Raw genomic sequence first — 877,824 nt, 5'->3', positions numbered from 1 at the left:
TTCATAAACTGATGACACGGTAGTCACAGTCACGGGTGAAACTTGGGAGATCACTTTCACAGAGCCCAAGAAATCCTACTCATAATTCAGAAATGGCTAAATAACCGCCTACCCACTTTAACGAAAATAAAGCAAGATTCCTCTGCTTCTCGCATAATAAAACAATGCAACCCTCAGACAACATAACACTAAGACTCCACATACCAAATTTCAAAAATACTGGAAGTTGCAACTGTTATACTTTACAAAAATCAATAAATGTTTCATACCTAGGGATAATTATCGATAGTTATCTGAAATGGTATTTTCATGTATCAAATTTGATCATTAAACTCCAGAAACTTATTTATATATTTTACAGAATTAGAAATGTTATTTCAACAAAAGCCTTGAAGTCTGTATACTATGCCTTCGTTCAATCGCAACTGCAATATGGAATTAACAGTTGGGGTGTAATACTTGATTCACACTTGGCTCGGGTAAAGACATGCCAGAACTACGTACTGAAAGTCATGTACAAAAAACCACTGATGTTTCCAACATATGAACTGTTCCAGCAAAGCATGGTACTTAACATACGGCAGCTATTTGTGCAGTCAGTGACCCGATACATGCGTAACAGTTTAAACCTCTTCTGCAAAGAACACATGTAAAATATTTGCACTAGGCTGTAAGACAGAACTGGAATAAGCGTACCTCCCCGGAACACTTCACTTGGACAAAGAATTTTAAGTTCTCTAGGGCCACGGCTATACAATGCATTACCCGTTGACGTGATCAGTGGCAACCAGAATACTCTGAAGAAAAGGCTATTTACATGACTCATTAACAATTATTAAACAGTAGATAACGTATAAATTTCCATTATAATATTTAAATCAAATGGCACACTGTTCCTCTCTACTAAGAAACCAACCTTCTCCTTAACACATGTCTCTCATTTCCAGCTTCCCTTTTATTACACCAAATGCAGAAAGACAGTTCAGAAAATTACTATAGTAAAATATAACCAAAATTATAATGTAGTATATGATATTCACTAGATTCCATGATGTACATAATCTAGCTATTGTAAATTTGAAGCCCACACACAAGTTTACCTTGTGTGGGATTCACTGTATCATTTACTACCTCTGCATGTATATGTGAGGTTGATCGTGAATAAAAATGGAATCTTCCAGAAGTATTTTGTGAGTGTATTTTACGTATATATTGGTATCTTGATGAGGTGCTCATGCACGGATATTATCTATATAAATAAAATCGTAACAACCTTGTGTCTGTACATTGACTATTTTGGCCAAATTTCCCTACAGTTATCCGTTTCAGGTGTAATCATGACCATCTGCAAATTCTTTAGCTTTGGTGACTCCTTGTCGTGTTGTCTGTTTGTCTGAGTTCTTATAAATTGAAAACTACTGGATATATTTCTACCAAATTTGATATTTAGAATCCACCTGTCCTTGGGTAGGTTCTGGGGCAAATATTATTTCTGAATACCTACATTTACTGGGGTTTTTTCCGAAACGGAAACCATGATTTCGCACTCCCGCAAAATATGCACATCGAAAATTAATGGAAATCTGCCATCCCTAATGGAAATCAATTTCTAAAACTTTTTCTAACTGTTCATCATTTCGATAGGAGTATTTATAAGGGAGATATAATGAACGGTCATTTTTGCAGGCGAAGTCCAGCGGACATAGCCCAGAATTGTAATACGAGAAGGAGATTCCTTATCTACCTATATACATAAAGTCGTAACGATCATGTGTCTGTACATTGACTATTTTTGTGAATTTTTCGTAAAGCTTTCCGTTTAACGGGTAATAATGGCCATCTGCATATTTTTTTGCTTTAGTTTTCTGAAAGTCCCAATTTTACCCATCTCCCCCAAAATCAAGATTGCGGCGCAATCTGCCAGACGAGCTATAAAATTGAAATTAGACAAAATTATATATGTTTTAGCCTGTAACCGACAGAAAACTTCCAAAATCTTTAAATTTTTATTTTTTTATTCCTGAAGAATATTGAAATATGGAGACAACTTTAATGACGGTTCAAACCTTCGTTTCGAGATATTTCGCGACTAATCGGTAAGTCCTAACAAAAAACCGATGGCACAATCTCGTTCAAATTGGAGTGATCTAGAACTTTGGTCCTATGACTTTTTGTCGTATCTCTATCCTGTATATGTTAGATTTGACTCTATTTCTCAATTGTAAGTAAAGTTTGAAACTTTTACACACATAATTCTTACTTTTAATCGCTTATTGGAAAGATAGAATCATAAAATTATTCACGATCATCGGCCCGCACAGTAGCCATATAAGAGAGCCAAGTACTATGTTTGTAACTGTCACATAAATATCCGAAAAGTGATGCACTGTGAGACAATCTCACTCAAATTTCACCTTATTCAAAGTATCTAATTCAATCTGACCCATGACTAGGTGAGATACAAGAAAATATCATAGGACTAGCCATTTAGACCACTAAATACGGCGTCTTATGGTGCAATCCGCTTGTCGATATGGCGTACAGTTTAGCAACAGTTAATCTGAAAATTAAGGTCTGCAATATTGTAAACATGCATATAATTTTGTATGTCGATTTATTTATATTCATTGATGTCGATTTGTAGCGATCAAGAAAGGGTGTGTCTGCTATTGTAATCAGTACTCCCCACATCGACTTCGACGGGCAGGAACGGAGTCCTTCTCCAAATGTAAATGGCATTAGTAAGGAGGACCCACCATTGTAATGAATAACTAACTCCCTTCTCGATTTCACTTGCATAAGGCAAGGGAGCATGCAATTTTGTTAAAAACTCCCCTACCCGATTCTGCTTGGCTGGTATTAGGCAAAGTGGCCTGCTATTTTAATAGAAATTCACCAATCCTGTATGACTGGCAGTAAGCTGGCTGGCATTAGGAAAAGGGGCCTGTCATTATAATGATAGCAGCACAGCTCAATTTTGACTGGCAGTAGGGAAGGTGCCTGCCATTGTAATAAAAACATTATAATCTATTTGGAAGTAGGAAAGGAGGCCTGCGATTGTAACGGAAACTTCCCAAATCGACCGTGACCCCGCATTAGGCAATGTGGCCTGCCATTATAATGTAAATTTCCCAACTCGATTGGGAATGGCAGTAGGCAAGTGAGCCTGTCGTTATCATCACAACATCGCAATTCACACTTTACATTGAAAACAACGTGTGGGGACCTCCGTATGCTGTTTCTTGGACAACGCAAAAAGAAATTCAATTAAATAATTTTATTCATTGCATGTACAGTAATTCACTTCGATATCCGTATACAATATAGAATACCGTAGCGAAGCACGGGTACATATCCTAGTTCAGAATATAGTTAGTTATTTTAGAATCAGCGGAGTTATTGATGAATCTAGGTGAAGTTTCTACCTATTCAGTTGTTTTTAGAAGGTGAATTGGGGCCTGGAGCTGATGTACATGCACTGGGAGAGAGAATTATCATGCTTTATCAAAATTCGAGGGATTCTTTCTGGTGAACTCTGGCAGTCATTTTACGGACATTTCGAATAATTATTTTTATTAATTTATTTTAGTAATGTATTTAGTTATTTATTCACATATTTTGAAAAAAATATTACAATTGACCCCCAAGCGTGAGGCGATTATTTTATTTTATACATATTTGATTATTTTAATCATATTGCAAGTGTTATTAATTATTATTACAATTATTGTTATTACAAATATTTTAAATGGCTGCCCAACGTGAGGCTGAAAGATTGATACATCTGTTAGTCTTATAAACGTAGGTGCACTAGTCAGGAGCGGATTGAATTCTAAAAACTATGTTAGTGAAGTGATTTATATGTACGTAACATGTATTTTGGAGTATGATGAAACGGTTTAGCGAGTCGAGTATTATAAAATTGAGAAATAGAGAGGGTATTAAAGTTTTGGTACCATGACTCAGGATAAGAGAGGTCAAAAAATTCCACAACATCGAGTCTATCCAATTTAAGTGAGAGTAGCGAAATAGCTAATAGTAGTAAAGATCAATCAACGATAGGTGAGGATTCGAGTAAACCGTCTCAGACTCAGCATGTAGGGTATCAAGGGGAGGATTTAACTCGTAGTATCCTTAAATCGATATTTAATCAGTTGAATACAGAGTTGAAGGGTGAATTAAATGCTGTTAACACTAAAATCGATAATCAGAGTGTCGAATTTTCCAGTAATGTTGATGATGATGCTTGTTGTTTAAAGGGGCCTAACATCGAGGTCAACGGCCCCTAATGGTACGAAATGAGACGAAATGTTATGACAAATTAAAAGTCCAAAATCCTCCACTGACCAGAATTCAAAGCGTGATGACGAAGAATGAAAGGTTGGTTGGATATGAATATAAAACGATCAGTGGAACCTACCCACAGTGCTTCACATGCACAGAAGCTGGCACAAAACAAGAGTATTACTGACCAAGGGACTGCTTCTTTAGCACAATGCTGAATCGATTATGCTTGTAGTCGAAACGGGTCCAAAATCCAGATAATCGGCCCCTCATAATGGTACTTGTCGCTAGGAAAGTAGAACCATCCTATTTGTCATTTGGCGGTACTAATCAAAAGTAGCGTGGACACGCGGTATTCCACACATTATGGTATAGCTGAGACGGGCTACGCGTACCCAGCGGCATTCAAAGAGTTCGGCAAACGTTTGATCTCCCTGGCCACTTACTTGCCTAGTAGGTGGTGATTTATTTATTTATTTATTTATTTATTTATTTATTTATTTATTTATTTATTTATTTATTTATTTATTTATTTATTTATTTATTTATTTATTTATTTATTTATTTATTTATTTATTTATTTATTTATTTATTTATTTATTTATTTATTTATTTATTTATTTATTTATTTATTTATTTATTTATTTATTTATTTATTTATTTATTTATTTATTTATTTATTTATTTATTTATTTATTTATTTATTTATTTATTTATTTATTTATTTATTTATTTATTTATTTATTTATTTATTTATTTATTTATTTATTTATTTATTTATTTATTTATTTATTTATTTATTTATTTATTTATTTATTTATTTATTTATTTATTTATTTATTTATTTATTTATTTATTTATTTATTTATTTATTTATTTATTTATTTATTTATTTATTTATTTATTTATTTATTTATTTATTTATTTATTTATTTATTTATTTATTTATTTATTTATTTATTTATTTATTTATTTATTTATTTATTTATTTATTTATTTATTTATTTATTTATTTATTTATTTATTTATTTATTTATTTATTTATTTATTTATTTATTTATTTATTTATTTATTTATTTATTTATTTATTTATTTATTTATTTATTTATTTATTTATTTATTTATTTATTTATTTATTTATTTATTTATTTATTTATTTATTTATTTATTTATTTATTTATTTATGACGGCAGTGGGCTTTAAAACGGAAGTTCGCATTCCCCTTCAGAAATCCTCACAGCTGTGTTGCCAATGCACCTCTTGTTAAATAGACGTCAGTCTCTCTTTTCAGTTCAGACAATTCACACTTGTTTTGTTCGCTGTTTGAAAGTTTTGGGTTATTTCTTTGCTTCGTTAATTAATATTCGTGAAGTGTGTTGTTTTTCACTTCGCTTCACGCAGTAATGTGGAGGCCGTGGTAATCACACCTGGAAATTATCGCATCAGAAAATCCTGAATTAAATCTGCCAGTGCAGGCAAACGATCCTCAACCGAGCACCGGTAACAGTGGTATTCGACCGAGTAGTACTGGTTCCGTGTCCGCGAGTGATACTCAGCCGAGGAACAGTGGTTCCGCGCCCGCGAGTGATATTCAGCCGAGCAGCAGTGGTTACGTGTCCGCGAGTGATACTCAGCCGGGTAGCAGTGGTTCCGTGCCCATGATTGCTATTCAGCCGAGCAGCAGTGGTTCCGCGCCCACGAGTGATACTCAGCCGGGTAGTAGTCGTTCCGCGGAGAAAAGAAAGGCGACTAAAACTTTAAGTGAGCAAAGTCAACGGCTGGTATGTAACGCATACGAATAAGTTATGAAGAACAACGTTCGCAAGGGTTATATTTGTGAGACAGCTAAAATGTTGAAACTTAACAGGAAAACTGTAAGTAAAATAGTAAAGAGGGGACCTATAACTCCGAAAAAGTGTGGTAATAATAGGGTTATCTTTAATAAAATTGATGATTTTTACTGTGACTTTGTGAGACGTGAGGTACAGTATATGCATTCTTTACTAAACGTAAGTCACCAACCGTACAGGAACTGTTAAAAAAATGTGTGTGGCTTTCCTTATGAAAAAACTACTCTACGACAGCTGTTGAAAAAACTTGGGTTGGAATCTGCAAGAATAGTAGCTTGGCGATATAAATTCATAGACCGTCTCCAGAAGTTGCGTTCCGAGGGATGCAGAGTTGTCTGTCTAGATGAAACTTGGTACGATACTCATGACATTGTGAAGAAAGAGTGGGATGATGGAACTTGTAATTGCATACTGAAAGCACCAACATCGCGAGGAAAGCGTATTATGGTATTGCATGCTGGAGGCAGTGAGGGCTGGGTTGAGAATTGCCTTTATTTATCGGCTAAAAACATTGGAGACTGCAAAGCTGATAGCCATGACGAAATGACAGCTCAAGTTTTCGAAAACTGGTTTAGGTCTCATCTTCTAGAGAACCTACCACGTGACCGAAAATGTGTAATCGTGATGGACAACGCAAGCTATCATTCGCGACAGCTGATTAGGTTTCCTTCCATGAACACTAATATTAAGGACATTATTAAGTTTATGGAATACAATAACATTCCCGTGCCGAAACCTCTACCCATCAAGGCAGTTATGTTGCAGGAAATAAAATCAGCCAATATCAGTAAAAGGTACGCTGTAGAGGAGATCGCAGCCTCATGTGGACACGAAGTTTTGCGGCTCCCTCCATATCACTGTATTTTAAACCCCATAGAAATGATCTGGTTTCAGCTGAAGACGTATGTTAGGAACACTAATGTTACGCCAACTTTGAGTGCTAGTGTGTGTCAACTTCATCGTGAAGGAGCTGGAACGATAGGTCCTGAGAGGTGGTCTGCTTGTGTTCGAAGCACCATTAAGACAGAAGAGAAGTACATGAAACACGACACGTATAGCAACCAAGATAGATTTGTAATTCACCTAGCAGACAATGACGAAGACGATGATTAGAGGTAAGGTAAATATTGAATTTGTTTTAAAATTAGCTAAGTTTGCTGGCTATTTTTTGTCCGAACTACATACTCCGATATTTATTATTATTATTATTATTATTATTATTATTATTATTATTATTATTATTATTATTATTATTATTATTATTATTATTATTATTATTATTATTATTATTATTATTATTATTATTATTATTATTATTAATCTGCTTACCCTCCAAGGTTGGTTTTCCCTCTGACTCAGAGGGATCCTACCTCTACCGCCTCAAGGGCAGTGTCCTGGAGCGTGAGACATTTGGTCGGGGGATACTAACGGGGAGAATGACCAGTACCTCGCCCAGGCGTTCTCACCTGCTATGCTGAACAGGGGCCTTTGTGGGGGATGGCAAGATTGGAAAGGATAGGCAAGGAAGAGGGAAGGAAGTGGCCTTAAGTTAGGTACCATCCCGGCATTTGCCTGGAGGAGAAGAGGGAAAAAACGGAAAAACCACTTCCAGGATGGCTGAAGTGGGAATCGAACCCACCTCTACTCAGTTGACCTCCCGAGGCTGAGTGGACCCCGTTTCAGCCCTCGTACCACTTTTCAAATTTCGTGGCAGAGCCGCGAATCGAACCCGGGCCTCCGGGGGTGGCAGCTAATCACACTAACCACTACACCACAGAGGCGGACAATTATTATTATTATTATTATTATTATTATTATTATTATTATTATTATTATTATTATTATTATTGTACCGGGCGGTACACCTCCACACCGCTAATTTAAAATGTGCGCCTGTTGAAACTCCTCTGCTGGAGGAAGTCTGAACTTTATGGACAGTATTAATTTTCAAGTTTCTCAGAAGATGTCTCTACCTGTAAATTTTGGAGTTTTTGAACTGTGTCATTTTCGACGTATTTTTGTTTTGCTTGTAGTAAGAAGTGTGAACTTTCTCTTCTAGAGGACACTACTGAAGATAAACAATAGTGCACCCTAGTGCGGAGTGAAAGAACTATTTTTTGGAGAAGTTCTTATTTCAAAAGTTTGTTTCTTGTTAAATTTCTTTCTGTCATTGTTTAAGTTGGCTGTATACCCCTCTTTTTCCCCTTGTTTTAGATTTATCCAATCCCGAATTTCTTTGAGTAATTTCCGACCAATCCGATGTATCTTCCCCCAACTTGGATATGTTTCTGTACCCTAGCCAATAAAGTGATTGTGGGCGGGTGTTCTCTTCCCTAAAACGCCTAGAACCTTCCGCGAGAGTATTTAAACTGCTGATTTTTGGGTCTCCGGGCCACTTCTGTTCCATCTTTCAGTGTGTAAAGTACATAGCAGGGGGCGGGAAGCGCCTCTTTCTTCTCCAGCTGTTCAACACCAGGTAATGGCCTCTTAATAACTTCTTTTCTTGCTAGGTTGGCAGTTTAACTCTCGGAGCGGGTTCGAAGCGTTTCTACCATGTAACCTTTTCCTAAAATGTAACCAGTCTTTTCATCTATTCTCTTTTAAAGCTGCATATTGGGATAGGGAGTGCTAACCCTCTCGAGCTCCCACTCACATTGTTTTGAGGTGAACTTATTTTCTCAACCTATTCTTCGTTAACGTAAAACAAATTGCTCTTTTCTAAAGTCACCTCTGTAGTATGGGATTAGCCCTTGCATTAGTGGCCTAGAGCCAGATTAGGTTTGAAAAACAAGTGTATTAGGAGTGCAGATCGCCTCCTCTCAAATTGTTATTTTAGAGGTCATGTAATTGCCCCTTTTCATTTAATAGACCTCAGTAGGTTGGGTATTTTACCCCTGTGTCTATGTCCAGTGAGGACAACTCGAAGGTGGAGTTTGGTGTGGCCTTTGAGAGGCTTAAAGTGAGAGCGTGTGGCTCTTTTGAAAATTGAGTGTTGTATGCCTCGTGGAGGCTTTTCAGTGTAATTTGGAGCAAGGACTCCTAGGCATGAATGGGGTTTTCTGCCCCTCTGTTGAAACTTGTGTTTGGGGTAAAACTGAGCTGATTGCCCAAGCATTGTGAAGTCAGGGCGCGAAGCCCAAATCCTGTAAATATTGTAACTACCCCTTGGACTTGCTACTTTGTACCTGCCATGCTTGTTATTTCTTTGTTTTTGAAAAGAAAATATAACCTTGTTAAATTTTACATTAACGTTGATTCCGTAGTTTGAGACCCGTTCACGCCCACACCTTCTTTCACCTCTACCTACCACTAAAACACGGTAACAATTATTATTATCCCAGTCCCTAGTTCGTGATTTTACTTTTCCTTTGCCAGGCGAGTTGGCCGTGCGGTTAGGGCCGCGTAGCCGTGAGCTTGCATCGGGGAGATAATGGGTTCAATCTCCACTGTCGGCAGCTCTGATGATGGTTCACCGTGGTTTCCCATTTTCACACCAGGCAAATGCTGGGGAAGTACCTTAATTAAGGCCACGGGCACTTCCTTCCCACTCCTAGACCTATCCTATAGTCGCCATATCACCTATATGTGTCGGTGCAACATTAAAAAAATTGTAAAAAATTGTTGCACTTTTCAATTTTTTACTGAAAGCGAGACACTGATATTAGCAGCATAAAATTAATATTGGTTCGAACCCCACTGTCGGCAGCCCTGAAGATGGTTTTCCGTGGTTTCCCATTTTCACACCAGGCAAAGGCTGGGGCTGTACCTTAATTAAGGCCACGGCCGCTTTCTTCCCACTCCTAGCCCTTCCCTGTCCCATCGTCGTCATAAAACCTATCTGTGTCGATGCGACGTAAAGCAACTAGCAAATATATATATATATTAATGGGCCTACTTTGGTATCAATTTAAGTTTAGTCTTTGTCGAGTTTATTTGCCAATGCCTTCTTCCTGTTTTTCTTTCTTTCTTTCTTTCTTTCTTTCTTTCTTTCTTTCTTCTTTCTTTCTTTCTTTCTTTCTTTCTTTCAACATCTGCGACCACCACACGGGTTAGCACGAAACAAATTATTCTGCGATATTGTTTTGTGCTGTGGTTCATTATCAAGTTTTTATATTTATATTTTGACTTTAGAATAAATTAAATGTTAACATGGTTAAATAATCGACGCAAAATATGACAACCTTGCTTTTGACAGAGCTCACTTGCCTTTTAAACGACACTTGCAACTTGTGTCCAGAGGAAAGGAGCCGACTGTCAACCCTCATTATCACTAGGGCGGGCAGACTGACAACCCTCATTATTACCAGGGTGGGCCAAGTTTTGAGATCAGAAGATACCGCTTGGGTATGCGTTGAGCGTCAGGACTATCCTATTCACAGGTTGTGTAATGCGCACATGTAACACAGACCTATTGTGTTTCGCACATTGCGACGCTATTTACAGGCAACGCAAACCTGTTGGCGTTCCATACATAAGTGGACAAACCCCAGGGACCCGAACTATCCCATGGTATTCCTTACATAGTGGGAACTAAGTATATGCAAGGCAAAATCATGGTGTCGTTCAACCCATGGTGTTGCTCATATAGGGGTACGAATCACAGGTACAGTAAGACCCTCATCCTGATTCACACACTGTTGCTACTAATCACAAACCTAGTGCGTACCTAACATAGTGGTACTACGCGCAAATAAATGCGACCCATGGTGTTCACTGCGTGACGGTACTAATTAAAAGTAGTCCATGGTTCTAATTTGATCATCCCCTGGTCGTCCCTTTTAGTCGCCTCTTACGACAGGCAGGGGATACCGCGGGTATATTCTACATGTGCGTCCCCAACCCGCAGTGGTAGTGTGTTTGGTCCGCGAGAGGTATTTTATTTCCCTCAAGTCCGCCGGCAAGCCCGTTAGGACCCCCCTATCCGCCACCTGGGACGCGCCACGTGGGAGTATCACCTCTCCCACTGCTACTCCAGCGTAGTACAATTTTCAGTAAGATTTCTAGTCAGAGTAAGGAGTTATATTCAGTGAGTGTTAAATTGTCTAGTAAGATTGATAGTCAGAGTAAGGACTTAAATTCAGTGAGTGTTGAATTGTCCAGTAAGATCGATAGTCAGAGTAAAGAGTTGAAGAGCGAATTGAGTTTTAAGGACTTAAATTCAGTGAGTGTTGAATTGTCCAGTAAGATCGATAGTCAGAGTAAAGAGTTGAAGAGCGAATTGAGTTTTTTAAGTAATGAAGTATGTAGTAGTAATAGTGACTTAAGTTCAGTTAGTACGGAACTGTCTAGTAAAATTGATAGTTTAAGCAGTGTTGTGAATGGTGAATAGATGAATTGTCCAGGAAGATCGATGAGAGCGGTAAAGTGTTGGAGGCATGTAAAGCATTTGATAAATTGGGAAGGAAATCCGATGATAAGAGAGATTTTGAGAATAGGGGGCGTGATCAAATTAGGAGAGATGTGTCGGATGATCTACTTTGTACTGGTGACGATTGACTTTCTTAGGAAGTTTTTCAAATTGAAAGTGAAATTTTTCGCAAAGGTGGTGAAGGTTATTTAGTGAGTGAAGAGTGTCTACGAAGTATACATCAGAATGAGGTTGTTTTTGTTGATTTAAGTGTAAATGAGAAAATTGAAGGTAGGCCAATTATGTGTGAAAATGGTGTCTTTGATATTAATGAAACTTCTGGTAAGAGGTGTGAGAGTGCAGTGTTGTTGGCATGAAGGTAGTGAAACTAGGAGCCGAGATGAAAGATGGTGAAGATGGTTTAATTGTTGGGGCATTAAGTAGTAATGAAGGGATCTCGAGATGAATTATGGTAATGATTTCAGTAATAGAGCGAGCGTGAGTGAGGGAACGTATGATAAGTGTGGTGAGAATGAGCTTGAGGTAATTGAACTTGGTATGTTTGATAGTGTGAGATAACTATGACCGTTGGTGTGAAGGTTTGTTTGAAGTGGAATGTAGGTCATATTTTGTCTTTAAGGGGATTCATAGGAAGGGCGATAATTGTACGGTGATTCAGAATTTGAAGATTTTATGAGAAATTGTTGTGTCAGATATTATGTGGGTGTGTTGGGATTGTTTAAGAAAAGTGAGAATGGAAATGTGCGTAAGATGAAGGAAAGTCTATGCAAGCGAATGTGTAATGTTGTACTTAATGCTGAGGGTTGTGTATATGATTTGAATGACGTGCTGAATGATATCGATGTGGGATGTGAGAAAAAGAATGTGATCTGTTTGCCTGCATTTATTATAGGTTTGTGGAAAAGAAAACGTAGTGAGATTCTTTTCTGTTGCTAGGGACGTTACATCGCACCGACACAGACAGGTCTTACGGCGACGATGGGGTAGGAAAGGCCTAGGAGTTGGAAGGAAGCTGCCGTGGCCTTAATTAAGGTACAGCCTGGTGTGGAAATGGGAAACCACGGAAAATCATTTTCAGGGCTGCCGACAGTGGGATTCGAACCCACTATCTCCCGGATGCAAGCTCACAGCCGCGCGCCTTCACGCGCACAGCAAGCTCGCCCGGTTAATAAGATTCCTGCGCATTTCAGAAATAGGGATTTTTAATTGTGAACTTTGTTATGAATGTTCCGAATGAAAGCTTGTTTGCTTCTTGTGTGACTCAATTACTATTATTATTATTATTATTATTATTATTATTATTAATATTATTATTATTATTATTATTATTATTATTATTATTATTATTATTATTATTATTGTTTGGACAAATTGTATTTCGCGTGTGTGAAGGGGAGTTATGTGATTGTACAAGTACCACTCCCTCGCACTGTATTCAGAAGTAAGAGATATTATTGTCATTATTCGTATTATTATTATTTCATTTGTATACTTATTCTTTATATTTTAAGCTGGAAGGTCTCCCTGAGTGCTATGAGTAATTTGTTTTGTACAAACGGATGGGGAAACTGCTATTTAAAAACTCGGAAACTTTGCACCCTGGTTGTTATAGTTATGGGAACCGGAAGAGGTTCAGGGCGTGGTCTTGGTACGGCAAGAGGATCTTCTACTCGTGGTTGGATGGCGAGGATCAATCTAGACGTATCATGTGAGAGTAGGGCGAAGCTGAGGTATATTAAGCGTGTGAGAAAACGGTAGAGGCGACTTGACTGCCACCTGGGCGTCTGCCCTAAATGAAGATTGGTATTGATTGATTCATTGATTGAAATATTATTTAGGATCTTGCAATAACATGCATAGTTTCACAGTGTAGACCAAAGAGTGAACAGCTGTTTTCAAACCAATGATAAATTCAATTCTCCTCAAAGCCGCGCCTAAGGGAACGGCTTTACATAAAGTCTCACTATCCGGATCATCTATTTGTTCAAGAAGGCTCACAACATTTAAAATTAATTTCTGAAACACAATGAAGCTGTCGTGACTTTCTATCCAACGAGTAAGACAAAATCCTTTGCACAAGTTCAGTTGTTTGTTGAGGCGATGTGTGTAAAATGCCAGAGGTTTTTCATCCAAAATCAGTGTTTGGCTTCCAATAAATTTGAATGACATATTTGATCCTATCAATGCCCTGAGCCAGAAAATCTTGAAAGTTTAATCCAAGTTTGTGGAAATCAATGACAAAGACTTTTTGCGACCACACCAGCCTCCGAGGGAGCAAACTGTACACGGTATTTTCAGAAACAACTGCATCATTCTTCGCCGTAGACAAGCAACACCTCCTAGATAATGAGGCTTCACAAATGTTCCGGATGTCCACCGTGACGTCAGCATCGGGAGGCAAGCTTGAAACTTCTCAGTGTTAATATAGCAGTGAGTGTGGCCATGTGTCGGTGCACTTATGTACAAGTCTTTTAATTATTTTAATTGTACCAGTTGCGAATCGTTGTGTACAATGTTGCTAAAGTGTTGTGTGCCCAACAGCAAGGGAAATTTCGATAATGATAACAAAGACAGGAAAAACTTTAACTGTTCCTCTTCCAAGAACACGACTGTCAGAGAATGCAGTCCCCTGTATCTTTCCCAAACATCCATTATATTTATCTTCACATTCTGCCAGTTCAAGAGAAGAATCGGACAAAAAGAGAAGTAGAATAGAGAGGGAATCAATAAACAGAGCAATTGAAGATAGTATCAACAATCAAGGAATCAAGATGGTTACGTGCAATTCCAAGACAAGATTAACGAGTTACTAATTACTAAGTGGTGAGTAACTGTTACTTTTACATTCTCACATAATCATAATGCACATAGGCCTATTAGGTATTAAACTACACGCAGCAACTGGTGATATGTAGGTATGTTTACTCTCGTAGCATATGAGGTTATGTTAGCTTACAATCAAGGAATACATTATTATTATTATTATTATTACTCGAATTAGATTTATTATACACATTAAACTACATGCCTACATATGTAGGCCTATTCACTCTGTAAATGCATGAAGTTGGCTCACAGTGGTATCTTATTTTATAGGTGTGCCACAGACACTTCAAAGCCAGTTATGTTTTGTGGGAAGTAACTGCTACTGATTCAAAGACAGGAAAAACTTGAACTGTTCCTCTTCGAAGACCACGACTGTCAGAGAATGCAGTCCCCTGTATCTGTCCCAAATGTCCATTATATTTATATTCACATTCTGCCAGTTCAAGAGAAGAATCGGACAAAAAGAGAAGTAGAATAGAGAGGGAATCAATAAACAGAGCAAATGAAGGTCGTATCAACAGTCATGCCTCATACACAGACAGAATTTCAGTCCACAATCTAACACAACTGAAAAGTAAAATAAACATTAATGTTGTAAATGCATGCAATGTCTTCACAACAGCATGAGCAATATCATAGTATGATATTCTTCAAGGAACCCCTGAAATTTGATGACGTATAATGTCATTCTCTGTCGCGGCTTATAGGCAGTAAAAGGCCTGCTTAACTTCTTTTGAAACATATTCACTGTGAGTGTTAATGCACTACAATCCACAAGCTCACAGTAATTTGTTGTGAAGCCCTGGACTCGGTGATCATTGAGGTAAACGATATATGCCAACATGCAGACTATTGTTGTCAGTCCTCTGGTGCAGCAGAAGATGTAAAAATACAAGTGTAATTTAGACGATATTCTGGTAATATGCCGGTACTCTATTTCGGCTACGGCAGAGAGAGAGAGAGACGTCTCGAAATTTAGCATATAAGAAATTAAAGTTTTGTTTGGACTTTTAAACCTTGCTGGTATGCTGCGATCAATTCATATATTATAATACCGAGTGCACGTTCAGGCGGATTAAATAGGTAAGAGATTTCCCATTTTACATCGGATGTTAAAATTATATTATGTGACGTTTGCAAACTCTAACGAGTTATTATCAATTTAGCAAAATAAACATGGTAACTTACTTTAATTGATGCGTATAAAAATACCCAAAATTTAAGATGCCTAAAAGTACTTTAGAACCTGTATAACAGTGTATTTTAGACAGCTAAAATGACATTTTAGCACCTAAAAATCTGAGATCTAGTAATCACTATTGCATGCTTCTTTGGTGGTTGGACGTGTAGTGTGTTGTCTATGGGTACCGGTACCAGGGCATGCAGGTTTAGAAGGAAATGAAAAGGCATATAAATTAGCCAGGAAAAGGGCAGAAACACATTTTGTAGGCCTAGAACTTGTATGCGGGATTTCCTATTGACAAGCCGGACACTACATAGGAAAATGTGTATAAAAGAAACAAATGGAGAACTGGAAATATACTCCAGGATGCAGGCTTGCAAAGGAACTGATAAAAGGACCAAACGAGAAGCACACTAAAGAACTCTTGAAACTCAGCAGGGAAAAAATTAGATGGGTAATAGGACTGATGACAGAAAACTGCCATCTGAAAAAACACCTACCGGTACATAGAATTGGAGTAATAAGAGACAACACATGTAGGAAATGCAATGAAGCAGAGGAATCAGTTGAATACATACTTTTCGAATGTGAGGCGCTGGGTAGCATCAAACTCTCCACTCTAGGACTACCAGATGAAGAGAGAGAAAAAATCCAAGAAGAACCAATAAGAACAACCTGCATCTTTGTGAAGGGAGCAGGTATATCTAGGTGGGAATGAAGGAAAAACATGATAGCAAAAGATCTTAGAGGTAGACGCTAATTAGGAACTACTACTTAGTGGCCCCATGAAGAAAAGAAGAAGTGTGTTGTCTGAATATGAAGAGAAAAGTATTGGAACCAACAGAAACGCCCAGTCAACGAGCCAGAAGAATTAATTAGACGCGATTGAAATCCCGATCAATCGGGAATCGAACCCGGGGCCTTCTGAACTAAAGGCATCAACGCTGACAATTCAGCCAACGATTCGGACAAACGAAATAATTATTTAGTTTCGTTATTTCTAACAGTATCAACATTCAACAAAGCAAAAATCATCATTTAGTTTAATTATTTTTATCAACTTTAACATGCATCACTTATAATTTCAATATTGTCGCCCGATGTGTAAGGTCGGGCCGCCAGATGCGCCGCTGTCAATGTGTCTCTCAGTTTAGTACGGGCGAATAAGGAAGTGTTCAGTATTGTCTATCGTGTATATGATGGAGGCCTCTCTTTCACCGTAACGTTTCCCGCAGTGGACACTTTCCTACCTTGAGGTCACTATACAGCTAGGCAACCATCTTCTATTAACACTAATCAGAGGGAAACAATGGAAGGGTTTCGACAAATCGAAAAATTAATGTAAAAATGGCAAGAGCAAGAGGGGCGTGAAAATGAAAGGCTCTCCAGGCCTCGTTACCTCACACAGTTGGGGTCGCAAAAGAAAGAGATCGGATAGGATAGAGGAAAGTGAGGAGCCTGGCACAAGCAAGTGGAAGCATTGCCAGGACTCAGACAAGGATCCCGTAGTCGGCAACCCACCCTCGCTAGTTGAGAATCCATGCTGCCCTTTTAATCGCCTCTTACGACAGGCAGAGGATACGACGGGTGTTATTCTACCGTCCCCACCCACAGGAGATCACCCCTAGGGGATATTGACTGGTAGGTAGAGCTTGATTTTAAAAACACTATTTTTTCTAAAACCGTTTCAATTATGAAGTAAAAATTTCAAATGAAGATTGCTCCTCTATATCCTAGATTTTAAATAAGAACTGGTCTTACAACAACACACCCCTAAGGGGATTTAAATGGAGGGTGAATACCGATGACAAAATTACTCATCCCACAAAACCGTTTGGCGTACGAATGTGTAATTTTACAAGAACTTTGGATGTCACTGGGAAGACATACGATTCAAAATATTTTACGTATATAAGATTTGTGTCCATGCAAAGTATTTAGAATTTCCAAAACTATAACCAATATATTGGACCGAATTTCTGACTACAGGAAACAGTTTTGGTACCTATGTATTCTTGCTCACGTTGAATGTCTATATTACCAATCACTTTTACAAGAAGGTTGTTCTTTCAAGCCCTAGGGTCATATATCACATACTTCAAAATATTTCTCCCCTAAGGAGATTGATTGATTGATTGATTGATTGATTGATTGCTTGCTTGCTTGCTTGCTTGCTTGCTTGATTGATTGATTGATTGATTGCTTGATTGATTGATTGTGATCGATAGATGGGGATGACTTTGAAAAACACGACATTCATTATTCAGAAACTGTTTCGCGTACGAACTGAGTGTTTAGTTCAGGTACAAATGATTAAACAATTATTTCTACTATTAAAGATTTTATGTAATATCAAATACACTAGTAACACTTGTCCCAGTAATGGCTAGATTACAATGACCGATTTTATGCAGTACTAGCACATAAACCTGCCTCAGACAGTCGAAGTTACTATCAATGAGTAAGTTAATTGGAGATTGAAAATGGATTGTTAATATATCTTACGAATCAAAGTTACACTTTCCAGGTTTTATACAGCATTACAATGGAATCAAAGCAGGTATTGTAGTATTTACTTACAAACCATACTGAGTGCAGTTGTAGCTCGAAGTTGTACTTTGACGTCTATGTATCTGTGTATTCTTAAGAAACCTATCTACAACTGTCCAAAACATTCGAGTAGAGAGATTTATCCCAACGTTAAATTTTATCATGGTGACGCTCATTGTGACAGAGAAAGCTAAATTTAGAGGGAATTGCCTCCATTTAATAACGAATGGTATTCCCGGATTCACAGGTCCTTAATCTATTCTTGGAATAAAACACCTTATTTCTGAAGCTGAGTCCGTCTGGATTTCTGCATGAAATATATTTTTATCTAGCTTCCGTAGGTGCACCCTCGTTCCATTGCAGTAACCAGCTTTATTAACTTAATTAATATTATGTAGGTAGTACTAATGTTCGTTATATGGTCATCTCATCAAACTATTCAGAATCGCTTGATGATGTTAATTTGTTCGTTTCTTCGGCAAAAAGGATGCTACTTTTTGGAACATTTTACTCTGACTTGGACGAAAAATAGAACCACGAGAATCTCGTACAACATTTTTTGAAATACTGTTTTGTTGAATCTCGATTGTGCCTTTTGGCCTACTGCTCGGTTATCGAATTTTAAAAGCCATTCGGTAAAGTTAATTAATGTTGGGAAATAAAGTAAAATATTTAAAACTTGACTGGATAACACTTGTTCTGTAACAATGAGGAATTACTGCCAGAAACTTTCTGAAAATCTGTTGGTGATATTGTCCTAACCATGTTCATTAAACCTCTATTAACTGATATTGTGTTGTCAAGAACACACGAAGTTAGCTTCCCGGTATATCACTCCATTCTTGTAGTCTAAAATAATAAATAGGCTTAATGATATACCGTACTTTCTTACTTCTTATATAATTTAAGTTTTAATTTAATTGGATTTGTTAAATGTATTTTAATGTTTTTAATTTAATGTCTAATTTAATATTTCAACATTATAAAAATATAGTTAGTGTATTCAAAACCCTGTATTGTATTATACGAAGACGCTACATAAAGGGGCTTTTCAGCCTCAGTGGCAGGTAAATCATCAATAAATTTAAATTCAATTCCAAGCCTTTGTCCAGATAAATGTGACATAAAGAGGCCAACTACGACTTCATGCACTTTCTTACAGTTATTTAATATTACTGTTGTCATTTACAAGCTTCAGTGAGCACATTGCTATCCTATGCTGCATAGTGTTTTGTAGGCCGTCGTGATAATATTGCGTTAAGCAATTTATGCGCTTATGTCTGTCATGTAGCATAGTATATTTGACACAGCGTATTCGCAAAAACGCCTCGCATAGAGAAATAGTATAGGAGGATCGAGACGGCGGTGATGTTAACTTCTGTTGCCTTCCACAGATACGTATACTTAAAAAAAGGGAACATTTGAGAGGAAACTAGTCCCTACTGTATATGGGTTACAAGAGTAATGCGGTGATGACTTTCATACATGAACTTTCTAGTGAAAAATACTATCCTTCAAAGAAATGAATGGGTTTATCCATTCTGGAGTTTTAAAACGCATTGTATCTATCAATAAGCACATGCCCTCACTCCATATAAGCACAGTGATGAAAGTTTGAAACTTAATCCAAGCTTTTGGCACGCTTTCTAGTAATTAGAAATTGTATACCATCTCTTTCCCTACCCTGCTGGGCAACATTCTGATGATGGAAAAGAATTTCGACGAACGGACTCGTACTGCACGTTTTACCGCCAACACACTTCAAACGGCTCTTTGTAATATATGCTTATTGATAGATATATTGCGTTTTAAAACTCCAGAATGAAAAAAACCCGTCTTCGTATAATACAATACAGGTTTGTGAATACACTAACTACATTTTTATAATGTTAAAATATTAAAGTAGACATTAAACTTTTAAAAATTAAAATACAGATACCAAATCCAATTAAATTAAAACATAATTTTTTATAAGAAGTAAGAAAGTATATCATTAAGCCTATTCATTATTTTAGACTACAAGAATGGAGTGATATACCGGGAAGCTAACTTCGTGTGTTCTTGACAACGAAATATCAGTTAATAGAAGTTTAATGAACATGGTTAGGATAATATCACTAACAGATTTTTGATATTCTTTGACCTCATACAGAACACATTCTGAAAGGGAAGAAGTAAGAATTTCACACATTACGCCTGTAAGTTTGAAGGACTTCGGACAGCAGGGCACGGCAGCTTCAACAAACTCCTGCAAATATATCATAAGAGCAACAAAACAATGTTTTGAGTATCGAAATCCTCCTCTGCCGTGATGCATAATCAGTTCCATTTAGTGGTGTCCAAGCTCTAGGTAGTGAAATGTTGCTGACCCAAATCCTCTCTTCAACAGCATAAACCATCATCATCAGTCGTATTACTCTTTACTGATTGTCGTGACCCCACTCTTTTGTCTTTAGAGAGTTACATGCTTCACAAAGCGTCGCCATCCAATTCGATCTTCAGCTTTTCTTAAGAAGTTCTGAAGAGGAAGGCCAGTTACTTTCCTAGCCTGATATAGCAACCTGCTAGCTACCCTTCCATGCGGTCTTCTGTCTTATATTTTGCCTTCTATGATAGACTTTTCCAGGTTGTCTCCATCCCTCCTTAATATATATCCACGGAGCTGAAGTATTCTTTCACTGACACGTGTAGAGAGACGTTACACTATCTTCGGCTCTTTAATGATGGACTCATTTTTCTCTTTTGTCCAAGCTACACGTAGCATTCTAATGTTTATTAATGTTTATTTACTTGCTGACCACAACAGGCTTCCTCCCAAGTACATGTTCCCTTCAAACCAAATAATAAATAAACATAAAATAAAATAAAATAAAGTAAAATAAAATATAATACTGAATCTACTATGTGGACACTCACATAAGCGGGAGACCGAGCAACATGTAAGCTATACTATGTGGACACTCATATGGACGGAAAACCGTGCCTAATGTGATCTCCACCCCTATAACACTAAATATCTTAACTTCATCTTGTGACCCCTCACAAAGGCGGTAACCAATCCACATGAGAGGCGCCACTCTTATAGCTACTGACCGGGCGTGCTGTTCCACCCTGGTGAGGAAAAAGGAACTACCCTCCCTGGAACAAAACGTCCGGTCCCCCATACAGTTGATAAAGTTAGATCCTCACTATTCCCTTTGGCGGCAGGTCACACGGGTGCTGGCGCCCAACTCCGCATGTATCCTGACTCTCTCTCTCTTTTCTCAACCTATACCTATTAACATTTGTCAACCACACTATGGACAGGACCGCCATATACCTCCCTCTTTTGACGTTCCCTCCCCCTCCCTTTCTTACAAACAACAACAAAAAATTCATAAATACAAAAGCAATATAATAAATAAAAAATAAAAATGTATACTAAGTCTACTGTGTGGTCACTCACATGGGTGGAAAAGTCAAGCATCGAGTGAGCGCCATCCCTATAACTGATTTACTCTAAACTCCTAGCTTATTCAATGACACCTCACGCCGGCGGATGACCAGACCACATGTGGGGTGCGACCCTAAAATCTACCGCCCGTCCGTGCCGTCCCCTCTTGGTGAGGCACAACACGCCCGGGCCTTCATTATAGTAACCCTACCCATTCATATCTCTCATATATATCTACCTTAACTCTTGCATGTACTTATTTCAACAGAGCACTGCTGTCCATATCCGCTGACTTAACATTTCGCCATCCTCAGCGCATGTGCCTACCTGATCACCTACTGACTTAGCAGTTCCTAATATTATGTATGCACTGACCTAATTCCAGATAAATTCCAGTTCACTTGTGCGTGAACAGTTGCGTCATGACTTCCATTATCTAACTTGCTTACAATACTATTTCAATTGTACGTCCATATCTTGCCATCTCAATAATAACATACCCAATCATTGTCACTTAAACCTACAAAAATTACAATATCTTAACACTTCAGCATACCATATTATTTACCCTTCACACACCTTCCACCTTTACAATGTATCTCCAGATTTAACAATCAGAAATAATAAACATGCAGTCACATTTCACACACATTTTTAACCATACTTATCTTACTTAACCGCCCTTAACAAACCTACCACGTACACAACCTTACATCTAACGTTTACTCATCACTCTTACACGCGCCTCTAATTCATTCTCATTTTACACTCTTAACTATTTACACGTACTTACACAACCACTTTCAAATCTTATAACTTCATGACTCGCCAATAAGACATCACTGCTTCCACTTGTTATAAACCCAAATAACATTATGCATTTTTCTTTTTAATTTATTACCCAAACACTCCTTACCGCACATAAATACCTATTTAACTCGCCCCCGTTCTCCCATTCTTTGATAATTCACACTACGAGTTTTGCTCATCCCCTTTTTCTAATAATTCCCGTTTATTGGCACTAAATGTTTATTTATTACCTTTTCCGTATCTTTAAAATTCCCTATTTTTTGTAGATCATTACCTGATGCCCCACATAATACGCATAGTGTCTTTTCTTTACCCTTTGACCATCCCTTCTTGTATAACCCAATCAGCCACCATAGTAATCCTCCTCTGTTCAGCCTATCTCTACATTCCTAATATTTAACACTGACACTTCCATTACTTAGTTAAAAACACTAAGCGATCCTCTGTTCCTACACTCTTCTATCAGTTTCTGTCTTTCAATATCTCCGATCCTCCTTAAAAGCACCGCCTGTCCCCTAAATTCCTTCTTCTTCCAAACCTCTTCGCACTTGTACACCATTCTGACCGTTTCCAAGTATAGTTTAATTTTTTCTAGCCAGCACCTTTTATACATGCTTTCTATTTGTTGTTTGTGCGCAGCCTGGAGCACCTTCCTCCTTCCCCTCTTTTCAAACCCATCCAATATTTGACTATTTTTAACACACTCCGCCTCTATTTTTTCCCCGCATATTAATTCAACCCCCGCATTTGCTGTGCACTGTGGGAGCCCCATCACTGCCTTACCTAATCTACTCATAATTTGTCTCAAGTTAACCGTCTTTTCCTCCAGCCCCCATACTTCTGCCCCATACATTACCCTTCCAAATACTACTGATCTTAATATAAACCTCACGGTTTTATAGCATATTCCCGGAAATTTAGCCACTAGAATTTTGACTAAGGCTGAAGCTGCTACCCCCTTCCTTTTTCTCTCTTAATTTGATCCTTCCATGTCCCACCTCTATTTAAAATCACTAAATATTCTAACTTATTTACTTGATTTATCCTCTCTCCCTGTACCATGTATGTCATTTCTTTTTTTATCCCTTTATGTTTCTGAATTACTAACACTTACACTGCATTTAAACTTTGCTGCATCCCTCCTTCCGTTAAAGTCATCAATACCACATCATCTGCAAAAATCAGTCCCGGTATCTCCATCTCATTAAGAACCGGAGCTGCCCAGTTATTCCCAGCGTGTCCATTCAAAATGTCGTTAACGAATAATGTAAATAATATCGAAGATAATTTGCAGCCTTGTTTTAAACCCACCTTACACTCTATTGGCCTACTTAATCTGTTTTATCCGACTTAACACAGCACCTGACCTCCTTATATATTGCTTCCACTGCACGTATCATCTTCCTAGATTCCCCAACCTACCCAGTTTTCCACTAACTCACTTCTATTAACCGTATCAAACGTCTTTTCAAAATCAATTCCCGCCACATAAACTGTGCCTCTTCCCGTACTCATGTATTTATCTGAAATCATCTTCACTATCATTACATTGTCTACCGTTCTTTTTCCACTTCTAAATCCCCCTTGGAACTCGGGCAAAACCGAATTCTCTTTAGCGCAATATCTTATTTAATCTGTTTGCCAAAACTCCTGTATAAATTTTACTTAAAGAATCTAACAGCGTTATACCCCTATAATTGTTCATGTTGTTTATATTACTCTTTTTCTTGTATATTGGACATACAATTCCTGTTTCCCATTCTCTTGGATACTCCAAAAATCTTATTAAATAACTTCACTATGCCCTTTATCATCAGCCCAATTTTGCTTAATTCTTTCCAAAACCTATTGTGAATACCAGTGCATCCTACAGACCACAATTGATTTTACCTATCACTTCCAAAGCTTCTTCTTCTTTTAAAATTTATTTCTCCAGTTCATATATCGCTACACCCCCCTCTCTCCAAATTACACTTTTCCCTTCCCTCTATAGCATTCCTTTCCCCCTCCGCCAAGTAGTTCACTAAAATAATTCACCCATTGCTCATCCTCAAAACTTGTTTTCTCAAACTCCTTCCACCGTTGTTAATTCTGTTTATTCTCTCCAATTTCTCATTTTTTCGTCCTACACACTTTATTTATCGCTTCCATTTGTTCTTTCATCCATAACTTTTCTCTTACTGATTTCTCCTTTGTTGACTTTCTTTAAATTACAGATAACTTCTATTTCTGTGCTCCCACCTTTCTTCTATACGCTCTTAACGTATCCTTTACCCTATTTCGCAGATCCTCACACTCCTTACTGTACCAGGCTACCCACTCTCTCCTCTTTCTCCTCCTTCCTCTGTCTCTCTGAGCCACCCTGATTGGGTATATCAACAGTTCTAAAGCTCTATCTATTTTGTTTTCCTGCAAAGCAACCTCCCACCCATACCTTACTAATTGTAACTCCTCTTTTATTATCATATCCAAATCCCTTTTTACTTTCTCTGATCATTTATCTTTAATATACTCTCTCCCCAGTTCATCGCTATTCTTTAACTCTCTCTTCTTGTCCCTCCCTACCCTCGTTTTTATCAACACCCACACTAGAAAATGATGTGCTTCGACCTATTTTCCTACCTTCATCCTTATGATTTATTCTAACATACCTTCTGAGCTTATTACTAAGTCAATCATGCTTCCTCCCTGTACTGTAACATACGTCAGCATCCCCTTCCTATCGACCTCTTTCAAACCTTTTAGAATGTATAAATTTCCCGCTGCACATATTTCTAAAAGTTTATCGCCACAAATGTTTATGACTATCTTCACTTCTTCTACTTCCCTCATTTCTCTTCCGTCTTCTTTACTGTACACTGGGCTCTGCTCCCTTATTCTCGCATTCCAGTCCCCAACAGTTTACAACCTTCCCTCTTATCACACTAATTTTCAGCAATGTTTTTATTTGTGTATAACGAACTCCTAGGCTGACAGTATGCAAATGCTTAATTTAATTTCTTAGCCCTCCCTTCTTCCCTCCCCATATTACACCTGATCCAGATCACTTCTTGGATCTCTGTCTCAATATCCTGTACTAAGCCACTAATTTCTTCCTTTATTAAAACTAGTATTCCTCCTGGTGTTCTTCCCTTATTCCGCTCCTTTCTTTTGTATTTATACTTACTGTAACTATAAACCCTTCCCAAGTTGCCTCTTATTATATTTCAAGCCATATCTCCAAGAGTGCCTCAATATCGTAACTTTCAACTACTTCTTTAAACTTTTTTTTACCTAATTTGCCTAACAGCCCCTCAATATTCACGATCCCTATTTTCCAATTTTGTTATAACTTACCCTCCCCTCCATCCAAGTTTCCTCCCCTAATCTTGCTTCTTGTTACTATAGCCCTCGCACTTTCTGGGTCCATCTCTCCCTTCCTTAAAATTTTTTCGCTCTCTTCCTTCTTTATCCTCCAAACTTTAATACCTTTTACCCTACAAGTCTTTTAGACTCATAGTTCTTCCTTTACTCATAGCTCCTTTTCCTTTCTGTTCGTCACGCCTATCACCACGTTTATTTTTCACCTGTTCACTGCACTCTGCTCCTGCCGATTCTTGAGACTCTCCCTCACTTACCACTTCCCGACTCCCTTTTTCCATATCTGAAATGCACTGCCCACTTCCTCGTGGGTTGCTCCCTTCACTTGCCTCCACACGTTCCGTAGCTGGCTGTGCGTTCTTCCTTCCATCTTGCCTTCCCATCACTTCCTCCTCCGTTCTGACGTAATTGTCCACCCCTTTCAGTTTTGACACTGGGCACTCTCGAAACCAATTTCCATTTGAAACCACCAGCAGCTGCCCCCTTATGTGCGCCTTCAGCCCTTGGTGTCTCGCCCTCCATAGATGTCGCTTTAGAGTTTTCATATTTTCACTTCCTTCTTTACCCATACCTCCCATTACTCGGATTTTGTGTCCTTGAAAATTACTGGCATTCCTTAACACTATTTCTGCCCTTAAAGACGATAGTAGCTTAACTCTAATTGGACTGCTACCTTCAGCTTTACCCACACTTTCCACATCGTCTATATCCACCTCACTAAAATTTATTTTCATCTTATTCTGAATAACCTCCACCACTTTACAAACTACGTCCACCTTGCCTTCCTTATCATCTTCCCCGACACCATAAATGGATTTCTTCATCCTTTCCTGGTTACATACTTCTGCTTCTTTCTTCAACTTCAGCACCTCTTTTAGATTTTTTACTTTTCCCCTTAACAGCTCTACTTCTTTCTCGTTGCTACACGTTTTGTTTATCGTCTCTTCTGTCATTGCGTCCAACCATTTCTTCATATTCCCTATCTCCTTTGACTGCTCTTTCATCATTTCCTTCATTTGTTCCCAAGGGCAGGTTTCTTGTATAACTTCCTTCACTATCTCCTTGATTGTTGCTAAGTCTTCCCAGCTGAAATTGCCGCTGGTATTCGGGCAAGGGTTTATTTCCACCCCTACCCTCAATGACCAGAAGCATCTATCACTGCAGCCACCAGTACCGTTCCACCCATCTTTCCCAACTCTTCCATTTCTCTCCACACCATTCTTAGAATTCTTCCCCTGCTTCCACTGCCACCTCCCGATGGCGGCCAGGAAAGATTCAACTCCCACTATACTTCACGGCACGCACTACGCTACATGTCATCTCTCCCCGCTTGCTCAAGCTAGACTGCGACGTTGCATTCTACGCCAACACCACATCTCAAAGGCATCGATGTGGTCTTTGTCCTTAGCCTTGACGATCTATGTCCCACTGCCGTAAAGAACACGGAAAATACTAGTGCTTTACCCAATCAAATCTTCTTGATTTTGGATTTTGCCCTGTTATGCAAGATTTTAATTGGGTGCACGTCCCATGACAATATGCCTCTTTATATCTCTTTCGAAATTTCCTGTCATTTATACATGACCTAAGGTATTCAAGATATTTAATCAACTCCAGTCCCTTTTATCGACCTGTGAGGTGCACTTGATTTCCGCCATCAATGATCATGAGTTTGGCCTTCTTCAATCTGATTTATAAACCATAAATGCGACTTGCATTCTTTACTCACGAGAGTAAATATGCAAGCTCATCTTCACTACTGGCAAGGAGTTTGGTGTCGTCAGCAAACAGCAAGTTGTTGATTTTATGCAGGAATTGAGATACCACCAGACCAATCATCAAGCGCTCTACTCACGATGTGCTCGGCTTGGATATTGTGTAGCTGAGGAGGCAATACACTGCCTTCTCTTACGCCTTTGGATACACTGAAGAAATTCTGAGGCATCACCATCTACCCTTACGGTCACCAAGTTACTGTCATAAAGGCCTTTCAGCAGTGATATGAGATGTGCTGCAACACCGAATTCATCTAATACTTTCCATACTTCCTCCCACTCAACAAGGTCAAGAGCCATATTGTAATCTACAAAGCAGATAAAAACAGGAACACAAAGCTCATGACGTTTTTCAATTATTTGCCTCATGTTCAGAATTTGCTCTCGTGTACCTTTATCTTCCACAAACCCTGCTTGTTCCACGGATATCTGGGGTTGGAAGTAAGGCTTCAAGCGTTGATTTAGTATGTGTAGTAGGAATTTGCTTGCATGGGATACACGTGCTATGGTTCGGTAGTTAGAGCATTCCCTAACGGACGCTTTCTTGTGTAGGGAAATTAAGATATAACTTGTCCAGTCTTTTGGCCACTCCCCTGTTCTCTAAACCTTGTTGCATAAAGAAGTACAATACGTGGATGCCTTCTTCTTCCACCTCGTTAAGCAGTTCTCCTGAAACACCATCGATACCTGGGGATTTGTTATTCTTCAAATGTGTAATTGCATTCTCTATTTCACTGAACAAAATATCAGTTTCCAACTAAGCTTGTTTCATTATTTCCCGATTTATTATATTATTTTCTTCGGAAACTAGTTTTTTGCAGTATTGTTTCCAACTTTCTACAGCTTCTTTTTTTATCTCCGATGAGGTTGCCATTTTAATGATTTATTACCCACGTGCGTGGTTTAAACTCTCGGGTACTGCTATGCAATTTCTTGCAGAGGTCATATACCTAGTTCTGGTTTTGACGTTCTTTATTTCCTGGCGTACACTGTTGAGAAAGTGTGTCCTGTCAGATCTGCAATTACGCTAAGTGGTATGTTCCGAGCTGTCGGCGGAGAAATGGCGTGGAATGACATTAGTAGACGAATAAGTTTGAGTGGCGTCTTTAAAAGTAGGAAATATCACAATATGAACATAAAGTTGGAATACAAGACAAATATTCATTTATAGGAAGGGGAGTTAGGGATTGGAATAACTTACCAAGGAGATGTTCAACAAGTCTCCAATGTCATTGAAATCATTTAAGAAAATTCTTGGAAAACAACAGATAGGGAATCTGTCACCTGGTCGACTGCCCTAAATGCAGATCAGTATTGATTGATTGATTGATTGATTGATTGACAAAGTGTCCTGTATTTATCGTTGTCCTCCGTGGTATGTATGCCACGTTTCTTCACATTACTTCTTCAATTATCAGTAATGTGGTGTGTGTTACCTAGGGGTGTATCGCATTTGAAGGTCGAGTATCTGGTTTAGGAGTAGATGAGGTAATGTATCCGCAAATTAGGACTTGATTTTCTGTTTCTAGATTAATTGGGATTGCCGGTCCCGTTGTGTAGGGGTAGCGTGCCTGACTCTTACCCGGAGGCGCCGGGTTCGATTCCCGGCCAGGTCAGGGATTTTTACCTGGACCTGAGAGCTGGTTCGAGGTCCACTCAGCCTACGTGATTAGAATTGAGGAGCTATCTGACGGTGAGATAGCGGCTCCGGTCTAGAAAGCCAAGAATAACGTCCGAGAGGATTCGTCGCGCTGACTACACGACATCTCGTACTCTGCAGGCCTTCGGGCTGAGCAGCGGTCGCTTGGTAGGCCAAGGCCCTTCAAGGGCTGTAGTGCCATGGGGTTTGGTTTGGTTTGGATTAATTGGGATGTTATCATTTCGATATTTGAGGGTGTTCAAAATATCTAAACAGGAATAGTTTGTTTTGTGATTTTTTGTCACAATTCTTATCACAAGGAATCCACTATCATCGAAGGATTTAATTACCTTCTAAAATATGGTATAAAGTTTGGACCTTATAAATTCCTCAGTAGGCCGCAGAGCTAGAGAACTTTCCTGACCGACCGTTCACGACATGAGACAGTACCTTATTGGCTAATGTGGAGCATTTACCTATACACTATATACACTCCCTTCCCCTCACAATGCTGCATTAACCTCATGAACTATATAAACAGTTCTGTCATATTTTAGTCTTTCTGTAAGAGCCATTTCATCAACCAAAACAGACACAAATTTCTCCACTGTTTGTAGGTTTTTAGCTACCATTTTACGCCTAGTCTTTATTAAACGGGGAATGCTGATGTGGCATTCTATATTTCCTATATATACTGATGTGTTGAGTGATGGGGCTGAGATTAATTTTGAAAGCCTTAGATGTTCGTATGCCTTAGGAGAGTTTGGTCTCTACACCACGCAATAAGAAGCTCTGACCTTTCTGGTTTACTCATCCCAAAATGATGTATCCGATCAATCAAATAATCGGCCTACTTATTTCTTTCATCAAAGGCTTTTTAATAGCAGTATTTTTTTGTCAAATTCAGGAATTTCGTTCCACTTAATTTCCTATGTCTGCCATCTTCCTTTGAAATTCGAATATCTCACACCGGAACTTGATCAGTTATCCTTACTGGTGGGTGTAACTACTTTCATTAAGAATATCCAGCTGAATACCTATTTCTCTTTGATTTTGACGTTCGCTGACATAGCCATATATATGTGTGTGTGTGTGCATTCTACTGACTAGTCACCGAGGACGAGCTTGGCAGTCACAGCGAGAAGACTTATGTGCCTCCCGCTGACTCATCTCTCCTCGCCAGGCGATCTGTACTTCCCCAGTACTAGTCAGGCAGCTGCACTTTTTGGTACACTTTTGAAAGAGCTTTGTTTGAGCTGCAGCACTTCTCAGTGCTCGCTTTCGCTATCTCCGGAATATAAACTAAATAATTATCTTTCAGGAGTTTTATTTCAGGAGGACCAGGATGACTACGGCGTATAAGAACAGGGAAGGATGCCAGGACATATGGCTGGCACCCGGAGCCATTCTCAGTCGAGGCCGCTATGGGCGATTGCCACCACCGCCGGAAGACAGCACGGAACGGTAGACAGCATCACCACTGACGGAGCCGGAGGAGGAGGCGCCACAGATTGAGGTGGAGACGGAGCCGTATATGGACGGGTGCGACCCCCCTAACGGCTTTTTCTTCTTCGAGGTCTAAACGGAGCCGGAGCACGAGACGCTGTTCGTCTACTACATGCCGGGGCGCCCTGTGCATTCTGAACGGTGCCTAGTCCTGGACAGTGTGCGGCGCCCTCTCCAGGGAGGCAAGAGGCTCCTGATGACCATGTCCGTGGAGAGCTTCCTACCAGGATGCCTCATCATCAGGTATCACGACCAGGAGCGGATGCGTGACATGGAGAACGAGCTCCCTACTATGTTTCAGTTCGTCCGACTACCAGGGAGGGATGGCATACTAGGAACGAACGCAGGCGCCCTCAGGAAGAGGGCCGAAGCGGAGACCAGCTCAGCTGCCACCCAGACGGCCAGGAAGGACCAATGGACAAGGAATAAGGCGGTTAAAACCGACTTAGTCCTCCCGTCCGCGCCGGAGAGCAGCGACGCTACTACGGAGGTAGACCATGCCGCCCCTTGGTGCCGCAACCGTGCAATCCAGGCCGAGCGGTTCGGCACTGCCAGGTGGACGCAGACCGATGTCCCGAGCACCCCAGCGTTGAAGTGGACGAAGTGGACCCAGACCAAGTCCTACCAGCAAGGGCCTTCACCCGGGCGCAATCCAGGAAAGCTCTCCAGACGGCGGACGGAGGCTACTATCCAGGCCCGGCCTGCCAGCGTGGCTGTCGAGGTGCAGACATCGATTTTCACCCCACAGGACAGGGAACGCAGTCGGTTGTTAAATCCGACCGATGCCACCGTCACCAGCCAGGATGAGGGACACGCCGTCTCTACAGCGGAATCAACATTAACCCCAGGGTCACCAGGCCGGAAGGAGGGCCACCAGGGCGAGGCCTTTTCCCCTACCGAGAAGGTACCCCCACCCTCGGGAAGAAGACGCCGCCCCGGGACCAGGAGAAAGAAGACGACGCCAGCCCGCCAAGAGAGGGCCGCCCAGCCGCAATCCCGGACTGCTCCCAGGAGAGCAGCCGACCGAGTAGCCACTCAGGAGAGGACCTCAACAGGAAGTGGCAATCAGGTGAGACCGATACGTCCCCCTCGACAGCTCTTGCAGTGTTTCCGCTGCCTGAGGTGGGGCCACCGGCATTAGAGTTGTGGGCTCTTAGTGATGCGCAACATTTGTGGGGGGATCACCACTTCACGGCCTGCGCAGGACTTAAAGAGGCGCCGGTGTGCGCCAACTGCGCGGGGGGCCACCTGGCCTCTCATCGCAGTTGCCCTGTGTACCGTGCCATGGCGCGGGCAGAGAGGAAGGTGGCCCGGCGTCAGGACCCACCCCCATCCAGGAGGACCCCGTCGAGGCGGGCTTGGCCTCATTCTCCGGGATCGGAGACTGGGTACGGTGGACCCCAAGGAGGCGGCGCTGTGCGGCGGGTCCTAGTGGTTTTTGACGCATGGCTCCGCAACTAACAGGGCCCGCACTAGCCACAGCAGTGCCCAGAAGGACTGATTCCCTGAAGAACTGGACTGGCGAGGAATAGGCTTCCGGACCTCTCCAGAACCACATCCTTGCATGTGCTATTTACACAATGTCGGGTTGTACATGTAGGTATCTTTCTATTTCCGCCTATGTGGTTTTTCCTGACCCTTATTACCCGATTACACTGCAATTGATACCTACCACCACATCTGGGCTGGTAACATGATGAGCATGGAGACAGGCAGATACTCCTGTAGCATCACTTCCCACTCTTCCCTGCCATTTATTTTATCTTTGGAAATTAATAGCATGTCAAAGGCAATATAGAGTGAGTCGATTGCCACGCGGAGGGAGATGCCTTCGCCCCTCACCCCCCCCCCCCCGATATAAAAATGACTTGTAGCCTGGTGTTCATTATTATCGCCACCGAGGGGAGGGGCGTAGGTTTTAGAAGCTTTAACTAATATCTTGAATTATTTAAAAGAGTCGCAGAGACACATGCCCATTTGAATCTATTATTAATATAATGCGAAAAATGCTTATCAGTGCTGTCGTAGCGGACGATCGCATCGCTGATTGTTGCACAGGAAGTACGTTCCTTATGAGGTTGAACTTTCTGGGACTGTAGATATCTCGGATATGGAGGTAAAATACTTGGTATTATACCTGGATTTAAAATATTTGTGTTCTTCTTAAAGTCCGTATTGTGAAAACGAATCGATCAATTATATCAGTCACTACTGATCTGCATTTAGGGCAGTCGTCCAGGTGGCAGATTCTCTGTCTCTTATTTCCCTAGCCTTTTCTTAAATGATTGCAAAGAAATTGGAATTTTATTGAACATCTCCCTTGGTAAATTATTCCAGGCCTTAACTCCCCTTCCTACAGTTTGTCCTCTTGAATTCCAGTTTTCTCCTCATATTGTGATCTTACTTACTTTTAAAGACACCACTCAAACTTATTCGTCTACTAATGTCATTCCACGCCATCTCTCCGCTGACAGCTCGGAAAAATACCACTTAGTCGAGCAGCTCCTCTCCTTTCTGCCAAGTCTTCCCAGTCCAAACTTTGCAACATTTTTGTAACGCTACTCTTTTGTCGGAAATTACATAGAACAAATCGAGCTGCTTTTGTTTGATTTTTTTCCATTTTTGGGTCACGTAATCCTGGTGAGGGTCCTATATACTGGAACTGAGCCATCTAATGTACTCAGCTATGACTGAAACCATACGCTAGTTGGGGGTCTTACCGGAGACTTACAGTATATGCCTTCTCCTTTACATCCTTACTTCTTCTTCTTTCTTTTCTTACATCTTTCCTACATCCCCTAAATACTATCATAACCGTGTGCGGAGAACTGTAGCCTTTATTAACAGGTCTCTTAATCTTTGTTGGCAATTCAATATTATTGGCTTATTTAATCAAGTTATTTAGTTTATTTTCCGGACTGAACCGCGTAGTTGTTTTCTGTACATTACACATGATTGCTGCCTGGGAGACTGATTACTTCGGATCGAGTAGAGGCATTTCAGCCGCCTTGACAAGGAATACTGCAATGTATTCAAAACTTCTGCAAACTGTACGTAATGTACAGGCAACAACAACACGGTTCATCCCGGAAAATAAACTAAATCATTCTACACACCGTGCAAGCCTCACCAATTATTTTATTTAATTATACTTTAACTGTTCGTTTAATACTTTTTAGAGACATTGTCTCTTTTAATGTATTATAGGCGATGATAAAACCTGTTTGTATTGTACGCGCATTTTTTAGTGATAGACTTTTCTACTGGGTTGAGGAGTAAGGAGGGAGCACTGCCGGTTCCGGTAATACTGTCAACTGGATGGAAATTAAATCTGAATTGAATCGATAATATGATCGATCGATATGAATCTTCTAAACCTTTATTATCTTACGCCAACAACTGTGTCACACACACAATATATAACACGATATAACATTTCTCGATGCGAAACTTATTCCTAGCATGAATTCTATAGTTTGGCTTTGCTGTGTAAACCGTTGCATACGCTATAATGCAAGGCCTGGAAATAGAGCCCGTAAAACGCTATAGAAGTGGTCACACTGCAGTTCATTGGCAGGCCGCTAGGATCGCTACCTTGCCCCCTGTTTACCAGGTTCGCGCCTTTAAACGTGTGTATTGAGTTGGTTATGAATGTGTGTATTCTTGTGATAATAAGCACTCGCAGGTTCAATCATGGTTTATTGCTGTGTTCGTTATTGTCATTCACGACAAATTAAAGGTAGTGGAATTTCATTTCACAAGTTTCCAGTGAATAGTGCTTTGAAAGAACGGTAAGTTGGTAAGTTATTCCATTCCCTAACTCCCCTTCCTATAAATGAATATTTGAAAATCGAGGGTGTGCAGTAAACACTTCAGAGAAGAAGACTTTAGTATAAGTACATCTAAAAAGACACTCCTGCCTAATAAAGTCGCTTCAGTTTTTACAGAGTTCCCCAAACACAAACAAGTCACTTTAAAATGTAGGAAAGCTCCTAAGAAAAGACAGCTTGAAAAAACGGACAGTGAAAATGAGTATATAAGAAATAAGAGAAAATGTGTGGAACAATCGGATTCTCCTGTGCCTGATAATACTGGAGAATCTGACCTGATAAATGTAGGCACCACAACAGTAGGTACACAGTTCAATCAATCAATCAATCAATCAATCAATCAATCAATCAATCAATCAATCAATACTGATCTGCATTTAGGGCAGTCGCCCAGGTGGCAGATTCCCTATCTGTTGCTTTCCTAGCCTTTTTCTAAATGATTTCAAAGAAATTGGGAATTTATTGAACGCCTCCCTTGGTAAGTTATTCCAATCCCTAACTCCCCTTCCTATAAATGAATATTTGCCCCTGTTTGTCCTCTTGAATTCCAACTTTATCTTCACCTATAGCGAAGCTTTTCTCCCGGCCTAAAATCAACAGAACCAAAATACATTACCAGGAAATTAAGGAAGGAGATCAGAAGAAATAGAAAGCACGTGACAATTATTAAGAAGTTGCGCGTAAAAATTCGTGGCTTGGAAGCAGAACTTAGTAAGGTAAAGAAGGATCCCGGAAATCTTGCAAGTCGAGTTTCTAAAATTCAGAAGGAAGCTGAGGGAGGTAATATGAAAGCAAACTTTTTTAGAACAACTTCAGAGCTTTGGAAAAAAGAAATGTAGGTAAATACCAGGAGACTACAGTTAAAATTTGTGTGCTATTATCTTCAAGGTCGCCAACTGGTTATCGGCTTCTCAGAACACTCGATATTTTGCATCTTCCTCATCCAAGAACGTTGAAATCGTATGTTGGATACTCAAAAGGGGAAACGGGCATAACTTCGCTAACTAAAGCCAGATTACTGGCAGAAAAACTGTCGTTAGTGAACGATAACGAAAAGGTTGGTTCCCTTATAATAGATGATATGTCCATAAAGCCGAAACTTATGTATGACAGGAAATTAGATATGTTTATTGGACTGAATGACATTGACACTCTTGGAATGGAAGATAGGTTGGCCAATAAACTACTCTGCATTTTGTTCAAGGGACTCTCTACATATCACAGAATACCGGTGTCTTTCTATTTCACTTCATCTGTTACGGGCTCTAAACTTGTAAAATTAACCTTGGGTGCGTTAAATGCTGTTGAAGAGTGTGGTTTCAGAGTGATCAGAATTGTGACCGACAATTCTCAGGTAAATGTTTCGATGTTCGAAACATTATGTGGAGGAAGCATTACGCATGAGATACGACATCCAGCTGATAAAACTAGGCCTCTGTTCCTAAGTTTCGATCCCAGTCACGTCATAAAAAACGTGCGATCCCAACATTTGTCACGAGACTTTTTTTTGTAAACAATGCTATCGTGACCGGCGATCATTAGAGAGGTCTTTTCAAACTCCAGAAATCTTCACTTATGAAGCCGGTGAGGAAACTAACCAGAAAAGTAGTTTACCTTACAAATTTGGAGAAAATAAATGTGGCAAGAGCCAAAATTGTATTTTCCCCTGAAACAATCGCTGGTTTGAAGAGTATGGAGGTGGTTTGTCCCGCGAGCATTAAAGACAGGAACAGTTTAAAAGAAACAATTTCTTCCATGGAGCATTTTATGAAGTGGTTCGATGCCCATGATGTCTGCAACACCTCGTATGGGACATATTCCAGGAGTGAGAACAAACTGGCATTTTTCAGCATTGAAGATGAACGCCTCAGTTGGTTAATAAATGATTTCCTCTCATATATCAAGAACATTCAATTGCATCCAGAGAAAGAGAAACGATTCACGAGGGGAACGTACCAGGCGTTGGTCTTGACTACCCAATCCACTGTGGCCTGCGTAAAATATCTCATAAGTATGAATTTTCATTATGTCTTGACGAGGAATCTAACAAGCGATGATATCGAGCTTTTCTTTAGCCACCTACGACGCAAAGCGGGATACAATGACACAATGGACGCAAGGTCATGCCTTAACGCAATCGAAACAACGCTCCATACAGGAATTATTGCGGCATCAAAACATGGCAATGTTGAGCTAAGGGATGAAAATAAGATCCGCAATGTACGAACCAGTTTACTAAATCCAAGAATGTGCCAGATGGATGAAGGATATAGAAGGAATGAAGGTCGCGATGATGTGCAAATTCCGCAGCTTCCTGAACACGTAATGTCCATCATTACAAAACTCTTGCAAGGTAAATTACATCAGATCTGTGTGAACAATAGTTTTTTATTTAAGTGTTCGTTAGTACATAAATATGACTAATTTGTTTCAGATTCAACAGTTACAATACCTTGTATTTCTCTAGCTATGGTAGCAGGATACTTAGTGCGTGTGGCAGAAGAACAAACAGACTGTGAAGGCTGTTTAGAACATATCACTTCTCCAGCTAGTGAAAGTCCAACATTGTGTCTTATTCGCTTTCAAGATCGAGGAGCCCTCAGATACCCGAAATCATCGTTTGTGGCTCTTCTGCAGCGCATGACGGAATTTGTTACTTCTTCTGTGCAGTATTTACCACGACGACAGTTACTAACAATGTGTACGTTTTTTTCTGAAAGCCAGGTTCATCAGTGGAATTAAGTGTAGAGAGTGTAAAGACGACAAACTACCTCTTTTTCTACTCCAAAAATTTCTGAGACCTCTATTAGACAACATTGCTTCGAGCCACTCAAGTAGAAGTGAGAAAGTTTTGAAACTCGATAAGTAGCCCCTGAGTAGGAAATTTTTGAAACTGTAGACACCTATATACAGCATTCAGCTCTCTTTATTTAGGATATAATATACTTATAGACATTCACGGCCATGCGAACACAAGGGGTAACATCGCGATCCTAGTGGCATTTCAAGGCCTTGTATTATAGCGTAGGCAACGGTGTAAACAACAACAGTACCAGTACGTAATGTGTACGCCAGATGTCGCGCAACAATCATAAGCGATTCTTAGTTTGTGTTTCAGAGGTTGCCAATACGAATCTCGAAGATAACCGAAGTCAACCGATTCAGCACTAGGGTGTAACTCTATCTCTAAAAAGCGCGCAGATAAATATATGTTACTGTCTCATTTTAGAACCACGCCAGAGAGCTCGAACAGTTAAAAAATCTGGTGCTTTCATGAGTTATAAGCTTACCTTTTAGCAAATACAGTATTTGCTTTTAGCTCGATTAGAAGATTTCCACGCCGTGCTGTTGGTGACCCTGGCATTGAGAGTTGCGAGCGGAGTCGTGCAATCTTCAGTGAACAACAAAAACAATCTTCAGTGTGTTTTGAATAGCATATTTTTATTTGTCACAGTTTTCTTAAATATTTATAATAGGAGCTCAACTTAATTTTTGACGAGCGGAAGTCAATGTTAGTGTGTGATTCTGTGACATTGTTGTCAAAATGTGTCTCTGTAGAAGTATCTTTCATTTCCAAATATCTATATTTAAATCCAGTGGGATCTTTGCTTACATGGGTTGTAACTTAACCTCAAAAATTAGACATGTCAGTTTGATAAGAAATTACTGCGATAAAGAGACTAATTTTCCACCGGTACATAGAAGGGCGAAGGGCTTAGAGAGTAAATCGGATGTGGTAACAGGATGGAGAAAGTACGAAATATTCAAGGATGAAAATGCCCCTCTCATTTTGGATATCGAGGAAGAAAGGTTGAAGTCGAATGAATATGTTCAGGATTCTCAAGAAGATGAATTTGTTGGAATTAGTCTGGAAAGTATGTGCGTCTTAAAATAAATAGTAGATAGTTGAATGTAATATTACTGTATCATATATATTTTAAATTGTCCACTACGACCAGATGCATAATCGAACTGGTTGAGAAACAAAAGGTTATTGAAGTTCATATTATTAAAAAAAATCTTGCGACTCTTTTCAGGAGGAATCAGTGGTGTTTTTGACATTGGAGAACTCGTGGAATTGCTGAAAAGAGAAAATGCTCAAGATGTATTTGTAGCAAGTTTACCTTCTAATTTGAATTATGTAGACTTTATTATTGTTGTTACTGGAAAATCACAGCGACATATGAAAGCTATGGCAGAGTTTATCCGTAAAGCTTTTAAAAGAAAAATGCACGCTGGTGATCAAATTCCAAAGATTGAAGGTGAAAATTCGAAAGATTGGATAGCAATGGACTTAGGTAAGCTTGCAGTTCTCCCTTCTAAGTAGATAAATAAACATAATTATTTGATAATCTGCTGAGGTTGCAAGTTGCAGTAATATCTTGGAATTGTGGGGTATAGTGCGCATTGGTATCACCCAAATATCACTATAAAATTTGTCACAAATGGAACATAATAATTGCTTTTACACATATCAAGTGAAAAATCCCTGGCAAATTAAGAAATATTTGATTTTTGGAGAATATTGTATATACGTACTTTACCACTTTACAAGTACATTTGGTGTTGCGCTCACAGTGGCACACGTATGTCTTTTGTCTTACACTTTCAACGATTTCGTGTGTGATATCTGTGTTCACTGAAGTTCTTTGCTTTCGTTTCATTGCTTCACTTGTCAAACATCATCATTTCATGAATTGTATCGCGATATGCAATATTTAATAGGCGACAAAATGGTATGGCCAATGTACATAAGAAAAAATCAGTGCTTTACAATGGCGAAAAATGAAAGTATCCTCCTATTCAATACATCATAGGCTATATTCCGTCATTAGACGGAGTAAACAAGTTCAGACATGTTTCGGCTTGTTTGAGCCATCTTCAGTGAAAAAATTAGGGGGGTTGGAATAATTTACATAATATGAGTTGAAAAAATGCTAAAAAACATAATGAAAGCGCAAATGAAAAAACAAACAAAAGAGAGCCTAGACGGAAACAAAATAGCACAAATATACAATATTTACATCAATATGCAGAGCAAAAAACAACTTATTGCGACAAAATTCAGTGAAACAGGTGTTAATTTGAAATAATAATTGATACTAAAAACTGCGTTAACCTAAGAAACAAGGGAATGAGAAAACAAATGATGCAGATGGAAATGAATAATAGTAGCACATGGTGAGGTTGTGGACCTCATAGTTTACAAATTATTAGTTTATAAAAACGACAAAACAGTTTGAAATCGCTGTCAAAATCCTAGTGGAAACCCATCACATCAAAATGGTCAGGAGGAGAGCGGGAGCAAACATTTTGAGAGAAACCAAGCCTGAATTAACCTGCAGGCGAAAAGCCTGTGATAAGGAGAAAAAACACCTTAAATTTAAGGCTTCAGAAATAGCAGCATTCTTAATATCTTCTCAATCTAGCGGTCCCTTTCTTCATTATTGTTTCATAATGTTGGCTGGTGTTTTGCCTTATTATAGAGGGGTCGGAAGGGCTGCATATAAAAATATGAGAAGCTGTGTTAGGTAGAAGACAGATGCATAGTAAATTGTAGTAATCTAGTGGAAACCGTCAATGAAGTTCTAATGGTGTGCAGTAGGTGGTTGTCCTCTCTAGTGGCCTGGCTTTCTCAAAGTAACGGTCTCGTTCGCGTGATCGAACCAACAATAGACTCGGCCGTTTTTCCAGGCTCTCTAGACTGGGCTCGCCATCTCATCATTAATTAAATAGCTCCTTAATTAAAGGTAATCACGTAGGCTGGGTGGACCTTGAACCAGCCTTTATATCGAGGTAAAAATGCCCGATCTGGCCGGGAATCGAACACGGGCCCTCCGTGTGAGAGGCAGGCAAGTTAGACCGCGGGACCGGCTTCAAACATTAATTACCGGTACGTGATTTAAAAATCTTGATACTTTATATTCAGATTTACCTGGGAAACTTTGCCAGTTTTCTGTGAAAACTTCTTTCAATTCAACTTGGATCAGCCAAACTCTTCGAAAAATCTATTACCACCAAGCCAAACAACAATCGACCACAAGTAGTTTTTAATTCTCTAATGTAATAAAATAAAACACTTTAGATACAAAAGCGCCCAACATGATGGCGAAATCCCTTCTTTTCTTAATCTTCCATTGTAATTTTATCACTGGTGTACTGTTCGTAGTCAGTTTCTGGAAATCTTGTACTGCGTAAATTAGGCCTACATCGACATTTACAGGTTATGTTGAACTCGAGAATATGGTTTTGAATGCAAGTATAGAATCTCAAAACTTCGCAAATGCAAGATATTCAATTCTGTCTGTCACTAATCACAATCAAATTGGAAAGAGAAAAAACTAATGTGAAAACTCAAGAAATTACAGTTATTCGTGACCTTGAGCTCAGCTGGAAAGCACGTTCGCTGCACAAGTCAGTATGACTGGGAAATGATACAAACTTTTTAAACGAAACGTGCCCAAATAAAATGACTGCGGTTTTTATGATATTTTAACACAAACTTTCCATTAGAACCAAAACAGTAAAAGGCAATCCCAAGACCTCACATGGCTTTACGTATGTAAGGTGCAACATTTGTTCTGTTCTCTATAATATAATCGTATACGATAAACTAGGTTTGTGTTAAAGAGCAGTTTCTATTCCTACCTGAAAGCCCAGTGACTATAGAGTGCCCTGAGGGAAGTGCCGAAAACCTGTTCGGCGATGCAGTCAAAAAACGTAAAAATATAAACATCTGACCCTGGACGTAATGTAGACGTTTTACAAGTACTGTACGAACATTTGACGAAACTCGTTCCGTCTTCAAGTAGACCTGTCGAAATGCGCTCTGTCTCCTTCCAATTGCGTGGCCTCTCTCTGCTTTACGATTTCTGAGGATTCTCTAAACAATACCACCCGAATGCGATGCTAAGATGGTCCCTTATGCAAGTTCACCGCCAATCGTCTTTTTCAGTACAGTACTTGCTCTAATTATCGCAATGCCGGGGCAGTAACGCCAAGATCTAAAAGTGTGCCGTAGAAGTCCTTTCGTGAGATACAGTTTCTTGAAAAACGCTTTATCGAGGATTTAGCGTTGATGGGACTGAAATTTCTGGACGGTTGATCCGGAAAATCGTTTCTTCGAGGAACAGATAATGCAGGATTTTTACAACGTGATTTAATTGGGATGCTCGCGGGACCACATAATTTGAACGTATAATCCGGGGAAACGTACTTTCCGGGAACGGATAATTGAGGTTCCACTGTATTTTGATTTATATGTATTCATATTGGACTGTAATTGTAATGCGAATGCCTAAGCGTGGACGATCTATATACACTGAGTGACCAAAAGTCATGGGAAGGGGTGTCCCATTAGAAAATGCGCTGTGTATGACCCCTGAGCATTGTGGATAGCTGCGGCGTAGCTGAGCAGTCCATCACAGACACCAGTGTCGTGAAGGTGGCAACACGTAGCGAGTAAACTAACTTTGAACGTGGGATGATCATTGGCGCACGGCGCATGGGTCATAGCATTGCGGAGATCACACGTGAATTCGGGTTTCCAAGGTCAACAGTGTTGAGGGTGCATCTTCAATATCGCAGAGAGAATGTTACCACCTGCATAAACCACCACATGTGAAGATGACAGGTGTCACCTCCGCAGAACCATACTGGGTTCTCAACAGGCTACTGTGAGTCAGATCACCGCCCAGTTGAATGTTGGGAGCCAGGAACCCATTTCTACCAGGACTGTAAAGAGGCCTACCCACTGCATAGGCTTCACCAGCCGATGACCAACGCATGTCCCTTTCCTGACACCTCGACACAGAGCTCAACGGCGTTCATGGGCCCGCGAACATCGGCATTGGGCCATGGAACAGTGGTGGCGAGTGGTACGGTCCAATGAATCCTGGTTCCAGTTGTATCAAGGTGATGGGCGCGTGACAGTGTGGCATATGCCCCAGGAAGCTATGGATCCTGCGTGTCAACAAGGTTGTATCCAGGCAGGAGGTGACTCAGTTACGGTCTGGGCGGCGTGCTCATGGTCACAATTAGGCCCCATTGCCTAGCTGCAGGGAGTGCTGACAGGTGCAATGTGGACATTCTATCAGACCATCTGCATCCCTTTCTGTCCCTAGAGTACCCTGATGGAGATGCCATGTTTCAACAGGACAATGAGCCCTGTCACTGCCCTGTGGTGGCACGTGAGTGGTTGGAGAAGAAGTTTTTAGAGGTTCCACCTAGTGAAGGTGGGGTCCGGGGGACATTGCAGAAATTGAAATTTGTCCGTAGCATGATCGGCAAAACACGGAGGGACAGAGTCCGTAATGAGGAAATCCGCAAGCAGGCTCAAGTTGTAAGACTGCGGGACAAAATAACAGTGCAGCGACTGAGATGGTATGGACATATGTGACGCATGGGTGATAACAGATTACCAAAAGAAAAAAAAAAAATGTACGATCTAAAACTTGAAGACAAAAGACCAAGAGGGTGACCAAGACTCAGGTACAAGGACATGGTGAAGATTGACATTCAACAGAGAGGACATACTTTGGAAAGCATTGAAGAAGAAGAAGAAGAGAAGTTCAGGAACCGCAACTGGTGGTGAAGCCTCGTTTGCCGACCCATCGCTTAAGATGGAACGACGTGGGATATGTATGTATGTAACTTTATTTAGCAGTACTAGTTTCGGTGTTTCTTTAGCGCCATCATCAGCTGCATGAAAGTAATGAAAAACTGGCAATTAATATAAAATATATCAACGTTTTACTACAACCAACTCCTATAGACCTTATGATTAAAATATATACATAGATAAAATACAAAGTTATTGTCTCATATTTCTAAAGTTCACAAACTTGTGTGCGTTCAAAGTCATTCATCTTGGGTACTGAGTTCGATCTTGTTGTTTACTGAGTCTTACTTAAATTATTCCTTATTTATTTTTTAACACCTTGTGTGAAGTTCAATAGCACTGACTTTCAAGGTCGAATACACTGACTGAATTAAAAATGTATACATTCAAATCTGTTGGTGTTAAAACTCTAAATTGTTCAGTTCGAACCTATATTACATTAATAAAACTAATTACACCAAAAACTTCATCGTGCTAATATTTATTTATAATTTTTATGTACTAAAATGTGCCATCCTCTAAAACTTGATTCCTGTAGCAGGATGTTTACTATACTTGGCTGTACTATTGAGTGTAACCTGATAAGGTGGATACATACAAATGTGTCCCGAAGATGTTAACATGGACTACGTTTCTCAGTTCAATATCAGAACCTGTAAATGATGAAAACCCAAAATTAATGAAGGGAGGAGAGACATAAACCCTATCCATTTTTAAGCTATTTGAGGGACTCATGTCAAACGACCTAACGCGGCGGCTGTAGCACAATGAGTGGTGGCTTGTTTGAGTCAAGTGCTTGAAGCAGAGATGCGTTGAGGAGGAGTAGTAGGGGTAAACAGGGAGAATCGCTTATGGAGCGATAGTGAAGGTGGGGTCCGGGGGACGTTGCAGACGAAAAGAATAATATGAAAAACTATAACAAATAGCACGAAGAATACTAATATTTCTTGGAAATCTTATATTTGTAAACAATGTTATCAGGAAATCGAATAGAATTCTAGGTTTATCAGAAATTTCATTTAGATTTAAATTAGCATTAAAATACTGGTCTAAATGTATGAAGCACGCCTCCGTAACATCAAGCAATGGCCCCTTGTTTAGCGTCTTGATAATCTCAAGATCTTGCTCTATGTCCGTGAACTTGTGTTTAAGATTGTGGACATGCTGGCCTACGGCTGAGAATCTACTATATTTCACAGCATTAAGATGTTCAGTATCAAACCCTGAAACTACACCCTATTTGCCTGACATACCCGCAGTCACAGTTATTGCATCGAAACTTATACACTCCTGACTTGGAGTAGGGATTACTCCTATTAATTGCTGTTGTTTTATGTAAAACTTCTGCTCTTCTGTTATCCGTTCTGAATGAGATCTTAATGTTCCGCTTCATTTGTAACCTTATAAACATCTTTATTGAATGTAAATATCGAAAAAGCTTTTTGTTTTGGTTTATCTTTCATCAAAGTGGTGCGAGGGCGATACTTAAACTTGTTAATTATATGTTCTATAAAGTTCTCTTTAAAGCCACTTAGCCTTGGCCATTAACCGGATGATCTTCAGTACTCTGTTCAAATTGCACTTAGACATAGGTACCCTGAAGTAACGATCCACCAGGCTATTGTAAGACACATATTTATGGGATTGTGGGTGCATCGAATCTTGCCTTATTGTGACGGCTATCTGTGTAGGATTCCTATAAATACTGAATGAAAATGAGTGAAGTTACGACCATGGATTAACCCTCCAGATACCCTCATCTTAATTCAGTCAAGCATTTATGGGATGCTGTCGATGCTGGTGTATGCTCCGTGAACCCCGCACCAACTACACAAGACCAATTGTGAGTAGCAGCGCAAGATGCATGGGTTCATCCATCCAGAACGATTGCAATACCTTGTAGAGTCAATGCCTCGCCTATTGCTGCCGTTTTGAGGGCTCACGGAGGAGCAACTCATTATTAACATCACATTCAGTGTCTTCCCATGACTTTTGGCTACTCAGTCATTCAATGATTCAATTATTTTTTAGTGACAGAAAAATAGTGTGACACCATATTTAAAAATTATATAAAGTGAAGCAGATGTTGTAAAAAGTAGAGAGATATAAAAAGGAAAGAATGTTGGTTGATTTAAAATTTTAACGAATTGTAATTGAAAAGGTTGTGGAGAGTTGGTGTAAAAATATTGTATGTGATACAGAAGAATAAATATAGAAATGCAGCATATACATTAAATTTGAAGAATGAGTTGTATTTGATATCAATGATTTATGTATATTATCTATCACTTAGATTAAATATATTGGAGTGTTATCATACTTAACATTGCTGTGATATTTTCCTTTGCAAGATAAGAAAATAATGCAAAGATTGTAATTGAGTAATATAGGCTGCTTGGAAGAAACTTATAGTAACCTAAAAGTACCATCATAAATTTTAAGATTAATGAGGAAAATGGGCAAGACTTGGAGAAGAGGAGCATGAGTTTGTTATCCAGGTTGTTTGGATAATGAAAGCAGTTTCATTGTCATTGTGCTTATGGTGGATTGTCGGGTCAGCGTCAAAGGTATTCACGAGGCGGTGCTTGGAAGTGATTGACCAGTGACCTTTCAAGGTCATAACAGGGAAAGGAATACTTAGACCATTTTTTTTTTTTCCCCCATACTTATAGTGAAACCTCATTAGTGCATTCCTCATTAACATGTTTTCTCTCCTGTTATGTTGTAAATTCAAAATCCCGATTCTCATCGTATTAAATCTATATCAAAATACCTCACATATTGCATCACAAATTTGTGGGTAGCAGTGCAAGATGTGTGGGTTCAGATCCCTCCAGAATGATTACAACCCTGAAAATATAATTTGTCATCCCTTGTGAAAGAAAAATGATTTTCAACTCAGGCAAGACCTGTCACCACAGTTGCGTGATTACAGGCAAAGACCAAGAATTCCTGAACTTTACAGGATAAGTTGCACCTTTGGGAAGCAAGCTGATAGCCTTAAGAATGTTCAATTTTGCTTGCAGGTTTAGCCTTAAGAATGTTCAATTTTGCTTGCAGGTTACCAGCAAGATTGCTGAATAACACAGTGAGCCTGTTTGTGCTTGTATTTCACATTCCATTCAGAAGTTAGAAATTTATTTTTTGTTGAGTGGTACAGTCAAGGGTAGCAAATATTTTTCCCTTGATAGCCTATATCTGGATTAGGAACATAATCGTGTGAAGTTGGCTATCATGGTGCATATTTGTCATGTTATAGCCTAGTTATGGATACGAAAAGAGTCGTGAAATTTCTTACTGATGAAGACAAAATTAAAACTGTCAGAAAGTGGACTGGCATCCGCATCTTTAAGTGCACAGAAGTGGCGCGAATGTTGAAACTCGCATCTTCAAGTTTCGACTCGATCACTCGAGTTGGTCGAATTCAAAATGGCGGCCAAAGTCATTCCTTGTAGTCGCATATGGTCGAGTGTAACCTCCAATACCGTATTCATTGTCGTAGAGTGTGACCAGAAAATAATGTTTAATAATCCACTGGTCCGGAATGAAAGGCTTCTACTAACATTGTTTTAGAAAGATTGTGGTCTGCAATAATACTTTATATTTTTATGGGCCTCCCCGTGCAATTTTTTCATATTTGATGTCCAATATTTTTTACTCCTTTCAGTGCACTGTTATTTTATAAGCATCTGTGGAAAAAATCATATTTGTTCTCTCGTGTTTTTCACACCTTGAATACTTTCCTCTCATCTTTAGAAATGGTAGATACAGTTTTCTCCGTAGGCCTACCCAGGGATGCACAACGTAAAATGCCCTCATGTCAGAATAAATCTTATCTGGTGTTTCCAGATCCCTGTTGGATGGTTTTTATTTGTATTTTCAGTACATTTTCTCGCTTAACACTTTCTTTTTCCTTGTCCCCTGTAGAAACATCTTAACGAGGTTTTACTGTATATAAATTAATAAAGGAAAAGAGAGGAACTTGTGTACAGTATTTCAGAGGATGAGAGTCCTGTTCATGGAGCATTGGTATGCGGTTTATTTATGATATTAAATTGTTTATTGATGTGGAATTTAAGCATACACAAAGTGATCTTACAACATTGCAACAACTTATGATGGGAGTTATATGTATACTGGTGATTTAAAGTCTAGACTTTTGACAGCACATGACACATTCCTAGGGATATAGGTTCTTTAGGATTAAATTTTTTAAAATTTTCTTTTAATAATGTAGATATTAGCTCAAGTAGGAGCACAAGTATTAAAAAAAACATTAAGCAAAGCAAGCAAGCTTGTAGTTTTTCATGACCATTAATATCGTGATCATAGCCAGTTTGATAGGTGGATGTGACTGTTCATTTCAATAATCCCATATGCCTCTCAGCTGTCACCCCCTCATTTTTTTCATTCCTTTTGTTTTAGGTAATATTGCTGTCCATATTTTCTCCAAGCAGTCAAGAAATTTGTATGATTTGGAATCTTTGTGGTCTGTGGGATCACAGTATGATCTACTCAGTAATAAGCCGGAAGATCCCTTAGTAGAACTTTTGGAGCGCCATTCTATATATCTTGGTGATTTACGCCCTGCTGAGACCCTTGGTTGATGGCTATTAGCAATGTTAACAGATTTTGTTGTATTGCAATAAAATTTACTTTTGTTGTTGTTGCATTTCTTGAATATTTTTTCAGTGTGTACCCCAGGTTCAAAACTACCCGTAATTTAAGAAATCATTCCTTTTGTCATAGAACTTGACAGCAGGACTTCATACTCTGGAAAGTTGTGTTTTAGTTGCTTAGTATTTTGTAAGTAGCCTGCTCTATGTGAGTAGTTGTTGAGGGGCCATCTTGACAGATCTTAAGTCTTGATATTGGAATCATGGGATAAGATGAAAGCCAAATAAATGTAGTAAAAGGGAAGAGACAAAAACATAGAGATGAATTCATGTGGTAAAAAAAAAAAAAAAAAAAAAAAAAAAAAAAAAAAAAAAAAAAAAAAACTAGGAACACATGCCACGTGGTAAAAAAAAAAATTGGAACACATGCCACAAAAGGAGAAAATGGAACCCACAGTTCACTGTAAGTAATGGAAAGGAACAAAAAAGTGCAAATCAAGTCATAGATAGAAGGATAGGAACATTGAAAAGGAGTACATAATCATATGAACATGACAGTTTGGTGTGGGTAGAGGGAGAAACGGAAAAGGACAAGTGCAGTCTTATCTTCACACACTGCAGTCTTCAGTGCCTCAGTGAGTGATGTGCCCGCCCTCCTGATGAAACTGGGGGCTGAGAAGAAATGGATGTGGAAGGGCTGGAATTGATGAGGAAATAACCTACTTGAAGAATGCAGTGAATGAAGATGTGGATTTTGTCATATCGTTTTGTGTTTTTCTTCTATTTCTCCCTCTTCCTACACGACATGTCGTATTTATCCTATTAGGAGTTCTCTTTCACGTTTGTAACTTTCTATGTATGACTTGATTTGTACTAATATTTGTCCGTGTAAGTTATGCAAAAGAACAAACATGTAAACTATAAAAAGATGATGACAAACTCCACTCTTCACATATTGCCATCCTCATAGATGAGCATGGATGCTGGTTGTCCTGTAGTTGGGGAGCAGAAACTAGTTCGTCTGAGACTGAGAAGAATTAGATCTGGAAGGACCTCAAGATTTCCTGTCCTAGGAGTCTGTTGCTCATGACAGTTGTTACCAAAAATTTGAAAACATGAGGCGACTCGCTCACTATTAAAAGACAGTAGAGAAGTCTAATTTGTAATTAAAGATTTTTACAAAATGCCCAGGAATTAAAAACTTTAAACTCAAGATTTGATTTCATCATCTTTGTTATTAATATGGCCTTTGAATAAGAAATTTATTAAAAATCAGATAGAATCATGTAGAATGACCCATTTTTAAGTAACACTACACAAAATCAGTGAACAAAATTTGCTTTGTTCATAAGGAAAACTGATGTTAATAGAATTACCTCTAATTAAATGAAATTCATGAGAAGAATGGCAGGATATTCTCAGTGGGAACATGAAAAAAAGTGAAATGGTATTCAAGGAACTAAAAATTGAATTGAGTTCCGACGTGGGTCTACATTCGAACCTGTGTATGAATGTATAACTTTCATAATTTCATTGTAAACTTCTATTTTCATACTGAACTAGCATAAATTGCCGGGTTCTATTGGTATTATTTTTGAGTAGCTGGAATCTAACCGGAAATATCATTGCTATTAACTACTATTTTATTTGTCATTGTCATTTGATATTGGTGATTACTGCTCAACTGCTGTAAGAGGGACGAGCTTCAAATGTGTGAGTGAAGTGAAAAATAACGTTGAGAGTCATCTCTTACTCATGATATTGCCCGAGACAGTAAAATTCATCCAGCAGATAGCAGATACGCTATCTCTGAATATGCTTCACGAGTGTGAAATATCTATGCTGTCTGTTTCGTGAATGTGAGATAAAATTTTCGCGAACATCTTTAGTAACCATCATAAAATATAGTGAATAGTGTCGTAAAGTGTCTCATTCTTAAAGTATTGGAACTGAATACCCCGTTGTGTTATCATAGTGTTCAGTGTTGTATATAGTCTGTTAATTATAATGTGGGGATATAATTGTGCAAGAGCAGTGTAAAATTTGTGACTGGTGTATGTGATAGAGACGTACTCAATTTTCTGGAAAACATAGGGCCTATATCAATTTAAATTTAATGTGACTTGTGATTATCCATCGATCTGAGTGTGCGTTTCATCTGATAAAGTGAACATTTGGAAACCACAAGAGAATTACACCTTATTCGAGTGTTTCAGTTTTGTAGATATGAGGATAAACTAATTTTAGGCATTATATTATTTACTCGTGATAAGTGTGTACGACTTAGTGCGAATATCCTTGCATTAAAGACTGCGTGAGCGAGCGCGATTGTTGATTTAAACAAGTATATCGATAGTGACGGTTTACTATTTGAAATCACGGCCTACCAGATATCAAAACTGATCCAGTGTATCCAGATACTGTAAAGTTTATTTTCTATAGTGAACTTCTATCTGAATAAGTGTTATCTTCGAGTCTATTTGTGTAGTGGAGTAAATATCAGCCAAACGAGCACTTCAAAATTCTTTTAGTGTGGTAGCCATATTGCTCTGCCCTGCAACGTCTTCGAGGGTGTGTTCCTAATGCCAGGGAAGGACGATACTGAGAGCACAGGAGACAACACTCCGTGCGGAGAATGTGGAAAACAGATAACAGAGACCAGTGCTGCTGTGGGCTGTGATGGAAACTGTCGTAAGTGGTTTCACAAGGAGTGTTCTGGAGTTAATGCGGGTGATTTTGCGACTCTCAAAAAGCCTAGCACTACATTGCTATGGATGTGCAAGATATGCAAAGATGATTTAATTATGTTAAGACATGGAAAAGAAGAATTAAAAGCAATATGGGAAGAAATAAGAAGTCTTAAGGAAAGCATCAAACAAACGGTTGCGGAAGAGATAAATAAAGCGATGCCTAGACAAAATGAAGAACATAAGAACAGTTCTAAAGGAACCAGTACTTCTGTTATAGTTCAGCATCCTCAAATCACTGCCAAGAAAGGATTGGCCCCGAAACCACCAAAAGTGGAGTCAAATAGCCACGAACAGAACATTCGAGTAATTGAAGACAAAGAAACGTCATCTGATAACACCGAAGAGGGGACTTGGACGGAGGTTGTGAAGCGAAACCGGCACCGTAGACAGGTAATCATAGGTTCGAGAAAGGCTGATGAAACTCGCAACCTAAGAGCGGCTAATAGAACAGCCTGGTTGTACATAGGCAAACTTCATCAGAACACGGAGAGGGAGGATATTATTAAATTCCTTCGAGATAACAATATATCTGATGACATTATTTGTTATCAATTAGACACAAAAGGTACAAAGAAGGCGTTCCGAATTGGTATTGGATTTGACCACCTAGAAAAAGTAAATAACCCAGAATTCTGGCCAGGGAGGATTTTGGTGAGGAGGTATAATTTTCGACCCCATAACGACTCGGGTACAATGCTCTCAACCAAATCCCGATAAGGACGACAACGTTTTGCCTACATCAAAGATTAAGCTACTATTATGGAATATTGAAGGACTGCTGAGCATGACAAACACACTAGAAGAGATGATACAGGAATTTGATGTAATAATCCTAGTGGAAACATTTTTAACGCATGCGTGGCAAACTAGTAGACATTATTCAACATTCGTCATGGCAGAAAAACCTCCAGTAGGGAGGCCCAAAGGAGGCATTGCATGTCTGTTCACTGATCAGTTCTCACCATTTAGTGTACAATACAGATCTACGAACGTTTTAGTAGTTCGAACCAAGCCGTGTGTTTGTGTATGTGTATATTTCCAGCCAGATTTCTCATCAACTGAGATTATTGAAGAAGTTAGTAAAGCTTTAACTGTGACTACTAGGGATGATGCCATTATCCTTGCCGGAGACCTAAATTGTCGCATCGATGCAGAACATCAAAAATCAACAGAAGTTTTGGACTTCTTAGAAGAGGAAGGTCTTCGGTTGGTGAATGCCTCTGACATGAATACCTACATGTCTCATAATGGTGCTAGCACAATAGATCTGGTGTTTATAAACTCTAAGTTTGTGTCGATCAAGCAGGAGGTTATTCTCGAGGCGCAACGGAAACACCTACCAGTTGCAACTTCCTTACAGCTGGAGAATAGGCCTAGTACGCTTGATACAGTTAGAGACCGTACAAAAATAAGTAGAAAAAGTAATCCGTCTCTTATCTGTGGTGAAGATAATCAAACGATACTTAACCTATTACGAGAGGGTAATCTTAATGAGGCTGCATTATATCTAGAAGTGCTGCTCCAGAATGCTACTCTACCAACAATACCTGTGGTCAGGAAATCTCAACCCTGGTTCACCAATGAATGCTATAAATGTCGTAGAGATGTGCTGGAAGCATTACATACAGCCCGAAGAGAGAAAACAAAAGAATTCCTTGAAATATATGCCAGTAAAAGGAGAGCATACAAACTACTACTAAAAGAAGCCAAAAATCATTATAGAGAGGAAGAAGAAAAGAAACTTATAGAACGTGCCAGGCTAGATCCTTACCTGGCTCTGAAGCCTAGACAACCGAAGTTCTCCAGGAACTTACCAATGGAAGTTTGGGAAAAGCACTTGAGTGCAGTGCTTCAAGAGAGAGACACACGACCTACTAATTATTTCGTGCCAGTTTTTCAAATAATCCCTGAAATTGACGAATTTTCAATTAATGAGGTTGTATCAACTATTACAGCATCTAAAGATAACAAGGCATGTGGCCCAGATCACATTTTTAATGAACATCTTAAAGCTGCTCTCCCAAAATTGGATGAATCCATCACTCGCCTAATGAATGAATGCTTGCGGCAAGGTAGGATACCAGACAACTGGAGAAAATCTACTATTAAAATGCTATATAAAGGCAAAGGTGATACCGCAGATCCCAACTCATATAGAGGAATAGCGCTAGAGTGTACTCTACTAAAGACTTTAACTTCATTAGTGGGTAAACGTCTCATTAAACTGGTGGAAAATAACCTACCGGAGTCGCAATTCGGATTTAGAAAAGGGAAATCAACGACTTTAGCTATCCGTTGTCTCCAGAATGACATAGAAGAAGCCTTAAAGAAACCAGGGGGTAAATTGCATGCCATCTTTATAGATTATTCGAAAGCTTTTGACACCATAAGCAGAACCATACTGTTAGAAAAAGTGGAGAGTTTCATTGGTAGTACGAACTACCTTATACTGCTGATTAGGAACTTACTGCTCAACAATTCAATAGAAGTAGATGATGGCATTACCAAATCTATTATTTTGGAACAAACAACCGGGGTATTACAGGGAGACCCGTTAAGTCCATTATTATTCATCATTGTGACAGCAGACATAGTAGATTTGGTAAACCAGGAAAGCGTCAAACTATTAATGTACGCTGATGATATGGTCTTAACATCAACGTCAGAGAAGGAACTCCAGGAATCATTCAACCAAATAGTAGGCTGGATAAAGAAAAATGAGCTCAAACTGAATGTAGAAAAAACAGTGTCCATGATGTTTAGAAGAGGGGGACCTCATGGAATCTTCTATTATGAAGACCAAGAACTTAAGTCCGTAAAGCATTTTAAATACTTGGGTGTAATTTTTCAAACCCAAGGTAATGTTTTCACCCTCCATCTCATAGACCGTCTAAATGCATCTATGAAAGCAATATCTGACATTAAGCACCTGAGAAACTTGTCTTTAGAAACGGCCATAAAACTCTTTCATCTAAAAATCAGCCCTATAGCAACATATGGCTTGGAAAACATTTGGGAACATTTGAGTATGAAACAGTTAGATAAAATCGAGAAGTTGAAGGCAATCTACTTGAAACGGGCTCTGTGCCTCTCCAAATATTCTCCTTCCCGGCTCGTGTATGAGCTATCCAGAGAGGGATTTTATGTGGAAGAGCTAAGGTTACAGTTGTTACTTCCAGCAACAACACGCTATATACATCTGCTTTGAGACCTACGATCGAAGAAGGCTGACATCTGGGAAGATTTCTACTCTACCGATGCCATGCTAAATCGCGAGTGGGTTCAAGGTGGATATGAACTGCGACACCTGCTGACAAGGTTCTCCGTTCATGGGTTTCATTATAAACTGTGTAATATAAAGCGTTATCATGAACCAGGTTTGAACTGTGTATGTTTAAGATGTGGTGCACACTGTACTAGGTACCATGTTTTAAATTGTAAACAGCGATCAGAATCACTGGTGAAATTTTGCAACGAAGACTAATGTTTTATATAGTAATTCTTTGCACATTGTGCGCGTTAAATAAATTATAAAAAATTGAATTAGCAGTACAATATATACTTGGTTATCAAGAAAGGTAAAAATAATCATAGAAGAATGTTTACAGGAAAATTTCCTGGAAAAATTCTGAAGTACTAACCGTAAGGCCGTGAGATAGTGGATTCGAATCCCAGCGTCAGCAGCCCTGAAGATGGTTTTCTGTGGTTTCCCATTTTCACACCAGGCAAATGCTGGGGCTGTACCTTAAGTAAGGCCACAACCGCTTCCTTCCAACTCCTAGCCCTTTCCTATTCCATCATTACCATAAGACCTGAAATGATGATTTTTTTAAAAATAACTGTTAGGTTCTTCAGTCTATCAAAACTAATTTATGAATAAACAAATTTACAAAATACCTAAAAAAGGTAAACATACAATAACAGAATTAATTATACCTAAAGAAGAAATAATTTAATTAAAATAGAATGTTTCATTTTTTAAAGTTCATCTATCAAATCATTAAAAAATGCAGGGTATGTGATGTTATTTCAGTGATTTATAAAATAAAATCAAATTTACAAAGAACTTGGCAGTATGAGCCCACTTATTAGTATGACATTGCACCGCCTCTGGCCTGGATGCATGCACTGATACGGTTGGGAAGGGTGTCAAAGCCATTGTATGGATCTTGCTGGTCACGGGAGTACCTCATCATGTAGACAGTTCATAGAGAAATGTGCTGTTTATGGCCGAGCCTTGTCCTGTTGAAAAATGGCACCACAATATTGTCGCATGAGAGGTAAAAAATAAGGACGCAGAATGTCTGTGACATACTGTTTTGCCGACAGAGTTTCCTCTATCGCTACTAGCCATGACCTGAAGTCATACCTGATGGCCCTCCACACCATGATGCCAGGAGTAATACCGCTGTGCCTCTCCAGAACATTGGAAGAATGAGACTTCTTCCCCAGGGTGGTGCAGAAATGTGATTCATTGCTGAACTCGATTTGATGCCATTCATCAGCAGTCCTTGCTTCTCGGTCATAGCACCTGTCCAAATGCTGCCGTTTGTGTTGTGTTAATGGCAGCCTACGCATGGGGAGATAATTCTCTAGTCCGGCTGCTGCTAGTCTCTGACCAATGGTGTGGGATGACACAGAATATTCTTGTTCTCGGATGGCAGGCACATGTGAAGGGGTTATGATGTGCTTGGAGTACAATACGTCCTGTGGTCGATCGGAACCTTGACGAGTATGCCTGCCCTCACGTTCCCATGCAGTCCAACATCGGGCCACTGTCACATCCGAATGCCCCATGATTCGACTAGCCAGCCAAATGGAGACCTACAATGAGGCCAATTTCAAACTGTGTCAGGTGCTGATAACGCTGTTTCACACAAGTACATGGCATCTCAGTGTCCTTAACAAGGATCACTGAACATTTTGAAGCTGTTCACACCCCTGGCAACAATACTAATGCACTCTGGTGGCCATTCTACCTGTCACAGAGAATTGCAACTTGTGTAAAGTCCAAATTTCAAGTATTTAAAGATTTTAACACTAACGTTTATACATTTCTAAATATTTTTGAGTGTGATTTGATAGAATCTGATGATGTTCTTTCAAGAACAAAATACAGTAGAGTCTCGTTAATCCGAACTAATTGGGACCGGAGTCTGTTTGGATTACGAAATTTTTGGATTCACCGGAAAATATTTTCTAATAATAATGTTATTGTTTTTACGTCCCGGTAACTACTTTTACGGTTTCCAGAGACGCCTAGGTGCCAGGATTTTCTCCCGCAGGAGTTCTTTTACGTGCCTTTAAATCTATTTACACGAGGCTGACGTATTTGAGCATCTTCAAATACAACCTGACTGAGCCAGGATTGAACCTGCCGAGTTGGGATCAGAAGGCGAGCACCTCAACAGTCTGAGGAAATAGTTTCTACAATACAGTACAATACATACTGTAATTTGAAATGTCCATTCTTTAGCAGTTGCATTAATAAAATACTGTATAAAATTACAGTAGGGTAGTTAAGAACCCGTAGAGAAAAAACGACAACGAAAATGACATTAGCAAGTGGATGGAAGCTGACTGTCATCAATTACAAACAGATCAAGAAATTGCTATGGTGAAGAAAGAATCTAGAGTTGATGAGGAACAGAGTGACGACGAAGAAGACCACAATGAACAACACTACGTCAAGCAACACTCCGCTGCTACGCCCACTGATGTGATGTTTATGAGACGCTGGTTTAACACTGCATCTTCGAGTAGGTTCCAATCACTACGACAAAAGAAACTAACAGACTTTGTAAAGATAAACGACCAGCGATTGATTGTTTATGATGTGTAATTATGTTTTCATCAAGTTATTTTAGTAAAATATGACTAATAAAATGCAAGTAAATCTTCATTCTATAATATGTTCTTTCATTTTAATAAGGAGAATTTTTTTTAAAAATTGAATATTTCAGTTAGGATTAACCAGACTTTTCGGATTAATGGTGTTCGGATTAACGGGACTCTAGTGTATGTCATTCTATTTATAATAAAGTTTTCCTTCTCAGGTATAATTCTGTTATATGTTTTCTTTTTCAGATAGTTTATAAATTTATTCATTCACTAATTAGTTTTGACAGTCTGAAAAATCTAACAGTTATAAATTAACTAATTCGAAACTGAAAAAAAAAGAGCTTCAAATACCACAAAAAAAAAAAAAAAAAAACAACCATTGAAATGTTGGCAAGAGAATACTTCATAGGATTGTAACAGGCCATTAGTTCTAATATGTGAATGGATGACGATGATGATGCAATGAGTTCTTGCTATGATTAAAACAGTCATATTAAGAAATAGGAACACCTAATAGGATTAATATAATATCAGAGGCTGAGAGAGATGGACGTAGAAGAACTGGGATTAATGAAGAGAGATCCCATGTATTTTTTTTTTCCTAGTGACTTTACGTCGCAGATGGGTCTTATGGTGATAGTGGGATAGGACAGGGCTAGGAATTGAAAGGAAGCGGCCATGGCCTTAATTAAGGTACAGCCTCAGCATTTGCCTGGTGTGAAAATGGGAAACCACGGAAATCCATCTTTAGGGCTGCTGACAGTGGGATTCGAAACCACTATCTCCCGGATGCAAGCTCACAACTGCGGGCCCTCAATCGCACGGCCAATTTGCCCGTATTTTAAGATGTTGAGATTGTCCTTATCTCTTTTTTCTGTTGCTCCATCTTCCCGAACTGACCTGCCATTATTTCAACCTGTTATGTGTTTCCTTTCGTGTTCCTATTTCTTTATATGACATGTTTGTTCCTTTCCAATAGTTGCAAAAAAAATGTAAGATATAATTTAGATAGTATATACAGTAGGACCGCAATAGTCCACCACGCATCAGAAATAGATTTTTTCTCCGTATTTTGAGGGATTTAACACAGGGATGCTCCAGTTAATACAGGACGCGACCTTGAGCATACGTGGCACTCCTGGAAGCTGCTGCATGTCGTTTCCTTTGTTCTGTCTGGTCAGTGTGATTTAGAGAAGTGTCTGGTACAGTCATATCATACCATTGTTGCCTCATGGCCTGCTGAATTGCAGATATATGGCGATACTACATTGTTGGCTTTTCCGATGCTAATTTCTCATTATCGAGGAATGTACAAGAGTGTAAAATGAAAGGTCTCAACACTCGTAAGTCCTCTGTAGGCAGTGGGATAAAATTACATTAGAATGGTTTCCTTCCAGAAGCAACAACTTCGAAAAAACTGCTGCTGAAGAGAGTTCGACTATCCAGGACTCCGGACATCATTAAGAAGGTAAAGGCTGCTGTCCTGAAGGAAAATCCACCAACTCAAAGACACCTTGCCAACTACACAAGCACATATAAAAGTACAGTGTACCATATAATTAAAGAAGATCTGAACCTGGTAAAGCAGGATAAGGCATGTGGACATGCTTTGAAAGCAAGGGACGTTAAAATATGGCTCACTAATGCCAGAAAATTATATGAAAACTACCTAGCAGGGGATAAACGGCAGTCGGTTGTTACCTTGGATGAAGCTTTGGTTTATTTGGATGACACCAACAAGCCCTGAGCAATTTACTATTGCCCAAAAGGGGCACTCAGACTTGTCAGGGAAAAAAAAAAAGAAAAGTTTGCTAGGATATTCATGGTAGTGGCACGATACTGTACCCGGGTAAACTCAGAATCCTCAGAGTGCCAAAAAATGTGAAGATCAATGCTACCTTCTTCCAGAAGAATGTCATGGACCCCTATTTTGACGAAGATATCCCTCGGCTGTATGGTGAGGATGTTTCAAATGTCTGGATCCACATGGATGAAGCATCCACTCATACTGCCATATCATCGGGCACCTACTATGAGAGAAAAGAAGCAGAGACAGGTGTCCATGACATACCATTTAGTGACATCCCTGTCAAATCCCCGAATACCTCGCCGATGGATTTGTGTGCCTTTGGTCTTCTGAAAAGAGGGCTTTCTTCTAGACGTCCTGCCACTATTGAGGGTCTTTGGAAAGTGTGCAAGGAGGTATGGGACAATATTACTCTTCTTGTACTCCGTCAGTCTTCTACAGTGCAAACTGATATGTAGGGCAATAGTTTGTGCCCGTGGCTATCAAGTCGAGCACAACTGGGTCTGGATAAAAGGAATTGCCTAAACAAAAGGTACGTCAAAGTCGTTCAAGCTTAACTGGGGCAACCCTCTGTAATTGGCGGTACAGTTGGACATGTTCGGGAAATATCAGAACTGTTCGCCATTTCGTCAGCACTATTGTCTGCCTCATTGAGATGGTATGCTCTTGCTGGGATCAGCCAGTCGCCATCTTGGCTTTGTGCTATTAACACTAATTTTTCGTTCACGTATACCTGTATACCGCCATTGTAAAGCACGTATACCTACAGTTACAGTACTTACATTTACATCAGTGTGGTGCGGTTTTCTTTTACAGATATTTAATAAATTCATTGTAGTGTGTCAAAGTTTTGCTGTGTGTACGACTGTCAAATAGCCTGCAGCACAGTGAAAAATTTGTACTTACAGTGATTGTGTTTTCTAAACCAAACATCCCATGGGCTGAGGCTTTGCAAGTCTTAAACACCTTTGTGAAATTTGCAGAGAGGAGTCAAGAATATAACATTGTTGAAGTTATGAATCTCCACATTATAAAAAATCTTATTGTCAAAAAAGAACTCAATCCAAGAAACAAACATACCTACAATGTTTCAGAGAGCCCAGAAGAAAATCCAAGCCATCCAATCAGTGGTAGACACCAGCCTGATATGTCCCACACCTTTGACACCATCAGACACGTATGCTAGACTTATAGACAGAAATTCATATTGAACTGTACAAAATTCTTGCTATTTAATTTTTATTTTATTAAAATGAACTTCATTTTTAAAGCCATAGTGCTTTCTTATTTCATAATAGGCCTCCAAAACTGATTGAAGTGTGCAGTACAATATTCTATTCAGGCTATTTTTCACAAGCTGCTTTACATTGCACCAATATAGACGATGGGAGAAGAAAGGGCTAAGAGTGGGAAGGAGGAGGGTGTGGGCTTAATTAAGGTACAGCCCCCAGCATCTGCCTTGTGTGAAAATGGGAAACCACGGAAAACTATCTTTGGGGCTGCTGAGACTGGGTTTCGAATCCACCTTCTTCCGAACGTAAGCTCTAATTCAGTTTTGTTTTCACACTACAATACTACATATAATTTTTTATACTGAAATATGCTCTGTTGTACTTAATAAAAAACAATGATTTCTTTGTACATTAAAACTCTAGTTTTTATTTATATTCCCTTGTTTTAACCAGGTTTTTAAAAATGACTTTGATAATCTGGCATATTTTATAATCCAACATTGTCAGCTCCCTGAGCATGCCGGATTATCACGATCTAAATTTCCAATAGGTTGTTTAAAAAAAAAAATTCTCCTATACAACTGCATTAAAACTACTGGCAGGAAACATACTCCACCTTCTACATGTTTGTATATTATTTGCTTAGATTTCATGATGATGGTGCTTGTTGTTTTAAGAGGCCTAACATCGAAGGTCATTGGCCCCATTTGTTTAGATATAACCCTGGAATGCCAGAATTTTTAAATTTATTTTCCTTTTATAGTCTATGCCCTCAGGCATGGAACTGGAGTGTTTATCGTAGAGACAGGATAGGAATGGTAGGAGGGAGAATATTCATTCTTGTGAAGGAAGAATTTGCAAACTACAAAAAGTTAAAGGTGACAAACATGAAATTCTAGATGTAAGGCTCATCTATAATGATAATAGGCAACTTGATGTTTTTGGAGTGTACAGACCTGGAAAGGGTGACACAGATGCTGATTCAGAATTTGATAAGATTATCAGCTATGTGGGAAACAATATAGAAAGAAACATGAGTGTAGCAAGTGATCTCAATTTACCAAATGTCAACTGGGAAGATAATGCGAATGACAGGAAGCACGAACAACAAATGGCAAATAATTTAATCTAAAACGTAATTTTAAGACTAATACACGTTTCTACATCTGTTCTTGACACTTTTATAGAAAGCAAGGTTCACGTCTGTAGTGTAATGGTTAGCAATATTAGCTGCCATCCTTGGAGCCCAGGTCCTCCTACCATCCGTCTTCCTGTCACATGTCTCTCCAAGTTAACATATGCTGTCCTTTTTGGCTCCATGTCCAAACCACCTCAATCTGGACATGCTGCTGACCTGATCTAACAATGATGTAACAAACCCAGCTTCCTTCCTAACCATATCATTCCTGAACTTGTCCAGTTTGATTTTTTGAATTGATGACCTAAGGAACTTCATCTCAGATGCCTGCAATCGTGATGAGTCTTTCTTAGTAAGGGTGCAGGTTTTGATACCATTGGTTAAGATTGGTATGAAGTACTGATTGAGTTGTCTGGAGTGGTAAAAAAAGCAGCACACACTGTGCTGATGTTGGGTTGTTGGGACGATTTAGTGGTGCAGACCATCCAATTTCCATGTGTTGGATGCTATGATGCCGATGATGGTACTTCCACGTGATGTCGGCGGGTGTCCTCTAGTATTTGAGGTGAGAGTTGGTTCACAGACTGAGTAAGACAGGTTAATACAATCTCTCTCAAGAACTCCAACTGCCTACAACCATTTTTTACTCTGGATTCTAATCCTGTTGAGGGATAGATTTTCATCCATGTGATCAGTGGCGCCCATTTAGTGATTGTAATGACTGAACAGATTTGGACATGGGACCGAGAGTTTCTTCATTTCGGCTTGGGTCTACCTGCTTACACTGGCCGTGAGCTGTATATCGTGATTGCCTTATCCCCCCCGAAGAGTGAGACAACAACCCCATTCTGTTCCTCATTTTTCTTCTTCATCTAAGTGGAAGAGGTCACGAAGGACAGTCCTTCGGAACTTGACTTTGCAAATAGTCCAGTACAACTATACCTTCTAGAACGAAGGTGTGTGATCAAATTTACATCCATAAACAAATTATCAAAGTAAAGTCTGCAGGGTAAGTTTTGTATGGCAGCAGGTAGCTGGTCAATCATGGATATGAGGTGCTGTAGCTATAGCAAAATCAACTCATACTGGATGTTGGCAGATTCTTTCCTTGGTAAACTTAAAAAGACATTAAAGTTCTCATCTACTGTATTCAAATACTGCACCTTAAAACCAGATCTGATAGGCTATCCCCGGAAAAATGGTTTGTATCCATGCCCTCCATAGTACATCATCATGGACTCATCATACACTAAGTTCTGCTCTACTCTGAAATGTTGAAGGCATATATTTATCAAAGGTCTTAAATTCCACAATTTGTCCTCTGAACTCATGTTATTGCCTGCAAAGTAAAGGAACCTCATTATTTGAAGGAAATGGTCTCGGTGCATAGCGTTGCTAACCATTTCCTTATGAACATCAGCCAGATTTTCCCAATATCTCCTTTTACCAGGCATTCAGAAGTAAAATCCCAATGAATACCTTCATCTCTTCAGAGAACATTTGAGGACCTATTTCATTTTTAAGCACTCTATATTTACTGGCTTCAAAATACAAAATATATACAATTTCCTGGTCAAAACAATTAAAATATTTCAGTCTGTATATTTCGGAAAGCTGAATAATCTGCATCGAGGAACGGGGTTTGATGTAGGAACCAAGTCCTCTACAGTCTAGGCAGCTTGGGTAGATGGTGATGATTTCACTTTCTTCCTAGGCAGATCTTCATTATCAACACATTGTTTGCTGGTATGAGAGACTTAGTGTTTCAGCTGGGCTCAAAGCTGACGTTCAGTGAGGTTATCTGCAAGAACCCCTTTATCCTCCTCACCAGAATCTTCATCTATAAGTATGTTTGCCTAAGGTGGTTCAGTATAGACAGCATCAGCATCCTCTTCTTGAAGAATATGCAGGACCTCATCAAGTGAACAGCCACTGAAAAGCAATGCGTACAATTACTAGACACAACATTAGCACGAGTAAGTGTACTTGATCATGGATCTCGAAGCTAACTGTACTAAGCTACAAGTGTGTGACCCTTGTAGAAAGTTCTCAATAACTACAGCAAGATTATTTACTTTTAACTTGTGTTTTGAAGAAAGGAGAAAAATGGAGAGGAAATGACACGGTAAGTGATATGCAGTACCACTTATATCCCTGTGGTTGGGGGCAGCAGAATAACATCCACAGTATTCCCTGCCTGTCGTAAGAGGCAACTAAAAGGGGAACCAGTGGCTCAAGATGGGAGCGCAGGTGGGTGACCCCGGTTCCCCTAGCTGAGTGGCATTGTTTCCATTTACTTGTGTCAGGCCCCTCCCCTTCATCTTTCCTATCTGACCTCCCACGGTCAACTCTTGTTCATTTCCAACGCAGATGGTATTAGCTTTTTGAGACCTAGGTGGTCTTACATTTTCATGCCCATCATGGCTGTGCCCTTTCTTTTGCAGACGTCTTCATTCTTCAAGGTGTCAACCGTTCCATTTTCTCCTTTTGATTAGTTTTCAAAGAAGATGGTTGCCCAGTTGTACTTCCTCTTAAAACAATAATCACCATCACTACATCAGTTTTTCTTTTTATTGAAAGCAACTGTACTCAATACTCTCCTGCTGACTTGCTAGGCCTAACGCATAAGAGGATTTTCTTTCAGGGTTTACTCCCTTAGCCTTTGAGGATGCCTTCCTCGTCCTACAAGGCAGTAGGTTCCATCTGTACACCCCAGAAGGATGGGTTGCCTCTTCCGTCATCTCCACCGTACCGAAGTCCATCTTCTCCGCCGTAGATGCCGTTGAGGTCTTCACCCTTAACCCAGGGCAAGGGCCCTCCATATTTATGACCCCTGGAGAGAGGGTGTCCCAGTATTTTAAAACCCCCAGGAATTGGGCTACCTGTTGATCCGCGGGTTGTATTGGTTATTTCAACCAGCCCTACATACTGTAGGGGCCCCCTATCCGCCACCTGGGGACGCGCTCTGTAGGGGTCAGGTTCCCCTGGTTACTTATTAGAAGTTAACCCCACCCACAAGGAGTAAGGTTATTTGCCTTCACATTTGCAGATGATGTTGCGATCTGGAGTGACTCAGAAGAGGAATTGGGAGAGAGAATACAAAGCTGGAATGAGGAGTTTAAGAAATATGGTTTAAACATCAGCAAGACCAAGACGGTGGTGATGAAAGTGTATGGGGAAGGAGCAGAACCAATAGTCATGTTAAATGAAGCTCAATTGGACAGCGTTCCAGTTTTCAAATACTTGGGTAGCGTTATATCAAATGACAACCTAGCAAAACATGAGGTGAACAATCGAATCAATAAGGCAACACAATTTTACCACCAGGTAAGACACCTGCTGTGGGATGAGCAAATACCCATGAAAACAAAAATGACATTGTACAAGTCCTATTATACACCAATTCTTACATACAGTCTCGAAACCACAACACTGACCAATAGAGATAATTCCAAACTTCAGGCAGCTGAAATGAAATTCCTACGCACTATGATCCAGAAAACCAGGAAAGACAAGATTAGGAATGAGAAAATTAGAGAAGAAGTAGGAATAGATGATTCTCTCCTCAATAAGATTCAGATATCAAGACTGAAGTGGTTTGGTCACATGAAGAGGATGCCAATAAACAGAACTGCAAGGAAGGAATTTGACAGAAAGGTAGAAGGAAGACGACCCGTGGGAAGGCCACGAAGGAAATGGATAGATTTAGTTAAGAGCGATGTACTGCTGAGAGGTCATGATTGGGACAAGTTGGTGGAGGAAGAATGGTACAAGGACAGGATGAGATGGAGGAGGCTCATATACCACACTCGGGAAACTGGAGATGGTTTAGGATGATGATGATGATGATGATCACATCAGTTTAAGTGCACCACCACTCCATGGTGCCAGTATAGGCTATCAATCAATCAATCAATCCTGATCTGCATTTAGGGCAGTCGCCCAGGTGGCAGATTCCCTATTTGTTGTTTTCCTAAATGATTTCAAAGAAATTGGAAATTTATTGAACATCTCTCTTGGTAAGTTATTCCAATCCCTAACTCCCCTTCTTATAAATGAATATTTGCCCCAGTTTAACCTCTTGAATTCCAACTTTATCTTCATATTGTGATCTTTCCTACTTTTATAAACGCCATTCAAACTTATTCGTCTACTAATGTCATTCCACGCCATCTCTCCGCTGACAGCCCGGAACATACCACTTAGTCGAGCAGCTCTTCTTCTTTCTCTCAATTCTTCCCAACCCAAACATTGCAACATTTTTGTAACGCTACTCTTTTGTCGGAAATTGCCCAGAACAAATCGAGCTGCTTTTCTTTGGATTTTTTCCAGTTCTTGAATCAGGTAATCCTGGTGAGGGTCCCATACACTGGAACCATACTCTAGTTGGGGTCTTACCAGAGACTTATATGCCCTCTCCTTTACTTCCTTACTACAACCCCTAAACACTCTCATAACCATGTGCAGAGATCTGTACCCTTTATTTACAATCCCATTTATGTGATTACCCCAATGAAGATCTTTCCTTATATTAACACCTATATACTTACAATGATCCCCAAAAGGAACTTTCACCCCATCAACGCAGTAATTAAAACTGAGAGGACTTTTCCTACTTGTAAAACTCACAACCTGACTTTTAACCCCGTTTATCAACATACCATTGCCTGCTGTCCATCTCACAACATTTTCGAGGTCACGTTGCAGTTGCTCACAATCTTGTAACTTATTTATCACTCTATAGAGAATAACATCATCCGCAAAAAGCCTTATTTCCGATTCCACTCCTTTACTCATATCATTTATATATATAAGAAAACATAAAGGTCCGATAATACTGCCTTGAGGAATTCCCCTCTTAATTATTACAGGGTCAGATAAAGTTTCACCTACTCTAATTCTCTGAGATCTATTTTCTAGAAATATAGCAACCCATTCAGTCACTCTTTTGTCTAGTCCAATTGCACTCATTTTTGCCAGTAGTCTCCCATGATCCACCCTATCAAAAGCTTTAGACAGGTCAATCGCGATACAGTCCACTTGACCTCCAGAATCTAAGATATCTGCTATATCTTGCTGGAATCCTACAAGTTGAGCTTCAGTGGAATAACCTTTCCTAAAACCGAATTGTCTTCTATCGAACCAGTTATTAATTTCACAAACATGTCTAATATAATCAGAAAGAATGCCTTCCCAAAGCTTACATACAATGCATGTCAAACTTACTGGCCTGTAATTTTCAGCTTTATGTCTATCACCCTTTCCTTTATACACAGGGGCAACTATAGCAACTCTCCATTCATCTGGTATAGCTCCTCCGACCAAACAATAATCAAATAAGTACTTCAGATATGGTACTATATCCCAACCCATTGTCTTTAGTATATCCCCAGAAATCTGATCAATTCCAGTCGCTTTTCTAGTTTTTAACTTTTGTATCTTATTGTAAATGTCATTGTTATCAAATGTAAATTTTATTACTTCTTTGGCCTTAGTCTCCTCCTCTATCTCGACATTATCCCTGTAACCAACAAGCTTTACATACTGCTGACTGAATACTTCTGCCTTTGGAAGATCCTCACATACACACTCCCCTTGTTCATTAATTATTCCTGGAATGTCCTTCTTGGAACCTGTTTCTGCCTTAAAATACCTATACATACCCTTCCATTTTTCACTAAAATTTGTATGACTGCCAATTATGCTTGCCATCATATTATCCTTAGCTGCCTTCTTTGCTAGATTCAATTTTCTAGTAAGTTCCTTCAGTTTCTCCTTACTTCCACAGCCATTTCTAACTCTATTTCTTTCCAGTCTGCACCTCCTTCTTAGTCTCTTTATTTCTCTATTATAATAAGGTGGGTCTTTACCATTCCTTACCACTCTTAATGGTACAAACCTGTTTTCGCATTCCTCAACAATTTCTTTAAACCCGTCCCAGAGTCTGTTTACATTTATATTTACCGTTTTCCACCGATCATAGTTACTTTTTAGAAACTGCCTCATGCCTGCTTTATCAGCCATATGGTACTGCCTAACAGTCCTACTTTTAAGACCTTCCTTTCTATCACATTTATTTTTAACTACCACAAAAACAGCTTCATGATCACTAATACCATCTATTACTTCAGTTTCCCTATAGAGCTCATCTGGTTTTATCAGCACGACATCCAGGATATTTTTCCCTCTCGTTGGTTCCATCACTTTCTGAATCAGCTGTCCTTCCCATTTAACTTATTTGCCATTTGTTGGTCATGCTTCCTGTCGTTCGCATTTCCTTCCCAATTGACATCTGGCGAATTCAGATCTCCCGCTACAATCACATTTCTTTCCATGTCGTTTCCCACATAGCTGACTATCCTATCAAATAATTCCGAATCCGCGTCAGTGCTACCCTTTCCCGATCTGTACACTCCAAATATATCAAGTTGCCTATTATCTTTAGAAATGAGCCTTACACCTAGAATTTCATGTGTCTCATCTTTAACTTTTTCGTAGCATACAAATTCTTCTTTCACCAGAATGAACACTCCCCCTCCCACCCTCCTCTCTACGATACACACTCCAGTGCCTTGAGAAAAGTTCTGCATCCATTATATCATTTCTCAGCCATGATTCAACTCCTATTACAATATCTGGTGAATATATATCTATTCCTCCTCTGCGAACCATGTGACCTTGCCGCGGTGGGGAGGCTTGCGTGTCCCAATGATGCAGATAGCCGAGCCGCAGGTGCAACCATATCGGATGGGTATCTGTTGAGAGACCAGACTAACGAATGGTTCATCGAAAGGGGGGTAGCAGCCTTTCGGTAGTTGCAAGGGCGGCAGTCTAGATGATTGACTGATACGGCCTTGTAATAATACTCAACATGGCTTAGCTGTGTTGATACTGCTACACGGCTGAAAGCAACGGGAAACTACAGCCGTAAGCACCTCCCGAGGACATACAGCTCTCTCTGTATGAATGATGTACTGATGATGGCTTCCTCCCGGGTAAAATATTCCGGAGGTAAACTAGTCCCCCATTCGGATCTCCGGGTGGGGACTACACGAGAGGGGGTGATCATCAGGAAGATGGATACTGACATTCTGCGAGTCGGAGCGTGGAATGTTAGAAGTTTGAATCGTTGTGGTAGGTTAGAGAATCTGAAAAGGGGGATGGATAGGCTAAAGTTAGATGTAGTTGGTATAAGTGAAGTACATTGGCAGGAAGAACAGGATTTTTGGTCAGGCGACTACCGAATTATCAACACGAAATCAAACAGGGGTAATGCAGGAGTTGGTTTAATAATGAATAAGAAAATAGGGCAGCGGATAAGCTACTACGACCAGCATAGTGAAAGAATTATTGTCGCCAAGATAGACACCAAACCAATGCCCATCACAATAGTGCAGGTCTATATGCCCACTAGTTCAGCGGATGTTGAAGAAATTGAAAGAATATATGAGGAGATAGAAGATTTAATACAATATGTCAAAGGTGACGAGAATCTAATTGTGATGGGAGACTGGAACGCAGTGGTAGGCCAAGGAAGAGAAGGTAGCACAGTAGGAGAATTTGGATTGGGACAAAGGAACGAAAGAGGAAGTCGGCTGGTTGAATTCTGCACTGACCATAATTTAGTCCTCGCCAATACTTGGTTCAAACACCACAAACGACAGCTGTATACATGGACGAGACCTGGAGACACTGGAAGGTATCAAATAGACTTCATTATGATTAGGCAGAGATTCAGAAACCAGGTGTTGGATTGCAAAACTTACCCAGGAGCAGACGTGGACTCTGACCACAACTTGTTGGTCATGAAATGCCATCTGAAGTTGAAGAAATTGAAGAAAGGAAAGAATGCAAAAAGATGGGATCTAGACAAGTTGAAAGAAAAGAGTGTGATGGATTGTTTCAAGGAACATGTTGCACAAGGACTAAATGAAAAGGCCGAAGGAAACACAGTAGAGGAAGAGTGGAGAGTCATGAAAAATGAAGTCAGTAGGGCTGCTGAAGAAATGTTAGGAAGGAAGAAAAGATCAACTAAAAATCAGTGGATAACTCAGGAGATACTAGACCTGATTGATGAACGACGAAAATACAAGAATGCTAGAAATGAAGAGGGCAGAAAAGAATACAGGCGATTAAAGAATGAAGTGGATAGAAAGTGCAAGGGTGCTAAGGAAGAATGGCTGAAGGAGAAGTGCAAGGATGTCGAAGGCTGTATGGTCCTGGGAAAGGTAGATGCTGCATACAGGAAAATCAAGGAAACCTTTGGAGAAAGGAAATCTAGGTGCATGAATATTAAGAGCTCAGATGGAAAGCCACTTCTAGGGAAAAAGCAGAAAGATGGCAGGAGCATATCCAACATTTGTATCAAGGTAACGATGTAGATAATTTGGTTCTGGAACATGAAGAGGCTGTTGATGCTGATGAAATGGGAGACCCAATTTTGAGGTCAGAGTTTGACAGAGCTGTGAGTGACCTAAATAGGAACAAGGCACCTGGAATTGATGATATTCCCTCTGAATTACTGACTGCCTTAGGAGAAACCAGCATGGTAAGGTTATTTCATTTAGTGTGCAAGATGTATGAGACAGGAGAAGTCCCATCCGATTTTCGGCAGAATGTTGTTATACCTATTCCCAAGAAAGCCGGTGCTGACAGGTGAGAAAACTACCGCACTATTAGTTTAGTGTCTCATGCCTGCAAAATTTTAACACGTATTATTTACAGAAGAATGGAAAAACAAGTTGAAACTGAGTTGGGGGAAGATCAATTTGGCTTCAGAAGAAATGAAGGAACACGTGAAGCAATCCTGACTTTACGTCTGATCTTAGAGGATCGAATCAAGAAGGACAAGCCCACGTACATGGCATTCGTAGATCTAGAAAAGGCATTCGATATGTTGATTGGACCAGGCTATTTATGATTCTGAAGATGATAGGGATCAGATACCGAGAACGAAGAATTATCTACAACCTGTATAAAAATCAGTCTGCAGTGATAAGAATTGAGGGCTTTGAAAAAGAAGCAGCAATCTAGAAAGGAGTGAGGCAAGGCTGCAGTTTGTCCCCTCTCCTTTTCAATGTTTACATAGAACAGGCAGTAAAGGAAATCAAAGAGAAATTTGGAAAGGGAATCACAGTCCAAGGAGAGGAAATCAAAACCTTGAGATTTGCCGATGATATTGTTATTTTATCTGAGACTGCAGAAGATCTCGAGAAGTTGCTGAATGGTATGGATGAAGTCTTAGGTAAGGAGTACAAAATGAAAATAAATAAGTCCAAAACAAAAGTAATGGAGTGCAGTCGAACGAAGGCAGGTGATGTAGGAAATATTAGATTAGGAAACGAAGTCTTAAAGGAAGTAGATGAATATTGTTACTTGGGTAGTAAAATAACCAACGATGGCAGAAGTAAGGAGGACATAAAATGCAGACTAGCACAAGCAAGGAAGAGCTTTCTTAAGAAAAGAAATTTGCTCACTTCAAACATTGATATCGGAATTAGAAAGATGTTTTTGAAGACTTTTGTGTGGAGCGTGGCATTCTATGGAAGTGAAACATGGACGATAACTAGCTCAGAAAGAAAGAGAATAGAAGCTTTTGAAATGTGGTGTTACAGAAGAATGCTGAAGGTGAGATGGATAGATCGAATCACGAATGAAGAGATACTGAATCGAATTGGTGAGTGGAGATCGATTTGGCTACATTTGACGAGAAGAAGAGATAGAATGATAGGACACATCTTAAGACACCCAGGACTTGTTCAGTTGGTTTTTGAAGGAAGTGTAGGTGGCAAGAATGGTAGGGGTAGACCAAGGTATGAATATGACAAACAGATTAGAGCAGATGTAGGATGCAATAGTTACGTAGAAATGAAAAGGTTAGCACAGGATAGGGTGGCATGGAGAGCTGCATCAAACCAGTCTATGGACTGATGACTCAACAACAACATATATCTATTAAATTACTTAATTCTATTCCTTTCCTTACAATACTTCTACAGTTCAACACTAACAATTTTATGTCATCCCTACTTGATTTCCAGTTCCCTGTTCCCTTATCACTGCTCCCTAGGCCATCCCGTTTCCCTGAATGTACCTCCCTATTACCCTTCCAAACAAATTTCCTAACTTATACGTACCACTGCGGTTTAAATGAAGGCCATCTGAGCGCAGATCCCTATCTCCTACCCACCCATTTGGATCTAGAAATTTCACTCCCAGTTTCCCACATACCCACTCCATAGTCTCATTTAAATCCCCAATCACCCTCCAGTCAGTATCCCTTCTACACAGTATTCCACTAATAACAATCTCCGCTTTCTTAAACTTCACCCGTGCTGCATTTACCAGATCCCACACATCTCCAACTATGTTGGTACTTATATCAGCTTGCCTTACGTTGTTGGCATAGAATGATAGGACACATCTTAAGACACCCAGGACTTGTTCAGTTGGTTTTTGAAGGAAGTGTAGGTGGCAAGAATGGTAGGGGTAGACCAAGGTATGAATATGACAAACAGATTAGAGCAGATGTAGGATGCAATAGTTACGTAGAAATGAAAAGGTTAGCACAGGATAGGGTGGCATGGAGAGCTGCATCAAACCAGTCTATGGACTGATGACTCAACAACAACATATATCTATTAAATTACTTAATTCTATTCCTTTCCTTACAATACTTCTACAGTTCAACACTAACAATTTTATGTCATCCCTACTTGATTTCCAGTTCCCTGTTCCCTTATCTCTGCTCCCTAGGCCATCCCGTTTCCCTGAATGTACCTCCCTATTACCCTTCCAAACAAATTTCCTAACTTATACGTACCACTGCGGTTTAAATGAAGGCCATCTGAGCGCAGATCCCTATCTCCTACCCACCCATTTGGATCTAGAAATTTCACTCCCAGTTTCCCACATACCCACTCCATAGTCTCATTTAAATCCCCAATCACCCTCCAGTCAGTATCCCTTCTACACAGTATTCCACTAATAACAATCTCCGCTTTCTTAAACTTCACCCGTGCTGCATTTACCAGATCCCACACATCTCCAACTATGTTGGTACTTATATCAGCTTGCCTTACGTTGTTGGTACCAATGTGAAACACTACCACCTTCTCCTTCCCCTCCTCCCTCTCTTCTACTTTCCTCAACATCTGCCTCAACCTAATTCCTGGATAACACTCTACCCTGGTACCCTTTCCTCCACACGCTTTCCCCGTCTAACGATGGAATCTCCCATGACCAGAGCCTCAACCCTACCCACCTCGTTTGATCCCCTCCCCTCCTGGTCAGCCCTATCTTTCCTGATAACTGCAGAAGCTACTTCCTCCTCCCTTTTCTCCTTCCCATGACCCTGTTCCACCTGTCTTTTCCTATCATCTACTCTACATTTTCCTTTCCTACCTTTTCACTTCCTCCTACTTCCACACATCTCAGCAACAGTTCCCTGTCCCTCATCTTCCCTCTGTTGTTCTACCTGGAGTGACTCGTACCGATTTTGCACAGACACCTGTCCTGAATTCTGATCCTGAATAGAGCTCTTAGCCTGCAATCTCCTTCCCCTTAGAACATTAGACCACCTGTCTTCTACAACTTCTCCCTTTCCTTCCCCTCCCTCTTGTACACCTACATTAACCTGTACGTTGTTTGAGGGAGTCCTATCTTCCTTCCTGTCTTCTGTGAGAATCCTAATTATCTCCCTCATACCCCTCAATGCCTCGCCACACCCACAGAAACTACACTCGCGCTCCTTAGCCATTCTTTACTGGGGGAAAAATGAAATTAAAAATAAAATAACTTATTTGCAAAAAATAAATGAACGGAGGGATATATTGTCTGGGATAGTACACAACAATAAGGTAATTAATATACAACTACACTACAATACTACTTAGTCGTGCTCTATTTTTTTATCCTACAACCCCTGACAGGATAAAAACTGCTGTTAATTACTGAATATCGAAAGTAATAGCCTACACAAGAACTACACAATTCCAAACTGCAATTAAGCCTATTCTAATTACAACAACAGTATTTTAGTAAGAGTTTCTACGGATACCTCTACTACACCAGTACAACACAAATATTTTACAATAATAAAATAATCACACTAAATTCTAATAGGATATTACTCGTATACTACTGTACAGTACACTACAGTAATGTTAAACTACTTTCAGACGTATCCTAATTACGGAACCATACCGTATGTCACTAAACTAAGCACAACAGAAATGAAATTTGCAAGAACTACTGTACTCAAAGATTACCAACAAAACTAAATGCTTAGACAAATTATTATTAGTATTACGGTCTAATAGATACACACGAAAAATAACACACGAATATAACTGGCAAGATACTATCTAATATATTATACCTTATCTTCACTACAATTCTACTGAAATGTGGTTATGTGATTATTACAGCTGGTGGATTACTATTATTTTCCCTACTCCACGGGACGGAGAATAAAAGTGTCCTTAATTAAGCCTACTGAAAAATACGAGGTTGTCTACAGTAATTTCTCAAATATTTCTATCAAAACTACTACTACTACTACTACTACTACTACTACTCCAGGAGGTTAATCATCCCCCTGTCAGGTGTTCTTGTATTTAAAGTACAGTATTGTGTTTTGTTAAACACTTAAAGTACCAAATTTACGAACTTTCTCATCAAACAGGCATTACTGTATCTACATTTTCCATCATCTCTGATTTTCACTGAAAGCCTTCGAAAAACAAATGCACTAGAGACTAGGAATTATGAACAGTAGCTGGTTCAAAATTTTTGAACACAATAGAACAAGATATTTAGCTTCAAAATGCATTAACATTCTTAAGAACTGTATGTTATGAGAACAGGTTCTGTTTTAACAGTATTGGTGTCCAGGGTAACCAAAGTCGGGTGTGTCACTGTTTAAGTAGCTGAATTTGGTGTCGTAACAGTTGGTCTTACTGTACAAATGTTATCAAAATACAGAGAGAACAATCAACTTGTCCTCGAGACTGTGCAGGTCACTTCCTAATCTCTACACATTGGTGTGACATTTATCTGTGTACCGGCTGTCCCTGTCAGAAGTACACTTCTTACCCATAAGCAAGTGGTTATACCTCTTGATCCAGCCTGTCACACCAAGCTCCCCTTTTCCTTCTTGTCCACTCACCATGAACCACCTCAGGGAAAATCCTGTACAAGCTTCAATGAACTTCAGGAAGGGCCTTTATTTTACAGCAATATTGGTCATTGCTAACCTGGAAAACACTTTTAAATGAGCTTGTTTAATTTAAATTCAAAATACGTGCAAGAGTTTAAATCCAGAACTGAATCAAAATAGAATACTCACCATCAGCAGGTTTCCGGTACTTTTGAAATTTTGGAAGCAGATTTCAGAGCTTGAAAGCCCATTTTGATTTCTCTTTCCCTCAAAGAGAATCCACACTTCAAGTACTGAAATCCTTTTGTTTTGTCAGGCTGAGAAGATGCCTAGTAGAACAAAATTACATAATTATTTAATAAATGTTTGCAACATACTCGCTGCTTGATTTCACGCACAAAAAATAGTAGTGACACCATATTCGTCTTTTGACATTGATAAAATCACGGCTGAATGTACTTCACGCTTACATCTTGTGCACTAACTTGATGGAAATGCATGTTTGGCAAATGCTCGCAGCGCTAATTTGGCGGCTGCAATGGAGGGAGTGATGACACTATTTTTTCGAACTTGTTATCATGCGATCAACAGTATTCTGCAAGAAAGAAGCAAGTTCTTAGACGAAACTCTCTTTACATCAGTTGTTTTCAAACCAAACTGATACGTGGGAGTAAAAGCTGGGTGGACTCAGGCTATCCTAAAAATTAGTTTCAAGTAACGACATGAAAGTAGTGAGAATGATTGCTGTACAAACAGGTGGGACAATGAAAGGAGGGTACTTGAAATGTGGAGATAAAGGATAAGTTAGGAATAAACCTGATGGATGAAGCTGTACATAAAAACTGGCTTCAGTAACTCAGCCATGGAAGGTAAGGGAAGTAGAGGGAGATCAAGGTGATGATGGTTGAACTTGGCTTTTAATGTTACGAGGTGTGGAACTAAATGAGACCACAGTGCTAGGTGGGAACTGAGGATTGTGGAGATGTTCTGAGGCTTGCAGACTGAATGCTGAAAGGCATAACAGTCTACAAAGAAGATGTTTCAATTGCAAGCCTGTGTGAATGACCTAATAACCTTCTCTACAATCCTTTATTCTCTTCTAGCTCCATGGCCTCTTTCTACTTCCACATTTCTAGTTTGGAAATCATTGAGTACAGAGTATAATCATGTTCTTCACCATCATCATTACCAGTGTTCTTCCCAGAAATTTTTTTCAGCCAGGTGTTGCATGAAACTTCAATATGAAAAACAAAAAATTAATTCCCCTCAGGGCATTAGCAATATTATCAGGCAGGTAAACATTAACTGCAAAATTGAACTATTTTAGTGTTATTATCACGAACAAGATATAACAGATTATTTTGAACTTCTAGTGTTCTATTGTTTGTTCCAAATCATGTAACAGCGGACTTAGGCCTACAACTCTGTTGCTGTGGACATGTAGACTGCCATATAAGTTTGTGACATAATTCGGAATAGAGGGCTCACATGTGATTCCACGGAATTCCGCACTTGAGGTGGTCAAGCTAAACAGTTGATCTCCGATGTAATTGATGCAATTATGCTGATAATAATGATTTATCATTTAAATTAACAGTTTTGCAGTATTTTCATGTTAATTTGGAGCACCCTATGACTCAACTATGTATTAATATTATGTAACTAGCACATATCTAGGTTATATTAGCCGGGCGGTCTGTAAAAATGATAGGGTGGTGTGCCCTTTAAAAAGGTCCTAGGGAGAACACTGATTACTATTATTTCCCCAAGTAGAGGAAGTCCTTCACATGAATGGTAACAATCATCATCTTATCAAGTTACTGTTTCTCAACTGATTACTTGTAAAATGCCACTGTTAGCTAGTTTTCATACCTCAGTATTTACATCTGACATGAAATTTCCAAAAATATACAAGACTGCAATAATATAGTCATCTGACGAGAAGGGATGATTTCTATGAAGATAAATGGGTTGGTAGTATGAATGTCGAGGGCACTATCAAGGATGAAGCAGACCAAGAAAGAAATGTCTGGACTGCATCAACAAGGATCTGGAAAAAAAGATGTGGTGTGATAGAGCTAAATGGAAATGACTCTAGAGAAATGTTGACCTCACACAAGTGGGAAAAGGTATAGGATAGGAAAAGGTAATGGAGGTTAGTTTTATGAAATTAATACAACACTTTACTTTCTAAACTTGACAAAAAGACACAGACTACCTGAAATGAATTTAAACTTATTCATATACATTCACTTTATTACATCAATATTTACAAACAGTAACAAAGTACATAAAAATTGGTTGCACTAGATTTTCTAAGTAAACTGCATATAACTAATCAGAATAAATTATTAAATGCTTCACTGGCCTACTCTTGTAATATTCCGATTAGATATATCACAACACAATATTAAACAGTGATGTTAACCACCTTCATATCAAATTCTTGTACAATTTACACTCATTACAAGAGGAAAAAAATATTACAAAGCTCTTATGAGTCAACAGTATTCACAATAAAAAGAAATCAACAATCTAATAAATATAAATAATTAATATGCTATAGGTTACAAGAGATTGAGATTGCAATGAGGAACTAAATTAAATTAACAATAATAGGTTTTGGAAGAAAAAAACTAGTCCTCTCCCAAGCAGCAGATAGAAGAAATACGTTTTGAAAACTGCCCCATGCAACATTTCAAGCTATATATATATATATATATATATGTATATAAAATTTTGAACAAAATTTTGGACAGTAATTTCTGCTAACAGATTATACTTGAAAGATTATTTCCATTCTTCAACTTCCTCACATGCAAAATTTATAAAAATTTATATGAAGAAATCTGACTGAAATGAATAACTAATGAGAAGGTGCTAACATAAGGGCCTAGGAAAATAGGAACATTCCCAGAGAGGAAGCTAGGTGGACCGAGGTGAGGGAGCTTTCCATCTGTAAATCCATCTGTCTTTTATTCACAGACAACATATGTACAACATTATGTATAACATTATAGCAGAAACACTCGTTAAAGGTAAACCAATAAACCTCTATTGGCCTCTTACGTATAAGACAGAACAGGAGATCAGTTATCCCCAGAAAATATAATAGAGACAAGTAGTTAACATTAAAGAAAAGAAACGGCCTTCAACCGGCCATAGGCCCCTGGACTACGAACCCGGCCCATCCAAGCAGCACAGCACACACAGAAGCACAACTCAAATCCACTTACACACACCCATTCGCGGCCACAAGCATTAACCTTTCACTCAATACACACACATACAACATTCACTCATGACTTACGCTCCGATGTTCGCAGCCCAGAAGCCTTGGGTTCGAAAGGAACCTCCCAGTAGTTGCTCAAGAGAGTGACAAATAATTAGTGAGAATCTAACGCTGGATGCAACCAGCCACCAAGACTACGTTTGAGAAGGGAAGGGGAAGGGACAGGAGGGGGAACAACCAATGTAGAAACTCACTCACAGCGCAGGCGCACTTCAAGTGTCTGTTAAGAGTCTTGTGAGAGAGCGTAATAGAAGTTTCTCGTAACACAATTTCTTAGATATAAAATGAAAATATTTCTTAAATGAAAATATCTGTGATACTAAGAATCGCTGCTCATAATGTACGATGATAAATTATAGTTCATAAATGACTTCAATGCCCTTTTTTTGCATCTCAATCTGCCGATGTTCAACTGTTTACATAGTACGGTGTTTGCAACTCTACATAATAACATTATTTGTTTAATCTTCCTTCAAATGCTACAAATTTTAAGAGAAGCCAGGGTGTTTGCATTTTGTCTTGCAAGACTTCTTTCATGTGCTAGAAGTTGACAACATGAATTGTTTCATTCAAATGTCTTCAACCTCAGCTGTGATCGAACCCACTATCTTGGGAACAGAAGGACAACTGACTGATAGGAAATTCAGTGTCTTACACTAAATTTGCTTTTATATTATACATAGAAAGCATATCATAACAAGATATACATCACAAGACTCAAACATGTGTGAATACTGCTATGACAGCTAAAATTAGTACAATAAAAATACTGACAATAACTGAACTTTCTTATACCTGTGAGGCACTTTGTAGATGTTTCTTGTCAGTCAAGACTAGTTGTCCCATTAACAGTGAGCCAAAAGGTAAAACCTGTTTTTTAATTGGATGTTCATTTATAAGATATATTTTGAATTACCCTAAAATACTGCAGTTAGAAATTCAAATCTAAAGGGTAAAAACAAAGATAAATCTTATGTCATAATTTCTTCTCAGAAAATCCTTGTTGAGTCATCTTCATCAAATACAGACGGCCAGTAGTCACTAATCCCTGCACTTTTCAAACAGGAATCTACTGGAGACGATATAAAATGGAAGGAACGGTGTGATTGGCCACTTATGCCACTCTGGTGTATGATTTTATTGGAGGGAGCTGTGAAAGGCAGGCAAGGAAGAGGGAGGCTGAGAGATTCTTACTGAATGACATCAACGCAGGTAAAACATGCTCTTTAGACAATAATCTTGCAAGAAAGAGAAGATCAATACTGATATGCTGCCACTTTGTGAATTTCTCTGAAGGAATTATTCACAGTGTGAACAGTGGCAGAGTACTGTTGAGAAAATGCAAAATCACGCTCCTTGTTGGTTAATTCTCTGGGAAAGGGGTTTCACGTAAGTAACAAAATCAAGCACATTTTCAAAAAAATTGGTCCTATGATTCTTTCATCACTGATGACATACCATACACCTATTTTTGCATTAAGGAGGGGGACTTCATGTACAAAGTCGGTAAATAAGAGTACTCCAGTAACTATCGTTCTATGTACACGTTTCTAGGTTCCATTCCCAATATGTAGCCTACATAAAGGATCGCCTAGCTGAAAAGCATATGCCACAGTTATTTTATATAGCTTAAGTGTAATAATTTAGTAGCCTTTAGCACAGATCCATATGAAATTCCCACTTGTGCAAGACAACAAAGTGATTTTTTAGGATAATTTTCTTAATGATGACGAATGTCATCTAATGCTATTTTGGTGAGAACCATATGCTGCTTTTTTTTTTTTTTTAGCTGGATACTTCCAGTTTCCTGAAATTTGTTATAAAAAATTATGGACTGTTTTACAACTTTGAAAGTCTACAGCAGGGAGTCTTTCTTGAAACCTTCTTTGAACTTCATAAGCTCAGCTAACACATATGAATCATACATAAAGACATGCTGTGCTGTTCAGAATGCACAAACCATACTACCCTTTATAACTAATTACAGAATTAAAAAAACACACACACACATTGGGAACGCCTGAAATACGACTGCAAAATCGGACTTGTACAAGGTCAGCTAGCAGGGATGTGCATGCACACAAAACAGGCCAGAGTCAGGGAACAGAACACGTGATGGCGCACCGTGTCATCCCCTTCCCGCGCACAGCAAACGAGCTCACCCATAGGAAAAACACTGCGCGCAACAGAATAAGACACATCTTGAAATAGAAAACAATTCATGAATATATCAAGCAAGAAAGCTTGTCATTTTACAGACTGTTGATATTATTATCATAGCCATGGGACCTCCAGTTCTGTGTAGAATCTGATCCACAGTGACAATTTTTTATTTCAAAAATTCGACATACACTGACTAAGATGTGTTGTATCAAGAAATTATGTATGCTGTTTATAGCAATGAAAGGGATGCTACACATGCATCAAATAAATCAACTTATCAATTGGTATGTTTTCTGAGGAAGAGCAAGACTATAAGTATGTGTTAAACATTCTGTGAAGGGCATAATCATATATGTTTCACCGAGAAGATATGTGCAAGAAATCCTGAATTCCCTTCTTGTCAATCAGATTCCATATTCCTCATGCTACTTTGTATCCATATCACAGCTTATTCCTAAAACCATTAATACCTATAAATGTGTTAGGTATGAACGAAAACTAAGATGATGCATAGCAAAAACATGAGAATATGAGTGATACAGGAAACATTTATATAGGTTACAGACTATACATTGAATAGTTATGCTTACTGATATATTAAAATTATACAATTATAGCTCATTCCATGTTAAGAAAACCGTATTGCCCTTATAGACCTAGAACAAGTGAACACACCCCCTCTTAGACACTCATAATTCCTAGTGATTCAGGAATATCATAATGTACTTTATATTGTATTATGAAAGAAAGAAAATGGATGAGGCATGTTTCTGCCAGTGAGTTATTAAAATAATCAGTTAACATTCTCTATTTAATACATACATTCGCAGGGACGAAGCACAATGGCAGGAACAGCCATTGCTTTGTTGTATTCCTTCATTTTCCTTCCAAGTTGCTCTGGTACAGTATATATTACGTGTAATCTGTTATGCTTTGAATCGCCGGCAACTTATTACGGTTGAAGAGAAGTTATCTATTTATTTATATGTGTGTTCTAATATTCTTGTACTGTACAGCAGTTGTTACTGAAGATTTTGATGCTGTGGTGTGCATCGATACATCACGCCATGACTTGTACTTGATACAGAAATTTGCTATGATGTTTATCTGTGCGTGGTTTATTTATTTAGCTTTTGTTTCTTAAGTGCATTTTACTTTTACCACTTTTTCACAAGTGCATTTAATTGTTACCATTCTTTTCGTGGGGCGATATGATGGCATAGTAGTACCCGGCGTTGCCTGGGCAAATTTATTAAATGCAATTAACTGCAACCCCCACCCTGAGCCTATAAAAATTATCTGTTGTCTATTTTCTCACAGTTTGCCTTGAACTTCAGTACTGAGGTTTTGTATGTGCATGTTTATCCATGTTGCTGTAAAAACCTAAATACCGAGCTCGATAGCTGCAGTCGCTTAAGTGCGGCCAGTATCCAGTATTCGGGAGATCGTGGGTTCGAGCCCCACTGTCGGCAGCCCTGAAGATGGTTTTCCGTGGTTTCCCATTTTCACACCAGGCAAATGCCGGGGCTGTACCTTAATTAAGGCCATGGCCGCTTCCTTCCCACTCCTAGCCCTTCCCTGTCCCATCGTCGCCATAAGACCTATCTGTGTCGGCGCGACGTAAAGCAACTAGCAAAAAAAAAAAAAAAAAACCTAAATAAGCTCTCGTCCTACCCTACAACCCCAGTACCTTATATTTCAAAATAATAATTTGTAGCTGACTTTCCTCCTTTTATTTTGAACTTAAGTACCGAGTCTCACCAATATATATGCCACTGTTTTCCCGTGATGCTGTTCAGTAGAGCTGTTCGATATGGCAACCTCGTCATAAGAGCAATACTGTTTTCTTAACATGGAATGAGCTATAGTCATCAATGAAAATAATTTATATTCAGTGATCAACTGATTCTAAGGCTTACACGACTATGGATTGCTAAAGGAAATTAAGAACTGGTAAAATAAAAACTCAACTAGTTGTATTAAAGTAATTTCCTATCCTGGTCTAGATTTTAATTTTTGATCAATGTAGAAAGCTATGGTAATAGGACTCATCGAGGAACACATTTGGTTCTGTCGAGTGTATACATAATTACAAGTAATTAATTTCATCTTGATCCGTGGTGGAATTATTATATATAACAAATTCCATATGCCTTTGCTGGGGAGATGTATTGTTTGGTGCACTATGTCTTCTAGTATGGGCTAGAATAAATTTGTTACTTTCATTGACCTGTCTCCATCTCATCCTTGGCTTTGACAATATGAAAGTGACCGAGGTATGAGCGATGCTAGTAATACCATTCCTTATGCAGCCAGCCCCTGTTATAAATGGTGTGAAAATGTCACTCATAGGTTCGACTGGTGCCTGCATTTCAGTGGGCTTGGCAGACTGATATGTAATAGCAACTTCTGGCTCGGAGAGGAAAGCAACGGGAAACTACCTCACTCCTCATTTCCCTAGTATACCTCTTCAGTGACGCCAAGGCTATCTATGGCAGCTTTTGGCAGAACTGTGCAGGATCAAACCAGCCTTCGGGCTGAATACCCAACATACATACGACAAATTCCAACTTGTAAGTTTGAGAAGTTCCACCTTTCCACCACTTTAAAATCTTCCTGAATACAATCAGTCTATTTCATCTGACAAGAAACCAGTGATAGTTGTTGAAAGGCAGAGGGGATGGAGGCTTGTATAGAAGGGGAAAGCTGGTTTCCATAAGCAATTTAATGAACTCATTTTCTCTGTGCTGATACTAAGAGCTGTCTGATAAAGAGGAACAAGGAGCCAATATCAAATACTTTCAGAAGATATGGAAACAACCAATGAAATATAATAATTATGGCAATTGGTATGCAGAGAAAAAGTCGTAGGAATAAGTTCCATCTTTAAGAGGTTTAGAGACATCTGTTAGGATACAGAGTATGTCTAAAACAATACAAGATACGGAAGACAAACAGTGTTGCACACCAACATTGTTTCCAGGAAAGCACAGCTCAATGTTTGGCTACAAACCAGCAAATCTGAGCATATGCTAGCAGAAAAGGTGGAAATTCCATATTCTACAAATACTACGAAATGAGACGAAATGAAATGACAAATTAAAAACTCAAAATCCTCCACTGACCACAATTCAAAACGTGAGGACAAAGAATGAATGGATGGATACGAATTTAAAACAATCAGTGGAACCGACCCACAGTGCCTCACATGCACAGAAGCTGGCGTAAAACAATACTATTACTGACCAAGGGACTGCTTCTATAGAACGATACTGAATCGATGATGCTTGTAGTCGAAAGAAGTCCAAAATCCAAGTCATCAGCCCCTCATAATGGTACTTTTCGCTAGAAAAGTAGAACCAGGGTATTTGTCATTTAGCGGTACTAATCAAGAGTAGCATAGACTCGCGGTATTCCACACATTATGGTACTACTCACAGGTAATGAATTCGCACATGTATTACAGACCTACTGTGTTTCGCTAATGCGGTGCCATTGACAGGCAACACAAATCTATGGTGCAGGTCACTCTGTTTTCTTGTCCATGGGCGATCTGCGTGCCCGCGATTACGTGTGATGGTGGTGGTGATGTAGGGAGAGGGTGAGTATCAGCACATAGGCAGAATCATGGGTTCCGTCATCCCATGGTGTCACTCGTATAGTGCTACTAATCACAGGTGCTGTAAAAGCCGTCGCGCTCTCGTTTGCTACTAATCACAAACCTAGCTATGGTAGCTAACATAGTGGTACTACATGCAAGTAAATGCGACCCATGGTGTTCCCCGTGTGGTGGTACTAATCACAAGGAGTTTCATGATTCTAATATAATCATCCCTTGGTCGCCCCTTTTAGTTGCTTCTTATGACAGGCAGGGGATACCATGGGTGTATTCTTCGTCTGCGTCCCCCACCCACAGGGGGTATTTTCAACTCTAAAATTATGCTTTGGAACCCTAGACAAACTGCACAATGTATTATGATTTGCACTGATCTTTGAAAACAATTTTCTTTAACCCCATATAACTGTTCTGCATCACTAGAACAGCAGTATCAATATGATCCTCACATTATTTGAAAATGTGTATGGACCACCACTGTTGAAGAAAATCCTCCAGTAACTATTAAAGACAAGAAACTGTTAATCGATATGCGTACATTACTATTCTATGGTTTATTTACTTATCGCATGGCATTTAGTGCTGGGAGTATCTGAGGACATGTTCAGCTCGCCTGGTGCAGGTCTTTCTGTTTTACGCCCATGGGCGATCTGCCTGCCCGCGATTACGTGTGATGGTAGTGGTGATGTATCAGCACCAGCCTACTCCTGTTGAAAACACCAAGGCTTAATGTCCCATCGGATGGACGAATCAACATCAGCAAAGACATATGCCCGCAATCCATACGAACACTGTGGAATTGAATCCAGGCTTTGGTCATGCAATCTAATGATTATAAACTGTATACCGTCACCTCTCCTTCCCTGCTTGCTAACATTCTGATGATTACATTTTTTTTTTTTCCACCAATGGAACTGGAACCAGCTAACCACGGTGTCTGACCGCAGACGTGATGCCTTAATGATCACGGCCACCAGACGGGCTACTATTCTATGGTAATTATATATTTGTACTCTCATTGCTCGAATTCAACCAGTCTCACTACAGTCTCTTCAACATGTACTTGCCTGGTATTTTTGTATCTGGAACAAGTCATGTAAGATAGACAAAATCCTACAGATTCTCAATATACAACTTACCTTCATTACCAAAGGGCAGTTCCCAAGCCATTTCATTATCATATAGAAAAAAACTATTTTAAAGGTTAAACAAGTTTTCACTTCTGTGTTAAAAAAGAACTAATTTAGTAACAGAAACATTTGAAAGAGAGAATTATAATACAATGAAGATAATGAAGTGTGGTAACTATTAATAATAATAATAATAATATAGAATTTCGCACAATGTGCATGGAGTAATTCATTTTCACAGAACTTTCCTAGAGAGGAACCGCGTCAAATACATCACAGTACGTGATATCTGTCAAATGGCCATCCGCAAAGTTCACACAGACACTGTATATCCGGGACATGGAACTTTTTCATGCTAAACACTCTATGGTGAAACCCATGAACCACAAAGTGGACCACTACATGTCACAGCTCGTAGTTTGAGTCCATCCAATCAGACGACATTATCATGTCCTGGCTCGGCAGGAATACTACATTGAAAAACTTCACATGCAGTTGCACCTGCCGTCTACTGAGGCCTATCAACAATTATTGTGGCAACTAGGATCTGTTTCCCTGCAGTTTACTACTGTAATCTAAAGCAAATTGGTTGTTCTTTTCACCTCTTATGTCTCATTCACTTATTTACTTACTTTCCTTCTCCAGTTTATTACGGTAATTTTTTTGAAGGTATTGTCCATTATATAGTTTATAATTAATTTACAGTGAATTGCAGAAGATATAGAGTGTATCCAACAGTTTTCCCCATTAAAATTTGTAGCACATTGAACAAATTGAGGAGATTGAACAACAACAATCACAATATCAATCAATACCAATCTGCATTTAGGGCAGTCACCCAGGTGGCAGATTCCCTATCTGTTGTTTTCCTAGCCTTTTCTTAACAAGATCCAAACAATGTTTCAGAACATTTCATAAGCAGTAACAATAAGAGTTTGGCAGAAGGTGACATTCATACATTCAACACTAATGTATATTACATTATAACAAGAATTAACAATGAATCATAATGACTTTGTACTGATTTTTATGATAGATCTCTTTCAACCAATTATATTCAACCATCTTCAGCAGCTAACTCCTAGGGCAGGAATACTTCTTACCTTGTGTCCACTACCAGGATAAAAATTAGGAAGGCAGTTTTGTATGATATGGTTGTATATTACATGCGGTTTGAATTGTCCATTCCTTGAGAATGTTGCTGAAGTAAGTTGTATTGTATGTGTATATTCCATGTTATTCCAGAGCAGGAATTTTCAATCTGTGGTTATTATTATCATCATTATCATTCTGGACCATCATCAACTGCCCAGGTGTGGTTTGTGAGTATCCTCCACAGCCAGATCATCTCATCTTCAAACTTTTTCCATTCTATTTCCTCATTTATCATATTCTGTTTAACTTCATTGGACCCTCTTCTCGTATGTCTTCCCCTGTGGTCTGATGCCCTCCATGTCTCTCTCTAGCTACACTCTTGCTATTCTGACAGGTGCCATTCATTTAACGTAACCAAACCGCTGAAGTCTTGATCTTTCCACATAATTTTTAAAAGAAGTTTCTTTATCTTTGCATCGTCCTGAATTTTATATCCTTAATCTTATCTCGTCTATTTTCTACGCTGTTGTCCTCAGAAATTTCATTTGTGCACTTAGCAGTCTACTACTGTTCCTTCTTGAAATGGTACAGGTTTCTTAGTCCATACAAAATTGTGGGAATGAAGTAATTATTGTATAGGATATGTTCAGCTTTAGATGGTACTTTATTATCCCACAGGAGGTTCCATACTTGTTGGTAAATTTGTGTCTCCTTTTGTGTTGTATTAGTTATTTCTTTCTGAAGTGCCATTCTCAGAGAGCATACTGCCAAGGTACTCTGGGGCTTTCCACTTTTTTCAGCTTGTTTCCTTCTGGAAAGATATTAAATGGATGAATATACCTGGCAGTTGACATAACTATACTATAATGTGTGTGTGTTTGAGCCATCAGTCCATAGACTGGTTTGATGCAGCCTTCCATGCCACCCTATCCTGTGCTAACTTTTTCATTTCTACATAACTACTGCATCCTACATCTGCTCTAATCTGCTTGTCATATTCATACCTCGGTATACCCCTACCGTTCTTACCACCTACACTTCCTTCAAAAACCAACTGAACAAGTCCTGGGTGTCTTAAGATGTGTCCTATCATTCTATCTCTCCTTCTTGTCAAATTTAGCCAAATCGATCTCCTCTCGCCAATTCGATTCAGTATCTCTTCATTTGTGATTCGACCTGTCCATCTCACCTTCAGCATTCTTCTGTAACACCACATTTCAAAAGCTTCTATTCTCCTTCTTTCTGAGCTAGTTATCGTTCCTGTTTCACTTCCATACAATACCACGCTCCACACGAAAGTCTTCAAAAACATCTTTCTAATTCCTATATCAATGTTTGAAATGAGCAAATTTCTTTTCTTAAGAAAGCTCTTCCTTGCTTGTGCTAATCTGCATTTTATGTCCTCCTTACTTCTGCCATCGTTAGTTATTTTACTACCCAAGTAACAATATTCATCTACTTCCTTTAAGACTTCATTTCCTAATTTAATATTTCCTGCATCACCTGCCTTCGTTCGACTGCACTCCATTACTTTTGTTTTGGACTTACTTATTTTCATCTTGTACCCTTTACCCAAGACTTCGTCCATACCATTCAGCAGCTTCTTGAGATCTTCTGCAGTCTCAGATAAAATAACAGTATCATCGGCAAATCTCAAGGTTTTGATTTACTCTCCTTGGATTGTGATTCCCTTTCCAAATTCCTCTTTGATTTCCTTTACTGCCTGTTCTATGTAAACATTGAAAAGAAGGGGGGACAAACTGCAGCCTTGCCTCACTCCTTTCTTGATTGCTGCTTCTTTTTCAAAGCCCTCGATTCCTATCACTGCAGTCTGATTTTTATACAGATTGTAGATAATTCTTTGTTCTCGGTATCTGATCCCAATCACCTTCAGAATCTTAAATAGCTCGGTCCAATCAACATTATCGAATGCCTTTTCTAGATCTACGAATGCCATGTACGTGGGCTTGTCCTTCTTGATTCGATCGTCTAAGATCAGATATAAAATCAGGATTGCTTCACGTGTTCCTACATTTCTTCTGAAGCCAAATTGATCTTCTCCCAACTCAGCTTCAAATTGTTTTTCCATTCTTCTGTAAACAATACGTGTTAAAATTTTGCAGGCATGAGATACTCGGCTTTCTTGGGAATAGGTATAACAACATTCTGCCAAAAATCGGATGGGACTTCTCCTGTCTCATACATCTTACACACTAAATGGAATAACTTTGCCATGCTGGTTTCTCCTAAGGCAGTCAGTAATTCAGAGGGAATGTTATCAATTCCAGGTGCCTTATTCCTGTTTAGGTCGCTCACAGCTCTGTCAAACTCTGACCTCAAAATTGGGTCTCCCATTTCATCAGCATCAACTGCCTCTTCTTGTTCCAGAACGAAATTATCTACATCTTCACCATGATACAACTGTTGGATATGTTCCTGCCATCTTTCTGCTTTGTCTTCTTTCCCTAGAAGTGGCTTTCCATCTGAGTTCTTAATATTCATACACCTAGATTTCCTTTCTCCAAAGGTTTCCTTGATTTTCCTGTATGCAGCATCTACCTTTCCTAGGACCATACAACCTTCGACATCTTTGCACTTCTCCTTCAGCCATTCTTTCTTAGCTATCTTGCACTTTCTATCCACTTCATTTTTTAATCACCTGTATTCTTTTCTGCCCTCTTCATTTCTGGCATTCTTGTATTTTTGTTGTTGATCAATCAGGTCTAATATCTCCCGAGTTATCCATTGATTCTTAGTTGATCTTTTCTTCCTTCCTAACATTTCTTCGGCAGCCCTGCTGACTTCATTTTTCATGACTATCCACTCTTCCTCTATTGTGTTTCCTTCAGCCTTTTCATTTAGTCCTTTTGCAACATGTTCCTTGAAACAATCCCTCACACTCTTTTATTTCAACGTGTCTAGATCCCATCTTTTTGCATTCTTTCCTCTCTTCAATTTCTTCAGCTTCAGATGGCATTTCATGACCAACAAGTTGTGGTCAGAGTTCACGTCCGCTCCTGGGAAAGTTTTGCAATCCAACACCTGGTTTCTGAATCTCTGCCTAATCATAATGAAGTCTATTTGATACCTTCCAGTGTCTCCAGGTCTCGTCCATGTATAAAGCCGTTGTTTGTGGCGTTTGAAACAAGGAATGTTTGTTTATGTTTAGACCTTTCAAAGCTTAATTTCTGTAGCATGAAACATTTTAAGTTTTTGTTTAAATCAGTAAAAGAGTAAGCCATGATGAGCTCTTTTCCTTGAATACTGCATAGCAGTTTTCATTGTTGCTTTAAACTGTCTGTTCCACTCATCCAGCATCTGCTGTACTTCTCCTTTTATATTTCTCCTCAGTACCACATCAACAGCAAAAGCTGCAATCTCTATACTGAAGAATTAAAAAAAATTAGTCTTTTCCCCTCTCGTAGTGTTCAATGATCATTCAGACAGTGAAGATACGGTCAACAGTCGATCTGCCATTCCTGAACCCATATTGTTCCTCTTCTAGTAGTGGCTAAAATGAATTATTTTCTTCATTTTTTTAAACATCGTTTATGGCCTCATTGGACCAAGTTTATTTATGTTTTCAACCATGTTTACGTATCCTTGCCAACATGTCCTTCGTTCTCTTAATATGACCGTTTCTTCTGTCCTCTGATCAGGGAAGGTGTTACGCTGATTTGACCTCATCTTCAGGTACCCTCCAATCCTGGATATCTAGGACATCTTGTTCAGTTATCTCACTCAGCCTCAAAATCATCAGCCACTCCTTGGTGCCATCTGGGTTTACCTTTGAGATTCCAAACTTGTGTTTCTTCATTATTTAAACCATGTGACGACAGCATTATTCTTCTGGAGTTCTCATGTTTTCATTTGTTCCCTTTGTCAAGTAATGGGACAACTGCACCTTTTGTCCAGTCAACTGGGATTTTTTTCTCTCTCCAAATTTCTTTCAACACACTGTATAGCCAATGGATTCCACAGGTGGCTGTTGCTTTAATCATATCAGCACTGAGTTCAACTATTCCTGCAGACTTTCTCTTTCCCATACAGCACATTCAACTTCAGTCCAAGCGAGTATCTTCACCAGTACCTGATTTCTTGCCTTGTGTATTTTCTTCCTTTGAGTTGTGTTTTTCTCTGTTATAAAGATGGTCAAAATATTCATTTTCTCTTCGATTTCTTTCTGTTTCCATTTAATACTATCATCTGGTTTCTCTCTAGCCTTTATTGATTGAATCCTGATGTCTTCCTTTGGTTCTTATAATCTGCATTAATAGCTTTCTGTTACCTTTACTAACCTCATCTAGTTTTACTTGTCAAGCGGGGGGGCTCAGATCATTCTCTTTGTTTGAAGCTTTAGTTTTTGGCATGTCTGATATAATTCTGTAATTTTGTTTTTATCTCTTCCATTTCCTTTTTGTTTCTCTTTGTCTCTGAGTTTCTTTGTAGCATTGCTTCTTTTATGATTTCTGTAATTTCATCATTCTGCCATGGGATATCATTATCTTTTATTTTATTACTCTTTATTCCTGCAACATTTTTAGCTGTGCTGACATGAGTATCTCTGAACCTTTCCCACTCACTTCTCCTTCATTAACTTCTGGTTTTGGTAAGTGGTACTCCAGAAAATTTATACAAGTAAAGTTAAAATGTGATCTGATTTCAAAAGCATACTGAATCTGCAACTACCTTATCCTGAAAATGTTAATCACAATATGTCTGTAAAAATAGACTGCTATGAAGTAAGGGGAGGTGATTTAGTAACATACATTACTTAATCACAAGTTGATATTCATTTCATTGCTCTTCCGCCTCACTCTGAGCTCTTTTTCTTGAATACTGCATAGCAGTTTTCATTGTTGAGGTCAGATTTTTATCTTGGAATGATTTTATTAAAACAAGGAATGTTCATTTATGTTTAGACCTTACAAACCTTAATTTCTGTAGCATGAAACATTTTAAGTTTTTGTTTAAATCAGTAAAAGAGTAAGCCACAAATAAAAATGAAGTATCATCATTTAGACTTCCACGGGCCGTGTAACTATTCATGATGTAATATTTTTGGGATTATGCCATGTCATATCTACTTGTAACTGAAATACCTACTTCCTTTCATTCTGGTATAAGTAATTTCTTAACTGACAGCACACTTAGTCAGTGGTACTCAAGGAAAAGACTTTGAAAAAGGATGTTCTGGAGTGTTGAGAATTCCCACGCTTGTGCTGATGTATGTGTATTCATGTCTTGTGTCTAGTAAATACAGATTCTGTTTTATCTCTGATGTGTTCTGTGTAAAACATCAAAGTTCAACAAACAGACTTGTGTATAATGAACTGGGAATCAGTTGCTGAAGACAGCTTAATTTGGTTGAAACTGCTCCAAAAAGGCAATCTGTTTACCATAAAAATCTGTAGTGAAGTGCAGCAACTGAGAGAAAATTTAAAAGACACTTCAAATAATTCAATTTCAATATTTTTTCCTCTTAATTATGTCGTATTATAAACATTAATTATGGAAGAAGATGCATATGATTTAATTTGGTTGGTCTGTATGTATAAGCTCCTTTTTATAAGCTGTAAAATGTAAAAACAAGAACACTAAAACAATACTGTTCCAGATATCAAAATATATACTTAGATAAGATTTATAATATATCAAAAAAATCTGTGAAATCTTACAATGGATAAAATCCCTGTGCTGCTTGGAAGATGACTCTTCTTTACTATTCAGTTTCTCCATCAGATAAATTGTAAAATTCAATTCTGTCAGTATTTCTCATACTATACATACAAATATTTAACAATCACTGAATTTTAAGAAGGAAAGTGGTATCTTTACCTGAAGGAAAAAAACATTAAAAAAGGGAGAAATGGAATGTTCACAAATTCCCTGAATGAAGATAAAACAGAATTTATGATTAGCGCACGCGCACACACACACACACACGCGCGCGCACGCACACACACACAATGCTTCTATATGAAATATGATAGCGAGAAATTGAACAGAGGTGAGAAAATGTTTTAAAGATGCAACAGAAACATACTCCCATGCCCAGAGAAAACACAAATTTTCTCCAATGACACACAGAAAGAGGAGAGGAGACAGACCGGTCATGCATCAAAAATTCAGTTCAGGTTGATCTTGAGGCAAGACTATATATATCGTATAGAATGAGGAAAACTGAAGTTTTTATGCGTATAACTTGCAAATTTCCTTATTCTAGGCTCAGATTTTTTTAAAATAGGTGAGTATCTCATGCATATTATCTTTATACGTATTTCCATTCCTAAAAGTTCAAATCAAAATTGTGAGCTATTCTATGTTTGATTCTAACCACCTAGAGCCAGATTCTTGAATAAATATTAATACTAATTAAAGCTGAGAAATTAGTCTGAAAGCACTTTTGATGCTCAACAAAATGTCATTTAGTTTATTAACAAAAACAAGTATTATGAACTAAACAAACATGTCAACAAATACATATTTCTTGAGGAAAAAAATCCATGTTAAACAAAAACAGAAAACTCTCAGATATACATAATCAACACATGAAAGAAATAAGTTTACATGAAAGATGATATTCTAGTTGAAGCATACTACAGTATGTAAGAAACTGTATGCAGCAGATTTATCTACATATCAAGTTCTCTGATAAAAATTATCTTACAAGTTATCATAATTAAAAACACACTTTATGTCTAACTGTGTTTGAAATTAAACAAGAAAATGCGATAAGAAGAGAAGTTCAGAACTTATAAGAGACTAGAAACAAAATGCCTCAAATGCGTAGTAAAAAGCTAGATGCATACAGCTATCAGCTATCTGTAAGAAAGATGCAGCAAGTGCTGAAAACTGTATTTGCTTCAGTATATGAGTATGTATGCATAGTATGTTGTATAGAAGGAAGAAATCCTCCATTTTCCTGTAAGTCAACCAATTTATTAACAATTATTAAACAAAACAGTAATCCTTCCTTGCTCAATAGCGGCCATTATCAGGTGGTAAATAGGAACATGTATGGTAATTTTAGAAGTGAAGCTTCCACGGTGTGAAGAATTATTTAATTTATTTTCCGGGTTGAACCGTGTTGTACTTGTACGCATATCACGTACAGTTTGCCGACGTTTCGAATACATTGCAGTATTCTTTGTCAAGGCGACTGAAATACCCCTACTCGACCCGAGGTAATCAGTCTCCCAGGCAGAATTACACTGCTTCGGCAAACTGTACATGATATGCGTACAAGTACAACACGGTTCAACCCGGAAAATAAATTAAATAATGTATGGTCATTTACTGGTTCAGAAACGACAAGTAGTTCTTGACCTTTGTGCAAATTACAAAACATCTGTCTAAACCAGGATTTTAATAAAATAACTGCAAATGTAAAATAAATGCAATTAACAGTAAAATCCCTATTTGTGTACTGTAGTCTAAAGCACACACAAACCGTAAAGAATCAATCGCCACTGTCTGTTTGAGCCTCCATCTACCGGCTTATTCCAAACTACGTGGCATGTGCTGGTTTGGCGGGATGCTTATCAAGTGGTTTGGGGTTTGGCCACACATGCATTACGATATTCTGTGCAAACATTTTGTTTTATATCACTCATTGTAAAATGGTATCTTTAATCTTTTATGCAAGCTTGCAGTTTTATGCGACTGTGAGTTCTGAAATCATAATCCCAATACCTCCAGTTTTACATGGAATCTAAACCATAAGTATATAAATTTCTTTTTCAAAAATCTCCCAAACACTGCTCAGAAATTGAACCATGGTGACCAATGGCAAAGCCACTCGCTTTTGTACCTCTTTATGTGTTATACATATCTTAAAATTAATAATGTCTATAAAGTTCGTGATCGTACATCTTTACATTTTACTGAAGATCTCAAAACAGTTGACTTTTAATACACTAGTTCTCTCCCTCCATGAAACTCAAACGACCAACAATGTAAGATGTAAATCAAATTACAGAACTGAGAAAGCTTGTTTTTTTTATAACTATAACACAAAATTATTTTAAAAAATGAACAGACATTTTTGGATAGTAAATAAACCATTATGCTTCACAGTTTATGCTACATTTTCAAACATTTTGCTTCTCTCCAGCTGGTAGATTGCATGTTGCTAAGCCTTATATATTTGTCTTCAAAGGATTTGGCATGATTTTTACTTTTCGGGTGGGGTGGGAGGATGGGAGTCCGGGGTAGGTGAGACTGTAATTTTATTATATGCAAAACATTGTTATCTACAACAGTCATACTAGTGATATATTTCACTATAAATTTGCTACACTGTACTGAACATTGTCGTATACAATGATTATATTATTTCTTTGTATTTTACAGTGGCGTGCACTGAACCCCATCTATCCCAGCAGTGCTGGAACAAAGAATTTTTGCACTTACATTTTCATATTATTCCTTAGAATGTATTTATTTACATTTAAGCAATTGGATGCAGCTAAATCAAGATAAGTACAGTTATTTCGACGATCCACTTGGCCTACTGCCGTCCAGCTCTCAGCAGCGAGCTGTTGTTTTCTTTCTGGTGCAAAAGAGAGCTACCCTAGTGGAATTCAAATTGATGAGTTGACGCATGCGCTTTAAGCCACCTTGACTTAGTGAGGCGGAGTGTGGGTCTACCTGGAATGGAGATCCACAGTGTCTTATGATGACAGATCAGGTAACTAGGATAAGGTAGTAATGCCAAGAATTAGTTACAACAGTTAACACTCAAAGTGTTTAGCGCTACACACAAGAGGCTACAAGGAAAAGATTAGTATGTTAACAATATAGCCATTTGATCTTTTCCTTGTAGCCTCTTGGGTGTGGCACATCATCTTGCTAATAAAAATACAGCCACTTTACAGAATCAATTGTAGTAAAATTATTTATTTATTTATTTTCAGTTTTCGGCATGTATAAAGATTTTAGGATCTATTCACTGATGGCACATGTAGAAGATGTTTTGAAATACACGTGGAAAAATATTTAGGATGCCTAGCATGAACACAGAGCCAAGTGCAAAGTACAAGAATTATGTATTTTGTCCTTGTGTACACGTGGGTTTGCCCGTAATAGTGGTAGAGATTATGAATTTTTGTAGTGTTCTTGTTGGATTATAGGTGAAGTGGCATTCTTTGTGTATATAACATTGTTATTCTTCGTAAGGAACTTTCTCCTATGTTTGTTGTTGCTGTACCTTCATGCAGTAAGTGAGTGAAACGGTAAAACTTCGGCTATGGTAAAATACCTGCTAGCTTTTCCTCAATCAGTTTTAAGTTAGAAAAACAGCCCAGTATATTTCTGTGAAAACCATACTGTATTATTACGAAGCGTCACCAGTTGAAAATGTTAGGTATGTTGTTTAAAATCTGCTGTAGCTTCTGTTATGATGGTGCCGAGAATACCCATTTGGAAATGGTAATGTGGTGGGACTGCAACTGCTTAACTTTTTTGTTGCTGGGGTAAAGAACGTGTTCAATGTACGCCACTGATTTTACAAACATTGCAAAAACGTACACAACAGCAGCAACAGGAACAACAACAGCAACAATAAATCCACTCCATTAACACTCTCCGATGTTGATTGATAAATTACATTTTAATTTAAGATGAATGTATGATACATTGCACACAATACCAAACACATCTCAAACAAGATTCAAGCATTCTTCAAACATGACAATGATTTAAACAAGTAATTCAACAAAAATATATTTTTCTTCTCTTTTCATGAATATCCTGACTCATTCTTCTGCTTTAAATGTTTAATGGAATCAGAAGTGGAATATACTTCCTCATATGAGCTGAGCAATGTGATTTGAAGAAAACTGGTAGAAAATAGTACACTAAGATCCTTCGACATTGATATGTCATTCATGAAGATTACTGGACATCAAGAGAAAATTAAACTAATCGTCTTACTCTGCAAACACAAATGAGTAAACAATGGTATCTCCAATTAAAACAAGAAATTTAACACAGTTTATTTTAAATATAAAGGCATTTATGGGAAGGCTTATTTCATTTGCTTTACAAATGAGATAATTATTCCAGGTGCACATGTGCCACACAGTTTGCACCCACACACCCAGAAGCAGTGGAAGAAAAAGAAGAATAATTCCCTAGTTGCTTGCAGTGAATTAAATGTGCAGTACCTGTAAATTATAATGAAATTATGGACAGTGTGATAATGAATTACTATAATTTAGCAAAGGACCACATTTTATTTTGTTTAAATTTAGGATCAAAAATCTAGTCAGTAGACGGTACAACCACCATAAAGAGACAAGAAACAGGATGCAATAACCAATACGGTATAAGTTCATGAAGCATTTTATGACTGAATGAGTGATTTACTGTGATATTGTAGCCTTGGCTGTTGACGGTGGAGGAAAAACATCAGGTTATTTATTTCTCTTGATGCCCAGTAATCTTCATGAGTGAGATATCAAGATTGAAGTTCAAGCTACAGTTCCACAAGAATGGCTTTCCTCCCCATACTGGTAGAAACTCTTTCACCTTTCTAATCTGATCAAACTTGCTGAGTTTTAAACTTTTCAAATTCTAATCTTTTATAGCTCTTTCCTGACTTTTCCTTTCCAATAACTTAATTCCTGAGTGATAAAAGCTCCTCTTCCAACCATGGCCTTGCGCTCAATAAACAATAAAGAGTTTGAAATTATTTGATCATCATCAGGAAACAACACTAAAAAATTGAAGTAATCAACTTGAACATCTATTCATACAGGAGAATAAATGGGATTATTAGTGACAATATTATTGCATTCTAACAAAACATATTATTAACTCTCTTGGAGCCAGGCGGTACTGGGAGCATCCGCCCTTTAAATTGCCAGAGCCGATGAGATCGGCCTTTAAATATCCGGTCGGAAGTTGCCAGAGCCGATTACATCGGCCGGCTTAAAATTCTATGATATACATAATTTTGTGGCAGCCTATAGTGACGTGCATACCTTTGTAACAACCTATAGTAAAGGGGCTACAAGTTATTGTGTGCCTGACCTTGCTTTGGAATTTCTAAGAGGGTGTTCTAGCTTTCACAAGAGTTGTTTCATGTGTTTAGAAATACTGCTAACCAGTCAGTACGAGATTGTTCCTTGCAGTGAGTGGATTCTTGACAGCAGAATGGCAAGTGGTTCACGTGATATATTTTCAGCAGGTATTGATGACGATAAATTAATGGAATATTTGGAACAATGCGAAGTGAACGCAGACGATTCATCGGATAGCGATAGTGAATTTAGTTCAGAGAGTAGTGATGAAATTATACCAGACACGCCCCCGGGATCACCACAGCTAAAGAAGAGGCGTTTATTTGTTTCTAATGGCAGTAAAGCTAATGTGAATACTGTTGTTGATGAAACTAGTGATGACGAAGATGATGATGATGTCTCTGGAGAACATTTTGTGGAAATTTATACCAATAAACCTGACAACGTTCCTCAGCCTCCTATTTCGTTCATGGAACTTCCTGGACCTAAACATGCCCCTCCTCCTGATTCTCTGCCCATATCATACTTCAATTTATTTTTCACTTTTTCTCTGCTAAACTTTATAGTCACAGAGACCAATCGCTACGCTGACCAACTACTTACTTGTAATGAACTGTCATCCAATTCCCGCTCTCGATGTTGGAGACGCACTACAGTTGATGAAATAAGGGCATTCATTGCTGTCATCATGAATGTGGGACTGATAAGAAATTCTACCATTGTTTCGTACTGGAGTACTGTAGGCCATTTCATTACCCCTTGGTTTGGTGAAATGTTCTCAAGAAATAGGCTTCAGCTTCTTTTGAATTTTTTTCATTTAGTTGACAACAGTAAGCTTTCTCCTCCTGGCTCTCCAAACTATGATCCCTGTGCTCGAATCCAGCCTCTTGTAGATCATGCTAATAGGCTATTTAGACATCATTATACTCCTCATCAGCAACTTTCCATAAACGAAAGTTTAGTTGGAATTAAATACCATACACAACTACTCCAATACATGCTGAATAAGCACCATCACAAATGGGGGATAAAATTTTGGATGTTGTGTGATGCAGAAGTATTGTGTTGGTTTTTATGACTAACGAGGAGCAAGATCCACTGAAGACAGAAACGAAACCAGAATTAATGGACTGGCCTACACTGTAGTGACAAAACTCATGTCTCTAGGGAATTATTTTATGAAAGGTTTCCACGTTCACGCAGATAATAATTTTACGTCAATCCCCCTTGCAAAACATTTATATTCAGTTGGATCATTTATTACCGGCACTATACGAAGAAACAGGAAGGGACTACCAGATGCTGTGAAAAAGCCATTTAAATTAGTTTGTAATAAATATTTCAGACAGGGGCCAATTTTACTAGTGGGATCCAAACAGAAAAAGTCTCAGAAAAATCAGGTGGTGGTTATAAGTACACGCGGAGCTGCAATAGAAACAAAAGTGCCTGCAACTGCTAGAAACATTAATCAACCCAAGAGGAAACCTAATGTGATCTTAGACTATAATCGTTATATGGGTGGCATTGATACAAATGACATGATGGTGTATTTTTATTTTGATGAACATAGAACTTTGAAATTCTAGAAAAAAGTTGCATTCAATATAATTTCGAGAATGGTCTTAAATGCTTATTTGATGTATTTAGAAAACTGTAACGGAAAGATAATGACTAGGCACCAATTCTACTCCAGTATAATTTAATCTCTGAGTGCTGAATGGTTTGAGAATAGACAAAAGATTATCATGAATATTCCTGTGTGTGGCGTAAAACTTTTGTTAGGTAAATTAGAAAGACGGTGCATTGTATGTAGCTCTCCGCAACAGAGAAAGAGGTCGCGAAATGTGTGCATCAAGTGCGATAAAGGCCTGCATACTAAATGTGCAGCTCTTCATAAGTGCCCTAAATAAACAAAATATATTTGAAGTTCTATTTGAACAAAACATACAGATTTTATATGACGTTGTGTTACGCTTTTTATTGTTCCTATTAGTGTTAGTGTAAATACCCTTAAGTGCTTCAACAGTGGTCTCAAACTTTGAACAACATTATATAGCGGTGACGAGTATTCTTCTCAACAATTTTCGGTGAGTAAATTTATTTTGTCATTTTCCTTCTTTTTACTAGTGATATAATAAATTTGGATTTGCATTTTTATTCCTTTTCTTGTTCAGAGCAATTATTCTGTTCAGAAATGAATTCTCTATCATTACGCAAATGCCAGTCCCGCGGGTCAAGTGTAGTGTGCCTGCCTCTCACCCGGAGGTCATGGGTTCTATTCCCGGACAGGTGAACGATTTTTACCTGGGTCTGAGTGTTGGTTCGAGGTCCACTCAAACTAAGTGACCCTAAGTGATTACAATCGAGGAGATATCTTAGGCTGAGAGAGCTACCTTGGTCTAGAAAACCATGAATAACGAACGAGAGAATTTGTCTCACTGACCATGCGTCACCTCGTAAACTGCAGGTCTTTAGACTGAGTAGCGGTTGCTTGGTAGACCAAGGCCCATCAGGGCTTTAGTGCCATAGATGTTTTAATTACGCATATTGTATTGTATTGTAAAATGTTTTTTTAAAATAGATACTGGAACTGAAAACTAGAAAAAGGGATTTCTGTGGAAATAAAAACTATAATCTCAACTATTATTTTTTACTTTTTAATAACTCAGACCTATTTTTATACAATCTAGTCCACACATATAAAATTTCTCTTCAGTTTTTGCCATACATCGATATATACATGAATTTTATCGGTGAGTAAAATTGTCTTATTTTTATTAGTGTCATACGTTTGAATTTTAATTCTTTATATTTTTATTTTTACTGTTCAAAGCAATTATTTTATAGAATTATATTTAGAAATAAATTCTACATTATCACGTATATTCTTTTGCATCGCAGATGATATTTTCAAAGTAGATATTGAGAGAGAAAGTGCGAAAATGTTTTTCTCTTCCTAAAAATAAATGTTATCGACAACCATATTATAAACAATAATACTTTTTAATTCTTTATATCACTGTAAATCAGTTGTTTATTTTATGTAGTCGAAGTGTAGAAAATTTCTTGCCGGTATTTGACATACACCAGTAGATATACGCGAATGTTAAAATGCATGTAATTCCACTAAAAACGGCCTGGCACGTTACAGTAGTAGAGTGCAGGCGGAGCTCTGGCCTCCTCCAGCTGATGGTGAGCGGCTCCTGGCTCCAAGAGGGTTAAGAGGTGAGAACAAATCACTCTGTATGTACACAAAAACACCGTTCCCTTTTTGCCTTCATGAATATGAATTTTCTTCTCTTTTGCCATTCAATAAAGGCAAAGCTACAGATGAAGAGTGGCTGGTGATCATGAAAGGAGGCGAGTGCTCAAAATGAAACACTAGTGTGGAAATGGGAAGCAAACAAATGTAATTTCACAATGGATAAAGTTATGGCCAGTTGTACTACTGTTACAGTTTTCAGAGATGCCAAGGTGCTGGAATTTTTCCCCACAGAAGTTCTTTTACATGCCGGTAAATCTACTGACACGAGGGTGACGTATCTTAGCACCTTCAAAGACCACTGGACTGAGCCAGAATTGAACCTACCAAGTTGGGGTCAGAAGGCCAGCGCCTGAACCACCTGAGCCACTCAGCCTGGCTGTTGTACTACTGTAACTTAAATAAATAAGGAATTTTAAAATATGATTTTAAAAAATAATTTGAACAGCAGTCGGACAACTCACCGAGTATTATGATAGCATGCTGGTGCAGTTTAAATCGCTTCTTATGATGCAAAATTAAGCCAAGAATAAAAATTAATGTGTCATTTATAGATAGCATTCACAAATAAAAAACATTAGGGCTTATTTTTATTCCATTACTATGCAGCTACTGAATACAGCATCTGAGAATTACTGCCTTTAAACATTACATAATCAAATGAGAAAGAAAGAAAGAAGGAAAGAAAGAGCAATCTTCCCAGCAAATATGTGAAAGGTACACGCATTATTAAATGACATTAATCTCAATTAAAAAAATACAACAAAAATGCAAAATGCATTGAATCTAATGGAAGGAGCTATAGACGAAGACAGGGACATTACAAAAAATCTCAATGATAGGTCAGTATGGTACAAGGAGAGAAAAAGATAAACAAAAACACATGAAAAGGTAAGGAAAATCTTAAACTTTTCACTTACTGCTGTCTTTATAGATAGGGTCCCTCTTCTTCAGTCTTTATTTCATATGAAACATTAACACCATTCCAATGTAGTCCTCATATTGTAGGAACTTATGTTTATTTATGAAAATTGTCTCCCTTTTGGGCCTATGACTGTCCTCTTTGATGCATTAGTTTGAGTAAGAGACAATTTTTGTTTCTTCTAGTAGTGTATGTAGCTTTCTGGAACTGTGAACTTGTATTCAGTTGCTATGTTGCCCTGCTTTTCTTCATATTCCATCACTTTTAATTTGAAACACTCTGACGTCTATTAGCATCTTCAGGTTCGGTACGGAGAGCAATCGGAAACTATTTCATGCCTCATTTCTGTAGAATATCTCTTGGTTGTCCATGGCAACGGATGGTACATATTGAGAATCCAACCAGCCTTTGGTTTGAGAACTACATGTAAGTTTAAGTGCATAAGCACGTACAGGTACATTATTTCCATTCTCTCTGACCCTCACAAGCATTTGACCAACAACAATTACACGAGCCTTAACAAAGGGACCACATTCCACTACTTCATAGAACATGAATGAAAAGGGAAACAATTATGATTGTGGTACACAACAGTTTATAAACATCAAAGTATTAGAAATTCCACTCCATGTAGAATCGAGAATACTTCTAATAGTGTGACTAGCAAGCTCTTAACCACTCAGCTATAAAAATAAATCTACTTACTATTAAATTTCCTATCCTGGATACGACTATGGTACAGTCAAAATTGGGAAGTGATTGAGTATAAGTAATCAAATTACTTGTAATGAATACATTTTTAGTTATTTTTACTTGTGATCATTACTTTTTACTTGTAATTTACTTCTGGAAATAAAACTGTAATACTTTCATTCTAGTAATCTCGGAAGCAGAAACGGCGAAAACTTGTCAGTTCGACTACAGGAGAACCAGTAGCTTCACCAGTGATGTGGATATTCTTACAAGAAAATACAGGTAATCCTTCAAGTGCTCCTGTAGAGCGTCTTTTTAGCAAATGCAAATACTGTATGTACTTTCCTCCAAGAGATCGAGGATTAGCAATGATAATTTTAAGGACCAAATGGTACATTATTTGAATAAAGAAAAGTGGGAGAAATTATTTGTTGCACAAAGTCTGAAAATAAAATAATATTATATGAATAAAGAAAATTGGAGAAATTTGTTGTTGTACATAGCCTGAAAATAAAATAATGTAACATATTATTGGAAGGACAGAAAGGAGTGGAGGAGGCTTGTTAACCACCCCCGGGCGACTGGAGTGGGACACTGTTGATGATGATGCTGATGATGATGATGATAGAACTGAATTTTTACAGTGCATATTTTTCTTGCTTTATTTTTTACTTCATTGTAAATGTTTTGTTATTTGATAACGCTTAAATGCATGCATGTTTTAAGATTCAATACTGCATGGAAATCCTGGCTTAAAATTCTTGCAGTACCAAAATTTGAAGTCCAACTGCACAATTACAATAAAGAAAAATAAATTTGTGGGAATTGAAAGATAATCTGTTATACAAAGATTTTTTGAAGTTTGGGAATGTCGAAGAGAAATGGACAATTTTATGAATGCAGTCATTGGTAGGACAGAAAGATAATGTAAGGAAATGTAAGACAGAAAGATACAACATGCTGGAATGACAGAATATTATCACAATAGGCAGATGCTGGGGCTGTACCTTAATTGTTGTTACAGTTGTTCCCTTCCCAATCCTAGCCCTTTCCTATCCCATCATTGCCAAAACCTTGTACGAGTTGCTCCAATTCAAACGCACTAGCAAAGGGGAAAATAAAATGAAAACATGGAAAAGAACAAAGATTACAGAAAGAAGGATGCTCCACAAAATAAATAGGAATGATAAGAACAGTGGATGTACCGGGCGAGTTGAGTTGGCCATGCGGTTAAAGGCGCGCGGCTGTGAGCTTGCATCCGGGAGATAGTGGGTTTGAATCCCACTCTCGGCAGCCCTGAAGATGGTTTTCTGTGGTTTCCCATTTTATAATAATAATAATAATAATAATAATAATAATAATAATAATAATAATAATAATAATAATGTTAATTGCTTTACGTCCCACTACCTACTCCTTTACGGTTTTCGGAGACGCTGAGGTGCCGGAATTCAGTCCCGCAGGAGTTCTTTTACATGCCAGTAAATCTACCAACACGAGGCTGTCGTATTTGAGCACCTTCAAATAACACCGGACTGAGCTAGGATCGAACCTACCACGTTGGGGTCAGAAGGCCAGCGCCTCAACGGTCTGAGGTTTCCCATTTTCACACCAGGCAAATGGTGGGGCTGTACCTTAATTAAGGCCATGGCCGCTTCCTTCCAACTCTTAGGCCTTTTCTATCCCATCGTCGCCATAAGACCTATATGTGTCAGTTTACAAAGGTAAAATTAAGTGTATCCTCCTAATTCAATACATCATATAATTCCATCATTAGATGGAGTAATCAAATTCTGTGTTGGTGCGATGTAAAGCAAATTCTGTGTTGGTGCGACGTAAAGCCATTAACAAAAAACAGTGGATGTATAGAATTATAAAATGTATATCAAAAGAGAAAAAGGTCCCAGAAGATTGACAAAAGGGACTCATAATACTTGTTTTCAAGGAAAAAGATAAGGAGTCACAACTATATCTTCTGTTGTCTAAATTATGCAACGAGGATTAGAAAGAAGATTTGGAGGGAAGGGAGAAATATAAGAAGAATACTTGGTTCCAAAGAGGAAGATCAACAATGGAGCTCATTTTCATTGAAAATCCACAGCCTGTTTCCAGTCATTTGACCAGGTCAGGAATGGAATGAATGAAGCCCCCTCTAGCGGCGAGGATAGGAATTGTGCCAGCTGCTGAAGCCTGTTGCACTCCTCTGGGGCAATAATTAATGAATGATAGATGAAATGAAATGAAATGATATTGGAGAGTGTTGCTGGAATGAAATATGACAGAGAAAACTGGAGTACCCGGAGAAAAACCTGTCCTGCCTCTGCTTTGTCCAGCACAAATCTCACATGGAGTGACCGGGATTTGAACCACGGAACCCACAGGTGAGAGGCTGGCATGCTGCCGCCTGAGCCACAGAGGCTAATGGAGCTCATTTTCATTACAAGACAAAATTTGCAAAAGCAATAATAGTAAGGGAAGGATATGACAATGACATTTATCGATTTTGAAGAGGCCGATAGCGTCGCCAGAGCAAAGGTATGGATAATTTAGTAAAGAAAGGCAATGGAAAACCCAGGGTTGTGACATTTGTATCATCATCATTGTAAATGAAAAAGGAAGGATTTCACAAGCAAATAACAAATTTGCTAATGAAAGGTAAGAGAAACTGAAGAAGAGCTAAGTTAGAAAGGATAACTTTGTTAAGAACAGCATAAAGCAATGAGACCTGGACTGAAATCAGTTGCAGGAGCAGCGGAAACACAGAGTAAAATAGAGGGGAAATGTATTTGCCCTGGCTTGGCTGTATCTAGACAAGGAGAAAAGATGATGATGATGATGATGATTATGATGGTTGTACTAGTCAATATGAAGATTAAAAAAGATATTAGAGACATGAAATACTCAAGGATACATTTTCCTTTACATGTCAAAAATCGAAGTGTGTGAATTATACTCATCATCATTATCATCGTCATCATCTATTTTCCACTCTAGCAAGCCGGGTGCGGGTATTTATGAGCCTATTCCAGTTTGTCCTGTCTATCCACAGCTGATGTTCTACCTTTTGCCACTAATTTAGATCACGTTTGGCAAGGTCTTTCAAAATTTGCTTTTCCCAACTATCACGAGGCCTCCCACTGAGCCTCTTACCAGCAACATTCCTTTCATAGTATGCTCTTGGGGTCCTAATTGGAGCCATCCGTATCATATGTCTATTCCTTATTTTGTCTCTCCTTGTCTTTTGGAGACATGACCGACAGAATTTCATTTCAGTAGCCTGTAGGCAACTTTGTGCAGATCTAGTCAACATTGTTGCTTTTAGTCCGTATGTTAGAACTGGTACAAGGTATGTTTTGTACAGCGTGAGCTTGCAAGCTTGGGGAAATAAGTCATCCCAAAGTAATCTAGTTTAGTTCGAATTCTGCTTCTGCCTCCCTCCATAGCATAACATTATCATAAAATACAAGTGCATTTGTTGTTGAATTATACTCCCGTGAATAAATATGGCATATACCTTGTTAATAACAGTATGATATGTATGTCTTCCATACCCTGACCTAGGTTACTTTGTTCTCTGTTTTTCTTTCCTATCATGACTATGTTGTATATATTCAGCCTTTGTTGGATGAAATATTATAGTGCTAGTTCATTACCATATACTGTCATTCTAAAATTTCTTTTTTGATAAGTACAAGAAATTACATTTGTTTCAAAAGTGCCCACAATTCATAAGTTTATAGATGGGATCCAAGTCCTATACACATTGGATGAGTATGAATATTTTTCTGATGGCCATTGAAAGTAAAAGAATAATTCTTTAGCAGCTGAAATATATTCACAACAAATTAAATATTGTCTGAATTAAAATCTTCAGATCTGAATTTTGAGTTAACTGCACCTTAATTTAGTATTGGAAGTTATATATTTTTAGTAGGAAATCCATAACTATGGAGTTGACCTTAAGCATGTCGTGCATAAAGAGAAAGACAACCACAACATATAGTAGTGACATCAGTATTTAGCACTCTTATCTATACCGCCGTAACCACAAAGATTTTATCACAAGGAACAAAACTACTAATCTCAAGGACAATCTTTCTAATCTTCCAAATGGGTCACATTCTTGAATTAAAAAATATTAAGCAATTATAAAGAGCATGAGAAACACTGACTAAACTACGAATTCAGTATTCTGTTTTTTTTTTTTTTTGGTGGTAAATGAATTATGCATAAAATAATCAGACCATAATGACAGTAGTAAGTACATGTAAGAAAGCTTAAATTTCTTTAAATTACTCGCTTGAAATAGGAACTAAATGAATTAAGGTGAAGTGCTGTTACAGTTGTAAAAGAGAGCTTTATCACAATTACATGTACTACTGTACTGTACTGTACTCAGTACCATACTATTTATAAGTACTGTAACAGTAACATTTACACCATGATGGACATGAAGAACATAGGGCACAGAATAAATTAATACACTCTCTCTCAGAGCTAGGAAACAAAATGAAAAGATAAGTTCAATTACCATGTTCCTTCTATCCTTTATAAAACTGAGTAACTGAACTGATCTACAGTAGGAAAGAATTCGAAGGGCCAGATGCAAGAATGAGTAGAAATTCCATTCCATGATATGTGTTACATTCAAGCATTACAATTATTCTAAAACTGCCAATATTTGACAGCATGTATCCTTTATTTCACTCAACCATGTCCTTCTCTGTCAAGGTGGCATGAAATATCTTGTTCAAAAGAGAAACTTCCTTTTGAGTAAAGGGTCTGATATTTGAAGAGTGCATCTAAAACCTTATGGCAAATATTAGTAATTATATCTTTTCCCACTTCTCCATACAATGATGATCCATCAAAGCATTTATTATTATTATTATTATTATTATTATTATTATTTAATAATATAATTTGCTTTACATCCCACTAACTACATTTATGGTTTTCGGAGATGCCGAGGTGCCAGAATTTAGTCCCACAAGAGTTCTTTTATGTGTCAGTAAATCTACCAACACGAGGCTGATATATTTGAGCACCTTCAAATACCACCGGACTGAGCCAGGATCAAACCTGCCAAGTTGGGGTCAGAAGATCAGCGCTTCAACTGTCTGAGCCACTCAGCCCGCAAAGTATTTCTACGTCTTTGTATGTTCCACATTTGTTAACAGATGGCAGAAATATTATGGTATGGTACAGTATACTTTCTGCTTGTTGCTATATGAGCCAGCACGAACTAGTGGTGTTCTTGTTGCCAAATGTGTTCATTGCCTGAAGCAATTATAATACAGATGAATGTGGATAACACAGAGAGTTGGCTGAGCAGTACAGTACATGTAGTTGTATGCTTGCATTTGGGAGATGGTAAGTTCAAATCCTACCACTGGCAGTCTTGCAAATAGTTTTCTGTTGTTTCTCATATTCAGCCCAGGCAAATGCTGGTGCAGTACCTTAATTAACACCACAGTCAGTTCCTCTCCAGTCCTAATCTCATCACCAAAATCCTATCAGCCAGTGGATCATTAAATCACAAAAGAAGTGGAAATTATAAATTCTGTATATTACTTCTCATCCATTATATTTATTTCAGTTCTTTATGTAGAGAAGTATCAGGAGTGAACAATAAGTGCCATAAATAAGTCACAGTAACACAATATGCACTACTTTCAGAAATGATGTGCAAATATAATTGCTAGTGTGTGCATAATAATGTTTACTTTAACCCACAGCTCATACCCCAGCAAGCTGCGTTTCGCCCTGGTAAAATACAGAAGGAACAGATTTGAAACTCGCAAGGTGAGAGACAGGTGTGGTTTTCGTGGATTTATCAGCAGCATACAACACTGTTAATCAACATTTCCTACCAGTTGAAATCTACGATCTGATCAAATATATCAAGCTAACCAGATTCATTGCCACTGTACTCCAGAACTGTAGGTTTTTTGCTAACTTCCAGGGACAGTAACAGTTATTGCAAGAGAGCAGAAAAATGGAAGTCTACTTCCCCCAACTCTTTTCAACATACACACAATTGACCAATCAACAGCTCCAAATACTGGAAATTTCTTGAATGTTGACGATCTTGCTCTGGCCTCACAGAGCATAGAGAGAGAAATGTGACAACCACCCCTGAAGGTTTGTCAAGCTATTATAACATAAACTAACTTAGACCAAACCCTGTCAAGACACAAGAGTGCACCTTTCATCTAAGGAACAAGGCTGAAAGTAGTATGGTTGGACATTGAACAACACCACTGTGGCACTCCAAAATACCTAGGAGGACAGAACGCTCACATTTCAAGAAATGTTGTATGAACTGCAAGCTGAAAGTTTACACCTGGAAATAATCTGCTAAGAAAATGGGTTGAATCACAATGGGGTAGTCAACCACAAACTGTTCAAACTTCAGCACTGACGCTTTCTTATTCTGCCACTGAGTATGCCTATCCAGTTTGGTACAATTTACCTCATTCCAAGCAGGTACATGTAGCTCCCAAGAAGATCTGCAGGTTAATAACAGCTTGGTTAAAGTTGACTCTTGACAAAAGGCTTTGCCATTTTGCAGGAATAACACCACCTTGTATGTGAAAAGAAGTGGCTGTGAACAAGGAGAACACTAAAGATGAACCTGAAAGTACTCATCCGCTATACAGACATGAACCTCCTGTGCGGAGACTCACATCTAGGAAGAGCTTCCTTTAAACAGCTACAGAACTAAACATCCCAGCTGAAAGGTTAGGTTATAGTTGTGGAAGACAAAGTTCCCCCAACTCTCAGGATGGAAGACAGAAGGCAAAACCTTGCCACCTGGTCTTGATAGGAGTTGGATGGTTCAGAAAACTCAGAACAAGCTGAAATTAAGACTGTGTAGGTCCAAGGTTCGTTTGGTGAGGTGGGGCTACATCAATGCTGACATGGTCAAGTGTGAATGAAGAGAAGACCAAATTGTCGCGTACATCCTTCAGTGTTGACTGCGTCCATCTTCTAGTAAAGAAGATGAGCTATTTCAAGAGAATCAGAATGCACTGGATGTGGCCAGTAACTGTTGTAACTGTGACTGTATTATGTTTCTGACACGAGAATAAATAATTAAAATAATTCAATATTCTTGCACATTTCACATTGTTTTTTAAAATATTTTGTACGTCCAAGTGATTTAGATCCTGTAATACAGCAGGCAATAATTAAAATAATAGGTGCAGCTTTCTTTCTTTTCACATGAAAATCTGCCATGGTAATCTGAATGTATAAGTTACTTTCCTGAAACAGTTTTAAAACCTTTACATAATGTGACCCTTAAAAGGTACAAAGTAAAATGATTCCAAACTGTTAAGTCATCTCATATTATAGTCTTCATCACTGTTCAGTATGAACCCAAATTAACAAAGTGAATTCAGCTACCTTCATGCAATGTTGGATGGAAAGGAAATAAACAACAACTGCTATCCCGTTCTTACATCTGGCCTTATTATTCTATCCCAAATATGAGCATATAAAAAAAGACTACTGTATGTGATGAAAGTATTAATGTTTGTCAATCAATCGCAGAACCAATCGTTCTTTCTCCAATGATGAAGGTATGTCTTTTAATTTATAAATATCAATATTTGCATTAAGCTTGTCGTTTTGATATGAGCAGCAAAAATATCACAGAGTTTGATAAAGTCTTTCCACATGAATGTATCTGGACTACACATGTGACATCAAGCAATCTGAGAAGAAAATTTTTCTGTTGTATTCATATGTTTGGCACCATGGCTTAAAATCAAACCCTGTTAAGTTGACAGTATTGTAAACAGCAAAAGAGAAGACTACATAATAAATTAAAATTGGTTAAAGAGCTTCCCAGCCAGTGAATTAAACTCCACAAAATTAGTGATAATTATGGGAATTTCATTGTCAGAATAATTAAAATCCATAAAATTTTCCCCTGAAATATTACAGAATGCTCTTTGGAAAAACCAACAAGAGTTTGGCATCGAGTTTTGTGCACTTATGCAAGAACATACTTCAGAAAATAGTATGGAATATAAAAAAGATTATTTGGAGGCTTTATTTAGGTATAAACTTGGTCAAAATATTAAACTGAATTAACTAATTACCCTCCTCTATATCAAATATGATTCACAGTTATAACATTCTGTAATGGAACATTTTATCATATTTCTATCTTTGTATGTGTTAATTGCTATGAAATATTCTTTACTGTGGCAATATTCAGCCAAATATATTTCAGTGATCAAGAGGCTTAATAGTGATATAATTGCACAGGTACTTAAAGTGTAGAAAGAATATAACAACACTGAACTATTTCAATTGTAAATTGACTATAATGTTATAAATGCATTTCATATCTTCAATCTAACATAAATTAAAATGGTAAATACCTATGCAACTATACACTGTGTAAAGATGACTAATATATAATTATAAAATAAGTATATTATAATAAACCAGATCTCTCACTCTATTAGATTCACTCAATCACATTCATATCTAACAACACTATCCTGCAACAGGAACACAGATTGGTGCTGAACTTGCCGAGCACCAGGCATATCACAATGGGAATTGACTGGCAATATATTGCACTCTCAAGCCACGCTATGCAGTACTTGAGTTGCCCGAAGCGCCACTGATGGCGCTGAATAGAGCTTGACTGTTTCTTTTAAAGCAGCCCAACTCATCATCAGGCCAGAGAGCCTCACCAAATAGGGTAGATAGATTATGGCACAACTTTTGGTAATTCTGACACAGGACCTCTTGATATTCCAATTGATCGGCACTTATAATCTTGCTGTTGATCTGCAATGCAGTGTAGCAGATTTTAACAAATTCTCTGAAACAGGAGAGAGACAAGATTTTAACAAATAAAATGTATATATTCATAGTAAATCAGATCAAATTCAGCAACATGGACTTTTTTGTGTGAATAATGGTTACATTTTGAAAACAATCAATAGTAACATGCAGGAAATTCAACCTAGTTAGACTGATGTTTAGATTTACGAGTTTAATATTAGCATCGTCCATAAAAGAGACTTCTACAAAACAACATAATTACATTATACACACAAATTTCCCCTTCCAATTATTTTCATAATCATCCCCGAAATAATCCTACACAGTGATAGGAAAAAATAAAAGATAATGTAGGCTGAGCATTACTATAGACATGAGGAACTGAACTGTGTCAGTGTAGCTCAACAGAATATTCATACACAGAACTTTGCACCCAGCCATCCAGTGGCACCAGACTACATGATGTCTGACACATCTCATGCATTACCACTGATGCAGAATACTGTGATACAAAGCCACGATGAAGAGTGGTACCTCAAGACAGTAACATATACAATACCACACTGGGTTTCCATGGTTACAGGTCATAAACCTGAAGGCAATCCCCTAATGAATATTTTCCTGAATCCGAATTCTTGAAAGACAAAATACCAAAACCCTATTTTCCCAAACGACAAATTCCAGGGAATTAACAACCTCAAATATTAATTCACTGGCATATTTTGCCGCCTGCCAGGAGGCCACAATGCAGTGACCATTCATACACAGACGCCTAACAGGCAGTCTACTGCGAGGTAAGCTTTCTGCAACTAGTTCAAGCCTTCTGCCCATAGATGGCATGACATGCAGTATACTGTCTGAAAGCTGAGAATCTGCTCTCTCTTAAAGTTGGAATGAACATCATAGATTGCATCACACAGCAAGCAATCGCTCTCCAAATAGGGTGATTACCCGCTTGATAATCAGCAGAAATGGCCAGCCCTAGTAAACATTGCATTACAAGGAATAAAATCGAACACATATTATGGGATAGTCAGAGTGAATTGGGCAGTGATGTAGTTTTAGAAAATTAAACAATTTTATTCACTAACAGTGAAAATTATAGCAGCATAACACAAAATTTCACGTGAGAGTGATGACGCGTTTGCAAGTGACGATGATAATGAAGTCCATTCTGCCTACAAAAAGACAAAAGGAAGATGGCTGGGAATGGAATAAAACCCATCATGAACAGGGCCCTCTCTCCAGATCCTTCCCCTCTACACATTTCTCAACATGTGATTCACAACTCTTTATGGGATGAGATAGCTACCGAAAGAAACAGTTTTGCTGATTAGTTATTCAAAAAAAAAAAAAAAATTCCAACTCATCCTATATCAGTTCACTGGGAACATTTCACAAGGCTTATAACCCTACACCATGCCGTTAGTGTGTTGAAAGTAAGACAAGCAAGTAAAGTGTAATGATATACAACTCTGAAAGTATTTGGTGGCTTTGCATTTCCCAGAGTTTTAGGTATTTCACACCATTAAAACTTACACTGATGCAGTGTATTACACTACATCACATCAAACAAGGGTATGATTAAAATTCAGTATGTTGCGGATAACATGTCTAAATCGTAGTAGCGTAAAACTGTATCTCATGTATGAAAAAATGGTATACATGCGCATGCTCAGTACATTAAAATTAGTATGTTGATGGGTTAAAAAATTTTAAAATGTAATTATACTACATACATACATCATTACAGACTGTTATGCCTTTTAGCGTTCAGTCTGCAAGCCTCTGTGAATTGACTAAACATCGCCATAATCCTATATTTGCAACTAGTCCTGTGGCCTCATTTAGTTCTATACCTCTTATCTTTAGATCGTTAGAAACTGAGCCTAACCATCGTCATCTTGGTCTCTCTACTTCTCTTATCCCCCATAACAGAGTCCATTATTCCCTAGGTAACCTATCCTCCTCCTTTCGCCTCACATGACACATCAATGAAGCTGATTTATGCGTACAGCTTCATCCATCGAGTTCATTCTCAACTTAGCCTTTACCTTTTCATTCCAAGTACCCTCCTGCCATTGTTCTCACCTGTTTGTACCAGCAATCATTCTCGCTACTTTCATGTCTGTTACTTCTAACTTATGAATAAGATATCCTGAGTCCATCCAGCTTTCACTCTTGTAAAGCAATGTTGGTCCAAAAACAGATAGTTTCATCTGGGAGCCGACTTCCTTCTTACAGAACACTGTTGATTGCAACTGCGAGTTCACTGCATTAGCTTTACTGCACCTTGAATCACTCTCACTTACTATATTAACATCCTGGGAGAGCACACATCCTAAATATTTGAAATTATCTACCTGTTCCAGCTTTGTATTACCAATCCAAGAGATTCAATTCTCTTGGATTTCTTACCTGCTGACATCAATTTAGTCTTCGAAAGGCTAATTTTCATACCATATTCACTGCACCTATTTTCAAGTTCCACGATATTAGACTGCAGACATTCAGCACTATTTGCCATTAAGACCAAGTTGTCAGCAGAGGCCAGACGGCTTACTACATTTCCACCTAACTGAATCCCTCCCTGCCATTTTATACCTTTAAGCAGATGATCCATGTAAATTATGAACAACAAAGGTGAAAGATTATAGCCTTGTCTAACCCCTGTAAGTACCCTGAACCAAAAACTCATTCTACCAACAATTCTCACTGCAGCCCAATTGTCAACATAGATGCCTTTCATTGATTTTACAAACTGTCTCTGAAAAGTCTCATGAAATAAAGACAATGTAAATTACACACAAAACTCCTTTACTGGCCTTCAAAGTAATCTCCGTTAGCTACAACACACTTTTAACATCAAATGTAAACTGTTAAGCTGCTGGAAGCTGGCAGCAAACGCTTCTTTTGGAATCTCCCGGAGAACTCTCATCACGTGTTGTTGGATACCTACTACACTGTCAAACAGGTGGCCTTTCAGGGGGAACAAAAATAAATCTGCCGGCGCCAAATCCAGAGAATACGAAGGGTGTGGAAGAACAGTTACCTGGCGTTCAGCGAGAAACTGGGTCACGCGGATTGCGGTGTGCGGACGGGCATTGTCGTGGAGGAGCTTCTACTTTCCACTCCGGTACAGTTCAGGCCGAACCCGTCTTATGCGTTGCAGTAGCCATTTCAAAACTCCCTCGTAGAATTCTGCGTTGACAGGTGTACCCTGGGGTACAAATTCATGATGAATGACACCATTGCTGTCGAAGAAACGATCAGCATTGTCTTAATCTTGGACTTTGTGCGCTAACTTTTCTTGGGAGGCGGAGAAGACGCTGAACACCACGCCATGACTGTCTCTTGGTCTCTGGATCATACTGGTAGCACCACGACTCCCCTCCTGTCATGATGGTTTCCAACACCTCTGGATTTTGGTCACAAACGTCAATGAAATCTCCCAACGTTTCCATCCGAGTTTGCTTCTGTTTGTCTGTCAGGTTTTGCGGTACAAACCGGGCACAAATCTTCCGCTTTTTCAAATGTTCGTGAACAATGGTCCTTAACACTGTCCTTGCCTACACCCACTTCATCTGCTATCATTCGTAAGGACAGTCGCCGATCATTCGCAAGCATCTGTCGCACTCGTTCGATGTCCGGAGATGTGCTTATGGTTGGTCGACACAAACGCGCCTCGCCCTCAACACCTTCCTTTCCATCTCAAAAGCGTTTAAACCAGTCAAAAACGCACTTTTTACTCACTGCTTGAGTGGTAAATTTGCACTAATATTGCATGTGTTTCCGTTGCAGTTTTGCCAAGGTGAAAGCAAAATGTCATGTTAACGCGTTGCTCAGTTTTGCACTCCATTGTGCAATGACACGAGTCCTTGCACTTACTCCGTGCGACGTGTTGCAGCGTTCAATTCCGTTTAACTGTGTTGAGTTGACCGATAGGGGGCACTTGGTGTCATGTCTCGCAATGCGCGAGCGCATCGTCCGAACTAGCACGGTGTACATCCTAGGTGATCATTCACCAAACTTTTCAGACAAAGGTTGTAATAATCTACTCTTAATCCCATAGTCCCCCCAGTAAGGAGACATCTTTTCCCTAAGTACCCTGTCATATGCTGTAATTATTCAAGTGATGTTTCATTTCATATACAAATCAAGCATTATGAAGAAATTAAAAATGAACAATATGAGGTATGTAATCCTATAGTACCACAAGATATGAGTCTCATGATTTCCGTATTGACAGCTAAAACACTTGCTGTATTGCACAGGAGGATAACTTGAGCAATAAATTGTTATATTAGCAATACAATCTAGTATTGTTATCTTTGTTTCTTATATCCCAACCACTTGCCGTTCTATTCTTGCTAGTACTGACAACATGCAATAACATGTTCTCCCTTCCTAGTTGCAGTTGTTTGACAAACAGTCAGTATCTGTCCGTTGTTTATTTCCATCAACGTAACATAAAAATTTGGATGGTGTTTTCCTACGAGAGACAACAGCCTCCCATACAGAAAACAAGATTGTCTAGCAATACTTGGGAGAGTCAGAAGGTCCATCTGGGCACCAAAGTCACTCAAAGCTCCTGGATGGTTTGTACATATATGCTGCCCAAGTTTCACTCAACAGATAAACAGGCAAGTCAATTAAAATAGGTAGTTATCTAGGTTTCCTAGTAGTAATACAGTATTTGAAAGAAGCCTCCCATAGACAGCTGTAGATAACCATGAATAGGTCCTGTGTGTTAAATTCACACCCCTGAAAAGCATAAAAATTGATGGAGGATGACATCTCTTAACACCTGACCTCCTTCAAAGCCATGATCAAACAAATGAACAGGTGTACACAAGACAAACAGGACACCATCATATCTACTATAGCCAGTTTTAACAGTGTTAGTGTGGCAACTCCCCACTCATCAGTATCATTTCCCCTTTTCCAGCTGACACCGGGTGGGGGAAAATATGATTCCTCTCAATTTTGTCCTGTCTCTCCACCATTTCTCATCCAACACTGTCTTATAATGTTCTTCACAGAGTCCTCCATTGTAATCTTGGTCTTCCTCATCCTCTCTTCCCTGTCATCTGTCTTTCCAATGCTTGTCTTGGCAGTCTATCTTCTTTCATCTGCTTGACACGTCCAAACCACCTCAATTTGTTTTCTTCCAGTTTGTTGTTTAGTTTCATCTCTCATTCCATCCCTCCTTGTCTTCTGTACCATACACCTCAGGAATTTCATTTCAGCTGCCTGAACTCTACCCTCAACTCTCTGAGTCACTGTCCAGGTTTCTGCTGCATATGTCATTATGTCATTACTAGAGCCCAGATTATATGTAATTACATATTCTGTTCCCATACATGTAACTACAAGAAAAGCTAAAATGTTGGCAAATCACACTAAAAGGATCATTATTCCAGGAGTTTAAAGTAACATATTTTTACATATTTCGATGCAAAATAAATATTTTGGTAAATATTACATATTTTAAATATTTTGAAGGAAGTAGTGCATTTGAAAGTAAACACAATTATTTATTTACTAATTTTACAGTGATTTAAGTTTTTTAAATAAACACCTGAAAATAGCTTAGAAAGCCTGTACATCTCTAACATCTAAAAATAATTTAATAATTTAAAATGAGGTAATCTTATCGTTCTATGTTGCGATTTTATTTGACATAAATAAATATCACACGAGAACACGTTTACTTCCTTGTAAAAATCACTTTATTTACACTGTACGTCACAACATACAGTTTTACACAGTAGCAAATGACACTAGGCCTATATACAACACTCAATAACGGACTACCCTGAAGTCGATTCTGACAAGTACATATATCAACAACAGTGACGCGCGCACTATAACATACACTCTTTTGAATTCACCGCCTGACTCACTTGAGTCCAGTACTCAGACTGTCGCACTGACTGACAGCTCGATATTTATACTACTCGATCAACCATCCAGAATGATTGACTTCTGGAAGAGTTCTTACAACACTCTAAAGGGCCCCATACACGCGCAGACTTATTCGGAGGTAAGTCTGCACAAACCAGTCTCTTCAGACATGTCTCTGTGTGTATGGCCGATAAGTCTGCCGACAAAAAGTCTGCAGGCAAGTCTCTGACATTCTAGCGCTGCTTGAATTCAGCCGGAGACTTTGCGTCTAAAGCGCCATCTCAGAGTTGCGGCAGAAAATGTAAATGTGGTAACCTACAAATATGAAAACTGAAATTTATTTTTTGCGCGTCCTTTTCGTGCAGAGCGCTAAATTGTGTCGAAATAACAACTCATCTTCTATACCGACTATCTAATTAATTTCGATCGTATACATTTTTCAACCATCCGAAGCCCATAATCTTAAACAGAAAACAGCTGAGCGTGACGTATTCAACTTCCTCGGTAAATAGTCATTTAGTCTGAGCGTGTGTGGACAACTGCATACTTCCGACTTACCTCCCGGAGGCAAGTCTGTGCAGGTAAGTATTCCAGAAGTCTGCGCGTGTATGGGGCCCTTAATGGAACACACTCGAAACATCTATCGACCAGCTAGTCGAATGGATACTCGAATGTTCCTTCAACATTCAAAAATGTACATGGAAATATCTACAGCATTTGTAATGTCTCTACGTGTATCTAGACAATAAAACCTTACAGTAAGTTTCCAGAACCCTTCATATACACCAAATTATAGTACAATAAGTCTAACATACGAACATTATTGCATTTTCAACCATATCGATTTTGAGGTTAAACAATACGTATTTGAGGTTATGCAATTTTATACTACATATTTACAGGGAAATCCTATATTAATCATGTTTAACACTTAACAAAAGATAATTTAGCATTAAATAAACTATAATTAGAATATATTAAACATACTCATTGAAGGTTTTACACCAGTTACAGCGTCGTACGTATGAAAATCTGTCAAAGAATCGGTTCCCTGAGCTATGTTGACGGTGCAAGTCTTGGGTGTCTCGAGCTGTGTCTATCAATCTTTCCTTGCACATACTTTGTCAGACTGTTCTCCTCTCAGATTTCTTCTGTGATCCCTTCCCTAGTCCTCGGTGGTTAATGTCAGATGTTCGTTCGTTCTTCTTTGTTTATTGCCCAAGATTCACTTTCATAACGGGCTACATTCCATACAAAAGTCTTCAGAAACATTTTCCTAATAAGCATATTCATTTTGATGAGATCAAATTTCTTCTCTCGTAATAAAGACCTTACTTGCTTGAGCAAGTCTAAATTACATATTTCTTCGCCGGGCAATTTGAAATACGTGCCAGTGACTTCATGTGAAGCTGAAAGGTCTTCTCACACACACACACACACACACACACACACACACACACACACACACACACACACACACACACACACACACACACACACACACACACACACACACACACACACACACACACACACACACACACACACACACACACACACACACACACACACACACACACACACACACACACACACACACACACACACACACACACACACACACACACACACACACACACACACACACACACACACACACACACACACACACACACACACACACACACACACACACACACACACGTAAGGACATCCTAACAGACAGATAGCATTCGATGACCGCAGAAAATTTGGAAAAATATTTAGTTATTAATTGTGCCTCCAGATGAAAATTAGAGGTTGAAAAACCTATGGAGTTTTAAATTTTTACGGTTTTGTTTCCTTTTCTATGTACAAGAATACATCAAATAAAGCTTAAATATTAAGTTACATATTTTTTTATTTATTACATACTAGCAGAAGTACCCATTCTTTGTACAGGTTATCAGAAACTGGCTCTAGTTACTCATATTATCGGTGTGACTGACTTCATTAGATATTTATATCACTGGTGTATTTACTTAAGTACGTAGAAATTATTTGTCATGTTTGGAATTATCGTGTATCATCTTCTTCTTTCCTTCATGCGGGCCCCTAAATATTAGTTCTTAATTAGCATCGACCTCTAAGGTCTTTTCCTACCATGTTTTTCCTTCATTCCCACCTAGATATACCTGCTCCATTCACAAAGCTGCAGGTTTAGTGTAAGTATACTTCTGCTAGATATTACCACAAATATAAATATTACTGAATGCATTTGTTTGATCCGACATTTCGTAACTATCACAAATGATCAAGGAAATACGCGATGCATAAAATAAACTACTATAATTATTGACAATTATAATTCTCAGGGCTTGTCACTCATGTCGCGCATCATATAATGAATCTGAGTATAAATGCTGAGACATTTTTTCAAGTCACGGGCGCACCATCTTGACAATTGTGTACAGTATATAGGTTGTTTTCATGGTTACAATGATCGTAAAAGTGGACCAAAATATCGGCACTAATAACATCAGTGATCCTACTACTCCATGATTGATAGAAAATAGTTTAAACTATAGGTAACAGACACCGCAAAATGCTGAAACCTAAGCCATTACGTAAAAACAGAGGCCCGTCGGCAACCGCTGGTCGCTCTACAACGATCTTCGGGACTGTTGTTTTTATACTTCACTCCCTTTCCATCCCCGCCCAAAGGAGTGCTATGAGCATCTTACACAATAGTTTATTTTTTCCAGATAGTAAGTCATATGTGCATCAATTTTGGTTGGCAGCTATACCCAAACGTACATGCATAATCTAGCTGCTGTAGAATACTGGAGATGACGTCGCCATGGTTACAGCCGTTCGTTTCTTTATCCAATTCCTAGAGCAGGGGTAGAGTGGATCCAATATCTCCATAACGGTTGGTTTTAGGGCCTTAAACAGGGTGTTCGGGCCCGAAGGATTTACCAAGTTTTGTTCTTTGCGTCAAGGGGCTTAAAATGAGCTTTGTCTCATCCTTGTATGACAAATTCGATTTCGCCTCTATTAGCCTATTATTTTAATATTTTTATATCTCCCCCCCCATCGCCCCCCTCCCTTGAATTATTTTGAAAATAAAATACAGCCCGTGTTACTCACTGGCAATGTAGCTTTCTATAGGTGAAGTAATTTTTAAAATCGGTTAAGCAGTTTTTAGTCTATCCGTTACAAACAAATGTACAAAATTTTCCTCTTTATAATGTTAGTATAGAAGTATAGATTACATCCCTACACATACGGTTGCCATCAGGAAGGGCATCCAGCCATAAAACAGGGTCAAATCCACATGTGCTACGCAGTTCGCACCCGCAACCCCACAGGTGTGGGTGCAGCGCTAGAAGAAGAAGATACTCATTTTAAAAATTCACCCGCTTTTTTTATTCTTTTCAGCCCCTTAAGTGGATTTTCCAAAAAGAGTGTGTTCATTTTTAAAGGAGATTCCAAGTACCAATTTTAAAGTCTGTAACATCTTCATTTTTTGAGATACATGTACCTCATATAAATAATTCAACTCCTTCCTCACTTTTTTTCACCCTCTCTTTAAGTGGATTTTCTGAAAACGAATATTTGTGTTCTTTAATTTTTTAAAGGGGATTCCAAATATCAATTTTCATGTCTGAAACATGTTAGGTTTTTGTGATTTATTGTAGATTATTCTGCTGCTGTAGAATCCTGGAGCTGATGTTGCCATGGTTACGGCAGTTCATTACTTTATCCGATTCCTAGAGCAAGGGTAGTGTGGTGCCAATATCTCCATAATGGTTGGTTTTAGGGCCTTAAAACATGGTTTTCGGGTTCACCGAGTTTTGTTCTTTGCATCAAGAAGATTAAATTGAGCTTTGTCTCTTCCTTATACGACAAATTCAACATTTTGCCTATATTAGCCTATTATTTTTATATCTTCCGCCCCGTGCCCCCCACCTCGAATTATTTTGAAAATAAAATACAGCCCATGTTACTCACATGCTATGTAGCTTTCTATAGGTGAAGTAATTTTTAAAATTGGTTCAGTAGTTTTTGAGCCTATTCGTTACAAACAAACAAATTTTTCCTCTTTATGATATTAGTATAGATTTTACTACATATTTTGTCAATTTTAGCTACATATTTATGATAAAATCAATCAATCAATCAATCAATCAATCAATCAATCAATCAATGTCAACGCTTGATGACTGCTCCAGAGCCAACTTGCCCCTCGCCTTATATAGCCAGTTGGGCCGGCGCATGTAGGGGGGAGTCAGCACTGGCGCAGCCTTGCTGGGACAAGAGGCTAGAGCCGTGAGGTCCCTTCTACAAGAAGGTGACCCCACCCATGCTGTTTAATAAATTTAATACTTCATACAGTAGAGTGTTCACATGCTTTGTACACAAATGTAACAAAGAAAGAAAATGTTACAAGACAAGTAAGAAAAATACTATTAAAGACACAACAACTAGCTACTGGAACTTGTCTAGGGGTCTCTTGCATAGTGGGCTGCATCGTATGGTCACTTTGGGCTTCCTCTGCATCCTCTTGAGGTGGGTCACTGGAGTCTCCTGTTCGGACGAAGTTGGAGAAGGCAGAGGGCTCCGCCTGACTCGGGGGAGTCAGTCCGAGATGGTGGACGCGTCTACTATTGAGCGGCTGCTTGAGCTTGAGGTGCTGCCACCTCTCTTCCTCTTCCACCGCAAGTGCTGCGACCCCTCCTCCGTGCTGGCGGAGTGCGGCTGACCATCCGTCGTGGTAGAGGCTGGAATTGGAACTCGGCTGGGAGCTCCGCAATTTCGTCTCCGGTGGCCTGGTCGAATTGAATTGCCGAGTTCCAACCCCTGGAGAGAGAAATGTAAAGAAGGTTTGCTCTGTTGAAAGCGTATTTTCTCTGGGCGTGGTCCAGGGAGTACCACGCCAAGAGTAGTCAGTGTGTCGTCGCCACGTCGTGATGGTCCCGGCCTATGGGTAGGGTATGGAGCATGCCTTCCAAGGCTGAGGTGATTTGATAGACCCGATTCTACCACGGCGTCTCCTATGTGTGGACACAACTACCTATGGGCCATGCCCTGGCCTCCTCGGTGATGCAATGTTGGGCCCTCACCATTGGGGAGCTACTTTGCCAGGAGTTCCCGATCCAGTTCATTGCATACTTAGATGACTGGCTCATACACGGACCAACACTCGACGAGGAAATGGTGTGTGATATAGTGCTCTACTTGGAAGTAATCCTGGGTATGACAGTGAACAAGGCCAAATCCCTGCTCCAGCCTGTGGACGTGCTCACCTACTTAGGAGTGATTATAGACATCCCCATGGGTGAGGTATCACTTCATCATGCAACGCAGACCAAGATTCTACAACTGGTGCTGCTCAACCCTCAGGCGTCAGAAGAGGAATGTCAACAGCTCGTGGGATACCTCTCCTGGTGTGCATATGTTATGGGTTGGCCCTACTTCCTGGCCAAGCATGCGCTATCCGGGGAGGCATTCTGGATCAGGCGCTTGTTGACCCCGCAGTTTCTCGCCACGCACAGAAGAACCATCTTGCTCCAGCCCACCGACATGGTATACATGGACGCTATTCCCAACTCCATAGTCCATTCACCTCACATGACCCCACCACCACCGAAGCCTGTTTATGCGTACAGCTTCATCCATCGAGTTCATTCCTTAATTAGCCTTTATCTCCTCATTCCGAGTACCCTCCTGCCATTGTTCCCACCTGTTTGTACCAGCAATCATTCTTGCTACTTTCATGTATGTTACTTCTAACTTATGAATAAGATATCCTCAGTCCACCCAGCTTTTGCTCCTGTAAAGCAAAGTTGGTCTGAAAACAAACCGATGTGAAGATAGTTTCATCTGGGAGCCGACTTCCTTCTTACAGAATACTGTTGATCGCAACTGTGAGCTCACTGCATTAGCTTTACTACACCTTGATTCAATCTCACTTACTATATTACTAGGGCAAGGCATTTAATGGCCAAAAAATAGCAAGAAAATGCAAAATTAAAAAAATACATTTATGACCTAAAAATGATTAAAAAATTACACAAAATTTGAAAAAAAATGACCAATAAATTAATCGTAAGTCACTTATTTATTAATCCTTTAAGAAACAATTAGCTGATTTGAGAGAGAATTTTAATGGATGACAATGCATTAAGTTTAAATTATTTTTGTTACTAACAAAGTAAATACCACTTTGCACCCCTGGTGAAAAAAAATGAAATATTTTAGAACTGGCATATTCTTCAAATACTCTCCTAGCAAATAGGGTCATTTAATTAACAAAGAATATTTAAGAAAACAAACTTCAGTGGCTGTTTACAATAAATTCGAATTGAAATACACAATAAAAACTTTGCGTAGGTTCTCAAATGAAAACGACAGCCTATTGCCTGCAAGTAATGATTTGTACATGGAAAAGCTTCTCTCTACCTCAGCTGAAACAATTGGTGCATACTGAAAACAAGCAATATCTCCCGGATTCAATTCACAGTCGGTAAGAGAAAAATTTTCACCCGACAATGCTTTGCCAATAGAACACAAAGTTTTATACCCACTGTTCTTTTGCAACACCTTATTCAATTTCATGGATACAACTTCACCCACTTTACCACACACACGATTCAGATCATTCACAACTTTATACACAATTTGCAGCTGCTCCACTAGTGGCACTTGGAATTTTTCAAGAGCACTTATTGCATTAGGAAAGGATCCGAAATTTGTTTCTACGTAGGAAAGTTTACCTGCAATTTCTTTGTCAGCCAAGAGTTCCTGGGCTGTTTTTATTGATCCAGCCTCAGTTTTGTCGAAGAAATCGACCACTTCCTTTAACAACTTCAAAGTTCTCGCAGTAATAAAAATAAGCCTCAATCCACGTTCCCCATCTAGTCAAAACAGGTGAAAAGGGCAAGGGAATTTCAAGAGCTTCTGTTTTGAATGCTAGAACTCTAGATGGGGCTTTTAAAAACACTTTCTTTATGCACCCAATTAACTTGTCAACTTCAGGAAAATTATGTCGTACCTCTTCTGCAGACCGATGTAACGCATGGGCTAGGCATGTGACATGCACCATTTTCGAGAAGAGCGTTTGTTACATAAAATCAGCTTCATGGTCCGTATCGCACTTCAATAGATTCACAATTAAGTATTTATTTATTTTCCACCTAGTCGATACAATAATTGCTTAAGGCAACTTTTAATGGTCAAAAGTGGTACATGTTTCGTATATTATCAACATCTTCAGCCACATAACACTGTTTAGATGAAAAATATATAAAATTGACAAAGTAATGCTTTAGATGAAGTGTCCTTAAAATTATTTTTAAGGCACTCCTTCAAAAACACTATATCTTTTGTCACTTTAGCTATTTTCATCTTTAAGTTGAGGTAGGTGTTAGCTTCTTTGCTTGCCTGGTTCGGCATTAGGATTACATAAAATCAGCTTCATGGTCCGTATCGCACTTCAATAGATTCACAATTAAGTATTTATTTATTTTCCACCTAGTCGATACAATGATTGCTTAAGGCAAATTTTAATGGTCAAAAGTGGTACATGTTTCGTATATTATTAACATCTTCAGCCACATAACACTGTTTAGATGAAAAATATATAAAATTGACAAAGTAATGCTTTAGATGAAGTGTCCTTAAAATTATTTTTAAGGCACTCCTTCAAAAAACACTATATCTTTTGTCACTTTAGCTATTTTCATCTTTAAGTTGAGGTAGGTGTTAGCTTCTTTGCTTGCCTGGTTCGCATTAGGATTACATAAAATCAGCTTCATGGTCCGTATCGCACTTCAATAGATTCACAATTAAGTATTTATTTATTTTCCACCTAGTCGATACAATGATTGCTTAAGGCAACTTTTAATGGTCAAAAGTGGTACATGTTTCGTATATTATCAACATCTTCAGCCACATAACACTGTTTAGATGAAAAATATATAAAATTGACAAAGTAATGCTTTAGATGAAGTGTCCTTAAAATTATTTTTAAGGCACTCCTTCAAAAACACTATATCTTTTGTCACTTTAGCTATTTTCATCTTTAAGTTGAGGTAGGTGTTAGCTTCTTTGCTTGCCTGGTTCGGCATTAGGATTACATAAAATCAGCTTCATGGTCCGTATCGCACTTCAATAGATTCACAATTAAGTATTTATTTATTTTCCACCTAGTCGATACAATGATTGCTTAAGGCAACTTTTAATGGTCAAAAGTGGTACATGTTTCGTATATTATCAACATCTTCAGCCACATAACACTGTTTAGATGAAAAATATATAAAATTGACAAAGTAATGCTTTAGATGAAGTGTCCTTAAAATTATTTTTAAGGCACTCCTTCAAAAACACTATATCTTTTGTCACTTTAGCTATTTTCATCTTTAAGTTGAGGTAGGTGTTAGCTTCTTTGCTTGCCTGGTTGGCATTAGGATTACATAAAATCAGCTTCATGGTCCGTATCGCACTTCAATAGATTCACAATTAAGTATTTATTTATTTTCCACCTAGTCGATACAATGATTGCTTAAGGCAAATTTTAATGGTCAAAAGTGGTACATGTTTCGTATATTATCAACATCTTCAGCCACATAACACTGTTTAGATGAAAAATATATAAAATTGACAAAGTAATGCTTTAGATGAAGTGTCCTTAAAATTATTTTTAAGGCACTCCTTCAAAAACACTATATCTTTTGTCACTTTAGCTATTTTCATCTTTAAGTTGAGGTAGGTGTTAGCTTCTTTGCTTGCCTGGTTCGCATTAGGATTACATAAAATCAGCTTCATGGTCCGTATCGCACTTCAATAGATTCACAATTAAGTATTTATTTATTTTCCACCTAGTCGATACAATGATTGCTTAAGGCAACTTTTAATGGTCAAAAGTGGTACATGTTTCGTATATTATCAACATCTTCAGCCACATAACACTGTTTAGATGAAAAATATATAAAATTGACAAAGTAATGCTTTAGATGAAGTGTCCTTAAAATTATTTTTAAGGCACTCCTTCAAAAACACTATATCTTTTGTCACTTTAGCTATTTTCATCTTTAAGTTGAGGTAGGTGTTAGCTTCTTTGCTTGCCTGGTTCGCATTAGGATTAACTTACATAAAATCAGCTTCATGGTCCGTATCGCACTTCAATAGATTCACAATTAAGTATTTATTTATTTTCCACCTAGTCGATACAATGATTGCTTAAGGCAACTTTTAATGGTCAAAAGTGGTACATGTTTCGTATATGATCAACATCTTCAGCCACATAACACTGTTTAGATGAAAAATATATAAAATTGACAAAGTAATGCTTTAGATGAAGTGTCCTTAAAATTATTTTTAAGGCACTCCTTCAAAAACACTACCGTATATCTTTTGTCACTTTAGCTATTTTCATCTTTAAGTTGAGGTAGGTGTTAGCTTCTTTGCTTGTAATCCTAATGTCAACCAGGCAAGCAAAGAAGCTAACACCTACCTCAACTTAAAGATGAAAATAGCTAAAGTGACAAAAGATATAGTGTTTTTGAAGGAGTGCCTTAAAAATAATTTTAAGGACACTTCATCTAAAGCATTACTTTGTCAATTTTATATATTTTTCATCTAAACAATGTTATGTGGCTGAAGATGTTGATAATATACGAAACATGTACCACTTTTGACCATTAAAAGTTGCCTTAAGCAATCATTGTATCGACTAGGTGGAAAATAAATAAATACTTAATTGTGAATCTATTGAAGTGCGATACGGACCATGAAGCTGATTTTATGTAATCCTAATGCCAACCAGGCAAGCAAAGAAGCTAACACCTACCTCAACTTAAAGATGAAAATAGCTAAAGTGACAAAAGATATAGTGTTTTTGAAGGAGTGCCTTAAAAATAATTTTAAGGACACTTCATCTAAAGCATTACTTTGTCAATTTTATATATTTTTCATCTAAACAGTGTTATGTGGCTGAAGATGTTGATAATATACGAAACATGTACCACTTTTGACCATTAAAAGTTGCCTTAAGCAATCATTGTATCGACTAGGTGGAAAATAAATAAATACTTAATTGTGAATCTATTGAAGTGCGATACGGACCATGAAGCTGATTTTATGTAATCCTAATGCGAACCAGGCAAGCAAAGAAGCTAACACCTACCTCAACTTAAAGATGAAAATAGCTAAAGTGACAAAAGATATAGTGTTTTTGAAGGAGTGCCTTAAAAATAATTTTAAGGACACTTCATCTAAAGCATTACTTTGTCAATTTTATATATTTTTCATCTAAACAGTGTTATGTGGCTGAAGATGTTGATAATATACGAAACATGTACCACTTTTGACCATTAAAAGTTGCCTTAAGCAATCATTGTATCGACTAGGTGGAAAATAAATAAATACTTAATTGTGAATCTATTGAAGTGCGATACGGACCATGAAGCTGATTTTATGTAATCCTAATGCCAACCAGGCAAGCAAAGAAGCTAACACCTACCTCAACTTAAAGATGAAAATAGCTAAAGTGACAAAAGATATAGTGTTTTTGAAGGAGTGCCTTAAAAATAATTTTAAGGACACTTCATCTAAAGCATTACTTTGTCAATTTTATATATTTTTCATCTAAACAATGTTATGTGGCTGAAGATGTTGATAATATACGAAACATGTACCACTTTTGACCATTAAAAGTTGCCTTAAGCAATCATTGTATCGACTAGGTGGAAAATAAATAAATACTTAATTGTGAATCTATTGAAGTGCGATACGGACCATGAAGCTGATTTTATGTAATCCTAATGCCAACCAGGCAAGCAAAGAAGCTAACACCTACCTCAACATAAAGATGAAAATAGCTAAAGTGACAAAAGATATAGTGTTTTTGAAGGAGTGCCTTAAAAATAATTTTAAGGACACTTCATCTAAAGCATTACTTTGTCAATTTTATATATTTTTCATCTAAACAATGTTATGTGGCTGAAGATGTTGATAATATACGAAACATGTACCACTTTTGACCATTAAAAGTTGCCTTAAGCAATCATTGTATCGACTAGGTGGAAAATAAATAAATACTTAATTGTGAATCTATTGAAGTGCGATACGGACCATGAAGCTGATTTTATGTAATCCTAATGCCAACCAGGCAAGCAAAGAAGCTAACACCTACCTCAACTTAAAGATGAAAATAGCTAAAGTGACAAAAGATATAGTGTTTTTGAAGGAGTGCCTTAAAAATAATTTTAAGGACACTTCATCTAAAGCATTACTTTGTCAATTTTATATATTTTTCATCTAAACAGTGTTATGTGGCTGAAGATGTTGATAATATACGAAACATGTACCACTTTTGACCATTAAAAGTTGCCTTAAGCAATCATTGTATCGACTAGGTGGAAAATAAATAAATACTTAATTGTGAATCTATTGAAGTGCGATACGGACCATGAAGCTGATTTTATGTAATCCTAATGCCAACCAACCAAGCAAAGAAGCTAACACCTACCTCAACTTAAAGATGAAAATAGCTAAAGTGACAAAAGATATAGTGTTTTTGAAGGAGTGCCTTAAAAATAATTTTAAGGACACTTCATCTAAAGCATTACTTTGTCAATTTTATATATTTTTCATCTAAACAATGTTATGTGGCTGAAGATGTTGATAATATACGAAACATGTACCACTTTTGACCATTAAAAGTTGCCTTAAGCAATCATTGTATCGACTAGGTGGAAAATAAATAAATACTTAATTGTGAATCTATTGAAGTGCGATACGGACCATGAAGCTGATTTTATGTAATCCTAATGCCAACCAGGCAAGCAAAGAAGCTAACACCTACCTCAACTTAAAGATGAAAATAGCTAAAGTGACAAAAGATATAGTGTTTTTGAAGGAGTGCCTTAAAAATAATTTTAAGGACACTTCATCTAAAGCATTACTTTGTCAATTTTATATATTTTTCATCTAAACAATGTTATGTGGCTGAAGATGTTGATAATATACGAAACATGTACCACTTTTGACCATTAAAAGTTGCCTTAAGCAATCATTGTATCGACTAGGTGGAAAATAAATAAATACTTAATTGTGAATCTATTGAAGTGCGATACGGACCATGAAGCTGATTTTATGTAATCCTAATGCGAACCAGGCAAGCAAAGAAGCTAACACCTACCTCAACTTAAAGATGAAAATAGCTAAAGTGACAAAAGATATAGTGTTTTTGAAGGAGTGCCTTAAAAATAATTTTAAGGACACTTCATCTAAAGCATTACTTTGTCAATTTTATATATTTTTCATCTAAACAGTGTTATGTGGCTGAAGATGTTGATAATATACGAAACATGTACCACTTTTGACCATTAAAAGTTGCCTTAAGCAATCATTGTATCGACTAGGTGGAAAATAAATAAATACTTAATTGTGAATCTATTGAAGTGCGATACGGACCATGAAGCTGATTTTATGTAATCCTAATGCCAACCAAGCAAGCAAAGAAGCTAACACCTACCTCAACTTAAAGATGAAAATAGCTAAAGTGACAAAAGATATAGTGTTTTTGAAGGAGTGCCTTAAAAATAATTTTAAGGACACTTCATCTAAAGCATTACTTTGTCAATTTTATATATTTTTCATCTAAACAGTGTTATGTGGCTGAAGATGTTGATAATATACGAAACATGTACCACTTTTGACCATTAAAAGTTGCCTTAAGCAATCATTGTATCGACTAGGTGGAAAATAAATAAATACTTAATTGTGAAGAGCGCTTGTAACGTATTTGCAGCCTTTACCATGTAGGGTGCTGCATTTGTTATTAAAAGCAGCACATTGTCATTCTGAATGCCATCGGGCCACAATAGCCTCAAAGGCTGGTCAAACAGTTTGCTAATTGTTGACCAGTTAGCTTTGTCCAATTGCTCACAATGTAGTAGAAATGGTTCTCCAGCATTCCCTGCTTCCAGGATGCCTACAATAACGTTGGCTATATATCGTCCCATACTGTCTGTTGTTTCATCTATGCATACCCATATGTTTCCGTCTCCTACCCTTATCCTTATTTCTTGTAACGTTTTGTCATAGCATCTTCCAATGTAGGTTCTTCTTAATGTTTTGGGATCTGGTACAGATTTTCCAGTCTCCTCTTCTAAGAATGTACGCAGCTTTGGATGGTTCAATTTGTGCAGTGGAATATCGGCACATAAAAATGCTGTACACAGTTTCTCACAAAATGGAGAAAATGTTGAAGATTCACCCAGTAGTGTCTGGTGTAAGCCACGGTTTCTTTTATCTTCAAGTCGCTGCACACCACGTTTATGTTTTTCTCGCGACACATGTTGTTCAACTGTAAACTTTGTTTCTGCTGAAACTCGCTCATCACACACTTTGCAAAATAATATTTTCCCATCAGTGGAAAATATATTTTCTCCATATTGTGTAACAAATTATTTTAATTTAACAATTGTACTTCCTTTAACTTTGGGCATCTTACAGTACTTGTCAACAAAGAATTCACTCGACTCTCAGCACGCGGGCGACTGACTTCCTTCTTATCTAGCTGAAGATAAGGAGCAATGCCCAGCTTGGGCGAGTCCATTATGCGTCTTACATATAGGGGAAGAAGGTACTGCTTATAGTATGTTTTCTTGGAAGTGCAATCGAGTTGAAAATACCCTTTCCTTGAAAACTAGTGGCAGCAGGGTATGTTGTAAGTCTACGTTCTTTCTTGAGCAAGTTATTTGTCTAAGTTAAACATAATAGACAAGTATTGTAAACATAAATAATATTAATTAAATATCCAAATATAACAAAATATAACACTTCCCAGAAAACAATTAAAAATGCCAAAAATGACCTTAAATTGCTCCAAAAATGACCTATCTCTTGTAAACAGCAAAAAATGGAAAAAATGTCCTAACAAATTGCCCTTATTTAATCAGTCAATTCATGAAACACATGTACATATACTCAAGCTATATTTTGGCCTTCATAAAAAAAAAGATGCAAAGTCATCAAATGCCTTGCCCTATATATTACCATCCTGGAAGAACACACAACACGGCCTGTTCTAGCTTTGTATCACCAATCTGACATTCAATTCTGTTGAATTTCTTACCTACTGACATCAATTTAGTCTTCGAGAGGCTAATTTTCATACCATACTCATTGCACCTATTTTCAAGTTCCAAGATATTAGACTGCAGGCTTTTGACACAATCTGCCATTAAGACCAAGTCGTCAGTACAGGCCAGACTGCTTACTACATTTCCAGCTAACTGAATCCCTCCCTGCCATTTTGTACTTTTCAGCAGACGATCCATGTAAACTACGAACAGCAAAGGTGAAAGATTACAGCCTTGTCTAACCCCTGTAAGTACCCTGAATCAAGAACTCATGCTACCATCAATTCTCACTGAAGCCCAATTGTTAACATAAATGCCTTTGATTGATTTTAATAATCTACCTTTAATTCCATAGTCCCCCAGCATAGCAAACATTTTTTTCCCTCGGTACCCTGTCATATGCTTTCTCTAGATCTACGAAACTTAGAAACACAACTGCCTATTCCTCTCGTAGCATTTCTCAATTACCTGGCACATACTGAAAATCTGATCCTGACAGCCTCTCTGTGGTCTGAAACCACACTGGTTTTCATCCAACTTCCTCTCAACGATTGATCGCACCCTTCCTTCCAAGATGCCGGTGAATACTTTGCCTGGTATACTAATCAATGATACACCTCGATAGTTGTTGCAATCCTTCCTGTTCCCTTGCTTATAGTTAGGTGCAATTACTGCTTTTGTCCAATCTGAAAGTACCTTACCAACATTCCATGCTAATTTTATTACTCTATGAAGCCATTTCATCCCTGCCTTCCCACTATACATCACCATTTCATGTCTAATTTCATCTATTCCTGCTGCCTTATGACAACGGAGTTTATTTACCATCCTTTCCACTTCCTCAAGCGTAATTTCACCAACATCATTTTCCTCTTCCCCATGAGCTTGGCTATTCGCAACACCAACAGGATGATTTCATTTTACATTGAGAAGATGTTCAAAATATTCCCTCCACCTCTCCAGTGATTCCCTGGGATCTATTATGAGTTCACCTGAATTACTCAAAACACTGTTCATTTCCTTTTTCCCTCCTTTCCTAAGATTCTTTATTACTGTCCAGAAAGGTTTCCCTGCTGCTTGACCTAGCCTTTCCAGGTTATTACCAAAATCTTCCCACGACTTCTTTTTGGATTCAATAACTATCTGTTTCGCTCTGTTTCTTTCATCTATGTCTAATCCCTGTCTGCCTTGGCCCTTGTTTGGAGCCATTTCTGATAAGCCTTCCTTTTATGTTTACAAGCTGCTCTCACTTCATCATTCACCAAGATGTTCGCCTTTTCCCGTCTTTACACATAGTTGTTCCTAGGTAATCCCTTGCTGTTTCTACTACAGCATCCCTGTATGCCACCCATTCACTTTCTATATCCTGAACCTACTTGCTGTCCAGTGTTCGAAATTTCTCACTAATCATTCCATGTACTTCTGTCTGATTTCCTCGTCCTGGAGATTTTCTACCGTTATTCGTTTGCAGACAGATTCCACTTTCTCTACCCTAGGCCCAGAGCTACTTAGTTCACTACAGATCAGATAGTGGTCTGTATCATCGAAAAATCCCGGAAAACTTGTACATTCCTAACAGATTTCCTGAATTCGGAGTTGGTTAAGATATAGTCTATTATGGATCTGATACCCCTAGCCTCCCATGTGTAGCGGTGAATAGTCTTATGCTTGAAGAATGTATTCGTAACTGCTAACCCATACTAGCACAGAAGTCCAGCAAACGCTTCCCATTACCATTAGCTTCCATATCTTTCCCACATTTACCAATCACCCTTTCGTATCCTTCAGTTCTATTCCCAACTCTCGCATTGAAATCGCCCATTAGCACTATTCTATCCTTGCTGTAGACCCTATTTTTTCCCCACAAGTTCATATCTTCTTTTACTTCCTGGGTGAATGTTTCCCAACTTTTCTTTGGCTACTACCTTTTCACAAATTCTTTTCACTTCGAAGTATCTCGCTCTACTCCCTTCAGTCTTTTCATATTCTCCATTTCTTCCAAGTTTTCTTCTTTTCCTTTACATTATCTTTCACTCTAACATTCCACCATATTGTCTCTTTCTCTCTCACATTTCCTGATGTTCTGCCACATGTTTTCTCTGCACACGCACTCTTAAAATTATTCCATTCCTATTCAACATGACTAATATCTGTCCTTGGTATCAGTTTTTGTAATTCATTCCTAAACTCTTCCTGGACCTCCTTTTCCTCCAATCCCCAGACCCTAATCCTTTTTTCTCTTTTTTCTTGTAGTTTTGTGACCTTTCCTACTTTCAACTTTGCTGTCACTGCTCTGGAGTCATCCCCAAAGGCTACCTCAGGCATAAATGTAACATCCATAAGATCTTTCCGATGTCCCTTTTCCATAATATGTAATCAATCAATATTTTCATTCTTCTGTCTCCCCATCCATACCTGGTAATCTTCTGGATATTTTTCTTCCTAACCATGTGTTTCCTATTATTAGTTAGTTCCTCTGGCAAAAGTTATATTCCTTTCTTGATTTTTGTTGCCGTATCCATATGGCCCCAGAATCTCTTCTCTTCCCACTTGTGCATTCAGATCTCCCATTATCATTAATTCCTTGTCTTCAATGTATTTCTCCATTTCTTCACAGAATTGTTCTACATGTTCTTCTTTATTTCCAGTTTGTGGAGCATATACTTAGAACAGATCTTGTGTTTCTGTCTCAAACTGTATCCTTGCTATGATAATTCTGTTACTGATCTTCTTCACTTCCTCCACAAATTCCAGAATATCCTTTCTAATGATTATTGCTACTCCATTTAATGCATGCCAGCTTAAATATAAATTATTGGAAGTTATTATAAGGCCAAGTGTTCCAATTTTCAGTCTCAATAAAATAACAAATTGATCAATTAACTACTTATTAAAAATATTTTGTTTAAAAACAAATGGTCTTGTAAAACTGAGGCATCCACTCTAATAGATGTATGTAAAGTGTTTATATCTGCAACTCCTCCTGTTGAACATTCTTCTATTCCATTGCTTTGAGGAGTTTTACAAAGTTTCTTGACTCTAAAGACAAAAGGAAGAACACTCTTATTATATGATTCTACATAACTAAAACTCAGTATGAAGGTACTGTATATTAATGAACGGCTTTCTAAGTACACTGCTGTCTCCTACGTATAACTACATTTGATTGTAACTCTTGGAGTCAGTTGAACATAAACCCTGTCTTTCAATCCTAAAATAAAACCAAATTTATAAATCGCCAGTTTGATAATATGAAAGGGAGACGTTATACTACTATTACAAGCATACTTACTTTGTGGCTCTCACACTTGCTATTTAAAAGTTTATCATACAATGTGTCTTTGCCTCCTTGCTTGTCAATTCAAAACATGTATGGACCTTGTTGTGGAGTGACAGTTTAGAAGAGGAAGACAAGCGCACGGAGGGCAACGAGCTACTGCTTGATGCTACTTGGACAGGAGGGGACAGCTAGGGGAAGGGAGGGGAATGTCGTCTGAAAACTATTTATGCTGCGGTGTTCTTTTTCCTTTTTTATTCTCCATGAAACTACCTCATTCCTCATTTCCCTAGTACGCCTCTTCAGTGATGGCTAGGCCATCTATGACATCTCATGGCGGAACTGATGAGGATCCAACCAGCCTTCGGGCTGATGACTAAACATACATATACATGAATTTTTTTATTAATTTAAATAATACGTTTTCATCATTCATTGGTTCATTCAAATTTAATTCACTATTCCTTTTTTGTGCCAAGTAAATCTATATTCTTTCCAAAATGTCCATAAATTTGCCTTTCTTAACTGTATGTAAAACTTTTATATCTTCTTTTCCATCTGTAAATCTGTGATCATATTCCTGCATATGTTCACCCATTGCTGAGTATCTCCTGTGTCTAACCAGCATTTACATTTTCCTTTATCTAATTTCTAGGCTTTTACCTGATTGTCTGAATATATGTCTATTGCACTCTTGGCATGTGATACAGTTTACCCCTGAGTTGTGAAATTTATTTACATTATTCATCTTAAGCATCTTAAAGAACATTTTATTATTATTATTACTACTACTACCCATTTTGTATGCGATTTCAGTACCTTGTTTTTAAATATTTATTTAATCCATACAAGTACGTGTTATGAAATATGAGCACATGTATGTTTTCCTTTTCTTTCCGTTCCTTATTTAAGGCTGATTAGTTTTATATGTTATTTTTCATTCTATTGGCGCAGTTCTTAGAATATCCGTTACTTCTTGCAATTTTGTAAATTATCTTCATTAACTTTTCAAATACCTGCTTTTTGAAGGGGCCCTAAATGCTCTGTTTATCAAACTGTAAAAAGTAGCCTCCTTATGGTGACCAGGGTGGTTCGAATCACTTCTAATAAATTGTGTTGGTTTGTGTTTCCTTTCTACAAATCTTGTATTCAAAACTTCTGTTATTTCTTTCAATCTCAATATCTAAATAGCTTAGTGAAATATTTTTCTCTGATTCCAACATTAAAAAAAGTACAATACGAGAAAATGGAATTAAACCAATTAAACGAATTAAAACCATCAACAATTTGGCTAAACATCACAATAGTGAAATACGTATAATTATTATCTTACAAACACTGCTAAACCAAACTACAGCCTTAATGGGCCTTGGCCTAACTAGCGACTGCTGCTCAGCCCAAAGGCCTGCAGATTACGAGGTTATGCATAGTCAGTGCGACGAATCCTTTCAGCCCTTATTCCCAGCTCTCTAGACTGGGGTTGCCATCCAACATTAGACAGCTCCTCAATTAACAGTAATCATGCAGGCTGTGTGAACCTAGAACCATCTCTCACATCCAGGTAAAAATGCCTGACCTGGCCGGGAATCGAATGCATGGCCTCTCCGTTGAGAGGCAGGTGACCGCGGGGCTGGCTTCAAACATTAATTACAGGAGTTATAAATTTTATTATTATTATTATTGATATATACAGTCGTATCAGCACACACGTTTTTAAAACATAACCGGTTTTCGGACACTAAGGTCCATCATCAGTGTTAATATTTAAATTTAATTTCACATAAGTGTGTCGTCAAAATGAGTTAAAAATGAGTTTAAATTTGTAGCCCTGTTGACATCAACTGTAAAATGAGAAAAAAGGAACCAAGTGTTAAAATTATGAAATCAATTCATGTAAACTTACAATGTTGTTGTAAAAATTATGGACATACCATGTTAAGGCTGGCTTTCCTTCGTGCTCAGGCTGTTGGTCGAGTACTAACGAGCGTTCAGCTTTAACTACGGAACCGCACTGCAAGCACATGATGTTACGTCACCTCAAGGTTACGTAGTGAGCACCTGATGTTTACGTCAACTCAAGATTGTAAACAAGATGTTGCTTGCGGCTGTTTCATTTAAAATTTTATCTGGTTCCCTAGTCTGCGCTAAAAATATCTCAATGTTTTCACGTGTATTTAATTCAAATCCATAATTACCTTTAAAAATTAACTTCATGTCCTTTTCGATCCCTAAAAAGCTATGGTTATTGTTATAAATGTGTTCCGCAAAAGCTGAATACTTGTTGTACTTTATTGCCTTAAAATGTTCTTGATATCTTTGATTTAAGGTTCGCCCGGTTCTACCTATATAAAACCTTTTACAGTCGTTACAAGTGAGCCTGTATACTCCCGAATTAGTATATATATCTTTTCTATTGACACTGTGTGCATTATATATATGTTCTGATATTTTATTTCTGGTTCGGAAAGCTGTTTTTAGTTGAAATTTCTTAAATATATTCGCGATTTTAAAAACTTGACTTCCAAAATATGTAAATGTCACAAATTTATTATGTTCATGGATTTTCTTTCTTTTCTCATGGTTTTTCTTTTTTTCTCCATTTTCTTTCTTACGTATAATATTGTCTATCATTTCTGGGTTGTAGCCATTTGCTTTAGCAATTTGTTTTATTATTCTAATTTCTTTCAGTTTGTTTTCATTACTCAAGGGAAGTTTTAGTAATCTACTAATGTAGCTGTTGTAAGCTGATTGTTTGTGGGTTCCTGGGTGGTTGGAATCTTTATTGATGGTAGTGATGGCCTGTGTGGGTTTCCTAAAAATATCGAAATCTATCCTATTGTTGGTTTTTGTTAATGTGAGGTCCAAGAAATTTAACTTTTTATCGATTTCTTTCTCCATAGTGAATTTAATGTTGCTGTCAAGCAAATTCAAACAACCCATTCGGGAGTAATGAGGTCTCCATTTAAAAATACTACCGTGTCGTCAACAAAACGGACCCACAATTTTATTTCTTTCTGATATGTGTTCAAAATGGTTTTCTCAAGATTATTTAAATAAATATTGGCTAAGAAACCTGATAGTGGGCTCCCCATTGGTAAACCTGTGTTTTGCTGGTAGTACTTCCCGTTGAATGTAAAGTAATTATTTTCTAATATTAGAGTTAATAAGTTTATCGTTTCATTAATTTCTATGTGACTTAGTCTATCTTGATTCTTTAAGTTTTCTTCTATTAAGTCTATGGTCTCTTTAATAGGAATATTGGAATACATGTTGGTCACGTCATATGATACCATTACAGTTTCTTCGTTTATTTCTGTTGATTGTATTTTGGAAATAGCTTCCAAAGAATTCGATATTGAATTACTATTTTCTAGTGTAATGTGGTTTTGTAAGTGTTTAAGTAAATATTTTGATAATTGAAATGTGGGGCTGTTACGACAATTAATTATAGGTCTAACAGGGTAATTCTCTTTGTGAATTTTTGGGAGAAACTTTAAAGTTGGGCATCTTGGGTTCATCAGGACTAATTTTTGTTTCCCTTTTTCATTTATTATGAACTGTGTGTCCTTTAGAGTTTCTTTTATTTTTGTGTTTAAGTTCTTGGTGGGGTCCTTCTTTATTTCCTTTATGCCATTTGTTTCTATGAAATCAATTGTTTTTTGGATGTAGTCGTCTTTATTTATGATAACTGTGATGTTACCCTTATCTGCTTTAGTTACAATCAAGTTATTATTTTTGATTTTAGTTTTTAGATTAGTTATTACTTTTTGTTGTGTACTACTTTCTTTATTTTCTGTAATAGGTTTGTTTTTGATGTTTTCAATTTGATTTGCTACTAAGTGTCTTACAGTTTCTTTTTTATTGTCAGGGACTTTTTGGATAGCTGATTCAGTTTCTGTTATTAGTTGTTTTAATGCGGCACTGTTAATGTTTTGTTTAAAACTGTGTTTGTAACCTAGTTTTAATAGGTTGGTTTCATTTTGGGTTAAAGGTGTGTCCGAAATGTTGACAACAGGTTCACAAAATTCGTGTTCAGTTAAATTATTGGAATCATCACGTGTATATTTGTTCTTAAGATTATTTAATTTATTCTGAATTGTTTTTCGTTTTTTCTCAAGTCTAATTCTTATGTATTCGTGAATGTGTGTTGCGAGACATGCCCATTCCAGTTTATTGAATGTGTTCATAAGTTGAAGTTGAAGTTGAAACGCTTCTTCATTTAACTGGTCCTTCTTTGCATGTAGACTCTTGATTTCACTTTTTAACCATGTTGTCCGTGCTATTTTGACAGCTCGTTGTTGACGACACGGTAGTATTTTTAAATGGAGACCTCATTACTCCCGAAACATTTCTGGGTTGTTTGAATTTGCTTGACAGCAATATTAAATTCACTATGGAGAAAGAAATCGATAAAAAGTTAAATTTCTTGGACCTCACATTAACAAAAACCAACAATAGGATAGATTTCGATATTTTTAGGAAACCCACACAGGCCATCACTACCATCAATAAAGATTCCAACCACCCAGGAACCCACAAACAATCAGCTTACAACAGCTACATTAGTAGATTACTAAAACTTCCCTTGAGTAATGAAAACAAACTGAAAGAAATTAGAATAATAAAACAAATTGCTAAAGCAAATGGCTACAACCCAGAAATGATAGACAATATTATATGTAAGAAAGAAAATGGAGAAAAAAAGAAAAACCATGAGAAAAGAAAGAAAATCCATGAACATAATAAATTTGTGACATTTACATATTTTGGAAGTCAAGTTTTTAAAATCGCGAATATATTTAAGAAATTTCAACTAAAAACAGCTTTCCGAACCAGAAATAAAATATCAGAACATATATATAATGCACACAGTGTCAATAGAAAAGATATATATACTAATTCGGGAGTATACAGGCTCACTTGTAACGACTGTAAAAAGTTTTATATAGGTAGAACCGGGCGAACCTTAAATCAAAGATATCAAGAACATTTTAAGGCAATAAAGTACAACAAGTATTCAGCTTTTGCGGAACACATTTATAACAATAACCATAGCTTTTTAGGGATCGAAAAGGACATGAAGTTAATTTTTAAAGGTAATTATGGATTTGAATTAAATACACGTGAAAACATTGAGATATTTTTAGCGCAGACTAGGGAACCAGATAAAATTTTAAATGAAACAGCCGCAAGCAACATCTTGTTTACAATCTTGAGTTGACGTAAACATCAGGTGCTCACTACGTAACCTTGAGGTGACGTAACATCATGTGCTTGCAGTGCGGTTCCGTAGTTAAAGCTGAACGCTCGTTAGTACTCGACCAACAGCCTGAACACGAAGGAAAGCCAGCCTTAACATGGTATGTCCATAATTTTTACAACAACATTGTAAGTTTACATGAATTGATTTCATAATTTTAACACTTGGTTCCTTTTTTCTCATTTTACAGTTGATGTCAACAGGGCTACAAATTTAAACTCATTTTTAACTCATTTTGACGACACACTTATGTGAAATTAAATTTAAATATTAACACTGATGATGGACCTTAGTGTCCGAAAACCGGTTATGTTTTAAAAACGTGTGTGCTGATACGACTGTATATATCAATAATAATAATAATAAAATAATTATATCAGCACTGTCAAAATGGCTTTGATATTTTATAATGATTATAAGGAGTTATAAATCTTGATACTTGACATTCGATTCAGCATTACCGTGAAAACTTCGGCAATTTCCCGTGAAAACTTCTTTCAGGTCAGCAGCTTTGGCCAAGTTCATTGAAAATTCTAATAAGTAATGTCAAGCCAAACAACAATTGCTCATAGGTAGGTTTTTAATTCTCTAATTTAAGAAAATAAAGCACATCCAATACAAAAGCGCCCAACATGATTGTGAAATCCCCTCTTAGTTATCTCCCACTTTAATTTAGTCACCGGTATACTGTTTCTATAAGTTTCTGGACGTCTTGTACCACATAAATTAGACCTACATTGACTTTTAAAGGTCATGTTGAACTTGACAACATGATTTTGAATGTTAGTATTGATTCTCAAAAATTTTTGAATGCAATTCTGTCTTGCCTAATCGCAAGCAAGTTGGAGAGAGGAAAAAAAAATCATCAAAACTCCAGAAATTTTGGTATATTTGTGACCTTCAGCTCAGCTGGAAAACATGTTGAGACACTCGTGGCTACAGTGAATATACGCACTTGCAGCACAAGCCAGTACAAGTGGGAAATGATACAAACATTTTATATGTTACGCTGCAGGTATAAAACGACTGTGACTTTTATATAAGGACATTTTAATGTAAAAACCCCATTTTACGTTAGGACAAAAACAATAATAGACAATCCCAAGACCTCCCATGACTTTTAGTTATGTAACGTGCAACATATGTTCTAGTCTTGAGAATATAATCATATCCAATCATATTAAAATACTAGATTCATATTAGGAAGGAGCAATCATTTTGATTCCTGTCTGAAAGTCCAGTGACTGCACAGTGTGGTTCGAACACCACAGAAGCCAACCAGAAATAAACCTACAGGAAAAGGAGATTTCTGAACCCACAATCCCTTATTACAAATTCAAATACCATCTTCAAGAGATTGAAATAACTGAACAAATGGTGAGAGCACGTGGCACCATATCTCGACACTTCGCCGACACATGGAAGTGTTTCCAGCTACCCATGGAGGGTATTCATGAAATAGTTAATGATAGCTCTTGAGGGTTCCACTAGACACCACATACTAAGTGCATAATATTGTTACTGACAAAACATTACCTTATTTAAATTTATGTTTATACTTTCAAAATTACATCATTTCTGTGTTTATTCCTTTGTAACATCTCCATTTATCACATGTGATCTGTAATATTAAAATCAAAATCTCTTTATTTGCAAATGAGGCATCTACCTCGGTGGCAAATGGTACACTAAAATACATCGTCACACACTAAATTTTAAATTAAGAAGAGAAGAAAATTTTCCTAGAATGCAATATGAAGTTTTCTATTAAACACACAGCTCATCCTTAATAAATTTATATTGTTTACAAAATTCTACTTATGATATCTCCTGTACTTACAAACATAGTCAACTCATATACAGTATGTGGAATTACTTCAAATAATACAGGGAGAATAATTTAAGTGTTCAGACTTCTCCTCGCATGCCGTGGGAAGTCCTGAGCTAACGCCATATGGCTTCTGTCAACACTGACGAGATAAAAAGTGTTCACTGCCAGCGCGCAGCTGTTTAGCACGCTGTCCTTCAGTTCGCTGGGACTTTTAAGGTGTGTTGTGAGGTTATTATCACGATGGTTAAATACACTATAGAGCAAAGAATATTTTTGGTCGAGTGTTCTTTGCAAAAGAAGAAGAAACCAGTTAAAAGGTGCCTTGGAAAATTCCATAGACAATTTCCCTGTGCGACAGTACCATCAAAACGTTACGTGCATCAGCTCGTTTACAAGTGGCGTAGTACTGGCTCCATAAGCAATAAGAAAAAGAAGCGAAGGAGAAAAGCTCTCACACGGGAGAGGTTAGAAGATATACAGGCAAGACTCCAGATCAGTCCACATAAGTCGCTTCGGAGAGTAGCTCAGGAAAGTGGTATTTCACCTTCTTCAGCATGTAATGCAACAAAATTGTTACATTTACGATCTTATCAGGCTCATTCAGTCCATAACAACTGCCTACAGATTTCATGCAAGAATACGATTTTGCAATTGGCTAATGAATAGTGTCTACGACGGTGTTGTGGATCTGAACTTTCTTTTTATGAGCGACAAAGCCTGATTTCATTTGAATGGATATGTCAATTCACAGAACAATAGAACCTGGGATACAGACAACCCGCACATTTTACAGCCGAAGCTCTGCACGATGTGAAGGTGGGTGTGTGGTGCGCTATCAGTGCCCGACGAATTATCGGTCCGATATTTCTTCAGGACACGATTACTTCTGATCGTTATATTCCCAACATTCTGGGACCATTTTTTGGTGAACTGACTGAAGAGAAAAGGTACGGCTATTTCCAGCAAGATAGTGCAACGGCCCATACGGTGCATAGCTCTATGCAACGGTTATGGAAAATATTCAATGATGATCTGATCATCAGTAATGGCTTATGGCCCCCTCGTTCGCCTGATTTAAGCACATGCGATTTTTATCTATTGGGAAATCTTAAAGGAAAAGTTTACAGGAATAATCCTCGAACTGCAGAAGAATTAAAAATTGAAATTAGGAACATTGTAAGTTCTATCGGTGTCCATGAACTACAAAGTGTGTTTCGAAATCTCATTACAAGATGTGAAGCTTGCATTGCAGCTGAAGATCACTTTCAGCATCGTCTGTAAATACTGGTGAGTTCAGTTTAATTTCCTAGTTGATTTATTTATTTGTTTATTCACTTACTTATTTGTCCAGAGCATCCATGTAGCCAGTGAGTTCAGTTTCGTTCACTTTCTATAGGCGTAATCATGCCGCTTCTTTGAGCTGACTATCCCTGCTTGTCATGGAGGGCACCGCGCTCGCTGTCTCCGCTTCCCAGCGCGCCTAATCCTCGGGCACTCCACTCTGAACTTTCAAATTAATCACCCTGGACTATACAACTGGTATAAGATTAAAATTTACATTGCACTTATTTACCTTTTTTTTTTTGAACCTAAGTAGCATAATGACCTGCTGCGTCTTAACCAGAGCCCCTTTTGCACCACTTTTCAGAGTTCCTGAAGGGCCTTCACAGCTACCATAGCAGTCCCAGGGCCCTCGAAGTCCCCACTGTACTTCACCCCTACAGGCAGTCCCCCACTTTGGCTGTCCAAACTCCTTAGACCGGGGGATGGATTTAATTTATTCACACACATTTTATTATTTACAATAACCTGCACTAGTCGAATGCCCTCTAACACTTCATTTATTTTCTCTGTTGCTGTTTATTCTCTTCTTGAATATCTGTACAGATTTTGGAAAAGGATCGAACACTACCCCTGGTAAACTGTTCCACTCCTTCACACCCTTCCCAATGAATGAAAATTTACCCCAATCGCTTCTGCTAAAATTCCTTCTAATTTTATACTTGTGGTCAGTCCTGCCGATATAATTATTTTCCAACTAAAGCCTCTCACGGATATCTCCCCATGCTGCTTCTCCTGTATAGGCTCTGTATAATTCCTATAAGTCTAGTTTTCTCCCTTCTCTTACTTAAAGTTTCCCACCCAAGTTCCTTTAACATTTCTGATACACTACTCTTTCTCCTGAAATCCCCTGTTACAAATCTTGCTGCTTTCCTCTGCACACTATCTATTTCTTTTATTAGGTATTTTGGTGAGGATCCCAAGCTCTGTTTGCTTATTGCAATAATGGACGAATCATACTTAAGTAACTTTTCTCTTTTAATTCTTTGTTGCATCCTTTAAGTAACCTCATTATGACATGTAACAATCCATATGCTTTCCTAACAATGTCATCCACATGACCCTTTCAGTGCAAATTACTTTCAAATCTCACACCTAAGTATTTGCACTTGCCATCTTTTGGGATAACTACCTCATCCAAAGTATATTCAAATTCAGTTTTAAAACTCCTGTTTGTAAATGTTGTAACAGTTGATTTGCCTCCATTAACCTTCATATTATTTGCTTCAACCCATTGTTGGATACTCTCAAGGTCCCTTTGTAATTCTGAACAATCCTCAATGTTATTTATTTCCCTACGAACAATTATGTCATCTGCATACAATCTTATTTTTGATGTTATATTATTCCCTAAATCATTTGTGTATATTAAGAAAAGTAACGGACCGATTATACTACCCTGTGCAATTCCCTTCCAAACTTTCTCTTCCTGTGATACATTATTTCCTACTTTGACTTTCTTGTCATTCATGGCAGCCTGTTAATACAGGAGGTTGATCTTTTGAATAAAAGCCTGGGATCTGAGTAAATATTTAAATAATATCTAATTTTGAACGTAGGTCTATGAAATATTTTATATGTATTTATATGTATGTATATATATTTTCACTAGACCTTCCATATGTCTTGCAGTATTGTGGTAAATAAATAATACTGTACATCTTATATTGGATTCATGCTGCAATATTCCACATGGTTTTACCTCCTCTGTACAGCAAACGTCAGAGGCATAAACAACGCGAGGCTCAACCACGACCTCCACTCTCTATAAGGTGCAACCAATCTGGTTGTATGTTTCATGGCAGGATAAGTACCCTTAGCCATCAAAGGCATCTGCATCCCTAAATTCAAATATTGGAAGAATTGCAGAAAAGATATAAATACTGGGATATGAGTATCAACCGCCACAGCCGACAGCAAGGCATTTCTACTGCTTATAAAGCAAAATGGCACTTTGTAAATTACAATACAGTACATGCAAGTTATAACAAAGTTACCTGAATACATCCTTCAATTCTTCCACCTTCTCTTCTTGGTACTGAGATGAATGACGTGCATCCAGAAAAGTAGTAGCATAAGCCAATGGACCAGCATTCACTTGGACGCAAACACTACCCTGTAAGAAATGGTACAGATTTGGCTTCTATGATCTTTTTAATAAATATTTACTACAAATTCATGAACCTTCAAAAAACATGAGATCTAGAAAACAGACAGTGTCAGAGCATTTTATCATAATACCAAGGATCATTAGACCAGCATTCTGTGAAGCGAGTTCTTGCTTTGGGTTATTAGGAGACACACAACTACAAAACCCATCTCTGAAGACTTGCTTGAATTTTAGAATTACAGAATTTTGGTAAAATTAAGCTCCACGAGTAAAAAAAAAAATTCCAGGAGGTATGAAAAACAATTTATGATGTACATGTTCATAAACCGATGAACTTGGTTGACAGAGGAACATGTAAACTTACTTGCAACAATTGCTTTAGCACAACAGAGAGGATGAACTTGTGTAAGTTCTCACTAGATACACAAAGGAATGGCTATCTGTTAAGACAAATTAACGAGTGTTATGTACTAAGTTGAAAGCCATATTATCGTAGAACTCTCCACATGGTTATCTTTCTAATCTTATGTGGTATTCTCAGAAGATAAGTCCTAGTCTAATGCATAATAGGTAATTCTTTGTGATTTGTTAAAGATCCTATAGGTCTTAAGAGAGCTGGAATATATATCATCACCAGTTCCCCTTTTCCAGCCAAGACCAGGTGGGGACAAATATGATTCCTGTCCACTTTGCCCTGTCTCTACAACATTCCTCATCCAACGCTGTGTTCTAGTCCAGGTTCTGCTGTCTAATACTGTTCTTCACAGAGTCCATCCATCGTAATCTTGGTCTTCCTTGTCCTCTCTTCCCTGTCATCTCTCTTTCCAGTGCTTATCTTGGCAGTCTTTCTTCTTTCATTTCCTTGACATATCCAGACCACCTCAATCTGTCCTGTTCTAGTTTGTCATTTACTTTTTACAAATTTAGTTCTTTTTGCATGTCTTCATTTCTCACTCTATCACTACTTGTCTTCTGTACAATATTCCTCAGGAATTTCGTTTCAGCTGTGCATACTCTACTCTCATCTCTCGGAGTCATTGGCCAGGTTTCTGTTGCATGTCATTATAGGTAAGTAATATCCCTTGTACATTACTTCTTTAGCCTCCATTGGTACGTCTTTATTCCAAATTAATCTCTGTACATGGTAGTAAAATGTATCCTTCTACTAATTTCCACATCCAGTCTTCCATTTTCTGTCAGTTCACCTCCAAAGTATTTGAAGTGTTCTACTATTTCCAGTTCCTTCTCTCCAATATTGGTAGTTCCTTTTCGTTCTTTACTCATCACCACTGTCTTGCTCTTCTACATGCTCATCCCCAGTCCCCATTGTTCAATCCTTCTATTCAATATATATTCAGGTGTTGTTGTACCTCCTCATCATCTTCTCCCCAGATCACATCATCATCATCATCATCATCATCATCTGCAAACACCATTACATTTATTCTTTTCCCTCTATAATCCCTTGCTGCCTTTACAATGCCATCCATCACCATTATGAACAGTAAAGCAACAACACACTCTCTAGTTTTAGGCCATTGTCATTTCCAAACCATTCTCTTCTATCCAATGTTGTCTTCACACAGCTGTAACAATTATCATAAATTGCTTTTATTTCCTCACCAATGCCCCTGTTTGTCAGGCTTTTCCAACTTGTGTTCTGAGGATGCTGTCGTATGCTCTTTCTCTGCAAAAATAACCTCTATCTTTGTGGGTGGGGTTAACTTCCAATAAGTAACAAGGGGAACCTGACCCCTACAGAGCGCGTCACCAGGTGGTGGATAGGGGGCCTCTACAGTAAGCAGGGCTGGTTGAAATACCCAATACAACCTGCGAACCAACAGGTAGCCCAATTCCTAAGGGCTTTAAAATACTGGGACACCCTCTCTCCAGGGGCATAAATATGGAGGGCCCTTGCCCTGGGTTATGGGTGAAGACCTCAAACGGCATCTACGGCAGAGAAGATGGACTTCGGTACGGTGGAGATGGCAGAAGGGGCAAACCTGTAGTGTCTGTATTCCACGGGAGCGGCTACAAAAGCCGCCTGACTCCATGTTAGGGCGGCCTAATAAAATGCCTTTGGGAGAAGCGAACCCATCGTACAAACAGTCTAAAAAAATGAGTGCGAGTGATTCAAGGCCTCAGAAAATGCTACGGCGTCCCCCTGAAGCGACACTCAGTTCCCGGTGTTCTGGGGGAACTGTGAGAAGTGTACCAGAAATCAACAAAATCAGTATCATCAGTGTCATGACTTTGAATGGCAAGGTAGAAGAACTGCTAGAGTATATGGAGAAGAAAGATACAGCGATGATAGGAATGAGTGAGACAAAATGGTAGAGGAAAGCTCAAAAAGAAATGAAGAAAGGGTCTAGAATATATTGGAGTGGAGGAAAAATGGCAACAAATGGTACAGGTGTTATATTGAGAGAAGACCTAGCACAATATGTGGATAAATTGACCAGATCAGTGACAGGATAATTAAAGTTAGTCTTGGAGTATAGACTATAGACTTCATAGAATGATTACAGACATCAAGGTAACTAAGATGATAGCTACTCTCCTGGAAAATTGTCGCTTTTTTGTCGAATTCCAAGGACGCCGAAGCAGATGGAGGAATCAAAGGAATGGACTACCTCAAGGCAGTGTACTGGCTCCTATTCTTTTCAACATCTACACTAATGACCAGCCATTACCAGAAAATACTAAAAGCTTTATCTATGCCGATGACCTTGCACTTACTACTCAAACTGATACCTTTGATGAAGCAGAGATCTCTTTAACTGCTGCATTAGAAGAGCTAGGTACCTATTATGAGAAAAACCAACTCAAACCAAATCCAGCTAAGACTCAAATTTGTGCGTTCCATCTGCGGCATGCGCAGGCCTCTCAGAAACTCAAAGTACTATGGAAGGGGAACTTACTGGAACACTGCTTTACACCAAAGTACCTGGGAGTTATGTTGGATCACACATTAACATATAAGAAACATTGCCAAAACCTGAAACAAAAGATAGCTGCCAGAAACAACATTCTACGGAAGTTATCAGGAACAATTTGGGGAAGACAACCACAAACGATTAGAACATCAGCTCTAGCTCTATGTGCCTCCCCGTTTGGTACAGGTCAGCTCATACGACGCAGGTCGACATCGCTTTAAACGAAAGCTGCAGGATCATTACTGGATGTCTGAAACCTACACCCATTGAGAAGGTCCAACTTTTAGCTGGTATTGCTCCCGGTGAGATTCGTAGGAAGGTAGCAGCTAACAAAGAAAGGCTCCAGGCATCTTCTTCAGAAGCACATCCTCTCTATGGATACCACCCAGCCACAGAGAGGCTAAAATCTAGGAAAAGTTTTCTCCGCACATCAGTTAACCTTGAGGGGAAAGCAGAGAATGCTAGAGTCACAATGTGGAAAGAAAGAATCCACCACCTTTCCAACTGGATAGAGCCGAAGGAAAGTCTTCCATGTGGACACCAGGAGAAGTGGACAGTATGGAAAGCCCTTAATAGACTCCGTACAGAAGTCGGCAGAACCAAAGTAAACTTGCGGAAGTGGGGCTTCTCAAGTGATTCATCACTTTGTGCTTGCGGAGAGCAGCAGACGATCCAACATCTATGTCAGTGTGTTTTATGTCCTTCAATGTGCACTATGAAAGACTTAATTGCAGCCTCCCCCAACGCTATTGACGTCGCCCAATACTGGGCAAGCATCATCTAGCTCTCGAATATTGTTGCTCTATCTGTGATTGTATAATAGACTTGTATATTTGTATAGTAGGAATGTAGATATCTTGTTGGTTTTTGTTAAATATCTGTAAGTAAAGTTGATACTTCTGACACGAATAAAGAAAGAGTCTTGGACTTGAGAGTGGAATCAAGGATTTTATACAGGTTTATGCACCCCAATCGGGGAATGTAGATGAATGTTTAGAGGAGTTTCTAGAAGAACTGGAAAGTTGTATTGAGGACAAAGAGGTTATATTATTGGGAGAAACGAATGCACAAGTTGGGACAGACAGGAAAAAGAAGAGATAATTGGCCCCTACGGATATGGAAACCAAGTTGAAGGAGATTTGGTAATAGATTTTTGTACAAGGAATGAATCGTTGACAGTACATGGTTTAGAGAAAGGAACTCACAAAAAATAACTAGATATGACTGGGGAGATAGAAAGACAAAGACAATGACTGATCTTAATCTGGTGGAGGAGAAACATAGACAACTGGAAGATGTGACAGCAATGCCAAGAAAGGATTTCGAAGGAGACCATAAAGTGGTGATAGCCCAATTAAGACTTGGTAAAACAACAAAGTTAACAGAAAAAGGGAAATAAAAATAAAGGGATGGAAGTTAAAAGAGAAAGAGAAAAGTTTCAAGAGGATCTGAAGAAAGAAATTCCCAAAGATGACATGAACAGTGGAAAAAGAGGAATGGACATGTTTCAGAAATAGTTTTGTAAAGTGTGCAGTAAACACTTGTGGAAGACTATCAGGGAGGAAAAAAGGAAAAGGAGACTCCTTGGTTGAACAGAAGGATAAAGGAAGCAGTTAAGAGAAACAAATGGCTTGGAGGAAGTGGATAGGCAGCAATAGCACAGAGAATTGGCAGAAATATAAAGGAATTTACAGAAACTTTACAGGAGGATATAAAGGGAAGTAAAAATATTTTGTATCATTTGGTGAAGAATAGTTTAAGGAATAGGGAAGATACCGAATTTGTTAAAACTGAAACAGGGCAGATATTAACGCTACGAGATGATGTTCTAAAAAGATGGGAAGAATACTTTTCAGAATTGCTAAATATTAAATGCAGTGAACTGGTAGATGAGAAGGAGCAAGAAGAAACAATGGGGAAAGAAGAAGAAGAAGAAGAAGAAGATAAGGGAGATATCGATGCTAGAAATAGAGTAAGCCATACAAAAGATGAAGAGCGGTAAAGCAGCAGGACAGATGAGGTAACTACAGAAATGATAAAAACAGCAGGACCAATAGGGCTACACTGGTCGTATAGATTATTGTAATGGTCATAGCGTCCGCCATGTCAACTGGCAGTGGGCCCGGCCCGGCACTGTATAGACTCACCCCTTACGCTTCAACTGTGCCAATCACTAGCAGCGCTTAAGGCTAGGCAAGCCCCACTCGCTTCCGCTCGCGGTCCTGTAGCAGAGGAGTATGAAAATGACTCCACGATTAATTTGGAGTGTTCCATCTCGCGATGTTCCTGGATCCATCCAGCATCCGGACGATTCTAGAAGAGCCAGCGCAGGTATATAAGAGAGGAACGACCTGCCTGGAGTTAGTGAGAGTTAGACTGAGTTAGAAGTTGGTGTGGTTCAGTCGTGAGCGACTGCCAGTGTAGTGAAGTATGTGAACTGCCGTGATTATCGGACTAGTGTGCTACAGTGCAGACTGTCGACGAAGGAGAGAACGTGTAGCCGTGCGATGCAGGACCTTGTGTGTGAGTGTAAAACTATGTAGTGTGAGAACAAGTGAGAAATGAAGGGGGAGAGAGTGCGCGAACTGCATAAGTCTGTGTTATGAGCAAAAGTTGTGTGTAGTCTTGTGTAGTTTAGTGCGTAGCTAATAAATCTTAGTATTGAAGCTACTAGTCTAGTGTTAATTGATCATACTACCCCGCCAACTCGTTACAACTGGTGTCAGAATCGGGATCGACTGGTAGCAGTAATTTCGTAACTAGGCATTTCTAGTGAATCGTACAATGGATAGCGAAAGGTTTCAGGCTCTCCTCAGTAAGTTCACCGAACTCTCATCCAAACAGGACGAAATCAAGAGCGAACTGAAACTGGAATTAAATTAACTTAAGGGTGGACAAGGTAAATTAGAACACGAAATGCGCTCTCTCGAAAGAAAATTAAAGAGTGACATAATGCAGGACGTACAGGAACTGGTTGGAAAACAGAGCAAAGAAATACCGCAGGTTGTGGAGTCAGGGGTTCGAGACCTGAAAGAAGAAGTAAGTGTCCTGCGTACGAGAGTGACAGCCATGGAGACTCATGCTAGGGCCACCTGCAGCGACAGCGGCTCCAGCGCCGGGAAAGTAAACCCCCCGCGCTTCGACGGGACAACATCTTGGCGGACCTTCCGGGCCCAATTCGAGACCGTGTGCGGGCACAACGGTTGGACATCGGAGGAAAGGGCTGTGTACCTAATCGCCGGACTGCAAGGACCAGCAGCGGAAGTACTACACAGCCTTCAGCCGGGTGCACTTGAGGAATGATGTTGAGAGGATGTGCCAGCTGTGCGACACCTGCACGGCGAGCCGGGGCGCACGTACCAGGAGTAGGGGCCAAATGATGCAGTACAACATTGGAGCACCATTCAAGAGGATCGCCATTGATGTCGCTGGACCATTCCCCGAATCTGACGCCGGGAACCGTTACCTACTCCTGGCTATGGACTACTTCACAGAGTGGCTGGAGGTCTATGCCATCCCAAACCAAGAGGCATCGACAGTGGCCGACATCTTCGTCAAGAACTTCGTGTCGATTCGGTGTCCCGAGGGAATTTCATATCGACCAAGGCAGAAACTTTGAGTCCAGGTTGATGCAAGAGGTTCTGCAATGCTTAGGAGTGCAGAAGACACGTACGACGCCTCTCCACCCTCAGTCAGATGGTATGGTGGAGCGTTTTGTGAAAACCGTCAAAGAGCACCTCAGGAAGGTGGTTTCGGAGCACCAGAAGGACTGGGACAAGAGGGCCCCCTTCTTCTTGATGGCCTATCGAGCGTCCACCCATGAGACGACGGGCATGACACCTGCCAACATGGTCTTCGGAAGGGAGCTCCGCCTGCCATGCGATCTAATTTTCGGGTCTGCACCAGACCAGCATCAATCAGTGACAGACTATGCATGGGAGTTGGTGGATCGGCTCAACGACATCCACGATTATGCCCGACATGCAGCGACAGTATGAAAGCCCGCTACGACATGCTCGTGAACTCTGCGGGTTTCCAAGAAGGTGACAGTGTGTGGCTGTACCATCCGGTGCGGACGAAAGGGAAGTAACTGAAACTGCAGCCCATATACAATCGTCACCGGGATCAACGACGTCGTCTATCGAATCCGGCGGCCTCCCCGAGGGAAGATGATGATTGTTCACCTGGATCGCTTGGCACCGTATCGTGGAGCAACTCGGAACAAGCAGCCTTGAGGAGGGGGCAGTGTAATGGTCATAGCGTCCGCCATGTCAACTGGCAGTGGGCCCGGCCCGGCACCGTAGAGACCCACCCCTTATGCTTCAACTGAGCCAATCACTAGCAGTGCTTAAGGCTAGGCAAGCCCCACTCGCTTCCGCTCGCGGTCCTGTAGCAGAGGAGTATGAAAATGACTCCACGATTAATTTGGAGTGTTCCATCTCGCGATGTTCCTGGATCCATCCAGCATCCGGACGATTCTAGAAGAGCCAGCGCAGGTATATAAGAGAGGAACGACCTGCCTGGAGTTAGTGAGAGATAGACTGAGTTAGAAGTTGGTGTGGTTCAGTCGTGAGCGACTGCCAGTGTAGTGAAGTATGTGAACTGCCGTGATTATCGGACTAGTGTGCTACAGTGCGGACTGTCGGCGAAGGAGAGAATGTGTAGCCTTGCGATGCAGAACCTTGTGTGTGAGTGTAAAACTGAGCGCGCGAACTGCATAAGTCTGTGTTATGAGCAAAAGTTGTGTGTAGTCTTGTGTAGTTTAGTGCGTAGCTAATAAATCTTAGCATTGAAGCTACCAGTCTAGTGTTAATTGATCATACTACCCCGCCAATTCGTTACATTATTTAGAATAATCTGGAGGAAGAAAGAGATCTCAGAAGAGTGGGGAAAGGGTTTAATTACCCTGATATTTAAAAAAAGGTTATAAAAGGAACGTAATAACTACAAAGGGATCACCCCTATTGTCCATGATCAACGTTTGACCTGATCTTTACATTAAGACATATGATGGAGAAAAGAAGGGAGTTTGGAAAAGACAGGGTGGCAACATTTATTGATATCGAGAAAGCTTATGACAGTATGTCCAGAGAGTTGGTATAGGACACATTATGAAAAAAAAAAAAAAAACAAGTTAACAGAGTGGAAGTGCAAATGATAAAAGCTATGTACAAAAAACAAAGCTGAATTGGTATGGGTATATGATGAGAACTGGAGAAGAGAGAGTGCCAAAATAGTTTTTTCAGAAGTTAACAGGAAAGAGACCATGAGAAAGAGCCTGAAAGAGATAGACCGATACAGTGTGGGAGTGCATAGAGAAGAGGGGAGGAAATCCAGAAGATGTACTTAAAAAGGGAGAAGAGTGGTGGAGAGACAGGCAGCAATGGAGGTCCTTGGTTCACTACCCAACCCAGGAAGCTGGAATCGGAAAATGAAGATGATGACTCCCAGCTCTTTTCCATGATCTGTCTCAGAATGAAAGTGGATTCCACTGTTGACCTTCCACTTTGGAATTCCAATTGTTCCTCTTGTAACGGACTTTTTACCCGTTCTCTAATTCTTCTTTCCAATATCCTTTCCATTAACTTGGGAACATGGGAGATGATGGTGATTCCTCTATAGTTACTGCACATCTTATCTCCTTTCTTGAATACTGGTATCATGAGCCCCCTTTTCCCATTCTCTGGCACTTTTCTCTCTCTCTATACACACTTGAGTATTCTAATTATCCATTGAAGTCCCGCTGGTCCTGCAGCTTTGAGCATTTCTATAGCTACTTCATCTATTTCCACAGTTTTTCCCATCTTCATCTTTTTAATTACCATATCACCTCTGTCACTGTAATGTCTGATTCCTTTTTTCTTACTTCGAATTAACGAGATTTTACTATACCTTTGTTCCAATATAACTGGATGCGAGGCATATGAACCTGGGATATCAGGATGCAGAGGGCAAAGCAGGCCTTAATTTCATCCTCATTAGTGTCAAACCACCTGTTATCATCTATTATTTTTTCCTATATGTTCCAATAACTGTTTTGTAGCATAAATATTTGTTTTCCGTGCAATGTGGGAAAACAATGGGTCCATAAATTCCCAAAACATAGAGAACTCTGATACAGAATTATCTAGATATTTGTCTCAGTTCTCCTGACACCCCTGGAGTGCTTGGTTATCACTATTCCTAACCCACACACAGTCACTATGTTTTGATTCGCATGTGGGGTTTTAGGTTCAATTTCACAGTTACTAGTATCAGATGAACTGTCACTTTCATTGAAATCTATTCTTCAATGTTATCATAATTGCCATCACTGTCCTCTGAATCTAAAACACTTTTAATTAACTCAGCATCAGCATTGCTGTCAGTGGCCTTTACTATGCCCGGAGCCATGGCTACGAGACAGACTAACACCTGATGAAATATTTGCTTGTTTATAGGCCTCTTTGTCCTCAACTGCACGTGTTCTCTGCCTGTAATGGATTCAGCTCATCACCGACATTTATGGCAATTGGAAATACACCGCATTTCTCTCAGTGACTGTAAAGGAGTCACCTCATCGCCGATATCTACTGGAAATGGAAATACCCCACAAGTACACAACCTCTATCATCTCTGCTATTCACGTCCACTGTGTCTTGTCAAGTAACGGCTTTCTAGTCAGCTGATACTCCTGATGACATCACGCTGTACTGTTGTGTCTACTGGCACATGTTCTCGCAATATCTAAGTTCTTCCAGAAAGTGCTGGACCTTCCTCTTCTCATTTCTCCCCCTCTACTCTATCCTATATAATCCCAGCCCGCCCTCATTTCCAACTGAGATGGACTTCAGAGGGTGGAACATTGTCACCCACCCTTATGGCTGGGTCACATTATATTTGCACATATCAAACAAAGTAATAAAGTAAAAATCCAAAATAACAAACCTGAAGGGACATACGTCAGCCGAAGACACACATGAAAAACATTTCAAATTTCAACAACATACACATGGCTAGAAATAAAGATACGCAGGATTACCAACATGACATCTAGAGAAAGGATATAGGAAAGCGGACTGGAAACCCTACAGAGGATGTGATCTTACGTGACGTTGTAGGGAAAAAGGCATGAGAGCATTTACCCTTCAGTATGGTTTACTAACAATAAAGGAAATTTAACTAGTTAAATTTACAGCAATTAAAGGGATAACATGATTAACAAAGAAACAAGATGAAACGAACCACGAGATTTCTGTCGATGGTTCTTCAGAAAATCAAAACTGCGATAAAATGTTTTAACTACTTTAAAGGAAGGTGAGCATAGCTTTGACAATGAAATTCACAAGGGAAATTTAACAGGGGATATATACATAATTACAACCATTTTTAAGACAAATAGAAAAAGAGCTTTACAGATTTTTACCAATAGTTTACCAAGAAAATGACAACGGCATTTAAAATTTAACGTAGAGACCTTTCGAGTTGCTGTCCTCTCCTAATACGTATCAGCGAGAGACGCATAGCTCAACAGGCGTACACTAAATTGACACTGCACTACGGGAGGCAACCCGGATGGAAAATTAAATTTTACATTACACAAAAGGTTAATAAAAGGGAATTGCCTCTAAAACAAAGGATATGCCTAGCTGACGAGCTAAGGCATTACGAAACAAAAAGGCGAAAACCAGGGTCTAAGATAAACTCCGAAACAAATAAATTTACATATTAATTTAACATTTGAGAAAAGAAAACATGCTTACCCGGAGGTGACTAGAGCCGCTGACCGGACCACCCACAAGGGGCGCCCGACCGTGAGGACATACGAAAACCAAAAACGCGGACCAGAGCCCTGCTCCTACCGAGGAGCCAAAGGCCGGAGATTGAGAAACACTCAAACAACCAATCAGGGAAGCCACCTACGATTCGACTCAAAATTTTCACCAATAAAAATGATCGTTATTTTGACCAATAAAATTACAGCACCTTATATGGGCAACATATTCTAGAGGTTTCGACTGTGCAACTCAGCTATTTCGTGATCGAAGCCTCCATGTGGCAAATACAGGGTGATACAAAAGGTGGGCTATAACAAGCACACTACTGGAGATCTCCCATACCAAAATACAATTTCTTCCAACACTCATAATGATTAAATAAATATAATAATTGATTTCTTTGAAGATGTTTGAGAGTTCCTTAGTTCTTTGTCTTAAAGATGATTTCACAAAAAATTTAGCATAATGGCAAAAATTAAATAATTTCATCCAAGTTATTAATTTCTCACCACCCTTTGTCCTCAACTGCACGTGTTCTCTGCCTGTAATAGACTCAGCTCATCACCGACATTCAAGGGCGCCCCCCTACATGCTGAGTTTGAGTCGGATTACTTGATTCCTCACCTATCTTTGCTGATTGGTCTGCACTGCTGTTCGCCATTTCGCTACTCTCACTTAAGTTAGATAGACTTCATGTCAAATCAAATCAAATCCAAATCTCTTTATTTGCAAATAAGGTGTCTACCTCGGTGGCAAATGGTACACTAAAATACATTATTGTCAAGCACTAAATATTAAATTAACAAGAGAAGAAAATTTTCCTATAATACAATATTATACAATTTACGCTAACAATTTTTTTTTATTAAACACACAGCTCATCGTTAATAAATTTATATTGTTTACAAAATTCTACTTATAATATCTCCTGTACTAGTTACAAATATAGTCAACTGATATACAGTATGTGGAATTACTTCAAATGATACTATACAACTGGTATAAGATTAAACTTTACATTGCATTTATTTATTTACTTTTTTTTTTTTTTTTACTCATTCTGGAACCTAAGTAGCATAACAACCTGCTGCGTCTTAACCAGAGCAACTTTTGCCACCACTTTTCAGAGTTCCTGAAGGGCCTTCACAGCTACCATAGCAGTCTCAGGGTCCTCGAAGTCCCCACTGTACTTCACCCCTACAGGCAGTCCACTACTTTGGCTGTCCAACTCCTTAGACCAGGGGATGGAATTAATTTATTCACACACATTTCATTATTTACAATAACTTGCACTGGTCGAATGCCCTCTAACACTTCATTTATTTTCTCTGTTGCTGTTTATTCTCTTCTTGAATATCTGTACAGATTTTGGAAAAGGATCAAACACTACCCCTGGTAAACTGTTCCACTCCTTCACACCCTTCCCAATGAATGAAAATTTACCCCAATCGCTTCTGCTAAAATTCCTTCTAATTTTATACTTGTGATCTGTCCTGCAGATATAATTATTTTCCAACTGAAGCCTCTCATGGATATCTCCCGATGCTTCTTCTCTTGTATAGGCTCTATATAATCCTATAAGTCTAGTTTTCTCCCTTCTCTTACTTAAAGTTTCCCACCCAAGTTCCTTTAACATTTCTGATACACTACTCTTTCTCCTGAAATCCCCTGTTACAAATCTTGCTGCTTTCCTCTGCACACTATCTATTTCTTTTATTAGGTATTCTTGGTGAGGATCCCAAACACTGTTTGCATATTCCAATAATGGACGAACCATACTTAAGTAACTTTTTTCTTTTAATTCTTTATTGCATCCTTTAAGTAGCCTCATTATGACATGTAACGATCTGTATGCTTTCCCAACAATGTCATCAACATGACCCTACTTTCAAATCTCAGACGTAAGTATTTGCACTTGCCATCTTTTGGGATAACTACCTCATCCAAAGTATATTCAAATTCAGTTTTAAGGCTCCTGTTTGTAAAAGTTGTAACAGTTGATTTGACTCCATTAACCTTCATATTATTCTCTTCAACCCATTTTTGGATACTTTCAAGATCCCTTTGTAATTCTGAATAATCCACAATGTTATTTATTTCCCTATAAACAATTATGCCATCTACATACAATCTTATTTTTGATGTTATATTGTTCCCTAAATCATTTGCGTCTGTTAAGAAAAGTAACGGACCGATTATACTACCCTGTGCAATTCCCTTCCAAACTTTCTCTTCCTGCAATGTGGTGGAATTCTTTTGATTTCTCTTATCCTAATTCTTAGTACTAACAACTTTAACAACCTCTCTATTTCCCAATTTTATAGTACTTGACTTGCTAAAACATTTCTTCATACTCCAAAATACATATCACTACATATAAAACACTTCACTGACATAGTTTGCAGAATTCCATCCACACCTGACAAGTGCTCCTACGCCTATAAGCCTAACAGATGTACCAATCATTCAGCTCCACGTTGGGTAGCCATATGTAACTTTACTGTTAATAATAATAATAATAATAATAATAATAATAATAATAATAATAATAATAATAATAATAATAATAATAATAATAATAATAATAATAATAATAATAATAATTGCAATAATAATAATAATAATAATAATAATAATGATCATAAATAAATAAAATTACTAAACAACCTAATAAAATAATAGAAATAAATTAAATTCATAAAAATAATTGATTGAAATGTTCGTTGTATGGGCGCCAGAGTTCACTAGAATGGATCCCTCTAATTTTAATACAGCATGATAATTCTTTATCATCCAGGACTGTGTACTGGTACATCTGCTTCAGGCCTTACCTAACATTCTGAAAACGACTAAATAGGTAGGAACTGCACCTAGGTTCATCAATAACTCCACTGATTCTAAAATAAGTATATTCTCAATAAAATCCGTGCATGAGCACCTCATCAACACTCCGAAATATACATATAATACACACACAAAACAATGCTGGAAGACTTCATTACAACAACAATGAAAACAGCAGTAAAACAAAAGCTAGAACTAAGCCACCATTTTTAGTTAGTACATTGAACAATGTACATATATGTAGGTAAGTACCTTTCACTGTCTCTGTATCTATTACTATTTGCTTCACGTCGCACCGACACAGATTTGTCTTATGGCGACGATGAGATAGGAAAGGCCTAGGAATGGGAAGGAAGCGGCCATGGCCTTAATTAAGGTACAACCCCAGCATTTGCCTGGTGTGAAAATGGGAAACTACGGAAAACCATCTTCAGGGCTACCGACAGTGGGGTTCGAACCCACGATCTCCCGATCACTGGATACTGGCCGCACATAAGCGACTGCAGCTATTGAGCTCGGTGTCTCTGTATCAACACGACTTGCTGATTCTCATAATCGGCACTTATTACATCACACAGATATTGTACCTCATAATAGGGTGTTCACTGACTCTAACACTTGTTTTAAAGATATATTCACTTGAGCAACACACGCTTGTCGTTCCTGAACATAAATTCTGGAAAGTCTGAGATATAACACCTCCCAGCTTTCACCAACATGTAATACCAGGCGTCACAAGTGCTACAATACTAAGTGCCTAAGCACTCCACAAGCCGGCCCCGGGTTCGATTCCCGGCCAGGTCAGGGATTTTTACCTGGTCCTGAGGGCTGGCTCGAGGTTCACTCAGCCTACGTAATTAAAATTGAGGAGCTATCTGACGGCGAGATAGCGGCCCTGGTCTAGAAAGCCAAGAATAACAGCTGAGAGGATTCGTCGTGCTGACCACACGACACCTCGTAATCTGCAGGCCTTCGGGCTGAGCAGCGGTCGCTTGGTAGGCCAAGGACCTTCAAGGGCTGTAGAGCCATGTGGTAAGCACTCCACAATTGTAGGTCAGCCACGTTCCACGAACATAAAAAGACTACGTTCCAGGAACGTTTGAAGTCCAGTCCAGTCCAGTCCAGTCCAGTCCAGTCCAGTCCAGTCCAGTATAAAGCAGCAGTGTCACTCCAGTACCGTATATCCAGTTTCACTCCCTTCCTGTACAGTGTCTCTCACTTGCTGTATCATGTGTTTATAGAGCTCCACTTCCCCCTTCCTCTCAAAAAGATACGTTGAGATTAACCTTGGCCGGGCAAACATGAGTAGGAGGACCACGCACTGAATCTCTTCCAGTGTCACAAGGCAATCACAAGATCAACAAATTCTGGGGTGTTTTACATGAGGCATCGGAACTTTTTGACTACATCAACAAGCTCATCTCATCAAACACTGAGCTATTCACGAGTCATACAAAGTTCCCAAGTTATGACTAGCAATATTTTCCCAACCGTCATACAAAACAAATTACTCATACCACATATGAAGACCTTCCAGGTTAAAATACTATTAACAATAAATATACAATGAAATACGGATAATAATAATAATAATAATAATAATAATAATAATAATAATAATAATAATAATAATAAAATACTGACAATAATATCTCTCACTTCTACATATAGTGCGAGGGTGTGATATATGTACTATCACAGTGTGTAGGGTAGATATCTCCTTGTTTTATTGCTGTCACTGTGTAAATAATGATGGTACAATTTATGTTAATACAGGCAAAGATCTCCGGAAAAGGTGTGCTTTTTACTGAAACCTCTATTTAAAGTAAACCCAAATTAAGGTTAAAAAAATCAGGTCCCTGTAAAAATGTTAAATAGGGGTTCTACTGTATATCACTTATGGTATTGAATAGGTGGACCCTCTCATCTTTGTTAATAGTTCACTCAGTCTACGCGAGAACAATTAAGGAGTTATCTAACGATGAGATAGCAGTCCAGATCTAGAAAACCAAGAATAACGGGCAAGAGGATTCGCCGCACTGACCAGCTCTCAGGATGTGTGCAAAGATCAGTCCCTCAAAATAAAAAAAAATCACTTCTGGTTTAAAGTAGAGACAGTGATGAACTGTTCATAGCCACAGTTCTCAGAATTGTCTTCTTAACACACCTTCACAGAATTGTTGGCTGCAACTCGTATCCAAGTAAACATAAGGTTTGTTCCAACAAGAACGGGAACAGTTTGCAAACTGGCAGACGCATGCGCAGTACGGAAAGAGCGTTCCAACAAACTTCAAACTCAAACGCGGACTCGGAGTCGGTTGTTCCAACAGACTATGGACCGTTCCTGAACCAGTTTGCGGACTGGCAAAGCAGTTCGTGCTCCAGAACAAGTACTGTTCGTCAAAGACATGCGCAGTACACCAAAGTAAGTGTGAGCTGTGCATTGCGGTCCATAGCTTTCACTTGGTGAAGCGTGAACAGCTGATCGGTATCATCCAGGTATCATCTGGCGCGAGCAGACGACATGTTACATGTACAATTAAATAGAAGTACGCCGTTGTTTTATACAGTAATAGTTAAAAAATTATACCGTTAAAAAGTCATATTTGACTACACACTAATAAATTACGAGGCACGAGATAAAAAAACCAGAATGATGCATGATGATTTTGAAGGCGGTTCCTTGAGCCAGTAGCTCACTGTGACATTCAATCAATCAATCAATCAATCAATCAATCAATCAATCAATCAATCAATCAATCAATCAATCAATATAAAATAAATAAATAAATAAATTAATTAATTCTGATGATCTTATGAACTCGGACTCCAGAGAAGATTATCTAGGGCTATATTACAATATCCCAAAAGCGAAAAATGAAGATTATTTAGGCAAGTTATTATATTTTTTTTTACTTGTTTGCAATTATGTTTAAATTATATTTATTTTCACAACATGTACGAGTAACTCATAATTTAGTAACCAAAATTCTCTTTCTCTCTCGCTCTCCGCCTATAGGGCCTAGAAGAAACAGTACCTCGCTATGACAATAAAACGTTCAAGGAGCATTTTCGCGTCAGTAGGGAGATATGGAAAATATTTACAAACATCAGTCTGGCCAATATGGAAAACTGTCTGCACTGAGCCAGGTTTGTCTGCAGCTGCTGCAATAATAATAATAAGAATAATAATAATAATAATAATAATAATAATAATAATAATAATAATTTCACAATTTGCCTTACGTCGCACCGACACAGATAGGTCTTACGGCGACGATGGAATAGGAAAGGCCTAGGCGTGGGAAGGAAGCGGCTGTGGCCTTAATTAACCATTTTCAGGGCTGCCGACAGTGGGGTTCGAACCCACTATCTCCCGAATACTGGATACTGGCCGCACTTAAGTGACTGCGGCTATCGATCTCGGTAATAATAATAATAATAATAATAATAATAATAATAATAATAATAATAATAATAATAATAATAATAATAATAATAATTTTAATAATCGCTAAGTATTGCTTTTCTAATAAAGGTTCAAATTTTCCTGTGGTTTATTGGGCATCAGACTACAAGTTTCCGGGATGTTGCAGATCGGTTTGACATTTCTTTGAGCTCTCCACATAGAATTGTCGAACGATTGACTGTCTTCATTAGCAACTTATCTCCAAAAGTGATCACTTGGCCTACAGAAGATGAGGAAGTAAATATTGAGCAACATTTCAGGGAAAGTGGATTTCCAGGTGTCATTGGTGCCACAGGTGGCTGTCATATTGAAATTGATAAGCCTGCAAATGATACAGACTCTTATGTAAACAGAAAAGGACACTATTCTATACAGGTATATTTTATTTATCAACATATGTCTTCATAGTAAACTACTCTTATTATTAAATGAATGCAAGCTGTTTGTGATAACAGGCGAAATATTTTGGATGTGTTTCTGAGTATTTTTTTAATGCTATTTGTTCGGGGCGTCGACCCATATGGATCTTTTGCCACTACTGGCACCATATTGTATGAACCTGCGTGTAATTGGAATGGCGGTAGTGTGGAATGTTATGTGTGAGAAAAGGAAGATTAAGGACGCCACAAAGGACGTCATTACAATTTAAAAACTCTGACTCGGCCGGGAATCGAACCCGGGGCCGCCAGATGACAGGTGGACGCGTTGTCTCCTACGCCGCGGGGCCGGACTAGCAGAGTGTTTAGTAGTTCACCTCTTGGCAATAATTTAGAAGAAATAAATGTGATCAGTATTTTCTTTTAGGTGACATGGTTATGCCCTGAATAGAACCGTCTACATCATCGGTTTTTACACTGCCAGTACTCGTGGTAGAATTATCAATTCACGTAATTCTGGAATAAAGTAATTATTATTTTAGAAACAGGTCCATTAGTCGATAATTTTATTAGTTGAGTCATTTTTTGCCGATTACCTTCCATTGAGTAGGCCTAACTAGTTGTTTAGCAGAGATGAACAAGAACATCTGTTTGTTTATCCTCAAACAGGAATCTCCCGCGTAATTGTGAACGCATGCGCATTGTAGTTTTTCTTGACCGTTCACGAACCGTTCCAACAGACTGCTGTTTAGCGACGGTTCCCAACGAGTACATAGCTCGCGCATGCGCTTACATCAGTTCATGAATCAATACCAAACCGTACGCAAACTGCTTGTTGGAACAAACCTATATTCTTCAGCAGTTTACATTTTTACACTCACAAAGCTTTGTGAATATGTTTCATGCGGCTTAGTAGCCCAATCTTGACATGAAACATATGTCCACATAGATCACATGAAATGGTTGGTGGAGGGCAGAACTGAGCTTGAAGGAACTTCCATGCTTGTCGTTTATCATCTTCACGTCTCCATTGTTCCTCTTCAAACACCGAAACTCATATAGAAACAGTGTGGTGCCAAAGTGTATGATTCTCACCAAGCACATCCCAGGATTAATTCCAGTGTTAATTCCAGCCTCAAAGGGGCTAAATGAGGTCTTGTGCTGGAACAGAGTTCACCGTACAGAAGTTGACGAGGAAACCTGGTTTCAGTCATGCGATGACGTGCCCTATCCATCTGAGACGGTGGCCAATGATGGTAGCCTGAATGCTTATAGCATGTGCTTTCTCAATAACTGCAAGGTTGGGACGGGGTTCTCCCATTTGATGCTCAAGATGGATCTTAGTTTTTGCATATGGAAGCGCTTTAGCTTTTTGATATCCTGACAGTAGAGGTCGACGTTTCACAACCGTAAAGCAGTGTTGATATGACAACAGCATGGTAAACTATGATCTTGGTATGCATTATTAGGGTCCTTATTCATGAAGTCACGACGGGATAAACGTCCAAATGCTGAGTGAGCAGCACTAATTCTCCTATCAACATCTTGTGAGCAGTTAGCATTTGTTGAGAGGATACTTCCTAGATATAAAAAGAGGTTGACCTGCTCCAGTGAAGTACAGTAGAAGTCCATCATAGCGATAATTCTTAACAGCGAAAAATTTACTCACTATAGCTGATTGTCGTTATACCCGATTTTTGTACAAAATGTAGGATGCCAGAACCCAGCGCACATCGGCACGAATATAGCGTGCCACTACGGCTCCTCTTCGCTGTCAGAATGAGAAGATGCCTCATCCCAGCTACAACGCTCTAACTCTGCAGTTACCGTATACATTCTAATCTCTCCACTGCAGTTCACAACACAAGCAACTCTATTCTATTTCACCAGACCAGCAACAAAAAACAATAACTTCATCCCGAAGTCCGTCATACTATTTTCCACGGAATAACATCAATTTAGTCTCACCGGCATCTCACACCGATGTCTTCACATAACATTCGAAGCTACAGAAGTCAACTAAAAGAATCAGCGAAAGTTTCAACCTGCAACATATTCCTAATAAGCAATTATCTACAAATAACTGTCTTCATTGTTGCCATTCAAATGCACTGAATACCCATGAGTCTCCATCCACACTGACCAGTCTCCGTACCGATCTCGGTGCTGCAACCAGACAACTTTCAGCTTGATGCATATAAAACCTCATTTGGCTATGGAATATTTCCCTACCCCCGGTGATTTTAACTAACATAAACCACTCTGCATTTTTCTGAAATGTCAATGCTACATTCTTCTTCCAACCTTTAAAACAACAAGACGCACTTGGTACTAGATTTTTTAATATCCTTGCTCTCCAAGCTGCTCTTGTGTAAATATGTATATAAATTGTAAAATTCTCAACTGTTCAATTGGACAATGTAAATACTGTATAGTTACCAACCATAGACATTAATTTTTGGTTACAAACATTGACGCCGAGCACTACACCCTTTCTCCCTTGATTGTTATAATGTATATATTTTTTAAAACTTTATATTTTCCTATGATTGCGTAAACTGTTCTCCAGAGCACCACTGCCGAACTCTACTATTTTAATTTTACGCATTGGTTGCTGACTTCTTATTCTATAAACCTATATGTTCAACCATCACTATTGTACAACTGTTTCTCATACTTAATTTTTGTAATGTATATTAATAATATGTGTTAATTTGTGCATGTCAACTACTAACCAGGTACCTGATTTTTGCCTTGAGGAGATAATTTGACTGATGATGCCCTCAATGAAGGGCGAAACATGTCTCAAGTGGAATCAATAATAAATTCCTAAATTGTATAATTTATATGTATTGAATAGGTGACAAAACAAACCTTTTAGCATCCTACATTCAGTATCTTCAATACGGATAACAATGATTTTTATCACTTGCAACATTTTGTACAAAAGTCGGAAAAACCCCCATACACATTAAAATCAGCATGAAAAGGCAATCAGTTTGTTCAAAACTTGCATTTCTGCGGATGATATCCACACTACGGCTTACATGTTTGTTATTTTTCATGAAAGTGAGTGTTTAATTTAATTCTGAAAAAATTATAGTACCGTATTTCTCCGAATCCAAGATGAACCCCACTTTCTCCTTCAAAAATTTAAATCAGGCTCAAATAGTGTTTTGTAAAATCATATGAATGCCTTTGTTGTACAGTACGCAATTTTAGACGCCGAACACTTGTTTTCGTTATGCTGTATTTCTTTTGCTGCGGCTGCACACTTATTCTTTATTTCCGCGGGCTTAACGACCATTAACTTAAAAGTGGCATCATAATATCAAAGAGAACCTGTTGAAAATTTGCCGGCAATACCTATTCCATGCGTCTCTAAAATACAACGATCCATCAGGAAAATATTCTTACTGCCTATAAAACTGTTACTTTTACTCAGTGTCAGATATAACCGGCTACCGCTACACGCACATCTGGCTTGCTGGGTTCGGTGAACTTCAGCGGCTAGCAATGTATAGGCCTAATCGCATACGTTGAAGGTCAAGGAACGAGTTTATTGCGCCACGGTATGGCCATTCTGCCATAAAGTTTTTCGTGCACATACCTCACAATTTCATCTTCGACTTCTTTAAAGCGTCCTTGTTGCGGACCACTGAATGTATTTTTTGAACAGTACGCATTTTTTAGCTATCTTTGCCTTCAGGCTAACGTCAAATATTGGCTTTAGTTAGGCCTATGCCGTATTTTCTTGCGATTGCACACTTATCCTACATTTCCGAGTGTTTAATAACCATCCGTTAAAAATTTGCCGGCAATACCTGTTCGACGTATCTTTACAATACAACTATCCCATCACAAAAATGTTCCTGCTGTCTATAAAACTTAATTTTACTACGCGTCAGGTACAGTAGATGTGTTATAACTCTGCCACTGAGTAGCCGTGGCCTTTCTAAGAATTCAAAGGCTCGCATATTTTGATGTCATTCTGCAGATTTGAGAAACTTTTTGTAGAGGCTGATAGAATGTCATTCTTTATTCACTATTTTCCGAGATCCATTGACGTTACACACAGGCACTGTACAACCGGTTGTTGCAGCTAACGATGCATAATAAAAAGGCGGTCGTTTATTGTCAACGAGTTTTGTGTGTGCGTGCGCGTGTGAAAAGAAGCAGCGTGGGTACCGTGGTAGTTGCAGTGGTATTCGTTACAGTTAGGCCGCAAATGCAGGACAACCCTTGATTTTTCGCATGAGATTCTGATTTAAAAACATCAATCTTGGATTCGGAGAAATGCAGTATTACTACAGAGGCTTCTGTGGCAAACATTTCAGTTTTCTTCTTCAAACGGCATCACCTAACCTAACTGTATATGTATCATGAAAACATACATCCTCGCAAAAAATGTACATGTGAAAGCCTTTCTGAAATTTAACTGGACGCAAGAAAATATGAACTATCCTCTGAAATCAGTTGTACTCTGCCATATCTTGAGGTGTACAATCTTACTTAATTTCAGTATATAACACTAAAATTAAGCGATCGTTAACTTCAGCCTTTACTTTTAATGAGTTAACAACTGCTATCGGCCATGTTATTTACACATTTTTTACGAAAAGGTGTTATCCTCTTTCATTTAAAATTTTCTTTAGAGAACAACAGTCGATGGGTATTACTAATCGACTCCAACACTGCCTTCGAATGTCGACGAGAGAGCTCGCAAATGCACATAGTGAGAAAACTATACAGTACCGAAGGCGATCGATCTCATTTTGTGGCAAACGTTTCATTTTACTTATTCAAACAGCGTCACCTATCCTAACCTAACCGTACTATCTTGATACGCATGATAAAAACACACTTCAAGCGCCAGTAGAGAAATTATAACCTTCTCGGTATAAATTTACATGATAATAGCCTTTCCGCAATTTAAACAGACGTGAGAAAATATAAACTAATCTCTGAAATCAATTATGCACTCTGCCATATCTCGAGGTGTACCTCATTCTTAATTGCAGTATTTAGCATTAAGCAATCATTTAGTAAGCCTTTATTTTTAATGAGTTAACAACTGTTATCAGACCCGTTATTTACGCATTTATTGCAAAAATGTCCTCTTTCATTTCAAATTTTCTTTACGGAACAGCAGTCGACGGGTATTACTAATCAACATCGCCTTCGAACATCGACGAGAAAACTCACTAGTGGAAATAGCGAGGAAACGATACCGAAGGTAATTGATCACATGAAACATAATTGCTGGGCTGCATAAATATTGGTAACGGAAAAAAATCGTGCGTGCTTAATCGCTCATAATAACGGATGCGTCAGTGATAGGGCTCTCGCTATAACCGGAAGATAATACACAGTTTAATATAGGAATTTTGAAGGGACAGCAAAATATTGACATTATAACGGGGTTCTCGTTATATGCCGTACTCACTATAGCGGACTTCTACTGTATCTGCAATAGAGATACTGAAAGGTGGGAGGTTCGATCCAGGTGCTGGCTGTGAGCGTACTTTGGTTTTCTGAACATTAATGGAGAGACCAAAACAATCACAAGCACTCTTGAAACAACTGACTGTTGCAGCTCCTCAGATGTGAGAGCAGGTGCGGCAGCGTCATCTGCATACTGCAATTCCGTAACAGAGGAAATCTTAATGAGTTTATGGGAGCAATGTCTAGCCAGATTGAACAGTATCCCATCGAAGCGATATCTGACCTTTACATCTTGGTTGTCTGTAGCTTTGCTAAGGGCTTTACGTCGCACCGACACAGATAGGTCTTACGGCGATGATGGGATAGGAAAGGCCTAGGAGTTGGAAGGAAGCGGCCGTGGCCTTAATTAAGGTACAGCCCCAGCATTTGCCTGGTGTGAAAATGGGAAACCACGGAAAACCATCTTCAGGGCTGCCGATAGTGGGATTCGAACCTATCTCCCGGATGCAAGCTCACAGCCGCACGCCTCTACGCGCACGGCCAACTCGCCCGGTGGTTGTCTGTAGCTAGGTAAAGAGCGAAGAGTGTTTGAGCAAGCACAATATCCTTGTTTCAAACCATGAGTGATTGTAAATGGATCAGGGATAATATTTTGATGAATGACTTGCCCAGACATGTTATCATGAAGAGCCTTGACTAGATCTACAAAATGCTGTGGACAACCAAAGTGTTTCAGTACTGTCCACATAGCTGGTCTCGGGACTGAGTCAAAAGCCTTTTCCAGACTATATATAAAGTAAACAGTGATGTAACTACTGGGGAAAATTACAAGTTTGCCATACTATCATTCAATGCATATAGTTTAACAAAAAAAAAGTTTCAACCACTGTTACTGAGATCAAGCCTCCAGCGATAGTGTGTCGGAGAAACATGGCTGAGACCATCTGTTCAAGATGAACAAGTGTTCCCAGACTTGTATATTCTATTCCGGCATGATCAGACCTGGAAATCAAGGGGTAGAGTACTCATTGCCATGAAATTGGAACTTATGTCCTGTTCGCTTGAAGCATCTTAAGTCTGACACCAAGGCCGTGTGGGTGGAATTTCGAAGCAATGGTGCTAAGTTTCTGGAAGGATCAGTGTACCGAACCTCAAAATCAGAACAGCATATCAATGATCAACTGCTACAATCACTCAGTAGTGAACAGCACATTCAGCACCAATACAAAGCTATTTATGTAACAGGTGACTTCAGTCTAGATATATGTAGACAAGCAATATTCAGCTCCTATTCCTAAACTGAATACACCAATTAGCCATCTTCAGAACAGAGAACTGAAGTTCTCCCAAGTTTCAGTGATCACTCAGCTATTATAGCCACACTTGATCTCAAATACCTACATTCTAAGAGTATGGTAAGGCTAGACTATAATTACAAAAGGCTAATTAGAAATTATCATTTTTATTCCTTCAATACCTTCCCACTCCCAATTCACTGGACACCAGAGACATGGACTTAATAGGAAATAAGTGGCATAACACCTTCTTTCAATGTGTGGACGAGGCCATACTGAAAGTAATCATTTCCAAAAAGAAAAATTCCCATGGAACACTAGGAGCATTATCCAAACTACCGGTATCAAAACAGAGAATTTGTTGTTTGAAAAAAAAAAAAAAAAATTAAATATGGAAAAGTTGGACCACTGATTCACATGGGAAATATAAGGAAGTTAGTTGTAAACAACCCAAAACACATCTGTGATGTGTTCAGCAACAGTCTTAAAGAGAACTATGAAAAGTCAAATGCAGCCATTACCTTTAATGTAACCACAATGACACACACAAAATGCTGTCAACTTGTGTATACAGATTTATTTACAATTATTTACAAATTAAACACACATAACCTTAATCACTGTATCACAAACAAAACACTTCACGCCGAGAACATCAACAAGCCACCATTTTAACAACTGCCTATCACAAACACATGGAGACTGCAACCACTGCATGTCAACTACCAACTTTACTAAGCCAATTCACATACTTCAAACACTCGTTAGCACGAACCGCACATCTGGTCAGAACAACAACTGTTAAATCATGACTCTTATTAAACAATAATTCGTCTCTGCCATCAAGACCACCTCTGTATATAGGTGCCCGGCTGGGTTTCTAGAAAGATATGTTACAAAATTCTCGAGTGCCTAACAAAATGGTTATAATGTACAGAATATTCTACCATCATCTCGTCTGATCTAGTGCTATTCTGATTGTTATAGTGTGTTACACAATTCTGTAGCGGATTACAAATCACATATACAGGTAATAATAAATTATATACAGGTTCTTACATTAATTGAACTCATATAAATTTCTATATACAGTGTATGTTTCATGACATAACCTCACAAACACTGCGATCATTCGACTACATAAATAATAATCGTAAAATAATAATAATAATAATAATAATAATAATAATTCGAGCTCGATACTTGCATTATTTACCCATGGGTGAGAGAATATTGTTTCCCAGTTATATCAGTTTATCACACTTGCATCACCTTGCACTTGGCAAAGTTATCATCTCCACCCCTATTCTTCAACAACTTGTCTTTTAACATGCCCGAAGTCTGCTAGCTTATGGAAAATACAACCCCATGCTGCAACAGGCCTCGAGAGATCTTACTACCATGTGCAGAAGTCGTAGCACCCTCCTTGTGTATGTTGTTCAACTACTCCATCAACAAACTGTGCCATATCGTCTGAGTGGAAAAGTGCTAATGTGGAGCCAGTATATAAAAAGGGTGATAAGGAAAGAGTTGAAAATTATTGAGCAGTGTCTGTAACATCCATTGTCTGTAAATGCATGGAGCAGTTGGTAGTAAACATTGTACTGGAATTCTTATGGCAGAAGAATCAAAACTCCAATCAGCAGGATTTTCACATGGGGCATCCCTGCACAATATTATTGATAAAGGTTGTTGATAACTGGCAGTTTAATTTTAATCAACCTGATGTCATAAAAATTAATGGTATTGCGCTAGATTGGTCCAAAGCCTTTGACCAGGTATCACACAGAGACTTTCGTTGAAACTATAGCAGTTCAGCATAGGAGGCAATTTATTGGCATGCATAATAACCTTCGCGGAGGGTTGGGCATACTGTATAAATGTATGGAGGTGTTCTATCACTGGCTGTTCCAGTAGTATCTGGAGAAACACCAGGTTCTGTGATTGGATCTCTGCTCTTCACTATCTACAGTATGTGCTCAATCCAAGGTTGTCCGTGAAGCAAAGCATGGCGGTGGTAAACTGAAACTACGAGATCCGAGGACATAAGAAAGGGAGGCTGGGCTTAAAAAGAAAGTGGGAGGCCAGCACGTCGGAAAAAGATTTTGTTTCCACGGCATAAAAGAAGAGAGGTGCACACATCACATCCCTCCTCCCTTGGGATGCGTACATTTTACCTAATTATTGCATTAATTGTCTTATCATCATCATCAGTGGTCCAATATATCTATGACATTGTAGATGTATCCAAAAGGAGGAAGAAGGCTTTGCTCTACAAGCAGATATGGAGAATCTGTCAATGTGGTCAATTTATCTGTCAATAAATACAAATAAGAATAAATATATGAGAATGAGTGCATCCCAAAACCCATCATGAACAGTAAAAAACTAGTGAAAAGTGTCTTTCTGCAGTGTAGTGAAAATTTAGAATGGAATAGACAGTCTGAAGAGGCACAGCAACCACTTTCAACTTAATAGAAAATGGACACTTTTATATTCAATCACTATATGAACTCTCTTTATACATCTAATTTCATTATAAAGGAGTCATTAGTTAAATTATGACCCTAGGTTTCTCAAATGTACTCCACAATGGCTGGTTTCTTTTTTTATTAATGCTGTCCATTTATAAGTATTTCTAATGACAAGCTGTTTTTCTTATTTAGTATAAATGAAGATTTTACTCAATTATCAGTGAATTTTTAGGATAGTGGTTTCAGAAAAACATGTGGCAATAATTACTGATTATCAATGGTACTGGACACTATGAAGTATGACAGGCAAATGTTAAACAAGTATGAAAAGTACTTTTAATAGTTACCAAAAGGACATATTATATTAAAATACTGTAAGACTTGCTATACATTTTACATACTTTCCAATAATTTTTATTACCTGAAGTCTAAGTTGTAATTTTTTGGCATCAGTGGGCTTACTAAAGACCACATCTTCAAGTTCTGCCACACGCATCTGCATTTCATCCAGGGCAACTTCAATGGGGTTTAATTCTTGCAAACGACGTTTCACAACCAGAATTCTCTTCTTGACGTAAGGAAAAGAGTACTGAGCTATAAGAGAAAATCTTTCAATTAAATCATATTTAAACAGTAACAATATAATATGTTATATGGCTAAATGATCATGGCTAATGATGAACCAAATTTTAATCAAACAAAGACTGCTACAGCATAAAATGAATAACAGAAATACAAGAATGCAAAGTAACTTTCAGACCTGTGACATTTATCAATGAGGTATTTTTTTTCTGGATATGGTGACTTTATCATGCTACTTACAGCATTCAGCCTAATTTTGTGGTAGGTATTATCAAAACCTTAAAACCACATACAAGTTATTATGAAGTCAATTTGCACAGTTATCAGAAAAAAACCCACAATATACAGATTCATAATTACAGTAGAAGTCCGTTATACCGAGAATTCATAACGGCGAAAAATTTACTCGCTATAGCGGATTGTTGTTATATCCGATTTTTTGTAAAAATCGGGAAAAACCCCATACACATTAAATTCAGTATGAAATGGCAATCAGTTTGTTCAAAATTTGAGTTTTCGCGGATAATATCCACACTGCGGCTTACTTCTTTTTTTTTTTTCAAAATCCGATACTACGTGAAAGCGTGTGTTTAATTTCATTCTAAAAAATATATATTACCGTATTTCTCCGAATCCAAGACGACTCCCACTTTTTCCTTCAAAAATATTTTAATCAGGCTTAAAAGGTGCTTTGTAAAATCATACGAATGTCTTTTCTTATACAGTATGCATTTTTAGACTGGAGACGCCGAACACTGGCTTTAGTTATGCCCTATTTTTTGCGGCCATACAATTATGCTTTATTTCAGTGGGTTTAATAACCATTAACTTAAAATTGGCATCATAATATTGAAAGGAACTCATTAAAAATTTGCCGGCAATACACATTCCACACGTCTCTACAATACGACGATCCACCAAAAAAATATTCTTGCTTACTATAAAACTGTTACTTTCACTCAGCGTCAGATATAACTGGCTGCCGCTACAAGCATGTCTTGCTTGCCAGATTCAGCCAACTTCAGCGGCTAGCGATGTATAGGTCTTAATCACGGACTCTGAAAGTCAACGAATGAGTTTATTGAACTGCGGTATGTCAATTCCATATACTTCACAATTTCATCTTCAACTTCTTTAAAGCATCCTTGTTGTGGGCCACTGAATGCATTTTTTTGTGCAGTACGCATTTTAAAGCTATCTTTGTCTTCACGGTAACGCCGAATATGGGCTTTAATTAGGACTATGCCGTATTTTCTTGCGGCTGCACAATTATTATACATTTCCGAAAGTTTAATAGCCATTCACTTAAAATTGGCATCATAACATCGACGCAAACCCGTTGAAAATTTTCCAACAATATCTGTTCCACGTTTCTTTACAATATGACGATCCATCACAAAAATATTCCTGCTGTCTATAAAACTTAATTTTACTAAGCGTCAGGTACAGCAGATTACATAAAATCAGCTTCATGGTCCGTATCGCACTTCAATAGATTCACAATTAAGTATTTATTTTCCACCTAGTCGATACAATGATTGCTTAAGGCAATTTTTAATGGTCAAAAGTGGTACATGTTTCGTATATTATCAACATCTTCAGCCACATAACACTGTTTAGATGAAAAATGTATAAAATTGACAAAGTAATGCTTTAGAGGAAGTGTCCTTAAAATTAACATAAGATTGACAAGATTAAAACAAACAAATAACTCAAGAGAAAATATATAAATTATTTCTACAATAGAAAGCAGTCGTCAAGGAAACACTTGTACAATATTCCATAGAGAAATTGTCCTAATAAATATTCTTTTCTTAATAATTCATGAAAAAAGATCAATTTATAAATTAAATTAAATAAATTAAATTAAATAAATTAAATAAATTAAAATTGTATAATTGTATAATAATTGTATAATTTTTAATTTTAATTTAATATTTATTAGGACAATTTCTCTATGGAATATTGTACAAGTGTTTCCTTGATGACTGCTTTCTATTGTAGAAATAATTTATATATTTTCTCTTGAGTTATTTGTTTGTTTTAATCTTGTCAATCTTATGTTAATTTTAAGGACACTTCCTCTAAAGCATTACTTTGTCAATTTTATACATTTTTCATCTAAACAGTGTTATGTGGCTGAAGATGTTGATAATATACGAAACATGTACCACTTTTGACCATTAAAAATTGCCTTAAGCAATCATTGTATCGACTAGGTGGAAAATAAATACTTAATTGTGAAGGTACAGCAGACACGTTATAACTCTGCTACTGACGGCCGTGGCCTTTCTAAGAATTCGAAGGCTTGCATGTTTTGATGCCATTCTGTAGATTTGAGAAACGTTTTTGTAGAGGATAACAGAATGTCATTCTCTGTTCACTATTTTCCGAGATCCAGTGATGTTACACACAGGCACTGTATGAATGGTCACCGTGGCTAGTGATGTAGGCCTATAATAAAGAGGCGGTCGTTTTTTGTAAACGAGTTTTGTGTGTGTGCGCGCGGGGGTGAAAAGAAACAGCGTGGTTACTGTGGTAGTTGCCAGTGGTGTTCATTACTATCAGGCCATGAATGCAAAACGACCCTTGATTTTTCACATTATGAAATTTTTATCTTTAAATTATAACCTCCTCGCTAAAATTTGACATGGGAATGGCTTTCCGAAATTTAACTAGACATGAAAAAATATAAACTATCCTCTGAAATCAGTGATGGTACCCTGCCATATCTTGAGGTGTATCACTTTCTTACCTAATTTCAGTATACGGTATACAATTAAAATTAAGAGATCATTTACTTCAGCCTTTATTTTTAACGAGTTAACAACTGCTATCGGCCACGTTATTTACGCAGTTATTACGAAAACATCTTATCCTCTTTCATTTCAGATTTTCTTTTGAGAACAGCAGTCGACGGGTATTACTAATCGACTCCAATATCGCCTTCGAATGTTGACGAGAGAGCTCGCAAATGCACATAGCGCGAAACTATACTGTACTGAAGATGATCGATCGCATTTTGTGGCAAACGTTTCAGTTTTGTTATTCAAATAGCGTCACATATCCTAACTTATCTGTACTATATGTATGATGAAAAGATACTTCAAGCGGAAGTAGATAAATTATAACCTTCTCGCTATAAATTTACATGATAATAGCCTTTCCGTAATTTAATGGACGCGAGAAAATATAAACGAACCTCATAATCAGTGATGCACTCTGCCATATCTCGAGGTGTAGGCCTATCTCATTCTTAATTGCAGTATTTAGCATTAAAATTAAGCGATCATTTATTCAGCGTTTATCTTTAACGAGTTAACAACGGCTATTGGACACATTTACACATTTATTACGAAAACACGTTCTCCTCTTTCATTTTCCTCGCGGAAGAGCAGTCAACGGGTATTACTAATCGACTCCGACATTGCCTTTGAATGTCAACGAGAGAGCTCGCTGGTGGGCATAGCGAGAAAACGATACGGTACCGAAGGTGATCGACCGCATGCAGTATAATGACTGGGTGCATAAATATCGGCAACGGAAAAATCGAGCGCGCACAATCGCTCGTAATAACGGATGCGTCAGTGATAGGGTTCTCACTGTAACCAAAGGATAATACACAGTTTAATACAGGAATTTTGAAAGGACAGACAACATTTATTGTTATAACGGGGTTCGCGTTATACGACGTACTCGCTACAGCAGACTTCTACTGTAAAAGTATAACCTTCTTCAGTGTAATATCAATAAATTTTTACCTGTTTCTTTAACATAGACAATCCCAGTCATGTTACCTAGTTTTCATACCTGAACCCTTCCAATTCAGTGTATGTACAACAAGGAGAACACAGAGTGAGAGCAGTCATCAAGTAATAACATATTTCATGTTCGTACTACTTAATAGCAAAGCGAAGTGACAGTAACACAACATATCCCAACAAACTGTGAGAAAATAAAAGTACTAAAACTAAAGATACAGGATGGTAGACATAAAAAATAAGACACTGTTTGACAAAAGAAGTAGGAATGGAGGAAATCAAAAGAAATAAACAGAAGAAAATTGAGAAAAATATATTAAGATGTCAAAATAACAGGACCGATGACCTAGACGCTAAGCCCTTTTAAACAACAAGCAAACATCATGAAAATAACATAAAACAAACAGTGTAAGAAGCAAATACACAATCATGAATTTAATTTGGAAATGAAAAGAAAAATTTCAAAATTCTATAAAAAAAAAGAAATTCTAGACCACCTTTATGGAAATGGAAATTAGAAATTAATACATGTATAGATAACAAACAAATCACTTCAATAAATCAGGTCTTATGACATAGGGTCTTGTAAACAGCACAATAGTTGCACATTTTGAAATTCAAATGATATATGGGCAGACAGAAGCTGAGAGCGCCAGGAGATGAGGAAGATCAAAGAATTTGGGAAATTGATGTGAAGGAGGCACTAAATGGCACCAAAAGACAGCATTTTGGGATGGCATTTACCCAGAAATGTTGAAATATGAAGATCCGAAGTTTGTGGAAGTCCTGACATGGCTTTTCCAAAGGGTGTGCAGTGGCATTTGAAGGAAACCCACTTGCTGAGAATAGATAATCATACCTCTTCTATAAAAGGAGTTCAACTTTCACAAGTATAGACATAGTTGTCTCTCAAGTAGACAAGAAACTAAAGAAGTCACAAAGGAAGAATGGAAGAGGAACAAGAAACCTACAGATCAGAGATGTTCATGACCAGAACAAAACACTAAAAAATGTACAGTATTTGTGAGAATAGTTGGAAAGGAAAAGTATTTCTGCCATCTAATGGTCTGAGAGCAGCCTCTGATGTAGGACTGAGACAAAACCTTTACAGAAGAAAAATTTACTCCCCAAATTCATAGCCATAATCAAAAGCCTATTTGACTGATGACCTTAGATGTTAGGCCCCTTTAAAGCAACATTATCATCATCATCATCATCAAAAGCCTATTAAAAACCATACCAGGTAAGCCAAATAGATGAAAAAATTGCACCAATATCCAAATCAACAAAACAAGTAGCCTAAGCCTATTACTCTTCATCTTCACAACAGATAAAATATTTACTGAATGTCTGTTAAAGAAGATCATGGAGAACATATGAGAGCAATTCTATCTTGCTATATGCAGACGATGTAGTGATCACTAAAGATTCTGATGAACAACTTCCAGAGGCAATAGATGAATGGACAGGAGACTGGAAAGGATGGAGATGAATGATAAATGAGCAAGGTGGTGTGCACAAGCAAAATATCAGGAGGAGACTGTCGTAGGTACGACATCGTAACTGGTGTAAAACCTTCAATCATTATGTTTAATATATTTTAATTATAGTTTATTTAATGCTAAATTATCTTTTATTAAATGTTAAACATGACTAGTACATGGTTTCCCTATAAATATGTAGTATAAATATGTATGTATAAATAACTTCAAATACGTATTGTGTATAAGTTTAACCTCAAAATCTATATAGTCGAAAGTGGTAGAAAATTCCATAATGTTCGTATGTTAGACTTATTGTACTATAACTTGGTATATATGAAGGGTTCTGGAAACTTACCGTAAGGTTTTATTATCCAGATACATGGAGAGACATTAAGGAATGTTGGAGAAATTTATATGTGTATAAGTAAATAGAAAACGAAAGTTCGAGTTGGATACATTACTGGAGTATTCTATTTGATTAGCTGGTTGATCGATGTTTTGAGTGTGTTCCATTAGAGTGTTGTAAGAACCTTCCAGAAGTCGATCATTCTAGATGGTTGATCGCATAGTATATATATCGAGCTGTCAGTCAGTGAAGTCAGTTCTTAGGACTCAGGCAAGTGATGGACTGCGAGTAACTGTTCGGCTCCGAGGCGGAGTTGGTGAATTCAAGAGAGTGCATGTTATAGTGCGCGAGTCAGTGTTGTTGATATCTGTACTTGTCAGAATTTAGATCTCCGCTATTGAGTGTTGTAGTATCATTTGCTACTGTGTATAATTGTGTGTTGTGACATACAGTGTAAATAAAGTAATTTATACAAGGAAGTGAACCTGTTCTCGTGTGATATTTATTTACGTAAAATAAAATTGCATTGCAGAACGATAAGACCTGCAAAAGTGAATATTATATATAAATGAGAAGTATCGAAACAAGTTAAATCTTATGAATACATGAGAACAAACTTTTCACTGAACAGAAAGATTGGTTATGAAATCTTGCAAAGAATCAAGAAAGCAAGTAGAACGTATTACCAATGGTGTAACATGAAGGCAAAAAATATAACAGAAAAATACAATAAAAATCAGATCTTCAAAAGCAGATTTTAATTTTTAAATCTGCTTTACGTCACACCAACACAGATGGGTCTTCTGGCAATGATTCAAACATACAGTAATTCTCACTCCTGTATTCACTCATACAGATGAGAACATTTTCTAATTTCAGAAAACCAGAGAGTAATATAACAGCTGCTGAAATGAAATATCATATGAAAACTGAATAGAACAAAAGGGCATCAAAAATCAGAAATGAATGATAAGAGAAGAAGCACATTAGCAAGAGAGGAGGAGGAGATGATGATGATGATGATGATGATGATGACAGTAGAAAACTGACATCTCTTGAAGTGTTATAGATGAACCTGCCTGGTGGCAATGATAATTAAGACATCAAATCTGTAATGGTCTGACAAGCTTAGTTGGTCTCAAGTATTATTACAATATTATAAGTCCACCTGTTCAATACAATACAATATGATCCACTATTTCAGGTATTGAACAGGTGGACTTATAATATTGTAATAATACTTGAGACATATGTCAACTTCAATACGGAACCAAAATGAGAATAGTTACTTGTAAGCTTAGTTGGTTCGAGACACGGTGGAAATTTTTTTTACCATCTGAATGTTTTCTGGCATGGTAGGAGAGGTAGTGGTACCAAAAGCCTGAGTTCAATTCCAAAACTCCCCGCAGTATTCATAGAGAGTAAAGGCATATGATGCCGTTAATGGTGATTTATCTGTCGGATGGCGATGGTAAGTCTTGAGCAGATCCCTTGGTGTTATTCAACAAGAGTAGGCTATGCGCCGACACCAGATATGACACTTTCCCTATGAGAGAGGCACAACAGATCTAATTACTGTCTAATTCAAAAGTACAGATACTCAAGTTTAAGCTTCTATAAAAAATGACTGGGTGCACCAGTCTCAAACCTAACTGCACCAAATTGTAGATCCATTCTTTCTGTGTTTAACAGTGGTATGGAACTATTTTTGTCTGATGTATTTCTGCAATGGCTGTAATTGGAACAAAAAAAGACCGTGCTTTTTGGCATTCTATTCACAAACCTTGACTTTAAATTAGGCAGCTTCAAAACGAGTCATGCGAACGTAATAAAATTTTAATGTGTCTTAGCTATAAGAGTCCGAAACTAGAATTCAAACTTACAAGAGTTTATCACTATAGCTTAAGATGTCAGAGAAAGTTGTACCCACGATTGGCAAAAAACAAAACACGACTTCAAAAACAAAAAATACTAATTGCTAGGCATTTTATACAACACGTTCCTATATTGCTGATACAAGGCAGCACACGCAGATATAGTTTACAAATCATGTACGTATGTACTGTATCTGTAAATATCAGACAATAGAGATTTACTTCTTTGCCTGAGGTCCTAAGTGAACTTTAAGACATAATATCATGACAAGAAGATCATAACCATAAATTTTGTTATTATATGTAATTTAATGTTATAATTATTAATGCAACATTGTCTTTGTCTGTTATACGTATGTTTTAGTTATCACATAATCTGTTAAATTTATTTGGCTGAGGATGGCCACTAAGTGGCTGAAACTAATCCAAAGACTTGTGTAATATAATTTACTTTATATATTGTATTGAAAATGTGGACCCTCTTGTCAATTTATTCTTATAATTGCACTTCAATCCGGAACAAAAATGAAATTTAGAGCCTATAATTGTATCTGTAAAGCCATACGCTAAATAAATAAAGCACACACATCAGAATAGACAGGCGACACTAGCCGATTACAAATATCAAGGGAAGGTGACTATTCTGCATGACGACTAGCCAATTACAAATATCAAGGGAAGGTGACTATTCTGCATGACTATTCTGATCAGCAGGTTGCCTACCCAATGGTATGTGAAAATATGATGCGTTTTTAAAACAAACTGAGGGACTCAGGAGTAAATACCTAATGGTAAGGGACATGGCATGTTTAAAAGCAACCATAAACTTGTCAATGTTGTGATTTACTTGTGGTTCCATTAAATAAATTAATGAGTAAATAAATAAAAAGATAAATAAATGAGTGAATAATGGTAAGGGATATGGCATGTTTAACAGAAATCAGAAGTGAATCACAACATTGACAAGCATGTGGATGCTATTAAACATAAAATGTCCCTTTCCATTGTTTACTCCTGAGCCCCTCCATTTATATATATTTATTTTTGGATCCCTGACCTGGTCAATGACTGGAAAACAGGTTGTAGGTTTACATTTTCATTTATTTTTGGAGTACATCATTATGAAGATTAATTCCTTGTATCTGTGTAAATATGCCATTACAAAATGCTCCTAAGATTGAAAAACGTCTAAAAATGTATAAAATGTAAGCACCCAGGATCATGAGCTCTCAGAGCAAGTCTAGGCTATTTCCTGCCACTTCATTGATTTAACTCTTTCACTGTGTTATGTTTAGGATTGCTAACCCATTAGTCAAATATAAACAAAGACAGGAATGAGCTCATTGGGGTTGAGAAAAAATGGATATATATCAGGATTATTGAGCAGAAAGCCTACAGGAACGAGCTCGTAGGGGGCTAAGATGGATGCAGAAGAACTGGGATAAATGAGGAGGGATGATGATGACGATGCTTGTTGTTTAAAAGGGCCTAACATCCAGGTCATCGGCCCCTAATGGTACGAAATGAGACAAAATGAAATGACAAATTAAAAGCCCAAAATCCTCCACTGATCAGAATTCAAAACGTGAGGACGAAAAATGAATGGATGGATATGAATTTAAAACGATCAGTGGAACCAACCCACAGTGCCCCACATGCACAGAAGCTGGCGTAAAACAATAGTATTACTGACCAAGGGACTGCTTCTATAGCACGATACTGAATCGATGATACTTGTAGTCGAAAGGGGTCCAAAATCCAAGTCATCGGCCCCTCATAATGGTACTTATCGCTAGAAAAGTAGAACCATGGTATTTGTCATGCTGCGGTACTAATCAAAAGTAGCGTAGACTCGCGGTATTCCACACATTATGGTACTACTCACAGGTAATGAAATTCGCACATATATTACAGACCTACAGTGTGTGCATATTGTGGCGCCATTTACAGGCAACGCAAACCTATGGTGTTCATCACATACGTACTATCGCGTGGTGTTCCTCATACAGTGTGTACTAATCATAGGCAAGCCAAAACCCTGTGTTCACTCATCCCATGGTGTCGCTCATATAGTGCTACTAATCACAGGTATTGTGATTCTTTGTGATTATAGATTGTAAAAGCCGTCGCGCACTCGTTTGCTACTAATCACAAACCTATTTGGTACCTAATATAGTGGTACTAGACGCAAGTAAAAGCAACCCATGTTGTTTCCCGTGTGGTGATACTAATAAAAAATAGTTTCATGGTTCTAATATAATCATCCCTTGGTCACCCCTTTTAGTTGCCTCTTACGACAGGCAGGGGATACTGTGGGTGTATTCTTCGTCTGCATCCCCCACCCACAAGGGGTTGTGTGTTTGGTCCGCGAGAGGTATTTTATTTCCCTCAAGTCTGCCGGCAAGCTGGTTAGGATCCCTCTATCCTCCACCTGGGACGCGCCACATGGGAGTATCACCTCTCCCCCCTGCTACGCTGGCGTTCGTGGAAATGAGGAGAGAGACTATCTACTTGAAGGCAGCAGTGTGTGAAGATGTGGAGATTATCCTTCTGGTTTGAATCCTGCCCAATGCATGTGGGATCTTTTGAATGAAGAGACAGATCCCAATGGTTCAGATTTCAAATATAACTCGATGTCCTGGGGCTCTGATCACAATTTCAACAGTCAAAAATAAAACCACGAAGCTGGCTTGACTTTGCAGATCCTGATCAGACAAAAAGAACAAATTTTCACAGACTCTTAATCAAAATAGCTGTATGCTGCCTGATGTCCTGCTGTTCAAAACAATCCTTCACACTTCCACTTGATGTTCTATCATCTCTGTTTGCCATATTAGCTCATAAGCCAACGGCCTTACCAGTCGAAGGGTCTCTATTATTGGTACAGATGAGAAAACAATCTCAAATCTGTTTTAGCATAGATAATGAAGACTCTAGTAGCTAATTTCTGTTTTTTATACTTTGTCCTACAGTAAACTACTAACAAAGTATTATAAACCCAAGTCATTGTGGTACTCTTCCAGCATAAATGCTCCCCCCCCCCAGTTTAATCTACAATTTTTTAATCTTTTCCCAGGTTTCCAAGCCATGAAGTTTTAAGAATGTACTTACTTGTGAGAATGGTTCGCCTCTTCCATTGATCTTCTGGAGTTCCACGTGCTTTTCCATCTTTAGTAAAAGGAGTCTCAAACATGAAGCAATTAATGTCGTGGCCTTGTTCAAAATCAGTCTGTCGCTCCTCTAATTCACTCTTCTCAAAATATGGAGTGACGTGCGTCACTTGAATGTAGGCATATTTTGGATCCAAATCATTAGAATTGATCTAAAACACGAAAAATTTTCACAGCTAGAGACCACAAAGATGCCAAAAAGCATTCTATAGATCAAGTGAGAACTACATTACTAATGATTCCAATGAAAGTTCTATCCACCAAAAAGTGAATTCTAATTTTTACTGTGTTCTTGTAATGTACCAAAAAAGTCAGAAACAAGTTTCAAAAGGGCATCATACATAGCACCATCTCGGGATGAGATCACATACAAACGTCAGAAATATCATACAGAAATAAAGTGTAAAATTAACAAGACTAATTTCATAGCAGTAGTTGTTGAACCCAACCACAAAGTACATATGAGAATGAATGCACAAAATATACCACAGAAGTATTTTGAAGTGCAGATGATTCTTTTAATTACTTCTTAATTCCTGTTGTTGTCGTCACTTATATCATTATTACTCCTTACTTTTAAAAATAACTTTAATCTTATTTACAGACAATACCTACAACATGCTGTAGAGCGGAATCATGACAGAATAAATATCAACTGGCACTGCAAAATCTCCAAAGAATTTCTATTCTATGCTATGCTAACAAACCAAGGAAGTCTTAAGAGAGCAAATATCTTAGATAAAGGATAATGTTCTTACAACCAATCAGTACTATTAAATACATAATATTTATTTAAACATATATATTTTGCCTCGTTTAAAGGCTTCTTCACAGAGGTTAGTTCTTTTGATAACTTTTTATACAGTACATGAACATAGTTCAGTCATATATAAAAAGAAACACTGTAGATTCTACATAAAATCATTAAATCAAATGAGACTGAAATTAAATTTAAGGTGAGAAGTTATTAGTCAAGATAACTTATTAAAATTCAATTTCAATCAGAAATATAAAACTGAAGGATTTCAGAAAGTCTAATGCCCTTTAGCTTCCCAGGCCTAAATTGTACATCATAACATTTACTACATATACTCAAAACAGAATACTTCCTATAGTTCTGTCAAAATGTATTTTTGGGGGTTTAAATAGCTGATCATATTATATTACCACAAATCATAAACTTCACTGAAGAATTATGTTGTTACTATCATATAAAGGACTCTCCTTTACCTCCCGCTGACTTTATGCATCTGGGATTACCTCCAGTATCTAACGAGTTGAAATTAGTTACACTCGCCACACTGTGTGCTCTACTCTTGAACTGTAACATGTGCTGTCCTATCCTGTAACTGTGCTTTGCATCTTGAACAAGTTTACTTTTTGACTTTCGAACTATCTGGAAGTTTCTCTCATGTGATCTGTACCTCTGGTTACATAATCTGTGCTGATTGATTTCCTGTACGTTATGCCTTCTCCTCATGCTGCCCAGACACGGTATATAACTTGAGGTTTGCACCTTGTACCTCGTTAATCACCGTGTGTACCATGAAAGGAGACATCGCACCATCTGCCAGCCAAGTTTAAGGTAGGACTTTGTCCTAAACTTTAAAATTTGATTATTTAAAGTATCCGTAATTTACGCTCCCTCGATCTTTAAGTATTTATGAGCGGTTAGCTAATAATAATAAAGTTCATATATCCCAGTAATTGCAGTTCAAGTCCCTGGAGTAGTAGGAGTAGTTTTGATAGAAATATTTGAGAAATTATTGCAGACAACCTTGTATTTTTCAGTAGGCCTAATTAAGGACACTTTTATTCTCCGTTCCGTGGAGTAGGGAAAATAATAGTAATCCACCAGCTGTAATAATCACATAACCACATTTCAGTAGAATTGTAGTGAAGATAAGGTATAATAATAGATAGTATCTTGCCAGTTATACTCGTGTTTTTCTTTGTGTACTGCAATCCTTTCGATACTTAAGCATTTAACCAAACGCAGTGTAGTGTAGTGTAGTTACATTGTAGTATAGATACAGTACATTTAGATAGTGCCGTATCTTGCCTGCTATATTCGTGTGTTATCTTTCGTGTGTATCTATTAGATCATAATACTAATAATAATTTGTCTAAGCATTTAGCTTCGTTGGTAATCTTTGTGTACAGTAGTTCTTGCAAATTTCATTTCTGTTGTGCTTAATAGTGACATACGGTACCATATCGTAATTAGGATACGTCTGAAAGTAGTTTAAAAATTACTGTAGTGTACTGTACAGTAGTATATGAGTAATATCCTATTAGAATTTAGTGTGCTTATTTTATCATTGTAAAATATTTGTGTAGTACTGGTGTAGTAGAGGTATCTGTAGAAACTCTTACTAAATACTGTTGTTGTAATTAGGATAGGCTTAATTGCAGTTTGGAACTGTGTAGTTCTTGTGTATTACTTTCGATATTCAGTAATTAACAGCAGTTTTTATCCTGTTAGGGGTTGTAGGATAAAAAATAGAGCACGACTAAGTAGTATTGTAGTGATGTAGTCGTATATTAATTACCTTATTGTTGTGTGATCTTTGAGTAGGTACTATCCCACACAATATATCCCTCCGTTCATTTATTTTTTGCAAATAAGTTATTTTATTTTTAATTTCATTTTTCCCCCCGTAAAGAATGGCTAAGGAGCGCGAGTGTATGAACGGTGGGTGTGGCGAGGCATTGAGGGGTATGAGGGAGGAGTTGGAAAGTTTGAGGGAGATAATTAGGATTCTCACAGAAGACAGGAAGGAAGATAGGACTCCCTCAAACAATGTACAGGTTACAGTAGGTGTACAAGAGGGAGGGGAAGAAAAGGGGGGGAGTTGTAGAAGACAGGTGGTCTAATGTTCTAAGGGGAAGGAGATTGCAGGCTAAGGGCTCTATTCAGGATCAGAATTCAGGATAGGTGTCTGTGCGAAATCGCTACGAGTCACTCCACGTAGAACAACAGAGGGAAGATGAGGGACAGGGAACTGTTGCTGAGATGTGTGGAAGTAGGAGGAAGGGAAAAGGTAGGAAAGGGAAATGTAGAGTAGAGGATAGGAAAAGACAGGTGGAACAGGGTCATGGGAAGGAGAAAAGGGAGGAGGAAGTAGCTTCTGCAGCTATCAGGAAAGATAGGGCTGACCAGGAGGGGAGGGGATCAAATGAGGTGGGTAGGGTTGAGGCTCTGGTCATGGGGGATTCCATCGTTAGACACGTGGGGAAAGTGTGTGGAGGAAAGGGAACCAGGGTAGAATGTTATCCAGGAATCAGGTTGAGGCAGATGTTGAGGAAAGTAGAAGAGAGGGAGGAGGGGAAGGAGAAGGTGGTAGTGTTTCACGTTGGTACCAACAATGTAAGGCAAGCTGATATAAGTACCAACATAGTTGGAGATGTGTGGGATCTGGTAAATGCAGCACGGGTGAAGTTTAAAAAAGCGGAGATTGTTATTAGTGGAATACTGTGTAGGAGGGATACTGACTGGAGGGTGATTGGGGATTTAAACGAGACTATGGAGTGGGTATGTAGGAAACTGGGAGTGAAATTTCTAGATCCTAATGGGTGGGTAGGAGATAGGGATCTGCGCTCAGATGGCCTTCATTTAAACCGCAGTGGTACGTATAAGTTAGGAAATTTGTTTGGAAGGGTAATAGGGAGGTACATTCAGGGAAACGGGATGGCCTAGGGAGCGGTGATAAGGGAACAGGGAACTGGAATTCAAGTAGGGATGACATAAAATTGTTAGTGTTGAACTGTAGAAGTATTGTAAAGAAAGGAATAGAATTAAGTAATTTAATAGATATATACACACCAGATATTGTAATAGGAGTTGAATCATGGCTGAGAAATGATATAATGGATGCAGAAATTTTCTCACGGCACTGGAGTGTGTATCGTAGAGATAGAATAGGAATGGTGGGAGGGGGAGTGTTCATTCTGGTGAAAAAAGAATTTGTAAGCTACGAAAAAGTTAAAGATGAGACACATGAAATTCTTGGTGTAAGGCTCATTTCTAAAGATAATAGGCAACTTGATATATTTGGAGTGTACAGATTGGGAAAGGGTAGCACTGACGCAGATTCGGAATTATTTGATAGGATAGTTGGCTATGTGGGAAACGACATGAAAAGAAATGTGATTGTGGCGGGAGATCTGAATTTGCCAGATGTCAATTGGGAAGGAAATGCGAACGACAGGAAGCATGACCAACAAATCGCAAATAAGTTAATATGGGAAGGACAGCTGATTCGGAAAGTGATGGAACCAACCAGAGGGAAAAATATCCTGGATGTGGTGCTGATAAAACCAGATGAGCTCTATAGGGAAACTGAAGTAATAGATGGTATTAGTGATCATGAAACTGTTTTTGTGGTAGTTAAAAATAAATGTGATAGAAAGGAAGGTCTTAAAAGTAGGACTATTAGGCAGTACCATATGGCTGATAAAGCAGGCATGAGGCAGTTTCTAAACAGTAACTATGATCGGTGGAAAACGGTAAATAAAAATGTAAACAGACTCTGGGTTGGGTTTAAAGAAATTGTTGAGGAATGCGAAAACAGGTTTGTACCTTTAAGGGTGGTAAGGAATGGTAAAGACCCACCTTATTATAATAGAGAAATAAAGAGATTAAGAAGGAGGTGCAGACTGGAAAGAAATAGAGTTAGAAATGGCTGTGGAAGTAAGGAGGAATTGAAGGAACTTACTAGAAAATTGAATCTAGCAAAGAAGGCAGCTAAGGATAACATGATGGCAAGCATAATTGGCAGTCAAAGAAATTTTAGTGAAAAATGGAAGGGTATGTATAGGTATTTTAAGGCAGAAACAGGTTCCAAGAAGGACATTCCAGGAATAATTAATGAACAAGGAGAGTGTGTATGTGAGGATCTTCAAAAGGCAGAAGTATTCAGTCAGCAGTATGTAAAGATTGTTGGTTACAAGGATAATGTCCAGATAGAGGAGGAGACTAAGGCCAAAGAAATAATAAAATTTACATATGATAACAATGACATTTACAATAAGTTACAAAAGTTGAAAACTAGAAAAGCGGCTGGAATTGATCAGATTTCTGAGGATATACTAAAGACAATGGGTTGGGATATAGTACCATATCTGAAGTACTTATCTGATTATTGTTTGGTTGGAGGAGCTATACCAGATAAATGGAGAGTTGCTATAGTAGCCCCTGTGTATAAAGGAAATGGTGATAGACATAAAGCTGAAAATTACCGGCCAGCAAGTTTGACATGCATTGTATGTAAGCTTTGGGAAGGCATTCTTTCTGATTATATTAGACATCTTTGTGAAATTAATAACTGGTTCGATAGAAGGCAATTCGGTTTTAGGAAAGGTTATTCCACTGAAACTCAACTTGTAGGATTCCAGCAAGATATAGCAGATATCTTGGATTCAGGAGGTCAAATGGACTGTATCGCGATTGACCTGTCTAAAGCATTTGATAGGGTGGATCATGGGAGACTACTGGCAAAAATGAGTGCAATTGGACTAGACAAAATAGTGACTGAATGGGTTGCTATATTTCTAGAAAATAGATCTCAGAGAATTAGAGTAGGTGAAGCTTTATCTGACCCTGTAATAATTAAGAGGAGAATTCCTCAAGGCAGTATATCGGACCTTTATGTTTTCTTATATATATAAATGATATGAGTAAAAGAGTGGAATCGGAGGTAAGGCTTTTTGCGGATGATGTTATTCTCTATAGAGTGATAAATAAGTTACAAGATTGTGAGCAACTGCAACGTGACCTCGGAAATGTTGTGAGATGGACAGCAGGCAATGGTATGTTGATAAACGGGGTTAAAAGTCAGGTTGTGAGTTTCACAAATAGGAAAATTCCTCTCAGTTTTAATTACTGTGTTGATGGGGGAAAGTCCCTTTTGGGGATCATTGTAAGTATCTAGGTGTTAATATAAGGAAAGATCTTCATTGGGGTAATCACATAAATATGATTGTAAATAAAGGGTACAGATCTCTGCACATGGTTATGAGGGTGTTTAGGGGTTGGAGTAAGGATGTAAAGGAGAGGGCATATAAGTCTCTGGTAAGACCCCAACTAGAGTATGGTTCCAGTGTATGGGAACCTCACCAGGATTACCCGATTCAAGAACTGGAAAAAATCCAAAGAAAAGCAGCTCGATTCGTTCTGGGTGATTTCCGACAAAAGAGTAGCGTTACAAAAATGTTGCAAAGTTTGGGTTGGGAAGAACTGAGAGAAAGAAGAAGAGCTGCTGGACTAAGTGGTATACATTTAGTTATAATGTAAAGACACATGTTTTTTAAACAAATTCCCATTTCCTTATTTTATTTCATTTCAGAAATTGAAACGAAGCTACCTTCACAAATATTGATCAGCAATCAGCTTCAAAGTTCCACATTAGACTCAATCAAAGGCACCATAAGCAAACTCACAATATATAACAACTTACCTGGAAGGAACAGAAGATAAAACATTCGATAATTTGAACAGTGTTACAAAGTCAAACATTTTTTAAAACTTTTAACCGCAAAAAAACATTTTAATGTAACAAAATTAAATTTTTAACAACTATTCAAATGAATAGACATTGTTTTTAAGCTGACCAACTATGTAATCATCCGTTCTCATATCATTAACACACTAACCCCTACACTGTTTTAATATCATTTAATTTAATTGGTATTTTTAGTAGTTTTTAAGTGAATCAATGTACCGTACCTGCAAATTAACGTGTTTTAAATCTTAGCAATTCACCTAAGCTAAAATAACAGCTGAGGATGTTCCTAAATAAGGAACGAAACATGTACTGTTGACAAATAAAAAATTTGCCAAAAGGCAAAAAAGTATCAAAACGGTGGAAGAATTTTAAATATTGTAAAACTTAGTAAGTGGTATGTTCCGAGCTGTCAGAGGAGAGATGGCGTGGAATGACATTAGTAGACGAATAAGTCTGAATGGTGTTTATAAAAGTAGGAAAGATCACAATATGAAGATAAAGTTGGAATTCGAGAGGACAAACTGGGGCACCAGAGGAACAGAGGAACTTTTCACCATTTTCATGATATTTTAACAAGAAGCACTAATGGAACCTTTTAACATGATGCAACCAAATAGGTTATAAAGATAATAGCATAAAGTTGGCGTGAAAACTTGTGACAGCGACTGTGACTCACTCTGGAGGTTCGTAGTGTAGATGTAAAACTGGGCGTCAACAGCTGTGTAATAATTCAGTGACAAATGTTAATAATATTTAATTGTTTAAAGAAAATATGGCTGTTATAGGCAGTATTTGTGCTATATATGTATGCAATAATTACAGAGGGCCATGTGCGTCAAAGTCTTTCTACAGATTTCCGAAAAATAAAGAAATGTAAGTACGAGTTTAGATGTTTGGTTAGATTTATGTTTACACAACTTCAGTTTATATCAAATGAATACTTGATTTTGTGGCAATAAAAAGTAGTAGAAAGTGATGTATTAATTGATATTACTGATTTTATTAGATGCAAGCAATGGGTTATTCGGAGCAGACGAGCAGACCTGGATGATATATTCAAAAGAGATGGACCTGAGCATTTGAACAAAATTTATGTTGTATGTTCAGATTACCATATTTTGTACAGAAAGACTTTAGAAACAAGAATTTATTAAGTCAGCAGTAAGTATTTCGAACACATTAGGATTTGAGATTATATGGACTTTATATAAGATAGCTCTATAACATTTTTAACTTTTAATTGACCTTTTCAGACTTTAGCCTGGATCTATCCCCTCAGTTTTGCCATCTGTGAAGGAAATCAATCCCAACAGAAGCCCAAAGAAAAGGAAGAGGAACTGGAGTCAGAAACAAGAGTGGGTGGTTAAAGTGAAGTGGTGAGTAATGACACCTTCAAAGTTAAGGAAGAGTGCACAAAGTGTTCACAAATGGCAAAAAAGTGCACAGCATTGCAAGAAACAGTGCCCAGATATAAGAAACAGAATAGTGTGTTGAAAGGTAGGCTAAGTAGTTTACATCATACTAAAATGAGAAGTAAAACTACACAAAAGAATATTATTAGTAATTATGAAGGTAACTTTTGTAGTGATGTAGCAGTTAACTTTTTTTTTTTTGCTAGTGGCTTTACGTTGCACCAACACAGATAGGTCTTATGGCGGCGATGATGGGATAGGAAAGGCTTAAGGAGTTGGAAGGAAGCGGCCGTGGCCTTAATTAAGGTACAGCCCCAGCATTTGCCAGGTGTGAAAATGGGAAACCATGGAAAACCATCTTCAGGGTTGCCGACAGTGGGATTTGAACCCAATCTCCCGGATGCAAGCTCACAGCCGCACGCCTCTATGCGCACGGCTAAAACAATTCGTTTTACATCACACTGACAAGATAGGTCTTATGGTGATGATGGGATGGGAAAGGGCTAGGAGTGGGAAGGAAGCGACCGTGGCCTTAATTAAGGTACAGCCCCAGCATTTGCCTGCTGTGAAAATGGGAAACCACGGAAAACCATCTTCAGGGTTGCCGACAGTGGGGTTCGAACCCACTATCTCTCAGATGCAAGCTCACAGCCGCGTGCCCCTAAAAACATGTCCTCGCCCGGTCATACAGGTTCTTGCAGACATATTTTTGTTTACCTGCTACTAGGTCAGTGAGAAGTTGGCTACAAAATTCATAGGTAAAGCCTGGTATGAATGGCATGGTTCTTGATTTGTTACAAATTAAGTGTGAAAATATGAAACCCCAAGAAAAAGTCGTATCTGTGGTAATTGATGAAATGTCTCTTAAGTGTGTGTTGACCTATAGTGCCCAAAATGACTTGTCCAAAGTGTTTGTAGACACAGGTTCAGAAATCCTGACTGACATAAATGTCACTAAAAGAGAATAATGTAATCAAGCAAATTATAGGATATTATTTGACAGAGATGCTATTAAGAGAAAAGAATTTCGTAGTGTTCTGTATTGAAGTTAGTTCACTATTAAGTTGAAAGAAGATATATGATGGTTCAACTTTTCAATGCTATTAAAATAAGAAATGTACGTTTTACATTCCTGGTCATCATCATCATCATCATCATCATCGTCATCAGCCTATCACAAATAAGTATAAAAGACAATGTACAGGTAAATAAAAAGTGAAGTTTAAATAATTCCGTCAGATGCTGTGTGTTGAAATTTCAGCCAATCACAGATAAGTATAAAAGATGATGCACAGGTAAACAAAATGTGAAGATTAAATAATTCAGTCAGATGTTGTTTATGAAGCACTATAACATTTTAGGGAGCACTATGTGTTGAAATTTCAATGTTATGAAGAAGTCTAGAATCAAAATACGTATTTTTCACTTGCAGTTCATGAGGCACTGTATAATTTTAGGGGTTAGCACTGCGTGTCGATAGTTCTGAAAATCTTGAAGAAGTTGTAGATCAAATATGTAAATGTAGTACGGAGCAAGTTCTTGAAGTGTAGCAAGACATATGTGCCGATTGGCACTGTGCTTCCAAAAGTTTGTGGAAATCTGATGAAAAAATTTAAAAAGATCAAGTATCAAGCCTTTAAATGCTGATATAACTGAAATAGTACAATATAGTTGTATATTATTTGTCAAAAGACATATATCCAAGTTGAAGATTCGTATGTTAGATTCTTGAAGTTATTGAAATATATGACATAGAAAAAAACAATTTTGAAGAGAAAAAATACTAAAAAGCACAAAATTGGAACAGTTGAGGAGAGTAATGACATAGCGTGTTATATCTTGTAGGTAAGAGTTGAGGTCGATCTTAGATTAGCGTAATGTATAAATTTGAAAGTTAGAGTGGTCTAAATCATTAGAGATGTTAGAAAATATAATTCAATTAGGAGAGGAAAAAAAAGGTAAAAAGGAAAGAAAAAGTAGAAAAATAATGATTAAAATAAAAGAAAAAATAGGGAAATAAATGAGGAGGTGTAGTAAGGTGGATCAGGTGGATGGGTACTTTGAGTCATTCTGTTGCTTGTGGCATAAAGGTGCATGTTCAATTTAATTCTCTACCACCCTCTGCAGCTATCACAGCTGATTTCATTGAAATATATGACATACTATTTGACATCTTCAATTCCTCAAAATTTAGTAGCCCTAAGCAGTATAGAAAACCCCTTTGCAGTAATTCTAATTATTTAGAAAAACTGGTAGAAATTGAAAAATGTCTAAGGCAGATCATTGTGTTAAACAGAGGTGCTAATAGTAAACTCAACCCAATATGTATTCAAGGGTGGATAGATAACATCACTGCTCTTAAGCTTTTGTGGTCACAATTGAAGGAGCGATTTGATTTTCAATTTCTCTTCACTAGAAGACTGACACAAGATTGTCTGGAAAATGCATTTGCCATTGTCCGGGGTAAAGGGGGCAATAACGTCACTCCAAATCCCACGGCACTTAACGCCCTTGAAAGGGCTTTGGCATGCCCAGCGACCGCTGCTCAGCCCGAAGGCCTGCAGATTACGAGGGGCCGTGCGGTCAGCACGACACATCCTCTCGGACACTTTTATTCTCCGTCCCGCGGAGTAGGGAAAATATTAGTAATCCACCATCAGTAAAGATCACATAACCGCATTTCAGTTGAGAATTGTAGTGCAGATACAGTATATTAGATAGTATCTTGCCTGTTAAATTTGTGTGTATTTTTGTGCAAACGGCAGGTTTCATTTCTACTACAGCATAGTAGGACAAAGTAGTACTAATATTAATCTGTATATGTGTTTAACTTTGTTGGTAATCTTTGAGTACCGTACCTACCGGTAGTTCTTGTGAATATCTAAATTTAGGACTAATTGGAATTTTCATTTCTATTTGTGCTTAGTAAGAAGCTAGGATATGTCCGAACGTAGTTTTAACATTATTGTAGTGTAGTATAGTAATTAGAAATTAGAGTGCCTATTCTATAATTTTGAGTAGTTTTGCGAATTTTGAACTTTAATTGTAATTTTCTTTTCTGTTTTTTCTTGGTAATAACCTGTTGTAATTAGAATATGTCTGAACGTAGTTTAAAATTATTGTAGTGTATTGTAGTATCTGTACTTAGTCTGAACGTAGTGTATTATAGCATCTTATTAGAAAGTAGTGTGTTTATTCTATTACTGTGAAATATTTGTATAGTATAGTACCGTTTCTGTGTTATCTGTAGTAACTCTCTTACTAAAATTCTGTTGTTGTTATTAGGGTAGACTTAACTGCAATTAAGAATTGTGCAATTCTTGTGTATTATTCTCTGTTTCCAGTAATTAACAGCAATTTTCATCGTGTTAGCGTGTTGTAGGAATAAAAATAGTACAGTTAAGTAGTACTGTAGTGTAGTAGTAGCCTATATTAAATAACTCACTGTCGTGTGTTCTTTGTGAACTAACCTAGACAATATTTCTTTCCTTTCATTTTTATTTTGCACAGAATAAGTTATCTTATTTTTCCTTTTCTTTTCATTATTTAGTAAAAAATGGGTAAGCAGTGCGAGTGTAGGAACAGTGGGTGTGGCCAGGCATTAAGGAGTATGAGGGAGGAGTTGGAGAGCTTGAGGGAGATAATTAGGATACTCTCAGAGGACAGGAAGGAAAGTAGGCCTCCAAACAATGTACAGGATACAGTAGGTGTGACAGAGGGATTGGAAGGAAATGGGGGAATTGTGGAAGACAGGTGGTCTAATGTTTTAACCCTTTCACTACCAATTTTATTTTTTCATAAATTAGTTTATTTCTTTGCATTTACTGGTCAACCAAACTTGAAACAATGATGTTAAGATCAAATTATTAGGTTTAGAACACTTCACATATAGGTTAGATTTGGTGCAACAGATCAAGTGTGATAAGGTGCAAAGTAGTTCTTCCACAGAGGGAGCTTACACATTGTACAGAGAGTTTTGGTTCTTGTTTCTTTCTTCAACTTTGAACCTCACACATCACCTTCTGGTGTTGCCTTCCACCGGCAACTGATCTCAACTGATCTCCGACATTCAACATCAATCTTGATGCCGAGATAGGTCGCCCAGATGTCCTCTTCCTTTTTAGTGTTGCATTTCCTTTGGCAACAGCCATTATTTGTTCTGCAAGCGGAATAATATACTCCAGCAACGGAATCTTTTTATGGCTGGCTTCTTGGTACAAAGTCCAAGAATTGACAACGGCCATCATGAAGACCTTGAAGAAAACCTTTCTCCACCACTTTTGAGATTTTTTATCGTATTTTCCAAATTTCTGATCTGAGAGATCTGCACCTTCCATCATTTCATTGTAGCATGATGGTGTTGATTCTGGGCACGGAACTTCTTCTTTACTTCCATCTTCCTTCTTTTTTAGCACTTTGACTTTGTTTGCCATATGACAGTTGCTAAATACCACCATTTCTTTAGAATCCTGCCATCTTGCAGCAATCATTCCAGAACCATTGGCCAAATACTGACATTGGCTCCTGTCAACTTTCCCTGCAGTTGTCATTTTCGCCTGCTTCTGAGGCTGTATCACCATCCAAACCTACCGAATCATTGTCAATAGGCACGTAATTTACATCCACAATATTATCATCAGAGCCGAAGTCCAAATCTGACGCTGAATATTGTGCATTGGTCTCTAAAAATTCTGCCAGTTGGTCGCCATTCGAAAAGACATCCTCCCAATGCCGTCTTTTTGAAGTCATCTCAGTTACAATAAACAAAAGCTACTTTGTAAACAGGGTTATAAAATACCACTGGGAATATATGTCCCAACGAAAACTACCAATGAGTTATATGTTTCCCATTGTAAAGAAAGTAGATATAACTTTGCTCTAACCTGATATAATAATATGTAAGATGTAAGAAAGTGGTATTTATTATCGGTATAAGGACCTGCGTGTGTTACACAATGAACACAATAAAGCAACCTCTGAGAATTGGCGCGAAAACGGTGACCCGTATCAATAATCTCCCGTTCTATGAATAAAACTTAGAACAAGCGCCATCTATACGAAATTTATGGCAATTCTAAAGCTAACAAATGTATAGATAACCATTGGGACACGGTCCTGTGCTATTATAATTGAATTAAATCCCAATATTATTGCTTGATGACCTTGTGGGATATATATGTCCCAGTGGGAGTGAAAGGGTTAAGGGGAAGGAGATTGCAGGCTAAGGGCTCCATTCAGGATCAAAATTCAGGACAGGTGTCGGTGAGAAATCGGTGCGAGTCACTGCAGGTAGAACAACCGAGGGAAGATGAGGAACAGGGAACTGTTGCAGAGAAGTTTGGAAGTAGGAGAAAGGGAAGAGGTAGGAAAGGGAATTGTGGAGTAGTGGATAGGAAAAGGCAGGTGGAACAGGGCCATGGGGTGGAGAAAAGGGAGGAGGAAGTAGCTTCTGCAACTGTCAGGAAAGATAGGACTGACCAGGAGGGGAGGGGATCAAATGAGGTGGGTAGGGTTGAGGCTCAGGTCATGGAGGATTCTATCGTTAGACATGTCGGGAAAGTGTGTGGAGGAAAGGGTACCAGGTTAGAGTGTTATCCAGGAATTAGGTTAAGGCAGATGTTGAAGAAAGTAGAAGAGAAGGAGGAGGGAAAGGAGAAGGTGGTAGTGTTCCACATTGGTACTAACAACATAAGACAAGCAGGTATAAGTACCAACATAGTTGGGGATGTGTGGGATCTGGTAAATGCAGCATGGATGAAGTTTAAGGAAGCGGAGATTGTTATCAATGGAATACTGTGTAGGAGGGATACTGACTGGAAGGTGATTGGGGATTTAAATGAGACTATGGAATGGGTATGTGGGAAACTGGGAGTGAAATTTCTAGGTCCTAATGGGTGGGTAGGAGATAGGGATATGCGCTCAGATGGCCTTCACTTAAACCGCAGTGGTATATATAAGTTAGGAAATTTGTTTAGAAGGGTAATAGGGAGGTACATTCAGGGAAACAGGGTGAGCTAGGCAGCGGTGTTAAGGGAACAGGGAACTGGAAATCAAGTAGGGATGACATAAAACTGTTAGTGCTCAACTGTAGAAGTATTGTAAAGAAAGGAATAGAATTAAGTAATTGAATAGATATATACTTACCAGATATTGTAATAGGAGTTGAATCATGGCTGAGAAATGATATACTGGATGCAGAAATTTTCTCACGGAACAGGAGGGTGTATCGTAGAGATAGGATAGGAAAGGTAGGAGCGGGAGTATTCATTCTCGTGAAAGAATAATTTGTAAGCTACGAAAAAGTTAAAGATGACAAGCACGAAATTCTAGGGGTAAGGCTCATTTCTAAAGATAATAGGCAACTAGATGTCTTTGGAGTGTACAGACCAGGAAAGGGTAGCACAGATGCTGATTCAGAATTATTTGATAAGATAATCAGCTATGTGGGAAACGATAAGGTAAGGAACGTGATCGTAGTGGGTGATCTCAATTTACCAGATGTCAATTGGGAAGGTAATGCGAAGGACAGGAAGCATGACCAACAAATGGCAAATAAGTTAATATGGGAAGGGCACCTGATTCAGAAAGTGATGGAACCAACTAGAGGGAAGAATATCCTGGATGTGGTGCTGGTAAAACCAGATGAGCTCTATAGAGAAACCGAAGTAGTAGATGGTATTAGTGATCACGAAGCTGTTTTTGTGGTAATTAAAAATAAATGTGAAAGAAAGGAAGAGATTAAAATTAGGACTGTTAGGCAGTACCATATGGCTGATAAAACAGGCATGAGGGAGTTTTTAATAAGCAACCAGTTTCGACTGTATTAAGATTCTTTTTCTTTTGGGACTTCTTTTTACTTCTATATTACTTCAAATATTTGGAAGGTGCAATAATGCAAGATGCAAGGTTGGATAAGGAAATCAACAGAAGGGTACAAGCGGGATATACATTATACCAGAATGTAAGGAACCTGGATTGGAACGAGAAGTTGTTATTGTTGTTATTATTATTATTATTATCATCAATATTTGTTAGTGTCGCACCAACCAGATAGGTCTTATAGTGACGATGGGATAGGAAAGGAATGGGAGTGGGAAGGAAGCGGCCATGCCCTTAATTTAAGTACAGCCCCAGCATTTGCCTGGTGTGAAAATGGGAAACCACGGAAAACCATTTTCAGGGCTGCCGACAGTGGGGTTTGAACCGACTATTTCCCGGATGCAAGCTCACAGATGCGCACCCCTAACTGCATGGCCAACTCACCCGCTGGTGAAGCTCCTATGAAATGTAAAGAGATATTGCACAAGATGTACTATACCCCTATATTAACGTATGCATCGAAGACTTGGACTTTGACAGCAAGAAATGACAGTAAAATTCAGGCCAGTGAGATGAAATTCCTGAGGAGTATTGTAGGGAAGACAAGGAGAGAAAGAATAAGAAATGATGAAGTCAGAAAAGAGATAGGGGTAGAAAAACTGAGTGATAGGATGGAGAAGAATAAACTGAGATGGTTTGGACATGTTATGTGGATGAAGGAGGGAAGGATACTAAAACAAGTGTTGGAGGATAAGATAGAAGGGAAGAGGGCAAGAGGGAGGCCCAGAGCAAGAGGGATGGTCCCTGTCAAGGTCAGTATAAGTAAAAGAAGATTGGATTGGAATACAATTACTGAAGAGGAGTGGCGGAAGGAGAGGCAACAGTGGAGAAGTGCCATCAACACCCCGACCTGACAGGAGCTGGAGAAGGGAAAAAGAATATTATTACTCTAAACAATCTATTCAGCCAGTGGATACCCATTGGTCCTGCAGCTATTTTTATTTCTAGTGCCACCTCATCAATGCCTACTGCTTTTTCTCTTTTCATCCTACTTACGGCCCACTCAATCTCCCACATTGATGGTATACCTTCCAACTATATTGCTTGGTCTGTTGTATTTATTTGGTCTCTTCTGTCTTGCACAGGACAGTTACACAAAGTACTCTTTGGAGTATGTTTTTTGGTCTGTCAGCACTTAATCATTTTCATTTTATAAAGTTAGTGTTCATGCTGTTATTATAGGCTCCAAGTGGCAGATAAAGATACTCAAGTCAACAACCAAATAGAACTTATAACACTGTAGAAGAAAGGTCTTACACAACAGCTGTTTTAGCACTTTTTGGGAAACATATACAATTACTACATAACTTACAGGAGCAGAATCCATGATGATCTTCACAAGTTCTTGACCAAATTTATCAGAGTATAGTTGATGAAGCCGTTCTGAAATTTCTGACAGTGATGTCACCTTTGGCTCTTTGTAAATATATTCCACACCACTATCTTCTTCAAAGTATGCCTGTTAAAATACAATTACCAACAGTAAAACAAAAGAACAGAAATATTCTCTATGAAATTATATGAACACAATGACACAAATCAGGAGCTCCTAACGCCCCTGCAATATACTTATTAAAATTTTTAATTGTAAAAAATTATTTCAAATCATGTTTTAATACATTTCAGGAGTCCTGCAGTAAGTAGTATTTACTCAAAATTACTATTTCAAGAGGCCTAGATACACAAAACTGGCAAGGTACCCAACATAGAACAACACTTTGAATTACAGATAGTGAAAGTATACTTGGGTACAAAACAACATAGTAAATGAAGTTACTAAATATGTATTCAAGAGAAAAGTTCCCCTACACTTAGAACTGTAGCAAAGTAATGCTGAAAATATCTGCTTCAAAACATTCCCAGCACAAAAAAAGAGTAAGAATCTGATTAGTTCCTGTCTTACAATGAGATTTAAAATATTACAAAATCAGCATGAAACAATCAAGAGTTGTTTCAGGGAACTAGTTCTCTTAGATTGGCAGAGTTCTATCACAGAGATGACAAAGTACGGAAGAACATAATTCAGAGAAGCCATAAGAGACCCGGTTCTAATTTAGAACAGTCTAAATTTTCAATGAAAGAAATCTGTAGTTTTACAATCGGCTAACACAAGTTAGGAAAGGGAAAAATATCTGAAACTTTGATGAATCAGTCCTGAGCAAGCACTTTAATTCCAACAAGTGTATGTGCCTAACAACTTTCATTCACTATTGATACAGCTATAAAGGTGGATCATGTCCTTTAATTGTGCTTAACAAGTTTCTTCCATGGATCAGTGGTAGACTGTTGGCCTCTGGATCCCCAGACAATGGGTTTAAATCCAGAAGAGGTAGTCTGATTTTTGAAGGGCGGAAAACAGTCTGTTCTACACTACACGTCATCCAATGACACATTTGGTGTTTATCAGACAAAATTCATACAAATAAAACAAACCTCAGCTTGAACCACTCATTTACCGCAACGTTCACTTCTGAAAAAACCGACTCCCGCTTTCTTTTCACTCCTCGATTCCAATTTCCTCCCACTCCTTTAAAATTTCAGTTCTATTCTTCACAATAGTGTTTATTTGAGTTTTCCCACAGTTGAATTTTTCGGCAAGCTTAAAGTCCCTTGTCACTTTCTATAATTGCATTTCTTCTTGCCTCAAAATCTGAACAGGATCGCTCCTTGTTACTCATGTTTAGCAGACAACTGAACTGCTACGGTATTTCTGTCTCACTAATTAGCGCCTATACTGTCTTTTGACATAGATGTTGATTCCCATAGGGAATCTGAAATATTTGTCCTGAATGAGCAAATTTATAATACCAATATAAATGGTCCGTTATTGGACATTATAAATTTTCCAGCTAGCTCATTCTTGGTTGCCAGCGTTTCGCCCTCGTGTGCTAGGGTGGGCTCGTCAGTTGGTACCTAGCACACCTACCAATACGCTGGCTAGTGCATACCGTGGAGGCCACTGCGTAGGCTAACTGGAGCCACCGGCAGTGCCAATGCACTAAGAGACTTTGTCTCATCACTAAAAATTGATGCCTGCTTGGCCATCAGATGATATAGATGTTGATTCCCATAGGGAATCTGAAATATTTGTCCTGAATGAGCAAATTTATAATACCAATATAAATGGTCCGTTATTGGACATTATAAATTTTCCAGCTAGCTCATTCTTGGTTGCCAGCGTTTCGCCCTCGTGTGCTAGGGTGGGCTCGTCAGTTGGTACCTAGCACACCTACCAATACGCTGGCTAGTGCATACCGTGGAGGCCACTGCGTAGGCTAACTGGAGCCACCGGCAGTGCCAATGCACTAAGAGACTTTGTCTCATCACTAAAAATTGATGCCTGCTTGGCCATCAGATGATATAGATGTTGATTCCCATAGGGAATCTGAAATATTTGTCCTGAATGAGGAGGAATGAGGAATGAGCTCATTCAGGACAAATATTTCAGATTCCCTATGGGAATCAACATCTATATCATCTGATGGCCAAGCAGGCATCAATTTTTAGTGATGAGACAAAGTCTCTTAGTGCATTGGCACTGCCGGTGGCTCCAGTTAGCCTACGCAGTGGCCTCCACGGTATGCACTAGCCAGCGTATTGGTAGGTGTGCTAGGTACCAACTGACGAGCCCACCCTAGCACACGAGGGCGAAACGCTGGCAACCAAGAATGAGCTAGCTGGAAAATTTATAATGTCCAATAACGGACCATTTATATTGGTATTATAAATTTGCTCATTCAGGACAAATATTTCAGATTCCCTATGGGAATCAACATCTATATCATCTGATGGCCAAGCAGGCATCAATTTTTAGTGATGAGACAAAGTCTCTTAGTGCATTGGCACTGCCGGTGGCTCCAGTTAGCCTACGCAGTGGCCTCCACGGTATGCACTAGCCAGCGTATTGGTAGGTGTGCTAGGTACCAACTGACGAGCCCACCCTAGCACACGAGGGCGAAACGCTGGCAACCAAGAATGAGCTAGCTGGAAAATTTATAATGTCCAATAACGGACCATTTATATTGGTATTATACTGTCTTTTCCTTCTCAAGTTGACTACCTGAGCTCGACCTTATCAGCGACAATCCGAGTTATGAATAGAATGATGTAAGAAGGGACGGAAATCCCCAGGTAACTTGTAAGTCAACAGTCTCTGGCAGCATTTTTGGGCAATTAGAATTCTCGGAATAGGCCTATGCACCACTAGGTAGAACTGCATTCCGATGTACACTCTCTCCCCTCGCACTCAAAATAGTATAAACAATCAAAAGGGATTTCCTTATGTCTGAAGAATAGTTTAAAAGAAAGGATGACATGTGGTCCAGCGTAATAAATTGTCCTGCAACGTGTAAAGTGTCCGCTTAAGTCAAGTGCACGGGACAAATGGCGATGTCTGCTGTCTGGAGTTCGAGTTGTCCGCTTAAATGAGGCCAATTTAAGACTTGTCTTATGTAAAATAAAATCGGTTCCGAGGGAAATTGTCCGTATAGGCTGGTGTCCACTGAATAAGGATGTTCGTTAGGACAGGTTCAACTGTATTATTGTTGTTGTTGTGATTAACAATAACAGAACACCATCATGCAAGAAACTTTCACCTTAAAATCACTAAGGAAATTCTCCAGGAAAGTTTTTCATGCAAAGGCAGGTGAATTCCTGGAGAGAACTATAAAATAAACCCACAGAGAGGCTTGCATGGGTGGATGAAAGAACATTTTAAAAAAAGTTATAAAGAGAACAAAAAAAGCTTCAAAGAGGGCATAAAAGTATTAAAATATTCTGAGATGTATTAACAATACACAGGATGGTCTTGACTAGCAGGCAAGAGAGTATAATTCAAGCCAGTGAGATGAAATTCCTAAGTTTTTTTGTTTTTGTTTTTGCAAGTTGCTTTACGTTGCTACGTCGCACCAACACTGATAGGTCCTATGGCAACAATGGGACAGGAAAGGGATAGAAGTGGGAAGGAAGCAGCCGTGGCCTTATATAAGGTACAGCCCCAGCATTTGCCTGGTGTGAAAATGGGAAACCATGGAAAACCATCTTCAGGGATGCCGACAGTGGGGCTCAAACCCACTATCTTCCGAATACTGGATACTGGCCGTACTTAAGCGACTGCAGCTATCGAGATCGGTATTCCTAAGGACGACAGGAAAGACAGAGTGAGAAATGAAGATGTTAGGAAGGAAGTTGGGATAGGAAAGCTAAATGAGAGAATTGAAAAGAATAAACTATGGTGGTTTGGACATGTAAAGAGGATGGAGGAGAATAGAATTCCAAGACAGGTGCTGGAGGCAAAGTACGAGGGCAAGAGAGCAAGAGAAAGACCTAGATCAAGGTGGACTGAATCAGTGAAGAGGGGCATAAGAAGATGAAATTTACAATGGGACAAGATCATGGAAGAGGAATGGTGGAAGGAAAGAGCAAGGCGGAGAAGTGCCATAAATATCCCGACCCGGTAGGAGCTGGATAAGGGGAAATGATGATGATGATGGTGGTCATAAACAACGTGAACCAGGTATATGGGTGTTAGAGAGTTGGCTATGCTGATAAATAATTTAAAAGAAATAAGTCAATATCTCGCACCATTGTCATTTTATCAGCTGCTGAAGTTAGCCAATCAGATCGTTTCGCAGGCGAATTCAAATGGGCTTAGCGTGGCACTGCTGCTAAATCTGCACGTGACTTAATACCGGTTTGAGAGCCATGTCAAGAAATCAGCATCAAACACAAACACACCATAGTTTTCAGCCAGTGTCACTGCAAGTACCTACCTGCTTTATGCGATGCTGTCAGCTCGGAGATCTGGTTTCAAACCCCTCCACCGGCAAAGTGTTATACTTCGACTGGTGCTCTCGTACCAATGTAGTTGGTCCATTATTGGACATTATAAATTTTCCAGCTAACTCATTCCTCATTGCCAGCGTTTCACCCCAGTGCACAGTGCGTAATTTCAGGAATCTAGCTAGCCAAAAATCGTATCTTGGAAACTAATGGACCGATTTACAGAAAACTTGGTATGTAACTGCTATTATTGGAGATAATTAAGTGTGTGATCAATCAAGTACAAAGAACAAATTACTACGCCAGGAATAGAATTAGTAATCTTTGTAATTTTAATCATTTTTTGTTATAGCTTTAAGAAATGAAATAGATGTTAATATTGGGACATGCTGTTTAGAATGTTTAAAAACAGATACAGGAATACATGCCCTTAGTCATTAGATGCAGTTACATCAGAATCACTAACTTCACTGTCATTATCTCCTTCGGCAGAACCAAATACAGGAGACGCAGACAGTGAGTTGAGCACTTCTCGTGAAAGCAGAATCAACTTCCTCCTCCTTGATTTCCCTAATCTGGTAATGTAAGGGTCCGATGATATAAGCAGCCTATGGGAAAGTCAGTATTTGTGTCCTTTCTGGAAGGTTTCCTGTTATCTTTATTCCTGGTCTCCTGGGCTTCCTCGGAGAGTTGTCCAATAGGTATAATACAGTGCCTAATTACCTCCTCTCCATGAACCAAGAGTTTGTGCAAAGTTACAGGCATTTAGTACGATTTGTATTTTTGTAAGTACAGTTGTATAGTTTCCTTTGCGTACATTTCAAATGTCACTTTATCAATGGCATACCCACACAAAAAAGTTTCTAAGATGACATGTAGATGGCTTATTAAATTTAGATCTACTCCAGTAATATCCGCAGAAGTGGAAGCCTCCCTGAAGAATCTTCTAGCAGTTTCCATCATTTGCTTTGGATATGAACCAATAGACCTGCTTTCTCCCTGAACCGAACCTGTATATTCTTCTTTCTTCAACCAGTTTCTTCTCCTCAGCATCTCTTATTTGCCACTTTCTAATGTGAAGTCTGTATGCTATATGTAAAAGGCATTCGAAACATTGAATCCATGCTTGAAGTGGTCGTAACCCAAACTTAAGTGTTGTTGGGTTAATTACTCTTTCAGTCACTTCAGGAATATTATTCGTCCCTTTAGGGGACGCGCCACATATATAGCACCTTTTGGAAGATTGATAGGAAGACAATGCACTGCAGACTTTTCCATCCATCACGGTGAAGTGTAGCTCACGTTCAACCACTCTGTGAATCGCTGGCAGCAAACTTCTGTAGTGAAGTCATCTACAGTAATTATTTATTGCGTGTGTATTTTAGGCTTTAAATCAGAGTTATACGATAAGCCTACGTGTGTGATTTCTTTCTTTAACATTAATTCTGTGATCTTTTAGTCATCTGCAGTATTTATTTATTGCATCTTTTTTCTAGCTTTTATTGTCTGGATAAATTTATTAAATGCAATTAAATACATTCGCCGCCCCTTGAGCCCATAAAATTATTTCCTATTTTCTCCCGCAATTTGCCTTATATTTCAGTGCTGAGGTTTTTTATGTGCCGTAGTTTACCTATGATTCTGTACAAACCAAAAGTGGCCCCTGTAAACCCAGCGTCCCCTTTAGTTCATAAAAATAATTTGTAGCTTAGTTTCTTCAGCTTTTTGTCTTGAACTTAAATACTGAATTTCACAAATTTATGTGTCGCCGTTTTCCCGTGATGGTGTTAAGAAAAGCCATTTGATATGACAACCCTGTTGTCATAAGAGCAATACTGTTTTCTTAACATGGAATGAGCTGTAGTACTGGCAGGCTCATCCTGACATTGTTGTGGTGCACGTCCTTCCACAAGGCTCATTCTCTGGTCGAACCAACTTTTATTGTACTTCAGCAATTTGCCCCTTTTTCTACTATATTTTGTCCAGCATGATCGAATTTTAGCACACAAAATACTGACAGACTTCCTTATTGACTTGGATATATACTCGGAACAATCCTCAAAGCCTACATGATCAATTACAACATTCGCAATATCATCGTTCCACTTCTATTACCTGCTGTTCCACAACAGCTCGAAAACCAACCTCCGAGTTACAGAGTACATGGCTTCTGAAAAAAATTACTCTCATGGTCGCGCCTGGTCGCAGCAAAAAGTCACAGTTTTCTATTCATTAAAGTATGGATAACTCCTCCATAAGATTTTCACTGTGGAAATCAAAGGCAATCAATTTTGAAAGTAAGCTCAAATTTATATAATTAGATAGTGCTTGGACACCCTGTACCAGAATTTTAAGTGCATATTCCGGATAAAATATAGTAATTTTCAGAAAATGCTACATACTATATAAAATACATACCTTCATCTAATATAATCACATTGCAAGCTAAAGAAATACTGTACTTAGTTCTGACGTCCTTACTGAGCCCTCACATAATAACAACTGTGCGCTCGCCTCGCCAGAATATGATGCCCTAACGGAGGAGAGCCACTTTAGGCCTTCGGTGAGATTAGATAATCTGACAGCGCAACTTTTCAATACTTAATTACTGTATTCAAGAGTCTTATAAACACGACTCACAAAAAATGCGCACCAAAGACAAGGGTTGAAAATATCATTTTTGGCTGGTTGGATGCTAGAAATTACCCACTGTGCAGTGTGCTAAATTGGTCTCATTAGTTGGTAAATAGCACACCCACCAAGACGCATGGCTAGTGCATACCGTTGAGGCCAATGCGTACTTGGAGCAGTATTATAAATTTACTCATTCTGGACAAATATTTCAGGTTCCCTATGGAAATCGACATCTACGGTGCTCTCATGCCGGTTTTAAGTCATGTACAGATTTCACAATTGTCAATTCGGACCATAATGAAATTCGTAACTTATGATGTACATATTTGGCAACACTGTCTCGCAAAGCCCATTTGAATTCGCCTGCAAAGTGTTGTTTCCGACCCCCCTGTATATATGTACTGTACACAAGAAGATTCCTTTATTAGGAACAAAAGTGGTGCTACAGATTCTTATTTAGCTAATGTGAATAGTAGTATGTATTTAACCCGTTCGGTGGGCGATGCGGCGAGATCCACAGCTACAAGTTGCTTGCTCGGCGGGGAACACGGATATATCGATGGATGCTAGTTGCTTTACGTCGCACCGACACAGATAGGTCTTACACGGATATATCTGTTGATTCTAATTTTTTTCTCAGTTGCCTGCCTGCAGAGGTTTATTTCTTTCTCAGCAGCATGCTCTGGATGAGTCCACCCTCTGTTGTGAATTTTTTCAACTATGTTCTCCCAATACCAATGTGTCATCCACGAGTTGCATCATAAAGAATGTAACTTATGTCTGGACAAGAAGGACCTATAGCCTAAAAGTCTCATGCTGAAACTTTAGCTCATTGCTTAATCGTCTCTTTGATGCAGTAATATTGTTGTAGAAGCGATTTCTGGAGAGTATGTTACTAAACAGACCTCTCTGATGACACATTAGAACTGTGACCCAATTTATTATCCTCAGTCTTGCGTTCTTCCTTCACGACAGGAGACTGTGCTTACCGCGAGTTACATAACATTTATTACCACATGCATGTTCCGTAATTCAGGCACCAATCATGATTTCCTTCCAAACTGCAGAGATCAGGGTTCTATTTGATTCTTTTTCTGTATCTTTTTCCGCTGAAATGTCTAAACAGAATTGCCGGCCCCAACCGTTAGAGGATGATGACTTACGGACTATGGTAAACAAAATGCTGGAATTTAGTGCGGACGATAGTGATCTTAGTGAAGTAAGTTCTGCCAAAGGGGAATTCGTACTGTGAGTAACTGGAATTTACCTGGAACTAGTATTGCAGGCTCGAATGTACAGCAGTTGTGAAAGAGACAACACATGTTCGATTTCAGTTCAAGTAGCGATCATGACAGCAACAGTAGTGACGACAATACTGATAATATTCCAACCACTGCAACTTCGTCAACTTAAACTGAAAGTGGACAAAGAAGGTCCTGCTTTAATATTCAAAATTCTGTCATGGTGTAAAGGGAGGGTTTTTAGCGTAAACAAAACTGAGTGAAATGTCTGAATTATTCTGAATTTATTCTGAATTTTGATGACGAGATATGTCAGAACATAGCTGAACAGACAAATATTTATGCCGAGCATAAAACCCAGTTTAGTAAAATGAAACGAAGGAGTGGAGATCAAGCTTCGTATAGGCATACTGTTGCCACAGGGGACTGTACAGGTCTAAATCAGGACATAATTTTTCTCACAATCGCTTTTTCACCACACCTATTTTCTATGAGCTGATGACAGAAGAGATTTTTCCTCCACAGATTTTTACATTTTTCTGACAATGAGGTGCATAATGGACAAATTCCTGCCAAAATGTACAAGATAAAGCCAGTATTTGACCACCAGATAGCAAAATTTTGGAAGCTTATACCCCTGGTTGCAAAGTGTCTATTGATGAGAACCTTGGGAGTAAAGTTTACATACCAAGAAAACAATCGCATTTTGGAACGGAATCATACAAATTATGCGAAGCCAGGACAGGGTATGTAGCATGACCTGCTTCCAAAGTGTATCATAATGAACAACTGTAAAAGACATAACACTGTGAATACCGTAAATATTACTTGTAGTACAGTGTAATATTTTGCCCGCCCGGTGGCCATGATTGTCAAGGCATTGAAGTTTAAACGGTCCGACAGTGTAGTTAGCCGGTTTGAGTCCCATTGCAGATCAGATGCAAGGCTTTTCAGGCGTTTGCTCTATTAACCAGCGTTTCGCCTTAGGTCTGACACTAGACTCATCAGAGTGGGATGTGTAAGACCCTACCCACTGATGCTGGGGTGTATGCAGGTGAACTTATCAGAAGCCCATTATAAGAGGCACAGTCTGATAACTGCATAAGGGAGATAAATCTCCACAAAGGAATTATTGCCCGCCTAGCAATTCCGAATGGAAAATTCTAAGTTCCCATGGAGGGAATTAGATATTTTTCACCAATAGAGCATGTCAAAACAGATCAGATGTAAGGCTTTTCAGGCGTTTGCTCTATTAACCAGCGTTTCGTCTTAGGTCTGACACTAGACTCATCAGAGTGGGATGTGTCAGACCCTACCCACTGACGCCTCTTATAATGGACTTCTGATAAGTTCACCTGCATACATCCCAGTGCATTTGAGTGTGGAGATTTAAATAATTGAGGGATTTTGTTTTGATCTGAATTCACGATATTAATTAATCTAGGTGTTAATTCGTACAAAGGATTTTTAATTTCATTGACGTCGTTGAGATTTTTATTTTTATTGTAGGTTTGGTCTAAAAAGATGTGTAGGTTTTCCAGTTCATTCATTAATTTCCCTTTACCTATGCTTCTAATGATGGTAAGATCTTTCTCTATGGATGTAAAGTGATGGCCCGTTTCTCTCATATGTTGGCTCATGTGTTGGCCGCAGCTTTAACACGAGATATCTGGAACATTATAACGCTCAAAAACACAATAAGTACTCAAATGCTTCATCCATCATGCCAAAAGTTAAACCCGCCCATATTGCTTCTAGAAACTCCCCTCCAGCAACAGCACACACGCCCATAGACCAGCCTACCCCCACTCTCCCTCCATGCCCCGCCCCTCCATTACCGCATCAGTACAACACCAGGAGTAGAAATGGTGACAAGACAGGCGCTGCCGGAACAGACAGATCCATCTAGTATTAACTGAACAAGTAAGTCATTTTACAGTTAAGAGGTGTTAATTTAATACATTTTATCACAACGTGTGCTAAAAAAAAAAAAAAAAAAAAAAAAAAAAATAAAAAAAAAATTATTTTCTACTTCATTACAGATATTCTTAAGATCCCTCCCAAAGACCAAGCAACCAACACATCAACGGGAACAATTTTCACACAAGACTGTATCAAGTGTCTAGGATGTCTCTTCCCAATTAAGCAGCAGCCTAAAACTATGAAACAGCTAAATATTGTACTCTTGTCAATTCCTTGACGTTACATGAGACCCAAAGTCAAGACGCTAACAGTTTCATTCACAACGTTTTTGACCAGTCTACCTACAACAATCGGCTTTTGAATCTCCACTTGTGCACGACAACACATTTAAATATTAGTTACGTCAAGAACATGAAAATGAAAATCGTGGGTCAAACAAGCTCCAGTTTTAATATCACCCCTTCTCAAGAAAAAAGAGGATCCGTTTCATTTTATTTTTATTTTTGAACATTTTAAGTTAACCAGAACTGCCAAGTTAAAACACATTCAATTTAAATTTATATTTTCAATCTTGACCAACCTACAATCAGTTCAAATCTCCACTTATTGTTGACGACACATCCTGTCACCAGACACGATACGTCAAGTACTTAATATGATATAGGGGTCACATAAACCCCGATATGCAATCCTCTTCACCGAAAAGAAGATCCATTTTAGTTTTGGACATTTTCCATATTAGATAGATTAGGACCAAAAAACTTCACTGTATTGACTTATGTTTGTATATATTGTATATAATGTATATGTTGTATATAGTGTATATATTAGTATGTTTATATTGGTAAAAAGGTCCCAAACCTTGACCTAAAGGTTGTTTACAGGCTGAAGATGCCCAAAATAATGGGTGAAACATGTACCTGACCAAATAAGTCTACATAAAATCATGTAGATAATAACCACATTAAACGTGGAAAGTATTGAATAGGTGGTTTTTTATTTAATTATCCTTGATATCTATGCCTAAAGTTATCGCCTATCATGACCTTGGGCCCCTGTAATGTCTTTATATAAGGCAACATAATTTTCTTAAACCATGCCTCGAACATCGTAAGATCAAACCAGCCACTCATATTTCGGCTATAACCAGCACCGCTGATCCCTCCTTCTGTCCACGTGTCATACAGATGCTTACTTTTGTAGATGGTGAATGGTGGTAACACTGTACCGTCTGCAGCCGCAGCCACCATAACACTAATACTCGTTTTCGACGAGTCTAAAATTCTCTCAGGATGTTTGACCCCACGTTTCACAACAACCTTCACATTTCCTGGATCATCACAGAAATTTGTCTCATCATAATTTATAATATTTGACATAGGGACTCCCTCTAGTGTGTTTTGCAGGTTATGGAAATAGTCCATGATAATATCTCTCGTAACTGCTGCCCTGGATCGTTTGGTGTTCTCCCCAATCCTCACTGTGAGTTCCTGATTCCTCCTGAGAAAACCTCGAATCCATTCTAACCCGGGACGGTTATCTGCGAACCTTTTCTCGACCTTCCCAGCGTGGTTCAAGTAACCCTGGACGATGTTACGTATATCAGTATTTCTGAGCGGGAAACCCCACCTGGCACATAACAGCAGCCCTTCGACGAGAGTTTTTTCCTCCTCCCTGGTTAAGGCTGTCGATGCACCCACTTTGTGTGAATATCTGTTCTTCAATTTGTCGTTTAGTGTGGTATATGGCACAGCAAACTGTTCAGATGCTCTCCGGATACTCATTTTCCCTTGACGGACAGCTTTTACTGCATTCTCTAAGTGGATAGGGTTATATCTACACCTTCCGACAGGTCCCAGTTTCTTCACATATGTCCTCACCATGATCGGTATTACCCTATAACAAGACAACTTCGTATATAAAAAGCCATAACTTTAAAACAGTGTAATGTAGAAACTCGCGCAAAAGCTTTATATGATACCAAATAACAGAAGATAGGATTGCAGTATTAACTTACCGCCAGTGTATGGTATGTGACCTTCTGAAACAGAAGTTTCCAATGACAGCGATAATTTAATAAATTTCTCACTTCTTAACAACCTCTCCCGGTGAATTGTAGACAAGAATGCACATATTCTTAGTGCGCAGTCAGATAGCCAATAATGTTCCCTTTGTTTATACGCCGCGTATTGGATCCATTGTCGTCGTGGTTTCGCGGGAAGGCTCAGTTTTCAGAAGGAAGACCGAATGATCGATAATGCCCCATTATATCGGAATTACCCCACGTTACGGTAACCTGTGTTTTTTGTGCATATTTTAACTGTAAATCAAGATCACGGCTGAAGATGTTTTCTATGGAAAACAAAACGTGTACCAACTAATTGTAAAATAAATTAATATTATTTTAATCTAAGAAAAATCATAAGATTTTAAAGTGGTGGGAAGGTGGAATTCTCAAACTTATAAGCTGGAATTTGTTATATATAATAATTCCACCATGGACCAAGATGAAATTCATTACTTGTAATTCAAGTAGAGCTGTCGAAATGCACTCTGTCTCCTTCCAATTGTTATGTCCACTCACTGCCTTATGATTTCCAAGGATTCCCTACACAATACCAGTCAAATGGGATGCAAGTTCACTGCCGACCGTTTTCCCAGTACAGGACTTGCTCCAATTATCGCAAAGGCTGGATGTTAACGTCAAGATCTATAGGTATGTCGCAGCCGTCCTTTTGTGAGACACTACTTCTTGAAAAATGCTTGATCGAGGATTTAGCATTGATGGGACAGAAATTTCTGGATGGTTGATCCAGGAAATTGTTTCTTCGAGGAGCGGATAATGCAGGATTTTTACAGCATGATTTAATTAGGATTGTTCGCGGTACCACATGATTTGAAGAATAATCCAGGAAAACACAGTTTCTGGGAACAGATAATCGAGGTTTGACTGTAATAAAAATGAGATGCTCTAAATAAAGAGGTGCAAATTTAAAGTGTCAAAAACGTAAATTCACAAAACAACTATGTGTCAAGCACACTGGACAAGCACTGAGTAAAATGTTGCCTTGTCTCACCAGTGTGTCTTAAACAGCTGAGCGGAGAAAAGAGGCTAGGGGAAGGGGATAATAACCTGCTGATTATGTCTCATGTGAGGTAACACAGCTAGAGGTTCTATGTTTCTTTATCTTCAATCTTACTTCTAACTTTGTCCCTTTTTTCCCCAATGTATTGAGCTGCTAATTTAAACAATGTATTCTCTTCTGAACTGTTGTCATTAAGATTAAGTACATTCTTTTTGATCTATAGATAAAGTTGTTCTTGGTTTATTATTAATTTTATCCTTGATTTTATTAACAAAACCATTGGAGTATCCATTAATATTATGTTCTTGAAAGTATTGAGATTGACTTGCTACGCCACCATCAGGTTAATACACTCTCGAAATATCCCTGAACATGAATACCATGTTTCAAGAAATTCTGCCAAGCCTTTCCCATGATGTCCACATAAACAATCAAACAGACATACAGACAGACAAAAACTGAACTAAACCAACATTTGACTTTCACATACCTAATCCAAATTAAAAAAGAAGCATGAAGAAAAATTTTATGTGTGTACAGACAAAACCGTAATTGATATAGATATAGAAAGAGGGACGCTCTGTATTAACAACAAAACTACCTTTCCTTACAGTGATCAAATGTTGCAATTCAAGAAAATTACTTATGCACTATGAATATTAGTTATCATTACTTAATGAACAAACTAGGATTCATTGTGAAATAACGCAAATTATCACTATACTGCAATCATTTTATGTACATTTTCTTGATGTTATTACTAAAAATCTCACCTGGCCAAAGAAGGCTACTCGATAGTAGCGCCCCAGAAGACGTCTGCCAGACCGTGATACTTCGACAATCTTGTTGTAAGCCTGCGCTAGTGTTCGATAACACTGTGCAAGCATTTCATAGTTTCGCTTCTGCTCATACATGGGTAAGATAAGTCTGTACAAATCACCTAACAGTTCATAACGTTCTGCCTTCTCTAAGAATTCAGCACAGCGCTCCAGCTGTTCCAGCAGGATATACTCGGTATACTGGATGTCTTGGACACCTGGTGTATGACAATAACTCAGAATTAAAGTTCCAAATAAGTAATATAAACAAATATACAACAAATCTTCAATTAAAATTAAAATCAATGAAAACTTTATTTGCAATATCTGAAAGGAAGTTTGGGTGTAGGAAGATAATGATATGGGATTGTAGTCATCTTATTCCATGGGTGAAAACAAATAAACCGACAGTCCCTACATGTACTACTCAATACGACTGATACTTCAAGTTGCTTGATAATACTAATCACTGCATTTTTTGCAATTTTTTTCACATATGTGAAGTATATACAAATAGAAACAATTTGCACTATAAACCACAATTTCTCACATTATCAGTTTTGGAAGTGTAACACCATTATGATTGCCAAACTTCTGTGAGGATGGGGGTGGTAGTCATTTAACCCTCAATGGATATCATTCGTTCGTCAAACTTTCCCATTGCCATCCCCTCTCCTTCTGGGGTACTATTGAATTTATAGTTATTTACATGAAAAAATAGTAGTGTTTGCTGTAATAAGAAAAAATTGTGCACTTTAACCTAATGGATTTTGGACGTCAAAATGCGAATTTAAGATTTGAGTATTCCAGAAATTTTGTTTCTCCAACCAATTCTGAGTTCTTTATAAAGGAAGACATAGAAGAGAAATTAAAATACAAAGTTTTCTCTAGATTTCGAAGAAAAATAGGAAGGCCACTTCACAGATTCAGCTGAGTATTTTCTTCTGGATTTGTTTTTCTTTTAAGTTAACAGCGTGGTAATACCGTTGCAGAAGTTTGTGGAATGCCTCAGGATCATTATAAATGAAAGCTTAGGCTGGAAAGAATAAATAACTGATATTTGCAGCAAAGTATATGCTTCGCTTCGCCTATTCAGAATTCACCTAATGCTTCTTCCACACAATACAAGAATAAGATGAATAATTCAGATGCTCGTATTACACCTACTCAACTATTGCGATGTTACTGTTCAGTTGATGCTACCAAGGAAAAAGCAACGAAACTGCAGAAAGCATCCATTTTATTTTTACATTCAAGTATAACACTCATGTCACTCGCTATTACTAGACACTCGGCAGGGGAAAGCTTAAGCAAATGAAATATTTACACACTGCTACACTAATTCTGCAACTTCTGAATGAAGCAACCCTGCAGAATCTTGCCTCAGATCTTAGCTACCACTCCTCCAGCATTACACTCAATTCAACTCCCCGCTTATTATACTCATAAATCGTACATCAGTGTACAACCGTTCATTCCTTGCGTCTGTTGGTAGACTTAGGAATAGCATGACATTAGCATCTTTTGTGAGCAAAGCAATGGGAAACTACCTTCCTCCTCATTTCCCTAGTACGCCTCTTCAGTGACAACTAGGCCATCTATGACAGCTAATACTGAACCTGTTAAGGATCCAATCTGCCTTCAGGCTGAATACCCAACATACATAGCATCTTTTAAAAGACCATGCTGGGATTTTCTCCTAAAGGCTATATGAATGTGAGAATGAATGATGCAGTACTTAAGTATCCTCATCTTTTATTACAATGCAATAAGTCATAAACTCTTCAAACAATGTGATAGCTTACTTGAATATATTAGAATTATTGTTAGAATCATCATTATTACTAGGTCATCTAGTTACATACAGAATTTCATAAATATGTTATTACATTTCCCTTTGTATGTTAAAAGCTCCTTTGCCCCCATCAGCATCATCAAAATCATAATCATCTTATTTGTAAGAATAGACTATCTAACCTAAAACATCAGGTATTGTACTCTAAGGTCCAAATAGTACGTGTCAGTCTTTGTTAACTTCATGAAAGCATACGATTCAATAGACAGCGAGGTGCTGCTAAACATTCTTAATGAATTCGGGGTTGACTTGAAACTGCTGGCATTCATTAAAGTCACTCTGATAGATACAAAATCCAAAGTAAAGTTCTAAGGATGTCTCCCGGATTCCTTTGAGGTCAAAACAGGAGTTAGACAAGGCGATGGGCTCCCTCCGATGCTTTTCAACTGCACTCTTGAGAAGATCATCCGGACCTGGCGAACAAGATTAATCGAAAGCGACTATAGCCCATTGAGAATGGGAACCAAATACAAGGGAATCATGGTAGACTATCTAGTTTTTCCAGATGACATCACCATTCTGTCGAACAATGTAGAAACGGCTAAGATTTAAATCGAACTGTTACAGGAAATCGCCAAACAAATTGGCCTGCAGATATCGTTTGAAAAAAACAGAAGTAATGACACATCTAAGACGCACTAACAAAACTTCGGACAAAATATGGGGACGCCAGGCAAGTAAAAAAATTTAAGTACCTGAGTGAGATCATCATGAAAAATGAACTGGTCAAGGAAGAGCTTAGTGAACGAATATGCAAACTTGAAACAGCCTACCAAACATCACGCATGATCTACAACAAAAAATGCCTTTCCCAAAATACTAACACACATCACTATGAAATGGTTCCGAAACCAGTAGTTATGTATGTATTTGAAACCCTATCCTTAAATGTCAATAAGGAACTCCTCGAAGAACTGGAGATAAAGGAGCACAGATCATGGAATCAAACTACAAGAATGGCATCCACCAAAAGAAGATCCAATAAGGAAGTCTGTAACAAAATAGAGAAAATTACTGACACAATCTCCAAAAGACAGGCACGATTTTAGGGTCACCTAAAACAAATGGATGGAAACACATTGACCAAACAGATCTTTCACCTATTTGATACAAAAGGTAAATCCACGATGCCTTGGTTTAGAAACACCAAAGAAGACCTTCAAGTGCTACAGATCAAACCGGAAGAAGCCTTTGACAGAGGCCTTTTCCGAAAAAGACAGTGGCAAACGAGCTAAACTGAGACGAACAACCAAAAAGAAAACACGTCCCTTGGATAGAGAAAAGCAAGCAGGCCTGCTCACAAAGAAAGAAAGCAAAGTTCACTGTCAAATGTTACAAGACTGAACATGGTCCTCAATGACCCCAGTGAATAAATAATAATAATAATAATAATAATAATAATAATAATAATAATAATAATAATAATAATAATAATAATAATAATAATAATAAATACAAGGGTATAAGTGGGAAATACATTCTACCAGAATGTAAGGAACCTGGTGTGGCACAGAGAAGTTCCTATGAAATGTAAAGAGATAAGGTATGACATGTACTATGCCAGAGAGAGAGAGAGAGAGAGAGAGATGTTGAGGTCAGAAAAGAGATAGGGGTAGAAAAACTGAGTGACAGGATGGAGAAGAATAAATTGAAATGGTTCGGACATGTTATAAGGATGGAGGAGGTAAGGAGATACCAAATCAGGTGTTGGAGGCTAAGGTAGAAGGAAAGAGGGCAAGTGGGAGGCCCAGGGCATGACGGATGGACTCTATCAAGAACGGTATAAGAAAAAGAAGACTGGACTGGAATACAATTACCGAAGAGGAGTGGTGGAAGGAGAGGCAACGGTGGAGAAAAACCATCAACACACCGACCTGGCAGGAGCTGGAGAAGGGGAAATGAAAATGATGACGATGAATAATAAATTAAAAAATAAAATCATTATCGTCATCTATTTCCTACTGCAACAGGCTGGTCGTGGGAATGAATAAGCCTCGGCCTGTTATTATTTTTGAAAGAAATCCCTCTTCTGTTGATTTGCTCATAACCCAGCCGAGTGATTTTCTGTCAAGGTGTACTCCCTTAACCTTTAGTAGTCCCCTACAAAGCAGCAGATTGAGTACTGGAATGCTTCATCAGCCAACTGCACCATTTTGAAGGTCTCCTTCGCTGCCAAAGCTGCCGTTAAAGACTTCACTGTAACCCTGGAAAGGGTTCTTGCAAGTGCTATCAAGTGGGTCAGCTGGACTAAGGTTTTTTTTAAAAAGAAATGTTACTGCAATATCACTCACTCTTTGTCCTGACTTGTGACAGGCAGAGCCTAGCCTCTCAGGCAGGCAGGGTCTCTTGTGATACACATGCAAAATTTTACCACAGGGATATTCTATTAGGAAGAGTAGTTTGCATAATATTGAATTTTATATGAATATTTTTGAGAGAAACGCCCGTGTCAATGAAATTAATTATAAATAGAGTTACATTGATAGCATATCAAAATGCCTGTCTGTGTAAATTTGAAATGAATTCCTACATGAATTTATTTTAAGAAATCATCATTAATGATATGGGCTATTGAAACTCCCTTTAAGACAAACATTGAACATTCAGCTTCCAAGCCAAAGAAATGAACCAGATGTAGCTAAAATCTATGAGCCAGCCAGAAATCAGATCCAAGATTCTCTAAACTGAAGGCCATTACACTAACTATTGAACACCAGAGCTCAACAAGGGTTATACATGAATACATATTGTAGTTAGGTAACCGATGATCAATATAAATGTTCACCTTCTGTATTGTAAGTCAATAACAATCATTCATACCTGCATCCAACTTGAGACTGCGCTCATCACGAGGAATATTGGAAGAGATCTTCTTGAAGGCTTCAGCTCCCCATGGATGAACATTTTTCAGTTTCAGGTATTCGGCCATAAGAGCAGCAATATGTAGCTGACAACAGGCTGCCTCTGAGTAATTGCCATCACGATCATGGTTGCGTGTCATAGTTTCCAACCATGTGTGACGAAGTTCAGGAGTAGAGGCATAAGAATTTGCAAGACTATGTTGCAAATCAACCAGCATTTCAGGATCTTGGTGATGCTCACGCATTTGCGCTGTAGCCATTAATACTGTCCGGATACGTTTTGTTAGATCTTTCACTTCACTGGGGAAACCTGTTAAAGTAATATTAATATATTAAAACATACGTATGTTCTTTAGAATTAATAATAATACTGGTTTCACATCCCCACTAATTACTTTTATGATTTATGGAGATGTTGATTGATTGACTGATTGATTGATTAATGCTTGTTGTTTAAAGGGGCCTAACTTCTAGGTCATCGGCCCCTAATGGTACAAAATGAGACAAAATGAAATGACAAATTAAAAACTCAAAATCCTCCACTGACCACAATTAAAAACACAAGGATGAAGTATGAATGGATGGATATGAATTTAAAACGATCAGTGGAACTGACCCACAGTGCCTCACATGCACAGAAGCTGGCGTAAAACAATAGTATTACTAACCAAGAGACTGCTTCCATAGCACGATACTGAATCCATGATGCTTGTAGTTGAAAGGAGTTCAAAATCCAAGTCATCAGCCCCTCATAATGGTACTTATCGCTAGAAAAGTAGAACCATATTTGTCATGTTGCGGTACTAATCAAGAGTAGCGTAGACTTGCAGTATTCCACACATTATGGTACTACTCACAGGTAATGAAATTCGCACATGTATTACAGACCTAATGTGTTTCGCACATTGCGGCGCCATTGACAGGCAACGCAAACCTATGGTGTTCATCACCTAAGTGTACTAACCACCGGAACTCGTACTATCCCGTGGTGTTCCTCGTATAGTGGGTAATAATCATAGGCAAGCCAGAAACATGGGTTCCCTCACCCCATGGTGTCGCTCAGATAGTGCTACTAATCACAGGTACTGTAAAAGCCGTCGCGCTCTCATTTGCTACTAATCACAAACCTATTTGGTACCTAACATAGTGGTACTACGCGCAAGTAAAAGCGACCCATGGTGTTCCCCGCATGGTGGTACTAATCACAAGGAGTTTCATGATTCTAATATAATCATCCCTTGGTCACCCCTTTTAGTCGCCTCTTACGACAGACAGGGGATACCGTGGGTGTATTTTTCGTGTACGTTCCCCACCCACAGAGGGTTGTGTGTTTGGTCCGTGAGTGGTATTTTATTTCCCTCAAGTCCGCTGGCAAGCCGGTCAGGACCCCCCTATCCGCCACCTGGGACGCACCTCGTGGGAGAATCACCTCTCCCCCTGCTACGCCAGCATAGTAGGTTCATGGCGGAGATGTTGAGGTGTCAGAATTCTGTCCTGTATGAATTCTTTTACTCCACTGACATGAGTCTGGCGTATATGAGCACTTTTAAATACCATCACACTGAGTCGAGACCAGAAAGTCAGCACTCTACTGTCTGAACCACTCAGCCTGGCATTAAAGACCAAATTTGATTTGCTTTGTACATGAAGTTACAGAAAAAAATACTTTGAAAAAAATGGCATTTAAAAAACAAGCACATAACTGAAAAAGGATGATCTTTAGGGATATTAGGCCATGTTGGAATTGTAGACATTTCAACTGTATTCCTCAGTGGCAGAAATGGTATGAGCAGGACAGGTGACCATAGCAGAGAGACGGGTAGGTGACTGTCTTGCTGACAGCTTGCCTAGTGCAGTGTGACCTAGTGTGGATATTCTTGTGATGTCTTGCAATGAGCACAAGTCTTCACTATCTGCTATCTGCAGCCTATCTCCTCCTTTTCTTGAGACAGTTATCTTGTTTCATTATTTTAGCAGCTTTTCAAAAGAGGCATAATATAGTGAAACCTCGTTAGTGTGTTGCTCATTATCATGTTTTCTCAGTTAGCATGTCGTAAATTTGAAGTCCCAATTCTCATCACATTAAATCTATATAAAAATACCTCACTTATCGACTCATGAATTTTCGCTATTAACGCTTAGTACGATCACATTTTTCTTAACCCTAGAAACGTTATTTGTCATCCTTTGTGAAAGGAACGTTTCTTCCAACTCAGGTAAGAGCTTTTAAAGATAAAAATTTCATTGTTCCGTATTGAAAGTCAACTGTTTTCCAAGAACTTAGCAGGAGCACAAGTACTCATTCAATTATACTGATTTGCGTTGTATATTTATATATATACGTACTTAACTTCCCGCAACCGAGACAAATACTGGACCTTCAGGATATTCTCCATTCTACTTTGGCGTTCGAGACCGCAGCGCATGACCTTGAATGTGCCGCGTTGATCACCGGGAGCTGGCGGTTTGCTTCTACAAATCTATTCGTCTGCGACCAAGTTATTTATGATCTTCATATATTATTTGATGGTGTTGTGACTTTGTGCCTAACAGTGTGGAAACTGACCCATTTGACTGTTCTCCAATATTCATAAACATTGTGAGACTTCGCCTATCATTGCGTGTGCCATACTACCATTCTTAATATTACGTACTGTTTTCTTTTAAGTGACTCACAATTTCTACCCCCATCGTTAATTTATGTTTCATCTTATACCGATCCAGAGTTCACTTAATCTTTTTCTTTTTCATATGCATTGTTTTACATGTTTTTATGGCTGACGATGACCTGGACTAGGGTCGAAACCGGTCCCATTTATAGTTACTATTAAATAAGAATGTAATCACTACATTTCTTTCTTTTATGTATTGAATAGGTTGAACCTCTTTTTCAATTATTTAATTTTTAACGTCAGGTAAGAGCTGTCGCCACAGTTACATGATAATGGGAAAAGGCCTTGAATTCCTGAACCTCACAGGATAAGTTGCATCTTTGGGGATCAAGACGTTAGCCTCAGGAATGTTCAGTTTTGCTTGTTTTTCGCATTTCATTCAGAAGTTAGACATTTATTTTGTGCTGAGTGGTACAGTGGCGGATAGTGAATATGTTGCGTGCAAGCCTAGTTATAGATATGGAAAGTCGTTAAATTGCTTACTAATAAAGACAAAATTAAAATCTGACAGAAAATGGACTGGCATCCGCATCTTTTCAGCATGCAGAGATAGCCCAAATGTTGAAACTCGCACCTTTGAGTTTCAACTCATCACTCGAGTTGGTCGAAGTTTTGTCAGATTCAAAATGGCGGAGATGGTCAATTTATTCATGACCGAGGAAAGAGAGGTTAAAGTCTACTGATAAGTAGTTAAAACATTGGCATATTTACAATTGCCTCCTCAATCTAATGTCCCAACAAGGTTCATCATACCATAATCATAGAACTTCCATCAGAATAAATATAAATAAAGATTACTCACCAGTTCCTTTCATAACCTTGTCGCTAGATGCATAACTATTGATGAGAGACAGTGATTCTTGGAATCGGGCATTGTTTAGACCAACTACATTTCCCAGCATTTGTGATACTGAAATAATCACCTGCATATAAAATAGAACAAAGAACTTTAGTTACAGCAGTGATAAACAAAAATTACATCACGGTCCTTACAAAGGAGGCTTTGTATTTTAGATGACAATTGCAAGTTATAAGATTCAATCTAAACCACTGGATGTGATTTCAAAAATACAATTTTCTTTTAACAGATTCAGAACATTGTTGTTTCTAAGTGGTGGTGGAGGTGAATATTGATTTAAGAGGAAGTACGACTTGGTAACCATCCTCTATATAACATTAATCAGAGAGAAAATTTGGAATGGATCCGACACTTCAAAAAATGAAGAAATCGTCCAGAGAAAGACAAGGGGCACAAAGGGCGTGAAAATGAAAGACTCCCTAGACCTTGAATGCTCTAACACCATCAGGGTTGGAAAAGAACAAAAGTTGACCAACGGAGGTCGGACAGGATAGATGAAAGTGAGGAGCCATGCACAAGTAAATGGAAGCAATGCCAGGACTCAGTTAAGGACCCCGTGGTCGCCAACCCACACTCCCAAGTTTGGAGCCCCTGGGGTCCCTTTTAGTCACCTTTTAGACAGGCAAGGGATACCGTGGGTGTTATTCTATTGCCCTTACCCATCAGGAGGATGCTGTTTCTAAGGTGATAACAATGAAGTCACTTACTGCCCTGGAAAAAGTACAGACACCCGAGTTAATTTGTTTATAAAAAGTTTATCCTTTGTCTCACATAGAAACAAGCTTATTTTATTCTATGTTTAATTATGTGCAGTCGAATTTTTCATCGTACCCAGTTAAAATTTTAATGCAGGTTGAACAAAAATGTGCCGGTATTTTTTCCATTTCGAACGGAGCGCTCACCTTGAAAATGTATAACTTTAAACATATTGATCTGATCGTTAATGAACTTTAATATGCCTTAAAGTAACTTATTGTTAATCTGTATACCAAGCTTTTATTTCATCTGATATTTGTGAAAAAGGTTGTTGTAAATTTTGTGAAACAACATTTTCTCATTACTGGGTGAAAGCCGTAAAAAATTTGGCTTGTTATGAAGTTCATAAGAATGTCATGGCTAAAATTAAAACTGCTTTTTGCCTGCATGGAATTGTTGATTTATATTGATTTATATTTAATTGGTTGGTTGCGTGAGAAGAAAGTAGCCTGGCCAGCAAAAACAATGCACTTGGCCCTGGAAACCGTACCGACGTTGCCGTGTTGAACACCAATTGGGCATCCACAATAAGTGAATGTTTGTTGTTTCTTCAGTTGTTTAAAACCTATATTGGACTAGCGCTCGATATTTGAACGATAGCATTATGTAGTACACTATATCTCGTATTTTGACGCAAGTTCTGGCTTATGAGAAGGACCTCTTCGTTTTGTTAGTGATTAATTCATCAATGCACTTCGCAGAATTATTTGGAAACTTACTTTCCTTAGAAGTAAAAAAGAAGTCATTGTTTCTTCAAAATGTCTCATTTCTGCACAAACAACGAAAATCGCAGGCAAAATGAAAGATTCTGTGAGAATCTTCATTGCTCGATTCTGAAAGACATGCATGTTTATCCTTCATCGTTGACTTTTCCCGGGCAAGAAAAGTTTAAGTCCCTACAGTTTGTGCCAAAAACTCCTTTACTCATCGTAAGACTTCGTAGTTAAATGGTGAGCGTGTTGGTTTTCGGATATAAGGGTCCCAAGTTCGATTATTGGCCAGTCATTGATATTTATCTTCACTTGGGGCTAGGTTATAGGGCTTACTTGAAATGTATCCTCTCTTCAAGATATCAATAGTAATGGTGGGATGTATTCAACTTGTGAAACATTTTGTATTTAAAGTTGCGGGTGATGGGGGTTAAATAAAACTCTTCGCCTTGTAGCATGTTATTCCCTTATTCCACTTTCTCATCCCACAACACAACACAACACAACACAACACAACACAACACAACACAACACAACACAACACAACACAACACAACACAACACAACACAACACAACACATTCATTGTGAAGTAGCTCTACATGACTCAAAGCTGATATAGAGCAGTGAGAGTTCAGTTGGCACGGCAAATAGGCCAAATGGGCAACACCGCTCGGAGGTTACGCTGCGTTCTTCTCTCAAAACCACTCATTAAATATAAATCAATATAAAATCAACAATTGCATGCAGGCAAAGAGCAGTTTTAATTTTAGCCCGACATTCTCATGAGCTTCATAACAAGCCGTATTTTTTTACGGCTATGATTATCCAGTAATGAGAAAATGTTGTTCCACAAAATTTACAACAACCCTTTTCACAAATATCAGATGAAATAAAAAACTTGGTATACCTATCAACAATAAGCTACTTTAAGATGTATTAAAGTTTAGTAACCATCAGATCAATGCTTCTAAAGTAGTGAGTGCTCTGTTGGAAATGGAAAAAATACCGGCACTTTTTTGTTCAACCTGCGTTAAAATTTTAACTGGGTACGATAACAATTTCTACTCAACATAATTAAACGTAGAAATAAAATAAGCTAAATTTTGGTGTAGCTTGTTTCTATGTGCAACAAAGAATAAACTTTTAGTTAATGTATTAATTTGGTTGTCTATACTTTTTTACAGGACAGTACTTGTCATGTTCTCTGCATCAGAATGAAAAAACTTTCTTACTTACCTGCAGGTGTACCCTGGTGAGTCCTTTACGGCTAGTAAACTCAAAATTACTTCTCATCAACAAGTACAAAATAGCACAGGATTCTTGACGAATGGTAGACAAGCGACTATTGCAGCATCTCAGCAGCTCATAGCACAAACGTCCACACAACACAGCATTACCTAAATCCAAGCAACACATTGAGATTCTTAGAAAATATTTTGAGGAGAGATAAAATACAATTTGAATTCATTTATCTGATAAATCCCTCTGTGGATCAGTGACTGAGTATCATGACTGCAACTTCAAACCTGGCAGAGGTAGTAAGGTTTTTGAAGTGTGAGAAAAAGTCCATTTGGCAATCCATATTGCGAAATATCAGTTTTTGTAGGGGAGGGAAAAGGCAATGATTCCAGGATATGGGGCCCTTACCAGAATTACTTGACATGAGAACAGGAAAAGATCAAAAGGAAAGCCGTACGATTTGTTCTGGGTGATTTCAAACAAAAGAGTAGTGTTACAAAAATGTTTCAAAATTTGGGCTGGGAATGGCTGAGAGAAAGGAGAAGAGCTGCTCGACTAAGCGGAATGTTCTGAGCTGTCAGTGGAGAGATGGTGTCGAATGACATTACCAGACAAATAAGATGGAGTGGAATTTTGAAAGGTAGAAAGATACGAAGGTAACGTTGGAATTCAAGAGGACAAATTGAGGCAATTATTCATTTATAGGAAGAGGAATTAAGGATTTAAATATTTTACCAAGGGAAATGTTTGATAAATTTCCAACTTCTTTGAAATCATTTACAAAAGGACGATGTAAACAACTGATAGCAAATGTGCCAGCTGGGCGATTGACTGACTAATTGATTGATTGATTGACTGATTGATTATCAGTTAATATGTACATATATAATTAAAAATTCTATCCTGCTGCAGCCTAAAATTTTGGACCTATATTTTACTTTTATGTGTAATCTATCCTTGCAGTTTTACATGGTAAGTCGCTGCTCTCTATCTGTTTCCAACATGTATATATATTTTGCTCTGGTAGCTTTCTTACCTGAACATTTAAAAATTATTTCAGGTAGGTAGTACAATATTGCTGTGCAAGAAAATTTCTAATGCCCGGGGGCACCATTCTCGGTAAATATCAGGCTTTAAGAAACCATGGTAAAACTCTTACCATGGTATTGTCATTAACCTGTTGCACCATTGCTAATACTTGGTTTAGAAACCGCAGTTTCCTGATGCTCTTTTATTTTGCTATTATTCCCCTCGGAAGTAATTCAAAGTAGTATTCAGAAAGCAGTGATGAGTTTGACAGTCACTTGCCCTTAATTTATCCAGAAGACAGTGATATTCTTGACAGTCATGTGTGTCTAATTTATCCAGTTCCCAGTAGTTTACTTTTTGTCTGGAACCATCAGCTGTTCTTTTATTTTTAGGACAAATATCATTTAAATAATTTTACACATTCATAAAAAGTTTTATAAGTTAATCATTTTTCTCTTTGTTAGATTCATTGCAGTCATTTTTATCATATCTTCTATTATAGCCCTTTATTTCAAAGCTCCAAGCTGCAGAAATGAAGTTCCTATGCGCCATGACACAGAAGACCAAGAAAGGAAAGTTGACGCAAGTGCGATAATAGGTGTAGCTTGAAGTCAATGTTCTCTCACCCTTGGGAAACTAATGCAGATATCGAGCTTGAATTATTAGGATTATTATTATTTTACGATCATGATCATTATTATTTTATTTTTTTTGCTAGTGGCTTTACATTGCACCAACACAGATAGGTCTTATGGCGACAATGAAAGAGGAAAGGCCTAGGAGTTGGAAGAAAGCAGCCGTGGCCTTAATTAATTTGCCTAGTGTGAAAATGGAGAAACCACGGAAAACCATCTTCAGGGCTGCCGACAGTGAGATTCGAACCCACTACCTCCCGGATGCAAGCTCACAGCCGCGCGCCCCTAACAGCATCGCTAACTCGCTCGGTATATTATTATTTTATGATTATTATTACTTGTATGTATGGCTATGAAGTGTTACATCCATTTAGTATTAGTATGATTATTATTATTATTATCATCATTATTTTATGATTATTATTAGTGTTATTACGTGTATGTATGGCTGTGAAGTGTTATATCATGTTCGTATTTGTATTATTATTATTATTATTATTATTATTATTATTATTATTATTATTATTATTATTATACGATTGCGTTGTGTGTGAAGTTATGTCATTATGTATTAGTATTACTATTATTTACGTAGTCGAATGATCGTATTATGTGTGAGGTTATGCCATGGAACATACGTTGTGTATAGACATTGATATCAGTTCCGTTAATGTAAATACTTGTAAATTAATATTATGTAATTTATTCTTACCTGTATATATAAATTGTAATCCGTAATTGTGAAACACACTGTAACTTACAGAATGTTACATGCACTAGAATAATTGAGAATATTCTGTACACTATTTCTATGTATTGGATATTCTGGAATATTCAAGAAGGTAGTTTCTTTTGTAACGTATCTTTCTGGAAATTGGCCAAATTTATATAAAGAGACTATCTTGACGGTGAAGTCAGTTACTGTTGAGTTACTGAAGTTGTAGTTTGGAAGTTATTGGAAGAGAGTGGCTGACATGCCGAGTTAAGACAGTCTCCAGGTTGAATTGATCGGTAGTCATCTGTTTTAAACCGTGTTTCCAAGTGTAATCTCGGTGGTATTCGGTGTCAGTTGTCAACTGTTTAATGATGGCGGCTTGTTGATATTCTTGAAGTGAAGTGTTTTATCGTGATATTGTGATTAATGTTATGTGAGTGTGTAATTTGTGAATATATGTGAATAAAATAAATTATACCAACTGACAGCATCTTGTGTGTGTCTGTGGATACATTAAAGTTCAGGAATTAAAAAGTCCAAGAGGAGGTGGGAATAGGAGACTCTCTACTACAGAGGATCCAGAACGCAAGACTGAAGTGATGTGGCCATGTAAGAAGAAGAGAAGAGAAGTAAAAGGAGAAAGACCAGTGGGCAGACCCAAAGGAAAATGGACCGATCTTGTGAAGAAAGATGTCGAGGAGAAAGGACAAGAATGGGAGAAGATTATGAGAGAACAGTGGTTCATGGACAGACGAAGATGGAGGGGACTCATTAACTACACCCGGACAACTGGAGATGGTCAACGATGATGACGATGATGATGATTCCAAGATTAATTCATTTTTTCATTTCAGGTTACTTTAGGTTATCAGTATCAGCCGATATGGAAAAGGAAGGGCGAACAAGAGCACCAAATTTAGTGAATTTAAAACTGAAATGCTCACCAACGTTTAGACTACTACTTGGTGAAACAAGATTATTTCTGTGAGTTGGGAACTTGAGTTGCACACCTATTAATTGTAACAAGGACGCCACAGTCTCTTTCTCTCTGTTCATCATCCTCAAAATACTGTAGATATACCACAGGTGGTGCCAAATTCATTTTACTGGTAAGATCACGGCACTTTGGATGCACACCATGTGACTTTATATCGCTCACCCACGACCGGTAAACTTTATTGTAATATACAACTTACTTGCAAAGTCGTGTAGCTTACGTAGGCCTTAAAGCCTCGTTTATCTGCTTAACCGCTCGCTCACAGCTGGTTAAATTTTAACCGTGGTTAAACATCACAAATTTTAAAACTGGGCTTCATGAAACAGAAATCCAGCTTAACCGTGGTAAGCTATAAATTTTATCACGGTTAAGTCGTAACTGAGGTCAATGCTTCCGGGCATAAGGGATGATGATGGGTTCTCAAAGCTATCAGACAGTTACTATTTCATTAAAATGACACTATTTTGCTGAATGTGTTAAATATACTGTTTGTTATATTATTCCTGGTATAGTCAACATAGTCAACATAGTAGGAGTGACTAGTAAGCTCTCTGCATTGTTCATTATTTTTGTTGTGTTTCCAGATATGATCATGAAAAAATATGACATTGCACACTCTATGGTTCAAGAATATAAACAGCTACAACAATACTGGTACTAATGATTATATGAGAGGAGGGGGAGAACAGTATCAGCCTTTTCACTGTATCACGAAAACTAAAACCTTAGGTTATATCTCAATAAGATCTTACAGAAACTAGGATGAATTCAAAAAATACTGACATTTTAAAAATAAGACATCTATTTTCTCATTTAAAAATAGAAAATAAATACTTTTATACAAATTTATAATTTAGCAAACATAAAACTCATATTCAACACACAAAAATACTAATAATATGAAATATGCATTAGAAAGGTACACCACACCAAATTTCTAGATAAATAAAAAGAATACAGTATCTCACCTTGGAAGAGAGCAACAGAGAAATTGTTGATATAAGCTCGTAATGCAGCAAAGACATGCCGGAACAGGGTTTCTGACTGTCCAACTTGCAAGAAGGACAGGTAGATGTCGAACACCTTGCGCATTATGAGGTTATCACCATTGCCTACAAGGAGATTATCCTTGAAATGGATACAGTAGAGACCCAGAGAATCCAAAGCAATCAGTCCAACTTCTGTTGCCATATTAGCCTCCAACAGTGCTTGATACATCTTACTTGATTCACTTTCACTTACTGTAAAAGAAATATGCATATTTTTAACACACTGGAAAAATATACATGTCGAGGTACTGCATGGAGCCTTGAGAACAGCACATGACACTAAAATACATTTACATGTAATAAATTAGATAAATGAGAGTAACTTTTACTTTCATGTCCAATAAAAATGGATAATTTTTAATGATAACTACAAGGGTGAGTCATATGAAAATGTACTTTTCTGAGCATAAATGGTACACAACTGTACCATTCTTCTACACAGCCTCTGTTACATTCAATGCAAGTCCTCCAGAGCTTACAAAGTGCAAGAGTTCTTCTAGAAAAAATATACTGGTTGTCTGCACAGCCATCATGCTCCACCTTCATCCTCCATTCCCATCCAAATGGAAAGTCTTTCCTCCCAATGCCTGCCCGCGTGGCCCAAAATATGGCACTCACTAGGGCCAAGGTCTGGCGAGTATGGTGGATGTGGAAGGCACTCCAAACGCAGGTCTTGGATGGTCACAGCTGTTGCACAGGCAGTATTGGGCCAAGCATTGTCATGTTGCTGCTGTGACAAGCATGCATCACCGTACTCAACCGCCATTCGCAGACAAATTTCAATAGGTTTCACACCTTCATTACTCAAAAACCGATCAGGAGATCGCTGCTGCTCTTTTGTGCATGTCTGAAGAGGGGCAGCCATTGTCAACTGGTATTTTGATGGTGTTTGCTTGTCTGCATGGTGCTGCTGCCTACAGGATATTCGTTAAAGCCTTGGTAATAGTACTGCCAACAGACAGAACCTTGGTGTGCTATTTCAAATTTTTATTACATTTTTAAGATTTTCATTTGTCATGCCTTTGTATATAAGGAAGCTACAATAGCATTGTCTCTCTTTGTGATCACAAGCACAATATTAAAATATTTCCAAAATATACAAAAGCTGTATAAAGATAATGCAGTATCAAGAAAGACACAAGAGCATAAACTCAAGCACAGAATGACTGCTATTTTAGGCCCTTCTATCAAATGGTATCTTACAGTATGTCAACTCCCAAATGCTTTTCATTCAACTAATTGCAGTGATTCCTACTGATAGCTACAACATAATACATTGAGTAGTTATAGCAGCTCAATTAGCGCTGTGGGCAGAGGCAAGCAACACTACAGCTACCATGATATAATGTACCAGCTAACGACAACAGCTGTCTGAGTAATCTTGCATAGGTGTCAAGTACATTGTTGATAGAAATTATTTTATAGTTTGGCTTTATTTATTGTAGTGTGAATATGCCTATATTCAGTTTCGCATACTTTGGTTTGAGCAAAACAGTGTATCTTACTTCAGGTAAGTTCATTTCTTTTCTTTCATATATTAAAAGATCATCTTAATTTTCCCCACTGTAAAGCAAAAATTCTCATCACAGGTTCTCACTAAAAGACAAATAGATGACTAGGCAGTGGGTGAATAACACGGAAAGACAAGTGGTATCCCAAGCAGCAAAATACTCTGTTCAGAACATTTGAAGTGTACTATATGTGTGTGTCCAATCCTTGTTCTGCTTTTCTACAGAGTTGAATGTTTAGTTAATGAAAGGAGACGTTAGCTGCCCAAGGCATTACCGACAATTTAGAATTGCTGTTCTCATCCCTACGTGATATGGGAGGAAAGAAGAAACAAAAATAATCCCAATGCAGAGCAATTCTGTTAGTAAACATGAAGTGTTCACTGGGACAGATTGACCTATTGACAGGAAGTGATGCTTCTCTTATCTAAGTACTAAGGTTCCTTCTGATGACAGCACCTCTACTGATCACGATTGCTGTGCTACAAATTACGAGTCTTTCACCAAGTACTCAGAAAATGTTGTTGAGTACATAGCAGGAAATGTTATCATTGAGGTGGTAAAGAAAATTAAAAGCCAAAACTGACTGAAGGTTATGTTTGCTCAGCATTCCGAGGAGAAGAAAGTACTTACTGCTAAGAATGATATAAAATAATGTCTCTTTATCCAGCTCATGACATTGTGAAATTGTCACCTGGCTGAAAAAGTGTTCAGAAAAAAAGTCACTGTCACGAAGATTTAACATAAACCTTATGTTAAAGTTACAGACTGAAATTCTCTCATCAGTTGCAGGGCAGTTGTTTTGTAAAAACGATAATTTATTTACAGCTACTGAGTTCAGTGAGGAAAACCATTATGGCAGCATGACAAAGCTGTATTTTATATTACACTGCACCACAGATGCAGAACAGAACTATGTATGAGGGCTAGGTTTCTTCTTCAACCTCTGATAGGCTATAAAAAAAAAGACATTAACATAACAAAATTATTTTATCACTAAAAGTTTAGTAGTTTCGTACTTACATTTCCAAATAATCGCCAAAACGATTTAGGGATTTGTCGTATCGTGACACTAGCTTTCCGATGCCCTATGCAAAGAAGTGAGGTAATGTTCATCTGGATAGCCTCCTGCTCCAAAAAGTCCACCAACAAGACACCTTTATGGTCCCAAAAAACCGGCAGCCATTGTTTTCCTGTTGCTCAGTGTCAGTTTAAATATTTTTTGCTTGTCTGGAGAAGAAGGCTAGATCCACTGCTTAGGCTGTTCTTTGGTTTCGGGAGTGTCATACAGGACTCAAGTTTCATTGCCAGTAACAATAGACTTTATTTATTTATTTATTTATTTATTTCCAATTGGCTTTCCATCGCACCGACACAGATAGGTCTTATGGGGATGATGGGATTGGAAAGGTCTAGGAGTGGGAAGGAAGCGGCCATGGCCTTAACTAAGGTCCAGCCCCAGCATTTGCCTCGTGTGAAAATGGGAAACCGCGCAAAACCATCTTCAGGGCTGCCGACAGTTGGGTTTGAACCCACTATCTCCCGGATGCATGATAGACTATGGGAACGTATGAGAAACATTACGGCTGACGTTATTCGATGAGTGTTGTGACTGTCAGTCAAAATCGTTGCGACCCAACGTGAACAAAGTTTCCGGTATCCTAAGTGTTGAGTCACAATTGTGTACAGAAAAAACCTTGAAGTGTCTGGGAATGCTGTAGAATGTTCACTGATCATAAACCTCCATTTGTACCGGGTAAACAAAAAATTTCAGGAGGCTGTCCAGACAAATATAACCCCACTTGCGGCAGACTTATTTGCAGAGGGTATCGGAAAACTGGTGTCACGATACGACAAATGCCTAAACCGTTTTGGCGATTATGTGGAAAAATAAGTATGCAACTACTGAACTTTTAATGATAAAATCATTTTGTTATGTCAATGTGTCTTTTTTTCAATAGCCCATCAGAGATTGAAAAGAACAAATTCGAAGATAAAATTTGGTATGTTTTACCTTGTTTTCAGTGGCAGCCTGACAATACAAGAGGTTGTTCCTAAATGAATGGAAATGTATGTAAACACAAGAACTGAAAGGAGTAACCATATGGCAGATGTACACAAAATTAATAGTTTTCATGTGGCAATGAATCAGAGCTAAAAAATACGCATTGGTTCATGTGAATGGGAGAGCTGGTTCAAATCGAGAAATGTAACTATTAATAGATCAATAAAAAAATCCAATTTGTTTATTGTAAATTTTATTTCCAGGCTATGTTATAAAAATGTTACGTAGAAAGATTGCCTTTGAAATGTATGATAATTCATTTAAGTGTGTTTAATTTTCTTGGCTGTTTAGACACACATCCTAACCTGAAATCTTGTACCGTAGGCCTACAGTCAAAATTGGAGATGTCTGGATATCTTCACATCTTTGTGATAAAATAATTATTGATTTAATCATTTTCAACAATATATAATATCACTTCAAGGAAAAACAAACTGTTACATATTTTGTTTCTTCTATTTTAAGTTACAGTACACTGCGATTCTGTAAGGAACCTCTGCTTAAGGAAAACCTACACACATCAAACAGTTACGCATTCCATCCAATATTTTCATCATCAACTCAAATAATCTGTAATGGTTATACATAATGAATAGGAACTGTGTGAAAATGTCTCATTTTCCCGCTCTGTTCCGCACTCGTTTACACAGCGCTCCACCTAGTGAGGTACATTTAAGACATGGTGGTCACCGGTTCAATTTTCTTCAAAGATGGCAGTGTGATGGCCACTCTGTATTATAATCTAGCTTGTTGATCCCAACAGCCTGCAAGGAACTAACATCAACAAACCTTAACAACTATTAATCCCTACTGCTTCCGTTAATACCTCCTAAACAATTATGGACTTATTAACAACAAGTAGTCTTAGAGAAATTAAGGAGAACAGTTCTAGATTGAGAAGTAAATAGGAAATCCTGTGCTGCAACTTCTGATGGAGAAACAAGTTAGGCTAGTCTAATGATAGTGTTTAGGGAACTTCAGAGCAGAATGTTGCAGACTATGCCCCGAAAAGTGAAGTAGTATGGCTAAGTCAAGTCTGGAACTCAACTCTACGGATTGAGCTCAGGTTAGTTTAATTAATATATCCTTCTAGTAAAAATCAACCCAATAAATTTACTCAATATCCATTTGCGGTACAATATATAGCAAACGTAACAATGGGATGGAGTTTAACTAACCTCACAGACTTTATAACACCTTCTATTGCAGCTGACTTTATGAACATGGCTGAAACAAACTCATTCAGTGACATCAAAGAAACTGAAGATACATGAATATTTAATTTTATTTTCGTGATTGATTGTACTCTATAAACTCCTGAGAAATGGCTACCACATCCAAGGAAGGCAGCAGGCGCGCAAATTACCCACTCCCGGCACGGGGAGGTAGTGACGAAAAATAACAATACGGGACTCATCCGAGGCCCCGTAATGGGAATGAGTACACTTAAAATCCTTTAACGAGTATCCATTGGAGGGCAAGTCTGGTGCCAGCAGCCACGGTAATTCCAGCTCCAATAGCGTATATTAAAGTTGTTGCAGTTAAAAAGCTCGTAGTTGGATTTGTGTCCCACACTGTCGGTTCATCGCTCGTCGGTGTCTAACTGGCATGGTTCGTGGGACGTCCTGCCGGTGGTGGCGAGTCAAAAGCGTGCGGCCGCCCTAATTACTATAACTTGTATTAATAAGAAATATTTCAATACGTAATTATTAATTAGTAATGAGTAATTACTTCACTGAAGATAAACTCCTCTACAATAACTATGTAATCTCAGGTTTTTTGGTCTAGCTGGTCCAGTCTGCTATAGTAAAAAGAGTAGAATGTACAGCCAGTGACTCTGCGCCGAGTGTTGGGCAGCGAGAAATAATTCAACTCCATAAGAGGTGATGGTCCTCCTAGAATAGGAAATAACACTGGAGTCCATCAAGCAGCGTCTGTGCCCAGGTTAAGGGCAGTTGCGGAAGGAGTTTGTACTCCTGTGTTAGGAACGGCCTTATCACTTGCTGGCAGCAGCTCTAAAATGCCTTGGGAAGTGGTGAACCCATCATAGTAACAACTTAAAAATGAGTGCAAATAGGGTGTGGCCTTGGAAAATGCTAGGGCATCCCCTGCAGGTGACTTGCAGGTCTTCAGATACTGGGGGAGCGGTGAGAAGTAAATGACCAGTATCACAATATATCCAAATCGGAACAGTCAACATCCTCATTTAAACCTAATGGAATTAAATGAAGATTTTAAGGTAAACTGTAATGCTGTATTATATAATTTATGATCAATGTCTATGTCTTATATTTCAATGCAAGCTTAATTAATACACATATTTCAAAAAGGGAAACCTTCCTGAAAACTTGCTTGCTTGTTGTTTTAAGGGGCCTAACATGGAAGGTCATCAGCCCCTTCCTGAAAACTACTATTCTTTATCGCATCATTGGTTATCCCTACACACTGCAACTTACCCTTGGCTTAATCAATTAATCTCTCTTTTTTTTTTTTTTTTTAAGGGTAATACCTGGAGCTGAATCTGAATTTGTTGAAAACTTTGAATGTGATATATCCATTGTTCTTAAGTTTCTTACGACTGTAGTTTCTGCTTATTCCTCGAGGTTGTTATAATGTAAATGGCTTTATGTTGCACTAACTACTTTTATGGATTTCAGAGAGGCTGAGGTGCTGGAATTTAGTCCCGCAGGAGTCCTTTTACGTGCCAGTAAATCTACCGACATGAGGCTAGCGTATTTGAGCACCTTCAAATACCACTGGACTGAGCCAGGATCGAACCTGCCAAGTTGGGGTCAGAAGCCCAGCGCCTCAACCGTCTGAGCCACTGAGCCTGGCACTTGCCCGAGGCTGTGGTCTCCTGGATGGTCAGAAAAATTTATATTAAACAGCTGACCAATATGTCAGGCCTTTCTTTCACATATAACTTCACCTCTAACCTGGAAAACAGACGTTGCATGCTGGATTTCTAAGGTATTTCGTCCACTGGGGACCAGCATCCATCTAAAGGAGCTCCTCTGCCCTAAGACACTGGCCTCCATTAGAGAGATGGGTTATTTGCTGCTGCCAAACAGAACCCTGGCCAGACTAAATCAGAAGTTTTAAGTTGCATTAAAAGAGATCCTATATCATCATCATCATTTTACAGTTCCAGTTTCCCGGGTACTGTTGGTGAGTCTCTTCCATTCTGTCTTATTGAGATACGTTCTGTTACATTACAAGATATTAGAATCATTCCGTATTGACGGTTTTCACTTTACAATGGCGAAAAATGAAAGTATCCTCCTATTCAATACATCATATATTCCGTCATTAGACGGAGTAAACAAGTTCAGACATGTTTCGGCTCGTTTGAGCCATCTTCAGTGAAAAAATTAGGGGGGTTGGAATAATTATTTACATAATATGAGTTGAAAAAATGCTAAAAAACATAATGAAAGCGCAAATGAAAAAACAAACAAAAGATCAATTATTGATCAATTATTATTTCAAATTAACACCTGTTTCACTGAATTTTGTCGCAATAAGTTGTTTTGCTCTGCATATTGATGTAAATATTGTATATTTGTACTATTTTGTTTCCGTCTAGGCTCTCTTTTGTTTGTTTTTTCATTTGCGCTTTCATTATGTTTTTTTAGCATTTTTTCAACTCATATTATGTAAATAATTATTCCAACCCCCCTAATTTTTTCACTGAAGATGGCTCAAACGAGCCGAAACATGTCTGAACTTGTTTACTCCGTCTAATGACGGAATATATGATGTATTGAATAGGAGGATACTTTCATTTTTCGCCATTGTAAAGTAAAAATACGTTCTGTTGTTAATGACGTCCTCCAGTGTCCTTCTCTGATCTGCAATGTCCATCTTTACGATGTCCATCCAGTGGGTTCTTGGTTTTCCCACCATCCGTTTCCCTGCCACACATCTCTCCTTGTCTCTCTTGTCCTTGTTGGATCCATCCTCATTACGTGCCCAACCATCTCAAAAAACATTTGAATAATTTTCACTTTCACTAATGTGGACCAGTGTCGCTCCCATGAATCAAACATTGTGAGTGTTTACTGTAAAAATATTGACAGTATTGGTTTTACATCTCACTCAGTATTTTTACAGTTTTCAAAGGCACGAAGGTGCCACAAATGATAACAAGTAATAAAATACCAGTGTAGGAAAGAGTCCCAACAAAAAATAAGTTTCTTATTTAAACTATTATCAACAGATGTAGGAATAACTACACGGCCATTGCTTCAACATCAGGCTGTGGCATCTCTCAGGTCGTCAAATCACCATCATCATCATTTCACAACTCCAGTTTCCCGGGTGTGGTATACAAGCGCTCGCCATCTCCTTCTGTCTTCATACATCTTCTGTTCCAGTACATCCTCCCATTTGTGTCCTCTCTCCTCCACATCTGATCTTACAATCTCTATCCAGCGTTTTATTGGTCTTTCCTGTGGTCTTCTTCCTATGAGATTAAGGTCAAATTATTTTCTGGCAGGTCTTTCCCTATTCATTCTCATTATGTGCCCATACCACTGAAGTCTGCGTTTCTTTATGATACTGGTAATAGGAACCTCGATACTAGCTACTTTCCTATTCACTTCATTTCTGATCTTGTTCTTTCTGGTAGTTTGGTTCATGGTTCTAATGTATCTCATTTCAGTTGCTTGAATTCTACTGATGTCTTTGTTTAATAGGGTACTTGTCTCTAAGCCGTACGTGAGGATTGGTACAAAGTAAGTGTAGTACATGATTATTTTTGCTTTTTGTGGTATTTTTCAGTCCCAGAGAAGATTTCTGACGTGAATGTAGAAGTTTGATGGTTTCTGTGTCCTGCTGAGTATTTCCTGCCTAACAGTGTGGTCTTTCAAGATTGTGCTTCCAAGGTACTTGAAATGGGAAGCTGATTCAATTTTTACTCCTTCCAGAAATATATTTGAGCTTGTTTCTTCCCTATTGATGGTCATTTCCACTGTCTTTGGTCTGCTCATCTTCAATATAGAATTTTTTAATGTATTGTTCCATTCGTTAAGTTTCTTTTGAACTTCAGCTTCTGTCTCTCCCCATACAAGCACATCATCAGCAAATACCAGGGCGTTTGGTTCACTGTTCATTTTCTTGATAGATTTTATGACCTTGTCCATTACTATTATGAAAAGGAGAGGTGATAGGGCACTTCCTTGTTGGACTCCTCTCTTTGATTCAAACCATTTTGATCGTCCGTTGCCTGTCTGGGACATAGCTGTAGTACTCCTGGTATAGCATCTTGACTTTGTCAATTAAGTACTTTGGCACCTTTAGGTCTTCCAGACATTCCCACATCTTGTTTCGAGGAACACTATCATATGCTTTTTCAATGTCCACAAATGCAATCACAAGATTTCCGTATTTCCAGTACTTTTCTGTCAGCATTTTTACTGCAAAGATAAGATCCACAGTCCGCCTGTTGCCATTTCTTGATGGATGCAGTATTTTTGTAGCCGTCTCTTGGCACAGGCCAGAGCAAAGTGTAGCTTCCACCGAAGTCCCAGTCTCATCCATGACTGTGACAATATGGAAGCTGCTGGGGTATGAGTGGTGCTGAGTAATGACATTTGAAGCACAACTAGTGTCTGAGTGTTATGAAAGGTGTTGCTCATAGGATCGGTCGTGCTGCAGTAGCACCTTCTGGTCCAGTGAGGAAAGCAATGACAAACTACCTCACTCTTCATCTTGCCTAGTACGCCTCATTTGGGCTCTGTCATTGGTTTTTGCAGTTTCCCTATAACTGCATAGCCTTTGGTGGAGCTGTTTGAGGATCCAACCAGCCTCTGGGCTGATGACCTAACAGACAGACACAAGATCCACAGTACTTCAACCTTTGCTGAACCCCTGTTGTTCTTCCTCAAGCAAAGGTTCCACTATATTCCTAAGTCTCATTTTTATGATATTTTCCAGCAGCTTCAGTGTGTGTGACAAGAGAGTGATGCCACTGTAATTTCCACATTTCTGTCGGTTGCCCTTTTTGAACAGTGGGACGATGACTCTTTTACTCCAATCTTCTGCGATTTTGTTTCTTTCCCAAATCACTGATACTCTATATAGCCAATTCAAGCCTGGAATTCCAGCTGCCTTTATCTTGTCTGAGCTGAGATCATCAAAGCCTAGGGACTTCCCATTTCGCATGCTCTTTAGTGTTGTTTCTATCTCAAGCCATGTTGATGGTTATTTGTTGTTTTTGCCTCATTATTGGTGATGGTGTTGCTTGCATCTCCATTTAACAGCACGGTGAAGTACTCCTTAATTTCATCCCCGATCCCTTCCTCTGTTCGTATTAAGCTACCATCATCTGTTTCCAGTGCAAGGATGTTTATATACTCGTTTCTTTTACTGTTTACTATTTTGTACAGTAGTTTCCTACTTCCTTGACAGTCTTCCTCTATCCTATCGTCAGATGACAGCAGAAAATAACTGGTTAGTACCATTCTAAATGTAGGCTATGAAGTTCCAATTGTCTATCTACCCCTGATACTGGGTTTCGGATGAGGTGATATGGAATTATATAGCATTGTTTTTATGGCTGGATCTTCTTCCTTACATTGTATACCTATTGTAATACAGTATTACAGCTTCAGAGTAATATCTTAGAAAACATTTGAATAATTTTTACTTTCACTAATGTGGACCAGTGTCACTCCCATGAATCCAAAATTGAGAGTGTTTACTGTAATAATATTGACAGTATTGGTTTTACATCTCACTCAGTATTTTTACAGTTTTCAGAGGCACAAAGGTGCCAGAAATTTTCCCTATAGGAATTGTCATATTTGTCATATTACAGTAAATCCACCAACATAACGCAGGCATATTTGAGCACCTTCAAACATTACCAGACTCACTCACTCTAGCAGAGACACTTAATTGTACAACGTGGGATGTTCTTAGTCAATGTTGTATATAACTTTATAAACTCTGTTAATGAACATTTAGCATATGGCTAGACTCATTGTACGTTCTATTATGAGTACCAATGCATAAAATAATAACAGTAACATATCATTTAAAATTCTTTACCTGGAACTGACAAAACATACATCATTTCTAGAATAAACTCATGATAAAAATTTTATTAATGTAAAAAGCCTAGGGACTTCCCATTTCGCATGCTCTTTAGTGTTGTTTCTATCTCAAGCCATGTTAATGGGTATACTAAAATAATGCCAGCTACATTGAAAAATGTACCGAATAATTTAAAGATATATTACAACTTATTAACATTACTTACCAATTTGCTGAACACTTTCGCGGCCCACACTACTACTGCCACTGTGAGTTCCAAGAGCATTACTATCAGATGAAAAGTCTGGAGGCTGCATGCGTGCTGGTAGAGTCATGGCTTTTGCAGAAGCAGGCTTTGTCCCAGTCTTGGCCATTATCTGTCGTTTGCCAATATATTTGAAATGGTGTAAGCACATCCTGACAGACGAAACACAAGATTTTACCACAACAGTACAGTAACTAACAAAAATATAGCTTTTCTCCCTTTATATACTATACAGAGAATTGATGATGATGACTATGAATAGAAGTTGGAATTAATTTAGATCCCTCTCTTTTATTCTCCTTGGTATATAGCGTGGTGGTGGCGACGGCGGCGGTGGTGGTGGTGAAAGATGTAGTAAGATTTTAATTCTAGGTTATACAGTAGCTGCAGAAAATAAGTTTGATCTACATTTATTTTTTTACATTTCTTCTTTTGTTAGTGGATGAACATCGCACTAACATGTGGAAGGTTTTCGGCAATGCAAGGACGTGAAGGGTCTAGGATTGAGAAGGTAGCGGCCGTCGCCTTAATTAAGGTTCAGCCCCGGGATTTTGGTGTAAAAATGGGAAACCGTGGAACACCATCTTCTGGGCTGATGACCGTGGCATACAAACCCCCATCTCGCGAATGCAAGCTCAAAGCTATGTGGCCCTAACCACACAGCCAATACGCTCGTTGGTATACATTTAAAAACATTACTAAAATATAATGGTATATTACAGAAAAATGTTAGAAGCTTAGTGTGGAGTGTAAAGATGTCCCCTAGAAAAGCAAAAGAGTGATATACTAAGCGTACTGTAGCCCAATACTGACATAATACATACTTCTGATAAATCAATTTTAACCTAATTAGCTTCAAACTTTATACAAATATGCACCTATATGTTGATCATAATTTGTAGTATGTGATCACTAGTGTTGAGAATTATATGCGCTACAAATCCCAAAATATGCATACAAATGTGCACTTTAAAATACCAAAATATGCAGTATAAGGTTAAGGGATGGTCATACCGATTTCCGTAAGTTCTGCCATTTTCATCCAATATCACCATGTTTTGAGAGTTCATTTATGTTGTCAAAATTTTGTTTTATAATCTGAACATTTTGGTATCACGGTCACATTTTACATTTTATAAAAATAATTTCAATAAATTCAAAACAACCCTTGTATACCATTTTTTAAGTTTTTACTTGGAAACTTTTTTGTGGTGGCTCTTCAGAGCATGTGAATAATTACTGTTATCTACATATTAAAAAAATTATGAAAACTAAAGTCAGTCAGTCCAGCCATTCCACCTGGTCGATTTCTTTCAATTTTTTTTTTTCAATTTTTTTAAAACTGAAAGTTATTCATGCACAGATTTGTCATCAAGTATTATAAATCACTTAACTTCCACCTTCCACAAATTATTTGATTTTTTCAATTTTTTGTCTTTGAAGCAATCATATCTTTGGTTCTAATTGAGGTACGAAGTGGATCAAGTTCTTTCATTTTAGGTCTTAACTATTCAAATTGGTTGATTCTGAGGAAAGTTATGATTGCACATTCAATTTGACATCTCATTTCTTCAATATTTTTTCTCATTGAAGCAATTATATCCTTCGTCCTAAATGAGGTATGCAGTTCGTTTTGGTCTAAAAACACTCAGTGGATCAAGCGCTTTCTTTTGAGGTAATAACTGCTTAAACTGGTAGAATCTGAGAAAAGTTATGAGTACATTTGTCTCCATGACGAAGATATCTGAAGGACTTTTTAACAGTTTGGCGCGTAGTGTTGTTCCAAGGAACGTTTAATTCAATTTCTTTGTGTGATGTATTTTCAAGTGTTTTGTTGACATAATGTTACATTCTATTACCACAGCAGATGTGTTTTATTTCATTAACTCGAAACTGTGCAAATACATCCGTGAGGATAGTAACGAACAACACCACACTTTGTACATTGCGGGCGGAGCCAGCGGGAAACTGCTAGTTATTATTTGAACAATCACATTATTGTTGTTATGAGAGTAGTTTTTATTGACTGAAAATATCTCTGTCAGATATCATTATTTTTCATAATGGATATGAACTTTTATGTACCTCACATGGTAAGATAAGCATGAGAATTTTGATGATAATCAGGCAAAAACTGTTGCACTAACAACATTTTGAATGTTAACATTGATGCTTTCAAGTCTTTGAAGACGCGGAGCAAAGTTCTCTGCGAAACATAGAGAGTTTCACCTTGTTTTCTTGACACAGCATAAGCCTAACATTCTGAATACTGCAAAATAAAGTTTTGAGAAAAAGCTAATTTTGTATAAAATTAGAGTAAGTCCATCAGAACTTCCCTGCATCATATATTTTTTTCTTGCTTGGCCCTTTGCCTCTCCTCAGCAACAGTTTTTAAGATTCTACTCTACTTTGTAAGCCCTTTTAGATAAAAATACATAACCCTAGCTGTAATGATTGATCTTTGAACGTTGAAAGATTATAACAGTTTTCACTAAAAACTGTTTATACAAAGGTGGTCCCACAATATTTTTCTCAGCCCCCAACAATAGTACAAATGCAAAACTTTAGATATGAATTCTTTGAAATTTTTGGAGTGTGCACACAAAGTTTCCGTTACTTCCGACAGATAGCGTACTTGCAGCAATGGTTCCAACATGGCGTCTGTAAGGGATGTATGTTACAAGCAACTGCTTCCTCTGGTAAGGTTTTCGGGACTAGGATGGTGTCATACTCAATGATGTGATGCCGAGAGGCACCACCATTAATTCTGAAGCATATGTGAACATATTAACCAAATTCAAGAGTGCTTTCAGTGATTTGGACACTATAACAACCCAGGTGATTGTTTGCTTCAACATGATAACGCATGCCCTCACACAAGCTTTTTATTTTTATTTTTTTATGATGGGAGAGGAAAGGCCTAGGAATGGGAAGGAAGCGGCTGTGGCCTTAATAAAGGTACAGCCCCAGCATTTGCCTGGTGTGAAAATGGGAAACCCCGGAAAACCATCTTCACAGTTGTCGACAGTGGGATTCGAACCCACTATCTCCTGGATGCGAGCTCACAGCTGCGTACTCCTAACCGCACGGCCAACTCGCCCAGTCACACAAGTTAGAGGACGTCGGAACACATCACGAAACAGGGTTGGACAATGTTACCCCGTCCACCCTATAACTCTGACCTAGCTTCCTCAGACTTTAACTTGTTTGGGCCACTGAAGAATGCCATTCGTGGCAGGCATTTTGAGGATGACGAAGAGGTGATTGGCACAGTGAAGAAATGGCTTTGTGAACAGAACAAGGAGTGGTACTGACAGGCACACACACCCATGTGTCGCGCTGGAGTAAGGCCATAGAACGGGAAGGAGATTACGTGGAAAAATAGGGAGTATAGAAGAAACATCATTCTTTCTTGCGTATAAGCTTCATTGTGTTCAATAAATAATAGTTGAAGAAAAAAATGTGGTGCATTAGTTTCTGGGCTACCGTTCTACATTCCATTGTGCTAAGCCACATCACATAAGAGCGTTATGCTATTAGTTCCAGTTAAAAAATTTAACACAATTAACTCAAGCTGAATTTTGAAGCTTAAAATATTCTTCAGTAAACCTACACAAAAATGCAAAGCACACATTGTGGACATTTTCTGCTCAACATTCTTTGTCATCCATAATGGGGAATGTTCCTCTACATGCATAACTTTGGAAGCTGTCCACAGATAACAACACAGACCAGTACACCAGAAATCGCCAGAAATTCAAAAGTGGTAATATGAAATATAGTGAAAGGGATTTTAAAAAAGTCAGCAAACATTTAATCTGCCCTGAGGAATGGGGTAATTGTTAGTGCAAAACCCTCAATTTTGGTTTTTGGACCATTTTTGGCTTAATAAGTCAGTAGGGTCTCCCCTTAAGTATGCAAGCTTTCTGTTGTATAGAATTTGTGATAAAACAAAACACTAGCAACAAACCATGAAATATTCAGAATATTAATAGAAACGCACACATAATTAGCCTGTAAAAGTATGTTCATGTATGGAAAATATCCCTTTCACATCGCAAGAAGTGAGGGAACAAAACTTAGCAATAAGCTAAGGTTAATGTCCACTTCACCAACACAATCTTTCTCTTAATTTCCTCTGCTTCACAAGACCATTATTCTAAGCAAAGATGTTTGCCATTTTCTGCTTTACATAACTGCTACATTTTCCATAAGCTCTGTCCTTCACACTTTTGATGGCAATATCTAACACCTTCAAACTTTCAGAAAGCTCCATGTGTTTTTAATTGCTTGATGCTATTGTACAGATGATGAAAATTTTATTATTAATGTGCAGCATGCAAATGTGCAATATAAAATGCCCAAATATGTTCTTATAAATGCAATAAAATTCTTAAGTTTGCAAGCTTTCTATTGTACATGAAAAACTGAACACTAGCAACATAAAATTAAATATTCAAATTTTTAATATATGTACAGAAAATATCCTTTCAACATCACAATAGGAGAGAATTACAGCACGCACAACATTTAGTGATACCTGGGCTCCCTAGTGGTGAATCGGTAGACCTCGGTTATCTTTTAGATTCGTATTGGCAACCTTTGAAACAAACCATAACGAGTAGAAGAGCAAGTGTGAGCTCTTAAGTTGTTCCCTGTTGGGTAGTATAGGGACTGTGATGAATCATCTGCTAGGGACAGCACCATTGCTATCTGAGGGTTGGTATCTGTAGTTATAATATGGTTTTGTGTTAGGTAGTGTTGCTCTGTGAAGGCAAAACTTAATTGCTGTGCATTATTCTTAAGTTAAGTGAAAGTGAAGAGCATGTGATTTGGTGATGGTATTCTTTAATTTAGTTTAAATATAGTGTTGAGTTTATAAAACTTACAATAATACTGACGAGGAAAAAAAATGCCTACTTGTTTCATTCCAGGATGTAAATCTGGCTACAAAACTACGAAACGTAAACACTTCTTCAAACCACCTAAAAATGAATCAGAATTTTCAAAATGGGAAAAGGCGATTCCCAGAAAGGACAAAAAGCTTTCTGATAAGTGTTATGTGTGCAATTCACATTTTTCTGATGAATTTATTGTTAAATTAGATTCATTTGTAATACAAGGCGAACAGGTAGAAATTCCTAGAGATAGATGGAAACTGAAAACTGGCGCTGTCCCTCATATATTCACCAATTTGCCACAATGTCTCACAAAACAATTAAACAAATGAAAATCACCCCGTAAAAGACAGCCTCCGAAGACTGAGGAAAGTTCAAGAAACAAATCACACAGGCCTCACCGCAAATTAAATTTTGATGCTTTTTCTGAGTGTGATAAAAGAACTGAAATAGATTAATACACAGCTAAAACGAAAATTAGTTCACTTAGAAACAACTAAAGAGACAGGGACGTAATATAATGACTATTCGTAATAAATTGAAAATAGCTAATGCTAAGATTTTGTTGCTAGAAAAACAACTAAGAGATTCCAAAATACAGCCAAATTATTCAAGTGAGTCAACATTAAGCAGAAAGCAAAAGGTGATTATTGACACCATGCTAAAAAAATGTCAGCTGAAATAAGAAAGGAATGAGATATGATAACGAATTCCTTTTAGATAGTCTCTTATTTAAAATTAAATCAGCTACGGGCTATAGTCACTGTTTAAGGCATAACATGCTTCCCCTTCCTTCAGAGGCTCACCTGTGAAGATTAGTTAAAGGTCTTAAGTGCCCTTACGGGGTGAACACCCATGCCATTAGTGCTATTGAGAACTATTTCTGCGATGAGAAGAGTGAAAACAATCTCACGGAAATTCACATATATGACGAAGTAAAACTGAGAGAAGAGGTACAGTTTAACATCAACTCATTAAAAGCTGATGGATTCGTAAATTTAGGAGAACACACCCAAGAACACGGGAAAAACAAACTCTCAAATCATGTGTTAGTGTTCATGTTTGATCCCCTATTAAATAATTGGGTTCAACCGGTTGCTGTTTATGCAAGCCAAAATTCCACACCTGGTGATATTTTGTCACGAATTTTAATCCAGGTGGTCTTACAACTGGAACAAATTGGCGCTAGAATTATAGGTTTCACCTCAGACGGAAGTCAGTCTAATAAAAAGGTGTGGAAATGTTTAGGAATAAATGGAAAAGAAGGGAAGGTCCTGTGCTCTACTTCTAATCCGTTTGATTCTAGTAGGAGACTATGGGCCTTTTCAGATGCTGTACATATAATTAAGCGCATCAGAAATAATTTTCACAACAAAAGGAAAGTCTATTACAAAAATGAAGTTGTAGACTTTAAATTCTATCAACAAGTTTTTGAAATGGATAACTGCCATAAATTTGCAGGTTTGAAAGTTTGCCACAAGCTAACGTCTGCACATATAGACCCCACTTCATTTCAGCGCATGAACGTGAGACTTGCTTTTCAGTTATTTAGTAATTGTGTTGCAAATGGCATAAAGTTCTTTAGACAGATAAACTCGGAGGGATTTGAAGACAGAGAACCGACAGAAACGTTCACAAGGGAATTAAACATCCTAATAGATGTATTAAATACTTCTACATTGACAGGGGCTCTTTATAAAGATTCAATAGGGCATCAAACCTTAATAAAATGGAGAGATAACCTCAGTGGGAAGAATAATACTTTTGCTTCAGAAAGAACTCTTGAATCCCTAAGAGTAACAATTGAGAGCACCATAGAGGTGTCCGAGTATTTATGGAATAACGGATTCCGATATGTGCTCACAAGCAAATTTAATCAAGATCCACTAGAACGGCACTTTGGTATTCTATGCTCATTAAGTTGTGATGACAACCCTTCAACAATAGATTTTCTGAATTTACACATGTTGCAATCTATTTATATCCCAACCAAACTTGCCCTGTCATCGGGTAGTAATTGTGAGCCCAAATTTGAACTAACATTGACATCATTCGTCAATCAAATGAGAACACTGGTTAAGAAGACAGGAGAGACAAATAAGGCTGTAGTAGAAAATGCACAAAAGAAAATAAGACAAGCACTAGACTTCACTGAGAACATGGCTGACCTCTTACCGGACTGGTAGAACAATTTTAGGTCTAATTAACAGTGATAGCCGCAGTCTTGCAAAGGAGTGTGTGAAATGCCGATTTTATTTTGTAACAAGACAGATGAGAAAGGAACTGAAATCTTCTAAGACCACATAGTCTACCCAGAAGCTATCTAAACTATCTGACTACTGACTTCTGGAATGGTAAGCAAAAGCATAATATTTTGCATGCAATGATTGTTCTTTTATTCGTATGGTGACTTGTAAGCTCAAGCTCAAGCTCAAATACTGCTAGGAGAGTGGCCTAGCAGAGGAACTGATGAACTAGGGGAGTGATCACACTTCTTCCTTCTACTCGCTATGCACAAACTAGGAATCAATTATGCATCACCGTGAGACATCTAGCGTGCACGTTATGTACTAGTACTGCTGTTGTTTACACAGCGAAGCGAGAATATAGAATTCATGCTAGCAACAAGATTCGCATCGAGAAATGTTATATAATGTGTGCATGACACAGTAGTTGGCTTAAGATAATAAAGGTTTAGAAAATTCATATCGATCCAATTCAGATTTCATTTCCATTCAGTTGGCAGTATTACCAGAACCGGAAGAGCTCCCTCCTTACTCCTCACCCCTGTAAAACCAGGTATCACTAAAAGTTGCACGTACTGTACTGCTGGTACAAACAGGAGGGAACAATGGTAGGAGGGTACTTGGAATGAGAAGGTAAAGGTTAAGTTTGGAATGAACTCTATGAATGAAGCTGTGCGCATAAATCAGCTTTGGTGGTGGGGTCATGTGAGGAGGATAATAATGGACTGTCATGGAGGGTAAGAGAAGTAGAAGGAGACCAAGGTGATAACAGTCAGACTCAGTTTTCAACAATTTAAAGATAAGAGATATGGAACTAAAAATGAGGTCACTGAGCTAGTTACAACTAGAGAATTGTGAAAACATTTAGTTAATTCACAAATATCTACAGTATGTATGTACAGTCTGCACATTGTTACAAAGATTACTACAGCATTATCATCTTACAATTAACGGTAATTTATGTGTTTAATCCAGAAAACTCACAAATGATTTAAGCCACTAAATTTGTTCTTAACACAGAAATACGTGCAAACATGCAAAATATGTGCATATATGCAGAAACAAACATGCTTCAATTGTCTTACTTTATTTATTAAGTCTTTTGGGATATGCAGCTGCACAAAAATTATGCATTTGCATATATTTCTCAGTGCTAGCGATCACACTGGCTTTCTTCAGGAATGTGGAACTAATCAAGCAACATTTATATTTAACTAGCTGATGTACCCGTGCTTCGCTACAGGATTCTCAGAAAGACTGACTTGGTGGTTTTCCTAACTGAATTCAACAGAGGTCATTACAAAAACGTCAGTAGGAATGTAGCGATTGAAAGGAATGTTATCATATAAAATACTCGATCAAATGAAAAAAAAAAAAAAAAACGCACGCTTTCTCACTTTCAACGAACAGTACTACGGTGCCGATCTAAGAGTCCAAAGTTTCAGAGCTGAAATAACCAGGTCGCAGACTGCTGTGAACACTCCTTTGTCATTATTCCGTTAAATATGCACACTACTCATTCCAATCAGTGGCTCAGAGTAGGGATTGTATAGCTCGAATACTATGATGAACCAGTGTGTTACATACCAGATATACCGAGCTCGATAGCTGCAGTCGCTTAATTGCGGCCAGTATCCAGTATTCGGGAGATAGTAGGTTCGAACCCCACTATCGGCAGCCCTGAAACTGGTTTTCCGTGGTTTCCCATTTTCACACCAGGCAAATGCTGGGGCTGTACCTTAATTAAGGCCACGGCCGCTTCCTTCCCACTCCTAGCCATTTCCTGTCCTATCGTCGCCGTAAGACCTATCTGTGTCGGTGCGACGTAAAGCAACTAGCAAAAAAAAAAAAAAAACATACCAGATATATCAGAAAATGTATGAACCAGAGGAATGGCATGCTAAAGAAGAAAGTTATCTTACACCCCAGCTACTTCCCACCAATATACAGGCAGGCAGTTACAGCCGGTACGACCGGGCGAGTTGGCCATGTGGTTAGGGGTGCGCAGCTGTGAGCTTGCATCCGGAAGATAGTGGATTCGAACCTACTGCCGGCAACCCTGAAGACGGTATTCAGGAGATAGTGCTTCGAGCCCCACTGTCGGCAGCCCTGACGATGGTTTTCCGTGGTTTCCAATTTTCACACCGGGCAAAAACCGGGACTGTACCTTAATTAAAGCCACGGCCGCTTCCTTCCACTTCCTAGACCTATCCTATCCTATCCTATCCTATCCTATCCTATCCTATCCTATCCTATCCTATCCTATCCTATCCTATCCTATCCTATCGTCGCCATAAGACATATCTGTGTCGGTGCGACGTTAAGCAAAGAAAAAAAAGAGATGTTATTCCGTGGTTTCCCATTTTCACACCAGGCTGTACCTTAAAGTCAAGGCCGCTTCCGTCACACCACTATTCATTTCCTATCCCATCGTCGCCATCAGACCTACCTGTGTCGTTGCGACGTCAAGCAAATTTTTAAAAAACCTCAGTACGTTGCAGTAATCCTATCTATCGGGGATGAGAGGAAACAGAAGACTTATATCATAGACTGTAGTTCCTTATTCTCAGACTTTACATACCGAGCTTCACTAAATTCTGTTTACCCATTTTCTCGTGACTCGGCGCTGATTTGGACTTAGTAACAAAAATCCAAATTCATGAATATCTTCGATTATTTGCGGTACGTAACAATGTATAAGACATAAGTGATCGGAAATTTAATAAATTCTTACATAACTACTACTAACTTACGGCATAGCTAAAGTTATGTTAGTTATGTAGTATTTATCGATACGACCACTAATAACATAAATAACTGTAACCCAATGGTCAGTGTAACTTTTCCCGATGCCTCTATCTTATGTTGTTGCGCCACATTGGGCGACCGATTTAATGCAACCAACGGGTTAAACATTCTTTGCCCGATACCTCCATTTTCTAACTCGTCGTTAGGCAGCCTAGTTTGACGAAATGGAGTCGCTCAGCGGATACCTCAGGGTTTAATTATGGCTAGTAGGACATGTAATCCTACTGTAGAATTCGCTTTACGTGAGTCCATGAGAAATCCGACCCACGGATGTCACCCATCGTTACTCACGTCATTATAATAATCATCGCCGACTACCTTATTAGGGTTTTGACCTCGAGAAACCTGCCATGGTTAAATGAATACTTAACTACACGTTACCTTACTTCGCTATAAATTAACTTACAATCTAGATAATAATTAAAGAACTCATGACACCAGCAATTGTAGAAAAATAACAAGATGTTTATTAATAAAATATTAAATTACTAATTTCCATACTCTGTAACGCAGTATTCAAATTGTCTGGTAATATGTATGAAAAAATGAGTCAGCGCTGGCTCGTATGATAAACAAAAATAATATTCAGTATTTAAATTAATAAAATGATCAGTTCCTTTGTGAAGTTGAAATTCAAAAATTACACATTTACAACAGATCACTGGACATATTCGAGTTCCACCTCACATTTGAAATGTAAGTAAAACATCGACACAATAAACTCGTTCCGAAAATTCACTTTCTTTCGTCTTATATAAGCAATCTCACTTGGATACAATATCCAGCCGCAATGCATCTCAGAAACACTAATAAGTCAAGTGTGAATAAATTGGAATTCGTTTAAGTAATTCTAATTGAATTATAGGAAATCGAAAATAAATCTGAATGTTTTAAGTTAAATTTTAATAAAATCCGAAGTCATGATTTTGTTGCAAGGATCTCGTTGTGCATTGAAACTACTTATGAACTAAGGCATTCTTTCCTAGTGCCTGTTAAATACGGCTCCTACTCTAGCCTTTCCCTAGTTCAAGTTCGTTAAAAAATAATGTACGTTCAAACGGAGAATATTAACCGATCTAGCTATCTATCTAACTTCAGCATAATCTTTGGCTGTCCCACACATGCCCTTATCGGTTCAATGTCCCATTAAGTAGTTATATTTCAATAACATTCAACCACAATGCAAGCTACATTACTCTCTTGCAATTAACATGGAAGCGCTTTGCTGCGAGGTTTGGAAAAACATAATCTCATATATATCGGTGTCGTAATGCTTCTGGTTAACTACAGCTATTCAAAGTCGTAGTATTCTAATGTTCATTATAAAACATCTACACTGAAATACAATTACGTCACGAGCATACATCTATACTAATAAATCCAGTTCGTACCTTGGCTTGTGTAGCTCCAGCGGTGTGGGCACTCTTACGCAAATAAAACATAAAATTCACTTGTAGTGTGGCACAACTTAACTTGCAGGTACACGATGGTCCTGCATCGCGTAAAAACCTTCTCAAATCACTATACACAACTCGAAACTTTCATCCAATTATCATATTCATATTATCGTTACAACATCAATCTAATATAAACACCGTAGCCTCCATAATAATATATCACGTTCCCAACTTGACGACTACGTTAAAAAATACCACACTGTTTCTTAATAAAATTTACAAGTCGCAGATCCTCATAACCTACAGACGAGTTCAATGCCCTTTTTATGGACCAAACAAATGCGTAATTCCATGTTTCTTTCTACACCGCGCACAACCATTCGTGACGTCAACTTTATGGATTACATCAATGAAATCTCTATAATCTCTCATTATGTCAATTCAATCAGCTGTTTCATATTTCTCTTCAAACCTCACGCTTCCTACAAGTATTCTGGTCGATATAGCATAACTTCTGCTATGTTATTCAATCGTAACTAAGACTTAATTGTCTCACACTTAGTTGATAATCATCACTTGCATTGCCAAATTATCGGTCTACAATTAGCCATCAGCACATACCTAAGGTACATGTGTAAGCAAACCAAAAATTATGCAATAAAATGTTATGAATGACTTAGCTCTCTGATAGTTGTCCCTGGTCCAGCTGTTCCATTCCCACTGGATGTAGATGGGTCTCCGGTTCGGTCACGGGTATGACATCTGGAACGTCATCCGCTCCAACGCTCTGGTAGTTCTATCTGGTTACCCGTCGCCTTCTTTCGTCATGGCTCGGTCGGATGGTTACCCGTCGCCTTCCTCGTCATCTCCTGGTCATTTCCTGGTCGTATGGCAAGATGAATTGTTCCCAGGTCGGTCCATCATGTGAATTCAGTGCATCATCTTGATCATCTTTTTGACAGACTCAAAATTGAAGCTAATAATATTACGATATGCTGCCATTTTAACTATTCTTCTTTGACGTCGTTTATCCTTAATTTTTTTAATTTCCTTCGTAGCTCTTCGACGTATTCGCAATTTCTTCGTAACGACTTCAGTACTTTTATTTTCGTCTTAACCGATTTTGAATTTTGGTGAAGACTGATACTTTATTCTTATTCAATCGTTGTATTCTTTCTTTTCTTTTATACGCAATCCTTTGCTTCTCCAAATGAAATATTACGATTACGGTGATTGCGTCCGCTCTCGATGCCGTGAAAATTTCAAGAAGAAGATTTTCAATAATAATGTTTTTCTATTTTTTTGAAAACAATACTGTGCACCGTCCACTGTCCGTTTTACTCGAATACATGACCATTCCGAGAAGTATATGGCCCTCTGAGACATCATAGCAGGTGACTATTCCTTGCTTGCTTTAGATTACAAGGCCCATACCTTAGGTCGGCGCCATTTTGTAATCTGTCGTGGACGTGCGAACGGGCACATAACTTATTTGAGAATTACATTTCAGACCTTCCTCTAAACTACCATTTCACTTAGCGGGAATAAAATAATTTGTAGCCTAGATTGCAGTAGTTCATCAGCCGACATTTCTTCCCTATTTTCATTAAATTCTCTTCAGCCGTTTTATCGTGATGCGTATACATACATACATACATACATACAGACAGAAATTACGAAAAAGTAAAAAATGCATTTCGTTGTTACTGTGGACATGACCGATACAGAAATACCATTCTTTTCCAATTCTGAGTAATGTACAGACAAAACTCTTATTTTATATATATAGATTTATCGATACGACCACTAATAACATAAATACCGTAACTTATTTGAGATTTACATTTCAGGCCTTCCCCTAAACTACCATTTCACTCAGCGTAAATAAAATAATTTATAGCCGAGCTTGTAGTGGTTCATCACCCGACATTATATACCAATTTTCATTACATTCTCTTCAGCCGTTTTCTATTGATGCGTGTACAATCATACATACATACATGCAGACAGACAGAAATTACGGAAAAGTAAAAAATGCATTTCCTTGTTACTGTGGACATGACCGATACAGAAATACCATTCATTTCAAATTCTGAGCAATGTACAGGCAAAACACTTCTTTTATATATAGATTACATTTCAGTCCTTCCCCTAAACTACCATTTCATTCAGTGTGAATAACATTATTGATAGCCTACATTATAGTGACCTATTCTCCGACTTTGGATACCAATTTTCGTGAAGATACGACCACTAATAAAATAAATATTTGACAATTAAATTTTAGGCCTTCCCCTAAACTACCATTTTTCTCAGCGTGTATAGCCTATATTGTAGCGAATTATTTCCCATCATTGTCTAGCGATTTTCATTAAGACACGACCACTAATAACAAATATTTGAGAATAAAATTTCAGGCCTTCCCCTAAACTACCATTTTTCTCAGCCTGTATAGCCTATATTGTAGTGACTTATTTCCCATCTTTGTCTAGCGATTTTCATTAAGACACGACCACTAATAACACAAATACTTGAGAATTAAATTTCAGGCCTTCCCCTAAACTACCATTTCACTCAGCGTGATTAAAATAATTTATAGCCTAGATTGTAGCGGTTCATCACCCGACTTTACATTCAGATTTTCATTAAATTCTCTTCAGCTGTTTTCTCGTGATGCGTGTACATACATACATACATACATACAGACAGAAATTACGGAAAAGTAAAAAATGCATTTTCTTGTCACTGTGGACATGGCCGATACAGAAATACCATTCTTTTCAAATTCTGAGCAATGTACAGACAAAACTCTTACTTTATATATATAGATATATAAAAAAGTGACCAAGATAAATTACTATTATTATTATTATTATTATTATTATTATTATTATTATTAAAAAAGACGCTTGAACCCAGGAAGAACTGGATGACTGAAGAAATAATAAATCTCATTCAGGAAAGAAACAAAGAACACCGGAAAAATACTCCAGAAGGAATGATAAACTATAAGAAACTAAAAAACTTAGTTACACAGAAGTGCCGAGAGGCGAAAGAAAGATGGATGGATGACATTTGTAAAAGCATAGAACATGATATGAAAATCGGAAATGTTGACAGAGCATACAATCAAGTAAAAAGAACACAATTCAAGGCTAAAATAAAATCTAGTGTAATAAAAGATGGAAGGAAATCAGTTAATAGAAGATGACGAGGTAATGAAGAGATGGAAAGAGTATTTGGAGGATCTATATAATGAAGAAATTGACAATGTAGATGAGTACATCATAAAACAAGACCAGGTTTCACAAGATGAACTAGGTCCTCCCATAGTGAGAAGTGAATTTGAAACAGCACTGCAACAGCTGAAAAAGAAAAAGGCTCCTGGACCAGACAAACTGCCTGCTGAACTGTGGAAAAACTCTGGAAAAAGGATGAAGGATAAACTCTTCAAAATCACCAGGTACTGCTATGAAAACGGAGATATGCCAGAGGATTTTGTAGAAAGCAAAGCAGTACTTCTGCACAAAAAAGGAGATTCAACAGAATCCTCCAATTACAGAATACTAAGTCTTGTTTCACATGCAGCAAAAATATTCACATGCATATTAAAAAACAGAATCAAAATGAAAATTGAGCAGAATATAGATGATCAGTTTGGGTTCAGGAAAGGAGTAGGAATGAGAGAAGCTAATATAGCACTTAAAACCATCTTGGAGAGAAGACTAGACCTTAACAGAAATACATATATAGCTTTTGTAGACCTGAAAAAAGCTTTTGACAATGTTCAGTGGAAAAGACTGTTCAAAATTATGAAGGACATTCATTTGGACTGGAAAGACAGAAAAGCAATACTTAACCTCTACATCAATCAAAGAAAGTGATGATAAAGTATGCAAGGTGAGGATCAGGAAAGGAGTAAGACAGGGGTGTTCCTTATCACCATTTCTATTTAATCTGTACATTGAAGAAGCCATGAAAATTTTTAAATCAAAAACACCTGGCATTAAAATAAATGGAACAATTGTACACTGTATTAGATTTGCCGACGATATTGCACTTCTGGCTGACAATGAGAAGAACATGCAGATCATGCTCAAGAAATTAACATCCATCTTAAAAGATTTCCAACTTAACATTAATGTAAATAAAACTAATGTTATGGTTGTAAGCAAATCTAAAATGAAGCCAGAGGCACAGCTCAGAATTGGAAATATTTTAATAAAACAGGTGCACAAGTTCTGCTACTTAGGATCAGTTATTACCGATGACAACAGATGCACTGTGGAAATAAAAAGAAAAATTTCCCTGTGTAAGAAAGCCTTTGAGGCGAAGAAGCAGCTCTTAACTAATAAATCCTTAAATACTGAACAAAATAAATTGTTTATCAAAACGTTCATTTGGAGTGTGCTGCTATATGGCTGTGAAGGATGGACTCTCTTGAAGGAGGACGTGAAACGACTAGAGGGAGTGGAAATGTGGCTATGGAGGAAGATGACAAGAACTAGCTGGATTGAGAAGAAAACAGAAATAAACACCCAGAGACTTTAATAACAATGATAAAATGGAGAAAAGCGTCAGTTTTCGGTCTCATTCTCCGGCATAATAACTTCATAAAGAACTTGTTCGAAGGCAAGGTGATGGGAAAGAAAGGCAGAGGGAAACCACAGAAGATCATTGAAGAGGTAGTTCAGATGATGGGATGCCAAGGTTATGGAGAGATGAAAAGGATCGCAGAGAGAAGAGAACAATGGTTGCAGCGACAAGGCAAAGCCTTTAGATAATGATGATGATTATTAACAAATACATCGCAATTGGGAAATACTCCGGTGGCAACAGTCACTTACAGTAGTGTAATAATAAAGTAAAGTTAAAGCATAATTAAACAACAACAAGTTTAACATTCTAAATCCAGCATCATCATATACAAATTCACACACACAACTTAAGTATTTCCAGAGCTTAACACTACTGCTTACAATACTATAGGTTGAGCTTATTACTAGCTTAACATTACAAGTTATAATACAGTAAAGTTAGAACACAATTACCTAACAAGAAGAAGAAGAAGAAGACGACAAGCAATTCCATGTAAAGAAAATATTAAAGAAATGCGACTAGTTCAATACTCTAAATTCAGTAGGAAATCACAAATTCAATGTCCATCATTTACAACTTTTACTTTTCACTTTACACTAGCACTAATAATCTTCTTAAATGATTTGATACCTGAAGACAATCTATCAAAGACTGCTGCAGGTAACAACTAATGGTAGGTATAAGGAATATTTAAGAATCTATCTATATATATATATAAAACTAACTGATGTACCCGTGCTTCGCTACGGAATTCAAAATTTTATACAGAATTCTAGGTTAGGTAGTGTAAACGTTGTGAGCAAGATTATATTAAGTTGCATAGCTCTTAACGTTGCCCTAGAAACACGACGGGGAAGTCACCAACGTCTTTTCTCATATGAAGACTGGATTTTGTAATGGTAGGCCAGCTTGCCTACCGTCAGTCACAATCAGGTTGGGGAGTTTTCATTATAATGGCAGACACTCACTCTCCGCCTGCCTTTATAGATTCTCAGAAAGACTGTCTTAGTGGTTTTCCCAACTGAAATGAACATGGGTCATTACAATGACGTCAGTAAGAATGGCGCGATTCAAAGCAATGCTTTCATATGAAATACTCGATCAAATGAAAAACCACACATTTTCTGACTTTTAACGAACAGTACTATGCTGCCGAACAAACAGTCCAAAGCTACAGAGCTGGAATGACCAAAACGCAGACATCCGTAATCCGTGAACAATCTTCGTCTTTTTTCGGCGGGGGGATTCGAATAGTGGATAGTCCCAGGACAAAAACTACGCCCGTTTACTTATCTGTTTCTTGAGAGTACCCGATGAGTCGGAAAATCTCAATTCACTACACTGGCGGGGGAAAGAACTATCTGACGTGGAGGCAATTTTTCCTCCAAGCCAGAAAAGAAATCACATCTTCGCTGCTAATTTGGAATAAAATTAATGTAGATTTTAAAAAAGTGAAGAGGAAGAAGCTTTTCTTAAGAAAGGGCTCATTTCAGGGTTGAATTTTGAGTTATTTAGTGAATTGTGGTACTATAATTTGGAATAGGCCTAAATTGTAATTCTAGACCAGTTTATACTACTACTGGCCAACCCCGTGGTGCAGGGGTAGCGTGCCTGCCTCTTACCCGGAGGCCCCGAGTTCGATTCCCGGCCAGGTCAGGGATCTTTACCTGGACCTGAGGGCTGGTTCGAGGTCCACTCAGCCTACGTGATCAGAACTGAGGAGCTATCTGACGGTGAGTTAGCAGCCCCGATCAAGAGAGCCAAGAATAACAGCCGAGAGGATTCGTCGTGCTGGCCACACGCAACCTCGTCACCTGCAGCTCTTTGGGCTGAGCAGCAATCGCTTGGTAGGCCAAGGCTCTTCAAGGGCTTTAGTGCCATGGGGCTACTAACTGAGCCTCTGACTTAAGTGCACACACTGCTCATTCAAAACAGCGTGTCAGAGTAGGTATCGAATAGCTGGCATACTATGATGAACCAGTGTGTTACGTACCAGCAGAATCAGAAAATATATGAATCAGAGGAATAGCATGCTAAAGAAGAAAGTTACCTAACTCCTCAGCTATTTCCTGCCAATATTCAGTTAGGCTATTATGCTCGGTACGCAGCAGTAATCCCATCTATCGGATTTGAATGTCAGCATAAGAGGCAAAGAACATTACAACAAACAACGGCCAGTGTAATGTTATTGTTGATCAATGTTACGCGCTTTCGATATTATAGGCCTTCACATTACAGTATTAATATTGTCTTCCGGTTCTGATATACCACTCTTATCATGGTCGGTACGGTAAAACTGAATAAAACATAAATGATAGGAAATTGTATTCCCTATAACTTTTATTATGTAGTACTTTTCCATAGGACGAAGAACATAGGTATTTAAAAATTAAATTTTAGGTGCCTTCCCCTAAACTACCATTTCACCCAGGGTGAATAACATTGTTTATAGCTTAAACTGTAGTTTCTTATTCCCCGACTCTATATACCGATTTTCATTAAATTCTGTTTACCCATTTTGTCGGGGCTCGGCGTTGATATGGACTTAGCAACAAAAATCCAAATTCATGAATATCTGTGTTATAGCCGGTACGGTAAAAATGCATCAGACGTAAATGATCAGAAATTTAATTCTATATCACTTTAGTTATGTAGTATTTATCGATATGATCACTAATAATATAAATATTTGAGAATTGAATTTTAGGCCTTCCCCTAAACTACCATTTCACTCTGCGTGAATAAAATGATTTATAGCCTAGATTGTAGCGGCTCACCCCCCGACTTTACATACCGATTTTTATTAAATTCTCTTCAGCCGTTTCCTCGTGATGCATGTACATACATACATACATACATACATACAGACAGACAGACAGACATTACAGAAAAGTAAAAACTGCATTTTCTTGTTACTGTGGACATGATCGATACAGAAATACCATTCTTTTCAAATTCTGAGCAATGTACAGGCAAAACTCTTACTTTATATAATATATAGATAAGAGTTTTATCTGTACATTGCTCAGAATTTTAAAAAGATGGTATTTCTGAACCAGTCATGTCCACAGTAACAAGGAAATGCTCTTTTTAATTTTCCATAATTTCTGTCTGTCTGTCTATCTGTATGTATGTACATGCATCACGAGAAAACGGCTAAAGAGAATTTAATGAAAATCAGTATGCAAAGTTGGGGAATAAGTCGCTACAATCTAAGCCATTAATAATTTTATTGACGCCAAGTGAAATGGTAATTTCAGTTTAGGGGAAGGAATAAAATTTAATTCTCAAATATTTATGTTATTAGCGATCGTATCTTAATGAAAATCGGTATGCAAAGTCGGGGAATAAGTCGCTATAATCTAGCCCATAAATAATTGTATTCACGCTGAGTGAAATGGTAGTTCAGGAGAAGACCTAAAATTTAATTCTCAAATATTTATATTATTAGTGGTCTATCTTAGTGAAAATCGGTAGGCAAAGTCAGGGAATAAGTCGCTATAATTTAGCCAATAAATAATTTTATACACGCTGAGTGAAATAGTAGTTTAGGGGAAGGCCTAAAATTTAATTCTCAAATATTAAGTTATTACTGGTCGTATCGATAAATATTACATAACTGAAGTTATATAGTATTAAATCTTCGATCGTTTATGTCATACAATTTTACCATATCAGATATGATCACAGAGATATTCATGAATTTGGATTTTTGTTACTACATCCTTATCAGGGCCGAGTCACGAGAAAATGGGTAAACATAATTTAATGAAAATCGGTATGTTAAGTCAGAGAATAAGGAACTACAGTTTACGCTATAAATAATATTATAAGATGCCCTAATATCATAGAGTTGAAAGAAAACTAAATGTGAAGGCCTACTATATAGAAAGCTCATAAAATTGATCAACAGTAACATTACATTGACCATTGTTTGTTGTGGTGTGCTTTGTGTCTTCTGCTGCCACTCCTGCTGCCACTCATCTCTGATATATAGGATTACTGTTGCGTACCGTGTAGTTTTGTAAATTTGCTTTACGACGCACCAATACAGATAGACCTTATGGCAATGATGGGATAGGCTATTGGGTTTACGTCACGTCAACTCAGATAAGTCTTGTGGCGACGATGGGATAGAAAAGGGCTAGGAGTATGAAAAAAGCGGCCTTGGTTTTAATTAAGGTACAGCCCTAGCATTTGCCTGGCGTGAAAATGGGAAACGACGGAATACCATCTTCAGGGGTGCTGACAGTGGGGATCGAATCCACTATCTCCCGGATGCAAGCTCACAGCTGCACACCCCTAACCACACGGCCAACTCGCCCGGTCGTACCAAGTGTAATAACCTGCCTGAATAAAGGCGGGAAGTAACTGAGGAGCAAGATAACTTTCTTCTTTAGCATGCCGTCCCTCCGGTTCATAAATTTTCTGATACTATTGGTACGTAACACACTGGTTCGTCATAGCATTCGAGCTATTCAATCCCTACTCTGAGGCACTGATTGGAACGAGCAGTGTACATATTTAACACAATAATGGCAGAGGAGTGCTCACGGCTGTCTGCGACCTGGTCATTCCAGCTCTGGAACTTTGGACTGTTAGATCGGCAAAGTAGTACTGTTCGTTAAATGTGAGAAAATGTGCGATTTTTCATATTTGATCAAGTATTTTATGTTATAAAAATTCTTTTATTCGCTACATTCCTACTGACGTTTTTGCAATGACAGGTCGACTTCAGTTAAGGAAACCACAATGTCAGTCTTTCAGAAAATTCTGTAGCGAAGCACGGGTACATCAGCTAGTAACAAATAATTTTCTTTATGCTTTCAATTAAACTCTAATAATCGGAACTTGTGGGTCACACTGTACGGCAAGTGTCAAATTTTTTGGAACTTGCACAACACACAAGCTTCGAGAAGTTACTAAGGACTGAAAGATCAGCAAAAATTTTTATTTGACTGGTTTAGAAAAATCAAAAGATAACTCCTGTGCGTTCACTGATTATTTTTTCTGCTGTGCTGTTGGCTGTTTCACAACTAGTGTGTACCTTCAGGAAGCGAATCGCAATGTAGCTTCATTCTGACTTCGGGATCGTGTAGATAAGATGTATTATCCCAGAGCTCTGTGATTTTCTTGCAGTAAGCAAATATTAAATTTCCTAATGTAACTTAATTTAACATAATTTTAAATCTTAATTTGTCACAGGAGTTTACCCGTCAATTTTACTAACATGAATCAAAATATGTAACTAAAATCGAACGATTGATAACTTATTTTAAATATCGCTCCACTCTGAGTAGTGGACTAGTTCATCATCACATCCTAATTAAATTTTGTCATAGCTATGTTAATTTTAATTTACATCACATGAAGATTTTATGTAACTATCATGGTTCACATTTCTCTTTTCATGTTAATTTTTGTTTTATTTTTACTAAAAATTTTCTTTCTAATTCCTATTTATTTTAATGTTGTTAACCACTCGAAGGTGACAATTAATTTTAAAAATGTATTCTTTTTAATGCCTTACTCAATGCCTCTGAAGAAGTTGAGTACTTCAGATTCAGAACAATGCTGCCACCATGAGACTAGATATTCATCTCCCAAGTATTTCACCACAAACATAAAACAAAGCAATAGGTCCTTCACCTCAGTTGGTTGGAGTTTATCACATCGGATAGGTGCATTTGTCTGAGCAGAGCTGAGTGACCTATAAACAAAGATTAATTTAATTAATCAATGGCTTGAGAAGGCAAATAAGAGCTATAAATCAATGAAGAAGGTGAAGTAATTATAGAACAGAAGTTAATGCATAATCACACATAGCATCAAACAGAAAAGTAGGCGAGTGGAATTTAATGACAATGACAATAGGATAAAAATGAATGTCCACCTAATCAATACAAACTTTACTGTAATTGTTCATCAATACGGACCAAACATGAAGATTATATTTTGTTCAAACAACTTTAAAATAATCACCAAAAATAAAATTAATATGTTTCACTAAGGGCCGGTTCTACCACCTACTGGTAAAGTAGTGCGTAACTTGCCCTCTGCGTAAAAGGATGTTTCCATTCGACCACTCCCAGGTAGCGCTATTGGCCGCATAAATCGTAGTTATCTGGCACGTAATTTATCGGCCACTTCGAGGGCCCGATAAGACTAACTGACGGGCAAGTTTTGAGAGCTGAACATTATTAGCTGTATTTCTGGTGACATACAACTCAAATTAGCTTAGTATACTGATAAAAGCATTATACTGTAACAGTGATCAATACTGTATTGCAGTATTTTGAACATCCATGCTTCCTTTGAGTTGCAACAGTCACACCAGTCTCTCGCATTGGTAGGGTAGGGAACACATTTTATACGTCAAGCTTTCGCAAAGAAACTCTAAAAGGATATAAAATCAAAACCTATTTGGAAATAATTTCAAATGGGATTTAATTTTCTACTTTTTCAGTTTTCAGACACCAGGTATAACTTCCTGTATGTATCTCAATTACCCCAAGCTACCTCGTAGCGTAATGGCTAATGCACTCAGTTCATAATAAGAGGTTTGCAGGTTCGAGTCTTCATTATGACGAACCTTTTTTTTTTTTTTTTTTTTTCATTATTAGCGTTGTATAACCTGTATGTCTCTTTTCATATGTTCTTTTGTTAATAATATATTTCATTGAAATATTTAATCACAATATTTTTACTAGGAAAATGCTTTATATGCGTGCTACTTACAGAAAGTAATGTTACGATTAATATAGCATACAGGACTGTCGCCCAGGCAGCAGATTCCCTATCAGTTGTTTACATAGTCTTCTTGTAAATGATTCCGAAGAAATTGGAAACTATTCCATTCCCGAATTCCTCTTCCTATGAATGGATATTTACTCCGATTAGTTCTTTAACAATACCTTCCAACTTTATCTTCATAAAGTTAAACATTAGAATGAAATGCATTATCAATAAATGGAAGCATGAGGACCTAAACGAGGTCACAGAGCTAGCTGCAAATAGAGCATCGTGGAAATACTTAATCAATTCACAGAAACCTGCAGATAGAATGCTCAAATGCAATAAGTCCGTAAGGAAGATGTGGGTGTATATATGTATATGGAAGCGCATAAAAAAAGATTTAAGAACAACGGCAGGGAGCGAAAATAAATTTTTTAATGTAAATTACAAAGACGATGAAAACCTGCGTACCCTCTATTACGGAGCGAGCGACTTGACCAGTCTACTATGAGAATACTTTCCAAAAAACGCTGCCTTATATGACAGGTTATAACTGGCGTAAGAAAATGTAATCTCGAGGTTTTAATCCCAATTAGGTATTGATTTTGAAGCTAATAGATTAAAATCACGAAAGCTTGACATAAATCGTTGTCCATAACTCTTAAGACTCCCCTTATTAGATTTTTTGGTGATAATCAACAGATGCAAGCACAGGAAAATAAGACAATCGAAATAAGTTTCATACATCTGACGATATATAGCACCACACTCGAAAGTGAGCAGTCGCTGAATATCATTCTATGTATAGACAATCATCATTCTAGCCAACTCTGTATATCGGTGTCTAGCTCTGGGTAGCTACTCAGCGCTTGCGCGGAGGTGGTTGCACGCAAGGCAAAGTACCAGCTGATTTACACCCCCAGGTAGTTTACTTCCCGGGCAGCAGCCAGCCACTTTACCAGCAGATGGTAGAACTGGCCCTAAGTTGTTTTATGATGTGTAGCATATATGCTACATCAGGACTCAGAGTTGACTTTCCCCCCATTATTATTTTTTCCTTTAAGGGAGGATGTCAATGAGAATGGTTGAAAATTTCAATTTTTTGAAAATGGTGTTTTTTTGAATATTTGGAATGTTGTTTTCATCTTGTGAAATTTTCATGCTAATATCTTTTCTAGAAGTGGCTGAAAAAATTAATGTTTATGTGGGTGCGCGAATGTATCGCACCAAGTTTCAATCTACTCTGTTGCTTTTGGATGCCCCAAGGGTGACTGGTGTACGTACAATATTTATAGAACTACTCACAAACAAACATTCACTTCCTGAGGCGTTATGAATGAAATAAAGCCAATATTCAGAGTTCGGGCTGACCCAGAATTACTAAAAAAGTGTATTCATGGGAAGACACAAAATAATAATGGAAGTTTTGACGACCTAGTGTGGGGTCGGTGTCCAAAAACTACATTCTGTGGACTGATAGTGTTCTCTATTACTGTTTATGATGCTCTGTTGTGGTTTAATGAGGGAGATAAAGGCAGAATTGAAGTTCTAAGGCAGATAGGAATGGAACCAGGAGTATATACTATCCGGATATTGAATGAAATAGATCAGAAGAGGATTGCAAAAGCTGAAGCCAGTCTACCAAAATTACAGCAGACTGCAAGACAACACAGAAGATCAGAGAAGAGAAGGCAAGAGGATGAAGAACAACACTATTCTTATGGAGGACATTAATTCTCTGGCTTTAAAAAACAAGTATTTTCATACTGAATGCAAAGAAAAAATTTTTAACCTTCATTTCTCACAATCACATTTTTCAAACTATTTTGTACCTTTTCTCAGCAGCTATTAGAGCCAGAGTAATGTAATTTTCAGTACTTGCTTATAGCAACACAAAATCCCTAAGGAACTAGAATAAAGAGACTACAGTTATTAGAAACCAAATTATGGGGTTATTATGAACTGAAAAATGGGGTTGAAAAATTTTTGGAAATTAAAAATTTAATTTCTACCCAATCATTTCACTCAAATAAAAAATTCTAGTTCCCAAAACTAACATATGTTTGTAAATTATGCACAAAAAATTTCATAGTGATATGTCCATTGGTCTTGGGAGAAAGGTGCACTTTTGTTACAATGGATTTTCTAAAAATGATATCAACTTTTTGACCACACTGTGTAATATTTCTAACTGTAATAAAGCATTTAGACTCACTAATACCATTTTATTACATGTGCAAAATATGAAAATTCTATCTTGAAAAACAAGCCCACAGTGATTTTTTTAAACAAACACTGAATTATTGTTGACAGCCGCCCTTAATTGTATTGTATTATTGTATGTAAACAAAACCACATGTAGAGCATATGCTACATACAGACTGAGGAGGTTAATGGTTGTTACATGCCTTTCAATGTATATGAAATAAATACCACCCTGCTGCCAAGAACAAAAATAATGTATACAAGAATAAACAAAATAAAACTAATGCAACAAATTACAATATGGGGGTATGTTGTTGGGAGTTGTTACTTTTCATTCCAAATAACTGGAAACTCAGAACAGCCATCACATCCCACAACCCTCTAAGGCAACTACTAAAAATAATTAATTTTCTTCATCATCTGACACCACATCAAAAATATGTTTGAATCCGAATTTTGTTATTCACTCGATCTAGAAAACATACCATGGCCATGAGTTGTTTCTCTATCAGGATTATATACAGATTGCAATTACCCTCTAAACTGACTGGTACTGTAGTCCGAAGCATATATTCTAAAAATATGATCCATTTAGTGTAAAGCTTTATGTTCATTAACAAATTCATCAAACTCCTTCAGATCTTCTCTCAATGAAGCTTTGAAAGTAATCCATCATTCGTATGACGATGTTAGCTCTCAGCAGTAACAATAATGTAAGTTTCTTTGATGTGGAACAATCACATAGATAGTAAGCTTGATTCTGATCATTTGGAGGAACTTTGTTAACCCAACGATAATCATCACAAAACAAATTATGTCCCACTAGTTCAAGATTCATTACCCAGCATCAGTAACTTACTGAATGATCTAGCACAGTGGTTATTAGGAAGAATGCTTTCTTACAAATAACTCTCATTATTGTTCCGTATTGAAGATGACGCTAGACATAGAATCTCAAGGATAATTTAATAAAACCACCTATTCAATACTTTCCACGTTTAATGTGGCTTGAATCTACATGAATTTATGTAGACTTATCAGACCCAAATAATAATGGGTGAAACATGTACCTGACCTGATAAGTCTACATCAATTCATGTAGATTCAAACCACATTAAACATGGAAAGTATTGAATACGTGGTTTTATTAAATTATCCTTGAGATTCTATGCCTAACAATGCCTTCGACAACCGAAAATACTAAACTGACTAATTTGTGCATTGAGTGCTTTTGAGGAATCTATAAAATGTACAAGCTGTGTGAGAAAATTAATGAGACTGATTTTATACTAACTAAAGTTTTTATTTTTCTCAAACAACAATGTTATTCTCTTCAAAGTAGTTCCCTTGGGCAGCTATACACCGGCAGAGTCGCTGTTCCCACTCTTGGTAGCAGCGCTGGAGGTCTTAAACTGGTATGGCTTTTAACTGGTCGGTCACAGTCTTTTGAATGTTCTCCAGAGTTCCAAAATGACGTCCTTATAGTACATGTTTCAATTTCGGGAAAAGGAAATGACTCAAATCAGGTAAATAGGTGGGGTTGAGGAACAGTAATGCCTTTTGAGGTAAAAAATTCACTGATGGAAATGGCCGTGGACACAGGGGATTGTCATGATGAAGCATCCACTTGTCTGCAATGTTCAAATCATCTGTCAAAATTTGATGTACAGTGAAGTGTTTAAAGTTAACTGTTCACTCATCATCCTTATTGTTAAACGACGGTCTGATATCACAAATCTAATTCCCTCCATGGGAACTTAGAATTTTCCATTCGGAAAGGCGGGCAATAATTCCATTGTGGAGATTTATCTTTTTTTGCTAGTTGTTTTATGTCGCACCGACACAGATAGGTCTACATAAAATCAGCATGGTCCGTATCGCACTTCAATAGATTCACAATTAAGTATTTATTATTTTCCACCTAGTCGATACAATGATTGCTTAAGGCAATTTAATGGTTAAAAGTGGTACATGTTTCGTATTTTATCAACATCTTCAGATACGTAACACTGTTTAGATGAAAAATATATAAAATTGACAAAGTAATGCTTAAGAGGAAGTGTCCTTAAAATTAACATAAGATTGACAACATTAAAACAAACAAAAACGATAGGTCTTACGGCGACGATGGGACAGGAAAGGGCTAGGAGTGGGAAGGAAGCGGCCGTGGCCTTAATTAAGGTACAGCCCCAGCATTTGCCTGGTGTGAAAATGGGAAACCACGGAAAACCATTTTCAGGGCTGCCGACAGTGGGGTTTGAACCTACTATCTCCCGAATACTGGATACTGGCCGCACTTAAGCGACTGCAGCTATCGAGCTCGGTGGAGATTTATCTCCCGTATGCAGTTATCAGACTGTGCCTCTTATAATGGGCTTCTGATAAGTTCACCTGCATACACCCCAGCGTTAGTGGGTAGGGTCTCACACATCCCAGTCTGATGAGTCTAGTGTCAGACCTAAGATGAAACGCTAGTTAATAGAGCAAACGCCTGAAAAGCCTTACATCTGATCTGATATCACAAGAGCCCTCACATGTTCAACATTTTCGTCAGTTTTTGAAGTTGAAGGTCTCCCTGAGAGAGGTTCATCTTCAACGTGTTCTCGGCCTTCCAAAAATGATTTGTGAAAGCGGAAAACTTGTGCTCTTGATAAGCAATGTTCCCCATAGACCTGTTGACGACCCCTAGCACAAAACTTTATCGCACAACGTTGCTCTAAATTCCGATGCTCCATTTCTGAAACACGCAACAAAAACACAACTTTACTGATGACGCTGTAAAAATAATGTGTTAGCTGTACGAAGTTGCAACTCGGACTGAGGAGGTGGAAGGGATAAACAAACCGGTCTAGCACAGGCCGGTAGACACAACGTTGCCATATCGCCCTCAGTGCTGCCAGTCTCATTACTTTTCTCACATGCCTCGTAATTAATCATTTGAGGATCATCCTCATCAGGTGGTAAACAAACATAACATGTATTAAATCTGCCTCACTTTACAAAAGTATGGGTCACTCCTAGACATTTACTTTCTTGTAGCAGAAAAAGAAGCAAATAACAGAGCACCATTATTGTTTGTAATCGTCGTCGTCGTCATCATTTCCCCTTTTACAGCCGACCGAGTAGAGGCAAATATGGTTCCTCTCCTTTTCGTCCTGTCTCTCCACCGTTCATCACCCAACACCGTGTTCCACTTCAGGTTCCATTATCCTATGCTGTTCTTCACAGAGTCCACCCATTGCAATCTCGGTCTTCCTCATTCTCTCTTCCCTGTCATCCATTTTACAGTGCTTATCTTGGCAGTCTTTCTTCTTTCAACTGCTTCACGTGTACAGACCACCTCAATCTGTTCCAGTTTGTCACTTAGTTTTTGCACATTTAGCTCATTTCACACGTCTTCATTTGGCACTATCCCTTCTTGTCTTCTGTACAATCTTCTTAAGACGCCGTCTCCATGCAAAGGTTGGCAATCCTCACAGCCAGCTCTGATCTTGACAACGCAACATGAAAAGCTTTTTCTGATGCACATCTGTGCCATCTTCAAATGGCCTTTAGCCATGAATTTTTCTGTATAATTCCCCTCAGGAATTTCATTTTAGCTGCCTGTGCTCTACTCTCATCTCTCTGAGTAATTATCCAGGTTTCTGCTGCATATGTCATTATAGGTAAGCAATATCCCTTGTACATTACTTCTTTAGACTTCATTGGTACAACTTTATTCCATATTAATCACCATACCCGGTGGTAAAATGCACTCTCCAGCTGTATCCTTCTATTAATTTTCATTTCCAGTCTTTCATTTTCTGTCTGTTCACTTTCCAAATATTTGAAGTGGTATTCTATTTCCAGTTCGTTGTCTCCAATTATGATAGCTCCTTTTTCTTCTTTTACTTCCTCTACTCATCATCATTGTCTTGCTCTTCTCCACATAGATCCTCAGTCCCCATTGTTCAGTCTTTCTATTCAGTACATTCAGCTGTTGTTCCTCCTCCTCCTCGTCTTCTCCCACGATCACATCATCATCCGCAAACATCATTGCATTTATTGATTTCCCTCTATAATCCCTTGCTGCCTTTATGATGTCATCCATCACCATTATGAAGAGTAAAGGTGACAACACACTCCCTTGTTTTAGCCCATTTTCAATTCCAATACTACCCACTGTTGTCCTCACACAGACGTAGCAGTTATAATTTTTTTTTAAATTTGGTTTACATCACACCAACATGGATAGGTCTCATGGCAATGATGGGATAGGAAAGAGCTAGGAGTGGAAAGAAAGCGGCCGTGGCCAATTCGCTCAGAAACAGTTATCATATATTGCTTTTATCATTGTTATTAGTTCCCTGCCAAGCCCTTGTGTCTCAGGCTTTTCCAAACTCTTGTTGTGTGGATGCTGTCATATGCCTTTCCTAAGTCTATAAAAGTCATTACTACATATATCCTTCTCATATTCCCAGCTCCCTCTCATGTTCTGTCTAAGAATGAAAATGGGTTTTACTGTTGACCTTCCACTTATGAATCCAAATTGTTCCTCTTGTGACTTGGCATCTTTTCTCTTCTTCTTTCAAATATCCTTATATTTGTAATGTAATGGAAACAAGAACTAAAATTACCTCAAGATTTCTCCTGAGTGAAGTGCGAAGTTTTGTAGTATTGCCGTTTAACATTCATTGAATCTAAACTGTACACCCTTTCATCTAACAAATACGACAGGGTACAGTAATGTTCAGGTTCGATACGCCTAGTAAGTGGACAATGAATACATGCATTCTGAAAATTCAGTTATTGCCTTTCATAACAAAAAATGCTCCATTTGGATGTATGATCATGGCATCTGTTGTTAATGTGATACTCATGCAAACATGAGCTAAATTTGCATTCTTGTGTTCAAAAAGACTAGAGCAGGAAAATATCTACAGAAATATTTCTCGCCCAGAAAAAGGACCCTGGAAAGATTTTGAATGAATCTACTGCTGCAAATGCACCGTTTAAATCTTTGACATGACACATGAATCATGTGCTACTAATCGACATGCAACCCTCAGCTGAACGCTCAGGTCAGTTTCACTTTAGCAGTTGTCCCATGCTAACTGACATCTGACCAGTCTTAGTACTCTCAGACGTGTTCTATCATAACATTGCAGTTTAAAGAGAGTAATTACATTGCAGATCAAAAGAACCTGGTCACCTATGAAATTTCTGTTCAGCATGTACATTTTAAGTGCGCACATTTGAAATTTTAGTCTCATTTTAAATATAACATTTAATCATTTTTACTGATGGAATTTAGATAACAAAAACTGGTAATAATAACTTTAAACCTGTGCTGATACAGACTGTATTTGTTTACTAAAGTAATTTAAATAAGCCCGGCCCCGTGGTGTAGGGGTAGCGTGCCTGCCTCTTACCTGGAGGCCCAGGGTTTGATTCCTGGTCAGGTCGGGGATTTTTACCTGGACCTGAGGGCTGGTTCGAGGTCCACTCAGCCTACGTGATTAGAATTGAGGAGCTATCTGACGGCAAGATGGCGGCCAAGGCCCTTCAAGGACTGTAGTGCCATGGGGTTTGGTTTGGTTTAGTTTAAATAAAGCCTATTTTTGTCTCATGTTGGGAATCACAGCCTTCATTTAAGCTATCAACCATGGTAATCAATTCAGTATTTTTCACACAATTTTACTGATGCTGCACATTTTAAAAAATATACAGTTTCTATACTGTTTACAATCCGTTCAGTAATGGTAGGATAAAGGTCTATGTAGAGCAACAGTTAGTGAGGGTTAACAGTTGAATTAGGAAATTCTAATAGAATAAACCTAGTTAGTAAAACTTGCATCCTGTCTAACCAGAGTTACCTGCTATGGAATCAAGAAGATCATACAGCCAGCAACTCAATGCAGAGTGTTGGGCAGTGGTAAATATCCTGACTCTCTAAAGGGGCCAACGGCTTTGGGTGTAGGAGCTTCCTTAGTGGGTGCTGGTCCCTCAATAGAGGAAATGCCACTGAAATTCAGCAGGCAGCATCTGTTCTCCAGGTTAGGGATGGCCTTATTGAAACCTGGCAGATAGGTATAAAATTCCTTTAGGTGTGGTGAGCACGTTGTAATAATTGCCTATATGAAGCGTCAAAATAGGTCAGAACAAATCTAAGGAGTACCCCAGAAGCTACACACATCTCTTGTGTCTCCAGGGAGGTGCAACAAGTGGATGGAGGTCAATGATCCACAACCTGAACCAAGAGCTCCCTGGATAAAAGTGATGGAAGAAGCAGAAGCAGAAGAAATGCGATACAACATTTTTTTTTAAATCAAACAACATTCAGGTATTGCTTTACGGTTTCTAAAGAAAAAATTATAACAGCTGATCTAGAATGTAACATACCCTACAGCACACAAATACAGCGGAACCTCAATTCTCCCTTTTTGGAGGGACCACGGAAAAAAAAAACAACGTACAACACAGGAAAGCGGAAAATCCAGGAACGAATGAACCATCAACTATTAGGCTAAACATCACAAAGATGAAATATGTACAGTATTCTTATGATCTTACAAACACTCCTAAACCAAACCAAACTACAGCCCTAAAGGGCCTTCACCTATCAAGCAACCGCTGCTCTGTCCGAAGGCCTGCAGATTACAAGGTGACACACGGTCAGTGTGACGAATCCTCTCGGCCATTATTCCTGGCTCTCTAGACTGGGGTCGCCATCTCACCATTAAATAGCTCTTCAATTAAAGGTAATCGTAGAAAAAGTGCCTGGAACCAGCCCTCATATCCAGGTAAGAATGCCTGACCTGACCGGGAATCGAACCCAGGCCCTCCAGGTGAGAGGCAGGCAACTCAGACTGCGGGGCCGGTTTCAAACCTTGATTACCGGTACCGACTTAAAAATCTCGAAACTTTACATTCATTGTTACGGGGAAAACTTATTTCAGTTCAGCAACTTTGATCAGCCAAACTCTTCGAAAAATCTAATACCAGTAACGCCAAGCCAAGCAACAATCGACCACAAGTAGTTTTTAATTTTCTAATCTAATAAAATAAAGCACATTAGATACAAAAGCGCCCAACATGATGGCACAATCCCTTTTTTTTTAAATCTTTAATTGTAATTTGGTCACCGGTATACTGTTTGTAGTCATTTTAAGGAAATCTTGTACCCCGTAAATTAGGCTTACATCGACTTTTAAAGGTTATGTTGAACTCGAGAATATGGTTTCGGATATAAGTATCGATCCTCAAGTTGTCGAATACATTATATTCAATTCTGCCCGTCACTAATCACAATCAAATTGGAAAGAGAAAAATATCAACACTTCTGAAATTACGGTTATTCGCGACCTTGAGTCAGCTGGAAAGCGCGCTCGCTGTACAAGTCGGTACGACTGCGAAATGATACGTGCAACATCTGTTCTGGTCTCGATACATAATGGTATACGATAACTAAATTTGTGTTACTTAAGAAGGAGCAGTTTCGATTCCTGCCTGAAAGCCCAGTGACTATACAGTGCCCTGAGGGAAGTGTCGAAAACCTGTTCGGCGATACACTCGAAAAAAGTGAAAACATGTAACCCTCAACATAATGTACATTTTTTGCAATTCAAACATTTTTGTTTATATTCATTTATAGGAAGGGGAGTTAGGGACTGGAATAACTTACCAAGGGAAATGATCAATAATTTTCCAATTTCTTTGCGATCATTTAAGAAAAGGCTAGGAAAACAACACATAGGGAATCTGCCACCTGGGCGACTGCCCTAAATGCAGATCAGTAGTGACTGATTGATTGATTTTACGAAAACTCGTTCCGTCTTCAAGTCGATCTGTCGAAATACGTTCTGTGTTTTTCCAATTGTTGTGGACACTCTCTGCTTTACGATTTCCGAAGATTATCTAAACAATACCACCCAAATGCGATGCTGAGATGGTTGATCCCTTATACAAGTTCACCGCAAATCGCTTTTCCAGTACGGTACAGTACTTCCTCATATTACCGCAATGACGGGACGTTAACACCAAGATCCGTAAGTATGCCATAGCCATCCTTTCATGAGATACAGTTTCTTGAAAAATGCATAATCAAGGATTTAGCATTGATGGGACTGAAATTTCTGGACGGATGATCCGGGAAATAATTTCTTCGAGGAACGGATAATGTGGGATTTTTACAACGTGACTGAATTAGGATGATCGCGGGACTACGTAATTTGAACGAATAATGCGAGAAAACGTAGTTTCCGGGAATGTATAATCGAAGGTTCTACTGTATTAGCGAGTTACACAAGGCAGGTGAGCTAAAATTGCATTTGTGTATTCAAAAGATGCAAACAACAAGAATAATTCTCAATTATTACAATGGGCTCGCCACACCCGAAGGCATTTTATACATATCTGCCAGGTTTCAATAAGGCCATCCCTAACCTGGAGAACAGATGCTGCCTGCTGGGTTTCAGTGGCATTTCCTCTATTGAGGGACCAGCACCCAACTAAGGAAACTCCTCTGTCCAAATCAGGAAAATAGTGCAGTGTACAAACAGTAAAACAAATATTTTTTTGATAATTTACAGGGGAAATGTACCAGAGGTTTTAATATACATACATAATACAGTGACAAACACTACAATATTCAGTATACAAGTTTCCATGAGTACACAAGGAACTCCATAATTCCTACATTAATAGAAAACCAACTTTCATAGAGAAGATGAACATAGTGATCTCTTACAGTCAGTCCCGATACTTATCCCATCACCAAGCGAGTTGGCTGTGTGGTTAGGGGGCGCAGAGCTGGGAGCTTGCATTCGGGAGATAGTGTGTTAGAATTCCACAGTTGGCAGACCTGAAGATGGTTTTCCATGGTTTGGCATTTTCACACCATGCAAGTGCTGGTGTTGTACCTTAATTAAGGCCACTTCCTTTCCATCTTTCCTATCCCATTATCGCCATAAGACCTATCTGTGTTTGTGTGACGTAAAGCAACTTTAAACAATTTTAACACACACAAAAAAAAACACTTATCCCATCATGAAGAAGTTACACCTTACAGCTGTACAATAATGTTTACCTGGAGTGTCGTTTGAGTAAATGCTCCTTATTCGATTCAAGGTCTTCACGGATAATAGCAGTCTCCTGTGATGCAGTAGAATGAGCATCACCAGACATTGTAGAAGTATCTGACTCCAGGCTAACAGAAGAGCTCCCATTTAGCATGACTACAACAAAAGATAAACTGAAAATAATCTTATGCAACGCACATTAAAGAAAATTCTGAACAAGGATAAATATCAAAGATAGGTTCATAAAAAAGCTTGAACTCACCCTGACCTGCAATGGCTGCAAAATAGGAAGAGTCTCTTGCATGCATAGAGGCACGAACAGATGAATTGCTGTCCAGCAGCATAGTAAATCTGTGCATTGATTTTGGGGTGTCTGTTGATGCTGTATCTTTGAAGTTTAAGTAAGAACTACTGGAAGACATTCGACTAGAGGAGTTGTACACATTGTGGTACTCAGTGCGCTTGTTGGTCTGTTCTTGACCGGTATTCAGACGGTTCAAATTCTCAAGCACAACAGTGAGCAACGGAACATACAATGTGGCAATACGAGCCAGCTGACCCTAAAGGAAGAAATATTTAATTAGTTTAAATAGATGCCTTCATGAATGAAAATAAAATTAATAATTACAAAAAAATACACAGTTCTGTACTATAAATAAATTTACCACCACATACACATTTCCATCATGGAAAACCATTACTGTATCTACCTTTTTGTTTTTAAGTTCACTGACTATGTAGTGAGGCAATCAGTTAGTTTCACTTTTTGTCAGAGAAGACATTAGTAGAGCCCTGCATGGATGCAGATATCTGCAAAGTTAGTGTCTTGGTGGATGCAAACTGCATGGCAGTGCAGATAATTTTTCTGATAATTTCTAAATAATGAAATTGATTTTCACTTGGGTATACTCTTAGTTTTGCTTGTGGTTAGGCAACCCTTGACAATGGTATTGGAGAATGGTGATATATAAAGAGCCTTGAGACCATAGAGCCATAAATGTGACCTAAACCTAACTGGCTCCTGCCTGCAATTAGTGGAAGGAAAGAACAAAGGTTCCAAAAGGGAGCCACTCAATGCATCTGTAGTTGTCGAAAGAGGGAATCCCTCAAAAACCTGTGACTTTAGGGAGTCTGGCCTGTTGTGTTATGTTAATAGATCTACCCTTTTCAATACCTTGGATGTAATAAGTCAAATATTTACAATATCCACGGATAACTATTTGTGGATGCGGATGAAGAAAGAACGCATGCGGATAATATTTTGTGTATCCAAACAGGGCTCTAGACATTAATAAATACAGTGCAATATCTTGATATAAATTTAAACAAAAGTTTGGAATAACAGCATACAGGTGATTCTATTTATCAAGATGCCCGATTCATAGCACTATCGGGACCTTACACTGCAGACAATGTTAACAATTGATGTGCTTTATGCCCATATCCTAATCCCATTAATCTACCTCTCCTGCCATGGTACACATGCAGGATTTCACTATTTCAGTAATACACAGACACATCAATCATTGCTCGTTCTGGCATGCACGTACATGTCACATAGATGAACACAAGAACCCAAATAGTTGCACTACTTCTGGCTGTCATATTTATTTATTTATTTATTTATTTATTTATTTATTTATTTATTTATTTATTTATTTATTTATTTATTTATTTATTTATTTATTTATTTATTTATTCACTAAGCACAAGATACAGCTACACTAAGCAAATTTCACTTGTACGGTCATCAGACTATTTAACAAACGTAAACTTTCATAATAAAATATAACAAACATAACAAAATATAACAAGATCAGGTACACAGCCTACTAATAACAACTGTCCAAATCGAAGACTATGAGAATGTCCATGTTCATAGCCAAGTCGTCGTGGGTCAAGATGACGGTATAATCCCTTCACATCAACTTATCTTTAAGAGACTATTTATACCCCTCCCGAATATGCTTTTATTTGATGCTATATCAAGCTCTTGTCTCCTATTAATATTGTTAAAGAGTATTCGGAGGCGGATTAGGAAAGATCATTGAAGTTTTGAGTGCTGAGTGTGGGGAAGGTGGAGAAACTCTTTGGTTCTGGTGGAGCGGGAAGGAACACGGAGAGAGAAGAGTGAGACAAGATGTTCCGAGCGGTAATGCCCATTTAAGATCCCGTGGAGGAAATTCAGGTCACCTACCTGTCGCCCGATGTGCAGCCGGTGACATATTAATTGCCATTAATACCTGCTGCGTAGACATATTTCTGAGCTTGAGGTTTCTGTTCCTAACATTTACAGGAAAGAAGGACACTGCTCTGTCTAATTGCTTTGTGTTGGAGGGGGAGGCTGTTGTCCAAATCGGAGAGCAGTAGTTTAAGAGAGGTTGAATGATCGTAAGGAAGAAGTGACGGAGAGCAATGGGGTCAGAAATTTCTGTGAAGCGATAGAGAATGCCTAGTAATTTCATAGCCTTGGTTGTATATGTTTCTATATGGGTCTTAAATTGTAATTTTGTATCGAATATTACACCTAGGTCATGCTGTTGCGTAAGTACGGTAATGGGCTTGTCGAGTAGGTAATACGATTTAATGTCAAAAACTTCATTTTTAGTCCGTATTGAATCCAGATTTACATTAAGGAGTGAGGGTAATTGTTTCCACCTACTCAATCCTACAACAGTGTGACGTCATTAATACATCACGTATTTATTAGATTTCAACATTGGGACCGGTTTCGGCATTTGTGTTTGCCATCATCAGCCAAAAGTAAATTGTTACAAGGCTTTATACAAATCAATATTAACATAATTTTAAAATATATGTACATACAAATTGAACCATAGTCTTAAATTATTTTGTAATTTGGTGTACACCATAAAACTTTTAATTGAAACTAGTAGCATATTTCTTATGCAATATATTATAATTTGTTAACTCTGTACAATCTTTTGGATATGAATAGTTAAAACGTTGTCAAGTCCTTATAGTTGTTGCAAAATGCTGATTAAGCATCTAGTTCACTTAAAATCAATCTCTTAAAAAGTTCTTTACAGCTGCTTAGACCTTAAGAGCATATGGTTTTTCTTGGCAAATTATACATTCTAGTTACTAACATATATTAAAATAAATTCGCCTACTGTCATATTTGGAACATTAAACATATTTGTACTTGGTATGGAGATTCATTGCAGTACAAGTCTTTGGTAAAATCTATCTCTTAAAAATTACAGCTGCTTTTGACATTAAGAGTATTCAGTGTTCCTTGAGCAATTATATAATTTGGTTATTGACATGCATTAAAATCGGCTGATGTTATTTTAAAACATTAAACATTTTTATGTTCGGTATGGAGGTCCATTGTAGTAAAGGTCTTTAATGATAAACAGTTCCTCATAAAATGAATGTTAGCGAACTATAAAAAGGGAGTTCACTCTGTCTTGGTAGAATGCAAAGTTTAATGACAATCCTTTGTAATACAATGCCGTTGAATAATATTAATGTGCGTAATATTCTATGTTTTGATTGTAGTGTTCTTAATTGTGGATAGACTTGATAATAGTAGACTGGTGGACCGGATTTCTTGGAAACATTACGTTCAAAGGATTTGAGATTCTAGAAATATCTCGATCCAAGACGGACCTAAGAGAAGAAATATATTACGTATTAGCGTAACAGACACTGAGATAAGGAAAGCCCTATTTTATTTGTAAGTAGAAACTCACCTCAAGCACTAAGTCATCAAGAGTAAAGCCAAAGAGGAACTGCCTTCCGAAATGGCAGACAACAGACCGCGAGCACTAGCAGAGGGGCGGAGCATGTTATGTAGGGGAAGGGGTGATCGCGGTAATTTGAGGCTATTGGTCGGGAGGGCATGGATTACGGTGGGGATAGTAGGCAAGCATGTTACGTACATGAACAATGAACAATGAACAATCGGCTTCGTAACAGTAGTTGTCACCATACAATGCCAAGATTGGTAACCCCAAACTGCAGCTTGTAAGCAACCAACATCTACTCCCACATACTTTTGATCTGACTTTTCCCAAGCTACATAGGCTCATATTCAGATCAAACTGTTTGCGCAAGACTGCATGCAGTTAGACTCCAGTTCAGAAGGCCTATTAGACATGCAGCTTTGTGCCTAAGGATGTGAGTACACCCACGGAATTGAGCCCTTGCTCATCAACAATGCATCACTCAACAAGCAATAGAAGTCATTCATTTTATTTGAAGATTAAAGTTTCCTTTCAGACTGAATATTCTAAAATTATTAAATTCTACATGTTTTACATCTATATACACTACGAAGAAGAACTTTGCATTTTAACTCTTTTATTATGGTACTGTATAACATCCAACATTAACTTTTTTCCATACATTCATATGTCTTTTCCACAAGGTATCTATGAAATACTTTTCAAAGTATTGACTGTCATCTATTTCAACCTCATCTGGAAGATGAAGATGATGATGATGATGATGATGATGATGATGATGATGATGATGATGATGACGGTATAGCTAAGTAAGGTGTAGCTGGCCAGTGGTGGATTAAGCGTGCTTTCAAGACAAAACTGAGCTTCAGATTGAAGAACTCAATAAGATGACAGTAGCCAGGTGCATATAATGGCTACAGCCCGAAGCACCAGCTACAAAATTCAGATCAAGACCCAGTTGCTGGATTAGAACCTTGAATGTTCTAACTCACGGTGAATCACAGCACATTAAACCGGGCTTCCACTGTACTTTTATTACTTGATTCATTATTCTTTTAAACCCTAATTTATATGACTAGTATTCATTAGCATAACCTACTTGTTAAATGGACATACCCACCATATTCTATTTTTTCCAAGTGGCAATGGTATTTTTCAAGACAATAATGCACTATGCTACGAGGAACATTACTCTGACTTCTAATACACTGACTGACAAAAAAATTGAAGCGCCCAGAAAAAATGGTCAGATGTCAATGTAACTTCATACACTTACAGTACACAGTATCGGCGGGTATGTAAATGATTAGAGTTGCAATTCTCTGTGACAGGTAGAATAGCCACCAGAGTGCATTAGTGTTGTTAGTGTTTAGTGTTGTTACCAGGCTGGTTGGGAATAGAAAGGGCATGAACAGCGTCAGATGTTGAGCGATCACTGTGAAGGATAAAGAGATGCCGCGTACTTGTCTTAGACAGAGTTATCAGAACCTGACAGAGTTTGAAAGGAGCTTCATTGTAGGTCTCCATTCGGCCAGCTAGTCTAATCGTGCAATATCCAGATTTGTGGGGCATTCGGATATGACATTGGCCCTTCCATTTTTCCCCTCTGATAAGTGTTATGTAGAGGATGGCCAGGGTATCCTGCTATGGTAATGGAGTAGACCGTACAGCCAGAGTCTCAACACAGAGTGTTGGGCAGCGGAAAATAACCAGAGCACCCTAAAAAGCTAATGGCTTCCGGCAGTTGAGCCTTGAGGGAGGGATATGGTCCTTCAGTGGAGGAAATGCCACTGGAATCCATAATGACGGAGGGCAGTAGCTTCGTTATTAGTGCACATTGGCACCAGCCAAGATATCGGCTGATACAGTGATGTGACACACATTTGGGAGCGTAACCATAGTGGTGTAAGCGGTCTAAAAACTGTGAGAGGAAGGCAACAGGAAACCACCTCGTATTTAATCCCCAGGAAAATCTTTAGCATGACTGGAAAACTTAAAGCCAAGGTCCCCAGTCCCCAGCAGCCCTACAGTGGGCAGGGGGGTGATAAGAATCTCCGGGCCAGTCATGACTGAAGGATAGCAATGTGGAATGTTTGTAGCTTGTTTCAAAATTGAAAGAATCATAACGCCATCAGAGAGATGGAGAGATTCAAGATTGACGTTCTTGGCATCAGCAAAATGCATAGGCCTCGTTCAGGAAAGAGTGCAGTCAGTGGTTACCAGGTATATTCAGGAAAGAGTGTAGTCAGTGGTTACCAGGTATACTATTCCGGTAATGACGATCCTTGCTATCTTAATGGTGTGGGTTCCATTGTATATTGAGACATCAGTAAGTCTGTGAAAACATTTGTACCAGTATCAGATAGAGCATGTTTATTACAGCTTAATGCACGACCAGTTTTGATGAATATCATCCAAGTATATGCTCCAACATGTGATGTGTCAGACGTTGATGTTGAAGATTTTTACACAAAAATCAAAGCAGCCCTGTCATACACCGAACCATCTGAGATAAACATTGTGATGGGTGATTTCAATGCTAAAGTCGGCTGGGCTGATAGTCTCTTGCAACGGGCTGATCTAGTCGGTGACTACGGATTAGGAGCAAGCAATCCCCGAGGTGATCGACTGGTCCAGATGTGCCAGGAGGAGGGCCTTATTATAGCAAACACATATTTCCAACTATCTCCAAGTCGCCTTTATACATGGACCTGAAATGCTGATAGCAGTATTAGGAACCAGACTGATCACATCACAATTAACAAGTGGTTCTGAATTTCTATCAAATGTGTGAAAACATACCCTGGTGCCAATATCAACTCAGACCATAGCCTACTGTTTGCTTCTATGAATCTCAGGCTGAAGAAATGCCATTTAAAGGATGAAGTTCAGTCAGCCCTACGTGTAAAACTTGTGGAAGTTCAATACAGCATGAATGTAAATGATGTTGAAGGCACTTGAAATCACATCAAATGTGCAATTAATGACATAAGTAAAATTCACCCTTTGCCATTCCTCATTCACAGGCGGATGCCCGGCTGTAATTACCGTGTTTTCTGACAGAGTCCTTTAAATCCCAATAGGCACAGCAGCATAAATACTAGATATAATAAAAATCTTCCGGGCTGTAGCTGAAACGTCTGGACGAAATGAGAGGAGTAGACCACGGCATAATAGCCTGGAAGATTTTTATTATATTGAGACCGGCCATGAAAGCCTTCAAACTTTGATAAATACCAGACTTTAAAAGAAAATAACTAGAAGTCAGACAAATAAAGATATAAATGTAATTTTTTTCCACTTCGTTCCTAAATGATTATTGCATATAAATGTGTACTCAACCCCAATTTTGAATATTCACTTTTCTCTCCTGATGGTATTCCAAAAAGCACCCCGTCCTGCACAGTGGTAGATCGCATAGCTTACATTTGAATGTTGTTTGTTTGCCTCTCCCAGAAGCTGCCCTATTTTTCATTTGTAAATACAAAGCACATATTTTGGCTTGACCAGGTATCTTCACAAGAGAATGAAATAATTTAGGGGATGAACAGCCGATGGATAAACTTCTTTTACAGCCCGTACGTTGGCGGGATATGAAATTCCCGATCAGCTGTTGCACCAAGTTGCGCCGGAAGTTCAGCTGTCTGCTTCCATGAGCTGAGAGAGCTGGTCGGTTACTCATATCATAAAGAATAAAAATGTTCACAACGTACACATTAATCACAAAACTAGCAGTTTCCCGCTGGCTCTGCCCGCAATGTACAATGTATGGTGTTGTTCGTTACTATCCTCACGGATGTATTTGCAAAGTTCCGACTTGATGAAATAAAGCACATGATCTGCTGCGGTAATAGAATGTAATATTGTGTCAAGAACACTTGAAAATACATTACACAAAGAAATTGAATTAAACGTTCCTTGGAACAACACTACGCGCCGAACTATTAAAAAGTCCTTCAAAGATCTTAGTCATGGAGACAAATGTACTCATAACAATTCTCATAATCTACAAATGTAAGTAGTTATTACCTCAAAAGAAAGTGCTTGATCCACTGAGCGTTTTTAGACCAAAACGAACTGCATACCTCAATTAGAACGAAAGATATGATTGGTTCAATGAGAAAAAATGTTGAAGAAATGAGCTGTCAAATTGAATGTGCACTCATAACTTTGCTCAAAATGAACCAATTTGAATAGTTAAGAGCTGAAATGAAAGAACCTGATCCACTGAGTGTTCTTAGGCCAAAACGAACTCCGTACCTCAATTAGAACCAGAGATATGATTGCTTCAAAGATACAAAAAATTGAAAAAATGAAATAATTTGAGGAAGGTGACAAATTTGTGCATGAATACCCTTTAAGTTAAAACAAAAATGAAGGAAATCGACCAGATAGAATGGCTGGACTGACTGACTTTAGTTTTCATAAATTTTTTAAATATATAGATTAGCAGTTTCCCGCTGGCTCCGCCCGCAATGTGCAAAGTATGGTGTTGTTTGTTACCCTCCTCACAGATGTATTTGCAAAGTTCCGACTTAATGAAATAAAGCACATGATCTGCTGCGGTAATAGAATGTAATATTATGTCAACAAAATACTTGAAAATACATCACACAAAGAAACTGAATTAAATGTTCCTTGGAGCAACACTACCCACTGAATTGTTGAAAAGTCCTTGAAAGATCTTTGTCATGGAGACAAATATACTCATAACTTTTCTCCGAATCTAGTAATTTAAGTACTTATTACCTCAAAAGAAAGCGCTTGATCCACTGAGTGTTTTTAGACCAAAACGAACTGCGTACCTCTTCTTCTTCTTCTTTCGGTGCCTATCCGTTTCGGATGTTGGCGATCATGATGGCTATTTTCGTCTTGTTTGTGGCAGAGCGGAACAGTTCAACTGATGACATATTGCACCAGCCTCTAAGATTGTCAAGCCAAGATATTCTTCTTCTTCCAGGACCTCTTTTGCTGTTGATTTTCCCCTGGAGTATTTTTTGGAGTAGGTTGTATCTATCTGTGTTGCGCATTATATGTCCCAGATACTGCAGCTTTCGGCATTTCACTATCTTGATCAACTGAGGTGTTGTGTTCATCCTTCTCATTACTTCCACGTTTGTAATTCTCTGGGTGCAAGATATTCTCAGGATCCGCCTATAAAGCCATGTTTCAAAGGCCTCAATTAGAACAAAAGATTTAATTGCTTCAATGAGAAAAAAATGTTGAAGATATCGGACATCAAATTGAATGTGCACTCATAACTTTCCTCAGAATCAACCAATTTGAATAGTTAAGAGCTGAAATGAAAGATCTTGATCCACTGAGTGTTCCTAGGTCAAAACAAACTCCGTACCTCAATTAGAGCCAAAGACATGGTAGCTTCAAAGAGACAAAAATTTGAAAAAATCAAATAATTTGAGGAAGGCGAAAGTTAAGTGATTTATAGTGCCTGGTGACAAATCTTTGCATGAATACCTTTCAGTTAAGAAAAAAAATGAAGGAAATCGACCAGATAGAATGGGCGTACTGACTGACTTTAGTTTTCATCAATTTTTTTAATTAATCACAAAATGAAAAATTAAATTCCACCATTCTTTAAATGATCGCCCAACCTCCTAGTATTATCTTTTCTGATTGCTGATGTCCACGCCACCCATATGTTTTGTATAATTTATGACAGCACGAGGACACGCAATTTCTATTTCTTCATTGCCTTTACCGGTTTTTCGTTTCACTGTACCATCATTCACAGAATCTGAATTTGTTGACAGCATAAGAACAGAATCTTGCCAGATTGTTGCTGTTACACCTTCATTTTGCATTTTTGTACATTCTCCCTGCTTGCGTTTCAACTGTGCAGGTTTCCTAAACTTTTCAGGCCAACCCTTTCTATTTACTCTCGTTGTTGCACAACTATAGCTGTTATGGGTTAGCAATAATTTCATCAGTTTTGCAGAACTGAAAAAGTTATCGAAGTAAATGTGATGCCACTTTCCCCGGTATGACTGTCAGGTGTAAAACCACCTGCTCTTCTAATAATAAATTCTGGTCCTGTGTTCCTTTTTTCCCCTTGTAAATCTCACATTTCAGAAGGTAGCCACTTCTACTGTCAGCAATACCCCCTGCTTTGATACCCCATTTGGTGGGTTTCCCTATGAGGTACTGTTTCAAGAAAAATCTTCCCTTGAAACCGATCATAGCTTCATCTACTGTGAGTTTCCGGCCAGGTGTGTACAAAATTCTGAAATTTTCCGTAAGTTGCTGAGCTGGTCTTGCTTTGTGCAGAATATCGTAATGTTCATCTTGTAGTGTTGGCGTGTTTACATGGCTATTCAGATGTAAACATTGCCCAAGTTTCCTAAACAGTTTCAGTGCCACTGCCTGCCTTACTAATGGGCAAATGCACAAGTCTCCTAGGAAGTAATCGTCTATTTCAGGTAAAACAAGCAATCCCATGTACATATGCCCTTATTTCATCAACGTTAGTGTCATGCCAGGTAGTATCAAGAGTGCCACTTTTTCTTCGTAAATATTCGGCATGAATATTTGTCTGCTCTGCTACTAGCTCATAAAATTCCGATCCTACAAATAATTCAAAAAAATATTTTTCTGAACTCCCGGAAGGTAAATTGTGATTTCGACCGGCACTGTTTTCCCATATTTTCAGTTCATCAAAACGAATATTGTGACTCCAGATCACTAGTAACATATCTTTGTAGCCCTGTCCCTAGATCTTCACACAATATTTTTTCGTGCTCATGATTCTCAAAATCATTATCACTACTACATTCATCAGAATACAATTCTGAACCACAACTAGAAAGCTCACTATCTCCACTAACTTCTAATATATCTTCACTTTCGGATTCTTTCTTTCATACCTTTCCACACAACTCCGCAATTTGATGACGTATGAACTTGAACAAGAATAATCTCTAACTGAAAGACAATATTTATAAAGCAGGTCTGCTTGGGAAATACACATAGGAAATGCTGTCAATACACAAGAACCCTCAATATTTCTCTCAACACACTTCTAATGAATGGGAGTGTGATGAGTGCTTTGGAGCGTTCAGCACAACAGGTGGGTGATAATATTCAGGTGCTCTGGAGCGTTAGGGACAGCAAAGAGTCAAGGGATGCTGGAAGAAGGGAAAACAAGCCGTGGATGACAGAAGAAATTCTGAAGCTGATGGACCAGAGAAGGTGTTTTAAGAACAAAGATCCTGTAAAGTACAAAAGTTTGCAGAAGTTAATACGAAAAAAAGTAAGGAATGCAAAAGTACAACAATTCTCTGAGGAATGCATCGAAATAGAATTACTGAATTCAAAACATGATTTTTTCACCATGTACAAGAAAGTGAAACAAGTAATTGGTGCATACAACAAGAAGGTTAATGGAATCCTCCTTAATAAGAATGGTGACATCTTACCGAGCACAGAAGAGAAACTGAAGGAATAGATGGAATATGTACAAAATCTCTTCTTGAATCACAGAAATGAGGATCATGGTGCTTGGGCACAACGATGATGTGGATATCACATGTGTAGAGTACGCCATAAGAACAGCGAAGAATGGGAAGGCTCCATGACCTGATGAGATGTATGCTGAGATACTCAAACTGCTTGAGAAAGAAAAATCCCTTTCATTATTAGTTGACCTATTCAACAGTATTCACCGCAGTGGAACCATTCCTCACGACTGGCTCAAATCAACTTTCGTAATATTGCCTAAGAAAGCCAATGCAAAATTCTGCAATGAATTAGTTTGATGAGCCACGTTCTGAAAGTATTCCTAAAGGTCTTGCATTCGAGAATTTATCATAAATATGAGGAGAATATCGGAACATCACCAGTTTGGCTTCAGACATGGTTTCAAATCAAATCAAATCAAAATCTCTTTATTTGCAAATGAGGTGTTTACCTCGGTGGCAAATGGTACACTAAAATACATTATTGTCAAGCACTAAATATTAAATTAACAAGAGAATAAAATTTTCCTATAATACAATATTATATAATTTACACTAATAATTTTTTCTATTAAACACACAGCTCATCCTTAATAAATTTACTTTGTTTACACAATTCTACTTATAATATCTCCTGTACTACTTACAAATATAGTCATCTGATATACAGTATGTGGAATTACTTCAAATGATACTGTACAACTGGTATAAGATTAAAATTTACATTGCATTTACATTGCATTTATTTACTTTTTCTTTTCTTTACCCATTCTGGAACCTAAGTAGCATAATGACCTGCTGCATCTTAACCAGAGCCCCTTTTACCACCACTTTTCAGAGTTCCTGAAGGGCCTTCACAGCTACCGTACGGTCCCAGGGCCCACGAAGTCCTCCCTGTACTTCACCCCTACAGGCAGTCCCCTACTTTGGCTGTCCAAACTCCTTAGACCAGGGGATGGAATTAATTTATTCACACACATTCTTTATTTACATTAACCTGCACTGGTTGAATGCCCTCTAACAATTAATTTATTTTCTCTGTTGCTGTTTATTCTCTTTTTGAATATCTGTACAGATTTTGAAAAAGGATCAAACACTACCCCTGGTAAACTGTTCCACTCCTTCACACCCTTCCCAATGAATGAAAATTTACCCCAATCGCTTCTGCTAAAATTCCTTCTAATTTTATATTTGTGGTTGGTCCTGCCGATATAATTATTTTCCAACTGAAGCCTCTCACGGATATCTCCCCATGCTGCTTCTCCAGTATAGGCTCTATATAAACCTATAAGTCTAGTTTTCTCCCTTCTCTTACTTAAAGTTTTCCTACCCTAGTTTCTTTAATATTTCTGATACACTACTCTTTCTCCTGAAATCCCCTGTCACAAATCTTGCTGCTTTCCTCTGCACACTATCTATTTCTTTTATTAGGTATTCTTGGTGAGGATCCCAAACACTGTTTGCATATTCCAATAATGGACGAACCATACTTAAGTAACTTTTCTCTTTTAATTCTTTGCTGCATCCTTTAAGTAGCCTCATTATGGCATGTAACGATCTGTATGCTTTCCAAACAATGTCATCCACATGACCCTTCCAGTGCAAATTACTTTCAAATTTTACACCTAAGTATTTGCACTTGCCATCTTTTGGGATAACTACCCCATCCAAAGTATATTCAAATTCAGTTTTAAAACTCCTGTTTGTAAATGTTGTAACAGTTGATTTGCCTCCATTAACCTTCATGTTATTCTCTTCAACCCATTGTTGGATACTCTCAAGGTCCCTTTGTAATTCTGAACAATCCTCAATGGTATTTATTTCCCTATAAACAATTATGTCATCTGCATACAATCTTATTTTTGATGTTATATTGTTCCCTAAATCATTCACGTATATTAAGAAAAGTAACAGACCGATTATACAACCCTGTGCAATTCCCTTCCAAACTTTCTCTTCCTGCGATACGTTAATTCCCACTTTGACTTTCTGAACCCTCGAATTTAGAAATGTTTTTACCCAGCGTGTAACCCTTACGTCCAATCCTATTCCCTCCAATTTCTTTAATAATATTCCATGTTCCACTCTATCAAAGGCTTTGGAAAGATCTATGGCTATGCAATCTAAATGGCCTCCTGAATACAATTGATCTGATATGTCCTCCTGAAATCCCACCAGTTGTGCCTCACAAGAAAATTTCTTTCTAAATCCATACTGGCTCCTCATGAACCAATTTTTATCATCACATATCCCTCTGATGTACTTTGATATTAAACTCTCCAGTATTTTACAAACTATACTGGTCAGGCTGATTGGTCTGTAGTTCTCTGGTTTCCTTTTATCACCCTTTCCTTTATAAATTGGTATTATTATAGATTCCTTCCATTCCTTTGGTATTACACTATTATTTATGACATAGTCAAAGAGAAATCTTAAATAAGGCACTATTTACCACCCCATTGTCTTTATCACCTCCTCAGTAATTTGATCACTTCCTGCTGCTTTTCCTTGCTGAAGCAGTTGGATTTCTCTGAAAATATCTTCATTTGTGAACGAGAAGCTTCTTGTTTCCCCTCTGTGTCTGTCCCTCTGTAACTTCTGTTTCGGTTTCCAACTCCTGACAATCATCTACTGAATCTCTAAATTCCCTACTAAAGAGGTTTGCTTTCTCAGTATCTGTTAAATAGTGTTCACCCCCTTCTCCCACCATTGTAGGAATTTGGATTCCTTTTCCTTTTTGATTCCTGATATATGAATACAGCTTTTTCCATTTCCCTTTGTGGTCATTACGCTCTTGAAGAATTCCATTCATATAATTCTCTTTTGCTTCCTTTTTCACTCTATTCAGTTCCCTCATTAGCTGTTTTCTACTTTCTCTACTCTCCCTACCTTCTTTGATTTTCCTGTTTACTATTCTACATTTTCTTTTTAATTTTCTTATTTCCCTTGTATAATAAACAGGGTCTGAGGTGATTTTACCCTTCTTAACAGGTACAAATCTCTTCTCTCCTTCCCAAACGATTCCTTTGAATTTAGCCCAAAGTGTATCCACATTACTCCCTTCACTTATCCAACAACTGAATTGTGATTCAAGGCAAGTCCCAAATTCATTAACTTTAGTTTTTCTGTACAATTTCTTGTCTTGTGTGACCCTCTTATTAAGCCTTTTTGGTACCAGTCCTACATCCATTATTACAGCCTTATGGTCACCTATTCCTTCAATTACCTCAGTTTTATCAACAATTTCCCATGGTTTAACCAAGAATACATCTAGTAAGTTATTGAGACGAGTCGGTTCTTGTACTACTTGTGTAAATCCTCCCTCCCAAATTAATTTATTTGCCAGTTTCTGTTCATGGGCTTCACTTGCAGCTCCATTCCATTCAACCTCAGGCAAGTTTAGATCTCCCCCAATTATTACCACATCATTATTATTGTTTTTATGAGTATAATCTATTATTTTCTCAAATATTTCCATGTCTCTTTCCTCTCTTCCAGGCCTGTATGTTCCTATAATTCCCACCTCCTTCATATTATCACAAATTAATTTTATCCCTAATATTTCATCCCTTTCATCAGTAAACCATTCATGTGAACAATATGATTCCTTCACCAGAATAAACACCCCCCCTCCCTTTTTATCTCCTCGGTCTCTACGATAGACTGTGTACCCTTCTGGAAATACTTCTCTATTACCCACCCCTTCTCTCAACCACGATTCCACTCCTATCACCACATCAGTCTCATAAGATTCCACCAATGTACCGAATTTTAATTGTTTATTTACTACACTCTGACAGTTTACCAAGAGCAATCTCAGACCCCCTTCCTCCCTAAAAATTGACTGTTGCAATTGGGTAACTTGAATTTCCTTACTTTCCTGAGTTTCATTTTCTAGTTGGCTGAGCCAGCTTGAAGTACAGCTGGCTCTTTCTACTAGTTTTCCTGGTCAGTATTATAACTCAAGGGAGTTGCCTTTTTTACAGTACATATCTTATGATTAATAAAATCTAGAACAATATTTGCTATCTTTCGTTTACCTGAATTGTTTAAATGAAGGCCATGCTTTGTGTAACTGTCTCTCGAAACTGCTGCTATCAATTACCTGTGTATTACGAAAATGTTTACAAATTTTAACCATATCTGTATTAACTTTGTCCACTTCAATGTTCACACACGAGTCTCTAATCAAATCATGCCTGTGGGGCACGTTCACTACAAAGATGTTAGTTTGAGTCAGCTTACCTAGTGTACATTTAAGTTCAGAAATAACATTCTTAGCGTTGTTGTGAGCTACGTCGTTCGTCCCGCCGATGATCACTACTGCATCACGACTTCCGAGATTTCTTGCCGCCTGCTCCGTGTTTTCCAATACCTTCTTCATTGGGGCCCCAGGATAGATGACTGCCGATGCTGCAATATCTTCATTGACCATTTTCTCCGCAATTCCCCTTGCCTGGCTATCACCAAATATAAAAATGTTCGACACTTTCGCCGGTGCACCGTGTGGGATTTTAGGCCTAACTTTGCCGCTTCTCGTAATGGATTTTGCGCTATACGTTTGACTGCTTCCTATACGGATACCTCGCGTATCGCTTACTTCCCTCAGGGATGAAAATCTATTTTTGGTGTCAATTACAAAGTTGTCCTTATTAAACTGTACACTTTTCCTCCTCGAATCTGAAGAAACTTGACACCACGCGCTAGAATTCTCGGAGCCACCTGTGTTCTGAGTGTTTACTGGTACCGGTACTTTCGATTCCAGTAAACGTACCTTTTCCTTTAAAATCTCATTCTCCGCTTTTAATGCTTGTAAATCCTGTTGCAATAAAGAGAGAATTACAAGTACATTATCATTACCTCCCTCCTCCAAGTAATGAGACGCCAGCGATTCGTTGACCGTTGTAGGCCTAGGTTTGTTACTGCTATTCAAATTGCTCTCGCCACAGCTAACACGAGTCCAAGTATCTTCATTTTTAGCAAAACCAGCACTACATATACACTCAAAATGGTACCAAATTAAACACTTTTCACACTCGATACCATTCTTCACTCGCTTCTTGTTTACACCACATTTATTCCCGATTATTTCGCAAGAGAACCGGGAGCTATCTTCACTTACATCCTTCGCTGACGCCATCTTGTACCTTCGGTTTTGGTACTAGAGAGGCATTATTCAGTCTGCAGGTATTCGTCCAACAGTGCCGAGATGTCAATGTTGATGTTTTTGCTTGTTTCATCGACTACGAAAAAGCCTTCGATACAGTCCGCCTTGACGAACTTATGAACATTCTTCGAGAATTAGGACTTGGTGGGCGGGACATCCGTATTATTGGTAATCTCTACTGGAACCAGAGTGCTGGCGTAAGAGTTGATGGTCGTGTCTCAGAAGAAGTCTCAATTACGAAAGGAGTTCGCCAAGGCTGTATTCTTTCACCCATGCTTTTCAACATCTACTAAAAAAATATTTTTTGAGATGCTCTTTACGGAAAGACTCAAGGAGTTGTGGTTAATGGTCATAAATAACATCAGGTATGCTGATGACATTGTGCTACTTGCAACCAATTTCCAGGATCTACAGGAACTATTTAATGCTGTAACCGAAGCCAGCAGCGCCATGGGCTTGAGGTTTAATGTAAAGAAGACCAAGTGGATGGTTATAAGCAGGAAAGAAGATGGCATTCGAGGTAATCTCACAGCAGCAAAGGACCAGATCGCAAGAGTGGCAACATTTAAATACCTGGGATGTCACATCAATGATGACTTGGACTTTGCTCATGAGATCCGATGTGGAATTGAGCAGGCTAGAATGTCTTTTCAGAGACTGAGAAAACTTTTGACAAGCCCATTACCTTTCCCTTACACTACGAACACGAATACTCCAGTGCTAAGTTTTCAGCACTCTGTTATCGGCATCCAGGCATGGACACTAACTGAGACCATGTGCAAGAAGTCGCAAGCATTTGAAATGTGTATGTACCGAAGGATGCTGAAGGTACCTTGGACAGCTAAAATGACGAATATAGAAGTTTTGCACCGTATGAACAAAACAGTTGGTTCAACAAAAGAGTCCGTCACAAGATTACCCGTCACAGCTGGGATGGAAAGAGTAGGACGGTCATTAACTATGTCATTACAGATGAAGTAAGAAGTAGACTTGTGACTGATGTCAAGGTGATTCCAAGCGAGAACCTCAATAGCGACCACCAGCTATTAGTTGCAGATCTGAAAGATATTAATGTACCAAGGATAACAACATGGAAATTGCCTAAGATTAAGGTGTGGGAACTACAACAGATTGGAAAACAGACCGAATATCAGGACTGTATAAGAGGACAATTGCCTACAGAAGAAGTGGAGAGTGGTGAGGTAGAGTGGAGAAGATTTAAAAATACCTTGATAAAAGAAGCAATAGAGGTTTGCGGGAAGACAAGTGCGAGAGTAAGGGAAAAAGAGACAGCCTGGTGGAATGGAAGAGTAAGATCCTCAATAAAGGAAAAGAACATAACCTGAAAAGAACAAGATAAGGAGAAATCCAAGCCAGAACAGGTAAGGGACGAGGGGAAGATCAGAGACCTCGAGCAAGCATACCGGGACAAGAAATTGAGGGTTAAAAGAGTAGATGAAGAGGAGAAGATAAAGTGCTGAGAGAAATTTACTCAAAAACTGAAGGAAGACAGCAGAGGAAATATGAAACTAATGTTCAGAGTGATCAAAAACAAAAGGTAAAATTCTGTTTATGGTTTTCCTTGACACTGAGAAGGCATATGACAGCATTGCAAAAAGAGAAGATATGGGAATGCCTGAGAAACAGAAATGTGCCAGAGGGACTGGTGAGGAAAGTTCAGATGCTGTATGAGAACTGTACCAGCTGTGTGCGACTGGGTGACGGATATTCATCCTGGTTCAAGACCGAAAGTGTAGTCCAGCAAAGCAGTGCACTATCCCCATTATTGTTTATCACCATCATGGATGACATAATGAAGAACATCAAGAAAACCTCTGGTGAACCAAATAAAATGGCCTTCGCTGATGATGTCATCATCTGGGGAGAAACTATAAAAAAAGTACAGTCGAGACTCAATGAATGAAAGGTTAAGTTCCAGAAGTTCAATCTCAAGATAAGCGAACTTAAAACAGTAGTGATGGCAATAAACAGAGAGGGACGACCAGCGAATATCATGCTAGGAAACGATCCACTAGAAAGTGTGGAAAGCTTTACATACCTCAGCAGTGTTATATCTTGCGATACACTAGCCACAAAGGAGGTGGCAAATAAGAGTGCAGAAGAGCTCTCAGTTTTACCAGCAAGTACGAACACTCCTCTGGGATTCTAAAGTACCATCAAGATCAAAGCTGGTGATTTTCAATTAGACTTCATACCAATCTTAACCTATGGTATTGAAAATTGCACCCTCACTAAGAAAGACTCATTAAGGTTGCAGGTATCCGCGATGAAGTTCCTTGGGTCCACAATTCAAAAAACCAAACTGGACAAGTTAAGGAAAGATGTGGTTAGGAAGGACTCTGTGATTGTTACATCATTGTTAGATTGGGTCACAGCATGTTCAGACTGAGGTGGTTTGGGCATGTAATGAGGATGGAACCAACAAGGACAGCATATGTTAACTTGGAGCGACACGTGGCAGGGAACAGACCAAGAACCCACTGGATGGACATCATAAAGATGGACATTGCAGATCAGGAAAGGACACTGGAGGACGTCACTAACAACAGAACGTATCTCAATAAGACAGAATGGAAGAGGCTCGCCAACAGTACCTGGGAAACTGGAACTGTAAAATGATGATGATGATCAAAGAACCAGAAATTCTCATTACCATCAAGAGAAGGAAGCTAGAATACTTTGGTCATATCATGCGGAACAGTAAATACCACCTTCTGCAAGTAATACTGCTGATCCCGTGGTGTCAGGGTAGCGTGCCTGCCTCTTACCTGGAGGCCCCAGGTTCAATTCCCGGCCATGTCAGGGATTTTTACCTGGACCTGAGGGCTGGTTGGAGGCCCATTCAGCCTACGTGATTAGAATTGAGGAGCTGTCTGACGGTGAGATAGCGGTCCCGGTCTCGAAAGCCAAAAATAATGGTTGAGAGGATTCGTTTGTGCTGACCACACGATACCTCGTAATCTGCAGGCCTTTGGGCTGAACAGCGGTCGCTTGGTAGGCCAAGGGCATTCAAGGGCTGTAGTGCCATGGGATTTGGTTTTTGATTTTTGGCAAGTAATACTCCATGGGAAAATTAATGGAAAACGTGGTTCAGGGAGAAGTAGGACATGGTGGCTCGGCAACTTGAGAGAGTGGTTTGGGGTGACAAAGCTTACTCTGTTAAGAACAGCTACAAGCAAACAAAAGATCATGCTACAGATGGCCAACGTTCTGTGAGGACATCGCACATGAAAAAGATTGGCGCAATGTTGGACTGCAGAGGAATGTGAGGGCAGGCAAACTCGTCATCAAGGTTCTGGTCGACCACATCTGACCACCACAAAGGAGGATCGCTGTATTGTGCACCAAACACATTGTAACCCCTTCACATCTGTGCCTGCCATCCGAGAACAAGTAATAGACTCCCTGCAACATTCTGTGTCATCCTGCACAATTGGTCAGAGACTAGCAGCAGCTGGACTAGGGATTTTTTTTTTGCTAGGGGCTTTACGTTGCACTGACACAGATAGGTCTTATGGCGATGATGGAATAGGAAAGGCCTAGGAGTTGGAAGGAAGCGGCCGTGGCCTTAATTAAGGTACAGCCCCAGCATTTGCCTGGTGTGAAAATGGGAAACCACGGAAAACCATCTTCAGGGCTGCCGATAGTGGGATTCGAACCTACTATCTCCCGGATGCAAGCTCACAGCCGCACGCCTCTACGCGCACGGCCAACTCGCCCGGTGACTAGGGTATTACCGTTAACACCACCACAACACAAATGGCTGCGTTTGGAGTGGTGCCGTGACTGGGAAGCATGAATGGCATCACACTGTGTTCAGTGATGAATCGTGGTTCTGTACTACCCTGGATGACCCTTGTCTGTGAAAATGACGGCACCTGGGGAAAGGTCTCATTTTTCCGATGTTCTGGAGAGGCACAGCAGTGTTACTCCAGACGTCGTGGTGTGGGGAGCCTGATGCAAGTGTAATAGACTAGTATAACCTGGAAACAATATTCTCTAACCCATGGGTAAAAAAAATTGAAATATCAAGGTCGATTTATTATCATTACTACTACTTTTGAGGTATGGCTATGAAGTTGTTTACATCTATTAGTATTATTATTTACGTAGTTATGTCTGGACTTTATTTGGTATGATCGTATTATTTGTGAGGATATGCCATAAAACATCTGCTGTATGTATATTAACGTGAGTTTATTTAATGTAAGAACACACAGAGAAAGTGTTACTGATAAGTGGGCTTGTGCTGCTAAGTCCTTTGTAAATTTGATTCTATTTTGTAATAACTGAAATAACATCACATACTCTCTCGATATATTAAATTTCATTTTTGTCTCCTCCTCCCTTTCTGGGTGCTTGAATTTTTTTGTCAGGCAGTGTGTATCACCTGACTTCTGAATTTTCTTGACATCAACCCAACAGACCAATTGTGGGACTTAGAAAGCACGTCAGATGCACAACTTAACATGCCTGGTTGATCAATACTCTCGATAACTACAAAATTTTTTTTAAAACACTGCCATGTCAAATAGCTTTTGTACAGTGAGCAAAAGGTGGCTGAAGTGCAGCAAACACTTGGTGTACATTGGCTAATATTCAATTTTGTAGCTGCCCACTTCATAGGGCAATTACAAAATCCTTTAAAAATACCTTATTCTGATAACGGTCATCCAACTCGTGCTTGGCCAGCAAATCTCGAAGTGTAGCCACAGCCACCTTCCGGACCTGGAATACCTCATTGAGTGACGTGCGCACCTCTTGAAGAAGTAATCCCACCAGAAAATGTTGTCTGCAGAATTCTTCAGAGAGACAGTATTCATCCATATAATCTGCAATTAATCATTTCATATACTGTAATTAAAATTAATTACCAAATCATACTTTTTATTTTCTACTGATCTGAGTAACAAGACTTCCCTCATGTAATACAAATGGTACTGAACGAGAAATTTAAACAAAACCTTACATTTCTGAATGGTGCTTGTATGGATATTAACAACTAGACACTCATTAAATAAACACCATTCAATTCAGTTATTTAACTCTTTTTTTTTAAAAGACAAACCAAGGTTTTATTGTAGAAAAGGGTTTGCATTAACAGCAATTTTTATTTTTTACTGATGAACAATGAAATTTATTATCAAGACCCATTGTTAGGCTGTAGCTGTGCCTATTGGCCATTTGTTTTTCATGATATGATGAATATTTCCCCACAATGTCTTAATTACAGTACATTAAAATATGTAAGAAAAGGATACATACCAATTCTGCTCTTGGTGCCTAGACGTGAATGACTTAGGGGTAGATTGAATACTACAAAATGTTCATGCGAACAGATAACTTGAAGAAAGGTGAACTTGTAGTCATATAGTGTCTTTGTATCACCAGGATTGAACTTATCCATGTACGAATTGATCAACTTGAATACATATCCTCGATCCATAAAGGTGAGACACCTCTAGACAAGAAAAAAGATAACCTTTCAATGAACAGAATAACATGAACAATGAAACTACTAATTATAACACTACAAGAAAAGCATAGCACAGCAAGAGATATATTTAACATACGACAATCCTTAATGGGCAGAAAATTGTATGTACAGTAAATCAAAGGAAGTCTACTTACTAATTGCTCTCCAAGTTGAGAGGATGATATTAAAATCTAGTCATTACTACTTGAACTATCATCATTTCCCCATGTTTTCAACTAATAGAAGTAGGACTTTTCAAATGACACTCAGTGGAGATCAACATGTTGTACTAGTGAATAGGTTATATTCTGTTTTTCTTGTCTTGTGGTCGTATAACAAACAATTTCGGCTGGACAAGCTGCCAATATTTATTTTGCCTCCCTTCTTTTGGACTGGTCTTATGCAGTTCACCAGTCCACCTCCTTTTACTCTATACCATTTCACTCTTCCAATTAACCTACATACTAACATAACAGCTCAAGTTTCCATGCCAAGTCTCAAATATAAAAATATTATTTTCGAAGCTTGTAGACTGTTGTTAAAGTGGGTTAGTAACTCCCAATATTTCACCAGAAACTGTGCTTGGCATTCTCAAGGAAGATCTTCAGAGATGATCTTTGAAGAAAGCAGTCACCTTGAGAATGCCAAGCACAGTTTCTGGGTAATCCAACCCAGTGGTGGTTTATCATGTTACCTGGGAGATTAATTTTGCCCTTTGTCCACAAAATCCTGTATCTTATATCCCTTATAACCACTTAACATTCAGATCTTGCAATCTTTTGTAGCGAGCTTTCAAATTCCTATCAGCCTTGCCTCAAATCCCCTTGCTCTGAGGACCTCTATGGTTGAGACAATAGCGAGATTCAAGAAAATAAGAAGTCATAGCATTAGATAATCATTCCTCTTTCTTATTTTCTTCCTCTCCTAAACAGGGTCTCCTCTACTTCCCAATCAATGAAGGGTTGTGCTGAAAATTTTGGATCAAAGTTGTCCTTCTCTTTGTGTGAATGCATTCAACAGTGTTCCCACCTTACAAGACAGTGCTCTCCATCGATTTCTTCTTCTTCTGTTGTCATTTCCAATTCTCAGCTGGGTCAGATTATGAATCAAAGACCTCCACCATTGTCCGTCTCTCCACAACTCCTTTCCTGCTTCTAATATCTCTTCTGTCTTTTCTACTCTCTTCTTTATACTCCCCTTCACAAAAACCATCCACCTCTTTCAAGGCCTTCCTTGTGGTCTCCTTTCTGTTGCTTTCTTTTTGAAACTCTGTCTTTTCCCATTCCTACTAAGTGTCCGTTTCAGTTTGCTTGTTTCTTCTATCCTGGCCTGTAGCAGGACGAATAGAAATGCATAGTGTGACGACTTCTGCTGGTTGATATGTTCCTACACTACGCGGCACTGGTGTAGATATATAGTGATCAGCTGTCTCCGAACATGTGATTCTAAATGAGATCTGATATGCCTTGATTAGGAATTTATCATTTAAATAAATGATCTAAAACCGTGTGTTCATTATTGTGATGTTTCAGGACTGTGCATTTTGTTTACTGACCGATGACTGTGTTTATATGCGACCTGTGTTTCATTCAAATGAAAATATAGTGTTCTTTGTTTTGAAAGTAATATGTGAAAAATATGTAGGAAATATTTTACATTTAGTAATGATTTAATGAAATTACTTCTGAAATTGGTTCCCCAGTATCTTAACGAATATCTCGAATGTGTATGTATGTCTACAGAGCTGAGTGATCTTTCATTAATTCACCACGAAATCAAACTCAGTTGCAATTATCAATTATAACTTAAAAACACATGTTCAACTGTTAGTGTACATGCTGCGTAATTTAAACATATTAAAACTCTGCAGGCATCCACATGATTGTTACGTTCTGGTATGTCATACACATTTAATTTTTACATAACTACTTAAAGTATAACATGCTCAGCTTAATGAATATTACCAGAACTTCACCCCATCAGTCAGTTAACTGGACACCTTGGACATTTTCCGGGAATGTTTTGCAGTTGTACGAGCTTGCATTTCTTTCCTTACTTCTTTTATTCGGAAATAAAATCGTCATAGTTTGTGATGGAAAATTAATTTTAGTACCAAGTCCTGAGCATATTTAGTACAGCACCCAAGTCCGTGAGAAACAGTAATTGGTGGTAAACTATCCAGGTATTCATGAAATATTTCTCCCCATAATGCTTCTTGTACACTAAGATTTCTCACAACCACTTCCTCTGCATGGGAAAACATAAATAATAATTCATTCTACGGGTAAATGAGATAGTTGGATGAGTTACAATATTCTTGTAGACTTGTTAGGGCCGAAAACGGACTGCCTTTTGCCTCCTCTGTATTGTTTTTCAGAGCCCCAATACATGCTGTACAGCCTGTCCCTTTGCTTTCACTGAGCTCGATAGCTGCAGTCACTTAAGTGCGGCCAGTATCCAGTATTCGGGAGCTAGTGGCTGCGTACCCCATTGTCGGCAGCCCTTCCTTCCTTCCTTCCTTCCTTCCTTCCTTCCTTCCTTCCTTCCTTCCTTCCTTCCTTCCTTCCTTCCGCTTCCTTCCCACTCCTATCCCATCGTTGCCGTAAGACCTATCTGTTCACAATTAAGTATTTATTTATTTTCCACCTAGTCGATACAATGATTGCTTACAGCAATTTAATGGTTAAAAGTGGTACATGGTTGAAAATACTATGTTGATAATATACGAAACGTATCACTTTTAACCATTGAATTGCCTGAAGCAATCATTGTATCGACTAGGTGGAAAATAAATAAATACTTAATTGTGAATCTATTGAAGTGGGATACAGACCATGAAGCTGATTTTATGTAGACCTATCTGTGTCGGTGCGAGGTAAAGCAACTTGTAGAAAGAAAAAAAACTTTGCTTGCATGCTTAATAATATACCCACAGAGGTGATGAATAACATTCATTTTTGAACTGGTGTAAGGAGCAATTTGTTCGTCTTCCCAACTTGAAAATGGTGGCTGTTCAAAGGTTCCTAAGCTTGCTGTAAATTTTTTCCTTAGCTGTACTTATGGTTTTGGCATTATTTTTGACAACAACTTTTGCCATGGCTCTAACCTGACTGAAAAATGTGTTAAGGGTACTATCACTTAAAGGCAGATCTTGACGTGGGATAGCCTTCGACCACTTAGAAAACAGAGTGGGATGGATCTCTTGGGAGTAAAAAAGAAATGCCATTTTTCATTCGAATGTTTATCATAACCCAACTTGCAACACAAGGCATAGCAACTTGTAGGCATATTCACATGCGGTAGTAAATTGAAGCATATGCCAAAACATACATCCTACTTCTCAAATGTTTAATCTTTTTCACTGTTCAGTTCACGAAAAGTTAACACCAGATATTTTGCATATATAAAACTGGAGAATGTATAAACCTACCGAAAAATACCACAAACTGTTTACACATTTCCACATTAAGCCGACAAAAAGTGCGCGTACTTGGATATTTTATCGACAGCAGAGCTGCAGGTGGCGGAGAACATGTACACCGTGTCTGTTAACATGTGATTCAGAGGGAGTCATCACACTATTCATTTCTATTCATTCTGCCTGTAACTTTGACACTCCAATCCTCTTTCTAATATCTTCATTTTGGATTTTATCTTTTCTTGTGCCCCCTACAATACCTCTAAGGAATCTTGCAATCTCAGAATGAAACTGGGAGTCCACCAATTTCAAACTACTAAGGCAGGTTAACATTCTCTATATCACCATATTTATGTGCATATTAGAACCCATTTCCTTCTCTCCATTTTTATACCCAGAGAAAAAACACTATCAGCTAAAAAAAAAAAAAAAGGTTGTGCCCGTCGGGACACGATTTAAGCCTTTCCCTTCAACATTTTGACCTGGGCAAAACGCCGTTGAAAAGTGTATCTCTTGGGAATCTTATTCCTACTCTGTTTTAATTTTTTCTTTTTTGGGGGGTACGACTTAGGCCGCTAATTGTAACCTCCATCGTTTACATAGGATGTGTCCTATTATTTATTTTCTGGTCCCATGACTCTGGAGTAATGGCCTAACGACGTGCCAACTACAGAGCAAGTCCGTATGGTCCGCTGACTATCCTATTCTTTGTTGCGCCACATCGCCTCACTGGCGTGAGTTTGATTCGATTGTCGAGCTTCAAGATGGCTAGAAGATTGGCGCGTGGGCTCTCCAAAAGGGCCTCTTTTCATCGGGACAAACCTGGATAAAATGTGAAGGATGTGGGCCTAAGGCCCAGAAGAGTGTGATCTTTTAAGATTTTCTTAATTCTACTACCTCGTGTGGACGCCTGTTTCTCTACTTTACTTAATTCGAACTCTCCAAGTCTGTAAGTAATGGACAGCTTAAACTGACGTCATGGGTTAGCTTTCTACTGATGCTGAAAGAGTAAGTCTATTTACAAGCTATTTATTTTGACTTTCCTACGTGAGTTGGATTTCATCGTCTCAAAATAATTTGGCTAAACTAGTAGATCTGTTCTACGAATTGCATTTCTGGTTGACCTTCATCTGAAATGAACTTGAAAAATTTAATCAACATGGAAGAACTTGGCCTATTGACTGTACCGCTTAAATCAACTATGTGTACAAGTAATATTTTTTTCTTTTGGGGAAATGTTAGAGGTTAAAGGGACTTGTGGATTAATTTGTTTTGGGTTAAGTTGAGGTAAAAAAAAAAAAAAAAAGTACTTAATATGTAAGGACTTTGTTATATGGTTGAGATCGTGAGATAATCTCTGTGAAACAGAGTCTAGTTGGTTTTAAATTGAGTATTTATTTTTAATTTTTCCTGTCTTTTTTTCATGAGGATTTTCTTCCTTTCTCTTCGGCATGGTTGATTTTGTTTGACGTTTCCTTGGCGACCGTTGCCTACGGGAACGATTGTTTTTGGGATTTTTTTTTATATACTATGTGGATTTGAAGTGGTTGACGATTGGTTGATTTGGTGACGAGTGTGTCAATAACTGAGAGCAGTTGGCTCTATATTCTTCTCTTTTAATGTTTTATGTTTTGAAGGTGGGAACTTTCCCTTGTGATTTGTGCTTCGCTATCTTTTACTCTGCTTTGGGAACCTGTGTGTGCTCTATCTGATCTAATTATTGCTCGTCGCTTCGATAATATTTGATTGGAATTTTTATCTTTGGTGAGCGCGTTACTGCTATTGTGCTATCTTGTTCTAATACTCGAGTGTGCCGGCTCAGCTTCGAGTGACTTTCTGTGCTTACTATTTTATTTCAAGTTGTGCCTATCGTGATCCGGCTCGGAAGAGAATCTCGCGGTCTCATTTAAACAATTCTCTTCTTATGTACAATTATTTCTGAAGAGAAAATTTTGTTTAAATTATTAATATCCAAGCAAATCTTTGTATGTTTGTCTACTCGGACTCATCTGGGGAGCAATAAAATTTAAACCATGGACTTTAATCCAAATAAGTATTTGTAAGTGATCTGGTTCAAATTAATCTTTAATTTATTTTCTTAGTCAAGAGGGCATCCCTCGTTTAAGGTATCTTGTTATCAATCAAATTTCATTTAATTGTGTTATTAGTTTGTTATAATTCAAAGTTTATGTTTTTAATCAATCTAATCTGATGGGTTTCGTGTGTGTGTGCACCTGGCAATTTTAATCGTTTGTTTTCACTGTCATATATAAAGTCCCCTTAATCAAGGTAATTAAATGATTTAGTTGTTTTTAAAAGAAATTAAGCAGTGTTTTGCTTTCATTCTACAATCATTTACCACCACAAAAACGCTAGGTTACGGTCCGAATTGCCTCTGTTTTATGGTCCAGTTCCTGCTTTTGGTGAGTGTCAACGTTTCCTGTTTAAATATTTTTGTTTGTGCTATTTTCTGCCTTTGTTTACTTGTGCCAGTAATGTTGGTACGGGCTGGTACAGTAATTGGTAGCAGAGCGTGGTTTCAAGCAATTTAAGTACCGGTAGTGCATTTGTACTCTTTCGCTGGCATGGTATCGAATGAGTGAAGTTTTGAAAGAAGCACAAAGGGGTAGTTTAACCCTTTGTTGCCTGACGGTACTTTAAAGTACCATCTCATATTTCATGGCTTTGGAATTATTCAGTAAATCCTACCCCTGTATTTTCCTCATGGTACTTTCAAGTAACTAATTCTTGAAACAGAGATATTTCATTTTTGGTGTTGGTATTGATGAAAAACGCGGGAGATCGTTTTATTCTTAGGAGTGTAGTCATAGTGTTAGCACTGTAAACAAATGACATTTTGATTGATTATTTCATAGCTCCTATTGTTACATTCGACCTGCGAGTGATCTTAGTACATGTAAGTATGCTTCTGTAATGCAATAAAGTACTCAAATTGATGAAATTTGCAATTGGTGTGGATACATAGCTAGTAAATGGCGAGGTACTTAGAAGTATCGTCAGGCCATATGGAGGGTCTCATGTTAGTCATATCCAAAACCGAAAATAATGCTTTCCTTCGATGGACATCAGTGTTTTTCTAGAGAAAGACAGTAAAGGTGTGTGCTTAGCACCTAATTTCCATGGAACAGAAGCCACAACTGTTTCTAGGAAACAGAAGGATGGAAGTAATGTTACTGTTGATTTTCTGGTTGTTGCACCCATGGGTGGAGTGGACCATGCTGATAGACTTCGAGGCGTATATGGTTTAGACCGTCGATCCAAAAATGGTGGCATAGATTATTTTGGGGAATGATTGAGATAACATTTGTCAATGCCTACATCATATACTGTAATCTGCATGAAAAAGTCCCTCTAATGGCATTCCGGCATAATGTGGCCCTAGGACTGATGAACCAGAAAGAAATTCCTCTTCCAGGAAAACTCTCACGTGATATGAGGTCACCAAAGTCACCAGAGCAAACTTGTCTACCAAAAAGGAGGAAAACAGAATATTCCATGCCCAGCGATGTCAGACTAAGTAATCGTGGAAATCATTTTGTTGTTTTTGTAAAAAACCGTGCTCGATGTTAGGTGTGTTCGAGAAAGAAGGTGCAGTCAAGACCGCATTCAAAGTGTACTACATGTAGTGTTTTCTTTGCTGCAATGAAAAAAAGAACTGCTTTGCAGAGTATCATAATGTGTCAGCTGTATAGGATGTATGCAAGATGTTCTACATATGAACAATAATATTAGGGAACTTCAGTCTTATTGCACATATTTGCTTTAAATTTTGCTTTTACATTTTTGTAATAGTTTTAGGTATGAAAAACATGTTCTACTAATATGTTGAGACAATAAATGTGATATAATTCCAAAATGTGAACATTCTTATCTACCCAAATATGAAGCCTCCTATATGCCTGACGGTACTTAAAAGTACTCGAAATTAAAATTATGATTTGAAACTATTAGCTTTTACTATTTGAACATATTCCATTAGAATAAGGTGAAAGAATCAAGTATACTTATTATTTTTCACTATTCAGGTAACAAAGGGTTAAGGGAAATATTTTGTGAAAAGGAGTGCAATTTCTTGATCTAATATCTTCTTGTTCATTCTCTTGCATATCCGTTTCATCTATGGCTCGACAAGTATTGTTTCACCATCAACTCCGGAAAGAGGAGTTGATTTACGAGTTGTTAATTAGAGGACAGGAATCTGGGCAGACTCATGCGGAGTGTATCTCCTTGTTGTCAGACTGTATGCAAGTACCCATCAATTTATCCTCTCTTACTCCACAGAAGGTGAGTGAGTCTTTGCATGATGTAGAAATCGCGTTGCATGAAATTTCTATTTTGAAGAATGAGTTTGCCGAACAGGCTCCTACTAAGAGTCAAATCAATCGGCTCAGAGGCAGGACGTGCCATTTCATTAATCGGCAAGATTTATTAACTATCAAACCTCGAGCTGAAAGTGTATCTGAATGTGTCAGGCTTTTATCTTTGTCCACGAGTATATCTCCTGAGCTAGAAATTATACTTGCCAGTAGGGAAATGGAGAATTTGTCCATAACTAACAATCAAAGCTGTTCTAGGCCTAATCCTGAGAATGATTCTAACCAGGTTGCCTCTAATTATTGCCACCATAATGCATGTTGTGTATCTACTCCTGTATTAGAGACTTTATTGTCACATTAAATGTCACCCCTCCGTATAACCCGTTGAAAGAATTATTTCATGGAGTTAAGAATTTCTCTGTCAATTCAATTGAGGAGTGTATTCGCTTTTTGCGGTTTCTTGTCAAAATGATGGAATCAGGGAGTGTATATTCTGTGGATGATCTGGGTATGTATGGCATTATTTCCCCATTGTAAGGGTATTCTACAACGAGAAATTACTGAAGCTATTTCTAGGAATTTAAAAATAAATGAACATGATTTAGTCCTCTCTAAATTCATCCCCTCTCTGGCCATCCACAGTTTAATCCCTCAATATTGTTTTAGGGTACAGCTTTTGCATGAAAATTTGTTGACGTACATCCTTGACTTGAAATTTTATTGTAAGGTATTTAGGATAGCTGTACCAGAGGAAGAAATGGTAACTAGGATTAGTAAGGGAATATCACCCGCATACCGTCCATACTTGTCACTGATGAAATGCCCAACTACCTTTTCTGATCTTGAGGCCGCATGTTCCTTTGCGGAAGACGTTAAGCATGGGGACGCATCCCGACAAATTCAACATCCCCCACCTACTAATCGGTTCCACATCAACCTGCTAAAAACCATCTGAACGTCAAAAAATGCTTTAATTGTGGTAGTAGGGATCACCTAAGAAATAATTGTCCTTCGGTGAAGTGAAGTTCTGGAACTTACTGCTATAACTGTGGTTCGAGGCAACACTCAAAAAATAACTGTCCTCCTTCTTCTCGGAATCAGGGTCAATGACTAATGAATGATCTTAACAATAATAAAATTGAAAAGGTTAAAATCTTTGATAAATGTGACACAATAGTATGTCCTCATGGATGTAACAGGATCTCAGCTAATATTGGGTCTAAGGGAACTTTTGTTCCTGTAGAAGTTAATAATGAACCGCTAGTCGCCTTAATTGATTCGGGTAGCGTAGTTAACGTTATCGATTTTGGTTGGTATTGCCAAAAGAAGTCACCTTGTAATCTGCCTGATCTGCAGTGTGTTAATGTTGAATGTGTCGCAGCTGATGGTAAGAAAATGAAAATTTCAGGCTCTGTTAAGGTTAAACTTAGAATTGGAAAATTTACTTGGAAAACCATGTGTCTGGTAACTCCTAATCTTTCATGTAGCATGATTCTTGGCACTAAGTTTCTTTCTAGTGTGGGGCTAGTGTTAGATCTTCAAGACAGAAATTATTTCTTCAAATTTGCCCCTAACTATAAATTTGACTTAATTGATGACCCTTTTAAGACTGTTAGTGTTTCTGGTGTTGCTAATCCTCCCCCACAGGAGAGTAATGATATCGATCAGCTAAAACTTAATCATTTGAGTGTTAAAAGGGCCGAGCAAATTCGTAATCTTTGCCAACAATTTCCTGAGGTGTTCACCAGCAAACTAGGTCTAACTGATGTCCTAGAGTATGACATAGTGTTGACCGATAACCAACCTGTTCGATCTCCACCTTATCGACTCTCACCTCCACGTATGCTGGAACTAAAAAAAGATTATTGAGCAGATGCTCAAAGAAGGTGTTATTTGGCCTTCCACCTCGCCTTATGCTTCTCCGGTATTCTTAGTGCCTAAGCCCTCTGGTAGCTTCCGAGCTGTCGCTGACTACCATTTGCTCAACCGCAAGGTGGTTCTCGAGTCTACAGCATTGCCTGATTTTCATACGTGCTTTGGGTAGTTTTCTGGAGCTAATTTTTTTACGGTACTGGACCTTAACCAGGCTTACTACCAAATCCCTCTATCTAAGCGGTCCATACCGCTTACAGCCTTCATTACTGATTGGAATCTGTATGAATTTGTTCGAATACCGTTTGGATTGAGCTCTAGTGCGGGTGTTCTAACTTGTTTACTTGATTCTATCCTGTCAGATGTTAAATTTAAATTCGTTTTTAACTATCTTGATGGTCTCGTGATCTTTTCAAAAACCTTTGAGGAACATGTAGACCATGTCCATGAAGTCCTTGAGGGCCTGAGAAAAGCTGGTCGTTGGCCGGGCGCACATTGGGACGCAGGCGAAGCAGCTAAAGCAGTGCAGCGCAGAGCAGATTTTTGTAATCCACACAAATCATTGCACCATCGCAAGTTGACAGACAGGGCAGGACAGAGCAGAGCAGGCCGGTTCTGCACCTACTTCCGCCTACCACGCGCAGTCTTCGAAACACAGTTTCCTGCGCACGTGTCACGCAGTTTGTTAAGGAATTGAGGAGAAAATTACCACAGCCGTTCGGTCTCAGCATGTTTTGTAGGTACTATGTGAATCATGTGGACTGCAATGCAGTATGTACGTATTTATGTACACGCATCGTGAGAAAATGGCTGAACAGAATTTAATGAAAATCGGTATGTACATTCGGGGAATAAGGCACTACAGTCTAGGCTGTACATCATTTTATTTACGCTGGGTAACAAGGTAGTTTAGAGGAAGGCCTAAAATGTAATCCACCGAGCAAATGGCCGTGCGGTTAGGGTCGCGCAGCTGTGAGCTTGCATTCGGGAGTTAGTGGGTTCGAACCCCACTGTCGGCAGCCCTGAAGATGTTTTCCGTGGTTTCCCATTTTCACACTAGGCAAATGCTGTGGCTGTACTTTAATGAACGCCACGGCAGCTACCTTCCTAATCTTCCACCCTTCCGTCGCCGAAAACCTTCGATGTATTAGTGCAACGTTAAACAAACAGCAAAAAGAAAAAGTTATCCTCAAATATCTATGAAACAATCCGTGACCCAAGTTCTCGCAACATAGAGTATTTAAGACAAAGATCTAATGCTGATTATGGAGAGCATCATCGCCGACTCCGTCGCCGTCATCCATCATGACATATATGTGAAGAGATAAGTACGGAAAATAATTTATCATGACTTGTCAAATATAAATGCAAACGCGTTCACAACAGATTGTCAATGTTGATTGTGCCTTGTGTCTTGTCGCAACTACTGTAGATGAAAATCTAGCAGTACCTTTGTAAATACATATTTTCTCCCTCTCCCCCACTCTGATCCTATTAATGAATTTACCATGCAAGTTGGTCGTGCGGTTAGGATCGCCTTGCTATGAGCTTGCATTCGGGAGACAGTGGGTTCGAACCCCACTGTCGGCAACCCTGAAGATAGTTTTCCGTGGTTTCCCATTTTCACACCAGGTAAATGCTGGGGGGACTGTACCTTAATTAAGGCCACGGTCGCTTCCTTCCCATTCCTATTCCTTCGTTGCCATAAGACCTATCTGTGACGGTGCGACGTAAAAAATATATAAAATAATCATTAATTTAGATTTTTTGCTTAGTCCATATGAACGCCGAACATCGCTAACATGGAAATATTGTTTAGTCTTGTAAACTGGCGAAGGTGGTTGTTTTTATTGCGATTGTCTAAAGGTGAACAACCGCGTTGCCATCAGCACAAGGGAAATTGTGAAGATGACTATCAAAATGAGAAAAATCGCGAATGCTTGAAGAAAAAGAAAAACAGAGCCTCTTTATACTGGATGCCCCATCTGAAAACCGACGAGACCCTGCGTGGCAATGTGCGCTCACGTCCACTTCGCAGTTACGTAAGCCTCGCGCTGTCCTGCTCTGCTCTTCCCTGCTCTGCGGCCAACTGCTTCTCAATGTGCGCCCGGCCTTACTGTTAAGCTATCTAAGGTAGCCTTTGCTCAGCCCAGTATGTCCTTTCTTGGGCATGTTGTGTCGTCAAATGGAGTTTCCATTGATCAGTCTAGGACCCAGGCAATTCGAGAATTTCAGCCCGCTAAAGATGTCAAAGGGATTGCCTGTTTTGTTGGAATAGTAAAATTTTTCCGAAAGTTCCTTTCAAATTTCGCTGAGGTAGCTGCTCCTCTTAATCATTTGAGATGGAAGGATGCGAAATCTTAATCATTTGAGGCGGAAGGATGCGAAGTTCTTCTGGGGACCTTCCCAACAAGAAGCTTTTGATAAATTGAAACTAGCCCTGTCGAACGCTCCTGTTTTGGCAATTCTGGATTTCAATCGCCGCTTCATAGTTCAGACTGATGCTTCTGGAAAGGCTACAGCTGGTGTGTTACTTCTAGAGTATGAGGATGGACGAAGACCCATAGCATATGTATCTAGGATCCTCACAGATCTAGAGAGCAAGTACTCTATTTATGAATTGGAATGCCTCGCAGTGATGTTTGCCCTTGAAAAGTTTAGGTCGTTCATTGAGTATGTTGACTTTGATCTTGAGACAGATAATCAGGCTTTATCATGGGTATTGAATCGACCCAAAAGAACTGGGAGAATTACCAGATGGGCTCTTTGAATCTCCGCTTTCAGGTTCAATGTTAAACACATCAGGGGAACCGAGAATGTCATCGCCGACAGTCTAAGTCAAATGTTAGATGGTCATGAGGCAGTGGAGGAAAACTCTGATTCGAAAGATCCTGTAGTAATTAACATGTCTGGAGTTAATGCTATCCTTTCTGATCTAAATTTACTATTTCATGAATTTGCTGATCACCAAAAAGCTGACCCCGAATTGAAAGAAATCATTAACAAAATTTAATCTGGAAATTTGGTAAAACCTTATTCGTTGTCTAAAGGATTCCTTTGTTGTGAAGGTCGTGATGACCGCAACCTCAAAATTGTCGTTCCTAAAGTTTTGGTACCCATGATTTTTAGATATTATCTCTCTTCTCATCTTGCCGGTCATTTAGGCATCTTTAAAACCAGACAAAGAATTAGGGAATTCTTCATTTGGAAAAGACTGGATCAGGATATTAGGAACATGGTCAAGGCTTGTACTTCTTGTGTGATTAGCAAACCCTGCATAAACTCCAAGGTTGGTTTATTATCTTCCTCTCAAGCAAGCCGCCCACTAGAGAGACTATTTATAGATTTCGTGGGACCGTTTCCTCGATCCGCCTTGGGGAACACTTACATTTTTGTATGTGTGGATGCTTTCTCTCGATTTTCTTGGATTATGCCAACTAGATCAACTAATTCACGGACATCTATCAATTGCTTAAATGCTATTTTTGCTTAATTTGGTGCTCCCTAGTTCTTGGTTTCGGACAATGCCAGTGCGTTCACCAGTCACTCGTTTAAAAGATGCTTGTTTGAGTTGTGCATTTCCCACGTAACTACTACTCCATATTACCCCAATCCATCTTATGTTGAGAGAATGAATAGGAATCTGAAATCTGCCTTGATCGCTTACCATCATGATAATCAAACCAAGTGGGATACCTGTTTACACTGGTTGGCTTATGCTTTTAATTCAGCCTGTCATGAATCGCATGGGAAAACCCCTATGTCCCTCATGTTCTCCTACACACCATATTCTCCTATCTCCAACCTTCTTCGGATTGAAGAACTTCTGCCTGACCGGTCAAGTCCCAATGATGTTCAGAAGATATGGAACGAAGCCAGAAAGAACTTGTCTGTGTCATATAAAAAGACAGAGAAAAGATACAACAAGGGTAGGAAACCTACGAAGTTAAAGGTTGGTGATCAAGTTTTCATTAAATGTTACCCCATTAGTAAGGCTGTTAACAAGTTTTCGGCTAAACTCGCACCCAGGTATCAAGGTCCTTGTACCATCTTACAGTTCCTGTCACCAGTGTCAATGTTGGTGAGTGACCCCGTTGCTAAGCGAATCTGTCGGATTCATCTCTCTCAGGTGAAGCCGGGTTAATGTCCAGTGTACCATTGTCATTATTAAGTAAATGTACCAACATTGTGTTTTCTGGTTCTATTTGTGAACTATATGTGCGAACTACGTTTCAGTAATCTGAATAATTAGCATCTATTTGGTAATGTGACTTGTTTAACCAGATAATTGTAATTACTGTTTTGGTGATAATTGAACTAGATCTAAATATCATGAGTTTTTGCCCTGGAGTAACCCTTTTTTTTTTTTAAATTTGTGGTGACTGTGGTGTTCATTCTTGGTTATGTATGTAAGATCTATGTGTAGCAAGATATTATACATACATACATACATACATACATACATACATACATACATACATACATACATACATACATTATCATTATAGACTGTTATGCCTATCAGCGTTCAGTCTGCAAGCCTCTGTGAATTTACTAAACATCGCCAAAATCCTCGATTTGCAACTAGTGTTGTGGCCTCATTTAGTTCTATACCTCTTATCTTTAAATCGTTAGAAACCGAGTTTAACCATCGTCGTCTTGGTCTACCTCTACTTCTCTTACCCTCCATAGCAGAGTCCATTATTCTCCTAGGTAACCTATCTTTCTCTATTTGCCTCACATGACCCCACCACCGAAGCCGGTTTATGCGTACAGCTTCATCCATCGAGTTCATTCCTAAATTAGCCTTTATCTCCTCATTCTGAGTACCATCCTGCCATTGTTCCCACCTGTTTGTACCAGCAATCATTCTTGCTACTTTCATGTCTGTCACTTATAACTTATGAATAAGATATCCAGAGTCCACCCAGCTTTATTCTAATGACATCTATTTCGGTGTGCCTATTAAAGTGTGAAGGTGGTGTGAATATGGTTAACAATTTCTGAGTGTATCACCTTAACGGTTTGACTTGAAAGTTTGTAGGATTTCTACCTGCTTACATACCTAGTTCTGTATCAACTTCGTTGGGAAAAATGGGCTCTATTGTGAAGTTCTATCGATTCAGAATGTTTGCCTTGTGCATGGATTTATTAAAAAAAAAAATTTAAAAACTTTAACTGTGTTTCCATTTCGAGTTCCCTGATGTGTGTGCTTCGCAGTGGTGGACCTTATTTGTAGCCTCTCCCTATTATCTAGTATTCACCGATCGTTCCTTCTGCAACTTCTGTAGACCCTCATTATGCTTGTTACCACATCTGAAACTTGCTAAGGTTGAAATTTTTATCTACTCATTAGTAAACGCTTGTTACCTTCCTAACGTAGTTGTAGTTTATGTAATGATCTATTGTGGCTGTTGATTCTGTGCTGAAGTAGTTCTGTGCCTTATTGAAATATTCATTTGCCTGGTTGACTATTTCTGAGTCTAACTATTATTCAAGCGTGTTGTTCCATTTGGGTTGCAGTTGTCTTTGACTGCTATCCATTCCCTTCATTCTTGTTTTGGTGGTGTGTTATGCAAACGGAACCCTATCTTGAGGATCTAGGTTCTCCTAAAAAAAAAAAAGAAAAAATTAGGTGGATGGTTTTGGTCTTGTAGTTAGAAGTGAGTGGTATGGTAATGAGAGATTATTAGGACTCACCTTTCCACTACGGAGCATGCTGTTGAGGTTGTTATACCTTTATCCTTTGGGCTGCCACATGTCGCTATCGGTGTTCCCAATAGTATGTATTGTGATGATTAGGTGTTGACCGTATTTTGGTGTAGGAATGTGTTGTATTTAATTAACTGATTGTTCCTGTAACTTTGGACAGTAACTCTAATGATTTTGCAACTCATCTGGAACGATACTAGTTTGGTGCAACTTGTTAGTTTCGAGTGGTTGTTTTGTTAATTTCTTCTTCTCTTATGTTATACATGCCCTGCTAAGCTGATGTCTTCCGGTGCTTCATTTAAACCCTTGTTAAGCTCATTTAATTTTTACCTGCCACTCTATGGTATTTTCTTCTCAGTCGATGTTATATTCCTTGACACGGTTATCTAGTCATCTCACTGTTCTGTGGATGGGATTAACTTGTGTTTCCTAGGTGGTGCTGAAGTCGCCCTGCTGATGGATTATGGGATCTGTTGGTTGGTGTCCATTCCTCTTCACTGTCTTATGTGCTTTCTAGCATACTGCATCATTATCTACCTTTATTTTAAATTATTTACCTGACCTCCTGTGGATATGGAGGAAGGTACCTGTTCGCTGTGAAGTGACAGGGTGGTTGATACCACTTATCTTTAGGCCGGTTAACTACTGAGGCCCTATGGGCAACAGGTAGTTTGTGCTGCGTGTGTCATTAATCGTAACTCTCTTGGTTACCTGATTTGAAGGTATGTTAAACCTTTTTCTTTAAATTTAGATCAGATATTCTCGGCAGAGAGTAATTGTGGTAATTATGTGAAGCTGAAAGATTTTGTGGCTCATAACCTTTCTGTTCTACTGATATACTTCTTCTTATCATTTTTCTGCTCTGTTTTTTATGGAGTCTAAGGTAATTGGGTAGTCATGTAAACTGAATCTGTAATCTATTCTTGGGTTGATTCTGGTGGATATACCTGTTGTTGATGACAAACCTATCCGGACCCCACCATCTTGCAATACGTAGAGGTCTCCGACATTGTTTTGTCCATGATCGTTCTAGTCTAAAAATATATATAGATATTACCTTAACCATGATTTTGATTATTTTTCCAAGCGTGTGATTCTGTATGTTATTTATCAGTCAACCTTACTGTTTTCTAGTTCTACCCTTTTCCTAAACAGGTGGTGTATTGTGCATATGAGATGATCAAACTTAGTTATGCTGCAAAATTGTTAAATGGACTTTCTGGTTAATGTTGAGATCTTAGAAATTATTGAAATAACTGATTTGTAGTTCTGCACTGCTAAAATTTTCTTTTAGTAATTCTAAATTCTTTTGATCCTTTCAGATAATTTCTGGAAACCTATTTCAATGGTTATTGGGTTTATGTTTGGTGATCATGTAATTGTGATTTAGACACTGGTTGAGATGCTTCTCCCTCTCAAACTAATGAATCTGGGAGTCTCGATGATGAAGTAGACTTGCATTTGTGTATACCTGTAGATGGATGTAAATAAACTATTTCATTGAACCTTGTGAAGTATGCATTTGTATGGTAAGTGTGAACTAATGGACGTTTTGGAGTATTTTACTCTACATTACTTAATTGCCTTGTAGTGTTTAAGCCAATTTATTTAATGTTTTCCCATATATTTCTTGTGCATTTCACCTATTTCCTTATGTGTTGGTGCGCTCTGAGGATGAGTCAATTGATTTGTATGTGGAGGTATGTTTAAGTTAATTTATGGTAATGGACGTCATGCGGTGACTCATCTACCTATTTTATGCCCTGTGTTCATTCTTCCTTTTCCCTTGGGTTATTTTTGTGTTTTGCCTAACTTGAGGCTTAATGTAAAGCACGAACTTGCACTACTTTAGCGTTGAGAAGAAAATTTAAGACTGTAAAAACCATTTTAAGGATGCACATTTGATGAAGAATCTGATGATTGTGTATAACTAGTTGCTAAAGGTTGAAATGCCAAAAACTGCTAGTGGTTAAGCGGAAAGGTGTGTTTCTGGTTGTAAATATGCTTTGAGGTAATTAATGAAAGGTGAAAATTTCCTTATAAACACTGATCTGGTTTGAATTATATTGAACTTGGTAACCTCCGGTGGAAAATGTGAGGAAGTGAATAGGAATTAACCTCAATGAATGCAAAGGAGGTTCAGCGTGTATAAATTACATTAGTTATGTCATGATTTTCTGTGGTAAATGTGGTGCTCACTGAACGTTGATCTGCTCTTGAGAGTTGCGATGGATAAAAGTGATTGAAAAGAAATTGAAACTGATTGATAAAAGTGATTGAAAAGAAATTGAAACTGGGTATACTAGTGGTATATCATGATGGTTTTGGGTGCAGTGATCATTATAGCTTATGGACCTTTTATTTTGAAATTTTAGTTTGTTTCTGGATCACTGTTCGGTGAAGGAGATTATCTTGTGCTACCGGCAGAAGGCTGTCCCAGGTGGGACATGATTTTAGCCTTTCTCCCCGAACATTTTTGGCCTAGATGTCTCACCTTTGAAATTTGTATCACTTGGGAATTCTATCCCAACCCTGTTTAATTTTATTTCCTGAGCGACTTATGTCACTAAGTTTAATTGCATCTTCTCCGCCCGCGGGGTTGTGCTCCATCGTCCATATACGATGTATTCTGCTCTTATCCTTGTTATTTCCTAGTCCGGTGTTGGACCGGATCTGGAGCGAGTCTGTCTCCCGGGGCTCGTCCGCTGTCTGGCTTCGCGTAGCTTATTAGTGTGCGGCCAGTCCATTGTCGTCCATCATGGATGTTGGATGTGTTTTGCGTTGGCTCATGGCTAGAGCATTGAAATACCACAACATGCCTGGGTAATTCATAAGGTATGAGAGCTTATGCCTCAAAAGTTGTATATGATTCTTCTGGGTGTGGACGTCCGCAACTTACGTACTATTTTCTTCATTGGGAAAGTTGTGAGTATATGATCCCGGCTGACGCCATGTGTTAGCTTATGTGCAAGGACCCAAAAGTAAGTTATGTTTTTTAAGATTATATGTTCTTTTCTCCTGTTCCTCGATTGCCTCGCCTCAAAACTTGATTAAATTTGTGGTTATTATTCTGGCCTATGAATAACATTTCTGATTGATCTTCTTCCGAAAGAACTTGGAAATTTTGTAAAGTGAAAAGTACTTGGCTTACTGACTGCACCTTTTCAAACACCGTACCACATGAAGAACATTATCAAAACCTGTTTATCTCTCTGTATTTTTCTGCGAGAAATAACTTTATTGTAAATCTTAACTGTTTTTCAGATCATGTAAAAGATATGTTGTTAATAAGAAATGACATAATTTTACTAACGCGTAGGCATCTGCTGTAATAATTGAGACCACGCGATTTTCTCAGGAAACCCAAATCTTCTTATCCTTTTAATTTCCATTCTCTAGTTCTCCTTTTCAATAGGCAATATTATAATTATGGTTCTTGCTCTTGTTGTTTGTTTCTATGGCAACTGTTGCCCTTGGTGATGAGTTGTTGGATGATGATGATGATTATTTTTAAAAAAAAGAGAGAGTGAAGTGATAATTTGGCAGTGGCCTGAAGTTTGAGCTGTTGCTCTTTCCCTTTCGTTTATTATTTTGGTGGAGTACATACGCTTTGAATTAATGATATATGTAATTGTGTTGTTTTGGCCGTGTTCTTGTGTTGATGTGTTTAACCCTATATCTTTGGGGTTTGATGATTAATTTGCGCGGGTTGTCCCCCAATATTGGAGGTACCTGGTATCTTTGTGAAGCGCGGTGAATTTTGGGTCGGGTTGGCAACCTATTTAACCTATCCTTGGTGTTTCTTTTGGGGTTGAACTAGTACTCGATCCACTTTCTTTAACTTTTCCTGGAGTCCCCTTGAGTTCTGGTGTCTTTGAGAGAATCCGTGGCGTCTCATTTTTAAGTCCGATAATAAATTAAAGGGCAAGAAATCCTGTAATATTTTGAAAATAATGTGCTGGAAAAACTGGGTTTTTTTAGGGGCTTCTGCCAGGAGATAATTTTTTCTCATTATTTTATTCTTTAATGTTAATTTTAGTTTTTAACTTAGAGGGTGTCTCTCTTCTCAGTGGAAAATGTTTGGACTTAATCCATTCTTATTTTATTTAATTTCTACCTTTTAATTTTAACTTGTCTTAAACGGTGCACCGTAAGTTTTAAAGAAGAAGAAAAAGGGTATACTTTCAAATAATTGCAAAGTTCTTGCAAATGAATTATTAATTAAATTTTAATTGTTTAGAGAAAGAAATTTTGGTGTTTTTCTTCCAAAATTTTATTCATTTCATATCGTGCCTATGCTTGATTTTGGATCCAACTATTCTCTGAGTTATGGGCGTTCGGCTAACTAGTTGGTGAGTATTTACTGACAATTTTGATGGTTAATTATTTTAAGGTTTCTGGTCATATTTGTTATTTGTTTACTTGTACCAGTGATCGCCAGTACGGCTGGTATAAGGTTAACACTTGCTTGGATGTTTTAAAAAAATATGAATTTAATAAACTCTAAATTGTCATAAAATACAATAAATCATCACCTGTTTCCACTGCTTTACCCACACTCTGAAGGGTCACGAGTGCAAACTACACGACATCAACTGGTCTTAGCTCTGTTTTACAGTTAGATGCCCTTCCTGACACCTACCATACATGGAGAGATGTGATCAGTACTGCTTGTTTTCAAGGTGGTTGGAGCTGTGGTGTGTTGTATGTTTATGAAGAGGTCATACAGGAACAAATACGAACATCCAGTCTCCAATTCAGAGTAGTTAGCCAGGACTGGATCAAATTACACTCCTGGCTGGGATTCGAAACCGGGACCCTCTGAACCGAAGACAACAACGCCAACCATTTCAGTCACGGGGCGCGGATATAAATTATAATCAATATTAACAAAATAAAAATTAAATTATAATGAAAGTAATTGTAAAATAAATTTCAGAAAGTTAAATTGTCCTGCTTATATTTGGCTGGCAGTGCATGTGAGAACCTCCCATTTCATGCAGTAAACACATGAATTTTAGGTCTACGTTTACAGTAAATACAATAAATCACTTCTGTTTACTGTATTACACAAGGTTAGGTTACATGTGGGGAGGTCACTACATGACCTTGCAGTGTGACCAATTAGATCTATTGTGCTTCCCCAACTTCGTCTCCCTGCAGCGAGTTTATTAAGGGTAACATTAGAGTTCAGTAAAGTGACTTCCAAGAGTTTATAGCTCTTAGCATGACTAAGGCTTTACATTCACAGAGTAGGATTCCCAGCGATGTCCCTTTACTCTGCAAAGATCAATGTGCAGATCAGTTGCCCATTTCAGATTTCTTCTGCTCACGTGAAATAGTTTACATATCCTATTTTCATTTAGCATGGATCATGGAGTGGGCTACCGTAGTCATTTCATAGTTCATGAACCATCGGCAACAGCTGAATGGCATAGTAAATGGTCCTAAGCGTTGCTATGGAATAGGTGTGAGCATCTCGGACATATTCTGAGTCATGGCCCTTAGGGTAGCATTCTGCTTCACAGACCTTTTTTTACCCAGCATGCTCAGAACTTTTCAAGTAAGCCTTGGACCTATGGAAGTACCAAAGTCCAACTTCTATTTGATAGGCGAGAGACTCCTTGGAAACTAATTGGCGAACAAAATGGAATTTGATGGGGAGCTAACAAAATGAATGGGGCTTTTGGAAGAATGAAAGCAGAACTGGCTGAGTCAGCAGGGTGTGGGGTAGGACTGTTCATCAGGTATGCTATTGCATGCAACATACTTCCTGTTAGGCACATAAATAAGCAAATGATGTTGGTAGATTTGACTGTTGGAGGACTTAGGATGAGGATTTCCTCACTCTATTCACCATGCAAGGGCGTAAATGAGGATGAAGTTGACAGGCTTAATGAAGCTCTGAGTGAAATCGTAGTTAGAGTTAAAAGCAAGGATAAAATAATGCGAACGAGTGATTTTAATGCAAAAGATGAAAACAGAACTTAAGGATATGACAAGGTGATGGGTAAGTATGTGGAAGATATGGAAGCTAATAGGAATGGGAAGCATTTACTGGTCTTCTGTGCTAGTATGTGATTAGCAGTTACAATACATTCTTCAAGCTAACACTAATAACCAATACACATGGAAGGGTAGAGACACCAGATCCAAAGCAGACTATATCATAATTGACTTGGAATTCAGGAAATCTGTTAGGAATGTGCAGGTATTAATGATTTTTTGATGATACACACCACTATCTGATCTGTTGTGAACTAAGTATATCTAAGTTTAGGATAGAGAAAGTGAAATCTGGCTGCAGACGAATAAGGGTAGAAAATCTCCAGGATGAGGAAATTAGAAAGTAGTACATGGATATGATTAGTGAAAAGTTCCAAACAATAGACAGTAAGCAGGTTCAGGATACAGAAAAAGAATGGGTGGCATATGTGGATGCTGTTGTATAAATAGCAAGGGAATGCCTATGAACAACTGTGTGTAAAGATGGGAAAAGCGAACATCTTGGTGGAGTGATGAAGAGAGGATAGGTTGTAAAAATAAAAGGAGGACAAATCAGAAATGGCTTCAAACAAGGACTAGTGCAAGAACTGGAAAAATACTCCAGGATGCAGGCTTGTAAAGGAACTGATAAAAGGACCAAACAAGAAGCATGCTAATGAACTGTCAAAACACAGCAGAAAAAATATAACATGGGTAGTAGGACTGTTGACAGGACACTGCCATCTGAAGAAACACCTACATAGAATTGGAGTAATAAGAGACAATATATGTAGGAAATGCAATGAAGCAGAGGAATCAGCTGAACACATACTTTTCGAATGTGAGGCGCTGGGTAGAATCAGGCTCTCCACTCTAGGACTACCAGGTGAAGAGAGGGAAAAAATCCAAGAAGACCCAATAAGAAGAACCTGCAGCTTTGTGAAGGGAGCAGATATATATGTAGGTGGGAATGAAGGAAAAACATGGCAGCAAAAGATCTTAGAGGTCGACACTAATTAGGAACTAATATTTAGAGGCCCCATGAAGAAAAGAAGAAGAAGAAAGACTAGTGCAGACAGGGAATTCTACATAGATGAAAGAAACAGAGCAAACTAATTTATTGTTTACTCCAAAAAGAAGTCGTGGGAAGATTCTGATAACATGGAAATGCTAGTCAAGTTACAGGGAAATCTTTCACAATAGTAATAAAGAACCTTAGAAAGGGAGGGAAAGAAGGAAATGAATAGTGTTTTGGATAAATCAGGTGAACTTATAGTAGATCCCAGGGAATCACTGGACAGGTGGAAGGAATATTTTGAAAATCTTCTCAGTGTAAATGGAGATCTCTCTGTTACATCACGAACAACTGAGGAAAGAGATGTTAGTGAAATAATGCTTGAGGAAGTGGAAAGTCTGGCAAATAAATCCTTTTTCATAAAGCAGCAGGAACAGATCAAATTACACATGAAAAGGTGAAATATAGTGGGAAGACAGGGATGAAATGTCTTTATACAGTAATAAGATAAACCTGTAGATTGGACGAAAGCAGTAATTGCACCTATCTACAAGCAAGGAAACAGCCTCCAATCTAAGATCTTGGAACTTGAAAACAGGAGCAATGAGTATGATATGAAAAATTATCCTTTTCAAGACTAAAATGTCAGTAGATAAGTAAGAATAGTAAAAATTTGAATGTCGGGTTGGGAATACAAAAATTGGAACAAGTACATCATTTCAAGTATTTAGGATGTGTATTCTTCCAAGATTGTAGTATAATACATGAGAATGAATAGAAGTGCAGCAAAGCTAATGCAGTGAGATCGCAGTTATGATCAAGAGTACTCATGAAGGAAGAAGTCAGCTTTTTTCTTAACAATCTGCTTTACATCGCACCGACACAAATAGGTCTTATGGCAATGATAGCATAGGAGTGGGAAGGAAGCAACCAAGGCCTTAATTAAGATACAGCCCCAGCATTTGCCTGATGTGAAAATGGGAAACCACAGAAAACCATCTTCAGGGCTGCCGACAGTGGGGTTTGAACCCACTATCTCCCGAATGCAAAAGAAGTCACCTCCTGGACGAAATTATCCTTACATCGGTCTGTTTTCAGACTTTACGGAAGTGAAAGCTCGGTGGACTCAGGATATTTTATTCATAAGTTGGAAGTAACAGACATGAAAGTAGCAAGAATGATTGCTGGTACAAATAGGTGGGAACAAGACCAGGAGGATACTCTGAACGAAGAGACAGAAGCTAAGTTGGAATGAACTCAACTGACAAAGCTGTATGCATAAACCAGCTTTGGTGGTGGGATCATGTGAGGCAAATGGAGGAGAATACGGAAGTAGAGGGTGACCAAGACGATGATGGTTAGACTCAGTTTCTAATTGTTTAAAGTAATAGGTATGGAAATAAATGAGGCAACAGAGCTAGTTTCAAACAGAGGATTTCGTAAATTCAAATTGGTTTGCAGTCTGAACCCTGAAAGGCATAACAGTCTATAATGAAGATGTATGTATGTATGTCTTATGGTTACGATGGGATAGAATAGGCTAATAGTGGGAAGGAAGTGAGCACAGCCTTAAATACGGTTCAGTCCCAGCATTTATCTGATATGAAAATGGGTACCACCACAAAACCATTTTCACGGCTGCCAACAGTGGGGGTTCAAAACCACTTTCTCCCAAATGCAAGCTCACAGCTATTTGACCCAAACCACATCGCTAACTAGCTCAGTTATTGAAGAAAACACACCTGATCGATTTGGGTGGCCTACATGAATGTAAATACATAATGAATAGAAGCAATCTTTCAATAATTGCAGCTGTTGAAAGTTAGACCTTTATTTTTAATTTATTTCAAACTTACTCTCTAAATTTATCACATCAGGATTTACCTAGACATCCCAAATTGAGATAGACACACCTCATTGTTTACGTTAGACATATTATCGCAGCTTATAAATCTCATATTTATTCCGTATTGGCTTAACACAACTAAGGTTAAGTTATGAATAGGTTCCCACCTTCCAATACTTGATAAGTATTGGAAGGTGGGAACCTTGATAAGGTGGGAACCTTGATAAGTATTGGAAGGTGGGAACCTACTCATAACTTAACCTTAGTTAGACATATTATCTCCACAAAATTGGTGTAAATTCAGAAGACAAAGTGCATCCCATGAAATTTGTTCACTGAATTATTACTATATGGCCTTTTTTTTTTTTTTTTTTTGAAGAAACAATGTTGTTTGTTTGAAAGAAAGTGCCTCTGGAAGATCTTTGAAGGATGGTACCAGAAGTTCTAAGAAAAAAAAAGAAAAGAAAAAGAACAGTGGAAGTAATGCTTTGTAGTATCGTAATTTTTATTTTTGTAAGTTTGCTTCTTTATTTATTTATTTATTTATTTATTTATTTATTTATTTATTTATTAGCATTTGCCTTGGTTTGCTTGGCAATTGCACGACTGATGTGTGCTTGTACTGTGCAGATCAGGTGGAAAAAAATTGTTTGCCTCTTTATGTGATGTCATTAATCGATCGGATCATGTACCACTTATATAGCAACAATCACTTAAGTCACTTCCAGTATGGATTTACTACACAAAAATCGACAGAAGATGCTGTTCTTAGTGTAGTAGAATGGGCTGAGACTGTTTTCTCCATGCATGAAGTAGCTATCCTAATATCACTGGATATCTCCAGTGCATTTTTTAATGTTTAAATCTCCAGTGCATTCAATAATGCCTGGTGGCCAAAAGTTCTAACTCAATTGAAAAGGAAGCTCTGTCCCAAAATTTTATATAAATTAATACAATCTTATTTCCAAAATCGGAAAGTTAAACTTCAAGTCGGATCAGCAGTTTCTTCAAAGATCCTGAAAAGGGGTTGCCCAGAAGGATCTAGCTATAGTTCTGGTTTTTGGAACATTTTATATGATGATCTAACTTTATGTCTTCCTGTTAGTTGTAAAGTTGTGGCCTACGCTGATGATGCCCTTCTTTTAATTAAAGCAGATAATGTGCGGGATCTGAGAGTAAGAGCAAATTTGTCTCTTGACATTTTATTTACTTGGGGTTGTGATAATAAATTACAATTTAATCCCCTGAAAACGAAGGCCATGCTTGTTACAAGGAGAAGGAAACTAAGAAAGCCTAATATTAAAATGAATGAACAAAATATCACTATTGAAAATCATATTCTTTATCTGGGAGTTGTACTTGACGAGAAGTTAACCTTCAGGGCCCATTTCAACAAGTTACAACAGAAAGGCAGTAACTTTATGCAAGGTTTAGCTATTGCCTGCCGACCTTCTTGGGGACTAAATTCAGAGGTGCTAAGAATTATTTATGATACAGCGTTTGTACCTCTGATATTGTATTGTGTTTCCTCTTTTCGAACGACACTTGAGAAGAAATGGGCTCGGCATAAACTGATGCAAATTCAGAGAGGATTTGCCCTTCGTATTTTCCGTGCTTACCGCACCACCTCTACTGATGCAGCTCTTCTTATTGCAGGCATTGAGCCACTATTTTTGATGGCGATAGCAAAAGCTGAACTCACTTTTTTGAAGAAAAACAAAGTGTCACCAATGCCCAATCTGAATACCACTCTAGAGCAACCTTGTCATTTTCTACAGTCTGATCACCCAAGTCTCTTCAAAAACTTCCTTTATGAAAATTGTTCAAATACCCATGACTGCTTTATTTACACAGATGGATCTCGCATACCAAGTACAGATGAACAGGACAGAGTTGGGTGTACCTTGGTTGTTCTTGAAAACGACTCTGAGGTGTTCTCATCACAGTACAAACTCTCTTCCACATGCTCTATTTTCCAGGCTGAACTGTGGGCGATCAAGTCTGCGATCGTATGGTGCAAATCTAACAGTAAGAAATCTTGGTTATTGAGTGATTTGCAAGCTGTGCTGAATGCGATAAATAATAAATATAATCTGAATCCAATAGCTGTAGAACCACAGCTCAACAAAGTCCGTACATCTGTTTTGACTGGATTCACGGTCATTGTGGTATATCTGGAAATGAGAAAGCTGATCTGCTGGCGAAAGCAGCGGCTACATCTAATCTAAAGTTAAAAACTTCATAACTGATCCGTATTGAAATAATAGTAACAATGTTAAAAAAGGAAAAATGTTCCACCTTTTCAATACAATAACACTGTTGCACGAATCAATGTAGCAACATATTTAATTTATTAAGGGACCGGTTTCGACATCTGTCCATGTCATCATCAGCCTACACAAAAAAATGGCAAGAAGTTAACACAATGGTAGCACTTATGACACTTTTCTTGAATTAAAAATAGAAGTTCATGTACAGGTTCTTGAGCACTCTTACTGATCTGCCAAACACACAATCAAATTCGAAAGAGAAAAAAATATCATCAAAACTTCAGAAATTATGGTTATACGTGACCTTAAACTCAGCTGGAAAGTGCGCTCGCTGCACAAGTCAGTACGAATAGGAAATGATCCAAACTTTTTAAATGTAATGTTTGCAAATAAAATGACTGCAGCTCTTTTGTAACATTTTAACACGAAAACATAAAATTCACCGTCTTGTATTAGGACCAGAACAATAATAGGCAATCCCAAAAACTCCCATGGCTTTATGTATGTAAGGTGCAACATTTGTTCTGATCTCGATAACATAATTTTATACAATAATAAAGTTTTATTAAGAATCCACCTGTTCAATACATTATAATGTTGTCACATTTAAAATAACTTCATTAGTTAAAAAGTTATATATGGGACATGTTTCGCTCCCTTACAGAGCATCATCAGCCAAATCTGAATCTCGAATAATTGTTATTTACTTAAATAATGACTTAAGAACTATTAGAACATTTTTGACAAACTTAAAACTTATTCTATTAGAATATCATAAAATATAAAATCTTTGTATACATGGCTTAATTACATATGCTTAATAGGAAGATACATTAAAATTATGGAAGAGAGAGTGCTAAAATATAAAATAAAATAAAAATATATATATCATGTCCAAAATCTTAGAGAGACGTGAAAATCAATCTTAGGAGTTAAATTTGAGGATTTGAGGATGTTAATGCTACAAAGCACAACAAACATTCTGCGATGAGTGCTCACATGAGAGATTCAGGCCACCAATTTACAACCATAGAGAAAGACCTAAAAATTATAAAGAAGATAGAAAAAGGTAAACTAATGACAGAATTAGAAAATATTTATATCCACTTAGACCAGTATTTCAATAAAGAAAAAAATTTAAATGACGAAATTGAAATAAGAAATCCGTTACACGAACAATTACCGAAACTATTAAAGTCGCTTAATCTAGAAAAAAGTAATTTTGCCAAAGTTTTCATTCCCAAAACAACTGATAATCATCCAACATTAAAGAACTCAACCCCTCCCTGCGCTCTTACTAGACATTCCCCTTCCTATACCACACCCACAAACATTTCTCCTCCTACCGCTACTCCCTCCCCTCAACCCCCAAAACCTCACTCTTACAACACAAGGAGTAGACACAGAACAGACAGTCACCACATAACCTCGGACAACACCAAACCGACAAACAGCAATTGGAGGGGTAAGTGACATTTCTAGAAGCACACTCTTAACTAGCAACACAAATTCCGGTCACTTACAAGATTCCTTTTCTTGTTACAGACATTCAACAAGATAAACCAAGCAGCAGCTTTCAATACAAACGTTGATTTACGTCCCTTTCAATCATCCTTTTCAAATCCTTTAGTTCAACGAACGGTCATTGACATCTATAAGAACATATCTTTTCAACAGCATTCGCTGAGGTCATATGACAACAAGCATTTAAATTTCTTGAAGACCAACATTTATCCTGTTACAAGTTCAATCATCAAACTGACGATAATTTGAATCTTTATAGACTCTTATCCACTAGGGATAAATAACTTTTTTACCAGATCTCATTGCCAAGAAAATCCTCAAATTTAACTCCTAAGATTGATTTTTACGTCTCTCTAAGATTTTGGACATGATATATATATTTTTATTTTTATTTTATTTTATATTTTAGCACTCTCTCTTCCATAATTTTAATGTATCTTCCTATTAAGCATATGTAATTAAGCCATGTATACAAAGATTTTATATTTTATGATATTCTAATAGAATAAGTTTTAAGTTTGTCAAAAATGTTCTAATAGTTCTTACGTCATTATTTAAGTAAATAACAATTATTCGAGATTCAGATTTGGCTGATGATGCTCTGTAAGGGAGCGAAACATGTCCCATATATAACTTTTTAACTAATGAAGTTATTTTTAATGTGACAACATTATAATGTATTGAACAGGTGGATTCATAATAAAACTTTATTATTGTATATCAACAGATTTCAATACGGATTAAAACATGAGATTAGTCACTTGCAACATAATTGTATACGATAATATTAAAATACTAAACCTTTGTTAAGAAGGAGCAGTGACTATACAGTGCCCTGAGGGAAATGCCGAAAACCTGTACGGCGATACAATCGACATCTAACATCTAAAGCTAGACATAATGTAGACGTTTTAAAGTATGAACATTTGACAAAACTCGTTCCGCCTCTATGGGGACTTAGCTGTCCTTTTGTGAGATACGGTTTCTTGAAAAACGCTTGATCGAGAATTTAGTGTTGATGGGACTGAAATTTCTGGACAGTTGATCTGGAAATGGTTTCTTCGAGGAGTGGATAATGAGGGATTTTTACAATGTGATTTAATTAGGATGCTCGCGGGACCACGTAATTTTAACGAATAATCCGGGAAAACATAGTTTCCGAGAACGTAGAATCAAAGTTCTACTATATTGGGTAACTAGCATGTATTTAGGTTATGTTAGCCGCGCAGTCTGTAAAAACTAAAATGGTCCTAGGGAGAACACTGCAATGGATGTAACAAAATGGAGCTCAAACCCTCATCATTTACCCTTCTGCAAAAACACTTTGGAAATTGCCATTCTCATACCCTTCCTCCTCTCTGGATCTCACAGTCCCAGATGCCTATGTATGGGGGCATGTTGAAAGAATCAGTTTTCAAGACAGACGATCCACCTAGAAATATTCCCAAATTACACAAAGATAACATCATTTTTTTTGTGTCCTTGTAGCCACCTTTGTTCATCATCATTTCCAATAATCTTCAGAAACATTATGAACAATGTATGGCTCATGATGGTACACAGTTTTAACACATACTGTACCAATGCAATCAAATAACATTTCAATGTTGTTTGTTTTGCGCATATACAGTAGAAGTCCCCTATAAAGAGAACCCCGCTATAACGACAACTTTTGTCTGTCCCTCCAAAATTCCTATATTAAACTGAGTACTATCCTCTGGTTACAGCGAGAGTCCTACCACTGACGCATCCGTTATTACAGCAAATTAAGCGCGCACAATTCTTCCGTTATTGATATTTATGCACCCCAGCAATTATGTTGCATGTGATCGATCACCTTCGGTATTGTTTCCTCGCTATGTCCTCTAGCGAGTTCTCTCGTCGACATTCAAAGGCGACGTTGGAGTCGATTAGTAATACTCGTCGACTGCTGCTCCATAAAGAAAATTCAAAATGAAAGAGAACATGTTTTCGTAATAAATGCGTAAATAACGTGTCTGATAACAGCTGTTAATTTGCATAAGACCAATTTCATGTTTTTACCTGTATTGAACTTACTATTAGTATTAACAATTCTTGTATTTATTATCCATACAATTCAATACATAAACAGTTTATTGTCCTAAAGGACAATACTAACAGTTGTTAACTCACTAAAAGTAAAGACTGACTAAAGGATCACTTTATTTTAATGCTAAATACTGCAATTTAGTAAGAATGGGATACACCTCAAGACATGGCAGAGCCATAATTGATTTCAGAGGTTAGTTTATATTTTCTTGCGACCGGCTCTTTATTATACAGGGCTAGCCGCAGCAACCAGAAAGGCTATTATCATGTAAATTTATAGCGAGAAGGTTATCATTTCTCTGCTGGCGCTTGAAGTATGTTTTCATCATATGTATAGTACAGTAAGGATAGGTGACGCTGCCTGAGTAGGCAAATTGAAACGTTTGCCACAAAATGCGATCGATCATCTTCGGTATGGTATAGTTTTCTCGCTATGTGCATTTGTGAGCTCTCTCGTCGACATTCAAAGGTGATGTTGGAGTCAATTAGTAATACCTGACAACTGCTGTTCTCTAAAGAAAATTTGAAATGAAAGAGAATAACACGTTTTTGTAATAAATGCATACATAACATGACTAATAGCAGTTGCTAACTTGTTCAAAATAAAGGCTGAAGTAAACGATTTCTTAATTTTAATGTTATATACTGAAATTAAGTAAGAGTGTGATACACCTCAAGCTATGACAGAGTACATCATTGAATTCAGAGGATAGTGCATGCTTTCTCACGTCTAGTTAAATTTCGGAAAGGCTATTCCTACGTAATTCTTTAGCGAGGAGTTTATAATTTCTCTACATGCGTTTGAAATATGTTTTCACAATACAATATGGTTAGATTAGATGACACTGTTTGAAGAAGAAAACTTAAATGTTTGCCACAGAAACCTCAGGAGTGATACCGTATTTCTCCAAATCCAAGATGACGTTATTTTCTCGGAATCTCATGCGAAAAATCAAGGGCTGTCTTGCATTTGCAAACTAACAGCAATGAACACCACTGGCAACTACCGCGGTAACCACACCGCTTCTTTTTACCCTCCCCCACATGCACAGACAAAACTTAATGACAATTATTATACAGGGCTAGCCGCAGCAACCGGTTGTACAGTGCCTCTGTGTAGCGTCACTGGATCTCCAAAAATAGAGAAGAGAGAATAACGTTCTATTAGCCTCTTTAAAAACCTTTTTTCAAATCTGCAGAATGGCATCAAAACATGCAAGCCTTGGAATTCTTAGAAAGGTCACGGCTACTCAGTGGCAGAGTCTTCAAATTTTAGCATTGAATAAGATTTTAGACTATCACTATTGTCATTTACTACACACGACAGCCTTGTTTAAGTGGAAATTCACCAGCATGTTCACTAGTGCAATTTATTTTTAATCAATTAGATATTTTGTTAATGATAAGACATTAGTAAGTGTTTTTTAATGTATTCACTCATGCAACATGTTTTACAATTTTCCAACCAGACGTCTGGTAGAGATATGAGGTATTGATATGACTGATGATGCCCCACAAAAGGGGCAAAACATGTCTCAACTATTTTAATGATGTTTAACTAACACGTTAACATCTTGTACTGTATTGAATAGGTTGAAGTTAAAATAAATTTCTTACATTTATCATTAAGATTCTTTCAATACGGAAAAAAAAAAGATCTTTGTTTTATAACAAAAATCGGGCATAACGACAATCTGCTACAGTGAGTAAATTTTTTGCTGTTAAGAATTCTCGCTATAACGGACTTCTACTGTGGTATTTAAAGAAAATAACAACACTAACTCACCTTGAGGAAATGTGCTAAACTGCAATTGAGCTCTTGAGTCTCCAAGGGCATATCTTTGTACTTTTGGGTTATGTATGGACATAGCACCTGGAGTAAATTCTGAACACGAAACGTGAAGTCTCCAGAGAATCTCTCATTGCGATGCATCTACACAGATCATGAAAAGAGAGAATAATGACACTTCAATTCTGAAATCATACATTTAATAACAAGGAAATATGTCAACCAAAAGAGAGAATAATGACACTTCAATTCTAAAATCAGACATTTAATAACAAGGAAATATGTCAACCAAAAGATAAACAGGAAGAGACACAATGATAACTCAAGTTTACAGGCAGAGACATCTTTAGAGCAGTGTTTGTCTGTCAGAGTAAAGCCTTGCGTTAACAATATTTGTGAAACACACCTGTAGTAAATATTATAATTAAAATAAGTTAATTTTAAGGCATAACAATCATTAATAATGTTAAAAACCATCACTGCATTGTCCTACATAAGAGGCTTGCAGTGGTGTCTCAACGGTGCACTAGCCGCCAGCGTCTTGGAAAAGTGTTGCAATCCAACTGATGAGCCAACTGCTACACTGGGCCGAAACGCTGGTAATTTCACGATTGAAAAGGCCTAAAGAGCTACTTTTTTTTAAACATTTGCAATCGATGAAATTAAATTATGGTTTCCTTCTAGGAATGTTACTGATGTCATCACATGGACGTAATTGGGATTCAGTGGCTTACTGTCTGGACCTTTTTGAACTTTCGGTTGGAATATATTTTTCTTTCCAAATACAACTAAATAGCCTATACAGCAATTGTAGACCAACAGGTCCTGCCACTTTTATCATTTCCATACACAATTCATACAATTCTGCTGCTTTTCCCACTATCATATTCATTTAACAGCAGTTTCCACCACCTTTTCCACTGTGATTCTACTCTACCTCTACCAACTGATCTAACCCCCCACCCCCAACATTCAGGATTTCATCAAAGCAATCCATCATTTCCTTATCTGCTCTGGTGGTGTTATTTTCTCTCCTTTTGTCCTTTTCACCGCATTTGCATTTCTCCATCCTTAACCATATCTTTATTACTTTATCACTTACACAGTCAACTTTGTCTACATACTTCATTTTATGTTGTTATTACGATGGGGTTGCCATTCCCAAAGTCATTTTAGAGTTACTGCCAGCAGCTCCTAACATGGAGTACAGATGCTCTTTGCAGTGGCTCCCTAACACGGGTTTGAACGTTTTTTACATGGTGGGATCTACCAGCCATCAGGGAAAAAAAGTCCTCGACAATCTTGGGAAAAGCTTTCTATGACAGATAACATTATTGATTTCAGGTCCTCATCCCCAAGACTTTGATTTTAACACTTAAAAGTGGAAAAAATCTAGTGAGAATTTCAAATCGAGCAAGTAGCAATCTCCAGTCCCCGGGAAATAATGAATCTCACAGTCTGAAAGGGAGTCCACATTGACTCTGTCTAGAGTGAAGATAAGGTTTATACCTGAAAACCCAATTTAAAACCAAAAGGATTCAGAATCAATGAGTTCAAGGTCAATCAAGAAATCATGGAGAAGTACCAGAAAGAGCTTGAATCCTTGGATTCGTATGAACCAGCAGATATTAGTAAGAAAATTGAAGAGGCAGTTAAACATACAATATTGATCAATCAATTATATATGATATTCATCCAATCATCTGCATTTTGGTCTGTTGACCAGGTGGCAGATTCTCTATTAAATTATAATTATTATCATCAAGATGCTGTCTCCGAACGGAGGTTGGCGATCCACATAGCCAGCTCCGATCTTGAGAATGCAGCATGAATAGCTTCTTCTGACGTACATCTGTGCCATCTTTAAATGTCTTTTAGCCATGAATTTCTCTTTCTCAAAACAAACCTTTTCCCTTGTATCTTTCCTTCAATAATTAGCTGTAATAATTGATACATTTACCTCTCAATAAATGTCCTAGTTATTGCATTTTCCTTTGTTTTATAATCAGTATTTCAATGCTCAGATCTAGGGTCCGGCTTTGAACAGCTACGTACTGATTTAGCAAAACTACCTTGCAAGGCCCATTTGAATTCACCCATGAAGCTATCTCATTGGCTAAACTTCAGCAGCTGATAAAATGACAATGGCACAAGAAACTAAATTATTTTTTTCACATATCAGTCTGACTAACCCACTAATGTTCATGTTGTTTCCGATCACCCTGCATGTATACATAAAAGAGTATGGGAGTAATTGTCTACTCTTTTGGGTTAATACAAAATAGATCATTTACAGACTAGAACTGGAGCCAATGGAAACTGCGGCGATCTAAATAACCATGTATTCAATTAATCACTGAATCTACATATATATTTTCAGAGGTGCAATATTCTGCCTCTTTGTTTCCTTACCATTACTTGAACATTACTAGAAAAGAACTGGGTCAAATGTAGAAAGACAGGAATATGAATAAAAAGATATAACAGGATAAACACAATGGCAGTGAGAAGACAGGAGACAAGAGCAAAATACCAACCTTGATGCGACCACTGCTAAGAAGATGTTGAGCCATACTCTTCAACATAATTTCAAAGAAGAAACCTGAATGATGCATGAATTTGTTGACAACTAGGAAGTCGGTGTTAGCTGGCCGAAGCAGAGTTGGTAAGTGGCGACTCATTTCTTCATGTACTGTTGTGTTGCTCTTCACATCCGGTGGCACAAATACAAACTGAAACATATCCCAAAAACATCTTCAAAGACAGAAGAAATGAGTATGACTGATCCAAAATAATAACTAGGGCTTGGAAGTTGAAGACCTATAAATTGCCTACCAAAAGACCTGTAAAAAGACCTAAAAATATCCACACAATTAAGGAACTAAAAATGGCAAAAAATGCAATCCAAACTCATTCATAATTTTAATTTAATTATGAAGGTCGATCAAATATAGACAGAATTTTTGTTCCTGAACATCAACAGTTGCTAGCACTGGCCCCATGCTTCTGCTATGCTTAGGCAGGACTGGTAGGAGTGGGGAGAGAGTGCTGTTAGATATTTCCCGCTGTTTCGTGAGTAACCCTCATGATGTCGGAGCTACAGGTGCACCCCTCCACTGCGCAACGCACGATTATAAATTTTCTTGCTCATGAAGGAATTACAGCGGCAGAAATTTGCCAGAGATTGACTGCACAGTTTGGTGATCAAACACTGTCAAGGACGCGTGTTTTCCTGGCATAAAAAGTTCAAGGAAGGACGAGAACGTGTGGAAAATCAGCAACACTATCGCCATCCTCGAACCAGCATTATAGACAAAAACATTTGTGCGGTTAAAGACATTATTGATGAAGATCGCCAGACGAGAGAATCAGAAATTGCAGAACAAGTCAGAATCAGTTATGAGAGCTGTCAAGCAATCATCACAAACGATCTACAGTTGTGTAAAGTGAGTTCCAGATGCTCCCTTGCCCTTTGACCAAAAACTTTTTTTTTTTTTTTTGCTAGGGGCTTTACGTCGCACCGACACAAATAGGTCTTATGGCGACGATGGGATAGGAAAGGCTTAGGAGTTGGAAGGAAGCGGCCGTGGCCTTAATTAAGGTACAGCCCCAGCATTTGCCTGGTGTGAAAATGGGAAACCACGGAAAACCATCTTCAGGGCTGCCGATAGTGGGATTTGAACCTACTATCTCCCGGGATGCAAGCTCACAGCCGCGCGCCTCTACGCGCACGGTCAACTCTCCCGGTTGACCAAAAACTGAAGTTGAGATGTTTGGAGGTCTGTTAGAGGCTTTACAACAAGGTTTTCGGAAGAAGGTGATGCATTTTTGAGATGTGCATTTGTTCGGACCGCTTAAAGAGGCTCTAGGAGGCCACTGATTTGAAGATGACGAGAGTGTGGAAGACTTCGTGCACAACTGGTTGGGGACACGACCCTGTTCTTTTTTTATGATGAGGGCATCAAAAAGCAGCACATATGCTGGGATAAATGCATTTCCAAACCACGAAATTATGTGAAAAAAATACATTGTAACTGCCTTGTGTTTTTCAATAAATGAATTTCGAAAAAAATAAAATCCTGTTTATACTTGATCCCCTCTCGTACATATTAAATGAGGGAATATAATGTTTTAAAATGCAACATTCTGGTGGTATGCATCAGATAGTGCAAAAGTATATGAGTGAAATACTACTACTTTCAGACATTATATATTTTTAGATTAATATAATTCATTTAGAATGAAATGTTTATTCTACCTAGAATGAATTCAGCAAACCCGCAATGGACATCCTGGAGAAAGAAATTGAAATTAGTATAACTGGAATCATATTTGGCTCAACCAAACTAGCGTTACAGAAATTGGAATTCGGAAACCTTACCGCAGATGGCTTTGCAATATATCACAATAGTCATCTCCAGCTAAAGGATTATCAGTTTTCAGACAGCACATTGTGGAACATCGAGAAACCTCTCTCCAAATCAATGTATGTGAAGGGTTCACACTTGAAGCAAGTGGGATCTTCCTCTTTAAAAACACCCTCATCAAAATTTTATCCTTTCAATATTTCACCTATCTTGCACGTAATTTGATACCCTCTTTATCAAGCATTAGATTCTTTTTTTTTTTTTTTAAATTTCATTTTCTTTCTTACTATGGAAAAGTTGTTTAACCCTTTTGCTCTCAGGCTATTTTCACCAGTCAAGCCCAAAACACTCAGACCATTTTTCATGATTATGCAGGTTAAAATGTAAAAAAATGCCGTATAAAGAGATCCCCAGATACAAAATTGAAAAACAAAATCACAATAGTACACCATTCGATACAGTTTTAGGAAAAAAAAAAAAAAAATCTGAAAATTGTTCATGGCATATTTTACTACAAAAGAATTTGAAATTTGGAAAATATATTACATCATCATCATATTCTAAAGGGTAAGCCTTGTCGCTGCAGCCACAGTTGTCTATCTTGAGCCAGTCTTTTCAACTTAGCGTAGGTCTTGCACTTCATCACCAGAAGCAGGTTCTTGAAGTAAGACACTCTGGGTCGTCCTCTTCCTCTTTTTCCTGCTATCCTTCCTTCAATGATATTACAAAGGAACTCCTCATGCTGCAGAATATGACCAATATATTTTATTTTCCGTTTTTCAATTTCAGTTATTAGATTCCGTTCTTCTCTTATCTCTCTAAGGACTTCGGTATTGCTCTTCATTTCAGTCCAACTTATCCTCTGCATTCTTCTCCAGATCCACATTTCAACTGCCTCTAGTTTTTTTCTTTTCTTGCATTCCTAATGTCCAGCTTTCGCAACCATACAGAAGCACGCTCCATACAAAGGTTTTTGCAAAGGCCTTCCGAGTTTGAATATCTGTATGTTTGCTGGCCAGCAGATGCTTTTTTTCTTGGAATGCTCTCTTTGCCATGGCTATCCTCTTCGTAATTTCTGATATGCTTCGATTATCACTCGTGATCAGCGTTCCTAGACAGCAAAACTGTTTCACTTCTTCTATTTTATCAGGGCCAATTTTTAAGTGTGTTACAGGTGTTTCCTTGTCTTTACATATTGTCATGGGTTTTTTTTTTTTTCCTTGTATTAATTTTGAGGTTCCATTTGCCTAAAGTTTTTGCTAATATGTTGATCATTCTCTGCATACTTTTACCTGTTTCTGCTAGTATGACAATATCAGCAAATCTTATAGAGTGAACTTATTTGCCATTAATTTTGATCCCAGTTGTTTTCTCCTTCATGACTGTGATAGCTTCTTCGATGAACATATTGAAGAGATAAGGAGACAGTGGACATCCTTGCCTAACCCCTCTTCTTATTTTGGCATTTTTCTTTGTCCCACTGATTTCTAAATCAGTGTTCTGCATTCAAAATACATTTAGTATGAGGCGTCTATCCTTCCAATCAATTCCTGCTTTTTCCATGGTAAGGAAAAGTTCTTCCCAGTCTACTCGATCAAAAGCTTTCTCTAAGTTGACAAAGGTCATGTATACTTTCCTATTCTTCTCAATTCTTCTCTCCAGAATTAAACATGATGCCAGAATTGCTTCCCTAGTACCCCTCCCTGATCGAAATCCAAACTGGTCATCATCGATATAGTGTTCTAACTTCCCTTTAATTCTATTCTTGATGATGTTGAGCCGTATTTTTGAAGCATGAGACAGGAGAGTGACAGTTCGATAATCTGAACAGCATTCCTCTTTTTTGGTATTGCAACAGTTTTGGTTTTACTAAATTCAGGTGGAACCATGCCATTCTCATAGCAGTCTGACACCAGCTGAAAAAGGTAACGTTTCATATCGTCACTCAAGTGTTTCAGAAGTTCTGCTGGAATGTTATCTGGACCGGGTGCTTTCTTTTCCTGGAGACTGTGTAGTGCTGCATTAAACTCTGAAGATGTGATTGAGGGACCCTTTCTGCATTAGTCTATCTCCTGTTCTTTTTCAATGTAGCTGGTTGTATTATTTACATCGTTTCCTTGGTACAGGTCTTCAATATATTCTTTCCAACGTTCACAGATTTCTTCGGTGTTGAACAGGAGGTTTCCCATTTTATCTCCGACTATGGAGCTTCTAGTTTTTGATTTGTGTTGTAGGGTTCTGATACTGAAATGTGCCTTTTCCACCTGTCCTCTCAAAAAATAAAAATCGGTTTTCAAATACTAAAAATGTAATCTGTTCTTTAGTGATATAGTTGATCAGTCATTCTGAAAGTAAGAGCATTTAATTCTGTATAACATGGTATAATTTTGTTTTTTGTATTCTTATTTAGTCATGAGTTATAGCACCTGACGTAAAAAACTGTACACATACTTCCGAAGTCCACATTTATGTTTCGGAAAACATTCTCCTATCATTACTATCTGTAAAATTGAATCACTCTTCTTCTTCTTTTTCTAACCACTTTTCCCACACCTGTGGGGTCGCGGGTGCAAACTGTGTCGTACATGTGGATTTGGCTCTGTTTTATGGCCGGATGCCCTTCCTGACGCCAACCCTATATGAAGGGATGTAATCACTATCGTGTGTTTCTGTGGTGGCTGGTAGTGTAGTGTGTTGGGACAAACACAAACACCCAGTACATGGGTCAGAAGAATTAATCAAAGGCGATTAAAATCCCTGACATGGCCGGGAATTGAACCCTGGACTCTCTGAACCGAAGGCCTCAACGCTGACCATTTAGCCAATGAGTCGGACTAAAATATGAATCAGTATAGGATATAAAATCACTGTTAACGTCTAAAGCACCTAAATAATCCAAGACTTTGGAATTATTTAGTCTAGAACTTGGCACAGCCATCTAAAAAATTAGGCTTGCTGGTGGCACGAAAATCTAATAACACGGAATGTTAAACCAAACTTCACTCGAGAACACCGATAAATGTTGAATATAAACAAAACATAACAAACAATAAACTAATATTAAAATGGAAACAATATAACGAAGGAAAATACGTATGAGAAGGTGGCGACTACGGCCAATCACGTGTAAACTTGCTCCGCACTTACCTGCCTAATTATCAAGATAACTAGCAGCTGGGATTCCTTGTGTGTGTTCAACCGTCATCACTAAGTGCACGTTTTGATTTAAAACGGTCAAAATGACTCTCAAGGACGTCGAGAAGAGGTTGTCAGAGTACGAGAACCGCATGGCTGAATTTCAAGCTCGCTTGGAGGAAGCCATGACGGCTTCCGACCGCAGTGCAGACAGCAGTGCCGCCAACCCCCAGGAGCTGCTCACCAGCCTAAGCTCCGACTTTAAGAACTTCCGAGATTCCATGGGTGCTGAGATAGCTGACATGAAGCAGGCCATTGCGTAGATCCATCAAAGGATGGATAAACAAGAGGAGATGGCTGATGAAGCAGCCCAGTACAGTAGGCGAAATTGCCTACTGATACATGGGGTTAAGGAATCACCTGAGGAGGACACCTAAGGGGCTGTCATAGACGTCATTAAGAACAGACTTAAGGTAGATATTGGCATGGAGAGTATCGACAGATGTCATAGATTGGGTCGCCAGTGCAGGACGACTGCTGAAGTAGTGGCCACTGGGAACAGGCCAATAATTGTGAAGTTTCTGCATTACCATCAGCGGGACCAAGTCTAGCGGGCGAAGCGACTACTGAAAGCCACAAACATCATGGTCACGGAATCCCTCACGGCAACAAGAAAAGGGATTTTGAATAAGGCACGCGACGCATTTCGACTGCAGAATGTGTATACACAGGATGGATGTGTGACTGTAATTACACCAGACGGCAAGAAAACCACTCTGATCACTCCTAGGGACCTAAACGTTCTCATCAGGCAGCGTAGCGGAGCACAGAATCAGTGACAATGAGTGAATGTGTTATAATAAGCTAGTTTTAAAATATGTAACAGGACTCTTGTTTACCATGAGTTTCAAATTTGCCTCAAATAGTGTTAGTTATGTGTATATTTTTTTGAAATGTGAGTGTGAATGTGTGTGTGCAACAGTCAACGGTCTCTTTCAACGGGAGGCAGCGGTGAGTACCCATTGTTTCTGTCAATCTAAGTTAAACATAATCCCCTTGTACTGTTAGCTCAATGCCCACTACCTGAGTCTGGGTCTGGTCCGCAACCACCTGTCGCAACAAGCCTCTTATTGAGACAGGCTCTCTCTCCCTGCTCACATAGATGAAATACGTACAATTGTTAACGACAATGACGTACATGTTTTTTGTATTAGTGAAACTTGGCTAAGGCCTACCATCCCTTCCGCCATGGTAAATATTAATAATTATGAACTCGTCCACTGAGATAGAACGGATGGTAGGAAGGGTGGCGGCGTAGCCCTTTATTTCAGAAATGACTTGAGAGGTAGAGTAATATGCACATCACAAAATGCCACTCAACCGGGACCAGAGTTCATGTTCGTGGAAATCACCGTTAAAGGGACGAAAGTCCTCTTCGCCGTAGTTTATAAACCTCCAGATATAGTGAACATGACAGAGTTGGAAGCTTGTTTATTCAACCTAGTACCAACTTACGAACATATCGTACTATTAGGAGACTTAAATATCAACTTAAAGAATCAGCTCAGAAGGACAAACTACTTGATATACTATTTTCCTGTAACCTTGCGATTCTCCCATTAAACCCTACCAACCATATATATAGCAATAATCACACTTCACACTCACTAATCGATCTAATCATAACAAACAATCCCCAGAAAGCCTTAAATCACGGCCAAATTCCTGTTCCATCAATCTCAACACACGACCTAGTTTATTTATCCTATTCTCTTCGCATACCCAAATACAAACCTAAGTTCACCACTTGTAGGAATATAAGAGATATTAATTAAGATCAACTGAAGTATGATGCCTACAACCTACCATGGAATGATATTCTACTACTAGACGATATTGACGCAAAAATAGACAAACTAAATTCCCTCATTACTAGTCTATACAACAAACACGCTCCCAAACGACAAGTGAAAGTGAGTCGCGCCCCCTGCCCATGGTTAAATGACGAAATTAGGAATTTGATGGCTCGCCATGATTCATGGTTCCAACGGTACAAACGTACCCGTAACGAATCCGATTTTCAAAACTATCGGGTACTTAGGAACAGAATTAAGCAAGAAATCAGAAATCAGAAATTTAAGTACTTAAACTGTCTTTCAGGTAAACTGAATGCCAGGAAATCCTGGAAAGAAATATGCTCTCTTGGTATTGAAAAGGGCCAACAACAGCAACGAGAACCAACTGTTCCCCTAGAGGAGCTTATTACATATTTCTCTGAAGAACGAATCGCATTTAAACCAATCAATCAGGCAGAATTAAATATGAATCAACCAGCCATCCCTCCACTTAACCATCCTCAATTTTCATTCCAAGAGGTCACTAGCAACCAAATTAAAAAAATACTATACGCTATTAAATCTAAAGCAGTAGGAGTAGATGACATCCCTATGCATTTCATACATAATATAATAGGCGCAATCCTCCCGATTATCACACATATATTCAATTACTGTCTTAGAAATGGAACTTTCCCTGCACTCTGGAAACAAGCTAATGTCATCCCACTGCCCAAAATAAACGATCCTAAACTGACTTCTGATTATCGGCCAGTTTCTATTCTTCCAGCGCTTTCTAAGGCTTTGGAAAGACTAGTGTATGAGCAAGTATTGAAATATTTAAATAACTATTCTCTCCTTGACCCATTACAATCGGGCTTTAAGAAAGGGTACAGCACTGCCACGGCTCCCCTTAAAGTGACAGAAGACATCAGACTAGCTATGGAACAACGACAAGTTACAGTACTAACGCTACTGGATTTCAGTGGTGCATTTGATACAATAGACTTACAGCTACTAATTAAGAAAATGGAATCTTACTTGTTTGACCCTTCAGTACTGAAGTTTTTTTACGTCATATTTGAAAGATCGGAGGCAGCGAGTGATAACTTGTGAAAGAAATTCAGAATGGCGTACAAGGAAAGTTGGCACGCCACAAGGTAGTATTTTAGGACCGTTGCTTTTTACATTGTATATCAATGACATTTCATCTTCTCTAAAAAGTGTAATTATCACCTATATGCTGATGATCTCCAAATTTATTAGCTTTGTAGCTTAAGCGAATAACCAAACGCAGTAAAATGCATAAATGATGACATGAAAAAACTCAGTGAATATGCTCTAGCAAACAGACTTCTCATAAATCCATCAAAATCGCAAGCTATCATTGTCGGTTCCCGGAAGCTCCTACACAAGATCAACAATTCGATCATTCCTCCTCTACAAATAAATAATAGCACAATCCCGTACAGTAAAACAGTGAGAAATCTTGGGTGACTATGACTGAAACTCTAAATTGGACAGAACATATCAAAAACGTATGTCAGAAGGTGTTTGCTACTCTACACCCACTGAAATTAAATAAAGATATTATACCACTAAATATGCGGCAAAGATTAACACAGGCCCTAATTCTTCCTATTCTTGACTACTGTGATGTTATCTTGGTAGACGCTACTAAACAACAAACTAGGAAACTGCAGCGTATTATGAATTGTTGCCTTAGATTCATTTTTAACGTAAGGTATGATGTGCATATTACTCCTTACTATCAAGCACTGAAGTGGTTAAAACCTGTTAAGAGACATGAATATCATATACTTGTCTTAATACACAAACTCCTGCACAGTAACTCCCCCCAGTATATTTCATCTAAACTTCACTTCCTCTCTTCCTTCCATAACCATAACACTCGCTCAGGCTCCACTCTAGCCATTTCTCTTCACCACTCTTCTGTGTATAATAAATCTTTTATTGTAACCGGTTCCAGGCTTTGGAATTCCCTAAGTGTCAGGGGTATTGACTCTTTCCTCAAATTTAAAATATCTTGCCGAGACTAGTTGAGAGTTACCGATTGAAGTTTGTATTGGTGTGTATTGTGTGCGTGTGATTGGTAATTGTAAAATTAAAAATTGTTTCTCTTAGTTTTATATAATGTAAACGTAAGGGTAGTTGATAAGTGTGTACATTGTAAGTGTGTGTGCAAGTGTCTGTGTGAGATAGAAAAGAGGACTGAAGTAACGAGCTAATAAGTGGTTAAGTGTAAGAGAGGGCCGTGTGCCCTAACTTCACCACATGAAAGAAGCCATAATAAATAAATAAATAAATAAAATATTTTGAAGCCTAAAGAAGTCTATACTCGCAAGCAGAACACTTCAACTCGCCATGCGGTAAACATATGCGGTTTGATAACTTCATTTGTTTCAAACAGATGAACTTAGTGTCTCGAGAAAAGTGTACACTAAATCCAAAAGGTACTATTGTGCCCTTCAAAATTGGTAAAAGAAGGAATATTTTAATATCTCAGTGTGTTAAAATATTATCATCAGCAAGGGTTTAAATGTTCCCAGTTCAGCATCACCGTGAGGCGAGCAGCTCGGAACCGGAATTTCCAAGGTGAGAGAGGAGAACTGGAAATTTTTTATACGCCTGATAGCCAGCTGTATGCGACGTGACCGGCGGGGATTTCCAAACCCAGTCGATCGATAATGTCAAGGCCGTCTTACGTCTAACTGTACCACCAATAAAATTATAACACCCGCTCGAGTGCGAGCTATTGACCAATCAGAAACGATTACGGCAACACACCCTCGTCTCAAGACAATTATAATGTGGTGCTTCCCAAAGGAACTGGTCATTCTTCTGTTCATTCTCGTCTTAGCCTGCGTCTAATTCTGACTGCTTCTTTAACTTGCTGCTACTTGGAAAATCTGCCGACACTAAATTAACAGACCTCCCTGGATTCGATTATTTGGCAGTTCAGATTATTATAAAAATTTGATCTATGAATTTAGAAGACCATTGGAGAACATACATATTAATTCATAACATTTCTCATCGCGTGTGTGTTTTGGACACATTTTAAGACTTGTTTGTTAGTTTCAGCTTATTCTATTCCGGGAAACAGAAGAGGAAGACTCTGTGGAGCTCGAGATAATTTTAAGATGCCAGCACACCAGCCGAAGGAAGTCCATTGTTATTCCATGTTTGTCCTCGCGCCTGCTATGATGTTCTAAAATGTGAGGCGACTTCGGACATGGAGGGCACGGAGTTCGATGGTGGGTGACTTGTCCCATGTCTAAGGTCATCGGTCAAAATTCAGCTTCAACATTCACTTAAGTACCATATTAATTAAAATTAAATCTGTAAATCTATGTGCATAAAATGTAGACATTACTCTTCCTTATTCATTTGCATAGATTTCTGTTAGTGTTGCAGTAGTTAGATATTTCATTTCTTCTTTCCTTGGTGCGAGGTAGTTTGATATTGAGTGTGAGTGTGTATTGGACTCTATTAGATAGTCAGTGCAGTGTGGATGTCTTCGAAATGTATTCTTACTGTCCCAATTCAGTAGTACAGGAGTATATTAAAAATAATACACCTCTCCGATAATTATGAATTAATTTGAAATTAAATAATAATTTATTTAAAGTCATGTGGGACAGAATATTAATATGTTTCCTTACGTCAAATTTTTCTCAACGATATTGCGATATTTGGACGGATTTCAAACGTGCTAGAGTCATCAGATAATTTTATCAAGCTTTAGCATACACGGATATGTGACCACGCACGGTTAATAATAATAATAATAATAATAATAATAATAATAATAATAATAATAATTTAAATTCACCTCATGTTAAAAGATAAGGTCATGAGTGTAAATACTGTTTGCTCTTATATGACATTAATGTGTGCTCTAATTAAGCAGATGTGAGCCTGGAATACGGCCAAATCCTGATGGATCATTTACTACGTTTTCTGCGTTTATTGCATTTATTGCATTGTTGAGTTTACTGTATCTGTTACAGTTGTTATACTTGTAATATTTGTGGACTTAAGAATGGATCAATTACTAGGTGTTTGATTTACGGATCCATTAGTTGAGTCTAAGGAGAAGAGAATATGTTGCTGAACATAATTTCTTCAACTGGAGCACGTGTTAATTCATAGTCATGATATTATGAGGATAATAATAATGTCGCAACTCATGGACCATAGACGCAAATATTTATTTTAACCGGCGATAAGTGCGTTCTGTATGATATTTTCGGGTGATTTATATCTCTAACATTTCTTGAACATCGTTGTTGAATTTAGTTTCATTATTGAAGTGATAATCCTGACGTCATCACATTCCAATTCGTCGCAATGGTATTTCTTTAGCCGATACCGTCATCTGAAATCTTCCATGATTTAGGTTAAAATTTAAAAATAATAATCAAGGACTAGTATTCATTGTAAATATTATATAATATTCCCGTGTACCCTAGTGTGAGTGTGGTGTGTCTGATTTACCAATATTTTGTGAAGTGTGATATTTTCCTTGACGACATTTGACTTGATCTCTTTCCCACTGTGCGTGTTCTGATCGATTTTTCATGATTTTGTGTCGATTATATCTTACAGAGATGTGAATCTTTAGTAAATTTTATTTCAAAATAAGATAGAATAGGGCTTGATGTATCAGAAAAAAGTGAATAAACAAGGGTCATGCCCGTGGATGGAACTCACGAAGTTAATTATTGTAACCCTTACATTGCTAAGAATTTTCAACGTAGGTGATATTAATGAAAGACGCTGCGTCCAATTAATATAAATTTTAGGAAGAATCTTAAGATGATAATTGTAAAAATATTCTGATTATGAATTTAAGATTTGAAAAAATATATTGTGAAAAGAATTTTGACAGGAGAATTTTATTTTGATATTTTTCATTAATGAGAGAAAGAATTAATCCTATTATTGTCAATTATTGAGTCGAAGAAATATTTATTTAATTTCTAAAATAATCTGATTTAATCAGAGAAGGCCTTCTCATAAAATTTTATCTATTATTAATTTATTTCAGTCAATGTAGGCTAATACTTATCTATATAATTACAGATATTTATATTTGTTGATTTTTGGGAAAGAGATTCCGAATTTTCAAAGAAACCGGCTGAGAAGAAACCAAAAATATAATACAAGATTTTGTTAAAATTTGAGTTTTTGTGGAGAGTGCTAGTATTATAAATGTTAAAACCTTATTTTAGTGTTTATTTTTATTGTCGCTAGTCCTTAAGCTAATCCTGCCCTGCATAGCCAGAAAACGAACAGTCTGTGACTGAGACTCTCGTTCTCCGGCTGAGTAGCCAGGTAAGAAGGGGGCACTATTGCTGTCTTTTCCTGACATCTGGGAGCCCATTAAGGTACTAATATAGCCATCCGAACACAGAGTCGATGGATCGGCACGCTGAGTGTTTTAAGCAACACAACTCGAGCCGATAGGTCGGCTTGCTGAGCGTATAAGAGTTACGAGGTGATGGATGGACTAATGATGAACTGCATTGAGAATGGGCAATACGAATGTACTTGAAAGAGGTGAAGTTGCAAAAAAGAGCCATTAAGACGTAAAAAAGGCTAAATGTGCCGTACAGGTAAACCCTGTTATACGCGGATTCGTTATCCGCGATTTCGCATATACGCGATTTCGATTTTAAGTCTAGTTCTGCCATCTGTTAACAGTACATAGAAGCTGTAATGCCTTAAGGTGGGTACAGACTTGCGTGCCGAACTCTGTAACATAGGCCCTACACTACATCGCGCGCCAATTTTGATCTTCTAAGAATAGTGGAGAGTTTGTAATAAGGTTAAACAGAGAAAGCGCATCTTTACGCATATGTTCTGTCATGTTTGTCGAGACGTGAATCATCAATTTCGGTCAGTAGAGCTTTGAAGTTGCACTTGACAGGTTTCCTATTTTAAAACACCGGGTAAAAGGAAAGAAACGTGTACCAAAGTCATATTCGTTAGAAACAAAGTTAAAAGTTTTGGATCGCTATGAGAAAGGTGAGCGTATTGTTGATATTCAGCGTGCTTTGGGACTTATTGAATCCACTGTGAGAACTATTTGTAACATTGCGAAATCAATTCGAAAAACTGCTCAATCTTCTACTAACTTAAATGTGACTAGAGTGACCAAATCTCGCTTGGAAGCGATGGAAATAATGGATTGGATTGAGCATCACAACCCACCCCAACCAACACATGCCTCTCTCTGGAGCTGCTATTCAAGCTAAAGCCACGAGCTTGTATGCAGAATTTAGTTTATTATTGTGTTTCAGTGTTAAAAAATTAAGTTTATGTAAAATTTGCATTAAAATGCATTTTTTTGTAAAAGTAGTAAGAATCTCTGCTATTTTAAACTTAATATGCGAGTAAACAGAAACTCAACCCTATATTTTACATATAAAATGACACTCGATTTACGCGAATTCGGTATGCACGGCAATTCCGCGGAACGTAACTATCGCGTATAACAAGGTCTACCTGTAAAAGCCAAAAAATGCAGGGAAAAAAAAGGAAAAATAAAACCATTTTCTCACCTACAATAAACCGGAATGAACATATACCATCTTTGGCCTCTTCTTCGGACACTCGAGAGAGAAAGAAAAAAAAGGATTTCTCCACAAATTCCAAGCCCTGATAATAACATAATTTTGATCTTCTAAGAATCAGTTCAATAGCATGTGGTCACTTATTATTCCCAGGCTCAATATTTCGACTTCTACAGTATTCTGACACCCAAAGATGAATACAAAAATTTTATGTGCGAAAGCATGTGTTTGGGATCAGTCAGATAATGTTGTTACTCCACGTATTGAATCAATCAGTACAACTCATGTTCATATTTTTGTTAAGTAGATATACAGGATACTTACAATGCAATATTTACATTTTTTAAGCTTATATTGAATTAAGTATCTTACAGAGTAATGTTGTAAGAGCCAGTGATCGGTCCTCATGAATACGGAAATAGGAACGAGGGTGAATGTTTCCTTGACTTCTAAATACTAAACTACCTACTAATTAAGAACACCTGATTCAAAAAGCAGCTGAATCATAAGATCACAAGGTACAGCTGGAATGGAGAGCAGAAATCTCTTATCGACTATGTCATTGCACACAAAAAGGCTGGAACATTTATTAGAGATGTGAAAGTGCTGATGGGAGAAAGTAGTCACCTTGGTAACATCATGGTACAAAAAAATTAATATCAGGTATAAACCCAGGATAAAAATTTTGAGAGTTTGAAAAACCAGAAGAGCGGTCTGAATACCAGATGAAAATGAGAGACTAACTGCCCAAATGTGAAATACGAACAACTTAAGAAGAACGGTTGGATTCAAGAAAATACCGGTAGACACTGTAGTCAATATTGTTGGAAAAACAAGTAACAGAGTAAGAGAGAAAGAAACCCCATGGTGGAATGAAGCTGTCCGAACAGCAACAAAGGAAAAAATAAAATGAGGAAATCATGAGATAGTGAATGTCAGAAAGGTGTGGCAAGGAATGTAGAGAAGTTAGAAGAAATCAGTCAGCTGTACAGAGACCTTAAGGTTAATGAGAAAAGAATAATTTCTAATGAGAAAGGGAAAACATTGACTGAATTTGCACAGACACTAGAAGAGGACTGCAAGAAACTGTTATATCACGTGGTGAGAAGTAAGAAAAACATACTATGAAGGCATAAAGGTCCTGGAGAAAGAAAATGGAAACATTACTTGGAATCACAAAGAGATAGGAGATGACATGGGACAGTATTTTGAAAAATTACACAATACAAGAATATCTGTTCAACACAGATCAGCAATACGTCACAAGTGGAACTGAACTTTTAGCTGAGAGGAATCCTGATGCCAAAGTGCCATGCTGCTCAAAAATTTATTGGTGGCCATTGGACACCCACGGGCATATCCAAACTGTAAGAAACAGGTTGTATTAAGCCAAACTCCACTCTCGACAGCCATGAAATGAAATGAAATGAAATGAAATGGTGTATGGCTTTTAGTGCCAGGAGTGTCCGAGGACATGTTTGGCTCGCCAGGTGCAGGTCCTTTGATTTCATGCCATAGGCGACCTGCGCTTCATGATGAGGATGAAATGATGATGAAGACGACACATACACCCTGCCCCCGTGCCAGCCAAATTACCCAATGATAGTTAAAATTCCTGACCCTGCCGGGAATCAAACCCGAGGCCCCTGTGACCAAAGGCCAGCAAGCTAACCATGTAGCCATGGAACCGGATTCTCGACAGCCATGACAAGGCCTAGCCCTTTAATTTCCATTATTGATGGCGATGGCATCATGCATCATCATCATCATCATCATCATCAATGTCCCATTCCAGTTGCCTGGGTGTGGTTTATCATGCATAATGAACTATTTTAGTTCACTTCCTGACACAAAAATTGAGCATTCTCCTGCATGGAAAAATCAGCACCAAATTTTGTATACCTCACCCACGCTGTGGTCTTTCTTGTCTTACACTTCAATGTACATACAATAAACAATCTGTGTAGTTCCATCCCAGTAGGAAAGTGACAAAGAGCATTCAGGTAAATTTGTGGCCAATGTTATCACCTTTCCACTGGCAAAGTGTACATAAAACCTCTGTGTATTAACTAGCCAAGATACAATATATTCCTTTATTTCGACCCTGCTTGTACTGAGGAACTTAGGCATTTTCAGGCGAATCACTTAATGTGTCAGGAAATATACAAGGTATTGTTTACATATGAATACTGGTATTATGGCATGTTGTCGAACAAACTAAAAACTTAGCAACTTTAATCCCACATAAAAGACATGACTGGTGGACATCAGAATGTGATAAAATTCATGAAGAAAGACACCAGATATAGTTAAAATTATAAACCAACAAAACAGAAGAAAATGCTATCAACCTCAAAAATATCAGGAAAATATTTACCCAAATTATCAGGCAAATCAAGAGACAATCTCAGAAAGATCTCATCAACTCAATAGGAAAAAAAAAAAAAAAAAAAGATAGAATGACCATAAAACCAATTCTAGAGACCATTACAAAATCTTTGGAAGACAACTACAAAAATATGATCCACTATGTTAATTGTGAAAAGTGAGAACGTAAAAATGGCACATTATAAGAAGGAAAACACCAAAATCATGGCAAAAGCATTCAATAAACTTTTAAACCTAAGGAACTTCTAAAAATGAATACAAACACCCCAATAAAGACCATACCTAAACACATATACCCCTCAACAGTCCAAGAAGTGGAAGCAGCACTCAAGGAGTTAAAGCATTACAAGGCCAGCAGAGAAGACCAAGTTTTTGCAGAAATGTGCTAGCAACATGCTTCAGACTTCCCTACACATGGCTCTATCAAAAATTTGGATAACAGAAAAATTCCCTGAACACTGGAGCATGTCTATAATCAACCCACTCCACGAAAAAAGGTGATAAGAGCAATCCAGATAACTACAAAGGTATAACTCTCTTGGACTGCATCTACAAGATTCTCTCTAGAATCCTATATGGTAGGATTAAAGAACTAGAGCAAGAATTAGGTGAACACCTGGAAGGCTTCAGACATTGGGTAAGCTGCACAAACCAGATCACTTTGTAATTAGTCATAGCATACTACAGGTAACAAAACAAGCCTCTTGCAATAACCTTTGTGGACTTTAAGATAGACCTTCAATATTGAAAATCTTAAGAAATTTCGGACTCCAACCAAAATGAATCAAATCGACAGAACTCACCTTAACCAAAACAAAATCTAAAATAAATTTCAGAGGTGAATTATCTAAGACATTCCTCATAGAAATAGGTTTACAACAAGGAGATTGTCTGTCACCACTGCTGTTCAACTGTGCTTTGGAATATATGAGAGAATGTTACAAGGATAATCTGAAAAGTTTAATAAAATACCAGGGATTTACTGATGACCTTGTGCTCCTGTCCGAAAACATTCAGGAAGTCCGACAAGTTAAATCGCTAAAGAAAAGGCCTCAAAATTTCCTTCAAAAAGACAGAAATCATGTTAAATGGCCCACCACTCATAAATAAAATCACAATAGATGAACAAGAAATCAAAATCGTTAACAAATTTAACTCTTTTCAGTCTAACTGCAAGCTAGCTAAGCTCGCAGCTGCTGAAATTACGCTCATGCCGCACTGAGGGCGTAGCCCGTAGTAAGGTTTGACAATTCACTAAAATTACATGTTATAAATCTCATTTTTGGTCCGTATTGAAAATTTACAGTTCAACAACAATAAAGGCATTTTAATTTAATCCACCTATTCAATACTTTTATTTCCACTTATAGTGGTTACATAAATAGACTCACAGTTAAATGGGACATATTTCGCCCTCAATTAAGGGCATCTTCAGCCTAAAAACAATCAAGAATACAACTAATATTAAAAGTGGAAGTTAAAAGTTTAGCCAGTTATTAAAATTCAGGACATAAAAATGTGAAAAATGATACAATATATAAAGATGCTAATGGAAACACTGTCAATGAAAAATCTTGTCAGAGACTAAAACTTCTTCCATTAAAATTCCAATTAAAACAGTTCATTTAAAATGTTGGTGGAAAACCAAAGTGGTAATAATATAAAGCCAACGACATGAGGGCCTGAACATAAGCATAAACATGATTGTCATAAATATAATAAGTCCAAGGCCGCTGATGAAATTCATCAGCATGAAGTGAGACAGAAGCAACAGTTGAAAAATTGTAAGTGGCCCTTAGTACCCTAGGTAATACTATTGGCTGAAACCTTGCCAGGAAATGTCAGTAGATACTGAAATAATGTTTTCTGTAAGGGAAGGAAAAGATGAAATAAGAAGTTGAACGTAAGGAGAGAATTCGGATTACATAAATTGAAACAGATGAGGACTTCCATGTTAGTTGAAAGTTGTTATTTGTTATCTACTGTTGTGTTGGTTGCTGCCCTTCTGTTGGCTCTGAGTCTGGAGTTGTAACTGTGCTGCAGAGGCGGCAGTGAACTCGGAGGGGAAGGAATAGGGGAGTGTGGAAGGGAGGAGAGGATGGGTGGAATCAATTCCGACGAGGCTGACAAAGGGGCGGAGTCAACCGTATTGCTGGAAGTAGGCTTAATATCTGTAGGTATGGGAGGAGTATGAGAGTATGAAGAATGAAATATATTAGGTATCCTAAATTTATTCGAACTGACTGACTTTAATAATTTCGGCATTAATTCATGTAACATACTTTTACTGTCCGTGGTTTCATTAAGATTTTGTTGCTTATTGTACGTCTGATCTAAATAGATATATAAACTTTCTAATTCGTTCAACATTCTCCCTTTTTCTATGTTTCTAATTATCGCTAGGTCTTTCTCTATGGATTCAAATCTGTGACCAGTCTCCCTCATATGCAAACTCATCGCTGAGTACTTCCTATATTTTTCCACGTTAATGTGTTCCATGTATCTTGTCATAAAACTTCTCCCAGTCTTTCCAACATATGAAAAATTACACTGAGTACATTTGAGTCTGCATACTCCTGATCCCACATAACAATTTTTATCATAATTAACCTTTTTATGATTAACCCCTCAGCGTCACAGCCGTTTGAAGAGCTTCCTACCCCGCGGCCGGATGAGATTTCAACTACGCGCGACTGAAATACATTGATTCACTTAAAGCGTTACTACTAGTATAAGAGTGGCCCGATATTCACGAAATTTGGAATTCCTTATGGTAGAACTATGTACATGAAGATAATTACATAATTGTTTCACATTTCCTTAGTAATTTAGTTCCGTGTGATAGAGTTCGAAGCACTCTTCGAGACAGAGACCCAAGGCACACTCCTGGCAGCAGTACACCGATGTCTTCTTTTCACCGTGTTTTGAACACGCGATACAACGTCTCTGAGGTTTGGATTTCTCACTCTTGGGTGCTAATTTCCTGATAAAACGTATTTCCTGCAACCTTGGAACTGTATTATCTGATGCGCGCCGGCCTTGAACATTTCGTTTCCCGCCCGAGTAGCGTATTTTGTACTACGTAAACAAACCTTCCATCAGCTGAAACTGATAAGATAACTGCTCATTGTTTGTCCCTGTGACTTGTCTAAATATTATTGGAGAATCTAGGAATCATTATTCACTGTAGAAAGCTTCCCTTTGACCTGTATGCGTATCTATAGCCTCCTACACAAAATTTCCAAGTACTGGTTCCTCCTCATCGTCACTCTCATCATTTACCACTGCTACATCATCTATTACATTATCACTACTGCTAATAGTGCCACTACTACTTCCGACTAAACTTTCATTTGAATTATACAATATTTCAAGCACGCTACACTCAGCAGGAGCTAGCCATTGAGCGCGGTGCGTCACACAAGCTGATGAAGCTGCAGCGGGACCGAAAGCGGCAGGACGAAACTGAATGAGGGGAATAACATTTATGACGAATCAAAACAACTCGATACATATTTCAGATTAAAAGGTCGACACATCGTCTTTCAAACGAGATATATACCATGCACAACTGCTTCTCGTGTCGTATGACAGAAAGCAGCACTAACTGATGCCTATACAGAGTACTCGTAGAGAGTTACGAAAAGACTACAAGCTGAGAAATAAAGACAAATATAATAAATAAACCGCACTCTTAATACAAAATTAGAGCAAAGAACATCACACGTAAAGACAAACTTCTCAGATCATCATTTCTTTATTTTATTCTGTGGGAAAGAATGAAGCAAACGGACTATTAAAAAAGGCAGGGATTGGTGCTCAGACATAATTGACATATACTTATCCTTGCAAAAGCAGCTACACTTTAACGATTTTCAATACTTATTTAGAACACTGATAAACCCGAAAATGTCTTCTTGGAAACAAAGCAATTTGCATATCCATAACACCAAAACTCTTCGCGCTATAGCCGTAAATGCGAAACCATTTTGGGCCTATACCACGTATAGAGGTCGGCGCTGAGGGGTTAAAGAATATGGACTGGTTAGTATTAGTAGTTCTGAAACCTATATTAAAATTATGTTTCTTGAATACGTTGGTAATCTGGTGTATAGCTGGATTATTAAAAGTGAATGTAGCATACTCAGTTTTTTAGGTTTTTTCTGGTATCAGATTTGTGGATAACTTGTTCTTAATTTTATTGATAATTTGTTGATCATTTCTATTTTGAAACCATTTTGTTTAGCGAGGTACCTAATATAATTTAATTCCTTCTTCAAATTTTTGGGAGATCGAGGGATTCTAAGTGCTCTATAAATCAGACTGTGAAAAGATGCTTGTTTATGTGAATTCGGGTGCAAAGAAAAATTGTTTATAGTTATAGATTATTGTATCGGTTTTCTAAACATTTGGAAATCAAAAGTGTTAACCTTGCGCGTAACTGTTACATCTAGTAAATTCAATGAGTTATCGACTTCGTCCTCTTTCGTGAATTTCAAAATAGGTTCGATTTCATTTAACTTATTTAAGATTTCTTGACTATTGGTGACATCTTTGTTTATGATTACAAACGTATCATCTACATATCTAAATCATAAATCAATTCCTTTAATTTTTGCTATTATTTCATTGTGTTCAATTGAATCCATAAATATGTCGGCAAGGATGCCCGATATTGGGTCACCCATTGCTAATCCATTCTGTTTATAAATATTATTGTTAAATGAGAAGTAATTATTGTCTAACACGAAATTTAACGATCTAGTGAATTCTTCTACTTCCATTTTACTAAGATTACTGTGTTTACAAATATTATCATGAATGATATTAACAGTTTTATCTGTCAGAATATTCGGGAACATATTCATTACGTCATACGAACACATCATCTGGTTTAGACGCATGCCAAATTTAAGCAAAATGTCACACAAGTCAATGGAATTTCTTAATGGTTGTTTATTATTAAAAGTGTAATATCTTTTCAAAAATTATGAATGTATTTGGAGACCTTATACGTGGGAGAATTTCGGCAATTGATAATCGGACGATCGAAATATCTTTTTTTATGTATTTTGGGCAAAGCTCTAGTTTCTGGGAGCCTAGGATTCATATTGATAAGTTTTAATTGTTCTTGTTCGGTAAAGAGAGACGTGGATCTTTTAAGTAAGGCCTTTAAGTTGCGTTGAATTTTAGCTAACGGATCTTTAGTCACTACTGTGTATTTGTTATTATCAAAAAAATCTTCAGTTTTCTTGATATATGTATCTTTATCCATCAAAACGATCGCACCCCCCCTTGTCAGCCTTGGTTACTATAATATTGTTATCTTCAATTTTCGATTTCATGTTTTTTATTGTTTTCTGTTGTTTAAGATCAAAATTGGTATAAATCTCTTTAGCTAATCTGGATAATCTCTTCTTTAACTCCAATCTTACTTCGTCATGTACATCGCGTGGGAGTTTTGATATGTTTGCCTCCACTTCTGCAACTGTGTTAATGATGTCTATTTCCCTATCTTTATTAGGCCAATTGTATTTTGGACCCCTTTTAAGTAGGTCATTCTCTCCTTCCGTAAATTGTACCTTGGTCAAGTTAACTACCGTGGGTGTAACAGTGTCCGATGGGCCTTTAATTTGTTCTTGTTTCGTTTGTTTACTGTGACGTATTTGTGTGTCTATCAAATGATTCAATTTCTTATTCAATGTATCCTGTTTCTTACTAAGTACGTATGTTAATTTGTGTTCCATGTGTTGATAAAATGACTGCCATTCTAATGGGGCTAAATCCTGTGTCACCGCTAAGTGAACGTTATATAATTGCAATTCAATTTGGATTTCTTTCTGTAATATGCCTTGATTTCATTTTTAAGCCATAATTCATTTACCTTATTTTGAGTTATATTATGGCTTGGACTGCTTATGTTCTTACGTTGTGTTGATTTAAGAAAAGTAGGTACCAGTTTTAGTCTCAGACATTGTTTAGGGAAAGCTAAATCCTTTACTAACTTACAAATCTTCATTTTCAGATTGAGAAACTTATTTAATCTACATTTTGCATGGTTGGCTGTCATATTACATGTTATAAATCTCATTTTTGGTCCGTATTGAAAATTTACAGTTCCGAAACAATAAAGGTGTTTTAATTTAATCCACCTATTCAATACCTTTATTTCCACTTGTAGTGGTTACATGAATAGACTCACAGTTAAATGGGACATTTTTCGCCCTCAATTAAGGGCATCTTCAGCCTAAAAACAATCAAGAGTACAACTAATATTAAAAGTGGAAGCTAAAAGTTTGGCCAGTTATTAAAATTCAGGACATAAAAATGTGAAAAATGATACAATATATAAAGATCTTAATGGAAACAATGTCAATGATTAAACTAAAATCTTGTCGGAGACTAAAACTTCTTCCATTAAAAGATTTTAGTTTAATCATTGACAGTGTTTCCATTAGCATCTTTATATATTGTATCATTTTTCACATTTTTATGTCCTGAATTTTAATAACTGGCTAAACTTTTAGCTTCCACTTTTAATATTAGTTGTACTCTTGATTGTTTTTAGGCTGAAGATGCCCTTAATTGAGGGCAAAACATGTCCCATTTAACTGTGAGTCTATTCATGTAACCACTACAAGTGGAAATAAAAGTATTGAATAGGTGGATTAAATTAAAACACCTTTATTGTTTCGGAACTGTAAATTTTCAATACGGACCAAAAATGAGATTTATAACATGTAATATGACAGCCAACCACACAAAATGTAGATTAAATAAGTTTCTCAATCTGAAAATGAAGATTTGTAAGTTAGTAAAGGATTTAGCTTTCCTTAAACAATGTCTGAGACTAAAACTGGTACCTACTTTAACTAAATCAACACAACGTAAGCACATAAGCAGTCCAAGCCATAATATAACCCAAAATAAGGTAAATGAATTATGGCTTAAAAATGAAATCAAGGCATATTACAGAAAGAAATCCAAATTGAATTTTCAATTATATAACGTTCACTTAGCGGTGACACAGGATTTAGCCCTGCATTAGAATGGCAGTCATTTTATCAACACATGGAACACAAATTAACATACGCACTTAGTAAGAAAAAGGATACATTGAATAAGAAATTTAATCATTTCATAGACACACAAATACGACACAGTAAACAAACGAAACAAGAACAAAATAAAGGCCCATCGGACACTGTTACTCCCACGGTAGTTAACTTGACCAAGGTACAATTTACGGAAGGAGAGAATGACCTACTTAAAGGGGTCCAAAATACAATTGGCCTAATAAAGATAGAGAAATAGACATCATTAACACAGTTGCAGAAGCGGAGGCGAACATATCAAAACTCCCACGCGAAGTACAAGACGAAGTAAGATTGGAGTTAAAGAAGAGATTATCCAGATTAGCTAAAGAGATTTATACCAATTTTGATCCTAAACAACAGAAAACAATAAAAAAGCATCAAGTCAAAAATTGAAGATAACAATATTATAGTAACCAAGGCTGACAAGGGCGGTGCGATCATTTTGATAGATAAAGATACATATATCAAGAAAACTGAAGATTTTTTGATAATAACAAATACACAGTAGTGACTAAAGATCCGTTAGCTAAAATTCAACGCAACTTAAAGGCCATACTTAAAAGATCCACGTCTCTCTTTACCGAACAAGAACAATTAAAACTTATCAATATGAATCCTAGGCTCCCAGAAACTAGAGCTTTGCCCAAAATACATAAAAAAGATATTTCGATTCGTCTGATTATCAACTACCGAAATTCTCCCACGTATAAGGTCTCCAAACACATTCATAATTTTTTGAAAAGATATTACACTTTTAATAATAAACAACCATTAAGAAATTCCATTGACTTGTGTGACATATTGCTTAAATTTGGCGTGCGTCCAAACCAGATGATGTGTTCGTATGACGTAATGAATATGTTCCCGAATATTCCGACAGATAAAACTGTTAATATCATTCATGATAATATTTGTAAACACAGTAATCTTAGTAAAATGGAAGTAGAAGAATTCATCAGATCGTTAAATTTCGTGTTAGACAATAATTACTTCTCATTTAACAATAATATTTATAAACAGAATGGATTAGCAATGGGTGACCCAATATCGGGCATCCTTGCCGACATATCTATGGATTCAATCGAACACAATGAAATAATAGCAAAAATTAAAGGAATTTATTTATGATTTAGATATATAGATGATATGTTTGTAATCATAAACAAAGATGTCACTAATAGTCAAAATCTTAAATAAGTTAATGAAATCGAACCTGATTTGAAATTCACGGAAGAGGATGAAGTCGATAACTCATTGAATTTTCTAGATGTAACAGTTACGCGCAAGGTTAACACTTTTGATTTCCAAATATTTAGAAAACCGATACAATCATCTACAACTATAAACAATTTTTCTTTGCACCCGAATTCACATAAACAAGCATCTTTTCACAGTCTGATTTATAGAGCACTTAGAATCCCTCGAACTCCCAAAAATTTGAAGAAAGAATTAAATTATATTAGGTACCTCGCTAAACAAAATGGTTTCAAAATAGAAATGATCAACAAATTAATCAATAAAATTAAGAACAAGTTATCCACAAATCTGATACCAGAAAAAACCTAAAAAACTGAGTATGCAACATTCACTTTTAATAATCCAGCTATACTCCAGATTACTAACATATTCAAGAAACATAATTTTAATATAGCTTTCAGAACTACTAATACTAACCAGTCCATATTCTTTAATCATAAAAAGGTTAATTATGATAAAAATCGTTATTTGGGATCAGGAGTATACAGACTCAAATGTACTCAGTGTAATTTTTCATATGTTTGAAAGACTGGGAGAAGTTTTATGACAAGATACATGGAACACATTAACGCGGAAAAACATAGGAAATACTCAGCGATGGGTTTGCATATGAGGGAGACTGGTCACAGATTTGAATCCATAGAAAAAGACCTAGCGATAATTAGAAACATAGAAAAAGAGAGAATGTTGAACGAATTAGAAAGTTTATATATCTATTTAGATCAGACCTACAATAAGCAACAAAATCTTAATGAAACCACGGACAGTAAAAGTATGTTACATGAGTAATAATAATAATAACTTAAATGTTTCCACCTTTTCAATACAATATATTCTTTGTAATCTTGTGAATATATTGTATTGAAAAGGTGGAAACATTTAAGTTATTATTATTATTACTTATATATTGTTCAATACGGACCAAAAACATGAAATTCATAACCATCAATGTTACATGAATTAATGCCGAAATTATTAAAGTCAGTCAGTTCGAATAAATTTAGGATACCTAATATATTTCATTCTTCATACTCTCATACTCCTCCCATACCTACAGATATTAAGCCTACTTCCAGCAATACGTTGACTCCGCCCCTTTGTCAGCCTCGTCACAAATGACTCTACCCATCCTCTCCTCCCTTCCACACTCCCCTATTCCTTCCCCTCCGAGTTCACTGCCGCCTCTGCAGCACAGTTACAACTCCAGACTCAGAGCCAACAGAAGGGCAGCAACCAACACAACAGTAGATAACAAATAACAACTTTCAACTAACATGGAAGTCCTCATCTGTTTCAATTTATGTAATCTGAATTCTCTCCTTACGTTCAACTTCTTATTTCATCTTTTCCTTCTCTTACAGAAAACATTATTTCAGTATCTACTGACATTTCCTGGCAAGGTTTCAGCCAATAGTATTAACTAGGGTACTAAGGGCCACTTACAATTTTTCAACTGATGCTTCTGTCTCACTTCATGCTGACGAATTTCATCAGCGGCCTTGGACATATTATATTAATGACAATCATGTTTATGCTTATGTTCACGCCCTCATGTCGTTGGCCTTATATTATTACCACTTTGGTTTTCCACTAACATTTTAAATGAACTGTTTTAATTGGAATTTTAATGGAAGAAGTTTTAGTCTCTGACAAGATTTTTCATTGACAGTGTTTCCAATAGCATCTTTATATTATTTATTTATTTACATATTTTACGCCCACATTGGAGCACTGAAATCAATACATTTGAGTTAATTTCTTCTTCTTCTTCTCCCAGAACTTTTTCATCCTCTCCGACCTGGAAGCCCTTTGTGTGTCCGATATAGTATATTGTTTCCGTTCAACTGCTTTTAGTTTGAGACTTATGCTTTTGTTCTTCAAAATCCTCTTCTCTTTTCTGTCTTTGATTTGTTGCCGAGTTATACCCAATTCTTCCAAATCGTCCTGAACTTCTTTGAACCAATTATTATTGATTTTATTCTTCAAAAAGTAATCGAATAGTTGTTTCAATATCCTGGTGTCTGCTAATCTTGATATGTGACAGAAAAAGGAAATTCTTCTTTTACGCATTGTAGATATTATTGATTCACATTCACGATAGACAATGTTGTTAGGCAACAATCTCCACTGTCCATCAACTTGGTGTTTTTTATTAATAATTGTTCTAAGAATTCTTCTCTCAGTTTTCTGTAATTTGTCTGTTGTAGATTTTACATTTAATTTGAATAAAGTTTCACTAGCATAGGTTGCCTCTGGTTTAACTATGGAATTATAGTGTTTCAGCTTAGCGTTTATCGAAAGAGATTTTTTTTTATAGGTTGGCCAGGTAAGTCTTTGTGCTTGTTTAAATTTAGTTGTTCTGTGTTCTATTGCTTCTTTTTCATTTGTGTTCCATGTTATTATTTCCCCAAGATATTTGAATTTCTGAACAATTTTAATCTCTTTATTACTGTTCAGCTGAATAACTGGTAAATCAACTTTAAAAGTTGGCATCATTTCTGTTTTTTCAAATGAAATTTGTAATCCCATTTTTTTAGCTATAATTTCTAGTTGTTCAATTTGAAATTTAGCCTCTTCTATTGTATTTGCAAGTAATGCTAAATCGTCCGCAAAAGCAAGGCAGTTGAGTTTAATATTTCTACCGATCTTGATAGTTGGTTGGCATTTCTTGTTCCATTCACGCATAACCTTCTCCAATGCACAATTAAATAACAATGGTGAAAGTCCGTCTCCTTGTCGAAGTCCAGTTCTTATAGTGAATGATTCTGATAATTCACCTCTAAATTTAACTTTTGCCTTCGTATTTTTAAAAGTCATATTAATGAGGTTAACAAGTTTTTGATGTAAGCCAAATTCTTTAAGGCTTTTTAATAATGAGTCACGATGAATACTGTCGTATGCTTTTTTAAAATCTACAAACGTGATGTATCATTTTTCACATTTTTATGTCCTGAATTTTAATAACTGGCTAAACTTTTAGCTTCCACTTTTAATATTAGTTGTACTCTTGATTGTTTTTAGGCTGAAGATGCCCTTAATTGAGGGCGAAATATGTCCCATTTAACTGTGAGTCTATTTATGTAATCACTATAAGTGGAAATAAAAGTATTGAATAGGTGGATTAAATTAAAACACCTTTATTGTTGTTGAATTCACTAAAAATAGAGGACGAGCTGTGCACGCATTCTGGTGGTTACATCGTGTTTCTTCATGTTTAAAATTTCCTTGTTTAATTTTTGTCTCTCTTACTTTGTACTTCTGACACGATAAATAAATAAATAAATGTATTGGTTACGAGATTATTTAAGCAGATGGCGGTATTATATGTTTAAGTCAGAGATATTACGATATTTTCGATCAACATGCACCAGTAGATGTTGTCACTCAGTGAGCTCTAAGGCAAGGCTTCTCGCAACAAACATGTGCTTGATGAAAGTGATATTTTTGATATTTTATGATACATTATAAGTTTATGCGCAAATGAACATATGAACTAAAAGTCATAACATAACATTTTACCCTCACCATAGTCGAATGATTCAACTGTCACATTGCCTTATCGACTAGAACGTCAATAAACCCATATTCTAAACAACATTTTAGCATTGCATCAAATTGAGATGGTCCATAGAGGTCCAATTTAAACATCGTTCATCAACCTTCAACTACAACTTCGTATTTTTTCATCAAAGTGAACCACAACTTCACCATATGCCATTGACTTTCGACTTTTATCTCATGTAAACAAATAATTACACTTGACCATCCTTCGACATTATTTTATTCAACATATTTTCTGAATAAATACGATTTTGATCGTCATTCTTGTCATTGTCTAATTGTAACCGCTGGTTGGTCAACATAATTTTATAGCAATCTTACCACTTGTTTATAATGGACTGTTGCTTTGTTCATTTTACTTATAATAGTAACCTTCTAATGTCAATATTGCAAATACTTTCACCAATTGTAAACTCCTCACTCATTGCAATATCTTTAAAACCAACAATGTACTAGTCTTTTACCATATGTTAATTTTAGTTCAAATCTCTTCAAGGCTTTTTATAAATTAGTTTTATTTTATTTATATGTAAATCAGGTGCCTGATTTTATTTCAAGGTTAAGGCAATGGCTGATGATGCCTATATATAAGGCAAAACATGTACCATTTTAGTTAACATGTCAATGTAAATCAACAAAGACAAGACTTACTTTATTGATTAGGTGGTCAAATTAATGAATTAACTTGTTGTTATTATTCGAATTAAGTGGAATGTTCCAAGCTGTCAGTGGAGAGATGGCGTGGAATGGCGTTAGTAGACGAATAAGTTTCAATGGTGTCTTTAAAAGTAGGAAAGATCACAAGATGAAGATAAAGTTGGAATTCAAGAGGACAAATCGGGGCAAATATTAATTCATAAGAAGGGGAGTTAGGGATTGGAATAACTTACCAAGGGAAATGTTCAATAAATTTCCAATCTCATTGCAATCATTTAAGAAAAGGCTAGGAAAACAACAGATAGGGAATCTGTCACCTGGGCGACTGCCCTAAATGCAGATCAGTATTGATTGATTTGACAGAGTTTTCAGCACCTGATAGAGTTTGAAAGGGCCTAATTGTGGATCTCCATTTGGCCGGCTGATCGAATGGTGCAATATCCAGATTTGTGGGGCATTTGGATGAGACAGTGGCCCAAAGTTGGACCGCATGAGAACGTGAGTGCAGGCATACTCATCATCAAGGTTTCGGTCGACTATGTCTGACCTTCACAAGGGAGGATCGCCAAATTGTGCACCAAGCACATTGTAACCCCTTCACATCTGCACCCACCATCCAAGAACAAGTAATGGACTCCCTGACACATTCTGTGTCATCCTGTACCATTGGTGTGAGACTAGCAGCAGCCGGACTAGGGAATTACTGTCCATGTGAAGGCTGCTGTTTACACAACACAAAAGCTGCGTTTGGAGTGGTAGCATGACTGGGAAGCATGGACTGTTGATGAATGGCATCGCATTGTGTTCAGCAATGATCACAGTTCTGCATTACTCCAGATAACCATCGTCTGTGAGTGTGGTGGCGACTTTGGGAGAAATCCCATTCTTCCAATGTTTTGGAGAGGCACAGTGGTATTACTGCAGGCATCATGGTGAGGGGAGCCATCGGGTATGACCTCAGGTCATGGCTGGTAGTGATTGAGGGAACTCTGATGGCACAGCTGTATGTGATGGACATCCTGTGTTCTCGTGTGATCTGATTATGGTATCACATAACAATTCTCTTATTTGAATCTCTTGCTGAATCCTCTCGTTGCAGACCTTATCTCTCCTAGTTTTTTGTAGCACTGTCTGGAGGAATTTCATTTCAGCAACTTGGAGTCTACTTTTATCTCTGTCCGTGATGACACAAGTTTCAAGGCCATAGGTTGTTATAGGCAAGAAGTAAGCTTGATAAAGTGTTCGTTTGGCTAGTGTACCGGGTGGTACACCTCCACGCCGCTAATTCAAACTTTGCGCCAGTTAAAACTCCTCTACTGGAGGAAGCCTGAACTTTAACTTCCATATTAATTCAACGATTTCTCAGAAGATGTCATTACTATAAATTTTGAAGTGTTCTGAACTATGTCAGTTTCGATTCGTTTTTGTTTTATCTGTAGCAAGAAGTGTGAACATTCTCTTCTAGAGGACACTACTTAAGAACTACAATTGTGCACCCTAGTGCGAAGTGAAGGAACCTTTTTTTTGAAGAAATTTAGTACTTATAAGTTTGTTCTTTATTAAATTTCTTTCTGCCACTGTTTAAGTTGGCAATGTTAACCCTTTCTTTCCGCCAGTTTTGAATTTGACCAATAAGGAATTTCTGTAATTAATTTTCCACCAATAATGTGTTTCTTCTTCATCTAGTGTAGGGGTTTTCGTTGTTAGCCAATAAAAGACTTGTGGGCGGGTGTTCTCATTCCTGAAACGCCTCGAACTTTCCACGAGGCTATATAAACTGCTGATTTTCGGGTCTCCGGGCCACTTCAGTAACATCTATCAGTGTGTAAAGTACGTAGCAGGGGGCAGGAAGCGCCTCTTTCTTCGGGCAGCAGTTCAACCACCAGGTAATGGCCTTGTAATAACTTCTTTCCTTGCTAGCTCAGCAGTTTAACTCTCGGGGCAGGTCCGAAGCCTTTTACCATGTAACATTCCCCTAAAATGTAAAGACACTTGGTATCAATTCTATCTTTTTAAACTACATACTGGGATAGAGAGTGCTTAACCTCTCGAGCCCCCACTCATATTGCATTGAGGTGAACTTATTTTCACAACCGTTTCTTCCTTAACGTAATGTAAATTGTCTCCTTCTCTAAGTCACCTCTTTAGTATGGGATTAGCCCTTGCATTAGAGGCCTAGTGCCAAGTAGGTTTTAATAAGGTGTATTTGGAGTGCAGTTTCGCCTCCTCTCAAGTTGGTATTGTGGAGGCCATGTAATATTTCTGTTTCTTCGCTGAATAGGCCTCAGTAGGTTGGGTATTTTTACCCCTGTTTTCATGTACTTGGAGGACAGCTTGAAAGTAGAATTTGGTGTGGCCTTTGATAGGCTTGAACTTAAGAGCGGGTTGCTCTTTCTTAAAATTTGTTTCTGCGTGCCTCGAGGAGAATTACTGTGTAATTGGGAGCATGAGCTCCTGGGCATGATTGGGGTCTTCTGCCCCTTTGTTGAATCCTGTATATCGTAAGGTTGGGCTTATAGCTCAAGAATTGTGTGTCTGGCTCTCGGAGCCCAAATTCTGTAACTCTGTAATTGTACATTCTCGATTTGTGTTTCGGCTACTGAGTACCTGTTATATTTGTTATTTCTTAATCTTGAAAAGAAAATATAACCTTGTTAAATTTTAAATTAACTTTAATTTCGTAGATTGAGACCTGTTCATCCCAGCACCTTCTTTCACCTCTGCACATCCACAAAACTCCGTAACAAGTGGTAGCAGAGCGTGGTTGAATGGGTCTCAATTTAGCCCCTTTTGACGGCTAAACATTGCTTTGATTCGAACTCTAACAATTTTCTCTGTTGCTGGATTTTTCCTTTTCCTTTTTCAAAATTGTTTAATTTTTTGTCAGCATGTCCGGCCCTCGTGAGGTTCTTCATCCTTTCTATTTGCGTAAAGAGGAATTAATTTACGAACTATCTCTCAGAAATGTTCAATCTGGAGGCACGGTTGCAGTCGACTCCAATAAACTAAAAGATTCCCTTGATTTGCCTATTACAATCCCGACTTTGGGAGAGAAAGAAATTGACGACGCTCTCTCCACGATCAATGATAATACTACTGAGCTAGCATCTGTAGTTAGTTTTTTTGAAGAAAATGACCCTTCTCCTAATCAAATTAAACGTGTGCAAGCAAGGTTATTTCATTTTTCTAATAGAATTAACGATCTATTGTCTCTGAAGTTGAATGACATTCAAAGGAAGGAAGCTAGAGTTATTCTTGAAAATCTTTCCGAATTGTCTAGTAAGGTGACCCAATTGTTAACTGGGGAAGTTCCTCCCAAAACTGATCAACCCTCTACGGCGAATGTAGGTAGCGAGGAAGAGTCTCCTAAGGGAGAAGTCCATAGGAAAACTGTTGGAGCTCAACAAATCTCTGCCCCATTAGACAACGAATCTGAGCGTCGTACCTCGTTGAACAATGCACGTTCTGAATTAGCTTCTTCACCATTTAAACCTCTACCTACTATGTCACCAGGATTCAGTAGTTTGCCGCATCCATTAGCAATGTTGCTTAGAGGTATCTCTAAGTTTTCGGTTAACTCTACCAGTGACGTAATTGCATTTTTCGGTTTTTAGTTGAGTTTCAGGACCATGCTCTTGTTTTTTCTCTTTCTCCATGTCAAATTTTGCAGATAATTTATCCCTATGCAATTGGTGTTCTCTCGGACAAAATTGTTAGAGCAATAGCTGAACAGTCATCTATTGAAGATTTTCATGCACACCTTCTGGCAAATTTCATTCCTGCTCGAGCGAGGTCATCCCTGATTCAGAAGTACTATTATCGAGTACAGAGACTAGATGAAAATCTTGCTGATTTCATACAAGACATTAAATTCTATACCAGGGTGTTTGCTCTTCATTTTCCTGAAGATCAATTTGTTCAGGCTATTGTAAAAGGTATTTCTCCACCTTACCGATCATACTTGTGTTTTGCGTCGCGTCCGCAAACTTTCGCTGAGCTAGAAGCTATGGCTGTATCGGCTGAAGGAGTTAGATACGCCGATTCCTTGCGTGTCGCGAAAGAACCCCCTCCTTCTTTTAGTAATCCTCGGCCTCCACCTCGCCGACCATTCACACCCCGTAAATGTTATGCTTGCGGGTCGCCTGACCATCTTCGCAATAAATGTCCATTGATCAAATCGAGTAGGACAAATAGTGGAGCAGGTTCATCACAAGGCTGTTTTAAATGTGGCGCGTTCTCCCATATTGCCAAGAACTGCCCTAATACCAACAGCACCCCCTCTTGCTCAACTTTGGGTGCAACTTCCAACAACAATCAAAAGTGACTAGTGGCTTTGGCTGAGTCGACTAATCCATCTTCCCGAGGCTCAGCCCCTGGTAAACAGTTCGAAAATTCAGGGAAAATTCAGTCTTCAAATGTATCTTTTGAATGCCCCAAAGAATGTCTTAGGATTGCGGCGGACTCCCCCGCACCCGTACCTTTTCTCAAAATTGAGTTAAATAATGAACCTGTAACAGCTCTTTTAGATTCAGGCAGTGTTTGTTCAATTATTTCGGCTCAATGGTATTCAAAATTGAAATCTATTTGTAAACTTCCTGACTATTGCTCATCTCCTGTTCAATATGTTTCGGCTAATTCTTCTCCATTAAAAATTTTAGGTTCCTTAAAAGCCAAAATTTGTATTTTTAAATTTACTTGGAAAGTTAAATTGTTTGTGGCCAAGCACTTGTCTTGCCCCATTATATTGGGAGCTGACTTCATTTCTCATACTGGTCTTGTGCTCGATCTTCAGAGTAGGTCGTGCACTTTCAAATTTGCGTCTAATTGTAAAATCCCCTTATTGAAATGTAATTCTGCATCATGTTCATCTATTTCGCCTACCCAGGATGAGATGTTGTTAGACCTTAGACATCTACCTGAGGAGCAGGCTGATCGTCAGTCGTTTCCAGAGGTGTTCTCTGATACTCTTGGTGTTACTGACCTTATTGAATACAAAATTGAGGTCACGGATTCGATTCCTGTCCGTTTTCCACCACATAGGCTATCTCCTCCTAAGATGAAGGCTCTGAAAGAAATCATTGATCAAATGTTAAAGGATGGTATTATTCGGCCCTCTAAGTCAGCGTATTCTTCACCTATTTTTCTAGTCCCGAAACCCCAAGGTGGCTTCAGGCCGGTGAATTGATTATAGGGCTCTCAATCGGAAGGTGGTGTTGCAATCTGTGCCCCTTCCTGACCTTCATTCTTGTTTTTCATGGTTTCGTAAAGCTAAATTCTTTACAATCTTGGACCTGAATCAGGCCTATAATCAAATTCCCCTAGCTGAAGAGTCTAAACACCTTACAGCGTTTGTCACGGATTGGAATTTGTATGAATACAACCGCGTACCTTTCGGGCTCCCTACGGGAGAAGCTGTACTCACTAGACTGCTAGACAGGGTCTTCTCCGACATCACATTCGAGTACTTGTATCACTATCTTGATGATGTCGTCGTATTTTCGGAGGCTTTTGAAGAACATCTAGATCATCTGCGAGAAGTTCTCAATCGCCTTCGTAAGGCTGGGTTAACTGTGAAGTTGTCCAAGGTCGCCTTCGCTAAGTCTTCAATGTCATTCCTAGGGCATATTGTCTCGCCCGATGGTGTTGCTGTCGATCATTCTAGAACACAGGCCATCCGTGATTTTAAGCCTCCCAAGGACATCAAAGGGATTGCCAGGTTCATTGGTATGGTGAATTTCTTCAGGAAGTTTATCCCTAACTCCGCTAATAGAGCGGCGCCCTTGAGCCTTCTCCGTAGGAAAGGCATCAAATTTGAGTGGGGACCTTCTCAACAAGCCGCTTTTGAAGATCTTAAATTAGCTCTGTGTAATGCCCCTGTTCTGGCTATGCCCGATTTCTCCCAAAAATTCATCGTCCAAACCGACGCGTCGTCGTCGGCGGTAGCTGCAGTCCTTCTTCAAGAGACTGAACTAGGGAGGCGACCCATCGCCTATGCCTCTAGGACTCTATCGGCTCAAGAAGCCAAGTATTCCATATATGAGCTCGAAGGTTTGGCAGTCTTATTTGCCTTAGAAAAGTTCCGTCTCTATCTGGAACATGTCAAATTCGACTTGGAGACGGATAATCAAGCCCTAAGCTGGGTCTTAGGTAGGCCGCGTCGTACTGGTCATATAGCCCAGTGGGCTATCCGAATTTCGGCATTCCAATTTGACGTTAGGCATATCAGAGATACTGAAAATGTTGTCGCAGACGGACTCAGCCGTATGTTTTCCAATGACGTCGCGACCCATGAATCGGCAGATAGTTCGTCACCTCCCGAGTCCATAATATCTGAGGTTAATGTCATCTTAACAGATGCTCCCATGCTCTTTAGGGATATTGAGAAATATCAACGTGAAGATCCGACGCTGGCTCCGATAATGGAAACCCTTTCTTCTGGGGAACACGTCGTCCCTTATGTACTGAGGAATGGGGTTTTATGTTGCCCTTCGAGGCATGATAAGATGATGAAAGTTGTCGTTCCAGCTGTTCTTGTACCTATGATCTTCAAGTACTATCATGAGACCCCATTAGGGGGGCATCTAGGCATCTTTAAAACTCGTGAGAAGATTCGTGAAAGGTTCATCTGGAAAGATATGGACGGTGAAATCCGTGAACTAGTAAAGGCTTGTAGATCTTGTTTGCTTAGTAAACCAACCATGTCCACTAAGGTAGGCCTTTTGTCTTCTCATCAAGCGTCGCGCCCTATGGAACGCCTGTATACTGATTATGTAGGACCCTTCCCCCAGTCAAAGGGAAATGCCAACAAGTTCATCTTTGTATGTGTAGATGGTTTTACTAGATTTTCCTGGTTATTTCCGACTAAGCTGGCTACCGCTCAGTCCACCATTACTTGTCTAAATTCAATCTTTGCTTCTTTTGGTCCGTGTCAATATATTGTGTCTGATAATGCTAAGGCTTTCACATCTAATCTATTTCGTAAATTCTGTTTTGACCTGTCCATCTCTCATGTGACAACTTCTGCTTTCTATCCTCAACCATCTCTGGCTGAACGGGTTAATCGTAATCTCAGGTCGGCCCTTATTGCCTATCATCATGAAGATCATTCTAGGTGGGACACGTCCCTGCATTGGTTAGCTTTTGCTTTGAACTCGGCTGTTCATGAATCACATAAATTTACTCCAGCTTCGCTGATGTTCAAGTTTGTTCCCAACACGCCGCTCTCTAACCTCTGGTCTCTGAGTGACATTCTGCCCGAGACAATAGATGCAGATAATATTAAAAATCTTTGGAAGAAGGCTAAAGCCAATCTTAAAGTGTCGCATGAAAAAGTTAGGGAAAGATATGATCGTGGACGGAGACCCACCAATTTGAAGGTAGGTGACCAGGTGATGGTCAAAAATTTTGTTCCCGCGGGCAAGCTTGCCCCCAGATTTCATGGGCCGTGTATTATTCTCGATTTCCTTACTCCCGTTACCTTATTACTAAGCAATCCAGCCACCGAGAGGATATTTAGGGTTCACCTGTCGCAGGTGAAACCTGTGTAGCTTCTGCGCTAACGTAGCTGATTTTATATTTGCTTTAACATTTTTGAAAGAATTTGGAAGGTTATATTTTTTTGGGTTGCATTTTGAGGCCTTCTGCCCTTGGAGTCAGGTCCTTTGTGTGTAAGCATTTATTGTAAACCTTCCCCGACCAGTTAAACTGCCATCCTGTCCTTACCATGGCCATTACCACGCTCCCGTCTCCTGCTCAACAACACACAGTGGCTTTTAAATGAAATAAATATTTCCTCGCCGCTGGCCCCTCAACCTCGCCACAAAGACTGTACCCTAAAATAATTATGGTCCAACAAAATTCTGCCACCGAGCTTTAATGTTTCAGTGCTCCCGCAGCAGCGCGGCGCCGTACCGCCACTGAGGTGGGGTAAGGGCCCGCCCCTCTCCAGTGAGGCCAACCAGTGTACGGCGAGCCGGAGTCCTCCTCCCGGCCAAGGCTGATGTGCGGCGCACAACCTGCAACTCGCCCGGGACCTGTATGTTCGCCGCGGGCGCGGCGTGCTTCAACTCCACTACTCCTCTCATAGTGCGGGCGAGCGGTATCTCAGGGTACTTGAGGGGTCCGAGCGGCCTCCTCTGGACACAAGCAGCAGTGGCCGGTCTGGCCGTCTAACTTAATCAACCTTGAATATATTTAATCAGCTACATGGACATTTAATATCAACATTACTACTATTTTTGAATTCAACGACAATATCTGGTGGACTTAGAAAATTTTTCTCCACTTTCAAGAATTAAAGGTTTTTCCTTCTGAATTCAACTTCTACAAGCACAAAGACATTACATCAATAGTAACCAAAGAATTTTGAAACTGGATCCAATCATTTAAGAAAATTTGGTTGTAAATACTTCGGCAATTAACTTCTATATCAACATCATAACTTGGTCCTTATTTTAAAATAAAAGTTTATGTTCTTCTGTGTTACCCCTTGGAGGGACTTTTGGGGGGGGAGGTCTGTACCGGGTGGTACACCTCCACGCCGCTAATTCAAACTTTGCGCCAGTTAAAACTCCTCTACTGGAGGAAGCCTGAACTTTAACTTCCATATTAATTCAACGATTTCTCAGAAGATGTCATTACTATAAATTTTGAAGTGTTCTGAACTATGTCAGTTTCGATTCGTTTTTGTTTTATCTGTAGCAAGAAGTGTGAACATTCTCTTCTAGAGGACACTACTTAAGAACTACAATTGTGCACCCTAGTGCGAAGTGAAGGAACCTTTTTTTTGAAGAAATTTAGTACTTATAAGTTTGTTCTTTATTAAATTTCTTTCTGCCACTGTTTAAGTTGGCAATGTTAACCCTTTCTTTCCGCCAGTTTTGAATTTGACCAATAAGGAATTTCTGTAATTAATTTTCCACCAATAATGTGTTTCTTCTTCATCTAGTGTAGGGGTTTTCATTGTTAGCCAATAAAAGACTTGTGAGCGGGTGTTCACATTCCTGAAACGCCTCGAACTTTCCACGAGGCTATATAAACTGCTGATTTTCGGGTCTCCGGGCCACTTCAGTAACATCTATCAGTGTGTAAAGTACGTAGCAGGGGGCGGGAAGCGCCTCTTTCTTCGGGCAGCAGTTCAACCACCAGGTAATGGCCTTGTAATAACTTCTTTTCTTGCTAGCTCAGCAGTTTAACTCTCGGGGCAGGTCCGAAGCCTTTTACCATGTAACTTTCCCCTAAAATGTAAAGACACTTGGTATCAATTCTATCTTTTTAAACTACATACTGGGATAGAGAGTGCTTAACCTCTCGAGCCCCCACTCATATTGCATTGAGGTGAACTTATTTTCACAACCGTTTCTTCCTTAACATAACGTAAATTGTCTCCTTCTCTAAGTCACCTCTTTAATATGGGATTAGCCCCTGCATTAAAGGCCTAGTGCCAAGTAGGTTTTAATAAGGCGTATTTGGAGTGCAGTTTCGCCTCCTCTCAAGTTGGTATTGTGGAGGCCATGTAATATTTCTGTTTCTTCGCTGAATAGGCCTCAGTAGGTTGGGTATTTTTACCCCTGTTTTCATGTACTTGGAGGACAGCTTGAAAGTAGAATTTGGTGTGGCCTTTGATAGGCTTGAACTTAAGAGCGGGTTGCTCTTTCTTAAAATTTGTTTCTGCGTGCCTCGAGGAGGCTTTACTGTGTAATTGGGAGCATGAGCTCCTGGGCATGATTGGGGTCTTCTGCCCCTTTGTTGAATCCTGTATATCGTAAGGTTGGGCTTATAGCTCAAGAATTGTGTGTCTGGCTCTCGGAGCCCAAATTCTGTAACTCTGTAATTGTATATTCTCGATTTGTGTTTCGGCTACTGAGTACCTGTTATATTTGTTATTTCTTAATCTTGAAAAGAAAATATAACCTTGTTAAATTTTAAATTAACTTTAATTTCGTAGATTGAGACCTGTTCATCCCAGCACCTTCTTTCACCTCTGCACATCCACAAAACTCCATAACAGCTAGTATTGGAATCTGGCTGTCACAGAGAAGGATTCTAACCTGACTGTAAAGGACAGCTCCTCTTTGAACTCTGTTTGTGATTTCAGCATTTGATCGGTTATCTTCAGTCAGGACACTACCAAGGTATTGGAAGTGGTCAACTTCTTGCAATTTCTATCCGTCTACTGTGATATTTGCTCCTTACTTCTGTCTGTTGACTGTCTTAACAACTGTTTTCTTTAGGCTGATTTTTAGTCCAAATTCCTTAAAATGGCAATTCCAGGCATTAATCTTTCCTTGAACTTCTTCCCCATTAACTTCCCAAATCACCACATCATCTGCAAATACAAATGCCTTGAATGCAGTGTTTTTCCTGTGCTGTTTCACTCTTTTCATTATCTAATCCACCACTGATAAATAGTAGAGTAAATGAACGAAGTAAATAAATCAAAGAATAGTAAAATTAGATTCCTAGCAAAATGTGATAAAATAGAAACAACTAAAAGGGTATTTTCAGAAGAACAACAACAACAAAGATCAAACAGAATGAAGAAATACTGGAAGAACGGAAAAGAAAAAACATAAAACATCATAGAAGACCGGACAGAAATTCACTACAGTGGTCCAATGCGGCCGTAAAAGCATAATAATAATAATAATAATAATAATAATAATAATAATAATAATAAAAATAATAACAACAACTCCGCCATTGCCGGTCCCAAGCCCGGGGCCTCATCTTGCAAGTGATGGGGAAGGAGGAGGGGGAGGAGTAACAACCTCGTAAAAAAACCTGGGTCCATCTGGCTCCGCAAGGTAGCACCCTGTAAGGGCCCCTGCCTAGGGTACAGGTGAAACCTGGTCAACGGTCTCGAAGGCGGATGAGGAATTTAATGTCCCAACGGCGGAGAGAGCGGAAGAATCTAGTGAAGTAAAGCACGAATAAAATATCATTTCAGACTAACAATCCGATCTTATCTTGGAATTAATTTCCTACCTTGTACAATGTACAATTTCAATTGCAGAATGGAAAGTCCGCTGAATGAAAGCACTACCCCAGGTGATAGCTCGGAAGAGAAATCCACCATTGCGTTATGCAATACATCGGGACCTAGGGTTCTGGGGAGTCCCAACATCTGCAATAAGGGTGAGTCGGAGCATCCTTGGAATCCTTTCAGACTTAAATTTAAGAGGAAATTCTTTGCAAGCACTCTTAATGTAAATTCCTTGCTAAAAACCGGCAAACAGAAAGAACTGGAAATTTTCTTAGATAGACATGAAATCCAGATCTTAGCAGCTCAAGAGACATGGTTTATGGATGAGAATGTAACAGAAACCAAAAATTATAGAATCTTTAAAGGTAAACCAGCAATCAAAATTATGAAAGGAATGCCACTACTAGGTACCGCCTTTTATGTCCATAAAGCAATAGTTGATAATGTTATGGAATTCAAATCTAGTTCAGAAAGGTTATCTCTTCTCACACTTAAATGCAAGAACAAAAAGTATACATTTGTTAACTGTCATGCACCAATAAATGAAGATAATAGCAAGAACCCAAGTAAAACTGAAGAATTCTGGAGTCTTCTAGATGATGAAATGTCAAAAATTCCAAAATCAAATATTATTCTACTAGGTGATTTTAATGCACAGGTAGGCAAAGAAAAAGTTTTCAGCAAAACATAAGGGGCATATCCAGCACACAAAAGAACAAACAAAAATGGCATGAGACTAATTAATCTCTGTAAATCCTTTCACCTAAAATTAATGTCGACCTTCTTTAAGAAACTTCCACGAAAGACTAAAACATGGGTGTCCCCAAATCTGATGTTAAGTGAGTTTCAGTTGGACCATGTAGCTATTTCTCAAGAAAGTATTAAGGAAATTATGAATGTTAAAGTAATAAGAAGTGGGGAGTTTGACTCCGATCATTACCTCTCTAAAATTAAGCTAAAGTTTCTACCTCGCAGGAATCAAAGAAGGCCGAGAAAATTAATGAAATACAACATAGATAGGCTCAACATTACACAAGCAACTATAGAAAACTTTCAGGAAGAAATTAAAATAACTCAGCATGGCAAATGGCCAGAATTATCTAAACAGATTAATAGTGCAGCGAAGAAAGTATTTGGATCTGTTAAAACTAAAAAGAAAGTATGGTGGAATAACGTATGTGAGGAAGCACTTATGGAAAGAACGAAAAAGTGGAAAAAATGGAAATGTTCTGGAAAGAATGAACACTATGAGCTATTTAAACAACAAAGAAAGGAAAGAACAAGAATAATAAGGCAGGTTAAAAGATCTTTTGAAAAATCGCAGCTAGTAGAAATTGAGAATAATTTTGTAAGAAATAACTCCTGAAATTTATATCAGACCTTTAAGAATAACCTGAAAGGTTATCAATCCCGGAGCATTTGCTTCAGAGATGCAAATGGTAATATTGGCCTTAACAATGCCGAGAATTGTGAGATTCTGGCAAAACACTTCGAACACCTGCTGAACTGCCCTGAGCCAAATCATAAATTAGAATTTTCAGAAATTCAGGAAAATCTAGAAGCTGATTCACCTCCAACAGCGGAAGAAATAAAGGAAGCAATAAAAAAATCTTAAAAATAACAAAGCTCTTGGGGGAAGACTCCATAACAGCTGAACTTTTAAAATGGGCTGAACCAAAAGTTATAGAAGATCTACAAATAATCTTTGAAGAAATTTGGGAAACAGAAAAGATCCCAGAGGATTGGAAAGTGGCTCTAATACACCCATTACACAAGAAGGGTAACAAGCAAGATGTCAACAACTACAGAGGTATATCTCTCTTGCCAGTTGCTTACAAAATATTCTCAACAATACTACTAAATAGAGCAAAATCGACACTGGACAGTCAATTGGGTGAATATCAAGGTGGATTTAGAGAAGGAAGATCTTGCTCTGAACAGATTTTCAACCTGAAATCTATAATTCGACACAGATTAATAAACTCCAAAGACATAGTTGTAACATTTATTGACTTTAAAAAGGTCTTTGACTCTGTTGATAGGGAAACCCTAGATAAAGTAATCCGTGAATTTGGGGTTAAAACTAAATTGGCAAACCTAATTCGTGAAACACTTACAGACACTATCTCGAAAGTAAAATTTATGGGTGAAGTATCTCGACCTTTCAGAATAAATACAGGTGTCAGGCAGGGCGATGGTCTATCTCCACTCCTTTTCAATTGTGTCATGGAGAAAATTATAAGAATTTGGAATGAAAAACTGAAAGAATCTAAAATATTGCCACTCATGCTGGGGAAGAAGAACAAAGGTGTTGCAATAAATTGCCTAGCATTTGCAGATGACTTTGCCACACTTTCAGAAAGCCTTACAGATGCAGCAATGCAAGTCAATCTCCTTGAAAAGACAGCCAACATGACAGGCTTGAGAATCTCTGCCGAGAAAACAAAATTTTTGACGAATATAAAAAGTGCCCCAAAGTTTTTAGCAACGGATATTGGTCAAATAGAAAAGGTAAAGAAATTCAAATATTTGGGTGAGACAATTCAAGAAAATGGTTTAGAAAAATCTGCTATAGAGGAGAGGATACAAAAGATGGAAAGAGCGAACGGTATAACTAAGAATACTTACAACAAAAAGTGCTTATCAAGAAAACTTAAAATAAAGCATTACAACACAGTAGTGAAACCAGAATGCCTTTATGCTAGCGAATGTCTAGCACTGAACTACAAGCTTGATAAATTAGAAATATTAGAAAGAAGAATTATAAGGAAAATATTAGGTCCTCTAAGAATTGCAGAGTTTTGGAAATTAAGAAGTAACAATGAAATGTACCAGAACATAGAAAACATATCAGAAACAACAAGAAAAAGGAGATTGCTATTTCTTGGACACATTTACAGAATGGATGATAAAGGACTAACTAAGCGAATCTTCAAGTACCTTTGGGAAAAGAAACCAACCACCTGCATTCAAGAAGTCAAGAAAGACCTGGAAAGGAACAACATACGAGAAGAAGAATTATTGGGAAGAAAGATTTTTAGGAAGAAAGTCTTACAAATGGAAGGATTCCAAGGGAGGAAGGTAAAGGAAACAGGCACAAAGTGGACTGAAGACAGGAAAAAGAAACACAGTGAAACAATGAAAGAATACTGGAAGAAAAGGAAAGAACAACTAAAGAGGAACAATTGAAATTGTAACGTGGTCCTTAGAAGGCCGGAACGCAAGAAGAAGAAGAAGAAGAAGAAGAAGAAGCATACGAATAATAATAATAATAATAATAATAATAATAATAATAATAATAATAATAATAATAATAATAATAATAAATAATAATAATAATAATAATAAACAGTAGAGGTTACAAAGTTCTGCCTTTGTGCACTCCTTTACTTGTTACAAACCAGTTGGAATAGCCATTTCCTATCCTTACACAGCTCTGGCAGTGTTTGTAGAACATTTTTACTTCACTGATGAGAGATACTGGAACGTTTCTCCTTCTCAAGCAATCCCACAGTTTATACCTCAGTACAGTGAAACCTCGGAATGCGAGTAACTTGGTCTACGAGTGTTCTGCAAGACGAGCAAACATTTTAAATAAATTGTAACTTGATAAGCGAGTGAGGTTTTGCAATACGAGCATCACGTGGGCCTACGTTTTCCCCTCCCCTGCTCATTTGTTTGGTCCTGTAGTGAAGAAATATCTTTCAGAAAATAATCTGCCGCTCAAAGTCTGCTGGTTATGGACAATGATCCTGCTCATCCTCCCGGCCTTGAGGCCGACTTTATGGAGGAATTCAAGTTCGTTAAGGTTAAGTTCCTTCCTCCCAACACTACTCTAGCCTGTGAATCAGCAAGACATTTCAAACTTCAAGAAGCTATACACCAAACCATTATTTCAGCGATGCTTCGAAGTGACCGAAGGAACAAACCATACCCTCCGAGAGTTTTGGAGAAATCATTTCCCCATCCTGAACTGCCTGAAGATCATCGACAAAGCCTGGGATGGGGTCACCAAGAGAACACTTCTGCTTGGGGAAAGCTGTGGCCTGACTGTGTTCTTGGATGTGACTTTGAGGGGATTGTTGGTGACAATGAGCCGCCGATTGACGATGTGTGTCCTTGGGGAAGGCCATGGGGCTGGAGGTGAATGACTTGGACATTCAAAAGCTGGTGGAAGAACATTGCCAGGAACTCACCACCAACGAACTGATGGACCTGCATCGCGAACAAGAGGAGGAGGTTATGGAGATCTCATCCAAGGAAGAGGAGGAGAAAAAGTCAATGGAATCTCTCACTTCAACTGAGATTCGGGAGATGTGCAAAATGTGGGAAACGGTGCAAAATTTTGTAGAAAAACACCACCCGCATACGGCAGTAGCAGTACGAGCGATGAATCAGTTCAATGACAATGCAATGTCACATTATCGTGAAATCCTCAAAAAGAGGCAAAAGCAACAGTCATTGGACAGGTAACTCGTTAAAGTTGCACGAAAAGAAAATAATTCCAGTGAGCCAACAGATAGTAGTGATTCCATTAGTGAAAAACGTGCTACACAATAACTCTTCTCATGTCATCTCTCGTCTCCCTCTCACCAACAATGATTCTATTGTAAGGAAAAGTGCAGTTTAATTTGTTTTACGTTATATTTTGTGTTAGAAATGGTATCCGAATAAATATTTTTGTGTTTCGGACGAATCATCCGCGTTTCAATTGTTTTTTATTGGAAAATTTCCTTTGATATACGAGCACTTTGGATTACAAGCATTTTGCCGGAACGAATTATGCTCGCAACCCAAGGTTCCACTGTATATTGTCATAGGCTTTATCTAGGTCCAGAAAGACAAAGATGACATTTTTTCCCTTTTCCCTGTTTTTCCATGATAGCCAAAAATGAGATCTGTTGTTGATCTGTTACTTCAAAACCTGTATTGATCTTTCTCAAGCTGTAGTTCAATGATCTTTCGTAATCTTTTCTTTGTCACTTTCTCCATCAACTGAAGTCCATGAGACAGGAAAGTGATTCCTCTATAATTGCCACATATCCGTCTATTTCCTTTCTTGAAGAGGGGGCTAAGCAACCCTTAGTCCAGTCAGTCAGGATATTTTCTTCATTCCATTCAGCATTCATCACTCTAAATAGCAACTGAAGTCCATGAGTTCCAGCAGCTTTAATCATGATTACATATTTGTAATATATTTTTCAGATGGATGATAAAGGCAAAAATAGGAAATTACAACAATAACTTTAATATGATGCTTCAATTTAAATTCTTATAATTTCAAAATAATGCTTGGGTTTAAATTCTACCTCTTATCTTCATCGTCAACATCTGCAACTTGTATCCGAGTAAACATACTGTATTCTTCAGTAGTTCACATTTTCACACTCACACTGCTTTGCAAATATGTTTCTTATGACTTAGTAGCCCAATCTTGGCATAAAACATATGTCCACAAAAATCACATGAAATGGCTGGGGGAGAGCGAGGCTGAGCTAGAAGGAGCTTCAGTGCTTGTCGTTTAGCCTTTTCATGTCTATGACGTTCCTCTTCAAACACAATAACTGATGGAGAAACAGTGTGGCACCAAAGTGTGCAATTCTCAGCAAGCGTATCCCAGGTTTGAGTATTAATTCCAGCCCTCTTCATAGTATGCATAAGCTGATCCTTGAAACAACTCAAAGGGGCTGCATGAAGTCTTGTGCCAGAGCAGAGTTCACCATACAGGAGTTGACAAGGAAGCCTGGTACCACTCATGCGATGGATGTGACCTATCCATCTGAGACGAAAGCCATTGATGGTAGATGCTTATAGCATGTGCTTTCTTAAGAACTGCATGGTTGGTGACATGGTCCTCCCATTTGATGTTCAAGATGTATGCAAGTTTTTGCAGATGGAAGCATTCTAGCTTTGATATCCTGACAGTAGAAGGTCCAAGTTTCACAACCGTAAAGCAGTGTCGATATGACTATAGTATGGTAAACCATGATCTTGGTATGCACTGTGAGGTCCTTATTCTTTAAGACACAGTGGGATAAACATCTAAATGCTGAGTGGGCAGCACCAATTTTCCTATCTACATCTAGTAAGCAGTTAGTATTTGTTGAGAGGATACTTCTTAGATATAAAAAGTGGTCAGCATGCTCCAGTGTAGTATCTGCAATGGAAATATTGAAAGCTGGGAGGTTTGACTGAGGTATAGGCTGTACGAGTACTTTGGTTTTCTGAACATTAATGGAGAGACCAACATGATCGCAAGCACACTTGAAACAATTGACTGACTGTTGCAGCTCCTCAGGTGTGAGAGCAGGTACGGCACCGTCATCTGCATACTACAATTCTTTGTGAGCTTTTGGAAGCAAAGTCTAGCCAGATTGAGCAGTCCCCTTCAAATCAATATCCGACCTTTACACCTTGGTTTTCTGTAGATGTTCCGTATAGCATGGCAGCTAGGTAAAGAGTGATGAGTGTTGGAGCAAGCACACATCCCTGTTTTATTTCATGAGTGATTGGAAATGGATCAGAGATAATATTTTGAAGAGTGGTTTGCCCAGACGTGTTATGATGAAGAGCCTTGACCAGATCTACGAAATGCTGTAGACAACCCAAGTGTTTCAGTACTATCCTCATAACTGGACTCGGAACTGAGTAGAAAGCCTTTTCCATGATATAGATGTTGATTCCCATAGGGAACTTAAAATATTTGTCCTGAATGAGTACATTTATAATACCAATATAATGGTCCGTTATTGGACATTATAAATTTTCCAGCTAACTCATTCTTAGTTGCCTGCATTTCGCCCTCGTGTGCTAAGTTGGGCTTGTTAGTTGGGACTTAGCACACCTCCCAAGACGCAAGGCTAGTGCATACCGTGGAGGCCACTGCATAGAACACAAAGTATAAAGGAGTCTGTTGCTCTCTACACTTTTCTTGGGTTTGTTTGCCTCTGGAGGCTCGAAAATCACACTGTGACTCAGGTATAATCCTCTAGGAAATATCTGCAGGTGACTGTGCAAAATTCAAGCAAGAATTTTATCTGCTACAGATAGCAGTGAATACCACGATAGAAGCCACAAACACTATGGTCCCCTTTTTTTTTAATAGAGTAATGATAGTGGCATCTTTAAGGTCACCCGGTACTTTGCAGATTTCTCATATTGAGAAGATAGGAGTAAGAAGTCTGGTCTTTAAAGGTAGGCCTCCACTTTGAATCAATTCCAGAGGAATGTTGTCTGGGCCAGAAGCCTTGCCAGGTTTCAGTTTACTGAGAGCGGCATTGAATTCCTTGAATCTTGTTGGGAGAGCCGTCCATAGTTGTTGGGGATGTACAGGCACATCACCAAGAAAGTCTTCAGCAGCATTTAAATTCCGATTGAGAAGAATAGAGAAATGTTCTTTCCAATACTTTAGGATTTCTTGCCTATCTCATATATATATATATATATATATATATATATATAAATTCCTGAACTTCACAGGATAAATTTCATGTTTGGGAAGCAAGCTGTTAGCCTCAGGAATGTTCAGTTTTGCTTGCCAGTTAACAGTACGATTGCTGAATAACTTAGTGAGCCTACTTGTGCTTGTATTTCGCATTCAATTCAGAAGTTTGAAATTTATTTTTTGTTGAGTGGTACAGTGAAGTGTAGAGAATGTTTGTCGTGTGATACGGCAGCCTATATCTGGATTAGGAACATGTATGTAAACATACCTATCGCATCACTAATTTTCGCTATTACTGCTTACGAGTACGATCACATTTTTCCTAGCCCTAAAAATGTTATTTGTCATCCCTTGTGAAGAAACGTGATTACAACTCAGGTAAGAGTTGTCACCATAGTTGTGTGATTACGGAAAAAGTGAGTCTATTTGTGCTTGTATTCCATTCCGAAGTTAAAGACATTTATATTGTGTTGAGTGCTAGAGAAATATTTTTGCATGATACAGTAGCCTTTATTTGGATTAGGAACATAATCGTGTGAAACTGACTAGCGTGGTGCATATTTGTCTTGTGATAGCCCACGCATGGATATGAAAGTGAAATTCCTTTCTAATGAAAACAACATTAAAATCTTTCAGAAAGAGGATTGGTATCCACATCTTTAAGCACGCAGAAGTCGCAAATGTTGAACTTGCACCTACGAGTTTCGACTCGATCGATTCGACTTGGTCGAAGTTTTCAAAATGGCGGCTGAAATCATTCTGTCGCAGTCGCACATAGCTGAGTATAATCTCGAATTCATTGTCGAAGAGTGTGACCAGAAAATAATGTTTTATAACCCACTGCTCCGAAATAAAAGGCTTTTACTAACATTTGTTTAGAAAGAGTGTGATCTGCAATAATACTTGGATATTTTTATTAGCCACTGTGCATAAATTTTCATTGTTGTTTGGTATTTTTCACACTGTTCAGTGCATTTGTTATTTTATAAGCCCCAGCGCCTCAATCGCCTGAGCCACTCAGCCTGGTGCAGAAACGTCTTAATGAGGTTTCACTGTATAGATAAACTTTAAATAATAGATTCATTCATTTATTCATTATCATTATAGACTGTTATGCCTTTCAGCATTCAGTCTGCAAGCCTCTGTGAATTTACAAAACGTCGCCACAATCCTTGATTTGCAACTAGTGTTGTGGCCTCATTTAGTTCTATACCTCTTATCTTTAAATCATTAGAAACCAAGTCTAACCAACGTCGTCTTGGTCTACCTCTACTTCTCTTACCCTCCAGAGCAGAGTCCATTATTCTCCTAGGTAACCTATCCTCCTCCATTCGCCTCACATGACCCCACCACCGAAGCCGGTTTATGCGTACAGCTTCATCCATCGAGTTCATTACTAAATTAGCCTTTATCTCCTCATTTCGAGTACCCTCCTGCCATTGTTTCCACCTGTTTGTACCAGCAATCATTCTTGATACTTTCATGTCTGTTACTTCTAACTTATGAATAAGATATCCTGAGTCCACCCAGCTTTCGCTCCCGTAAAGCAAAGTTGGTCTGAAAACAGACCGATGTAAAGATAGTTTCGTCTGGGAGCTCACTTCCTTCTTACAGAATACTGTTGATCGCTACTGAGAGCTCACTGCATTAGCTTTACGACACCTTGATTCAATCTCACTTACTATATTACCATCCTGGGAAAACACACAACCTAAATACTTGAAATTATCGATCTCTTCTAGCTTTGTATCCCCAATCTGACATTCAATAATAGATTATGTTTTTTTAAATATTCTTTGTTACCCATGCTTCAGAGTACAAAGATATTCAAGCTGAATCAACAGATAGGGTAAGTGTAAAGAAAGGAACTAAAAACTCACCTTGACATATGCTTGAAGGATTTCTTTACGGCCAGCCTCATGGATCATGTGGATGATGTGGATCAAAACACGGAGTACATTCAAGCCTACTTCTTCATTTGTAGTCACCACCAAGAGAGTCATCAACTGATTTAGCAGAGTAGGTAGGAAAGTGATAGCAGTCACAAGGTGGACGGCATGTGCTGCCTACAAACAGAACAAAAGCATCAATCCTTTATAGCAAATGCACAGGCATAAAAAGTGTTGCATAAGTAACGTCTCTTCTTTTCCTTTTTGTTTTTAGACAATTGTAAATATCTCATCATCTTACCCTACAAAATCTGATTTATAGAGTCAATTCATTTGAAGAAGCAGTACCACTCACAGATTGACTAGCTTCCATATAAGCAGTATCCATATAAGCAGTATCCCCAAATACCAACCCTCCATTCATCAAGAATTCATGACATTAAATATCTGCTTACAAAATTGAAAACTTTTAAAGAGAAACATCATTTTATAATGGATCCCCACACATGTAGGAGTATAAGACAACGAACTGGCAGATAAACTAGCAAAAAAAAAAAGGCACTAGTACCTAAATGAGAACCAAGCCTCTGGCAGCTAACTCAATTAAGAAGATAATCACAAATAAAGCCCTTGAAAAACAATTAAAAAGAGACCACCCAACTTACTACAATGAAAAAATGAAGGGGAATAAAAAGGACCTATGGGACAAACATGAAAGCAAGCCGAGCAAAGAAGCAGTGGTGATCTTGAGATTGGAAACAGGGCATGACTCTTTAGCTGCACATCTAGCTAGAATCCAAATATACCCGCCAGAAAAGTGTACCATCCGCAAAATTAATGGATTAGTTATGGACTCGAAAGACCTACTTCATTGCAGAGGACTCAACCCAACCCAACAAAAACAAGGCAATTTACTAGCCCAGTACTTACAAAAAATCAACTTCATAGTCCGTATCGCACTTTAACAGATTCACAACTAAGTATTTTTTATTTTCCACCTTGTTGATACATTAGCTGCTTAAGGCAACTAATTAGTTAAAAATTGAAAATCTTATGCTATTTTTAAGGAGACTTTCTCTCAAAGCATTGATACTTTGTCAATATATGAATTTTTCATCTAAACAGTGTTATTAAGTGGCTGAAGATGTTACTAAAATACGAAACGTACCACTTTTAACTAATAAGTTGCCTCAAGCAGCTAATGTATCGAGAAGGTGGAAAATAAAAAATACTTAATTGTGAGCCCTGTACGTGTCGTAACTACAAAGACGCATATAGGAGATGCTGTCAATTGTGTACACTGTTTTATTTACAAATTATATACACACACACACACTATCTTGAACAAAACACTGCTAAGAAGAAGGCGAAGAAGACTGCAACATTAGCATGTCAACCGATTACCAACACAACAAAATCACAACACGAGTCTGCACACTTGACTAACGACTTTCACTAGCAACTCTCACTAACAACTCTACACAGTCTCTTTATATACCTTGCCTGGCCAGGCTTCTAAAAAGGTATGACACAACAGGTTTTCTTGAAATTTCTCGCATCTCCAATAACCCCTTTACAAATGAATAGAATGTTCTATACAACTCTAATGACAAGGATGCGTTGTTCCGGACTACAACCCTGTATTACACAACATTACATTGGATTCAAACATCATATTTACAGGTAATAATAAATTATATACTATTAATTATGTGTCCTTACATTAAATAAAGCCATATTAATATACATACAGCAGAAGTATCATGACATAACCTCACGTTTTATTACACAAGACAGATCATACAATACACAAATAATACGATCACAATTCATACCAAATCAAGTCCGTACATAGCTATGTAAATAATAATAATAATAATAATAATAATAATAATAATAATAATAATAATAATAATAATAATAATAATAATAATAATAATAATTGTACCGGGAGGTACACCTCTACGCCGCACATTTAAATCTTGCGCCTTAAAGAACTCCTCTACAGGAGAAACCGTGAACTTGAAACTGGACTAACTTATAAATTTTCTCTGAAGATGGCACCACTAAAATTTGTTATTGTTAACTGTGTGAATTTCAACTTGTTTTTGTTTTCCATTCATCAAGAAGTTTGAACATTCCCTCATAGATGTCACTACTAACAAACTTCGATCATGCACCCTGGTGTGAAGAGAAGGAACCTTTTTGAAGAAACTTTGTACTCATAAGTTTTATCTTTACTAAATTTTGTTCATTCATTTTTGGGTTGGCAATATTTATCTTTTCTTTCCGCCAGTTTTGAATTTAGCCAATCAAGAATTTCTGGAATTAATTTTCAACCAATCCTGTATTTCTTCTTCGATAGTGAGTGCAAACCTTTCATCCACCAATAAAATTGTAAGGGTGTGCCTGTTTTATTTGTGAAAGGTCTCGAACTTTCCCCGAGGGTTTATAAACTGCGGATTTTCATGTCTCCTGGCCATTTGATCAACATCTAATTAAGTGTGTGTGTCACGCAGGGGGCAGGAGGCAGGAGGCGCCTCTTTCTTCACGCAGCAGTTCTTCAGCAAGGTAATGGCCGTTTAACTTCTTTATTTCTTGCTAGCTCTGCAGTTTAACCCGAGGGAAAGGTTTGAAACCTTAACTATGTAACAAACCTTCTAAAATGTAAATCTCATTTTGGCTCATGTAAAATTTTATAAATCTTTAACTGTGATCGGGGATAGAGTGTGACACACCCTCTCGAGCTCCCCTTCATCTTGGTTTGAGGTACCGCATTTGTTTCTACAATGTATTAAAGTTATCTCCATCCGAGCAACCTCAGTAGTTTGGGATTAGCCTTTGTTTCATCGGCCAAGTGCCCTATAGGTCTTTATATTTTTTTTGTGGAACTCAATCTCCGACTCCACTCCAGTTGTACTCAGGCTGTTTATTGAACCTGTTCTTTTTCACTAAGACCCCGTAGGTTGGGTACTAGGTACCTCTGTGTAATAAGATTGCTATTTGTAAACAGTGCCTTGTAAGGCCAGTGATTATTAGATTTTCACAGTCTGTTGCCTTGAGTAGGCTGGGAACACTGAGAGCACGTCTGCTCTTTTCAAGTATTGTAAGAATGCCTCTGAGAGGCTTGATATTTGGGAGCAAGTACTCCATGTATTAGGGAATTTCTGCCCTTTGAACAAATTGGTGCTTTTATAAAGTTGAGCTAGGAGCTCAAAATTGTAAAACTAGGAGCTTGTAGCCCAAAAGTGTTAAAATTCTGAAGTCTTGGATCTTTCTAAGTTTTGTTTCTAAATTGCTGTGTCATTGTTATTTCTCTAAGTTGTTTAAATTTTGTTATTTCAAGTAAATATAACCTTTGTTAAAATTTTAAATTAACTTTGACTTTGTAGTTCGACCCATTCATCCCGGCACCTTCTTTCACCTCCGCTGATCCACGGGCAGCCCCGTAACAATAATAATAATAACAACAATAACAACAACACCTACTAATTGAGCTTGATATTTTCATTATTTACCCATGGGATTAGAGAATTGTTTCCAAGTTATACTCGTTCATTACACTTGCATCATACTGGATTGCCAGAAACAAGATGAAACAAGATTCTGTTCCCTAATACATCTGTACTTTATTAATGTTATTTTTATATTACTGCTGTCTAAAACATATCAATTTTGTATTTGAGATACTTCCCAATAAAGCCATAGGTTACAACAACATCATCTCATCATAAGGTTGCATAACAAAGTTAGAGAGTTAGTCACCCTGTATGGATGAATGGGGAACATAATAGCAATCTTTCCCCAACTACCAAAAGTGGAGTGTTTATCACAGAGGCGTCCGACTCGTTGGCTGGTCAGCGTACTGGCCTTCGGTTCAGAGGGTCCCGCGTTCGATTCCCGGCCGGGTCGGGGATTTAAACCTTAATTGGTTAATTCCAAAGGCTCGGGGGTTGGGTGTGTGTGGCGTATTCAACATTAGAAATCATCCTAGGTCTTCACAGACATGCAGGTCGCCTAATAGCCTGTCTACTAGGAAAAAACCTGCACCAGGCCTCCCCGGAAGCCATACGCAATTATTATCATAGAGGCAGGATAGAATCAAATGATGGGGAACTATTCATGCTGCTGAAAGAAGAACTTGTAAGCAATAAAAATGTCAAGGATGAGAAACATGAACTTCTTTTTTTTGCTAGGGGCTTTACGTCACACCGACACAGATAGGTCTTATGGCGATGATGAGATAGGAAAGGCCTAGGAGTTGGAAGGAAGCAGCCGTGGCCCTAGTTCAGGTACAGCCCCAGCATTTGCCTGGTGTGAAAATGGGAAACCACGGAAAACCATCTTCAGTGAGATTCGAACCTACTATCTCCCGGATGCAACATGAACTTCTAGGAGCAAGGCTCATCTATAAAGATAATAGGCAACTTGATGTTTTTTTTGTGGTTAACAAACCTGGAAGGGGTGATGCTGCACAGAATTATTTGAGAAGAGAGTAAGGTAGGTCAGCTGAGTTAAAACTGATGGAACCAATGAAAGGGAAGAATATTCTAGGCATGATGCATAAAACCAAATGAGCTCTATAAAGAAAATGAAATGACAGATGGTATAAGTAATCATCAAGTTGTTTCAGGCATAGTTAAAAATAAATATGATACAAAAGGAAGGTTATGAAAGTAGAAATATTAGGCTGCTTTTACACACATCGGTTTTGAGCTGAACAGTTGAAACCAGCAAGTGAACCAGTGGATTGTTGTCTTACACTGCCATCTAGCCAGTTAGGAAGGAAACTCATCAGTACTCCTGTTGTGATGGAGATCTAAGGCTTTGATACACTTGCAATGCCATCATAAACAAATAATGTAGAATTTGAGGGATGTTCCACCATTCAACACATTACAACAATTTATTCAATTATAAGAAGACCGGTTTCAACTCCATGGAGTCATCATCAGTTCTTGGTGAAAATTAAATTGAGGGGAAACTGATAACAATCATCATAATGAAAAATCCATGCACCTATAGGTGGTTGCTTGGAAATACATCATTGAGTTAATAGATTTTACCTAGAAATGTAACATACACTTGGCAAGGAGAACTTGAAGCTTAGAAAGTTCCCAGTTCTGGCTCTAACAGTCTTGTGTTCATAGAACACGGAACACTGGAATTACATGTACCGGATTGAATATATATACAAAACACAATAAGGACACTTATAATGGTGTGGAAAACTTGGCTCTCTAAGAGCATTCTTGGATTTAACAGTTCTGTTTCTGTCTGAAAAAGATTGGATGAAATACACTCAATGAAGCAAAATGTATAAAGACATAGATCTAGTCTAAACTGTCGTGCGTTCATGTACACGGAACACTGCGAACACTTGTATTGTTTTCTAACACCCTCGTTCAAATGAAAACACTTATAACCATATGAAATATTGGCGTTACAAGAACGTTTATGGGTTTGACTGTCCTGCTTCCCCTGACTAAACTAGTGAAATAAATATACACTGAATGTTAAAGATAAACTACTTGGTATTTAAAGTTCTGGTTTTTGGTTTCAAAAATTGTCATGTGTCCGTGGAACACAGAATAGAACTGCTGGTCCTGCTTCTGTCTACTGGAAACTAATGCATTAACGCAGTTGAAATTAATTGATTGAAACTTTATACACCAGTGCGAAACACACAACTTGGCATAGACTTGTCGAGTTGTCTTGTCACAATCAACCAGAAAATGTGTACCTTTTTTTTTAAAGCTGCATGGATTTTTTTTTTTTTTTTTTTTAAGGTTCACATATTCTGGTTGATTGTGACAAGACCGCTCGACAAGTCTATGCCAAGTTGTGTAAACATGCAACGATATTTTACTCAGATCCAAAAATATTAAAGTGCCAAGTGTTTCACATTGGTGTATAAACTTTCAATCAATTAATTTCAACTGAGTTAATGCATTAGTTTCCAGCAGACAGAAGCAGGACCAGCAGTTCTATTCTGTGTTCCATGAACACATGACAATTTTTGAAACAAAAAACCAGAACTTTAAATACCAAGTAGTTTATCTTTAACATTCAATGTATATTTATTTCACTAGTTTAGTCAGGGGAAGCAGGACAGTCAAACCCATAAACGTTCTTGTAACGCCAATCTTAAAACTTTAAAATTTACAGATGTAAAATTTGATAGTTAGAATCTCCTCTAAAAATAAAGGGACACGTATTTTTTTGTTTCCTGTAAATCTCAATAGGAGGGGTGTAAAAGGGTGAAAAATGGGTTGAATGCCTTTAATGAGGATACATATATCTCAGAAACGGAAGATATTACAGAACTGAAAATTTGTATATGGGATCTCCTTTAAAAATAAAGAAACACATATTTTTTTAGTTTTTGGAAAATCCTATTAATGGCGGTTAAACAGAAGTGACAAATTGGGGTGAATTTTTTGAAAGATTATCTTGGAAACGTAAAATGTTACAGACGTAAAAAGTGGGTGTTTGGAATCTCCTGTAAATGTAAAGAAACATAGGTGATTTGTTTTTGGAAACTCCACTTAAGGGGAACCCAAAAGGGGTGAAATTTTAAAATGAGAATTTTTACAGTATATCTAAAAAACTGAACATGTTACAGAAGTGAAAAATGGTATTTTTATCTCTATTAAACATAAAGAAATGTGTATTTTTAATTTTCTGAAATACCACTTGGGTGGAGGGGGGGGGGGTGAAAGTGACTGAAAATGGTGTTGAATTCTTTTATTTAGGCTACTGATATCTTAAAAATGAAGATGTTACAGACGTGAAATTTGATATTTGCATTCTGCTTTACAAGTAAAGAAATATGTATTCTCGGAAAATCCAATGAAGCGGGGGGGAGGGGGGTGAAAGAATTGAAAAATTAATTGACTTTAATTGTATGAGAATATATACATCTAATAAAAACTAAAGTTGTTACAGACGTGAAAATTCGTATTTGGATCTCCCTTAAAAACACAGAAAAACCCGTTTTGGGGGGGAAACCATCTTGGGGGCCGGGAGTGTAAAGGAGTTGAATTCCTTTCATGAGGACACATAAATCAAAAAGTGAAGAAGTTAGAGTCGTGATAATTGGTATTTAGAAGATCCTTCACTATTAAAGAAACAAGTATTTTTTGCGGGAAAATTCACTTGGGGGGGGGGGAGTAGTTTGAAATGAAGTGACAAAAGTAAATTATATTTATGGGGATACTTATATCTCAAAACTGAAGGTAATAGACGTGAACATTGGTGTTTGGAATCTCCCTTAAACATAAAGAAACACGCCTTCTTTTATTTTTGGGGGGGTGGGGGGGAGGGTTGGCAATAAAAACTAACGGCGGTGGGGTGTAAAAGGAGGTGAGACCAATTGATTTTACTGTTCTTAATGTACTTATAAAGATCCTCCGTTGCTCAGGCGGCAGCGCGCCGGCCTCTCACAGCTGGGTTCCGTGGTTCAAATCCCGGTCACTCCATGTGACATACGTGCTGGACAAAATGGAGGCGGAACAGGTTTTTCTCCGGATACTCCGGTTTTCCCTGTCTTCATTCATCCCAGCAACTAGTAATAATAATAATAATAATAATAATAATAATAATAATAATAATAATAATAATAATAATAATAATGTTCCGGACCGTCGTCAAATGAGCGGACCGCGCTGGAAACGGCTCCTGGATGGGTAATGACTAAGAATGCAGGCGGCCGCGGGTTCAGTGCCGCCAAGGCTCCCAATAAGACACCACGCCGGATCTCCTGAAGGATTTTATCCAGATTAAAAATGATTATAGGAATATACGGTATGGCAAAGATTTACCGACCCAACTGACCGGGAAGAATACCTGAGCCTAGCTCGGGAAGTACGAAATCGATTGCTGGAAAGGAAGATTGAAAAATGGGAGGAAACGTGCCGTAATCTAATAGAAAACGAGTCAGATCGGGAATTTTGGTGGATTCTCGCTGAAAACGTGTCAGATCACGAATTTCGGCAGATTATATATCTAAAACAATAAGCATGCAGTTATAAATTTCAGTATAATACCGTAGCGAAGCAAGGGTACCATGCTAGTATTTCATATGGTTATAAGTGTTTTCATTTGAACGAGTGTGTTATCAAACAATACAAGTGTTCCCAGTGTTCTGTGTACATGAACGCGCAACAGTTTAGACTAGATCTATGTCTTTATACATTTTGCTTCATTGTGTGTATTTCATCCAATCGTTTTCAGACAGAAACAGGACTGTCAAATCCAAGAATGCTCTTAGAGAGCCAAGTTTTCCACACCATTATAAGTGTCCTTATTGTGTTTTGTATATATGTTCAATCCAGTACATGTAATTCCAGTGTTCCGTGTTCTATGAACACAAGACTGTTAGAGCCAGAACTGGGATCTTTCTAAGCTCCAAGTTCTCCTTGCCAAGTGTATGTTACATTTCTAGGTAATATCTATCAACTCAATGATGTATTTCCAAGCAACCACCTATAGGTGTATGGATTTTTCATTATGATGATTGTTATCAGTTTCCCCTCAATTTAATTTTCACCAAGAACTGATGATGACTCCATGGGGTTGAAACCGGTCTTCTTATAACTGAATAAATTGTTGTAATGTGCTGAATGGCAGAATATCCCTCAAACTCTACATTATTGGTTAAACGTCAACACGGAAATGAAGATCATAAATTAAGATCGTAAACAAAGACGTCAAACAACTCTTTGGATTTATCCAAGATTAGAAAATAGGGTAGAACTGTGTGCATTCTACATACTTCTTGAAAATCAAAATTTAATTACATTTTGTATGTCTATATTACTGTTTGATGCATTACATCCCTTCCTAAACAAAAGATTTCAGTTCCAGAACAAGAAGATCAGAAACTCCATACAACCAGAGGAGATGAAAGTCATAACTCTAAGGTAAAAAAAAAAAAAAAAAAAAAAAAAAAAAAAAAAAACCTACAAGATTATGATAAAAATCTAAAAATAGGATCAAAATAATTGCTTATGTTTTATTCATAACATTTTGCAGGTGAACAAAATAATAGAGAGTGTATTATGGAAGAAAGATGTTTGTTTCAACTTAGTTCATACACACATACAAGATTTCAGTTATTTTCCAAATCTAAATAGGTATCTGAAAACTGTGAAAAAAATTTGGCATATTGTTTTCCAGAGACTAGTACAACAATTAACTACAATCCACAGAACTACCTGGAACAACTGATGAGGGTGACAACACCTCTGACAGAAACAGTAATAATTGCAAGAATACTTTCACAGTAAAAAAAGGCCAATACGGTGCCAAATACTGTGTGGCTGGTTAATCTTTCTCTAACTGTCAATTAGATGAGCTTCTGATGTATCTAGTTACCTCTGAACTCAAAACTTCGCTAAGCTTTGTCATCCTCAGACTCAAAAGATTAATTCGCGTAACCTTTTGACAAGTGCGCAATAATCCCGGCTGCATCCAAGTACATATTTGACCGGTAAACAACCTTTGGGGAGTAAGAAATTTTTAAAAAAATTAATAATATAAACTTATTTATTAAAACTTTGAGAGACTTAGAGACACATGAAAAGACGTTTTGGATTGAGAGAACACTGTAATTTCAAAACTTTTTTAATATATCACCTTCACTAATATTTCTGTTTAGGTCATGTATAATATCACTTGTGTCCAGAAACACCATAGCATCACTTGTAATTTACAAAAGGAGAAACATTCACAGTTATATTTATGAAAACCAAAAATATTTATGGTTACGAAGAGCACAAACATCTATCCACATCGGCGGCAATTGTAACACTGCTGAAACCTGTAGGCTAACGGTGCGCCAAACTCTTACACAGTAGGGAGTATACACATTTCTGTCAGAGATCACCTCCATACAGAACTAGGATTTGTACAGTGATACTATTCGAATAACCAAAAATTTCCAAAAAACGCCGCCGGAGGTCATATTACGTCAGTAAGCAATTATGCTCTTAGTACTAGCCTAAAACGATAAATGCCGTGCTCCCTCATGTGGGACCAAATGGCAAATGCCATTGCACACTCTACTGACTGTCCTTAGGTGCAATCGTCAACAGGTTAAGGCCGAAATAATGTTAAAGTTGTTCATCTCCCCATGTGGTGAAGATGGAACAAACAAACAGCGATGATGATGATAATGATAATTTATCACTCGCTGATGAGTATGATTGTCTCCCTCAGATGTTACTGGTGAGTCTATGAGATCTTAGGTGACTGTGGAGGCCAATCCTCAAGCCACAAATTCTTCCACAGAGATGGCAAACATCGCCAGCGTTGAGATCCAGTTGTTTAGGGTTATTCATCCTGAGCAACGCTCGCTCTTTCTGAACATTTCTCTTCTCAGTTTCAAATCTCCGATGTTGTTTGAAGTTCTCAGAGCCTTCGTGGATAAGACGAAGCCTTACCAGGCAATTAGCTGCTTTTGTATCCCAGTTAGTGTTGTTGATATGGCAATTCTTTATGTCTGACTTTAGTACGTCCCTGAACCACTTTTTTGTTGTACATCATGGTGTCAACAGCCACCGTTCAGTTGAGCATACATAATTTGCTTTAGGAGGCGAAAATCAAGCATATGAATGACATGACCTGTCCTGTTACAGGCTTCTTCCAAGATACTAATGTCAGTTCACTGACCTTGCCATTTAACCCTACGGATCCTCCTCAGACAGCGCTGATAATATTTCTCTAGGCATATGAGATGAAACATGTTGGAGCCGCACTCCTCGCCACACATCTTGCCGTTCAAAAGGAATCAAACAGGTATGATATTTCAGGATGCAGCTCCTGCAACTAACGTTGTGATTGGGTATTACATTACTTTGTCACCTCTATCTCAATGTTGTGATATCGCTGGTCATGTCGTTTTATAGCACTGTACCAGATAAGAGATGATTAATAAGCAAAATTTTCCACAAGACTGCTATATGAAACCAGTGTCACAAATTACACCATAACAGACGTGATCTCGATAAATGTTGAAAAGATGTCTCAGCCAATTGTGGTGTCACAGACATAAATAGTTATCTTTATTGACTTGCATTTATTTTGTTCCCTTTACTCAAGCATAAAATTAAGGAAAAATGAAACTAAAAACTGACTAAAGACGTAAATAAAAAGTAATGTTACCGAATTATATTTTTAATGGTATATGGCCTCTGGAGAAATGGACCTCTACCTACAATGAACTCTAATACTGGACATGGCACACACCCCCAGCCTCCGAGCCATCAAAGTTCAACTAAGCTTAAAATCCCCGACCTAGCCGGGAAATGAACCTGGGACCACTTGAACCAAAGACCAGCATACTAACCATTTAGCCATGGAGCCAGACATTGAATTATCAGCTGAAGTGACATAACCCATTACATCCCATAATTTCTACAATAGATGCATCAAGCTTTTTCAAAAATAATGGAATTATTAATGACGTATATTTGGTCTCAGTGATGATGAACAGAGAAAATTTTAAATGGTTGTGAAAGTATATTCAGATCTTTCACAAAAATTACATATGATTACTGTAACTTTTACATAACAGGAAAAGAATAAATGAACTGAATTAGTTTCAATGTCAATTCTGTACAGTCATTTGTAGTTCCAACGCATCTCATCACCACACCTTTGGTGTGAAACATAATAATCATTAAGTGCTTTCCTACTGCAGTAGATTCAGCTGCTAAATGGTTGTATCCTCTAAACATTAAAAAATCTGGCATCACACAGGTGATGGGATCTCTGCAATGTCATCTGTTAGATTCTCTCTGCCAATTACAGTATTATGGAGAATGCAAATAGCTTTAACAATATTGTTAATATTGATGCTTTCAAAACCCATACTTGAAGACATGATATGGGCTTTTAGGCTTATGATGTGTCAAGAAAACGAGGTCAAGAACATCTCAACTGTTCATGAGAAGACTTAATAAAGTGATCGTTCAATCTCTCGTAACTCAGACCAATATAAGTATTTCTTGGAGAAGTAGGTTTTAATCGTGATAAAAACTTTTACTGAAGCAACGTTTGTAGTCCTCTCTATTTATGTTTTTGGTCTGGCAAATGTCGTGGAAATCTGTGTCACATCATGTTAATGTTCAACTCGTTTTCTCCTACTGTTTTCTAAGTGTCTGGAGATCATATTCCTAATTTATTATATCTACCTTGCCTAAAACGTTCATTCCTGTTTTAATATGGAATCTGCAGGTTGTGTTTCTGCTATTCTGTGCAAGAGAGTGTTGAACATGTATCTGTCTTGAGCTGCCTTATGCGGACGCCATCGTAACTTCTTGGTCCAGTCTCTATTTCTGGCCAATCAGTGCTAGTGAGAATTGTTACGCAACTGACTTCCGGTCTGGCTTGAGGAAGCCAGCGAGTCGCTTGTTTGTGGTAAGAAGTGTGTTTCACCGTAGCTCTGGGCTAGCTCTCAGGGTAGCTATGGATTACGGCTAAAGAACCCTTGTGTGGGGATGCTGTTCATCCTCAAGAACTTCTACTTAATTTTATGTTCCATATTCTGCATTTTTCTTCTCTCTGGTGGATTAAGTACACCTCATTCAAGTTCAATTTTGTGAGTATGTAACAACATGTGTCTCCAACATTAAGCGTCGTGCAAACTGTAAGTCTCAAGTCACCTTTTACTGCATCCAAGTTTTACTTCATCAATCGCTTCATGCCTTAGTGAAATTCTATCTAACCGATTTAATTCTGGTCTTTGAGTGGTCCTTTTGAAATTCGTCAGTTCCTTGAACTTAATGTAAACTGTTTTTTAAAAAATTTGGTCTCTTCGTGTTTTCCTAAAGAAACTGGGTTTCTCATTTATGTATATTTCAAACTGCTTACTCCCATGATTTGGTTATTATTATTAAATGTTAAAAGGTAATGTTTTCGGGAGTAATGTTGTTGTACTGTTATGACCTTAAAGAAATGTGTCAATTGGATTGTTTAATGCCTGAATGAGTTGCCACAAGTGTTTGTTACTAGGATTCGATCCCTTCTTGCTACTTTTTATTTTTGGGTTATCTTTACTCCTTATTTTATCTTATTTTCTGAAGCTTCGTTATTCTCGATTCTCTTTTGTTCATTCATGAATTTGATTATTGTGGGATTGCTTGGATTGGTAGCTTCTTGTAGTTTTGCCTGCACCAGTTATCATGGTGATGTTTACTGATTTGGATGGGTTGTTGATGATTGAATGACCTTATGAAATAATATTATTTTCCCTGGCATGAATTCAGTATTCTGTGCTATAATTCACGTGTACTTTGATTCTTTTCTGATGTTATGAAACCGTTTTCCTTTATCTCGGTTTGTTTTCTGTCCTCCTACGGATGTTTGTTTCTTATGCCTATTTCTTGTGGAAACTCATCGCATGAAACTTGACCCTACGCAAGTGTACCTAATCCTTTTGAAGAGTAACTGCTAAATTTTGAGAAGCAATGGTTAAGAACAAGGGCCATTAATTGTTTTGATGTAGGTTGTAATTAATCCACTTTAAATATTATCTCCCTTTTATTTAACTAGGGTGGCCATTCACAAACTGTTTAAATTAGCCCTCCATTTATTTCAAGTAGGTTTTTAATTAATTTTAATTAACTCTGATTATGTTTATAATTAATTGAGCCTGATCTAAGGGTATTATTTCCTTCTCAGTTGTTCAACCCAGATTAGTAAATTGTGAAATTAAACTCATTCATAGATCCTAGAATCTGGTTGGTTCTTTCCAGGGGGGCTCATTCCCGACTCCCGCGCTTTGCTTCCAGCGTAGCATCGCCTCATGCTGACGTCACGTGGAGGTCACCTGTCGGCAGCTGTTGCGGTGAACGATAAGGAACTCGCTTTCAGTATAGATCTATTTTGCGATACGCAGTCTTGTAACATTTTTCGTGTTGTGTTAAAGATGAGTAAGGTTTCTAAATATATATAGTTAATTGTGCTATGGCACAATGTACTAATTGGGGATCGGAAACAACTGGTGTCTTGTACCACAGATTTCCAAAACGTGAGGAGATTAGGCGAGTGTGGATGTTGCGCTGTAAGCGAAGTGACAAATTTAATCCTGATAATGCCACAGTATGTTCCATACATTTTCGTCAGGAGGATTATGAACAAGATTTGAGAAATGAACTACTGGGATTACCGCAGAGAAAAATCTTGCAGGCAGATGCTGTTCTGTCTCTGTCCATTGCAAATTGGCATGGATTTAGACCTTCGTGTTCAACAACTAGCACCGTTCCCAGCGAAACAGCAGAGCCGGCAGGCCTATCTGTCTACTACTTTTCACACAATATTTAATAAATCGTAATAAATTTGACCAGCTACGTGGAAGTATGAATAAACTAATGCTGCCGTGCTACGGTATTGTATACTGGCTAGAGTAGCTGACTTTCGTTTAGAAGGCTTGGGTTCGATTCCTGGTACTGGAATTTTTAAAAATCTTTTTACTTTGTTCTGTTGTTTGCCAGCAGAATGTTTTATGTGAGAACACCGAGTTACGACAGTATATTAAACAACTATCCATATACTTCGAACGTTAAGTAATTAGGCTTATTTTACTTAACGATCGTAGTTTCGATTTTATATATGTTTAAAACGTGATCACTCATAAAGTTTTATCTTCATTTTACAGATTTCCAGTGATAGAGATTTGCGTCATGAAGTTAGGAGCGTGAAGAAGCGGGCGCTGTTAACATTAGAGAGGCGACTGGCACGGAATCGCTTCAAAATGAGATCTTAAAACTCCGTAAGGGGGTGGAGATTTTGGAAAAGGAAAACGCGATTTTAAGACGAAGCGAGGCTGCTCTAAAGAAGCTCAAGGGGCCTAGGTATCTAGTCTCAAAAAGATGACAACCGTCTCCGCCGAACGTGAAGGAGAGTGCACACAGAGAGGAAGTAGTTGAGATTCTGTCAAAATGTTTTACCCAAGGCAGATTCGATGTCTCTTGAGAGGCAATAAACGAGTGAAATGCTCCTCGGAGGACATAGCAAATGATTTGTCTTTGAGATCGCTTTCCAGAAAAGCATATGATTATTTGAGGAACCGGAACATTCCTTTACCATGTCGGTCAACCTTATAAAAATGGATTCGATGCTTTAAATGTAGGCCCGGAATTTTAACAGAGGTGCTATATCTGTTGGAAGCCAGCGCAGTAAATTACAAGGAGTCTAAAAAGATCGCGGCTTTTACATTTGATGAAATGAATATAGGCGTACGAATTTCATACGATTCATCTGATGACCGCATACTAGGGCCTTACAGCAATGTCCAGGTAGCGATGGTTCGAGGGCTCTTTGCTGCATGGAACCAATCCATTTTTTATGATTACGACGTAACAATGATGTCAGAGTTGTTAAGAAACATAATTAAACTTGAGGCTTGTGACATTCATATTGTCGCAGTAACTTGTGACATGGGGGGCAAAAATGCCAAAGTGTGGAAGGAACTAAACGTACTGTACACAAGAACAAGAGCTTTTTTACCAATCCAGTGGATGATAAAAGAAAGGTGTGGATATTCTGTGATGTACCCCACCTCTTGAAATTATTGAGATAAAATTTTTATATGAAGGTTTGACGTTAGCTGATGGTTCAGAATTTCAGAAGAAGACAACAGAACACCTATTACAAACTCAAACAGGGGACCTATCAACTACACATCATATTAATGAGGTTCATCTGAGTGTAAAGGCAGATCCCGTCAGAATGTGAAAATGGCTGCGCAGTTATTTTTCAGGCGCACAGCTCTTTAAACAAGGACGCTAAAAGCAACTTCATCAAGCTAGTCAATGACACCTTCGACGTGTTGAACTCCAGGGCACCTAAAGATGAAAAGACTCCTCTTAGGAGTAGATACGGCTTAAACTTAAGGAGCCAGGAAAATATTCTGAAACGCTTTCTGGAGGTGATTATACAAGTGAGATTTGGTAAACGGAAAACTTTACTTCCGTTTCAGAAGGGGTTCATAATATCTATAAACTCTCTCTTAGGACTTTTTGAAGACATGAAACATGAAAATACGTCTTATTTTTTTAACTGCCAGATTAAACCAAGACTGCTTGGATAATTTTTTTCACGTGTCCGTGGCCTAGGAGTTTTTTTATAGCAATCCGTCCCCTTTTGAAGTTCGTAACAGAATTCGACTTCTATTACTCACAGAGAGTAATGAAATTCTTCTCTCCTGTAGTGTTTCAGTGGAAGCTGAAAATAATTCATCGCTAAGTGATACGGATATTTTTCATCCTGATGCTGATAATGAGGAAGATTTCTTGAGCTTCGTAAGCAATGAACTATGTATAGATGTTTTTGAGGGGCCGTTAACACCTGTACCCGTAGATGAACAGGAAGAAACGTTGGAGTTGTTAAGGATGGAAGACTTGAGCCAGGACTTCGAAACTGAAGACGTAAACCAGGATGCAATTGAATACCTTGCAGGCTACTTGGCATTTAAATGTCGCTCTGTTGATGACAGCTTGGGTGATAAAAGTGAAATATTTGCCTTGCCACAGGAAGTGCCCCACGACTGGTTATCAATCATTTCAAACCGAAGAATGGTATCAAAAAGTTATGCAGTTTGAGGTACTGTTTGGAAGTTTTCACGGGATTTATATTTCTAAGTGTGAAAGAGTAATGCAGACTTTGATATCTATAATTAAATCAAAATTTCCAGAACTTGACGATGATATTACGTATAACACTGTATGTCAGAACTAGGACTTTTATTAGAATAAGTTACATCAACAAAAAAATATCATATAGATGCTATGAAGAAGTATTCAGCGAAAAAGTGTCGACTGTGGGCAGCTTCAGCTTCTTCAACAACTTCCTAAGTCATCAAAACGTGAGTTTTAAATATGATTAAACCTATAACTATTCCAGTGTGTCTATGTATGTATTGTTCTTAAGCCGGCTTTTTAGATGATGATGCTGCTGATGATGATGCTTGTTGTTTTAAGGGGCCTAACATCGAAGGTCATCGGCCCCGCTTTTTTATGTAATTGCTCAGAGTTTCTTCTATTTTTCTATCAAAAGTATTATATCACTGATCGCAGGTGGTATGTTAAGTGCCACTTTATTATAATAATGCCAACCTTTTAATTATTTATAAGAAATTGAACTTATTTTACCTAATTATCGAGGTATATGCTGCATGCAGGCAATGCAGGTGCGCGCTTCTAGCCCTCCCGACTACGTCACGCGCGATCAACCAATGAGAGCGCTGTGAGCGGGAATGGCCTACCTAATATACTCTACCTACCTTGGGTTCTTTCAACTAGTGCTAATTAGATTAATACCGTACCAGCTTTGTTTCTCTGTATCTACAGCAACTCCTAGTGTACTGAAGGTAAGTGTCTCTTGCCTTTGTCTTAATTTGTGTGGGGTATATGCCCAGTGCTTCCGTTCTCCTTTTAAAATTTATTTAACCTTGTCTTGTACTCATACCAGCTAAATGCACGGTACCGGTTGGTACAAAACAATCCAATTATAAAGATTATTTTACTCGTCAACGTACCTCACAAGCAATAATAATATTAGTTTTATGTCCCACTAACTACTTTTGCAGTTTTCGGAGATGCCAAATTATACTGTGCATTAATAAAAACATGGAGACAATGAATGTTCTAAATTAAACATTATGATAACAAAACGCATTACCTCCACACCTTTCAATATCCATAAATATGGCAAGCATTCCTGTTTGTTTGTTTTTCGGTTGTTGTGGAACTTCTGGCACTATCAGTGAGGGCACTTAGAGATAACATACCTAACCTAAAAAGTGCAGACTCTCTATCTCAAACGTAAAGAACAAGAATGAACCAACCAAACCAAACCCCATGGCATAACAGCCCCAAAGGGCCATTGCCTACCAAGTGACTGCTGCTCAGCCCGAAAGCCTGCAGATTATGAGATGTCGTGTGGTCAGTACGACGAATCCTATCGACCTTTATTTTTGGCTTCCTAGACCGGACTCAATATATCACCATCAGATTGTTCTTCAATTGAAATGCTGTAGCTAAGTGGAGTTTGAACCAGCCCTCAGATACAGGTAAAAATCCCTGACCTGGCTGGGAATCGAATCCGGGGCCTTCGGGTAAGAGGCAGGCACGCTACCCTTACATGACCTCACATAACCCAGCAAACAAGAGAGAAGACCAAAAATAATCACACTAACATATCAACTACAGACTAAATAACAAGGATTAGGAAACTAACTAATCCCATGGGTTAAGGATAATGGATTTTCCAAGCAAAGGTAATCTAGGCAGAATCAGTTGGAGACCTCTATTTATCTTAGATCTAGGGAGTGCTATAGTCTGTCATCAACAACCTATCTACTAAGCAACGCAGAGCCATTACTACATTAGTAGTAAAATAAGCTTGAGCGGATCTTTTAAAAATAGGAAAGATCATAATATGACGATAAAGCTGAAAGTGTAGTTCAAAGGACAAATTGGGACAAATATTCAGTTATAGGATGAGAAGTAAGGGAGTGGAATAATTTATCACGGGAAGTATTCAGTAACTTTCTAAGCTCCTTGAAAACGTTTAGGAAAAAGGTGGGTAAACAACTGATAGGGAATCTGCCACCTGGTTGACAGCCCCAAATGCAGATCATTGACGACTGATGATTGACTGTTTTATGCTGCCTAGCCAAACCAACCGGGTGACATTATTACATCAACAGCTTACCACAATGATGATGATGATGATGATGCTTGTTGTTTAAAGGGGCCTAACATCAAAGGTCATCGGCCCTACAGCAGCTTACCACAGGGGTGTCTGGAGATACCATGGTTCGTCATTTCTGCACTAGAATGTGTGCTGTTAGTACAGGAGTTCTATATGTGGTGGTGGTGACGATAACACTGTCTTGCGATGGTTTCATTGCCGCCATCCTGTATTGCTTTTTAGGATGACTTCTGCATACTGAATCAGGATCCGATGTTAATTTTTCCCCATCACATCACATTTTCTCAAAAATCCTATAGTACATTTATTTCATCACATGTACTTCTTATGTTGTTTGGAAAAGTGTTGCTTTAATTTAGATTTCCATATTTTTTTATTAATTTATTTTATTATTTTATTAATTTGACGTCCTCCAGCCATCTCGTAATCCTGTATTATCATGCTCAGAGCGTAGAGCCAGCAACTATGTACAACATAGCCGGCAACGCGCGGTTTTGGCTGAGTGGCATCATTCTCTTGTTGTGCTTTGTCCGCGACAGCCTGAGCTGTGTTTTGCTTGCTAGTGAAAAGAGATTTTTGTCTTCATACACATTCTACATGTGAGTGACGTACTGTGTTAATATTTTTATTGAACTTATATCTGTCAACATGCCACGACGTGGCTGCAAGAACAATCCAGATACATTCTGCTATGTATGTGGAAGTTTCGTGCCGATGAGACAGCGGGGCAATATAACTGAGTTTGTGAGAAAGGCCTACTATGCCTACTTTGGCTTGAAACTTGGAGACAAAAACAAGCCGTGGGCACCACATAAGGCTTGTAGAACCTGTAGAGAGCAGTTACGGCAATGGGTGAACTGTAAGCGAATTGCGTTGCCATTCGGTATTCCAATGGTGTGGCGAGAACCCCCAGACCACAGTACTCACTGCTACTTCTGTTCTGTGAATGTGAAGGGATTTAACAGCAGCAACAAAGGTAACATTGTGTATTGAAGCAATATTCGATCTGCAATTTTACCCGTTCCTCATGGACCGGATACACCAGTACCACAGCGTCCAGAACATTTACAGCATTGTCCCTCTTCCGAATCTGACAAAGAAATGGTGGGCACTAACTCTGAATGTGATTTCTCCCCTGAATGTCTTGAAAAAAGAACCGAGACTGTGCATTAAATGACTTTGTTCGAGATCTTGGCCTTACATAGGAATCTGCCGAGTTACTCGGGTCTTGACTTCGTGAAACGAACATGTTGTCACAAGGGATGATGTATTATTGGTACAGATATCGCGAACAAGAATTGACACCCTTCTTTTCTGAAGAGGGAGCCTTGGTTTACTGCAACAACATTCCGGAGGTTATTTTAAAACTAGGAGCACCACAGTATGGCCCTATTGACTGGAGACTTTTCATCAACGCCTCCAAGCATAGTTTGAAGTGCGTCCCCCTTCACAATGAAAACAAACTTGCAGCCATTCCCGTTGCTCATTCAGTTATTATGCGAGAAACATATGTAAATCTCGAAATGCTGTTGTGTAAACTGAAGTACCAGGAACACTAGTGGCAGTGTGTGGTGATTTCAAAGTGACAGCTATTCTGTTAGGTTTACAAAGAGGTTATACAAAGCACCCCTGCTCTCTGTGTGAGTGGGACAATCAAGCAAGGTTACATCACTGGACTCAAAAAGAATGGCCACATAGACAATGGATTGTAGGGTCAAAAAACATAAAACAAGAAACTCTTGTTCACAAGAGCAAAATACTGTTACCTCCGCTTCGTATCAAACTAGGGCTTATGAAGCAATTTGTAAAGGCCCTAAACAATGAAGGTGAATGCTTTCAGTACCTGTATCATCAATTCCCAAGCATTAGTAATTCCAAAATCAAGAAGGGTATTTTCACAAGTTCAGATATCAGAAAACTTCTTTCTGATGCTAATTTTGAAGAGGTTATGTGTGCTGCAGAGCGATCGGCATGGACAGCAATCTGGAATGTGCTCAAAAACTCTCTTGGAAACACAAATGATTCTGACTACAAATAAATGGTGGATAGATTGCTTGTTTCTTTCCAAGATTTAGGCTGCAAAATGAGCTTGAAGGTGCACGTGTTACATTCACATCTGGACTATTTCCCTGAGAACCTAGGAATGCTGAACGAAGAGCAAGGAGAAAGATTCCATCAGCATCTACAGGAAATAGAACACAGATATCAAGGGAAATGGAACAAAAACATGCTGGCAGATTACTGCTGATTACTAAAGAGAGAAGTTCCAACTACTCCTCACACACGAAAAACAAGGCGAAGACGTTTCTTCTACTAAGATAGGATATTATAACATTGAAACCGTATACTTACCATTCTCAATATGTCATGAGGCTTAATGCGTGGTAAATGTTGTTCCATTTGGCTGTGTTTTTCTACAGATCTGTTAACACAATACGCTACATATCTTTATATTATGTTCATAAGTATACCAGTGTAAAATCGGAGTGTTCAGATGGGTGAAAATAATAAGAAAGAAGCGTTCTTTACATGTGATAATAGTAATCTTGCATGTGTGCATGCTGCATATTTATCAAATTTCCATTTTGAATTTGTACAAAAACCTGATATGAAAGGGTAAACTGACTTCAGTTCTGGAATCAGCATGCCCAAAATATAAAAGATCACTATGTAAACTTCATGCAATGATCGGAAAGTTTGAATTCGCAGGTCAGTGTAATTAGTGTTTTATAGGAGGACGTACAACTCGGCAACTATCCTCTATTAACACTAATCAGCGGGAAAAATTTGAAGGGATCCGACACTATGAAAAGTGAAGGTATCAGCCAAAGAAAGCAAGGGCCACGAAGGACATGAAAATGAAAGATTCCCTAGGCCTCGAATGCTCGAATGTTGGGGTCGGAAAGGAAAAAACGTTGATCAAGCGAGGTTGGATAGGACAGATGAAAGTGAGGAGCATGGCACAAGTTATTCGGAGCAATACCAGGACTCAGCTAAGGACCCCATGGTCGCCAACCCACACTCCCAAGTTAAGAGCTCCCGTGGCAGTTCTCTTGGTAACTGCCTGGCAACCAGCAGTTGCCGGCGTGGTAAACCGGCAGAGTTCTTCATGTATACCGGTACCTACATTGCCGGTTCAATCGTACCCCAATGGGAGTTAATATGTTAGATGCTTACCTTGAGTATTTTGCATGTCTCCTGTTCAGATGGAATGATGGAAGAATGTTTTGGTCCAATCAACCTCTCAGCATGAGCAAAGAGATTGTGAAGGTGCTGATCCCTGGTGTTAACAGTAGAAACTAACTGAAAGCCCACATTAAAGATTGGCCTCTGACCATCAATCCAGGAGATATCAGGACCTGAATTCTGTAATGATAAAATAATTATTTCATGAAAGGCTTCATTTATTATGTTTACTTGAAAACATATCTAACTAATCTACAGTGGAAGTCATGAAGACTTATTGCTGCTTTCAAACACCTACTGTATTTAGAAATAATCAAATCTGCATACCAAGTACAGCTCAGAGCTACATCTGCACATTTTGTTATCAAACCTGTAAATACAGTTATATGATATCTTGTCAAGGAAATACTGACCCATAGCCCAAAGATTCAGGGTGAAAATCCTTCGAGGTATCTCGTATAACAGTCAGCCTAAAGTCATGATGGATTTCTGATCAGTTATAAATCGCAGTATTTTAAATCACAGATTACAATTATGATAGGTGAACAAACCGACAGTTGGACTCACTACAATAGGGCAAGGCAGCCAACTTAAGGATGATAATGTAATGTGAAATCTTCCAAAATGACAAATACAGTCTGACAGAGGGCAAGATAGTAGGAAAACATGGATGTGGACAGAAAAGATTATCCTGAACGTAGAACTTTTGGCAGTGATTTGATATCCACGATACAACAACTCTTGATACATGAAATAAAAAATAGGAAAAATTACTCCACACCAGTCACCAAAGTTCACAGTGGAGTTGTCGTCAGAAGATGGGAAAGAAGTGAAATTATCAGCAATGTTGGTGGCTCCCCATTAAACTGAGATGTGAAAACACCATTTTCTTATAATTTAGTCAATCCTTATTATCTAAAATAAGATAACAGACTATAGTTTCCTAATAGGTGCCAAATGTATTCTGAGCTGCAAGTGCACGAGACTGCTAGACAAGGTAAGCTCCCTTGGAGCTCACAACTTTCATGTCATTCCTGACAAACATATGGGTCCCGCATAAGTTAAGACTTGTTTGTACTAGGCTTGTCTCTTTTCGATTTTAGAGATAAATTCCCCCTTCCAAATACTTTTCATTCCCCTGCACCTTCCAATATTTTTCTAATGTGATATTTTCAAGGCTTCCAGATTCTTCCATTTTCTGGTTATAGTGGTCTTTTCCTTTCTTAAGCCAATACCCTGATTCTTCAAGTGGTAAGAAATCTTCCTCCTCTTATTTACATTTCTAGGAGTTAATCATCTCACTGATGTGCAAAGCAAAGCAATCTCCATATTGACCATGAACGCCCTTGGAGAAGTGGAAGGTAAAGGTAATTTCACTTCTTTCCCTTCTTCAGATGCCATCTCTACTGTTAAGTTTGGTGACTGGCGTGGAGTAATTTTTCCTATTTTTTTAAATTTCTTGTATCAAGAGTTGTTGCATCTTGGCTCGAAGCAGGATAGAGTGGTTAGTTTTATTCCTAGAATGCCTTTGCCCCCAGGAATTAACCTGGTACTCATTCTTGGTATAGGCTGAGTGAATCTCAGTGCCATGTGCACTTCCAGAAGAAATCTTGGTTTAAATGTTCCAACTTTCTGAGGGGGAATTGAATACACGTCCTTCTGGGTAAACAGAGTACACCTTCAGTGCCGTGGCTAGGCAGCCCCCTTATGAAATCATAATTTCAATTCCACATTCCGTTAAATCTGTATTGTATTTATAACACCTAATTCTTAGCTTAATGTCTAATTAGTACATGTTTCACCTCAATCTGTGAGACATCTTCAGCTAAAAGGTGTGCATGCAAAAATTGACAAAGACAGTAAACATTAGGCAAATGTAAATTGTTTAAAATGTTCGTTCGTATTGTGAAACTGAAGTACTAAAATATTGCCTTCTTACATAAAGAACATCCTTTCACTCACCATGCAATATCTAGCCACTTGCTTTCTGAAACTAGTATTTCAGTACAAAAATAAAATAATTAAGATGTAATAAGGAAGGAGGTCAGATTATGTAAATGTTAAACACACATTAATAATAATTTTGAAAGCCAAGTATATTCTCAAGCAGTGGTATATTTTTCAGGAATGGCTTCAGGAAGTCCTAATCCTCTGCCCAAAAATTTACAACTTTCGTTTCAAAAGGGGGTTCTTGAAATGGCCAGTTAAAGGCTCATGAATACCAATCTAATGTGATAGATTCAGTGCTGCATTCCTGAGCATAGAAGGTGAGAGCCACATGGTGGTGCTGATTATTGTCTTAAGAGGACGTACAGCTGGGCAAGAACAATTGGTACACCTTTCGAGTTTAGAGATAAATTCCCCTTTCCAATACTTTTCTTTCCCCCGCACCTTCCAATATTTTTCTTGGCTAATTTATAACATTACATAAGCTCAGTTTAACATCTATTTTAGACTTAGCTTAACATCTAATTAGTACATGTTTCACCTCAATCTGTGAGACATCTTTAGCTAAAAAGGTGTGCATGCAAAAATTGACAAAGACAGTAAACATTAGGCAAATGTAAATTGTTTAAAATGTGTTCAACACTGGTAAAATGTTTGGTGACACTTAAAAGAGTATGGTGACATTTCAATCTTTGAAGGATAATGCACACTGGTGAAAGGTTTGGCTGTGTTGTCTTCCTTTCTTCCTCTTCTAGAAACAAGTTCTTGTTTTTAACATTTCGGTGTAATTTGAAAGAGATTTGCAGATGATTCAAAGTTTATATGTAAAATTGGTACTGTTTGAGTTCTTATGGAGCTTAGTTTCTAATTGAACAGGAGGAAACTCCTCTAAACTTTAAGTGAAGTTGGTGGGAACGTAGTGTTATCTTTCGATAATAAAGTGTTGCGAGGAGTCTGAAATCAGAAGAAAATTTGAATTTAACACCAATATAGAACTTTATAAAATTTATAAACTGCAAAAACAATTGGTTACCTGCAGTGCTATTTTCTATGTTTACTGTCAGCTGTGACTAGGACTGGGAATGAAGTTACTGAGACCTTGAGAAAAGGATCATTCCAACAAGGGCTTCCCAGTCACCTGAGTCCATGGGTACTCGCACTGCTCACAAAGTTCCTTAGTTGGTTAGTGGAATACTTTAATAAATAAAGTTGAGAATTTCAGCAAAGCTCTCAATACCTCCTTCCTCTCCTTCCTTATACTACTAACCTCACAAGATGAAACTCAGTTTACATGCAACAATATCAAATTGAAAACAGAAACTTAAAATTACATAAGAGTGACATAATGCAGCAAGGAAAAACAGACAGGCACCAAATCTACTTCCTATGTGATATTCTACTCTACTACAGCATCCCTACCTCAGTAAGTCACTCATTCTATTTTTATTTTCCAACACTCCACAGAAACAACATAGCAATAACTGATTAAATCTGATTAGTATATTTGTCATGCAAAGTAGCCCAAAGCTGACATGAAGATCTGTTGGAAGAAAATGGAGATGTCAAGAACAATGGACATGAAAACCTGAACACAAATGAAAAGATCCATATTGCACATAACATAAACGAGGTATGAATGCCTCTTGATGCTGTTACTCATGAGGTTTTTCATGTCTAATGGAACCATTTTCCTCCCTCAAAATGTTGGTACATAAAGACCCATAGCGCACTCAACTGTGCTGATAAAGTGACCTTAAACCGTCTGAGCAAAGGGATTCATTTCACTACCTTTCATATCTTTGTTCATATGTTAATATTGTAGATTAGCCTTTCTTCAAGCTATAGACTGTATATTTCATAATAGAAATTAGTAAGTTAACATTGTGAATAATATATATGTTGGAATGTTGTGGTTTTCTCATAAAAATAAAATGTCATGTAAATATCTTGTATACTGTATATCTTAAAGAAAACAACATTGAGGTTGTGTGTTGGTAATTCATATTAATTTAGTCGAGTGGTTTATCTTCGTTTTTGTTTTGTTCTTTGGACGTTTGAATTGCCATGTGTGTGTGTATGTGTGTGTAAGTGCAGTTGTAGTCAACAGCTCGTTCGTAATAAATGGATGTGTGTGAAGAAGGTGATGTTTCAATGGTATAATTTGCTTAGCTAAACCGGTGTAACGAGCAGAAATGAAGATATTTCAACAGGTTATAGGACCAGAGCGCCAAAACGCTGCAGTAAATTTCAGACAATATAAGTTGAAATGGAGTGTCCGACTCGTTGGCTGAATGGTCAGCGTCCTGACCTTCGGTTCAGAGGGTCCCGGGTTCGATTCCCGGCCGGGTCGGGGATTTTAATCGCTTCTGATTAATTCTTCTGGCTCGGGGACTGGGTGTTTGTGTCCGTCCCAACACTCTCCTCTTCATATTCACACAACACACTACACTACCAAGCACCACAGAAACACGCAATAGTGATAACATCCCTCCATATAGGGTTGGCGTCAGGAAGGGCATCCGGCCGTAAAACAGGGCCAAATCCACATGTGCGACACAGATCGCACCCGCGACCCCACAGGTGTGGGAAAAGCGGTAGGAAAATAAGAAGAATAAGTTGAAATGGAGTAACGAGAATTAACGGATGGAGCAAGTTGTGACATTACCGTTATTGGACATTATAAATTTTCAAGCTAACTCATTCTTGGCTGCCAGCGTTTCGCCCTCGTGTGCTAGGGTGGGCTCATCAGTTGGTACCTAGCACACCTACCAATACGCTGGCTAGTGCATACCGTGCAGGCAGCTGCGTAGGCTAACTGGAGCCACCGCCAGTGCCAATGCACTAAGAGACTTTGCCTCATTATCAAAAATTGATGCCTGCTTGGCCATCAGATGACATAGATGTTGATTCCCATAGGGAATCTGAAATATTTGTCCTGAATGAGTAAATTTATAATACCAATATAAATGGTCCGTTATTGGACATTATAAATTTTCAAGCGAACTCATTCTTGGTTGCCAGCGTTTCGCCCTCGTGTGCTAGGGTGGGCTCATCAGTTGGTACCTAGCACACCTACCAATACGCTGGCTAGTGCACACCGTGGAGGCCACTGTGTAGGCTAACTGGAGCCACCGGCAGTGTCAATGCACTAAGAGACTTTGCCTCATTATCCCTATGGGAATCAACATCTATGTCATCTGATGGCCAAGCAGGCATCAATTTTTTATAATGAGGCAAAGTCTCTTAGTGCATTGGCACTGCCGGTGGCTCCAGTTAGCCTACGCAGTGGCCTCCACGGTATGCACTAGCCAGCGTATTGGTAGGTGTACTAGGTACCAACTGATGAGCCCACCCTAGCACACGAGGGCGAAACGCTGGCAACCAAGAATGAGTTCGCTTGAAAATTTATAATGTCCAATAACGGACCATTTATATTGGTATTATAAATTTACTCATTCAGGACAAATATTTCAGATTCCCTATGGGAATCAACATCTATGTCACATTATCGACAGGAAAAATGGCGACCTCGTGGACCGGTGAAGAAACACTGAATAGGAATGTGGCCAAGCTTACAGTGGAGAACTATTTTTCGTAGGCATTAAAGGTGAAACAAGAGCTGTTGTTGAAAGATGTATGAGAATCAGTAATAGGGAATGAGGATATGCCAGGTTGTCACCTGTCTCAGATAGAAACAAGACGACAAGCATGAAACAATGTTATCACGTTAGCGATTATTTTCAAATATGTGGGAGAAGATTTTGAAAGTGACATTGCAGATACTGAATCAGCGAAAAAGGCATGGGAAAAACTGGACGAGTTATGTAATGATGGAGGGCTAGCGAACGGTGCTATGACCCTGGAACAGTTAACTCATTTTGTGAAGCCCAAGGACATGAGTGTTCAAGAATAATTCGCAAAAATAAATCAACTGTGGAGGAAAATGAGCAAAGCTGGATACGAGTTCACAGATCAGCAAGTTGCAGGGATGATCACTGGAAATCTTACAGAGGAATATGCAGTTTGTATCCCTTCCTTGGAAGCTGATTTGGCGAAACTGACCATCTCGAAGGTAAAGGCGAGATTACTCACGAAGGAAAGCAGAAGGAAACTTCAGCAAAATGTAAGAAAGGCTTATGACACTGGAAAACATGAGGAGGATGAAGCTCACACCATGGTTGTTCAACAGAAGCGAGATATCAAGAAAGAAGACATGAGACGAGGAAAATATAGTTGCTACAATTGCGGTAAACAGGGACATGTTTCTAAATATTATCACAGTACCCAAAAGTGCTTCAACTGTAGTAAGTCAGGACATTATTCAAAAGTATGTCCAACAATGAAGAGTGACAAATCATCGCAGGAGAGTAGATCAGTGAATGCGAATGGAAAAGTGGTAAGCTCAGAAATTGTACATGTAGTAGATAAAGCAATGAGCATGGTAGTTTCTGTAGGAACTGAGAAAATTAGAGATTGGCTGTTCGATTCAGGTGCGTCTCATCATATGTGTCCAACAAAGGAGATGTTTATAGACATGTTAACAATTGTAACTGGGAATGTAGAAATAGGAGATAACAGTAAGCTGAATATCAAAGGTATAGGTAAGGTGATGGAAATGCAAATTCAAGGAAGGAGAGGCCGTGGACGACCACGATTGAGATGGAAGGATACCATCCAACGCAGCATTATAGAAAGAAACCTGGACTGGGACACAGTGTTGGAAGAGGAGTGGTGGAAAGATCGAAGAAAGTGGAGAGGAACCATATTTGCCCCTACCCGGCTACAGCTGGATAAAGGGAAATGATGATGATGATGATGAGGTAAGGTGAAAGTTAAAATGTCCACAGGATGGACAATTACATTTACAGATGTGTTGTATGTACCAAACTTACGTGCGAATTTAATATCAGTTGGTAAGTTAACCAGCAAAGGTTTCAAAATAGGATTTGCAGGTGAGAAAGCAGTGGTTGTAGATAAGAATGGAGATGAAACATTGTTTGTTGCAAACAGGAGGAATGATGTGTATGTAGTACAAATAGACGGGAGAAATGATATTGTAGCTATGAGTGACTGTGATCAAATAATAGATCAAGAATGTAATAACAATGTAGTATTTAAAAGTGTTAGGCAGGTCAGGTTGTGGCAAGAGAGATATGGACATGTTCATTCTGAAGCTCTGTTTAAATTGCCTATGTTAGAATTGAAAAGAAATAATGTTATTAATACTTGTTTGGTATGCATTCAGGGGAAACTAAGTAACAAGGGAGTACCTAAGTCTTGTGAGCGTGTCAGCAAAACCACTTGATGTTGTGCACACTGATGTAGTTGGAAAAATTAGTCCACCATCACTTGGGAAATCTCAATATGTTGTAACAATGATTGATGAATACTCCAGATTTAATGTGGCTGTATGTGTGAAAAATAAGGATGAAGTGTTGGAGGTGTTTAATAGGTATCAGGCAAAAGCAGAGGATTTTGATGAGGAAGAAATAGGTAGATTGAAAGTATTTGGACGTAAGGCAGTGATGGAAGTTAAACATGTGAGTGTAGTAGAACCTAGAACAGTTCAGGAGGCTATGTCAAGCCAAGAGTCTGATAAGTGGATGGAAGCCATGAAAGTGGAGATCAACGAGATGAGAAAGAAGGATGTTTGGGAAATTGTAAAAAGACCAGAAAATATCAAGGTAATTAGTTCTAAATGGGTGTTTTCATTGAAATACGACAGTGAGGGTAACATTCAGAAATATAAGGCCAGATTGGTTGCTCAAGGTTGTAAGAGACAGATGAACCTTTGTTTTGATGAAACATTTAGTCCTGTTATAAAGAGGAAAACAATGAGACTGTTAATAGGTATTGCAGTACGTAAAGGTTGGACTGTAGAACATCTAGATGTAATTCGTGCTTACTTAAACAGAGAAATCAGTTGTACTGTATACATGGAACAACCAGAATTGTTCGTAGAAAAAGTGTCCAAAACTGTGTATGTAAATTGAAGAAAAGCATCTATGGACTACCTAATTAAAGTTAAGACTGGAATGCTTGTGTTGATGCTATAATCAGAAGACTAGATTTTAAGAAATGTGTCAAAGAACCATGTGTGTATGTAAAGGAGTGTTGTATTATTGGCTTGTATGTTGACGACATAATTGCAATAGGTGACAAAGAGGTTGTTAAGTTGGTTAAAATAGGGTTGGCAGATGAGTTAGAGATTAAAGATCTAGGGAAAGCATCAAACTTACAGTCAATAAAAATAGAACAGAAAAAAGAAGGGGTTATGTTGAGTCAAAGTTTGTACATTGACAAATTAGTTGCTAATTTTTCCATGAGTGACTGTAAACCAAGTAAGACTATTTTACCAAGTGGGTATTCAGTAACTGAAAATGATGAGCAGTAATTTGATTGTACTATTTATTGCAGTGCAGTAGGAAGTTCACTATATTTGTCAAATAATACTAGACCTGACATTGCATTTGCGGTAAGTAAAGTTAGTCAAAATTGTCAAAAACCTAAGATTAAAGATTGGAAAGAGATATGAGATATCTATGTGGTACTAGAGATTTAAAGTTGTGTTTCAAAAATTGTGAGGAGTCAGTACAAGTGTTCTGTGATGCAGATTGGGGAGGAGATACTGAGTCTAGAAGATCAGTGAGTGGGTATGTAACCACAGTGGCAGGGGGAGCAGTATCATGGTATAGTAAGAAACAGAGTTGTATTGCTAGATCTAACATGGATGCTGAATACATGGGCAATGGCAGAGGTATCTTGAGAAGTAACTTGGATGAAAAATTTGCTGTCAGAGCTAGGGCTGGAAAGGTTTATGGATATACCTTGTAAAGTTTTTGCTGACAATCCAGCAGCAATTAAATTGAGTAGAAATGATATTGTGAGTGAAAGGTCAAAACATATTGACATGTACCATGCATGCAGAGAGCTAGTAGAAAAGGGGTTCATTGAGTTTGTATATGTAGCATCAGAGAGAAATGCTGCAGACTTATTCACAAAGAATTTATCTGGTAACAAGCTTAAGAGTTTGTATAAGCTTATAGGTTTGCAATAGGAGGATAACTGATTGAAGTGTAGTATTTATTTATTTATTTATTTATTTATTTATTTATTTATTTATTTATTTATTTATTTATTTATTTATTTATTTATTTATTTATTTATTTATTTATTTATTTATTTATTTTTCTTTTTGAGAAAAGGGGGGAGTGTTGGAATGTTGTGGTTTTGCTCATAGAAATAAAATGTCATGTAAATATCTTGTATATATCTTAAGGAAAACAACATTGAGGATATGTGTTAGTAATCCATATTAATTTAGTCGAGTGGTTTATCTTCGTTTGTTTTGTTCTTTGGACATTTGAATTGCCATGTGTGTGTGTAAGTGCAGTTGTAGTCAACAGCTCGTTCGTAATAAATGGATGTGTGTGAAGAAGGTGGTGTTTCATGGTATAATTCACTTAGCTAAACAGGTGTAACGAGCAGAAATGAAGATATTTCAACACTATAGACATCATTTATTTCTTATTTTTAATTATTATTCTTTATGATAATACTGTCTAGATTGTGTGCCAAAAGCCTGGATTCAATTCCAAACCTCTCTGCAGTGTACATATGAAGAGAGAGCATGTGATGCTTTTGATGGTGATTCACCCATCAGATGGGGACGTTAAGCCTTGAGCAGACCCCTTGGTGCTAATCGACAGGAGTAGGCTAAGTGCCAGCACCAAGTTTCACCAACTATCATATATCACTCACTATTACAGAGTTTTTTCCCTGACATTCCTACCTAATCAATGGAGTATACTGTACTATTTATTAGGTGGGAATGTCAGGGAAAAACTAGCCCGCCTGGTGGCCATGATCGTTAAGGCGCTAAAGTCTAAAAACGGTCTAACACCGAGGTTAGCCGGTTCGAGTCCCGTTGGTCGAAAAAAATTTCACCATCAGAATGTTGGCCGGCAGGGTAGGGGAGGTGGTGGTATACAATTTCTAATCACTAGATTGCGTGCCAAAAGCCTGGATTAAATTCCAAACCTCTCCGCAGTGCTCATATGGAGTGAGGGCATATGACGCTGTTGATGGTGATTCGTCCGTCGGATGGGGACGTTAAGCCTTGAGCAGACCCCTTGGTGCTATTCGACAGGAGTAGGCTATGTGCCGGCACCGGGTTTCACCCTCTCCCTACTATCATATATCACGTCATTCATTTCATCTCTCATTAACTCCTCTGATGAGGTTGACGTCAGGAAGGGCATCCGGTCATAAAAAACTGCCACGACAAATTCATCTCACCTCATACCCGACCCCGTAGGGAAACGGGACAAGGGTTGGACAAACAAACAACGTCAGGGAAAAACTCTGTAACTGAGTCAAAAACCATCGATATGGAAAAATGAAACTAATAACACATGACTCATACATCATGTAATTAATTTTATCTCATTGACTCCTCTGATGATCAGGTAGCAGGTAGGGACCCTTTTCAGAGGCAGCCCTACCCAGGGAGTGGCGCCCCTGTCTGAGTCCCAGAGCACACTGACCCGGTGTGTAACATCTGGTAAGGGTCCCAGCTCAGAGTTACGAGTGAAGACCTCAACGACTTCTACAGCGGAGAAGGTGGACTTCGGTACGGTGGAGATGGCGGAAGAGACAGCCCTGTATTCAGGGACTAATATGAGTACAACCTGCTGCCTTGTAGGTTGAGGTGACTGGACACCAAAAACTAAGGGAGAAAACCCTGAAACAAAATCTTCATCTGTGTTAGGCTCAGCAGGTCAACAGAGGGATTAATGAAGAAGTTGCTTTCAAGAATAATACGAGCCTCGGATGTAGGTATTCACGACGACATCATCAGTTTGGTGCGAATGACAGTTTACAGCCCGATGTTACACCAGCTACCCAAACCAAACAAAGACAAAGTATCAGAGTGGAAACATTAAATATCCTGACACTGACAAACAAAACTGAAGAGCTGGTCGACCTAATGGAAAGGAGATAACTTCTGATCATGGGCCTGGGTGAAACAAAGTGGAAGAAAACTGGGAAAATGAATATCAGATTGGACTATAGTCTCTACTGGTCTGGAAATGAAGTAGAGTCTAAGAATGGAGTAGGATGCTCAAAAGAGGAAAAGGAACAACTTCCTTAATAACTTGGAAGAACAAACAAAGTATGACAATCTAACTGTAACAGGTGATTTTAATTCACAAGTTGGCTCACAACGAACATGATATGAAACCATACTGGGCCCTCATAGAATGGGAAACAGAAATGAAGAGGGAGAATATATGCTAGATCTATGCATGAGAAACAACCTGACAGTGAGTAACACTTGGTTCAAGAAAAGAGACTCCCATAAAATCACAAGATATAGCTGGGATGATAAAATAGGTACAGTAATAGATTATATTCTGATAGATCAAAATGTATGGAAAAATGTCAATGATGTTAAGGTCATTCCAAGTGAAGACCTTGCTGGAGACCATAGACTGTTGGTTGCAGTTATTGCAGAGAAAAGACCTCCCAAAGTCTGTAACAAAAGAGTCCCAAAAATAAAAACTTGGCGACAAACCAAGCCAAGTGTAAAGGAAGAATTCAGGGAAGGTGTCCGCAGGTTGTTGCCAAGAGAAGAACTGAAATTGGTAGATGAAGAATGGGATACTCTAAAGAAGGTTGTGGTTGGTACAGCAGAAAAAGTACGTGGACAGAGTCAAATAAGAAAACCTAAAGAAACTGCCTGATGGAATGATGATATTAAAAAGGCTATCAATGACAGAAACCGTGCAAGAAGAACCTTATATCAAGCAAAAACGCGGGGAGATCAACATGAAATAAAGGAGAAGCTGTCACTTTACAGAAAGAAAAAATTACATGTCAAACAGTTGGTTGTAGCTGAAAAGCAGAAATGCAAGGAAGATCTGGCTACCAAAATAATGCAGGATGGAAATAAAAAACTGTTATACAGTATTGTTAAGAATAGAAGAACTCAAAATGAATCTATCCAATCTGCAGAACTTCCTAGTGGTGAGGTGACTAGGGATAAGACCAAAATATTACAGGAGTTCCAAAGGCACTTTGAAACTTTGCTGGACTGTTATGAAAATGTCACCCCATTAGATGATGAACCTTATGATTTTGGCAGCACAAATACCACTAATCTGACATGGTTGGAAGTAGAGACAGCAATATCTAAGCTGAAAAACAACACATCAACTGGATCAGATGAATTAAGTGTTGAGATTGATCAAAGCACTAGGAGAGGTAGGACAACAGTGGATGTACAGGGTACTAAATAGAATCTGGAAAGAGAATGTAATACCCAATGACTGGAAGCAAGGAGTCATCATCCCATTGTTGAAAAACAGGTGATAGAAAGAAATTTACCAACTACAGAGGTATAATTCTGCTGTCATATGGCCTCAAAATCTACGAATCCATCCTTGAGAGTAGGATTAGAAAATATGTTGAACCTACACTTGAGGAGGAACAACATGGATTTAGACCTCATAGATCAACTATAGACCTCATTTTTGCCACCAGAATGCTCTATGAGAAGTATTGGGAGAAAGGTAAAACACTTATAACTGTTTTTCTGGACATCGAGAAAGCATATGACCATGTACCATGCAGGCATATATGGGAATGTTTGGGACACCAGAAAGTGCCCGATGACATCATAGCACGAGTACAACGATTATATTACGAAACCAAGTGTTGTGTCCAGCTCCAGGATGGAAGGTCAGATTGCTTTGAAACGAAGAGTGGAGTCCAGCAAGGAAGTTGTCTTTCACCACTTCTCTTCACAATCATAATGGATGAAGTTTTAAAAGCGATTAAGAGAAAGGATCGAACAACTAATGCCCTGGTTTTTGCTGATGATGTAATGGTATGGGGTGAGACAGAAGCGGAAGTACAAACTAGACTAGATCTCTGGCATGAAGCTTTTACAATCTTTGGTCTCAAAATCAGCAAAACGAAGACGGTTGGCTTGGTGATGAGTAGAAACTCTCCAACTGTTCATCTAAGAATTGGAGATGAAGAGATGGATATTGTAGACAACTTCCAGTATTTAGGTAGTGTTCTGTCATCAGACAATACCATACATCAAGAGATTAGTAACAGACTACAGAAAGCTTCCAATTTCTATCACGCTGTACGTCAAATACTTTGGGATGAAACATTTCCGTTAGTTTCCAAGATCAGCTTGTACAAAATATATCTAGTACCTATACTGATGTATGGCCTGGAAGCAGCAACACTTACTGGACCAACAAAGAGTCGTCTTCAGGCAACAGAAATGAAGTTTCTCCGTTTTTGTCTACAAAAAACAAAAATGGATAAAATAAGGAATGTGGATATCCGACAACAGCTTAGATTGGAAAGAAGCTTGTTGGAGACTCTAGAAGTGAAGAGATTGCAATGGTATGGTCACATGAAAAGAATGAACCCTCACAGGACTCCTCGAACATACTTTGACCACAATGTTCCTGGGAAAAGACCAAGAGGAAGACCTCGTGATGTTTGGAAAAAACAGATAAAGAAGGACCTTGAAATTGGAGATGCGAACTGGTGTCGCATATATGAGCAGAATCTGTGGATGGATAGAACAAACTGGAGGAGGTTCATACACAACCGCACCCAGCTTGTTGGAGCAAAGAAATGATGATGACTCCTCTGATGAGACTACCATCAGGAAGGGCATCCGGTCATAAAAGCTCGCTACGAAGATTCATCTCACTTCATACCCGAACCCGTAGAGAAATGGGACGGGGTTGGAAATACAATTTTTTATTGTAATACTGTACTGTTTAGTAGCTGTAAGATGTTTCAAATGTAGTCTATTTCTTAATTCTGCCCATGTAAATATTGTATTTTCTGGTAAGATGGGAGAGAGGGTTCAATGGCCTTAATCTTGCCAGACAAAATAAATCTCTTCTATTCTATAATTAATCATCTTCCATGATACAATCAACCAAGGACTTTCTTCAACACCCTGTATTAAAACAAGAAACAAGCCTTCTCTGGTTTTCAGAAAAAGAATAAACAACATTCAGGAAAACTACAGCATTCATGAAGTTTAAACAAACTACAGTAAATTGGATACGTGTATTTACATTTACATTTTACACCATTTAAAACACAAAAACTTAATGATGTAAGTTTTATATGATGATCTGCCTGCACATGTGGACATTCCAAATATGTAAAAAAAACCTTTTTTTGAACATTTCAAGTAATCATACATTTTTTTTGCTATTTGTTTCACGTCGCACCGACACAGATACGTCTTATGGCGACGATGGGACAGGAAAGGCCTAGGTACGGGAAGGAAGTGGCCATGGGCTTAATTAAGGTACAGCCCCAGCATTTGCCTGGTGTGAAAATGGGAAACCACTGAAAACCATCTTCAGAGCTGCCGACAGTGGGATTCAAACTCACTATCTCCCGGATGCGAACTCATAGCGGCGCACCCCCAACGGCACGACCAACTCGCCCGGTATACATTTTAGTTGCAAAAATGTAATGCTAACGGAAATGTTCAAGATTACATTTAGACTTGCATGATTCATCTTGCCTTGTAGAATGGGAACAAAGCATGTCATATAACACAATAATTCTCATCGAATGCTTAAAACATGTAAAGAAAGATTAATTCATGACCTTTTTTTATTCAGTCTTGAAAACGCAGGAAAATTTGCATCCCGTGAGTAGTGCTCATGTCATGGAGATATTAGTGAATTTCAGATCTTTGGAAGAAAACCTATGGATGCATCCAGATGCTGTGGTGTCTTAATATCAAATCATGATTCTTTATGATGGTATTATGTAGCTTTGAATGTCTACTTCATTTTAGGTGCAGCGATTTGAGGATACCATAACTATGTTGTTCTTTATTTCACAGTTCTGGCGATTATTTATCTGAGATTAGCTGCAGATCTTATTTTGATGTCCATGATTGTTTTATTTTAGGCTCCACGATGTTGCACACATTTACGTAGTGAACACTCAAAATTGTTAGTTAAGAGTTTGTTGATCTACGTGACGATTATAATATTACATTAATAGAATATTAAAGGACAAGGTTTTGACTCATAAATGAATAGAAAGGAACGAATAAATATTTTCTATACTTTTTTGTGGCGGACAAAGTAAGTAATTGAAACAATTACACTGTCAAATACAAGTTGGCAGGACAAGTTGGTTCAAAATAACTAGTGGGCTGAGACAGGGAAGTGTTCCATCACTAATCCAGTTTACAATAGTAATGGATGACATCATGAGAACAGCAAAAGCAGCATATGGAGGAAGAGAAATGAACATGATGTTATTTGCAGATGATTTTGTGATTTGGGGAGAAGACGACAGGAAGGTTCAAGAACAGTTGAATGTAGTGAATGGGAAGATCGAAGAATGTGGATTGAAAATAAGTGTAGAAAAGAGTAAAACTCTTGTTATGACTAGAGGGGAAAAAGAAGGGAAAGGTCAGATTAGACTTGCAGACAAGCCCCTGGAAGTAGTGGAAACGTTTAAATACCTGGCGAGTGAATTAATGGAGAATGCTCGACTGGATGCTGAGATTAGTAAAAGGATTCAAGCTGGAAGTTGTTTCTATCATAGTGTAAGAAACATGTTGTGGGACAAAGATGTGCCAACGGAAGCAAAGGATACTATGTACAAGATGTATTACGTACCCATAACAACTTACGGAGCAGAAACTTGGACAATGACAAAGAAGGATGAGAGTTGAATACAGGCAGCCGAAATGAAGTTCTTGAGGAGTATGATACAGAAGAGTAGAAGAGACAAAATAAGTAATGAGAAAATCTGGGGAGAAATTGGAGTGGAAAAAATGATAGAATAGAGAAGAGCCGACTAAGATGGTTTGGGCACATAAAGTGAATGAGCAACAAAAGAATGCCATAAAAGGTGATAGAAATGCAAATCCAAGGAAGGAGAGGCCATGGACGACCACGATTGAGATGGAAGGATACCATCCAACGCAGCATTATAGAAAGAAACCTTTGCATCCGGGAGATAGTAGGTTCGAATCCCACTATCGGCAGCCCTGAAAATGGTTTTCCGTGGTTTCCCATTTTCACACCAGGCAAATGCTGGGGCTGTACCTTAATTAAGGCCACGGCCGCTTCCTTCCAACTCCTAGGCCTTTCCTATCCCATCGTCGCCATAAGACCTATCTGTGTCGGTGCGACGTAAAGCCCCTAGCAAAAAAAAAAAAAAAAAAAAAAAAAAAAAAAAAAAAAAAAAAAAAAAAAAAAAAGAAAGAAAGAAACCTGGACTGGGACACAGTGTTGGAGGAGGAGTGGTGGAAAGACCGAAGAAAGTGGAGAGGAACCATATTTGCCCCTACCCGGCTACAGCTGGATAACGGGAAAGGATGATGATGATGATGATCATCATGATGACACTGTCAATTGTACATATAAGCCTTCAGCAATTCTCATGTTGGCAATAACGATTCATTTGCTTTAACTTAATGTTAGATTGGTTTGCCAACACATTTGTTTGATTATATAAAACGGTAGCACTTTACGAGCAAGAAATGACAACCAACAAAAGTACATTAGTATTTATTTTTAACTGCGTTGATTACTATGTTCAACATTTGACTTATCCATCATGTTGCAAGATTTCATTTATTATTATTGTTAATTATATTTTATCAATGAATTGATTTGATTAAAGCGGAACATCCAATTAAAATCGATTCTCAGTATTGACATTTATAGATTCAGAGTTAAAATAGCCTCAGATAGTTATAAGATACAGATTCTTATAATGACGATGATAACATGCTAATAATTGCCATTAATTGTAACCGGTGCCTGATTGAACCCATACGCCCACGAGTGGATTTTCATGAATCACCGTTGAGTAAGGCAGAGGCACATCCACAACATTCGAACCCCTAATTACACTTATACTTGAACGGTTAAAATATGTTTTGTAACATTATGTAATGTGTTACTGTTGTTGCACATTTTTTGATAATTTTACACCTGCTTGTTTTGAAATTATAGCAACATTCATATGATATCACACTCAGCATTGGAAGTAGGCTAGAAATAAAGCACACTGCGGGCACAGCCCGGGATATTGCAATGTCACGCTTGAAGGGTTAAGGAAGCAAGTCAGAATGAGAATTGGTACCTTGAAAGTCAGATCTATGACTGGTAAGGGGAGAGAGGTAGTGGACTTAATGATGCAGCACAAGTAGAGAATATCTTCAATTCAAAATGGAATGCTGGGAAAAGGCTCTAGAGGACACAGGTCTTAAAACAAAACTGAGTATCTGAGTATCTGTGACTGAGAAGAAAACAAACTGAAACTGTTGAGATGAATGGAGAGAAACTACAGATAGTGAATAGTTTCAAGTACCTAAGATCCCCTGTGGCAATTTGGATTTACTGATATTACGGCAGGGAAAAAGAAAAAAGATACAAAATGTAGACTAACCCAAGTAAGAAAGCGTTTTCTTAAAAAAAGAAAAGAGAAATGTACTCTTATAAAACAAAAATGTTTCTGAAGATGTTTGTATGGAATGTGGCATTGTGTGTCAGTGGAACACTGGAGCAGGAAGAGAACAGAAGTATTTGAAATGTGGTGCTCATGGCACCACTACACCTAAGACTTATTCAGTTGTTCTGAAAGGAAATATAGGAGGGGTAAGAATATAGTAAAAATGGTGGGGAAGGCCAAAACATGAACATGAAGAATACATTCAAGTAGAGATTTAGGATGCCATAATTAAGTGGAGATGAAAAGGTTAAACATATGTATAGAGGGCTGCAATAAACCAGTCTACAGACGGATAGCCCAAATAACAACAGCAATAGCCAAATGAAGCCATCTGGAAAGAGGGTTTATTACCTAAACTGGAAAATCTGATACCATACCAAACTACAATAAGACAATTGAACAAGCTCTCAAATTAAAGTGGTTTTGGTATGACCTATTCAATGTAAGACCACTCAGTAATTTAATCGAACAAAGGAAGTTGCCCAACCAGCAAGAGATGATAAAACAGACATTACTCTAACAGTGGCAGATCTGGCAATTAAACTGCAGTAAGCAAAGCTGTGAGAACAGATGTGAATGCAGTAGAAATTATAAATGGAACTGAACCTTCAGAATTACATTCAAACAGCTCAAGGTGCAGGGAAAACAGGATAAAAAAGACGGCTGTAGAAGGCCATGATTCATTAGAGTGACATAATTAGAGGCTCCTCATATATACTTTATTTTATGGCTTTTCTCCTGCTTTGTCGATTTCTGCATTGTTTCTGTGTTTGATCTAAATACGATGATGCTGGATGATGCTTGTTGTTTAAAGGGGCCTAACATCTAGGTAGGTCATTGGCCCCTAATGGTACGAAATGAGACGAAATGTAATGACAATTTAAAAGACCAAAATCATCCACTGACCAGAATTCAAAACGTGATGACGAAGAATGAATGGGTGAATATGAATTTAAAACAATCAGTGGATCCGACCCGCAATGCCCCACATTACAAGAAACTATTGTAAAACAATAGCATTACTGATCAAGGGACTGCTTCTAAAGCACAATCCTGAATCGATGATGCTTGTTGTCTAAAGGGTTCCAAAATCCAGGTCATCAGCCCCTCATAATGGTACTTATCACTTATTATTATTAGAGTATATGTACATGACAATCAAAATATACAAAAATAATATAAAATATACAAGTTGGTGACAGCATCAGGACCTCACTCTTATATTTTAATGTCCAAATTTTTTATCCACGTAATCACTTCTGGTATTACTTCATAGAATTCCTCCGTGAAACCACGAAATGCATGTAGGGGACACTCTAGAACTATGCGCTTGATGGACTGCACCAGAGCACAATATTCACAGCAGGGAGAATCTATCCATCCCCATAGATGTAAGGCTGCGCCAGCCCTAGCAACACAACATCGGAACCTGTTCAGGGTTGACCAGACAGCACAGGGCAAACTGAAGTCAGACAGTTTTATACTGGAGTCAGAGATGTCACACAAGCCACGGGGACACGGCATCCTCTACTCTTCTCTCCAGGCATTCCTGGAATTGAACCAACGACAAGAGAAGTCCAAAGCTGTCTTTCACGCTGGTTTTCTTGATTTCAGCCCAGTTGTAGTGTGCTGCTTTATATCTTGATGTATAGGAAACGATCATTCTTCATTATTATGCACCATAAGCTGGTAAGTGCTTGTTGTCTCCTTGTATGAGGGGATAGGCAACCATTGCCACTGGAGTTGAGCACAGCATGCCGGATACAATACGCATTGCCTGGCGAAGTTGGATATCAATTAGGTTGCAGTGAGAGCTATTTAATCATATTCCGGTGCAGTAATCAGCTGCAGAGTACACCATGACAAAGGCGGTAGTTCGCTCTTGGCATCAGCTCCCCATGAAGTTCCAGCCAACTTGCTCAGCAGGTTATTCCGGGTCTTAAGTTTGGCAGCTGTTTTTTCATTGTGACTACAATATGTCAGAGATCTGTCTAATGTTATACCTAGGTATTTTGGAGTACTATTGTATTTAAAAAGTTGATTCCTGAACCATATCCTAGCTTGAAAATTAGCCTCTAAGTTGTTGAGATGGAATGCGGCTACTTCTGCAGAACTTATCCTGTTCAGAATTTGCCTTTCCATTAGTTTATATGTAACACACAGTAGCAAAATTGGCCTGTAGCTCTGGGATAGAGAAGGATCCTTTCCTGGCTTCAGTATCGAGATGATTTTGGTTCTCTTGAATACTGGAGGTACATGACCAGAGTGCAGTATATTGCTAAAGAAGAATGCCAGCCAATGTACAGTTGTGGGACAACAGTTCTTCAGTAGCTCTGGATATACACCACCAAATCCAGCTGCTTTACCTTTCTGGAGGGACTTCAGGCCATGCTGAACTTCCTCTGGGGAAAATGGCAAACTAAAGTAGAACCATGGTATTTGTTGTGTTGCGGTACTAATCAAAAGTAGTGTAGACTCGCGGTATTCCACATATTATTGTACTACTCACAGGTAATGTAATATGGGCATGTAACGCAGACCTATGGTGTTTTTCATATTGCAGTGCCACTCACAGGCAACGCAAACATATAGTGTACCTCACATCAGTGTACTAATGACAGGGACTCGTACTATCCCATGCTTTTAAAGTTAAAAACTTCATGATTGTTCCGTATTTAATAGAGAAATAAGAAGATGTACAATATTATAGGGAAGGATCCACCTTTCAATACTCCGTAGTAAGTTGAACTAAAAAGTAGTTACAACCTGTTTATTGGGACCGGTTTCAACACATTTCAAGTGTCATCATCAGCCAATTAGCGAAGATCTTAAAACAACTAATATATTGAACACAGGCAAAAAATTAACATTGTATCATATCGTAGCAATTCAGTTAATGTTCAAAACACAATAATCATAGTCAAGAGAGTAAACAGAAAATCACTACCTTGCGCCGAAAACAAATATAGTTGAAGTTAATAAGCAGATCAAGTATGCACTTATGTAAAGTCGTTGCTAGGCAGGTCTTGTAGGCATTTGTTTCTCCGGCCGAAGAGTAAAAGGTGACTGAATGAAGTCTTAGGAAAACAGTGTAGGATTTAATTTCGTCAAATTCAAAGTGGATATATAGGTTTTTAAAATTATTTAAAACGTTAAAAAATAATAAAGCCAAATAAAAATATATTAAAAAAAGGAAGAAATAATGAAAGAAATACGAGGTTCAACTCGAAACAACTTGCCGTAGTAATTGATAAAGAAATGATAAATAGAGAAAGGGGGTGGGGAACGTTTATTAGAGGGTGGTGATGGTGGTGGTGGTGGTTATTGTAATTAGAGGAAATACAATTGGGCAACAATCCTTTATATAACACTAATTCGAGGGAAAAAGAGGAAGAGAACCGACACTTCGAAAAATGAAGATATCGGTTAAAGGAAGACAAAGGCCACGAAGGGCGTGAAAATGAAAGACTCCCTAGCCCTCGCAAACCTAATAGCATCGGGGTCGGAAAAGAACAAGACTTGACCACCCTCTAATAAACGTTCCCCACCCCCTTTCTCTATTTATCATTTCTTTATCAATTACTACGGCAAGTTGTTTTGAGTTGAACCTCGTATTTCTTTCATTATTTCTTCCTATTTTTTAATATATTTTTATTTGGCTTTATTCTTTTTTAACGTTTTAAATTATTTTTAAAACCTATGTATCCAATTTGAATTTGACGAAATTAAATCCTACACTGTTTTCCTAAGACTTCATTCACGTCACCTTTTACTCTTCGGCCGGAGAAACAAATGCCTACAAGACCTGCCTAGCAACGACTTTACATAAGTGCATACTTGATCTGCTTATGAACTTCAACTATATTTGTTTTCGGCGCAAGATAGTGATTTTCTGTTTACTCTCTTGACTATGATTATTGTGTTTTGAACATTAACTGAATTGCTACGATATGATACAATGTTAATTTTTTCCCTGTGTTCAATATATTAGTTGTTTTAAGATCTTCGCTAATTGGCTGATGATGACACTTGAAATGTGTTGAAACCGGTCCCAATAAACAGGTTGTAACTACTTTTTAGTTCAACTTACTACGGAGTATTGAAAGGTGGATCCTTCCCTATAATATTGTACATCTTCCTATCCCATGCTGTTCCTCACATAGTGGGTACTAATCATAGGCAATACTGTCCCACTGTCTCAGTCATATAGCGGTACTAATCACAGGCAACACCCACATCCATGGTGTTTCTCACATAATGGTACTAATTAAAGGCAACGTAAGCCCGTGTTCGCATGTAGTGGTACTAATCATGGGTACTGTAAATCCCATCCTGATTCACACTCTGTTGCTACTAATCACAAACCTATTGTGTACCTAACATAGTGATACTACTCACAAGTAAAGGCGACCCATGGTGTTCCCCGCGTGATGGTACTAGTCTCATGTCTCATGGTTCTAATTCGAGCATCCCTTTGTCGCCCCTCTTAGTCGCCTCTTACGAGAGGCAGGGGATACATTGGTGTATTCTTCATCAGCGTCCCCCACCCAAAGGGGGTTGTGTGTTTTCAATCAATCAATCAATAATCAATCAATATTGATCTGCATTTAAGGCAGTCGCCCAGGTGGCAGATTCCCTATCTGTTGCTTTCCTTGCCTTTTCCGAAATGATTTCAAAGAAATTGGAAATTTATTGAACATCTCCCTTGGTAAGTTAATCCGATCCCTAACTCCCCTTCCTATAAATGAATATTTGTCCCAGTTTGTCCTCTTGAATTCCAACTTTATCTTCATATTGTGATCTTTCCTACTTTTATAAACGCTATTCAAACCTATTCGTCTATTAATGTCATTCCACGCCATCTCTCCGCTGACAGCTCGGAACATACCTCTTAGTCGAGCAGCTCTTTTTCTTCCTCTCAATTTTTCCCAACCCAAACATTGCAACATTTTTGTAACGCTACTCTTTTGTCGGAAATCACTCAGAACAAATCGAGCTGCTTTTCTTTGGATTTTTTCCAGTTCTTGAATCAGGTAATCCTGGTGAGGGTCCCATACACTGGTACCATACTCTAGTTGGGGTCTTACCAGAGACTTATATGCACTCTCCTTTACATCCTTACTACAACCCCTAAACACCCTCATAACCATGTGCAGAGATCGGTACCCTTTATTTACAATCCCATTTATGTGATTACCCCAGTGAAGATCTTTCCTTATATTAACACCTAGATACTTACAATGATCCCCAAAAGGAACTTTCACCCCATCAACGCAGTAATTAAAACTGAGAGGACTTTTCCTATTTGTGAAACTCACAACCTGACTTTTAGCCCCGTTTATCAATATACCATTGCCTGCTGTCCATCTCACAACATTATCGAGGTTACGTTGCAGTTGCTCACAATCTTGTAACTTATTTATTACTCTATAGAGAATAACATCATCTGCAAAAAGCCTTACCTCCGATTCCACTCCTTTACTCATATCATTTATATATATAAGAAAACATAAAGGTCCGATAACACTGCCCTGAGGAACTCCCCTCTCAACTATTACAGGGTCAGACAAAGCTTCACCTACTCTAACTCTCTGAGATCTATTTTCTAGAAATATAGCAACCCATTCAGTCACTCTTTTGTCTAGTCCAATTTCACTCATTTTTGCCAGTAGTCTCCCATGATCCACCCTATCAAATGCTTTAGACATGTCAATCACGATACAGTCCATTTGACCTCCAGAATCCAAGATATCTGCGAGAGCTATTGTATTTCGCTCAAGTCTATCAGCAAGCCAATTAGGACCTCTCTATCCACCACCTGAGATGTGCTACGTGGGAGTATCACCTCGCCCCCTGCTACGCCAGCGTAGTAGGTTTGTGGTTCTAAATACACTTCTTATTGTGCAATGTTTATGTTGGACCTAAGCAGATTTTGATTTAGTTTGTGCGTTTGCTTGTGAAACTAACCTCATTGCGTATAACATTGTTTTATATTGGTTACTATGTTTCCTTTTGATATAGGTTAGATCTTTTTATATACAATTTTAGGTGACTATTTTACTCCTCATATTTAAACAGTGTTTTAAATGATTTTTAGTTTATTTATTTTTGAATTCTACTTGGCGACTCTCATCTTTCGCCAATGCAATATGAAGAGTGCTAGTAACTCCTGTCAAAATTCTTCCAATAGAAAACAGATTTGCAGGTTGAAAATCCTGTAAATCGGTAAATATTGAGGCACATCCAGATAAGCATCGGCAGATATTAACTAAACACCACACGTCAATCTGACTGGCGTGTAACTATCCACTTTATGTTTATCACGCTTTCCCTTGTTCCCTGGAGTTACTATTGCAAACCTCCATTCATTTGGTATCACTCATTCATGCTAACAGTAATCAAATACTTCAGATATGGCACTATATCCAAACCTATTTTCTTTAGCATCATCATCATCAGTTTGCCCTTCCAGCGAGCCGGGTAGGGTGTTTGAAAACAAGCGTCTTCCAAAGTTGCCTATTCAAAAACATTTCGTTAACCAAGACAGATTTCCAATTCCATCCTCTTCTCTCCACGTCTTCCCTCAGTTGGTCCATCCAACTTCTTCTTGGTCTTCCAGCTGGTCTTCTACCTGTTATTCTCTTTTCCAAATAAGCACATGGTAACCTTGTGCTGTTCATTTGTTTAACATGCCCAAACCATTTAAGCCTAGATGACCTAAGTCTTTTCTCCATCGATTCATTTAGACCTAGGTTAGATCGGATCTCATCATTTTTCACATGATCAAGTCGGGTCTTTTGGAAGGCAGTTCTAAGAAATTTCATTTCACAGGCTTGAATCCTACTACAATCCTTTGATGTTCGTGTGCAGGTTTCCAGAGAATATGTAAGGATGGGAATGAAATATGACTTGTACAGGGTCATTTTTGTTCTTTGTGGGACCTTCTCATCCCACCGTAGGTGTCTAACGATACTGTAAAAGTTAGAGCCTTTGGTTACCCTGTTTGTTATTTCTATCTCAGCTCTGTTATTACTAGCCATTATGCATCCTAAATAACTGAATTGGTGTACTACTTCAACTTGGTGGTCCTGTATTTTTATGTTGCATTCTGTATTATATCTGCTGATTTTCAATGCTACTGATTTTGATGGGTTCAATTTCATTCCATAATCATCAAACTTCTTACATCATGCATTCAGATTATTTTGCATTCCTTTCTCTGTTTCATCCCATATTGCCACAATGTCTGCAAACACCAGAGCCTGAAGATCTTTATTACCTTTCCCTTTTAGTTCCTTTAAAATGGTATCCATAACTGCTATGAATAGAAGAGGTGATAAGGCACTTCCCTGTTGTACTCCTTTGGTTGTATTGAACCATTCAAAGTGACCATCTCCAATTCTGACACAGCTTTTACAATTAGTATATAGCATTTGGATCTTCCTAATAAGGTATATCCCCAGAAATCTTATCAATCCCAGCTGCTTTTTGAGTTTTTAACTTTTGTTTCTTTTTTTTTTAATGTCTTTATTATCATACTTATCATCATCTACAGTATATCATCATACATGCCATAAAGTATGATATGATGCTACACAAGCAGCTGTTAACTAGATGGCTAAGATGTTACAGTTTAGCTGTGTAACTGTGTTCTATTTCTTGCCATATAATGAACAGTAATAAATAAACCCATAGTTCCACTAGCGACAAATATCATAAACTGAATGTATTATGGAACACCAGCAGGGTATAAAACTACACTAGAGTTTTAGTTCAGCAGGCAAGGCAATGTTTGAGCCAAGAACGGAGTACGCAACAGCAGTTACACTTTCTAACGCATTTTAAAGATTTTAAATATCTACATCATATTTCCTGTGTTTCTTTCTCCTCTCATTCATAAGGCAGTCTTACCTTAAACAGCCATCCCGTTCCACTTCAATAGATCTTTATTTTCTTTATGCCCATTACATTCACTTCATGCCAGCTTTCTGACTTTCTCATGCAATCCATGCAATATTAGTACAAAGTGCAATACTGACGGAGTGTATTACCCCCTTGCCGAGACCTAAAGGTTGAACGGACAGGTATCCAGCAGGCAAACTAGCAGCAACTGGTAGCACCTGTTCATCCACGTTCAATCTAAAACAGATATCAGAAATATTTTTTGATGGACAAATTCAAAAGTATAGTTACAAATTTTATCACATAAAGTGATTTTAACAAAAAGAAGAGAAGGGGGGGGAAGCATTGCACTGCTATAACAGTATATGAAAAATTTAAAGTAAGAAGGCAGGAAGAGCAGATCTGAAATCTCTGATTGAAGATCATCTACATTCTGAGGAAATAAAAGCATCACTGTTGAGAGGAGAGTAAACAGTGAACTCAGTGCCATACTTGAATCATGAAAGCGAAGCCTTATATAAAGAATACCAAAACAGTGTGGCAACCATGATGTGGTGCAGAGATTCTTCGGTCTCTGGATAAGAATAGGAGAGAAACGTGGGAAGGATAATTCAATGCTATTGGTTTTACGTCCTACTAACTACATTTTTAAGGTTTTCGGAGGTGGTGAGGTGCCAGAATTTTGTCCTGGAGGAGTTCTTTTGCGTGCCAGTAAATGGACAGAAACGAGGCTGACATATTTCACCACTGAGCCACGATCGAACCTATCAGGTTAGACTCAGAAGGTCAGCACCCTTCCATCTGATCTACACAACCTGGCAAGTGGGAAGGAACACGTGAAGACATGGACTTTGAAACATCAAGCAGGAATGCTTACTGGTAACGAACACCCTAAATTATGCACTAAGCTCAGCTCAAATACTATAGCTAATAGAATGGTCGATGTTATACAAACTATGAGAGGTGTCACACTAAAAAATTTCTAACGTGGCTTCACTGATCTCAGGAGCAGCATCCAAAGAAATAATAAACTGTCCGGCCTTTGTCCACTGAAGAAGATTCTACAGTGAGTAAGCAGTTAAAAACTGGTAAGGTGGCTGGCTCAGATAACAGAACTAATTTTCAGCCTGTCAAAACACGTATGTAGCACCTAGAACACTATAATATACTGTAAAAAATGGACAATCAGTAATGGCAAGTCATAAGCAGTTTTTATCGAACTATCAAGAATTAGCAAAGTACTAAAACTGAATTATGATAATAAAGATATTTTTTTTAAATAGAAAATTTGAAAGCCAGAAAAGCAGCTGGAACTGATAAGATTTATGGGGTTATACTAAAAGAAATGGGTTGAAATACAGTACAGTATCTGAAGAACCATACTTATTTTATTACTGTTTGCATGAAGGAGCTGTACCAAATGAGTGGAGAGTTGCTACAGTAGCCCCAGTGTACATAGGAAAGGGTGATACATAAAGTGGATAATTACAGGCCAGTCAGCTTGACATATGTTGCATGTAAGTTGTGGGAAAGCATTCTTTCTGATCATATTCAGCGCGTTTGCAAAATTAGTAACTGGTTTGACAGAAGACGGTTTGGGTTTCTGAAAAGTTATCCCAGTAAGGTTCAATTTGTGAGATTCCAACAAGATATAGTAGATATTTTAAATTCTAGAGGTCAAATGGACTGTATCGCTATTGACTTATTAACTTATCCAAGGCTTTTCACAGGGCGGATCATGGGAGACCGCTGATAAAATTTAGGTTTGCCGGACTACTGTACACAAAAGAGTGGTTGAATGAGTGACTAAATTTCTAGAAAACAGAACTCCAAGAATATGAGTACGTGAACATTAGCTGATCCTGTAATGATTAAGAGGGGTTCTATCATTGGACCTTTATAGTTTCTTATATGTATAAATGATATGAGTAAAGAACTGAAGTCACAGAGCTTTTTGCAGATGATGTAAAGCTGTACAGAGTAATAAATAACTTACAGGATTGTGAGCAACTGCAAAAACCTCAACAATATAGTGAGATGACAGCAATGGTATGATGATAAATGGGATGAAAAGTCAAGTTGCAAATTTCACTGAGAGGAAGAGTCCTCTCAGTTTTAATTACTGTGTTGACAGGGTGAATGTACCTCAAGAGGATCCCTAAGTACTTACAGGTTAATGTAAGGAAAGATTGTGGAAATCACATAAACTAGGTAGTAAATAAAGGTTACAGATCTCTTCATATGAATATGATGGTATTAAAGGGTTGTAGTAAGGATGTAAAGGAGGGGGCATAATATAAGTCTCTGGTAAAACCCCAACTGGAGTACAGCACCAATGGACAGAACTCACACCAGGATACTTGATATCAGAAATGGAAAAGATCCAAGGAAAGCAGCTTGATTTGTTCTGGGTGATTTCTGATGAAAGAGAACTGTAGTGTTAAGAAAATGTTCTAAACCTTGGGCTGAAAAGACTTGGGCATAAGGAGAGATGCTGTTCAACCACGCGGTATGTTACAAGATGTCAGTGGAGAAGACGAATAAACTCGAATTGGAAATTCTAAATGTAGATGAAGATAAATGAGAACACAATAAATTAGGGATTGGAACAATTTATCAGTGGAGATGTTTGATAAATTTCAAACTTCTTTGAAATCATATATGAAAAGACTAGGCAACTGATACAGAATCTATGGAATCTTAATACGCTCGTAATCGTATGACGAGGTCAGTAACCTTTACTTGCAACCTAGTTTATGTGATTTCCACAATCTTTCCTTATATTAACCTGTAAGTACTTACAGTGATCCTTGTGCTACTGGAAAACAGCCCTAAATGCAGATCAAATTGATTTACCTCACTGCAGCCTACAACACTGTTTGGAAACACAGCTTGATCTATTAAGATTCCGTAGATTCCGTATCAATTGTCTACCTAAGTCTTTTCATATATGTTTTCAAAGAGAGTTTGAGGATGTTTCTGAGTGATTCCAAAAGTTGCAGAAGGAAACTAAACAATGGCCAACCACAAGGTTTAGTTTTAGATCCTTTCCTCTTCAATCTTTACATTCACACTTGTAATCAATTAGAACCATTAGGTTTATTTATGCTGATGGCATCACAATGGTGGCACAAAGCAGGGATTTTGAAGATTGAGAGAATGTCTTTTTGGCAGATTTGGACAAACTGTCAACTTTCCTTTAAGTCTTGGAAACTGATTCTGAGCACCACTAAGACTGAAGTCTTATGCTTCCAACTTACTAATTGCCTGGCAAACTATGAACCAACTGTTTTATTGGGAAGACAAAAGCTCAGACACAACTCTTTCCAAACTATCTTCAAGCCACTCTTGACAGAACCCTGAGCTACTAACTACACCTCACTAACCTCTCTTTAAATCGCTGCAAGGAATCACATCTTCCTTAAACTCTGCAGCACTTCGTGGGGAACTTCCACTGATGGCCTACGTTTAACAAGTATCAGTCTTGCCTAGGTAATGTGCTGCAGAATACTGTGCTCCTGTGCGGCTGGAGAATGCACATGTTAAACAACGTAATGCGCTGTATCAATGGCACTGTGAAATCAACTACATGCCACTGGTTACCTGTGCTCAGCCGCATTTCACCACCACACCTAAAGAGCAAGCAAGCACTGCTGCGAGAAACAAAGAAGATCCAGACAGTACCCTCACTTAGTCTTCACCGGGAATTTTATCACCCACCACATCAGTAGATTAGATCTTGGAGACCAGGCTAGGTTGATAACATTCACAGTCCCATTATGACTGCATAACGTTTAGTAGTACTGCTTGAAGATCCAACCAGCATCCAGGCTGAAGATTTAACAGACACTAGTGATTTATAAATCTGTTTCTTGTGTTCGATACCCTGAAAACTTCAAGGAAGACTCCTGACAACTGTACAGCCTACCGTAATGGACAGGGATTGTTCGGAACAGGGTCAATGGTGCGTATATCTCTCTCTCAACAGCATCCTCATGCCTATGGTGTGTTCACTGAACCAATCAACCACAATTCGGGAGCGACTATACAGTGCATTGTTAACAATGATGCTTTCATGGCCCGTACTTGTAGACATCATATGGGCTTATGCCGTGTCAAAACAAGGTGAAACTCTTTATGTTTCGCATCCTCTGGTTTTCAATGTATAGACAAGAAAAGTGTTCCACCGATCAATACTTATTTATTGTGAATGGATTATTACACTAGTAATGGCGATAAATGTTATGTACTAGCTGATGATGGCCATGAAAGGCCGAAACCGGTACTAGTGTAATAATCCATTCACAATAAATAAGTATTGATCGGTGGAACACATTTCTTGTCTATATATTGAATCCAATCAATACAGAAAATGAAACTTATAAATAATAAAATCCTCTGGTTTTCACCACATACTTTCTTTCCATTCTTCAGCTTGTTCTAATCTATTCTGGTGTTTTTCATTGCATTTTTATTTTATTAGTTTCTAATTATCTCTTCTACCACATTCATCCCTGATTTGTCTGATGTCCTCTCTGATACTTCTCATGCACAGGCGGTGTGATAGAACATCTTAATTGGAGCTTAATGTTGTCGTCAACTCCCACTTTGTGTGCTGTGCCAGCATACAGCGAGCTATCTCGTGATGATCGAGCGTACCACTACAGCTCCAACGGTAAAACATTCTTAAATTCAAACCCTCATTATTGTAGAAGACTTCCTCGTGAACAGTAACGATTTTCTTCTGAAGACGCGGAGCAAAGTTCTCTGTGAAACGTAATGAGTTTCACCTTGTTTTCTTGACACGGCAAAAGCTCGTATCATGTCTATACAGTGCATTGTCTTACTGTATGTACAGGTCTCTTGCAGTAAACTGGAGATGATGAACAAATGGGTGAACGTGATCTCACAGCAGGTTCCTGTATTGTTCAATGGTGAGAGATGTCAGAAGTACCAGGGGTCCTAGTTCATCCCACATGAACATCAACGAGGACAGTCGCTATACGATGATACAACCACCTCCAGCCTGAACTATAGCCTGCTGAGAAGAGACTCCATTGCCTTGAGTGCTCAGTGATGCACTTGTACCCTGCCATCAGCGTGTACAAACTGATAACACAACTCATTTGTCCAGGCACCTTTCTTATCCCAATGTCTGTAATGTGTGGTGAGCAGTGGTACCCAAGTGGGATGAGGCGGTTCTGGATGGTATGACTGCTCACATTCGTTGTTATCCAGCACTGAATTCACGAGTAATCTGTTGCACAGTAACCTGTCTATGCACTCTTATCATTCAAGTCATTTGACGGTGATCTGTCAACAACATGTACTCCACAGCAATTGAAGCTGGCAATGGAGGTTCTGACCAAATGTACATACTCACAGTACACTCTGGACATGTTGGCCCATGGAAGACCCATTGCGTTCATAACTTTGGAGATGGAACAGCCCATACACATGGCACCTAAAATCTGGCCGCGATTAAAGATCTCATGTCTTACCCATCCTGTAGTCATCTGTTAATCACAGGGCCAGTACGAAGTCTGACAACGTCAGAGTCATGCACAACACCGAACTATCACATTCTCACATTCTACAGGCCAACCACAAAGCCATTTTGCAAAAATGGCAACGTATCTCAAATTCAATTGCTTACCGGTGTAAAGTATGTATGAAAAAGAAAAAGAGTAATAAAAGAAGCTGGTGGGAGTAGAAGGTAACAATGTAAGAGAGCAAAAAGAAGTACGTGTGTTAGTCAAGAAAATAGGAGGTGAAGTCTTCAATGACTGCTCAACCAACAAAGTTACCAATCAATTACAGACAATAGCTGTCCACATGAGTCACTAACCGTAACAGTATATATAAAAACTGAACTACTAACTTCTCAATAGGTAATACAGTATAAAATGTATAGTGACTACCACTGTTTCTTAAATCATGTCTTCAATCTAGAAAGGTAATAACTACAGATGTCACTTTCTAAATCCCCCACTATGAATATTCCACTAAATGCATGAAATCAGATAATGTATACAACTATAATATCAAAACACAACAGATAAACAAACCCCTTTCAGGAGAGACAGGAAAAAAGATGTACACACCATTCAAAAAGCAGTGGTGCACAATGGGTATGAAAAGTGGGCATGAACATACTTTAAACTTAAACACATAACTAAGGAAAAATCAAAATAATAATGTTTTTGGCTTTACGTCCCACTAATTACTTTTACGGTTTTTGGAGATGCCAGGTGCCAGAATTTAGTCCCGCAGGCAGTCTTTTCCATGCCAGCAAATCTACCGACACAAGGCTGACGTATCTGAGCACCTTCAAATATCACCGGACTGAGCCAGGATCAAACCTGCCAAGTTGGAGTCGGAAGGCCAGCGCCTCAACCATCTGAGCCACTCTGTCCGACAAGGAAAAATCAAACAGAACAGCACAGTGCTAGGAATCATTTCAGTTTAACAGCTCCAATTTACTGAAATGCAACATTCTTAAGCTGTCGGGAGACAAAGGTGACAACAGCATGACGAATGCTGCTATCTCTTAACAGCCTACAAAAATTACCCGCTTCAGAATGACACCACCATGATACTTTAATGCCAGAGACAAAACTTTACTTACTGGGCAGAGTGTAAGCATGTTGTTATGCCAAGTATGTGACAATTAAATGAACAAGCTGAATAAACAGAATGTTCACACCAATTTGAACAAATGGCTAATTGAAACATACGCCTTCCCAATGTTTTCAGTTTCTTCTGCCACTATACTGGTACCCATACTGGGGAATGTGACAAACCTTTCTCAACAAGCAGGCCATGCCTCTAACACAAAGCGAGATACTCTATAAACTATCTTCATAAATGCTCAGGTAAGAAAGCAAGCAGGAGAAAAATACATATACATCTAGGAAACAGAGGAAGAGCAGCTACTTACCATGTAAGATTGCACAGATAGAGTTGTTTTGTTCTTTTACAATTTGTTTTACATCGCACCACCACAGATATGTCTTATGGTGACGATGGGATAGGAAAGGCCTAGGAGTGGGAAGGAAGCAGCCATGGCCTTAATTAAGGTAAAGCCCCAGCACTTGCATGGTGTGAAAATGGGAAACCATGGAAAACTATCTTCAGGACTGCCAACAGTGAGGTTCGAACCCACTATCTCCTGGGCACAAGCTCACAGCTGCGTGGCCCTAACTGCACGACCAACTCGCCCAGTTGAGGATGGAGTACACATCAACATCATCGTTGACCATTTCCAGTTGCCCGGGTGTGGTGTACGAGCCCCCTCTATCTTTGTCCATCCATGAACCATTGTTCTCTCATGATCTTCTCCGAATCTTGTCCTCTCTCCTCAACATTTTTCTTCACCAGATCAGTCCATTTTCCTCTGGGTCTTCCCAATGGTCTTTTTTCCTTTTACTTCTCTTTCATATTCTCTTCTTGCAGTCCTTCTTACATGGCTTTCTGGATCCTCTGTAGTAGAGAGTCTCCTATTCCCACCTCCTCTTCGACTTTTTCATTCCTGAACTTGTCTTTCCTGGTCCTCTGTATCATGGTGAATAGGAACTTCATATTTGCAGCTTGAGTTTTAAGTTGTCTTGTCTCGTTAATGTGGTAGTTTCCAAGCTATACGTGAGGATGGGTGTATACCATGATTTATATAATGTCATATTAGCTTTCAATGGTACTTTTTTATCCCACAGCAGTTGTTTTACTTGGGGGTAAAACTGAGTTGCCTTGCTAATTCAACTGTCCACCCCATATTTTGCAAGGTTGTCTTTGGATACTATACTACTCAAGTACTTAAACGTTGGAACGTTGTCCAGTTTGGTGTCATTTATTCCAATTTGTAAAACATTCACAGCTGCAGCGTTCGTCAGTGGAGGACTGTCCAAAATTTTCAGCTGCAGCCTTCATCGGTGGAGGATAGAAACCACTGAATCCTCTACTAATGAAGGCTGCGGCCAAAAATTTTGAAACCACATTTTTCTTTTATGTGTACTCTATCCACGCAGTCTTACTTGGTAAGTCACTGCTCTTCATCTGTTTCCTAGAGTATATAAACTACCTTCGGTAGATTTGCAACTTGCCAGCAAATGTGAAGGCTCCTGGCCTCTTACAGACAAGACACTAATGAATGAAGACCAAAGTAATTATCTAGCAACAGAATCAGGAATTCAAGAAAATAACTGGGGGTTGTACAAACCTGCAATCCCTATGAGAAGCTTCCCCTGCAATAAATAACTGACTGACAGAGCAAATGCAACACCAAGAAGGAGTGGTTCGAAAGGGATGAAAGTTGGGGGAAAAACAGAGACGGCACGGACAAATAATTGATGTTTATTTCAAACCGATATGCAGGTTACACAATGCGCACGGCATCGACTCAGTAGGATGTAGGACCACCGCGAGCGGCGATGCACGCAGAAACACGTCGAGGTACAGAGTCAATAAGAGTGCGGATGGTGTCCTGAGGGATGGTTCTCCATTCTCTGTCAACCATTTGCCACAGTTGGTCGTCCGTACGAGGCTGGGGCAGAGTTTGCAAACGGCGTCCAATGAGATCCCACACGTGTTCGATTGGTGAGAGATCCGGAGAGTACGCTGGCCACGGAAGCATCTGTACACCTCGTAGAGCCTGTTGGGAGATGCGAGCAGTGTGTGGGCGGGCATTATCCTGCTGAAACAGAGCATTGGGCAGCCCCTGAAGGTACGGGAGTGCCACCGGCCGCAGCACATGCTGCACGCAGCGGTGGGCATTTAACGTGCCTTGAATACGCACTAGAGGTGACGTGGAATCATACGCAATAGCGCCCCAAACCATGATGCCGCGTTGTCTAGCGGTAGGGCGCTCCACAGTTACTGCCGGATTTGACCTTTCTCCACACCGACGCCACACTCGTCTGCGGTGACTATCACTGACAGAACAGAAGCGTGACTCAACGGAGAACACAACATTTCGCCATTCCCTCATTAAAGTCGCTCTAGCCCGGCACCATGCCAGGCGTGCACGTCTATGCTGTGGAGTCAATGGTAGTCTTCTGAGCGGACGCCGGGAGTGCAGGCCTCCTTCAACCAATCGACGGGAAATTGTTCTGGTTGATATTGGAACAGCCAGGGTGTCTTGCACATGCTGAAGAATGGCGGTTGACGTGGCGTGCGGGGCTGCCACCGCTTGGCGGCGGATGCGCCGATCCTCGCGTGCTGACGTCACTCGGGCTGCGCCTGGACCCCTCACACGTGCCACATGTCCCTGCGCCAACCATCTTCGCCACAGGCGCTGCACCGTGGACACATCCCTATGGGTATCGGCTGCGATTTGACGAAGCGACCAACCTGCCCTTCTCAGCCCGATCACCATACCCCTCGTAAAGTCGTCTGTCTGCTGGAAATGCCTCCGTTGACGGCGGTCTGGCATTCTTAGCTATACACGTGTCCTGTGGCACACGACAACACGTTCTACAATGACTGTCGGCTGAGAAATCACGGTATGAAGCGGGCCATTCGCCAACGCCGTGTCCCATTTATCGTTCGCTACGTGCGCAGCACAGCGGAGCATTTCACATCATGAGCATACCTCAGTGACGTCAGTCTACCCTGCAATTGGCATAAAGTTCTGACCACTCCTTCTTGGTGTTGCATTTGCTCTGTCAGTCAGTGTATTTCCAATCATACCTCTCACTGTGTTGACAATTGCTGTTTAAAGCAGAAATATGATAAGTCTTTACTCTAATCAGAGAAGAAAAACAAAAAAGTCTATCTAACCTATCCAAGAATGAAAGTATCAGCAAGAGCAAGGGAAGGGCAGGGAAAGGCACAAAAATTAATGACCCCCTTGCAAACCTAATACTGTGAAGGTCAGAACAGAGCGTGAGCTAACTATGAAAAATTACTCAGTTCAAGGATTGATCTATCAATGGTACCATTCATTACAGAGCAAGTGAAACGAAAATGGAATAAACTTCGAATTACAAAAAATGAACTTAACAGTAATAAATCCTAAGACTGAAAATTACAAAATTCAGTAGTAAAGAAGATTGTAAAACAAAAAGGAAACCAAAAAACCCAGAATAAAGAGCTATTAAACATGAATACCTAAAGTTTTGCCTACCTTCCCTTCTGCAGAAGTGGTATCCAAGCATATCCAACACATGTTTCCACACCATTGTCACGCTTCTTTGATGAATCACAAGAAATGTGATAGAAGGTGAACAGTAGGTGGTGTTTACTGTGTAAACAGATAGGCAGTCGTACCTTCACTTCTTCATACCATGATGGAGAAGTACTATGGTGAAGAACAGCACACGAGACCTGCGTTACAAATAAAGGCCCACCTGGACGTCCGTATAAACACTGGAAATTAAAATGTTGTATTTTAGGTTCAAATTTGTAACAGAATGCCATGTAGTTAAAGCATTTACCATTCTAACACAGAATATGTAATGAAAAGACACAATAAATTAAAATAAAGGATGTCTTGGAAGTAACCAGTTTTATAAAAAATAAATTCAAGTAACTTCCAAGTTTGCACTTATGTTCTGGAAAAAAATCATTCTTGAGTAGTTATGAAGCTTAAGCTTTTCCTGAAGGTTATGCATAATCTTAAGGTCGATACATGATATTTCTTTACAAACATGAACCTGAGATATTCGTATTTACTCTTTCTCAAGAAACAGAATTGGGGACCATATTCTTTGTATAACTACAAAATTAATTTTTGGAATTTATTTCATTTTTATTTTCTATTGTTATTAACAAAGTGTTTGGCTAGCAATTACTGTAAAATGAAACCAAACTATAAAGAAATTGTTTTATTTACAAAAATTCAGTAAGTCGTGATTTCTGACAGAAACCGTGTTAATAACAACATGTGGCCTCCGAAGAGGCCTGGTGCAAGTCTTTCAAGTTGACAGAGTAACAACTAAGTATTTTTTATTTTCCACCTTGTCGATACATTTGTTGCTTATGGCAACTTATTGGTTACAAGTGGTACATGTTTCGTATATTATTAACATCTTCAGCCACGTAACACTGTTTAGATAAAAACTTCATGTATAGAAAAAGTATCAATGCTTTGAGAGAAAGTGTCCTTAAAGTGCAATACGGACCATGAAGATGATTTTATGTAATTTCAAGTTGATGACGTATAGACCTGTGCATCTGTGAGGATGGGGCCCTACGTATGATGAACTCTAATGATGACGACGGCACACACACACACTCAGCTCCCAAGCCAATGGAATTAACCAATGAAGGTTAAAATCCCCAACCCAGCCGGGAAGTGAACCCGGGAACAGCAGGACCAAAAGCCAGTGCATGGAGCCGGACATTATTTAATTTATACAAATTACACAAACTTTTTTTAAAGATTTAAACAGCTATAAATCTCAAGAATATTGAAAAAGAACATAACTGCTTTCATATATGCTCTGTAGGCCCAAACAATTCAGTAAAAATACAATGCACAACAGCATGTGCACAGAATCTGGAACCGCAAGTCAAATTCTAGGCTGACATGTTCTGTTCATTGTTTCATACATCACACTGACCGACGTGCACGGCTGCTCCTGAGGCAATCCAGAAGAATCTATGATGTGTCGTGTCGTCGCTGAACTTACAAGCTGATAATCACAGATGCAGACTCCATAGACTGTGCGCAAGCAGTTGAAGGTTAAAGGTTCTCTGAAGTCTCGAGAAAGGTTATATATCAGAATGGTCAATGGTGCAAGGAATCCACGATCATCAAACAACTTCTCCTCTTTGGCTAGTTAAGTTTATTACCGAGGTTTTCTACTCCACAATGTGTGTCTGTGATGTCTTTGCCTTGGAAATGAATAGGAGTCCTACTGCTCTAACTTTTCCAGCTCGAGTTCTAACATGAATTTTGACTTTGCTGGAGTAAAATTTGTTTAAGAATAATGTGGCTTTTTGTTACATTTAAATTAAGTGGCATAACAAGATATTTACCAATTATATCAGTCATTACATTTTTTAAAACAATTTTGTGTATTTTACTCTTGTTTACATTTTTTCTCATTTTTTTAATTTCAGTTGAGTTCTGATTCAATGATGAAGATTCAAGTTCCATATGAAAGGGAAATATTTTAAACTGCAATAGATAACTGCCCAAGCTATTCATCATCGACAGGAAGTAGTAATCCATCCATTGTCTGTCTACAAGCTTCAGTCTCTGCGCACATCTTATATTTTGCATCATTTGTGTTTTTTATTTTTTTATTTTTTATTTCTATTTTTCTGTACTGCACATATCTCCCTTGATTTCTAATTTATGTTTTATCTTGAACTTTAATGTTTATTCTGTTTTGTAATTTATTTGTTGCTTTTCATTATCTTACTCAATTTGTGCATGGCTTAACTGTACCATAAGCAAAATAAAGAAAATGTAAATAAATATTTTTTAAAAAGTAAAACAATGATCGGTATTACACATCCGCCAGTCAAATTCAAATAACCAAGCAAAACAAATGACTGATCTGAATTACCACACACTATGGGATAATAACAATCGTAATTTTTTTATGCAATATTATTGATTACTTCAGATTTGTTATTAAATCAAATACATGCTACAGAAATAATAATAATAATAATAATAATAATAATAATAATAATAATAATAATAATAATAATAATAATAATAATAATAATAATAATGAAAATAATAACAATATTAATAATAATGTGATCGAGCGGACCCCAACAACTACAGAGGCATATCCCTTTTACCAGTTATAAACAAGGTTCTATCTAAAGCGCTATTAAAAAGAGTAGAACAACAAACAGATCATTTGATTGGTGAATACCAAGCAGGCTTCAGAAAAGGTAGATCGTGTTCTGAGCAAATTTGGAGTCTGAAGACTATATTAAGGATACGCCGCAGTACCACCATATTTGTCACCTTTGTGAACTTTAAGAAGGCGTATGACTCTCTCGACCGACAAACTGTTGTGGACATCCTAGGAGAGCTCAGTATGGACAAGAAGACCACAGAATTAATCTGCCAGACTCTAACAGACACAAAATCTCAAGTGAAGTTTCTAGGTGAACTATCAGAGCCTTTTGAAGTGCATACAGGAGTTCGACAAGGAGATGGCCTCTCCCCAATCCTTTTTAATTTAATGTTAAACAAAGTCATCAGGGAATGGGGAAAAGAAATCGAAGGTATAAACATTGGTACTCGGGGACAAAGAATTAACGTGAAGTGCCTAGCTTTTGCTGATGATCTAGCTATCTTTACCAAGACTAGTGAAGAAACCAGGTATGCCATAGAGAAGTTGCATGAGATAGCATCAAAGACAGGCCTCCAAATATCGTATGAGAAGACTCATATCATGGCTAATGGACACCAGAATATCCAAAGATCCCCACTACAGACAAATTATGGAATAATCACACAGGTCCCTTCCTTCAAATATCTAGGAGAAATCATTGTACCATCTGGATTGGACAGGAAAGGTAATTTAGAAAGAGCCACCAAACTCCTGAAAGCATACCGAATAACATGGAACCACTACAATAAAAGAGTGATGTCACGAAATGCAAAACTTCGGCATTACAAGACTGTTGTTCTTCTGGAAGCCTTGTATGCCTCAGAAACCACATCTCTAGGAGGCCACTCTAAAATTGATGAAATTGAAAAACAAGAACGAAAAATTCTGAGGAAAATATATGGCCCCGTTAATGTAAATGGTATATGGATGAAAAGGAAAACTGTAAATTTGTACAAAGCAGTCGACAAGTTCACTGATACTGTACGCAGGAGACGATTGAAATTCTATGGCCACATCTGTAGAATGAACGACACTAGATATGCAAAAAAACTGCTTGGTATAATTAATTCAAAGAAAGTCAAAACAAGCTGGTTTGAGGAAATAAAGCAGGACTTAAAAGAAATGAACATCACAGAAGATATCATCAGGGATCAGAAGGCTTTTGGGAATCTGGTTGCAAAGCACACGTTCACGGAAAAGGCTAAAAGAACCACAGGGAAACAATGGACGGAAGAATGCAAGAAACAGCACAGTGAGTTCATGAAGAGATTTTGGGAGGAGAAGAAGAAAGGAAAGCCGGGCTGAGTGGCTCAGACGGTTAAGGCGCTGGCCTTCTAACCCCAACTTGGCAGGTTCGATCCTGGCTCAGTCCGGTGGTATTTGAAGGTGCTCAAATACGACAGCCTCGTGTCGGTAGATTTACTGGCACGTAAAAGAACTCCAGCGGGACTAAATTCCGGCACCTCGGCGTCTCCGAAGACCGTAAAAGTAGTTAGTGGGACGTAAAGCAAATAACATTATTATTAAGAAAGGAAAACCATCATCAAGCTAACAAGTTCCAACGCGCTCTGTAAACGGACATAACGAAGAAAGAATAATAATAATAAGAAGAAGAAGAAGAAGAATAAGAAGAAGAATAAGAATAATAATAATAATACTGGATTAAGAGGAGAACAACGGACCTCTACTCCTTCACCGACAGGTTTACTGATGCCGTACGGAAAAGGCGCCTTAATTTTTATGGCCATATCTACAGAATGACCAGCAACAGACTAACTAAAAGATTATTCAAAGTAATCAACTCAAAGAAGGTCAAAATAAAATGGCTAGAAGAAACTAAGGCGGACCTCCAAGAAATAAATATCACAGACGACATCATGGAAAATCGTCGAGCTTTTAGAACAAAAGTAGCCAATCATAAATTTAGGGAGAAACCAAAAAAGACAACTGGTAGGAAGTGGTCGACAGAACGCAAGATGCAACACAGTGCATTCATGAAGAGATTTTGGGAGGATAAGAAGGCACAAACCATCAAACCAACTAACAAGTTCAAACGCGCTCTATGAATGGGCATAACGAAGAAAGAAAGAAAGAAGAAGAATACTGCTGCTATTGGCTTTACGTCCCTCTAACTACTTTTATGGATTTTAGAGATGGCATGTGCTGGAATTTATTCCCACAAGAGTTCTTTTACGTGCCAGTAAATCTACCGACATCAGGATGACGTATTCGAGCACCTTCAATACCACCGGACTGAGCCAGCATCGAACCTGACAAGTTGGAGTGAGAAGGCCAGCGCCTTAACCGCCTGAGCCACTCAGTCCGGCGCTAAAGAATCATAATCTTATATATTTAATTTCGTAAGTACTACTTACAAGCACAGGATGTAAGAATTTGTGAAAATTTGAATTTATAATTCCACCTTTACAATACTGTAATGGTCTTTATTAAAAAGACTACATTAGATTATACTCGTGATACACGTTTCATCCTCTTATGGGACATCTTCAGTCACAAATACAAAACATTAAAAATAAGGTGAAGACATGTTGAAATAAGTAAATAAAAAGTCTTTGGATCCTGTGAGGCAGCGTGATGGCGTCTTGTCAATCTTGAATGTTAAAATGGTGCAGCATGAACATGATATGAAGCATGAAGTCCAGTTAAAATCACAGATTAAATTGTTAAAAACAACGGAATTGTCCGATTATAAAACAACATTAGTGGCTGTGCGAATTGTACATAAAACAGTGATGGTAATGTCTCATTAAAATAGCTTTCTTGATTAGAAGGTGGAGTTACACTGATGATGCAAGTTGAACTTGATTATGTGTTGACAATAGGAGCCTAACAAAGGAAAAGAAAAATATGAATGAACTAAAGAATAAATTTAATTAAAATGTGAACTAAGTGCCCATCCGGTCACTCACGTGCTCGCCCGTCCTACGTCGACCACTCCACCTCAAGTGCTAAAGCTAACTGAGTGATGTCCTCGAAGGTCGTTGAGGACTTAACTGTGATGGGAGGTCGAGGGGAGTTTGATGTAAGGGGAGAAGCGTAAGCTAAAGTATTACTCACGCGCCTTCGTGAAAAGAATTTATTGATTAACTCCTCGAAAATTATATTGATTTCCTCTGATATCTCATTAAGATTATAAATCGGGTTGCACTTTTGATCAATATTTATAACAATGTTTTCTAAAATATTCAATAGATTTCCTTTCTTACATAAATGGAGAATTTGAAGGTCTTTGCTGTATGCCCGTGAATGTATGATTGGTATCGTCCATATGAGAATCGAATGCCGAGAATCTGCCATACTTTGACACATTAACATGTTCATTATACTTTATGTTAAAATTGCAGCCTGTCTGTCCAATATAACTGGCAGAACACTGCTGGCACTTTAATTTGTAAACACCTGATTTCTGAAATTTGCTATTGCTGTTATTGATAGCATGCTGATTAAAGAAAAGATGAGCATTGTTATCGGTCGTTTCAAAAGAAACTTTCATATTAAGTTTCTTGAAAAAATTTGTGATTTCGTATATTTTACTGTGACTATAGGTGAAAAGAGCTTAACTATCTTCTTTCTTTTTGGTATCCTTGGTTGATGTAGAAAATGATTTCCTCTCAATTTTGCTAATAATTTTATCCACAAATTGCCTGTTGAACCCGTTGCTTTTTGCTATAAAATAAATAGTATCCAATTCATTTTTACGACCTACTTCTGACATGGGTATATTATAAGCTCTGTAAATCATACTGTAAAAGGAGGTTCTCTTATGTGCTGCCAGGTGTACGGAATTTTGTTTAATTATGTTTGCCATTTGAGTGGGTTTCCTGAATATTTTAAACCTAAGTTTATTAGAGTATAAATAATTGTAATGTCAAGAAAATTTAACACTTTATTATTTTCACAATCGGACTCGTTCAAACATTCCTGTATTTCAAGAGCCTATTATTAATCTTTCAAAGACCCATTCTGATTAGTCCGAAATAAATGTTATGGAGAAAAGTCCCAAATTTAATTGGCCTGTTCAATTCAAACTTAAAGAAACGATCACGGCGGAAGCCGAAAATGTAATACAAAAGTTACCGATAAAGAACCAAACAGAGACTAGATTTAATATTAAGAAAAAACATTCTAATTTAATAAATAAGAAGAAAGATAGAGTTTCTACACATCATAACCAAACAATAGCTTCATTGAAACAGACAACTAAGGAGAATGATTTGATTGTGACTAAGGTGGACAAGCGCAATGCGAAGGTCGTTGTGAATAAAGAATCATACATACAAAAAACTTAAACCTTTTTCACAGAGAATACATCAAAATTATAAGAAAAGACCCAACGAACATTATCCAGAGAAACTTAAAGCAACTTCTTAAACTATCTTCTTTCATCTTAAATGAAAGGGAGTCCCAAAAACTTATTAATATGAACCCGGGTATTCTGACGGCTAGGGCTCTACCGAAGGTGCATAAAGAGAACATACCTATAAGACCCATCATTAATTTCAGAAATAGCCGTATATATAAGACGTCTAGATTTATACACAATTTTTTTAATAAAAATTCTAGATTTGAGGATAACAGGTCTATTAAGAATTCCAAAGAACTTTGTGACCGTATTAAAGATTTAAACAGGCAATCAAACCATAAGATGTATTCATTTTACAAGTAACAATTAACTAATCTCATTTTGTTCTGTATTGAAGATACAATAAGTAAAATTATATTATAATTGTATTGAATAGGTGGACACAGTAATTTTATTCTTGAAAGAATTTAACTTAGTGTATTCATTTGACGTCAAAAATATGTTCTCGAATATTCCAGTATCAAAAACAATAAATCTTGTAAAGAATAAGCTACTTAAATACAGTGATTTGAGTAGGCAAGAGATAGCTGATTTTATTAATATTTTTGGAGTTTGTCACTGCTAATAATTACTTTACCTTCAACGGCCAAATATATAAACAGGAAGGTCTTCCTATCGGAGCCCCAGCTTTGGGAATTATTACACATTATAATTCTCATGTTAGAGCAAAAAAGAGACAGTGGAAATGACCATCAACAGCGAAGGAACAAGCTCAAATATATTTCTAGAAGGAGCAAAAATCAAATCAGCTTCCCACTTCAAGTACCTTGGAAGCACAATATCGAAATACAACACTGTTAGGCAGGAAATACTCAGCAGGACACAGAAAGCACAAACTTCTACAGTCAAGTCAGGAATCTCCTATGGGACTGCAAAATACCGCAGAAAGCGAAAACAATCGTGTACCACACTTACTTCGTACCAATCCTCATGTACGGTTTAGAGACATGTACCCTACTAAACAAAGACTTCAGTAGAATCCAAGCAACTGAAATGAGATTCATTAGAACCATGAACCAAACCACCAGAAAGAACAAGATCAGAAATGAAGTGAATAGGGAAGTAGCTGGTATTGAGGTTCCTATTATCAGTGTCATAAAGAAACGCAGACTTCAGTGGTATGGGCACGTAATGAGAATGAATGGGGAAAGACCTGCCAGAAAATATTTTGACCTTAACCTCATAGGAAGAAGACCACAGGGAAGACCATGAAAACGTTGGATAGAGACTGTAAGATCAGATGTGGAGGAGAGAGGATACAAATGGGAGGATGTACTGGATCAGAAGATGTATGAAGACAGAAGGAGATGGCGAGCGCTTGTACACCACACCTGGGAAACTGGAGTTGGGAAATGATGATGATGATGATGATGATGATGATGATGACGACGACGACGACGACGACGACGATGATGATGATAATTCTCATGTTAGGTCCGTATTGAAATGTACGTAAATACAAAGTATGTTACAAGTGTTATTATTTCTTTAATATCCACCTATTCAATACAAAGAATCTTTTTTTGGAAATTAAATATTATTATAAAATGTTAAGGGACATGTTTTGCCCATGTTAAGGGCATCATCAGCCTCAAACTCAAACCTGTATGGTGAAAAATCAGGATCCTGATTGCTCTTACAAGTTATAAAAATAGGATATCAATGTAGGTGTCTTTCCAAACACAAAAATTATTAGAATGTCCTTGGCTAAAATCGCAGTATCAAGCTGCATGTCAAAAGTTCACACGATTATACTTTCCGGAGCGTTGAGTCAATGCGCCCAAAAAACTTGTTGGGGGTAGAGCAATAAACAACTCAATCTTTATAATGAAACAGAAATGTGCCTCCTTGAATACTCCTGTTAGAGGATAAGAAAAAGCAAAGCTGATAGACTGTTAAAGATGCCAATTTTGTATGTTGTGATAAGACAACAGCCCTCTTAAGTGGCTGTTCAGCTGCCTATAGTCTATTTAACTGGCTGAAGGAGTGAAAGTCGAATGCGTTACGATAAGATAACAGTCTTCCTTAAGTAGTTGTGGGAGTAAGGAAAAAACATTTGGTTGTCTATAGACGTATTTATCTTGCTTAAAGGAGCGAAAGTCGAAGGTATATCGACGCTGATAGAGCTCTTTGGTCTGAAGTCTGTAACAAAAGGAGAGTGAATGCTTAGGAAATGTATTTTTGAAGAGAATGTGGGTTTAAAAAAAGAAAAACATGGAAAATGTATAAAACACTTACCCTTTCGTCTGTAAAGATGTAAATCAGTTATGGAAAGGTTAGTTGAAGAAAAACAACGTTATGTGTAGGTTCATTTATTTCTTTGACTGTTATGGTGTTAAACAGTTGCTATGGTAGCATTCAATGACTGACACTTGTGCTTCTAGTATTGTATCGAAGTGAGATTGGCAGTAGAGGGTGTGGTGGAGGGGAGGGGGTAGGCGGGGCGTTAAATTTATGTGTTGTTGATTGCGAGAGATTTGTATGGTCGGACAGGGAGGGAGTCGTGTTGGGTTATGGGAGAACTGCGGGGGCGGACATGAAGGAAGTCGAGTTAGTTAAAGTAGTGGATGTTCTAGAAGATGTTAATTGAAGATTTTTAAGAATGTAGTTATGTTTTGAATTTAGAGTTTGCAATAATTTGGGTAAACTTTCGTATAATGGATTCTTGACTTCAATTAAGTCATTTTTGTTGTAGTATTGGTCCAAAAATATATAGATGGTTTCAAGTTCATTCATCGACTTTCCTTTGTCTACTCTTTTAATAATTGTGAGGTCTCTTTCTATCGTTGTGAAGTGATGTCCTGTTCCTTTCATATAGGAGCTCATAGCTGAAAATTTATTGTGCTTAATGGCATTATAGTGTTCTAAGTACCTAGTTTGAAAACTCCGGCCTGTTTGACACCAACATTGATATCCTCTTTTTATAACTTGTAAGAGCAATCAGGATCCTGATTTTTCACCATACAGGTTTGAGTTTGAGGCTGATGATGCACTTAATATGGGCAAAACATGTCCCTTAACATTTTATAATAATATTTAATTTCTAAAAAAAGATCTATTTGTATTGAATAGGTGGATATTAAAAAAATAACAACACTTGTAACATACTCAGTATTTACGTACATTTCAATACGGACCTAACATGAGAATTATAACGTGTAATGTAAAAGCCAGCCAGGCCTATTATATGCTAAACAAATTGCTCAACCTGAAGGTTAAGATTAGCAGTTTAAGTAAAGACATAGCTTTCCTAAAAGAATGTCTGAGACTAAAACTAGTACCAAGATTCTTAAGACATGTCCAAAGGAGAAACTTATCAGTTCATAACTTATTAAAAACCCAAAACAAAACTCATGAAATCTGGCTTAAGAACGAAATAAAAACTTTCTATAAGAAAAAGTCACTCAAACTTACAACTGTACAAACTACACTTATCGGTGTCGCAATATGTGAACCCTATAGAATGGAATTCATTTCGGTTATATGTTGATTATAAATTAAATGATATACTAAGCAGGAAACAGTTCACATTAGATAAAAAACTGGCTCACTTAAAAGAAAATCAACTACAAGCATCCACACACTTAAAGAAAAGGGTTCCTTCTTTCAACAACTCTCCCGGCATAGTTAATTTGACGAACACAAGCTTCTCAGAAAAAGAAATGGAACTTCTAGGTCAAGGTTTAAAACTCAATTGGCCTAGTATAATAAAAGAAAACAATGTTACTGCCACCATAGCAGAAGTCGAAACGAACATTTCAAAACTCCCTCTGGAATTACAAAATTACACTAGATACAAGATGAAAAAGAAACTTCCAACACTAATTGAAGGCTTAAATAAAAATGCTGTTCTCAATCATTCAAAATTAATTAAAGAGGTAAAAAACAAAATAAAAGATAACAACATAATAGTAACTAAAGCCAATAAAGGAGGGACTACTGTTTTAATAGATAAGAAAGATTACATTGAAAAAACGGAAGAATTTTTCACAAATGAGACTTACACAATAGTCAATAAGACCCCACAATAAGAATCCAACGAAATTTAAAAACACTATTAAAAGAATTCCACATTTTTACTCAGTGAACAAGAACAGCAAAAACTAATCCTTATGAACCCTAAATTTTATAAACTTGTAAGAGCAATAAGGATTCTGATTTTTCACCATACAGGTTTGAGTTTGAGGCTGATGATGCCCTTAATATGGGGGAAACATGTCCCTTAACATTTTTTAACAATAATTAATTTCTAAAAAAGATCTCTTTGTGTTGAATAGGTGGATATTAAAAAAATAACAACACTTGTAACATACTTTGTATTTTGGGAATTATGGTGGGAATTTATATGGATTTTCTTAAAAATAATAAAATTAACAACATTAAAGGAATAATAAGCTGGATGAGATACGTAGATGATACATTTACAATAATTAATCATAGCATTACTAATGGAGAGGAGGTATTGGAACAATTAAACAATATGGATTCACAGATTAAATTTTCTTTCAAAAGTGAAAATAATAAACTGTCAAATTTTCTTGACATTACAATTACCGTATTAATGACTAATAAACTTAGGTTTAAAATATTCAGGAAACCCACTCAAATGTTGAACGTAATTAGACAAAATTCCGTACACCTGGCAGCACATAAGATGGCCTCCTTTTACAGTATGATTTACAGAGCTTATAATATACCCATGTCAGAAGTAGATCGTAAAAATGAATTGGATACTATTTATTTTATAGCAAAAAGCAACAGGTTCAACAGGCAATTTGTGGATAAAATTATTAGCAAAACTGAGAAGAAATCATTTTCCAAATTAACCAAGGATACCAAAAAGAAAGAAGATAGTTACGCTCTTTTCACCTATAGTCACAGTAAAATATATGAATTCACAAATTTTTTCAAGAAACTTAATATGAAAGTTTCTTTTAAAACGACCAATAACAATGCTCATCTTTTCTTTAATCAGCACGCTATCAATAACAGCAATAGCAAATTTCAGAAATCGGGTGTTTACAAATTAAAGTGCCAGCAGTGTTCTGCCAGTTATATTGGACAGACAGGCTGCAATTTTAACATAAAGTATAATGAACATGTTAATGCGTCAAAGTATGGCAGATTCTCGGCATTCGATTCTCATATGGACGATACCAATCATACATTCACGGGCATACAGCAAGACCTTCAAATTCTCCATTTATGTAAGAAAGGAAATCTATTGAATATTTTAGAAAACATTGTTATAAATATTGATCAAAAGTGCAACCCGATTTATAATCTTAATGAGATATCAGAGGAAATCAATATACTTTTCGAGGAGTTAATCAATAAATTCTTTTCACGAAGGCGCGTGAGTAATACTTTAGCTTACGCTTCTCCCCTTACATCAAACTCCCCTCGACCTCCCCTCACATTTAAGTCCTCAACGACTTTCGAGGACATCACTCAGTTAGCTTTAGCACTTGAGGTGGAGTGGTCGACTTAGGACGGGCGAGGACGTGAGTGACCGGATGGGCACTTAGTTCACATTTTAATTAAATTTATTCTTTAGTTCATTCATATTTTTCTTTTCCTTTGTTACGCCCCTATTGTCAACACATAATCAAGTTCAACTTGCATCATCAGTATAACTCCACCTTCTAATCAAGAAAGCTATTTTAATGTGGCATTACCATCACACTGTTTTATGTACAATATGCATAAAATTTTATTCGCACCGCCACTCATGTTGTTTTATAATTGGACAATGGATTGTTGGTTACAAGGATAATGTCCAGATAGAGGAGGAGATTAATGCAAAAGAAGTATTAAAATTTACATATGATAACAATGACATTTACAATAAGATACAAAAATTGAAAACTAGAAAAGCAGCTGGAATTGATCAGATTTCTGGGGATATACTAAAGACAATGGGTTGGGATATAGTACCAAATCTGAAGTACTTATTTGATTATTGTTTGGTCGAAGGAGCTATACCAGATGAATGGAGAGTTGCTATAGTAGCCCCTGTGTATAAAGGAAAGGGTGACAGACATAAAGCTGAAAATTACAGGAACGTAAGTTTGACAAGCATTGTATGTAAGCTTTGGGAAGGCATTCTTTCTAATTATATTAGACATGTTTGTAAAATTAATAACCGGTTTGATAGAAGGCAGTTCAGTTTTACGAAAGGTTATTCCACTGAAGCTCAACTTGTAGGATTCCAGCAAGATATAGCAGAAATCTTCGATTCAGGAGGTCAAATGGACTGTATCGCGACTGACCTGTCTAAAGCATTTGATAGGGTGGATCATAGGAGACTACTGGCAAAAATAAGTGCAATTCGACTAGACAAAAGAGTGACTGAATGGGTTGCTATATTTCTAGAAAACAGATCTCAGAGAATTAGAGTAGGCGAAGCTTTATCTGACCCTGTAATAATTAAGAGGGGAATTCCTCAAGGCAGTATTTTGGACCTTTATGTTTTCTTATATGTATAAATGATATAGTAAACAAGTGGAATCAGAGGTACGGCTTTTTGAGGATGATGTTATTCTGTATAGAGTAATAAATAAGTCACAAGATTGTAAGCAAATGCAACGTGACCTCGATAATGTTGAGAGATGGACAGCAGGCAATGGTATGTTAATAAACGGGGTTAAAAGTCAGGTTGTAAGTTTCACAAATAGGAAAAGTCCTCTCAGTTTTAATTACTGCGTTGATGGGGTTAAAGTTCCTTTTGGGGATCATTGTTAGTATCTGGATGATGATGATGATGATGATGATGATGATGATAATAATAATAATAATAATAATAATAATAATAATAATAGTCGTGTGGCCTCAGCTACCGTGTGCAGACATTTCGTTTTGACGCCATCTGGCTGTCTGCTCGTCAATTTCGATGTTCCGTTTTACTCTAGGCCCGCTAGATGGCAGACAGAGTAAACCGGATCTCTCTTGAGCGTTTATGGCTGAGATTTTTAATGAATTTTGTCGAGTTAATACCAAATGTATCACCAGAGATCTTTTACATTACCGACATCGAACGACATGGAGTATCGAATGGACTTTTTTTCGCCCTTCAAAAATCCGACTACCTCTGCCGGGTTTAAACCCGCTATCTTCGGATCCGGAGGCCGACACTCTACCACTGATCCACAGAGGCAGCTAGTATCTGGGTGTTAATATAAGGAAAGATCTTCATTGGGGTAATCACATAAATGGGATTGTAAATAATGGGTACAGATCTCTGCACATGATTATGAGGGTGTTTAGGGGTTGTAACAAGGATGTAAAGGAGAGGGCATATAAATCTCTGGTAAGACCCCAACTAGAGTATGGTTCCAGTGTATGAGACCCTCACCAGGATTACTTGATTCAAGAACGGGAAAAAATCCAAAGAAAAGTAGCTTGATTTGTTCTGGGTGAATTCCGACAAAAGAGTAGTGTTACAAAAATGTTGCAAAGTTTGGGCTGGGAAGATTTGGGAGAAAGAAGACGAGCTGCTCGACTAAGTGGTATGTAGGATGCTAAAGGGTAAATATGTATTATAAACTTGTATTTTCCCAACTGTTCAATTGGATATTGTAAAATTACTGTATAGTTATCCTGTCAACCTGTAAGCGTTCAGCTAACGGCAGTAATTAGTGTAAGAACATTGATGCCAGTCACTTTATATCCTTTCTCCCCTAACTGTTCCCATGTAAATATATGTATAAACTTTATAATTTCCTATGATTTCCCAATAGTGTAGCGTCAATTATTCTTCGGACCACCACTGCTGGACTCTGCTAAATACCCTGTGATTTTACGCATTGGTTCCGACTACTGTGTCTATAAACATATATTGTTTAACTGTATCATCACTGAACATATTTTTCTTTTTCTTGACTTTCCCATTGTAACATGTTAAGTTAGTACCTTAGTGTTTACAATTTAATTACCAATCAGGTACCTGATTTATGCCTTGAGGAGGTACTATGACTGATTATGCCCTTAATGAAGGGCGAAACATGTCTCAATAGGAAATAATAAATTCCTAAGTGTTTAAAAATGTATAATGTAATGAATACGTGACACAAGAAACCCTTTAGCATCCTACATTCAGTATCTTCAATACGGATTAACAATGACATTTATCACTTGCAAGTCGTATGTTCCGAGCTGTCAGCGGAGAGATGGCTTGGAATGACATTAGTATACAAATAAGTTTGAGTGGCGTTTATAAAAGTAGGAAAGATCACAATATGAAGTTAAAGTTGGAATTCAAGAGGACAAACTGGGGCAAATATTCATTTATAGGAAGGGGAGTTAGGGATTGGAATAACTTACCAAGGGAGATGTTAAATAAATTTCCAATTTCTTTGAAATCATTTAAGAAAAGGCTAGGAAAACAACAGATAAGGAATCTGCCCTAAATGCAGATCAGTATTGATTCATTGAAGAACATAAAATCCAGGTTTAACTACTGGTATGTTAGGTTTGCTTGGTTAATGTTCTACATTACAGTAAAATCAGAATTAATGTTTGTAAATCACTTATCTTTTCTATACTGTCTGCTCTAGCTTGATAAACACCTCATTAAAAAAAAAAAATGCAAATTAGTTAGTTGTAGTACTGTAAGTACCAATTCTAGTTTGAGAAAACATTAATACTCTTTATCAGTTTAATAATTTTGTGAACAGCTCATCATGGTAGAAAAAACAGCTCTACTTACACATAGTGGTAGTGAACCCTCATCATCCGAATCTCGCAGCTCCACCAGACAAGCTATGTTACGTGCTCGAGTAAATGTCTTCTGCGTATCAAAACAAAGACTATGAGGATAGACGTACAGGTGGTTCATGAAAGTTGTGTATGGATGAACCTCCTTCTCTGAACTGCTCTCAAATTCACTCATTTCTATTGTGGGTTCACTCACTGGTGGAGTAGGAAAAGGTTTCAAGGGAGCCAATGAACTCGTTAGACAATCTGCAAAAGAAATGCATATCATAACAATAAAGACAGAGATTGCAAAGACTCTGTGTGTGTGTGTGTGTGTGTGTGTGTGTGTGTGTGTGTGTGTGTGTGTGTGTGTGTGTGTGTGTGTGTGTGTGTGTGTGTGTGTGTGTGTGTGTGTGTGTGTGTGTGTGTGTGTGTGTGTGTGTGTGTGTGTGTGTGTGTGTGTGTGTGTGTGTGTGTGTGTGTGTGTGTGTGTGTGTGTGTGTGTGTGTGTGTGTGTGTGTGTGTGTGTGTGTGTGTGTGTGTGTGTGTGTGTGTGTGTGTGTGTGTGTGTGTGTGTGTGTGTGTGTGTGTGTGTGTGTGTGTGTGTGTGTGTGTGTGTGTGTGTGTGTGTGTGTGTGTGTGTGTGTGTGTGTGTGTGTGTGTGTGTGTGTGTGTGTGTGTGTGTGTGTGTGTGTGTGTGTGTGTGTGTGTGTGTGTGTGTGTGTGTGTGTGTGTGTGTGTGTGTGTGTGTGTGTGTGTGTGTGTGTGTGTGTGTGTGTGTGTGTGTGTGTGTGTGTGTAGGAAAACTTAGGCAATAATGCTGATCGTGAATAATAAACTGATGGAATGTAGGAACTTACCAGAGGGTCAATCAACAGAAAAACACAGACACACACAGGAAGAAATATCAAATGGGCCACAATTTTTTGTGGAACGATCATCATTAGGAGTTAGGCATGTTGTTGAAGTGTGCTGCATAACATCTACGTCATTGGCCTTATAGTTAGGCATAGCAAATTACTCCGACACTCAAACTGGTATATAAAAGTCTCAATTAACAACTTGCCTGTTGCTTAAAGTTGTGGTACAACCAAACACTGAGAGGCCAATAGAATACAAGAGGAATGTTTGATACATAACTTGACCATGACAGATAAACCATGTGGTTCACCCGTCCCTTAGCCCTCCTGATGGCCATGATGATTAAGACGTTGAAGTCTAATATGGTCTGACACCGTTGTTAGCCGGTTTGAGTCCCGTTGGTCGAAAAAATTTCACCATCACAATGTTGGCCAGCAGGGTAGGGGAGGTGGTGGTATACAATTCCTAATCACTAGACTGCATGCCAAAAGCCTGGATTAAGTTCCAAACCTCTCCGCAGTGCTTATAAGGAATCAGGGCTTATGATGCCGCTGATAGTGATTCGACCACCGGATGGTGACGTAAAGCTTCAAGCAAACTTCTTGATAATATCTGACAGGAATAGGCTATGTACCTACATTGGGTTTTACCCCCGTTATCATCGCCATCTCACATCCATGCGCGAAGGTCGCCCATGGGCGACAAATAGAAAGACCTGCATAAGGCGAGCTGAACCTGTCCTCAGACACTCCCGGCACTAAAAGCCATACGATAAATAAATAACAACCCGCCCCTTGTGATCTAGCTTTATGCAACCCGTCGCATTTATTACAATTCTGAAATACATTGGTCTCTCTCTTTAAACCAGGATATTACGAGATGTGTATTTACGGGCTATAAAACAGCAGAAATCATGAGTGCCGCTATTAATTTATTACGAGTACCCTGAATGAATCCGCAAACCTAGCACAGATACGAAGAACATGAACCGTACAACAAGACGTGCGTGCGTGTGCGCACGCACACGCACACACACACACACACACCAGGAACAAGTAGTGTTGTATAGGCTGGGAATTGTCTGTTGTATGTTAAGCAAGGGCGCAGTCAGAAATCTGAAAGTGAACAGTGTTTGAGGGTTAGGAGGTTTGAATACCATGCAAGTTGGGTTTTTTTTTTTTTTTTTTCCCCTTGAGAATTACCTGGGATGTGGCAGGGTTGCATATTTAATAGTTTCCACATTCTGATCTGCTTATTTGGCCTTCAAAAGTGCCGCTGGTATGGTGGCATATAGTAGGGACCTGGGTTGGAGGAGGCTAGGAAACATGTGAAAGGATTTCAGTTACCTATGTCATTTAACGCCTGCTCGAACTGACGACCTCCGTGGTTGATATAGAGCTGCGCGTGATTTCATAAGGACATAGAGACATAAAATCGGGCGATCTGCCGGGCCAGGGGACAAATCCTCCCCCTACTATCCATGTATCAGGATATGTTGCATGAGGACAGTTCTGGATGTGCCCCACCAAGTGCGGTGGAGCTCCGTCATGTTGAAACCACATTCTGCAGCGGTCAAGGAGTGGCACATATTCCAAGAATGGTGTAGATCATCTTGGAGAAACCGCAGATAGTGTTCTCCCATCAGATAACTCTCAAAGAAATGGGGACCAATGAGGTGATCACTCACGATGCCACACTATACGTTCATGCCCCACTGAAACTGAAAAGCTTCCTGTCGTACCCATTGGGGATTATCCACTCTCGCCGATTTACAGTTCCGCTGCTGTGGAACTGCGCTTCGTACTTAAATAAGATACTCACCAAAAAGGCAGGATCAGTGTCCACATGCTGTAGGATCCATTGACAGAGCACCACCCGGGCTCCGAAATTATGATCATGGAAATCCTCGTGTAGGTGCAGATGGTACAGGATAAAACGGTGGGTATGCAATATCCGCATAACAGACGCCCGGCTGATGTTCGTCTCCTGTGCAACGGCCTGTGTGCTAGTGTGAATTATGTCAGATAGTATCCAGGAGAACCTCTTCATTGTGAGCAGACATCAAGGGATGATCTCCAACAGGCTAAGTCCTTCCAGTATCCCACATACTTCCTCTCACACTCCGAAATGTCATGCCTGTCAGTTCACTTTTATCCGGATGGCGTTCTTGATACAGATGTTGTTCCTGGTGTGCATTCTGTCTAGCTTATTCATAGATGAGTAACATATCCACATACTTGTCACTAGAATACATCATGAGACAATGAATAAGCTTCAAGCTGTGTTGTACCTTGCCTCGAAGGAGGGGTGTCTATGCGGCTACGTACCTACCTGTCATTGCATGTTGTCATCTCTCCAATGGGGCACACATTGACCTAGCCGTGGTCTACAAAGTTGGAACTGTACGACGTAGCTAACTGGTTGCCTGTGTCCTAACCACACACCACAGGCTCCTCATCCTTGTCCAACCCAGCTCCTTACCCTATGCCATGATACATACGGTCCTTTACAGGGACAAATAAACAAATCACTCTGTGGAAGCTATCAAGAATGCAACATTACCACATCCCAGGCAACTGATGGGGGGGGGGATTACTTGTGTGGGATTCGAACCTTTAAGCACTGTCCACTACCACATCCCCCGCCATGCCCTTGCCATGTGAGCTACTGCAAGACTTGACACGCAGTGCTCAGTTCCCAGCCTATACAATACCTGCTCCTAGTCTCTGCATGCACCTCCCGTTTTAATGTACGTGATCTTCGTATCTGTGGTCGTTTCACGGTTTCATTTGAGGTACTCATACTGAATTAATAGTGGTATTCACAATTCCTGCTCTCTTCTAGCCCATAAAAACACATCTCATTATATTACCCCAGTTTACGGAGAGGGAACGATGTATTTCAGATTTGTAGTAAAAGCAGCGGGATGTATAAAACTACATCACAAGGGGCTGGTGGACCACCCAGTATATACTGTACTAGGAAGGAAAGATGGAACTGTAATTCTGACTGACAGACCAAGAATATAATAAACAACAACCGTTGTCTGAAAAGTTTTGAGACAGGCTATTATTATAAATAAAATTAAAATTGTAGCAATATTACTGGTTTTATGTCTCACTAACTACTTTGATGGTTTAAGAGACACCAAGGAGCCAAACTTTTGTCCTGCAGGAGTTATTTTACGTGCCAGTAAATCTACCGACACAAAGCACTTTCAAAGACCATCAGACATAACTCAGATTGAACCCTCCAACTTGAGCTCAGAAAGCAACACTCTATGGCTGAGCTATTAACCTGGCAGAATTAGAATTAACAAGATATACTTTGTTAGGTGGTACGATACCCTTTAACCACTAACTGACCTTTGGTTGCGATTCCACATAATTCTACCACATGACAGCACTGTGCTTATTAAAGAAGGTGCCTGCGCTGTGGTGGTATTAGAGCATAAAATTCTGAATGAAGTTAGGAAAGACAGCTGTGTAAACCTGGAACCTTATCCATAAGCTTAAGATGAACAGTTATTATCACAACCATAAATACTTCAGAGGCACATGAGTTCCGTGGCTGTCTTTCCTAATTTCACACAGAATTTCATACTTGCACATTGCTCGATTTTCAAATCCAGGCAATCACCACCTAGACAACAAAACCGTCACAGCGTGGGCAACTATGTATTTAAGCACCGTCTGCCACATGGTGCAGAATCACAGACAAGAGTCAGTTCAAGGTTACAGAGTACCATACCACCTGCCAACAGAGTAATTCTAGTTAATTCTCTTTTCTTTTTTTTTTTTCCGATTGGCTTTACGTTCCACTGACACAGATAGGTCTATAGTGATGATGGGAGAGGTAAGGGATAGGAGTGGGAAGGAAGTGGCCATGGCATTAATTAAGGTACAGGGCCGATGACCTTCGATGTTAGGCCCCTTAAAACAACAAGCAAGCAAGCAGCAATTAAGGTACAGCCCTGGCATTTCCCTGGAGTGAAAATGGGAAACCATGGAAAACCATCTTCAGGGCTGTCGACAGTGGAGTTCGAATCCACTATTCCTTCAAACAACAGAAGAAAATGCTATCAAACTAAAAAATATCAGGAGGAAATTCTCATAAAATATTAGAAGAATTAAGAGGGAAATCCATCAAGATATAATAAACTCTATACAAGTTAATTATCATAACATCAATTTTAGAAACTATTATAAAAATTTTGGAAGAAAACTACAAAAATACACCTCTCCTACATTTTTGCTGAAAGATGAAGATGGAAAAATTGTACACAGTAATAGTGAAAATGCTGAGATTATGGAAAAAGCATTCAGTAAACATTTGTACTGTGAAGAACCTCAGGAACTAAATAAACATAATAACGAGATTAAAGCCACTTATAGTTTACAACACCAGTTATTGCATTTATTTGTTTATTTATTTTAATATAATGAGCCATGAAAATCTACATTCATTATTCCTAGGAACTATCACAAATTAATACAAATATCCCAATAAATAACTAATAAAGAACTTGTCAAAAATTTGAAAATGCACTCAAAGAACTTAAAAACTATAAGGCATGCGAAGAAGACCAGGTTTTTGTAGAGAAGTGGAAATATTCAAATAACACGTTAGGATTTCCTTACACATGGCTTTAACAAAAATCTGGATTACTGAACAATTTCCAGAACATTGGACAATGGCCTTAATACACCCTCTTCACATAAAAGGAGATAACAGTAACCTGGATAAATGATAAAGGATTATCTATCTTGGACTGCACATAAGATTTCTTCGAAGATCTTATATTGAAGGATTAAAGATCAACTGGAACAAGAGATACGAGGATACCAGGGAGGCTTCAGACCCTGGACAAGTTGTGCTGAACAAATGATCACTCTAAAATTAATAACAGCATACTACAGAAAACAAAACAAGCCTACGGTAATAACATTTGTTGACTTTCAGAAGGCATACGAATTACAGGGTCTGACAGAAACAATCTACCACTTTCAACGATTGGTAACATGTACGGCCTTGCAGTGAGGATAGAAATGAGCAGGGTAGTGTGTAGCAGGAAGGATGCCATGTCAGTTACCATGGAGCGTTGGACCACAACACATCACGCTTTTGTGACTGAAGCATATTTCAAAAGTAGTGACAGTGTGGTAGCTACGCAGCAGAAGTTTCAACAATTCAACATTGGGAGACATGGAAAAGTACCAGAGAGGCACACAATTCGGGGGTGGATTGAGCAGTTTCGTGCTACTGCAAGTGCCACAAATAAGAAGTCAAGGACAGTGCAGGCGCCAGAAAACACTGAGACAGTCCTACGCGTTCAGCAAAGAAACACAATTTTACACATGTCAGACAGAAATGTGGGCTGCATTCTCCACAATGATTTAGCTTATCATCCACACAAAATGAGATTTTAGGCTCCCCTTATATACCAGAGCTTGACCCTGAGCAGAAACATCATTGATATTACCTGATATTTTAAAATCTCAGTATCTCCTCAAATAATACGGCTATCAACTTGAAACTTGAACACTAGCTATTCATTATCGCCAGCTATATGGTCTTGTTATCCATTTGCTGATATTCAATCAGGAAGCAGAGATATAAAACAGCTTCCAGATGATTCTCTCTGACGTGCGGGCCACATGTTCCGTGACGTCGTGGTCGTGCCTTAGCAAGCTGCAGCGAGCTCACTAGCAGGAAGCGTTGCATCACAGTCCACAACGCACACAATTTAAACAGATGAAACACGCCGTGCAGTTCCCAGTTCGACCACGGGCGGTTCCTGTTTCAATATATATACATACACATTTCACCAATCTATACAGCAACTGCCGACCAACAAATCCGGCTCCATTTAGCATCTAATGCTTACTTCACCCATACCAGCTGCTTTTTCATACTTCTGACTGCTAGTTCTGATTTGAATATCGTTATGTCTCTCTTTTTCCAAGTCAACACCTCGTACTTCTAACACTATTTTCTGCATTTAACAGTTTGTCAAAATACCCTTTCCATCTCTTCTGGCTGTGCTAATAACTCTCCACCCTCCTCTTTCACCAGCTGTTAGTACACTCTTTCCTCTTACTTCTAGTAAGTTCATACAGAATATTTTTATCACCATTAACTTCCTTTTCCAGCCCTCATGTGAGTCCTTCCCCAACTTATCTTCTTTTCTTCAGCTACCACTCTTTTGCATCTACTTTTAATTTTCTGGTAGTTCCTTTCTTTCTCTCTCACTGCTTCCTTCACCTTCCATTCAACCATGGTGTCGCCTCTTCCTTCACACTTGTGGATGTTCTACAATGAACGTTCTCTTCACAACTTATTAATGCCTTTTTAAACTTGGGCCATACTACTTCCACACTTCCCAATTCAGTGTCTGGAATGCTATGTTACACGAACTCCTGTATTTTTTTTAAATTCCAGTACCTTTATTTTACTTCTTCGTTCATTTCAACCAGGGCCCAGTATATGGGAAGCCAGGTGACAAAAGCACTTGACTGTGTCATGCATAGCTAGTCAGCAGACGAGAATATTGTGCCATATCTGAAATACTTATTTTTTTACTGTGCGTGAAAGAGCCATACTAAATACTAAATGAATAGAGACATTACAGTAACATCAGTGTACAAACAAAAGGGTGATTAATGACCAGGCACCCATAGGTACTGGCTTAGCTGTAGCTGCTATGGAGTCAGTATGATGTACGTCTGCCCTTCGCTGCTATCAAAGCCTTTACACTTCAAGGGAGTCTTTCCACTAAGTTGCAATAAAAGTCTGTCAGCAATTTTTTCCATTCCTCCTGCAACATGGTGAACATTTTTATAGTAATTTTGGGGCGAACAGGTCTGACTGTCAACCTTAAGTTAAGATCAAGGCTTTGAGCAGGCAATTCAAATTCTATCATTACCATTTCAACAAACAACTCTGTTATGGTCTTGGCATTATGAAAGCATTCATTGTCATGATGAAAACGAATCGGGTCAGTTTCAAATTATTGAGACACGGTGGGTAAGCATACAACTGTCCAGCCAATACTGCCTGACAGACTTCAGCATTCATGGGTTGAGGGTCTAAAATCTGTGGACCAAGATTAAATCACAAAAAACAGGTTCACACCATAATTCCTCCTCCACCAAATTTGACAGTGGGAACAATGTACTCCTGTAAGTAACACTCACCTGGCATTCACCAGATGCATACACACCAGTTGGACTGCTACAACATGTAACAGGATTCATCACTCCACCCCCCTCGTTCTACAGTACACAGGTGTCATGTTTTATGTCACTGTAATCGGTGGCAGGCATTCCATTTGGTGATCCTTAGCTTATGCATTGCTGCTCAGATGCCAATGGAAAGTCTATGGCCCTGATTTCTAATGGAGCATGCTGGTTTGACATCACTACATGTCAAAGGCACCAACAGTCCCTATCTACGTATTAGCTGTTTTGGCTTCCCTGATCAAGGTGGAGGTTTTATATTCCCTGGCATTTCCATTTCATCTCTACCTTACTTACTGTTGAACGCAGTATATGACACCACAAATCTCACAGTGAAATGGTCAACTCTATGGGCACCGATAATCATGCCATTTCAGCCACACTCAGCTCTTGTCGTACATCCATTTCGACTGCCAGAGCTAGCAAACATTCTCATCTAAGTGCCGACAGCCTTATATAGGCTCACGATATGCTCGAGGATTAGTCTACGTTCCTTTCAGGGCGTGTCCGGTTTTTATGACAATGTAGCAATCAGATTTAGCACAACTGAATATATTAATTACAATCTTTATCTTCTTCTGTAACACATTCATGAAGTGGCAAAAGTTTAACAAAGACAATAACACACCTTTTTCGAAACTTTTTGCTTGAACAATTATTTTCAAAATTTATTTCATATCATTGCATTATCCACCACGAAGATAATGCACAAAAGTTATAAAGTTTGACCCTATCATGAAAGTAGTAACTCGTGATAAATTACATCAAGTCGTCCTGTACCGTCGACTGTTCAAAAATCTTTTTAACGTACCAGATGCTAACCATGGTGATGTAAATTTCCATGCCATCATGAGCTTCATCAAAATTAATGATCAATCTGGCCTAACAGACTTGCACCTAGATGACACATTAGGAGCAGCTATAAACCAGATTTTTCTCAACTTGCAGTAAACATAGAATGTCAAAGGAGGAGGTGGTGGCGGCAGCGGCAGTGGTGGTTGTTTAGCCAGTTTTCAACATTTAAACCAGTGATTGGGCCAACTCTGGGTATTTGAACCTAATAACAACCAGCATTTATAGGCAGTCAAAAGAGGCACAAACTCATTGGTTCAAGTTTAAAGAAGAATAAAACACAAACGAAGTTTTATTTGAAAAAGTTTTGCAATGACATAACATTTCAGTGTAAAATTAAGTAAATTAAGTAAATTTTGCATTAATTGTGTCTTTAAAACACATTAAAAAGGAGGTATATAAGCCATGAAAAATGGAAATACAAAAGTACAAGCCTTTATAAGAATTCTACAAAGTTACAGATTTTAATTCCCATAGGAAACTTGAAATATTTGTCCTAATGAGTAAATTCATAATTGGGATTTTATTGAAAATTATTAACCTTCCAACTAACTCATTCTCAAAATATTTTAGCTGGAAGGTTTAATACTGTTATTGCAAAAAAATCACCACCCTTAAAGGAAATCTGGCACAGAATAATTAGAAGGCATGATTAAAAAGAAGAAAGAAAAGAACTTACTCTCTGGAAGTTCAGTCACAGCTTCAATTTTTATCTTGATCCAGCCAGGTATTACTGTCAAGCGACTCATTTTATCTGGCCTGAAAGCATTTACAGGCAGTCAAAAGAGGCACATAACTACAATATTTCAGTATGGGCAATAGCTATAAACAGAGGCAAAACTATAGAATATCTTTTATAACTCCACAAAAAGCTATGCAAATAAAGTAAGTCCAAGTGTACTGCTGTATAAAGGTAAGTTACAGAAATAAAAATAGACATTAATTATGAGGCGCTTACAGGCACTCTAAAAACTTGAAAATTGGTACCAGAGAACCAGATATGACAAAAACCCCTAGAAAAATAAAAGTTATATAAAGTAGTAAGATACAGCTGAAACCAAGTGATTAGGAACAAAACATGTGTATTGACAAATTAAAGTAGGTAATACAATAATGTTAAATCAATCTAGTACACATATCTAACTGAATGAATTTTGACCCTTTATGCTGAAGAACACAATGGACCTGATTCACAATATTATCATCTAACATGGTCCATTACATTGGTGATTGGCAGTTATCATAGAGATTTGTACGTGTAGTAAAGTGCAGAGGTACTGCAAGTAAAACATAAATCAAACTTTGTATGGAATAAGTATTGAGGAAAAGAGAATTCTTAGGCAAGGGTATGAAAGGGACATATAGAAATTATGAAAGAAAATTAATTTTACAATGTTGGTTTTAAAGATATTGCAATGAGTGAGGAGTTTACAATTGGTGAAAGTATTTGCAATATTGACATTAGAAGGCTACTATTATAATTAAAATGAACAAAGCAATAGTCTGTTAAAAACAAGTGGTAAAATTGCTATAAAATTATGTTGACCGACCAGCGGTTACAATTAGACAAAGATTTTCGTCATTTTCGTCTTTGTACGAGTCTTTTACTATATGTTAATTTTAGTTCAAGTCTCTACAACACTGTATAAAAATTAGTTTTATTTTATTTATATGTAAATCAGGTTACTGATTTTATTTCAAGGTTAAGGCAATGGCTGATGATGCCTATATACAAGGCGAAACATGCGCCTTTTTAGTTAACATGTCAATGTAAATCAACAAAGACAAGAATTATTGTATTGATTAAGTGGTCAAATTAATAAATTAACTTATTGTTATTATTCCAAGCATAACTGTATGTTGGATTACTAAGTAGTGTTATAATTATAAGCTGACATGTTTTGACCTTGCTACCAAGATCGCCTCAGAGCAATGCCAACAATGGCAATTGTCACTCTATAGAAACTACACTGAAGGTAAAAAGACCGTATTAAAAGAGTAGTTCATTCCAGAGCCTTCAGAGTCAAACAGAAAGATGTTGAAGACTCAACTAAGGAGGGCAGATGTACTCAATATACAGCCATCATCGTTAAAATTTCTGGGGTGATTAGCAATTTCCGCTGGCCCCGTGATGTAGGAGTAGCGTGCCTGCCTCTTACCTGGAGGCCCCGAGTTCGATTCCCGGCCAGGTCAGGGACTTTTACCTTGACCTGAGGGCTGGTTCGAGGTCTACCCAGCCTACATGATTAGAATTGAGGAGCTATCTGACGGTGAGACAGCGGCCCCGGTCTAGAAAGCCAAGAATAACGGCTGAGAGGATTCGTCGTGCTCACCAGACGACACCTCGTCATCTGCAGGCCTTTGGGCTGAGCAGCGGTCGCTTGGCAGGTCAAGGCCCTTCAAGGGCTGTAGTGGCATGGGGTTTGGGGTTAGCAATTTCTACCACCTCACAAATTATTCTAGGTGAAAAATATTTCTCCTTACAAATGCCAGATGTTTCATCAAAAATGATTTAACGGTTATTATGTTTGGCATGCTTTGCCACAGCTGACCTATCTGGCTGGCAAAGACATAATTGCCTATGATGTTCCTTACCCTTGTTGTTACCTTCCTATGTGTTTGGCCTGTGTAAACGAATCCACAGGAACAAGGAATCATACATATTCCAGCAGTGCTTAAAATAAAAGGATCTTAAACAAATCGCAAACAATTACCTATGATGATATTAGGCGTGAAGGTGGTCTTAATATTACACCTACTAAGAATATAGCTATCCTATCTGTGATGGACTTGGCAAAAAGAGCAAACTTCCAGGAGGAGAACAACGTGTCAATCTTTCTTCTTTTTGCTAGCTGCTTTACGTCGCACCGACACAGAAAGGTCTTATGGCGACGATGGGACAGGAAAGGGCTAGGAGTGGGAAGGAAGCGGCCGTGGCCTTAATTGAGGTACAGTCCCAGCATTTGCCTGGTGTGAAAATGGGAAACCACGGAAAACCATTTTCAGGGCTGCCGACGGTGGGATTCGAACCTACTATCTCCCGAATACTGGATACTGGTCGCACTTAAGCGACTGCAGCTATCGAGCTCGGTAATCTGTTTTTCAGCTCAGGACGTAGCACAGAGAAGTTAACAGGAAAGAGACCACAAGGAAGACCCCGAGAGAGGTGGACTGATTCAGTGTGGGAGTGCATAGAGAAGAGGGGAGGAAAACAAAAATATATACTTAAAAAAGGAGAGTGGTGGAGAGACAAGCAGCGATGGAGATCCTTGTTTCACAACCCGACCTGGGAAGCTGGGAACGGGAAATGAAGATGATGATGATGGAGCATTAACACAAACCTTACTAGCCACAGAAGTGGAAGGAAGAGGAGGAGCACTCAAATAATAGAGAAGTCAGATGATAACAAAAGTGATGACATGAAAGAAATAAGTACAAATATATATCAAAACCTTTGCAGGAGGACGAGACGACTAAGAATGTTTAATTTTGACACACTTTTATATTAATAACTAAAACATCTCCTTTCCTTTACTTATCAGTATATTAACACACTATTTTAACATAAATTTGGATAAACTTTTCAGAATTTATAACAAAGCACTGTTATATCATTTTCCAGAAGAGGACGAGGGCAGATATGTGATAAAAGCTGCACTCAAAATTACTGCTGTTGGGATTAGAACCTTGCATATCTGAATGGTTCAGTTCCTCTGTTCTTTAATTTATTTGCTACAATGAAATGTACAACAGTTGTAACAAGACAGATTTAAGAAAGAAACCTCCGACGGATACCTAGAAAATTCGTTTGAGTTTTGCAAGGCATTCCACCTGCCGAAATCCTTGAGTACTGATACTGAACTTTTTGTTTTGAAATCATCAATAAGTATTTTAAGAAACTACCTTCAGTGATTTGCTTTAACATTCAAGAGACTTCTATGTATCTTTCTCTGTTACACAATATCAGTTGGTATTAAGTATACTTTGTCTTTTAGGCAACCTCTAAATTGAGGTGGTGTTACAGTGTAATAAATATATACAATGTTACATTCAGCTCAGGATCCATTCCATGTCGTACTACTTACAAATATTCTTTGTTTTCTTATGCCGTACCAAAACAGGCATGTCTTATGGCGACGATAGAATAGGAATGGCTAGGATTGGGAAGGAAGCGACCATGGACTTAATTAAGGTACAGCCCCAGCATTTTCCTGGAATGAAAATGAGAATCCAGGGAAAACTATTAACAGTGCTGTCGTAAGTGGGGATCGAACCCACTATCTCGCAAATGCAAGCTGACAGCTTATGATATATAAACTACATCTAGTAACACAGTAGTTCCTAATGGAGTATTTTTTTTTAATCCGTGGCCATGAAAGCCTTACTTGACAGTTTACCCATTTATTTCAGTTTTATTCAAAAACTGTTCAAGGATTTCATTCACAGTTTTTTCCTTCGAAGAGAAAACTCAAAACTTGCTAAATAATCTTTAAAGCATATGTAATAACGTACACTCACAAAGGATTCTGTTGTTCCTATATGCATTTACATCTTCATGGATCAGTTTAATAGTTTGAACGGTAAGTGATCCATTTTTCCGACTGTAGATTCATTGCAGAACTCCTTGCCACCTTCCACACCAAAATCCATTTGTTTTAATACCGGTATTTATTTTATATGCTACTAATTATGATGACCAAACCTCTCATGATACAGTTGTACTGATTCATGTGCTGTGACCAAATTTACCTGTATAATTTGCTCTGATGCAACAACAAGCATGTCAAGAACAAACAGGCTACCACTGTTGTATCCAGTCATCACTTGACACTTCTATCCTTGATTGTTGTGCTGTAGCCATTCAATGCAAACGCACACTGGCATCCAGTACATATAACACATTTCGCAATTCTGCATTATGGCAAATGCTGTTTTGACGTACTTGAATTTTAATTGCTCCTTGGTCATGAGCTTGCACACACACACGCACATCAATCTTCCCTGTCAAGGGAAATTTTCTCATAAACAGTAAATTTTGTATATGATTCAAAAGTTCGCTTATTCAAAGTGATGTTCTTGAACACATCATTACTGCAGTACTATTCATTAACAGTGATGAACTTCCTGTCCGAGACATCATTAAGTATAAGAGAAACAACATTGCCATCAGTTTACCACTTTTGCCACCTATCTTCTTCTGTGGACATTCCGCTGCCCAGTGTCTCAAGCGTTTGTATGCATTACACGGATGTTTCTGCCCTGCTTGTCCAATGTCTTCCTTCATTCCTTTTTTTTTTTTTGGTGCTGTGTCTTCTGAGTAATGAAAGCTAGACCAAGTTTGAGCACAAGTTATAGTTGTTGGAGTGTTTCTACTTCAATCATCTGTCATGGAACTGGAGGATGGCATCTCGACTATCTCTCTTAACACTTTGACGACGTGCCCCGGAGATCTCAATAGTACTGCAGCCAGCGGTTGTTGACAGGCCCCGGAGATCTCCGTTTTTACAAACGGGCATTGTTCCTAGATTGTTGTGCTATTTGCTGGCTATAATTTTAACCACTTTCAATCATGTCATGAAGTATAGGGATTGAAGATTTTAGTGTCAATCTAATTTTTTAATTGTACGGTTTTGTAGCCATGGAAACTTCGTATCTACACGGGTGTTCTTATGCGCTGATAATCATTGCAAATGGCAACGTGCCCTATGTGACAACAAAGTATTTCAACATTTATATGCAGATTTATTCTCTGATGTGCCACATGAGTGATGCGCCCTGAGAATTCTCGTAGTTTCTCAGTTGACGATAAGCGACAGCCGAAAGTAGGTACCAGGCTATGAGAATTCTCGCTTTTATGCACCTCATATTTCCTTGATTACTGATAAAATTGTGGGCGAGATTATGAGTTCCAAACGGTGTACTCATAGAATATAAATTATAGCTGCATCTTTCTTTCTTTAAACCTTCATGTATTTAACAAAATAATTTCGGATATGTAGAGCTATTCCCTGGAGCTCTGGTGCGGATGTCAACACAGCACAAAGTATTCAGTTGGCAACGGCTACCGATAATTGTGATTAATTATGTACAGACCAGTTATAATAGGTACCAAGTGACAGTGAATTAGATATTTCTAATGATTAAAGGCTAATACTAAATGGGGAGTAACTGTAAAGAGAAATCCTTGTATACTTGAATACATTAAGTACATGAAAGGCACAAACAGGGCATTCATACTACACAGTGCTTACAAAGACTATTAAATGGAGCCAAAAATGATATTGCTTTGAAAGGCATCACACAGTATACTACTAAGCAACGTAGTGAGTATGTGTTCCAAATCTGAGGTTGATATCTTGAATAATTTTTGGGTTACAGTAGTTTCAGTGCAGCAGTGTAATTAATTTCTTGGAGGCTTGAATTATCCGGTCGTCTACATGGGGTAGCAGCCTACATTCGGGGCCCATTGTCAGTGTGTTAAGATTTCATTTGCTTTTTTTTTTTGCTAGGGGCTTTACGTCGCACCGACACAGATAGGTCTTATGGCGACGATGGGATGGGAAAGGCCTAGGAGTTGGAAGGAAGCGGCCGTGGCCTTAATTAAGGTACAGCCCCAGCATTTGCCTGGTGTGAAAATGGGAAACCACGGAAAACCATTTTCAGGGCTGCCGATAGTGGGATTCGAACCTACTATCTCCCGGATGCAAGCTCACAGCCGCGCGCCTCTACGCGCACGGCCAACTCGCCCGGTAAGATTTCATTTTGTGATCCAGATGGTTATATGCATATTTGGCTAGGTCAAGTTTCTCTGGCTGATCTAGGTCACAGTGACACCCACAGTATATTAGTCTGTTTATACATTGTTTCACTGTTACCATAAACAGAGTTGTACAGGGTTCATGGATTACTAGCCAAATATTAACTATTGAGTTATATTTAAAGGACTGTTGAAAATAGTACTGATGTTACAACGTTCAGGAACTTTGTTGATTGTAACATTAAACAGATGGCATGACAAGGACATTTTCGTGACCAACAGGAAGATGGAAGAGTTGACCAAAGTGAGGTGACATGATGTGATGTGATGACTTGAGTCTACTCTAGACTAGTATTTAATAACTGGAGATATAGGAGCAATAGTTAGTCGTATATTTATGACTTAAACAGTAAATGTTTATCAAAGGTTGTGGAAGGCATGCATGGGAACAAGCAGGTAGTTGCATAGTTAGCATGTACTGCTACAGTTCTTCATAAAAGCAAAGGAGAAAGCGAGTCCTACTAAGAAAGCAGGATGGTTCATGAATAGGAGTTAGTAAATGATATTGCTTTCACCATTCGTGGAATAGTCACTGCAACGTTTGGTATCTCTGATTTATGTTGTGTGGCCTCCAGGAATGCCTGGTGCAGGTGCAGATCCTTCTACTTGACTCCCGTGGGTGACCTGTGCTGTTGGTGTGGGTAGTGATGATAAAGGGTAGAGAGAGGGAGAAACCCTGTGTCAGCACATAGCCTATTCCTATCAAATAACACCAAAGGGTCTACCCAAGGCTTAATGTCTCAATCAGACACAGGAATCACTATCAAGCACACCATATACCCTCAGTCCACATGAATACTGTGGAGAGGTTCGCAATTCAACCCAGACATTTGGTACACAATCCAGAGGTTGTAAACCACCACCTCTCCTGACCTGCTAGCCAACATTCTGATGAACATTTTTTCCACCAATTAGACTCCAACCAGCTAATCACTGTGTAAGAAGTTAAAGATATGGCAACTTAATGATCATTACTGCCAGACAAGCTTAGTCTTATAGAGTACATGATGAGCACAAGGTGCTACTTTAATGGGTAGGCTATTACAGGTCTAACACCTTGGAAATTCAAAATGGAAGAATCCTGATACTTTAAATACAACATCGGAGAATGGAAAATTCTAATTATTAAAAAAATGTAATTATAACCTTAATTCTTAATACAGAAGACCATGAACAAATGTCATAAAATAATTATTTAAAATGACAAAGACCTTAAATCTGGGAAAAAGATAACTCACTTCCGATACTCCGAAAGAACTTTGAGAAGTTCTTCATCTTTCAGTCTGTTCCCTTCTTGGCGGTAAATAGCAGGGAAGTCAGAGGTAGTATCCAATTCATTGCTGTAAAGTCGAAACAGAGGTCTTGCTGTCCAAGCGAAGGGCATACGGTAATTTCCTAGCCTAAAACAATTACCACAGGAATTTGATATCACTTTGTAGCCAACATCATTATTGTAACAGATATGAAACCTCTGAAGCTTTCCATAAGGATAAAGATACTTTAAAAGATCACTTAACACACTGATGTCGAAAGCCGTACGTCGTACGGGCTGTGTTATTTATTGCGGAGAACGAAGCCCGTACGGCGTACGTTCTCTGATTCTCATCATTGTTACTACGGAACAAGCGTACTATGTGCATTGATCAGTACTGCAGTATAAGATTTGATTCATATAGTTTTTGAAAAAAAATTTAGGTGGCAGCAAACTACAGCTCTACATGTCATATTCTTCCTTTAAAATCGTGTCAGAGCTGTGCCGACTCGACAGCAGTGTACACATAATGGCAGCAGCGCACGAACATAGACTGAAAAACAGTGATTTATACCAAAAGAACAGACCTAACAGATCACATATAATATTTATGTACCAATTCTTACTTAGTGCAAACATTTATGAATGACCTAAGAACCAAATAAACTCAATATCAACAATATTTCATTACTTAAGGTTATACACTGAACTTTTTTCCCAAATTGAAAAACTTACTCACTTCAATCCACTATTTCCATGGTAAGGGATCTATCAATTGTATTAGAGTTTTTACAGATATGAAGTAGAAAGTATGAACTCAAATATAGTGAAATAAAAATTACCTAAGTTAAAACTAGTATTTAATTTTAAAATCCGAAATTCGTGAAAAATGGCCACTCCAGAGGATTAAAATATAGAATGTGAGCAAGACCTCAATGTGTCAATCAATCAATCAATCAATCAATCAATCAATCAATCAATCAATCAATCAATCAATCAATCAATCAATCAATCAATCAATCACTAGTGATCTGCATTTAGGGCAGTCACTCAAGTGGCAGATTCCCTGTTGTTTTCCTAGCCTTTTCTTAAATGAATTCAAAGAAACTGGAAATGTAATGAACATCTCCGTTCGTAAGTTCTAACCTGAACAGTATTCTGCAGTGAATACCTTATTGTGAATAAAATGAAACCACCCTTAAGTCAACAAAACAAACTCTGGGAAGTCAACTTATAAGAAGAGAAACCATCTCAAAAAATCATTTCAGAAACCAAAAGCAACAAAGAGACAAAATGGTCTTGAAATGCATATTGTAACATAATGGCAGGGTAGTAGATAAATAAATACATGGCTGGTAGCTTCTACTCTAAGATTTATTAACTAACAACTACTTACACTACTTACACACAACTACATAACCACACCAGGACCATAAGTTACATGGCAAAGTACACAATTAGACAGTTCACATTCTGTCTAATCTCAAGTATTCACTCAGATACATTAACACTACAGTGACTAGCACCCTAGAGCAGTTCACGATAAAACTCACAGTTCACAATAAGCAGCAGTACACTTCACCGTTTAAGCGCATGCCACAGTCTTTCAATCACACACACCAGTCTTCAATTTACTGTTCTGTTGATACAGATGCTGATTCCCACAGGGAACCTGAAATATTTGTCCTGAAAGAGCAAATTTCCAATACCAATATAGTTGGTCCGACACTGGACATTATAAATTTTCCAGCTAATTTATTCCTGGTTGTCAGCATTTCATCCCAGTGAGCTAATTTGGGCTAGTTTGTTGGCAGTGTACTAAAAAATTTGCACCAGTTGCATCGACGGCAGTGTACACATCATGGCAGCCGCTAATTTGTTCACAGTGTACTTTAAAAAATATGCACCAGTTGCATCGAGGACGAATGAGAGTCACATCATCAGTACAGAACTTCAGTGTTGGAATGATAGGTTACAAAGTATGCTGAACATTTTCATTTATAAGATTATATTCATTCATGAAGTATATTTTGGGCTTATACACGTTTTGAAAGGAACCTTGCCCTTCTTCATCAGGAGACAACAGAGAAATGAAACAACGCATTAAAGGTTGCTAGGAGAAAGCAACAAGGAACTGGAAATGATGCCCTAAGATGTAAAAGGGACGACATTTTAGCCCGATGCTAGACACAACAAATGGCAACAGTAAAGCATTATTCTCTAATGGTTCTGATGATAGGTAGTCATGATTCACTGAGGTTGTAGCCTGTATCGCGGATGAAATTATCTGGGCGTAAGTGGATGTTCTTGCCCGTATAAAGCAATATCGCCCAAGAATTATCAGGGAGGCGGTTGAAAGACATAAACACCCAGATAATTTCTACCGCGATACAGGCTACAACCTCAGTGAATCATGGCTACCTAATATCAGAATCATTAGAGAATAATGCTTTACTGTTGCCATTCGTTGTCTCTAGCATGGGGCTAAAATGGCGTCCCTTTTACATCTTAGGGCACCATTTGCAGTTCCTTGTTGCTTTCTCCTAGCAACCTTTAATGCGCCGTTTTATTTCTCTGTTGTCTCCTGATGAAGAAAGCCACGGTTCCTTTCGAAACGCGTATAATTACACGGCATAAGCCCAAAATATGCTTCATGAATAGTTACTTGAGACGTAAAAGTCTAAATGATAAGATTATATTTGTTTATGCTGGTTTTGTTATGGATAAGTGACAAGTGATCTGTTTGGTAATTTGAACATTTTTAGAGACAACAACAATCAAGGAGAAACTTAAGAGGCTGTTTGCGTACAGTGAGTAAGAAAGAAGGGAAGATATATTTAATTTTTGCATTATTAGGTCCTACATATATTCATATTATGAGAGATCATTACATGCTGAATCCGATAAAATAATTATAGTATTTGTATAAGATATTCAATGTTTCTTATTGAACTTTATTTTTCAGAAATCTCAGAGACTTCATGTCACCAGTGCATATCACCAATTAAAGGATATATCAGTTCTTACCCTGTCTTCATTATTATGCTTTCTTGCTTCCCTTTTCATAATGAAATACAGTTCTTTTAACCATTTTGCAGTCCGTCCTCCTGTCTGGTTGGATGCATTGAAGACTTTACTTACATAAGTCTTCCCACGACCTTTTTTTTATTTTATTTTTTCTGAGGTATTCTTGCCCCATCAATCTTCTTATTCCCAATCAGTTCCTTTCTTTGAAGAACGAGGTCTGTTAGCAAGTTTCTCTCGGAAAGGAGTGAAATTTTTGGCACATTTAGAATTATCTGACATTTCCGTGTTGTGTTGCACAAAATAGCTCCTATTATTCACTGACTTCTCATAACCACATTGCGATTGAGGTGACTGTGTAGATGTTTGCCAACCAATTTTCATTATAAAAAATTTCTGCTAGTTAAAGTAACTAGATAGCACCAAAAAAACAAAAAAAACCCACTAAAAACACTTGCTTAGAGACAACTATTGGAGAACAAGAGATATTAAACATGACGATACCTGTCCTGTTTATTTCCAGGGCTTATAAATCTGGATTTAAGTTACCAGAAACTCATTTAAGTTAACAGCGCAGTTAATGTTATAAGCACATTTAGGTAACTCACAGGTAACTGTGGTATACCAGAAACTGGCCATTAATGTATTGACAAAGATGGACTTATTACATATTTTCTTTACTGTCACGTCAATACAGAACAAATATGACAGTCTTAAATTGCAATACCTACAAATAGTTCTGATGAAATAAACTTTTAATTTCTTTAATTGAATTATCAGCTGAATGAGTTGTGGGAGTGACATCCTACGAATTCATGCTTCCAATTAGTTGATTCTCTACAAGAGGAGGGCAAAATCTATACATATATAAAATAACATGTCCTGACTGACTAATTCATCATTGCCGAGCCAAAACTACTGAACATAAAGAATGAATTTTTTTTTTTTTGAGGGGGGGATACATTTATACTAAGACAGGGTTTCTGGATATTCCATCGCTAAGGGGGTGAATTTTTAAAATGAGTATATCTATATCTCAAAAACTTAACAGTTTAAATTGTATTTGGAATTAAAAATAAAGAAACTTGTATAATTTTTGTTTTCGAAAAATCCACTTAAGGGAGTAAAAATAAAATGAAAAGGGGGTTGAATCATTCTTATGTGGATACTTATATCTCAAAAACTGAAGATGTTACAGACATGAAAATTGGTACATGGAACCTCCTTTAAAAATAAATAAACACTTTTTCTTTGGAAAATCCATTTAAGGGGGAGTGAAAGGAAGTGAAAAAGGGACTGAATTTTTAAAATGAGTATATGTCTGAATTTTTAAAAAGTATATATCTCAAAAATTTTTACCAAACGTGAAAATTGGTATTTGGAATCTCCTTTAAAAATATAGAAACCTATAATTCTTTTTTTCAGAAAATCCACTTAAGGGGGTGGGGGTGAAAAGGACTGAAAGGGGGATTGAATCCTTTAATGGGGATACTTATATCCCAAAAACTGAATATATTACAGACGTGAAAACTGGTATTTGGAATCTCCTTTAAAAATAAAGAAACATTTTTTGTTTTTGAAAAATCCACCTAAGAGAGGTGAAGAAGACCGAAAAGGGTGTCGAGTTCTTCTTATGAGGATACTTACCTCAAAACTTAACATGTACGAGATGTGAAATTTGGTACTTGAAACCTCCTTTAAAAATAAAGAAATCTGAATTTTTGTTTTTGGAAAATCCACTTAAGGGGGTGGGGGTGAAAAGAAGTGAAGAAAGAGTTGACTCTTTTTAAGAGGATACTTATATCACAAAAACACAAAATTTTACAGACATAAAAACTGGTATGAACATTAAAACAAGAATAATAGTTAACACCACCTTTCCAATACTAATCTTTCCTTATATTTAGGAAATAAACATTACAACAGGCGTTGTAAGATGGGACATGTTTCGCTTAACAGTCGTAAGCATCATGAGCCGAAAATAAATCTTAGCCTAAAGTTAGGTCAGGGCCCTGAACCTAGTGTCCTTAACATATATGACACCCTAAGAATTAACATTTATATTTAGAAAATGAAAATAGGCTTAAAACTGGTGTGAAAAAACATAGAATATTACAATATGGCTAAGAGAAAAAACACAATTGAGTTGAGACAGAGGATAAGAACAGAAAGTACAATACAAAGCTGGTAGTGAAATAATTAAAATTATTAGGATATCATGTTACCAGTTAGTCAATCAGAATGTTCAAACATAAAAATAAGAGTGTTCATCATGGCTGAGTAAAAAAAAAAACACGTAATTGTGTTGCCAGAGGTTAAAAACATAAGGTACAACACAGAGCTGGCAGTGTAATAATCAAACTCATGGCTGCCAGACAGTTAATAAGAATGTTCATACATAACAAAACATGATGGTTATATTCTTTTAAGTGAAGAAATAATTAAATCCCACTCTTGTATAGATACGTGAGAACGGGCGAGAAAAATCATATATTGTAGCAGACATGGAGTAGTAACACTTCAAACAGGATTGATCACGCCTGAATCCGCTTCATTTTTGCTGGGAGTTCAAGACCAAAACGGAAAAAAATAAGATGCCAAGTGCGTGAACTGAAATCTCTTATGTTGGATCATAGAATGTTACAACATGGCTAAGAGAAAAAACACAATCGAGTTGAGACAGAGGATAAGAACAGAAAGTACAATACAGAGCTGGTAGTGAAATAATTAAAATTATCCAGCGTTTTGTCTTAGGTCTGGCACTAGACTTATCAAAGTGGGATGTGTCAGACCCTACCCACTGACGCTGGGGTGTATGCAGGTGAACTTATCAGAAGGTACCTGGCTTAGTAGTTGACATGCACAAATTAATACATATTATTAATACACATTACAAAAATTAAGTAAGAGAAACAGTTGTACAATAGTTACTGTCTGTTAAAAGAGTTCTCTTGTCTTCCTATCTAGACCCATTTCTACTAAGATATGAATAATTGTTTCCCTGTCTACAGAATCATTGGCCTTTTCGAAATCCAAAAATGTGAGCACAACTTTCTTGTTTTTGGTATGCAATGATCAATTTTAGGTTCTGCACATAACCTTATAAGAGGCACAGTCTGATAACTGCATACAGGACACATCCCACTCTGATGAGTCTAGTGCCAGACCTAAGACAAAACACTGGTTAATAGAGCAAACGCCTGAAAAGCCTTACATCTGATATGTTTTTGACATTTTTGACATGCTCTATTGGTGAAAAATATCTAATTCCCTCCATGGGAATTTAAAATTTTCCATAAAGAAAAAGGGGCCGGAAAGCTTATGCTTTGACAGAGCGCAGAACACGTTTATATTTGGGGAGTCGCACACATGCTCGATCATCTCATGTGGACATTCTGTCCCCCAAATGCGCACTTTGTGACGGTTCATTTTCCCCGACACGTGAAACATTGCTTCATTGCTGAAGGCGAATTTGTCACCAAATTCACCATTAGCTGCCATTGCACCCTGCATGTCTGTGGCAAATTGTATGTGAACCTCCTTGTCACCATCTGTGAGCAGCTGCAGGAGTTGCTGTCTGTATGGTTTCACCCTCAGCTGCTTGTGAAGAATACACCACACAGTCGGTTGTGACATTCCCAGCTGCAGACTACCATGAGTTGTCGATTTCTGAGGGTTGAGCCGAAACAACTCACGAACACGTGAGACAGTGGCTTCTAGCTGTCCCGGGCATCCGAGTCATTTGGGTGGACATAGACAACCCTTGCGCTCGAATGTTTGATACCACTTTATGATCATCCTGCGATGTGGCGCGTCCTTCTGGAAACAAGTGCGAAATAGCCGCTGAACAGTCACAGAAGCCTCTGTTTTTGCAAATTCTATCACACAAAATGGCTTCTCGTTGCCTGCAAACACCATTTTCTACACTTCTACTGTCTAGAGGCCAATGGTGTCAACACGGACGCTTTATTTGACACAAACCTGGAGAATTTCTGTTTCCATACATACATGATTCGCATTCGCACGTCTCATACAGCATCAAAATGTTGTGATGTTTGGAACATCACACCATGTACAAAATTATCGAACTGTGTAATTAATTGGAGAAATTTATACGAAGTATATTTAATTAGTGGTAGGTCATTTTTAATTATTATGTTTATTATATATAGGGTTTTTAGTCATCCATTTCACATCATCATCTCATTTCTTTGTATCATGGTTATAACGTATTCTGAATAAACAACTTCTTGAGTAAGGTATTACAACATCGCTCAAATTAATAGCTCACAGTAAATTACCAGTAACCGTACTCACCATGCTAATTTTACCCCATTACCAGGAAATGTACATCATCAAGCTTGCAGGAGTCCTTACCCCTTCCATACTCTGAAGAAACAGTTAAAGACTTGTTAACACCTACTTTTCGAAGTTCGCTACATGATGCTTTGATTGCCTGGAAAAGTTCAACCCATGTGAATGGACGTTATGGAAAAAGAGGATGGATATACAACAATGGATAGGAGAAGGAATAGTACATCAGATCTTACTGGACCATGTGATATGGTACATGGGGGGAGATTCTGGAGCCTATATACATCCACAACAAGAACTGGAGAGGATCAATTCTAGTCTATTCTATCATTACATCGGAGGAGGGCTGTACGTCTTGACATCAGAGAAGGTCTTAACTGCTGAAGATCTTAACTTAGTTCACTTTTCATCTGAGTAGAACACTACTCAAAATTACTCTCATTGGGACCTGTTTATCTCAATGACGAGAGTCAAAATCAATGAGAGACCAGTTTTGACTGGTATAGGAGAGGAGAATTTTGTTATGTATTTAGTTACGCTACAATTCTGTAATACAGAAGAATACAAGTGTATTCTCTCCATGAACGTAACCCAAGGTGGTTTTGCTATTGAAATTAGGACTCATTACAACTTTATGTAAGGAGTACTGCAGGAAGTGTTAAAGTCAGGAAAGAGGAAGTCATTGTTCAATTAGTGAGCTATGCACGAATCAGAAATCGGACTGGTACCTATGAGGGATGACGACACCAGCACGACAGGTCCATCAAACATCAGCTGCTACATAGATCGTGACCAGATAACAGAGTCTACAAATGGTGAACTAATGGCATAAATTACTGCAAGTCTCCACGCAACAGTTCAGTTTAATTAAGTTTATTTCATTCAATTTTTCTTTTGTTTCCGTAAGTTCAGAGTTCGTAAATATGCCGTCACGTTTTTCATCCTAATAAATAGTTATTTACTTGGTTATTGCAGAAATTCTTATTAACAATACTTAATTTCCAAGTTAGTGTGTACTTAATGGTTAGTGTTCCGTCACCCCACCTGTGGGATTATTATTATTATTATTATTATAATTATTATTATTATTATTATTATTATTATTATTATTATTATTATTATTATTATTATTATTATTATTATTATTGTCAACTATCGCCTTCAAGCCATAAGTTTGAAGGCTGGCGCCCATGGGATATTGCTTATGGAGAAGTATATGAGCAAGTACTTATTTATATAAAATTAAGGTGACTCGGCACGTCACATATTGTCGCACATCTCTGGGCAAGAGTGGGTACGTCACGGTGTTATCCAATAATGGCACTGATTTATGAATAACCCTATACTAATGAGATAACATAATTATTGCCCATTGTTCACAGCATAAGATATTACACCATACATGCAAATATTAAAACACAAAATGTTAATGTACATCTATTATACGGCACTGGAAGTTATCAATTTAGTAAAGTTAAACAATCGATTCTCAATCTTTGATGCAAGAAGTATTTAGAGATAAAGACAAAATGATGAACATTACCTCTGACGACAGGCTTTTACACTTTTATGCACTCGTAATCCTAACCGTGGATCCTTTGTACTTCGAATATATGGCTCTGATGTTTGACATATGCCACCTTGTAAGACTTTGTCAATACGCACCACAACATAAATATCGGGATGAGGTTTGCTAATACTGAACACAGCCTGTAACAAATATAACAAATTAAATAACAGAAAATGTGTTATACGCAGACATCAACACAAGCAAGAAATTTCTCTACATCAACTTTATGGGACACATGCCAATTAATTTTGAAACAAAAAGAAACAACCGCCAACATTCACAATGAACAGCCATAATTCAAATCGCATCTAGTATGCATCATCATTTTTTTTAAATCCTTTCTAATTACAATGTTGGTGATGGATGCAAGAATACAAGTGCTTCTGTCTCAGGAAGCAACTGCTGGGGATGGTGACAAAGAAAACAGTTGAAAGCATTTCAACTACATAATACATACACCATCAAAATTAGAAATGTAAGTGTGATAATTCATCATGTTACCATCACTGCATAATGGATATCAACAGTGAAGCAGTAATTTTATAAAACAGGAAAGGAAAAGGGAAGTCATAATACAGTAACTGTAAACACATTTACAAGAGAAATTAACCCTTCCACTTGGTGTAATGCACACAAACTTGATTTAATCGGACAAAACTAGAGGCAAATGCACAGACTAGTCATCATGAGCAGTAATGAGTCAGATGAGCTAGCTGGAACATGAATATAGGTCTAACCTGAGCTGTTAGACTTGTGCTGAATTTGTACACATGGCATTTTATCCAGTCCTCATCTAGCCACACACATAAACATTCAATCATCAACTCTCACATAACAGAGGAACCTGTGAAAATATTTTACTGGTGTGATTAATACAGTTGACACAAACAACATACTCCATGCTAAGCACATCATAAAATGACGAAGCCACATTTAAAACAGTGCCGATGATTTCTATTCTTCCTAAGTAAGTCCTAGAGTGTCAGCCTACAGTCTGCGGGTTGAAACCCAGCACAGGTAGTCGGATTATAGAAGGGTGGAAAAATGTTCATTCCACACTCCATGTCATACAATGCTGGAATGTAAAAGATCTCTAGCAACACATTTGGTATTTACCCAACAAAATTCATTAAAATTCAACCACAGATGCCCTAGATAGATTCAGTTTGCTCTGCTACCTAATAAGCTTACAAAAAAAACCTAATGTCAAAAGTGACGAGTAGGTAGCCAAATGCAATCAAATTAAAATGCCTGCGCACGTTAGCCAAGGCCATGCCATTATTATTAATAGAAGAATTAAGAGAGAATTTCATAAGGATATAATAAAATTAGAGTTCAATGTACGCACTCTCAGTCAGAGTGGAAACTCGTGTAGTGCACAGCAGAACGCGACGGTCGAACACAGAAGTTAAATATAAATATCATACTACAACACACCTTTAAAAAATGCATTACTGAACAAGGGATAAAAATACACACTATAAAACAAAGAATGACATGTTTCGTTCTGGATGGAACACCATCAGATTGTATCAAGTCACACTCCAAAATTTAGATACGGGTTGCAGGCGCGTAGCTGTGAGCTTGCATTCAGGAGATAGTGGGTTCAAACCCCATGTCGGCAGCCCTGAAGATGGTTTTCCGTGGTTTACCATTTTCACAGCAGGCAAATGCAAATGCTGAGGCTGTACCTTAATTAAGGTCACGGCCGCTTCTTTCGGAATCCCAGCCCTTTCCTATCACATCGTCGCCATAAGACTTATCTGTGTGGGTGAGATGTAAAGCCAATTTTGTAAAAAAAAAAAAAAAAAAAGTATAGTAATACATATATCAGCCAAGATGGCATTTTTAGTCCACGGCCTAGGGAGCTACTTTCGTTCAGTACGTGATATCCGGAATTGTTTGTCTGTGTATATGTGCGTGATGCCTAGCCAAATCTAGGCTCTCTTTTGTTTGTTTTTTCATTTGCGCTTTCATTATGTTTTTTAGCATTTTTTCAACTCATATTATGTAAATTATTCCAACCCCCCTAATTTTTTTCACTGAAGATGGCTCAAACGAGCCGAAACATGTCTGATCTTGTTTACTCCGTCTAATGACGGAATATATGATGTATTGATTTGGAGGATACTTTCATTTTTCGCCATTGTAAAGTGAAATCTACAGGATGCAGAGGTGTGAAATTTTTAACGTGAGCACAGCATTTCACCAATCACTCATGGCTGTGTCAAACAGCAATTTTTGCTCCAAGAAATGAAGTTGTCAACATTATCAGCAAGCAACTTTTACAAGAATTACTCCATGTTCTACAAATTTACAAGTCTAGTGACACAACATGTAATACAGATGAAGCTGGCAACTACGACAGAGCTTTTCAACAACTTGGAGTCATATCACCTGGAGTACCCTCGAACATCTTCAGCGGACAATTGTGGCACTGATTGTCCTTCTCAGATACAGTATAAGAATCTTCCTTCCCTCTGCAACGGAACACAACTCTCAGTCAAGAAACTGATGCTGAATATTGTTTTTTTTTTTTTTTTTTTTTTTTTTTTTTTTTTTTTTTTTTTTTTTTTTTTTGCTAGTTGCTTTACGTCGCACCGACACAGATAGGTCTTATGGCGACGATGGGATAGGAAACGCCTAGGAATTGGAAGGAAGCGTCCGTGGCCTTAATTAAGGTACAGCCTGGTGTGAAAATGGGGAAACCACGGAAAACCATCTTCAGGGCTGCCGACAGTGGGGCTCGAACCCACTATCTCCCGATTACTGGATACTGGCCGCACTTAAGCGACTGCAGCTATCGAGCTCGGTCTGAATATTGTTGAAGCCATCATAATGACTGGACATATCACAGGCGAAGTAGTATTCATTCCTCACATTCATATCATCCCTTCGGATATACGGTTTCAATTTATATGTCTGCAATTCCCCGTTTGTTTAACTATGTGCATCAAAAAGGCACAAGGTCAACTGTTCAGAGTTGTAGGACTCTATCTTCGGAAATAGGGCTTCTCTCATGGTCAACTGTACATGTGTTGTACAAGAGTCAAACGGCAAACATACTACACATCTTAGCTCCAAATGGAAGGACACGTAATACAGTTTACCCGGAAGTTCTATAAGGAAAAATTAGTTTTATATGTAAAAATATTGTGCTTTATATTGTTTTAATATTATTTGTATCATCCACCAACCTGGGCCAATTGCAGGAACGGTGTTTGGACGATGTCTACAGTTAAACAATGCCTAAGTATGGCTGCCGCATTGCAGATACATTATTTGTGACTTAGACACTGTCTAAAACCGATGTTCAACCGGTCATGTTTAAACACTGCCGAGAGCACTGTTCAACCTCAAATGAGAGGAGTGAATCACAATCAGAAGTTGTATGTATGTATGTATGTATGTATGTATGTATGTATGTATGTATGTATGTATGTATGTATGTATGTATGTATGTATGTATGTATGTATGTATGTATGTATGTTCAGTCTTCAGCCCTAAGGCTGGTTGGATCCTCAACAGCTCTGCTATCAGCTGTCATAGATGGCCTAGGCATCACTGAAGAGGCGTACTAGGGAAATGAGGAGTGAGGTAGATTCCCGTTGCTTTCCTCACCGAGCCAGAAGTTGCTATTACATATCAGTCTGCCAAGCCCACTAAAATGCATGCACCAACCGACCCTATGAGTAACATTTTCACACCATTCATAGCAGGGACTGGCTGCAGGAGGAATGGAATTACTAGCAACGCTCATACCTCAGTCACTTTCATTGTCAAAGCCAAGGATAAGACAGAGACAGATCAATGAAAGTAACAAAATTGCTCTAGCCCATAACAGAAGACATAGTGCACAGTAAACACTAGATCCTGCCAGCAAAGGCATAATCCCCCCATGAAACATGTCATTTGTATTATCATGTTGAGACGATTCCTGAAAGAAAGGTTAGTCCAACAGCCTCTCTGTGGGTCAGCTGCTGCTAAATCACAAAAAATTCATTTGACATGTACGGGGAGATAGATCTTGAAAAAAGAAGTTTCGCTTTTCAAGAGACTTGTTTCTTGAGACTGACAAAGGGACATTCTGGTAACTGTCAACTTGAATACAATTCTTGGCAACCGATATATTTTATTATATACACAGGGTAATTTTCATGGAATTATAGGTCACTTCAACTACATACATGTCAGAATTACTTGTCTGAAATGTCAGAGGGCTGTCACATACATCAACCGGGAGGGATTCACTTATATTTACCGCCAAGTAAACACACATAATAGTGAAAACTAAAAAGTAGGTTGTACGTGGTTTTTATATATATATAGGGTTAATCACCTAACATGTTACATGGAAATAACTTCTAAACCATTAAAGATATCGGCATTCTGTTTTCATATTCATAAATGGTACCCAGGGTCTTGTAAAATAACGTGCTACTTAGTCTCATGAGGTGATTAATAACCGAGATATTGATACTAACTCCATATTTTTAAATAGAACGGCACAAATTCATGCAGCTGGCATAGAAGTTCAACTGCATACAAGTTCAAATATGTAATTATTTTCAAAATCGGACAATTACTTTTTGAGATATAAATAAGAACAGCATGCGCGGTTTTGCTTGCCCCATCAGACGGCGTGAAGTCGGGTAAGGACGTATTGACACGGAAGCAGTTTCCTGGAAGTGAGTTCAGCCACAGAATGGATACCAGGCATGAAAGCACCTCGTACACATGTGATGGGTTTGCAAAGTGTGTATGACAGGTGAACGCATGACAGGACAGAAAGGGTTGATGTGTTTTAAAGGAATAAAATAAGAACTTTGGCTCGAAAGGACCATAACGAAAGCTATAATTGTCACTGGTTTTAGTGTACAGTACATACTACTGTATGAGTTGAGAAACACAACACAAAACACAGGAAGAGCTCCTTCTAGGTAAGCAAATTAATAATGTCCGAGGTACGTGATTAAGACACTTGACGGGGTACAGAGAATAGTGGTTGTTATTTCATTTCCGGGGCTTGGACATCGTGGTCATCTAGCCCCATGTGCTTGGGTATGTGTGTGTGTGTGTACTGTATGTATGTATGTATGTATGTATGTATGTATGTATGTATGTATGTATGTTAGAATGTGTCTGATAACCTGTGTTATTGTGGTGCCTGTAGTAGTGTACTCTATTTGTAATGCAGGTGGGGAACTGGGACGGAGGCGGCCGTTGTCGTAAGTATCCCAACATTTGCCTGGAGTAGCAGTGGGAAACCACGGAAACATTTCCAGGATAGCTGAAATGGGTACCAAACCCATCTCTTCTCCGTTTTGCCTCACGAATCTGAGTGTACCCCGTTCCAGCCCTCCAACCAGAATTAAATTGCTTATCAGAGCCGGGAATTGAACCCGGAGCACCGCGGCGACAGCTACGAATGCTAGCCGCTACACGTGATTAAGAAACTCGACAGGCTGCGGAGAAGAGTGGCTGTTGGTTGTTATTTCATTTCTGGGGATTTGACAGCATGGTCATGTAGCGCCGTTTGCTTGGGTGTGTGTGTGTAGTACAAAGCGCAGCTCATTTTGTGCTGGGTTATTTCAGGCGAAGGAGCAGCATTACCAATGTTGGATTATTTGGGTTGGGATAGGTTAGACATTAGGAGACAAACAGCTCGACTTATTATGTGGGATATTCAGAGCTGGTCGTGGTGTGATGGCAGCAACACTCATTTATTTATTTAACACGCATTAATCTCCGCGGAGCTCAAGTGCGGCTGTAGTAGCGTGCATTCGGGAGAGCGTAGGTTCGAGTCCTGCCTCGCCCAACCTGAAAGTGATTTTCATAGTGTCCCATGTTCAACACCAGGCAAATGCCGGATAGGTACCTTTGGGATAGGCCACGACCGACGTCCTTTCCAAATCTTTCCCATTCCCATCCGTGGGAAATGACTCTAAACTGAGCGCAACCGATTAAACATGGATTTCAAAATAAAACAAAACAAAACAACTTTAATCTCCCTTCCCCGTTGTGTGTTTGCCAATCATACAATGACGTTGCACACCCAGGGTATGTTACGGTACATCACATTATGTTTACAGGAAGATAGGAAACTTAAAAGGGTCCACCTTTTCAATACAAATAAATGTTATAGTTTATTTACAACATGTATTTACACTTGGAACTAGTTTCGACGCTGTTTGGCGTCATCTTCAGCCAAAATGTGGGAAATAGGCATAGCATGTAGACATATATATTATACAAGGTGTTACATCAGTGTGATTAAATGAGAGAATATGAAGACGTGAAGTACAATGTCAGTTTCAAAATGGTCATGAAGGGCGAGTCAAAACTGTATAAACATGAGATAAACACATAAACAAAAAAACATATAAACATATAAACTGTAACAAAACCATGCAGAAATACGAGATGATTGGCATTGGAGATTCAAATTATTTCAGACACTCTTCCATTGAATGTTGCCTGCCGTGAGTGTAGTACAAAACATAGGTTAGATTTCAATAAATACAATCGTCTCAAAAAAGCACATAACATTTAAAAAATATTTGGGTTGAGATGAAATTTGGCAGTTAGGGATTGAAATCACTCATTCAATAAGCGTCAATTCAAAAAACAGCTGTGAAGGGTGAGATTAAAAATTGCACAAGCGTGAGTTTGGACTCGATAAATGCAAAAAACACATGTAACACATTCGGAAATGTAGGTTCTTGATGGATTTGGCACAAAAGGTCTGCGTTCAATCATTCATTGAATGGCACTGGTGCGAGTGTAATTGCAGCTTGTGTGCCAATACGTCCTTGGCCGACTGCACGCCGTCTGATGCGGCACGCAAAAGCCCAAAAGGGGTTTTCATTCATATCTCAAAAAGTAACTGTCCGATTTTGAAAATACGTACATATTTGAACTTGTACTCAGTTGAACTTTCAGGCCAGCTGTATGAATTTGTGCCATTCCACTTTAAAATATGGACTTGGTATCAATATCTCTGTTATTAATCATCCCATGAGACTAAGTAATATGACCATAGGTACCATTTACGAATATGGAAACAGAATGCAGATATCTTCAATGGTTTAGAAGTTATTTCCGTGTAACATGTTGGGTGAATAACCCTGTATATTTGTATACGTTTTCGGCAACTATCAGATAGGAACAAGCAAGTGGTGGTGATGGTGGTGATTTCTGTTTAAAGAGGAGGACTGGGGAAGAAGAGCCGTGGCCATAATAACAGCCCTAGTATTTGCCTGGTGTAAAAATAGGGAAACTAAGGAAAATAATCTTCAAGGCTGCCGATCGATGTGTTTTGAACCTACGATCACCAGAATGCAAGCTACATCTATATGGCCCGTAAAACACACTCAGTTACACATCACTATTGCTTCATCTTCCCTTCGTCGAAGCTACCGTATTTATGAGTATATTATACTCACTGTAACAACGCTATAATCAAAGCTACACTTCCCCATACGGTGGCATGTCGCTTTAGTGTCGATAATATTATGAGATTTAATTTCCACCGAAAGAGATACTCTCATCTGTGGGCAAGTCATGCTCATGCTTAGCCATATTTGAGTAATGTGTAAGAAGACAAACAGCTGACTGGCGTCCGGCGCGCGCACCAACGAATTTCATTGGTTGCGACAAGCAAAGAGTTGCATGAAAGATACTTCTATCTCCATTTTCAAAACAATACTGAAATTTTAAATGATGTCTAGTTAAACATTGGCTGAACATTGTTTATGCAATGGAAGATCGTGTTCGATTTAGACGTCGTTTAGGTAGACGTTGTCTAAGGCTTAAAACTAGTCATCGTTTCTGCAATCGACCCTAAAAGTAACAATGTACTTAAAAATAAAATAATGTATTTCATGCAATTCATGTAAAAATGATGTGTGTTCATAAATATTTTTTCTTTTGCTTTTAAATAAACAGTTTAGAAACATCTAACACAGTTGAATTAATAAGCGTGGGCAAAGCAGCGGGCATATGCTAGTATATGTCTAGAAAACAGATGGGAGAGCAGCGACTTACCTCATAAGACAGAATGAATAGTGTACATAAAAGAAACACATGGATCCAAAATTTTCAGCTGCAGCCTTCAACAGTGAAGGATAGAATAATAATGGCCATTGTTGGCAAGTAATTGCTGTGAGGTGTGAGGGGAGTGGGGGCAGATAGACAAGAGAATGAGGAATAAAAGGAACAGTTATCTAATGTTAAGACCAGGTACTTCCCTGGACCTGAGCATTGGTTAATATCCAACTTCAGAATCTCTAACGGCAAGAAGGTGGGAAGATGGGGGTAAATGTTTGAGGACTTTACCTGTTAACATAAGAAATTTCATTTTTCTGTATTGAACCAAGAATTACAATAAATAAACTTTATATATCCACCTATTCAATACAATTTTTATGCTGTTATACAATTACAACACATTAAATTTTACAGGACTAGTTTCAACGCATATTTGCGTCATCTTCAGCTTTTATCGGAAAATAGGCAACCTTATGTATAAAATTTTATTCAGAAAATTCTATCCGGCAAACCTTCACGATTTTCAAGATGGTTCTGCAGTATACACACTGTAGTTGAATGGATCATAATATTTTATTAAAGCAAATTGCACATCAAATTTAAGGACTTTATAACTGCTTGTCCATAAGGATATCATTCAACTAATGAATTTTTTATTACATGTCTGACTCGCAAGCCTTTTACTTGTGATAACAGTTTTTAATGTATCAAGGTTTTTAATGTAGATTTTGTTGTGTTTCACACCAAACATTTTAAGATATGTCATGAATTTTATACATAAGGTTGCCTATTTTCCGATAACAGCTGAAGATGACGCAAATATGCGTTGAAACTAGTCCTGTAAAATTTAATATGTTGTAATTGTATAACAGCATAAAAATTGTATTGAATAGGTGGATATATAAAGTTTATTTATTGTGACTTTACCTGTGAAACATTCATCAAACATGGTTTGATAGTGCCTGGTGTGAATGGGGGCAAGAAGAAATAACTTACGGGTTTTGCAGGTATTACAGTGGCCTCATATACGTTTAGCTAGTGTGCTGCTAGTTAAGCCAATGTAGAAAGCTGGACGGAGTTTGCATTAAAGTTGGCAGATGATGTTAATAATAATGTTATTTGCTTTACTTCCCACTAACTACTTTTTAAGGTCTTCGGAGACGCCGAGGTGCCGGAATTTAGTCCCGCAGGAGTTCTTTTAGGTGCCAGTAAATCTACCGACACGGGGCTGTCGTATTTGAGCACCCTCAAATACCACCGGACTGAGCCAGGATCGAACCTGCCAAGTTGGGGTTAGATGGCCAGCGCCTTAACCATCTGAGCCACTCAGCCCGGCGGCAGATGATGTTGAAGTACAGTTACGATGACCTTGTATGCGGGTAAGACTTGTTGGTGATGCTGCTGGTAAAAGTGGTGTTTACTGAGCTCAATAGCTGCTGTCGCTTAAGTGTGGCCACTATCCAGTATTCGGGAGATAGTGGGTTCGAACCCCACTGTCGGCAGCCCTGAAGATGGTTTTCCGTGGTTTCCCATTTTCACACCAGGCAAATGCTGGGGCTGTACCTTACTTAAGGCCACGGCCACTTCCTTCCAAATCCTAGTCCTTTCCTATCCCATCGTCGCCGTAAGGCCTATCTGAGTCAGTGCGATGTAAAGCCACTAGCCAAAAAAGTGGTGTTAGGTATATATAAATGGCAGGTCCTACAGCAGCTGTGTTCACAGGAGAAAGAGGGGAGGGGGTTGGTATGGTTCACAGTGAATGAGAATGTTTCTGAAGTTAGGTGGGTGCCTGAATATAACTGAGAGGCTTTTTGGAGAAAGATTCCAGGTGTAGAGTGAGGATGAGAAAGACAGAATGCTTGTTTTAAAATATGATTGATCTTATGTAGACCAGGATGATATCTGGTTATGAAGGGTATGGGGTTAGGTTGCACAGGGAGTCTGGGGAAAGTGTTCATGGCGCAGAAGATCTGGCGCAACCGAGTGGGGTAACCCCTAGTAATAAACGCCTTCCTCAGCTTGTTGTATGAGGCACGGGCTTTAGGGGTTGAAGAAAGGTTTAACCATGAATCAGAAGATCAAGAAGAATAAAATCAGGAATGTAATAAATTGGATAGAACTTGGCAAAATAAAATCTGTCATTAATGTCATAACAAAACAAACTTTGGCGATAGAGACGTGGTGAGAATGAAGAGCACTAGAACAAAAAAGGAAATACTGGCAAAAAAATAATGAATGGAAACAATGATATTACAGATTTAAAAACGAAGGAAAGAAAGAAAGAAGGAAAGAAAGAAAGAAAGAAAGAAAGAAAGAAAGAACAGTATGCAGTAAAAATAAATAAATAAATAAATAAATAAATAAATAAATAAATAAATAAATAAATAAATAAATAAATAAATAAATAAATAAAATAACCTGGATTAAAGCCACTTATTAATTACTTTTTTAAAAAATTATTATTATAACAAACCAGTGGCTGCAAACATTTATGCAACACTGAGTCTGCTCCATTAACTACAGCAGCACTAAAACCCAAGTGCTGCTATCATTATGTATGTAGTCCGACTCGTTGGCTGAACGGTCAGCGTACTGGCCTTCGGTTCAGAGGGTCCCGGGTTCGATTCCTGGCCGGGTCGGGGATTTTAACTTTCATTGGTTAATTCCAGTGGCCCGGGGGCTGGGTGTTTGTGCTGTCCCCAACATCCTTGCAACTCACACACCACACATAACACTATCCTCCACCACAATAATACGCAGTTCCCTACACATGGCAGATGCCGCCCACCCTCATCGGAGGGTCTGCCTTACAAGGGCTGCACTCGGCTAGTAATAGCCACACGAAAAAAAAGAAGAAAAAAATTATGTATGTAGATGACACATATTCAGTCTGGCCACATGAAAGAGAAAACATCAAATGAATTTTTGGAACACCTAAATTCCATTAACAGGAAGATTAAGTTCACAATGGATATAGAAAATGAAGGTAACTGACCTTTTGTTGATGTGATAGTGTACAAGAAGAACGATAGTACAATAGACCATGCAATGAACAAGAAACCTACACATTCTGAAAGATACCTTCAAAAATCCTCACCTCTGCCAGAAAGCAGCTCTCCTTCATATGTTATTTACCAGGGTGAATAATGTTGCAGATGCTGATAACCACTCGAGTGCATTAAGAGAACTGACAACATCCATGAAGAAAAAAAGGCTATACATCAGGAGACATAGCACAAGCAGTAAAGATCAAGAAGTCTAACTGGGATGGTACAAACCAGGAATACAGAAAAAAGAAAAGGGTATAACAGTGACGAACAGTAGTGGGGACAGTGTACTACTTCCTTGCTGAACTCCACTCTTGGTCTCAAACCATGATGATCGACCTTCCCCAGTTTGTACACAGCTAGTACAGTCTTTGTACAACATCTGAATTTTCCTTACCAGCCCTTCAGGCACATTTATTTTCCTCAGACACTCCCAGATCTTATCACTTATAACACTATCATAGGCCTTTTCTATACAATGACCAAGTTCTTGCCTTTCTCCCAATACTTTTCCATCCGCATGCGGGTGCTAGAAATTAGATCCATTGTTGATCTGTTACTTCTGAATCCATATTGCTCCTCCTCTAACTGTGGTTCAATGATGGTTCTCAATCTTCTTTCTATGATCTTCTCTAGAATGTTTATCCCATGAGATAGCAGTGTTATTCCTCTATAGTTACTGGATTTCCGTCAGCTACCTTTCTTAAACAGGGAAATTATAATGCCCTTGCTCCAATCTGCAGGTATTTTGTTGTCTGTCCATACGGCATTTAGTACTCTGTGCAGCATTTGTATACCCTGGATGCCTGCTGCCTTTAACATGTCCGCATTCACTTCATCTGCACCCGAAGATTTTCTTTTAGGCATAGATTTTAAGGCTGTCTCAGTTTCTGTACAGGTGAGGGGAGTTCTTCATTGTAGACTTGGATTTCTGGTTTTGAATTTTGTTCTTGAACTGGTCTATTCAGCAGGTGCGAAATGGTTCTTCAGGACTTCTCTCATGTCACTTTCTGTCCTAACCAGATTTCCATTTTCATCTTCAAGTGCCTTTATGGTATTCATTGGTTTCCTTTTACCTCTGATAACACTATACAGTAGTTTCTTATTGCCTCTGCTGTCTTCCTCCAGTTTCTGAGTGAATATATTCCATGCCTTGGTCTTTTCTTCTTCTTCAACTGTTCTTTTAACGTCCAGTTGCTTGTTTCGGTATAATTGATCTTTGCCTCATCCCTAGTAAGATCCGGTTTATTTATCTCCCGATCCTTTTCTTTCCGCAAGAGATTTCTTAACCAGTGTGTTCCTTAGTCTGGTCCATTCTGCCTCTCTATTTTTCCTTTCATCTCTCGGTAACAGGGTTTTTATCCGGTTCTGATACTCAGTTCTCTTATCTGTTTTCTGGGGTTTCCATACTTCGATTTTTGGCATTTTCCTGTTCTGTACTTTTGGCACATAGAAGTTTCTCAGGTCCACTACTAATAGACTGTGGTCACTGTCAAGGCTCTCGCTGGGTATTACTCTGACATCTGTTACCATTCTGCTCCTTTCTTCATCTGAGGTGACATAATCAATTATAGTCCTTTGTAGTCCATCCTTTCTACAATACAGACCCTCAAATCCTCTCTGACCCAGCGAGGGTAATCGCGCCTGTAAAAGACTTCTATGCTTGATTTTTGAGGGAAGCCATAGAGATAGAGCTGCGTCCAAATAACTTCAACAAGGAAGATGGCTTTCATCAAATATGTGGAGACCTGTACTCCATAAATACATGCATAATACCGCCATGGCACAGAGCAACGCACTCCAGGAACTGTTGATAGAGGGCGGTGAATCAGTAACTTTACTCCCATCCACCACAGCACAGCGCGATACCAGAGTCCAGTTAGTGGGGGGCCGTAGATTAGTATGGACGTGACTTCCATGTTCTTTCAAGAATTTCTATGATCACTGTCAGAAGCAGAACTTAATATGCCCTGATGAAGGCAAGTGTAATTTGGCAGAAAGCCTGGCTTTGTTTTACTAATAAATAGGCTTTGTTTTAGTCCAGATAATTATATTTATTTTCATACAATGAGCCACAAAAACCTGCATTCATTAACATTATGCAGTATTTAGATTGATGTTTTTTATGGTCCGTGATTGTAAACATGATAATAAGCTTATGGGCTTTTGCCGTGTTAGAAAACAAGGTGAAATTCTTTACATTTCACAGAGAAATTATTATGTCTCATATTATACAGAATACACAGTGCATACAGGTTATAAAGGTGTCTCTTGAGAAGGAAAAAGACCTCACCTGTTTAGGAAACATAAGCCACTCTTCAGACAGTTGTTGCAGTTCTGAAGGAAGACCATTGTCTACACTATCTCTACAACCACCAGATTGCACACACGGTACCATACTCCGCACCTGGATGTGGTTTACATCAAAGTGGAAATTTTCAGTCAATTTCCTACCTTGTTTTGCATCAAACAAGGATAAAGTTGTGAGGTAAGGCTCCACCTGCAAATAATTTGATCATTAACTAGAATGAACCGAAAATGAAGTGAAATAGACAAGTTACGCTCTTCTTCCAGCATATTAGGCTGTATTTACACTGTGGCTATGTCAACAACAGCCTAATATCATGGAGGACCATAAATTGTCAGTTGAACACCAGTATACAAAACTAAATCTCTCTGGAGTAAACTGCTTTCCCTACCAATGTTGTATACTTATGAGGGAGTAAATCTAGTAGGAAAGAAAAAAGCACATATCACCAGCATTACTAACAATACACTTCAGATCAAAGAAGAATAAGAGTAGGATAAAACAGAACACCACTTTAATCTACTTAGAAAGGACATAGAAAAAAAAATGCCCAGTAAAGTATAACAACTTGACAAAAGAATAGGAGGATGCTTTACTATATCGGTCCTTGAACAGGGCTATCACTACTCTCATCTATCCTATCCTCACCATCTTGATTGTTACTATGGTAAAACATCAATAAATTGAATATCAAGAGAAGAGACAAATGCTTCAATTTTTAGAGATTTCGAGTAACCAAGTTTTCTTTCTTCGTCTTCTCCATATTCTTATTCGCGAATGGGTCACTTCGGACCATGCAAAATCAACAATTTCTAGCCTTCCTGTTGGCCAAGTATTCCTTCATGCACAACGATTGGATCTGTTTTTGTGCTCTGACCATGTATGTTGTGTAGTCTTCTCTTCTTCCTCGAAACCCTGTGTATGAGTGATTTTTCTGAGTTCATTCCGGGCAAGTGAGTTTGGTGATCCTAATGCCTTCAGGTCTTTTTCTGTAAGCTTGTGCCAATTCAGTCTAGTGGCCTTGTTCTTTATGAAGGTATTTTGTGCATTAGTCTGTTCAGGCCCATTCTTTCTAAATGTCCCATGAATTGAATACTTCGCATTCGTAGTGTGCCTGTGATTTTGGAATTTTTAAAATATATTTCTGTGTTAGGCTTTGGTTCTTGGCCCAAGGATTTTTCTCATTATTTTATGTTCTTTCACTTCTATTTGGTGTTTTAGTGTTTTGTGTTGGAGATTGAGTGTCTCTGAAGCATAGAGTGCTTACAGTTGTATAATGTCGGATTTTGCAGTTCCAGGAGAGGCTCTTTTTGTTGTATACATTTCTTGTTAACTGAAAAGCAATCTCCATTTTCTGGAGTCTCGATTCAATAGATTTCTTTTCATTACAGTTTGCTGTAATCCATTCACCTAAATACTTAACTTTGTTTACTCTAAAGATCTTGTTATTGCTAATTAGAAGTTCATTAGATGCGATTTTGATGTCGGTCTTAAATTTTGTTTTTTCAAACTAGATTTGTAATCCAAGTTTCGCTGCATGTTCTTGTAGTAGTTCAAGTCGTTTTTGTCTATCAGAGATATCTTGGGTAATTAGTACCATGTCATCAGCAAATGCTAAGCAGTCTAACTTTATGCCTTTCAGTTCTGGCACCATTCGGTGGGTTGGTGCACCAGCTTTTCTCCATTCCCGTACAATTTTCTCAAGCGCACAACTGAAGAGCAACGGAGATAGTCCATCGCCTTGTCGTACTCCTGTGTCTATTTGAAATTCTGTGCTCAAATTTTCCATAAACTTCACCTTGGATTTGGTTTCCATGAGTGTTTATTTGATAGTGTTTGTTGTTTTCTGCTAAAGTTTTCTGAATCCGCCTTGATATTTGTCGATTTCTGGATCCAGTTGAGATTCTGCACGGTTCAAGATAGCTTTGGATAGAATTTTATAGACTATTGACAGCAGTGAAATTCCACGATATTTGTTGGGGTCTTGTCTTCCTTCCTTTTTTGTACAGTGGATGTATGATCGCCATCTTCCATTCTGCAGTGATTTTTTCAGTTCGATAGATTGCATCCATAATTTCTTTGAGTATTGTGATGAGATTTTCTCCTGGATTTTTCCACAGTTCTGCAGTAATTTGACCATCTCCTGATGCTGTGTCATTTTTCAATGAATGAATTACCTTTTTAATTTCCTGTACACAGGGTGGTTCTGAGTCTGAGTTACATTGTGCTGGGTAGAATCTGAATTTTTCTTGGGGCTTTTCACAATTTAATAATTTGAAAAAGTATTTCCCTAGAATTTTACAGTTTTCAGCGTTGCTGTAAGCCATTTTCCCAAGTTCATTCTTCAATTGGAGCGACGGAGGGGAATACTTGGTTAATTTTTGTTTGAATGTTCTGCAGTAATTTCGTGAATTGTGTTTCTTGAAATCAGATTCTGTTTCTTGTAATTTTGTGTCCTCGTGCTGTTTACAAATCTTTCTTATATATGTAGTTCCTCGTGCTGTTTACAAATCTTTCTTATATATGTAGTGACCATTTTTCTGACATCTTTAAGGTCCTGTCTAGTTTTTGGATTTCTACTGTATGACCAATTTAGCCATGCCTTCTGTCTGAGTTTCATGAGTTGATCACACTCATCTGTCCACCATGCGTGTTTCCATGTCTTGGATTGTGGTGCTATGTTTTCTGCAATTTTTACAAGCCCTGCTTGAAATTGTTGCCAGTTTGTGGATTCAATTTTTATCTTTCTTTTCTAAACTGGTTATTGCCTTTTACCTTTTGTAAATCGTATTTACAGTGTGGAGGTTTCTGAGTGAACTTTCTCTTTTCTGGAATGATGTCCAAAGAGAATTTTGTGGGGTAATGGTCTGAATCTAGATCTAGTTCTTTAAGAACTTTGAGATTCATAATTTTTACTGTGTTTTGGCAGGACATCATTACATGGTCCAGTTGGTATTCACCTAACAGTGGATTAGACGAGATCCAAGTTTTGGTTTTAGACGGCTTTTTCTTGAAAAATGTATTTGGAAAAAAAGTCATTGTTTTTGCAGATCTCAATGAGTCGCATTCCATTCTTGTTAGTCTACTTGTCCTGACCATTTACGGACCTAGTATCTATATTTGAGCATTGAAGTCACCAACGAGGACTTTGACATGACTTTTTGGTATTTTTTGGAGAATATTATCTAAATGATTCCAGAATTCTTTCACCTTTTCTGGGTTGTTTCTGTTGTCGATATTAAGTGGTGTGCGTCCATTGATTAGCGTGTAGATCTTGTTTGCTGATTTTGTCAGTGTAGAGAGTCGACCTGAGTGGGACTTGAAAGATATAACTGAATGTAATTGACTTACGTACTATAAATCCAGTCCCAAATTGTGGACAGTTCATCATAACTCGTTCTCCTGGTTTTCCTTTGTATATTCTGTATCCTTCTGGATCAAAAGGATACTTATCTTTGTATCGTGATTCTTGAAATACAATAATTTTAATTTTGCATTCTCTGGATTTGTCTAGGATACCTTTAAGTTTTACAATTTTCAAAAGGGAATTGGTGTTGAATGTCATAAGCCAAATTCTTGATTTCGGTTGGATTTTGCTCTTAAGGGGTCTCGAGGAACTCCGACTTACCTCTATGCATACTTCCGTGGCCTCCGCAGAATCTGAATAGACCACTTGTGGTTTTTCAACCGTGAGATTTGACCCACTGGGGTAATTCTCTTTTGAAGGTGCTATATCCATATTGATTTACTTGGAACGGATTTTTGACTGAGTTTGGGATCCCAGTCTGATTGAGCTCAGAGTTCCACTTCTGAGTTTATTAATTCAGCTGCCACTAACATGTGGATCAGACGCTGTCAGGGTACCGTCACTAACATGTGAAACCGTTGTGTCCTTTCCTCCTTCGTCAAATCATGTGGTTCTTCCGCCTTCTCAACCTTTGGAAAACACACTTCCTCTTCTGCTGTTGAAGCAACTGACTGTTTTTCTTTTACCTCAGTTGATCCACGGGTGCTTATTTAGCAAAGCCTTATTCACACCTGTCCTGTATATCTACAGGAACCTCCCCTATCAGCCATTGGGATGTGCCATGTCAAGGTTTCAATAAAATAAGATGCAATTTATTAAGGTTTTGTACAAAATTTCACTAACCATATCCTTTTCCCTTTTACTTTTCACATAAAAAAATAAAAATTAAAAAAAATTTTAAAAATGTGTTTTTAATTTCTAGTAAATAATGTTTTAAAATAATTGGAGTTTGTGAAATATCACTGAAAAACACTTTACAATAAAAGACTTTGGTGTTTTAAATTAAAACACTGTACAAGATAAAACAATGTGACCCACTAGTTTTTGCATTCTTGGAATCCACATCACATCGATAACTTTGAATCCTGATAATTACAATAATATCAGATGGTATTGAATAGACAAATGGTGCGCTTTAAGGGACGCTCTGAGTCGATTACTATTTAACATGATGACTGCAGATATAGCAGAAACCATTCCAACAGGACATGTGGATGATATCGTCGTCGTTCAGGCAGAAGTCACTAAGTCAGAAATTGGCGGTTTTGAGTTAGGTGCAAAACCATACTAACAAAATGACGCTATATCGGCAGGTAGAACTTACTAAGTCATATTGAGCATTCCATTGCAAACTGCACTCGCTATTTTCACTAAGTGCATTTTTCCGGTTTGTTAGACAGAAGTTCCTTAGTCCACTTAGTGACTTCTGTTTGGAGCAAGTTCTTCCTTTGATTATTGTTCAGTAGAATTCACATCATATTATGTAGCTGTTATAACAATAACTCTGTCCATTTTTTACCATAATAATTACATTATGGCTGCGTCATTATTACAATGTTTTTTCAGTCGCCAGAAAGCTGGTATTTGTGTTAAAAGCTGGTTGATATCCGTAAGTTTGCAAAAATGTTGAAGTGTAAAATATGTGATTAATCTTAAGAAAGCAGAAGTCACCTTATACAAAGGGCAGTAGGAAAGTTTTGCAATATGCAAAAATGGTTGGCTGGACACCCCTGTTATGGTGAGGGATGAAAAGAGGGGTGAAAACCGGTCTAGGAGACAGCAAGGTGCTACCTTCACACCAATTGTTACCAAGCAGTGGGATTGAAAGAAGGTTAAGATGTCAGTGTGGTCTAAAGGTGAGTATCGCGCAATTATCCGCTACAATTTTGCTCGTGGATTAACTGTTGACCAGTGCCTGAAGGAAATGACTCCTGTTCTGGGGAAAGACTATCCACATCGGACAACAATTTTCTGCTGATACAAAGAGTTCCAGAGGGGAAATTTTGGGGTTGAAGATGATCCTCCTCCTGGGTGCCCGTCTGAATCAGTGACTGAGGAAAACATTGAATAATAATAATAATAATAATAATAATAATAATAATAATAATAATGTTATTTGATTTACGTCCCATTAACTACTTTTTAAGGTCTTCGGAGGCGCCGAGGTGCCGGAATTTAGTCCCGCAGGAGTTCTTTTACGTTCCAGTAAATCTACCGACACGAGGCTGTCGTATTTGAGCACCTTCAAATACCACCGGACTGAGCCAGGATCGAACCTGCCAAGTTGGGGTTAGAAGGCCAGCACCTTAACCGCCTCAGCCACTCAGCCCGGCGGAAAACATTGAAGCTGTGAGGAAAATGTTGCAGCAAGAGAGGCGGTTGACATATCAGAAGGTAGAAGAGACCCGCCACATCCCTACACCAGCTATTCATTCAATTCTACACGACCATCTCCATGTTAGAAAGGTTTGTTCTCTTGGGGTGCCCCATTCACTTTCAGAGGAACAAAGGGCACATCAAGTAAAATGGTGCCGAAAAATGCTAAAACAGTTTGAAAATGGGACTTCACATAACGTCAATAGCATCATTACAGGTGATGAAACTTGGCTTTATTATTACGATGTCTCAACAAAATCCCAGAACAACGTGTGGCTGTTTGAAGATGAGGGTACTCCTGTGACTGTTCGAAAGTCAAGATCAGTGAAGAAAAGGATGATTGCAGTATTCTTCACTAAACGGGACATCGTGACTCAGGTTGTGCTAGAAACACAAAGGACAGTTACTGAGAAGTGGTACAGTGAGACTTGTCTGCCTCAGGTCATCCAGGCTCTCAAGCAGCTCTGTCCAAGGTCACGGCTCAACACTTGGCACTTGCATCACGACAACGCTCCAGCACATCGTGCAAATGTATCAATGGGTTTTCTTGCCAGATCAGGGTTGACTGTGCTTGATCACCCTCTATACAGTCCTGATCTTGCCCCATGTGACTTCGCACCCTTCCCAGAAGTGAAGATGAAGCTGAAAGGGTGGCGTTTTGCATCTGACGAGGAGCTTCTGGCAGCATGGAATCAAGTGTGAAAATGTAACCGGAAAAAAAAATGGCAGAGATGGTTCAGTGACTGCTTTCGAAGTATGGAGAAGTGTATCGAGTGTAGTGAAAATGTATTTTGAAAAAGTCTAAAGCGTTCACTTACATCGCAAAACTTCCCTAGTGCCCTTTGATTGTGTAACAAAACCAAGGACAGTGATGGAAATAAAGTAAACCGGTTGAAAGTAAAGTGCTTTAGATTTGAAAAGGATGCACCGGGTATTCTCAAATATCGATATGGTCATTCTGAAAGATATCCTTGAGATAAATTTGGCCGAGGTCACCCAAAAAAGATGCCCAGCCTTCAGAAGGCTTACAAAACTCTTTTCCCTATCTATGTATGTATGTATGTTCAGTCTTCAGCCCTAAGGCTGATTGGATCCTCAACAGCTCTGCCATCAGCTGTCATAGATGGCCTAGGCATCACTGAAGAGGAGTACTAGGGAAATGAGGAGTGAGGTAGATTCCCGTTGCTTTCCTCACCGAGCCAGAAGTTGCTATTACATATCAGTCTGCCAAGCCCAATGAAATGCATGCACCAACCGACCCTATGAGCAACATTTTCACACCATTCATAGCAGGGACTGGCTGTAGAAGGAATGGCATTACTAGCATCGCTCATACCTCAGTCACTTTCATATTATCAAAGCCAAGGATAAGACAGAGACAGATCTATGAAAGTAATAAAATTGCTCTAGCCCATAGCAGAAGACATAGTGCACTGTAAACACTAGGTCCTGCCAGCAAAGGCAACTTTTCCCTATATTAGAAGAAAAGTACAAGGATGTTATTAGTCTCTGCAATAAAGGAGTTATTCCAACAGAATTTCAAGCATGAAACCGTCCTTACCCCATTGAGGTGCAGTGAGGGATCGAAATCCAGAACCAAGTGTGGACAGTGAATTAAAATATGACACCAAGCAAGCAAGCAAGCAAGCAAGCAAGCAAGCAAGCAAGCAAGCAAGCAAGCAAGCAAGCAAGCAAGCAAGCAAGCAAGCAAGCAAGCAAGCAAGCAAGCAAGCAAGCAAGCAAGCAAGCAAGCAAGCAAGCAAGCAAGCAAGCAAGCAAGCAAGCAAGCAAGCAAGCAAGCAAGCAAGCAAGCAAGCAAGCAAGCAAGCAAGCAAGCAAGCAAGCAAGCAAGCAAGCAAGCAAGCAAGCAAGCAAGCAAGCAAGCAAGCAAGCAAGCAAGCAAGCAAGCAAGCAAGCAAGCAAGCAAGCAAGCAAGCAAGCAAGCAAGCAAGCAAGCAAGCAAGCAAGCAAGCAAGCAAGCAAGCAAGCAAGCAAGCAAGCAAGCAAGCAAGCAAGCAAGCAAGCAAGCAAGCAAGCAAGCAAGCAAGCAAGCAAGCAAGCAAGCAAGCAAGCAAGCAAGCAAGCAAGCAAGCAAGCAAGCAAGCAAGCAAGCAAGCAAGCAAGCAAGCAAGCAAGCAAGCAAGCAAGCAAGCAAGCAAGCAAGCAAGCAAGCAAGCAAGCAAGCAAGCAAGCAAGCAAGCAAGCAAGCAAGCAAGCAAGCAAGCAAGCAAGCAAGCAAGCAAGCAAGCAAGCAAGCAAGCAAGCAAGCAAGCAAGCAAGCAAGCAAGCAAGCAAGCAAGCAAGCAAGCAAGCAAGCAAGCAAGCAAGCAAGCAAGCAAGCAAGCAAGCAAGCAAGCAAGCAAGCAAGCAAGCAAGCAAGCAAGCAAGCAAGCAAGCAAGCAAGCAAGCAAGCAAGCAAGCAAGCAAGCAAGCAAGCAAGCAAGCAAGCAAGCAAGCAAGCAAGCAAGCAAGCAAGCAAGCAAGCAAGCAAGCAAGCAAGCAAGCAAGCAAGCAAGCAAGCAAGCAAGCAAGCAAGCAAGCAAGCAAGCAAGCAAGCAAGCAAGCAAGCAAGCAAGCAAGCAAGCAAGCAAGCAAGCAAGCAAGCAAGCAAGCAAGCAAGCAAGCAAGCAAGCAAGCAAGCAAGCAAGCAAGCAAGCAAGCAAGCAAGCAAGCAAGCAAGCAAGCAAGCAAGCAAGCAAGCAAGCAAGCAAGCAAGCAAGCAAGCAAGCAAGCAAGCAAGCAAGCAAGCAAGCAAGCAAGCAAGCAAGCAAGCAAGCAAGCAAGCAAGCAAGCAAGCAAGCAAGCAAGCAAGCAAGCAAGCAAGCAAGCAAGCAAGCAAGCAAGCAAGCAAGCAAGCAAGCAAGCAAGCAAGCAAGCAAGCAAGCAAGCAAGCAAGCAAGCAAGCAAGCAAGCAAGCAAGCAAGCAAGCAAGCAAGCAAGCAAGCAAGCAAGCAAGCAAGCAAGCAAGCAAGCAAGCAAGCAAGCAAGCAAGCAAGCAAGCAAGCAAGCAAGCAAGCAAGCAAGCAAGCAAGCAAGCAAGCAAGCAAGCAAGCAAGCAAGCAAGCAAGCAAGCAAGCAAGCAAGCAAGCAAGCAAGCAAGCAAGCAAGCAAGCAAGCAAGCAAGCAAGCAAGCAAGCAAGCAAGCAAGCAAGCAAGCAAGCAAGCAAGCAAGCAAGCAAGCAAGCAAGCAAGCAAGCAAGCAAGCAAGCAAGCAAGCAAGCAAGCAAGCAAGCAAGCAAGCAAGCAAGCAAGCAAGCAAGCAAGCAAGCAAGCAAGCAAGCAAGCAAGCAAGCAAGCAAGCAAGCAAGCAAGCAAGCAAGCAAGCAAGCAAGCAAGCAAGCAAGCAAGCAAGCAAGCAAGCAAGCAAGCAAGCAAGCAAGCAAGCAAGCAAGCAAGCAAGCAAGCAAGCAAGCAAGCAAGCAAGCAAGCAAGCAAGCAAGCAAGCAAGCAAGCAAGCAAGCAAGCAAGCAAGCAAGCAAGCAAGCAAGCAAGCAAGCAAGCAAGCAAGCAAGCAAGCAAGCAAGCAAGCAAGCAAGCAAGCAAGCAAGCAAGCAAGCAAGCAAGCAAGCAAGCAAGCAAGCAAGCAAGCAAGCAAGCAAGCAAGCAAGCAAGCAAGCAAGCAAGCAAGCAAGCAAGCAAGCAAGCAAGCAAGCAAGCAAGCAAGCAAGCAAGCAAGCAAGCAAGCAAGCAAGCAAGCAAGCAAGCAAGCAAGCAAGCAAGCAAGCAAGCAAGCAAGCAAGCAAGCAAGCAAGCAAGCAAGCAAGCAAGCAAGCAAGCAAGCAAGCAAGCAAGCAAGCAAGCAAGCAAGCAAGCAAGCAAGCAAGCAAGCAAGCAAGCAAGCAAGCAAGCAAGCAAGCAAGCAAGCAAGCAAGCAAGCAAGCAAGCAAGCAAGCAAGCAAGCAAGCAAGCAAGCAAGCAAGCAAGCAAGCAAGCAAGCAAGCAAGCAAGCAAGCAAGCAAGCAAGCAAGCAAGCAAGCAAGCAAGCAAGCAAGCAAGCAAGCAAGCAAGCAAGCAAGCAAGCAAGCAAGCAAGCAAGCAAGCAAGCAAGCAAGCAAGCAAGCAAGCAAGCAAGCAAGCAAGCAAGCAAGCAAGCAAGCAAGCAAGCAAGCAAGCAAGCAAGCAAGCAAGCAAGCAAGCAAGCAAGCAAGCAAGCAAGCAAGCAAGCAAGCAAGCAAGCAAGCAAGCAAGCAAGCAAGCAAGCAAGCAAGCAAGCAAGCAAGCAAGCAAGCAAGCAAGCAAGCAAGCAAGCAAGCAAGCAAGCAAGCAAGCAAGCAAGCAAGCAAGCAAGCAAGCAAGCAAGCAAGCAAGCAAGCAAGCAAGCAAGCAAGCAAGCAAGCAAGCAAGCAAGCAAGCAAGCAAGCAAGCAAGCAAGCAAGCAAGCAAGCAAGCAAGCAAGCAAGCAAGCAAGCAAGCAAGCAAGCAAGCAAGCAAGCAAGCAAGCAAGCAAGCAAGCAAGCAAGCAAGCAAGCAAGCAAGCAAGCAAGCAAGCAAGCAAGCAAGCAAGCAAGCAAGCAAGCAAGCAAGCAAGCAAGCAAGCAAGCAAGCAAGCAAGCAAGCAAGCAAGCAAGCAAGCAAGCAAGCAAGCAAGCAAGCAAGCAAGCAAGCAAGCAAGCAAGCAAGCAAGCAAGCAAGCAAGCAAGCAAGCAAGCAAGCAAGCAAGCAAGCAAGCAAGCAAGCAAGCAAGCAAGCAAGCAAGCAAGCAAGCAAGCAAGCAAGCAAGCAAGCAAGCAAGCAAGCAAGCAAGCAAGCAAGCAAGCAAGCAAGCAAGCAAGCAAGCAAGCAAGCAAGCAAGCAAGCAAGCAAGCAAGCAAGCAAGCAAGCAAGCAAGCAAGCAAGCAAGCAAGCAAGCAAGCAAGCAAGCAAGCAAGCAAGCAAGCAAGCAAGCAAGCAAGCAAGCAAGCAAGCAAGCAAGCAAGCAAGCAAGCAAGCAAGCAAGCAAGCAAGCAAGCAAGCAAGCAAGCAAGCAAGCAAGCAAGCAAGCAAGCAAGCAAGCAAGCAAGCAAGCAAGCAAGCAAGCAAGCAAGCAAGCAAGCAAGCAAGCAAGCAAGCAAGCAAGCAAGCAAGCAAGCAAGCAAGCAAGCAAGCAAGCAAGCAAGCAAGCAAGCAAGCAAGCAAGCAAGCAAGCAAGCAAGCAAGCAAGCAAGCAAGCAAGCAAGCAAGCAAGCAAGCAAGCAAGCAAGCAAGCAAGCAAGCAAGCAAGCAAGCAAGCAAGCAAGCAAGCAAGCAAGCAAGCAAGCAAGCAAGCAAGCAAGCAAGCAAGCAAGCAAGCAAGCAAGCAAGCAAGCAAGCAAGCAAGCAAGCAAGCAAGCAAGCAAGCAAGCAAGCAAGCAAGCAAGCAAGCAAGCAAGCAAGCAAGCAAGCAAGCAAGCAAGCAAGCAAGCAAGCAAGCAAGCAAGCAAGCAAGCAAGCAAGCAAGCAAGCAAGCAAGCCGTCTTTTTTCGTGGCAAAGTTACGGCTCAAGGCCCACTCTTAGACTTAACCACAATATTTAAAATAATTAACGTACATATAATATTTAAATACAACAAATCTTTTTAAAATAATACGGTACTAATAGAAAATTTGGAGATTGTAATAAAAAACTATTATAGAATGTACAACACGACAATCTAAGTGTACATGATAATAAATATAAAACTAACAGTAGTGATAATAAGAGACGGAAACACAGAAAAAACCTATAACTAGCAAATATATTTCTAATATTTATGAAAATACACTCATTCACACTACACACATCGAAAAGTCAGCTAGAAGTATTCAGAAAGTGATTTCGGCAATCCATCATAAATCTCCTACGAGAACGCAAATCCCTAACGGTAGCAGGTAGGGTATACCACAGCCTCGCGGCAGTGACTACAAAGGAGCGGTTGTAGGTCCTGGAGTGACTGAGAGATATTGTTAAACAGGAGCCAGATTGTGTATCGTGGTTATGATAGGAGGAGAGGTAATTAAATTTTGAAGAGAGATAATCGGTACACCTGTGTTTAGAACTCCATGCAGAAGAGACAACATGTGGAGACTGCGACACTCATGAACACGAAGCCATGACAACTCCCTGCAATAAGGTGAAATGTGACAACTCCCTGCAATAAGGTGAAATGTGAGAACCATATCGCAGCTTAAATATGAATCAAATACAGGTGTTTAAACTCCATTCAAGCATCTTGTTACTGTCTTGAGATATGTCCGTAAGTACAGTGTCGCAGTAGTCTAGAATTGGTAAGATTAGGGATTTTACCAGTTATATTTTAAGATTTTTTGGAAATATAGTAGAGTAGCGTTTGAGAGAAAAAAGGGATTTCTGCACTTTACGGCATGTATTTGTCACTTGTTCAGTTCAATTCAGTGTCTTAGTCATTATAACGCCCAAGTTTCTTACTGACGTACAATAGGGCACGACAATATTATTTAAAATAATTGGGGTTCATGTCTACTTTTTAACAAGTTGAGGTTTATTTTGGTACCAAATATAATAGCCTGAGTTTTGTTAGGATTTATTAACAAGCTGTTATTTTTCGCATAGTCATTCAGTCGTCGTAAGTCAAAATTTACTCTGTCAATGGCTACATCTATGTCTTGTGGATATGAGTGATAATAAATCTGAAGATCATCTGCATATATATGGTACTTGCTATATTTCAATGCGTCCCCTATGTCGTTCACACTAACAATAAATAAAAGTAGGCCCAAAACTGACCCCTGCGGGACACCTATTGATTTGTTGTGCCATCCTGAGTACATTGTTCCTACTGATACTCGTTGCCGACGGTCAGTGAGGTAAGAGCTAAAAAATTTAAGAAATGTCATATTAAAGTTGAGACTACGGAGTTTCAGCAGTAGTAACCCAGGGCTAACTGTGTCAAAGGCGCTGCTTAGGTCTAGTAGTGTTGCTACAGTCACATATTGTTGGTCTATCGCTTGTCTGATGTCGTCCATAACTCGCAGTAATGCTGTCGCGGTACTATGTCCTTTTTTAAAGCCGGATTGAAAAGGGTCAAGGAGGGAATTTTGGGTCAGGTATACAGTGATTTGTGCATGAATCAGACGTTCCAGTGCTTTTGCGAGGGGTGGCAGGAAGAACACAGGGCGGTAATCTGATGGAGAATCCAAGGTATTGTTTTTCGGGATAGGCCTTATTAGTGCGTCTTTCCAAACATTAGGGAATACTCCATTGGTCAGGCAGTAGTTGAATATGTGAGTCAGTATTGGTAGTACAGCCCTGATGATGTTTTTAATTAATTTTATAGAGATACTGTCATTACCTGTCGCATCGGAAGTGATAGAGTACAGCACACGTTTAACATCATTTGCGCTAACGGTGTGGAAAGAGAACTGGTCGCGCTCGGAACAGCGTGCTAAGTTTATGGGATTAGCCGGTAAAGGAACTGGTCCGACTTTAGGCTGAGAAAAGTAATCATTTAAGGTATCTAGAGATATGGTGGGAATGTGCTCTTCTATGGCTTTGCCTATGCCCAAAGATCGTAACTTCTTCCAGGTTTGGTTTAAATTATTATTTCCCGCTAACTGTTGAAAGTAGTGGCATTTACTGTTTCTAATTAGCTGTTTAACTTTGTTTCTAAGTATCCTGTATTGCTCAAAGTCATCTTTGTCATGTGTTCGTCTGAATTGTCTGTACCAACGGTCACGGCTGGCCAAAACAGATCTTATCTCGGTCGTCAGCCAGGAAGAAGGCGGGCGGGTAAATCTTACCTGCCTCTCCGGAGCATGTTTGTCATACAAGTTCAGCACTAATGAGTTGAATCTGTTGACTTTTGAGTCAATGTCATGAAAATTACGTATGTCATCCCACGGTAAGTTATACGCGTCATTACGTAGGTCATCTAATTCAATATGTTTTATGTCTCTTAAAATAATGTAGCATGTTTTATACTACTTTCTGGGGTTGATTTGAAATTATAAGATCAATTAAAGTGTGAGTCGAGTGGTCAGGGTAGTAGACGTGATTCGTAGCGTTAAGTGGTAGGATTTCCATGTTCAGAGCATGGAATATGTGACACAACTTATCCGATTCACTAGTTTGTTTTAACAAGTCTACGACATCTTCGTAGACCGAGATAAGATCAGTTAAAGCTGCTTCGAATTCCCCCATTTGTCTAATATTAGGTGGCTTATATACAATTCCTATTAATATTTTCTTATTACAGTCGAGTTCAACAAACATACACTCAGGTCGCAGGGGAAGGCTTGGGTCTGAGGTGCAGATAATCTTGCATTTTAAATCATTCCTGTAGTAAAAGGCAACTCCACCACCTCGTCTGTCAGTACGGTCATGTCGTAAGAGCGAGTATCCGTCGAGATTTACAGCAGATGACGGCAAATCTCCACGTAACCAGCTTTCTGATATGCCAATACAATGCACCTTATTATTTTTGAAAATTGCCCTTAGTTCTTCTAGGTGAGCTGCAATGGATAGTGAATTTAGGTGACAACACGAGAGAGCTCTTGGGTGATTCATCAGCTGTCGCCTCAGAATGGATCCCGTTGCTTCAGAGTATGGGAGGGGTGAGGGTTGAGTTAAGAGGGGAGGGGAGAAATGCGGGTCGTTGACACAAGGGGTAGATTCGTCTACCAACATAACAGGAAAACTAATAGTAGGTACATGAAATAAGATGAGCTTACCTGAGAACAGCACTGAATACATCCACTGACTATTACATACACATAGGCATGGGCATAGGAAAAACACATGAACAGCTTCACACATGAACAGCTTCAGGTACCTGACATTCCACTCGACGATTTAAATGAGTATTTCACGGAAGAGAGAGCTCAGTCTAATGCGCTTAACAGACCACACGTAAATAACGTCCCAACACCTGTCCCACAAAATCGCCCCTGCATTGCCTTTCGTATCGTCAGTACTAATGAAGTTAAGAAAGTCTTGTATTCTATTAAATCCAAAGCAAGCGGTGTCGACGAAATTCCTATTACTTTCATACATAATATTATTGGCGCTATTCTACCCATTCTCACCCATATTTTTAATTACTGTCTCAAAAACGGCACATTACCGCCAATTTGGAAGTACGCCAATGTAATTCCACTTCCTAAAAACCCAGGTTCGAAACTCCCATCCGATTACCATCCCATTTCGATTCTCCCTGCTCTCTCCAAAGCGTTAGAGCGGTTGGTACATGCGCAAATATTGGAATACCTTCAGGCTCACTCTCTTCTTGACCCCCTGCAATCTGGCTTCAAGAAGGGTCATAGCACAGCCACTGCCTTACTCAAAGTGACTAAGGACATCAGACAAGCAATGGACGAAAGACAAGTGACAATACTCACACTCCTTGACTTCAGCAGTGCTTTTGACACGATAAACATCCAGACATTGCTGATGAAGCTCAAATCATTCTTCGGTAATGTTGCTTTAAAATTTTTCACCGCATATCTCACAGATCGTATGCAACGTGTTACAGTATAAGATACTGCTTCTCAGTGGCGACTCCGGAAGGCAGGAACTCCCCAAGGTTCTGTTCTTGGCCCCCTTTTGTTTGTCCTCTATGTAAATGATATCTCCTCTAAAATAAAGTACAATAGATATCACCTCTTTGCCGACGACCTCCAGATTTACCGCCACGTTAATATAAATGATATATCAAATGCAATAAGAGATATTAACTCCGACCTTCAACAACTCGGTGTGTACGCCAGTGAAAACTCTCTCCTCCTCAACCCCCAAAAAACTCAAACAATTATTATCGGTTCTCAGAAATTATTAAACATCATTTATAAAAATTATGCTATTCCTCCGGTGACATTAAATGCCACCGTAATCCTGTTCAGTAAGGAAGTGAAGAACCTAGGTATGACCCTGACTGAAACTCTTGACTGGTCTGCACATGTAAGAAGTACATGTAGAAAGATGTACGCGACGTTACACCCTCTAAAACGACATAAGGACATTTTGCCACAAGACGTAAAAATAAAACTACTCCAAACTTTGATACTACCAATACTTGACTACTGCGACATTGTCCTCATTGATGCAACCCGTGAACAAACTATGAAACTTCAACGAGCATTGAACTCTGGTCTTCGATTTGTTTTTAACTTGAGTTACGATGCTCGCATAACCCCTAGCTACACATTTCTTTCCTGGCTGAAACCCGAGAGGCGACGGAAATGACATGTACTTACGTTGATATATCGAACTCAGAAGGAAAATCTACCCAAATACATCTCTTCAAAATTCCATTTATTATCCTCATTACATAATTGTAACACTAGATCTGGCACTTCCCTCGCTATTCCCGTCAACCACTCATCAATATATAACAGATCCTTCGTTGTGGCTGGGTCACGACTTTGGAATTCACTCCCAGCTGCTGTCAGGAACTCAAACTCAATATCGAAATTTAAGACTGCATGTAGAGATTACCTGTTGAATACCGCTGATTGTCTCGTGTGATTGTTTCGTGTGTATGATGACGTATGATAGGTTGTGTGATTGTGATTTTTATTATTATTATTATTATTATTATTATTATTATTATTATTATTATTATAGTGTAATGTACATAATTTTAGCTTCTTACTCATGTACATAGATCACTTTTATGGCCATACTTATATTTCCATTTACTTTATTACTTATTGTGTTCTCTTTTTGCATTGCTTTCTTTTCAGTTTGTATCTTACTTTTTCATTATGACTTTGTCTCTCATTACCAATACGCTCCAAATTTTATTCTATTTTGTTTGTTGAACTCTGCTTTCTTTCTTCATTATATGTTGTCCAAATCTGTAATTTTTAGCTTATCTTTGATTTTATGATAGAACAGTACATTTCTTTTATATATGTATTATCTGTAGATTAATTATGTGGTTAAGTGTAAGAGAGGGCCACGAGCCCTAACTTCGCCACTGCTAAAGTCAATAAATAAATAAATAATAAAATTGAACAGTCCACTCGTTCATCCTACAAAGCTAAGGCATTTAGTTGCGCAATCTTGCATATTTGAAACTTTGTGTTATCTTTCAAAACACATATTCTCCCGTCCTGAGTCCAACAGTTTCTTGGTCCCCAAAAGTCCCTAGCACAATTTAATATACTTTTCCTCACACTTGTGAGGGACTCTGTGAGAAGAAGTCCACTCCCTTTCAGTGCACGCTTGGCTCGCCACACACGATCTCGATCATGATAGCGCAGGAATTTAATTATAATCAGACGATTTCCTTGCGCAACCACTTGTGCAGATGTCTGGCTTCGGCGCCCCAGCCGGTGACAGTGATCAACGTCACTCATTGAGAGCTCAATCGAAAATTTATTTTTTATTATATCCAAAGACTTATTATATACATCTTCAGACGGTTCTTCCGGGACGCCGTGTAGCAGTAGGCAATTTCGGCGACTATATTGCTCTGCCTCATCCTGTTTCTGAATTTTATCCTCAATCACGCTTAGTTGTTTCTTCAGGTCACCAATTGCAGTTGTTACTTGCGACTTGAATGCCTGGAATTCGCCGTCCAGCGTTTGAAGTACAGTCGGAGGGTCGGCAGCACTTACAGCAGAGTCCAAGCGAGCTTGAAAGTCCTTCATCACTTCTTCAAATTCACTTATTTTCCTAGTTGCATCTTTCAAAGCCATGACGGGAGTGTAGAACTGACGCTTGTCAATTTATGTTCCACAACTATGCACAGATTAAATGCTTTCTGCAACTTATTATGCGAATCGAGTAGGATGTTTACGGAGCGAAATTACTCACTCATCACACTAGTCACCATCTTAGGTATTTAATGGTTAAAAGTAGTATATGTTTCGTATATTATGAACATCTTCAGCCACATAACACTGTTTAGATGAAAAATACCTAAATTGACAAAGTAATGCTTTGGAGGAAGTGTCCTTAAAATTAACATAAGATTGACAACATTAAAACAAACAAAAACCTCAAGAGTAGTAGTAGACTTCCAGATTGTTGTGTAAATCTCAATGGTTAGAACTGCAAAGAAATATAAAAACGTATTTAATGTGTATGTATAAATAATTATAGCGTTAAATATTCCAACCTGTACATGGGATACATTTTCAACGTATATTCCATTTCAACGTATTCTCACCTGAAAGTGTTTTAACCAATTTAACTCAAGCAATAACACCAATTGTTCATTCCTGACCTAATTTCTACAATAGGAACATATGTTTTATACATATCTTTTTCTTCAAATCTGCTTGGTGGTGAACACGACAATAACATTGACTTTCACCAAAAATTTAAAAAAGAGGATCCATTTCAATTCCAAACGAATGCCGATATATATTTTTTAGACAATATTGTAAAAATGTACTACAATAGTTTTAACTTGTGATTGTAACATTCACGTCAAACTTTCTAATCATATCTAATCATGATATCGAAAATAACTTTTAACATCACAACATCTCATTCCAATTTTATATGACCAATAATTGTAAACGATCTTAGCTGTAATTATTTGTTTTAAGGTTATCCATTGTGCTGATGATGCCCATTAAGAAGGGCGAAACATGTTCACAACCTTTCTATCATTTATAAATATTTAACCACAAAATGTGGTATTGTAAGTATTGACTAGGTTAACATTAAATGTATATTTTGTGAACTGAATGTAATTGAAGTGTGTATCGTAGAGATAGGATAGGAATGGTGGGAGGGGGAGTATTCATTCTGGTGAAAGAAGAATTTGTAAGCTATGAAAAAGTTAAAGATGAGACATATGAAATTCTAGGTGTAAGACCCATTTCTAAAGATAATAGGCAACCTGATATATTTGGATTGCACAGACTGGGAAAGGGTAGGACTGACACCGATTAAGAATTATTTGATGAGATAATCAGCTATGTAGGAAAAGTAACTACGATCGGTGGAAAACGGTAAATAAAAATGTAAACAGACTCTGGGATGGGTTTAAAGAAATTGTTGAAGAATGCGAAAACAGGTTTGTACCTTTAAGGGAGGTAAGGAATAGTAAAGACCCACCTCATTATAATAGAGAAGTAAAGAGACTAAGAAGGAGGTGCAGACTGGAAAGAAATAGAGTTATAAATGGCTGTGGAAGTAAGGAGAAATTGATAATAATGTTATTAGTTTTACGTCCCACTAACTACTCTTTTACATTTTTTGGGGACGCCAGGAGAAATTGAAGGAACTTACCAGAAAATTGAATCTAGCAAAGAAGACAGCTAAGGATAACATGATGGCAAGCAAAATTGGCAGTCATACAAATTTTAGTGAAAAATGGAAGGGTATGTATAGGTATTTTAAGGCAGAAACAGGTTCCAAGAAGGACAATCCAGGAATAATTAATGAACAAGGGGAGTGTGTATGTGAGGATCTTCAAAAGGCAGAAGTATTCAGTCAGCAGTATGTAAAGATTGTTGGTAACAAGGATCATGTCCAGATAGAGGAGGAGACTAAGGCTAAAGAAGTATTAAAATTTACATATGATAACAATGACAATTACAATAAGATACAAAAGTTGAAAACTAGAAAAGCGGCGGGAATTGATCAGATTTCTGGGGATATACTAAAGACAATGGGTTGGGATATAGTACATATCCGAAGTACTTATTTGATTATTGTTTGGTCGGAGGAGCTATACCAGATGAATGGAGAGTTGCTAGAGTAGCCCCTGTGTATAAAGGAAAGGGTGATAGACATACAGCTGAAAATTACAGGCCAGTAAGTTTGACATGCATTCTATGTAAGCTTTGGGAAGGCATTCTGATTATATTAGACATGTTTGTGAAATTAATAACTGGTTCGATAGAAGGCAGTTCGGTTTTAGGAAAGGTTACTCCACTGAAGCTCAACTTGTAGGATTCCAGCAAGATATAGCAGATATCTTGGAATCAGGAGGTCAAATGGACTGTATCGCAACTGACCCGCTAAAGCATTTGATAGGGTGGATCATGGGAGACTACTGGCAAAAATGAGTGCAATTGGACTAGACAAAAGAGTGACTGAATGGGTTGCTATATTTCTAGAAAATAGATCTCAGACAATTAGAGCAGGTGAAGCTTTATCTGACCCTGTAATGATTAAGAGTGGATTCCTCAAGGCAGTATTATCGGACCTTTCATCATCACCAGTCGGTTTACTCATTGCTGAGCGTCGTGACCTCATTTCTTCACTTCGTTAGTAACTGCATCCTTAACGAGATTTTTCCATGCTGAGCGGTCTTCAGCTCTTCTTAAGATATTGTGAAGAGGTAGACCGGTGATCTTCTTTGCTTGGTCTAACCATCTACTTGTTGTTCTGCCTCTTGGTCTGGTGCCTTCAATTTTGCCTTGGAGAATGGTCTTTTCTAAATTGTCACCTTCTCTCCTCAAAATGTGTCCCAGGAACTGGAGGTAACTTTCACTAACGCGGGAAGATGAACGTTTTGTGATGCTCAGTTCTTCTATAATGAAGACATTTGTTCTTCTTTCTGTCCATGGTATACGGAGCATTCTCTGCCAACACCACATCTCAAAGGCATCTATTCGGTTCTTGTCACTAGCCTTCACAGTCCAGGTCTCACAGCCGTATAGGAAAACAGAGAACACCAGTGATTCCACCAATCTTATTTTCAATGTTTTAGATAATGCCCGGTTCTGCCAGATCTTTGTGAGTTTAACCATTGCGGCATGACCTAGGACAATCCCTCATTTTATTTCTTTATCACAATTTCTCGTGTTACTGATTATGGAGCCCAGATATACACAATCATACACCAACTCCAGATCTTTCAGACATCCTCTTATTTGGATTGGGATTTGACTTTGTCGGTTGATAACCATTAGTTTGGTCTTTTTCATGTTAATTTCTAGACCAAAATCCAAACTAATGATTGTCACTCTAGAGAGCAATTCATCAAGTTCTTGTCCACTTCCTGCAATTAGTGTAGTATCATCAGCAAAGCGTAAATTGTTAATTTTCCTACAACCGATTGAAATTCCACTATCCCAGCCATCCAGTGCTCTTCTCATTACATACTCTGTGTAGATATTGTAGTTTGGGGTGACACTATGCAACCTTGCCTGACTCCATTTGTCACATTGAAAAATTCTGAGCATTCACCATCCACTCTTATGGTTGCATTATGACTATTATAAAGACCTTTCAATAATGACGTTAAGTGTTTTGGGACCTTTATGTTTCCTTATATACAGTTGAACCTCCCTTCTGCGGACACCATCGGTTCCGAGGAAAAATGTCCGTTACGAGAGGTGTCCGCTAAAACAAGTTGTAAAAATAATCAAACATTTTAACGGCAAAGGACATCCACCTTAAATATAAGCATACATATCTTTATATATATTATTTAAGTCATTTCTGTGTTAGTATTTCATAGAGAGTTATTATAAGTGATTTTACATCATTTATAAACATTACAGCTTCATGAAGTAATCGTGAAGCTTCGTCTGTGTAAATTTAGCATGTTTTCTTAACTGCGATATTCTCGAAAACTGAATAAAGTCTGTTAAATTGTTCCATAGTGTTCTATTTTCCTCCCACTCCTTTAAAATTTCAGTTCTACTCTTCAAAATAGTGTTTATTTGAGTTTTCCCGCAGTTGAAATTTTGGCAAGCTTTCTCACTGAAATTCCCTTGTCACTTTCTATAATCACATTTCTTCTTGCCTGGAGATCTAAACACGATCGTCCCTTGTTACTCATGTTTAACAGACAACTCAAATGCTACGGTATTTCTGTCTCACTAATTAGCGCCTGTACTGTCTTTTCCTTCTCAAGTTGACTACCTGAGCTCGACCTTATCAGCGACAATCTGAGTTATGAATAGAATGATGCAAGAAGGGACAAAAATCGCCAGGTAACTTGTGAGTCAACAGTCTCTGGCAGCATTTCTGGGCAATTAGAATTCTCGGAATAGGCCTATACACTACTAGGTAGAACTGCATTCCGATGTACACTCTCTCCCCTCGCACTCGAAATAGTACAAACATTCAAAAGGGATTTACCTATGTCTGAAGAATGGTTTTAAAAGAAAGGATGACATGTGGTCCGGCGTAATAAATTGTCCTGCAACATGTAACGTGTCCGCTTAAGTCAAGTGGACGGCACAAATGGCGATGTCCGCTGTCCGGAGTTTGAGGTGTCCACTTCAATGAGGCCAATTTAACACTTGTCTTATGTAAAATAAAATCGGTTCCGAGGAAAATTGTCCATATAGGGAGGTGTCCGCTGAATAAGGCAGGTTCGACTGTATATACAAATGATATGAATACAGGAGTGGAATCAGAGGTAAGGCTTTTTGCGGATGATGTTATTCTCTATATAGTAATAAATAAGTTACAAAATTGTGAGCAACTGCAATGTGACCTCGAAAATGTTGTGAGATGGACAGCAGGCAATGGTATGTTGATAAACGGGGTTAAAAGTCAGGTTGTGAGTTTCACAAATAGGAAAAGACCTCTCAGTTTTAATTACTTCGTTGATGGGGTGAAAGTTCCTTATGGGGATCATTGCAAGTATCTAGGTGTTAATATAAGGAAAGATCTTCATTGGGGTAATCACATAAATGGGATTGTAAATAAAGGGTACAGATCTCTGCACATGGTTATGAGGGTGTTTAGGGGTTGTAGTAAGGATGTAAAGGAGAGGGCATATAAGTCTCTGGTAAGACCACAACTAGAGTATGGTTCCAGTGTATGGGACCCTCACCAGGATTACCTGATTCAAGAACTGGAAAAAATCCAAAGAAAAGCAGCTCGATTTGTTCTGAGTGATTTCCGACAAAAGAGTAGCGTTACAAAAATATTGCAAAGTTTGGGCTGGGAAGAACTGAGAGAAAGAAGGAGAGCTGCTCGACTAAGTGGTAGACGAATATGAGTGGCGTTTATAAAAGTAGGAAAGATCACAATATGAAGATAAAGTTGGAATTCAAGAGGAGAAACTGGGGCAAATATTCATTTATACGAAGGGGAGTTAGGGAATGGAATAACTTTCCAAGGGAGATGTTCAATAAATTTCCAATTTCTTTGAAATCATTTAGGAAAAGGCTAGGAAAAAAAAACAGATAGGGAATCTGCCACCTGGGTGACTGCCCTAAATGCAGATCAGTATTGATTGATTGATTGATTGAATGATTGATACGGAAAGGCTATTATCATGTAAATTTATACTGGCACTTGAAGCGTGTTTTCATCATATGTATAGTACAGTTAGGTTAGGATAGGTGACATTGTTTGAATAAGAAAACTGAAACGTTTGCCACAAAATGCGAGCAATCATTTTTGGTATGGTATAGTTATCTCACTTATGTGCATTTGCGAGCTCTCTCGTTGAAATTCGAAGGCGATGTTGGAGTCGATTATTAATACCCGTCAACTGCTGTAATCTAAAGAAAATTCAAAATGAAAGAGGATAACACATTTTCGTAATAAATACGTAAATATCGTGGCCGATAGCAGTTGTTAACTCGTTAAAAATAAAGGCTGATGTTAAGTAAGAATGTGATACATCTCAAGATATGGCAGAGTACATACCTGATTTCAGAGGATCGTTAATATTTTCTCGCGTCTAGTTACATTTTGGAAAGGCTATTCACCTGTAAATTTTTAGTGAGGAGGTTATCATTTCTCTACATGCATTACAAATATGATTTCATGATACATATACGGTTAGGTTAGGACACGCCGTATGAAGAAGAAATCAGAAATGTTTGCCACAGAAGCTTCTGAGTGATACCGTATTTCTCCAAATCCAACACGACGTTTTCTTCTCAGAATTTCATGTGTAAAAACGAAGCGTTGTTTTGCATTCCCAGCCTAACAGTAACGAATACCACTGGCAACAGCTGTGGTAACCATGCTGCCTGTGTGTAACGTTAGTAGATATTGGGAAAAAGTGAAGAGAGAATGACGTTCTATTAGCCTCTACAAAAACATTTCTCAAATCCGCAGAATGGCATCAAAACATGCGAGCCTTCGAATTCTTAGATCGGCCACGGCTACTCACTGGCAGAGTTATAACGCGTCTACTGCACCTGCCGCTTGGTAAAATTAATTTTTATAGACAGCAGGAACATTTTCGTGATGGATAGTCGTTTTGTAAAGATACGCGGAACAGGTATTGCCGGCAAATTAACAACGGGTTCTCGTCGGTATTATAATGCCAATTTTAAGTTAATGGTTATTAAACATTCGGAAATGTAGAATAATTGTGCATAGGCCTAACTAAAGCCAATATTTGACATCAGCGTGAAGACAAAGATAGCTTAAAAATGCATACTGTACAAAAATGCAACAAGGACGCTTTAAAGAAGTCGAAGATGAAATTGTGAGGTTTGTGCATGAAAAACTCAAGGGCAAAATGGCCATACCATGACGCAATAAACTCTTTCCTTGAACTTCAACGTCCGCGATTAGGCCTATACATCGCTAGCCGCTAATGTTGTCCGAACCTAGCAAGCAAGACGTGCGCGTAGTGGTTGCCGGTTATATCTGATGCTGAGTAAAATAACAGTTTTATAGGCAGCAAGAATATTTTTCTGGTGAACGTCGTATTGTAGAGACGCATGGAATAGGTATTGTTGGCAAATTTCCAACGGATTCTCGTCGGTATTACGATGCCAATTTTAAGTTAATGGTAATTAAACCCGCATAAATAAAGAATAATTGTGCAGCCACAAAAAAATACGGCATAACGGAAGCAAGTGTTCGGCATCTAAAATGCGTACTGTACAACAAAGGCATTCATATCATTTTACAAAGAACTTTTTGAGCCTGATTTACATTTTTGAACGAAAAAGTGGGGTTTGTCTTGGATTCGGAGAAATACGGTACTATAATTTTTTCAGTATGAAATTAAAATAATACTTTCACGAAAAATAACAAACAAGTAAGCCATAGTGTGGATACCATCCACGGAAATGCAAGTTTTGAACAAACTGAATGGCTTTTCATACCGATTTTAATGTGCATGGGGGTTCTTCTGACTTTTATTACAAAAATAGAATATAACAACAATCCGCTATAACGGGTAAATCTTTCGCTATTATGAATTCTTGCTATAACGGACTTCTACTATAGTTTATACAGCAGCTCTACAAAGAAAAATTAGATTGCCCTTTATATAATAAAAATAAAATAATTTAATTCATGCCATTTATGTAAAAACAATGTGTGTTAATAGTTTTACAGTGGAACCTTGATTCTCAGTTTTTTGAGGGACCATGAATATAAAACGTACAACACGGGAAAACAGAAAATCCCGGAATGAATGAAAATCATCAACAATTTGGCTAAACACCACAAAAATGAATGTATAATTATAATCTTACAAAAACTCCTAAACCAAACCGAACTACAGCCCCAATGGGCCTTTGCCCGCCAAGCGACCGCTGCTCAGCCCGAAGGCCTGCAGATTACGAGGTGACGCAGGGTCAGTGTGATGAATCCTCTCGGCCGATATTCCTGGCTCTCTAGATCGGGGTCACCATCTCACCATTAGATAGCTCCTCAATTAAAGGTAACTACGTAGGCTGAGTGGACCTGGAACCAGACCTTATATCCCGGTAAAATTGCCTGACCTGGTCGGAATCGAACCCGGGCCCTCTGGATGAGAGGCAGACATGTTAGACCGCGAAACCGCATTAATGACCAGTACGCGAGTTTAAAATCTATATAATTTATGATCTATATAATCTATAATATAATCTATCTATAATCTATCTATAACATAATCTATCTATATAATTTTTGATGGTATATAATTTATATACAATTTTACAGGGGAATCTTCGTCAGTTTCCCGTGAAAACATCTTTTAGTTCAGCAACTTTGATTAGCCAAACTCCGAAAAATCTAATAACGCCAAGCCAAACGACAATCGACCACAAGTAGTTTTTAATTCTCTCATATAATAAAATAAAGCACATTAAATACAAAAGCTCTGAACATCATGGTGAAATCCCTTCTTTTTTTAATCTTCCATTGTAATTTGGTCTCCGGTATACTGTTTGTAGTCAGTTTCTGGAAATCTTGTACCTCATAAATTAGGCCTACATCGACTTTAAATGTTCTGTTGAACTCGAAAACATCATTTTGAATGTAAGTATCGATTCTCAAAAGTTCTCGAATGCACTAATATTCAATTCTCCCGTCACTAATACAATCAAATTGGAAAGAGAAAAAAAATATAATCAAAACTCAGAAATTACGGTTATTCGTGACCTTGAGGTCATCTGGAAAGCGCGCTCGCTGCACATGTCAGTACAAGTTGGAAATTACACAAACCATTTAAATGTAACGTGCGCTAATAAAACGACTGCGGTATTTGGCATTTTAACACAAAAACATAAAATTCCCAGTCCTATATTAGGACCAAAACAGTAATAGGCAATCCCAAGACCTCCCATGGCTTTTTTTAAAATGTAAGGTGCAACGTCTGTTCTGGTCTCGACAACATAATCATGTACGATAATATTAAAATACCGTACTAAATTTTTGTTAAGAAGGAGCAGTTTCGATTCCCGCCTGAAAGCCCAGTTACTCTACAGTGCCCTGAGGAAAGTGCCAAAAACTTGTTCGGCAGTACGATCGAAAAAAAGTTAAAATATAAACATCTAACCCTGGACACGATGGGGACGTTTCATAAGTGCGAACATTTGACGAAACTCATTCCGTCTTCAAGCAGAGCTGTCGAAATGCGCCGTGTCTCCTTACAATTGTTGTGGCCACTCTCTGCTTTATGATTTTGGCGATTCTCTAAACAATACCACCCGAATGCCATGCTAAGATGGTCCCTTATGCAAAGTTCACCACCGATTTCCAGTACAGAACTTGCTCTAATTATCGCAATGACGTGGGCATTAACGGCAAGATCCGTAAGTATGCCATAGCTGTCCTTTCGTGAAATACAGTTTATTAAAAAAAACGATTGACCGAGGATTTAGGATTGATGGGACTGAAATTTCTGGATGGCTGATCTGGGAAATAGTTTCTTCGAGGAACGAATAATGCAGGATTTTTACAATGTGATTTAATTACGGTGCTCGCGGGATCACGTAATTTGAACGCATATTCCGGGAAAACGTAGTTTCCGGGAACGGATAATCAAGGTTCCACAGTATTTACCTTCTATTTTGCTTTAAAATAAATGGTTTAAAAACATCTAACGGATGAATTAATAAACACGGGTGAAGCTGCGGGTATGTGCTAGTGAAAACTGAAAATGAAATTGGAATTCACGAGGCTTTTTTTCTTTTTTTTTTTTTTTTTTTAGTGGCTTTACATCGCACTGGACACAGATAGGTCTTATGGTCACGATGGGATAGGAAAGGCCTTGGAGTTGGAAGGAAGTGGCTGTAGCCTTAATTAAGGTACAGCCCAAGCATTTGCCTGGTGCGAAAATGGGAAACCATGGAAAACCATTTTCAGGGCTGCCGACAGTGGGATTCGAACCCACTATCTCCCGGATGCAAGCTCACAGCCGCGCGCCCCTAACCGCATGGCCAACTCGCCCGGTAGAGGTAAATATTCGTTTATAGGAAGATGAATTAGGGACTGGAATTATTTACCAAGGGGGATATTTGATAAATTTCCAACTTCTTTGAAATCATTTAAGGAAGTACTTTAGTATACAACTGATAGGGAATCGACCAACTGGGAGATCACCCTAAATGCAGATCAGTGGTGATACTGATTGACTGACTGATTGATTGATACTGCAATTCAAACTAATCCATTTCATGACACTTTGGATAGTTTGGAGCAATGAGTTTCTCTTTTTATCTTTTCTGTAAAATTTCCAGGACAATAGGTTTCATAACAATACTGCTCAAATGTAAACTCTCAATCAACATTATCTCTTCTGTTATGTAAAATCTAACTGTTGTGCTACTGAACTGCAAAATTGCTAGCGAACTCATTATCAACCCTGTATTTGCCAAAGCTTTATTTAACTAATCATTTTAATCATTGATATTACTCAACATTATCTTTTTTTTTTTTTTTCTTCAACCAATTGTAAAAGTTCTTCTTTACAGTTCTCTTGGCTATATGCATGGTCTGTTCATGTAGGTAGGACACATAATTGTAATATACAGTTATTTCTTTAAAATTTCCTGCAGTTTCATAATATTACCTCATTTTGTCCAGCCTGTTCATCGCATATAATTTACAATCAATCATCTTTGCATTTTTGGTGTTTATTAGGTCATTTAGCTTCAATTAATTTGGAAGTGAAATGGTGGAAGATACACGATTGGATATGAGATCAGGAAAAGGATACAAGGGAAAGCATTTTACCAGTGTGTGGGAAACATGACCTGGAAGAAGGAATTATCAAGGAAGTGTAAAAAGATGAATAAGTTGTATTATTATCCTCTACTGACACATACAGCAGAGACCTGGAAAATGATGGAAAGAGAGGAGAATAATCCAGGCAAGAGAGATTAAATTTTGTGGATGGAGCTGGAAAGGAGAAAGCAATGATGGTGATGGCCAGATCACATTACTGATTTCTCTAGACTACAAACCAATAATATGATCTGACAGAGGAATAATTTATTGTAAAGGAATTCAGGTTATCATCATACCTGACAAAGGGACTCTTTCTCTCCATCAATGGGAGCCTGGAGTCTGAAACGTATACTTTCACACCGAACCAACAAGCGATGGCCAAACTGTTCCCGATATGGATCTATGTTCTGCTCAGATGAACTGCTTCCACCAGTCTTCACATGCTGGAACAATAAAATATTCACTATATAGTAAGTCAGTAACATAGTAAGACACTGAGATAAATGTATGCTAACACAATCTCTATTAAACATACAAAATGGCATTCTATTTATTTGCAAGTCAATGTAGTCAACTCCTTCCTGATCATTAGCCTTTGGATATTTATGCACTTAAGACAATTCTTTTTTGTTAAGAAGGAAGCCATACTTTTCAATGTCGACTTAATGTAACTCAAAAGCTACTCAGCCTGTTGAAAACACTAGTTAAAACATACATAACATTACAATATATTTGTAAAGAAATACACACTATTTAAGAAACAATATGTTTCATTCTACAAGAACATCCTCAGATTCTATAAAATATATATGATAATATTAATGATTTTACAACCCACTAACTATTCTTATGGTTTTCAGGGATGCCGAGGTGCCGGAACTTCATCCTGCAGGAGTTCTTTAATGTGCCAGTAAATCCAGGCTGACGTATATGAGCACCTTCAAGAACTACCAGACTGAGAGAAGATCGAACCCGCCAAGTTGGGCTCACAAGAGTAGCGCGCTACCGTCTGAGCTACTTAGCCTAGCTCTATCAAATCACTTTAATGTGCATGTATATCAAAATATTAATATTAAGTAAACTAGTCAATGATTATGAATTGGTGATGTTGTGTTTGTACATACTCTAGCTGATGTACCCGTGCTTCGCTACGGAATTCTACATTGCATACAGAATTCTAGGTTACGTAGTGTACATGTTGTGAGCAAGATTGTATAAAATTGGATAGCTCTAATGTTACCATAGAAACGCAACGGGGAAGTCACCAAAAGTCTTTTCTCATATGAAGATTGAGTTAGGGAATTTCCATTGTAATGGTAGGCCCACTTGCCTACAATCAGTCACAATCAGCCTGGGAAGTTTTCATTATAATGGCAAACACCCACTCTCCACCTGCCTTTTTACATCCTCAGAAAGACTGTCTTAGTGGTTTTCCCAACTGAAATGAACATAGGTCATTACAATAACGTCAGTTGGAATGGCACAATTAACCCTTTAACACCGAAATTATTTTTTCGTCCGTTTTCTTTGAAATTCGTCTAAATCACTTCATGTCCATAGTATAACATAACTACAAATTATTAAGCTCATACTTTTCACGGTTTCGTCGTTAGGTGGCGCATTCATATGATCACGCTAGGCGGATGTGTTAGCATTTCAATCTTTATAGCATTTCTTTGGTATTTATGGATTTTATGTATTGATACTGATAAATTACGAACAAAATACTCTAAAATAAACTAAAGATGATAATTTACGAAGAATATACATTAATTACAATATGTACATACATAAATAAAGCAATAAAGGCCCCAAAATATTTGTAATATATTTGTAATATATTACATTCAAGTTGATAGGGTGGATCATGGGAGACTACTGGCAAAAATGAGTGCAATTGGACTAGACAAAAGAGTGACTGAATGGGTTGCTATATTTCTAGAAAATAGATCTCAGAGAGTTAGAGTAGGTGAAGCTTTGTCTGACCCTGTAATAGTTGAGAGGGGAGTTCCTCAGGGCAGTGTTATCGGACCTTTATGTTTTCTTATATATATAAATGATATGAGTAAAGGAGTGGAATCGGAGGTAAGGCTTTTTGCGGATGATGTTATTCTCGATAGAGTGATAAATAAGTTACAAGATTGTGAGCAACAGCAACGTGACCTCGAAAATATTGTGAGATGGACAGCAGGCAATGGTATGTTGATAAACGGGGTAAAAGTCAGGTTGTGAGTTTCACAAATAGGAAAAGTCCTCTCAGTTTTAATTACTGCGTTGATGGGGTGAAAGTTCCTTTTGGGGATCATTGTAAGTATCTAGGTGTTAATATAAGGAAAGATCTTCACTGGGGTAATCACATAAATGGGATTGTAAATAAAGGGTACCGATCTCTGCACATGGTTATGAGGGTGTTTAGGGGTTGTAGTAAGGATGTAAAGGAGAGGGCATATAAGTCTCTGGTAAGACCCCAACTAGAGTATGTTTCCAGTGTATGGGACCCTCACCAGGATTACCTGATTCAAGAACTGGAAAAAATCCAAAGAAAAGCAGCTCGATTTGTTCTGGGTGATTTCCGACAAAAGAGTAGCGTTACAAAAATGTTGCAATGTTTGGGTTGGGAAGAATTGAGAGAAAGAAGAAGAGCTGCTCAACTAAGTGGTATGTTCCGAGCTGTCAGCGGAGAGATGGCGTGGAATGACATTAGTACACGAATAGGTTTGAATGGCGTCTATAAAAGTAGGAAAGATCACAATATGAAGATAAAGTTGGAATTCAAGAGGACAAACTGGGGCAAATATTCATTTATAGGAAGGGGAGTTAGGGATTGGAATAACTTACCAAGGGAGATGTTCAATAAATTTCCAATTTCTTTGAAATCATTTCGGAAAAGGCTAGGAAAGCAACAGATAGGGAATCTGCCACCTGGGCGACTGCCCTAAATGCAGATCAGTATTGATTGATTGATTGATTGATTGATTGATCTAATTCACAGAAATTACCGAATAGGAACAAATATAAGAACTGTATGTTTCACACTGTATGAAATAGGACAAAGCATGGAACACAGAGTCCAACATTACATTTTGTGCACTCGGTGCGAACATTACTGGAGCATTCCTTTCCAGCACAGCGTCGTCGATTGCAGGGCGCTACGAGGTGCCCAATCCCGTCAAGTCGTACATCGTCAGTGACACTACTCTGCTGAATACTGTATCTCGAGGTGATAGGGCGCCCTCTTTCTACTGGCGTTATTTTGAACTTATGTAGATATGTTTGCACAATGTGGCGACGGAATTCTAGATGTGACAAATCACATCCAGACCTCCTTAGCGGTAACCATGAATATTGTGAATGGATACGTCCAGGAGCCATGTGAATAGCGACCACCACCATTTCTTTCCACGTATGCCTACTCTGTAGTACGACACATTCTGGTCCATCCTATCTGTTCCTGCTGAAACAGGATCATCGTCTGCTCCTCCTATACGATCGTTGCCAGTGAGTACAATTTCTGCCTTACTTGAAAGCTGGCGACCTGTGAGGTTATCAACCAAACTACCAACATCTTCATCTCCTGAATCTTCGTCGGAGTGAATATTAGCTTCCGGAGGTTCAATAAAAATGCTGTTAACCTCTCCAATTGGTTCATCCGATTCAAGAATATCTAATACTTCTTGGAGCGTAATGTCCCTGTAAAAAGGGAAACAAGGTTTTGTAGCTGCATATATGTTAACAAGTCGCAATTTATTTAAATGCAGAATAGATGACCGTAAATTGAATAAAGTTGTTCAATGAAAATTGATGTATAACAGTAATAGTAACGGGTAGCATAACGTCCACCATCAAATACACGCACAGGGTGAACAGCTAACACAAGCGCCTAGCGTGATCATACGATCACGCAATGTTTTAAGTGTCTACGGGAGTAATATTTACTGTTAAATGTAAATTAACTGCATCATAATGTGAACATAAATCACTCCCAAACTTGTTAAGCATATGAGTTGTGTAATCTAAACATAAATATATGTGAAATATCAAACTTACTTGAAGAGCGCCATCATGATTCAGCTGCTGTGACAATGACACGAAACGAAAGTGCGCCGAAATAATGAGTCGATATGTATCACGTAACAATATGCTCGCACACAGTTGCCACATGCTTCTTGAATTGATCTACACATTCAGCAATCAATTCCAGCGCTATACAAAGCACTGAGAACAATCTAAACGAAGGAATGCAGGCCGTGATCATATGGACACGCACGGCGTTAACGGGTTAAAAGCAATTCTTACATATGAAATACTCGATGAAATGAAAAACCACACATTTTCTCACTTTTAACGAACAGTACTATGCTGCAGATCTAACAGTCCAAAGTTCCAGAGCTGGAATGACAAGTTGCAGACAGCCGTGATCCGTGAACACTCTTCGTCTTTTTTCGGTGTGTGTGTGTGTGTGTGTGTGTGTGTGTGTGTGTGTGTGTGTGTGTGTGTGTGTGTGTGTGTGTGTGTGTGTGTGTGTGTGTGTGTGTGTGTGTGTGTGTGTGTGTGTGTGTGTGTGTGTGTGTGTGTGTGTGTGTGTGTGTGTGTGTGTGTGTGTGTGTGTGTGTGTGTGTGTGTGTGTGTGTGTGTGTGTGTGTGTGTGTGTGTGTGTGTGTGTGTGTGTGTGTGTGTGTGTGTGTGTGTGTGTGTGTGTGTGTGTGTGTGTGTGTGTGTGTGTGTGTGTGTGTGTGTGTGTGTGTGTGTGTGTGTGTGTGTGTGTGTGTGTGTGTGTGTGTGTGTGTGTGTGTGTGTGTGTGTGTGTGTGTGTGTGTGTGTGTGTGTGTGTGTGTGTGTGTGTGTGTGTGTCAAATAGTGCAGAGTCCCAGGGCAAAAACTATGCCCTTTTACTAATCTGTACCAGATGAGTCAGAAAATCTCAACTGACTACAGTATACTGGCAGCGGAAAATTCTATCCGACTTGGAGGCAAATTTTTCCTCCAACCCAGAGGATAAACCCCCTCTTCACTGCTAATTTGGAATAAAATTAATGTAGAATTTAATAAAAGTGAAGAGGAAGAAGCTTTTCTTAAGAAATGGCTCTTTTCAGGGTTGAATTATGAGTTATTTAGTGAATTGTGGTGCTACAATTTGGAATAGGCCTAAATTGTAATTCTAGAACAGGTCATACTACTACTACCAAGTGAGCCTCTGCCTAAAGTGTGTGCACTGCCCATTCAAAACAGTGCGTCAGAATAGGGATCGAATAGCTGGAATTCTATGATGAACCAGTGTGTTATGTACCAGCATTATCAGAAAATGTATGAACCAGAGGAATGACATGCTAAAGAAGAAAGTTTTCTAACTCTTTTTCTAACTCTCCAGCTATTTCCCACCAATATTCAGTCAGGCTGTTATACTCTGTGCGCAGCAGTAATCTCATCTATCAGAGTTGAGTGGCAGCATAAGAGACAAAGAAACCACAACAAACAATGGTCAATATAATGTTATTGTTGACCAATGTTATGCGCTTTCGATATTGTAGGCCTTCACAATTAGTTTTCTTCCGACTCTGAAATACCACTCTTATCATAGCTGGTACGGTAAAACTGAATAAAACATACATGAACGGAAATTGTATTCTCTATAACTTTTGTTACGTAGTACTTTTCGATAGAACCAATAACATAAGTATTTAAAAATTAAATTTTAGGCGGCTTCCACTAAACTACAATTTCATCCAGGGTGAATAAAACCATTATAGCCTAGACTGTACTTTGTTATTCCCCGATTCTATATACTGATTTTCATTAAATTCTGTTAACCCATTTTCTCGTAGCTCGGCACTGATATGGACTTGGCAACAGAATACAAATTCATGAATACCTCTGTTATCATAGCCGGTACGATAAAAATGTATAAGATATAAATGATCGGACATTTAATTCTATATAACTTTAACTAAGCCTCCGTGGCTCAGACGGCAGCTCGTCGGCCTCTCACCACTGACTACACTTCCCTCAAAAACCAACTGCACAAGTCCTGTGTGTCTTAAGATGTGTCCTATCATTCCGTCTTCTGGTCAAATTTAGCCAAATCAATCCCCTCTCACCAATTCCATTCAGTATCTCTTCATTTGTGATTCGATCTATCCATCTCACCTTCAGTAATTTTCTTTAACACCACATTTCAAAAGCTTCTATTCTCTTCCTTTCTGAGCTAGTTATCGTCCATGTTTCACTTCCACACAATGCCCCAGCCCAGACGAAAGTCTTCAAAAATATTTTTCTAATACCTATATCAATGTTCGAAGTGAGCAAATTTCTTTTCTTAAAAAAGGCCTTCTTTGCTTGTGCTAGTCTGCATTTTATGTCCTCCTTACTTCTGCCATCGTTTGTTATTTTACTACCCAAGTAACAATATCAATTTACTTCCTTTAAGACTTCATTTCCTTATCTAATATTACCTGCATCACCTGATTTCATTCGACTGCACTCCATTACTTTTGTTTTGGACTTATTTAACTTCATCTTGTACTCCTTGCCCAAGACTCTGTCCATACCATTCAGCAGTTTCTCCAGATCTTCTGGAGTCTCAGATAAAATAACAATATCATCAGCAAATCTCAAGTGTTTTGATTTCCTCACCATGGGTTGTGATTCCCTGTGCAAATTCATCTTTGATTTCCTTTACTGCCGGTTCAATATAAACACTGAAAAGGAGTGGAAGGACAAACTGCAACCTTGTGTCACTCCTTTCTGGATTGCTGCTGCTTTCTCAATGCCCTTGATTCTTATCAGTGCAAAGTTATTTTTATACAGATTGTAGATAATTCTTCGTTCTCGGTATCTGATCCCGATGACTTTCAGAATCTCAAATAGCTTGGTCCAACCAAATGCCTTTTCAAGATCTACGAATGCCATGTATGTGGACTTGTCCGTCTTGTAACCGTACGTATGTACGATCCCCGAGTTTTTAGGTTAGGAAATTTTCGTATATAGTTTGTAAGGTTAAAATCATGTAATTTTGTTTATTTATAATGTATAAACGTAATATTATAAGAAGAATGTATAGTTAGGGTATATTGCATATGTTCATCATTATATTTTGTATAAATTTCCGTTTGGGTAAGAGTCTGTAAATATGGCCTAGCCGTAAGGATTGTGCAACTGGGAAAACTGCGACTATATCGGGAAGGACGGTTGAAGTCAGTTGGATGTGTTGCAACAAGTGGCTTGAAAACACGGGGTACGGCAGGTTGTATCGGTTGAAGAATTGGAGTGAATCAATGTGGACATACATGAGTGGACTGTCTATGTCACATCATATACTCGATAGCCAATGCGAGGGCTTTGTTTTGAGCGAGGTTTGTGTTGACAGAGTGACGCGGGAAGAAGTGCCGGTGTGAGCGTTGCTACCAGTGAACTTTTCACGCGATAACCACGTGTAGCAAGGATATATAAGTGGGTACGCGTGTGCGGCGAGGCATTCTGATTCTGATTCTGATTCTGACTCTGATGCTGATACTGTGTGTTTCTCATTTGTACTGGTCTGCGGGAGCGACATATTTGCGCAGTTTGCGCAGTTACGGAGTGAACATGGTATAATCTCAACGACTTACCGGCTTTGCAGTGGACTTTCTGTAAAAAAAAAAAAAAAAGTGTTTGTTTGGAACTTGTCACCCGAGTATGCAGCTTCAGTTGATGAAGAATTTTGCTATTTGCTTGCCTCTGGAGATGTAACACTTTCTGTCCAGCCAGCAATTGGAAAGACTTCAAGACGTCGACAAAGAAGTGTAAATAAGGTTAGGGATGCTCGTCTTAAGAAGGTTGCATCCCTATGTAGAGAAATAGTCGTCGTACTTTTCTCTACCAGATTAGAATTCACGGTAACAGTGGAGTGCGAAGGGGCTCTTACCTGGAGGTATGTTAAAAGTATAATGATGTTCTATGTTTATTGAAGATTTTAATGATGTGTAATTTGCCTTTGTAAGACGGCAAACGAGTAAATCTCGTGAAGAGATGATTTTGTTGGGTGGTAGGCCTATTGTGTATATTAGTTCTATGTAAACGGCCAGCACTAAGTGGGTTGCATTAGTGTTGATTTTGTTGGTGTTTGTCACATATTAGTTATTATTCGATGTTCTATGTTTATTGAAGATTTTAATGATGTGTAATTTGCCTTTGTAAGACGGCAAACGAGTAAATCTCGTGAAGAGATGATTTTGTTGGGTGGTAGGCCTATTGTGTATATTAGTTCTATGTAAACGGCCAGCACTAAGTGGGTTGCATTAGTGTTGATTTTGTTGGTGTTTGTCACATATTAGTTATTATTCGATGTTCTATGTTTATTGAAGATTTTAATGATGTGTAATTTGCCTTTGTAAGACGGCAAACGAGTAAATCTCGGGAAGAGATGATTTTGTTGGATAGTATTGTGTATATTAGCTCTATGTAAACAGCAAGCACTAAGTGGGTTGCATAAGTGTTTATTTTTGTTGGTGTTTGTCACATATTCGTTCTTATTCTGGGAGTAAAGTCACAGAATCAAACTTTAAGTGAGTCTTTTGTCAGTGGAGTAAGGCTGAACCTGGTATGTTACCCAAATTTAATTTCAGGGGTTATATAGCAAACAGGTAAGGTTACAAAGCAAGTCTGGAGCCTCGTCAGCCTGATGACCGTCGCCTTGAGAGAGAGAGTGGCTCGTTGCTCTACACAATTAAATATTCCTGCAATTGTTTTGCAGGTGGCGCCCATTATCCTTGTTATTTTCACTTAGTTGAGTCAACGTTTATCTGTTCAGTATTTCAATAGCTTGCGGTAGTTACAATTGGCGCCGCCAACGTGAGGCAGAATGATATCCAGACTTGCTATATGACCTTGGTAGGCACATTTGGTCCAGTGTTTTAGTGGGCTTGTGTCAGGAGTTATGTATCGGTGTTGTCATGTTTGGAGTGCTATGTTTATCAGTGGAGCATGAACATTAGTGAGAATAATAGTAATGCTATAAATTTGAGAAGTGTAGTTCATAAAGGAAGCATGTCTGTTAATGATCAGGAGAGCAGCTCTGACACAAGCATACAAAGTTTTGATGAAAGTAGTTGTCTGAGTGAAAATATGTCTATGGAAATAGTGTATGGAATTGTAATGGGGGGTGAAGGGGAAGCTAGTGAGCAAAATCAAAGTAACATGGGGGGTAATAATGAGTTTATGAAGTTAGTATTAGAGCAGTTGGCTAAATTAAGTGATCAAGGGGATAATTTGAGTAGTAAAATTAGTAATCAGGGGAAGGAATTAAGTGATAAAATTGAGAGTCAACAGAAGGAGTTGCATAGTTTTGGCAAGATGCTTACAGAGAAAATGGAAGAGAAATTTTCAAGCATTAACAGAGAACTGCAGAGTGTTAAGGTTAATACAGAAAGGAGGTTTGAACTGGTGGAAGAGAAATTTATGAAGGTGGATGAGATTAAAATGAGGCAGGATGTTATAGAGAGTAAAGTTGAAGGCCAAATCACTCAATTTCAAAACCAACATGTTCAGATGGAAAAGGACAAAAGTGAACTTAGATCTATTCTTGAGGAGAAAGTGGAGAGCGTGAAGTCTAGTGTGACAGAAGAAATTCGAGGAATGAGAATTAATGTGGACACTAGAATTAAGGAAACAAAAGAGAAAACTGAAAAGTTAGAGTGGGAATTTACTAATTTAAAGTCGAAGGGGTTAAACATGACTGACGTAGCACAGCAGATTGAGGTGGTTAAGGAAGTAGAGTTACCACGGTTCAATAATAGGCAATTAGGTCCTATGGAATTTCTCAAGGTAGTTAAACAAAGATTTGGGAAAGGGCTGTCAGATGGTATCACCCAGTGGGATACCGTAGAGATTAAGATTTCTGAGGCTCTTATGGGGGAGGCTAAACTCTGGTATGATGTATACAGGGAAACGATTACTTGCTTGAGTGAATTTGAAGTAGCCTTTAAGGCCAAATTTTGGAACAATAGTATTCAAGGGAAAGCTAAAGACAAAATTAATTTTGGCAGATATAGGACTCAGGGAGGGGGTAGCATGACTCAGTACTTCTTGGAGCATGTGTTACTAAATCAGAGCCTGAACTTAAATTCATCAGAACAGGATATAGTGAGAAGGATGTTGGGACATTTTTCTGAAGAGGTTCAGTTGGCAGCATGCATGCAGAGAATTGAAACTATTAAGGATATGGAACAGCTGTTAGAGAGGTTCGATTCCTTAAGTTCTGCTAGGAATAGTGACAGTCATTCCAATATCCGCCAGAATGGTGGACAGAGACAGAATGGTCCAGGAGAGTACCATCGGTACCCTGACCAAAACAATCGAGGTGGCAACCACAGAGGGCAAGACCCAGGGAGGAATAACCGTGGTTATGGCAGAGGTTCTGAGTCCCGTAGATATGTGGAAAATCGGGACAGGGATGAACAAGGATCGAATGGGAATCATAATCCAAATCAAGATGATCAGCCACCAAGAAGAAATTTAAACGCTTAAGGGGCGGGCGAGATAGGTCAGGCGACTTGTCCCTAAATGAAGATGCTGTTGTAACATGTGCTATGAAGGAAATTAACTATCAAATAGATGTTCAAGAGGATCTGATTAATGACCACATTGCTGACAAGGGTAATTTAAGTAACATGCCCATTAATCCCATTATTGAATTCTTTATTGTAGGGGAGAAGGTAAAAGTGCTTTTGGATACAGGTAGCCAGAAGTCCTGTATTAATAGTAGATTCTACGAGGAGTTGAAGTGTAAAGGAGTTGAGTTTGAGGAGATTCCTGTGTCGAATGTATATGTGATTTCTGCTGTTGGTAACAAGTCGCAAAGAATCAGGAGCCAAGTCCTTGTTAAAATGGGTATTGGGGATGTCATGATTGAACAGATATGCTTGGTGGTTCCAAATTTAATTTATTCAGTTATCTTGGGTTCAGATTTTCTGAGTAGGAGTAAGTGTAAATTAGATTATCTGCATGCTGAAGTAAGTTTGCAGACAGGGGAAGATCTGAAATCTGTTAGGCTGGCCTACTGTGTGACAGAGAACCAATTTGCATATGGGATGTGTCATATTCAGGTGGTGAAAGAGAAAAACTTGTCCTTGTCGAGAGAGCGAGACTTTGGAGAATATTATGATGATTCCGAGAGAGAAGATGGTAGTATCCCTGATGGGAAGGGGAACTTTAAGAGTAAAGAGGAGGAGATTAGAGCAGTTGCAGAGGAGGTGGATCTAGATAAAGATCAGAAGGAAAGATTATTAGAGTTATTAATAGAATGTAAGGAAGTGTTCTCTGAGAAACCTGGAATGACAACTTCATATGTACATTCGTTCAATGTTACTGACAGGTCGAGTTTTGATAGCTATCGGTATCCCATACCCCACGCATATGCTAAGGCTGTAGATGATTTAATTAAGGAAATGTTACTAGATGGGATTATCGAGAAGTCAGTGAGTCAGTATGTGAACCCGTTGATTGTTGTGGGTAAGAAAGACGGCACAGTACGCGTTTGCTTAGATGCTAGGCAGATAAACAAGTGCATCACGGCTGATCATGAGAGACCTGAGACCACAGAGGAGCTCATTCAGAGATTCGAGGGTAGACCTTGGTTGACCTCTGTTGACTTGAGTTCAAGTTTTTGGCAGGTCCCTCTCAGAAAAGAAGACAGGCCATTGACAGCCTTTTTACATCGTGGGAAGCTGTACCAGTTCTGCCGCGTACCATTTGGCACTAAGACGTCGTCTTCTGGCTTGATACGAGCATTAGATATTGCACTTGGTCCAGAAACTAATGAGTTCACGACGACGTACATTGATGACTTAGTAATTGCTTCTAGAACATTTGAGGAACATTTAGAAAACTTGTTCACTGTTTTTAATAAATTATTGAGATCTGGCTTCACCTTGAAATTGAGCAAATCTAAATTTTGTACCCATAGTGTCATTTTTCTGGGGCATGAGATCACACCTGAAGGTGTGACACCTGAGATAACTAGGCTTGATAAGATCTTTTCGGCTAAGACACCTAGGAACGCTAAACAGTTGAGATCATTGCTGGGTGTATGTAACTATTTCAGGCGATTCGTGATTAAGTACTCCTATCTCACAGAACCGTTTCGAGAGCTACTAAAGCAGAATGCTCAATGGAAATGGACAAAGAGGCACGATGAAGCGTTAGAGGCTTTGAAAAAAAGGGTTTCACGAGGCAGTCATATTGTGATACCCTAAGCCAACGCTGGGCTTTTATGTGATGACCGATGCATCTGATTTAGGCATAGCAGCGGCGTTATGTCAACCTGATGAGGGAGGTAATTTTGGTGTAGTTTCTCTGGCCAGTAGAGGGCTTAACCCTGCCGAGAAAAGACACACTGTAAGTGAGAAGGAATTGCTTGCGATTGTATATGCACTTAGAAAATTTAGAGTTTATTTGTTAGGCAGGAAATTTACGATCTACACAGATCATCATGCTCTAGCTTTCATTAGGACCTGTAAATTGATCTCGGGTCGCTTGTCGCGGTGGATACTGGCAATCCAAGAGTACGACTTCGAAGTGGTTCATATAGCAGGGAGTGAGAATGCCTTCGCAGACTATATGAGTAGGCACCCCGCTGACATGCAAGGGGAGGTAAGGAACGAAGAGAAGGAGGGAATACTCATATGTAGCTTGAGGACGGAAGATAGTAAGCAAGAGAAATTAAGACTCTTAAAGATGAGAGAAGAACAGCTCAAGGACAAAGAATTGAGAGAGATTAAACTAGAATTGGAAGTGGAAGGAGATGGAAAAGATATACTTAGGGGGAGTAAGAAATATAAGTTGATAGGTGACTTGGTGTCAAGGGAGGATTTTAAGGGGTGTTGGAAGGTGGTAGTACCACAGTCCCTCAGGCCAGATATAATTTGGTTTTACCACATAGAGCTGGGTCACTTTGGAGCAGACAAGGTACTGGATGCCATACAGGAGAATTTCATCTGGAAGAATATGGGGAGAGACATTAGGAAGACTTTGGCAAAGTGTGATTCCTGTCAAAGAAGTAAACATCCTAATCGTTATCTGGAGGGCCCGAGGCAAGCGGTGGTGACAGATGGACCTGGAGAGTTGGTTTGTGTAGATCTGTATGGTCCTCTTGTCAAAACTAAGTATGCATATCAGTATATATTTGTTGTCATTGACTCATTCACCAAGTATGTCAAATTGTATCCTTTGCGTAAGGCCACTGCAAGGGCCTGTGTGGGGAAAATTCTGGAGAGGTACATACCGGAGTTCGGTAAACCAAAAAGAATCTTGTCGGATCATGGATCCCAATTTACTTCACGTATATGGAGGGACGGACTGAGTGATATTGGTGTTAGCGTACATTACTCTTCCATACGATATCCTCAGGGAAATATGTCTGAGAGGGTAATGCGTGAGCTAGGCCGCATGTTTCGCACATACATTAGTGAAAACCACAATTCTTGGTTTAACTACTTGGAAGATGTGGAACATTGGTGCAATGTGACGAGACATGACAGCACTGGATTAACACCAATTGAGCTGCAGTTGGGTCGTAAGCCTGAACGGGAATTGGCTAGGATTCTAGGTCTTTCCACAGGCGAAGATGTACCAAAGGACTTGGTGATTGATTTAGCGAGGCAGAATTTAAGGAAGGCAGCTGATAGGAGAATGATGCAGCAGGGGAGGCATCATGGAGATAGTTTTGAAGTAGGGGAGGAGGTGTTACTAAAGGTTCCAAACATTTCATCAGCAGACAACAAAGAAATTCATAAGTTTTTTAAATTGTATCAGGGACCTTATACAGTAGGTAAGAAAGTTGGCAAGTGTGCTTATCACCTGTTGAATAACAAAGGTGACATGATTGGTACACACAATATTCACAATCTTAAGACGTATGTAAGGTGAAGTATTGTAAGTTCAGATGTTTTGTGTATGTTAAGAAGAATATGTGAATTTTCTTGAAATCCTCGGTGACTTTGACAGGCTGTGTAGGCTGCTGTACTGAAAAGACTGTGATTTGCTCAGATGTATTGTATATAATCTTTACAAATCAAGGGGAGGTATTGTAACCGTACGTATGTACGATCCCCGAGTTTTTAGGTTAGGAAATTTTCGTATATAGTTTGTAAGGTTAAAATCATGTAATTTTGTTTATTTATAATGTATAAACGTAATATTATAAGAAGAATGTATAGTTAGGGTATATTGCATATGTTCATCATTATATTTTGTATAAATTTCCGTTTGGGTAAGAGTCTGTAAATATGGCCTAGCCGTAAGGATTGTGCAACTGGGAAAACTGCGACTATATCGGGAAGGACGGTTGAAGTCAGTTGGATGTGTTGCAACAAGTGGCTTGAAAACACGGGGTACGGCAGGTTGTATCGGTTGAAGAATTGGAGTGAATCAATGTGGACATACATGAGTGGACTGTCTATGTCACATCATATACTCGATAGCCAATGCGAGGGCTTTGTTTTGAGCGAGGTTTGTGTTGACAGAGTGACGCGGGAAGAAGTGCCGGTGTGAGCGTTGCTACCAGTGAACTTTTCAGGACGCGATAACCACGTGTAGCAAGGATATATAAGTGGGTACGCGTGTGCGGCGAGGCATTCTGATTCTGATTCTGACTCTGATGCTGATACTGTGTGTTTCTCATTTGTACTGGTCTGCGGGAGCGACATATTTGCGCAGTTTGCGCAGTTACGGAGTGAACATGGTATAATCTCAACGACTTACCGGCTTTGCAGTGGACTTTCTGTAAAAAAAAAAGAAAGTGTTTGTTTGGAACTTGTCACCCGAGTATGCAGCTTCAGTTGATGAAGAATTTTGCTATTTGCTTGCCTCTGGAGATGTAACACTTTCTGTCCAGCCAGCAATTGGAAAGACTTCAAGACGTCGACAAAGAAGTGTAAATAAGGTTAGGGATGCTCGTCTTAAGAAGGTTGCATCCCTATGTAGAGAAATAGTCGTCGTACTTTTCTCTACCAGATTAGAATTCACGGTAACAGTGGAGTGCGAAGGGGCTCTTACCTGGAGGTATGTTAAAAGTATAATGATGTTCTATGTTTATTGAAGATTTTAATGATGTGTAATTTGCCTTTGTAAGACGGCAAACGAGTAAATCTCGTGAAGAGATGATTTTGTTGGGTGGTAGGCCTATTGTGTATATTAGTTCTATGTAAACGGCCAGCACTAAGTGGGTTGCATTAGTGTTGATTTTGTTGGTGTTTGTCACATATTAGTTATTATTCGATGTTCTATGTTTATTGAAGATTTTAATGATGTGTAATTTGCCTTTGTAAGACGGCAAACGAGTAAATCTCGTGAAGAGATGATTTTGTTGGGTGGTAGGCCTATTGTGTATATTAGTTCTATGTAAACGGCCAGCACTAAGTGGGTTGCATTAGTGTTGATTTTGTTGGTGTTTGTCACATATTAGTTATTATTCGATGTTCTATGTTTATTGAAGATTTTAATGATGTGTAATTTGCCTTTGTAAGACGGCAAACGAGTAAATCTCGGGAAGAGATGATTTTGTTGGATAGTATTGTGTATATTAGCTCTATGTAAACAGCAAGCACTAAGTGGGTTGCATAAGTGTTTATTTTTGTTGGTGTTTGTCACATATTCGTTCTTATTCTGGGAGTAAAGTCACAGAATCAAACTTTAAGTGAGTCTTTTGTCAGTGGAGTAAGGCTGAACCTGGTATGTTACCCAAATTTAATTTCAGGGGTTATATAGCAAACAGGTAAGGTTACAAAGCAAGTCTGGAGCCTCGTCAGCCTGATGACCGTCGCCTTGAGAGAGAGAGTGGCTCGTTGCTCTACACAATTAAATATTCCTGCAATTGTTTTGCAGGTGGCGCCCATTATCCTTGTTATTTTCACTTAGTTGAGTCAACGTTTATCTGTTCAGTATTTCAATAGCTTGCGGTAGTTGCAGTCTTAATTCGATCTTCTAAGGTCAGACGTGAAGTCAGGATTGCTTCACGTGTACCTAATTTCTTCTGAAGCCAAACTGATCTCCCAACTCAGATTCAACTTGTCAATGGCAATGTATCGTAAGTTAATTAAACCATTTGAGAAGATTCAGACAAGAAGACAATCACAACAGCCAACCAAGATGAATTTGGAAATGTCAAAAGATGGAGCTCTGCACCGTTTCAATGCAGTCCATTCGTCCACATGTTTTCAACATATTTTCATTGCCTTGGTAGCGGGTTTTACCACACTGAGGCACAGTTACAGCTGTGATTCAATCAAACATGCTCAGGATTCAATCTCGAATGTTCTCCTGAGCTCCCATTCTGCCTTGAGCACAGCCCAAAGTTGAGCCAATGTGTTAGGGGAATGACTCCAAGCACATATCGCAAGCATATGCCACACATGCTCTATCGGGTTTAGGTCGGGACTACAAGCAGGCCACACCATACGTTCAATTCAGATTATATCCAGGTATAATTATAATTATAAAATTGAAGGATGTTCCTCCTAATCAATACACGTTCAAATTAGTACAGTTATATTATTGTATACCCATGTACATGGTACTAGTTTTGGCCCTACATTTTTGGGCCATCTGCAGCCATACAAGTATAAGACAACTGAAAAACTAATTTCTTTAGAAGTATGTTAGAGTGTTATATACAGTCACTGGCAAAAAAAAAGTTAAACACAATATATTTCAGACACAATTTGAAATCTGGTAAAAATCAAATATTATGACATTACAACAACAACAACAACAACAACAACAACAAAATCATCTAAGTGCTCACGTACATAAACGACATGTGGGCAAGCCTTGTCATGCATCAGGATAAAGTTCTTGCCGATGACAGGTACAAAAGGCACAACGTGATCCACTAAAATTTCCTCGATGAGCTCACTCCTTGGACCTTCTCCATACTCTCTTCCTTCAATACAATGCCCTCAAACAGAATCTGGATTCATCTGTAAACAGCACTGAGCTCCACTGCTCCACAGTCCAGTTTCGATGGATTTTGGTGAACTGCATCAGAGAGGCATGGTGCTCACGTGTAAGCAGAGGTCCAGGGCGGGCCTCTTGGACTTTAAATCTGCTTCATACAACCTCCTCCTTACTGTCCTTTCACCGATGTTCATGCCCCACATACTTGCTGCATATTATTTCCGGCTTCCACAGCTGTTGGGTGTCAATCACAAACAATTTTCATTACGAGAAAGCACTCAACACGCTCAGTAGTGCTTCTCCTACGACCAGAACCGGGCCTCCTGGTGTAGATATTTTTCTCTCTGTAACTTTTAACAGTTCTGTACACATTAGAACAAGACATGCCTATTTCGTCTGCTACGTAGCATACACTGCACCCATCCTCCGCTAACGCCAAGACCGTTATTGCATTTTCAGGTGAAAGAGCCATTACGGCCTACCTTAGAAGTGAGCTGTTGTACACAAGCCGTAATGTCCACAAATATATACAGCATGAGAATTCACAGCAATAAATCTTAAGACGGATATTTGTGGTTATTCTTGTCCAAAGGCAAGAAATGGCAATACTGGTGTTGTGATTGCCAAGATCAAGAATATTACTGAGCTGAAACTTCTCAAATGGGCTAATTAACATATGATACATTGCCATATTGTTCTAATGTCATAACATTTAATCTGTACAAGGTTTCAAATGGAATAACATTAAATTTTGTCTGAAATATGTGGTGTTTCGCATTTTTTGCTGGCGAATGTATGTTTTAACTTGTGTTTTTGACAGACTGAAAAGGTGTTAGGTTTCATTACTTTAAAAATTCTGATACAATGCGTGTAAATTGTCAAACTATACACACAAAACTAGAAAGTGTCAAAACCTATACGTATAAAATTGTTTTTCTGTCTGTATTATTTTTTTACATGAACCTAATACAGTACTCAGTTTCTCAGTTTAGCTTATGTCAGGTTCAGTTCAATTTTTGTCTGTTTGTTACACTATCATGGGACAACAGATAGGTGAATTTTCATGGAATTTGGTATTTAAGTTGAAGATAAGGGAGAGTAGGCTCTCAGCTATACAATGTTCAAAACAATTCATCATGAGGGGACTTCAGAGGTAGCCTGAAACATATAACTCAACGTATCTATCTTAAGGTTGGTTTTACAGGAAAACTGGTTATGACAAAATTTATTCAGAATCATCATCATGTACTCAGTCTTATAACTGGTTTGTCCCTACAATGAGTCTTCCCCCAACTGAATCTACCCTGGAATGTACCTTAACTTCTTCATAATTTGTTTAGACCAGTATAAATGAAGAACATCTTCATAGATGTGTTTCTTGCTGCCCACAAGGGCATTTTCGAGATAATTTGCCCTCAAGTATTTCAATGATTAAGCCACCATGTCACAATTTCTGCCCCAGCCAAGTTGATCTTTTGTTAATTCCATTACCTGTTGCTTCTCATTAACTTGTTCAAGTACATCCATGTTGGTAATTTTTCCAACCAACTTATTTTTCTAAATATTGCCAGCACCACATCTCAAAGGCTTCTAGTCTTGTTTTGTCACCTTTATTCAATAGCCAGGTTTTGCCACAATTTATCAGAACTAGCCACACAAAGCCCTTTACAAGATTTTTCCTTAAACTGAGGGACATGTTGCTCTGACTGTTCATCACAAAAGGTCCGTTTTGCCATGGATATGCGACTTTTAATTTCAGATTATACAGATTTTGAGGTTGATTTTCATACCTAAGTAGGTAATTTTGTCATTCAAGCACTTTAAAAAATTTGTTAGAGTCTTTGGGTTCCCTCTTATTAATGCCAGATCATCAACAAATTCAATATTCTGATATTCTGAATAAGTCTTCCAACCTTTACTCCCATATTTGAATTCTTTAAGGACCTTCATATAAGCTCAGCAAAAGCAATGAACAGTCCTGGAGAAAGCAAGCATCACTGTTTCACACATTTACAGATCTTTGCACAATTATACTAATTACTGTATTTGTTAAGGACAGCCAATAATTTTGAGAAAAGGAAGCAACTTTGCTAGTTTACCTTATCAAATGCTTTCTCATAATCAACAAAACATACAGAGGATTCTACTATGCTTGGCATTCTTTCTCCTAGGCAATGCAAGGAACCAATCACATTATGAGTTGCAAAGGTTCTTAAGAAAGCCGAACTGAGTATAATACAAACGCTGCTCGATACAGAACTCCATTTTTTTCGATATGTGCAGCAGGATTTTAGACGCAAGAGGGATAAGGCTAACGGTCCAGTAATCGCTGCAATTAACTGATACAGTTTTCTTTCGAATTGGAATTGTAACTGATGTGTAATACTCCTAAGGTCATTTTCCTTCTTCAAAATATGGTGAAACCTCATTAGTGCATTGTCATTAACACTTTTTCCCCCTTAGCATGCCGTATATTCAAAGTCCCGATTCTCATTGTATTAAAACTATATAAAAATACCTTGCTTATTGCGCCACGAATTTTTGCTATTACCGCTTAGTACGATCACATTTTTCCTAGCCCCAAAAATTTATTTGTCATCCCTTGTGAAAGAAATGTGATTTCGAACTCTGGTAAGAGCCGCCCCCACAGTTGCGTAATTACGGAAAAAAGCCTTAAATTCCTGAACTTCACAGGATAAGTTACAACTTCGGTAAGCAAGCCATTAGCCTCAGGAATGTTCAGATTTGCTTGCCAGTTAGCAGTGAGATTGCTGAATAACACAGTGTGCCTATTTGTACTTGTATTTCGCATTCCATTCAGCCTTCAGGAATATTCTCTTGACGGCAGATATCACGCTATTCACTTCAAGAAAGGAAAATCAAACTATTCCTGCAACACAATGTTCATGTACCATTTTAAGCTATAATATATCAAGACCTCCCATTGCTTTACACATGTAATAGGCAGCATCTGAGCAAGCTACAAGACCACGAATGTATCCTAAGCCTAATGGCCACAAAAGACTATGGGTATCATTGAAAAATGCATCAAATCATCGCAGCGCCTGCGGAATATTTCAGCTTAGAACTTTGGCCGGTAAGTTTATATCATCTCGGGTTCAGGAAAAGTCGAAGTACTGTGAATCTTATCTTTGCAGTAAAAATGCTGACAGAAAAGTACTGGGAATATGGAAGAAATTTTGTGATTGCATTTGTGGACATTAAAAAAGCATATGATAGTGTTCCTCGAAACAAGATATGGGAATGCCTGGAAGACCTACAGGTGCCAAAGTAGTTAATTGACAAAGTCAAGATGCTATACCAGAAGTGCTACAGCTGTGTTCAGATAAGCAATGGACGATCAAAATGGTTTAAAACAAAGAGAGGTGTCCAAAAAGGAGGTGCCCTGTCACCCCTCCTGTTCGTAATAGTAACGGACAAGGTCATAAAATCTATCAAGAAAATGGACAGTGAACCAAACACCCTGGAAGATTGAAGTTCAGAAGAAACTTAACAAATGGAACAATACATTTAAAAAATTTGGACTGAAGATGAGCAAAACAAAGACAGTGGAAATGGCCATCAACAGGGAAGGAACAAGCTCAAATATATTTCTGGAAGGAGCAAAAATCGAATCAGCTGCCCACTTCCAGTACCTCAGAAGCACAATCACGAAAGACAACACTGGTAGGCAGGAAATACTCAGCAGGACACAGAAAGCTTCAAACTTCTACAGTCAGTTAGAAATCTTTTCTGAGACTGCAAAATACCACAAAAAGCTAAAACAATCACATACCACACTTACTTTGTACCAATCCTCACATACGGTTTAGAGACATGTACCCTACTAAACAAAGACCTCAGTAGAATCCAAGCAACTGAAATGAGATTCATTAGAACCATGAACCAAACTACCAGAAAGGACAAGATCAGAAATGAAGTGAATAGGAAAGTAGCTGGTATCGACGTTCCTATTACCAGTGTCATAAAGAAACTGAGACTTCAGTGGTATGGGCAAATAATGAGAATGAACAGAGAAAGACCTGCCAGAAAATATTTTGATCTTATAGGAAGAAGACCACAGGGAAGACCAAGAAAACACTGAATGGAGACAGTAAGATCAGATGTGGAGGAGAGAGGACACAAATGGGAGATGAACTGGAACATAAGATGATGATGATGATAATGATGATGTTGTTTGTCCAACCCTTGTCCCGTTACTCTACAGGATTGGGTATGAGGTGAGCTGAATCTGTCATAGCGGCTTTTTATGACCGGATGTCCTTCCTGATGTCAACTGTTAATGAGATTAAATTGATGACGTGATATATGACAGTAGGAGGGAGAGGGTGAAACCTGGTGCCGGGACATAGCCTACTGCTGTCAAATAGCACTAAGTGGTCTGCTCAAGCTTAACATCCCCATCCGACGGATGAATCACCATCACCAGTGGCATATGCCCGGCAAGATTATACCCTCTAAGATTCAATATTATGCAAGAATTTCAAAGATACTGTTATTTGCTTATGGTTTTTTGAGGTATTTTAAAGAATTCAACATCATGAAAGTGGAGGAAAGGCAGAAGTGGTGGATTTTATGAAGAAAGTGGGTATAGAAATGATGGGGTCGACCTAAGTTAAATGGAAAGGGAAAGGAAAGAAGAAAATAAGGAAGGGATATACAGTATACTAGAGTGGCGGCAGAAAGGCAAAAAATGGAGAAAGACGAGGAAAGGAAGAAGTAATCAGACCATATGAACATGGAATGAAGAAGAAGAGAAACTAGTTGAATTTTGTGAGCAGAATGGAATGATTGTTGGCAACACATGTGTAACTGTACGAGTGTATGTCTCGCAATTTTTAGGTTCGGAAGTTTTCATAAAATAATTTTTAATATAAAGTAAGATATCTTGTGAGTTTTGAATTGAGATATAAGAACATTATATTCTAAGAAGAATATTTGGTTGTAGGGAATTATGTATCTAGCCTATGTTTATATTGGTGTAACCTAAATTTGTGTATGAATCTGCACATGGCATAGCAGTAAAGTTTATGCAACCAAGAAACAGCTACTATATCGATAAAGACAGTTGAAGGTGGTTTAAAGTGTTGCAACATGTGGATTTTGGCGGACGCTGTGCTGCATGGAGCGAGTCTGTATATGTGTGTGCGTGCTACGAGTTTATTGCTATTATCGGGTATTATTGTGCATGACTGTTACAGTTGCTGATTATTGCTATTGAGATTACTGTTGACGACAATTAATACCGCGAAGTGGGTGCTGCATGAGCATTTTATGGGAACTTTTATTACTGCACAATTACGGAGTCAAGAGTGCATTGCTCGTTAATGGTCATTCGCAGTGAGCGTTTGGTGAGAGATGGTGTACGGTGATGTTTTATAAGACAATCGATTTTCCCTCGCCGAGGAAATGCTCATTGTGGGCAGCCTTTAAATGTGCAGTGTAGAGGTAATATGTATGTGGTTCACAGAACTATTCTCCGGACCACCTTTTGAGCAGACTAAGGCGGAAGTGAGTGTATAGACCAGGGGATGGCGCGGGCGACAGGGGTAGCGCCTACGGTGTAGTCACACGGTAGGTGAGGGGCCAAGGGGGGTGCGCTACTCAGAGCGAGTTTTGGCAATGGTGCAGTCAATGCGGAGCTGCCATACTTAATCACTCGGTGGATGTCCCGAACACGTGGGTGCAGTTCCAATCACAGTCTGTTTAAAACAGTAATGAGAGAATTTTATCAGTGTGCTTCGCTTTTACAAAAACAGTGCATGTGCGTATTGTGTGCTAATTCATAATTATTGTTATGCCTTGTACGTTTGTAGGTTTCTTCTTACTCGTTATTGGATATTATTGTGCAATGGATCCGAACAAATTCACCAGACTGTTATCAGCTGAAGAAGAAACGCAAGATTTTTACGTCCGGCCAGAGAAATATGATTCTGTCTGTTTATAAGCATTTCCGAGCGAATAGTATTGACGGCGGGATTAGTTTACCTCGTGTGCTGAACCCGGCTCTGATTCCGACTTGGGTGTGCAGCCACTCGATAGTGACACAAATTAATTACTGCGGCACAAGGTAAGCTGATGCTGAAACCTCCTGCATGATAATAATAATAATAATAATAATAATAATAATAATAATAATAATAATAATAATAATAATAATAAGTAATAATATGTTTTTACAAAAATATATTTGTAATAATTAATTTATTGAAATTGTGCTGGACAAAGCGGAGGTGGGACAAGTTTTCGCCTGGATGCCCAACTTCATCTGTGAGTTTCAAGTTAATTTCAGTACTAATACACAATCCTCACTTCTCTCGCTTATTCATAAATCGCCCGTGAGTAGCAGCTCATTTCAATCAGGAATCAGGCCATATATTTAGACAATAATAGTGAATAATAAATAATAAAATATTATATATATTGATAATAATAGTAATAATTTAATGAACGTAATGCTTACTGTTTATGTCAAAAGAATTCGTTTGCGGTGCTTTAAGCGTGAAATTGTAGTTAGTACATTAAAATTATGAAAACCTCCGTGGCTCAGGTGGCAGCGCGTCGGCCTCTAAAAACTGGGTTCCGTGGTTCAAATCCCGGTCACTCCATGTGAGACTTGTGCTGGATAAAGCGGAGGCGGGACAGGTTTTTCTCCGGGTACTCCGGTTTTCCCTGTCATCTTTCATTCCAGCATCACTCTTCAGTATCATTTAATTTCATCTGTCAGTCATTAATCATTGCCCCGGAGGAGTGAGACAGGCTTCGGCAGCCGGCTCAATTCCTATCCTCGCCGCAAGATGTGGCTTCATTTATTCCATCCCTGACCCAGTCATTGATTGGAAAACAGATTGTAGGTTTTCACATTTAAAATGTAATTCAGTAAATTAATTGTTTAAAGATGTAAGCCGTTAAAAAACTGTATGGGATTCTAAGATGCATACGTTAATGTATTAATTATTTTTAATTCATTCGAGGTTCAATCTGTGAGCTGTGCTGTATTATAGTGGTGGAGTACCACTTTGAATCGCGCGCCGGCTCATTTGGCAACCACGGCGTGTGTGACAAGGCAATGACGTCACTTCCGCTTTAGTCTGCTCAAAAGGTGGTCCGGAGAATAACTGCAACTTGATGGAATAAGTTGTAGCCCAATTGTTCATTACTTGCATATTCTTGGAAGAATAACACATGCTTGTTAACTACTTATCGTGGAGAGAACTTTTAAAAACTTATGCGAGAATGGAACTGGGGTCATTATTCTTTCACATTGTCTGATGAGCATTCAAATTCAGTAACCAGTATGGACTCAGTGTGTTAACAGTTTTCATTCGTACTTGTTTGGCTGCAGTTCTCTTTGTTTCACGTAATTTGATATTTTCTTCGCAGACACTTGACTTGATATTGTACGTAGCTAAGATTTGATTTGATATCATCTAGCGTGTTGAGGTGTCTTATGTTAATACCTCATACAGTGACATTACTTGGTATTCTCAAATGGTGATGGTGCTTCTTGTTCAGTGTATAAACGAGGTCAAAATGGAACGAAGATCTCGTAGCTTACTTCTAAACTGTCAGCAATAGGCTAAGCAGTCTGCAATCTGGATAAAGATGAGGAGAATTGGTGCAGTATTTCTTGTGTGATGATGTTTTGGATTAACCAACAAACCTATAGATGGTGGCAAATGGAAAGGCTCAGCAGTCAAGATTTAAAAGTGAGCGTTGTGTTAGGTTAGGGATGCACTTAGAAAATAACTGGTTTTAAATCATAACGCTAGTTGGGGGCATCTTATCCTTACTAATTAATATGTTGAGTGAAAATTATGTGTTTGAATCTGTTATAAGGGATACCACATGAGGTATGTATGTACAGTGTAAATATTAAGTTGTTTGTGAAGTGGGCAAGATGGAAATGTACCGGTAATTGTATATTGTAATATTAGACTTTTGGTAAACTTTAATTCTCAGTACATTTAATAGTTAAGCACATGATAACTTTTATTCATGGAGTGAAAACCGGGCATTACCTAAATTCAATTTCAGGGGTAGACAGGTAAGGTTATATAGCAAGTTTGGAGCATCGTCAGCCTGATGACCGTCGCCTTGGGAGAGGGAGTTATGTCATGCTCTTTGAGTCAATTATTCTTGTAAATTGTTTGCAGGTGGCGTCTAGTTTCATTATTTATACCTTATCCTAGTGACTATTCATTCATGTAGTATTTTCTGTTTCACCAATAAGTTACACATGGTTTTGGAAGAAAATATGGCTGGGGTGACAGAGGATAAAAATCAGATTTTGATTACTTTCTGGTGGAAAGGACAAATCGCAGACAGTTGATGGATGTAACAGCTTTACATTAAATCAATAAAAGTAAACTTCCACCTGTTTGATACTATATATTTGGCTTTAAGCACATATGGGTTAGAGGCATGTTCTCTACTAAACAGTGACTACAGCAGAATTCAGGCAACAGAAATGAGGTTCATTAGAACTATGAATCAAACTACTCAAAAGGACAAAATCAGGAAAGAAGTAAACAGGATGGTAGCATTGAGGTCCCTATTACCAGTGTAATAAAGAAACTTAGTTTTCAGTGGTATGGGTGGGCACATTAAGAGAATGAAGAACAAGAAACCTACCAGAAAATACTTCGACCTTACTGTCCAAGAAAAAAAGACAAAGAGGAAGGCAAAGGAAACACTGGATACACACAGTGAAATCAGATGTGGAGAGGAGAGGTCTCAAATGGGAAGTTGTCCTGGAACAGGGGATGTATGCAAACATGAAGAGATGGCGAACGCTTGTACACACCCAGGAAACTGGAGTTGGAAAATAATTATGATGATGATCTTTAAGATTACAAGAAGATGAAACAGATTCAGATTGTAATGATGAAGACTTTGCAGATCCTTACAGAGGAATTCTTCCCTAGTTTTAAATTTGAGCAGAGTTGATATGATGATCTATGAACTGTTGAACGATAGCTTAACCCTAGAAGATCCTCCCAAATTCAAATGTGAACTCCAGTGCTGGTATGTGGTCTAGTTATGTGTTCTGCAAACGAAATATTATACTTATGAAAGGGAACAATAACCACTATTGATGTAAAACTGCTCAATCTACAGTTGTGAACAAAGTATGTTTATAAAAATAATATGCCTGGTAAAAAATTTCAGTTCTAATAACCGCATTTCCAAGTAAGTGCTTAGCAGGTCATGCGTTTAATACAGGACCTAAATAAATGAAACATTTTTAGCTCATATTTACGTGAATAACAATCCCACCTGGTGACCATGATCAGTAATACATTGATCACAAGTATAAAGATTGGACTTTCTAACTGACCAAGTTGTGTTGCTGAAGAACCTTGATCTCTTTTTTTTAAAAAACATATAATATTAAAACACTACTTATTCTAGTTTTAGATGACTAATTCTAAGTTACATTGATACGTTGTGGTGTTAAAATGTGCTTGGATGAGTAATGTAAAAGTCTAAAAATTTTCAACAGTTCATTACGGCGATCTTGATGTGAAAGTGTCCCCTTCTTCATAATTGCGACCTGTTGGGGAATTGTGCTGTCTCGGATTATTTTCTTGCTGTTTCTAGCCCGTAACCTGTGTACTTGTCCAGAGCGCGCCGTGCAACAAGTCCACTTCAGATAATGAGGCATTAAAATTAGACAACTTAACCTTGTCCAATTACATGAGGATTTTAAATTTATTTGCCCTTTCAAAACACACAACTCACACCTGTTTTATTGTAGAAGTCAAAGTATGCTAAAAACATCCAGACATGTGATACTTTATTATTAAACTTTTAGAAAACTTAGACCTCCTACTGATGCAAGTTTTATAAAAACATAGTACCATTTCAATTAGAAATAAGACGTTTTAAAAACATAAAATAAGAGTACTTAACATGTGATACAGAAATCAAAAGAATGTGTGTGTGACTGAATATCAAGATCAGTGACATCATAATGAACTGTTGAACAATTTTGGATTTTTTCACCAAGCAGATTTTAACACCACAACGTATCAATGTAACTTAGAATTAGTCATCTAAAACTAGAACAAGTAGTGTTTTAATATTATATGTTACTTTAAAAAAAAAGAACAAGGTTCTTCAGCAACTGAAGATGACCCACGCATAGGGTTGAAACAAGTACTGTAATGTAAAATGTTTTAAGTACCATATAATAAATTCCTTCAGCTTGTTCCACTTGTTTCTGGGGTCGCTGGAGCCACCCAGGCTCATTTTGGTTTTGGCCGGGGGTTTAAGGTTGGATGCTCTTCCTGACGTCACGTGATTCTCGCGATGAATATCTCAACCCAGGACTGACCGGGATAGGAACCTCAGCCTTCCAGGTGGAAAGACGGTAGCTAAGCCACTAAGCAAATCATGCCCCCTTTAAGTACCTTATAATAAATAATAGTATTGATTAGGTGGAAAGTCCAATGTTCACACTTGTGATCATTGGAATTATCAATACGGGACATGAAGCTAATAGATTATGATGCCATTAACACATTGACGACCCGTCCCAAAGATCTCCGTAGTACTGCAGCCAGCGGTTGGTGATGGGCCCCAGAGATCTCCGCTTTTACGCACGGTCATCGTTTGTAGCTTGTTGTACTATCTGTTGATTTAACATACATACATACATACATACATACATACATACATACATACATACATACATACATACATTATCGTTATAGACTGTTATGCCTTTCAGCGTTCAGTCTGCAAGCCTCTGTGAATTTACTAAACGCCGCGACAATCCTTGATTTGCAACTAGTGTTGTGGCCTCATTTAGTTCTACACCCCTTATCTTTACATCGTTAGAAACAGAGTCTAACAATTGTCGTCTTGGTCTCCCTCCACTTCTCTTACCTTCCATAGCAGAGTCCATTATTCTCCTAGGTAACCTATACTCCTCCATTCGCCTCACATGACCCCACCACCGAAGCCGGTTTATGCGTACAGCATCATCCATCGAGTTCATTCCTAAATTAGCCTTTATCTCCTCATTCCGAGTACCCTCCTGCCATTGTTCCCACCTGTTTGTACCAGCAATCATTCTTGCTACTTTCATGTCTGTTACTTCTAACTTACGAATAAGATATCCTGAGTCCAGACAGCTTTCACTCCTGTAAAGCAAAGTTGGTCCGAAAACAAACTGATGTAGAGATAGTTTCGTCTGGGAGCTGACTTCCCTCTTACAGAATACTGCTGATCGCAACTGCGAGCTCACTGCATTAGCTTTACGACACCTTGATTCAATCTCACTTACTATATTACCATCCTGGGAGAACACACAACCTAAATACTTGAAATTATCGACCTGTTCTAGCTTTGTATCACCAATATGACATTCAATTCTGTTGAATTTCTTACCTACTGACGTCAATTTAGTCTTCGAGAGGCTAATTTTCATACCATACTCATCGCACCCATTTTCAAGTTCCAAGATATTAGACTGCAGGCTTTCGGCACAGTCTGTCATTAAGACAAAGTCGTCAGCATAGGCCAAACTGCTTACTACATTTCCACCTAACTGAATCCCTCCCTGGCGTTTTATCCCTTTCAGCAGATGATCCATGTAGACTACGAACAGCAAAGGTGAAAGATTACAGCCTTGTCTAACCCCTGTAAGTACCCTGAACCAAGAACTCATTCTACCTTCAATTCTCACTGAAGCCCAATTGTCAACATAAATGCCTTTGATTGATTTTAATAATCTACCTTTAATTCCATAGTCCCCCAGTATAGTGAACATCTTTTCCCTCGGTACCCTGTCATATGCTTTCTCTAAATCTACAAAACATAAACACAACTGCCTATTCCTCTCGTAGCATGTTTCAATTACCTGGCACATACTGAAAATCTGATCCTGACATCCTCCCTATGGTCTGAAACCACACTGGTTTTCATATAACTTCCTCTCAATGACTGATCGCACCCTCCCTTCCAAAATGCCAGCGAATACTTCGCCTGGTATACTAATCAATGAGATACCTCGATAGTTGTTGCAATCCTTCCTGTTCCCTTGCTTATAGATAGGTTCAATTACTGCTTTTGTCCTATCTGAAGGTACCTTACCAACACTCCACGCTAATTATACTACTCTATGAAGCCATTTCATCCCTGCCTTCCCTATATACTTCACCATTTCAGGTCTAATCTCATCTATTCCTGCTGCTTTATGACAATGGAGTTTATTTACCATCCTTTCCACCTCCTCAAGCATAATTTCACCAACATCATTTTCTTCCTCCCCATGAGCTTGGCTGTTTGCAACACCACCGGGGTGATTTCCTTTTACATTGAGAAGATGTTAAAAATATTCCCGCCACCTCTCCAGTGATTCCCTGGGATCTATTATGAGTTCACCTGAATTACTCAAAACACTGTTCATTTCCTTTTTCCCTCCCTTCCTAAGATTCTTTATTAGTGTCCAGAAAGGTTTCCCTGCTGCTTGACCTAGCCTTTCCAGGTTATTACCAAAATCTTCCCATGACTTCTTTTTGGATTCAACAACTATTTGTTTCGCTCTGTTTCTTTCATCTACGTACAAATCCCTGTCTGACTCGGCCCTTGTTTGGAGCTATTTCTGATAAGCCTTCTTTTTACGTTTACAAGCTGCTCTCACTTCATCATTCCACCAAGATGTTTGCCTTTTCCCATCTTTACACACAGTTGTTCCTAGGCATTCCCTTGCTGTTTCTACTACAGCATCCCTGTATGCCACCCATTCGTTTTCTATATCCTGAACCTGCTTACTGTCTACTGTTCGAAATTTCTCACTAATCGTATCCATGTACTTCTGTCTAATTTCCTCGTCCTGGAGATTTTCTACCCTTATTAGTTTGCAGACAGATTTCACTTTCTCTACCCTAGGCCTAGAGATAGTTCACTACAGATCAGATAGTGGTCTGTATCATCGAAAAATCCACGAAAAACTTGTACATTCCTAACAGATTTCCTGAATTCAAAGTCTGTTAAGATATAGTCTATTATGGATCTGGTACCCCTAGCCTCCCATGTGTAACAGTGAATAGCCTTATGCTTGAAAAATGTATTCGTAGCAGCTAAACCCATACTAGCACAGAAGTCCAGCAAACGCTTCCCATTCCCATTAGCTTCCATATCTTCCCCACATTTACCAATCACCCTTTCGTATCCTTCAGTTCTATTCCCAACTCTCGCATTGAAATTGCCCATTAGCACTATTCTATCCTTGCTGTTGACCCTGACCACGATGTCACTCAATGCTTCATAAAACTTGTCAACTTCATCTCATCATCACATGGTGAATACACGGACACAATTCTTGTCCTAATTCCTCCAAATGACAAATCTACCCACATCATTCGCTCATTTACGTGCCTAACAGAAACTATGTTGCGTGCAATGGTATTCCTGATAAAGAGCCCTACCCCAGACTCTGCCCTTCCCTTTCTAACACCCGTCAAGTACACTTTATAATCTCCTATCTCTTCCTCGTTATCTCCCCTTACCCGAATATCACTTACTCCTAGCACATCCAGATGCATCCTCTTTGCTGACTCAGCCAGTTCTACCTTCTGTCTTCCATAAGCCCCATTAATATCGATAGCTCCCCATCGAATTTCATTTTGTTCGCCAAGTTGTTTCCAAGGAGTCCCTCGCCTGTCAAATGGGAGTGGGACTCCATTACTCCCATAGGTTCAAGGCTTGCTTAAATTGTTCTGAGCTCGGTAAATTCATGAAGCAGGATGCTACCCTACTTGCACATAGTCCAAGTGAGGACCTCTCCTCTAACGGGTTATGGACCACCGGTGAATTGTATAGTCCTAGCCGCCTGAGCACAAGGAGGGCGATGACTCAGAATATGTCCGAGATGCCCACTCCCATTCCATAGCAACTGGTATACCGACTATCAGGACCCCTTACTAGGCCACACGGCCGTTCCCATGGTTCACGAACTAGGACATGACTACAGTAGCCCACAAACATGAACCATGAACCATGTGGATTTAAAAATTTTATAATGTTCCATATTGAACTGTATCACAATTAAATTGAAACAAGAAATAAAGTGGTTCAACCTATTCAATACAAGGAAAATAAGAAATGCAAACTTTGCATTCTTATTGATTAAAAGCAGTACCGGTTTTGACCACTATTCTGGCTCATCATCAGCCGATAAAAATATAAAACTATGCATAGGAAAACAATAAGTACAGTATAAGTCTTTCACTAAAAGCAGTTCAAGAAGCACTATAACAATATAGGGATTAGCACTGTTTGATGTAAGATCCTAAAATCCAGAAGAAGTCTAAAATCAGTCATTTAAATGAAGCAAGGTGCAAGTTCTTGAAGAGCAGCATAACATACGTAATTGTTTTTTTATGTCAACTGTTCAGCATCTCTAAAGAATCTATCATACAAGATCCTATAATCATTAATATATACTTCAATTATATTAAATTTTATTATATATTTTTGCATCTAGATGCATTTGCAGGCTTGATCATTGATCTATTCACAGAGTTTTAATAGCCTTTAGAAGCACAGTGCCAGACATTACCTATGTTGTGCTGCTTTTCACGAACTTGCATCTTACTTCATTGTGACTTATCCTCGACTTCTATATAATTTTAGAACTTCAAATTCATTAAATTGTATTATAACTTCGCGCCTAGCAGTATTTGCAGGCATTTTCACCGAACTATTCACCAATTCTCATAAACATTTCGAAGCACAGTGTCGGACATTACGTATGTTATGCTGCTCTTCAAGAACTTGCACCTTGCTTCATTTAAATGACAAATCTTTAACTTCTTCTGGATTTTAAGATCTTACATCATGCAGTACTAATCCCTATAGTGTTATAGTGCCTCTTGAACTGCTTTCAGTGAAAGACTTATCCTTTACTTATTGTTTTCCTATGCATTGTTTTATATTTTATCAGCTGATGAGGACCCAAAATAGTGGTTGAAACCGGTACCGCTTTTAATCAAATAAGAATGTAAAATTTACATTTCTTATTTTCCTTGTATTGAATAGGTTGAACCACTTTATTTCTTGTTTCAATTTAATTGTTCTATCTGTTGGCTATAAATTTAACTACTTTCAATCATATCAAGGAGTAGAGGGATCGTAGTTTTTAGTGACTATGTATCTTTTGAATTGTACGGTCTTTGTAGCCATGGAAACTTTGTATATAACCAGGTGTTTTTACACACCGAGAATCATTGTACAAGATGGCACACCCATGCCAAGGCGCCCTAGGTGACAACAAAGTATTTCAATATTTATATGCAGATTCATTGTCTGTTGTGCCACAAGGGTGATGAACCCTGAATTTTCTTGTAGTTTCTCAGCTGACGATGGGTGACAGGCGACATTAGGTGGCGAGCTACGAGAATTCTCGCTTTCATGCACCTCATATTTCCTTGATTATTAATGAAATTGTGGGCGAAATTATGAGTTCCAAAAGGTGTAGTCATGGAATATAATTATCACTGCATCTTTCTTTCTTTAAACCTTCATGTATTTAACAAAATAATGTTGGATATGTAGAGCTATTCCCTGGAGCTCTGGTGCAGATGTCAACATGGTGCGGTGTATTGAGTTACCGATGGCTACCGATAATTCTGATTAATTGTGTACAGGCCGGTTATAATACGCACCGAGTGACAGTGGATTAGATATTTCTAATGATTAACGCCTAACACTAAATGGGGAGCAACTGTAAAGAGAAATCCTTGTATACTTGAATACAATAAGTACATGAAAGGCACAAACACGGTATTCATACCACACAGTGCTTAGACGGACTATTAAATGGAGCCACAAATGGTATTGCTTTGAAATGTATCACACCGTACAGCTACTAAACAACGTAGTGAATACATGTTCCAAGTTTGAGGTCGATATCTTGAATAATTTTTGAGTTACAGTAGTTTGAGTGCAGCAGTGTAATTTCTTTCTTGGGGGCTTGAACCATCTGGCCCGTCGTCAATGTATTAAGGCATCAAGTCTATAAGGTCTGACACCTTCGTTGACCAGTTTGAGTCCCATTGGTCGAAAAAATTCCACCATCATAATGTTTGCCTGCAAGGTAGGAGAAGTGGTGGTATACAACTTCTAATCACTAAATTGTGTGCCAAAAGCCTGGATTAAAATCCAAACATCTCCGCAGTGCTCACATGAAGTGAGGGCATATGACACTGTTGATGGACATTAATCCGTCGGACAGGGATGTAAAGCCTTGAGCAGACACCTTGGTGCTATTTGACAGGAGTAGCATATGTGCCAGCACCAAGTTTCACCCCCTCCCTTCCTATTATCATACATTCATTTCATCCCATTAACTCCCCTGATGAAGTACTGTAGATGTCAGGAAGGACACCCGGTACTAAAAACTCGCTATGAAGATTCATCTCGCTTCATACCCAACCCGAAGTGAAATGGAACAGACATACATACAATTTATATGAGTAACAGTCTACATTGAACATCTTCAACTGCAAAACATGAGTCTTTGAACTAAAAAATAATTTGGGCATAAATATATAAAAATGCTAAGGGAAGTAAGGATATGACAGACATACATATTGTAGAAAAGGATGACAAAAAACCTCTTCCTATGCTAAGGTCCCCATTAATGCGAGTGGAAGCTCAGTGCAAAGTGACACTTGAAGTCCTTTCAATTTATTTTTATATCCTTCTGAATTATAAGCATATCTATCACATGTTTGACTAGGTAAATCACGATTCCTATCTTTTCTCTTTTCCTCCTGGAAACTGCTGTGAGAAGAAGATGAAGTATTACCATATTAATACTGGAAAATCACACCAGAAACTGTTCATTTTTTGCTAATTTTTCTATTACATGAATAGTCCCAAGTAGCTTACCACATATACATTCACAAGGGATGAAAAATAATGTCTCTTACAGGCATGTGAGGATACATGCTGAACAGCCTGCGACGATGTTCTCTTCGCGCCAGCGCTATAGAAACATCTGTTTCACGAGCATACTTCATTAACTGAGGATTCATGCTTTGTTCCAGCCCTTTCAGTGTCCCGTACATTTGTACTGGTTGTGGAGAAGGAGGTGGAGTATTGTTTGCTGTAAAAAATAAATTCCCTTGTTATTATTATTATTATTATTATTATTATTATAAAGGTATGAAAAATTATAGGCATACAGATATTTTTAAAAGGCATGCAGGGAGGATTAACAGAGAGAGAAGAGAGTGTGACATATACTAATGATGTGTGTCTGATGGTTCAAAGATTCTCAGGTATAAATGCAAAATTACAGGAATTAGATAAAACTGCAGCCACAGCTGATCTGCACATATTAGGTTGGTGCATAAGTCTGTAGCGTTTTTGTTTTGCAAATTGGAACTCCGGATGCTATGGGCTTATTTATCGATTGCCATTTTTTATTTGTAGTTCAATGTTTGTATCTGAAGTTACACATCAAAGTTTTGTCATTTGCAGATAGTTAATGGAGCTGTGAACGCTAAAAATGGAGTGCCAAGTGGAGAAATTGGAACATTTCCAACATATTCTTCTCTTAGAGTTCAATAGAGGGGCGAAAGCAGTGGAGGCAGCCAGAAACATTTCCTCCATGTATGGGCATAATGCCACTGGAGAAAGTACAGCAAGAAAGTAGTTTTCTCATTTTAAGGAGACCTATTTTGACATTAGTGGCTCTCCACATTCAGGAAGACCTTTAGGGTTTGATGAAGATCATTTAAACGCATTAATCCAAAATGATCCACGTCAGTGTACTCAAGAACTGGTAAATGTGATGAACTGTGATCATTCCAACATCGTGTGACATTTGCATTCAATAGGCAACATTCAAAAAGCGGGTGTATGGACACTGCATGCTCTAAGCCACAACCACAAAAATCAGTGGGTGGCCATACGTGCATCTCTGCTTGCTCATCATTGATTGGCTCGTTATCAACACCGATCATTCCTATCCCGCTACTGGTGACGAGAAATGGTGTCTTTATGCCAACATAAGAAAAAGAAAGGAATGTTTGAGCCCAAACAAAACAGCAACTCCCCGTACAAAGACCTGCACGCATCCACAGAACATAATGTTATGTATCTGGTGGAACAGCGACAGTGTGCTGTACTAATTATTTAAAAAGTGATGGTTGAAATTTGGTACCAGCAGAAACTGAAGAACTTGACGGTTATAGATGACTCGCATGGTCGGAAAGATTAAGAGGGGACATTCCGGTTTATACGAACGGTCTTAGAAGTTTAGCAGTGTAAATAAGGATTTAAGGAAAGATGTTTTCAAGAACAGAGCAGACAACCTTTCAAATTTTAGTATATAGTGACTTAATAAGGTTTTATTCATTTTGTGATTTGGAAAGGTTTCCTTTTTAAGTTTTTACTATATAACATAGTAAGGGTAAGTGAACATTTTAGACGCAAAAGGGATGTTTTAACAATTTCAAGATTTTATGTATAATTCATTTTAATGATGACTGTATTGTACAAATGTGTCAAGCCCAACGATTTTGTTTGATGTTTTGCATTACTGAAGAAGGGAGCAGTTGAGCTCTCGAAACATGTACGGGAGGTAATATAATAAAATGTGAAGTACTGACAAGGCAGAAAAGTGTTTTCAAAAATTGGTGTGCTGTACTACGAATTGCTTCCCTGAGGTGTAACCATCACTGCTGACATTTATTGTCAACAACTGACATGTCTTGCAGTCACAATCCAAGGAAAACAACCACCAACATTGGGTGAAGTGATGCTGGTTCATGATAACGCCCAACCAAACTCTGCTAACTTGACAAAAAACACTATACAGGAGTTCGTTTGTGAAGTCATTTTGCACCCTCCTTATTCACCCGATGTTTTACCCTCAGATTTTCAACTTTAACGCTCTCTACTGGACAACTTTCAAGGAACTTCTTTTCTGGATGAAAATGCACTCCAAACATGGCTCGACGTGTTCTTAAACTCAAAACTACCCGAATTCTACAGGCGTGGATCGAGAAAATTACCCCAGCATTGGCAGACTGTTGTAACTAGTGAAGGAGAAGATATTACTGATGATTAACTTTGACACAAGTATGATAAACGGATATAACTTGAAAACAATATTCTCTCACCAATAGGTAAATAATGCAAGTATCAAGCTCGAATTATTATTATTATTATTATTATTATTATTATTATTATTATTATTATTATTATTTTACGATTATTATTATTATTATTATTATTATTATTATTATTACTACTTATAATGTATGGCCAGGAAGTGTTTACATCCATTTAGTATTAGTATTGCCGGCCCCACGGTGTAGGGGTAGCATGCCTGCCTCTTATCCGGAAGCCCCGGGTTCGATTCCCCGCCAGGCCAGGGATTTTTACCTGCATCTGAGGGCTGTTTCAAGGTCCACTCAGCCTATGTGATTACAATTGAGGAGCTATCTGACGGTGAGATGGCGGCCCCGGTCCAGAAAGCCAACAATAACGGCCGAGAGGACCCATCATGCTGACCAACGGCACCGCGTAATCTGCATGCCTTCGGGATGAGCAGCAGTCGCTTGGTAGACCAAGGCCCTTCGGGGGCTGTTGTGCCATGGGATTTGGTTTTTATTATTATTATTATTATTATTATTATTATTATTATTATTATTATTATTATTATTATTATTATTATTATTATTATTATTATTATTATTTATGTAGTCGAAAGATTGCATTGTGTGTGAGGTTATGTCATGAAACATGTACTGTATATAGATATTTATATGTAAGAACCTGTAATTAATTTATTCATACCTGTATATATAATTTGTAATCCACTACGGTGTTTTGAAACACACTGTAACATCCAGAAAGGCACTGGGTAGACGAGAATTATGGAGAATATTCTGTACACTATATGTATGTATTAAGCTCTCTAGAATTTACGAGTAGGTATTCTGCTGATACAGATGTTGATTCCCATAGGGAACCTGAAATATTTGTCCCAAATGAGTATGCGGTACGCACTGGCCATGCGTCTTGGTGGGTGTGCTAAGTACCAACTGATGAGCCCAATTTAGCACACGGGGGCAAAATGCTGGCAACCAGGAATGAGTTCACTGAAAAATTGATAATGTCCAATAATGGACAATTTATATTGGTATTGAGGTATTATGTGACGTATCTTTCTGGAAGCCTGGCCAGGCAGCTATAGAAGGAGGCGATCTTTATGGTAGAGACGAGTTATTGTTTAGTAAGAGTCATGGGTTAACCGGAGTTGTTCTGACCAGACATGCGTCGTGCTAACAAGTGTTTGAAGTATGTGAATTGGCTTAGTAAAGTTGGTAGTTGACATGCAGTGGTTGCAGTCTCCATGTTGAAGTGACAGGCAGTTGTTAGAATGGCGGCTTTGTTGATATTCTCGGAGTGAAGTGTTTTGTTTGTGATACAGTGATTAACGTTATGTGCATTTAATTTGTAAATAATTGTAAATAAATCCATGTACACAAGTTGACAGCATTTTGTATGCGTCATTGTGGATACATCAACTTCCCTCTTATGTGTATCTGATATGTTTAATAAACTTATGGAAAAACACTATGAACTTATGCACCAACCCAATATACCGGTATGTATCTACCCCTTAGCCCCTTCCTATTTCCTGATATGAGGTCAGTGATGAGCTAACCTGAAATTACATGGCATGTTTTTATGACCAGATGCCCTTCCTGATGCCAACTTTCCTTGAGGATTCTACAAAGAAGAAATGAATGATGAATTAAATTGGGTACAGAACAAGAACTGCCCTGGCATTTGCCTGGAAGTGAAAATGAGAAACCTTAGAAAACCATTCAAAGGATATGCGACGGTGGGGTTGGAACCCACTCATCTCCCAAATGCAGAGCTAGGCTCTCTGCCACTCCACTCAGTCTGATCTGCATATACACTGTATAAACATAAAATAATCTTGTCCAAGAGACTTAAAGAGAAGTAAAAGAACTCCCATAACTAGGTAGCATTATATCTAAAGGAGGAGGATAATCAGGTGAAGATGTTTAAATCAGAATTAGAAAGGCAAAGTTTCTCTTTCACAGTTAACATCTATATGGAAGTCTTGACAAATATCTTCAAAATTAAAAATTAGAATATTTAATACAAATCTTGAATCTGCTTTCACTGTATGGATGTGAAACTTGAAAAGGAACAAGGACATCAGCAAATAAACTACAGGCACTTATAAAGAGATATTTGACATTTATTATGGAATTTGGTGGCCACAGACAATATCAAATGTATGGAATAAAAATCTATGTACTGGCTGACACCAAACTATTCTACTGTAACAGTCTTGAAAGTATGCCATGAAACAGCCCGACGGACCATTCTGAATAGCAACAGGCCCTCAGACATATTAAAACGATTGGCACAACCAATTTATGGAAGTAGAAGGAACATTACTACAGATAATCGGTTCAGTGCCTATAATTTAGTGAAAAGAGAGATTGGCCTTTGTTAGAATCCTGAAAGAAAAAAAAGAAAAAAACAGACCCCAGCTTCCAGTCAAATCTGTCATTACAAAAGGAAGACCAAACCATTCCAGAATGTTTGCGTTTAGAAAAGAGGCCAGTCTACTCTTCTTTTTGATGTCCTGAAAAAAAAAGGCAAGAATGTTCTTGTGAGATCCAGTCAGCAATTTGATGATGTCATTGTTCAAAACTTTAGTGAAAAGCCGAATAAAGTTAATAAGATATGGATTGAAAACGAAATTAAATTGTATTATAAGAAGAAATATTTTCTGAATAACCAACTATACACGGCACAACTTGAAGCAGCATGCCTCCTTTCTAAAGCTCAATGGAACATTTTCATTGATGAGATCGATGGTAAAATGTTTGAAGAGTTAGCTCAGAAACAACTCATTAGACAGGAAGCTCAACACACTTAAGGCCAATGCGACGAAAAACCGGAGTACAAAAAGAGAAACAAAAAATCATAACCATTTAAACAACTTGATTGTAGAATTTCATCTTTCCGTTATAAATTTATCGAAAACAGTACTAACAGAACAAGACAACAAGATTCTAGAAAAAGGTCCGAAACATAATTGGCCAAACACTAACATAATCAATGCCACTACCAAATTAATTATCGAATCAGAAGCAGCTGTTAATAAAATGCCCCTGGAAATACAGGATGAGATCAGACTTGATATTAGGAGAAAACTGGATAAAATCCATGCGTCAAAAAGAAAACCACCACTTAACATTAGAAACCAAGATTATTCTGTAGAAATGGAACAGATAATTAACCTCAAAAAGAAAATTAAAAATATGAATCTTATTGTCACAAGAGCTGATAAAGGGAACACGACAGTAATGATGGATAAAACTGATTACATTGAAAAAACGGAAGAATTTTTTGAGAATAGCTCTTTTTCAGTGATAAAAAAAGATCCAACAGAAAAATTGCACCATTTCCTGAAAGCAACCCTAAAAAATACGTCATTTTTATTCACAGAACAGAAGAAGACAAAGTTAATAACCATGAACCCAGGACTTCCAATAGCGAAGCTTTACCCAAAATCCATAAAACAGGCATCCCCATATGCCCCATCATAAATTATAGGCCAAGTCCATTTTATAAGCTAACACAATTCATCCAGAAATTTCTGAAAAAGAACTATTATTTTCTATCAAATAAATCAGTGAAAAATACAATAAGTTAGTTAAAAAACTTAATGACTTTGAAATGCAACCTTTCTACTCCATGCATTCTTTCGACATAACAAATATGTATCCAAGCATCAATACTAAGAAACTCTTTCCTATAATCCAAAACAATCTAAATAAATATAGCAACCTCAGTAAACATTGTCAATATCATGTGTACGCAGACGACATACAGATATATACACATGCACACCCTCGTGACTTACCGACTGCAATAAATAATATGAACGACGACCTAGGAAGAATATGTAGGTGGACCGATGACCATGCACTAAAAATCAATGCCCAAAAATCACAGTGTATTCTTTTAGCTACCCAAAAAACCCACGCACGACTTACAGACATCCATACCCACTCAGTAACATTAAGAGGCACTCAGTTACAATTCAAAGACACAGTTAAAAACTTAGGGATGATAATGGATAAAAACCTTAGTTGGAACGATCATGTAACAGGTATATGTCAGCGAGTGTTTTATTCCTTACATTCCCTTAAGAAACTCAGAGATCTACTCCCCCAAAATGTAAGAAAACTGCTTATCCAAAGTATGGTAATGCCAATATTCGACTACTGTGACGTAGTATACAGTAACCTGAATGCCTCACTTTCCATCAAGCTCCAAAAGGCACATAACGCATGCGTTCGATTTATTTCAGATATACCAAAGTTTAGCCATATTTCTCCCGCATTTGGTAGGCTTTCATGGCTACGCTTAAGAGAGCGACGAAATTTACACACTCTTTCCCTGTTACATCGTATACTGAACCTTAACACACCTGAATACCTTGCCACACAATTCCATTACCTAGCATCACCTTCTAGTATTCCTACCAGATCATCATCCACCGCAGTACTAAGCATTCCCATTCACCGCTCAACTGGCTACAGTAGATCATTTATAGTCGCCGCCAGCCGAATTTGGAATTCCCTACCTGCTGAAATTAGGAGCGTGTCAAACCACCTCCGCTTTAAGAAACTCTGTCAAACCTGGTTAATAAATAATAATGATTTCTTATAACATAGTAGGATTAGATCATAGTTAAGTTTTAGATTAATTAAAACATTTAATTGCTACCTTAAGATATTAAACTGTAGATAATTTAGTGTATATTTAACTCTTCATGTAGGTGTATGTATGGTCGGACAGAATAGCAGGCTTCATAGCCTGAGTCCCGCCATATAAAACAAGACAATAAATAAATAAATAAATAAATAAACTTGAGGTCCAGGATTTCATGGAAATCTTGAAATTAGTGGTTAAAGAATAATTTCTTCAGTTTCAATAATTGCATATACCAACAAGATGGCTTAGCTATGGGATCACCGGCTTCAGGAATTTTAGCTGAAATATATATTGACCATTTAGAGCATACAGGAATTAACAACAGCAGTGACTTTGCAAACATAAAATTTTGGGCCAGATTTGTGGATGATACACTCGTTATCCTTGACGAAGGAATTACTGATGCAGCCACCACTCTTAGCAATTCAAACAATACTGATACACAACCATTAACTTGGCTCAAGGGAGAGAGGGTCACCTTCCCTGTTCTCCACGTGAGTAATTCTTGCCTGGCGCAACCACGCTGCGGGGGTGGGCATCCTCCACATCAGTAGGCCGGTGTGAAAGGATGCCAGTTCAGACAGGGACCCAGCACCACGGGGTATAACGTGGAACCCAAGCCCAAGGTTACGGGTGAAGACCTTAACGGCACCTTTGGCAGAGAAGACCTTCAGAATGGCAGAGATGGCGGATGAGGCAACCCATCCTCCATGGGGAAAATTAGAAGAGGACACCACTACCTTGTGGAAAAGAGGGATCTTCAAAGGCTAAGGGAGTAAACCCCGAAAGAAAATCCTCACCTGTGTTAGGCCTAGCAAGTCAACAGTTGAGTATGAATATACTGCTTTCAAACCTAAAACAAGCATCGGATGGAAGAACAAATTAAATACTGGACATGACAGTTCTTTTCGTACCGTCCGAATTTATGATGGCCAAAAGCCTGATGCTCATTGGGGATACCAGAAGACACAAAACCCTCCCAAGAAAGAGTGACTGAAAATTGGTACACTCAATATCCTCACTCTCACCAACAAATATGAAGAACTTGTGGACCTTGTGAAGAGGCGTAAGCTCAAGGTATTGGGGTTGAGTGAGACAAAATGGAAAGGATATGGGAAGAAGCCCTTGAGAAATGGATATGTGCTGTACTGGAGTGGGAACAATGATGAATCCAAAACTGCAGTTGGCTTCCTCCTTCATAAAGATATAGACACACAGACAGATGTCAAATATGTGAGTGATAGGATCATCCAGATGAGACAAAGTGTTGGTAATGCACATCAAACTCTCCTGCAAGTATATGCACCCCAGACAGGATGTACCACAGAAGAGAAAGAGCAATTCCTTATCGAACTTGAGGAACAAATAACAGAGGAGAACACAATCATTATGAGTGATCTGAATGCCCCAGTTGGTAAAGAAAGACTAGACTGTGAAAACATCGTTGACCCCCATGGCTATGGTAACAGAAACTCTGAAGGAGAGAACCTGATTGATTTCTGTGTGCAAAACAACTTAATCATCCAGAACACATGGTATCAGAAGAGGGACAGCCATAAAATAACGAGATAGAGCTGGGATGGAAAGCTCACAACTATGATAGACTTCATCATCACTGATAGAAAAGCTGGTCGGTATGTTACAGATGTTAAAGTCATACCCAGCAAGTGCCTAGATAGCAACCATCAGCTATTAATCGCTTACCTAAAAGATGTTCATGTGCCCAAAATTAAACAAAAGAAAATACCAAAGATTAAGATATAGCTGTTGAAAGATATGGAGAAGAAAGGAAACTATGAAGCAAGGATAACAGCTAAATTACCCAAAACTGAGAAAGGGGAACTAGAAGAAGAATGGTCCTTATTCAAAGAAACCCTTGTAAAAGAATCCACGGAAATTTGTGGAAAAACAAGTGCCATACCAAAAGAGAAGGAAACACCTTGGTGGAATGACAGAGTGAAGACAGCAGTAAAAGATAGAAATATACTGAAAAGAAAATTAGACAACGAAAAACAGAAAACAGATGATAGACGAAATAAATTAGAAATTGAACATCTAGCACAGGAATACCGGAAAAAGAAACTGGCTGTAAAAAGACTGATCCAGGAAGAAAAGGAAAAGTGCTGGGGTGACTTTACTACAAGGATAGAGGAAGACTGTCAAGGAAGTAGGAAACTACTATACAAAATAGTAAATAGTAAAAGAAATGAAAATATAAACATCCTTGCACTGGAAACAGATGATGGTAGCTTAATACAGAGGAAGGGATCAGGGATGAAATGAAGTACTTCAACATGCTGTTAAATGTAGATGCAGGCAACACCACCACCAATGATTGTAGTGCAGATGAAGCCAAAAGCAAAAAAATACCCATTAACATGGCTTGAGGTAGAAACAGCACTAAAGAGCATGCGAAATAGGAAGTCCCCAGGCTTTGATGATCTCAGCTCAGTCAGCTGGAATACCAGGCTTGAACTGGCTATATAGAGTGTTATCAGTGATTTGGGAAGGTAACAAAATTCCAGAAGATTGGAGTAAAGGAGTCATCAACCCGCTGTTCAAAAAGGGCAACCGACGGAAATGTGGAAATTACAGAGGCATCACGCAGTTATCACACTCACTGAAGCTGCTGGAAAAGATCATAGAAACAAGATTTAGGAATATAGTGGAACCTTTGCTTGAGGAAGAACAACACGGGTTCAGGAAACGTCGAAGTACTGTGGATCTTATCTTTGCAGTAAAGATGCTGACAGAAAATTACTGGGAATATGGAAGAAATCTTGTGATTGCATTTGTGGACATTGAAAAACCATATGATAGTGTTCCTCGAAACAAGATATGGGAATGTCTGGAAGACCTAAAGGTGCCAAAGTACTTAACTGACAAAGTCAAGATGCTATACCAGAAGTGCTACAGCTGTGTCCAGATAGGCAACAGATGATCAGAATGGTTTGAAACAAAGAGAGGTGTCCAACAAGGAAGTGCTCTGTCACCACTCCTGTTCATAATAGTAATGGACAAGGTCATCGAATCTATCAAGAAAATGGACAAGTGAACCAAACGCCCTGTTATTTGCTGATGATGTGCTTTTATGGGGAGAGACAGAAGCTGAAGGTCAGAAGAAACTTAATGAATGGAACAACACATTCAAAAATTTTGGACTGAAGATGAGCAAAACAAAGACAGTGGAAATCAACAGGGAAGGAACAAGCTCAAATATATTTCAGGAAGGAGCAAAAATCGAATCAGCTTCCCACTTCAAGTACCACGGAAGCACAATATCGAAAGACAACACCGTTAGGCAGGAAATACTCAGCAGGACACAGAAAGCATCGAACTTCTACAGTCAAGTCAGGAATCTCCTCTGGGACTGCAAAATACCACTGAAAGCAAAAACAAACGTGTACCACACTTACTTCGTACCAATCCTCATGTACGGTTTAGAGACATGTACCCTACTAAACAAAGACAAGAGTAGAATCCAAGCAACTGAAATGCGATTCATTAGAACCATGAACCAAACAACCAGAAAGGACAAGATCAGAAATGAAGTGAATAGGAAAGTAGCTGGTATTGAGGTTCCTATTATCGGTGTCATAAAGAAACGCAGACTTCAGTGGTATGGGCACGTAATGAGAATGAACGGGGAAAGACCTGCCAGAAAATATTTCGACCTTAATCTCGTAGGAAGAAGACCACAGGGAAGACCAAGAAAACGTTGGATAGAGACTGTAAGATCAGATGTGGAGGAGAGAGGATACAAATGGGAGGATGTACTGGATCAGAAGATGTATGAAGACAGAAGGAGATGGCGAGCGCTTGTACACCACACCCAGGAAACTGGAGTTGGGAAATGATGATGATGAGATAAAGTTCACTCTGGAATCTAAAACAAACAGAAGCATAAATTTTCTGGATCTCACATTAAACAGACTTCCTTCATCAATAGGATACGAAATTTACAGAAAACCAACACAGACAGCCACTACTATCAAGAAAAATTCTTTTCATCCCAAAGCACACAAGTATGCTACCTACAACAGTATGGTAGACAGGGCATTCAGTATACCACTTAATACAGTAAATCTAAATAAAGAATTGAATACAATCCGCTTCATAGCCAAATATAATGGTTACGACAATTATCAACAAACGAAAATTTTGCCTAAATTCAACTCAAACTAGAGAGAAAATTAAACCTGATTATTATTATTCAACCTTCGCATTCAACGAAGATATTTACGTAGTTACAAATATTCTGAAGAAACACAACACCAAAATCACATATCGAACTAACAATAGAAATATGGATATCTTGTATAATACCAGCTCAACTAACTCAATTAAGACTAACATTTTTCAGAAATCAGGTGTCTACAGATTCCAATGTCAAAACTGTTAATCCTCGTACATTGGTCAAACAGGGAGGAACTTCAAAATCAGATACATGGAACATGTTAATGCTACGAAATATAATAAGATACTCGGCAGTTGGCCAGCACATTCAAGATTCAAAGCATAGCTTCAGTAACATACAACAAGATATAGAGGTGCTCATGAATATGGACAAATGCCCTATTCTTGACGTCACAGAAAATTGCTTCATTCACTTAGACCAGTTCTTCAACTCCAATTCGAATCTGAACGAAATCTCAGAAAAAAACTAACATTCTAATTGATTTTTTTTAATTAAAGTATTGAAGTATTTTAATCTTCTGAATAGGAGGTCAATATTTACCGCGATACACAGTACCCTATCACGTTACAAACCCCCACCACATTGTTCACAATATCCACCTACTAATCCCCTAACAAGATCTTTTTCTTCCCCCCATCTTCCTCCCCTCCAGACCTACCAAATTTTATATCTCCTTCTCACAAGACTAACGTCTTTTACCACTGACTGATTTCATGTTCATCAGTATTAAAATTTTATCAGGTATAAATTACAAGCGACTCAAATAAGTTCTCGATGCTCTGGTTGATGCATAGCACGTGTGAGTGTTTTAATTGATCCTTAACTTTGGAAGCCTATCGGAGCCTTCTATTGAACGGATGCACAAAGACTACATATTGAAGAACCTTCTTTTATTCTTTGAATAGTTAGAGACTTTACGTTTACCTCAATGTGTCACTGCGCCAGATTTAATTATTAAGTCGTTACTCTTCTGTTATAACACATGGTGTGAACGGTCAGTTAAAGATTATGTCTTTGCTTATATATTTGTAATTCATTTTATGGCTGATGGTGACATTATATAATGTCAAAACCGGTCCCCAAGTTGAATATAAGGTATTTGTAACATAAACAGGTACCTAATTAGTATTGAAAAGGTTGAACCTAATAGATATCTTATCGTTGTACCGCATAGCCAACATGCTCAGTAAAACTACTACACTTCACAGCAACTCATAGATAATACATTCATCCTCTACACCAGAGGTGCTCACGCCAGGCGTTTCGTCCCGCGGGCAGGCAATGAGCGTATGCTATTCACATCACAAGCCATGAAGGTTAGACGAAGTTCTCCCAGTCACTCTCGATCACTGCAGCGATACATGAGTTTGAAATGGAGGCAGAAAATAATAAAACAAAGAAGGCAGATATCCAAGTCATTTTCAATTTACGTTGTTAGAAATAAGATATTTATGCTCATTGCAGTTTACGTATTTTGACCGGATATAACACAGAGTTAGGATTAGAACCTCAAATATTTGATAATGTACATAATGAATTACAATTTTCACTATAACATTTTAAGAGGTACTTTAGAAACATTTCTAATATAAGAGAGAGTTAAGGTGGATAAGCTGTGGCTTGTGGTTGCATGGGTAAATTATCTGATAAACTCACCAACAATCCATAATGCTTACCGGGAATAACATCAGTTAAGTTACGGTATTTATTTGAAGACATACTGTACATCTATTTGGTGGATACATAATCTTGGATATTAAATATCTATGCCCCAACTCGATATGAAACTCCCTCACCATTTAGAGGCTAGCTATTATCATCGGACGCCTGATAAGTTTTAAATACTATTTTCAAATCAAGTGAACAGGGAAATTCCTTTGTTTAAATCAATCAATCAATCAATCAATCAATCAATCAATCAATCAATCAATCAATCAATCAATCAATCACAACTGATCTGAATATATGAGAGTCATCCAGGTGGCAGATTCCCTATCTGTTGTTTTCCTAGCCTTTTCTTAAATGATTTCAAAGAAATTGGAAATTTATTGAAGTTATTGGAAAGTTATTCCAATCCCTAACTCCCCTTCCTATAAACAAATATTTGCCCCACTTCAAACAACACAACACTGCAAAATCAAGCAGTAAACTTGTTGATATGTATTAGTTTTTGCTGAATGAATAACAGGAATTTTACTTTTTAAGAAATGGAATTACTGTCACTCCTACCCAAGGAACTGTAATCGTAGCTTGTACTCTTAAACCATGTACATTTGTAAACTGTAAAACAAAAATTATAACATATTAGTTTTCTTTGAATCTACAAATACAGGAAAACAAAACTGACTTTTTACATTGAGTGCAGTATAAAGCAAACAGGAATATTTTGAAAAGGTCGCTTTTCTTGGAATTGTACTGTTTTTTTCCTTCTTAAATACTGTACCCCATTCAGCATTTCACAGAGCTTCATAATGACAATCGAACGTCACTGTTTCCTTCCTGCAAAGTGTGTTTGCTCTCTCGCTTCACTGTGATGTATGCTTGCTATGTAAACTAGCCGCATTCACGTCATGCCAGCCCGGCTGCACTGGGCTAGCCTCAACGGGCGCCCAGCTGAGCACCTCTGTTCTACACCTACTTGCAGTACCCCACAAGACAGTTGCCACCCACCATTCACAGAGGGGTCAACCAGAGAACCACTGCATGCTAAGCACATGATATTGATGATGGCTTTTTTCTTTTAAGTTTGAGTCGAGTTGTGGATCACTGCAAATGAATGACCAGCCACTGGAGACAGTAACGAAGTTTAAATACTTAGCACATGAGAAGACAGGAAGATAAGCCATGAGATCAGCAGTAGAATGCAGTTGGGAGAAGGATTACTGTAATTCAGAGCGTGAAAGAACTGGTGTGGAATAATGATGTGTCATTGGAATGCAAAGAAACTCTTTATAAAAACTACTTTACATTAATCCTAACATACATATCAGAAACATGAGTGAGCAATAAGAATCAGGAAAGCAAAAATGTATATAGGCAAGTGAAATCAACTTCCTAGAAAGTATGCTGGGAAAAACAAGAAGGGATCATGTGAGGAATGTAGATATAAGAGAAAGGCTCAGAATAAACTGACTTGATGAAAGAACAGAACACTCACATTTGAGATAGTTTGCGTACCTTCAGAGAATGGAGGAAAGGATAGGTAAATGGCACAGGAACCAGTAGAAGATGGCTGGAGCAGATTAAGACAGATCTGTGAAGAAGAGTGAGATGTTGGAACAGGGGTGGTGGAAGGAGAGAAGCAGATGGAAGTATTTATTATTTATTAGCAACTGAAAATTAAGACAATGCTGCTTATATAATAACCATGACTTTAGAACTGCAGTAGTTCCTAATTAACTGTGATTCCTATATTTGTTGGTGGTGAAGTACAAAAAAAGAATGAATATCCTCAAATTATTTTCTCTCTTTTGATTTGGGAAACCATAATGGTTAGTGACCAGTTACAAAGTTAGCTTTTCATTATGAGGTAGTTAGGAGACTGATTCATATCAAAGAACTGCTTCAGCTGAAGTATGTACTGTATATTTCTAGGATCAGGCAATCAAAATGCTACATATTTATATGGAAGAGAGAAGTTGTTGCTGTTTGGAACCAGGTATTCTTGTCTTATATATTGTTATTGCACCATATTTCAATGCCAACAGACAGACAAATCAGCAACATTCATATGTTCCTTTCACGTCTGGAGGCGTTGCTGCCTTACCTCTTTCTAAAGAAGCAGCTCTCTTTTCTTCCTGAAGTTTATTATGCTGGAGAACTGCATTCAGCTTACTAATCCAGTCATTCATTTCAGATTCATTTTCAGCAGCAAGACTGAATGACTTATGGCCCGCAGTCATCCGTAACTCGAAGCAGAACCTCCCTCGTTTCAGATTCTAGACATATAAAAGTTTCAGAATTGACAACAAGAGCTTTTGAGTCTTAAAAATTGTAGTACAACTAAAACAAAAACTTACCCGAACAACATCTGTACAAAAATCCATAACTATTGTTGCTTTAGCTTCACCTTTCTTTTCATCTTTGTGCAGTTCTAAAATGTAGGTTCCATCAACTTCTTGCCTAAAATGAAAACAATCCAGTATCAGTACTGTCAGTATAAGGTCCTTCGAACATTACGGGAGAAAATGTAATAAGAAGAAAGCAAACTGATTAAGATCTATCATTTGAAAGTTTTACTCTCCTTTCTAATACATGTATCTACAAGAGAAAGCTTCAAATATCTTCTCTTCAACTCAAGATCACCTGACATTTTCTCCATCAGCTCAGATGCACTTGTTTGTTCTTTTCCATTACTTCTGTACATAATTTGATAAGATGTTTTCCGGTAATGGAAACTGAAAAAATGGCTGAACAGATTTCAATGAACGATTCCTCATTTTAAACCTCAGTTTAAAGGTTATCCAATACATATAGTGTGGTATTTAGCATCATCACTACTAGTGCTACAGAGGGAGAATCACTAGTTTCAAGCAGTAGTGTTCTGTAGCAGCATTAAGTTACTACGAGCTGTGGCTTTAAGCCTTACAGAGTTACATTTTATAACTTTTAATTAATACAGAAATCAATATGCAATGTACTTCCATCTCTGATAGGGGACAGAACAGAAGAGACAGAGATTCAATGAGAAAAACAAAACCCAGAGTTTTTAACAAAGACCGACTGCAGTTGAATCCAGGTACTTTAGAACCAGCATCAGCTGCACAAGTCATCAGTTTAATGAGTATGTGGTTGTACTTGCCTTCTTTTATTTATTGTTCTCTCCACCTACAGTGACCTGTTAAGGTTTTATCTTATTTTTTACCTTTCTATTTTCAGAATATTAACACAACCGTACTTAAAATATGAAAAGAATGAGAAACTCTTGCTTTAAACACCAATGGGATATCCAATTTATTGTTTGAAATTGATAAGCCTGCTTTGTTCAAGAAATTTCCAGCATACATAATATTTTTTACAAGTTTTTTATGTTGCACCGACATATATAGGTCTATGGTGACGATGGGAAGGAAAGGACTAGGAGTCTGAAGGAATCAGCCGTGGGGTTCGAACCCACTACCTCCCAAATACTGGATATTGGGTGCAAATACATAATACAATCTCATCTGGGGAGGAGCATGATAGAGCGCAGTGGCTTAGCTGTTAGCTTATCACCCAGATGGTCTGGATTTGAATCCTGGCAACTGCTAGGTGGGATCTGCACCTGAAAAATCACATGGCATCAGGAAGGTCATGCGACCTTAAACTCCTGATTACATAAAATCAGCTTCATGGTCCGTATCGCACTTCAATAGATTCACAATTAAGTATTTATTTATTTTCCACCTAGTCGATACAATGATTGCTTAAGGCAATTTTTAATGGTCAAAAGTGGTACATGTACTAGGTGGAAAATAAATAAATACTTAATTGTGAATCTTAAACTCCTGGACAAACCCCAAATTACCGGGCGAGTTGGCCGTGCGGTTAGGGGTGCGCAGCTGTGAGCTTGCATCCGGGAGATAGTGGGTTCGAATCCCACAGTCGGCAGCCCTGAATATGGTTTTCTGTGGTTTCCCATTTTTGCACCAGGCAAATGCTGGAACTGTACCTTAATTAAGACTACGGACGCTTCCCTCCCACTCCGAGGCCTTTCCTATCCCATTGTCACCATAAGATCTATCTGTGTTAGTGCGACGTATAGCAAATAGCAAAAAAAAAAAATAGAGCCAGGATAGCTTCCATGACCAGATATAACTGATATATGCAGTAGAAAAACATAATATTCACTTATTTGCAAAAATAAAAATAATAAATAATAATGCACACCATGAAGGAGCCATTGTAGGGGCACATAAGGTGTTACAGGCACAGGATATGATTCCAGAAAGAAAACAGGTATTGCACCTCACCAAGCATTTCCTGCAGGGTAACAAAAACTCGCAGGATGCACTTAGTATAGTGTTGCACCATCTGTAACATGGAGATAAGTGGTGATACTGTCGGGCATGGAGGCATACAAACGCTGGATGTTCTTTTGAGGAAGATCCTGTCACAGCGGCGCAAATGACCCTCCAAATCTGCCATAGCAGCTGCTGACCGAAGTTGCCATCCAATCTGGTCCAAACATTCTCAATGGGCGAGAGGTCTGGAGACCTTGGTGGCCAAGGGAGCATGTTGACATCATGAAGACAGGCCACAGATACCTGTGCTGTGTGAGGCCCGATATTAGCCAGCTGGAAAGTGGGGGTTGTCAAGCTGCACCAGGAGGGGAAGCACACACGATTGCAGAATTTTCTTTCCTATAGTGCCTCCTTGCATTCGTTATTCCACCAGAGTTGCTTTTTCTTCTTTATCTGAAATATGATCTGTTCAGCTGCATGTTGTATTTTCTTAGCTATTTCATCTCACGTGTACGAGTCCAGGGATTCAAGCTCTTTAACAATAATACTGTTATTGGCTTTACGTCCCGCTAACTATTTGTACAGTTTTAGGAGAAATTGATTCAAAAATTTCATCCCACAGGAGTTCTTTAATGCGCCAGAAAATCTACCGACTGTGGCTATCATATTTGAGCACCTTCAAATAAAACTGGACTGAGCTGTGATCAAACCTGCCACGTTGGTGTCAGAAGGCCAGCACCTCATCTGCCTGAGCCACTCAACCCAGCTACCCTTCTCCCTGTAGTTCTCTACAATCTATTGATTCATTTTAAGGTCCCCAATTCAAAATCATTTCTGCTTGAGAGGTGTTTCCTTAGCAGGTTTTGGAATAAATATGATCTTTATTCTAGTGAGGTAGTGATCAAAATCCACGTTAGCTCCTCTCTGAACCTTGACATTCAATTATTTCCTTGGAGCTGGAAGTTGCAACGTGGTCAATTTGAAATTCTCCTAAATCAGGATTTGAGGATCACCATGCCATCATCTTCTTGGTTTCCTTCTTAAACCAGGTAGGCATTAACTTTAGGTTGAAGGAATCACAGACTTCAATCAATCTTGGTCCATTCTTGTTTGTCCTTCTGTGTCCTAGGTATCTCCCAACTATTTTCTTACATTTCTTTACCATTCCAATCCATGCATTGAAGTCTCCTAGAAGGATTTTCTCTTGATGGTCAGGTACTTGTATCACCTCTCTTTCCAGTGGGGACCAAAATTCCTCTACTTTATCAGGATTTTTTACTACTGTCTTTGTTGATCGGCATGTGGGAAATGAAGATCATATAAAATTTGTTTCCACTATTTAGAATTAGAATGGAAAGCCTCGGTGACAGTGACCTGAATTCTATGATGGCATCCACTAATGAAGTCATGGAGGCATACAAACGCTCGATGTTCTTTTGATGGTTGGGGACTTCCTTTTGTTAGCTAACTTGCATTCCCTAATAGCTGGTATTCCTTTTAATACTCTATAGCTGCCCATGTTGGATACTTCATCTGATGGAAACGTAAGTTTTTTGCATTGCCATGATCTTAATTTGGTATTTTTCCAGTATTTTCACCAGTCCCATTTGTTTCCTAATTTTAAGGAGTGTGTTCACTTTAACGGTACCACAGAAATACTTCCTTCTCGTTCACATTTTGCAGAAAGAAGGATCCTCCAACTGATTCAAATATGATGGGTAAGGGCCCCCAGAATCCTGTGGCCTAGACCAAAGTGATGTTAGACCAACACCTTGATCCCAGATTTTATCAGCTGGGGTAGTAATTTGCCAACGTTTTGCATCCATCATGGTAGTTGTGTGCAGTAGCAGTTGGGGGGACAGAGCAAAGCCCTGTCCAAGAATAAAACCAAGTTGATTCTTCCACTGAGACAACTCTGTGTCTGTATATTTTGATACCTTGACCTTACTCTTTGTTTCATAACACAACCGAGTCTGTATATACTCACCTCATTTGCATTCTTGTATCCTATACTAGTTGCAAAGGAAGGAAAGAGGATAACAATCGTGTTCCTCACATCTTAGACGGAATTGATTTTTGCGAGCCATTTCTTTCAGTGTTTTTTTTTTTTCGTTTGGTTCATGTTACCATTTCTATGATACTTTGACTTGTTTGTCATATATATTGCCTGGAACATCTTCATCTGAGATGGATTGTGAAAGTCTAATAAAATATTTTGCATATGAAGTTACTGTTATGAAACCTGCAAGCATTCGTGTTGGCACGTTTTGTTGACTTTCGTCCCAACCAAGGATAGAGAAATGTATGTACATGAGTATCTCAACCTACGTAAGTATTTAACTGTTTAACCTTCTTACATTCCTTTCTTCCTTATATGTTTTAAAATAAATGTATTTTTCCTTACATCCCATTTTTCCTTTACCACCTTATTCTATGTTTAGAATGTTGTTTGCTATGCTAGGTGACTTTGATTCGACTCAAAACTGTCTTGCATTTGCCATTACCAAGTCCACTATGAGAAACCCCAATAGCCTAGCTGTTTTTCCACTGTGTGTATTCTTTGTACTGGTTGAATAAGCGTTTACTTATGTCTATGGGAACCTCTAGTAGTAATCTTTAGGATTAAGAGGGAAGGTAGGTGATCTGTTGACACCACCCGCCAAACAACTAGGGATCCCTCTTCCACCTCAGAAGTCGTTCACCGGTTTCCTTTTTACCTAAGTTTATACCGGGTGCTTAATTATCCAGGCCTTAATTGCACCTGTCCTGCAGCCATTGGGTTGAGGTTCCCCATCCCAGTGTTTTATGCAGAGCTATGTCCAGCTCTTTTACTCAATTCAGAGTCCAACCCCTGCATGAACTAACCAGGCATGGGTTTGTTGGTTTATTTTTACTGAGCGTATTTCCATAAGATGTTTAGTACCCTGTCATTACTCTTAAAATCTGGACTGGCAAAGTATTCCTATTTATTTTAGTCAAAATTAAATTTAAATCATACAAGCAGAGGATAAGAATCTTTGACAAACCTACCAAGTAAGATTAAATACTAGATTGAAATATAGAATCACTAGTTCAAATAAATAATGTTGTCATCTATGAAGTGATCATATGTTTTATAAGAGCTCTTTCTCATAGAACACCATTTCTTCCTATTACCTTTTATACTAGATCTGAAAGTCTTGATCTTTAATCTATAGTGTGTGCAATACACTGCAAGTGCACTGATTACCATATCCATAAATTATAACAATTTCAAGCACAGCAAAACACTCCATATTTGCTAAAATGTTAATATCATACACAGCCTTGCACAAACAGATACGACAACAGTCTAAGATTGGAGAAATTTTGAAGTATGTCTGATAACTGAAGAAATATCAACTGAAATAGGCCAGATGGAAGAGGAAACTGAAATAAACACCCTAGTGGAACAACAGAAAACAGCTATCCCTAAGATTAAATTAAAGGTTCAACAATGGACAACTCACATGGATAAAAAAATGTATTATGTTGTGTTTATGATCAGTGAAAGTGTGAACGGATGGTTCTCATTTTTTATTAGGTCGATAGGACTTGTTTCTCTTCTTCTTCTTCTTCTTCTTCTTCTTCTTCTTCTTCTACTGCTTTTCAACACTTGTGGGGTCGCAGGTGCGAACTGTGTCGTACATGTGGATTTGGCCCTACTTTACAGCCGGATGCCCTTCCTGGCGTCCACCCCATATGGAGGGATGTAATCAGTATTGTGTGTTACTGTGGTGGTTGGTAGTGTAGTATGTTGTCTGAATATGAAGAGGAAAGTGTTGGGACAAACACAAACACCCAGTCCCCGAGTCAGAAGAATTAATCAGACATGATTAAAATCCCCGACCCGGCCGGAAATTGAACCCGGGACCCTCTGAACCAAAGGCCTCAACGCTGACCATTCAGCCAAGGAGGGACAATCTATTAACACTAATCAGAAGGGAAAACTGGAAGAGGCCCAACACTTCCAAAAACAAATGATATCAGCACAAGAATGGGAAGGGCCATGAAAGGTGTGAAAATGAAAGACTCCCTAGGCCTTGAACACCTAAAACCATTGGCGTCGGAAAAGAACTTGAGTTGACCAAGGGAGACTAGATAGAATAGATGAAAGTGAGGAGCCTAGCACAAGTAAGTAGTAGTTACCAACCTACACTCCCAAGTTAAGAGCCCCAGGAGCCCCTTTAAGTCACCTCTTATGACAGGCAGAGAATACTGTGGATGTTCTTCTACCACCCTCACCCACTGGGTGATTCACATTCATAACCAATAAACACTCATGTGATACTTTCTATTTTACGCTCAGCAAAAGAATCTAGCATAAACCAGATTCTGTTGTGTTGAGGTAGAACCACCATCATATAATTTAATGTGAAAACTCAGAATAGTAAATACAATGAAAACGTAACATTACTCAGTAACTTTGAACCCAGTATGAAATGAAAAACACTTGGTATGGGACTAAATCAAACAAATTAAGGAACCTCCTCAGTTAAAATATCACAAATTAAAAACAATTTTCAACAGAGTCACAAGAGTCAATAAATTGTTGCTGCTCTATGAACCCTGAGTTACTCATAAATGCGACGGGGCATGCTCAAGACCAAATCATTGAGCATTTATTGAGGTAAAGTGTCCCACTCCTTGATGGCAGTCTCCTTTATAACCTGAATCATAAGTGGTGGATGTTCATACTGTTCAATCACTATTTTTTTTTTAAAGTTATGCATGCTCTATACAGTTCATGTACGAGGAAGATGCTGACCAGTCTAGTCTGTGGATCCCTCATCCCTCCACGTATTCATTCACAGCCATTGCATTAAGTGGACGAGTGTTATCATCCCACAGAGTAAACCCATCTCCTACAGTCACTGCAAAATAATTTACTATGGGTCTGAGAATGTTATGTTCGTACACTGCAGTCATCATGTTTCCTTGAATGTGAACCAGTGGTGTACGGCGCCCAAACATGATGCCAGCCCATAATAGTTCTGTTGGTGAAGTTGTACTGAGAATGATTCATTGGAATGTTCCCCTCTTACCCTCCATGTGCACAGAGAGTTGTCTACAGAGTGTATCCGGCTCCATGGCTAAATGGTTAACATGCTGGCCTTTGGTCACAGGGGTCCCGAGTTCGATTCCCGGCAGGGTCGAACATTTTAACCATAATTGGTTAATTCCCATGGTAAGGGGACTGGGTGTATGTGTCGTCTTCATCATCATTTCACCCTCATCATGACGCGCAGGTCACCTACGGGTGTCAAATCAAAAGACCGGCACCTGGCAAGCCGAAGTCCTCGGACACATTCCGGCACTAAAAGCCATACGCCATTTCATCAGGGTGTAAATCAATTCTAGACCAATAATCTCGTGTTCACGTCTGATATGCTATGGCGCATTGAACACAAGCCACCTTGTAATGTCGTCAAAGTGGAGGAGTCCTGAAAGGTCTTCTTGAATACAGTCCCCCCATCATGGATTTTTTTTTTTTTTTTTTTTTGCTACTTGTTTTACGTCGCACCGACACAGATAGGTCTTATGGCGACGATGGGACAGGAAAGGGCTAGGAGTGGGAAGGAAGCGGCCGTGGCCTTAATGAAAGTACAGCCCCAGCATTTGCCTGGTGTGAAAATGGGAAACCACGGAAAACCATTTTCAGGGCTGCCGATAGTGGGGTTCGAACCTACTATCTCCCGAATACAGGATACTGGGCGCACTTAAGCGACTGCAGCTATCAAGCTCGGTCCATCATGGATTCTACTGAGCACAGTTTGGATACTTAAAGCAATTCCTGTGACATTTCGAAGCTCGTGGCGCAGAGTATTAGCTTTGCATACAAGGTGTCAACATGCAGATATCGTCGTCGTCAGCAGCTACTCGTTTCCAAGAATACATTTTTCTCCTGCAATTCATCTTAAACTCAGTTGGCTCTGTGGAGATGTTGCTGATGACTGATCAAGCCAATCTTCGCATGAAACATGCGGTCACACAGGTCGCATCTAAAGGTGGGTAGACCGGGCACGAGTTTGCCATGGGGTTAGGGGAGCGCAGCTGTGAGCTCGTATCCAGGAGATAGTGGGTTCGAACCGCAATGTCGGCAGCCCTGAGATGGATTTCCATGGTTTCCCATTTTCACACCAGGCAAATGCTGGGGCTGTACCTTCATTAAGACCACGACCGCTTCCTTCCCATTCCCAGGTCGTTCCTGTCGCATCGTCGCCATGAGACCTATCTGTGTCGGTGCGACGTAAAGAAAAAACAAGGTGGGTAGACGATGAGTTTGGATCTGATAGTTTCTTCTTTTTATGGTTTTCAATTTCTTGTCTGCGACGTGCTGTAACGGTTCAAATCCCGTTACAAGATGATATCTGTATTATTATTATTATTATTATTATTATTATTATTATTATTATTATTATTATTATTATTATGTCCGTACTATTATTATTTTATCTGTGAGATTACTATTATTGTGTTATAATTATTATTCAATTCAATTTTGCAATGCTGGTCGCTTGCGTGATTATAGTTAAATGTATGCATATGTACTGTGTGTAGTTTAACACTAAAAACATGTACAGTAAAGAGTTGCTGTATATCAGATGTGGATATGACATTGCTACATTGTGCAATACTGCTGGAGTAAATGCAGAGTCATCGCTATGTCATGGCTACGTCATCGTGCTTATTTAGCAATGAGCTCACTTTCTTTGAGTTACCTAGAGAGCCCCGGGCGATTTCACCATAGTGTGTAATATTTGTCGCGCGGTGGGAGTAGATCATAGTTATTTCTGGAGGTTATGTAGGTGCGTCAACCTAATGTCTATATAAGGTGGCTGTATCTTGTAGTGTCAGTCATTATTCTACTGGCAGGAGAGGCCACAGTTGGTCATTAAGTGAACGAGATGGAGAAAACTCAGTGGGCCATTAGTCATTGGTCATTGAGAGAGTGAGGCTACAGTTGGTCGGTCTCTTAGTTGAAGATACGGAAGGGAAGGCTTACCACAAAGTCATAGAAGGATACACTTGCAATGAAGTCATACCATACAGATTTACCAAGAAGTCATATGATATGAAGAAGAAGCAGTCACATGGATACATCACCAAATTAGGCGTGACACATCTACAGTAAACACCAGATCTAAGGAATATGTCGTAATTACACACAAAGTGTTGGAGGTACAGTCAAGTGAACCCACCCATTTCGTATAAATTGTTAAATGTCCAGTCAAGAAGAATTCAAATTCACAAATTCATGCCTAGTTTCTTTCAGTTGCAATGTCATAATTTCATATTCTCATCTGTTTTATCGCAACAAGACTTACTATTTTTTACATACAATTTCAAGAATATATTTTCTTTCGTTTCATTTATACAGTAAAATTTCTTAACCTCAAATTTAATGGGGAAACCGAACACCAATCTCCTTTTCCCAGAACTTATATGGTATGTTGTCAAAAGTAAGCTTATTACCCCACACCCTAGAGATTGTCAAGATTCTCATTCTATTATTGCTGCACTGAGTGGTAGCTGGTGCCCATCAAATAACGTATGTGTAAGTAAGCAGGTCCTCCTCTACAAACCATGTGACCTTGCCGCGGTGGGGAGTCTTGCGTGTCCCAATGATGCAGATAGCCGAGCCGTAGGTACAACCATATCGGATGGGTATCTGTTGAGAGACCAGACTAACGAATGGTTCATCAAAAGGGGGGTAGCAGACTTTCGGTAGTTGCAAGGGCGGCAGTCTACATGATTGACTGATACGGCCTTGTAATAATACTCAACATGGCTTAGCTGTGTTGATACTGCTACACGGCTGAAAGCAACGGGAAACTACAGCCGTAACTAACTCCCGAGGACATGCAGCTCTCTCTGTATGAATGATGTACTGATGATGGCTTCCTCCCGGGTAAAATATTCCGGAGGTAAACTAGTCCCCAATTCGGATCTCCGGGTGGGGACTACATGAGAGGGGGCGATCATCAGGAAGATGGATACTGACATTCTGCGAGTCGGAGCGTGGAATGTTAGAAGTATGAATCGTTGTGGTAGGTTAAAGAATCTGAAAAGGGAGATGGATAGACTAAAGTTAGATGTAGTTGGTATAAGTGAAGTACGTTGGCAGGAAGAAAAGGATTTTTGGTCAGGCGACTACCGAATTATCAACATGAAATCAAACAGGGGAAATGCAGGAGTTGGTTTAATAATGAATAAGAAAATAGGGCAGAGGGTAAGCTACTACGACCACCATAGTGAAAGAATTATTGTCGTCAAGATAGACACCAAACCAATGCCCACCACAATAGTGCAAGTCTATATGCCTACTAGTTCAGCGGATGATGAAAAAATCGAAAGAATATACGAGGAGATAGAAGATTTATTACAATATGTAAAAGGTGACGAGAATCTAATTGTGATGGGAGACTGGAATGCAGTGGTAGGCCAAGGAAGAGAAGGTAGTACAATAGGAGAATTTGGATTGGGACAAAGGAATGAAAGAGGAAGTCGGCTGGTTGAATTCTGCACTGATCATAATTTAGTCCTTGCCAATACTTGGTTCAAACACCACAAACGACGGCTGTATACGTGGACAACACCTGGAGACACTGGAAGGTATCAAATAGACTTCATTATGATTAGGCAGAGATTCAGAAACCAGGTGTTGGATTGCAAAACTTTCCCAGAAGCAGACACGGACTCTGACCACAACTTGTTGGTCATGAAATGCCATCTGAAGTTGAAGAAATTGAAGAAAGGAAAGAATGCAAGAAGATGGGATCTAGACAAGTTGAAAGAAAAGAGTGTGAGGGATTGTTTCAAGGAACATGTTGCACAAGGACTAAGTGAAAAGGCTGAAGGAAACACTATAGAGGAAGAGTGGATAGTCATGAAAAATGAAGTCAGTAGGGCTGCTGAAGAAATGTTAGGAAGGAAGAAAAGATCAACTAAGAATCAGTGGATAACTCAGGAGATACTAGACCTGATTGATGAACGACGAAAATACAAGAATGCTAGAAATTAAGAGGGCAGAAAAGAATACAGGCGATTAAAGAATCAAGTGGATAGAAAGTGCAAGGTAGCTAAGGAAGAATGGCTGAAGGAGAAGTGCAAGGATGTCGAAGGCTGTATGGTCCTGGGGAAGGTAGATGCTGCATACAGGAAAATCAAGGAAACCTTTGGAGAAAGGAAATCTAGGTGTATGAATATTAAGAGCTCAGATGGAAAGCCACTTCTAGGGAAAGAAGACAAAGCAGAAAGATGGCAGGAGCATATCCAACAGTTGTATCAAGGTAAAGAGGTAGATAATTTGGTTCTGGAACATGAAGAGGCTGTTGATGCTGATGAAATGGGAGACCCAATTTTGAGGTCAGAGTTTGGCAGAGCTGTGAGTGACCTCAATAGGAACAAGGCACCTGAAATTGATGACATTCCCTCTGAATTACTGACTGTCTTAGGAGAAACCAGCATGGCAAGGTTATTTCATTTAGTGTGCAAGATGTATGATACAGCAGAAGTCCCATCCGATTTTCGGCAGAATGTTGTTATACCTATTCCCAAGAAAGCCGGTGCTAACAGGTGTGAAAACTACCGCACCATTAGTTTAGCATCTCAAGCCTGCAAAATTTTAACACGTATTATTTACAGAAGAATGGAAAAACAAGTTGTAGCTGAGTTGGGAGAAGATCAATTTGGCTTCAGAAGAAATGTAGGAACACGTGAAGCAATCCTGACTTTACATCTGATCTCAGAGGATCGAATCAAGAAGGACAAGCCCACGTACATGGCATTCGTAGATCTAGAAAAGGCATTTGATAATGTTGATTGGGCCAAGCTATTTATGATTCTGAAGATGATAGGGATCAGATACCGAGAACGAAGAATTATCTACAATCTGTATAAAAATCAGTCTGCAGTGATAAGAATCGAGAGCTTTGAAAAAGAAGCAGCAATCCAGAAAGGAGTGAGGCAAGGCTGCAGTTTGTCCCCTCTCCTTTTCAATGTTTACAAAGAACAGGCATTAAAGGAAATCAAAGAGAAATTTGGAAAGGGAATCACAGTCCAAGGAGAGGAAATCAAAACCTTGAGATTTGCTGATGATATTGTTATTTTATCTGTGACTGCATTAGATCTCGAGAAGTTGCTGAATGGTATGGATGAAGTCTTGGGTAAGGAGTACAAGATGAAAATAAATAAGTCCAAAACAAAAGTAATGGAGTGCAGTCGAACGAAGGCAGGTAATGTAGGAAATATTAGATTAGGAAATGAAGTCTTAAAGGAAGTAGATGAATATTGTTACTTGGGTAGTAAAATAACTAACGATGGCAGAAGTAAGGAGGACATAAAATGCAGACTAGCACAAGCAAGGAAGAGCTTTCTTAAGAAAAGAAATTTGCTCGCTTCAAACATTGATTCATAATTAAGTATTTATTTTCCACCTAGTCGATACAATGATTGCTTAAGGCAATTTTTAATGGTCAAAAGTGGTACATGTTTCGTATATTATCAACATCTTCAGCCACATAACACTGTTTAGATGAAAAATGTATAAAATTGACAAAGTAATGCTTTAGAGGAAGTGTCCTTAAAATTAACATAAGATTGACAAGATTAAAACAAACAAATAACTCAAGAGAAAATATATAAATTATTTCTACAATAGAAAGCAGTCGTCAAGGAAACACTTGTACAATATTCCATAGAGAAATTGTCCTAATAAATATTCTTTTCTTAATAATTCATGAAAAAAGATCAATTTATAAATTAAAAATTATACAATTTATAAGTAATTATCGAAATGAAGAAATCCTGATATCACAGTGCGGCTCTTATTATTAATGTAGATGAAGATATAACTAATTCCTAGTTGTCAAATCTTATTAAGCCTGCTTTCCTTTGGAATAGTAACTCCTGTCATTCTTTCACAGTTTTGCGCCGGGTGTGAAAGAATGACAGGAGTTACTATTCCAAAGGAAAGCAGGCTTAATAAGATTTGACAACTAGGAATTAGTTATATCTTCATCTACATTAATAATAAGAGCCGCACTGTGATATCAGGATTTCTTCATTTCGATAATTACTTATAAATTGTATAATTTTTAATTTATAAATTGATCTTTTTTCATGAATTATTAAGAAAAGAATACTTATTAGGACAATTTCTCTATGGAATATTGTACAAGTGTTTCCTTGACAACTGCTTTCTATTGTAGAAATAATTTATATATTTTCTCTTGAGTTATTTGTTTGTTTTAATCTTGTCAATCTTATGTTAATTTTAAGGACACTTCCTCTAAAGCATTACTTTGTCAATTTTATACATTTTTCATCTAAACAGTGTTATGTGGCTGAAGATGTTGATAATATACGAAACATGTACCACTTTTGACCATTAAAAATTGCCTTAAGCAATCATTGTATTGACTAGGTGGAAAATAAATACTTAATTGTGAATCTATTGAACTGCGATACGGACCATGAAGCTGATTTTATGTAATCAAACATTGATATCGGAATTAGAAAGATGTTTTTGAAGATGTCCGTGCGGAGCGTGGCATTGTATGGAAGTGAAACATGGACGATAACTAGCTCAGAAAGAAAGAGAATAGAAGCTTTTGAAATGTGGTGTTACAGAAGAATGCTGAAGGTGAGATGGATAGATCGAAACACGAATGAAGAGATCCTGAATCTAATTGGTGAGAGGAGATCAATTTGGCTAAATTTGACGAGAAGAGATAGAATGATAGGACACATCTTAAGACACCCAGGACTTGTTTAGTTGTTTTTGAAGGAAGTGTAGGTGGTAAGAACAGTAGGGGTAGACCAAGGTATGAATATGACAAGCAGATTAGAGCAGATGTAGGATGCAATAGTTACGTAGAAATGAAAAAGGTAGCACAGGATAGGTTGGCATGGAGAGCTGCATCAAACCAGTCTATGGACTGATGACTCAAACAACACAAGTAAGCAGGTAAGAAGTAAGTGTGAGTACAAGGTCCGACGATTGTGTATTTTATTTAATGAATATTAATTTTCACATTTTTCATTTTAAATGCAGTTTTATATGTTGCAAAAGATAGTCAGCGAGTTAGGAACATCTCAGTGCCTGCTCAAACAGTGAGACATCTTCTGCAGTACCTTTGCTCCAAACAACACGGTTCTGTGCAGTTGTTGCCCAGGTGTTAGCATTTATGATGGTGCTATTCAAAGTCTTCTTAAGCTGATCTTTGTAACGTTTCAAAGGAGCACCTTGAGGCCTTTTGCCATGACCAATCTCATCGTAGAAAAGTTGTTTAGGCAGTCTGCTATCATTCATACGCTGGACATGACCAACCCATCTAAGCTGATAAGTAATGATGATGGCTTCTATGCTGTTCATATGCGCCTTGTCAAAAACTGCCACATTGCTTATGTAGTCATCCCATTTGATGTTCAAGATGGATATAAGTTTCTACTGATGAAAGCATTCCAGTTTCTTTATATCATGATTCATGACTATAAAGTGTCCAGGTTTCACATCCACAGAGTAATGTTGTAAGGACTACAGCTCGGTACACCATTAGTTTGGTATATATTTTGAGAACATTATACACACATACCAGTCTTGAGCTGCTGCTGTTTTGCATGGATGGTCCGTACGATGTTAATCTGCTACTGAATGGGTAACCTGAAATTTTTTCCACAACCTGCAGACAACACTTCGATTCAAGTGAACAATATTGGTACCATCAACTTGTCTCATGTTCTGTTGGTTCAAAGTGATGATTTTGATGTGATGTGCCACACAGTGACTGACGAGGCGTTTTAGTGCACAGTGCATAGAAGTGAGGCATACTGACAAGCTTTCTTGTATATCACCTCAGCTCTAGTGTACGGGATTTGTTTACCAGTCGTGAGTTGAATGCCCCTAGTCGTGAAGACGGCTGGGTTGCCATGATTTAAACAAACTAACCATAAATGAAACATAAATATGAGACATTGGTGGGTAAACGGCAAATACGCTAACTTTTTTTGATGAGAGTGCATGATTCTTGGCCATCTTGTTGACATGTTGGAAATTAATTCAGATAAAAAATTAGCAATTCACGAAAACCATCTCAGCCTTGTTCCACAGCATGTGATTCAGACAAAACCCAGGTACATCAAACTCGTTCAATTATATTTCAAATGGCCTTCCTTTATGTGAAAATGAGACTGATATGAATGACGATATAAACAGGTATCAGATAAAGATGTTCTATCATCATCCCGTGCAATGAAATATATTTTCTAAGAATCCACCAGATGTATTTTTTATTTACTTACTTTATAATGATGAGACGGTATTTTGTGTAACATCTTTATACAATTTGTACCCAGATTTCAAATAGTTTTGAATAAAATGCATGCAGTATTTGATTTCATAAATTTTGTTTTGCAACAATCCATAAGAACTGAACATTTACATCAACTGTAGAATGTGAATCAATATACTGGTTAGAATCAGATCAAATTTCAGTATTCTGTCAACAACAGCTCAACTCCTTATGAATATTTTAGCGTAAGGAAGCAAATGATATTAAATTAACTTGCCACTATCCACATAGGTGTGCATTTTCATGGTTGGCACCACAGCCTTGATGGCCTTTTGATTATTACTGTTTGATTATTAACACAGGTTGTAGTTTAACTAGGAGTTACAATGAGTAGCTTTACAGGTTATAAATAGATTTGTAACCAGATGGTGATTTTTATTATACTATTATATAAAATAGGACTACGATTTTCGTACAATTTGTATAACCACTGAAGATGAGAGAACTGATGCTCTCGAACATGTCTCGGATGTAATGTGGTAATAAATATTTAATTTTAATTATTGACTAGGCTGACTATATATTGAACCCATGACCTTTGTGCCCTACGATAATTATGCATAAATTGGCAATTTAATAAGAAGTTTGATTCTTGATAGCATGGATTTGACACGTGACGAGGCGGTGATTACCTTCGGTCCCACGCTCTGGGATACGTGACGTCAGTCGCACGTGTCAACGGCGGAAGAATCTTAAGTCATTTTTGTGAACTATTTCAAAGCGCATGTATATGGCGTGCCCCAAGCCAAGTCAAAAATATAGTGCCTATCAAAGGAGGTCATTTATCCCACAAATCGAACACGTTTACATTTTAAATGTCCATAAACACTACTGCTGGATATGTAGCGAATATGTAGTCACCTTCAAAACTCTTGTAATTACAGTTTAGTTAAGTCAGAAAATTTATAGAAATTTTCTTGGCGGCAAAGGGAGATGCCCAAAGAGAGGGGGTAGCAGCTATATATAAGAATTGACGCCATGACGAAGTCTTCTCCTGCATTTTGTGTTACGAAGCGGACGATAAAGTGTTGAGCTGCTCTGTGAAATCAAACAACAAAAGTAGACTAAGTTCAACCACAAATTTTAGCCATTGTGGCTGGGGTCTTGACTCCATGTGGAGATAGTTTTCTTGAGTGGAAATAAATGTACCAGATAGGACGGTCAAAGTACTGAATAAATTTTTAGGTGATAAATGAAGAAAGTAAGTCATGTGCGGAAATAATTACAGTCTACCGTGTGCGCTCAAAAAAATAAAACAAGTGAAGGGCATTTTCTTTTTTTTTAATGCTTTATTTCCAGGAAACCTGAAGAAATATAATGAGCTGTAAAGCCAGAAATGTAAAAATGGCTAAATAAAAATGCCAGGGTCGCTGGTGAGCCCAATGATGACCAATGGCGTGACATAAGGTATGTGACTTACCATCTTACTACCTATTATATCTTGTTTCATGATCTCTAAAAATGTGTATTTAAATGGGGTATCTACGACGCAGTGGTCACCCCTATGTGGTTTTTTGTAAATGTTAGAATATGACTAAAAAAGGAGTCATTTGTTTTATTTTTCACTTGGATAAAATTTTTGAAGTATTGCGAGTGCCGTATGATGTAAAAAGTTATTGAATAGGGTTTCGAAGTGATATCACATCCAATGTACATCGTCATTTTTGTGTGTTTACTGCCTATATTTTGTGATGTCAAATTAAGATGTTCATTCAACGTAAAAATTTTCTATCTGAAATTTTGACGTAAATAATATAAGAAATCCAGGGTTACTCATTTTCAATCGAGTGGAAGCGCGCTGTCGGGTGAGAGTATAGTGTGATGAATTTGGTCACGGAGTGAAACGTTTTTCTAGGCCCATTTTAAACTGTGTCTGACTGACAATAAAAAGATAAAAGATTAAAAAAAAAAATAAAAAAATTTATATATATTCTTCTCCTACCTTCATTTTTCTTCCCTCACCTCCTCAAAATTTCCTTTGATCCTTTCCTACCTCCGTTTCTCTCTTCAGCTCATCACATCACGCTTAAATTTTCCTTTTGACATATTTAAAAAAAAACTTACTGTCTTTTATTCAGAATCAAATTTATGGTCCGCATTGAACTGCGAATTTATATCCACCTTTATTTAACTCCATATATGTTATTCCACCTCGTGAAACATCCATCGTCCTTCAAGATTCCAGAAGCAGAAGAGCTTTCTCCTAGTATCATACTTCGCATCGTCTATTAATTCTAGATTATAAACATCTTGAGAAGACAATGTTATGATTCTTTATTTTCAATTGATCTCTGAATGAACAACATTATCGCTTAAAAACCAAGTTTTTTCGATTTCCATTTCCACAATTTATACGACGCACGGGACTTTTTTAAGGATCTCTATTTTTTAACATAATATAGCGCTTCTCTGGTTTCCTAAGCCTCCACGCGCAACAATTGCCTTGTTCCAAAAAACTGAAGAGCCTTTCCAACATCCATGTATTTTGACGTCTATCAATACCTTATAAAATACGACGTAATCTTCTTCGAATATACAACAGCTAAGAAGAAGCCAGCATTCAACCTACTATTCTTCTTTATTACATCATTTAGTGCACAGTGGTCTTTTATAATATACGGCGCACCGAACTTTACATAACTTCCGCTCAGTGCTTCGTCAATTGGAAGAGTTATTATTTTTAATATATCTCTACTCAACTTCCCACATGGTATGTACCTTTAAAAAGACTGTACTTGTGTTTACATTGTTTATGTTTTCTTCGATATTTACGCTTTAATTTACTTCAGGCTGATGATGACCTATTACTATGTCGAAACTAGTCCCTATGTAATTTTCATTTTGTATTGAAAAAGTGGACCAATAATAATATATTATTTTACTCTATTGTAATCACAGTTCAATAAGGATCTATCATTATGAAACTTATTTCTTTTAATTAGTGTATAATAATTGTGGGCATTTTGAAGTATAATCTACGTGCATTTTGTGGGTTAGAATATCGTATTTGTTTAATTATGTCGGCAGAGTTTAAAGATTTAAAGAGAGAGGCCAGTTAGGTAGAACGACAGATGTCTCGTGTAACTGCCAAGCGGACTAGGGTGAAAGGCCTCAGCTGATAGGGGAACACACAGCGGAGATAACAGGACGCCCTCTGCGTACAAGGATGTTTCCGTTCGACCACTCCCAGGTAGCGCTATCAGCAGCATAAATCGTCGTTACCCGGCGCATAATTTATCGGCCACTTGGAGGACCCGATAAGACTTTACCTGCCGGGCAAGTTTTGAGAGCTGAACATTATTAGCTGTATTTCTGGTGATATACAACTCAAATTAGCTTAGTATACTGAAAAAAGCATTATACTGTAGCAGTGATCGATATTGTATTGCAGGATTTTGAACATTAATGCTTCCTTAGTGTTGCAACGGTCACACCAGCTTCTCGCATTGATAGCGTAGGGAACACATTTTATACGTCAAGCTTTCGCAAAGAAACTCTAAAAGGATATAAAATCAAAATCTATTTGGAAATAATTTCAAATGAGATTTAATATTCTACTTTTTCAGTTTTCAAACACCAAGTATAACATATTTCTATCTATCCCTATTAACTCAAGGTACCTCGTAGCGTAATGGCTAACGCGCACAGTTCACAATACAAGCTTTGCAGGTTCGAGTCTTCATTATGACGATTTTTTTTCTTTCATTTTTTTTAAAAAAAATTATTTTTTATTTTTTTTGCTAGGGGCTTTACGTCGCACCGACACAGATAGGTCTCATGGCAACAATGGGATAGGAAAAGCCTAGGAGTTGGAAGGAAGCGGCCGTGGCCTTAATTAAGGTACAGCCCCAGCATTTGCCTGGTGTGAAAATGGGAAACCACGGAAAACCATCTTCAGGGCTGCCGATAGTGGGATTCGAACCTACTATCTCCCGGATGCAAGCTCACAGCCGCACGCCTCTACGCGTACGGCCAACTCGCCCGGTCTTTCATATTTAGCGTTGTATTAATCTGTATGCCTTTTTTCATATGTTCTTTTGTTAATAACATATTTCATTGAAATGTTTAATCACAATCCTATGTCTACTAGGAAAATGCTTTATATGTGTGCTACTTATAGAAAGTGATGTTACGATTAATATAGCATACTGTATAGGACTGTCGCCCAGGTAGCAGATTCCCTATCAGTTGTTTACATAGTCTTCTTGTAGATTATTTCGAAGAAGTTGGAAACTCTTCCATTCCCGAATTCCTCTTCCTATGATGGATATTTACCCCGATTAGTTCTTTAACAGTACGGGACCTTCCAACTTTATCTTCATAAACATTAGAATGAAATGCATTAGAAATAAATGGAAGCATGTGGAACTAAACGAGGTCACAGAGGTAGTTGCAAATAGAGCATCGTGGAGATACTTAATCAATTCACAGAAGCCTGCAGATAGAATGCTCAAAGGCAGTAAGTCCGTAAGGAAGATGTTAGGTGTATATACGTATATGGAAGCGCGTGAAAAAGAGTTAAGAACAACTGCAGGGAACGAAAATATTTTTTTTAATGTAAATTAGAAAGACAATGAAAACCTGCGTACATTCTATTACGGAGCGAGCGACTTGACTAGTCTACTACGAGAATACTTTCCAAAAATGCTGCCTTACATGACAGGTTATAACTGGCATAAGAAAATTTAATCTTGAGATTTTAATCCCGATTAAGTATTGATTTTGAAGCTCATAGATTAAAATCACGAAAGCTTGACATAAATCGTTGTCCATAACTCTTAAGACTCCCCTTATTAGGCTTTTTGAAGATAATCAACAGATGCAAGCACAGGAAAATAAGACAATCGAAACGAGCTTCATACAACTGACGATAGATTGCACCCCATTCGAAAGTGAGAAGTCGCTGAAAATCAGTCTAGCCAACTCCGTATATCGGTGTCTAGCTCCTGGTAGCTACCCAGCGCTTGCGCGGAGGTGGTTGCACGCAACGCAAAGTACCAGCTGCTTTACACCCCCAGGTAGTTTACCTCGCGGGCAGCTGCCAGCCACTTTACCAGCAGATGGTAGAACCGGCCCTTAGTTGAAATTTTCATCTGGTAATAACCTGAGTGTTATTAGATACTGTAAAATTTGTTTAAATGGGGACGTAATGTGCATTTCATACGACGGACTTAAAGTATAATGAACAAGACAAGCCAATTCAGGGTTGTCCAAAATATAGAGCGATGGTGGTGATGATTGCTTGTCTGTGAGGGTGCGCAAACTTTACAAAACGTTATGACGAGATATGACATCGTAATTATAGGGCGAGTTGCTTTTGGTTTGTACGTAGATTATTAGGGTATCCAAGTGTTAATAATGGCTAGGGTTAGATTAGATTTAAAGTGTGAGGTTATGAAACAAGACATATAAACTGGACATGAATGATGTAATCGTTCCTTTCCAGCAATAGGAAGAAACAGATAAACATCAAAGAATTTAAAAATTGTGAGAACACAATTGCGTAGGAATTTGTGAAGAAACCAGAGTCCGCGGAGATAGAATTTGTTGTCTTTTAAGATTTCATTAAATCATTTAAATTTATTTAATTATTAAATTCAGTGAAACCGCATTTTGAAATAACTTTAAATCAAGCGAAAAACTTGGAGATGCTTTAAGGAAATCTTAGTTTGTTTTCTGGGGGATGTGTAAATATTAACGTAACGATTAAGGAGGCATATCCGAAGGTAATGGATTTTACTGCCACAAAGTTTGTGAGCATTGCTATTGTTGTATTATTTAACTTTGATTGATTGAGCAGTGAATGTGCTGGGGATAGTAAAGTGGAAACTTTGGTCATCAACCGATGTAACTTAATTGTGTTTAGCCTTCAGCTTAGAAACATGGACGGTCTTGGGGTCATCAACCTCAGTGACTTAGATTAGGGCCATATGCCACTGTAGCATCATTTTCCTTGCAGTCATCATCCACAATGACTTTAAAGTAACTTAGAAGTTTAGATGTCGGTCCATGACATAGACGCAGGTCACATCGATTCAATTAAGGGTCCATGCCGTAGAACCACTGTGTGGCACACACCGATTGGACTGCCTCAATTATACCCAGAGTCCAGAGTTCGTGTTACAAGGGCTGGACCATAACGAATCACTATGATGGTACATGTGGTCTCACATGGAAGCCGAATTTAAGGATTTCCAGACTTTCCTTTCTTTAATAAAAAAAAATGAGACAATGGTTTCTAGTAAGAATGCCCATCAGGCAGTTACGTCAAAGGCTCACACCAGTGTTCTGACCTTCTATGTAATAAAAAGGATTGTGATGTCCAGTGGACACGATTGATTTCAATGATACCGTTGACATATCAGAATGCTTCAGAATTTCCTGAATAAATAGGAATCTTTTAAACAGACCTTTCATTTAGTAGATAGATTAGAATTACCTCAGCAAGTGACGAAGAACCCGATACGACCGAAGAGACAGATCTCATGAACTCTGCTGATAGGTAAGAAAGGTAGGTATCCCTCAATATGGACCAAAAGGGATCAATATGCAGGTGTGTTTTTAATGATAATAAAACTCTGAAAACATAACACAATTTCCTCTCCCCTAAATTCCTTGCCTGAAAATTGTGAAAAAAGAAAGTGAGGAAAATACACAAGTACAAATACCAAAAGGTAATACAAACTGATTAACACAAAACACACATTAATCAAGTGATTGAAAAACTTCTGAAACAAATGTGAAAACTCCATGTCTTTCTTTAGGCTGCAGAAATATTCTCATAGCCTGATCATGGTCTACAATATCTTGATCCCTCATACTTAGAAAGACAAATTATACCACACAGGAACCCAAAATCAAAAGTTTCATCCTCTACCTCTGTTACCTGTCCAAGACATTTTTTGTTCTTTTCTTCAAGACTGCTGTAGCCATTTTGAACAATTCTTTCAAATAAATACTGCTTATCTCCTGAAGCACCATACAGACTGGTTGGCTGTCTGATTTCTTTGGATGAACTTTGTTGCATTTATTTTCTAAAGAAGAAGAATGGACTCGGCCATGGAGAGTACGAGAAATAGAGGGAGACCAAGGTGGTGATGGTTAGACTTGGTTCTTATTAATTTTTAATCATAAGAGGTGTGGAACTAAACTAGGCCACAGAGCTAGTTACAAATTACGGATTCTCGAACTGCTAATTTAATTCACAGAGTCTTGCAGACTGAACACTGTAAGCCATAACGGTCTATAATGAAGATATATGTAATGTTATGTATGATTAAAGAATTCCATATTCCTGATAAGATTTTCTAAACGATAGTTTATGACCTTTCATAGAAGCAAGCGCTTCCTTAGTCTGCTGTGAATAATCGGCATATATGTGATCCACAGGCTTTCCTTAATATGTTTGCAGCAAGTCCGAACTCAGAACACATTCCCCTTCCCAAGGAAATACCTTATTTATTTACATATATCTCACCATCAAGAATATCATGCACCGTAATTGTTTATATGGAATTGAGGCTTTAATCTCGCATCAGTTTTTCTTCATGTGTCAGTACAGACATAGCGTATCAAAGAGGAAGTGCGACAGCTCCTCCGTTCGCCCGTAAGAGAGCTCAAGAGGTTGGTGGGACACCTGCTTGGCGGCAGCACAGGCGATTGCGATGTCAACAGAGATCCTTGGCCATTAGCCCGCGTTATATTTGCCTTCAGATGTAGTAATTTTTATTGCTCATTATTGTCGCTGTCAGAGATGTTTCGACAGTTTGCATTATTAGTGTATTCACGATTGAGTTGTGTGAGAAGTGTTATGTTTTAAATACCTCGGTCTTTGTCGCTATTGTGCTATAAGGCAACGTATATCAGCGCGGGAGGAAACTATCACATCATGCCCTCGTGTTTTGTACCTGGCTGCAGATCTGGATATGACCGATCGTCTTCAGGTAGGCATTTCTTTAGGCCCCCTAAAGAGAGTGGTGTTTTACTGAAATGGGAGAAGGCTATCCATAGAAAAGACCAAAAATTAACTCATAACTGTTTTGTTTGTGACATTCATTTTTGCGATGACTTTCTAGTGAAAGTAGATTCGTTTACGGTGAATGGTGAAAGAGTAGAGATACCAAGACAGCACTGGAAATTAAAACCAGAAGCATTTCCTCACATATTTCCTAATCTACCCAAGTATATTTCTAAGGCAGTTAAGAAACGCAACTCCCCCATGAATAGGCAATCCACACAAAGAGATTTCTCTAATAAAAGCCCTGAACAGATCGTAAATATCAGTGATAGTGATCAACCTGTATACTCAGTAGTTGAAGATAGCTCTAATGTCTCAGATGCTAGGAAAACAATTGCGCTATTAAAGAGGAGAAACGTAATTTCATTAGAAAGCAAAATCAACTCAATGTCGCTAAAGCTAAGATACATTTGCTTGAAAAAGACATTTCTGATATAAAATCAAAGAGAAATTTCACTGAGTCAAAAGAATATGCTTCTCTCAGCAAAAACCAGAAAATTATAGTCAATACAATGTTAAAGAAATGTCAAGCGAAAAGTAAAAAAAGGAATGAGATATAGTGATGAATTTCTTCTTGATGCACTTCTTTTAAAAATAAAGTCTCCCAAGGGTTATCAGCACTGTTTAAATCATGACTTGCTGCCTTCGCCTTCTGAATCCCACTTGAGAAATTTGGTGAAGGGCCTAAAATGTTCGTACGGCATAAATGAGCATGCTACCGCTGCCATAGCAGATTTTTTTAATGGAAAGGAGGAACATGAACGCTTAAGGATGTTGATATTTGACGAGGTGAAGTTACGAGAAGAAATTCGCTTTAACTCGGAATCGTTGCAAGTGAATGGATTTGTTGATTTGGGGAAATTTACTAAAGATAAAAGCAAGGGTCAGTTGGCAAATCATGCTCTAGTTTTTATGTTTGTTCCTTTTCTATATAACTGGATACAACCCATAGCGATATATGCTAGCCGGAATGCCATCCCTGGTGATAAAATTGCAAACATTCTCATTCAAGTCATCATACAATTAAAGCAAGTAGGTGTCTGAAGCATTGGTTTCACATCGGATGGTAGCCAGTCGAATAAAAAGTTGTGGAAATGCTTAGGAATATCTGGTAACATAAAGAATCTGAAGTGTTATATTTCCAATCCAGCTGACTCCAACAGAAAATGATGGGCATTTTCAGACCCGCCACATATATTTAAATGTGTAAGAAATCATTTTCATGACAAAGGACAGGTTAATTATAATGGCAATATTGTTGATTATTCATTCTACAGAAAAGTTTACGAATGTGACTCGTCTCCTGAATTTTCCGGAATGAAAGTTTGCTACAAACTGACCTCTGCCCACTTGGATCCTAATTCGTTTCAGCAAATGAATGTAAGACTGGCATTTCAACTATTCAGTAGATCAGTCGCTAATGGTATAGCATTCTATCGGGGTATTAAAACACAGGGTTTAGAAGACAGTAAACAAACGGAAATTTTCACAAGCAATTTAAACTGTCTGATTGACGCATTAAATTCGTCTATTCCCACTCAAGCACTGTATAAAGTATCACAGGCACATGAAACATTAATTAAATGGCAGAATGTTCTCAGAGATACTCAAAATTCATTCGCTTCACAAAGGACACTGGAGTCCTTAAGAGTTACCGTGGAAAGTACCTTAGAAGTGTCTGAATATTTGTGGGAACACAATTATAGCTATGTTTTGACAGGAAAATTTAATCAAGATCCCCTAGAACATCATTTCGGTATCCTGCAATCACTAAGTTGTGATGATCATCCGTCCACTACTGACTTTCTACATTTACACATGATGCAGTCTATTTATGTACCGTCTAAACTTGCCTTATCGTCTGGCGGAAACTGTGAGTACAGAGCTGAATCCCCATTGACGTCTCTTGTTAATCAAATGCGTATTCTTGCAAGAGAAATTTAAAGTAAAAATCGTGCAGTGAAGACACAAGCTGTAGATGGAATCAGGGAAAAAATTGGAACATCGAAAATGACATTCAAATACCAGACTGGGAAAACAGTTTACCAGAGTTAAGTGGGCGGAATTGTAACAAAGAATACTTAGTGTATCATTTAGCCGGATACATAGTGAGGAATATTTCAAAAGTGATTCAGTGTGATTTATGTCGTCCTTTCCTTTTCGGCAAACCGACTGATAGTGTGCTTGCTTCCCTAACACTAATTAAAGATTACGGCTCAATGCAAAGCGCCACATATCTCACATATGGGTCAGAAAGTGTTTATAATGTGTTGTTGCGAGTCGAAAATGTTGTTGCGGAAAAGCGTGTATGGATAGTTTATGGGGTGATACTTTCTTCGAGTGCTTGGATAAATTAGATGTCGTTAAAGTGAAGTCATCGCAGTTGGGGTGCTGTGAAGATCATGTGCTGTGTTTGCTATCAAAACTCGTATTTCACTACTTGAAATGTCGATTCTTCTTCCACACTAAGGAGATAAGAAGGGAGCTGGTTACTTCGAAGGTAGCGAAATCATCCAGGAAATATTCCAAAGTGTCCAGCAGATGAAATCATTTTCAAACGTAAGTTGCATGCTTGAGTTTCGTAATAGAATTTGAAGTAGTAGTCCCGATAATGCCTCTGTTATCCTCTCGCTCAGACATCACTGTGGATGGCAGTGCCATCTGTGCGGCGGTCCACGGTAACTCGTGAAGACGTCGCACTTCCTCTTCGATACGCCATGGTACACATATGACAAGGTATACCTTGCGGAAGGCATGCCTGCTCTCAGTTCAACGTCAAACTGTCTCCCTGTAATTCTCCCCATATCTTAGTCATAACAGGTTTCTCCCCTAGTTAAGAAAAGGCAGGTAAAGTAATTCTGAATCCTAGGGTATTCCCTCACCTATTGAGCTAGGTAGAATGTGACACTTTTGAACTGGCTGCAGTTTCAGTATACCAGTGCACAGTGTGAGCGAGACGTAAGGTGCAAGATCAAGTCCAGTGTATTATAATACCCTAATTTGCTATCCAGCACGACTTCATACATAGGCAAGTTATGGAGAAGCGTTCCAAGTTTTAAGGCAATTTTTAAAATTTGAGCGATTTGATTTGTAGGGAAACATGGTTATTATGGCACAGGAAGATAATTTAATGTGATAGAGTTAAATGTTCGCTAGTCGTGAAAACAGAAAATCACTCTTGAAAACACCAACAAATCAACAAAAGTGTTCAGGGGACTTAAAAGTGGAAGCTTACCTGAGATTGAAAGTGAATTACCTCAGTACATAAAATGTTTAAGCAATGATGGATATTGTTCAAGTGTCAGTTAATCATTGTGTTGATAGAACTGTTGTTCACCAGAGTACAGCACTTGTCAACTGGCATATACTGATGAGTATAGTTGGCACTACTAAGTGTAAGAAGGAAGAAGACTTCCAACCACGGCAGACAGTAAACTGCGTGGGCTGACTACTATGCATTCTAATAGCATCTATGTTTAGTATTTTAATCAGGCTCCATAGCCATGTGCAATTACCAACATTCAGGTTTAAATTCAGTGTATTATATCATGAGAAATGGAGTTTTGTTGTAGCTATAATGACTTTGTTCGTAAGTTTAATACAGAATTGTATATCAAGCATGGCAATTAATTTTCTGAGTGATTTTGTCCAGCCGTAATACAGCATTTTATGGTACACCCATCCTTAATACCAGAAGGTTCAGATAGGGTGTTACACACAAAATGCTAGAATTTAAAGCATGTGAAATAGCAACAAAACTGGGTATTAGCCACACAGAAGTGAGCATGCTGGATACCCTGATTTATAAAGAGGAACCAGAAACGTCCAGAGAGTATATTCAGCTATGAATGGAATCCTATAAACATTAATACTATTGTTAATATTCAATAACATGTTAAGGAACAAAATAAAAATAATGTGAGCTATTATGCAAAATTGTAAGGCTATATAACTGAAAAGAATTTTAAATCTAATCAAGTTTGATATATGTACTAACTTTCTGCATATTTAAGCTCAAATTTTCAGGGCGAGAAATATGATATATACATCAGTAAAAACAGTAATAATATACCAATTAATGCAAAACATAAATAACTACAAACATGAAGTGTAACACAGCTGCAAAGACCTATATAAAACATATTCATGTAAAATTAGTCATCAATGCTGATTTTGTACAACAACAACAACACTAGATTATCTTGAACTCTTACAAGTGGATTAACTCTGCTTCAACATAAAACACAAATGCACTACAATGGAAAGGCACTTTAATGACGATGACAACATATTCCAGACCAGCAGCAAACTAACATGATACATAAAAATATCTTGCATTTAATTGTAACAGTGTCAAGTCTTAACACAATTTATATTTCATATACACAAATGTCCAACCTTACAATGCCATTCAAAGACACCATAATTGGTGGTACAATGCTCAACACTACAGAAACATAGTAAATACTGGATGAGTTAAACAATGTCAGAACAATAAATACTCACCTCAAATAACAGTAACGACGCTTAAAAGATTTGGATCCAAGATTAACAAACATTCTGTCACTGCCAACTTCAGGACCTTTCATCAGGAAACCTTGTTTGGTAATGCCATCATTTTTTGGGAACAATTCCTGGAATATATATCAATTTTTAAGAGCTAAAAAAAGTAACAGAAATATAACACAATAAAGTACTACATTTTGAGTAAATAATGAAAATGTACTGATGAACCCAAACAAATTTCTTCAAAGTGTCTTCATTTCCCAAAAGCTCTTAATGAACACAATCAGTGAAAAAGTGGATTAACAATAATCATTAAGATTGCACATATTGTACACTTAAAAGAAAATGTTACACCACCTACCATGGACTGAAATCTAAAAATAAAATTGCATCAATAATAAAATCAAAACATTTGATTCGGTACTGGAAAACCAAGATTTGATTTAAAAACTTGGTTTCCCATTGAAGATTTTGAAATAATTTCCACTCCCATAACTGGGGATTGGGTGCATCGGTAAATAATGGTGCCCCAGGATACCAATTTTGAAAATATTGTTTACATTTACTTTTATTTTTCTGATACCATGTGTTTTTCTCGAAATATCCCCATTTTTTGATGATTGTTTAACCAATTTAATTTTTGTCGATTACAGTGCCATCTGTCAGCCAAAATGACTTTAATCATGGGTCAAATTGGGGTAATTTTTTCTGGGGAATCCAAATCTGCAATAAAAAATGGGGGTTCCTATTTAAGATTTCCTTCTCCCCCACCCCCAGAGGGTAGGGAGTGGAGTTTGGTATCATTGCATGTCCCCTCCCGAAACAACTTGTATTACCCATTTTTTTAATCCGATGTGTAGTTTTCAAGATATTTGCTCCGACAGATTAAAATGGCCCACCCTGTATATCACCAGAATACCTATTAATGCCACCATGCATAACCTAGACTGTCATGCTTTCTTCCTATCTTCAAGACTCAGCCAACTCAGTTCACTTTATCCACAAACCATTCACCAATTAAGTGCCCTGGCACTTTCTAGTATATAATTCCTCCACTGATAACAAATGGTGCAAATTAGTCTGCGCAAGTCAATCAAGAGAAAAAGAATATTTATGCATGCTGCATTCCTTTCCAAAGAGAGAAATATCACAAACGCTACGGGAGCTGTCAGTTCGCCGTTCACAGTTTTCTGTTCGGCACGCGAGAGACTGTAGATCAATCTCGTAACATACAGTATTTCACGTCAATATCTCAAATTGATTATAGAGAGCATATTCGCTGACTCCATGTCCATCATCCACCATCACATTTATGTGAAGAATAAGTAAGAAAAACCATTTACCATGCTTTATCAAATATAAATCAAAATGTGCTTGCAACTGATTGTCGATGTTGATTGATTTCAGTATACTGCGTCTTGTGGAGTACAATAATGTATAATAAAGTTTATACAAACCTCATCAACCTGATCTGCATCAGTATCCACTTCATAGACCTCATCTTTTAATTCATCTGTCTTCAATATCCTGGAAGTAAAATGCAGATGTATCAGTTTAATAGTATCCCACTCAAATGCTAATGAAAATATCAAATAATTGGAATGTGAGTTTATATTTAATATCTCAGTAACTGTAAAACAAATTTCTTGGACACAATGAGGAAACCTTAAGCCATTAAAGGTTATAATCAGGAAACAGGGGGTAGTGAGTGAGCATGTATACCCACAGGTTTGGGTCACTGGAGACTAAACTGACACTTATAGAACAGGAAAAATACTTCTACACAAACAAGATATAACAAACATCATCATCATTTTCTAGCTCCAGTTTTCCGGGTGTGATGTACGAGCGCTCGCCACTTCTTCCTGTCAAAGTATAGTTTCTGTTCTTCTATACCCTCTCACTTGGCATTTCTTTTGCTGACCTCCGATTTCACTGTGTCTATCCATCTATTCCTTGGCCTCCCAACTGGCCTCTCCCCTTTCACTTCTCTGTCAAAGTAATTCCTTGCTGTTCTCATTCTGTCCATCCTCATAACATGCCCAAACCATGGTAGCCGGCATCTTCCTAAAACCTCGGTAACAAGCATTTTCATACCAGCCTCCTTCCTGTTTGCTTCATTTCTAATCTTGTCCTTTCTGCTGTTTTGGTTCATTGTTTCGATGAATTTCATTCCTGTTCACTGGATTTTACTATTTGCCTTGTTATGCAGGGTACATGTTTCAAGTCCATATGTGAGAAATGGAATGAAGTAGGTACAGAACATGGCCAATTGGGCTTTCTAGTGTATGCTATCATCCCAGAGTAGTTTTCTCAGTAGAAAATAAAATTAAGCTTCCTGAGTCCTATTACGTATTTCTTGATTTACTGTGTTATCTTTTGAAATGATACTTCCAAGGTATTTGAAGTTACAGACAGACTGTAACAGAGTTAGTTTTTTGTTTTTTTTTGCTAGGGGCTTTACGTCACACCGACACAGTAACAGAGTTCTCACCAGGAAAATGTTTGAATCCGTGCCTTTCCTGTTGATAATCATTTCAACAGTTTTTGTTTTACTCATGTTTAGTCCATATTCTTTAAATTTGCAATTCCAAAGATTTAGTTTCTCCTGTACTTCTGCTTCATTTTCTTCCCAGATCAGAACATCATCTGTAGATATGAGAGAGTTAGGCTGTTTGCAATGTTCTTTGATGGATTTTATGATCCAATCCATGACAATGATGACCAGGAGTGGTGGCAAGTCACTTCCCTGCTGTACTCCTCTTTTGGTTTCAAACCAATCTGATCTTCCCCCCCTACTTGGACACAGCTTAAGCACTCTTAATAGAGTATCTTTATTTTATCAATCAGGAAGTTTGGCACACCTATACCTTCTAGGCATTCCCAGATTATCTCTACGGCACACTGTCATAGGGTTTCTCAATGTCCATAAAAACCATCACTAAGTTCTCTAGTGCAGCCTTCAGTGATATAATTTTGAAGACTTTCTCCATTTAATCAAGTACAGTAGAAGTCTGTTATGGTGAGAATTCATAAAAGCGAAAAATTTACTCGCTATAACAGATTGTCGTTATATCGGATTTTTCGTAAAAGTTGCAAAAAAGCCCATACACATTAAAATCGATATGAAACGGCAATCAGTTTGTTCAAAACTTGCGTTTTCGCGGATGACATCCACACTACAGCTTGCTCGTTTCTTATTTTTCGAAATCTATTAATACGTGAAAGTGTATGTTTAATTTCATTCTGAAAAAGTTATAGTATCATTCCACAAGCCTCTATGGCAAACGTTCCAATTTTGTTCTTCAAACAGCGTCACCTAATCTAACCGTATATGTATCATGAAAACGTATTGCAAGCGCACGTAGGGAAATGATAACCTCCTTGCTACAAAATTACGTGGGAACAGCCTTTCCAAAATTTAACTAGATATGAGAAAATATAACCTATCCTCGGAATCAGTGAAGTACTCTGCTATATCATGAGGTGTAGCCCGTCACATTCTTACTTAATTTCAGTACATAACATTAAAAATTAAGCGATCGTTTACTTCAGCCTTTATCTCTAACGAGTTAGCAACAGCTATTGGACACATTATTTACGCATTTATAATGAAAACGTGTTATCCTCTTTCATTTTGAATTTTCTTTTAGAGAACAGCAGTCGATGGGCATTACTAATCGACTCCGACATCACCTTTGAATGTCAAGGAGAGAGCTCACGGGTGTACATAGCGAGAAAACGATGTGGTACCGAAGACGACCGATCGCATTTTGCGGTAAATGTTTTTGTTTTCTTATTCAAACAGCGTCACCAAACCTAATCTAACCGTACTATATGTATCATGAAAACATCTTCCAAGCACCAGTAGAGAAATGATAACATACTCGCTATTAATTTACCGAATTGTCCGAAATTTAACCAGACACGAGAAAATATAAACTAACCTCTGAAATCAGTGATGAGCTCTGCCATATCTTGAGAAGTATTGCATTCTTACTTAATTTCAGTGTAGAGTATTAAAACTAAGCGATCGTTAAAAAACAAGTTAACAACTGCTATCGACCACGTTATTAACGTATTTGCTACGAAAACATGTTCTCTTTCACTTCAAATTTTCTTCACGAAACAGCAGTTGACGGGTATTACTAATCGACTCTGACATCACTTTCAAATGTCGACAAGAGAGCTCGCAAGCGCTTGTAGTGAGAAAACGATACCGAAGGTCGCATTTTGTGGCAAACGCTTCAGTTTTTTTCAAATAGCATCACCAAACCTAACTTAACCACACATCATCCTCATTTCCCAACTCCAGTTTCCCGGGTGTGGTGTACAAGCGCTTGACATCTCTTTCTGTCTTCATACATCTTCTGTTCCAGTACATCCTCCCATTTGTGTCCTCTTTTCTCCACATCTAATCTTACAGTCTCTATCCAACGTTTTCTTGGTCTTCCCTGTGGTCTTCTTCCTGCGAGATTAAGGTCGAAATATTTTCTGGCAGGTCTTTCCCTGTTCATTCTCATTACGTGCCCATACCACTTAAGTCTGCGTTTCTTTATGACACCGATAATAGGAACCTCAATACCAGCTACTTTCCTATTCACTTCATTTCTGATCTTGTCCTTTCTGGTGGTTTGGTTCATGGTTCTAATGAATCTCATTTCATTGGCTTGGATTCTACTGAAGTCTTTGTTTAGTAGGGTACATGTCTCTAAACCGTACGCGAGGATTGGTATGAAGTAAGTGTGGTACATGATTGTTTTCGCTTTTTGTGGTATTTTGCAGTCCCAGAGAAGATTTCTGACTTGACTGTATGTACCACGTATGTACCATAAAAACATATATCAAGCGCCAGTAGAAAAGTGATAACCTTCTCGGTATAAATTTACATGGGAATAGCCTTACCAAAATTCTGCGTTCTGTCATATCTTGAGGTGTATCACATTCTTACTTAATTTCAGTGTAGAATATTAAAATTAAGTGATCGTTTACTTAATCTTTATTTCTAATAAATTAACAACTACTATCGACCATGTTATTTACACATTTACTACAAAAACATGTTCTCTTATAATTCTGATTTTCTTTACTGAACAGCAGTTGTCGGGTATTACTAATCAACTCTGAGATCGCCTTTGAATGTCGACGACAGCGCTTGCAAGTGCACATAGCGAGAAAACTATACCGTACAGAAGATGATCGATCACATTTTGTGGCAAACGTTTCAGTTTTCTTATTCAAAGAGCGTCAATTAACCTAGCTTAACCGTACTATATGTATCATGAAAACATATTTTGAGCGCCAGTAGAGAAATGACAACCTTCTCACTATAAATTTACATAACAGCCTTTCCAAAATTTAACCGGACGCGAGAACATATAAAACTAAGTTCTGAAATCTATGATACACTCTATCATATCTTGAGGTGTATCCCACTCTTACATAATTGCAGTATTTAGCATTAAGTGATCATTTACCTCAGCTTTTATTTTTAAGAGTTAACAACTGCTATCAGAGACATTTACGCATTACATGTAATAAATTTCATGGTTGGTCCATACTGAAAATTTATATACTATCTTAAAACAATCAAGTTTATTAAAATGTTCAACCTATTCAATACATTATATTCACCTGAATGCTTATGACTAATCTGACTGTAAGGATAAGCTGTAGCCTTCTTCAGACTTAACACTGGCCACAACTGTCTTTGCAGCTCATCTGAAATGATCAACATCCTGAGATCTGAAAAATGCACACTTTGCCTTGACCCTGGAAGCAAAATGGATAAGGAACACCTGCTACATTGCCACAAACTTGATGCGATAGCCAGAACTTCAAGAAATCTCACTCAACTGTACTGGAACACAAGAAAGCTGATGGATTGGAATCCGGGCTAGCCATAAGATACAACAACAACAACAACACATGTCTCCTCTTTCATTTCCATTTCTCTTTACGGAACAGCAGTCGACGGGTACTGCTAATCAACTCCGACATTGCCTTCGAATGTAGACGAAAGAACTCGCTAGTGGACACAGCGAAGAAACAATACCGAAGATGATCGATCGCATGCAATATAATCGCTAGGTGCATAAATGTTGGTAACGGAAAAAATCATACATGCTTAATCACTCGCAATAACAGATCGTCAGTGATAGGGCTCTCGCTGTAACCGAAGGATAATGCACAGTTTAATATAGAAATTTTGAAGGGGCAGACAAAAATATTGCTATAATGGGGTTCTTGTTATATGCCGTACTTGTTACAGCGGACTTCTACTGTAGTTCTTCATTTCTTCTTCGATGTCTTGATCCGTCCTCACCAGATTCCCATAATCTGTTTCCAGTTCAAGGATATTGCCATGCTCTCTTCTTCTATTCTTGACTACTTTATAAAGCAACTTCCTATTACTTTCACAGCCTGGTAGTGAACTCATCCCAGCACTTTTCCTTTTCTTCTTTAATCAGTCACTTCACAAATAGTTTCTTGTCCCAGTATTCCTGTGCCAGGTACTGAATTCATCTTCTTGGTGGATTCATTCTTGTATATAATAAATATATATTTTATTATTAGAAGAGAGAGAACATCCAAAAAAGATAGCTGCCCTTGCATAAGAGTTACCATGAAGAAACACAGCCTCATAATTAGATTTTTAAAACAATATTTAAACAATATTTTTACTGAATGCTCATATTATTTACTGATTCAATTTTTAATTTTTCCCAGTTACATGTGAAGGACAATATTATCTGGAGGAACTTCCCATAAAGTATTCTCTGGTTTTTACTGCCGGCCACAAGCAGTGCCCGAGAGACCTGTATGTGATGAAAATCGTTATCTGGGGCAATTTCTACACCACCGATGCCATGCATCAACAATCTTTACATACTACTGACTAAATACTTTTGCCATCTGTAAATCCTCACATACACACTCCCCTTGTTCACTAATGATTCCTGGAATGTCCTTCCTGGAACCTGTTCCTACCTTAAAGTACCTATAAATACCCTTCAATTTCTTCCTAAAATTCATATCACTAGTAATTATAAATGACATCATGTTATCCTTAGCTGATTTCTTTGCTAAATTCAATTTCCTGGTATGTTCTTTTAATCTTGCCTTACTTCTCCAACCATTCTTAATTTTATTTATTTCTAACCTGCACCACCTCCTAAATCTAAATTATATGAATGAAGATCAGATTGGTTTCAGTTTACTAGAAGAGGAAATAGAGGCAGCCGTTAAGAAAATGAATGGAAAGGCAGTTGGTGTAGATGAAATCCCAGTTGAACTACCCAAGGTCCAACTAAGGTTAAGTTATGAGTAAGTTCCCACCTTCCAATACTTATCAATTTCTATATAATAGGTTTATTAATTACATAATATAAACCATATAATCTCTAGTACATGTTTCGTTCCGATTATGGAACATCTTCAGCTAAAATTTGACAAAATGGCAAGACAATTACAATACATTGATGTTATGATGATACAAAAGCTAAAAGATATGATAAAATGGCACGGAGATTAAAACATATAATTATGATGATGAAATAAAGTTCATTCATGTTGGTTAAAAATTCAACAAGTCAGTGTTCAAATGACGAATTAAAAACGGCGATAAGGTTCTTCTTCATGTTGGAGACATGTACATTTTGTTAATCTTGAAGATAAATTGGAGAAATACAAGATTTTCTTAATATATATTTATCGGGGGAACTCTTGATAAAATAACCGTAGTTGAAGTTGAGTTGTGGTTAGATTATTGAAATGAGTCTTATAGTCAGTCGTGTCGTATTTAACGTCCTCCCTTATGTCGTGTTGCCATTTTGTCAAATTTTAGCTGAAGATGTTCCATAATCGGAACGAAACGTACTAGAGATTATATGGTTTATATTATGTAATTAATAAAATTATTGTTAACAACACGACATAAGGGAGGACGTTAAATACGACACGACTGACTATAAGACTCATTTCAATAATCTAACCACAACTCAACTTCAACTACGGTTATTTTATCAAGAGTTCCCCCGATAAATATATATTAAGAAAATCTTGTATTTCTCCAATTTATCTTCAAGATTAACAAAATGTACAAGTCTCCAACATGAAGAAGAACCTTATCGCCGTTTTTAACTCGTCATTTGAACACTGACTTGTTGAATTTTTAACCAACATGAATGAACTTTATTTCATCATCATAATTATATGTTTTAATCTCCGTGCCATTTTATCATATCTTTTAGCTTTTGTATCATCATAACATCAATGTATTTTAATTGTCTTGCCATTTTGTCAAATTTTAGCTGAAGATGTTCCATAATCGGAACGAAACATGTACTAGAGATTATATGGTTTATATTATGTAATTAATAAACCTATTATATAGAAATTGATAAGTATTGGAAGGTGGGAACCTACTCATAACTTAACCTTAGTTGTGCTGAGCCAATACGGAATAAATATGAGAGTTATAAGCTCTACCCAAGGTCCTGCAGGAGTAGGGGAACAAAATATTTGTAAAACTCTGCCAAACAATATACTTAAATGGAAAATGGCCAAAAGACTTTCTTCAATAACAATACCAAGAGAAAAGAGATAAAATACGAAGAAATGTGAATACAGGACACTAAGCTTAATAATATCTCATGCGGCCAAAATACAGTAGAAGTCCGTTATAGCGAGAATTCATAACAGCGAAAAATGTACTCGCTATAACGGATTGTCGTTATATCCGATTCTTGTATAAAAGTCAGAAAACCCTTCATGCACTTTAAAATCGGTATGAAACAACAATCAGTTTGTTCAAAACTTGCGTTTCCGTAGATGATATCCACACTACAGCTTACTTGTTTGTTATTTTTCGTAATCCGATACTACGTGAAAGTGTATGTTTAATTTCATTCTGAAAAAAAAAATATAGTACCGTATATCTCTGAATCCAAGATGAACCCCACTTTTTACTTCAAAAAATTTTAATCAGGCTCAAAAATAAGTTTGTAAAATCACATGAATGCCTTGTCTTACAGTAGGCCTACGCATTTTTAGACTATTTTTAAACGCTGAACATTGACTTTCGTCACGCCGTATTTCTTTATTTTTGGCAGCTGCACAATTATTTATTTCCGCGGGTTTAAGGACCATTAACTCAACACTGTCATCATAATACCGAACAGAACTCATAGAAAATTTTCCGACAATACCTATTCCATGCGTCTCTTCAATACAACGATCGATCAGGAAATTATTCTTGCTGTCTATAAAACTGTTACTTTTACGCAGCGTCAGATATAACCGGCTGCCGCTACACGCACGTCTCACTTGTCGGGTTCGGCCAAATTCAGCGGCTAGCGATGTATTGGCCTAATTGCGAACGTTGAAAGTCAACGAACGAGTTTATAGCGCCACGGTATGGCCATTCCGCCCTTGCGTTTTGTGCACATACCTCACAATTTCATCTTCGACTTCTTTAAAGCGTCCTTGTTGCGGACCACTGAATGTATTTTTTGTACAGCACGCATTTTTTTTAAGCTCTTTGTCTTCACGCTAAGGCCAAATATTGGCTTTAGTTAGGCCTATGCTGTATTTACTTGTGGCTGCACAATTATTCTACATTATCGTGTGTTTAATAGACATTAACTTATAATTGGCATCATAATATCAACTAGAACCCGTTGAAAATATGCCGGCAATTCCTTTTCCACGTATCTTTACAATACGACTATCCATCACGAAAATATTCCTGCTGTCTATAAACCTTAATTTTACTAAGCGTTAAGTACAATAGAAGCGTTATGACTCTGCCACTGAGTAGCCATGGCTTTTCTAAGAATTCGAAGGGTCGCACGCTTTGATGCCATTCTGCAGATTTGAGAAACACACAGGCTCTGTACAACCGGTTGTCGCGGCTAGCGATGTGTAGTAAAGAGGCGGTAGTTTATTGTCAACAAGTTCTGTGCGCGTGTGAAAAGAAGCAGCGTGGTTTCCGCGGTAGTTGCCAGTGGCATCCATTAACTTACTGTCAGGCCGCGAATGTAACAACCCTTGAGTTTTCGCATGAGATTCTGAGAGAAAAAAAAAAGTCTTGGATTCGGAGAAATATGGTATCACTCCAGAGACTTCTGTGGCAAACACCTCAGCTTTCTTCTTCAAACAGCGTCACCTAACCTAATCGTATATGTAGTCTATCATGAAAACATATTTGAAACGCATGTAGAGAAATAACCTCCTCGCGAAAAATTTACATGTAAATAGCCGTAACTAGACGCAAGAAGATATGAAATATCCTCTGCAATCAGTGACGTACTCTGCCATGTCTTGAGGTGTATCACAATATTACTTAATTTCCGTATATAACATTAAAATTAAGATATCGTTTACTTCTGTCTTTATTTTTAACGAGTTAACAACTGCTATCGGCCACGTTATTTACGCATTTATTATGAAAACGTGTTTTCCCCTTTCATTTCAAATTTTCTTTAGAGAACAGCAGTCAATGGGTATTACTAATAAACTCCAACATCGCCTTTGAATGTCAACGAGAGAGCTCGCAAATGCACAAAGTGAGAAAACTATACCATACCGAAGATGATCAATAGCATTTTGTTGCAAACGTTTCAGTTTTCTTATTCAAACAGCGTCACGTATCCTAACTTAACCATACTATACGTATGATGAAAACACACTTCAAGCGCCAGTAGGGTAATTATACCTTTCTCGCTATAAATTTTCATAATAGCCTTTCCGTAATTTAACCAGACGCGACAAAATATAAACTAACCTCTGAAATCAATTAAGCACTCTGCCATATCTCAAGGTGTATCCCATTCTTACTTAATTGCAGTATTTAGCCTCAAAATTAAGCGGCGGTTTAGTCAGCCTTATATTTAACGAGTTAACAACCGTTATCGGACACGTTATTTACGCATTTATTACGAAAATATGTTCTCTTTCATTTCGAATTTTCTTTACGGAACAACTGTCGACGGATATTACTAATCGACTCTGACATCACCTTCGAATGTCGACGAGAGAAATCGCTAGTGCACATAGCGAGGACACGATGCCGAAGGTAATCGATCGCATGCAATATCATCGCTGGGGTGCATAAATATCTGTAACGGAAAAAATCGCGCGCGCTTAATTGCTCGTAATAACGGATGCGCCAGTGATAGGGTTCTCGCTGTAACAGAAGGATGATACACAGTTAATATAGGAATTTTGAAGGGACAGAAATATGTCGTTGCTATAACGGAGTTCTCGTTATATGCCGTACTCGCTATAGCGGACTTCTACTGTACTATTAAGAGCAATTAACAGAAGGATTTTTAAACGAATGGTGAATTACACTGGAGAAGAGCAATATGAATTTCAGCATGGTGTAGGCACAAAGGATGCCATACATTTACAGAGAGTTATAAGGGGAAAGATACAGATACACAGATACATAGAGAAGGCCTTTGAGAGGTTGAGGTAGGATAAGCTCATGAAAATGTTAAAAAAAGCATGAACCTGAATGGAGAGAGAGAAAGAAGACTGATCAAAGAATTGTATTACAACAACCCAGCAAGAGTGAGAATATGAGGAGAATTAACAGAAGAACTCAGACTAGGGAGAGGAGTTAGACAGGGCTGCTGCTTATCATCAACTTTGTTTAACCTTTACTTGGAGGGAATCATTTGCAAAAGTTTGGATGGAAAGAGAGAAGTCAACACTGGAGGCAGAGAACTGAATGCATTTGGTTCGCTGATGATATGGCAGTAACAGCTGAGAACACTAAGGCTCTCTACAAAATGTTTAGAGAACTAAACAGCAAGTGCAAGGAGTATGGAGTGAGTATAAACAAAAAGAAAACAAAATTCATGATACTTGGAGGCAAAGGCAAAAAAGCAACAATCAAGATAGAAAGAGGAACTATCAAACAGATGAATAAGTTAAAATACCTTGGAAGCATTACATCTGAAGCCCTCCACTCTAACAGATATAGAAGCCCGAATTCCAATAGCTAAGGAAAGCCTCAACACGAAGGAAAACTTGTTTGGTGGCATACTAGCGAAAGATCTAAGGAAGAAACTAGTGTGGTGTTTTGTGGAGTATAGCTCTGTATGGTGCAGAACCATAAACACTGAGGAAGAACGAACAGAGAAAAATAGAGGCATTTGAGAAAGATATGAATTTGAGAAGGAGTGAGCTGGGAAGATAGAATAACGAACGTGGAAGTGCTGAAGAGAGTGAAAGAAGAGATGAGCAAGCTGGCTGTGATTCGAAAAAGAAAGCTAAACTGGACTAGTTTTGGCCTTATGAATAGGCTATCCTCAGTCTAATACAAATATAATCTTAAATTCTAAAATACTGTAGTATTTTTCACTTATTAATGGATTTCACTGTTATTGACTTTAAAATTGTACCATGAAGAGAACATGGGAACATCCTCTCCTTGTATTTTAATAGAATCTTCAACAGTGTTGCCAACTTATATTTTCAAGATCCGCTAAATACTACTAAAAATCCGCTAAAATTCTGCCAAGAAATCCGATCTCAAATAATGAGTAATAAAAATGAGTAATAATAATAATAATAATAATAATAATAAAAGTAAATGTCTGCACTCATCCGATCTGCGAGTTTCACTGGGATTAACCACCTGCCTGCGAGCCGGCGAGATAAAACTTGTAGGCGTTTTACTGCCCGGTGCGAACTAGGTGAATCCCCTACCTCAAGGGCCACACACAGAACAGGCCAGTTCATTAAACAGTCTTTCATCATAGCATAAATATAAATGCTACTCTCTCACAGTTTCATTATCTGTCGTTACTCGTCAACTAAGAGATATTGCAAGTTATAAATCTCATTCCGTATTGACGGTTATCACTTTACAAAAGAAAATATTTAAAAATCCTCCTTATCAATACAAATCAACTCATCTGTTAGATGAAGCAAAGTCTAAACATGTTTCAGCCCAATCTCAAGGCCATCTTCAGTAGCAGAACAGTAATTACATAATATTATACTTACTTCTTAATTACATAATACACAAACAAATTTAAAATCGTAATGAAGTGAAGTGACAATGATCATGTTTAGTGAATTAAAAAACATATTGAGGTATAAAGTCCTCTCGTCTAATAGATCGTTCTTGAATTGTCAATTAAAACTGCTGACTTAAAATGAAGACACTGTGCTGAGGAGTGTAGTGAGACCGTTAATACTATGGGTTAAAACGTGTGTAACATCTGTAATGAGAAAAAGGAAATATGAGTGGATGAAAAACAAGATAAAAAATAATGTACGAAAAGAAAACTCATATAACTTACTTGTAACAAAAGTTGTCGTCTCGAATGGAGATGACCTTGTCAGTCTCAAGTCACACTGCCTGTGTGTGGCTTACTGTGTATCTGTGTCGATGTGGTTGGGAGGGGGAATGGAGAGGGAGGGGTGAGGAGGGACGGATTATATGAATCGCGGAAGGAGAGTGTTAATGGAAGGGCGGGTCTTGTTCTAGAATGTCGGTAGTGAAACTCGTTTTTACTACTGAATTGTTCACAGATGAGCGGGACAAAGGTTTCCAATAAAATATTTTTCTTTTCATTGATTTCATTCAAGTTGTATACGGGATTATTATATTGGTCGATATCTATACAAATATTCTCTAGTATATTAAGTAAGGGACCTTTCTGTTCATAATGCAGGATCTTTAAATCTTGATCAATCGTTGTGTATTTATGATTTTTCTCTCTACAATGTTCGCTCATGGCTGAGTAGCGATTATACTTTAGGGCACTGAGGTGTTTGGAGTATCTTACATTGAAGCTGCGGCCTGTTTGCCCAATATAGGTTGAAAGACATGATTGGCATTTTAATTTGTATATCCCAGAGTTTGAATATTTTTGGTGGCTGTTGACAATATGAGAATTAAAAAACGTTTTCGCATTGGTGTGAACGGTCTTGAAAGCTACTTTTAACTTGTGTTTTTTAAAGATGTTTGAAATAGGATATATGTTATTATTATTAAAGGTAAATGTGGTGAACTTCTCTTTAGGGGAAGATTCTTTTTCTAAGGTGGTCTTGGTTTTACTTTAAAATTTATTGAGAATTTTGTTCACGAAAGCTTTACTGAAACCATTACCTTCAGCTATTGCATAAATGGTGTTGATTTCCTTTCTAAAATTCTTACGGGATAACGGAACATTGAGAGCTCTGAAAATCATACTATTGTAAGCTGCCTTCTTCTGTGTCCCTGGGTGTAGAGAAGTTTGGTGGATTGTGTTTATTGTGTGAGTGGGCTTCCTGTAAATATTAAAAGAAAGGGTTTTGTTTTGATCGCGGGTAATAATTAAATCGAGATAATTAAGGGAATTGTTGTTCTCAGATTCTATCATGAACTTTATGTGCGGATCCAGATTATTAAGTAATTCAAGAACGGTGTTGTTATCAGTAATGTGAGAATGCAGGATAATAAAAGTATCATCCACATACCGAGTCCAATGTTTGATCCCATTAATTTTACCTCTAATATGAGTGTATTCAAGGAAATCTACGTAAATATCAGCGAGGATTCCCGAGGCCGGTGACCCCATAGGAAGACCCTTCTGTTGATATATGATGTTAAAAGTGAAGAACCCATTATTTAATGTGAACTTGAGGATCTGAACAAACTCTTCTATCTCCCCTACGGTCAATTTACTGAATTTGGAAAGATTGTTTTTTACTATTTCGATGGTTTTATTGATGGGCACATTCGCGTACATATTGACTATGTCAAAGGAGTGAAGGGTGTAATGTTTCGGTAACGTGAGATTTTTTATTCTATTGCAGAATTCCAGGGAATTTTTAACTGACGTGTTAGCTTGAAAGAAATAATGTGTTTTAAGAAAATTGTGAATATATTGGGATATTTTGTACGTCGGACTACTTCTGAAGTTAATGACGGGCCTTACGGGGACATCCGCCGTGTGAATCTTCGGTAACGCTTTCGCCGTAGGTAACTTGGGATGCATGATGATCAATTTTGATTTTTTTCTACGTCATTAAACAAGAATAAAAGATTCTTAATTAAAGCTTTCAGTTCTCTTTGTATTCTATTAGTGGGATCTGTTTTTATTACGTTAAAGTTATTGTTAGTAAAGAAGGATTGTGCTTTATTTACGTAGTCACTTTTCTTTATAACTACAGTAGCATTACCTTTATCTGCTTTAGTTACTATTAAATTGTTATCCTTAATTTTCTTTTTGAGATTGCTTATGTTGGTGACTTGTTCTTTATTGGGTTTACCAGTACCGGCATGTTTCGGATCAAAGGAAGAAAGTAACTTTCGCTTAACTTCATATCTAACCTCATTTTGAACGTCTGTAGGTAACCTATTAACCGCTAATTCAGATTCAGCCAACGTAATAATTAAATCATCGTGGTTGGAGGACGTATCCCAGTTATGTTTTGGTCCCTTATTCAATATCTTGAGGTCCTTAGGATCAAGGTCAACTTGACTGAGGTTCACTACCGGCGGGTGAAAAACGTTTGATTCTGCATAATTCTGCGTGTTTGGGATATTGTGGGAAGCTTTTATTAAGCTATTCAACTTCTTATCAAGAGTGCTTTGTTTTTTCAGTAAAACCTTATCGAGTCTATTAGTGACGTGAGCCTGAAAAGAAGTCCATTCGAGAGGACATAATAAGGTCGCAACTTCTAAACGTGTGTCAAATATTATTTTCTTTTGAAGGAATTTAATTTCCTCTCTTATGCAAATTTTATCCATTTTTCATTGAGTCGCGCAGGTTTTAGCCGTGTTTCTATGAGTTTTCTTAGCAAATTTTAAAAAATTAGGTGTGACGTCATTAGTTAAGCATTTTCTTAAAAAACATAAAACTTTACCTAACTTGGCAACCTTTATCTTCAAATTACAATATAGGTTTGCCTTCTTACTAGCCTGGATGGCGTTACCATTGCAAGTTATAAATCTCATTCCGTATTGACGGTTATCACTTTACAAAAGAAAATATTTAAAACTCCTCCTTATCAATACAAATCAACTCACCTGTTAGATGAAGCAAAGTCTAAACATGTTTCAGCCTAATCTCAAGGCCATCTTCAGTAGCAGAACAGTAATTACATAATACACAAACAAATTAAAAATCGTAATGAAGTGAAGTGACAATGATCATGATTAGTGAATTAAAAAACATATTGAGGTATAAAGTCCTCTCGTCTAATAGATCGTTCTTGAATTGTCAATTAAAACTGCTGACTGTTAAAATGAAGACACTGTGCTGAGGAGTGTAGTGAGACCGTCAATACTATGGGTTAAACCGTGTGTAACATTTGTAACAAAAGTTGCCTGTGACAGGCAATGTGACTTGAGACTGACAAGGTCATCTCCATTCTAGACGACAACTTTTGTTACAAATGTTACACACGTTTTAACCCATAGTATTGACAGTCTCACTACACTTCTCAGCACAGTGTCTTCATTTTAACAGTCAGCAGTTTCAATTGACAATTCAAGAACGATCTATTAGACGAGAGGACTTTATACCTCAATATGTTTTTTAATTCACTAATCATGATCATTGTCACTTCACTTCATTACGATTTTTAATTTGTTTGTGTATTATGTAATTACTGTTCTGCTACTGAAGATGGCCTTGAGATTAGGCTGAAACATGTTTAGACTTTGCTTCATCTAACAGGTGAGTTGATTTGTATTGATAAGGAGGATTTATAAATATTTTCTTTTGTAAACTAAGAGATAAGTACCCTTTCCCCACGCATTACAAACTTATGATACCATGATCTCATAACACCAAATCCAAATAACATGTTTTCCTCATGTTACTGCTAGCTCCTGACAATAAATACAGAATAACTCGGAGACAGACTGGAGTACAAATTAAAAAAAAAACGTAAAATGGACAAAACACTAAATTCAGCTATAATAAATCTAGAATTCCGCCAAAAAATCCGCTGTCCGCAAAATGATATGTTTCTCCACCAACAGTCTTCTAATTCCGCCAAATTTAACAGAAAATCCGCTAAGTTGGCAACACTGATCATCAATACAGAAAACATGAAACTGATCATATGAGATGATTCCTCCTTACGAGTGGTGATGGAAGGGATGATAAAAGAGAAACAAGGAAGGGGTAGGAGGAGATACCAGCTATAAGACAACATTAGAACAGGAAAAGAAGGATATGCAGAGGTAAAGAAAAGGCACAAGACAGAGAGATTTGGAGGTCATAGCCAAGACTGGACCTACCGAAAGGCAGGACAACCTACGACAATGATAATATAGTGGGTCTTTACTATCCTTTACTATCTCTACAGTTTTCACATTCCTCAACAACTGCTTTAAACCTATCCCAGAGGCTGTTTACATATTTATTTACTATTTTCCACTGATCTTTTTTTTAAACTCTCACTTTGATCTTTATCAAAAAACTTAGGTATTCTTACAGAAGTGCCAGGGTATTCCTTTACAGCACTCTCAACTCCAAGGAGATGGGTTTCGAACTCGTTTCAGTGCCATGGGGAGCTTCTGGTAAACATCCTACATTTAATGGAAATCCAGGCAAAGAGTTTATATATGATGGAGGTATTGTGTATAATGAGCTTTGACGAAATTAATGTTGATTCTCGCATCGTTTTGACCAAGAAGAGGACAAAATTCTCAGACCTCACTGTCAGGTACAGGTTGTATTGGTTCGTCAACTTGTACAGCCTGGAAACAGATTATATATTATGATTTTGATACTCCAATGACTGGTGTGCTATTGAAAAAAATTATGGTTGAAGCACAAGATGTAGGATTCATACTTGTAGGCATAGTTTCAAACTTGGGTCGGAAGAATGTTGAAGTATGGAAAGATCTAGGGATAAACTATAAAAACATATTTTAGTAATCCTTCAGCTTACAGTAAATATTTGGGTGTTTTTTGATGTGCCACATCTGATAAAACTATCCTCAAGAAACAATTTCTTAGATGACTATATTACACTAGCTGGAGGGAAGGTTGTCCATAAACATGTTATCGAATAGCTCCTGTCACTGGATTACAGTGAAATCAAATTGTGTCATAAACTTGCACCTTATCACTTGTCTGCTTCTGGTAGAGACCGTCAACGAGTTTACCTTGCGTGCCAGCTGTTCTCGAATCATGTCGCACAACCTGTCCATTACCTTCTGCCAGACGAAGAAGAAGCTGCTAAGTTCATAAAACTAGTAAATGACATTTTTGATGTATTAATACAAGAATTCCTATTATAGAAGGCCATCGACTAGAAAGTGCATTGTGCATGGAGGTTCAGGAGGAAGTCCTGCAAAAATTTTACTCGGTGTATGACGATATGAAAGTACGTAAACCTAGAGCAGTACTTCCATTTCTCAAAGGCTTTCTTACAGCAATTCGATCTGTGCTATGTTGTTTTACAGACTTCCAACTGCTCTACAACTTGAAATATTTGATAACATGTAGACTTAATCACGAATGTCTGAAAAACGTTTTCTTTTCATATGAGAACAATTAGGCATAGGTACTTATGACCGTCCTCTACTGGTGGAATTCAAGAATCGTTTATGTCTTATAACCATAACCATGAGCAGAAATGTCCCTGAACAGCCCCTCTCCCATACCAACAGAAGTTAGCACGAGTAATTGCCTCACATCTCATACTTTTACAGATTTACAACCTAGCATGGAAGATTCACTCTCGATGACTGAAGGAGAAATAGAGTTGTGAGATCTTACTCTTGAAGATTTGCCTTTGACTCCTAAGATGTTCAAGTCTGAATGCTCTATTCAAGGCCTACACTACTTGGTGGGTTATGTTACCTGTAAGCTTCGGTGTGTAGATCGATCCATGTGTCATCCTAGTGGTGAAGAAAAAAAAAAAGTAAATTTCTAGATCACAGTGACAACAGCTGGATTATCAAAATTTCTCGAGGGGGGTTAATAATTCCATCAGATGATTGGTATGATGGTGTCAAACAATTTGTAGATGTGTTTTTACTTTTCATAATACCACTTTTTTGAAAGGACGAAGTGTGATGACACATTTGTAGAAAGTCCTCTGTAAGAAATACTCCAGCTTACACCCTGAGGCCTTAAGGACAACCGTAAGAACCAGAACCTCCATTCATATTTGCCATTTAAATCTCACAGGCCAGTCTGAGAGGGCAGTCCTGCTTCATAACAAGAAGGCTCGTCAATGGCAAGCTCCGGTGCTGAATAAACCCGGTAAGGTTCATACAAATATTTTCACTTTTGTGTAATTCTGTCATTGTTGTTGTTGCTGCATGTGATCCAATATTTTAACAAGAATTATTGTGTCATCCATCCGCATCCAATCGTTATAATTCACAGCTCTCTATATTCAGACTATGTTACGATTCTATAATATTCAATATTATGGTCCAAGGGCAAAACTTTCAATGTATGAGTCTCCTTATTCCATTCTTCCACTTATTTTTATATAAAGCTTGAAAATATGTAGTGTTTAAAATATATATTAGTTTTTATGAAGTAAGTAAACTCATGTCCTCATCCCGAGGTGGTGCAGCTCTTTTCAGGCACACCCCCATTGGAGGTGAGCTGCGTGTATCATTTGAACCACATACCAGCCCTCCGCCATTCTTAAATTTCTGGCAGTACTGGGAATCGAACCCAGGCCCCCGAGGACGGCAGCTAATAACACTAACCGTTACGCTACGGAGGAGGACTTTCATGAAGTAATAACAGGAAAGAGTTAATTTTGCTTAATATATTTTGTCAGATATATGAACATCATTCCTTCCTCTATTCAAAATTATGTAAAGAAATTACAACAAGTTAATTTCATAGAGTTTAACTTGAATTATGCAAGCCCAGAGCTGTTCTATGCCGCTAGCGAGTGGCACTACCTTATTACTATTCTATATACCTTGATTTCCCCCAAGCCAAACATGAAACAAAGTAAACCAAATCTACATAAACTACAGTATGTAACCGATCAACGTAAAAATAAATAAAATATCACTAATCCTGAATACTTCCAATGAACACCAAACATGAATTATGTATTCCACTAACTGGATCGCTCGCACATCTTCAACGGCTGACCATTCACTAATATGTCCAAGAATAACAGGTCAGCAATGGGAAAGGGAGCAACAGAAATAGAAGACAAGGACAGGCATGAAAGAATAAAAGAACAAGGGCAATCTCCACATCTTCACACACCATCTCCTTAAACCAGATGGACTGTCTTTTCATTGAACTCAATACTCCTACATCCATTTATTCTCAGCCCCCAGCGAGCTTGTTTTTGCTCCCCAGGTTCATCAGGAAGATGGGCTTCAACACTCTATACAAAAAGATACAACATGATTTACTTTTCTCTCTCTGGTTTAATGTCACACCAAATGAAGACAGGTTTTTGGCAACAATGGTATAGGAAACGGCTAGGACTGGAAAGGAAGTGGACATGGCCTTTACTGAAGTACAGTCCCAGCATCTGTCTGCTGTGAAAATGGGAAAACACAGTAAATGATCTTCGGGGGGTCCCCATTAATCGCCTTAAAATCCACTATATTTCAAACGCGACCTTATAACTACACAGCACAAATCGTGCCACCAACTTTTTCGATTTTCATCTCTCCTTTTTTTCTCTCTCTCTCTCTCTCTTTCTTCCACTTTTCTGTGCTTATCTAGCTTTCTTCTTATCTCATCTTCCCTCAACAAGACTGAAGTTCACCGGGCGAGTTGGCTGTGCGGTGAGAGGTGCATAGCTGTGAGCTTGCATCTGGGAGATAGTGGGTTCGAACGAACCCCACTGTCTATAGCTCTGAAGATGGTTTTCCATGGTTTCCCATTTTTACATCAGGCAAATGCTGAGGCTGCACCTTAAGTAAGGCCATGATTGCTTTCTAAACACTAATGGGTCTTTCACATCCCATCGTCACCATAAGACCTATCTGTATCGGTGTGACGTAAAACAAATTGTAAAAATTTGGGTCAAGATGGCCCCTTGCTGTGTTGAAGCCCGCTCTCCTAAAGAAGTTGAAATGCAGAAACAAACTCATCGGAGGCTGAGAAGAAATACATGTAGAAGAACTGGGATTGATGAGGAGACAGCCTAATTATTCTTACTTTACTTCATCATTCTCATGGATTTTGCTCTAACTCAACTTCTACTAATCATGCACTGACTAGAACTTATTCAATTAATGCATGCCTTTTGCCTTCTTCTACAGCAAGGAATGTTTCTTAAGTTATACATACTTTGGAAGCTCTAAGTATGTCCCAGAGTAGGCACTATATTTATAATGAATAAGGTTCCAATTAGATGTGTAACTCTTCACACATTCCTTAGTGAATAAAGTGCAGTCACTTGTATCTAGATTGGCAGGAACACTATGGGTTGTAGTGCGGAATCTTCTCGGCAACACCACTTGCTGAAAACATATAAAAATAATACAGTGACCTATTGTTGTTCATAAAGGCAATGGATGATGGAGTTTGCAGATGACATTGTAGTGGGGAGAAGCAAATGAAGAGGAACTACAAGGTCAACTGGACATACCAAGTGAAAAGATTGGTAATTATGGAATGAAGTGCAGAGAAAAGCAAGACAATGGTGTTGACTGCAGTGTAAAGAGAAGGGGATGGTGCTAAAAAAACTGGCAGCGTGGGAGTGGGGGCAAGACCTTGAAATTGTGGAAAGCATCAATAACTTGGGAAGCAAACTGATGCAGCATTGGGCATGAAGATCAGTAAAAGGATACAACAAGGAAATACATTTTATCAGTGTAAGGAACTTGATCTGGAAGAAGCAGGTTCAAGGTATACAGAAAGTGTAAAGAGGTGATGAATAAGATTTATCACTGCCCCATATATAGAACAGACCAGGACAATGTCAAGAGACAGGAGAGTAAAGTCCAGGCCAGAGAGATTACATTTTTAAGAAAAGAAGGACAGAGTAAAAAATAAGGAGTCGGGAAATTGGAGTAGAAAATCTTTCCGAAGAATGGAGAGAAATAAACTGAGATGGTATAGATATGGTAAGAGGATGGATGAGGGAAGGATACCTAACCAGAGGACTATCGCAAAGATTGAAGGAAGGAGAACAAGAGGTAGACCCAGACTAAAATGATTGGACTCTATCAACAACAGCATAATCAGAAGGAATCTGGATTGGAACATACCGGTGGTTCAGGAGCAGGAATGATGGTAGGACAGAGGAAGATGAAAAGGTGTCATTGACATTCAATTCGGCAGAAACTAGAAAAGAGATGGCGATGATGACGACGACAGTAATGAAGATACGATACAAATCGATTCTATGCTAAAAACTCATAGCATGCACTGTGGCAAGTAGCAATATATGCATAAATTTTATTAATAGCAACACTAGTTCAAAATAAACAACTTATATGTAAGAACACTCCCTCCTGGATTGTCTGAATTCACATCTGTTCTCAAAAATGATTTTGTTATGGTTTAACAAGTTATGAAAGTTGAGGTCAGGATTAATACACTGTATTTAACTAATTATAAAAGTTAAGGTAAGGATTAATACAATGTAATGAATTAATCAAAATTAACACACTGAAATTTCAGCACAAATATTATAGAAACAACAATAATAGAAACAAAACTATAAAATACTCTGGTAAGAAAATTAACTGCACTAACGTAATATAAACTTTGTCTTCTTAAGTACAATCCTCGATCATGATAAACTTCTCAATCATGTTCTTTCCAGTCCCCATTACATACTTTTCTGCACATACTGCATAAATGCAAAATGTGAAAGTTTAGAAGACTTATCCCTGCCCCTTAAAGAGCTAGCTGTGTTCTTGTCGGTCTCCAACTTTACTACAGGTCAAAAATAATTATGTTGGTAGACACAATCACATTTGAATAAAAATTCAATCATCTTTATTTTATTAGCTTTCAATATCTAAGAACACCTTGTCATCAAAAACATTTCTACCTAATAATAAAAATATGCTCTGTTATCAGCAGCCATGACTCTCAATGCAACTCGAAAAAGACTCACACAAGCAGAATCCACTGTGTTGTTCTTGTTCATACTGTAAGCACAGTCAACTACTACTTAAAAGCAGACAGACTGCTCGAAGAACAACCTTAAAAGCAGAGGTGAATGGAATTCATTATAATCGGTTCTCAGGATCATCACTGTCTAAGTCCTGAAGGATTTAAGATAATAGCAACTGATTTACAGTAGGCTTATATGAGAGAAATTGTCTCTGAAACCAAATATAAACCCAAACCAAGCCCCATAGTACTAAAGCCTTGATGGGCTTTGGCCTATCAAGTAATTACTGCTCATCCCGCTGAAATAGTTGAAACAGTCTAAATTCGGCAGGAAAAACAAACTGGTAAGCCGTAGTAGACCATAACTAGACACAGCGGATCAGTACCTGGCATTACATCCCTTCATCCTGAAAACATGTTATGTGACAAAAGAATGTGTTTTTCTATCTGCTAATTTGCACCATATTCAACTGCTTCCGACTGTACCAGAAATCAAACCTATAGAAGAAAATAACATATCTAACATTCATACAGACCATCTGTCGAACTTATCCCCAAGTTTTCTCCAAGAGGCTTCACGAGAACTTAGCTCCCACCTCACTAGTTATTTCTGATATCTTGCAGGCTTCAACATCTTCCCCTACTGCCCACGCTTCTGATCACGTCCCTCCCTAGATAGCTCCAGCAAAGAGCTTGATTTTAGTTCTGTATGTCTACAGCACATTAAGTTTCTTTGCTGTATAATATGTTGAGCATCATGCACCAATCCCTAACAGATCATACAGGGTGGTGCAAAACCCTCTTTGATGTGTATATGTTTAATTTAAGTTTTCTGTGTCCTAATGAAACCGATATGAATAAAGAAGACTAAATCAGATGAAGGAATAATGTGAAAATGTGTTAACTAGGTGGAAATTCAAAAAGCAAGAACCGAGGAAAGATAAAGCATTAATATATGTGCAGTATGTCTACCCCTTAGTCCTATTTCTTGATACAGGACTGGGACGAGGCAGATGGAATTTATATAGCACGTTTTTACAGCTGGATGCTCTTTCTGATGCCAACCTCAGTTGAGGAGGTAACGAAGACAAGTGATAATGGAAAACCACAGAAAACCATCCTCAGCACAGCCGACAGTGAGGCTCGAACCAACGTCTCTCCCGAATGCAGCGCTTGGATCCATAGTTGTAGCACGTCAACACGCGCGGCCACTCCACTCAGTGAAAGATACAGCATAAATAAATTAAATAAATGACAGTGCAAGCTGAATGAGGGAAATTGATGATGATGATGATATGACAGCAGTACTTTTCTAAGTAACACCTTAAACAATAAAAATTAACTCAGACTGATTTAATAATGAAATGAAATGTCGTATGGCTTTTTAGTTTGAAATAATAACATTAAGTTATTTATTAGACCACCTAATCAATACAAAATCGTCTTGGATGATTTACATAAATTTGTTAGCTAATAGTGGGACATGTTTCGCCTTCTCTGAAGGCATCATCAGCCATAGTCTTAACCTTAAATTAAAAATAAGCGTCTAAATAACATGTAGTGATGAAATGAATTTTAAAATCTTGAAGAGATTTGAAGTAAAATAACATTAAAAATAACAATGATGGTTTGAAAATACAATGTGATGAGATACAATAGTGGAAGTATTAACAAAATTAACCTTAGAAGGCTGCTAAAATAAGTACAATGGAATAAAACAACAGATTGTTATACAACAAGTAGTAAGATTGCATAAAAGTAAAGTTGATAGTAATGGCGGTTATAATTAGACGATGGCGAAAAATCTTATGTAATCAAAGTAAAGAGGAGAGAGTAAAAGTCAAAGTTAGTCGAGAGATCCGAAGTTCATTATGATCTTGAAGATAAAGGATGAAAGTCAGATGCATATGGTGAAGTTGTAGAACACGTTGAGGATATGAAGTTGGTGAATAGAAGTTGAAGAACAGTTTCAAATAGGATCACTATGGACCATCTCAAAATTTGAAGTGATGTTTGAGATGGTCCATAGTGATCCTATTTGAAACTGTTCTTCAACTTCTATTCACCAACTTCATATCCTCAACGTGTTCTACAACTTCACCATATGCATCTGACTTTCATCCTTTATCTTCAAGATCATAATGAACTTCGGATCTCTCGACTAACTTTGACTTTTACTCTCTCCTCTTTACTTTGATTACATAAGATTTTTCGCCATCGTCTAATTATAACCGCCATTACTATCAACTTTACTTTTATGCAATCTTACTACTTGTTGTATAACAATCTGTTGTTTTATTCCATTGTACTTATTTTAGCAGCCTTCTAAGGTTAATTTTGTTAATACTTCCACTATTGTATCTCATCACATTGTATTTTCAAACCATCATTGTTATTTTTAATGTTATTTTACTTCAAATCTCTTCAAGATTTTAAAATTCATTTCATCACTACATGTTATTTAGACGCTTATTTTTAATTTAAGGTTAAGACTATGGCTGATGATGCCTTCAGAGAAGGCGAAACATGTCCCACTATTAGCTAACAAATTTATGTAAATCATCCAAGACGATTTTGTATTGATTAGGTGGTCTAATAAATAACTTAATGTTATTATTTCAATCTACATCATCAATACGGACCAAAAATGATATTTATTACATGTAATGGCTTTTTAGTGCCGGGATATCCCAGAACGGGTTCGGCTCGCCAGGTGCAGGTCTTTCTATTTGACTCCCGTAGGCGACCTGCGCGTCATGATGTGGATGAAATGATGATGAAGACAACACATACACCCAGCCCCCGTGCCGTTGGAATTAACCAATTAAGGTTAAAATCCCTGACCCGGCCGGGAATCGAACCCGGGACCCTCTGAACCGAAGGCCAGTACGCTGACCGTTCAGCCAACGAGTCGGACGATTTAATAATAATAATAATAATAATAATAATAATAATAATAGAGAACTACAAATAACAACAGACTATCACAAAAACAAAACAGAAAAATTAAGATACTTCAAGACACACATCAGGCTACAGACCAAGATCAATAAAAGGTCTAATGGCGGGGTATTTTCAACAGTACAAAGGAAGGCAGCACCTTTCAGAGTGAAAAAATATTGCAGTAAATAATATATAAATTCTTTCAAGGTCCACCTATTCAATACAATGACGTTTTATTGTGATTTAATCACATGTCAAATAGTCAAATGGTACTAGTTTCGGCATCTATGTGCCATCATCAACCTTGAGTACAAATTAAAACAAGATATATATTGTATTCCTAAAACATATAAAACACATTTTAACTCATTATAAAATAACATACAATTAATGGGGTGTATTCACCATGTGAGGGTGCAGATGAGGATGAAGTTGACAAGTTTTATGAAGCATTGAGTGACATTGTGGTCAGGGTCAACAGCAAGGATAGAATAGTGCGAATGGGCGATTTCAATGCGAGAGTTGGGAATAGAACTGAAGGTACGAAAGGGTGATTGGTAAATGTGGGGAAGATATGGAAGCTAATGGGAATGGGAAGCGTTTGCTGGACTTCTGTGCTAGTATGGGTTTAGCTGTTACGAATACATTCTTCAAGCATAAGGCTATTCACCGCTACACATGGGAGGCTAGGGGTACCAGATCCATAATAGACTATATCTTAACAGACTTGGAATTCTGGAAATCTGTTAGGAATGTACGAGTTTTTCGCGGATTTTTCGATGATTACAGACCACTATCTGATCTGTAGTGAACTAAGTATCTCTAGGCATAGGGTAGAGAAAGAGAAATCTGTCTGCAAACGAATAAGGGTAGAAAATCTCCAGGACGGGGAAATTAGACAGAAGTACATGGATATGATTAGTGAGAAGTTTCGAACAGTAGACAGTAAGCAGGTTCAGGATATTGAAAGTGAATGGGTGGCATACAGGGATGCAGTAGTAGAAACAGCAAGGGAATGCCTAGGAACAACTGTGTGTAAAGATGGGAAAAGGCGAACATCTTGGTGGAATGATGAAGTGAGAGCAGCCTGTAAACGTAAAAAGAAGGCTTATCAGAAATGGCTCCAAACAAGGGCCGAGGCAGATAGGGATTTGTACGTAGATGAAAGAAACAGAGCGAAACAAACAGTTGTTGAATCCAAAAAGAAGGCATGGGAAGATTTTGGTAATAACCTGGAAAGGCTAGGTCAAGCACCAGGGAAACCTTTCTGGACAGTAATAAAGAATCTTAGGAAGGGAGGGAAAAAGGAAATGAACAGTGTTTTGAGTAATTCAGATGAACTCATAATAGATCCCAGGGAATCACTGGAGAGGTGGAGGGAATATTTTGAACATCTTCTCAATGTAAAAGGAAATCATTATGGTGGTGTTGCAAACAGCCAAGCTCATGGGGAGGAGGAAAATGATGTTGGTGAAATTATGCTTGAGGAAGTGGAAAGGATAGTAAATAAATTCCATTGTCATAAGGCAGCAGGAATAGATGAAATTAGACCTGAAATGGTGAAGTATAGTGGGAAGGCAGGGATGAAATGGCTTCATAGAGTAGTAAAATTAGCGTGGAGTGTTGGTAAGGTACCTTCAGATTGGACAAAAGCAGTAATTGCACCTATCTATAAGCAAGGGAACAGGAAGGATTGCAACAACTATCGAGGTATCTCATTGATTAGTATACCAGACAAAGTATTCACTGGCATCTTGGAAGGGAGGGTGCGATCAGTCGTTGAGAGGAAGTTGGATGAAAACCAGTGTGGTTTCAGACCATGGAGAGGCTGTCAGGATCAGATTTTCAGTATGCGCCAGGTAATTGAAAAATGCTACGAGAGGAATAGGCAGTTGTGTTTATGTTTCGCAGATCTAGAGAAAGCATATGGCAGGATACCGAGGGAAAAGATGTTCGCCATACTGGGGGACTATGGGATTAAAGGTAGATTATTAAAATCAATCAAAGGCATTTATGTTGACAATTGGGCTTCAGTGAGAATTGATGGTAGAATGAGTTCTTGGTTCAGGGTACTTACAGGAGTTAGACAAGGCTGTAATCTTTCACCTTTGCTGTTCGTAGTTTACATGGATCATCTGTTGAGAGGTATAAAATGGCAGGGAGGGATTCAGTTAGGTGGAAATGTAGTAAGCAGTTTGGCCTATGCTGACGACTTGGTTTTAATGGCAGACTGTGCCGAAAGCCTGCAGTCTAATATCTTGGAACTTGAAAATAGGTGCAATGAGTATGGTATGAAAATTAGCCTCTCGAAGACTAAATTGATGTCAGTAGGTAAGAAATTCAACAGAATTGAATGTCAGATTGGTGCTACAAAGCTAGAACAGGTCGATAATTTCAAGTATTTAGGTTGTGTGTTCTCCCAGGATGGTAATATAGTAAGCGAGATTGAATCAAGGTGTAGTAAAGCTAATGCAGTGAGCTCGCAGTTGCGATCAGCAGTATTCTGTAAGAAGGAAGTCAGCTCCCAGACGAAACTATCTTTACATCGGTCTGTTTTCAGACCAACGTTGCTTTACGGGAGTGAAAGCTGGGTGGACTCAGAATATCTTATTCATAAGTTAGAAGTAACAGACATGAAAGTAGCAAGAATGATTGTTGGTACAAACAGGTGGGAACAATGGCAGGAGGGTACTCGGAATGAGGAGATAAAGGCTAATTTAGGAATGAAATCGATGGATGAAGCTGTACGCATAAACCGGCTTCGGTGGTGGGGTCATGTGAGGCGAATGGAGGAGGATAGGTTACCTAGGAGAATAATGGACTCTGTTATGGAGGGTAAGAGAAGTAGAGGGAGACCAAGATGACGATGGTTAGACTCGGTTTCTAACGATTTAAAGATAAGAGGTATAGAACTAAATGAGGCCACAACACTAGTTGCAAATCGAGGATTGTGGTGACGTTTAGTAAATTCTCAGAGGCTTGCAGACTGAACGCTGAAAGGCATAACAGTCTATAATGATAATGTATGTATGTAATGTATTAATGTGGTGATACATGAAATACGATAAAATTATGATACAATTGGTGTGATATAAAATTCTTAAAATTCAGGCTGTTCGTTACATAATTCAGTCTGTGTGCATCCGGGATAAGTGAATTTTTGCAGTTGTATGCTGTCTATGTGAATGACATTTGTTCCTTTTATTATTAGGTGGTTCCAGGGAAGTTTACTTTGATCATATAAGATCGTGATGTAATTAGAGATGAATTCCCACTTCAATTTGAACCTGAAGGAGAAAATAGCCAAGTTAGACGTTGGAAGCAATGTATGGAAGTTACTAGAAACATTAGAATCGTTGAATGATGATTGACTCACCTTGAGCAGCATGTAAACGTGTTATTACACAGACGGAGCCGGACGAAGTGTGTCGGCAACGGTAAAGGAGGCGAGGGGAAGGCGAGGGGAAGGAAGGAGGCGGAGCACTTGCGGGGGAATGGAACTAAGGCGGGGCGGAAGGATGGGGTAGTGGGGGTATTGCCAGGAGTGTGCATTCCGGATTACTTGGAAAATCGAACTGTTTTTCAATAGTTTGGTATTTTTACGCCAATCGATTAAAAGATCGAAAAGGATATTGGATTTCTCGTAAATCTCATTTAAATTGTAATTGGGGTTAAAATATTGGTCGCAGTTGATGTAACAACTTTCAATGATATTCATTATGGGTCCCTTGTTTACTGTTTGAAGAACTTCCATATCTTGTTCAATGACAGTAAATTTGTGATTATTCCGGATGCACACAGACTGAATTATGTAACAAACAGCCGGAATTTTAAGAATTTTATATCACACCAATTGTATCATAATTTTATCGTATTTCATGTATCACCACATTAATTGTATGTTATTTTATAATGAGTTAAAATGTGTTTTAGATGTTTTAGGAATACAGTATATATCTTGTTTTAATTTGTACTCAAGGCTGATGATGGCACATAGATGCTGAAACTAGTACCATTTGACTATTTGACATGTGATTAAATCACAATAAAACGTCATTGTATTGAATAAGTGGACCTTGAAAGAATTTATATATTATTTACTGTAATCCCTCTTCAATACGGAACCAATGAAATTCATAACTATAAGTGAAAAAATATTGGGCTGATCAGAAATCATGAAATCCTTTGTATAATTTACTGGAGTGGTCCCATGTAGCCCATAAAATATAAAATAAAAAATAAGTAAATAAATAAATAAATAAATAAATAAATAAATAAATAATAACAATAATAATAATCAACAGAGAAGTAACACACCCAGTAAATACAATAACAATTCAACAGATAACAGTACTACCTTCCTACACTTCTGTGACAACATATGAAAAACAAGGAGAGAAATATCAGAAAGGAAATCAGAAAAAGCACCTTCGAAACTTTTACGGACCTAGTAGAGAAATTCACTATATAAAAACTTGTCAATCAGAAATACACTCGTCACAAACAAACCTGGACCTAATGAAATACTTCCAGAGAATATAAAAATTTCACACCAGAGACTTTTATAATCCTGCTGTCCATGGTACAAATTTTAGATTACCAAAACAAACTTACTATCCAACAGAACAAAAACGATAATCATCTCTACCATTAATTCATCTACAACCTTCCAGGCTGAAAAATGTGGAGAGAGATTGTACACAGATTAAATAGGTTCCTGATGTAAAATTCTACTGTAATAACAGAAAAGTAAACTGTATTTAGAAGAAATAGACATACCTCTTACATGATGTTAACGTGAAAGCAGTCACGAAAAGTTTAATCCAAGAGAAAGCACTCACCACTGTTGACTTCAGCTGGGGCCATGATAAAATACTGATACAATTTTAGACAAAAGCCCAAGCGAAAATGAATGTGATAAAATTGTTTGATAGATTAACTGCTTAAAGAATTAGAAATGTAAAATACAGAAACAAAAGCAAAGGCTATAGACAAAAATCAGATTACTACAAAAAGCAGTCTCATGTATAATATCCTCCTATGACAAATGCCTACATCAAGAACCTAACAAAACACATCGCAATAGACAAAAGATGTAATTAAACAAAACATTAACATGAATCACTATTATTCATACACTCACCAAGAGACACTAGAGCAGGGATGGCGAACCTATGCCACGCGTGTCACTAGGTGACACGCGAACATGACTTCGGTGCCACGCCATATGAACATAATAATGTTTTTATATACGTCTTGTACTACAGACAATACATATCTTATAGTGTTTCACGTGTAAGAAATAAATATCGAAAATGTAAGTACTAGTTCCATCCGGACGTGCAATATGGCAACACTGCTACACTGATAGGTCCGAAAGTCAAGTGAGATAAGTGTCGTTTTCTGGTGGTTTTGTATACGGACCTCGCAAACATGTTTTCGGTGCCGAAACGAACAGAAACTTAACAAAGGTGGTCACCGTACTTTTCAAGAACTCTGGACAAGGGAATTCGGACTGATGGAAAGATGTGTTGCCTGTGTTCGAAAACAGTTGTATCCCCCACATTTAATGTAAAGCTCAATTTCGAGACTAATCATTCAAATGTTTGTTCCATTGCAAATGAAGAAAGAAAGGAGTTCGTTTCACAAAATATCGAACATTACACAAAACTAACTAGTTCTTTTGTATCATATTTACGGCCCAGGAATAATATCAGTGCGGCTTTTTCTATCTGTCTCACTGCGTAAAAATACAACATGCATGGGAAATCGTTTTGTCAAGGTGAGTTGTTGAAAGAAACTTTCTTATTGATGTCCGACACATTATTTGAAAACTTCCCTAACAAACAACTAATAATTAACAGAATTAAAGGAATGTCAGCCAGCTGAACTGCTGTCGAGGATAGAATAATAAAAAATAAGTGAAGAAGTTTCCGGGCAATTGAAAGCTAATTTGGATAACTCCCACATGTATGTTTTGATGAAAGCATGAATGTGACCTTATAAGCAAGGATAGCTGTGATGAAGAAGAAATTAGTTTAATTGTTCAGCATACAAACAGCGACAACATGGAAATAAATAAATAAATAAATAAATAAATAAATAAATAAATAAATAAATAAATATGAAACATAATGGGGAATTTAGAAAGGAAGTTGCAGGGTGGGGGATTGTAGGTTGTAGACATTCCTTAATGGAAAATAAGTGGCACAGTCAACAAATGAGAATAATAAACCAGACTTAAAATGGCACACAAGTTGGAAAAGGTTCGCCATCCCTGCACTAGAGGATAGAAATAAGATGCTCATCCAGCTGGAAAATCAGAATCACATAAACCACTCCTCAAATAGCAAGCATTTCTGAGCTAGTACATTGATGAAGTTAAGAATACAATTTTAAGAAAAAAATGTTCACAAATTCACAAATAAAAATCGCAATTCATCCATACGTGTGACGCTCTCCAGAAAACCATACTTAAGTCGGAAAATGTCATTTTTGGTTTATTTTATATTTTGATAGTAGGTAATTTTGCGATCATTTTCTTGAAAACCAGAAGTCTCCAGCTTAAAAACTGATCACTTTATGTGATTTTGAAGTTGTAAGGCAGAATTTATTGAATTTGAAAAAATTATTGAAAAATAGGGTATAGGACTCCAAAAATTTATTAAGGATTTAAGAAAATATGACAAGTTTCACTGGATAAAAAAATATCAGCCTTGCGTATTAAAATAATTTTTATAAATATTTACAAGTTTTACTCTCTGGAAATTAAATATGTAAATATGTTCAAAATTTGAAAAAAGTGAAACAGAAAGTTTTAGTCTTGCAACACTCATATATGCAGATTGTCTTAAGATGTACAAAGAATATTAGGATACAATCATTACAATAATAGTAGTAATGCTACTAAGTTACTTATTTTACATTTCATGGCCTACATTGGACCACTCTAGTCAATTATATAAAGGATTTCTTGATTTCCTATCAGCCAATTATTTTTTTCATTCTGAGAGATGCTGCCTTCCTTTGTTCTGTTGAAAATACCCTCCTCCCATTAGACCTTTTACTGATCTTGGTTGGCAGTTTGGTGTGTGTGTCTTGAAGTATCTTATTTTTTTGTTTTGTTTTTGAGATAGTCTATTGTTATTTTGTAGTTCTTTAATATCCTCCTTAATTTCTGTGATCCATTTAATCCTGGTCTTGCTATTCCATAATATTTCAATTATTCTTCTGCAGATTCTGGTGTCAGGTGTTCTGATAAGATGTCCAAAGAATGATATAAGTTTTCCTAATTGTGCTCAACACTGGTTCAATTTGGAAGCCTCCGTGGCTCAGGCGGCAGCGCGCTGGCCTCTCACTACTGGATACAGTGGTTCAAATCCCGGTCACTGCATGCGAGATTTGTGCTGGACAGGCGGAGGGGGGACAGGTTTTTGTCTGGGTACTCCAGTTTTCCCTGTCATCTTTCATTCAAGCAACACACTCTATTAACATTTCATTTCATCTATCAGTCATTTATCATTCATTGCCCCAGAAGTGTGCGACAGGCTTCGGCAGCCGGCACATTTCCTATCCTCGCATCTAGATGGGGGTTCATTCATTTCCATTTCTGAGTCGAATGATTGGAAACAGTCTGTGGATTTTTCACTTTCACTGGATCAATTTCCTTATAAACTGTTTTATTTGATGTTATTCTCCACTATCCATTAACATGATACAGTTTATTTATGCATGTTCTAATTATTCTTCTTTATGTCTTAAGTATTTTGTCTGTTTCAGCTGTATTAGTAGTTTTTAAAATGGTTTCACTAGCATAAGTTATTTCTGGCTGTGTGACTGTTTTATAATGTCTTAATTTTGCTGCTATCAATAAGCTTTTCTATTGTATGTAGTTTTCTTCTTCCTCTTTTTATACCGCTTTTCCCACATATGTGGGGTCGCAGGTGCAAACAGTGCCGTACATGTGGATTTGGCCCTGTTTTACGGCCGGATGCCCTTCCTGATGCCAACCTAATATGGAGGGATGTAATCACTATCGCGTGTTTCTGTGGTGGTTGGTAGTGTAGTGTGTTGTCTGAATATGAAGAGGAAAGGGACAAACACACAGCCCCCGGGACAAAAGAATTAATCAGAGGCGATTCAAATCCCCAACCCAGCCAGGAATCAAACCCGGGACCCTCTGAACTGAAGGCCTAATCGCTGACCATTCAGCCAATGAGTCAGACTTTTTATTGTACCTATGCAGTCTTCGTAATTTAATTTGCTTTGTCCTCTTCTGTGAACCATGCAACCTTGCTGCGGTGGGGAGGCTTGCGTGTCCAAATGAAGCAGATAGCCGAGCCGCAAGTGCAACCACATCGGATGGGTATCTGTTGAGAGAATAGACTAAGGAATGGTTCATCAAAAGGGGGGTAGCAGCTTTTCGGAAGTTGCAAGGGCGGCGGTCTAGACGACTGACTGATATGGCCTTGTAATAATACTCAACATGGCTTAGCTGTGTTGATACTGCTACACGGCTGAAAGCTCTTTTTTTTTTTTTTTTTTTTTTTTTCTTTACGCCGCACCGACACAGGTATGTCTTATGGCGATGATGGGACAGGAAAGGCCTAGGAGTGGGAAGGAAGTGGCCGTGGGCTTAATTAAGGTACAGCCCAGCATTTGCCTGGTGAGAAAATGGGAAACCACAGAAAACCATCTTCAGGGCTGCCAACAGTGGGGTTCAAACTCACGATCTCCCGGATGCAAGCTCACAGCTGCGCTACCCAAAACGAACGGCCAACTCGCCCGGTACAGCTGAAAGCAACGGGAAACGACATCCGTAACTCCCGAGGACATAAAGCTCTCTCTGTATGAATGATGTACTAATGATGGCTTCCTCCCGGGTAAAATATTTCGGATGTAAACTAGTCCCCCATCGGATCTCCAGGTGGGGACTACATGAGAGGGGCCGATCATCAGGAAGATGGATAAAGACATTCTGCGAGTCGGAGCATGGAATGTTAGAAGTTTGAATCGTAGTGGTAGGTTAGAGAATCTGAAAAGGGAGATGGCTAGACTAAAGTTAGATGTAGTTGGTATAAGTGAAGTACGTTGGCAGGAAGAAAAGGAATTTTGGTCAGGCGACTATCGAAATATCAACACAAAATCAAACAGGGGAAATGCAGGATTTAGTTTAATAATGAATAAGAAAATAGGGCAACGGGTAAGCTACTATGACCAGCATAGTGAAAGAGTTATTGTCATCAAGACAGACACCAAACCAATCCCCACCACAATAGTGCAGGTCTATATGCCTACTAGTTCAGCGGATGATGAGGAAATCAAAAAAATATATGAAGAGAAACAAAATTTAATACAATATGTAAAAGGTGACAAGAATCTAATTGTGATGGGAGATTGGAATGCAGTGGTAGGCCAAGGAAGAGAAGGTAATACAGTAGGAGAATTCAGATTGGGACAAAGGAACAAAAGAGGAAGTTGGCTGGTTGAATTCTGCACTGATCATAATTTAATCCTTGCCAATACTTGATTCAAACACCACAAACGACGGCTGTATACGTGGACGAGACCTGGAGACACTGGAAGTTATCAAATAAACTTCATTATGATTAAGAGATTCAGAAACCAGGTGTTGGATTGCGAAACTTCCCCAGGAGCAGACGTGGACTCTGACCACAATTTGTTGGTCAAGAAATGCCATCTGAAGTTGAAAAAATTGAAGAAAGGAAAGAATGCAGAAAGATGGGATCTAGACAAGTTGAAAGAAAAGAGTGTGAGGGATTGTTTCAAGGAACATGTTGCACAAGGACTAAATAAAAAGGCTGAAGGAAACTCCGGCTTTAACCTAGAGTTAAAATTAAGCCTCCTTGATTAAACAGAAGGAATAGTCAAATTCAGAGTTAAAACAGTATAGCTCGGGGTTAAGGTTTAACCCACATTGATGAAACCGGCCCTGAGAGATGTGATCTGAGGAACTTTTTACCTACCACAAGCAGTGAACATATGTTGCCAGTCATACGTATTTACTAACAACTCGCCAGTTTATTTTCTGAGTAACTGATGTACCCGTGCTTCTTAACGGAATTCTACATTGTATACAGATTTCTAGGTTAAGTACTGTACACGTTGCAGGTAAGATTGTAATAAATTGCATAGCTCTTAACATCACCCCAGAAACACGATGGGGAAGTCACCAAACATCTTTCCTCGTGTGAAGACTGGGTTAAGGAATTTTCATGGTAAAGGTACGCCCTATTGCCTACCGCCAGTCACAGTCAAGTTGAGGAGTTTTCATTAGGGTACGTTTATGCTGCAGCCTGGCTGCTGGCACATCGCTAAGCCTCGCTGCTCGATGTTAGGCGATGATGAAACAAACCAATGAATCTCAATCAGTGCTTTTACCCTGGAGCCCGGCTCATAGCTGCGCTGATGGCTGCTATCCTCGCCACATCCATGGTCTCAAACACGTTTGATTTTCGAGCCTGGCCCATCGCTGGCAATCCTTTAACTTGGACTGTGATTGGTTCTTTCAAGGTCACCCGCTCTCCCACACTTCCTCTCTTCGCACTCTATACACACGTTCAGAGATCACTTGCTCACTTGCTATCTGAACCTGTCTTCGAACGCAATGCAATTTGAAGCCAGCGGCATGCGGATCATCACAAGAGTTTCATATGAGATAAAAGTAGTGACGAGATGACGAGCGGCCAGTAGACCTTTTCCTACGTTTTATGAGAGAGAGTGGCTTGTTTTATCGTGTTTAAAAGTAAAGTTTCTATTTGTGTTTTAATTGGTTTATTGTTAACTACTATTTTACCCTACCGGGCGAGTTGGCCGTGCGATTAGGGGCGTGCAGCTGTGAGCTTGCATCCTGGAGACAGTGGGTTCGAACCGCACTGTCGGCGGCCCTGAAGATGGTTTTCCGTGGTTTCCCATTTTCACACCAGAAAAATGCTGGGGTTGTACCTTAATTAAGACACCACTACTGCTTCCTTCCTATTCAGAGGCCTCTTCTATCCCATCGTCGCCATAAGACCTATCTGTGTCGACGCGACATAAAACAAATAGCAAAAAAAAAAAAAAAACTATGTGTTTACCTTTGTGTATTTTTAATTTGAATTAAATACATTATTTTACTTCAATGTCAGTGCATTGCGAATTAGATCCACTGCTTATTTTAAATTCATAATAATTTTCCTCATCATTATCATTTTTCTAATCTACCGAATTCGATAGCTGCAGTCGCTTAAGTGCGGCCAGTATCCAGTAATCGGGAGATAGTGGGTTCGAGCCCCACTGTCGGCAGCCCTGAAGATGGTTTTTCGTGGTTTCCCATTTTCACACCAAGGCAAATGCCCGGGCTGTACCTTAATTAAGGCCACGGTCGCTTTCTTCCAATTCCTAGGCCTTTCCTCTCCCATCGTTGCCGTAAGACATATCTGTGTCAGTGCGACGTAAAGCAAATAGCATTTTCCTAATCCTAGTCAGTGGGTTAATTATAACTTTTAATCCATTTTGTCTCATCTCGTACCCTCAGGGGCCGATAACCTACATGTTAGCCCACTTTAAACAACAAGCATCATCATCATCAAACTATGGAATGACGTGGCAAAAGAATGCGGAACGAGTACGTTAACTTTGTTCTTTTAATCTTGCCATTTTGGAGACCTCTATCATTACAAGCAGGCGATTTATATGAAGTACCTCATTTTTCATGGAAAGTTCGACAGTTATTTTTTCAAGTCTAAGTATTGTTTTTTTGTTTTTGTTTTCTATTTGCTTTACGTCGCACCGACACAGATATGGCTTACGGCGACGGTGGGATAGGAAAGGCCTAGGAATTGGAAGGAAGCGGCCATTGCCTTAATTAAGGCACAGTCCCGGCATTTGCCTGGTGTGGAAATGGGAAACCACGGAAAACCATCTTCAGGGCTGCCGACAGTGGGGCTCGAACCCACAATCTCCCGATTACTGGATACTGGCCACACTTAAGCGACTGCAGCTATCAAGCTCGGTAGTCTAAGTGTTCATGCCCTCTATATCTATAATCAAATTATGCAAAATACAAACCGCCTTAACTATCAGTTCCTCTGTTTTGAATTTTCGACTACAGCTGAGAGCTGCCAGCAGCGTGCGCGCGGGGCTGCTGCAGGGTAAAAGTTCCATGGCGAGCAGCCAGGCTATAGCCAGCAGCGAAGTGCTAGGGCGAGCATCCATGAGCCAGCAGCGAACTTATAGTGGCAGACACTCACTCTCCACCTGCCTTTTTACATCCTCAGAAAGACTGTCTTAGTGGTTTTCCCAACTGAAATCAACATAGGTCATTACAATGACGTCAGTAGGAATGTTGCGATTAAAACCAATGCTATCGTATGAAATACTCGATCAAATGAAAATCCACAGGTTTTCTCACTTTCAACAAACAGTAAGTACTATGCCGCTGATCTTACACTCCAAACTTCTAGAACTGGAATGACCAGGTCGCAAGCCACGAGCACTCCTCTGCCATTATTCCATTAAGTGAACACACTGCATTCAAATCAGAGCCTCAGCGTAGGAATCGAATTGCTGGAATACTATGATGAACCAGTGTGCTACGTACCAGCAGTATCAGAAAATGTATGAACCAGAGGAATGACATGCTAAAGAAGAAAATTATCTAACTCCCTGGGTATTTCCCGCCAATATTCAGTCAGGCTGTTATATTCAATACGCAGCAGCAATCCCATCTATTGGAGATGCGTGGCAGCATAAGAGACAAGGAAAACCACAACAAACAATGGTCAATATAATGTTATTTTTTATCAATTTTATGAGCTTTCGACATTGTAGGCCTTCAAATTCAGTTTTTTCCTACTCTGAAATACCACGCTTACCATAATCAGTATAAAACATAAATGATCAGAAATTATATATTCTATAACTTTTGTTATGTTCGGACCAATAACATAGATATTTGAAAATTAAATTTTAGGTGCCTTCCACTAAACTACCATTTTATCCAGGACGAATAAATTATTTATAGCCTAGACTGTAGTTTCTTATTCCTGGACTCTACACAGTGATTTTCATTATTAAATTCTGCTTACCCATTTGCTCATGGATTGGCACTGATCTGGACTTGGCAACAAGAATACAAATTCATGAATATCTGTTATCATAGCCGGTATGGTAAAAACACAAATGATCGGAAATTTAATTCTATCTAGCTTGAGTTAGCCTATGTAGTATATATCGACAGGACCACTAATAACATAAATATTAGAGAATTAAATTTTAGGCCTTCCCCTAAACTACCATTTCACTTGGCGTGAATAAAAAGATTTACAGTCTAGATTGTAGTGGCTCACGCCCCGACTTTACATACCGATTTTCATTAAATTCTCTTCAGCCATTTTCTCGTGATGTGCGTTCGTATTATAATAATAATAATAATAATAATAATAATAATAATAATAATAATAATAATAATAATAATAATAATAACAACAATAATAGTAATGTATTCAGTGTGTGCAAGAGATAGTTAGAAATTCAATTTATTTTAAGTATTAATATGTTGATAATAATACTACTACTTCTGTAATATATGTGGTTTAGTTATAAGATTAATATTTCTCAAGTAATAATGTTATTAGAAGAGTTATGTATATATAAAACAGAGTCCTGTAAATATGTAAACGACATGATGAATGAATAAATACTACTACTACTACTACATACGTACAGAAATGACGGAAAAATAAAGTGTGCATTTTCTTGTTACTGTGGACTCGTCTGATACAGAAATACCATTCTTTTCAAATTCTGAGCAATGTACAGACAAAACTCTTATTTTATACATAGAGGACAAATTGGAGCAAATATTCATTTGTAGGAAGGGAAGTTATGAATTGGAATAAGTTACCAAGGGAGATGTTCAATAAATTTCCAATTCATTTGCAATCATTTAAGAAAAGGCTACGAAAACAACAGATAGGGAAACTGCCACCTGGGTGATTGCCCTAAATGCAGATCAGTAATGACTGACTCATGAGACAATGTAATTATTATTAAATTAATGTAGTAATGGTCCACCTTTCAATACTATAATATGTAATGTAATATATTCTAAATTACATTAATTAGGAATAAAAGCACAGAATTGACTATTTTCACCAAAAGCACAGTCAAAAGAAAATTTCATATGACCCACCAGCAGAAAAGAAATAGTCATTTCATGTAAACATGACATAACTCTCCACCCCAGATGTTATTTTTATTTTGTGCAACACAGTTGTCAGCATGTCAAAACAAATCACAGCTCTATGATTGGGCTTCTGTGCAGGCAGTCCACCTTATTTCAAATTATCCGTTATAAAATATGCAGACTAGTAAATGAAGTCTAACCATACATCACTTTGATGCACAAGCTGGTTATTTCATATTTTGGCACAAGATAATATAGGAACTTCATTGAAGAAATCATACCTAAGTCGTCAATGTGAAATTTCCATTGCGACTCAAGGTATGGTTTCGTTAGACTGCATAGCATTTTTCCAAGGTTATTTTGAAGAGTTTTCCGTATGGTGACATCACTGTCACCGCTTTCATTACGTAGTTCGAGGATCAGGCTAACAGATGGGGATCAAATCTATAAATAGATATTTCTTGCCAAAATTATGTTGCCTGGAGAGCCTCACATACACAGTATTCCGTATTGTAAACAAAACCATGATATTCAACCAAATATAAAACTAAGATACTAACCGACACATCATCTGGTGGGTAAAGCAGCAGTTCACGTTGAGGATCATTCTGCAGTAACGTCTTGTTCTTCAAAATGAAGGTCTCAAAGTCAACTGGTTCCACAAGCTGAGGTTTAGCCTGAAACAATAATGAACTAAGATGAAAAATGATTTACTAGAGAGAAAACTCAAATTTGGTAGTGATGACTTTCACTGCAATAGTAACTAGCAGAAAATACATGCCAACAGTCAGCAGTGTCACTTAAGTGTTTCAGTGCCTGCCAATATCCAACATTCTTAATTTGGTTACCAAGACAACATATAACTGGATGAAAAAAAAACCCAGCAAGTGTGGAGATCACTGCCTGCAATTTTTAGCGTTTGTCCTTGCAATTTACCTATGACCAATGAGAAGCAGAATTTGCCTGGAAACTGCAGTGTTTGAACTTCGAGGGATAGTTTGCCAGCGTAAGGAATGAAAACTGTTTTGACTTTACCACAGCCTATCAAAATGAAACTCCACAGCCTGTTTACAGTCATTCAACCGGGTTAGGAGTAGAATGAATGAAGCCCCCATCTGGCGGTGAGGATAGGAATTCTGCCGGCTGCCAAAGCCTGTCGCGCTCCTCTGGGGCAGTGATTAATGACTGACAGATGAAATGAAATTATAGTGGAGAGTGTTGCTGGAATGGAAGATGACAGAGAAAACCGGAGTACCTGCAGAAAAATCTGTCCTGCCTCCGCTTTGTCCAGCACAAATATCACATGGAGTGACCGGGACTTCAACCACGGGACATAGCAGTGAGAGGCCAGCGTGTTGCCGCCGGAGCCACGGAGGCTACAGTATTTCTTAGCTGCAGAATCCTAGTACCCATACCAGTAGCTTTGTTTCCACCTGCAGTCTGATTATCCACTGCCATGTGGCCAGTCTCCAATTTAACAATCCTTGTCCCGGAATAAGAGTAGCGCTGGATGTCACCCAAACTGCGTGATGACATCCGGGGCTCAGTACTTGATGACCTCAAGCATTACTCTAATGGGATTGATAACAAGGTGGATTTCCCTGCCCATCTGCACTGCAGTATCATAGCCAGTTTAACCATTATGCAACTGCTGCCCATGACTGTTTTTAAGCCTGTATATCTGCTGCCTTATGCCATGCCTAATGGTAGCTGCTTTACTGGAAATCAGACACTATTCCACCAGATTTCAATGGCAATTCCTCCTCCGAAGAACCTTCACTCTCCTAAAGGAGCCCATCCGTCCTGAGCCGTTGACTCCTTTAGGGTGTCAGGTTACTTTACCATTTGCAATACATCGCACTGATACAAACGGGTCTTATGGCAACCATAGGATAGGAAAGGGCTAGGATCACAAAGAAGGTGGCCATGGCCTTAATAAAGGTACAGGCTCAACACTTGCCTGGTGTGAAAATACAAAATCATGGAAAATTGTCATCATGGCTACAGAAAGTAAGGTTCAAATCCATTATTTCCCTAGTGCAACCTAACAGTCAAGTTATTTTTGCCCGACTCTTGGCATTGAGACACTGTATGGTCTACTCCACTACCATAGCAGGCTATTCTGGCGGATGTGAGCTAAAGGAATCAAAATATCCACTTCATTTTATTTCAATATCAGGCTACTATAATGGTGGCTATTAAGCAAGACTAGAATCATCACATGGTCTCATTTACTACATGCAGATCTGATGCCATCTAGGCTGCCTGTCTATTATATTTGACACACTGGTTTACTCTTACTCTAAAAGATGGCAGAAGTAATGTTAACTCTGTTGGGTGACCTATGGCTCACTTTTAATTAACTTTTTGGGATAAACACCGAATGTGTAACCAGAGAACTTTTAAAAGCCAACATTGAAGCATAGAATGGGCTTTCTTCTTTACCAAGCAAGTGGCTGCGTGGTTAGCTATCAGCTTGCATTCGCGAGATAGTGGGTTCGATCCCCACTGTCGGCAGCCCTGAAGATGGTTTACCAGGCTATACCCTCATTAAGACCATGGTCGCTTCCTTCCCATTTCTAGCCCTTAACTATCACATCATTGCCATAAGACCTATCTGTGTCGTTATGACGTAAACCAAATTGTAAAAAAAACCTTTCTTCCGCTGTTCAAAAAACCAACCACCTCAGCCAAGGATGAACCCATAATGTCACGTGCCTAAGGCCCACATTCCAACCGTGATCAACAGACGAAGCTATAAAAGGTACAGTAGAGGGGCTCAAAGCCTGTGAGTGTGCAGTGATGACCACAGGGTCACAGTTGTGCTTGGTATTGCTTCTACTTTTTTTTTCTGTCATCTCCTGTCTTTCATTTCTGACACAGGACCTTCCTTAGTCAACTCCTTACATCTACCAAACTGATAGTATTTAGTTTGTTAGTCAAAGAATGTCTTAAGAGACAAAGCAACAGGATTACTAGCTCATTCACTGTAATACCCTTGGTATATTACACGTAGATGTCTTGACACGGTGGTTGCCATAACAACATTCATATTACTCTACCTTCCCTCTCACTCTCTCCTAATTCCACTGCTCTCCACTCCGCAAATAGATAGCCATTGGTTTTACAAGACTGCCAATATAACAATATATATATTTATTGAACTAATCAACAACTTCCCACAATTACGGGTTGCCACAATGGACAAAGTAAAGCATATCAGGATAGAGAATATTTCATCACAGAAATATAGCGGTGTTACGGATTTTTTAAATTTTGGAGATCCGAACAGGTGATATTTCAGGATGTGTACAGATCCACGTAGGGTGGTGGTAACTATTCTTTCAATGCCGTTCATAGGCAGGTTGAATTTCTTCCAGAATTCTATGAACAAGGCAGGTATTGTGCAACAAGCACGAACCATTACGCTGACAATCTCTACTTAATACAGCTGGTATTTATTTTTGTAGAACAGAATGGTGGGTGCGTAAATGTTCTGCTTTCCAAGATGAACTTCAGTAAACTGGCCGACATGGTGCTCGAATCGGATGGTCGGATCGATAATGAAGCCTTTCTTGTCGTTATCTTTAAAGGCAATTATCTCAATTCGCCTTGTGCTCCCTGTCGTAGACAAACCGTGGACTTGTTCATATACACGGAAGTTTTTGCTAGGGAGTTCTTCTGCAATCAGTGATCTGATCTTGTGGTGACGCGAGTTTCTCAGTACTTCACTGTAGGGGCAAGAACCCAGAACGTGAGCCAGTGTTTCTTTCTCTCTGACGCATCTGCGACAGAGGTTTCCGTCCTTAGTTCTGCCAGGGATAGTTCGTACCGCAGAAACATTCGATGTCATCTTAATTGCCTCTCACCATTCGCTACAAGAAAGTCCCTGGTGATGCCTAATCCAATTATTGGCTGGAGTGAACTCTTTATACAACTCTACACCGATCCCCTTCAGAAGCAAAGAGCACCAAGTTGCCATTTCCAGACTTCTTAGTTCTTGGCGGATTTTTCTTGGATTTGGAAGGTCACTGCCTTTATTGGAGAATTGGTTAATATCTGTGATGTTGAGGGCCTGTAGACAATGCGTCGTTTCATATGTCAGATCACGCATCTTTAAAACATAGCGATTACTGGCTCGGCGAAGAGCGTTGCATACCCTTATCCGTTGCAGATGTACTTCCCAGGTTGCTTTGAAAAGTGCAAGACCTTTGAATCTGAAATCAGAATACGGAGCACTATCGGGTGTATCCATGGGTAATTGCTAATTTTCCTTTAGGGAGCTCTTTACCATTTTGTCTGCGGTTTTCAGGAAGCTAAGCGGTACTTGTCTAATTTCAGCGGTCTGAAAAGCATACACGAGAGTAGGGCTGATTGCTTTCTTCAAAACAATGAACTTTTGAGCTGCCTTTAACAAAGGTGAGGCTGTAAGCGCATCTAACTGCTTGAGCGAGGTTTTTATTTTAAAGAAGTGTTTGTATCAAAGGTGAGTTAAAAGTGACGCCAAGATATTGAATTTCTTCTCTTTCTTTAATAGTACTGATCTTAAAATTGTCGTGAATATCGAGCACTTTGTCCACAAGTTTCCCCTTTTCAACACATATGCCCACACATTTGTTGGCATTTATCTGTAGACCGATTTCCTGGAACAACTGCAATGTGGACAAACGTTATTGTTAGTTATAATGCTTCCCGGGACATCATAGGCCCTCCTAATAACCTTCAATGGTATCTGTTAGTGAGGTCATGCAGTGACCTTAATATTTTTTTTTCACTTTATGTCCCACTAACTACTTTTACGGTTTTCGGAGAAGCCAAGATGCCGGAATTTTGTCCTGCAGGAGTTCTTTAACAAGCCATTAAATTTATCAACATTAGGCTGACATCTGAGCACCTTCAAATTCTTGTCTTCATTATGTTTTAACACATTTTTTTTTAGCAACAATTATGTAAAACTTTAACCCTTTTTTCCACTGAAGACGACTCAAATGAATTGAGACATGTATGACTATTATTACTCCATCTAATGATGGAGATCTGTATGTACTGAATAGGAAGACATTAAATTTCCTTTGTAAAATGAAGTGTGTTGAGGTAGTCCTTATACCATATTTGCCAGAAGTCTTGAATCATTCTTTGTATGTGTTCCCATTTAAAGAGACTATTGATGGGGCAAGGGTCAAGATCGCAGTCGGGAGGTGCCGTGAGTTGCTCACCGATAAGGAAGTGTGATGGAGTGAGATAGGATGAATCTCAAGGGTTATGAATTTCATGAATCTGTCGGATCATTGCTAAGTCTGGATAGAGGGCGATTGTTCAGGGAAGCTTCGATCTGTGAAGGTAGGGTAGTTAATTCTTCAAAGGTGAGTATTGTTGTTCCCATTGTTCTTCGAAGATGATGTTTAAATGCTTTTACCATGGATTCCCAGGTACCTCCAAAATGAGGTGAAGATGGAGGGATGAAGTGCCAGGTAATGCCTATTCCTTCTGCGATCTTCACAATTTCTTTCTCTTGCTTCCCATCTTGTAGGAACTTCTGACGTTCTTTCAATTCCCTCGATGCACCAACGAAACTGGTGCCATTGCCACTGTAGATATTGGCAGGACAACCTCGACGTGAGGTGAGACGACGTAGTGCTGCCATGAATGCACTTGTTGTAAGACCAGAGATGATTTAGATGTGCACAGCTCTGATCGAAAGACATGTGAAGATTCCAGCATAAGCCTGTCCTGTTGTCTTGCTTCGTTGTGTGCCTATCCGTATTAGGAATCGGCCAGTGCAGTCTACTCCGACATTCATAAAGGCTCTAGTAGGTGTAACCCTAAATCTGTTGAGGTGCTGATTTTCTCAGTCTCAAGCATGTGCAGCATGAATGAATGAATTTCTTAACGACCTGGCGAATCCTGGAGTAGGTATCCAACATCTCTGCCGCAGCGATGAAATGAATAGTTGAGGTCCTGCCTGTAGCAATCTTACATGTTCACTCAGGCAGACAAATTTAGTGAAGTGATGTTCAGGAGGAAATATAAGTTGATGCTTGGCTTCGTATGAAATTGGTGCATTTTGTAGTCTTCCTCTGACTCGAAGAAAACCATTTTGGTCCAGAATTGGGTTCAGACTTTTCAGTGTAATATCTGCATCAACAGCCTTAACTTATGTGAGACAGAGGACTTCTCCCTGATAAGAGACCGACTGTACGATTTTGAGACAGACATTGAAGACATTATTTTTCCCTTGTGGTTTCAGTAGTGATGCATCGCGCTCACTGCAAGTCTTCTTGCAATTGGAAGAGAATCTGAGACACTGACCAACTGTTCTGAGTAATCAGTTTAAGGATGAGAAGTGATCCAAGAATGTGCAAATCATGTTGTATGACAATAAGTGATGTTATAATTCTTTGGTCAGGGATATTCGAAGCGTCGCATCCTGATTGTGATGGCCATGACACAGGTCTAGACGCAGCCAGATGGGGCCTTCCCACCATAGGGTACTGTCTTGAAGTAGCAATGATTGTACTCCTCGTGATGCAAGATCTGCAGATTATCCTGGGATCCTACGTGATGCCAATGGGAGGCTGGTACAGTGTCTTGAATTTCTGCCAGGAATGTTTTCCATTTTGTAGGACATGCGCGTAACCAAGCCAATAAAATTGATGAATCAGTCCAAAGTTGTACACCACTGGGGGTAGTGCGTAGAGTTTCAAGCGTTTTCTTGATGAGGCAAGCTGAAATTAGGGCACCATATAATTCGAGATGGGGGATCGAAATCTGTTTTAGAGGTGCAACCATTGATTTTGCACAAAGAAGTCTCGTGAGAACCTCGGCTTTGTGGTTGACAGACCTTATGTACATGCAGCACCGTAAGCAGTCTGCGAAACATCGCAGAAGTCGTGTATCTCAATGTTCTTCACTATCCGTTCATTGAGGACCAGTCTTGAAATTTTGAAATTATTAAGTAGTGATATTCGTTGATATAGGTCAATCCAGGTATCGAACAAATTCCCGAGTAACTGATCATTCCATCCTGAACCTTTTCGCCACAGGCGTTGCATGAAGACTTTGAAGAGAACTACAGGAGTTATCAGCCCTAGTGGGTCGAATATTGATGATATTATGGAGAGTACCATACATTTTGAACATTTGGATTCCCTTCAGCTCGAATGATGTGGGTTCAAGCTTAAGATGATTTGAAATTGGTCCGCCGAAGGGTTTCAAGTCAAACCTAATGTCTTTACTATGCTGCTCTCAGTCAGATAATGACTGCTTATATTTTCCTAAGTTCTCAGGAATTGATTCAAGGAGTTCTGGGCTATTTAAGAAACCACTATCTTAATGGAAATCTCCCAAGCTGAAGAAGGTCTTGAAGTTTGATTCGCAGCCTTAGAGCTTCATCCAAAGTCTCTGTTCCTGAGATGCAATCATTCACATAAAAATCATGGCGGAGAACTGAAGCCGCTCAAGGGAATCTGGTTGCTTCATCTGTAGCCAGCTGTACAAGGCGTCTCGTAGCTAAGTAAGCTGCTGCTGATGTGCCATGTGTGACAGTAGTGAGGGCGTAGGATTTTAGTTCATCCTGAGGGCTTTCTCACCATAATATGCATTGCAGGGGTTGATGTTTTGGATGCACTCTTACTTGTTGGTACATTTTCTCTACTTCAACTGTAAAGGCTATTCTATGCATACAAAACAGCATGACCAATGAGCATAAGTCGTCATACTGTTGGTCCTACCATTAAAAGGTCATTTAGTGCCACGCCATTGTCGGTTCTTGTAGAGGCATCAAAAACGACCCTTGTCTTGGTACTGCTGCTCGAATGCTTGCTAACAGCGTTATGAGGAATGTAATATTTTGACTGTCTTAGTGTGAAATTTGGTTGAAGTTCGACCATGTGTCCAAGTGCTTCACATTCCCTCATGAGCTCAACATTATCCTGACGTAGGTTGCTCTGCACTTGCAATTTTCTCACAAGAAAGTGAAAACGTTGTCTTGCAATCTCCTTTGAGTTTCCTCGGTAAATTTCTTTTCTCATAGGCAGTTCTACAATATATCTTCCACTCTCATCCCTTAAGGTGGTGTCGACCAAATTTTTCTTCCATTCCACATGCTCTGGTAAACATATTTCATGACTTATTTTCTCTATGGACCAGAATCGTTGTACTGCACTTGATTCTTAAGACTGAGGTCAGACCTAATGAAGAATGAGTTACATATTTGCCCACTGTCTTTCCCTTTATTCATTTGCTGTGGGTACACCTCGCTTAGAATCCATCCTAGATGAGTGTTCTGAAGTGTGGGATATCATGCGCGAGTTTTCCTTCCCTCCTTCATGAGATGCAAAAAGAACTGAGCTCCGATTAGTAAGCGAGTACTGTGAGGAAGGTGGAAGTCTGGATCAGCGAGGATGACATCCCTTGGGATATTCCATTCCTTGAAGTCTATGTTTGATGCAGGAATATTGCCAGTTATCCTAGATAGTACTATACATTCCACATTGAAATGAAAGTCACTGATCGTCGAGTTCACTTCTATGTTTACTGATGAACCAGCTTTGGATGTTAGTTCACCAAATGCTTTCAGGGATATAACGGTTGTCCTTTTCTTCTTAAGTTTAAGTTGATGCACCGCCTGCTTGGGTATGAAGTTGCTTTGGGAGCCGCTATCTAATACGGCACGCGTGTGATGATCTCTTCCATTTGAGTCCTTGACTTCAACTGTGACTGTGCTAGGAAGAACCTGAGTGTTTGGAATATTTCTGAGAGAGCGATACAACGACTGGAGTGTGTCGTTACTCTGTGGATTTTGTGCCGTAATGTTGTGTGCGTTAGTTGTTTCCTCATTCCGGTAGTTTTGGTGTAGCAACGTGTGGTGGTATTTCTTGCATACCTTACATGCAGTACTGGATCTACATGCCTTCCAAGTGTGTGCTGGACTAAAGCAGTTACGGCAGTGCTTGCTATCCTTGATCAATTTGAACTTTTCATCAGAACTCAAATTGAGGAAAGCAGGACATTTATACAGTCTGTGCTCTTCTGAGCAGATGTAACATCTTTCTGCTGTCAAAATGTATGATTGTTGTTGAGTTATGCGTGGCGCTGATTTGGGTTATTGTTCAGATTGGGTGCAGGTGGTTGGGCAGAAGAGCTGAGTTTCTGACAGCATCTCTCCAAGAAGCTAATGAGCTCCTTGAATTTAACTGCATTGGAATGAGAATTCTCCTTTTCAAATTCTAACCTTAGTTTTTTTGTCTAGTCGAGAGAGTATGAGTTCATTAAGAATAAGTAAATCTAGGATACTTGGTTGGGCATTTAGGGTATTAAGAGCATCTATACTGCCCTTGAAGGTGTTGATCAGCTTGTGTATTTCACTCTCCATTGAACCTACTTTATTTGAAGTTTCCGTAATTTGCCTAATGTGTTCAGCTGCAATTAATTTGGGTGAATGATAATGATTGACCAGAATGTTGTAGGCTACTTGAAAGTTGGCGTCAGAAATGCTTATGTTTCTTATGCTGTCTTTGGCTTCACCTTTCAGAGGGGAGAGCAAGTAGTGGCATTTCTCTATGTTTAATAGGTCATTATTGTTGACCTCCAGGCCTTCAAACATGTCTTTGAAATGCAGCCAGGTAATTAGAATCCCACTAAAGGTAGAGAGATTTATTTTCAGTAGTTTGATATCTCTAAACATGTCATGTGATGACTGAGTGAGTACTTCATCATTCCCTGACATGTTTTGTAGATTGGTGGCCTTTCTTAATTTGGCCTCCAGCAAGTTGATTGTGTCTTCGAATTCTTCTTGGCATATAGTGTTAGATTCCTCATTTTCATCATGCGACTCTAGTTCGCTTTGAATTTGCTTAAATTCTTCGTTGGTGGAGAGCAATCTGTTTAATTTAACCTGAATGAGGTTGACATCGACGGAATTTATTTCCGATTCAACGAAGTGTTGAATGGGAGTCACACAAGCCTTCAACCTTTTGGTTAATGTTCATTTGTTGAACTCTTTCATATTTATATAATATCGTGGTGCTATGAAATGAGTAAGAGTTGGATAAGTTCCAGTGTAGTGAATAATAATATTCTGAGGTGACAAGTAACTTTCTGGATGAACGGAAGGGTAATTGGGAACTAATTACAAGATTTTATAAAAGTTAGTGAATTTGTCAATAGATGGTACTAGCCAGGGTAGTTATGATAGTGGATGGTTGTGCACCTTCGTTGCTAGCTGATTAGAAGTTACGACTTTGGGCGAGCGGTAGCGCCAGTTATACCATAACTTAGCTGAGAGTTGTTTGATAAGTTTTGACTTTGGGCGAAGGGTAGTGCTAGTGGTTAAGTGCTAGGTTAACTTTGATCAAGTATCTAATATTTGTTTGAATTTGATCAGAATCATGAAATTTTATACTTAAGTGACTGTAATCCAATGGTTATATGAATTACTTTACATAGGATGCTGGATTGTAGCAGTTTAAGACAAATTTATCCGGGCTGTGAGGACCATGAAATAAATGTAAACTAAACTTTCTGACATCTTGTATTACAGTAATGCACTTATTTTATACAGTTACCAACCTACAAGATAAAGTTTACCATAGGGATTAAATTTACCTAACAGTGACAGTTAAGTTTCTGATTGCGACAAAATTACCGACAGCAACTGGTTAGTTTCTGGTTTACTGGAAAGCACTGTGTTAGTTTCAGGGTTGTTGTCTTCTTCCGTCCCCTCGCCCTCTCCTTGTGGTATAATATTACACCAATATATTAAAGGTCTTTGGCGAAGCAAGGATTGGAAAGGGCTAGGAATGGGAAGGTAGCAACGACGGCCTTAATTAAGGTACAGCCCCAGCATTTGCCTGGTGTGAAAATGAGAAATGACGGAAGTCCATCTTCAGGGCTGCCAATGGCAGAATTCAAATCCAATATCTCCCAAATGCAAGCTCACAGCTAAAAGACCCTAACCATACAACCAATACATTCAGTAGTTGCAGGGTTAGGCTGCTCAGTAACCTTAAAACTTATTACTGCCAGTGTCAAAATTACTGGCTGTAATGGTTAGGTTACAGTTTGTAACACAATTAGTAACAGTGACTGGTCAGGTCCTGTTCGGCTAAAAGAACAGTACTGGTATGTGACAAAAATCAAGAAACATTCCAATCACGTCCACAATAGCAGTATCGATCTTTCTTTGGCACAAATAGACCTACTGCAACTAAGCTCACTGGAGAGGGTGGCTATAGATATTGACATGTTTGCTAATTATTGATTTTGTCTGTTCTTGTCTTCTGATTGATTAGATTTTGTAACACTGATGGAGTGATGATTAATTGTGACAACGGGTTGTTCCACAGCCATTGACATATGGGACTGTGTGGATGAGTGCAGATATAATACAGTGTGATGTTACCAATATAAATGGTCCGGTATTGGACATTATAAATTTTCCAGCTAACTCATTCTTGGTTGCCAGCATTTCTCCCCCGACATTGCCGGTGGCTTCAAGTAGCCTACGCGGTGGCCTCCACGGTGTGCACTAGCCATGCGTCTTGGTAGGTGTGCTAGGTACCAACTGACAAGCCCAACCTAGCACACGGGGGCGAAACGGTTAGCTGGAAAATTTATAACGTCCAATACCGGACCAATTATATTGGTGTTATAAATTTACTCATTCGGGACAAATATTTCAGATTCCCTATGGGAATCAACATCTATATCAGTGGGATGTTTCCAAATTTTTTAGTGGTTTCTGTAAAAGTTTCTTGCATTGTACTGCCACTGCTTAATCTACTTATTTTATTTCCCTTTCTATTTTGGTCATTTATTTACACCCATTATCTTACTTCTTGGTACGAAAGTATGAACTACGGTTGGGGAGGAATATATTCACTTCACAAGACTGTGACTCATTCTACTGAGTTTGTGTGACTTCATAATCATGAAATACATACATCAAATGATTATAAAGATCATTGAAAACCAAGATTATGAGTTTAGATACAGGGGAGTGGGGATATAAATTATTAATACATTCTTGAGTACCTCTATATCCAGAGGAAGTGGATTCAAAACAACTCGGGAAATCATACCAATTTTCCTTTGTGACATTGCATTGACATATCCAAGGAATGAGAAGGTAGTGATATAATCAGATTTTAACCTAGAATGTGGAAGGTTTAAGAGGAGTATTAAGCAACTTGCTAAGTGACATATTCAGGGACTTTGACATTTGTGTATTAACTGAGACTATTGTAACTAGAGAACAGAATACTGTTGTACAAGGCTTTTACAACATACTTGCTCCAGCTAAGAAACATACCAGAGGAAGACCATCAGGGGGCGTGCAATGTCTAATCAAGCCAAATTTATCTCCGTCCCATGTGCTAATGACGGACGAGGACTTAGTGGTAGTAAGAACAAGAATAGGAGTCATCATCTGTGCATACTTTATACCTGATTGCAGCTCAGTAGATATAATAGACAACATACAGAAAACATTTGATAGTATTACTAACAACCCCAATGTAATTTTAGCAGGAGATTTTAACTGTCCCTTAGACAGGTCAAGCAAAAAACAGATTTAGTTCTGGAATACTTAATTGAAGTAGGACTAACATTAGTGAATGACCGGAAAATGCAAACATACATCTGCCATAACAGAGGAAGCACAATAGATTTAGTTCTAATAAAGGGCATAGAGGTGCAGTCCCAAACACTTCTCACACGTACTGATGGCGCACTGATAAGAAAGCACATTCCAGTGATCGCAAACGTGTACTGCAGTCCAGCTAGAGAGACAAGACCTAGTAAGAGATGTCTAAACTTATCTCTACTACAGGAAAACTCAAATGAAACTGAGCATATGCTCCAAGAAATCAAAGCAGGAAAGATCAACGAAGAGACACTTCTCATAGAGGATTACATTAAAGAAGCGACTGAATCGGGGAATGGTAATCGCAAAGCCAAAGAGTGGTTCGACAGTGAGTGCTTCCAAGTAAGGCAGGCAACTTTGAAGAAAATGCGAGTAGCCAGACAAAGTACGGATGTCGTCCACCTAGCAGAATATCAATTTGCTAGAAAGGCATACAAAACTCTTTTGAAGGATAAGAGAGCCAGTTACACAGAAGCTCAATATCAGAAGCTAACGAAAGAAATCAAGGAAAACCCGTACAAAGCAGTGCGTCCACGCCAGCCAAGATTCCCAGCAGACATACCAATGGAGATCTGCGAGGTGTACATGGAAAATATACTATGTAAATGGGACTTAACACCTACAATGGAAGGAGAAGGCAAACCATGCAGTCCTTTCACTCAAGAAGAAGTAAGGAAATAGATCTCAAGTGCAAAATCTAACAAGGCAGCAGGCTCAGATGGCCTCTACAATGAATATCTGAAGACATCTCTCCCTTACCTAGAAACAGTATGGTTAGAACTGATGAACAAGTGTCTGGAAACAGGAAACATTCCAAATGTATGGAGAAAATCAGTCGTTAAGAGGCTCTGCAAAGGGAAAGGAGAAGTAAACAAACCGGAATCATATCGCGGAGTGGCTCTTGAATCAGCAGCTTTTAAGATTCTCATCAAACTGATAACTCAGAGAATCTATAGAATAGCAGACCCGCTTCTCCCTGACATACAGTTCGGATTTAGAGCCGGAAGATCGACTCTGATGGCAGTGGAATGCCTCCTGCAAGATATTCATGAAACAACCAGAAAAAAGCAAAGCAAAATGTTCGTAATATTTACTGACTACTCCAAGGCTTTTGATACAGCAGATAGACGGAAACTTGTTAGAAAACTAGAGGAAATCATTGGTCGTACCTGGCTCACAAGGCTAGTTACCACCAACATACTTTTGGAGAACTATATTCAAATAAGCGACAATCTCTGCACATCAAGGTGGATCCGGCAGACAAATGGGGTATTACAGGGGGACCCTCTAAGTCCTCTGCTGTTTAATATCTTCACACAGGATGCAATAAAAGAAATTAAGAAGCAAACACGGAAGGTTAACGCGTACATATATGTGAACGACATGGTTATTGCGTCTGAGAGTAAAGAGGAACTAAGTTGCCATGGACTTAATCGTGGAATGGGCAGAAGATAATAAAATGGACCTTAATGCGAACAAAACAGAACTGGTTGTTTTCAGAAGGGGAGGAAAATTATCTAGAGATGATTATATCCTTTGTAAAGGACAAAAATTACGAATTAATAACCAATACAAATATCTGGGGATTACAATACAGGTAACAGGAACAACATTCACAATACACCTAAAGGAGAGAGTCATCGCAGCTATACAAGGCATTAGTGATATTAAACACCTTCCACAGCTATCTTTGGAGACAGCCATGGCTCTGTTTAATACGAAAGTTGTTCCAACAGCCATATAATTATGGTCTAGAGCTAATATGGAAACATCTCTCAAAAAGACAACTGCAAGAGCTGGAAAGTTTGAAGGCTAGATTCTCGAAGAGAGTTCTATGTGTTTCTAAATATACATCATCAAGACTAGTATATACATTCTTGCAAAGGAGACATACTTCATTGAAGACATAAGATTTAGATTGTTACTTTCAGTGACAAGGAGTTACAGGGAGTTGCTACAAGAACTGCAAGCAAAGAGAGCTATGATATGGGATGAGTTTTACACAACTGATGCGATGTTAAACAGGGATTGGATGCGTGGTGGATATGATCTGAGGCATACAGTGACCAGGTTTGCCGTACACGGGTTCCACCATAAGGTGTGCAGAACCATGGGATTTCACAAGCCAGGACCAGGCTGCGTATGTGTCTTCTGTGACCAACGATGCGATACATACCATGCCATCAAATGTGTCCGAAGAAAAGGAAGCTTGACACAAATGTGTAAATAACTGATCATGTTTTGCACGCATTGATTGCATATTATTACTATTATTGATGTATATCTAAGTGTATTTAAGTGTATATATCATGACCATTTGGTTGCAATATTTTTTTTTTGCTTTACGTCGCACCGACACAGATATGTCTTATGGCGACGATGGGATAGGAAAGGCCTAGGAAGGGGAAGGAAGCAGCCGTGGCCTTAATTAAGGTACAGCCCCAGCATTTGCCTGGTGTGAAAATGGGAAACCATGGAAAACCATCTTTAGGGCTGCCGACAGTGGGGTTCGAACCCACTATCTCCCGATTACCGGATACTGGCCGCACTTAAGCGAATGCAGCTATCGAGCTCGGTGCAATATTATTATAATCAGAGGGCTATCTTTCCAAAATCAACAAGTCATGGAGTTTTGTTGTGGCAAGCAAGGTTAGTGGTAGAACTGAGCTGCTGCTGTCCCCACTCCTTCACCCAGGTAACTAAAGGCTTACACAGTCAGTATCACCCCTTGCTGGCAGCCCTGACAGTGCTCCATGCCATACTATGTCAGTGTAGAGGAGGAGAGGCAGCGTACAATGTCAACAGCGTTACAATGACAATTACCTATTCATAATACTGCAATTTTCTTCTTCAAGCAGACTACCAGTCTCCATTGCATATTTAAGTTCACAACTTTTATAAAGACACAAATAAATAATAAATAAATATTTAGAAAGAATCAGACTTAATATGAGGGGGGAAAAACCTTAAGAGATGCTGCTACCCTTATGTCCACCAAGAAGCAAGCATGACAGATTCTGCTTCCAGTCCAATGTTTCACCATAGGCTCTCTAGACAGACTTAGTTAGCTATGAAATTAACTCTGCAATTTCTATTTCATAGTTGAAAACAAGCAGAAATAACTGCAAATGGTCTATAGCCATTTCAGAGATATGGTATTTGACAGAAGCAGGAAGTTTCGAGGAGAGTGAACATTCATTTGATTGGGATGGACAGTTTTAACTCTCTCCCATCCATAGCGTATTTCAAACTGTATTTACGTGCAATCTACAGTTGAACATACCGTGTTTGTTAATATGTACTTTTAGTCCTATGTGTACTTCCTAGAGGTCACTACTGACTAGTTTCCTGCTGCAAGAGTTATACAGGCATAATGAAATACAAAATACAGAAGGCAAAGACAGGCAGGCGCCTGACGTAAACAAATAAAATTATGTCATCTAACTCATGTTGAAATATTTTTTGTGATAATGAGATCAAAAATTGATGAATGAAAATTCAGGTTGGGATAGTGTTAGCAGTAGACAAGATCATTCAACAATGGAATAACATATGCATAACTAGAGGACCATTGCTGCTCCGCAGCATTCGTTATAAATAGAGCAGATAACTCGTCTTGATATGCCTGTCATAGTCATATTGTTTTGCCTGCCCTTTTCAATACTTTTATGAACTTTTAATAAGAAGAGTGTTATTGTATACCGCAGTTCGTAGTCAGAATTCATCCATTCTGATGTGTGGTAAAAAATCTATCCATATATTAGCTTTTTTTATCCTGCAGTTTTTGATGTAAAGCTTGGTAATGTGTCGTAGAAGGCAAACACAGTTCTATATAGAACGGTTGTCTTGTGAGCTCATAGGTTAGTCTGGAAGGAGGGTATTTTGCCAGGCAGAGAACTTTTTCTAGTGCAGCTAGGTTATCCTTTGACAGACTGATATCCAATAGCAACTTCTGGCTCAGTGAGGAAAGTAACGGGAAACTACCTCACTCATTTCCCTAGTATGTCTCTTCAGTGATGCCTACGCTATCTATGATAGCTTTTGGCGGAGCTGTGGAGGATCAAACCAGCATTCGAGTTGAATATACAACATACAACAACAGGTGTTCCCAGATAATGTCTAAGCCGTAGCCTACGCCATGAAGTCATGATGCAGGTCTGTTTGTACCTAGACTTTTTTTCTCTCAGAGCATGTAGGTTATTAAGAACTCTCTGCCATCTGCTAGATATATTTGGCAGCTGGCAAAGGTCAAAGGATCAAAGAGTATCTAGCAGGGAATAGTATATAGCCCTATCAGAATATTAATTAAAGTGTTAGTCGCTTAGCAACCTGCTATGTATTGCAGGTTAAGGTAAGCTTTCACCTGCAATTGTTGGAGCGATCATTTAATGATTTGATTTTATGATTGCTCAAAGTTGGCTGTACTTACAGACCTATCAATGTCTCATGAATTACCTGCAGGTAATTCTGGAGAGAATAAAACAGAAATGAAGCAAATGAGTTCAGTACAACGGACGGATGGATTCACCAAAGCTGTTTTTAGTAAACTCTTTTAATATATAGATATTTGCTTTATGTCCCACTAACTACTTTTATGGTTTTCGGAGACACAAAGGTGCCAGAATTTAGTCCCACAGGGTGTCTTTCACCAGCAAATCTACAGACACGAGGCTGACATATCTGACCCGCTTCAAATACAACCGGACTGACCCAGGATCAAAACTGCCAAGTTGTGGTCAGAAGATCAGCGCCTCAACCGTCTGAGCCACTCAGCCCAGGATGTATCGAGACAAGAGAACTATTCAGATTATATATTTTACGATAGTATTTTGTTTGCCATTAAGAAATATCTGTACAACTCTGAAGACTTACGCTTTGCCCACAGACAATCGCATACTAGCAGCCTTATCTATCAGATTTTCCTGTCAGTAACACAGAAAAACTGCCTTCTGGAACCTTGATATCCATGCTGTGCAGAACTATCTACTTCTTCTCCATAAGCTACATTAAGTCAAGGAATACCGTTCACTGGTAGATGATATTTACAAGGAAAACTGCAGAAAATAACCCAGTGCTGAAATATAAGACAAAAGATTAAACTTGAGGTATACAGACTGACATTCACAGGTACATCAATATTTACCACTGACTAAGTAGTTAGTATTTTGTAACTTCGTTTACCAAAGCGTTTTTTCACTTAGTATGAGAGACCGAAAGGTAATATACAATGGAACGGAAATACGAAGTATTTCCTGAGCAACTGCTAGTCCCTCAAATGTATATTAGTGAAGGAAACATTAATAAACCAAATAATTGTGTCCTCAGTACCATTATTATTCCTGTACAATGAACGTTGAACAAACAACGTACACTTAAAATGACAGTTACATACAGACTATACATACCAAAACTGTGGTTTCTCTAACCGCCTGGGAAACTGTTTCACGTATCTGTGCCGCCATTCCAGGCTTTCCTAATCCTCTTGAAAACTTCCTTTCACTCATTTTGTTGGATGTCATGAACATTGTCATATTACCAAATTATATTTGTATATGAAATGGGCGATGAACTCGCATCCTGACACACCACACAGCCATGTTTCCCAAGTCAAAACAATACGGAAAACGATATCAATAGGACCGAATATCGATATAACACAAGAATACACCGCCTTATCGATATGCATCCGTTGCCCAAGACCGACTCCAATATCACAGACCTTAACTGATCTATCGAAACTGTCCATAATGGCGTCAGCTGGAGTGCTAGCATGCGTTTGTTTTGATTTGTGTAAGCCGTGTTGTTACCTAATATTTTGGGAAATTTGAATATTATTAATCATACCGTACATTATACTTATTTATAATCTTAAGTAGGTTATAGATTCTCTTTCAGTGCCGTAAGAATCTGTTTGTTCTCAAAGAGCTTATTTATTCCAACAAAAGCTGAAAGTTTACTTTTTTTTTTTTTTTTACATTTTATACATTTTTATTCACAACCAGTATCTTACATATACATACAGAGGTAGTATAAGGTACAGTGTGAATCCCACATAAGGTAAACTTGTGTGTGGGCTTAAAAAATACAATACCTAGCTTATGTACATCATGGCATCTAGTATTTTCTTCATTTTTAGTTACCTATGCAATATGTTTATAGTTTAATGTGCTGTGTGCCTGGATGAAAGTAAGAGCTTCAGTGTACCAGTTTCCAAATGACTATTAAGGCAAAATTGGATTAAGAGCATTCGTAAGGAAAACTTAGAACCGAATCATAGGCCTAATAATGTTGTGTGCATTAATCATTTTATCATTTTTGAAATCAAATAAATTGTGAGGGAAGATATTATATACCCATAGAAGGTGTTGATCTAATTCGAGTGCCGCGCAAATTTCCGAAGTTAAAACTAATGACGCCTATCCTAGCATTTTCCCTATCAGCCAACGTAGGTACCCCACTACAAAGAAAATTAAATCAGTCCCAGAAATATCCGGAAAATCATGACCAAGATTTATGATTTAGAGACTAAATTAATCTTGAACGGTGGTGCAAGAATGTAATTAATTTTCAACGTTTTACAATGAACATGCGTAAACTAAACTTAACCCCATTTCCCGCGAGTGAACATGAGCATTATGTTCTTTTTTTATATAAAATACTATTATGGCATCAATTTTGGTGAGTTTTAAGGTGACGAGTGCTTTCGTTTGTCAAGTGTATCATACAAATATAGCTTGTACATACTTAACAATACAGGTGGATTTTGGAGGGTTGAAATTTTGTTGGAGAAATTTGTTTGCGTTTTTTACACAATTGGCTGTGGTTAATGGTGGTGTTACACAGTATTTCGTTTAAGGTTAATAATGATCTTTGTTGTTGAGCCTTTTGTTGTGGCACCATACACAACAATTAACTCGGCTCAAGGGAGATAGGGTCACCTTCTCTATTCCTCCACTCGAGTAATTCCTGTCTGGCGCGTCCACGTCGCGGGGGTGAGCACCCCATACATCAGTAGGCCGGAGTGATAGGATGGCGGAGTTCAGTCGGGGACCCAGTACTGTGGGGTATAACACCGAACCCATGCCCAGGGATACGGGTGAAGACCTCAACGGCAGTGAAGGCGGAAGTAAAAATCACTGGTACGGCGGATCTGGCGGAAGAGGCAATATCTGGTCCCTGAGAACTGACTCAGGGCCTTTTGACTTGCAGGTTGATATGGACTATTAAAGGCTAAGGGAGATAACCCCGACAGAAAAATCTTCGGAAGTGATAGGCCCAGCAAGTCAGCTTCTGAATAATTTGGAATTGCTTTCAAAACTAAACGATGCCTCGGATGGAAATATTGTAATCACCAGAATAATGACTCTAGTTCGCTCATTGGTAATGATATTAATGACGGTTCACTACCCGATGCTCCATCACAACCAAAGAGGAGAACACACAAAACTCGATATGAGACTGAAATCAAAATTGCCACGCTAAATATTCTGACACTAACTGGCAAAATAGAGGAATGTGTAGACTTAATGAAAACAAGGAACACAAACATACTGAGACTCAGTGAAACCAAGTGGAAGGGAAAAGGATCAAAGGAACTCAGAGAGGGATACCATCTATTTTGGTCAGGTGGAGATCAAACAAAAAATGGAGTTGGTGTTGTTATGGATCATCAAATGAAAGATCATGTAGTAGAAGTAAAATATGTTTCTGATCGCATTCTTCACATAATACTGAAATTGGACTCTTCCCAGAACATCAACATCATTCAGTGTTATGCACAACAGACTGGTTGTGAAGATGAAGAAAAAGAACATTTTGAAGAAGACATAGAGGAAAGAATAAGAGGAGATGGAACAATTATCATAGGGGATATGAATGCTCAAGTAGGAACTGTGAGAGAACAATATGAAAGTATTCTAGGAGCACATGGATGGGGTCCACGACACCCAGAAGGAATTAGACTACTTGACCTCTGCCTGAGGAACAACCTTATAATAGGGAACTCATGGTATCAAAAACAAAAAAGCCATAACGTCACAAGACATGGATAGGATGGAAAAAGTGAATCTCTTATAGATTATTTTTGATCGAGAAATTACTACAAAAAAGACTGTTAGATGTAAAAGTGATTCCTAGTGTCTCCCTGTAAAGTGACCATAGACTCCTCATTGGATACTTAAAGTTTAACAAGTAAAAAGAAATAAGAACCACACAGGTAAAGAAACTCAAGACCTGGAAGCTGAAGGACAATGATAGAATAATAGAGTTCCAAGAAAACATCAAAACAGTGATACCAAAGACAGATGAAAGAACAGTTGAGCAGGAATGGAAGGATCTGAAAGAAAATCTAGTAATGATAACTGAGAAGGTTTGTGGACGAATCAGTGACACAAGAAGATGGAAGGAAACTCCATGGTGGAATGACTGAACAAAAACAACATGTTCAGAAAATATTTCACAAACCGGACTGATCATAATAAGGAACTATACAGGGTTGCTAAAAACAAGCAAACAAAGTTGTTACAGAAGAACGAGAGAAGTAGTTGAACATGTGGAGTGATGAATTGAAAGATGAATAAGAAAATGTTATATCGGATGATGAAAAATAGAAAAAATATAAAGAACATTCCAAATACCTAAGAGATGATAATGAAAATCTGATCACTGAAGATGAGAATATCAAAGAGACTTGGAGGACTTACTTTGATGAATTACTAAATGTGAATTCCATGCAGCCTACACAAAAAGACACTACCGGTACTACCTCCTGCAAGTCTGCCTCTGACAACAGGTTAGAATTAACATGGAATGATGTAGAATATGCCTAGAAATACATCAAAACTGGAAAATCAGCAGGGGCTGATGAAATTAATGGAGAAATGATCAAGGCAATTGGCATTTCTGGAAAACATTGGATCTACAGACACTTTCGTAAGATCTGAAAAGAAGGGGACATACCAGTCGATTGGAAAACAGGCATCATAATTCCAATCTTCAAGAAAGACGACAGAAAGAAATGTTCCAACTATAGAGGCATCAATTTAACATCTCAAGTGGGTAAATTTATGAAAGAATTATAGAGCGTAAAATCAGACCACTTATTGAAGAGAATCTCTTCGAAGAACAGGAAGGGGAGATCAACTACTGATTTAATCTTTACAGTCCGTCAGTTAATGGAAAAATACTATGAACACAACCGAGATTTGTGGTTAGCCTTTCTGGATATCAAGAAAGCATTTGATGCAGTGAATAGAGAGAAGGTGTGGGAAGAAATGAAGAAAACTGGAATACAGGATGACATGACACACCGGATCAAGAATTTGTATGAAGATACCGGAAGTAAAATCAAAACACCTGTAGGAATGACTGAAACCTTTGATATAAAACCTGGGTTAAGACAGGGTGGTGTTCTGTCTCCTCTTCTTTTCATCACCGTGATGAACAAGATTCAGAGAAAGTTTCACCAAACCATTGGAGGTAAGAAAGTTAAAGTTATATTGTTCGCGGATAATATATGCTTGTGGGGATACTCTAAAGAAGATCTTCAAGGACAGATAAACTCCTGGGCAGAATCTGCTAAAGAATATGGACTCATCTTCAGCCAAGAGAAAAGTGAGGTTATGGTCATGAAGAGAAACGTGCAACCAATGGGACACATTGAAATGGAGGGGAAACAGATGCAGATGAAATATCAATTCAAATATCTTGGAAGTGTTATCTCTGATACTGGTTCTATAGATAAGGAAATTTCCCACAGAATTCAGGCACGTAGCAACTTTTACAAAATAAAGACATAATATGGAACAAGAAAATACCAACAAAACGTAAGAGAGTCATATATGAAACTTATTACGTACCAATCCTGACCTATGGTTGCGAAACATGGACCATGAGAAACAAAGATGTTAATAGAATCCAGGCAGCAGAAATGAAATTTGTCCGTAGCATGATCGGCAAAACACGGAGGAACAGAGTCCGTAATGAGGAAATCCGCAAGCAGGCTCAAGTTGTAAGACTGCAGGACAAAATAACAGTGCAGCGACTGAGATGGTATGGACATATGAGACGCATGGGTGATAACAGATTACCAAAAAATGTACGATTTAAACTTGTAGACAAAAGACCAAGAGGGCGACCAATACTCAGGTACAAAGACATGGTGAAGATTGACATTCAACAGAGAGGACATACTTTGGAAAACATTGAAGAAGGAGAGAAGTTCAGGGACCGCAACTGCTGCCTCGTTTGCCGACCCATCGCTTAAGATGGAACGACGTGCGATATGTATGTATGTATGTATGTATGTATGTATGTATGTATGTATGTATGTATGTATGTATGTATGTATGTATGTATGTATGTATGTATGTATGTATGTATGTATGTATGTATGTATGTATGTATGTATGTATGTATTGTACCATTATATTGAGTGGTGAGAATGGATATTTAACGCAGTGATAATTTTGCAGTAGGGCGCCGTTTGTGAGGGCGTGATGCTATACAGAGCGCGGGAATCGAGAAGGTGATTTCCCGAGGCAAGGCGTGGTCAGGTGTGACGAAGAAAGAATATGTGAGGAAGAGAGAAAGAGAGATGGGATTTTGTCTGGGGGAGAGACCTGCCATCTTAACAGAGATTTTTAGCGGGAGCAGACAGGCCCACCACATTACGGAAATTGAGCCGTAATTCCCGTAATTGAAGGTTTTTCAAGAAAATAAAAAGATGGAAATGGTTACTAGAATTTTACGAAGCGGTAGATACCTCTAGGTTTATTAACATATGATTAGATCAATAAATATGTTCCAAGCAGAACCACCGTGGGAAGTTCTGTAGTGGCCACATTTCAGACTCAAGTTGTTTCTCGGGACTTCCCCTGGCGTGCTTTGGGGTGCTGCCCCATATAAAAGCTAAGTGATATGGGGGGAGATCATCCAGTTGACTATCATATTGCTGCCGGCACGCGTCGCACGTCTGCCTAGATTGCGCCAGAAATCCTTTGTTCAGAACAAAAACAGTGTGTAATTACTACAGTGCGATAACTTTGATCCAGTGGATAAGAGACTTACGGAGTTACAGGTGGTGGATTTGTAAGTGGCGCGATGTTCAGATACCTATCAATGAGATCGCGTGTGCTTAATGGTATCAGTAACGATAGAAAGCCATACTTGTAGACTCGGATAAATAGCGGTAGGGGCGAAGCTCCCGAGGTGCCGAGGAAGTGTGGACAATAGGCTAAGGAGGTCTATATTTATCCTCTGATAGACTGTTGAATCCAAGTTAAGCGGGCATAAAAACACAATAACCGAGTGGATAGTTGATAGAGAAGGAAATAGTTTATGGCACAGTGCACAAGCTAGCGAGTATGCAGTTATACGAGAGTGGAGGACGAGGAGTGTGTATTGCAAAGTGTTAGCGATCTGTGCTAGCTCAACCTAAATAAATATCCAAAATGTGGCGTTGTGTTAAAAGTGAATATTTCATTGTAGTAAGAAGTCGAGATATAGCCGAGGGGAGTGAGGTGCAAGGACTTCAGAACGTGGCTTCGAAGACGCTACCTTGAACGAGGCATCCCTCAAGAAGAAGGCGGCACCATGAACCAGCGGGGCTGGAAGACTGGACTCCAAGGATGGAACCTGGCTGAGACATCTATCATGATGGGCTAAATCATGATAGCCTACCCGGAGGGAGAGACGAGGAGATTAATTAAGATAAGTGGACCAATGAATTATTAGACATATGGTAGAGTTAAGGTATCACGCAGAGATAGTAGAATTAAACGTGTAAATATTCATATAGGATTTGATGGTGGCCCATCAGGCTGCATATTAAGAGTGTTTGATATATCTAAGGGTAAGAGTAGTTAGATTTGTTTCTTGTATCTTTATGTAAAGCGGACAATGAGGTAATATTTGTTACCGAGGCAAGATGTAGTGTGCCTAGTGATACATCTTTGTTTGAGTACGAAAGACCGGATATTTTCCTTTGGGTCGGTCGCGAAATGCATTTTACTTGTAGGATTAGGCACTATGTGTAATTCCCATTATATTCCAGGGGAAGGGCAGATATACCTGCGTAATGTAAGGTATGCAGGCTGATGGTATTTATTTAGTTAAGGGGCTCTATTTACGTGCCTTAGACGGGCGTAAACTATAGCGGAGGCGCAGGTTTTAACGCCATTCGACTCTGTGCTACTCTGCCAAACGTTGGGTTTGAACCTCTGACTCCCAAGGTTACTGTTGTCGCGCCGCATATTGGCGGTGATGGTTTGATATGTTTGAATTGTAGAACACTTTATGTGATTCAACTGCGACCCGAGTGGGTGGTTAATTGAAGTCAGGAGCGTGATGTGAGATGTGTTTTTCCTCACTTATTGTATGCCATTTGCTGCTATGTGTAGAAGCTTGAAAGTCCCTTTGTGAAAGAATGTAGGGTAAGACGTCTAGCGGTGGTTTGTTTACAAGTGTTTTTTTTATGTGGGAGGGGGCTCCAGACCCGACTGCAGGTCAATGTTCGCCTGCTCTGTATTGGGGTGAACTCGGCCATTTTTAAATTGCTCTGGAGGTCGGTCATTCTCCTTTGGCAGGGAGTCTTTTGCAAAACTGTGCGTCATTTATTTTATCCATTTTACCTCGTATTCCTTTCTTGTTTGATTCGCGTTCTTAGGGTTGTGTATTCTACTAATGTGATCTTGGCACTATGCTACTGGTATGATTGCCCTGTTGGCACAAGTTTCTGCCTGGTGGACGTGGGTTCACGTCCGTGTAAATATGTAATTGAGGGCGCTAGAGTAGGTTATTTTAGTTTATTTTGATTTACCTATTGTGCTGCTAATTTTTGTGTATATAAATATCCCGATATGGGAGGAAACTTTCATAATAGCGGTAATCTCTGCAGGTATCCTTAATTCTACCATTATATCATTTTATGTCGCAGACATAGGGATGTAGTTTCCATGTGGGAGAACACATCCGGTTTTTTTTCTTGGTTCACAGATCGACAAATTTCAGCATAACGTCATCATCCAGATTGTATTTGCTTTGTTGTCTTTTTAATTTGTAGATGTGAGCCTTCGGCGCACGTATTTTGGCACTACAGGTGCAATCCTTGTAATTAACTTGTGTTGTGAATACAAACTTATGCTCAAAATTCTGATCACAGCGAAAGTGTTCCTCATTTCGTAGTTTAATGTAGTATTGAGTTCCCCGTGATCCTCTCGTCATAAGAACCCAAATTATCGACCATTTCTGCCGACTGCAGCTGAGCTGGTGTCCGTATCCAAGAACAGAAGAGCAGGTAGGTATCATCCTGCAGTATTTATGTGCCCTGTAGGGTATATAATAATGTCGCCCGTACTTAGGGGCCAGTCTTGAGGATTATAGGGTATAGTATGTATGTATGTATGTATGTATGTATGTATGTATGTATGTATGTATGTATGTATGTAATATTCTTTGTCGACATCTATATATCGTATTTGCTGACCGGAAATTTATATGTGAAATATTCTTATACTCTGTGTCTGTTTCAACCGGACATTGATACAATAAATCCCCCTTCGTTATTTTCCCCTCTGAAATTTCATTTAGACTTACAATACGCGATAAAGCTACTTTTGGCGTTTAATTATTCATATTTTGAGTTAGTGAGTTGCATTTCATAACGTTCGACTTGTGATATTTTCTTTCGGTGACTCAGAATAAGCATGCAAAACCTTTCCCACAATCTCGCATATCGCACACCGATGTCCGCCATGTTTTTTCTGGATTACGGTGTGATGTAATTGTAGTTGGTCTTGCGTTACCTATTAACAAATACAGTAGAGGCAATACGCGACACTCAGCGAGATATCGAGGGACAGCTATTAGAGCTCTATCTAGCGGATTGACATGAGAACTACTGATTCTGTCATTAACCCATTATTAGACAAAGTCCCATTTATGGAACGCAAATATTTCATTACTTTTTAAACACTGCTCACTAAGTTAGGGGTATTTTTCTGTCATATTGGTCAAACTGTTTGCTGTTGCACTAGAAAACAAAAGAGAATTAGGCTTAGTGTCATACTCTTTCACCACGAGTATTCAATCTACATGTGTTCTTGTTAGGTTCCCGCAACCGATTTTTGAAGCTGAGCATATTTCCTTAGACTGAACTTCTGAAGCTGATTCCGGTATTAAAGTCAAAGTCAAAGATACCCGTCTCCCTTAATCTCGAAGACCATAGATTAGGAATAGGGTATTATTTATTGTAACCGTTTCATAATTTGTAATAATAATAATAAACACTTTATTAATCATCATAATTAACAAAGATACAGCACACAAATTGTGCATTGTATAAACAAAGTTTGTCATATGTACTGTCACCTCTCACTATTACAGAAGTTCACAATGGATAAACCCAGGTTTTTGCATGTGATTACGTGATATCGACTGCAATGTTCACTGCACAGCTTGCAAACACAGGTTTCGTCGGGATCATGGAAGTACTCGGTGATACATGTGATACATGCAGTATACAAAATTAGAAGGAGTAACTTGAGATAACAATTGAGAATTGTGTTAATAACTGGTACATTCGATTAATGTTAATATAAAACAGATGATAAGAGATTGAACAGAGAAAGAATAATGTAAACTGAATGTTGTAGTTACGTTGATAGATGGCATTTCGAAAAGTATTCGGCAATATGGCAGACTAATAGAACTAATGCAACAAGGTAGTATACCTTACGCCTATAAGAGTTTTGTCTGTACATTGCTCAAAATTTGAAAAGGATGGTATCTATGTGTCAGTCATGTCCATAGTAACAAGGAAATGCATTTTTAAAATTTCCGTAATGTCTGTCTGTCTGTCTGTCTGTCTGTCTGTCTGTCTGTCTGTCTGTCTGTCTGTCTGTCTGTCTGTCTGTCTGTCTGTCTGTCTGTCCACGCATCACGAGAAAACGGCTGAAGAGAATTTAATGAAAATCGGTATGTAAAGTTCGGGAATAAGTCGCTACAATCTAGGCCATAAATAATATTTTTCATGCTGAGAGAAATGGTAGTTTAGGGGAGGGCCTAAAATTTAATTCTCAAATATTTATGTTATTAGTGGTCCTATCTTAATGAAAACCGGTATGTAAAATTCTAAAATAAGTCGCTACAATATAAACTATAAATAATCTTATTCACTCTGAAAGAAATGGTAGTTTATGGGAAGGACTAAAATTTTATTCCGAAAGATTTGTTATTAGTGGTTCTATCTTACTTAAAATGGGTATGCAAAGTCGGCGAATAAGTTGCTACAATCTACTCCATAAATATTCTTATTCGCGCTGAGCAAAATGGTAGTTTAAGAGAAGGCCTAAAATTTAATTCTCAAATATTTGTTATTAGTTGTCCCATCGTAAATAAAATCGGTATGCAAAGTCGGAGAATAAGTCGCTACAATCTAAGTCATAAACAACTTTATTCACGCTGAGCGAAATGGTAGTTTAGGAGAAGGCCAAAAATTTAATATTTGTGTTTTTAGTGGTGTTATTGACAATTACTATAAAAATAAAGTTACATAGTATTAAATTTCCGATCATTTGGGCCTTAAACATTTTGACCATACCGGCTTTGATAACGGAGATATTCATGAATATGGATTTTTGTTGCTAAGATCATATCAGCGCAGTCACGAGAAAATGGGTAAACAGAATTTAATGAAAATCGGTATGTAAAGTCGGGGAATAAGGAACTATAGTCTACGCTATAATTAATTATATAAGACGGCCTTATATTACAGAGTCGAAAGAAAACCGAATGTGAAAGCCTACAATACAGAAAGCATTGATCAACAATAACATTACATTGACCATTGTTTGTTGAGATTTGTTTGTGTCTCTGCTGCCATTCATCTCCGATAGATGGGATTACTGCAGTATACTGAGCTTTCTTAATTTGCTCTACGTCGCGCCGACACCGATAGCAGTGGCGGTTCGTGACATTTTACTCTGGCAGGGCTGTGGCGTCATCTCCCCCCCCTCCAACGGCCCAGTTTTCACTGTCCAGCACCACGATCATTGTAGATGAAATATAATAATAATAATAATAATAATAATAATAATAATAATAATAATAATAATAATAATAATAATAATAATAATAATAATAATAATCCGATGACACTGGCTAAATACTGTATGTATCTTCTTCCGAGGCAGAACGATCACGTAGCGAAAATCAGATAATATCGCGAAGCGGAAAAAAGTAGAAACATAAAGCATCGCAAATCCGGATGCATTACAATCTACATATCCTTAAAACATCGACAATAAACATATACTTATGTTCACAAAACCACTAAATTCATGACTCGATATACTTTTCAGGTCGAGGTTCAAAAAAAACATAGGCTAATATATTACAACACATGTAGGGAAGTGAAGTGAAGTGAAGTGAAGTGAAGTGAAGTGAAGTGAAGTGAAGTGAAGTGAAGTGTGATGACATCTAAGCGAACACCACTAACAAGAAAACTCAACAACTGTATCCGAAAAACAATTCTAATAAATTACGAAATGTTAGTCAATTGTTATTATAAGTATACAGTCCGTACTTTGATGATGATGATAATGACGGGATGATACACATGAAAATAATACAAGAAAGTAGGTAACGATACCTTAGCTGACTTGCTTGTATACAAAATCCATTCTCCTCTCCTTCTGCTCTGCGAAGTGGTTGATGACACGTTCGTTGAAGTTAGGAACTGCCAACAGCTGTTTCTCGATGGAGCACATAGCAAGCGCATTAAGTCGGTCTTCCTCCATGGCATTCCTAGTGAACGACTTAATCTTTTTCAGCGTAGAGAAGCACCTTTCATTTTCTGACGTTGTCATGGGAATTGTACAAATAATTCGTAATAACTTAATTGACTCGGGAAGAAGCACTTCCAGGTTGTTATCACAAATGCATGTCAGAAGAGTTAGGGCACCTGAAGCGTTAGCAAAATCACTTCTGTCGTATAAAACTGAGAGTTCATGCCTTAGTTCAATTTGGTTAATAGGAAATAATCTAGCAGCAATTTCAAATTCAGTTTGCGGGAACAGTATCCTATACCTCGGAAATAAACAAGGCTGGAAAAGTTTGGCAACAGACAGATGGTCACTGAACAAAAAACGGTCCTCTATCCCGGATAAAATAACATCGCACACCTCTCTCGCTGCAATCTTTCTATTATCTTCAAACCGTGCGCGTTTCTGACTTGAGCCTGCTGGATTTCCATCGGTGGTGTCTGCGCCATTAAGCCAGTGATGGTCGTAATCTAGAGAGTTTCTGACTCGTTGCACCGATAACTTGAAATCAGATATACTTTTTTGAGCTTTTATACTATCAATTTCGCGGTGCTGAAGCTCGTTGAATAGAAAGTCACAGTGAGGCATAACTTTAGAGAATAGCTCTAGCCAGAATAGAAAATCGGGATCCTTCAGTAGATTCCTTAGGCCTACAGCTTTTCTCACTGTCGAATAGTCATTATTGTCATCGGCGATCTTATCGAGACACTCCGATATTTCATTTCTGTACATAAAAACCGTACTTACACATCGTGCCTTGAAGTTCCACCTTGTGGCGCCATTTTTTGGGACGCGCCTTTTTACCACTTCGTCCAAAACAGCAGTTCGTTTCGCAGATTTTGAAAAAATGATGAAAACCCTTCTAAATTACTAAAAAAGATCCTGACCTGCTTAATCTGAGTAGCACATCGCTCAACAATTAAATTTAATTGATTCGCGTAGCAGTGCACAAAATGAGCGTTTTTGTAAACGACCTTGACCCTTGCTTGAACGCCAGTCTGCCTTCCACTCATTACTGAATGGCCGTCGTACGTCTGCGCAATGACTTTGTCCGGAGTTTGGTCCAGCTTAAGTTTTCCAACTCCTGGAATACTGCAGAGGTAATGCCTTCTGCTGAGTGATTATCAGGCGACACAAAACTAATGAATCTTTCATTTATTTTGCTACACAGCTCGTACCGTACAACAAAAACGAGTTGAGATAAGGTGGAACAATCGGTGGTTTCATCAACTTGAATTGCCACAAAATTTGTTTGAGAGATTTCTTCCGAAATCATTTGATGACACACGGCATAGATTGAATTCAGAAGCTCGTTCTGTATGGTATTAGATAACCCAACAAATACTCTGTTATTTGCTCTTTCGATATGTTCTTTCAGTGTGCTGTCTAGCTCTGACATTAAATTGACTAAACCTCGAAAAATGCCTGGGTTATCAGACGTGTATGTCTCATCGTGGCCCCTGAGCGCTAGTTCAAACTTCCCACAGAACTTAATAGCATCAATTAATTTACTAAGAATGTATCGATTCTTTGAAACCTGTTCATTTGATTGTTTAATTTTAAGTCTGTATGCACTGTCTAATTGGCATCGAATATCTACTCTACCAAGCATAGCAAATTCAATACCAGCGTTTATATGTTTCTCGCTCATTTTATGCTTTTTCACTTTTTCACCTAGGTGTTTTATGTCTGATACCCCGACTGATGTCCATGGAGCGTCAACGACATTCATTGCTAAACAAGAGTAACAGAAGAACGCATTCCTTATCTCACATCCGCACAGCCAATCAGCCTGCTTATAAAGTGACGGACTGAATTTCCTAGTATATGCATTTTTGTTCTTGTAACCCTTCTGTTCTTGTGCAATATTTAAATTCGGTCGAGGAGACCCTAATTTCTTTAATTCTATCCTATGTTCAAAACTTAAATTTCCGTCACTACTTAAAATACTATTTACAGAATTCATCTTCCTTGTCTTCCTAAATTAAGACTGTAACATTTAGTTTTCAAATGGGCAGGTAAGTACTAAACACACGAATGCAGATATTAAAACGACACTTAAACCTGAAGGTAGAATTTACAATGTTATTTAAACTATTATGGTACTGTAGTTTTATCTACTGAACACTTGCACAGCAACACTACACTACAATGGCATTTAAACACACACACATTAGCCGGCTAACAGCTACTGCAATCACGGCTACTCCTGTTTAACTGATCACAAACGACAATGACATTCACGAGATCAAATAAACAATGCAAGCCAGAATTCCTTTCGGCTTCCTCAAATCTCAAAGCAATGTGACCAACGTACAAATAGTGCCGTCACCTTATGATTAGATTTTAAATCTTTATTTTAGCTTATTTTTAGAACTGAATTGTTTAAATAGCCAGTCTAATGGACCATTGTTTTGTAAACAGTTTTAGAATTAACCTCTAACAACAGTTAACGTAAGACGTGTGAGAAAAGGCCTAGGTACATTGTAAAGTGGTTGGCGACGTTGCTACGGGCTCTGCCGGACAGACCAAGTATTAAATGCTCTAAGCATATACCCCGCCTGCACTCTTCCTTCCCCTGACAAGCCGTTATCGTCTTCCAAGGCTCCTCCCGCACCCCTCACCCTTGTCAAACTCTAGGAGCTTACTGAGGGCTCTCCTGCCAGCACCCGACCGCCTAATGTCTAAAGAGAAAACATTGTGCTGGACTAAAGGGAAAACATCGTGCTTGCTGAACGGATGCCATGTCTTTGAAAATAAAAAAGCGAAACGTTTACAGCCGAAACAATAAAGATAACATTGTAACACTGAATAACACACTACCATAAGTTAGATTTTGCTACATTGTCCATCTCGTTATATAATCAGCTACGGAGTGAAATTATGTTACGTGTTTTAGTAAAGGCGGTGGGGCGACGCCCAAAAGCCTTTCATGCACGAACCGCCACTGACCGATAGGACTCATGGCGACGATGGGATACGAAAGAGCTAGGGGTGGGAAAGAATCAGCCCCTACGTTAATTATGTTACAGCCCCAGCATTTTCCTTGTGTGAAAATTGGAGATCACGGAAAACCATCTTCAGGGCTGTCGACAGTGGAGTTCGAATACACTACCTCCCAGATCCAAGCTATAGCTATGCGCCCCTAACCGCACAGCCAACTCACCTGGTCGTACCGAGTATAACAGCCTGCCTGAAAATTGGCGGGAAGTAGCTGGAGAGTGAGATAAATTTCTGATACTACTGATACGTTACAAACTGGTTCATCATAGAATTCGAGCTATTCAATTCCAACCCTGAGGCACTGATTGGAATGAGCAGTGTGCATATTTAACGGAATAATGGCAGAGAAGTGTTCACGACTGCTGCGGTCTGGTCATGGCAGCACTGGATCTTTGGACCGTTAGATCGGCACCGTAGTACTGTTCGTTAAAAGTGAGAAAATGTGCGGTTTATTAATTTGATCCTGTATTTTTAATAACATTGCTTTTAATCACTACATTCCTTCTGACGACTTCAGGTAGGAAAACCACAAGGACAGTCTTCCTGAGAATCCCGTAGCGAAGCACGGGTACATCAGCTAGTGTTAAATAATTTTGCGATTCTCCCCGGGTGCATCCATTCTCTCTTCAATAACTTTACAATAGTATACAACTTATTTTCATTCTCAATTTTCTTTACATCTTCCTCATCTATAAATTTCTCTCGCATTTGCTTTGTCATTGAACAATCTTTTATCAGACGTGCCCATCCTATTTCCTTAGAACATAGTAAACATTTATTTTCATCTCTATTTTGTCTGTATGCTTTATTTTTATGTATCCCCATTAACCATCATATTATACCCCTCATTCCTTTTTTGTTATAATCTCTACAATTATCCTCATTCTCCCACTTACATTACAAAATTCTTCTAATGACCTCTTACTTCTACATTGTGCATCAATACATTGATTTTCAACATCCTTAATTCTTAGAACTATTTTTAACATATTCTCATCTTCTCTATACAGTCTCTTTTCCAGTAATATGCCATTCCTATCGTTTCCAAAATGTTCCGTACCCCATCCACCCAGTATCCTTGGTTCCGATGTTTCATTTGGTGTTGATATGCAATCTGTAATACTTCGCCCCTTCTCGCAGCTTCATTCTCAGCCAATACCTTATTATCCTTTTAATAATATCCACTAGCAGACGTATAACTTTGCACATCATTCTCACACCACAGTTAGCTGTACAACTGGGTAGACCCATAGTTATTTTACCAAATTTACTCGTAATTGTATCAAGTGAATCATCCCTCCCTTCAACTCCCCAAATTTCCGCTCCGTACAACACTCTAGTTTTAACTACTGCATGAAAAACATTTTTATACACTCTGTAGTCTGTGTTGCACATCTTCGCCTCCAGTATGTTAATGGCTGACAGTGCACTCATGCCTTTTAGTTTCGATCTTTTTATTTGCTCTGTCAATTTCCCATTTCCACTTAATATCAAACCCAAGTATTCCACTTTCTTGACAACTTCTAACCTCGTCTCGCCCATCCACAATTTTTCATTCTTTGACAATTTATATCCTTTTTTGCACACCATTACGTTACCTTGGTTTTCTGTGCAATAATGTTTAAATTCCACTCTTTACAGTAATTTACCACTACATTTATACTACCCTGCATACTATTGGGTGTCAAAGTGAGCAGAAGGATGTTGTCAGCAAAAATGAGACCCGAAATATCTTGGTTCTCAAGACTTGGATAAACCCCTGCCTCAAAACTTTTCGATTGAAGTATATCATTTATAAACAGTAGGAATAGTACTGGTGAAAACTTACAACCCTGTTTCAACCCTACTTTAGAGAATATTTCCACAAATACCCTCCTTAGTTTTAACTGAGCACTTCACTTCTAAATATATGTTTTAACCGCTCTTATCATTTTCTGAGACACTCCGATCTTTCTCATCTTGGCCACGACCGCCCCTCTGCCCACAGAATCAAATCCTTTCTCCAAGTCAACAGCAGTAATGTACAATTTTTCACCTTTCTTTTTATATACTTATCCATTATTGTTTTCACTACAAAAATGTTATCTGTTGTCCTTATCTTATATATATATATAAAACCACAAGGCTAACTGACTGACTCACTGACAGACATTAATGTTTGACTAAATGTCAAGAAAGCAGTTCATGGGTGAAAAAATTCGTACAACTTGATGAAGAATGGTTGAAAATCAAGTGTGCTATTGATGGTGAAAACTTTCTCCAGAAGCTAGAAAACTTAATACTTGATCAGTGGGACAGCCTCCCACCATAAGGCTGTAATAATGAGTGTAGGACTCGTACTAAAAAGGCTTAATAAGAGGGTTACACAAGACAAGAAATTGTACAGAAAAACTAAAGTTGATGAATTTGGGACTTACCTTAAATCACAATTCAGTTGTTGGATACGTGAAGGGAGTAATGTGGATACACTTTGGGCTAAATTTAAAGGAATCATTTGGGAAGGAGAGAAGAGATTCGTACCTGTGAAGAAGGGTAAAATGACTTCAGACCCTGTTTATTATACAAGGGAAATAAGAAAATTAAAAAGAAAATGTAGAATAGTAAACAAGAAAATCAAAGAGGGTAGGGAGAGTAGAGAAACTAGAAAACAGCTAATGAGGGAACTGAATAGAGTGAAAAAGGAAGCAAAATATAATTATATGAATGGCATACTTCAAGAGGGTAATGACACAAAGGGAAGTGGAAAAAATGTATTCAAATATCAGGAATCAAAAGGGGAAAGGAATCCAAATTCCTACAATGGTGGGAGAAGGGGATGAAGACTATTTAACAGATACTGAAAAAGCAAACCTCTTTAGTAGGGAATTCAGAGATTCAGTAGATGATTTTCAGGAGTTGGAAAGCGAAACAGAAGATAGAGAGGGGGAGTGACACAGGGAAACAAGCAGCTTCTCATTCACAAATGAAGATATTCTCAGAGAAATTCAACTGCTTCAGCAAGGAAAAGCAGCAGGAAGAGATCAAATTACTGGGGAGGTATTAAAGACAATGGGGTGGTACATAGTGCCTTATTTAAAGTTTCTCTTTGACTATGTCATAAATAATAATGTAATACCAAAGGAATGGAAGGAATCTATAACAATACCAATTTATAAAGGAAAGGGTGATAAAAGGAAACCAGAGCCTGACCAGTATAGTTTGTAAAATACTGGAGAGTTTAATATCGAAGTACATCAGAGGGATATGTGATGATAAAAATTGGTTCATGAGGATCCAGTATGGATTTAGAAAGAAATTCTCTTGTGAGGTACAACTGGTTTCAGCAGGACATATCAGATCAATTCGATTCAGGAGGTCAGTTAGATTGCATAGCCATAGATCTTTCCAAAGCCTTTGATAGAGTGGAACATGGAATATTATTAAAGATATTGGAGGGAATAGGATTGGACGTAAGGGTTACACATTGGATAAAAACATTTCTAAATTCAAGGGTTCAGAAAGTCAAAGTAGGAAATGATGTATCGCAAGAAGAGAAATTTTGGAAGGGAATTGCACAGGGTAGTATAATCGGTCCGTTACTTTTCTTACTATATGCAAATGATTTAGGGAACAATATAACATCAAAAATAAAATTGTATGCAGATGACATAATTGTTTATAGAGAAATAATTAACATTGAGGATTGTTCAGAATTACAAAGGGACCTTGAAAGTATCCAACAATGGGCTGAAGAAAATAATATGAAGGTTAATGGAGGCAAATCAACAGTTACAACTTTTACAAACAGGAGCTTTAAAACTGAATTTGAATATACTTTGGATGAGGTAGTTATCCCAAAAGATGGCAAGTGCAAATGCTTAGGTGTGAGATTTGAAAGTAATTTGCACTGGAAGGGTCATGTTGATGACATTGTTGGGAAAGCATACAGATAGTTACATGTCATAATGAGGCTACTTAAAGGATGCAACAAAGAGTTAAAAGAAAAAAGTTACTTGAGTATGGTTGGTCCATTATTGGAATATGCAAACAGTGTTTGGGATTCTCACCTCCCCGCGTGGCAAGAAAATAAAAAACAATCAACAGGCTGTAGGCTGTGATGGTAAATGCGAACGTTGCTTCCACGTAACATGTGTAAAAATGAACAAAGGAACTCTGCAAAATTTCCGTAAGGAAGAACAATTCCAATGGTCGTGTAAACATGAAGACTGCATTGCACAACCTAACATAAATGTGTTTATGGCGAACTTTTCCAAACAACTTGAAGAGTCCCTCAAAGTCCTAACGGAAGAAAACAAAGAATTACGGAAATTAGCAACCTTTCTTTCCGAAAAATATGATGACTTCAAGAACGAACTAGACACTTTGAGGAAAGATAAGAAAACTGCGGAAATTGCGACAACGGCAGCCCTGAACGAGCTAGAAGACTTGAAGCAGTATCAACGCAAAAATAATTTACTAGTGTATGGAGTTCCTGCTGAAAAGGGTGAAAAAGATTTCCAGAAAGTAACTGAAGTTGGCAAGGCGCTGGGAGTCGATATAAAGCCCGAAGATATTGACGCTGAACACAGACTTCCATCCATGAAACCTGGACCACAACCTATCATAGTGAAGTTTGTTAATCGATGGAAGAAAGAAGAAATCCTCAGTAGCAGACGACAAAAAAAGACACTAAAAACGAACGAAATCGGATATAGTTCGGTTAATAACGCCTATATCAACGAGCACTTAACGCCTAGGAATGAGACCATCGCCAAAAAATGCCGCGAGCTACGGCAACAGGGGAAAATATTTGGCACATGTGTCAGGGACTGTAAAGTGTATATCCGTAAGTTCCAGGACGGTCCTTCGAGGATAGTGGCAAACCCTGAAGTTCTGCATGAACTTGCTCACTTCAGATGATCTATAAACAACGAGGTAACCTTTCCTTGTGTTGTACCCGCTTCAATTCCAAGCTTTCTTTTCTTAATTTCAAATTCTTGTTCTTACATAACCAAACATGGATCCTGAAAACAAATTTCTTAAAGTAGACGAATTTAAATGTGAAACCCTAAATAATTATATTAAAGATAGAGTTTTAGAAAGTAGATCGTGTGATTTGAAAGGCCTACACATAAATGCACAAAGCATGAAAAATAAATTTGATGATATCCAAATTATCTTAGATCAGATTAAAGAAGTAGATATTTTTGCAATCTCTGAAAATTGGTTAACCAACAAACTAACCCACGCTTTTGAAATAAAAAACTGCACTTCTCATCATGTGGTAAGGGAGCAGATAGGTGGGGGTGTTTAGCTTAGAGTAACGAAAACAACCTCCACATTAATTGATCACATACTTGTCACAAATAGTAGTAAAAAATGTCATGTATTCAATATAACAAATAACTTAAGTGATCACTACCTACTTTTATGTGAAATTTCTAGTGAAAAATCAGTTCTAGTAGTACCAATAGTCAAAGATAGTGGTAAGCAATTTGTAAATTACAACAAATTAAATCAGTATATCCTACAAAATAAATTTAACTGCGAGGAAATGGATATAAACACTTATTATAATAAATTCATTGAGCATATTAGCACAGGAATTGAAACCAGCTCAATTTCAATAAAAAGAAAGAACCCCAAAGACATTCCCCTATAACCTTGGGTTACCCAAGAATTACTCACACTGATTCACACCAAAGACTCTGCGGAAGTAATTGAAGAGTACAAAAGAATCAGTAACAAAATAACCAAATTGAAGAGAGAGTTACAAAAAAGGTATTATGAACACAGATTACAAAATTGCAAAAACCAAACAGAAACATGGTATGTAGTCAATGAAGTGTTAAATAGGAAGCTTGGACATAAACTTGAAATCAGCCATCTGGTGGTAAATGATGTCACCATTACAAACATAGAGGACATATGCAATAATCTAAATGAATTATACGTTAACGTAGCTGAAAATATAAAAAAGGTCTTCCTGAAGATGAGCAAGTTCATGGCAGCACAACAGCTGAAAGTCAAACTAATAGTATTTTCATGTCTCCAACTGATGAATGTGAGGTGCTCAAAATTATCACTTCTCTAAAAAATAAAAATAATTTAAAAAGAAGATAAAATAACCAATGTCATGTTCAAAACCTGTGTTGAAAGTTTAGTGCCATATATTGTAGAAATTATTAACCGTTCAATTCTCAGTGGAGAAATACCCCAATTACTCAAATGTGCCAGAATTGTACCTATTTTTAAATCAGGAGATAACACAGATCCATCCAATTACAGACCAATTAGTATATTATCTGCAATTGGGAAACTCATAGAAATGGTAGTAAAAATTAGATTGGTAAACTTTCTGTGTAAAACTAATTACTTTTCCAGTAATCAATATGGGTTTCTCCCAAATAGAGGAACTGACAATGCTGTATTTGATACAGTAATAGATGTTCAAAAGACCTTAGATGAAAATAAATTAGCAGCAGTGCTACTCATAGATCTTAAAAAAGCATTTGACCTGGTTGACCACAAAATACTTCTGAACAAGTTAAAATTAGCAGGAATTAGGGGCTTAGCACACAAATGGTTCCAAAATTATTTATCAAACCGAACACAATATGTGATGATTAACGATACTAAAAGTTCTAAGCAGAAAACAAAAACAGGAGTATCGCAGGGCTCAGTACTAGGTCCTATTCTATTCTTGATTTATATTAATGACATACAATCTTTAACACTAAAGGGAAAATGTAAAGTATTTGCTGATGATATCTTAATAACTTACAAAGGACTATGTGAAACACAAATTATGGAAGATATAAATTGTGACTTGGACAAGTTATCTTACTGGGCGTTATCTCAAAAAATGATCATAAATGTGACTAAAACAAAATACTTAATCTTTCATAAAACAGCCCATAAGATCACAGCGGCTAACACTGTTACCCTAAAGGACCAAGTAATAGAGCTAGTCAACTCAGCTAAGTATCTTGGTATAATATTAGACTCAACACTTTCCTGGAAAAGCGATATTGATTATGTAATCAGCAAAATTACCCCTTTGATAGGAATAATGCACAGATTACGATTCAGTAATTTTTCTCATCAACAATTGAAGGGTATATATTATGCAATGATCCACCCCCACCTAACATACACAAGCTTTATTTGGAGAAGATGTAGGAAAGATTGCATTAATAATTTAGAAATCCTACAAAAAAGAGCCATCAAAATCATGTATGGATTCCCCTTCCTCAAACCGTCACATGAAGTTTTTTCTATTCTAACATTCCATAAACAAATTGCATTTTCATCAGCAGTCTTTATGTATAAGCTAGACAGGAAATTAACCCATTCTACTGTTAACTTCCCCCATTTTAGCGAAATTCATGGATAAGAAACTAGAGGATCATTAAGGATATATCCCTCTCACTCTAATTCAGTAAAGTATGGAGTGAAAGGCATAGAATCATCAAAGTTTTGGGATACAATGTGTTGCCTCCTGTTATAAAGAACTCTAAATCGGTTTTAAGAAAACTGAAGGAATATTACTCTTTTACAGATATCTCAATATAATCCCTGTGTAACTTGCTTTATTTAATACAATAATATATATATATATATTGTCCATATTTAATATATTACAGCCATGCAGTATCTGAATAAACTTCTGAAAAACTATGATCCTACCATGTAAAAAAAAGGCAATGTCTTAGTTATCCAAAAATGTACTTGTCATTTTACAGAAAAAGCTATTGTATATGAAATGTAATTGTGTCGCCTTAAAAAAATATGTACTGTATTGTCCCTATCACGAGCTCATGGGACCTTTTGTCACTAATAAATAATAATAGATAGTGTGCAGAGGAAAGCAGCAAGATTTGTAACAGGGGATTTCAGGATAAACAGTAGTGTATCAGAAATGTTAAAGGAATACAATGTAAATTTTAATCTTATACCAGTTGTATAGTAACATTTGAAGTAATTCCACATACTGTATATCAGTTGACTATATTTGTAAGTAGTACAGGAGATATTATAAGTAGAATTTTGTAAACAATATAAATTTATTAAGGATGAGAGAAGGGAGAAAACTAGACTTAAAGGATTATATAGAGCCTATACAGGAGAAGAAGCATGGGGAGATATCCGTGAGAGGCTTCAGCTGGAAGATAATTATATCGACAGGACTGACTGCGAAGTCAACCGCTAGGAACCGTCTTCTTTCAGACCTAAGTGATTCTTGTGTGGTATTGAAGACAACAAGTTATGAACCTAACATAAATGATATGGCTACTAACATTCAGTAAAAGTTTCACACTAAATATGAGAACGATATTTCACTTAAAGTCTATTGGCAATATTAGTATTTTTGATTGCTATATCTAATCATATATGACGACGAAGTGTGTTACAAAGGGAGCTTATTATATATGCTATCTTTTTACAAGTAATGTTAGGTATTCTCAAATTTAACATAGGACGACTTAAAAAATATTTTTGATATATTTGAAGAATACGACCAGGAAGCATGCAATCAAATGGATTTACAAGATATATATCTAATAAATAAATAAATAAATAAATAAATAAATAAATAAATAAATAAATAAATAAATAAATAAATAAATAAATAAATGACATTATAAAACACAATTGGGAATTAAGAAAGGAAGTCGCAAAGGGAATGCGTTTTGTAGCCATTCCACAAAGGAAACTAACAAGTGGCACAGTAAACAGTTGAGAATAATAAACCACACTTAAAGTGGCACACCAGCTAGAAAAGGTTTGCCATCCCTGATCTAGACCGTTTGGTTCTACCATTTGGCGGTGACGTTTTCGCAAGTAGAGTCAACCGTTCCTTACCCTTACGTTGTTACCCGCAGTAAGGAATGAGCAGGTAGTATACGAGGATGGAGACGGCGGTGATATTAATAGCAAATACAGTAGAGACAATAGCGACATTTCGGGATTTAGCCTTGTTAAAATGGGAGACATGTCGCAAGTGGCGCTCCAAGTGGCTTGACCTGAAAATTCGCGCTAAATTCAAATATCAATGGAAATGTATATGCGGAAATGGATAAATAAATTACGTCTAGAAAGAAAGTATTTCTAAGATATTAACTTAAATGTTGCTAAAGCAATTCTGGATAAATGAATGAAAAATTATTTAAAGAATGAAATTAGAAATATAATCAAGATGGAAATGGATTGCTGTGAAAGGGCCTGATCTTTCATTTATGCATTACATTTTTAGCTTTGTATCATCATATTAAAACACTTGTCAACAAAAATATCGGCACATTCCTTACACACATGATTCAGTGAATTTATATTTAAGAACTGGACAATTTTCCTTTTAACCTGAAGCCTACTAACAGAAAGAAAATCTATAAATTTAGCCTCAAAAACATTCATTCCCTATAAGCAATACTTGCCATAATGCCATTACATTAGGGTAAATCAACTTTGCATCATTATATTTTTTCAACAAAATATGTACAGTGAGCAACACTCATGTGCATATGTATTTTCCTGAATTAAATCAAAACCACAGATTACACCTGCAACACATCGGTATTGAAGATTAACTGCTGCACTATACAATAAAATATGCGTATTATATCTTAAGCCAGTTAAAATATGGGTCGAGCAGATTAGAAGAATATGAAGTACTATAAAAATCTCTTTGTCACTGGAAGAATACATATGCAAACACAATATTACTTACATTTTCTTGTCACGAGGGAAACTGAAGAAATATGGCGCATTCTTCTCTACTTCATAGTTACTGCAGCCAAACACAGCACATACCTTTCCCCTCATGTTGAGAGGAGATATCAAGGAGATGTCAACTCACTGAAAACGCATAAATAAGACCAAAAACTTCACACACACACATACACGTGCTCTTAATGTCAGAATCAGTAGTACCAAGCTCGATAGCTGCAGTCGCTTAAGTGCAGCCAGTATCCAGTATTCGGGAGATGGTAAGTTCGAACCCCACTTTCGGCAGCCCTGAAGATGGTTTTCCGTGGTTGCCCATTTTCACAACAGGCAAATGCTGGGGCTGTACCATAATTAAGGCCTCGTCCCCTTCCTTCCCACTCCTAGCCCTTTCCTGTCCCATCGTCGCCACAAGACCTATCTGTGTCGGCGCGACTAAAAGCAACTAGCTCAAAAAATGAATCAATAGTTCTCAGGTCAATCCGCTAGAGAGAGTTCTATTAGCTGTACCTCGATATCTCTCTGAGTGTCGCGTATTGCCTCTACTGTATTTGATTTGATGCAGTGATATGCTTCAATGAGGGCATGATGTCAAGAAAATATGTTCTTGTAGACATGGGTATCATGCCCGGAGCAAACATGTTGAGGGCGATTAGGGTCTTTGACCGTGACCGTGACCGTGTGAAAAAATCCAAAAAGCAAGTGCAGAATCCACTAAAGAAGGTAGAATTCAAAAAAGAAAAAGAAAGAGGAAGAGAAAAGATGAGGAGAGCCAGCGGTGAGAAGAATATGGTCCTGGAATGTTCTGAGACAGGTGTGAGTGAAGCACAAACTTTGACTACAGTTTCCCGAAAATTCTTTTTCTTTTTTTACATTTAAGTACATATTGCTCCTAAACTATTCTACCTAGACATATGAAATTTTGCACACTCATGTATGTACTGCGATTCTAAAACTCTAGAATATTTAATGTTGCTTCAAAATTATGTTTTATTAAAACATTTATGTTGCTAAAAGTTAAAATATTTTAAAATTAAATTTTAAATTATAAATGAAGACATAAATATTTATCAAATATTAAAATTCTAGAGTTTCGAGACTCTCATGCATCTATCAATGTGTTTCAGTAAGACCTTGGAAAATTTCTCATATTCATCTAGAATTCTAAACACTATACATTGCAAACCATTAGAATCAGATAAGCTTTGACTTGACATGGCAAAATTGGTGCATTTCTATCATTCATGTTATAATAGATATCGTGAGAAATGTCATGAAAATTTTCAGCATTATATTAGTGGGCGCTCACGTACTTCTGCCCTTAAGGCTATCTCCGAGATTATTCCTATATCAAACACATTCCACCGTTCGTCGTAATAATATGTCAGTTGACCGTTACAATCCCCCTCCATTCATCCATTTAAAATATACATATTTTCTAGTGAACATAACTGCAGCAAATATTTCCAATAACTAAATAAATACTGCAATCTGTTTCCTTACTCCACCTTTGACATCAGTAGTAGAGCAATGTATGTTCTAAAACAATGTGTGCTACGTCAGCATTTTCCTACGAGATCAATGACCCCTAGTAGTAGGAGTATGGGGTTCTGACCCGAGGTCTTTGATAGTAGAGTCTTAGGGGTACGGTGGTTCGCGGATTTTGCGGAGGGGCCTAACCTCACAGGGCCTAGTTTAGGCCTGAAGCATCACACTAACCTCACAGGGAGAAGTTTTACGGCTAGTTGCACTTCCTAACCCGTACGGGTCTAAGTTTTACGGCCAAAAGCACCTTCCCGTCGCCATCCTGGCGAAGACCAACATCACAGGGCCTAGCTCTACTGCCAGAAGCTCATTCCCGACACCATCTTGGAGGGGCATAAGCACACAGGGCCTGGTCATACGGCTAGATGCCCTTACCTCTTCACAGTCGCCACGTAGGAGGAGTCTAACCTTACATAGCCCAGTTTTACGGTCAGATGATCTTCCCTCTCCACAAAGGAAACTTTAGAGGGGCCTGATTCCAATCTTGGGCCCAGTTCTACGGTCAGATATCCTTCCCTAAAACAGAAGCAATTTTGGAGAGGCATAACCTCACAGTAGCATTCCTGGGCCCAGTTTTACGGTCAGATGCCCTTCACTCCTCACAGTTGTCACTTTGAAGGAGGTCAAAGACACAGTCACCATCTTGGGTTCAGTTTTACGGTCAGATGCCCTTCCCCCTGCCAGACGCAAATTTGGAAGGGCGCAACCACACAGTCGCCATTCTGGGCGCAGTTTAACGTTCAAAATTACTTACCTCCTCACAGACGCAATTCTGGAGGGCCTAACAACACAGTCGCCATCCTGGGCCCAGTTTTACGAACAGATGTCCTTCCCTCCTCACAGACGAAATTTTAGGGGCCTATTAACACTGTCGCCATCTTGGGTCCAGTTTTAGGGTAAGATGCCCTTCCCTATACCTCATCAGACGTAGTTTCACGGGTAGATACCCTTCTCTCACCACAGACGAGATTTTGGAGGTGCCTAACCATACAGTCGCCATCCTGGGCACAGTTTTACGAACAGATGTCCTTTCCCCTCACAGACGCCATTTTAGGGGCCTATTCACACAGTCGCCATCTTGTGCCCAGTTTTACGGTCTGATGCCCTTCCATCCTCACAGACGCTGTTTTGGCCACATGTCCCAGTTTTACGGACAGATGTCCTTCCCTTCTCACGGTCGCAATTTTGGAGGGGCTTAACCTCACAGGGACCAGTTTTACGGTCCGATGTCATTCCCTCATCCTCATCCGACGTAGTTTCACGGGTAGATACCCTTCCCTCCTCACAGACGCGGTTTTGAGTTGGCTAACCACACAGTCGCCCAATCGGCCCTAGTTTTGCTGCCAAATGCCCTTCCCTCTCACAGACGCCGATTAGTTCACAGGGCCCAGTTTTACGATCAGATGCAATTTCCTTCTCACGGTAGCCACCTTGGATGGGCCTAACTTCAGAGTTCCCAGTTTTACGGTTAGATGCCATTCCCTCCTCCTCATCTGGCGTAGTTTTTTGGGTAGATTGCTTTCCCCCTCACAGGCGCCATTTTGTGTACAGTGCCCAGTTTTACGGTCAGATGTCCTTCCCTCCGTCTCCTCGCCTGGCCTAGTTTTACGGCTAGGTGTCCTTACCCCTCGCGGACGCCATTCCGGAGGGGCAAGTCACATAGGCTTTTTGTCGTCTCCCCTCCTTGGAGTAGTGACAGAGCTGTGACGCAATAGTGCAGGCGATTTAAAAATGCACACAACCGAAAGCGCATGCCTCCTCCTTGCAGAGCTGTGACGTCACAGCGTGAGTGATTTGAAATGCGGACTCATGGCTAAGGGTGCATGACGTGAGTCCATTCCTTGTCTTGTTTCTCTACGGTGTCAATTTTTGTGATGAGATGAATCTGTTAAGATCGATTACTGGATGCCCTTCCTGACGTCAAGGAAGATGTAATGAATGCCATGATATAATTATGGAAAGAAGTTAAAACCCGGTAGTGGGACATAGCTTTTTCCTGTCGAATAGCATCGATAGGACTGCTCAAGGCTTTACGTCTCCATCCGAGGGACAAATGGCCAACTACAGCGTTATATGCACTCGCTGCAAAGAGGATTGGAAGGCATTTTGGGCACACAATCTAGTAATTAGAAATGGTATTCCACCGCCTACATTATTTCTCCTTTCATCATACGATAAATAAATAAATAAACCACCTACATTACCTTGCTAGGCTGAATGGCTCAGACTGTTGAGAAGCTGACCTTTCCGTCGCACACTTTTGCCTCACCTCATATTCGACCCTCCTCTTCCTCCTCCTAAAACGCATCTACTTAGATTTAGATGTCCGCCTGTGCTAGAGTTGTCTCCACGAGCACGAGCGATCAAAGTTCATTATATTTTAACATGCAGCTATTACGTCGACATAGATATGCATGTTTAGACTTGTTCGTTATCAAGGTCATTCTCTAGTAAACTCATGCTTTTATAGACGGTATAAGTGCGTATATTTTCGATAGGTGTGTGGAGGGAAAGGAATGCAATAAACAGAACATTTTAAATTTTGTTAAATATTTATTGTGTAAATATTCACAAAAATTAGACAAAACACTACCGGTTATACAACAGTCTTGGTTATGCTGCAGACAAGGTTGTTGTACTCCTTAGCATCTTAATGTGAAGCGGTAGCATGCTTCCAAAATTGTCATGCCCCTGCAACATTCAAATTTATCAAAATATTTATTGTATATGAAATTAAGTTTTCAAAATATATAACACAATGTATGTTATGCATCGCAAAGAAGATGATGCAGTTCTTACTTAATATCATCCATGTGCTTAGTTCCCTTCTGAATCATTATCAGGTACTGAAAAAAGGGGGAAAATTCATCAATACACTGTGTACAGTTTACAATCTTCGGATTAGGTCCATCGCAATCACATTCGGTGCGGTTTTCACTTCGATGCTAGTAATTTCGTTGACAGCGTCTGCTTGAAGCTACATCGATTGACACCTTACTGTTGAGAGATAGGATGTCCCAAAAAGCATCTACAAACGGAGCAGCGTACGTAGATAGAAAAACCTGGTGCTAAACACTGAATAAGATGTTCTGGCATCTGATATAAATTTTAATGTTTATAGGAAATCTTAATAGCCCCACTTACTTGTGTGAGGTAAATAAGATGTAGTATATTAGTTTCGTTGGTAGGCGAACAGCATGCACATTCACAGTTTCCTTTGTTATCAAGACGATTGTCTGTAATGATGTCGTATTTTTCTTCTCTCTGTTCCACAGTGTACGGTGTAGAAGTTCACACTAATGCTGATGATAAAGGGCTATCCTTTTTATAGTCATGTAACAATATACGTTAGCGGATGGTAAGTGACATCAATTATGTGAATAATAAGACAATAGGCTTTGGTGTTAGCAGGAATATTTTCAGATGTTTCAAATTCTAAACGAATATCGACAGGAGATTCTTTTAGAGATTCCTCATGATAAGAACAGTCTATAACTATAATCGGTGCTTTAATTTTAAATTCTTCAGGCGAAAATAGCGGACCACCTTCTTTCTGATAATACGATGATTGTAATTTACAAAACATGTCATAGAGAAATCCAAATTTATTTTTCTCAAAATTCATGTCCGTTTTTTCATAGGGATACATAATTTCGTTGATATATAGTCTAATATTTCTTAATTTACAGTGATCAAACTTTAAGCTATCTTTTTCATGGTTGAATTTACCATGGGTTTGAAATCCAAAAATAATATATAACGGCTTTCAGTAAAACTTGACGTTTTAACACCCCACTTATGCTTGTTTGTATGTGATAACACAGGTTATTCATGCAGCTCCCAACTTCGAAAAGGTATCGGTAATGTTGTATCGTTTTCTATAATCTTGAGCAATCGATGTTTTTCCCGATCAGATAACTCCCTATGTTGTAACTTACACAATATTATACGAAGTGTAATTCTCTAGTCAACTGGTGGTGTTTCTGCTGCTTTAAGATAATTGTAATCAGTTCGATCACGGATTAGAAATAGCTCTTGTTTTGCGTTGATAATAATACGTCTAAAATCATCTGCAAAGCCGAGATTATGTTTTAATGATAACATATGAGAAAAAGTACCGTCCTGATTAATCATCCAGTTTTTATTAGCTTTCGGACACCATCCTGCCATCTGTAAAAAATAATTTCTTCATCACTATACGAAGGGTAGAGCTTCATTCTACTTCATTTTTCGATCTATTTGCACAATATTTACTTCATAACGCACTTCGGAAAAGAGAAAAGCTTCACCATGTTTGTACAGTTGAGATGTGCTCGGTACACTTCCATCTGCCTTATCTAAGCGTCCATCAATATAGAGGTAGTTTTCGTGTTGTAGGGTGTATAAATCTTGCTGATTAATCATAAAGCGATTTTCATCGTCGTTATTGAGTTCAAACCTAAAAGTTTGATAAGAAAGAAACGAACTTCGTACTGCACCTCCGTGTGTTTCTTCTGTGTTCATAATGTCTAGCATTTCTTCCATTTTGTTGTAGTCTGGGAGAATCAGTTTATGTTGCTTACAGTAATTGAGAACTTGTAATTATGATTACTAAAACACTCTTCTCTAAATTGTTCAATTAACGTACTTTCAATGTACTCATGAATATCGTCTATTGAATAATTGCCTGATGGTAGCGTTAGCATATACTCATCGTACTATAACTTGTTTACGCCATCACGCACATTAAATGTTTTATTGTAGATTTCAAACGACATAAGCCCAAGACTATGTGGCTGATGAACGAGTTCGAATGGTGGAAAAAATGGACGGTTGTTTCAGGTCCTTCTCCGCGTACAGGGAACGTTCTTTCACCGTAGGTCATCACGTGTACACTGTTGCTCTTTGTCTACAGTCTGGGTTTGATATAAGAATATAAGACATAATCGCCCGCACATGCGTGTATTGAATATTTACTACGATTTTCATTGTAAACAATGTCTGTGGTGGTGGTGGTGGTGGTGGTGGTGGTGATTATTTTTAAGAGGAAGTACAACTAGGGAATCACCCTCTATATAACACTAATCGGAGAGGGATCCGACACTTCGAAAAATGAAGGTATCGGCCAAAGAAGGACAAGGGCCGCGAAAGGCGTGAAAATGAAAGAATCCCTATCCCTCGCAAACCTAATAGCGTCGAAGTCGTAAAACTACAAGAGTTGGCCAAGGGAGGTCGGATAGGATTTGATGAAACTGAGGAGCATAACAAGAGTAACTGGAAGCAATGCCAGACTAAGTTAAGCCCCTGGTCGTCAACCCCCGCTCCAAAGTTCAGATATCCTAGGGCTCCTTTTAGACACCTCTTACGACAGGCTGGGGATACCGTGGATATTTTCCAATCTCCCCGACCACAGGGGTAAACAATTTCTGTCCTGCTTCCGAAATAACGTATGAGCTCAAATGGGGGAAGTATGTCTCCATAACTATCGAAATAACATAATTTAGATTTACGTTTTACGTAGGCAATTTAATGACATCCAGCTGCGCGACTGTTGTCTAAGTTAAATAGAACACCCTCACGTTAACGCGGGTATGTTGGTAGTTGTTCGCGCATATACATACCTCAAATATAATGATTTCCTAGTTGTTTAGCAAACGTAAAATCTTCTTCGTGGGTTAGAGCTCGGTGTGGCAATGCATTCATTGGACATTTTTTGGAGATATATAGATGCCAAGCCATTTTTAGAGCAAAAGCTTCATGTGTACGCATTTGTCACGTAACACAATTGCCTCCATTGTCTTGTTATAATTCGTGCACGTTTACAAAACTGCACTGCACTTTGGAGAAATTCTCGCTCTTACTGCGCGTAGTGCCTTAGTAATAGCTACACAAGGATTGTATTCACCTCGAGTAGCTTTTCGTGCAGCCTTTACAACTTAATTCCACCCAACTGTTTTAGTTTACTTCTTCATTTCGTCTGGATATTTTTATTTCACCATTCTGTACACGAATTTACTCGTCAAGAGCGAATTATGAACTGACAGTTACTTGTTGTTTCGTTTGATATATATATATTACTATCGCCTACTTTATTACTCAGTTACATACTACCTGTTAGTGACATTGTGTCCAATATCTCTCCTAGTTCTGAGTCAACTACAAAGAGACGACATGGAACGTTGTTTCCTTTTAATATTCGATGTAGTATATCTGGCCCATGGGGATGTGGGGAGACAATCCTTTTACTCACACTCATGTGACAGAATTAAAGTGAATAAGCCCTCCTTTACAACCCTGTTCGATCAGGTATTAGCATTTAAATTTGTGGAACTGAACTTTCTTGCCAAGGTATTGACCTACATGAGTTTATGAGTGGTCTCAAAACATGAACTATTCATATTTGGTAGGCATTTGAAATGAAACTTCTAACAGCTTTGGCTTTACTTATATTTTCGACAATAATTGTATTCTGAGTGTGGGCCTGTCTGCTGCTGCGCTCTCTCGTAGCTGTGCTATACTTCGCTGTCAGCACTCTTATCCTATACGCGGTATGCGCGCGCATCTTCCCTGGCGTAGGTAGGTGAAAAAAGGGCGTCCTGGTAAGAAGCATTGAGGAGGTCGTTAGCTATGTAACATGGAGAACGGCTGCGCTTTGTGCTGGCGGTGCGCCGTGAATTCAAGTAAAATAATGGACAACGGACAAAAGGAACTATCCTTTCGGGTCCCGAAGTCCATCGTTTTATTTTTTCTTCGTGACAGATACATCCTCTAATTTTGTTAAAAAAATTGAATTGAATTGTGTAACACTCGCATAGCCTCGTGGTCGTAAGTACTATATCTGGATTTTTTTTTGCTAGGGGCTTTACGTCGCACCGACACAGATAGGTCTTATGGTGACGATTGGATAGGAAAGGCCTAGGAGTTGGAAGGAAGCGGCCGTGGCCTTAATTAAGGTACAGCCCCAGCATTTGCCTGGTGTGAAAATGGGAAACCACGGAAAACCATCTTCAGGGCTGCCGATAGTGGGATTCGAACCTACTATCTCCCGGATGCAAGCTCACAGCCGCACGCCTCTACGCGCACGGCCAACTCGCCCGGTATATCTTGATTTGAAATCTCGAACAAATCATCAAGATTGTAAGTTCTGCACTGTTTTATTATTCTGAGATCTTCTTCGCGTTGGGCATTTCGCCCTTTCAGACAGTATTAGATCTTACTTTTAAAAGATGAACTTGCTTCGGTCATACGAAAAGTTTAAAAATCGTGTCTTGGTTGTGTCAAAGAAATGACATTTGCTTGGCCACTAATAATTACAGGACCGAGCTCGATAGCTGCAGTCGCTTAAGTGCGGCCAGTATCCAGTATTCGGGAGATAGTAGGTTCGAACCCCACTGTCGGCAGCCCTGAAAATGGTTTTCCGTGGTTTCCCATTTTCACACCAGGCAAATGCTGGGGCTGTACCTTACTTAAGGCCACGGCCACTTCCTTCCCACTCCTAGCCCTTTCCTGTCCTATCGTCGCCGTAAGACCTATCTGTGTCGGTGTGGCGTAAAATAACTAGAAAAAAAATAATTACAGGAATCTAAAAACTACATAATTGGTATCCTAAACAAGTTAAAGTTGTGATAATTCTATTGGTTTTGATGTGATAGTCCAGTTGTCTTAACTATAGAGCGTTCCAACCTTAAATTGCAGTACAGCGTAGATGGAACGCGCTGTTGCGAAATCGACTCGCGAACATCACGCTCGAGGGTGACTCAAACCGTTGCCTACGAGATATACAAGGCCGGGAAGTGTGCGCTAGTTCTGAGCATAAAAACCGTCCACAACCAGGTTAGTAGTACCCCCGCCAGATGTCTCGACATCTTGCTATAGTTTTCATGTGCTGTGGTGTATTAACATATGGAGAAAAGTGTTTTTAATACGTTTACTTATAGATTTCACTTACCGTTAGTGTTCAAATGAACTCGAAGTAAATTTCATATACTCTATAAAATATGGTACATCGTACTGTAAGTCCAATTCGTTAAAAAAAAACGGAGAATAATTGGAGTTTTCAATCATTTCCAGCCGATCCAGTTTTAAAGGTGAAGTGGATAATTGCCACATCCGGACGGGTGTAAGGGGGGCAAATTAGGTTCGCTTTGGTCGCCTGGGACGTCATCCAGAGTCTGTAATTTACATTTTTAATACTGAGACTTCAGATTAAGGGTTACAGATTCATTAGATCACTTCACTGCTTCCGACTACCGCATCAAAAGACACCAATTAGGCCTATGTTGGCTTTTCGAATCGAAGAAAACTAGAATAACACTCCTCATTAAAGATCCCCCTGTGGGTGGGGGCGGTAGAATAACACCCACGCTATCCACAGCCTATCGCAAGAGGCGACTAAAAGGGGCCCCAGAGACTCTGAACTTTGGAGCGTGGGTTAGCGACCACGGGAACCTTAGCTGAATCCTTGTATTGCTTCCACTTACTTGTGCTAGGCTCCTCACTTTCATCTATCCTATCCGACTCCTCTTGGTCAACTCTTGTTTTCTTCAACCCCCACGTTATTAGGTTCCCCAGGCCTAGGGATCGTTTCATTTTCACGTGGTCCTTGTCTTCCTTTGGCCGATATCTTCACTTTTTGAAGTGTCGGATCCGTTCATTTTTCCCCTCAGATTAGTGTTATATAGGACGGTTGCCCAGTTGTACTTCCCCTTAAAACAATAATCACCACCACCACCACCACCACCACCACCACCACCACCACCACCACTACCATCACCTCATTGAAGGAAACCTCCATTACGAAGCCATGAATTTGACATGCGTGGAGGAAACGTTAGGATCCCTTATCATAGATGAAATGGCTATCAAGCCCAGAGTACAATATGATCGTAATCATGATCAGCAACAGTTCTGGAAATAGGCCTACTTGATGGGACGCTCGAAGGTAAGCTAACTAATCAATTCGCGATTATTCTATTTTCTTTCAGATGTACTATTTTAATAGGCCTAAAATATCTGGAAGTTTTTTTGCTATTGGTTTTAAGTCGCACCGACACAGATAAGTCTTATGGCGACGATGGGATAGGAAAGGGCTAGGAGTATGAAGGAATCGGCCGTGGCCTTAATTAAGGTACAGCCACAGCATTTGCCTGGTGTGAAAATGGAAAACCACGGAAAACCATCTTCAGGGCTGCCGACAGTAGGATTCGAACCCACCATCTCCCCAATGCAAGCTCACAGCTGCGCGCTCCTAACCGCATCTTAGATGCTATTGATATTAAGAATGACACCATACCTTTTCAGAAAAACCTGTCACTCTGGAGTTGTCTTCCTTGGCCATGATATGTGGTTATCTCGTTCGAGTTGCGGAAGAAAATTCCAACTGTCAGTCATGCTTGGGACAAATATCCTCGGCCACTACTGACAGTCCATTGATGTGCCTCATTAGGATGAAAGATCGTGGAGTATTACGCTACCCCTCAAAAGAATTTGTTTACTTCCTGGAAAATATGTTGAATTTTACGCGTCATTCATTACGTTATCTGGGAAATACGAATTTAGTTTTAAAACTTCACGTTTTTTTTTGTTCCAAAGTTCATTGAGGCATTCAAATGTGACGAGTGTGATCAGAGTACTGACTGCAACTCTCATTACAAAACTTTTAAAACCAATACTCGACAATGAAGCTCATACAATTAACTACACATGCTCATGACTTGCAAAAGAACTTCAGGACAAAGCCTTTAAGTTGGAAGATCTTAAAATTGTGAGTGATACGAGCAGTGGTCATGGTAAGTCATTTTTAATGTATTACTTTTATTAATTATCACACTTGACTTCGCCTAAAATAATTCTAAATACCACTTAAATTTGCCTTACTTTACATCCAACCACTCGAAATCACATTTCATTATTTGCAGATTTTTACGTCTTTAGAAACCAACATGTACTATTAAATGAATGTATTTCGCGCGAGCAGCATAGCAAGATGTCGAGACCTCTAGCGGCCGTTCGTAAAACTACTTGCGACCCGCATTTCTATCGGTCCACTTCCCGGCTTTGTATATCTCGTAGGCAACGCTCAAACAGGGCGTCACAGTTCCACATTTTTCGTTTGTAATTTTGTAATTTTAAGTTCATTCAGTCATAAATTAATTTTTGTAGTATGGTAAAATAAATACAACGTACCTTAATCACTGGCATTGCTCTCAGACATTAGACGTACACCTTCTAACATTTCTGCAAGGTCTGATGTTCCTGCTTTGGATGAAACGGGTTCAGGAGATGAACTTGAGGATGATACGGACGATGACGAAAGTCGTATTAAAAACTTTTCATCGTCGACATCGTCCTGTAATTCGTCCGCTTTCCACAAAACTCTTTCATTTTTCTTTACTTCGTTCACGTAATTTGCCCAATTGTCTTATGTTTTTATGGCATAAAAATTTTAGTTCAGCATTTGGACAAAACCATGTTGATTACCCGCGTGGACTAAGGCAAATCACGGTCCTCGGCTTTTCAGTGGCCTAAGTCCCGAACTCACCCCTTCAATGGCGGCCTGCCGTGCACTTTTCACTGTCGTATCCTTCCATTCTTTTGTCACTGTCTGCCCAATATTTACCCACGATTAATCTGTGTAAATTATAGCTTTATTTTGTGCCCTCAAACGTTTTACCTCCTTGAGATATCTGTGCCTTCAATTAATAATTTCATCGGTTTCAGTGAAAGCTGCTTCATTACCCCGTCTTAAATAACGGAAGCCTATATCATGTAAGAAGCGATACAACGTAGTTTTGGAAAATCGTGGCAAGGAACTTTCTCCATGTACGCGACTCAAAATCACGTTCAATGTCGGTGTTATATTAGCAAATAAAAGAGAGTGAACCGCCCGACGCACTCCACTTCTAACAATTTCATCATATTTAATTTTTCTGTCGTCCTTGTCTTTTTTTGCGAGAAAACCTGTAGCTTTAGCTGTTTCACTGATTGCGCTGCTCATATTCATAGTCTTTAAAATATAATCCAGGACACTCATTATAATATTGCGTTCCTTTCCCCTGAGTTTACCTACGGCACGTTTCTTTTTAATTTGACGATCCATTATACGTCCTTCTGCACTTTTTCGTCGAACAAAGAACCCCCGCACGAGCATGAACTGACAACTACACAGACTACACAAACACAATCCACTTGTCCTCGAGAACTATACATTTATCACTGATCTTGTCCGGTTCCATGGCTAAATGGTTAGCGTGCTGGCCTTTGGTCCAGAGGGCCCCGGGTTCGATTCCCAGCCGGGTCGGGTATTTTAACCTTCATTGGTTAATTCCAATGGCTCGGGGATGGGTGTGTGTGTGTGTGCCGTCTTAAGCATTAGAATTCATCACAGGTAGGGCCCAATTCTTATAGACACGCAGGTCGCCTATGCGGAGTCAATACTGGGAGAAGCTGCACTAGGACACTTCGAGGGCCAACGCCATTAAATATTATATATATCACTGATCTTCATTTAATCAATCTTATAATACTGATTAAATGAACACCACTGCACACGGCCGTCAGTGTATTTAGAAGCTCAGCCAGCCGAGTCACTCGTGAAACGTAAACAAACGAAACGTTCTCCCTGTCATAAATTAAGAGATAACGAGATAGGGACTTGAGGTATGATTTAAAAATAACTTCCATATTCGAAGAGCGTGTGTTTTGCTTTAACCACGCCATGATCGTTCTGCACATTTTCTTCGAAATTAGATCCCCACGCACGAGCACGAACTCATTGACCACACAAACGAAATACACTTTCCCTCAAGAATTGTACATATGTCACTGATATGTATTAAATCACTATTATACATACTACTGACGAAAAGAGCACTGCACTGCATGCGACTGTCTGGAAATGTTAAAAGCGCATGTTTGGGAGATCACTGCCGGTACTTCAGCCAGCCAGCCAGACAGCCAGCCGAGTCACGCGCGAAACCAAAATTCAAGGAGATATTCTTCCTGTCACAAATTAATAACTAAGCAAGATAGTAACTTCGGGATTGTTTTAAAAACAACTTCCATATCTGAAGACCATTTGCCTCGCTTTGCCCCCCCCCCCCATGCAAATTCAATAGGAAAGAGGCCGGCCAGCGACTGACTTTTTCGTGCCTACACATAAAATTCCCTGAACATGACTGAAAATAAACGCATATACTGCATTTTGTTATCATTTATATTTAAAAATATACTTATCTACATCGAGCTGAAATGTTTCTTTACCAGCAGTTAAAAAATTAGGAAAATAATGTATATAAAATAGGAGTTATGGCATGATAAGTTCTATTTTACAGAAAAACAATATATATACAAATCTCCACCTTATCAATACAAATTTATTTTACATTAAGCAAGTAAATATAGTCAAATAGTCAAGACTAGTTTCGACCCCTAGGGGGTCATCCTCAGTTGACATGCAATAAAAATTGTATTGTTCATAAAAACATCACATATAGTGGTAAAAGTTTGGACTAATTTAGACTGATCATTAATGTTGGTATGTCTAATGCATGACTAGTGTGCATCGTTCATGAAGACACATATCACCTTACTGCTATTACCATCCAATTTTAGGTTATATAATATGGAACACACATATGTTTGTGTAACTCAACAGTGGCAAGTTCAACTATGTACACAATTGGCTATTGATTAGTCACATGAAAGTACAGAACACTGGCTTGAACATTTCTGATTGAGGTATCAATGCAACACCTTGCTTGCATACATCCTAGAAGCTAAATTCAGTTTGTAAGGCCCATTACTTCTGATTGAAACTTAGTATGAAGTTAAAATTTGAATAAAAATATTTGCTAATGTAGACATTAAAATGTTGTTAAAATGGGCATATAGTCAAAAACAGTGGTATGTATGCCACACATGTCTAGTTAAAAATACATTACATTGATGTTGTTTATGTGCGGTACAACATGTACACTGATTTGGAATAAATGAGGTTTGTATATATAGTGTTCCAACAAAATGGATCCATAAAAATATTATATGTAAAGACAATTGGTATTATAATGATCCGCTACAGATCAGGTAATGCTGTTTATTTATCTGGAGATATTATTGGCAGCTACAGATATTGGAGTTATTAGAATATTAATGGAGCATGTTTTCTTCCGTAGTCGCGATGTTTATAGTTGGTGGCATTAGTCAAATATGTTGAAAGTTATGCGTCTTGGTGCACGTTGATTTGTCCTGGAAGCTTATATGTTGTAAAAAACAAGGTGGAGTGTCTGGAAATAGAAATAATAGTGTGATAATGTTGTGGATAGAAAGTGTAATAATGAATCGTATGTCGTTTTACTTACGTAAAATGTTGGAACCGTGCGTTCTTTGTAGCTGCCTGTTGGGATCTGATACGTGTAGCTCTGAGATTGTAGTTAGCGGCGGTAGAGGGGAGGTTTGGGGGGATGGGTGGAGTGTTAGTGATGGGAGTGGGGTTGGAGGGGAGAGGGTTTTGGGGCGGTTGATTTGAACATATCGATTTTTGTTTGCTTATTCTTTTGATATAGAAATCTTTTAATAAGGGAATTACTGCATGAAAAAGAATATTGTTTTTGTCTATACTTTCATTTAGGTTGGAGTTTGGATTCACGTATTTGTCTAAATTTATGTAAAATTCTTCTATTATACTGAGCAAGGGACTTTTTGGATTCATATTAAGGATTTGCATGTCGTTCTTAATGTCCGTGAAATTATGTTTTTGATCGTCAATATGCTGACCCATAGCTGAAAAATGTCTGTGTTTGACGGCGTTTACATGTTCATTATATCGTATTATAAAACTTCTACCGGTAAGTCCTATATAGCTGGCTCGGCAGTCGTTGCATTTTAGGCGATAGACTCCTGAGTGATTGTATTTATTTATGTTATTAACTGATTTGGAATTGTATAGTATGTTGGTGTTATTGCGTGCCGTTTTATATGCTATTTTTAGGCCTTGTTTTTTGAAGATATTTGTTATGGGATGTATATGGTTATTGTTGTAAGTAAACAGTGCATATTCTTTTTTATTTTTAGTGATTCTGGTTAGCTTGGTTTTAGGTTGGTTTTTGACTTTATTGATGATCCGGTTTATCATTTCTCTTTTATATCCGTTTTGTTTTGCTATTTCATGGATTGTGTTTAGTTCTTTATTTAGATTTTCCTTTGAAAGTGGAATGTTGTATGCTCTATGAATCATACTATAGTATGCAGCTCTTTTATGGGCATGTGGGTGGGTGGAGTCTATCTTTATTGTATTTGATGTGTGGGTAGGTTTTCTATATATATTGTATGTTAGGTGGTTGTTATGTCTGGTTATGGATATGTCTAAGTAGTTTATGGTATTGTTGTGTTCAGTGTCCATGGTAAATTTAATGTGGGGATCTATTCTATTTAGTTGTTCTAGGATTATGTTTTCATTAGTATGTCTATTGTCCATGATTATAAATGCATCATCGACAAACCTGCACCAATAGATGATATTTTCTATTTTTTTAATTTCTTGGTGTTCTAAGTAATCCATATATATATCAGCTATTATGCCTGATATTGGTGATCCCATGGGTAATCCTTTTTGTTGATAAATAGTGTCATGGAACTTGAAATAATTGTTATTGATAGCGAATTGTAAAAGTTTAATAAATTCATCTATTTCCAATTTGCTTAGTTTACTGTGGTTATAAAGGTTGGATTCTATGATAGTGATAGTTTTTTGTGTGGGTATATTGGGATACATGTTTGTTATATCATATGTTGCTAGCTTGTAGAAGTGTTCTATTCTTATATTCTTAGTAATGTTGCAGAAATCTATTGAGTTTTTTATGGTTTTGTTTGCTTGAAAAACGTAATGTTTTTTAAGGAATTTTTGTATGTATTTGGATAATTTATAAATAGGGCTTGGTCTATAATTTATTATGGGTCTCATAGGAATATTGTTTTTATGGATCTTAGGATAAGCTTTAGCTGTAGGTATCCCTGGATTCATGGTGGTTAATTTTGCAGTTTCCTGTTCGTTCAAAAGAAAATTGGTGTTTTTTAGGAGAATTTTTAAGTTTTTCTGGATACTGTTAGTAGGATCTTTAGTCTTGATTTGAAAAGTTTCATCTTGAAAGCAGGTTTTTGTTTTTGTTATATATTCCTCTTTATCCATAATAACTGTAGTGTTTCCTTTATCTGCCTTTGTTACTATTAGGTTATTTTGCTGGATTTTATTTTTGAGTACCTTAATTTGTGTTTGGTTTGTGATATCTTGATTCTGAGGTTTTTGAGTGATCTTATCAACATATTGTGGTAGTGTTTTTTTAATTTCATATCTAATTTCATTTTGTTTTTCTTGGGGTATTTTGTTTAGAGCATCTTCTGTTTCAGTAATAATAGTGGCTATGTTTTCAAATACTGAATTGTTTTTCCAGTTATGTTTTGGTCCTTTGCTCAGTATAGTTGTTTCTTTTTCATTGAATGTTGTGTTAGTTAGGTTTTGGAGTGGGGGATGGAAAATATGTTGGTTGTTATCTGTAGAAACAGTAATATGTTGTCTATACTGTGTATGGTTGGTTTGGTTTAGTGATGCCTTGAGTGCGTTAAGTTTCTTGTTTAAGGTATTCTGCTTCTGTATGGCTATGTTTTCTATCTTTTCGTTAGTTATTTGTTGGAAGTTGCTCCAGTATGTGTGTGGTAGCTCATGTGAGGCTTTAAGGTGTGCTTCATACATTTGTATGTTGAGGTGTTGTTTTTTCCTATACATGAATTTAATTTCTTCTTTAAGCCATATTCGATTGGTTTTGTTTTGGGTATTTTGGGTTTGATATGTGCTTCTATGTTTATTATTATATTTCCTAAGAAATTTAGGAGTTAGATTATTAAGTAGGCATTGTTTTAAGAAAGTGATGTTTTTGACAATATTTGTGATCTTAATCTTCAGATTTTGGTATCTGTGTGCCATTTTTCTTGCCTGGTTGGCTTTTCTACTGTTATTTATAAGTTTCATTTCCGTATTGATGGATATTACTTTACAGAAAAACAATATATATACAAATCTCCACCTTATCAATACAAATTTATTTTACATTAAGCAAGTAAATATAGTCAAATAGTCAAGACTAGTTTCGACCCCTAGGGGGTCATCCTCAGTTGACATGCAATAAAAATTGTATTGTTCATAAAAACATCACATATAGTGGTAAAAGTTTGGACTAATTTAGACTGATCATTAATGTTGGTATGTCTAATGCATGACTAGTGTGCATCGTTCATGAAGACACATATCACCTTACTGCTATTACCATCCAATTTTAGGTTATATAATATGGAACACACATATGTTTGTGTAACTCAACAGTGGCAAGTTCAACTATGTACACAATTGGCTATTGATTAGTCACATGAAAGTACAGAACACTGGCTTGAACATTTCTGATTGAGGTATCAATGCAACACCTTGCTTGCATACATCCTAGAAGCTAAATTCAGTTTGTAAGGCCCATTACTTCTGATTGAAACTTAGTATGAAGTTAAAATTTGAATAAAAATATTTGCTAATGTAGACATTAAAATGTTGTTAAAATGGGCATATAGTCAAAAACAGTGGTATGTATGCCACACATGTCTAGTTAAAAATACATTACATTGATGTTGTTTATGTGCGGTACAACATGTACACTGATTTGGAATAAATGAGGTTTGTATATATAGTGTTCCAACAAAATGGATCCATAAAAATATTATATGTAAAGACAATTGGTATTATAATGATCCGCTACAGATCAGGTAATGCTGTTTATTTATCTGGAGATATTATTGGCAGCTACAGATATTGGAGTTATTAGAATATTAATGGAGCATGTTTTCTTCCGTAGTCGCGATGTTTATAGTTGGTGGCATTAGTCAAATATGTTGAAAGTTATGCGTCTTGGTGCACGTTGATTTGTCCTGGAAGCTTATATGTTGTAAAAAACAAGGTGGAGTGTCTGGAAATAGAAATAATAGTGTGATAATGTTGTGGATAGAAAGTGTAATAATGAATCGTATGTCGTTTTACTTACGTAAAATGTTGGAACCGTGCGTTCTTTGTAGCTGCCTGTTGGGATCTGATACGTGTAGCTCTGAGATTGTAGTTAGCGGCGGTAGAGGGGAGGTTTGGGGGGATGGGTGGAGTGTTAGTGATGGGAGTGGGGTTGGAGGGGAGAGGGTTTTGGGGCGGTTGATTTGAACATATCGATTTTTGTTTGCTTATTCTTTTGATATAGAAATCTTTTAATAAGGGAATTACTGCATGAAAAAGAATATTGTTTTTGTCTATACTTTCATTTAGGTTGGAGTTTGGATTCACGTATTTGTCTAAATTTATGTAAAATTCTTCTATTATACTGAGCAAGGGACTTTTTGGATTCATATTAAGGATTTGCATGTCGTTCTTAATGTCCGTGAAATTATGTTTTTGATCGTCAATATGCTGACCCATAGCTGAAAAATGTCTGTGTTTGACGGCGTTTACATGTTCATTATATCGTATTATAAAACTTCTACCGGTAAGTCCTATATAGCTGGCTCGGCAGTCGTTGCATTTTAGGCGATAGACTCCTGAGTGATTGTATTTATTTATGTTATTAACTGATTTGGAATTGTATAGTATGTTGGTGTTATTGCGTGCCGTTTTATATGCTATTTTTAGGCCTTGTTTTTTGAAGATATTTGTTATGGGATGTATATGGTTATTGTTGTAAGTAAACAGTGCATATTCTTTTTTATTTTTAGTGATTCTGGTTAGCTTGGTTTTAGGTTGGTTTTTGACTTTATTGATGATCCGGTTTATCATTTCTCTTTTATATCCGTTTTGTTTTGCTATTTCATGGATTGTGTTTAGTTCTTTATTTAGATTTTCCTTTGAAAGTGGAATGTTGTATGCTCTATGAATCATACTATAGTATGCAGCTCTTTTATGGGCATGTGGGTGGGTGGAGTCTATCTTTATTGTATTTGATGTGTGGGTAGGTTTTCTATATATATTGTATGTTAGGTGTTGCATTGATACCTCAATCAGAAATGTTCAAGCCAGTGTTCTGTACTTTCATGTGACTAATCAATAGCCAATTGTGTACATAGTTGAACTTGCCACTGTTGAGTTACACAAACATATGTGTGTTCCATATTATATAACCTAAAATTGGATGGTAATAGCAGTAAGGTGATATGTGTCTTCATGAACGATGCACACTAGTCATGCATTAGACATACCAACATTAATGATCAGTCTAAATTAGTCCAAACTTTTACCACTATATGTGATGTTTTTATGAACAATACAATTTTTATTGCATGTCAACTGAGGATGACCCCCTAGGGGTCGAAACTAGTCTTGACTATTTGACTATATTTACTTGCTTAATGTAAAATAAATTTGTATTGATAAGGTGGAGATTTGTATATATATTGTTTTTCTGTAAAGTAATATCCATCAATACGGAAATGAAACTTATAAATAACAGTAGAAAAGCCAACCAGGCAAGAAAAATGGCACACAGATACCAAAATCTGAAGATTAAGATCACAAATATTGTCAAAAACATCACTTTCTTAAAACAATGCCTACTTAATAATCTAACTCCTAAATTTCTTAGGAAATATAATAATAAACATAGAAGCACATATCAAACCCAAAATACCCAAAACAAAACCAATCGAATATGGCTTAAAGAAGAAATTAAATTCATGTATAGGAAAAAACAACACCTCAACATACAAATGTATGAAGCACACCTTAAAGCCTCACATGAGCTACCACACACATACTGGAGCAACTTCCAACAAATAACTAACGAAAAGATAGAAAACATAGCCATACAGAAGCAGAATACCTTAAACAAGAAACTTAACGCACTCAAGGCATCACTAAACCAAACCAACCATACACAGTATAGACAACATATTACTGTTTCTACAGATAACAACCAACATATTTTCCATCCCCCACTCCAAAACCTAACTAACACAACATTCAATGAAAAAGAAACAACTATACTGAGCAAAGGACCAAAACATAACTGGAAAAACAATTCAGTATTTGAAAACATAGCCACTATTATTACTGAAACAGAAGATGCTCTAAACAAAATACCCCAAGAAAAACAAAATGAAATTAGATATGAAATTAAAAAAACACTACCACAATATGTTGATAAGATCACTCAAAAACCTCAGAATCAAGATATCACAAACCAAACACAAATTAAGGTACTCAAAAATAAAATCCAGCAAAATAACCTAATAGTAACAAAGGCAGATAAAGGAAACACTACAGTTATTATGGATAAAGAGGAATATATAACAAAAACAAAAACCTGCTTTCAAGATGAAACTTTTCAAATCAAGACTAAAGATCCTACTAACAGTATCCAGAAAAACTTAAAAATTCTCCTAAAAAACACCAATTTTCTTTTGAACGAACAGGAAACTGCAAAATTAACCACCATGAATCCAGGGATACCTACAGCTAAAGCTTATCCTAAGATCCATAAAAACAATATTCCTATGAGACCCATAATAAATTATAGACCAAGCCCTATTTATAAATTATCCAAATACATACAAAAATTCCTTAAAAAACATTACGTTTTTCAAGCAAACAAAACCATAAAAAACTCAATAGATTTCTGCAACATTACTAAGAATATAAGAATAGAACACTTCTACAAGCTAGCAACATATGATATAACAAACATGTATCCCAATATACCCACACAAAAAACTATCACTATCATAGAATCCAACCTTTATAACCACAGTAAACTAAGCAAATTGGAAATAGATGAATTTATTAAACTTTTACAATTCGCTATCAATAACAATTATTTCAAGTTCCATGACACTATTTATCAACAAAAAGGATTACCCATGGGATCACCAATATCAGGCATAATAGCTGATATATATATGGATTACTTAGAACACCAAGAAATTAAAAAAATAGAAAATATCATCTATTGGTGCAGGTTTGTCGATGATGCATTTATAATCATGGACAATAGACATACTAATGAAAACATAATCCTAGAACAACTAAATAGAATAGATCCCCACATTAAATTTACCATGGACACTGAACACAACAATACCATAAACTACTTAGACATATCCATAACCAGACATAACAACCACCTAACATACAATATATATAGAAAACCTACCCACACATCAAATACAATAAAGATAGACTCCACCCACCCACATGCCCATAAAAGAGCTGCATACTATAGTATGATTCATAGAGCATACAACATTCCACTTTCAAAGGAAAATCTAAATAAAGAACTAAACACAATCCATGAAATAGCAAAACAAAACGGATATAAAAGAGAAATGATAAACCGGATCATCAATAAAGTCAAAAACCAACCTAAAACCAAGCTAACCAGAATCACTAAAAATAAAAAAGAATATGCACTGTTTACTTACAACAATAACCATATACATCCCATAACAAATATCTTCAAAAAACAAGGCCTAAAAATAGCATATAAAACGGCACGCAATAACACCAACATACTATACAATTCCAAATCAGTTAATAACATAAATAAATACAATCACTCAGGAGTCTATCGCCTAAAATGCAACGACTGCCGAGCCAGCTATATAGGACTTACCGGTAGAAGTTTTATAATACGATATAATGAACATGTAAACGCCGTCAAACACAGACATTTTTCAGCTATGGGTCAGCATATTGACGATCAAAAACATAATTTCACGGACATTAAGAACGACATGCAAATCCTTAATATGAATCCAAAAAGTCCCTTGCTCAGTATAATAGAAGAATTTTACATAAACTTAGACAAATACGTGAATCCAAACTCCAACCTAAATGAAAGTATAGACAAAAACAATATTCTTTTTCATGCAGTAATTCCCTTATTAAAAGATTTCTATATCAAAAGAATAAGCAAACAAAAATCGATATGTTCAAATCAACCGCCCCAAAACCCTCTCCCCTCCAACCCCACTCCCATCACTAACACTCCACCCATCCCCCCAAACCTCCCCTCTACCGCCGCTAACTACAATCTCAGAGCTACACGTATCAGATCCCAACAGGCAGCTACAAAGAACGCACGGTTCCAACATTTTACGTAAGTAAAACGACATACGATTCATTATTACACTTTCTATCCACAACATTATCACACTATTATTTCTATTTCCAGACACTCCACCTTGTTTTTTACAACATATAAGCTTCCAGGACAAATCAACGTGCACCAAGACGCATAACTTTCAACATATTTGACTAATGCCACCAACTATAAACATCGCGACTACGGAAGAAAACATGCTCCATTAATATTCTAATAACTCCAATATCTGTAGCTGCCAATAATATCTCCAGATAAATAAACAGCATTACCTGATCTGTAGCGGATCATTATAATACCAATTGTCTTTACATATAATATTTTTATGGATCCATTTTGTTGGAACACTATATATACAAACCTCATTTATTCCAAATCAGTGTACATGTTGTACCGCACATAAACAACATCAATGTAATGTATTTTTAACTAGACATGTGTGGCATACATACCACTGTTTTTGACTATATGCCCATTTTAACAACATTTTAATGTCTACATTAGCAAATATTTTTATTCAAATTTTAACTTCATACTAAGTTTCAATCAGAAGTAATGGGCCTTACAAACTGAATTTAGCTTCTAGGATGTATGCAAGCAAGGTGTTGCATTGATACCTCAATCAGAAATGTTCAAGCCAGTGTTCTGTACTTTCATGTGACTAATCAATAGCCAATTGTGTACATAGTTGAACTTGCCACTGTTGAGTTACACAAACATATGTGTGTTCCATATTATATAACCTAAAATTGGATGGTAATAGCAGTAAGGTGATATGTGTCTTCATGAACGATGCACACTAGTCATGCATTAGACATACCAACATTAATGATCAGTCTAAATTAGTCCAAACTTTTACCACTATATGTGATGTTTTTATGAACAATACAATTTTTATTGCATGTCAACTGAGGATGACCCCCTAGGGGTCGAAACTAGTCTTGACTATTTGACTATATTTACTTGCTTAATGTAAAATAAATTTGTATTGATAAGGTGGAGATTTGTATATATATTGTTTTTCTGTAAAGTAATATCCATCAATACGGAAATGAAACTTATAAATAACAGTATGATAAGTTCTATGCAATGAAGATTTTGCATTTAGTGAAACTTTCCATTATTTTAGAATTTTCACACTAATTTTTTTTTTTTTTTTTTACATTTTTACATCAAATGCGCCTTGATATTCTGTACATAACACGATATATTCACCCATTTTAACCGATAACATTCTGATTCACGGATATTTGGCAAACCCGCTGCATTAGAGTAGGACAGCGCTACCCGCAAAACATGGGAGAAAGAAAGAGACGGAATTATCCCATTAGTGCTGTACTGCAATTTAAGGTTGGAACGCTCTATTCATTATGATTATATAATTCAGAACTCGCCTCACTATATTTTGTAAAGTTTTAACCGTTCGATGTGAGGTACCCTAGCGAGGCAGTTTTCCAAGAACATAAGTGATAATGAACTTTTCCCTGTTCCTTTCGGTGGCTTAATTTATTTATTTCCCAATTTAATGTTCAATTTCTTGGTTTCTTTCTCCTGTGTTTTCCTTTGTCTTTACATTATTTGCATTGCCGTGGTAGTCTCTTGTGATTGGGTTAACCGAATAGTTATGGCGTTGGTCTGTAGCCTTGGTGATGATTACTGTTTTTGCGTTGTGATTAGTTTTGTTTGGACGGGATTGCCTGGTATTATTTCTTTAATTGTTTTTTTCTGTTCAGAACCTCGGCGCAGTCATCACCTACTTAAGACTTTTCACTACTTCTGTAGTGTCACTCATTTAATTAAAACTACCATTCCCGTTATGTGCGTTCTAAGACATCAGCTCACGTCAAATACGCATTTATTCACATTGTTGAACAATCAAAACGATGCCCAAGGCTTCTTCAAACCGATCAATATAAGGAAGAGTTTTATCCTTACCTCAAGCTACTTAGCATTCCTTACTACGTACAGAAATCTCAAGGCAAATGCTGTAGAACGCTTTAATAGTACGCTCAAAATAATGATGTGACAGGAAACTGCAGCTCTAGGTTCTTATCGTTGGATTGAACTGCTACCTAGACTCGTGCCTACCTACAACGATAAACCTCATCGCACCCACGGCACAAATCCACGTCTTGTTACTACATATACACCACGCTTAGATGCTATTCATCATGTAATCAAAACAGCTGACCATTACTGCCATCGCTTTAAAAATGTCATTTTATTCGCATCAGCAAACACAACTCTATCTTTGCAAAAGGATACACCACTAACTGAAACACATATTTTTTTCAAATCAGGAGTATTAAGCTTACTAATCCAGTTACATATTTACTTCACGATTCCACCGGACAGCCTATTGAAGGAGGATTCTACATCGAAGAACTGCAGAAAACAAAATATCCTGATCACCATTCAATCGAACGTGTTATTCGTCGTTGTGGAAATACGACGACTGGGGCAAAAGTCATGGCAACTATTTTTTTCTTGTAGATATGTGAACGGATCACAAACGTATGTGTCGTATGGAAGATCTGCAGACATAGTGTGTATGCAGAACAACAGATGGCTGGCTCTGTGATAGCTGGTAGTAGCGCAGCGAGGGTTGTGAAATCGGTCAGTTGGTGGATGTCGTGCGAGATGAAAGTAACACGTGTTGAGCAGCGCGCTTACTTCAGAATAGCCGTTCTCCTAGGGAGAAAAGCGATGTAATGTCACAGTGAATTAGTGGAAGCCCTTGGAAATAATGCCCTACAATACCGTACAGTAGCACGGTGGGTACGAAAGTTTCGGCAAGGACGTGTGTCAACCAGTGATGAGCAACGTTCGGGACGACCTGTCAGTGTGCGGACGGACGTGGCACGTGCCATCATCCAGCAGCTCCTAGATGAAGACAGACGATGGACGCTACTGGAGTTTGAGAGGGCAAGTGGCATCGAGAAACGCACCGTCCACAGGATATTGCGTAATGAGCTGCAACTGCGCACAATCGCATCGCGGTGGGTACCGCAAGCACTGACGGATGTTCAAAAGTGGGTGCGCTATGCAATATGTTCCGACCACCTTGCACGCTGGCAACAGGACGGCGATCAATTCTTGTCACGTATAATCGCCATCGATGAATTTTGGGCAAGGGCAGACGAACCAGAACTGAAACGTCAGTCCAGGGAGTGGCGACATGCTGGATCACCAAGAAGGCAGAAGGTCCGTCAGAATCCTTCCCCAGTCAAATTGATGGTGATCGTCGCGCATGACGTCAGGGGTGTGATTGTTTGCCATTATGTTCCACATGGCAGAACAGTGACCGCACAGTACTACAGGGACTTCCTGGTGCGACACGTACGACGTGACGTTCCGGAGAAACGTTCGGATCTTGTGGACAATGCAATAATCCTGCATGAAATACAAAACCATATAAAGCAGAGTGTCTATAGCAGCTATTGCGACGTTGGGTATGGGAAAAATTGGAGCACCCACCGTACTCTCACGACATTTCTCCCTGTACTTTGATCTCATTCGAAAGATTAAGGAACCACAAAGCGGTAGGCGGTTTGCAACACGAGCGGACATTGCTAATGCTGTGTGCCAACTCGTGACTCGATTCACACATGGTGCTGCAAATGCTGAGGCAGATGGTATTCAGCGCCTCCCACATACTTTCAGGGTCTTTAGGCCCAGGTTTGTCATGTCAACATTATGTGTGCTGTGTTGTCATTTTTTGCACCAGGAAGGCCATATTGCCCTGTATACTACCGTAATAACTTAGTGTGTTACGATATTTCAGTGCTATTCATTGTCCACACATGTAGTTAGCACCTTGTTCTTTCGTCTGTATACGTCACATTTTCCAACCGAACTGTTAAATTCTAGAAAAAATAGTTGCCATGACTTTTGCCCCAACCCTCGTAAACTGTATGCCAAATAGCTTGGTTTTAATAACTTCAATTCATGGATTAATTAAAAAATGAAATGGCTTATGGCTTTTAGTGCCGGGAGTGTCCGAGGACGGGTTCGGCTCGCCAGAAGCACGTCTCCCATAGGAGACCTGCGCGTCGTGATGAGGACGAAATGGTGAAGAAGACAACACATACACCCAGCCCACGTGCCAGAGAAACCCGGGGCCCCTGTGACCAAAGGCCAGCACGCTAACCATTTAGCCATGGAGCCGGACGTGGATTAATAAAGAGGACGTACTTTAAAACTTGAGTACTTTTATATTCGAACCTATACCTCTCCTTCCTTCTACGACATGAGACAAGTTTAAACTTGCAAATCAACAGTATTACTGCTAGTTTAGGACATGCTATAGGGTGGGGTTAATATTTAAAAATCAAACAACACCTGCAATATATTTCACAAATATTATTTTTAGTATATATACAATTATCATTCGTCAAGTAAATTTGTTCCGTCGTTTCTTATATAGGTTATTTCTACTGTCATCGCTGTATAATACCATCAAACAAAAGCCGTTTTCCTTTAATTGCAACGGCAGCGACAAGTGCTGCTATCTCCTCAATAATTGTAGCATTATGTGACGACACACGCTGCATAGCTTTACGATACAGATATTCATCAGCTACTCGTTTTAGTTCAGGACTGTTTTGATGATAAGAAATGTCATGATCTTTGCACGCATCATCTAACATATTAATACCGGGATCCCCACGTGCCAAGAGGGCGTCAAATCGAGTTCCAGGGCTAAATTACTGGTATTTAGGAAGAAGGAAGAATATCAAACACTTTATTGATGTGTCCATCGCCAGCATGCTTCCTCATCTTCCTCCCAGCATGTTTATTCACCTTTTTCTGCGACAGCTTGCTTACTCTATTCGCAGCCATGACAAGTGTTTATAAGCGAAGACAACTCGTTAGTTTTAGGTCGTTATACAGTTTAATGAGATGACAGACACTGTACTGTCTTACTGAAGGTCTTGTAGCTAAACTCACTTGTTCATGATCTAAACTACACGTTTGAAGCTCTGACAAAACAGGATCTTGAGTCAACTCACGAGGCCCTTATCCCAGACATTCTTTACCACATTCGCAGCTATATTGACTAAAATGTTTTTGGTATTGCATTGAACTCTACTTGTGTAAATGTGTTTAGTTTCTTTTCTGTAGCATAAAGCTTTACGATTGCCCTTTTAACAGCGTTACACTTAGTATCAGATAGAAGTGACATGATGTCTTTACTCTACAAATGCTTCTTTCGCACGAACGTCACTTCGACAGAGCAATTTGCGTATGTTGTTCACCTCCCGGAATGCACTGCAGCACAACCAATCACAGAGCATGTATACATGACGAGAAGACTAATTATTATTGTTTCTCCATCATGCTCCTTTGGAAGAGATTGGAATGATGGACATCCTAATTCATGCATGTCGATAATTTCACACGTTGGTGATAGATACTCAAGCAAACATTCCTTCTCTTCACATCCTCTTAAAAGTACAAGATCTGCTCTTCACAAATGTGCGTTCATGGTCATGGATAAAAAGCGATAAGGGATTCCTTTTTCTTCCCACTACAGACATAATTCTTTCTATCAATTGAGTCTGTTTTCTGTCTTCATCTGTTCGCAAACAGTAAGGGAAAGGTGGGCTAAGTACTAAACTGACGAGTTTGGGCGCCAACAACACAGTGCAATCCAACACAGTCACCTCTTTGAAGACAAATGTGTTGCCGTTCACTTTAAAGCCTTGTACAATAACTATTAATGTTCTTGTCATGATGGAAAAAAGCGTTCTACTCTCTATCACAGTATCTCAGAGACTAAAGAAAATATTCACATTTATACCATCTATAAAGGCTTGAGATCACTAGAGAGTGTCCTTGATAACGAACAAGACTAATCAATGCATAACCATGTCGACATAATCGCTGCATGTTAAAATGGTATTTCAAGTCATCCGCGCTTAAAACGTCACAGCTCGGTCACTAGTCCAAGGTGGGAGACGACAAAGAGCCTGTGAGATGTGCCCCTCCAAAATGGCGTCTGTGAGGGGAAGGGCATCTTGCTGTAAAAGTAGGCCAGATGAGTAGGAGGGAACGGAATCTGACCGTAAAACTGGACTCTGTGAACAAAGTGGGAAAGGCAATTTACCCGTAAAACTACGCAAGATGAGGACGAGAGAAGGGCATCTGAACGTAAAACTGCGCCTTGTGGCTTTAGACCCCTCCAAAACGGTGACCGAAGGGAGTGAAGGGCATCTGACCATAAAACTAGACCCTGTGAGGTTAGGAAGTACATCTGTCTGTAAAATTTAGCTCTGTCAGGTTAGGAAGTGCATCTGGCAGTGACCTGTGAGGTTTGACTCCGCCAAGATTGCGTCGGAAAATGCATCTGGCCCTGAAACGGAGCCCTTTGAAGTTCGGTCCCCATGATGGCGACTGTGAGGTTAGGCTTGCTCTCGAAAATATCCGCGAACCACCTTACACTTACTGCTCAACTAGAGGCCAATGACCTCGGATCAGTACCCCCATCCCTGCTAAAGGGGTCAATGCCTTCGTGGGAATATGCTGACGTTGCAGCCATTGTTTTAGAACATACATTAGCTAGCCATACACGGAAAGAATTTGTGACAGGCGAGGCCTCATGTGACTCGCACCTACAGGCTACGACTTCTCGTTAATAAGCGAGGCTAGTTTGAGACATTATCTGCTATGACCTATTTTCAGCACCTCAACGGAAGCACCTTGCCTCACAGATCAAGCCTCTTGTAAGGAAAGCATCGAGTGATCAAAGGCACTCCTGCAGAAATATATTGAAATGTCTGATCTACAATTGTAGTTGGAAATTTCAAATCTTCGAAAGACCGCCCGGTAGCTAAAATTCTCAGTGTCGCAATCACGCGTTCCTCATGTGGTATGCTTTGTCGCATTACAGTATCCTCTTCCTTCAGATTAGAAACTACAATGCCTACAATAAATACGCTATCAACAAATCATTACATATAAATGTTACAAATCAAACATTTAACGTAATAACGAGAAAAATACATAGATGCTTACCTAACAGCACATCATAATTGCTCTGGTCCATTCGCAAATAACTCTTGCAATCGTCCAGTTCATTTTCTCTCAGGTGTTTTATGAGGTGCACGTGACCAAAGCCGCCTCGGTTTCTGATCCATTATTTCATTCAGTTCGATCGATTTATCTTTATGCATGATTTTATATACAGCGAAATGCACTTTCCAACAAAGACAACAGAAAATATTCCTTTCCTCTGGACACTGTCTGCTTCGACGTCCATCGCACAGTTCTAAGTATGGCAGATCCGATCGGCAAGGAATTAAAAATAGATTAAAAGGCCAGCGGGTGAGGTTTGGTCTGCCGAGACGTCACGGATCATTCAATTAACGCCAGGGTCTGGACAGTTGACAGGTCATGTTGCACAACACGACAGACTTGGCGTCATAGTTCATGGCGAGACGTAGGCCTGGTCTATGAAGGTCACGAATGACAGGCGTCCTGTCGGATCGGCCCCAGAAGTGAGGCCTGCAAAAAATATTTCCGTGTATGGCCAGTTATTGCTCCAATTCTGGCATCCCCTAACTTCCGTGCCGTAGTCCAATTGCACTCATTTTTGCTAGTAGTCTCTCATGATCTACCCTATCAATTGCCTTAGACAGGTCAATCGCGATACAGTCCTTCTTATCGAACCAAATATTAAATGAGCAAGCAGTCTAATATAATCAGAAATAATGATTACCAAAAACTTACATGCAATGCATGTCAAACTGACTGACCTGTAATGTTGAGCCTAATATCTATCACCCTCTCCTTCGTACAATGGGGCTACTATAGCAACTCTCTATGAATTTGGTATAACTCCGTGGCAGTTAGCTCTGAGGAGCACATGAGCACGTGAACTCCCAATGCTAATGCATATTCACGGATTCATGGATGATTCAAAATAATTGTTTCCTTTGTTTTGACCTGATTTATTAAATCGATTACAACAATTCGACTGATATCGAAGCTCCGTTACACTGAAGCCGAGTTTCTTCACGAATGTTAAGTGTTACCGCTGCTGTTAAGATTTAACACATAATTTAACAGAATGGTTAGTAGTATGCGTTATGCCGGTTCTAAAACAATGGGAAGTACGTCAGCATTTTCCCACGAGGTCATTGAGCCAAGGTCATTCACCCCCCGACGTCATGACTTCATGATCGTGACGTCACATTGTTTGTAAACAAAGCCACGTGCTTGGCCACGTGCTTTTTGACAGCTGTCATCTTGACGGAACTTAACCTCACTTTTGGGGGACAAGAGAACATCGCTAACGTAAAGTTAGCGGAGCCGGGTTCGATTGCTAGATGTACAAACTCCTTGCACAGCCGAGATGGCTGCTTTTTTATTTAATTACGTTTTATAGTGTAGTCAACACAGACAATGTCCTACATGTGATTGTGTAAACCCTAGCATTCGCCTGGAGTAAACATGTTATACTACCGAAAGATGTACATCATCCTTGCACAGCCCAGTGTTCGGGCATCGAATATCGGCTACAACAGTTCAACGTAAAATAATTTTAAAAATAATATCTTAACGCTGACCATTTAGCTACGTAACGTGCCCGTAGCCTTAAAACGGAAAGCCGTAATGCTAATTTGCACAGCCGAAACAGTCGCTTTATCCACTTAATAACGTTTCATAATGTAGTCAACACAGAAAAGGCGTACATGTGATTGTGTAACCCCTAGCATTTGCCTCGTGCAAACATGTTGTACCACTAGAAGCCATAATTTCAGCATGAGGTTCATCGTAAGTGAGCAGATGCTTGCTGCAAGCTACACGGGTCTCGCAACAGGAAACGGTGTCAGTTTTCTGCTTACGCACTGTCCACTGCTCCGTTCACCGCATAGCACGTATGTACAGCATATTCATACATTAGAAACAGGAATTATAATATTTAATCAGATTAAATAATGTTCTACCGGTGATGACATTATTATTATTATCTAGAGGGCCTGCTGGACAAAATTCAGTTACCTCAACGCTATCTGTCTACAACCTAGCATATTCAATCCTGGTTTATTCAAAATGTACTTTTTACTTTGACGGCCTACGGAGTAAAGTAAAGCGCAAGAAGGCGGCTATCAGCAGCCCATGTCTGGCCGGGCCTCGGATTTTTCCGCCGTTTCCTTCCTATTCCTAGACCTTTCTTATTCCATCGTCGCCATAAGACCTATTTGTGTCGGTGCGACGTAAAGCAAATAGCAAACACAAATTAAAAATATTTGCATTTAATGTATACATATTTCCTGACTTACTATGACATACAGAACCGAGAAATAATAATATGCCCACTGCTCTTCTCTGAACGCACTTTGTTCTGGAATTTAGTCTCCCTCCATATGTTCTTTTACATGTTAGAAAATTATCTCTTACGAGGTTGACATATTTGAAAACCCTAAAACACTCCCGGGATAAGTCCCTTAAAAGGCGGAACGTTCGCTTAGCGAAGGCTGGCCCATCACCTTGGAGAATGAACAGTGTTGCAGTCTTCAGTTCTGTAGGTCTTCAGGTTCAAATCTATGGCGGAATGATGATCACAAATCGAACTTTGAACCTCTTTTTACAATACTTAGTTTTGCGTTGTATTTACTAGATTTGAAGGTCATTTTTTAAATGACCGGGCAAGTCGACCGTGCGTTTATATGCGCGCAGCTGATAGCTCGCATCCGTGAGATAGTGGGTTCGAACAACACTGTCGGCAGCCCTGAAGTTGGTTTTCTGTGTTTTCCTATTTTTACACCAGCCATATGCTGGGGCTGTACCCTAATCAAGGCCACAGTCGCTTCGCTGTAATACAACTAGAGAGACCGTTGGAATACAACAAGCGCTAATGCCCAGTATCTCGCTCTCAACTGATCGCTGGAATACTTGTAACCGCACTCCCAACTCCCCGTTATCTGATGTGTAATACCATTTAGAGAGCCTCCGTAGCTCAGGCGGTAGCACACCGGCCTCTGACCACTGGACGAGGGATTTTTATGAAAGGGCTGGTTAGTGGAGGCCTTTAGGCAGAGCAGCGGTCTCTTGGTAGGCCAAGGCCCTTCCCGGGCGACCGCTGCTCAGAGGGTAAATAGTATTACTAATATTATTATTATTATTATTATTATTATTATTATTATTATTATTATTATTATTATTATTATTATTATTATTATTATTATTATTCGAGGTGACATTGTATGGAATCGGTACTGTAGGTAAGACAAAAGTGCACTACATGTTCCCCGTCAAGGTCAGAGTATAGCTGAGAAATCACAGCCGGTGATGGACTACAAGGAGAATTAAACACGTCACCTAGTTCATTTCTAACGCTTTACGCAGAGAGCACGCATCAAATTTTATTATACATGATTTAATCCCTCCTTTTTCACATGAAAGTATCTCAGGTAATCAAAATTAAATATTAAAGAATGTAATTGCTATATCTGTGAAACAAGTGTGTGTGTGTGTGTGTGTGTGTGTGTGTGTGTGTGTGTGTGTGTGTGTGTGTGTGTGTGTGTGTGTGTGTGTGTGTGTGTGCAGAGAATTTAAAACTCGTGTGCGCGTAGTAATAAAATATGCGTGTGTAAAGAGCTAGCTCACAGCATTTGCTTGTTCTACTATCAATTCCGTATTTTTGCGTGTGTGCTGTACTGTTGCTACCATAGTTCTCCGTGGTTTCGCATTTGTTATATTATTATTATCTGAATTGTCGGAATGTTGTCACGCAAGAGTACATAACAGTGTCTATTCAGCTATAGATTTATCCACCGACAGTAAAACAGCGACCCCGTTTGTTTTTGTAAATATTATACATACCGGTAGTAAATTTTAATTTACTGTGAGCAGCGTAGCCACCTTTAGGCTAGAGTGCGTGTTTCGTTTAAATCGTATAGTCTCTTGTAAAATTAAGAAATATTAGACTATATTAGACTATATTAGACTATATATCGATATCAAAACAATCAAGGTAAGTAAGTGTCGCTGTATGTGTCATTCAATTCCGTATTTCATGCCTAGTATTTCCAGGAACGTACTGCAGAAATATGATTAATTAAGAGAAAGTATTATCTAATGTGTTCATTTGCTTGACATCGAATTAAGTACTGTGTGTGTGTCTAGTATTAGATTTTTACGATAAGAATGTGTGTTTAGATCATTCTTCTTTTAATATAGTTAAATCATATTCATTTACGCTTTATAGCGTAGGCATAACAGAAGAGACGAACAAGGAGTGACGTACTTTCCCGTTGATTTTCTCTTTACATTACAGTTCGATTTTAGTGATGTGAACATTACAGTAGACAATGAAATGCCTCTAGTGTTCAAATCTATAAGCTTTTAAATGTTGCCATCAAACATTCAGTGTTCTAAACACTAAACACCTGTTGTATGAGTCGACTAAATGTGGACCAGGAGGGGCTCTGCATTTTAGCGCTTCGGGGGTTAACGATAATATATATTCACATTAACTACTACTACACTGCAGTGGTGAAACATGTACACTTATACGACACAATCTAGTAAATTGATCTGTATCCTCATACCTGTCGTTATTATTCGATTATCTGTAGTAGTAAAAATTATCATCGTATTTCTTGGCATATAGCTTGTGCGCTCTATTTATATCAATGGTAGTAGTGCTGAATATTGTTTTAAGAGGAAGTAAAACTCTACATCTATCCTCTATTAATACTGCTGGTCTACCTTTCCGCTGACCACGCGTTTACCTCTTAAGATTTGGAGTTGAATTTGGAATAATATAGTTTGTTTTAAAACACTATCTGTTACGAATGCCAGCTTATAGCCGCACGCCTCTTACCGCACGGAATACAACTAGAGAGAATGACCAGTATCTCACTCTCAGCTGCTATGTAGAACAGATGGTATGTTGGAGGATAGGAAACAACATTAATGAACTCTGTTATATATTTGCCTAGAGTAAATCTGTTTTTAAACCTACTATTTCACGGTGTAGGAATTTAATCTGTAGTTGTGTAACCGCCGTTCTTGTTCTGTTAAGAGCCGTGAATTAAACGCACGCATCTCGTGTGCAAGCATTATATAAAATAATGTTCTTCAAGTATTTTAATCGTAAAACTTTACAAGAGAAACCCACCAACCCCCGAATGCAAGCTCACAGCTGCGCGCTCGTAACTGCACGGCCAACTGGCCGTTATCTTATGTAAGAGCCTCCGTAGCTCAGGCGGCAGCGACCGGCCTCTGACCGCTGGCTTCCGTAGTTCAGGTTTGACTTCGGGTACTAAAAACCAATAAACACTACCATTGATAAGTTAGTACCACGTATAATTCGGAGGTTACACGCAGCACTCCTGTATATGATTATAGCGTTGTGGTTGCACAACTAAGTAGTATTCACGTATTCGATTTCCAGTCAGAACAGGGATTGTCTTGTAACAATATTCGTTAGAAGATGGTAAGTATAGGCTGCTGTGTTTTCCGGAATATTTTGAGATTTTTTAAATTCTAAAACGATTATCGACATAAGATACAGTCGCAGCATTTGCTTGGTATTTACTATTAGGCAACAGAAGATCGTACTTTTATTTATTGACTTGCGTTAGAAGATAGTAAGTATCATCACCCCGTTCAAGACATTCAGCGTAAGTGTATTCCATTCTGTGTAAAAATACCTCTCCTCAGAGAGATGACAATGTTCATAGTAATTTGTTTGTCGGATGGAGTCATAAAACCTTATACTAACCTCACAATGCTATTCGTCTAACAATAAACAGGGTTCGAATCCATGATTTTTCAGGGTTCGAAATCTATGTATTGGAGATTTTTATTCCAATGCTGAACAGAGTTATAATTCATGATCTGTTCACGGTGGCTATTAGGAGAAAGAGGTAGTTTTATTCCATGCAATCATCATCTGCCTGCGTGTTCATTTTTCTTGTTACCGCGCGCCCTCCTTCTGTCAAGGTAAGATTTTTCTGTTGATTACGCGATGGGGAATGCGTGCTCTATTGAAATCTTTACTGTAAGATTACAACAGTCTATATATGCTCTATGTCCTCTGTAACAGGATTCAACCTGACCATATTTCTATCGTGTTCTGTCTTGTTCAAATTACGCGTCGGATGGTGTCGTAAAGTCTTAGCGACGGTGTGGATGGGGGAAGGGCTATCTAGCTCAGGAGGGCATCTGTCCGTAAAAGTGTAAGGAGGAGGAACCGGCTAATCGCCGTCGGATTAGGAGGAGGCGGAGGAGAAGCAACACGTCTATGTCCCGTCGGAGGAGGAACGCGGCTATGTCCCGTAGGAGGACGAGGAGGGATTTACCTGACCACATGACGTTACGCTGTCAAGAAGGGCAGCTAGCTATAAACTTATAATCCTGTGTGTTTAGACCCCTGACTATGTTCTGTAGCAGCAGTAAGCTTAGCCGCGTTCACTTGTTCAACAAGTGCACGTGGTTAGGACCTGTCAAGATAGCGACTGTCAAAAGCACGTAGATTTTAAATTCCGGACCCTCTACGTCGTTAAGATGGCAACAACGAGGTTAGGGTCTGTTAAGATGGCACCAGTGAGGTTATCCACGTTTACTAGTTCAACAAGTGCACGTGGTGTCAAATGGCAGCTGTTACATTGACACCTGTCAAATGCACGTGGATTTCAAATACCGTGTGCCCACATGATTAAGGTGGTAGCAGTGAGGTTAGACCCTGTTAGGATGGTAGCAGTGAGGTTAGCAAAGTTTACTTGTTAAAAATCCGCGCCCACGTGGTTATGACCTGTCAAGGTGGCAGCTCAAAGGTATGAGTTTCATTGTTGTTTCCGTATTGAACTGAGATCACAGAGATGAGTTATTTATTTGGTTTAACCTATTCAATACTAATTACGTGTTGTAAATAACATCTATACACACGTAATTAGTAGTGAATAAATTGAACCTTATAAATAACTCATCTCTAAGAAAGCAGCTATCAAAAGCACGTGGATTTTAAATTTCGCGCCCCCTACGTCGTTAAGATGGCAGCAGTGAGGTTAGGCCATGTTAAGATTGTAGCACGGAGATTAGCAAAGTTCACTTGTTCAAAATCGACGTCCACGGGGTTAGGAACTATCAGGATGGCAGCTTTCAAAAGCACGTGGATTTTAAATTCCGTGCCCCTACGTGCACAAGGTGGCAACATGAGGTTAGGCCCTGTTAAGATGGCAGCACTAAGGTTAAGGATGTTCTTTTGTCCGTCAACTTGACAGCTGTCAAAAAGCACGTTGCCAAGCACGTGGCTTTGTTCACAAACAATGTGGCGTCACGGTCACGTGGTCATGACGTCATGGTGTCAATGACCTTGGCCGGGGTCAATGACCTCGTGGGAAAATGCTGCCGCACTCCCATTGTTTTAGAACCGGCCTAGCGCATACTACTGTGGCCGTCTCCTCAAAGAGTGTTAACTCTAACAAATTGTTAATACTTCTGTTAAATTGATATGCAGCAGGCCTGTGTTAAACCTCTTAACAGGTGCTAAAATTTCAAAATGGAAGCATGTAGAAGAGGTAAGTCTAAAGCTTCACTACTGTATGAAAAATTATTATAAACTGAAGAAGGCAACGGACGGACCATACTAAGAAAAAATGACTTTTTTGAGTTGTCAGAAGAAAGATTTCTACAAAGTCATAAGGCCACAATGAACAGGGTACTAGAAGAAATTGAAAATAGGTTAGACTTTCCAACATATTGAAACTTACCAGTGTCTCCAGTGCAGCAGTAGCTTATAATTTTTATAAGGAGAGGTCAGAACACTAAGAGGCGAGCACATTTTACTTGAACATGTCAGATCTGCATTCTAATAATTTCCGAAAGTTGATGAATGCACAGATTCCAATACATCGCGGATAAACTAGACGAGTAGCACCATAGTTAAGTAGAGGGTAGGCCGAGTGGTCTCCGTATTTGTCTACGGACCACGACGACGTGAGTTAGAGTCCCGTCGTAGCTGTTTTAATACACATTAAATTATTATTTGAGGAAACGTGAAGATAAAATTCCGAATGAAAATATTAGGCAAACTGCAGTGAACTTTATTTTCTACCTCAAATTAATACGCCTTTATATATACAAAGAGGGAGAGAGAGAGAGAGAGAGAGAGAGAGAGAGAGAGATCCAGCAGTAACTGTGAGAACGTTTAGGCCTATATTAATTACAGGTAGAAATTAGGTGTACTGAAATTTGCGTATTATTTTTGTTCCCATTTTTATCTTCACGTTCCCTCACATATTAATTCATTCTATACAAGAATTATAGCTGCGACGAGACTCGAACTCAGGTCTACGAGGTTCGCAGAGAAGTTCACTACTTTATGACTGTGATGTAATTCCAAGTATATATGCGTTGCACTGGAATCGAGGATTCACCAATTATTCAGAAATGATTAAGTAGCGACCTGACATGTTTAAGCAAAATTTTTTCGCCTTCTATCACCTCCACTTTGTCCGAAGCGGATCCTGTGTCATGATTTTTTCGAAAACGAAACCGTGTTGACCTAAACACTCATACACGAGTTACTGTTGAGTGCCGCCTACAGGTATATTGACGCTCGTTGAAATCCGTTGACCGCAGGATCTGCCTCTCCTTGTTAGATATTATGCTTGAGTTGACACACTTTTCATGTAACTGTAGGCGACTATGTTCGCGAGTGCAAGACAAGAGTGTATAGAATTCTGCATATAATCCCTGTTTCCATTGCAGCATTAGCAAGGCATTACATTGTTTTCCCCGAAGGAAAAGAACACCCGAAAATCATTCAAAACATATCAATTATCAATTATCACATTTACCCGGTGATGTAGGAGCATTAAGGCTGGTCTCCACTGATTAACATTCAACAACAACATGTTAAATGTTAAAAATGTTAAATGTTAACTGGTGACACCATCAACATGTTCAGTTTTAAATGTTGAATACAGTTTCATTTAACATTGTGTCCACACTTAATAAACATGTTAAACTTGACTGTCTTTGTTTATATATAGGCCCTAAGTAGTTCATCATATCAATTTGTGTTAATACATTTAGGTGGTGTCTAGTATTTTCAAATAAGGACAATGGACTCAGATGAAGAGGATTTGGTTCTTTGTTATAGGCACTGTTGCTTCTTTTTAAGACTTAGAAATGCAGTTTTATTAGACACATTTCCTCTCCTCATCCTGCTCATTGCTTCAAAAGCAAACCACTTTGAAGTATAAACTTCGTCCGCACCCGACGTCTGATTTTTTTGCAATATTCGACTGTACTGTGAGCGGAGGGACGCTAGATTTTTTTTCGAAGCACTCGCGGGAACAATTGTAGATAATTTAGAGTTCCTGGAAACTGTCGGCTTTCTTGCTTTATCTCTGTATTCGTTTGGTGAGGCATCCCACAAACAAGGCCTTTCTATTATATCATTAAGTCCAAAGTAATCTTTCTCCACACCATTTCTGGCTATACATTTTAGTCTAGTTCAGTGAGAACGTCAAACGTGCGCGTACCGGTACTGTATTTGTAGCTTATAACAAAGGTAATGAGTGTTGCGGAGTGTTGTAACTATAATCCTACCTCACGAGAAGCACGTCGTTTGCGTCGTTTGCCTATCTGTTGACATGGAAACGGCAAGGAAGTTGCCTAAGCTGTGCCAACATCTCACGAAAAACGAATTGACTTGACATGTTTTCCACTTGGAGAGGAAAACACGCCAACTTGTTAGAAGTGTTAACCTCAACATTCTGAGTTAACATGCAAAGTCAATTGGAAGACACATTCGCAATATACATGACAATTGTAACATGTTAAATGTTAATCAGTGGAGACCGGCCTTTAGATTGCACTCATATAAGAATAATATAGAATGTTGTGATATAGCAATCCATTCGTTCATTCCTCAAGCACACTCGCATACTTTCAATTTAAAATTTATAACAACATTTGTCCCGCATTCATTATAATACCGCTTTGGTTGCCCCTTACTACACATGCTTACGTCTTAGCAGTCTCTACTAACAATAACATATAACAATGTCAACCATGCATGACAAAATACTATTCTAACCGTTGCCTACGCTATAATACAAGGCCTTGAAGAGCACTAATGAAAACGAGTGCCATCTTAGTTCACCATTCAGCCACTAGTATCGCGTGTTGCCCCCTTGTGTTCGCATGGCCGTGTATGTCTATAAGTAAATTATATCTTACATAAAGAGAACTGAATGTTGTAGGTGTCTACAGTTTTAAAACTTTCCTACTCATGGGCTTCTTATCGAGTTTCAAAACTTTCTCACTTCTACTTGAGTGGCTCGAAACAATGTTGTCTAATAGAGGTCTCAGAAATGTTTGGAGTAGAAAAAGAGGTAGTTTGTCGTCTTTACACTCTCTACACTTAATTTCACTGATGAACCTGGCTTTCAGAAAAAACGTACACATTATAGTAACTGTCGTCGGGGTAAATACTGCACAGCAGAGGTAACGAATTCCGTCATCCGCTGGAGAAGAGCCGCAAACAATGATTTCGGGTATCTGAGGGCTCCTCGATCTTGAAAGCGAATAAGACACAATGTTGGACTTTCACTAGCTGGAGAAGTGATATGTTCTAAACAGCCTTCACAGTCTGTTTGTTTTTCTGCCACACGCACTAAGTATCCTGCTACCATAGCTAGAGAAATACCAGGTATTGTAGCTGTTGAATCTGAAACAAATTAATCATATTTATGTACTAGCGAACACTTAAATAAAAAAGTATTGTTCACACAGATCTGATGTAATTTACCTTGCAAGGGTTTTTTAATGATAGACAGTACGTGTTCAGGAAGCTGCGGAATTTGCACATCATCGCCACTTTAATTCCTTCTATATCTTTCATCCATCTGGCACATTCTTGGTTGTAGTAAACTGGTTCGTACATTGCGGATCTTATTTTCATCCCTCAGCTCAACATTGCCATATATTGATGCCGCAATAATTCCTGTATGGAGCGTTGTTTCGATTGCGTTAAGGCATGACCTTGCGTCCATTGTGTCATTGTATCCCGCTTTGGGTCGTAGGTGGCTAAAGAAAAGCTCGATATCATCGCTTGTTAGATTCCTCGTCAAGACATAATGAAAATTTATACTTATGAGGTATTTTACGCAGGCCACAGTGGACCAACGCCTGATACATTTCCCTCGTGAATTTTTCTCTTTGGATGCATTTGAATGTTCTTGATATATGACAGGAAATCATTTATTAACCAACTGAGGCGTTCATCTTCAATGCTGAAAAATGCCAGTTTGTTCTCATTCCTGGAATATGTCCCATACGAGGTGTTGCAGACATCATGGGCATCGAACCACTTCATAAAATGCTCCATGAGAGAAACTGTTTCTTTTAAACTGTTCCTGTCTTTAATGCTCTCGGGACAAACCACCTCCATACTCTTCAAACCAGCGATTGTTTCAGGGGAAAATACAATTTTGGCTCTTGCTACATTCATTTTCTCCAAATTTGTAGGGTAAACTACTTTTCTTGTTAATTTCCTCACCGGCTTCATAATTGAAGATTTCTGGAGTTTGAAATGACCTCTCAAATGATCGCCGGTCACGATAGCATTGTTTACAAAAAAGTCTCGTGACAAATGTTGGGATCGCACGTTTTTTTTATGACGTGACTGGGACCGAAACTTAGGAACAGAGGCCTAGTTTCATCAGCTGGATGTCGTATCTCATGCGTAATGCTTCCTCCACATAATGTTTCGATTGAAACATTTACCTGAGAATTGTCGGTCACAATTCTGATCACTCTGAAACCACACTCTTCAGCAGCTTTTAACGCATCCAAGGTTCATTTTGCAAGTTGTGAGCCCGTAACGGATGAAGTGAAATAGAATGGCACCGGTATTCTGTAATATGTAGAGAGTCCCTTGAACAAAATGCAGAGTAGTTTATTGGCCAACCTATCTTCGATTCCAAGAGCGTCAATGTCAATGTCATTCAGTCCAATAAACATACGGTATCTAATTTTCTGTCATACATAAGTTTCGGCTTTATGGACATTTCGTCTATTATAAGGCAGCCAACCTATTCGTTATCGTTCACTAACGACAGTTTTTCTGCCAGTAATTGGGCTTTAGTTAGCGAAGTTATGCCCGCTTCCCCTTTTGAGTATCCAACATACTATTTCAACGTTCTTGGATGAGAAAGATGCAAAATATCGAGTGTTCTGAGAAGCCGATAACCAGTTGGCGACCTTGAAGATAATAGCACACAAATTTTAACTGTAGTCTCCTGGTATTTACATTTCTTTTTTCCAAAGCTCTGATGTTGTTCTAACAAAAAGTTTGCTTTCATATTACCTCCCTCAGCTTCCTTATGAATTATAGAAACTCGACTTGCAAGATTTCCGGGATCGTTCTTTACCTTACTAAATTCTGCATCCAAATCACGAATTTTTACGCGCAACTTCTTAATAATTGTCACGTGCTTTCTATTTCTTCTCATCTCCTTCCTTAATTCCCTGGTAATGTATTTTGGTACTGTTGATTTTAGGACAGGAGAAAACTGTGTACCTACTGTTGTGGTGCCTACATTTATCAGGTCAGATTCTCCAGTATTATCAGGCACAGGAGAATCCGACTGTTCCACACATTTTCTCTTATTTCTTATATACTCATTTTCACTCTCCCTTTTTTAAGCTGTCTTTTCTTAGGAGCTTTCCTACATTTTAAAGTGACTTGTTTGTGTTTGGGGAACTCTGTAGAAACTGAAGGGACTTCATTAGGCAGGAATGTTTTTTTAGATGTACATTTCATTTCATTTCATTTCATTCATTTATTTCAATTAATTCCAACGAGCCTGCAGGCTCATACATAGGAATTGTACAGAACATTACATACTGGCGGGCACTTACACATCAAAATATAGTTTGTGTATATAAGATAATTAGTAAATGGTTGAACATATAAACACATACAATATATAAAATATGTACATCATCAATATGAGGATTACAGAGAATTATTTCTGACTGTATTTACATTTACATAACATGAAAGTTGCAAAGGTACAAGAATGGATTATGGAGTATTTTCATTTACATAAGAGTTGTGAAGTACAAGAATGGATTTCAGATTATTTACAATTACATAACACAAAAGTTGCAGACGTACAGGAATTGATTACAGAGTATTTACAGTATATATACATAACACAGAGTTGCAGAGGTACAAGAACAGATTATAAAGTCTTCTTCTCTGAAGTGTTTACTGCACACCCTCGATTTTTCTGTAGGAAACCAGAGAGATCCTGGTTTGTCTCCTCTGCGAGATATAGCAAAAAGCCACCGTTCTTTTAAAGCAATATTCACTGGAAACTTGTGAAATGAAATTTCACTACCTTTAATTTGTCGTGAATGACAAAAAGGAACACAGCAATAAACAATGATTGAACCTGCGAGTGCTTATTATCACAAGAATACACACATTCATAACCAACTCAATACACACGTTTAAAGGCGCGAACCTGGTAAACAGGTGGGAAGGTAGCGATCCTAGTGACCCGCCAATGAAACTTGTGTCTAGCGCCTGAGAATGTGAAGCCACTCTGCTGTGCTCGGGTGAGATCTGTCGGCTATACTCGGCTGTGCTCGGGTGAGATCTGTCGACTATACTCGGCCGTGCTCGGGTGACATCTGTCGGCTATGTTCTACTGGCACACCTTAAGATAGTAATGGAATATCAGTGTCCAATTATTAGGCAATACCCTCATTACAATTACTAACTAGTATATTTGTTGTGGACTTTGTAATATTGAACTTTCCGATAGCAATGGGACACCTTTTTTAAAATATTACTACAATATGGTAGAAGCTTGAGACATGTTTTGGCATGAGAAATGTCGACAGAGATGGGCGTTCAAGTCAAGCTGGCTAACAAACTACTGTGTATTCTATTCAAGGGATTGCCAACATTTTATAGAATACGCTCCCGGTTTCGTTATATTTAACTTATTCGCTAACGGGAAAGCAAGTGGCAAAATTTACATTAGATGCCATTGAAGCACTCAAAGAACATGGTTTTCAAGCTTTTACGAGTTACTTTACTTCGCACCGACACAGATAGGTCTAATGTTGACGATGGGATAGAAAAGGGCTAGAAGTGGGAAGGAAGCGGTCGTGCACTTAATTAAGGTACGGCCCCAACCTTTGCTTGGTATGAAAATGGGAAAGCACGGAAAACCACCCTCAGGCCTGCCGACAGTGGGGTTTTAACCACTATCTCCCAAATACACTGACTGACAGAGCAAATGCAACACCAAGAAGGAGTGGTCAGAACTTTATGCCAATTGCAGGGTAGACTGACGTCACTGAGGTATGCTCATGATGTGAAATGCGCCGCTGTGCTGCGCACGTAGCGAACGATAAATGGGACACGGCGTTGGCGAATGGCCCACTTTGTACCGTGATTTCTCAGCCGACAGTCATTGTAGAACGTGTTGTCGTGTGCCACAGGACACGTGTATAGCTAAGAATGCCAGGCCGCCGTCAACGGAGGCATTTCCAGCAGACAGACGACTTTACGAGGGGTATGGTGATCGGGCTGAGAAGGGCAGGTTGGTCGCTTCGTCAAATCGCAGCCGATACCCATAGGGATGTGTCCACGGTGCAGCGCCTGTGGCGAAGATGGTTGGCGCAGGGACATGTGGCACGTGCGAGGGGTCCAGGCGCAGCCCGAGTGACGTCAGCACGCGAGGATCGGCGCATCCGCCGCCAAGCGGTGGCAGCCCCGCACGCCACGTCAACCGCCATTCTTCAGCATGTGCAAGACACCCTGGCTGTTCCAATATCGACCAGAACAATTTCCCGTCGATTGGTTGAAGGAGGCCTGCACTCCCGGCGTCCGCTCAGAAGACTACCATTGACTCCACAGCATAGACGTGCACGCCTGGCATGGTGCCGGGCTAGAGCGACTTGGATGAGGGAATGGCGGAACGTCGTGTTCTCCGATGAGTCACGCTTCTGTTCTGTCAGTGATAGTCACCGCAGACGAGTGTGGCGTCGGCGTGGAGAAAGGTCAAATCCGGCAGTAACTGTGGAGCGCCCTACCGCTAGACAACGCGGCATCATGGCTTGGGGCGCTATTGCGTATGATTCCACGTCACCTCTAGTGCGTATTCAAGGCACGTTAAATGCCCACCGCTACGTGCAGCATGTGCTGCGGCCGGTGGCACTCCCGTACCCTCAGGGGCTGCCCAATGCTCTGTTTCAGCAGGATAATGCCCGCCCACACACTGCTCGCATCTCCCAACAGGCTCTACGAGGTGTACAGATGCTTCCGTGGCCAGCGTACTCTCCGGATCTCTCAACAATCGAACACGTGTGGGATCTCATTGGACGCCGTTTGCAAACTCTGCCCCAGCCTCGTACGGACGACCAACTGTGGCAAATGGTTGACAGAGAATGGAGAACCATCCCTCAGGACACCATCCGCACTCTTATTGACTCTGTACCTCGACGTGTTTCTGCGTGCATCGCCGCTCGCGGTGGTCCTACATCCTACTGAGTCGATGCCGTGCGCATTGTGTAACCTGCATATCGGTTTGAAATAAACTTCAATTATTCGTCCGTGCCGTCTCTGTTTTTCCCCAACTTTCATCCCTTTCGAACCACTCCTTCTTGGTGTTGCATTTGCTCTGTCAGTCAGTGTACAAGCTCACTGCTGCGCGCCCTTAAACGCACGGCCAACTCGCTCTGTGGTTTTCAAGTTCTTCGAATAGTAACCGATAATTACCAGGTTAATATTTCGATGTTTGAAACATTATGTGGGGGACGTGGTACTTTTGAAGCATGATAAAATACATCCATCCGATAATGGAAGGTCACTATTTCTTTGTTATGACTCTAGTCATCTTTTGTATCGCTTCTGACAATTGTCTCTGATTTTCTTATTGCAGCTTTGCATTACCTTCCTCGAAATGAATTACTACACTGCTCGAGTCTCATGAAAGACAAATTCACGAGAGACATATAATGTGACACTTGTAATGATGGGCTTCCACAGTTATTTTTAGAAATATTTTAAAGCCACTTTTAACGTTGTCACAAATTATTTACAGAAGTGCGAGCGGTTTTTAAAATTCAATAGAAACCTTTCTACAGGAACATTTTAAACCTTCAGTGAAATCTATGAAACATACACAGCGTTAATGTGGTAACATTTTATTAATTTGCCTACTTTCTAAAACCTTGGCATACTGGAGTTGCATGGTTGATTTAAGAAGGTAGTGTCGAAGTTAAGATTTGTAAATATCGGTGAGAGCTATGATGGGATTTAAGATTAAAATACTTAATTACTACGAACTGTGCGCATTTGAAAGTTGAGGAAGTAGGGCAATGTAGGGAGCCTAACTGCAAACGTGGTGTGTGATTGTCGAAACGTGCGTCGAACAAATAGCTTGCCGACACGGCCCACTTGATGCGTCGCTCTAGGGCGCAGCGAGAGATCCAGTTGGCCGTGTTACCGACTACCATCAGCTCAACGAGCTAGAATAACATAGAGAGGCGGAAGCGCTGCCTGGGTGAACCTAATAGAACAAACGTCCGCCATGTTTCCTGTTGTCACACAAGCAAGGGGGCATGGCTTTTAAATGACGAAAAGTGTAGAAAATGCGCATTTTAGAATCGCTGGGGGAGAATTAAAGTCCGTTGCCGAAAGCTTGAAGCATGAAAGCTAATACCGCCACTTCATCATATTGCGGCACGAGGCTAACATCACGATCAGTTGATTGTAGGGTAGTTGGAAATCATAGCACAGTGACATACGAATAGGCCTCGAAATCGGAACAAGAGCGTTACCCTGCTTGGCTGTTGTGGTTAAGCGTAAATTAGAATAAAAACGATGGGCATAAATATTTATGACAGGAAACCTTAAAATCAAAGGGACCTATAATAGGTTACAACCTCATTCTGTTAATATTTTTAAAATTATTGCATCCTCATGAGTACTGTGTTCCTTTCTTAATCTGTTTACCCTCCCCGGTTGGTTTTTCCCACGGACTCAGCGACGGATCCCACCTCTATCACCTCAAGGACAGTGTTCTGGAGCGTGAGACATTGGGTCGGGGGATACAACTGTGAGGGAGGGCTGCATCTGCTATGCTGAACAGGGGCCTTGTGGGGTGGGAGAAGGAAGCGGCCGTGGCCTTAAGTTATGTACCATCCCGGCATTTGCCTGGAGGAGAAGTGGGAAACCACGGAAAATCACTTCGAGGATGGCTGAGGTGGGAGTCGAACCCACTTCTACTCAGTTGACCTCCCCAGGCTGATAGAATCCCGTTACAGCCCTCGTACCCCTTTTCAAATTTCGTGTCGGAGCTGGGAATCGAACCCGGGCTTCCAGGGGTGGCAGCTGCTCACGCTAACCAGTGCACCACAGAGGCGGCCCATGAATACTTTACCACAATAATCGTTTAGTGTAATTATTTATTATAATATAGAGGGGATATCATGTTTCCCCCATTGCCATATCATACTGGGATTACTAGCTTGAAAGTTGTCCATTATGAAGTGTGGCATAGTTTTAAAAACCAAGGCAACAGACATCTACAATAAAGGCTGTATACATTTCAAAAATAGCAGTAAAATGCTGTATTTATCATACTTGGTGTACGTTTGAACGAAATAAGTGATTTTTTTGTGGTTACGTTTTCTTGGTGGTGGGCGTTCCATTTCCTTTATTTGTAAATGTGAATGAAATTAAATAGGGCTGGAAATGTACAGAGCATAAGCAACTGAATTGAGTGGGATACCATTTATCTCTTTTCGCCCTCACAACGCATTGTTCAGTTAATTCCTTGTTCTTTAAACGAAATCTGAAACAAAATTCGACAAATAATTACCGTGGCTATCCGTACTTTCGCTAAGTAAACAATAAAATGGATTTAATTACAAACAGAAATTACAAAAAGGAATCTCGGCTATAATTCAGTAATACGTACTTAAAGTACGATATATCCTTGGTTTTATTACTCCGATTAGTACAACCATACGCTGAGCTTACGGCTGGCATTCTTGAAAGCGAGAATCTATCTTTTCACTTCTTAAAACTTAGGGAATTAAATTGGCATGCACGATCTCCCTGTCACCTCAACATATGCTCTCGCGCCAATTCGCTTTGTTTTGACAAGCGTTAACATGGCTGCCCCTTATCAACTTGCTTCAAGCAGGGAGCGCTGATGTCAGGTATACAGCCCCTCTATGTTATTCTAGCTCGTTGCATCAGCTGCTTATCTGCCGGCCATATTGTATTTCATAGGTGACGGATCGAACTTAGCCGAGTTACTCCGAGTGGCTGCACATTGTCAGGCGCTAGACATAAGTGCCAATGAACTGCAGTGTGACCACTTGTATAGCGTTTCACGGGCTCTATTTCCAGGCCTTGTATTATAGCGTAGGCAACGATTCTAACATACAGTTAGGAGCGTTTTATGTACAGACACAAAAGACGCTCACTGCCAAACGCGTTCAGAAATCTCTCCGAAATGTGTTAATTTGTCTTTAATAATAGTTTCATAACAAATGTTGAAAATGTTAACCCAAGTGTTAAATTAATAACAGTTCTTGTTAACATTTGTTAAGTAAAATTTAACACAGTTTTTGAGAAACCGCTCCTGACATTTGTTTGTTTCGGCTGACAATGCAGGAAGCACACTGGCGGTTGTGCTGCGAGCCTGAAGACTATTCGCATTCGCATGCCGATGACGTCATGGTTTATTCACATATAACTGCCATGAGCGAGGAGAACGATAATATATGTGCCTATCCGTGTAAGCCACCCTCAAACCACATATATTATTACAGTTGACCACAAGCGTCCGCCAGCTCCCCTGTTACTGCTGGCCACAGCTCCCAGAAATTACTATTGCATTACATCGCAGGGAGATTTCGCCAGTAGGTAATTCTGAACAGGTGTTCGTAAAAAGGGAAGAAGTTTGCTTTACATTATTTCATTTATTTGAGCACCGATAAATGTGGTACCAGTACGCGTTTCTTTTGTGCTTGTTGTCATATGAACAAGTATTATCACTATCTCTCTATCATTGACAAGTTTATGCAACGTAAACAATACTGTGAACAATGGCAACATCAATGGCAATACTGTACATATTTACGCATGATTTAAGCGATTTTATAGAATCTGAAAATGTTCTTGTAGAACGAAACATGCCATTCTTTGTATAATAGTGTATTTTTACAGGTATGTTTATAGTGTTACCTTATAATTTTTATTGAAATTTTGTGTGTTTGACAGACTGGAAAGTTTTTTATTTCCTATTTGGGACTGGAAAGTATGGCTTCGTTATTAACAAAAAAATACTCTATTCCTTTCTTAATAATACTTCTACAGTTCAACACTAACAATTTTATGTCATCCCCACTTGACTATTGTAACTCTCCATACATTTGGTATAGCTCCTTCATGTAAAATGTAATGAAATAACAAACAGTAATCAAATAAGTAACTTATTTCAGATACGGTATGGCACTATATCCCAACCCATAGCCTTTAATATATCCCCAAAAATCTTCTCAACCCTAGCTGCCGTTCTAGCTATCAACATTTGTATCGTTATATAAATGTCTTTTTCATCATAAGTAAATTTATTTATTTATTTATTTATTTATTTATTTATTTATTTATTTATTTATTTATTTATTTATTTATTTATTTATTTATTTATTTATTTATTTATTTATTTATTTATTTATTATTGAATGTCCCAGTGAGCTAGTGGTTCAAGGAGGGACTGCCATTTTTACAATTACAGCTAGGCAACTTTCAGTTTCAGTAAACAGATAAGGTAGGTAGGATACATATAACAAGGAATGTTTTACAAATATTGAGTTACATCATACTATTGTTATTTTACATGGACAAAAGAAGATATTCAAAGTAAAATAAACTTAGGTGAAAAAATATGTACACAGTGTTTATTGATTTATTCTCCAACATAATGTTCAAGGAAGTACCTGCGTACTTCTTTTTTAAATCTGTACAACTTATTGATTTGTTTCAATTTGGGAGGTATATTGCTAAAGGCTGTGCTTGCTGAATAAGAAATGCGTTTAACACCATATTTGGTAGTGTTAGTGGAATTTTTGTAAAACTGGTTTGCTGATCTTCTCTTATGGGTATGAATATCTTTGCTGTATCATAGTTCTGTATTAACAGAAATCATATTATTTTAATACCTGAACATAATAAAGTTCGAGAGTATTTTATCTGGCATTGTACTGGTAATATGTTTGTTTCCTGAAAAACTTTCATATATGGTTTCAGAAAATCATATACGCACATAATTTTTAAAGCTCTCTTTTCGAGTTCTTCTAGTTCCTTTACATCTTCCTGTGTACAATCCTTGTGGGACACCATGTTTAACATTTTGGATGGGCTCTTTAGTTTCATTGATATTAACATATTGCTTCCTGTCAGGTAAGTCAATTTTAAACAACTCAAAGGCAATTCTAGTCGCCTCCTCTGTCAGGACATTATCTTTATATCCAAGTACCTTTACATATTGTGTTCATGTTAATCAGCCTCTAACCCCCCCCCCCAATAATAATCCAAGTCCGAATGTCTGATTCGGTCTGATTACAGGAATATTTTTGTTGATTCGTGCAATCGAACGCTTAACAGAACAGTGTAATATAGTAGGCGACATCCGATTAATATTAATATATCATTTACCCGTACTTTTCAGTTTCTTACAGTGTCCATGCCGGAAATTTTCCGAAATTGCAATCTGTGTTCACCTAATTCACTTCAATTAGCTATTGTGGATTTTACTGTGTAAAACTATTTGTTTTCTGGGGGGCCTTTCGTGATCACGCCCACTATATTCTTCACTCACGGAGCTAATTCTTTACTTCGTGCTTATACTACAGTTGCGTTTTTAGACAAATTACACTTCATGTTTTGTGTTTAATTGTTAGTATTTAATGCTTTTTTTAATTCTGTGGGACAGTGTTGGTGAATTTCAATACCTGTAGCAGGACGAATAGAAATGTCCAAATACAGTAGAGACAATACACGACACTTACGGATTTCGCCTTGCTAAAATGGGAGACAATTCGACGGTGGCGCTCCTTGTGACTTCACCTGAACAAATCGCGCTAAATTCAAATATCAATGGAAATGTATATACGGAAGTGGATAAATAAATTATGTCTAGAAAGAAAGTGGTATTAAGATATTAACTTCGAAGTTGCTAAAGCAATTCTGGATAAATGAATGAAGAATTATTTAAAAGGTTATTATTCAAAGACTGAAATTAGACACATAAACAAGATATGAAATGGGCTGCTGTGAAATGGCTTGATCTTTCATTTATGCGTTACTTTTTTAGCTTTAGCATTCCTGGCTGAGCTTTTACGGTTGGATTTGTCTTTTTCTCGTTTATAAACATTGTACGATCACATTAAGACACTTGTCAATAAAAATATCCGCACATTCCTTAAACACATGATGCAATAAATTAACATTTAAAAGCTGGACAATTTTCCTCTTAACATAAAGCCTACTAACAGAAAGAAAACTATAAAATTCCGGCTTTAATCGGAGAAGATCGATTAAAGAAAGAAAAGTATGAAAATGTTGTCGATAGTGATGCTTTGAGTAATATTTACGTACAATTAGATTAAAAATGTAACATACCCTTGGCTGTATAGTCGAGGATTTTTAAAGTCGCTGGCCTGGAAATGATCTGAACAGATCTTATAATTTTTATATAAGCGTAACGTCCCTTCTTTCTTGTACACCTTATCCAAATCACTCCTGTGACATTTCAAAACCCACAGATCACACCTACAACAACACACCGGTATTGAAGGTTAACTGCTGCACTATACAATAAAATATGCGTAATACATTTTATGCCAGTTAAAATATGGGTCGAGCAGGTCAGATGATTATGAAGTACTGTAAAAATCTCTGTCACTGGAAGAATATATATGCAAACACAATATTACTTACATGTTCTTATCACGAGGGAACCTGAAGAACGACCGCGCATTTTTCTCTACTTCGTAGTTACTGCAGCCAAACACAGCACATACCTTTCCCCTCATGTTGAGAGGAGATATCAAGAAATGACACACGCTACTATTTAATTATGTCAGCTCTCTGAAAATGCACAAATAACACCAAAAACTTCACACAAAAATGCACGTGCTCTTATGAGCGAATCAGTACTGTTCAGGTCTATACGCTAGAGTGAGCTTCAATAGCTGTCCCTCGATATCTCGCTCAGTGTCGCGTATTGTCTCTACTGTATTTGGTTCGTCCTGCCTGTAGCAAAAATATATTTCCTTCGTTGGCCATACTGGATAAACGTCAAACTCAATCTCTAGTTATTCATGGGGTCCTTCTTGTTTTTCACGAACATGCGTATTTCTTTGGAATTGGTCATTGGGCCAAGGTTTTGTTGAATGCATTCGAAATACCAATCCTGTTTTGAAAGTGATGATTGTATTTTATATGCATGTATCTGTAGGACATTCGGAATATTCGTGCTGTAGTACGAAGTGTGATGGAGTTGTTCAATTTTTGTCATCCTTCATTAAAGCCAGTTGTTAAGTGCAGTACAATTTGCAACGAAGGTTATGAAGTAGAAAATTTGATTTCCGAGGACTTGTATCTACGGAGGCAAGGTTTTATGACGTATCATTCTATAAAACCCCCTGTAGACATCACATTCGAATTCATATGCCACGTACATATTAGCCATATAATTATTTGGCCCCAGGTTGGCTGCCAGAAGTCGAGTGGTTTTGAAATCTTATGTCGGAATCAAACTGACATGTCTGGACCCACTACTGCGAGAAGAAACACAAGTTCGGTACATCGTTCATATTTCAGTGATGATATTGTTAAGATTGGCTCTGGCTGTGTAAATAATAAACCTGGAATTTTTTTCTGTAACCCTAGAATGAATAGCAATGCATTTCCTCCAAAATTTCAGCTGAATTTTCTTTCGAATAAACAAAATCTTGTTCAACATACGAAAACATTAATAATAAGAATTTTCAAAACTGAACAGTCTACAGTTCCTGCAATTAAGGCTGTTGAAATCTGGGGCAAACCCAGCAAGTATACCTCCAAAGTAGTAAGAGCACAAATCATAGAGTTGTGGAATTCCTGTAACACGAAGACGTTTCCCAAAATATCTAAGGAAGAAGTATCATCTTGTACATCGGCTGTATCAAGTGTTGATGCTGTTGATGAAGAGGATGACTTTCAAATTCCAGAAGACTTTATTGACAGTATTACCTGTGAATTAATGGCAAGGCCTGTCGTCTTACCATCAGGAAAAGTCGTTGATGAAAGCACTTTAGAGAAGCATAGACTTGCTGAGGCATCCTGGGGTAGATTACCGAGTGATCCTTTCACTGGTCGCCTCTTCAGTAGTACTTACAAACCTATAGTGGATGTTGCATTGAAAGCCAGATTAGACAAGTTTTTGGTGGAAAATGCTGATCGAAAGGAGATTAAAACTATCCCCAGGACAGTTGGAAGAAGAACTGGTTCATTTATAACAAGTGCAAATATATCCAGTTTAGTGAACGTTAGGAGAGAAATAAGTGGTGATCTATCTTCTAATACAAGTAGTATTAATGGCAAAAGTGTGACATTTAATCAGCACATTGGACATTCTTCGTCTGTTGGTCCAAAAAGAAAATTGGAAAATGAATGTAGTAATACTAATAAATATCATAAAATAGAGTTAGGTATCAGTTCTTGCTCCAATCAAGAAGCACTTACGGCTCATACTAGTTCAAGGTCAGAGAGCACACATGAAAATAAACTTGATGACAGTTTGGAAATGGCTTTGAAAGCTACCCTTTCTGGTCTGCCAACATTTGTACAGTTTAACAGCAAGACTGACCATGAATTACCACCTGATTGTTGTGTCAAGTGTAAATCTTGTGAAAGGTTATATCAACTTCCCTGTAAACATTTGTTGTGTAGAGCATGTGTGGTACAAAAGACTACAGCAAAGGAACTTTTTTGTAATTCCTGTCAAGATAATTTCAGATCATGTGATCCTGTGAAATATCACTTGTGATAGATTCATTTTCAACTTCCTAATCTCCTGGAATTCTATTAGTATATAATTTTTTCCTTGTGAATGGTTTCTTCTTTTTTTCCCTCCCAGTAGTGTTTTTGAGATGATATTTTTTACTTTTACAGAATATACAAACTGTTCTGCAGCAAAGAATGCAGTTTATATTGCACCACAATACATCAAAGTAGAAAATCAAATCCATAAGTGAATATAAGGCTGATCTTGTAAAGCTGAAGCTCGTTTCAGTGCACTGTTATTATTATTATAACTTTGTCTATGTCATATGTTTCTGACTGGTTATAAACCACTCTTTTCTGTATCAAATAGTGTAAGTTTAAATTAATTGGCTGTAAAAAAAAAAAAAGAAATGTCGTATGGCTTTTAGTGCCGGGATATCCCAGGACAGGTTCAGCTCGCCACGTGCAGGTCTTTCTATTTGACTCCCGTAGGCGACCTACTCGTTGTGATGAGGATGAAATGATGATGATGACAACACATACACCCAGCCCCCGTGCCATTGGAATTAACCAATTAAGGTTAAAATCCCCGACCCAGCCGGGAATTGAACCCAGGACCCTCTGAACCTAAGGCCAGTACGCTGACCGTTCAGCCAATGAAGGAATACAGCAGTTATTCCTTGCTAAAATATAATGCAAACTTGCATGTTCATGTGCTAATCTTTATATTAATTGTAAATGTCCATGACCTGTGGAGAATTATTGTAACCGATAGGTTAGGATTTTATCCATCAAGTAGATCGAATTAATGAAAATTAGACTTACTATTCATGAAGCAAACATCCGTAAGTAGAATATTGATAAATAATACCTAAATATGAGCCATTAGATTATGACAGCTTACCTAAAGCGATGGAGGACAAACTTTTGCCCGTAGAACCACAACCACTCGGCAAGGCATCGATTCATGAAGAGGCCGGATGATGTCTTGGGTATCTGGTACCACAAGTGCAACAGTAGGTGCTCCAGTTGGCGTGCACTGCTGGGAGGTGGTGATGTAGCACAAACTCACTTCTCCAAGTTAAACCACAAATGTTCAATGGAGTTCATATTGGGACTATTTGGAGGTCACAGTGTTAAAGCAAATTCACTATTATGTACCTCAAACCAGTCCTTCACAATCTTGGCAATATGGCATGGTGCATTGTCGTGTTGGATGTGGCTGTCACCATCAGGGAACACTGTTGACATGAACAGATGGACTTGGTTCCCAATAATGTCCAGATACCGGATAGCCGTTAGGGATTGATATGCCAGAATATTGGGCCCCAGAGTATCCCAATGAAAACATCACCCAGATTATCACACCTTTTTCACCAGCCTCTTTCCACATGACCATGCAACCACGTACCCTAGCCTCTGATGGAAATCTGCATATGTGCATGTTGCCATTGATGCAATGAACCAGGAATCTGGATTCATTGGGTCAGTTGATCTTTTTACGATCATCCACAGTCCAGTGGCAATGATTTTGTACCCACCTCATACTACTTTCAGTGGAGGGCAGTCAGCATCACGGTGATTTTAGGTAGTCGACTCCGCAATCTCGTGTGCAGCAGTGTTCAGTAAACCACGTGCTGGGAAACATTAGCTTGTTTGTCACTGTTGTACTTGCTGGTGATTTCTCAAACTGTCGCCCTGTGGTCGCTCTGAACAATGTGCGAGAGCCTCCGCTGGCCTCTAGCATTAATGAGCCACTGTTAGCACACAGCCTGACAACGTGTCGCTGTTTGCCCATTGTTGCACCACTTTTGATACGTACTCACAATAGTGGCACAAGAGCAGCCCACAAACCTTGCCATTTCAGAGACAAATTGGAAAGCAAAAAACTAGAATGGTTCCACGTACTCAATGATACTGTTTCAGAGGTGCTGGTACCAAGGCATCATGCCATTACAATTTGCACTCTATGAGACATGGAGAGTTCAGATGTTTTCCCATTCTGTTGCTGGGGGACACTATCAATCAGTCAATCAATCAATACTGATCTGCATTTAGGGCAGTCGCCCAGGTGGCAGATTCACTACTAACAGCAAGCTTGTAGATGTGCCCTATTTATACACACCATGGTACCAGCATGTCAGGTGTTACTCTCCCCACTCCAGGTGTGCCAAATATTTGTGGATCAGGATGATCAAAATGCAATAGTTCATTAGTGTAATCCCTTTTGGGATAAGTAGTTCAAGTGGTTGGAAGAAGAATCCTTTCTAGAAGTAATCCTTGCAGAATTTTACTAAAGTACTTGCAGTGTAAATGGCATTATAGCAAAAGGAAATTGATACAGATCTTGCCTCGTTATTACTTGTACGATAGAGAAGTATTCATTACTAATGCCAGGTACTCACCGACCCATCCCTAGAAATATATTTACTTTTATAACAAACATACATACATCCATCTTCATTATAGACTGTTAGTTTTATAATCTAATCTAAAATTATGCAACATTATCCATATCTCCTGTGGCTACTATCATTGCCATTGACTGAAATTTGTCGAATATGGCATCACTCATAGAATTTACCCCATTTAATTACCAACTACTGTACAATAAAAACTCCAACGTCTTTTCTCGTAGATCAGTGGTCGTCAATGAAGCACACTCCTTTTAAGGGGTTTTATGGGGGGAAAAATTGTTACATAGTCAAAATGCCCTTTGCCTTGTTGTTTAGGCATTGTAGTTAGCAACATAGGAAGTAACTAAGCCTCTAGCAACAAAATAGAAATCTGCTGTGCAGTGGAGTAAGTACATACTAGCCTCCAGGTCCTTGAATAAATTTGTGCCATAATCCCTTATTTACTATGCATGCGCGCGCACACACACACATACAATATCTACGTTTTGAACAACTTGATGGAAAAGCATAAGAGGCTGAGCAGTAAACTCTTTACATTATTCTGACAAAATTTATAAATTAATCTTGCACCTTTTTGCTGTGGTAAAATTTTGGTCTCCTTTGATTCATGTTCATATCTCAACATGATAAGTCAAGTTTAACCTGTGTCTTTGTGGTGTCCTCTCGACAGCTGAGTCCGTTGGTCTCTTGTATAATCTCCCATCATTCATTTACTTTACAGTATCTACTACCTCCAGAGTGAGCATCACTCGTAGAATTCAACACAGTGAGCATTCATTAGTTGTCCTAAGTATACGTATCATTTGCCTTTGTTCAGCAGTTTGCGTGAATCCTAAGCGGATATAAATTGTAAAAACTGAGCAAGTTGGCTGTGCAGTTTGGGTCATGCAGCTGTGAGTTTGCATTTGGGGGATGGTGGGTTTGAACCTCACCATTGGGAGCTCTGAAAATGGTTTTCTGTTTTTTCCCCATTCTCACACCAGGCAAACGATTCTTGGTTAAGACTTTCATGAATTGTTTCATGATCTCAAGTTTTGTATGCACAGGAGGTAGTAATATATTTTTAGGATCGACTAGACTAGCATAAATGACATTTTGTCTCCTGGGGTTAAACATTTTCTCTTAATTAAGGCCATGGTCACTTCCTTCTCAATTCTATCCCTTTCCTATCCTTGGCCATACAATGTTGTTACACCCTGTATAATATCCAGTAAAATGAATGTAATCTATATATATAAAATAAGAGTTTTGTCTGTACATTGCTCAGAATTTGAAAATGGTATTTCTGTATCGGTCATGTCCATAGTAACAAGAAAATGCAATTTTTACTTTTCCGTAATGTCTGTCTGTATGTATGTATGTATGTATGTATGTACACGCATCACGAGAAAACGGTTGAAGAGAATTTAATGAAAATTGGTATGTGAAGTCGGGGGATGAGCCTCTACAATCTAGGCTATAAATCATTTTGCTCACGCTGAGTGAAATGGTAGTTTAGGGGAAGGCCTAAAATTGAATTCTCAACTATTTATGTTATTAGTGGTCTAATGAAAATCGGTATGTGAAGTCGGGGGATGAGCCTCTACAGTCTAGGCTATAAATCATTTTACTCACGCTGAGTAAAATGGTAGTTTAGGGGAAGGCCTAAAATTGAATTCTCAACTATTTATGTTATTAGTGGTCGTATTTAAAAGAAAATGGGTATGCAAAGTTGGGGAATAAGTTGCTACAATCTAGGCTATCAATAATTGTATTCACGCTGAGAAAAATGGTGGTTTAGGGGAAGGCCTAAAATTTAATTCTCAAATATTGTTGTTATTAGTAGTCCTATCTTGATGAAAATCGGTATGCAAAGTCAGGAAATAAGTCGCTATAGTCTAGACTGTAAATTATTTTATTCACGCTGAGTAAAATGGTAGTTTAGGGGAAGGCCTAAAATGTTATTCTCAAATATTTCTTATTAGAGGTGTAATCAATGAATGCTACATAACTAAGGTTATATAGTATTAAATTTCCTATTATTCCTGTCTTATACATTGTTACCGTACTGGCTATGATCACAAAGATATTCATGAATTTGGATTTTTATTACTAAGTCCATATCAGCGCCGAGTAACGAGAAAATACGTAAACAGTATTTAATGAAAATCGGTATGTAAAGTCGGAGAATAAGAAACTACATTTTATGGTATAAAATATTTTACAAATCACAGTCGAAAGAAAACTAAATGTGAAGGCCTACAATATAGAAAGCTCATAACATTGATCAACAATAACATTACATTGACCATTGTTTGTCGTAATGTGCTTTGTGTCTTCTGTTGCCCCTCATCTCCGGTAGATAGGATTACTGCTGCGTACAGAGTAATTTTTATTTGATTTACGTTGCACCGACATAGATAGGTTTTATGGCAACGATGGGATAGGAAAGGGCTAAGAGTGCCTTAGGCCTTAATTAAGGTACAGGCCCAGCATTTGACTGGTGTGAAAGTGGGAAACCACGGAATACCATCTTCAGCGCTGCCGACAATGGGGTTCGAATCCACTATCTCTCGGATGCAAGCTCACAGCTGCGCACCGCTACCCACACCGTCAATTCGCCCAGTCGTACAGAGTGTAACAGCCTGTCTGAATATTGATGGGAAGTAGCTGGGGAGTTAGATAACTTTCCTCTTTAACATGCCATTCCCCTGGTTTATAAATTTTCTGATACTACTGGTACGTAACACACTGGATCATCATAGCATTCGGGCTATTCAATTCCTACTCTGAGGCACTGATTGGAATGAACAGTGTGCATATTTAGCGGAATAATGGCAGATTAGTGTTCATGGCAATCTGCGGCCTGGTCATCCCAGCTCTGGAACTTTGGACTATTAGATTGGCACCGCAATCTAACCGCAGCACTGTTAGTTAAAAGTGATAAAACGTGCGGCTTTCCATTTGATCGAGTATTTTATATGATAGCATTGCTTTTAATCGCTACATTCATACTTACGTTTTTGTAATGATCTATGTTGATTTCAGGTTAGGAAAACCACAAAGTCAGTCTTTCTGAGAATGCCGTAGCGAAGCACGGGTACATCAGCTAGTATTGAACTATGTAAAATCTGTATGTGCTAGGACTAAACTGTTGATGTCTTCAAAATAATCACATTGATTTCTATATAAGTAATTCATTTTCACGAAGTCAGCAGAATCTCTTAAGCCAGTGTTATTACTCTAGTGCACTCAAAAGAGCATTTAGGTACAAACAGTTCAATGTTTACTTAACCCGTATAATGGCTTGTCTCTTTTCTCACACTTGGTGGTAATGTTCACACTGTATATTACATAGGGGTACAATTACAGTCGTCAGCGGGTTTGTGCACTTTGATGGCAAGCAGATCTTAAGGTGAAACCCATGGTGGATTGTCAGTCTTGGGATGACACTTCTTTCACCTTAAAGTCCTTGATCTCATTTGGTCAGCCATTGGCCTTGTACAGTAGAATTTGAGCTCTATTTCTGCTTGTTTTCTGTTCCTTGAATTTAAAGTTAAAAACTTCATCACTGATCCGTACTTTTCGTTGGCCATGCGGTTAGGGGCGCGCAGCTGTGCGCTTGCATCCGGGAGATAGTGGGTTTGAATCCCACTCTCGGCTGCCCTGAAGATGGTTTTCTGTGGTTTTCCATTTTCACACTAGGAAAATGCTGGGGCTGTATCCTAATTAAGGCCCTGGCTGCTTTCTTTCAACTCCTAGCTGTTTCCTGTCCCATCTTCGCCATAAGACCTACCTGTGTTGGTATGACGTAAAGCCAATTAGAAAAAACAAACAAACAAAAAAAAAAAAAACAGTTTCATTGTGGATTTTAGTTTTGTCATGCCTTGACTGCTGAAGCTGTTCTGTATTGTACGTGTGATTGTAGGAAGCTATGGTTTGTTGTGGTACGGCGTCTAGGTATTTGAATTTGTTTTGTATTTTCGTGGTTTAGTGTGAAGTTGTTTTATAAGCCCATTTTTCTAATTTTTCCAACATACTTTGGAGATCGGAGCCTCCATGGCTCAGACAGCAGCGCGTCGGCGCCTCATCGCTGGATACCGTGGTTCAAATCCCGGTCATTCCATGTGAGATTTGTGCTGGACAAAGCGCAGGCGGGACAGGTTTTTCTCCGGGTACTCATGTTTTCCCTGTCATCTTTCATTCCAGCAACACTCTCCATTATCATTTCATATCATTTATCAGTTATTAATATATCGCCTTGGGAGTGGCGACCCCATTGTAATAATAGCCACATCTGGTTCATTCATTACATCCCTGACCCGGTCAAAGACTGGAAAACAGGTTGTAGGTTTTCATTTTCATTTTGGAGATCATCTTTGAAGGGTGAAGCCAGGTGCCATGTTGTCTGCATACATTATTAGAGTAATCAGTGGAGAGTCTTTGGTAGTGGTGATGATTTTTGACACAGCCATGTTAAATAGTAGTGGTCTCCTTGGTGTATGCCATTTGTTTGATTCTCTTCATTTGATGCAGTTCAATTGTCATTAATGATTACAGTTGTGTTAATAACTATGATTGCAATGAGAGGTTGGTCTCTGATATTTTGTTTTAGTTTTTCAATGACTTGAGGACTTAGGGGTGACTCCAGTTCTATTTCTGTTACTATTGGAATATATTTTTTGGTAGGGGCTGCTTCTGATGACTGTAGTAGACCTTACTGTTTCCTTATAACCAGTCCCTTACAGAACACAAAGTCTATCATGCTGGAACTATTGGAAGTGAAGTAGGTTTACAAATCTTTGCTCTTGACTAGGGAGAAACCCTCTTTTTCTAACATTATGATTATCTTCTACTTTTGTATTAGGTTTGTCAAGTCTGCATTTGAGGTCTGCTGCAATTTTTATATTGTCCTCTTTTGTTACATGTGCCGTTATGCGTAATGTAATTTCAATAATATCCTTAGTCGTCTTGTTTGGAAAGATGTACAGTATAACTATCAGAGCTACATGGGAGGATTTAACAATGATTGTGTTTTCAACTTTTTGTTCCTCTTTCATATTTCCTTTGAGAAAACAATAGTCCTCCTGCTGGTCCGCCTCCTGTAGATGTTGTGTATGTGTGAAATCCGTTAATGTGGACATGTCTGTAGGTTCCAGAAGAAAAGTCTGTGTGATGAGTTCCTCTTTCTTTATGATCGTATAGGATTGCTTTAGTCGGTCCATTATCCAAGTCTCTTCGGGTACAACTTTTGGAACTTTTTCCCTTGTTACAAATTTCATTGGGGTCCGTATTGACATTTATCAGTTACAGAATCTTTGTTATGTAAGGTCAACCTAATCAATACTTGTTTTACTCATGATGATTTACAATTGATCACCACACGTTTCGGCTTTCCCTCTCAGTGTTGATGCCTGCCCTCCTAATGAAGCTGGGAAGCAGAGACGATTTTGTTGGGATGTGAGGAGAAATTGATGTAGAAATATGATTTATAAAGAGAGAGCTGATCTCTGTGAAGATAAAATTGTTCTTGTCCTTCTGCGACGTGTCATCATATATGTACTGTATATACACTATGTGATCAAAAATATCCGAACACCTGGCTGAACATGACGTACAAGTTCGTGGCGCCCTCCATCGGTAATGCTGGAATTCAATATGGTGTTGGCCCACCCTTAGCCTTAATGACATTTTCACTCTCACACGCATACTTTCAATCAAGTGCTGGAAGATTGCTTGGGGAATGGTAGCCCATTCTTCACGGAGTGCTGCACTGAGGAGAGGTAGCAATATCGGTCGGTGAGGCCTGGCATAAAGTCGGCGTTCCAAAACATCCCAGAGGTGTTCTATAGGATTCAGGTCGGGACTCTGTGCAGGCCAGTCCATGACAGGGATGTTATTGTTATGAACAGGTGCTCGATCATGTTGAAAGATACAATTGCCATCCGCGAAGTGCTCTTCAACAGTGGGAAGCAAGAAGGTGTTTAAAACATCAATGTAGGCCTGTGCTGTGATAGTGCCATGCAAAACAACAAAGGGTGCAAGCCCCCTCCGTGAAAAGCATGACCACATCATAACACCACTGCCTCCCAATTTTACTGTTGGCACTACACACGCTGGCAGATGACATTCACTGTGCATTCGTCATACCCACACCCTGCCATCGGCTCGCCACATTGTATACCATGATTCGTCACTCCACACAACGTTTTTCCACTGTTCAGTCGTCCAATGTTTATGCTCCTTTCACCAAGCGAGGCGTCGTTTGGCATTGACCTGCGTGATGTGTGGCTTATGGGCAGCGACTCGACCATGAAATCCAAGTTTTCTCACCTCCTGCCGAACTGTCATAATACTTGGAGTGGATCCTGATGCAGTTTGGAATTCTTGTGTGATGGTCTGGATAGATGCCTGCCTCTTGCACTTTACAACCCTCTTCAACTGTCGGCGGTCTCTGTCAGTCAATAGACGAGGTCGGCTTGTACGCTTCAAATCAAATCAAAATCTCTTTATTTGCAAATGAGGTGTCTACCTCGGTGGCAAATGGTACACTAAAATACAGTATTGTCAAGCACTAAATATTAAATTAACAAGAGAAGAAAATTTTCCTATAATACAATATTATACAATTTACGCTAACAAATTTTTTCTATTAAACACACAGCTCATCCTTAATAAATTTATATTGTTTACAAAATTCTACTTATAATATCACCCGTACTACTTACAAATATAGTCAACTGATATCCAGTATGTGGAATTACTTCAAATGATACTATACAACTGGTATAAGATTAAACTTAACATTGCATTTATTTACTTTTTTTTTTTTTTTTACCCATTCTGGAACCTAAGTAGCATAACGACCTGCTGCGTCTTAACCAGAGCCTCTTTTGCCACCACTTTTCAGAGTTCCTAAAGGGCCTTCACAGCTACCGTAGCAGTCCCAGGGCCTTCGAAGTCCCCACTGTACTTCACCCCTAGAGGCAGTCCCCTACTTTGGCTGTTCAAACTCCTTAGACCAGGGGCCTGTTCCACGAACGAACTTTGCAACTTTTCAACTTTGCACTTTTCACTTTTCAATTCTTGCAAAGTGCAAAGTCTTTCTGTTCCACCATGAACTAGGCTGTACTTTTCAATTTCTTGGCAAAGTGAAAAGTCTTTGCGAATGAGTGATCCGTTCGAGTTTATTCTATGAGCAAACTGTATAGGCCTCTATTGTATGTAATCATACATACATACATTATCATTATAGACTGTTATGCCTTTCAGCGTTCAGTCTGCAAGCCTCTGTAAATTTACTAAACGTCGCGACAATCTCTATTTGCAACTAGTGCTGTGACTTCATTTAGTTCTATACCTCTTTTCTTTAAACTGAGTCTAACCATCGTCGTCTTGGTCTACCTCTACCTCTACTTCTCTTACCCCCCATAACAGAATCCATTATTCTCTCAGGTATCCTATCCTCCTCCATTTGCCTCACATGACCCCACCACCAAAGCCGATTTATGCGTACAGCCTCATCTATCTTGTTCATTCCTAAATTAGCATTTATCTCCTCATTCTGACGACCCTCCTGCCATTGTTCCCACCTGTTTGTACCAGCAATCATTCTCGCTACTTTCATGTCTATTACTTCTAACTTTTGAATAAGATATCCTGAGTCCACCCAGCTTTTGCTCCTGTAAAGCAAAGTTGGTCTGAAAACAGACCGATGTAGAGATAGTTTCGTCTGGAAGCCGACTTCCTTCTTACAGAATACTGTTGATCGCAACTGCGAGCTCACTGCGTTAGCTTTACAACACCTTGATTCAATCTCACTATATTACCATCCTGGGAGAACACATAATCTAAATACTTGAAATTATTGACCTGTTCTAGCTTTGTATCACCAATCTGACATTCATTTCTGTTGAATTTCTTACCTAGTGACATCAATTTAGTCATTCCGAAAGGAAATTCTAAGTTCCCATGGAGGGAATTAAATATTTTTCCACCAATAGAGCATGTCAAAAATCGGATGTAAGGCTTTTTTCAGGCGTTTTGCTCTGTCAACCAGCGTTTCGTCTTAGGTCTGACACTAGACTCGTCAGAGTGGGATGTGTCAGTCCCTACCCACTGACGCTGGGGTGTATGCAGGTGACTTATCAGAAGCCCATTATAATAGGCACAGTCTGATAACTGCATACGGGAGATAAATCTCCACAATTGCCCGGAATTGCTACCACAGGAAGACATCATAATCCATCGAATGGTATTTGAGAAACACTGTCAAATGCAGCATGCTGGATGCCAGATAATGATCGCCAACATCAGGGAAAGGTTCTGGATTATTGGCATCAAGAGATTAGTACGGAACATAGTGAGGAAATGTGTAATTTGTAGACTATATCAAAGCAAACCAGTGGAACCCCCTTCTGCACCATTACCGAAAGACCGCGTTAAATGTGCAGCGGCATTTGAAGTGACTGGCATTGATATGGCAGGTCCCTTATACCTGAGTTCGGGAGATAAGGTATGGATTGTACTATTCACGTGCGCTGTCTACCGAGCAGTGCACCTTGAGCTTGCCAGGTCCCTATCCACAGAATGCTTCATGATGGCCTTGAGAAGATTTATTGCCAGACGAGGAAGAGTACAGGTCATATACACTGACAACGGCACCAATTTTGTAGGTGCGAGCAGCAGCCTGAAACAACTGAATTGGCAGGAAATAATTGCTATGTCCTGCATACAGAAAATCAAGTGGATCTTCAACCCTCCGGCCGCACCATGGTGGGGGGGATGGTGGGAGAGATTAATCCGCATGGTAAAAGAACTCCTGCGAAGAATCCTAGGCAGAAAGGTTGTAAGTTTTGAAGAGTTGGAAACCATACTGTGTGACTGTGAAGCCACATTAAACTCTAGACCATTGACCTTCATAGAAGACACGGCAGAGACACTGAACCCATTGACTCCAGCTATGTTTGTGCAAGGTCTACCAAGAAATGATGTCGTAGACTTGGATGAAATGGATGCCCGCAGCCTGAACAGAAGGCTGAGATATCTTCAGAAGCTCCGAGATGACTTCCGTCAGCGTTTCCGCAATGAATATTTGGCCATGCTGGTCCATCAGAGGGTGCAGAAGCCAGGAACTCTACAGGTGGGAGAGATTGTGCTGATCGAGTCAGATGGAGTGAAGAAATTCAACTGGCCCCTCAGTCTGGTGTTAGAAACCTACCCAGGAGCAGATGGCAACGTAAGAGTGGCAAGAGTAAGGACTGCTCATGGTGAAAGGATTAGGCCACTTCAGCGGCTTTATCCTTTGGAGGTGTGTGCAACAATGAAGCCACTGCTTGTGGAACCTGATTCTTCATTGAACGTCCAGCCAAAAGATTCCGAGGTGTCTGAGGTTGGAGGGAAGATATGTACAACTACAAGATCGGGGCGTTGTGTGAAAATACCTGACAGACTGAACTTGTGAGGAAACTGGAAAAGGTTGCAATTTTGTGTTACTTTTAAAATTGCAAGTTGGGAGGATGTATATAATCTCTGTGGAAAAAAAATGAATGACGGCATGTGTGTGTAATTGTGTCTCATGTTAAGGAATCTGTAATTTAAGTGCAATAAACGTGTGCAGAATCATAGTTTAATATCAGTGCATTCTTGTAATGTGTATTCAATTTTCCATACTGCAATAATTACTAACTCTCTTACACCCTTGCTATTTCTACTACAGCATCCCTGTATGCCACCCATTCTCTTTCTATATCCTGAACCTGCTTACCGTCTACTGTTCGAAACTTCTCACTAATCATATCCATGTACTTCTGTCTAATTTCCTCATCCTGGAGATTTTCTACCCTTATTCGTTTGCAGACAGATTTCACTTTCTCTACCCGAGGCCTAGAGATACTTAGTTCACTACAGATCAGATAGTGGTCTGTATCATCGAAAAATCCCCGCAAAACTCGTACATTCCTAACAGATTTCCTGAATTCGAAGTCGGTTAAGATATAGCCTCCCATGTGTAGCGGTGAATAGCCTTATGCTTGAAGAATGTATTCATAACTGCTAAACCCACACTAGCACAGAAGTCCAGCAAATGCTTCCCATTTCCATTAGCTTCCATGTCTTCCCCACATTTACCAATCACCCTTTTGTTTCCTTCAGTTTTATTTCCAATTCTGGCATTGAAAAAGTCCATTAGCACTATTCTATCCTTGCTGTTGACCCTGACCATGATGTCACTCAGTGCTTCATAAAACTTGTCAACTTCATCCTCACCTGCACTCTCTCACATGGTGAATACACTGAGACAATTCTCGTCCTAATTCCTCCAACTGATAAATCTACCCATATAATTCGCTCATTTATGTGCCTAACAGAAACTATGTTGCGTGCAGTGGTATTGCTTATAAACAGGCCTACCCCATACTCTGCCCTTCCCTTTCTAACACCTGTCAAGTACACTTTTTAATCTCCTATCCCTTCCTCGTTATCTCCCTTTACCCGAATATCACTTTCTCCTAGCACATCCAGATGCATCCTCTTAGCTGACTCAGCCAGTTCTTCTTTCTTTCTTCCATAAGCCCCATTAATGTTGATAGCTCCCCATCGAATTCCATTTCATTTGCCAAGTTGTTTCCAAGGAGTCCCTCGCCTGTCAAATGGAAGTGGAACTCCGTTACTCCCATAGGTCCAAGGCTTGCTTAAAATGTTCTGAGCTTGGTAAATTCATGAAGCAGGATGCTACCCTACTTACACATAGTCCAAGTGAGGATCTCTCCTCTAGCGGGTTATGGACCACCGGTAGATTGTATAGTCGCCTGAGCAGAAGGAGGGCCATGACTCAGAATATGTCTGAGATGCCCACTCCCATTCCATAGCAACTGGTATCCTGACTCTCAGGACCACTTACTAGGCCGCTCAGCCGTTGCCCATTCTCACGAACTATTGACTATTGTTGTAATTATTTTGTTTTAGTGTGTGTAAAGATAGTATGCTGCCGTTTCAAGATAAATTTTATTGTGTGTGTTATGAACATGTTAAGAGAATGACAGATGAGAGGATGTCTAGGAAGAGACAAGAGAGACACTTCAGAAATATTAATAACCTTGTGTTTTCATGTCTCCTCTTTTGTCTTCCAACACTTGCCTGTCCTGTGTTTATCCAATTATTTATTCCTTTTCAGTTTTCTCTTTTTCTATACATACAGCTCATGCAAATACAGGAGAACGCTGTTATCAGTATGCACAGTGGGGCTGGCCTACGGTTCTGGTACTCCTCGCTCAGTTGCTTGCCAACAGTGGATTTGTTGTTCTTGTGTCAGAACACATTCAGAGTTGAAAATGCCACTGGTACAAAGCAAGTTAAAGGGCAAAGTTATTCACAGTCAACCCCATGAAGTGGTTGCTAACGTCTACCATTTTATGAAGAAAAAAGCTATGTTTGGTTATCCACTGAAACTCAAATAAACAATGACGTGAGTGGCCGAAGCAACTGGCATATTGTATTTTCCCATCTGGTGAATCGGGAATGAAGTGGAAATTGTCCAGGGAGGTGAATTCTTGTCATTTTCAACAACACCTTACAAGAAAATGCCCAGAAGGTCTTGGAAGGTCACTTAAGACTTTTAATGAGCAAGTCGCTTGCTGCATGATAAATCATTTCTACATTACAGAGAAAAATAATACCTAATTTAATGGAAATTGATACAAAATCACAGACTTCAATAAATTTCAAAGGAAATATAGACTCTCTAAAATTCTTTGCATTCTAGTATTCGAGTAGAAGAAGACAAGAAAATAATTGGAAAGCACTCCAGGAGCAAACCAGTATCAAGGCCAAATAAATTGCTCTCTTAAGAAGTATCCAAAAATACAGGAATGAGATTCATCTAATTGTTTGGACGAGACTTGCATTCACACTTCTCACGTGGCACCATAGCGATGGTGACAATTCCCTGCAGGACCAGTTTTAAACTTGTTTTGAAAGGAAAGAATTAAAAGCATCCATGTTGGTGGGCAGGATGATTTCATACTGAATGCTTATGTGATATCTAAATCTTGCAAGGAGTGGGATTATCATGACGACATGGACTTCACAAATTTTGAAAATTTACTACCTCTCACTGTCGTTATAGATAGTACTCGTTACCGCAACAAGCAGCCACTTGTGCTCCCTCATCAAACTCCACGAGATGAGAAATGATGTCCTAGTTAACAGCGAAGCAAGTTTTTTTTCACGTGGATGTGCTGAGGCCCCAGACATATTCAGTTATTAAAATGAACAAACCAGTCCAATGCACTTATAAAATAGACAGTATTTTAGTCGAAGATGGTAGCCCATGGGATGCCCTAAAGAGAAAAGAAGCATACCAAGACCGTAATAAACGGAGGTACATTGTCTTAAACATCCTACCTGGCTCGCTGGAAGAAATTCATGATGATGATGATGATGATGATAATGATCGCCCTTGTTCACACACTCCTAAGCATGCTCTTATTGCCTGTCACTACTTGCTTGTCTCCTTTCACTGCTTCGCTCTTCTCTGCGGCGCTTTCCCCTGCCACGCATGTGAGTGTTCTTGTCTGTGCATGAGTTGTAACATGATTTGACACTTGTTTCTTTCCATTACTTAAATTACTCTAAAGTAGCTCAAGGAATTGATGGCTGAAAGAAGCGCAGAATTATTCACCATTTAATACAAATCAGCCCATCGGTAGTCCGGCTCCATGGCTAAATGGTTAGCGTGCTGGCCTTTGGTCACAGGGGTCCTGGGTTCGATTCCCGGCAGAGTCGGGAATTTTTTAACCATAATTGGTTAAGGGGACTGATGAGTGAGTTTTGAAAATCTGAAACTACTGGACGGATCATTGTGAAATTTTAACCACAGGTTGGTATGCCTATAGTTAGGACACATTCTGAATTTTAACTTGATTGCTCAAATAGTTTTTGAAATAATAAAAAAATATTATAAAAAACATTGGGTCATAAAAAATGTTCCTTGCGATGGAGTTTTCACGCATTTTCATTCATACTTGGTAAACATATCCTAAATAGGTGCATAATTAGAAATTGCTTTTGAATTTGATGTGCCTTTAATATGAGGATCAGGAGTGAGAATCAAAATGATTACATTTATGTTTTGCCCAAAAATCAGAAATTATTTATATTTGAAAGCACAAGTAATGCAGTTATTTTTCACTGACATAAAAATTAAGAGCTAATTATAATTTTCATACATATTTAAATATCCAAACCAACTTTGAACTATATAACTTGAAAACTGAAATACAAGGAGCTTTTTTTATCATAACACCTGTAACAAAAATCACTTCATGAAAAAACAGCAAATAAAGTTGGGTGGTTAGTTACTTATATCACAACTGCCCTGCACCATATCTACAGCCCTCAGATCTCTTCAGCCTTTCTTCTAAGGACACATTTTGCAGTTTTCTCTTCTGGGGTGCTCCTTTTTCTGCCCTGACGAAGACGGCTGTGGTCACGTTGCGCACTGATCTTCAGTGAAGAAATTGTCATAGGTTCTTGCCTAATGTCATGCATCACTTCTAATGTTTTCACACAACCCATGTTGAATTCACTCTCTGCGTTTGTAACTGCTAATTCCAGCTTCTTCTTTGAAATGAAGACCTCTTTAGGGCAGTTATGCAAAATAATGCTATGGAGACTCTCATTAGCATTTTGAATTTTCCCTCTCTTGCACCTCTCCAGCAAGGCATCTGAGACAAATCTCTGGTAAATAGGCAGTATTTTCCCAACAATTTCAAATGACAACTTGGTTTTCACATAACTAACAGCGTGAAGTATCAAACCAGGAATAATTAGGCACACTCCAAACTATATTACCCTTGTCACAGATCAATATACACCAACAAATATTCCAAAAACAACCCACATGGAGCGAATGTCAACAAAGATAGGTAGGAAGTAACTATAGTATTTGAATAAGCAACTCATTTATTTACTAGTTTCTTCTATTTACTTCATTACTGATAACAAAGGTATATTGGACAGCATAAAGAAAATGAAACTCAGAAACTAAAGGAAATTATTTCAATATTTTATGACAGAGGTTATTTCATTCCCATGTATAAAAGGTTATAACTTGACTATCATTGTAAAGTATGAGAATTTTCCGTTCCTAGATGTCAAAAGACACTTGCATGACCATTTCCGCAAGTGAATTTTGTGGTAACTTGTTAGCAGTGACATGGAAAACAAAATCCGAAGTGTTTCAGTACATGAGACAGGTAGGCGTGCCATGCTTAGGTATTTAATAATGACACGCAAACATCTTTAAATCACCGCCAAGGCTTTAAAAATGGCGCTATGGGAAAAATTTCAACATTCCTTTTTTCAGAAAAAGTTTGGGCGCTAATTTTTGGCAAAATTCAAAATTCGGTATTTTGGCCGTATTTTCATGAAAACTCACTGATAAGTCCCCTTAATTCCCCTGACACGGGGTCTGGATCTGTGTGTTGTCCTCATCATTTCATCTGCATCACGACGCGCAGGTCGCATACGGGCGTCAAATCAAAAGACCTGCATCTCACGAGCAAAACTTGTCCTCGGACACTCAGGGCACTAAAAGCCATACGCCATTTTATTTTTTCAGTAGTTCGCATCAAGTCTCTGTACTTTGACACCATGGTTAGCTGGTTTGATTCCTGCTAGTGGAAACAGTTTTACCATCAGTATGTTAACATATAAATATAAACAGGAGAGTTTTCCACCTATTCAATAGATATGTGTATTTACAATTTACTATGTATTGAATAGGTGGAAAACTCTCTTGTTTATAATTTATATGTTATCTCACTTCAATACGAACCAACAACATGAAGTTCATAATCAGTATGTTAGCTGGCAGGGTAGGGAGAGGTGGTGGTGTACAATTTCTAATCACTAGATTGTGTGTCAAAAGCCTGAGTTCAATTCCAAACCTCTCCACAGTGTTCATTTATAACGTGAGGGTGTATGACTGTCTTAATGGAGCTTCATCCATCGGATGGAGGCATTAAGCCTTGAGCAGACTCCTCAATGCTGTTGGACAGGAGTAGAACTATGTGCCGACACTGGGCTTCACCTCTCCTTACCTCATCATCATCATCATCATCATAATCTCTCACCCAGACTCGCAGGTCGCCCATGGGCACAAGGCATGGCAAACATGTCCTCGGACACTTCCGGTACTGAATGCCATACACTAAATAAAATAATAAGTCCATCAATGCAAGCTATTGTTTACTTTATATAGTCACCATCATAACTGAAACTTGAGGAAGATTCTATACACTCCTTTTTTTTAACAATTCAAGACAACTATTCTTAATAAAGTGTTTCTGGAGACTGGGCTAGTTAACCATGAGGTTAGGGCCGCGCAGCTGTGAGTTTGCTTCCGAGAGATAGTGGGTTCGAACCCCACTGTCGACAGTTCTGAAGATGGTTTTCCATGGTTTCCCATTTTAACACCAGGCAAATGCTGGGGCTGTGAATCTTAATTAAGTTCACTGTCGCTTCCTTCCCACTCATATCCCATCGTCGCCAGAAGACCTATCTGAGTTAGCGCAACGTTAAGCAAATTGTAATGAAAATATGTTTCTGGCCATGCTCTCTGCTTATATGGTTTGAACATTTCCTATCAATGTATGTTAAGTGTCCAAAAGCATATATAGAAAATATGACAAAGAAATGGAAAGAAAGCAAATAATTGAGAATTTCATATTCCACACAAAGTCAGTGCCTGGAACTTTGCAATGATAAAAATAAGAATTATGAACTTGCATTGCAGTTGCTGTTCCAAAATGACAATAATAATTGTGAGGTTTGTAAAAAAAAAAAAAAAAAATGGTTATGAACGCTTCTCCCTGTAGTTTTCAATGTGTATATGTGGTGCTGTTTTTTCTTTTCTTTTTTTGCAAAATAAGTTAACTATGAAGTAAATTGCTTTTGCTTCCTTAAATACTCACTTGGTATAATTAGAAACTTATAACTACATATACTGGCTACTCGTGTAAGAGAACTTGCCTGATAGAAAATACACAGTGATGGTCAGTTGATGTATGTAAACAAACATAGGGACACTTGGCTGCTGCAGAGGGCAGGATTACTAGGAGCAGCATGTTCTTTCTCATTCAGTGATGTACAAAATGACTTTAGTGCTCTTGCAAGTGAACAGATATCGAATTCTTGATATGTGGGAGGCATGTATGCTTCCAGAACAAATCACATGTGCAATACCTGTTTCTTTTTGTGTGTATAAGGCTTTCAAATTATGTAATCAAATAAACAGTGTTATTTTGACCGTCATAATCTTATTGCTACTGAACAAGCAAGAGACTGTGCTGTTCCTAATAACTCCGCCCCCTACAGTAGGCAGGCGAACCTTTGTTTGTTTGCATCGACCAACCGTTACTGATGGGGTCTGTTCATATAATCAGTGCTCTTAGTGCCTTTATCACAACCATGCACATGGTTGTACATAGAGAGATTTCATTAGATATATATATATTATAACATTTATTCATATTTGACTGGTAAGTTACATATCAAGCATTTTTGATGTATTGTGATAAATAACTTTTTGAAATGATGTGTCACACAGTTCAAAAAAATTAGGGGAAAATATTTTTGAACGTATGCCATGCTCCACAAAACAATACTTCACCCCCAGGCATATTACCAACTAAGCCTTTATTCTTTTCCATTGAAGTATACAAAAGAAAATCAATGGGTTCACATTCATTTTCAGAACACAAACAGAAATGTCCAAATAGGGGCAAAAAAAGTGATAAGTCTTCCACGGTGAATTTTTATCACAGTTGGAGAGCTTCAGTACGGTGTATGTCCTCCACGAGCATTTATCACAGCTTGGCACCTGCGTGGCATGCTCCGTATAAGTCTACGGAGGTCACGTTGTGGTATCAGGTCTCATTCCTCAATGAGAGCCTGTTCGAGGTTTTGGAGAGTCTGTGGTGGAACGACACCCACGAACACTTCTGTGAAGCCACACATGCTCAATGGGATTAAGGTCGGGACTCACTGCTGGCCATTCCATCTCTTGAATGTCCACTTGTGATGCGCGCTACATGAGCCCTGGCATTGTCGTGCACGAGTAAGAATTCAGGGTCAACACCATATGTAGCAACCAACACATGCTGTAGCATTATCTGCTCAATGTACCCTGCAGCGGTATGATTACCACAGATGACGACAAGATCCGTACGGCCACAGAACCTTGTCCGAATCGGTCGCCTTCCTGGACAACATTTGGCATGTACTGCTCACCATGGTGTCTACATACACGTTGACTTCCATCACGCTGTGTCAGGGGAAATCTCGACTCGTCTGTGAACAACACAGGTCTCCATTGGCGAAGTTGCTAGTTGACGTGGGTACGGGAAAACAGAAGGCAAGCTGCGCGATGTTGCTGCGTTAAATGTGGCACTCGAACAGGACATCTGGGTCGTAAGGACACTTCTCTTAACCTGTTCCTTACTGTCTGGTCAGACACCGTGACTCCAGTGACCCTCGTGAGGTCTTGTTGCAGTTTTCTGCCAGTTGCTGAACGACGACGCAATGCACAGACGATCAGATATCGGTCATCCTGTGAGGTTCTCATGCGTCCATGACCTTGTTCAACTCTCCTTGTGAACTGGCCTGTCTCATTGTAGCGATTCCACAAGCATTGAATAACTGATGGAGAGACATTGAGATCCACAGCAACACGACGAAAAGTCCATCCTTCCTGGATCAAAGTGACAGTCCTTGCGACTTGAACCCCATTAAGATGTCCCATGGGATGTGCTGGTTTACGTACAACGTGCTCAAATGATTGCAGTAGTCTGTGTAGCTCACAACACGGACGCACCACTATTCACTTTGTTTTGAGGGGTCACCTGACAGTTTAATGAATGGCTATGCCTACAAATGGAGTATAACTTTGATTTGACATACCCTGAATAGCTAAGATCTCAAGGTATGCTGTACGACCATTGGAACCCCATCTTCCACATTAACGTTCACATACCAGATGTTACAAAACATGTTCCCCTAATTTTTTGGAACTGCATATTTTTAGTTAAAAATACACTTGGAATTTGCTTTAAGGCAACTAAGACTCTGCTATACAAATAAAAAATTTGTATTATTTGGAGCTAGTTATTTTTCTTCTTTAATTTCTTCTGATGTTATAACTGGAAAAAAAGGAAGCATTATGCTGCATAATAGAATACATAATAATAACCTATGGAAAGTGTCATGAAAATATAGAAGTGTTATTATGTAGAATATGAATACATGTAATCAGTATAGTCAATCTTCAAAACCAGTAACTTAACGCACACAAAGAAAAGTATTGTATTTATATTTAATATCCTTTCTGTGATGTAAGAAACTCACCCCAAGAATAAAATATTAAATTCATTTACCAACCATTCTATGGTCAAACTGTTAAATTTATGTAGTAAACATTGGTGTACTCCAGATGGTGGGTGTGATATTTTAATAATTGTAAACACTTAATATCTTTATTACAGCCAATAGTCGTACAGTCAGCTAAGACTATTCAGCTTTTGTATACTAGTAAGTTTCATGCACAATATGAACTATAAATTTCATTTTTATTCCATACTGAAGTGCAATTACAAGAAATAAATTGAAAGAGGGTCCACCTTTCCAGTACCGTATATCAAGTAAATGATATTACATCAGTCTTGGGACTAGTTCAATCAATCAATATTGATCTGCATTTAGGGCAGTCGCCCAGGTGGCAGATTCCCTATCTGTTGCTTTCCTAGCCTTTTCCTAAATGATTTCAAAGAAATTGGAAATTTATTGAACGTCTCCCTTGGTAAGTTATTCCAATCCCTAACTCCCCTTCCTATAAATGAATAGTTGCCCCAGTTTGTCCTCTTGAATTCCAACTTTATCTTCATATTGTGATCTTTCCTACTTTTATAAACGCCACTCAAACTTATTCGTCTACTAATGTCATTCCACGCCATCTCTCCGCTGACAGCTCGAAACATACCACTTAGTCGAGCAGCTTTTCTTCTTTCTCTCAATTCTTCCCAACCCAAACTTTGCAACATTTTTGTAACGCTACTCTTTTGTCGGAAATCACCCAGAACAAATCGAGCTGCTTTTCTTTGGATTTTTTCCAGTTCTTGAATCAAGTAATCCTGGTGAGGGTCCCATACACTGGAACTATACTCTAATTGGGGTCTTACCAGAGACTTATATGCCCTCTCCTTTACATCCTTACTACAACCCCTAAACACTCTCATAACCATGTGCAGAGATTTGTACCCTTTATTTACAATCCCATTTATGTGATTACCCCAATGAAGATCTTTCCTTATATTAACACCTAGATACTTACAATGATCCCCAAAAGGAACTTTCACCCCATCAATGCAGTAATTAAAACTCAGAGGACTTTTCCTATTTGTGAAACTCACAACCTGACTTTTAACCCCGTTTATCAACATACCATTGCCTGCTGTCCATCTCACAACATTTTCGAGGTCACGTTGCAGTTGCTCACAATCTTGTAACTTATTTATCACTCTATAGAGAATAACATCATCCGCAAAAAGCCTTACCTCCGATTCCACTCCTTTACTCATATCATTTATATATATAAGAAAACATAAAGGTCCGATAATACTGCCTTAAGGAATTCCCCTGTTAATTATTACAGGGTCAGATAAAGCTTCACCTACTCTAATTCTCGGAGATCTATTTTCTAGAAATATAGCAACCCATTCAGTCACTCTTTTGTCTAGTCCAATTGCACTCATTTTTGCCAGTAGTCTCCCATGATCCACCCTATCAAATGCTTTAGACAGGTCAATCGCAATACAGTCCATTTGACCTCCAGAATCCAAGATATCTGTTATATCTTGCTGAAATCCTACAAGTTGAGCTTCAGTGGAATAACCTTTCCTAAAACCGAACTGCCTTCTATTGAACCAGTTATTAATTTCACAAACATGTCTAATATAATCAGAAAGAATGCCTTCCCAAAGCTTACATACAATGCTTGTCAAACTTACTGGCCTGTAATTTTCAGCTTTATGTCTATCACCCTTTCCTTTATACACAGGGGCTACAATAGCAACTCTCCATTCATCTGGTATAGCTCCTCCGACCAAACAATAATCAAATAAGTACTTCAGATGCGGTACTATATCCCAACCCATTGTCTTTAGTATATCTCCAGAAATCTGATCAATTCCAGCCGCTTTTCTAGTTTTCAACTTTTGTATCGTATTGTAAATGTCATTTTTATCATATGTAAATTTTATTACTTCTTTGGCCTTAGTCTCCTCCTCTATCTCGACATTATCCTTGTAACCAACAATCTTTACATACTGCTGACTGAATACTTCTGCCTTTTGAAGATCCTCACATACACACTCCCCTTGTTCATTAATTATTCCTGGAATGTCCTTCTTGGAACCTGTTTCTGCCTTAAAATACCTATGCATACCCTTCCATTTTTCACTAAAATTTGTATGACTGCCAATTATGCTTGCCATCGTGTTATCCTTAGCTGCCTTCTTTGCTAGATTCAATTTTCTAGTAAGTTTCAGCCACCTATTGGCCATCTTCAGCCAAATAAAAATTAAACATATTATGTGATAACTATAACATAATATGTATACCAGACAAAGACGATGTTGCAGGAATAATTATAATATTGAAATACATATAACAAAAATTATGGTTATGATCTTCTTGTCATGATATGATGTCGTTAAGTTGACTTAGAATCTCAGGCAAAGAAGTAAATCTGGAAATGATAGCCAGAATTAGGAATGAATAAACATACAGAAAAGAAATTAAAAAGGAGAAAAATTAGTTATGAGACACCTCTAATGTCTGATGTAGAACAAGCACTGACTTGCAGGAAGCAGGCAATGTAAACAAAGGAGTAGATAAGGAGAGGAGGAGAGGGGTAAAGATGGGAGGGGTGAGAAGGAGAAGAAGGGGTGTCTAAGGTGGGGCTCAAGGATGTGGAAAGAAAGACTGCTGCTGAAAGGGGAATTTAAAGAGATTACAAAATAATTCTTTTTATCTGAGACATGATTCCTGAATATAGGAAATAGAAGGTCAAATAAAATATTTGATTTTTCTGAAATTTATTTAGATTGCAGTTGGGATTAAAAAACTGTTCCAGATGGATAAAACAATTCCTGTAATATTGACTAAGGGGCCTTTTTGTATAACTTTGAGAATTTTCATGTCTTGCTTGATATTTGTGACGTTGATTCAAACTACGCATACACAAATACATAATAATATCATAAAATAGTAATAATAAAAATAACAAAGTAATAAAATATGAATAAAGGAATACTAGTACAATGACGTCACGGCGGAGAATTCACATCAGAACATGGAAACGTGACGAGTATCTTTCGATACGCAATATAAAATCAAATACAAGGGAATACTTACAGGCCTAAAAATGATAACTAAGAGAGAAGAGTGGAAGGTGTGAGGGCCCTATGAGGTCCATGCGAACGTATGACGTTATGGGGGAGAAAAAACTTACAATAATACACCCAACAGACAAGTAATTATTGAGAAAATGAACATCCAATTATAAATGAACTATGAATTAAACGATACTTGAGATACAAAACAAAAGATGTGTAAGGGAAACAATTAAGCTCTTCGGTCACGAACAAACTTTGACATAGAGATTCACATTAAAAGTTAAATTTACGGAATGAAAGGAGGCAACCTCAAACGAAACAAAATTAATTACACTATTCAAGAAAGTGTTACAGTTACTTACAATTACAACACGATTTAGAAAAGAAGGTCTGCCTCTGAAAACAACACGTTGCGTACTAGCATAATCGCTAAGTCATATAAATACTCTATTTTGGAAAATGTGGGAAACTAGAGGAAACTCCGGCACACAAAATGAACTTCTACATAATTACTGAACTTACATTAAGTGGGAATAGTCCGAAACATAAGAATGCGTTTAAATAACATACGGCAAAAACAGCGCTTACCTTTGGCCGGCTGAAGACCCATTGTGGGACAGACGCAAAATGCGTCCGCCCACTGTAGTGCTCCAAATTCAAAGACGCGGACAAATTAACTCGCACACGTGAGGAGCCGCAAACAGGAAACCGAGTGATTACAAATAACCAATAGCAACACTCCAGTTTGCTACATTCACCAATTAAAAATCCTAATATACTGGCCAATAAAAACACTTGTACTTTGGTCAATGACAATGATCTAGAATAATCCTTTCTGCTGAATTCGCATCTTAGCGGATATTACAAAACGACAGGAAAGGGCCACTTACACGTGGCACACCCTGCCGCACAAGTCATGTATAAAAATCTCTTTGAACATAAATCTTCTTCATAGGCCTAAATATGTAATAATTTTTTAAACAAGAAAGCTTCATACAATAATTTGCTTTGAATAAACACTTCAGTTCTTTAAATGTTTTTGTTTACCCAAAATGATGACAAGACAAAAATGTACATAACATTACATAACTTCTGTTGCTTCACTGATTTCTGTTCACTTCTGTTCAACAACGGCCACAATATTAGTGAACATGTGGTTAGTATCACCCATGAGCTGTCCCATGGCCGAAAATCTGTTATATTTTGGGGCGTTAACATTCTCTTAAGTATCTTGTATGGAAGCTCCTACCTGTTTGACCAACATAAGATGCGTTACAATTATTACAATTGAGTCTCTAAACACCTGACTTGGTGAATTTATTGCTATGATTAATAGAAGTGGTATTGTGTGAAATATCTGTGTTTCTGTTACAAGTTTCAAGGTTATTTTGACCTCATGCTTTTTAAATATGTTTGTGCTTTGGTAACTTGTTTATTATTAAACGTAAAAGTAGATAATTTGTTCCTTCTTTTGTAAAGGTGGTTGTAGGTTGGTGCGCGGTGTACCATACTATGGTATGCTGCACATTTATGGGCATGTGGGTGTATGGAATCTTATGTCAGTCAGACAGGTAGGAGCTTCCATAAAAGATACTTAGAGCATGTTAAAGCCCTGAAATATAACAAATTTTTGGCCATGGGACAGCACATGGGTGACGCTAACCACAAGTTCATTAATATCAACAAAGACAGGAAAATTTTAGTTATACATAAAGGCCCCCTGCTCAATATTATGAAAAATTCTTTTATCCATCTGGAACAGTTTTTCAATCCTAACTTCAGTCTAAATGAAATTTCAGAGAAATCAAACATTGTATTCGATTTTTAATTCCTGTATTTAGGAATCATGTCTCCAATAAAAATAATTCTTTCTTTTATAATCTCTTTAAATTCCCCTTTCAGCAGCAGTCTTTCTTTCTGCATCCTTCAACCCCACCTTAGACACCCCCCTTCTCTCCTTCTTCCCTCCCCCATCCTTCTTTACCCCCTCCCCTCTTCTCCTTATCTACTCCTTTGTTTACACTGCCTGCTTCCTACAATCAATACTGATCAGCATTTAGTGCAGTCGCCCAGGTGGCAGATTCCCTATCTGTTATTTTCCTAGCCTTTCTTAAATGATTTAAATGAGGTGGAAAATTTATTGAAGATCTCCCTTGGTAAGTTATTCCAATCCATAACTCCCCTTCCTATAAATGAATATTTCCCCTCTTGAATTCCAACTTTACCATCATATTGTGATCTTTCCTACTTTTAAAGACACCACTCAAACTTATGCCTCTACTTATGTCATTTCATGCCATCTCTCCGCTGACAGCTCAGAACATACCACAGTTTTGTAACGCTACTCTTTTGTTGGAAATCACCCAGAACAAATCGAGCTGCTTTTCTTTGGATTTTTTCCAGTTCTTGAATCAAGTAATACTGGTGAGGGTCCCATACACTGGACCATACTCTAGTTGGGGTCTTACCGGAGACTTATATGTCCTCTCCTTTAAATCCTTTCTAAAACCCCTAAACACCCTCATAACCATGTGCAGAGATCTGTATTCTTTATTTACAATCCCATGTATGTGATTACCCCAATGAAGATCTTTCCTTATATTAACACCCAGATACTTACAATGATCCCCAAAAGGAACTTTCACCCCATTAACGCAGTAATTAAAACTGAGAGGACTTTTCCTATTTGTGAAACAACCTGACTTTTAACTCCGTTTATCATCATACCATTGACTGCTGTCCATCTCGCCACATTATCTAGGTCATGTTGCAGTTGCTCACAATCTTGTAACTTATTTATTACTCTATATAGAATAACATCATCCGCAAAAAGCCTTATCTCTAATTCCACTCCTGTACTCGTATCATTTATATAATATATAAGAAAAGATAAAGGTCCAATAATACTGCCGTGAGGAATTCCCCTCTTAATCAGTACAGGGTCAGATAAAGCTTCGCATACTCTCATTCTCTGAGATCTATTTTCTAGAAATATAGCAACCCATTCAGTCATTCTTTTGTCTAGTCCAATTGCACTCATTTTTGCCAGTAGTCTCCCATGATCCACCCTATCAAATGCTTTAGACAGGTCAGTCGCAGTACACTCCTTTTGACCTCCTGAATCCAAGATATCTGCTATATCATGCTGGAATCCTACAAGTTGAGCTTCAGTGGAATAACCTTTCCTAAAACCGAACTGCCTTCTGTCAAACCAGTTCTTAATTTTGCAAATGTGTCTAATATAAACAGAAAGAATGCCTTCCCAAAGCTTACATGCAACGCATGTCAAACTTACTGGCCTGTAATTTTCAGCTTTATGTCTATCACCCTTTCCTTTATATACAGGGGCTACTATAGCAACTCAATCAGTCACTACTGATCTGCATTTAGGGCAGTCACCCAGGTGGCAGATTCCCTATCTGTTGTTTTCCTAGTCTTTTCTTTAACTCTCCATTCATTTGGTATAGCTCCTTCAACCAAACAATAATCAAATAAGTACTTCAGATATGGTACTATATCCCAACCCATTGTCTTTAGTATATCCTAGAAATCTTAACAATTCCAGCTGCTTTTCTAGTTTTCAACTTTTGTATCTTATTGTAAATATCATTGTTATCATATGTAAATTTTAATACTTGTTTAGTATTAGTCACCTCCTCTATCTGGACATATCCTTGTAACCAGCAATCCTTACATACTGCTGACTGAATATTTCTGCCTTTTGAAGATCCTCCCATACACACTCCCCTTGTTCATTAATTATTCCTGGAATGTCCTTCTTGGAACCTGTTTCTGCCTTAAAGCACCTATACATGCCCTTCCGTTTTTCACTAAAATTTGTGTGACTGCCAATTATGCTTGCCATCATGTTATCCATAGCTGCCTTCTTTGCTAGATTCAATTTCCTAGTAAATTCCTTCAATTTCTCCTTACTTCCACAGCCATTTCTAACTCTATTACTTTCTAATCTGCACTTCCTTCTTAGTCTCTCTATTTCTCTATTATAATAAGGTGGGTATTTACCATTCCTTCATCATCATCATCATAATTTCCCTCTATCCAGCTGTAGTGGGTAGGGGCAAATATGGTTCTTCTCCACTTTCTTTGGTCTTTCCACCACTCCTCTTCCAACACTGTGTTCCAGTCCAGGTTTCTTTCTATAATGCTGCGTTGGATGGTATCCTTCCATCTCAATCGTGGTCGTCTACGGCCTCTCCTTCCTTGGATTTGCATTTCCATCACCTTCTTTGGCATTCTTTCTTTGCTCATTCGCTTTATGTGCCCAAACCATCTTAGTCAGCTCTTCTCTATTCTATCATTCATTTTTTCCACTCCAATTTCTTCCCGGATTTTCTCATTCCTTATTTTGTCTCTCCTACTCTTCTGTATCATACTCCTCAAGAATTTCATTTCGGCTGCCTGTATTCGACTCTCATCCTTCTTTGTCATTGTCCAAGTTTCTGCTCCGTAAGTTTTTATGGGTACGTAATACATCTTGTATATAGTATCCCTTACTTCCGTTGGCACATCTTTGTCCCATAACATGTTTCTTACACTATGATAGAAACAACTTCCAGCTTGAATCCTTTTACTAATCTCAGCATCCAGTCGAGCATTCTCCATTAATTCACTCCCCAGGTATTTAAACGTTTCCACTACTTCCAGGGGCTTGTCTGCAAGTCTAATCTGACCTTTCCCTTCTTTCTCCCCTCTACTAGTCATAACAAGAGTTTTACTCTTTTCTACACTTATTTTCAATCCACATTCTTTGATCTTCCTATTCACCACATTCAACTGTTCTTGAACCTTCCTGTCGTCTTCTCCCCAAATCACAATATCATCTGCAAATAACATCATGTTCATTTCTCTTCCTCCATATGCTGCTTTTGCTGTTCTCATGATGTCATCCATTACTATTGTAAACAGGATTGGTGATAGAACACTTCCCTGTCTCAGCCCACTAGTTATTTTGAACCAACTTGTCCTGCCAAATTGTGTTTGCATGCAACTATAACATTCCTTATCACCTTTAAAGGTACAAACCTGTTTTCACATTCCTCAACAATTGCTTTAAACCCATCCCAGAGTCTGTTTACATTCTTATTTACCGTTTTCCACTGATCATATTTACTTTTTTTAAACTGCCTCATGCCTGCTTTACCAGCTGTATGGCACTACCTAATAGTCCTACTTTTAAAACCTTCCTTTCTATCACAATTTTGGGTCGATGACCTTTGATGTTAAGCCCCTTAAAACAACAAGCATCATCATCATCTATCACATTTATTTTAACTATGAGAAATACAGCTTCATGATCACTAATACCATCTATTACTTCGGTTTCTCTATAGAGCTCGTCTGGTTTTATCAGCACCACGTCCAGTACATTTTCCCCTGTAGTTGGTTCCGTCACTTTCCAAATCAGCTGTCCTTCCCATTTTAGCTTATTGGCCATTTTTTGGTCATACTCCCTGTCGTTCGCATTTCCTTCCTAATTGACATTTTGTAAATTCAGATCTCCCGCTACAATCACATTCCTTTCCATATCGTTTTCCACATAGTTGATTATCTTATCAAATAATTCTGAATCCATATCAGCGCTACCCTTTCCCGGTCTGTACATTCCAAAGACATCAAGTTGCCTATTATCTCTAGAAATGATCCTTACACCTAGAATTTCATGATTGTCATATTTAACTTTTTCGTAGCTTACAAATTCTTCTTTCACCAGAATGAATACTCCCCCTCCCACCATTCCCAATCACCTTCCAGTCAGTATCCCTCCTACACAATATTCCACTGATAACAATCTCCGCTTCCTTAAACTTCACCCATGTTGCGTTTACCAGATCCCACACATCCCCAACTATGTTTGCCTTACGTTGTTGGTACCAACGTGAAACACTACCACCTTCTCCTTCCCTCCTCCTTATCTTCTACTTTTCTCAATATCTGCCTCAACCTAATTCCTGGATAACACTCTACCCTGGTTCCCTTTCCTCCACACACTTTCCCCACATGTCTAACGATGGAATCCCCCATGACCAGAGCCTCAACCCTACCCACCTCATTTGATCCTGTCGCCTCCTGGTCAGCCCTATCTTTCCTGATAGCTGCAGAAGCTACTTCCTCCTCCATTTTCTCCCTTCCATGACCCTGTTCCACCTGTCTTTTCTTATCCTCTACTCTACATTTCCCTTTGCTACCTTTTCTCTTCCTCCTACTTCCACACATCTCTGCAACAGTTTCCTGTTCCCTGTTCCTCATTTCCCTCTGTTGTTATACCTGGAGTGACTCATACCGATTTCTCACAGACACTTGTCCTGAATTCTGATCCTGAGTAGAGCCCTTAGCCTGCAATCTCCTTCTCTTTAGAACATTAGACCACCTATGTTCTACAGTTCCCCCTTTTCCTTCCCATCCCTCTTCTACACCTGCTGTAACCTGTACATTGTTTGAGGGAGGCATTCCTTCCTTCCTCTCTTCTGCGAGAATCCTGATTATCTCCCTCGCACTCTCCAACTCCTCTCTCATAGTCCTCAATGCCTCGCCACATCCACAGTTCCTACACTTGGACTCCTTATCCATTCTTTATGGGAAAAATAAAAAGAAAAGGAAAAATGAAATAAGTTGTTTTGTACAAGTCAGTGCTTGTTCTACATCAGACATTAGAGGTGAGTCTCATAAATAATTCTTCTCCTTTTTAATTTATTTTCTGTATGTTTATTCATTCCTATTATTTATTTATTTATTTAGTCTGATCCAGGACACCCTAGATTTGCCATAAGACACAGAATAATACACAATAACAATTTTGAGGGAAGATAAAAAAGATTAATGTTTAAAAAAATGATAGGTTACAGTTAACCATGTTAAATGGCATGAACTCCATATAAATGGTGACGAAGAATCGAAACGGAGTATTTGATGAGTCAGACGACTATCTCATCTTGAAGGCTTCTCGCTAGTTTATATTTTTGTCGCCATGTGCCGAAAGATTTGGGAATTGTTCCCCTCGCGCCAAAGAAAAGTCCAGTCATCGTAATTCTTTTAAGGTTATACGACTCAAGAAAGAAAGGGATGGTTGGATTATAGATATCCTTTTTCTCATTGTCTACGTCAGTCGGCTGAGAGGCTGAAGATTCAAAGCGTACCGTAGGATCAATAATTTCTGCTTCGTTCCTCCGTCTGTCAATCGCTATAATATCAATCCTGCGAGTGCTGCCTCCTTCGGCGAGGCAGTGGACTTTTTCGAACACTTCTAGATTTTTGAGACGAAGAGCATTAGCAATCAGGTTTCTGATGATGTTATGGCGTTTGATCCTAAGCAGTTCTCCTCGAGGGCAACTCCCCAGCACATGTGGTAAGGTTTCATACTCACTGCAGTGTCTGCAGTGGCCTGTGCTGGTAGAATGTCCCGGCAGAGTACGTACTGGTGCAACCATCGCAGTCATCTTCAACATCTCCCTCCATTCCGAACAATTAAACCATCTCTTCTGGTAACCCAAGAATTAGCAGCAGGAACTTGAGCAAATAACTCAACACCTCTTCCTTTTTGTGGATATGCACACCAAGCTTCAAATTCGCGTGTTCTAAGTATATCGCGCAGTTGTCTAACAGATTTCATTGATGTCTCTTCATTTAGTTGAAGTTCAGATAGGCAGCGAGTTTTTATTGCTGTGAAATTTCGAACAGCATTTACGTGCGAATCATTCACAGCTTCTAGCTTAAGATTGATGTTCAGCTGTTGAAGGTACGCTTCCCAAGTAGCGCGCATTAGTGCTAACCCTTTATATTTGTGGCTCGAATAGATCATACTTAAGTCTCAAATATTATTACAATATTATAAGTCCACCTGTTCAATACAATACAATATGATCCACTATTTCATATGGTCAAAAATGTTTATACATAATACATAAAAGTCAATGGTACATGTTTCACCCTCCTTACGGGCATCATCAGCCTATATCAATCTTAAAAATAATACATATAGAGTCATTCTAATCTTATAAATTATAGGTTAAAATGTTGAAAATGATTTCGTAAAACATTATACAATAACATCTAAAACAACGATAATGCACCAAAGTATGTTAAAAGAGAGTAAATTAACAGTTTTGAAGATTAAAACGTGATTAAACATGAAATTTTGAGAGATTAAAACTAAAATGGATCCTTTTTTTATAATATCATTAAGACTGTGATGGCCTTGAGTGTAAACACAATCATCAAAGAGGGATGTTTCTTCAATTCCCAAGTTTGAATCCAAGATGGTAAAATCACTGTCAGTTATTTAAAACGGAAGTGTGAACGTAATAAACATGTTAAAATGTATATGGTTGGGAGATCTGAAAGTCGAAAAGAAAATGGAACTTCTTGTAGAGGCGTTGCTAATGATAAAACGTATGTCAAAGGTAGCGGAGTTCAGAAATTATGTGGTAGTCGATTGGATCTAAAAGATAGTCAAGTTGATGTTATAATTCCGTTGAAACATTTGTTGGAAGAAATGATCAGGATTCGAAGTCGAAAACCCAGTCAAGCTAGCGTTGCTGAAACAACCTGACGTACTTAATACGCACCGTACGAAAAATCCTGATCATTTCTTCCAACAAATGTTTCAACGGAATTATAACATCAACTTGACTATCTTTTAGATCCAATCGACTACCACATAATTTCTGAACTCCGCTACCTTTGACATACGTTTTATCATTAGCAACGCCTCTACAAGAAGTTCCATTTTCTTTTCGACTTTCAGATATCCCAACCATATACATTTTAACATGTTTATTACGTTCACACTTCCGTTTTAAATAACTGACAGTGATTTTACCATCTTGGATTCAAACTTGGGAATTGAAGAAACATCCCCCTTTGATGATTGTGTTTACACTCAAGGCCATCACAGTCTTAATGATATTATAAAAAAAAGGATCCATTTTAGTTTTAATCTCTCAAAATTTCATGTTTAATCACGTTTTAATCTTCAAAACTGTTAATTTACTCTCTTTTAACATACTTTGGTGCATTATCGTTGTTTTAGATGTTATTGTATAATGTTTTACGAAATCATTTTCAACATTTTAACCTATAATTTATAAGATTAGAATGACTCTATATGTATTATTTTTAAGATTGATATAGGCTGATGATGCCCGTAAGGAGGGTGAAACATGTACCATTGACTTTTATGTATTATGTATAAACATTTTTGACCATATGAAATAGTGGATCATATTGTATTGTATTGAACAGGTGGACTTATAATATTGTAATAATATTTGAGACTTACGTCAACTTCAATACGGAACCAAAATGAGAATAGTTACTTGTAGATCATACTTGTCGGTGTGTCACTTGGAAGTTGTAGAATTTCTTTAAGTGCGCTTCTGATCATGTTGTCGGCTTTTAACAGACTTGATTTGGGAATTTTCTCAACCGAAACAGTCTGGAAGGGGTATATCAGTGTAGGGCCAATAAACTGCTTTATTACAGTCAATTTTTGATGCGGTTGGAGTAAGTGAGTCCTGGTAATCTGATCTAAGTTAGCTTTCAATTTTTCAAGTACCTGATGTTCATTGAAGACGAAAGTCTGTCTGAAAGTTGCCCCTAAATATTTTATTTCTTCACTATCATTTATACTTCTAATGTTTCCAGAGACCGTCACAATATCATCAGAATGAAGTTTACCATTTTCTATAATAATGGCATTTGATTTGTCTGCATTTATATGCAAGCCTATTTCTTGAAGCAGATTTATGACAGAAGTGACTAGGATTGAAGCTGCTGCTTGGTCTTTAGCTTTGATCACCAGATCGTCGGCAAAGCATAGGGATGTTAAAGGTACAGTGTTAGGACTCAATTGAAAACCATACATTTCTGATACTTTGATGTCTGTGAGTTCATCAAGGATGTGGTTTATACCCCAGTTAAATAAGAAAGGTGAAATGGGATCTCCTTGCATCACTCCACATTTGATGTTTATCTTATCTGTATGACCACGAGCAGTTTGAATTTGTGTTGGCTATCATTTGCAGATTTACTTCTTTGCCTGAGGTCCTAAGTCAACTTAAAGACAAGAAGATCATAACCATATTTTTTTTAATTATATGTATTTTAATGTTATAATTATTCCTGCAACATTGTCTTTGTCTGGTATTCATGTTTTAGTTATCACATAATCTATTCAATTTTTATTTGGCTGAAGATGGCCACTAGGTGGCTGAAACTAGTCCCAAGACTGATGTAATATCATTTACTTGATATATTGTATTTGTCAATTTATTTCTTGTTCATGCACAATATGCATATCATCACTTTAGTGTCCAGTCGAGTAGGCTTGCTTGATGCAGTGTAGATTGGGGCACTTGTTCTTTTCAGTAACTGCAATCATTCCGCATCGGATGTAGCCTTTGTTCGCTGATTGAACTGTATGCTCATGGTCAACTCTTCTGAAACCTTGAGAATAATAACTTAATGAGAGAATAAAAACTGTTACTGGTCACAAGTTTTATTAAATGACTCCACTATGCATTTCAGAAACTTTGCTCCATCATCAGGTGGTGAAATGGTGACATTTGATTGTTTCTCTAAAAGTTCTCTGAAAACATTTAAGAAGAGACTTGGTAAATAGCTGATGATGAATCTGCCACCTGAGCAACAGCCCTACATGCCAGTGATTGATTGATTGATTGATTGGCTGAATGATATACAATTGTTTTCAAAGAGTATTATGACTGGCACCATAACAGTTTTTATTATTTCATAAAGAATTAATTTACAGTCACGGACAAGACATACATAAAAAGGTGGTTATGTTTTTAAAAAAACATGGCGCAACAGTCCTGAAGGGCCTTGGCCTACCAAGCGACCGCTGCGCAGCCCAATGGCCTACAGATTACAAGGTGTCATGTAGTCAGTGGTTATGTTTAATACTAACTTTAATTGAAACATGAACAGACTTCAGAGATATTAGGTGGCTGTTGCACACTTTGGTGTGGTATTTATCATAGTTTCCGTCACACAGTTCATACGTGCACGTGTGTCATTGTAGTCAGTGGTTATGTTTAATAATAACTTTAATTGAAACATGAACAGAATTAACTTAAGATATGTTAGGTGGCTGTTGCACACTTTGGTGTGGTATCTATTGCAGGTTCCATCACACAGTTCATATATGCAGGTCATATCTAGATCATGGACACTTTTTATAGATTTCTAAATATTTATGAGTATTAAATTAATTGTTTTAATGTATAGTTCATAATGTATGGTCTGTCTACAGTAGTTTGATAATAATAATGTTATTGGACCATTGATTGTGACATCATACATAACCATTAACCTGGCTCAGGGGAGATAGGGTCACCTTCCGTATCCTTCACTTGAGTAATTCTTGTCTGGCGCATCCATGTTGTAGGGGTGGGTATCCTCCACATCAGTAGGCCGGTGTGAAGGAGAGCTAAGTTCAGGCAGGGACCCAGTCTCACAGAGTATAATATGGAACCCATGCCCAGGATTACGGGTGAAGACCTTAACAGCATCTTAGGCAGAGAAGGAGACCTTTGGAATGCCGAAGATGGTGGATGAGGCAGTCCATCCTCTCTGGGAAAAATTAGAAGATGAAACCACTGCCTTGTGGAGAAGAGGGATCTTCAAAGGCTAAGGGAGTAAACTCCGAAAGAAAATCCTCAGATGCGTTAGGCTTAGCAGGTCAGCAGATGAGTAACTTTGTACTTTCTTTCAACTATAATACAAGCCTCAGATGGAAGTTTAAAAATGGAAATGGAATTGACAAGTCTCTGGCTACAGTTGCACAGTATGATGGTAATGCTGATGTTCGTGCAAGTGTTAGATCAGAGAACAAAACCGGATTTGGAACAATAAATATTTTAACAACGAATGGGAAGGAAAATGAATTGATTGACTTAATGGAGAGACAAAAACTTGACATCCTGGGATTAAGGGAAGTAAAATGGAAAGGGAAAGGAATGAAGAAACTAAGAAAAGGGTACACCTTGTACTGGATGGGTAACAGTAAATAGAAAAGAAATGGAGTGGGATTTATAATGAATCAGAATGTTGAACCAATAGCTGAAGTTGAGTATGTAAATGAAAAAATTAAAATAATGCACATACATGTAAACAAGGAACTACTGAAGATAGTACAGGTATATGCTCCACAGACAGGATGTAGCATGGAAGAAAAAAAGATGATTTCCACAATGAAGCGGAAACACATATTGTTGGAGATGGGATTGTGATAATGGGAGATCTGAATGCTCGTGTGGGAACTGATAGAACGGGATATGAGAATGTTTTGGGCCCACATGGGTATGACGATAGAAATGAAGATGGAGAGAAACTGTTGGACTTTTGTATCAGAAATAACCTGATAATAAAGAACGCATGGTTTATAAGAGCCATAAGATCAGCCGAAGATAGTTGGGATGGACAGTATGGAACACTCATTGATTTTATAATAACAGACTGAGAATATGGAAGATACGTCATGAATATGAAGATAATTGCCAGTGAAAGTATGGAAGGTGATCATAGATTATTAATTGTGGAATTAAAATGAGTAAAAATCCCTAAAATTGTACTGAAGAAGAAACCAAAGATCAGGATTTGGGAATTGGAGGAGGATAAATGAATGGTATACCAAGATTGGATAAAAAGGAAGTTGCCTAACACGGAAATACGAAGTGGAGAAGAAGAGTGGGACAAGTTAAGACGGACATTTGTGGAAGCAGCAATTGAGGTATGTGGGAAAACAAAAGTAACGGTTAAGGGAAAGGAGACACGGTGGTGGACAGACAAAATTTTAAAAATAAAAGAAAGGAACAAGCTGAAGAAAGAAATGGATAAAGAAAAGCAAAAAAATGTATCAGAGGGATGAGAACAAGATAGAAAGGTTACATGTGGAATACAAAAGATCGCAACTACAAGTAAAGAGGAGTATCAAGGAAGAAAAGGAGAAATGTTGGGGAGAGTTTACCAATAAAATTGAGCAAGATAGTCGAGGAAATCAGAAACTATTATACAGAGTAATAAAATCGAGAAGATAAGATCAAGGCATTAGAGAGAGAAGATGGATCCATAGTACATGACGAAAAGTGTCTTCAGAAGGTGATGGCAAAATATTTTGAAAAGCTTTATAACGAGGATGACTGCTCGGAGGAAGAAGGAGATATGAAAATGGAAATACTAGATGGAGAAAAAGAAGTGAACCCGATAACATGGTTGCAACTTGAAAGGTCAGTGAAAGCAATGACCAAACGTAAAGCAAGTGGAAAAGACGAATTCAATGCTGATATGATTAAGGCAGCAGTGGCTATACCGAGCCCTCAATGCCATTTGAAAGGATGAAAGTATAACTGAAGATTGGCAACAAGGAAGCATTGTACCATTGTTCAAGAAAGGAAATAGGAAGAAATGTGAAAATTATGGAGGTATAACCCTATTATCACATGGGCTAAAAATAATTGAGAAAGTCATAGACTGAGGGATATAATAGAAACACAGTTAGAGGAAGAACAATATGGCTTTAGACCGAATAGATCAACAATAGACTTGATATTTACAGTGCGAACGATAATGGAAAAACATCCTGAAAGGAACAAGGAAATCATCTTCGTATTTTTGGATTTGGAAAAAGCTTATGTACAGTTGAGAGAAAAATGTATGGGAATGCCTACTGAAAAGGAATGTAACAAAATCATTAATTAACAAGATAAAAATGTATCATGAGAGTAAAAGCAGTGTAAAAGTGGGGAGTGGTGACTCTGAAACATTTTATACAAAAAAATGTCTTGAGGAAGGAAGTGCACTGTCACCATTATTCTTTGTTATAATGATGGATAACATCATAAAACGTTTAAAGTTAAAAACTTCATGATTGTTCCGTATTGAATAGGGAAATATACAGTATTAAATAGAAGGAAGGATCCACCTTTCTGACACCTTGGCGTCTCCGAAAACGGTAAAAGAGTAGTTAGTGGGACGTAAAGCCAATAACAATCATCAACATCATCATCAGAGTCCCACTCCAGTCGCCCGGGTGTGGTTAACAAGGTGGATCCTTCCTTGTATTTAATATTGTATATCATAAAACGTGTAAAACAGAGTATCAGTAGTGATGAAGTGAATGCTTTGGTATTTGCAGATGATTGGGGTGATTTGGGGAAAGAGAGAAGAGCAAGTACAAAGGAGACTGGACATTTGGAATGAAAATCTGAAGGAGTTTGGAATGGTAATTAGTAAAAAGAAAACTGTACATCATGCACTGTGGAAAAGAGAAAAAGAAAAACCAAGTGAACACAGACGGAGAACGGTTAGAGAATATAGAACAGATTACATATCTGGGTAGCATTATTAATGGAAGTAATGAAATCAACCCTGAAATTAATAACAGACTAAGTAAAGATACACCATGTTATAATCAAGTCAATGAGCTTTTATGGGATGACAAAGTACCCAAGAGAACAAAATTTACATTATACAAACAGTATTTTATACCAATGATAACATACGGACTAGAAACGCTGGTAATTAATAAGAGACAAGATAGTAAGATCCAAGCAGTAGAAATTAAATTTTTAAGGACATCGATTAAAAAGACAAGAGATACAATTCCAAATATTAAAATCAGAGAAGATCTAAATATAGAACCATTAGTACAGAACATACAGAAAGCAAGACTGAGATGGTTCAGACATGTGAAAGGAATGGGTAGCAAGAAGGGAATTGGAAAGAGAAGTTAAGGGAAAGAGACCAGTTGGAAGACCGAGAAGAAGGTGGATGGATCAGATTTGAAAAGACGTTGGAGAAGCTGGGGCAACTGGAGTGGAATTCTGATGAAGATGATGATGATGATGATGATGTTGATGTTGATGAATGTTATTGGCTTTATGTCCCACTAACTACTCTTTTACGGTTTTTGAAGACACTGAGGTGCCAGAATTTAGTCCCGCAAAAGTTCTTTTACGTGCCAGTAGATCTACCGACGAGACTGACGTATTTGAGTACCTTCAAATACCACTGGATTGAGCCAGGATCGAATCTGTCAAGTTGGGGTCAGAAGGCCAGCGCCTCAACCATCTGAGCCACTCAGCATGGCAACAGTAGTTTGTACCTCAGCCTTGTTCCATTTCTGCATTAATTAAGATTCATGTTTACTTTTACCCTCACATCGTTAAGGCACTGAAGTGTAAACGGTCTGACACCGAGGTTAGCCAGTTCGAGTCTCGTTGGCCGAAAAAAATGTTCACTATTGGAATGTTGGCTGGTAGGGTAGGGGAGGTAGTGGTATACAATTTCTAATCACTAGATTGCGTGCCAAAAGCCTGGATTAAATTCCAAACCTCTCCGCAGTGCTCATATGGAGTGAGGGCATATGACACTGTTGATAGTGATTTGTCCGTTGGATGGAGACGTTAAGCCTTGAGCAGACCCCTTGTTGCTATTTGAGAGGAGTAGACAACGTGCTGGCACCGGGTTTCACCCTCTCCCTTCCTTGCATAACATATCACGTTATTCATTTCATCTCATTAACTCTGATGAGGTCGACGTCAGGAAGGGCATCCGGTCATAAAAACCCGCCACGACAGATTCTTCTCACCTCACCTCATACCCGACCCCGTAGAGGAACACATGAGTGAACTGGGTCACATACGTGGACTTGGTCCTGTTTTACAGCCGAATGCCCTTTCTGACACTACCCTACGGGGAGGGATGTTTACGTTATTGGGTGTTTCAGCATTATTCCATGAGCCAGAGGAATTAACCAACACAGACTTCCTGGTGTTATTCGATAGGAGTAGGTTATGTGCTACACTGATTTTCACCCTCTACCTTCCGCCTCCTCATCATCATCATAATCATCACCACACATCCAGACATGCAAGTCGCCCATGGGTGTCATCTAAAGAGACCTGTGCCAGACATCTGAGGGGTCCCAGGCGTTCTTGACAAGTCTTCCAAAATACGGTATTTGATGATGAAAAACTTTTCAGTCATTGAGCTGGTAATTTAGAGGATGTCTGGAACGCCATTACAGTTCTTGGTGACAACTATCTATTTTGCCTTCTCCTATTCAGTCATAGTCTCATCTACATAGTTGCATCTACAACTGTATTCAGTAGTACCTGGAGGTCTGCCAGAGAGATAGCAATCAGGACAGCATCATCAGCACATTGATATTATTTGTGTTGACACCGTTAATCTGTACACAATTTACCCTCTCATTAAGGGCGTCACTTAAGATCTTCTCCAAGTAGTCCTCTCAGATTTCTAAATGTGACTCAATTAAATAAAAATGGAGATTAAGATATTTTTTCTTAAGCATAGAAAATAAAACAAGGTTATGTTGATCATAGTTGGAGAGAATGGGATGTTTTATTTTATTTTGTGTTTTGAAGTGCAATACATTGTTAAGGGCTGTGGCATTCTAACTCAAGCATAACTGAGTGAACTGTCATTGTTTAATATCCCACAGGACTACCATCACAGCGTGGATCTGCAGCGCCCCACCACACTGTGCTCTCTGTTTCTACGTTTGTATTGTCCTTATTAAACCAAGCACCTTGTGTTATGATGTGTCCACGGCCAAAGGAGGATCTAAGAAAACCGTCAGTTGGCCATTCTGTCTTGTGGCCTTTTGCTACTAGCTCATTCTTCACAGATTCTGCAACCTCTTTCTCAAGCAGAATTGGCCATGGTTGTCTGCGGCTAATAAGAAAGAGTAAAAAATGAAAAAGAGCTTGAGTATAATGGGAATTCTGAAACTTGTTTTCAAAAGGTTTGACATAATATTTCAGATTGAGACATAAGAGAAAATCATATGATCTACATTCTTTTATACTCACTTCGGATTAGCATCAAGAGCTATATAGAAACGCGGAATGTCTAGAGCTTGTTGTGGATCCAGTCCATATTCAATCATACTGAGTAGCACCTATATTAAAAGAATAATGAGAAATGAACAAAAAAAGGATTAAATACACAATAATAAATACTATACACATCGAGAGCTTTCTTTCTTCAGTACCTGAACATGAGCTTGTGGTTGCATAAAGCCTCCCATTACTCCAAATGATGCCAACAGTTGGTTGTCTTGAGTACGAGTTATCATTCCAGGGATGATTGTATGCTGAGGTCTCTTTCCTGGAGCCAGAGCATTCTTCTGTGTAGGATCCAGGCTGAACAGAGCTCCACGATTCTGTCAAACATATATTAACATGATCATAATTTGTTGGGAGTTCATTTTAATTTCGGTAATATTCAACATGTTTACTATGATTTTGACTTGAATGCAAGGCTTCTCATATCTCTAAAAGCAATATTCAAACACTACCAGCTTTTTAGAACTCTTGCAATATAAGATCCCAGTAGCAGTCCATTTTCTGTATTCCTTTAGGAAGAGGCTTCTTTAGGATGTTAACCCCAGGATCTAAAATTATATAGGGCCCCTTGACACAGTTTTATAAATGTTTGTAAAAACTTTTTAATAAAAGAGATGTGATGTAAATTGACAGCAAAAAATTGAACATCAGATGTAGTTGGACAGGACAAACTGGAGGAGGCTTGTAGACACCAGCACATGGCTTGCTGGAGCAGAGGATATTGATAATGATGATGAATAACCAAATACATGGAAATCTTTATTTACGAAAATGTAAAGTTATTCATCGACTTTTTCCTTGCTTTCAGGTGAGTAAACCCATTTATCACATCATCAAAAAATGTTCATTTTATAATATCATCACTGCATGAGAATTTTGCTTTTCCTAGTATCTTCGATGATTAATTTTTAATAACATTTAACCCCTCAGCACAGGAGCAGTTATAATGTGTGATGTTGGAACAGCTGTAACTTGGTAGTATCAGAACATACGCAAATAAAATGTTGGTAATGCACTTGTACTACTCTGATTTGCAAAATAGCTCCCTCTGAAACATTTAAGTAGGCATACCTTCTATTACGATCGCCGTCATTACATTTCCCACTGAAATACGTAGGCACATGATGTACAAGCAAGCGGCTTAACATCACACACCTCGTTATCACCTCCACATTTGGCATTCATTTCCACCACAGCGACATCATTTTTCAAAGAAATATTATTTGAATAAAGATCACCATTACCCAAGTCATTGTAACTGTTCTTCAAAAGCCAAGAAATACTCTCATCACAGAGCCGCACATTACAGCATCCCAGCAAGATTTGGTTGTCACAGCGCAAAAGATCATGACTTTCAAGTTGCCCAGAGGAAAAGAAACTGTCAATAAAGTGAGCTGGTGTATTCACCAAAAGGAATAGGGAACAGTACACTATCCTTGTGTAGAAGAAATTTTGCAATTCCTACGACAGATGGTAGCATTATGCAGAGGCTGCACTTTGTGTACAAGTACGTCACTCCACTCCTGCCAAAGTTTAGGGCATGCTGTACCTAGTAAAGCACTCCTTGCTGTCAAGTTAATTTGGAAAAGTGGAAAATATTGACCTGGAAACAATTCAAATTATGTTAACATTATAAAAATGAAAAATGGTAGCTTAATTTGAATGAACTCATACCTCAATAATTGTTGCAATTCTTCCTGTTCCCTTGCTTATAGATTGGTGCAATTACTGCTTTTATCCAATCAGAAGGTGCCTTACATTCCATTCTAATCTTATTACTTATTACTCTATGAAGTCATTTTCTCACTGTATTCCCATTATATTTCACTATTTCAGGTTTCATCTATTCCTACTGCTTTATGGCAATGTAGTTTATTTGCCATGCTTTCCACTTTCTTGAGAAGCTTGATTTCACTGCCATCATTAGTCTCTTCCCCATGAACTGTATTGTTCGGGACTTCAAGAGGAAGATTTTTTTTTTTACATTGGTAAGTTTTTTAATAATCCTGATTTACTCAAAACTAGTGGGTTTTTTTTATTGATTATTGATAATACTAAGGGTACTAAGGGTATTTATTGATTATTGATAATACTAAGGGTAACACTAAAAATAAAACACCTAAAGTATAATACAGCATATCATTGATATAGCCAGGGCGAGGGGCATGGCGGAAGGTCAGTGGACTGGCTAGCTGGTTGGACTCGTGCCAATGACAGAGCAACGTTTTGTCATATACCTTTCATGTTTTTTTCATTTCCTTTTGCCCTCCCTTGCTAAGATTCTTTTATTCCACTCCAGAAAGGATCCAGGGATGATCTCGTGGGCAGCAAGTGAAACTGTCAGACCCTTCATGCAGTCTAGGGTACAAGAAAGCGTTGTGAGGCATACATACAGTGCTTTGTATGGAAGAAGAGAGTGGATACGTGAACATGTTTTTATAATAATATGGTACAGTAAAACAAACTGCTTTCCTTCATTCCATTGCTCAAGGCTTTCTCCTTTAGAATATATCATCCCTCTGCACAGATAAAGCAGAGAGGTTGCTGACACACTGGCAGTTAGAACTGAAAATCTTCTTCTCAGAAGTGCCTGTTTCTTTAGGCTAACCACCTTACTGTGCTGCATGTAACTGAAGCACGTTGTACAGATATAGGAAGGTTTCTGTTACATAAAATATTTGTTATTAAAATTGTGAACAATATTTTAACAATGAATATTGAATTATCACAACCACATTGTACTCGAAATAAACTTTCAACATATTAAGTCATGTGCAGTACATAATGAAGAGATGTTAAGATCCTTTCTAACAGAACAAATATGATCTAGGCCACCATAGCTCAACTGGATTGAGCATCTGATGCAAAATTGGAAGAACCTTGTGGGTGGGGGACGCAGATGAAGAACACACCCATGGTATCCCCTGTCTGTTGTAAGGGGCGACCAAGGGATAATGAAATTAGAACCATGAGAATACTTGTGATTAGTACCATTACGTGTGGAACACCATGGGTCGATATTACTTGTGACTAGTACCATCTTGCGAGGAAAGCCATGGGTCTACGTTAAATGGGAGCTGTACCATTATGCAAGAAACACTACGGGGCTGGGCATTGTTTGTAATAATTGTCATCTTATGTATTCCACCGGTCAGTTCCACTGCGTTCAGAATGGGCCTGCGTTACCTATGAGTAGTACCATTTTATGAGAAACACCACGGGTTTGGCTGGCGCCCGTGATTAGTATGAAACCACTATATGTGTAAAACCATGGGTCTGCGTTGCCTGAGAGTAGTACCCTTATGTGAGCAACACAACGAGTTTGTGTTGCCATGATGTGTGATAAACCGTGTGTCTACATTGCCTATAATTAATACCATTATGTGAGCAACACCATCAATCAATCAATCACTACTGATCTGCATTTAGGGCAGTCGCCCAGGTGGCAAATTCCCTATCTGTTGTTTACCTAGCCTTTTCTTAAATGATCTCAAAGAAATTGGAAAATGATTGAACATTTCCCTTGGTAAGTTATTCCTATAAACAAATATTTGCCCCAATTTGTCCTCTTGAATTCCAACTTTATCTTCATATTGTGATCTTTCCTACTTTTAAAGACACCATTCAAACTTATTCATCTACTGATGTCCTCCCACGCCATCTCTCCACTGACAGCTCGGAACATACCACTTATGTTATAGACAAGAAAGTTTCCACCTTTTCAATACAAATTTATTTATATAAAAATTCAATCTACAGGACCAGTTTCGACCTTTTTACATACGGTCATCCTCAGCTGTACACTATTACCTTCACATAAGTCAGTTTTATTGATTTGCCTTGTCCATTATAAAAGTCATGATATAGAGTATGTCTTACGTTCTAATTGGGCATACTTAAAGTTAAAATTGACTATATATACAATCTAAAATAACTGTGGGTGAATCTTTTCAGGCCTAAAAATTGTGTAGCTGAATTATTATTAAATATACAGGTACATTATCATTTTAAAATATGTGGTACATGTTGAATGGCATGTTAAAATATACAGTTCATGTTAAAAACTGTTACAATAAATAGGAACACTTTGTTAAATTGAGTTTGGCATCTTGCATTCGTTGAATTTTCTTGTTTTTCCAGTATGAATGGAGAATGTCCGTATTTCATTCGTGAGCGGTGTTCTTATTTTAGTCCTACTATAAATTATGCTTATTCATTAGTTTGATCGATGGACTTCTTCAATGTTGATAACAAGTTTGATGTATGGCCAGAGGTAGTTATGTGCAGCTGTGGTCAAATATTGCCAGAAGTATTGGATATAGTATATTTTTCGGTAAGTGTCAAATGCAGAATGGTGGGTCTTTTTCTGGTCTATAGTTGCTGATATGTGTCTGTGAGAAACGAAAGGTAGAATTAAGAATTTATGATCTGAAGAATGCTTATTTGTGTGTGTGTTTCCAGTAGAATACTTACTATTGCTGCTGTGGTTGGGATGTGCTAGCTTTGGCTGCCTGGCGTGTACTGTATCGTGTTCTTTTGGTGCTAGTGTCCGCTGCTGCAAGGGGAATGGCGGGGTGGATGGGGAGAATTGTTATCATATGAGTAGGGGTGGAGTTGGGCGTATCAATTATCTGCACAATGGCGCGTGTTAACGTTGTTTGTTGATTATTTTAAGATAATAGATTTTTAAGGCGGGGATGGCTTTGTTGAATATGGTGTTTGTTTCTTCTGTAATTTCATTTATATTGTAATTAGGATTTGTATATTGATCTAGTGATGTGTATAGTTCTTCTGTTATATTGAGTAAGGGGCCTTTGGGGTTTATATTATTTTCATGTCATTTTCAATGTTCGTAAAATTGTGTTTATATTCGTCAATTTGTTGGCCTATTGCAGAGAAGTGATTATGTTTTACGGCACTGACGTGTTCATTATATCTGATTGTAAAATTCCTACCGGTACGTCCTATGTAACTTATTTCGCAGTTGTTACATTTAATATGGTATATTCCTGAGTGGTGGTATTTATTAGTATTATTGATTGTCTTGGTATTATGTAAGATATTAATGCTATTGTGTGATGTCTTGAAAGCTATTTTTAGGTTGTGTTTTTTAAATATATTAGTTAGTGGATATATATGCGTATTATTGAAAGTAAATAGTGCATAGTCTTTTTTAGGTTTGTCTATTTTTATTAATCTAGTTTTTGGTTGAGATTTGATTTTTTGAATGATAGTGTTGATCACTTCTTTCTTGTAACCATTTTTTTTAGCTATCTTGTGTATTAATCATATTTCTTCATAAAAATCAGTTTTTGATAATGGTATGTTGAAGGCTCTGTGGATCGTACTGTAATACGCTGCTTTTTTATGAGTATTGGGTTGGATGGAGTCTATTTTGATTGTGTTCATTGTATGTGTAGGTTTCCGGTATATTTTGAATGATAAGTGGTTTTCGTGCCTGGTTATAGTCAGATCAAGGTAATTTAATTTCCGAAACCACTTATCATTCAAAATATACCGGAAACCTACACATACAATGAACACAATCAAAAGAGACTCCATCCACCCCAATACTCATAAAAAAGCAGCGTATTACAGTATGATCCACAGAGCCTTCAACATACCATTATCAAAAACTGATTTTAATGAAGAAATACGAAGCTAAAAATAATTGTTACAGGAAAGAAATGATCTACACTATCATTCAAAAAACTAGATTAACGAAAATAGACAATGAAGGCACTGTGAATTGGATCCACTGATTGTTTTGTTTCATGATCATTTTTTCATCATCCGTTTTAGATTCTAGTCAGTGGATACATTTTGAAGTTTTAATTTTCATTTTGTTCACCTCGTACCATTAGGGGCTGATGGCCTAGCAGTTAGGCTGCTTTAAACAACAAACATCATCATCTCATCATCATCAAAAGTGGAAGGTTGTGGGTTTGAATCTTGCTGGGATCTGGCTGGCCTTTTTTTTTTTTTTTTTCCTGTGTTTAGCATCTTTTCAGTATGTACTATAAGTACTGAATATGCTCTAATACATTGAAAGTTTAATTCTGAATATTTTAACATTTTCCAATTGGAAAGGAACAGTGTATCTATATTTGGAAATATTTGAGAATCCTTTAACAAAATCTCTGTTTGATTGTTATAACCAGTTTCATTTTGGTCGTATGAAATTAGTGTATTTTCCATATAGGTATTCTACTTTGAATGTTAATGTTAATGACTTCTCTTGTAGTAGGCCTAATTAAGTTCTAAATTTGATTGGCTGCTTTTGAGAATAATAAGTAACTAATAACTGCTTGTACCAAGGCATGGTGAGGAATACCTACTACAACTATGAAGATAATCTAAAATGTTAGTCTTATTCAGGTTCTTCAATACTCTCGCCAAGTGAATGCTCTATTTCAAGACAAATAACACTGGTCCTTGCTCCAGTAATTCCAGGCTCATTTGCCACTATATGAACATCACTTCAACAGAAGTTATCAGGCAAGATTCTCACCAACACCAGTGTGACAGAAAGCTGGACTAGATTTTTCTATTAATGTTCTCTACTCACATGTAGGGCAAATCCACAGCCTTGAGGAACAATTCCAGTTCCAAAGGTCATATAGTTGCTATTGATAAAACTGCATGCATTTCCTTCCTTGTCTGTCACTGACAGATAGACTGTATCACCACCCTTCTTGATCTCTGGATTGCCATGTACAGGATATTCATTTGCTCTGTCAACAAATCATAAGTTCAATTACAACCATTAATTTATCTTAGTTTATTATATAAAAGATATATAGTTCTATTTTTGGAGTAATTGTCAAAATGTTGCAAGAAGGATAAAATCTGGTCCTCACACCCACTAAATCCAGAATTAATAACTTCAGTATCATTCTCTACTTTACGGTAAGAGAATGAACATACATAAGGATGGGGAGCAGACAGCAAGGAAGAACATGAAAACACAAACGGACAAGAACAATCGCTACAATTTCACACAGTAAAGCTCTTTCCTCATTAGTCCATGTTCTTTTACACTGCCAACCAAAATTTTCTGGACAAGCATTGAACTGTTAAAGAATGGACTGAGATTAAAAGAAAACAACATACGTATGCAAGGAACTGACAAATATATATTCTAAAACTAATATTTTACAATAAAACTACATTTTTACATTACATCTGAGCAAGAAATAGACAATGTGTACACATTTACTCCCACAGATCACCAGAACACATCAAACTCTTTTCTGATCAAAGAAACTCCGCTTTGCTGCAAGTACACTTAACTATTTTCGGCATTTTCAGAACAAGTTTTCCTAACACTGATCCAGGTATACTTTGCCAGGCATTCCACAAAATGTCCCGCAGCTTTTCCGATGAAGAAGGACACTCTTTTCAGACTTGCCAATGCAACTCCTCCTACTGCAGCTCAATTGGATTTAAGTCCGGGGATTGGGGGGGGATTCCATAAAAAACAATTCCCCAGAGTTTTGTTTGTTTTGCAGATAATTCATGCAATAGCGATACACGTGTCTCGGGTCATTGTCCTGTTGGAGGACAAACCCACTTTGCTGTCCAGACGGAAGTGTATAACGAGATAGGATGGAATCGTAGCCATTTTTGTCCAGTGTTCCTTGAATTCGGTGCAGTCTACCAACTCCACTGAATGTGAAACAACCCCAAACGATCAGAGAGCCCCCTCCATGTTTCAGTTTTTCACTGTAGGTGTTGTACAGGATGATGCACTTTTTCCGATACTGAACAAACATAAACTCATCGCCGTTGCCTGAAAACCTTCAAAACTTGCTTACAGTAATATATTCTGACATTAAGCAATCGATAAACATATTTGTGCGGATTCATATGTTTTGGCCAGCAGTGTACATCCATTCCTTCTCATCCCTTGATGAGCTTATATCTGCTTCAGTTCAGTGGACACCAACAATTATTAGAGGACCAACTTGAAGTGGAAAGTGTCAGATAAGAAGAAAGCAGGATAAATGTAGCAGAAGGGAAGAGAGAAAGATAATTCAATTGTCTCTGTCCTATTGTGTTATCATGTTTGTCCTTGTTTCCTCTTTCTGACCTCTCTCTTCCTACACTGACTTGCCATTATGTGTTTATATCTTTCTGTATAGTGCAGGGATGGCGAACCTATGACATGCCACACAACATACTGATATATTTTAATGTTTTTAACATGTAATATATAAGTCAAAAATCTTGCAACATGGCATATTTCAACATTACACTTTAATAAAGAAGTATGTCACAATTAATTCTTTGGCATTAGGTTAAAACAAAAATATTTCTTATTCCTAAAATTTACCTGTTTTAAAAATGTAATTTTCAGTGATGTTTGCAAAATAAACCCATGAAACATTCAGTCGAACATAATCTAACGCCTAAACTAAGTCAAATGAGGAGGGTTTTATGATGATAACCAGCGGCACACTAGACAGTAAAAAGTAATGAACGGACAAGCTAGTCGGGAAAGGTTATCTATCACTACTGATCAGTCGCCCAGGTGGCAGATTCCCTATCTGTTGTTTTCCTAGCCGTGCAAAGAAATTGGAGGTTTATTGAACATCTCCCTTGGTAAGTGATTCCAATCCCTAACTCCCCTTCCTGTAAATTAATATTTGCCTCAATTTGTTCTCTTGAATTCAGAGAATAGTAGTGGTGGTGGTGATTATTGTTTTAAAAGAAAATATGGAAAGGGTCCGACACTTCAAAAAAATGAAGGTATCGTCCAAAGAAAGACAAGGGGTACAAAGGGCATGAAAATTAAAAATTCTCTAAGATTCGCAAACTTAATACTGTCGGGGCCAGAAAGAACAACTGTTCATAATAATAATAATAATAATAATAATAATAATAATAATAATAATAATAATAATAATAATAATAATAATAATAATAATAATAATAATAATAATTTCATGTGGCTATTTCTAGCCGAGTGCAGCCCTTGTAAGGCAGACCCTCCAATGAGGGTGGGTGGCATCTGCCATGTGTAGGTAACTGCGTGTTACTGTGGTGGAGGATAGTGTTATGTGTGGTGTGTGATTTGCAGGGATGTTGGGGACAGCACCAACACCCAGTCCCCGAGTGACTGGAATTAACCAATGAAGGTTAAAATCCCCGACCTGACCGGGAATTAAACCCAGGACCCTCTGAACCGAAGGCCAGTATGTTGACCATTCAGCCAACGAGTCGGACACTGTTCATGATATGATATGTAGGAGCCATATCACCAGTGCATAGAAGAAACCAAAACAAAGAAAAAGCTCTATATGAACATGTATCCTATTACACTTGATTTCTGAATTATCGTTCCAGTTCTGCTGTAGTAATGGTAGGCATGCTTACCATTACACGGGATGCTCCAAATGACCAGCTGCGGCTTGAATGTTAGCATGCGATTATTGTCTTGTAGAATGCCACACTCTTTCAAACACACAGGGTGTCTGGTGGATTTGTTGGCATCCATCTCATTGGTTTATGCTTGTATTTTGTTCAATGTGCTCCAAAACATGCTCTTCGAAGTCAACAGTTGGAACATCAACTTGTCTGATGCAGTCTTTCACTCATTTTTGAAATATTCCTGTGTTTTGCAGTCATTCACATAATTGCTAGAAAGTTTTCTTATCTAGAAGATGCCTATTTACAGGCAAACAACTTGCTTCTGCCATATTTCATTCATAAAGTCCATCTGCCATTTCCAGTGGTGTAATGTGAAATTAAAAAATGGGAACCTTATTGTTACACCCTGGTGCTAGAAATAAAACATGGAGGTGGACACTTGTGCATTTTCTTGAATTGTACTCCGTTAAATTAAGTTTAAAGATAGAAATGGAATCAACAATGTTATAATAACGGTTATAATTAAAACATTCTAACACTTACCTGAACTGTCTTATACACCAAATCCATCTGTCAGTTCTTCTTTGTTGTTAAAATGTCAATGATTCTCAATAAAAGTGGCATCAGAGGACAGTTCTCCTCAAAGTTTTTTCAACAGCTAAAATGCTTACATTACAGTACACAAATGTGGTTCTTCATAGAGTTTCTTAAATAGATTTTAATCCTTTTGAGTGTACTCATGACTCTTTCGCTATGTGCTATGGTAGCGGGATATGTTGCAACCAAACACAACAGCTTAGTGACCTCCTCATACATCTAGTCTTAGTCATATACAACTAAATACTTCAGTAGGTTTTATGGTGATAAATGCATTTGTTCTTCTGGATAAATATTGAAGAGCTCATTTTCAAGCTGGTCTGACTTAAAATAAGCAGGATACTACCTTATTACTTTGGAAGTTTTTCTATTCCATGAATTTTTTCACTCACTAATTCTACAAACTGGAGCTGTGGAATCTGGATTTTATTTGGACAAGTTGGCAGTTGATGATTTCATATGTCAGTGCTTTCAACTTAATCTTTTAAGAGTTACTGAAACCACACTTTTTTGTACACACTCTTCACTGAAAGCCTTGTGTCTTAGGTTCAGTATATTTGCAATGGCGAGTTATAGTTTGTTATGGCAAGCATTTATATTAACTAGTGATTTCAGAACTTGAAACAAGGGGTCAATCTGAACAAAGCATACTCCGTAACTGCACAACAGATACACAAAATTTGTATCATCCATGTACTTCATCAGTCCCCTTGCACAATTTATAGTGTCACAGTCTCGGTGAGAATGTTCATTGGAATAAAAATTAATGGTAAAGAAGTACATTCTATAAGATTTTCTGATGATATTGCCATACTAACAGAAACAGGCAAAAGTAAGCAGAGAATTATCAACATATTATCAGAAACTTTAGGCAAATGGAACCTCAAAATTAATGCAAGGGAAACAAAAAACATGACAATATGTAAATCCAACAAAACACCTATAACAAACATCAAAACTGACCAAGTGAAACAGTTTTGCTACTTGGGAACCCTAATAACGAGTGATAATCAGAGCATATCAGAATTCACAAAAAGGATAGCCATGGCAGAGAGAGACTTCCAAGATAAAGAGCATGTACTGGCCAACAAATAGATAATAAAACTCGGAAGGCTTTGAAAAGACCTTTGTATGGAACGTGCTTCTGTATGGTTGTGAAAGCTGGACATTAGGAGAGCAGGAAAAGAAAAGCCTAGAGGCAATTGAAATGTGGGCCTGGAGAAGAATGCAGAGGATACATTGGACTGAAGTGAAGAGCAATACCGAAGTCTTTAAAGAGATAGGAGAAAAACAGAGTCTGGTTACTGAACTTGAAAACTGGAAAATGAAATTTGCGGTCACATTCTTCAGCATGACAAGTTCCTTTGTAAATCACTGAAGGAAGAATTGCTGGAAAGATAGGAAGAGGACGACCCAGAGTGTCTTATTTCTTACCGATCTCGATAACTGCAGTCGCTTAAGTGCGGCCAGTATCCAGTATTTGGGAGATAGTGGGTTCGAACCCCACTTTCGGCAGCCCTGAAGATGGTTTTCCGTGGTTTCCCATTTTCACACCAGGCAGATGTTGGGGCTGTACCTTAATTAAGGCGATGGCCGCTTCCTTGTCAGTCCTAGCCCTTTCCTATCCCATTGTCACCTAAGACATATCTGTGTCGGTGCAATGTAAAGCCAATACCAAAAAAAAAACCAACTTATTTTAAGAACCTGCTTCTGAGAGAAGAAAAAAACAAAACTGCAAGACTTCCACTGAGTTGAAAGACTGGCTCAAGATAATCTATGGCTGCAGCAACAAGACTTAGCCTTTAGAATATGATGATGATGATATATTTTCAATAGGTAAAATCAAATTATGGTTCACTATTGGGAACCTGATTTTTGAGTACCAAAGCCTAGACAGGTATTTGTCATACGTAGAGACACTTACCAGGTGTATGGATGTATTTTCCTGTTTCACTAAGAGATGGCACCAGCAAACAGTATGCAGCATATGAAATTGACACATACATCAGTTTGTTCGTCTGACATTAACCTACCAACACACACAAGTTGAGTCCACCAGACACTAGCATCTGTGTTGTATCGTTCAGTGATCATGTCGACGTCTGTGCCTGAAAAGGAACATTTCCAGCACACATTGCTCTTCTTATTTAATCAAAAGAAAAATGCTACAGAAAGTCATAATTTGCTGGTAGAAACATATGGTAAACATACTCTATCGATTAGAACATGTGAGACATAGTTTTGACAATTTAACCATGGTAATAATAATAATGGTGCATGGCCTCCGGAGAGACGGCCTATTAGGCGACCTGCATATCTGTAAAGATGAGAGCCCTACCTAGGTGTAAATGTGGTGATAACAATATGAAAGACAGTGCATGCTCTGATAGACCACGAAAGTGTGAAGACGAGCAATTACAGGCGTTACTGGATGATGACCCAACTCAAACTCAACAGCAATTGGCACAAGCATTAAATGTGTCACAAGAAACAAACAGCAGATGTTTAAGAGCAATGGGAAGGTTCATTAATCTCGGTAAATGGGTCCCACACGATTTGAATGAACGGCAAATGGAAAATCGCAAAGTCACTTGTGAAATATTGCTTCAACACCAAGAAAGAAAATAATTTCTGTACCTAATTGTGACGAGTGATGAAAAATGGATTTATTTTAAAAACCCAAAGTGGAGAAAATCATGGCTGTCACCTGGTGAAGCCGGTCCTTCAACACCAAGGCCAAATTGCTTCAGCAAGAAGACCATGCTTTGTGTCTGGTGGGACCAGAGTGGTATTGTGTATTATGAACTCTTGAAACCCGGCGAAACCGTTAATGCATAACGCTATCGCCAACAAATGGTTAATTTAAATCATGCATTGATCAAAAGACGACTGGAATGGGCCAGAAAACATGGCAAAGTGATTTTGTTACACGACAGTGCGCCGTCTCACACAGCAAAACCAGTCAAAGAGACCTTGAAATCGCTCGGATGGGACATCCTTCCGCAGCTGCGATACTCCCCCTGACCTGGCGCCATCTGACTATCACCTCTTCGCACCAATGGGGCACATGCTCGCAGAGCAGCACTTCAGCAATTTCGAGGAAGTTGGAAAATGGCTCGATGAATGGTTTGCCGCAAAAGACAAGCAATTTTTCTGGCATGGTATTCATAACTTACCTGAAAGATGGGCGAAGTGTGTAGAAGCCGATGGCCAATATTTTGAATAAACAAAAAATGAATTTTTCCTTGAAAATTGTGTGTTTTCTTTACCACAAAAAGTGGCAAAAACTTATGCATACACCTGGTACCTTCCACAACAATCTTTCACTGCATTGTACTACCAAGGAGGCTTGGAGTGGTGCCTCAACAGAATACTTACTGCATCTTGGAGAAGAGGATCATTCCACTGTCATACCGAGTCAAAATGCAGAGTTTTGAAGATTGAGTGCCCATGCTATCAATTTGGATTTACTGATATTCTCAATCGATGGTGCAATCAACAATGGAATACTCATTTTTGAGTATTTAGCTAGAACTGTCACCGAATCATTGAGATGGTGATGAAATGGAGAACAGTGCATTCCTTGCGACAACACGCCTGCCCATTGTTCCCTACTGGTCTCAGAGTTCCTCACCAACAATGGAACTTTAGTGCCTATTTTACCTGACTTAGCTTCCTGCTACCACGATGCGTGTTGTAGTAATGATCAAACAAGTTCATTCATAACTTAAAAAGCTTGAAAAACAAGATGATTAGTCAATAAACTTACCTCGTGGCTGAAGAGCTTTTTGGTTTTGCCAGTGTCACAGATATATTGAATTCTGCAGGTAGTAAATGAAATTCAAATAAAAAATTCAACATTTTTGTGACCCCCTCCCCCGGGCTATTTCTCTTGAACTGCACAAAAAATGCTGCCACTACTAGAGATATGGTATACGTAAGGCCGCAGATGTTGTGAAAATGAAACTCATTCACCCTGAATTTTATAAGCAACAGAATATTACAGTAATATACACTTACTGGGTGGTAGAAATTAGCTGCCGCCTTTCTTCAGCATACTCTTTGCTCAGAAGTTGTTTTACGGGAACTGATTCTTTCTCTGGATCAGCAACATAAAATAAGGTGTCGGCAAAACTTAGCTTGAGAGCTTCAATGAGTAAGTGTAGATAGTCTGACGAGCCAAGACCAAGACCTGGAACAACAGTTCTGTACAAGTTTTTCAAGCATAAAATATATCCATCATTATTACTATTATAAGAAGAAGAATAAGAAGTTCTGATAAGAACAGTAATGAAGGTCAACAGCAGGTGTTACGAGCAAGAACAAATATTGAAACAATGGACAGAAGTAAATTTCTGGACCACTTAGAAAACCAACTCTCACAAGCACACTTCAACACAGACCTCAAAAACAGGAAGCTCTACAATACACTGGAACAATGCTTAGTAGAAGCAGGCAACTACAGCATCAGAAGAAAGGAGACTAAGAGGACCAAATACAACCTAAAGCCATTGACCATCACACTCATAAAACAGAGAGAAAAGCTTCAACAGTCTTGATTCAACTCAGCCAGAGCCAAGCTAGATAGATTGACAAAGAGAGAAATCTGGAATTATACATGTGAACACCACGACACAATTAATAATTTTGTGTGGCTATTTCTAGCCGAGTGCAGCCCTTGTAAGGCAGACCCTCCGATGAGGGTGGGCGGCATCTGCCATGTGTAGGTAACTGCGTGTTATTGTGGTGGAGGATAGTGTTATGTGTGATGTGTGAGTTGCAAGGATGTCGGGGACAGCACAAACATCCAGCGCCCGGGCCATTGGAATTAACCAATGAAGGTTAAAATCCCCGACCCGGCCGGGAATCGAACCCGGGACCCTCTGAACCGAAGGCCAGTACGCTGACCATTCAGCCAACGAGTCGGACACGACACAATTATGAGTAAAATACTGGAATCCACAAAGTCCACTAGAAGAGTGAAGAAAAAGCTAACCAAAGGGAAACACTGGATGTTGGGAGCCAAGAAAGGGTCAGAGGACAGTACGACAAAGAGAACAGAAATATTAGAAGAAGCAATGGGTTTCTACAAAATGCTATATATGAGCTCCCACCAGAACACAACAATGAGAAACAAGCAAGGCATTAGAGAGCAAGTTCCCCTTTTATTGCCTAGTGAAGTGAGGAGCGCAATTGCAGAATTCAAGAACAGCAAAACTCCCAGTGAAAATAGCATCTGGAATGAGTTTATAAAGGAGGGAGCGGAACTTCTAGTACAATCACAGCAATTTTCAATAAGTTCCTGGAAACAGAAATCATTCCAGAGCAACGGAAATCAAGCAGAATCATCCTACTACACAAAAAAGAACCAAAGGGCAGTCTGAACAATAGACCAATAAGCCTTATGGTAAGTTTGTATAAACAGTTCTCAAAGATAATAATAACAAGAAAGGTGATGAAACAACTGGAACCGGGCGAGTTGGCCATGTGGTTAGGAGCGCGCAGCTGTGAGCTCGCATCCGGGAGATAGTGGGTTCGAACCCCACTGTCGGCAGCCCTGAAGATGGTTTTCCGTGGTTTCCCATTTTCACACCAGGCAAATTAAGGCCACGGCCGCTTCCTTCCTATTCCTAGGCCTTTCCTGTCCCATCATCGCCATAAGACCTATCTGTGTCAGTGTGATGTAAAGCAAAATAGCAAAATAGAAACAACTGGATGAGAATCAACCATGTGAACAAGCAGGTTTCCACTCAAGCTTTAGCACTGTAGACCCCATTCACAACCTCATCCACATCATTGAGAAGACAGAAGAATTCAATCTATTGGTGTACATAGCTTTCGTTGATTACAGCGAGGCATTTGACTCAATGGAATGTTCAAGAGTACTCCAGGCACTAAGCATTCAAGGAATAGATTCTAAATACCGTACGTCAAAATTCTAGAAAATGTCTACAAGCAGAGTGTCACCAAAGTGAAGACTGAAAAAGTGGACAACCCTTTCGCCTAAGCAGAGGAGTAAGACAGGGCAATCCATAAGCCCCAAGCTATTCAACAGCGTGCTGGAAGATGCATTCAGAAAACTACAAGAGGATGACCAGTATGGCATAAAGATAAATGGGAAGAAACTGACAAACTTAAGAATTGCTGATTACATCATGCTGATCGCAAGCTCCCACATAGAACACATGCTTATCGAACTAAGTACAACCATTAAAACAGTAGAACTCACAATGAACTATAACAAAACAAAACTATTGTCCAACAGGCCATCAAATCCAACCATAATTGATGAAAATGTACTGCAATATGTTGACAAATACATTTATCTAGGTCAACTAATCTCTAACAAAGAATGGACAAAGAAGTAAAGAGAAGAATAACTCAAGGTTGGGAGGTCTTTTGGGGACTGAAATTCATCCTGTTGGATAGATCATTAAACAGGAAACTCAGACTAGTTGGACTCAACACCAGCAGAGTTAATAATAGTTTTTTGAGATTTTGATTCAATACTATGCAATAAAACTTTCACCAAAGGAGTACTAATCCACAGAAACAAGGAATTTGGCCAAATATCTGAGGGTAACTACGAGGTTTAATGAACATTGCAGGCACTAACATCTTTGCCAGCCAGAGAGGTCTGATGCCATACATAATGACCATCAAATTAACTTTGATGCAACATTTGTCATTTATAAAGAGAAATGTTTTACACCTAGAGTCATTTGTGAAGTGATAGAAATTGCTAAACACCCAAATAATTTTAATTAAGAGGACGGCTATATACTGAGTAGAACATGGCTACCCTCCATAGTTAAGTCTTAACATCTTTCTCCTAGACCAAACGATTCCAGCTGAGGTACTCCCATGGCCCTGGCACTGTGCTTTATGACAATTCTGTAAATACACAAACACATAATTTATTCTGTACATACATTGCATTTGCTTTAATGTTCATTTAATATTTAAGTCAATTGTTGACATTATTTTGCGGCAACTAATTTACCAATATTGGGTACAATCGATTTTGCAGTAGAAATTCTAAGACAGCATCAGACAGAGATGTCCTAGTTCTACATTTATTTAAATTCTGAATTGAAAACATCTGTTCACATGTATAAGTTGTACCGAACATTGACATAAATTTTAAGGCAAGTGCATGAAGTCTGGGAAGTTCTTGTGGATGAACACCTTTATAAAAGGAAATTAAATCACTGCTGTAGTGGTAGTACCTGTCCGTTAGGATTGCTACATGTAATTAATCTCATAATAGAACCGTATTGAGGACAATATATTAAAATTATAAAATCCTTTTATCAACAACCACCTACTCGATACAATACATTACTCATTGAATTATAAAATAATCATGAGGTGTCTTAAATAATGGAACATGTTTCGTTCGACATAGCGAACATCATCAGCCGTTAATTTACAAAGATTAGGTCAGGGCCCTGAGCTGAAATGATAAAAAATGTTAAAAGAGTGACAATGCCGTAATAAAAAATAAAATGATAACATTAGACTTGAAATTATAACAATATGTACAGATTAACAGCAAGTATTTGTAGTGGAATACATTGAATGATGGTAGTCTGTAAAGTTAAAACAATCATGAGGTTGTTAAAGTAAAAAAATAGATATAGTGGACCTTAAAATATATGTCAATGCGTGAAACATGGATTAATTATTGACGATGGAGTTCTTTAAATTGAGCAAAAACAAAGGTTGAAATAGAGTTTATTGAATAGTACGAGTCAAACTGAACCAGTTAAAAGGCGCATGGCGACGAAACTAAGGTTGATATGACGTGAACTCCAGTAGTTAGGAATTCTGTAGGAGCCAAACACAATACCAGAAGAAAATATACAAGTTGAACTAGTCCGTATTTACACGCTAGCAGTAAAATTAATCGTATACAACGCAGGACACCAATGGTGGACTCGTTAAAGAGTAACTATAATCTTGAAAGTAGGGAGAGTTCCAGAAAACCAGAGATGGATGGAGCAGATTATGGCACAATTGGAGTTAGAAATCTGGAATGAAAGAAAAGGGAGGAAAAATGAAGTTATGTTATAACGAAAAAAAAAAAAAAAAAATTGTAAAAGGAGGCTTACCCTTGGGACTAGTGTGAGGTGTTCGCTAGCGTTGGCTGCGTGAAGCAAACTGGCGAGTAACCTTATTGCTGCTTCTAGTGTTGTATGTATGTATACGTAGGGGCGGGGAGCGAGTCATGTGAGGAGGAGGGGTGACCGATTCCTTGGGCGGGTCGGGTATTCGTGGACGGGGTGTCGCATGAGAGGGCAGTAGAGTAGTAGTTGTTGTATTATTAACAGTTGTATAATTAAAGATTCTCGTAAAGTTATTGTTATTTATATTGAAAAGAGAGAGTAGTTCTGGAATTTTCTCGATTATTGGACTTTTAATTTCTGAAGTATCATTTAAATTTTGATTTCCGTTAAAGTGCTGGTCTAGGAATATGTTCTCAAACTCTGCCATAAGTTTACTTTTATTGATGTATTTCAAGATTTGAAGGTCTTTTTCAATTGTAGTAAAACTGTGGCCAGTCTCTTCCATATGGGTGCTCATGGCGGAATACTTTTTATGTTTCAAAGCGTTGTAGTGTTCAAGGTATCTGGTCAAAAAGCTACGTCCAGTCTGTCCGATATAGGAGAATCCACAATGGGTGCATTTAAGCCTATAGATACCAGAGTTCGAGAATTTATTGTGATTAATGTTAACTATATTTGAATTGAAGAATATATTACGGTTCGTGTATCAGGTTCTATAAGCGATATTAATGGAAGAGACTGGCCACGGAAATTTTTTTATGTCTTTCAGCGTTGACATGCTCCTGGTATCTTACAGTAAAACTGCGCCCTGTTTGTCCGACATAACTTTTTTTTACATTGGTGACACTTCAATTTATAAACTCCTGATTCAGAAAAAAAATTTCCGCGATGGTTCAACACATGAGTTCAACCGGACATCAATTTACAACCATAGAGCAGGATTTAACTATATTACATAAAATAAACAAAGGAGTTCTCCTTAACACATTAGAAAATCTATACATTTATTTAGAACAAAAAAGCAATCAGGACAATAACCTAAATGAAACTATTGACATTAGAAATCCTATATTTGAAGGGACACTATCAAGTCTTGAAGTTTTAGGCAAAAAACACAATACAAACAGTAAAAGGATAAATAAGACCGAACCTCCGCCATTTTGTACATCCCCTCTCCCTAGCCCTTCTAAAGTTAATGCCGTGACAGTAACCGACACGCCCCCACCCCTCTCTGCAACCTTGCCTCACCGTAAGGAGGAGCATTCAACGGAACGCACACACCATTACTATACAAGACGCAAAGCAGCAACAAATGTCCCTCCAGGGTCACAGTAGAATTGGAGTCTAACATAGCAAGGTAAAGAACTTTTTTATACATTTAGTTATTATGTAAAGACACATGTTTTTTTAAAACAAATTTCCATTTCCGTATTTTATTTCATTTCAGAAATTGAAACGAAGCTCCCTTCACAAATATTGTTCAGCAATCAGCTTCAAAGTTCCACATTAGACTCAATCAAAGGCACCATAAACAAACTCATAATATATAACAACTTACCGGGAAGGAACAGAAGATAAAACATTCAATAATTTGAACAGTGTTACGAAGTCTAACATTTTTTTAAACTTTTAACCGCAAACAGACATTTTAATGTAACAAAATGAAATTTTTAACAACTATTCAAATTAATAAACATAGTTTTTAAGCTGACCAACTATGTAATCACCCGCTCTCATATCATGAACACACTAACCCCTACATTGTTTTTAATATCATTTAATGTAATTGGTAATTTTAGTAGTTTTTAAGTGAATCAATGTACCGTACCTGCAAATTAACATGTTTTAAATCTTAGCAATTCACCTAAGCTACAATAACAGCTGAGGATGTTCCGAAATAAGGAGCGAAACATGTACTGTTGATAAATAAAAAAATTGCCAAAAGGCAAAAAAAGTATCAAAACGGTGGAAGAATTTTAAATATTGTAAAACTTAGTGATTAAATTTTGATATGGAAAATGAAGTTGATTACTTGCAATTCTAAGGCCAACCAGGCAAATAAACAAGCTAACATCTATTTCAATCTAAAGGTGAAGGTAGCTAAGTTAACTAAGGACATAGATTTCTTAAAGAAATGTCTTAAAGACAACCTAGTTCCTAAATTTCTAAGTAAAACCCAAAAGAAACACGTACCCTCCAGGCACCACTTTGAAACACAAAAGAGAGTCAATCAAATATGGCTAAAAAATGAAATAAAATACCTTTATAGAAAGAAAGCATTTCTCAATGGTAAAATGTATTTGGCACATCTCCAAAGTCCAACACTACTGTTACCCTTAGAATGGGATTCGTTTCAAAGATACATCCATGAAAAAATGGATATCATTTTAAGTAAAAAACAGGAAACCCTTAATAACAAATTAACATCGTTAAAAAATACCAAAATAAAAAATGAAAATGGCAAAGCTTAATCTTCAAGTTCAGAAAATGAATTGGAAGAATACCCTTTGCCCGTTAAGAATATTTCTATGGTTAATCTCACTGATGAGGAAATGAAAACCCTAAGTCAAGGCCCTAATTTCAATTGGATAGGTAGAAACAAAGAAAAAGAGCTAATAACTACCATTGCAGAAGTAGAAACAGCTATACAAAAACTCCCTAACGAAGTTCAGAGTGACATCAGACACGAGGTAAAAAAGAAAATTCCGAACCTAGTAAAAGGCTTAATAGTTTCCCATAACAGAAATAAACCTACTTCAAGTTTATCACATAAAATAAAACAAGAGGAAATAGTAATTACCAAAGCGGACAAGGGAGGGAAAATAGTAGTTTTAGATAAGGAGGAATACATTAAAAAAACAGAAACTTTCTTCAATAATACACTTTTTCAGAAATAGATCGAGACCCTACAACTAAAACTCAGACTGAGTTAAAAACATGTTAAGAAACGCAACCTTTATTTTAAGTGAACAAGACGTCCAAAAACTGATAAACATGAATCCTGGCCTTCCAACAGCAAGAGCCTTACCAAAGTTACATAACGAAAGGAATTCCTATAAGACCAATAATAAACTTCCGCAACAGCCCTACTTATAAAACGTCGCAATACGTACATACATTCCTAACCAAACATTACGTTTTTCACAACAAGACACCAATAAAATATTCAGTAGACTTTTGCAAAGTACTCAAAAACTTTAAATTAACACCACATCAATAACATGTTCCTTTGATATCAAGTACATGTATACAAATATTCCAGTGGACAAAACAATAAAAATTATCAGGAAGAATCTTATAGAACATAAACAACTCGGCATACCAGACGTAGAACATTTCATTAATATACTAAAAATTCGTTACTAAACACAATTACTTCACTTTCAATAAAAAAATATACAGACAAGAAGGCCTCCCAATGGGTGCTCCCGCTTCCGGCACTTTAGCCAATATTTATCTTGATTACCTCGAACATACCAAAATAATAGAACAAATAGAAGGTCTCAATTTATGGATCCGCTTTGTGGACGACACTAATGCGTAATAGATCAAAGAGAGAATAACAGTGACGATATCCTCAATAAATTAAATACACTTGATTTCAGAATAAAGTTTACATTAGAGAAAGAAAAAGAAAGCTCCATTAACTTTTTAGACATAAATGTAACACGGAAAAAGGAAGAGTTTGTCTTCAAGATACACAGGAAACCCACTTTTACTCCCATTACAATAAAGAACTACTCATTGCATCCAGAATCGCAAAAAAGGTCAGCTTATTACAGTTACATATATAGAGCGTTTAATATACCCCTTACACACACAGAAAGAGAAAAAGAACTACGCTTTATTCACAAACCCAATACAACGGTTTTGAACCAAAAATAATAAACAAAATAATCGGTAAATTCAAACAGAAATTACCAACTAACCTAAAAACCGAAACAAAAAGGAAAGACAAATACGTCAAGTTCACCTTCAATAACTCTAACTTATACACAGTAACCAATTTGTTTAGAAAATATAATTATAAGATCGCATATTCAACCAGCAATAACACAAAGCATAAATTATTCAATTACACTACTGTTAATTCCCTAGGAAAAAACAAACATTCTGAATCAGGAGTTTATAAATTGAAGTGTCACCAATGTAAAAAAAGTTATGTCGGACAAACAGGGTGCAGTTTTACAGTAAGATACCAGGAGCATGTCAACGCTAAAAGACATAAAAAAATTTCCGCAATGGGTCAACACATGAGTTCAACCGGACATCAATTTACAACCATAGAGGAGGATTTAACTATATTACATAAAATAAACAAAGGAGTTCTCCTTAACACATTAGAAAATCTATACATTTATTTAGAACAGAAAAGCAATCAGGACAATAACCTAAATGAAACTATTGACATTAGAAATCCTATATTTGAAGGGACACTATCAAGTCTTGAAATTTTAGGCAAAAGATGCAATACAAACAGTAAAAGGATAAATAAGAACGAACCTCCGCCATTTTGTACATCCCCTCTCCCTAGCCCTTCTAAAGTTGATGCCGTGACAGTAACCGACACGCCCCCTCCCCTCTCCGCAACCTTGCCTCCCCGTAAGGAGGAGCATACAACGGAACGCACACACCATTACTATACAAGACGCAAAGCAGCAACAAACGTCCCTCCAGGGTCACAGTAGAATTGGAGTCTAACATAGCAAGGTAAAGAACTTTTTTATACATTTAGTTATTATGTAAAGACACATGTTTTTTTTTAAAACAAATTTCCATTTCCTTATTTTATTTCATTTCAGAAATTGAAACGAAGCTCCCTTCACAAATATTGTTCAGCAATCAGCTTCAAAGTTCCACATTAGACTCAATCAAAGGCACCATAAACAAACTCATAATATATAACAACTTACCTGGAAGGAACAGAAGATAAAACATTCAATAATTTGAACAGTGTTACGAAGTCAAACATTTTTTTTAAACTTTTAACCGCAAACAGACATTTTAATGTAACAAAATGAAATTTTTAACAACTATTCAAATGAATAGACATAGTTTTTAAGCTGACCAACTATGTAATCATCCGCTCTCATATCATTAACACACTAACCCCTACATTGTTTTTAATATCATTTAATGTAATTGGTAATTTTAGTAGTTTTTAAGTGAATCAATGTACCGTACCTGCAAATTAACATGTTTTAAATCTTAGCAATTCACCTAAGCTACAATAACAGCTGAGGATGTTCCGAAATAAGGAGCGAAACATGTATCGTTGATAAATAAAAAAATTGCCAAAAGGCAAAAAAAGTATCAAAACGGTGGAAGAATTTTAAATATTGTAAAACTCTTCTTGGATGTCGATCCGGTCTCAAACTGGGTTCTCTTGGAAGTAATCCCGTCGTCGCGTAGGGTTTCCAACTTCACGATGGTGGAGCCACCATTGCTGCTAGCAGGATTCATTCGCGTCTCCACGGCCATCGTTTCCGCATGCAGGGCACTCAATTCCACTACTGGGCCTCGAACTCCAGACTCCACAACTGCGAGCATCTCTTCGGACCTCTTCTCGTCCGGTCCGTTGTCATGCCGCACATCATCATTGTCAACCTTGGTTTCGAGAGAGCGCACTTCGTCTCCTGACTTTAACTGCTCACTCTTCCGATCACTTAAGTCTGTTTTCAGTTGGTCCGTGTTAGAACTCCGTTCAGACCTCAGTTCACTAACGAGTTCGGCATAGCTGGATAAGATTTTATTTTCAAGTTTACCAAGCTTAATTAGAAAAATCTGGAGCTGTTCGGAATTCAGTTCGCTAGTAGAAGTTTCTGTCGACTACAAAATTAGCTTTTACGTAAAATGTTATCCACCAGTTTATCACACTTGTCCATCCCACTTCTGACGCCAGTTGTAACATGTTGGCAGGGTAGATAAATAAATAAATGAGTACAGAACCTGGTAGCGTCCTATTTCTAAGATTTATTAGCTACGCACTAAACTACACAAGACTACACACAACTTTTGCTCATAACACACACTTACACGGTTCGCGCTCTCTCTTAGTTCCTCATGTTCCATCTACAATGGCACACACACAGAGTCATCGATTATTTACACTACACTCACTCGGCCACTCAATCACACTTGTTAGCGCTGTCACGGTCCACAGCCTACATGTCAGTCTCAGGTCGGGATAGTATCCGCTGTTCACTCAACCCATCGAACTCCGTTCGCAGTCTGCACACGCTGGCAACCAGTGTTCCCTTTGCGCTGCTCCAGAACACCCAAGGTTCCTCTCCAGCACCCGGCCTCAAGGGACTCACACACACGACATCAGGGAAACAGGAACGAGTCCTCGGCTCCAACAGGCAGATACTCCATCAGGCTGACATCTTAGCCCAGGCTATTACTGACTGCACTCTTCCCTAACTCACGCCAGCGAACTCAATCTCACTCCTCACACACTCACTCCGTCTAACTTGCACTAACTGACTGCAGGCAAGTAACTGCTCTTATATACCTGCGCCAGCCCTTCTAGAACAGTCCGGATGCTCGATGAATCCAGGAACCTCGCGAGATGGAAGACTCCGGATTAATAGTCGAGTAATTTCCGTCGTCCCATGCGGCGCGACCACGGACAGAAGAGAGAAGGGCCCGCCCAGCACTTAAGTGTTGCTAGTGATTGGTGCGCTCGAGTGTACGGGGGGTGGGGCCGATACGGCCGATAGCAAGTTGGCAAGGCGGACGCTATAACCATTATAGTATAAAGGACTAAGTGAAACACAAATTATGGAAGATATAGATTGTGACTTGAACAAGTTATTGGACTGGGATTTATCTCAAAAATGATCATAAATGTAACTAAAACAAAATGCTTAATCTTTCATAAAACAGCCCATAAGATCACATGTGGCTAACACTGTTACCCTAAAGGACCAAGTAACAGAAATAGTCAACTCAGCTATGTATCTTGGTATAGTATTAGACTCAACACTCTCCTGGTAAATCCATTTTGATTATGTAATCATCAAAATTACCCATTTGGTAGGAATAATGCCCAGATTAAGATACAGTAATTTCTCCCACCAACAATTTAAGTTTATGTACAACGTGCGTTCCATAAGTAATGCAACCAATTTTTTTCTGACGCAACTGTACACCACAGTGTGTTCTAACCTGCTGGGCTAGGTGGAGGGGGGTTTTAGCTTCAAACGCTCTTTATCTCATACGGCAGCGAGCTGCCGGAGTGTCAGGATGTGCGTTTCCGTCAAGCCCGTTTTGAGTTCATGTAATACGGCACAATGGATCGTTCTGTAGAGCAACGGTATGCTATCAAATTTTGCGTTAAACTTGGGAAGTCCGCCACCAAAACATTTCCATTACGTCAGCAGGCCTTTGGGACTGATTGCTTGTCCAAATCACAAGTTTTCCAATGGCACAAGTCGTTCATGGAGGGCTGAGAGGAGATCACCGACGAACCTCGTAGTGGACGACCATCAAACTCACGAGTTGACAAAAATGTGACGCATGTGCGTGATTGTTTGAACTCTGACAGACGGCTGAGCCTTCAGTTGATAGCACAAACTCTAAACATGGCAAAAACAACAAACAAGTGCTCAAAAGACTGAAAAGAAGGTCTCGCGCTGCCGAAGCAACATCAAGGACACGTGGGAAGTTCATCACAACTTCCTGGCCAGGACCAACACCCCATCAGTTTCCCAGCCTCCCTACAGTCCTGACTTGGCTCCCGCTGACTTTTTTTGTTTCCTCGGTTAAAAGGAGTCATGAAAGGAAAACATTGGGACACGATTGAAAGAATCCAGGCGCATGTTACATCAGCTCTAAAGGACATTCCAGGCATGGAAACAACGCCTCCAGAAGTGTATCGATGCAGGAGGGTGCTATTTTGAAGATTTTGATTATTTGTACAAATATATTCAATAAATGATTTTTTTATAAATTTGGTTGCATTAGTTATGGAACGCACCTTGTATAATGCAATGATCCACCCACATCTAACATACATAAGCTCCATTTGGGGAAGATGTAGGGAAGATTATGTTAATAATTCGGAAATCGTACAAGAAAAGAGCCATCATAATCATGTATGGATTCCCCTTCCCCAAATCATCACATGAAGTTTTTTCAGAGTAAAATATTCTGCCATTTCATAAACAAACTGCATTTTCATCATCAGTCTTTATGTATAAGCTAGGCAGGAAATTAACCCACTCTGCTGTTAACTTCTCCCATTTTAGTGAGCGGGCGGGCGGGCGGACTGGTAGGTAGGTAGGTAGGTAGGTGGGTGGGTAGGTAGGTGGGTAGGTAGGTAGGTAGGTATAACCTCTATATAACTTACTTTAATTAACACATTAATATATTGTCAGTAGCTAATATCTTACAGCCATGCAATATCAAATTATACTTCTGAAAAACTATGATGCTAACATGTTAAAAAAACAACAACTATGTCTTACTTATCCAAAAATGTACTTGTCACTTTACTGAAAAAGCTATTGTATATGAAATGTAATTATTGTGTAGCCTTAAGAAAAATATGTACTGTACTGTCCATATCACAAGCCAGAGGCTCATGTGATCTTTTGTCACCAATAAATAAATAAACTTCTTATAAGAAAAACTGGTCAGTTCAAAAGCTTGGTAGGACCCAGGTGTGTGCATTTTATCTCAGGAATCAGGAAGCTGATAGGCAATTGATTGTGGAGAGGGAGGGGAGGCAATTGGAGCATTGCTTTTTACCAAAGTAATTTGGTGTCACCCTGGACCTGGATAGTGGACAAAAGGTCTCAGCCTGAAACAGTATCCTTCGTAAACTTTTGCTTGACCAAGTGGGGTGCACGATCAACAGTAGTGAGGACAACTGTTTTGCGGCGGAATACGCAAGTCCTGTTCGGTTCAATTTGGCTCATACAAAGTGGGTGGATGTAGCTTCGAATGAAAACTGCAGAATAGTTACAGAATGTCTGAAAGCAACCCCTACTGAGAAACTTTAGTGCCTGGCTGGGATCACACTCCCTGATATTCGGAGGGAAGTGGTGGCAAGATATGAAAGGACAAAAGTGGAGAACAAGAGGAGTCACCTGATCGACTGCCTCCTAAAAGATTAAAATCAAGAAAAAGCTTCCTCAAAGTCTCTGCCACTTTTAACAAATCACCAGCAACAGTGCGCTAAGACATGTGGCGAAGTAGGACACTGCACCTTTTGGAGTGGATGGTACCTCATGTATCTCTACCTCCTGGATATCAGCTCAGCTGGGCTACTTGGAGGTTGCTTAGTCGTTTGAGGAGTGGTGTTGGAAGATCTAGGGACAACCTCAAGAGGTGGGAATATTTAGGAAAACAGACAGAACTTTGTGATTGTGAGGAAATACAAACTACCCCACATGTGTATAACTGTCAAATATGCCCTGTCATTCATTTATTCATTCATTCATTCCAATGTACACTTCAAGACTTCATTCTAGCTACCAAAGAGGGAATTGCTGTCGCTGATTTTTGGATGGACTCGGTGAAATACATATCTGGTAAGTGCCATGTCATCATCATCATCAATATCCCACTCCAGTCACCTGGGTGTGGTTAACAAGCCTCCTCCACTACTTTCTGTCGTTCCACTTTTCCTAATCCATTACTTCTGCCACATCCAATCCAGCTTCTCTAATGTCCTTCCATATCTGATCCATCTACCTTCTTCTCGGTCTTCCAACTGGTGTCTCTCCCTTAACTTCTAATTGCCTTCTTGCTACCCATTCCTTTTCCATTCTTTTTACATGTCCGAACCATCTCAGTCTTGCTTTCTGTATCTTCTGTACTAATGGTTCTATATTTAGCTCACCGGGTGAGTTGGCCGTGCGGTTAAGAGCGCGCGGCCGTGAGCTTGCATCCAGGAGATAGTGGGTTCAAATCCCACTGTCGGCAGCCCTGAAAATGGTTTTCCGTGATTTCCCATTTTCACACCAGGCAAATGCAGGGGCTGTACCTTAATTAAGGCCATGGCCGCTTCCTTCCAATGCCTAAGCCTTTCTTATCCCATCGCCGCCATACGTCCTATCTGTGTCGGTGCGACGTAAAGCCACTAGCAAAAAAGAAATATATATATATTTAGCTCTTCTCTGATTTCAATATTTTGAATTCTGTCTCTTCTTGTCTTTTTAACCGATGTTCTTAAAAATTTCATTTCCACTGCTTGGATCTTACTATCTTGTCTCTTATTAGTTACCAGTGTTTCTAGTCCATATGTTACAATTGGTGTGAAATACTGTTTATATAATGTTAATTTCATTCTCTTGGGTACTTTGTCATCCCATAAAAGCTCTCTGACTTGATGAAAAAATGTACTTTTATTTAGTCTGTTACAACATTAATTTTAGGGTTGATTTCATTACTTCAATTAATAATGCTACCCAGATATATAAACTGTTCTACATTCTCTAACTGTTCTCTGCCTATGTTCACTTGGCTTACCTTTTTCTCTTTTCCATACTGCATGACTGCTATTTTCTTTTTATTATTTACCATTCCAAACTCCTTTAGATATTCATTCCAATTGTCCAGTCTCCTTTGTGTATTTTGTATAATTCTAACATGGAAGGAAATGCGAACGACAGGAAGCATGACCAACAAAAATGCAAATAAGTTAATATGGGAAGGACAGCTGATTCAGAAAGTGATGGAACCAACCAGAGGGAAAAATATTTTGGATGTGGTGCTGATAAAACCAGATGAGCTCTATAGGGAAACTGATGTAATAGATGGTATTAGTGATCATGAAGCTGTTTTTGTGGTAGTTAAAAATAAATGTGATAGAAAGGAAGGTCTTAAAAGTAGGACTGTTAGGCAGTACCATATGGCTGATAAAGCAGGTATGAAGCAGTTTCTAAAAAGTAACTATGATCGGTGGAAAACGGTAAATAAATATGTAAACAGACTCTGGGATGGGTTTAAAGAAATTGTTGAGGAATGCAAAAACAGGTTTGTACCTTTAAGGGTGGTAAGGAATGGTAAAGACCCACCTTATTATAATAGAGAAATAAAGAGACTAAGAAGGAGGTGCAGACTGGAAAGAAATAGAGTTAGAAATGGCTGTGGAAGTAAGGAGAAATTGAAGGAACTTACTAGAAAATTGAATCTAGCAAAGAAGGCAGCTAAGGATAACATGATGGCAAGCATAATTGGCAGTCATACAAATTTTAGTGAAAAATGGAAGGGTATGTATAGGTATTTTAAGGCAGAAACAGGTTCCAAGAAGGACATTCCAGGAATAATTAATGAACAAGGGGAGTGTGTATGTGAGGATCTTCAAAAGGCAGAAGTATTCAGTCAGCAGTATGTAAAGATTGTTGGTTACAAGGATAATGTCGAGATAGAGGAAGAGACTAAGGTCAAAGAAATAATAAAATTTACGTATGATAACAATGACATTTACAATACGATACAAAAGTTGAAAACTAGAAAAGCGGCTGGAATTGATCAGATTTCTGGGGATATACTAAAGACAATGGGTTGGGATATAGTACCATATCTGAAGTACTTATTTGATTATTGTTTGGCCGAAGGAGCTATACCAGATGAATGGAGAGTTGCTATAGTAGCCCCTGTGTATAAAGGAAAGGGTGATAGACATAAAGCTGAAAATTACAGGCCAGTAAGTTTGACATGCATTGTATGTAAGCTTTGGGAAGGCATTCTTTCTGATTATATTAGACATGTTTGTGAAATTAATAACTGGTTCGATAGAAGGCAATTCGGTTTTAGGAAAGGTTATTCCACTGAAGCTCAACTTGTAGGATTCCAGCAAGATATAGCAGATATCTTGGATTCTGGAGGTCAAATGGACTGTATCGCAATTGACATGTCTAAAGCATTTGATAGGGTGGATCATGGGAGACTACTGGCAAAAATGAGTGCAATTGGACTAGACAAAAGAGTGACTGAATGGTTTGCTTTATTTCTAGAAAATAGATCTCAGAGAGTTAGAGTAGGTGAAGCTTTGTCTGACCCTGTAATAGTTGAGAGGGGAGTTCCTCAAGGCAGTGTTATCGGACCTTTATGTTTTCTTATATATATAAATGATATGAGTAAAGGAGTGGAATCGGAGGTAAGGCTTTTTGCGGATGATGTTATTCTCTATAGAGTGATAAATAAGTTACAAGATTGTGAGCAACTGCAACGTGACCTCGAAAATATTGTGAGATGGACAGCAGGCAATGGTATGTTGATAAACGGGGCTAAAAGTCAGGTTGTGAGTTTCACAAATAGGAAAAGTCCTCTCAGTTTTAATTACTGCGTTGATGGGGTGAAAATTCCTTTTGGGGATCATTGTAAGTATCTAGGTGTTAATATAAGGAAAGATCTTCACTGGGGTAATCACATAAATGGGATTGTAAATAAAGGGTACAAATCTCTGCACATGGTTATGAGGGTGTTTAGGGGTTGTAGTAAGGATGTAAAGGAGAGTGCATATAAGTCTCTGGTAAGACCCCAACTAGAGTATGGTTCCAGTGTATGGGACCCTCACCAGGATTACCTGATTCAAGAACTGGAAAAAATCCAAAGAAAAGCAGCTCGATTTGTTCTGGGTGATTTCCGACAAAAGAGTAGCGTTACAAAAATGTTGCAATGTTTGGGTTGGGAAGAACTGAGAGAAAGAAGAAGAGCTGCTCGACTAAGTGGTATGTTCCGAGCTGTCAGCGGAGAGATGGCGTGGAATGACATTAGTAGATGAATAGGTTTGAATGGCGTCTATAAAAGTAGGAAAGATCACAATATGAAGATAAAGTTGGAATTCAAGAGGACAAACTGGGGCAAATATTCATTTATAGGAAGGGGAGTTAGGGATTGGAATAACTTACCAAGGGAGATGTTCAATAAATTTCCAGTTTCTTTGAAATCATTTCGGAAAAGGCTAGGAAAGCAACAGATAGGGAATCTGCCACCTGGGCGACTGCCCTAAATGCAGATCAGTATTGATTGATTGATGTCTGTTTATGGGGTGATCACATAAATGTGATTGTTAATAAAGGATACAGATCTTTCACATGGTTATGAGGGTATTTAGGAGTTGTAGTAAAGATGTAAAGGAGAGGGCATATAAGTTTCTGGTAAGACCCCAACTAGAGTATGGTTCCAGCATATGTGACCTTCACCAGGATTACTTGATTCAAGAACGGGAAAAAATCCAAAGAAAAGCAGCTCGATTTGTTCTGGGTGATTTCCGACAAAAGAGTAGCATTACAAAAATGTTGCAAAGTTTGGGCTGGGAAGACTTGGGAGAAAGGAGACGAGCTGCGCGATTAAGTGGTATGTTCCGAGCTGTCAGTGGAGAGATGGTGTGAGAGGACATCAGTAGACAAATAAGTTTGAGGGGTGTCTTTAAAAGTAGGAAAGATCACAATATGAAGATAAAGTTGGAATTCAGGAGGACAAATTGGAGCAAATATTCGTTTATAGGAAGGGGAGTTGTGAATTTGAATAACTTACCAAGGGAGATGTTCAATAATTTTCCAATTTCTTTGCGATCATTTAAGAAAAGGCTAGGAAAGCAACAGACAGGGAATCTGCCACCTGGGCGACTGCTCTAAATGCAGATCAGTAGTGATTGATTGAAAACATATGAATATTTGTATTCTATCAATACTCTGACATGAAATAATAACAGTAATTCACTTACATCAACACAACAACCACTCATTTTAAATTTCATGTGATTCTGACAAATCCTCCTTGGTTCCTTGGTACACAATTTTTTTTTTAAATGCAAATGAGTGTACATTCAGCACGCAAGGAATTCTATAGAGAAAAATGTGTTTTTTACCATGATATATTTCTATTACCTTTAAGGTCAAACCCATTGAGAATGTTAAGAGCGAGCAGTGCTGTGATGCCCAATCCATTGGGTGGGATCTCCCAAATGCTGTAACCTTTGTAGTCCACTCTGATGGGTTCCACCTGAGTGCTGGTGTGGGCAGCCAAGTCTTCTAAACTCAACACCCCCCCTTCATAGGCTACTTCATTAACAATTGCTTGACCTATTCTTCCTGTGTAAAATTGCTCCTTTCCACCAGCAGCAAGCTCCTGAAAATGTAATTATTCCATTTAAACCCATCTCTCTTCAAGGTAAAATAACTTATCTAAAAGTGAGATATATACAAAAGCTGGTAATTGATCTTAATACAGGGCTAGACAGAGAGAGGTCTACAGAGCAAAGAAGTGGATAACAATTAGATGCGAGTGTCATTGGTGGTTCATCATCACTCCTTGAGGGGCCATCTCGACAGATCTTCAGTCTAAGCAACACTGGGAAGCAGAAATAGGTGTGGACGAATTGGAATTGGTGAAAAGAGAGCCCATCTGTTTGAAGATGGCAGTGTATGAAGATGTGGAGATTCTCCTAGTCTCTTCTTTCTGTTGTTACCTCTTCCCACACAGACCTGTCATGCCTGCCTCCGTAGTGTAACAGTTAGCACTATTAGCTGCTATCCTTGGAGGCCTGGGTTTGATTCCTGGTACTGCCACAAATTTGAGAATGGTGGGAGTGCTGGTATGTGGTTAAAAGGGTACATGCAGCTTATCTCTATTATTGCGCGTGTACCTGAAAAGAGCTGCACCAACCTTGCGATGAGGACACAAGTTTACTTTAATAATAATGTTATTGGCTTTACGTCCCACTAACTACTTTTACGGTTTTTCGGAGACGCCGAGGTGCCGGAATTTAGTCCCGCAGGAGTTCTTTTATGTGCCAGTAAATCTACCGAAACGAGGCTGACATATTTGAGCACCTTCAAATACCACTGGACTGAGCCAGGATCGAACTTGCCAAGTTGGGGTCAGAAGGCCAGCGCCCGAACCATCTGAGCCACTCAGCCTGGCCAAGTTTACTTTACTGACCTCTCTATATATTATATCCTACTATGTGTTGCTATATATCTCTCTTTGTATGATTTCAACTGATAATGTAATTTAGACTCAATCTGTGAGCAGTTGTAAATCTTTGTCCTTGTCCTTGTCCTGGGGTGAAGTAGCTCTTTTCATGCACACCCCCCATGGAACTAATTAATTTGTTCACTCACTCACTCACTCGCTCACTCAGGGAACCAAAACAGCGAGAAGCCGAATTACAGAGTTCCGCAATAAAAATGTATTTACAGTGGAGTAGCAGAATGCAAACTTAAAAAAAAAAAAATGAATGAAGGAGCAATGAAGAAAAATCATCTAATGACAAAAGTAGCAGAAGAAATTTTAAAAAAACTAACAAAATAACTGTAGACACACAACAACTAACTATAAAACATAAAGGCAAAAGAAAAGAACATGGAAAATTCAAGATTGAAAATAAAACAAAGAGAAGAAATAGCTAGGCACAGTAAGATAAATGCAGATATGACACATGAGTAACAGTATAGTACAGTAAAAAACAAATATTACATTATGTACAATATAAGGGAGAACAATGCAAAGAGGAAAAAGGTATATGAAGGAAATGAGGTAGATTAAGTTAAGGAAGAACCGATTAAAGGAGGCATTAAAGAAAAAAGTCCATATTCCTGTCAGAAGATAAAGAGTTAAAGAGGGTTGGAATGTGGATAAATAAAGTTCTTTGAACAAGAGAGAGGCAGGAATATGGAATATGAAGGGTTGGATTTATCCTGTATTTGTGAGTTGGACATGTAGGGAAAAGAAGGATGCAGGTTCAGGAGAATGAAATAAACCATTAACAGCATTATAAAGGAATCTAAGGGCGGCTACTTTCCTGTGAGTAGATAATGGGCGAAGGTTGAAGGGCAAACTTGTCCAGTATCTGATTGCTGCTCAAGTTTCAACAATCAGAGGTGAGTTGCATGCACCTTTCTAATCACATAAAACCCTCCCGTCAATTTTAAATTTCTGGCAGTACCGGAAATCAAACCTGGGTCCATGAGGATGAAAGCTAATAGCACTAAACATTACAATAGAGAGGTGGACTGTAGATAGTTGATTTGTCTCGACAAGACAACTATGTATTGTTTTCAGTGCAAGCCTCTTAATTACCCTGCAGTGCACCACTTTTGTTGCCTGCTTCCAGCCATTGACTAAGAGATTTGACAGCCAAAAGCAAATATAACTGTCAAGCATCTTGGAAGCTACTAAGTTGTCAGTCAACCCCTACTACATGTTCACAGACTTATCAAATAACATTGATAATAATGTCATGTGTCTACGCTAGCCTGGTGGAAGGCAGACCGTCCGGTGAGGGCAGCTGGTGCATGATGTGTATAGGAGCCCGCTTGTTAATGTGATGGAGGGTAGTGTTGTATGTGAGTTGTAGGAGTGTTGGGGACAGCACAAACACCCAATTTTTGAGCCAAGGGAGTTAACCGTTTATAACTGAAGTCCCTTGACACAGCTGGGAATCGAATTCAGGATCCTGAGGAGCAAGGCTAAGATGCTAACCATTCAGCTATGGAGCCAGACAAATGTAAATTTGAATCCTCATCCTGAGATGGTGCAGCTCTTTCAGGAACACCCTCAATGAAGGTGAGCTGCATGCACCTTTTTAATCAAATATCAGCCCTTCTGCCAGTCTTCAGTCTCTGTCAGTAGGAGGAATCAATACCAGGCCTCCAAGGACAGTAGCCAATAGGGCTAAATATTACACTACGAGGGTGGATGATAACAGTGATAGATCTATTTAATTTCACAACATGATACTGTCAAACAAGGATTAAAGAGGGACATTGTACAGGAAAAAGGAGAGAGAGGAGGTTGAGACAAGTAAATAGTGAACTCAATGAGCTAAATATGTTTGCACTTACTAACATCACACTTAAGTCCCCATTAGCCTCAAAATTCCCACTTTATCCTTTATAGTGCTATGGATGTATACATACATCAGATAATGCCCAGGCCTGCTTTAGTACTGGTTGCACATACATTTTGAACTTTGCGTCAAACCGATTCCGACGTAAACTTTTCTGACTTTGAAGTTACTTCCAAGTGTTCTGGCATTTCTTAGCTACACACAGGAACTTAATTCCAGCCTATTCTGACATCTATCAGAACTTCACTTAACACTGTTCTGACATCAAATGTGCACATACAACATCTCATATGACACTTAGCACGTGAGACTGATGAGAGTTTCAGATAAACTGTTTGTGTAATGTTATCTCGGCTAGTTTTCTTTAGAAAATAGCTGGTCTTGAGACAGAGCAGGGTAGGACTTGTTTATTTTTTGTATAATTTTATTCATTTTCAACATTGTATAAAATAATATTATACCCTCCCTTCAATTCAGTCAGATTTAAAATATGATGCTATTTACTTTTATAATACTAATATTTTGGTAGATGTGATATACTTTCTTATTTGATGTAAAAAAACTCAGAGTGATTTTTTTTCAATTTGCTTTATGTCGCTCTGTCACAGATATGTTTTATGGCAGTGATGGGCAGGAAAGGGCTAGAATCAGGAAGGGAGCGACCGTGTCCTTAATTAAGGTACAGTTCCAGCATTAGCCTGGTGTGAAAATGGGAAACCATGGAAAACCATCTTCATGGCTGCCAGCAGTGGGGTTTGAACCCACTAGTTCCTAAATGCAAGCTGACAGCTACATGACCCAAACCACACAACCACTCGTTTGGTAGAGAGTTTAGATAGAGTCCAGTCACAACTGAAAAAAAAATTCTCTCTACTCAAAGATTTAAGTCTAATAAGAGTCAGGGATTATTTAATTACAGCTGAAATATATTTCTGAGTGAGTTTAGCAGGCTAAAATATTTTTAAGCTTCGATTCCTCCTTTCAGAACTTTGAAATTACACCTTAAACCAAATCTTAAGGACACTAATTAAACAGTAATAAATATTATTTTGGAAATTTAAAATAACAGGAAGTGATTTGTGAATAACTTTTGAAATATACCTTGAGGGATTTAGCCATGTCAGGTAGTGTCATTATTTCAGCCACACGAGGTGCTCTTCCATCCTTTAACAAAGCACTCCCGTAACGATGAGACTTCAAAAGTTCCTCTCCATTTCTCCACAAGTATGCAGACACAGGCGTGACTGGCCAACCATTCTCTGCTAAGTTTATAGCTGGAGCCAGGATCTGCTGCAGAGTTATCTGGGAAGAAATAAAGAAGAGGAGCATATTATAGCATTACTGAATTCACAAACAAAGGCTTAGTTCCACTAGCTGATCCTTACATGATGATACAGGGGTTATGCAAAGGAATTATTTGATTTCAAAACACTGTAGTTTCCAAAGTATTAAACATATAAATAGGATCTCTTATGGGGATACCATGGTTTACAGAGGTGTAAGAAGGTGTGGGCATGAATGGGTGGATAGAGAAAAGATCAAATTTTAACTTAAAACCCTAAAATTTGAACATTTATTTTTTTCCTTGGATTTTGTTTTTGGTTCTTTTCAGAATTTAAACTTGGATAAATAATCAAGTACAATAAGAATTGAGTTAGATAGCTCAAATGTTACACCCTTCCCAAGAACACTATTGCTCCAATTAATTACAAGAAAGGAGACGGGTCTCCAAAATTTACAACATTAGAAAGAGCGTCTTTGCTCCACACAATCTCTAGGAGACCCCTCTCCAATATTTACAAGATTCCAGCCTTTCAAAGGCACAATTCAACTTTTACATTAGGTTAACAACAACCAGTTTCTACTGTCTTATTCGCTCAACAGCCTAAGTTACATTTTAATAGTTAAACATCAACAGAAGCAATAAGTGCCTATTCTACATGGCCGTTGTAAAAAAGAAAAGGTTCAAGTTATTGGCCGAAAATCAAAATGTTAGGAGGCGAAGACTTCCACTCTTTTGAAATTCACTTGAAAATACCTAAAACGCTATGTGGGTTGATGGCCCTAAGTTACAGAGTCTAAGCCTATACTACAGAGATGACTAGATGAAGAGAAAGATTTACATTACAAACGAAAAATTTTAAGGTCTACCAAACCATAGTCACCTCAATACCAAGTTGAAGGGGAATAAAAGAGGGTACCCACTCTTTATTCCCTAAGTTATATTAAGGTCTTAAACCAGATTGAAAATTTACATTACAAGATTACATTAAAAAAGAATTTTGAAACCTTCTCCTCGAATTAGCCTTCTGAGACTATTACATGATTAAAAGATGTCTGCCATTACCTTGAGCTGGAGGGCCTTCCGGAGATGGGTGAGGCATGTCTCCTGCCTCGTCTATGAACACACTCTACTGCTGGATTGAAGCGATCGAAAAACAACATGGCCCAGAAGGTCCCAGCTTTTAGAGCAGAGAGGAAGGTTCCAGAATTCTCTGGGCCAAAACCCACGATTCCCATTCGATAATCAAATAAATATCAAAAATTCCTGATTGGTTGAACATTTAGAATAAGAAGAAGGAAGGAATAGCAGTGCTAATAACCTAAGAACACAAAATTTTTTTTACAACACTTCAGTAAAAACCTCAAAATTACAAATTTCCTAGAAAATTAATTGTTCATCTTCCCACCAGAGGGAGCACCTAAATTGACAGGTTTCACTGTTCATTTTATAGATGGCCTTCTAAAAGGTGCTTAGTTTGAATGTATGGAGTTGGTGTACCTCCGGTACAGGCGATACAGGAAAAGAACTCTTAACTTACCAAGTTTTCTTCACACACTACAAATATACAGTGTGTGTCCCTTTCGTCACACAGCATATGTCTCTACGTTTTATAGCACTTACACCTCAATGATCATCACAGCATCCTTACCAGCATGCCCAATGATGGGATGCAGGAGTTTGTCTTATAGGTAGTAGCGAACAATTTCAATAGGAGGTGTGCCCCATCTTATTGGAAGATGTAATTCCCAGAATCATCATCCAGCTGGGGAAACAACCGCAAATGAAACATGTTCAGGTAAGAAGGACCAGTCACAATTTTCTCACAGGAGAAAAACAACCCATACAGTTTTGTCTGTGACAGTGCACAGAGAATCTTGTTAGGGCACCACAATTGCATGAGAGTTTTCAGAGCCCTACACAGTCACATTGTGATAATTATTACGTCCCAATGAATGGACAGTTGCTTTTCACCAAAGACGACATTCCTGGCAAATTCTTCATCCTCCAATGCTTCTTGCATTCCGACGAAACATTCCAATCGCAGGCCATAATTTTATGGTTTAATCATTGCATGAGCTGCAGATGGTAAGGTTTGAAATATATCCACCACCGCAAAATCTTCCGCACCATCTGCTGCGGAAATTGAAGTTCACTGTTTGTGCATACCGTCAAATTTTGTGGACTTCACACAAAACTCTCTCTTAATCCCTCCAGTGCTGCCAACTGCCAATAGCACTGCACAATTCTCTGTTTGCATGGTGGTTCTCTTTGTGCACGCTAATAGCAGATTCACTTCTCGCACATTCCAACACATAAAAACTCTTTTCCTGCTTTGTTGCCATAATGCATGGCACTACAATTGTGCTGCTGACTGGTTTTTCACAATACAAACTTGGTGAATTTATGGTTCTTTTCACATATCAATCATATCTTACATTTAGTCATTTGGAAAATACAGTTGTTTGAAATCAAATTAATTTTTATAGTAATGCTGTATTACATGATGAATGTTCCACCACTAAATACGAGTCACTATTGTACTGAGGATCTGTTATTAGCTATCATAAAAAAATTTGTACAGATTAATGAAGCTTAATGAATAATGTGTTATGGAGAGTTGTCCAGGTCCTTAAACTAAAATGACAACTAAAAGAGGTAGCTTGTTTTACTATTGATTATTTATTACATCACTACTACAAATTCACTTGCATTCAAGTTTTACACTTCTCACAGTCTGTACTCACAAATTTGGCCACTCACACAGCACTCCTGCCCTCCAACAAGACCTCTCACAGTGAAGTATTGACTCCAGACCAGCTCACACCACAGCACAACTCAGGCTGAGGTCTCATCTCGCATGTAGCACGTAGTCCAGACTGTCTCACATTTCCAAATCAATTTGGTTGACTCGTTGACTGTCTTGTGACTGAATCTCATTCACTCAGCTACACTCTTTATATAAGCCAATGGAAGATCCTCACAGTTATCACTTGCACAGCCAGTTTCCAGCATCTTCTAAGGACCTTCCTTAGAGCAAGACTTAACAATTCTCGGAGCTGTTTCTGTACTCACCACTGGCCCCACCCTCATTCTCGCTGCTGTGCCAGAATTGTTACCTTCCACCAGCTCCCTGCACTCTTGGCCTTCTTTGTCAAAGTATCATAATAAATAAAATTATATAATGTGAAAATAGCTACTGATCTATCATTCTAAATAAGGCTTTTCCTTTTTTAACCTAATATAATACCCTGTGAACCAAGTGACCTTGTCACAGTGGGGAGGCTTGCGTGTCCCAATGAAGCAGATAGCCAAGCATCAGGTCCAACTATATTGGATGGGTATCTTCCGAGAGACCAGACTAACAAATGGTTCATCGAAAGGGGGTAGCAGCCTTTCAGAAGTTGCAAGGGTGGCAGTCTGGACAACTGACTGATATGGCCTTGTAATAATATTAAATATGACTTAGCTCTGTTGATACTGCTACACGGCTGAAAGCAACGGGAAACTACAGCCGTAACTAACTCCCAAGGACATGCAGTTCTCTCTAAATGAATGATGTACTGATGATGGCTTCCTCCCAGGTAAAATATTCCGGAGGTAAAATAGTCCCCCATTCGGATCTGCGGGTGGGGACTACACGAGAGGAGGCAATCATCAGGAAGATGGATACTGACATTCTGCGAGTCGGAGCGTGGAAGTTTGAATCATTGTAGTAGGTTAGAGGATCTGAAACGGGAGATGGATAGACTAAAGTTAGATGTAGTTGGTATAAGTGAAATACGTTGGCAAGAAGAGCAGGATTTTTGGTCATGCGACTACAGAATTATCAACACAAAATCAAACAGGGGAAATGCAGGAGTTGGTTTAATAATGAATAAGAAAATAGGGCAGTGGCTAAGCTACTACGACCAGCATAGTGAAAGGATTATTGTTGTCAAGATAGACAACAAACCAATGCCCACTAAAATAGTGCAGGTCTATATGCCTACTAGTTTAGCAGATGATGAAGAAGAGTGGCATGGAGACCTGCAACAATCCACTCTATGGACTGATGACTCAAACACATCATGCTTCAATAAAGAAGAAGAAGAAGAATCCAGGAATGGAAGGTGGAGAAATGCCACAACTGCCACGACCCAGAAGCAGCTGGATAGTGGGAGAAGAAGGAGGATGATGAACGTGCTTCAACTCTTGGATTAATTACATTACTGTACCGTTCAATGCTGCAACATATTCTCCTCGAAATAAACTTTCAACCTAATAGGCTGTGTTCAGTACATATAGTACATACTGAAGAGATGTAAAGTACAGAGCAAAAAAGTTCAACCAAACATTGATGGTCTCCCTGTGGGTGGGGGCAGCAGAACAACACCCACAGTGTCCCTTGCCTGTCGTAAGAGGCGACTGAAAGGGGCCCCAGGGGCTCTCAACCTGGGGGTGTGGGCTGGCGACCACAGAGCCCTCCACTGAGTCCTGGCATTGCTTCCCCTTACTTGATACCCACTTTCATCTTTCCTATCTGACCTCCCTTGGTCAACTCTTCTTCTTTTCTGACCACAACGGTATTAGAGCACTCAAGGCCTAGGGAGTTTGTAATTTTCATGCCCTTCGTGGCCCTTGGCTTTATTTTGCCGATACCTTCATTTTTTGAAATGTCGGATTCCTTCCATTTATTTCTCTGATTAGTGTTACATAGAGGATGGTTGCCTAGTTGTACTTCCTCTTAAAACAATAAACACCACCACCATCAAACACTGGTGGAATCCAAACACACTATTGCCAACCAGCTTTCATTAAGACGGAACTGAAGGAAAATGTGCATTCTAATTAACTGTGTGTCCAACCCTTGTCCCGTTTCTCTATGTGATCAGATATGAAGTGAGATGAATTTTTGTAACGAGTTTTTACGACCAGATACCCTTCATGGTCAACCTCTTCAGAGGGCTTAATGAGATGAAATGAATAACATGATACATGACAGTAGGAAGGGAGAGGTTAAAACATAGTGCCAGCACATAGCCTAGCACACAGCACCAAGGGGTCTGCTCAAGGCTTAACATCTCCATCCTATGGATAAATGATCATCATCATCATCATCAACATCATCATATGCCCTCCATATGAAAACTGCAGAGAGGTTTCAAATTGAATCCAGGATTATTGCTCACAATCTAGTGATTAGAAATTGTATACCACCACCTCTCCTACCCCTATCCTGCTGGCCAATATTCTGCTGGTAAAATTATTTTCGACCTATGGGACTCAAACAGGCTAACCACAGTATCACGCCATACAGACTTGGTGCCTTAACAAACATAACCAGCAGGGAAGGAAGCGGCCGTGGCTTGAATTAAGGTACAGCCCCAGCATTTGCCTGGTGTAAAAATGGAAAACCATGGAAAACCATCTTCAGGGCTGCTGACAGTGGGGTTCAAACCCACTATCTCCCGGATGCAAGCTCACAGCTGCGCACCCTTAACCGCATGGCCAACTCGCCCGGTACAACACTGTTCTCTACTTTACCCTAGGTTACCCTAGGCAGCCAGGCTTCCCCAAGGTTTAATTAAATATTTCTAGGGTTCCCTGGAACAAGAAAGGTTGAGAAATACAGACTTGGGCAAATACATCAAGCAAGCAGATTCTGAAGCTTGGTATTCACTTACTAAAGGAGTTGATATATGATCATATATCTACAAATACCAATCCAAAAGCAATGATTGTCCAAAATAATATTGTTTGATCTGATTTTTAAATTGGATGATGATGATGATAATAATAATTTTTTTGATTTGTTATGCTCAACTAAGGAGCGTATGTGAACTTATTTAGCACAACGTTTTTTCTTGTCTTCCCAAAATCTCTTCATCCTTTCACTGTGCTTCTGTCCATCCTGTAGCTTATCTTTTAGGTTGACCAGCAAATCTGCGTTTGTTTATGAGATTTCTGAATTTTTTTCTGTCGTGCAAGATTTCTTCATTTATACCAATTTCCTGAAGATATTTGTTTATTTCTGCAAGCCAGTTGTTGTGATTTGTTAGAGGTTCTGCAAGATTTAGTATTTTCTTCGTTAGCCTATTGTTATCCATCCTGATCAGGTGACCATAGAATTTTAATTTTATTTTTCTAATGGTGTCTGTTACTTGATAGATTTCCTGTGATATCCTTTTCATCCAAATATCATTTTTGCATTTAAGTCCTAGAATTTTCCTGATAATTTTTGTCTCTTGTTTTTTGATGTTTTTTATTTGTGATCTGCCACCAATTATCAGAGTTTCTGATGCATAAAGGACTTCTGGTTTGACAACTGTGTTATAATGTCGTAATTTTGCATTTTGGGATATACATTTTTGTTGTATCTGCTCCAGACAATTTTGTATACTTTTTTATAATTTTGTAATTCTTTCTTTGTTTGCTTGCTGATTTATCCCGTTTGGTTGTATAATTTTGTCTAGGTATTTGTATTTATCTACTTGGGAGATGTTCCCATATCTAGTGATTAGAGGATGGTTGTTAAATCCTGATTTTGTACCTTACATGTACTTTGTCTTTTCATATGAAATTTGCAGACCTGTTCTTGCCACTATTTCATGAAGTTTTTCTATGGACTGGAGTGCTTCTTGTTTGTTATTGGAGAGGATTGCCAAGTCATCTGCAAAGGTGAGGCAATCAAAGTAATTTTGTTTTTGAGAAGTCTACTGATATTGAAACTTTTAGTTCCATTTTTCCATTCTCGAACCACTTTTTCCAAAACTAGATTGAATAGTAGTGGTAATAATCCATCGCCTTATCTGACCCCTGTTTGTAATTTTGAATGGCTCTGAAATTTCTCCTAAAAATTTAACTTTCGCTGTTGTGCCTGTTAGAATTTGCTTGATCAATTCCCTTGTTTTTCTGCCAACTTGAAATTCCTCAAGTATGTTGAATAGAGTCTGTCAGTCTATTGAATCATAAGCTTTCGAGTCTGTCAATCTATTGAATCATAAGCTTTCTTGAAGTCAAAAAAGGTAATTATTGTTTGTTTTGTTTTACAAATTTGTAAAATAGTTTTTAGGTTTAAGATTTGTTCTGGGCATGATCTTTCTTTTTGAAACTCTGCTTGATATTCTCCAATGAGGTGATCGGTTTGATTTTGTAATCTATTCAGTAGGGCTTTGGAGAAAATTTTGTAGATGACTAATAGTAAGGAAATCCCTCTGTAATTGTTTATATTATTATTATTATTGCCTCAGCTACCGTGTGCAGAAATTTTAATTTGACGCCATCTGGCTGTTTGATCATCACTTTTGACATTCCAATTTACTGTAGGCCTACTAGATGGCAGACAGAGGCAGCAAGATTTAATTAATTTTGTCAGGTAAACACCAAATGTGTCACCAGAGATATTTTAGATGCCGACATTGTACTACATGGAGTGTCAAACGGACTTTCTTCTGCCCTTCAAACATCTGACTATCTTGGGATCTGGGGTCTGACCCTCTATCACTGATCCACAGAGGCAGCTGACTGGTGGGTGATATAGCAATCTCACATAAAATCTGAAGTTGAGAAAAGCAACATATTTGTTTTCAGGCTCGAACTTTCTCCTTGAAGGTAGTTTCTAACCACTACATGAGCTTACCATACTTTATGGAAATGATACTATACATATCATTATTACCTTCTGTGATCCAAAGTACTGTACAGTATCACACCAAGCAGCTGCTGTTCCAGGAACTGTGACTGTGTGGACATGTCTATCGGGCAGTGGATTCTCAGTATTAAACCCTTCCTTTGCCAGAAGATCAAGATTCAAGTTAACTGCACAGCGCCCACTGAAGAACAAGACCACAAACAAGAAAATAAAATATAAGAAAAAAATAATATTACATATTCTCTCAAAAATTATTGTCCATATTTGTATATATACATAGTACTGCCAAAAGTTCTGTCAGTAAAATCTAAACACACTGTAGCGTGGTAATTGTGAATGAAGAAGCATGGCAATGCTGTATGTGGTTGTCTACAGGGTCACATTCACGACTCTGCCAGTAACCGGCTTGCAGTGTGCCAACGGCAGGCAGCAGTGGAAGATGGAGTGGGGAGTGTACGAGAATTGTAACGCTGTATTGGCGTTATTTCATTGCAGAAAGCGAGTTAAAGAAATTTTTTCTATGCTGAAACCTCTCGGTATTGATGAAAGATTTGAGGTTTGGACAATAGCAGGTTTAACCTCTTAACATACCAATTATTTACAAGATTGTGATCTTTTTTTACCTAATTTTTTATTGTTAAAATGGGCTATTTATTGAAAACTAATGACAGTGGTAACAATGAAAATACATTTTTCGAACTTAACAATGAAATATAAGCCACCGAAAAGTTCCTGTTTTAAAATCCCGAGTATACTCGTGATACATTTTACGGGTTCTAAAATAAATAACACAGCACTAAACATCCTCACAACACGGCTGGAAATGTATTTTAGGATTAGCCTTGAAAGGAAAACATGGTGGGGCAGGTGGTAGTGTTCGAGAAGTATCAATTTCACACCACTGTCTGGCACTTGCAATATCACAATCAGATGAACTAGAACTACCACTTTCTTCTTCTGAACTGTCTTCAGAAACTTCTTCAGAACTATCAGACTCACTAAACTCAAAGTCAAACTCTTCTTCACTCTCCATTTTCACCTAACAGACAAAGTACACTTACCGTAGATAGCAACAAATACGGGAAAGCCGCGAAAACGTCCACCGAAACTAGTACCTATTAATATCATTGTAATGTTTTACAAAAAACATCAAATGATTTTTTTTAGTATTGAGAAGGTGGAATATTAAAATTTTGTTTTAAATTAGGTACCGATCAATGAGCGACATTCCCGAGTATACTCGGGATTTTATTTTATATAAATATATAAAACCTCGAGTATACTTGGGCTTTCATGTTAAGAGGTTAAACAAATGGGTGCAAATGCTGATCGTGTGAGATCGGGCCGTCCTAGATGTGTACTCAGAAAAGAAGTTGTGAATGCTGTTCGTGCAAGGATTCGATGCCATCCTTTGCACAAACAATTTTGTCTCATGAAATGAATATTCTTCACAAACTATGTCACATATTTTTAAGGATGATTTATGAGTTAGCACATAAGAAAGCTACACACAGCTTTTTTACTAACTGAAAAATTAAAGGATATAAGTTGGGTTTGATCCCAGGTTTTGTTAATGACTTATGGGGAGAGCCAATATCATGACATCCTATTCACAGATGAAAAAAAAAAAATATATTCAGTGTGGAAGAGTTGTTTAACAAGCAAAACAATCATGTGTACGCACAGTCCTCCAAGGAAGCAAGAGAGAAAGTTCCATGTGTGCTGCACAGACATCACCCTGCTTCTGTCATGGTACGGTGGGCGGTTTCCTGGTGGGGAGCATCGGAGGTGCATTTTTGCAAAGGTGGAGTAAAGACTTCAGCAGCTGTCTACCAGACAATGTTGGAAAAGGTGATACCACGTATCAATTTGAAGCTGATTGAAGGGAAATCAAAGATTTTTCAGCAGGATAGTGCTCCTGCACACAAAGCAAAAATGATGCAGCAGTGATTGGCAACCAAAGTTCCACGGTTCATCTATGTTGTTGACTGGCCTAGTGGAAGTCCGGACCTCAATCCATTGGATTATTCTCTGTGGTAGAAGCTTGAGGCAATAGCATATCAAAAACAGCACTGCAACATTGAGATGTAAAAAATCAATCACGTCAGCTGTCAGAAAAATTCCATTGGACATGATTCATGCGGCTATTGAGGAGTGGCCTCAATGTCTTCACCTCTGTGTTGCTGCACATGGTGATTATTTTGAATAAGAGTATGTTCATTCTATAGCATTTTTTGAATTTTTTCAGAATATACATATATTAAAATGGGTTGGAGTAGTTTTATTTAGTAGTTATATACAGTACTGTGTATATCTTATCAAGGTTATTTATGCATGAATAGTAGGAATGTCAACATCTTTATCATAAAGACCCATGACTGAGCAAGGTATGTTAGGAAGTTCTGAACCAATTGACAGTATAGAGATAAGGAAGAGAAAGACCTTTGATTCTCTAGGACTATTAGTTTGGAAGAAAACAGTAGCTCACTAGAGGACGTCAGTTTGAGATAGTCCACTACAGATAAATGAGACCACAGATATAATACCACGCTCAAAATGGAGCACTCTGGTCACAAAACATATCCCACAAGATCCTGACCTTGGTGAAAAGGAAAGGGCCTTGATTCCATAAAGAATGGAGATATCACTGTAAACATGATGAAGCAAAGGAGCTACAGATGGTCCAGAAATTTTCTGGACTGTCAGGAATTTATACATCTCTGTTGAAGAAATTATTACTTGTATTAATAACATCATAAGGATCAATGCAGCATTTGATCTGTTCGTAAGATCAGCATGGAGTGTTAGTAAGGTACCTTCAGATTGGACAAAAGCAGTGAATTGCACCTATCTACAAGCAAGGAAACAGGAGGATTGCAACAACTATCGAGGTATCTCACTGATTAGTATGTACCAGGCAGAGTATTTACTGGCATCTTGGAAGGGGTCAGTGGTTGAGAGGAAGTTGGATGAAAACCAGCATGGTTTCAGACCGCAGATGAGCTGTCAGGACCAGATTTTCAGTATGTGCCAGGTAACTGAAAAATGTTATGAGAGGAATAGACAGTTGTGTTTATGTTTCGTAGATCTAGAGAAAGCATGTGACAGGGTACCAAGGGAGAAGATGTTCACCATACTGGGGGACTATGGAATTAAGGATAGATTATTAAAATCAATCAAAGGTATTTATGTTGACAATTGGGCTGCAGTGAGAATTGATGGTAGAATGAGTTCTTGGTTCAGGGTACTTACAGGAGTTAGACAAGGCTGCAATCTTTCACCTTTGTTGTTCGTAGTTTACATGGATCACCTGCTGAAAGGTATAAAGTGGCAGGGAGGGATTCAGTTGGGTGGAAATGTAATAAGCAGTCTGGCCTACGCTGATGACTTGGTCTTAATGGCAGATTGTGCCAAAAGGCTGCAGTCTAATATCTTGGAACTTGAGTATGGTATGAAAATTAGCCTTTTGATGTCAGTAGGTAAGAAATTCAACAGAATTGAATGTCAGATTGGTGATACAAAGCTGGAATAGGTAAATAATTTTTAGTATTTATGTTGTGTGTTCTCCCAGGATGGTAATATAATAAGTGAGATTGAATCAAGGTGTAGTAAAGCTAATGCAATGAGCTCGCAGTTGCAATCAACAGTATTCTGTAAGAAGGAAGTGAGCTCCCGGACGAAACTATATTCACATCGATCTGTTTTCAGGCTAACTTTGCTTTATGGGAGCGAAAGCTGGGTGGACTCAGGATATCTTATTCATAAGTTAGAAGTAACAGACATGAAAGTAGCGAGAATGATTACTGATATGAACAGGTGGGAACAATGGCAGGAGGGTACTCAGAATGGGGAGGTAAAGGCTAAGTTAGGAATGAACTTGATGGATTAAGCTGTACGGATAAACCGGCTTCGGTTGTGCGGTCATGTGAGGCTAATGGAGGAGGATGGGTTACCTAGGAGAATAATAGATTCTGTTATGGAGGGTAAGAGAAGTAGAGGGAGACCAAGACGATGATGGTTAGACTCAGTTTCTAATGATTTAAAGATAAGAGGTACAGAACTAAATGAGGCCACAGCACTAGTTGCAAATAGAGGATTGTGGTGATGTTTAGTAAATGCACAGAGGCTTGCAGACTTTTTTTTTTTTAATGTCACTCCGACACAGACAGGTCTTATGGCGACGATGGGACAGGAAAGGCCTAGGAATGGGAAGGAAGCGGCTGTGGCCGTAATTGAGATTCAGCCCCAGCATTTGCCTGGTGTGAAAATGGGAAACCACGGAAAACCATCTTCAGGGCTGCCGACAGTGGGATTCAAACCCACTATCTCCCAGATGCATGCTCAACGGTCTATAATGATAATGTGTGTGTGTGTGGTTTTTTTTTTGGGCAATATTGAGCTGACTGTATATTTGAAAACACCTATACAGGCCTCCCAGCACATCAACAGCACAATCATTCAGCAAGTGTCATCCTTAAATATCTTGGGACTGTAGTGACAGAGCATTGTGATCTCAAGAATGAAAGTTTATCCAGGCAAGCCAAAAATTTGTTCAAAAATATGAGATCCCTACTTACCAGTGGAGATCTCAACCATCAGCTCCGAGTTTGAATGTTGTGATTCTATGTTTACCCTGCAAGGGAGCAAACAGGGAGGGTGTGGTACTTGGCCAAAAAACATTTAAGTCTGGAGAACTGTGTGAGCAGGTGCATTTTAATAAGAATGTATTGCAGTCAAAGGCCAAAGAAAGATAACATCTACAGAACACTTATTACATCTTACTATAATGTGTTAATGACATTGTTAGGTGATTAGACAGCTCCCCTTGCTGTAAATGAATATTTGCCACAATTTGTCCTCTTGAATTCCAACTTTATCTTCATACAGTATTGTGATTTTCCTACTTTTGAAGACACCACTCAAACTTATTCGTCTACTAATGTCACTGCACGCCATCTCTCCACTGACAGCTTGGAACATACCACATATTCACAACTAAGTATTTTTTTAAATGTAACATACCACTTAGTCAAGTAGCTCGTTTCCTTTTTCCCAAGTCTTCCCAGCCTAAAACTTTACAGCATTTTTGTAACGTGGCTCTTTTGTCAAAAATAACCCAGAACAAATCAAGCTGCTTTTCTTTGAATTTTTTCAGTTCATGAATCAAGTAATCCTGGTGAGGGTTCCATACACTGGAACCATACCCTAGTTGGGGGCTTTCCAGAAACTTATATGCCTTCTCCATTACATCCTTATTACAACCTCTAATACCCTCATAACCATGTGCAGAGATCTGTACCTTTTACTTACAATTTATGTGATTACCCCAATGAAGATCTTTCATCGCATCAATGCAGTAATTAAAACTGAGGGGACTTTTCCTATTTGTGAAACTCACAACCTGACTTTTAACCCCGTTTATCATCATACCATTGCCCACTGTCCATCTCACAACATTATTGAGGTCATTTTGCATTTGCTCACAACCTTGTAACTTATTTGTTACTCTATACAGAATAACATCACCCACAAAAAGCCTTACCTCTGATTCCACTTCTTTACTCATATCATCTCTACTAATTTAACCCTTTCAGTCCGAGTACGCACAATTGTGCGGGTTCGTATTTTGCTTATCCCTGACCGTATTTGATGTTTTTTCGGCGCTAGACCGGACTGCAGTGATTGTGCGGGATACGTGGCGTCTATTTCAATTGTTTTTAGTATGCGCTTGACCGCCAGGGCGAAGGAAGAAGAGTTTAAAAAGCACAGTTGATCGGCGAGATGGCGAGAAGCAGTAGTGCCAAAAGTAAGTATTTATTTATTGCGTTTATATTACTCTAGAAGCTTTACTGAATACTGGAATATATTCAATGAAGTGTGTACATTGGTTAGTGAACGTAAATTTTGAAGATACATCATCGTATGTGATACAACGAGGTTTTGAATTTTGATACGCACAATTGTGTGGGTCCTTTTTTTCGGATGTTAGCTTTTATTTTGTAAAGTAAACTATCAATATGTGTATTGAGGAGCATTTTAGTCAGTTTTTGCCATACAAACAAAAATGCACGCCTCCAGTTTTCTTTCAGGTCTGAAAGGGATATCAAGAGGTAAAGTTTGTTTGTACGAAATAGCTAATCTCAGGAACTACTGAACCGATTCTAAAAATTATTTTACTAGTGTAAATATTCATTATCTCTGAGGGACATGGGCTGTATTTTATTTTCAAAACAATTCAACAGAGGGCGGGGCAAGATATAAAAATACTAGGCTAATATAGGCGAAATATTAAATTTGTGGTACAAGGACGAGACAAAGCTCAATTTAAGCCCCTTGACGCAAAGAACAAAACTCGGTAAGCCCTACGTCCCTAAAAACCATGTTTTAAGACCCTAAAACCAACTGTTATGGAGACATTGGCACCACACTACCCCTGCTCTAGGAATCGGATAAAGAAACGAACTGTCGTAACCATGACAACATCAGCTGGAGTATTCTTACAGCAGCGAGATTATCTACAATATATCTTAAAAACCTAACATGTTACTGACATGAACATTGGTATATGGAATCTCCTTTAAAAATAAAAGAACACAAATTTTTGTTTTCAGGAAATCCACTTAAGGGGTGATGGGGGGGGGGGGGGGGCGGGTGAAAAGAAGTGAGGAAGGAGCTGAATTCTTTACACGAGGATACATATATCTCAGAAACTGAAGGTGTTACAGACATTAAAACTAGTAGTTGGAATCTCTTTTAAAAATAAATGAACATACTTGTTTGGAAAATCCACTTAATAATAAAAAAAAGCAGGTGAATTTTTAAAAATGAGTATCTTCTTCTTCTACTACTTTTCCACACCTGTGGGGTCGCGGGTGCGAACTGTGTCGCACATGTGGATTTGACCCTGTTTTACAGCTGGATGCCCTTTCTGACGCCAACCCTGTGTGTAGGGATGTAATTACTATTGCGTGTTCCTGTTGTATTTGGTAATGTGGTGTGTTGAGTGAATATTAAGAGGAGAGTGTTGGGACAAACACAAACAACCTGTCTCCGAGCCAGATGAATTAATCACACACGGTTAAAATCCTCGACCCAGCCCGGAATCGAACCCAGAACCCTGTGAACCGAAGGCCTCAACGCTGACCACTCAGCCAAGGAGTGGGGCAGTTTTTAAAATGAGTATATCTACAGTATATCTCATAAACTTATAAAGGTTACAGATGTGAAAATTGGTACTTGTAATCCCCTTTAAAAATAAAGAAACACATACTTTTTGTTTTTCAGAAAATCAACTCAAGCTGGAGATCAAAAATAAATGAAGAAGGAGTTGAATTACCTTTATGAGGATACTTATATCTCAAAAACTAAGGTGTTACAGCTGTGAAAATCGGTATTTGGAATCTCCTGTAGATATAAAGAAACCCTTCTTTCTTTTTTTGACTTAACAGAGGACTGTTTCTCACATAGAGTTCCATGTTGCATGTTCCAGATTTAGCTCTGCCAGTAGCCTGGTCATCTTAGCCCCAAAAGCCAATGCCACAAACGTGGTTTACAAAGAGGTTCTGGGGTAAATGAAATGCAATTTTTCAGTGAGTTTTTATACTTTAGGGATTTACAGATAATATCTTAGTGCAGTACCGCGAAACAATGAATTTTTATCAACTTACCAAATCCTTGCAAGCGAAGCCGTGGGTAACAGCTAGTTTATATATATGAGAAAACATAAGGGTCCAAAAATACTGCCTTGAGGAATTCTACTCTTAATTATTACAGCGTCAGATAAAGCTTCACCTAGTCTAATTCTCTGAGATCTATTTTCTAGAAATATAGCCACCCATTCAGTCACTCTTTTGTCTAGTCTAATTGCACTCATTTTTGTTAGTAGTCTCCCTTGATCCACCTTAGACAAGTTAATCGCGATACAGATATCTGCTATATCTTGCTGGAATCCTACAAGTTGACCTTTAATGGAATAAAGTTTCCTAAACCCAAACTTCCTTCTATTGAACCAGTTATTAATTTTGCAAAGATGTCTTATTATAATCAGAAAGAATGCTTTCCCAAAGCTTATAAGCAATGCATGTCAAACTGTCTGGCCTATAATTTTCAGCTTTATGTTTATCAACCTTTCCTTTGTATATAGGGGTTACTATAGCAACTCTCCATTCATTTGGTATAGCTCCTTCATGCAAACAATAATCAAACAAGTACTTCAGATATGGTACTATATCCCAACCCATTGTCTTTAGTATATCCCCAGAAATCTTATCAATTCCAAACGCTTTTGTAGTTTTCAACTTTTGTTTCACCTATCAGGAAGTTTATTATTATTATTTTGTTATCATTTATCAGGCAGTGATAACATTGGCATGTCAACAACAACAGTCTCCATTGTTAGTACTCTTGAACATTACTTGATTAAATAACAAATGACTTACTATCTCTCTGATACTGCTTGGTGAAGTGGTGGTGGTGATTATTGTTTTAAGAGGAAGTACAACTAGGCAACCATCCTCTATATAACACTAATCAGAGGGAAAATATGGAAGGGGTCCGACACATCGAAAAATGAAGATGTCGGCCCAAGGAAGACAAGGGCCAGGTGGTTGGTGGTGATTATTGTTTTAAGAGGAAGTACAACTAGGCAACCATCCTCTATATAACACTAATCAGACGGAAAAATGGAAGGGGTCCGATACTTCGAAAAATTAAGATATCGGCCAAAGGAAGACAAGGGCCACGAAGGGCGTGAAAATGAAAGACTCCCTAGCCCTCGCAAACCTAATAGCGTCGGGGTCGGAAGAGAACAAGACTTGACCAAGGGAGGTCGGATAGGATAGATGAAAGTGAGGAGCCTGACACAAGTAAGTGGAAGCAATGCCAGGACTCAGCTGAGGGCCCCGTGGTAGCCAACCCACGCTCCAAAGTTCAGAGCCCCTGGGGCCCCTTTCAGTCGCCTCTTACGACAGGCAGGGGATACCGTGGGTGTTATTCTACCGCCCCCACCCACAGGGGGATGCTTGGTGAAGCCATGATGGCAACAGTTGCCCATTCTTTAGTGTTGCATAAAGCAAAATTTACTGTTTCTTTTCTCTCTTTTCTATTTTTAATCAAATCAGTGAAAGGTTTGCCAGATAAGTTCAAGGTGCATGGTAACATGAAGAGTCATTGTAATTTGCAAAGCCTGGAGAAGAAGTAGAAACGTTTCTGTTTGTTTTAGTATAAGAGTGGTTGAACAACCCAGAGATCAAATCTTGGATAGAGCAATGCAGTGTCAAGATTCAGTGAGGCATAACATGCGTAGGAGTAGCTTTTCAATAATAACTGATGATGCAATCAGAGTTCTTTACTCATATCATTTGTATATACATATAAGAAAACACAGAAGTCCAATAATACTGTCTTGAGGGACCCCCTCTCTTAATCATTACACAATCAAAATTATACCTAGGTATTCACAGAGACCCCTCCCCCTTGAGGATTGTTTAAATGTATGGAGTATACCACCATAATAGGATGAACACTTTATATGTTTATTTTCTTGTTCCTATCTCTCTCTATATGACTCAATTTTTTACCTGATTTTTCCTTCCCAGTTTATTTTGTTTCTTTCCTTGTAGTATTTTTTTAATTGACTATTCACCACACCTACACGGATAGGTCTTGTGGCAATGATGGAATAGGAAAGGGCAAGGCGTGGGAAGGAAGTGGCCATGGCCTTAATTAAGGTACAGTCCCAGCATTTTCCTGGTTTGAAAATGGAAAATCGTGGAAACCATCTTCAGGGCTGCCGATAGTGGGGCTCAAACCCACTATTTCCCGTGTGCAAGCTCACAGCTGCACGCCCCTAACCGCACGGCCAACTCGCTCGGTTTAGCAGTATTCTAGATGTGCACCGATCGATATTCCTACATACTTCCTAAGGGTTGCAATCCAATATTTTGAAGAAATTAATATTTCTGTTTTTCGTTCTTAACATGCTGAGGATTGAATTTTAGTGAAGTTCTAACTTTGTACATCAAATGGTTTCAGAGACAGGAATATTTTTGTTAAGACAGAGGAAAGCAACCACCATGAGGAATTTCAAGTGTGAACGTAAAACAGCTTAGGAGTAATGAGTAGTTTTGTTTTTGGAGCTAACCCCCATTTAATCCTGTTGGGAGTGGAATACTAAAAAAATCTTAAATTCATTTTAGGACTAGTTTTTCTTTTATTAAAAAAAAAAATTGCTGTACATTGCACTGACACACATAGGTATTATGGCGATGATGTGATAGTAAAAGGCTAGGAGTGGGAAGGAAGTGACTGTGGCCTTAATTAAGTTACAATCCCAGCATTTGCTCGATGTGAAAATGGTAAACCACGCAAAGACATCTTCAGGGCTGCCGACAGTGGGGTTTGAACCCACCATCTCCTGAATGCAAGCTCACACGGCCAACTTGCTCAGTAAAAATTTTAGGACAGAAATGAGCAACCATGATATAAAATTTCAAGGTCGAATATAAAATAGTTTTGGAGGAATGAATTTTTTGTTTGCTTTTGGAATTAACCCTTATGTAACCCTCTGAGGGATGGTATTTTTTCTAACCTTACCTTACATGACACCTAGGGCATAAAAGAACAACCATTTTGTGAAATTTCAATTTTATACAGCAAACAGTTTTAGAGGAATAAATAATTTGGTTTTCAGGTTTTGTATAGTTTAGTGAAGAATAGTTTAAGAAATAGGGAAGATGCAAAATTTGTAAAAACTGAAACAGAGCAGATATTGACACAAAGAGATGGCATACTAAAAAGATGGGAAGAATAATTCTCAGAATTGCTAAATATTAAATATAGTGAACTGGTAGATGAGAAGTACCAGGAAGAAATAACAGGGAAAGAAGAAGAACAAGGAAAGGAATATCGATGTAAGAAATAGAGGAAGTCATACAAAAAATTAAGAGCCGTAAAGCAGCAGGAGTGGATGAGGTAACTATGGAAATGATAAAAGCAGCAGGACCAATAGTGCCACAGTGGCTGTATAGATTATTTAAAATAATCTGGAGGAAGAAGGAGATCCCAGAAGAGCGGGGAAAGAGTTTAATTATCCCGATATAAAAAAAGGTGATAAAAAGAAATGTAATAACTACAGAGGGATCACCCTTATTGACCATGTAGCTAAGATATTTGAGAGAGTATAGGGAGGAAGCTAGAAGGAGAAATGGAAGAAGAACAGTGTGGTTTTAGGAAAGACGGATCAACGTTTGACCTGATCTTAACATTAAGACATGATGGGGAAAAGATGGGAGTTTGGAAAAGATATAGTGACGACATTTATTGGCATTGAGAAAGCTTATAAAGTGTGCCCAGACAGTTGGTATGAGACACATTAAGGAAAATACAAGTTAACAGAGTGGAAGTGCAAATGATAAAAGGTATGTACAAAAATTGTATTAGTCATGTGAAGACTAGTATAGGAAAACAAAATGGTTTAAAGTTGAAACTGGTCTTCAACAGGGAAGTGTACTATCCCCCATACTATTCATCACAGTCATTGATGAAATTCATAAGAACATTAAACAGAGATTGGGAAGACAGACAACAAAAGCCATGTTGTTTACAGATGATATAGTGATATGGGATGAGGATGGAACGGAAGTGCAAAAACAAAGAGATGTATGGAATCAAGAGATTAAAAAAAATTGGGATGATAGTAAGCACAGACAAAAGTAAAACAATAGTGATGACAAGGGAAAGGAAGGAAGGAAGGAAGGAAGGAAGGAAGGAAGGAAAGAAGAGGAAAGATAAAACTGAATGGTGAAATTCTAGAAGTGGTTAAAAGTTTCGAGTACATGGGAAGTGTGATCACGGAAGATGGAAAGACAACCAAGGAAATTGGGAAAAGAATACAACAAGCAAACAGCTTCTACCAGAGTGTAAGGAGTATTTTTGGAACCAAGATGTCCCAAAGAAATGTAAGAAAGTAATATATTCAACCTATTATGAACCCATACTAATCTATGAAGCTGGATCATGGACTACAACAAAAAGAGAGGAGAATACAGGCAGTGGAGATGAAATTCCTAAGAGGTATTGAGGGCAAGACCAGAAAGGATAGAATCAGAAATGAAGAGATAAGGAAAAGGACAGGAATCTTGAAACTTCAAGACAGGATAGAAACAACAAAGCTAAAGTGGTATGGGCATATGATGAGAATGGGAGAAGAGAGAGTGCCAAAACAAGTTTTTTTCAGAGAAGTTAACAGGAAAGAGACCACAAGGAAGACCCTGAAAGAGATGGACAGATTCAGTGTGGGAGTGCATAGAGAACAGGGGAGGAAAACCAGAAGATGTACTTAAAAAAGGAGAAGGGTGGTGGAGAGACAGGCAACGATGGAGGTCCTTGATTCACAACCCAACCTGGGAAGCTGGAAATGGGGAATTAAGATGATGACTTGAGCCCCCATTTGATCCCCGTAGGAGCAGAAATTTTTCAAACCTTTTCTTAGCGAGTACCTAACACATCAGAACAAAAATCATGCAAAATTTAAGTTCCTGCATTGAGGAATTTTGGAGATACAGTGATCAATCTATGAGTCAGAAGGTTTTTGCTTTTATCAATCAATCATCAATCAATACTCATCTGCATTTAGGGCAGTCGCCCAGGTGGCAGATTCCCTATCTGATGTTTTTCTAGCCTTTTCCTAAATGATTTCAAAGAAATTGGAAATTTATTGAATGTCTCCCTTGGTAAGTTATTCCAATCCCTAACTCCCCTTCCTATAAATGAATATTTGCCCCAATTTGTCCTCTTGAATTCCAACTTTATCTTCATATTGTGATCTTTCCTACTTTTATAAATGCCAGTCAAACTTATTCGTTCACTAATGTCATTCCATGCCATCTCTCAGCTGACAGCTCGGAACATACCACTTAGTCAAGCAGCTCTTCTTCTGTCTCTCAATTCCTCCCAACCCAAACATTGCAACATTTTTGTAACACTACTCTTTTGTCGGAAATCACCCAGAACAAATCGAGCTGCTTTTCTTTGGATTTTTTCCAGTTCTTGAATCAGGTAATCCTGGTGAGGGTCCCATACACTGGAACCATACTCTAGTTGGGGTCTTACCAGAGACTTATATGCACTCTCCTTTACATCCTTACTACAACCCCTAAACACCCTCATAACCATGTGCAGAGATCTGTACCCTTTATTTACAATCCCATTTATGTGATTACCCCAATGAAGATCTTTCCTTATATTAACACCTAGATACTTACAATGATCCCAAAAAGGAACTTTCACCCCATCAACGCAGTAATTAAAACTGAGAGGACTTTTCCTATTTGTGAAACTCTCAACCTGACTATTAACCCCGTTTATCAACATACCATTGCCTGCTGTCCATCTCACAACATTTTCGAGGTCACGCTGCAGTTGCTCACAATCTTGTAACTTATTTATTACTCTATAGAGAATAACATCTTCTGCAAAAAGCCTTACCTCCGATTCCACTCCTTTACTCATATCATTTATATATATGAGAAAACATAAAGGTCCGATAGTACTGCCTTGAGGAATTCCCCTCTTAAATATTACAGGGTCAGATAAAGCTTCACCTACTCTAATTCTCTGAGATCTATTTTCTAGAAATATAGCAACCCATTCAGTCACTCTTTTGTCTAGTCCAATTGCACTTACTTTTGCCAGCAGTCTCCCATGATCCACCCTATCAAATGCTTTAGACAGGTCAATCGCGACACAGTCCATTTGACCTCCAGAATCCAAGATATCTGCTATATCTTGCTGGAATCCTACAAGTAGAGCTTCAGTGGAATAACCTTTCCTAAAACCAAAATGCCTTCTATCGAACCAGTTATTAATTTCACAAACTTTGCTAATATAATCAAGAAGAATGCCTTCCCAAAGCTTACATACAATGCACGTCAAACTTACTGGCCTGTAATTTTCGGCTTTATGTCTATCACCCTTTCCTTTATACACAGGGCTTACTATAGCAACTCTCCATTCATCTGGTATAGCTCCTCTAACCAAACAATAATCAAATAAGTACTTCAGATATGGTACTATATCCCAACCCATTGTCTTTAGTATATCCTCAGAAATCTGATCAATTCCAGGCGCTTTTCTAGTTTTCAGCTTTTGTATCCTATTGTAAGTGTCATTGTTATCATGTAAATTTTAATACTACTTTGGCCTTAGTCTCCTCCTCTATCTGGACATTATCCTTGTAACCAACAATCTTTACATACTGCTGACTGAATACTTCTACCTTTTGAAGATCCTCACATACACACTCTCCTTGTTCATTAATTATTCCTGGAATGTCCTTCTTGGAACCTGTTTCTGCCTTAAAATACCTATACATACCCTTCCATTTTTCACTAAAATTTGTATGACTGCCAATTATGCTTGCCATCATGTTATCCTTAGCTGCCTTCTTTGCTAGATTCAATTTTCTAGTAAGTTCCTTCAATTTCTCCTTACTTCCACAGCCATTTCTAACTCTATTTCTTTCCAGTCTGCACTTCCTTCTTAGTCTCTTTATTTGTCTATTATAATAAGGTGGGTCCTTACCATTCCTTACCACTCTTAAAGGTACAAACCTGTTTTTGCATTCCTCAACAATTTCTTTAAACCCATCCCAGAGTCTGTTTACATTTTTATTTACCATTTTCCACCGATCATATTTACTTTTTAGAAACTGCCTCATGCCTGCTTTATCAGCCATATGGTACTGCCTAATAGTCCTACTTTTAAGACCTTCCTTTCTATCACATTTATTTTTAACTACCACAAAAACAGCTTCAAGATCACTAATACCATCTATTACATCAGTTTCCCTATAGAGATCATCTGGTTTTATCAGCGCCACATCCAGGATATTTTCCCCTCTGGTTGGTTCCATCACTTTCTGAATCAGCTGTCCTTCCCATATTAACTTATTTGCCATTTGTTGGTCATGCTTCCTGTCGTTCGCATTTCCTTCCCAATTGACATCTGGCAAATTCAGATCTCCTGCTACAATCACATTTCTTTCCATGTCGTTTCCCACATAGCCGACTATCCTATCAAATAATTCTGAATCCGCATCAGTGCTACCCTTTCTCGGTCTGTACACTCCAAATATATCAAGTTGCCTATTATCTTTAGAAATGAGCCTTAAGGTACGGGTTATTCTGCCCGAAGGCAGGTCCGAACCTCCGCAGAGGTGTTCCTGAGCCGGAGTTTACGTGCGGTAGGGTGGCCAGTTCCTTTCCGCTCCTCCATTCCCTTACCCCCCATCAACAGCGCGTGGCAACCCAACCAATTCCTGACCACGTCCAATGTTGCTTAACTTCGGAGATCTCACGGGATCCGGTGTTTCAACACGGTTACGGCCGTTGGCAAATGAGCCTTACACCTAGAATTTCATGTGTCTCATCTTTAACATTTTTGTAGCTTACAAATTCATCTTTCACCAGAATGAATACTCCCCCTCCCACCATTCCTATCCTATCTCTACGATACACGCTCCAGTTCAACACTAACAATTTTATGTCATTCCTACTTGATTTCCAGTTCCCTGTTCCCTTATCACCGCTCCCTAGGCCACCCCGTTTTCCTGAATGTACCTCCCTATTACCCTTCCAAACACATTTCCTGACTTATACGTACCACTGCGGTTTAAGTGAAGGCCATCTGAGCTCAGATCCCTATCTCCTACCCACCCATTAGGATCTAGAAATTTCACTCCCAGTTTCCCACATACCCACTCCATAGTCTCATTTAAATCCCCAATCACCCTCCAGTCAGTATCCCTCCTACACACTATTCCACTAATAACAATCTCCTCTTTCTTAAACTTCATCCGTGCTGCATTTACCAGATCCCACACATCTCCAACTATGTTGGTACTTATATCAGCTTGCCTTACGTTGTTGGTACCAACGTGAAACACTACCACCTTCTCCTTCCCCTCTTCCCTCTCTTCTACTTTCCTCAACATCTGCCTCAACCTAATTCCTGGATAACATTCTACCCTGGTTCCCTTTCCTCCACACACTTTCCCCACGTGTCTAACGATGGAATCCCCCATGACCAGAGCCTCAACCCTATCCACCTCATTTGATCCCCTCCTCTCTTGGTCAGCCCTATCTTTCCTGATAGCTGCAGAAGCTAATTCCTCCTCCCTTTTCTCCTTCCCATGACCCTATTCCACCTGTCTTTTCCTATCCTCTACTCTGCATTTCCCTTTCCTACCTTTTCCCTTCCTCTTGCTTCCACACATCTCAACAACAGTTCCCTGTCCCTCATCTTCCCTCTGTTGTTCTACCTGGAGTGACTCGTACCAATTTCGCACAGGCACCTGTCCTGAATTCTGATCCTGAATAGAGCCCTTAGCCTGCAATCTCCTTCCCCTTAGAACATTAGACCACCTGTCTTCTATAACTCCCCCCTTTCCTTTCCCACCCTCTTGTACACCTACTGTAACCTGTACATCATTTGAGGGAGTCCTATCTTCCTTCCTGTCTTCTGTGAGAATCCTAATTATCTCCCTCAAAGTCTCCAACTCCTCCCTCATACAACCATACACCTTTCAACATCTGTGCACTTCTTTTTCAGTCATTCTTCCTTATACATATATATACACACATATACACATATATACTGTTTTCAACTTGTAAACTGAAGAAAGTTTAGGAAGAAATGCAAGGTCAAGTAAGAATCGGTGAATAACTCAGGAAATACTAGACTTGACTGACAAACAGTGAAAGTACACGAGTGTAAAAAATGATGAGAGCAGAAAAGAATACAGGTGATTAAAGAATGATGTAGATAGAATGTGCATGGCAGCTAAGGAAGAATGATTGAAAAAGAAGTGCACAGATGTTGAAAGGTGTATGGTTGTAGGAAAGGTAGATGCTGCATATAGGAAAATCCAGGAAACCTTTGGAGAGAAGAAGAGTAGTAAGAGCTCATATGGAAAACTACTTCTAGAGAAAGAAGACAAGGCATAAAGATGGCAGGAATATATTGAACAATTGTATCAAGGGAAAGAAGTAGATGATAAGGTTCTAGAACAAGAAGAGACTGTTGGCGCTGATGAAGTGGGAGACCCAATTCTGAGGTCAAAATTTGACGGAGCTCTGAAACACCTAATTAGGAACAAGGCACCTGGAATTGATGACAAACCCTCTGAATTACTGATAGCCTTAGCAAAAACCGGCGTGGTGAAGTTATTCCATTTTGTGTATAAGATGTATGATAAAGAAGACTTTGTACAGAATATTGTTATACCTATTCCTCAGAAAGCAGGTGCTGATGTGTGAAAACTACTTCACCATTAGTGTAGTATCTTAAGCTTGAAAAAACTTGATGATAAGTTGAAGTTGAACTGGGAGAAGATCAGTTTGGCTTCAGAAGAAATAAAGGAACACGTGAAGCAATTCTGACTTTATGTCTGATCTTATGATTGATTTAAGAAGGATATACAGGGCATTCATAGATCTAGAAAAGGAAGATTCTGAAGGTAATTGGGACCAGATACCAAGAAAGAAGGATTATGTACAATCTGTATAAAAATCCGTCTGTAGTGTTAAGAATCGACGGCAATCCAGAAAGGAATGAAGCAAAGCTGCGGTTTGTCCCTTCTCCTTTTCAATGTTTATATGTTGTAGAACAGATGGTAAAGGAAATCAAAGAAGAATTTGGAAAGGGAATCACAATATAAAGAGAGGAAATCAAAACGCTAAGATTTGCCAATTATATTGTTATTTTGTCTGAGTCTGCACAAGATGTGGAGAAACTGCTGAGTGGTATGGACACAGTCTTGGAGAAGGAGTACAGGATGAAAATAAGTATGCCAGGCTGAGTGGTTCAGACGGTTGAGGCACTGGCCTTCTGAGCCCAACTGGCTCAGTCCGGTGGTATTTAAAGGTGCTCAAATCCATCATCCTCATGAAATTTACTGGCATGTAAAAGAACTCTTGAAGGACTAAATTCCAGCACCTTGGCATCTCCAAAAATCTTAAAAGTAGTTAGTAGGACATAAAGCAAAATGACATTATCATTCAAAACCGACTTTCAACCTATTAGATCGTGTGTATTACGTATATTTAGTACGTGTTGAAGAGATGTTAAGATGTTGGGAGGTTGTGGGTTGGTGTCTGGTTGGCCATTTTTGTTCTGTACTTAACATCTCTTCAACACGTACTAAATGTACGTAACACGACCGGATAGGTTGAAAGTCGGTTTTGATTACAACGCGGTCGTGAAAATTCAATTTTCATTGACTTGGCCCTCAACGGGCAACTTAAACGCACTCTAAAGTGTGATGGTAGTAGTAGCAGACCTGTAGCTTAGATCCTTTCCAACAGAACAAAGATGGCCTAGGCCACCATAGCTCAATTGGTAGAGCAACCGACGTGAAATCGGGAGGTTGTAGGTTCGGATCCCACTGGTGTCTGGTTGGCCATTTTTGTTCTGTACTTAACATCTCTTCAACACGTACTAAATGTACATAACACGACCTAATAGGTTGAAAGTCGGTTTCGATTACAACGCGGTCGTGAAAATTCAATATTCATTGTCATTATTATTATTTAAAATCAATACATCGAAAAGTAAAGGGGTAGTTGAACAAGGTCAGATAATGCAGGAAGTATTAGATTAGGAAATGAAGTCTTAAAGGAAGTAGATGAATATTGTTAGTTGGGTAGTAAAATAACTAATGGTGGCAGAAGTAAGGAGGACATAAAATGCAGACTAGCACAAGCAAAGCATAGACGGCCTTTCTTAAGAAAATAAATTGATTCAGTTTGAATATTGATACAGGAATTAGAAAGATGTTTTAAAGACTTTTGTCTGGAATGTGGCATTGTATGGAAGTGATACATGGACAATAACTAGCACAGAATGAAGGGAGGTGTTACAGAAGAATGCTGAAAATGAGATGGGTAGATTGATTCGTGAATGATGAGGTACTGAATCAAATTGATGAGAGGAGAATGATGTGGAGAAATTTGACGAGAAGAAGAGATAGAATGATAGGACATGTCTTAAGACACCCAGGACTTGTAAAGTTGGTGTTTGAGGGAAGTGAAGTCAGTAAGAATGGTAGAGGTATGCCAAGGCATTAATATGACAAACACATGTAGGATGTAGTAGTTACTTAGAAATGAAAATGTTAACACAGGACAGGGTGGCATGGAAAGCTACATCAAACTGGTTTATGGACTGATGACCCAAACAACAACAACAACAACATCATCCTGAGTGTAGAATAATGATAATTTTCCTTACCTGCCATTAAGTCCATGAACTGTTTTTGTCTTAGCGTTGTAGAAGAGACAAAATGCATCTCCACCAAGACCTGTACTGGTTGGTTCTGTCACAGCTAGTGCTGCTGCAATAGCCACAGCAGCATCTGCAGCATTTCCTCCTTGTTCAAGGATATCTGAAAATATTAGAAACATTCCATTTTAAAGAAGAGAAGATTTCACTATACCAGTAGTAAGCATGTGTGCTTGAGTCATCAGTACATAAACTGGTTTGATGCAGCTCTCCATACTACCCTATCCCATGCTAAACTCTTCAGTTCTACATAACTGCTGCATCCTACATCTGCTCTAATCTGCTTGTCATATTCATACCTTGGTCTAACCCTACCATTCCTACCGCCCACACTTTCCTCAAAAACCAACTGCACAAGTCCTGGGTGTCTTAAGATGCGTCCTATCATTCTATCTCTTCTTCTGGTCAAATTTATCCAAATCAATCTCCTCTCATAAATTCGATTGAGTATCTCTTCATTCTTGATTCGATCTATCCATCTCACCTTCAGCATTCTTCTGTAACACCACATTTCAAAAGCTTCTATTCTCTTTCTTTCTGAGTTAGTTATTGTCCGTGTTTCATTTCCATACAATGCCACGCTCCAGGCAAAAGTCTTCAAAAACATCTTTCTATTTCCTGTATCAATGTTTGAAGTGAGCAAATTTCTTTTCTTAAGAAAGTTCTTCCTTGCTCGTGCTAGTTTGCATTTTATCTCCTCCTTACTTCTGCCATCATTAGTTATTTTACTACCCAAGTAACAATATTCATCTACTTCCTTTAAGACTTCTTTTCCTAATCTAATATTTCCTGCATCACCTGCCTTCGTTCGACTGCACTCCACTACTTTTGTTTTGGACTTATTTATTTTCATCTTGTGCTCCTTCTCCAACACTGTGTCCATACCATTCAGCAATTTCTCCAGATCTTCTGCAGTGTCAGATAAAATAACAATATCATCAGCTAATCTCAGGGTTTTGATATCCTCTCCTTGGATTGTGATTCCTTTCCCAAATTCCTCTTTGATTTCCTTTACCGCATATGCTATATAAACATTCAAAAGGAGAGGGGACAAACTGCAAATAGTAATCATACGGGACCAAACATCACTACACTGTTAAAGAAAACTAGCTCAGAGAAGGGTTCTGGAATGCCTCAACATTGGTGTTCATGTCATTTTGCTGAAATTTATTGGCTGATGTCTACTACAGCTATTTTTACACTTCCAGCTATAACCATGTATAGGGAGAAGGGAGGTTTGAGAGCAAATGCATAGTATCAAGTATCATTTTGAAAATATGTATACTCTTTATATCTTGCTGTATGCTGATATAGATGTTGATTCCCATAGGGAACTTGAAATATTTGTCCCGAATGAATAAATTTATAATACTAAAGTAGATATTCGCCTCCGTAGCGTAATGGTTAGTGTTATTAGCTGCCGTCCTAGGGGGCCCGGGTTCGATTCCCGGTCATCATCATCATCCTAAACCATCTCCAGTTTCCCGGGTGTGGTATATGAGCCTCCTCCATCTCATCCTGTCCTTGTACCATTCTTCCTCCACCAACTTGTCCCAATCATGACCTCTCAGCATTACATCGCTCTTAACTAAATCTATCCATTTCCTTCGTGGCCTTCCCACGGGTCGTCTTCCTTCTACCTTTCTGTCAAATTCCTTCCTTGCAGTTCTGTTTACTGGCATCCTCTTCATGTGACCAAACCACTTCAGTCTTGATATCTGAATCTTATTTAGGAGAGAATTGTCTATTCCTACTTCTTCTCTAATTTTCTCATTCCTAATCTTGTCTTTCCTGGTTTTCTGGATCATAGTGCGTAGGAATTTCATTTCAGCTGCCTGAAGTTTGGAATTATCTCTATTGGTCAGTGTTGTGGTTTCGAGACTGTATGTAAGAATTGGTGTATAATAGGACTTGTACAATGTCATTTTTGTTTTCATGGGTATTTGCTCATCCCACAGCAGGTGTCTTACCTGGTGGTAAAATTGTGCTGCCTTATTGATTCGATTGTTCACCTCATGTTTTGCTAGGTTGTCATTTGATATAACGCTACCCAAGTATTTGAAAACTGGAACGCTGTCCAGTTGAGCTTCATTTAACATGACTATTGGTTCTGCTCCTTCCGCATACACTTTCATCACCACCGTCTTGGTCTTGCTGATGTTTAAACCATATTTCTTAAACTCCTCATTCCAGCTTTGTATTCTCTCTCCCAATTCATCTTCTGAGTCACTCCAGATCGCAACATCATCTGCAAATGTGAAGGCTTTGATATCTCCGTGTTCTTTCCTTTTAATAGATTTCATTATTACATCCATTACAATAATAAATAGAAGTGGTGACAATGAGCTGCCCTGCTGCACTCCTCTCTTTGTTTCAAACCAGTCCGACAAACCACATCCTACTTGAATACAGCTTCTGTTCCCACTATACAACATTTTCACTTTGTCTATGAGGCTGTCTCGCACTTGAAGTTCTTTCATGCATTGCCAAATTCTTTCCCTTGGTACACTATCGTATGCTTTCTCAATATCCAAAAATATTAGGAATAAAGGCTTGTTCTTCTCCCAGTATTTTTCCATTAGCATCCTAATTGCAAATATAAGGTCTGTAGTTGACCTTCCTGGTCTGAAACCATACTGCTCTTCTTCCAAAATTGGTTCAACAATATCTCTGATTCTGGTCTCTATTATTTTTTCCAATATTTTCAGGACATGAGACAGTAGTGTGATACCACGGTAATTAGTACATTTTCGTCGGCTTCCTTTCTTGAACAGAGGTACAATGATGCCCATCTTCCAGTCCTCAGGAATAGTATTTTCCTCCCATATCTTGTTGAGCAGTCTATAGAGCCATTGGATTCCTGGAACTCCCGCTGCTTTCAGCATATCTGCACTTAGTTCATCTACGCCCACTGCCTTTCCTTTCTTCATGCTCTTGAGCGCATTTTCAACCTCAAGCCATGTAATTGGTGGTTCAGTTGTGGTTCCTCGACTTGGCTCTCCTCTATCCGTTGTTATGTTTTCTGTATCTCCATTCAGCAGCTTTTCGAAATAGATCTTGAGTTCTTGTTTAATTTCTCCCTCTTCTTGTGCCAGAGTTCCATCATCACGTTCTATTGCTCTTATGGTCTCTTGATCCCTTCTCTTGTTTTTCACTACTCTGTATAGCAATTTCATATTTCCTCTACTGTCCTCTTCCAGTTTGTCTGCAAACTCATTCCATTTCTTCTCTTTTTCTTCCCTTACAATGTTCTTTACAGCAAGTTTCTTGTTCCTGTATACTCCTTGAAGTCTTTGTATTTCTTGTTCATTTCGTTCTTGTCCCTGTTTTTGTTTCTCCTTGTCCAGTGCCTTCTTTATTTGGTTTCTTTCTTTCACCGCTGTTTTCACTCTATCATTCCACCATGGTGTCTCCTTTTTTCTTTTGATTGAACTTGTAACTCCACATAGGTTTTTGGCTTCTCCCACAAAGGTGTCTTTGAAGGCCTTCCATTCTTCATTAACGCTGGTTACTTCACACTTCGGCAAACTCTGTTGAATCCTTAGTTTGTATTCTTCCTTTATTTGGACTTCTTGCAACTTCCAAGTTTTAATCCTTGGTTTTTTCGTAATAAGTTTCTGCGTTTCATTTGTCTTATGTTTGAAGTCTACTACCAACAATCTGTGGTCACTGTCCATGCTTTCACTAGGGATGACCTTTACATCTGTGATGTACCTGCCACCATCTTTATTTGTGATTACGTAGTCAATCAATGTTCTATACTGGCCATCCCAACTGTACCTTGTTATTCTGTGACTGTCTCTTTTTTTTGAAGAATGTATTTTTGATTATAAGATCATTTCTTCTGCACAGATCTAATAGTTGTTCTCCTTCTGGGTTCCTTTGTCCAAATCCATGTGGGCCAATGATGTTCTCGTACCCAAGTCTGTCTACCCCAACTTGCGCATTTAGATCTCCAATAATAATAACATTTTCCTCATTAACTGTATCTTCCAGGTCTTGCCAAAATTTCTCTTTGTCTTCCTCACTGCAGCCTGTCTGTGGGGCATACACTTGTATGATGGTGTACTTAGTGTTCTCCAGTTTCATGGACATTTTAATGATTCTATCACTTTTGCAGATAACTTCAGCTGTAGCATCAGTCCTTTCGTTAATTAAGAATCCAACACCATTTTTCGCTACCTTCTCCCGGTAATGCCAGAAATTTAAGAATGGCAGGAGGGCTGGTATGTGGTTGAAATGGTACACGCAGCTCACCTCCATTGGGGGTATGCCTGAAAAGGGCTGCACCACCTCGGGATGAGGACACGAGTTTACTTTTAGCTGGTCCGTTATTGGACATTATAAATTTTCCAGCTAACTCATTCCTGATTGCAAGTGTTTTGCCTCAGAGTGCTAAGTTGGACTCATCAGTCAGCAAATAGCAGACCTACCAAGACCCATGGCTAGTGCATACTGTTAGTTAGCTGGAAAATTTATAATGTCCAATAATGGACCAACTATATTGGTATTGCTGTACACTGGTGAGACCTAGTGTTTACAGTGCACTGTGTTTGCTGGTGTGGGCTAGAATAAATTTGTTACTTTCATTGACCTATCTCACTCTCATCCTTGGTTTTGACAACATGAAAGTGACTGAGTATGAATGATGCTAGTAATGCCATTCCTTATGCAGCCAGTCCCTGCTATGAACGGTATACAAATGTTGCTCATAGGGTTGGTTGGTGCATACATTTCAGTGGGCTTAACAGACTGTTAACATACCACAAAATATCAATTTCATGTTTCTGTATTGACAGCTAAATTAATATTAAAAAACTTAAGTTTCACATTCATCTCATCTATAGATGTTTTGATCCTAATTGGATCATCTTCAGTAGATTGCTAAAATTCACATTACATATTGTAGTTAAAAACATTTAAGACTGAAGTAAGAATGATGTTATGAATGTTAAAATATTTTTATTAGGAAAAGTTTATGGTCTTATGAGGTCATGGTTTAAATAGCAAGAGGACATCACAACAAGTGCACACTGAAAATTTTAAACCACGGCCTTATAAGAGCATAAACTGTTTCTTAATAAGAACATTTTAACATTCATAATATCATTCTTACTTTTTTAATGTTTTTAACTACAATATGTAACGTCATTTTAGCAATCTACTGAAGATGATTCAGTTAGGATCAAAATTTGTATAGATTCTGAGATTTTTAAATTCACATTAACCATAAGGTATTGAGTAAGGATGATACTGTTAAAAAAATAAATCATTGTTATAGTGATTTAAAGAATATTAGACTGATAACTGCTTCTGATTCGGTGAGGAAAGCAACAGGAATCTAGCTCATTCCTCATTTTCCTAGTATGCCTCTTCAGTGACTCTGTGACAGCCGATGGCAGAGCGATTTGGGTATCAAACCAGGCTTACGGCTGAATACTCAACATCCATAGTGTTACATAGTTGCACATCATATGAATAATTATTATGTCATCAACAATATTTCCTAATATTTAATTCTTTTTATAGAAACATGCTGTTGATGGTTTCATTGCATTTTTCAGGTCATGTTAGCATGTAAGTTCTTTCTCCAGTAATTCATGTAATGGATGAAAGGTTGCACTCATTCAAAAATAATCTGGTGATTTAGGAAAGTACTTCTTCATACACGATCACATTTTAATTTAGAATGATTTAAAAGCAGTTATTTAGGACTGTATATCAGTTACATATTTCAAGGTAAACAAAACTTGATAACCCATGAACTTGAAAGACCTTGAAAGCTAGCTTAACTTTATCAGATATAGCTGGTAATTTATACTGAATATTTGCTTTGTTCTAAATGCAGCATCATTTTTATTGTATATTCACCCTGTTTTTCTCATACGATTAGGAAACATCTTAAAATCTACCTGTATTAGTATAATGTATAGTTCAACTATCGTCCTCATTTTCTCAAGGACACTCTGACTGAATGAATTATTGAATGAATTACAAATACTGAATCATCAAGGAGTAAAATATGAATTCATTAATTCCCTTTCAAAGTTGTCTACAGATGATTTAGTTCCCTTTCAGAATAACAACCTAATTATGATTAATTATATTTTCTTTTAGAAATAAAATAAAAATGACCCATGAACTTACCTAAACCAGCTTTTGTGGCCAACGGGTTATTTGATGAGGCACAACCATTTTTTACTAAGACAGGAGTTCGACAGGAATTAAAATTCTTTAGCTCTTCCATACTATAAACAACTGAGAAGTTACTTAGACGATAACTAACATAAAAACCTTTGATGCGTATCTCTTAACTCTTCTGTTATCTTGTCTCCCCCCTTTTTTCATAGGGGGAGAGGGGAGAGAGAGTTTTTTATGACTCATAGGTGATTTTCATACTTATCAGTAGTCTAGATATATAGTGAAGAACCTGCAGCACCCATATCCCCTATTCCATATCATAAACATGGTGGCATTGTATCTATACTACTGAGATAACATGCAAGGCCATTGAAGGTAAATGACCTTAGAAAGCTGCTTATTATCAATATAACAGCTGATTAAGACCTTGACTACTGTTTTGCATCACTCTGATATTTACCATCAATCATTTTTAAGCTATTGTTATGATGGGGTTGCCACTTATTTAAAGATATGAACGTCATTAATGTTTCCGTATTGAACTGAGATCAACGATAAGATATCTATTAGGTTCAACCTTTTCAATACTTAGTACTGTTTTAAAAGGGGTTGCCACTCCCGAAGGCATTTTAGAGCTACTGTCAGCAATAATTGAAGTGGTCATTGTTAGAAGGCAGAAATGTTATGTACTTGATATAAATATTATTGAGAGCTTAATCTATAAAGAAAGACTTTACAAAGGAATGTTTTCTAACATTATTTTAATAAAATTAAAGCAAATTGGTGCAACAACAACATTCATGATTGTCTTTTGTTTTCTTTTCCAAAACAAGACCTCTGGGAGGGCTTTGATGATACCAATCACTAGTAATATAGTTTGGTTTCATGGTTTAATTGTTTAACATGCTGGCCTTTGGTCACAGGAGTCCTGGAAGAGTCGGCAATTTTAACCATAATTGGATAATTCCCCTGGCAAGAGGACTGGGTGTATATGTTGTCTTCATCATTTCAAATCAAAAGACCTGCACCTGACGAGCCGAAGTCCTTGGACACATCCCGGCACTAAAAGCCATACACCATTTCATTTTATTAGTAATATAAAATAGCACAGAAATCAAAATTTCCCTAACATCCTAATAAGTCAATTTTTGTCAAAATTAAGATTTCCAAGGATACATATAGTATCTTTACATCTGTCTGTTTTCAGACCAACTTTGCTTTATGGGAGCGAAATCTGGGTGGACTCAGGATATCTTATTCATAAGTTAGAAGTAACAGGCATGGAAGTTCTGAGAATGATTGCTGGTACAAACAGGTGGGAACAGGGGCAGGAGGGTACTTGGAACGAGGAGAAAAAGGCTAAGTTAGGAATGAACTTGATGGATGAAGCTGTTCGCATAAACTGTCTTCGGTGGTGGGGTCATGTGAGACGAATGGAGGAGGATAGGTTACCTAGGAGAACAATGGACTCGGTTATGGAAAGTAAGAGAAGTAGAGGGAGACCAAGATGATGATGGTTAGACTCAGTTTCTAACGATTTAAAGATAAGAGGTATAGAACTAAACGAGGCCACAGCACTAGCTGCAAATATAGGATTGTGGCGACGTTTAGTAAATTCAGAGGCTTACAGACTGAATGCTGAAAGGCATAATGGTCTATGATGATGATGCATGTATGTACATATAGTAGACACATCTAGATATGTTAACTTCCGTTGGGTGCAATATTAAGTATAGCGGCAGTGGGCGCAATAAGCCTGACGTGCACACTTTAGAAATCAGAAACAAAATTAATTTACGAATTGCTGAAGCTAAACATCATATTATTTTAATAATTGCCCTTTAAACTATACTTATCCCTTATGTTTACATAAATATTATCATAAGAAAGTCTATTTTTATGTGTAATAATATATTCTTGATAAATGCTGTTTTTCCACTATTCCTTCTAATTTTCATTGGTAAACTCACAAACTTCATTGTTTTTACTTATAACCCACAGTGAAATTCAAACAATAGTCATTATAACAATCAGTTTTGGAATAATAGTCAATACACTCATTCATTCTCTACATTTTGGTCATTACTATAACTACCATAACATAAGTCACGAACGAGTTTAGTATGTGACATACAAAGCGCACATTTACATCTTTTGCACTCGTATCTAGTTAGTTAGTCTTCTGAGGCCAGTTTCCATTGTACATGTTGCATTCTTATTTTTTATGGAAGGCTCTGAATTTGGCTCATCTTGATTTTCCTCCTTCTGGTTTGGTCGAAATTTGTTAAATTTCCTTTGAAGATCCAAGGGTATGCCAACAGTTTTCATACTTCTCCTAGTTACCTCTCCTACAACAAGTTCATGTGACAGCTATTTCAAGAAAACTCTCCTCTGCATTAGCTACAATCCATTACCCAGGTGTACAACCTGAGAGTTGATGCCCCCTATATTTAGCATGGTAAAAAATATCACTATATACCCCATCGCTTTGTGTTTCGAGTCACATCAAATGTGGCACACAGTTTGTCTGCAGTGTCTACCCATCCTTTTGTTAGGTTATATAGAAGGTTATTATGACTGGTTTCTTCTTTTCTTTCGTGTCAGAATCAATTGATGCGCCATTATGGAGTGTACGTACAAGAATCACATCTCTTCGTTTCTTTGGGATGTAAGACACTAAGGTTGTGTCTTTTCTGAACAGGAAGATACTGGTATATTCTTCCCCTCCATTGCTGGTGATAAATTCAGGTGGCAGCTGTCTTTTTTTTTTTTTAATGTATCCATGTAGGATAGTCTTTTCTCCTTTAGTTCCTCAGAAAGTACTAAGTCACTAAACCAGTTATCAGCTGTTATATTACAACCTGAGCCAAACAAAGATTTAGCCATGAATTTAACCACATCAACTGGCTTGTTACTGATCATGGAAGGTCCTTGTGGTTGCTTCCCAGTACAAATTTCTAGGTTATAGAAAGAAAACATTTTTACATCCACAAGCGCATAGATTTTTATCCTGTATTTGTTGGACTTTGATGGAATGTAGTGGGGAAAAGGACACTTTCCACAGAAAAACAGAAGCATTTCATCTAATGTTGTATTTTTGCCAAGCAAGTAACTTTTCTGACAGTTGAGCATGAACTGGGAGAAAATATCACGAATTGGTGCGAGTCTGCCTTCTGCTCTTCTGACTAACCTACTACCTCGATCATCAAAGCGTAGGCAACACATAGAGTCTTCAACCTTTTAATATTCATCACCAGGCTTAACTTTTCTACTCCAAAACTCCGTTTGTCCCCCATAATTCCTCTAGACTTTGCCTCTTTCCTCTATAAGCTCCTGCTAAGTACTAATCATATAAAGGCCCTTATTTCTATCACATTGGTACTCTTTATGTCTCTTTCCCGAACAAAATTATCTTTGATATTGCTGATATATTGTGTATTTGACTACAATATCCAAAATTTCTTTGGTAAATAGATTATTCCAACACTTTATTGCAGTAAGAAGATTGGGAGGTCTCCTTCTAACACTTCTCATAGATGGATTATGACTCCATTTAGTTATTTTATCTTCTCTTAAAAATTAATTGCTACCTGAAGTTGTTTAATTCTCTTAGTCTATTCCATTGTCCTCTTGCTCAGGTTCAGAACCACCATTGCGGTCCTCTAAATGGTCTTCAGAACTTGTAGCACTGTCATCATCAATATCCTCATTCAGGTCTTCATCATTGTCTTCCAGATATCTCATTATCTCTGCAAGGTCATCAGATTTAGTTAAGTCATACACATTAATCGAACTTGACATCCTGAAGTATAAATCCTGAAACAAAACAATACAATAGAAATATACATCGTGTTTGGGCACAATGTGCCAGGCAGATAATTTTCACAACAATGGTATGCGTGTGGAGGGTCAGTGACGAACTGGCTGATATGGGCTTGAAAGTCACATGGAAACAGGAAAGTACTGAAATGTGGAAGAAGCCCGTACCTGCGAATGACCAATATGAGATAAGAATTAACAAGTGTGCCTGTCAGATCAGTTGCGTCCAATGGAAGGTTAAAAAGAACTAAGCCTGCCCATTTGGTATAGAGCAATGAAGTGTGCTGTATGAGCTTGTTTGCTCAACGTGATAATGGAGGGAATAAAGAAAGGCAAGAAGCAATGTGTAAATATTGATAATTACCATAGAAATAATGTTAAGAAGGCAAGAGTGAATGGTTCACAGTATGTTAGAACAACAGGAAAAGTAATGCCAGCCAAGAAAACTAGAGAAGATTGTTGGTAAGTGGTAAGGTGAAGCTTAATTTTTCTGATAGTTTATGAGGATCATATTATAATATAAAGATATTATTAGGAGTGGAGGAAATACTAGGCTCCAATATTACTTTTCCTCATTTGTGTGTTGTTACAGGTACCAAAAGAGATGCTTCCTCTTTATCAGTGAGTGTGACCAAATCAAGATTCTTACATTTCATGACGTTGAGACTAAAAACGAACAAAATCTTCATTTGCAGCATCTAATAGAAGCAAACCAGGTGAAACATTGCAAACCACGCAAAGTAGATGTCAATTGGAGAGCAAATGAAAGGCAAGCTGCATTCAAATATTACGTGCTTGTTGGAAGTGAGAAAACTGATGTATGTAGATGAGCATGTTTTAGTCTTTATGTAGTGTCACAAGAAGGAATTTATGAAATTAACAATCTGTTACTTAGAGGGGAAACACCAAAGGTTAGGCGTGGGTTTCACCCAAATACTGTACCCAAAAAACACCATTGGAAGTGGAGCAACTCATACAGAATCACATTGAACATTTCCGGTAAAATCAAGTGACTATTCTGATTCCGAGATTAAATATTTGGATGCTAGGTTAGATGTGAAGCAGCTGTACTAACTTTTAAAAGAGAAACATCCAAAACTGAACATGAAATATAAATCCTACCTGAAATATTATAATGAAAACTTTGTTCTGCACTTTGGAAGGCCATAGATTGACGTCTGTAGTACATGTGAAGAGCTACAGGTAAAAATGAAATCTCCACGCTTGGCTGAGAATATGGAGCGGGCAGCCACCTCTGAGTTAGACATTCATAAATTTCAAAGGGCCAAATTTTATAGAACTTTAAAGAAAACATAGGAGGCTTGCATTTGAAAGCTCATATTGGTGGGCTTGTTTTTGATTTCATGGAGAACTTACCGCTCCAGCACCTTCCTGTGCAAGAGATTTTCTGTCTGCATCAGCTCTGGGTTAATTGCTTCTGTGTGCATGATTGGTAATCCGAAACCAGTTTCCTCTTCTTACACTATGAAGGCTTTCAAATAAAGATGCGAATGAGGTTTGTTCTTTTTTAATGCACTACATTAATGCTTACTTGACTCCAGAAATCACGGAATTAATCTTTACTCAGGTGGTTGGGTACCTGAAAATAAGAACCACGCTGTCATTTGTATGTGCCTAGGTTTAACACAGTCTGGAAGATTTAAGAATATAATTCACCGGTATCCTATGAGACGCCATTCCTTCCTCCCTTGTGATAGGATTTTGGAGTCTTCAGGAGAAAAATCAAGAAGACTGATAGTATGTACTGTATAGCCCACAAGAATACTGTTGTCTGTTGGCAAACAGTAAATCAAATGTACTTATGCAATCTTATGGAATCTTCTGAAATCCTCAGTTTCAGTGCGTCATGGCTTTTCTTCTACAAGAAAACCTGCATCAACTCAACTCAAACTATTCCTCGTGGTGAAAAGTTCATCTTTGCCTCCATGTCATTCAAGGAATTCAAGTATTCAGTTGAGAAACCAGGTGATGTAGTAGCATATCCATTTACTGATGGACTTCGCCAAACATCAAGTACCGTACATAATACTGGCAGCATGAATATTATATGAGGAAGCCATTTTGTTTTACAAGGACATTTTAGTATGGCCAACAACGGAACATGATAATGATGAATAAAGTGTTTATCAGATATTACTGTGTCATCGTCAAAAGTGCCATCAACTTCAACATACTTGTACATTTTTTGGATATCTGCATTCTTTTTCTTGTTATTTACAGTAATTACCTATCTAAGTATTCATCATCATCATCATCATCATCATCATCATCATCATCATCATTTCCCTTTATCCATCTGTAGCCGGGTAGGGGTTCCTCTCCACTTTCTTCGGTGTTTCCACCACTCCTCCTCCAACACTGTGTCCCAGTCCAGGTTTCTTACTATAATACTGCATTGGATTGTGTCCTTCCATCTCAATCGTGGTCGTCCACGGCCTCTCCTTCCTTGCATTTGCATTTCCATCACCTTTTTTGGCATTCTTTTGTCACTCATTTGCTTTATGTGCCCAAACCATCTTGCGTAGTCGGCTCTTCTCTTCTTTTTTTTCCACTCCAATTTCTTCCTGGATTTTCCCATTTCTTACTTTGTCTCTTCTACTCTTCTGTATCATACTCCTCAAGAACTTCATTTCGGCTGCCTGTATTCGACTCGCATCCTTCTTTGTCATTGTCCAAGTTTCTGCTCCGTAAGTTGTTATGGGTACGTAATACCTCTTGTACATAGTATCCTTTGCTTCCATTGGCACATCTTTGTCCCATAACATGTTTCTTACACTATGATAGAAACAATTTCCAGCTTGAATCCTCTTATTAATCTCAGCATCCAGTCGAGCATTCTCCATTAATTCACTCCCCAGGTATTTAAACATTTCCACTACTTCCAGGGGCTTGTCTGCAAGTCTAATCTGACCTTTCCATTCTTTCTCCCCTCTAGTCATAACAAGAGTTTTACTCTTTTCTACACTTATTTTCAATCCACATTCTTCGATCTTCCCATTCACCACATTCAACTGTTCGTGAACCTTCCTGTCGTCTTCTACCCAAATCACAATATCATCTGCAAATAATATGACGTTCATTTCTTTTCCTCCATATGTTGCTTTTGCTGTTCTCATGATATCGTCCATTACTATTGTAAACAAGATTGGTGATAGAACACTTCCCTGTCTCAGCCCACTAGTTATTTTGAACCAACTTGTCTTGCCAACTTGTGTTTGCATGCAACTACAACATTCCTTGTACATTGCCATGATCATTTTTATTAACCCCTGTCCAATTTCTTTTTGCACCAGACTGTCCCAAACTTTAGTCCTGGAGACACTGTTATATGCCTTTTCAATGTCAATGAATGTCATCACCATATCATTTTCCATACTCCCATTGCTTTTCCATTAGTTGTCTCATAATGAAAATGGGCTCTATTGTTGACCTTCCACTTCTGAAATCAAACTGATTTTCCTGTATCTGATTCTCAGCCCTCAACCTTATCCTACTTTTCAGTATCCTCTCCATTATCTTAGCAACATGGGATATCAGAGTAATTCCCCTGTAGTTCTTCAATACTTTATCACCTTTCTTGAAAATTAGGTTGATTATTCCTTTTTGCCAATCCTCAGGGACCTCCTTATTCTCCCAGACAATCCTGAGAACCTGATATGTCCACTGCAGGCCTACAGCTCCAGCTGCCTTTATCATCTCCACTAAAATTTCATCTATTCCAGCAGTTTTTCCATTCTTCATCTTTCTTACTGCCATTTCAATTTCATTCTTTGTAATTTCTTCATCAACTAATTGCCTTTTCTGGTTGTCCATTGAATGACTGTCATCAGTACTTATGTTCAGCAACTTCTGAAAATACTCTCTCCATTTTTTCTTATTTCTTCTGGCTTTGTTAATATTATGCCGCTTTGATCCTTAACAGAACTGGTGTTTATTTGATCTCTCTTTTTGTTTTAGGATACCATACAGTAATTTCTTGCTGCCCCGCATATCATCTCTCAATTTTTGTGTGAATAAGGCCCAGCTTTTCCTCTTTTCTTCCTCCACTACTTTCTTGGTCAAATTCTTTCCCTCCGCATATTTTTTCTACTTTCTTCAGTCTTAGATGTTTTCCATGCTTTCCATGCCATTTTCTTTTCCTTCACTTTAATCTTTACTCTATAATTCCACCAGTGTGTCTCTTTGTCTTTCACAATTCCTGATGTTCTACCACATACCTTTTCTGCACATCCAACCAGTGCTTCCTTAAATCTTTTCCATTCATCTTCAACATTCCCAACTTCCGTCCTGGGTACCAAGGGTGTTATTTCCCTTTGAAATTCTTCTTAAATGCTTTTCCCCTTCAACTTCCATACTTTAATTCTTTTCTCTCTTCTTAATGGGGGGTTTTTCAATCTTTCCCACTTTCAATTTTCCTATCACAACTCTATGATCTCCACCAAAGGCTTCTTCAGGACCCTCTTCGGAGGCAGCCCTACCCAGGGAGTGGCACCCCTGCCTATGTGAATCCCAGACCACACTGACCCAGTGTGTAACATCTGGTATGGGTGCGAGTTCAGGGTTACAAGTGAAGACCTCAACAGCATCTACGGCGGAGAAGGTGGACTTTGGTACGGTGGAGATGGAGGAAGGGGCAAACCCGTAGTGTCTGTACTCCAGAGGAGCAGCTACGAAAGGCATCTGTCTCCATGTTAGGGGCGGCTTAATTTTGAACCTGGCAGTAGGTATAACATACCTATGCTTGTGGCGAGCCCATCATAACAATAGCCTATATGGAAAAAGCAGATGTGGTGCCTAAGTATTGTCCACTTACTGTATTGCTAGCACTAAAAACATATTAATATGCAATACTGATAACTATAAATTTATATATTTGCCATAAAAGAAAATTATCTACTCTTTAAACCTCTGATTCATTGTTAAAGGGAACTAAGTCATACATTTCTTTTTTCTCACTTTGTGAAAGGATAAATCCATTCAAATACATCCGTTTAGAACAGTAATATTGTGGTCAATGATACTTACATTAGACAGCAACTATGCTTTACAATTAAGCGAGAGAAACAGTTTTTGTCAATTATCTCAATTCTTATAAAAATGACTTAGTGCCTTCTAACAATGACCGATTCAATTATTTAGGCCGCCCTTTACATGGGGAACAGATGGCCTTGCAGCTGCCCCTAGCATGGGAAACAAACGCTGCTGATGAATATTGTTCTCATACTATTCCCTGAGTACTGGGCTGCCTCTTCCACAATTTAAACCATTCAAAAGTCCATCTTCTCCGCTGTAGATTCCGTTGACGACTTCACTCATAATGTTGAACTGGGGACCCTTACCAGATGCTACACACCAAGTCAATGTTAACCCTTTAAGGACCGGGTATATTCAAAGATGGCACACCTAAGAAGACCGGCTGTTTAGCATGTGGTATGGCGAAAAAGACCAAGGCATTCGAGGCATATTTTTTACACCTGTTTTCAGAAACCTATAACTTAGCCTGTAATAAATGTTTCTTCACAATTCTTTTTCCATATTCTTGAGAAAACAACCTTTTTTATTATGAGATGTAAGCAGAAGCAGTTTGAACAAAATTAATATTTTAAAATAAACAATGTTTTATATATACACTAAAAATGTTTTTTAAATGTTGAAATGAAATATCTGTAGCTTCTAAACCAAGAAAAATTTATCTATGGCAAATGTATTATTTATGTTCCATACTTCATTTTCCATGAAGCCTCTGTGGCCAGATACCGTGGTTCAAATCCCGGTCACTCCATGTGAGATTTGTGCTGGACAAAGCGGAGGCAGGCCAGGTTTATCTCCAGGTACTCCGGTTTTCCCTGTCATCTTTCATTCCAGCAATACTCTCCAATATCATTTCATGTCATTAATCATTCATTAATCATTGCCCCAGAGGAGTGCGACAGGCTTCGGCACCCAGCACAATTCCTAACCTCGCCGCTAGATGGGGTTTCATTCATTCCATTCCTGACCCGGTCGAATGACTTGAAACAGGCTGTGGATTTCCATTTTTACTTCATTTTCCATACTATCACAAATATTTTTTTGAGTTCGGATTGTAGTTAGTTAACAAAATATTGTTACTGTCAACTTGATCTGAAGTCTAAAAAAACAGCATGCAGTAAGCACACGTGTGTTGCCTACACTTTGTAGATACAAAGCCAGAATCTCTCAATAACATCAATACACGCCTACTGACCCAATAATGTTTTGAAATGTTTCCAGTTGTTTTCCACACTTACAAAAGCTTATTTACAAATATGTTTTGCAATGCACACACCATAGCATCCTTCTCGGCATTTGATACACGCAGTTCTTCAACTGGACCAATAAGGATCAAAGTTTAATAATAATAATAATAAGAAGAAGAAGAAGAAGAAGAAGAAGAAGAAGAAGAAGAAGAAGAAGAAGAAGAAGAACCCAAAGAAAGCTTGATTGAGTTGTTTGCTTAACGTCTTCCATTATTGGGAGAATACGCTAATAATAATAATAATAATAATAATAATAATAATAATAATAATAATAATAATAATAATAATAATAATAATAATAATAATAATAATAATCTTATGACATGAGGCAGCAAGTAACCTAGTGTACTCTTCTCAGTTTTATCCTTTGTTTGTTTCCTTATTTACGGTATCTCCTTTCCAAGTGAATAATTATTTTGACAATGACTTGTTAGATGATTTATCAGACTTGTGGAAAGGAGATACCATAAATAAGAAAACAAACAAACAAACAAACAAACGATAAAACTGGGAAGAGCGCACTATGTTACTTGCCGTCACACGAGGTTTATGTTGAAACAGCAACAGCAGACTGCACGTGCACGTCGGCGATTAGGTTAGCGCGGGCTGGCGCTCTGCACTGATGTGCTACACTGTACTTGTTGGTGTTTATTTCGTGCTTTGATTCTCATACTCAATCAAACTTTAATCTAACAGTCCCAAAAGATCTTCAAGACACTTAACATAGCGTCATATTATTCATGTGTTAAAATGTTTGGCCTACAGATATCCTTTTATTCCACTGACGAAATATCACCAGCTGGTCTTTTTAATCAACGTGACCATTGATGATATATCGTCAGTTGGTCTTTCTCGCAAGGATTGTCACTAATGATATATCGTCAGCAGGTCCTATAAGGGTTAATAGAGAAAAGGTGTTGGAAACCCTGGAAAGAAAAGGATGTGGAAAGCAATCAAGGGAATTAGTGAAGGCAATGTATAAAGACTATTTCAGTTGTGTTCAGACTTCAGTGGGAAGAACAGATTTGTTTAGAAACCAATGACTTAGATATGAAAATATTGTTATTTGCAGATGACATAGTGATCTGGAGAGTCAACAGTACAGAAGTGCAAATCTAACTAAATGACAATATTGAGAAAAATGATACGAAAATCAGTGTGGAGAAGAGAAAAACATTGGTGATGACAAGAGAAGAAAGAGAAAGAAAACGAATCGTTAATATCAAGGGGCAAAAACTTGAGGTTGCTGAGTGTTTCAAACATTTGGGAAGAGAAATAATGCAAGATGCAAGGTTGGATATGGAGATCAGCAGAATACAAGTGGGAAATACGTCCTTCCAGAATGTAAGGAACTTGGTGTGAAATAGAGAAGTTTCTATTGTAGCCGCTGTCAAGACAGGTACACCAATAATAATAATAAAACCAAATAATAATAATAATAATAATAATAATAATAATAATAATAATAATAATAATAATAATAATAATAATAATAATAATAATACAATAAATGTGGGGAAAATAGGAATTAAATAGGGAAAATAGAAAGATACCAATGTAGTGGTGGTTTCACATCTAAGCTTGGAAACGTGACAGTTGACTTATCAACATAACTTATAGGTCTAATAAACGACAGCCAAGGAAGGATTGTGGAATGTGCAGGAGTCCTATTGAGGTCCATGGGAAAGTATGCCGTTATGGGGAAGAAAAGGTTTTCAAGAATCACCCTCTAGCTCAACTATATTAAAATTAACAAAATACAAATCCACTAAACCAAAATAAAGACATAATCAAGATCCTTGAGTAAATTTGTAAAACACTAGGTTTACCATAGTAAGATTATGCAGAATTACTATATATTGGCAATAGCAAAATGCAGGTGACTGTCTGTCGAAAACACAATCATTCTGAAAAGTGAAATTAGTGACGACGGGAATCTAGGGCAAACTCCAAGATGTTGAATTTAAAACACTGAAAGTTACATTAAACGAGAAGATACCGAAACAGTAGAAGGAATTTAAATTAAAGAAAATACAAAAGGATTAGAAAATTAACGCTTACCATGAGAAACTGGAGACCCAAGGCGGGACGGATGCAAGACGCGTCCGCCAGCTACAGTGATTCGAATTCAAACACACTGGCAATACACATCACACACGCGAAGCCGGCAGAAGGCCGGAAATGGCCCGATCACAAATAACCAATAGGACATCAAATTTTTCTAGATTCCCGTTTTTTGCCAATAGGAAAGTTCATTATTCTGACCAATCCAATTGCATAACCATATTTGGTCAGTTTAAGATAGTTAGCAATTTCACAAGTTCTCGGACATTTCTATTGCGACACCAAAGTTTTCATCAGTGGTAACCGCACGTGCGGTATAGGCTGTCTCAAAATTAAAGCCCTTTTAAATTTTTCAAACACATTACAAAATTACAATTCTTGAAGTACAGAATATAAAATGATAATACCATTCAGTTCTTTACACAATAATTAAAAAAATAACTTCCAATAAATTCTTCAAGTTACATTAAAACACATTTCTTTCTTTTCATCAGCAGTCTTTATGTATAAGCTAGACAGGAAGTTAACCCATTCTACTGTTAACTTCTCCCACTTTAGTGAAGTTCATGGATATGAAACTAGAGGATCATTAAGGATATATCCCTCTCATTCTAATTCAGTAAAGTACGGAGTGAAAGGCATAGAATCATCAATGTTTAGGGAATATAATGTGTTGCCTCCTGTTATAAAGAACTCTAAATCGATTATATGTTTTAAGAAAAAACTGAAGGAATATTACTCTTTTACAGATATCTTAATATAATCTCTATATAACTTGCTTTAATTAATACAATAATATATATATTGTCCATATTTAGTATATTACAGCCATGCAATATCTGAATATACTTCTGAAAAATTATGATCCTAACATGTAAAAAGAAAGAAAAAAAAAAGTACTTGTCACTTTACAGAAAAGCCATTGTATATGAAATGTAATTATTGTGTTGCCTTAAAAAAGTATGTACTGTATTGTCCCTATCACGAGCCAGAGGCTCATGGGACCTTTTATCACCAATAAATAAAATAAAAAAAAGTCCAGAATGTTTTTTCTTCACACTTCTTGAAATTAATTTAACTGATACACCACTAATACAACACAACTAAATGAAATTTAAATACAAAGTTACTTAATAGCTCTTGCAATGTTCATTTACAGTTCTAAATATTATTCTAGAGGTTTCCCTAAATTGCATAAAAGAAATATTACAATATTATTCAAAACACATTTTTTTTTTTGCTATTTGTTTTATGTTGCACTGATATAGATATGTCTTACAGCGATGATGGGACAGGAAAGGCCTAGGAATGGGAAGGAAGCGTCCATGGCCTTAGTTAAGGTACAGCCCCAGCATTTGCCTGGTGTGAAAATGGGAAACCACGGAAAACCATCTTCAGGGCTGCCGACAGTGGGGTTCGAACCCACTATCTCCCAAATACTGGATACTGACCGCACTTAAGCAACTGCAGCTATTGAGCTCAGTCAAAACACATTTAAATTAACATTTTCTTCCAGTTACATTAAAATAATTCCTGCAAAGTCCAGAGTTCATATTTCTTCATTTGCTGGAATAAATAAAATATACTAATTTTTTAAAGACCAAAATGAAATTCTGTTGTCCTTTTTTGATGACACACAGGTGACACCTATGAAATGTACAGAGATAATGTACAAGATGTACTATACCCCTGTATTGAAGTATGCATCAGAGACTTGGACATTGACAGCAAGAGATGAGAGTAAAATTCAGGCCAATGATATGAAGTTCCTGAGGAGTATAATAGGGAAGACAAGGAGAGAGAGAAAGAAATGTTGATGTCAGAAAAGAGATAGGGATAAAAAAAACAGAGTGATTGGATGGAGAAGAATAAATTGAGATGGTTTGGACATGTTACGAGGATGGAGGAGGAAAGGATACCAAAAGAAGTGTTGGAGGCTAAGATAGAGGGAAAGAGGGCAAGAGGGGAAACCAAACCAAGATGGAAGCATCGGAATCAGTTTGGTGAGCCATCTAGTGATGAATGAATGTACCACTTCCACTTCTATTATTAACATCTATATTCAAGTACCAGTATTGCAGCAAGTTGTATTCTATGCTGGAGTGGAAGGAAGTGACGAGTTTTTGAGGATTTAAATAGAAATAAACATGAAGGTTTCATTTACCCTTGTCCAGCTTCTCAACTGTTGGCTCTCCTTTAGTAATTGTATTCCAGTCCAGTCTTCTTTTCCTTATACTGTTCTTGACAGAGTCCATCCATCTTCTCTGGGCCTCCCTCTTGCCCTCTTTTCTTCTAAGCCTCCAACACTTGTTTTGGTATCCTTCCCTCCTGCACCCTCATTAACATGTCCAAACCATCTCAATTTATTCTTCTCCATCCTATCACTCAGTTTTTCTACCCCCATTTCTTTTATGACCTTAACGTTTCTTACTCTGGCTTTCCTTGTCTTCCCTATCCTACTCCTCAGGAACTTTATCTCACTGGCCTGAATTTTACTCTAATCTTTTACTGCCAATTTCCAAGTCTCTAATACATTATCTCTTTACATTCATAGGAATTTCTCTTTTCCACACCAGGTTCCTTATATTTTGCAGAATGTATTTCCTGCTTGTACCCTTCTGCTGATCTCCTTATTCAACCTTGAATCTTGCATTATTTCACTTCCCAAATATTTGAAGTATTCAGCAACCTCAAGGTTTTGTCCCCTGATTCTAATGATTCCTTTTCCTTCTCTTTCTCCTTTTGTCATCACCACTGTTTTGCTCTTCTCCATACTGATTTTCATATCATATTTCTCAATATTGTCATTTAGTTGGATTTGCACTTCTGTATTGTTGACTCCCCAGATCATTATATCATCTGTAGAGAACAATATTTTCATATTCCCTCCATATCTTGCCTTATACAGTATATAAGGTTTATATATTTCTAAATTTTTTGAGTGTGATTTGATAGAATCTGACGATGTTCTTTTAAGAATGAAACATATTATTCTATTTTAATTAAGTTGTTTTGTTTCTCAGGTATAATTCTGTTTCAATTTTTTTTCAGTTAGTTTATAAATTTTATTCAAAATTAGTTTTGGCCAACTGAAGAACCTAACAGTTAAAAAATAAAATAAAATAAAATAAAGAGATTGATCAAACTATCTGAGAACACTTATTAAATTACAACTTGTTTCTCACTTTGGTTGATATAAGATGATCTCAAGTCCCTGGTAATTGTGTGGGCTAAATCTTGAGAACCGCCAAACAGATTTTGATGCATTTTTTGCACATTATGTAAAACATTTATTTATCAAGGAAGATTTAGGTGAATGGAACATTAATCTGTGAAAAAATAGAACCAAACAGTGGTGATTTTAGTGAAGGAAGTTGGCAGCCCTTAATGTTATAGTTTGCAGTAAAATCAGCCTTAAAATTAGAAACCATATTTTGTGATTAATGACGTAATCCTTATTAGAAAACATTCTTTATTCACCTCAATAGTCTTTTTGCAATTAATATACCCTTTTCAATACCATACATAATTTGCATAAATGATTTTGCTGTTATCATTGTTTAAGAGAAGTGTAAGAATGGTTTAAATATCACATGGGGAGAAACAACCGAACTAATAGGCAGGTGGCTGGTAGAGCCTTAAGCGCTGAGCTATGTACATATATCAGGAGGAAAAGCAACTACTGTTGTCTACAAGAACTTATAGGGCCTGTCATCATACATTCAAATTTCTCCCAAGTTCAGACATGAAAGATTCTCTTAAGACTTTCATTTGACTGTCTATCCACAGGCTGTACATAATGTCTACCTCTATAATGCAATGTTTTGTGCTTTCAGCTACCATCATTAAAAACATGGGTTTGATTCCTGGTTTTGCATGAGATTTAAGATTGACAGCAGGGACTAGTATGGTATGAGGTTGAAAAGGCACGTGGAGCTCGTCTTCATTGCAGGTGTACCTGAAAAATACTGAATCATCTTGAATGCAAGGACACAGATTTAACTTAATATTAATAATGAAAAATTCCACTCTACTCCACCAGGTGGCAAGGAAACCAGAACCCTGAGATCTTTAGATGCCGTCATTGTATTGTGTGAACTGCCTTTCAAAAGGCGTGGACTGCTAAATAGACTTTTCTCTGCGTTTCACAAATCCTACTACTCATGCTAGAGGCTAACACTTTACAACTGATCCATAGAGGGACGTTTTCTGATTCAAAACAACTATTTTAACTTGATTATTCTTCTGTTTAAATGTTTCCAATCTCTCTCTTTCTGTAACCATCTTTGCCCTCATTTTACTTCCATATAATGATGTTTCACATAACCATATTTAGACACCACTCTGTAATAGGTATATCTTATCTTAGATGTTAAGAGGGAAAGAAATTTATTTTCTCAAGAAAAATTAGCTTACCTTGGGACAGTCTATATTTAATGTCTCTTTAGGTTCTGATATCTACTGCACTGAGTTTTTATCACCTACATATTGAATTGTGATTCCTTTCCCTAATAAAGGCAAGCAAGCTTGTAGTTTTATGCAACTGTTTATAAGGTAATCATAGTCACAGAATTTCCTGCTTCGCAATGATTCCAAACTACAGGGACGTGATTTTTCATTAAAAAAAAAAAAGACATGTATTGGAAAAGATTTGAACCACAGACACTTTGGGCAGAAGCCAGTGACATTGCCATGCAGTTATGACACCCCTCTTTCCCTAATGATTCCTTTATCACTTGTTTCTTCTGACTCACTTCCTACAACTCTCATTGCCATCATTTGATACTTGTACAGAACATGAACAAATATTCTTTCCGTGTATGCGATTCCACTTGCTTATGGAGTCTCACAGTGGGTATGTTTTGAATCATTGGGGGTAAACTACATTCAGGACAACTCTCACTCAGCATCTAGCCATTCAAATTTGTTTTTTCTGAACAACTGATGGTGCATCAGGCTATGCAAGTACTGTAGCTAGAACAATTTTATCTGGATGTAAGTCAAGGCTCTTTCAGGACCTTTGTTTTATGTTTATGCTTCCGTATCCAGACACAGATTAGATAATTAACAAAGTAAGTACACATGTCAGTATCAGTCATACCACTACTCCTGATATGACTCACTGTAAAGAATTGAAAGTTTGAGTCAATATTTAATTCTATCCAACCTGAGCAGAAGGTAAACGAATTCCACAGATCAAGGTAATGAACTCTGTAACCTGGCCTGATCCATGACTAACAAGACATGGAGAGGAGGAGTTCTGATGATCCTTCAAATGTGGTATAGGATAAAGAAAGGGCAAGAGTGTATAAGGTAGGAAAATGTAAGATTTTTGAGTCCCTAAAACTAATACTGAGCTTGGAAGAGGATGAAAGTACACCATGGGAGATTGGATGGGAAGATGAAGGATCAATTACTTCAATGCCAGATTTAACAGAAGTCCTGCACTGACCAAACACATCTAGCAAACCATCAGGCCTTGGAAGGGGAGATTGGTACCAACTATAATAACTGAGGAAAGGGTAGATCTGATGAGTAGAATAGTGGGAGTGCATCTTTATATTGGTTGGAACAGCTTTTGAACATTTAAATGCAACCAATATAACAACAAAAATCTAAAAAACTCAAGTAGTTGTTAATTTTGAACTGCTTTTACTGAATTAATTAATACACTTAACCTTTCTAGACCCATAATGCGAACATGGTGTACCCCAGGCTGTTATCAAATGGATATTGTATAATAATGTTATTTGCTTTACGTCCTACTAACTACTTTCCCAGTTTTCGGAGACACAGAGGTGTCAGAAATTAGTCCCGCAGGAATTCTTTTATGTGCCAGTAAATCTACCGACACGAGGCTGACGTGTTTGAGACCATTGGGGTCAGAAGGCCAGCGCCTCAACCGCCTGAGCCACTCACCCCAGCAAATGGATATTGTGAAGGGTTATCAGGAATAATAATAATGATGATGATGATGATGATGATGATGATGATGATGATGAATGTTTCTCCACGTTAAGATTAAATATTACAATACTGTAATCAAACCTGAGACTTTATATGCTGGGGAAACTCTAATGCTTCATAAAAAAGGCAAGCTGGAAAATATCCTAAAATAAGAGCGAAAAATCATGAGGAAAATTTTAGGACCAAGACACACGGAAGAAGGGTACCGCCTCCAAACCCAGAAATCCACAGAAAAATTATCTAGTGTTGCGGCAGACCTCAGGAAAAGGAGGCTAACATTTCATGGACATGTTACAAGGCTTCCAGAAACCAGACTAACCCACCAAGTTCTTGAAAGAGTTGATAAACTGAAGAATTTCCCTTGAATACAACAAACAAAAGTGGACATGAAGAACACACAAATTCAACCTGAAGAAATTTTGAATCGAAATATATATATAGAAAGAAAATTGGCAAGTGGGAAGTTACTCCAGAGAATGAAGTACCAAAAAAAAGCAGGTACCAAGTGGACGGAAGAAAGGAAGAGGATCTTTAGTGAACAGATGAAAGCATCATGATAAGCTGACTACTTCCGAGACTTACAATGGATATGATTCACAACAGAAAAGAATTTAGAAGCCGAGTGGACTGCATCAAAACATTCCAGGAGAAACCACCAAAATGTAGACCCAAACTGGTCATATCTGAGAAAGAAAGGAAGATCAGAAGTGAAAGGTTGAAGAGGTTCTGGTAGAAGAAGAAGAAGAAGAAGAAGAAGAAGAAGAAGAAGAAGACGCCTTAAGTTCAATGCAGTCCATAGGTGGCCAAATTCTGAAATAATAATAATAATAATAATAATAATAATGATAATAATAATAATAATAATAATAATAATAATAATAATAATAATAATAATAATAATAATAATACCCCCGTTAAGTCAAGCAACCTAGTGGAAGGTTGGGTAACCAATCCCAGCGGGAAACTGGGTCGACGAGCCGATCAGTGCTGGGGGCTCCAACGCTCATATCCTTGGTAGTACAGAGAAGCCAGAAAACGTCTAGAGGCAACCTCTAGAGCTAACAACCTTAGTTGCAAGATGGATGTGTATGCATCCAAAACAAATTCAAATCAAGTAAGCATGATGGCAAAACATTTCAAGAAAGCTACCCCAAGGGGTAAAGTCTTCGGATAAATCCCTCATTGTGAAATCCGCGGCGCACAAGTCTCATTCGGATTCTGGGGGAGACTTGACATCATGCAAGAGACGAGTTGGAACATCTCAGTGTATCCCAACCAGTCAGAAACTCAGAACCAAATTGAAAACCTTTCTACCAACATTCAACATAATCTCCCTTACACAAATTGGCAAACTGAAAACTCTCACCAAAGCCATACATGAAAATCAGATATCCATTAATTGCCTTACAAGTAACACGTTACATAGACGAAGAGACTTTTGAATCTGAAGGTTACCTTTTCCTCATGAGCAGAGTTCAAAAAAGAGTCCTCAATGGATCTGTGATGCTTGGAACTGCGTTTGCTGTGAGAACCAGAATCCTTACAAATTTTGAACCAGAAAATGACAGATTATCCATATTAACAATCAAATGCACCAACAAGACATACACCCTAGTTAACACACATGCCCCCACAAATGATAAGAACAGATCTCGTATGGACGAAGTGGATAACTTCTGGGACCTACTGGATGAAAAGCTCGCGAAAAATTCCCAAACACCATGTGAAACTTCTTATGGGAGATTTCAATGCCCAACTTGGCCGCGAACAAAAGTACAAGAAAATCACTGGAAACTATCCTGCCCACAGAAGAACCAATCAAAATGGCAGGAGATTGGTCTCCATTTGCAAAAACCATAACTTGCAGACAATGTCAACTCACTTTCGACATCTACCGGGAAAGCAGACAACATGGTGATCTCCTATCCCAACCATCAGAGAGTTCCAAAGAGATCACGTCGCAATCCTTCGGATAAACATTCCTGAGATTATGAATGTTAAGGTTAAAAAAGGCGTAAACGTGGCCTCAGACCACTACATGCCTATAATTAAATTTAAACCGATCCCTGCAAACTCCAACAAGACCCCCAAAAATATAATTCACTTTAACAATGATAAACTCCGACAAAAAGTCACGGAGTTCCAGGAAAAGGCTCGACCGATCGATTGTGACTTTAACAACACCAAAAACCACCTGATTGAGGCTGCAAAAGAAGTTGCTGAAATCAAAAGAAGCAAGAAACATGCCTGGTGGAATGGTACCTGTGTTTCAGTTTACAAGGAAAGGCTCAACGCATGGAAACAATATTATTCAACAAAATCGCAAACTGGTCGGGAAATCTACAAAGCCCAACGGGCCCAGACAGCTAAAGTGATCCAAGCCGAGAAACGTAAATATGAAAAGTCACTTATCGAGAAGATCGACCAAGACTTTAAGGAAAATGAAACCAAAGAGTACTATTGAGTGTTTAAAAGGAAACTTACAGGCTATAAACCTCCATTGCTATGCTTTCAGCTGCTTGTCTGCTTTCACCTCAAACAAAGAAAACTGTACCATCCTCGCCGACTACTTTAAGAACTTACTAAATTGTGATCAACCCAAAAAATCCCATCAAAACCAAAGAACCCACACTCACATGCCCAGAATCGAGACCATCCGACAAAGATGAAAAGTGTCACACTGCCCAACTCAAAAACAACAAAGCGCCTGGAGAAGACTCCGTCATTGCAAAAGTTTGGAAATTTTCCCCTGAAGTAGCAGCTGAAATCTTGCAGAAACAAATAGAACAAATTGGGAAAGAAATCCTACCTGAAGACTGGAAAATGGCGTTGATCCGTCCGTTACACAAAAAAAAAACAGCAGCAGGAAAAATGTCCCTGTTAACAGTAACATACAAAATTCTCTCACTTGCTATCCTGGAGCATTTACGAGCCCAAGTTGAGCATCAAATAGGCGAATACTGAGGGGACTTCAGGAAGGGTTGTTCCACAGCTGAACAGATCCACAACCTCAAAATGATCATCGGGCATTGTAACCTCAGGTCCAAACAGTACGTGTCAGTCTTTGTGGACTTTAAGAAGGCCTATGATTCGTTAGATCGCGAGATTCTGTTAAACATCCTCAACGAATTTGAGGTTGATCCAAAACTGCTGGCATTAATTAGAGCCACCCTGGCTGACAAAATCTAAAGTAAAGTTCCTAGGATGCCTATCAGAACCCTTCGAGGTCGAAACAGGAGTCAGACAAGTGATGGGCTCTCTCCAATGCTTTTTTTTTACTGCATGCTCAAAAAGATCATTAGGACCTGGCGAACAAAATTATTAGAAGCTGATTATAGTCCTCTGAGAATGGGAACTAAATCTAGGGGGATCATGATCGACTGTCTAGCGTTTGCTGATGACATAGCCATTCTGTCAAACAATGTAGAAATTGCTAGGATGCAAATCGACCTTCTAAAAGAAATCACTGAACAAGAGTAGCATTACAAAAATGTTGCAAAGTTTGGGTTGGGAGGAATTGAGAGAAAGAAGAAGAGCTACTCGACTAAGTGGTATGTTAGGCTGTCAGCGAAGAGATGGTGTGGAATGACATTAGTAGACGAATAAGTTTGAGTGGCGTTTATAAAAGTAGGAAAGATCACAATATGAAGATAAAGTTGGAATTCAAGAGGACAAACTGGGGCAAATATTCATTTATAGGAAGGGGAGTTAGGGATTGGAATAACTTACCAAGGGAGACGTTCAATAAATTTCCAATTTCTTTGAAATCATTTAGGAAAAGGCTAGGAAAACAACAGATAGGGAATCTGCCACCTGGGCGACTGCCCTAAATGCAGATCAGTATTGATTGATTGATTGATTGATTGATTGAATTGGCTTGCAGATATCATTTGAAAAACCAAAGTAATGACTAACATCAAAGATGCCCCAGCAAAACTCCAGACAAAATACGGGAAGATCAACCGAGCAGAAAAATGTAATATACTGTATAACACTCTTTCCTTTACATTTTTAATTTTTGTGTTTAGTATAACCAATTAACTTATGAAATCCTTACATCAAATGTTCTACCTTGACAATACCATGAATCATCTTTATTGATAAGACTTGGATTTTGCAGAGTTGGAATTGGCGGAGATGGCCAGAGAATTCCAGGAGGTTTATATACATTGACTACTGTCAAATCACAGACTTTGATTGAGGTAGTAAATATTTCATTATCTGAGGAGGATGGCAAGACTTGATAGTGGGTGATATCGCTCCTCACATAGGTGGCAATCCCATACTTTGCATGATTAATTGCGTACACAAATTTAAATCCTGGAATTTTACCTCTGGATTGCAGTTGGAGATCATTTTCTGTGTGGGTTTCTTGAAGCAGGACGATATGAGTCTGGTGTTCTTTGGGAACCTTTGCTAGGTGTTCACACTTTGCTCTGCTTATGCCCTCGATGTTAAGCTGCCATATTTTCATTGAAGGGCCAATGTTACGAAGTTGAGGGCCCTGAAAAGGGCCTCTAGGTGTGTTTCTCTTCCATTTTCCTTGACCAAGAGGGAGTATACAACAGTTCAGTCTCATCTTATTATAATGTTGCTCACTTGGCACCACCCGGGGGACACGTGTAGGGTAATTTAAGGTTAAACCTATAGACATGAGCAACAGTGACTCCAACCTGCAATGGATAAGACTTAGCCATAGTAACTACAGCAGATTCATCGGTGTAGTTAAAAGTGCAGCAAAACAATGCATCTCAAGAGGATATAGTAAACAATACATCTCCAGAAGAGTGAAAGGTTCTTCAAAGAATTTGAGGCCAATGGTGATCCAGATCCAGCTTCTGAACTTTTACAATCCCTAGATGAAAACAGGAAGAGAATCTGGCAAGAAACTGTATAGTCCCTAGACTTCACTCACTTCAGCAGGGAAACTTGGAGCCTGATCGGGAAATTGGACATAACAAACAACAAAATTAGACCAAAAACAAGCATCAGTCTAGACGACATGGCCAAGCATATGATCTCTACCTCTAAGGTTTCAGTTGAAAAGCATCATAGAAGGCAAGTAAAGCACCTCTTGAAGGAAAAGAAATGTTTGGCTCTGCAATCCTCTGAATTCTCTGCCCCATTTCAACCACCAGAAACTGAACAGGCCTTAGAAAGTCTAAAACCTGGGAAAGTGGCAGGTGCTGATGGTGTATATACAGAGTTACTTCTTCATTTTGGACCAGCTGCTGCTAAATGGTTCGCTAACTTCTTCACAAACATACTAGAGACAGGTAACGTACCTTCACTCTTCAAGAAAACAAAAATAATAGCTGTATTAAAAATATCTAATGACCCAACAAAACTTGAGAATTACCGGCCAATACCACTCTTCAGTGTTACAATGAAGCTTCTGGAACGGCTGATACATAACAGGATCTCTGCAATAATCAATCAGCATATTCCATTCGAGAAAGCTGGATTTAGACCTGGACGAGGATGTGACGAACAGGTTTTAGCACTAATTACCCATATTGAAAATGGCTTTGAGAACAACATGGTAAGCACGGGTGTCTTCTTAGATCTGACAGCTGCGTATGGCACCATGTGGCAAGATAATACATACAAACATTACATACATTATCATTATAGACTGTTATGCCTTTCAGCGTTCAATCTGCAAGCCTCTGGGAATTTACTAAACGTCGCCACAATCTTCGATTTGCAACTAGTGTTGCGACCTCATTTAGTTCTATACCTGTTATCTGTAAATCGTTAGAAACAGAGTCTAACCATCGTCGTCTTGGTCTACCTCTACTTCTCTTACCCACCATAGCAGAGTCCATTATTCTTCTAGGTAACCTATCCTCCTCCATTCGCCTCACATGACCCCACCACTGAAGCCGGTTTATGCATACAGCTTCATCCATCAAGTTCATTCCTAAATTAGCCTTTATCTCCTCATTCCGAGTACCCTCCTGCCATTGTTCCCACCTGTTTGTACCAGCAATCATTCTTGCTACTTTCATGTGTGTTACTTCCCACTTATTAATAAGATATCCTGAGTCCACCCAGCTTTCGCTCCCGTAAAGCAAAGTTGGTCTGAAAACAGACCGATGTAAAGATAGTTCCATCCGGGAGCTGACTTCCTTCTTACAGAATACTGTTGATCGCAACGGTGAGCTCACTGCATTAGCTTTACAACATCTTGATTCAATCTCACTTACTATATTACCATCCTGGGAGAACACACAATCTAAATACTTGAAATTATCGACCTGTTGTAGCTTTGTATCATCAATCTGACATTCAATTCTGTTGAATTTCTTACCTACTGACATCAATTTAGTCTTCGAGAGGCTAATTTTCATACCATACTCATTGCACCTATTTTCAAGTTCCAAGATATTAGACTGCAGGGTTTCAGCACAATCTGCCATTAAGACCAAGTCGTCAGCATAGGCCAGACTGCTTACTACATTTCCACCTAACTGAATCCCTCCTTGCCAGTTTATACCTTTCAGCAGATGATCCATGTAAACAACGAACAGCAAAGGTGAAAGATTACAGCCTTGTCTAACCCCTGTAAGTACCCTGAACCAAGAACTCATTCTACCATCAATTCTCACTGAAGCCCAATTGTCAACATAAATGCCTTTGATTGCTTTTAATAATCTACCTTTAATTCCATAGTCCCCCAGTATGGCGAACATCTTTTCCCTTGGTACCCTGTCACATGCTTTCTCTAGATCTACGAAACATAAACACAACTGCCTATTCCTCTCGTAGCATTTTTCAATTACCTGGCGCATACTGAAAATCTGATCCTGACAGCCCATCTGTGGTCTGAAACCACACTGGTTTTCATCCAACTTCCTCTCAACGACTGATCACACCCTCCCTTCCAAGATGCCAGTGAATACTTTGCCTGGTATACTAATCAATGAGATACGTCGATAGTTGTTGCAATCCTTCCTCTTCCCTAGCTTATAGATAGGTGCAATTACTGCTTTTGCCCAATCTGAAGGTACCTTACCAACACTCCATCCTAATTTTACTACTCTATGAAGCCATTTCATCCCTGCCTTCCTACTATACTCCACCATTTCAGGTCTAATTTCATCTATTCCTGCTGCCTTATGACAGTGGAGTTTATTTACCATCCTTTCCACTTCCTCAAGCATAATTTCACCAACATCATTTTCCTCCTCCCCATGAGCTTGGCTGTTCGCAACACCACCAGGATGATTTCCTTTTACATTGAGAAGATGTTAAGAATATTCCCTCCACCTCTCCAGTGATTCCCTGGGATCTATTATGAGTTCATCTGAATTACTCAAAACACTGTTCATTTCCTTTTTCCCTCCCTTCCTAAGATTCTTTATTACTGTCCAGAAAGGTTTCCCTGCTGTTTGACCTAGCCTTTCCAGGTTGTTACCAAAATCTTCCCATGACTTCTTTTTGGTTTCAACAACTATTTGTTTTGCTCTGTTTCCTTCATCTACATACAAATCCCTGTCTGCCTCGGCCCTTGTTTTGAGCCATTTCTGATAAGCCTTCTTTTTACGTTTACAAGCTGCTCTCACTTCATCATTCTACCAAGATGTTCCCCGTTTCCCATCTTTACACACAGTTGTTCCTAGGCATTCCCTTGCTGTTTCTACTACAGCATCCCTGTATGCCACCCATTCACTTTCTATATCCTGAACCTGCTTACTGTCTACTGTTTGAAACTTCTCACTACTCATATCCGTGTACTTCTGTCTAATTTCCTCATTATGGAGATTTTCTACCATTATTCGTTTGCAGACAGATTTCACTTTCTCTACCCTAGGCCTAGAGATACTTAGTTCACTACAGATCAGATAGTGGTCTGTATCATCGAAAAATTCCTGGAAAACTTGTACGTTGCTAACAGATTTCCTGAATTTGAAGTCTGTTAAGATATAGTCTATTATGGATCTGGTACCCCTAGCCTCCCACGTATAGCGGTGAATAGCCTCATGCTTGAATAATGTATTCGTAACAGCTAAACCCATACTAGCACAGAAGTCCAGCAAACGCTTCCCATTCCCATTAACTTCCATATCTTCCCCACATTTACCAATCACCCTTTCGTATCCTTCAGTTCTATTCCCAACTCTCGCATTGAAATCGCCCATTAGCACTATTCTATCCTTGCTGTTGACCCTGACCACGATGTCACTCAATGCTTCATAAAACTTGTCAACTTCATCCTCATCTGCACCCTCACATGGTGAATACACGGACACAATTCTAGTCCTAATTCCTCCAACTGACAAATCTACCCACATCATTCGCACATTTACATGCCTAACAGAAACTATGTTGCGTGCAATGGTATTCCTGATAAACAGCCCTACCCCATACTCTGCCCTTCCCTTTCTAACACCCGTCAAGTACACTTTATAATCTCCTATCTCTTCCTCATTATGTCCCCTTACCCGAATATCACTTACTCCTAGCACATCCAGATGCGTCCTCTTTGCTGATTCAGCCAGTTCTACTTTCTTCCTTCCATAAGCACCATTAATATTGATAGCTCCCCATTGAATTCCATTTTGTTCACCAAGTTGTTTCCAAGGAGTCCCTCGCCTGTCAAATGGGAGTGGGACTCCGTTACTCCCATAGGTCCTAGGCTTGCTTAAAATGTTCTGAGCTCAGTAAATTCATGAAGCAGGATGCTACCCTACTTGCACATAGTCCAAGTGAGAATCTCTCCTCTAACGGGTTATGGACCACCGGTGGATTGTATAGTCCTAGCCGCCTGAGCACAAGGAGGTCCATGACTCAGAATATGTCCGAGATGCCCACTCCCATTCCATAGCAACTGGTATCCCGACTCTCAGGACCACTTACTAGGCCACTCAGCCGTTGCCCATGGTTCACGAACTAGGACGTGACTACAGTAACCCACAAATAATATACTTCTCAAATTTATCAGCATCATGCCTTGCCTCAAAACTCTCCAAATTACTCAGTAACATGCTGAGTTGTAGGTACTTTCGGATTTTTTCAGAAGACTCCACAAGACTCCCTCAGGGCTCTGTATTGGCCCCTCTGCTATTCAACCTGTAGTCATATGATCACCCAGTAACCAAATCCAGAAAATTCATCTTGTGTCAGTTTTAAGACTCAAAACTTGACAAGACCACCAACACTTCGCGCTATAAGATGCTTAGACTTTTTTTATCTAATGGTTTTATCTTGTCCTTATTATATTTTTAATGGTTTTTGTTTGTGACTGAAGATGTATCAAAAGCAGGATGAAACATGTCTTAATAATGTATTTTAATGTAGTCTTATCAATAAAGATGATTTATGGTATTGTAAAGGTGGAACATTTGATGTAAGGATTTCACAAGTTAATACTTAACCACAGTATGAGCTCAAATATGAAATGTATCACATGTAATTTAGTATAACCAAACTGGTAGTTCACAGTAGGCAACATTTTTAATGAACTGTATGTGAACTGGAACCAGGTGTTGAGGTTCAGTATAGCTGAACTTTCATTATAACCAAGTTCACTATATCCAGAGTTGACTGTATATACATAAATTAGCAGATTAAAAATGTGAAATAAACTAGGATGTCTAGCTATTGCAGCCAATGAATAACCTTTGTTGATGCTGTCAGAAAGTTGTCAATATTTCTGCAGAAGGCTTTGTGTGGGCATCTGAAGGTGACGCGTCGTTTTGTGTGGAATTCTTCCCTGCAGTCACAGCTTAGAAAAGGCCATGGGCTCAAAGAATTGATTGTAGAGGCTCTTCTTCCATACCCAATGCGCATTCTCTTTAGTAAGACCTATACACTCCGTGGAAGATGAAATCTGGTGGGTTGTGCCGGCCGACCAACCGACCATCTACACTTAGGGCTGACGCTCAGGCAACAGATTCCCTATCAGTTGTTTACCTAGTTTATTCTTAAACTATTTCAATGAGCTTGGAAATTTATTGAACATTTCCCTTGATAATTTATTCCAATCCCTTGCTCCTTGTCCTAAAAATGAATATTTGCCCCAATTCGTCCTTTTGAATTCCAGCTTTATCTTCATATTATGATCTTTCCTACTTATAAAGGCTCTGTTCAAGCTTATTCATCTACTAATGTCATTCCATGCCATCTCTTTACTGACAGCCTGAAACATACCACATACCTCAGCATCTCGTCTCCCTACTCCCAAGTCTTTCCAGCCCGAAGTTTGCAACATTTTTGTAACATAACTCCTTTGTCAGAAATCATCCAGAACAAATCGTGCTGCTTTCCTTTGAATCTCTTCCAGTTCTCATATCAAGTAGTCTTGGTGTGGGTGCCATACACTGGAACCATAGTCTAGAAACTTATATGTCCTATCCTTTACATCCTTACAAACCAAAACCACACCCCATGATGCAACAGCCCCGAGGGTCTTGGCCTATCAAGCAACCGCTGCTCAGCCTGAAGGCCTGCAGATTATGAGGTTTCGTGTGGTCGGCCGTTATTCTTGGCTTTCTAGACTGGGGCTCTCTCACCATCAGATAGCTCCTCAATTCTAATCACATAGGCAGAGTGGACCTCAAAACACCCTCAGATTCAGGTAAATAACCCTCACCCAGCCGAGAATAGAACCCAGGGTCTCCGGGTAAGAGGCAGGCATGCTCCCATACACTGTGGGGCTGGCTTAAATCATTACTACAACCCTTAAATACTCTCATAACCACATGAAGAGATCTGTAACCTTGCTTAACAACCTCATTAATATGATTACTCCAATGAAGATCATTCCATATATTAACACCTAGGTACTTACAGTGTTCCTCATGAGGTACTATAATCCCATGAACACAATAATTAAAACTGAGAGGTGAAACTTACAACTTGACTTTTCATCCCGTTTACAATCATATCATTGTCTGCTGTCCATCTCACTACATTGTCTAGGCCCACCTGCAGTCGCTCACAATCCTGCACTCATTTACTACTCTATACAATATACCTAACATCATCTGCAAATAGCCTTATCTGTGATTCCAGTTCATTACTCCGATCATTTATATATAAGAAAATATAAAGGTCCCAATAATACTGCCCTGCAGGACTCCCACCTTAATCAATACGGAATCAGATAACACTTCACGTACTGTAATTCTCCAAGTACCGTTTTCTAGAAATTTAGCCACCCATTCAACCACTCTTTTGTCTAGCCCAAAAGCCCTCATCTTCGCCAGTAATTTCCCATGATCTACCCTATCAAAAGCCTTCGATAGGTCAATAGCGACATGGTCCATTTGACCTGAATCTAAAATATGTATTATCTGCTATATCTTGCTGGAATCCTAGAAGTTGAGCCTCACTGTAATAACCTTTTCCTAACCAAACTAGGTGTCCGGCTCCATGGGTAAATGGTTAGCGTGCTGGCCTTTGGTCACAGGGGTCCCAGGTTTGATTCCCGGCAGGGTTGGGAATTTTAACCTTAATTGGTTAATTTTGCTGGCACGGCGGCTGGGTGTGTGTGTCGTCTTCATCACCATTTCATCCTCATCATGACGCGCAGGTCGCCTACGGGTGACAAATCAAAAGACCTGCATCTGGCGAGCTGAATTTGTCCTCGGACTAAAAGCCTTACGCCATTTCATTTCACCAAACTAGGTAATAACTTCCCAAACGTATCTTAATATAATCAGAAAGAATGCTATCCAAGAACTTACATGCAAGACACATCAAGCTAACTGGCTCGAAAGTATCCACTTTATTTTTATCACCCTTTCCTTTATGGTAGCAACTCTCCATTCATTTAGTATAGCTCCTTCATGCCAGCAATAATCAAATAAGTACTTTAGATACGGTACTATATCCCCAGATATCTTACCAATCCCACCTGCCTTTCTAGCTTTCAACTTTTGTATCTTTTTGTACATGTCTTTATTGTCATAGGTAAATTTTGGTAATTCTCCAGTATTAGTCACCTCCTCTATCTGGACATTATCTTTATATCCAACTACCTTTACATACCGCTAACTGAATACGTCTGTCTTCTGTAAGTCCTCACATATACACTTCTCTTGTTCATTAATAATCCCTGGAATGACCTACATGGAACCTGTTTGTGCCTAATCTTTCCAGTGCTCCCTAAAATTCATATGGCTTCCAATTATGGTTGCCTTCATGTTATCTTTAGCTGATTTTTTCACTAAATTCAATTTCCTCATGAGCTCCTTTGATCCTTCCTTACACCTGCAACCATTCCTAACTCTATTTCTAATATAAAGATAATGTCCAGATAGAGGAGGTGACTAATACTGGAGAATTACCAAAATTTACCTATTTCCTTCTCAATCTCTTTATTTCCCTGTTATAATATAATGGGTCCTTACCCCTTTTAAAGGTACACAGGGTAGGGCAGGGCTATTCCATTCATTTCAAATTGTAAGCATTGGCAATCAAAACCCATTCATTATTATAATATGGAACCCACAACAAAACGCGCCTCATTTCTTGCTTATCACTTACATTCATTGAAAAAGTACTGATAATACAATGTACACGCTGGTTAAATTAACCCCTTTAGTAGGGAGCTCTGAACACTCTGGCTCACTCCCAGATGGGGAGCAATTTCTCTGATTGAAGAAAATATTTAATTACTTGCTTAAAAACAATCTTGGACTAAAATAAACAGTAGAAGGACCCTGTGAGAAATATTTCTTGAATATAGTGTATTTAATTGTTGAAAAATCCAATCATTTTAATTTTTCAATACTTTGGTACAAGGACATACTAAGTGCTTTTGCTCTATGATACTGAGCTTGTTTCTTCCTAATAGCAAAACTCTAGTTTTTGTTTATACAGTAATTTATACGTAAATATTTTAAGCAGTTTACGAACAATGTCTGCCTGGAAATAAATTTTTGTACATGTAGATTTACAAAGTTTACATTCACTTAACAGACTGAGAATGGAATAAATTACAATACAATATTTTCTGTTATGTTGGTTAGCACTCTCAAAGGATCCAATTTACATACCTAGAGTTTATATCTGAAACACATGGACTGGATTCAACACACTACACTACAGGTAATATTTACAGTCTTCACAGAATTATGTCTTTTACAGCTGTTAAATATGATACACATGGAAGCAGTGAGTGGAACACAGGGGCACTTTGCAATCCGGACCCATAAAGATTGTGTCTCCCCTTTCCTTTTGGGAAGCACACCCCAAACACCTCTTGCTTTCGTGCTTCTTTTTCCCCGACTTAGAAGGAGAATTCATTTCAGGAAAATGTCCATCCATGAAACTTGTGGCCAGATCTGGAGGATGCGCCTGTACGATTCACACACGAAGTACCTCCTAAGGAGTTGACCCTGTATAATTTTCCAGAATTTCTTTGATAAGGTGCATTCTGAACTGCAGATGTACTTTCCTCCATTTTTTCTGTGTATTATGAAGGAGTGAACACTGTGAGATCCAGAAAATGTCTATATATTTTCTGGTAATATTTATTCAGCCTCTTCCTTGTAGTGGCATAAGTAACAATATATTGATTGGATAAATCAACATCATCATTGTAATCCATGCATACAAGGAGTTTCTCTTTCATCCCCCCTTTTCTATCCGAGACCATCTTCATATTGCCATCGAGGATGTTACTCAGCATATGGACTTACCTCTTATCCCTCCACTTGAAAATCATTGACTTTTTCCTGTATGAAACTGAAACTTCTTTCTTGAGATTCTGTTTCAGACTCGTAGCTTCTTTCAGGAGTTCCTTGTGATTAGTTTTTACAGTACCAACAGCGCCTGTATTGAATTTAAACGTAAGGAACTTCATATTTCTTATCCATATTGAACTGAGATCACAATTGAATTAAAATCTATCAGGTTCCACCTTTTCAATACAAAATACAATGTTGTTGAATGGTATTTACAACATTATTTTATTACAGAACATGTTTCGGTGTTTCATTTTGACACCATCATCAGCTGTTTAGTAAGTGAAAAAACTTGGCGATATAAACAATGAAAAACAACATATTGCTAAACTTAACTCCTTAAAATCTAAATTATGCTGGTTTGAAAAACTCTTAATTTACAACAAGAAAACTCTTGTGATGTCGTAAATATAAAATCTCATCTGGGTGATGAGCTGTCTTAAAATTCCGTAATGGCTATAATTCTGTACACTCGTAATGTCGGATTCAAATATGATCTTAAAATTGAGGAGTTAAAGTTGAATACAGTCCTTTAATATTAAAATGTTCATTTCCTATATACATTGTTAGCCATTTGTAGATAAAAACTCATTGTGTACAATAAAATAGTTAAACTGCGCCGTCTTATAAGCTTTGTTAATGTGTAGAAACGTAGTTTATGTGCTGTATGTATAATGGTTGGAACTGTGATTTGATTTGCCCTGAAGTTGTTAGGCGGGCATAGCTTCTCAGTTCAATGTGCAACCCTGTAATGATGAAAGCCCAATGTTAATAGAACAGCGAGAAAACTGATAAAGAAACTGATTGATTCAAACTGTTGATGAGGTCGACTCATCTCTACGGCTGTGTACTTCGCGTGACGACTGCAGCACTACGAGTGTGTCTGCTCATATCGTGTGCTATCTGATGATATATCCAAAAATTCCTAAAACAACATCGTAGATTCACTGCAAATAAATCCATAAGGAATTCCATAGAATTGACTAAAGAATTAAGTAAATTTCGATTACAGGATCACCACACAATACATTCTTTTGATATAGTAAACATGTTTCTTAACTTTAAAACTAATAAATTGCTTCCCATCATTGCCAATAATTTGAAGAAATATAGTCAACTAAGCAATTTTGAAATTGAAGACTTTATGGCGATTTAAAATTGCTAGTCAATGACAACTATTTCACTTTTGACCAGATCATTTATAAACAGGATGGCCTTGCAATGGGGTCTCCGCCTCGGGAATTTTGGCAGAAATTAATTTAGATTTTTTAGAAGATACACAAATAATTAATAACGATAAATTTAACAATGTTCTATTTTGGTCCAGGTACGTAGACGATGCCTTTGTTATTCTGAATGAAATCATAACCAACGCCTCTACTACTCTTAATAATCTTAATACAATAGATACTGATATAAAATTTACTTTGGAATCCGAAATAGATCAACAGGCACGCCTCTTCATTTTCTTTTAGCATTTACAGAAAACGCACACAAACTTCAGTCACAATACGACATGATTCGATACACCCCTTAGCTCACAAATGTGCGACCTATAACAGCTTGGTGAATCGCGCATTTAGCATACCAATGTCCAAGCGAGACTTGGACAAGGAACTGAACATCATTCGATCTATGGCTAAAGCTAACGGTTCCAAAAGGAATTTTATAGAACGAATAATAAGTAAATTTAAACATCGCCCTCACACGAACTTGACTAAAGATAAACCAGAAACAAAAGAAATCGCGACCTTCACGTTTAATAGAGAAGTTTATAGAATCACAAATATTTTCAAGAAACGTAATATTAGGATTGCGTTCAAGACAGATAACAAAAGTACAACAGCTTTACATAATGCTTCAGCCGTTAATACAGTCGATCCATATACTAAATCAGGTGTATATAGGTTGGAATGTAGAGACTGTGGAAGCGGATATATAGGGCAAACTGGATGTAGCTTTAATGTCAGGTATCAAGAACACCTTAACGCTGTAAAATATCATAGATTTTCAGCCGTAGGCCAATATACCCATGAATACAAACATAAATTCACAGGCATAGATAAAGACCTTGAGACCATGGAAACACTAGCTAAGGGACCGAGATTTGATATTACGGAAGTGTGTCTAATACATCTAGACCAGTATTATAATGACAACCATAATCTGAATGAAATCTCGGAAAAACCCAAAGTATTATATGATTGCTTGATTCTATTACGCAATAAGCTAAGAATTCCAGAAAATTTGAACGTCTTTCGAACTCTACGCAACAGTTTTTCATATTACTATCTTTGTCCACAACGCCCCCCGGACCCTCTCCTACATTATCAACGTTCTGGAAACATCCCCCGTACCGCCCCTACTTCCCCCTCCTTAGCGCTTCATCAGATAGCACATGATATGAGCAGACACACTCGTAGTGCTGCAGTCTTCACGCGAAGTACACAGCCGTAGAGATGAGTCGACCTCATCAACAGTTTGAATCAATCAGTTTCTTTATCAGTTTTCTCGCTTTTCTATTAACATTGGGCTTTCATCATTACAGGGTTGCACATTGAACTGAGAAGCTATGCCCGCCTAACAACTTCAGGGCAAATCAAATCACAGTTCCAACCATTATACATACAGCACATAAACTACGTTTCTACACATTAACAAAGCTTATAAGACGGCGCAGTTCAACTATTTTATTGTACACGAGTTTTTATCTACAAATGGCTAACAATGTATATAGGAAATGAACATTTTAACATTAAAGGACTGTATTCAACTTTAACTCCTCAATTTTAAGATCATATTTGAATCCAACATTACGAGTGTAACTGGTAGCAGGTAGGGACCCTCTTCGGAGGCAGCCCTACCCAGGGAGTGGCGCCCCTGCCTATGTGAGTCCCAGAGCACACTGACCCGGTGTGTAACATCTGGTATGGGTCCCAGCTCAGGGTTACGAGTGAAGACCTCAACGGCATCTACGGCGGAGAAGGTGGACTTCGGTACGGCGGAGATGGCGGAAGGGGCATACCCGTAGCGTCTGTACTCCAGAGGAGCGGCTACGAAAGGCGTCTGTCTCCATGTTAGGGGCGGCCTAATTTTGAACCTGGCAGTAGGTATAAAATGCCTTTGGGTGTGGCGAGCCCATCGTAACAATAGCCTATATGGACAAAGCAGATATGGTGCCTCGGAAAAGGTTAGGGCGTCCCCTGCTAAAAGCGACGCGCAGCTCTTCAGGTGCTGGGGGAACTGTGAAAAATGGGCAACCAGCACCAAACTACATCAAAATTGCGACAGTTAATGTACTGACACTGACTGGAAAGACAGAAGAACTGGTGGACTTCATGATAGAAAAAGATATAGCCATACTTGGACTGTGCGAGACCAAGAAGAGAGGTACAGGGGAGATCCCTCTGAGAGAAGGATACAGGCTGTATTACAGCGGAGGACCTGAAGCAAAAAATGGAGTGGCCATCATACTTAGAAGAGAAATCCAAGAATATCTGGAATATACAAAGTACGTCAGCGATAGGATGATGATGACGAGACTCCAGTTTGAAAATGGCGTGAAAGATCTATTTCAGTTGTATGCCCCACAAACGGGTTGCATAGATGAACATCTAGAGGACTTCTTAGAGGAAGTGGAGAGACAGATAGAAGATAAGGAAGTACTATTGATGGGAGATCTAAATGCACAAGTTGGAATGGAAAGACAAGGAAAGGAAGATGTTATAGGGCCCTTTGGATATGGAAATGTAAATCCAGAAGGCGAGTTGTTGGTGGATTTTTGCATGAGGAATCAAATGATTGTTGGAAACACCTGGTTTAGGAAGAAGAACAGTCAGAAGATTTCAAGGTATGGCTGGGGAGACAGACGAACAAAGACCATGATTGATTATATAATCGTAGAGAAAGAACACCGGAAGAACCTTGTAGATGTAACAGCCATGCCTGAAGAAGCCTTTGGTGGAGATCATAGAGTTGTGATAGGAAAATTGAAAGTTGGAAAGATTGAAAAACCCCAATTAAGAAGAGAGAGAAGAATTAAAGTATGGAAGTTGAAGGAGAAAAGCGTACAAGAAGAATTTCAAAGGGAAATAATACCCTTGGTACCCAGGACAGAGGTGGGGAATGTTGAAGAGGAATGGAAAAGATTTAAGGAAGCACTAGTTGGATGTGCAGAAAAGGTGTGTGGTAGAACATCAGGAAATGTGAAAGACAAAGAAACACACTGGTGGAATGATAGGGTAAAGATTAAAGTGAAGGAAAAGAAAATGGCATGGAAGGCATGGAAAACATCTAAGACTGAAGAAAGTAGAAGAAAATATGTGGAGGCAAAGAATTTGGCCAAGAAAGTAGTGGAGGAAGAAAAGAGGAAAAGCTGGGCCTTATTCACACAGAAATTGAGAGATGATACGCAGGGCAGCAAGAAATTACTGTATGGTATCTTAAGAAACAAAAAGAGAGATCAAGTAAACACCAGATTTGTGAAGGATGAAGGTGGCATAATTTTAACAAAGCCAGAAGAAATAAGAAATAGATGGAGAGAGTATTTTCAGAAGCTGCTGAACATAAGAACGGATGACAGTCATTCAATGGACGACCAGGAAAGACAATTAGTTGACGAAGAAATGGATAAAGAAATTACAATGAATGAAATTGAAATGGCAGTAAGAAAGATGAAGAATGGAAAAACTGCTGGAATAGATGAAATTTCAGTGGAGATGATAAAGGCAGCTGGAGCTGTAGGCCTGCAGTGGACATATCGGGTTCTCAGGAATGTCTGGGAGAATAAGGAGGTCCCTGAGGATTGGCAAAAAGGAATAATCATCCCAATTTTCAAGAAAGGTGATAAGAAAGTTTTGAAGAACTACAGGGGAATTACTCTAATATCCCATGTTGCTAAGATAATGGAAAGAATACTGGAAAGTAGAATAAGGTTGAGGGTTGAGAAGCAGATACAGGAAAATCAGTTTGGTTTCAGAAGTGGAAGATCAACAATAGAGCCCATTTTCATTATGAGACAACTAATGGAAAAGCATTGGGAGTACGGGAATGATATGGTGATGACATTCATTGATATTGAAAAGGCATATGACAGTGTCCCTAGGACGAAAGTTTGGGACAGTCTGGTGCAAAAAGGAATTGGACAGGGATTAATAAAAATGATCATGGCATTGTATAAGGAATGTTGTAGTTGCGTGCAAACACAAGTTGGCAGGACAAGTTGGTTCAAAATAACTAGTGGGCTGAGACAGGGAAGTGTTCTATCACCAATCCTGTTTACAATAGTAATGGATGACATCATGAGAACAGCAAAAGCAGCATATGGAGGAAGAGAAATGAACACGATGTTATTTGCAGATGATATTGTGATTTGGGGAGAAGACGACAGGAAGGTTCAAGAACAGTTGAATGTGGTGAATGGGAAGATTGAAGAATGTGGATTGAAAATAAGTGTAGAAAAGAGTAAAACCCTTGTTATGACGAGAGGGGAGAAAGAAGGGAAAGGTCAGATTAGACTTGCAGACAAGCCCCTGGAATTAGTGGAAACTTTTAAATACCTGGGGAGTGAATTAATGGAGAATGCTCGACTGGATGCTGAGATTAGTAAAAGGATTCAAGCTGGAAGTTGTTTCTATCATAGTGTAAGAAATATGTTATGGGACAAAGATGTGCCAATGGAAGCAAAGGATACTATGTACAAGATGTATTACGTACCCATAACAACTTACGGAGCAGAAACTTGGACAATGACAAAGAAGGATGAGAGTCGAATACAGGCAGCTGAAATGAAATTCTTGAGGAGTATGATACAGAAGAGTAGACGAGACAAAATAAGGAATGAGAAAATCCGGGAAGAAATTGGAGTGGAAAAAATGAATGATAGAATAGAGAAGAGCCGACTAAGATGGTTTGGGCACATAAAGCGAATGAGCGACGAAAGAATGCCAAAAAAGGTGATGGAAATGCAAGTCCAAGGAAGGAGAGGCCGTGGACGACCACGATTGAGATGGAAGGATACCATCC

The 877,824-nt window shown here is 38.4% G+C and overlaps 4 protein-coding genes and 3 long non-coding RNA genes across 7 annotated transcripts; 3 read left to right on the top strand and 4 right to left on the bottom strand.

The window, feature by feature from the left end:
• The first annotated feature begins 37,686 nt into the window (after window positions 1-37,686).
• LOC136877604 (ribosomal silencing factor RsfS-like protein, 312) lies at window positions 37,687-47,706 on the top strand. The gene is made up of 3 exons (XM_067151768.2): window positions 37,687-38,289; window positions 38,452-38,712; window positions 47,460-47,706. Exons 1-3 carry the CDS (start codon window positions 37,959-37,961, stop codon window positions 47,639-47,641), a joined length of 774 nt encoding a protein of 257 aa, XP_067007869.2. The 5' UTR covers window positions 37,687-37,958; the 3' UTR covers window positions 47,642-47,706.
• A 61,607-nt stretch (window positions 47,707-109,313) lies between these two features.
• Ziz (dedicator of cytokinesis protein Ziz) lies at window positions 109,314-652,262 on the bottom strand. Its single transcript, XM_067151766.2, has 36 exons — window positions 652,090-652,262; window positions 634,602-634,718; window positions 615,132-615,304; window positions 595,332-595,401; window positions 593,875-594,002; window positions 566,056-566,158; window positions 565,803-565,974; window positions 550,983-551,158; window positions 517,386-517,532; window positions 489,140-489,346; window positions 475,723-475,889; window positions 466,828-466,989; window positions 459,452-459,531; window positions 449,835-450,088; window positions 434,064-434,305; window positions 424,093-424,180; window positions 398,543-398,731; window positions 376,637-376,822; window positions 327,967-328,161; window positions 325,427-325,573; window positions 293,381-293,576; window positions 292,769-292,947; window positions 272,005-272,302; window positions 271,751-271,898; window positions 259,274-259,453; window positions 237,757-237,947; window positions 226,839-227,111; window positions 222,492-222,652; window positions 219,731-219,851; window positions 216,216-216,566; window positions 211,496-211,758; window positions 197,370-197,516; window positions 181,202-181,412; window positions 170,465-170,637; window positions 143,334-143,452; window positions 109,314-109,625 (listed from the first exon to the last, which is right to left on the bottom strand). The coding sequence occupies exons 1-36, from the start codon at window positions 652,213-652,215 to the stop codon at window positions 109,391-109,393; spliced, it is 6,375 nt and encodes a 2,124-aa protein (XP_067007867.2). The 5' UTR covers window positions 652,216-652,262; the 3' UTR covers window positions 109,314-109,390.
• Window positions 652,263-690,815: 38,553 nt separating this feature from the next.
• On the bottom strand, window positions 690,816-691,500 carry LOC137501499 (uncharacterized). Its single transcript, XR_011018578.1, has 2 exons — window positions 691,095-691,500; window positions 690,816-691,019 (listed from the first exon to the last, which is right to left on the bottom strand). It is a non-coding gene; the product is annotated as an uncharacterized lncRNA (long non-coding RNA).
• A 3,032-nt stretch (window positions 691,501-694,532) lies between these two features.
• LOC137501498 (uncharacterized) lies at window positions 694,533-695,217 on the bottom strand. The gene is made up of 2 exons (XR_011018577.1): window positions 694,812-695,217; window positions 694,533-694,736 (listed from the first exon to the last, which is right to left on the bottom strand). It is a non-coding gene; the product is annotated as an uncharacterized lncRNA (long non-coding RNA).
• Window positions 695,218-698,627: 3,410 nt separating this feature from the next.
• Window positions 698,628-699,176, top strand: LOC137501497 (uncharacterized). The gene is made up of 2 exons (XR_011018576.1): window positions 698,628-698,897; window positions 698,973-699,176. It is a non-coding gene; the product is annotated as an uncharacterized lncRNA (long non-coding RNA).
• Window positions 699,177-728,297: 29,121 nt separating this feature from the next.
• On the top strand, window positions 728,298-730,367 carry LOC136877139 (RING finger protein 37). The gene has a single exon (XM_067150951.2). It carries the CDS (start codon window positions 728,465-728,467, stop codon window positions 729,998-730,000), a length of 1,536 nt encoding a protein of 511 aa, XP_067007052.2. The 5' UTR covers window positions 728,298-728,464; the 3' UTR covers window positions 730,001-730,367.
• A 39,672-nt stretch (window positions 730,368-770,039) lies between these two features.
• LOC136877138 (glutathione hydrolase-like YwrD proenzyme) lies at window positions 770,040-840,183 on the bottom strand. Its single transcript, XM_067150950.2, has 10 exons — window positions 839,961-840,183; window positions 833,763-833,916; window positions 814,503-814,656; window positions 806,662-806,862; window positions 802,598-802,838; window positions 784,702-784,873; window positions 777,281-777,446; window positions 770,859-771,029; window positions 770,677-770,765; window positions 770,040-770,539 (listed from the first exon to the last, which is right to left on the bottom strand). The coding sequence occupies exons 1-10, from the start codon at window positions 840,058-840,060 to the stop codon at window positions 770,293-770,295; spliced, it is 1,695 nt and encodes a 564-aa protein (XP_067007051.2). The 5' UTR covers window positions 840,061-840,183; the 3' UTR covers window positions 770,040-770,292.
• Window positions 840,184-877,824: the final 37,641 nt, after the last annotated feature.

The sequence above is a fragment of the Anabrus simplex genome, chromosome 7 (genome assembly GCF_040414725.1).
Source record: "Anabrus simplex isolate iqAnaSimp1 chromosome 7, ASM4041472v1, whole genome shotgun sequence".
NCBI lineage: Eukaryota > Metazoa > Arthropoda > Insecta > Orthoptera > Tettigoniidae > Anabrus > Anabrus simplex.
This window is presented reverse-complemented; position numbering and strand designations above follow the sequence as displayed.

Coding starts and splice junctions, on each gene's coding strand:
- LOC136877604 (XM_067151768.2), top strand. CDS start 37,959: ATGTGTCTCTGTAGAAGTATCTTTCATTTCCAAATATCTATATTTAAA. Junction 38,290..38,451: donor TGTTGGAATTAGTCTGGAAA/GTATGTGCGTCT, acceptor GACTCTTTTCAG/GAGGAATCAGTGGTGTTTTT. Junction 38,713..47,459: donor TTGGATAGCAATGGACTTAG/GTAAGCTTGCAG, acceptor CTTTTGTTTTAG/GTAATATTGCTGTCCATATT.
- Ziz (XM_067151766.2), bottom strand. CDS start 652,215: ATGACAATGTTCATGACATCCAACAAAATGAGTGAAAGGAAGTTTTCA. Junction 475,890..489,139: donor GGCTTATGTTTCCTAAACAG/GTGAGGTCTTTT, acceptor TATTTGTTACAG/GCTGTGTTCAGTATTAGCAA. Junction 271,899..272,004: donor TGCAGCCATTGCAGGTCAGG/GTGAGTTCAAGC, acceptor CTTTTGTTGTAG/TCATGCTAAATGGGAGCTCT.
- LOC136877139 (XM_067150951.2), top strand. CDS start 728,465: ATGGAGTTGTTCAATTTTTGTCATCCTTCATTAAAGCCAGTTGTTAAG.
- LOC136877138 (XM_067150950.2), bottom strand. CDS start 840,060: ATGGAAGAGCTAAAGAATTTTAATTCCTGTCGAACTCCTGTCTTAGTA. Junction 814,657..833,762: donor GTTCATGGACTTAATGGCAG/GTAAGGAAAATT, acceptor CTTGTTCTTCAG/TGGGCGCTGTGCAGTTAACT. Junction 770,540..770,676: donor GCTCTTGATGCTAATCCGAA/GTGAGTATAAAA, acceptor CTTTCTTATTAG/CCGCAGACAACCATGGCCAA.